This window comes from Hemiscyllium ocellatum, chromosome 3 (genome assembly GCF_020745735.1).
Source record: "Hemiscyllium ocellatum isolate sHemOce1 chromosome 3, sHemOce1.pat.X.cur, whole genome shotgun sequence".
In the NCBI taxonomy this organism is placed as follows: Eukaryota; Metazoa; Chordata; class Chondrichthyes; order Orectolobiformes; family Hemiscylliidae; genus Hemiscyllium; species Hemiscyllium ocellatum.
The window spans coordinates 83,691,699-84,663,520 of NC_083403.1; the positions used below are offsets into that span (position 1 = coordinate 83,691,699).

General features: G+C 41.0%; 2 protein-coding genes, 1 long non-coding RNA gene and 1 other non-coding gene across 15 annotated transcripts; 1 reads left to right on the top strand and 3 right to left on the bottom strand.

Annotated features, from left to right (window-relative positions):
- Positions 1-53,161: 53,161 nt before the first annotated feature.
- LOC132833305 (uncharacterized) lies at positions 53,162-81,272 on the bottom strand. The gene is made up of 3 exons (XR_009647071.1): positions 81,242-81,272; positions 80,804-80,840; positions 53,162-53,292 (listed from the first exon to the last, which is right to left on the bottom strand). It is a non-coding gene; the product is annotated as an uncharacterized LOC132833305 (long non-coding RNA).
- Positions 81,273-88,940: 7,668 nt separating this feature from the next.
- Positions 88,941-240,301, bottom strand: runx2a (RUNX family transcription factor 2a). 5 transcript variants are annotated; one of them, XM_060851381.1, is made up of 7 exons: positions 178,041-178,848; positions 177,050-177,206; positions 169,185-169,289; positions 127,749-127,925; positions 116,149-116,313; positions 91,725-91,868; positions 88,941-89,487 (listed from the first exon to the last, which is right to left on the bottom strand). In XM_060851381.1, exons 1-7 carry the CDS (start codon positions 178,353-178,355, stop codon positions 89,354-89,356), a joined length of 1,197 nt encoding a protein of 398 aa, XP_060707364.1. In that variant the 5' UTR covers positions 178,356-178,848; the 3' UTR covers positions 88,941-89,353. The 5 variants fall into 5 exon arrangements, with proteins under 5 accessions (XP_060707364.1, XP_060707373.1, XP_060707345.1 ...); XM_060851390.1 differs by adding an exon at positions 240,244-240,301 and having other exon boundaries at positions 89,397-91,868; positions 178,041-178,339; XM_060851362.1 differs by adding an exon at positions 179,000-179,082 and having other exon boundaries at positions 89,397-91,868; positions 178,041-178,339.
- supt3h (SPT3 homolog, SAGA and STAGA complex component) lies at positions 180,326-635,709 on the top strand. Of its 8 annotated transcripts, XM_060851413.1 has the most exons (14): positions 180,326-180,448; positions 180,562-180,653; positions 181,530-181,565; positions 199,142-199,251; positions 437,542-437,626; positions 504,356-504,442; positions 509,096-509,189; positions 517,264-517,397; positions 526,120-526,195; positions 539,325-539,437; positions 540,302-540,412; positions 545,720-545,914; positions 573,781-573,891; positions 634,486-635,709. In XM_060851413.1, the coding sequence occupies exons 4-14, from the start codon at positions 199,142-199,144 to the stop codon at positions 634,525-634,527; spliced, it is 1,158 nt and encodes a 385-aa protein (XP_060707396.1). In that variant the 5' UTR covers positions 180,326-180,448; positions 180,562-180,653; positions 181,530-181,565; the 3' UTR covers positions 634,528-635,709. The 8 variants fall into 8 exon arrangements, with proteins under 8 accessions (XP_060707396.1, XP_060707386.1, XP_060707446.1 ...); XM_060851403.1 differs by lacking the exon at positions 180,562-180,653; XM_060851424.1 differs by lacking the exon at positions 180,326-180,448 and having other exon boundaries at positions 180,638-180,715.
- A 174,582-nt stretch (positions 635,710-810,291) lies between these two features.
- LOC132809444 (U4 spliceosomal RNA) lies at positions 810,292-810,424 on the bottom strand. The gene has a single exon (XR_009642320.1). It is a non-coding gene; the product is annotated as a U4 spliceosomal RNA (small nuclear RNA).
- Positions 810,425-971,822: the final 161,398 nt, after the last annotated feature.

Here is a 971,822-nt window from a genome sequence, read left to right on the forward strand (position 1 = left end):
ACCAGAAATGACATTGCCTACCTTAAGAAACCAAGACCTATAAACAGAGAGGCGGGATATACTACCAGTGCTTCACTGGAGACTCACTGATGGTGTTACTAGTCATGGTGATGAAACATCGGAAAACAAACCTTTCAGCTCAGCGAGTTAACTTACATTGCTATTAACCATATTACAACTCATTTTTCTCAAGTTGAAAAAATACATAATCCACTCCCCATGTTTGCAGTGAGGCAATGAATATGTGAAAGCATGAAACAAGAAGAGATTATTCTATTCCGACAGTTTCTTTTTAAAGGATGTATTCAATTCGCACTATTAATAAATTCAAGCAGCATTTGTAGTATTGTTTTTCTTTTTATTCCATTGTATTATAAGATTAGTTGTACAAAATTAACAAAATTGGAATTAGGAGATTGTGTGGCACAGGGGGCAGCATTGTTGTCTCAGAGTTGAAAAGTCGGATACACAATCACACCCTCGGGACTTGATGGCCAAGAACGATGTATTCATAACACAAATCAACTGACTTGTCTATCTACTTGAAAATCATTCCAACAAAGGTTGATGGAAGGTGGCAAAAAGCATCAGATTTCCTAATCCAGCATGTGATTAGAATGAAGTTGGAGTCTCAATCCTCATTAACCATAGGTCTAGAATTCAACAGGGTATGTAAATGTTGTCACAGAAACATCAGACCTCCTGAGTGACTGAAAATACAATAGTTTGAGACTTTAAATCCAGCTCATATAATTTGTTAATTTTTGAAAGAGTTTGTGCTCTTTTTTATTTAAAGGGGTACAGTCAAGTTCCTATGAACCTCAATCCTTAGGATCACTCTATGTTTGATTGTGTTTTGTAAGAACTGTTCCTCATTGATAAAGAATTTACAACAAATGGTTAAAAATTGTACTGAAATCCATTTCCTGATTGATCTTGTCATAAGTTACAGCACTTCAACATGTACACATTATTCACCTTTCTTTTTTTCTTCATTCATGGCATCTGAATGCAATTAGCAAGACCTGCAATTTCACTCCTCTCCCATTGCTGTTAAATTAGAGCTGCCTTCTTTAATCACTACAAATGTTGTGGAGTAGATCCACTCACAGTGCTGTTAGGGAGGGAGTCAAAGATTGTGGCAGAGTGACAGTAACAGTATATTTCCAAGTCTGGATGGTGTGTGACTTGGAAAAGAACTTTGAAAGTGATGGAGTTCCCATGCATCAGCAACCTAGGAGCCAAGTGATCCTAGGCAGGCTGTGGAGCAAGTCCTAAACGTGAGTCCTGGCCTGAGGCCAGCGCCTGTAGGCAGCAAGGCCTCATGTTCTGGGCCCTGGTGGGCACAGACTCAGTGGAAAAAATGGCTATAACTTGAGTACTTTAAAGACACATTTTATTCTCACTCTGGACTATTTAACTCTGTACTTCCATGCTAGTCTATTTATTTACTACTTAAATTCTGTATCAAAAGTATCTGTAACCAGGTACCCTACGCCTAGGATGATGCTCAAGAGGCGACACTACCAACTTTTCACTGCACTCTTTCAAGTGCACTTGACAATAAAGGCTATTCTATTCTAATCTACTTCTGGTTACTAAATCCTGCTGGTCTGGAAGATGTTGTCAAATAAGTATTGGTTTTATTCTGTTATCTTATGTTTCCAAATCAAATTAAAGATGTTTGGTAGCAATTGAAATATGTTAGAATGGAGTAGTGTTTCCTAATTTCACTACTGAAAGATCTAGATATAACTTGTAGATTATGCGTAAATGTTCCTAGACAGGATATTTCTGATATGCCAACAGGATATGCCAACTTGACTGATAGAATCAATATCAACTGCAGATTTAGAATAAACTTTAACTAATACTATTACCATCACAGAACAGACAACTGAAAATGTTAGGACTTGTTCAATCAAGAGTAAGAAATTATAAAAATAATTTTTTAAAAGTGATTACGATGAACAAACTCTCTGGCAGTGAAAAAAGAAATTTCAAGTGTGGCATTCATACCCTCAGAAGAACATTATAAAATAGCAAATTCTAAAAAAATTTATTTCTCTTAATGCTCTCCTGTAATTTCATGTACACATTCAAACCCATATTAATTTCTATTTTTGGAATTTATTATATTATATAGAGTCATAGAAACATATAGAGTCAGAAACATACTGCTCGAAAACAGACCCTTCCGTCCAACTTGTCCATACCGACCAGGTAATCTAAATTAATCTAGTCTCATTTGCCAGCATTTGGCCCATATCCCTTTAAAGCCTTCCTACTGATGGACCCATCCAGACACCTTTTAAATGCTGCAATTGCACTAGCCTTCAACACTTCCTCTGGCAAATCATTCCATACATGCACCATCCTCTGTATGAAAAAGATGCCCCTTAGGTCCCTTTTAAATCTTGCTCATTTCACCCCAAACCTATGCCCTCTAATTTTGGCCTCCCACCACCCAGAGAAAAGATCTTGTCTATTTACTCTATCCATGTCCCTCATGATTTTATAAACCTCTATAATGTCACCCCTCAACCCCCAATGCTCAGGGGAAAATATCCCCAGGTTGTCCAGCCTCTCCTTATACCTGAAACCCTCCAACTCTGGCAACATCCTTGTAACTCTTTTCTGAACCCTTTCAAGTTTCACAGCATCCTAAAGCAGGGAGACCAGAATCAAATACTGTCATCCAAAAGTGGCCTGACCAATGTCCTGTTGGTTATGACTTCCCAACCCCTATACTCAATGTACTGACCATTAAAAGGAAAGCATACCAAACGTCTTCTTCACTATCCTATCTACCTGTGACTCTACTTTTAAGGAACTATGAACTGGCACTCCAAGGTTTCTTTGTTCAGCAACACTCCTCGGGACCTTACCATTAAGTGTAAAAGTCCTGCCTAATTTGCCTTTCTAAAATGCAGCACCTCACATTTAATCTGAATTAAATTCCATCTGCCACTCCTCGGCCCATTGGATCAAGATCCCATTGTACTCAGAGGAAACCTCTTTGCTGTCTATAACTCCAATTTTTGGATCATCTACAAACTTAATAACCATATCTCCTATGTTTATATCCAAATCATTTATTTAAATGATGAAAAGCAGTGGACCCAACACCAATCTTTGTGGCACATCACTGGTCACAGGCCTCCAGTCCGAAAAGCAACTTCTACCCCAATTCTGTATCCAAAAGGCTAGTACTCCAGGTGATCTAACCTTGATAGCCAGTCTACCACAAGGAACGTTGTCAAATGCCTTATTGAAGTCTACATCATCATGTTGATTTTCACTTCCTGCTTTACCATCTATGGGAATACTTCAGTCTGATTGGTTGATCAACCTACATGCTATTTGCCCTATTGTTGGATTGTTTCAAATCCCATGGAAAAGCCTCGAAATCCAACATTAGGTTAGTAAAGAGTATGCCTGCTCTTCAGTTCCACCTCAAACCTTGCAGATAGCTTTCACAAAAGTCAACACCAAGGATCCTTCCTTCATCAATGACCTGAAAATCAGGCCACTAACTTCCATGAAGCAGCAATGATAAACTTAATTCATCCAATTTGCAACCAAAGTGATCAATGTTTATAATTTAGGAAGAATTATACAGTTCCCTGTTGACAGATTTGCCAATGGGAATGAGGGCAGTTGATAAATTTTTGGGTGACTATCTCACTGCACAGTCCAGACATCAGCAATCTCACCATGATTTTACTGGTGAAAAGTGAGACAGAGTTGCCCTCCCACACTCATCTCAATTTAAGCCCTTAGGTGCCAAGTAGTGGTCATTTAAAGCCAGATTCTTACACAGTTGTATATTTCTGTCATTGAGAGGAGGTCAAATATGGGTGGGTATCAGGTAGGAAAGACTGCTCAGACTTTACAGGAAAAGGAAGTGATGTCTCTTTCATAGTCCACCTTTAACAATTGGAACCCCCTCCCCCAGGTGCTCTTCTACTCCAAGGCTTTGCACCCCATCCTCCCACCCTCCTTATCCCTCTTCTGCTGGTGCTTCCTCTCTATGAATCAGTCGTGTGGCATGGGATCAACTAATGGCATAGGATCACCTTTTAAGTGATAAGCAAGAAAACCTACCACACATTAGTTTGTTCAATTAAGGATATTTGGTGTACATATTCTTTAAGTGTTGGTGATTGCTTTCCCAAATATTTATTTCAGTAGAATTGAATTTGTAACATACTCTGCTCTTAGGCAAATATTGTAACACAAATTCTCTAAGAAAACAAAGGAAGGTTCTGAACATCTCTTAACAGCTTTGAAATATCTGTATTTGAGTACACAAAACTTTTACGTAAAGCCATCCTTTGCCTTAAGTTTCCTGCTTTCATATAGAGGGACTGGTTTGAAATGCCGAGGCAAGTTCATGCTTATCATTGAACAGGAATGAGAATTCCTATAGTTCATTTTCACATTGGCACAATCTGATTGCTGTGAAGATTTATCACATTGACGATGTTGCTTCTGTAAACAAACTGACAGAGTAGTTCTCTGAAAGAATAAACATTTTTCCAGCACAAGTTTCCACAGACAGATTACTGTAAGAGCTGATAACTTTTAAAAATATTAGCCCAAATTAAGAAAGTGAAATACTATTTGACAATGTACACTTTTAATGAATAATAAATGCTATAATTTGATTTTATGAACAATCATTAGATTCTATTATTAATGGAAGCCTTGCCTGCCAGGAATATGTCATTGAAATTTAGGCACTTGACATCACACTGTTGTATGATTTTTAAGATTAGTGTTTGGAAGTGTTTGCCTACATGTATCCAAAATTGAGAAGTGCTGCTACAGATGTACCATTTAAACAAATATGTGTTTTGTATGAGACTCAGGTGGTTCCTTCTGGTCTGTGTCTCTATCAGTCCCTCACTCTGGTTGATGATTGTCAGATGCACTCCTTCTCGAAGATGATGTTGCTTTGCAGAGGAAAAGGTGCAGGGATGCTGGTCAGATTGTTCTATACATTTTTCTATGCTCTGTCAAGATTTTTCTTCAGGATTACCACATATGGACCTTCTTATGATAGATTTCAAACATGCTGCTGCACAGTTGAAATTATTAATTGTGCTCAAACCTTGATTTCTGCCATGACCTTTAAAGGAAGACAATGCAAACATATACCTTAAAATTAAATGCAATGTTTGTCTGGGATATTTTAGTTTTGATCAGTACTGCACATTAATTTCATAAATCTTTTTGAATTCAAATAGACCAATAAATTGACATTTTAGATTCTGTGTAACCACTCTGACACAATCAAACTCCTGCTCTTTGAACAATGCAGCAATAAGAACTTTGGACAATTTGTGCTGCTAGTCATTACATGGGAAAGGTAATGAATAAGATGTCCCAGCTGAACAGTATTTTTGAGACTTACTTAACTGATCTTGAGTTATTGTAAATTGATTAATGTTGCAAGTGTCCATTCTGGTGCTGTGAAATTGTTAGAATAAACATTGCATTGGAATATGACCTAGGCTATAAACTATACAACAGCTTTATTAGCTAAAACGGATAACCAAGGTAACTGATCATACTTACTGTTTGGTTTATCCCTTCTTAGAAGATAGAGAATAACAAAGTTGTGTCAGCTCTACTGGACTTTAATGTGAATTGGATAAGACAATAGATGCTTCAATTCTATCAGTTTGGTAATCATCCTCCCTCTTATAGCATTAGATACATTGCTCAAACTATTTTTCAAAATTTGCCTCAGCCATGGAAATACTTTGACTAGAAGAGCAAGTCAGAGTCTGAGAATTCTGTAGTGAGTAACTGAACTCCTGATTCAAAGCCTAAGAAATAGGTCAGGAGTGTAATGTAATGTTCTCCACTTGTCTGAATGAGTGCAGCTCTAACTACAATCAAGAACCTTCACACAGTCTACAAAAAAAAGCAGCCTATTGGGTTGGCATCTTGTTTACCTTCACGCCCTCAACCATTGACACGCAGTAGAAATATTGTATGCTACATGCAAGATGCAGTAATTTACCAAAACTCAAACCATCCAGGCTTGAAACTATGTGGCAATTCCTTCACTGTTGCTCAGTTAAAATCCTGGATATCCCTTCTAAAAAGCATTGTGGGCCGACCTACACCAAGTGAGCTGCAGTGGCTCAAGAAGGCAGCTCACCCTCACCTTTTCAAGGGGATGCAAGGATGGGCAATAAATGCTGAGCCAACCAGTGACACACACATCCAATAAAAGCAAAATAAAGCAATATTTTAGCATGCAATAATTTATCCAGTTTTGAAATCTATTGTTCGATGGTGTGAGATAGAGTGTATGAGGCCCCTTTCACTCATGGCTGACCATGGGTTGTATCCTCATGCTTGCTGCTTCCCTGAAGCAACATCGCTTGTCACTGAAGAGACCAATACTGGGTGAGAGTCCCAGTCACAGAGGTCACATCTGTATGTGGTCGTTGATCTGCTAGAGCTGCTGCACTCCTTCCTTCATGCCCACTTGCCTGCTGCAGTGCTCAATTTCTTTTCCTCTGTTTTGAGGTGTTGGCTCAGGGTGTTTCTCCATCTCGTGCGGTCAGCTGCAAGCCTTTCCCAGGGCTCCATAACGATATCACACACCTTCATGTCCCTCAAGCAGATGTCCTTGTAGTGCACCTGGGGGCTCCCAGTGGGTCTCTTTACAGATGCAAGCTCTCTATAGATGCAAGCTCTCCATTCTTTGGGATACTCTCTATGCAGTGGATGCAGCCCAGCCAGCGCAGTCTCTGCTGCCTGAGTAGAGTGTACATGCTGGGAAGCCAGTGCAAGATAGGATCGCTGCATTGGACACTGTCTTGCCAGGATATGGCAAATACTCCTCAAGTGGAAGATGTTCAGTCTTCTCTCCTGTCTGGCATGTGTAGTCCACATTTCACTGCTGTACAGCAGTGTACTTATGATGCAGGCATTGTAGACTGACATTTTTGACTTCGCAGTCAGCTTGGGATTTGTCCATACTCGAGTCATGAGGCGAGCAAGAGTTGAGTCTGCTTTTCCGATCCTCTTGTCAATATCTGTGTCCAAGGAAAGGTTGTCAATGATGGTAGAAACAAGGTACATAAACTGATGGATGACCTTGAGTTCATAGTTAATGGTGATGACCAGCAGTGCCCCTGTGTCCTGTCCCAGGATGTTCTTCAGATTGGTCATCAGCCTGAAATCCTTGCAAGCATGAAAGAGGCGAGCTATCAGTAACTGGAGTTCCTGCTGGGTGATGCTGCATTTGCAACACATATCAGCAAACAGCATGTCCGTGCGGCACATACTTTTGTCTAGGCTCTGAGGTGGGCCAGGTTGAAGAGCCTGCTGTCTGATCTACTGCGTAGGTAAATCCCTTCCATTGTGGTGCCAAATGCATGTTTTAGGAGCACAGCAAAAACAAAAAATCCCAAAGCGTATGGGAGCGAGGACTCAGCCTTGTTTGACACTATTGCGGATATCGAAGGGCTCAGAAGAGCTGCCGTTGAACTGCACTGTCCCCTTCATGTTACTGTGGAAGGATTCTATCAATTTCAGCTGTTTCAGTGGGCAGCAGATCTTCAGGAGAACCTTGAAAAGGCCGTTTCTGTTGACCAGGTCAAATGCCTTGGTGAGGTCGATGAAAGTAACATACAGGGGCATTTTCTGTTCTTTGCAGTTGGCGAAGGAAGAAAATCATGTCTACTATTGTGGCACAGTGGTTAGCACTGTTGCCTCACAGCACGAGAGACCTGGATTCAATTCCCCCCTCAGGTGACTGACTGTGTAGAGTTTGCACATTCTCCCCGTGTCTGCGTGGGTTTCCTCTGGGTGCTCCGGTTTCCTCCCACAGTCCAAAAATGTGCAGGTTAGGTGAATTGGCCATGCTAAATTGCCCATAGTGTTGGGTGAAATGTGGGGGAGTTGGTTGCGGGTTGGTGTGGACTTGTTGGGCTGTAGGGCCTGTTTCCACGCTGTAAGTAATCTAATCTATTGACTTTTTAACTCGGAAGCTGCACTGATCCTGGGTATACACATTCTGCCATTTTCTGCAGGCAAGTCAAGCTGACCCGAGCAAAGGTTTTGCCAACAGTGTTGAGGGGAGAGAGGCCTCGTAGTTATTGCAGTTGCTTCTCTCACCCTTATCCTTGTAGAGGGCAATGATCTTGGCATCCCTCATGGCCTGCGGTACAGCTCCTTCTTTCCAGCACAGAGAGAGGACTTCATGCAATGGGAGCAGTAAGCTAGTCTTGCAACACTTGATCACATCAGGAAGAATCCCATCACTACCTGGAGCCCTACCTGAAGCAAAGCTGTCAATGGCTTTGCTGAGCTCTTCTACTGATGACTCTGTGTCTAGCTCATCCATGGCAAGCACATGATGGCATCAAATGCTTAAGCAGACATTGTATACTCTCTGTGTAGATATCAGAGTAGTTTTCAACCCACTTCTCCATCTGCTGGCCTTTGTCTATGATTACTTCCCCAGTGGAGGATTTGAGGGTGGTGCTGTCTTGCTCTGAGCTAGTGCTAGTGCCTTCTTGATGCCTTCGTATATTCCCCTAATGTTTCCCGTTACAGCGGCCATCTGAATGTCCACACATTGCTGTGTCCAGTGCTCATTAGCACAATGCCTGGCAGTCTGCCGAACCTTGTTCCTGGCAGCCCTGAGAGTCTGTAGGTTCTTCCCGTGAGCTGACCGCTTGTACTCAGCTCAGGTGACACACTTGGCTTCAACAATGGGGGTCATCACAGTTGCTTTAACCTCAAACCCATCATCTTCTTCCCAAAGATAGCCAGGGATGTGCGGTGCATGGTATCCCATAAGGTTTCCAACTTCTCTGTGGTGGAGTCTCTGTATCGCGAGGCGCTGAGTTCTCTTGAAAGCCTCTGAGAACTTTGCATAAGGCCTGGCTGGAACATTTTGCTGACTTTGATGCGAGGGTTCCCCTGTTGCTTTGTGTGATGGAATCTCTTAGGTTTAGCCTAATCTTGCAATACACTAAGGAGTGGTCTGTGTCACATTCTGCACTGTGGTAAGAACATGTGTGGTGAATGTGTTTGATGGCAGTGCGCCTAACAAGGATCAGATGAAGTTGGTGCCAATGCCTTGAGTGTGACTTCTCCAGAAAACCTTGTACTGAGGCTTGACCTGGAAGTAGGAGTTGGCGATGCACAAATCATGGTAAGTGCACAGCTTGAACAGTCACTGTCCATTCTCATTTATTTCGCCCACACCATAATGCCCAAGGCAGGAGGGTCACGAGGCGTGGTCTGCACCCACTCTGGAGTTGAAGTCACCCAGAAGAATAAATTGCTCCTTCCTAGGGATGCTGCTAATCTATTGTTCAGAGGTTTGAAAAAGAATTATTCTATTCAGAGGTTCATATTGAACACAAAACACTAACTCGGTTTCTCTCTCCACAGATGCTGCCAGATCTGTTGAATTTCTCAATCATTCTGTTTATAGTTCAAAAATTTGAGTAGAGCCAAGCAGCTCATATAATTTTACTGCTGCACTTTGGGACCATAAAAAAAAACATGTTTGAGTACAGACCTTGGCATTTAACTATTGTGCCAGTATTATAGAACCTTCACAAACATTTCCAATTGATTTACAGGATACTTCTACACTTCAACACTGAACCTCAATTATCACCATAGTGCTGCAGTAAGGACACTTAGGACTCAGGGACACAACCCCAGCTCAGGGATTGTTTATTCACTCTGTTTGCACTCATTTACTGGACCTACCTGGATGCTCACAGCAGCCTGCCTTGCCTTGTCTTTGTGCTTTGTCCCTAAGTAAGAGAAGATGGTGGCACTCAGTTTAGTGGAGTGGAGAACACCAATGACAGTCCTCTGACATTGCTCTGCATTCTTCCAGGGTAACTGACCCAGGTGGAAACCACAGACCAGACTGGCAAGGTCTGGTGCTGTTGTCTTCACTGCTGGTCCTAGGAGAAGAGGAAATTCTGCCTCTGCATCACCTGTTGCACCAGGACCTCCAAGTTCCTACCTGCAAAGTAAGACACCAATTATCCCTTTTCAGCTATGTCCAGGCAAATGTCAGGAACTGTGCATGGCTGCTCTGAATTAAGCTCTGCCTGCCTGGGAGAACAACAGCCTTTTAAAGATGGCATTAGTGCCATGAATGCTAGTCCATCCTGGCAGTGGCAAGTGATCTATTTGTAATGAGTGGTAAAATTGAACAGAGAGTATGCCACTGAGGCAGGGTAGGTTGAATTCAATACACGTCGTGATGTTGAATACTTCTTCGGCCGCCTCTGCCTCCGCGCTTATTTTTTCAATCAGTATTCCCACCCACCTTCCAATGACTCCTTCGCCTGCCTCCAACACACTCCATCCACCTGGACACCCTGTGCTTGACCTATTATCTGCCCTTGAACTCTTCCATCTGCTGCCGAGACATTAACTGCCTCAACCTGTCTACCCCCCTCCCCCACTCCAACCTCTCACCCTCTCAATGCGCAGCACTCCACTGCCTCTGCACCAATCCCAGCCTTACCATCAAACCAGCAGGTAAAGCGGGTGCTGTGGTAATTTGGCGCACTGACTTCTACACCACTGAAGCCAGGTGCCAACTTGAAGATACCTCTTCCTACCGCCCCCTCGATGATTACCTCACCATCCCATCACCAAACTATCATCTCTCAGACCATACACAACCTCATCACCTCAGGAGATCTCCTACCCACAGCTTCCAACCTCATAGGTCGGGAACCCTGCACCGCCCAATTCTACCTCCTTCCCAAGAACTACAAGCCTGACCACACCGGCTGACCCATTGTCTTAGCCTGTTCCTGCCCCACCAAACTCATCTCTACTTACCGCGATACTGTCCTATTCCCCCCTCATCCAGGAACTCCCCACATGCATTTGAGACACCACCCACGCCTTCCACCTCCTCCAATACTCTGTTTCCCCGGCCCCCAATGCCTCATCTTCAGCATGGACATCCAATCCCTCTACACCTCCATCTGCCATGACCAGGGCCTCCAAGCCCTCTGTTTCTTCCTCTCCCAACATTCCCAACAGTACCCTTCCACTGACATTCTCATTCATTTCGATGAACTGGTCCTCAGCCTTAGCAATTTCTCCTTCGAATCCTCCCACTTCCTCCAGATGAAAGGGGTAGCCATAGGTACTCATATGGGCCCCAGCTATGCCTGTCTCTTTGTTAGCTACGTAGAACGGTCCATCTTCCATAGTTACACCGGTACCACTCCCCATCTCTTCCTCCGCTACTTTGATGACTGCATAGGCACCACCTCATGCTCCTGCGAGGAAGTTGAGCAGTTCATCAACTTCACCAACACATTCCACTCTGACCTTGAATTCACATGGACTATCTGTGACACCTTTCTCCCTTTGCTGGAGCTCTCCATCTCCATCAACGACAAGCAACTCAACACTGACACTTTTTACAAACCCACTGTCTCCCACAGCTACCTGGATTACAACTCTTCCCACCCTACCTCCTGCAAAAATGCTATCCCGTATTCCCAATTCCTCCACCTCTGCCATATCTGCTCCCAGGAGGACTAGTTCCACCCATAGAACACACCAAAAGGCCTCCTTCTTTAAAGACCATGGTTGAGGATGCCCTCCAACACATCTCATACACATCCGGCACCTCCACCCTCAAATCCCACCCCTCCAACTGCAACAAGGACAAAGCCTCCTGGTCCTCACCTTCCACCCCACCATTTTTCACATAATCCGCATCATCCACTAATATTTCTGCCAACTACAAACAGACCCCACCACCAGGGATATATATCCCCCCTCCCTCATCCGCTTTCCACAAAGACTGTTCCCTCTGTGACAGCCTGGTCAGGTCCACGCCCTCACCTGCACTTCCACACATGCCATTTGTTGTATCCGTTGCTCCCGATGCGGTCTCTTTCACACTGGGGACGCCTTCTCACAGAGCACTTTAGGGAACATTTATGGGACATCTGCATCAATCAACCTGCATAATAGAGGAATTAAGGTTTTTCACCCCTCTGTGCCACAGTTATGTCTGCAACATTAGCTTAAGTTTTCATTCCAGCTAGAAAATAAAATTACAAACTAGAACCTTAAGGGAACTAATTGATGTGTTATTAATTTATAAAAGAATGAAGATAATAAATGCAGATTAGTCATATAGCAGTTTCTGGCAAATAAGAATTCAGAAGTGGCTAATCCCCTATTTGCACGAGATAGTTAGAAACTCTCTGCCAGACTTGCAGTTCCTTGCAGCAGCTAAATTCTTTCCTGAACACAAATCCAGACCTGGCTTCTATCTAAGATGCTTAATGTGAGTTACTATGGAAATTAAAAGCTAAATGCCAAAGCACTTTAGAAGAACTGTAAATCTCAGGACCACCTGCAATAAAGGATAACATTTATTGTGAAAAAACATTTGGGTCTTTAAATGTGGAATTGTTGAATACCTCCTTATTTATTGCTGCATTCAATGACTCCTTTTAACCTCAGTGACCATGGTGATCTTGTGGTAGTATTATTAGCATCAGGGTGAGGGTGAGGGTGATTCAAAAGTCTCAACTCATTATGTTGGCATTACAATATAGAAGGTAAGCTGTCATTTTGTTTTGACTAGCTAAGTACTTGACATACACCATACTCAAGAGGTTTCAAACGAAACTTCTGAGAAATCCACCAAAATAACATTTCTGTTTTCTGATGTGGAATATGCATTCACTGAGGAGAGGGACACACCCCAGTCACCACATCCAGCAGGATCAGCACAGATGCAGAATATGAATGTGGGCTGTCACATTTTCTACAGACAATAAACATTTCAATCCATATGTTAGCGTGTTAGCAGTTCACAAAAATCAGAGGCTCATTCTGTTTCATTATTGAGCAAACGTAATGGAGACAAGAGGGACTATTTTTCTCATCAGTATGCAGGGGTGGGGGATGAGTTTGGTCATTGTGGAGAGGGATGGCTTGTTTCTCATGTGTGTTTTGTTGTTTCTTGCGCAATGGGGAGACAGACTGTGTTTATTTATATCCTACCTCTTGTTTGGGTGGTCAAGGGTGGAGCAAATTTTTCTGGCCACTTTTCCATCTGGTGCACAGTTTTATTATGTGGATTTCTATAGGGATTAAATTATCCTACATATTTAACTATAAAATCTTAATAGGCAATATCAAAAAATAGTGACTAGGGAGATAAACTTTCTCAAAGCCATCTGTGTTTATATTAGTTCAGGAAATCTTTTAAGCTTCTACAAAAATGAAAGACTTAGTACCTTCATAAGTATTCTGCCATGGTGTTAATTGAGGTTTCTCTCACCTACATGCTCTACAACTGGACTATACAGCTCTTCAGTATGGTCAGTTACATTAGACTACAACTATATAAGGCTATATATGTTATGTGTATTTTTTGGAGGATTCATCTAGTAAGCAGTAAACAGAAGCCAAAGTTACAAATCTGATTGGTTAGGACAGTGGCCTGAGAACTCTGGCCTCGGTCAAGGACTCAAATTGTAGTGGTGCAGTCAGAATGGATGCCAGGTTGCAAAATGGATTGGCTCGGAGAGTACTGTTGGGCCAGAATGTTCCGATGATGCACAGTTAAAGTTACTGAGTTTAAAGATGTATGAGTCTAACTATTGTGGTCAATTTCTATTGGTCAAGTGGTGCAAATAATTGGTTAGAATCTGTTAGTTATATTGATCCAGATGCACATATTGGGCAAAATGTTACAACTCTATCTGCAAAAACAGTTTAAAAACAGAGGTGCATCCCTGAAATCTTTACCTTTGTCACAGAATATTCATTGAGAAGCATTTGTCAGGGATAAGATGTACAAAGGTGTGCAGGTCAAGTGAATTGGCCATGTTAAATTGTCCACAGTGTTAGGTGTATTAGTCAGAGGGAAATGGCTTTGGGTGGGTTGCTCTTCGGAGGGTCAGTATGGACTAGTTGGGCCAAAAGGCCTGTTTTCACACTGTAGGGAATCTAATCATATCTAATCTAATCATAAGAGTTACAGTAGACCATTGGCTTAGAAGTTAGTATTTGCATAGGATGTGGCCAGTCAACAGTATTTTAATGGGCTGAGGGATTGCCTCAAGAATCCAATATAAAGCTTAGTCAGTGACTAAAGTAACTGTCACAGGGCTGAGAATTGCCAGAAGAATACAAAATTGGAGATCAGTGAATTCAGTACAGTCAGGAGTGACAGGGCTAAAGTAATTGCTTTACAAAACAGTGAATAGAAAATGTATAACCATTTCACTGCAGAGGAATCATTCGCTCAGTTAAAGTGCAACTTGGGAGAATCAGAACTAAATATATGGTCTTAGTCACTCTGGGAAAACTACAGACATTGTTTTAAAACGTATTTATATACTAGGGATAGGGAGAGAGAGAGAGCACTGAGCAAGCTATGTAACATCAACCAATAAGGTGGGCTGAAAGTTTCACCAGTTAAGCCAGACTTAGAAATACCATGTTGCAAACGGAGTCATGCGAATTGAAGTCTTCATGCAAAACAATGTGTATATATTTTAGAATTAAATTGTCGAAGAGACTGGGTGCAAGGAAGCAAGAAGTGAAGACTCCAGAAGTCTCAGAATTCAGAGAAAAAACTGACCAATACATGTTAAACTTATGTATTGTACCATGCCTTGACTAATGAAATATTAAGTGAAATAACTCCACAGAGGTCAATATAGCCTACCCCTCATTTACATGTGGAGAGTCCTTGATATTGATCCAGCTCCCTCAGAGCCAGCTCTCAGAGTGAACAGAACTCCTGACCCTCCTGTTTATTTGTTTTTTACTGAACCTCTGGCACTCCCTTTTTTTTGTGACAGGTGGTCTGACACTCCTGTATATATATTGATTTCTTTTTTTGAAATTTTACCCTCCTGTTTATGTCTGCTAGACTGGGCTTCCTGATTTGACCAGAATAACAGTCACAATCAGGGAACTCATTCTATGAGGTCCACCTGGTTGACCTTGTTACAATCACTACATCCCTCCCCCTCCCAGGATGTTTTAGCAGTGGGTCAGGTTCCTCCAAATCTACCTTTCAGATACGAGCAGCATGTAACACACAGATAACTCGGTTCTGCTGCCTGGAGCATTTTGGAAGAAATTCGTTCTTCTTATCAGGTCATAGAGTCATAGAGATGTACAGCACGGAAACAGACTTTTGGTCCAACCTATCCATGCCGACCAGATATCCCAATCCAATCTAGTCCCACCTGCCAGCACCCAGCCCATATCCCTCCACACCCTTCCTATTCATATACCCATCCAAATGCCTCTTAAATGCTGCAATTATATCCGTTGTTTCCATTTCAGATTCCAAACTGTCTTCAAAGATTGATGGAGAGGGAGAACTCACCATTTCCAGAATAGTTGGAAAGGCTGTTGAGAAGATGGGCAAGTTTTCTTTGCACACTGTTTGTGAATTTGTAGTATTAATATGGTCCACATGCTTGTTCAGGACCCTTGCACCTATCCAAACTTTATATGTCACTGGACCTGACCTTGCCTCTCATCCATACAGGTCCATTCCTGTGGTTTCCACACCATATTTCATCCCCTGAAGTAAACTGTTTCTTGCTTAGTGGAATCCTTTGTCCGGCTTTGGATGTCATTTCACCCTTACCCTGAGGTCCAGGAAGATCAGATTTAACCTGGTGCAGAGGCTTCTCCCCATGAGCAACTCTGCTGGAGCTATCCCTGTAATTGCATGAGGGTGGTCCTGTAATAAAATAGGAACCAGGACAGTTTGGTATCTCGTGAAGCTGTAGGCTGTTTCTTTAAGCTTGACTTCAAAGTTTGGACTGCTGTTTCTGCCAGACTATTGGATGATGGATGTTATGGAGCTGCCCTGATATGAGGAATATAATTCAACTTTAGGAAATACTCAAATTTCCTGCTGATAAACAATGGCTCATTACCTGTGACCAACACTTCTGGAAGACCATGTCTCACAAAAGATGCACGCAGCTTTTCTATCGTCATCCCCATATTCGACAAATGAACTCTTTGCACAGCCAGCCACTTTGAGTGGGTATCCACAATGACCAAGAACATTGAGCTGATGAAAGGACCTGTATAGTCTATGTGTAACTGGTTTACCTGGCCATTTCCACAAATGTGGGTGAGTTGCTTGCAGTATTTTTGTCCTTGTGGGCACTCTGCCCCACTAATGCTGGCATATCTACATCCAATCCTGGCCACCAGATATAACTATTCACCAACACCTTTATTTTGGAGAGCTCTGGATGAATCTGATGGACTTCAGCCAGTATCTAGCAGTGACATTTGCCCAAGACAATCAGTATTGCTCCCCACAATAATATGTCCTTCTCTACTGTGATCTGGTCTCTCCAGATCCAAAAAGGTTTCACTTCTGGATGTGATGGTTGTTTGGTTTCCCTTATCATCACCAGCTGTTTCAGTTTTGTCAAGATCAGATCTTCCTGCATCTGAAGTCTGAAAGTGTCAGCTGTGATTGGAAGTGTGTCCAGAAAATTTAAAACCATTTTGGACTTTTCCAGTGGCAGTACCACAGGTGGCGTATTTGCCAGCAGGAGGCTGCTCAATGCATCTGCATTTGCTAGTTGGTCTCCAGGACAGTATTCCAACTTGTTATTATGTGCATTTAATTTTAGAGACCACAGCTGAGTTTAGCTGAATCAATGGGCGGCACTGTCTTGACCTCTTTAAGTACACCTAGCAGGAGTTTGTGGTCTGTTATTATTGCAAATTTACGTCTGTAAAGTTGTTGGTGGAACTTCCTAACTCCAAATATGACCACCAAACCTCCCTTCTCTACCTGGCCGTATTTTTGCTCTGCATTAGTCAAAGTCCTGGATACATACTCTATTGGGTGTTCCTCTCCATTGGGCAACCTTTATACTACCCCAATGCCATACAGGGAGACATGTCATGTCAATACCAGATCTCACTTGGGATCATAGTGTACCAACACTTGAGGATTATAGCACTTACTTCCCTGAAGGCTATGGCTTGGCTATGTGACTATTTTCAAGGCTGATCTTTTTTGTGGGGAGAGAGGAAATTGTGGTCTTTGAAGAAGGAGGCCATCTTGGATTTTTTTAATGGTAGAATTCATCTTTCTGGGAACCGATGCGGCAGAGGCAAAAGGAATTGGGAACAAGGGATGGCATTTTTACAGGAGGCAGGGTGGGAGGAGGTGTAGTCCAGGTAGCTGTGGGAGTCAGTGGGTTTGTAGTAGATGTCCAAGCTTATCCCTTATTCCCAATTCCTCCAAAACATCTGGACATAGGATGACCAATTCCACCATAGAAAATCCCACATTGCCTCCTTCTTCTAAGATTGCAATTTCCCATCCCACATGGTCGATGATGCCCTCCAGCACATCTCCTCCATTTCCTACACCTCCGCCCTCGAACCCCAATCCTCCCACAGAACCCCCCTGCTCCCATCCCACCAACCTCCGTATATGTCACACCATCCTCTGCTATTTCTGCCACCACCAAATGGACCCCACCATGAGGGATATATTTCCCTCCCCACCCCTATCAGCATTTCAGAGATACCATTCCCTCTGGGACTCCCTTGTCAGATTCATGTCCCCCAGCAGCCTTCACCCCATTCCTGGCACCTTCCCTGCCACCACAAGAAGTGCAAAACATGCACTCACATCTCCCCCCTCACCTCCATCCAAGGCCCCAAAGAATCCTTCCACATCTAACAGAAATTTACATGTACCTCCACAAATGTCATCTGTTGCACCCAATGTGGTCTCCTTTAGACCTGGGGGACAGGATGCCAACGTGCAATCATTTCAGAGAACATTTCTGGGACACTCAGACTAACCAACCCCATCACCCTGTGGCTGAACACTTCAACTCCCCCTCCCACTCCAGCAAGGACATGCAGGTCCTAGGCATCCTCACTTGCCAAACCCTAATCACCCGACACCTGGAGGAACAACGCCTCATCTTCCATCTTGGGACCCTACAAACACACGGGATTGATGTGGATTTCACCATTTTCCTCGTTTCCCCACCTCCCCACCTTATCCTAGTCCCGAGCCCCCAACTCGGCGCAACCATGTTGACCCGTCCTTCATCTTTCCCATCTATCCGCTCCACCCTCCTCTCCGACCTATCACCTTCTCCCCCACTTTCATCTACCTATTGCATTCTCAGCTACCTGCCCCCCAGCCACACCCCCTCCCATTTATCTCTCAGACCCCCAGCCAACAAGCCTCATTCCTGATGAAGGGCTTATGCCCAAAATGCTTCTTGGATGCTGCTTGACCTGCTGTACTTTTCCAGCCACACACTCTCAACTATGGTCTCCAGCATCTGCAGTACTCACGTTCTACTCCCTGCAACATGCCTTGCCAATTTTTATACTCTATGCTCTGACTAATGATGGCATACACCACCTTGATTATCTTATCTAGTTGTGTTGCCACTTTCAGTGGTGCTTAGATCCCTCTGTATGGTAATGCTTCAAAGGGTTCTGCCATTTATTGTACACTTCCCCCTGCATTAGACCTTCCAAACTACATCACCTCATATTTGTCGGGATTAAGTGCCATCTGCCTTTTGTCCACCCAAGTCTCCATATATCAGTATCTTGCTGTATCTTCCAGCAATCGTCCTCGCTATCTGCAGCTCCCCCAATCTTTGTGCCGTTCACAAACTAACTAATCAAACCTCCTACATTCTCTGCTAAATCATTAGAAATTTGAAAGCTAGATTTCACGACTATGAATGAATCTACATGGGTACTAGGACCTACAGTGGATGTTCTACGAGCAGTGATGGCAGATATCTTAAGAAATAGAGTTAGAAGAAATAGCAGAGTGGACTCAGATGGAGTCCAGGATTTAATAATGAAATGTTTCAGTAAGGGGACTACTGGGTCCTTCAAGGAAGTGATAAAGTTCAATCAGAAATCAGTAGACCAAGGCAAAGCTAGAGCTGGTTACACAGACAGCTCTTTATGGTGCAGGAAGAGAAGAAGAGAATGAAAGTTTAAAAAGCAGATACAGAATTTACAAAGAAATGAACATCAATCAGTAATGATGTCACAGCATTTGCTTAAGATAACTTGATAAGCAGGGAACATTACTTACGGGTTGGAGGAGGTAAAGCAATCATTGAAACAGTGTAAGAGGAAAACATCAATATCAGACAGGAGTTGGTGGGAAAACATGGAAAAGAGACACAGGTTGGTGGATGCAGGTTGCTCTCTAGGAATTTATGAAGCAGTCTACAGGGAGACAGGTCAAATGCCATGTAGAGATTGAGCTGATGAGAAAGACACTAGGAAGTTAGCAGACAACAATTTCAGCAGTGACAACTAGGTTCCTGGGTTCCATTGATGTGGTAAGTAATTTGGAAGATAATGTAGAGAGATCCTCTCAATCAATGGATTCAGCTCCAGTAGTGATAGTACAGACACAGCATGGGATCAGTCGAAGTAGGCAGAGTGAGCTATAAAACAACAAATTCTGGGAAGAAGAAATGCAGGCAGAGCTGGAGCGGAAAATGTTGTCAGGACATATTGCAAAAGGAGAATTGCAATAAATTAGGATAGGTTGCAAGGGATAAATACAACTAATATCAGAGGGAATTGAATGAGAAACCAGGATGGCTCAGGGAGCAATTGCCCATTGCAGGCCAGAAATCTGTTTAATCATCAGGGAACTTGCGCTGAAATCCAGGGTGGGAAAGTTTCCGGAAAGAAACCTCAATGATGGAAGGAAGGATGGATGGGGTGGCCTAAATGCTAGTAAGTCCCATGGTATTCTGCAGCAACAGATATCCCTTTCACTTATTGCAAAAACTAAATAAATTATATGGATGGGAAAAGTTTAAGGAGATGGCTTTTTTACCATGTTTAGAGGAAAAAGAGATGAATAGTTGTTTATTGAGTGTGATTCTTTGTGGGAATTTTTCCATAAAAGTCAACGAGAAATAAGACTTTCTTCCAAATAAAACTCAGAGTTGGTATAAAGTGCATTATTTGTGATTTATTGCAGTGTAAATCAATGTCCATTGGCTACGAAGGTTTTAGCCCAGTGACTGAGTTTTATCTGAGTGGGAAATGTTTCAGTATGTTTACATGTGCACCTATTCAGTAAGTTACAATTTAGAGCCAGAGCTAAATGACCAGCGCTGAGTAATAATAACATTCTTCCTAATACACTTTGTCATCTTTAGTTGTACAAAGTAAAAGGAAATTGCAGATATAGATCTCTTTCTATTGTAGAATGCCTGCACTTTCATCCTCAGTTGCTTCGTCTTCTATCAGTTACTAAATCTAATTTTCTGCTGTAAAGTATTAACTTTAACGTCTCTTTGATTTTTGGACTAAGTCCAAATAATTGCAGGACTAGGACATTTTCCAATGATATTCAAAGCTTTGTAGTTCTATAATATTCTGATAAGATTGACTTTTTCATAGTACAAGAAACAATGATAGCATTGGAGAGGAGGGATATAAGCCTTTTCTTCATAAACTACCAGTGGGTTATTAAACTGAAGCATATTTTTCAAAATGCATCTAAGTATATCTATGATTAAGAATGGAATTGAATGTCAATGAAATTATAATTGCTGTGCTGCAGGCATAATGAATGAATATTAAAGAAAATTTGATTCACTTCGTGCAAGCCCACTCTGCAGCCCTTATATGCTGCAGATGGATTGAATTGCCAAATGGTGGGACTTCCACCTACCAGTCAGTAGTCGGAGCTGCTGGCCAGATTTCCCAGCACTACCAAAGTTCAGTCGTGGACGCTGCCATTAACTACAGCAAGAGGCAAGAGAGACATTATGGTCAGCCTGGGAGGTATGTCCTGGGATTATAGTGTGATGAAGTATCCCAGAGCCCAAGGAAAGGGGAAAGACAGTTGGGGGGGTTGGGTTCTGTTTAACATGCAGCATGTATAGGGTGTTAGTTTTGGGGTGAAGCCTTCAACATGCATCAGACACTGCCTGAATGAGAGGCTCCAATAGAAACATAGAAAACACATCAGAAGTAGGCATTTGGCCCTCAGAGACTGCTCAACCATTCAATGTTATGGCTGATCATCCAGCTCAGTACCCTTTTCTTACAGTGCCTGAGATCTCCCTTAGTCTTCTAAACTCCAGTGAGTATAATCCCAACTGATCCAGTCTCTCTTCATTCCTGTCATCCCAGGAATCAGTCTGGTAAGCTCTTGTTGCACACTTTCCATAGCCAGTCTATCCTTCTTCAGATAAGGTGGTAAAAACTGAGCACAATACTTTAGATATGGTCTCACCAAGGCCTGTATATTTGCAGCAAGTCTTAGGTGAGACCTTACCAAAGTCCAAGTAAACCCTCTACTGTATCCTTTTAACAACTCTGCTAGTTTTAATTTCAAAAAATTCCAATAGATTTGTTGAGCATGACTTCCCTTTGGTAAATCCACGCTGCCCGACTGTCTGTGCTTTTCCAACACTACACTTTTTGACTCACCCGTTATGATGGTGGAAATATATTAAATCTGGTCAATTAGTTTGCTAATGTGCCTAATTGACCTATAATTATTCGGTTACATATGTAAAGTAAGTTGCTGATCATGAGGTTGAGCTTGAAGGGTGATGGAAAAGTGATAGGCTGGTCACCTGAAAACACATTCCAGGGAGAAAAATTTTGTTCCTTTCCAAAGATGCTGCCTGATCTGCTGAGTAATTCCTGCATTTTCTGCTTTGAATATTGTTTCCTATATGGTATGTCTGCCAACCTGTCAGCTGTTGTTGCCTCCTGTTTCCTGCCTCTTTGTAATACAAAAAAGAGGCAAGTCTGACAGTGAATGATGTGCTATGTGTTTGAGGGATGTGCTGGCCTATCATGGCAGTGTGTGCTCGTTGTGAGGTGTAGCTGTGAGGCTTGAAGCAGATCCGAGTCAATGAAACTATGAATGTTAAATAAGAGACCTGTCTGATTTGTGATATGGTATGATTAATTGAGCTGTGTGGTCAACTAATTGTGGGTTTGGTAGGATGTGGTTGTGCTTTATGTCTCCATGAGTGATATATAAATATGGATACACTAGCTTGCATGTGTGTAATAGGAGACCATTCAATGTTTTAAAATACCTTTTTCCTCATGTTTACAGGTATTTGCTGACAGGTTAGACTTTTTTCCCAAGTGGCCGCAGACAGGCTGATTAACAAACAGAGTACAGATGATAGATACATATGATCAAACACCAACAATTGAATACTATATCTTCTACCTATCTTGTAAAACTAAAAGACCTTATAGAGTCATAGAGTCACACAGCACAGAAAGAATCCCAATCTGACCTAATCACATTTGTCAGCATTTGGCCCATATCCATCTAAACCCTTCCTATTCATGTACCCAACCAGATGCCTTTTAAATGTTGTAATTGTACTAGCCTCCATCCATAACCTCTGGCAGCTCATTCCATACATTTTAGAAAAAGTTACCCCTCGAGTCCTTTTTAAATCTCTCCCCTCTCATCTTAAAAATATGCCCTCTAGTTTTCAACTCCCCTACCCAGGGAAAAAGATCTTGACTACTTACCCTAACGATGGCATTCAGGATCTTATAAACCCATATAAGGGCATTCCTCAGCCTCCAAAATTCCAATGAAGAAAAGCTCCAGCTTATTCAGCCTCTCGCGATAAATCAAGCCCTTCAGCCCTGGCAACATCCTATTAAATCTTTTATGCACCCTCTCAAGTTTAACAGCATCTTTCCTATAGAATGTTCTTTGGATTAAACCATCCTAGACAACATATGTTTACACAAAGTCACTTGGAAGTGTTCATCTTGCCCACAAAGTAAAAAATGGTCTTTGATGTATCTGATAATGACACTGAGATCTTTGAACCTAAGGTTGTGGTTCTGTGTAATCATCCCAATGAGGCGAATGATCAACATCACAGTCACTCATTGGAAAAGGAAAACTATATTTTTAATATCAAGAGTACTTAGCTTCTACTGGTTTTTTCTACATAGTGATCCATTACTGTAGACCTCACCCACTTATCTACCTACACACCTGAGACAGCTCACCTAATTACCAACCTAGGCACCCCACCTATTCATGCACCCACCCATTAATGACTCACCCACTCACCCATTCTCTCATCAATTCACTAATATTTATCAAAAGGTAGAGCTTTAGATACCCAGTAGAATACATCAAAATGGGGTGGCACAGTGGCTCAGTTGGTTGTACTGCTGCCTCACAGCACCAGGGATCCAGGTTTGATTCCAGCCTTGGGCGACTGTCTGTGTGGAGTTTGCAGATTCTCCCCGTGACTGCATGGGTTTCCTCCGGGTGCTCCGGTTTCCTCCCACAGTCCAACGATGTGCAGGTCAGGTGAATTGGCCATGCTAAATTGCCCATAGTGTTAATACATTAGTTAGAGGGAAATAGATCTGGGTGGGTTCCTCTTCAGAGGGTCGGTGTGGACTTGTTGGGCCAAGTGGTCTGTTTCCACACTGTAGGGAATCTAATCTTAAAAAAAACATGTGCTCTAAAAAGTGGGGTAGGTGACTCCTCTCTTACTTTAACTCTACAGGGTGGCACGGTGGCACAGTGGTTAGCACTGCTGCCTCACAGCGCCAGAGACCCAGGTTCAATTCCCGCATCAGGCAACTATCTGTGTGGAGTTTGCACATTCTCCCCGTGTCTGTGTGGATTTCCTCCGGGTGCTCCGGTTTCCTCCAAGTCCAAAGATGTGCAGGTTAGGTGAATTGGCCATGTTAAATTGCCCGTAGTGTTAGGTGAAGGGGCAAAAAGTAAAAATGGGTCTGGGTGGGTTCCTGTTTGGAGGGTTGGTATGGACTTTTTGGGCTGAAGGGCCTGTTTCCACATTGTAAGTAATCTAATTTACCCATCCTCTGCATACAGGTCATTCTGCTATAACACACATTCTGTTAATGTGAATTTGCTGTACAGCAATTGATGAATTAGGGACACTGTTTCTAAAGTGTGAACCTTTAAAACATGTGTTGGCATGTAATGCGATGACACCACCAACACTTTAAACACTCTGTCTAAAGCGCAATTTTTCTATAATGCGGGGTTGCACAAGAAGACAACCATCATATCATTGAAGAATGACCTGTATTTCTTTGATCATCAAGATTGAAAGATCCTAGAAGAAATATGCAGTGGTGTCTGGATGGATGCATCATTGTCCACACTAGCAATGTGCCCAGCATTATCACTACTCAGATATTAGATTAGATTAGATTCCCTACAGTGTGGAAACAGCCCCTTCGGCCCAACAAGTCCACACTGACCCTCCGAAGAGTAACCCACCCAGACCCATTTCCCTCTGACTAACGCACCTAACACTATGGACAATTTAGCATGGCCAATTCACCTAACCTGCACATCTTTGGACTGTGGGAGGAAACCGGAGCACCTGGAGGAAACCCACGCAGATACGGGAAGAATGTGCTGATTCAGGTTGCGATTTGAAACTATGACTAAACATGACAACTGAAAATAAAACTATGCAATGAGGAATTGCTCACATAAGTAAGGCCATTATATAGTTTCATGGATATCTTTTGGAAGATGAATCACACATTGCAATGCCACTTTGAGGATAACTGATTTAGTTCCATGCTCATTGCAATTTTCATCAAGCAATGAACTCTGACTGAGGACTGATGCTAACACTTTCACATTAGATGGGTTGGAAGACGGTGAATACCTCTTATGTTGTCATGTAACTTCAGCTTCAGTTGCTGGCAGTCTGTATTGCGGAATCATGGATAGAATCATAGAGTCGTGGAGATATACTGTACGGAAACCGACCCTTCGGTCCAACTTTTCCATGCTGACCAGATATCCTAAATAAATCTAGTCCCATTTGCCAGCTTGTGCTGTGGATTTGCATTTGTTGAGCTCCTCCATATTTGGTCACATATTTGAGCATGTTTGGCTGTGATTAGGCACATGTTGGTGAGATTGCAGAGTTCTCTTTGTCTGCAATTGAGATGATTGGGCAAGTTGTGATTGCAACTTTGAAACTGAAAGTGCCTTTCTGTGTAACATCTTCAAGTCTAACATGCTGACTTGGATTGTTTAAAATCATCATTGACCCATGGGGAGATGTGTCCTTCTTTGTGGAATTCATATCTTAATGAGTAAAAATAACTTTATTTGGTTTACCAAATTTACATACAACAACTAAATGCCATATATTATTTACATATATTGTCCCAATATAATTTTGGAGAACACTTACTTACACATCAAATTTGACATGTATTCTGTGGGTTGCTCAAATACTAACTGGCTGTCTGCTTCAAGACAACATATGAGTAAGGCCTTGATGTGGCTCATTGCAATATCCCACTTCCATTGCTGTAGTGAACATGCAGGTTATGAAATCCAAAATTCACTGATCCTATGGCATGCTCAAGCTGATGAGTCAATTTGTTCACTGATACCATCTGTTTCTCATTGTTTCAATTCCAGTAACTTTCAGCACAGATTGCAAAGAGCAACCATCTCAAACTTTGCAAAGCTTATGGAACTGATCCATCAACTCTTGAAACCCTGACCACTCAACAATACCCTGATACTATCTGAATAGCCAGTCAAATATCTAAAAATCCTCCGCCTTGGGACCCTCCAACCACACGGAAACAATATCTATTTCACTAGTTTCCTCATCTCCCCTCTCCCCACCTTATCCCAGATCCAACCCTCCAACTCGGCACTGCCCTCTTGAGCTGTCCTATCAGTCCATCTTCCTTCCCACCTATTCAATCCACCCTCTACTCCAACCTATCACCATTAACCCCCACCTTTATCTAACTATTGCATTTCAACTACCTTCCCTCCAGCCTCCCTCCCCACATATCTCTCAGCCCCACTGCCTTCCCCACACATTCCTGATGAAGGGCTTATGCTCGAAACGTCAACTCTCCTGCTCTTTGGATGCTGCCTGACCAGCTGTGCTTTTCTAGCACCACACGTTTTGACTCTGATCTCCAGCATCTACAGTCCACATCTTCTCCAAATATCTAACTAGCCACCTTGACATGACCCAAACAATTAACTATCCCCAAACCGACTCTCCACTTATTCACCTACCCAGCTACACACTTTACGTAATCACCAACCTCACCCACCTATCCACCTACATACTGAAGCCAGCTCACCTAATTATCCATTTATACACCTCACCCATTCATACACCCACTCATTCATTGACTCACCCACTCACCCATTCTCTCATCCATTCACTCGCATTTGTTGAAAGATAGACTTTTAAACACCCAGTAGAATACAGCAATTTGCATTGTAAAAAGTGGGCAGGTTAGCAAATCATCTCTTTCCTTAACTTCTTCCAACCTCTGTGTATTTCTTTGATTGCCAAGATTTAAAGATCCAGAAGAAATGGACAGTAGAATCAGGATGAATGCAGCACTTATCCACAATAGCAATGTACCGAGCATTACCACTCCACAGAAGATTCTGGCTGTGATTTAAAAATATGACAACACATGATAACAGAAAATAAAGTTATGCTACAAGGAAGTGCCCACATAGATATGACCTTTACTAACTTCTATAGACATACTTGATCTTTAATTTCTTGTAAAAATTTTAGCTGTGCAACTAAAATAGCAAACAAATTGAATATATGTCACATTATGTGATCATCTGACATAGAAATCATAAAATAATATTTTATAGCATTCAATTTTTCATAAAATACAGTATTATGAGGGAGTTAATATCAGTTTAAACTTTATGGTTCAGAGTTTCTCTTTTTATTGTATTGCAGCGTTCTGCAAAAGACACTTACTAAAGATAATTTTGAAGAAATTAGCTTTGTAGAAATTTATGTGTTTCTTGAAAGGTTAAGCATTCATTTGCAAGGAGGCAACTGCGTAATTTGCTTTTAAAGGATCAATGATCAATGAAATAATTCTCACGAGGTTATGATATTATTGTCAAATGTGTCACAAAATGTTGACTAGGATCTTTGGCAGACCTTCTCCTTTATAACCATGCTCTAATTTACCCTTATGGTCGGTGTCATATACACTCCAATAAGGTTAAACTTAAGATCTGACTGTTCAATTTTCTATTAATGCCAAAGGGAAACATGCCGCTGAGGCGCCAGTGAACTGATGGAATAATGACATGGCCAGCATGTTGTGGCCATGTTTGGAATGCATTCCAGACCTTAAGCATTTGCTCCTGGAACCACCATAGCTAGATTATTGATTTTTGAACATTGCTGAATATTACATTCTTTACAAAAAAGAGAACAGTTACAGCTTTACTTTAAATTGCAGGCAGTTGCCAAGTTCCTCTCTTCATCACTGACAGTTCACTTATTCCACCTCTCGAGTCAATATTATCACAGTCATTTTTTCAAACTTGTCTGCGTAAATCATCACTGTGTTGAATTTCACAGTGAGCAAACTCCTGAGCAATACACTCCCAGTCAGCAATAGGTGTTCTCATCAGCAGAGAAAGAAATAGCCAATAACTCTGGCCAAAATGACAGCCAAAATTTATCATGGCCCACTTGGTGCATTTTACAAACTCAGAGGGAACATAGGCATGTACAAGATGAATAAGTCATCCTCACACAAGGATTACTTTAAAAGGCAATATCACTGTGCGGATATAGTTTTGCATTCAAGCCTTTCTTTCATTTGCTAAAGTACAATTCTAACCCTTTGAACACTGAATTTTTGGAATGCTTATATTTTCAGCATAAAATCAGAGTTTAAATTAGCTGACACTACAAAGGCTCATGTTCCTGATCTTTGTCCAAAGAACATTGCAGTGCCTGGGCATATAATTCAAGAAAACGCTGCCCTGGAGTTTCATGGGAGTGAAATGTGGTCCATTGGTTTATTCCAATGAGGTACTTGGGGGTGGGGGGTAGGATTTCCTAGATTTAAGCCTTATTTTCTGTCTGCAAGATTTGTTTGCCATTCCAGCACAGAGGAAAAAAAGACAGCCTTAAACAGCTCCCAAAGTGTAGCAACTTACAGGGTCTTGGTCGGCACATCAGCGAGGGCTGAAGTGCTTGTACTGTGTTGTAACAGATTTCTTAAATCTGTAGCAATCCTGGCCCATATGAGTTCTGTGTTGCAGGAAATAGAGTCTATTTTGGGCAGGTCAGGAACAACATATCTGAATGATGTTAAAGCAAAAAATGAGCCATATGACTCAAAGTACAAAAATTGTAAGTCCAGCTGTCACTTCCCCTCAACTCAAATTATCTTTTAAAATTGAGTGGTCTTAATTAGCTCTCTATTACTGGAAGGGGTTTGGTAGCTGAATGTTTTGTCAAAAGGAGTGAGCAATTTTGACCTTGCACACAGTTCAGACTGTTGCAATTGCTCACCATCATGGCCCAGATTATTTCCCCCTCCTTGGTGCTACATGTGAATTTGAACTATACTGAATCAGGCAATGCAAGTGTTATACCAACCTCCTCAAACTAAGAAATATATTTCTTCTGTAAGTAACCACATCACTTAGTATGGTGCTATTCAAATCCTTCATAACAAATAAGCAATCTGCACTTCAGTACATTGAGCTTGCTGCTGCTGACCATGCAGCTGGTGTGCTGAACATTACACAAATGTTTCCACTTGCTTCAGTGGAAAATAAGACCTTGCAAAATGACACATGTATATTTTTGTGCTGGACGTCATGTAACTTTCAGTTCCATTTAGTTTACTCTGTGCTTCTATGAAGGTAACAGGAGCCAGGAGGGAAATGATATTCAGCTAAATCTGTTAATAATATTGTATGATTTTGGTTTTATATGATTTTTCCTAATTGACATGAAAATAGAAAGCCATTTCTTCCCTATCTCAACCTCTTGCCATCCTTAAAATGCTGGAGTTCTAGTAGCTGCAAATGTTCATTTTCAAAATTATTTCTGTGACAGACAGTTGGAGAGAAGCAATACATAAAACAGAATCTTCCCAGGCCTAGAACAGCATGGCTACCACAAGAAATTTGGGAAAAGTCTGAGCCGTTTCCTGGTGACTTCAGTCTGCTATTTCCTCCTCCAGATACCTTGGATACCCAGCACCAACATTTCATTGCATACTCCATGAGCTATACCCACATGTTCCCCACTGTTACGATTGTTGTCATCTGACATTTGCCAACCTCTCCACTTCATCATGGCACATCTCCGATCCTTTCACTTCTGCCCTTTAGTGATGTGTTACTGCATTTTTCATTGCAATGCTTCTGTAAAAACATTTTGCACACAGGAACAGGCACCTAGCACATGGACTGGAACAGGCTGCATTTCAGGGCTTCTTAGCTTTTATTCATTTTGATCTACTTAGATGTTCACAATATCTCTGCCTTGCCTTGCCTTGCCTTGTACTTTATTGCATTGCCCCTCAGCTATATTTTAAAGGCTCACAGTACTTCCTTGCCTTTGCAATTGGTGTGGACATAAAATCAGATAACTTATGATGCTTGTCAGCAGTCATCAGGCAAGGGAGGCACATTTTGTTATACAGTACAGTTCTACGGCAATGTTCCTGCTGGGCAGCCTGGTAGCTCAGTGGTTAGCACTGCTATCTCACAGCGCCAGGGACCCAGTTCAATTCCAGACTGTCTCTGTGGAGTTTGCACATTTGCCCCATGTTTGCATGGGTTTCCTCCAGGTGCTCCAGGTTCCTCCCACAATCAATCCAAAGATATGCAGGTTAGATGTATTAGCAATGCTAAATTGCCCATAGTTTTCAGGAATGTGCAGGCTAGGTCGATTACAAGGATAGGGTGAGTCTGTTCAGGAGGTTGAAGCTGACTTGATGGTCCTAATGGCCTGCTTCCAATTATGAGGATTCTATGATTCTTTGCATGTCAGTCTTGTGCAGTATATGTGACAAGTATACTGTATTTACAGCAAGTGAACAGCTGTGTCTCAAAGTCTAAGGGGAGCACTCCTTGCTCAAGTCAAGGGCAGCATCAGATCAGGGGCATATAGTACAAACTGTTGATAGCAGTTCTGAACTGCCAGCACTCGGTTTGGTGTACAAGGGCCTTTTAAAAATGGTGTCATTGCTAGGGATCCTGGGATATCCTGGCAGTGGTGAGTATTTTTGGCTATAGTTAAGTGGGAGAATCAGCTAATCATTGAATGAGAGGGGCTGTTCTGTAATTCTTGAAGTGAGATTGGGATGATCCTGGGAGAAATCTCAGAAGACAATGTGAAGAGAAACCCTTAATTAAATTCAAAGACAATAACAGATAGTCAAAATATGGGATGATTTACCTCATTATGTCTCTCTCACTTTACCTGACAAAGCAAAACTACTCGTGTGACAACAAACCTCTTTAAGTTAATATCAAGTAATATGATGAAGTGAGATAGATATAAAAAGAAGATGAATCTCCAATACTGGTAAACCATATGTAAACTTAAAAGTCAGTTATTACTTATTCTGTCTTGGGACATGGGCATCACTGGCTTGGACAGCTTGCAAACAATTAAATAATTATTTCCCAAAGAGGTTAAATGACAGGGAATATTAAAATAAACATTCTATTTATTTTTATATGCACATTGAACCATTTGGAAATTCTAAAGGGGATGTGCTATCAATGATTAAGAGATAATAATGTGCTAAAAGGTACATGTTAAAGGCACTGTCACATAACAAAAAAACTCTGATTTATTTTTTCAATAGCCAAGATCAATTTCCTGAGCTTGAAAGCTAAATTACCTAAAGGCAAACAGTGAAATATTCAAACAATGGGAATTTCAGAGTAAATGGGCCCTTTCCTTTCACAATGCCAAATACTTCAATCAGATACTGATGCTGCCTGCATGATGAGCACTTGATCAACCCCACGATTTGGTCAATGTGTTTGGTGGAACTTCAGTTAAAGCTACTAACAATACAGGATTTGAAAGGGTTACTGCAGTATTAAATTAGAAATAATAAAAGTGCTGAATAAACATATTAGTATTTTTCTGTAGCTCTTACTGAGGAGGCATATATGTAAAGATCCTTCCCTGTATGGACTCAAATGTAAAAAAAAATTGACTATTGAAAATTTATTGGGTGTGATTATCATTATTAATGGATTAGCCAAGGAATCTAATATGTTCTAAGTCTACATTTGGCCTAATATGAACTGTTTATAAATATGAAATGTTGTTTTCAGAAAATTATGCTTTAAATATTAAAAAAACCCTGAAAATTCAAAACAAAAAAACTGTAATAGTTTCACATTAAAATTAACCTTAAAATGCTCTAGAAACTTTTCTTTACTGCTTGATTTCCAATAGTTTCACTATCTTTTCTAACTAGTTTGGTTAGTATCATTGGATTCTGTAAAACATATTATTAATATACCAAGAATATTTTCATCTGCATTTAGAATTGTGATCTTATATTTATGAGTTGTACCATTCTGTACATACCAAATCATAACTGATTTATGATGGTTTCACTTTGCAATGTACAATAACCTCTCCAATCCAAAACTTCACTGTTCAGAAAAGCTAGCTGTCTGGAAATGCTTCAATCAGGCTCCTGATGTCAACAGCATTATTTTAGCACAGTACTTTGGAAGTGGAAATGTGAAGGATGCATTATTTTGTTAAGCAAAACAATTTTTAATCTTGCTTGATAATATTTTGTTGCTGGTTAATGTTTCAGGAAAATATTTATATGAAATGTTTTCCGATTCACATATTTGTGGTTAGGTATTCTAACATTGCTCTATAGTACAGAAGATTCTGAAAGCCAGAAATGACTTTGCTCCTAATATTCCAGACTAGAAAGATTATAGTGCATTGTCAGTGGTTCATTTTGCTCGCGGAGCTGGAAGGTTCATTTACAGACGTTTCATCACCAGACTAGGTAACATCTTCAGTCAGCGTCCAGAGGCTCACTGAAGATGTTACCTAGTATGGTGACAAAACATCTGAAAATGAACTTGCCAACTCAGCGGGCAAACCTATATCCAGAACCTCAATCTGAGCTGGAAATCTTCTCAAAACTCACTAATTATCCACATGTTTCTACAAAGTAACGTAAAGCCTTTTTCATGGACTGATAAATCCCAAGATGCAAAGTGTGTATTAGAAAGTCAGCAAGTGGTACAAAGTACTTTAGCACTTGAGAACATGGAAAAATAAGACTTCTTTTGCACTGTTCAGCAGATATGGGGAGAATGTGCAAACTCCACACAGACAGTCGCCCAAGGCTGGAATACCCAATGGCTGAGTATTTGGGCTTTCATTCTCTGAAACATGACATGGACAAACTTAAAAAATGAAAGAACATTTACATTGGGAACTTAATCATACATTAATCAGTATATTTATTGCTTATATTTATAGAATGATTGCACATTGATTGGGCTCCATTGATTTCTGAACTGCCACACCTATCATAGAATCTCTTCAGTGTGGAAGCAAGACATTTGGCCCATCAAGTCGACCCCTTACCCTCTCCCTGTATCTCTGGCTAACCCACACATCCATGGAGACTACAGGCAATTTAATATGGCCAATCCACCTAGCCTGCATTTCGTTGGACTGGGGGAGAAAACCAGAGCACAGGGAGAGAAGGTGCAAACTCCATCCAGACAGTCACCCAAAGCCAGAATTAAACCTATGTCCCTAGCACTGTGAGGAGCAGTGCTAACCACTGAGCCATCATGCAACTCACTATCATATATAGAATTTATGTGTTGTGTTTATTGTTCACAATCAGTCCCTGGCATTGTGAGGCAGCAATGAGCTGCTATGCTACCCTTGGATTAGTTTTGGATTAGCCTTTGGATTAGTTTCATGAAAATATATTGATTAATCAATCTGCAAGAATACTTTTGTTTCTTCTTGAGATCCTGTAGTGATATCAAACCATAAAAGAAGTCAGGTGTCCCTTGGATACAGCCATTTTTCAGAGTCTTTTCCATAGACTTTAAAAGTATAGAAATCGACTGAAAGTTCATAACAGACTGGGGTAATGGTACCTGTTTCAGGACATCAATGTTGAATTACTGTCAACATAATGCTTTAGCTTAACAACAATATTATGTTTTAAAAAAGATTGTCTCTCATCACTGAAACTATTACTAATAGGTTTCTTCACATTCTGAGCTGAGGTGTATCTGTCCTGGCATGTTTTTTTCAATAAAATTGCACAGTGTTTCTGTTGCAATGTGGTTTGGAGAACATTTTTATTGAAAAGACAAATAGTTTATAGGGGCAGCTGAGGCTTAGTTAGTAGTATTCGAGCTACTGGGTTCCAAAGTTATGTGTTCAGGTTATACTGCAGTACTTGAGCAAAATATATCAAGGCTGATGTAACAGTGCAGTATTGACAATATGTTGCCTTATTAGATGATGGATTACTTTATTACAGAGTCATAGAGGTGTATGGAAACAGACCCTTTGATCCAACTTGTCCATGCTGACCAGATATCCCAACCCAATCTAGTCCCACCTGCCAGCACCCGGCCCATATCCCTCCAAACCTTTCATATTCATATATCCATCCAAATGCCTCTTAAATGTTGCAATTGTACCAATCTCCACCACCTCCTCTGGCAGCTTATTCCATACATGTACCACCCTCTCCACACAGACAGTCACCTGAGGCTGGAATCGAACTTGGAACCCTGGTGCTGTGAGGCAGCAGTACTAACTGCTGATCCACCGTGCCATCCAGAAAGGTTCGAGTTACAGTGGAATCTTGGTTTTCTCATTTTAAAAACTAGCTTATCTGGAGAGGCCAAAGTTTCTAGATACTTGGAGCAGGTAGGCATGAGAGATACACTCAGTTGGCACCTGAACCTCTCTGCTTCGTACCTATAAAATGTCCACCCAAGATTCAAAAGGAGACAGTAATATAAATCAACAATAAGCACAGTCTTGTCACTTCCATTTGGAACGCAGTCCCAGGATCTTTATATGTAGCATTCAATAATATGGGTGGATGCCTCTTTCAATATGTAATCTGAAACATTTTTTATGCTATTATAATAATATTGATGTCTGAAGCATTTGATACTCAGACTCTTCAAAATTATCTTAATACCCCATACTGCTAATTGAGAAGCTTCATAGAAAACAAAAGTGAACTTTTTGAGCAAAAGAACAATTTCAGAGAAGCCAAGAAGGGGATTTTGAATTCTCGAATGCATGCTGTACAATCTATTAAACAGTACTTCTTATTAATGCATCTTAATGAATGGTCGATAAAATAATATTTTGATGGGATTTAATTTAGATTATTTATTGAGATAACAAATACACCAAAGAAGAAAAGCAACAAAAAGATAATACTTAAAAGAAAATCTCAGGACCATGAAAATAATTTGTTGTGTATGCTCTATTTACTGATAATAGAGCTAGTTATGAAGTTAGTTTGGTATGTCAGCGCCTAACAGTCATTGGTGACAAGTAAAAATCAGCACATATCTGAAGGTTGTCTTGCATTTTCACAGATGAAGTGTTGTTCTATAAGCAATGAACTCTGCTCTGCTATTCAGATCAGTTCATGTCTGCAAAGGTGTGACATGACAGCTAGCCATTCTTAGATGAACAACATATGTGGAGTAGCTATAAACTCACCTGGTATTCATCAAACATCTGTTTTAAATTCCAATTCCCTGAAGGCATCAGTGTTGCTACATTGGCCTTGTTTTAGTAGCTGTTTGTCAAATTCAGTTTGGAGAACACTTCATCACAAATCTGAGTGTAAAAGCCAAAAAAAATTCTGATACTATATTTTTAAAATTAAAGTTAGTGCAAATATTTTCATGTTTCTTCCCTCTTGTTACTGTTTGCAGGGTTTTCAGTTATAACCTGAGTTATCTTATTGGCAGAATTGTAGAAAGTTGGATGATTTAAACATCATCATAAAGTGTTCTTTGGGTATAGCATTTAGCATAACTTATGCAATATCCCTGCATGATTTTCATGTGTGATGAGGGAGAGATCATTTGTCCGTTGGGATGGGAAATCAGAAGTGCAGCAGCTCACTAATTGTAAAGGGAAGTAGCATTTTCTTTTCAAGGCTGACTTAATGGACAGTTTGCCTGAAAGAATTCTCAGAATTGCTCCTTTAGGAGAAGGGAGTCTTTTTTTAATTGGAGGAAGTAACCTTGACAGTTTTTGATGCAGAAAGAAATCTTCCAAATATGACCAGTCTACAAAAAGCATGACAGGAGGTAACAAACATTAAATGAGAAGAAAAGGTTCTTAAGACTAAAAAAAGAGCTTCTACATAGGATGCACTGATGGATTCCTGGAGAAAAATGAGAGAATGTCCATACAAGGCAGGTACTCAACTTAGAGTACATGTTCTGTCATTTGTTAACCCTGTTAGGCGTTAGTATCTTATTAGTCACATTGTTAAGTTTATTACTGTCTTTATTTAAGAGAAACAGATGGTGGTTATTAATTGTCTAAGCACATATTAATAGGGAGCAGCTGTTCCATTGGGTATGGAATAGAGAAGTAAGATTAAGGAAACCAATAACTCTCTATACAAAAAAAAGTGTATTTTTGAATCTCATCATTAGCTTGGTTTCTATGAATATTATAAACCTGAAATTGCATAACTTTCTTTCAGTCACACAATTCTGACATGTTTCTAACAAACTCATTTGAGCATTGGTCTTGTGAATCAGAAATTAGTGTTCCTGCCTCCACACCAAAGTCTGTGCATCAATCCACACTTCACACTTGTTGGCCACAGTAGCAATGTTCGAAAGATGGTTCAACAGGTTGGTAAACAGCCTGCTAATCTTCTTAACTCTTGTTTACTATTTTCCAAAGTATGTATGAATTTATTGTATTTCCTCTACAATTATTTGCATGCTCTCAAATAGATTGATAGCTGACCTGTTCCATGTTACCTCCTAATCCTCTTCAGAATTGCTTCAAAGGGTAGGTGCTTGCAGGAACAAGGAGAAAAATCATACACACTGATGCTTCTGTTAGCTCCTATTCCCATCCCAATCCAATGCCTTTCACACCTCCTGATTCCCAGAATTGGGAACCATAGTCTTCGCTTTTGTTTTAAGAACATAGGATATTGTATATTCTATGCGTCTACAGTAGTTACAAAACCCATCAAAAGCATATGTTTCAGTAGGATACACATTGCATCCACAACTTTGTCAGAAAGGTACACATAACTTGGTTGTTCGTATTATGCAACCAGCTCTGCTCCTTCTGCCCTGGCCTTATAGAATATCTTGATAGCAGAATCCAAAAGACTTGAACCTCACAAACGCAGAGACATTAAACCCCTGTAATAATGAAAACACCTTGAAGTAACAGTGACATAGTCTATTTTTGCATGATACCTTCTTTAATTTAACTTTAGAATGACAGAACCTTCCTCTAGATTAGTACCAATTCAAATAATTCACCTATAAAAGTGCAATATTTCTATCCACACAATAGGTTAAAAATGGAAAAATTGCACTGTCTTAATGATAAATATTTTCTTATTTTAAATTGAATCTAGCCACACTTAAAAAAGTATAGCATGGAGCATGTAATGAATCATGGTGGAACTTACAAAGGAGAAAGTATCTATCAAGATGGCCTTTGTTGGCATAAACAAAGGTTTCACAGTATAGGAAGGAAGGAAGGAAATCTGTGATATATGGAATGGAGGAAATATTTTGCAGCCTATCATAACTGAAGAACTTCCATATAATAGAATAGAAATCAGTGGGGGTTGCAAAATGAAGCAAATTCTGATAGCAAGAATGAACAATACAACCTATTTGCATTCATTGAGGATTTTTTAACAGTCAAATCAACTGCAGAATTTAACGTTATTGCAGATTTTAATTTGATATCAGATGATAAGGTGACAAATTCAAGAGGAATGTTTTCATTTCATGGGGCAGCATAGTGGTTCAGTAGTTAGCACCGCTGCCTCACAGCGCCACGGACTTGGGTTCGATTCCATCCTTGGGTGACTGTCTGTGTGGAGTTTGCATATTCTCCCTGTGTCAGCATGGATTTCCTCCCACAATCCAAAGATATGCAGGTTAGGTGAATTGGCCATGCTAAATTGTCCATAGTATTTGGGGATATGTAAGTTGGGTGTATTAGTCAGGGGTAAAATGTAGGGGAATGGGTCTGGGTGAGTTACTTTTCAGAGGGTCAGTGTGGACTTGTTGGGCACTGTAGGGATTCTATAATTCTATCTTTTTCTGTCAAAGCAAAATTATCAAAACTAGAGACAGATAAAAATATAAGTAAGCAGCAATCCTCCAGTACCATAAATTAGAATCAGAAAATGCCTGGTGCAGCAGTACAACATCAGTAGAGGACAAATGAAGATGCCCAACCTGAAGTAAAGAGTTTGTTTACTTCAACAGATAAATATCAGAAAAAGCTGAGGATAAAGATTTGCTTGCACAGATGAGCTGCATATGACTCTGTGGATGCCAAATCAATGCATACAGATTGAGCACACAGTCAAGAAGAAGAGATTATTCAGCTCAGAAAAAGGAAACCAAAGAAGAAATTGCTTGTTTCCACCAAACAGTCATTTTCTATAATGGAAATTCAAGAAATCAAAGCTCCCCCAGATGTTGTTTTCAGGCAACTATGTGATCTAAGAAGATATCCTCTGCAAAAGAAATTAGAGGTCCACCAGAAAAGGTATTGGACCAAGTGCCTAGCTTAACAGGAACTAAATCCTTCTTTAATGACATCAAGCAATAAAAGGTCCTCGAGTGAAGAGACAGTTTAAAGACCACTCAAGATCAAGATCAATAATCTTCAACCAAAGACCAACGTGTTCTGGAAGAAATATGGAAACCTCCAGACTGACTGAATTTGTGAAATCAGAGATTTGGGGGAGGATGGGTATTAAAAAATGTGAGCTCATGCATGAATGTATAAACATTAATTATACAATAAACATATGGGGCAGATGTATTAGATAGAGCACTGAATCTGATTATGTCATATTGCCTTGAGTAGGGGTAAGGCAGAGCATCTTAAACCCATATGTCTCTTCATGGTCTTATAAATAATGTTTATCTGACAAATGTAATATGTACCGGATTGCTATCATGCAACAAACTACATCTTGTTAGATAAAATCCTTTCCTTGTAAAGATTCACTAGTAGTTGTTCCTCTATCACAGTAAATAAACTAGCATCGTAGGCCCAGCCATAGCAAGGGGGATGGTAACAACATCTTCTGCCAACAAACATCACAGTAAAGTTCATCAAGGACTTACTCAGAGATATCATGTTAGCTCAATAGGATAATTTGCTTCATCTTGCTAGACTCCAACACTCACTCAATAACTTACTTAATCTAATACTCAAATCCACTTTGAGTATTAAATAATATTCCATTAAACTGTTTGGTAAAAATTTGATTAATAAATTGTCATGTCAGAGCTGGGGTTTTTTTTCTACATTTTCAGGTGTTGTTGAAAGATAAGATAGGAGGACTGGTATTTTCAAAAAAATGGATACAAAAGCCAATGTTTACATGACCTTAACTATCTTCATTTCCTGCTTTTATTCTAAACATATTTCATCTCTATTTTGCATTTTGTGTTATGGACCTTAATCGCTGAAGTAGCCATAAAAGTGGATGTTCATTTTCCTATGCCTTGTGGAAAATTACTTCTTTTTGCAGCCAATCATTTTCTGGGCTTTTCTTCGCTGCAACCTGCCCTCTAAACCTGTCTTGTTTAAAACCCACTTTTCTGGGTTGTCTCCTCATCTGCTTGTGTATTTCTTCCTCTTGTATTTCCTGATGTAACAAGACAATTTCCTAAAACTCCCTGTATGCTCTTGCACACAGTCAAAGTTAAGCTCCCACTGGATTTTCATGCTCTCAAATTGACCAGCATTCTATGGCTGAATCCCAAGCTGTCCTCAACACAGTTCACTATTTAACAGCTCAACTGGAATTGACTATAAGAGTTGACACTACTCCTCATATATCTTTCTTTAGTATCAAAGACCTGTATATCACAAGCTCTCCTTTTTGACAGTCTTTTCAAAATAAAGCTTCAGCTTACGGATGTAAATGCATGTGTTTATTTTTAAATAAATGCCAGTGTCACTTCCTCAGATTACAGACCATGGACTGAAACTGTGACTCATAGCTTCAGCAACAAACCCCGACTGTGAAGTGGGCTTGATGGTTATTTGGCAAGCCAGATAGTATCTCCTTTCCTTCAACCCTGGCTCTATTTGTTCAATGTAACAAATACAGTAAATGAATGAATCACTTGTATGTCATGTGTAGCATTACATGTAGATGTAATTGTTTAAAAAGTGACATAAAGCCACTGGAATAGTCTGGAGAGATTCCCTTGGTTTCCAACCATGACACACAGTAAGAAAGTGCATAATGATTAAATCATACATTATAAAACAGATGTTAACTGCTGGTGAGACATGCAAAAAAAGGTTAATTGTGTTCCAAAAGAAATGCATTGCCGTTTACAATGATAATCTAGAATACATGAGTCTGATAAAGTCTGTCCGCTGTAAACTATTTAGACACTGATTTTATGCAATGCATCACTGAAAATTAGTTTTAGCTGTCTCCATATATTTATTTTAAATTGTTGGAATGAGGATTTATAACTTAACGTTTGCTCAAGGGTGCCAACATTGTAGATTTTTGCACAGCTTCACCTTTCTATTCTTTGTTCTTCATGGGTTGCAAGCATCATTAGTAAGACTGGCATTTGTTGCCTCTCCTTAACTGCTCCTGAACTGTGTGCTTCCTAAGTCACTTCAAATGGCAGTTATGAGTTAAATGCATCATTGTGGAATCAAATGTAGGCCAAACCAGCTAAAGATAATGGATTTCCTTCTTTAACTAATATGAGTAAATCAGATGTTTTCTCTGACAATCGAAAATACTTGCATGGCATCAATACCGAGAGTATTTTTCATTTCCAGATCTCCCTTAATTGAATTTAAATTTCACCATCTACTGTGTTTAGATTTGAACCCATGCCCCAAAATCATTAACTTAGGTCTCTGCATTCGAAGTCTAGTGTAATTACCACTATAGTATTAATTTCCAGTTACAAAAACCCTATAGCTAATGTTGCATAAAACATGAGGATGGGAAAGATGGCTAAATTTGATAACAAGCAAGACATTTTTTTTGATTATTCATTCTTAGGATGAAGGCATCACTGGCTAGGCCAGCATTTATTGCCCATCCCTAATTGCCCAGAGGGCAGTTAAGAGTCAACTAAATAGATTGGGTCTGGAGTCACATGTAAGTCAGACCAGGTGAGGATGACAATTTCCTTCCCTGAAGGACATTAGTGAACCAGAAGGGGTTTTCCTGACAGTTCATTCAACCCAGGTCTCCAGAACATTACCAGAGTCTCTGGATTAACAGTCCAACAACAATATCATTTGGCCATCATCTCCTCTGATGCTGATGATGAACATGCTGAATATGATGTGCCTTTTACCCATTCTCATTCATTGTGAGCTGAAAATGTGTTGCTGAAAAAACGCAGCAGGTCAGGCAGCATCCAAGGAACAGGAAACTCGAGGTTTCGGGCATAAGCCCTTCATCAGATTCAGCTCTGATTTTCAGCTCTGATCTCCAGCATCTGCAGACCTCACTTGTGATACAGACAACATGTAAATTTCATGCTACCTACTCATTTCCACAATTTTGGCATCCAGTAAGCATTGGTGGTTATTTATTGGCTGAACACGTTAGCAAAAGGTCAATGTTATAACTACCTAATAAGAATAACCAGCACCACTTAAAGGTGAGAGACATCATGATGGGAATTTTCACAACCTGGGCAACACTGAACTGTACATGGTGGAAGAGACTGTTTCCAATGATTCCAGATGCTGCACTGAATGCTTTAGTAAAGCAGGTGAAAAGAAAGGAAGATATCTTGAAGACACACAAAAAGCTGTGGAAGCAGATAACTATGAAAATCAATTGCAGGAGTTAGTCACCCAGGATCCAGATGCAGAGCCATAGAAGTTGAAAGACCTCACATTAGTTGTCAAGATCAGTGAATTCAACGCCAAGTGTTACTATATCCTACCAAATGCATAATAATCTCTTGTACTAATCAAAATGCTCTATGCCCACCCTCATCTCCCAGTAATTTTCACCAGTTGAGGCACATACCTACATTCAGCTGCTGCCCTACAACCTCACACACTAAACATTGCTGCAATCCTCCCAACCACATCTCATAGGCTGAGCACACTGCCAGCGTATCAAACTTGGCAGCCATCATCCATAGAGATTCCATCACCTACAATAATGCACATCCCTCTCTCTTACAACAAGATCTAACTAGAGAAACACAGGTACACCTGTACACATTAATCCTGAGGAGGAGATGATACTCGTTATTGTTACTAAAACCATTGCTGAAACCATGGCCAGCAATGAAGCTGAAATGATTGAAGATGGCTATACCCTTATATCTAATCCACTTCTTCACAAGCCAGCTCTCCTTCATGCTTACTGTCCACAAAAGCTGCATGTATTTTAAGAATCCACCTCTTACATCCCTTGACCAGCTATACCAGCTTCTTAGGCACAGACTTTTGTGTTTCTCCTTTCAGTTAGCTAAGAAGTGCAACTACTCCAGGAACAGCTAGAAGACAATAATGACGAAGAGATTCAATTTCATAATTCAAAGCTGCCTGCTCAAATACTGATATTGGACATAATTTAAAGGATAGCATGGAGTTGGGGTCTCATGGTGGCCAGCAGCCAGGTTTGGGTCAAAGGATAATACAAGCATCAGCTCACTGAAGGGGAAGGCTGCATATGTGCTCTGTTGCTGGGCACTCACATCAACAAATTGATGTACTCAGGTACAGATCAGTCGACTCATTGTCTCAACCTGCTCCTGTCCCATTGAATTTATCTCTGTATGCCTCAATACCGTCCTATCCCCCTTAGTCCAGGAACTCATCTACATTTGGGACACTACCCATGCCCTTTACCTCCTCCGAGAATTTCACTTCCCCAGTCCCCAATTCCTTATCTTCACTATGGACATCCAGTCCCTGTACACATGAATCCGCCACGATGAAGGCATCCATGCTCTCTGTTTCATCCTCTTACACCATCCCAATAAGTACCCTTCCACCAAAACCCTCATCCGCCTGGCAGAACTAATCCTCACCCTCAATAACTTCTCCTTCCAATCCTCTCACTCCCTCCAAACCAAAGAGGTAGCCATGGGCACCCACATGGGCCCCAGCTGTGACTCCCTTTTTGTCAGGTACGTGGAAAAGTCCATCTTCCACAGCCACACCAGCACCAACCCGATGACTGTATCGGTGCTACCTTGCTCCCACGAGGGGGTTGAACTGTTCATCAGCTTCACTAACATCTTTCATTCCAATTCAAATTCACCTGGACCATTTCAGACACCTCCCTCCCCAAGCTGGACCTGTCCATTCCCATCTCCAGCAACCGACTAACCATGGACATCTACTACGAACTCACGGACTCCAACAGATACATGGACTAAACTTCCTCCCAGCCTGCAAAAATGCTCTCCCTTATTCCCAATTCTTCCACCTCCGCTGTGTCTGTTCCCAGGATGACTATTTCCACCATAGAAAATCCCACATGCCTCCTTCATCAAAGTCCACAATTTCCCCTCCCACTTGGTCAACAATGCCCTTTAGTGCATCTCCTCCACTTCCCATACCTCCACCCTTGATTCCCACCCCTCCCAATGCCATAAAGACAGAAGCCACCAGTCCTCACCTTCCACACCACCAACCTCCGTATATTTCGCATCATCCTCTGCCACTTCTGCCACCTACAAATAGACCCCATCACTCAGGATATATTTCCCTTCCACACGTATCAGCATTCTGGAGCGACCATTCCCTCCATGACTCCCTTGTCAGATCCACGCCCCCCACTAGCCCTCACCCGACTCCCAGCACCTTCCACTGCCATCACAGGAAGTGTAAAGCTTGTGCCCACACCTCCCCCCTCAACTCCGTCCAAGGCCCCAAAAGATCATTCCATGTCCAACAGAAATTTACCTATACCTCCACACATGCCAACTACTGTATCCGTTGCACCCAATGTTGTCTCCTCTACATTGGGGAGACAGGACGCCAAGTTACAGATCGTTGAAGAGAACATCTCTGGGGCACCAGCACCACCAACCCCACCGTCCCATGGTTGAACACTTCAACTCCCCCTCCCACTCCAGGAAGGACATGCAAGTCCTGGGCCTCCTCTACTGCCAAATTCTAACCACCAACACCTGGTGGTTCATCTCCCGCTTTGGGACCCTGCAACCACACGGATAAATGTGGATTTCACCGGTTTCCTCATTTCCCCTCCCCCCACCTTATCCCAGTCCCAAGCCTCCAACTCGGCACTGTCTTTTTGACCTGTTCATCCTCTGTCCCATGTATTCACTCCATCCTCCTCACCGAGCTATCACCTTCTCCACCACCTTCATCTATCTATTGCATTCTCAGCTACTTTCCCTCCAGCCCCACCCCCCTCCCATTTACCTCTCAGCCCTCCAGTCCACAAGCCTTATTCCCCTGACGAAGGGCTTATGCCTGAAACGTCGATTCTCCTGCTCCTCGGATGCTGCCTGACCAGCAGAGCTTTTCCAGCACTGCACTCTCAACTACAGACAAAAGGTGATTGATATGCGTGAAAACATTCTTGGTACATTATCATACTTCCTCAAAAACTGGTGGTGAATCTCAAAAAGCATGGAATACTTCAGCATCAATACTAAAAGTAGCTTAAATCCCACCATCTCACTCCTCACACACTGCAAAAGGGTCAATGGACCCAATGCATGAACTCGGCTTTCTTTCCGCAGATGCTGCCAGAACCACTATGTCTCTCCAGCTATTTTTGTTTTTGTCTCTTCACTCACTTCTGACCCAACCACGATGTAGTGCCTGATGAGTGATGTGCAGTTTCCATTGCAGCAGAAAAAAAACATCATACAACTGCTGCAATGCAAAGGTCAGCGAGCTGGCTAGCGTGTTCAGACTGCTGACATATTGGTGTTTTGATGATAATGTACAATGCAGCTTGCAGATTGTCACAGCAGTTCAACAATCTGTACACCAACAGCTCATTCCTATTGATGCATCATTCTGGCTGAGTGACAGTGGCTCCCTGGAACACTGGTATCCCCTTTTGGGAAGACAGCATTTGATCTGGTGTCTGCCACTCTACCCCTTCACTCTGCCTGTCAGTTAGCCAGTTTAGACTGTTACAATCCATGTCAGGATGATGCAGTCTGCAACCAGGCCTTCTATGCTCAGAGTTGCTTTGGGTTATCTGCAGTTTCCCAGCTGGAGTAACACAACATCAGATCACTGGGGACATGTGAAAACAGGTAGAAAACATGCACTCAGAGAAGATGCAAGGATAATTAGTTAATGTTCATATGTGGTATACCACACGTTGATTCATAAAGTTTGTTTACATTGTGGTCAAATGGATGCAGTGATACTGAGAGAGGGAAGGTGAAGAGATGGACTTTGGTTAATTGGGGTATCATATTTGAATGAACTGTTCAGTGACACCTCAGCTAGAAGCAACTGCCTGTCTTTCCTCTTCCTCCTTCCCCTCCACCTTCTCATGCTCACGCTCCGCTGTTAACCAGTGGCAAGACCCAATCCCTACTCAGTGATGGACCATGAAAAATCTTGAGAGCTGTCCTGGACAAACTGCTGCAGACTAGTCCAGGCCTTTGAAGCAATGCCAATCATCACATTTTATGTTGTACCATGGCTTTTATTGTATGTGTTCTATGTCCATTGTTCAATGTATTTCTGTTACGTTTCATTGGATGCAGGTGACAGCTGTTAACTGGGAATTTACTTGGGCTTCTATAAATATGAACACATTAAAGACAGAGTTTGAGTAAGAGGGTTGCATGTTTGTAATGTGTCTTTCATGTAAGTACTTCTAAGTACACGTCAAGGTTCACGCCTGTTTTATACTTCAGCAAAAAGTCTTCAAGAAAGTGATGCATTTGTGCATGGTACTGCAGGTACTCCTCACTAATCGTACTTTAATATGAGTAGACTACCTACAGTGTGGAAACAGACCCTTCGGCCTAACAAGTCCATACCGACCCTCCGAAGAGAAACCAACCCCCCTATATTTACCCCTGACTAATCCACCTAACACTACAGGCAATTTAGCATGGCCAATTCACCTAAGCTGCACATCTTTGGACTGTGGGAGGAAACCAGAGCACACCCACGCAGACATGGGGAGAACGTGCAAACTCCACACAGACAGTTGGCCGAGGTGGGAATCGAACCCGGGTCCCTGGCGCTGTGAGGCAGCAGTGCTAACCACTGAGCCACCGTGCCGTGTTCTGATAGCTCAAATATCAGTGGCACAAATAAAGTATCATGACTGTTGCTCAGTTGGTGGGCATTGAGCTGCATGATTTGGAGCCAATGGTCACACATCAGCTGGATGTGTACAAAATAGAAGCTCTTTGGGTTTCAGTGCATCTGAGGCTTGACATGTGGTACCTGTAAAGCTATCGGTATGTAGTCAATGGCATCATGTAGCTTGGAGATGTTGTCATACTAGTGAAGTGACATGCTTGTTTAGTTTGCTTGCATCTGGCAAGACCGCAGAGATGACCTAATTGATCCTTTCACAACAGTAGATGGCAAGTAGACACATTTAAGAATCTTTTCACAGGATGTGAGTGTTGACTAAGCCAACATTTATTGATCATCCTTCGTCCTTGATAAGGCGCTGGTGAATCATCATCTTGAACTGTTGCAGGCCACATGGTATATACACAGCCAAAATGCTGTTGGAAATGAACATCCAAAATTTTGACCCAGCAATTGTAAAGAATGGCAATATATCTCTAGAAAGGTGTGTGACTTGGAGGAGAGCTTACAGATGACATTCCAATTAATCTGCTGCCCTTGACCTTTAAATGGAAGGGGTCATAGTTTCAAAGGTGCTGTCAATGGAGCATGTGCAATTGCAGCAATTCTGGTTTTAGATGGTAAACACTGCTGTCAATGTGCATCAGTGGTGAAAGGAACGAAAGTTTTGGTACCAGCCAATCAGGGCTGCTTGTCTTGGATGTTCTTAGTGTTCACAATTGTCATTGGAGCTGTACTCATCCAGACAGGTAGGATAATACTCCTGACTTGTGCCCTGTAGATGTTGGACAAGCTTTGAGTTACTCATCTCAGAATTTCTAAACTCTTATATATTGTTTTAGCCACAGTGTTTTTATGATTGGCACAGTCGGTTCAATGATAATCCGAGTATTTTGAGAGTGTGGGAGCTCAGTGACGGTAATACCATTGAATGTAAGATGGTTGCACTCTCTCTTATATTACATGGTCATTTTCTGGGATTTGTTTTGTGGAAGTAACTTGCATCTTATCAGCCCAAGTTAAATATTTTCCAAGTCTTGCTGTATTTAAACATAGAGTGGTTCAGTATCTCAGGAATCACAAATGGTGCTAAACAATGTCCAATCATCAGCAAACATCCCACTTATGATCTTATGATGGAGGGAAAGTAATTGATGAAATAGCTAAAGATGATTGGGCCTAGGGCGCAACCCTGAGGAACTTTTGCAGAGATATCCTGGAGCTGAGATGATTGATCTCCAACAACCACAACCATCTTCCTTTGAGCCAGGTATGACTCCAATTAGCAAAGAGTTTTCTCAGTGATTCCAGTTTTGATGGTGTCTTGTTGCTACATTTGGTCAAATGCTTCCTTGATGTTAAGGGACTAGATCAGAAGTCACACAACATCAGGTTACAGTCCAACGGGTTTATTTGAAATCCCAAGCTTTCAGAGCACTGCCCCTTCATCAGGTGAAATGATTAAGAGCATACAGACACAGAATTTAGAGGTAGACAGATCATTGGGCAGAGAGATCAAAAGATCATACAAATTGAGTGAATGGAGTGTCAATAGGCTGAAGATGATCAAACGTGTCAAATGGTGTGAGTAAAGTGTCAACAGCTGAATAGTAAGTGAAGGGGGTGAACTATAATCCAATTCATTGAGGCAGAGAGAAAATTACAAAAAAAAATAAAAACAAGGTGGTGCTGGAGACCATTCAAATGGCTGGAATAACATGATAGGAATAAAGTCACATGCTGAGGGTCTAACCAAAAGTAACAAGTAATCCCAAACTGCATAAACTAATTAAGATAGACAGTTTATAACAAGCTAGCAAAGTGATGGTGTTAAAACACCAACACCAGCATCTATACATCAATGTTAAGGGAGATCAAATTTATCTTATCTTTGAATTAAGCTGATCTGTTCATGTTTTCCAAAGGCTGCGATAAGGTAAGGAGCTGAGATGAGGACCTTTTTGAACTATAACTGAGTGTTATTGAGCAGATTAATGCTGAGTAAATGCTGCTTGATAACACTGTTGATAACACCTTCCATCACCATGCTAATGATTGAGGGCAAAATGCTGAGATGGTAATTGATTAGGTTGGATTGGTCCTGCTTTTTGTGCTTAGGACACACTTGGTGATTTTCCATATTGTCAGATAGAGGCCTGTGTTGTAACTGTACTGGAACAGCTTAGCCAGATGTACAGCTAATTCACAAGCACAAGTCTTCAGTATTTTAGCTGGAATATTGTCAGGACCCATAGTCTGCACAGTATGGGTGGTGTTGGTGTAGTAGTAATGTCAGTGGATGAATGTTCCAGGGATATGTGTTCAAATCCCATGATGACAGAAGGTGAAATTTGGATTCAGTTTTAAAAACTGGAATTGAAAGCTAGCCTAATGGCTGATGACCATGTGTTGATTGTGGTGAAACATATCCAGTTCACTTGTATCTTGTGAGAAGTCTTGTGTTTGATTTGACCTTCATATGGCTCTAGACCCACACAATGCGATTGATACTTAAGTGCTCTCTGAAGTTGTTCTGTTGGCTACTCAGTTCAAGAGTAATTTGGGATAAGCAGCAAATGCTGGCCTTAGCCCATGATGTCCGCATCCCATGAAAGAATACAAACAGTGTTTTCAACTTTTGTTTTGATATCACATGGAATGAATTGATTTGGCTAAAGACTAGCATCTAGTGGTCACCCAAACAGTACTTCTAATGGTAAATAGTTGCAAATGTATTACCTTTATCCTTTTTTATTGATATGCTGGTAGAGTTTGGGAAATGGCAGAAAATGTGGTTACAGACTGTGGTTGAATATAATTCTGCTGTTGCCTGTGGGACAGGGTACATAGAATAATAGAACCTCAAATGTGGAACCAGGTCATTCAATCTATAGCAACCCTCTCAAATGCCAAACAGATCCAACCCATTCCTGTAACCCTGCATTTCCCATGGCTAATCCACCTAACCTGTATGTCTTTGGACTGTGTGAGGAGAGTGTACACCCAGAGGATATCCACACAGACACAGGGAGAATGTGCAAACTCCACATGAACAATTGCGCAAGAGTGGAACTTAATCCAGATCCCTGCTGTTGTGAGGCAGCATTGCTGACCACTGAATCACCTTGCAAACCCAGGAGTGATTCTTAAAAGTTTAATCGTGATTTCCAACAGAGCTAACATTTCAAGATGAATATAACAGAACTGAAAGAGGTTAGAAAATAACATCTTTTTCATACTATATCCACAGGGGAAGCAGGAACAAGTGTAGCAGACTGTGAGGGTGCCCAGAGTTTCTCCAGCATTTTCGGTTTTTTTCTCATATTTCTAGCATCTGCAGTATTTTGCTCTAATTTGAAAGTTTAATTCACTACTACTGCTGTTTCAGATATGCCTATCTTGAAGATGCCCTTCTCTCCATTTTAAACTTTCAACTTGTTAACATTACTTCTCTGTCCACAGATCCAGTCAGAACTGCTGAAGTTCTCCAGCACTTCCTGTTTTTATTTCAGATTTCTAGCACCTGATGTATTTTGTTCTGATTTCACTAACTGTAAGAGTTAAATATTGTCAGTGTGACTTCTTCCTGCTGCTGAATGCGTATTCACTTGTGGTGTGAGACTAATAGAGGGCAGTTAATAATGTGGATCTCCAAAATGGCAAGGCTTACAACAAATAGATGTTGTACACTGATTGATGTTATGATCTGCCTTCAATCCTGAGGAGACTATGAAGCATGCATATGATGACACCTTCACCAGTATAGTTTCCATGTATTTCCCCCAATAGTGTGCACATAAGCTCCTTCCATGTGAATTTATGATCTAAAGGCACTAGGAAAGTACTCTAAAGTACCCAAAAATCTAGCTCAAGCAACCCTAATTATTCATCATTATGCCTTCCCTACTTAATGTTTCTTTGAAATTATGAAAATTTCTAGTGGATCTAATTCATTATGGTGATTAAGCTATCAAAACCTGGCCTGTCACTAAAAAAAATTTTGCTTACCAGCCTCTTTCAAAGTGAGATATCTCGTGAGACATTAAGAATCCTTACCATTGGCTAATGTCAAAGTTACAGTATGCTGTCTAGAAACTTATTTTTATTCAGTTATGTTTGTGGAAACTACTTGGCAGAGCGGTTGACATTTGAAATGTCTGAACCTTTAAGTATTATCTTTCTTTTGCACTGCATGTGAAGTGAAATACAGAGGAATTGAAGTATTGAGTTTTTCCTGCTGTCCAGTATATAATTTACATGATGTGAATGGGTACTCAGGAAATCAGTTATGCTGAAGACAACATTTGTCCATAGAATAAATAATAATGATTTTAGAACTGAAAGGGGATAAATGTGCTGGGTTACTCATGAAAAGTTCTAATAGTAAAGCATTGTGTATGGTTAGCTTTATTTTGGATGATTGAAGATGAGGATTATAGTTCAACTCATATTATTTTACATAGTAGACTGCCTGTGGTAAATGAATGGAGTAAGTCCATTTCCTTTATTTTCATTTTGTTGGCCCATGATTTTAGTCCTCTCCCTGCTTTGAATTATAATGCATATGGATTCTGTTTAGCCCTAGAATGGAAATTAAATTGTTACCTTTAAAAAGTGCTAAAAGAATGTTGTGAAATGGAATCTGTGGGGCAATTTCATCACAATTTTGGAACAAATAGCTATGGGCTATGTAAATGAATACAAAAGTACAATGTAACTACGAAAATAATATCAACTCTTTAGTTACTTTTAGTCTCAAGAGAGAATGCTAATGAACATGGACAGTCACAAAATGTGATACTGCATTAGACCATAAGACCATAAGACATAGCAGTGGAAGCAAGGCCATTTGCCCATGGAGTCCACTCCATTATCTAATCATGGCTGATGGGCGTTTCAATTCCATTTACCCGTACTCTTCCCATAGCCCTTAATTCCTTGCGAGATCAAGAATTTATCAGTCTCTGCCTTGAAGATACCCAATGTCCTGGCCTCCACTGCACTCCATGGCAATGAATTCCACAGGCCCATCACTTTCTGGCTGAAGAAATGTCTCCTCATTTCCGTTCTAAATTGATCCCCTCTAATTTTAAGGCTGTGCCCACGGGTCATAGTCTCCCCGCCTAATGGAAACAACTTCCCACCCTTTCGAAGCCATGCATTATCTTGTAAGTTTTTATTAGATTTCTCATCAACTTTCTAAACCCTAATGAATACAATCCCAGGATCCTCAGCTAATCATCATATGTTAGGCCTACCATTCCAGGGATCATCCATGTGAAAAATTGACTGCACTTTATTGAATACCTCCACTAATAGGTGGTAAAAACGATAGCTCCCAATTTGCATTTGTGCCATATCCAATTTCATCTCAATGAAAATCCCAGGTGGATGTTTTGAAACTCATTCAGTCACTTGAGCCTCTAAATAAATGACAGTGACTATAAAAACAGAATCTTTCAGATGAATTCCAATTTTCCAGGCAGTAGTCATAATTGTTTTATCATGTAACCATCTTCAGAAAGTGCTTTTTTTTTTAAGAAACCAAGATTGTTCTTTGCTCCCTTGTTTTTATATTGATGTAACACCGTATAACTAATTCCACTGACAAGTAATGTCAAAATTAAAAAATAGTCAATGAACAATACATCTATACTCAGAATTCAATCATTGTTAGTTATATAAACAAATTTATTTGTTTGTAGTAATTACAACAACCTATTGCATTTCTTTTGAACCGTTAGTATAATAAAATGTCTCCTCCATTCACAAGAAGATTATAAAACAAAGTTTGATGCAAAACCATGAAAACTATTAGATTGGATGACCAAAATCTTGATCAAAGATAGGTTTTAAGAAAGAGGAAATTAGCTACAGAGATGGAGGGTAAACGGAGAAAAGTCCAGAGCTTGGTGCATAGATGCCTGAATACACAGAAACAGTTGTTGGAGCAATTACAATACAACAAATATACCAAATAACTCATATTAAATTTTGTAAATTCTGCCACAAAGAAAGATCTTTTATGAGCAACTGTGTCATGGCTGCCACCTGGAGACTTGCTAAGTGCCCTACTTTGTGAGTAGTTCTGCCAATATTATGTGCCAATTGGGCACTTGATGGCCCACCAGTGTGCCTTTCTCCAGGATCACAAACTTGGTGGTGGTAAATGGGTGGGTTAGGGGAAGGCCGGACTTACCATATAAGGAAATGTTTCTGAATGGGTTAATGCTGAAGACTGTATTGAACTCCAGCCAATCTGACAATGTCACATGGACGTGTGGGACAAGAGCCAATGCACAGGAGCTCTGGATCTTGAAAGCTGTCACCTAGGTCTCCTTGCATTCATTGCTTAGACCATTGACTAAAGGAATTGATAGTGTGGTGCTGGAAAAGCACACCAGGTCAGGCAACATCCAAGGAGCAGAGAAGCAATGTTTCTGGCATAAGCCCTTCATCGGGAATCTTCCATTGACTATAGGAGTTGGCATGCCATGTTACAGTTGTATAGAACATTACTGAGCTGAAAATGTGTTGCTGGAAAAGCGCAGCAGGTCAGGCAGCATCCAAGGAACAGGAAATTCGACGTTTCGGGCATCAGCCCTTCATCAGAGCTTATGCCCGAAACATCGAATTTCCTTTTCCTTGGATGCTGCCTGACCTGCTGCGCTTTTCCAGCAACACATTTTCAGCTCTGATCTCCAGCATCTGCAGACCTCACTTTTTCCTCCTGTATACAACATTAGTAAGGCCACTTTTGGAGTGCTGTGTACAGTTCTAGTTGTACTGCTATGGGATGGATATTATTAAATTGGAGAGGTTACAGAAAAGATTTGCCAGGACATTGCTAGGATTGGAGAGTTTGAGTTACAAGGATAGGCTTGATAGGCTGGGAATTCTTTCACTAGATCATAGGAGCTTGAGGGGTGACCTTACTGAAGTTTATAAAATCATGAAGGGCATAGATAATGTGAATAGCAAAGATCTTTTCCCTAGGGTGGGAGAGTTCAAAGCTAAGGGTTTAAGATGAGAGGAGAAAAATTTAAAAGAGATCTGACGGGCAATGTTTTCACACAGAGGGTGGTTCATACGTGGGATGAACTGCCAAAGGAAAGGGTAGATATAATTACAGTTACAACATTCAAAGATATTCGGATAGGTACATGAATAGGAAAATTTTGAGGGATATGGGTCAAATGCTGGCAAGTGGGACTAGTTTCATTTGGGAAACTTGGTCAGCATGAACTGGTTGGACTGAAGGGTCTGTTTCTGTGCTGAATGACTCTATAACTATAGTGGTATTTGCAATAATGTGTAATATATAATGCAATTTGTGCCTGGTTGCCTCCATGCAATAAACTATATCTTGTTTCTAGCAAGAGCCTCTTTTCATTAGACTACCTAGTGGTTTTATTCTGTTACAACACTAGACCAACCTGGAATTTTAGACCCTAATCTAAGAGGAGAATGGTGACAGCAATTTTCTACCTTATGGTTACCAAGACTCCAGGTTTTTCAAGCAACATAATGTCAGGGATAGTGATTTGAAGGTTTAGCCACACTTTGACAACATTGCTCAATGAGAGCTGTCAGTCAACTAGAGCTCAGTAGCATTTTTGAATGGCAATGCCACCAGGAAGGCAGAGGCCACAGCAAGAAAGGCACCGTTCTGAGGCCTGGACCCCAGGGCAAATCTGTGTGATGGCATAAGGGAACTTATGAAGAGGTCACAAGAAAGTGGTTGCAGCAAAGTGATTCTCAGTGGTCTCACCCACAACTTTCCAATGCCAGTTTCTTTGATCAGGTACTTAGTTCGTTGAAATGAGGCAAGTCTCTGCAAGTAAAAACATCAGGCCTTGTTAGTTATGTGCACTACATGGTGAGGCCCCCACTCACTGCTGGTTTAAGAATAGTAGCAGAGAAGTGCGGTCCTTATCTGGACATTTATTACACACTTTAAAAGCATCAATTTGTGACAAGGTGGGGATGTGTATGTGCTTCCTGGGATGGGCATAATCAGGGTAGTGAATGAATGATGGTAAGAGCCCTTCTAGCCATATTCCCTCCAGATTAAATGTCCTTCCCATTATCAATTTGCCACAGTATAGTACACATAAACTCCACACCAGGTCTCCAAATTAATTAATTCAATGCATTTTTAAATGTAATGTCAACACTATGGTTGGAAGTTCTGTCTATATTGTACAGTATATACATTTTAAAAACCTGTGCAACTCCTGATGTTTTGATCCAATGGCAGAAAAAGCAAACCACAGCCATACAGATTTCACTCCTCACTTACATAACAGTAGTGTGCCCAAACCACAGCTGCAGCATCAGTTGAAGCTAAATGCCTCTAAAAATAAAATCAAATAGGCAGCTTCAATTAATATGATAAAAATTACTGTGTTTGTTTGCCCAGTGACAAGTTTATTTATATGAGTAAACAGTTGTGACTCAAATTGCCAAAATTAAGTTCTATATTTGTCCACTTGTGTGGTCAATGATGATTTTGGCATAAAAATCGGTTAAATCTATATTCCATGTTTTCAGTTGCTAAGTCAGAATGACAGACATTTTAAAATAGGGTTAGGAAGTATAAGGTCATACATTACAAATACTTTCTACTTCCTGCTGCTTCCAGCACTGAGATTAACTGCAAAGTGTCGCAATTTATTCATTTTTACTAATTTAGAGGTAGTCAAGTTAATTTAGAAAATCATTTTAAAGCCATTAACATCTTAATAGTGGAGGCAGAGGAGAAAATACAGTTTGTTTTCACAGAGCCGGTGATCTATGCTATTGAAAATATTGAGTAATGCTAAATCACACAGCCAATACCCAGACAAAAAGAGCAAAGATTAATTGTGTCTATGCTTAAAGTACACATTTTTGTAATTGAGCTTCACTGCAGACAGTAGCATATCTTTCATATCGGATGGAGAAAAGAAGATCTGTTTTCAATAGTCAGTCTTTCTGAGCGGCTAACTGTGGTAAAACAGTGACACAGATTTTCCAGGTGGAGGTGGTAAGTGGAACTCTGAATTAATCTCAACATAATTATTCCACCTCCTTCCCAGTAGAGCAAGCAAGCAGAACCTTTATGTTTTTGCAGGTGAGACAAAGGTGGGAAGAGGCAGGCTGATGTTGAAATGGCCACGTTAAAAGTCCTGTCTCTATTCAGCAGTTTGACAACTCTTCAGATCTTGTTTTACTGTAGCCTTCTGGATTTCACCATTGGCAGTGGGCTGTGTGTCATCTGCAGGCATGTCATCACTCTGTTGATTGTTGTTCTGGTATTCCTTCACACTATCTGGCTTTGGTTTTTTAGTTTGCTGTTTTCATTGACATATTGTACACTACCCTTAACTGGGTTCTATTCATCCTCAAAGTTGCTCTGATTAGTGTCATGGTTTTATAGTGGACTCACTGCACACATTGGAAACTCTGTGGGTAGCCACGTTCCCGTGATGGGGTGTGTGACTCTGACCTTTGCCTGACGTGTAGCTGAGGTAGTTCTGTACCTGCATGCCAGTTATACACTATCTTCATTTCACCTTTTTTTTGAGAAGGCCATCCTGTATCAAGGAGAGTTTGGCTAGGTGATGGTTGGCAATGTCATTCTCACTTGCTTTCCAAACGTAATCTCTATTGGTGATGGTATACAATTCCAGAGATGTAACTCAAAGTTGTAACGTGACAACACAAAAATCATGTTTTGTTGTCCTACACTTCAGGAGGATTGATATAACCATTTCCTTAGTGAAGCTGTTTAAATTTGGATAATGTGGTGAGATGTCACATTTCACCTGTCTGCCTGTGTGCTGCAGCCCATTATCAGAAATGATTTTTACACTGGCACCAAGGAAACTGAATATCATGCTCAGTGCTCAGTTAGAAATTGGGAAACATAATTAGTGACTAAGATAAAGTCATTCCCATTCACAGGAAATAGATCAATGGTAATTGTGTACCAAGAGATTAACAGAGTCTTGTGTGGGCATAAAGATTCTCCGCGATGAGATGGCTGGTGGCTCTGAAATATCACATCCGTCCTTACTATTTGATATTATCATTTATCCACGACCAACAGACAATATCATGTGCCAATTGTCTCATCCACTCTGTGCAGATCCCTGAAAGTGGCAACACAGGTGGATAAAGTGGTCAAGAAGGCATACAGCATGCTTGCCTTCATTAGCTGGGGTGTTGAATATGAAAACTGGCAAGTAATTTTACAGCTGTATAAAACTATAGTTAGGCCACATTTGAAATATTGCATGCAGTTCTGATCACCACACTCCCAGAAGGATGTGGATGCTTTGAAGAGAGTACAATAAGTTCTACCAGGATGTTACTGGTCTGGAGGGTTTTAGGTATGAGGAGAGGTTGGATAAAGTTGGATTCTTTTCACTGGAAAGATGGAGGCTGAGGGGCAACCTGATAGTGATCTTCAAAATTACACGAGGCATAGATAGGGTGGATATTCAGAGGCTTTCTCCCAGGGTGGAAAGGTCAACTACAAGAGGGCACACATTCAAGGGGAGAGGGAGAAAGTTTAAAGGAGAAATGGCAAGAAAATTTTTCACACAGAGGGTGGTGGCTGTCTGAAATGCACTGCCAGTGGAGGTGATGGAAGCAGGCACATTAGCAACGTTTAAGGTGTGTCTTGATCGACACATGATCGGAAGGTGAACAGAGGGATAGAAACCATGCATGGCCAATAAGTAAGGGGTCTAAATAGGAATAAGGAATCGGCTCAAGCTTAGTGGGCTGAAGGGTCTGCTCCTGTGCCATGTTGTATCACTGTATTGTATCTTTATGGACAAGAAATGCAATGAATAAAAGTAATAAATAACATGGTATCTTTCTGCTCACATTTGCTATGTAGTACAGCCTAATTAAATCAAAGTGAAATATGGATGGAATCAGAAAATATAAAACAACTCAGAATTTGATTCAAACACAAGGAAATACCTCCCAACTCTGAATGTTTTATCTTATACCAGATTTCTACCTTTTTGCTGAAGTTGGTCAGGACGTGGACTAGGGGTGCAGAAAGTTGGTCAGGTGCTGGACTAGGGGTACAGGAAGTTGGTCAGGAACTGGACTATGGTGCAGGAAGTTGGTCAGGAACTGGACTAGGAGTGCAGGAAGTTGGTAAGGGACTGGGATAACTGATTTCACAATATATTATCACTATTACTTCACAGTTTCCCCAGTATGAATATTGGGGAGTTGGCGTGGAAGGTGGAAAGGCATGGTGTGGTGGCTGGGAGATACAGTTCTGTCCATTGACACTGAGGCCATGGGGAATAGGTGATGTACCATGGGTTGGCATGGATGGAGCATGGGGAATGTATGTACGGCAGAGAAATGGGTAAGAATATGTGAGGGCTGAGGTTGGGGGGCTTTTTATTTTGTTTTTATTGTGTTTTATTGCATTTTTAAACAGCTGCAACAAATTTTCACTACTATAGAGTGGACTTTTTAAGCAGCCTGACTGCACCCAGCAGCACTTGTGGCTGCCTCTTTCTTGAAGCAGTAAGTTTGGCTCAAATTTTCTCTTGCCACTCCTACATCCACCCCCTTTCTTCATGGAATGTGAACATTGCCCTGCAGAAGGTAGTAATGAGCTGCCTTCTTGAACTGCTCCTGTCAGTCTGGTGTGGGAATATACTTAACTCCACGTTCAGACCAGCTCCTAAAATTTGACTCCCCTTTTAATCAAGAATCTATCGAGCCCTGCCTTAAAAAATATTGATGGTAGCTATGATGTGGAGGAGCCAGTGTTGGACTGGAATGGACAAAGTTAAAAATCACACAACACCAGGTTATAGTCCAACAGGTATATTTGGAAGTACAAGCTTTCCGAGCACTGCTCCTTCATTAGCAAGCTACCTGATGAAGGAGCAGCTCTCTGAAAGTTTGCACTTCCAAATAAACCTTTTCGACTATAACTTGGTGCCATGTCATTTTTAATTTTTAAGAAAATTAAGTAACTCTGTCTCTTTTGCTAGAAGTATTTCCCTTTATTTCCTCCTCAAATGGCCAACCCTTTATTATTAATCTTTGTCTCCTAGTTCTAGTCCCTCCCACGAGTGATAACATCCTTTCAGTGTCCATCCTGTCAAGTCCCATTATAACGAGATCAGGTTAGAAATAGAGGATGGAATCCTTTTGAGACCTGGTGACATGGGTTATGTTGAGGTTTATGGCAGAATTACACAAGAGATCCAATAGGCCTATCTTGACATCAGGAGCACTTCACTGCATCATTTATGCACTGGCTGAGCAGTGCAGTGAATTTTTTGTAGACAGTGGTGAGTTGCCAATAAAGGAGGATTATTGATTGTTCAACCCCTTATTAATGCCACAGTTCATCTCATTAATCTGCAACTGCTTACATTACCAAACACATCAAACAAGCTAGGTCAACATCAAGAACTCTTAACATGGAAGTCAGATACATAGCAACTTCAGCTCACTGCTTGCCTAAAGAATCTCCATTGGGCACCAATGTCTCAGGGAATATTTTATGGGTACCTGTCACATGATCTCCACATCCATGGACATTGGCATCTGACATGTGCCAGCCTCTAAGAAGTTTCATGGCATATCTCCAATCCATTTAAAGGAAACCTCTCCACTTCAATGCTGACCCTTTGGCTGCAACTATTACTGTCATGCTGCAGCAAGGACACTACTAATGTAATCAACCAGACTGCATCTCCAGGCTGTTTCCTTCTTTCATAGTGCCCATTCATGCTGAGCTTACCTGGATGTTCACAGCATCCCTGTTGTGTTGCCTTGCCTTGTCTTTCTTTGTTTTGGCTCCTCAAGGACACCAGATTCACTGTGTGCTGTACTGCTGTGCCATTTTCACAGAATCACAGAAGTGTTACAGCGCAGAGGAGGCCATTTGGCCCATCATGCTTGCAGTAATGCTGTTCAAATGAGCATCATTATCCAGAGCCAATTTTCTGCTTTCCTCCTGCACATTATTTCTATCCAAATAATCATCCAGTTCCCATTGTGTTCTAATCCTCTAAACTAATGTTTCTTATTCCTGGCATAATTTCAATAAATCACCCCTGCACACTTTCTGGTGTGACCGCATCTTTCCCATAATGTGACACCCAGAACTGTACTCAATACTCCAGCTGAGATCAAAAAAGTGTTTTGCACAAGTTCAATGTCACATTCCTGCCCTTGTACTCAATGCCTCTATTAATAAAGTTGAGGATACTGTTTGCTTTACTTACTGCTCTGTCTATCTGTTCTGCCACATTCAATGATCCATGCACATGAACACTTAGCTCCCTCTGCTCCTGCACTCTCTATAGATTTCTCCCTTTTATTTTATATTGTCTTCCAACATGCATCTTACCAAAATGCATCACCTCAAACTTCTCTGTACTTAACCTCATCTGGACCTATTCACCCACACCACCAACTTGTCTATGTCCTTTTGCACAGTCCTCCTCACATTTTACAATTCTTCCAAATTTGGGGTCATCTGCAAAGTTTGAATTTGTCCCCAACAGATCATTATTATATAACAGGAAAAGCAACGGTCCCGATACTGACCTCTGGAGAACTCTGATACAAACCTTCCTCCAGCCAGAAAAATATCCACTGACCATTACTGCCTGTCACTCGTTAAGGAGTCTCCATGACACTGGACTCGTTTGGCTATAAATTCCGTGAGCATGATCTTAACCTCCACAACCACCTGATGAAGGAGCAGCACTCCAAAAGCTAGTGCTTCCAAATGGACTATAACCTAGTGGTGTGATTTTTAACTTTGTCTACCCCAGTCCAACACTGGCACCTCAAACTCTCTATCACTTAGTAATTTTATAATCAATGTTGCTACAATCCTTTTAATTCCAGGAGCTATAACCTTCCTTACAAGTCTGGTGTGTGTACAATTTCAAATATCTTCTAGAAACCCATTTACACTACGTCATCAGCATTGCTTTCATTGAGCCTTTCTGTTACTTCCTCAAAAAACTCAAGCAAGTTCTTTCAGTCAACTGCTGGTACTGGGGGATGAGGACATCCTGTCTATGCACCAGCCCAGTCAGCTGGACCTCTAGGTCCTTGCCTATAAAGAAGGGAATCAAATGTTCCTTGCCTCCCATGTTCTGAACAAAGGTCAGGGACTGCTCAGGCCAGGTCCAAACTGACAGTGCTTATCTGCGTGCGTGATGGCCTTTTAAAGATGATCCTGGTGCCAGGGATGTTGGCTAATTCTGGCGTATCTCAGCAGGAACACATTGTTCCATGAGTGCCACGTGGTAATGTGAAGCTAGATTTGGTTGAGGGAGATGTAATCGGGGTAGGGTAAATAGTTAATGAGGTGAGTTTCTTTTAAAAAAATGCATGAGGCCTCATGTGAAAAGCTCTCCAAAAATTCACGCAACTAGCACTTAACCAAGATTCAGCCCAAATGTTTAAGAAACAATATAACTAATTAGGAAGAACAGACATAGATACCAACAACATAAAAGATAAAGACTCATGAAGAACATAGAGTTAATTATTAAATACCCCATCTCAACTAGCAGTAGAAACCGAAAAGCTTCAATTTGAAATTAAAATAAACCTGAAAGGGAACATGGAGATGTCACATTTATGCCTGAATCAAGTTAATAGACTAACATACAATAGACAATGTGAACAATAGATTAATTACACAACAGAAGGCCTGGAAAGAAATATAAAATCATCACATCAGGTGTGAAAATAAGATTTTAACTACAATGAGATGTTGGAACCATAAAACCTGATATATGTTAATTGTTAAAAATCACACAACACTAGGTTATGGTCCAACAGATTTATTTAGAAGCATTAGCTTTCCAAACTGACAAATGATCAGTGCTCCAAAAGCTAGTGCTTCCAAATAAACCTGTTGGATTACAAACTGGTGTTGTATGATTTTTAACTTTGTCCACCCCAGTCCAACATCGGCATCTCTACATAATGGTATTTTAATTGAAAAGACAAGGAAAAGATTCTTGTTATATCAATAACATTAGACACCAGGATCAAACAACCCTATGAAATATGATTTGAACTAAATGAAACATCTTTTTCCTAACAAAATCTTTAATGGAGGATTATTTTAAGATTTAACGATTAAGGGAGCAATGGCAGAAATCTCTATATAAGAATTATATAAACTTCACAAATAAATTGACAGGATAAAAGCTCACAACTTCATAAAGGCTTATCCACTATATAATTAAGGAAAAGTGTTCAATGATGCAGGATCTAATGACAGTGGGGGGAATCTATATTCGATGTGTGGCTTACCCACACATTTGTGTAGCAGATGGAATCTGAACAATGTAAAAAGCAAGACGCTTTCACTAAAATTTTAGAACAATGAGGAACCCCAGATAATACTTCTTAAAGTGGAATTCAAGATTACTAGATTAGCCATGATCTTGTTGAATGGTGAAGCAGACTTGATGGACCAGATGTCTTTGATATTCTAACTGATCTAACCTTACTCTAATGTACTCCTTAAGTGAGGAAGTACATTCTGAAGAAAAAAAATCCAGAACCTTAAAATATCTTGGACAATTATACCCTTACAACAGCTTGTTAAAATTAAGCAGGCTGCTTAGAGCAAGATAAGATTTCTGGGCAATTTCTTTCTCTGTGAGGTGGCTACGGTAATCCTACAAACCTGAGTGGTTGTGAGATTGACAAATTTGAAGTCAGTAGACAGAAGGTATCAGGAAAATACTCTTGTTCTGAATTAACTATAAGTAAGAGTTAAATGCTGTAAATCATCTTACAATCAGGATCGTATATGTTTCAATGAGATCACCTGTCATTTTTCTAAATACCAACAGATGCAGGTTCAAACTGTTGGTTCTTTCTTCAGAAGGTATCTCTCCCCATCCCAGGAATCAGTTGAGTCAAATTTCTCTGAACTGCTTCTAATACATTTATATCCTGTCATGTGGTTAAGAAACAGAAGGAAGCGTAGATCAGATATGGGCATGATAGATCGATGAATCCTTAGAAGATTATAAAGGCAGTAGGAGTATACTTAAGAGAGAAATCGGGGGGCAAAAAGGGGACATGAGATAGCTTTGACAAAGTTAAGGAGAATCCAAAGGGTTTTTACAAATACATTAAGGATAAAAGGGTAACGAGGGAGAGAATAGGGCCCCTCAAAGATCAGCAAGGTGGCCTTTGTGTAGAGCCACAGGAAATGGGGCAGATAATAAATGAATATTTTGCATGAGTATTTACTGTGGAAAAGGACATGGGAGGTACAGAATGTAGAGAAATAAATGGTGACATCTTGAAATATGTATATTTTACAGAGGAGAAAGTGCTGGATGTCTTGAAATGTGTAAAAGAAGATAAATCCCCAAGATCTGATCAGGTGTACCCTAGAACTTTGTGGGAAGCTAGGGAAGTGATTGCTGGACTCCTTGTTGAGATACTTGTATCATCTATATTCACAGGTGAGGTTTCAGAAGACTGGAGGTTGACTAACATGGTGCCACTGTTTCAGAAATGGGTAAGGAAAAGCCAGGGAACTATAGACCGGTGAACTTGACATCGGTGGTGAGCATGTTGTTGGAGGCAATCCTGAGGGACAGGATGTACATGCATTTGGAAAGGCAAGGACTGAATAGGGATAATTAACATGGCTTTATGCGTGGGAAATCATGTCTCAGAAACTTGATTGAGTTTTTTGAAGAAGTAACAAAGAGGATTGATGAGGGCAGAGTGGTAGATGTGATCTACATGGACTTCAGTAAGGCGTTCGACAAGGTTCCACATGGGAGACTGGTGAGCAAGGTGAGATCTCATGGAATACAGGGAGAATTCACCATTTGGATACAGAACTGGCTCAAAGGTAGAAGACAGAGGGTGGTGGTGGAGGGTTGTTTTTCAGACTGGAAGCCTGTGAACAGTGGAGTACTACAAGGATTGGTGCTGGGTCCACTAATTTTCATTATTTATATAAATTATTTGAATGTGAGCATAAGAGGTACAGTTAGTAAGTTTGTTGATGACACCAAAATTGGAGGTGTAGTGGATAGCTAGGAAGGTTACCTCAGATTACAATATGATCTTGATCAGATGGGCCAATGGGCTGAGAAGTGGCAGATGGAGTTTAATTTAGATAAATGTGAGGTGCTGCATTTTGGGAAAGCAAATCTTAGCAGGACTTATACACTTAATGGTAAGGTCCTAGGGAGTGTTGCTGAACAAAGAGACCTTGGAGTGCAGGTTCATAGCTCCTTGAATGTGGAGTCGCAGGTAGATAGGATAGTGAAGAAAGCGTTTGGTGTGCTTTCCTTTATTGGTCAGAGTATTGAGTACAGGAGTTGGGAGATCATGTTGTGGCTGTACAGGACATTGGTTAGGCCCCTGTTGGAATATTGCGTGCAATTTTGGTCTCCCTCCTATCGGAAAGATGTTGTAAAACTTGAAAGGGTTCAGATGATTTACAAGGGTTGGAGGATTTGAGCTATAGGGAGAGGTTGATTAGGCTAGGGTTGTTTTCCCTGGAGTGTCGGAGGCTAAGGGGTGACCTTATAGAGGTTTATAAAATCATGAGAGGCTGGATTGGATAAATAGACAAGTCTTTTCCCTGGGGTGGGGGAGTCCAGAACTATAAGGCATAGGTTTAGAATGAGAGGGTGAAGATATAAAAGAGACTAAGAGGCAACTTTTTCACTCAGATAGTGGTACGTGTATGGAATGACCTGCCATAGGAAGTGGTGGAGGCTAGTACAATTGCAACATTTACAAGGCATCTGGATGGATATATGAATAGGAAGGTTTGGAGGGATATGGACCGGGTGCTGGCAGGTAGGACTAGGTTGGGTTGGGATATCTGGTCAGCATGGATGAGTTGGACCGAAGGGTCTGCTTTCGTGCTGTACATCTCTATGACTCTATGACTCTATAAATAAGGAAACCAAAAGCTGTACACAGTATTCCAGATGTGGTCTCACCATAGCCTGCAAAACTGCAACAAAGCATCCCTACAATAATATCCAATTTCCCTTGCAATAAACAGCAGCATTCCATTTCCTTTCCTGATCATTTGTTGTACCTCTATATTAATGTTTTATGATGCTTGTATCATGACACCCAGATGCCTCTATATTTTATAGTTCTGCAATTTCTCTCCATTTATATAATAAACAACGTTTCAAATTCTTTATAATAAACTCTAACATTTTCACTACAACTGATGTAATGCCAACACGTCTGTACCTCCCTATTTTCTCTCTCGCATCCTTGTTAAATAGTGGAGCGGCATTTGCTACCTTCCAATCCACAGGAGTAATTCTGGAATCTATAGAATTTTGGAAAATAATCACTAATGTATCTATTATCTCAATGGTCACCTTCTTCAACACTCTGTATGTAGATCATCAGGTCCTGGGGATTTATCAGCTTTCACCTTTGTTAATTTCTCCAGTATAATCTTCTCACTAAGGTTAATTTACTTCAACTCCTCATTCTACATAGCCACTTGTATGTCTAATTTTCAGAAATCTTTAGTATCTTCCTCAATCAAAACAGATACAAAGTAATCATTTAATTTCTCTGCTATTTCTCTATTTCCCATTATATGGCATCCTGACACTGCATGCATTGGACCCACATTTGGTTTAACCGAATAATTCCTTTATATATATGTATAGAAGTCGTATAGTCTATTTGTATGATTTTTGGCAGATTACATTCATTTTTTATCTATCCCTTCCTTACTGGTTTCTTGGTCCTTCTTTATTGCATTCTATATAGTTCCCAATTCTTACTATTCCTGAATTACTAGTATTTTAGCAACTTTATACACCTTTTCTTTTAATCATAAACAATTCTGAGCTTCCTTTTATTAGCCACAGTTGACTGTTTTTGAGTTTTTGCACTTTTGAAGGAATGTATATTTGCTTAAGTCAAGCAATGGTTCTTTCAAAATTACCCATTGCCTGTGTTCAGTCATGCTTTTTAATTTACTCAGTCAAACTCACGAATCCATGCCTTCATAATTTCTTTCATTAAAATGTATCTCCCTTGCATCAGAATGAACTACCTCATTTTAAACATAATGCAAAGCTCTACCATAATGTGGTCACTCATCCCAAAAGATTTTTGTACAACAAGGTTGTTAATTAGCCCTTTCTCATTACATAATACTAGATCTAAAACACCAATTCGTCTAGTATGATCCTTCATATACTGCCCCAGAAAAGCATTCATAAGACACACCAGAAACTCATCCTTCATATCTTTAGTGTTCAATGGTTTACCCTTTCTATACACAGTTTGAAATCATTTTAATCTCTGTTGTCCATGCTACATGCTCTTCTCATCTTGTATAATACACGTATTATGTAGCTGGTCAACATGAATTTAAGTCTCGTGTGTATTCTCCAGAGCTAAATACCAATGGACTTCTTCCTGGCTGTACATGAGGAACCAAGATTAATTATAAGATTGTCATTCTTATTTTGACTATGATCAATCCAGATATCAGTCAGATCTTTCCCACTCAATATGGCTCAATGCCACACCTACCACCAGGAAGATTGTCTTTAATGTTGTACAAATAATTTATATTTTCAATTGCTCATGTTGCCTGGCTCTATACTTGATTAACTCCATGTTTTAAAGATCTTACTTAACACAAGAATTATTGTTTACAATTAGAAATTAATGATGGCAATTTCAAGAATTTCTAATCAGTATATAATGGAATTTTCAACAATAATTTACTTTATATGGCTCATTTAGTATTTAAAAGCTTCCCAAGATTCTTTGCAGGAATGCAATCAGACAAAAAGTTGATAACAAGCCAAAGAAGGAATTTTTAGAAGGACGACCAAACACTTAGTCAAAGTGATTGGCATAAAAATATTGAGGGAGAGGGATAGAGGGATTTGGAAAGGATTATTACAATTCCTTGTTAGCCATGTTTCCATACTGTATGGCTGTATGACCCTGTGACTCAAAGTGCAAAGTGACAACTGCCTTCTTGCTAACATTGGGCTGGGCCATGGTTCAGGGTAATAAGGTATTGAGTGCTGACTGATGATGTGAAGATATATAAGTGGTCCCAAGCTAGTGCACTGGAGAATTCAGAGGGGTGAAGTCAGCTGGAAGTCTTTCTGGAGGAGCAAGGATAGGGAAGGATCAAATTACAAAGAAGCTAAAATAGAAAACGGAGCATATTAAATATGTAGCATTGGAGGACTCTAAATAAATGAAGGTCAATAAGAGAAGGAATCATGGCTTAATGAATTTGTTACAAAATAGGAACTTTTTTTTGTTTTTGAATTAAAGCAATCATCTGCTTTCCACATCACCTGGCTCTCGCACTTCTTCATTCATTCTAAAATTTTGCAAATGCTGAGCTTTGCAAATCAATATCATATATGACCATTGAAGTTCTTCTGAAGCAATTTGCTCCCTTTACTTTCTCCTTTCTGCCCAGGATCTAATTTTGCATGGATTGTGGAAACTACCATTTCTGCAAAAATTAACAGTTATGTTATAATGGACAAGTGCATATTGGAAACCGCTCAGTGCTATTAATGCAATGATGCTGTTATATTTTTCATTACAAAATTCAAATAAAGTACATCAGCACTATGTAAGTCATTTTGTACATTAATGAGCATCCTTAAAAAGGGGACTTTATTTCATAATGATTGTGGAATTCATATGAAAATAAAGATTAACTGTGTCACAGATAGTCTTCAGGATGGCATCATATGCTCCAAATGTCACATTGATAGAAATGTGATGTTTGTTGAGAGCATTATGTTACATCTGAATCATGTAGGATTGACTTCCCCAATAATTTAATTGATTTGGAGGTTTTCTGAATGAGTTGAATCACCCAGTTTCACATAATGCAAAATAAAGGGGGCAGCATGGTGGCTCATTGGTCAGCACTGCTGCCTCACAGTGCCAGGGACCCAGGTTCAATTCCAGCCTTGGGTGACTGGCTGTGTGGAGTTTGCGCATTCTCCCTGTGTCTGAGTGGGTTTCCTCCCACAATCCAAAGATATATAGTTTGGGTGGATTGGCCATGCTAAATTGCCCATAATATTCAGAAATGTGTAGGTTAGGTGCATTAGTCAGGGGTAAATGTAGAGTAATAGGATAGGGGAATGGGTCTGAGTGGGTTACTCTTCAGGGGGCTGTGTGAACTTGTTGGGCCAAATGACCTGTGTCCATGCTGTAGGGGGGTTCTATTATTCTATAATGGGTGATGCTGAACTGCAGAAGTTCTGATCAAGACTTTTCCATGGAAGAACTGTAAGTCATTTGTAAAATTTCCTCCAGAGACTGCTGTAGTTTGAATTATGGCTTGAAGCATACTTGAATCCCAGGAATCAATTTTAATGCCTAGAAATCATACGTGTACACTATCATTATTTTTAATACATGCTGTGGAGATAATAGTTTAACTTTGTGCACTTTTTTTCCAGTACTTTCTGTCTCGGTGAACATTATGTGGTGTTGAGTATTCTCCACCATGGAATGGTAATTGCATCAGAATCATTAAGCTTAGGAAATTTAAATTAATCTGATGCAAGTAAGTTTATCTGTAATGATTGCTGTTGGTTACAAGGAAATAGCACAGTTATTATATATGTTTTCACAACGGAAAATACTTGTCTCTCACTATTTTCTAAAATCCTTCCCGACAGTACAAAACATTTGCTTAGGATAATTTGATGCTGGTTTTTATTTCATTAAAAAGTGACAAGTAATTATATCATAAGGTGTAATATAAAAGCAGATGCTAATGATTAGTATAGGTGTGGGTAAGGGTCTCCATACATAAACTAGGCAAAAGGATGTGTCATCCTCATTCATGACACACGAGAAATATATTTTGGATGAGGACAGGATAGTGGCATTCAGCCAGCAGAGCATGGGCAAACTTCCGCAGCAGCAGGTTCAGATTTACTTAGAGTCCTGGACAGCTTGGAGCATCACAACTACTAATGGTTTAATTTTTGTTGTTCAGTTTTCTCATGTAATAAGTTTAAAATTACTTACTTTCCAATGCACAATTTTGGGGAAGTGGTGGCTTAGTGATAATGTCAATAGTAAACCAGAGGTCCAGGCAAAGGTGCTGAGGGCATGGATACAAATCTTTTCAACCTTACTGCGAATCCTCTTGCAAGGATGCTTACCTTGAAGAAGTTCTCTTCTCCCTACAAGAAACTCAGGGAGTCTCTCTCTCTCTCACACTGCAACCCCCAGGTCATCTCCTCTGCCCTGAAGCTGTTCAATCGTGTCCTGAAACAGACTCGCTCAGCACCATCCTCATGACCTGCCCTACCTGCCAATCTCCCTTCCCACCTATCAGCTCCACCCTCCACTCAAACCTATCACCTTCATCCCCACCCCCATCCACTCATTGTACTCTTTGCTACCTTCCCCCACCCTCCTCTCCGACCTATCACCTCCATCCCCATATAATTCACCTATTGTACTCTTTGCTATCTTCTCCCTAGCCCCACCCCCCCACCCCCATTTATCTCTCCCCCCGGAGGCTCCCTGCCTCCATTCCTGATGAAAGGCTTTTGCCCGAAACGTCAATTTTCCTGCTCCTCGGATGCTGCCTGACCTGCTGTGCTTTTCCAGCACCACTCTAATCTAGACAAATCCCACCACAGTAACTGATGGAATTCAAATTCAAATGATGTAATGGAAGAAGAAACTGGTCTCAGTCATGGTAATCATGAAAGCTTTGATCAATCGTAAAAACCTATCTTACTTCCTTTAGGGAAGGAAATCTGCCATCTCTTACATGATCTGGCCTAGTTTTGACTGCATAATAAAGTAGTCACTCCTCCATTGTCTAAAATAGCCTGGGAAGCTGCTCAATTCAACGCAATTATGGAATGGCAATAAATATCACTTTCAGCGATGCCCTCATCCTGTGAAAGACTTAACAAATGCCACACAAGAACTGCCAGTAGAGGGAGATGTTTAATTGCATGAATGAGTTAGCGTAGTCCCGAGAAATTATAATTCAGAAGCATTTAACAGCATTTGTCACTGCTGTTCATTTATCAAATGGTATTTTCAATGATCAATCAGAGAATTCATTCATTTCTGTTAGAGGACTTGGCATGCCTTACGCCTAACCGGAAGTGCTGATGTGGGACAGCTGAGTGCTACCCTGGCATTGAATTGGAAGAAAAGGAACAGTTGTTGGATTTGTTTACCTTCACATCATGAACTCATGTGCTTGCTATTTTTTGCTCCGCTTGACTGTTGTGCCACAGCTTTCTCAACACCAGAGAGAACAAACACTCTCAAAAAGATAGAACTATAACTGATCCTTAGTTTTAATGCAAATGACATTTTGCATAAGATTCAGCTTAATTTGCTAAGTGATACACCCAAGCAGACACCATAACATTAATTATCTATAGCAAGCTCTGTAATTCCCTATCAACTTCCTCCTCCTACTCATTCAATTAACTCCAAAGAAACTTGGTTGTGCTCTTTCGTTTTAGAATGTTTTTGAATGCCTTACATTAAGCTGATAACTTCCTTATTTATTGTTCATGTTTTTATATTGTTGAGAACAATATAGTATTTTAGTGACACAAATGAACCTACATAATAAAGAATATATACATATTCAGGCTAACAATATTTTTGATCTGCATGTTTTTTTCAACCCCAACTCATTTTTACCTAAGCAACAAGTGACTTTGAATTGCCTTTAAACTTTAGCTTGACAAAGTTTTAATTTGTTAACATAATTTTTTATGATATATTATGGGTTTTTTTGAAAGATAGGAATAAAACATGCAATGAGGAACAAAGAGTGTATCAGATTTGATGGAAATATTTAAACCATGCTGCAATATTCACAGCACTTGAGTTAGGTGATAGGACTTAATCCTCAAAACAATATCAGTGCTTTGAAATAAAATAAAAATACAGATAACACTCAACTAGACTCAGAACATCTGTGGAGAAACAAAGTTTATGAATCATTGGATCTGGGATTAAGTTAGAAATGAAATACAACAATTGGTCAAATGGGAGAACATAGAAAAATAATGAAAAGAAATATCTGTGACAAGATAATGGACAAGCAATGATTATAGGGCAAGCAAAGAAACAGAAGATATTCCCAGGAGTAGTCTGATTGATAAAATACCCAGCCAATTCCTGATTTTGAAATCATCATCAGTAGTCCTCTTAGCCTTCTCTTCAAAATAGACAGTCCCAACTTCTTCAATCCATCTTCATAACTGAAGCCCCACATTTTAAATATTTCACTAAATATAGAATTATTAGTTCCATTTCGAATTGATCACGGTTAAGTTATTGAGTGATTGTAGTTTCAAAATCTGCTCATCAGTGTAAAGTAAAATTTTCAACAATAACTTGCATTATACAGTTAATTTACTTCAGAAAAAAGTCCTCCTATGATTCTTCAAAGAGAAGTAATTAAACACTAACTTGATGACAAGCCAAAGAAAAACATTTTGGAGGTTAACAAAAGCTGGTCAAAACAATAAAGCTTGAGGAAGCTTTGAATGATAAGATGGGATTTCAAGAAGCAGAGGGATTTAGAAAAGAAGTAGCAGTATTAGAATTCATGTTGAGACAAAGTTAGAGATAAAATTGTCTTCCTTCTAACATTGGGTTCTAACATTGTTCAAGGCAAGAAGGTACTGGGCACCAGCTGAAGGTCTGTGGACCAAGGGTGAAGAAGGATGCAAAAGATGCTAAAGTCAGCAGAATTGCTGCACACCTCTATGACTCTATGACTGTAATTGATAGTTCAGGGCATTGAGGTCAAATGGGTATAGGGCTGGAAGGGATTAATGAGACCAGGAAGAACAAAATCACAAAGAGCTAATTGGTTTCTTCCAGAACTGCAAGCAAAATTAAGCAAAGGTCAGCAAAAGAAGGAACGTTATGTAAATAGGATTTGAAGTATGATAACATGTGGGAAGGTATTCCCATTTTATCCTTAGAATTATAGCAATCAGTACTTTGTTTTTTATTCCTTCTTCTGGCTAAACAAGTACATCATTTATTCTAAATGTTTACATGGACTCAAACTTTCCAGAATAATATCTTATGTGACCATTGAAGAACATCTGAAGCAATTTGCTCCCTTTGGTTTCTGTTGTCTTCCATGAGATTTAATCATGCATGCAATCAGGATGCTACCATTTCAGTGGAATGAAGCTATGCCACTGGAGACTGTGACTGTTATTCAGCTAATATAATGTAATTATTTACAATGAGAGAAATTGAACTTCAATTACACAGCAGTACTGATGAAATCACATCTGAAATTATGAGCACAGTATTGATCATCTTGTTTAAGGAAGGATGTAAATGTGTTGGAGGCAAGTCACAGAAGAGTGACTAGACTAACACATGGAATGAGTGAGTTTGTTTTAAGAGGAAAGATTGGACAAGCTTGGCTTCTATCTGCTGAAGCTTGGATGTGTAAGAGTTGAATTGATTGAGATATCGAAAATATGTAAAGGGTCTTGATGATAAGTTGAAGGGCCAGTTCAGAGAACAGTCTTACCAGATTTGAAATGTTAAGTTTGTTTCTTTCTCCATAGATGGTGCCAGACCTATTGAGTTTCTTCAGCATTCTCTGAGTTTGTTCCTGCAGAGTCTTGACTGGTTTGAAATAGAATGGATGGGAGAATTTATTTTATGGAAAAATCTAAAAAGGTCTCCTTTTATATATAAAGGATCACTTCATTTAAGGCAAAGATGAAGGGAGATTTTTCTCACAGTGAGCTATGTGTCTTTGGAACTCTCTTCTTCGAAAGGGTGGTGGGAGGAAAATCGTGATTTTTAAAGCAAACATAGATAGACTCTTGACAAGTATTAGGGTGAAAGGGTCTTGGGAGTAGGCTGGTGTTGATCAACCCTAAGTTTAATGAATGGCAGGCAGACTAAAGGAGCCAAGGGGCTGAGTTCTACTCTCCATTTGTTTGATCATATGTAAAGTGTCAGTAAATAAAATTAAAACATTCAGGATAGGAGGAAATAAACAGATGAACCTCGATTATCCAAAGAACATAGTGGTGAGTATTTCCTTCGGTTAATCGAATTCCAGATAATTGAATGCTAGATAACATTGTCTAGCCAAGCATCGGGACTTTGTGATCTTGCCAGATAATCGGATACCTGTATTTGGATAATCAAATACCAGATAATTGAGATTCCTCTATACATGCATGAACTGAGAAGTGATTAAAAGACAAAAAATAGACCGTAGGAATGAACGTTTATTTTTCAAGTTGTTAGACTGCGGCTAATGAGATACTGTAAGGATGCCAGCTTTTCATAATCTGTATCAATGATTTGAGTAACATTTGTAACATTTCTAAGTTTATGGATGATGCAAAACTAGATGGTGTGAAAATTGGGAGGATGCATAGAAGCTTCAAGTGTTTTGGAAGGTTAAGTAAATGAGCAAAATTTGACAGGTGGAGTATATTATAGGGAAATGTGAAGTAATTCACGTTAGTAGAAGAAAACAGAAATATAGAATATTTCTTAAATAATGAGTGGCTGATGAGTTGAACTTCAACTGACCTTTGCTATCCTTGTTCATGAGTTACTGAAAATGAACAAGGAAGGTACTGCAAGCAATTTGGAAGACAAATAGTCCTTTGACCTTTTAGTACAAAGAATTAGCTCTAAGGAATAAAGATGTCTCACTGCAACTATATAGAGTCTTGGTGTGAACCATTCTTGGAGTATTGTATACAGTTTTGGCTCCCTTATGTAAGGAAAGATATAATTGCCAGAAAGAAAGTGCATTGAAAGATCACTAAACAAAAATCTGTGATGGAGAGGTTGTCCTATGAGGAAAGATTACATAGACTGGCCAATATTTTCTTAGGTTTAGAAGTATGAGAGATGATCACATTCACACTTACAAAATTCTTACAAGGATTGTCACATTGAGGCAGGACAGTTCCCCTAGTGGTGGGTGGAGGTGGATTCTGGAATCAGAGGACCCAGTCTCAGAATCACAGGTAGTCCTTTTAGAATTAAAATAAATAGAAATTTCTTCACTCAGAGGGGAGTGGATTTTTAGAATTTTCAGCTCCACAGAGAAGCAAGGAAGCAAGGCTGCAGTTTAAATGGGAAGGCGAGCCCAACAATGTCCTTAAAATTGGACAGATTTCCAGCTTCAAATCACTGCCTCTGCCACCCACAAAGAAGAAAAGGTTAAAATTGATGATGATAGATTTGCTGTAGGGCATTGGTGGGCAAATCACCAATTTTAAATTCGGGACTATCTGGTTTTTGCAGGATGGAAATTGTTAAATTTGTTAAATCTTTAGATGGAGAAATGTATTTTGCCCTCACAGCTGATGGGCTATAGAGGGAGAGACTTTTTTTGAACAGTTTGTTTAACTACCAGCATTTTCAGACTTAGATATTAAATGACACTGCATTTCTTGTGTCTCAAGGCCATTATCTATTACTTTAGTAATTTTCCAGAAGATAAGGCATATTTTGTTCTAGAGAAAACAGAACTCTCATGAAGAGAGCAGTAAAGTTCATAAGTTCATAAAATATAGGAGCAGAATTAGGCCTTTGGCCCATCAAGTCTGCTCCACCATTCGATCATGGCTGATATGATCCTCAAGTAAAAAATGAGGTCTGCAGATGCTGGAGATCACAGCTGCAAATGTGTTGCTGGTCAAAGCACAGCAGGTTAGGCAGCATCTCAGGAATAGAGAATTCGACGTTTCGAGCATAAGCCCTTCCTGATGAAGGGCTTATGCTCGAAACGTCGAATTCTCTATTCCTGAGATGCTGCCTAACCTGCTGTGCTTTGACCAGCAACACATTTGCAGCTGATATGATCCTCAGCCCTATTTTTCTGCCTTCTCCCCATAATCCTTCAACCCATTACCAATTAAAAATCTGCCTAAGTCCTCTTTAAATTTACTCACTGTCCCAGCAGCCACTACACTTGGGAGTAGCAAGTTCCACAGATTCACAACCCTTTAAGAGAAGTAGTTTCTCCGCAACTCTGTTTTAAATTTGCTATCCCTTAACCTAACAGTATGACCACTCATCCCATAATGCCCCACAAGAGGAAGCATCCACTTCATGTCTATGTTATCCAAACCTTTTATCATGTTTAATATCTCAATTTGATCTCCCCTCACTCTTCTAAATTCCAGAGAAGACAGGCTTGAGCTGTGTCAATCTCTCTGAATATGCAAACGTGGCAGTGAACTCAAATAACCCTTATCCAGTAAAACATACTGGAAAGAGTGGCAGATACCAGGAGGAACAGCAGATGCAATCAGGGCAATATCATATAGTAAGCAGCAGCACAGTTTAAAATTTCATGTGCAGACCACAACCACAAAGAAAAAATACAGAAGAAAGGAAAATTTTGAAGACAAGTGAGCTGATCACCTTAAGAACATCACCACTTTAAAAATTACACAGAGTCAGCCAGCAATTGTAACACCATAGTTGACAGAGAAAGATTGCAGCAGTCATGGAAAGAGCAACAGGGCAAGCTGAGCACACCTAAGGCGAACTTGCATCAAGAAGATGGTAAGATGAGTAGGAAAAGGAATGTAAGCTAAGGGAAAGAGAGAAAAGCCAGCCACAGTTTGCAAAAGACAGAGAAAATGCCTAATTTACCCTGGAAGAAGCAGAAATGATATTTTGAATTCAAATTATACTTTGGAAAGGCAGGAGAACCTGGCAGGCAATACAGATATACAGTATTACAAATAAATAGCAATTTAGGATTTGAGAACAGCAAGTCACTACTACACAGCTGAATTCTATTCCATCAAATAGAAATTAAATATTGATTGAAAATTTAATACAGCATTACAGCAGAACAGACTTTAAAAAGACTGGCAAATAAAAAAAATGGTGCCCAGTGGTTCCAAAGACTAAGTTGAATCTAAATCAGCATTTCTGAATGCAAGAATACAAGCTAAAGGAACATCAGATGTCTAAGGTTTGGTTCGACATGGATAGCATTTAGTCAAAATCATGCAGTGTGGTTACTTTTATGACAAAATATATGTGTATGTTCATCCTGGATTCGGTTGCAACTGATTCTCACAGCAAAAATGAGTTCAGCGTTACGTGTTTGCACTTCATAAAGGTTTCACTGTATTGTAATTTCATTAAAATGAGTATCTTTATGACAATGTGCTATGACTTTCAGTCATTTAAAAATTAATTGTGTGAAGTTCTCTCTGTATCAAGTTTGCAAGTTTAAATTTCTCTCTCTGTATTTGTTAGTTTCTAATAATAAAAAATGAAATGTGCAAAGCATGTAGCTAACTTTTTGAGGATATTTCAAGCTTTCAAACTTATTGTACATTTTTCAACATTGCTTACCAGGTTCTAACAATAAATATTTCAAGCTGCAGAATCACATAACTGCAAACATAAAATGTCTGAATAAACAGATTCAAAATGCCAATCTCATTTTTTTTATTTGATGGAAGAAGTTGTAACTGTTTGACAGTCCTCAAAGGGTCAGAAGAATACTGACTCTGCACAGGCAATTAATCTGGTCTGAACACAATCCAAACATTCTGAAATCTAATCGACTACCATGACAGAATCAGATTTTTCTTTGTTGCAAGAATATAACAGCTGATCTGATTAACTGCTTTTTGCTGCACTCTGGGATTTGAATGAATGAAGTGTGAATTGCTGAAGAGAGCTCAGAAGCAGTTGCCAGTCACTAACACTTTCCGCATGTTGGCAGATACAGAGTTGTGGTCTGAAACCTTAACCCTCCAAGGACTATGGTAGGGTGAGGCGCCAAGCTGTCCAAGTGTCTAGTATTTTTTCACCATGTCAAAATATTTATTTTCGTTCTTCATTTGTCTTTGTATAAAGAGACAGTATCCCTATTGTTGAACAACAGAGGTTCTATTTGATAAGAAGCAGAGCTGGACAACCCTCTTTAAAAATAGAACATTTCCAACAAATACTGAGTGGCAAAGCTAATATAATGTTGAATTACAGAGCCAAAAAAGAAGAATATAAGTCAAAGAAAGTCCTAATCAAGTTGTGTGCTGCTCAGACATTCACTTAATAGACCTGAGTAGCTCTGGTCACCAATTCACAGTGGAAACATTCACAATTCTGGATGGACGAAGAGAATTGCCAATGGAGTGGCCACTCATATTATGAGGAAGTACTGGAGTTACATAGGTGTTTTTCAGTCTGGAAAGATATATAAATAGTAACATAGAGCCGGCCAAAACCGCCAAGGAGCCTAGAAACAACAGAGTTGCTGTACTCTAACAAAACTTATTGATAGGCCTTCATTACTTTTTTTGCTCATTTTTAAACACAGGGGACCACCCGGTTGACTGCTGGCAGGTTGCCAGGTGAGAAAAGTGGCAGCAAGATGCTGCAGCTGACGTGGACATTGTAAGGGATATCGCCTGGCCTTGTGACATGGGAAGAGAGACATTAAGGTTTATTTGGGATAGGATAGGGGACTGTGATGACCTTAAATGTAATACTTTTTAGAATACAGATAAGGAAGGACTTCTTCTGCAGAGGACTGATGGATCTACGGGATTGTCTGCTGCAAAGGCCTATGTAGGGCGGGTTATCGGGTATACTTAGGAGGGGGACTATGGAGGGCGGGTTATCGGGTATACTTAGGAGGGGGACTCCTCTCCTCTCCTCTGGTGTCCTTCAATGATAAAGTTTCTATGCCACCCTACATTGCTAGATTTTGATATAAAAGGCAGTCTTTGAGAATACTGAAGAGCCTGGACACTGACTTCATCCTTGGCTTTCTGATCTGAAGATACATTGTCAATGTTTTGACTGGTGTCCTGATGTTCCATCACACTATTGTTACCTCAGTGCCTTCTTCCATGTTAGGTTTCCCTTAATTGGATTTTATTCCTCCTCAGGTGTTGCTCCATCAGATGGCCAGGTTTCATAAGCCTTCTCTCTCTTGTTTGTCCTAAGCATGTATTGCCTAAGGTTAATTGCCCTGGCAAAGGCAGTGGTCAGTTGCCTTCTCTTGAACTGCTGCAATCTTTCCAGCTAGGGGTGCACACTGGATTGTTACGAAGGAAGTTCCAGGAATTTGAGCCAGTGAAGGAATAGCGATATTGTTCAAAGTCAGGGTGGTGTGTGGCTTCAAGGGGAACTTGCATATGGTGGTAGTGTCCATGTCCTTTTTAGTAGTAGAAGTCGCGGTTTAATAAGATGCTGTCTGAGGAGTCTTGATGAGTTTTTGCAGTTCCATCCTGCAAATAGTATTGCGCAATGGTTGTGAAGGGAGGAAATGTCGAAGGAGATGGATTGAATGCCAGTCAAGTGTGCTCTTTTGTTCTGCAAGGTGTCAATCTGAGTGTTGCTGGAACTGTACCCATCCAGGCAGATGGACTACATTCTGTCACACCATCCAGCTTGTGCCTCATAGATAATGGACAGGAGAGATCCAGTTAACTTTCCGTTCCATCGTGATCTTAGGATGTTGGTTGTGGGAGATTCAGTAATGATGATGTCAGTAAACATCAAGGGCAGTGGCTAAATTCTCTCATGTTGAAGATTGTCATGGCCTGACATTTGTGTTATGACATGAGGTAAAACCCCCCTGCTCAATTTAAAACCAACAACAGAGAAAAGATTTATCCCATTGCAGTAATCTGTAAAAATTCAAGTGGCCAAGAACTATTTAAAGTAAAAATTAACAACTTTATTTCTCAAAGTATAACCGAGAATAATTAACTAACAACTATTTACAACTCTTTCGTCAAACCTATCTTTTACTTTCCCTTCTATAATACTGGTCCGATTAAAAAAAACTCCCAGTTAAGGTTTGCAGAAAAGTCCAAATTTTAAAACTAGACAGCGGTCGAATCTTCTTTTTATCTTCATCAGTAGATTGGCTCCCCAGGTCAGTGTTGAGATTCTTCTCTATGCAAATTCCTTCTCTCAATGAATACCTCTCAGAGTCTGACTAGCAGTCTACAGCTGTTGGTCTGGTGGCAGTTCTCCTCTCAACTGTTAAATTTTCTCCAGTCATATACCCAAAAGCATCAGATTGTGTCATTGACTTTTAAGATTGTCAATATACTTGATCCAAACTTAATTGGAATTTGGTATTTTTTTGGGGTATAATTTAAACTGATTGGCCGAATTTGAATCTGTTTTGTCGTTTCCAGGCAACTAACTACCCCAGTAGCTGGAGCACATATTACATTGTCCTACTGAGAACACTTGGTGCTGTCACTGATAGCTAATACTCTCTTAAATGTACAGTACACCCACATCTTCATAACACCTGTTTGGTGTGAATGTAACTTGCCACTAATCACCCCAAGCTTGGATATTGTCCAGATCTTACTGCACGTGGACTCAAGACTGCTTCAATATCTCATGTGTTCTAGATGGTGCTAAATATTGGACAATTGTCAGGCTACATCCCATTTCAGATTTTATGACTGAGAGAAGGCCACTAATAAATCATCTGAAGATGGGTAGGCTGAGAACATTTTCGTGAGGAACTCCTGCGGTGATATCCGCGTGCTGAGAGAACTTAGCTCCAAAAAACTACAAATATATATCTCTCTATATCTTTGTGGGGCCTTTCTTGCCATTTTTAGATTTGCTTGAAGAATTAAATCTGTGTAACCTTTATCACCGACTATTGGCATCTTAACATTTAATTGAGCTGGTTCAATAACTGCTTAATCTACGAAGTATAGCTGCATCCTTTGATCAAAATTTTAGAACTCCATGATAAATCCATGGCTTTCTAGTTCACAATAGGAGTTTTGGTGCCATATGTCCATTGTCCTTTTGTCTTTTCAATTTATATTTAACTTTGTGTACTCATTCTGTGCTTTCTGCTGCTTTAGTATTCTTTTTTTATTATTGGCCTAAAACTCGTTTTAGTGTTTTTCTTATCGGTTCTGCACTGTTCCTAATGCAGTCCACTTTGTTGAATTTAGGCTGGCCTTTTCTTACTTTATTAAGAGGCAGACTCCTGAGGGGCATTCAAATTCGATATGGCCTTCAGATAGGATAGGTTTGATTCAGATAGCTGCTTGGACAAACCTGGCCGAATTGGAGATTATACACAGTTTATAAAGAAAGCTTATTTTGTTTTGTGGTCTGAACTTTAGAAACTTCCGGTTTGTTGCTGTATTTTGCTTGCTGTTGCCCCTTGGCTTTTGAGGCTTTTTTTTTTGTTTTTGTTGAAGAAAATCCTAGCTGCATCCCATATATTGAAAAACGTGTGTTATTTAAATATAATACAAACTGTGTATGTGAAATCTGTTTGCTTGAGTTTCTATGTTTATTTACAGTAATCCTAATACATACATATTTACAGCACAGTGTAAATTCCAGGCACAATCTATAAGCATAGAGTGGTACAGAGCAGAAAGCTCTAGTCATGTCATAGCACCTGGATACTTGGGTCATTTATATGTTGATTTCCTAAATGGATATCACTTCAAAGGTGGTAACACAACAAGTAAACAAACTATATTTACACACTTGAATGTTTGCTCTCGGCTATTGGTGTTGTTAAAGTAGAAGGTGCACTGGATTTAAAATCCGGCCCACCAGATATAAAATTCTCATTTCTCCATTGGCCTTTTTTTTGAAACCAATTCCTAATTGCTATGCTGTATCTTCTTACTGCAAATGTCTCATCAACTATTCAGTACTTTCTAGGTCTCATACAGTACTATTCATATGCAAACATATTTTCTTGTAAGGATCCTTCCATATCTGTCACAAATTCACCTGCACCTCCACACACATCATTTACTGCATCCGCTGCACCTGATGTGGCCTCCTATACATTGAAGAGACAGGCCGCGTACTTGCGGAATGTTTCAGAGAACACCTCTGGGACACCCGCACCAACCAACCCAACCACCCCGTGACTGAACACTTTAACTCCCCCTCCCACTCCGCCAAGGACATGCAGGTCCTTAGCCTCCTCCATCGCCAGACCATGGCAACATGACGCCTGGAGGAAGAGCACCTGATCTTCCGCCTAGGAACCCTCCAACCACAAGGGATAAATGCAGATTTCTCCAGCTTACTCATTTCCCCTCCCTCCACCTTATCTCAGTCCCAACCCTCGGACTCAGCACCGCCTTCTTGACCTGCATTCTTCTTCCCGACCTCTCCATCCCCACCCTCTCTCTGGCCTATCAGCCTCACCTTAACCTCCTTCCACCTATCGCATTCCCAACACCCCTCCCCCAAGTCCCTCCTCCCTACCTTTTATCTTAGCCTGCTTGGCACACCCTTCTCATTCCTGAAGAAGTGCTTATGCCCGAAACATCGATTCTCCTGCTCCTTTGATGCTGCCTGACCTGCTGCACTTTTTCAGCAAAAATTTTTCAGCATATTTTCTTGTAAGCGAAGTTAAAATAAAGAGAACGCATTGTACCATATGAAGCAGTCTCTGGCATACATTTAGTAGCAGGAATAGAAAATTGGGCAGGGAACCATGATGCTGCCTCCCAAAATGTTATTATCTCATCTGGGACTTTCAACCATAAGTGGCAGAGGCATGTAAAAGTTAGGATATATACTTTTTTTTATGGAGCATGATAGTAAAGCTGTGTTTTGGAAAAACTATGGCTGAGATGATTTTAAAAACGCTCATCTTTCCAGTGCAATCAATTGCAGAAAAACTAATTGCATTGATCATAGTGAGTGTTTTGAAAACTGCAAGCTAAAATACATTCTTCTCGGTAAACCCTGAATGTGCCAACAACATTATATTGTAGCAGATGCATAAGACTTGATTAGATTTTCCAACCTTCTCATTGTTCTGATTACTTTGGGAATTGAAGATTTATCTCCTGGACACCGGACAAAGCAACCCTGGAGATAAATTACAGTGGTATTAAAATATGGGTATTTTAATTTTTTTTGAAAACTTGTTTTTAACGGTTATGAAAATATTGGAAACGGGAAACATATGGCTGTTTGATGAGAAGGGGAGGTTGACAGCAGGAAGTAATGTCTCATACAGTGCGTTAGTAGAGTCAGAGTTATACAGCACAAAAACAGAATCTTTGGTCCAAATAGTCCATGCTGAACATAATCCCAAACTAAACCATACACACTTGCCTACTCCTGGCCCACCTCCTTCCATCTTTCCTATTCATGTATTCATCCAAATGTTTTTAAACACTGTAATTGTACCTACATTCACCATTTCCTCAGGAAGTTCATTCTACATGCCAACTACCCTCTATATAAAAAGTTTGCCCCATGTCTTTTTCGAAACACTCTCGTCTTACCTTAAAAATGTGTCCCCTCGTCTTGGATTCCCCCATCCTAAGGAAAAGACAACTACTGTTAACTCTATGTACACATCTCATTATTTTATAAATTTCTATTACGTCAGCTCTTAACCTCCTATGCTTGTGTAAAAAGTCCCAGCCTTTCTTTATAACTGAAGCATTCTATACCCTCCAACATCCTAATAAATCTCATCTGAAGAATCTTCTGGAAAACATTCAATCAAATTGAGCAACCTTAGCTACCATCTTCCTCCCATGAAATGTGAAGGTCTAATATTTAATTTCACTTCTTGAACAGTAAACTGGTGGAGCTCATTGAGTACCCATTACATAACTGCCAACTCCAATTCCCATTAATTTCAACAATGTTGAAAATAGGTCAACCTCTTTAAAGAGTAGTCAGTTGATCAACCAAGCAAAGAAGGTGAAATTTACCGCTGAGATTTCCAAAGGAGACAGAAATCCTGGCTGGAGTCTGACAGAGAGAGAAAAAAAATCAAATTAGCTTGACCCTAGAAAATAAAGCACGGTCAGGAGCACTGTCATGCCAAATTTGTGCCAGGATTCTATTGGAGCAGAAAATCCCAGCTGAAATGTTTGCTATTCCATTGTGTGCAGGTGATGATTGGCAATTTGGTCACAATCCATGTTCATAGTAAAGTACATAAAATTGTTGTATATAATGGATTTTTCAAAATCTATAAATAAAAAGACAGTAAAACAAAGGAATAAAATGCTGATAGATGAAACACTAAAGTTACAAGAATGTTGGTTTAGTCAGTTTCCATGAAGAAAAATAACAACTGACAAATTGGAGAACTATGTTGCAATTTTTCATGTAATTTTGTACTTTCACTTCAGTTACTGAGAAATTTGCTTTGTGATTTATATCAGTCCACAGCTCTATAAAATCCTCATGCCATCAGAGAAATGTAATGTTTCATTTTCAAGGTATAGAAAAACATTGTTTACTTAGAGATTCTTTTAAAGGTTCACTTCAGAAGAATGGCTCGAAGCATTCCTTTTCATATTAATTTTTACATATTTGCAAATGTTGGTTTTAAGCCTTCCTTTGCACCCTAACGATTTACCAAATAATTTATCTTTGCATCACAACTTTGTTCATACTCAGTAGTCTAATACTCTGGTAAAGCAGTTTTCCAGAGCCAGAATATTATGCCCTCCTAGGTGACCCTCCCCAGGATTTGTCTGAAGTGCATCTCTCTTTCATGCAATTCCAATTAAGATTTCTTTTGGATCCATGGTAGCATTTATCATACAATCATACAGCACAGAAAGAGGCCGTTCAGTCTATTGGTCCAGGCCACCACCTCAGTAGTCACACATCTGTACTAACAAGTTTTCCATTTTTAAGATTACAGAAGCATAGAAAATACAGGAGGCCATTCATCATTTCTGAGTTGACCAAAAAAACCAGTCTAATCCCACCTTTCAGTTATTCATCTGTAACCTTGCAGGTTTTAAAATATATTGAGGGTCTATTCATAGAACATGGCTTCTGTGAATCACACTTTGGATAAAAAAAATCCTCAACTGCCCTTTAATCCAATTACCAATGGCAGCAATTCACATCTATGCACGTGATTATTGACCTCTGTACAAGGGAAATAATCCATTTTATGAACGCCATCTAACCCCATCATATCATAGAATCCCTACAGTTTGGAAGTGGCCATTCGGCCCTGAGAGTCCGCAGCAATCCTCCAAAAAGCAGACTCAGACCCCGAACACCTCCCTCCACTCCGCTATGACCACAAACCTGCATTTTCCATGGCCAATCCACCTAACCTACAGATCTTGGGACTGTGGGAGGAAATCTAGATGTGCAAACTGCACACAGTCACCTGAAGCTGGAATCAAAGCATACATCTACGTAAGTGACAATCTTAAATTAATTCTCCCTTCAGTTTCCTAGTTTCAAAGAAAGCAACTCCAACCTTCGCCTTATCGGTAAAATTCTCCTTTACTGGGAATAATTTTGGAATAGGTTGTTCTGTTCTACCTAATATGGCAATGCATATATTATCTCCATTAAACCTAAGAAACTGAGTGTGGATACTGAGCTACCAAAGAATCCAACATTTTTTATACTTGTTACAAACATGAACTGACTGAAAGACAAGCGTTTACGACACCGGTCACTGTGAACAACTGCACATGCGCACGCCTTCGGGACTGATTGAGTCGTGGAACGGTGCATGCGTCATCACGTCGACATCATGTTACGTCATATCTACGTGCGTTGCCGCACGTGCAGACAGTGAGAAGGATCGAGGGCCTGTATCTCAATGTGGGCGGGGTTAACAAGAAGAGCCCTTCCCCCTCCCGCTTGCATTTTGCATTTCCTCACCGGCTCTCTTAGTCACCACAACTGCCTCTCTCCTGGATCCCAGTTTCTCTCCATGTTCGATTTTCCACCTGCCGCTACGTCCCTTTGAAATCTGCGCATGTGCAAATTAAAGTGGTGACCGGCGTACATGCGTTGGTGCCCGGAAACGCACACTTTCTTAAGGCACATGGCTTACAACAGAGGGGCATATTTTCAGTAGAGATTCGAATCAAGATGGAGAATGAGATATTTAGACCCTCTGCTGACATGGTACAACAGTGAGTATATCGGAAACATGTAAAGGTGTACAGATTATGAGACATAAGGAAACACTTCGAGGAGAAAGTGAGGTCTGCAGATGCTGGAGATCAGAGCTGAAAATGTGTTGCTGGAAAAGCGCAGCAGGTCAGGCAGCATCCAAGGAACAGGAAATTCGACTTTTCGGGTATGAAGGGCTCATGCCCGAAACGTCGATTCTCCTGTTCCTTGGATGCTGCCTGACCTGCTGCGCTTTTCCAGCAACACATTTTCAGATAAGGAAACACTTGCTCTGTATGCATTCTGGTGATCACATTCTTTCTGTGATAAAGTGAACAAACTTTCATGCAACTTGTAATTATGACCTTATAGTGATTTATACAGTTCCAGCATGACCTCCTGTTCTCATGCTCTGTTAGCCAATAAAGGAACCCACATGCTTTTCTACACTAACTTCATATTCCTTCAAGAATCAGTGGGTATACACACAAATATCTCTGTATTCCCTTGCTGTCAAATGACCTCATATTTCTTACCTTGTTTGTCCACCCAATTGCATTACTATACCTCACATTTTTCTGAATTGGAAATGGATCAATCAACTCAGTCCCAGAAATTCCTCAGGGTACTGCCCAACTGTCAAACGTCTTCAACGAGTTTGTTAATTACCTTACCTTCAAAACCACAGAAATGGGGATGTCGGTGATGACTTTACGGTCCATTTATAATTCCTTCAATAATTAAACAGTCTGTGCCCAAATACAGCAACATTTCACTTTTGCTGTTAAGCAAATAGGCTAATTCACACAAATGTAAAACCATAACCATCTCCAGCAAGATATCTCATCACCATTGCCTGACATTCAATGGTATTACTGCAATCAAATTTCCCATTTTCAACATTCTTAAGGTTGCTATTGATCAGAAATCTAACTGGACTGGCTACATAAATATTGTGGATACTGGAGCAGAATAGAAGCTGACTTTTTATGACAAGTAATTCACCTCTCTCACCAAAACCTATCCATCACTTACAAGGTACAAATCAGGAATGTAAAACATATTCTCCAGTTTCTTAGATGAATGCCATTTTCTGTGTGAAGTGTTGTACTAAGTAGAAAACAAGGTGGAGAAACAGTACTATATCTAAATGGGCCTGTTTTGAATGTGGTACAAGAACAAAGGTGCCTGGGGGTGTGCATATTCAAAAATCTCTGGAATTGCAGAGGCAAATTAATAAGGCAATTAAGAAATTGCATGAGATACCCTTCTTTGTAAATAGGGTAGTGAATGCAAAAAAGATGAAGGGCTCTTGTGGTGCATTTGTAGTGTCTCTAGCTCTAGGCCAGGACAACAAGGCTCAAGTCCCACCTGTTCTGAGTTATAGAGTAACATCTCTGAATGGTTTATCCAAAAAGATATCATGCTAAAAAGATTAAATCATATCATACCCTTACAAAATGGTGGTTAGTCTTTAGCTGGAGACTTGTGTGCAATGCTCAGCACTATGATTATTTCTTGAAATCTGAGTGTTGCTGCCAAGATTAGCATTTATTGCTCATCCCTAATTGTCTTGGAGAGGGAGGTGAGTTGCCTTCTCAAACCACTGCGATTTACTTGAAACATGAATGTACCCACAGTGATGTTCCAGGAGCAATTCCATGATTTTGACCCAGCAGCAGTGAAGAAAGGCAAGTATGGTTCCAAGTCAGTTTTGGGTGTGACTTGCAGGGGAATTTACAGGGGTGGCATTTGTATACACCTACTGTCCTTGTCCTTTTAGTTAGCAAGGTCAGCATTTCACAAGTGCTGTTGCATCCTGAAGATGTTACACATTGCAGGAAGGATAGCCAAGTTCTAGAGAAGGTACAGAGTATATTTACCAAGGCAATATAAGAGATGACAGCATCTAGCCGGAACTCTATCAACATACACAGAGGTAGACCCCATCTATCACCCCCTGAGAAAAGGAACAGGAAGTGACTTCACCACAGGAAATAACATCACCACAGGAAATGACATTACAACCCAAAGAAACCCAAACATATAAATAGGAAACAGGAATTTTCAGCATTGCTTCATCTAAGGTCCACTGAAGATGTTACCTAGTAAGGTAACGAAACGTCTGGAAATTAATCTTTCAGCTCAGCAAGAAAACCTACATCCATGACAGTATTCGGTTATGTAGAGATTTTGGAGAATATTCAGCTTCCTCATTTAAGTGTCTGAGTCATCAAGTGAATTATAGTATAAGAGACTGATACTGATACTTATGGAGTTAGTACTTAAGTGTCTTTGTATTCCTTGCTTTGTTCACCCCAAATGCATTATCTCACACTTCTGTGGATTGGAACTCAGTCAACTTAGTCCAAGGATTCCTGAAAAAGGTTAAGTACAAACCTAAGAGTGGCATTCAAACTTGTTCAGTGTTTTATTGAGTAAATAGGACAAATAGTTCACATTAGCATCTTTTCTGAAATTAAAGACTTGAAATAATTAAATATAGAACTAAAAAGGAAATTACAAGAAATTTCTTCACATGGAGTGTTAAGATCACGAATGCACTATTTGAAAGAATGCTGGGATTAGATTCCATAAAAACCTTTCAAAAGCAATTGAACAGTATGTTTGAAAGGAGAAATTTGTGGAGTTAGGGGGAAACCATTGTGTGGAACTAACTGTGGAGAGTTCTTGCTAAGAGACAGACTGAGAGTGATATGCCAAATGGTCACCTTCAGTGCTGCAAGGTTCTATGTGTGAATTTTTCCAACCCTTTGAAGCTAGGATGGAAGGTCAGAGGGCCAGCGATATGATGGAAAAAAATCAGATTAGGAGCCCAAAATCTTTCCACTATAATATATTGTCAGTTCAGGAACAATACAGTATGGCTGCTCAGAAGTGAAGCAGTTAATTGACTAAGTGGGGACCATTTCTTGCCCTGCTCTTCCTTAAGCATTTTGCCCACAGTGAAGAGCCACTGCCTCGTGGGGAAATTACCCGGTAATTTTCTGAGGTCTCCTTCTCAATGGATAATTCTTGTGAATGGAACCTCAACCCTGGCTACTTCTTGTGGTGGTAATGTGAATGCTATGATATGTGTTCTTTGATGGACTGACAGCTTTTGGGGTGAGCACCAGTCCTCTCAATGAGATAGTAGCTCGAGTGGAGGCATTTAAATGGCTATTGTAGGAAAAATCAAATATCATGGTCCTAATATCTACTGGAGCAGGATCAACTCCTGCTTTTTTCTCTGGCATTAGTATGTTACACCCAATGGCAAAATCCAGACCTATTTGATTGTGTCTATTAGAATTCTTTATTGGATAAAACTGCACCAAATATACAATGCCTGACTTACCGAGTGTTTCCACGATTCCTTAGTTTTATATCAAAGGAATAAGATTATAAGAATGGAAGGATAATTCCATAATCATATGCTGAAAGCCAACAGCCAAGCATTCAAAATGCTTATGTTAAAAAATTGGCCCTGTTGCTATACACTCAGTCCTTGTTATCCATTGATTTGCTACCCATGGATCCACAAACGCCTTATTTTTTCCATTTGGGTGGATCATGAGGCTGATTGTAATTCTATCTCTGCCCATTATAACCTATTGCAAGTTCTACCCAGTGGCAATGCAGAATTATACCTTGTGCCTTGGAACTTGTCTCCATTTTAACAAAGGTCACAGAAATTGTGAATACAGGATTGTATCTCCATAAGTATTTGGCTATCATACTATGATTCGCTTGATATCTCAGACATCTAAATCAGGATCATAATAACACTTCAAGGAGATTTTTTCAGTAACAACCGGAAAATATTAGTCCATAAGAACCAGAGCAAACCTGAATTCTATAGCTATAGCTACACATCTTTTACAGTATCTTAAAATGATCAAAAATAGATGAAACATTCATAGAAAATGCCATTTTATTGAGAATGAAATTCAAACTTAAATCAATGTTACAATCATGACAATATGTCAGACAAGGAATTTTGCGTTTTAGTGACAAAAAAATCATTATCTTAGCATTATTCCCTTTTAAGACGTAGCAAAGTGATTCATAATCAATTATGGCAATGGCTTGAAACACAATGCATTTGTACAGTATATTCAGTGCAAAGCAATTATTGAGTAACAGCAATAAAAAGCTTGTATTTATACAAAAAGTAAAAATCAAAAATCACAGAATAAAAAGGTAGATGTGTAAGTATACCTTTGAAATTAAAACTGCAGAATGTTGTCTGTTTTACATACATAAAAAATGAATAGATTAAAATGTATGTTTTTTTCATGGAGCTCAACTATCTGTGATAATTACATTAGAAAGCTAGGATTTCCATTTCTTGCCTACAAATAAAGAGTACAAAATATGAACTGTATTGTAAACTGCTGAAATTATGATAAAAGAAGCCTTTTTGTGTTTGTAAAGAGAATTCAGCTTTGAAAATAATGTGTATCAAATTAGGGATGGATGAAACTTGCCTAGATCCTACTCAATATTTATCAGTGAAAAAATTACTGATCTTGTTCATTGTACTTCATAATTCCTGTCACAGGATAAAGGGTGTTTTCCACTATTGCAATTTTGAGAGTATTACTTTCATAATGCTAAACAGTCATGTGCATGTTTTAACGCTGCAGTGAAGAGAAGAAAATACAAATGTTTTAGCAGTAAATGGAAAAAGCTTATTTGCTACCAGTATTAGCATGTTACATCAGCAGAATGACTGTCAGCTAAAAAAAACTCGAAGTTTTATGTATTCCTTTTGACAAAATTGCATTCATCAATTATTAACATAAGCTATGTTCAGCGAAAATTTTGATTTACAACTAGAATCAGTGCTGCTGCTTCCTTAGCAAAAATCTTATTAACCAAATTCTAAAGCAGAGCAAATTCTCGTGAACTGCACAAAATTAGACCTGGTTTTAAAGTATAAATCTGATTTTCACTGCTTTTTGATTTGCATCAGACAGAGTTCACACCTGCACAGTATTCAATGATTTACTTTGCCACAAAACATTAGGATATTGTGTTGAATGATAAAATTATTATCAATAATCAGAGAAAGGAAAATGGAAAAATAACAGCTCCCATATTTAGCACTATCCCAAGGATCTCTGCAGAATCATGTCTCATCAATGAAGGAATCAGTTTATTATTGACAAACAGTCTGGGCCATATCTAAATTTAACATTTCAGACATAAGCATGCACTTTTGGTTGCGATTACAGACTGCAATTAGAGTGATGGAAAGTTGAATTCCTTTTTGCTGGGATATAATACCTCAGATTATTTACTACCACGAAATTAAGAAATCTCAGAGTACTGTAAAGTCTATTAATGCGCATCCCCATTAACAACAGATTTATTAGTAAAACATCTAAGGCATCATGTAAAAAATGAGGTCTGCAGATGCTGGAGATCACAGCTGCAAATGTGTTGCTGGTCAAAGCACAGCAGGTTAGGCAGCATCTCAGGAATAGAGAATTCTCTATTCCTGAGATGCTGCCTAACCTGCTGTGCTTTGACCAGCAACACATTTGCAGAAGGCATCATGTAATGCAGTATAAATGATAGTTTGAGTTAGTAGTTAGTGCCGTAGAAAACTAACTTTATTGGAAACCCCAAAGGATGTTAGCACCTGCAGTAGAAAACCTGTTCCTAATGGGAAAGCAATGAATACATTTTGTTTGATATTGAAAATGTATTGCGATTATTAAAACCTTTGCCATAGGGAATTAACTTGGTGGATGCTGGATGTGATGCGAAGTGCTTTTGACTGTACAAAATCTTAAATTTGGTTCCAAAATTGCTGCCTGCAGCCCTACAAATATCACATCTTAACAAAATGTACTTTTTAAAAAAATCACTTTATATAAAAAAAACATATTTAAATCTTTGAACGCCCAACTTTAGCAATAAAAATTACATTAAACAAATAAAGTACCTCTTATTAAATAGGTAACAGCTTGCACCGGCAGTAAGACTTGACTAGTTCGACCTTGAGTTGTGTAACCTGACACCTGCTTTCTCAAGTTCTGTTGAAAACTCCTGAACTCATTACCTGTACAGATACATAAATGTAGACTAGTGGTTTGCTTCAAGCTACCACTTGCAATAAATAATATCAATAAAGTTGTCCAGCTTTAATGTAAATTGGCCATATTGAACCTTGGGTCCACAAAAGCATGCTTCACACAAGAGAAATTTTCAGTAAAAAAAACGTACTATATCTAAATATTGAAAAATATTTGACTTTATTTAATACATAAAATAGTAATGTCTAAATTTTAGAATAGAACAAATCATTTGAAATTTAAAGAAACATTAGGATATGTAGATATTGAATTCATGTACCCCTCATGAATTTTGTGCTTTTAAATTATACTCAGAAACACATTTCCAAGTGTAATATTCCCGAGTATTGTATCTATCAGATTTAAAGACTTACATCTCAAGTACCTTCGTTACTATGAATCATGGCAGATTCTTTAGTATTGACACATCTCCACTTGCCTTAATAAAAGCTGAACCAATAGAAGGTCTCAAGACTGAGAGTTAGACATGAGATGAAAAAAAGAACGAATTTCAATTTCTTTAATACTTATTTAGAGTGGATCTCAAGGAAATAATTATGAAGAGTAGACAGTACTTAACTGTGTCATTTTATTTGTACTTGAAGGCAAGCAGATTTTGCATAATGTTATTTCTCTAATTTTTTTAAGAAGATACAACTGTAGGTGTCAGAGCAGATCAATAAATGTCAACTGATTTTCAGTAAAATAGTGAATCAACTAAATCCCCACTAGCTCCTGCTCATGTAAATCTAGTTAATGCTGCTATGACTGAAAACTACATTAACTATTCAGTGAAAGTTACGGAATTTGCTTTTTTTAAAGATAATGAAGTATCAGATCACATGAAGAACTTGTTGAGGCATTGTCTTTGAGAACAAATTTTTGATTAAGCACATCTGCTTGAAACAGAACATTTTCTTCCTTTGTTGATACCACTGAGTCAGCTATGTACTTTATAATTAAGGTAACCCATTTGAGTAGATCACAACAAGATTAATATTAATAACTGCCACCTTTTTCAAGTATTTAGACAGCTAAAGGTACTAAACTGAAATGATGCTGCAGTAGACATTACTATTTTAATGTCGCTATGTCACCAGGAAGAATCTTTCAATTATTGAGTAAACAATAGTTAATAGAAACATTAATGACACTGAAGTAGAGTGAGATTGCTCCAAGCCAGATGGCATTTACCTCGTTTTAAACTGGAAACCATTTGTTTGAAACATACTCAAAAACATAAAGAATGAAAAAAAAAGACAGTCCTTTTGAAATCTGCAGTAAACATTCAATTAACAGGCATTCTTGGGTAAACGGCACTTAGAAAAGAATTAACTTTCAATTACATTTAAAGGGGATTTGTCAAGAAATCAATAAAGAAAAATTCTACCCCTCTGCACAGTTACAACTGAGTGCATACATGTACATTTCTGTTACAACTATTCTAATAGTCAACTATGTTCCCTCATAGACGATTTAATTAAAAAACTTAAAGTGGGTAACCATTTCTTGGAGGACTTTTCATCTTCTTAAGCTTAGAGTCCTCATATTCTTCTTGCTTTTTCGCCACATTTCTTGCCATTTTCAATATTGTTCAAATAATTGTTTATAAATTACTGCAATTTGCACACTGGGAAAGCTATCTTTCTAAAATAAGATGGTTTTGCTGAGTACCTTGAAGTTCTTCATTTATTTGAACAAGATAACAAATTTACTCAAGAACTTATAAAAAAAAAGCAATGTTATGTGCATATCTTGAACAGTACAGAAACATCTTCAAATACTGCATCAGTTCTTTCACTCAACAGTCTTATTATGATAAGATGTTCTTCCAGTTAAAAACTGCATAATAGGCACTATTTAAATGATGACTTGTTAAGTATTCAGAGTCAGTAGGGTCTCCAGACGGATTCATCAATCCTCCCAGTGGAAGTCAACACAGTGGGAGAATTGCTATGGCTAGCATCAGTATCGACAGCATCATTTTGGTTGGGCAAGTTGGGATTAAGAAGTGTACTACCAGTTGATGCACTGGTGCAAGGTGGCAACATTCTGGAAGGTGAGCGTTCTCCCCCTGCCACCATGGAGAATTGGTAAGATCCAGAAGAGGCGCCATAGTAGAGATAAGGTGCACTGCTGGTCTGGAAGGGTCCACTTTGATTTGGGGATGAGCCAGGATATGGTGGTGGTAGGTAGGTATGATAATGTGTAGCTGCAGACATACCCAAAGACATGCCAGTTGTAACTGGAGTTGGTGTATAGGTGAAGGCAGCTGGGTAGTGCATTCGAGGATTTGAGAAACGGCTCTCTGTGAGGGAAGAAAGACCAAATTGCCGTGGGTCAGAGAAGGGACCAAGATCTGTAGCACCTAGAAAAGAAAAGAGAGAAAACATATCTTGCAAATCACTCAAAGAAACATTCACGTTCTATATTAAACATTTTAAGGATATATTCTAATTCGTATCTAAACACTGTGGCCCCCTTGTGCTGGAAACAAATGTGACTAGTCACAACCAAATTTAACACTCACATTCTTCTTTCTTACATTACTATGGTGTTGACTTGTTATGTGCTGTGCCATCTGAGGATAATACACAATATATTTTATCAAATCATGAGGCTTAGTGTAGTTGTGAAATTGCCTAATGACAAGTTAAAAATTTGAAGTATTCATGTTAATGATTGGAAACTTGAGGTGGCATCTTAGCTGCCAAGAATTCCCCGTTACATGGTTTCAGGAAGGGCCTCAACATCTTGTACCAATCAAGCATTAAGAGGCTCGCACCAAACCTTTCCTGGGGATCAAGGACACCCAGGGACATATGTCTCATCTGCCAGCAGCTCAAAAGCTAGTAGCTGTTACGTACTCTGCAGCAGCACTGGTGAGGTAATGGCTGTTACCATTAATACACCTTCCTAAGAACTTAGTTGGGCAGACCTCCATCCCACCCAGTCCTGGGTCTCTGTAAGGGATTGTTTCCGTGCTGTACATCTCTATGACTGCCGCTGCCTCCCTGCCACTAAATCTCCCCCTCTTGTGAAATCACCAGCTCACCCTTACTATAACTCCCTAAGGTCTGCAAAAGCAAATATGGCAAGGTTTAATTGACATAGTGAGCACCCTACTTGCCACTGTGTCATTACAATTCACCACCCTCCCTCCCAATCCAGTAGCCCTGATTTCCCACACCATCAAACTCTTCGTGGGGAAGTGGCATAATTCCAGCAAATGTTACTTTCCACAAATTAACTGTGCATTATCCTCAGGTAACATTGACTGCAGCAAACTTACTCATGCTTCAGTGTGGACATTGCTATGTGGGAATGAAATGCATTGGTTGTCAGCACAACATCTTGCATGACATCTTGGGTGACAAGTGAAAAGGACCCAACATGGAATAAAGTCTCTCATTCAATCTCCATGATACATATTAAAATGACATTAGTAAGATGGAACTGGTTTCAAAGCAGACATTTTAGATTGATATTCAGGTTGAGATTATATGATGATCTAATTTCACCCTCACAATTTATGATATTATTCAAACATGTGATTAGTATATCGATTCATAGAATCATAGTGTAGAAGGAGGCCATGCGGCCTTTAAGTTTGCATTGACCATCCATGAATTATGCTTGTTGTACTGTATGTTTGTAAGTTTAAATTCTTATACATGTATTTATTGCATACGTTACGATTCCATGTTAAAAACAGATTGTAGCTGTAGTAAATGTGTATTAATGTCAACCGGTGGGACAGATGCCATAACATTGTAGTTATCGGTCAGACTAGGCCTAGAGCCAGCCCATGACTGTACTGGGACTATCATATTTCTAGAGTATTGCTTCAGAGTATTGGTTTTCTATTGACTGTCATGGTGTCCTGCCAATTACCTAAAAATAGTTCAAATGACGTGGTTTTCAGTTCGCTTTCCTTTCAAATATAAATTGGACTTGCAGGTTGGGGATGGAGTAGGGGAAATCTGTGTGAAATGTTGTCCTTCATCTTGCAAACATGCATCACATCAGATTGGATAACCAGTGGACCTGTACCCCTCTTCCACCCTATTTGATATCTCTCAGGGATTTATTGCTATATTTTTGGTGCCAATAGCTCCATTGCAGATGACGTCTTTTAAATTATCTAGATAGCCAATTATGGTTGGACATATTCCAGAAGATGCTTTCATATGATGTTCCAGACTCTAGTGATTGGTCCTCCAAGCTGTCAATCATCATTCTAAAACTTCCTAAGACCTTTTTTTTAATATGTTCATGTTTTGATTATTCTAAATCTGATCATTCTATGCATTTCTCACTGATCCCCCTCACACAGAAAGAAAATACTGACTCCTCCACCACTTCTGGAATTAATGTTGATTTTTTTTATACAAAAGAAGGTGCACAACTAAGAACTAGTGGGAAAAGTCAATTATAAGAGGAGGCCATCAACAGCATCAGAAGGCTGAGCGCTACCCAATTGTCACACAAATAGCTGACAAATTTAGAACACTGGCTATTAATGAGACTCAAATTCTTGAGCAGTACTAAGAGACCCAAAGGAAATATGTTTGATTGAATTCCAAGAGCATTCATGATTGTTCTTCATGTAAAACTGAAGCCTTTTGTAAAAACAAAAAAATTTTATTTTTATAATAAAAAAATTTCCTCTCCTTTATATTGCCTCCTGTCAAAAATTAATCCAATGTGCTGATCTAACCTTTCTATTTTCATTCTTACATTTACATTACAGTTACTGTTGAGATCTGTATCATTGTTCTTTAAAATTATATACAAGTCTTCAGAAATCACAAGCTGTTGATTCTGAATCTATGAAATAATACACAAATTTCAAAGAATAACACTGTTGTTCTATTTATGAAGTGTTTTTTGAGGAGCCATAGTGAGAAGTGTATAGAGAAGTGTATGAGCAATATATAGAGAGCCCAATGTGTCCATACTCAGTTTAAGTGGGAGCTATAAATAACATGTGTTACGTATCACTATATCAGACATTTTCTAATGAGAGTCTACTGTACCTTAGCTGTAGGCTAACAAAGTAAGTACAAAGCTCGTTATGTATGTGGTCCCCACAGTTCTAGTTAAACAGAAGTTAGGTAAACATCTTAGAACTATTTTCAACTATATTTTTCCTGGAGGGAGTACAGTTGTTTTTATCCAGTGTAATTAATATATATGATTTGAAACACATTCCTGAACCAACTCTAAAGGAAGTCTGCACATAAAACTGAATGGAATGCATTATTACTTGTTAGTTTGTGCCTAAACAACAGCAGATATCTTAGGTAAGGAATGCAATTCTTTCTACAGTATGTCTGGTATGCCCACTCTCAGCATTCTTTTACTTAGGGGGTATAGGGTGTGGCCAGTCATGCTTAGACACTTCCCTCCCACATCCTGTCTCTGTAACCCAACAAATGCCAGGAGTAGATGCCAGCAACTTAACTTATGCACGATTTTAAAAAGTCATTCAAACCTTGAAATTATGTTTAATGTTATATAAAGATTGGCAGTGATGAATGGGACTTTTGGTGTAGTTTGGAGGAATGGGGCTTTGTGGGAGCAAGATTGGTGAATAATTTTTACAACTGATGATATTCCATTTTTTCCACTCACCCCAACCACAAACTATCCTGATTTTTTCAAGACTCTTTTCTTGAATTTCTTTATCATTTACTACATAGCAAAAGACAGTAGGAGGAAGGCACAAAGGTGAATAGTTCATTTTTTATGAAAACAAATCTGGAAATCTGAAACAAAAACAGAGAAAGCTGAAGAAACTTAGCAGTTCATTTTTGTATTGCTCTTCATTATTACAAATACTATTGAATAAAGATGTCATGGCAAGGTTTTCATTTGTGCCATTTTTTATTAAGATTTTGGGTAAGAGTGTTATGATAAGGTGTTGCAGATGAGTGGGAAAGTATTGCATAGGATAACACCAGTGGTGAAGAGATGTCGTCCTAGGCGAACAGACATCTGTGTACACATTTACAGGAGCGTGCTTTGATCAAAGACATCCTGACTGTCTCCTCCCTCAATTTGTCTTCCTGCCTCCATGCTGAGCATTCCTCCTGTGCAATGCCTGTTCTATTTCCCTGTTGTATCACAAACCCAATGGCACTGCAGCTAGAGAATCTGCACCTGCTGCAGTCTCTATGAGGACAGGTCATTAAATCCCCTGTGCTATCTATGAATTCAGCAACTCACTACACTGCTCAAAGAAACACTGCACAGTACTTGCGTAAACTTCCATTAGTGAAACTTACTGTAAATCACTTTGGCTAAAAATTAGATGGCTGGATTAATGTGATTGGTTGGCAGATTTTGTATTAGGGAAGTGAGTGAGAAGGTATTTGGGTAGCCACCCAACATGTTACATGTACCAACCCCAGCCAAAACACACCCTGTGGCAGCAGGTAATATCCAGTCCCTTGTGTAGGGTCCCTGTTATTCTTTTGTGGGTGGGCACATGCAGTTAGTAAACCTGCACAGTCCAAATCAAATCAGCAGGACATCATGTAATGGATATTTGGTATATGCCCAGTCCAAGTTGGCGTTGTGTTTAGCGCTGGGCACAGCGTGGGGCTTGCCAAGGGTTATGTGTACCATTCTGAAAGTCTCCAGTTTCCACAGCGCTGTCTCTAGAAAGGTTACCGAAACAAATTTACACTATTACCTCAGTCTGTCTTTTGCATCTCATAATTCGAGACACACCAAGACTACCAGTGTTGCAAATCATTTTAGCCTGTTTCCATTATGTCTTTACAGCAAATAGGGCAATTTCCTCTTTACCCAAGGTACAAAGACATAAACTATAGGAATAGTCATTCCCTTTTAAAGTCTAAGACAAAAACTTACAGCTGTAAGTATTTGTCATTGTTTACATGTACCATTCTACAAGAGGATATGACTGTTCTTTATCCAATTATGGTGTTCTACAATTTTATTTTGCAGTTGCTGTTGTGTGTTTGGAATGTGCTTCATTTTGCTATGGCATCCTATTTCATTTTATTTTACAAATTACAATAATTACTTATGTCTTTTGATGTAAGCCTTTCTTTCAGTCTCCTGAACAGACTGATGAATGCAGAGCTGTAGGTTCATGGGGGTGGGGAGAAGGGGCAATAGTTCCAGGGCACCTTCGCCCATATGTTCAGTCTTTACATGTAAACTGACAGTGGCCCGAATTTCACAGCCTCAGCTTCACAGAAATTGAACTGTACCGAGCATAAAACCCATGAACCACAAACAATCTCTTTGTTCTTCCTGCAGCTACTATTTCCAACCATCAATGGCCAAAGGGCCACCTGGTTGAGTTAGGAGCCTGCTTTTATCATGCAAAGCTGGTTACACAACTCCATTGTGATGATGAAATACAAATATACAACCTTGTGAGATTGGCATGAAAAATAGTGCACTCTAAACAGGAGTCCTTAAAGGGACAACTGTATGTTGCTTGTGAAGTAAATAATTACATGTTTTGTGAATGAGGAGGAACATGATGAATTCTCCCTGTGTGTATGAATATTTTTTGCACTACCACTGGTGTTCCATCATATGTTTTTCCTAAATATAAAACTTCTTGTTCAACTAATGCAGGTGCAATTGAATGTTTATCCTGTCCAATCATTCACCTGACTGACCAAGGACCAGTCATCAAAATCAGAACAGCCTTGCTGATGACATTGGGCAAGCACCACAATCACACCACTCACTGCTTAAAGATACTCCCTAAAATGTAATTTTTTGACCAAGCTTTTGGTTACCCATCCTAATATCCTATTTAGCTTGGTATAGCATTGTAATTGATAATATTTCTATGAAGTGCTTTGAGATACTTTACTGTTTTCAAGATGTTAAATAGATGCAAGTCATTGCTAATGAGGTGATGGAATCAGAAAAGCAGCTAAGTTCACACATCAGAAATTGAACTTGAGATATTTCTGGTCTTTTTTGGCTCAATTTCAATCAACAGGGTTGCACTTATCATCATCTGTGTATCCATGATCTTTCTCTTCTATGAAATACAGTCAGTTCTATAAAACGATAGTTGCGTTCTTGAGCAACCCCGCATTATGGGAAAGTCGCACTTTAGAAACAGTGCTTGTGGTGCCAGCGCTGTAATCATGTTACAGCCAACAAATGTTTTAAAAGTTCACACTTTAAAAAGTGTCCCCAATTCATCAGTTGCATTACAATGAATTTGCGTTGACGAAAAGAGCGTTACAACAGAACGACCTATACATAAATCAGGTAAACTGGCGATACCACAGAAACCATTGTAAAAATCCTTTACTGTAATTTGCAAATAGAGTTTTTAAAATCCAAAGGTAAAAATGCTGTGTGTTTAAGAAGCCCACACAAGTTGTGACACGTGACCAGTATATCACTGCCCAGGACCTATTGCGCAGTGAGTGCGTGAGTAGGGACCCCTTCAGAGAGAATAGCATGAATCGGAAAGTCATATGGAAACGCTTTCATTGAACTGTTTCCATGAAATTTTTAATGAGCCAAAGCCTTTAGATGTGGTTCAATGCCTTAAATTAGCAAAATAAAAAAGGACAAATCCTCTTTTCCTTTCAATCCATACTCTGCTTTAGAAAAATTAAAAACCACTAATTGCTTGTGGTTCAACAACAGAAAGACATTAAAACAAGACCTTCCTCCTAAAAATAGCAGCAGTGCTCTTCAGATTCCTATTCAGAATCAATAGTGTTTCTCCCAGTCAGATTGTCTGCTTGAGGCATATAATGTAATTTTTCATGTTGAAACAGGTGGGAGAGTTCAAGACTTAATTACATGACTGGTCCATTAAAATTGCTTCCATCAATTATTCATTTTGCCAAAACCTGAAGTGAAATATCTCTTGGATACAATCAAATTGTGTAATTTAGCTTACAGTAGTAGAATTAAAACTTATCAGAATTCAAAAATCATATGTTCATAGGTCATTACATCTAAGCATTCAAACTTATTTGTGTTTATATTTTGGAGTGATTGGAGATGAAGTTTAATAGATTAAAAACAGGTGATGCTGTCTTTGTAAATAACAAGTAAGCTCTCTGAGCTTGTTATGAATTCTTATCCTTTGTTTTTAGATGTTACTCAGGTTTGATATTCTATCTTGCTCAGCAGTATGAGGAAGCCAAGATAGCCTGTCTGAAGCTCATTGTTGCTCCCTTCTATTGGACAATATGTAGATTAGAACTCACGTAGAAAGCCGTGAAGAAGACCAGAATGGCAGAGGAGAGCAGTTCAGGGTGGAATGAAGTACACCCCCTGTCTGCTTCAACATAACTAATTATATTATAAAAGTCTCAGATTTGTTTCTAGAAAAGGCAATGTAAAATTGCAGCAAAATTTCAAGTTCCTTGAGAAACACTAACTGATTTTACGTTGATGTCCCCAAAGATTAATACAGTTATTTTTAAGTCTCACAGTTAGAATAATGTTACCATATGTGAAAAGAAATATGCTGGTTTAGTTTCCTTATTGCTATGTACTTTTTGTTGGAGGCACTCCCTTTGAATACGAAGTATACCTATTAGCTTTCTTCAAGCAAAAGCAATCAATTCTACAGTACATGAGGGGAAGTTGAGCGATGGCACTACATACACAAAAGTTGGTTATACCAGCTCACATTTTAAAGCTATTATAAATCATTTATCCTTTTGAAGAAAGGGGTAATTTTCAAGAAGCAATTGGTTAAATATTTATTATAATCATTAAATGTGTAAGCTTCTGATTTTTGGAAAAATATGTGTTCAATAATACTTAGATTGTTCTGGCTGAAAAATGTTCAGATTGTTTCTGCCCTTTTGCCTACTTATTGAAGACTTCTGATTTCTCAGCCATGGCTAAAATCTGAAATTCTATAGCTACCAGTCTTTCTCCCTTAAGAAACAATCAGTCCTATAACTGGACTTCTGATCCAAAAAAAACAATGATCAGCAGAGCAGTAGAGATTAAGTTTAAAAGGCCCTAGTTGTGGATATACATTTTGGCTTCCCAACAGCAGCATGCATTCATAAAAGTAACCATTTGCCATTGTGGGCTTTATGATAGTACTAAGCATTGGAGCATGAATGCTGTCTTAGCACTTGCACAATTTGCGCCTACCTACATGCTCACACCATCATGCTTTGCATTGTCTTGCATGCCATGTCAGCCAGAACCAAAAACTTTCACCACTGCCATTTTGAGGTGCTGTTTAGCCCAGATACACAGGCTGCTTGCCAGTAGGGATTTGTCTAGTGGAAGGGTAAACATTTTAGTAAATGGCAAATTAAAGTGTTAATCCAACACTTACAGCATGCCCATCTGTATGTGTGATAAACATGCTGCATATTTACGAAACCAAATGGCTAGTTTGGAAATTGATGGGGTCTAGTCCTCAGTCCAGGGGTTTCAACACAGTTAGTTAACCACTTGGGATCTCCCCCAGTACAGTGCAGTATGTGCGTGCATGTGTATGTATATGTATGTATGTGTGTGGCAGGCAGTCAGTCCTGTAGTGTTAGTACATGCAATGAGGGGAAGCCTATATCATCAGTTGGGGAGCTGCTAACACAGCGATCAGGGCCCTCATTAGTCATGGCATGGGGTTGATTGATGATGGCAGCCAGAAATGTGGAGTGGGGTGGGTACAATTGATGGTTACGGAGAACTACATTGGATGGTCACAAGAGGGGACTTGGAGCATAACTGGCCTCAACAGGGTTAGCTTAAAGAAGCATCAAGGTACAATGTTGGAATTCGGTGGAATGGGAAACCAGCAGTGGGCAAAGCTCAATGTGGTGGGTCTCTACATGGTGGTGGTGGGGGTGTGAGGAAAGGTGCCGAAGGGCTATAAGTACTTCTTCTTAGTGACATTGGTTGGCCACTCAGCTGGGATGGTTCCTTCACCAAGTTCTGCACAGGTTGAACCTGAATGTGGATGGATAAAGCAGGCATGTTCCCAATTATCAAGGTGCAGCCTGTCTCACAATGTGGTGAAGTGTGCTCAGCCTCCATTTGCGGCATATGCCACCAATAACTGACTGATTGATTGCCTTCCTGTATGTGATACTCCCCTACTGGACAGTGATAAATTGGGGATATCCAGTGGACCTTAGGAACAGAGTAATAGTGACTTACATAGGGTGGTTAAACCTCGTATAGCTACAGACAGGTGAAGTATGTTGCATGGCAGTTAAACAGTGAGTAGGATGAGAGAATGTGGTTATACGTGTGAGGAAATGACAGCCATGTTGGCTATGTGCAGAGGACAACATGGCTTTGTGGTTCCTGTGTCATGATGTTGCTAGTGAGGGACACTACCAGATTACCAATGCTTGGCCCTGTACACATAAGCCCTTTGAAGAAGAATATATGGATGCTAGGGATGTGGATATCTATTCAGTGTCAAGTTTTGGGAACAGCAGGTAGTAAGATATGGAAATCGGGTGTAAGAGATATAATAGGAATATGATAGCTAGTTGATGAGATGCGCTTCATTAATATAGTAAGATAATAGGTAAGGAAACAACTCACTTGACCATATGGAGAATAACCTTCTGAAAACTCAATGCAATTTGGGTTTAGCAAACAAAAATATAAGATTCAGCCCAATATCTTCCTGCTCAGTCTGTACTTCAGTCCTTCTAGCAGGCAATCAAAGGAGACATTGACAACTGATTGGGAGCAGAGCAATTATCCACAACATGATAGAAATACAAAAGAATGTTTGGCTAATCTACAAAAAAATCTGTTTGAATAAAAAAACATTTAAATAAGTAAATCAAAGCTTCCAGTTTTTAAACAAATCCATTACAAACATTTTTGTAAATGTGTTTATATGTGCTTTATAATTAACCTTGAGAGAAAAAGAGAAAAATATAATTAATTTCACTGAACAAATTTGCTCCACTGCACAACCAACTTTGCAGATCACCCATTAGACATTGGCAGCCCCAATAGTCAATGTGAATGAACATTCACTGATTAACTTGAGCTAAAGATATACGTTTTCTCTAAGTCACTGCAACAATACATAAACAATTTCAAATAACCTTAATTAAGTTCTTTGACAAGGTGACACACACAGTGAATGACAGTAATGCTGTGAATGCTGCATATTTGGACTTTCAGAAAGCATTTGATACTATGCCACTTTGGTTGGCAAATTAGAAATGTTTGGGATTGATTGGTGGATCCTTGGTAACATGAATTAGAAGTTGGCTTTTCGTCTTCACTGTCATTGGGGGTGGTGCTAGGGGACTGGAGAGTGGCGAATGTTGTGCCCCTGTTCAAAAAAGGGAATAGGGATAACCCCAGGAATTACAGGCCAGTTAGTCTTACTTCGGTGGTAGGCAAAGTAATGGAAAGGGTACTGAGGGATAGGATTTATGAGTATCTGGAAAGACACTGCTTGATTAGGGACAACCAGCACGGATTTGTGAAGGGTAGGTCTTGCCTTACAAGTCTTATTGAATTCTTTGAGGAGGTGACCAAGCATGTGGATGAGGGTAGAGCAGTGGATGTAGTGTACATGGATTTTAGTAAGGCATTTGATAAGGTTCCTCATGGTAGGCTTATGCGGAAAGTCAGGAGGCATGGGATAGTGGGAAGTTTGGCCAGTTAGATAGAGAACTGGCTAACCAGTCGAAGTCAGAGAGTGGTGGTAGATGGTCAATATTCAGCCTGAAGCCCAGTTACAAATGGAGTTCCGCAGGGATCAGTTCTGGTTCCTCTGCTGTTTGTAATTTTTATTAATGACTTGGAAGAAGGAGTCGAAGGGTGGGTCAGTAAATTTGCAGACGATACGAAGGTTGGTGGAGTTGTGGTTAGTGAGGAGGGCTGTTGTCGGCTGCAAAGGGACTTAGATATGATGCAGAGCTGGGCTGAGGAGTGGCAGATGGAGTTCAACCCTGCCAAGTGTGAGGTTGTCTATTTTGAAAGGACAAATAAGAATGAGGAATACAGGGTTAACGGTAGGGTTCTTAGTAAGGTGGAGGAGCAGAGGGATCTTGGGGTTTATGTTCATAGATCTTTGAAAGATGCCACTCAGGTGGATAGAGCTTGTAAGAAGGCCTATGGTATATTAGCGTCCATTAGCAGAGGAATTGAATTCAAGAGTCGTGAGATGATGTTGCAGCTGTGTAGAACCTTGGTAAGGCCACATTTGAAGTACTGTGTGCAGTTCTGATCGCCTCATTTTAGGAAAGATGTGGAAGCTTTGGAGAAGGTGCAGAGGAGATTTACCAGGTTGTTGCCTGGAATGGAGAATAGGTCATACGAGGATAGTTGAGAGTGCTAGGCTTTTTCTCATTGGAACGGTGAAGGATGAGGAGTGACTTGATAGAGGTTTATAAGATGATCAGGGGAATAGATAGAGTAGACAGTCAGAGACTTTTTCCCCAGGTACAACAGAGTGTTATGAGGGGACATAAATTTAAGGTGAAGGGTGGAAGGTATAGGGGAGATATCAGGGGTAGGTCCTTTACCCACAGAGTGGTAGGGGCATGGAATGCGCTGCCTGTGGGAGTGGCAGAGTCAGAATCATTGGTGACCTTTAAGCGGCAATTAGATAGGTACACGGATAGGTGCTTAAGCTAGGACAAATGTTCGGCACAACATCGTGGGCAAAAGGGCCTGTTCTGTGCTGTATTGTTCTATGTTCTATGTTTTGGCTAAAAGATAGGAAACAGCAGGTAGGTAGAGATGAGCATTTCTCAGATTGGAGATGAGTTCAAAATGACATTTCCCAGGAATCAGTGTTGGGATCCTTGCTCTTTCTGATTTATATACATGATTAGGAGATGGGTGTTGACAGCAAAATCTCTAAATTTGCACGTGATACCAAGATAGGGAGAATGAATTGTGAGGATGCTGCTGAGCTATTTCAGAGGGACATTAGCAAATTGGCCAAATGGGCAGACATCTGGGCAGATGAATTTCAATGTAGAGAAATATGAGGCAATGCATTCTGGTGGAAGAAACATTGGGAAACAGGACAGGCTCAATGGTACAATGTTGAGGGGAGTAAAGGAGCAGCGGGACCTTGGGATTCATGTGCATGATTCTCTGAAAGTGGTCAGGTAAGTTGTAACAGTTGTTAAGAAGGCTTATTGGATCTTTAGCTTTATAAATAGAGGCATGGAGTATAAAAGCAAAGAAATGATGCTACATCTTAAGTGATCATTGGTCAGACCAGGTTTGGAGTATTGTCTCTAGTTCTGGGCATTTTATTTAAGGAATGATGGTAAAGCCCTGGAGAGAGTTCAAAGGAGATTTATGAGAATGATGCCAGGAATGACAGATTTTAGTAATGAGGAAAGATTAGAGAAATTGGGCTTATTCTCCTTGGTGCAGAGAAGATTAAGAAATGATCTCATTGAGGTGTTAAAAATAAAAACAATTTTGACAGGTAAAAGAGGATATCCAGTTTCCATCAGTTGGTATATCAGTTACCAAGGGTCACAATTTCAAAACTGTCAAGAGAACTAGGAGGGAGATGGGGTGAAATTTCTTCCGCGGAGAGTTGTTACGATTTGGACAGTGCTACCTGGGAGAATGGTAGCGGTGGATTCCATTGGAGATTTCAAAAGAGACCTGGATGTATATTTGAAAGTAGTGAATTCAGAAGGCTATGGAGATAGGACTAGCTGGGAAGCTGTTTCAGGAGCTGTTATAGAAACACTGGGTCATATGGCCTTCTGTACAGTAAAATTCTTTGATTCTATGAACTTGTTCAGATTTAGCATTTTTACTGTAACTTCCCTTCATTTTCCTATGTCAAAGCTTTTTATATATTCAGGAGCCTTCCAGGTTGAATCATTACCAGCAAATTTTCAACATAAGGTTTGAATTTGGCGAAGCAGTGTTGTGGTTGGTCTGTTGAGAATTCTTGTAAAACTAAAAATCTACCTTTTTAGGTTAGAATTGCAGAATCATTATAGTGCATAAGGAAGCCATTTGTCTTTTTGTGTTTTTACCTGCTCTCTGAAGGAGCATTTCATTTTAAGCATTGTCCTGCTTTCTCCCCATAACACTCGCATTGTTCCTTTTCAATGAACTCCCTTTGGAATGCCTCAATTGAACCTACCTTTACCACATTCTAGTCCAACCACACTCACCACAAGAAAGGCTGTATTCTTATTTTCCTTTTGCTTTTTTGGCAATAACTTAGCAAAGGTGAAATGTAAGTTACAGATGTGAACAAACAATAAGGGCAGGCCCTTCCCCAGTATTTAGTTATGCAGCTGTGTACACTATGACTGCTTTGGCAGTGTTTTTATTTGTACTTGGCAGTACATTTTCACACTTTGTGCCTCAAGATAATGGACCTGAATTTCCCCAGGGGCTCACCTGATTACCTGCAGTTACTTTAGCAAATGTCAGTAGAGCTACAAGCACAACACCATAAATGGGCACTTCTGGCAATGTCCCACCAAAGTTACAGCATGGATTGGGGCAAACCCTTGATGTAATTTGATGGCAACATTAGCACACTTTGTATTTTTCGCTATACACTATCAATGATGCAAACCCAGCCACAGTTTGGTACAAGTTGTGCCAATCCAGGGGAAAAAGTACAACTAAATCACTGCCTTGTACACTGACCCAGAGTGGCACTCAATCATTGCTTAAGTGCCTCCTTTCATAAATAATCAAGACCACTTTGATCATCATGTTGGAGGACATAGCAGTGTGTAACAGCTGCTGCCTATGAGAGGACTCTCAAATAAGTGAATGGCATTGCTGCACTACTGAAAAGAAAACTAGGACTCTCTCTCATATATCCTGGTTATGCTACTGGCTGGGTAAAACAAAATAAAACTTCCCATTTCACTGGCACATCAGATACTTGCTTTTCACAATTCTTCAGGGTGAAGGATGCTTTTCACAAATAATGCCTCATAAAATGATCTGTGGAATTATCCACAATTAATTGTAGATTATTTATTAAAGAAACTGCATTGATGTTGTGATATTTACTTGACTGTGAAAGTATCACACAAAAACAACTCAAGGACTGCAGTTGGTGCTGTAATAAAATCCACCAACAAATACATTGAGTGGGATTTTTGCATGCCAATGGTTTCAGCAATAAAGGCAAGGCTGGAATTGCAGGCTGCTGCCCTGCATGTCAGCACCATCCTAGCTTTCACTTATTTCCAAGAAGGATAGATTGTGACCAGAATAGTTGCCTGCCTGCAAGTGGCAGGGTAGCCTTGAAGGTAATTAAGGGGGCTTTTAAGTTGCTTCTTGTCCATTGATTAGAATTTTTCAGTTGGCAGATGGGTACCACATTGCAGCCAAAATGGAACATGAGAAAGCAGTATCCATGTAAGTGGGGAGTGGGCAGTGTTTCATGCTGTGCAGGACTTTTACCCATATCCATGGCGGTGGAGTAAGGCTTCTGGGCCCAGGCTTGTCTGCTCTGTCCATTTTTCTTTTAATTACTTTTTCTTTTTTCCTCTCTTTTCTCATTGTTTTTCTTTACTTTCTCTTTTATTTTACTTACCTCTTGTTGAAGAGCTTGGTCACAGTGACGGCATTGGCAGCAGTGAGTGGCACCAGCATGAACGTGCAGTGGCAGCAGACAGTTTGTATTCCCAGTGGCTTCTGTACTGACTCATGGCTGCTGTGGCAGAGACGATTTTGGGTTCCTGGCAGTGTATGTGTTGAAATTCAATGGATTCATGGAGGTGTTGATGGAGGCGAGTTTGAGCCCAGTATGAGACCTAGTGGCATCAGCAGCGGCTGCTCTGGTGAGGCATGTCTGAAGTGGATTCATGGTGGCAGCAGATTCGAGATTGGGCCAATATGGTACCTGGTGGCATCAGTGGCCTCTTCATTGGCAAGGCTCATTGAAGTCTCTTAGTGGCGAGGGTGTTGGTGGAGGTGAGATGGCGTCAAAGAGTGGCAATGTTCATTCTGGCAGTGGCAGCACAGCAAGGGGGACTTCTGCCTGGCCATCTCAGGCCAATGGTGGAGCACATAACAAGAAGGACTGTAAAATTGAACACTTTTTTATTTACTTTTTGCCTTTATATTCTTTTGGAGTTTTTTTTTCTGTGATTTAAGATGACTCTGAAGAGTGGCAACAGTATACAACATTTTTTGTTGTACTTTGTAATTCAGTACATGTGACCATAAATAAATCACATCTGATAAATAAAATCAAATCTGTAAATCAAATCAAATATCTAGCATGGCTGTCATGCCACAATTCTGGCCATTTAGTGCTCCCTAATCACAGCATGGCACCTATACCTTTTAAATAGTCAAAAATTTTCTCTTGATGTCTATTAGGAGTTGGGGCTGACAATCTATCAACATTAGAGGGCCTCCTATTGACTCTCTGGTCTCAGGACACTAGCTGCTGAATATATCCTCTGATCATTAATTAACCAGCTCTCCAAAGATTGCACAGACGCAGAGCCAAAAATCACAGGTTCATACGCTCCTCCTGAACTTGGTCTCTGATCCTCTTCCTCAGTACAGCAGGATCATTGGAGCCTCAGGCCCTAGTTATTGGGCCCTGTTGTAACTCCCTATCTCGAGACCTGATCACACCATTCAACGTGGGAACCTAGAATTGATCCAAATGTCGTGGTCCTGATCCAAAATGTAAAATCCACATCTAAGTACTATTGCCATCTATGAGATTCAGAAAATAATTACAAACTTTTGAAACATTGATCTTGGTTTATAATAGCAGCCAAAGCCTTTGATTTGATTATTGCTCACAATCCATTATGTAACAGACAGGGAGATAGCATAGTTTTCTTGTGTCACAAAGTTATTCTATTTGTATTTATTTCATTCTTGTATTATTCTCTCTACATTGCCTTAGGCCATGGTTAGTCTGGACTGAATTATCTGTATATGAGGAATTGCTGTGGTTACATTACCGCAACTCAAGCCCCACTTCCTATTAACATATGGCACAGAACAAGAAAGGGGTTTCTGTAGTATTGGTGAGTGAGCCTCTGTTTACCCAGTCATGAATTTTAAATTAATCTGAAGTGAAATTATATCAAGTTGTTACTTGTGACTTTAGAGAGAACCTGAAGTGCCTATTGCTGCCACCGTTATTCATATGGAACTGTTTTATTCTGTACAGAACCTGGAAGAGATTTGAGCCAGTCAATAGGAGGTTTATTGGAGATTCAAAACAGCAATTGCTTAACAATGTGCTACTTGTAAAGTTTTTCATATACTTTAAAAATATCACTGAACCAAACAACTTAAATGTGTTCTAAATATAACGTACAGATCAAATGCAACAGCTGTTTTAGGGTAGTTCTTTCTCATCTGCTTTTATTTCAATATAAAAGATGCCAAAATGTTTTTCATCTAATACTGTAAACTTAAATTTCTTTCAAAAGGGAATTCTTTTAATGCACTGAAAATTCTGATTCTTTGATGCTGCTGAACATAGTGCAAAGTCCTAATTGCTCACAAGGGACTAGTAATTAAACTGTTCATAAAAGTAAAGATTGTTGTTTTGTCCCAAAGAAAAGTACGCTCTAGTTAAAGGAATGTTTACTTCCTATTTCATAGCAGTGTAAAATAGGTTTGTTTTAAAAAAAAGAAAAATCCATTGGATGTTTTTAATAGTTTGAAACTAATGTTCTGTTTCAGCAAAGGTGATTCCATTGGCTAATTTATTTTAGTAGGAGAAAGTGAGGACTGCAGATGCTGGAGATCAGAATTGAAGATTGTGGAATGCGATAGTTCATGAGGTGGAGGTGAAGGTGATAGGTCAGAGAGGAGGATGGAGTGGATAGGTGGGAAGGGAGGTGGACAGGTCAACAGGGTGGTGCTGAGTTAGAAGGTTGGTTCTTGGATAAAGAAGGAAGGAGGGAAAGGGAATGAAGAAACTGGTGAAACCTACATTGATCCTGTTTGATTGGAGGGTCCCAAGGCGGAACCAAACCCTTATCACCCAACGCCTGGAGGAAGCTCGCCTCATCTTCCACCTTGGGACCTTCCAACTACATAGGATCAATGTGGATTTCACCAGTTTCCTCATTTCCCCTCTCCTCACCTTATCCCAGATGCACTCTTGCAACTCAGCACTGCCCTCTTGAATTGTCCGACCTGTCCATCTTCTTTCCCACCTATCCGCTCCACCCTCCTCTCCAATCTATCACCTTCAGTCCCACCTTCATCTATCTATCACATTCCCAGCTACCTTCCCACCCAACCCAGCCCCCAGACCCAGCCCCCTCCCATTTATCTCTCAGCACTATTGGACCACAAGGCTCATTCCTGATGAAGGGCTAATGCTCAAAATGTCGACTCTCCTGCTCCATGAATGCTGCCTGACTGGCTGTGTTTTTCCAGCACCACACTCTTCGACTAATTTATTTTAGTGAAATACAAACCAATCAATAGATCAAACTGGCATGGGTAATTTATCAACAACTAGCTGCAAAATGTTGGAGTAAAAGTAAGTCAAATTCAATATGTGAAAGATCACATATACTGTATGATTGATTCTGCTTGATTGAAGGAGCTTGTGCATGTCTTGCTGTCTCTGCGAGAATGAGAGTAGCTTGTACTATAAATATTGTACATTCAAATAAATCATGACATCACCTAACTCTATAATGCCAAAGGGAAATGGAAGTGGAGGGAAGTTGATTGAATTCTGTTGCCACCTTTCTTTGACTTTTAAGCAGAATGTTCCTATTATTAAAAAATCAGATTTTTAATTGCCACTGTTACGCCAAAAGGACAGGGCAAGTTTGATGTACATCTTTTTTCTCCTCCGATTCACGTTTTTCCTTCCATTCCAGAATGTTGTAACTCCTGCTGGGATACAGCTCCATCGCTATTGGCATAAACTTAAATGCTTCATTGTACTGGATGTTCTCCATGTATTACTAGGTTTTGGTTACAATTTTCTCTTTTAAAATAAAGTGTGGGGGCAAGCATGTTAGGTGTCAACTACCTCACTAGCCTCACCACCATGAAAACTCGACTAATCACATGACAATCAGCTGTTAGATCACTTGGAGGAGCTGGTGTTGGACTGGGGCGGACAAAGTTAAAAATCACATAACACCAGGTTATAGTCCAACAGGTTTATTTGGAAGCATAGCTTTCGGAGCGCTGCTTCTTCATCAGGTAGTTGTGAAGCAGAACCCTAAGACACAGAATTTATTGCAAAAGAATACAATGATATATGAACAAACCTAGATTGTTAAGTCTCTCACCTTTTATAATGGATTTGCTAGTTTCAGTTCTTTAATATGTAAATCGCGGAACTTCTTTTAAGTAACATTCTCAAGACCATTTAAGCTTTTATAACCAAAGGTGACATCTCTGTTCAGAGAATGCATTAATGGGGTGAGTCAGACCAATCTTGAGTCAGACTGGTTCTATTTCCAAAGCGGAATTTACAAATATTATATGGATTCACTGCCTGCATCAATTGCTTGGAGGTTCTGCAATTTTTGAGCAAAAGCGAATGTATCTGCAAATATAATTCTGCAAATACAAATTCACCCCGTAAACTTATATGTGTGTGTGCATGCAGAATAGAGAGACAGGATGAGTTTGACAACGAGTGTGAGTGCACATTAAAAGAGTGTCTATTTGCGTGTGCGTGAGCTTGGTAAAGTGTGAATGTAAGTCTGATGGAGCATAACCCTGTGAGATGGTATGAGTGTGGGAGGTGTTATGTTGTGCATATGAGAGAGAGAGCTTGTGTATGAGAGAGGGTGTGTATGAGAGAGGGTCTGCATGAGTGAGTGTGTGTGTGTGAGAGAGAGTGTGTATAGTGCAGTGGGGCCACCTGTTGTTTGACATGAACCTAAGGTCCCAGTTGAGGCCATCCTCATGGGTACCAAACTTGCTATCAGCCTCTGCTCGGCCACTTTGCATTGTTGCCTGCCAGAACCCCACCTTAGAGGATGATTACCCGATGGTCTGAGGCTGAATGTCCCTAACTGAAGTGGTCCCTGACTGGGAGGTAACACTCCAGCCTGGTGATTGTTGCGCAGTATCCATTCATCCATTGTTGTAATGTCTGTTTGGTCTCGCCAATGTACCATGCTTCGGGCATCCTTGCCTGCAGTTATATGATGGGCATTCTTCAATATGTATGCTAGCCTATCACAGACCTCGACAGAAGCATTCCTGTTCCTTCGAAATTGTCAGTCGACAAAGCAACTTCCGGATCCGAAAGACTGTTTTTTGAGGCCTACTCCTCAGAAGTGTCAATGATGAGAAGGTACAGCTTTTCTTTCCTGCTTCACATGGTAAAGTAAGGAGAAGATACAGTGATCGGGATCAGAGACAAGTGCAGGGGTGGCTTTCAGAGGCTTCACTCTTGTCCCCTCATCCAATTCTCCCATTTTCCCAAAATAGGACACAAGTTACACAGTTTACCTTGCCAGGAAACCAAATAAATTTCTTGCCTGCAAGGAAGGCAGAAAACCAGAGAGGTAGCAAGTTAAGGCCCTTAAGTGGTCATTAAATAGCCAGTGAACGACCTTAACTAGTGGCAGGTTGAGGAAATTCCCTACTGAACCTTTTGCCGAGCAGTTGATTGGTGAGATAGCGAGAAGGGGGCAGTTATCTCACCAGTGCCTACTCGCCCGATTATTGCAATGTCTTATACCTCTCTCACCACCTTTTGGGAGAGGAACGTTCTACACTATTTGACTACGTAGTGAAAGAGAGCATCGTGATGTAGCTGCTTCTTGAACAAGGTTATGTTGTACTTGGTTTTTTTCCAAAAGTGGTTGCAAAAGACCGAGGTTCTGATTTGTCTGGGATTAGGCCACTTCAATTATGGCTAATAAATATCTCCTAAGGCAACAATCAGGAGAAAGGGCTTTTAGATTTGTTTTAAAATACTTGTACAATGAAAGGGAATGGCCAATTCTCCCAGTGCAGGGATCTTTCTAGTTTGGTTCAGTTTTTAATGGGGACCCAAAGAAACAGCTGCTGGTGTGAAAAGAGGTTCCATTCAGCAAACAATCCCTAGCTAATCCTCTCTGCCATCTCTCTCTCTCTCTCTCTCTCTCTCTCTTTTAAGAACCTGTGTTTGAACTTACCTTTTTGACGACGGGTGTGTTATTGGGATGTTGCAGGAAATTGGAACAGCACCATTAAGTTGCGATAGAGTCAGTTGGTTTTTCAGATAGGTTTAAGTTATTCTGTATTCTGTTCTCTTTTGTTTGTGTTTCATTCAGTAGTCTGTAAATAAATTCTGTTTTTAAAACTGGAGTGGTTTGACCAGCTGCATCATACCTGGAATATCCACTGTACATCTGCTTAAAACAACTAGAAACGTTAGGGTCTGGGCTATCTTCTTGAAATGTTTTGAAGGGGTCTGGCCTGGTCTATAAAACTTATCAATAGGACACAGTGTTACTCACCCTTCCTTGTGTCCTCCCAGTACCCTGCACAGCGACACTGGTTAATTGTACCACTAATTCAATTTTTAATATAAATACTGTTTAATTACTTGGAAGTACTGAATTTAAACATTGTTAATTGGAGACACAAAATTAAAATGTTTCATCTTGCGCTCAAGAAGCACACCTGAACAAATTTTATAACCATTTCACATAGCATGAGAAAAGGTTGCTGATTGGTTGGACCATTATCAGCGTGGAGATTCATCAAGAACCCGTCGCAACTGGATTGTGATTATTCGTGTAAAATGATGGTTCCAAGGTTATAACCAAAGGACCTACTACTACACACAACAGAACAGCTGCACTGCAAAACAACCTGGAGAGTCACTTGTTGGACTTGGACATGTGTGATTGGATTCTTCCTCATTGCTCATGCTTGTATGGGCTGTCCACGCCACACAGAAGTACTGCAATGTCTGGTTCTGCACAACAATGAATTAACAAAACTGTTGTGTGAGCTGGTGTAATCAGTTCTAAATGAGTTTACTGTGCACTGAATTTACATACATTGTGAAGGAATGTTTCACATTCGCTAAGACCATACATGACCTGCATATTTTGAGTAACAGTCCATGTGCACTTTCAAAATTGCTAGCTTTTTTTACCAACAAACTGTTCAAAGAAGCTTTTGACATTTGCATTGTGTCACCATATCATGGCAATCTCGACTTGCCACCTGTGAGTGAATCAGTGTGCATAGAACTCATGAATTTAGCAACCCATGCAGTTGAGCTCAGTTTCAATGACACCATGTATGTCAAAATAGATGACTTTACTATGGGACCTTTTCCACATTCAATTCTTGCTAATGTTTATGCTGGTTACCATGAGAAATGCATCTTCAATGGACAGACCACAAACTCCTACCCATTGTATATTTCTGGTACATAGACGGAATATTTGTGATATTTGAATCCACAGTTACATCAAAATATTTTGTTACATAGCGTAATACATTCCAACTTAGCAATCAAATTTACCATTGAAATGGAACAATCAAATGAGCACCCCTTATTAGTTGCCAGAGTTCTTAACTATTATCTATTGGAAGTCAATATTTCCTAGTTAATATATACTGCAATCACATGTGCTACAAGATCAGTTTTATTAACAAACTTGTGAACAGGGACCAAGCCATCTGTTCACTATGTAAGTTTAGTTCTGAGAAAGGCCACATGAAAACTATCCTGCATTATAACAGATACCCTGTTCAAATCATTACAACTGCAAAATCGAGAAAGTTCCTACATGTATCAGTTTTGACCCTGAGCAGTGCCCCATTTACTTGGAAGGGAAAGATGCCTCAAACATTTGAACAATAGGAGAAACTAGCTGTCTCTTGCTGCTGCTGCTATGCAATAACTCCACAAATAGTTTTCTTCACTAACAGGATGCTGCTGTCAAGCCAAAAAGGCATTTTGCCGACCAAATGAAGGAGCAATATGATACATGGTTTTTGGTGCTGAAGTGATACCATGAATGTAGGCCACATATCCCAATAACTAGTCAAACAACACGTACCTTCGACCATTCGGAGCTGCTTATTGTACTCAACCTGTCCATGCTTTTAAGCCTTAGAAAATCATACCCACTATTTGATGCCATTCTGCTATTGGAAATGATTTATTAAATCAACCAGACTGTACTAACTGTTACATTGGAAACCAGTTTAAAGTAATTTATTATGCTCGCTATGTGATGCATTTATGCATGCTAGAATCCACATATACCATGGGGAGGAGATGATCTGGTGGTACAATTGCTAGACTGTTAATATAAAGATCCTAGTAATGGGGATCCAGGTTTGAATCTTGCCACGGCAGATGGTAGAATTTGAATTCAACAAATATCTGGAATTAAGAGTCTGATGATAGCCATGAAATGATTGTCAGAAAAGACCCATCTGGTTCACTAATGTCCTTTAGGGAAGGAAACTGCCATCCTTATCTGATCATGGACTACACGTGACTCCAAATCTACAGCAATGTGGTTGACTCTGAGATGGGCAATATTTGCTGTTTTAGCCAATGATGCTCTCATTAATTTTTTAAGAAGATGCAGGTCCCTATTTAATATGGACTAATGTGTGTGTACATTGAAATTTTTCATAAAATTGTGTCACGGAGACAGCCAATTGCTGCTTGATCTCCATGGCAACACCTTGACCAATCACTATCAATTTACCTGATCTTAGAATTAAGATTGACAGGTAACTGTTTTTGCAACATCTATCCAACGATAGCCCAACTAATCAGACTACATAAGATGGTACCTTTTTATTCAAGTTTGTTTCTTGCTTTCCAGTTCTGGTGAGTGCAAGATAAAAAAAATCAAATTCTTGTCCCCCTTTAACGAATTTTTAAATACAGATTTAAGAATCAAGTTGGGCATACTAATAGATTTTCAAAGAAAGATACATTTAATAAACAGAATGTTTTATTCAACTAAAGGCAAAAAAGAAAAGTCCTTAAATTGTTGATCTATTCTGAGGGAGAATGGTAAAGTGTAAGTTCAGGAAGAATTTATCTGAACAGTTGCTACCACAGCCAGAACTAAACTTTTGCTACTTCCCACCTGTAAGGCATGGTTTCTGGGATAGCCCTGTGGAAGTGGTAGATTCTGCACAATGTGAAGCGTCTGCACATTGAGTGATATCTGGTTTTGGTTTACTAAGTTGGAATGGGGCTCTTCAACACAGAAATCTTTGTCTCTTCTATAGTGGATGGTCAGTTTCTGGAGATACTTATGGCTTAATTTGTGGGACCTTAGTATAGGATTCACATCCTGTTACCCAATCAAATGTCATATTGTATAGGACTTTTGACATAGAAGCATGTTGCAAGTTGCTTCTTGGAAGATTAATCAACCATAACAACAACAACAAGTAGTTAAGTACAGGATTAAAAAAACTGTCATCTTTGGATTATTTTCATTTTAAAATTTTCATTATTTGGATTATCACCTCTATGGCTGGTGTATCTAACACTTACCAATGTAAATGTTGGCAGAAACAAATATTAATCTATGATGCTTGCAAAAACCAGAAGAAGCAGAAATAAACTTTGTTCACAGAAGTTAACTTTTAAGCAGGTGCTTAAAGGAGGAAAGAAATGGAGATATAAGAGAGTATAAAGAAAAACATTTCAGAACCTATGACTACAATGGACAGTCGTTGGAGGAGAACAGAGTTGATTGGGGTTGTAGGCCTGGAGAAGTTTCAGAAAGGCAAGACCACAAAATGATTTTGACACAAGGATGAGAATTTTAAAACCAATGTTCTGATGCGGTAGGAGTTAATGTAGGTTAGTGAGTAGTGGAGTGATAGGTGAACCAGACTTGCTGTGGATTGGGATATGGGCAGCAGTGCATTGGATGAACTCCTATTTATGGAGTGTAGGAGATGGGAGTTTGCAAAAACACTGGAATAAATGAGACTGGAAATAAAATGTTGGATGAGCAATACAAAATAGACGAAACAAGAAACATGTTTATCATGTAGACGGAAAGGAAAACTGCTTATTAGAACATCATCAAAATGTTCTAACTATATTCAATGATTTGAGATACTGGTTACTTTTAATACATATCTTGGGTACTGACTGTTTATTCCATTTTTCCATTATTTCCACAGGTCTTCAACATGCTGCAGAATGGTCAATGTGAGAATCCCTACAGAAATTCATCACCAACTTCAGAAAAGGCTTTGTTGACATTAAAAAGTAGTTTCAAAATATTTTTATGAAACCTCTTATTAATCATAGACTTGATCTTTCATACGTCAAATTGAAAATGTCTATCCAAATCCAATAAGAAACAGGTAAAGTCCATTGAGAATTTTTGCCTACACTGCACAGAATATAATTAAATGTAAGGAAACTGAAAACATCTTTACATTTATTTACAGGTACAAAGATAAGTTATCAAATGAATACCATGACTATGAAAAATACCTAAAACATTTGACCAAACACTTTGCAACAGTAAGGAAAGAAAACTAGCTGTCTGGATTTTAAGATAAGGAAGTTGTATTTCAAGAGAAAGTACTTATGACTTAACATCTGTACATTTTCAGTAACTAAATTAATGACTTAAATTCCCACCATGCCACCCCACCACATCCCAATTCCCCCCACACCAGACCTCCCAACCATATTCAAAAGTTTAAATACACAGGAGGTTACTCCTGAGATTGTCTACCTGAAAGTCGTCTTGGCACGTCAGCAGTGATTGCAGGAAGCCCTGTGGCACGGGTGGAGGAGAGAGGGGTTGTGGAATGTATGGAAGGTGAAGTCATCTGACTCAGATAGGGTGGGTATGACTGATCATATGACCATGGTGGTGATGACTGGGCCTGCCTGGGGTCTGTAAACAGAGGAATCAGTCAATACTTTTTTCCCATCTTTTACCTTGCCAGAAAAAAAACTCTCTATCACTTATGTTGGCCCGATTCTATCTCGTATCTTCTAAATGTCAGTATTATAAAACACTCTCCTCTTACAAAATTGCATTTACTTAAAACATTTTTAAAACGTGTGTAAAGCAAGAACTTAAATAAATATTTATTATCCTTTATTATCAATATGTTACAGCTCTAATATCCTTTATTTCAATATTGTAACCAACACTGATAAAATCATTATCTGAAAATATTAGACAACTTTTGTTTTCTTTTGCAAAAATGCTCTGATTCTTTTCAGAAGCATGCTATGCATCACTCACAGTCATTACAAAATATAGCCACAAAACACAACAACAACTTGCATTTATGCCTCTCGGTTGTGAAATGCTTCAGAATTTTGTACATGCATTAGCTAAAACAATTTGACACAATATGAGGAAGGCATATCCTGTGTTTCGATTTCAGTAAATTGTTTTATCTGTATAAATGGCAAAGTAGATATTAAAGCTTTACCACAATACAGTTTTTACATGTAGTATTAGAATATAAAGCTTAAGGAAGCAGAGAATTGTTTGCATTCATGATTAAGCATTGCAAGGTCAGCAATTAACATCCAACCTAAATCTGCAGTGGCTTTACCATTTCCTTTATTTTGGCCATGGCAGAGGATTCACAACTTTGCAGAACAAAGGACAACAGGTAGGGAGAAAAACTGAGCTGTGCTGTAGCTGATAATGCAACATCAACAAAGGGACCAAGCCACAGGTGATGAGGCAATATGGGGTCAACATGAGGGGTCACTGACTAGAGGTTTGGAGGGATTGTAAGAAAGAGCAGGATGGGGTTGGGGTATTTCCCAGGGCACTCCAATATGATAACTTACCCATCTGTGGTAGGTTTAATACCATTGTGTTTCAACTGGCCTCTGGAAAAGAAGGTAATCCTCAAGCCTTCTGGACTCAGATTTAAGTGTATGAAGCCAGGAAGGTTCCTACCACGGGAGGAGGAGGGTGGTGAACAGATATTAAATTCTTTTGTATCCCAATGTGGTACGGTTTCGATGTTCTCTTGGCAGATTGTGCTATTTAAAGTCTTACTGCATGGAATGTCTGAAATGTCATGAGTGACCTCACTTTCAATTGACTGAGTAAATGAATTCTACTGAACATTTTTCTCCAAACATTCATTCTAAAGAGTAACTGTTCTCTGCAACAGAGATATTGAAAATAATTTCATTCAAGTGTTAAGTCAGGGACACAGACCGATATAACACAACTATATTGTTTTGTTAAGAAACATCAATTTGAATTTTATGGCAGTATAGTCATTTCTTAAAGGGTCTAATAGAACAAGTAGTTGTTAGATGTTCAGATTTTCTTTTTATAACTATAGTACAATTAGAACTGAATTGTCATAAATTGAAGTATGTTTATTAGAATTCCATTCTACATATAACATAACTTGTAAAGCATAATGAATAAGTTCATTTGAATGGTGGATATTTCTGTACCAAGTGATGCAATGTCACAAAGCAATAATTCAGCAAACAATCAATCAATTTTCTAACTTTATTTTATTTATTCATGGGAGGTGGGTGATTCTCCAGCATTTAATGCCCAATCTTGCTTTCATTGAGAAGATGGTGGTGAGCTGCCTTCTCCATTAAGTGTAGGTCCACTAGGGAGGGAGTTCCATGATTCTGATCCCGCAACTCTGAATGGCAAAAGATTTCCAAGCTAGGATGATGAATGGCTTAGAAGGGAACTTGCAGGTAGTAGTGTTCCCATGTATATGCTGCCCTTGACCTTCTAGAGTGTGGTTGTTGGTTTCGAAGCTGCTGTCTAAGTAACTTTGATGAATTTTATACATGGTACACAATGCTGCTACTGAGCGCCGGTGGTGGAGAGACTGAATATTTGTGGATGTGGTGACAATCAATTTTGTTGCCTTATCCTGGATGGTGTCAAACTTTTTGCATGTTTTTTAGAGCTGCACTCATCCAGACATGTGGGAAATATTTCTTCATTTCTGACATGTGTCTTGTAGATGATAGATAGGTTTGGGCAGTCAGGAGGTGTGGCAGGGTTTCCAGCTGCTGACCTGTTCTTGTGGCCACTGTCTTTATATGGCTAGTCTTGTTGAGTTTCTGATCAATCTCAAAACTTGCTAAGATCAATAGTAACACACAGGATGTTGATAATGGGGAATTCAGTGATACTAATGGTGTTGCATGTCAGGGGCTCTCCTTGACAATTGTCTCATTGTTGGAGATGGTTATTGCCTGGCACAAATGTTTCTTGCCACTTGTCAGCTCAAACCTATATGTTTAGATTAGATTACTTTTTTAGATTACTTACAGTGTGGAAACAAGTCCACACCAACCCGCCGAAGCGCAACCCACCCACACCCCCCTACATATACCCCTTACCTAACACTACGGGCAATTTAGCATGGCCAATTCACCTGACCCGCGCATCTTTGGACTGTGAGAGGAAACCGGAGCACCCGGAGGAAACCCACACAGGGAGAATGTGCAAACTCCACACAGTCAATCGCCTGAGTCGGGAATTGAACCCGGGTCTCAGGCGCTGTGAGGCAGCAGTGCTAACCACTGCGCCACCGTGCCACCCATGTTGTCGCGATCTTGCTGCATTTGGACATAGATTGCTTCAGTGCATGTGTTGTGAATGGTGCTATCATCAGTGAACATCTCAATGTTTTATGTTAATGGAAGGAAGGTCATTGATGAAGCAGCTGAAGTTGAAAGGACCTAGCACATTTCCTTGAAGATCTCCTGCAGAAATGTTATAGAGTCATACAGCATAGAAACAGACCATTCAGTCCAATTTGTCCATGCTGACCAATTTTCCCAAACTAAATTAGTTCCATCTTTACTTGGCCCATATTCCTCTAAACCTTTCCTATTCTTTGTGCAGCTGAGATGACTTACTTTAAAAAAAAACACAACCATCTTTCTTTTTGCCTTCGTGACTCTAACTAGGAGAGAGAATTTTGCCCACGATTTCCACTGACTCCAGTTTTGTTTGGGTTCCTTGATGACATACTCTAATCTGTAAAATTTTGTGTTTATGTACATACACACACACAATAAGGTGACTAGGCAAGCTGGATTGTAGACTATAAAATGAAAAGGTTGTATCAGATTAGTCGAGTAGCATAATTGACATAATATAAATCTAAATCTAATTTAATCATGTCAACCATGGAGTCGTCACATTATCATGAGGGACAATGATGTAATCCAAATCCAATCACGCAGTAAGATAAAGCTCTAGCACCCTCAAAGTATAAAATTAAGTTGTCTCATGGAATCAATTGTTACAGTAAGAAGACTAAAGACCAGTGAACTATTTCAATCACTAGAAGAGAACAAAATGTGTCGTGTTACCCAGAAACCACAGGTTGGTATCCCAAGTGGATCAAATGAAAATCACTGTCTGCATTAAATATCATTATTTTGTACTTATTTTGATAAACTTAATAAATTCTGTGAAACTTGTGAAAACATAGTTGCACCTGAAAGGATCTTACAAGTAATCAGGACTAGTAGACCCTGTAGATTAACTGAGATGTGAAAGACAATGATTGTAATTGATGTAGTTCTTACAATTAAAGTTGGAGCGAAAACCAAAACCTTCCAGTCATGATATCATTGAAAGGGAAATCATGAGATTGAACACAGAGGCTTTCTATATGATGCATAGTTGTCAAAAATGAAAAGATAAACATAGAGCAAAATTGTAAAACAAAAAAGCTGTGTTTACTCTCTGAACCATATTGGGCAATTTCTTCTGCAACGACTGCATCAGGTGTGGGAGGTGAATCGGCTGAGGAGCTCTTTTACTGTGTTTTTTTGTCACTTGATATAACTGTGTTAATTTTCCATGCAAGCGATAATGGATGTATATTGGGCAGGTATTTAGCGATGAAGGACAGCACATTTGTACATGATTTATGGTAGGCTAACAATTGGTAGCAGAAGGGATAGTCCAGAGGCAAAGGAGGAGACTTTAAGAAGAAAAAAATTATAATCATTTCAAACGTACTGGGCAAGTCAGAAATTTAACTCTTCTTATTCCACATTTATTTGGCCTGTACTACCAGCCATGCTAATCTGCAGAAGAAACCAAATCATATTTCTTTCCAAATATGGACAACTGGAATAATATTGCTGAGAATCTAACAAAATCAAGCAAATACTCCTATCCTTAATTATTGGTTATCATCAATATAAACTCTCGGGGCAGACAAAAGTTCTGCAACTGCTAAATTGCATCATTGAACAGACAGAAGAAAATCTGCTCCCATGACTTTAAAAACTAGATAATGTTGGTTTAAAACATTGCATTTAAAGTTGCAGCTCTATAAGAAATAGATAGACAAAATTTTACCTAGAAACTCTGTGGGTGTGAGACCGCTCAATTCAAAGAAACAGTATGCCAAGAATTACCATACACAATGTTACAATATATAAAACAGTCTCTGTTCAAAGTTAAAAATCACACAACACCAGGTTATAGTCCAACAGGTTTATTTGGAAGCACTAGCTTTCGGAGCTGATGAAGGAGCAGTACTCCAAAAGCTAGTTCTTCCAAATAAACCTGTTGGATTATAATCTAGTGTTGTGTGGTTTTTACCTTTGTACAGCCCAGTCCAACACCTGCACCTCCAAATCATAAATTCCTGTTTAGATCAGCTGCTAGTCTTGTATGCAAATAATGTCTTTTATCAGTACTCATAAGCTGCGCCCACTTGTTGTCTTTGAGCACAGGTTCTGGTCTAAGTAACACTTAACACTTTCTTATCCAAAGTATTTTGTTGTGGTGTCGCCTCTCATTTACACTCCACCTTTTCCAGAATTCCTTCTTTGCATCCAACCAAACCCCTGTAAAGCACTGGAACAATTCTCAATTACAAATTACATTCTATGTAACAAATCATGTTAGGACTGTAACAAAGGTAAATCATCCTTCCTTATTCTTCTTGTTTGTAGCCTTTGAAGGTGGTACACTACACCAGCACCTCCTAATGCCTTTCCAACTGGATGGAAATCCCTCCTTGGGAACATGCTTACCTATTTTAATAATGCAGACTAACACTTGAAATGACAACTGTTCCTACTTCCAGACTATTACTTCTGGTGCCCCACAGGAATTTGCATTCGTAATTATTTGCTGCCCTTCAGCAGCACTATCTAAAATAGCAAATTTACCACCTCTACTGAGTCCTGTATAGTTGCTAAATGATCTGACAATTTATCCAATATCCAATACTGGATGAGCAGAAGTTCCCTCCAGTTAAGTATTAAGAAGGCTGAAGCCATAGCAGGAAGATGAGTAGAAATTTTGTTATTGGTGAATTGTGATGATCTGGAATGCTCTGCCTGAGTGGTAACTTTCAAAAGGGAATCAGCTGTTTAGTAAAAATAGAAAAAAAATGCTGGGATTTAAGAAATGACAAAAGGAATAGAACACATTTGTAACTCTTTGAAAAGCCAGTAGAGTGAAAATGGTTTGAATGGCCTCCCTCTTTTCTATATGATCTCAGGATTCCAAATTCCTGGCTGTCTCTGATCCTACTCCTTTCATGACACTGATCTTGTCACAAAAGTGTAAGTAATGTGAAATCTAATTAATGTTATCAGACTGCAGTGATTTAAATCTGAATGAGGCATTTGTCCATCTGGGATGAGGGCCTCTCACATGGACCAAATTGCACCTGATAAAATGATGTTGAAGCATATGTACAATGTGGAATTGATGAGTCTGGCACATATCTGATTCCCATTGGGTTTAAAAACAAAGGACAGGGTAGTTAAAATTGGGCTAATAGTGTAACCAAAACTAATATCAGGATCAGGATAATATCAGGTTGGTTTATTTTGCTTGTAACAGTTTCACTCTATTTCCTTTTAATCTTTTAACTACTGAAATTTCTTTGCAGCTACTCAACCATTTATTTATTTCCATTATATTGAATTACAAACATAGTTATCTGAAAAAAAAAGATGTGATATTAGCAGAAGGTAAAGCTTGAAAGGGAACCTTTATTTGTTTCAGTAAGGCAGGAAAAATGTCATTTTCCTTCTGAAAATAAATGTCATCATAGTTCTGCGAGTGTGCACACATTACAGTCTAATGCTACTCTACAATGTAGAAAGTTTTCCTGATGATTTTTTTTACATCAGGTGAGCTTTGTGATATTATCCCATTGTTCACATTAATGTGAATGCTACCTTTGTTGATTTGGAATAACATCTTGCTGGCTTTTTGCCACAATCATTTGACTAGCACTGAACTCTACGTTTCATGCGTCATCAATCATAAGTATTTCTTTATTTTGTCTTGCTTTGCCTGTTGATGCCAGGGTTAAACAAACTAAACCTTATTGCTGGAGTATCTTTAAACTCTAAATCATGAAGGTGAGCCACCGATAGTAGACAGTGGAGTTATTCTGTACAAGAACAGAAAATTGTCAAGTATGTCTTGAAGAGAAATATGGAAATTATTGCCCAGTGTGTCACCTTACTAATACTTATATAACCACTGCTTCAAAATCTGTGCAAATCTTTGCACAGCATCATTCAGTGTCGAAAGCATTGGTGGAATTACAGAGGAACTTCGATTATCCGAAGAACATGGATGGAGGGAGTATTTTGTTTGGATAATGGAACGCCGGATAACAGTGTTTAGCCAAACATCAGGACCTTGTGATCTTATTCAGATAATCCAAAATTCGAAAAATCGAATGCCAGATAATTGAGGTTCCTCTGTAGTGTGTTTGGCTGTATTCTTATTCAGAAATGTTTCAGACTCTTCTGACATAAACCGTGGATGGCTATTTTACATCAATAACGCAGGCACCAATTAATCCTCTGAGCACAAAGCAATATTTTGAATTACCTTAATTTTCCTCATAGCAGGTTCTCAAAAATATGTCAATTTTTACTTTCTGAAATGAAATGCAAAAGAAAAACCTGCCCCAGCCTTATCATCAGCTTTCTGTTATGCATTGGCCTGAGGAAACATTAACTTGTAGATTCACGGTAGGAGATCATCATTGGACTCCCTGACACCTCCCAAAGGAGAAGGCAGGAGAGAAGCAGAATAACAAAGTGCTCTGTTTTTACAATAAATTACACTTATCCAATATATTATCATTAAAAGAACAAAAATAGGAAAGTATAAGTTGGACCTTCACTTAATTTGACTTGGGTTAATAGGTTGATAACAAAAGTATGCTCACAGCATTTTATCAGGAAAGTACAATGTTTGTTGTATATCATTTTTGTTTAATCAATGTACTTCCTGTTGCATCTTGTTATGAAAGAAACAAAATTTCATGGCATGTCAGATCCTGACAGGTTTGAGACAGACTTGTTGGCGTAGCTGGCGTCTTCTTATTTTGCAAGAAGTGAATGGCTGCCAACTCTAGTTTAACTGTCAATTATCTCAATACACGCACAGAGTTTAATAACTTTGCATTTATGTGTCCTTGAGCAATTGAATTAATGGAGAAATGAAATCACTTCTTTTAGAGGCACAATTCTTTCAAATGAATGTATCTAAATAAAATTTAGCATTTGGGTCATTGCTGTGCACAATGTCTTTCTTTTTGTTCTGTGTTCCATCGGTACTTCACAGCTCAGGGACCCAGGTTCAACCCGCCCACAGGCAGCTGTTGCATATTCTCCCTTTTTCTGTGGGGGTTTCCTCCGGGTGCACTGGTTTCCACCCACAGTTCAAAATGTACAGATCAGGTGGATTGACCATACTAAGTTACCCATAGTACCTAGGGATTTGCAGACTAGGAGGATTAGCCATGATAAATGCAAAGTAACAGGGACTGGGCGGGATGCTTTTCAGAGTGTCGTTGCAGACTCCATGGGTTGAATGGCCTCTTTCTGTACTGTAGGGATCCTATGATTCTTTGGGGCCTCCAGCAGTGGCAGAATGGTGAAAGTGCTGGATTAGAAATCCATTGGGATTTCCTGTGCAGGTTTGAATCCTGCCAATCATAGTTGTGCCAGCACGGTGACTGAATGGTTAACACTCTGACCTCATAGCGTCAGGACCCAGGTTCAATTCCAGCCTCGGGCGATTGACTGTCTGGAGGTTACATGGTCTCCCTGTGTCTGCGTGGATTTCCTTTGGATGCTTCATAATTCAAAGATCTGCAGACGACATGGATTAGCTATGAAAATGCAAGATTAAAGGGATGTGGTAGGGAGCTGAGTTTGATTAGAATGCTCTTCAGAAGGTCAGTGTGGAAACAATGATCTGAGTGGCCTACGTCCATAATGTAGAGATTCTATGAAAGGATTTCTGTGATCTCCATTCTTTTTCATTTACATGTTCTCTCAATCATCTGCTCTCATTTTTTTCTTTGTTAAGTGGCAAAAATCTCTAAAACCTGGATGTTAATATCTCTAAAGTCAGTTGACTTGAAATTTTCCTACTTTGGAATATCCACTAAAGAACATAGAATGAGGAATTGGCCATTCAGCCCATCAAGAGTGCATTTAGATCATGCCTTATCATCTATGTCAATGCTAATTTCTGGCATTATCTCTATATCCTTTGACATGATTAGTCTCCAGAAATCTATCTTAAATATGCTCAATGATTGAGCTTCCACAGCCACTAGATGTAGAGAATTTCAAAGATTCACCACTGAACTTAAATGAGCTACTCCTTCCCTGCCATTAAGTCCTTGCTTTAAGGCTCAACAACCAGGTGAAACAACTTTTCTACACTCACCCCATCATACCCTATAATAATTTTGTAAGTGTCAACCCTCATTCTACAACCCTCATTCTAGGGAATACAGATCCAGTCTCCTCAATCCCTCCATCCGAGAGATTAATCTGGTGAACCTCCCTTAGAATCCTAATATGGCAATATAACCCTCCTTTGAGAAGGACATCAAAACTGTACACAGTACGTTAGGTGAGAAATCACCAAGACTCCACGCAACTTTAGAAAGACAACTTTATTTATGTACTCACGTCCCCTTGCAATAAAGACTAACATATAATTTGACTTCTTTATTGATTGTTTCACCTGCATGCTAACTTTTAGTGTTTTGTTTAGCAAGGACACTCACATCCCTTTGATCACGAGCACTTCCTCTCTTCCACCATTTCAAAAATATACTGCCTTTCTTTCTACAAAAATGAATAACTTCACATTCATTCGTCTCACATTCATTGGTTTTATTCTAGCTCATTCACTCAGCCTATCCAAGTCCTCTGGAAGCTTTCTTGCATTTTCCTTATAACCTATGTTCTTACCGTGTCAAAAGACAATTTACACATATTACACTTGGTTGCTACCGGCAAATCATTGCTATAGATTGTAAACTGCCACAGATTGCGAAGAAAATTGATGCAATACTCTTTACCTGTGACTAGATTCATTGGTCAATAATGGCTAAATGATGACTGTTTCAAGGGAACACTCCAAGTGTTTACAAGAACAGATTATCTACCAATTCACTAGATTGCACTTATATTTCTAGTGTGTGTAAGTCAAACAAAACAAATCCTGGGTTGATGCTTATGTTATAAAAGGGAATCAAATTATGTGATTCATGCTTTTCAAAACAAAATAAGTATCCACATCATGATTCCTGCAACATGCTATCACACCAATCATGAGACTGTTAGAAATATTTAAAACAGTTTAAAAGCTTGCACTTAGCTGCTGTTGTCCCTTTGCTAAAGTATTATGTTTGGCAATGGCCAGTAAGGAAGGTTACACTGGGTTGCCTGGTTCTGCTTGCCTGTATTCCCATTGAATTTTTGGTTTAAAATTCGATGTGTAATAGGTGTCATCAAGAGCATGAATTAGTGTAAACTGAAATCTTGGCCTTTGTGGTGCAGTGGGAGAGAGGTTTGCAAATGATGAAAGTCCTAGTCGAGAGTGTTGTACTGGAAAAGCACTGCCAGTTAGGCAGCATCCGAGAAGCAGGAGAATTGACGTTTCGAGCATAAGCCCTTCATCAGGAATGAGGCTTCTGGGCCAAGGGGGCTGAGAGATGCATGGAAGGGGGTTTGAGCTGGGGGGGAAGGTAGCTGAGAATGTGATAGGTAGATGAAGGTGGGGGTGATGGTGATAGGTCGGAGAGGAGGGAAGATGGACAGATAGGACAGGTCAAGTGGGCAGTGCTGAATTGGAAGGTAGGATCTAGGATAAGGTGGGCGAGGGGAGATGAGGAAACTGGTGAAATCCACATTGATCCCATGTAGTTGGAGGGTCCCAAGGCGGAAAATGAGGCGTTCTTCCTCCAGGTGTCAGGTGGTAAGGTTTGGTGATGGAGGAGGCCCAGGACCTGCATGTCTTTGGGGAAGTGGGAGAAGGAGTTAGTGTTCGGCCACAGGGCAGTGGGTTTGTTTCATGCATGTCTGTATTCGCATTGATTCCATTGTGCAAAACTCTGTAACAGGTGTCATCAAGAACATGTAAACTCTACATTGGGGAGACAAGATGCCTCAGTGTGGAACGCTTCAGAGGACATCTCCGGGACACACACACGAAACAACCCCATCACCCCGTGGCCAAACACTTTAACTGTGTTGTAGATGTAAGAAGCACAATATTATGCTTGTTCAGTGTTAGAAGTTCATTATAAAACTGAGTTGTTATTGAAGCGAGGTAAAGATTAAAGGGAGATGTATAAGTTGATGTGCAAAGATTATGTCAAATTTGAATATGAACATAAGGTTCCAGTAATATTTAACTTAGTGAAACAATCAATTTATGGAGGGAAATGAGTTGCCTGGAAAGAGGAGATATGAATGGCATTATGAGAAGTGACATGAGAATAGAATTAGTTGAGGTTACTCATTTGAGAAGGATACTGGCACAAAGCTCAACGGCTCCTATGCTGGACTGTTCTTTTTTTGTTAAATTTGGACTCAAAACCATGTGCTTTACTAACTTCCTGGGTTCATGCATAAATAATGACCATTTTGGTAAGGTAACACAGGATTATCACACCCCTAATAGAATTGTACAGCACAAGTCAACACATTTGAGGAGGAGAGAGAAGATTGACTTGGAGATTAAGTAAATAGATATATACTTATGGTAAACAGTATATGCAAAAGGATGAAGACTACAATCAATCATGTTATCTTAACATGAACTGCCATCAATACATGTAGGAATTCAAAAAATAAAGACAACTTTTTTAAGTATTCGGTTCATCAGATATTTTGCTATCAACAATTGAATACACATTGTCAATCTCCATTTACAAGCACTTCAATATACGTAAATATTATAAGTACAAACTTATTAGTAATGAAGAGAGAAGTATTGTTTTGAACATCACAACACAAGCAGCAGTCAACTCTACTCAAGTTTGTACATACCTGCAATCTGAGGTGTTGTCTGAGGACTGAAAGGAGCTGATGCAGGATTGAGAGAAGGACGAGGACTCCGTGTTGTGGCACCCACTGACATTGCAGTTTGGCGAAGGCGTTCCAACTCACTGAGACGTTCTGAGAATAATCCAACTTTGGGCTGGTCTTCAGGCTTCTGTCTGTGTCCTGGTTAGAAGAAAACGAAATAGCAATCTACAAAAATTGCCTTGTAGCCACTTATGCTGAAAAATGTAGGCTTTTCTGTAAAAATAGGAATTTATTCTCAAAGGCAATCCGATCGTATTGGAGAGGCTCCAGAGATAAGCCAGTATAATAACAGTTGAGAACCACATAAAAGGAGGACAAGTCCAAGAGCAGAGCGGTTGGAAAGTACAAGGTAGAGAGTAGAGCAGTGGATAAATAGTAGTCCATGAATGGCACAGGACACAAAAACAGAGTAAGGTTACAGCACCAGTGAAACTAAGTTATGGATAAATATTGAGCTTTTCTTTAGTCTTTATATTATATGAGTGTCACTGGCAGGGTTGACATTTGTTGCACACCTCTAATTGCCTTTGAGTGGTTTGTTAGATCACTTCAGAGGTCAGTTAATAATCAACCATATTGCTGTGAATCTGGAGTCACATGTAGCCAAGAGCAGGTAAGGTCAACATATTTCCTTCCCTACAGGACGTAATTGAACCAGATTGATTTTTACAACGATCAATAATTATTTAGTTTGTGGAGAGTATCATGACCCTGGCAGTAAATGTTGGCACCTCAAGAAACTTTACCTCACAGTTAAACTAAACTCTGAGTTGCAGACAATGCAAAGCATCATGGAGACAAAGAGGAGACAGTTGCACTCCTTATATAGTTAATGGTGCAGAACTCATTGGTGATCGGGGACATGAGTTGTGACTGTGATTCAGGCAGGACCCATGTTTAATGCTGGAGGAGCTTTTCACTTTACTATTATCCGAGAAGCAGAAGGTTGTCTGTGTGATTGAGGGCAAAGTTTGCAAAGCAGATGGGCAAACTGACCCAGCGTTATTATACATAAAATGATTCAAGTGGGAGTAATAAAAATGAATGTAGTACTAGTGGGGAATTGGGAAGTTAGGGGTACAGATACTGTTCCCTGTAGTTCCAGATTTAAAGACATTCTCTCAAGCTGTGAGAAAAATGGATGTGAGGGGAAGGATCTAGTTGTTGTGGTCTACATTGGAATCAATGACATAGAAAGAACTAAGTGTCAGGTTCTACTAAGGGAGTTTGAGGAGCTAGGATCCAAATTAAAAAACAAAATCACACTGTTTTGGATTATTATTGAACTTTGTGAAAATTTGCAGATTGATAAATGGATTAGAAGGTTAGATGCCTGTGTAGAAATCATAAGATTTGATCTTTTTTGAGCATGTGCATATTCTGGAGAAAGAGGTGACTTCTGCTGGGAAAAGCTGCACCTAAACCAATATCATGTTGAATCAAATAACAACAGTAGTCAATTGGGATTTAACTAATAAAGTAGGCCAGGAATGTGATGTTCGAAGGACTTTGGAATGGTCTATTCAAAAGCATCAAGAGAAAATTGTGGAGCAGAGTGGTAATTTGGGTAAATATAAAGCCAGTGGATTGGGAATGGAAAGTCACTTTACGAAGGGCATTAGTGACATCAGTTAAAAACGAAAATAGTTAAAGCCAACTGTACCATATCAAAATACTTGAAGCACTCATAACAAATCAGATGTAGTAATTAAACAGCTAGAAATAAATGGGATCAGTTAAACTAATAGCTATTAGATGTAGCTAAAGACCCACAAAGTTTCTGAAAGGTCACTGGACCTGAAACGTTAACACTGATTTTGTTCCACAGATGCTGAATTTTTCCAACAATTCCATTTTTTTCTGATTTCCAGCTTTTGCAGTTCTCTTAGCTTTTTGTGAAGTAAATATTGCTTTTTTTTAGGAGAGAGTGGAAAAATAGATGAACAGGAGAATGAACGAATCTTAGCTCAGAAATGTAAGGTCTCTTTAGGTGGAGATAAGAAACAAGATAGAGAAAAAGTAATTTATATTCCTGCTAATAATATTTGAAACGTTGGACACAATATAAATCAGGAAAGTGAAGTTTCATGGAACAAAGGTAATACAATAATCCTGTAAGATTTAAGGTTAATATACAATGTGTAAATCGGATTTATAGTCTGAATGGAGAGGACAAGTTCATGGAAGTTCTTTTAAGTCAATTAAAGATTAGATTAGATTCCCTACAGTGTGGAAGCAAGCCCTTCGGCTCAACAAGTCCACACAGACCCTCTGAAGAGCAACCCACCCAGACCCATTCTCCTACATTTACCCTTGACTAATCCACCTAACACTACGGGCAATTTAGCATAGCCAATTCACCTAACTGGCACATCTTTGGACTGTGGGAGGAAACTGGACACCTGGAGGAAACCCACGCAGACACAGGGAGAATGTACAAACTCCACACAGACAGTCACCCGAGGTGGGAATTGAATCCGGGTCTCTGGTGCTGTGAGGCAGCAGTGCTAACCACTGAGCCACCGTTGCCGCCCCAAAATCTAAACTAAATTAAATCAAATTGAGCCAAATTAAACTGGTTTCAAGGGATACTGTGACAAAATCAAATGTTCAAAAATTTAAATGAACAAAATTCAAATTAAAATGTCACTTTTGAAGTTAATAATGTACTCTAGCCCATGCAGTGCCCATTGGCAATGGAAGGCATCAGTTGTCAGTGGACACTGCACATGCCTTCTCCAAGGATATCCAGGCACAAACATTACCATACAAATAGTGCAGGCAGTCAGATCAATCATAACCTCAACTACCCACTACCTGGGTCTGATTATAACCAGTGTGGCCAGGTTCAACAGGTCCTCTGATCTGTCCATATCCCTCATAGCAAGTGGACAAAGATCTGAGCTTTAAACAAAAATAGTGTGTGGTAGATTATAGTGCCCTCAGAAAGCAAAATAGGACATGCAATCTCATAGGACATGGAACATGGACTCCTTAAGACCGCAGAAAACACAAGCAGCACAGGAGTCTGATAAACAACTTAACCTTTTATCATGTGGGGCTACTGCATATGCAACACTCTCTGCACAAAATCCATAAGATCATAAGATTGTAAGCCTCAACAGAAAAGGGGAGTATTCACACATAGCGAGCTTCCATCTGTGGTTCCCGAGACCTGAAGCTGGCAAGACAGAATACTACAGTGTGTTCGGAGATTGAAACGGGTGAAGCAACTGGACAGGACCATCCTCTGCACCAAATAAAATGGCCTGAGAGGAGTTTCTGCGAGATGGCTCATATTCTTAGGCACAGGTTCCTGAGGGAGATTTCAGGGTCTGAGGCCAATGTGGAATTCATTCCAAATGGGGGCAGTCTCAGACAGAATTTCACCACAAGCCTGACTGACCTCAATACCACAACATCTGTTGGGACTGAGTGTCATAGTTTTGAGGCCATAGATGGCATCAGCCATAATCTTTTCATTGGAGTGTGTACAGGATAATCTTCTAGATTACTATGTCAAGGAAGCAACTGGGAAAGAGGATATTTTTAATTTATATTGTGCAATGATGCATTGTTAAAGAGCTTTGAGAAGTTAATAATCATAATAAACTGACAATTGAATTTGATAGTGACTTAGCCAAAAAGACTGTAATCAGAAATCTAAACAAGTTATGTACTTATGAAAGACAAGTTCGTTAACCTCAAATGTGAAACAATTTCAAAAATACAACAATAGCTAAGTGATGGCAAGCATTTATAGAAAGAAATCACATTTTGTAATGAATGTTACATGCTCTGAGGAATGAAAGTCCATGGAAAAAGTAGTCTAACCATTGCTAACAAGGGAAAGTAAAGATGACATTTGATTAATGGGAGAAGTTTATAATATTGTCAAAAAGCCTCAAATAATAGCAAAATACTGTGGTTCTGGAAATTTGAAATTAGAACAGAAAGTCCTAGAGAAACTCAGCCTGTCCAGCAGCATTTGTGGAGAGAGAAAAAGACTTAATGTTTCAAGTCTCAAGACTCATACTTGGTTCAGAAGAAGTGTCTTTGGACTTGAAACGTGCACTCAGTTTCTGTCTCCACAAATGCAGCCAGACTGTTTGAGTTCTCCAGAATTTTCTGCTTTTGTCTTAGAACTGGAAGCTTAATGATTGAGAAGATTTTAGGAATCAGCAAAGGTTAACCTTGAAATTAATATTGAGAGAGAAAAATGGAATACCAAATAAATTAGCAAGGGACATAAGTAGCAACATAAAAACAGATTATAAAATGCTCAATAGGTATGTGAGAAAACATTTGCAGAAGAAACTGGGTAAGGTACCACTCGAGATTGTTATTCTCCTTTCTATATCAATGAAGAGCTCTGCATTTCCAACAGGAGATTCTGATCAGGGCTCCTTCACGAATGGGGAGAGCACTTTAAATCTGACAAGCCCCTTGAAATACCAAATGGTCGAGGGAAGGCAAATAATATCCACAATTGTGCAGCCTTCAGTTGCCACGTTTGTGATATAAAGGTCAACATCATAGACAGCCACTTTGACAGTTCCTGTGGAAGGGTAAGTACACAAGGTAAGTGTGAGGTTAGAGTGCCAGAAAGGTCGGGTGCCAGATGGGTAGCATGTCAGTTGGGTATGAGGTCACGTAAATAGGGTGCTAGACAGGTAGGGTGCATGTTGGGTAACAGATAAGGTCCTGGATAGGTAGGTGGCCAGATAAATAACCTGGAGCAGGTAAGTCAGAGATGTACAGCCCTCGGTCTAACTCGTCCATGCCGACCAGATATCCTAAATTAATCTAGTCCCATTTCCCACCATTTGGCCCATATCGGTCTAAACCCTTCCTGTTCATATTGGCATCCAGATGCCTTTTAAATATTATAATTGTATAAGCCTCTACCATTTCCTCTGGCAGCTCATTCCATACATGCACCACCCTCGGTGTGAAAAAGTTGCCCATTAGGACCTTTTTAAATATTTCCCCTCTCACCCTAAACCTATGCCCTCTAGTTTTGGACTCCCCCTTGGCTATTCACCTATCCATGCCCCTCATGATTTTAAAAACCTCTATAATGTCACCCCTCAGCCTCCAATGCTCAAGGGAAATACCTCCAGCCTACTCAGCTTCTCCCTATAGCTCAAACCCTCCAACACTGGCAACATCCTTTTATGTCTTTTCTGAACCCTTCAGCAGGGAGATGAGAATTATACATAGTATTTGAAAACTGGCCTAACCAATGTCCTGTAGAGCCACAACATGACCTCCTAACTCATATACTCAAAGCACTGATCAATAAAGGCCAGCATATCAAATGCCTTCTTCATTATCCTGTCTAGCTGGGACCCCACTTTCAAGGAACTATGAACCTGTACTCAAGATCTCTTTGTTCAGCAACACTCCCCAGGACATTACTGTTAAGAGTATAAATCCTGCCCTGATGGTATTTTTCAGGTAAGTCAGGGTGAGTAGGAGATTTCAGGAGAGGTAGGCCATGTCCTGGGGTTGAGGAGAGGTATCAGGTCTGGTGGAGGGGGGTAATGGTGTTGGTTGCTGGTGGGAGAGGAACAAGGTGAAGTAATAGGTCCCTGGGGGCTATGCAGAGTGTCAGGTCTGGCAGCAGGAGAAGGCAGCTCAGGCTCCAGTAGCAGGGAAGGAGGTTGTTGAATCCTGGGGACCTGGCAAGAAATATGTCATGTCTGACAACAAGGAAGGATGGGGTGGAAGGAGGAGAGCTTCTCCAGTATTTCCCTGATCATCATATAGTATTAATTGTCTGGAGATAGGACCTCTCACTATGCAGAGTGAGAAGATTTCTGATTCTGAATGAAGCCTAAGACTGCAGGATTTTGAAGATATAAGAAAAGCAATATTATGAAGGAATTTAAATACAAGAATGAAAATATTAAACTGGTAGAATTGGTAGGCTACCAAGAAACCAATGCATGTCACCAATCAAAATATGTTGAAAAAGACATTGTATGTCATAAGATATAGCAGCAAAATTTAATGTGTTGATATTTGTAGACAAATAGATGTTGGACAATGGCCAAAATAAAGCATTGTAATAGATGTGTCTGGAAGTGACAAAACCATGCATATGCTTTATGCTGCAGATGGACTGAGGCATGAGTGAAGGTTTTGCAGAGGTGATTTACACAGCATTACTACCCCAAAAGTTTGGGAAAGGCAGATGACGCAAAGTATAACCAAGGCAAGGAACAAGTTGTGGCCAATCATAAGGGAAATTTCAATCATACCCAAGATATCACAGTAAGGTATAGGTGACAAGTCTCCTATTGTGGAGAAAATGGAAATACTGAAAGGAAATACAGTTGTGATTCTTGATCCATTGGTAAAATTCAAGGGACTTGCGGTCACTGGGCTGTGCAAGAAAGGATTCATTACTCCAGGATCTCTGAATAATAATGATAACTACAGCAACCCTTCTATTGGAAATGGCACAGATGAAATTAGCTCCTGTTGTAAGCAGAGATGACCTCTGAAGAGATGCTTGCAACCAAGAAACTTTTTAAAACGATACACAATATTTACAAAGATATGTAGAAGACAGCATCCACAGAACCCTGCTGTTCAGGTCCTAACTTCATGTGCAGTAACATGAGTAGGCATCACTCATGATTTATGCTGTTCCTTAACATGATTGGATTTAACTATTATCATACATCTCCTTAGTTTTCATCCAATCCCTTTTAAATCATTATTGTTTAAATATTAAAATTTCTCTTAACATTTAACTATTAACAGTTTCCTTACTGTTACACCCCTTCAAAGTCACTTTTGAACATTGTTCTCATGCTGTGTTGAGGAAGGATTCTGTAGTTCACTTGCTACACCTGGGGAGGTGGAATATTTTCACTGGGAAAGCCTACAGGGTGGTTTGATTGAAGTCCTGGAATGCAACTGAAGTTGTGGAGGAACTGTACATGTTGAACTGCAACCTTAAGGGGTTTCAGTGATTGTTTCTGTCATTTTTGATTGAGTTACCTGAGAATCTGAGTATGGAAACCATCCAACTATCGGTTTGTCCTTTAACACAATTAAAGCACTTTAATTCCTTTGAATGATACCACTGGTGTCTGAACAAAGGTGATCTTGGCTTTTGGAACCTCATCAGCATTGAGTCTGAGAGCCACATCTCCAGAGCGATCCTGCTTCCAGTGTGGGCAGATTGTGAGCATGGTGTCATTGAGTGTAAAAAGTGAGGTCTGCAGATGCTGGAGATCAGAGCTGAAAATGTGTTGCTGGTTAAAGCACAGCAGGTTAGGCAGCATCCAAGGAACAGGAAATTTGACGTTTCGGGCCAGAGCCCTTCATCAGGAATGAGGAGAATGTGCCAGGCAGGCTAAGATAAAAGGTAGGGAGGAGGGACTTGGGGGAGGGGCGATGGAGATGTGATAGGTGGAAGGAGGTCAAGGTGAGGGTGATAGGTTGGAGTGGGGTGGGGGCGGAGAGGTCAGGAAGAAGATTGCAGATTAGGAGGGCGGTGCTGAGTTGAGGGAACCGACTGAGACAAGGTTGGGGGAGGGGAAATGAGGAAACTGGAGAAATCTAGTTCATTCCTTGTGGTTGGAGGGTTCCCAGGCGGAAGATGAGGCGCTCCTCCTCCAGCCGTCGTGTTGTTATGTTCTGCCGATGGAGGAGTCCAAGGACCTGCATGTCCTCGGTGGAGTGGGAGGGAGAGTTAAAGTGTTGAGCCACGGGGTGGTTGGGTTGGTTAGTTCAGGCGTCCCAGAGGTGTTCTCTGAAGCGTTCCGTAAGTAGGCGGCCCGTCTCCCCAATGTAGAGGAGGCCACATCAGGTGCAGCGGATGCAATAGATGATGTGTGTGGAGGTACAGGTGAACTTGTGGCGGATATGGAAGGATTCCTTGGGGCCTTGGAGGGAAGTGAGGGAGGAGGGGTTTAACTCTCCCTCCCACTCCACCGAGGACATGCAGGTCCTTGGACTCCTCCATCGGCAGAACATAACAACACGACGGCTGGAGGAGGAGCGCCTCATCTTCCGCCTGGGAACCCTCCAACCACCAGGAATGAACTCAGATTTCTCCAGTTTCCTCATTTCCCCTCCCCCCACCTTGTCTCAGTCGGTTCCCTCAACTCAGCACCGCCCTCCTAACCTGCAATCTTCTTCCTGACCTCTCCGCCCCCACCCCACTCCAACCTATCACCCTCACCTTGACCTCCTTCCACCTATCACATCTCCATCACCCCTCCCCCAAGTCCCTCCTCCCTACCTTTTATCTTAGCCTGCCTGGCACATTCTCCTCATTCCTGATGAAGGGCTCTGGCCCGAAACGTCGAATTTCCTGTTCCTTGAATGCTGCCTAACCTGCTGTCATTGAGTGTAAGTCTGGTCTGTCCTGTAACATTTCTTCTTCTGATGTACATGTTCATGGTCTCACCCTGTTATAGTCAGTGTTAGTGCTTGGAATGGGTTCAGAGCCTTCAGACCTTCAACAGTAATTGTAGAGTGGAGCTGAAATGGACCAATGTGGAGAGGTAGTTGAGTAGGACTAAATGAAAAATGCCAATCCAACTCAGAATGTTCTTAATAGTTAATACTCCACTTGCTTCGCTATTGACTTGAGAATGCTTCAGTAAGCTTGAAACGTTGAGGCCACAAAGGATTAGAAACTGGTGATAGTAAATTATGGCTCAATATCGGAAATGACTACATCAGGAATTTTGTTAGCATAGCATGACTTAACTGTTATCCCACAACTCCAGTGGGAATGCTCAGAAGAGATGTTGGCAAAAGAACAAATCAGGACATTCAAGGGGGGGGCATTCATAAGACTGTGGTGATGGGTGCCTCAGTGAGCTATCTGAAAAATGCAGAGAGACCATAGTTGTGAAGTTATCCAACATACAGCAGTTCAAATCTGAATGGCAACAGAAAAAATAGGAAAATGGAAGATGTCAAATTAGATTGAGAGGAACACAGTACACAAGAGTTGAGAGGTGAGGTGGAATGACTGAGTGACAGGAAGGGAAGGTATTGGCAGGTAATGGTTCAAGCGTTCCTATGAAGAAAAGGAAGAGAGTTAGAGGTAGTGAGTGCTGAGCAAAATGACCAGAGACACAAAAGGAATTCAGGTTTCCCAGGAAAGAAAGGTTACACCCAAAACGTTGACTTCTCCACCTCCTGTTGCTGCCTGGCTTGCCATGCTCTTCCAGCCTCTTGCTTGTCTACTTTGGATTCCAGCATCTGTAGTTTTTTTGTGTCTATGCTAAAATATCTTGCACCCAAAGTATCATGGCATGGTAACTTGGTGGTTAGCACTGTTACTTCACAGTGTCAGGGACCCAGGTTTGATTCTAGCCTTGGACAACTGTCTGTGTGGAGTTTGCACATTCTCCCCATGTCTGCGTGGGTTTCCTCCAATTTCCTCCCATAATCCAAAGATGTGCAGGTTAGGTTGATTGGTCGTGCAAAATTGCCCCGTAGTGTCCAGTGATGTGTAGGTGGATCAGCTATGAGAAATGCAGGGTTACAGGGATGGGGTAGGGGTGCTGGGTCTGGCTGGGATGCTCTTCAAAAGGTCGGTGTGGACTCGATGGGCCAAATAGCCTGCTTCTGCAATATAGGGATTCGATGATTCTAACTTTGTTCTCCTGTTGATCATCACTAGTTTTTGAAATGACCGCATTAATATGTCAACTCATTAAATATTCACCATGAGTTTTATTCGTGTTTCTTTGTATGATTATACCAGGGCTAGGTAACATTCACTTTGCAATATCTGAACAAGTGGACAAGTGTGTTGTTTATTAATCTCTTAGATAAGGAGATGTTTTGCCCTTATTTTATATAAACTTGACATTCCATTGTGGGAAACACAAACTAGATTGTCTTCAAAATATATGAGAATGTTATTGGCAGGACTGGATAGATTTGAAAAATATAATATTGATTCAGTGCTCCTGGGCATTTTATAAAAGTAATTCCTGTCCATCCTGTTAGTAAAGTGATATTTTGAGCTGTGATACACAAATGACTGTATGACTGAGCATATTGAAATCATCCGCTGGCATTTCCAATAACAGCTGTGGCTATCATTATTATTCACAGATTCTGAAGAAGTTTTGCATGCAAACAAGTCAGTCACGCAAATCCTTTTTCTCAGCATCCCAATCATAGTCAAGTACACATACACTGCGTCTTATAAAGGAGAAAAGAAACACAAACACTCACAGTAAAAACAATAGCCTACAGGTGCATTCACTGTTTGGTTTTTGTATAAATACAATGGAACATATGAAAGCAAAATAAAGTCACTATGTATAGTTTGGGCCTGTACTGGCTGCTTTTAATGGAAGAAAAATAAATACCTAACTGAAGAAAAATATGTTGCTTGAGCCAGCTAATTGTCTTCTGCTAATTGGCAATGATTAGCTCAATCTACCACACTCAACTCTATGGATACATGAGGAAAAGAGAAAATGCTTTGGATTTCAAAGATATTTTTGAACATTTTAGAAACATCTTTCTTTAGTTTAATAAATGTAGTAAATTATTATCTGGATTTATTTCAGGAATAAACATGTTAAATTAAAAATAATTTACAATGGACAGGCAGCTACTATAATACAGCAATGTGTACTGTAAGTATTTTTCTTTATTTCTGGGAATAGAAACCAATACTCAAACGATGATCACATTACATTTTGAAAGGATTCAAAATAAATTTTTCCTATACTTTTATGTCTGTGTCACTATATATGCAATCATGTCAAATAATCAGCTTATTGAACAAAGCATACTAATTTGAAATATATCTCCATGAAGGTAATACATTTAAACTCATGTTACACATTCAAATTAAGTTTTTATTCTGTATAAATAGTTCTGCAGATGTAAAATATAAGTGATTAGGAACAGTAGCAGCTGCTGTTATGATTATACCTAAGTTAGCAAGTATATGCCTGCATTTATTGAATGATTGTATAGAACGTGGAGTGTTCTTGTCTGATACATAATAGCAATAAAAGCCTCTTTTGGAATTTACATACAAAAAGAGAAAAATGAAGAAAGATCTATGCTCTGATGGAATTACTGTTCTATTCAGTACTAGTCTCCAACCAGAAAAACACCCATTTATCCCAATTCTCTGCTTTCTATTGGTTAAACAGGCCTCTATCCATGCTAGTCATTCCCTGCAACTCTGTGCATTCTTATCCTATGGATGAGTCTTTTATGCGGCACTTTATTGAATGCCTTCTGGAAATCCAAGTGTACAATATCCACTTGTTCCACTCTATCCACCATGTTTGTTACATCCTCAAAGAACTCCAGTAAGTTTGTCAAATGTGACCTTCCCTTCCTGAATCCATGCTGCATCTGCCTGATGGCACTCTTTCCATCCAGATGTCTCACCATTTCTCGTTTAATGATAGCATCCAGATGTTAAGCTAACTGGCCTGTTGTTACCTTCCTTTTTCCTACACCTTTTTTAAACAGCGGCATGACATTCGCTGTCTTCCAGTCTGCTGGAACCTGCCCGAAGTCCAGTGAATTTTGGTAAATTACCACTAAGACATCCACTATAGCTTCCACAATTTCTTTCAGCACCTGGGATGCATTCCATCAGGTCCAGGGGACTTATCTACCTTTAGACCCTCAAGTTTGCTCAAGGAAAGCAAATCTTAGCAGGACTTATACACTTAATGGTAAGGTCCTAAGGAGTGTTGCTGAACAAAGAGCCTTTGGACTGCAGGTTCATAGCTCCTTGAAAGTGGAGTCGCAGGTAGATAGGATAGTGAAGAAAGCGTTTGGTATGCTTTCCTTTATTGTTGAGACTATTGAATACAGGAGTTGGGAAGTCATGTTGTGGCTGTACACGACATTGGTTAGGCCACTATTGGAATATTGCATGCAATTCTGGTCCCCTTCCTATCGGTAAGATGTTGTGAAACTTGAAAGGGTTCAGAAAAGATTTACAAGCATGTTGCCAGGGTTGGAGGATTTGAGCAACAGGGAGAGGCTGAACAGGGTGGGCTGTTTTCCCTGGAACATTGGAGGCTGAGGGGTGACTTTACACAGATTTACAAAATTATGAGGGGCATGGATAGGGTAAATAGACAAAGTCTTTTCCCTGGGGTGGGGGAGTCCAGAACTAGAGGGCATAGGTTTAGGGTGAGAGGGCAAAGATATAAAAGAGACCTAAGGGGCAACTTTTTTACGCAAAGGGTAGTGTGTGTATAGAATGAGCTGCCAGAGGATGTGGTGGAGGCTGGAACAATTGCAACATTTAAGAGGCATTTGGATGGGTATATGAATAGGAAGGGTTTGGCGGGATATGGGCCAGGTGCTGGTAGGTGGGACTAGATTGGGTTGGGATATCTTTAACTTGTGGGAGGCTTGCATTCATTTTTAAATATACTGGCTGGAAGAAATATGAATTAAAAGGTACAAACAAATAATTGTTTTAATGCTAAGGGATTAATTAAGCACAGTAAAAAATAGATGAAGAGAAGAGAAGGCCTGAAACAAGAATGGGTAAAACAGCTGAAATCTTGCTCGAGGGTCAATTGTGAGCTTTTACGCTACTGTAGGAGAAATGGCTTCCAAAGTGTCACTGTCATTGTAAATCATCCCATCATGAACATATTGAAGTTGCCACTGATCAGAGCTGAACTGAACCATTCGTGAAATGCTATAGAATATATAGACCGGATACTCCGTGACAGACAGTTCATCTCCTGATACCTCTATAAATTGTCACCAGAATTGTGATTGAATTGTCATTATTTGTTCAGATGAATGCAGCCACAACAGCTATCAGAAATGTCAACATCATCCAGGACAGAGTACTTTGTTCAACTGCATGCTACTGTAGTCGACATATGCATCTCTATTATCAGCAGACTGTGACTGTAGAATATACAATTTACAAGATGTACCGCAGAAACTCACAAAGATTATTTCAATGGCAATTCCCTTCTCTTTACCTCCCTTACACAATAAAACAAACAGGTATATTGTGGAAGCACAATCACCTCTAGGCTCTTTGCCAAGTCACACAGCACTCTGACCTAGACATATACTCTGACACAGATTGTCACTGGATCAGAATATTGGAACTTGAAATACCATAATGAGACCACAGTGAATATGTCAATGATCTAGTAATTCAGAGATCTGGACAAATCCAGAATGAGTTCAAGCATCATCTCTGTAAGTGGGGGATTTAAATATTAACTAAATTCATCTTATTTATATCTTAAGTACAAAAGGAGTATTAGTAATGCTGATTGTCAAGCTAATAATAATGGTCTTATAATGAATTGCTTTTCAGGGATTGATTAACTTTGTGAGTTAAAATTATTCAACGTAGTAAAACACATGATGTAATTAAGGAGACATTAAAGCAAACCAACTCCTTTCTGAATGTGTGCAGCTTGCAGATCCACAGCAGACTTGCAACATTATGTACACACATATGGAGTTCTTAAAGTTAATTGCTTTAAAGGAAAGATACACAAATAACATCCCCTTCCTTTCCCAAAGAAAGTTTAACTACTTATATTAACATATGAGTCTATGTATCTTGCTTAAATATAGGTAGTTCCTGATGTAATTACGTATTTTCTTAATGCCAATAGCACGTGCTTTTGTTAGCAAAGACATTTTACACAATCTTCACTTGATCACACCAGTTTTCATGCCCTGTGTGTTTACCTCATTGCAGCTGCTTCTGTCTCATTCTGAAAGTGAGAAAGTGTATAATATTTTTCTATCCTGTCCCTGGAATTGAAGATATTCCAATTTTTAAAAAAATAAACATCATATTGACTCCATTGGGTTGAGTACTGTAGCTAATTAAATCCCAGAAAACAGCTGATGCCATTCATTCACTTTTGAGTGCAAAGTCCAGCCCATAATGGATTGCATCATTTCCTTTTCCTGGATCAAACTATCATAATTATGCATTACGTAATCTTTGTGATTCCACCCATTCTAAATCAACAAACTAGTTAAATAATTCTATTAATTGAATGTAACTTTAAAATATTGTAACTGTAACTACTTTATTTATTACTTGGTAATAAATTTAATTTTCTATAAAGAAAAATAGGTACTTTGAAATAATATTTGATAAATTAATACATATTGGCAAAGTACACATCACCATATTTATAAACTAAGGGCTTTTTCTTTATTCTATTCTTTCATTTGTAAGAATAGTTTTCCTAAAATATTAAAAATGACAGATGAATTTGTTCTCAGTATGGTGGTTTGCAATAATATTCCTTACATATGTCAACCAGCTAACAAGATAATGATGTGAAAATTAAGCATTTGCTAAACTTAAATTTTGGGTTTATTTTGTTGGTGCAGACATGGTTTACACAAGGAAATAACATAGAAAACCTGGCAATGTGTGAACCTGGATTCAGTCATTGTAAGAAGTTGGAAACTTCAGAAACAGTTTCATGATAAAAGACAAAGTGCCTCAATACAGCTGGGACATTAATGTGAAGATAAATTACAAATACAAAGGTAAACTTAAGTTGTTCATCTCTTCTGTGATCTGTGGCTACTATTTGGCTAAGTCTAAAGTAACACTTTGGTTAATTATAGTATTTTGCAAAATCCATTTTTGTTGATACTGCAACATACTGTTAAGTTTTCCATGCTATACTAAGCCCATCTGCTGTTTTGCCATGAATTTCAACTCCAACTGTGATTCTTGCAATGGTGAAACAGACTGTTTGAAATCTTGGTTTTCTGTTCAATCCAAAGTTGAGTTTCAAATGTCGCATCCTGTACATTACCAAGATAATCTTATCCTAACTCTGCAGTATCAGTCACATCTATCTGTACTTACCCTACTGCAATTACTGGTTGACTGACAGGAATCAAACAGTAGGAATAAACGGGACTTTATCTGAATGGCAGGCAATAACTTGTGGGGTACCCCAGAGATCAGTGCTCAACTCTAGCTACTCACAGTATGTATTAATAATCTTGATGAGGAAACTAAATGTAATATCTCCAAACTTGCAGATGACACAAAGCTGAGTGAGAGGGTCATCTGTGAGGAAGGTGCAGAGTTGCTTAAATGCAATTTGGATAAGCCAAGGCATAGGGGTAAAAATTAGGCCATCGGCCCATCGAGTCTGCTTTGTCATTCAATTAAGACTGATAAGTTTCTCATCCCTATTCTCCTGCCATCTCCCCATAATCCTTGATCCCTTGACAATCAAGAACCTATCTATCTACCTATGACCTAGCCTGCACAGCCTTTTGTGACAGTGAATTCCAGAGATTCACCACCCTCTAACTGAAGAATTTTCTTTGTATTTCTGTTCTAAAAGGTCTTCCCTTTACTCTAAGGCTGTGCCATCGGGTCCTAGTCTCTCCTATCAATGGAAACATCTTCCCAACATGCACTCTGTCCAAGCCATTCAGTATTCTGTATGTTTCACTTAGATCCCCCTTTATCCTTCTAAAGTCCATCGAGTATAGGCCCAGAGTCCTCATATGTCAAGATTTTCATTCCTGGGACCATTCTTGTGAACTTCCTCTGAAGATGTTCCAGGGCCAGTACATCCTTCCTGAGATATGGGGCCCAAAATTGTGCACACTTCTCCAAATCTGGCCTGACTAGAGCCTTATAGAGCCTCAGAAGTACATCCCTGCTTTTATATTCAAGTCCTCTCAAAATAAATGCCATCATTGCATTTACCTTCCAAATTACTGACACAACCTGCAAGTTTTCCTTGAAAGAATCCTGGACTAGGACTCCCTAGTTTCTCTGCACTTCAGACTTCTGAATTTTCTCCCAATTTAGAAAATAGTCCATGCCTCTATTCTTCCTAACAAAGTGCATGACCTCACACTTTCCCTCGTTGTACTCCACATGTCCAGAAATAGTGGTGACAGTCTCAGGATACAGAGTAAACCATTAAAGACTGAGATGAGGATGTATTCCTTCGACCAGAGAGTATGGAATTCACTACCCAGAAAAAAGCCAATGCCAAACATAGTCTGATTTCAAGAAGGGGTTGTATATTGCACTTGGGGCTCAAGGGAGATCAAAGGATATTGGCAAAAAGCAGGAACAGGCTGTTGAGTTGGATGATCAGCCATGATCATAATGCAGGTACCAAGTTCTGAATAGCTGACTCCTGCTCCTATTGTCAATGTTTCCATATTGGGAGACTCAACATCTTAGCCCATTTTTGTGATTTCTAGACTCAATTTTCTTGCCAACTTCCATTTCTTCTTTCATAACCCACCTGCTTCAGTATTTTCTGATGCTGTATTCCATCACCCCAATTCTTACTTACATTGTCTCTTAATTACCTCCAAGATGTTGAAGTTGAAAGCATCGTCCTTGTCTTCAAATATCCTGAAATATGTACCTTAGCCTAGCTCTCCAAATATTTCCAACCTAAATCCCCTCCTGCATCCTTTGCTTTACATACCATGGAAATTTGTATAGCTACTGATAGCAGAACCCTGAAACACTTTTCTTCCACTATCATACACTCTCTAAAAATCTCAATCTTTTCACTTTAACAATTTTCTCAAAAGTCTTAATTCCAACTAATATTTGTCAATTTATTTTTCTATATAGATTCTTATCCTTCCTTTGACTGATGTTGCCCCTCTCCAGTTTGTACAACACCATGAAATATGTTGTGCCTTAAAAGAGTATACAAGTTACTGTTGTTGCTTTATCTTCCACTGCTGTTGGACACAATAGTCACTTCTAAATTGATGCATTCCAGAATAGATTTTCTGTTATCCTCTTTATGAAGTAATCCTAGCTAACCATCATTCTTCAACTAATATCAGTAAAACAGATGAACTGGCAATGCAGCAGCAATTCTCATAATAGGTCATAGACCTGAAATGTTGGGTTCAATTTTACAGTGTGTAAAGAACAGGCTTGGTGGACCCATAAAATGATGAGGAAAAGCAGAGTAGTGGGGAAGGGCTGTGGAGAGCTAGCTACCTTTGTGCTACCATAACATTCTGCCGGGGATAAGAAAGGTGGAGGACATGCCATCTGCTTAGAGGCCATTGTAATATAAAACTGGTTAATTAAGTATGTTTTCTCATTATCATTGGTATTTTTCGGTGACTTGTATAGTGACTGATTGGTGAATATTGGCAGCCTTCTTTCAGGCGAAGTTTGGCAATGGGTCTCCTAGTTATCCACTTTATAGTTCATGAAACTATCTCTCTATAGTACCATGCTTCCCCCATCAGCTCTTACCAACCATTACCTCATTTGTTGCAGTCAGACTCCACTTATGTTGCTCCAAATGTGGTGTTAATTACTGTATTTCTCAGCTAACTGCAGTCTCAGCAATAGCTACCACTTGAGATAAGTTTGAATCCTTTAAATGGATGGGTTGCCCAATGACTCATTAGTTAGATAATGGACCCAAAACCATTTTGGGTTCTGCCAAATGTCTGAGATGGTATTGCCCCAACTTTCTAATCTGTCGCTGTGGCCACTGCCACCCATTAACATTATTTATCTTTTCACTGAAGCTGATGGACCAGCCATAGCACTGCCAAAATTTTTTGTTATTATTAACTTGTAACTTATTCAGTTTGCCACTTGTAGGATCCTATTGTATGTATTTTATACCATGTTTGCTGACATAACAGCACTTTGCTCCTGGACTGACAGCGAATGCTGCACCTGGCTGTGCCAGGACCCTTGACTGAAGGCTGTCTCCTTGACCTGACTGAGAATGGCTCGCTTTAGGTTTTGAGACATGGCCACTTGGCTACAGCACATTTCATAAGTTTACTACGTATATCTGGTACAGGTGTGAGATTGATGGAACTTGGTGCCTTACAGCAACATATCCACTTCCTTGACTAGTGAATGTTAATAGCCGTGACAAGGCACCACAATGCAGAAATGCTGTGAGCCTTTACGCTCTGTCTGATGAAACAAACACAAAAAGGCAACAAAAGGAAGGGATGCTATGAGCATCCAAGTGGGTACAAAGTAAGTGAGTCATGAGATGCATCCTGGTTGAATCTATCAGTTGCGTGCCTGTCCCCATGGGCAAGGTATCCTGGCAACAGCATTACAGTGAAAGGTGCCAGTGCAATACAAAGAGCAGCACTGAACTGCAGAACCATGGATAGGGCATTGGGTTGCAGGTAGGCACTGCTTGTGGATTATGTTGTGAGAATTCAGTGAGTGCCATTTAAGATGGATGCTTGCAGTAGCAAATGGTGAGGTGGAGACTCCAGGTACCCATTCTGATTTTCATGTCAGGAATTGTAGCTGCCAAATTTCTCTGTGCTAGGTGGAGAATAGGAGACTGCTTATCAATGAGGTGAGATTAGGAAAGGAAGACAAGCTAATTGTATGCAAATTCATGCAAATAAGCTTCTCACCACTCACTAGCAAGATTCCCATTCAATACATGGTTGGAGAATCAAACTTGTTTTCCTTTCAACAGAGAGAATCTCATTTCTGCCGATCTTGCCGTATTTTCACTAATGCTAAGTCTTTCAGGAGCTACAAAGATTTTTCTCACTGTCTTCTGGAATTTAACCCTAACCTGTTCTTTGTCAATATTTTTGATCTGTGATGCTACAGGAGCAAACTAAACCTGAGACATTAATGTAATGTAATCTATAATTTATATATGTTGAATGTAAGTAACTGAATATCTGAAATACTCTACTCAATATTAATATTTGAATATGAATTGTTGTTAAATTCATTCCTTGTTAAATTATACTCTTTGACTGAACATTGCTACACTTAACTGGAATTGAAAACAGTAGCTTGACGCTGGCAGTGCAAAGATTGCAACACTTACAAGAGCCAGTATCTTCTCCTGTTATTGTACCTGCCTCCAGAAAAGGAATCAGCATAACCGTGAATGGTAGCCTCCCATTAAATGAGAATGAAAATGATTAATGACTTTCTGTCATGCAGTAATTTTCTCCCAATAAATTCTCTTAAGCACAAACTGGTACTTGTAGCCTGACAGTAGCTAACTAAGAAAAAGAGAGCTCCTATAACAATCGGCAAAAATAACTCTTTAAATTATGCCTTTTGCAGTTGCCTCAGCAGCCTGCAGCAAACAAATGCTGAAGAATGCTCGTGGGAGTGCAAGAGGATATTTACGTTACTGAAGTGTGGGCAAGGAGCCAAAACAAGCAGCTTGATGTCATCTCCAGTGTAAAGGAGCCTTGCAGACAAAGCTTGCACTTGTGCAAAGGTGAGGCCTAAATAACTAAGCAACTGCTGCACTCAGAATCTGAACAATATCTGACAAAATTTTGATGAAATCAATACCATATTTAACAAGCAAAGGAAAATAGTATTTGAAGAGATAATCTAAACAAAGCTAAAATTGACTTCCTCAGATATCCATTTGCAATATATAACAATGCTATATATTAAAAGGCTCCATTCTACAATGACGTTTTAAAGTTGCTTCTCATTAGCTTTTCTCTTAACCAACATTCAAGACAAAGTAGAGGATTGCAAATAACTTTTGGCTTCTCGAGTGTTGTGACTCCAGCACCCATACCTCTGGTCCCCAGATCAACGTTGTTGAGATCAGAAATTCAGCACCATGGGCTATCTAAGCTTCATCCCACAAATACAATGCACCACATGCTGCTGTTCTTCCATAATAGCCAACACTTAATTTGTCATTGTATTATATTTAAGAATAGACTGTTACCATAAATATCTAGATTCTGCTCGCTATTTGTGAATCATTAACCAAATTGATAAATGGAAAATGACATTTTGTACCCTTTATTGAATTGTCAAACACTACATGCTACTTTGTTACATAATATTTCACACATGAGTTGAGATTAACATGTAGAAAACTTCCTTGAAAATAACCAAAGATTATTTCCCTGAAAACTGCTGTTCAGGATATATGTTCAGCTTTAAGCATTCTTACACATGCTAAAGGTTTCACCTGTTGTATTTATCAAAGAATTCAGAAAATAGTGATATAGAATTCTTCTGAACATAATGGATGAGAAACTGTGATCCACACTGACCATTTTTCAGCAGTAAAACTGCCCTTATAAAGCTCTAAAATAGATTTGTTACGTGTGTAAACATATAGTACAGGTCACATTACATACCATATTGTTGAGACTTTTAATATGCATACATTCTACGTCTCTGAAGTTGTACAGAAGGAATATCATGAAGCCAGTTAGCTTACAACACCTGATAAGATATCAGCAGAGCTTAAAACTCCAGCCAACATGCTGAACACATGTTCAGCAGAGGAAGAAAGCCCTCACCAGTGCTGCTTAAAAGAATTGTCACCTTTTTTAACAGACTACTTGGTAGTTTTCTTTCTGGCTGAGGCTTTGGCATTAGATATGTTTGGCCTTTTGTCCAGTTGTTTAAATTGCAAAGTCTATAAGAACCAATATGGCAGGTGTCAATGTAAGTTTTGCTGACTTCAGAACTTTTCAGCACAAATTTCAGTTGCTTCCAGTCATGGGTGCAGTCATAGCCATTCCACTAGGAATGCAGAATGATTTAGAAATGAACAGAACAGAATAGGAGAAGATACTGGAAAATGTAGGTGGGAGACTGAAGGTTACTTTGAGCTATAATAGTGCTGACTATGGATTGCTCTAACTCAGCATGGATGAGAGCATGGGCTGGCTAGCTGACAAACAGCAGCTGATGATTGGAAGAATTGCAGGGGTTTGAAAATGAATGCTATTTTCCTGATAGAGAACAGCAGGTTCATGCTCCATCAAGCCATTTCCATTGTTTTGTGTCAATGCCTCAGCAATCCTAGTAACCTATTGGAGGATGGATTGTTTCACTACCTTAAGACCCTGCAAGAGACTTGCAATTAGCTGATTGATCAAACGATCATAAGAAACAGGAGAACAAGTAGGCCTTTTGGCCCATGAGCCTGGGCTGCCTTTAACAGGATGATGGTTGACCTGTTTATGGCCTTAACTCCAGTGCTGTGTCTGCTTCCACTAACCCTTGACTTCTTGTAGGTCAAAAATACGTCCAAATATGTTTTAGGTTTTTGCAATGATTCCCTCTCCTCATTAACTTTTAACATGGGTTGTTCTGTAGTCATAAAGCATTTCTATTAATGGCCTCACTGTGATCTGCCAAATTTTCATCTAAGTTTCATCTGTCAATCTCTTTTCCAGAGTGCAAAATGAGGAAATAATTATAACAAGTTAAAGAGCAATATTTTACTAGCATAACACTGGTATTAGACACAGACTCACCTTGGATTCCATGGTGGGGGGGGGGGTGGATGCGAAGGCAGGCAGTACCTATGATGCTACTCAAATAAATTTCTCCCCACACTGCATTACTCAATTGCTTCCATAGAATTTCTATTTAATGTAAACTCCCATGCTGTTGCTATCCCAACCTGTATTAATAAAATGTAAAGACAGCATTCCTGTTGGCTTCTACTGGTGCTTCTGTTAAACTGACCATATGAGATTTTTGCACCAGGCCGGTTTGGTTGACTCACACACATTCTTGTTTTATATCTGTGTGAAGTGACCAGTCTCTCCACATTCAACCTTCCCATAACTAACTTGTTACATAAGAAATGTAAGAAACATCATCTTCCCAACCATTCAATGTACCCAGTGTATGTATATATAAATATGAGGAAATATTTTTGTGAGCAGGCAATGGAATTTGTGGCCACTGGAAAAATGCACATATTTCAAGTTCCAGCAAAATCAATTCATTTAAAATATTTTGTTTGTGGATAGTAAATTATGATGTACTATATTTGTACATTGCTTGCTCAGAATTTAAACATCTGATGAGTTGCAAAGTATAGTACAGATGAAATTGTTTCTGAAAAACTGAAATTGCTTAAATGCTGGGGAAAGATTCAGATATTTGTAACAAAAATAGAAAACACTGGAAACACACAAGTCAGTTAGCATTTGAGGAAACAACACAAATACCAAATAAAGTAATTCAATACTTCAAGTGGAGAAGTATTTGAATACAAAACATTTACATTTTTGATCTCTGTTGACTGTCTTGTTGCATATTTAGAGTACTTTTTCTCAGATGTTTCATGGTTTAAGTAACTGGAGTACTTCCACTGTTTAAAGATATTTCACTAGGCATTCTGATTTATAGTTTCACGTACAATGTGAAGATTTGGATTTATTAGTTTTACCTACATTAGAAATATGCATCAAAGCAAGCAGAGAGCATTCCTAAAGGAAAACTCAGATTGCTAACGGTAAATAAATAATAAGAAATAATTTGGGGATTACTCAGCTGAGTGATATTCAAACTTTGGCCTGGTTATACTAAGGAGTGGCAATCATAGGCAGATTGCCACTGTGCTGCTACTTTTTCTGTTAAGACTGAGCATTGCATTTCTGGTGAGCAATTCCAATTCCAGCTTCTTCAGAAAAGTGGAGCATACCTTAAATCTAATGGTTCCAGGATGGCCAGGATATCAGTTGGAGAGAGTGCCAGTGAGATAGGGTGCCAGGTGAGTGACATTCCAGGCAGGTGGATATTGTGACAGGTAAATTATGGAGTACTTAGTAAAGGGGGATGTGAGCTAGGGTGTTTCATACTTGGCAGGAAAAAAAAGGGGGCTGGGACACTTGGGTGGGCGGAATTATAATCCGGTGAGTTGCTGGTGTATTGTCCAGTAGGTAGGGTGTTTTGGACTAACCAAGGAGGACATAGGATCCAGCAGGAAGAAAAGATAAGTCTAGCTCATGGATTCAGGTCAACTCCAGCAGGGGGAGATGAGTCATGTTTGGTTTGCGGGGGGATCCCTGTTAAGGGGTTGGTTGTCAGCAGTCCAGGTGGCATAAGTGGAAAGCGGAGTTATAGTTGAGAGGGTATTGGGCTGAGTGGTGGGTTTTGACTTTAATTTAACAGTTGCTTAGGAGTTAGCCCAAGCTTTAATGCTCTATCCTTTCCTGGGTAACAATTAACTTAACTGAAGTTGAATTCTTCAACTTTAATAGAGTTTCCCAAAGCATTCCAGATGGAAAGAATTGCCTTTCAGGATCTTCAATTTCCTGGGCAATTCCCAGAGAATCTGTTGGGTGTGGGATTCAGCATGATCCCATTGTGAAACTACATTGCTCCAGTGACTATTTGGCCATCAAAATATCTGGGGAAGTGTTGATATTATTCATGGCTCTCTGGAAGAGGTCTCAGACTAAACATTCAACTAAATACTTAGCAAACTTTCACTAAAGTCCTGAGTACTCCATATACCAAATCATTCGTTTCAAAACAGTTCTTTCAATGTTCTCCACAAACAAAAACAGAAATGACTGGGAAAACCCATCAGGTCTGTCAACGCTAATCAAAGTTAACGTTTCCAGCCCAGTGACCATTCTCCAGAGTTCTGAAGAAGAGTAACTAGACCCAAAAGATTAACTTTGATTTCTCTCCATAGATACTACGAGACCTGCTGAGTTTTTCCAACAATTACTCCTTTTGTTTCTGATTTCCAGCACCCACAGTTCTTTTCGTTTTTTCTTTAAATATTGTAGTTTAATTTGTCCTTTAAAATTATTACAAGTTAATATTGGCAGCTGATAAAATACTGCGGGAATAAGCAGTTGCTGCAGGAAGTCTTTTAGAGTCTTCTTAATGTAATATTTATTACAATGAAATGGGACTCTCAGCACATCTATAAATTCTGAACCCATTCCAAATTCTGGTGGTACAATTATTAGAATGTTTGGGCTTAGAATGCATCTGTAAAAGCAGGTCTGTGGTATCTGTCCCAACTTCAACAGTAAGAAATTAAGAAAATAAGAATTAGGAGCTGGAGTAGGCAATTCAGCCCTTTGAACCTCTCCGCCATAAAATATCAGAAGTCACATGACACCAGATTATAGTCCAAGAGGTTTATTTGAAATCACAAGCTTTAGGGGCACTGCTCCTTCATCAGGTGATGAAGGGCCTTCATCTGACAAAGGAGCAGTGCTCCAAAAACTTGCGATTTCAAATAAACCTTTTGCACTATGACCTGGTGATGTGTGACTTCTGACTTTGTCCACCCCAGTTCAACATCAGTGCTTCCACATCACGGCCATTTAATATGATCAACTCCAGTTTCCTGCCCGTTCTCCATAACCTTTCAACCCATTATTGATCAAGAAGAGGGAGAGACACACAGCCACTCCAATGTGGCCTTTTTCTGTGCTGAAGCAAGAGCAGTACCAAAAAATCTGCAGTCCTAATAATAGATTTAAGAGGATTTGTTCTAGGTTATATTACTTTTATGTCCTGTGATGATTGCTTGCATTATTTGAGCCAGAATTCTGTTGAAATCATTAAAAGCAGTGGTTGGAATTTCTAGAATAATCTAGGAATTCTGAATAAACATCACTAAATTAGGGAAGTGGGAAAGAAGATTTGTCACATTCCTATCCCACTCGCCACAGCAAAAGCTGGAGTTCAGAAAATAAGGGCAAATTCTAGATGGAAGGTGGTACCACCCCACTTTATTATTCCTTGACAGCTCAGTCCTGACCAGAAGTTCAGACCATTTGTTTATTTGTAGTGTCAGAATGCAGTGAATTCTGCTGGGTTTTTTTTCACTGTTAATCACTGCTTACAATTCCTAAGAAAATTTAAAGCTTGCCCTTGGGAAGGTCACTCAACTTTAAGCCCTCTTGAAACTGATATCACAACTTCCTCATATCATCTTGTTAAAAATCACTTGATTTATTTGTTTTATTGGAGGTAGCATACGGTTAATATTTAAATAATACACATTAAGTAGAAGGTAAATGATATCAGATGTTATTATTAATGATTAGATGTTAACTGGTGTGAAATATTGTGCAGGGATTGAGCAATAGAAGGATAAAGCAGCTGTTCCTGATTAATCACTCCAGACATTTCCCATTGTGTCCTGTCATCACCTGAACTTCAGTCACAAACTACTGCACTGTTTTCTCTCCGTCCAAAACACATGCCGATTTGTTCTTATCGTTTATACAGTGCAACAGCAATAACTCTTTTTTCCACAATTATTGTTTAGACATGAGCAACATGTTTTTACTGGGTATTACATTTTTCAGCCAAAATATTCTGTTGATGTGATTAAACAGGTAGATGTCTTATAAGTCAAAATTGTTCATGGTCAATGAAATGTGTGGCATTAAACTCAAGGTTACTGGTCTCTATAGTCATAGCATTTTGAAATAAGACAGCAAAACACATTATCCCTACAATGTGGGAGCAGGCCATTCGGCCCATCGAGTGCACACTGACCCTCCAAAGAGCATCCTACACAGATCCACCCTACTGTAAGCCTGCATTTTCCCATCCGGCCTGGACATGGACACGATGGGTAACTTAGCATGGCCAATCCACCTAATCTGTATTTCTTTGGACAGTGGGAGGAAACCAAAGCACCCAGAGGAAATTTACACAGACACAGGGAGAATATGCAAGGGAGAATATGCAAACTCCCCACAGACCATCGCCCAAGTCTGAAATTGAACTCAGGCCCTGGTGCTGTGAGGTAGCAGGGCTAAATGCTGAGCCATTGGATTTCATATGTAGTTTCTTTTTTGTATTAGCAGTAGAATCGGGGCATTACAGTGACACTTGGGGTGGGCGAGCAATCAGCTTGTATGATAATGCTGGCACAAGGCTTGTGCCATTTTGAGTGACATCCTTTATTACCCACTTCAAGCACTGACCATTTCTTATTCCATTCAGGAATGAAATGGGAGCTGAGGATAGAAGTGGAATTTCAGGCTAAAAAAAGTCTGTTCGTGACCTGAGGAAATGATTTCTTGACATCAACATAAATCCTTACCCAGTGGAGGGGCAATGAGTGGAGGTAGGTGAGAGAGTGCTGTGGTGAATTGCTATGATGAATATTATGATTGAGGGTTAAAGAAGGCATTAGCCTTCCTCATAATACCCAGAAGAACATTCCAGCTCCTATACCTCATGATTGCACAGAAAGGAGTAAAATTGACACAAAAGATTACATTATTATACGTCTACTAGCCCTGGATCTATATCATCTAACAGCTTTCGCAACAATGTCCAAGATCTGTTCAACCCAGGGTTAAGAGCCTGCTGAGATCTCTCAAAACTGACTTGGTTCTAAGCTTGTGTCTTCTTCTTCACAGTAACAATTCTGAATTCATTTTGACTCTTAACATTGTAGATCCCCTTCATGGGGAGGTGATTTTGAGTCATACTTTGGCAGATGGTGGAAATTGAATTCAAAAAAGAATCTGGAAGTAAGAGTCTAATGATGATCATGAAACTGCTATTGGTGGTCCGGGGGTGGTGGGGTGGGGGGTGGGGTTGTGGTTTGCGAGGATGGTGATCTGGTTCACTAATGCCTTTTATGGAAAGAATCTGCCATCCTTACCAGGCTTGGCTTACACGTAACTCCAGCTACACAGCAATGTGATTGACTCTTACCTGCCTTTAGCAATTAGGAATGAGCAGTAATTGCTGGTCTTGCCAATGAATCCCATCTCCATGAATGAATAAACCAAAATTACAGTTACCAAATTTCAATGTGGCAGTGGTCCTGCTGAAAAGATTTTTCTGACTTTTCCTAAACTAAGTTAATTTTACAATATTCCTGCTCATTGCCATCACTTTACACAAAAGTCCTTGAAATGTCCCTAAGTTTTAGATTGCATCATTGTGAAATCAGCAAAATGACAGGATTTCATTCATTATTGATGCTAGCTTCCTACTGCTTTCTTTTGCTGGTATCTCATCTGCAGTATGTCACCTTCCTTATAACTTTGTCTTCATTGAACTATTGATCCAACTATAGTTATTTAAGAAAGAAATGCTTCTAGCATATATACTTAATGTAATACTGCAAACTTTCTGTTTTCATGAAAATGTTGACCAACAAAATGCAACAACCTCCAAAGCTACTTGGTCTGTATTACAAACTATTTTGTTTTGGGTCTGTAGTTAACCAAGTATGTACAACAATCCTGTATATCTGCTATTGGTTCATGAAATATTGTTGCTGCTGTTAGCTAAAGAATGTTAAATCATTTGATTGAGATCACTACAGGTTTGGATTTGAATCAATTGCTTCGCCAGTTTAGATAAGAACAATGATTTTTTCAGCCACATTTACCATTCAGAAACAATGCATAAAAAGTCTCTAATGGATTTACAATCAAATAACAGGAGTAGAACTCTGAATTTGTTGAAATGAAAATGATGGTCAAATTCGAATTCAATTCAGATCCATTGATTGGTATAAGCCTGGCATTTGCAATACAAATGTGAAATGACTTTATGCAACACCAGCACTACTATGGACCTGGCACATTTTGCTGGCCCAAATCCAATGCTGGTGTAAGCAGTTTATAATATTACGTGTATATCATTTCACACCAGCACATTAATTTCTCAAAGGACAACAAAAAGCAACCTCATACCAAGCATTTAATAACACATGGCAATATTGCTGCAATCCAATAAATTATTCAACAATTCTTGTTCTACTATGTAGTCTTCAGAGAATTCAATAGGCAGCCTTTCTGACTCTATGCAAAGCATTAGAGTGTAACAGAGTCTGCAAACAGGATTATCTCGCTTTCTGTTATGCTATTGCACCATTCGCACTACAATGAAATGCACCTTAGTCTGTGTGCCTTGCACAGTTCACTGTTTACTTTCAAACAATAAACAACACAATGGTGACAACAATAACTCCCTGGACTGCATTGCTATTAGGAGATGGTCAGTTCTAAATTGAGCACTGTCCTATACATTTTATAAAGTGCTGCACCATATTGATGGTCAGTTTGTGGGCAATGCTGCATAGATGTAGCCAATATATCAAGTTCCGAAGGTGAGATAAACATTTTCTTTATAGGTTGTAAACTCTGTAAAAAGCTTTGGACATTTAGCCTTTTAAATATGATAATTACATTTTCTATGACATTAGTTATGAACAGAGCATGGGATTAGTTTAATACAGATTTATCTGTATTCTGGACAGGGAGGCGAGGAGAAAAGAAGATCTAACTTTAATTCAGATCGTGCCAAGACAATCTCAGAATGTCCTAAAGCTCTTTACAATCAATGAAGTTCTTTGAAAAGTATTTACTGTTGTAAAGTAGGAAATGTGATATCTAGAATACACAAAGTGATATCTGACAAACAGCAATGTAGGAGTGACTGGCTAGAGAAATCTATTTTATTAATGTTGGTTGAATAATAAATGACCAGGACACCATGGAGAACACCCCTGTTTTTCAAATATACAGTATTTAGAGCACAAAAACTGCATATTTTGGGCTCTGTTAGTGTTTATGCATGGCCATATTTCATCTTACTCCATCTCACCCCATCAGGAAATTCTTCTATTCTTTTCCCAGCGGAGTGACATGGTGGCACAATGGTTAGCATTTCTGCCTCACAGCAGCCAGGACCAAGTTCAATTCCAATCTTGGGCAACTGCCTGCGTGGAGTTTGCACATTCTCCCTTTGTCTGCGTGTGTTTCCTCCCACAGTTTAAAGATGTGCAGTTAGGTGGTTTGGCCATGCTAAATTGCCTGTAGTGCCCAAGGATGTGCAGGCTAGATGGGTTAGGCATGGTAAAATGTGGGGTTGGGGGGGACTGGGTCTGGGTGGGATGCTCTTCAGAGGGTCAATGCTAACTTTCCCATATATGTTTTTGTTTCAGGGTGTTTTTTTTCCAAAATGAGGAGACTCTAAATCTCCTGTTTTTTTTGTGCTCATATTTTCTCCTGCACCCATGATGTGTGTGTGCAGGTGTGAGACACAGTGAAAGACAACAGATGTACTAATCTTTATTCAATTTCCAGGAAGAAAGGAAACATCTGAGTGGCCAGTGACAAGCAGTGCCCTTCTCATCAAAGGGCAATTCTGCTTGATCAAAAAAGTGAAGGGGAGGGCAGAGATTAAATTAAAATAGGGTTGGAGGGGGAAATAAAACACTCCATTTCAGGATGTTTTATCAGAAATATACCAATTGATCCAAATTATAGTGCAACAACAGATGTTAACCAGTCTGTAAATAATGAACCAAAAGCAAATACTTTTGATTTACCTAAACATCTAGGCAAGCAGACATTTTAATCTTTCCACGTTATAACGGTTCTATGATCTGAAATTCTATGATTTTCTCCCACATGTACTTGCCCACCTTCCTGGAAATGCATATATATTATTCACCTCAACTACAACTCAACTGCATTGTCACCTCTCTCTGTTAAGACATTTCTCCTGAATCCCTGATTTCAATTAGTAGAGACTGTCTTATAATTGGGAACAGTCATTAGTTCAATTGGCTGAAGGGCTAGCATGCAGATCAGACTAAAATCAACAGTAGAGGGTTCAATTCGATTCCAGTTGGATGGTCTTGGGGCCCCTCCTTGCTCTACCTGTAATTACATATCACAACACTGTGATACATAAATAAACACCAACAGTTTGCCATTAGGTAAAGAACTGAAGAAGATGTTAGATTATGATCTCTCTGAATGAGGGTGGACTGACTGATGATAGTGCAAGTTAATGAAGGACACTTTTTTGAAAATTCATTCATGGCATGTCGGCCTAGTTCATGTCAAGGGTGATGTCAGTACTTTTTAAAACATTGAGTTAAGTAGCCTTTTTAATTAAATCCATAGCTTCAAAATCAAAACCTGCACAGTGAACCAGAACAACCTTCTAATGTTATTAATAACTTGAACAAATAATGGGCAATGAAGACATGAAACTTTTGCAGCAATGGCCTAATTGGAGACTTTTTTTTAAAAATGACTTGTCCTAAGTGAAAAAATGCCCAAAGTTTAGGAGAGTAGACTAATTTGAACCAAAGCATTTTGGTGAAACTCTACACTACTGAAAAAAAAACTACATTTCAAAATTTTAGACAGAATGCTTCAAGGGTTCTGCAGTGTACTGTAGGAAGGGTTTAGAGGAATAAGGGCCAAATGCTAGCAAATGGGACTAGATTAATTCAGGATATTGGTTGTTGTGGATGAGTTGGACCGAAGGCTCTATTTCCATGCTGTACAGCTCTATGACTCCATAGTGTGGGAAATGGAACTTAATTTTTGCTTGCTTGTAGAATATAGTCATCAAATGAAATATATTCAAAATTAGGTTCACTTCTGAGTGATAGTTTATATTATTTCTGCCTGTTTGCAAGGATATCTGGAAAATCGTTTTATTAGCAAAGCTGGTGGGCACAGTAATGTCAGCTTTCCAAAAATGTACTCTTCTCCATAATAAAGAAGGATGTGGTTTAAAAACCTTGGCAGAGCATATTGTGAATAAACTGCTGATTTTAAAAACACATGCAACAAATTTTATTTTAAAATCAAAATGCTGCTTAACAGGGAGTCAGTGCAGATCAGCAAGCACAGGTGTCAGTGAATAAACATACAGTGGAATTTTCAATAACCTTGAGATTAGAATCATAGAAATAGGAAGGCCAGCTAGGTGTGCACTACAATCATCAAATCAAAAAGTAATAAAGACATAGATGAGCTCAGGGGAGAGAGAACATGATGAGCTTTGATAGTTGCACATCAGGCTGAGTGAAGAAAGTGAAGATAGCTTATTGAGAAAATGTTCATAATTAGTGTAAGACAGAGGACAATTGCTTTGAATTTTAAAGTGAAATATGTTGATCCAGAATCAGAGTTCAAAGGAAGATGAAGTATTCAAGGAGTAGAGAGACAGACCAAGGTGACATTTTGGTGATAAAAGCCACACCATCTGCACAATAGTGTGTTGGGGAAATTGGTGGAAGATATAACCTGATGGGGAGGCTTTATTCAAGGAAAACTATCATCCCTCAGCCAGATTTCTGGCAAGACCATGATGTTGATGCAATTATTCACTATGAGCTCATGGACAACAGGAGCCAAATGATCTCAATTTAGATCAGAGAGGAGTTGAAAGATTGTCTGATGTTGCTTTCAGTTTTTTATTGATTGACCAATGCTTTGAGCCATCCCAAATTTTGCAAACTGAGCTGTCACCATCATTCCTTGATTTTGATGATGTGGCTGAAAGCAGGAAGCTTCTGTGGCAAGCACTTCCTTGTTAACAGAAAGCTGCTGTAGTCATTTTCCACAGCTCTTTTTCTTTTTTGTCCTGCCATAATTTTGAAAGTTCAAGAAAGCTGCAGTTCCGTTAGGCTATTTCTAGTACAGGAAACACTCACAAAATATGTACACTTCTACAAAATTTACTAGACCTGTCACAATTCTACCACCATAAGAATGTAACTCCTTGCTAGTATGTCAGACAAGCCAAGGACTTTTAAAGAGGTGCTTTGGGCTATCTTCACCAACCGTTCCACTTGTTCCTCATTCTCCACCTTAAATTACAAAGCTGTTTCACAAAAGTTTTAATTTTTGGAAGATGAAGAGAAGCACAAAGATCTCTCAACAATTTCTTATATAATGGTCCAGATCTTCTAGTCTCCAGGTAACTAGAGATGAGAGGAACCCTGCAGAATGTCAGGAGCATGTGTAAGTTCTAACATACTAAATATATGAGAATTGTACAGATATTTATGTACAATCTGATAGGAAATTATTGGGCGTCTGTATCCCTCCAAACAAATCCTGACCCTTAATTAGAGTAGGAGAATTCAGAGAATTCTGATTTACTTAGCTGAATAATTAGAGCTGAAAATGTGTTGCTGGTTAAAGCACAGCAGGTCAGGCAGCATCCAAGGAACAGGAAATTCGATGTTTCGGGCCAGAGCTCTTCATCAGCCCTTCCTGATGAAGGGCTCTGGCCCGAAACGTCGAATTTCCTGTTCCTTGGATGCTGCCTGACCTGCTGTGCTTTAACCAACAACACATTTTCAGCTCTGATCTCCAGCATCTGCAGACCTCACTTTTTACTTAGCTGAATAATTAGCCAAGTAATGCTAAAGGATTAAAATCTGCTTTAACTTCTACAAATCTGAGCCCTCACTCACTCGTATTGCACATTATATGAACACCCAGCACCACCCACCAGTATATTCTGCATTAGACTTGCCCTGTCTCTCAACTTCAAACTCCCCTCTGTTCTGGCTTAGCGTCAGATTCAATAGCCCTCTTCCCACCATCACTCCATACTCAACCCAACCACACATTCCCTCTTAGGACCCAGACATGACCTCATCCCACTTCCCTATCACTCCAGACATGACTCAAAGCACATCCCACTCCACTCAAGCTCCAAAGCTGAGCAGGCCATCCACACCTTCTAGACTGAACCTTCCAACTTCCAGACCTGACCCCCTCCATTGCACCTCCCACCCATTCCAACTTGACCCAATGTGGACTGTGTCTTCTGTAACCAACTCTGTCAACTAAAACCCTTGATTCACACTAAAGCAGTCTACTTGAATCAACCTGTTCTGAGTCCACCTCTGTCCTAAATACAAAAGACCACACCTTTGTCCCAGACTTCACACACTTGAAAAGCCTGCAGTTACAACTTGAACACCCATAGATCCTAAGACCTTACCTGCCACAGCTGCCACCCTGACACCCATCTTGAAACTGTACCCCCTCAACCAACTTGTGCCCCAAAACTTCACATTACTGATGCCATAGTTCCTCGCCCACTGGCCACCACACCCATTGATCCAACTACCCTTCATCCACCAGAAACCCTATCCTCACACCTGCACCAACCCACTGTTTTTAACACAAGAAAGCCAGATTAAATGACTCCTTTTAAAACATGAATTCATTTGTTTTGGGAGAAATGTATCCACAAGTGAAGGCAACCTTTTAAAAGATGGTGTATAAAGAAGGGAAGCCAATTTACCTTTCCTCACTTGGGAGCTTAATGGATTTCAGATATCCCATCTGGAACTGTAACAAATTGGGGAACCTGACTTGGTGACTGGCCATAACAGGATACGAGTGTATGTTTTGTTCTGATCAGGTTTGGAAACTGGGCTTCTAATACTGATTAGAAAATTTGGGGCAATGACTTCATAGGGAAGTAAAACATTCTGTATTGCAATAAATGTCCACTCTTACAAAATTCATATATTCTGTCCTCCAATATGATTATGCTCCTCTGTGTTTTGTTTGCATGGGGTTTCCCTCAGAAGAGCTGACCAATTTTTTGCTGTTTCCACCTCTCATTAATACCTAGTTTTTATCTACATTGTTTCACTGCTACCATTCACACTCCCTTTGATTTTTGCTTTGGGCTACCTTCACCAACCGTTTCACTTGCTCCTCATTCTCCCCGTTTCCTCCAGCATAGAACTCATCACTTTGCAGTCCCTTTCAGTTTCAAAGAAATCATATTGAATTTCAAATGCTAACTGTTTCTTTCTTCCACAGATGCTGCCAATCTGCTGTGTTTCTCCAGAACTTTCAGTTTTACCTCACAAGGTGTACCCTTTCTTGTTATTTTTGGGGTAAATTTAGTATTCCCCAAATTCCATTGGGATGCTGCACTCAAGGTGAGCACAGGGAGGAAGGAGTATGGTGCTTTGTCTTAGGCACCCCATTTTAAGCATAGATCCCATTGGGAGTATGAACTTGGTGAATTTAAACTCATGCCACATGTATGTAAATGAACAAAAAAGTGATTGCACACTTGTGCATGAAAACTGTTACCTGTTCTAAGGATTGTACTTATGAATCACTTCACTAGAAATGCATATTTTAGCTTGTATACCATTTAGTAGCACAAGAAAAATAACTCTAACTACCTGACATTAAAGGATGTACTAGCAGAAGAACTATTTAAAGCCCTAATGGATTAATGAATTCAAACAACACCAGAAGTGAATGGTATTGAGATATCTGTACAATGCACTTTGTCCTGTTCCGATGGAGTTCACAATTTTTCATTCTCAATGTCATCAAAAATCATTTATAAATATTCTGAGCCGCAGTTAAAGACTGCAACTTTAAAGTTGCGTATGTTATGGAGCTCCATGAAGTGTGTGCACACCTTGCTTTCTGTTATAAAAGATTTCAAGTCATTAACGTTGAGTAGAAGTCCATAGATCAGTAAGATTCAGGTAATATGATTTAGTAAGAACCTTGTCAAATTGATCCCAAAGTGATTTGTAAGCAGTCACCTGTTTTTTGACACAAATCTCAGAGCTTGGACCCTGCACATTTGCCATTTTGTTGCATGTCCCGCAGTTTTGAACCGTGATAAAAGAAATCTTTGGACACATTTTATATGCCATGTTTGCTATTCACAAGATATTTGACTGGTGGTGTTAATGATGGAAGATGTGGACAATCAAAGTGAGATCCTATGAATAACTTTCAGATTAAAAGGAGAATCCTCCAAGACACCTGGTTATCAAAGTCAAACAAGGGTATTCTTCTTCTCATATCACTCAGTTAATTGTTCTATTTCCCACCCCAAGAAATGGTTGGTGTCATGTTTGGAGGAGGGATTTCTGATTATTTTGCCTCCTCTGCCATTTTTGTAACTATTGAGACAGTCTCTGCCTTATATCATATGTTAATCATTGAAAATATAATGATATGCAAATCAAACAAACCAAAGCAAAATGACTAAACATTAGTACAAAGCATTAATATTTTATTGAGAAGTAAAAAACATTTTTGTTTGTGAACATATTTGATGTTCCTGATGTGTTGTTTTTATTTTTTGGTTGATCATCTTGAAAATTAAAATCTATATTATTCAAGCTCTATCTATTCTTGAATTTAATGAGAAACTGTCAATAATTCTAAAAATTTGCATGTAGCATTTGCCTTTTAAATGCGTAGCAAAGATTTATCTGAAAGATGAAATTTTGATACTTAATTTGGGTTATTTAAAGCAGTAGCTCATTTTGCAATAGGTGACCTGATAATTTATTTCAGGAATTAAATAACTACTTGAGCACATTCTGAATAAAACCCGTTATACACTTGTTCAGGAGCACTAACAACATTTTAAGTACTCTGGGTCAATACATTAGAAAGACAGAGGATTGCACAAGCAACTGGCTCTAGATGTGTCACTTTTGCCGTGACCAACTATTTAACCACTGAAAAGTTAAAGGACTGAAAGAAAAAGAGCAATCTAGAAATTCATCTGCTGATTATTTTTGAACAAAGTAATGAAATCTTTAAACAATGTTGAATCAAAGCTCAATGGGGAAAAAGTTCAAAGTTAAACACAGCAATTATAAGATGGAGGAATATTTAATCTTTTAGTGCATGATGGTCATATACTCTTAAGAAGTGTTTCCAAGAGGGAGTGCCAGATGTTTTCTCTTTAAAAAAAACACCTGTGATGTAATACTGCTTGCTTGGAAACTGACGGTGGAAAAAAATCTGTTACTGACATGTGAGTTAAAGAGATCAACTGTCAACAGCTGGAAAGCTGATCCTTTAAACACACTGGAAATTGTGACATTTTATGAACACAGCACACAGCAACTCTAAATCAAAAAGGAAAGCACCTTGCAAAATCTTGCCAATCTGAAAGCAATGTCCATTTCCCTTTTTCCCCTCAGCTTGCAAGACTGTTTGACACCAAAAAACATTGTTAGACTACATTGATTATCTGCTCAATAACACCAAAAACACTCCATATTAATATCATTTTCCTCAAGTCACAATGATCAGCAAATCCTTTCTGTTGGTGCAGAATTTGAATTACTAATTAAATTGGTGGAACTACCTGGTATTGAAACAAAATGACGAACAAGCCAAATTCTTTCAGCATCTGCAGTTTGACCATCTGCAACTATGGATGTCAATCCCATTCCAATTCCTAGTGACAGGGTCAATTGTTGAGATTTTTTTATTCAGCCTGCTCATTCATACTTGTGGAGCAGGTGGGACTTGAATACCCACCTAATGGCACAGGGACAGGGACACTATCACTGTGCCACAAGAGTCCCACAAGAACTTTTTCCCCATTGAGCTTTGATTCAACATTGTTTAAAGGATTTCATTACTTTGTTCAAAAATAATCAGCAGATGAATTTCTAGATTGCTCTTTTTCTTTCAGTCCTTTAACTTTTCAGTGGTTAAATAGTTGGTCAGGGCAAAAGTGACACATCGAGAGCCAGTTGCTTGTGCAATCCTCTGTCTTTCTGATGTATTGACCCAGAGTACTTAAAATGTTGTCAGTGCTCCATGGACAAGTGTATAATGGGTTTTATTCATTGTCAATTTAATACGAATGCATTAGCAGTGTCCACCTCCAATTACAGTAATGTGCCTCCTGCCAAAGGGGCAGGTGACTCAATAACCCAATGTCTCATGAAAATTGGAATCTTTTCTGGGGCATTAGTGTGATAACCCAGTTCCCACATATCATATAACCACCCCACTGCAAATGGTTGGACTTAAAAAAAGGAACAGACTCCATGTGGAACTGGATTCCATCCTTTTTTTTTGGTCTTTTAACTAGAGGCTTTATCTAGCTGTGCTTAACCAAAATAAGAATTTGAGGTGTGAAAGTGATATTGTTCAAAAATAGCCCCAATTTTAACTACTTCCAGCTCACTCATTCCATTGCACTTCCCACTCCCACTTGCTATCTTCCATTTTGATTTCACCGGGTTCACTGGAAATTAGACCTGCAGTATGGTGATGGAGACCTGAGTTAAAATAGCTAGATTTGATCCTGTTGAGTGCACTCACCAAAAACAAACTCTGTGAAAATGTGAGATGTGACTTCTGAGGAGGGGTTGTCAGTGGAAAGGTTACAAACTTGAACATAAATATTTGCACACAAATCTTGAATAAAGATTTTGCTCTGAATTTGATTTGGTATTGCCTTAATTTTTCATACTCCCAACATACTGAATATTCTGTCTATCCAGTGCAGGCTCCCACATTTACTGCAGACTGTCTGATGAAATATTTGCATGTGATCAACTGCTAAATATAATTTAAATAGATATAGCAAACATTTATACAACTACATTCTTACCTACTGCACAGGGGAAATGCTAAAATCCTGATTAATCATTCACTGCTGACTTTTTGATGTCACATTGGAACTTGTGCTTTAGGAAAGCAATTTGCTTTGGTTCTAAAGGACAAAACATTGGTGCACCAACCAGGCAGAGATAGTTGATGGGGTGAATGCTGTCCGTGAGATTCAAATATAGATTTTTTTTGTACAAGTAACCTTTTTAAGTATGCATACCCCAAAGTGTTTTCATATTTTGCTTCTTCCACCCATCCAAAGAGTTCATGTAATATAACAATTCTTTGAATGCTGACCATCTACGGTTACTCATGCATAAGTACAAACTGAAAATTATAATTAATTATAAAATTCATCTATAATTAATTATGTCTGGAACAATTGTTCTACTTAAATGTCAAAGGGACATCATAACAGGAAATCAGACTGGGCGACAGAATAATCTCATACTTTATCATTGTACACACTCCTTAAATTAGCTGAAGCTCAAGAGAACTTTCCTATTTTCAGAACAACATGGTACATAATAAATCACAATCCCTTTTTTTTATATAGAGAATACTATATAGGACAATATTGAAGCTCTAAGAGATGAAGGAACTAACCATCTATCTCATGTGCAGGCATAGTCCTATTCTCTTCTTGGTAATCTCTTGTTCCCCTATATACTCCCTTCTACACAGAGATACTCAACCTCAGAATCATTACACACAATCCTTAGCATCATATGTTAGCAGTCTTGGAGCCAGAATCATGAAACCTTTGTCTTGTAGGGCAAGAAGAAAAATGCCAATGGCGCAGAGTAAATCATTGACGCCTTCTTGCATCTTGCACCAACTACTACAGTAAAAATACCACAAAAAGGATCTTTGTATAAAATAGATTGATTATCTGAACAGCATAGTCTACAGGAATCACTTTCAAGTTGTTATAAAAGAACTTTGCATAATTTGTATGATGTGGAGATGCTGGTGTTGGAGTGAGGTGGATAAAGCCACAAATCACATGACACCAGCGCTCCAAAAGCTTGTGATTTCAAATAAACCTGTTGGACTATAATCTGGTGTCATGTGACGTCAAGATTTGTATGCTCATGTGGAGTAGTGCAATATTCATACTTGTCTGGTTCTGCTTAAGTTCAGTCTTGACCACAGTCAACAATTTAGCATATATTAATTCCAGAATTACCTACACTAAATTGTCAATCATATATCACTTAAACCCATTCACATTACCTCTTATGAAAGCCCTGACCATTGCTCTCAAGGCCTGACACTTCAGAACTATTGTTCTCAATCACATAAATTCTGTTGGCATAAACACGTTGTTGAAGAAGATAATAATGAGATCAAGTTGTTGATACAAAGTACTGTTAAATTCTTCAGAACTACAGAAAATAATCTTGACATATTTTTTAATCTGTGCAGAAGTTTTAATTCAGTGCCCAATGGCTTAAACATTAAACATCTACTGAAATTATGTTCATCATTTAATTTTACCATGGCAGTCCAAGCAGAAATTCTACTCACATCTAATTCTGATGTTTTACCCATGTGTAATGACAAATAAATAAAATCATATTAATATTCATTATTTGATGTAACGCCTATTCTACCCAACCATCTTTAGTTTATTGCAGGCTGACAAGTGCGATTTAAATAGTATTGCAAGCTGACAAGTGCTATTTAAATCGCTCATTCCTGAAGAAGGGCTCATGCCCAAAACACCGACTCTCCTGCTCCTTGGATGCTGCCTGACCTGTTGCGCTTTTCCAGCAACACATTTTCAGCTATTTAAATAGTATGCTTGTCATATTTGAGGCTTACATATCTTCCTCCTGGATTTCACTGCTGGAATCTTTCCCACATGAAGCTGAAACCCAAGCTCTATTAATGAACAAAGGTTTTTGTACAGAAAATTTGCATTTGTATGGAAATAAGGACAGTTTTAAAATGATCTTTTCTCTGTTGCTACTGGTATTGATGATAAAGCTACTATGGCTGGTTTTATAATCCAGTGATTTTGGTTGGAAGTGGTATTCCCCTTTCTGTATAACAGCTGGAAAAATCATAGGCTTATAAATACATGATGCATTGTCTGCAAGCACCACCCACCTCTTTAGTACTTCACTAAAACTATAGGGGTGATTTTAAATTCCACAATCTGCTGCAATGGGATTCAATCCCTGTTCCCCAGAACATTACATGGGTCTCTGGATGAACAGTCTAGCAGTACTACCACTAGACCATCACTTCCCCTAATTTATACTTACACAGCACAAAATTTGGTAACTGCTTTTTTTAAGAGCAAAACTGGAAATTTGTCTCCCTCAGAAGGAAACCTGGCAACATATCTATCCTGTTGGGTTCTGCTAATGAGTATAAAAAAAACACTTACGTAAAAACTAAAGGAATCATAAGGAAGACATTGAAATGGTTCTCATGCTTTCCCTTTCTTCACATGTTTGTACACAGAATATTTGTTTCTTTGATTATACACGGATATTTGTTATTTATTTTTATAATACCATTCTGCATCGCATTATATTTAATTAATGTTTTTCTTCCCTCACTTCGCTTTTCTTTTTGTGGTTTACTTCTTTTATCTTCCTTTGTTGCTTCTCATGTTCTCTTTTTCTCCTGTTGTTTATATTATTTTGTTTTCCTCACTCTTCCTTTCATCAACCTACAGTAAGCAGTAGGGATGATACTAATAGATTTCAAGAGACAGAGAGAACCATGGACGAAATTAATCGCAGCAAGGTGTGGAGTGAGATAGTGTGGTAGGAAGAATATGGAGAAACAATAAAAAAAGGCACAGGTTTGAAGGAATTTCAAAAAACAGTTATCTTGTGTTTGCTTACAAGTCTTTAAAAATGATAGTTGTTAAAACAGACAGAATCTTTGGCTTTAAAAATAGAAGCATTGACCACAGAAGTCAGAAAGATATGTTAAACACATATAAGGTATTAGTTTGACCACAGTTGGAACATTATGTTGAATTCTGGGCACTACACTTTAGGAAAGACATGAAACCTTGGAGAGAGTACTGGAGAGATTTACTGGAATGATTCTTGGGATGAAGAATTCTCATTATGTTTTTAGACTGAGAAGATGTGGTTGTTCTCCTCGATGTAGAGATAAATTGATAAATTTGATAAAGTATTTAACATCATGAAGGATTCAGATACAATAAGCAAAGAGATACTATTTCTGATGACTGAAAGGTTGATAACAAGATTTCAGACACATTTAATCTGATTGACTAAAGAACCTGAGGAGACATGAGAATGGCATTTTTAAGCACTGAATGGCAAACATTTGGAACACACGGTCTGAACAGGACAGTGGAAACAGATTTAATAATAGCATTGAACAGGAAATTGGATAAATATTTGAAAGAGAAAAGCGTTCATGGGAATACAAGGAAACAATGGGGAAGCTAGATTAACAGGCTTGTTTTTGAAATGGCCAGTGCAGACTCAATGGGCTGAGTGGCTTCCTCTGTGCTTTACTGTTCTTTACTTCTGTAAAAGCATATTTTACTCTGTTTATTTCTAAAATTTAAAATTTGGAATATGAAATAAGCAAGCATGCATGTGTTTTGATGAATTAACAGTCAGCACTGAAGCATAATACCATTTTAAACCATGTTTAAGTTATGTAATAAGTGGAATCATTGCATACATTCCAAATACTTTCTAAATGAGACTATCAGCCCATTTGATCCATAGATTTTGAAAATGAACACAAAAATACTATGTAAATTACTTTGTTCTAAATAATGGTTTGATACCACCGAATTCTATGTGAGAATAATAATATAACAGTAAGATGGCTGTTGTTCATCAAAAATGACAAGTGACTGCACCACCAAAATATTGAGCATTTATGTTCATTTCATGGCCATTTGGTAGCTATCCAAAAATGCCAAAGCTAATTATTTTGTAGCTAATTCAGATGTAATGAGCTAAAAAGGAAAGGTGTCAACATTCACATCAAATTTAAAATCCTTATGATTTGTGTGCCGCAAGATGGTATAATGCTCTGTTGTGCTACATAAATGGCCAGGATCAGATAACTGAGCACAGATTGGGAATTCTCATCAGTAAACTTTACATTTTGGATGTATTACCACCAAAGCACAGGAAGCTTCAATGTCATAATTTAATGGAGATTTTGCTGACTATTGTTCATCAGCATTGGAGAATGCTTAAGCACTTTCACAGGAATATGAGGAAACAATGGGGAAGCTTGATTCATTGGATTGGTCTTGAAATGGCCACTGCAGACTCAAAGACACAACTTTATCAGACAGTTTCTAGTTATGTCATCTTGACACATGAGACATTGATTTTAAAATGGTTAATGATTTGGAAACTCATGTAATCAAACAAAAGTACCATTATTTGTCTGTATGAATCATATCAGTAACGAACATAGGAAAGTGCCACTTACTTCTTGGTTCTCTTGGCCCATCCACTGTAACTTTTATAGCTCTGTGATAAGTGGCCACTTGAGGTGGGTTTGTGAATACTGTAATTGTCAATGTAAAACTTTTACCTGAAAAACACAGTGCAGATTAATTTTACTTATTATATGACCATTATGCCCAAGCTTCCAAACAACAATCATTGTACATACTGTTCTGTAGCATTATGATGGTGTGGTCTTAAATAACTGACAGCACAGGTATTTATCATTGCACCCTAAGACAAGCAAAGTGACTTGTGTTTTCAGCATAACGTTTTGGGTGGATTATTTTTTCTGATATGGTCTCTATTCCCCTTCCCCCAGTTAAAACATTTGGGGGAGTGGTAGTACTCTACCCAAGCACTACTGTCATTTAAGGCTGGGAACTGCATTAATTACTTAAAAATGAGACTTTTAAAAAATTCATTCATGCGATAAGGACATTGCTGTCTAGGCCAGCATCCTTTGTCGATTCCTAGTTAAAGGTCAACTACATTGTTGTGGTTCTGGAGTCACATGTAGGTGAGACCAGACAAGGATGGCAATTTCGTTCCCTAAATGGCATCAGCGAATCAGATGAGTTTTTTTCCTGACAATAAGCAATGGATTCATGATCATCATTGGATTCTTAATTCCAATTTATTTTCATTGAATTCAAATTGCACCATCTGTTATGGTGGGATTTGAACTCAGATCCCCAGAATATTTCTCGGTTTCTGGATTAACAGTCAACCAATAATATCATTAGGCCATTGCCTCCCCTTTCTGCCCCTATCTGGGTATTAATGAGAATGAAGGGTCTTAATAAGCTCAAAGGAGAGTAGAGGGCTTCCCCCTTGCCGCCATAAGACTTCAGACAGGTCAGAGAAAGAATGTATATGGTGGGAAGGCCAGCCACTGGGTCTTACCATACCTCTCAGCCATCATAATAACTGACAGGGGAGTGGAAATATCCAGCCCTTTATCACCAATATCTTTGTATTAATGTTGGTAAGTGCATGCTTAGTTGTTATTTGCAGAAAATGTTATCATACAAAATAGGGGTTGTGACCAACAATTATTTTATAAATGGTAATGTTAGTGAAAATCATTCAGTCTCCTGTGGCATGAACTTTTGCCAAAAAGTCTTTTATATTTATAATCTGTTCGTCTTCATTAATATGAGATCTGATAGTGTAATCACATATCATATCACTGAAAACAAAACTTTGAGCACTTGGAAATGTGTAGGACAATTTTTAAGACATTACCTATGCGAAGAGTTTGCATTTGTGGTCATGGAAAATACATTTCTGATGGAAAGAGATGAAAGCATTAATCCTATATTGATGGAAATATTTCCATTTTCGGTATATCTATCCACTGGGAAACTGATCCCTTAGTCTTATTTAATAATAATAAAATAATTCTACAATATGTCATTTCTGGCAAATTACTATATACCAAAGAAACATTTCTGTTGTTTGAGAATACCATGGCTCACTATTTTGCACATTAAGAAGTCTGTGATTAAGCCCATGTGGCTGAAAAGCGACGTCATATTCTCATGGTCTCCAATATTACTGTTCCTTCTGAATCAAGTGATTGTTTCATCATTGATTGTGTTTGATTCATTAAAGTTGTTATGTAGTTCAAATGTCCAAAAAGGCCCATTTTATGACAGAGATTTTTTTAATACCCCTTCCTAATCCTGTCCAGAAACACTCTATTTTATCCATGTAAAAATTACATGTATTATTTACTCTCCTTATGTAAGTCCCTTTAGATTCATTTGACACTTTCTACGAGATAAAAACTGCTCTATTTCATAATTTAAAATCAACTTATTGGTATCTGAAGTCAGCTTTGTATCTACGTAATGTCAATGACAGTTGTGAAGATATAACAAAACTACATTCAAATCAGAAGTCTCAATGTCAGTGTAACTTTTCAAAAGCCAAACATAATTTTTTGGAGGCTGGAGTAAGCCATGTGTATTGGAACAATTAGTAGCAAGCAAGGAAAAGAATTGGTTCTCTCCATCACACTAATGAGTTTCTTGCCACTTGTTTGCTTTGCAGGGTAGGATTGGAAATAGGCTACATGCTTTCCTGCTAATGAATTAAACCTCACATTTCTATTGGATTTGGTGGCCTTATGCCTTATAGCAAGTAGCTTAAAGTGTGACATTGTAGTGCTGTTGTACAAGGCCGGCCACATAGTTGCAGTGGTTGGGAAATGCCCTGAAAGTAAGTTAACAAACTAACAAGATTGTAAATGTTCTTCAATAGAACATTAAGTATCCTCAAAAAGAAATTATTATATATAAAAAAAGAAATATATGAGATATGTGCAACAACATTTTAGCTATTGTTCATGCATGCATTTAGGATATCACCACAAACAGGAACTGGAAAAATACTTCTCTTGACAAGGTTTATTTTTGTCTGTCGACTGATCTTAGCAAAAAAAAAGTGAAAGGTCATTTCACACTTGTATCTAAAGACGTTACACACATTTAACAACCCTAACATATATTCAGGAGGTCTCAATGTGCTTCAAAATCAGTTAATTACATTTTGGAGTGCAGCTAGTGTTGCTTTGTAAACAGACCATGATAATATAGTCTGATTTTTCATTTCAGAGTGCATCATCTTCATGAAAAAAAATGCTTTATTTTGTTTGTTTAAAAAAAAGGTACAGACCCCATACTTGGGAGAGTGTAGGTGATAACCTGCTAAGATTTGCCACTGGAAGGATAAAGTAACAGAAATATGTAATGAACACAGAAATCAGAGGAGATGTGTATAGGAGCAATTTACAGACATTAGTTGAGATCAGGAAAATAAAGGATTTCAACATAAGGATGAGAATTTTAAAGTTAGGGATTTTGCAGGTTCTGGCCTTAAATTTCTGTGAAGACCCATGTGATGTCTTACCCTATTAAACATGGAGCACAAATGCAAATTTCCATTGGACGGGTGACTGCTTTGAGATAAAAAGTCATGAAATATAATAAAATATGCAGAAAATTGTTACTAAAGATGGAAATTGGAAAGCTGAACTAGAGAGGCTTTGAACTGTTGAGTCTGGTGACAGTGAAGTCATAGGTGAGGTGTTTCCAGAATAAAATGTGCTGAGGCATGGCCAGGGGCCAATGATGTTACAGCAGTGGAAGTAATGGTTTATTTAATGGATAGGATAAATACTTCAAAATTCAGATTAGGGATGACTAGAATGTAGAAGAAGCAAAGACTTGAATTTAAACAGCATCAATCTTCATTCATAGTGTCCCAAGGTATTTACAGCCTACTAAGTAAAGCATAGTAATTTTTTAAGATGTGCACAGCGCACTCCCACCAAGAACTATGTGACAATGGACAGATACATATATATCTTTTACAGCCACCATAAATGTCAGACAAGGCTTTGGTTTGACATTTCATATGAATAGCAGCATCTTTCATAGTGTTGTACTATCTAGGCTTTCGAGCTTAAAGTCCCGCTCACAGACTGAGACCTACAGTCTCCTGCACTGGAAGTAAAAGTATTGTTGGCTGACCCACAGTTGAATATGAGGCTGTAAACATTCAATTTCAGAAAGAGACAGTATTCATAGAAGAGTCTAGATGCATTAGTCAGAGTATAGAAATTGTAGCACCAAGAACAATAGGCAGGATTTTATCAACTTGTCTGAGGTGTCATCCGCGGTTCAGAGAACTGGTATGAGATGGCCATGGTCATCATTGAAGGAGCCTTCCCTGGATTTAGGATCACGGAAGTTGTAGTCCCATATGCTGAAAATTGACAGCAAATCGAAGACTGGTAATTTTCTACTGCAAGCACTGATACCTGAGGAGCAGTGGCAGCTGTGGTAATGCATTCAGGTCACACATTGCCAAAGGTGATTGAGGGCAGGATGGTGTTTGCGGGAGCAGGGATTGCAGAAGGAGGGGAAAGCAGTTTGGAAGTAAAGGCAAAAGTAGAATAAGCAATATATAGGTAATGAGGTTAAAGTTTGTAATTGAGTATAATTATGTTGCTCATAACACATAATGAATACCCAGTTTGAGCTGCTGCATCTCTTCTGAACCTATCTCATTCAGCATGTTCTTAGTGTACCAGGAGTGCGTACTCAGCCCCCTAATGTACTCACTGTATACCCATGACTGCATTGACAAATACCAGACTAATGCCATTTACAAGTTCACTGATGACACTGCCATAGTCGGTCGAATCTCAGATGGGAGTGATCATTCACAACAAGCTTTCTTGGACTCTTTATGTGGACACACTGGTTACAAAGGCCCAACAAATGTCTCTTCTCCCTCAGGCAGCTGAAGAAATTTGGCATGATGGCGAATACCCTTGCCAACTTTTATTGGTGTGCCATCGAGAACATTCTGTCTGGATGTATCACTACCTGGTATGGTAACTGTACCATTCAAGATTGAGATGGTTACAGAAAGTGGTGAACTCAGCCCGGACAATCACAAAGACCAATTTCCCATCTGCAGAATCCATCTATCAGGCCCGCTGTCGAGGAAAGGGCGCCAGCATTCTCAAAGATCCATCCCACCTTGGCAATGTTTTTCTACAACGTCTACCATCAGGGAGAAGGTACAGAAGCCTGAACACATGCATCAGCCGGTTTCGAAACAGTTTCTACCTTACTGTTGTTAGAATACTGAATGGACTCACAAACTCTTAACATTCGCATGTACCTGTGTTTTTGTTTTTGCTGCTCTTTACCTATTATTTACTTATCTGTGCTACTTAATGTTGTGATCTGCCTGTATTGCTTGCAAGACGAAGTTGTTCACTGTGCCTCGGTACACGTGACAATAAATTCAATTCAATTCAATTCAATTCAAAGCACGATGGACAATTTCCTCAGTTTGAAGATGGGATTTTCTCTACACAGGAGCTGTGCAGTGACCGTTCCTACCAATACTGTCACGGACAGACACAGTAGAAATAGGTGGATTAGCAAGAGCAGCACATATTTAGAAATGGAGATGGAAATGTTTGGAATATGGGCTGTGAGACATGCTGCTGTGAGTAAGACTGTGGGGCTACTGCTTGACTGTACTGTAAGGCAACTTGCTCAATTTTAGCACTAGTCCCTGATGTTATTAAGAAGTATGTTGCATAGTGTGCTCTTGCTCTTTCTAGTTCCTAGATTGAGACTGGATGGTCCATCCCGTTTTATTCCTGTAACTTTTCTATGGTGGTTTGTACAATTGACTGTCTTCGCAAGCATTTCACATGGCAGATAAAAGTCAACTGCAATGCATAAATCTGGAATCACATGTTGGTCAGGATGGCAGATTTCCTTCTCTTAAGGGGGTTAGTGAATCAGATGGTTTATATTGTGATAATAAGATAATTTTCTGGTCATTATTATGACAAGAGCTGTATTTTTAAAAACCCCATATTAAGCAATTTAAATTCAACTAGCTACAGTAGTGGGATTTCAGTCCGTGTCATTAACCTGGATTATTAGCCCAAACATACTGCCATGGCTCCAATGTTGGGGGGAGGGCAGTCATAGGTCAGATTATATTTTTCAGTCTAGATAACCAATACAAAATAGGTTGCATGATTAGTCATTCATTTATTGTTTGTGTGACTTTGCTAAGAGCAAAGGTTAAGGTCAAAAGCAATTATATAGTTTAAAAAAAACACTTTGGAACATCCAGTGATGGACCAGTATCCAACTGAAAATTCCTTAATCCAAGAACATAATGCAATGAGGCAAGAATGGATATTACATCCGTAATTCCTACGGATAATAATGAAGTGTCAACAGCTCAAAAGTAGCTGTAAAACATTTTGGGACATGCAGGAACATGAAAGATATATAAATTACAAGACTTTCTTCTTTTTTTATATTGATCATTGGCTCTGCAGTGAACTGAAAAAATGGGAACATTTCTCTGAAGACTGCATTTTTCTGCGTGATTGCCTTACTTTTTTAGAGTTAACTGAATATCTGTTAACCATCTAAATATTTCAAGAAGTCTGTCATTTAATACCTTGGAGTGGCTGCACAATTTGTGAAATGCTGGGGGAATATCAGAAAATGGAATAGATTGTATGAACAAACGTCCTGTACCTTTCGAATGCACACATGTAATAAGTTAGATATGCAATTGTTAGTCATTTCCAATAGCAGTTAATGCAGTAATGCTTCAAGACAGGAAGAGGTGGGCGTTGTAAAATGAGTCAATAAAACAGTCATCGCTTTGCATCAATACAGAACTTTGCATAAACCAATGAATGAATCAGAACAGGCTGTTTCAAGCTCTGTTACTCACAGTCACTTGATGGATGCTAATATCCACATTTGTTTAAAGGCCCATCATTGTATAATTGCAAACTTCAACTTGTTTAGCCTTTCTGTTTAACCTTTTTTATTTATGTTGTTGAAACATCTTTGAGCCATTAACTTGAGTAAGATTTTCAGTTTGCAAATATCTGCAAATGACTGTCCACTGTCTATTGTCCACAGACGCACTTTTGTATTGAATCTTTTTTATTCTATTTGTACCAGTTCAGCTGCCTATGTCAGTCTGCTGTCTAGGATCAGTTAATAGGTAACTCTGGTTTTAAGTGACTAAGTAATTTGAATGTTTGTTTCTCTGTGTTACATTGACTGGGTCTGTTGGTGGTGGCTCAATGAATGTTCAGAAGAAATGGGCATCAATTAACGATCTTATCTCTTCCTCTCTCCCCTCTTGAATTGAATCTCACTAGACAAGTCTCGACTTAAAACCTCTTTTGTAGCTCTTCCTGCCTTTGGCATACTCGGAGCTGGAAACAAGCCGTCTGCTTCAAAGCAAACCAAGGGTTTGTTCCACGAAGATCATAAGAAAAAAGGGTCAAGTCTGTTTGGACATAATTACACTTCATCAAAAGAAGCTTTCTTCATCTCCCATGCGTGAAAAGCCTGCAAGCAGTTAGCCTTTTTTTGAAGGGGAAAAAAAAACTTTTTGGGAAGGGAGCCAAGAGAAAAGCAAAACAGTAAAACTGGGTACACCACTCCTTTGTGATTTCTTTGAACTTTTTAAACAAGTTGTTCAGGTACATTCGGTTTATGTGTTTACATTGTGCATTGACTTAAAGTCCCTTGGTTAGTACGTTTCTTTTTACAGAACACAAGAGACTTGGCACCCAATGTGAGTTTTAGAAACCCCCTTTTTTTCTCCCTTTTGATCAGGATTAATTTTAGAAAAGTGTTGGCGTGTAAGAGAAATCCTTCCGGCTATTAACTATATATCTGTTTCAAGCGAAAAGAGAAAGCTGATCCAGTAAGGATTAATGTGGAATAAACACTGTCAATTCGCTAATTTCTGAATTTCAGAAGAGGGTGATGTATACAAAGACATTGAACCTCAGAACGCAGATACTTTTCAGCAATGGGCATCTGGAAAAAATGTTTTTGCAATTTTCTCCAGATTTTTCAACTCATCTGCCTAAAACAATGTTTCCTTGTTTAAAGACAAGATTACAGTCAAATTCACTGTCGACTACGGGAAAGGGAGAGAAACAGAAAAGCAGGAAAGCGAGTTTCCAAAATTCCGAGAAGTTGACGCGATAAACAGGTGGAAAAGAAATTGACGAAAAAGAAACAGTAGAGATAGATGGAGTGCCAGGCAGATACATAGACCCCACACTCATTCTTTAAACCCGGATGAAATTAACTCTTGTGAACAATAATTTCTATACCAGCATAAATGCAGGATGGCGTCACGTTCCCGTGCCTAGGAAATACTACTTCGACCACACGCAAGCACACACACATCATTATGTGTAATGTATAAAGCGGGTAAAATATTCATGCATTTAAACCAGGTAAATTACTGTACCCCTTCCACTTCGGCCCACGAAACGCAAATCATTGAAACGAGCCACTTGGTTTTTCATTACTGCCGAGGCGTTGCGGAGTTCAGCCGAATAATTCTCATCATTGCCGGCCATAACGGTGACCACAGTGCCGTCAGGAACATCCCCCAAGGCTACCACCTGTCAGAGGGGAACATCAACACAGCATCAATACGTGGGCTAGCCTATTTCCAAAAGCGAACAACCTGTCTCTCTCCAATACCTGGCACTTTACTTAAATCGCACATTTAAACATTTGCTGATGAGCTCCCTTAAAGATGGTTATTGTCCAGTCATTTTACTGATGATAGATTTGTTCCATCTCCCCTCATACGTTTAAAATTAAAAATAATATGATGTTGACTTTAATCTGGGATATATTCTATTGTGGAGACGTAAAAAACAGTCGGTGGGTTTGCAGGAAAATGTGTAAACAACTGTCTCAGCTGTACCATTCCCAATATCCGTGACTGTTCATCATTACAGTAAAGCCCTATTTAGGCTTTTCGGGGATTAGTTTGAAACGTACATTCTGCTCTTTGTAAAGCAGCTGAAATGACCATGTGTTACCATTAAGTTACTATTAGTTAAGTTACTTTGTTTTCTGTTGGATATATTTATGTAACAATTACTAAACGCTAAATATTCGAGAATTGATCCACATAATGTCCTCTGACATGGGTCTGTCTGCACGATTAGTAAGTTCTGTGTGCCACATGTAACATTCACCGTTTTATCAACTCTGTTTAAAAGCGCAGCTTTAGAAAGTTATAACTAAAATGCTATAAATTCTCAAAAAAGTGATTTTATGACCACAAATACGCACTAAAAGTGGCAATAATACATTTACATTCACTTCAATGCGTCGAAAATCCAAACCTTCACTTTTGCAAAGTTTTTACCGCTCGGTTTTGTTTCCAGTACTTTGTTCCTACTTTGGACGAACTCTGAAAAGAAAACGGCTTTTTGTTTTACCTTGAATGCCACGGGCAGTGTTTTATTACACCTCCAGTGGGACGGTAAGACAGAGCAGAGGAAGTTAGGGCTGTCAGTCCGGACCAGCTCTGCCGGATGATCGGCAATGATATCCACCATGGTTCGGTTCTCATGAGGTCGAATCAGAGACCTGCCAAGCGCCGCCGCAGCTGCTGCCCCGGCTGTTCCCACTCCGGGCCCGGGCTCCTGGTGAGGGACCATCCCGCTCACATCGCTCATCTTTCCCGATGCTGGTAATGTGGTGGACGGTGGAGTAAAGCGCCGGCTCGTAGTGGGATCTACGGGAATACGCATCACAACACTTTGATTAGGGGCTTACAGTAGCCACAAACAGTCAATCTGTCCAGTTATTGTCACTCAATCCAGTCCACTTTCTTTATTTTTTTCGTTCTCTCTCTCCTTTTAAATAAAGAAGTTTTCTTTTTTCAGGAAGGCCAGTTATTCTTCCTGCAACTATTAATATATTCCAAATGTAAGTCTTTGGGGACAAAAAATTCTAATCCAAATTGTGGTCAAGGCGATCAAGAGGGGGGGAAAGCCACAGTTTCCAACTGGTGGTTTCACGGAGGTTGGGATTATAAAGCAAGTTTGTGGTCATGAAAAAAAGTGAGCGATGATGAGACATCAAAGAGCACGTGGTGGCTGTAGGAGTCATACACGAATTTAAAATAGTGTTCCCTTGTAAAACAAGAGGCCGAGACGATCACGCTGGTATTTTCCAAATCTGATTCTTGTCCCAAATATATACATAAATGTATATTTTGATCCTCGCTGATGGGGAAATAATTTTCAGCAAACGGCTGTAGATTGCACACTAAAACATATCCTTGAATGAATGAAAGTTATAAAGCATCCCCCCCCGGCAAGTGTAAGCCTTTTCTTAAAAAACTCTATGAAAATAATTTACATATCCAATCGTAAAAAGTGCAAACGCCTACTTGTTATGGTTCGAGCCTATCAAAGCCGTCAGATGGTTTCTTCACAGCTTATTTCCTCAAAAAGTGTTAGGAGGCAGCCGACTTCCAGTTTCTGTTGTGGCTTTGCTTAGGTCTTAAGTCCAGCCACTGGGTTCATTTCGATTATGTGTTCAAATATTTGCGCAACACTGTAAATCGCTCCTAAATGCGACACGCAGCCTGCGCGACAGTATCACCGTGGGTTAATTTTATTAAAATTATTTGGGATACATGAATGAAAGAACGAAGAGCACACTGGGCTTGGAACGAATCGAATCTCAGCCTGTTAACTGATTGCTGTAAATTAGCGGTAAACCCAACGATAACTTTCAAATGTACAAAGGCTACTTGAATTTGAGTGAGGAAGCAATTATTTAGCCAGTCAGTAATCTGGCACTGGCATCGCTCTTGTTAAACCAACTTCAAACGACGTGCTTTTCAGAAGTAGTCATCAAAGGGACATGATATATGACATGTAACGCAACGTCAAAACGCTATATTAGATACACTCATTACACAGATTGACTAATAAAATAGGGCTTGGCTTCTATCCAGATAACTATATACTAAATTCAATAATAATAATATGCAACATTATATTTAGTGATTAGCGAGACCAAAGAGAGCATATGTAAGATGTCTTTCAAATGACGAGTGGACTGCCTAACGCGACTGCTAGACCATCCCGTTTAATGTAGCTTGAAAATAAACTTGAATAAAATTATAAGTTGGATATATTTTTATTTACGTATTTCGTAAACTTTTGCCCAACTCACAAGGAGTCCTGATCAAGGCGTGGGTACATTTTCTTTAAATATATAGTATTAAACTATTTAAGTAACATTAATTGAATAGCCTCGAAATTCAGTATGTGCTGAGGGAATATCTGGATTATAAACACATTGTGGGGTGGATGGTTAGCATTCAGTTTATGTTGCAATGCCGCCAACGCACCACACCAACATGCTACACCAGAGCTCGCAGAGACGAGCTAAAAGCTCTCATACTCCCGTTTGTATCGGATTTCCGCGCAACCGTCTTGAAGAGCTCGCGCATGTTTTGACTGACGTGACAACCATCCACTGAACGATGGCACAGCGCCGAAGCAACCGCGAAACCAATCAGCGCCGGCGAGGGGCGAGCCATGGTCGCGCTTGGCCGGTCCTGGAACTCTGTTTGTCAATCCTCCTCGGCGCCGCTGGGAATTGTAGTTCCCATTCTCCGGAGGTAGGAACCACGGACTACAGCTTCACAGCGTGCGCCCCGAACTGCGACTGCGCGGCTGTCAGTGGGCCGGAAGTGTTGGCTGTGCGCGCGAGAAACTGTCAGTGACCGGAGGAGAGAAACAGATCACTGAGACAGTTACAAGGCCAATGCCTCGTGGTAGTGGCTAAGTGTCTGGTTATAGGGGACTTGCTCACTAAAACAAAAGTGAGTAGAATGTTCGGGGCAGCTTTTGTGCCACAGGTCCACATTTTTCAATTTGATATATTTTAGCACTATCTTCCTGACTCCCTTAATCCAGTTTGTACTTTTCTTGTTAGGTAACACATTGTAAGCTCGAGGTAGAAGGGGAAAGAAAACGTGGCGGGGTGTTCGCTGCACGGCGGCTGAGAACAGTTTTTGAAAGCGCGTGGTGCGTTCCATCTCCACTGTTCAATCCTCTCACGAGCAAGCCTCACCCGCCCCCACCTTGGGGTCAGTATCAACTACAGACCGCCCCCTCCCATCTCCCGCGCACTCAATGCGGCCACTACATTCTCTCTCTCCCCAACTATGGCCAGCAACTTCTCTACTCCTCCTCCCCTCCCTTGCACCACCCACTGCTTCCCAGAACAGCCGGTCCCCTCTCCCCACTATCTTTCAGTGAACAGTTGTTATTCTCGCTTCCCCGCCTGTCCGCCCGCCAGGACAGCCAGTGTCTCCGCACTACTGACTCCCAATGCCACCAGCCCTCAGAGCGAGCAAACATAATCTTCACCGAGCATCCCACCACCATCAACCTTTCCAACTCCCAGTGCAGCTAGCAGACCCCCACCGCATCACCGTTTCTCATTGTGGTTAGTATTCACTTACCCCTGGCCCTCCTTACCCAAAAACTCCAAAGATGTGCAGGTTAGGTGGATTGGCCATGGTAAATTGTCGGAGGTGGGTGGCGGGGTTTTGGAGAGTTGGTGCAAACTGATGTGCTGAATTGCCTCTTTCTGCACTATGATTTTAACTCCACTTCACCATTTCCCATTGCAGCCTGTACCTCCCACATGATCCTCATCTCCATTGCCATTATTCTCCCTCCACCTCCAATGAAGCCAATGTCCTCCTTAGAACCATTTGTAAGTGCAGAGATTAGCCACCTTCACGCGTCTCCAACTTCAGTTGTTGCCAGCACCCTGCCACTGCTTTCCTTGTGGCCGGTGTCCTTGCAATGCATTCAAGGGCAGCCAAGAATGATTGGATTCACATGATCGAAAACATATAGTCTATATTTTGATTATTTCTCCTTTTGCTTTAGAATCTCCCATTCCAAGCACTTCTGTGGAGAGTTGAGGTAAGTACCCACACTAGATTAGTGCTACTATTTAAACAGTGTCTAATAACAGTTGTAGAATTACCCAACACTGTTTTATAATAAAAGGTAGAGGGGTGGGGTAGGGGAAATCATAAAAAGTTATGCCATTACTCGTCACTAGAATATGATTGTACATTTACACACCATGTTTCTACTAACGGACAAAGATTGTGGATATGGACTTGCACATGGCATTTGATAACTTGAGAACTACATTGGATGGTGGGCAGATAAATAATGGGTTAAATTTGAGAGAATTTTGAAATGATTCATTCACCCTGCTAAAATGAGAGGTAGTATAGACTAAAGTGTATAGTTGTATACAAGTCACAGGAACAGAAAGATCTAGGGGTAGATATGCACAAATCTTGCAGGTAAAATGTCAGGTTGAGAAAATAGTTAAAAAAGCATGTGGGTTGTGGGCTTTATATTAAAACAATACAAAAATTAAGAAATAATGAACCTTTATAAAACATACATTCGGCCCTAACTATACTATTATCTCCAACTTTTGGCACTGAATTAGGTGTCATATGGAGGTATTAGAGCAATGTGGAAAAGAACAGTTGCAAGGACTTGGAACTTAGAGTTGATAGATTGGAGAATCTGTCTACTCCCATTGGAGAAGAGATAGAGGATATTTGATAGAGGTTTTCAAATTTGTGATGGATCTGGATAGAGTAAATAAAGAAAAATGTGTTCCCATTGGCAGAAAGATTAAAAGGTTTGGTTTAAAAATAAAGTAAGTGATGTGAAGCAAAACCTTTTTTAAAGAAGTGAATAGATATGATCTGGAATTCACAGCATGTGTGTGTGGTGGAGGTAAATTAAATTGAAGTTTTCAAAAGATAATTATCTAAGACACGGGGAGTTGAATTAGGTGAGCTGCTCTTCCAGAAAACTCTGCACAACAAGAGGGTGATGTGCTATAACCATTTTATGATTGAAATAAATTGTAATGTTGATGAGTTGCTGCAAGCCCCTAGTTTCCATTTTTTGGTCCCTTTGCAGACAGCATTTTGTATCCAGTGTTATTTTTAACATACCATTGAGCATTTAAAAAAATCATTGAGATATGGGTAAGTTGGTATTGATTTCTTATCCATGAGAAGATGCTGGTTAGCCATCACTGCAGTCTGTTGGGGGGTGTGGGTATACCCAAAAGGCTGTTAGAGTTACAAGATTTTTACCCAGCAATAGTGAAGGAACAACAATATAGTTCTAAGTGAGGAGAATTTGTGGCTTGGTGGGAACTTATAATTGATTACAGACATGCAAGATATGTTATTCAGGACATTGTCAGTGGTACTCTTTACCTGTATTTGAATGATATATTAGTTTGTAGATACTGCACTTGATAGGAAGTTTTAAGAATATCGTAACTTATAACATAGGCAGGCATGACATGAAATATAATACAGATGTCACTTAGTTTTGATAGGAGGATTGAAAAGAAAATATAAATTAAACATTGCAATTTTAAAGAGGGTGCATGAACAGAGGGACCTTTGTATATACCTACACAACACTTTGAAGATGTTTGGATAAGTTGAAAAGGCTATTCAAAAATCATATACAATCCTGGACTATATTGATAGTGTATAAAAACACTATCTGCAGCCTCAAGTGGAGAATTATTCTTGATTTTTGCTACTAGATTTAAGGGAGGATGTTAAACCTTTAGGGTATGGAGATGATTGAATAGGATGTTACCAGGGCTGACAAACTTTACTACCATGTAGTGATTCGAGAACTTGAGATGTTCCTTTTAAAACAGGGAAAGCTAAGAAGGCAATAATAGAGACATTCCAAATCATGAACTGTGTTGAGTAAGTAACAAACCAGTTGGAATTTTAAAAGTTTTCCTGACCGTAGTGAGACTGAGTGAGTTGCTGTCGTAGAAAATTGGCATAGACATGACATTCTATGGTCGAGTAAATAAGGCAAATAGTTTCAGATGATACAGATTTTAAATAATCTTGATCTTGATCTTGAATGCACTAGTTGAATGGATGCTGGAAGAATATTTTCCATTCACTTTCAGAAGGGTTTTAAAGAAATAGTTATGGGGAAACATGCAGAAATTGCAGATGAGTGAGATTATTTGGATAACTTTGTCAAAATTACTCCATCTGTGCTGTATCATTTTATGAATGCTAATTGAAGCTAGTTTTACAACTCTGTGCTCCTACTTAAGAAACCAGCACACTTGTGAATTTGGAAGAGGAAGATAATGCCTGACAAAACTTCACAATATTTCAGTAACTAATGTCCTACTTGGACTAAGAGGAAAGAAACCACCTCCCCTGCCAAGCACAATGTGGCTAGATTTTCCAAAGATATTGGACAATATTCCCTTGTGAATATATATCAATTGAACTAGAAAGTGTTGATGATAAACCAGATGAAGTACAGAGAGCAATTAATACTTATTAGACTAGCTATATTTTTAGTGGGGGTTTTTGCATTTACTCCAAGGGCTTCATGTTGGGGCCACCACGTTTTCATTTGCATAAATGCTTCTGATTTATTAACTCAATGCAAAATGGTAGTTTTTCTTTGCAGCTGTACAGGACTTTGGTCAGGCCACTCTTGGAATACTGAGTTCAGTTCTGGTCTCTTGTCATAGGAAAGATATTGTTGGACTTGAAAGGGTGCATACAATATTTATAAGGATGTTGTGGGGTTGGAAGGTTTGAGCTATAGGGAGAGGCTGAATAGATTGGGGCTATTTTCTCTGAAATGTCGGATGTTGAGGGGTGACCTTACAGAGGTTTATAAAATTATGATGGGTGTGGATAGGGTGAATAGCCAAGGTCTTTATCCCAGGGAAAGAGAATCTAAAACTAGATGGCATAGGTTTAAGGTGAGAGGGGAAGATTTTAAAAGGAATCTAAGGGGCATCATTTTCACGCAAAGGGTGGTGTGTCATTTGAATGAGCTGCCAGAGAAAGTGATGGAGCCTGGTATAATTAGAACATTTAAAAGGCATCTGAATAGGTATATGAATAGGAAGGGTTTAGAGGGACATGGGCGCAATGCTGCCAAATGGGACTAGATTAATTTAGGATACTTGGTCAGTATGGATGAATTGGACTGAAGGGTCTGTTTCCATGCTGTACACCTCTGATTCTCTGACTCAAAGAGCAATGGAATTGAAGGAAGCATTCAAAAATAAAAGTTGGCAAAATGCACATGTAGATGAGGGATATTTAGTGCAAATAGGAGTGTAGTGTTGCAAAAAAAATTCTAATAATTTCTTGTTCAGAAATGTTATTACATTTGCAATGGGTCTCAATTTAGAAAGGACATTCATCTTGTCAAGGTATCATGTTTTTGTATAATATGGAAAAATGCTTGTGTAGAGTATTTTAGATTGAACAGTAGAATTATGACAAAGGGGAATAGGAGTTAAACTGGCAAGGTTACTCATTATCAAGAAGATAATTGGACTGGATTTCCAGATATACTTATTGAAAGTAAAAATATTGGATATATTACATTATGTATTTCAGTGGAAGGACTCTTAATTGTTTCTGTATTATATTAAGTTTTTTTTCGTCTGCGATTCTATTTCAAAGAAAAATGGGAAGTAAACATGCTAAAAAGTGTGAAAGAGTGCTTGCAAAGGAAATAGAGATTTTAATAGTAAGAATTATGTTGATATAAAATGGGTCTAAAGAGACTGATATTTTTTAATTGAGAGAAAGGGAAGACTGAGCTGGTTAATCAATAATTTTATGGAACAGCCACAAGATAAATATTTTCAAATAAACTATTTAAAATGTTAGTAAAATGCTAGAAGTAGATGATGTATATCCATGAATGTTAAGATTGAAGCTCCCTCTATACTGTCCCATCACCAATCTCGACCTGGTAGAACATGGTTAGGTATATCTTTTGAATATTCAATTCTAACAATATACTGTTAATACCAAAGGCCAACTATCTAACAAGGATTTACATTACCTGCTGAATCTAACCTCATATAAAAGACTCAGGATATTTTAGGGGAGTAGTGTTAGACTATTTGTTGTAGTTTTGGATCTTCCATTGATGCAAGTGTGATTCATCATTTTCTGTGCTAAAATATAAATTAGTTACTTGACTAATTAAAAAAAAATCCAGATATGGGCATTGCTGGCTGGATTTATTGTCCATCCCAAACTGCACTTGAGAAGCTAAACTCCTCTTGAGAAGTAAAACCTCCTGCATCCAGTCAACTACCTTGATTGAAAAAGTTTGAATTAACAGATAAATATTTTACCCACAAAAATTATTCACATTAATAGTAAACTTTTGGAGACAAGTACATTTTGTAGTGGACTAATATTATCTGTAAAACTGACCTGATTGATCAGTGAGCACCTTCCAGTTAAACATGCAGGAAGCTTTTTGTGTCGGCTTTTTTGAGAAGAAACTCTGGACGTTTGCGTCTGAAAGGGGTGAAAATTATATTAAAAAATGAATTTGTATGTTTGCTTTACCATTTTTAAACTTATTCAGTTGCTGCATTGTTTTGTGTAGTGCAGCAACTGACACAACCTAAGTATGATTTCTGAGTTACGTTCCTTGTTTTGCAGGTTTCAGATTGTTTAAGTTGCAACAACTGAGAATAACCATTCATTCCAATTGTTGTATTTCAGTTTCCCAACTTCAGGTATATACTAGTGCTTTTTAATGACATGAGCTCATTGTCTTCACTGTCTTCCAGCGTTACTATCTAACCAGGTCAACAATTCTATAGAAGTGAAATTCTAAATTACATCAAAGTATATCAATTTGCTTTTCATCACTTAAAATCTTGTGGTATTGAATATTAAGTATTCTAAAGTTTAAATCAGTTTGATCTGTATGGCACTAATTTTTCAGAAATCTGTGTAGCATTAAAAAGACTTTAAAATGTAAAAGTATTTCCTGTTGCATTTTGCATCATCTAACCTTTAAAATCAATTTTCTTATTATATGCTGATCACTCTTCTTACTGGTCTCTTGCCACTTCCTTTCAATTCAATATTCTGTTAACCTTTACTGTCAAATCCAAAGTATGCTGTTCAGGATTTTTCTAAAGGAAGTTTACAACGTTGATTGTCAGTGTACAGCAAATTTTATGTTTTTGTTCTTGGCTTGAAGTGGATACATGCTTTCAAGTGGACTACTGAAGTTATGTATCCTGTGTGTTATCTTAATATTGAACATTTGGCAGAGATATTAAATTCTATTATAATCTGTTAATCTATTATGAGTATCTTTTTGGTAAAATTCATTCCGCATGCAAATATTATGAAATCCAATTTGTGGAACGTGTTTTAATAAATGTTTGCAAAACTTATAGGGTCAGAAATTTAAAGGTGTTGGGAGCTTGTAACATCTAAGTTCTATCAAATGTGCTACTTGCCAACTTAGTCCTAATTTTAAAGATTCATTGGCTTGATGGAACCAGATAATCAGGATGAGTTTTGTAAGAATTTGGTTGCCTCTGACTCATGCAAAATACTGATTTATTGGAAGAGAATTAGAAACAAGTCTCATTTTATTGTTGAATCTGACAGATCTTAATTTTATTATGACTATGGGCTCTGAACCTGAGCAGGTGAAGGCAGGTTTGGGTTACATTGTTCAGAATAAGTTAATAAGGGATTGATTGCTTGAGAGATGTAACTGATACTTGATATAGTTCAGTGCAGATTTTAGAAAGTTGCTTGTTTGTATTTTTTCCTATTTAATGTGTGTTAGAAGAAGCTGTTCAAGGATGTTTGAGATAGTGAAAGTCACCAAGGAAATATTCTCTTACTGCATATGATATGGGAAGTAATCATGGACCAGAAACTAAGAGAAATCATGGAAAGGTTAGATTGAATTCATGCCCAAAAATAATACTGATGTCATGATTTGTCTTGTTTGTTCATGGCTAAATATTGGGAAACCAATAAGAGATGAAGCCTCTGTTCGTCAATCTAAAGCAGGCTTATAACAGGTTGGTAGAAAGGAAGTCATAAGGTGCATCATAATTCATGGAGTCCCTGAGAAGTATGTGTAACTTACAGAACATGTACTAGGAGTACCAGACATGTGTGAGATGCAGTGTGAGATTTGAAATCAAAGTTGGATTTATCCAAAGATTGGCACTGATCTCCTTTCTTTTCCTGATTGTCATTAATGTTCCAACTAAGCAACACAGAAAATGTCATGGACAATAATATTTGAGGATGCTAATGAGTTGTGTAGGGGTTGATGTTAACGTTCCCGAGTATCTGGAGAATAGTGTTAGAAGACTGCGGTGTAGAACAGCAGGCGAGAACTCCATTTGCAGAATCTGGGTTTGAGACTAGAGAAGAGGATTGGGTGATGATGTGTAGAAAGTGAATGGATGAAGTATGAAAAGTCAGTGGTGACAGAAGATTGAAGTTTGGGAGTAAAAATTGAGTAACAGTTTTGCTACGGTTGGAAAAATTGGAAGAAATGCAGTGGAATGTGAAGTGATAGAGAAGTATTGCTGAAATTGAAAGAAAATATCTGCAAGACACTTGTGAGCCCTGCTTTGAAGTTTCATGGCAAAAGTTGCATGACATTGATAGTTGATAAATGATGCAATTGAAATAGATTGTGGACTGATGTGTCACTTATTACAGATGTGTGTAATAACACGTCTGAACAAGTTGATTAGAAAAATCGATTAATTTAAAAAATCATGAACACTGGGCACTTAAGGAAAATTGTCGGAGCATTGAAAGATGTGAAGAGATTGAAATGGTCTGATCGTCTGTAGCTGAGAGAGCACAAATGTGGCGAGATGAGTGATGGAGGTTAACTGCTCGGAATGATTACAGGAATGCCTGTGATGGGCAAGAAAGTTCAGTGGTGAGAGACACAATCGCAGTAGAATTGGAAAAAGAATGGGTGACTGCTGGAAGAAGGTGCATTATGGCACCAAGTAAAATATAGGAAAGTGAAAGGAGCAGATATCTATTCTATAATTAAGACTATTGAGAAGTTGAATTTCATGATTATCAGCTCTTGATGTAAGCAAAATTATGGAAAGCATAACCATAATCATCTGTTTTATATGCACTGAAACTAGAGACATTGCTTAAATTTTGTCTTTAATATCAAATTTAGGTAAAATTTATTTTCATGTGTAATTGATGATGTCACACATTTGAAAGCAATAGCTAAAGTTGAAGAACTTAGGTATCCTGTACAAATTTCATCTGGAGACAGTTCTATTTACTGCCTGAGAAGCTAACAGAGGAAAAGCATTTTCTCTATGATACAATTTCTCATCCCCATTCTCCTGCCTTCTACCTGTACCCCTTGATACTCAAGAACCTATCTATCTCCGTCTTAAGTGTACTCAATGATCTGGTGTTCTGTGGTAGTGAATTCCATAGATTCACCACTCTTTGGCTGAAGAAGTTTCTCCTTATCTCCATTCTAAAAGGTTCTTCTTTTACTCTAAAGCTGTGCTAGTCTCTCCCAAAAATGGAAACATCTTCCCAACATCTTCTCTGTCCAGGCCAGTCAGTATTCGATAAGTTTCAATTAGATCCATCAAGTATAGACCCAGAGTCCTCAAACATTCCTCATATGTTAAGTTTTTCATTCCTGGGATCATTCTCGTGAATCTTGATCATTTAATATTTTTTGATCCTTGGTAGGAATGTCTCAAATTCTCATAGGTTAAATATTCTAAAGAAATGTTCATTAGAAATCTTTGCAAATTTATTGAGAAGTAAGCTACTTATGAGGCACAGTTAATGTTATTTTACCCATAAGCCTTACCATTTATTTGTGGTATTCTGGATATTGTTAATTGTAGTTCAGACTTGTTAAAATGGTCTTCACAGAATTTGTTTTAACTTGGTACAGCAAACAGCTACATTTCATTTCGAAGCAACTGATATGTTACTGTATGTTGAAAGATTTCAGTTTCATGTTCAGTGTATTGCTTAAAGTAAATTTTCTAATGCTTTTTTTGGTTATATTTTAAATTCTGGAAGTGAAAAATTTGGCTGTTTACAAAGCAACATGATTTGTAAAGAAGTCAATTAACTAACTTCCAATGATATTGAGATGAGGAAGTAATTTATTAAGATCATCAAATAGTATCTGCTGAAGCAAAAAGAGGCACCTGCAGAAAATGTCATCTTTTTAAATGGAGGCTTTTACTAGAACATTTGAATGGTTTAAGACCACAGAACTAAAAGTTGTTTCCTGCATAAAGTCTAATATATTGCTCAATCTGCTCAATGTTGTTATTCACGAGTTTGAGAGTTTCTAACCTGCAATTTTACATTTTAATGCTCCTTTTCATCAGCCATCTAGCATTCACTGTATTGTGTAACTAAAACTAATGTTCTGACCAAGCTAGAAGTAGGGAGGAATTAAAATAGAATTATTCATTGAGTCTTTTAGATGTATTTGTGAGAAAACCTATCCACTCAGTGCTTAGCAAGTAGTGATTGAGGCAATTAGTACACATACAATTAGGAAGAAGTAAGATAAATACATGAACTGCAACAAATGAAAGATGATCTTTGATGTGACTACAGGAAAAGGATAGCTTAGTGGCATGCTGTGCAGGCAACAATCTTTCCCTCAGTGTTAGCGAAGCAAAGGAGCTGGTCATCTACTTCAGGAAATGGATTAGATTAGATTACTTACAGTGTGGAAACAGGCCCTACGGCCCAACAAGTCCACACCGACCCGCCGAAGCGCAACCCACCCATACCCCTACATTTACCCCTTACCTAACACTACGGGCAATTTAGCATGGCCAATTCACCTGACCCGCACATCTTTGGACTGTGGGAGGAAACTGGAGCACCCGGAGGAAACCCACGCAGACACGGGGAGAACGTGCAAACTCCCCACAGTCAGTCGCCTGAGGCGGGAATTGAACCCAGGTCCCTGGTGCTGTGAGGCAGCAGTGCTAACCACTGTGCCACCGTGGAGTAGAGGACACGCTCCTATCTGTATTAATGGTGCTGATGTGGAGGTGATCAAGATTGCCAGGAGTAAATATCACCACCGTGGTCCATCCACATTGATGCTACAATCAAGGAAATACCTCAACTTAAGAGGTTAAGAAAATTTGGTATGTCCCCAGCAACTCTTACCAATTTTTACAGATGGATCATAGAAAGCAGAGTATCTAGATGCATCATAGCTTGGTATGGCAACTGCTCTGCCCAAGACTGCAAGGAATTACAGAGCGGTTTTCAACGTAGCCCAGTCTATCATAAAAACCAGCCTCCTTTCATTGACTCTGTGTGCACTTTCTGCTGCCTTGGGAAAGCAGTCAACGTAATCAAAGACTCCTCCCACTTCAGTTGTACTCTTTTCCATCCTCTTCCATTGGGTGAAAAAGATACAAAAGTTTGAAAGTACGTACCAACAGATTTAAGAACAGCTTCTTCCCTGCTGTTATCAGACTTATGAACAGACCTCTCATATATTAGAGTTCATTTTTCTCTGCATTGTCTCGAGCTGTAACACTATATTCTGCATTCTGTTCTGTTTTCCTGATGGACTTATGCAAGGTATGATTTGTCTAGATGGCACGATAAACAATAGTTTTCAGTGTATTTGGTACATAGATGTACAGCATGGAAACAGACCCTTCGGTCTAACCCGTCCATGCCGACCAGATATCCCAACCCAAACTAGTCCCACCTGCCAGCACCCGGCCCATATCCCTCCAAACCCTTCCTATTCATATACCTATCCAAATGCCTCTTAAATGTTGCAATTGTACCAGCCTCCACCACATCCTCTGGCAGCTCATTCCATACACATACCACCCTCTGCGTGAAAAAATTGCCTCTTAGGTCTCTCTCATATCTTTTCCCTCTCACCCCCAAACCTGGCCCTCTAGTTCTGCACTCCCCGACCCCAGGGAAAAGACTTTGTCTATTTATCCTATCCATGCCCCTCATAATTTTGTAAACCTCTATAAAGTGACCCCTCGGCCTCCGACGCTCCAGGGAAAACAGTCCCAGCCTATTCACCCTCTCTCTGTAGCTCAGATCCTCCAACGCTGGCAACATCCTTGTAAATCTTTTCTGAACACTTTCAAGTTTCACAACGTCTTTTCAATAGGAAGGAGACCAGAATTGCATGCAATATTCCAATAGTGGCCTAACCAATGTCCTGTACAGCCGCAACATGACCTCCCAACTCCTGTACTCAATACTTTGACCAACAAAGGAAAGCATACCAAATGCTGCCTTCACTATCCTATCTACCTGCGACTCCATTTTCAAGGAGCTATGAACATGCACTCCAAGGTCTCTTTGTTCATCAACACTCCATAGGACCTAACCATTAAGTGTATAAGTACTGCTAAGATTTGCTTTCCCAAAATGCAGCACCTCTCATTTATCTGAATTAAACTCCATCTGCCACTTCTCAGCCCACTGGCCCATCTGGTCCAGATCCTGTTGTAATCTGAGGTAACCCTCTTCGCTGTCCACTACACCTCCAATTTTGGTGTCATCTGCAAACTTACTAACTATACCTCTTATGCTTGCATCCAAATCATTTATGTAAATGACAAAAAGTACATGTGATGATAATAAATCAAACCTTCAGAACTTGGAACATGGAATGTCAACTTGTTTCATTTTTAAAAAATTCCACCTAATCTGTACTTCTGTATTGACTTATACTTTAGCTTCTATCAAAAATCCAATTGTACACGGATTACAAGGAGAACTAGCCATTTGGATGCAGAATTGGCTCAAATGTAGAAGACAGAGGGTGGTGGTGGAGTGTTGTTTTTCAGACTGAAGGCCTGTGACCAGTGGAGTGCCACAAGGATCGGTGCTGGGTCCTCTACTTTTTGTCAATTACTTAAATGATTTGGATACAAGAATAAGAGGTAAAGTTAGTAAGTTTGCAGATGACACCGGGTCAATGGGCAAAAAAGTGGCAGATGTAGTTTAATTCAGATAAATGCGAGGTGCTGTATTTTGGGAAAGCAAATCTTAGCAGGACATATACACTTGATGGTAAGGTCCTAGGGAGTGTTGCTGACCAGAGACCTTGGCGTGCAGGTTCATAGCTCCTGGAGTCGCAGGTAGATAGGGTAGTGAAGAAGGCATTTGGTACGTTATCATTTATTGGTCAGAGTATTGAGCACAGGAGTTGGGAGGTCATGTTGCGGCTGTACAGGACATTGGTTAGGCCAATGTTGGAATATTGCGATTCTGGTCTCCTTCTTACTGGAAAGATGTTGTGAAACTTGAAAGAGTTCAGAAAAGATTTACAAGGATGTTGCCAGGATTGAAGGATTTGAGCCAAAGAGAGAGAGGCTGAACAGGCTGGAGCTTTTTTCCCTGGAGCATCGGAGGCTGAGGGGTGACCTTATGGAGGTTTACAAAATTGAGGGGCATGGATAGGATAAATAGACAAAGTATTTTCCCTGGGAGTCCAGAACTAAAGGGCATAGGTTTAGGGTGAGGGGAGAAAAGATATAAAAGAGACCTAAGGTGTAACTTTTTCACACAGAGGGTGGTACATGTATGGAATGAGCTGCCAGAGGAAGTGGTGGAGGCTGGTACAATTGCAACATTTAAGAGGCATTTGGATGGGTATATGAATAGGAAGGGGTTGGAGGGATATGGGCCAGGTGCTGGCAGGTGGGACTAGATTGGGCTGGGATGTTTGGTTGACATGGACGGGTTGGACCGAAGGGTCTGTTTACATGCTATACATCTCTATGACTCTAATACTTTATTTAACTATCTGAATTGTGTTCTGAAGAAAAGTCATAGTGGAATCAAAACATTAATTATGTTTTTCTCTTCATAGATGGTACCAAACCACCTGCATTTCTCCAGCATTTTACGTTTGTTTCAGATTTCCAGTATCCACAATGTTTGGCTTATATTTACAGAAGAACCTTGATAACTGAAAAAAGTTTGGAGATGGCTTTTATGGAGCACAAATGCTGGACTGTTGAAATAAATGATGTGATATTTTATGGGCAAGATTTGTGGTTAGTGTTGAAGCTAGTTCCCTGCTGGCCACAAAGATCTACCAACGTCTGGATATAGTTTTCCCTTTCCTGATAGAGTTTAAGTATGGAATCAAGCCAAGGGTCATCAGATGTGCAGCGACAGTGATTTTAGTAAGCAGGACAAGTCACCAAGCATACTGACATCTTCTCACAGCGACAACCAAGAAATTGACAACACTTTATTTTTCAATTCAATGAGTGAAATAAGTGATTATTAGATTTTTGATAGATGTTAAAACACAAATAAATCCAAATATAGGTGGAATGTTCTAATAATGAAACAAATTGTCAGCCACAAATATGACATTAATTTACAGAGTTAGAGGTGTTTGGCACCATGTATGGTGCAAGAAAGCCATTTACAAAACTGTGTTACTCTTCCTTATGCAAGGTTTCACTTTTTCTAAGGGCTTTTTTTTTAAAAGAGTGAGGCAAATAGTTTGAAAATTCATTCTTTTTCATTGCACACCATGGGGGAACAGCAACTGGATACCTTATCAATGCATAGAAACATTGACAGCAACTTATAAATTGAAGCATCATTCTGTGTGTGTGGACTCCTGAGAGTTGCTGTCAGTTTCACTGGAGTAATGCCTGCAAATTCTGATAATTTTGCCATAATTAGCGCCTCATAATCTAGACCTCTGTAACTGGCACTTTTATCACACAAATATCTCCATGTAAGGCTGTGCATGTTAAAAAGGCCTGATGGAATTGGATTTGGTTTTCTAATCAAGAAGATTGAGAACACACACAATTCAGATAAAATAAAAAAAACCTTGTTTGATTTATTGTCACGTCTACTGAAGTAAAGTAAAAATCATTGTTTAAGAACGATGCAGGCAGATCATAGTAAGCAAGGGTATACAGATCATACTGTGTTTAAAAAAACAACTTGGATAGAGGCATACAGGTTATATAGGTGATGTATATGTAAGGCAGGTATTGATATGAGTAGCGAGCACTGAACTAGGGGATCATGGTTTACAGGCAAAAAGCTTCAAGCAGAAATAGAGGTGTGGAATACCTCCACAGCATAAATGATAGGATATAAGGATTGGGCCTGCAGCATAATAGAATGATTTAGTATCGTGAAAGTATCATTTGTGTAATTAATCTAATTACAATTGAGAATTGTAGTTTGAGATGGATTGCAGTTTTGCTTTAAGAATCAAGGAAAAAAATGTTTGTGTGTCTTGTGCACTTATTTGTAGCTGTTTGTATCTTTGAGTTTGGAAAAATCATGTGGTCTATGGAGGAAATATACTTAATGAAATGAATATGCTTTCCTAATTCAGTACTACAATAACTTTAAGTGGCAGACTCCTAATAAATTTTAGTGCTGCCAGTCTGACTCTTCAGTTAAGTTGGATGATACTCAAAACAGGGAATGGAATGGAATGGTATGAGAAACTAGTTTTGTCAGGCTTGCCCAATTTTAAACTACAGTAAGACCATTTCTACTTTTATTTCTTAGAGGATGCTTAACTGATGGATGCTGGAAGATTGCATCAAAATATATTTTCAGTGTAATATAAAATAAGCTTGAAAATTTTAAACCTGTATCTTACTTTTTCATTTTGCCCATGAAGCCTTGAAATATCTCTCTCAAGTTGTGTGATTCTGTTCCTAAGTAGGACAAAAGACAGAATGGCATCTCAAACTGGATTGAGATAGAATCATACAGTGTAGAAGAAGTTCTTCAGCCCAATGAGGATCAAAAATAGACTCAACCTTTACTAGAGTCAGAAAGTGTGGCGCTGGAAAAGTACAGCAGGTTAGTCAGCACCCAAGGAGCATCAACGTTTTGTGCATAAGCTCTTCAGGAATGTGGGGAGGGGGCTGAGAGATAAATGGGAGAGGGCTGAGGGTGGGAAGGTAGCTTGGAAGGCGATAGGTGGATGCAAGTGGTGGGGTGATGGTGATAAGTCAGAGGGGAAAGTTGGGAATGGACAGGTGTGAAAAGTTCAAGAAGGTGGTGCCAAGCTGGAGGGTTGGATCTAGAATAAAGTAGGGTTGGGAGATGAGGAAACTGGTGAAATTGATGTTGATGCAGTATGGTTGGAGAGTTGCTAGGTAGAAGGTGAGGTGTTCTTTCTCCAGATGTCAAGTGACTAGGATTTAGTGGTGAAGGAGACCCAGGACTTGGCGGAGTGGGAGAGGGAGTTGAAGTGGTTGGCCACCAGGGCGGTGGGGTCGTTTGGTGCATGTGTCCAAGGGATGTTCTCTGAAGCGATCTGCAAATTGGTGTCCTGTCTTCCCAAAGTTGAGGAGACCACATCGGGACCAATGGACACAATAGATGAGGTTTTTTAGATTAGATTACTTACAGTAGTGGAAACAGGCCCTTCGGCACACACCGACTCTCTGAAGAGTAACCCACGCAGACCCATTTCCCTCTGACTAATGCACCTAACACTATGGGCAATTTAACATGGCCAATTCACGTGACCTGAACATCTTTGGAGTGTGGGAGGAAACCGGAGCACCCGGAGGAAACAGATGCAGACACTGGGAGAATGTGCAAACTCCACACAGACAGTTGCCCAAGGCTGGAATTGAACCTGGGACCCTGGTGCTGTGAGGCAGCAGTGCTATCCGTTGAGCCACTGTGCTGCCCATTTTTGGATGTGTAGGAAAATCTCTGCTGGATGTGGAAGGATCCTTTGGGGCCTTGGTTGCAGGTTATGGGGGAGGTGTAAGTGAAGGTTTTACACCACTTGGGAAGATGGTGGGTGGGTTGGTGGGGGATGTGAACCTAAAGAGGGTGTCACAGAGGGAATGGTCCGTGCTGAATGCTAATAGGGCTGGGAAAGGGGATATATCTCAGGTGGTAAGGTCTGGCTGTAGATGGTGGAAATGGCAGAGGATGGTGTGTTATATCTGGAAATTGGTTGGATGGAAGGAGAGGACCGGTTTGGCTGGGGGAGGGGGGTTGGATTTTCTATACTTGTTGCGGTTGGATGGCTGGGTTCAAGGGCAGAGGTGCGGGAAGTGGAGGAGATTCCCTGGAGGGCATTGTTGATCACAGGGGAAAGGAAATTGCACTTCTTTAAGTAGGAAGCCACCAAAGGTCTTTTTCCCTCCCCACCCCAAAGGACCACCACCCTCTTGAACTTCTTTCACTTGACAATCTTCCTTCCCACCTATCCTCTCCATCCTCCGCTCCGACCTATTGCCATCACCCCCCACTTGCATCCATCTATCGCCTTCCAAGATACCTTCCCACCCCTACATTCCTGATGAAGGGCTTATGCTCAAAATATAGACACTCCTGCTCCTTGGATGCTGCCTGACCTGCTGTGCTTCTCTAGCGTCGCACCTTTTGATGTTGATCTCCAGCATCTGCAGTCCTCACTTTCTCCTCTACCTTTACCAGTCCACTCTCTCATATTAGGCCCAAACCTTTGGATATTATGACATTTCAAGTGCTCATTCAAATACTTTAAGGTTGTAAGATTTCATGTCTCAACTACCTTCCCAGGCATTCCAGACCACCATTACCCTCTGGGTGATAAAAAGTTTCCTCAAATCCCCACTTTAAACTTATGTCAATTAAATGGAGATGCCACCTTGGGCAATACTTGCATCATATCAAAAGTAGACATATGTGGAATGATACTTTCCTTGAATTGCATTATAGCTGTGAAAAACTACTCCCAGTTTAAAAAAACGTCTCTCATTTGAACATGTGTTCAGAAAGAAACTGGAAAGCATTGTTTGAGAAAGATTGTAGTATGATGAGAAACAGATTTTCTGTTGTAATGTGTACTACGTAAGATACGATTAGTACAATAAATGTTACAACTGGCTGTTTTAAGAGTTAACATGTCACAGATCCTGTTTGTGTAGGTTTCTTGAATACATTTCTAAATTATGAAGATAAATGAATGTTGAGCAATTACCTGCAAGGCTACGTAGTGTGAAAAAGAAATGTCGAAGTGTTTTCTGTTTCTATGCCTTAATTTTACAATGAAATTGGTTGAGTTTTTCCAGAATTCATCAAATAAACAACAGATGAGGGGATTTAATGTTAAAGAAGTTGTCTGTGTACTTGGAGACATATTTCTAGATTCTTTCCTATTGCTGGAATAAATAAAGGAATCTTATGAAGATTTGCCAATGAATCTTTGATGGTTTGAAATTCTTACGTTGTTTAGCTAATGGGTCTAAAATGTGTTTGTCACTATGGCATTCGATACTGATTATAGGCAGACTTAGTTTCTAAAAATCTGATTTACTTTCATGTTGTGAGACAAGTAACTCTTCAGTGTGTGTACATGTGTTAGATTTGGAACCATAAAATAATTTTTTAAATTTAAGAATTGACATAGCATGTCCTAGCTATCCTGTTTGTTCATTTGATGTTAGGATTCATTTCCTGTAATTTATAAATGAAAATATTGAGTTGCTATCAAACAGCTTGTTTGTTTAGAATTTTTTATTTACAGTGATGTTAAAATATAGCATTAATATATCTGAAAGATACATTGAAGTAATTGGAATCAGAATTAATTTGAGTATGGAGAAATGGACTAAACAGTGTATCCTGAAATTGTGAATGCGCGGAATCCTTTGGAGGGAGTTTCTTGTTAAAATACTGACTTGTTAAACTCCAGACATTGGATCTTGATCTAAACGTCTGTAAAGTGCAGATGTTCGCATTCATGATCAGGCGGAATAGCTGAGAATTTTTGCATAATTTGATCCTATCCAGTTTACTGAAGTAAGCCTTCTGAAAACATGCTAATACTTTTTTTTAAACGCTACATTGTTAAGGAGGAGAGAAATAATATAATTTAAAATGCAAAGTAAAAATGAAGGAAACTAAGTATTTGAAAGTATAGCTAAACGTTGTGTGCTGATAATTTGCTTGCAAACTATCCATAATGTGTTAGAGGTTTCTACAAAATTTACAGAAATTTTGGACAGGACAAAAAAAAGTCAAAAAAGAGAGTGAATGGGAATTAATAGATTTGTCTGAAATGATGTTGATCCTAAAAAATATTTTTACTTCCTAACTAAAGAGTTTGAGGCTTTTAAGACTTCCTGGGATTCTGCATCCTGCGGTTCGTCAGAAAGTTCTGTCTCACCAAGTTGTACTAGATGAACTAAGATTGGCATAATTGCTAATCTGTTTGGCGAGTTTTTTAAAAAAGATATTTTGTTACCTGATAAATATTTTTCTGAATATGATGATCTTAACGTGCATATATTATCTGCTTTGCCAATCTTCTTGTATCCAATTAATTTCAAAGGTGGAAGTTGAATTTCTGAAATAAGCCATACAGCACTTAATTTGTTGGAAAGGAATTTGTTGGTAATTCTAAAAACTGCGTATTAAAACACTGAAGCAAATATTATTATGCTGTGTAGATTTCAATTAATTTTTTTAAGCTTGTTATTTGTATGTGCATATTAATGCAGTCTTAAATCCAGGTATCAGATCAGTTTGTTGTTTACTTGAACATGAATTTTGAGGTGCAACAATATTCTGTTAACATAAATAAGATTCCTTCTTTGTTTCTTTTAGATGAGCAGTAATGCGGCCAGCCCCATGTCAGTTGCAGGAAACACAGCATCCAGCAGTGGAAGGGGATCGGCAAAGTCAACTAGCTTTGTTACAGAACTTCAGACCATGATGTATGTAAACAAATCAAATGCTAAACTTATGTGCATCATTCATAACAAATAGAAAGTGTAAACTTGCTATATATATTCAATACATTTCATTTGACAGTATTGCAAATTAACATTACAGATAAAATTTGTGTATTCCATACAAACTGCAAAAAAAATAGTTTTTAACGAGATAGAAAATTGTATTACAATGGACCATTTGGCCACCTCTAGTTATATTCAAGGAGTGATTAATTTGTCATAGCCAACTTCAGTTTTATATATACTTTTTGAGGTTATTGTTATTTTTCCTTTGCATTTGGCTGACTGGATTATGCTCTGAGATAGATGCATCCTAATGTAGGCTTCTGGAATTGTTCAGGAAGGAAACTTACTGTTAGGTGTTATTTCCAGGCACAAACTACCACAACAAGATGGGTTATTTGAGCTCATAGCTCAACACCATGCATGCATTAATTGTTTAATGAGACAAAACTTAACTAAGGGAATCTTAAATTTGTTGGTTAAATTGGAGGTTTAATTTAAAAAACAAAAATAAAACACTTGTCCACCATACATTGTAAAGTTCGCATTGATCTTTAGTGGTTAAAAGAAAGGGGATGATCTTAAAAATAAATTCATAATAATCTAAAATTAATGGGTATTGGTATTATAGCTTATTACTTTTTTTACCCTTGATTTCCATTATTGAGTCCTAGCTGGAATTATCTTGTAGACTAAGGCTGTTACTGCCCTAACTCCTTGCTGCTTATTATAATAATTAGCTAGTACAGATATTACAATTTTTTGAACGTTTTGCTGCAGGTCTACATGTCTGGATGTTAGAAGGAAATCTGACTTACCAGTCTTAGCAAATCATTACCTCAATGAATCATTGCTATTTTAATTCACAATTTTTGCAAACTACATTAAACTTTTGTTGTAGTGTTCTTGTGTGCACACAGTAGCATTCTTTTTTAAAGTGCATCTGTCATTCTGGTTTTATTTAGTTGTGATCATAGGGACTAAACAAAGGGTACCTTAATTTCAGTGCACAATAGTAACACAGTGAAAGCTACTGCCTAAGTCGCTGCCAGTGAATACACATCTGTCATTGATAATGCAGGTGATATTTACAGATTCAAAACAACCACCCTTAAACGAAAGATCAAAGCTAGTTTTGGCATTTCAAAACGGTATTTGGGCTGACAGATTTTTCAATGCATTTATGTAAATAGTGATATCCTGTTCTGTTTGGTTACAATTTTCTGATTTCTTCTGCCTTCATGGAGGTCTCTAATTGAGATCACTTGTATGCATATGTAACAGCGAAGAAAATGGCTCATGGAAACTTGAAATGGGCAGAAGTGCTTATAATGGAGTAAAAGCCTTCACTCTAGTTAATATGGAATAAAAATCTCAATGTTTTAATGAAATGTTTTCCAGCATACTATAACTTTCCTATTTGTGTCAAATTATGGCTTCCTCAGTTAACTGTTGCTTGGAGCAACGGCTTTGAGCTGCCACAACCCATATTTGAAAATCGCTAAAGAGATCTATAAGTGCATATCTCCCATGGCATTAATATTTTTTGACAGTATTTTAGAATGGTTACTTAATGCATGACATTGTGTATTGCTGCAGGCAAAATTAGGTGTTTAACAGCAATGTGATGAATAAAATTTGAACAATAACATTGACCTTGAAAAGGTAACTTTGTAATTGTAGAGAGATGTTAATTACTACATTTTTGACCAAAATATTTTGTTTCAATTTTTTCACAATATTTTACAATATTTGCTTTCTTCATGTGATATTGGCAACTTGTCATAATTCCAACTAATGGTAACACTGGATAAGCCATTCCAGAATGAAAACTGTCTTGATAGATCACATCTATCTAATTTTTGCAATAAAACAAAGAACTATAAATGCTGAAGAAACTCAGCAGTTCAGGCAGCATCTGTGGAAAGAAAGCAGTGTTAATATTTCGAGTCCAGTTCCGGGTCACTGGACTCAAAACATTAATTTATGTTCTCTCCACGGATGCTGCAAGATCTACTGAGTTTTTCCAGCAAATTTTGTTTCAGTTACCAAGGTGGTCATGACTGAATCACATTCTCACCAAGTTGCAGATATTGTTTAACAACAAAATTTAAGTTTTTACATACAGTAAGAATTATGGAGCAATATATGACAGTTATAAATTCTTTACATAACTTTCAGCTTGTTTCCAATGTCAGTTGTTTATAGATACTCTGCGTTGCTTGTGCTCTCTTCCACCTCCACCCCACCATGCGCGTGCACACTTGCTCACTCTCTTTCCCACCCCCTCCTTGCAGGTGCTTGCTTGCTCTCTCCACTTGCACGCGTGCGCCTGCATGTCGTTCCCCCTTGCGTGCGCCTGCATGTCGTTCCCCCTTGCGTGCGCCTGCATGTCGTTCCCCCTTGCGTGCGCCTGCATGTCGTTCCCCCTTGCGCGCGCCTGCATGTCGTTCCCTTTGCGTGCACTCGCTTGTCGTTCCACCTCACGTTCGCGCGCTCACTTGTCGCTCCTCCCCCCGCGTGCTCGCTTGTCGCTCCTCCCCCCGCGTGCTCGCTTGTCGCTCCTCCCCCCGCGCGCTCGCTTGTCGCTCCTCCCCCCGCGCGCTCGCTTGTCGCTCCTCCCCCCGCGCGCTCGCTTGTCGCTCCTCCCTGTGCGCTCGCTTGTCGCTCCTCCCTGTGCGCTCGCTTGTCGCTCCCCCCGCGCGCTCGCATGTCGCTCCCCCCCGCGCGCTCGCATGTCGCTCCCCCCCGCGCGCTCGCATGTCGCTCCCCCGCGCGCTCGCTTGTCGCTCCTCCCGCGCGCTCGCTTGTCGCTCCCCCTGCGCGCTCGCTTGTCGCTCCCCCCGCGCGCTCGCTTGTCGCTCCCCCCCGCGCGCTCGCTTGTCGCTCCCCCCCGCGCGCTCGCTTTGTCGCTCCCCCCCCGCGCGCTCGCTTGTCGCTCCCCCCCGCGCGCTCGCTTGTCGCTCCCCCCCGCGCGCTCGCTTGTCGCTCCCCCCCGCGCGCTCGCTTGTCGCTCCCCCCCGCGCGCTCGCTTGTCGCTCCCCCCCCGCGCGCTCGCTTGTCGCTCCCCCCCCCCGCGCGCTCGCTTGTCGCTCCCCCCTCCCTCTTGTGTGCGTGTGTGCTTTCATTCGCTCCCACCCGCGCCCCCCCCCCCGTCCTCTTTTCCACCCCCTCTTGGCTGTTGATGGGATGAAATAAATAAGCCCCAGCAAATCTTATGCAAGAATTTACATAGAGAGTTTGCCACAAAATGTAATTTTTTTGTTCTATTCTTTCTCCAATGGACCCTGATAGCTACAATAAAATTTAAATAATTTGAAGCATATTTTGAATTTTTTGAGTCATTGTCACAAAGAAGTGAGCACTCAAGCTGTTAAAATGTATATTTGCTTTTTATGTTGTTATTATTTAGGTCTTTGACCAGTAGTCACCTTGGATTATGCAACAGAGCAGAGATTGAAATGTTTCTTGCAAAATACTTTTCAAAACGCCATTCTCAAATGAGTTGACAAGTTCTGTACTAAGAAGTATTTTGTTTCGTCCTCTTGCAATTTTTTTCATGTTTTCAATTATACTGAAGTCTAACTGTTTAGAGTAGCCACATGTCAGCTTTGTGTTTTAAGGCGATTGTGTTCAATCCATGAGTCACCTTATCATTATTTAACCAGTGAAAAGCTACCTTTTTTCTTCCGAGGATGCAGATTGTGAGGAATGACGGATTTAGATAATTAGACAGTGTGATAAGCGGCTTAACTGATAGCACTAAAGGCAGTAGAACCAATGCAGTTGGAACAAAAGATGTATACTCACTAAAGGGAAACTTAAATAATTGTTATTTCTTAAAGTAATGCCAATTTGCTTGCTTAATAGGAAGATTTGCAGGTTTGTGATGTATACGTATTAATTGGTTTTACTTGACATTACTTTTACTGGACTTGTGAAATTCTCTTGAATTTCCTTCCAAAGCTTACTCCATACCCGACTTGAGGCCTATCTATTTGACCGAATATAAAAAACATGAGAGTGATTGAATCTTGGGGCACATTGGAACTGATTTCGCAGCAATGGGAGTAGAATCAGTTGAAGGAGATGTACTGGCTTTGTATGGTCAAAGAACAATGAATCTAACAGAACAGTATATGGAGTGGATTGCAAAAGATACCAAAAAGTGTGAAGTGATCTTTTTAAAAAAAAAGAGGGTCACAAAGAAGCATAATGTGCCACAGATATCAACCTGTGTGATAGATATGCAGTTCTCTGTTGCTTTTAAGTAGAAACATGGAGCGATTTTAAATAAAATCAGGGAAACACTGGAGTTTTCATACTTAACATATCCTGGCTTATGACACTGTTTTGTTTAAAAAGTAAAAGATCAATTCAGTATTATATTCAAGATTTGCAATGAACTTAATATTATTTGAAGATATCCTTGATTAGAAGAACAAAGTGTAATGCATGACTTGCAAAGCATTTTTACTTATAGTTATATTACATTAATATTTTAAAACTGGAGAAATAAATGTTTTGAGCATTATGAAAGAAGGCCAAATTAACCAGCATATACAGTGTGGTTAAGACATACAGGAATGTTTTTGAAGAGTTGTGAAACTTTATCAGATTGTGACACCTTCATCTGGAGCTGTAAAAGAATACTGAATTGAAAAGAACAGATATGTTCCAGTAAAATATGTTGGAACTCTATTGATGATTCATCACTTAAATAAAGTTGTTAAAATGAAATAAAATGCTATAGAAACTTAGGTGTGGAAAAAACTAACATTTCAAGTTTAGAATGACTCTTCTTTGAAATTCCACTTAATCTTTTTAAATCTTGAAGTGGTACAATAATTCTTATTTAAAAGTATAAAAATATTGCTGTACCCCAGTAGCTGTAATAATCTGCAACTTCTCATTTTTGACATATAAACAGAACTAAAAATCACACTTGCTTAATTTCTGAGTCATAGCACCATGGCCAATTAGTCATGGTATGAATAGTGATATTATTTATCCCAGTAATGTGACAGTTTATAATAAAATGATATCCAATAGGAGTATACTTTTTTTACGTTTCAGCACAGCAAGTATTGTACAGTATAAAAAGATTTGTATTTTTGTGCTTAGCTTTCCTAGAGAAGAGTTGCTGATGAAAGTCATCCTAATCCATCCTGTTGTTTGTTCTGCAGTCTGTTTGTGGACTCATTAAATCTCATGGTATCATAGGCAAGGAAAATTCCTGCTGATTACTATGTTTTTGGAACCCTGCCATCCCATTAGGTATTATGGGCATTTAGCAGATCTGCACTTCAATACAGCCTGCATCTTCTTGGACTGGTAGATTTCCTGCTGTACCATTACAATCAAGTCAAAGAATCCACCCTGGTTCAATGAAAAGTGCAGGAACAACACCAGGTACAGCTAAAATCAAGAAAGCAAATGATAAAGCTAAGCAATTCCTCAGCCAGCTGATCAGATCTAAGCTCTGTAGTTCTGCATTCAGTAATGAATGCTTGTGGACAATTTAACAGCTTTGTGAAGGAGGAAGATTGACAAATATACCCATTCTCAATGATGGGGGATCCCAGCATAAGATGAGGCTCAAACATGTGCAACAATCCTCTGCTGGAAGTGTCAAGTGGATCATCCATCTCAGCCACCTACAGAGGTCCCCAGCATTGAAGATGCCATTCCTCAGCAAATTAGATTCACTCAACATCCTATCAACTTATAGTTGGAGGCCTTGATATTGCAAATGCTATTTGCTTGACAATACTCCAGCAAGGTGAAAGTGAGGACTGCAGACGCTGGAGATTAGAGTCAAGATTGTGGTGCTGGAAAGGCACAGCAGGTCAGGCAGCATCTGAGGAGCAGGAGAATCGATGTTTCGGGCAACAGCCCTTCATCAGGAAATCTTCAGGAAGAGCTTTTTCCTGAAGCATCAATACCTTTCAGCAATATTAGTGAAGATGTATGCTTCAGAACTTGTTTTGCACTAGCCAAAATGTTCCAATACAACTTCAGGTCTGTCATTTGCCCTTTCACATGAAACATTCCCCAGGTTATGGCCTGTATACACAGCTGGAAGAACCCAACCCAGCTACTTACCACTCCCTCGGTCCACTCTCAATCATCAGTAAAGTTAGGGATGGTGTCATCAAAAGTGCTATCAAGCTAACACCTGCTCAACCATAATTTGCTCACTGATGTTCAGTTTGAGTACCATCACAACCGCTCTACTTCAGACCTCATTACAACCTTGGTTCAAGCATAAGACAAAAGAGCTGAATTCCAGAGGTGAGATTGGAGTGACTGCTCTTAACATCAAGCTGCATATAACTGTGTATGTATCAAAGCGCCTTGGCAAAAATGATGTCGGTGAGTATCAGGGCATTCTGAATTCTGCTTTGGAGTCCTACTGAGTGCGAAGTTATTGGAGTTCAGTCATGTTGGCTCTGGGACATCTCTGTCGGAATTCCTCAAGATAGCATCCTTGTCCAACCATCTGCTTCATCGATGACTTTCCCTCCATCGTAAAGTCAGAAGTTCTGATAATTGCACAATGTTCAACACCATTACAGACACTATCAGTTCATGTACAATTGCAGCAAGACTTTGACAATATGCAGGTTTGGGCTATGAATTGGCAAGTAAGATTCCCATCACACAAGTGCCAGGCAATGATTTCCTCCAAGTGTTAATCTAAGCATTTCCCCTTGACCTTAATTGATTGCTACCCACAAACTTACTTACTATGCCTTCTATATTCTCATCCAAGTTAGTTATATAAATGACAACCAAAAGAGGACCCAGAACCAATCTCTGTGGAATGCCGCTGGTCACTGGCCTCCAGTCTGAAAAACAACTCTCCACCTTTACTCTCTGTCTCCTGCCGTTAACCCAGTTTTGATTCGATTAGATTTCCTACAGTGTGGAAACAAGCCCTTTGGCTCAACCAGTCCACACCGACTTTCCGAATAGTAACCCCCTAGACCCACCCAAAATTACCTTAAGTTGGACATCCTTGGAAGAGGCTTTGTAGTATGGTTTGCAGCAATTAGGGGAAAGTGAGGATTGCAAATGGAGAGTCAGAATTGACAAAGTGTGGCGCTGAGAAAAAACACAGCAGGTCAGGCAGTCTCTAACAAGCAAGCGAGTCAATGCTTTGGGCAGGACTTTTTCAGGACTCCAGACTGTAGACCTCACTTTCTCCTAATTGCTGCAAACCAAACTGCGAAGTCTGTTCCAAGGATGTCCACTTTGAAGAAATTTTCCTCCTCCCTCCACAAATATCTCAGTGAGTTTCTCTCCAACTTTAACTCCTTGATTATATCCTCCATTCTGAATGTGTTCAACTACATCCTGAAACAATCCCATTCCTGCAGCCACGTTGCCTTCCTCAATACCTGCGTATGAAACTGGCTTATCTCCCATGGGCTCCAGACAACAATCAAACTGTCTCAATTTGGATCAAATCAGGACATTCCTGAAGAAGGGTTATGCCCGAAATGTTGACTCTTGTGCTCATCAGATGCTGTCTGACCTGCTGTGCTTTTTCTAGCGCTGTGCTTTATTAACAATGTTTGTTTGCAGTCTACTTTTAAAATGCTCTTGTGGTCCAAGTAAAATGAGTGGAAAAATGAAATGGTGATTTCCATGCCTTTTTAAAACTGGCATTTTAGAGTCAGAGTTGAAGTCTGTTGTCTTGTTTTAAAATGTGATAACTTTTATATGAAGGGTATTTAAGGTTTGACTTTTAATTCTGTGTCACTGAACGAAAAGAAAATCCACATGGCCATGATGTATTATGCAATGGCATGTTGTTTGGCTGGGTTGTTCTTCACTCCTCCAAGCAACAGGAGTTAGACAATGTTATAAAAAGCTGGAGCTATTGTGGCTTTTGAATCATCTCTTAATTCTTCTCCAAACAGAAACTTTTACTTTTGCAAGGGATCTGACCAGAATTACAAGTGAAATACTCATTTCAGTTATAGATAAAACAGTGAAGCTCTAAATAACCATTGCTTTGTCTGGAGAATGGTTATATGGGTGAAATACATAATCCTGCTCTCTTTTTACTGTGAGACCCAATGTGACAAATGGTTAGTCTGTCTCCTCGCTGCAATGATTCACGGTTACTTGAAAATAACAATTCATAATTGACAGGAAAACTGTCAAGTTTCAGACTGAAGACCATGAACTGAAACAAAGTGGAGAATACTAAAGGTAACTAGTGAGTTTTCACTGAAGATGAGTCGACTTGAGCTTGTGACATCATTCTTTACTAAATTGAAGAGGCATTAATTTTCAGGCTGAAGAGGCTGAAAATCATTCAAACAATTATTTACCATATTGTATCTTAGTCAGCAATGAGAAATCACTGCACATTTGTCTAATTAAGGCTTAGTTGCTAATTAAGCCACAATATATAATAAAATGGTTCTCTTTCAGAAATGTTAATCAGTGGACATGGATTCTGTTCTGATCACTAAATGTTTTGTTTGAATAAATAAATACAAAAATTAGAGACTCTGAATAATCTTAAATAAAACAAAAAGTACTTGGTGTTCAGTTGGCTGGTTGGCAGTTGAAGGAAAAAGATAGATTCATCTGTTGGATGAGGAATATCTCTTCCAAATGCTGGAACAATACGTGCATTTGCAATATTTCTGTATTTATTAAGGACACAGTGGTGGCATAGTGGGTGACGTCACTGGACTAGGACATGAGAACCTCATGCTATCACTCTGGCCACATGAGTTCAACACCCACATGTAGATGATGAAATTTAAATTCAATAAAAATCTGGTATAAAAGTGACCTAATGGTGACCATGTAACTACTTTCAATTGTCATAAAAACCCATCCGGGTCCCTGGTGCCTTTTAGGAAAGAACGTTTGGCATTTTACTTTGTCTGGCCTGAGTGATGATTCAAAATTCTTAACTGCCCTCTGGGCAAGAAAAGCCAGTGATGCCCTTATCCCAGGAGCAAATAATGAAAATTGTGCAGTGAAGTTGCACTGTTCGCTTTGAAATGGTCAACATCTCTGATCAATTTGTGATTGACACAAGTTAATTTGAATACCTTGAAATCACAAATTTTTATCAGCAATTTTTTTTTCTCATAGAATAAAAGCAATAGATATCTCAAATGTTTGGAGAAAAGTCAGTGAAATGAATCTGCTACATGCACTGTTGTTTCAGCAGTCATCAGATAGTGCGACTTGCTTGTGTTCTGGTCCATCTTCTAAAACAACTGAACTAGTTTGATCTTGCTGTGAACAAACTAACTGGATTTATTGTTATTACTGCACAACAATGGCTTTGAGGGGTGCTGACATTTTGGAAGGTGCTATAGAAATGAAATTGTTTTTGATTGAATAAAACATTCCTTATTCTTTCTAAAGCAAATAGAAAAGCAACCCATTGTTTTATTCTTTAGTGTACCAGGAAATATTGATAAAATATAACATAGCCTATTCGGCCTCTTTAACTTCTTTCAGCATTCACTTCGAACATGGCTTGCTGATCTATGTTCTAATGCTATTTTCCCAATTTGATTTCATAACCTTGCCTATTAAATTCCTGGTCTATCAACCTCTATGAAGAAAAGGAGGTCTGCTGATGCTGGAGATCAGAGTCAAGAGTGTGTTGCTGGAAAAGCACTGCAGGTCAGGCAGCATTTGAGGAGCAGGAGAATCGATGTTTCAGGCTGGAGCCCTTCATCAGGAATCGGGGCTGCGGCCCGAAACATTGGTTCTCCTGCTGTTTGGATGTTGACTGACCTGCTGAGCTTTTCCAGCAGCACACTATCGACCTCTGTGTTGTCCTATTTGACAGCAGCATTTTGAGAGAGTCCCAGAATTCTGGACCTTTTGTGAAGCTGTGCTTCCTGACCTCACCTGGCCCAACTCTTAAGGTTATATTCCCTTATATTTGGTTCTCTGAGAGGAATGGTTTCTCTTTATTTACCTTGTCAATTCCTTTAGTCATCTGCTGCACCTCTGTTCGGTGTCCCCTTTGGGAGATCACGACAATTGAAGTCTGAACAATTAGCAACTAGTAATTTAAGAATCAACCTGTTAATTGAATTTGAAGTACTACATGTGATTGAAATGTTTTAGTGTAGTTTAGAAGAGTGATGGCCAGGACCAATTTTTCTTTTATTCACTTGTGGGATGTAGGCGCCCTAGCTGGACCATTGTTTATTGCCTATACCTGGTTGCCCTTGAGAAAGTGACAGTTAGCTGCTTTCTTAAACCACTGCCGTTCATGTGCTATTGGTAGATCAACAATACGATTTGGAGGGAATTCCAGGATTTTGATCCAGCAACAGTGAAGTATTGGTGATATATTTCTAAGTCAGTGCAGAGAGTGATTAAGTTGAATTCCAGTTTTATTGCATGCAATCACAAGTGTTTTAACTTCATGGTTTTTTAAAGGAAAACTGCAAGCTTGGTAGGAGTAATGACAGCCTGTATGAAATTTAATTTCTAGGTTAAGATTATATACTAAACTTCTATTTGAGCACCTGTCTTTAACGAAACGATATTGAAGCATAAATGTTTGTCTCTAGAGAATAATTTTTCCTAATTTTATTTGGGGAATCTCATTTAATTTTATAAACATTATCAAACATTTGTTGGGTCCAATTTTAACTATTACCTTTGAATAGACTCTTGTGTCTGAAATGATCCTTTAGATTCTAGATACTCCACCACTGCAATAGCCCAGATTTTCTGATTAGCAACAGAAGTTATGCATCAGGATCATGTGGAGACAATGCTGTCGCTTTTCTGTGGAAATTCTGTTGAAACTTACGATGGACAATTACTCAGCAACTGAAAATCTCTGAAACAATCTCCAATTCTCAGTTACCTGAATCATTGCAACTCTCAAAAATTTAGAAGGATTAAAATCTGCTCTAACTGTCGGCTAACTTAAGTGAATTCCTGACTCACCACTGACGCGTCCAGATTCCTACCTCCATGGCGGCACGGTGGCACAATGGTTAGCACTGCTGCCTCACAGCACCTGAGACCCGGGTTCAATTCCCGACTCAGGCGACTGTGTGGAGTTTGCACGTTCTCCCCGTGTCTGCGTGGGTTTCCTCCGGGTGCTCCGGTTTCCTCCCACAGTCCAAAGATGTGCGGGTCAGGTGAATTGGCCATGCTAAATTGCCCGTAGTGTTAGGTAAGGGGTAAATGTAGGGGTATGGGTGGGTTGCGCTTCGGTGGGTCGGTGTGGACTTGTTGGGCCGAAGGGCCTGTTTCCACACTGTAAATAATCTAATCTAATCCACTCGCCCTTCAGTTAGGGCAGGTGACCAAATATCATGTCACTAATCAAAAAATATCATAAGCACCCCTACCCCCACAAACCCAATGTTCACCTGACTCCCTCTGACCCGACAGCCGTAGTACCCCCAATCTGTTCAGATCTTTATCTCCTACCATCCCTCCTCACTCAGCTGACTTTGTGCCCCTTGAACACCTTACCTTCACAGAGCTGTCATCCACCTGGCACCCTGTCTCCTCACTTGGTTTACATACAAAACTTTTCTCAGCTTTCATTTAAATCAGTATCATTGAAAACTTCCTGCCAAAAAAGGAGTGTACTTTCAGTGTCATTCCACTTCTGCCTGTGAGGACTCTTGGGTTTATTGCTTTGGTTGGGAAGACTCCTGGCCCGAAAGTTTCCCTGACAATCTACACCACAGGTATATGGGCAGCTTTTAATCTGACCCCGGGAGAAATAGCGATTCCAGTCCAGATTGGAAGATTCAAGCCAAAGTTTTCAAGCATGCTGGGAAACAATTCGGCCAAGTAATGATGTAGCAAGGTTGAGTACCTAACTTTGGAAATAACAAGACAATATCCAAGGGCTCAGCCAGTTGCTTAATGTGCACAATTCTTTATCTCTTCCACTCCTGCTCAACAGTCCCACCTTTCCTGCAGAAAAAATACCGTTGCAGTAATCTTGTGAATATATTGTGTAAAAAGAGGGAAGGCACTGGTGTAGTAGTAATGTCGCTGGACTAATAATCCAAGCTCACGGGCATGGGTTTGAAAGCCTTCATGGCATATGGTGAAATTTGTGTTCAGTCAAGTCTAAAATTTAAGATTTGCCATGAGGCTATGTTGTAAATAAGTAACCTTTAGCGAAGGAAATCTGTCATTATTTGGCCTGCATTTAACTCCAGACTGATGATAATCTGGTTGACTCTTAACTGCCTTCTGAAAAGGCCGAGCAAGCTGCTCAGTTTCAGCACAATTAGGGATAGGCAAGAAATAGCCAGCCACCCTCTCATCCAATGAAAATAAAGAAGATATCTATTCTTGTTTCAAATAGCGTTCAATATTAAGCAAACTTTTTTGATTTTGAATTGATTGCAAGAAAATAACACAATTCAACTTTTTTAGGATTGTATGCATCTTTGCACTTCTAAAAATTTACCGTTTTTAAATAACCTTGTAGTTGCTGTCCTGAAGAATCTGTTTTCACTTTTTGAAATTCATCAAATTAATTGCTACATTTCAAAGTTACCTTAATGAGATGCTTTTCTACAATGTTAAACTTAATTAACAGTAGAAAGTTGATGTGTCATATACAATGAATTTGGAAATGCAACCGATACTAAAATGACAAATGTTCCACGTTATTTAACAACAGATGAAATATGGAAATTCACTTCAAAGCTAGGACACATCATAGAGTTGCTTTGCACTTTTTTCACTTGTGGATGTTGTATTATACCCTGAAAGGTAAAGTTCCAATGTTTGTTCAGGCATTTATAAGTGCTGTCTTCTGACTCAGCAGGAGGAAATAACCAAATAAGTTTGTAATAGGACCTAGATATAAAGCATTGCCCCGTACACGCACATGCAAGCAGATTATGTATTTGCAGTATTTGGTAACTCGAATCAAATATTGTCTTTCTAAAAATGTTGTAAACTAATAATTATGTCAGTGCACCTTAATCTTCTAATGTGAACTTTGTTATTTGAGTAAATCTCAGAGTTTTAGTAGCAAGTCATCACTTTATTTGTATTTTGTACTTGTATAGGAGGAAGAAAAAATGCACGTTTATATTAACAACATGTTTTTCACCTGAATGTTTCACTAATTACATTTGGAATGAGTTAGTTATGTGATCAGCTTTTATGCTGATTCCAAATGCATTTTAGTGATTAATTTTAGAGTACTTTAAACAACTTATATTTCTGTTGTGATTGTAAGCTATATTTTAGATTAGATTAGATTCTGTACAGTGTGGAAACAGGCCCTTTGGCCTAACAAGTCCATATCAACCCTTCAAAGAGCACCCCACCCAGACTCATTTCCCTACGTTTACCTCTGACTAGTTCAGCTAACACTATGGGCAATTTAGAAAGCCGATTAACCTGACCTGCACATCTTTTGGAACATCGGAGGAAACCAGAGCACCCGGGGGAAACCCTCGCAGACACTGGGAGAATGTGCAAACTCCACACAGACTGTCGCCCTAGGCCAGAATCAAACCTGGGTCCCTGGCGCTGTATCCGAATGACTTACCCACGTTATCTGAACAGAGCATAGCATCAACAAACTTTAATATATTGTAAATGGCATGTAGGAACAATGCAAGTAATGGCGTGTACCTGTAGATGTAAAAGTTTATTACTTTCACAGAATCTTTAGCTTTGTGAAAATAGCACAAATTGTTCTGTGTAATGCAAAGTTAATGTAGTTGCTACATTCAGCTTGAATGTAAAATATTTGACCAACATATTTGTATAAGTATTGAGCTTGCTATGGATGACTAGATGTGCTAAAGGTAATAAAAAATTTACAATAGGCACATGATTTGGAGCTGCTGGTGTTGGACTGGGGTGTACAAAGTTAAAAATCACACAACACCAGGTTATAGTCCAACAGATTTAATTGGAAGCACACTAGCTTTCAGAGCGATGCTCCTTCAGGTGATTGTGGAGGGCTCAATTGTAACAAAGAATTTATAGCAAAAATTTGCAGTGTGATGTAACTGAAATTATACATTGAAAAATTGATTGTTTGTTAAGCCTTTCATCTGTTAGGATACAGTGATAGTTTCACTTCTTTCATGTGTAAATCACAAAACCCTTCTTTTTAAAGTTGCATTCTCAGGTTAGCTGTAAACAATGGTGATAGCTAGACAATATGTTGAAGGTGTTAGCCCCCTATGTTCTCTGTCTATGACCTGATGTTTAGATTGATTCTAATCTAATAAGTGAGATAAGTGTTTTACATAAATTCCTGCAGTTTTTGAGCTCAGAGTTCTACGTGAATGTATGCAGTTTTTGAGCAACGTGCAATGTAACTGTGCAATACAAATTCACCACACAAAATATATGTGTGCATGTGGGTCTTTGTGTGTGTGTGTCTATCTGTCTGTCTGGGGTGGGGGTTGTGAGTGTGGGAAAGTGTGTGTGTAGTGGGTGCAGAGTGTTTTAAGTCTGCGAGGGGGTGCATGTGTGAGCATGGGAGTGTGTTTGTCTATAAGCGTGTGTGTGGGTGTCTGTGTGCACGTCTGTGTGTACCTGTGTCCGTGTGTATGTGAGAGTGTGTGTGCGGGTAGGAATATCTGTGTGTGTGTGTGTGTGTGTGTGTGTGTGTGTGTGTGTGTGTGTGTGTGTGTGTGTGTAGTGCAATGGTGATCACCTGTAATGTGACATGAACCCAAGGTCCCGGTTGAGGCCCTTCCTATCGGTACTGAACTTAGCTATCAGCCTCTGCTCGGCCACTTTCCTCTGCTGCCTGTCTCGAAATCCACCTTGGAGGATGGTCTTTGGCTACGACAACGGATGAATGGGCACCGCACAACAATCAACAGACAGGAGGGTTCCCTCTCAGTTGGGGAACACTTCACTGGTCCAGGACATTCAGCCTCGGACCTTTGGGTGACCATCCTCCAAGGTGGACTTCGGGACAGGCAGCAGAGGAAAGTGGCCGAGCTAAGTTCGGTACCCATAGGGAGGGCCTCAACCAGGACCTTGGGTTCATGTCACACTACAGGTGATCACCATTGCACTGCACGTGCACGTGCACGCGCGCGCACACACACACACACACACACACACACACACGCACACACACACACCCTCTCACGTACACACAGATGCGCACACAGACACCCACACACACCCTTATAGACACACACTCCCACGCTCTCACATGCACCCCCTCGCAGACTTAAGACACTCTGTGCGCGCACACACACACACACGCACAAAGACCCACATGCACACATATATTTTGTGTGGTGAATTTGTATTGCACAGTTACATTGCATGTTGCTCAAAAACTGCATACATTCATGTAGAACTCTGAGCTCAAAAACTGCAGGAATTTATGTGAAACACTGATTCTAATCTAATAAGTGAGATAACAATCTAAACATCAGGTCATAGACAGAGAACACAGGGGGCAGAATATTTCTAAAATGAAGATTAAAAAATTTTGAAAGGCAGAGCGATCTACGTATCCTGGTACACGAATCACTAAAGATTGACATGCATATACAGCAAGTTATTGGGAAAGCAAATCAAGTGTTCTTTATTACAAGGGAAATGGAATATGAAAGTTAAAATGTTTTATTGCAATTTTGTGCCACATTGATGAGGTTATATCTGGAGTACTGTGTATAGTTTGGTCTCCTTATTTATGAAAGGAGTTCAGAGAAGGTTCACTCAACTGATACCTGAGGTGGAGGAGTTATCTTATGAGGAACAGTTGGACAGGCTAGATCTGAGTCCATTATTTAGAAGAATGAGAGATGATCTTATTGAAGATCATACAAGATCCTGAAGGGACTTGACAGCTTGGATGTTGAATGGGTGTTTTGTCTTGTGGGAGGAGCTAGACTAGGGATGCAGTTTACAAGTATGGGTCTCCCATTGAGACAGAGGCGAAAAGATTCTTTTTCTCTGAGCTTTTGGAACTTTTTCCCCAGGGAAGTGGGGTAAGCTACATTTATGGCATTGTTAGACTGTTGATTAGCAAGGGAGACTGAAGCTATCAGGGTTAGGTAGCTATGTAGAGTTGAGGCCAAATGCCAAGATAGTGGCTTGTATTAATATCACTGGATAAATAATCAAGAGGCACAATCTGATGTTCTTAGTACGCAGTTTAAATTTAGTCATTGCACTTGTTAGAAATTGAATCTTATTGTTAAGTAAATCCTATTAATAAATCTAGAATTAAAGGCTATGTCTCAGTAATAGTGACTGTGGCAACAATCGCTGATTTGTTATACAATAAAAAAGCATCTGGTTCTCCATCATTATTTCGGAATGAAATCTGCCCTTTTTGCTCAGTCTTACCTTAATAAGTTCTGAAGAAGGGTCATTGGACCTGAAACATTAATTCCGATTTCACTTCACAGATGCTGCCAGGCTGGCTCAGCTTTTCCAGTATTTTCTGTTTTTGTAGGCTACATGTGCCGACAGATCAACAGCATTATAGTTGACTCTGAAATGACCAAGCATCATGCTCATTTCAAGTGCAACTATGGATGGGCAAGAAATATAGGTGTCACCTTGCTGTGACACTTATATCCCATGAAAGAATAAAGAACAATCAGGTTAGCAATGATAATCTTATAGGATCATACAGTACAGAAGAGACCATTTATCCCATTGAATCTGCACTGACAAAAGCTACTCTAAATCTATACTCATCCACTTTTCAACAATTGGCCCATAGCCTTGAATGTAATGACAGTTTAAATACTGATCCAAGTATTTTTAAAATGTTGACATTTCCACCTTAACTGTGACCTAATCAAAGTTTTTTTGGTAAATTCAACATAACCTCCTGCTGTTATTATCTATGCCACAACTAAAAAAGGGAAGTGTCCTATCTGCCACCTTAACTATCCTATTAACCTGATTAATGCCTTCAAGAATTTGTAATGGAGCAGGCTAGAGGGGCTGAATGGCCTACGTTTGGTCCTAATTCTTCGGTTGTGTGTTTGAATTGATGGTTATCAAAAAGTAAGAAGTCTACATGACTTTGAAGTACTTCGTAGGACGGTCTTTGGGACCGATAGCATTCACTGTCATCTTCCTCCTAAATATGTCAACTTGGGTCCACTGTGTAATATGAAGCCATAGATAACTGCTCTATCAAGTTGTGTTTTAAATTGCACATTTGTCTGATTTACACCTACAGAAAGTTGTTAGTGCAAAATGCAGAATTTTCCCAGCAAATTAATATCAGTTATTTTTAATATATGTTTATTTTTGAAGGCTTGATTATATATATTTACCATTATTGTTTCTATTTATATATATATAAGTAAAGACACTGACAATGCACTTAATAATGCTCATGATGCTTGCTATGCACATATGTATTCCAGATGAAGTCTTACCTCAACTCACCTTGCTTTGCGACTGTATCAAATTATAAACCCAAATAGAACAAATTTTTACTACGATTACATTGCACTTCTTTAAAGTTAATTCAGTACAAAATTTGGCTACATTGCCAGGCACAGTGAGTAATATCTTGTTTAAATACTTCTATATTTCAAGGACATTTCACAATTAAGCTGTAAGAATGTTCCAGTGTTCCTTCTGCAATGAACCACAAATTTCTGGAAAATATATTAGCTGTTGAGGGTGTAAACTGGGATTCATATATGCTCAGTCCATGTGCTATATTTATGAGCCTTGCATTCCATTTGCTGAGGCAGTATAATTGACTGAAGATGTTAGTTTTTCAATGTTTAAAGAAATAAATATTTTTGACATTTAATTTATTAGAATTTAATTGGGAAGTGTAAACAACCAGATTTTTTTCACTTCAACATTTTAAGAATGAGTGACGCTGATTTTTTTTTAAAACGCTCAAAGGTGTTTGGTTAAAATGGAAATTAGGACAATGAATCATAACTCGTCTGGAAACTATGGATTTTCATTGGTTCCTGAAATTTGCCCTTTCAAATTACCCTTAGCCCTTGCACACTTCACAGTAATTTGCTTTTCAGAACAGCTTACAGATTGGACAACCATATGGAAAACGCAAAGACTTATTAAGAGGATTTTGGTGTTTTAGCACTGAGTATCCTTTTCAACTTTTAATACATATGTACAAAAGCTTTCTGAGAACAGAAAGGAGCAGCAATTTATTTAAAAACTCAATGAGCCATGTAATTGCACACCTTTATTTATAAATATCTTTGAAAAATTGTCAATATAACTGTAGTTTATTACACTCAATTTAACTATTAGAATTAAATATTGGCATTTAAATAAGAGGTGGTCTAACATATAATATTTACATCATTGTAGAGTGAATATTTATATTTAACAAAACATTATAATTGCTCTTCTAGAAAAGTTCATTTGCTTTTCACCAGCATGCAAACATCCTGAGAGACAGTGTGTGGACTCTCCCGGTTGTAGTCATGGACCTTGGCAACTCTGCACATCAATTTCCAGGAGCTTGGTTGGGATTAAGTACTAATCAGGCGGTCTGTTGTGGTTCCCACAACATTGGAACCATTTCCTGCCAGACTACCTGCTGCATAGTGGGCACTCTGTTTGTTAGAAGTTCTGACTGTGCAAACTCAGAGTGGAGCTTCGTGTGAAAATGAGTGAAGTGGATTGCCAGAGATGGTCAGAGAAGCTCGAGCATTGGAGTGAGAGGGAATCCAGAGGGTCCCTCCAATCAGATCCTTTATTGCACTCAGCTCACAATTGGGCATTTTTCATGTAAGAAGCTTTCTAAAAAGGTTAATAGACTGCGACAGATGTCGCATTCACATTTGTTCCTCACTCGCCATTCATATGTACATATTTGGCAAAGCCCATTGAATAACAGGGTTGAGAATTCTGGCTGTTTATTCTTCTTCATAATCCAGAGACGTTTGGCCAAGGTATGCTAAATTAGGCAACATTGTCAATTCATTTTAGCTCTTAACTAGACCTTATAGCTCTGTCTCATCTAATGTGATATGTATACCATGTAACTGTCAAATTTGTTTTGACTCCTGTAGAATGAAAAAAAGCTGCAGGGTATTTGAAAGTTGAATATTTGGAAGCAGTTGAGTGAAAATGTTTTCAGTTGCAGACTGAAATAAATGAGAAATACTTAAAGTTTTCGTAAATGTTATAGAAACATTAAAAAATAAGAACAGGAGTAGCTATTTAGTTCTTTGAGCCTGCCATGTTATTCGTTATGGTCATGGCTGAGCATCCAACTCAAGAGCCTATTTGTGCTTTTCCTCCGTATCCTTTGATCCCTTTCTCCCCAAGTGCTTGAAATTATAGTGTTTTGGTGTCAGCTGATTTCTGTGTTAGCTAGTTCCACAGGCTCACTATTCTCTGGATGAAGAAGTTTTGCCTCATCTCAGTCCTAAGTGGATTACCCCATAGCCTTGAGCTGTGACTCCTGGTTTTGGATTTCCCCTGTCATTAGGAACATCCTTCCTGCATCTACTCTGTCTTGTGCTGTTAGAATTTTATAGGTTTCTATGAAATCATGCCCTTGCCATTTTTCTGAACACAGTGAGTATAATCTTACCAGACTCAACATCTCATTCGTCACTCTTGCCATCCCAAGAAGTCTGGTAAAACTTCACTGTGCTCCCTCTATATCAAGGACACCGTTCCTCAGACAAAGAGACCAAAATTGCATACATGTTCCAGGTGTGATCTCACCAAGGCTCTGTCTAATTGCAGCAAGAATTCCTGCTCTTGTACTTGAATCCTCTCACTATGAAGGCCAATATACAGTTTGCTGTCTTTACCGCCTGCTGTACATTCATGCTTACTTTCAACTGATGTACCAAGACCTGTGCGCATTCCCATCTCTCAATTTGTAGCCATTTAGATAATACTAAAGTGGATAACCTCACGATAATCCATATTATATATGTATTTGTCCATTTACTCCACCTGTCCAAATCACAGTGCAACATCTCTGTATCCTTCTCACAGCTCAGCCTTCCACCCAGTTTTGTGTCATCTGCAAATTTGGGGATATTGCATTTAGTTCCCTTATCGAATCATTATATTTTTATCTTATCATCTAAATATGAAACTCACTATTATCTTTTCATTAATCAAATGTTACAATGATATTTACAATAATAAATTGTGGCCAGCTGGTCATCTTGGTATGACTGGATCCATACAATTACGCTAAAGTTTTTAATGCCTGTGAATATAGCATTTATCTTAATAGTTTTTGTTAGTTTTGTATGGAGATGGGGTTGTGCCTGCGGTTGACAGTAAAAGATGGGAGTTTGAAATGAAGGTAGATTTTCCTAATTCATATTGTGTTCTATGGATAAGTTAATCTTCATTGGAGACTTGACATTTAAGTTGCATTATTTGTTTCAATGTACAATAGACTCAGTAGTGCAAATTATGAAAAGTTAATAGGCATCCTTTAGTACCCTGCCACTTGCTTGCCACAGTATTTTTAAAAAAAGCTCAATTTTCTATTTCTTTTGGGCTGTGTCACTGAGGAATGCAATCTCATTTGATGCACTGCTTGAATACGTTAAGCAGAAATAAGTATTTACATTCAACAATGTAGTACAACTTAATATTTTAATACTGTGTTCTCACCACAGATTTCAAGCTTAACAATTGAACTATATTCTTATTTCATTTGAATTGATTCCATCATTTAGCCTCATGCATTGGAATCATGACTATTCGTTTAATAGCTGCCTTCAGCATTTTAGTATATTCCATTCTGACAGAGGAGAAAATGTTAATGAACTGTGGGGGGAGAAAGAAATCCTTTTACTGTATGTAATGTAACTTTAGTCATAAATGAAAGTTGCTTTTGTATCAATTCAAAGTTGATTACAATGATGACATAGTGTCTGATAGATGTTACACAGACTCACCATTTTTAGTAAATTTAACTTGATTCAGTATGGTTTTAGATCATGAGAATGGTGTTAATACTATTGGCAAAGTCATTGTGTGGTCGCATTGGGCTGCTTTTAGCATTTTGTAAAGAGTAATTAATGTAAGCCATAGAGATTGCATGCTAATCGAAAAAGTAGTTATGAACCAGTGGTTACTAAATTTAGCATCCTGAGGAATTACTAATCATCTGTAATTATGATGTTTATTGATAGATGTCAGGTCATTAAATAATGTTCTATTTAAAGTTCTTGTTGACGTTATTACAATAATAAGGCCCTATTCATTGTGAGTGGATTCATGTTTGGACTTGTGCCATTCTCAAGACTGTTGCTTTACTAGTGTACTGAATCTCTTGTAGCCAGTGGTTGAAATTCAACAATAATTTTAGATTGATGCAACACTTTCAGACATAAGGTTTGGATTTGCATTTGCTCAGCTGGATAAGTCAGTGAAATTAGTGAAGCATACACATGTGGAGTCCCTTGCCTGCACTAAGTTAATTGATCTCAACCAGATTAATGTCATGGGTACAATTGGTGCTGTACTTTGTGACGATAGAGAGAAAACTTAGTAATGATACTTGATCCTGATCAGTATGTTAACAAATCCTGCTAAAACTGTATGTGTGCCTGTATGTATACATTATGAGGAATGGATTGCCCCAGTCATGCTGCTTTTTGTATGTAAATAGCTTGTCATCAGTGCCTTTCTTGGGTCATGCTAAGATTGTGCTCTGGGGAGAGATACATAAGTCACTTGTTATCTTAGCAAGTGATTGAAGGTTGTTGGATTGTTAATTCATTGGCCTGGATTAATAATAGAGAATATGAATCCTGATATCTTTATGGCAGTTTGAGGAATTGCATTCAATTTTGTAATTGAATCTGAGAATGAAAATTCATTTTAAAATAGTGATGCTATCAAATTGTCATTAAAAAGTTGAATGATTAACTGAAGTCCTTTTTTGGGAAAGCCACCTGCTGTTCTTGTGTGATTTGGCTTGTATGTTGGCATCACATGTTTGACTCTTAATTGGCTTTTGAATTGGGCTCATCAGACTAAAGTGAGTACTGCAGATGCTGGAGATTAGAGTCAAGATGTAATGCTGGAAAAGCACAGTAGGTCAGGCAGCATCCGAGGAGCAGGGCGATTGACGTTTCGGGCAAAAGCCCTTGAGGAACCTGATGATCAGGATCAGGGTTCCTGATGAAGGGCTTTTGCCTGAAATGTTGATCTGCCTGCTCCTTGGATGTTTCTTGACCTACTGTGCTTTTCCAGCACCACACTCTTTTTCACTGATCCTCCTATTGTCTTTAAATTTCACTTGCATTTTGCTTCCATTTTGAAATTAATACCTTTTTAGGACACTATAAGTGTGCATTCAAATTTATTTTGAGAGCAGGACCATTCAATGCCACTCCATTAAATTGTCCTTCAATGATATCAGTATTTCAAATGATGGTTGAGGGAACAATCAATGAAACCAGATTAATGAATAAAAAATTGAACTGACAGAATAAAAGTATAAGACGGATAGTGATTGATAGAAGTAGAAAAGACCTATCAAAACTTCCAAATGCTTTTTGGGAGAAAGAAAACCTGAAGGGTAGGGTGTATATAACCAAATAAGCAAAATAGGAAACAAAAAATTGAGCTGTAAATTTGATGATACGTTCTCTTGCATTTGTGTGAATTGGTTTAAAACTCCCTCTAATGAGGTTTTCAACTTTGCCACAGTACCAGTACAGCACTTAACAAAATCTCAAATGGTCTTCTATATGAGTGTAATGAAAACGAACTATCAATCTTTGTCTTTTTGTTTACATCCTTTGACATGACTGATCACCCCATCTTTCCTCCAACTCTGTCCAACTGGCAGCGACTTAACTTGTTTCCACTCCTATCTGTCCATTTGTAGTTGGTGACCACTTGGTCTCCCACAGTTAACTATCCTTGACTTCCTCCTATGAAGCGCTTCTGTGATCTTTCCTCCGACATTTGTAGTGATTTGAATCTGCCGCTTCCGATTGTCAGTTCCAGCTGAGCGCTGCATGGTCGGTATATTGGGTCCAGGCCAAGCCAAACAGAACAGCCAGGGAATTCCTAGAGGCATGGCACTCATCCACAGATTCAATCAATAAGCACATTGACCTGGACCCAATATACCGACCACTGCAGCGGACAGCTGGAACTGACAACCAGAAGCAGCAGATTCAAACCACTACAAATGCCAGAGGAAAGATGACAGAAGCACTTCACAGGAGGCTCCCAAGCACTGAGGATGTCACCTAGACAGGGGATGAAACGTCTGCAACACAAATTCCAAGCTCGGCGAACAGAATCACAACAACGATAATCGGCTTTTCATATTTTTCCCACTATAAACTTGAAATCATCTATACTTTGCTGCCAGTGTTCTTAACTATCTCAAAGTCGTCTTCACCCATGCTCATTAATCTACACTAGTTTTCAGTTGAGCAATGTCTTGCCCATTCCTGGCTCTGTGATCACCCATAACGCTCTAAAGGTACCTGTGCTCGTCTGACTCTGGCCTGTTGAGCGTTAGATATTAAGAGCTGCATTGTTGATGGCCTTGCTAAGCTCTGACATTCTGTTCCTGAACCTCATCATCATCTTTTCTCCTATAATAAACTCCTTAAAACCAATCTTTTTGACCAGGCTTTTGGTCATCTGCCCTAATCTTGCCTTATGTGGTTTTGTTTTATTCTTCCTTTGAAGAGCCTTGGGATATTTCATAATGTTAAAAGTGTATTATAAATAAAAGTTATTGTTTGTCAGATTTTAATCTGATTTTGGATCGACTAAATACCATCTACCTGCTCAGTTTGGCTTTTGTTCCATGTGGACTACATTTCCGAGCTTGTACTCCTGTATTCCTGTACTCAAATGAATGTGATGATAACATGTAAACGTAAATCTAACTGTCTCTGCAGCTATGGAAATGTTAATTAGGTTCTTTGAAAGTATGCAAGTTTTTTGGCTTTGTGTTTGATTTAACTATTCTTCACCAGTGGTTCTAAGTTTAGGAAATTAATGGTATCATTATTGACACTGTTTGTGGAGCCATAGCAAAGGTGCTGTCTGCTCATGGGGATGAGAATTTCCAGGACCTGAAAATCAGAAACCTCACTCCAGATTTAGGATTATCTATAAGCAAACTAAGAGTTTTACTAGCACTTTTGTAGTATCACAAAGAGGCTTTTTTCACTGCTTAAACAATTAATGATGACTTGCTACAGGAGAACTAATACAAACGCTTTGCTATCATAGCTTACAATTTATGTTTTTATATTAAAATTCATCTTAATATGATCACCAATGGTGTATAAAGTATTCTGCAGTTTTCTAAAATTCTGCATATTTCTAAAATGCTCTACAAAAGAATCCCTGGCAATTCAGTAAATGCTAGCCATCTTTTTTGAATTTCATTTGATATCCTGTTGCATGTAATAAACCTCTAGAGCTTCATAATTCTTGTGGTCTTGCAAAACTTTACATTTCATTTCAAAACTGAGTTGTGGACTAAGTTCTACATTCCTCAGCCGCAATCTTTATTCTTCTATTCCTCGGATTGGTTGCTTCTACTAGATTTCTTCTAAACCGAGGCTTCACTACGTGGTCTTTTACTATGTGAAACAACCTAATATTTTCAATTTATTGTACTTTGTAACTGCAGGTTTTTAATGCAATTAACTCATTGCTGCATTTTCTACAAAATGAATTGTTTAAAGCCATGTTGTATAAGGGGACATTTGTTATGTTAGTTTATCAAAAGTCACATACAACCCAAAATGTTAATGTCACATTAGTTGGAGGAGAAAATATATAAAACTTGGATTTTTTGATTGTTTAGAAAATGAGATTCTGGAGCAGTGAAACTCCAAAATTAACTCGCATTTTGTGAGCATCTCTTCTGAAAGTTATTTTTGAAACAGTAGCAGTAACAGTCAGTCTCTTCAGCTGCTATGTTCTCTAATTGCTCTTTGTAGAAAGTGAATCAAGTAAATATGTAAAAGCTTGATCTGAGTCGATCAAAGAAAATTTGACTGTTTCTTATTCCTAGTCTGCATATGGAATGCTAACAAAGTTAGCAAGGAAGTGCTTTAAACATTGAAGGAGTTTATTTGTCGTAACCCATACAGGTTCAATAAACACCTTTTCAAAGATTATTTCAAGTATTAATGGAATTTAAATGTGTGAATTCCATTTAGAACAATGGAATCATCAAAACTTCTAGTGTAATTATGACATTAGAGAGGTATTACTGTTATTTCAAGCTAATATTATTTAGATAGGTGTTAGATTTTCTGGTAGTGTTCCTACCTCTGGGTCAGAAGCTTAGGTTTAAATCCCACCTCAGGACTTGATGACTAGAGGCTGTATATCTAGATTTCTGGAGTGCATTTGATAAGTTGCCACATCAAAGGTTATTGCAGAAAATGAACACTGTGTAGGAGGTAGCATATTGACATGGATTGAAAATTGTCTGGCGAATAGGAAGCAAAGAAGATATGTAACTGAGTCCCTTTCAGGTTGTTAAGATGTACAAGCAGGTTGCCACAGGGATCGTTGCTGGGACCTCAACTGTTTACAATTGATGTAAATGACTTAAATGAGGGGTCAGAAGATATGGTTACCAAATTCGCTTACGACACAAAGATAGGTAGGAAAACAAATTGTGATGATGACTAGGAGGTTACCAAAGTTGTAGATTAAATAGGTGGGAAAAGTCGTGTAAAATAGAGTATAATGTGCGAAAATGTGAAGTTGACCACTTTGGTAGGGAATATTTTAAAAAAAAATTATGTTATTTAAATGGTGAGAGATTGCAGAGCCTTGAAATGCAGAGGAATCTGGGGTGTCTCGTAAACAAATTGCAACGGTGTATAATGTAATACTGCAAGTATCATTCATCACAAGGGGCATTAAGTGCAGAAGTTGGGAGGTTTCCCTTCAGTTACAAGGCTACTGGTGAGACCTCATCTTGAGTACCTTGCACAGTTTTTTGCCCTCTTATTTAAGGAAGAATATAAATGGGTTGAGGCAATTCAGAGAAAGTTGACTTGACTAATACTGGGAATGGGGTCGAGAATGTTGTGCTGGAACAGTACAGCAGACCAGGCAGCATCGGAGGAGCAGGATAATCAACGTTTCGGGCAGAAACTAGTGTCGAGTTTTTGTTGAAAGTTTGAATTTGTTATATGCATAAAGATAGATTAATTATCAATAAAATAGTGGTTGCTTTAACTGTTTTTGGAATGATAATTGTGGTAGGTTCAATTGTAATATATTCCTTTTAATCTCTCATGAATGTTCACGATAGAACTTAAGGAGCAACATCTGTGAAGAATAATCATATTGTCAGTAATTATTACCATTTCTGTTTCTCTTTAAAAGTGTCATCAGTGGCTGATGAGATTGCTGTGCTCCAAAACACCAGCTTACTGATTACATGTGATTCACAGTAGAAGTTAGAGACATTATTATAGTTGTACTTGTATGAATTTCTGATTTATTTTCAACTTGTGCAGTCTATTTCGTTTTACCAAACCATCTACAATGATGTGTTGCATTTTTAGTCAAAGTTTTTAAAAGAGAAGCCCGGTATTGTTCTGATTGAGTGACCATTACCTAAGTGATTTACTGTAACACCTTAGGAAAGGAAAGTAATCTTAGTAGTGATGCACAAAACACAAAACAATCATTACGCAGTGATTGTCTTTTCTCATGTTCTGATAATCATAGAATCCCTACAGTGTGGAAATAATCCCTTTGGCCCGACTAGCCCACACCGATTCTTCGAAGAGTAACCTACCCAGAACCAATCTCCCATATTTACCCCTGACTAATGCACCTAACCTACACATTACTAAACACTATGGGACAATTTCCCATGGTGAATTCGCCTAACCTGCATATCTTTGGACTGTGGGAGGAAACCGGAACACCCGGAGGAAATTCACACAGACATGGGGAGAATGTGCAAATTCCATACAGACAGTCACCAAGGCTGGAATCGATCTTAGGTTTCTGGTGCTGTGAGGCAGCAGTGCTAACCACTGAGCCACAGTGCCACCGTAATCTTGCTTAACTGACAAGTATGCAAAAATAACAAATAGAGAGCTTAGAATATGAATTCCTAATCTATGATTGGAAGCCCTATGTGGTTTATTCACTTTTTTTTCTGTTCCAGTTCAAAGTTCAACCCACTGGAGTAATCAATAAATACATGATGAGGGCTGAAATTGATGAATTGTGCTGCTGAACGAAAGATATAGTTATCATTTAATATTGGATTGAGAATCATGCCCTGCTTCTACTTGTTTTGAACATAGCTACTTTAACCATGATTGTGGCACCTTTGTTGCTTATGATAAACAATATTGCAAACAAAAGCAAATTACTGTGGATGCTGGAATCTGAAACCAAAAGAGAAAATACTGGAAAATCTCAGCAGGTCTGGCAGCATCTGTAAGGAGAGAAAAGAACTGATGTTTCAAGTCTAACTGACCCTATGTCCAACAAATATTTCACTTGTAGTGTTTCATGAGAAAGTGGGGATCTCTGTACATTATTCAAGCTCAAATGCTTCATTATTTGTTTTAAATTTTAATTTGTGCATTAAATGTGCATGTTTGTGATGTGACAAGATTTTGTGAACTTATCATTTAAAAATAAATTCACTGTTAACTTTAGCAGCAACTGTAATAAGGTGACCTGAAGTGAAGTATATTATTGTAACTTTCAGGAAATCTGCTATTTTGTCTCAAATTTTAAGTCATTCGATTTTTGCTGTAGGTCAATGGATTTTAAAGGCCCTCTGATATGATGTAAGGAAGGACAATGTAGAGCTTGCAGTCACATGAAGTGCAGATTAGGGAGATTGGCCATCTTAAATTGCCCATAGTGCCCAGGGATGTGCAGACCAGGTGGATTAGCCATGATAAGTGCAGGCTTACAGGGGTAGGGTGGGTGGTAGGTTTGGGTGGGATGCTCTTTGGAGGCTCGGTGTGACATGGGCGCAGGATGGAATCAGTAATTGGAGTGAGATGTAGCTCTCGTGGCGAATTACGACTGATGTAGATCCATTGTATATGAATATCCTGCAGCTGTGTGGTAGATTCTGTGTAGCTTTGATCAATACCATTGAGTTCCTATTAATTTGTTGTTCCACATTGGCAGAATCTTGGGCATACAGTGTCTGCTATAAAACAGCAAAAATAACTTGTGTAGAACTCCTTTGGAATGGTGAAAGTACTTAGTCCAGGTGCAATGTAAATTTCAAATATTTTCAATGTCCTTTCAAAATTTTTATGAAAGTTTATCTTTCACAAAAATGTGTAATAAAGTAATAGCCTTCAAATCATGGATTTTGATTTTTCTTGTTGAGCAAACTTCTCATTCGCAGCTTTCACAAAGTGATAACTGCAAATACATGCTCACTAAAAATGTGAACAAGCAGCCATTTACCTTAACTCGTTTCCTATTCTAAAGTTATTTTTACTTTTAATTCCTGTGACATTCCTATTATATGAACCTCCGTTTTGTTAACTGACATTTATGTGGTGCTTTAAGTGCTGTCTTCAAATCCATATAGACAGCATTCATTGTATTCTGCTCATCATTGCTCTCTGCTGCTTCATCAAAAGAAAATTACCTTAGTCAAATATGATCTGCCTTTTACAAACCTGGTTATCTTTCATTAACTTGAGCTTTTCCAAGTGCCTGTTAATTCTTTTCTCTGTGTTTCTTTTCTAAAATGCTATTTACCGCAAGTGTTATTCTGACCAGCCTTTAGTTCCTCAGAATATCATGCACTCTTATGTGAATAAGGTGTCACATTTGCCATTCATCAATTGTCTGTCACCATCTCCATATGTGAGGAAGATTGGAGAATTTATGGGGCAAGAATTTCTGCTATCTCCACTCCCAGTTGCTTTTGCAACTTGACATGCAAGACATCCTGACTGGGTTGGTCATCTAATCTTATCCATGGGCAGTGTTTCTATTATTTTCTTTTATTAATTTTTATTCCATGCATTAACACTACCTTTTCTGCTACTGTGCATGTCAGTATCCTCTTTGTGCTTCTAAACACATATGACCTTCATTGTCCCTGAGGCTCATTCTACCTCTTATTACCTACTTACTAGTTTGTAATTTGTACTGCAACTACATTTGAAAATCGAGTGACATTACTACATTTCTGACAACACTTTTTTGTGGGCTATGACCATCGAAGGTCAATCAGAGATGACATATTGATGGGTTTTTGGAAGCAAAAACACAAATATATTGGGAAAGCTCAGCTGACCTGGCAGCATCTCTGGAGAGAAATCAGAGTTAATGTTTTGGGTCCAGTGATCCTTCCTCAGAATTGATAGATTTTTTTGGTTAACTTTTATGTCAACTGCATTCTCTTCTCATTATCACTGTCAATTTTATTTTCCGCTTTGTTTCCCTTTAAACTTGTCAGTTTTGGACTAATTATTCTTTGATAAGTTAACCTGATTTGCATCATGCATTCTTTTTGTTTTTTTTATTTCGTCATATTCTCAACATCTCTCATTTTTATCTATCAATCGGTAACTTTAAAAATTTCACACACTCCTTGACAATAAATTACTTGCATCTTTAGTTTTTAACACAGTTTCTTTTATTGCCTGATTATTGGTTGAACATGGAAAGATGTGACTTGCATTAGCCACTTTGACATTATTCAACATACGTGCGAAGAAAAATGGAAGGTTTATGGACATGCAATAAATTTATCCACCCTGAATGTTCTTCAATGGTAATAATACTATGAAAAGATGTTGTGGATAATATAGCTGTTTTTTAAATAAAGTAGCAGTGAAAGTTGTACTCAGTAAGACCTTTCTGACTGGTGAACAATTTGTGAAGGAGAAAGTGTTATGAACTTAACATCATCCTGAGAATTGGTGATCTGGCTAACACTACTCATCATTTTCTAATTTTAGATAGAATGGCGAAGAACATTTCAAGCAACACTTTAAAGGCCCAAAACTGCACATCCTCTATTGTATAGATTATGTATTTTTGATTTAAAATTGCTTAATTTTGTATGTTTGTTTAATTGTTTGACCACTGGCATAGATTATTTCATGAGGAAACTGATTAGAAGAGTTTGCAACTTAGAGGTTAGGGCTGTGAAAGAAACTTAAAAATTTTGGTATAGTTGGATATGAAATAAATAATACCTGACAATGACAATGGCATTACTGTTGATTTAAAAGCAAGTATTAATTTTTTTTAAATCGCTTTGTTTTTCTTATGACAGGAAGTAAAACTGTTTCAAATTGCAATTTAATTGTAATGCTGCTATTCAAAGCTGACTTGTATTTGTTAGCAACGATCAGTATTCATTAAACATCTACATATTTGCATTTAAAATCTATATTAGTGGAGGTTTAGAATTCTGCTTAAATACCATTATTTATCTTGTGATAATGCATACCAGTAAACACAATGCTTTGAATGTAAAGTGAAATGGAACTAGCTTCTGCGCAATTGCTGTTGCTACAATTTAGGGGAGAAGAAAGTTTGACTCATTGTATTCTGTTTTGTTATAAAATGTAAATTTTGTTTTAAAATGCTAGCTTGATATTTTCCTCTACAACTTTGTAAATATATTCTTTGCAAAACATTGTTAAAAGTTTTAGTTAATGTTGGTCGTCAATTCTCTTTTTCTTTCATTGGAATGTTAAATTCAGAAGACTTCACAAAGCCTGTGACTTTAATAAGCTTTAATTTTGTAAATGTGTATAAAATAATTATTGCTAAGAATTGAGAAATCTGGTTTTCCTTTTATTCTAAATTTTTATTTTGGTAGAAAACTTGCTGAAAGCACTTTTGTTTAATTTAAATGAATGACCTTTATATCAGGGAAATTTAAACTTCTGATTGAAAACATCAGTTAGGAACATAAGTAATCATGTGGAAGTCACTGAAACCTCACGTTTTTCTGCTGTGAGCCAGGCAGTAAAACAGCTATGACAATGTTGTAATAAATTTGAGATATTTTGAAAGCTTTAGGAAAAAAAATATCTAACTTAGATGGTTATAAATAAAAATTAATTGGGCTATAGTGCCTGAGTAGCGGGCATATAGTATTAAATAACTCAACATGAAAAACCTGACCTCTAACTTAAACTGTGCAAACCTACCTCATAGCCTACAAACACATGGTCCATGTTTCAAGGTCATGGATGCAAAATTTATTGGGTGCTCCAAGTACAGTCAATTGTATTTTTAACCATGAGAAATGGAAGGAGAATGTATATGTTATTTGTGGCTAATGAAGAAAGTCTATCTGTATTGCTTTGTGTCAAAATGCTCTTTACATGCTAAAATAGCCTCTAACCTTTTTGTTGAATTGCTTTAATATGCCCCTTGTATATAAGCTAACAGTTTGTAGGTAGATGAAAAGAAATGGGTGAATAATCAAGTCGTCTTATTTGCCACCATCTGGCTTCTAATTACATCTCCTCCTCCAACCCCCCAACAAAACTCCCAGACCCAGTCATTAAAATAGTTTCTTGTTGGGGTTATGTGGTAAAGGGAGGATGTCTGGCTGGCTTTGTGGATGTCTACTGTCTATGGACAAAAAAACCCCTGGTCACATTGCAGTCGTAGATTTACTTAAATCAAAAAAAGAGAGTTTCATTTAATGTTGCTGAAAAAGTTGAAAATTGGTGTTGGGAAACACATTGTCTACTTAGTTCAGTTGCTTTGCTTCAACAAAGAAGATTGTTTGTTTGAATAATAAGTGGTTTGTTTTACGAGCTATTTGGAGCTACTCTATCCTCTAAGAATATATCTTGTCCTATTAACAACCATGCTTTAACTATAAAATTTCAATATTCTTTGAATTAAGATTCTGTCAAAGGCAGTATTCTGTTTGGCATAACTTCAACATTCAATCAGTTAATACAAGCATTGTGGTGGTACAAAACTACTTTGTTATTTTTAGTTTTAGTAACTGCCATTGTGATTAATCCAGAAGCCTAATTTACTTGAGTATCTGGTCTGGAAGATACATGGTCGGATAGAAAACAAAGTGCCTTTCTAACTAAAATAATTGTAATTGCAATTTCTTAAAATACATCAGTCAAAAAGGGTGGCACTGGAAAAGCACAGTGGATCAGGCAGCATCAGAGGAGCAGGAGAGTCGATGTTTTGGGCATAAGCCCTTCATTCGGAATAACGTTTCTGATGAAGAGCCTATGACAAAAATGTCGACTCTTCTGCTCCTCGAATGCCACCTAACCTGTTGCATTTTTCTAGTCCCACCCTTTTTGTTCTCTGACTGGCCAGCATCTGCAGTCTTCACTTTCTCATATCTTAAAATAAATACTACATTTTTAATGCTGCATGTTCTCCCAGATGGCTACTCCTGGGCTTTTAAAAGTGAAATGCAAAATAAGCAAGGGTGAAATAAGAAACCAAAACCTTTTCACTCAGTGTTAAGTTATGGAATACACTGCCTGGAAGTGTAATGGAGGCAGGTTTAAATCTATCACTCAAAGGCATTGGATGATTATTTGAATAAAGATCATGTGCAGGGGTACGGAGAGGAATCAGGAGATTGGTACAAGTTATTTATGTTCATTTAACAATTGTAGTCACAGTAGGCTGAGTGGCTGCTCCTGTGTCCTAACCTTTCTGTCATCCTATAAAAGTTAATTCTTGCTCCAAACTTTGTCTAGCTATCAATTAGATCCCTCCCATTAACATACAATGGCTAAATCAGTCTATTCACAGTCTTGGCATTATATTTCATGCTGAGATGAGATTCATGTCATTACTGAGATTACCTATTTCAATCTCCATGGAAACATCTTGGCTTGGCTCATCTGCTGCGACCCTAATTTGTGTCTTTGTTACCTTTTTCCAATGTATTCCTTCTGGACTCCCTTTGTAAGCAGAAAGCCTGTTGTCCCTGTTCTATTTTGCCTATTATCCCTGTGGTCACCAAGTTACATCAATTCTTGGACAGGCAGTGTCTTGATCTTAAAGTTAACATACTTGTTTACAGACATTTCATGACCTCATTCCTTTTTGGATCTCTTAGTCTCTCAACCCCTCTGAAATATCTGCACTCGTATAATTCTAGTCTTTTAAGCAACCCTGATTTTAATGTCTGCATTAGTAATTGTGCCTTCCTTTGCCTAGATCCTAAACTTGTGGATATCTACCACCCTGCATCACCTTTCTTCCACTTTCTTCCTTTACCTTTCTTTCCTCCTTGAAAATGCTCCTTGACACTCATTTCTTTTACCAAACATTTGGTCATTAAACCTAATATTATCATATCCGTGTCATAATTTGGAATGCTTCTATAAAGTGCTCTGGGGAAAGCTGAGCACATCAACACACGTTGACTGTGGCAAGGCTGCCATGACAAAACAAACTACAAATCGAAGTCAAGTAGAATTGCTGACAACAATGCTTCCCTTCCTGTTGAGCTCAGTACATCATATGCTTATTTTGAACAGAAGGTCAGTGAAATGATGCACCTGTCCTGGTATTTTTGAATGCGCCTGTATGTGCAGAGTCAGATTGGCCTTCTTGAGGGTGAACCCACAGAAAGCAACTGGACCACATGGAGTCCCTGGCTGTGCACTCAGATCCTGTCCAGACAAGCTGGCAGGAGTATTTGTAGATATCTTTAACCTCTCCTTACTACAATCTGAGGTTCCTATCTGCTTCAAAAGAAGGCCACTATCACCTCAGTGCCAAAAGAAAATTGGGTAACGTGCCTTAAAGACTATTGCCTGGTGGCTCTGACATCAGTCATTATGAAGTACTTTGAGAGGTTAGTAATGGCACACATCAACTCCCGCCTCCCAGATTGCCTTAATCCACTACAGTTTGCTTGCTTTCACTGTAGGTCCACAGTAAATACAATCTTCCTTTCCCTACATTGATCCTTGGAACGTCTGGATAATAAGGACTCCTATTTATTGACTTTAGCTCCATCTTCAACACCTCAATTCCAACAAAACTCCTTTCCAAACTGCAAAACCTAGGACTCTGCACCCCCTCTGCAATTGGATCCTCAGCTTCCTGACCCACAGACCCTAATCAGTAAGGATAGGCAGCAATATCTCCTCCACAAAAATCTTCAACATTGGTGCTCTGCAGGCTGTGTACTCAGCCCCTTACTACACTTCTTATACACTCATGATTGTGTGGCCAAATTCAGATCTAACTTCATTTACAATTTGCTAATAACACTACTGCAGTGGAATGGGTCACAAGCAAAGACAAGACCAAGTACAGGAAAGCTTAGTGGCATGGTGTTAAGATAACAGTCTCTCCCTCAATAGCAGCAAAACAAAGGAACTGGTCATTGACTTCAGGAAGCAGAGTGGAGGACATGTCCCTATCTAAATCAGTGGCGTTGAGGTGGAGGTGGTTGAGTGCTTCAAATTCCCAAGAGCCAACATCACTAATGATATGTCCTGGTCTATCCACATACACACAACAGTCAAGCAAGTACGTCTACGTGTCTACTTCCTCAGAAGGCTAAGGAAATTTGACATGTCCACAGTGACACTGAAGGATTTTTCAGATGCATCATAGAAAGTGTCCAATCCGCATGCATCACAGCTTAGTATGGCAACTGCTCTGCTCAAGACTGCAAGAAATTACAGACAGTTGCGAATGCAGTCCAGTCCATCGTGAAGACCAACCTTCCTTTCATTGACTCAGTTTACACTGTCTTGGGAAAGTAGCCAACACAATCCAAGAACCCTCCCATCCTGGCTTTACTCTCTTCCACTTCCTTCCATTGGGCAAAAGATACAAACGTTTGAAAACGCTTGCCAACAAATTTATGAACAGCTTCTTCTCTGCCATTATAAGACTTCTGATTGGACCTGTCATTTATTTGAATTGATCTTTCTGTGCACCTCCTGTGTAGCTGTAACACTATATTCTGCATTCTGTTCTATTACCATGATGTATTTGAGTAAGGTATGATTTATCTGGTTAGCACACAAAATACTTTTCACTATCTCAGTACACGTTACAATAATTAAGCAAATCAAAAATCAAATCTGTCATATAAAGGTGCTACATAAAAAAATATGGACGAGAATGGAATAGTGTAGGTTAGATGGACTTCAGATTGGTTTCACAAGTCGAAACAACATCAAGGGCTGACGGGCCTGTACTGCGTTGAAATGTTCTTTGTTCTAAATATGTTATTGGCTTTTGATGGTTGTCTAATGTTTCTGATTATTCCTAACTGTAGGTTGTAAAAGAATTAACTCTTTCAGACAATCTGATGAACCCTACTAGCTAAGATTTTCTCTCTAAAGTAAAACCAGGTACCTCTGCAACATTACTTGGAGGTGTTCTTATGCTTTACCTGACGGTGCAAAAGTAAGAATGAAGCAGTGCTCTGCAAAGGCAATATATCTTGTGTGCAGTGACTGAGATAATTTTTTTTTTAAGAAATCTAACGAATGTTTATAGTATTGTTTATTCATAAATGCTGCTATAACCTTTTTATGAGTGATAACTTTTCTTTCTCCCAATAATTGTGAGATAGAAAACCTGCATGGACTTTGATTTAGTCAGATCACAGTGGCACAGTAGTTCAGTGGTTAGCAGTGCTATCTCTCACTGCCAGGGACCCAAGTTCGATTCCACCCTCGGGTGACTGTCTGTGTGGAATTTGCTCATTCTCTCTGTGTCTGCTTGGGTTTCCTCCAGGTGCCATGGTTTCCTTCTACAGTCCAAAGATGTGCAGGTTATGTATAGCCATGCTAAATTGCCCCATAGTGTCCAGGGATGTGCAGGCTAGGTAGGCTTGCCATAAGAAATGTATGGATACAGGATAGGGTAGGAAGTGTGGATCTATGTGGCATGCTCTTTGGAGGGATGGTGTGATCTTGATGTTTCCACATTGTAGGGATTCTTGAATTAAAGCTGTTCGGCTGCAATCATGTATGAAGTGGCAGTTATGAAGGTAAAATCATTGTGAAGTGCATTGATTGTTCTATTACAAAAGATGTCCTAGGTATACAGCAAGAGAGATTGTGATAGAACTTAAATCTTTTTGTTTGTGGTGATTATAGCAATTCACTTGGTTATATTATATTCTATGTGATATTAATGTTTTTGAAGTGCATGTGTCATCCAGTTTTGTCTGTAAAGTGATACATGAAATCATTCCATTTACATTTTTTGAAATAAAATCCCCATAATGTTGAGTTATCGGAATTTTTGTAGTTTGCGAAGTAGAAATGTTTGGCTCCCTTGATCGTAGGTTAACTGCTGAATAAATTCTAAACTTATACTAATTGTAAATTTTCCCCAGAAAGGTTATTTTAAATTTGTTGTGTGATCTGTCCGTAATTGCATTGTTTGTTATACACTGTATTTAGCCTTTCCTTCCATTAAATGGTTATTGGTTGATATGTTGGCTTTTCTGAAAATAGGCTATTTGTGGCTTGGGTCCATCAGATATGAATTGTAAATGTGATGCTGAGTGGAAAGTTAATTTTGAAGTTTGTTAATAAAGTTTGATAACCCACCTGGGTGAGAAATAAATGTATTATTGAACTAGAACAAAATTTTGCATCTGTTTCAATAGGTAACTACTTACAATATTTTTCTGGAAGCAAAATAATGAAACTTCTATCTGAACTTGGCATTATCTTAAGGGTAAATGTTTGCTTAAATGAAATTAAGATTACTTTCAAGTTAACATTTCAGTAACATAAGCACTTGAAGAATAAAAATCTTAGAGAACTGTTAGAGTTGAGGATTGAGACTCTCAGGATAACTAGTCCAGGAGAACTGCTAATTAATTTCTCTCTCAGGCATTATTCTGTGCCTTACACAGTTCAGAATGTCTTTCACAGTGATTGAATCAAATGGGTCCATCTTTTTAGGTTTAAGACATTACAACGCTCGGATTGTGGAAAATATGTTTGAAAGAGGAAATTTATTAAAGCAGACGCCTTTAGAATTTTCATCACAAAATTTCAGCTTTTTTAAAAGTAGGGAAATTTTCAGAACATTTGGTCAATATTTATACCTGAACAAATATGACTAAAACAAGAGTCCTCAACAATTTATCACCTAGCTCTTTAAGAAAGAAGAGTTTATAAGTTTATACAGTTTATAACTATAGTTATATTTGCTGCAACACTTTCCTTTGATGTGGCAATGAATATACTACAATAAGTACTGAATTATCTATAAAGTACTCTGGATTGTTTGAGGTTATGAAAGATGGGATATACGTGTGAATACCTTTTCCTTCCTTTCCAACAGAATTTATTGCAAAATGATTTAAAAAACGTTAGAAGTCACCACACACAGGATACATTTTGTTTCGGACTAACTGATGTGTTCAATTATGAGTTTTGTTTAATTGGCTCCGGAGTTTACACAAACAAGATGTCTAGTTTGATAACAAGATCTTTTCTTCCTCACTTTTATATAAAAGTTGTAACATGCAGCATTGAGTACTGGATATATTTTTCATTTTTATAAATTCAGTTTCAAAATTAAATACATTTCAATGACAGACTTGAAAAATTTGAATTAGTTACACATTAAAGAACTCTGACTTGTAAATGTGCTTTAAATTATATTTAATATGGTCCTTGCTAAACATTGGAGGTGGTGAAAGGGCTAAATAATTATACATATAGTGCCTGGATGGTTCCACTTATGGGATTGACGCTGCCTTTGAATTTTAACAAAAGGTTTTGTATTCTGTCTGTCTCTAATTTCAATTTGAAACTAGTAGACAAACTTTGCTTTTCAGAACATCAGTCTGAAAAATGAATAATTATGCGCTTTAATCATGTAAAGAGCAGTGCAAAACTAATATTGTGATGAGTGTTATCTGTGTCTCCACACGCGCTTAGTTTACTTAATTCTTCACTCTTTCACTATACTCTTAGAAAAAGTGCTTTGACTTTCAGACATGTTTTTGTACTGCTAATTTAGCATACTGAAATGCAATGCACTTTCCATAACTGTACTAGAAACAAAGGCTTGAAAATTATCAGTGTAATCATTTTGTATATTGCCTGTTTTGTTAGTGAATAATACTCTTCTGAGGAGCATTTTTAAAATGTAAGCTATATATGTATCATTGTATACAGAATTTATTCCAAAGTAAAGGGAGTGTTTGAAATATTGGATTTTCATTGCTGTATTGTATTAATAAAGTTAGAACATTCAGGTTCAGTAATTAAAATGTGCAGTCTTAGTGTAACTCATTTGTTGTTTAGGGTACTGGGCCGAGTTAACATGGATTCAGCTATTAAAATTCTAGCCAGCACTTACTCGAGATCAATGTTGATTATCATCAATTTTAACAAAATCTTGTGTTAGTTTGTTTGTGAATTTAATTTATTAATAAACTGTTAGTGTACTACTGTTTTATTAAATAATATAATTTCACGCCCAAGCGTTTCATACGTATTGCCTGATTCGTCAAATAAGTTACTTGTTTCAAATTTTAGTTCTTTATCCTATATGGCCTTAACAGAAGTTACAGCTTATCCCAGGTGAGTACTCTAAGGGGGATGGGAGTGTAAATATTGTAGTACATCTTTTGATGGTTCTGCAAGAAGATAAATAAAAATTTTGCTCTGGAACAAGAAATATTTTTTATTGTAACATTCAAAATCATTTAATATCCTGCTTTTAATTTACAGTCTCTTCATCTCGAAGGAATAGTGGAGAACTAACATTTAAGGCTTGCTGTGTATTTATAATTTAATTTTAAATCATAGAATAAATAATTGATACTCTATGCATTAAGCATATTTAGAATTTGATTTCAAGCATGAAATAATACATTTCTGTGAAGCGACTATGTAAACCTATTTTTCAAAATTACAAGTTATTACTCTATCTGGATCCAAGAAAACAAGCCTTTCCAACTGTTGTTTGGAAGTTCTAGTTAAATAGAATATTCACAGCTGTAAACCAGCATTATCTGTTGTAGACCTTTAAATAATGTGGCCCAGCTACTCAGCGGATGTTATTACCAGTGACTTACAAAAACAGTTTATAATTCTGTGAAGATTTGGCACCTGTTTTTATAACAAATGCTTCCTTTTTCTTTAATTTTCCTTCAGCGCTCAACTGGACTGAATTTATTTTTGGATCCACAACTTTGTTAGTAATACCAAATATAACTCTGAGCTATGTTAATTACAATATATCGAGCAACTGACCAGGACTAACATTTTAATTGTGCACTCTTTGTAGAATATGGCAGGAAGGATAAAAGTTGCTGCAGTGCTTAATTATGCAATAACCTAACATTGTATAGGGATGTATGACTGTGTAGTCAGTAGAGAGGCATAGAAGAAAAGAAGGGACTATCTTGGCATTGTCTGTAATTAGTCATTTAGTTGATTCACAAACTGGATTTCTCCTTGACATGTTATGTTAGTTATAGTAAACAATGTGCTTGTGACATTTTACCACCTGTCTTTGTTAGTTGGAGTTTCTCTGCTTTGGAAAATCAGACTATGAATGCACAAGTATGAAGTAGAAGTAATACTTGAGATTTAAGACAAAAATGTATTGCAATGCATGTAAGTCCTCAGTTGTGAGATGAAAAGTTCAACAGATCACTTGTAAAATATGAACAATAAATCAGTTTTGTCACTTTGTGATTTATTTTCACATGAACACATTGGCTTATTACGAAATTTAAATTATTTCTTGATGTTCCAGAAAATTTTCTTGTTCTCTGAAAATTGTAAAATATGAAATCTCAATGTGATTACTTATGTGAAGCAGAAGAATAACCTAAAACCTGCAGGAAGTTGAAAGCAACACCATAGATTCTTTTGATGTGATTGTATGTTGTCTCTTAGGAAAATTCTATGAAATGTTTCTATTTATAATTTTTTTTAAAGCAAGTGTCTTGACATTCCACTAATTTTATTCATTTACTGTTGGTGCTTTTTAATCACTATTAGTTTAATGTAGTTAGTGCAGATAAATTGCATTCATTTTAATTAAAAGTGATTCTATGTTGCTTCCCACAAAAGTTCCCATTTATTGTTAAGATATGTCAAGGATTTAAATGTCTGGGCATACATTTTGAAGAGTGAAGATAGAGTGGTGCTGGAAAAGCACAGCAGGTCAGGCAGCATCCAAGGAGCAGGAAAATGCGCTTCAGGGCAAATGCGCTTCATCAGGGCCATACATTTTGAAGACATTGGTTATTTACTTTTAATCATGTCAGTTGATGTTGAGATTAAATATAATTGTAGGCATGCAAAACATGCTACTAGTTCTAAAATTAAGATTTACAAATATTCTAAACTCTTTAGTAGTCAGTGAGTACAGTGTCCTCGCTGTTAAGGGAAGGCAGGTATATTCTATTTTGAGCAGTAAAACCAGGTCAGCTACATACTCACAAATCCATAATAAAAATATCAAAAATCTTCTGTATGCTTCCTATACAAAGTAGTAACCAATATAATGTGTTGCTGTGATTGAATGAACTTATTTATAAATAGGCTTATCCTTATCATCCTCATTCTCTTTTGTAGTTAAAAAGTTAAAACTAAAATATTATTATCTACATGTTTTATAGACCATCTTCAATTTGTTTGTAATATGTTCTGTTTCTTTATCCCGAAAGAAATGTACACCACAGAAATGTTGGATGGGAAAAGATAGGTTATAGTCCTCTAGTGACAAATAGGCATTATCTCATTTCCACAAAGCATTTTTCATGCTTTCAATTTTAAATCATCTTGTTTTACATGTAAATGTGAAGAAACCAAAAACCTTACTATTTGGAATAAGTTTGCTTTTATTGAGTTTTTAAAATATCCAGTCAGTTTCATAACTGCTTTATTTTTCAGTTGCCTCACTTTTACTGCATAAGTAAGCTTGTGAAGCAAAGTTTAGTATTAATCAGCAAATTAGTAGGTTATATACGCATGTACAAAATGGAAATATTTATAGTAAAATTCCATTTCTAATGTAAAGGAATATACGATTTGTACTTACCCCAGAAGAAATTTTGCTGACATGATGTGACTGAACTGAACAGGCTGTTAGATGCCATACTACTACTTTCAAATATACTTTTTGCTTGTGGTTTTGGTGTCCCTCGAAGTCTTAAACTGAAAATATAACCATTGCAGAGAAGTTTAAGAGCTTGCCAGCGGTGCTTAGGTGAGCTGTTTGATGTCATTTACTTGTTGGCCACAAAATAGCATACAACATGCAAATAAGACAAATAAACATTTGATGGGCAAGTAGTTACTGTAAAGGCTGTGGTTAGCAGGCACTTACTGACAGAGTTGGTCTTGGTGGCTGGTAGTGACCTGCGGAGATTAACCATTTAGAACCAGAGGTTCTCTTGTCGTTCTGGAGAGAAAGTTGCACCGCACTTGTGGTTCTGTGGTTGTTTGTGAGGCGAATGAAGCATTCACACAATCCAAAAAGCATAAGCTTTAAACTCTTCATGTACTCTTACTGGAGAAGCTGAATCACATGGCTTGTGACATCATGATATACAAAGCAAAGTGGGACAGCCTATCCCTGTGGATTTTCGACAAAAGACTTGTGGTGGACTCTTCCTGGCATAAAGAAGGACCAGCTTTAAGTTATATGACTCATGGGGATTTAGACAGCATTACAAATGCAGTGAAGGGAGAAAAAGAACAAACTCATCTACAGATGAAGCATATGGGCAGCAGGAATGACTTGCAGTGCTCAGTTTAATCTTACCAATGCAATGTCATTTCAAACATAACTTGCTGACAGATGTTATGTGAAGTTTTTTAGATTGGTGATGACTTTACAGTTAATCAGTGCATTTGTCTATTGTTGAGACAGTCTTATTTATTTGTTTCTTTTCGGAGTGATATTTTTCATCACCAACCTTGTTCTACACACCCCCACTCCCTAAATCCTTGTTAACATCATGCTGCTCCTTTTTGAAAGAATGTCACCAATGCTACGTCTGGTTACCAGAAGGTTATTTGTGTATTCTGTACTGTAACTTCATCTTGTCAAACTACAAGCTTTGAGATTCCAGTGCAAGACTTAGTGCGTATTATGTTTTCGGTTGCTGTCTGGGATCTTTGTTTTGAATAAAAAATGTAGTAAATTACTTATTTCAGTTAAATGTTACAGAATTTTTCATTCATCAATTATTTGAATTGATCAGCATATGTTATTGCATATCAATTAAGCAAATAAAATCTTTCTATTTAAAGTATTAGAGAAGTGTTTGTCACCAAATTCCCATGTAAGGTTCTTTTATAAATTTTCCACATACTCATACATATTAATGTGATCTTCAAGATTATTACTGTCCTGTGTTTAAAATTTACTAGTTGAGGAATTATCAAATAATTTGAAGGCTAAATGATGTCAGTAATAGTGTACCATTGTAACTGGTTGTAGGTTTTGGTTTACTTTTTGGATTTATATTTTGATTGGCAGGATCACATAATAAAAGGCACATGAGGTCAAGATGCTCGGTAAAAGTTGTTTAGGATACTTTATATAAAAAAAAATTTTCTTTTCCCATGTACTTCATTAATTTTGCAGAAAGTTCGATGTCTAAGTTCCACATTTTGTTCTCACAAGGGATTTTAAACTTAGTCACACTGAAGTAAATCAGTTTGAACTGCAGATCTCGAAACCAAAAACACATTGAAATCAATCTTTAGAAATTCTCTGCGAAGGTAAATTTAAAAGTAAATTCAAATTCAGTTGTGGTACAGTATTATAGGTGAGAGTTAGAAATAATTTCATATGAAGTATATTTAATTATAAGACAAGAATTTTCTCATCTGTAATGCAAAAGAAGTATTCAAAGTTTCTGCTCATAGTCCTAAGTATTCATAGAGAAAATGGGGAAAATAGTTACTCTTAGGTAGAGTACACAAATCTGTAGCAGTGATTTGGGTCGCGATGTGAGAGTTATGTTGGCTCTGTCACAAGTGGTTTACTAATCTCATCATTTCTTGACATGTTGCATATTTGAGAGATTTTGAATTATTTTAAACCAGCAACATTGATTAGTTTTGATGAATTAATATTGCAGATGTCATTGTAGAAGCTGTTGAGTTATCCCAGATTCCAAGATGATAAAGATTCAGCAATGGTTTATTGGAGAGACTCAAACTGTAAACCTTTCATAATTTTACAACAGATTTTCTGCGACGTTGTAACATCTAGAATGAAAGTTATAATTGTTTACCATTAGAATGTATTCTGTTAGTGTTTTGGAAAGATCAAACGAGAGACAGCTTTAATTGTCTGCCTGTTGTTGCCACTATCCATTTGTATTTGGTGTAGTGGAAGCTGAACTGTAGAGCTAAAAGCAAGCAATTTAATTTGTTTGTAGTTAGTCAACAGTTGGAGATATTTTTACGATTCAATACAGATGTCCTCTTTTGGCATTGTAACGTGGATATCAGTAGCACTGATCTGTTTAAGGATAGAGGACTTTGTTTCAGTTACACATTTGACAGGGTATTGCTACATTGTTAGTTGCCTATCTTCATACTTAACAATTGATTTTTGTATTAATTTGCTTTAGGGTTCTGTATTCTACGAAGAACAGTACAGTTAAATTTATATTTTGACTTCCATCCATCTTCTGTAGCAGGAAAGAATATGGGTTTCTTCACTATTTGATAAATGAGAATTTTGAGACAATGAAATAAAGTTTTAGGTATGATTGTTATTGGATTATATCTATGCATTGTAATCATCATTTAGTTAAAAACTCTAATTGCTTAATATAAAAGTATTCAACTTACTTTACCTTTTTAAATTATAGCCCAGAGTTTATATTCAGCAACTGATCTTGTTGAATGTTTTCTATAAACATTTTAAAGGGACCTAGAACATCAATTTCTCTATTAAGCAGGTTAAGAAGCCAATCAGATTGAACATTTCTGAGAGTGCGAATTGAGAAGTAAAATCACATATTATAACCTACTTCTCACTGTGTGTCTATTCATATAAAAGTCAAACTTATAATCAGTATTTTTCAGGCAAAATGTTTCTATGAATGTAGCTGTCAGCTTTTACATGGATAATGTTCTTGAGTCACTTACTTTAAACTAAAATGCACCCACCCTGCATGCATGACATTGCTGACAAAAGAATCCACAAGGTAATGTGGAAAATGGTGCCCACATCAACCTTTAGTGTATCTCTCAATACATGGGTATTTACGTAAGTATTATATGTCCCTTTTGATTTGATTTATTTTTGTCGCATGATCTGAATTACAGTGAAAAGTATTGTCTTGTGTGCTAACCAGACAGGTTATACTTTTCATAAGTACACCAGGGTAATAGAATAGAATAGGAGAAAGTGAGGACTGCACATGCTGGAGATTAGAGCTGAAAGTGTGTTGCTGGAAAGGTGCAGCAGGTCAGGCAACATCCAAGGAGCAGGAGAATCAACGTTTCGGGCATGAGCCCTTCTTCAGGAATGAGGAAGGTGTGCCAAGCAGGCTAAGATAAAAGATAGGGAGGAGGGACTTGGGGGAGGGATGTTGGAAATGCGATAGGTGAAATGAGGTAAAGGTGAGGATGATAGGCTGGAGTGGGGGTGGGGCGGAGAGGTCAGGAAGAAGATTGCAGGTTAGGAAGGTGGTGCTGAGTTCGAGGGTTGGGACTGAGACAAGGTGCGGGGAGGGGAAATGAGAAAACTGGTGAAATCTGAGTTCATCCCTTGTGGTTGGAGGGTTCCTAGGCCGAAGATGAGGCACTCTTCCTCCAGCCATCGTGTTGCTATGGTCTGGAATAGAATACAAAATCTACAGTTACAGCTACACAGAAAATGCAGAGATGTTTAACTCTAATAAATGAGAGGTCCAATCATAAGTCTGGTATCAACAGGGAGGAAGCTGTTCTTAAATCTATTGGTATGTGTTTCAAACCTTTTTTCTGGTGGAAAAGGTGGAAGAGAGTATAACCAGAATGGGAGGGGTATTTAATTATGTTGGCTGCTTTCCCGAGGCAGTGGGAAGTGTCGACAGAGTCAATGAAAAGAAGGCTGGTTTCTGTGAGAGACTGGGCTGCATTCACAATTATGTGTAATTTCTTGCGGCCTTGGACAGAGCAGTTGTCATACCAAGCAGGGATGCATCCAGATAGGATGCTTTCTACTGTGTATCTCTTAAAAATTAGTTGGAGTCATGTGGACATGTTGAATATCCTTAGCTTTCTGAGGATGTAGAGGTGTTGATGTACTTTCTTGACTGTAGCATTGACATGGATGCACCAGGATAGATCAGTGATAGTTACTCCTAGGATCTTGAAGCTCTTGACCACCTCCACTTTAGCACCATTGATACAGACAGGGCATGTCCTCCAGTCTGCTTCCTGACGTCAATGACCAGCTCCTTTGTTTTGTTGGCATAGAGGGAGAGATTGTTGTCTTCCATGTCTCTTTGTCTTCCTTGATCTGTGTCTGATGCCTCCACCATTCCCTACATCCCAGGAGTGGCAGGTGTTGGCTGGACCTAGGACGTCAGTGTTGTTTACAGAAGGACTGCACGTTGATTTTCTCAGTTTTGGTGTGGAGAGATTGTACACCAGCCTGATTGGCAAAACCCAAGCCACCCCTCCGAAAAGCAAATACTTAAGAGGCAAACCTGTATATTGTGGAATCTGGACCCTACATCCAGTTTCCATCTGAAATATTTGTTACTTTTCTCTGATCAGTTAGTTTCTTGCCTCAAAAACCAAATTTGATCTGAACACTTCTTTTATTAATTGACTCGTGGGAACTGGTGAAAGTATCTTCAAGATAATTATTATTTAATGCATAATGTGTTAGGGTTTTTGAAATGAATGTGGTGACCATACTTGGTTCTGAAATCTTTTGTATTTGATCCCTAAAAGCATTTAGTTGTCTTGTACATCAAATATACAACAAATTATTTTCACCAAAAAATCACGTGGCTTGTTTAGTTATGATGACTTGGACATGGATTAAAAATTCAGTTAAATCTCAATTAACAAATTAACATTTGAAATGCTATTTGTGCTCTAAATAGTGCTGTACATAAAATGTTAACATTTGTGTTGAATTGCATCTGCAGTACTGCAACAGTGCACCCTATGGATGATCAGGGTATTTCTAATATCAGCTTCTGAACTTTTGCTTTTAACTGTGCATGTGTAGATATCAAAGTTAGTGTCAGTTTCACAATAATGATGGTGTCTTGCCATCATCAGTCACAAATTCTGAGCAAAATTGTTTTTATTACGTGTCTTGTGGTGTCCCGTTGTTATAACTAATTACCAACTAATATTAAAATACTTCCTAAAACAAATCTGATCAGGAGGAAGTATATTTATGCTACTAAAGGTGATGTGGGTTATCATAGTCATTGTATGCAGTTAAGCTCCCAACATGTTGTCCCTTAAGCCAGACAGATGAGAAGATTTTCATTTATGTAATACCCAACATAGAAAAATGCCCAAATAGATTCACCGAGGGGAGGTGAAGGCCGAGTGGATTATCATTGGACTGCTAGTTTAGAGACTCTGGTTATGTTCTGGGACCTGGGTTTTAATCCTGCCATGACAGTTGGTGGAATTTGTATTTAATAAATATCTGGAATTAAAATTCTACTGATGCCCATGAATCCTTTGTCGATCATTGGAAAAACCCAACTGGCTCACTAATGTCCATTTGGGAAGGAAACTTCCATCCTTACTTGGTCTGGCTTACATATGACTCCAGACCACATTTATCTGCACTCTGGCTAATTAGGGATGGTCAGTAAATGCTGCTCCAGCCAGCAACGCCTTCATAGAACAAATAAAATTACAATCTAGATGTATACTGAAACAAACATTTGGAGGACTCATCAAAAGATTAACATTTGAAATGCTTTTCAAAAGAACTAGTCTTCATGAAAGAATCTTAAAGGATATGAAGAAGTTGCACATTAGAAGGATTTATGCAGCAAATCCTAATATTTTAGAACTTTGCTGGTCAAAAGCATGGTGGGTTGCATAATGGCCAGTCATTGGCATGCAGAGATGTGGGGAAGGATAGGAACAAATTATTGCAGCTGCTGGAATCTGCACTGAAGAAAACAACTGCTGGAGATCACAGCAGGTCAGACAGTATCCATAGAGAAAGAGCAAGCTAATGTTTCGAATCTAGATGACTCTTTATCAAGGAGATTATATTCACAAATGTCTGATTGGCAAAGCCTGAGCCTCCCCTCTGAAAAGTGAAAACTGAAAACCTGTGCAGTGTGGAATTTGGACCCTACATCCTGTTTCCGTGTGCAACATTTATTACTCTTCAGATCAGTTAGTTCCTTGGCTCAAAAATCAAATCGATTGCCAAGTGGGAACTGGTGAAAGTACCTTCAGGATAATCATCATTTAATGCATATTAAGTCAGGATTTTTCTTATGATCGTGGGGAAGGGTTGTTGGACTTGGGGATTGTTTAATTGAAGGAGGTCTCAGAGATAAGGGAGTGAGGCCATAAAGGAGGTTAAATAAAGGATGAAAACTTTAAGTTGGAGGCATTGGAGATGGTCCAGCAATTTTATAGGCTGGTAAAGGTGGGTGAGCAGGTCTTGATATGGATAGAATGCAACGAACAGTTTGCAGGTAAGATAATGCGTTATACATTGAGGACAGAAGGCTGTCCTAATTAGTCAATTTTGAATGAAAGATTCAGCAGTAGGCAGGCTATTCTGGATAAAGTTAAAAATCACACAACACCAGGTTATAGTCCAACAGGTTTAATTGGAAACACACTAGCTTTCAGAACGTCGCTCTTTCAGGTAGTAGTGGAGGGCTCAATCCTAACACAGAATTTATAGCAAAAATTTACAGTGTGATGTAACTGAAATTATACAGTGGGTGGCACGGTGGCACAGTGGTTAGCACTGCTGCCTCACAGCGCCAGAGACCCGGGTTCAATTCCCGACTCAGGCGACTGACTGTGTGGAGTTTGCACATTCTCCCCGTGTCTGCGTGGGTTTCCTCCGGGTGCTCCGGTTTCCTCCCACAGTCCAAAGATGTGCAGGGCAGGTGAATTGGCCATGCTAAAATGCCCATAGTGTTAGGGAAAGAGGTAAATTAGGGGAATGGGTGGGTTGCGCTTCGGCGGGTCGGTGTGGATTTGGTGGGCCGAAGGGCCAGTTTCCACATATAAGTAATCTAATCTACATTGAAAAATTGATTCTGTTAAGCCTTTCATCTGTTAGAATACCATGATAGTTTCACTTGTTTCATGTGTAAATCACCAAACCATTTTTTAAAAGGTTGCATTCTCAGGTTAGCTGTTAACAATGGTGATAGCTAGAAATATGTTGAAGGTGTTGGCCCCCTGTGTTCTCTGTTTGTGTCATGATGTTTAGATTGATTGTAATCTAAAAAATGAGATAATGGAGTTTTACATGAACACATGCAGTTTTTGAGCAAAGTACAATGTAACCCTGCAAGTACAAATTCACCCCACAAAATATATGTGTGCATGTGGGTCTTTGTCTGTGTGTTTGTGTGTGTGTGTGTGTGTCTGTCTGTCTGTCTGGGTTAGGGGTTGAGAGTGTGAAAAAGTGTATGTGTGTGTGTAATGAGTGCCGGGTGCCTTAAGTCTTTGAGTGTGTGTAAGGGTGTGTAGGGGTGTCGGTACTCTGACGTGCCACAACAAGGAACCATAATGACCACCTCAGGAGACAGACACATGCTGCAACTGACAGGGTGCCCTTCGTGGTTCAGTATTTCCCAGGAGCTACAAATCTACGCCAGGTTCTTCGTGACCTGCAACACATTATCAATGAGGATGAGCACCTCACCAAAACCTTCCCCACACCTCCACTACTTGCCTTTAAACAACCGCCAAACCTCAGACAGATCGTTGTTCATAGCAAGCTGCCCGGCTCTCAGGACAACTCCATACAACTCTGTCACGGTAGGCGCTGCAAGACGTGTCAAAGTGTGGACATAAATACCATCATTACACGTGGGGACACCTCTCACCTTATACATGGCAGGTACTCATGTCACTCATCCAACACTGTCTATCGTATACGTTGCAGGCAAGGATGCCCGGAGGCATGGTACATTGGGGAAACCGACAATGGATGAATGGGCACCGCACAACAATCAACAGATAGGAGTGTTCCCTCCCAGTTGGGGAACACTTCAGTGGTCCAGGACATTCAGTCTCGGACCTTCGGGTGACCATCCCCCAATGTGGACTTCAGGACAGGCAGCAGAGAAACGTGGCCGAGCAGAGGCTGATAGCTAAGTTTGGTACCCATAGGGAGGGCCTCAACCGGGACCTTGGGTTCATGTCACACTACAGATGACCTCCATTGCACTATACACACACGCACAGACATTCCTACACACACACACACCGGCACTCCTATACACACAGGCGCACATATACACGGATGCACACACAGCCACCCACTTCACCCTTACTGACACACACACTCCCACATGCACCCCCTCACAAACTTAAGACACTGACCACACACACACACACACTTTCTTGCACTCTCAACCCCCAGCACAGACAGACAAAGTCCCATATGCACACATATATTTTGTGGGATAAATTTGTACTTGCAGGATTACATTGTACTTTGCTCAAAAACTGCATGTAGAACTCCAAGCTCAACAACTGCATGAATTCATGTAAAACTCCGTTATCTCACATTTTAGATTAGAATCAAACTAAACATCATGGCATAGACACAGAACCCAGGGGGCCAACACCTTCAACATATTGTCTAGCTATCACCATTGTTAACAGCTAACCCGAGAATGCAACTTTTTAAGAAAAGATTTGATGATTTACACATGAAAGAAATGAAACTATCATGGTATTCTAACAGATGAAAGGCTTAACAGACAATCAATTTTTCAATGTGTAATTTCAGTTACGTCACACTGTAAATTTTTGCTATAAATTTTGTGTGTTAGGGTTGAGCCCTCCACTACCACCTGATGAAGGAGCAACGCTCCGAATGCTAGTGTGCTTCCAATTAAACCTGTTGGACTATAACCTGGTGTTGTGTGATTTTTAACTTTGTACACCCCAGTCCAACGCCAGCATCTCCAAATCATATTCTGGATGGAGAAGGAAGTGACAGTTGGCCTTTGAAAGTAAGGTATAGTGGGCCTTGAAGCCCCGGACATAAGGGGATGTCATCAAGGTCACCACTAGTATTGTTAAATCAAAGTCATTGATTGGGAAAGGAATTCCATTTTAAGCAAAATGGGAAGCTCTGGTCTATCTAAGATTGAAAGTTGGGCAAGTACAAAGGCAGTGAAAGGGTTGAACAAAATTGTTGGCAGGTTGAGCTGGATGTCATAACTGTGACCACAATAATATATTGCTTTTATTTGACCAAAGCAATAAAAAATTGTACAACCAAAAATGTTCAGTTGTTCAATTCTGCAGTTCACTGTCAGGAAATCTGTTTAATTTTTATTCCATGGATATCCTGTGACAGCTTCTGTTGAGATCTAGAACCAGTATTTAGTAAGAAGTGGAGGACACCATGAAGATCCCTCCTCCTCACCCTCACCTTTTTCCTGACAAGTCCACACTGACCTGCCGAAGCGCGACCCACCCATACCCCTACATTTGCCCCTTACCTAATACTATGGGCAATTTAGCATGGGCAATTCACCTGACCAGCACATCTTTGGACTGTGGGAGGAAACCGGAGCACCCGGAGGAAACCCACGCAGACACTGGGAGAATGTGCAAACTCCACACAGTCAGTCGCCTGAGGTGGGTATTGCACCCGGGTCTCTGGCGCTGGGAGGCAGCAGTACTAACTACTGTGCCGCCTACATGTGCCACCGTGCTGTCCAAGTGGTAACCCTCATGTTAAAATCACCACCAGTAGCCGTGCTCACTCCCACGGCGTGCACATGAGTCAGCAGCCCTACGGTCCTCAATCGCAAACTTTACCTTTACTTTTGTTCCTGTGCTTTGTAATTGATAAATTGCACTTTGTTTCAAGTTGGAATGACATATCAATGTTCTTAGTCAGACTTGAAAAGCGATGTTATTAACTCTTAGTTGTGCTCCGAAATGGCGTAGCATTCTATTGTGACAAACCGCTAAAATTTTGAAGAAAGAAATGAAACTGGACAGACCATCTAACAGTAGCCAAGACAACAAAAGCAAACTCGACCCCGTCAACTCTGTAAAGCCCTCGTTACTAAAGTCTGGGACTGGTGTCAAAATTGAAAGAATTGTCTGTATTGTAAGGTGTGATTTGTCCCAGACAACAATTTCACTGTCCGCTGGGTATGTCCTGTTCCACTGGTAGGACAAATCCAGTATAGGTGGCAGCACAGTGGTATACAGTCAGGAGGGAGTTATCCTGAGAAATCTCAGTGTTGACTCTGGACCCTGTCTCATAGCATCTGGTTAAAGGTGGGCAAGGAAACCTACGTGCTGAGGAAGCATTGAGTGTGCCAATGGTGTAGAATGATGTGGGATGTCAGTGCCTGGCATCAAAAGTTGCTTAGCAGCACTACAACTGACAAACTGGTCAAATCTTAAAGGATGTCGTTGCTAGATTGGGTCTGTAGCAGGTGATAAAAGAACTGATAAGAGAGACTAACACACAACCTCCTCTTCAAGCTGATTTCTATTGATGCGTCTGTCCATTGGTGTTGGTAAGATTGATCACCTGTAATGCCAGGTATGTGATTTTCTATATATTCTGATATCATTATTTATAGAGCTGTGATGGTCCCCACACTTCTGTATGGTTCTGAGATGTGGACTGTCTACAACAGACACTTCAAGACTGGTGCAGTACCACCAACACTGCCTGCACAAGATCCTGTGAATCTGCTGGGGAGAAAGATGCACCAACACCAGTGTCCTTGACTAGGCAAACATCCCCAGCATCAAGGCACTGATGCCATTGATTGGCTATGATGGGCTGAGCATGTCATTCGCATGACTGACCCATGACTCCCCAGCTTTGAAATGACAGGCGAGCTCCAGGTGGACAGAGGAAATGCTTCAGTGATACTCTCAATACTTCACTGACGAAATGTGGCATTGCCACAAACACTTGGAAATCACTGGCCCAAGTCAGCCAAAGTGGAGGAGGAGCAGCCAGAAAGGCGCTGGGTACTTTGAGACTTGAAATGGAAGCCATGCAAAAACAGCAAAAGGAATGCATTGTCACGCCAATGCCACACTCACCCATTCCCGTAACCACCATCTGCCACAGTGTAGCTGAGGCTGTGGTAGCCGTATTGGTCTGTACAACTATCTGCTGACTCATCCTGAGTGCGGAAGAGAGTCATCCTCGTCTGTGAGGGATGCCCATTGACTATGATATCATTTTAAGCTTGGATGTTTGAATTTTTGAATTAGTTCCAAATGGTGTTTTCTGTATTTATAAACTATTTAGTGATTCGCTTCTAAGCATTTCTGTAGCTATATGATTTACTTCAAAGCAACTTGGAAGAGAAGTAGCCTCATGGACTAAAGGATTTTTATTTATATTAAAGAGAGTTTATGACTGAACAATGTAAACGATTGTGCATCATGGTTTTAGCTGGAATTATCTGGACTTCGATTTTTTTAAAGCTCAAGATAAATACCTGTTGCTGTTGGAAAGTAATAGTTTATAGTTTCAGTTTAGGGTAATTCTGCAGAAGTCTTAAATGACGATGGCCTTCTAAAGTTCTACTTCTGTGAAAGGGAGAAGGTAGTTAAAATAGATTGCATTAGAGTGAGGCTTTTTTCTAATTGTATCAGACCAGGACGGGTTGGAGAAAACCCTGAAGAGCTTATTTGAAGCTGAGAATGTTTCGACTGAATTGTATGAAAGCTCCAGAAAGAGGCTGTCAGATTTTCCAAACTGAGAGTGGAAGTCACAGTTAAGTTAAACCTGTGGAGGTTGGAGAAGGTGAGTTTTGCTGGTATAACTATTTGCAAGGCTTGCTTTTGAATACTGTTCATGGATATTTTGGAGATCTACAAAAGAGTGTTTTTTGGGATTAATGGCATTATAAATTATTGTGTCTTTCAACATCTTTATGTAATTAATAAATAGCCTGCTTTATTGAATTTGTTTTTCTCATTTGCATAATAAACTTTTTTCTTGTTAAAACCAAATCTGCAACAGTGCCTGCTTGTGTCTAATTGAGGTTGAGTGTGGTATCAAGGAACCCTGGCAAAACTGGAGTCAGTGGGGATGAGGTGAAAAACTCTTTAGGTTTACTTGACATAAAGAAGGAAGTTATGGTTTCTTGTGGTCATTCATGTCAGCTCCAGGACATTCCTGCAGGAGTTCTTAAAGGTAATGTCTTAGGCCCAACCATCAGCTGCTTTATCAGTGGCCCTCTCTTCAACATAATGTCAGAAATGAAGATGACTGCTGAATGCATAATGTTGAGACTGAAGAAATCCATATCCAAACGTAGCAAGACCTGTATAATACTCAGACCTGGAGATATAAGTGGCAAGTGACATTTATAAATTACAAATGTCATCCAAAGACCATCTCCAGAAGAGAGAATCTAACCATTGTTCCTTGACATTCAGTGGCCTCCACTATCAATATCCTGAAGGCTACTATTGACTGGAAATTGAACTATAAGTAGTGTGGATATAAAAGTAAGCCAGAGGCTAGCTACTCTGCAAGAATCAACTCACTACCTGATTCCCAAAAGCTTGTTCACAATCTACACGGCATAAGTCAGGAGAGTCTAGTAAGATTCCCACTTAGTTGAATGAGTGCAACTCCAACAATGAGAAACTTGATAGTAGTTTGAAAGTCTGATGGGAAAAAGCAGCCTGCTTGATTAGTACCACAAACACTTGCTGCACTACATATACAAAGTAGCAGCATTGTGTACTATCCCGAAAATGCATCACAGACATTTACCAAGGCTGTTTCAACAGCGTCTCCCAAACTTGTGACCCTGTAATATCTGTAAAGACAATGTCGGTAGATATGTAGGAACATTGCCACCATGTAACACTGTTCTTCCTCTGTCACTGGGTCAAAATCCTGGACCTCCCTCCCTAACAGCATTGTGGATGTACCTATTCCAAATATACTGTGGCAGTTCAAGACGCTGCTTAACACAACTTAAGGTAAAAAAAAGATAGGCAATAACATACAAGAGGTGATGGCCTGGTGGCATTATTTTTCGACTATTAATCCAGAGACCTAGATAATGTTCTGGAGTCCTGGATTCAAAATCTATCACAGCTGATGGTAGAATTTTAACTCAATAAAAATCTGGAATTACGAGTCTAATGATGACCATGAAACCATTGTTGTTCATTAGAAAAACCCATCTGGTTCACTTTTGTCTTTTTAGGGAAGGAAATTGCCATCCTGACCTGGTCTTGTCTACATGTGACTCCAGACCCACAGTAATGTGGCTGGCTGAACTTTAACCACCCTCTGGGCAATTAGGGATGGCCAATAAATGCTGATCTAGTAGTGACTTACTCATCCTGTGAATGAATCTTAAAAAAAATTAGGGGAGATATAGCAGGTAGTTCTTAGACTTTGACTTTCACTCTAACCCAGACTAGTCTGCATGAGTACCTCAGGAGTCCTGAGTGCAGAGGGTTGAAACTTGCTTTTAACCCCATTCTCTGTGTATTCTTCAAAACAGGAGAATTCAAGATGTCTGTTGTCTGGATTGCTTTCCTTTCTCCCATTGTGTTCACACACCGTGATTCTCCCAGGAGATTAGTTTTTAAACTGTAATATAATGACATGAGCTTACAAACTATAATCTCATGTCATTTATCCCTTTTCAAACTTCTTGAACACCTTCAGATGTAATATTTCAGGCTTTGTCTACAGACATCAACTAAAATTACATCCATAGTCCTTATTTGGCTATGTTGCCCCTTCTTAAAGATCACATTGTAATTGAAAATTCAGTCCATCCATAGGTGATCTGTGTTGTTCTGTGCACACGACCATCCTTAACGTTTAGCTCTGCCCTCAATTTTTAATCTCCTCTCTCTTCAATCCTTCTTTCATTATCCTTTATGTCTCTTGTTTTCCTGTCTCAGCTTTCATATTCTGATTTCACCTGTGCCTAGGCCATTGCAGTACACACGTTTAAAATGGGAGTTGTTGATAATCCAGGTCATTGCGGTCTTGTTTGTTCACTGTCTTTGGTAGTGAATATCCTGAAGAATGAAATTATCATGTATAGATAAAAGGAAAATAGGAAGAAGTATGCAGTTTGAATGCTGGAAGAGATAATTGGGCTTGACAAATGCCAATAAATGTTCTACAACATGGAAAACTCCTATTATTTAGATGACCAATGGCAGAAGGCACAAAGGTACATAACCACCTGCAACCATGCATCACTCCTGACTTATTTACCATGCTTGCCTTCTTAATGGCACTGTAGGTTTGCTCACACAAAATTGACTGTAGTGGTTCCAGAATGTACCTCTTTACAACGACCATTTAGGGATGGACAGCAGTGTAGGATGTGTCATTCATGCCCACATCAATGAAAGGATATAGGATATAAATATGTTGTATAAAAATCTAATTATGAATTGCTTTGCAAAACTATTATTTTATCTATTCAAAAATCCATTATTTCATATGAGTTACTCCAGCCTGCTTGTTGGTGGTAACTGGCTGGATGAATGAACTGAACTGATGGGTTGGCTAACTACTGGTTTACATTTGCCTTTTCAGTGAATATAAGTCATATGACTCAACAGGAGCAAATGTTTTATGTCATTTAAATAAGAGTTGTATTTTTAAAATTGTTAAGTGGATTAAAACATATTTCTACAGTTTTTTTTCTGACTGGAGTTATGAGTCATGCAAAAAAAGTGGAGGTAAGGCTCCAATCTGATTAGCCTTGATTTTACTTGAAGATGGAGTAGAATTGAAAAATGTTTTGCTGGAAAAGCGCAGCAGGTCAGGCAGCATCCAAGGAACAGGAGAATCGACGTTTCGGGCATAAGCCCTTCTTCAGGAAGGCCTCTTCCTGACGAAGGGCTTATGCCCGAAACGTCGATTCTTCTACTGCTTGGATGCTGTCTGACCTGCTGCGCTTTTCCAGCAACACATTTTTCAGCTCTGATCTCAAGCATCTGCAGTCCTCACTTTCTCCTGGTTGAGTAGAATTGAAGAGCTAACTAGATCACTTTTGCTATTTCTTATACAAGAACATTAAAACAAGTTTAATCCACAATATACCAAATAAAGTGCTGCAAATTTGATTTTTTTTCAAGAATGGAGCATAGTTGAGATCCTGTGTACAATCGGAGAAAGAATTCTTGCCCATTGACATACAATATATCCTGTTCTAAACAGCATTGTACTGCTGAATCTTTCTTTTGTACTACAATAGAAATATACAGATTTGTAGAATTGGATTGAGAAGGGGTTGTGTTTGGGATTGGAAGCAGTTTCTCAGGTGAGCAAATTGCAAAGCTCCATGCAATGATTAGACTAGAACATTAAAGAAGTTTTAACGTCAAGGAAATTTTCACTTGTCAATGGGAATCCATTGATCAGGTAGTGATATATTTCAATCATTGGATCTGCAATGTAGCTTTATATTTTGAATTGATACTGTCAGTAAAATGCAATAGTACAGTCCACAACAGATACAGCATCAACAGCAACACTACTTTTCTTTAGTAACTGATATATAACAGCTTGAGGAAAGATTTTAATCTTGACTGTTTATAAACATGAGGCAAGTATATAGTATTCTTCAGTGAGGTTAGACTGTCTAAGAATTACATTAGTTAATTTATAGTGCAACTGAACACAAGAACTCTAAGATGGACTCAGGGTTTATAATAATCCTTATGACTTTTGTGTGAATGTACTTATGTGAATGTGGAGCATGGGAGTAAGAAATGATAGCTGTAGTGCATCCACTTCAATGCCTCAGTAGTTGTACTGCTGAGACCTGGAAAGTATAGGGTTATGCTCAAAATGCTCTGTAATTTATGGAAGTCACTATTTCCTTGTTTCTTTTTTACCTAAGTGACCATAATAAAGAAAGGTTATGTATGGGAAAATTTGAGTTATTGTCTTGAATTACTGAAAAGGATATGCCCAAGCGTTGACAGGAAACTGTTGCCACCAGAGTCGCATTTGCCCAGACCCTTATGTCAAATCTTGCATCAAATTTACTGTTGTTTTTCAGGATCCCCTATTGGTTTTTACATTTTAATGGACAAACTTCTAATAAATCTTCAAAAAAAAAAATCTGTGGCTTGTGATATATACTTCAGCCTCATCCATTGAAGGATCAATGGTAGTAACTGTCAGACCAAAATTTAATTCTCTTATCTCCTCTACCCAAATCCCATATGGGTCGTTCTCATAATCCTATTATCAGAAAACCAAATTCTAAATTTAGATGTGAGAACAAAACAGCCTTGCTTTGATCAAAAATTTATTATAAACTTGTATTTGTATAACTTATCTTTCTGATGAAGTATCTTTAAAAACTTCACAGTTTACTCATTACTTTAAAGTGTATTGATAGCTTTTATTAGGTAAATCTGGAAATCACATTAAAAATTGAAAGAACTGTGAATGGTGTAAATCAGAAACAAAAACAGAAGTTGCTGGAAAGGCTCAGCAGGTCTTGCATAATCTATGAAGAGAAATCCGAGTTAACTGAGGAAGGGTCACTCAACCTGAAACATTATTTTTGATAGAAAGCTGCCTGCTGTTTTCCAGATAATTTTAAAATTGGAATGTAAAACTATTTAAGTTTTTAATTTAGTGACAGAAAAAAGTCATGGAGATCATTTACTTAAACCATTTAATAACATAGGCTAGGAATTTCCTTGATGCTTTTTTTTCCCCTCACACAACAATTTTGCTATAAGTGTGGCAGATTCCTTGTTGATATTTGTAAATGGGGTTTCTGTTCAACTTTACGAATTTACAACAGCTGAGTGGGAGCAACTCCAAAGAATTTCTTAGCCATAGAACTGATCCTGCCAAAATTATTCTGTAACTGTAAAGTGCTTGGCAGCATTCTGAGATTGCACTTGAGTACTACAGAAGTCAAAGTTATTTACAAGTTAGTTCTGAAATAATTTGTTGATTATATTTGACATTGTTGCTATCTAACAGTTAAGAACACCTGAGTACAGTGGAAACAAATGTATTTTATTGGTTATTCTTAAAACCTTTGCATCTGCAAAAGGGCTGCATGAGGGTGTATTTCCAATGTTTGGGTGTGAAGCTGCAATATGAGTCTAAATAAGCTCTGAAATACCTGCTAAAAAGAACCATTATTGCTGGACCAAAAATCTTTCAGATTAGCCAATGCAGAGTACATACCTAATGTAGAAGGTGCTAAACAAAGAAACTTGAAGGGTTTTTTTGAAATCGTAACATCTCTTAACTACCAAATCAGCCCTGGTGTCGTTTTACTGACTAATTTTGTAATAATTGTCAATTGTAATGATCATTTCATGTTTTAACATACGTGTTGATTTGCACAGCCATGTGAGTGATGATATGACCATGATTTTTGCTTTATTATTAAATGTATCCCATATAAATTAAACTTCTCAGATTATCGATTTTGAATTCTTTGCTCCTGTTGCATATCCCCTTTCTTCATCGTAACTCTGTTAGACTCCATGAACTCATCCAACAAGTGTGAAAACTATTTATTTGCCATAAAAATGCCTAATTACTTAAATCCCTTTTATATGTTTTATCTTTAAATGTTCTCTTTTGATTTTCTCTTATCTCTTAATTTCTATTTTCCTTTAAGGTTTCATTCTTTATATCTGCTATTTCTTCTTTTAATCACTAATGATCCATCTCTAACCAGTGTTTTCATCCTGTGCAGTTCTTCAACTCGCTGCTGTTCTTTTTCCATGGTTAATGGAGCCAAATATGCAGACATCAGTTGTTGTCCAATACAAACAATTTCTCATTCAGAATTTTCAATCAGTTGTCTGTGATTTTACCATGGCATAGCACTATAATGAGAAAGGAAAGAGAATTTTATTCTTTGTGTCTGGCCTTATAGTTTTTAAATATAATTGGGTTGCTCCAATCATATTGCTCATTTTTCATAGAATACACTGTGACATTGTATGGCATTGGGGAAAATAACTTAGTCTGCTTGAATGCTAAAGTCTTCTCCCAAGATATTCTAAGCTTTCAAAAGCTGGATTCTAACCTGGGGTTTACTTGTGAGGAGTGGGACTCCTTACACGTTAATTTTCCTTTGCTGAATTGTTTTGCTATCTTGAAATTTCCTTTTGAATGAATGCAACAGCAATTAAGTAGTAGTAAAGTATGCATTTTTAGAACATTACATTTGGTATAATTGCTTATTTTAGATTTTTTGCACTTATTGCAACATCTTATTGGGAACACTGAATTAAAGTTCAAACAGCCTGTGCGGTGCTGCATGTTAATGCACATTCGATGAGCCCATACTTTATATTTTATGGACAGAAATATTTAGTTCCTGAGTTCAGCTTTGAATCTCCCAGTCCTGTGCACTGAAATTACATTGCCATTCAGATTTCATATAGCAGTTCTAGTTCATATTTTTATTTTCATAAACATTATTTTTGCGTATCATTATTATTCAGTGATTGTACTGACTTCATTTGCCATACATTTCATTTCAGCCCAATCATATAACTAACAAAATTAAATTCAATGTTTAGGGAGCTTTAATGTCACTGTTAAAATTTTACATTTTCATCATATTCTTATAATTTTATTTCTGACATAATTCGCAATTTAAAATCATTGATCCTTCTTTAAATGTCAAATGGCATTGAGAGCTAAAGGGTGGGAAAGAAGCAACAAACTTGTATTTTTATTGTGCATTATTATTTTTCAAAAAGTTCACACTATCCATTAAAGATAACTGATTTATAGGTGCTGGTGTTGGACTGGGGTGTACAAAGTCAAAAATCACACAATACCAGGTTATAATCCAACAGGTTTATTTGGAAGCACCAGCTTTTGGAACACTGCTCCTTCATCAGGTGGAAGCTCGTGCTTCCAAATAAACCTGTTGTACTACAATCTGATGTTGTGATTTTTAACATTAAATATAATATACATTATATCTATCAACTTTGAATAACTATGTAAAGTTCACAATGAGTCAACTTCTTTCAATAATGTGCATGTATTTGTGGGTTATCACAACTTTGAATTATTTATAAAGTGCGGTCATAACTGTTATGACACTGCAGTGAACCCATATGTTATTTAAACCAAAGCCCCATAAAACCAGAACTGCAAAAAGAGGAAGAAGAACACCTCTACAAGGTATTCGCCAAAAATGGATACCCGCGCAATTTCATCAACAGATGCCTAAGAGAAAGACAACGGAATGGGGACATGCCATAACCCAAAGGACTAGCCATGTTATCATACATCAAGAACATTTCTGAACTGACAGCCAGACTACTACGACCACTAGGACTCATAACAGCACACAAACCAACAGCCACTCTCACAACAATTCACCAGGACAAAAGACCCAATGCCCAGCATGAGCAAAACCAATGTAGTGTACAAAATCCCATACAAGGACTGCACAAAACACTACATAGGACAAACAGGAAGACAGCTAATGATCCGCATCCATGAACACCAACGAGCCATGAAACGACACGACCAGCTATCCTTAGTAGCCACAAATGCAGATGATAGGCAACATGAGTTCGATTGGGACAACACTACTATTATAGGGCAAGCCAAACAGAGAACAGCTAGGGAACTCCTAGAGGCATGGCACTCATCCACAGATTCTGTCAACAACCACATCGACCTGGACCCAATATACCGACCACTGCAGCGGACAGCTGGAACTGACAACCAGAAGCGGCAGAGAATAAACCATTATAAATGCTGGAGGAAACAACACAGAAGCGCTTCACAGGAGGCTCCCAAGCACTGAGGATGTTACCTAGACAGGGGACGAAACGTCTGCAACATAAATTCCCAGCTCGGCGAACAGAACCACAACGTGCACCCGAGCTACAAATCTTTTCACAAATGTTACCCATAAAAGCTCCCTTTGCCTTGTAATCTGTTCAAATACAATTGACGAGAATTTCCAAATTCCACTATTAAAAGAAAATAATATCAATTTATTCCTTAACTCTAAAAGTGAACATTAACCAACAACTATTCACAACTCTAAGGTATCCTTTCTCTTAACTGCTTATTACCTGCCTCTATCTCTATAACAATATGCTGTTCCAATAAGACACACATTAAAATTGCATCAACTTAACTTCAAAACCACACAATGGCTGTTGTCTTTCTTCTTCCGGCTGAAGATCTCCCTGGGTCATGGTCATGCTTTCTAATGCAAATATGTTTCATATGATAGAGAGTGTTTCCTAATTTCTTGGGGGTCTCTCGATAGCAGTTGTTCTGTTTCCAATTTTCAAAATGCCTGCATTTTTATATCCCCAAAATTGGATTGTCTCATTGATTCACTGTTGGCAAAACAATAAATTCAAACTCGATTGGGTTGTAGTATCTGGGGCATAATTTAAACTGGTTAAATTTGAATTGTCAAAATAGCAACCAACTCAAGTATCCATTTCACAGCCAAATGTTACATATTTTCAAATTTCCAGTACACTCTGAGACTGCTGTCTAGTCATATCAAAGGTGCTTATAAGCGCTCAGTTGAGAACAGCATTCAGTCTCTCTTAAAGGGACAGTACATACCTTCAACTTCAGGACACAATTGTGTTGGTAACTGCTTTAGCCATTTTGTCATTTTGAGTGCTGTAAGATAATGTTGTACCAGACTAGTGTCTTTAAGTAATCCACGAATAAGACGTTCTAAGGCACATTGTACCAAATTGATTAGCTCTGAATTTGTCATGTGTGCAAATGTGGAATTCTGATTCCCAGAAAGCAATGATCATGGAATTTATTCAAGGCTAAGATTGATAGCTTTCTGATTGACAAGAGAGTGGAAGGTTACAGGGCGCAGGCAGGAAAATGTGGTAGAGACCAAAACAGATCAGCCAAATGACCTACTCTTGCTCCAAGCCCTATATTCAAATGCAGCACCCATTTTCCATACGCATTGCTGCCCCAAATTCAGTGAAGCTGAATGACCTGTTAGTTTCAGGGTTTTTTTTTGGTAGATTTGTTTGAAGGAGGTATGTTTGTCGAGATACAGGTTTATTTTTAAACAGGAAGTGATATTGGATCTTCAACGTTAATTTGTTTTTGAAGGTTAAACAATGTGAATATGCACAGCTGGCAAATTTTAGCAACTTTTCTATAATGCATAATGTTTTTGAACAGGAAGAAAAAATATTTTTAGTGCTGAAGTATATCTTTGTGATTCTGATGAATGTACATGCTGCCCCAAATGTAAGTTTTTGTAGGCACTTTGTGACATCTAATTTTTTTAAAAAAGGTTTCTCATTGGACATTGGAAAGTAAGAAAACACAAAGATTGTGATTGAGTGCAGCTGGAGATGGAGTGCAAGTTTAGGATTTAAACAAATTATAAAATTTTGAGCATTAACCTCTTCTAAAATGAAGTCACATTTGTGTTTAGGATTCAGCTACATTTTCTTTTAAAGTTGTCTCAGGGATAAAATGTTTCCTGTAAAAGAGGCAGCTGCACTTGGTTAATTAAGTAGCTAGTTCAAACTGGTTTCTGTACTATGCAGTGACAGACTTGGCTCTGTAGAACTTCAATTAGTATAAATACATGTGACTTTGCTAGACTCTTGAGAAAGTAAGGAAGCATGTGAGGTAGGAGCTCATGATTGAGTGCAGCTATAGATGATGCATAATATTGGAAATTTAGTGAGAGAGGAAAGAGGTGGTGTTCTGATTCTTTACAAATAAGGGGTGATCCAAAAGAGGGAAACTGGGATCAGCCTGTGATACAAGAGTTGATACCTGGAAATATTTAATTAAGAAAACAAGTGAGTGAGTTCCCAGTGTGTTTTAGTGTTTTTTTAAATTCTGTAAATGGGGCCTGTTTAAATTGGTACTGGACAATATCTGTTTTGCGTTTAGTTCATAGATTTAATCATTTTGGATATAATTACAGGTAATTATGTTATTTTTCTTAATCTAATTTTTTAAACTACAATAAAGATGACAGGGCAGGTGACGTACAGAAGCTGCAGTACTTCACAACCACATTTGCACTAAGCGTCTGCAGCTTGAGAAGCTTGATTTCAGAATTGATAAGCTGATTTGAGATGGGGCACTTTGATGCAATAGGGAGGAATGAGGTAGCTGGACACCATGTTCAAAGAATCCATAAGCTATGTACTTGACATTTGATCTGAGGTCAGGGACAAGGGGATGACTCTGAGTAAGGCAGCAGGACCTGGAAGCTGGGGATGAAAGGCCTCAGCCTCTGCAGTTGTCCAGCCGATTCAATATTTCTTGTAGTTATGCAAAGGGATAATAAAATTAAGGTGAACAGATATTGTTCTTTGTAGTCAAAAGAGAGAAACCCAAAGGTTGTGTGACCTGCCCCGTGTCAGGGTTAAGGACAATAACTCAAGGCTGGAGAGGAAGGATCGAGATGCCATGGTTCATGAATGTACTAATTACATAGTTAGTGCTAAGAAAAAGGTTCTGTTAAGTGTGTATAAACATTTAAAGGCTAAAATAAAGGAAAAAAAGTAAAATCACAGAAAGAGTCTCTGCTTTACCATCTGATTTACATGAAAATTGGCATAGATCATTGAGTAGGAGAAAGCGAGGACTGCAGATGCTGGAGATCAGAGCTGAAAATGTTTTGCTGGAAAAGCGCAGCAGGTCAGGCAGCATCCAAGGAACAGGAGAATCGACGTTTCGGGCATGAGCCCCCCTTCAGGAAGTGCAAAACTTAAAATTGGAGTGGGTGAAATGGGTTTTAATCAATAGGCTGCAGGTGACAGTATTGAGGAAAGACTTCATAGTAAAGGATTTTCTTGGTAACATGATGGAATTTCACATTCTGTTTGAAAGTGAGACATGTGAATCCATAAATAATGTCTTCAAGTTTAAATACAGTTGCAAGGGTATGAATGCAGAGTGACTAAAGCGGAGAGGGTAATTGGACTAAAAGGAAAGATAAAAAAAGTAGTGATAGACTTTTAGATAAGTTATTACTTGCAGCAAGAAATATATTTCATTGAGGAAGAAAGCGCATCCATCTGACAGTCTATCTGTGAATGACTAGGGAAGTTAATGTTGGTAACATATTGGAAGAAGAGACTCTCGGTGCTGAAGATTAGTGAAAGCTAGAACATTGGTCAAGTTTTAGATGAGTAAAAAAGTGATGAGGGTGAAATTGGAGTATGAGAGAGCGAGCCAGAAAAATAAAAATAGCGAATAAAATCTGCTACAAAAAGTAAAAGAGTTGGGTTCTTAAGGGCTGAAGCTGGAGGATTATTGATGGAAAATAAGGAAATGATAGAGGCTTTGACCATGTAAGTTCATATACTGTGAAAATATCCCAACAATATCAGAAGCAAAAATGTGGGCAGACCTTAAAATATTAATTTCAAATGGAGAAAATGTAATGGCAAAACTAATAGAGCAGCTGTATTCTGAATGGATATTCATCACGTGGGAGAGACTAGCGCTAGAGGACACAGATTACAGGTAAAGGGTATCCAAGTTAGGGGTCATCAATGTTTGGAACTCTCTTCTCGGGATAGTGGAAGTAGGATTTTAAAAAGTGGAGGTGTGGATGTTGGACTGGGGTGGACAACCTCACGCGAGGGAGTTGTCCATATGTTTCTTTGTAGTTGTCCGTTCATAGAGTCATAGAGATGTACAGCATGGAAACAGACCCTTTGGTCCAACCTGTCCACTCCGACCAGATATCCCAACCTAATCTAGTCTCACCTGCCAGCACCCGGCCCATATCCCTCCAAACCCTTCCCATTCATATACCCATCCAAATGCCTCTTAAATGTTGCAATTGTACCAGCCTCCACCACATCCTCTGGCAGCTCATTCCATACACATACCACCCTCTGCATGAAAGAGTTGCCCCTTAGGTCTCTTTTATATCTTTCCCCTCTCACCCGAAACCTATGCCCTCTAGTTCTGGACTGCCTGATCCCAGGGAAGAGACTTTGTCTATATATCCTGTCCATGCCCCTCATAATTTTGTAAACCTCTATAAGGTCACCCCTCAGCCTCCGATGCTCCAGGGAAAACAGCCCCAGCCTGTTCAGCCTCTTCCTATAGCTCAAATCCTCCAACCCTGGCAACATCCTTGTAAACCTTTTCTGAACCCTTTCAAGTTTCTCAACATCTTTCCAATGGGAAGGAGACCAGAATTGCATGCAATATTCCAACAGTGGCCGAACCGATGTCCTGTACAGCCGCAACATGACCTCCCGACTCCTGTACTGAAAATGTGTTGCTGGAAAAGGCACAGCAGGTCATGCAGCATCCAAGCAGCAGGAACCTGAAGAAGGGCTCATGCCTGAAATGTCGATTCTCCTACTCCTTGGATGCAGCCTGACCTGCTGCGCTTTTCCAGCAACACATTTTCAGCTCTGATCTCCAGCATCAGCAGTCCTCCCTTCCTCCCAACTCCTCTAATCAATACTCTGATCAATAAAGGAAAGCAAACCAAACGCCGCCTTCACTATTCTATCTACCTGTGACTCCACTTTCAAGGAGCTATGAGCCTGCAATCCCAGGTCTCTTTGTTCAGCAACACTCCCTAGGACCTTACCATTAAGTGTATAAGTCCTGTTAAGATTTGCTTTCCCAAAATGCAGCACCTCGCATTTATCTGAATTAAACTCCATCTGCCACTTCTCAGCCCATTGACCCGTCTGGTCCAGATCCTGTTGTAATCTGAGGTAACCCTCTTCACTGTCCACTACACCTCCAATTTTGGTGTCATCTGCAAATTTACTAACTGTACCTCTTATGCTCACATCCAAATCATTTATGTAAATGACAAAAAGTAGAGGGCCCAGCACTGATCCTTGTGGCACTCCACTGGTCACAGGCCTCCAGTCTGTCTTCTACCTTTGAGCCAGTTCTGTATCGAAATGGCTAGTTTTCCCTTTATTCCATGAGATCTAACCTTGCCAGCCAGTTTCCCTTGGGGAATCTTGTCAAACGCCTTACTGAAGTCCATGTAGATCATATCTACTGCTCTGCCCTCATCAATCTTCTTTGTTACTTCAAAGAACTCAATCAAGTTTGTGAGACATGATTTCCCACGCACAAAGCCATGTTGACTATCCCTAATCAGTCCTTGCCTTTCCAAATACATGTACATCCTGTCCCCAGGATTCCCTCCAACAACTTGCCCACCACTGAAGTCAGGCTCATTGGTCTATAGTTCGCTGGCTTGTCTTTACTGCCCTTCTTAAACAGTGGCACCACGTTTGCCAGCCTCCAGTCTTCCGGCACCTCACCTGTTACTACCGATGATACAAATATCTCAGCAAGAGGCCCAGTAATCACTTCTCTAGCTTCCCACAGAGTTCTCGGGTACACCTGATTAGGTCCTGGGGATTTTTCCACCTTTAACCGTTTCAAGACATCCAGCACTTCCTCCTCTGTAATCTGGACATTTTGCAAGATGTCACCATCTATTTCCCTACAGTCAATTGCATATCCTTTTCCACAGTAAATACTGATGCAAAATATTTATTTTGTATCTCCCCCTTTTTCTGTGGCTCCACACAAAGGCCACCTTGCTGATCTTTGAGGGGCCCTATTCTCTCCCTAGTTACCCTTTTGTCCTTAATGTATTTGTAAAACCCCTTTCGATTCTCCTTAATTCTATTTGTTAAAGTTATCTCATGTTCCCTTTTTGCCCTCCTGCTTTCCCTCTTGAGTATACTCCTATTTCCTTTATACTCTTCTGAGGAGTCACTTGATCTATCCTATCTATACCTGATGTATGCTTCCTTCTTTTTCTTAACCAAACCTTTGATTTCTTTAGTCATCCAGCATTCCCTATACCTACCAACCTTCTCTTTCACCCTGATAGGAATATACTTTCTCTGGATTCTTCTTATCTCATTTCTGAAGGCTTCCCATTTTCCAGCCGTCCCTTTACTTGTGAACATTCGTCTCCAATCAGCTTTCGAAAGTTCTTGCCTAACACTGTCAAAATTGGCCTTTCTCCAATTTAGAACGTTAACTTTTACATCTGGGCTATCCTTTTCCATTACGATTTTAAATCGAATAGAATTATGGTCGTTGGCCCAAAGTGCTCCCCCACTGACACCTCAGTCACCTGCCCTGCCTTATTTCCCAAGGGTAGGTCAAGTTTTGCACCTTCTCTAGTAGATACATCCACATATGAATCAGAAAGTTGTCTTGTGCGTACTTAAAAAGTTCTTCTCCGTCTAAACCATGAACACTATGGCAGTCCCAGTCAATGTTTGGAAAGTTAAAGTCCCCTACCATAACTACCCTATTATTCTTACAGATCTCCTTACAAGTTTGTTTCTCAATTTCCCTCTGACTATTAGGGGTTGGGGGGGTGTCTATAATACAATCCCAATAAGGTGATCATCCCTTTCTTATTTTTCAGTTCCACCCAAATAACTTCCCTGGATGTATTTCTGGGAATATCTTCCGTCAGCACAGCTGCAATGCTATCCCTTCTCAAAAATGCCACTCCCCTTCCTCTCTTGCCTCCCTTTCTATCCTTCCTGTCACATTTGTATCCTGGAACATTAAGCTGCTAGTCGTGCCCATCCCTGAGCCATGTTTCTGTAATTGCTATGATATCCCAGTGCCATGTTCCTAACCAGGCTTTGAATTCATCTGCCTTCCCTGTTCGGCCCTTTGCATTGAAATAAATGCAATTTAGTTTATTAGTCCTACCTTGTCCTTGCCTGCCCTGACTGTTTGACTTGCTTCTGTTCTCAACTGTACCAGTCTCAGATTGATCTCTTTCCTCACTATCTCCCTGAGTCCACACCCCCACCTTACTAGTTTAAATCCCCCCAAGCAGTTCTAGCAAATTTCCCTGCCAGTATATTAGTGACTGAACAACTAGGAACATTATAGACAACTACCTGCATATCAACCAAAAAACACCCGTCAACTCAACAGACTGTTCGAGACCTTCAATCCAGACCTTCAGAGTACCCTTTGCACTCTCATCCCACATATTTCTCGTATCAGAGACTTCTACTCCCTTCCGTAGATATACAAAACCAACACACCTGGACATGCCATCATATTAGGCAACAGGACTCTTGTGTGAGAACCTCTCTAGTTATGTCAAGAGCATCTTGAAACCCATTGTATGAGGAATCCTCAGCTTTTGATGTGACACTACAGACTACTTATAGAAACTCAGCACCCATAGACCAGTTAAGACCATAAGACATCGGAGCAGAAGTTAGGCCTTTCAGCTCATCATGTCTGCTCTGCTATTCAATCATGATTGATGAGTTGAACCAGGAACATTCCTTGTTACAATGGACGTTTTGGTGGTCTACACCAACATCCTCAGCAATGGCATTCCTGCCACAGCCTCAGTACTCAACACAAACTGCAAATTTCCAGAAGCCATCCTACAACTCATTTGCTTCAGCGTCGACCACAACATCTTCACCTTTGACAACCAGCTCTTTATCCAGACACAATGTACAGCCATGGGGACAAAATTTGCATCCCAATACACCAACATTTTCATGCGCAAGTTTGAGCAAGACTACTTTGCTGCACGGGACCTCCAACCAACACTGTCCACTAGATACATTGAAATTTTCTCTGTTGGACTCATGGCAAAGAATCACTGAAACGATCACACAGTTATCATAAGTTTCATCACATCAGACTTACCAAGGACTACTCTTCAGAATCCATCTCATTCTTGGACACATGCATCTCCATCAAAGACAGACACCTCAGTATCTACTGCAAGCCCCTGGATAACCTCACGATGCTGCACTTTTCTAACTTCTACCCTAAACATATTAAAGCAGCCATCCCATATGGACAAGCCCTGCATATACACAGGATCTGCTCAGTCGCGGGGTAATGCAATGGAATCTTAAGGGTGCTGAAAGATTCCCTCATAAGAACAGGACATGATGCTAAACTCATTGCTTGCCAGTTCCAATGTGCCATCATGAAAATCTGCAGTGACCTCTTCAGCATATGACTGATAGAGTACCTTCTTCGTCCATTACTTCCCCAGAACGGAGAGACTACGCCTTCAAAGCCTTCAAATTGTCTTCGATGACAATAAACATTTCAACAAGATCATCCCTGTACCTCCACCTCTCGCCTTCATACTACCAAATCTTAAACAGACAATTGTTTGCAGCAAATTATCTAACCTTCAGAACATTTACCACAGCACCACATAACCCTACCAAGGCAACTTTTGCAAGATATGTCAGATCATTGACGTGGATACTACCATCACACATGGGAACATCACCTACCACGTACATGGCAGATACTCACGTTACTTGACTAATGTCCATTTCATACGCTGCAGGCAAGATGCCCCAACCATTGACACCATTAACTTGATAACATGTAATAATTTCTCTTCCTTATTTTGTTTGTACTGTTTTGGATTACTTATTACTTTGGTTAGACCCTTGGCATGCGACTCTTATACCAGTCATTTGGTTTGTCTCCAGCACCACCTTATTTGTAATTTTTTGTAATCATCTGGTGGCACAGTGGTTAGCATTGCTGCCTCACAGCGCCTGTAGACCCGGGTTCAATTCCCGACTCAGGCTACTGACTGTGTGGAGTTTGCACGTTCTCCCCGTGTCTGCGTGGGTTTCCTCCGGGTGCTCCGGTTTCCTCCCACAGTCCAAAGATGTGCGGGTCAGGTGAATTGGCCAAGCTAAAATTGCCCGTAGTGTTAGGTAAGGGGTAAATGTAGGGGTATGGGTGGGTTGCGCTTCGGCGGGTCGGTGTGGACTTGTTGGGCCGAAGGGCCTGTTTCCACACTGTAAGTCTAATCTAATCTCTCTGACTCAGTTAATTGGATTATAGGTCATCCCTTCACTTGTTATTCAACTGTTGACATTTCATTCACACCATCTGACACCCTTGATCACTTGTAGAAACCTATTATTTGGTTTGTCGATACTCCACTCACACCATTTGTTTGATCTTTCTGATTATAAAGTCTGTGCCTTTGTGAGCTCTTTACTTCACCTGATGAAGGGTCAGCACCCTGAAAGCTTGTGATTTCAAATACAGTACAACCTCGTCGTCATTAAGTGCTTTATGAGTCTCGTAATGAGGCATATTAAGACCCTGCTGCCCCTCTCATAGGATGCCCTGTAGTTCATCTATTGACCAAACCACTTAACAGATGTGCTATTTCCACCATCCTTCATCTGGCCCTCACCCACTTGGAGAAGGTCACCTAAGTCAGACTACTATTCAGAGACTTCAGTTCTGCATTTAACACTATTGTTCCTCAGCACCTGATTGGAAAGCTGGGTCTGCTGGGCTTAAATACCTCCCTTTGTAACTGGATCCTGGTTATCCTGACTGGGCGACCTCAGTCAGTCTGGATTGGGAAGAGTATCTCCAACCACCACCACACTGAGCACAGGGGCCTCCCAGGGCTGTATGCTCTGTCCACTGCTGTTCACCCTGCTGACACACGACTGTGCAGCAATGCACAGGTCGAATCACATCGTCAAGTTCGCTGATGATACGACTGTCGTGGCTGTCATCAGCATGAACGATGAGTCAGCATACAATGAGGAGGTGCAGTGGCTAACTGACTGGTGCAGAGCCAACAACCTGTCTCTGAACATGGACAAGATTAAAGAGATGGTTGTTGACTTCAGGAGGGCATGGGGTGACCACTCTCTGCTGGATATTGATGGCTCTCCCCTGGAGATTGTGAACTGCATCAAATTTCTTGGCGGTGGAGAATCTCACCTGGATGTTCAATACCAGCTCCATAGCCAAGAAAACTCAGCAGCATCTCTACTTTCTGCCCAGGCTGAGGAAAGCCCACCTCCCAGCCCCCATCCTCACCACATTCTACAGAGGGTTCATTGAGAGTACCCTGAGATGCTATATCACTGCCTGGTTCGGGAATTGCACCGTCTCGCATCGTAAGTCCCTACAACGGATAGTGAGGACAGACGAGAAGATCATTGGCGTCTCTCTTGCCTCCATTACAAATATTTACATCACGCACTGCATCCAAAAGGCGAAGAACATTGTGGAAGATCCCACACACTCCTCACTCAAACTGTCTGGCAGAAGATACTGGAGCACTCGATGTCTCATGGCTAGACAGTGCAACAGTTTCTTTCCACAAGCCGCAGGCTCTTTAACACGGTATGATTGGACTCTTTCCCATCTGAAATTCTTTGCAGAACTTTGAATTGCTGCTAGAAAAATGTTTATTATTTACTATTCTTCTGTTTCATTGTAACTTGTGTGTTTTGCACATATGCATTTAATGCTGTGTACAAGTGTAGTTTGTGCTGTCCATGTAGCACCCTTGGTTCTGGAGGAACGCTGTCTCATTTTTACTGTATCAGTTGTATATGGTAGTAATGACAAATAAAAAGCTACTCGACTATACGCTCTACTTCAGTACAGTTGGCTATAACGCGTGTTTCTTCAAAATGAATTGCATTTAATGGAATTGAAGAACTTTGGCTGTCATTTACTGAACGTGATCTTTCCAAACCTGCATTGGCTTTGATGTGATTTTGGCCCCATTATGTTAAATGGAGCGGCTGTTGTGTGATTTTCTTATAATGCGAGATTGCATGAGAACAGAACTATTGCATTATATCAGAACTAGTGTCATCTATTTCTCTCCCAGTTTGTCATGAATACTCTTTTTGTTTCTTTTGCTCCCTCTCTCTGGTTCCCCCACCCCCGTCACGCTCCCCTTCTCTCATGCTCTCTCTCTCTCGCCTGTGCCCACGCTCCCCCTGCCCCACGCTTGCTGTTTCTATCTACTCAATTCCCTCCTTTCTCCCCCACACCCTTGTCATCAGCATAAAAGCTATTTCCTAGCTGCTTCGGTTCTGACAGAAGGTCCCTCCTCACACTTTTTATTGCTTGAAACACCTCTTTTTTCCCCCATTTACTAAATTCACTCTTTAATTTACAGTCCCAGATAATACTACCTCAGCATCTCTCCTGCCCTGGTGCTATCTCTTTCATGCTGCCAGCATGCCCTTACTGACCCATGCTTATACCAGTCATGCAGTGTAACTGGGTTGGTCAGGTGATTTCTCTCAGACTGCCAGTAATTCAAACATAATTGAATATTCTAATTATAATTCAACTTTATCTCATCTGAAGAGCTGTCTAGAATATAGAGGTGGTTTTGTCCAAACATTTAGGCTTTGAATGGTTTGTATTCACCTGTTGTCAATAGGGCAGGAAGTCTTTCAGAATCCCCAGGAGTAGGGATTGGGAGATAGTAGCTTCAGTTAGTTTAGCAGACTTGACATCCCTTTCAATATTTTGGCGAATAGAATTTATGGAGTAGTATTTAAAAAAAAAAGTAATCTTGATCCATGTTGAGACACTTGCATCTGTTCAAATTTTTTAAAGAAAAAGTACAACTCCTATTTCATAGAAATGCTTATTTGATGTGAACGCTTCTTCATAAAATAATCAAATGTTTGCAATACAATCATAAGTAGAATATAGTACTGAATAAATATACGCATCACTTGCTGCTGGAACTTAAGCATATCAAGTAAATGAACTTCTGTCATTGAAAGGGTTAAAATTTTTCTGAACAATTTTATCAATTTAAAAAAAAATCCGAGTTTAATGCTTGATGTGAAACTTACACTGTGGAATATCAAAACTACAGGTGAAGAAAGTCTTAAAGTTCTTCCATGAATTGTTTTTTGAGTGGATAATGAATTGAGTAGACATAATAGTTGAGAAAAATACTTACTTATTTTGTAGTATTTAATTTTACATAGTCAAATCTCTGTCCAATTCACTCTCATATCTACTTCACATTTTGTGTGTCGTGAGAATCACCTTGCAGTATTAATAAAAGTCATTAATAAATGAGCAGAGGTGAATTGTAGGAAATACCTTTTCAGAGAAGAACAATATTAGGAAAAGGAAAGGCAAGAAGAATCATTACAGTAGTTGAAAAATTGTATTTAAATATGTTTCTACTCTCTGCATTGTTAGGTTTTCAATATTTGCTATATGTCCATCCCCTAACAGCTGCTTTTGGGTTTCTTTGAGCTCTATTTTTGAATTGCTGATGTCTGTATCTCTTAACTGAACAAATCAGGTTTTATTTAAGGTAGCACACTGAATATTTTTGTGGTGAGTTAAACGGTTTCCATGGGTTAGCTTGGAACAATTCAGTTTATGTTGTGTGCTATGCCTGCAAGTTTTCAAATGTTCCTATTGCATTGCAATCTATCGTTGTCATTAGATGATAAGAACAAAAAGCTTAGAATATAGGAAAGTCATTTCAGTAATTGAATCTGGAAAGTTCACAAACCATCTCTACTTTGCCCAGTCACTAACTTTACTAAACGCACTTAATCTATGGAAGGACTAGTCTACCATAGGCAAATCTCTAAGTAGCTAAAATTCTACTAAGATGATTGAGCCAAGTACTGAGATTTCAATCTAATCTTTCAACTCATGCCTTCGCTGATCAATTATAATCTGCAATTAAAAGGAAATATTTCATTTGGTCTGGATTTGGATACATTAGAATGCCTAGATGCACCAAATAGATCAGGTTAGAACAGATTCTGTGAAGAGACCCACTCTTTTTTTTCTTTAGTTGGAAAAAATTTGTTTAAGAACAGAATGGGCCTTAGAGGAATATCGGGAGAGTAGGACCAATGTTAAACAAGGAATCAAGCGGGCTAAAAGGGGCCATGAAATAACTTTAATGAGCAGAATTAAGGAGAATTCCAGGGCCTTTTATTCATATATAAGAAGCAAGAGGGTAACTAGAGAAAGAGTAGGTCCACTAAAGTGTAAGGAAGAAATGTTGTGTGTTGAACCTGAGAAAATGGATGAGATTCTCAATGATTACTTTGCATTAGTGTTCACTGAGGAGAAGAATATGATGAATGTTGAGATTAGAGACAGAAGTTTGTTTACTGTGGATCACTTTGACATAAGGAGGAAAGATATGTTAGGAAGGCTAAAAGATATTAAGGTTGTCAAATCCCCAGGACCATATGGGATCTATCCTGGGTTGCTGAGGGAGGCAAGAGAGGAAATAGCTGGGACTCTGACAGATATCTTTGTTGCATCCTTAAACACAGGTGAAGTGCCGGAGGACTGGAGGGTTGCTCATGTCGTTCACCCTGTACAAGAAAGGTAGTAGGGAAATTCCAGGTAACTACAGACCAGTGAGCCTGACGTCAATGGTTGGAAAGTTGCTGGAGAATGTATTGAGGGATAAAATCTATTTATATTTGGAAAAAAATGGGCTTATCAGACATAGGCAACATGGTTTTGTGCGGGGGAAATCGTGGTGTACCAGCTAAATAGCATTCTTTGAGCAAGTGACCAATTTGATAGATGAAGGGAGGGCTGTAGGTGGAATGTACATGGCCTTTAGTAAGGCATTTGATAAGGTTCCCCATGGTAAACTAATGGAGAAAGTGAAGTCACATGGTGTGCAGGGTATTCTAGCTAGGTGGATAAAGAACTGGTTGAGCAATAGGAGACAGAGTAGTAGCTGAAGGGAGTTTCTCAAAATGGAGAAAGCTGACCGATGGTGTTCCACAGGGATCAGTGCTGGGGCCACTGTTGTTTGAGATATACATAAATGATCTGGAAGAGGACATTGTTGGTTTGATCAGTCAATTTGCAGATGGTATGAAGATTTGTGGAGTAGCAGAAAGCCTAAGGGATTGTCAAAGAATGCAGGAGAATATAGATAGACTGGAGAGTTAGGGGGAGAAGTGGTCGATGGAGCTCAGTCCAGGCAAATGTGAGATGATGCATTTTGGGAAGTCTAATTCTAGAGCGAACTCTACTGTAAATGGAAGACCCTTGGGAAAAGTTGATGAGCAGAGAGATCTGGGAGTTCAGATCCATTGTACCCTGAAGGTGGCTGCACAGGTGGATAGAGTGGTCAAGAGGCAGATGGTATGCTTGCCTTCATCGGATGGGGTCTTGAGTATAAGAGCTGGCAGGTAATGTTACAATTGTGCAAGACTTTGGTTCGGCCATATTTAGAATACTGTGTACAGTTCTGGTCACCACATTACAAAAAGATGTGGACGCTTTGGAGAGGGTGCAGAGAAGGTTTATAAGGATGTTGCCTGGTATGGAGGGAGCCAGCTATAAGAGAAGTTGAGTAGGTTAGGATTGTTTTCATTATATAAAAAAAAGGAGATTGAGGGGGTCCAGATTGAGGTCTACAAAGTCATGAAAGGTGTAAACAGGATAAATAGATTTAAGCTTTTTCCCATGATGAGGGATTCAATAAAGAGAGGTCACGCGTTCAAAATGAGAGGTGAAAAGTTTAAGGAGAATACACGCAGAAAGAACTTTACACGGAGGGCGGTAGGTGCCTGGAATGCGTTGCCAGCAGAGGTAGTAGAGGCAGACATGGTATATTCATTTAAGTTGCGTCTGGACAGCTGCATGAGTAGGTGGGAAGCAAAGGGATGCAGATTCTTGGGAATTGGGCGATAGGTTTAGACAGTGGATTTGGATCGGCTGAGGCTTGGAGGGCCGAAGGGCCTGTTCCTGGGCAGTAAATTTTCTTTGTTCTTTAGTTTGATTGCTTCAGTGATGTTTTGGCTATTATGTTCCTTAAACTATGAACACAGCTGATCAACTGCCTGATTTTTATCTAACTTAATTTCAACTAATTGAATCAACATAGAATTTGTTGGTGGAGGGTAACGTTTAATCAAGGTGTGAAGATCATTTTGCACTTGTTCCTGCACACCTAATTTATTTAATCTACTGACCTCTGTTGTTTTAATCTATTTACCTGCTTCATTAAGATCTTGCAGGGGAACCTTTCTTCTGAGCAAGGCAGCAATGTTTACTACTAGGTAAATCTTTTGTCTGCAACATGGAAGAGAGTATATATTATGGTTATGACACAAAATGTGGCCATTTAACAAATGTATTCCATGCTGTGGTTCTGTTCGCCGAGCTGGGAATTTGTGTTGCAGAAGTTTCGTCCCCTGTCTAGGTGACATCTTTAGTGCTTGGGAGCCTCCTGTGAAGTGCTTCTGTGATCTTTCCTCCAGCATTTGTCGTGGTTTGAATCTGCCGCTTCCGGTTGTCAGTTTTAGCTGTCCGCTGCAGTGATCGGTATATTGGGTCCAGGTCAATGTGCTTATTGATTGAATCTGTGGATGAGTGCCATGCCTCTAGGAATTCGCTGGCTGTTCTCAGTTTGGCTTGTCCTATAACAGTCGTGTTGTCCCAGTCGAATTCATGTTGTTTATTATCTGCGTGTGTGGCTACTAAGGATAGCTGGTCATGTCGTTTCGTGGCTAGATGGTGTTCTTGCATGCGGATCGTTAGCTGTCTTCCTGTTTGTCCTATGTAGTGTTTTGTGCAGTCCTTGCATGGGACTTTGTACACTACGTTGGTTCAACGAGCACCCGAGCTACAAATCTTCTCCTAAACTTTGAATGTATTCCATTGCAGATCTCCATAGAGCAAACCACTCAGTCCATCCTAATGCTGTAACCCAGTTTCTTTAAAGCTTATTTCTCTCATGCCATTACAATTTTCTTTTGAAAGCATTTGTTGTCTCTGCTTCAACAACCCCATAGACATTGAATTACTAATCATTTACATTTCGTATGATTCAAAACAAAAAGTTGCTCACATCCCTCCTGTATCCTTTGGCAAAGCCAACTGTGTCCCTGAGCCGTTTTACTATCAACTGATGAGAACAGCTTTTCTTTTTTTATACCATATCTAAATATTTCATAATTGTATTCCTCTAACAGAATACCTCTCAACCTCCTTTGCTGCAATAAGAATGACCCTATCTTGTCTAACATAGCCTTATATCCAGTATTTTTCATCCCTGGAAGTGTTCTGGTAAATATCCATGATATCCTCTCAAGACCCTAATCTACTACTCAAAGTGAAGTGATCCGAACTGGACAGAATATTCCAGTTGTGACCTAGCCAGGGGAATTTCTTAAATGTTACTAGCTTTGATTCAATCTCATTGCAACGTTGGATGACTAGCTGCCATCCTTTGCACAATGGTGCCAGTACCTACATCCATTCTTAATCAAGACTAAAATATTGGGTCAGTTCAACAGTTCATGCAACTGTTTCCTAGTCAAACTTCTCAACATAAACTTAAAGATTTCCCACCTCACAGAATGTTGATCAAACTATCTGATATTGATCCATTTTCATTGCAGTGCTTCAACGAGGAATTGATTATTGTATCTGCAGTCATCCGTGGTTCCGTCAGCAAAAATATTGTCTTGTTGGGATCAACTGTAGTTTTAAAATGTGAAAATATTTTAATATTGTACTCCTTCCCATTATCATTTGTGTTTAAGCGGCTTAGGAACATTGGACTCATAGTTTTATTGACCTGTCCACTAAAACATACAGGATCTCTTTTTGACACTGATAATCTAAATACATTTAGTACTTCATAGTATCCACTCATTGACCTTCATATCATGAGGAAGGAGGGGCTGAGATTTTGAAAATATAGTTGATGGAAGAGATTTGCAGAAAAAGGGTGGTCTGAAGTCTTGGGGATATTTATGAATGAGGTAAGGGTTTTGCAATCGATATCCTTTTACTGATTGTTATGTAGTGTGGGAGGAAGGAACCTTAGGTTGCAGCCTGTCTTTTAGTCGCTGGTCAGGGTGAAGATCAGAGGGTCTCCTGGTAGTTTAGCTCTTAGTCTAAGCTGGATCTACCACCTGAAGTGTCTAAATCAGTGGAGAAAGTTCACCAGCTTATTTGCCTATGAGTTCTATTCTATAAGTGACTTTTTATTGTATGTTGGCAAGGCTTTCCAGTTCTCTCAACATTTGAAATCTGTAGACACTACATGGTACATTTAGCATTAGCTCAACCAGATGCAGAGCCTTAATTTGAATAATTTTAACAAAAGTTTAAAAATAATTCAGATCTGGCAGCTTCTGTGGGAGACATAGAGTTTTTTTTAAGGTTAGATTCTCTACAGTGTGGAAACAAGTCCTTCGGCCCAACCAGTCCACACCGACCCTCTGAAGAGTAATCCACCCAGACCCATTTCTCTCTGACTAATGCACCTAACACTATGGGCAATTTAGCATGGCCAATTCACCTGACCTGCACATCTTTGGACTGTGGGAGGAAACTGGAGCAAACCCACGCAGACAGGGGGAGAATGTGCAAACTCCACACAGATAGTCACCTGTGGCTGGAATCAAACCTGGGATCCTGGTGCTGTGAGGCTGCAGTGCTAACCACTGAGCCATCGTTAATGTATCGAGACTGGTGTGACTCTGTGACAAAGTCATACCAGATTTGAAATGGTAACTCTCTTTTTGTTCACAGATGCTGCCAGATGTGTTGAGTTTTTCCACCATTCTCCATGTTTCAGATTCCCAGTACCTGCAGCTATCTGCTTTTATTTAAAAATTATTAATTTGTTTGGACCACCTCTCAAGATATTTCTGTTTTTAATGGAAAGGTAATTATTGATGTATTCTTGTGGTATTTGATTGATACCAGGTCTTGCTATTTTTAAAAAAAGTGTAGATATCAAACTACAGCAATGACAAAGGATGAATATAACATGCACAAATCCGAAGGAACTTGACTGGCTTTTCATTGAACAGCGAAATGGCTAAAACAAAAACGCAAGTTGCTGGAGAAATTTCAGCAAGACTGACATCATCCATAAAGAGAAAGCAGAGTTAACATCTCAGGTTCAGTTCTGAGGAAGTGAAAACATTGACTCTACTTTCTCTCCACAGATGCTGCCAGACCTACTGAATTTTGATTAGATTAGATTACTTAGCGTGGAAACAGGTCCTTCGGTCCAACAAGTCCACACCAACCCTCTGAAAAGCAATCCACCCAGACCCATTCCCCTACATTTACCCCTTCACCCAACACTAAGGGCAATTTACCATGGCCAATTCACCTAACCTGCACATCTTTGGACTGTGGGAGGAAACCGGAGCACCCGGAGGAAACCCACGCAGACACTGGGATAACGTGCAAACTCCACACAGTTGCCTGAAGCGGGAATTGAACCCGGGTTTCTGGCGCTGTGAGGCAGCAATGCTAGCCACCGTGCCACTGTGCTGAATTTCTCCAGCAATTTATGGTTTTGTTTTAGATCTCCAGCATCTACAGTTTTTTGTTTCGAGAAATGGCAGATGCAGATTAGTGCAGAGAAATGTGAGAATGGAGATTGCATTGGAGCATACTGGAAGTATTAGACAGGCGAGACGTCTTGTGCGTTTTAATACACAGATAGTTTTAGCAACCAGTCCAATGTTCCAGGCTGTTTACATAAATAGCATGTGAGGATATGAGGTAAGATATATAAGACATTAACTCAGCTAATTTTATGATTGACTTGAGTACAACAAAGTTCTGGTTGGCACCAATTTATAGCAGAACCTAAAGGCATAATGCCTGAGGGGAGAGAGATTCTAATTGACTTTTTCTCACTGGAAAGAGAAAATAGAGAAGCTCTTTTCCCAAAGAATTTGGATGATTTTCAACTGCAAGAAACCCTAAGAAAACTCTTAAGGTTTACTGTTCCTTTTTGTCTTTGTATTGCAAAGGCAGTTCACAGTCCGGACAGCTGACTTGCTATTATTTCCAGCAATCACAATTCACTAAGATGAAATTGTGTAACTTTTATCATATGCTTTCAGAAAAGCCTTGTGAATTGAATCTCCTATTTAGCCCCTTACCCACTTCAAAGAATTAATAAATTTCTGATGCACAACCTGTTTCAAACCATTCCTTATGGGCTTCACCTGCTTTTTAAAAACAAAATGATGGATCACATTAAGTGCTCTTAAGTATTTTCTGCACTATTGATGTTAGGCTATCTAGCCTATAATTACTTAATTCATGGCAGTCCTTTTTATAATAAGTTAGTAATAAGTAACTTTAGCCCTTAAGCAAACATAGTGCATATTGAGGCCCTCATTTCTTTTTTGAAAAAAAAAACTCATGTCTTATTTGTATGGTCGACTGTGAAAATCTGACCTGATCCAGGAGCACGATTTCTGTCATAATAACAATCTTCCTTCAATTTAATAAAGCGTATTTCTCCATGAAATTCTTGATTCTGTTCATTATTTTATAAGAATATAAATCACAAAAGCTTCGCTCAGTTAATTTCTTGGATTTTATAATTATATATTTTGTAAACTGTGTACATTGTGAAGTAATTTCACAAGTTCTGAAATGGCAGGTCCGGCATGCAGGGAACTTTATGCTTCAGGCCAGCTGCATCTTTCACTGTCTTCTTTTCCAATTTTTTTTCCCTCTTTTCTTCCATCTTCTGGCGTCGTGAGGAAGCTGGAGTGGTGTTGGAGGGCTGGGGGCAACAGCACTGGTGGTGCTCACATCATGGACTCTTGGCACCGGTAGGTCTAGAACCTGGACTCAGAACTCGGTGGGCTCTTGGCTGCAGGAGAGCTTGGCGCTTGGATCAGGTCTTCGACAGGCCCACGGCAGGGATAGAAGGGTTGTTGGTTGCGGCCGCGCCTGATGGGTTGTCGACTGTGAAAGAGCTTGGTGCCCGGAGCGGAGCTGCCATCTTTGTATTGTCTAAGGTTGAGTTTGGTGTAGACTGGAGGCAAGATCCCAGTGCGGGCTGCTTGTAGGCCTGTAATGCTGAAATTTTTATTTCTTTACCTTTCTAATTTATTCCTAATATCCTGTACCTAAGGTGGTGTCTAAGTAGCAACTTGGTAAACGTTTCACTGTACTCATATGAATACATGTGACAATAACCCTAATTCAAATTTATTAGCAGTGTGATTGGCAGAGATTGCATTCAGTGAGCAGCACCTCTTTGTTCATGCAAGTCCAAGTACTACTTGGAATAAAATATGATTTAACAAAATGTTAATTGTAACTAATGTTTTGCTGTTTTGTACAAGTTTATACAGGTTGTACAAGATTGAAATAAAGTATTCTCAATCCATTTGCAGTTGTTTAAAGCAGGAAAGCTAGTATTTGCAATGGTATAAGCCTGGCCTGTTACCTATTTGAAGGAGAAAATGCGATCAAATCTGTTTGAACTTTGAATTCAGACTCGTTACTGTGGGAATAGAAATTAATCACCACAAGACTGCAAGCTCCCCTAAAAGCCACGTGGCATTCTGACTTGGATTTTTAATGCTATGCACAGGATCACAGAATTGCTTTGGTGCAAAGTAGGCGGTTGAGCCCGTCAGGTCTTCTCTGGCTCTCCCACTGTATTATAATTTAGTGCAATTTTTCCACCCTTTTCCATTAAGCTTTCACATTACGAGATCATTTAAATAGAAATAAAGGCCTTTTGAATGCCTTGGTGGAATCTGTCTCTGCTACATGTCCAAGTAGTGCATTCTGGATTCAAGCTGCACACTGTATGGAAAGTTTTTTTTTCTTTCATGTTGCACTTACTAATTTTATACAAGAGAAGTAAGTTATGCTAAACTTAACCAGGTCATTTGTTTGACCTCATCTGAAATATTGTGTATCGATTTGGGTGTCACACTGGAGATGGTGAAGAAAAAATATATAAGAATGATTGTAACAATGCAAAACTTCAGTTGGTGAAAGATTGGGGAGGTTGGGACTGATGGAAATTTTCAAAATTGAGGGGGATGGATAAAGTAGATAGGGAGAAACTGTTCCCATTGCTGAAAGGGACAAGAGGGTACAGTTTTGAAGTATGATACGAGAAAATCCTTTCTAATGTACTGGTTTGTGCCTGGATTGTACTGTCTGGAATTGGAGGCTGAGTCAATCAAGGCATTTTAAGAGGACGTTATTTCTATTCAAACAAACATCACGTAAAAGGGGCGGAGAAATGCAAAGGATCGGAACAAAGTTATATTGCTTGTTGGAAAACTAGTGCAGACAGGATGGGATGAATGATCTCCTTCTGCATTATAACAATTCTATAAAATTTGGAAGGAGCTAGAAAACTTAAGTCAAAGGTCGTAATATCTCCATTATTGCCTCTACCAAATTGGCATAGGGCAAATCTGATTAGAGAGATGAATATGTGGCTAAATGACTGGTATAGTATTAATGAGTTCTGATTCATTGGGTGCTTGCACCAATACTGGGGAAAGTGGAATCTGTACTGATGAGAATCTCCTCCTGAAGTCCGCTGGGCCATACTTCTGTGGACGTACAGAGACAATTTTGAACGAAATAGTGGTGGCAAGGGTTCAGATTTGGGAAGATGTGGTAAATCAAAAAATAAAAGTCAGAAGAATAGGGCCAAAGACAAAGGTGCTAATACTGTATAGGAAAGGATAAACATTGTTTCAGAAAGGGATAGAGATTACAATCTTGAGAGGCAACTAACAGATAAGATTAGAATTTTAATAAAAAGTGTAAGGATAAAACTGAAGAGCTCTGTATCTGAATGCACATAGCATTTGAAACAAAACCGATGAATTGAGGTTACAAATAGAAACAAATGGATTATGATTTATAACCATTGTAGAGGAATGGCTGCAGAATGACATAGTATTGAACCTTGAAGGCGATAGCACATTTAGGAATTTAGAAAAAGTAGAGAGAGATGGCTGTGTTAGTATTGACCCAATAGAAAGGGCTAACCTTGTTTAGGAAACCAAGATATGGAAATAGTTCAGATAGAAATGAAAAATGATGAAAGCCAAAAGTCAGGGCGTGGTCTGCGCACTCCCTAATAGCAATTACGTATTAAAGTGAAGCATAAAGAAAGAAATAATGAGAACTTATCAGAAAGGCATGGTGATAATCATAGGAAATTTTGATCTACATATTTGCTGGAAAAGTCAGATGGACAAAGGTAACTTAGATGAGTTCATGGAATGCTTGTTTTGGAGTTGACCAGAGAGTATGTTATAATTGTATTGGGTATTGTGACAAGATTAATTAATAATCTCATAGGGAAAAGCCCCTCCATCTAGGTAGCATTGACTATAACATAATGAAATGTTACTTTTGTTTAAGAGAGACAGGAGTGCATCTAAGACCATTTTTAAACATTTAAATAAGCGAATTTGAGAAGCCATGAAAGGAATGCTGATTGATGTGAATTGGCAAATTAAATTAAAGAATAAGTCAAGGAAGATGCAGTGGCAGATATTTAAGGTGATATTTCAGAATATACTGAATTGATATTCCGGTGATAAACACTCCAAGAAATGGATCTACCATTCATGGTTAACTGGTAACTTTAAAAAAAGCATTTAATTGTTTTTGAATTATGCAAAGACAGGTGCCAGGTCAGAGACAGGGCAGAATATTAAAAAAAACAAAATGGCCAAAACGTTGAATAAAAAAGTAACATTGTAATAGGAGAGAAGGATGGTTAGAAAGCTAAAATGGATATTAAGCTTTTCAATAAATATTTAGAAAAAATAAAGTTAGCATTAATCGTGTAGAAAATGAGAAAAACAACGGAAATTGCTGGAAAATCTTAGCAGGGTCTGGCAGCATTTGTGAAGAGAAAGCAATGTCAACACTTCAAGTGCAGTGACCCTTCTTCAGAATTGAACAGAAATTGAGACTGGATCATTAATAATGGAAAATAAGGCAAAGGTTTTGAATAGATATTTTACGTCTGTCTTAGCTATAATGAATGCAAATGAAATCCTAGAACCAGCAATAAATTACAAAATTGAAGAGAGTATGGAACTCGAGAAAATTACAATCACTGGGCAAGTGATACGAAGTAAATTCTGAGAGCTACAGGCTGACAAGTGGCTGGGTTTTGATGGACTTCATTCTAGGGTCTCAAAAGAAATAGCCTGTGAAGTAGTGGTGCGTTAGTTCTAAATTCCACACCTGCCAGTATTGAGTACATTTTCAGTTGTATTTTCCACCTGACATCTTTCCTAAGCAAATTCTCTCCTCTTCTTTTTAATTTCTATATCCTTTTTCATTTAGGGAGGTCAGAATTTGTTTGCCCTTCCTTTCTCTTTTGAGGATATATGCCTTGACTTACATTTAAGCATGCTCTTCTTCAAAGGATGTCCCATTGTTCAGCTACAGCATTTCCCATTTGGCTCTAATCTCTCTGTACCAACTGTTCCATTGTATTGGTTCACCTCCAGTTAGTATTCTTACTCTGGAATATCTGTTGTCCTTTTTCCAAGATCATGCTAAACCTTTTATAGAGTCATGCAGCATGGAAATATACCCTGCGGTCCCACTGGACCAAGTTTTCCAAGCTAAACTATTCAATTTTCCTGCACTTGGTCCATATCCCTTGGAACCTTTCCAATTCACATACCTATCCAAGCCACTTCTTCTGTCAGTTCATTCCACACATCAATCACCCAATGTCTGAAAAGGTTGCCCCTTAGTCCCTTTTAAAATTTTTCTTCTCACCTTAAAAATATGCCCCTTAGTTTTGAACTAACCCACACTAGGGAAAAAGACCTTTGCTAGTCACCTTATCCATGCCTTATCATGATTTTATAATCCTCGTAGGGTCATCCTATAACCTCCTATACTCCAGTGAAAAAGTCTCCTGCCACTCCTTATGTGATTATCCCTAAATGTTGCCCATTGATGCTTGATCCAGTTGGCTCATTGTGTCTCCAAGAATCAGGTCTATTGCTCTCTCCTTTATTGCGGACTGGATACACTGTGTTGTACAAAATTCTCCTGGACACAATCTAATAATGCTATTCCTGTTTACACTTAACACTATTCCAGTTTATATTATTATAGTGCTATAATGGTGCAATTCTGTCATTTCCTTGCAGATTTGTTCCTCTTCATCCTTAAATGATGCCAAACAAAAAAATATTAACTATCGTATTCCTTAGCTCTAGTCAAATCTAATCTGTTCTTGAATCTTTTGAAGCATTCTTTTTCTTCAGCACTGCAATGCTGTGCTTAACCAAGACTGCCATCTCTCTTCCTGTTCTTTCTTGCTGATATTTTCTGAGTACCCTGGAAGCAAGAATATTTAAATCCCAGTCTGACTTCCTTCATCCAGGTCTCAGTTATTGCCATAATATTATAAAATGCACCTGTATATCATCAGTTTTCACCTATTCTAATACAACCTCTCTTTTCCTGTGACAAAATCTAAAATCTAAGTCTACGACCTGTATTTCCCTGTATTTTGTGAACCGTGGTATTCCAATATTCTGATAAGGTTTGTTGCTGGAAAAATGCAGCAGGTCAGGCAGCATCCAAGGAGCAGGAGAATTGACGTTTCGGGCATAAGCCCTTCTTCAGGATTGAGGAAGGTGAGCCAAGCAGCCTAAGATAAAAGGTAGGGAGGAGGGACTTGGGGGAGGGACGATGGGAATGCGATAGGTGGAAGGAGGTTATGGTGAGGGTGATAGGCCGGAGAGGGGGTGGGGGCGGAGAGGTCGGGAAGATGATCGCAGGTCAAGGAGGCGGTGCTGAGTCCGAGGTTTGGGACTGAGATAAGGTGGGGGGAAGGGAAATGAAGCTGGAGAAATCTGCATTCATCCCTTGTGGTTGGAGGGTTCCTAGGCAGAAAACGAGGCGCTCTTCCTCCAGGCGTTGTGTTGCCATGGTCTAGCGATGGAGGAGGCCAAGGACCTGCATGTACTTGGCGGAGTGGGAAGGGGAGTTAAAGTGTTCCGCCACGGGGCGGTTGGGTTGGTTGGTGCGGATGTCCCAGAGGTGTTCTCTGAAACATTCTGCAAGTAGGCAGCCTGTTTCCCCAATGTAGAGGAGGCCACATTGGGTGCAGCAAATGCAGTAAATGATGTGTGTGGAGGTGCAGGTGAATTTGTGACAGATATGAAGGATCCCTTGGGGCCTTGGAAGGAAGTGAGGGGGGAGGTGTGCGCGCAAGTTTTGCATTTCTTGCAGTTACAGGGGAAGGTGCCTGGAGTGGAGATTGGATTGGTGGGGGTTTTGGACCTGACAAGGGAGTCACATAGGGATTGGTCTTTCCGGAACGTTGATAAGAGAGGGGAGGGAAATATATTCTTGGTGGTGGGGTCTGTTTGGAGGTGGTGGAAATGGCGAAGGATGATACGATGTATCTGGAGGTTGGTGGGGTGGTAGATGAGGACCAGTGGAGTTCTGTCCTGGTGGCGATTGGAGGGGTGGGATTCAAGGGTGGAGGAGTGGGAAGTGGAGGAGATGCGGTGGAGAGCATCGTCAACCATGTCTGAGGGGAAATTGCGTCTTTGAAGAAGGAGGCCATCTGGGTTGTTTGGTATTGGAATTGGTCCTCCTGGGAGCAGATGTGGCGGAGGCAAAGGAATTGGGAATATGGGATGGTGTTTTTACAGGGGGCAGGGTGGAGGAGGTGTAATCTAGGTAGCTGTGGGAGTCGGTCGGTTTATAATAAATGTCCGTGTTGAGTCGGTCGCCCAAGATAGCAATGGAGAGGTCTAGGAAGGGGAGGGAGGAATTTGAGACGGTCCAGGTAAATTTGAGGTCGGGGTGGAAGGTGTTAATAAAGTGGGTGAACTGTTCAAACTCCTCGTGGGAGCACGAGGTAGCGCTGATACAGACATTGATGTAGCGGATGAAAAGGTGGAGGGTGGTGCCAGTGTGGCTGCAGAAGATGGACTGTTCCACACTTCCTAGTTGATTCTAATATTCTATCCTGGTTCCTACACCCCGTGGAGCTAATTTAAAGCCTGCATGTAGCATGGATAGAATTGCCCACAACGAGTTCAGACTGGCTGGGTCCAACTTTTCCAGCTCATATATGTGCTGTCTCCCCGATGAGCCAGTCATAGTGACCCAGGAATTTGAAACATTCACGAACTCATCAAACTCTTGGTAATCCGTTTTTCTCCTACTGTCACTAGAACAAACTTGTGGAACTCTCTTCCTGAATGTGCTGAGTGTACCTGCACCATGTGTACTCCAAGATTCAGTGGTTAGCACTGCTGCCTCACAGCGCCTGTAGACCCGGGTTCAATTCCCGACTCAGGCGACTGACTGTGTGGAGTTTGCATGTTCTCCCCGTGTCTGCGTGGGTTTCCTCCGGGTGCTCCGGTTTCCTCCCACAGTCACAAAGATGTGCGGGTCAGGTGAATTGGCCAAGCTAAAATTGCCCATAGTGTTAGGTAAGGGGTAAATGTAGGGGTATGGGTGGGTTGCGCTTTGGCGGGTCGGTGTGGACTTGTTGGGCCGAAGGGCCTGTTTCCACACTGTAAGTCTAATCTAAAATCTAATCTACCGGCTCACTGCTATCTTATTGGCACAAATGTTTGTGGAGACAGTGAAGCTCACATTCCATCAAATCACTTTTGTTTAGAAAGAGTCAAATTTCAAAACACAACCCATTAACTGAAAAGCAATGGTACAGTCTTTGTAAAATGCACAGAACGTTTGCACAGTAAATGATGTTTGCATAACAAAATCTTGGGTTTTCTGTTTCGCCCCTAGTTGTCAAGTTTGCACAAAATATGTCAACTACGTTGAATTGGTCTTGTTTGCATTAAAAATACTTGTAGAGTATTGAAGAAACAAACGTTAAAAGATTTGAGTCCTGACACAAGATATTTGGGTACAGCATTGTTCTTGGATTTGCCAGCTGAAGATCTGAAACTTTAGTTCTTTGCAAACATTCTATTTACTCCCAGGACTTGGCTTTGGACTTACAAGGACATTGATTCCAGGGCTATGAGGTTGATCTATTGTTAATATGGCATCAATACACAAGGAAATATCTGACTTGTTAATTCTTTCAGAATTCACTAAAAATGTTTAATGTAGTTAGTTTTAAAGTAGTTAGTCACAGACTTGTTATTGTGTTGAGCTAAAAGTAGTCTTTTTCAAAGAATAAAAAGCTGTGCAAAGTGGAGGAAAACAAGTCGGTCAGACTGAAATCAACATTTGTTGTCAACAACAGTATAATAATCATGACTTTATAAGCCTGATGTGGTTTGAAGTTAGATTTGTCATTCTGTTGCATACTGATTCCATTTTGCATTAGATGTAAAAGGTCAGCTTAAACATTCGGCCTTTGTTATGGTGCACCAAAAGAAGTAATGTTTCTGAGAAGTAATTCTTAAGTTAAATGTTGTCACATGAATCCATCTCACAGAGTGGACGTAGCTTTTTGTCTGAGTAGTCTAATTTTAGGTTATTTATATTTAGAAATGCAAGCCAGCTCTTAGACGAGTCCATTCTGTGATTCTGTTTTGGAAGCACTTCACCATGTTGTATGTTCTGAATAATCTGCTTTTATTATCTTTTTGAAGCTGTGCATGCCAGATCACAACACAACATCGTACATGTTTTTCCTCATGTTACCTTAGGTCCATTTGCCAAAAGCCTTATGTCTGTGGACTCTGGTTGCTGACTCTTCTGTACAGAAGGAGAAAGTGAGGACTGCAGATGCTGGAGATCAGAGCTGAAAATGTGTTGCTGGAAAAGCGCAGAAACCTGTCTTTCCTTATTTTTTCCATCAAAATAGTTCATGAATTTTGATTAATACTGTTAAGTCCACCCTTTATCCATCTGTTTCAAGGGGAAATGGGAGGTTTCTTCAGTCACCCATGCGCTGGATGTCATGTATTCTTGGTACCATTTTAGTAAATCTCTTCTGTACCCCCTCCATGATTTTGGCAATCTTCTCCCCATATGCACAGTCAAACACAAAATTCCAGTGAAAACCTTGTTGTGGTTCTGTTCGCCGAGCTGGAAGTTTTTGCTGCAAACGTTTCGTTCCCTGGCGAGGGAACATCATCAGTGCTATTGGAGCCTCCTGAGAAGCGCTGCTTTGATGTTTCTTCCGGTATTTATAGTGGTTTGTTCAAGTGAAAACCTTGATTTATAAATCTTCAAGTAAAAAATGAGGTCTGCAGATGCTGGAGATCACAGCTGCAAATGTGTTGCTGGTTAAAGCACAGCAGGTCAGGCAGCATCTCAGGAATAGAGAATTCGACGTTTCGAGCATAAGCCCTTCATCAGGAATAAGAGAGAGAGCCAAGCAGGCTAAGATAAAAGGTAGGGAGGAGGGACTAGGGGGAGGGGCGATGGAGGTGGGATAGGTGGAAGGAGGTCAAGGTGAGGGTGATAGCCGGAGTGGGGTGGGGGCGGAGAGGTCAGGAAGAGGATTGCAGGTTAGGAGGGCGGTGCTGAGTTGAGGGAACCGACTGAGACAAGGTGGGGGGAGGGGAAATGAGGAAACTGGAGAAATCTGAATTCATACCTTGTGGTTGGAGGGTTCCCAGGCGGAAGATGAGGCGCTCCTCCTCCAGCCGTCGTGTTGTTGTGTTCTGCCGGTGGAGGAGTCCAAGGACCTGCATGTCCTCGGTGGAGTGGGAGGGAGAGTTAAAGTGTTGAGCCACGGGGTGATTGGGTTGGTTGGTTCGGGCGGCCCGGAGGTGTTCTCTGAAGCATTCCGCAAGTAAGCGGCCTGTCTCACCAATATAGAGGAGGCTACATCGGGTGCAGCGGATGCAATAGATGATGTGTGTGGAGGTACAGGTGAACTTGTGGCGGATATGGAAGGATCCCTTGGGGCTGACTCCCACAGCTACCTGGACTACACCTCCTCCCACCCTGCCCCCTGTAAAAACGCCATCCCATATTCCCAATTCCTTCGTCTCTGCTGCATCTGCTCCCAGGAGGACCAATTCCAACACCGCACAGCCCAGATGGCGGCCTCCTTCAAGGACCGCAGATTCCCCCCAGACGTGATCGATGATGCCCTCCACCGCATCTCCTCCACTTCCCGCTCCTCCGCCCTTGAGCCCCGCTCCTCCAACCGCCACCAAGACAGAACCCCCCCTGGTTCTCACCTACCACCCCACCAACCTCCGCATACAACGTATCATCCGCCACCATTTCCGCCACCTCCAAACGGACCCCACCACCAAGGATATATTTCCCTCCCCTCCCCTATCAGCGTTCCGCAAGGACCACTCCCTTTGTGACTCCCTCGTCAGATCCACACCCCCCACCAACCCAACCTCCACCCCCGGCACCTTCCCCTGCAACCGCAGGAAATGTAAAACTTGCGCCCACACCTCCACACTCACTTCCCTCCAAGGCCCCAAGGGATCCTTCCATATCCGCCACAAGTTCACCTGTATCTCCACACACATCATCTATTGCATCCGCTGCACCCGATGTGGCCTCCTCTATATTGGTGAGACAGGCCGCTTACTTGCGGAACGCTTCAGAGAACACCTCCGGGCCACCCGAACCAACCAACCCAATCACCCCGTGGCTCAACACTTTAACTCTCCCTCCCACTCCACCGAGGACATGCAGGTCCTTGGACTCCTCCACCGGCAGAACACAACAACACGACGGTTGGAGGAGGAGCGCCTCATCTTCCGCCTGGGAACCCTCCAACCACAAGGTATGAATTCAGATTTCTCCAGTTTCCTCATTTCCCCTCCCCCCACCTTGTCTCAGTCGGTTCCCTCAACTCAGCACCGCCCTCCTAACCTGCAATCCTCTTCCTGACCTCTCCGCCCCCACCCCACTCCGGCCTATCACCCTCACCTTGACCTCCTTCCACCTATCCCACCTCCATCGCCCCTCCCCCTAGTCCCTCCTCCCTACCTTTTATCTTAGCCTGCTTGGCTCTCTCTCTTATTCCTGATGAAGGGCTTATGCTCGAAACGTCGAATTCTCTATTCCTGAGATGCTGCCTGACATGCTGTGCTTTAACCAGCAACACATTTGCAGCAGTTATAAATCTTCAACACTACCTTCTTGTTAAATATGAGTTATCAATCCAGTGAAGCTACAAACAAAAATACTTAGGTGCCAAATAGCATAAGCAGCAAATGATAGACAGCTAAGCAATCTGACCAGTTGGATCTAAACTCTGCAGTCCTGCCACTTCTAGTCATGATTGGTGGTGGACAATCAAACACCTCACCGGAAGAGATGGTGCCAGAAATATTCCCTCCTTCATTGATGAGAGAGCCCAACACAAAAGATAAGGCTGAATGATTCTCAGCAACTTTCAGCAAAAAAGAGATGGATGATCCATCTTCGCATCCTTCAGAGGTCTCCAGCATTACAAATACTCGTCTTCAGCCAATTTGATTTACTCTACATAATGTCAAGAAGTGCTTGGAGACAATGGATACTGCAGAGGCCGTGAGTCCTGAAAATACTTCGGCAATAGTACTGAAGGTTTGTGCTCCAGAGCTTGCCACACTCCTAGCTGAGCTATTCCAGTACAGTTACTGCAATGGTATTCACTCGACAATGGAAAATTTCTGAGATACATCTTGTACACAACAGCAGGACAAATCCAACACAGCCAATTACTGGCCCATCAGCCTTGATTTAATTTGAATTATTTATTGCCACGTGTACCTTGTTACTACACACAATGAAAAGTCTCCATTGGAAGATGGTCATTGTTGTTGGAGGTCAGTCACCTCAGCTCCAGGATATCTCTGCAGAAGTTCAGGGTAGTGTCCACGGCCTGACCATCTTCAGCTTTGTCATCAAAGACTTCCCTTCTATCCTTAGCTAAGAACTGGGGATGTTCACATGATTGTGCAATTTTCAGTACCAGTAATGACTTCTTCGATACTGAAGCAGGTCTGTATTCAAATGCAGCAAGACTTGGGCAATACATGCTTGGGTTGAAAAGTGGCAAATAATATTTGCATTGTATAAAAGCCAAACAATGACCATCTCCAGTAAGAATCAATCTTAATTCCAGCTCCTTGATATTCAATCACACTACCATCACAAGTCCATCACTACCAATGTCCTGCGAAATACTATTTATCAGAAAGTGAACTCAACTTGTCCTGTAAGTACAGTGGTTACAAGAGGTGGTCAGAGGCTAGGACTACTGCTGTAAGTGACACACCTCTTATCTCCCAAAGCATGTCCACCATCTGCAAGACTCCAATCAGGAGTGTGATGGAATACTCCCCACTTTCCTGAATGTCTGCATCTGCAACAATTCAAAGACTTTGACACCATTCAGGACAAAGCAACCCATATCCACAAATATCATCACTCCATTGCCAATTATCAGTAACAGCAGTGAGTACTATCAACAAATTACACTGCAGAAGTCCTCTAAAGGTCCTTAGACAATACCTTTCAAATCAATGACCGCTACCATATTGAAGGATAAGGGCAACAGATACATAGGAACACCACCATCTGCAGGTTCCCCTCCAGGCTATTCACCATCCTGACCAGGAAATATATTGCTGTTCTTTCAGTGTCTGTAGTTTACAGTACTGGAACTTTCTCCCTAATGGCACCATGAGTCCTGCTATAGGACATGCACTACACTAGTTCAAGAAGGTAGGTCACCCACCTCCTTTGTAGAACAGCTAGGGATACGCAATAAATGAGGCCCATGAGTGAATAAAACAAAACTCATTGTTCGTTGTATTTTTGTATCATCTGCAGATTTTGAAAAAATACTATTCCCTCAAGTTCAGGCCATTCATGTAAAGTATAAAGAGAAACTCTGGTCCTAATATCAATTTTTGGGGAACCTTGTACACATTGAAGGCATAGTTGATAAAATTGGTGGCACAGTGGACAGTGAAGAAGGTTTTTTGTAAAATTATAAAGGGATCTTGATCAAATGGAAAAATGGCAGATGGAATTTGAGCTATAGGGAGAGGCTTAAAAGCCTGTGACTGTTTTTCCTGGCATGTTGGAGGCTGAGGGATGATATTAGAAAGGTTTAGAAAATCATGACTGGTGTGGATAGGGTAAATAGATAAAGTCTTTTCCTTGGGGAGGGGGAGTCCAGAACTAGAGGGCATAGGTTTAGGTGAGAGGGGATAAATTTAAAAGGGATTTAAGGGGCAACTTTTTTGCACAGGGTGGTGCATGTATGGAATGAGTTGCCAGAGGAAGTGGTGGAGGCTAGTACAATTGCAACATTTAAAAGGCATCTGGATGGCTGTATGAATAGGAAATGTTTAGAGGGTATTGGCCAAATGAGGGCAAATGGGACTAAATTAATTTAGGACATGTAGCCAGCATGAATGAGTTGGACCGAAGGGTCTGTTTCTGTGCTGCGTAACTGTGTGGTTCTATGACATCAGAATATTTATTCTTTGTGTGCTAAAACAGCCATTTGCCATCCCTTCTTGCTATCTATCCCTTTGTTAATTTTGAATCCCCACTGCACTTGCCTTAATGCCACATATTGCAATGTCATTAATCCTCTGCCTATTTCTTCAAAAGAATACAAATTAAGGTATCCAAATATAATTTGCTTTTAACAGATCATGCTAACGATCATTTATGATCTCATGTCAGTTTTTTCTGGTTATTCAATTGATAGCAAATTCACCTATGAATCACAAGGTCAGGTTTCAAGTTCTATTTCAAGGCTTGAGTGCAAAAATCCAGACTGGTACTGAGGGTGTATTATACTATTGGAGTCATCTTTTGAATGAGTAGAGGCTTATTTGCTTACTTGTAAAAGATCTCATAGCACTGATATTTCAAAGACGAGTGGAACGTTTTCTTTGTTTCGTAGTCAGCATTCATCCCTCAATCAAAATGAGAAGAAAAACATCTAGTTATCAATATGTTGCTGTTTATTGTAATTTACTTAGTATGAATTCGTCCCTGCATTTCTTATATCATGACAGTAAATGCACTTCAAAAAGTGCTTTGTTGGCAATAAAGAGCTTTGTGCCAGTCTGTGGTTGTGAGGGAAGTGCTATAAAAATGCAAGTCTTTTCTCTTTCTCAATTAACTTTGTTCTGAATTATTGCCTGTAAAGGTTTATCCACCACTGATGTTATGCTGATCGACCTGTCATTTTCAGATTTATCCCTTCTATGGAACAGTTGCATGTGTAACATTTCTAGTCTGCTTCAATTCTGTGACACCAGCTCATATTCAAGGAACACTGGAATTTACTCTGCCCGGAGCCTCTATAATTATCCTATTTCTTTCTGGTTACTACATTTCTCTCCCCAACTGTCTTTGCTTTTCCCTCTCACACATTCACTTTCATATCTGATTTCTTACCTTCATCAGAATATTTGTTCTTTGTGTGCTAAAACATACCAGCATGTAGAATAGTGCAGTTTGACCAAAAAGTGCATCCATTTGTTGAAGAAAAGTTGTATTTTATCAATACTTAGGTTTTTTTCAGAAAGTAAATTTACCAGTAACGTTACATTTTCTAGATGGACAATCAGAATTATTAATGACTGATGATGGTTAGATGAACAGAACACAATGGAAGCATGTTATGGATTTACAGAATGCATTTCATCACAAGTATTAAGTATATAGCATTGTTAAAAATCGAGAATATCGAGTTAGGGTAAAATAGGTGTTGCTGAGACTGCAAAAGAATTGGGAGTAATGCATTCCAGCAATTAATACTAGATAGGCTTTCATTCTTGTTATGCATAAATAACTTGAGTGAATAAATGGAAAACACTCTTCAAATTTGCAGACAGAGTAGATTGTGTGGCAAATAGTGAAGAGTCTAGTGAAGGAGCTTAGAAGGGCATAGATTAGCAGAAAACGCTAGCTGTTACAGTGCATTATTGGACAGTTTTGGAGAGGTAAGAAAGAAATGGATGTTTACATTCATTCTGATCCCAGGCAAAACCCACCAATTGTAGGATTTTGTCTCGGATCAGCAATTTCTTAATTAGTTTTGTTCATGATTTAAATGAAAAAAAACTACTGAAAACTCAGAGAACTTGATAACTATGTTATTTTAAATGGTTAATAATGTTAAAGGTTTACATTATAAATACAATGTACTTATTTTCTGAATCAAACTTCGAAATTCAACTTTCCTTCTACATCACTTTGACTTTCCCAAAATTCAAGTTAGATACTGAGAAAAATGTTGAAGGTTAATCACTTTGTCTAAGTACCATATTCATAACAGGGTCGAGATTTCTTGGGAAACACTCTTAATTTATCAAAACTTTCCCTTCTGAGCTTGAAAGGCTTTGATTTTCAGGCAAGAAATCTAGAAGTACAGGTTGATTAAATGTCCTTCTGAAAGAAAGTCTTTTAAGTATTTTTAACAAATTACCTGCTTATAGCCAGCTGGAATGACAGCCTAACACTGCCAGCCCTTACCACTTTTTGTTTATTTGATAAATTTCTCAAACACTGGGAAACCTGATGTCCATGGGTTTTAAATAATAATCATGTGGATAGGCAACCTCTTTGAATGTTTTCACTGTGGCTCCTATAAATGCATTGAGTTGGAGATGGTCGAGGTCATGATTTTGGAAATGTTTACTTTCAACTCACCTATTCTGATGTGACATTTTCGCAGGATAGTTTCTAAAGATTTATTTACAGGATGTGGGCAATGCTGTTTGGCCAGCATTTATTGCCTGTCCCTAATTGCCCTTGAGAAGGTGGTGGTGAGCTGCCTTCTTGACCTGTGGCAGTTCACCTGCTGTTAGTTGCACCACAATGCCATTAGGAAGAGGATTCCAGGATTTTGACTCCGTGATGGTGAAGGACTGCTGATGTATTTCCATGTCAGGATGGTGAGTGGCTTGGAGGGAAGCATGAAGTTGGTGGTGTGCCCCTATATCTGTTGGCCTTGTACTTCTAGATGGGAGTGGTTGTGGGTTTGGCAGATGCTGTCTGAGGATATTTAGTGAATTTCTGCAGTGCATCCTGTTGCTAAGTTAAAAATCACACAACATCAGTTTATAGTCCAACAGATTTAATTGGAAGCACACTAGCATTTGGAGTGCTGCTCCTTCAAGGAGCAGCGCTCTGAGATCTAGTGTGCTTCCAATTAAACCTGTTGGACTATAACCTTGTGTTGTGTGATTTTTAACTTTGTACACCCCAGGCCAACATTGGCATCTCCACATCATGACTAACTATTGCTAGTGAGCGTCAGTGGTGGAGGGAGTGGATGCTTGTGGATGTAGTGTCAATCGAGCGGGCTGCTTTGTCCTAGATGGTATCAAGCTTCTTGAGTGTTGTTGGAGATGCACTCATCCAGGCAAGTGTGGATTATTCCATCACATTCCTGACTTGTGCCTTGTGGATGGTGGACAGGCTTTGAGGAGTCAGGAGGTGTGTTACTCGCAGCAGTATTCCTAGCTTCTGGACCTGCTCTTGTAGCCAGGAATGTGTGCAGTTTCTTAAAGTCTGTTTGGAAGAAGGGCAGGAATAAATTAAATGACAGACATAACTATGGTGCAAGGTGAAAGGAAATAAAAGTATGACAGATTTGGAAAAAAAAAGACCGGTTCAGAGGGAAGGTACATATTAATAGGAATTTGAAATGAAGACAGTTATGCTAAACTGGTGGCTAAATTACGGTGATGGTGTCTGTGCAGTTGTTGTGAATGACAGAGAAAAATGTCCCATTGACACAGTGAGAGATTTCAGTTATGGCTTTGACTAAGGCTGTTTCACTTGCTGGAAATGAATATGTGATGAAAGAGATTCAACGATGGAGCCAGGAGAAAAATTAGAGTAGATTTAAGAGGCAGCACACCCTCAAGTACTTCATCTCCAACCTAGCTTTCCTTTCTAGACTTGCATAGAAGGGAATCTCAGTAGAGAAGTAGATTTATTTTTCCAAAATAAGAGTCCATTTATTCCTTGTTAGAGATTTCAAAAGTATAACTTATTGCAAAGCTCATAAGAGAATAACTTGTTGAATGTTACATTTCTAAAGCAGAAATTTAAATGTCTGTGACAATCAAAAGTTAAAATTTTTAAAACACTATCATTTCTCCCAGTTTGTATTTTCATGATCTTATATTTTGAATTTCAAACAGGCCAGTTTTGCAAATAAATTAGTATGCTTAGATGCCTATGTAGAAATGCTTGTTTGCACTTAAGCTTAATAAAGGATGTCATTTATTAGCTCGAACATTTATTGTTTAAATTAATTTGCTAAGGTATATACATAGAATATGTTTTCTTGGCTATTGCTCAGATATAAGAGCTTGACTTATCTAAGTGGTGGAGAAGGTTGAGCTCTATGTATCATGGTGCTAACTATTAGATATTTTAGAATGGGAATTTCACAACTTCAGTTGACAAATAGTTTGATGGACAGTCTCAGGAAAATTATTGTTTTCACCATATTCGACCTATCTCAGCCTTACTGCTTTGCTTCAGTGTCTGAGTCTTCCTGTAATTGGATTTATCACAATTAAAGCGCTCTATAGACTATGACGCAAGTTTTTTTGAAAAGGCTTGGGCTGAACAGAGCTAGAAAGGAATGTTAAAAACTTTCAGATTTTCTGATTCACATAATTTTTTCCTATATTTAAACTCTTTATTCCAGAAATTCTCAGTTTTATATATGTGTTCTTTCCATCATGCCAGACTGTTACCTCAGTTAGATATTTGTGGTGACATGTGACCCCAATTTTGGATTCAGACGAATATTTGCTATGTAAGTTAATTACTCTTTAATATTTGTTGCTAGGTTTCCAGAGACTATCCTTTCTCCTGTAAATCAGGAATATTAAAACTTTGCAAAACCACGCTCCTATACTACATTTAAGTTCTACAGAACTGCTAAATTAACAAAAAGAAAATATTGCAGACTCTGGAACCTGAAATAAAAACAAAATCGTTAGAAATTCTCAGCAAGTCAGGCAGAATTTGTGGAGGGAAACAGTTACTTTGTGCCAAATTGATTTATTTCGTCCTGCATTTATTTGCATAAGTGCAAATTGTTCTTAATTTCTGTTCAGTGTTGCCCTTTAATTCTTATAAGTTTTAGGTCTAGACCAATATGACCTAGTACAGATTCACAGGTAAAGATTTTTTTCTTTTTTTTTAGATTTTTTACTATGCATTCACTGAAGTTTCTAATGATCTTGTCTGTAAGCCAAAAGGTCAAAACTTGAATTCCTCATTAAAATTGAAAATGTTGGGTGGAAAAATAACCTGTGGGTGTGGCAACATCTGCAAAGAGAAAGAAAAAACAGAACCCAATATTTCAGGTCTGTAACTTTCATCAGAACAAATGAGAGTTCCTCACATTGTTCTTGTGCAGTGAAAGGGAACAGAATTATCATAGAGACAAAGAATGGCCACAGCAGCATCTGAGCTCTGTGCTAGATAGATAGCTTTTAGCATCCTTTTAAATTCTAATGTTTTTCAAATGATCAAAATTAATTTGATAAAATGTTTTATTTTGATATTTCAAAGCAGGAGTCCTGCCGTCAGGATTCCTGAAAATTAAATCCAGTTTGTGAAAATTATCATGCTGATACTGGCATAATTGTGCATAGCTGACATCTAATTAATTTCGATTTTTGATTTATTTGCTTCAGTTGATTATTTAAATATTGATGTTTGATATTCTTTTGAGAATATGGTCTCTTGTTACTCAGGCAAAAGTGAGGACTACAGATGTTGGAGATCAGCATCTAGATTAGAATGATGCTAGAAAAGCACAGCAGGTCAGGCAGTATCCGAGGAGCAGGAAAATCGTGTTTTGGGCAAAAGCCCTTCATCAGGAATGAGCAGGGCTTTTGCCTGAGCCATCGATTTTCCTGCTCCTCAGATGTTGCCTGAACTGCTGTGCTTTTCCAGCACCATTCTAATCTAGTCTCTTGTACTCATGTCATTGATGGTAGTGAATTAACAAGGTTACTGAATATTTTACTGTCTTAACTCTGTGGGCAAATTCAGCAATAACTATTAAATCAAACATATAAGGCAGAAGTTCCTTTCTCTGTGTGAAACTAATTTCCAAATACACGCAACTCATTTTTTACTTCTTGTGGAGGAGCACAAAGATTCTAAGCATTGAGTTTAAGCATCCTCTGTTAGTACTCAGTTATGAAATCATAATTGTCTTTAACATCAACATTTTAAATAGACAGATTACTAAATAGGATCTAGAACTTAAAATTTGAAAGAACTGCGGATGCTGCAAGTAAGAAACAAAAAATGAAATTGCTGGAAAAGCTGAGCAGGTTTGGTAGTATCTGTGGAGAGAAATCAAAGTTAATGTTTCTGGTCCAGTGACCCTTCTTCAGCACTATGAAACGTTACTTTTGAGTTTCTAAAGTAACAGTTGAAATTGTATCGTTGAAAGCAGACACTTCACTGAAGATTTTCACTGAGAACTTCAGGGCAACTTGCAGGGAATAATGATGTAAAGAGATCACCACATACTGAATGATGAGTGTGCTGATTAGTTGCATTCTCTGTTGAAAACACCAGTTAGATGATGACTGACAGTTAATTAAGATTTATTTAAATTTAAACCAGGCAGGATCATTCCGGTCAATCAAGATATTGCCCTGAGAAATAATCCAGAAAATGGTTGTCATTATGTTGTTGAGTTGAAGCAGGAGCAACATATGCACATGTTCTTTTTGTCTGCAAAAAATAGGACTTTGTATGTCAATATCTAACTTACAGTCTGTGAAAGTTCGCCACATCGCAATCCCAACTGAGCGTCATAAATTGGTTATCAACATAATGCTCTGTATTACTCAGTAATATTTAGTAAATGCTTTTCAATTATGTAGTCATGTCTAATGTTGGACAGTTGGTCTTGAGCAATTGCTGAAGAGATAAAGAAGGTTAGCATGATTCTGTGTGCATTCTTGAAAAAAATGTGTTCAATAATACTACTATGAAATCATTTCTAATGTTAGTCTTTAGAATTTTGCAGGCACAAGCTATTTAGGTGTGTTCATTAATTTTCCTGTTGTGAACAAACAAAGGGATATGCTGTTTTATAAGATTCACCAGTCTTTGGTATATATGACCTGCATTAGTGGCATCATATGACACAAACTCATGATTTGAGGAATATCAAAATGTTGAGCAACGGGTGGGCATTGATTAGTTTCACATTGACACTATACACTCATGTATTCAAGTTGTTCTCAAGTCAAAAACATAACCTGCCTATCACATAAATGAGTAATATGAGTTTCAATACCTTTTAGACACAACCAGCCCACACTTGCAAAACATAATGTTTATGTAATTGCTGAATTATCCTAAGTATCTTGACCACTTAATTGTCAGTCATCTAACTGGTGCATTCCCTTTGGAGTGCCTCTACCAATCAGAAGTCTCTTGCCAACCAGTCAGCACTTTGTTATCATACAATATTAAATGTTTTCCCATGACTTTGCTGTTGTTGTGAATTATCTTGATAAATGTTTTGACAGTTGTCTTTTTTACAACAATAATCAAATTCTTTTCCACCAAACAACAAATTGAAAACATACAAAACAGAAATTGCTGGAGAAACTCAACACTTATGGCAGCATCTGTGGAGAGAAAACAATATTGATGTTTCAAGTCCAGTGATCCTTCACAATATGAAAAATCACTTTTTGTAAAACTTGTTTAATCTTATCTTGGTGCAAGAAATTTATATTGCACTGGAGATGTATTTTATAATCAAGCTGAATTAAAATTTTCCATTTGCACAAATGATCACAATATTTGTTTTAACATAGAACATAGAAAAATACAGCACAGTACAGGCCTTTCGGCCCTCGATGTTGTGCCGACCGAAGCCTACCTAACCTACACTAGCCCAATAACCTCCATATGCTTATCCAATGCCCGCTTAAATGACCATAAAGAGGGAGAGTCCACCACTGCTACTGGCAGGGCATTCCATGAACACTCAACTCACAATTCTTTAGATTTAACTGCTTTTCCTGTACAGAAGTATACAGATATTATTTATACTGACTATTTTGGTTCAATAATTTTTTTTCTAGTAATAGGACTTCAAGACTTCGAACAATAATTAATTGTTTCAACCGCGCACATGAGTGTGCGCTCTTGTCTCCTTTAGCTTGTTCTGAGAAGTGATGGTAATGGCTCCATGTCCATTATTCTGTACACAATTTGACTTCTCAGGTGAATCGTCAGTGTTTGGACAGACTAGATTGGGTTGAGATATCTGGTCAGCATGAACGGGTTGAACCGAAGAGTCTGTTTCCATGCTGTACATCTCGATGACTCTCTGACTCTAAAACACTCTGCTGAAAGCAGGAGCAGGTAAAAGCTAACCAACTTAAAATTTTAAGGAAAATAGAATAAGCATCTGTATTCATGACTTTTTATAGAAAATTTCTACATGCTTCCTAATTAAATAACCACCAACAAAACTCTATAAAAAGTTAATTAAATTGCAATAACAGTTTAAATTCCTGGAGGAGAAAGAACAGTAAGTTACTTAATTGCCTTTGGTCTGGAGTGAAGGAGACTGTGTTATTGCTGCTGCCTTTCTTGCTGGCTACTTGCTTCCGCTGTCTTTCTCTTACCTGATGTTTCCTGTACTCGTTTTTAAAATGATCACTTATTATCCTGTCCGTGGTTTTCCATTTCATTTTTCGCCATTGGCTTCTCAGCTGTGGGTCCATGAAGTAGCTGACTATTTGCAGCATGGACCCATTCCTGCATGTGTCAGCATTTAAGTTTCTGTTAAATTTATTATGACTTTGGAATCTATACATGACTTGTTCTCATAAGGTAATGCTGAACTCTCACTTTAGGACAAAATTATTTGAATTCTATGATTAACATTGGTTGACGACTACATTATCAGGCAAAGCTGTAGAGAGATTACTGGGTTCATCTAGCAATTGTTTGCTGAGGTCAAGTGAAAATACCAGTTATGGTTAAGAGCGTTGCGAATGCTAACTTTTCTGTGGGCTCCAGCGATTTCAATTGAACCAGTCGGCAGTGGCTGAGATTGAGACATCCTTGTAAACTATGCATTCACCATTTGTTAAAGTCAGGTCTAAGTAAATGTTAGCTTTTTTAAAAATTATTTCAGTGTTTTCCAATGCATGCCAGCCCTCAGATGGTAGAAGATAGATGAGAGACATTGAAGGCAAAGTTGCCTTGTTCAATCAGACTATAGGGCTGCTCTCTCATTAGATAAAGGTGACTGGTGCTGGTTTAACTGAAGAGTCACCACATCTCAGACAGGGGGAGAGGTTGTGCTGGAGAGTGCTTCATGACAACCTCAACCTGTGCAGAAATTGAACCTGCATTTTTGGTGTCACTCTGCCTCAGACAAGCCATCCAGCCAACAACATAATTTGGGTTATCTATGCTTTTATCAAGAATGGAAGGAAATTACTTGTGTATTATAAAATTTCAAGAAGTAATTTAAAAATTCAGAATTACTTTTCCTTCACATCCTCATGGCCTGGAGTAAAAGAAATCGTTGTTTTGAAGTCAGTATACATAAACAGGAAAAGCATGAACTTCAAGGTACTTATTTTTTGCATATTGTTTATGCAAAAGTATTGCTGATGAGAGTTTACACTCCTTTCCTGAAGGTGAATTGGTACGTAGAGTTGTTAAACATCGGATAGCAAGGCTTGCTACTGCATACCCACTACCTCCCTGCCACCACTGGGATTTTACCTGTGCTAGTAAGACAATAGACGTTCCCTGCCATTATATGAATGCATAGTTCTGAGGATGTCTCGGTCTCAGCCATTGCTGACTCGTTCAGTTGAAATTGATAGAGCCTATAGAAAAGTTAGCATTCGCAACACACTTAACCATTTTCACTTTACCCCAGCAAGCAACTGCCAGATGCAGTTTGCCTGTGGGCTGCTTGAGGTCCTTAAGTGGTCAACTAATAGCCACTTCAAGGATTTTACCTGTGGTTTGGGGTGCCAGGGCCAAATGTCCAGGAACCTTGTTGCTGGTTGTGAGGGGTGCCTTCTGTTCGGGCAACTATTCTTTCCTGAGAAACCCAGCCCCCACACCCCTCACCAAGGCTTACCAACCAAGCCCTGACAAAATCTCAGGCTTGACTTTATGTCCACATCCATAGGTAATGCTTCTTCTATGACTGCCTGTTGCCCCAACTTTGGCCACAGCTATCAGTGGTGCTGTAGAACTGCAAGTCATTTGATTGGCAAATTACTTTTGGAGGAGGAATTTCTTCCCTTCAAAGAGAAAGGTAACATATACTTGTAGATGTTTTTGATTGCCCTGTTATGATACACTATTGGAACATGAACCTGTGCCTTCTGAGCCATGGCACCACAGCTGCCCCTGTAGCATTTATGTATTCCTACCTGAGCCAATTAACATTTTTAATGTCCATGAACTCTCAGCCAGGTGGTTTGGCCGAGTGACTTTATCTTGTGTGTAATTACTGGAACAGTTAAGTTCAGGACTTCTACCTAAAGTTAAGAATGGCAGTGAAATAAAGGCTGTTCTGAAATTAAGATGTAAACCCTCTTCATGGCACAACCTAACATTTAAATGCAATGGCATTGGTAATGTTCAGAGAATAATTGATTGCTTGATGTCTTGAATGGAGAGTGGAGAATGGAATTGAAAGCTATAATAAATGGAGGAAAATATAAAAATGAGATGAATTTCTGATTTTGAGAAGACTGTTGAAGATGTGCTAGAGAAAATTGGCTCATTTCTTGGGCTGAATCCAGGTTTTTTATAAATAATGGAATTGGTAGTGGCTCACTATTTGGTACCTGCCTATCAGTGTGGTACAAAGGTCTATAAAAGAAGGAAAGAATTAAAACAATTGTTTTTTTTTAAATTTTTTGGGAAATAGCCATTCACAACAAACTCTTCCATGTTAGCCTGATGATTCAAAGGATTGTCATTCATTTGATTCAAAAGTTAATCTTTGGTGCAACCTAGAAAACCAAAGGATTTTATCTTGTGTAGATTTACTCATGTTGTTCCCTGTGCCAGTTACAAATCTTTTTTTCTTGAGTACCATTTCTTTTATCCTAGCACTACCAACTTTTTTGCCGTATAATTTTTTTCTCTCTCCCATCTTATTGCAGACTTCCATGTTTGTTCTTTTCCCCATCCACTCCTTTTTCATTTGCTGAAGACCAATTCAGTTTTTCACTGAAAGAGCTACAGATTGCTGAATTGAAACATAAAGAGAAATTGTAGGAATAGCTCAGCAGGTCTGGCAGCATCTGTGGAGAGAAAACAGTGTTAACTTTTTGAGTTTAGTAACCCTTCTTCAGAACTAATTGCCACAAGGAAATAATGGTATTTATGCTGATAACAGAGATGTTTAAGGCCAGGGAAGAATGAGTGCATTAGTGGAAATGGAGTCCAGAGAATGAAAGAGAAAAACAGATCAGGAAGGGATTTTTGATCAGCCAGGAAAGAAGAAGAGCTTTCCTTGTAATACTGGTGACACATAGGTGATACTGAGGACCATGAGTGGGTGAAAATGGGTTGGTTGTGCTGAAAGCAACCTCTGTCATGACTGGACTTGAGATGTGGCAAACTAAAAGACATTAAAAGAGATGTTCAGGCCCTAAGCTTGTTGAACTTGATATTGAGTCCTGAAGGCTGCAAGTCCCCAAGCAGATGATGAAATGCTTTTCCTGCAGTTTGTGCTGATTCTCACTGGGGCATTGCAGCAGTCTCGAGTCAGAAATGTTGGCAAGGAAACATGGTGTTATGTTGAAGTGGCAGGAAACTGAGAGTTCAGGGTCATTCTTATGGACAAAACATAGGTGTTTTACAAAGCAGCCACCCAGGCTGTGTTTCATCTCCTCATGGTAGATGTATTGCGAGCAGCAAAAGCCGTAGACTAAATTGAGTGAAGTGCAAATAAATCACTGCTTCATCTGGAAGGTTTGTCTGGGCCTTGGATAGTGAGGAGGGAAGAGGCAAACAGGAAAATATTCCTGCGTTTGTGTGGGATGTGGGGAGGAGTTGGGGATGGAGGAGAAGTGAGGACCATAGAACATAGAACAGTACAGTACAGCACAGTACAGGCCCTTTGGCCTTTGATGTTATGCCAACCTTTTATTCTACTCTAAGATCAAACTACGTACCCTTCATTTTACTATAATCCATGTGCCTATCCAAGAGTTGTTTAAATGCCCCTAATGTACCTGATTCCAATACCACTGCTGGCAGTGCATTCCACGCACCCACCACTCTGTGTAAAGAACTGACCTCTGAGATCTCTCCTCAACTTTCCTCTAAACTTCGTAAAACAATGTCTCCTTGTGATAGCTATTTCTGCCCTGGGAAAAACTCTCTGACTGTTCACTTTATCTATTCCTCTAATCACGTTGTATAATTCTATCAGTTCACCTATCATCCTTCCAGTTCGCCTATCATCCTTCTTCGCTCCAATGAGAAAAGCCCTAGCTCTCTCAACCTTTCTTCATAAGACACACCCTCCAGTCCAGACAGTATCCTGGTAAATCGCCTCTGTACCCACTCAAAAGCTTCCTCATCCTTCCTATAATGAGACAACTAGAACATAACAAGTGTGATCAAACCAGGGCTTTATAGAGCTGCAGCATAACCTTGCCACTGCTAATGAAAGCCAACACACCTTATGCCTTCTTAACAGCCCTATCACCTTGGGTGACAACTTTGAGGGATCTATGGACATGAAACCCAACATCCCTCTGCTCCTCCACACTGACAAGCATCCTGCCTTATCCCTGTATTCTGCATTCAAATTTGACCTTCCATAATGAATGATTTCACACTTTTCCAGGTTGAACTCCATCTGGCACTTCTCAGCCCAGTTCTGCATCCTGTCAATGTCCCGTTGCAACCTACAATAGCCCTCCACACTATCCACCAGTCCTCTGACCATCACGTCATCTACAAACTTACCAATCCACCCTTTCATTTCCTCATCCAAGTTGTTTATAAAAATTGCAAGGAGCAAAGGTCCCAGAACAGATCCTTGCAGAATACCACTGGTTACCAAGCTCCAAGCTGAATACTGTCCATCTACTACCAACCTCTGTCTTCTATGGGCCAGCCAATTCTGTATCTAGACAGCCAGATTTATCTGTATTGCACACCACCTTACTTTCTGAATGAACCTACCATGGGGAACGTTATCCAACACCTTGCTAAAATTTATGTACACCATATCCACTGCCCTACCTTCATCATTGTGTTTTGTCACATCCTCAAAGAAATCAGTAAGGCTTGTGAGGCATGACCTAACCCCCACCACCCCCCAAAAGCCATGATACTTTCTCTAATCAAACTATGGTTTTCCAAGTAATCATAAATCCTGCCTCTCAGAATCCTCTCCAATAATTTTCCCACCACGGATGTCAGATTGACTGGTCTTTAATTCCCAGAATTTTCCCTATTCTGTTTCCTGAACAAGGGAATAACATTTGCCACTCTCCAATCATCTGGTACTACTCCAATGGACAGTGAAGACAGAAAGATTATCGCCAAAGGCGCAGCAATCTCTTTCCTCACTTCCTGTAGTAACCTTGGGTATATCCCGTCTGGCCAGGGGATTTATCTATCCTTACATTTTTCAAACCTTTCAGCACATCCTCCTCCTTAACATCAACCTGTTCGAGCATATCAGCCTGTTTCATGCTGTCCTCACAAACATCAAGGTTCCTCTCAGTAGTGAATACAGCAGCAACGTATTCATTAAGGACCTCCCCTACCTCTCCAAGCTTTATCATGCCCCCTTCTAACTCTCCTAAGTCCATGCTTTAGTTCCTTCCTTGTAATCCCCTAGAGCGCTGTCTGATCCTTGCCGCTTCAACCTTAAGTAAGCTTCCTTCTTCCTCTTGACTAGATGATCCATATTCCTTGTTACTCAAGGTTTCTTCACCCTGCCATCCCTTCCATGCCCCTGCTGGATAGGTTTGTCTCACTGTCAACAAGTGCTCCCTAAAAAAACCTCCACATTTCTGTTGTGCGTTTCCCTGAGAACATCTGTTCCCAATTTAGGCACCCCTGTTTCTGTCTCATAGCATTGTAATTCCCCCTCCCCTAATTCAATATTTTCCTGAATGGTCTGTTCTTATTCCTCTCCATAACTATAGTAAAGGTCAGGGAGCTGTGATTGCTATTACCAAAATGTTCTTCCACCGAGAGATCTGACACCTGACCTGGTTTGTTGCCAAGCACCAAACCCAGTATGGCTCCTCTGTAATCGGCCTATCTACATATTGAGTCATGAATCCTTCCTAACAAAGACTGCTCCATCCAAACTATTTGAACTAAGGATTCAATCAGTATTATGGAAGTTAAAATCACCCATGACAACAACCCTGTTACTTCTGTCCCTTTCCAACTTCTGCTCCCCTGTGTCTTTATTGCTACTAGGCAGTCTGTAGAAAACTCCTGATAAAGTGTCTGTTCCTTTCCAGTTTCTGACTTCCACCCATACTGACTCGTTGACAAATCCTCCTTGCTGACTTCCCTTTCAGCAGCCCTGATATTATCACTGAGTCGCAATCCCACTCCCCCACCTCTTTTACCACCTCCTCTATTGCTTTTGAAACATCGAAACCCTGGAATATCCAATAACCATTCCTGTCCCTGTGATATCCAAGTCTCTGAAATTGGCACAACATAATTGTTCCAAGTACCGACCCATGCTCTTCAAGTTCATCACCCTTATTCCTGATACTACTTGCATTAAAATAGATATATTTCAATCCAACACATTGACTGTAACTTTGCCCTGCCAACTGTCAACTCTCTGCATGCCGTATCTGGCTGTTCACTAGCTACTCCATCTTCAGGTCCATAGCTATGGTTCCCCCACCCACCCTCCCCCCTCACCCCCCCTCACCCCTCACCCCCCCTCACCCCTCACCCCTCACCCCTCACCCCTCAGAGCAGGGGGTCTCTATCATCATTGTGGGAGTGAAAAGAAGGGTTGAGGGCTGAAGTGCACACTAATGGCTCTGTCAAACATGTAGCAAGGAATCCTTTGTTGAGGGTGAAGGTCACATTTCGGAATCCTCCTGTGGAAGCAGGCATGATTAGAACAGATGCCATGGAAATGGAGAATATTAAAGAATGAAATGAGTCCATTGTGAAGTATGTGAGAAGATGGAAGTGTCTAACTTGGCTCTGATAAGAGGTCACTAACCTGACCTGTTAACCATTTCTTGCCATAAATGCTGCCTAACCTGGTGAATATTTCCAGTATTTTCTGTTTTATTTCAAATTACAGCTGTTATCCATTGATATATGGTGACTTTAGATTTAATGGCTTCATTGGCAGGATTGCAGTAATTTCTACATCAGTAACCAATATACTGTCTGCATAAGAATATTACGAATAGGAGAAGACAGTGACTCTTTGGGCCTGCTCCACCAATTCATTATGTTCTTGCAATTCAACTCCACTTGGTTTCTCATGAAATTAAGCCTCCAACAATCTCTCACTGACAAGTTTCTATTGTTTCATATAAGAGGAAATTGAAATTTTATAGATGATAATGCTACCAACACTTAACAATTTTAGTATTAAATATTTTTTCTTTTATTTTAAAGCATGTAATTTAGTGGGAAATGGAAAGGGAGACACTGTTCCTTACTTCTCCTTTGTCTCCTTTTTTGGGCCACATTTTTGCCTCTTGCTTCTTATGTCTAACAGTACGTTGTAGGTAACCTGTGTGTGTGAAATCAACTTATTTTAAATAGTATTACTTTTGCCTCTAAGATTAAATGTAACATTGCATTCCATTCCAGTATTACAACCCACAATTTAGGGTTAGCAGATGGAGCAATGTATTGTTAGCAGATGGAGCAATGTATGCCACCTTTACATTATTATATGATTTGGATGACCCTGTAGCAATGTTGAAACTGTTCTCATTTTCCTGAACGACATTCTGTCAAACAAGAAACAAATTGATTAGTTATTCTTCCCAACCTTTCACTGACTGTGGGAGTTTTTTCTAGTGTTTTCCAAAGTATTTCTTCCTGGAACTCTCCATTTTGAAGGTTTAAAGCTATTGCAATCCTCAGTGAGATCTATAAGGTGATGTTTCTATATGGGAGCTGAGAGAGAGAGGAGCCTGTTGGAAGAGGAGACATAGCTGTTATTACTCAATCAGAGCTCCATGACATCTCTCAATGACAGTGACCATTATAAAGTCAGAAGTAGTTTAGGTGCTATCTACATGTAAAAATAGAATCTGACAGGGCCTGAATTACATGGGCTATGGCAAGAAATGTAGCTGACTTGTGTGAAGTCCAGTGAGGTTTATATTGATGTATCTTTTAACTAACTTTCGGGCAGTGAAACAAGATTCTAGCTAGGCACCTAGTTGAGGTGCCTGTTAAAGGAGTATACTACTTGTTAACGATCTGCAGATCTTGCTTCATTAATATGCAGCTTCCTAACGTAATACCTGCTGTGAACAAACTAGAAACCACGCATTCTTAACAAAGAAGTCAGAGCAGGTTGCTGGCGTCTTCAGTTTGCCATTTGCTCCAAAGGGCTTCCATGTAGAAACTAGGCACCAATATCTCAGCACGTGCCCTTAGGATACCAGCCTCATGAATATTGACACCTGACACATGCCAGCCTCCTAAGAACACATCTCTAAGAACATGGCACATCTCTATTCCACTTAGTGTGCTTCTGTGTTTTAATGCTGCACCTCTAATGGCAAGTGTGATTATAATGCTGCAGTGAAAACACTTTGTGCTCAGGATCATGCACCAAGCTCATGCACTGGACCAAGCTGTTCTCTTAGCACTCACTCACTTTGAGATATCCTGGATGCATGCAGCATCCCTGCCTTGCCTTTTTGTGCCTTGGCCAGAAATACTCAACGGACTGCCCTATAGTCATGCTATTTAACACAGACACGACATCAGCAAACTTGATATGTTTGTCAGCAGTCCTTAATAAAGCCAGGAGATATGGCCTTCAGTAAGTCAAGGGCAGCCTCCTATACCATTTTGTTTATAAACAGTCAGTCAGCCCCTTGTGATGGTCAGAGTCAGGATCTTCTCCTAAGAGTCAGGAACTAAGTATCAGTTACCCTGTTTTGACTCTTTCTGTCCTATTGTGGGCTTTTTCTGCTTGGAATAATGAAAGTGGGTGCTACTTACGGTGCAGGTGAGGAGGTATCCTGAGTGAATGAATAGTAGCATTGAGGTCATGCAGGGTTGGTGGGGTTGGGGTGACTGACAGTGAGGAAAGATCCTGCAGGCAATAGACTGGTAGAGCATGAGCCTTGGTAGAAAGTATATGCAGTAGCGGAGAATCTAAATGTGAAGTATTGGAGAGAAAACAGTGGTACTTAATATGGTCAATTGGAGAAGATCATTGACCGTCTTCCTATGGTACTGGGTGTTCTTCCAGATGATGGAGACTGCGCTGCATCTGGCCAGCTGACATTATCTGGTGTTGTGGCCTCCATTGCTGTTCCTGGGAGTAGATGATGTTAAAATCTCTGCATCACCCCTTGCAGCAAGACCTCCAAGTCTATACCCATAAAATGGTGCGAAGTTACCCTGGAATGGCTGTATGGTTGGGCAGCTTAGAGGGACCTCAGTTGTTTGGGTGCACAATGATCTTTTAGAGATGGTGCCGATGCTGGTCCATTCTGGGATATCTTGGCAGTGGCAAGTTGTTTCTTGTAGGGAAAGTGGTAGAATGGGGCTAGAATCAAATGAAAGGGACTACCATGAACTTGGAATAGGTAGTAAAAGAGGTGCATTTTGTGAAATGTGGTGAGAAAACCACAAGGCCTTGATAAACCCTCCTTGTAATGTGACAAAACTGACAGCGCAAAATGTAGGATTTGACTCTAAATTCTTTGATAAAGAATGGATTCAAATGAGTTGTTTCTTTGGTATTAAGCTAGAACTGCGCACGCAATGCTAAAAACGATTTTGGAAATTATTCATTAATCTTATTCCTTGTAAAGATATGCTGTTTATTCTATGATGGACTAATCCAATCCCGTAAGTCTCCTGTATAAAAGATCTGCAGTTTATTTTTCTTGAACTCGCTTAATTTAAGTAAAACAATGGAAAATCTTATGTATATTTGCAACTGTAATTATTTGCCTTGGTCTGATACTTCCACAGGGTTGTAAAGGGTTGTATTAATTTCAGATTTGCTTACATGATCAGCAAACAATTTATCCTAAGTTTCATTCAGGAGAAAAGAAGCTTTAAACCACTAAATATAATCACTTTTAAAATGCTAATAGTACTATGAAAATTACAGAAGTAAATCTGTGGCCATGCATTTGTTTATTGTGTTGTAGAAAATAAATATTTTTAATGTGCAATATTATTTATGATAAGAGGATCTTGCATTATTAACTATATTAAACATCTTAAATATGCAGGCACTTTCTATTGTCACAATGGGGATTACCATTGACAAAGAACTCAATGAGACTTACCACATGAACTAGAAGAGTAGGTCAGAAGCTAGGAATACTTCCTGACATCCTCCCAAAGCCTGTCCACCATCTACAAGGCACAAGTCAGGACTTTGATGAAGTATTCCCCACCTGCTTGGATGGCTGCAGCTCCAATAACACTCAAGACGCTTGGCAGCATCCATGTTGGAGCAGCCCGCTTAATTGGAACCTCATTCACTCCCTCCATCACCAATGCTTAGTAGCAGCACTGTGTACTAGCGACAAGGTGCACTGCAGAAATTCACCAGACAGCACCTTCCAACCCCATGACCACTACCATCCAGAAGGATAAGATGGTGTACATGGGAACGCCACCACCTGCAAGTTCCCCTCCAAGTCACACACCATCCTGACTTGGAAATATATTACTGTACCTTCACTGTCACAAGGTCAAAATCCTAGAATTCCCTCTCAAAGGGCATTATGGGTCAACCCACAGCAGGTGTACTGCAGTGGTTCAAGAAGGCAGCTCATCACCACCTTCTCAAGGGCAAGTAGGGATGGGCAACAAATGCTGCTCATCTCACATGAATAAACAAAAAATGTTTGCTATATATGTCATCTCCAAGTAGGAACCCTCTTTTTTTCGTTATAGCCGGTGGGACGTGAGGATTACAACATAACAGGTTTGCGTATGAATATAGGAACCGATAATGAAAGTGTAAAATGTATAAGAATGGCTTACTTAAAATTTAGGACTGAATGAAGTTTTTTTTAGTTCCTTTATCTCTCGTTCTCTTGATACGACTCACCTTAAAAAAAAAATTACACTTGGTGTTAACTTTATGGGTGTAGCACCCAGCTTTTTTTAAAAAAAAACTAAAAAACTAAAAAGCTGTTAAATTTTTGTTACGATAACATAAAAACAAAAAAAAACTATAAATACCGGAAATCTGAAACAAAGCTGACAGAACTTAGTAAAATTGTGTGTCATGGAGCGAAATAGTTCCAAATTCACTTTAATATGACTTAGAGTTGTGACAGATGGTCTGAATAGCTTTCTTCAATGTTATAAATTTTTGTTTCTAGATTAACATGAATGTTGATATACTATATGATTTATTTGTAAATAGTGCTTGGAATAGAAAAGAATAAAATCTTTTTGAGGATGCATTCCCTATAAAATTCTTTTGTGTACAGCCGATTTCTTTACGTGCAGACCTTTCATTATTTTTGTACAGTATTTAATATGGGACAAATTCTTGGTTACTGTGGCAGATTATTGGGAAAATTAGTGATGGAGCTTGATTTTAATTTGTAGTGTAGGTGTTAACACCATTGGTTCTCCTTATTTAATGGCTTTTCATGCACAGTAAAAATAATGTAAGATTCTCTGAACATTTAACTAAACCTTCTCATCAGCTTCATATGGAAAAGTGAAGACCAAATTAATACTTAGAAGGATGGTGTGCCACATTGCCAGTGTGCCAATAGAGTCAGAGTTGTACTGCACAGAAACAGACTCTTCAGTCCAACTCGACCATACCGACCAGATACCCCAACCCAATCTAGTCCCATTTGCCAACACGTGGTCCATATTACCTCTAAATCCTTCCCATTGTATACCCATCCAGATACCTTTTAAATGCTGTAACTATACCAGCCTCCACCACTTCCTCTGGCAGCTCATTCCACACGTGTGTAAAAACGTTGCCTCATAGGTTCCTTTTATATCTTTTCCCCCTCACCCTAAACCTATGCCCTCAAGTTCTGGACTCCCCCACCCCAGGGAATTGACCTCGTCTGTTTATGCTACCCATGCCCCTCATGATTTTATCAACCTCTGTAAGGTCACCCCTCAGCCTCCAATGCTCCAGGGAAAACAGCCCAAGCCAATTCAGCCTCTCCCTATAGTTGAAATCCTCCAACCCTGGAACATCCTTGTAAATCTTTTCTGAACCCTTTCAAGTTTCACAACCAGAATTGCACACACTGTTCCAAAAGTGGCCTAATCAATGTCCTGTACAGCTGTAATATGACCTCCCAACTCCTATACTCTCCCAACTCCTGTACTCAATGGTCTGACCAATAAAGGAACGCATACCAAATGCCGCCTTCACTATCCTATCTACCTGCGACTCTACTTTCAAGGAGCTATGAACCTACACTCCAAGGTCTCTTTGTTCAGCACCAGTCTCAAGGACCTTAACATTAAGTGTATAAATCCTACTAAGATTTGCTTTTCCAAAATGCAGCATCTCACATTTATTTAAATTAAATTCTATCTGCCACTCCTCAGTCTATTGGTCCAGATGATCAAGATCCCATTACTCTGATTATGTCCTACCGTAATGTCTCTGGCCCAGTAATCCATAGACTGCATGGGGACAAGTTCAAGTTCCACCATGGCAGCTGGTTGAATTTAAATTTAGTTAATAAATTCTGAATTGAAGACTGGTCTCAAGGATAAAAAGTTGTTTCACGAGTAAACTTTGACAAAATGAATGCATGCTTAGAGTTACTATTGTGAGTCTGAAGTCTAAAGATAAATGCTTCTGTAAAATGCTTTGAATTACCTCCAGTAGATACAGTTAATGATCAGTACAGTACATAGCCTCGGTGATTTTGTTTTTTTTACAGAGGTGTGCATGCTGAGTCAGTAAATTCCTCCATTTACTTCCCTTGTTGACATACATCACCACTTGCAATTCAAGTAATAAATGTAGCAAATTGTATGAAATGATTGTCAAGATTATGCTTAAAAACTATTTTAGAGGAGTTAGTGATGGCCTCACTTGGTTGTCCTGACTATCTTGATTGAATACATTTTCATTAGCGTAAGCATAGACATAGTGTACATTTCAAAATACCTTCAGGGTGGTATATCTATACTATTGTGCTTGTATTGTTACTATCTATATACACCTCCTCTCTGTGTGGCATTTAGTTAATGAAATGCAGATTGAAGAAAATGAACATTTACAATTAACTGTAATCATTTCTGATGCTTGGCTGAAAGTAAACACAAGTTATTTTCAATATAACCTCACAGCATCCTCAGCATATATATTACATAAAGAGCTTTTCAGTCAATGTGGTTAGTGGTGAAATGGGATCAACTGACTGAATATTAAATGAGCCAAATGGGATAGTGGGCGGACAAATAGTGAGCTGTTTTCAGTGTTGAGAGGGCCAATTTAGTATTGAAAAAGGAGGACTGTGATGTTGCCCAATCTTACTCTAAGATTTACAAACCGTCTTCAATTTTCTTTTGCTCAATATTGAACAGATTGGCTTGGTTATCACTTCTTCATTGACACGAGGACGATCACTTTGGCGATGGCTGAAAAAGCTGGTAGAAGAATGAGAGCTATCAAAGGAGTTCAGCCTTGCTTTTCATCGCTATCAAAGTTCTATTTTCTCGCTGATGGAATATCAAAGCGATATTTCATAGACAACTGAAGAAACCTGTTCTTATTTTGAATTGAAACATGCTCTATTTAAAGCGGCTTGTTCCACATTGGTCCATCTGTTTGCGTTTTAAAGTGCATCTAGGCTAGCAATTATCCATCAGGTTCTGATGGTTGCACCAATATTGGAATGGCATGTTCTTAAGTCAGGCCTCTGTTTATACCAGGAAGGTGCCCAGAGCGGGATCTGAACGTTTTGCCTCATTTCGAAAACTTTGAACGATATTAGCAGTGAAGCTTCACTCCTTGTTTCTCATTTCTATAGAATCCACTCAAAGCTCACCTTCTCATCTGAAACCTTTCTCCTTCTTCCAGAAGATGAAGTACATATCTACCATCAGTACAATACAGTAATGCTTTGCTGGATCATATACATCAGGACACATGCAGTTGATAACCTCTTGATTGATATTGAGAACCTGTTTTCCAAGTCTTACTGTTCTTGCTGCCTGAAGGCTTAAATTTATCTCATTTATAGCGATGGTTCCCCCTGTCAGTTTTCATCTTTACTTAAATCAAGTAATTTAGATCAGTATCCTTTTACCTTTCACCCTCCAACTCCCAATCCCACACTTACCTCTCAAAATTTCTCATATTTATTTGCTTTTTGCTTTTCCTGGGGCTGTATTGGTCAATTTCTAATCTTCCCTGAATCCACTGATGTAAATTACCCATTCAAAAAAGGTTGAGTGTTTGATAACTTTTGCCAGTGTCAGTCTGAACCCATAAAATTTTGTGACTGACACATGTTGGATTGTGCCATCAGGAGAATTCCTAGAAAAGAGGCAAATGGATTTCAAAATTAGAGATCAGAATTCACCACACTGAGAAACATAGATGGAAGAATAATGGTGAATGAAGATGACTAAGGTAATTTTTTTTTAAAATATGTTGTATACATTGCTGAATCTGATTTTCGCTGTTTTGAGGTGCAATTGAAATATATTGGGTGTAGGCTGCTCTGTCGAAATGAATCATTTTCCTGTTAATCTGTGTGCATGCAGGATTTTGTTTCAATTTGAAAACTACTTTCTAGACTCTTGTCTTACAAGGGAATGGGTTTCATTTGATTAAAAGTATAGTTTTCTTTTAAGTTAAACGCTTTGCAAGCCAGTACAGTCTCCTGCATTGTTTGTTGCAGGAGAGGAAAGTTGAAAACCTTCTGATCTATTGCGATAGCGAATTCTGACCCTTTTAGTAAGTTATGTTACAAGCTTTCATGTTCTGTGTTAAGTACATGTTCTGTGTCAAGTACATTACCAATAATCAGATTGCTTGCTATTTTATGTTGTATAGCAGAACAAGTCTAGATTTCCAGTGTAATTTTTAACAAACTAATTCCAATTTTTACTGTTAATCAGTGTAGCTATATAGCTGGTGTGTGAATTGCATCAATTTAAATGGTTAAATATTTTGATATTATTGCAGAAGTGTGCTATTTCTAGTCTGCATCTTTCAGATGTATATGGAAGACAATGTTGTAATTTTTTCCACCTCAAAAACATTTGAAAAGTTGCTACAGTTTCAGCTATGAATTAAAATCATTGTTCACCTCTGTAAAATCCAGAATAAATGTGACTGACCATTTCTCCACTGCCAGACCCCTCAAAAAAGGAACAAAAATAGAAAATACTGGAAACAGGTCAACATGTGAAGACCTTTTATGCTGAGTTTGCACAGTGAAATCTCCTCCAGCTGATAATTAATGTTCACAACTGCTGACTTATATTTTTCTGGAACTTGTTAAGGTGCTTGAGTTGGGATGAGGCATAACATCCAGTCAACAATTGCAGATGCATTTTAGCTTGCTCTATTATATTGATGTACATTTTGTACTCTAAAATAAAGAAAAATTGTACTTGACTCAGTGAGACTAGCAATAATAACCAAAGTGCCAGGATATCTCAACAGGCTGTTATTCCACTTTAGACAGACAGGATGCTGGAAGAACACAGCAGGCCAAGCAGCATCAGGAGGTGGAGAAGTAGACATTTCAGGTGTAACTGTTCTTCAAAACTGGGGCTGGGTGTGGGGGGAGCCGCAGGTAAGGGGGGTTGTGGGGGCAGGGTTGTTAAGTGGGGATACGTGAAGACAGGTAGAGGGTATGAGCTGGCTCACGACTCCCACTGACCAACCAGATTGTACCCTCTACCTGATGTGTGATGTTTGAATTTCAGTAAAGTATCTCAAAATTGAGTAATAGGTGAAGCCATCTGTTTCACACTGTTACAAATGTAGTAGCAATGCAATTGTATTTACCACTAACTTGATGCCATATTCAAGTCAGAAAGGCTGTTCTAGTTATCTCACAAACGAGTTATGTGATATTTGCATTTCAGTGCCTGTTTGATGCTAGCTATGTAGGCTGGTGAATTGTATCAAATAGTTGTTTGTACAAGTAAGGTACTGAATGTACCCAACTAGCTTACAAAACTTATAATGCCTAACATTACATGTGATTCTGCAATTGGATTACATTTGGTAAATAATACTGAATGTGAGAGGAATTATGTTCACCGGCAGTTTAAATTGTCAATTGTCAATCAGTAAGCCTCAGGTTTTATACTAATGCTGGTTCATGTCCTGCATTGTAGCTTCATCAGGTTGACATCACCATCTTAGTATGTTAGGTAGCATGCTGTCCTGAATTCCTGATTGAAACAGGGTTGGCTATGATTAAGTGAGGGATGATATGCTGTGAGATCATAGACGAATACAATCCTGCCCATGCTGGCCCAAAACATCTCATGGATGCCTGGTTTTGAGCCCCCAGATCAATTCCAAGTCTATCCCACTTAGCACTTAGTAATGTCAAATAGTGTAATGCAGGTGTTCTCAATGTAAAGACAGGTCTTTATCTCTACAAGGACCTTGGAATGGTCAGTCCAACCAACACTGTCATGATCAGATATGTCTGCAACAGATGAGCGACTTGCTAGACCATTTCACAGGACAGTTGAAGGCCAACCACATTGCTTTCTTCTAAAATTATATTGGCCAAACCTGGTAAGGCAAATTCTCTCCTCTAAAAGACATTATGGAATCAATGGGTTTTTATGACGACTTTAGTAATTTTGTTGTTGTGGTTCTGTTCGCTGAGCTGGGAGTTTTTGTTGCAAACGTTTCGTCCTCTTTCTAGGTGACATCCTCAGTGCTTGGGAGCCTCCTGTGAAGCGCTTCTGGGCTGATTCCTCCGGCATTTATAGTGGTGTGTCTCTGCCGCTTCCGGTTGTCAGTTGCTGTCCGCTGCAGTGGCCGGTATATTGGGTCTAGATGGATGTGTTTGTTGATAGAATCTGTGGATGAGTGCCATGCCTCTAGGAATTCCCTGGCTGTTCTCTGTTTGGCTTGCCCTATGATAGTGGTGTTGTCCCAATTGAATTCATGTTGTTTGTCATCTGCATGTGTGGCTACTAAGGATAGCTGGTCGTGTCGTTTCGTGGCTAGTTGGTGTTCATGGATGCGGGTTGTTAGCTGTCTTCCTGTTTGTCCTATGTAGTGTTTTGTGCAGTCCTTGCATGGGATTTTGTACACTACATTGGTTTTGCTCATGCTAGGTATCAGGTCCTTTGTCCTGGTGAGTTGTCTGAGCGTGGCTGTTGGTTTGTGTGTTGTTGAGTCCTAGTGGTCGCAGTAGTCTAGCTGTCAGTTCAGAAATGCTCCTGATGTATGGTAGTGTGGCCAGTCCTTTGGGTTGTGGCATGTCCTCGTTCCATTGTCTTTCCCTTAGGCATCTATTGATAAAATTGCGCGGGTATCCATTTTTGGTGAATACCTTGTATAGGTGTTCTTCTTCCTCTTTTTGTAGTTCAGGTGTGCTGCAGTGTGTTGTGGCCCTTTTGAATAATGTCCTGATGCAACACAAAGGAATCAGCACAGAAGCGCTTCACAAAAGGCTCCCAAGCACTGAGGATGTCACCTAGAAAGGGGACGAAACGTTTGCAACAAAAACTCCCAGCTCGGCGAACAGAACCACAACAACGAGCACCCGAGCTACAAATCTTCTCTCAAACTTTAGTAATTTTTTAGTCACCATTATGGAGGCTGTCCTTTCTTTATTCAAATGTATTACTTAATTGGATTACTTTGCTGAAATGGCAGTCACAGGTGGCAGAAATGGTAGTGACGACAATGTAAACCAGAAGAAGGCAGTGGCTGCTTTGATGTGGTGGACCCAGTGTCAGGTTTGAGCCTATGCAGCTTCAGCAGTGGCTGCATTGCCAAGATGAGCCCAGCATGGACTCATAGTGGCAATAATGTCACTGGAGGCAAGGTAGCATCAAAGAATGACAACACAGTTCTAGCAGTGGAGGCACGATTCCAGAACTTGGCTGTGCCCAAATACCTGATGGCAGAGGCAGTGGCTTTCTGGCTTCAGTGGCATGTGAGCACTCAGCAGCTGAGTGTTTGCAGACTCGTGGATGGACTTTGTGGCTTTGTTTTTCAGATGTGAGGACTCATGCCAGAGGCAGGGAAATGATCTGGATGTTTCCTTCTCTTCTGGCTATTTCTTTAATTTCTGCTTCTATTTATAACCCTGTCTTTTGTCATTCTCCAGTAAGATGGCAACATCTTACACTTTTCGCTATACTTTTGTATTCTTGTACTCAAGTACACATGACAATAAAAATCTACTTCCATTCAATTTTAGTGGTTGGATTTGAACATGGTTCTCTGGAGCATTAGTTCGTTACAAGTCTTTTATTGAACAGATCCCTATAATATGTGAAAATTGGCTGGAAATTTTAATTACATAATAGTGATTATATTCAAGTAATTAATTACCCATTAATTCATGTCCTTGGTCATGAAATATATGTGGATTTACATTTTTTTTTGTTTTCAGTATAGAAAAAATATCCATTAACTCAGCTATTTCTCGACCTATCACACACTAAGATCTTTAAAATGATATATTCTTAATGTTAAATTTCTGGAAGTATAGTTGATCTCAAGCAAGAAATAAGAAACTGCAAGTCAAAATGTTGTTTGTAGAACACATCTGATAGGATATGCCTTTCTAAAGGTGTTTAGTCATTGTACAGATTACTGATTGTGAAACTGATGTTGGTCAACTGTCTTTTCCCAGAGCCTGGGGATATCCTGTTTGTATAATTGCTGGTCTATATTGAAAATATGTAGACGTGATTATTACCAACAGTATGAATAATTGTACCAGTCGGCTGGTCTGTGGTCGGACTGTCTAGAGTAAAGATGTGGAACCGTTGACACAGAAGTTCACAGAAGTTACTGAATTCCAAAGGTCTTGCTTTATTCCAAAAGCAACATGATAATTTTTGGCTTGTATTATACGTGCTATTATTAATAATTATATAACTTTTTTGTTGTGTCAGCTGTGTTACATAGCTGTTCTACAGAGAATGTGTTCCATTGTGGTCAGCAAGGATACTTTATCAAGCAGGAATAGCGTTGACTAGTTTATAGATAGAGGGATTATTGCAAGTAAGAGGTCAGATATGTAACAAGCTGAAGTAATTTATCACTAACTGAGGGTAATACTTGGTTGAATTCAGACAAAAAAATGTGGGAGTTCTCAGTTGTGTGTTAGTGGACAAGAACATACTACATTATCAGCAAAATTCTAAAAGCTTGTTTTTATTCCAAGGATGTCAGTAGCTTAATGTGATTACTTGTTGGCATTGAGTTGAAAGGCTGCATAATGCTTGATTGAATTTTTCTTTAACCAGTCATTTTCATGGTTTTCACCCAAGGGTGCACGAAAAGGGAATGTTAAACAGTCATCCAGTATAATAGAATATAATAGAATAGATAACATTTCTTAAAGCAAAGCAGTTTGAGTTGTTGCTCACAACTCGAGTGGGCATGTTTGCTGATGATTGCATAATGTTCAGAACTAATCATGACTCAGATACTGAAGCAGTTTCATTGATATTTGATATTTTGTTTGGCATTATCCATTTTTAACCTCTGAGTATGGAATTCTATGCTCATCTGCCCTGGATTTCTATGGTTGCCCCCATTACCCCAGTCTATAAAGGTTGCATTTATTCCAATGATGCTTCAATTACTTTCCGTTTACCCTCCGTGAATATGCAGATTCATACACTATGACCTGATGAAGGAGCGATGCTCCGAAAGCGAGAATGCTTCCAATTAAACCTGTTGGACTATAACCTGGTGTTGTGATTTTTAACTTTGTACACCCCAGTCCAATACCGGCATCTCCAAATCATGCAGATTCATGGCATTGAGGGAGATTGCTTGTTTGACCACTATTTCCTGTAATTTGTCTTACAGCATGCTGGAAAATTTGCTCTTGGAATTAAAATCAGTCTCTGACGAACAAGTAAGAATGTGATCAAACTCATCACATTTCCCCAAATTTCAAGCCAGCAATGTTCAAAAAGCTATTCATTACTATTACAAAAATTTCTCCCTTTTCTGTAAAATTGATTTTACTTGCATGCTATTATTTAATGAACTGTGTGTTATCTGCAGCAGATTAAATTTTTCATATGATTGCACTGTTTGGTCTGAGATGTCAATCTAATCAAACAGTCCATTGTTCATTCATACGTGACTAACTGGCAGTTTTAAAATGGCCTTGAATCTCATCAGATATTGGAAAACAAAATTTAAAAACAATCGAATGTGGGCTTTAATTTAAGCTGTACACCATGTTTTATTATTGCAGTACAAAACAGAACAAATAGTCTTGTAGGGGGATTCATGTAAGAGACCTGGGATGTACCTTCTCAAAATCTAGGGGAATGCTTCTTCATTATCGGTTCAATTTTGGCATTTAGATTTTGTAAGAATCATTGAATTCCTACAGAGTGGAAGCAGGCCATTTGGCCCAAAAAGTCCACACTGACCCTCCGAAGAGTGACTCACCCAGACCCATTCCCCTACATTAACCCCTAACTAATGCACCTAACTTACACATCCCTGGACACTACGGGCCATTTAACATGACTAATTCACCTAACCTGCACATCTTTGGACTGTGGGAGGAAACCAGAGCGCCCGGAGGAAACACATGCAGACATGGAGAACTTGCAAACTCCACACAGACAGTTATCCGAGGCTGGAATTGAACCAGAGTCTCCGGGGCTGTGAGGCAGCTCTGCTAACCACTGAGCCACTGTGCCACCCCAAATGTAATATGCATTGCATTTTTGAAATCTTGGAAAGAAAGACAATTTTCTCAGTTTTATTAAAGCTGATTTATTTTTTGTTTTGGATAGGTGGATTTGCCAGCTCGCCTAGTATTCATTGCCCATGCCTAATTTCCCTTGAGGTGGTGATGAGTTGTATTCTCGAACAGTTGTAGTCATTAAAGTGTAGGTATACCCACAATGCTGTTAGAATTTATGCGAGGTGCTTGTAAGAAATCCCAAAATATTCCCTTTTCCCCAGAGCTGTTCTTCTCTTCCTTCAGCAGGAAAATTTCTTGAAGTTTAGGAATATAGGCTGCCAGGTTGGAAGATTCCAGCCTCATCAATATACTTAATTGACCGATCTCCTTACTGTGGTTGTGTAAACTTAGAAGGGGCAGTTTTAATTTATGTTTGAGATTTTTAAAGTTAACACCATACCTATTCAAAACCCTCGAGCTTTGGGAAGTTAGGATCTACCCAGTACTTTAAGGAAAAGTAATCATGGAAGATTCCTAATTTTTAATGTAGCATATTGATGTCATAAAAATTCATTGAAAGAAACCAAGTATTGTGCAAATTGAGATAAATGGAAATGAATCTTTCAACATTTCAACATTTTTTCCTTAACTTTCACTCATTTGCAACACTGTAAAAATTAAGGCAAGATCAGCATTGTTATCTGTTATTAGCGCTGTATCAACATACTCATACATTTACAATCTATGTTTGGGTAGTATTAAAAACCTTTGAATTTAGCACTTAAAATATACCCATTGTAATATGTTAAAACAACTATTACAGCTTTAACATAAGGAAATGTATTTTGTTTTAGTCATTCATGGGATTTAGATATAGTTGGCTAGGCCAATAGTTATAGCTCATCCCCAATTGCCAGTGAGAAGATAGTGGTAAGCCACCGCTTTGATCAGCTGCAGTCCAAGAGATGTAGACGAATCTATGGTGCTGTTTGGAAAGGAATTCCAGGATTTTGTTGAAGTGACAGTGAAAGGTCAGTGCTATATATCCATGTCAGGTTGATATGTGTCATGGAGGGAAGCTTTCAGGTGGTGATATTTCATGTATCCATTCCTTTAAACTTCTGGCTGGTAGAGGTCACAGGTTTGGAAGTTGTCTTGGAGAATTGCTGCAGTTCATGTTGGAAATTATATACACTGTTGCCACTGTGCATTTTCAGTGGAGGGAGTAAATGTTTATTGTGGTATATGAGGTGCCAATCAAACAGGATGCTTTGCTGGCTTTGTCTTGGTTTTGGGGAACAGGAAGTACATGGTCACTTTTCCACATGAAACAAAAGCTTGGATATTTAGAATTTTCTCATATATTTGAATTTATCCTCCTCCAGTCCCTACCTATGTGGACTTCAGTAAGGTGTTTGACTAGGTTCCCCATGGGAGACTGGTTAGCATGGAATATGGGCAGAACTAGCCATGTGGATATAGAACTGGCTTGAAGGTAGAAGACAGAGGGTGCTTTTCAGACTGGAGGCCTGTGGCCAGTGGAGTGCCACAAGGATAGGTGTTGGGTCCACTACTTTTCATCATTTACATAAGTAATTTGGATGTGCACACATAATGGCAACATGGTGCCCCACAAACCCACTAACATAGCAGCTAATGAACCTGAAAGACCCTATACAGACAAGAAGCAAAACTAATGTCATTTACAAAATATCGTGCAAGAACTGTAATAAACACTACAGAAACAAGGGTGAAATGAGAAAAAATAGCCACCAGGATACATGAACACCAACTAACCACAAAATGACATGACCCTCTCTCACGAGCATCCTTACTTACAGATAAGGAAGGACACCATTTCAACTGGGTCAACACATCCATCGTAGGGTAAGCCAAACAGAGACACGCACGAGAATTCCTAGAAGCATGGCATTCCAATTGGAACTCTATCAACAAACACATCGAGTTAGACCTGAACTACCACCCCCTGAGAAAAAGAACAGGAAATGACATCACCACAGGAAATGACACCACCAACCCAAACATATAAATAGAAAGCAGGAATCATGAACAGTGCTTCGCCTGGAGGCCAACTGAAGTAGGGTGACGAAACATCTGGAAATGAACCTTCCAGCTCAGCGAGCAAACCTACATCCAGTATAGTTAGTAAGTTTGCAGATGACACCAAAATTGGAGATGTAGTGGACAGCGAAGAAGGTTACCTCAGATTACAACAGGATCTGGACCAGATGGGCCAATAGGCTGAGAAGTGACAGATGGAGTTTAATTCAGATAAATGTGAGGTGCCGCAGTTTGGAAAGGCAAATCTTAGCAGGACCTGTACACTTAATGGTAAGGTCCTGGGAGTGTTGCTGAACAATGAGACCTTGGAGTGCAGGTTTGTAGTTCCTTGAAAGTAGAGTCGCAGGTAGATAGGATATTGAAGAAGGCGTTTGGTATGCTTTCTTTTATTGGTCAGAGTATTGATTGCAGGAGTTGGGAGGTCATGTTGTGTCTGTACAGGATATTGGTTAGGCCACTGTTGGAATATTGTGTGCAATTCTGATCTCCTTCCTATCGGAAGGATGCTGTGAAACTTGAAAGGGTTCAGAAATTATTTACAAGAATGTTGACAGGGTTGGTAGATTCAAGCGATAGGGAGAGGCTGAACAGGCTGGGGCTGTTTTCCCTGGAGCGTCAGAGGCTGAGGGGTCACCTTATTGAGGTTTATAAAATCATGAGGGGCATGGATAGGATAAATAGAGAAAGTCTTCCCTGGGGTGGGGGAGTCCAGATCTCAAGGTATAAGTTTAAGGTGAAAGGGGAAAGATATAAAAGAGACCTAAGGGGCAACTTTTTCATGCAGAGGATTGTGTGTGTGTGGAAAGAGCTGCCAGAGGAAGTGATGGAGGCTGGTACAATTGCAACATTTAAAAGGCATCTCGATGATTGTATGAATAGGAAGGGTTTGGAGGAATGTGTACCAACTGCTGCCAAATGGGACTAATTAGGTTAGGATATCTGATTGGCATGGACAAGTCAGACCGAAGGGTCTGACTCTGACATTCCTCTCCGCTGCCAGGGAGAAATTGATTCCATTATTTTTAATGTTAGTTGTACATCACTAAATTGTCTGAAATTATTCTCTAAGTTGAAATGCATGGTGTTCAGTATAAGCATTCCTCTGAGCTGACCTAATATGCTAGTTCCTACTAGATGGTCTTAACTGAGGACAGTTAAAACCATCGACACAAAAGTCTCATTAGGAGAGAATTCTTACTTTGCAGAGTCCCAGTTGTCGCAACATTGAATGTTCATCAGTTTCTGAGGCCCGCGTATACAGGCACAAAAGTCGTAAATCTAACTTATCAGCATTCATTTCAAAGAATGGCTGACAAAAATGATAGTTACGTATAAAACTCACTAATTTGTTCCTGTTATTGCTGGAAAAGAACCAGTGTCACCAGTACCAGACATGCCTACAAGGTTATATTATTCAACCCCTAAAAATTTTCTGATGATTTCTTTAACTGTGCCATCAGTACAAGAAGATGTCTACCTAGGTCAAACTTCTAGGCCTGAAAAAATGGATGTCATTTCAGTAAACAAGCAAAACCTATTACAGGTATAGTTAAATTTAATAGAAAATGTTTGAGTTTTTTCTAATCATTAACAAATTATCTGACTTTATGCAGCAACCACATAAATTCATTGCTCAAGGAATTGGACAGTTTTGGATTTACAAACCAAACCAGAATTGTAATTTTTTTCTTAGTAGTTGGCTCACTGGTCTATAGTTAGCACAATTTGTCATCAGTGACATTGTGAGGTTTCCATTTGTGAGACTGTTGATGATATGTGTGTTCAGGGTAATGGTACAAATATTTGAATGTTGGTTTCAACACGTTAAAGCTCATACCAATACTCCAGAAAACAAATGGAGACCATTGGAATAAAATGTATTTTTTATCATATTTTTTTAAAAAAGACAAGTATGAGGGCATGAAAGCAAACTAAAGTGGCTGAATTAAAACAAAGAATTGCTGATTCTGGACATAAGAACACAAAAACAGAAATTGGTGGAGAAACTCAGCAGATTTGGTAGCATCTACGGAGTTTTGTCTACTCAAGCTGGCAGACGTGCTGAGATTCTCCAGCAGTTTCTGTTTTCATGTGTGCTAAAGTGGGTTAGCAAATTAAGTTAAATGATTGGTCAATAGAAATGCAGAAGATGATATTTAAGGGGCTATTTCAGAGTTTAGGAGAAAGAGAGGACTGCAGATGATGGAGGTCAGAGTCGAGAGTGTGGTGCTGGAAAGACACAGCAGGTCAGGCAGCATCCGAAGAGCATGAGAATTGACGTTTTGGACATAAGTCCTTCATCAGGATGAAGGGTTTATGCCCAAAATGTCAAATCTCCTGTTCCTTGTATGCTGCCTGGCCTGCTGTGTTTCTAGCACCACACACTCAACTGTGTCAGAGTTTACAGAGGTAAATTTCAATGTGTAAGAAAATTCCATGGCTGAATACAAGTGACAATTTTAATTCTGCCCCTCACTCTCCCAAGAGCATGCAAGTTCTGGGCCACCTCCACTGCCAAATCATAGCCACCCGCCAACTAGAGGAAGAATGTCTCCTTTTCTGCCTTGGAACCCTACAACCACACGGCATAAACATCAACTTCACTAGTTTCCAAATCTCCCCTCCCCCGATCTCCTCCCAGATTCAATCCTCCAACTCAGCATCACCCTCTTGACCTGTCCCACCTGTCCATTTTCCTTTCCACCAACTGCTCCACCCTCCCCACCGACCTAGCACAACTACCTCCCACATGCATTCACCTATTGCCTTTGCAGCTACTTCCCAACCCCACCTCCCTGTTTGTCTCTCATCCCCCATCCCCCTCCACATTCCTGTTGTGAAAGGCTTATGCCCTGAAACATCGACTCTCCTCCTGTTTGGATGATCCCTGACCTGCTGTGCTTTTTCAGTGGCACCGTTTCAACTCTGATTCTCCAGCATCTGGAGTCCTCACTTTCTCCTATAAATATTTAAAGAAGAGCGAATAGAAGTGAACGTTGGTTCTATGCAATGTCTAACAGGAGAATTAATGATGGACAGTAAGGGAATGGCAAATGAATTGAGTAAGTATTTAATATGACTCCACTTTGGAGGATACGAGTAACACCCAAAAGGAGCAATAAGTTAGGGAATGGAATGGAGTGATGCACTCTGATGTAACAGAATCACCAGGGAAATGTTCCTGAGCACATTGTTCAATCTGCAGACTGACAAGCCTGATGGATATTATCCTAGGGTCTTAAAATAAGCATTTAGTGAGATGGTTGGGGTATTGGTTTTAATTTTCCACAGTGCCATTAGAGAGGGAATGCCAGGATTTTGACCTAGTGACACTGAAGGAATGGTAATATATTACCAAGTCAGGATGGTGGATGGCTTGGAGGGGAACTTGGTGGTGTTCCTGTATATCTGCTGCCCTTGTCTTTCTAGATGGAAGTGGTTTTGGGTTTGGAAGGTGTCCGAGGATTTTCAGTGAATTTCTGCAGTGCATTCCGTAGATGGTACACACTGCTGCTACGGAGCATCAGTAATGGAGGGCGTAGATGTTGTGCCAATCAAGCAGGCTGTTTTGTCCTGGAGGTTTTCAAGTGTTTTGAGTGTTGTTGGAAATGCACGCATCCAGGCAAGTGGGGAGTATTCCGTCAAACTCCAGACTTGTGCTTTGTAGATGGTGGACAGGCTTTGGGGAATCAGGAGGTGAATTGCTTGCTGCAACTTTCCTAATTTCTAACCTGCTGTTGTAGCCGCTGTTTTTATGTGGTGAGTCCAGTTGAGTTTCTAGTCAATGATAACCCCCAGGGTATTGGTAGTGGGGCATTCAGTGATAGTAACACCATTGAATGTCAAAGGGCATTGGTTAGACTTCTTACTAGTGATCACCATAGCCTGACATCTGTATGCCACAAATGTTACTTACCACTCATCAGCCAGCCCAGATATTGTCCAGATATTGTTGGTTTGAACGTGGACTGCTTCAGTAACTGAGTCGCCGCCAAATGGTGCTGCACATGGTGCGATCATCAGCAAACATCCCCACTCCTGACCTAAAGATGAACTTTGCCTTAAATTTTGTAACTTATGATTTTACCAGTAACTTCTGTCATTAGTATAGACACCATGGTAGTGTGACTTATAACACTTTTCATTATATTTTTCTTGTAACAGTACAGATGACAACAAATTCTAAATTCTATGATGGAGGGAAGGTCATTGAAGTGGCTGAAAATGTTTGGGCCTAGGACAATATGCTGAGGAACTTCTGCACAGATGTCCTGGAGATGAGATGACTGACCTCTAATATCATGACTATCTTCCTATGTGAAAGGCGTGACTCCAACCACTAGAGAGTTTGTTCCCGATACTCAATTATTCCAGTTTTATTCGGGCTCCTTGACGCCACACTTAGTCGAATACATTCTTGATGTCAAGAGTGTCACTCTCACCTCACCTCTGTAATTCAGCTCTTTTATCCATGTTTGAACCAAGGCTATAATGAGGTCAGGGGCTGAGTGGCCCTCACGGAACTCATACTGGGTGCCACTAAGCAGATACTGCTTGGAAGCACTTGATGACACCTTCCATTACTGTACTGATGATCAAGAGTAGACTAATGGGGCAGTAGTTGGCTTGGTTACATTTGTCCTGCTTTTTATGTGCCAGTCATCCTTGGGCAATTTTCCACATTATTGGGTAGATGTCAATGTTGAAACTGTATTGGAACAGCTTGGCTAGGGGAGTGGCAAGTTGTGGAGCACAAGTTTTCAGTCCTATTGCTTTTGCAGTATCCACTGTCTCCAACTATTTCTTGATTCCATGTGGAGTGAATCGAATTGTCTGAAGACTGGCATGTAATGCTGGGGACCACTAGAGGAGGCTGGGATGGATCATTCACTCAACACTTCTGGCAGAAGGTTGCTGCAAAACCTTCAGCCTTATCGTTTGCACTGATGTGCTGGGCTGTTCCATCACTGTGGATGATGATATTTGTGAAGCCGCCTCCTCCAGTGAGTTGTTTAATTATCCACTCACGACTGGATGTGGTGGCACTGCAGAGCTTAGATCTGATTGTTGGTTGTGAAATTGTTGAGGGTAAAAAATGAGGTCTGCAGATGCTGGAGATCACAGCTGCAAATGTGTTGCTGGTCAAAGCACAGCAGGCCAGGCAGCATCTCAGGAATAGAGAATTCGACGTTTCGAGCATAAGCCCTTCATCAGGGCTTGTGAAATTGTTTAGCTATGTCATCATTTGTTGTTTATACTGTTTGGCGGCTTCACAGGTTGATACCACATTTTCAGGTATGTTTGATGCTGTTCCAGGCATGTCTTCCTGCACTCTGTTGAACCAGGGTTGATCTCCTGGTTTGGCGGTAATGGTTGAATGGGGAATATGCCAGGCCACGAGGTTACAGATTGTGCTGAAGTATAGTTCTGCTGTTGATGGCCAATAGCACCTCTTGGGTGCCCAGTCTTGAATTGCTAGATCTGTTCAATGTCTTTGCCATTTAGTGTGGGGATAGTGCTGCAGAACACAATAGACATTATTCTCAATGTAAAGGTGGTACTTTGACTCCACAGTGTCAGTGGGACTGTGTAGTGGTTGCTTTCACCTATACTGTCATGGACAGATGCGACAGCAGCTCGCAGATTGGTAAAGATGAAGCATGTTTTTCCTCCTTGGTTTTGTCTCCACCTACTGCAAACCCAATCTAGCAGCTATGTTAAGTCCCAATAAGCATGATCAGTATTGCTGCTGCTGAGCTACTCTTGGTGTTGGACACTGAAATTCTCCACTCAGATTACATTTTGTGCCCTTGTCATCCTTAATGCTTATTCAACATAGAAGACCACTGATTCATCAGTTGAGGGAAGATGGTACATGGTAATCAGCAGGAGATTTCCTTGCCAGTGTTTAACCTGAAGGTGCGAGATTTCATGAGACCTAGAGTCGATGTTGTGAACTTCCAGGACAACACAGTCCTGACTGTATACCATTGTACCGCCACCTCTGCTGGGTCCGTCCTGCTAGTGGGACATAACATATCCAGGAATGGTGATGGCGGTGTCTGGGACATTGTCTATAAGGTGTGATTCTGTGAACGTGACTATGTTTGTCTGTTGCTTGACTAGTCTGTGAGATAGCTATCTCAATTTTGGCACTAGTACCCAGATGTTAGTAAAAAAAGGACTTTGCAGAATTGACAGGGCTGTCTTTTCCAGTGCCTAGGTTGATGCCAAAAAAGCCTCACTCGCAGCATATCATCATGTAAACTCAGGAATACAGCTATGGAAAGGTCCCAGTCTGCCTCAGACTATTTTGAATGTGGAAAATTTCTCAAATGTTTGAGAAATAGCTGTCTCATGAGTGGTATTCTTCATGAATAGAATACTTCCACCAAGCCAAACATGCCACTTTGTTTTCCACATTGATGATCCTGATGGATCATACGATGTCCACCAACTCCCACAGACAACAAAAAGAGAGTGAATGCTGGAATAAAAGAAAAACAGATATCGTAGAAGACAAGTGTTTACATTTTTGCAAATCTGGACTATGTTTAAAATTGTACATTTCAGTAGAAAATGTATCATGCATAATAAGTCCACTACTAGTTGTCTGTAACGTAATTGCTCAAGTAATTGTTTCAGTTTCATAGTCCATAAACAAATTTTAAAGGATTGTGTTCTCTGGATCTTTAGCAATTAAAAGGTTAGTCCAATTGCCTGTACATCAAATCTAAGCATATAATAGTGTATGTCAAGTAAAGTCAATGTCTGCTTTTAGTCCCAGAATGAATTCTCCTGATTTATCCGTCATAACTTCAGGCAAGGCTTGGCAAAAAATCCCCGAAACAACACAGGGCTATTTTTCCAGGGTTACAGCCAATTTTTTACCAAAGTACTTGTTTATGTTCTAAAGAAGTCATCTTGAACTTGAAGCATTTTCTCTGTTTCTTTCTATAAGTTGCTTTCAACCCTAAGTTTGTTCAACACTTTGCTTTTACTTCAGGTTTCCAGCATCAGCAGTGTTTTATATTTCAATGTGTGTAATTATCATACACGCATGTGCACACACTCAGAAACTCTGCTCCTTTGTTGCATTCTACCATGACAAAGGAGGATTCTTGAGGCCACATAAAATCAGTTTTTTATTGGTACCTACTGGACTGGCTGCAGTTTTTCATTCCTGATGAAGAGCTTTTTTGCGGAAACGTCAATTCTCCTGCTCCTTGGATGCTGCCTAACTTGCTGTGCTTTTCTAGCACCACATTCTTGACTCTGATCTTCAGCATCTGCAGTCCTCACTTTCTTCTTGCAGTTTTTCATACATTTCTAACAATGATTAGAATTAAGTCATAAGTGCTCAGTCTATTATGAAAATATATTGCATGGCAGTACTGCTTTTTAGAATCATTTTATTTGAATTGCACAACTGGACCAATAATTTGTTGATCATGAAGACATCTTCATATTAATGAGAGCATAAATTAATTGAGAAGGTTAAGAACGGCAGTTTATATATATGCTTGGATGCAATAGCCTGTAATATCATCTGTGGTGTAAAAAAAAAGGTGGTGCAAAGAAGCTTCCCCCTTGCTGCCAATCTAAGATGAGGTTGAAGTTCTGGCTACAATGTTGTAACCTTGATTTTTTTCGTGCAGTTTCATTTGGGGACATGAGATCACAGAATTACCCTGGTGACTCTTGTGTGTATTATCCTAAAAGCAAATTTTTTGCTATTTCAAAAAGTAAATGTATATTTGAAAATATATATTTGAAAGCGTTCACTGCTTCATCATAAGTTGGTTGGTATCCCTTTTAACTGTAAGAGCTTTTGTAACTTTGTAGTAAGAAATTATAAAATCCTAAATTACATAAATATGTCTGTGTCTATTCATCAAGTTGAGGCATCCTCTTTTCTTTTGGAAAATGTTCAATAGATAGCTTTTGGGACAAATCAAATTTGGGCACTCAAAAGGATTTAAGTTAACTGGAAAGAAGCTAAGGAAAGTTTAAGTTCGGTAAATAATTTGAAAATTAAAAACTTTGTTTTATGCCAATTCTTTAATTCTGTGCCTTCTCATTCTTGAATTTTGGGTATGCCGCTTGTAGTGAAAGAACCAAAAATAGGGGAAAAACATACTTGACTTCATCCTAGCCAAGCTGCCTGCTTCAAAAGCATGCTTTGACTGTTGTAAGAAGTAATGGTGGTCACGTCTTGTGAAAAACAGCGGAATATGCCAAATACTTTTATCTATATTTGCATAACATTTACAAATGTTGTTGGGGATTGTCATATTTAAATTTTGAATTGTACTCCTAGGAATTGTTGCAGTACTGCTAACACCCTGGAATTAATGTTCTGGTCAGGCTGTCCTATTATGGCTATGGTAACAGTTGTCTCAGCTATAGAATATGATGCTGAAGAGAATATTTGATCATATGGGTTGGTTAGCCAATGAAATATCTTTTTGTGGATCAGTTTATTATGATAGTTGGAGTTGTGTTGCACCATGAAAAATGGCATTGGATGAGGGAATTCTGTCTATTTCATTAGAATTTTTATTCCTGAACTCTTGTAATTATTTTCAAGATCTAGGACATTCCAATTATTTTCTGTTGCTCTGGTTTTCAGGAGAGTGCAACAGCTTTCTTTCTATCTCTTATTTCCCAGATTAATGCACCAAAGAAATATGATTGTGACAATATTTGTCACACTGCCTCTACAAGGATACAGAGAACCAAAAAAGTGAAACCTCAGTAGTCACGATAAAAGCAAAATGTGCAATAGGTAGAGAGCCCATGTTAACACTTGAGAAAGTGAGAGTATATATTATAAGGAAGGGAGGTAGCCATTATCTGAAAGATGGGATGTGTGACTGTCATTTAAAGCTTAGGTGAGGAAATCTACAACAGAGAGGGGAGAGAGAGACAAATTCTATTTAGAAAGAAAAGATGGTTAGGTGTAAATCCGACACAATGTTATGGGAATAAACTTTCTTATTTTTTCAAGTTTTAAATGCTGTATTTGCTCCAGGTGATCCTTGATTGTAAGAATGACATTATTGTAGCTACTTTAAGTTAACTTAGTCCTAAACAATTGTATGTCAAATTTATGCCCACCAAAAAAACTTCTCTTTGATCTTCCCTCTGGAAAAGGAGAACATAAGTACAGAATTCAGCAAAAGGGATTGTGAGGAACTTGTATAGTTTGACATAAGAAATGGAGAGGTATTGGAAGCTTTGTCATACTTAAAAATAGACAAATCCCCTGGCCAGATGAATGGTATCCCTGCCTGCTTGGGGTGGGGTGGGGAGGGGGGGTGGTGAATACAGGAGCTCTGACACAAGTTTTTAATTCCACTCTGGCCACACGGGAAGTGCCAGAGGACTGGAGGACAGCTAGTATAATTCTACTCTTTAGTGATGTACCAGGAAATTAAATGTCAGGGAAACTACTTGAGAAAATTCTGAAGGAGCAAATTAATACCTATATGGAAAGGCATGGGCTAATTAGGAATAGCCAGCATGGCTTTGCCAGAGATAGGTCATGCCTAACAAGTTTGTTAGAATTTTTTTGAAAATGTGATCAAATGTGTGGATGAGGGAAGTTCAGTTGATGCAGGCTATATGGATTTTAGCAAAGCTTTTGACAAGGTCACACATGGGAGATTGATTGAGAAGGTTAAAGCACATGGAATTGAGGGAAACTTGGTGAGATGGATCAGAAACTGGCTTAGTAAAAGGACACAAAGAGTAATGGTAGAGGGCTGTTTGAGTGACTGGAGACCAGTGTCCAGTAGTCTACTTCTTGTTTGTCATATGTATATAAATGATGTATATGAAAATATGGAGGCAATGATAAGCAAATTTGCAGGCGATACCAAGATTGGTAGAGTGGTTAATAGCGAAGATGACAATTGTAAGTTACAGGAAGATATAAGTGGGTTGGTCAGATGGGCAGACCAGTGGCAGATGGTATTTAACTGTGATAATTGCACTTTGGAAGAAGAACCAAGATGAGGAAATATCTCCTGAATGGCAAGACACTGGGTAGCTTAGAGGAACAAAGGGATATTTGGGTAATTATTCACCAATCCCTGAAGAACATGCGAATAGGACAGTTAAGAGGGCATATGGGACACTTGCTTTCATCAATTGTGGTATGGAGTATGGTGGTATTGTTGGAGTTGTACAGAGCATTGGCCAGGCTGCACCTGGAGGAATGTGTGCAGTACTGGTCACCTCACAACAGGGAAAATGTGATTGCACTGGAAGGACACAGGAGGTTCTCCAGGATGTTGCCTAGGATGGAGAAATTGAACTACACAGAGAAACTGGTTAGGTTTGGATTGTTTAGAGCAGGGAAGATTGAGAGGGGACGCAATTGAGGAGTATGGGCAGGATGAATAGAGAGCAGTTGATCCCCTTGGTTGAGGAATCAGTCATGGGAGGGCATAATTTTAGGGTAAGGGGCAGGGGATTCAGAGGGGATTTGGGAGAAACCTTTTCTCATGGGAGATTAGAATCTGGAATGCTCTGCCTGGGAAGGTAATTGAGGCCAGACATCTTATGATCTTAAAAAGCATATTTGGATGAGTGGTTCAAACTTCATTGCATTCAAGGATATGGACAAATGCAGGAAATTGAGATTAGTGCAGTTTTTAAAGGTGGGTATGACAGTGCAGACTGAATGGTCTGAAGGGCCTTTTCTGTGCTGTATGAATCAGATAGAGGGAGTGCAGTTTTCTTTCAGCTTCTCCCATTGAATTGGACCAGATGTAGTATTTCTGAAGCACAGTCCACTTCGTGACCCCATCAAGACTCTTTAAACCCACTCTCAGAACAGGATAATAAACTCCTACAGCACTGTGATATAGTTGACCACCTGTATTGTTAGATGTTAGCTAGACCAATCCAAAATGAATTGTTGAACATTTCCCCCAGACTTTTATCTTCTTTTGTTATTAACCAAAAAGTTACTTGGTATGATAGAACTTAAATATTACTGACAAAAGAGACATGCTATCATTGTTTCAGGAGTGACATAAGAATATGCTGGGGTGGTTACTTTCAACACACAAACAAAGTTGCATCAGGACACTATTCAAAAGGGCCACAACACACTGCAGCACACCAGAACTGCAAAAGATGAAGAAGAACACCTATACAAGGTATTCACCAAAAACGGATACCCGCGCAATTTCATCAACAGATGCCTAAGGGAAAGACAGTGGAACGAGGACATGCCGCAACCCAAAGGACTAGCCACACTACCATACATCAGGAGCATTTCCGAACTGACAGCCAGATTGCTGCGACCACCAGGACTCATAACAGCACACAAACCAACAGCCACTCTCAGACAACAACTCACCAGAATGAAGGACTCGATACCCAGCATGAGCAAACCCAATGTAGTGTACAAAATCCCATGCAAGGACTGCACAAAACACTACATAGGACAAACAGGAAGACAGCTAACAACCCGCATCCATGAACACCAACTAGCCACGAAACGACACGACCAGCTATCCTTAGTAGCCACACATGCAGATGACAAGCAACATGAATTCGACTGGGACAACACTGCTATTATAGGGCAAGCCAAACAGAGAACAGCCAGGGAATTCCTAGAGGCATGGCACTCATCCACAGATTCTGTCAACAAACACATCAATCTGGACCCAATATACCAGCCACTGCAGCGGACAGCAAGAACTGACAACCAGAAGCGGCAGAGACAAACCACTATAAATGCCGGAGGAAAGATCACAGAAGCCACGTGATAGAGAGTCGAGGAATAGGGAGAGAGAGCAGTTAAATGCGTGGCTACGGGGATGGTGCAGGAGGGAGGGATTCCGGTTTCTGGACAACTGGGGTCCTTTCTGGGGAAGGTGGGACCTCTATAAAAAGGATGGGCTACACCTGAACCTGAGGGGCACCAGTATCCTTGGGGGGAGGTTTGCTAGTGCTCTTTGGGAGGGTTTAAACTAACTCCGCGGGGGCATGGGAACGAGGACTGTAGCTTTAGGGTACAGGACCTTGAGTGTAGGGGGATTAGGAATAATGCAGCGATCTCTAAGGAGGGTGCCTGTAACCAGAAAGGTGGATTGAAGTGTGTATACTTCAATGCCAGAAGTATAAGGAATAAGGTAGGTGAACTTGCAGCGTGGGTTGGTACCTGGGACTTCGATGTTGTGGCCATTACAGAGACGTGGGTAGAACAGGGACAAGAATGGCTGTTGCACGTTCCAGGGTTCAAATGTTTTAGTAGGATCAGACATGGGGGTAAAAAAGGGGGAGGCGTGGCATTACTTGTCAAAGACAGTATCACAGCAGTGGAATGGACGATGGAAGAGGACTTGCCATCTGAGGTAGTTTGGGCTGAGGTTAGAAATAGGAAAGGTGAGGTCACCCTGTTAGGTGTTTTCTACAGGCCTCCTAATAGTCCTAGAGAAGTAGAGGATAATATTGCGAGGATGATTCAGGAAAAGAGTGAAAGTAGCAGGGTGGTTGTTATGGGGGACTTTAACTTCCCAGATATTGACTGGGAGAGCTATAGCTCGAGTTCATTAGATGGGTCGGTGTTTGTACAATGTGTGCAGGAGGGTTTCCTGACACAATATGTCGACAGGCCAACAAGAGGGGAGGCTATATTGGATTTGGTTCTAGGTAATGAACCAGGCCAGGTGTTAGACTTGGAGGTAGGTGAGCACTTCAGGGACAGTAACCACAACTCGGTGACTTTTACTTTAGTGATGGAGAGGGATAATCGTGCGCCGCAGGGCAAGAGCTATAGCTGGGGGCAGGGAAATTATGATGCAGTGAGGCATGACTTAGGATGTGTGGATTGGAAAAACAGGCTTCAAGAGAAGAACACTAATGAGATGTGGGGATTGTTCAAGGAGCAGCTACTGCGTGTCCTCGATAGGTATGTACCAGTCAGGCATGGTGTAAAGGGCCTTGTGAGGCAGCCGTGGTTTAGTAAGGAATTGGAGTCCCTTGTGAAAGGGAAGAAGGCGGCATATGTAAAGATGAGGCGTGAAGGTTCAGTTGGGGCGATTGAGAGTTATAAGGTAGCCAGGAAGGAGCTAAAGAGGGAGCTAAGAGAAGCGAGAAGGGGACATGAAAAGTCTTTAGCTGGTAGGATTAGGGAAAACCCAAAGGCTTTCTATAGGTATGTCAAGAATAAAAGGATGACTAGGGTAGGTATCGGTCCAGTCAAGGATAGTAGTGGGAAGTTGTGTGTGGAGGCGGAGGAGATTGGAGAGACATTAAATCAGTACTTTTCATCAGTATTCACTCAGGAACAGGACACTGTTGCTGATGTGAATATGGAATCACAAATAATTAGAATGGATGCCCTGGAAATATGCAGGGAAGAGGTTTTGGGAATATTGGAAAGGATGAATATAGATAAGTCTCCTGGGCCTGATGGCATTTACCCCAGGATCCTATGGGAAGCTAGGGAGGAGATAGCAGAGCCATTGGCCTGGATTTTTATGTCGTCATTGTCAACGGGAATAGTACCAGAGGACTGGAGGATAGCGAATGTGGTCCCCTTGTTCAAGAAAGGGAGTAGGGATAGCCCTAGTAACTATAGGCCAGTGAGTCTGACTTCAGTGGTGGGCAAAGTCTTAGAGAGAATGGTAAGGGATAAGATTTATGAACATCTGGGTAGGAATAACGTGATCAGGGATAGCCAGCATGGTTTTGTGAAGGGCAGGTCGTGCCTCACAAACCTTATTGAGTTCTTTGAGAAGGTGACTAAGGAAGTGGATGAGGGTAAAGCAGTAGATGTTGTGTATATGGATTTTAGTAAGGCGTTCGATAAGGTTCCCCATGGTAGGCTAATGCTAAAACTTCGGAGGTATGGCATTGAGGATACATTAGAGGTTTGGATTAGGAATTGGCTGGCTGGAAGGAGACAGAGGGTAGTAGTTGATGGATTATGTTCATCTTGGAGCGCAGTTACTAGCGGTGTACCACAAGGATCTGTTTTGGGACCATTGCTTTTTGTTATCTTTATAAATGATCTAGAGGAAGGACTTGAAAGCTGGGTAAGCAAGTTTGCGGATGACACAAAAGTCGGTGGAGTTGTGGATAGTGAGGAAGGAAGTGGTAGGTTACAGCGGGATATAGATAAGTTGCAGAGCTGGGCGGAAATGTGGCAAATGGAATTCAATGTAGCTAAGTGCGAAGTCGTTCACTTTGGTAGGAATAACAAGATGATGGATTACTGGGCTAATGGTAGGCTACTTGGTAGTGTGGATGAGCAGAGGGATCTTGGTGTCCATGTACACAGATCTCTGAAAGTTGCCACCCTGGTAAATAGTGCTGTGAGGAAGGCATATGGTGTACTGGGCTTTATTGGCAGAGGAATTGAGTTCCGGAGTCCTGAGGTCATGTTGCAGTTGTATAAGACTCTGGTGAGGCCTCATCTGGAGTATTGTGTGCAGTTTTGGTCGCCATACTATAGGAAGGATGTGGAAGCTTTAGAACGAGTGCAGAGGAGGTTTACCAGGATGTTGCCTGGAATGGTAGGAAAATCTTATGAGGAAAGGCTGAGGCACTTGGGGCTGTTCTCATTGGAGAAGAGAAGGTTTAGGGGAGATCTGATAGAAGTGTATAAGATGATTAGGGGTTTAGATAGGGTAGATACTAAGAACCTTTTACCGCTAATGGAGTCAGGTGTTACTAGGGGACATAGCTTTAAATTAAGGGGTGGTAGGTATAGGACAGATGTTAGGGGTAGATTCTTCACACAGCGGGTTGTGAGTTCATGGAATGCCCTGCCCGTATCAGTGGTGAACTCTCCTTCTTTATGGTCATTTAAGCGGGCATTGGATAGGCATTTGGAAGTTATTGGGCTAGTATAGGTTAGGTAGGATTCGGTCGGCGCAACATCGAGGGCCGAAGGGCCTGTACTGCGCTGTATCCTTCTATGTTCTATGTTCTAAGCGCTTCACAGGAGGCCCCCAAGCACTGAGGATGTCACCTAGACAGAGACAAAACATTTGCAACACAAACTCCCAGCTTGGTGAACAGAACCACAACAACGAGCAGCCGAGCTACAAATCTTCCAAACTTTGAATAGAAATCCTGGCATGGTTTATGAGAAAAATATTTTATCTATTTTTTTTGGAGAACAATCAGTGATCATTTTAATCCTCTGTTTCGCTATGGTATCAACGTGTTGGGAATTATTGATTTTTTTTAAACACTTCATTGTTAGAATTATAACTGTGCTGAAAATAAATTTGTTACTCAAAGGGTTGTGAATTTTTGGAATCCTCTCACACAGAGAATGGAACATGCTTTATCATCGAATTAAGGTTGAGAGAGACAGAATTTTGGTATCTGAAGGAATCAAGCAATATTGCAAGTGAGTAGAAAAGTGGAAATGATCATCCATGATGGTATTGAATACCAGAACTGGTCTCTGCCATGTTTCTTAAGATCTTAGTTCACATTGTTGAAGTTAAAAGTTTTGTATGCATTATTTGTATCATAGAACCACTTTAATTTAGTTATTAGATTTTAATTTAATATATAGTTAATATCAATGTTTGGTAGGTTGCCTATGCAATTATTTCAAGTATTTTGACCATAAGTTAAAAGAATCCGCAGATAATGCAGAATACGGGAACGATTCAAAATTTGTTTTTATAAAATAATTGTTGGGGAGGTGGGTGGTTTTTTTAATGGACTTGTACATGTGCTAAATTGTACAGTTTTCTTTCATGTCTAGAAGTGTGAAATGCATTGAACATTTGCTCTTTGTGTCATGTTGCACTTAAACATTTAATTATTTTCCTATTTAGTTTTTTCTTAGATGTGTAATTTTATGTAATGGAATCAGTATGTGCATGCCTTATAATAATCAGAGGATTTTTCTATTTTGTAGTTTGAGCATTTCCTAATAGTAAACCCAGACAGACAGTGGTTTTTAAGGTTAAACAAACAACACCAGCAAAATATCAAAAATAGAAAAAAGGATCTAGCATGAATGTAGTAGGGTGTGAGTGCTTTAATGTGTGGAGATAAGGAAGTGGTTGAAAAGTCTGGAGATGGATGTGAGGTATTATGCATTATGATTCTGCATTTGTGTTTTTGTAATGAACCAGACTTTAAACAACAGCAGTATCTTTGTCAACCCTGATCTGGGCTTTTAGTTTAATGTCCTTTTGATCACATGTAACACATTTATTCACATATGTATCATCGTGCATTTGCCTTCTGTTACTACTCTAGTAGTGAAATCATTGTGTGTATTTTTGCCTCTTCTGGACTTCATTAATCCAAAGCTTTCCATGCAAATATCCCATTCTGCGAATACTCTTTTTTTTATATAGCTTGCTAATATATGTAATCAGTTAGATTGTTTTTTATTGTTCTTTGTTTAACTGGAGCCTTTCAAGAAGAAGTTTATCGAAGATTTTTTTAAACTTCAAACCAATTGTAATTCACAGATAGGTGAATTGATGGTTCTGGTAGAAGTAAAAGGGTATTACTTAATTACAATTGTGAAGACATGGCTGCAGGGTGACTAGGAATTTAATGTTAAAGGATATTCAACATTTTGGAAGGATAGGCAAAAGTGAAAAGGAGATTTGGGTAATGTTGATCATATCTGTGTATTAGTTGGAGAGGATCTTCTGTTGAAAGAATATGATGTAAAATCTGTTTGGGTGGAGCTGAACATCAGCAAAGGGCAAATTGATGAGCATGGTTTATAGGTCACTAAACAGTAATGGAAATATAGGGCATGGTATAAATTAGGAAACTATAGGTGCATATAACAGGAGGAGTAGAATAATCAAGGATAGCTTGAGTCTATTGAACATAAATTTCATACTATGGAGGAAGATTTCTTGAAATGTGTTTGAGATTTTCTGGGGCAATGCATTGAGGAACCAACGGTGGCACAATCTATTTTAAATGGAGAATTATATAAAGAGAAAGGGCTAATTAATAATATTGATCAAAAAGAACCATTAAGGAATAATGACTATAGTGTAATTGAATTTTTTCTTAAGTTTGAAAACGTGCGGTTCATTCTAAAACTAAGGTTTTAAATCTCAACTAGGGCAAGCTATGAGGATAAAGTTGGGTTTTGTAGATTTATGTTGACAGATTTCACAGTAGATAGGCAGTGCCCTGTTTTAATGAACATATAGTGTGTATTATTTTAAGACAAGAATTCCCAACAGGAAAAGCAAGAGAGTCATAGTTAACACAAGATGTTAAAGGTTTAGATTGAAGCAGGAGACTTATAAAGTTGTCAACATATTGCAAGCCTAAGGATTGGGCTGTAGAATTCAGCCAAACAATTGATAAAGAAAAGGAATATTTTATATCAATATTAAATTTCTAGAAACATAAAAATGGATTATAGAAGCTTTTATGGTATGTAAAAAAGAAAAAATTACCAAGGACAAGAGAGTCCACTACAGGCAGAGACAGGAGAATTTATAATAGGTAATAGGGAAATGGTAGTGAAGCTAATTAAGTGCTTTTTGTCTATCTTCACAGAGGAAGGCAGAAGTCTCCCTGAAATAACTACAATTCAAAGTTTACTGAGAATGTGGAACTGAAAGAAATGAGTATTAGTGAAAAAGTCATTTTGGAGAAATTAATGGGACTGAAAGTTCAGAAATCTGTGAGATCCGATGGCTTTCACCATTGCACTTGCACAATTACATTTTCTTTTGCTCAAAAACTGCATGAATCCATGTGAGACTCTGTAAATCCTTTTTTTTTAAGATTAGAATCAGTCTGAACATTGTAGCACAGGTAGTCTCACACAGGGTCCCTCACACCTTCGATGCATTATCTGGGCTGACATGACACCAATTGTTAAAGTTTACTTGAGAATGTAACTTCAAAAAAGTTCTGCGATTTACGTATGAAAAAACTGAAACCAACATGTTCACTGTAAAAGATGAGAGACTTAACACTTTTTCGATATATAATTTCGGTTGTATCACATTGTCAACTTTTGCTATAAATTCTTTGTCTTATGATCTTATACTCCACAGCCACCTGATGAAGGAGCAGCACTCCAAAAGCTAGTGATTTCAAATAAAGCTATTGGACTATAACCTGGTGTTGTGTGATTTTTAACTTTATAAACTCCAGTTCAACACTGGCATCTCCAAATCACTATGTTGAGAGGTATAGATAGAATGGATAGTCAGAGACTTTTTCCCATGGCGGAAATGTCTATCATGAGGGGGCATAATTTTAAAGTAATTGGAAGAAGGTTTCAGGGAGATGTCAGAGGTACGTTTTTTTACTCAGAGTGGTGGATGTGTGGAAATCACTGCCAGTAGTGGTAGTAGAGTCAGATACATTAGGAACATTTAAGTGATTCTTGGACAGGCTCATGTAAGATAGTATGATGAAGTGTATCTAGGTTAGTCTGTTCTTAGAGTAGGATAAAAGGCCGGCACAACATCGAGGGCCGAAGGGCCTATATTGTGCTGTACTGTTCTATGTACTATATAGAGCCATCGAGATGTACAGCACAGAAACAGACCCTTCAGTCCAATTAGAATATTACAGCACTACAGGCTGTTTGGCCCTCGATGTTGTGCCATCCTGTGAAACCAATCTAACATACACTATTCCATTCTCGTCCATATGCCTATCCAGTGACCATTTAAATGCCTATAAAGTTGGCGCATCTAATTTTTGCAGGCAGTGCATTCCATGCCCCTACTACTCTCTGAGTAAATAAACTTCCTCTGACATCGTCCTGTATCTATCACCCCTCAATTTGAAGCTATTCCCCCTCGTGCTATCCATCACCATCCTCGGATAAAAGCTCTCATTGTCCACCCAATCTAAAGCTAACCCTTATGTGTCTCAAATAAGTCATCTCTCAATCTTCTTCTCTCTGATGAAAACAGCCTCAAGTCCCTCAGCCTTTCCTTATAACACCTTCCCTCCATACCAGGCAACACCCGAGTAAATCTCCTCTGAACCCTTTCCAAAGCTTCCACATCATTCCTATAATGCGGTGACCAGAACTGCATGCAATACTCCAAATGCGGCTGCACCAGAGTTTTGTACAGCTGCAGCATGACCTCATGCTTCCAAAACTCAATCCCTCTACTAATAAAAGCCTTCTTAACAGGCCTATCAATTTGGGTGGCAATTTTGAGGGATCTATGTACATGGACACAGAGATCTCTCTGCTGTCTACACTATTGAGAATCTTACCATTCGTCCAGTACACTGCATTCCTGTTACTCCTTCCAAAGTGAATCACCTCACACTTTTCTGCATTAAACTCTGTTTTCCAGCTCTCAGCCCAGCTTTGCAGCTTATTTATGTCCCTCTGTAACCTGCAACCTCCTTTGGCACTGTCCACAACTGTTCTGACCATAGTGTCATACGCAAACCCATCCTTCTATACCCTCATCCAGGTAATCTATAAAAATGACAAACAGCAGTGGACCAAAAACAGATCTTTGTGGTACACTAGTAACTGAACTCCAGGATGAGCATTTCCCACTAACCACCACCCTCTGTCTTCTTTCATCTAGCCAATTTCTGATCCAAACCACTAAATCACCCTCATGCCCATGCTTGAACAAGTGAACAACATTTGTTATCCTCCAGTCTTCTGGTACTATTCCTGCTGACCAGGCATCCTAAATTAACCAAGTCCCGTTTGCCAATATTTGGCCCATATCTCTTCCTATTCATATATGATCCAGATGCCTCTTAAATATTCTAATTGTACTCCCTCACCACCTCATTCCATTGATGTACCACCCTCTGCATAAAAAGGTTGCCCCTTCGGTTCCTTTTTAAATCTTCCCTTCTCTCCTTAAACTATGCTTTCTAGTTTTGGACACACCTACACTGGGGAAAAGATGTTGTCTATTTACCCTAACCATTCCCACCCCCCCCCCCACCACAATGATTTTATGAACTTCTATAATGTCACCCCATAGCTTTTGATGCTCCAGGGAAAATAGCCCCAGCCTCTTAAGCCTCTCCCTATAACTCAAACCTGGCAACATCCTTGTAAATATTTTGACCCCCTTCAAGTTTGAAGAATTGCATGTACTATTTCAAAAGTGGCTTAACAAATGTCCTTGTACAGCTGTAACATGACCTCCCAACTCCTATACTCGGTGCACTGACCAATAAAGACAAGCGTACCATATGCTGCCTTCCCTATCCTGTTTACCTGTGCCTCCACTTTTGAGGAACTATGAACCTGCACTCCAAAGTCTCTTTGTTCAGCAACACTCTCAGGACCTAATCATTAAATGTATATGACCTGCCCTGATTTGCCTTTCAAAAATGTGGCATCTCATATTTACCTAAACTAAATTCCATGTGCCACTCCTCAGCCCATTGGCCCATCTGATCAAGGCCCTCTTTTAATGGACAAAAAGCAGTGGACCCAACACTGATCATTGTGGCGCATTGCTGGTCACAGGCCTCCAGTCCTAAAAGCAGCCATCCACCACCACCTTCTGTCTGTACCTTTGAGCCAATTCTCTATCCAAATGGCTAGTTCTCCCTGTATTCCATGTTAGCCAGTCCACTGTGCAGAACCTTGTCAAATGCCTTACTGAAATCCATATTGACCATGTCCACCGTTCTGCCTTCATCAAACCTCTTCATCACTTCCTCAAAAAAACTTAGTCAAGTTAATGAATCATGATTTCTCACACACAAAGCCATGTTGACTATCCCTAATTAGTCTTTGCCTTTCGAAATACATGTAAAACCTGTCCCTCAGAATCCCCTCCAACAACTTACATTATTTTTAGGCTCAACGGTCTATAGTTCCCTGACTTGTCCTTAACACCTTTCTTAAATAATGGCACCACGTTAGCCAGTCTCCATACTTCACTGGGGATACTTCACTGGACATACTCCCTGCAATATCCTCCCTAAGTACAGCCTTAATGTTATGCGTAAACAAAAACGCAGCCCCCCCAGCGCACGCACGCGCGCACACACACACACACACACACACACACACACCTCCTTCCTATATATGGCATCTATACCCTGGAACATTAATAGCTATGATATCAGAGTTCCATGTTCCCAACTATGCCCTGAGTTCATCTGCCTTATCTGTTAGGTCAGGCAGTATCCAAAGAACAGGTTCCTGAAGAAGGGCTTATGCCCAAAACGTCGAATCTCCTGTTCCTTGGATGCTGCCTGACCTGCTGCGCTTTTCCAGCAACACATTTTCGGCTCTGATCTCCATCATCTGCAGACCTCACTTTCTCCTGCTTTATCTTTACCCCTCTTGCATTGAAATAAATGCATTTTAGTTGATCAGTCCTACCTCATTCTCTGCCTTCTTTACGCAACTGTACCAGTGGAGTTGATTAAATGTGGAGCTGGAAAAAGCACAGCAGGTACGGCAGCATTGGAGGAGCAAGAGAGTCGATGTTTCTGGCATGACACTTCATCAGGGGGGAGGGAAGGGCTGAGAAATTGATAGGAGAAGGAGAAGGGGCAAGGGGAGGGTAGTTGGAACAGCGATACATGGGTACAGGTAGGAGGTGATTGTGATAGATCGTTGGACGTGTCGTATGGATAGTGGGAAGGAAGATGGACAAGTACGTCAGGTCAAGATGGTGGTGCCAAGTCAGAAGGTTGGATCTGGGATGAGTGGGGGTGTGAGGAGATGTAGAAACCGGTGATGTTAATGTTCATGCCACGTGGTTGTAGGCTTACGAGCTAACAGATGAGGTGGTCTTCTTCCAGTGTGTGGGTGGTCTTGTATAGGCAATGAAGGAGGCCCAGGTTGGATATGTCATTAGGGGAATGGGAGGGTGGGGAGTTGAAATGGATGGCCACAGGAAGGTGAGGTTGGTTGGTGCGTATGGACCAGAGATGTTCCCTGAACTGTTCTGCGAGTTTGCGCATCGCCTCTCAGATGTAGAGGAGACCACAGTGAGAGCAACGGATGCAATTAGTGAAGTTTGAGGATATGTACGTGAGTGTCTGCCAGATTTGGAATGACCTTTGGGGCCTTGGAAGGAGATCGTGAGTGGTGGTGTGGGTGCAGCTCTTACAGTGGCAGAGGGAGGTGTCAGGTATGGAGACGGGGTTGGTGAAGTGTTTGGACCTAACAAGGGAGTTGGGGAGGGAATGGTCCCTTCAGAACCCAGATGGAGGTGGGAAGGAAGTATATTTTTGGTGGTGGTGTCTGATTGAAAGTGCCAAAAATGGCAGAGAATGATGCACTGGATTTGGAGATTAGTGGGATAGAATGTGAGGAGCAGGGAGATTCTATTCTTGTTGTGGTTGGGAGAGTGAGGTGCGAGGCAAAGGTGTGGGAAGTGGAGGAGATGAGATTAAACGCATTGTTGATCACGGGGAGGAGAATTTATGATTCTTGAAGTAGGAGGATATTCCTGGAATAGAATCACTCATCCTGAGAGCAGAGAGGCAGAGGAATTAGGAGTAACGGATCCTGTTTTTACTGGAGGGAGGAGGGTAGGAGGAGATGTAGTCAGGGTAGCTGTGGAAGTTGATGGGTTTGAAATAGATGTCAGTGTTGAGTTGGTCACCAGAGACAGAGAGGTCCAAGAAGGGGTGGGGGGCAGGGGAAGGTGGAGGAGTTGTCGGAGATAGTCCAGTTGAATTTGAGGTCAGGGTGGAAGTTGTTGGTGAAATGGATAAACTGTTCAAGCTCCTTCTGGGAGCATGAGGCTGTGCCAATACTGTCATTGATGTAGTGGAGGTAAAGATGGGGGATGGTGCTAGTGTAGCTGTGGAAGAGGGACTGTTCCATGTATCTTACGAAGAGGCAGGCATAGCTGGGACCCATGTGGGTATTCATAGCCATCCCTCTGGTTTGCAGGAAGTGGGAAGATTTAAAGAAGTAGTTGTTTAGGGTGAATACCAGTTCTGCCAATTGAATGAGTGTCAGTGAAAGGGGACTGGTTGGGTCGGCAGGGCAGGAAGAAATGGAGGACTTTTAGGCCTTATGAGGAATATAGGGCTCAATGCCCATAGTGAAGATGAGGTGTTGGGGGCTGCGGAATCTGAAGTCATGGAGGAGGTAGAATGTGCAGGTAGTGTCTTGAGTGAATTCGGGGAGTTCCTAGACCAAGGGGGACAGGACAGAGTCAAGATAAGCGGAGATGAGTTGAGTAGGCAGAGACAATTGGTTGACCAGGGCAGTCAGGTATGTAAATTTTAGGTGAGAGAGAGAACTGGGCAATATGGGGATTGGGTAGTTCTGAGGTTCGAGGCTGTGGGTGGGAGATCACCTGAGGTGAAGAGATTGGGGATGGTCTTTGAGATGGTTTGTCTTCGATCACGCTGCCTACACAGATGCCACCGCTTACCTAACTTCCAAAATCATCACCGATCGCTCCCATGCACACTCCCACTCCAGAGACGGTCTCCACCCGACTCCCAACCCCAGCTCAACACTTGGCTCCAGCCCCAAGCCCTCCTGGGTATTTACCATTCCTCCCAGACCTCTCCCTCACTGAGGACAGTCAATCCTCAACAAAGGACTCTCCTTCATTTCACTATAACTCCATGTCAACAATTTCCATATGCATCATGATGTTGAACTCTTTTTCTGTTACTTCCGCCTCCATGCCTACTTTTTCGATCGTGACTCCCACCCACCCACCAAAGACCCCTTCTCCCACCTACAAGAAACTCCATCTTCTTGAACATACCATCCTGGCCTCTTACCCTCCCTCGACCTCTTCATTTTCAACTGCCATTGCGACATTAACTGCCCAATCTCTCCACCCTTCTCATCCACTCAACCTCCTGCCTTGCGTAGCCCTCCACTCCCCCCGCTCCAACCTCAACCTTACTATCAAACCAGCTGACAAGGGAGGTGCAATATGGCACACTGACCTCAACATCGCTGAGGCCAGAAGTCAACTCGCTGACACCTCCTCCTCCCTCAATTGTACCAGCCTCAGACTGATCTCTTTTTCTCACTGTCTCTCTTTGGTACATCCCTCTTCCTTGTTTAAATCTTCCTGAGTAGATCTAGCAAATCTCCCCACTAATATATTAGATCCCTTCCAATTCAGGTGCAACCCATCCTCCTTATACAGGTCATGTCTACCCCAGAAGATATTCCAATGATCTAAAAATGTGTATCCTTCTCTCGTGCACCAGCTCCTCAGCCATGCATTCATCTGTCCTATTCTCCCATTCCCAGTCTCATGGGAAACACATGGTCCCGGGAATAATCCAGGTTTTACTAACCTCGAGGACCGACTTGTTCTATTTCTGTTTCTTATCATTGGTCCCAATGAGTACAATGACCTTTGTGCTGGTCACTTTGCCCTTTGGGAATACCCTGCACCCTCTCTGAGACATCCTTGATCTACATGCCTTTCTGATGTCACGCTGTCAGCCGCAGAAATGTCTGCCTGTGCCTTGGACTACAGAGTCCCCTATCACAATCGATCTCTTGGAAGCTGACATACCTCTCATTACAGTAGAACCAGTCACAGTACGAGAAATATGGCCATCATTCTCCGGAGTGATATATTCTCCCCATAGTCCATCACACGTTACATTTTCCAAAACAGGATATTTGTTTGAGATGGGGATAATGACAGGAAACTTCTGCACTACTGCCTCTTCTCCTAGCTTCCTGAAACTAATTGGAGTCAGCATAGATTTATGGAGAGGATGTCATGTTTAACAAATCTGGTTCAGTAACAGGGAACCAGTAGATGTTATGTATTTGGATTTTCAGAAAACTTTAGATAAATATCCTCTCAGGTGATTCATAAATAAATCAAAGCGCATGGAATTGGAAGTATTATATTCATTCAGATTGTGTATTGGTTAACAGACAGAAAAGAAAGAGTCAGAATACATTGGTCATTCTCAAATTGGCCTGCTGTAAAGCAATGGAGTACTACCAGAATGTATGCTTGGAACCCCCTACTGTACACAGTGTATATCAATGATTTGTGGGAGCCAGTTTTAATATTTCTGATTTTGTAGATGATTTAAAACCTTGTGGGATGAGAATTATAAAGGGAATGCAAAAAAGCCTGAAGGGGCATTCAACAGGCTAAGGGCAAGGTGATGTAATACAATGTTGTAAAATATAAGATTATTCACTTTAACAGAAGCAATGAAGTTGTAGATATCTCTTAACTGATGAGAAGTTGAGATGTTTAGTGGATTGTTGTTGAGGTGGATGATCAACCACGATTTAAACTGGCAGTGTTTGCTCAAAGGGCTAAGTGGCCTACTCTTGTTCCTGTGTTGCCATGTCACCTGAACTAGTTCATCCGTAACCTTTCGCATAAAGCCAGAATGTTTGTCAGGAATGTGTATATGTTTTATATATTTACCATGGTTTTGTAAGTTATTAATAGTGATGCAATATTTCATTTATGACAAAATGACTTGGTAATTTTTCATGTGTGCTTGGCTGTCTTTCCATTTAAAATGAGCAGACAATGTTCTTAAGTCTAATGTTGATAAGTAGGTTAGATTACCCTAGTTTTATCTCTGGAGGATGGGTTTTAATTTTTATCTCAGAATTGTAGTTCTAAGTTGGGTACATTTGGGTAGTGTCAATCTAGTTCGAAATGGACATGGGTCTATAATTTGAGTGAAAGAAGGGACATTGCTACGCTGGTGAAATGGGTGGTCAGTTTCTGTGGTTGCAATGAAAACACAAAGTTGGGACATGGAATAGGGAGCTTTGCCCACAGTTGTTGATGTAGGAGTAATTGATCCTAATATTGTAAAATGTTAAAAACATGTATTCTTTACTTATTATTTCCATTCCTTATGTAGAGCACCATTGAAGATACAAAACTATCCTTTGCCTATAGAATGGTTTCTGAAAGAGATTACTTACATTTTTGTGTTTTCCTGTAAACTCTACATTTTCAAGTTAGAAGTGTATTTTTATTCCAGGATCAGTTTTGAGTTGTTCTCATCTGTTAATACAGCTGATCTTGTTTTTAATTGTTCATTAACTGTTCCCTTACTTGTGTTGTCATCCTACTGCACACACAAACAATCCATAGTCTTTTTGACAGCAGAAATTCAGGTAGAGCATATTTTGTCTGTTTTAGAATAAAATGAATGATAGTTAGAAATTTAGCTCCTATGTTTGAGCTTACTTGTCAACATATCCACTCAAGAGTTTCACATCTAGTTTGCAATTCACATTAAAAAAGAGCTAATGATGTTTACCTTTGTTCAAGCAGTCTTTGAGGTTCCAAGAAACCTGCTTGTCAAATTTACTTTATGATTCCCTTAACCAACTGTACTTAGCATCAGTGTTTCAATCTGAGGTGGACTTGGCATTCTGCTAGATTTCTTATGTATGCAAGATGCTATAACATTTCTAGATATTTCCTGGACGTTGCGTTAGTTTTGCAATCATGGTGAATTGAGAGGGAGAGAAAATGTAAATGTGTAATAATGGTTCTGGTATCAATTCAAAACTTATAATGATGGATGTGTTCTGCTTTGGCATAATGGGTTGGGAGGGATATGTTGAATGATGGATATTGACATATTGCTTGTTAGCTTTTTGATTAATATTTGTGCTAATTTAGAAACACAATGTCACCATAAAAGAACTTGCACTCTGGGCTTGGAGCGTCCTTGATAAATTGATCTCCATCTGTAATGGAATTGTTTAGTCTGGGACTTTGGTGTTCTGGCTCAGGTGAGCAGTTAAGTGCATCTGTATTGGCACAAGTGTTGCTGGAGCTATGCTAATAAAGAGATCTCCACTGGCTATGAACTTCGGGATGTCCTAGCAGGCCAAACCCAGCATTTACATCATCATAGAGTCATCGAACACGGAAACAGACCAACCAACCGGAACGTAACGCAAACTAAACTAGTCCCAGCTGCCTGCTCCTGGCCTGTATCCCTCCAAGTTAGCACTGCTGCCTCACAACGCCAGAGATCTGGGTTCAATTCCCGCCTCGGGCAACTGTCTGTGTGGAGTTTGCACATTCTCCCTGTGTCTGCGTGGGTTTCCTCCGGGTGCTCCGGTTTCCTCCCACAGTCCAAAGATATGCAGGTTAGTGAATTGGCCATGCTAAATTGCCTGTAGTGTCAGGTGAAGGGGAATGGGTCTGAGTGGCTTGTTATTCGGAGGGTCGGTGTAGACTTGTTGGGCCGAAGTACTGTAAGTAATCTAATCTAATCTCTCCTATTTATGTATCCATCTGAATGTCTTTTAGATGTTCTAATTGTACCCGCAACCACTCAGGAAGTTCATTCCACATGTGAACAACCCTCTGTGTAAAGAAATTGCCTCATGTCTTTTTTTAAATGTCTCTCCTCTCACCTTAAAAATGTGCCCCCCAGTTTTGAAACTCCCCATCTTAGGGTAAAAAGCAACTATCATCAACTCTACATATAACATTATACTATAAACTGCTATCGGGTCACCTCTCAACCTGTTATACGCCAGTGAAAAAGGGCCCAGCCTATCCAGCCTTTCTTTGTAACTCAAACCTTCTATACTCAGCAATATCCTGGTAAATATCTTGTGAACCCTCTCCAGCTTGATAATATCCTTCCTATAACTGGGGTGACCAGAAATTGACGCTGTATTCCGGAAGAGGCCTTACCAACGTGCTGTATAACCTCAACATTGCTTCCCAACTCTTATACTCAAAGGACTGAACAATGGAGGCAAGCATGCCAAATGTCTTTTTAACCATCCTGTCTATATGTTATGCAAACTTTAAAGAATTATACACATGCATTCCCATGTTCCTCTGTTCTACAACACTACCCATTAATTGAATAAGCCCTACCTTTGTTGTACCAAAACGTAATACTTCGCATTTACTCCAGATTGAACTCTCACCTGCCATTTTTCAGCCCATTGACTCACTTGATTTTAACTGGCTATTATGCCATTAATTTTGGTGAAATCTGCAAATGTACTAACCATGCCTTCTATATTTTCATCTAAATCATTTATATAAATGATTGATAAAAGAGGGCCCAGACTGATTGCTGTGGAACACCGCTGGTCCAAGGCCTCCAGTCTGAAATGCAACCCTTCGCCATTACTATTTGTCTCCTGCCGTTAGGCAAATTATGTATCTAAATGGCAAGCTCCTCATGAATCCCATGTGATCTAACTTTACTAAATAGTCTACTGTGCGGAACCTTGTCAAAAGCTTTACTAAAATCAAATAAACAATGTCTACTGCTTTGCCATCATCAACTTTTTTGGTAACTTCCTCAAACATGCAATCAAGTTTGCAAGACACAATGTTCCTCGCACCAAATCGTGCTGACTATCCCTAATCAATTTTTGCTTCTCTAAATGTCTGTAAATCTTAATCTTTTGTAATCACCTCCAATAGTTTACCCGAACTGAAGTCAGATGTAGTTTCCTGGTTTCTCCTTATAACCTTTTTAAAACAAAGGTACAACATTAACCACCCTCCAGTCATCAGATATTTAGACTATACATGTGTATTGATTCCCTTCTGCTCAAAGGTTTACAAATTTTCAAAATTTAAAAAGTTTCAAATATTAGATTCAGAATGGTGGTGCTATATCATGACAGTGGTATTGATAAATGTTTTTACACAAATTTATATGACAGGATATTCATGAAAAATTACATCATAGACTCTGCATTTTTGAAATTGCACAGAGGGTCAGGAAATAACATATTTTAAAAACAATGCTATATTTACGCTTCCAGTTAAATAGTGTATTTTATGTGAGCTGTTTTGCATGTGTGTGGTCAGATAAAGTATTCTTGCCATTGTTGTGGGATCTGTGTTCAGTGGTTGTGAATATACTTGGGTGGTCAATACCAGCAGCTTTAAACCAAACATCTACCTTTCAGGAATGAGTTGGTTGATTCTTTCAAATTGCTTCCTGCATGTACTGCAATTATTTTCAATGTACATTTGTTCTGTTTTAGTTGTAGCGGTTATTGTGCAAGTAATTGGTCATTGTTTGAAATACTTAAAATAATTGTTATATATAGCTATTCATAGACTTACAGTGTAAAGTATTTGTCTTATGTAGGAGTTAGTCTTTAGGTTTTCATAAAAAAGAATTTTAAAACAAAAAGCATCAATTATTTTAGAAATTTTAACCAATCCTTCAAGACTCCCACACAAATGCATTGTGCTTTGGGACAGACTAAGTGTGTGAATAGAATGTATTTTATGAAAGTCTTTCTTGATTTGTCAAATATTGCTAAATAGTGTTGCAATTTGACTCAAAGCATATGATAAATTAACATTGTAAAACCATGATTTTGTTAAAACTAATGCAGCCAGGGCACGTGTCTCAATAGTGAGACAGCACTGTCTAAATAATCAACTTATGCTTTTCTAACAGGTCAGATGGGTACAGGTTTGACAGGCTGAATGGTCGTCTTTGTTCATTCTAGTCTTCTCATAGATTTACGTTGAAATGTTTAGAGAAATATGTTGAATGTTTTAGAAAATAAAATGAAAGAATCAAACTTTACTAAGAAGAGCTCATCATTCTTTCCATTTTAAATGCTTCTTTTTAATTTATTAGAAAGTTGTGATCCCAAAAGATGAAGCTTTGGGTATAAGCCAATGTTTCTAGTTTACATTCTCATCAGCAATGAGAGACAAGTATCTCATTGATGGGATGATGCAATATAGTTTGTGCTAATGGGAGGATAAGAGCTTGTATTTATGTAGCACTTGATGTAAAGTGTCCCAGGGTTTTTCATGAAAGCATTATAGAACAAAATATAATACTGTGCTAAGTAATGCGATGTTGGACAGGCAACCAAAACCTTGGTCAAAGAAGTATGTTTTAAGCAATGGCTAAAAAGAAAGAAGTAGGTTACAGAGGTGGACTGGTTTAGGGAGAGAATTTCAGGTCTTAAAGGCTAACAATTGAAAGCCCAGTTTATTTTTCCAATTGTTTTGTCTGCTCTGATGGATTTCCCAATCACCTAAAAGGTGTATAGTACTGACGCATGAATCACTTCTTTGGTTATTATTGATATTAGGTATTTTGAACATTGCTGAAAGGAGACAATAGTTCAAAGTAAAGTCTTTGAACTCATTTGGACTAGAACACAATAAATAAACTTAGAATAAGGGATACCAATTTAAACAGCACAAGGAGAGAGTGCCATCAACAGCCCAGAATTACAGCCTGAGCAGTTAACTGTCAGTCATAGTTCTCAGGTATACACTGATTTGTCAGGGAGTTGCCATGGGAATGCAGCAGAAATAAGCAACCTTAGTGACTCAGTCCTTTCAGCATAGTAGGTGAAATGAAACGCAAATTCCTTTTGCTTACATGAAATAGGGTCCAGTGGAGTAATATGTAAATGTTCTAGCACCCTTAAATGTATTACACTGCAGCCTTCTGATAACCTTTTAATTGGTTTCTTGTATAATTCTTGGAACAGTCTGATTATTTAATAAATGATATAAGATTGTATTAAGCACATGGGATCCTGTTGTGAGCTTATGTCACTTGAGAGAAGAAAGGCATATGTCAGGGCAATCAGTTGACATGCACCAAAGCACTGATGTCATAAATCAGCAGCTCGAACGTATTCATGGCAGAACAGATCAAATCTTGCAGATTGCCGATAGCTATTCAAGACCCAAGGGCAGGATGAAAATACTGTGGAGGTCATCATACAAAGGAGAAGTTGGTTTACCCAGTAAGGGAAAAGCAGCATTTTCACTGAAAAAAGCTCACTCATTTCACATACAATTTCATGACATGAAGGAAGCAGAGTAAGCGCAATACGATGGCCATTGAAGAGATATCAGGTGAAGATTCCAAAACACCACTCTACATCATAAAACAGGTTGGTTCAATCAAATCAATAGGTAATATGTGTTTTGTACTGACCTGATGGTCCCCTTCTGCAGTCCTTGTTCCAAAAAATCCTAGGCAGCAGGGCATTATGCCCATCATGCCCTTCACAGATTTCAACATGGCAAAAATGAAACTAGTGCCAAAAGAATAGATTATTCATTGAGTCAAGTTAATGCAATGCAGTCCCAGAACATAGGTGACAAAGAGAAACTGCTAAAAATCTAAAGCTTTTTATCTCTCCACCCTTCCGTCACTCTGCCTGTATTCCTGATGAAGGTTTTTTTGCCCAAAACGTTGATTTTCCTGCTCCTCGAATGCTGCCTGAACTGCTGTGTTTTTCCAGCACCACTCTAATCCACAATCTAAAGCTTGGACTGGTGATGCCAAAAGAGATTTAAGTGTGTCGCAGCAGACAATACCATCGATCATGGGGTTTATAAGGTTTGGATGTCTTCCAGGAGAAAATCATCTTGAAGTAGTTGAAACTGTAAGACCAATTAGCACCTCTGAATTAAATTCCAACTCCCCTTAGTATCCGACAAGATAAAAGACCTGGAAAAGCAGGAAGTAGACCAGTAAGCCTAACATCTGTGGTGGGTAAGTTACTTGAGAAGATTCTGAGAGATAAGTTGGAAAGACTGGACTTGATTAGGAGCAGTTAGCATGGCTTTGTGCATAAGAGATCATGCCTCACAAATTTGTTACAGTTCTTTTGAAGTGACTAGAAAGGATGATGAGGGCAGGGTGATTGACATAGTCTGTATGGATTTCATTGAAGCCTTTGATGAGGTTTCACATGGTAGGCTCCTCTGGAAGGTTAGATTGCATGGAATTCGGGGGAGCTGGCCAATTGGATAAGCAGTTGGCTTGATGGTATGAAGCAGAGGGCAAAAGTGGAAGGGTACTTGTCAGACTGGAGGCCTGTGACTCGTGGAGTACCTCAGAGGTTGGTGCTGGGCCCATTGCTGTTTGTTATCTATATCAATGATTTGGATAAGGATATACATGTACAAAGCATGATTAATAAGTTTGCAGCTGACACTAAAATAAGCGGTATTGTGGATAGAGAGAAGATTATCAGAAATTGCAGCAGGACCTTGATCTGCTGGGGAAGTGGGCCGAGAAATCACCAATAGAGTTTAATATAGATAAGTGTGAGGTCTTGCATTTTGGAATGACAGTTCAAAGTAGGAGTTTCATGGTGATTGGTAGGTCCTTAAGGAGTGCAGTGAAGAGGGATACAGATATAGATCCTTAGAAAATAGGCGACAGGTTTAGATAGAGGATCTGGATTGATGCAGGTTTGGAGGGCTGAAGGACCTGTTCCTGTGCTGTAATTTTCTTTGTTCTTTGAGCTGAGGGACCTTGGAGTTCAGGTGCATGATTCTCTGAAAGTGGAGTCATTGGTAGACAGAGCAGTCAAGAAGGCTTTTGGCATGCTAGCCTTCATCAGTCAGGGCATCGAGTATAGAAGTTGGTAAGTTATATTGCAGATGTACAGGATGTTGATGAGGTCATACTCAGGGGTATTTTGTTCAGTTTTAGTCACCTTGCTACAGGAAGGATGTTATTAAATTGGAAAGAGTGCAGAAGAAATTTACAAAAATGTTGCCTGGACTCAATGGTCTGATTTATAGGAAGACGTTGGACAAGCTAGGACTTTTTTTCTTTAGAGTGTAGGAGACTGACAGTGGATCTTATAGATGTGTATAAGATCATTATAGGCATGGATAGTATAAATGCACTCAGTCTTTTTCCCAGGGAATTCAGGACTGGAGGGCATTGTTTTAAGGTTAGCGGGGAAAGAATAAGAGGGACCCTTTTTTACACAAAGGGTGATACCCATATGGAATGAGCTGCTAGCAGAAGTTATTGAGGTGGGTGCGTTAATGATATTTAAAAGACATTTGGACAAATACATGGATAAGAAAGGTTTACAAGGATATGGGCCAAGTGCAGTGAAATAGGGTTAGTATAGATGGACATTTTGGTCAGCATGTGCCAGCTTGGGCCAAAAGGCCTGTCTCCATGTTGTCGGACTCTATGGCACTATAATCAAGAAAGGGGCAAGCTTTCACAGAATGGATTAGCAATGGAAAAAGTCATGAAGCTGAGAGTTTGCATTGACACAAAATATTTAAGTAAAGTTCTGAAGAGTTTAATTATGCAATGCCAACCCTCAAGGGATGTTTGCCGCAACTTCCAAGGTCAAAATCGTCATCCCTTGTAGCTGTGCAGGATTGGGGTTCCTGGCGAATAAACTGGATGAAAACTGCAGTGTTCTAACTACTTTCTGGATATTAAGAAATGCATATATTTGCAATATTTATGGCTCCAGAGGAATATCAGCACATACAAAATGAAATAGTAATTTTTCTGAAGTGGAAGCTATCATGGATGATTGTTAGCTTGTGGAAAAATTATTGCTGACTATTATCAAAACATAATGTGACTGCATGTCGGAGCTCACCAGTTAAGCCTGAAACTGAACAAGAAAAAATTACAATGAAATATGCCTGAAGCCAAATATATAGGCCATTTACTAACAACAATGATGCATGATGAACAGATATAAGAACAGTGTGATCATTTGTTGCATTTGTCAACTATTTAGCAAATTTCTTGCCTAATTGTTTGAAGTGTGAGCCATTACACCAACACTCAGCCAACAATGCGCAGTATAGTTAAGGAACAAGAAGACTGAGTGTTCATGTAAAAAAAAATTATGCAACTAGTGATGGCAATGTCAGTTCTTAAATAATGAAGGTGCCCACCCAACAATATGGCACCTGGAGCAACCCCATCACAGCAAAGGCAGTCTGTTACGTTTGCACCCAGGCTGTTAGCACAGTGAAGTTATGCTCAAATTGAAAAACTGGGCCTGGACGTGGTCTTTTATTCAGAACATATTCTTAATACCTACTTGGAAGTGACAAGATGACAGTCAAGTCTGACCACAATCACTTCGAAGAATTTTCTTTAAACATCTATTTCCAGGAGTCTTCAAACAATGTTACTCCAATAACAGATATTGTCTGGATGTGACATGCAAGCCAGGGAAGCAAATTTATTTCAAAAACACTGAGAGCTGAACTCTCAATGAAGAAAGTAGAGAATGCCGTGACAAAGTGTGAAATCTTCTAGATCCAACATGAATAGCAGCTCAACAAAACCCAAAGAACCATGGATGCTGGTAATCTGAAACAAAAACAGAAATTGCTGGAGAAATTCAGCAGATCTGGTAGCATCTGTGGAGAGAAAGCAAAGTTAATGTTCCAAGTCCAGTGACCCTCCTTCAGAGTCTTTCAGATACTGAATATAACAGATCAGCATCTTGCTCAAATCAAGCAAATGATGAACGAATATTGACTTTGCTCCTTTTTTTTCTGATTAACTCTGCCTATCCATACAGGGCCAGGCATATTTGCTACCTAATCCTATTGCACACACAAAAGATGGAATTGTGGCTCTTGTAGCTGTGCAACAGTGTTTTGTTTTCGTTTTAGAATTGTTGTTGCTTTTGTTGCATTTTCTAGTAAATGTATTATCCAAACTTGTAGCATTATCTGTATGGTGAAGGCAGCTGGGAATGCGCGAAGATTTCTCTCTATTTAAATTAAATCTGTACTTTCTAAAATAAAAGTTATAGAATGGCTTGTTGATAATGTGATAAAATATCTAAATTATGTAAACATGAGCAAAGTCTTTCAAATAAATTGAAAATGACTTAGTCACTTAGTATGGCATGATCCTCAAAGCTTCTGTTGATGTTTTATGATCCTCCACTTTATCTCCCTCTCAATTGTCTTCCATCTAGCTATTGTTAGGATTGATTTGAGCTCTGAGAATGTTGTCATGTGCAAAAAGACCGTCCCAGGCTTTCCTTGTCATCTAGAATACTTGGAGCTATTTTCCCTTTGGCATGAACGCCATGTTAAACCTGTTCACTATATGTTTGACTTTGCCTGCTAGTATGGAGTTGTTACTTCAATTACTTGAACTGACCACAGAATCAGCTTCCCTCTCCAGATAATATAACTGGTGTTTCTGTGCTGCTGAATCCTGGTAATTTTACTGATGTTGCACAACAATTTAGCAGATGTACGGTAAACTGTACTGAGGAAGTAAAACTGACTCTATTCAAAACGTGACCATTCAGTTCTCTTTCATATTATTTTACTGGCATCAACACAGTATTACAGTTTGTATTCATACTCTATGAATGTGAGTTATGAAGTGCAAGCCGAGATTGCCTCTTTTATTCATTTCAAATTTGCCAAACAGAATGCAAATAATTCTAAATTTCCAATTTGTCCCTTATGGCTGCTGACTAAAACATTGAACAGCATTGACATGAAAGAAAGCTGTTGTCTCTATTCTTTTACAAATACATCTATTTGAAAGATTAATTTGTAGTAGTAAGTTTATGGAAAGATCCTGTCCTTCCATAATACAGGGCAGATGTTTTCTGGATAAGATAAACCTAGTTTTTATCTGCTCTCTCAGGATGTAAAGGTCCCTTCACACCATTTTGAGGAGGAACAGAGGAATTAAGCCTGAGGTCTCAGCCAATGTTTATTCCACAGTCAACACCATTATAATTAAAAAAAAACGATCTGGTATTAGCACATTCCTGTTTGAGAGAAATTGCTGTGTGCAGATTAGTTACCATGTTCACAACAATGCCATTGTCATTACATTTCACAAGTACAGAGTTTGGACATCCTGAGCACGTAAAGGTTGCAGTATAAATGCAAATACTTCTGTTTTTTAGATTTTCTTAAATCATCAGAAAAATTATTTAGTGTTTGGTAACTGTTGACATGTTATGAAGGGGCAAGTTACACAGTCATGATACAGGTTACATAGATGGCTTAAAAGCAATCATGCCAAGTATTCTACAATCATTTAAGTGTATAATGCACCTAAAGTTCCCCAACATTTCTTATTTTTCTTTGATTCCTCTGCCCCATTGTATTTCTACTCACATTACTGGCCCAGACTGCTGGTTAATAACCTGAGTGTTCTGCAAGTTGAGTACATTCAGGAACTCTTGTCAGACAGTGACAAGATGCTCAGGTGTACAAGCATGCAAAATCACTGGAAATAGCTGCAAATTACCAGGTCCATTGACAGCATTTATACCTTTTTGCTGCTGAAATAGTAATTTATTATTTTAGAAATAACAGGCAGTATATGGTGCTGATTTTGATAGTGAGGGAGCACTTAACAGGTAAGAAGGTGATAGGTTTGGAACCATCACCTTGCCACCTACACCCTGATTGTCGGTGTCAAAGAGAGTCTTAGAGTCCTACAACATGGAAACAGGCCTTTTGGCCCAAACTGGTCCATGCTGACCAAAATGATGTGGTGGGAAGACTTGTGGTGACCGTACCACCCCAAAGCCTGTTCATTGCCATTGAGTGAGCAATTGATGCCCACAAATGGACACTCCCAGTAGTGTTGACTCAGCAATGGGCAGTGTTGTCCATGCTGGGATTGTAATGATCAAACTTGTGCAAGATTGTATCCGGCTATCTTCGGACTGGAGATTCCATGTTCAAAGGCAGTTAGTCCTGACCAAAAAAACGGACATTCAATAAGAGATTGGGGCCACTGAGTACCATCCCCTTCCCTTAATGTATAAATTGCTCCCTCATGACATCGTTCAGCCTCTGACTTGGAATCTAGCAATAATCTTGGGTCTTCGGTTGGTCGAGTATTAACAGCTTCTGCCTACCCAGCAGTGCTAATTTTTAATAGAGCTGCTAGTTTATGATTCATTTGCAGTTCTGAGAGTATCCACAGGTTGATGATCCCAAGCAATGACCTGCTACTGGCTTATCAGGTGCCTCTGAGAGACCAGATGTGGTACCCTTATCAGAAACAGATGCCATGTGGCTCTGTCCTGCTCTCCAGCGAGATTCTGCCGATTGTCTCTTATATTGGCTTGACTTGTATTTTGGATCATAATGGAGGAGGAGCAGGTGATGTCTTGGAAAGTGAAGGATCATATGAGAAAGAAGCCTCGCAAATGCAAAAGGAAGAATGTATTGAGGCCTCAGCTAACATTCTAAGAGATGAAGGACGGGTGTGTGGTCAATATGAGGTGAAAAGTCCATGATCTGATTGCTATTTGCTTACAATGGCTTAAAACCTTGGTCTACATTTAGCAGAGCCTTTATGGACAGCTAGAAGTCACACGACACCGGGTTATAGTCCAACAAGTTTGTTTGAAATCACAAGTTTTTGGAGCCTTTGTCAGATGAAGTCAGACTTCAAGCTCCAAAAACTTGTGATTTCAAATAAACCTGTTGGACTATAACCTGGTGTTGTGAGACTTATTACTTTGTCTACCCCAGTTCAACATCGGCACCTCCACATCTAAGTAGAGCAATTAAGGTGAGTACAGTCTTCAACTTCTATGATCCTTGATTCTTCTAATTACTTATGTTTGAGGAATGATGACAGAACATTGCAAGATTTGTCAAGGGCAGAGATATCTATACCCGTTGGTCTATAACTAGCCTTTAAGAAGACAAGTCACCTTCACTTTCTCAAGGAAATTAAGCATGGACAATAAATGTTGGTCCAGCCAGTGAAGCCAATATCTGAAAAAGAAGAGCATGAAAGAGGGAGAAGGCAGAGAAATGGCACCAGGTGAATTGCTCATTTGAGCAGACAGCACGGATAAGAGAGGACAAATAGCCTCCTTCTGTAAGGAACAATTATGTGATCCTATCTTGTGCATTTCATTGATCACACCCAGCACTTTGAGTAAATATAGTCCTTTATCCTGTAGAAGCCTAATTTTGGAATGTTGCTGTACTGTGGTATTCCAAATAGTATAATCTCCCTACCTTTCTGTCAACCTGTTCGGTCATTTTTAATGACTCATGTACATATATGGCCAGGTTCCTTTAGAATTGTACTTTTTATTTTAGTTGTGTCTCTTTCTCTGATCTTTCTATCAAAATGAATCACTTCACACTTCTCTGCATCATGGGCATAATCCAGAAGATGTGACAGAAGTGGTGAGGCAGTGTGAATGGGTAAATTTCTTCACTGACCCAATTGCTCAACCACTGTACCGACTCAGACCATTCCATTAGCTTACTCTCCCAGTTTCAATTTTGGACATTTATTTCTCTTTTTGCGTGAAAATTTCTCTCTCCTATAACCAATTTGAAATATTTTAAATGTTTAATTCTTGTTTCAAATGCAAGTTGTGTTCAACTTGCCAAAATTAAGAGTAAACAAAGAAAATCAAATTGTACTGATGAGCCATGTTAAGAGGTGATGACTCTCCTGTCCATTGTTTCTTCAAATGTGTTGAACTGATTCCTGAGATGGCAGGATTGACTTGTGTAGAGAATCCAAATCAGTTAGGACTGGCATTTAGAAGAATGCTTCTCATAGAAATGCACAAAATTCTGACAGGGCTAGACAGGGTAAGTACAGGAAGGATATTTCTGATAACTGGGGAGTTCACAACCAGGAGTCACAGTCTAAAGATACAGAGTAGGCATTTAGGACTAAAAAGAGGACACTTTTCTTTGCCCAGCATGTGGTAAGCCTGTGGAATTCTCTGTTGCAGAAAGTTGTTGAGGCTAAAAGATTGAATGTTTTTAAGAAGCAGTTAGATATAACTTTTGAGGTCAAAGGGATCAAACCATATGGGAGAAAGTGAGAACACAGTGTTGAATTCGAAGAACAGCTGTAATCGTAGTGAATGAGAGAGTCAGCTTAAAAGGTGGAATGGCCTACATCTGTGCTTATTTTCTGTTTCTATGAGATAATGCTCTTGAATCTTAATGAATGATACAGGCACACGAAATGTCCAGGCAGTAAACAGTGCTTAGGGTTGTCATTTCCTGTTGATGTTTCACTGTGGTTCTAGCAACCAACAACTAACAAACCTAAACCTTTTTCAATAAAATAAATATAAGCTTACAAACAAAAAAAATGCCAAATCAGTACCTTTATTTATGACACTGTGTTGATATCAGTGACTCTTTTAGGCCTTTTTTAATCAGTCCGTGGAGACTCAACCATGTGTAAAATATTTTGTCAGTTTACCGCAGGTGAGATCTATTAACTAGACAACGGTAGTTATGTTTATTCAGTTGCCTTTTCTTAATTGCTTGTACGTTTACCTCCTGACTTCTCCTGTGTTCTTAAGGTAGACTTGGGATTCAGCTGTACTGCTGGGGTAAAATAGGCAGTGGCAGGAGTGATGTTTATGAGTGTAGTACACATGTGGCCATGTCTCTTGAAGCTGCTAAACAAGCAGTTATTGCTGTGCATGAATGCATCCTCTAACCTATGTGTGGACTCAAATTACAGAATGGAATCACAGAATTCTCATTTTAAAGTAGCATGTATCACTTTTGATAGCCAATTGCAGTTACAGTCATAGAGATGTTCAGCATGGAAACAGACCCTTTGGTCCAACTCGTCCATGCCAGCCAGATATCCCAACCTCATCTAGTCCCATTTGCCAGCACCCAGCCCTTATCCCTCTAAACCCTTCTGATTCAAATATACCCTTCAGATGCCTTTTAAATGTTGTAATTGTACCAGCCTCTACCACTTCCTCTGGCAGCTTATTCCATACACGCACCATCCTCTCTGTTCCTTAGGTTCTGTTTTTTAGGTTCCTTTTATATCTTTCCCCTCTCACCCTAAACCTATGCCCTCTAGTTCTGGACTCCCCCACCCCAAGGAAAACACTTTGTCTCTTTGCCGTATCCATTTCTCACATGATTTTGTAAACCTATATAAGGTCACCCCTCAGCCTCTAAAGCTTAAGGGAAAGCAGCCCCAGCCTATTCAGCCTCTCCCTGTCGCTCGAATCCTCCAACCTTGGCAACATCCATGTAAATCTTTTCTGAACCCTTTCAAGTTTCACAACATCCTTCATATAGGAAGGAGACCAGAATTGCATGCAATATTCCAAAAGACCTAACCAATGTCCTGAACAGCTGCAAAAAACAACTGTACTCGGTACTCTGACCAATAAAAGAAAGCATACCAAACGCTTTCTTCACTGTCTAATCTACCTGTGACTCTACTTTCAAGGAGCTATGAACCTGCACTCCAAGGTCTGTTTGTTCAACAACACTCTCTTGGGCTTTACCATTAAGTGTATAGGTCCTGCTGATTTGCTTTTCCAAAATGCAGCACCTCACATTTATCTAAATTAAACTCCATCTGCCACTCCTCCGCCCATTGGCCCATCTGATCAAATCCAGTTGTAATCTGAGGTAGCCTTCTTAACTGTCCACTACACTTCCAATTTTGGTGTCATCTGTAAACTTACTTACTATACCTCCGATGTTCACATCAAATCATTTATATAAATGATCAGAAGTCATCGACCCACCACTGATCCTTCTGGTACTCCACTGGTCACAGGCCTCCAGTCTGAAAAGCAACCCTTCATCACCATCCTTTGACTTCTACCTTCGAGTCAATTCTGTATCCAAATGGATAGTTTTCTCTGTATTCAATGAGATCTAACCTTATTAACCAATCTCTCACGGGGAGCCTTGTTGAATGGGATTGTTGATTCCTGAAGAAGGGCTTATGCCCGAAACGTCGATTCTCCTGTTCCTTGGATGCTGCCTGACCTGCTGCGCTTTGCTGGTTTTCTTTAATTATGCCACATTTGCCCAAGTGACCTATTATTTTTGTCCTGAATAATTGCATCTAGAAGCTTCCCCACCACCCAAGATAAACTGACTGAACTGTAACTGCCAGGTGCAACGAAGCTGTGGCTTCAAGAGGTCATTTTGTCCTGGTTTTTTGTTTAAGACTGTTTGAATGCAAGGTATTGAAGCATTTATGTATGAGGTACTTAAGGAGGAACTGGAGCACCTAAACTGGGAACGGATGTTCTCAGGAAGATGCACGGCAGAAATGTGGAAGTTGTGTAGGCAGCACTTAATGATAGTGCTGGATAGAGGGGTTTGTCCCACTGAGGCAAAGAAGTGATGCTAGGGTGAAGGAACTTGGAGTCAAGAGGAAGCAGGAAGCTTACTTAAAACTGAGGAGGCAAGAATCAGACAGGACTCTACAGGATTAGAAAGTGGCCAGGAAGGAACTGAAGAATGGACTTGAGAGCTAGAAGGGGATCATGAAAAAGTTTTAGCAGGTAGGATTAAGGAAACCCCTAAGCATTCTACACTTATGTGAAGACAAGAGGATGGCCAGAGTTAGGGTAGGGCTGATCATGAATCGTGGAGGGAACTTGTGCCTAGAATCAGAGGATATGGGAGAGGTCCTTAATGAATACCTTGCTTCAGTTTTTGAGGACAGCGTTGAACAGGTTGATGCTAAGAAGGAGGGCGTGCTGCAAATTTTGAAAACATAAGAATTGATTAGTCACCTGGGCCAGACAGGATATACCCAAGATTACTACGCAAAGCGAGGGAAGAGATTGCTGTGCCCTATGGCAATGATCTTTGCATCCCTGCTGTCAATTGGAGTAGTGCCAGATGATTGGAGGTGATAAATATTGCTCTTTTGTTCAAGAAAGGGAATAGGGTAATCTTGGGAATTACAGACTAGTCAGTCATACATTTGTGGTGGGCAAATTATTGGAGAGGAATCTGAGAGACAGGATGTATGTTTACTTGGGAAACCATAGTTTGATTAGAGATAGTCAGCATGGCTTTGTGAAGGGCAGGTCATGCCTCACAAGCCTTTTTGAATTCTTTGAGGATGTGACAAAATATATTGATGAAGGTAGAGCAGTGGATATGGTGTACATGGATTTTAGCAAGGCCTTGGGTAAGGTTCCCAATGGTACTCATTCAGAAAGTAAGGAGGCAAAGGATACAGGGAAATTTGGCTGACTGAATACAGAATTGGCTGGCCCATAGAAGACAGAGGGTAGTAGTAGATGGGCAGTATTCAGCCTGGAGCTTGGTGACCAGTGGTGTTCTACGGGGATCGGTTCTGTGACCTCTGCTCTGTGATTTTTGCATGAATGACTTGGATGGAAGCAGAAGTGTGGGTTAGTAAGTTTTCCAATGACATGAAGTTGAGGGAGTGCTGAATAGTGTGGATAGCTGTTGTAGGTTGCAGTAGGACATTGACAGGATGTAGAACTGGGTTGATAAGCGGCAGATGGAGTTCAACTGGAAAAATGGGAAGTGATTCATTTTGGAAGGTCGAATTTGAATGCAGAATACAGGGTTAAAGGAGTGTGGAGAAACAGAGGGATCTTGGGGTCCATGTCCATAGATCCTTCAAAGTTGCCATCCAAGTTGATAAGGTTGTTAAGAAGGCATATGGTGTATTGGCTTTCATTGCAGTGGGATTGAGTTTAAGAGCTGTGAGGTTACGCTACCTCTGTTAGACCGCACTTAGAATATTGTGTTCAGTTCTGGTCACCTCGTTATAGGAAGAATGTGGAAGCATTAGAAAGAGTGCTGGGGAGGTTTACCAGGGTGCTGCCTGGCTTGGACGGCATGTCTCATAAAGAATGCTTGAAGGAGCTAGGGCATTTCTCATTGGAGCGAAGAAGGGTGAGAGGTGACTTGATAGAGGTGTACAAGATGTTGAGAAGCATTGATAGCGTGCTTCATTAAAGACTTTTTCCCAGGGCAGAAATGGCTATCATGAGGGGGCATAATTTTAATGTGACTGGAGGAAGGTTCAGGGGAGATTTCAGAGGTAAGGTTTTTTACACACAGAGTGGTGGTTGCATGGCATGCACTGTCAGCGGTGGTATTGGAGTCAGATACATTAGGAGCATTTAAGCAACTCTTGGATAGGCACAAGGATGATTAGTAAAATGAGGGGTATGTAGGTTAGTTTGATCTTAGAGTGGGATAAGAGCTTGGCACAACATCAAGGGCCGAGAAGTCTGTACTGTGCTATACTGTTCTGTGTTTTATGTTCAGTTGAATTTCCTAAGAAAGTAAACAGCTTGAGAGGCTTTTGGGTGTTTTTTAAAAAATGGTAAAGTAGAGCCAGTCAGGCTGGGTGTGGTCGGCACTCATAGATCAGGCTTTATAGATTTTAGTTTTTGGATTTAGCTTTAAGCAGTTGCTATTGTGAGTGAAAAAGTAGAAGCTATCTTTTCCTTTTCTAGGTTATAGCTGGAAATGGGCTTATTTAAACTGCTGGGTTACCTGTGGGACAAACCTATTTTTCTGAGTTTTCCGTTTTGCAAAGGAGTGTGTTTATGCGGTGTTACTATATTGGAACTGTTAATTAGTAACAGTCACTGCATCTATTAAATTTTCTAAAAGAATTATTCAAAGTTTATTTATTTGCATTTTAACGAGGTTTAAATAAATTGTATTTCTTAACATTGAGTATTTTTACCAGTTGCATTGCATATGCAACACGACATTTCACAGTTGCCTTTAAAATAAGAAAAAGGGAGGCTCACGGCCAACTTTTAAAATAATATTTTGAGGGGATTTGGTCTAATTTATAACAAAGGCTTATCTTTATATCAATTTTTGAGCAAGTATTTGCATACTCAAGTCCTCTGGCACCACCCCTGAGCCCAAAGAAAACTGGGTTTTCACTTTTCACTTCCCTTGGATGCATCTCATCCGCTTCTGACATTCTTATCAAGTAAAGACAGTCTATCCATTACCATCAGGTCATCAATTTAAAAACTTCAAGTGTATGAACCATCTTTCTCCTTCTTAGCCATGACCTAGGCAGAATCTTCTTTGGCCAAAATGGGTATAAAGTATTCATGGGGTATTTCAACCATTCACTCACCTCTGTATAAATAGATGTTTTTGGTTCCTAATTGGTCCCACTCCTTGACTACACATGTGGAATACTTTAGGGTTCCCTTTTACGTTAACTGACAGACACTTTTCATGGTGGAGTGTGTGGTGCTGGAAAAGCACAGCAGGTCAGGCAGCATCCGAGGAGCAAGAAAATGAACATTTCGGGCATAAGGCCTTCATCAGGATGAAGGGCTTAAGCCCGAAATGTCGTTCTCCTTCTTGGTTGCTGCCTGACCTGCTGTGTTTTTCTAGCACCACACTCTCTACTCTGAACTCCAGCATCTGCAGTCCTCACTTTCTCCTATACTCTTTTCATGTTTTTTCTATTTCTCTAATTTGTTTTCCAATTCTCAATTGAACATTCTGTACTCAGCCTGATTCTTGGGTTATATTGTCCATAGAAAGAGCTCTGAATTTTGTGTAATACCTTTTTGACTCTTAATAATTGTTCTGAATCCGCAGTTAAATGAACAGAAAGTTACGACTTCAACTTCCAGGTTATTCTGAAATCTGGATTATACATCCTGTGTGTCAATGTACATCATGTGTTCATTGTGTGCCTATGTGTCATTGTCCACATGGGCATACCTTGGCAGCAATGAAAAATCTATGAGGAGGCTTCCCTCCTGTAGCCATGGCTGTTCAGGCTTTTTGATGCCTTACAAATCAACACAGGAGAGAGAAATTTGAGTGTGTGCATGTTCTAATCTAAAGGAAGTAAAAACCATATTTATTCAATGGTAATAGGAAGTATTGGAGAAATTCAGTAGGAATGGCAACGTCTGTGGAGAGAAAAATAATTAATGTTGTGAGTCATCTTTAGAACCTGTCCGGGATTCAATTTGTATTACCCTTTTGATGAATTGGCACAATACCCCTTCCAAGGCCATTATGTCCTTTTTATGGTTTGCAGTCTAAAACTAAACATGATACTACAACTGATTTTAACCAAGCCTCTGTAGATCTTAAGTGTCACTTTTTCACTTCTGAATTTCATCCCCTTATGCCTCCTTTGGTTCAGTGTGAATCCTTTTCTGTCCATGTGATTTGATATCATGGCCAAAAAAAGAGAATCCTTGCTCCATAGATTAGTTATGGAGAAATATATGAATCCTCCTGTGTTTATAGAGGCCGATGATATAATGTAAAGTAAGATGATAAACAACTAAAATAAACAAAACAAGTTGATGATTTGTAAATCAAGTTCTTCAATAATCAGTGAGAATCCATTTTCAACCGTTGCTCCAGAATGAAAATAGTAAGCATTCAATTATTCGCTATAAAATATGGACCTCATTCTTTAGCTGTCTTCTTGCAAAGCTAGTGTCATTAGATTTTTAAAACTCAAATGTGCTTGGTGTCGTGAAGTCACAAATAACCCGTGTCTGAAAGAGCCACCCCTCCACACCACCCCCACTCATCCTGTCTGAAAGGGGTTACTTCCCTGAGGGTAGCATCTTCCCTTTTGATGTGGGAATGGGAGGCTCCCATCTGTCTCTAATTTTTGCCATGGATTAAATGATTGTAATGACATTGAAAGTGTTATTTGCTGTCATATACTCTGTAAAACTGACAGGAGCTTCTTGGGTCTAGATACTTGCTGCAAAATATTGCTGTTATCCATTTCTGCGCTCCTATACTTTGTGCCCTTGAAGTCCTAACAGATGGAAATCATTTAGAAGTCACTGATTTGGCATAACCTTCAAACTTTAATGTTGCTATTTTCACTCTAAAGCTGTTGATAAGTCTTTGTGGCATAGTTATACATAGTCATTTAATGAAGTACCAAGATCTTATGCTGCTGAGCAATATCTCTCACTGGGAAAAGCTAATTGTGTACTTGAGGAATGTCAAGTTTTGTTGACTATTATTAAAAAAAATACATCTTTTAAATATTTATTTTAAAGTTTATTATTTTTACTTCTGTCTTAATGTCTATTTCTCAATGTTTATTTTGGTCTACTAAGAGTATAAAAAGTGAACAAAGTTAAAAATCATGCAACACTAAGTTATAGTCCAACTGGTTTATTTGGAAGTACAGCCTTTCGGAGTGCTGGTTTTTTGTGCGATATCTAGTGGAGAAGGATCATAGGGCACAGAAATTTTACCAAAAGATCATAGTGTGTGTGTGTGTGTGTGTGTGTGTACGCACATGCTTGACAGAGTTTATGATTGAGTGTGATGGAGTATATGCCTATGGGAGGGTGTGTGCATGGGTGAGAGTGTGGGGCCTGTGTGTGTTTGAGAGGGTCTGCGTAAGTGTGAGAATATGTGTGTGTGTGTGTATGTGTGTTTGTGTGTGAGGGAATGTATCGTGTAGTGAGGTCACCTGTAGTGTGACGTGAACCCAAGGTCTCGGTTGAGGCCATCCCCATGAGTACCAAACTTGGTTATCAGCCTCTGCTTGTCCACTCTGCGTTGTTGTATTTCCCAAAGTCTGCTCTGGAGGATGGTCACCCAAAGATCTGAGGCCGAATATGCCTGACCGTTGAAGTGTTCCCCAACTGAGAGGGAATATTTCTGCGCCACTCAATGCAGAATCTATGGGGTGAATTGCATTTGCAGAAACATTCTATTTTTTCAAAAAGCACACAATCTCTAGGCAGTCAATCCATGTGACATTTTATAAATTCCTACTTTCAAAGTAGAACCATTTGACTCAAGTTTAGAATACATACAGACCCTAACCAAACACCTCTAATACATTGTCTGAACTGAGATGTCACCTTGTTTTATAAAACCTTAAGTTATCTTGAGAATGTGACTAGAAAGAAGTTCTTGGATTTACATATTAATGAATCAAAACCTGCAACCCATTCTAAAAGGTGGAAGACATAACAGCAATCTAGGTTTGTTCAATATATTGCATCAGCTGTACGACACTATGATCTTTTGCTATAAATTCTGTGTCCGATGATCCTGCTCCACTAGCTAGCTGATGAAGGAGCGGTGCTCTGAAGGGTTGTACTTCTAAATAAACCTGTTGGACTATAACCTGTGTTCTGTGATTTTTAAGTTGGTCTACCCCAGATCAACAACAGCACCTCCACATTATAAAAAGTGAACATGAACTGCTTATTACTTCCTAATTTGCTGTATGTGAGAATTTTTTATTCTGACTGGATATTTAACTTCTCCACAGTTGATGCAAAATTTAAATTAGCAGAAAGAAAGGTGAAGTTTGTGTCACAGAGTTTTTGAACCGCACAATGTGAGTCAGTAAGTCTACTGCTGCTGTTCAAATTTCATGGCATCCAGATTCAGAAGGTGATGTTAGGAACTCAAAGAAAGATGATATTGTTATTATTTCCACTATGCATGTACGAGAAACATATTTTCCCCAATGTAATACTTAATTGATAAGAAAATGCATGGTATTGATTTCTTAGGCCACTTGGCCTGAAGTTCCTGGGGATTATACTGCAACCATGGCAGAATGAGAGGCGCCATTCACCCTAGCTAAAACTGAAAACCTTGATCCTTCTGGGGTGGATTTATTTACATGATTGCAATGGATGTGTCAATTGTGATGTTTCACTGACGCCCTTTCCTGGGGCAAAATACAAAAACTGTATCAAGTTCCCTGAATGTAGCACTTCTTAAAGTGGTTGTTGAGCCCTGAAGAAATTTATTCATTTTATCTTGAGAACTGCAGTAGTCCTTTCTGATATCTTAATCATACTTAAGACAGCTCTTAGCGAGTGTAAGTTCAGCTGACGATATAGTTGGTGGAATTTCTCTGGAATTCTGTGGCATCTCTCCAAGCTGCATTTTCTTGACATGTGGGCTAGGAGGATGAGATGATGGAAAATATGTCCATTGATTCCATATATTCTTGTCTTCCAAGTATATGGTTAGGAATTGCCTTTACAGTCCCCTAGAATTTCAGAGGAGTTTGTGCTTTTATGAGAGAGTATTTTTACTTGCCCCAAGACAGCAATCTTATTCTGCTTTGTAAATAATTTGAAATCTCAAAAGTGGTTGAGTTCTTCCAAAGTTTTTAATTTTTGTCTATACAATGAAAGGTTTTCAAATTATAATTCTTATAAGATTGGACTGGATAGACAAATGTAAAGTTAGTGAATTTAGACAAGAAATTATGAGGTATAAAAGAGACGATGAAATGTCCTTAGCAAGTATGATCAAGGAGAAGACCAAGACATTTCATACATTTATGAGGAGCAAGAAGGTACCACGGGAAAGGGTGGGCCTACTCAATGACAAAGGTGGGGATTTATGCTTGAAGCTAGAGGAAGTGCACAAGGTTTTTTAATGAATACTTCATATTGGTATTCCCTAACGAGAAGAACAAGGATTAGGGAAGTGTATGTTGATATTCCAGAGCATGGTGATTAAGGATGTCGTAGTATCTTGAAAATTATTAATGTAGGTAAGTTCCCAGGGCCAGATGGGATCTGACCCAGGATATTGAAGGAAAGAAGGAAGGACGTTGCCTGAATCGTGAAAGAGATCTTTATGTCCTCTTCAGTCACAGGTGAGGTCCCAGAAGACTGGAGAATAGCAATGTTCTTTTATTTAAGAAGGGCAATCCAGAAAATTATAGGCTGGTGAGCCTTGCTTCAGTGTAGGAAAATTATTGGAGAGGATTTACTCACATTTGTTCTATAATTAGTTTATAAGCTGTTCTGTGTTTTACTTTTCCACCATGTTCTGATGCTAGTTATAGAGGATCCTTCGCCTCCAGCAAGCGATGTCATCCAGCAAAAATGTTGATTATTTCTTATACACCATGATGAAAGTCAACAGTGTGGGGGTCACCTGACAGCATTTTTTGGGTATCTGTTCAATTGTGCAAGTTTGGATGCTAGGAGGTGTTGTCAGTTGTCATCTTTAAAACTGAAGATTCCAGGCCTTGAATATTTCTGGCAGCAATTTGACTTTAGTTCTGCTATGTCTAGTGGTTGAAGAGTTTGTTTATGCCTCTCTTTATCCACTTCAAGATTTTACCTTTGTCACAGGCCACTTTTGAGATTTCTAGCTTGTGTTTGCATTAAGTTCATTGCCAAGAGAACTCAAGATTATATGTCCTCCTTTGTGTTAAAGCCAAAGTCTTTGACTCATTTCACTAGCAGGCTTCTCGTCATCTAGCTGGATGATAATTTTTCAAATGGATGCTTTCTTCAGTTTAAAAATAGTAATTGACTTTAGCTTGTTGCTGTTAACTAGAGCCACGGAGATTATGATGATCATGGATCCAGATTGGTGACCTTACTAATTTGCAGCATTTTCATTTTACCATCAGCTAGGTGACATGCTCAGAAGCTTATCAGAACATTTGAATTTTCAAACCCAGTTATTGCTATTGAATTATTATTTTGATTTGTGGAGCAGTTAACTAAATTTAAAATGTAGACTTGGGTTTACAGCTTTGAGACCAGTTATTCAAAGATACTGCTTCAATAAACCATGATATTTTCGAGGGTTATTATGCTGAATTAATAGCATAAAAAGATGGTGATGTCAATTTAGTGATGTACGATTGATTTTTGTTTACTAGGGCTTCAACAGTGCATCCTTTAAAGGAACAAGAAATTACTGACACTAACTTCTCATTTACCACATTAAACTTCATATGCACAGATGTCGGAGGCTGATGTCAGCTTCACAGAATGACAGCCAACATTGACAGTTTCACTGAGATTATGATGGAAAAGTCTGAGTAATACATTTCAGTTGAACATTAACTGTCTCGGGGGTGCAAATTACAGTGGATCAGAATTGCAAACTAGGAATTAATGATCATTGAAAATTTTGTCAATAATCAGTAAGATCTCAAAGTTTGGCCAGCTTGGATTATGCTACCCTTTGGTTTGCAGATTGGTCAAAGAACCAAATCGACCAGTCAAAAATTAACTTTCAACTTGAGCACAGACTTGCTTAATGTGTATTGTCAGAGCATTTCGCTGCAGAGTATTGACTTGAATTCAAGATTCTAAGAGGTGTGGACTTTTGGAACTGCTGCAGTTTGTCTTCCTCCTCTTCATCCCTTCCTCTGCCCCAATAATATTTCTGCTTTGTGTTTCTGATTCTGGTTCCCTTGCTGATTGACATGTCACTGCTGTGGAAAATGATGATCTTATTCTTTTTAAAATTGTACTTTTTCACTCATAAGCAATCAGGATTGTGTAAAGTTTTGGCTTTTGCAAATGATACTGGAAAATAATTTCCTTTTTTGGGTCATACAGTAAACCCCTGAAAGCTACTTAAAATAGTTTTAAAAAACCAAAGTACTTAAAAGATGCTTTGCAGCTTATAAAATGCTCTAATCAATAACAGTATTGAGATTTGTTTTGTTCTGAGTGACATTGAACAATGTTTTGAATTACTTAATGACTACCTATGTTCTTTACATTGAAAATCATGTGGTCAATTCCAGAAATTAAGTTATAGTTACTGCTTTTCTTTGGGAAGTTTAGGAAAGAATTGTCTTTAGACTCATCTCTGTTGCTTTTCCCATTTCCACTTGTAGTGGTATTCAATGTTTGACTCAACAGCTATTTGCAACCCCCCCCTCCCTTTCAGCTGTGACCCTCATATGCCTGTTGGCAGTTGTTGACTGTGCTATAATCCAGTGATGCTTCCTCTTGTTTCCTTGCTCCACTAAAAGAAAAGGCACTGCTAAAAAGAAAATAAATTCTATTTCTCATCTTACAGTTAAGAAACACCAGGTTCTACTTGGTAAGTGCCCACAGTGGCATAACATGAAAATAAGAATCACTGTGTGTGGCCAAGATTCATTCTTCAGAATTCCAGTGTGTGGTTGTGATTATGCACATTGACAAAAAAATATAAACTAGCCTAAGATGATGAACTTGACAGGAATTGAATGAACTTGAGAAAATGTGCTTCCAACATCTTCAGCTTTACCTTCATATTTAAAATGAAGGACATTTTAAAATTAGTTTCATTCAAGATTGAGTTTTTGTGAGTATTATTGAATAAAATAGTGAGAATGTGGAATTTTAAGTTGATTTGCAGAACTGATTTTTTTTTACATTGAGTTTTCAAAGCTGTGCCTTCAGCACAATTAATCTCGTAAATCTGATTCCTGATGTGAAAGATTGGGTGGAAGCACTTTGTGCAAGAGCTTCTAAAGGAGTAGAATTAGAAGTAGCTAGTTGCGGTTTTCAGAGTCACTGTGAGGCTGAGTCCCCCAGATGTTATGAAATCCTGCCCTGTGAATAATGGAAAAACAAAGTACAGTAACTAGTCAGAACCAGCTGCAAATGATGTGCTTTGGTATCACCTGATTTAATCTTAATGTTTTAAATTCACTTACACATTTTGTGCTATGTTTCTGTTGCCAATTTCCATACTCTCTCAAAACTGCTGAAGCGTGCATTTGCTATTTGTGTTTGCAGTATACACTTTTTACAATTTGTGGTTTTAGAAATTGGATAGAGTTAAACATCATTCTTGAAGCCTTAATTTTAAACAGCTGTGTAGTGGTATATTTACTGACGTGAAAATACTTAGAAATAATAAAAGCTGACAATGCTGGAAATATGCAGCAGGTCAGTCAGCATCTGAACAGGGGGCAAAAAACATTCTGGGTGTAACCCTTCCTTAGGCTTGTAAACTGAACTCTCCACAAGTGTATCTCTAGAATATGATGTTTTTATTTTGGATTTCTTCAATTTTCTGTTTTATCACACACTTCTTGCAGGCCATTTGTAACATTTAATACTGCATGAATTAATTTAATTGACCGATGAAGATAGGAATTTAATAAATCTAGTCTAAAATGTTCTGTGAAGCTTTTGTATTTCAGCTAGTATTGTACTTTACACAAGTACTAAATGATGAATCTTTTTGGTAACATATGTTCAAGAAACTGTCGTAGACAAGCTGGTGCAGAGTTGGTAAAACTGCATTCAGAGCTACTAAAATAATATCATTTTCCCCCAAATGTTCTTAAAATTCAGTTTTTAGTTGAACTTTTGGCCCACACTCTTACCTCTTTTACAATGGAGTGTAGCCCTTTTTTTCTCAATTTTCTTTAATCAATTAACACATGGACTGCTGCAGTTCAAGAAGGAAGCTCACCAAACCCTCTCAAGGGCTACTAGAGATGGGCAATAAAATGCCATGGGCTAGTCAGTAATGTCTGCATTCCACAAGTGAATAAAAATGAAAAAGTTTGTGAAAAATTAATGATGTTGTCACTGTACTGGTAGACAACAGAACCTGCTTTGTGCATTATGCTTGAGTACTTTTTTTTTCTCTTAAGCTTTAAAGTTGAAGTTCAAAATGCCTCAACTTCTTCAGCCACTGGCTGATGTTGGGACTTTCATAAGAAGCATTTAAACCATGATTATATAGTTATCCTTTGTTTAAATGGAATTTTGTAAGTTGAGTGGATTTTGAAATGTCCTTTGCTGTGTGAGGGATACGATGACTGAATGCCAGCTAATTAAATGTGGAAATTCATGGTCCAAGCTGAAATGGAAATTCGTGAGCTATTGAACTTGTTGCAAACTTTTAGTAAACAATTTTGTTGTATTATATGCTGTCAGGAATTGGTGTAGTTTTAATGGGTATATGATTCAAGCCTTTTCCTGGTCCTTGTAAGAAAGATTTTGCTGTATTTGCTTAATTTTGTGCAAATAAGTCCAGTCAATGAATTTAAATTCTCTGTCCAGTTTTTTTTTGCAGTGTCCTTGTATCAGTGAATTGCAAAGTGACTTGGAGAAATACCAAGGGTGGTGGGCACTCAAAATCTAGGCATGTGCATGGATACATGATCTCTGCAGGGCTACCAGGATATGAGGTCTGCTTTCATAAAATGTATTGCAGAAGGGAATGGCTCATTTCAAATACAACAAAAAGTCATCACATCAAGAACAGACAGTTGTGGAAGATTCCTGTTTCATCGTACACCATTATTTAAGATTTTGCCCTCAATATCATATTCTCCAGGATTCTGCTGAGGCTTTGAGATATTATTTGCCCAGTTAGACAAGGTATAGTGTGCTTTGAGTGTCAGCTGTGGCTCAATTGGTAAGCATTCTTGCCTCTGTTTCACAAAGTTCCCACTGAAACCCCCTCTCCTGGGCTTGAGCTCAAAGTTCATGGCTCTCACTGAAGAAGTATTGCCATGGCAGAGGCAGTGTCTTTTGGATCATATATTAAGCTAACACTATTTATGCCTACTTGAGTGAATGTCAAAAATCCTTTGACACTATTCAAAAGACTAGAGAAGTTTTTCCTAGTGTCCTGACTAATCTGACAGTCATTGTTACAAGCAGCAGATTATCTGGTCAAAACTGCTTATGCTGCACTCAGCTTGTGTTTTCAGTATTAGAGAAAATGAGGACTACAGATATTAGAAATCAGAGTTCGAGTGTGATATACATTTCTAAAGTATTTTAAGAATGAGAAAAGCATAAAGGGAACTGTTTAAAAATAAAAGACTTGCATTTATATTGCACTTTTCATGACTGTATACCCAAAGATTTTAGAGCCAATTAAGTACTTTTTGAAGTGAACACTATGTTCTATTATCGAAAACTTGAGAGTATGGTGCTGGTAAAGTACAGCAGTCCAGGCAGCATCCAAGGAGCAGGAGAATTAACGGTTTGGACATAAGCTCTTCATCAGGAATCTGACTCCTGATGAAGGGCTTATGGCTGAAACCTTGATTCTCCGGCTCACCAGATGCTGCCTGACCTGTTGTGCTTTACCAGCACCACACTCTCGACTTTTCAATAATAGAACGTAGTGTTCACTTCAAAAAGTACTTAATTGGCTCTAAAATTCTTTGGGTATACAGTCATGAAAAGTGCAATATAAATGCAAGTCTTTTATTTTTAAACAGTTCCCTTTTTGCTTTTCTCATTCTTAAAGTACTTTAGAAATGTACATTACAGATATTATGGCGCCTCTCATAAGCTAGTTTTACTGTATATGTTTGTGTGCATCCATGTTTTTCTAACATAATTGACTAGATTATTTGGGAAGTACTTGATTTGACAGATTGGGTGGCATGGTGGCTCAGTGGTTAGCACTGCTGCCTCACAACAGTAGGGACCCAGGTTCAATTCCACCCTCTGGCAACTGCTTGTGTGGAATTTATATGTTCTCCTGGTGTCTGCACAGGTTTCTGCAGGGTGTTCCAGTTTCCTCTCAGAGTCACAAAGATTGTGGGTTAGGTGGATTGGCCGTGCTAAATTGCCCAATGTTTCCGGATGTGTAGGTTAGATGTGTTAGCCATGAGAAATGTAGGGTTGCAGGGAAAGGGTAGAGGGATGTGTCTCGGTGGGATGCACTTTGGAGTGTCGGTGTGGACTTGTTGGGCTGAATGACCTGTTTCCACACTGTATGGATTCTATAGGTAACTGAGTGGATGATGAAGTTGTTTTTGCTGAGCTGTAATTCAGCTTGCTGTTGCTGTCAACAGTTCATCAATTCATAGAGTTCTAATTTTCAGCCATTGGTCTTTGTGAGAATGAACAAGATGATGTCTCATGAGGTAATGCAATCTGGAATGCAGAATTGGTTTCTTATCTTCCCTTTTGTGATATCAATTTGTCTCATCATTATGATGCTGTGACATAAAGCATTTTGGGACAAGCTGTTGTCATTTTGAATGAATGGTAGTAAGCTCCTCCCAGTCAGTCATGTCAATGCTGTTGCATTTCATGTGCATACCTACAAATATATGAATTTATGAATTAGGAACAGGAGTAAGCCATCCAACCTATTGAATCTGCTTCACCCTCCAATAAGATCATGGCTGATTTGATTGAAACATCAAATCTGCATTCCCATCCGTCCCTGATAACTTTCCACCTAATTGCTTAACAAGGATGTATCTGATTTTAAGAAAAAAAATAAGGCTCCTCCTTCCACCACTGTTTGAATGGTAAAAGCCTCAAGATCCTCTGAAATTTTCTTGCCTCAACTCTGTTTTAAATAGGCAATCCCTGTTTTTTCTTAAAGTGACCCTTTAGATCTAGATTTTTTATTAAGAGGAAATATCTTGTTCAGACCCCTCACATCTTTGTTTCAATTAGGTCCCCTCCTAAACTTCAGTGGATACAGGCCTAGTCTGTTCTCATAAAACAATCCTCTTATTCCAGGTATTATTCTAGTGAACCTTCTCTGAGCTGTTTGCAGCACATTTGCATCCTTCCTTAAGTTGATCATTATTATACACAGTATTCCAGATGCAGTCTCACCAGTGCCGTGTAAAGCTGAACCAAAACTGCCTGAATTTTATATTCAATTTGAGAGCAGGAAAGTCCTACTGCAATTATACAAAGTGTTCATGAGACCATGTCTGTACTGTGAACAGTTTTGGTCCCCTTATTTAATGAAATATATTGTTCTATTAGAGGCAGTTTAGAGAAGATTCACGAGGATGAACCCTGGTATGAAGGGATTATCTTGAGGCCAAAGGTTAAACAAGTTGGGATTTTACTGACTGGAGTTTTGAAGAATGAGAAATGATCCCTTTGAGACATATCAAGTTCTAAGGGACATGGCGGGGTAAATACTGACAGAGTATTTCTCATGGGAAAATTTAGGACCAGAGGGCATAGAATCAGAATTAGGAGCTGCCAATTTATGACTGAGATGAGCAGGAATTTCTTCTCTCTGAGGGTTGAGTGTCTTTGGAACTCCTTGCCATAGAGAGGGGGCCAGAGTCCTTGTGTGGATGTAAGACTGGGATAGATGGATGCTTGATCATTTGGGAAATTGAAGGTTATGGGAAAAATGCATGAAAGTGGTTGTGCAGAGTGGCAATCAGCCATGATTTATTGAATGGCAGAGCAGACTGAAGGGCCAAGCTACCTACTTTTTTTCCTATTTCTGAAATCTTATTATATGCAGTTCCCCTGCAAAATATTATAATATTCTATTAGCTTTTCTAATTAACTGCTGTACCAGGATACTAATCTTCTGTAGTCCATGTTTCAGAAAACTCGAATCCCTTTGCATCTCAGAGGTTTGCTATCTCTCACTTTTTAGATAATATGGCTCTTCTTTATTTTTCTGACCAAAAATAGGCAATTTTACATTTTCCCACATAATACTCTGTCCCATCTTTGTACCCTCACTTTATCCATCTATCTCTTTTTGTTACCTCATCATTGTTACAACTTACTTTTCACCTACATTTGTGTTGTCAGCAATTTTGGCAACCATACCTTCTGTCCCTTCATTTAATTAATTTACATATGCGCAATCTGTTGACCTTCTAAATGTCTTAGGAGTGTTTGTCTTTGTCTTTCCCTGGAGCGTTGATTTAAGTGTTGCATATCAAAACCTGGCAGTAGAAATGTTTTTTGGCCATCTAGGCACGTTGCCCAGTCCGTTGATGATTCTTCAGATGTTTGAGTAGTCGTGAATCTGGTTTCGAGATGGACACCAGTATTTGTTCGCTGGTGCTCCCAGTGCATCTAGAGGATGCAACTGAGATATTGCTGTTTAATTTTCTCAAAAATTATCTTATTTGTCATTAGTATGTAGTCCAGGAGTGTGAGATAGCAACAGTTCTATATACTTGGATCTGTTGAGGTCTTTGTTGTTAAACACTGTGTCTTAGTTTGGGGAAAGCTGTTCTGAAGTTGAGTCATATGCAACTTGAAATGCTAAATTTGTTCCTTGCTTCACTGGTACAGCTAGACCTGCTGAGCTTGTTTAGCATTTTCTTATTTTAAGTTCAGCTGATCCAGTGTTGAATCTCTCTACCATTAGTCGCCTTTTGAGACAATCGCCTCTCTAAATTCACTCTAAATTATTTTTCTCTGTGTGAACCTTAGATCTGTGCAGGGCAGCAGCTGGAGAAATCAGAAGTAAATATGTTGGCATGCCAGTTGACATGTACACACTCTTAGAGTGGCCATGCAGCTCGGAGAGAATGTTAGTGATTACCAAAGTATAGTGAGTCCTCAACATAGTCCAGAGTGTCTCCTTCAGTATATAGGAACTGGAGTGTTTTGCTGACTAAACATGGTTTCCATGATGTCGAAGTGCTGGAGTTGGACTGGGGTGAGTAAAGTTAGAAATCACACAATACCAGATTTTAGTCCAACAGGTTTATTTGGAAGTACAAGCTTTCGGAGCACTGCTGCTTCGTCCTGCGAAAGCTTGAACTTCCAAATAAACCTGTTGGACTATAACCTGGTGTTGTGTGATTTTTTTTAAACTTAGACATGGTTTGGCAGCATTGAAGGGCCAAATTCACTAAGTGCAATTGAGGAGTTCAAATATGGTATGCAGATCTGGTGCCGAGTAGACAGTAATACTGCAGTCATCTGCAAACTGTAAATTGTGTCTACACTGCATATCTTTGTTGGTCAATTTAGCTTAGGCAGTGAGGCAACTGAATATAAGAGTTTTCCATCTAAATGATACGTAATACTGACACCAGAGGGCGGTTGATATATGATGAGGTAAATACCCCCTGCCAGTAGATTGTAAATAATATGAAAACCATAACACAGCCTTGCATGAACTCTGTATGGATTTTGAAGGCATTTGTCTCTGATCTCCTATTCAAGACAATTGTCATTTAATCATGAAACAGCTGCTAGATTGTAATGCCAGTTTTTTGGACTTGCTAATTTCTAAAGCACAATCCCAGCACCTCATGATTTACTCAACTTAATGCTTTAGTCAGATTGATGACTGCATTGGATTGTGCCTGTTGTTTTCTTGGGTTTGTCTGGCAACAAAGACCATGCATAAGATCAGGAAGATCTAAAACCACGTTGTCTTACCGGGGGTTTTCCTCGGCCACAGAGAGTAATTCAGGAAATATCATGTCAATGTTTTCCCCACTATGGACAATAATACCCAAAGCACAATTTAATTCTCACCTTGAAGATGGTTATAATTATTGGCTTCCTGAAGCCAGAGAGCTTTTCTTCCTCACAAATCTATAGGATAGGTGCATAAAGTTTTGATGTGAGAAAATGTCCACCAACTTTGCAGCAGGAATATTATTGTGACTGCAGGCATTGTTGCTTTTCATCCATTTTAATACTTATAGCTCTCCCATTGGTGGTTCAGTTGTGGCGTTTACCACAGAGTTCCCATGGGAAAGCTTGGAAAGTATCAATAGTGATGTCGATTCAGGGTTGAGTTGTTGCAGAAATGTTCTTTCCAGCATGTCACCCTTGAGAAGAGGAACATTGCCTGTGAATGAAGAAGAATTTTTCCATTTCACTTCTTATGACAAGTGGCATGGAGGCTTCAAAAAGTGTGGTCTGTCAGAATGGTTAGTATCTTATTAATCCCTTGGATTTTCATTTCCCAACACTTGCCCTTTATCATCCAGATTTATCTTTGAATGTCAGGCTTCAGTTATTGGAATGCTGCCTTCTTGATTTGCAATCTTCAGCTCGGCAGCAGGGACTGCTCATTTCAGGCAGTCACATATTTAAGCATTGCTTTTGTCAGCCTGGTCCTGATGACAATTATGCTGGATACAAGGGTCAAGTGCAATTGACTTTTTTTAGATGCTATTGGAATTTAGTTGGACATGTGTGCTGTTCTTGGAATTCCTGTCTTTGCTCAGGCTGTTTCAGGGTTGAGAGTTTGTTTATTCTAGAATTTAAGGTTTTGCAATATGGCAGTGTTAGCTAGCTATTCATTGCTGAGCTCAGTGATCTGTTCAGAAGGCACCAGTACCCCTACTTTGAATTGAGTGTTACTTGCAACACTTATCACTTTTCTAATCAAAGGTTATCTAAGTGCTGCTTTGTTTTGTTCTTGGATTTTTTATCTGTACTTCTGGTAGAAGTATGTTTGTTATAATAAGGCCTTGATGAGTACGGTTTGTTAGTTGAAGGATGCCATTTCTATTGGCTTTTTTATTGTTATTTTCCCAGTGCTTCCTCACTAGACATTAGGGTGCCATTCAACCTTGGCATTAAAGTCCCCCAGAAAGATGGCGCTGTGGAGAGGTAAGGCTCTGTGGTGATTTTGAGTTGTTTTGTACAGGTAGGAAAAACACTGTTCCTTTTTATGACTTAACAAAAAACAAGCATTTTAATCTTTTTCTGTGCTATGTTGAGAATGCTCCCATGGCCCTGACAATATACAGCTTGATATAATTATATCAGATCTCGATTTGTATGCAGTAAACAACAACATTTTCATTCTGAATAACTTGGGGATTGCATCCAAATCTGGACATTTGTTCCTTACCTTGTAAAATACTGAATTTAAGCAAAGAGCCATGAACTATAGATTTGGATAAATATTGATGTAATTGCGCCAGAATTTTTGCTGAAATCTAATTTACTGCTTGCAATGTTGAATTTACCTTTTCAATTCATTATTTTTTAAATCTGTTTAATGCATTTTGGAAAACTACTTTTTTGGGGTGTCACACAGTTTTTAGTTAGTACAATACTTTACTGCTATGTAGTCAGCCAGCAGGAATAGATTTCTTTAAGTAACTATTTACTGTCAATTACTTTCAATAATACTGAAGGGGATCTAGCATTTTGTTAAGCTAAAAAGATGACACTAATGTGCAACGTGTCCTAACTGGAAGTTATTTAATTTCATCCTGTGTTAAGACTATACCAGGTGCCCTAAGATTTGTGGCTTAAGATGTGGCTTTCATTGGCTTCAAAAGCCCCAGACACCAGGAAGCAAACTTGGCATGCAAATGAGAGATTGTCTGAGTCCCCAGTAAGATCATGTCTGTCAATCATGTGACCTTTCTAGCTAGCCTTTTCGTGACAAGACAGCGAGTACTCTTTTCCGGCATTGAGGTTACCACTGATGACATACTGGACACTTTTAGAAAATGTGTAAATCCAATTGTGAGAAAATTTTAAAAAAGCAGAAGATTCACTTTTTTTTGTTTCATATTCTGTGTGGCTTCCTACAGATGTCTGATCATTTGTGTGCTGATGGTACACATCACAATCAAACTTCTTTTAAGCAAGGCTTAGTAATTGTGAGTTAATATTTTTATTGATTTAATTTGCTGTCATTACTTGGTGTGATAACAATTCTGAAATAGAAGAAATCTGCAAAATTCTGAAAATGCACAGTACATCCATCAACAATTCTGATTAGAATCTCCAGCTGAAAATTTGCTTGAAGCCAAAAGTCAGTTTACAATTTGCTAACTAGATGCTGATTGAAAGAAAGTCAAAATTTGTGACAAATTTCAGAATAATTTTAATTTATTTTAATTTACTGGCCCTAATTGATCTCTTTGCACTCCCCTCCCATCTCCAAATTTCCCTGAGCAACAATTCTCTAAGGCCAAGATGTTGACTTCATCCCAGTCTTTTAGCTGACAAGTGAACTAAAAGGGATGCAGGAACTGAGATCTTATCGATCTATCTGCAGGCCGCCTTCTTATCCATATATAAAGAGGCCAAACGCGAAGGAGCATTGCTGGACCTAGTAACAGGAAATAAAAGAGATCAGGATTAAGTGCAGTTGTAAGGGAACGTTTCTAATCTCAATTTATTAAAATTTGAAATAAAGATTGAGGCTGATATTATTAAGAATGAAGACTTGACAAACTTGAAAAGCTGTTTCTATAGGGATGACTGTAGAATTAGGTGAAGTTAACTGTAAAATTCACAGTCAAATGTAGAAAAAGTACAAAATTGGAAACCTTAAAAATGGTGAAGGATAGAGTCTAAGAGAAATTTATCCAGTTTAAAAGTGACAGACCATTGATGAATAAAGAAATAAATGGAGATTGAAACTGAAAATAAATGCAATATACAGGCACCAGTTAAAACAATGTCAAAAAGGAATAATAAAAGGTTAATAATGAAGTCAAATAAAGTTAGAAAGTTGAGGAAAAGCTACAGAAGTAAATTGTCAGGGAAGATAAAAAGTAATATACCATTCGTCAAAAACAAATGACTTGAGACACCAAAGGACAGACTTGGTAAACTTGCAGCTAATAAAGAAAAAAGGCAGAAATATTAAGTAACTGCTTGGCCTTAGTATTTGCCAACAAGACCATCATGGTGCAGATGACTTGAGAGATGGCATATAATACAAAGACATGTAAGAGTACAGAAAGACGCGATTTGGATGGATTATACCACGTGCATTTAAGGAAGAAATGACAGAAACACTAATGCATTGTAGGATTGAGCAAAAATCCCCATCATATAAAATATAGGACAAAACTCTGAACTCAGGCTGCAACAAATACACACAATTCCCACCTCCATCCACTGACTGTACTCTTGGCTACCTTCTTCCTAGCCCCACCCCCTCTCCCATTTATCTCTCCACCCCGGAGGCTCCCTGCCTTCATTCCTGATGAAGTGCTTTTGCCCGAAACATCGATTTTTCTGCTTTTGGATGCTTCCTGCTCAGCTGTGCTTTTCCAGCGCCACACTAATCTAGACTCTGATTTCCAGCATCTGCAGTCCTCACTTTTGCCATTCTAATATACACCTCCACTCTAAGAGAACAGTCAAACAAACATAACACTTTAGACCAAAACTAATTTTTACAACTCGGGCTACCCAACGCAGACAGTATGGGGCCTTTACACATGCAGAACATTTTCAATCAAAATACATTCACACGCGCTCTTAATTATCAGGAAGACATTGATCTCAAAGGGAACACCAGAAACACAGTGGCAAGTACACTTTTGGCAGAAGGATAAAGGGCCCACAGAGCCCTACCTCACCTGAAACATCTATTCCCCAGCAGCATTCTCCACATCTATTTCCCCAGGAGGCGTTTCAAGCGGCTATTCTCTGGCAGCAATCCCCGCAGGAGGTGTTCCCGCGAGTTAACCCAGAGAGTGTCCCAAAGGCAGCGATCCCAGAGAGCAATTCTAAAATCTGTTCTGAACCAGGAGAAACAACAGCAACCGATCAAAATCAGCAGACCTACGAACCGACAAACTCTGAAAACCGCTAACCCGACTGACACCACAAAGCCTCAGACACGTCCTGAAGTGAAAACCCAGCCACAACACCATCAGCAAGTAAGGACAGCCAAGTATTCACCTTATAGATCCAGTATGCATCCTTTTGCATCTGCGGACTCAACCCAGACTGAAGGCCTATGCAGTCCGAAGTCTTCACCAAGGCACCAGTGGTAGTGACCCTGGATTGGGGGGACAGGTTCAATGTCTTGAATAATATCTCTGAACAGGTTGATGATGAAAAGTGAGTGATTTTAGAGAATATTAGTTGAATTTAACAGTGACTGCAGCAATGATACCACTACAGGCAACTGTGGCAAAGCAGACAGGCTTCCACCAACCAGCTCAGCTACTAAGATAGAACCCATACATAATTTGAAAAAAGATGAAAGAATATTGAAGTCATTTTGGGTATATAGGGTGCAACCTTTTATGGGGGACTAAAATGTTAGTAACTGCTACATTCCTGATATCCCATTCAATCTGATATTTCTCACATTTTTGTTTGAATACCTTAAGAGGCAGTGGTCATCCTAGATACTCACAAGTGCTTCAGATGCATCATTTAAAAGAACCCTTATACATTTAGCTCACCGGGAAGGAGGAAATTCTTTGGAAAACAAGAGCACTGCCCTTTACAAATATGCCATAGAAGGCATTCTATTTGGGTGCATAATTGCCTGGTACTGCAACTGTCTTCCCAGGACCATAAGAAACTGCAGAAGGTTATGTACACCATCCAGACCACCACGGAAGCCAACCTTCCATCCATGGACTCCATTTACATTTCTTGTTGCTGCGGAAAGGCTGCCAACATCACCAAATACCCCTCCTTCCTCGGTAAAGCTCTTTTCCAAACTCTTCCGTCAGGCAGAAAATAGAGAAGCTGAACACATGCACTAACAGATTCGAGAACAGCTTCCCTGCAGTTATTAGACCGCTAAATGGACCTCTCTAACTTCAAACAATGTTAACCTTGCTTTGCACAACTCCTGTGCAGCCATAATCTTGTATATCTCACTTTTTTAAGCACTTTATGATCTGTAAGTCCTTGTTTGCTGTGATCTGCTGATATTGCTCGCAAAACAAAGCTTTTCACTGTACTTAGGTACGTGCGACTACAATAAATCAAATAATTGTCAAATCACACGACACTGACATTTAGCAGTCAATATGGGGTAGTCCTTCTAGATCTCTGTGATGGATTAATGTCCTCTTGTACATGCCAACAGCAGGAAAGGAGAATATGGATTATGGGTGATGTACCTGGAATCCGTGTCCAGGTGGCAGAAGGGTAGACTTTCACCCAAGACATGAGTGGATTGTTGAGGGTGTGAAAGGTTTAATCAACTCTGTAAAATGTTTAAAGCTAATGATGTTTGTGTTTGATGTTTATGTGTTAACGAGTTTTGAGAAGATTTGTAGCTCAGGTTGAGGTTTTTGATGTAGGTTTGCTCGCTGAGCTGCAAGGTTCGTTTCTAGTTTTGTTACTCTACTAGGTAACATCTTCAGTGGGCCTCAGGTGAAGCAATGCTGAAAATTCTTGCTTTGTATTTATATGTTTGGGTTTCTTTGGTTTGGTGATGTCATTTCCTGTGATAAAGTAACTTCCTGTTCCTTTTCTCAGGAGGGGGTGGTAGATAGGGTCTAACTCGATGTGTTTGTTGATAGAGTTAGATCCCATCTGCCACCCCTTGAGAAAAGGAACAGGAAGTGACTTCACAGGAAATGACACCCAAAGCAAGTTTTTATGGTAATATATTTGGTGACAAGCTGTATAGTTCTGTTGGAAGGTAATTGAACTGGTGGTATATGAGCTGTTGAGGATTGTAGATCTTTTTTTTAAGTAGGATTCCTGCAAAAGGGAGAGACGCAGTAGCACTCTGGTTTAAATAGTATAGCGTGGGAAGGTGTAATAAAATGACAGATATTGCTTGCACTTGAGACATGTGATGGTAATGCCTGGCAGCCAATCCTGTGCAGTGGTAAGCTTGCAATGCTTAGACTAGTGACAGTATAAGACATTGAGTAGAGAGTAGCATTTGCCTGGTGGACTGCACAAGATAATATGTTATTATAGGATTGCAATCCAGTAATGCCTTTCGGCACCACAGACACTGATTGCTGGATCCATCCCTATCAAAGAAATGCTCTCCAGATACCTTTTTAAATATTGTGCCTGGAAGACCCCAGCTTGGGGTGAAAACTTCTGCCTATTTACCACTCCATTTTGGCATTTTACCTGTGCGTACATATTTAATGAGCTTAACAGAATGTAATTGTGGGGGAGAAACCCAATTCACTCCGAAGTGGAAGTACCTCTCACTTTGAATTCACTTCCACACTTATTCTGAGAAAAGAATATTCCCATGTCTTGTGGAACATGAAAGATGACATTGGGCTTTAGCTAAATGATCTGTGTTTTTCCTGACAGGTTTCTTTGTTTTCTCACTCTTCCCCAGAAATATGATACTGCCCCAAACCTTCCATTTTAGTCATGTAATTGAACCTTACAACTCATTAAGGGGAGAAAGATAGACCTCAAGACTTCTGTGACTTATTTTTACGTACCCTCCTGGGAAGCAGAATTCAATGATTCACTTTGAAAGCTTACAGAAAGAACTGCTCCCAAATTAACATGTGGTTGGTTGGCAAATTATATGCAGCAGTTTAGAAAATCAGCTTGTGTTATTTAGAGAACTTCAATAGGGATGATAATAATGGTATTGTGGAATGTTTCACTGTCATGGATGACGGAATGGAAAATTGATCAATGTTCATTCTCCTCATCATCAGCCAGTGACCTTGTTAAAAATGTAAACATCTGGCGAGGGCAGGATCTAGCTGAATTGTAAAACTCCCTGCAATCGATTAATTTGTTCACACTCAATGTCTAGGTTGACACCCATAAAGAGCCTATTTTGAGAGATATGGAATGGTGACTAGTTCAGCAAGTTATTCGACTGAGTTTTTTGGTTAGCATACAGGGTTGATGAGGTGTATATGGATTTCCAGAAGACATGAGCTGCCTTTTTTACCAGCAAACTTAAAAGCCATCAAATAAAAAGGACAACAAAAACAACCTAGCTACCAAGTTTGATAGAGAACAAAGAGAAATTATGAATAGTTATCTTTCAGAGGAAGATGTGGATTAGCACTACAATCATTGCTTTCCTTGATATATTTTAAGGAACCAAACTTGAATGTGCAGAACACAGTTTCAAAATTCGCAGATGACAAAAAAAAATCATGAGTTGGAGATGCCGGTGTTGGACTGGAGTGTACAACGTTAAAAATCACCAAGCTATAGTCCATCAGGTTTAATTGGAAGCAATTGAAAGCTAGTGTGCTTCCAATTAAACCTGGTGGACTATAACTTGGTGTTGTGAGATTTTTAACTACATAAAAGATGGAAGTATTTTGTAAAGGGTAGAGATACATTTCAAGTGAAAATGGACAGATATGTGGCAGGTGCAATTCAGTTTGGAAGAATGTGAAGTAGTAAATTTTATTTAGCAGGACAAGGAGGCAATATAAAATAAAGGATGCAATTCTAATGGAGGTGCAAGAACAAACTGACCTCTGGCAAATTGTTAAATGTGGCAGGATATGTTGCAAAAGCATTTAATAACATATAGGGGATCTTGGACATTATAAATAGAGGCATAGAATATAAAGGCAAGGACTCCCACAGTTCAAAGATATGCGAGTTGGGGGAATTGGCCAAGTTAAATTGCCCATAGTGTTCAGGGATGTGTAGGTTAGATGTATTAGCCAGGGAAATGTCAAATGATAGGGATATAGGTCATGGTGGGGGGTGGGGGTTGCGGGGGCAGGGAGGTTGGTGGTGGTGGAAATACTCTTCAGTATGTCGGTGTCAACTTGTTGGGCCAAATGCCCTGTTTCCACACTGTAGGGATTCTATGATTGTGCTGAGCATTTATAAAAGACTGGTGGTTTGGCCTCTACTTGAATATCAAATCCATTTCTGAGGACCACACTTTATGAAAGGTGTGAAGGCATTAGACAGGGTCTAAGAAAGGTTGAGGAAAATGACGGGCTTCACCTTTATGGATAACTGAGAAGCTAGTAGGAAAGAAAGGTTATGCTGATATTAGATAGAGGTGATAGAAATAGATGGAACTAGACAGAGTGGATAGAGAGAAACTCTTCTCATTGGCAGAAGGGCCAAGAACCTGAGGTGAATGTCAAAAAGAAACCAAAGAGGATATGAGGAAAAAAGGTCCTTACCACAGCCAGTGGTTAAGATCTGGAATGCACTTCTGAAGAGGGGGTGGAGACAGATTCAATTGTGGTTTTACAGAATTGGATAAATATCTGGGGGGTAAAAATTGAAGGACAACAAAGCATAGATACTGATGGGGGCATTTGAATTTATAATGCAAAGAGCTGACATTGACATTTTGGGCTGAATGACCTTCTGTACAAATCAATAACTTCAATAGAGGGAAAATGTTTGTTTTAATGTATATCCGATCTTTGGGATTCTTCAATATGCCATTTCTACTTTGTGATGCTGCAGATGCACAGTGAACCCATGTGATTTAAAGAAAGACAGAAGTTAGTGGAACATGGGACCTGTTAAATAACTTCTCTGAATATAAAAAGTGCAAATAAAATATGGTTTCCACATTAACATTTCAGGGGTGATGTTCATGACCTTGTTTTGTGTGATACATTTGCTTTTTAAACAAAGTGGAGATTGCAAAATTCATCCCTGTAAAAATTACCACCGTGCCATTATTGAAGATTTATTATGTTGTTTTCTTTGAAAGAAAATAATTTGTTTTCAAGTAGAGATTGATACTTTACAGTTATGCAGTATCAAACATTTAATACAGTGAAGAGAAACAAGCAGTTGTTGTGGAATGGACTAAATGCAATATTCAGTGAAATCCCAAAGATTTCAAAACAGAACTTTATATTAAATTTCAACTTGATATTGAGTATGAAAGAAAATAAAACATCCTAACCTAGTTCATTATTTTGACCGATTACTGAGTATGCCAGATCAGCATATTATTTATAGCTGATTGATACAGATTACTACAACACTCTATAGTGAACTTGGCTGGTTTGCTATTCAAGGAGAAAGTGAGGACTACAGATGCTGGAGATCAGAGTTGAGAGTGTATAGCTGGGAAATCACAACAGGTCAGGCAGCATCCAAGGAGCAGGAGAATCGACATTCCGGGCTTGTGGGCCCGGAGCTGAGAGATAAATAGGAAGGAGGTGGGGTTGGGGGAAGATAGCTGAGAAAGCGATAGGTGGATGAAGGTGAGGGAGAAGGTGATAGGTCAGAGGTGGGGAGTGATGGGCAGGTCTGGAGGGCAGTGACAAGTTGGAGGGTTGGCTGGGATAATGTGGGGGCAGGTTGAAATGAGGAAGCTCTTGAAATCCACATTTGTCCCGTGTGGTTTTGGGTTCCAATGCGGAATACGAGGCATTCTTCCTCCAGGTGTCAGGTGGTAACGGTTTGGTGGTGGAGGCGGCCCAGGATTTGCCTGTCCTTAACGGAGCGGAGCGGGAGGGGGAATTTAAGTGTTCAGCCATGGGGCAGTGGGGTTGGTAGGTGCGGGTGTCCCAGAGATGTTCTCTGAAACAATGTGCAAAAAGGCGTCCTGTCTCCCCGATGTAGAGGAGACCACACCAGGGCAACGGATGCAGTGGATGGCATTGGTTTGCTATCTGAATCGCATATTATCAGACCATAATTGAGGTCTACAAAATCATGAAGTGTATAGACAGGATAGATAGAGATAAGCTTTTTCCCAGTGTGAGGGATTCAATAACAAGAAGTCACGTGTTCAAGGTGAGAGGAGAAAAGTTTAAGAGGGTTACATGCAGAAAGTACATTACACAGAGAGTGGTAGTTGCCTGGAACATGTTGCCAGCAGAGGCAGGCACGGTAGATTCATGTAAGGTGCATCTGGACAGAGGCATGAGTAGGTGGGGAGCAGAGGGATACAGATGCTTAGGAATTGGGCGATAGATTTAGACAGTGGATTTGGATCAGCTGAGGCTTGGAGGGCTGAAGGCCCTGTTTCTGAGCTGTAAATTTTCTTTGTTCTTTGTTCTTAATTATTGATATTTGCACAACAGCAATATCTTCTAATACCCATGTAAATGTAGCTATGATACATGAACATTGTGTGCTATAGGAGCACACAAGGACTAGATTGAACATGTAGTACCATTTTTAAAAATTTAACTATCAAGCAATTTCAATTCCAGTCTCAAAGGATCTTAAAATATTGCATTCATTTGTGACTATTTTATGTTTTATTGTCTCCATCCTGGTAACACACTGACTGAAAGTACTTAACTGCTCCTGTTTTTTTTGGATGTGATGGTGTCCACTAAGAACAAATGAAATTGTCTGAAGCATGTCTCTTATTAGATTCCACAGTGTGCCTTTTGTCGGGAATATGGTTAATTATTTTAAAAAATTATTTGTTTTATTTCAACTTTCCAATTTTTTCAGTAAACTTCTAAGCACATTTAGCCTTTTAGATGGAGTTGCAATGTCAGCAAAAAGAGTATTATTTTCTCATTTTAGAATCCATTATTGAGCACCAAAAAACAATTCTCTCTACCATGATCCAAAAGAGTACCTTAATTTGCATAACCAGAGCTGATGTCATGTACCTGTAATTGATGCTACTAATTCAGTGCTGGCTATTGTGGTTCGGATTTGGAAAATAAATTGAAACTGCTCAACATCATAGGACCTAAATGATCAATAGAATTGGACAGGACACAGGAGTCACAGATTTCCACGCTGCAATGGCAAAATTTGATTTAACTGCATCTGCCAATTCCACCAATAATTTTGCTAATTTTACATTATGTTTATATTATTGCTTTCTTCTTTAAATAGTCAAGGTGACAAGATTGCCTTCTGTTCAGACTCTGTAGAGAAATTTCAAGTGAACTGGTGCCAGTGATAATTGTATACCCTAGTACATTGAGAAAATCTTCTCTCTCCCCAACAAAATTCTATGTATAGCATGGCTCTATTGGTAGTGATCATCTTTTCAGAAAAGGAAATATCAGAAGTTTGAATCCAATCTGCATTTTACCATGGAGCTAACCATCCTTTTTTTTTTCCCTCTCGTGTAATATTTTCTGCTATAATGGCAGTGGATTTGCTGCTATTTGGCAGCAAATCACATTATTTAAGTCATGCACTTGCTGCTTGAAAATGATAAATATTGATGGGGATAAATGTAAATGTTTGCCACTGACCATAAACTCTTGCCATCCTCCTGCAGGAAAATCCAATTGGTAAAATTTTCAAATAGACTAACGTTAAATGCCAATGCTTTATGATCCACAAATAAATGCAATGCTATATGTTCTGTGTTAAGTTGCATATTAAATATATTTTGTTAAATTTCTCAAAGCTTAAAGTAAATTTGATACAGTAAAAGCATTTCTTGAAGATTCGCCCGCAACTTTTAGTCAGATTATCAGAATTCTTCATTTATGTGTTTATTTAATAAAGCAGAATAACTGATCCTTTGGATCAATATCGTCAATTTTCTGAAATAGGAAGTAGCTAGATATGCGTGTGAACTACTTGGAGGGAAGATGATAATGATCCATTTTTGTCTAAAGTAACTTGATGAATTGAGAGGAAGAAGCTCCAGACAGTTTTGTAATGACAAATAGCCGTGTTTTTCTAGTCATGTTAGTCTACTCTAATTGTCTAGCCTGTGCTCAGATGTTTTCCCCTTAACTTCCTCAATTTCTTTAAAGATTCTGTTGTTTATGAAGCTATGACAACAGTCAGCTATGGTTTGGAAAAACTAAAAATTGGACAATGACAGCATTTTATTCTCAATAATTGTGCATACAAAGTTGATTAGCACTGTTGTCTAATACTGAGCAGACAGTAGGGTATTTCCATTAGTTTCACAGGATATCTGGATAAAGGGAATTTCAAGCTTTCTTTTGCATCTTAGAATGTTTAGCACTTTTTTTAAACTCTCCTGAACATGTCATTTAAGTTATACAATATGAATTAACAGATTGTTCGGAACGTATTCTATCTACTGTATGTCTTATGATATTTATTGGAAGAAGCATTCTGATTGCCCATCATCCATCTTGTAGAACATGTAATGTAACTTATGAACCTTCCTACTGAGCTCATCTAAAAGTCACATCTGATCCGAATATTTTGCCACTGGTCTGCTGATTACACATCTGAAATTCTACTTGAGTAACCAGAGTAATTGACAGCATATATGCCTCAAGTATACATCCTCACACCCTGATTCCTTTAAGGACTCCATCGTAGTTTTCTCTGTCTCTGTCTCTGTATCTGTTCTGATGATACCATCTTCCGTGGAGAAGCCTTTGATATGACCACCTTTGTCCTCAAGTAAGGATTTTCCATGACTGGTCGACAGAGGTCTTAGTTGTGTTTGACCCATCACCCACACTTCTGCCCTTTTCTTTCCCCTCTCTCCCACAACGATGATAAGGACCTTCTCCCAAACTTTGACGATAAGGACCTCCAGTCCTCACTTACTACCATACCAACCTCTGCATTCAAAGGATTGAAAGCAGCCATTATCATCACCTCCAACAGATGCCATGATTAGATACACATTCCCCTCCATTCCTTTGTCAGTATTCTGAAGAATTGCTCCCTTCAGGACATTCTGGCCCACTTCAACATCCCTCAATCCTGTGGTACCTTCCCATGCACTGCAGAAGATATCATGCCTCCAACCTCCTCACAATTTTCCAGGTCCTCCACCTCCCATCTGCAATTTGTTTCGTTGCCACCTGAGATTCAACCGAGTGTAGTGGTGTCATCAGCGAACATGTAAATGGCATTACTCTTGTATTTGGTGATGTAGCCATGGGTATACAGTGCGTACAGGAGAAAGTGAGAACTGCAGATGCTGGAGACCAGAGTTGAAAAACGTCGTGCTGGAAAAACACAGCAGGCTAAGCAGCATCCGAGGAGCAGGAGAATCGATGTTTTGGGCGTAAGCCCTTCTTCAGGAATGAGGCCGGTGTGCCTGAAGAAGGGCTTATGCCCGAAACATCGATTCTCCTGCTCCTCAGATGCTGCCTGGCCTGCTGTGTTTTTCCAGCACCACATCTTTCAACATATACAGTGCGTACAGTAGAGGGCTGAGTACACACCCCTGGGGGGACTCCAGTGTTGAGTGTTAGTGAGGATGCACTTTCCAGGTGAAGCAGTGATTTACATGCACTTCATTCAATCTAGTCTACTGTATTTGAATTGAATTGAATTGAATTTATTGTCATGTGTACCGAGGCACAGTGAAAAGCTTTATCTTGTGAGCAATACAGGCAGATCACGTAGTTAAGTACCATAGATAGTAAATAATAGATAAACAGCGGCAAACAAAAATGCAGGTACAGGCGAATGTGTTTGAGTCCATGCAGTATTTTAATAACATTAGCGTTAAAACTATTGCGAAACTGGCTGGTACGTGTTCAGGTTCTGTACCTTCTCTCCGATGGTAGAGATTGTAGATAAACATTGCCAGGGTGGAATGGATCTTTGAGAATGTTGGCAGCTTTTCCTTGACAGTGGGCCTAGTAGATAGGTTCTACAGATGGGAGGTTGGCCTTTGAGATTGTCTGTGCCGAGTTCACCGTTCTCTGTAAAACCATCTCCAATCTTGAATGGTACAGATGCCATGTGGAATTCATTGCCGCAGAGTGCAGTGGAGGCCGGGACGCTAAATGTCTTCAAGGCAGAGATTGATAGATTCTTGATGTCACGAGGAATTAAGGGCTACGGGGAGAATGCTGGTAAGTGGAGTTGAAATGCCCATCAGCCATGATTGAATGGCGGAGTGGACTCGGGCCAAATGGCCTTACTTCCACTCTTATGTCTTATGGTCTTATACCAGGTAGTGATACATCCGGACAGAATGATCTCGATGGCACATCTATAAAAGTTGGCAAGGGTATTTACCGTCATGCCAAATTTCCTCAGCTACCTGAGGAAGAAGAGACATTGGGCCCCTGTAACCAGTGCGTCCACATGAAGAGTCCAAGAAAGCTTGTTGTGGATGACCGCTCCCAGGAGCTTGACACTCCCCACTCATTCCACCTCTATGCTGTTAATGAGTAACATCCTGCCGAAAGTCAATAAAGAGTTCCTCAATGCTGGCATTGAGAGCTACGTTGTTCTCAGTGCACCATTTTTCCAGGTCTTCCACCTCCTGTCTGTAATCTGTATCATTGCTATCTGAGATTCAATCGACTATGGTGGTGTCATGAGCGAACATGTAAATGATGTTAGTCTGGTATTTGGCAATGCAGTCATGGGGATACAGTGCGTACAGTAGAGGGCATCCCTGGGGGCCTCCGGTGTTGAGTGTTATTGAGATGAAATATTGTCCCGAATCTTCACTAATTGTGGCTGGTGGTCAGGAAACTGAGGATCCAGTTGCAGAGAGTGGGGTTAGTCCGAGATCAGTAAGTTTAGTAATCAGTCTCGAGGGGATAATAGTGTTGAAGGTTGAACTGTAGTCAATGAGTAGGGATTGAGAGTGTGTTGCTGAAAAAGCAAAGAAGTCACCTAGTCCTCATTCCTGATGAAGGGCTCCAGCCTGAAACATTGATTCTCCTGTTTCTCGGATACTGCCTGACCTGCTGTACTTTTCCAACAACACACTCTCAATTCTGATCCCCAGTATCTGCAGACGTCACTTTCTTCTAGTCAATGATTAGGCTTCTTACATAGCTGTTCTTGGTGTCAAGATGTTCAAGGGAGGAGTGAAGAACAGGTGAAATGGCATCCGATGTGGATCCGATAGGGAAATTGGAGTGGATCAAAAGTAGTGGGGAGGCTGGAGTTGATTAATGCCATGATCGGCCTTTCAAAGCACTTCTTGACCACTGAAGTTAAGACACTGGGTGGTAGTCATTGAGAGGTTGAAGATGTCTGAGAAGACCTCTGCCAGTTGATCTGCTCATGCTGTGAGTGTCTGGCCTGGTCCCATCGCTTTCCTTGGATTCACATGAAGGAAAACTGATCCGACCTCTGATGCAGTGACTGTTGGGATAGGTTCATTAGGACCTGTCAGAATAGGTATTACCTCTCTGCCAAAATTCTGCTCAAAGCGAGCATAAAAGGCTTTGAGATGATTAGGGAGGGATATATCATCGTCTGCTATCTTGCACTGTCGCTTCTTAGATCCTGTGATGCCATTCAGTCCTTGCCATAGTATCTGGGTGTCTGCCTGGGTCTCTAGTTTGGATCAGTATTGGTCCTTAGTTGTCTAAATGGCTCTGTGAAGGTCATACTTGGATTCCTTATAATTGAATGGGTCTCCTGATCTGAAGGTCTCATGCCTGGTTTTTAGCAGGTTCTGTATGTCCGGATTTATCCAGGGTTTCCTGTTGGGGAACACACGGATTGACTTCCTCGGTATGCATTGCTGCTCACAACGTGGTCTCCTTTACATATGGGAGACGAAACATGGGCTAGGTGACTTCTTTGCTGAATAAGTATGTTCTGTCTGTTAAAGAAACCCTGAGCTTCCAGTTTCCTGCCATTTCAACACACCACCATGTTCCCTGGCCAACATCTCTGCCGTAAGTCGACTTCAGTAAGGAAACTGCGTGCAAATCTTAAGGGCATTTAAATGGTCATTGGATAAATATATGGATGAAAATGGAATAGTGGGGGATAGATAGGCTTCAGATTGGTTCTACATGTCAGCGCAAAATTGAGGGCTGAAGGGCCTGTGCTGTGCTGTTATGTTCTATGTACAGTGTTCCATCGAGCCTCGGTATATGCTTGTAGAGGAGCATCTTATTTTTCACTTGCGGAACCCTGCAATCTTTAGGATTTAATATCAAGTTCAATAATTTTAGAGCCTGATTCCATCCTTCCATGTTTTTTCACCCATCCCCACACAGAGTCCTGTTATCACATAGGTTGCTTTTCACACAGTCATCCATTCTCACATACTCCAATAATCACATTATATGGGTTCCATTCAGAACAGCTAACCTATTTTATCCTATCTTTAGCTCTTATTATCATTTCTTCAGCTTTTCTTCTGAATGTCACAAGCCCCCTCCCCCCAACCTTGTCTTCAGCATAAATACCACTTTCTACTGGCTGTAAGCAGTTCTGATGCAGAGTCATTAGACTCGAACCGTTAGCAACTGTTAGCAGAGTTGCCAGACCTGCTGAATTTCTCCAATTTCAGTTTTTATTCCTGTTTAGTCAGTTTGCACACTTGATGGATGTCTGGTTTGTCATACAGAGTATGTCAACAACATGGGCTCAACTCCCACACTGGCTGAGGTTACCATGAAAGGCCCTCCTTCTCAAAATAACCTTTTGCCTGAGGTGTGGTAATCTTCAGGTGAAATCACAAACAGTCATCACACTCTAACAATCACACCCTCTCTCACACACACACGTGCGCGCTCACTCTCTCACACTCACTGTTCCCTTCTCTCTCAGTCTCTCGCTTTCACAGTATCTCTCTCTGTCACACTCCCTCTGTCTCATACCTGTGCTCTCAGTTTCTCACTGTTTCTTTCTCGCTTTCTCTTTCGTGTACTCTGTTCTCGCACATGCTCTCGATCTCGCGCACACACTCTCACTCTGTCTCTCTCCTCTCTCCCTGGTGTGCTCTGTCTCTTTCAGACACACTCTGTCTCCCTTGCTCTCACACGCTGTCTCACGTGCGCTCTCTTGCTCACACTCTCTCACTCTGTGTCTCTCTGTCTCTCTCTCTCTTTCTCTCACGCTCTCCTCTCTTGCATTCTTGCTGTCTCAGTCTTTCTGTCTCTCTCTCTCTCTCACACACACACACAAGCGCACTCTCACACATAAGCTCTCTGTCTCACACATGCACTCTTTTACGTGCTCTCTCTTGCATGTGCGTGCTCTAACTCTCTCGCATGCTGTCTCTCTCACATGCTCGCTCTGTGTCTCTGTCTGTCTCTCCCTCTCTCACGTGCTGTCTCTCCCTCTCCCGCGCGTGCTCTCTCTCACGCGGTCTGTCTCTCCCTGTCTCACGCATTCTGTCTCTCACTTTCTGTCTCTCCCTCTCTCACATGCTCTCCTTTCTCTCTCGCTCCCATTCTGTCTGTCTCCCTCTCTTTGTCTCTCTCCCTCTCTCTCTCACACACAACAATGCTCGCTCTCTCATGCTGTCTCTCACATTCTCACTCTCTCTCACATGCTCCTCTCACGCGCTCACTCTCTCTCACACGCGTTCACACACACGCTTTCCTCTCTCTCTCTCTCACTTTTCTCTCCCGCTCTCACTCTTGTGCTCTTTCTCTCGCTTCAGCACACCCTGTCTCATGTGTTCTCTGTCTCGCACACACTATCTCTCCCTCTCTCTGTCTGTGTCTCTCTCTCTCTCACACACACACACACACGCACTCTCACGTTCTCCTCCCTCTTTCTCTCACTCAGTGTCTCTCTATTGCTCTCTATCTCTTTCTCACTCTCTTCTCTAATGCTCTTTCTCTCTCTGTCTCTTACATACTCTCTGTATTGTGTGGTGCCTGTCTCACGCACTCTCTGGCTTGCGAGCGCTCTCACGTACTCACTCTGTGTTTTTCTCTCTCTCTCTCTCTCTCTCCCGCCGCTCGCGCTCTCTCTCTCTCTCACACACACACTCTCTCTCTCTCTCTCTCACACACACACACACACACACACACACACACACACACACACACTCTCCTCTCTCCCTGTTGCCCCTCTCACGCTCTCTCTATCCCTCACACTGTCTCTCTCATGCATGCGCTCTCTCTCTCCCTCTCCCTTTCTCTGTCTTTCTCTCACTCTTATATGTGCTCTCTTACACGCACTCTCTTTCTTGCTCTCTCTCTTCTGGCTCTCGCTTGTTTGCTCTGATTCGCTCTTGCTCTGTCTCACTCTCACGCTGTCTTGTGTGCGCTCTCTCTCATGCACGCACTTTCTCTGCCCCTCACACTCACTCTCTGTCTGTCTCTCTCACACACTGTCTGTCTGTGTCTGTCTGTCTGTCTCTCTCTCTCTCAGAGCAGCCCTATAGTCAGATTAGTAACTTTACTTTGGTCGTTATTGTTTATAATGTTGTTAACTTTGATTATGATATCTGTGTAAGCAAGAATTTATTTCAGTTTTAACAATGAGGAAAACAGCACAGTTGTTCTAAACTAGTATAATAGCAAAACAAATCTGGAAAAATTGGATGACAATTGATGGCCTTTTCTGATGACCCGTGCCTAACCCACTGATTCAGTGGAAACTGAGCTGGTTTCCGATTGAGAAGATGAAAACTCAATATAAACAACTAACTCAGAACACTTCATTGAGTAAAATATCTGGAGAAAGCATAGACAGCAAATCCGTAACAATAGTAATGTGGTAAAGAAACAAGTTTTGGGAAAGCAAATCACTTTCCTAGTTTACTCATTCTTGGCACTCAGTCTTTCATTTGATTTTCTAAATGATAAAAATAGTTCCCACTTAAAGGCATTACAGTACTTGCTTTTTAAACTTACTTCCTTTCCTATCATCCAAGGCTCCAAACACATACATCAGGTGAAACTGGAAAATGCTGTCACGTCATTCAGTTTAACTACTGTAACTATCACTCTCAATGCTGTGTCCCCTCGACTGGCGTCAGCAAACAAATATTAAATGAAAGTATTGTAGAGAACTGCCATTCAGTTTATATGTATGACTCCAGTTGATTTCCTGTTGACTTTTTAAAATTCTCCACCCCATACTCTGACATCTTTGTTTTTGATTCCTTACGTTGTTTGAACAAAGCTCCAGGAACAGCAGCTCATGCTTTGATTAGGCATTTCTACAGTTTTCCAGACTCGAGACTTTTCTAAAACCAATTACGTCTAACTTTCTAATGAATGTTCATGACTCTAAAACCTTTAAAACACATTTAATTTCTCTACAGCTGCTGCCAGGCTTTCAAGAAGTCTGGCCTAATATGACAGTTGCCACTTAATACTGTACTTGTGCAATTCGTAAAGGTTACAACTAATTTGTTAGATTATTACAATGTTCCCTTCAACAAAAGTTATTTTGATGGAAAAATACAGGATTTTATTTAGCTTTATAAGTTGACATGAGCCTTCTATGGAGCATTTAAGTAATGGCCATCAAAGTTGCATGAACTTTACTGTTAGTTTTAGTCCAATACAAGCCTCAACATTTTATAACAGTGTTAGTTATGATTATTAACAATTTAGGCTGGTTTAATGTCAATAAAAGGTGGGACGATAAGCTGAGATCAATGTTTGGAGCATAAGCCCTTCATAAGCAGAGATATAAAGAACAGTTCAGGTGCAGTCAGTCATGACCTGCAAAGTTGACATTATTCACAAATGAAGGAGCAAAATGTGACCGTTAATTGAGGCTTATTGGACAAATCAATCCTATATGAGAAAAAGCACATAAATTAACAATGAAATTATGGTTGCTTTGTGAGGTTTAATTATTTTCAAGGTAAAAGTATCAGGGCAATTTTGCAAACTTTTGAAAAAACATTCAAACTAGTAATCTGCTGATTGAACCTTGTGATTTTTCTTCAGAGCATATTTGTTTTGTACACTAAGTTCATGTCTGTTCAGATGACACAATATAGTCGGTGATTATAGTGTTAACAGCTCATAATATTCTGACCATTGTGCCAACGATGAAACTGAAGGAGAAATAACAGAAATTTCTGGTTATATCTGTGATCAAATTACCACATATGCCAACTTAGTGGATCAAAAGTATTTAGCAGAAGCTTGTTGTCTGAAATTACAGGACATTGAGGAGGGAGAAAATTGAATGAGAATCCAAGATGGCGGCATCCTGTTAGGACTGTGTTTGCTGGGCTCCACGCTACAACACTGACCCAACAGGGCTAGAACCCATCCCATACACTTTACTGTGAGTAAAAACACTGTAAAGGAGCTAGCAACCCAAAAAAAACTGACTTACCTTTGTCCTTGCAGCTGGAGAATATTGAAAAAAGGAAGAAACTCGCCAGGGGCCGAAACAGCGGGCTTGCTTATTCACCAGACCCTGTTTGCAAAACTGGCCAAATTACGTGAGGTCCTGAGGAAGCAGAGCCAGGAAAAAATTGAAGAGAAGCTGGCTCCTGCATCTGCTATGCTGCAAGACTGGGAAAAAGGACTGATGAGCTCGAGCACCAGGCTGCAGGGATAGATGCAGAGACTGACTCCTCCAAGAGCCAGATAGAAACCCTGGAAACGCAGGTCCGCGGTCTGTTGGATCTGATAGACTATCCTGAAAATGGGCAGAAGAAAGAACCTGTGCGTTGTTGGCAAAGCGGAGGGGATGGAATATGAGTGGCCTTGAGAAGTGGTTCGCGGAATTCCTTGGTTTGAAGATTGCGAAGGGAAGGATATCAATTAAAAGAGCCCACCTAAAGCCAGGTGCGGATTACTGCCCACACCCTGTGCTGGTAAGGTTCCATCATTATAAAGACAAGCAGAGGGTCATGAAAACCTCGAGAGTCGGGGAGGGACCCAAGGATGTTGGTTTGTGGTAGCTCCAGGGTCATGTTTTTTCAAGACTTCTCGGTGGCAGTGGTCCAGAAAAGGAAGTCCCACGATGGCCTCAAAAGGAGATTGAGAGAGCTTGGGATACAGTATTCTCTTAGATATCCAGTGGTGCTTCAGATCAATCATAATGGATTCTTACATTTGTTCGACGTGCCAGAGAATGCGAAGCACTTTGTGGACAAGTTGACTTGAGTCGAATGGCTGAATAGGCGTAGAGGGCAGAGCTGATCAGGTTTGCTCTTCTTTAAAATGGATTTAGTGGAGTTTCCTTTCTGGTAATAAGTTGTGTGAAATGATGTCCAGGATGGATAGAGTGTTTATCTTTAATCTGTAAGTTATGTTAAGGGTTGGGTGACATATTTATTTTTAATTGTTTATAGTAACCTTGCTCTTGATGTTTTTTTTTCTCTCTCCTGTGTGGTCGGTGTTTGTGGGTGCAACCCTAGCTGGTAGGAGTTAAGAGGGAGTCTGGAATGGTTGGTAGGGTTGTAGGATGTGTTAGTGTACCCTTTGAATGGGGGTAAATTCCTCAAATCAGTGCCTTTGGCAACTTTTTGTTTTTCTGTTTTTGTATTGTTTTGTAGATTTATTGGCTGTAGTTATTTTAGTCTGTGTAGTTTTTGGGTTTTGTGGATTCTTTTGCATTAAAACTCAGCGTTCGGGTTCTTCCTCTCTGGAGTCTAAATGGTGTTATAGAAGGTTATGGCTAATAATGTGTTTACGAGGTGCACCTGGAATGATAAGAGGAGTTATTCACCTGTCAAGAGGAAGAAGGTACTTTCCAGCCTTAAAAGGAGAGGGTGGATGTTGCCTTATTTCAAGAAGCATATTTGGGATGATGCAGAGCATTTTAAACTGCAATGGAATGGGTATGACTGGGTTTATTTTTCATCTTTCAATATGAGGAGTAGATAGGTGGCTATTTTAGTTAGAAAGAATTTCCTATTTAAGTTATTAGAGTGTATTAAAGACACACATGGGAGATTTGTAATCCTTAAAGCTTTGATGCATGGGGAAGATACGGAATCTTAAATGTTTACTGTCCCCTGACCCATCCTCCTAAATTCTTGACAGACGCATATTCTAGACTGGTTATTCTAGACAGCATCTCAATATATCATCGTAGGAGGGATTTTCAGTTGTCTTGTATATCCTATGGTAGACAGATTGCCCAAAGGCCTGCCGGTACCTTCTTTGCGATTTAAACAATTAAGAGATCTCTGTGCTGAATTGGAGTTGGTAGATGTTTGGAGACACCTTCATCCTACTGGCAGGGACTTCATGTTTTTTTCAAACTCACATAAATGCCATACCAGGATTGATCTTTTTCTGATCCCTGCAGCACATCTGGGCTTGATGGTGTCATGTACAATTGGCAATATCACTATTTCTGATCTGTCCCAGTGTATTTAATGGTTAAGAGTAAGGATACGGTGGTAGGCTCGAGTCACTGGCAACTGGACTCCTTCATCCTCAAGGATAACAAGTTTATTGAATTCTATTCGACTGAGTTCAGGGCTTTTTTAGATATTAATTCAGGCTCGACCAGTCACCCATCTATTCTTTGGGAAACAGCTAAAGTGTATGCTAGGGGGTTGGTTATTTCCTATTCAGCCAGTGAGAAAAGGCAAAAACGTGAGCAGCAATGCTTGCTGAAAACATGTCTGAAAGTAGCTGAAAAAGCATAATTTGACAGTGTCTTGCTGGTTAAACTGCAGAGGACCACAGTGTTTTGGTCTATACTGAACTCCATGCTCACACGGACAACCACGAAGGGGCTTACTGTTTGAGCATGGAGATTTGATGGGCAAATATCTAGTGTATCTTGCTAGGAAAATGAGTGCCCTCCAAACTATTAACTTGATCAGAGATTCCAAAAGGATTAAAACAGCATTTCAGAAATTTTACTCTGAATTATACCAATCTGAACGCTGTGAGAGTGGGTGCGTTAGGATGGAGTCTTTTTTTAAGAATTTGGACCTTCCGGGAGTGACCCCTTAAAAAGAGTCTCTCCTCAATGCCCCATTGTCAGAGCAAGAGGTGTAGGAGGCTGTGAGGCGGCTCCAGAATGGAAAGGTGCTGGGCCCTGTTGGGCTCCCCAATGAGTTCTATAAGGAATTTGTAAGTATATTGTCAGGGCTGATGCTTAGTATGTTTAATGACTCACAGTTGTGGCCTCCTCCCACCATCTCTGAGAGAGGCTAACATCTCTCTCGTTCTTAAAAAGGGAAGGCCCCGGAGGACTGTGCCTCCTATAGACCCATTTCACGCCTGAATGTAGACTTCAAAATCCTATCTAAGACTCTGGCATTAAAGCTAGAAACTGTACTGCCTTCCATCATTAAGGTGGACCAGATGGGGTTCATAAAAGATCGACAGATAATGTCAGAGATTACTTAACATGATCCAAGCATGCCAACAGTGATCGGTACAGGGATTAGTGATCTCCTTAGATACGGAAAAGGCATTTGACAGGGTCGAGTGGCCATATCCTTTTCTTACTTTGAAGCGGTTTGGCCTGGGAGATACCTTCATCAGGTGGGTGGAGGTTTTGTATTGTGACCCTCTTGCTGTGCTCTTCACCAATGGTGTATGATCAAGCAATTGTAATATTTGTAGGGGCAGTTGACAGGGCTGTCCCTTGTCACCGTTGTTTTTCACATTGGTGATCGAACTGCTGGTGGAGGCAATACGTAGGGGTCTGAATATAATTGCTCCAAGAATGGGGGCGAGGTCACATAAGATCGCATTGCATGCGAATGACGTTCTTGTCTTCTTATCAAGCCCAGCAGTCTCAGTGCCATACCTGATGCAAAGCATCAATCTATTTGGTGGCTTCTTGGGTTACAAGATCAATTTTGCGAAGTCGGAGGCCATGTTCATGGGTGGTCTTCAGAGAGTGCCTGATACTGAGGGCGGATCTCAGTTCCCCATTAGATTGTTGCAGGAGGACTTTCTCTAATTATGTATATTTATTACTCCTGTTTTTGATTTGCTCTTTAAAGCCAATTTTGCCCATTTATTCATCAGAATCAAGCAGGACCTTCAGAGATGGGAAGCGCTTCTGATCTCTTGGTTAGGTTGGATAGTCGTCATTAAAGTGAACATTCTGCCTTGCCTGTTCGATCCTATGTTCTTTTATCTGGTATCGCAAGTGGCCCCTAATTAAATTGACTAAATTGCAGTTACCTTACAGACTGGGAGGAGTGGGCCTCCCAGGTATCAAAAACTATCAGTTAAGCTCGTTGCTGTCTTACATGAATGATTGGGCCTATGAGGGGCCCTCATTTACTTTGGTTGGACAGTGAAGCATCTCAGGCAAGATGTCCCCTTATTAGCTTGTTGTTCTTAGACAAGATGAGAACAGTTAAGGAATATTGTCATAGCCCAATAGTCATCAATACTGTCAAGGCATGGAGGGCAATGCGAGATGGTGAAGGCAGTAGTGCCAAACCATCATTTTTGACACTCGTAGTGGTATGCTGGGCTTTCAGCCAGGGATGGTGGACTCTGTGTTTAAACTATGGGCAGCTGGGGACAAGTCTTGCCTGGGTGATTTATTTGAAGGGGACACATTGATGTCCTTTGATAAGTTGGCTCGGAAATATGAATTGCCCAGTAGGGATCTCTTTCATTTCTTTCAAATTAGAAATTTCATAAAAAAAGAGACCATACTTCTAACTGATTCTTAAAGCTCCAACATATAGAGAAGAGGGTGTTGAGGGCTGAGGGTACATTATCTGTTAGCAATGCTTATCATCCATTGGGAGAGAGTCTCTCAGACCAAACCGAATGGCACTATAGGGTATGGGAGAGGGAGGTGGACTTGAGATCTCTTCTGAAGTATGGGAGGATATCTGGGAAAATGTAAGAAGGATTTTGATTTGCAACAGGACCCAAGCCTTGCAATTGAAGATTCTCCACAGGGTCAATCTGGCCCCAGACCGTCTTGCTAACTTTAAAGCAGGAGAATTTCCAATGTATCCTAAATGTAAAGTGAGAGTGGGCACGCTTACTCATTGTCTTTGGTCCTGCCACAGACTGTGGCCATAATGGAATGGTAGGTGAAATAGAGAAGGCCCTAGGGATGGAGGTGGACATGGACCCGGTACCACCTCCTCTTAGCTTTGTTAATTCACTTTCATTAGATGCACACAAGAAAATACTTTTCAGTATCCCCACTTTTTGTGCCAGTAAGAACATTCTATTAGGGTGGGTGTTGGAAAATCCCCCAGGGCTGGCGGGCTGGCATAAGCTAGTCATGGAGCACATCCCCTTGGACTTTCTTATGAGTGTGGTGCATCATAAAACTGGGAATTTCCGTAAGACGTGACGACCTGGGTGCAGATCTGTCTGCCATGTGAATAAGAGCCTTTATATATCCATGGCAATTCTATGTTATGAGTCTGGTATCCAGAGAGGAGGAACTATGAACGTATGAATATGTATAAACTTGTGCACTCGATGATCGAGGACTATTGCTTTGTTTCACTGTGTTATGGTTGTTATTGTTGTTATTATTAAGATTTTCATTTTTTTTAACTTAATTGTTATTATTTATGTAATTAGTGGGTTTGTTTTTTAACATTGGTTTGGGTTGTTTGGTTTTGTATTTGTTGTAATATTCAAAAGAAAAATATCCTTTTCTTTTAATAAGAATATATTTTTAAAAAGGGAGAAAATTAAATATGAGGGTAAGCTCACCAGTAATGTATAAGAGGATTGTACAAGTTTCTTCAGATATGTAGAGGGCAAAAGAGAGGTAAAAGTGGATATTGGATCGCTGACAAATGACACTGGAGAGAAAGTAGTGGGGAACAAGGAAATGGCTGAGAAACTGAATAATTACTTCATGTCAGTCTTCACGGTGGAAAATGTGTAATATCCCAAACATTCAAGAGAGTTGGGGCAGAGCTGAGCATGGTAGCCATCAACAAGGAGAAGGTGCTAGAACAATTGTATGGCCTGAATGTCAATAAATCATTGGACCAGATGGACAATACCCCAGAGTTCTAAGGAAGACAGCTGAAGAGATAGTGGAGGCTAGAATCTTTCAGGAATTGCTAAGAGTCAGGGAGGGTTCCAGAGGACTTGGAAAGTTGCTAACATGACACCCCTCCTTAAAAAGGGAGTAAGGCAAAAGTCAGAAAACCACAGACCGATTAGCTTAATCTCAGCCGTGAGAAAGAATTTGGAGTGCATTGTGAAGGATGAAATTTCTGAATACTTGGAAGTGTATGGTAAAACAGGTTAGACCAAGGAGAGCCAATGGATGTTATCTACCTAGACTTCAAAAAGGCCTTTGAAAAGGTGCTGCACAGGAGGCTACTGAGTAAGGTAAGGGCCTGTGGTGTCAGAGGTAAGGTGCAAGCATGGATAGAAGATTGGCTGTCTGGCAGAAGGCAGAGAATGGGAATAAAAGGGTCCTTCTCGGGATGGCAGCCAGTGACAGGTGGTGTTCCACAAGGCTCAGTGTTGGACCCACAACTGTTCACTTCATACATTAATGATCTAGATGGAGGACCTGAGGGCATTCTGGCTAAGTTTGCAGTCAATACAAAAATAGGGAGAGTCACAGATGGTATTGAGGTGGTGGGGAGGCTGAAAAAGGTTTTGGACAGGTTAGGATGTTGGGTAAAGAGGTGGTAGATGGATTACAACATGGGAAAATGTGAGGTCATGCACTTGGTAAGAAGAATTAGAAGCATGACTATTTTCTAAATGGGGAGAAAGTTCAGAAGTCTGAAGTACAAAGAGCCTTGGGAGTTCTAGTCCAAGATTCTCTTAAGGTAAACTTGCAGGTTGAGGCAGTAGTTAGGAAGGCAAATGCAATGTTGGCACTTATTTTGAGAGGATTTGCATATAAAAGTAGGGATGTACTTCTGAGGCTCTATAAGGCTCTGGTCAGGCCAGATTTGTAATGTGTGCAGTTTTGGGCCCCGTATCTCAGAAAGGATGTACTGACCCTAGAGCGGGACCAGAGGAGGTTCACAAAAATGATTCCAGGAATGAAAGGCTTGATATATGAGGAACATTTGAGGACTCTGGGTCTATACTTAGTGGAATTTAACAGGATACGGTGGTGGTGGTGGAGGTTGTGGGGGAGGGAGTGGAAATGCGGGGGATCTCATTGAAACTTACAGAATACTGAATGGCATGGACAGAGTGAATGTTGGAAAGATGTTTCCATTGATAGGAGAGACGAGAACCTGAGGGCAGTGTGTTAGAGTAAAGGGAAGACCTTTACAAACGGAGATGAGGAGAAACTTCTTCAGCCAGAGACTGGTGAATCCATGCATTTCAATGCTGCAGAAGGCTGGGGAGGCCAGGTCATTGAATATATTTAAGGTGGAGATAGATATGTTCAAGAGAATGGGGTTGAGAAACTTACCAGCCATAATTGAATGGCGAAGCACTCTATGTGCTGAATGGCCTAATGTTTGCTCTTATGGCCTTTTGGACACATTGAAGGTTGCCATACATCACCCATTTTGCAATGTTGCCATTACACAACTGTGGGTTTGTTTCACTTTCCCTCTACAAAAATCTGAAAACCTGCAGTTTGCCAGGGTGCAGAGGGGGAGGGGGCGACCTGACAATATACAGGTTGAAACACCTTTGCACATTGTTAGTATTGGCAAGCAAGGAAGACAGGGCATCCAGGACCTGGTAAATATTGGGTTCTGTTGTCTTAACCAGTGAAATGTATGGATTGAGGAGCAAGCAAAGTAATGACAGAGAAAAATATAGGATGGATTAGACATCGGCAGATAGAGAAAGAGAAATGAGTAGGCAATGATAAATTCCAAAAGCAAGTGGATTTACATCAAGTAAAAGCATCAGAATCCCAATCTAACCTTTGATTAATTACCACCTATCTAGTTCTAATTACAGAGGTTAGCAACTAACTTGTTCAATGCAGACAGATGGGTAATTTAAATATTAATACAAGAATGATAGTTTCATTCATCCAAATTTAAACTTGGGTTACTTTGCACAGAGGCATTATATAGGTCTGGGAATGATCAAAATAGACCATATGGGAGCATTTAGTTCTTCAGCTTTTAAATTTAAGCTATTGGATATATAATTTCTGAAATCATTTAGCCTTACGTTCTCTTGTTAAAAAAAAGTAAAATTAGGTTATTGAGAAAATAAAGTAATTTCCTGTTCTCATGAGAATTGTACCATCAAATCAGTTGTTAAATATCAGGAAAATAGGATTTCCATTAGGGGTTCCATGTTTGTTTCCTTATTTTGGTAGAGTTTACATGCATTATTCATTTATAGGCACAAAGTCTCAAATAAGGCTTGTGTTTAAATTTTGTGTTGCGGTTATTCCCAAACATGAGTATCTTAGCTGACACTTCACGTTTGAATCTCATCAATCAGTTTTGCAGGTTTGCCATAACTCCAAAACAACTTTAATCAAAGTTATCCTCTGTTTGTGACTGTTATGAATTGTTCTTTCATTCCTTCACTGCCTTTAATGTCTTCAACGGTACTGTTCTATTCCAACGCCTTCCCTTTGTTTTCTTGTTTATTTGAATTGTCTTCACTTAGTGTAAAATATTAGATAAAAGTGGATGTATCTACAGTATCTCCAGCAGTAGCTTTCTTCATTACATGTGCAATCTCTTAAGAACTACAAAAATGAAAGATGCTGTAAATCAATTACAAAAACAAATTGCTGGAAAAGCTCAGCAGGTCTGGTAGTATCCATGGAGAAAAATCAAAGTTAACATTCCAAATTGAATGACACTTCCTCAGTGCTCATGGTAGCTAGGAAAATGTGGGTTTATACGCAGAGGATAGGTTGTGGGGAGGTGGTGAGGAATAAATGATAGATGGGGATAGAGCCCAAAGATAGAGAACAGTTAGACAGACAAAGGAGTGGATAACAATCTGGCTAAGATGGTGAGAAGCTATTAATGGGTACTGTTAATGCCCAAGAATGGGTTGTGTATAATAGACTACGTGGTAACAAGCCTTGGGGTGTGGGGTTGGGGTAAGGACATGGGAGAGTTCAAGCCCAAAAGTTATTGAACTCTGTGTCAAGTCCAGAAGTCTGCAGGGTCTCCAAGCAGAAAATGAGGCCCTGTTCTTCCAGCTTGCGCTGAGCTTTGCTAAAGCACTGCAGCAAGCCTGAGATGGAGATGTTGGCCAGGGAACAGGGTAGTGTAATCAAGTGGCAGGCAACTGGAAGCTCAGGGTCTTTTTATCTTTCCACAAATAAGAGGGTTCTGAGGAAGGTCACTTGACCTGAAACATTAACTGATTTCTCTCCACAGATGCTGTCAGACCTGCTGAGCTTTTCCAGAAATCTCTATTTTTGTTTCTGATTTTCAGCACCTACAGGTTCTTCTGGTTTTTATTCAGCTCTATCCTGTGTATTTCTTTTCTTGGCTCCTCTACTGTGTTTGCATTGTTGGAATGCTTGTTTGGAAACTGTAAACACATTCAAAGAGAATTGGACAATTACTTGAAGCATATTGGTGAATTGGGAAGTAGAGAAGGTGCATTTGGGGAGTGTGATCTCGCTAAATTGTCAAAGACTGCAAAGTGTTACACTCCCAGTAAGCTGCATTCATGGATTTTGGTTAAAATGTTTGATGTGAGAGAGGCAGAAACCTATTAGAAAGATTACATGTATGATCTACACTGCTGTCTTTGAGCTTTCATCAGGCTATATCAGGACCTTTTTAAGCACTCAGCAAAACTTAGTTGTTTTTTAAATTGAGATTTATGTTTTTATTCACTTCCGACCACCTCATGAAATGCATTTTTTGAGATCTCTGCAATGTTACATAGTATGCATGATGCATGATAAAATTGTTGTCTTTAGAAGGCAAAATTTTTTTCCATGTTTTCTAATGTTGCAAATTCACAAACTCAGTCCTGATTAATTATTAGCACATGGGTTTATCTTATGAAAAGATAATATTTGGAACTAAACTAATAGTACAGAAGTAAGTTGAACGTGAGAGAGAGAAATGGTCATTTAGGTCAGGTGATCAGTTATTGCGATATCCTATTGGGTGCAGAGAAGGTTTTTAATGTGACTAATGTTGATTGGTGATGCAGATGAGGAATTGCGGAAGGGGGCATTTAGTGAATGTGATTAGCACTGTTCCACTTTAACCACTGACTGAGTTTTGTAGCAGATTCCATTGAGTTACAGTTGAAATAACTGAATATTTAGGTCTGGTCTTAAAAATATACCATGGGTGGCTAATGCAAGAATGCTAAAATAATTCATCTGAAGTTCCACTCTCTGCTCTTAGTGAATTTTTCATACAGAGAAACAACTAGATTAGATTACTTACAGTGTGGAAACAGGCCCTTCGGCCCAACAAGTCCACACCGACCCCGCCGAAGCGCAACCCACCCATACCCCTACATTTACCCCTTACCTAACACTACGGGCAATTTAGCATGGCCAATTCACCTGACCTGCACATCTTTGGACTGTGGGAGGAAACCGGAGCACCCGGAGGAAACCCACGCAGACACGGGGAGAACATGCAAACTCCACACAGTCAGTCACCTGAGTCGGGAATTGAACCCGGGTCTACAGGCGCTGTGAAGCAGCAGTGCTAACCACTGTGCCACTGTGCCACCCACTACTTGAATATATCAGTATTTCATGGTGTAATTTGAGAACTAGCCTTTCCTGGAGTCCAGTTGCAGCAAAACAGACTGCCCAGGAATTGTCACTGGCTTCAGAAGAACAATTCTCAAGCCTATAAGAAAGATATTGTATAAAGTAGGAATAAGTGAGGACTGCAGATGCTGGAGACCAGAGTTGAAAAGTGTGGTGCTGGAAAAACACAGCAGGCCGGGCAGCATCCAAGGAGCAGGAGAATTGATGTTTCGGGCATAAGCCTTTCTTCAGGAATGAGGCTGGTGTGCCTGAAGAAGGGTTTATGCCCGAAACGTTGATTCTCCTGCTCCTGGGATGCTGCCTGGCCTGCTGTGTTTTTCCAGCACCACACTTTTCAACACATATAAAGTAGGAATGTCATACTGGAGCTGTGAAGAAGGCATATTTTGGAGAACTTATAGGATCTATTTGGATCCAATGCTACACTTTACCTTCATAGAGTAATCGAATCATACAGCATGGAAACAGGCCCTTTGGTCCAATCAATCCATTCTGAATGTAATACAAAATAAGCTAGTCCACCTGCCTAGCTTTTTCTGGCAACCATACACGTACCACCCTCTGCGTGAAAACGTTGCCCCTTAGATCTCTTTTATATCTTTCCCCTCTAACCATAAACTTATGCTCTCTAGTTCTGAACTCCCCCAACCCAGGGAAAAGACCTTGTCTATTTATTCTGTCCATGCTCCTCATGATTTTATAAACCACTATAAGGTCAGCTCTTAGCCTCTGACTCTCCAGGGAAAACAGCCCCAGCCTATTCAGCCTCTCCTTATAGCTCAAATCCTCCAACCCTGGCAACATCCTTGTAAATCTTTTCTGAACTCTTTCAAGTTTCACAACATCTTTCTAATAGGAAGGAGACCAGAATTGCGCGCAATATTCCAAAAGTGACCTAACCAATGTCCTGTATAGCCGCAACATGACCTCTCAGCCCCTGTACTCAATGCTCTGACCAGTAAAGGAAAGCATACCAAACGCCATCTTCACTGTCCCATTTACCTGCGACTCCACTTTCAAGGAGCTATGAACCTGCACTCCAAGGTCTCTTTGTTCAGCAACACTCCCAAAAACCTTATCATTAAGTGTATAAGTCCTGCTAAGATTTACCTCCCAAAATGCAGGGTTTTTAATGCACTTTTGGCTGAAAAATTAAATAGATATTTTGCATCAGTATTTACTGTGGAAAAGGATATGGAAAGTATAGACTGTAGGGAAATAGATGGTGACATCTTGCAAAATGTCCAGATTACAGAGGAGGAAGTGCTGGATGTCTTGAAATGGTTAAAGGTGGATAAATCCCCAGGACCTGATCAGGTGTACCCGAGAACTCTGTGGGAAGCTAGAGAAGTGATTGCTGGGCCTCTTGCTGAGATATTTGTATCATCGATAGTCACAGATGAGTTGCCGGAAGACTGGAGCTTGGCAAACGTGGTGCCACTGTTTAAGAAGGGCGGTAAGGACAAGCCAGGGAACTATAGACTGGTGAGCCTGACCTCAGTGGTGGGCAAGTTGTTGGAGGGAATCCTGAGGTACAGGATGTACATGTATTTGGAAAGGCAAGGACTGATTAGGGATAGTCAACATGGCTTTGTGCATGGGAAATCATGTCTCACAAATTTCATTGAGTTTTTTGAAGAAGTAACAAAGAAGATTGATGAGGGCAGAGCAGTAGATGTGATCTACATGAACTTCAGTCAGGCATTCGACAAGGTTCCCCATGGGAGACTGATTAGCAAGGTTAGATATCATGGAATACAAGGAAAACTAGTCATTTGGATACAGAACTGGCTGAAAGGTAGAAGACAGAGGGTGGTGGTGGAGGATTGTTTTTCAGACTGGAGGCCTGTGACCAGTGGAGTGCCACAAGGATCGGTGCTGGATCCACTACTTTTTGTCATTTACATAAATGATATGGATGCGAGCATAAGGGGTACAGTTAGTAAGTTTGCAGATGACACCATAATTAGAGGTGTAGTGGACATTGAAGTGGGTTACATCAGATTACAACAGGATCTGGACCAGATGGGCCAATGGGCTGAGAAGTGGCAGATGGAGTTTAATTCAGATAAATGCGAGGTGCTGCATTTTGGGAAAGCAAATCTTAGCAGTACTTATACACTTAATGGTAAGGTCTTAGGGAGTGTTGCTGAACAAAGAGACCTTGGAATGCAGATTCATAGCTCCTTGAAAGTGAAGTCGCAGATAGATAGAATAGTGAAAAAGGTGTTTGGTATGTTTTCCTTTATTGGTCAGAGTATTGAGTACAGGAGTTGGGAGCTCATGTTGCAGCTGTACAGGACATTGGTTAGGCCACTGTTGGAATATTGCGTGCAATTCTGGTCTCCTTCCTATTGGAAAGATGTTGTGAACTTGAAAGGATTCAGAAAAGATTTACAAGGATGTTGCCATGGTTGGAGGATTTGAGCTGTAGGGAGAAGCTGAACAGGCTGGGACTGTTTTCCGTGGAGTGTCGGAGGCTGAGGGGTGACCTTATAGAGGTTTACAAAGTTATGAGGGGTATGGATTGGCTAAATAGACAAGATTTGGAGATGCCAGTGTTGGACTGGTGTGTATAAAGTTAAAAATCACACAACACCAAGTTATAGTCCAATAGGTTTAATTGGAAGCATGCTAGCTTTCGGAGCGACGCTCCTTCATCAGGTGATAGTGGAGGGCTCAATCCTAACACAGAATTTATAGCAAAAATTTACAGTGTGATGTAACTGAAATTATACATTGAAAAATTGATTGTCTGTTAAGCCTTTCATCTGTTAGAATACAGTGATGGTTTCACTTCTTTCATGTGTAAATCACAAAACCTTTTTTTCAAAAAGGTGCATTCTCAAGTTAACTGTTAACAATGGTGATAGCTAGACAATATGTTGAAGGTGTTGGCTCCCTGGGTTCTCTGTCTATTCCATGATGTTTAGTTTAATTCTAATCAAAAAAGTGAGATATTGGAGTTTTACATAAATTCATGCAGTTTTTGAGCTCAGAGTTCTACATGAATGCATGCAGTTTTTGAGCGAAGTACAATATAAACCTAAAAGTACAAATTCACCCTACAAAATATATATGTGCATGTGGGTCTTTGTCTGTGTGTGTGTGTGTGTGTGTGTGTGTGTGTGTGTGTGTGTGTCTGTCTGTCTGGGTTGGGGGTTGTGAGTGTGAGAAAGTGTGTGTGTGTGTGTGTGTGTGTGTGAACGCAGAGTGTCTTAAATCTGTGAGCGGGTGCATTTGAGAGTGTAGGAGTGTGTGTGTGTGTCTGTGTCTATGTGTGTCCGTGTGTATGTGTGTATAGGAGTGCCTGTGTGTGTGTGTGTAAGAGTATCTGTGTGTGTGTGTAGTGCAATGGTGGTCACCTGTAATGTGACATGAACCCAAAATCCCGGTTGAGGCCCTCCCTGTGGGTACCGAACTTAGCTATCAGCCTCTGCTCGGCCACGTTTCTCTGCTGCCTGTCCCGAAGTCCACCTTGGAGGATGGTCACCCGAAGATCTGAGGCTGGGCCACTGAAGTGTTCCCCAGCTGGGAGGGAATCCTCCTGTCTGTTGATTGCTGTGCGGTGCCCATTCATCCGTTGTCGTAGCCTTTGCTTGGTTTCCCCAATGTACCATGCCTCCGGGTGACCATCCTCCAAGGTGGACTTCGGGACAGGCAGCAGATCAACGTGGCCGAACAGAGGCTGATAGCTAAGTTCGGTACCCATAGGGAGGGCCTCAACCGGGACTTTGGGTTCATGTCACATTACAGGTGACCACCATTGCACTATACACGCACACAGATACTCCTGCACATGCACACGCGCACGCACACACACACACACACACACACACACTTCTATACACACATATACACGGGCACACATACACATAGACATGCACACAGACACCCACACACGCATTCCCACACTCACAAATGCACCAGCTCACACACACATACACACTTTCTCATACTCAACCCCCAACCCAGACAGATACACACACACAGACCGACACAAAGACCCACATGCACATATATATTTTGTGGGGTGAATTTGTACTTGCAGGGTTACATTATATTTTGCTCAAAAACTACATGAATTTATGTAAAACTCCATTATCTCACTTTTTAGATTAGAATCAATCTAAACCTTATAGCATAAACAGAGAACCCAGGGGGCCAACACCTTCAACATATTGTCTAGCTATCACCATTGTTAATAGCTAACCTGAGAATGCAACTTTTTAAAAAAAAGGTTTTGTGATTTACACATGAAAGAAGTGAAACTATCACTGCATTCTAACAGATGAAAGGCTTAACAGACAATCAATTTTTCAATGTATAATTTCAGTTACATCACACTGTAAATTTTTGCTATAAATTCTGTGTTAGGATTGAGCCCTCCACTATCACCTAATGAAGGAGCGTCGCTCCGAATGCTAGTGTGCTTCCAATTAAACCTGTTGGACTATAACCTGGAGTTGTGCGACCGTCGGGTCGGGGAGTCCAGAACTAGAGGGCATAGGTTTAGGGTGAGAGGGGAAAGATATAAAAGAGACCTAAGGAGCAACTTTTTCACGCAGAGGGTAGTACGAGTATGGAATGAGCTGCCAGAGGATGTGGTGGAGGCTGGTACAATTGCAATGTTTAAGAGGCATTTGGATGGGTATATGGATAGGAAGGGAGGGATATGGGCCGGGTACTAGCGGGTGGGACTAGATTGTGTTGGGATATCTGGTCGGCATAGACAGGTTGGACCGAAGGGTCTGTTTCCATGCTATACATCTCTGTGACTCTATGACTCTATGTAAAGGTTTAACCTTTTCTAATAAAATAATTTCAAAACTTTGGAGGCATGCTGTGATTTAAGGAGCAAAAAGATTCAGCGTCTTGAATTATTTTAGGGGAATTCGATAGGATGAAACTAGTCACTATATGTTTAAGTATTTCATAAAAGAGGTTTTATTTTACTCCAAATATCTTTGCAAAATTACATCAAAACAAAGTTATTCACTGTTCTGTCGTAAAGTTTAGCCAAAACTTGTAAGGGAGGACCACACAACACAAACCACAGTAACACTGTGCAGCTTAAAGTGATTATAATAACATAGATTTTTAACAAAGTTGAAGTAAACAGTAAATAATATGTCCCTCTTGTAACTTCCATATCTGTTTTTTTCCTTTGGTCTATAGAACATACTAGCAGAATAAAACATTTAATGTACCACATTTACACTGTCATGTTTTTGTTAATTATCATGTCAATCAATTGTTACACTGAATGCCACCAGTTTGTAGGACAGCAAACCAGTTGCACATTCTTACTCGTATCTTATTATTCTTTAAAAATAATCAATAAACAATCATTAGTTAGTACATGACAAATGATGCACTGAACAACTGGAATAATAATTAAGTGAAGGAGTTCACTCAAAAATCAAACAAATGTGGCACAAAGCATGCGCAAGAAATGGGATCAGTCATTTGTCTAATTGGAAGTACTTGAGCTATGACATTAACATTGTGTGGTTTATTTTTCTACAAACTATCAATCCTTGTATATTCTATCAAGTCATATTAGCTCTATTTCCTGAACCAGTTTTGACAGAAATATACAATGTAAAAATCAATGGGTTTCTTCAAGTAGCCTTTCGGTGCAAAATACAAAATATCAACATCAGGACTGGAGATGAAAAAATGCTCTTTTATTATTAATGGGTACAGAACAAGCCTTAGTCTTAGTTTATGAGTGCTCATTCAATCACTTGTTACATGGCTGTTTAGAATCAAAAAAAGAAACAAAATCAGTAAGAATTGGGTGTAATAATTTGGGTATAAAGTTAACTCCCTAAAATGGGTGAGGGTTTGGATTTACTGGGAAGTTGAGATGTTGTTCAAAAGAAATGTTGAAGGCGGCACGGTGGCACAGTGGTTAGCACTGCTGCCTCACAGCGCCTGTAGACCCGGGTTCAGTTCCCGACTCAGGCGACTGACTGTGTGGAGTTTGCACGTTCTCCCCGTGTCTGCGTGGGTTTCCTCCGGGTGCTCCGGTTTCCTCCCACAGTCCAAAGATGTGCGGGTCAGGTGAATTGACCAAGCTAAATTGCCCGTAGTGTTAGGTAAGGGGTAAATGTAGGGGTATGGGTGGGTTGCGCTTCGGCGGGTCGGTGTGGACTTGTTGGGCCGAAGGGCCTGTTTCCACACTGTAAGTCTAGTCTAATCTAATCTAATCTAATGCACCTCAAACCTGCTTGCTTCTGATTTTGATAAGTTATGACGAGGGATGGATGATCAGTTGGTGCTTGGCAGTGGGGATGGGGAGCAGAGTTGCTGAAATCTTTTAATCAGCTCTATGCCTTCATTCAATACATTTTTTATGTTTACCTCTGTGGGCTAGGCTTCCCAGGCTTTAGGAAACTGGGCATGTCAAAGGATGCAAGGAGAACTCCTGCTGGCTAGGAGAAACATGATCAACTCTGACTCTTCAGGCTCAGCAATCTAAGATAATAGTTTAATGGGGCTGGTCTTCAGATAAAAGTGCATTGTCTTTGAAAAAACTGTTAGTACAAAACCTTTCCTTAATTGGATCCACTTCACTGCAACAAAAGCAGAAATTGCTGGAAAAGTTCAACAGGTCTGGCAGCATCTGTGAAGAGAAAGCAAAATTAATGTTTAATGGCAAAATTTGGAGTCACAAGCTGCTTTATGTTTAGTTAATGAAGTCAGCGGGACAGATCACAATTGGTGAAATGGATATTGCTCGTTTTTTTTAATCACTTGAAGCAATAGATTCACTAGAACACTTCAAGTTATCTAGAGACTTTGTCTTTGCATGCTATTCCTCACCCCACTAGAAGAAAGTGAGGACTGCAGATGCTGGAGAGTCAGTTGATAAAGCGTGATGCTGTAATAAAGCACAGCAAGTCAGGCAACTTCCAAGGAGCAAGAGAGTCGACATTTGGGGCAGGACCCTTCTTCAGGACCACTCCCCTCTCACTACTTTCAATGACACTCAAGAAAGCCCAAGATTTGCTGTGAAATTCAGTTAAGATAAAATGGAATCAGAATTTTGAGAGAACTGGGGTCACTGATAGCTGGCCTAATGCACAGCGGTTGATGCAGGATCAGAGCACTCTCTGCAATCTCAGATGCTGTGTATACGGATGAGGTTTCCTGCGCTGAGTATGGTTTATGAGATATAGTAACTCCACAATAAGCTAATATGCTAGCGTAGGAACATAGGACTTAGAAGCAGGAGTAAGGATCGGTGCTGGCTCCATTACATTTCATCATTTTATATAAATGATTTGGATGTGAATGTAGGTGGTACAGTTAGTAGGTTTGCAGATGACACCAAAATTGGAGGTGTAGTGGATAGCGGAGAAGGTTACCATGGATTACAATGGGATCTTGATCAGATGGGCCAATCTGCTGTGGAGTGGTAGACGAGGTGCTGCATGTTGGAAAAGCAAATTAGAGCAGGACTCATACACTTAATGGTAATGTGCTAAGGAGTGTTGCTGAACAAAGAGACCTTGGAGTGCAGGTTCATAGTTCCTTGAAAGTGGAGACACCGGTAGATAGGATAGTGAAGATGGTGTTTGGTCTGCTTTCAAATTTGCTGATGATATAAAGCTGGGTGGCAGAGTGAAATGCGATGAGGATGTTAGGAGATTACAGGGTGACCTGGACAAGTTAGGTGAGTGGGCAGATGCATGGCAGATGCAGTTTAATGTGGATAAATGTATGGTTATCCACTTTGGTGGCAAGAACAGGAAGGCAGATTACTACCTCAATGGAATTAATTTAGATAAAGGGGCAGTACAGAGAGATTTGGGTGTTCTTGTACACCAGTCAATGAAGGCAAGCATGCAGGTACAGCAGGTAGTGAAGAAGGCTAATAGCATGCTGGCCTTCATCACAAGAGGAATTGAGTATAGAAGCAAAGAGGTGCTTCTGCAGCTGTACAGGGCCCTGGTGAGACCACACCTGGAGTACTGTGTGCAGTTCTGGTCTCCAAATTTGAGGAAAGACATTCTGGCTATTGAGGGAGTGCAGCGTAGGTTCACGAGATCAATTCCTGGAATGGAGGGATTACCTTACACTGAAAGACTGAAGCGACTGGGCTTGTATACCCTTGAGTTTAGAAGACTGAGAGGGGATCTGATGAAGACATATAAGATTATTAAAGGATTGGACACTCTGGCAGCAGGAAACATGTTTCCACTGATGGGTGAGTGCCAAACCAGAGGACACAGCTTAAAAATACGGGGTTGACCATTTAGGACAGATGAGGAGAAACTTCTTCACCCAGAGAGTGGTGGCTGTGTGGAATGCTCTGCCCCAGAGGGCAGTGGAGGCCCAGTCTCTGGATTCATTTAAGAGAGAGTTGGATAGAGCTCTCAAAGATAGTGGAATCAAGGGTTATGGAGATAAGGCAGGAAGCGGATACTGATTAGGAATGATCATATTGAATGGCGGTGTAGGCTCAAAGGGCTGAATGACCTACTCCTGCACCTATTGTCTATTATTGGTCAGATCATTGAGTATAGGCATTGAGAGCTGAAAATGTGTTGCTGGTTAAACCGCAGCAGGTCAGGCAGCATCCAAGGAACAGGAAATTCGACGTTTCTGGCATAAGCCCTTCATCAGGAAACCTGATGAAGGGCTTATGCCCGAAACGTCGAATTTCCTGTTCCTTGGTTGCTGCCTGACCTGCTGCGCTTTAACCAGCAACACATTTTCAGCTCTGATCTCCAGCATCTGCAGACCTCACTTTTTACTATAGGCATTGAGAGGTCATGTTGTGGCTGCGTGCAGTTCTGGTCTCTTTACCATCGGAAGGATGTTGTGAAACTTCAAAGGGTTCAGAAAAGATTTACAAGGATGTTGCCAGGAGGATTTGAGCTGCAGGGAGAGGTTGAATAAGTTGGGGCAGTTTTCCCTGGAACATCAGAGGCGGAGAGGTGGACTTTACAGAGGTTTATAAAATCATGAGGAGCATGGATAGGATAAATAGACAAAGTCTTTTCCCTGGGTTGGGGTGTCCAGAACTAGAGGGCACAGGTTTAGGATGAGAGGAAAAATATGTGAAAGGGATCCAAGGGACAACCTTTTCACACTGGGTGATACCTGTATGGAAAGAGCTGACAGAGGAAATGGAGGAGGCTAGTACAATTACAGCATTTAAAAGAAACATGGACGGGTATGTGAATAGGAAGGATTTGGAGGGATATGGGCCAAATGCAGGCAAACACTTTTCGTCATTTAGATAAATGATCTGGATGTGAGCATAAGAGGAATAGTTAGTGAGTTTGCAGATGACACCAAAATTGGAGGTGTAATGGACAGCGAAGAAGGTTACCTCAGATTACAACGGGATCTGGACCAGATGGATCAATGGGCTGAGAAGTGGCTGTTGGAGTTTAATTCAGATAAATGCGAGGTGCTGCCTTTTGGGAAAACAATTCTTAGCAGGACTTATACGCTTAATGGCAAGGTCCTAGGGAGTGTTGCTGAACAAAGAGACCTTGGAGTGCAAGTTCGTAGCTCCTTGAAAGTGGAGTTGCAGGTAGATAGTATAGTGAAAAAGGTGTTTGGTATGCTTCCCTTTATTGGTCAGAATATTGAATACAGGAGTTGGGAGGTCATGTTGCAACTGTACAGGACATTAGTTAGGCCACTGTTAGAATATTGCATGTTCCAACAGTGAAGGATGTTGTGAAACTTGAAAGGGTTCAGAAATGATTTACAAGGATGTTGCCCGGATTGGAGGATTTGAGCTGTAGGGAGAGGCTGAATAGACTGGAGCGGTTTTCCCTGGAGCTTCAGAGGCTGAGGGGTGACCTTATAGAGGTTTATAAAATCATGAGGGGAATGGATAGGGTACATAGACAAGGTCTTTTCCCTGGGTTGGGGGGAGTCCAGAACTAGAGGGCATAAGTTTAGGGTGAGAGAGGAAAGATATAAAAGAGACCTAAGGGCCAGCTTTTTTACACAGAGGATGGTGTGTGTGTGGAATGAGCTGCCTGAGGAAGTGGTGGAGACTTGTACAGTTGCAACATTTAAAAGGCATCTGGATGGGTGTATGAATAGGAAGGGTTTGAAGGGATATGGGCCGGGTGCTGACAATTGGGACTAGATTGGAGTGTGATATCTGGTCAGTATGGACGACTTTGACCAAAGGATCTGTTTCCATGCTGTACATATCTATGACTCTAAGCCATTTGCTTCTTTGAACCTGTTTTGCATTTAATAAGACCATGGCTGACCTGGTTGTGGTCTCAATTCGCACTTTTCTGTCTGCCCATAAGATCTAACTAACTCAACCTTGAATAAGTTCATTGACCCAGTCTCCACTGTTTTCCAAGGAAGTAGATTTGACAGAATAACAACCCTCTAAGAAAGAAACATTCTCCTTATCCCCATATGAAGTGTGTTTTGGATCAAACTAAATCCCCTCGGGCAGCATGGTGACTTAGTGGTTAGCACTGCTGCCTCACAGCACCAGGGTCCCAAGTTTGATTCCAGCCTCAGGCACATTCTCTTCATGTCTGCGTGGGTTTCCTCCAGATGCTCCAGTTTCCTCCCACAGTCCAAAGATGTGCGGACCAGGTGAATTGGCCATGCTAAATTGCCCATAGTGTTAGGTGCATTTCTCAGAGGGAAATGGGTCTGGGTTGTTTGCTCTTTGGAGGGTCGGTGTGGACTGGTTGGGCAGAAGGGCCCGTTTCCACACTAGGGATCTAATCTCCCTAATCTAATCTAACCAAAATATATTAAGACGATAGCCTTGACCTGAACTTTTCCTTATTTTAAAGGCAAGTGCCAAGCATTACATTCTGGATGTAATTCGATTTGTTAAACTATCAGTCTTGAAGCATAACACACTTTCTCTTTAAACTATACTTGAAATACAACAAAGAAAAGAAGAAATTGGAATAATGACTATTGAACAGTAACTGTTTTAATATAGTAACATCCCATAAACTGTTGGCAAAGGCAAATTTGGTAAAGTAGAACTGGAACCCATCCATTCAGGCTGCTTCTACTGTTCCAGCTTTAAAAAAAACCCTAGGTCCCAGAAATTGTTCACTTTATTGACAATGGAGCAGACTGCCTGTCACCTCTGCCGCAAGCTTCCTTCATAAAGAAAACCAGGGCAAAATATGCTTCTTAAAGCCATACTATTATCACAAAAGCAAGACATTCTGAAACTCCATCTCCTAGTTTTATTTTCCAATGCAAGAAAAGAATACTCTCATAATCCAGTTTGTCAAGTCTCCTCAGAATATTATATAGTTCAATAAGATCACCCAATGACTTTTACATTTCTCCTAAATCCAAAGAAATGCCCATTTACCTCCCAGTGTCTGCTTTATCCATGTTAAATATTATCTCTTGCAACCTGAGTGCTTATTTTGTGTGATATTTAAACTTCAACTAATGTCTATTGGAATTCTAAATTCCCCTTTGATGTACATCTCCATGTTCCCCTTAACTACCTAGCTTGTTACTTCCTCAAAAAAAGTGAATAAATCAGCCTACCCACCGCCACAATCTCTACTCCCTCAAGCCCCAGTCCATTAAGCCCTTTCCCAATCACCAGCACTAGTGATTTCTAACTCCTCCCTAATCTATGATCTTTGACCACTTATTGTCCCAGTGACCCTTCCCTAATTGTAGTGTATTCACACAACTCGATCTCTGTCCAGACCGTTGCTAAGCCTGTCTAATTCTCAGGTGCAACCTCTATGGAATATTCCCAACTGAAAAACAGCTACAACCTCTCATCAAGCTAGGTTCTTGGTAGGAAATCAAATTTTGAAAACACAAGTTTCCTGAAATTAAAACTGTCCTGGAAACAACTGGTTTGCTGGATTCTCCCACTTCTCAAAATCTCAACAAATTAAATATTCGATTAGGATAATATTTAACTTTAACGTGTAATATTGTAGCATTGCTTTCAGTGGGTGGCCTAGGAATAGTATTTATATTGTGCAATGCTTAATCAATCATATCAAGTTATATTGCTGCATATATCTGATGCTACGCTTCATGTGAAGGGAGTTTTGCTCATATGTGTTGGAATGCTTAGGTAGAGCTTGGCGTTGAGATTATAAAGTCCTAGTAAGGTTCCAATGTGATCATCTTTACTGCAGATTACTGACTGCAGGTGGCTTCACATCTCTTTGTTTTAGCCTTTGGTAAAATCAGATTGTTGGTCCCTGTCCGTCCTTTCAATGTTGGTGAACGCTGGGCACCATTTCTCATTAATGGAAAACTAACAACAGAAACAGTTCCAGTTTAATTGGCACAAGTACTACATCTTCACATTGAAATTCAATAATGAAGTTAGTTAGGGTGATGAACTTGATACAACATGTGATAGTGAAAATTTAGATTGTGAGGAAATAGCGAATTATCTAGAATGTTATTGCAAAAAATTGATATAGTTCAATAAGATCACTCAATGACTTTTACAATGTATATTTCTCCCAGAAACAGGTCTCTGATGATGAACTGTCTCCCAACCAGAGCTGGAGTGATGAACTGGTTGTGTCCCTACCTGTGGAACAGGGGTCCTATCTATCATGGCAATGTATTATAACATTATGAATATGTTGATTAAAAATACAGTAGCAATATCCATACAACTAGAACACGAGATATTACAATGCATTTGTTGCCCTTGAATAGAAATTTATATCGAATTCATTTGTTGCTCTTCTTGCTATTGTTAGCTTCAATTAGCAGCTGAAATATTGGAAGTATAGGAGTTGGGAGGTCATGTTGCGGCTGTATAGGACATTGGTTCAGCCACTTTTGGAATATTGCGTGCAATTCTGGTCTCCTTCCTATCAGAAGGATGTTGTGAAACTTGAAAGGGTTCAGAAAAGATTTACAAGGATGTTGCCAGGGTTGGAGGATTTGAGTTATAGGGAGAGGCTGAATAGGTTAGGGCTGTTTTCCCTGGAGCGTCAAAGGCTGAGGGGTGACCTTTATAGAGGTTTATAAAATCATGAGGGGCGTGGGTAGGATAAATAGACAAAGTCTTTTCTCTGGGGTGGGGGAGTCCAGAACTAGAGGACATCGGTTTAGGGTGAGAGGGGAAATATATAAAAGGGACCTAAGGGGCAATTTTTTAATGAAGAGGGTAGTACATGTATGGAATGACCTGCCAGAGGAAGTGGTGGAGGCTGGTACAATTTCAACACTTAAAAGGCATCTGGATGGGTATATGAATAGGGAGAGTTTGGAGTGATATGAGCCAAATGCTGGCAAATGGGACTAGCTTAGGTTGGGATAGCTGGTCGGCATGGACAAGTTGGACTCTAAGTGTTTTCATACACTTTCATAGAGATATATGGAGTAAGACTCCACAATATTTATCCAATTTGTATCTTGCAGGATTCATGCCTGTTCCAGTTGTCTGTAATGGCATTTTTTAAATATAGTTTGATTAAGAAAGGGTAAGTTCCCCTGAATATTCAAAATATATCTGTACATGTATCTCTGAAAATTGGATCTATATGCCTTCTGTCTGTGTGGAAAGAGAAGTGTCAGTGAGAAAAATCACTTTTTTAATCTTGAAGTTTTAAATGTTGTTTTCCTGTGAAAGATTTATCTGAAACTCAAACTGTAATTAAGTTTGTACTTTTAAAAGTTTTTTTTTAAAAAATGAAATGCCCAGCTGTGACCTAAATTTGCTTCAGAATATTTATCCTGGTAAATAGTTACAGGAACATTTCTTATTCTATTTGGATTTGAACATAAAAATCAACAATTGATGGTTCTGATTAATGTAAAGTCATCAGTCAACTGATATCAAAGGACAGTTTCTACTGACTTAAAGATGCCCCTACTGCTAAGGGTGCATTTCTATTCTTTCCAACAATCATTTTCTCGCTCAACTAACAAATGTGACACATCATGTATTTGTTGGAGCTGTTAAGCTCATATTTGCTACTCAAGTAGTTTTAGCAGAATCCATCACTTTAAGAAATCATAAATATTTTCCAGTTGGATTCTGCAACTTTGATAAATTTAACCCATTACAAGCAGCTTAAAATAGACCTCCACAAAAATGTTGTTTACAGCTTGACTATGTCCATTGTCCTGTGTTTAATTTAAGAACCAATATTAAAAATACTTTACATTTTTGAGGTTTCTGTATTTCAAGTTTGAGTCCTTTTTCTGCACTGAAACATTTGAAAGAAAATGGATATGTTCAAGAACATTGGATTAAAGGAAGAAAATAAAACTTTTAAGGCACATGATAACATCTGGAAAAATGCTTTATCCTCATAATGCGATCAGAATAGTGAGCAAGCCTTATTTTGTGCAGGAAAATAATATTTGATGAATCTATTAAGAAGATATTGACTGGCAGCTTCCAGTGAGCCATGATTTCTTTTTCCTTTATTCATTCACAGAATGAGAGCGTTGGTGAATAAGCAGCATTTATTGCTCATCCCTAATTGCCCAGAGGGCAGTTAAGAGTGAACCACATTGCTGTAAGTCTGGAGTCATATGTAGGCCAGACCATTAAGGATGGCAGTTTCTGTACCTAAAGGACATTAATGAACTAGATGGGTTTACTGACAATTGACTCATTGTCATCATTAGATTCTTAATTCTAGATATTTATTTAATTTAAATTCTACCACTTGCCATGATAGGATTTGAACCTAGGTCCCCAGAACATTATCTGGGTTTTTGGATTAATAATCCTGTGATAATACCACTAAGCCCTTACCTCCCCACCGTTAATTTCATTGTTGACACCTGCAGGTGACTGAGAAATTTGATTTATCAGTCAACTCTTGAGTTCTGTGTGTGGAATCATAAGAGGTGGGTGAGATACTGAATGATATTTTGTGTCACTATTTGCTGTGGCAAAGGACATGGAAGCTAGGAATCTTGGGGAAATAAATTGTGATAACTTGAAAAGTGTTCATATCACAGAAAGGAAGGTGCTGGAGTACTCAAAACCCATACAGTTAGATAAATCCCTGGGATCTGATCTTATATTTCTAGGAACTTTGTGGCAAGCTATAGGAGAGATTCCTGGGCCCCTTGCTGAGATATTTTAATTATCGACAACCATGGGTGAGGTGCTGGAAGACTGGAGGTTGGCCTATGTGGTACCATTATTTACCAAAGGCTGTAATGAAAACTGAGGGAACCGTAGTCCGGTGAGCCTTATGCCAATGGTATGTAAGTTGTTGGAGGAAATTCTGAGGGTTAAGATTTACATTCAAGGAAAGGCAAGGACTAATTAGGGATTGTCAACTTGATCTTGTGCATGGGAAATCATGTCTCACTAACTTGATTGAGTATTTTTGAAGAAGTGACAAAGAGGGTTGATGAAATTAGAACAGTAGCTATCTGTATGGACTTCAAAACATTCGACAAGGTTCTGCATGATAGACTGGTTCATAAGGTTAGATCACATAGGATCCAGGGAGCGCTAGCCAATTGGATTCAAAATAGTCTTGAAGATAGAAGACAGATAGCGGTGGCCAAGGGTTGCTTTTTGTACTGGAGGCCTGTGATCAGTGGTGTGCCATAAGGATTGGTGCTGGGTCACACTTTTGTCATTTATATGAATGATTTGGATGGGAATGTAGGAGGCGTAGTTAGTAAACTTGCAGATTACATCAAAATAGGTCGTGTATTGGACAGTAAAGAAGATTATCTTCGCATCCAACAGAATCTTGATCAATGTGCCAATGAACTGAGGAGTGGCAGATGGAATTTCATTTAAATAAATGTGAGGTGTTGCATTTTGATAAAGTATACCAGGACAGGCCTTATACAGTTAATGGTGGAGCACTGGAGTGTGTGGTTGAACAAAGATGGCATTTGGCATGCTTGCCTTCATTGGTCAGAACATTGAGTACAGGACTTGAGACATCATGTTGCAGCTGTGAAGGACATTGATAAGGACACTTTTAGAGTACTGCATGCCCTTCTAAAGTAAGGATGTTGTTAAGCTTGAGAGGCTGCCAAAAAAATTTACAAGGATGTTGCCGGGACTTGAAGATTTGAGTTATAGGGAGAGACTGAATAGGGTGTGACCTTATTCCCTAGAGTGTTGGGGGCTGAGGGTGACTTTTTAGAGGTTTATAAAATCAGGTGGGGTATGGGTAGGGTGAATAGCCAAGGTCTTTTCCTAGGATAGGAAGTCCAAAACTAGAGGTTTAGATAAGAGGGGAAAGCTTTCAAAATGACCTAAGGGGTTACTTTTTCACACAGAGAGCATTGAGTATGTGGATTGAACTGCCAGAGGAAATGGTGGAAGCTGGTACAATTACATCATTTAAAAGGCAACTGGACGGATGTATGAATAAGAAGGATTTCGAGGGCTATCACAAATGTTGGCAAATGGGTTTAAGCTTATTAGGATGTCTGTCTGGTTGGTTTGGACGAATTGTCTGTTTCCACCCTATATGATTCTGTGACTCTCTAATTGGAGCTGCATCCAGCAGGTTTTCCTCATGGCAAATACAGCACGTCAGCTGCCACAGACCACACCGGACTCCACGCTTGATCATGATTCTCTGAATTGTAGTCTGAGGTTACACTCTAGATTAGGGAATGGCCATTTTGGAATGAAATGAAGAGAAACTGTTTAGCTCTAAAGATTCTTGATTCCACAAGATTGTGGATACTCATTTGGTTTAGACTTGAAATGTGGACATTGTGATTTAAGGGTTATGAAAAGTGGCTGATTAAGTGAAATTGCATGATCTTGCATAGTGGAACACTCTTAAATTGCCATATGATCCATTGCTTCTGTTTCTTTGGATGATATTTTGGGAGGCAGGGGTCAGCGGGGGGAGGACAGAGTGGTTAGCATTGTGGAGCACTTGGTGGGATGGTCTTTGGAGGGCCAGTGCTTACTCAATGGGCTGAATGGCCTCTATTTGTGTAGTGGAGATACTATGATATGTCCAGAAGTAATGCAGTAATTCTAAACCCTCCATTTATTTCTTAAGTTCAGTTGTGAAGAGTGGCATAAACCTCAATGTTCTGAATACTAGTTAATTTGGAGCACATTTGCTCTAATTAAACTGAACAAAGTTAATTCGCCTGAACAATATCATAATTCTGGAAAGATTTAGTGATGATATGCTGTCTGTAAAACCTAAGTTGTACAAACTTTCTTCGGGAAAGAGGCAATTCTGTGTGCAATAACTTTAGTCACCATTGCAACTACTTGAAAATAGTATGATAAAAATATTGAACACTGACACATTTAATAATTATTACATAATCATTGAAATGGACAAAATGCACACAACTTTGTGTATGCATACAGCTGGCATTAAAATAGTACAGATGGAATTTTACAGCTTTTCACGTACAAGAACTGACACCTGCACAGAATTGTGAAAATACAGTTTTCAGGTTTGCAACGATTCAATTAAGTATTTTTTCCCTCAACACCTTCCACTTCCATACCAAAAAAGCCCTGTTTAATGTGTGAAGAAAAAGTCCTGTTTAATGTGTGAAGAAAAAGTCCCGTTTAATGTGTGAAGGAGTCTTGCTTTTACTATCCTCTTTAAAACCCATTGATACAATGAAAACTTCAAGAGGCTGGTGAGCCTAAAGTTCTTTTAACAATTCAGTATGTTGTAGGAATCACTTTAGTGCAACAATGTTTTCTTAATTGAAATGTCATTGCCACAGCTGATTGTTATTACAGGCAAGTTATTTATATTAGATATAGAGTAGAAGTTGTGTATGTTTTGCACTTTAGTGCTCAGCTGCCACTTTTGGACCAAAGTTGACATTTGGGCCCATGTTATTGTATTTTTTGCATTGTGCATATTACAAGTAATTATGAATTTTGGTGTGGTAGAATCTTGAAATAACTGGAATAATATTTTAGTAAATGTTATGTGATGCAGTGAGAATATAACAGAAGGGTGAATTCTAAATTATATTGAGGGTCCAAGCTTTTAAGCTAGTTTGTGCTACATAGAAGAAAGAAGATAAAATAAACAATTAGAAGTGTGAGTAGAGCTAGAAATAGTGGATGTCCTCAATGTATTTTTAATTTATTCTTCATCATAAAGACTGGATAAAGTTTTGGATTAATTTGTTAGGTTTAGAAATGTGTCAGTTGTACAGATCAACAAGTCCAACATTATGAAAAACTTGCAATTAAATGCCAGCACAAGAAACTAGAGAGGAAATAGGTGAACCTCTACTTGATTTTCTGAGAGTCCCTTAAACATACCTACTATATTTGAATGTTATTAGATCGTAAGTGTAATCTCAATATTTGAAAGAAAAATGATGCATGTGGACCAATTAGATTAAATGGATAGTGGATAAAATAATGAGAATTTTGCAAGACAATAACAGTTTTCCTTAGGCATCGGAAGAAATAATGTGAGGATTTTGAAATCCTATATTGTCTCTCAGATCTGGCAGTAATCTTTTGAGGAGGTAATTAACTTAGGAAAATAATGCATTTAGTTTTTCAGAGAGCTTCTAGTTAATTTCTGAGGAGTTTTATAAAGAATAAAGCTTAGAACCAATAGAAAAATAACAAATTGAACTGAAATAAAAAGATGATGAAAAATGTAAATATATTGTGTGTTTTTCCATGCTCCCTCTCAACAATTATCCATCTGTATTTTGGAGTTAAATTACTACAGTGCAAAGCCAAGGAGGCCTGAAACAGTTTGATTATTTTGTGAAAAGGTCATGTAGAACAAATCTTCTTGCTTACAAAGAATGTTTGCATCTTGAAACCCCAACACAATAACTCTTATAACTGGTTGATTAACCTAATTCAGTTCACATATATAAAAATTCAATCTTGCTGATAAAAAGGTGGAGTTATGTGGTTGTTTTGAGATGTGATCTAGAAATGGTTTAAATCTCTCAAAAGTATTTTTTCAGTGAATCCATAGTTTTACAAATAGTCTTCCTAACCAATTTTTTTTCTTTCTGCACGTTATTTCTCCTTCAATTTTACTTCTAAGTTTAAAAGCATTCCTATTTTTTTGTAGAGGGAAAATATGCTGAAACAGCAATCCATGATATAAACTCAAAAAATTTAGGATCTGACTTGAATGGCTTTTTTTATTTCACTAAATGCATTTTCTTTCCAAATTTTTGGCACCCGCCACTTAAAAAGACTGATCAATGTTGTACAAGCTGAATCTGAATTTTAGGCCTTCTTCCAAACTAGCACTAGCACTTATTGAAAGACTCTTGCCTCTTTTAAACAGACAACATGGCACCATGTTTGATAAGTAAAGCTTTGCAGTCAGAAATGTTCCGGAACAATATCTGTTGTTCCGGAACAGTAAATCTCTTGTCTGACTTTAACCCACCCAGATAGAGACTAAAGCCAATTTCCTTTCCAACTAGTAGCAAAGGCAATTCAAGTGGCCCAATTTATAAAGTGACAAAGCACAGTCCATACAACTGGTGAAGCATTCAAAGAATAAGTTCACATTTGTTTGATATGTTTTCTTTTCTGTTATTTCTCCTATCAGTCATGTTACCTGCTATTTCCCGATGGATATTGACCTTTGTTCATGCTTCTCTGTAATAACTGATCTTATGAAGATATATTGCAGTGGGTTAATTAATTCACCATTTTTTTTGGTGTAGGGTTCTATATCCCTTCTTCAGGGATATCCTGTTGACATATCCTTTATACAGCCCAGTTGAGATTAGAAGTTATTTAAAAACAAAGTCAAACTAAAACTTGTGTCCAAAAGTTTCAAATCACAATGTGCTGTCTTGTTATTGCTACTAATTTACTTGTAACAGTGCTGTAGTTTCCAGTAAATGTAAGCTAAGCATGCATAAGCTATCAAGTTTTATTGAATTAGTGAAAGCAATTAATTTTAAATACACTAAAAAGTTTATAAATCATATATTCTGCTATTTATTTTCATATATTTTAGAGTACCCTCTACTGAATGACACTTTGAATTGCATATACAACTTGCACTTTCTTTATTGCTCTACCAGCACTATTTACAAAATGTGGATTCTACCACAGTCACACTTTAAACTGCAATCACTTTCTGCCTTGAAATGATATCACTTTGAATATCAAAATTAGGTTTCTTCCCTTAACACAAATAAGTGTCCTATTAGTGTTAATGCGAGAATTTTTTTTAACAATTTATGATATTGAAATAATATACTTGGAACGTTTTTCTATATGAGAAATGCAATAATGTGTTTAATAGGATGATGTGGTGAATACCAGTCAAAAGTAGAATAGACAAATTAGAAGATGACAGAGGCATGGTCAAAGAGTGAAGTTTAGAGGTGACTGTTGAAGGGTGTTAGAGAGTTAAGAAGTGAAAGCGATTCAGCAATTCCAAGGTAAGGATGACTGAAAACTCTGCCATGAGTGATGGAGGTTGCAATGAGATCTAAAATTGTGCAATTGACTGGTAATGTTGCAGTTATATAAACCACAGAAGATTGGCTGAATGTCATGTAGTTTTAGACTTTAATAAGCATGTTTATCTTTTCAGTCTACAACCTATCTGTTAAAAGAAGTTAAAGGGCGAAAAAATATGTCTCATGCATCCAGTAAGGACTTGAGGATTTCTTTACTTTTTCCAAGCGACTTTGAAAGTTTGAAGATTAAATTGTCAAAACAAGTGTAGCATCTGTTTAAATCTCTGATAGCTAATATCTGTGTTCGGTTATGTATTAACAGAACTACCTGTGATCATAGATTCTTTGGATTGTTAGAAGCACAAATGAAAAGATGTTAACAATCTGTCCAGACAATTTTTGAGGATGAAGCGAAGTTATTTAAAATGTATAATAATTTGGAAACCAAATAAGCCAATTCTTGAGTTTTTTTTTCATAGAAATTTATTTTTGTTTAAAGGTTGTAAGTCAGCAAGCTTACTAATTGTGCATTCAGTGATATACTTCTATCTTGCTGACAAGTCAATATCGCTGTCAATATACTTGGCATAACTCCTTGTTCTTATAAAACTTCCAGCTTATTGTGAGCAATGGCTTGGGAGATGCTACTGTTTTTTTTTAATGATGTGTCACACTTCCCTGTCTTTTTTTCCCCTTTTGTAGCACAATATCACATCATTAAATTATGTGAAAAGTATTTTCAGAACATTGTGTTTTTAAAGTGGATCAATACTGTTATACATTTGATTTTGCAGCTTTATAATACATTCAATTGTAAAATGTAGCTTCCAATGAACCATGTATTGCAAAAATGGACTGAATTTCTAATATTAATGTTGTCATATCTGCACTTGTAAAAAAAGTTCAGAGATAACTGAGGAGTAGAAATGTTCAAATTTGCATGCTGTTTACTTTGTGAAGTCATGCAGGTTTGAATAATGCTCCAGTTTGCTCTCTCTCCATATTGTATTGCGTTAGAAACATTTGGTTTTACTAAGACTGTACGTGTTTCACCATGTGCGCAATAAATACAGACTGGTAAGTCTTTATCCTTGTTCAAGCACAGCATACAGTAGGGCCATGTGCTACAGTTTCTTCAAATGTAAAGAAAGAAATGTATGTCTCAATATGGTGAAGGATCTGGGTGTCCTGCAACATGAATCACAAAAAGTTGGTGTGGAGTTTCAGCAGATGATTGGAAGACAGATGGAATGTTAGAGATTATTGTAAGAGAAATTAAGTATGAGGGCAGGGGAATACTGCTAAAGCATGGCAAGGCCCTTGTTAGTCTGCATTTGGAATACTATGTGCAGCTTTGGTTTCCTCACTCAAAAAAGGATAGAATTGCTTGAGAAGCTGTTGAGAGAACTTATCTAATTCATGTGATGCAAGTGTTGTGCAAAGTGGCTTGTGAGACATAACTGAAGAGGTTCTTATGAGGGAAGTTTGATCAGGTTGAGCCTCTACCCATTAGATTTTAGAAAAGCTAGAAGCTGGATGCTAAGAGGATGTTCCCTCCTTATGGAAGCAAGTAGAATAAGGGGACAGTTATTTAAAAATAAGAGATCTCCCACTTACCACTGAGATGAGGAGAATCTTCTTTGAGAGTCATCACTCTATGGAATTCCCTTCCTCAGAGAGCAGTGGAGGCTAGGTCATTGAATACATTCCAGGCTGAGTTACAGACTTTTGATTGAAGCAATATGGCAGGCTGCAACATGATCTTACTAAATGGAGGAGTAAGCTCAGTGGCCTGAATGGCCTACTTCAGTTAATTCATGTGATATTGAGTTGCTGTACATGGCTGCAGTTACTGTTGATTGAATGGTCAAATCATATTTATCTTCCAAAATTCATTTATGGAAGTGTGGCATTCTGCTTTTGGAAGGATGGCTGGGTAGGTTCTGAGACTACAAGTTAAATGGTCCTATAATGATATGATCTGACCAGATTTTTGCTCAGCTTTTCTGAAGATGCTGAAGGTGGAACCATCTGTGGATTCAAATGTAGACTGTTGCTGATCCTGGATTCCTTTGGTCAGTTCACTGAATTTGTATGCAACTCAGCTAACTAATTTGACTCATTTTGAGGAAGCAAAGATACTCTGGCTGCTGCAGTTAATCATGATATTGAATTCAAGGAGGTTGATTAGAAACCACCAGCGTTCTGCTTACTTGGAAACTGTGTGGCTGCAACAAGTTATGCTGGGTTCAGGTACTTAATGAAAGATAATTAAAGGCACACTATTATTGCTCTGTGATGGTTTTACATTGCAAAGGCATTCAATTTGTGTCATAACAGCATCAGGGCAGATGCCCGCTCAATTAATGCATAACTTTAGAAATATTAAAAGATGAAAGGGATATTGATGTGAGACTTAGAACAAGTGATTAGTGTATGAATGCACTGCCTGGGCGAAAGAAGATGTAAGTGTTTAAGTGCTAACACATCATCATAGGGGATTAGTTAACTAACACGAAGAAGTGAGAAGTGAGTCATTTTTGGGTTCACAAGCTTTAGAGTGCCAAAAGGATCAATACATTTCTGCTGCATATTAATTATTTGGCTGAAGGTGGGAGAGTAAATTAAGAGGACGGCATTATAAATCTACAAAGGGATGTTTGAGTGATTAAGTTGATTGGCAAAGAAATTGGCAGGTGGAACATAATGTAGGAAAATATGATCTTGTCCATGTTATCAGGAAGAATAGAAAATTAGAATTCTTGATCAATGAAGTGTGCAAGGTGATGTGTTGGAGCGGCAGCAGATAAACGTAAAGGTGAGATGTGTCAACCTGATGAGGCTACAACCCAGGTCTACTTATATACCAGGTAGCAGAAGCAGCGTGCATTGGACATAACTGAGAAATCTCATGACAAGCTGATCAGATCAGGTTTGCAGTCTGCCGTGTCCAGTTTTGAATGGTAATGGACAATCAAAGAATTATCAAGAAGAGGAAAGTGCCTATGCTCATTGATGGGGGAGCATAGTACTTTAGAAGAAAAAACATCAAAGCTGGAACATTTGCATTTATCTTCAGCCAAAAGTGACGATTAGATGATTAATCATGGTCTCATCCTGAAGTCCCCATGAACTCTTCAACCAATTTGATTCACCCTATGTGTTATAGAGAAATAACTGAAGGCACTGGATACTGCAAAGGCAATGGGTCCCAACAGTATTTGAAAAATAATAATACTGAGGTTCTGTGCTGTAAAACTAACTGTGCTGTTTGCCCATCTGTTTCTGTGTAGCTGCAATGCTGGCATCCAGGCAAGTGTGGGGAAATTTGACTCGATAAGTCCTGCCTCCCAAAAGCAGGACAATCCAAGCTACCTAAGTGCCACCCTGTCAGTTTCCTCTTGATCATAAGCAAAATGATTTATGCGACCATTGATCATGCTAACACATGCCCCTTTGACAGGAATAACTTGCTCCTGATCCTTAGTTTGGGTTCTGCCTGGGCCGCTCCACCCCTGACCTTGTTATTGCCTTATTTACCAGCTTTGTAATATTGTAGCTTCAACTGCATGTCAAAGGCTAGGAATCCCGTAAAAAGTAATTTTTCTGCCATCTTCCCAAAGCTTGTCCACCATCTACAAGGCAAATGTCAGGAGTGTGATTGATTACTGTCCATTTGCCCAAATGGATGCCGCTCCTACAACACTCAAGAAGGTCAACACCAAGGCAAAAAGACACACTTGATTGGGATCCTATCCACCATGTTCAGCATTTGTTTCTTTTACCACTGATTCAGCAGTAACTGCAGAAACTCTTGAAGACTACTTCATCAGGACCTTCCAAACCCCAACCTCTCTTGCATTGGGCAAGGGCAGCAAATACACAGAAACACCATTACTTCCAAGTTTTCCACCAAATCACACATCACCCTGATTTGAATTGTACTGGCATTCCTTTAATAGTCAGTTTGTTAAAACTTTGGAACTCCCTTCGTGACAGATTGTGGATATCCCTACATCCCAAGGACTGTAGTAGTACATAGAAACTAGGCATGATTTGGAGATGCCGGTGTTGGACTGGGGTGTACAAAGTTAAAAATCACACAACACCAGGTTATAGTCCAACAGGTTTATTGGAAGCACACTAGCTTTCGGAGCGACAAAAGCTAGTGTGCTTCCAATTAACCTGTTGGACTATAACCTGGTGTTGTGTGATTTTTAACATAGAAACTAGGAGCAGAGATAGGCCATTTCCCCCTTCATTGCTCCACCATTCAAAATGATGGCTGATCCTTTATCTCAATGCCATTTTTCTTAATTTTTTAATGCCCCTTGATGCCTTTGTTTTCAAAGTATCAAGAAAGCAGGTCGCCACCATCTTCACCAATGGATCCATAGGGCGTGGCTTGACAGGCTGGGTATTGTGAGGATCTCTTCCCCCACTTTCCTCCATGTTAACTCTGCTTTCTCTCTACAGATGATTCCAGACCTGCTCAGTTCTCTAGAAATTTCATCTTTTGTTTTTAAGCCCATTTAAGATGAGCTTGAGGAAAATTGTGATCTGAGAATCTGTGTTATGTCTCATGGTCAGTATGGTGTGTGGTGTGAAGAAACATGGTCCTGTTTTGAAATATAGTAGCTAAATATTATCTCAAACACTTAAGTGACTGAGGATTTTTTTAATGTTTTTACATAATAGTTGCAATAAATATCCATAGATTCTCCAGTATGATTAAATTCATGCCCAGTTTCTTCTGCTGTGGGAAATAATACAGTATATAAACATTACTGCATCAGATCAGGAATCTGCTAGAGGCAAACTCAGCCACACTGCAAGTATCATTCTTCTGTGAAAATCTCTTCCTCAGAGAACAGTGAATTCAGGTTTCTGCCTTCTTGATTGACAAGTGAACCAAAGGTTATAAAGGGTGGACAAGAAAGTAGAGTTGAGGCCATAATCGGATCACCCATGATTTTATCAAATGGTGGAGCAGGCCCGAGGAGCTGAATGGTCCAGTGTTGCTTTGAATTTTGTATGTTTGAGTGATCCATTATTTTATTTTGAGAGAGGTTGTTATAAAGTTGAAGGGAAGTAGTTGTAAAATGGAACTAAACTGCTGTATCTGTTCTATGATCCTGTTCATCTGATGGTTTTGAAATTGTAGAAACAAAAGATCACCTCAGGGTGCCAGTTGCAAAAGAATCAAAGTGAATGAAAATAATAGAACAAGCTACATCTTAGAAATGGAATAATCAGTATTGAGGTGTTTTTCACAATATAATGCAAAAGTAAACAGGTGGCATAAGAACTTCAAGCTGAATTGTACAATCCTTCTGTTTAAGTCTGTTGTTTCCAGTGGTCTAAAATAATAATTGATGTAAAGGAAGTGACTGTGGCTTATTAACAGGTTGGGTTCCTTCCTCTTTCTCAGAATCTGTGGTGATACAGAGCTTGCTATATGTGTGTGAAACAGTTTAGCAGACAGCTGAAAGGAAAGTTAAGAAAAGTTGCATTGAGATCGAAACCTGACTCATCTAAATGAGGATAAAAACAAAGCGATAGAATTGCGCCATCAGCTGTTCTACCTTAGAGTCGAGTTGGATGGGAATGAGCTATACTTTGATTTTCATATTCATCAAAATAATTTAAAACATTATCTCTTCAGTTAACTGACTCTGCAAAATACACGTTTTCAAGATACTGGTTCCACTGCAGGTGTCCAAACTGCATGAAGGTTTATGCAAGCAATGCTGAATTAATTTGGATATCATCCAGGATTGTTGACTGGATGAATCTTTATATCCTGTGGCGTTTAATCAAATTAGAGCTTATTTCATGATCGCTGAACTAATTTTAATAAGATGATGCGATGATTACTTGGGTAATAAATTATCATCTCTAACCAGCAACTCTTAAATTCATATCAAAATCGTAATTGTCAGTTTGCTCGTATTTTTTTGAGCAGAAAGGCAACGTTCCATTCCATTTTGAGAGAAAGAACTACCAAATGCCTACATCCATCGGCAATGGAGAAGATAATGATTTTGATTAGTTCATGTTTGTATGTAAAAGTCAAATAGACCTTATGGCGGATCTATATAAATTGAACAGCATTTAACTCAAATTTTATTTAAATGTTTTCTAGACAGACAAATTTATTTATTCACCAATCTCCAACGCTTCTGTGGTATCCATTAATTAATATGCAAAGAAGACCATGTTTGGTCTTTGCAATAGGCTGTGTAATGTTTTTGATTTTCATGATTTTTATGCAGGTATTTATGGATATCCTTTCTTGTGAACAATATATTCAGTTATACATGGAATTTTAACCCCCTCTATTTTTTTGCTTTGCAGGTATGGTTTTGGTGATGCTCGCCGACCTCTCACTGAAACTGCTGTTTTAGTTGAAGATATAGTGCACACTCAATTGATTAACATGGTAAGATTTATTAAAACACAAAATTGAGACTTGAATTCTTCGATAATATTTATTTGAAAAATGAAGTGTGCCTTTGAGGCACACTTAATGTTGTGATGAAGAGCATGTTACCCTTATTTTACCTGAACAGTTTGGTAAAAGAAATGGATAAAGTGAGGACAATGTGGTGGAAACCATATGCAGAACTTTCAGAAGGTTTTTGATAACATGTCTCTGATGAGACACATGAAAAATGTCAAGAAGTATGGAATTGAATACTAGATAGAAATATGGATTGAAAGATAGCTCGAATAGAAAATGCAATGTAGGAATTAAGCAAAATTTCTCAGGTCAGTCAAAGTGGTGCCTCACAAACAACTGTTAAGGGACCATCATCGTTTGTCATACGCACAGTCGCTGGATTATGATTGGGTTCCGATCTTGAGTACGTTTGTAAGTCAATTTGTATAACATTCAGATCACAATATAATATAACCATTTGTAAGTATGAAAAAATGTTTGAATGTCATATCTTTAAAGTTAATATAGAATCATATTTGTAATTACAGGTAGTTCTTCCATAATGCGATGGTTATATTCTTTTGCAACCTCGTGTTATAGAAAAATCACGCTTTAGAAACAGCGCTTAGTGTTGGAAATGTAATCGCGTTACACAAACACATGCCTTAAAAGTTCACACTTTAGAAACCGTGTCAATTCTATTATAGCGCATTCACGTCAGCAAAACATGTGTTATAGCAAAATGATCTGTATGGGGCGTTTGCGAGTTGAACCTTTGTAAATTTTGACTATGTACATAACTTAGGAATTGAAGGTATGCTGAAATGTCAAATCAGGCGATAATTGGTAACTGAAACATTTAACAGCTATAAAAAGATTTATTAATGGATTGAATAGAAACTTTGAAGATTTATTTTGACCTTCTTTATGCTTGATTTATAAATAGTCATTTTAAATATGTAGCGATCAATAGTTATGTATTATAATCAAATATGTTACGGTTTTCTGTGGAAATTCATATGTGACACCATTTAATAAACTCAGATGTGCACTCTTGCCTCTTTTAGCCTGGATACATAGAGGTCGGTTTTGGTGTAAGTTTGACTCATTTTAGAGCACTTACAGAAAGCTGTGAATTCATATGCCAAACCAGGACTCTAGTGTAATCAAAGCTTAAAATTTAGTTCATTGGTGGAGTGCTGCAGTGTGAAAGGTACCATCTTTTAGATGAGATTTTAAAGGAGTACCTTGTTGGCCTAGTCAGGCAGATGAAAAAAACATTGACTGGCACAATTCAAAGAAAGCTACTGGTGATCTCATTGTCCAAGCCAACATTTGTACTTCAGCCAATGTGCTGACACCAGCTTAACTGTTTTTACCTCATTGCTGTTTGTGGAACATATTGCAGCCAATGTTCAGACATCATCCATAACATTGGTAATTACATGCCATAAGCTAATTCGAAGTAATTTATCTGCCATGAAATGCTTTGCAATCTTCTGGGGATGTGAATTTATTGCATAACTCTGAGTCATTTCCTTATATTATTAAAATGATTATCAAATGTTTCATTTGAAGCCAAAAATTCTTGATATAGTTTAATAACTGATTGGACTTGAACTGGTAAACGATGACATCTTTCTAAAGTGTCATATTTGCCAGGTATACTGGACAGTGCAACGGTTGGCACCTCAGCACCATATAAATTAAAATACCTGGCACAGGATTGTAGTTCCTTTTAAATACTTACAGCATTATTCTGTTTGATTTGATTACATTTTATATAATTCCCATGTTATCAGCAGAAAATTTGAATATGTTATTCTAGAAATGACATAGGCATTAAACTTTGTACATCCACTTGAAGTGGGAGGTGAGGTTCAGTATTATTCAGTTTTAATGCATGATTCCTAACTCTACAACCCACTACCAGTGCCAGTAAGTATCTCTTTGTAATTATCTTAAACAACATTTTAGATCATATCATGACACATCTCAGTGTCATAGAGTTGTTCAGCGCAGAAACAGACTTTTCGGCGCAACCAGTCCACGCCAAACATAATTGCAAACTAAACTAGTCCCGCCTGCCTGCTGTTGGCCCATTTCCCACCAAACCTTTCCTATTCATGTATCTACCCAAATGTCTTTTAAATGTTGTAATTGATTCCACACTCAAACTACCCTCTCTGCAAAAAATGTGCCTCATGTCTTTTTTCAATTTTTCTCCCCTCACCTTAAAATTATGCCCACTAGTCTCTAAATCCCCCATGCTGCAGAAAAGACAACTGCCATTAACTCTATTTATACCTCTCATCACTTTATAAATTTCTATCAGATTGCCTCTCAACCTCCTACACTCCAACGAAAAAGGTGCCAGCCTTTCTTTATAACTCAAACCTTTCATACACGGCATCAGTCTGGTAAATCTTTTCTGAACCCTCTCCAGCTTGGTAATATCTTTCCTAGGTCTGGGTGACTAGAACCGGACACAGTATTCCAGATGAGGCCTCATCGATGTCCTGTGAGCATGATTTCTCAACTCATATACTCAAAGCATTGTGCAATGAAGGCAAGCATGCCAAACGCCCTTTTAACCACCCTGTCTATATATGTCGCAAATTTTAAAGAATTATGTACCTGAACGCCTAGGTCGCTCTGTTCTACAACACCACTCAAGGACCTACCATTAATTGTATCAGCTCTACCCTTGTTTGTCATTCCAAAATGCAGTACCTCACATCTGTCCAGATTGAACTCCATTTGCCATCTTTCAGCCCATTGATCCATTTGATCAAGATGCTTTGTAATCTTAGAAACCCTTCACTGTCTGCAATGCCACCAATTTTGGTGTCGTACACAAACTTCCTAACTATGCCTTTTATATACTCATCCAAATTATTTATATAAATGACAAATAAAAGGATCCAGATTGATCCCTGTGGAATTCCACTGGTCATAGGTTTCCAGTCCGAAAAGCAACTCTTCACCTCTATTCTCCGTCTCGCGCGGTTAACCCAATTGTGTATCCAATTGAGCATGGTCATCCTGAATCCCATGTGACCTAACTTTATTAATTAGTCTATCATGTGGAACCTTGTCAAAGGCTTAACAATGTCTATAGCTATAACATCATCAATCTTTTTGGTAACTTCCTCAAAAAAACATAATCAAGTTCATGAGACACAATTTTCCTCACATAAAACCATGCTGACTATCCTTATCAATTTTGCCTCTCTAAATGTCTGTAAATCCTATCTTTATTAATCACCTCCAACAATTTGTCCACAACAGAAGTCAGATCACAGGTCTGTATTCTCCTTACAACCTTTCTTAAACAAAGGTGCAACATTAGCCACCTTCCAATCATCAGGCACCTCACCTGTCATTATAGATGATGCAAATATTTCTACAAGAGGTCTTGTAATTTTCTCTCTTAACTTCCCATGACGTTCTGGGATTCATTAGATCAGGTCCTGGAGATTTATCCACCTTTATATTCTCTAAGAACTCCCAAGCTTCCTCCTCTGTAATGTGAACTGTTTTTAAACATCATTGTTTATTTCTCCGCATTCTCTAGACTCTATTCTTTCTCTAATGCAAAAACTGACGCAACATATTCATTTTGTATCTCTCCCATCTCTTGGGGTTCAACGCAAAGGTGACCTCCTTGATCTTAAGGAGACGCTGCCCTCTCTGTAGTTGCCCTCGTGCACTTTATGTATTTGTAGAATCTCTTTGAATTGTCCTTAACCTTATCAGCCAATGCTATCTCATATCCCCTCTTTTTGTTCCTGAGTTCTCTCTAACAATGCCCCATACACTCCATGCATTGATTAAGAGATTCAATTGAACCAAGTTGTCTATATCTAAAATAAGATTCTCTTTTATTCTTGGTTAGAACCTCAATACCTTTATTCATCCATTGTTCCTTAATCTTAGCAGCCTTACCCATCACATGAACATTCACCTCCTGCCCCATTGCATCATAATATTTCCTTTCTGCCTCTTTATATGTACTCAAGTCATTACCCTACAGAATCTCCCCCAACCCTACACCCCATAAATTTAATCAGCCTTTTCAGGAATGCTATTATATGTCTCTAGATCAGTTGGAGTATTTGAGGGGATTTTCCCTGGCATCCATATGTGCTTCTGGTGCAAGTTGCTCCATATATTGGTGAGGGTGTAAGTGTACACCTACACACACAATATGCGAGGACTCAGTGTCTTTTAATCACTCTCAGATGAACACATATTCCTGGCAGATTAAAGTCGGCACTAGTACTGTCTAAAGCAACCATTAAGTACTTGCAATTGCGAATTGATTTCTACTGGCAACTGGTACATTTAAAAAAACTCCTGGATTTTTTTTTGAAGGTGCTGCATCTACAGGGAATGATGTGCCAGGTGTCAAAAGACTTGGTCTTGATTTCGAAGATTTGACACAAATCAATTACCTGCATAGTAGTGAGCATTCCCCTAAATAATGACTGTGGGAAAGAGCAGAGGTTGAAAAGTATGGGGCGAACTACTAGAAAAGAAAGCAAGTGGGAGGGAGAAATGGTCTCCATCTGAACTTATTTGGGAATGACACTGCTATACCAAATTTAGTAAGGAACAATGTTCAAGTTCTCTGCACTTCAAAACGATTTTGGTGAAATGTGTGTCTGGCTACAACCACAACTGACACCACAACAGGATGAGGAATGCATTGCTGGTGCTTGTCAATTTGACTGTACCATGAATGTTTCTGTGCTGGGCTTCCTGCAAACTGGAGCTGAAGAATTTTCAACATTCCACAGTTTATCATTCATTTTTGGTCAAGATACATTTGTATGGCTTTCTACTCCGAGAATTAGCTACATTTTATGTTTAATTGCTTGTGAGTAATAGCGTGAATGATCATTAAGCTTTGCAAAGACTGCAATCTGCCCTATAGAGCAGAGTAGGTTGACTTTACATGTTAGTTTGTGAGCGTTACACGTCACTTCCAAGATGTACTACTCACTCAGTGTTCAGCTGGTGCAGAAGCATAAGAGAATCACATGACCAGTATCTAGTATGCTGACAGCAGTTATGATGCCTTCATTTTGTGGCAATCTGCTGTGAAATGTGTACTTGAGTCACCACAACAAGGAAACGTTTGATTACTTGATGATGAGGACACTGCTACACAACCAATTACACGAGTAGTATGCTAACAATAAAAGCCGTGTTGCCCAGTGAAATTTGATAGAGCAGATCATTGATATCCTTAAATTCCACTATCTCGACAAATTTTGTGATCCTAAATTGCCTGATCTGAAAGATAAATGCATTTAAGTATCAATCAGTGCATTCAGGGGAGTGCACGAGCTTATGCTGTTGGGAAGAGGACTAAAATGCTGTGACTAGTTGACTTTATAATCTTTTGACTTTGTGGCCAAAGATAGTTGTTATTGAAGGAGTAAATGTGCTTGTAAACGCTTATTATTATAACTTCTGACCTAGGTGAAAAGTCATTTGACCCAAGTACTGCCAACTGCAATGTGACCCAGCTAACAGATATATTTCCTTTGTAGTTTTCACGTATCAAATAAAAGGTTGCTGCTCTTTAAGGATTTTGCTTTACCAAGAGAGTTTCTTCTGATTTTTCTTTTCTATTAAGTTATGTTTTATTTCTACTTGCAGCTTCATTCATATAATTGGCAAGTAAAAGTAAAGTACATGAAATAATTATGTTGTTGATTTCTATGTTAATGACTGCTTTGAAGTGTTTGCCATATTATTTAGTTTGCATTTAGAATGCTTGTCAAGTAAAACATGCAGCTGAGTTTATGCCTCATTCCTCATGTTCAAGGAAATTACGCAATGAATTATCATTATGAGAAGGGTGGCATGCTGTAGCATTGAAAAATATCTTTACTGGAAACTAGCTGTAAAATCTATTCATTGTTTGAGATAGAAATGAGTTATCGTGAGCTGTGCTTCTGATAAATCAGAGACATTTCTAAGAGTGCAGGCCAACTTGTGTCTCTTACCAATCAGTGGAAGCACCCAGCGGGAGATGACTGAAGCAAACTAGTGACTAGCAGGAGAGTCATAAGGATTACTTTAGTCAGAACTTGTGTTGAGGGGACAATACTACTTAACTGTCTTTTTAGTTTATACCCTCTGCCCAGCAACCTATATTCCTTTTTTTTGTTTGTCCGTGCATTAGGGGAATTTAAAAAGGAAGTAAGAGCTCACAACATATGTTGCAGAAAACGCAAACTGGTTTTCTTCGAGTTTAATGTGAATTTTGGTGGTAAGGAACAGAGAGATCACTCCCAATCGAGGGAAGAATTGAACATCTCTCTCTTGCGCTCTCTCTCTCATTCTCGCTGTTTCTCTGTCCCTCTCCCTCTATCTCTATCTCTTTCTTTCTATCTCTAATTTTGTCCCTGGTTCCAAGCTGTTCTGTTACTTGAGAACCAATGACGTAGTTGTTGGCAGACAAAAAAGTCAACGATAGCTGGTCACTAATGCATAGACCAATCAATTTTTTTTGTTGCCAGCAAAAGCTGTCTCTGTCGGCTGTTTACACCACAAAGTTACTTACAATACCTGCTATGGATGTCAAATTACTTGCTTATACAGTGAAAAGTGTTAAGGACCAAACCAGACCCCCTCAATACATTTCAAGAATGTAGCCCGGAACTTAACTTTGCTAGTTGTTTTAAGCGAATAGAACTCTGATATTCCAGAGTGATGCAGCTGGTCACACCACTTAATTTTAGACAAAACAGAGTTTATTTACAAGATTACTGAATGAAACACAAACCAACGAGAACAGAAAATAGAAAAGCTTACTCTATCCTCAAACCCAACAGATTATTAATGATGCTGTTCCAAATACTTGCAATAATCCCCATAAACACCCCTTGGTAAAAAAGGTAAAGTTAAATACAGGGTCTTACAAGAGAGAGAAGGCGATGGCAGAGAGACTCAGCCTGGAACACCTTCTTCCATGTAGGTGATTCTTGGACTGGCAGCCTCAAAATCGACTGCTTTTAGTGAACAGCCAGGCTGCTTAAAACCAAACCAGAGAAAAGCTGAGCTTTCATTGTCCAAGATTTTTTAAAACTTGAAAACCTTTTGTCCGAGGCAGCATCTGTTGGCTATAGTCAAACTGGTTCTAAAACCCTTCAAACCTAGATTTTTCGGAATCGCCTCTGGGAAAAAAAAAGCCAAGGACAGCATAACCTTGTTTAAAGGAGCAGCATCGTCACAAAAGCTTCAAGTGTTGCCACAGTCTGGTGCCATTTTGAATAATCTAAGAATAAAGAGGTATAGCTGAAAGAGAGCCCATATTTGTTCCAACTTCTCATGAGTTCTTACAACAGCAAGCTTTTTGTCACCTGGCCTAATCTTTTCTTATTTGACTCCATGACATATTCTGTTTTATAATATTCCTGGGAAGTGGCATGACATTGTTTAATTTGTTAAAGGTGCTACATAAATATGTTTTCATGAAGAAATCCTCCGCTGGAATTCTCTGCCTTTTTTCTTCCTGTCTCATTCGTTTATTTAACTTGCTGTCTGGTTTTCTCTCTCTCTTGCCTCATGTCTGCTTGAGTGCCTCTCTCCAGCAATCCATTCCAGACCATTCCTGTTCCTTATTCCTGAGCTCTTCAACCCTCTATGTATCACTTTCTTGTTCCAATGCTTTCCCTTTCTTTGCCACTGTTTCCTCTCCCTCATGTCTCCCCACTCTTTGCTGCTGTAACCCCCACAAAACTTTCTAGCCTTTCTTGTGTGCTTACAGTTATGAGACCATGTCTTTCCTTGTTTAAAAAAAAAGTAGAATGGTAGGTCCACTCATCTTCACGTCACAAACACTCAACACTATCACTATGGAATAAAATAACAAAAGCCATAATTTAAATTGTACCTTCCTTCTAAGGAAATCAAAATTTTTATTACTTTCAAGAACATGCACCACATCCTGGATCTCACTGCATGGTGGATTTAATATGTGATGCATTTGTTGCCATTGCATTGTGCTAAGTTGCCTTATTGAACCTAACTAGTTGCTGAATGGTTGCTTTCATCCATTTCTTTTGGGATGTCAAACAACATTCATCATTTCTGCCTCTGACCTCTGTGTGGAAAATACTGTCACAAATCGCAGTTTTTTTCCTGTAATATCATAGATTAATGTTCATCTATTGAGTTTCATCTCTCAATATCTACAACCAATTCATTTGTGAAAGTTTTGAATCCTGGTTGGAGATTTTCTTGAATAATTTTTTTCTCTCTATTCCACCTTGAACAGGATTAGTTTCTTTGCCTCTATTCTTCATCTTGCCATTGCTTAATGTTTATTCTTCGTCTTGCTGGTGCATTTATATCCTCATGTATTGTCTATTGGCAGTTTGTCTTGCCCATGCAACACAGAAAATAAAATCATTCATGGTAAGGTCCAGGGGAGTGTTGCTGAACAAAGAAACTTTGGAGTGCAAGTTCATAGTTCATTAAAAGTGAAGTCGCAGGTAGATAAGAAAGTGAAGAAGGTTTGGTATGCTTTCCTTTTTTTGGTCTGAGAATTGAGTATAGGAGTTGGAAGGTCATGTTGCAGCTGTACAGAACATTGGTGAGGCCACTTTTGGAATATTGCGTGTAATTCTGGGATCCCTGCTATCGTAAGGATGTTGTGAAACTTGAAAGGGTTCAGGACAGATTTACAAGGATGCTGCCAGGATTGCAGGATTTAAGCTGTGGGGAGAGGGTGAATAGACTGGAGCTGTTTTCCATGGAGCATTGAAGTCTGAGGGGTGACCTCATAGAGGTTTATAAAATCATGAGGGGCATGGATAGAGTACATAGACAAGGACTTTTCCCTGGGTTGGGGGAGTCCATAGCTAGACGGCGTATGTTTAGGGTGGGATGGGAAAGATACAAAAGAGGGCAACTTATTCATGCAGAGGACGTGCGTGTATGGAATGAGTTGCCGGAGAAAGTGGTGGAAACTGGTACAATTACAGCATTTAAAAGGCATCTGGATGGGTATATGAATAGGAAGGATTTAGAGGGATATGGGCCAAGTGCTGACACATGGGACTAGATTGAGTTGAGGTATCTGGTCGGCATGGTCGAGTTGGACTGAAGAGACTGTTTCCGTGCTGTACATCTCTTTGGCTCTATTTAGGCTGACCTCTAATGCCAAGTTGAGTTTTTTTTCTCATTTTCTTCATCCATCAAAATGGTCATTACAAATCTGTGGCATATTAAGTTGTAAGTTAGTGGGATGGTGGCACAGTGGCTCACTGGTTAGCACTGCTGCCTCACAGTGCCAGGGACCTGGGTTCGATTCCAGCCTCGGGCTGTGTGGACTTTGCACATTCTCCACGTGTCTGTGTGGGTTTCCTCCGGGTGCTCTGGTTTCCTCCCACAATCCAAAGATCTGCAGGTTAGGTGAGTTGGCTATGCTAAATTGTCCATAGTGTTCAGGGTTGTGTAAGTTAGGTGCATTAGTCTGGGGCAAGAGTGTGGTGCTGGAAAAGCACAGCAGGTCAGGCAGCATCTGAGGAGCAGGAGAATCAATGAGGGGAGAGTTAAGGACATGTCCGGAGGGCAGTGCCAAGTTGGAGGCTTGGAACTGGGATAATGTTGTGGAAGGGGAAACGAGGAAGCTATTGAAATCCACATTTATCCCATGTGGTTGCAGGGTCCTAAGACAGAACATTCTTCCTCCAGGTGTTGGTTGGAGGTTTGGCAGTGGAGGAGGCCCAGGACCTGCATACAGTTGACTGAGTGGGAGGGGGGTTGGTGGATATGGGTCCCAGAGATATTCACTGAAATGATCTGCAAGAAGGTGTACCGTCTCCCCGATGTAGAAGAGACCACATCAGGTACAACAGATGCAGTAGATGACATTGGTAGAGGTGCAGGTAAATTTCTGATGGATGTGGAAGGATCCCTTGGGGCCTTGGGCAGATGTGAGGGGAGTGGTGTTGGCGCAGGTTTTGCACCTCCAGCAGTGATGGGGAAAGGTGCCAGGAGTGGGGTGTGGGCTGGTGAGGGTGTGGACCTGATGAGGGAGTCGCAGAGGGAATGGTCTTTTCTGAACGCTGATAGGGGTGGGGAGGGAAATATATCTCTGTGGTGGGATCCGTTTAGAGGTGGCAAAGGGTGATGCGATGTATGTGGAGGTTGGTGGGGTGGAAGGTGAGGACCATAGGTGTTCTGTCCTTGTTGCATTGGGAGGGTTGGGGTTCAAGGGGGGTGGTGCATGAAGAGGAGAAGACGCGCTGGAGGGCATCGTCAATCACGTGGGAAGGGAAGTTGTGATTGTGGAAGAAGGAGGCCATCTCGGACTTCCTGAGGTGGAACTGGTCAGCCTGGGAACAGATGCATGGAGGTGGAGGAATAGGGAGTAAGGTATGGCATTTTTCCAGGAGGTAGGGTGGGAGGAGGTGTAGTCTAGGTAGCTGTGGGAGTCAGTGGGCTTGTAGTATATGTCTGTGTGGTTAGTCGGTTGCCAGACACGGTGATTGAGGTGCCCAGGAAGGGGAGGGAGGTTTCCGAGATGATCTAGGTGAACTTGAGGTCGGGGTGAAAGGTGTTGGTAAAGTTGATGAACTATTCACTCTCCTCGTGGGAGCATGAGGGGGTGCTGATACAGTCATCAATGCAGTGGAGGAACAGGTGGGGGGTGGTGCCGGTGTACCAGTGGAAGATGGGCTGTTCCACATATCCAACAAACAGGCAGGCATAACTGGGTCCCATGCGGGTGCCCATGGCTACCCCTTTGGTTTGGAGGAAGTGGGAGGATTGGAAGGAGAAGTTGTTGAGGGTGAGGACCAGTTCAGCCAGGTGGATGAGGGTGTCGGTGGAAGGGTACTGGTTGGGACGGCGTGAAAGGAAGAAACGGAGGGCTTTGAGACATTCATCGTGGTCCCGGCACCGCCCTCCGCTCTTGTCCATCACTCCTCTCTCTGACCTATCAGCTTCTTCCTCACCTTCATCCACCTATTGCTTTCTTAGCTACCTTTCCCCAAAACCCACCCCCCCCCATTTATCTCTCAGCCCCAGCCCACAAGCTTCATTCCTGATGAAGTGCTTATGCCAGAAACGTTGATTCTCCTGCTCCTCAGATGCTGCCTGATCTGTGCTTTTCCAGCAGACACTCTCGACTCTGGTCTCCAGCATCTGCAGTCCTCACTTTCTCTGCACTAGTCAAGGGTAAGTATAGAGTAATAGGGGAGGGCAATGTGTCTGGATGGGTTACTCTTCAAAAGGTCGGTGTGAATTTGTTGGGCCAAATGACTTGTTTCTACACTGTAGGGATTCTATGAATCTATTCTGTGAATGAAGAGCTAAGAGCTTGTAAAATGCCATCAGTGAATGTCCTAATAATAACTTTACCTTACTGAGTGGATATTTCATGTTATTGAGATAATTTGAGGCCAATAGAATTACAGTTTCCAGTCAGTGAAAATTCATTTATGGTATATGTAGTCATATGCATAGTATTTATAGTGTATAGTAACAGAATATAGAAACAGCAATAGACAATTTGGCCCTCCAAGCCTGCTCGGCTATTCATTATGATCATGGGTGTTCATCCTTCAGTACCTTTTTTTTTAATTTTCTCCCATTTCCTTTGATCCCTTTCGCCTGAAGACCAAGGTCTGAATCCTCCTTGAAAGCATTCTGTGTTTTGGTGTCAATCACTTACTGTGGTAGAGAATTCTACAGGTTCACTACACTCTGAGTGAAGAAGTTTCTCCTCTTCTCAGTCCAAAATAGCATGTCCCTTACCCTTGAAGTGTCATTAGGAACATCCTTCCTGCATTTACACTGTCTAGTCATGTTAAAATTTTATAGGTTTCTGTGAGATCCTTCTATTCTAAACTCCTAACCAATCCACTGACTCTTCATATATCAGTCCTGCTGTGTCAGGTAGCACTCCATCCATATAGCCTTCCTCAGATAAAGAGATCAAAACTGCCCAAAGTACTCCAGATGTAGTCTCACCAAGGCTCTGTACAATTTCAGCAAGACATTCCTACTCCTGTACTTGAATCCTGTTGCTATGGGGACTAACACACCTTCATCACCACCTGCTGCACCCGGATTCATACTTTCACTGACTAGTGAACAAGGACTCCCAGGTTTCAATGCACCTCCCCCTTTCCTGGTCAGTTGCCATTTAGATAATAATCTGCCGCCTTGTATTTGTTGTCGCATATTTATCCACATTATACTTCATCTGCTATGTATTTTCCCACTCAACTTGTCCAAATCTCACAGGAGCATCTTTGCATCCTTTTCACAACTCACCCTCTCACCAGCTTTGTGTCATCTGGAAAATCATAATACCTGGAGAGAACAGCTAAGAGAGTTCCACACCAGTTTTTCTCAGCTCTAATAGAGGAAAATAATCGTTTTACATTTTCTAATAACTTCATGAATTGCGCTAAATGGAATTGCTGAGAAAATTGATAGCATTCAAAATGAGTCTAAGCAAGTTAAGTGAATGAACTATGTAATAATGGTGAAACCTAATGTGGATCAAGTGAATGTGAAATCAACTAGTGTACGAAAAGAGTCATGCAGCATGGGAACAACAACTCGTCCATGCCATCCAGGTTTCCTAAACTGAACTAGTCCCATTTCCCTGCGTTTGGCCTATATCCCGCTAAACCTTTCCTATTCATGCATCTGTCCAAATGTAGTAATTGTACCTGCCTCTACCATTTTTCCTGGCAAGGCAAAAGTGAGGACTGAAGATGCTGGAAACCAGAGTTTAGATCAGAGTGGTGCTGGAAAAGCACAGCAAGTCAGGCAGCATCCGAGGAGCAGGAAAATCAACGTGCAGGAAACGTCGATTTTCCTGCACTTTTCCTGACAGCACATTCCTATTCAGGTCTGTACCACAATATAATTTTCTACAGTATAATTTTTTGGTAGGTCGATTCTTAAAATTTCAAATAATGTAAACACTGGGAAATATTTGTAAAGCAAACTATGACCTCAGTATGTCATTAAAGGGCAAAAATTGAACCTCATTACTATGGAATGGCTTATTGTGATAAGTCTTGATGTGGACGTTCAGTGCAAAAGGGAACAGAGAATTTGCATAAAAGGTGTTTGCTTTTGTAATCTTCATTTAAGCAGAGTATAAGATAACTCTTGAGCTACCATAAGTGAAAAGGAACATTCTGTAGACTTTCAGTTGATAATTAATTCTGCATGAGCATTTTTTCTTTCGAAAACATGTCAAATTAGTAGCTATGATCCCCTATGGATTAATAGGGGTGAATATAGGCATAAACGTGGTCATTTACTCTGTCCAGTCCAATGGTTATAACCCAGTTATGACCTTAAACAAATTATTTTTCAAATGCACTAGGTCTTAGATCAATATTGAAAGTATTCCAAAGAAAGATCAGTGGGCCCGAAATGTTAACTCTGCTTTCTCTTCACTGATGCTGCCAGACCTGCTGAGTTTACCCAGCAATTTCTGTTGATTTCCAGCATTCGCAGTTCTTTTGTATTTTTGTTTAAAAGTGTAGTTGATTAAAATATAGGATACTTTGAATGGCCAGTCATTTATTTGTTTCAGTAGGTAAGTTGAATTATTGGACTATATATTGCACTGCAAAAGTGTAAGGTATAAAGCTCAAACAGGTTTTTGTTTTGGCCCATGGGTACTCTTTTAATGATGTAATAGTTTAAAAATTTAATTTTAGATTTCAAGACTATCAGATGACATCTAATAATTCTCATTTTCCTACTACCTTTGTTAATCCCTTCTAATTTAGTAAAATATATAGAAAAATCAACTTTGTTGATTGACATGCTATTCTAAATTTCACCAGCAGATGTTACTGCTAAAAGATATGCATTGCATTTGTTCCAAAGCACTCAAATACATTTTTACTGAGAAAATACAGTCTTTTTGAAGAAATTTACTTATAATTTATATCATCTGTTGTTTATGTATGTACTTAATTAAGTGGATATGTTTAATTAAGTATAACTATGGTTCTGAGGAATCTCGTTAGAAGATTGGATTTGTAAGTTGTTGAAATTAAACAGTCCACAGAAAATCTAGAGAAACTGAGTATTTAGTTGTTTCATTTTTCAAAGATTGCCAGCACAGGAAACTGTGTCAGACAGATTTGAATGGATCTGGAATTATCTGGAAGAGGATTGGTTAATTTTTAAAAATAAAATGATAAGTATCTGAGAGCATTATCACTGTCTTAAATTGTCAAGTTATTTATTTGTCTTGTCTTTACATTATAGTATCTTTGCTATATGGTGTTCCAGATTAGAATTTACTTTTGCATTAAATAAAAGATGTGCAGTGCTAGAATTTACAACTGTATGTAAAAGGCAGGATTATTTAACATCACAAGATTGATGACATCATAATGAAAACTAGCTATGATAGAAAGGTCGAAGTGCTTTTAAATGATCCTCACTTGTAACGATACCATCCTAAGAGAGGACAATAGGTTCATGCACCACAGAATCACTGACATAACCTCCACAGTAGTATCTCTGCAATCCTAGCTCTCTGTTGTAGCTTTGACTGCTCAACTGTTGTATGATGCACCACTTTTGCACACTAGTATCCACAGCCATGATGGCAGCATTCCAATCCAAGAGTAAGGTGGGTTTGAATGATAACCAGCATAGATCACTCATCCTCAGTTTGAACTGGCATTGTTCTGCTCAGAACATTGAGTAACTTCATCTTATCCTGAAATAGAATTTGAGACATTGGCCTTCATGCTCTGGATAATGTTGGGTTCATAACTTGACCGTATGTAGTCCACTGCCACTTCCACATTAGAAAGGATGAGTTATAAACTCTGCGTTAAGCTTTGCACCACATTGAAGCTGGATTCCTTCATTGTCCTTGACCTTGAAAAAGGCTGTGCAGTCAAAATACCAATGCATCAAATATGTACGTGTGCATGCCCAACAGCCTTTTCAAACAATTTGCCTTACTGGACCTTTCCAACCAAAAGTATCTGTGACCTTTCCCTCTTGGGGGCCGAACATATGTTCACTGGACCTTGCTGTAACTCGTGTGTAGCCAGGAACTTGCCTCTGTCTTGGGAGCAAACAGTTACAGGATCAGAGTTATTGGCTGGCAAGTTGTGGTGCTTTGTCTCTTCCTGTGGCCCTTCACCTTTGTGCATCACTTTTAGGCACTGTTTCTGGCTATCTGAAATTATAAGTTCATAAATTTGGAGTCACAGAAAGCAAGAAGTGATGGTCACAACATCTGCAGTTTATACGTCATACCAGAATGCAGAATGGGGATGGTATGTTTTGAGAAGGTGCAAAAGGTGGAAGCAGAAAGTTGAGGGTTACCTAGACATTTAAAAGGCATCTGGATAGTACATAAACAAAGTGTTTAGAGGGATATTGACCAAATGCTGGCAAATGGGTGCACTTCCGTTTAGGATATGTGGTCGGCCCAGACAAGTTGAACCTGAAGGGTTTGTTTCTGTGCTGTATAACTCTGACTTGCCCACAAAGTATTATAGAATCATACAGTACTGAACATGCCCTTCAGCCCATGATGGTTGCCATGGCAAAAAACTTCTCTCAAATCTACAATAATCCTACTTTTCAGCACATGGCCTACAACCTTGAAGGTAAAAACAATGACTGCAGATGCTGGAAACCAGCTTCTGGATTAATGGCGCTGGAAGAGCACAGCAGTTCAGGCAGCATCCAAAGTGCAGCAAAATCGATGTTTCGGGCAAAAGCCCTTCAGGAATAAAGGCAGTGAGCCTGAAGTGTGGAGAGATAAACTAGAAGAGGGTGGGGGGTGGGGCGAAAGTAGCATAGAGTACAAAGGGTGAGTGGGGGAGGGGATGAAGGTGTTAGGAGAGGGTGGAGTGGATAGGTGGAAAAGGAGATAGGCAGGTAGGACAAGTCATGGGGACAGTGCTGAGCTGGAAGTTTGGAACTAGGGTGAGGTGGGGGAAGGGGAAATTAGGAAACTGTTGAAGTCCACATTGATGCCCTGGAGTTGAAGTGTTCCAAGGCGGAAGATGAGGCGTTCTTCCTCCAGGCGTCTGGTGGTGAGGGAGCGGCAGTGAAGGAGGCTTAGGACCTTCATGTCCTCGGCAGAGTGGGAGGGGGAGTTGAAATGTTGGGCCATGGGATGGTGTGATTGATGAGTGCGGGTGTCCCGGAGATGTTCCCTAAAGCGCTCTGCTAGGAGGCGCCCAGTCTCCCCAATGTAGAGGAGACCGCATCGGGAGCAACGGATACAATAAATGATATTAGTGGATGTGCAGGTAAAACTTTGGATATGGAAGGCTCCTTTAGGGCCTTGGATAGAGGTGAGGGAGGAGGTTTTTTTTTATTAGATTAGATTACTTACAGTGTGGAAACAGGCCCTTCGGCCCAACAAGACCACATCGACCTGCCGAAGCGCAACCCACCCATACCCCTACCTTTACCTTTACCCCTTCATCTAACACTACGGGCAATTTAACATGGCCAATTCATCTAACCTGCACATTTTTGGACTGTGGGAGGAAACCGGAGCACCCGGAGGAAACCCACACAGACACGGGGAGAATGTGCAAACTCCACACAGTCAGTCGCCTGAGTCAGGAATTGAACCCGAGTCTCTGGCGCTGTGAGGCAGCAGTGCTAACCACTGTGCCACCATGCCGCCCACCGTATGGGTGCGGTGGCAGGGGAAAGTGCCAGGATGGGAGGGTGGGTTGTAGGGGGGCGTGGACCTGACCAGGTAGTCACGGAGGGAACGGTCTTTGCGGAAGGCGGAAAGGGAGGGTGAGGGAAATATATCCCTGGTGGTAGGGTCTTTTTGGAGGTGGCGGAAATGTCAGCGGATGATTTGGTTTATGCGAAGGTTGGTGGGGTGGAAGGTGAGTACCGGGGCGTTCTGTCATTGTTACGGTTGGAGGGGTGGGGTCTGAGGGTGGAAGTGCGGGATGTGGACGAGATGCGTTGGAGGGCATCTTTAACCACGTGGGAAGGGAAATTGTGGTCTCGAAAGAAGGAGGCCATCTGGTGTGTTCTGTGGTGGAACTGGTCCTCCTGGGAGCAGATATGCCGGAGGCAGAGGAATTGGGAATACGGGATGGCATTTTTGGGAAGAGGTGTAATCCAGGTAGCTGTGGGAGTCGGTGGGTTTGTAAAAAATGTCAGTGTTAAGTCGGTCGTCATTAATGGAGATGGAGAGGTCCAGGAAGGGGAGGGAGGTGTCAGAGATGGTCCAGGTCAATTTCAGGTCAGGGTGGAATGTGTTGGTGAAGTTGATGAATTGCTCAACCATCCTCGCGGGAGCACGAGGTGGCGCCAATGTAGTCATCAATGTAGTGGAGGAAGAGGTGGGGAGTGGTACTGGTGTAATTACGGAAGATCAACTGTTCTACATAGCCAACAAAGAGACAGGCATAGCTAGGGTCCATACGTGTGCCCATGGCTACCCCTTTGGTCTGGAGGAAGTGGGAGGATTCGAAGGAGAAATTGTTAAGGGTGAGGACCAGTTTGGCCAAACGAATGAGAGTGTCGGTGGAAGGGTACTATTGGGGGCGTCTGGAGAGGAAAAAATGGAGGGCTTGGAGGCCCTGGTCATGGCGGATGGAGGTGTAGAGGGATTGGATATCCATGGTGAAGATGAGGCATTGGGAGCTGGGGAAACGGAAGTCTTGGAGGAGGTGGAGGGCGTGGGTGGTGTCTCGAACGTATGTGGGGAGTTCCTGGACTAGGGGGGGATAGGACAGTGTCGAGGTAGGTAGAGATGAGTTCAGTGGGGCAGGAGCATGCTGAGACAATGGGTCGGCCAGGATGGTCAGGCTTGTGGATGTTGGGAAGGAGGTAGAACCGGGCAGTGCAGAATTCCCGAACTATGATTTTGGAAGCTGTGGGTGGGAGATCTCCTGAGGTGATGAGGTTGAATGTTATAACATTTCAAATGGTCATCCACCTCCTTTTTAAAACTGTGAACTTTACTACATCTCCCTCCCAGCCAGTGCATTTCAGATACCTACCACCCTCTAGGTCAAAATATCCTTCCTCAAATCCCCTGTAAACCATCTGTCTTTCACCTTAAAATTATGCCCCCTTGTACTGACCCTCCAGCTAAAGAGGAATCGGAAGATTTTACGTGTATTTCATCCAAATGAAAAAGGTGAGGAAATACTTCACAATTTCCTGATCATTTCTCCCAAAATAATTTTGTGTGAAGTTAAAAGGACTGAACGTAATCTAGTACACAGTATGTCATGGCTGTTCCAGATTTTGTGCGGAATTTAATATTAGATTGCGGTGTGACTGTGATATCACCATGCAGAACCATTGTATTCGGCTACTTTTTGCTGTAGCCATCCTCCTGTCACTCTCCCATATGATTGAGTTTCTGTCGTTATCAAAACGAGAGGTATACATGTTTTGATAATTAAGTGATTTTCTGCTTTTGTATTCAGTGTGTGCATCAAGTGCACTCCAGAATGGATTGATGTTTATTTAAGGTTTCCTTCATTCTGCTTGTGATGAAGGGCATTTTGTGTTGTGCCAGTAAGATATTTCTTTGTATTTCCTTCAACAACTGCCCTTGTAAGTGGCCTACAATTTTTGTGGCTTTATGAACAGTTTGTGTAATTGACTTATGCTCTCTAGGAACTTTGTTATGACTGCTCTGAACTAGTTCATAAGGAAAAACATAAACACCCTTTTCCAAACAGGAAAACCTAAGCAAAATGGATGACTTAAATACAAATGACGTGGAAGCTCCAGCTAAAAGAGCTCAAATGAATAAGTTTCCAATGGTAACTGGTATTTATTCCTGAGAGATGAGGACAGAGATTTGTGAGGCATTCTTAATATTTAGATCCTAATCAACTGGTAGCACATGAATAATAGGCTTGTATGTTACACGTTTTCAAAAACATGGTTAAAACGTACATGGTTGGATCTAAATTTTTCCCCCATACTGTTTAAATAGTGGAATTGATTATCAGGAGTAATGCTGGAATTGTCTATACAACAACAACGTTACTGAGATCGACAAAATTCAACAAGCACTCTACTCCTAGGGTTTGTTTCACAAATTCCAACTCTTTGGTGGAGGTCTATTAGAGTGATTATGAATGTGCTTTCATACATGTTCCAATCCCCCTGCACTTCCAATTGTATTTGGTAATGATGCAAACAATATCAGAACCAACTGCAGAATTGCAGCCTCTTCAGCCTTTTGTCTGGTGGCCCTGCTTATCTAAGAATTCATTATGATACAAGATTAGTAAAGCTGTCAAAGTTGACAACAGGAAGCAACATGTGGTTAAAGGTTAATCTGTACAGTATTTGTAGTTGGATCCTTCCAGTTTCTTTGTACTGCAGTGGGAAATTAACTGCATGGATTACCTTGAAATTGTAGATTAATTACTTACTGTAACCGCTAAGGGCACATATTAAAAATGCATATACTTTGAGTCATTTTAAATGCTTTCAACTTTTTGCACTGAAGGTATAGTAGTGACACAATTCATACCTCAAGCATGTTTCTTCCAAGATTATATCTATTATTTTGTCAAACTAAAGTCATTTGCTTTTTAAGACATCCACTCTGTGACAGAAAACCTATTTGAAAGTGTGCCTAATAAAGATTGTATTTGTGCCAGTGCTAAAGGGAAAAAAGTTAACTAGTAATTCTAAATAGATGAATTTGTTAAGTTAAATTTGGTGGTCAAACCAGCTCATAAAACGCGGAGTTACCTCAATGAGTTCTAAAGATAGAATCAAGAAATAAATCATCACTAGGTTTGATGACAATTTACCAGTGGATTTACAAGTTTATCAAAATAATGATGTCCATGAGCACATAATCATAATTAAGACCAAATGCATGATTCTGGGTTAACAAACCCAAATAGTTCTTGACTACAAATTCTGGACTTGAGGGAAGTAGCACTGATCATGCCATCAGTATATCGGAGAAAGAATTGTAGGTGGGGTTTGCAATTGGCATTGCATGGAGATATTACTTCAACCAAAGACTACCCAGCACCATAATTGACAGGGCCTTCTGACAGGTCCGCCTATCTCCCTGCTCGTCAGCCCTCACCCCTTGTCTTCCCTCCCACAATAGTGATAGGGACCCCTTTGTCCCCCTCACCTACCATCCCACCAGAATATCCATCATTGGATTATTGGCTACTGTTCCCACCAACTCCAGCAAGATGCCACCAGAAGAGAAAAATTCCCCTTGTCAGCCTTTCATAGCGACTATTTCCTTCAGGACACTCTAATCCATTCCTCTTTCACCCCCAACATTACCCCCACAGCTAATGGCAGCTTTCCCTGCAATCACAGAAGATGTAACACCTATCCGTTTACTTTCTCCACATCGTTCGAGGCCCCAGACACACCTTTTCGGTGAAGCAGCGCTTTACCTGCACTTCACTCAATCTAGTCTACTGCATTTGCTGCTCACAATGTGGTCTCCTCTACATTCGGGAAACAAAACGCAGAATGGGTATCTGCTTCATAGAGCACCTATGTTCTTTGCTCAAGCAAGACTATAAGCTTCCTGTTGTCTGCCATTTCAACACACCATTGTGTTCTCTGGTGAACATCTCTGCTTCAGTACTTCAGCGCAAACTGGAAGAACACCACCTCATTTTCTGCTTAGAAATTCAGCAGCCTTCTAAATTTAATATCAACTTCAACAATTTTAGGGCTTGATGCACCTTCTCTCATCTCCTTATTCCAATCCTCGCTCACCAGGCCTCATCATCACACACCACCCATTGTCAGCTACTAATAGCCCCTATTAGCAGCTATTCTTCCCCAGGACTGACCTTTACTCACTCCTTTGTCCAACTGTTTTTTTCTCTCTGTTTGGGCTCTATCTATACCTATTGTTTACTCTCCCATCTCCTCCTGCTGCATCTTCTGCATAAATACCAACCTTTTCCTAGCTACTGTCAGTTCTGAAGAAGGGTAACTGGGCCCAAAATGTTAACATTGACTTCTCTCTACAGATGTTGACTGACCTTTTGCGTTTTCCCAACACTTCGTGATTGTTTTTGGTTTCCAGCATCTGCAATTCTTTTGATTTTTTTTTCTCGCTCTATATTTATATATTTTAAAATCCTTCAATCCACTAAAACATGTTACAACCAGATGAGGAGGTGAATTGGCTTCATTCTTTCATGTCCTCTCAGTTGGTCGCTATGGATATTTATATTATGTTTTTGCATGTAACTATCATACTTCAGTTAAATCACATTTTGCTAGAAAATGAAGGAGCCAATGACCAAGTTTTTCAAGAATCATGTAATCCCAAGAAAAGAATATAAAAACACGACATCAGACATAGATGACAAGTTTAAAAGGGAGTCTGGTACCAACAGAAAAAATAAGTTAGGTCATTAAAAGTTCCTTCGTCTTCCACATTAGATGTTTAACCTAAGACCACGGTTGTTTCAGGTGGATATGCTTTTTGAGTAGTAGTCCTTTTGAGGTCTTTGTTAGTGCTTTTCAGATTTTCTTTTTGATGAGACACTGATGATGAGAGAAACAGACATGAAGAGGGAGACTTCCAGCTGATATTGTCACACATTTGTTTCTTCTCTTTGCTTTGCTACTCTAAAGCAGCTTGTTGAGACATAATTCAGTTCATGCTTTAGAGTCTAGATGCATTGTCTGTCCATACAGGGTGGCTGGCAGGCGAGCATTTCACCTTCCAATTAGTGAATTATCATACATGTGTATTAAACATGAAATTAGCATTTCTTGAAAATAGTAATTTGTACACAAGCAGCTTTGTTTCTTTCACGTGTATCTTACAAAGCTTGCCTCAATCTGTAGTCAGATGACTACTGCAGACATTTGAGGTCCATGTTTTTGTTTTTGAAAGGTCCAGGAAGGTCCCAGATATAAAAATCAGATGATGGAAGTTAAAGTTTAATAGTCCGTTCTTACCATTATTGTCACAGATTATAGAAACTTGTATGAATTGAATGAACTTGTGGCTCCAATCAGCTTACTGTTGCTGACAAAAAAAAATTGATCTAAACTAACTAGAAGTTGGGCAGAAAGTATTCCTACTGGTGTATTCCAAAGTTCTACTGGCATTTTCCAGTGTAAGTGGAATTTGTAAATTTTATCAATTGCATTTTTTTTGCTTTATTGTCATTCTGGGATGAGGGCAGTGCTGAAAAAAATCACCAATTATTGTGAATCCTTAATTGTTCTTGAGTGGTAAAGGGCAGTTAAGAATTTAATCTTACAGCTGTGGCTGGTGTGTCATCCAAGTGTCCACATTGAAGAGGTGCGACACTTAATTAACACCATTAAATCGGTTTCTCAGTGTAATTGAAAGCTTTATTTAATATTTCCTGATGATACGTGAATAAGTGAGGAATCGAGAAATCAGCAAGAAAAGAGGAGATGTAAGTTTCACATGTTGATTCCCATTTTCAACATTTTAAGAACCTAAAGGAGTGAGAGTACGATTTATACCTTTTATGTAATACTTCAGCCTCGACACTTCATCCAGCATGGCCCCTCCCCTCTCATTCCACACCAGGTCCAATGGTCCATACCTCTTTTCAGTCCTGATAGCTCAATGCTTCCCAGAAGGAAAGTACCAGTAAAATTGTGAATGATACTGGTCCAGCTCATGATGTATACTCCAATATGGATCTCCAGTTGCCCAGTATGTTCATTTTCAAGTATAACAGGTTATTATTCTGGGTTATGCCATAACTGTTAAAAGGTTATTTTCTGGGTATAGAGTGGGGTAGTGTCTGCCAGCAAGTCATAACATTAATTTTCATTGACATGAGCAGTTTGTGTTGTTTGTAATAGTTGTTGTTTGCATTGAAATTGATTGTGCTCTGTTGCCAGATGTTAGACAGGTTCTTAAATGAAGAGCTTCTCAGCTTCAGTATTTCTTTCAAGGCAAATTAAGTTTGGTGTATTCGGAGGAGATGATTGTATGAAGTTTCATGGTGACTCTGCTAAATGAAAACACAGATTTGGTATTATCAGAATGTTCTGTCCGATGCTTTCATTTTAAGAGCTCCTCAACACTTATTGATGGAAGCACCTGGCTGAAACCCAGTGTATACCAAATCAGATGCATTGTACTGCAGTGGCTATTAGCAATTGCTGTAACAAAAATAAATCTATTGCAATAGCAAATAATTACAAATAGTTCCTCAGATGTATCATTAACTTTAACGTATGATTGAGGTAGTAATCAATGTAACATCTTTTAACAACAGCATTCTGGATATCTGTAAAGGATAAATTGTACTTACTTATCTTAGTTATTGTCACAATATCTAAAGATCTATCATTATCTTGTAACTGTCTGTATAGTTAAATGATTTTTTGATTTGCATTTGTTTTAAACTTCTATTAGAAATGAAATCTGAGTTTTATCAGAATATACCCATTCATAAGCTTATCTTCTCAATATTTTAGTTCAAAACCAGATACATATTGCTTGCTTCTTTAACTTGCTTTACTTTGAAAAATTGGTGTTTGGTTCGGTATGTTTTCACCATTTATAATTCAGTGTATAAAAGCCCTGTATAGTTTTAGTAGTAATGGATCTTTCTTTTGCCAAAATAACACCAGACTAGGGAGTGTCTGGCTTATGATTGGAGAAGACAACCACAATTAGAAACATTGCTATAGCTGTGTAACTTTACAACATAGTGAACATGCTAAGGTCAAACTGTCTTTTAGTTTGTCTTTGCTGCAGTTGCATGAACCTCTCTGTGAATCCAGCATTAATGGGACCACAGTCATAAGATATATGAAGAGCTATGTAATGAAGTACAGGTTGGTGAAGTAATCTGGATGTTTGACAAGCTAACTAAAAATATTGTACAATAATAGTGAGGATGATTAATGTATCAGTAACAGATAAAATTACATTATTGGAATTTATCTGATGTGCACCAGTGTTCATTCTGTATTTGGTAATGAAGTGTTAATTTTCAATATCTATTTCATAACTAGTTAGGAGAGTAAAACAGTGTTTTCTAAAAAAAAGTATTTCAAACAAAGCAAAGCGGTAAAGTAAGGATATAGATTACTAGACATTTGTTTTGTCTTTTATAAGATAAAGGTGTGCAGTGAATAATCTTAAACATTCCTGAGTTCCAGAAAAACCTGCCCATAAACATTCAGGTTATAAAACCTTTATGAACAAATTCCTGATTTCTTCATATTTCTTTCTTCATATTTCTTATTATTTCAAACATTCACTCTACCATGGCACTCTGTTTGAAAACATTAATGGAGTTCCAAGATACAAATCTGGTTTATAAATGTGCTGAGGTTATGATCATGTTGAAGAAAACCCATTATAAGACTGTTAGCCGTAACGCTGCCCCTGTTGAATATGATTTACAAATATTTGTCTGGAAATTAGATGCTTAAGTATTGTATGTCTGTTCCATCTTACTTACAATGATGCTAATGTCCTCTCCAATGATGCTATGTGATCTCCATACTTCTCCAAAACTCACTTCTCTGGCCTCCTTGTTGTGACTTCCTACTAATCAAATACCTGCATACTGCCTACATCATATCCACACATTCATAATTTTTATCTTTGCTACACTTCTTTATTTCTTTATTATAACCTTCAAACCATTTCTTCCCTTCACAAGCCATTCACAATCTGGTTGAACAACGCTAAGATATTCTCCAGAATTAAATCCAATTGCATGCCATTTGATCCTCCAATTTTGCTTCACTATGCATTTCTCGTCTACTCCTTCAGAATCTTTATCAATTTTAGGCCTACTGTCTTAACCCTAAACTCCATCATTTGCCACCTCAAAACCTTTTGATTACACTGTGCCACAATTTTGTTTTTACTTACTTGTAGTTGCACAGCAACAGTTTTTCTTAGAATAATAGCTTTGGATTTTATTTTGTTTTAACAGTCCAATATGAAGTTACATTATAGATTTTAAGTACACAGAGATCCTGGACTTAAGTGGAGGAAGCTATTAAAAGATGTTCAAAGCACAAATCAAATTAAAACTTTTGAGTTATTGCACACATTTGCTCGTGTTCAAAAATATTGTTCAGTTTTGGAAGTCAGAATAATCAGGTGTTAAATGTTGTTGTGTTTTAAATATTTTAATTTATTATTTTTGGGATGTGGGTATCGCGGACTGGGCCAGCATTAATCGTCTATCCCTGTTTGTCCTTTTGATGCAAGTATACCCAGAATGCTATTAGGAAGGGAGTTCCAGGATCTTGACTAAGTGACAATGAGGGAACAGTCATATAGTTCCAACACATGGTAGGATGCAGTTTGGAGGCAAGCATGCAGGCGACACTGTTCTTATGCACCTACTGTCCTTGACCTGCCTGGTGATATTGTCAAGAGTTTGAAAGGTGTTTTCATATATACCAAGGAGCAGAAATAGGTCATTCGGCCTATCTGCCATTTTGTGATATCAAGACTGACCTGGTTATAACCGCAAGTCCACATTCTCACCCAACCTTTATAACCTTTTACCAGCCTGTTTATCAATAATATTCAAAGATTCTGCCTTCACAATCTTTTCAGGAAGAGAATTCTAAAGGCCCTCAACGTATGAGAGAAAATGTTTTGCCTTATCTCCATGGTGGATGGAGAGTCAATAAATTATTGTCTCAAATTTGTGTTCTTTATGCAGGGGAATTAGATGTGATGTATCTGTTGCAGCCTCTAATTTTCCATAAAATACTTTTCTCACATTTTCACTTTTCTGAGTTAGTAATGTTAAAATTCCTTAAAATGTACATTTCTTAATAGGCCCAGGATTTTTGTATCAGGAGCATAGGAACAGGAATAAGCCAGTCAAATTCTTGAGCTTGTCTCTTCCTCTAATTAAATCATTACTGATCTGTAACCTAACTCCATCTACCAGCCTTAATTTCATAAAACTTCATACCCTTGCCCAACAAAAGTCCACAAATCTGTTTTGAAATGTTTTGTTGTTCTAACCTCAACATTTTCTGTGGGAGAAAAACCACTCCAGAGTTCAACCAGACTTTGGATGATGTGTTTCTTTACATTTCTAAAAAGCCTGTTTGTAAAGTTTACGCCCCTTTATTCAAGAGTCCCTCACCAGAGGATATTGTTTCTTTTGATCAGTTCTTTTTCTTTTTTAAATTAAAAATCTCGCAACACCAGGTTACAGTCCAACAGGTTTATTTGGAAGTACTAGCTTTCCAAGTGCTGCTGCTTCTTCAGGTAGCTGTGAAGCATAAGACACTGAATTTATGGGCGGCACGGTGGCACAGTGGTTAGCACTGCTGCCTCACAGCGCCTGTAGACCCGTGTTCAATTCCCGACTCAGGCGACTGACTGTGTGGAGTTTGCACGTTCTCCCCGTGTCTGCGTGGGTTTCCTCCGGGTGCTCCGGTTTCCTCCCACAGTCACAAAGATGTGCGGGTCAGGTGAATTGGCCAAGCTAAATTGCCCGTAGTGTTAGGTAAGGGGTAAATGTAGGGGTATGGGTGGGTTGCGCTTCGGCGGGTCGGTGTGGACTTGTTGGGCCGAAGGGCCTGTTTCCACACTGTAAATCTAATCTAATCTAATCTAATCACTGTGTCATACAATTGATATGATATGTTGAACAAATCTAGATTGCTATTAAGTCTTTCATCTTTTAGAATGGATTACAAGTTTCAGTTCATTAATACATAAATTCCAGAACTACTTTCAAGTCATGTTCTCAAGATAACTTAAGGGTTTATTAAAAAAAAGGTGTGATGTTAGATGTCTGTATCCTAATCTTGAGTCAGACTGGTTCTATTTCCAAAGTAAATTTGAAAATATTAAAGGATTGACTGTTTTTAGTGCAGGCTATCATTTTCTCTATTAATCATATCAAATTGTTAAGTCATTTTAAACCTCAATTATATCAACCCTTAACATTTTATATACAAGGAATTCCAAGTCTGGCATATTCAACATGTCCCTGTAATTTAGTTGCCGTAACTGTTTTAGTTGCAAGGTTTGTGGCTCAGGTTGAGGTTTAGGGTGTAGGTTTGCTCGCTGAACTGTAGGTTTGACATCCAGACGTTTCATTACCTGGCTAGGTAACATCATCAGTGGCGACTTCCAAGTGAAGCGAAGCTGTTGTCTCCTGTTTTCTATTTATATGTTTGTCCTGGATGGGGTTCCTGGGGTTTGTGGTAATGTCATTTCCTGTTCGTTTTCTGAGGGGTTGATAGATGGTATCTAGATTTGTGTGTTTGTTTATGGCATTGTGGTTGGAGTGCCAGGTATCTAGGAATTCTCTGGCATGTCTTTGCTTAGCCTGTCCCAGGATAGATGTGTTGTCCCAGTTAAATTGGTGGTTTTTATTCCTCCGTGTGTAGGGCTACGAGGGAGAGAGGGTCATGTCTTTTTGTGGCTAGCTGGTGTTCGTGTATCCTAGTGGCTAACTTTCTTCCTGTTTGTCCTACATCGTGTTTGTGGCAGTCCTTACATAGAATTTTGTAGATGACATTGGTTTTGTCCATGGGTTGTACTGGGTCTTTTAAGTTTGTTAGTTTTTGTTTGAGAGTGTTGGTGGGTTTGTGTGCTACTAGGATTCCGAGGGTCTTAGTAGTCTGGCTGTCATTTCTGAAACTTCTTTGATGTATGATAAAGTGGTTGGGGTTTATGGCTGTGTTTGGTTTGCTTGTTGTGGTTTGCTCTTGAGGAATCTGCGGACTGTATTTTTTGAGTATCCGTTCTTCTTGAATACGTTGTATAGGTGGATCTGCTCTGTTTTCCGACGTTCATCTGTGCTGCAGTGTATGGTGGCTCGTTGGAATAGTGTTCTGATACAGCTTCGTTTGTGTGTGTTGGGATGGTTGCTGGTGTAGTTAAGTATTTGGTCAGTGTTTGTCGGTTTTCTGTATACGCAGATTTGTAGTTCTCCATTGTCCTTTCTTTCGACTGTGACGTCCAGGAATGCAAGTTTGTTGTCGGTTTCTTCTTCCTAGGTGAACTTTATGCCTGTGAGGGTGTTGTTGATGATGTTAAATGTCTCTTCTATCTTGTTTCATTTTGTGATGACAAAGGTGTCATCTACATAGCGGACCCAGATTTTTGGTTTGATGGTTGGTAGCTGAAAATGTGTTGCTGGAAAAGCGCAGCAGGTCAGGCAGCATTCAAGGAGCAGGAGAATCGACATTTCGGGCATGAGCCGAAATGTCGATTCTCCTACTACTTGGAAGCTGCCTGACCTGCTGTGCTTTTCCAGCAACACATTTTCAGCTCTGATCTCCAGCATCTGCAGTCCTCACTTTCTCCTTGATGGTTGGTAGGGCTGTTTTGTTCTTTTGCATTTCTGCTTCTGCTATGAATCCTGATATCGGAGATCTCATGGGTGTGCCATTGGTTTGTTTGTAGATTATGTTGTTGAAGGTGAAGTGGGTGGTGAGGCACAGGTCCACTAGCTTCATGATGTTTTCGTTGATAATGTGATTGATGGTGGTTGGGGTGTGTGTGATGGTCCCTTCTAAAAGTGTGGTAAGTGTTTCCTTTGCCAGGTCGATGTCGATAGAGGTGAACAGTGCTATTACGTCGAATGAGATTGTTGTTTCATCTTCCTCTATTTTGGAACGAACTGCCAGAAGAAGTGGTGGATACAGATATAGTTGCAACATTTATAGACATTTGAATAAGTACATGAATAAGAAAGGTTTGGAGAGATATGGGCCAAATGCAGGCAAGTGGGACTAATTTGGTTTGGGAACATGGTTGGCATGGACTGGTTGGACAGAATAGTCTGTTTCCATACATTATGACTCTGTGACTCTGTAACTTCACATAAATAGCATCTGTAGATACTTCCTTAACGATTGGGTTCACAATTTTCTGAAAAAAATGTACTCTGCTAAATTTATTAGACAAGCTTACCCTTGACAGATCTGTATAAATTCATATTTCTCATTCTGCCAGATCCTCTCTTACCTCATGCATATTCTTATGTCATTATACCAATTAAACTTTTGAGAATATCTTCCCTAATGTGCGAATGGTTTATTTCTCATCAGACTGTCAGTAACTGTACTTGTCCTCATTATTGTTATTGAGATCTGGGTAAATATACCACATTGACTACTTATAATTCGTTTATTTGGGGTTTAAGTTGCTCATTAATTTAACCATGTATCTGTTCTAGGAGCTGTGTCGGTCAAACGTTATTTTATTGTATGATAATTTTATTAACATATGCTCTCGTTCTTAATAATATCAGTTTAAATGGTTGTTGTGGTTCTGCTCGCCGAGCTGGAAGTTTTTGCTGCAAACGTTTCGTTCCCTGGCTAGGGAACATCATCAGTGCTGTTGGAGCCTCGTGTGAAGCGCTGCTTTGATGTTTCTTCCGGTATTTATATTGGTTTGTTCTTGCCGCTTCCGGGTGTCAGTTTCAGCTGCAGTGATTTGTGTGTGGGGTCCAGGTCGATGTGTCTGTTGATGGATGTTCTTGCCGTTTCCGGGTGTCAGTTTCAGCTGTAGTGGTTTGTATATGGTGTCCAGGTCAATGTGTCTGTTGATGGAGTTTGGGGATGAATGCCATGCTTCTAGGAATTCCCTGGCTGTTCTCTGTCTGGCTTGTCCTATGATAGTGGTGTTTTCCCAGTTCACTTCAATTGACAAAACCCTAGCCAGAGAAACAATAGCCAACCTACTGGACATACATAACAGAACACAGGAGGCCGAACCTATCAACAAGGACAGCATACTTAAACTACTGGACCTGTGCCTCACCACACACTTTACATTCAACAATCAGATATACGAACAAATCAACGGAACACCCATTGGGATCACCAATCTCGGGACTCATAGCAGAGGCAGTTATGCAAAGGTTAGAACATACAGCCATACCACAAATCCAACCCAAACTCTGGAACAGATATGTTGATGACACCTTTGTAATCATCAAAAACACAGATATAGAAAAAACACACCGAATCATCAACGCCACACTCACAGGAATCCGATTCACACGAGAAGAGGAAAAGGATAGCCAACTCCCATTCCTAGATGTGTTAGTAGAGAGAACACCCAACGGAGAATTCACCACAAGGGTACACAGGAAACCAACACACACAGACCAAGTCTTAAACTATGAAAGTAACCACCCCAACACACACAAACGAAGCTGCATCAGGACACTATTCAAAAGGGCCACAACACACTGCAGTACACCAGAACTGCGAAAAGAGGAAGAGGAACATCTATACAAGGTATTCGCCAAAAACGGATACCCACGCAACTTTATCACCAGATGCCTAAGAGATAGACCGAGGAACGAGGACATGCCACAACCAAAAGGACTAGCCACTCTACCATACGTCAGGAGCGTCTCAGAACTGACAGCCAGACTACTGAGACCCTTAGGACTCATAACAGCACACAAGCCAACATCCACGCTCAGACAACAACTCACTAGATCAAAGGACCCAATACCCAGCATGAGCCAAACTAACGTAGTTTACAAAATACCATGCAAGGACTGCACAAAACACTATATAGGACAAACAGGAAGACAGCTAACAATCCGCATCCATGAACATCAGCTAGCCACAAAACGACACGACCAGCTATCTTTAGTAGCCATACACTCAGACAACCAGGAACATGAATTTGACTGGGAAAACACCACTATCATAGGACAAGCCAGACAGAGAACAGCCAGAGAATTCCTAGAAGCATGGCATTCATCCCCAAACTCCATCAACAGACACATTGACCTGGACACCATATACAAACCACTACAGCTGAAACTGACACCCGGAAACGGCAAGAACATCCATCAACAGACACATCGACCTGGACCCCACATACAAATCACTGCAGCTGAAACTGACACCCGGAAGCGGCAAGAACAAACCAATATAAATACCGGAAGAAACATCAAAGCAGCGCTTCACACGAGGCTCCAACAGCACTGATGATGTTCCCTAGCCAGGGAACGAAATGTTTGCAGCAAAAACTTCCAGCTCGGCGAGCAGAACCACAACAACGGACACCCGAGCTACAAATCTTCAATCAGATTTTAAGTTTAAATGGTGCCTTTAGCTTCTCTCCTTGCTGTTTCCAGGCAGCCATGCAGATTTATTTTTGGTTACAAGATCAACATTTCTTGGTTTCCTAACTGCTATGTCTCTCTTTCCTGCTCATCTGTTTGCAATCTCTCCATAAATATCTAGGCCATCAAGTGAGATTATTTTGTTTCATTGAAGTCAGAAATCATTGATAGCTTTGTTTGATATTATTTGCATTGTATAAAAATTCTAGATCGAGTTAGACAGCTTTATTGAAATTTTTGTCTTTCTGCCGTGAAATAATAGCAGCTTCTTATTCACGTCAATCCCATGCCACCTTGGCTTAATTTGTACAGAGTTTACCAATACTGAAGAAACATACAGACACAACATGTGACTACTTGATTCATTCAGGCTGCAAGGGGGTTCTGTTGTTGCTTCACAAAAATTGGCATAGAACAACAAAAAGTCAACTCACAAAAATAAGATGTACAAACCACGTAAAGAAATAAGCAACGTCAATCAACCTAACATCCTAACAAAGACCCGACGTGATTTCTGCAACAATCAAGGCTAAATCCAGTGCATTAGGTTAAAAAGTTCCAGTTTATGTTCCACTAGATCTGTTTACCTGAATCCATCATATAATCTGAGAGGTCAGTGCTCACAAAACAAATTAATTGAAAAACTAAAGAGCTAAACTCAAAGAACTGAATTAAAAATTTGCTATCCAGTTCTACAGAACTTGAGTAACACTACTATAGTCATAAACTGCATATTTACAACATGGGCAATCTTAGCATTCATAAATTATTAGCTCATGTAAATTCTACAACTGAGATCTGATGTTCTGTCCAATGTTTAACTTTTTGCTTTCTTGCCAAATTCTGACTGCATTTAGTCATCCATGTTTACACATGCAACTTCATTTTCCAAATCAGCCACTAGCCCTCTTTTTGATCTTTTGTATTTTGGAACAACACAGAGGGAGGGTAGTCAGTCCATCAGGCTTTTTGCCACTCCTTTGAACAAATGTTGCAAAAGTGAGCTTTTCATAGGATGTCCATGATCCGGTTGTCTCTTTAAATTCAAAGTAAAATAGGGAAGTGAAGAGGTTCTCAACATCTGTTATGATTTTGGCTGACAACAGTCTAATGTGATTTGGTGATCGTGTGAGTGGGGACCCAGGTTCATCAACTTTTCCACCATGTTGTTACCATGACACCACCCACGGGCGGCACGGTGGCACAGTGGTTAGCACTGCTGCCTCACAGCGCCTGTAGACCCGGGTTCAATTCCCGACTCAGGCGACTGACTGTGTGGAGTTTGCACGTTCTCCCCGTGTCTGCGTGGGTTTCCTCCGGGTGCTCCGGTTTCCTCCCACAGTCCAAAGATGTGCGGGTCAGGTGAATTGGCCAAGCTAAATTGCCCGTAGTGTTAGGTAAGGGGTAAATGTAGGGGTATGGGTGGGTTGCGCTTCGGCGGGTCGGTGTGGACTTGTTGGGCCGAAGGGCCTGTTTCCACACTGTAAGTCTAATCTAATCTACCTTCCCAGCAGCACCACTTATCCTTCCAATATACAAACAAAAGAATCAAGGAGTCTATGCTGACTGGTTACAAATAGTAGAGAGCCAAGGTGCCTTATTAATGTGAACTGAACAAATGTTGGTTACCTGTAGCAGCACTGAACACTGATTTCCCCATTCTGAAAGAATTCTGAGAGATTTTGGTGATCAGCCTTGATCCGTAGAATCATAGAATCACTACAGTGTGGAAATAGAGTCCACACTGACCTCCAAAGAGTTACCCACCCAGACTCATTCCCCTCCCATATTACTCAACATTTATCCCAAAATAATGCCTCTAGCCTACACATCCCTGAACACCATGGGCAATTTAGCATGGCCAAATCACCTAACCTGCACATCTTTGGATTGTGGGAAGAAACCGGAGCACCTGGAAGAAACCCATGCGGACACGGGGAGAATGTGCAAACTTCATACAGACAGTCAACCAAGGCTGGAATCGAACCCTGGTGCTGTGAGGCAGCACTAAGCTATCATGCAGCCAAGAAGCCAATATAGGTAATGAGGGGAATCTTCATTTCTATGATAATTTGAATAATGATTAAATTAGATTAGATTACTTACGGTGTGGAAACAGGCCCTTCGGCCCAACAAGTCCACACCGACCCGCCGAAGCGCAACCCACCCATACCCCCACCCATACCCCTACATTTACCCCTTACCTAACACTATGGGCAATTTAGCATGGCCAATTCACCTGACCCGCACAGCTTTGTGACTGTGAGAGGAAACCGGAGCACCCGGAGGAAACCCACGCAGACACGGGGAGAACGTGCAAACTCCACACAGAATTGAACCCGGATCTCAGGCGCTGTGAGGCAGCAGTGCTACCCACTGTGCCACCGTGCCACCCACTGTGCCATTGTGCCGCCCACTATGCCACCGTGCCGCTCACAATGCATTGTAAATTTAATGCCCTTTGGATAAGGAGCAAAAGAAAGACGAAATTGCTCCATCATCTGCAGATATCCTGGCATGTTGTCAGTGTGATATGTTAATTTTCACTGGTACATGTATAAGCAATTGCTTTGGTGAGTACAAAAGGGAATGAAACAATTATTTTCCTGTTATTCCTCTGTAACGTCTCTCTCAAGGTGATTTTTAAGCTAAGTTTCAAAGCAATGTTTAGAAATTAAGATCAAGGAATGTAGGAAGATCCTACTTTCCAGAATTTCATTTTAAATTACTATCTTTGCCTGGTCTAATCAACATATTGTAAATAGTCAAAAGAATGAACAATTTTGTTGTTTGTTCTTTATTCTGTGGAGAAAGTGAGGACTGCAAATGCTGGAGATTAGAGCTGAAAAATGTGTTGCCCAAAACGTCAATTCTCCTGCTCCTTGGGTGCTGCCTGACCTGCTGCACTTTTCCAGCAACACATTTTTCAGTTCTTTATTCTGTACTTGTTAAGTAATCCAAATGCTGCTAATTGGGTTTTGATCTCCAGTAGTAATGGTTTTTCAGGACTTGAGTAAGTTCCAAGGTATGCAATAATTCACATTGTATCTAAACAAACAAATTAATATATTTTCATAATGGTGCAAGCTTTGCACCTGTGGAAGAGCACAGGCATTTAGTTCACTTTATAAATATCATGAAAGCTCTTGTAAAGACATAAAAAAGGCTAATAAACTTTTGGCATTTATGTCAAGGAAATTAGAATATACAAATGGGGCAGTAATTTTTCATTTGTATAGCATAGTAATTTTAACGAGGTCAGCCAGGTGGACCTCAGAATATGAGTTCCCTGATTTGGGTTGTTAACCCAGTTCTCAGGGAGCCCTGGCTGATAGATATAAACTGGAATGTCAGAGGTTTTGTTCACGGAAAGCTTGCTCTGACGATGCTGGATCAGTGTCAAGGATATTCCAAGTATAAATAAGGAGTGATTGGATATCAGCCACAATGAAGTTATTTCATATAGAGTCTAGAGCAGACGTCATTCATCCATCTTTCCTCTCTCAAAATGCAGCAGACAGCTTTGGGCAGCAGTACCAGGAAAAATATATTGACCTTAGAAGATAGATTCCTCACTGATTCACCACAATGGTTACCAAGACTGAAATGGTTAAATTCTGAGAATAGTTTCAATTAAGTTGACTTGAAATCCTTCAAGATTTGCAAGCTTGAAGGTTGTTGTGATTGCAATATTTAAAATGATACGGGTCTCCGAAGGGTAGATACAGATAAAGTATTTCTTAATTGGGATAATTCACAATCAGAGGTTATAATTTAAAATTAGAATGAAGCTATTTAATAATGAAACTTTTTGACATATAAAGTAGTAGAAATCTGGAACACTCATAAAATGCTGAGGATACTTGATCAATTGAAAGGTTTAATAATGAAATAATGATGCTAAAGCTCTAGAGGACCAAAGAGCTGCTCTCTCATTAGAAAGAGATAGAGGACATAGAGAAAGATCAATTCTTTATTGGTGGTGGTTTGACCACAGTCATTCCTTAGGTGATGGGTGAGAGTGAGAAGTTAGAATCTTCATGATAACCTCAGCTGGTGTGAAAATTGAATCCATGCTGTTGATTTCATCAGAAATTAACTGTCAGGCAACTAAATAAAGTGACCCCCCCCCCCAGTTGAAAGCTTAAAGACTCATTGTTACTATTCATTAGGTATGGATATCCTAAGGCAGAAAGCAAAGGTGGATAAATGGAATTGTGATGCAGATCAGTAACAATCCAATTGAATGAGAAAATGAGCTCAAGAGACAGAGTGGTCTGCTCCTGCATCTACATTTTGAAAAAAGAACCTGCATTTTCCTCCAATAATAACATTTCCATTTATTTAGTTTTTTTGTTTTGATAAAAAATATGGCCTGAGTCAAGTTTGCACCTTGCAATATAGAAAATGAAAAAGTTGCCAAAGGTTCATGGGTTTGAACTAAAAGACGAGGCTAAATAGGCTGGAGCTGTTTACTCTGGACTGTTACAGGCTGAGGGGTTACCTTTTAATGGTATATAAAATCATGAGGAGCATGGTTAGGGTAAATGAACAAAGAACATTACAGCTCAGGGACAGGCCCTTCGATCCTCCAGGCCTGCGCTGATCCATATCCTCTATCTAAATCTGCCATCTATTTGCGAAGGATCTGTATCCCTTTGCTCTCTGCCCATTCATGTATCTGTCTAAGTACATCTTAAATGACCCTACTACCTCCCCTGGCAACGCATTCCAGGCACCCACCACCCTCTGCGGAAAGAACTTTCCACGTATATCTCCCCTAAACCTTTCCTCCCTCATTTTGAACTTGTGATCGCTAGTAATTGAGTCTTCCACATTTCAAGTTTCCAAGTTTCACTTCCAAGTTTTTGCTATCCATCCTGTCTAGACCTCTCATGATTTTGTAGGCCTCAACTGGGTTCCCCCTCAACCTCCTCCTTTCCAATGAAAATAATCCAAATCTACTCAACCTCTCCTCATAGCTAGCACCCTCCATACCAAGCAATATCCTGGTGAACCACCTCTGTACCCTCTCCAAAGCATCTACATCTTTTTGGTAATGTGGCGACCAGAATTGTATGCAATATTCCAAATCTGGCTGAACCAAAGTCTTATACAACTGTAACATGACCAGCCAGCTCTTGTACTCTCTACCCAGTCCGATGAAGGGAAGCATGCTGTATGCCTTCTTGATCACTCTACTGACCTGCGTTGCCACCTTCAGGGAACAATGGACCTGAACACCCAGATCCCTCTGTACATTAATTTTCTCTGGAACTTTTCCATTTACTGTATAATTCGCTGTAGAATTGCATCCTCCAACATGTTTCACCCTGCATTTGCCTGGATTGACCTCTATCTGCCATTGCTCTGCCTTACTCTCCAATCTATCTATTCTCTGCTGTATTCTCTGACAGTCCCCTTCGCTATTTGCTACACCACCAATCTTAGTGTCATCGCCAAATCATTTTTGTATATCTCGAACAACAGTAGCCCCAGCACGGATCCTTTTGGGGCACCAATAGTGTCAGGTCTCCATTTTGAGAAGCTTCCTTCCATCACTACACTATATCTTCTGTTGTCCAGCCAGTTGTCTATCCACCTAGATAGAACAGCCTGGACTCCATACGACTTCTTCATCTTCATCAGCCTATCATGGGGAATCTTATCAAGTGTCTTATTAAAGTCCAAGTATATGATATCTACATTCCTTCCCTAATCAATCAACTTTGTCTCCTCTTCAAAGAATTCTATTAGATTTGTAAGACATGACTCCTGCACAAAACCATGCTGCTTATCACTGATAAGGCCATTTTCTTCCAAATGGGTATATATCTTATTCCTTAGTATCTTCTCCAGTAATTTCTCTACCATTGACATCAGACTAACAGGTCGGTAATTACCTGGATTATCCCTACTACCCTTCTTAAACAAGGGGAAAAAGTGAGGTCTGCAGATGCTGGAGATCAGAGCTGAAAATATGTTGCTGGTTAAAGCGCAGCAGGTCAGGCAGCATCCAAGGAACAGGAAATTCGACGTTTCGGGCATAAGCCCTTCATCAGGAATGAGGAAAGTGTGTCCAGCAGGCTAAGATAAAAGGTAGGGAGGAGGGACTTGGGGGAGGGGCGATGGAGATGTGATAGATGGAAGGAGGTCAAGGTGAGGGTGATAGACCGGAGTGGGGTGGGGGCGGAGAGGTCAGGAAGAAGATTGCAGGTTAGGAGGGCGGTGCTGAGTTCGAGGGAATCGACTGAGACAAGGTGGGGGGAGGGGAAGTGAGAAAACTGGAGAAATCTGAGTTCATCCCATGTGGTTGGAGGGTTCCCAGGCGGAAGATGAGGCGCTCTTCCTCCAACCGTTATGTTCTGGCGATGGAGGAGTCCAAGGACCTGCATGTCCTTGGTGGACTGGGAGGGGGAGTTAAAGTGTTGAGCCGGGGAGATCCAAGATGGCGGCGACTCAGCAAGTCTGAGTTTACAGTGCTCTTCCCAAAACCTGGGTAAAGTGAGTTACTCACCACCACACTTACCAAACCACCCAAAAAAATTTTCTAACCTTAATTAGCTGTTTACTATTTAAGCAGTTTAATATTAAGTGGATAATGAGTAAACCAAAGGGATCCCGCAGCTCTCAGAAAACAAAGACCCCTCCCCCACCCTCCTCTCCTCCTCCGGCTGCAGCTGATGTAAAAACAGGCCTTGAAGAGATGATTGCCAGGCTGGAAACGACACTCGTCAATTTCATCGCAGAATCCAGACAGAGATGGAACTCATTCGAAGAAAAGTTACAAAAGCACAGCCAGGCTATTGAGGAACTGCAGGGCCGAGTGAAGGGGGCGGAGCTAAAGGCCACGACCTCCGAGGCTGCAGCACAAACAGCTGCAGAACAGGTGCGAGCTCTGGAGCAGAGAGTCCGGGCCTTTGAAATCTCCATGGATGACCTGGATAATAGAAATCGGAGAAAGAATATCCGTCTTCTGGGCCTCCCTGAACAAGAAGAGAAGGGACAGTTAGTAGTATTTCTGGAGCGATGGCTGCCCCAGCTTTTAAACCTGGGGGCTGAAACTGACCGGGTAAGGGTGGAGTGGGCCTACCGGGTCGCAGCACGCGGATCTGGCCCAAACCAGCGCCCACGCCCGGTCCTGTTCCGGCTGCAGAGTTATAGGGAGAGGCAGATACTCCTGGACGCTTCCAGAAAGCTTGGAAAGGATCCTAAAGCTATGATTCATGAAGGATCCAAGATTATGTTATTTCAGGACTTCTCCCCGGCTTTGGCACGAAGGAGGAAGGCGTTTGATGAGGTGAAGAAATGTCTAAGGAACTTAAATATTCAATACACCTTACGCTACCCAGCGACGTTATGCTTTAACCACGAAGGATCCGAGTATAATTTTAGATCACCAGAAGAGGCTAAGGAACTTTTAGACTCGTTTAAATAAATCGTAAGAGACAATTTATGTTGGCTTGCCTCTTCCACACTCCGTGGGGAGAAATGGATACTTTACTCTACTTTACTTTTGCTTCTGGGAGCAGGGTTGTCTTCCCTTGCTATTTTATGTTATTATACTTAACTGTAATTTGTTGGAGTTGTAATTTTATAGTTATGTGTGTTTGTACGTGGCATTGATGCTATCAGATATACTCAGGTATGGGTGGGGAGGGGTGGGGGTGGGGCGCTCACTGTTAACTCTAGCTCGGTATTATATCTAAATCCTATTAAGGAGCGCCCGGGTCAAGGGTGGGACACTGTTTGGGAGAGGATATGGTGGACCTTTAGAAAGGAAGTAAGGCCCCCTGAGAACAAGGGGGAGGATCTCCATTCAAACATGTTTTATTTTTTTTTGTTCTTATTGTTTGGAAATAGTTTCCTTTTTATTATACTGTTATGAGTGTATTAGAGAACATTTTCTCTTGTTTGAAGGATGTAAGTGACTCAACCATACACTCTGGATAATTGTGGATTAGATTAGTAGTTAACTGAGTTTCATTGTTTTTCTTTCTTCTTTAGTATCATTCCTTTGAATTTTGATGATTATATATTTAAGATCTATTTTTATATTAATGTTTGTGCTTGAAAGTTCTGTTTATTTTTGTAAATCTGTCAAAATATTAAATTTCTAATAAAAATATCTTTATAAAAAAAAAGTGTTGAGCCACGGGGTAGTTGGGTTGGTTGGTCCAGGCGTCCCAGAGGTGTTCCCTGAAGCATTCCGCAAGTAGGCGGCCCATCTCCCCAATATAGAGGAGGCCACATCGGGTGCAGTGGATGCAATAGATGATGTGTGTGGAGGTGCAGGTGAATTTGTGGCGGATATGGAAGGATCCCATGGGGCCTTGGAGAGAGGTAAGGGAGGAGGTGTGGGTGCAAGTTTTGCATTTCTTGCGATTACAGGGGAAGATGCCGGGAGTGGAGGTTGGGTTGGTGGGGGTGTGGACCTGATGAGGGAGTCACGGAGGGAGTGGTCTTTTCGGAACGCTGATAGGGGAGGGGAGGGCAATATATCCCTGGTGATGGGGTCAGTTTGGAGGTGGCGGAAATGATGGCGGATGGTACGCTGTATACAGAGGTTGGTGGGGTGGTAGGTGAGAACCTGTGGGGTTCTGTCCTGGTGGCGGTTGGAGGGGCGGGGCTCAAGGGCAGAGGAGCGGGAAGTGGAGGAGATGCGGTGGAGGGCATCGTCGATCACGTCTGGGGGGAATCTGCGGTCTTTGAAGAAGGAGGCCATCTGGGCTGTACGGTATTGGAACTGGTCTCACCTACTCTGTGTAGTAAAGAGATCCACTTCCCACCCTGCTCTTGATATAAAGATAGTTTTCTACATTCTTTATTCGATCAATTACTAATTATCTTGTGTTAAATGTCCTCTTGTTTGGAATACCTGAACAGTTGCCCTGTATATGCAAGTGCCTTTTAAATTTTTCTCTGAATTGGAAACCTCTTGGTTTTCCTTTTTTTTGCACTTTCTTCTCCAGTGTGTCTATAACCCTTTTGTAATAAGGTGAGCAAAACTGTACATGTTGCTGCAAATGTGGTGTGAACTAGATTCTGCAGAGGTTTAATTTGAGTTCTTTGCTTTTCAACTTGTATTGGCTTGGCAACATTTTTATATCCTATGAAAGACTAGTTAAAAATATTTTTCTCCAGAGATAAGACTTCGTATTTGGTTTGTATCTTTTTATTGTCTTGCTGGCTTGTGTTAATTTTCATGTTTTATTTTAATATGTACCTCTAAATCCCTTTGCTTCTCAGCTCCAGTTAGAATTCTGTACACATTTATTAATTATTGAATTTTGTCACAGTCTTCTTTAAGATTAGCCCATATCGCTGGATTCTGTGTCCTACCTATGCTCAACACACAGTCCCTCTTTAAGCTCTGCCCAGGTTACAGTGGGTCACCAACATGCTGGATGATCACCCTTCATATCAACCATTGGTTGGAATTTTGTGTACTTTTGCAGCCAACTAATCTTGCTGCTATCCTCCCCATTTATCCACACTGGGGATAGCTGTTCATTGCCAGCATTCTCAGTTCTGAAACATTTTAGCATTTCCGTCAATGCATCCCAAATTTACTGATTGCTGCTTACAATTACAAGAGTTTTGTTTTTACCCAGTCCTGTCTGCTGAAAAATGAAGTGCTAAAGTCAGCTCTTTGGACTAGATGATGCTGTCTTTTTTAAAATTTAGGAGCAAAAACATATGAAATTGCTGAACAAAAATTATCTTTTTTTCTTAACAAAATGAAAATGATTCCACTTGTAAATAATCCCTGATCCACATTATTTGGTCGCTTCCTGCATTTTCAACAACAGCCTTGTAATTGGTTGTGAAGTTAGTTGTTTATAATATGATATTTGTAATTGAAAAAAATATGAAAGTTGAATTGATGGGTTTTGGCTATGCTAATTTTGGGGCTCAGTATTGGTCAGGCTTTCAAGAGAATCCTTTTTTTTCTGTAAAGTTTATCAGATTATTTCTACCTGAGCAGTCAGATTGAATCTTGATGAAACATCTCATTTGTGCTGAATGGCCAGTATGTATCTGCACTGAAGTGTCAGCTTAGACTGTGCACACAAGTCCAGAAATGGACTAAACATTTTTCAGGCGAAAGTGAGGACTGCAGAGGCTGGAGATTAGAGTCGAGAGTGTGGTGCTGGAAAAGCGCAGCAGATCAGGGGATTCGACGTTTCAGGCAAAATCCCTTCATCACCACACTCTCAACTCGAAAAAATTTTCAACCTTGTGAGCACTATCACTGAGTTAACATGATCAGGCATCAGAGAAGAGCTCCATGTTATTATTTATTAAAGATGCTCTTCAGCGAAGGTTATTAAACATTAACGGAAGTATCTATGCTTCTATTTTGTAAACATGAACAGCCTGCTCATAGAATTCCAACAGTGTGGAAACAGGCTATTTGGCCCAACAAGTCCACACCGACCCTCCAAGAGTATCCTATCTGGACCCATTCCCCTACTCTATTACTCTACATTTCCCATGACTAATGCACCTACACACTCCTGAACACTATAGGCAATTTAACATTGTCAATTCACCTAACCTGCACATCTTTGCATTGTGGGAGGAAATCAAAACAGCCGGAGGAAAACCACGTAGACACTGGGAGAATGTGCAAACTACACACAGACAGTCACCCGTCGCTGGAATTGAACCTGGTCTCTGGCTCTGTGAGGCAGCTGTGTTAACCACTGAGCCACTGTGCCACTCCAAGGTTAGTGTTGGAAGTGTTAAATACACAGCATTACGATAAGATGGTACTGCATTCACAAAGTTGCTTACATTGTCAATGCATTATCATTTTAATATCGTGCTATATAATTGACATTTCGAACACTAACTCTGATATCTTAGGTGAAGAAGAAGACTTGGCAATTTAATTGACGTTTGAATTTTTTTCAAAAAACTGGATAGCTTATGTATAGAAAAATGTTTATTTTCAGTTATCTACTATATTGTTAGCACTCCGCTTAAATTTCAGTGTTAAGATTTTTAACAGTGTATTTTCTTTTCTGCCATGTCTCATTATCATTATGGCTGAATAATCCAATGTGTTAGTCAGGCTCATTTTTTCTGGTGGTGGTCCAGCCAAGTCCTCCATGGTGCGCTGTTGTGTTGGTGACGATACTGTGGCTTTAAGAGATTATTTTGTAATGAACTTTTTGTCTGAATAAAGATTTTAAGGCAGAGGCACCAAGCAATCTACCAGAGCCACTAGAGTAAATAGCTTAAGACCATACCACATAGGAGGCAGAACTTAGGCCATTCAGCCCATCGAGTCTGCTCAACCATTCAATCATGGCTGATAGTTTCTCAACCCCATTCTCCTGCTTTCTCATCGTAATGTTTGATCCCCTTGACAATCAAGTGGCTACCTATCTTTGTTTTACATATATTTAATGACCTGGCCTATCAGCCTTCTATGGCAATGAATTCCATAGTGTTAGGGACCAGGCCTGACCCATCAAAACATTTTTAAGCAGGTAGCTGAGATCGTAAGTTTGTTATTTGTTTAGGAAAGTGTATAGTGGATATTCCCGGAGGGAATTAGCTGATTCAACTGCCAAATTTTAAACAAACAGAATTTATTTTAAAAATTACAGAATGAAACATAAAGAAAATAGAATACTGGATAACTTATTGTGTCCAAAAACCCGACAGACTATCCTGACCTAATGATGCTGATCCGGAAATACTTGAAACAATTCCAATAAAGCGACCCCTTAGCACGAAGAGTAAAAAATGACACAAAAAGCTTACAGGTTACAAAGTCAGAAGGAAACAAGGAGGGAGAGAACCAACAGCCTTTATATAACACCCTGCTGCTGAACTGAATCAAAAACTCTAATCGAAATGAAGGTGAGCTACCTAGCTAGCTGACTACTCCCCATTGATGATACCAGTTTTTTTTCTTTTAAGAGATGAAAGCCTTAGGATGGAGGCATTATCTGTTAGGGGTAAACAAAAAGGACCCCTGTAAACCTTTCAAACCCAGCCTAGTTGGAGCCAATTATCCCTTCTCTAGGGGGGAAAAAAACTCAAGGCCATAATAACCTTGTAACAAGACCAAAATTGTGACAATTGATTCACTACTCTTTGGCTGAAGATGTTTCTCCTTACCTCCATTCTAAACAGTCTTCCCTTTACTCCAAGGCTGTGCCCTCTTGTCCTTGTCCCTCCGGCTAATGGAAGCATCTTCCCAACATCCACTCAGTCCAGGTCATTCAGTATTCTGTAAGTTTCAATTAGATCCCACCCCGCCATTCTTCAAAACTCAATCGAGCATAGACCCTGAGTCCTCAAAAGTTCCTCATATTTTAGCGTTTCATTGCTGGGATAATTCTCCTGAACCGCCTCAGTTCCTGCTCCAGGGCCAATACATCCTTCCTGAGGTATGGGGCTCAAAATTGCTCACAGTATTCCAAATGTGGTCTTACCTGAGCCTTGTAAAACCTCCAAAGTACATCCCTGCTTTTATATTCTCTTCCTCCTCTCAAAATAAAAGCCAACATTATGTTTGTCTTCCTAACTACTGAACCTTCAAACTGACCTTAAGAGAATCTTGGACGAATACTGTCAAGATACTTTGCACTTCAGAGTTCTGAATTTTCTCCCCATTTAGAAAATAGTGTATGCTTCTATTCTTCCTGTCAAAGTGCATGACCTCACACTTTCCCACATTGTATTTGATCTGCCACTTCTTTTCCCACTATCCTAACCTATGTAAATCCTACTGCAGGCTCCTTGCCTCCTCAATCCTACCTGTCTGTCCAACCATCTTTGTATCATCTGCAAACTTATCCAGAATGCCCTCAGTTCCTTTTCATCTGTATCATTAATGTATAAAATGAAAAGTTGTGGTTTCCAACACTGACCCTTGTGGAATACCACTAGTGGCCTTCTGCCATCCTGAGAAGGACCCTTTTATCCCCACTCTTTGCCTTCTGCCAGACAGCCAGTTCTTCTATCTATGCTAGTACCTTGCCTCTAACACCATGGGCTCTTAACTTACTCAACAGCCTTCTGTGTGGCACCTTGTCAAAGGCCTTCTGGAAGTCCAAGTAGATAACATTCATTGTCTCTTATAGGTCTAAGTTACTCATTAACTCCTCAAAGAATTCTAACAGCTTTATCAGGCATGACCTTCACTTGATGCAACCATGCTGACTTTGCCCTATTTTACCATGCACTTCCAAGTATTCAAAAATATCATCCTTCACAATGGACTCCAGAACCGTAACCATGACTGAGGTGAGGCTAATCGGCTTGTAATTTCCTGTCTTTTGCCTTACTCCCTTCTTAAATGGGTTGGGGGTTACTTTAGTGATTTTCCACTCCTCTGAGTCCTCTCTGACTCCAGCGATTCCTGAAAGATCACCACTGACATCTTCACTATCTCTTCAGCCAACTCCTTCAGAATTCTGGGGTGTAGTCCATCTGATCCAGGTGATTTATCCACCTCCAGACCTTTCAGTTTTTCTAGCACCTTCTCCTTAGTGATATCCACCATATTCTGTCCCCCAATTCTCATTTTTGGGATTTTATTTGTGTCTTCTACTGTTTATACAGATGCAAAGTACTTGTTCAGTTCCTCAGCCATTTCTTTGCTCCCCACTACTCCTTCTCCAGCATCATTTTCCAGCAGCCCAATGTACAATTTTGCCTCTCTTTTTCCCTTTGTATATCGAAAGAAACTCTTGCAGTCTTCTTTTATATTACTGGCTAGTTTACCCTCATATTTAATGTTCTCCTTCCTTATTTATCTTTTAGTTGTTCCCTGTTGGTTTTTGTAGGTTCTCAATCCTCTGGCATCTTGTTGCCCTTTGCTGCATTGAATGCATTCTCTTTTGCTTTTATGCTGTCCCTGACTTCCTTTGTTAGTCATTGTTGCCTTGTCCTCCTTTTAGTGTGTTTCTTTTTTGTAGGGATAGATTTATCCTGTGTCTCCTGAATTACTCCCAGAAATGCTTGCCATTCCTGTGTCACTGTCTCTCCTGCTAGGTTCCTCTCATAGTCAATTCTACCCATCTCCTCCCTGATGCCTCTGCCATTGCCTTTATTCAGCTGTAACACTGTTACCTCTGATTTTAGCTTCTCCCTCTCGAATTGCAGGGTAAGGCCTATCATATTATGGTCACTGCCTCCTAAGGGTTCCTTATCAAGTCTGCCTCATTGCACATCACTCTATCCAGAATTGCCTGCTCTCTCGTGGGTTCCACCACAAACTGCTCCAAAAAGCCATCTTATCGAGATTCCACAATTTGAGTGGCACGGTGGTACAGTGGTTAGCACTGTTGCCTCACAACACCAGAGATTCGGGTTCAATTCCCACCTCAGGCAACTGACTGTGTGGAGTTTGCACATTCTCCCAGTGTCTGTGTGGGTTTCCTCCGAGTGCTCTGGTTTTCTCCCACAATCCAAAAATGTGCAGGTTAGGTGAATTGACCATGCTAAATTGCCCGTAGTGTTCGATGAAGGGGTAAATGTAGGGGAATGCGTCTGGGTGGGTTGCTGTTCGGAGAGTCGGTGTGGACTTGATGGGCCAAAGGGCCTGTTTCCACACTTTAAGTAATCTAATTTAATTCCTCTTCTTGTGATCCACTACCAACCTGATTTTCCTAGTCCATCTGCATATTGAAATCCCCCAGGATCACTGAAACCTTACCTTTTCTATCTCCTAGTGTGTCTTGTACTCCACATCCTGACTACTGTTTAGAAGTATCTACCTAACTCCCATTATGGCTTTCTTTTACCTTTGCGCTTCCTCAATACTTCCCACACATTCTACATCATCTGACCTTACATTGTTTCTTGCTATTGCTTTAATTTCTTTTGTTAGTAATAAGGCAACCCCACTCCCTCTGCCCACCTGCCTGCCTTTTCAATAGGATGTGTAACCTTGAATATTCAGTTCTGAATCCTGATCTCCTTGCAGCCACATCTTCATGATGTCCACCACATCATACCTGCTAATTTTGACCTCAGCCACAATCTGTTTTCTGAATTTGTCTTTTGCCAAATGTGTGTTTATGAGACATTACTATATTTGAACAATTAATTAGTAATAATTAATGTACCTGTTGTTCTGTTAAGTTTTCCAATAGAGTTAAGTTATTCCAATTCCTTCATCCTTTTGTTTTATTTTAACTATGGTGGATGAATAAAGTGTATTTGACCAATTGAATTGCATCTGAAATGAAGCACTTTACAGTTACCTTTAAAATAAGGAAGTGTTAGCGTCCAGGCTACCTTATGTTTTGAGGAGGTTTGGTGTGATCCTTAACATGATTATGATGCATCATTTGAAATGTCAAAGTGATAACTGTAAATATAAATAGGACCTGTATGTCATATGTGTAATATTTTTGCAATACAGTAAAACTGCTGTCTTGTAAAATCTGTATGGTTATATAAAATCAGATTGGTTCTTACTAAAATATTGATGTAAGGGGTCAGTTAGCTCAGTTGGCTGGTTGGTTGGTTTGTGATGCAGAGTGACGCTCAACTCAATTTCCTTTGCGTGTGGATTAATTCCTGCTCTGGCTGAGGTTGCTATGAGAAACTCTCCTTGTCAACCTTTCCCCTTACTGGAGGCTCTGAGGTTAAGTGACTACCTCACTTTAACTATGTCTGTGTCTGTTTACGTCTGTCTGTGTGTGTGTCCCTCGCCTCGCCTTGCTTCACCCCACCCCTCCTCTCCCCTCCTCTCCTCTCTTCTCCTCTCCTCCCCCTCTCAAGAGGGAGTGGTCATATGGTTTGGTAAGACAATGGTAGCTTTATCTTTCACTGCAATGTGCATATGTTGCTTGATCATGTGTTCACAATCATTTTTATTATTTTATTGAACGTCTATTGAAAGATTTTCCATCTAAGCAGTTCTAGTACGATTGCATCATACCAGACACTGCAATCAGATTTTTCAAAGGCAAAAGTTTCAATCCTTTCTTAGAATGGCACTAAACTTATGTGGTTCCACATTAAAATGTTAATAAGTGTCTCGAGTGTTTCTTCTTTTTACAGTATGTACACAACACCTTGGAATTAAATTGTATTGAATCAATAGTTTTGAAGGTATAACATAACTTTCTGAACATATGAAATTTTCTAATAAACCTTAGGCATAATATTTGTCATTTAAAGAGTGATGTCATTCCTGAACAAATTTAATTCCAGACTATAATTTGATTTGATAGATCATTTCCTTTTCGGTTTTAATGAAGCTCTGAAACATAAACATGTGATGCTGCCGATTTTGCTTTAATGGTAAAAGAGTTTATTTCCAACAGAAATGAAGAAAAATAAAATAAACCAAACTATTCACAGTTTAAAGATTTTGAAACATGCACAATAATATAATTCCATTAATTCCAAAAGCACTCATATACAGTGTTCATACCAGAAAGAATTCTCTTGTCTGTCATATCAAAGCTCGATTTAACTGTGTCTTTAATTCTCCTTCTTCAGAAAACAATAGTCTCTTGAGTCTTCATGCATCTGTGCTTAAACTTTCTCAGATTCAAATGATGGGTCATGTTTTAATGAACAACTTCTAACCTGAAACTACCAAGCTAAATTCCTTCCACAAACTCCTTCCTTTCTTAATTGTTTAAACTGTCCCATATCTTACACATCTAGTTTCAGCCTAGACCTTTTACAAATATAACCTAAAACTTGTTTCCCAAGCTGAGTGTTTATTCAAAGCTAACAAATAACTTCTGGATTTTTCAACTTGAAGCCTAATGTACAATTATTTATCCTGTTCATTCATAAAACTCACCAAATGAAAACATTGTTAGTCTCCAGAAGGTGTCTGTCATACTCGTTTTTTAGAAGAAATCACCTCGTCTACAAAAATGCTTGCAAGCTAATCATTAAATCATCCATAGTCACACATCGAATCCTCATGTTACTTGTTTAAAACTACGCACTAAAACAAATGCTATTAAAATATCCATAAATCAGATACTTTACATCACAACAGCAACAACGTACTTATGTTAAAGCAGTTCAATGCATACAAGTTATTAGAGGCCAGAAGAGATGTCGGACAGTTTATCTTGGCTACAAATTGCAGTACATTGTGTGAAGATTACTGAGTTATTCTGTACTATGATGATAATGTAATTTTTAGTTTTATTATTCCAAATATGTAGATGTGGTGGCACTGGAGGAAATCATAATTTGATTTGAATTTTTTACACATTTTACAGTTTTATTATTTCAGACCTTGTACATTAGCACTGATTAATATAAATTAGCAATATGCTGTCAAAGATTAGCAATGCATCATCAAGACTTGTTGGAATTGGTATTGACCTCCTTGACTGTCAATGGGGATGTATACATTCTAGCAAGTGGAGAGAATTCCGTTGATTTCCTGACTTATGCCTTTGCGGAGGACCAACTTTGGGGAATCAGAAAGTGAGTAACCAACAGAGTTCCTGGGATCTGAACTCTAGTAGCCACAGTATTGGTATGGCTGCTCTATTCAGTTTCTGATTATTGTTAACCCCCAAGGATTTGAAGATGAGTGATTAATTATGACAATGGTGTTGAATGGTCAAGGAAAGATAGTTTGATTCTCAGTTGTTGGATATCATCATTATCTTGTGCAATTGTATCTTGCAGTTGTTACTTATCACTTATGAGTTCAAGCCTGGATGTTCAGGTCTTACTGCATATTGATGTAGACTACTTCATTATCTGAGAAATTGCAAATAGTATTGAACATTTTACAATGATCAGAGAATATGCCTGTTTGATTTTTATGAATATGGTGGAATGCAGAGAATTCCCTGAGGAACACCCTCGAATGATGTCCTGGGATTAAGCTGATTGACCTCCAAAGACAACATTGGATATCTTTCCAATGAGTGAAGTCCTGTTTATTTCAGTTTTGCCAGGGTTCTTGATATCACACTCATGCAATACTGCTTTCGTATCAAGGGCAGCCACTCTTTGCCTTACCAGATGAATCAAATAATTATTGGGAGTAGGTGGCAAAGTGATTTTCTGATAATTATAATGCCTTTGTGGTGGACCAACTTTGGGGATTCAGGAAGTGAGTAACCAACAGAGTTCCTGGGATCTGAACTCTTAGTAGCCACAGTATTGATATGGCTGCTCTATTCAGTTTCTGATCATTGCTAACCTCCAATGATTTGAAGATGAGTGATTAGTTATGATAATGCTGTTGAATGGTCAAGGAAAGATAGTTTGATCCTCAGTTGTTGGATATCATCATTGTCTTGTGCAATTGTATCTTGCAGTTGGTATAGGAGTAATGAACAATATTGTTTATTTATCATCACCCTCCATATGTTAAGAACTAAGTTTTTAAAAATTTTCTTAATGACAATAGGAAATCGTTCTCATCCAGGAGTAAATTGTTTTCATCTGCAGGGAATGCAAGGGAGGCTGCCATGCCATAATCGGGCTCCTGAGTCGCACCAGGCAGTGTCTAATACAGAGTTAGCCATCAAGGTTAGTCCTCTCTCTCATAAGCCAGAGATTAGCATTTCCCTCAAAGTACTTTGCAGACGTCTTAATCAAAAGGAGAAATTCATTCTCTTGTTTGACACTGTGGTATAGATTGGGATTGGGATTGATTGGGGTGGATTTTAATTTACAGTATTATTAAAGCAGGCCGTTGATTAAATAACAGTAAACCCAGAAGTGTAATACATCTGTCTGTGCCTTTTACCGCCAGCCACTGCTTTGCCAATTTTTTTTCTAGATGCAACCAATTTGGTGAAATGGGTTAAGGTGACCCACAGAAGTTGATTACAACTCTAGAATTTCAAGGGAAACCGAATGTGAAATTTGATGCATTCTGAGGTTGAAGTGACAGAATAGAGTGAATAATGCTCAAAGACTTAAGTAGTTTCCCTGAATTCGATGCTGGAAGCTATTAGGGACCTTTGAGGGATAATGTTTCTTGCAAAAGAAAACAGCTAGTAAAACCAACTAGGCATGATAGATGAAGTTGGTAGCAGGAATTTGGTGCTGTACTGATAGTCAAAATGCTGAAAGAAATTGACTGAAGCTGGGTAGGTGAGTACAATGGCACATTCAGTTATGTGCATCAACCTGACTCTGCCTTCTTCATCCTTCCATGCTTCATTAGACTGCGATATGTTCATCAACTACTGACATTCACCCTTTCCCATGGTCACCTTCAACACATGCTCTCCTTCTGCTTCACATATGCCATGTCATAGGATCCTCCTCTTCTTGTAGAAGAAACCACTGGACATGAGGGCTAGTCAAAGATTTACTGGCCAATTTGCAGCTGACAGCTGCAGAGTTGATTGTGCTGGGTGCATATCAACATACTTGGCTGTCAGAAATATGCGAGTCACAGCTACGTTGTGACAGAATTATATATCAGACTCCCAAGTTTAACAATGTGGGACTCTGATATTTAACAGACCCCATTTGTTTGTGTTCAACATTAATTTGTGTTCACTTGATATCAGCAGTCAGCACAAAATGGTAATGATCTAATCAGAACACAGTTTGGAACACCGCAGTTTTGGGCCCCATTTCTCAGGAAGGATGTACTGGTCCTGGAGCGTGTTCACAGGAGGTTCATGGCAATGCTTCCAGGAATGATAAGCTTAACATATAAAGAACGTTTGAGGACTCTATACTCAATGGAGTTTAGAGGATGAGGAGGGAATCTAATTGAAACTTGCAGAATACTGAACGGCCCTGACAGAGTGAATAGTGGAAAGATGTTTCCATTGGTAGGAGAGACTTTGGCACAACCTTAGAGTAAAGGGAAAACCTTTTAGTGCAGAGCTAAGGAGAAACTTCTTCAGCCAGAGAGTGGTGAATCCATGGAATTCGCTGCCACAAAAGGCTGTGGAGGCCAGCACTTTGAGTGTATTTAAGACTGAGATAGATTCTTGATTGTCAAGGCAATCAAGGGTTTTGGGGAGAAAGCGGGAGAATGGGGTTGAGAAACTTAACAGCCATGATTGAATAGTGGAGCAGATTCGATGGGCTGACTGGCCTAACTTCTGTTCCTATGTTTTATGGTCTTATCTAATGATCACATCAGCATTCTTACTTTGGTTGTTCACATTTATGGATTTAATCTCCGACAATACATTTAGCATCCAGTAGAAGGTGTTATAAAGAATATAAACACTACAACTTCTCAGATTCCATGAAAGGATATACCAAGCAGTGCACCAGATCAGGTATTTTCATTTTAGCAGGACTAGTCAGAAAAATGGCTGCTTTTTAACTTGATAATTTGTACATCACATGTGAGCATGAATGGATTGTGGAGCCAAGAACAGCAAAGCAGGGCTGGTATCAGATGCTGTTGATCACCATACATTCTGTTCAGATTGATGCAACATTTGGGGCCATTGAAGAAAAGAATATTTCTGAAGCAGTAGTAAACAGTGTGTGAGATATTGCGAGGCTTTTCAGCTACACTGCATGTTTACACAGCTTGGAGGACCCCATCATGAGTATGAGTGGAATAATGCTGCAGACCTTTGCAAGTCTATTCAATATACAGATAATACAATTAAATAGTGCTTCAGCATATTCATGTAACTTATCTGAGGAATCTGCCATAGTTACTACTGCTAGTGAGAATACACATTTGTGAATCTCTATCAAGTCCAATTGCTTGAACACCATCAGTATTAATGTAACAATGCCCAAAAAAATCAAAAAAATTGTTGTACTTATTTCAATGGAATTAATAGACTTTTTTTTCTGTTAAACAATAAATGAACATAACTGTACCTCATCTATTTCCTTACCCAGTTGTTATGTTTTATTTTAAACAGAAGTTTCTGGTCAAGTAGGGCTTCTCTTTCCTCACCCATAATTTGAAACAATTATTATAATGTATCTGATTTACTTTTGTTTTCTGTGTCTGACCAATATTATGCAAACTGAGCTGGCCATCATTTCCTGCATCTGTTTTGAAGCAATTGGTTCAGCTGTCCAATTTGTTTTTCTGTAAGCAGGTGCATAATTTTAGCCAATAAAGTAAGCACACTGATGTTTCTGTTTTAAGTTAACTGAGATGTTTAGTGCCTGCTAACTCTACCCATGCTGATCTAGCACAAATAGCAAACATGATATGTGGTTTTTGCAAATTTATGAATTGTGGTGGCATTTTTCTTCTAAATCAGTATGTGCTCACTGTATGGCTAGCACCACGAGTTTACTTGGTTGATTTCAATCTTGACTTATGGCTTGCATGATCTGCGCTTCTGAATAATTTGTTATGTATAGTAGGTATTTATTCAGTGGGTAAATAGATCTTTGTAGTTAAGGCTTTGTTGGAAATACATATCCATATTTATGGACCATGTGGAGAACTAGAAGACATTGAACTGTTTGGACACGTCTTGCCTTAAAAAAAAACCCTTTTTAAACAAGGGGTTTGAAGGAAACTGGTGTTGTTTGGAAATTTGGTCAACAGGTTAATATGGGCTGTGATTCACGTGATTGTAGAAAGTCAATTGGCTTTGGAAAGATAACAAAGCAACACATTTTGTGAGTTGAGAAAAGGGAACAAAGAAAATTTAAAGCCCAGGAATAGGCCCTTCGGTCCTCCAAGCCTCTACTGTCTAAATCTGCCACCCAATTCCTAAGCATCTGTATCCCTCTGCTTCCCACTTCCTCCTGCATCTGTCCAGATGCATCTTAAATGAATCTACTGTGCCTGCCTCTACTGTGTCTGCTGGCAACATGTTCCAGGTACCCACCACCCTCTGTGTAAAGTATTTGATGCATGTATCTCCCTTAAACTTTTCACCTCTCACCTTGAAAGCGTGACCTCTCATTATTGAATCCTTCATCCCGGGAAAAAGCTCATCTCTAATTGTCTTGTCTATACTCTTCATGATTTTGTAGACCTCAATCAGGTCCCCACTCAATCTCCTTCTTTCAAATGAAAACAAACCTAACCTACTCAACCTCTCTTCATAGCACCTTCCATACCAGGCAACATCCTCATAAACCTTCTCTGCACCCTCTCCGAAGCTTCCACATCCTTTTGGTAATGTGGTGACCAGAACTCTACACAGTATTCTAAATGCAGCTGAAACTATGTTGTGTGCAATTTTAACATGACCTACCAGCTCTTATACTCAATATCCTGCCCGATGAAGGCAACATACCATATGCTTTCTTGACCACTCTATCCACCTTCAGGATACAATGGACCTGCACTTCCACATCTCTCTGCTCATCAACTTTTCCCAAGGGTCTTCCATTCACAATATAATTCGCTCTGGAATTAGACTTGCCAAAATGCATCACCTCACATTTGCCTGGATTGAACTCCATCTGCCCAACTCTCCAGTCTATCTATATTCTCCTGTATTCTTTGACAGTCCCTTATGCTTCCTGCTACTCCACCAATCTTCGTGTCATCTGCAAACTTACTGATCATACCAACAATGTCCTCTTCCAGATGATTTATGTATACCACAAACAACAGTGGCCCCAGCATTGATCCCTGTGGAACACCACTGGTCACCTTTCTCCATTTCGGGAAACTCCCTTCAACTACTACTCTTTGTCTCCTGTTACTCAACCAGTTCTTTATCCACCTAGCTAGAACACCCTGCAGACCATGTGACTTCACTTTCTCAATGAATTTACCATGGGGAACCTTATCAAACACCTTACTAAAGGCCATGTATATGGCATTGAAACCTTGCACCCTTTGAAGGAATAAGAGTGATTACAATTTTAAGACTTCTGTGGTCATTGCTGATTGTTTTGCCTTCAATACTACCTCAAAATTTGCGTCATTGTTTGTATTTTGCTGATTAAGCCCATCAGACAGTTTGTTCTGTTGTCCCATGGATGTTTTTCGATCCAAGGTTTTTAAATGGATTTCATTAGAGTTATGGTTCTTTTGTTGTACAGAAAGACCAGCCTCTTCAACGATAGTTGTTTTCTGCTCATTAGATTTTTGATACCATGCTGTGTTGTATATTAAACCCAGCTCTCAACAGTCTGGCAGTTGTCCCATAAGTCAGTTTTACATCATCTTATTTTCCGCAATTCTATAAAAACTTCAACAGCATTCTCTTAAATGTACTGAGGTTTTATTAGAACCAATGCCAAAATGTAAGCAGTGCATTATTTACAGTGGAAGATCTCAGTGGACTAAATTTGAAAGGCTGAAGCAAAATGTATCATGATAGGAGATCAAATGTGTTTCAGAAATGCCAGTCTAGGTGTACCTCTGTTTAGTCTGATATTTTCTTCAGCTGGTACTCCTATCAAGTTAATTGTTTCATGTAGTCCAGCCAGCCAAAAACATATGCAGTTTTAACTCTGTTGATATGTGTCAAGTGAACAGCACCTCATTAACCACAGTACTGTATTAAATCAAACATTTGAAATGTTTCAAAGTGCCTGGGTTTTTATCAAATCTAAGGTAAGAAAAAATGATCTTGTCATGCAGAAACTTGAATCCAATGATCAGACTTTGCTTAAGATTCTTCAATTGTTAAAGTTCTGATAAGAGCATCAACATGACTAAGAATGGTAAAAACAGAACAGATCTTCCATTGCATACTTTTGCTAAGGTGTAGATGGTAGCGCTATGCTAATGTTTTTAGGCAAGTAATCCAGAGGTTGAAGCTAATGTGCTGGAAACCTGTGTTCTACTCCCAAAATGATAACTGATGGATTTAGAATTTGACTAAACCTAGAATCGAAAGCTCGTCTCTGTAATAGCAAAAACGACAACTCTCATCAATTGCTGTAGAGACTCATCTGGTTCATTAATGCACTTCAGAGATGGCAATCAGCCATCCTTACCTCGCCTAGGTACAATTCCCTCCAGATTCACAATAAAGTTGTTGACTCTAACTGCCCTCTGAAATGACCTAGCAAGCACTCCATTCAAGCGAAGTTAGGGATAGGCAACAAATGTTCACCTTGCCACTAACGCCCACAACCTATGAAAGAATATTTTTAAAAATTCAAAGATAGCAAAGTTATTAAAATAGAAATTAATTGACTGACTTGTAAGATCATAAAGGAATTTTTATTTTAAATTTATTTGAAAAAAGACTTTCCATTTTGTACTTTTTGCTGAGCCTTTTCCCAAACTCACCTAATCCACAGATCAGCTGAGCATTTTACACCTGCCCTGAGCGTCAGCTCAGTTAAAGTTCTTTTTGTTCTCCATTCCCTTTGTGTTCGAATAACTGCATTAACGTTGTTGTTCAGTGACAAAATAAAAGCTAGAAATCAGTAATCTTAATTTAAAGAAGTCCAACAGCAGCAAAATAGATTTGAGTTGGTAGGAAATTAAAGTAGATCTATCCCAATGAAATAAATTACAAGTTGAAAGCTAGCTAGCAATGCCACACATGATAATTACATATGAGAGGGCTACAACAACAAAATACTGATTCAAAGATCAGGGTTGTAATATGAGAAACTCCAAATGGACAGAGTTCTTTCTTATTCCTATAGTCCCCTGGTTCCTGAGAATAATCAAATTTCGGGAACAACACTGAGAATATATTGAATTGTTGTGATATTTCTAAATGGTAAGCAAACACTGCAGCCCTTTCAAGTAGAAAGCATTTAATGCACCTGCAGGGCTACTCCACAGCGTAAACTCAAATGAAATTGCAAACAGTGAGAGCTGTACATGGTATTATTTTGCAAACTGAGGTTTACTTTCCAAGTCCATGGAAAATACAAAATTCAACAGAATGTACAACTTACTGCAAATACACAAATGTAGTTTATTCCATGTAAACCACTTTATCGTAAAAGGTAAGTAACCTTTTACCTTAGTCACCTTCTGGTTACTAATTTTGTTCTGATATCACTTTTTTTAATCTGCTCTGTCATTCCGACAAATCTAAAGATTCCACCTGTGGTTAATTAAATGCTCTGTTCTTGTAATGCACCATGGATCTTGTAATTAGTTATCAGAATGAGAAATCAATATCTCTTGTTGCTTCACTGCACATTTTCTGTTTTCCACCAAATGATTTGTCATGTAGTGTACATTTTCTGGAGCAGCAAACATTGTCTGTCACACAAATTAGCTTTACTAGCTAAGTTGATGGTGCGAACTGGGTACCATCATATCTAGTGATCTATCTTCTGAACATGTTACACATGTAGCAATTACTTAAATGTATGCATCTGCTTCAGGTAATGTCTATGGCTGGTTATGCATTTGACATGTTGACATGGAAAAGCACTGAGAATCATTTAATACTTTCACTTATACATGAATCAAGTTGTTTCGACCATCAAATAAAATACATACATCAGTACTTGAAGATTCAGTGCACTAGCTCTGCTATTTGAAAATACAACAAAATTATGATAAATCTGTTATTTGATTTTGCTGACCTACATCCAGTTTTGTATTTCTCATTTTATGTCAAGTAACTAGTAAAACGTAGGCATACAATATGTTTGAAAATATTTAAATATTCTCCTTTTGAGTGTTCCAGAAATGAATTTCCACTCATACTGTCTACTCACATTTAGGCAGTTGGCCTCAGTGACGCTTGCGATATTGTATTCCTTTCAATCCTATTCCTTAAGTAAAAAGTGAGGTCTGCAGATGCTGGAGATCAAAGCTGAAAATGTGTTGCTGGTTAAAGCGCAGCAGGTCAGGCAGCATCCAAGAAACAGGAAATTCGACGTTTCGGGCAAAAGCCCTTCATCGTTCCTGATGAAGGGCTTTTGCCCGAAACGTCGAATTTCCTGTTCCTTGGATGCTGCCTGACCTGCTGCGCTTTAACCAGCAACACATTTTCAATCCTATTCCTTAGCCTGATTACATGGTCCTGCGTTCATAGCCATTTGAAGTCACTTTTCTTATTTATTACATGCCTTCTTGCTTCTCTGCTAATGGGTGAATAAGGTTCCTGTTCTGACTTCCAGAACTAGTTGTGGAGTAATGTGAGGCAGTGTTTTTCAGATGGCAAGTTTTTTTTTGTCTGCTGAAAATGTTAGTTAGAACCTATTCCTAATACTGACAACTGCCTTCTTGCCATGTAACCCTATTATTGTGTAACTTTCTGGCTCTCTACTCCTAGCAGCATCAGAGAATGTGGCAGTACTGGGAGTACATTTAGTACTCTGAATAGTTGATAGGAGCCACAAGATGGTCCAGGCTGTCTCAGCAGGATTATCAGAGGAGTTCAGTATCAGTGGGTTTTTGGGTTATGGGTATTCCTGTCTATCACTTTCTTACTTATACTCAATGACTTGGCCTCCACAGCCTTCTGGGGCCATCACATTCCAGAGATTAACCACTCTCTAGCTGAAAATATTCCTCCTCATCTCAGTTGTAAAGAGTTATCTCTTCACTCTAAGGCTGTACCCTTGACTCCTACTCTTTCCAACTCATGGAGACATCTTCTCCATGTTTACTCTATCCAACCCTTTCAGTATTCGATAAGATTCCCCATATTCTTCTAAAATCCATCAAGTACATCCCCAACACCCTCAATCACTCTTCATATGACAAGACCTTCATCCCCAAGTCATCTCTGGACCCCATCACATGCTCCTTGAGCGAAGTGGCTCAGTGATGAGCAGTGCTGTCTCACAGGACCAAGAATTTGAGTTTGATTCCACCCTCAGCTGACTGTCTGTGTGGAGTTTTCACATTCTCCCCGTGTCTGCTTGGGTTTCCTCTGTGTGTTCCAGTTTCCTCCCGCAGTACAGAGATGGGCAGGTTTGATGGATTGGCCACGCTAACTTGCCTGTAGTGTTCAGGGGATATGCAGTCTGGGGAAATGCAGGGTTACAGGGATATGTCAGGGGGTGGGTCTGGGTGGGATGATATTAGGAAGGTTGGTGTGGACTTGATGTCCACCTACTTCCTCAGTGTAGGGATTCGATGATATGGGGCCTAAAACTCTCAATATTTCAAATGCAGTCTGACCAGAGCAGTATACAATCTGAGCAATACATCTGTTTTTGTATTCTACCTTCTTGAAATGAATGTTAACATTGCATTTCCCTTCCTAACTGCCAACCGAACCTACATGTTAACCTTAAGAGAATCCTTAAGATAAACAACTGTGGACCCAGCACCAATCCTTCCGTAAAACCGCTGGTCATAGGCCCCAGTTTGAAAAACAATCCTCTACCACCATCCTCTATCTCTTACTGTCAAACCAATTTTGTACCCAATTGGTTAGCTCTCCTTGGATCTCATATGATCTAACTTTACCACCACTCCACAATGCAGAACCTTGTCAAAGGCCTTGTTAAAAGCCATGAAGACAATGTCTACTTAACTGTCCTCATCTATCCTTTGTTATATCCTCAAAAAACTCAATCAAGTTTGTGAGACACGATTTCCCATGCACAATGCCATGCTGACTATCCCTAATCACAAGATCCCTCTTTTACATTTCCCACATTTTTCTGTGTCCACTCCTCCTGGTCCCACTTTCTGGTTCTGACCTATTCTATTTCGACACTGGCATTTGCTTCCCGTATTCATTGTCTGGGGCACCCAATTCTCAGAACTCCTCAAATCCAAATCTTGCTTCAGTTGTGTAAAGTCTTGGTGAGATGTCATGTGGAGTATTGTATACAATCTGGTCATATTATCTTAAGGACATGCATGCCATACGCTGAATGCAATGGAGGTTCACCAGATTAATCCCTGAGTTGTCAGTTGAGAAATTTTTGAGGAAACTGGATCTGTATCCTCTAGAGTTTGAAAGAATATGAGGTGATCTCATTAAAACTTATAAAAACTCTTACAAGACGATAAGATGGTTATGGATAGGATATTTTCCCTTCGCTAGCAACTTGAGAGCCATTGGACATAACATCAGAGTAAACTATTTAAGACTGAGATGAGGAGGTTCTTCAGAGGATGGTATATCTTAGGAATTCTGTACCACAGAAGGCTGTAGAAGCTCAATCATTGAGCATGTTCACAACAGAAGTTGATAGGTCTCTGGAGACAAATTACATTTACGGATATGAAGAGGGCATAGGAAAGTGACATTGAGGAGATAATCAGTCATGATCTAGGATGGTAGGGTAGGCTTGATCAGATTGAATGGCCTACTCCAACATCTATACATCTCCCATTTAATCCCCAGAAATGAGTGTTCTGATATTTGGCAGTTCCTCACTGTGATGTGACACTTGCCACAAAGTTCTAGAGTAGAAAGTAGAAAGTTAGAGAAGATGGAAGACAAATGGGTAACATCAGTACAAGATTAAAGAGGCAGAAAGAGAAGGTAAATGACAGACGGAAAAAAGATTAAGCATTCTTCAGTGAGTTGGTCAGTTATTGCTTAGTGATGGATTGCATACCTCCTTGAGCTTTCTTCTTGCTTCAACATCTTTGGCCATCATCATCCACCTTTCTTCAAATCCACCTACACTATAGTGATGTCACGACGTGGAGGTTGAACTCCTCTGCTAACTAAACTAAACAACCAGAGAAGATCGCCTTGCCTCGTAGTCAGTTAAAGATGTGTGAATGAAAGAAGATCCTTGATTTCCTCTGTCTAAATAAAAGGTAGCAATTTATTTACTTACCCCAACAGTGAACACTAACCAAAGATATTAACAAGTCAAACTCTTTCCCCTAACTAACAACTACCCCTTAGCTGTCCACAATTCTATTAATATACTGTTCTAATAACACAATTAATACTAACAGTAAATTAGCACATAATTTCTTAAAGTCCACACAGAATAGATCCTTCTGAACTTTGTGTATTTTCTTCCATCATCTTCCTTTTTCCAGAATTCCTTTTCAACCAATTTCTGATGTCAATGCTAACCACACTGTAGTAGAGTGTGGTGCTGGAAAAGCACATCAGGTCAGGCAGCATCCGAGGAGCAGGAGAATCGACGTTTTTGGGCATAAGTACTTTGGGCATTCCCAAAACATCGATTCTCCTGCTCCTCGGATGCTGACTAACCTGCTGTGCCTTTCCACCATACACTTGACTGATCTCCAGCATCTGCAGTCCTCACTTTCACCTGAACGCACTGTAATCCAGTTTATGAAGAGATGGATAGATGATGTTTTTCTCTTAGAGATTTCTTGTGAGAGCAAGATGTTTATTTCTTCAGATGGCAGTTAGGTTTCTTAATTTTCAAAATGCCTGCATCTTTTATACCCATAATTACATATTAAATTCTTATAACTTGTTTGGCTTCTATGTGTCAAAGCAATCCATTTTAAATTCAATTGGTCCTTAGTCTCCAAGTGTCTTTTTAAGTTAATTGACTGAATTTAAACTGTTATCTGGGTAAAAATGCTGCTTGGCTATTTGAAACAAAATGTCAATTCATTTCGGTCGCTCTCTGCACATTTGCACTTCAAACTGCTGTTCAGATATCTGTTTTTAAATTCTTGGCAGAGAAAATAATACCATTTCTTAAAGGGATATCACAATGCTTTCCCCCCATTTTTATCATTTTTACACACCAACTTTGTGACAATAGGCAAGGACAAAGCCAACACTTTCCAATGAACTTGTTAGGACCTTTGACCAGTCAGGAGTTGTAAGTATGCAATGCACTTTGGAAGGTGAGTATTTGACATTTTATTGCAATGGCCTGTCAGCTCAGTTGCTCTGAAAATAGTCACCTCAATGTTTAGAGTGCCTGCTTCCTAGAACATGCTTGCATTCACGTGGTCCATGCAGCTGACATATATGATCTTCTATTATCTGCTCTGATATATTGTAGTGAGTTTTGGATAAAACAGTGTGTTACAATATTGCAAAATGTTAATAATTATTTCTGATAATGCTGACATATCTCATATTGCTCACTGTAAACAATACTATCGGAGATCTGTAAGTGAATTTAAAATTATTCTTCTACATCTGGTGATATTATGACTGTTTCTGGGAACTGCATTGCTGTATGTTATTACAGAGACATCACAGAGCAAATAATTCCAATCATTGGTCCACCAAACAATTAACATCAAATATCGATCAGATTGCACATGGGAAGAAAAGTGTCAAATCATTTTCCACCATCATGTCAGGTCCTCATTCACCCTGTCTATTTTTACCCACTGCATGATCACTCCTCTGTCTCAGACAGCTTACACTTTATTTGTCCTAATATCAGTTAAGTGCTCTGACTGTACATCCATCTTTCCACCTCCCAAAAATTCCTGAATGCTTTAATCCCTTTTTGCTTTTTGTGTTGTCTTTATGTCTGCCTGCTATTAGCATCTTCACGTGTATGGATTTGTTGATATAGGAAAGGCAGGTAAACCTATTTAAGATGCTAAGGTACATAGAGATGAAAAAAAGTTAAAGGATCAGTTCATTATTAATAGAATTGCTCTGCATCATATTGTCCTGCAGTGACAATAATATCTATAAAGACTGTTCTGTACAGATATATCTCAAAATTGAAGAGTATATCTTGTTGAAAGCATTTCGTTAAAATCTAAGAAACCAGGATAAAGACCAAGACCTTCTGTGCAAATTATCATCAAAAGTGAAGGGAAGGAGCAGTGGTTATGATCAGTTTGTCCAATGTTGTGTTAAAACTTTCCTTTAGTGCTACATCACAGTGAACTTAATTAATGTTTGTTTTCTTTTCAATGTATAAACCTTTCCATATTTCTCAATTCTTGTTGAATTAAAAACAGTTTTAATTGACTTCATTGTAAGCAAAGTGTTCATGACATGTTATATGTTTTGCTGAACATTCCATACTTAAAGCATTGTTATTGTCTTCTCCCATGCTGCATTAGTTGCTGAGCATTTCTGATGTTTTCTAAATGAAATTCACATTTTCAGCATATGGAGTATTTTGTTTTTAGGATCTATAGTATTTGTTTGGATTGAAGTTTATAAATATCATAGAGATTTTTCAAAGGAAGCATATATTCAAATTCAAATCCACTATGTTTCAATTTTAGCTTGTAGCAATCATGTATTTGCAAATTCAAATCATGTCCTGTATTTCTCTGTAATTTATTTTTGATTTTGAGCCCTGTCATAAAACACAGGAAAGGAAACTGGTAAAATATAAACACCACATTGATTTGCATGTCCTTTCAAATAATGTGGTGAGAAAAGGCATGTTAAAATTGATGAAAAATATTAAATTATGTTAAGTACTTAACGATATTACAATCCTAATGTTAACACCTAACAACTTATTTTTAAACAAACTAACAACTAAATATTAAGCCTGATCTATTTTAAGATTTATATACACTGGGCATTAACTTGGGCATATGAATTCAAAATCCACAGGTCTTCAGGCACATTCTTAATGTAACTGGAACAAGAGTGTGCTACTAATTTAACAGTTCACTGATGCACTGGGTCCCAGTCATACATTGGAAGTTACTGGGGTACAGTCTTTATCTGTCTGAAATAAAGTAATTCTCTGAAGTGATGTATGGCTAGTGACAGGCGGTTTACTCCATGGGAATTCCTACATCTGGTAAATAATATGATCCATTATGCATTCAACAGAGGTGTAACTGATAAAACCAAGCTTCTGACTATGGACAGCAATGGGATCCACCTGGGAAAACAGAATTTAATAAATATAGGTGCAGCTGCAGGGCACCCCAGAAATGTTTTTGGGGAGTGGAGGAGAAGGAACACTCTGGTGTCACCATATCCAATCTGAAGTTTCTGTGATTTGTCTGTCAATTGAACCTTATCTACCAAAGTCAGCATAATCCCCTGTGGGTTTGAACTTTGAGGGTTTTTTTTTGTATTTTCTTACAATTTTTGTTTTTGTCAGGGTAAATGAAACACACTGTATTTGGACCAAACAAAAACTCAGTGAGAAAGATCCATTTCTATTTTACCACAAGGGTTATGGAAGAAACTTGTGTATGGTTACAAAATATTGTAATGTCTGAGGATTGGACATGTTGTAGAAACAGTCAAAGGTCACCAAATCATTCACAAGAAGTGAAAAGTAGAGCATGTGGAACTAATGGGGAATATAAAACAGAATGTAAGATCTTTTGCAGTACTCTGAAAAGAGAGGATTTTGTGGCACAGTGATAGCATCCTTACCTTTGTTCCTGGTGCAAGTCTATTCTGCTCTGGAAATGTGTTATAACATTCCTGAACAGGTTGAGTCAAATACCTATGAAAAGAATGAAAGTAATTTTTAAAATTAATTTATGGGATGTGGATGTCACTGGCCAGGATAGCATTTATTGCCCATACCTAATTGTCCAGAGTGCAGGTGAGAGTCAACTACATTGCTGTGGGTCTGGAGTCACATATAAGTCAAACCAAGTAAGGATGGCAGTTTCCTTCCCTAAAGGGCATTAGTGAACCAGATGCATTTTTCCAACAGTCAATTCATGGTCATGATTAGACAGATTTTTTTTTGTTGAATTCAAATTCCACCATTTGCCATGATGCGATTCAAACCCAGGTCCCCAGAAAATTACCTGGGCCTCTAGATTAACTGTCCAGCGATAATACCCCTAGGCCATCATTCAGATCTCAGGAAATTGGTAGATGTTAAACATAAATGTAAATGTTTAAGGGGAAAAAAAATCTTCACAAAACTCTAATCAAAATCTACCTCTGTCTTAAAAGCCCAAATTCTAAAAATATTATTTTGTACATCTTTATCATAATGTTCAAATAAACTTAGGTGAGGCTCGTACATGGAATGCCACAAATTAGCATGAAGCAGTTATAAAAGCAAATTACATTTCTGCAAGGGAATTGAAGTACAAAAATGAGTAGGTCTTGGTACAATTGTTGAGATCACATCCTGGAATGCTGTGAACAATTTTGGTCTCTGGAGTTTAGAAATAATGAGAGGAAATCTCACTGAAACATTAGAGACTATGAAGGAATCGACAGGATAGATACTGAGACATTATTTTCCTGGCTGCAGAATCTAGAACTAGGTTAAGTGGCTGATGAGGCAAGATTTCTTCAGTCAATATGTTGTAAAACTTCGGAAATCTGTACCCCAGAGATTATGGACGCTCTATAATTGAATGAATTCATGGCCAATACAAAACATTTTTGGTATCTCATGGAAATGTGACTGTTCAGGATCAAATGTGATCATAATGAATGGCTCAGCAGACTTTAGAATATCTGCTTATTTTGTTCCAGAAAATGAAGGTGGGCGCAGTTGGCTCTAAACACAGTCCACCTCCCACTTAAGAGATACACCCTAGGAATTTCAGTGGTCCTAGGAATTAAATGTTGGAACCAGCTCAAACCTCTGCTGACTCTTCTATTTCAAGGCAAATTAACGTAAAGCATTTGGGAAATGCCCTGATACCAGGAGGATATCTCCAAGTTGTGCATCTACCTAATAAATATTAAGTTTCCTAGAAATGTTATCATTTAACAAACTCGCAATTTCTTTAATGTTCATTGTTATTGCCTTTGCTTTTCTGAAGGATTGATTTGAGTCTGTTATTTCCAGCCTACCTTTATTCTATTATATCACTTTGTCGTATATCCAGCATCAGTCTCTGTTTTATGTTCACTGCTCAAACTTTATCTTGTGCTGTACTTTTCATCTTATAATGTCCAGGATTTCTGCTTTGCACAATCCTTCATTCCTCTATCATCTTATATGTCCATGACTTTGTTAATGAATTAGGAAAGTGTAAATTTTTTGAAAAAATAATAATTGTACATCCCTTGAATATACTTGTAATGCGATTCAGTTCCATGTCTCTGAACTAGATCTGATATCACAATTTTTTACCACTTGGGTTTCTTTCATCATTCTTGTTGACATATGCAATATTGATACTATTTTAATTTAAACGCAAAATTTGGAGAATACCTATGCATGTGCCATGATGCAATAACCTATTCATGTACCCTGTTGCAATGTTGTGGAGAACATAGAACATTGCAGTGGATAAAAGGGGATTTTTAGTGAACTAGGAGGTTCTATATGGACATTGCCTTTGATGCAATTAAGCAAACTATAAGGAACAGCTTGAGTACGGACAAAGGAAAGTTTAAGAAATCTAATCTGGATTAATTCCCAAGTTAGCAAATGAGGAGAGGGGTGAGCGACACCATAAAAATAATGATTATCATTTCACCATACCAGGCAATTAAGCTTTTTGGTTAAAAAAAATGTCAACATACCATGGCAGCTGACCGGTTGCACAGTTTATGGTGGAGTCTATGGCAAATGTAACTTTTGAGAATCCAAGATATACTACCAAACTTCAATTCTGGTCTAGCTATAATGAGTTCTTCTAAGTTTGAGTTTGTGAAGTCAGCCAACAAACTTGCAAAATGACATGAAATACTAACCCATACAAATTCGAGGGAAACGTTCAAGTGTGCCATGAAATAACATCTTAAAACAAAACTTAAAATGTAAGTATTTTTGCTGTCACTCCTATGGAAATCATTTTACATTAGAAAATGAAATCTGGGCTATGGAATGAATAATGAATAGATTACTCTGTTGAAGAGACACCTGTTTCTACTCAGAGGAATGAAATATTTCAATAAAGCTTATAATTAGTGCACTAAAAATGGTGCATAATGGTCTATCATATTAGGGTGAATTCTTCTTTGGTATTTCTTGAAAGCGAAGAAAACAACTTTATTTCATTTAATTCAGTTTTTGTTTCACTAATATATTTCTCTCTGTGTTGATAAATTTGTGCACATAGTTTCTTTATTTAAATAAATGATATCTTCCATACTTTGACCATGTAATGACTAAGGATAAATCTAATGTCAAAGATATAGGAACCTTAGTTCACTATTTCTACTATAAACTACAATGAACGTGCTACACGATAATCATAATATTAATCAGAAGCACTTTAAATTTTTTTTTCATTACAATGTAGTTATACAGCAATTTCCATATTATAATTTATTGACTGAACCATGTGTCTTAATACATCAACCAAAAAGGAAATATATCCCTTTTCTGTGACTTAGAAACAGCTACTGTTGTTCATTTTTTTTCCCAGTGCTGAATAGACAGAATTCAAATTTTAGACAGCACAGGAGTTGAATGAATAATGTTCCTATTCAACTGCAGCAGAATGAAAGTTGTAGCTCTTCCATACATATTGAGTTAAATATCAGATGGGTAACCTGCTTTTTGGAAAAAGAAGTGATAAAATATAGCATTATATAGAATCATAAAATGGTTACAGCAGCGGAGGCCATTCAGCCCATTGTGTACAGGAGCAATATAGCTTTGTCCTTTCCCTGTTGTCCTGCAATCTGTTTCTCTTCAGGTGCTTCCAAATTCCTTTTTAAAGGCCACAATTGAATTTATCTCTTTCAGGCAGTACATTCCAGATACTAACCACTCACTGCAGAAAAATGTTTTCTTTCCATTCTTTCTTTGTTATTGACTTGTTCTTTCACAAATGGAAAGTGTTCCTCTTGCCCTTCCCCCTCTGTCTGTCTCTCCCTTCCTTTTCTACCATACACACACACACACACACACACACACCTTGTGTAAATCCTTCATGGAATGCAATATACATTGTGTTAAGCCTTTAATTCCGTTAAATTGTAGTTATACATTCTTGCTCAGATAGTTGGATTACTTCATCGCAAAACACTTGGAGTTTATTTACATGCAGTTTACAAGTAAAAGTTTTGTATCATTCCCTTAGTTACACCAAGCTGCGGAAATCTCACAAGTCAGAGGAGCTCGGGTCATAGCAGCAGAAGATATTCTGTTCTTAATGCGGAAAGACAAGGTAAATATGCTTTAAATTAGGTTCCAATACTGTATACTTAGATTAGTATAACACTGTGAAATGTTTACTTAAAACACAATTTGATCATTTGTTTGAGGATTGTTTTGGATCTGACGGTGTGTTTTCCACAATATTAAGTAAAGGTTAGGAAGACTTATTTAGTTTACCCTTCCTTAGGAATATGTGGTCCCTTATCAGTATTTAACAGTCTCCCAAGTGAATGTTGCTCCAGTGTTCTAACTGGAACATTATTTCTTTTATTAACCATGCTATTGATTTGAAAAGTGCCCCTATTGAGCACCTTCCCATCTTCCATTATAGCTTATTTGTCTATAGCTTATAGTCAAAAACTGTCCAAAACAGCACTCATCCTCACAGAAAAGATTCATCTTGTCTACTTATTTATCTGATATCAAATGAGACAACGAGAGAAGCTGCTCAGCAACTCTCAATTAATGAGGGATCAAACTGTCCAAGGCTCCAGCTCTTCTGCTCCAGTTACTGAGGTAACGAGAATCCAGAGATAGTGTGATCCTGTTAGGGTGAAAGGCAAGGCTAGTAGATGGAGGAAATGCTGGAAGACTAGAGAAATTAAGGTTTTTGTCAAGAGAAAGAAGAAAACATATGTCTGGTATAGACAGCAGGGATCGAGTGAATCACTAGGAGAGTATAAGGCAGTAGGAGTGTAGGTAAGAGGGAAATCAGGAGGACAAAAGTGTAACACGAGATAGCTTTGGCAAATTCGGTAAAGGAGAATCTCAAGGAATTCTACAAATGCATTAAAGACAAAAGGGTAACTAGGAAGAGAATAAGGCCCCTTAAAGATCAAAAGGGTCATCTATTTGCGGAATCACAGGAGTTGGGGGAGGTACTAAACTAGTATTTTGCATCCGTGTTTTCTGTGGAGAACGATATGGAAGATATAGAACATGGGGAAATAAATAGTGACATCTTTAAAAATGTCTATATTACAGAGGAGGAGGTGCTGAATGTCTTAATGCCTAAAGGTGGATAAATCCCTGGGACCTGATCAGGTATATCCTAGATCTCTGTGGAAAGCTAGGGAAATCATTGCTGGGCACCTTGCTGAGATCTTTATATCATCGATAGACACAGATGAGGTGTCAGAAGACTTGATGTTGACTGACATGGTGCCCCTATGGAAGGACGGTGATGAGGGAAAGCCAGGGAACTATAGACTGGTGAGCTTGACATTGCTGGTGGGAAAGTGTTGGAGGAAATCTTGAAGGACTGGGTTTACATGTATTTGGAAAGGCAAGGGCTGATTAGGGATAGTCAACATGGCTTTGTGCATGGGAAATCGTGTCTCACAAACTTGATTTTGTTGCTACTTCAAAAAACTCAGAATTAATGAGGACAGAGATGGATGTGAACTAATGGACTTTAGCAAGGCATTTTTCAAGATTCCTCATGATATGCTGGTTAACAGGGTTAGATCACATGGAATACAGGCAGAACTAAGCATATGGATACAGAACTGGCTTGAAGTTAAAAGACAGAGGGTGGTGGTGGAGGGTTGTTTTTCAGACTGGAAGCCTGTGACCAGCAGTGTGACACAGGATAGGTGCTGGATCCACTGCTTTTTGCCACTTATATAAATGGTCTAGATGTGAATATAGGAGATATGGTTAGTAAGTTTGCAGATGACACCAAAATTGGAGGTGCATGGACAGAGAAGAAGCTTTCCTCAGAGTACAATAGGATCTCGTTCAGATGGGTCGATGAGTGACAGATGGAGTTTAATGTAGATAAATGTGAGGTGCTGCATTTTGGAAAGGCAAATCAGGGCAGTACTTCTACACTTAATGGTAAGTTCCTGGGGAGTGTTGCTGAACAAAGAGGCCTTGGAGTGCAGGTTCATAGTTCCTTGAAAGTGGAGTCGCAGGTAGATAAGATAGTGAAGAAGGCATTTGGCGTGCTTTCCTTTATTGATTGGTGTATTGAGTACAAGAATTGGGAGATCATGTTATGGCTGTCCAGACATTGGTTAGGCCACTTTTGAAATACTGCATGCATTTCTGATCGCCCTGCTATCGGAAGGATGCTGTGAAACTTGAAAGAGTTCAGAAAGGATGTACAAGGATGTTGCCAGGGTTCAAGGATTTGAGCTATAGAGAGAGGCTGAGTAGTCTGGGGCTACATGCCCTGGAGTGTCAGAGGCTGAGGGGTGGCCTGATAGAGGCTTATAAAATCATGAGGGGCATGGATAGGATAAATAGACAAGGTATTTTCTCTGGGGTGGGGAAGTCCAGAACTAGAGAATATAGGTATAAGGCGGAAGGGGAAGTATATAAAAGAGACCTAAGGGGCAACTTTTTCATGCAGAGGGTGGTGCCTATGTGAAATGAGTTGCCGAAGAAGTGGTGAAGGCTGGTACGATTACAACATTTATAAGGCATTAGGATAGGTTTATGAATAGGAAGGGTTTAGAAGGATATGGGCCAAATGCTGACAAATGAAACTAGATTTATTTGGGATATCGGCATGGATGAGTTGGACCAAAGGGTCTGTTTCCATGCTGTATATCCCTATGGCTCTATTACATCCTTTCCTATGGAGTTGACCCCTTTTGTAAAGTTCATGTGTGATGACTTCCTTTCTGAATAATTAAGGCTAGATTTCCAATATCAGGACAGACAGCTTGAGTCAGAACATTTCTGACAACTCACATCCATCTCAATGCTTGCATAAAGGGTTACGCGTGCAGTATTGAGTCAGGCCCACTGACTTTGGAAGCCTATCCTAGGTAGATATGAGAGGGCAGAAACAGGCTGCATCAGGTCATTTAGATGACTTGCTTCATCCCAGCTATGTTACAAACTGTTAGGCTGTCTAGCCTTTGTCTCTTTCAATTACTTAAGAACCCATATAGCCCCCTCATACTTTCTGTACCAAATCCATGCAGCTCATGGATGCCTTGCATGTCATTGATGCCAATACATTGCCAATTCAAACCCCAAGCACACTACCACCCGTCCCCACCCTCCTTTGCTGCTCACACTCTGCATTTGACTTTCATAGTCACTATCCAGGACCTACCAAGGGCAAACATCAGCAGCCTTATGGAAATAGAGATAGATAGCCAAGCATTCATAATGAAAATGATAACCCATGGAGAAATGTCAACAAATATCTGTCCTGATACTGGTTGACAGGACCAGATAGTTTTTTTTTTCTTAAGCTACAGTAGATGATCAAACCTGTCCGACAGAGTGCTCTTTTTTAAACTCTGTGACTGATGTAGCTTTTATTTTTGTAAATTTGAAGAGCCGAAGGTTTAAAAATCTTCAGATCATGAAACTTGTATACTGTCCTTCAAGAGTGCTTTGGGCCGAAGTGCCTGTTTCCACATTGTAGGGAATCTAATCTAATCTAATCTGCTCCCTCAATTTGTACCTGCCACACTGTAGGTTAGACCAGCAAAGATAGGATCTGTTTGAATTCAAAGCTCTGTTCAAATGACCATGCTAAATTCAGATTTCCCTCCTGTGTGAGTCATGCCCTGGGCCTTTTTCCCTCCTGGCAAAAGTGATCGTTGGGAAGGAGGATGGATTGTCTGTATCCAGGTTCCACAAATCCTGTTTAAAAGTCCATGGAGTTGTTCCAACTCTGTGAAAATCCAGTTTGTTGAATCCTATCCCTCAGAATTTGGACTTGCACCTAATGAGTTGTAATTTGTTGGCAAGAGATATAAGAAGTGCAACAGTAACCAGGGAATCATATATTAGCAACTTCAGGAGTGAAGGAAAAATATTTTTAAAAATTTAAAACATTTAAATATATTTCTTTGACTTGTATATTACGGCATTCAACCTTTATAAGTATTAAAATGTCTTGTAACAGTTTAAATTTTAAAATGCATGTTTTCTTGAATTTAGTTCTCTTGATTTGAAACTCCAAGCTAATCATTTTACTGAACCTTAGTAACATTAAAGAAATAAAAGACTTTACATGGTTTGAACTAAATAGGTTTGAAGGCAGCAGTTGTTTTTGAATTTAAAGTTTTCTGTTGTTACTCAATGTGTTTTTAATTCAGCTCCAAAAAAATCAGATCCAGTTAGAATGGAGAGAGTGTGTGGAGTATTTTATCTTCAAAAGAGTTCCCAATATCTACTAAGATCAGAGTGTAGTCAAGAATATATTTGCGAACTTGAGAAAAACATCTTCAGATTTATTGCCCAACTGAGATATGCCAGTTAGGATCTTCTTTCTTCCAGGTGTCTTTTGGTGCACTGATATTACTATGTGGTAGCAATTGCCTGCCTCTGAGAGCAGCTGTGTTCTTTTTACTGAGGCTTGTAACTTCAAAAGAGTCTGGAAGCCCATCCAGAACTGCTTGATTCAGGGAAAACAAGAGACCAGATGGGATGAAAGAGCAAGAGAGTTATCAAGATGAGATGATAGAATTCTAATGTTTGCAACATGCTTGTAACAATCTCTGAGACATTTATCTGTGGAGATCTTAATATTGGAAACTAGCAATTTTCTGTTATTAAAAAGCATTGTGTTCTGTAAATGTTATTCAGTTTGGTTTCCTATGCGTGTGTATTTTCATCATATGAGAAAATAAAATTCAAGTAGTACTTTAATGCAAAAGAGCTTTATTGTTTATTTATTTCTCTTTGTTTCCAGAGAAAATTACGCAGATTGCTAAGGCATATGAGTCTCCGGGATTTTAAGTCCAAAATTATTAAGGGAGTTGAAGACGAGGATGTTATTGAAGCAGGTACTTGAAGGAGTAATTATCTCTCATGACGCAATTAGCAACAAGAGAACTTGTAATGGAGTTCAAATTTTTGAAAGCACTAAAATTCAGATTTTATTTATTAAACTGAAAGTGAATCCTAATGAAACAGCAATGGACAAGTGTAGCAAATTACAGACTTTAGCAAAAACACATGACAATAATTATAAAAGTAAAGTTTAGAATTTACAGATGGATGTTGCCATTGTTTGATGCTATCTGAACTGTTCTTTAAATAGTTATGGTGATGGGATATTTGTTTTTGCATTCACAGAAATGTACATGAGAAAATATACATTTCAGAAAGAAACTATTAAAATTTACAAAGGAATCATTCTCAGTTGCACCACACACAGTGGTTTACAACTCTCATCTCCCGCTGCTGGAATTATTTCCCAGTGATATTGTTTGTGCCTTAACATCCCTCCCACAATTCGATTCTTTTATTCACCTGTTTACAATAGTTGGTTCTTCAAACCCCATTTTTCCTGATGGCTTATTATTTTGTCGCAAGTATTTAGTTTTTATTAGTTGTCTCTGTTTCATTATCCCGGGTGCATTTCCCTTTTCTGGTTTTCCTTCCCCATACTTGTCCTTTTCACTTTCTCTTTTCTCTGAAGTGATGAAAGGACCTACACAGACACTGTCAAATGTTGCTGCTTCTGCTGGAATAAATTAGTATAAATATCAGACTGATAATCAACACCATCAAATACCTTTAAAATAACATTACAATTAAATACCTTTATCATTTAAAGTCAAAGCCAACAATTTAAGTCGTGTTGAAACATATTTGCTGCAAATAACATCGATAAAGAAGCCCAGAAATTCTGATTAACAGTGGAGTAGATATGCAGCGACGACTTGGGAAATTTGGGCAGAGCACAGTTTTTGCCACTTTCCTCTTACATCAGAGCCTTCAAATAGCTAGGTTGAGAATTTGATCATCCTCACTCCCTGCCCCATATTCCCAATTTGGTGCTTGGGTATCTCACCATTTAATAAAGTTTTAAGTTGTAGAAATAGGCACATATGCTGAAAAGAACCATTCACAAATCCCACAATGTTATATTCAATCATCTGTCAGTCACAGAGAGCACTTTAACCAAGCATAATGGCAACCTGAAACATTCTCACACAATAAAACCTTTTTAGTCAATTGAAGATTGTAATTGGTTAATTCTTGTCAGGCAGTGAATGAAGGATTATGGATCCAGAGTGAATAGATGGAATTTAGAAACTCGTCAATTATATTCTAATTGAATGGTGGAATGGTAGAGGTTCAACGGGTTCAATGGCCTGCTCCCGTTATGTGTTCTTTTGTCAGTTATAGTGGCTTGACTTGTGCTGGCTTGTATAGAGCGTCACTTAGCTCAGTTGACCGGACGGCTTGTTTCCAATACTACGTGATGCTAAAAGCATTGAATTAATGCATGGACTGAGATTACCAAGAGGACTGTCCTTCTCAACCTCTCCTGAGGCATGGTGACCCTCAGGTTAAACCACCACCATTTGTCTCTTTATAATGAGAAAGCAGCATAATCGTCTGGCAAGACTATGGCAACTTCACCTTGGTTTTTTATTGTCTTGACTCTCCAAGGAAAAGAGCAAAGAACCACTCCAACAGTCCTCAGGTCTGTAACATGATCCCTGTATTGGATTAAATACTGGTAATACCCAAATATGAAATGGACTGATCTTGACAATTTGAGAGGTTAATTACAGAGACAGAAGAGCATGAAAATACTCTGCCCATCAGACCTCAGTGACATCAATATGCTTCTAAATTTCAATGCCAAATTGTTCAGTTTATCTCTCACTTTCTCATTAAGAATAATTATAGATCTAATTATTGCTTTTTTATTGCAATAATATGCTAGGTGCCTTGAATTTAACATTGCTGATTGTTACTGTAGTATTTGATATAATTTGGCCAAAACAGTATTAGGTTTGAACAGATTGCTTTTGTTGATTTGCCAACTAATCTGCACCCCATTTCTTCCACAGTACACATTGTTGTGATTGAAATTTGGTATTCTTATGTTTGTCCTGACAAGTGCAAAGCAGAATCTTAGGCAAAATACCTCAGTCCATGCATCTTTTCCGTACCCATAAGCAATCTCTTGGTTGCCTACTTTTTAGACTGAAAGGCCCAAACTTCATTAAACATATTTTGTTTTCAGAAACATTGTTCCTGTGAGTGGAAAATTTCCAGTCAGCTTCCAGGTTGCCTGATGACAGAGTCAGGGTTCAGTCTTCCTAGCAGACTTCAATCCTTCCCCTAGTGGCAACTGCAAGCTCCTAGTAGGAGTGTTCCGGTCTAAGTGTTGCTCCGACTAACTATTTTAATTTTGAGATTTGAAATATTGGAGAATGGATGCCACAGTTTTCAAGTTTTTACTCTCAGTGCCCATAGTGCTACTTCTTTTAAGCTGGAAGACTTTTGATTTGCCTTCCAAATTTGAGACCCAAACTAGCATTCTTAATCAGAAAGCAAGGCTGTTCTCTGGCCATTAATTTATCTATACAAGGAAAATCGCATTGTGTGACTGTCGACAAATAGAACATGCTTCTGATCTCCATTTGATGTGGGAGGTGAGGCTCAAAACCGCTTCAAAAAAATTATGCTCGTGGTTTCTCCAGAGCACTATATATTGCCTGATTTGACTGATATTTTAATACATATTTCAACATCTTATAAGCTTTCATGAATGGAACTATACATTGGTTGCACATGTTTAACATTGGATTTGCCAAAATGCTAATTCTCTTTTAGTCTCATCCTTAGTTGTTTCAACACTATTCCTGACATACATATGTTGTCTCTATTTTATTCCAATCTGTAGCAAATTATAATCATCTGCATTAAATTCCATCTCCCATCTCCCTGCACACTTACATATCTTGTCCAGTCCATTCTTTGATTTCTGAAAACCCTTCTGATTCTGTGTAATTTGGTATCATCTACAATTTCTCCACTTTCCATTAAATTTCTGAATCCAGGTTATTTATGATTGTTTAAATGAGTGGTGGTACCATTTTTCAGGAATGGAAGAAAATTTGACTGAAATTGCATATTTTGGGGATTCTTTAGAACTTGGACTCCATGCTAATTTATTTCCAATCTTAAGTGACCAGTGTTCAGTGTTTCCCTCATTATTGTTGATGGTGCTTTCATTTTTTTTTCACGTAGTCCTTTTCAGCAGTGTATGATAAATATCATATATTCCTATGTGTATATTTGTTTTGAGCCAAATCAGGACTTCGGCCTCATTTGTTGTGGTCACTGGTTATACTTTGAAAATCTTTGTGTCTTATAGTGGCCCATGTGAAGCCAAAAGCTTGAAACAAGGGATTTGAATTCCCAATGACCAACTTAAAGAAATTACATAAGATTTCACATTTTAAGACTTTTGCTGTAACAAACAACCAAATTTAAATCAACATCTGCTAAACATTATGCAGTCAGGAACTAACTTAAACTTAAGAAATGATAACTCTTACTAATGAATGTGACCAGTATCCCTGTGCTACATATGTACTGTATGGTATGCTTTCCACGGAATTGCATTCTTTTTAAAAATCTGTCAAAACTTATTCCTAGATTTCAACTGGTTCAAGTCTCCACAGTTCATAATTTGGAACATCCAGTCATCATCAAAAGTCCACTCCCTCAGTTTTCTGAAGTCCTAAATTGAATTTCAGCAGTGAGACCCACTCCAGTGATTTATTTTCCAAATCTCACCAAGTAATTCTTCCAGTAAACTTAAATCACTGCAGATTCCTTCATTTTAACCTGTGGACAGGTTAACCTCCTCATTCTGCTGAGTAGCGAACAGACAAGATAACCTTTTTTCCCTCTGCAGACTGCAAATTTGAGGGCGGCACGGTGGCACAGTGGTTTACACTGTTGCCTCACAGCGCCTGAGACCCGGGTTCAAATCCCGACTCAGGCGACTGACTGTGTGGAGTTTGCACGTTCTCCCAGTGTCTGCGTGGGTTTCCTCCGGGTGCTCCAGTTTCCTCCCACAATCCAAAGATGTGCGGGTCAGGTGAATTGGCCATGCTAAATTGCCCGTAGTGTTAGGTAAGGGGTAAATGAAGGTGTATGGGTGGGTTGCGCTTCAGCGGGTCGGTGTGGACTTGTTGGGCCGAAGGGCCTGTTTCCACACTGTAAATCTAATCTAATCTAATCTAATCTAATCTAAAAAAAACTGCTATCTTCTCTCTATTTCTTTCACCCTCTCTCTTCTCCCCCAAGCCTCCCACTTCTCTCACACTCTCTGTCTCCCTCAGTCTTGTTGTTCAAGTCCCTAAAACAGAAAGTTTGCAACAAAAAGAACATCTGCTCTGCCTTTGTTCTTAAATATTAAACCTGGCATGTGCATTACAAATAACACAAAACCTGAACCTTCATTTCCATATCAATCTAGCAGTGTAGCTTGTTTTTTTTTAAACAGAACTCAGCAGATCACATGACTCTTGTTTTAAAGATATAGCATAAAACATTATCATCATATAAAACACCTGAATTGTAAGAGTGAATGTAAAATGTTCAAATATTCTCCTATTAATACATAGAAGTGATGTGGAGGTGCTAGTGTTGGACTGGGGTGGACAAGATCAAGAGTCAAACGACACCAGGTTATAGTCCAACAGGTTTACTTGAAATCACAACCTTTTTAGGCATTGCCGTTTTATCAGGTGATATAGAACATAGAACATAGAAGGATACAGCGCAGTACAGGCCCTTCGGCCCTCGATGTTGCGCCGACCGAATCCTACCTAACCTATACTAGCCCAATAACTTCCAAATGCCTATCCAATGCCCGCTTAAATGACCATAAAGAAGGAGAGTTCACCACTGATACGGGCAGGGCATTCCATGAACTCACAACCCGCTGTGTGAAGAATCTACCCCTAACATCTGTCCTATACCTACCACCCCTTAATTTAAAGCTATGTCCCCTAGTAACACCTGACTCCATTAGCGGTAAAAGGTTCTTAGTATCTACCCTATCTAAACCCCTAATCATCTTATACACTTCTATCAGATCTCCCCTAAACCTTCTCTTCTCCAATGAGAACAGCCCCAAGTGCCTCAGCCTTTCCTCATAAGATTTTCCTACCATTCCAGGCAACATCCTGGTAAACCTCCTCTGCACTCGTTCTAAAGCTTCCACATCCTTCCTATAGTATGGCGACCAAAACTGCACACAATACTCCAGATGAGGCCTCACCAGAGTCTTATACAACTGCAACATGACCTCAGGACTCCGGAACTCAATTCCTCTGCCAATAAAGCCCAGTACACCATATGCCTTCCTCACAGCACTATTTACCTGGGTGGCAACTTTCAGAGATCTGTGTACATAGACACCAAGATCCCTCTGCTCATCCACACTACCAAGTAGCCTACCATTAGCCCAGTAATCCATCATCTTGTTATTCCTAATCCATCATCTTGTTATTCCTTGTTATATGTTCTTGTTATATGAGAGAGAAGCACACAGGTACAGAATTTATGGCACACAGATCAAAAGACCATACGTGAGTGAAGTGTCGACAGGCTAAATAATAGGTCTCTGTGGGTGTTTGAGTGTGTCAGATGGTGTGAGTAAAGTGTCAACAGCTGAATAACAAGTGAAGCGATGACCTTCCAATTAAATGATGCAGAGAGACAAGTACAAAAAGTAAAATTAAGGGGTTGGTGGAGACAAGCCAAATGACAGGAATAGCATAATAAGTATAAGAGTCGCATGCCGAAGGTCTAACCAAAGTAATAATTAATCCAAAACTGTACACACTAATTAAGGTGGAGAGATCATAAGAATTTATCAGGGTGATGGTGTCAAAACAGGACAGAAAGGAAGATTTTACTGATACAGCAGTATGGTGCAGTCACATGTAGTGTAACGTGAACCCAAGATCACGGTTGAGGTTGTCTTCATGGGGATGGAACAGAGCTATCAGTTTATGCTTGACAATTCTGCATTGTTGTGTATCTCAAAGGCCGTCTTGGAGGACACTTACCCGAAGATGGGAGGCTGAATGTCCTTGATAGCTGAAGTGTTCCCCAACTGGCTAGCTGTTATTGCACAGTGTCCATTCATCCATTGTTGTAGGGCTGCATAGTCTTGTCAATATACTATGCCTTGGGGCATCCTTGCCTGCAGCGTATGAGATAGACAATATTGGCTCAGTCACACGAGTATCTGCCCTGTGTGTGGTGGGTGGTGTTCCCACTTGTGATGGTAGTATCCAGGATGATCTGACGTCTTGCAGAAGTTCTCTCTGCCGTATTTAATCACACTATAGGTCATCATTCGCTTGCTATTCAGCTGTTGACACTTTACTCACACCATCTGGCACTCTCGATCACCTGCAGAAACCTATTATTTGGTCTGTCAACACCTCCCACACACCCTATTTATGATATTTGATCTGTCTGTCCATTGATCTTTCTGCCTAAAAAATCTGTGTCTGTGTGCTTTCTCACTTGACCTGACGAAATGGCAACGCTTTGAAAGCTTGTTATTTCAAATAAACCCGTTAGACTATGACCTGGTGTCATCTGACTTGCATAGAAGTGGTAAATTAGAATATTCACTGCAATATTTTCTACTTATCTCAGTCCACTTGTATCTTTCTTGGTTTTTATATCTTTCCTGCCATTTGTTATTGTGGAAATGAAATCATTTTTAAAAAATGCTTAGCTTCCACTGCTAAGCTTTTTATCCCACAAGTCTCTATCTGTCCATCTGATCTTTTTAGCATGCTTTTGACAATTTCTTAGAATCATCCTAGTAGACCCTTTCACTATGTTCCCTTCAAGATTTGTACTAGCAAACGTTATTTCACTTTGACTGATCATATTCATTTTTAAAGGTTTTCTGCTGAAGGTTTGTTGAGCAATCTATATTTTGTCTGAAGTGTTCTGTAATTTCTGAGCTAATTGCCATACCTATTGTACTCTGCTCATTTAATTGATCAACTTCTTTAAGAATAACAGCCAACATTGTTCCTGTCCAATGTATTTGCATTTCCTCAGCCCAATCAAAATCATTTCATTCTCCTTATACCAGAAGCCCCAATTGTTTTCAATCCAACTCTCATTGCAATCAGAAAATGGAGGGTTACAATTGAGGGGAGAGCAGCAAACTATTTGGAAAGAGGGAAGAATTGATTGTCTGGGAGGGACAGTCAGCTCTGAATTTTCATGCAGTAGTGCTCAGCCTGACTCATATTAAGGTGGATAATGTTGAGTCGTGGCTTCAATGTTCTGTTTCAGGACTTCTGGTTAAATAACATTTTATTGAATATAACTGGCCAAGTGCCTGCTGCACTCAGTGTAGGCCAATTTTGGAACAGGGGCTTCATATTGAGTGAACAACTGGCCAATCGTGTGCCCAGGATCCCTTTATTTGTGGCTTCTACCAAAATACACTTTTCAGCCCAAACCTTGCAGTTTCGTGCTATTCACTATAATGGATACTTTGCACATCCTTCGCAACTGAAATCATGCATGGCTGTATTGAATTTCTATGCCAATATTTCCATTCAACAACTAAATAAAGCACTGTTTTTAATTTCATTTAATTATTTTTCTAAATTATTATGTTTGCAAATGAATGTTAGTCTTGCTTCGTATGTAACCCACGCTATAAGCGTGCCTGATACCAGTATTGTGTAGAAAATTGTAAAAAGTTATTCCATTCCACAGACCTTCAATTTATCGTTTTGAGCATAAAATATAATCAAATTGGAAGATTTTAATGTTCAAAGTTTAACATTTTGTTTTCAGCTGCTGTTGTGAGATAGTATCATTTTTGTTGCATTGCTATCACTTTTAATTATTTATCTCTGTGGCATTGACAGTCTGTCATTACTGATGTTTCTGTTTTTAACAAGTGGGTGGGATCTGATCCAAAATATATTTCTGCTGTACTGAAGTCTGCCTCGCAGGTGAAAGTAAGTCCCAGGCTCATCTGTGCTACAGATGTACAGGAATTTACATTAGTAAATTACCTTCCTTCCTTTTCTCGCCCACACATAGACAAATCCAGCAGCAGTATAAACAAGCGCCAGAAACTCTACCAAGAATTCCTCAGCTCCATTGATCAAACAGGAGAGCTGCTAGGTTTGCTTGAGGAAGATGATGCTGATGAAGTCAAACAGGAGCGGTTGGAGGTGGGTGGAGCATTCTTTGCTGACCACAGTGATTCATTGTATCAGAATTAGTTTGTTCACATTAATAAATTCTAATGTTAGGAAAATTTGAGGTTTTACCAACATCTGCTTTCTTGACATTTTATCAGGGTAAAACAATTATACTGTGAATTGGACTTGGTATGTATTTTCCCTGGTATCTTGCCTTCACGCTGCATTTTTCAAACTACGTAATATTTTGCACTGACTTTCCAGTAGGTCTGCACCTTAATAAAAATTTTCTGAAGTTGAAACCATGTTCACAGATGAAATTATTTCGCTAACATCTTGCAGGTCAATCTGTTACTTGACCTTGAGGACTTTGGGAAAATAAATATCCAAATGTGTTTTTTGTATATGAATGTCCTTGCAATCAGGAGTTGGGGTTTCCAGACTCAGCTTTTGATGATTATTTCAAAATTGCTGTCTGTGGTATGGAAATTGCAGATAATCAAGGATTTTTTTTTAATATCAGAGGCTATAAACTTCATTTGGTTTAGAAAATGTGCCCTGAGAATATGATGAACTAGCTTGTAAATTTTGAGTGCTTTTGAGTTTGAAAATCATTTTGTGGTGTATTCCATGCTAATAATGTGAATCATATCAAACAATACAACTTTGATTGTCCATGTGCACGATTATCCTACCACACTCCAGGGGTTTCTGTCAGAATATGAAAACATGGCCAAACATGAGCTCTTGGGAGAGGCTGAATTGACTGGGGCTGTTTTCCCTAGAGCCTCGGAGGCTGAGGGGTGAACTTATAGAAGTTTATAAAATCATGAGAGGCGTGGATTGGGTAAATAGGCAAGGTCATTTCCCTGGGGTGGGGAGTCCAAAACTAGACTAATTTTTAGAATACTCATGGACAAAAACAAGACTGGTCCTAAAGGAAAAGTGCTAAATTGGGGGAAGACCAGCAAAATTCAGCAGGAGCTGGTGATAGTGGATTGGGAGCAGCTGGTTGAAGATAAATCCACATTTGATATGTGGGAGGCTTTTAAAGAGAGGTCGGTTAGAGTGTTGGGCAGACATGTCCCTGTGAAAATGAGGGAAAGAAATGGCAAGATTAGGGAACCATGGCTGACAGGTGAAATAGTGAGATTAGTTAAGAAGGAAAAGAAAGCATACATAGGTCTAGGTGACGGAAAACAGACAAATCTTTGGAAGAATATCAGGAAAGTAGGATCAATCTGAATTGAGGAATTAAGAGGACTAAAAGGTGCCATGAAAATCTTTAGCAAACAGGGTTAAGCAAAATGCCAACGCTTTTTATTCGCATAAACGGAGCAAGAGGGTAACAAGAAAGAGTTGGCCCACTCAAGGATAAAGGAAGAAAATTGTGGGTGAGTTTCTTAATTGAGTATTTTGCATCGGTATTTACCTAGGAGAGGAACATGACAGATGTTGAGGTTAGGGATAGATGTTTGATTGCTCTAGGTCAAGTCAGCATAAGGAAGGAGGAAGTGTTGGGTTTTCTAAAAGGCATTAATATGGACAAGTCCCCAGTTCCGGATGGGATCTATCCCAGATTATTTAGGGAAACAGGAGAAGAGATAGATCGGATCTTTACAGGTATCTTTCCAGCATCCTTGAACATGGGTGAGGTCCCAGAGAACTGGAGAATTGCTAATGTTGTCTGCTGGAGAAGAATCTGATGGATCAGATCTGTTTACATTTGGAAGAAAATGGGTTTATCAGTGATAGGCAACATGGTTTTATGCAGGGAAGGTCATGTCTTACCAACTTAATAGAATTCTTTGAGGAAGTGACAAAGCTGATTGATGAGAGAAAGACTGTTGATGTCATATACGTGGACTTCAGTGAGGTGTTGGCTAAGGTAGGCTAATGGAGAAAGTGAAATAGTGTGGGATCCAGGGTGTACTGGCTAGATGGATAGAGAACTGGGCAGCAGGACACAGACAGTAGTAGTAGAAGAGAGTTTCTCAAATGCAGAAGTATGACCAGTGGTGTTCCACAGAGATCTGTGTTAGGCCACTGTTGCTTGTGATACATATAAATTATCTGAAGGAAGGTATAGATGGTTTGATGAGCAAGTTTGCAGATGACAGTAAGATTGGTGGTGTAGCAGATAGTGAAGGGGACTGTCTGAGAATGCAGCAGAATATAGTTGAATTGGAGAGTTAGGCAGAGAAATGGCAGATGGAGTTCAGTCCGGGCAAATGTGAGGTGATGCATTTTGGAAAATGAAAATCAAGAGTGAAGAATATGTAAATGGAAAAGCCTTGGAGAAAATTGATGTACAGAGAAATCTGGGTGTTCAGGTCCATTGTACCCTGAAGATGGCAACGTAGGTCAACAGTGGTCAAGATGGCATATGGCATTCTTTCCTTCATCGGGCAGGGTATTGAGTACAAGAGTTGGCAGGTCATGTCACAGTTGAAAAGACTTTGGTTCGGCCACTTTGGAATACTATGTACAGTTCTGGTCACCACATTACCTAATGGATGTGGATGCTTTGGAAAAGGTGCAGAGGAGGTTCACCAGGATGTTATCTGGTATGGAGGATGCTCACTATGAAGAGAGGTTGAGTAGATTCGGATTATTTTCATTAGAAAGACGGAGTTCGAGGGGGGACCTGATTGAGGGCTACAAAATCATGAGAGGTATAGATAGTATGGATACCATGATGTTTTGTCCCAGAGTGGGGGACTCAATTACAAGGGATCATGAGTTCAAGATAAGAGGGGAGAAGTTTAAGGAGATATGCTTGGAAGGTTCTTTACGCAGAGGTTGATGCCTGGAACGTGAGGTGATGCCAGCAGAGTTGATAAGAGACAGGCACGATAGTGTCATTTAAGATGTACCTAGACAGATACATGAATAGTCAAGGAGCAGAAGGGGTACAGATCCTTAGAAAATAGGTGACAGGTTTAGATAGAGGATATGGATCATTGCAGGTTTGGGGGGCCAAAGGGCCTGTTCCTGAGCTGTAATTTTCTTTGTTCATTGTTTTTATTGTAGAGGGCATAGGCTTAGGATGAGAAGGAAAAGATTTAAAATGGACCTAAGGAGCAACATTTTCATGCAGAGGATGGTGCGTGTATGGAATGAGCTGCCAGAGGAAGTGGTGGAGACTGGTACACTTACAACATTTAAAAGGCATCTGGATTTGTATATGAATAGGAAGGGTTTTGAGGGATATGGGCCAAATGCCGGTACATGGGACTTGCTTAGTTTAGGATATCTGGTCGGCATGGACAAGTTGGACCGAAGTATCTGTTCCGTGCTGAAGAACTCTATGGCTATGATTCTGTGAAAGGAGATCTGCAGCCAGGGGAACAACATTTGGCTGGTTATATGTGCCTCATTGTGATGTGCACCAATTGCTTAGTCTCTTTAGCCTTGTGTAATTTTCCTTTGCTTCTTCCACCCTACATACAAAAGCACAATTTATGCGCTTTTAATACTCTATTGTACCTTCTCTTCCACTCCTCCAGCTTAGAATGGTAAGGAAATCTTGAACACTCTAACCTTTACGTTCATAAGCTATATTTAAACTTCTGTATTTTGCTTTTTTGCCTGTACCTCTCCTTTACTTCCTCAAACATATATCTGATCTTTTTTAGTGTGTATTTTGGGATGTAATCATCGCTGGCAAGACCTGTATTTATTGCCCATGCTTAATTGCCTTTTGAAAAGGTAATGAACACTTTCTTGAGCCATTTTCGTTCTTATAGTATAGACACACCCCAGGTGCTGTTATGGAAGGAGTTCTAGGATTTACTACTTTATATTTCTCCTCTGCTTTTGTGCTATTAATTCCACAATCCTTCAGTCTAATTCATTAAGGAGCTACACAGCTTTTAGATTAGATTACTTACAGTGTGGAAACAGGCCCATCGGCCCAACAAGTCCACACCGACCCTCCGAAGAGCAAACCACCCAGACCCATTCCCCTACATTTACCTCTTCGCCTAACACTAAGGGCAATTTAGCATGGCCAATTCACCTAACCTGCACATCTTTGGATTGTGGGAGGAAACCGGAGCACCCGGAGGAAACCCACGCCGACACGGGGAGAATGTGCAAACTCCACATAGATAGTTGCCTGAGGCAGGAGTTGAACCCGGGTCTCTGGCACTGTGAGGCAGCAGTGCTAACCACTGTACCACTGTCCCGCCTGCTGCTTGGTTTGTTTGTTCCGATCCCATATGTTACTTCTAAATTCCTGAATATTATTCAGCAGTGGTGGTATTTAGAGTCATAGAGCAGTACAACACAGAAAAAGACTCTTTGGTCCAAGTAGTCCATGTCAACTAAATATACTAAATTAATCTAGTCCCATTTGGCAGCATTTGGCCTATATTCCTCTAACCCCTTCCTATCTACATACCCATCCAGATCCCTTGTAAATGTTGTAATTGTACCAGCCTCCACCACATCCTCTGGCAGTTCATTCCATAGACTCACCAATCTCTGCATGAAAAGATTGCTCCGTAGGTCCCTTTTAAATCTTTCTCCTCTCACCTTAAACCTATGCCATCTATTTAGGAAAAGACCTTGGGCACCCTATCCATGCCCCTCATGATTTTGTAAACTTCTATAAGACCATCCAAGCCTCCAACTCTCCAGGGAAAATAGCCCCAGCCTATTTAGCATCTCCCAATAACCCAAGTCCTCCATTCTTGGCAATATCCTTGTAAATCTTTTCTGAAGCCTTTCAGTTTTTACAACATCTTTCCTATAGCGGGAGACCAAAATTGAATGCAGTATTCCAGAAATGTCCTAACCAAAATCCTGTTGCAACATGTCCTCCCAACTCCTATACTAAATGCACTGACCAATAAAGGCAAGTGTATCAAATGAAGCCTTCACTATCAGGTCTACCCGCATTTCCACTTTCAAGGAACTATAAACGTGTACCCCAAGGAATCTTTGTCAGTACTCCCCAGGAGTAATTTGAGAAAACCCTATTGGGGATCAGTGTTGTAACTGGAATATTGAATTCTGAGAGACTCCTGCATGAATAGCATCAGTAAACAATCCAGTAGGACTATTCTCTATACTATGTGGTAATGAGGCCAGAAATAGCAAGATTGTACAAATGAATGCACGGTTAAAGAACTGGTGTAGCCTGGGAGGGGTTTCAGATATCTCGAGCATTGGGATCTCCACTTTAGGTGGTACCTGTAAAAGAAGGACAAATTGCACCAATATCTTTACTGGGAGGTTTGTTAGTGCCACTCAGGAGAATTTAATTTAACATGCCAGTGGGGTGGGAATTAAAGCAGTGGGACAGCATGTGCAGTGACGTAAGAGAGGAGAAGAGCTAAATCAACTAAGTCTGGTCGGAAGAACAGGCAGGACAGGTTAACGAACCCAACAGGGTTGGCGTCTGAGGTATATTTATTTTAAGTATAACAGGTAGACTGGATGAGCTTAGAGCATGGATTAGTACATGGAGTTACAATGTCGTAGCCATTACAGAAACATGGTTGAGAGAAGGGCAAGTCTGGCAGCTCAGCCTTCAGGGTTTGGATGTTTCATGTGAGATAGAGTGATAGGAAAGTTGCATTATGGATTAAGGACAATATCGGAGCTGTACTGAGAGAGAACACCTTGGAAGGCTCATCCAGTGAGGCCATATGAGTATGACTTAAGAATAGGAAAATTGCAGTCACTTTGCTGGGATTGTACTATAGGTCTCATGCTAACCAGTGGGAGACAGAGGAATAGATATATAAGCAGATCAGGGAAAGATGTAAAAATAACAGGGTTGTTGTAGTGGTTGATTTTAACTGCCCCAATATTGACTGGGATTCCCTAATGCCAAGGGCTTAGCTGGTGCAGAAGTTGTTAGGTGAATCCTGGAGAGTTTCTTAAAAAAAATGGATAGTCCAAGTGGGGCTGGGGCCATAGTGGACCTTGTATTGGAGAATGAGCCCGGCCAGGTGATCAAAGTTATAGTGGAGGAGTATTTTGGGATCAGTGATCATGATTCAGTAAGTTTTAAAATAGTTATGGAGAGAGATAAGACTGATCCTCAAGTGAAAGTGCTGAATTGGGGAAGGCTAATTGCAAAATTATTAAGTAGGGAGTGGAGAAGTTAAATTAAGGGTCGCTGTTTGAGGGTAAATCCATATCTGACGTGCGAACCTTTTAAAGGCCAGTTGATCAGAGTTTGGACCAGCAAGTTCCTGTGAGGATGTAAGATAAGGATGGCAAGATTCGGGAACCTTGGATGACAAGGTAATGAAAGTTTAGTCAAAAAGGAAAAAGAAACATATTTAAGGTTTAGGTAATTGAAATGAAATAAGCCCAATGAGGGGTATAAAAGAAACAGAAAAGAATTTAAACAAGAAATTAGGACGGCTACAAAAGGCCACAAAATGTCCTTGGCAAATAGGATTAAGGTGAATCCCAAGGCATTTTGCACATGTACAGGGGAATCTCTATTATCCGAATGTGATGGGCGGGCACTATTTCATTCAGATAATCGATTATTCGATTAATCGATTTAATGCCTTTTCTCTGGGGCTCAGAAATTTTAAAGTCTGCTCACTCTTCAGCAGGTAAGGCAGCATGACAGCATGGGAGACCCCACCCCCAACCCCATCTGACACTGCCCCCCCCGTGCAACACCCCACCCTCACCCTGTCTGACACCGCCCCCAAACCCATCTGATACTGCCCCTGTGCAACACCCCGACCCCCCCAGCCTGTCTGACTCCGCACCCCGTGCACCACCCCCTGCCCCAGTCCCGTCTGACACAGCCCCCCCACCCCCAATCCCATCTGACACTGCCCCCCCCACCACCAACCCTGTCTGATGCCGCCCCCGCCCCCAACCCCGCCTGAGTGGAAACCAGCAACAAGGTTTTGGCAGTTGCTTTTGTGGGGTAAGTCTCCAAATAGCGTGCACACACGCTCTCACATGACCTTTTACTGCAACTTTTTGGCAGATTCCACGTTTGCCCTGTACAGGACAATGTTGAAGACATTATTTGGGGAACAGGAATTTGGACAGAGGAACCACACGAGGTTTTCTCCAGTCTCCTGGGACCTTACCTATGCTAAAGAGGATAAGAAGGTCTCAGGAGACTTGAGAAAACCTAGTGTGGTTCCTCTGTCCAAATTCCTGTCCTGCCCAAGCTCTTGCTGTCTCCATCCTGAACCTGTTCTCTCTAGGCTGTTCCTGCTCTCTCTCCAGGTTGTTACTGCTCAGTTCAGATCATTCTTGCTTTCCTGTTTTGTTCAAGTTGTTTGTTTTCTCCATATCATTCCTGCTCTTTCTCCAGTTTGTTCCACTCTGTTCATTTTGGTCCTCCTCTTCTCAGATTCTCTCTGTCTCCAGATTATTCCTTCTCTCTCTGTTTCCAAGTTCTCTCTCTTTTCTTTTCTCCAGGTTCATTTTCTCTCTCTCATTCGCTGGCTTGCTCTCTCTCCTCTCTTCCTCCTTCTGTTTCTTGTTCTTGATCTGTCTGTCTGTCTCCAGGTATACTCTCTCCGTCTTTCCTCTCTCCATCTTGGTGATCAATAAACATATATAAATTATGTTAAAACTTGTCATTGTTGCCCCTCTTCCTTTCATTCAGCATGTCTTTGTCTTTGATACCTTGTAGTCTAAACTTAATCAAATATATTGATGAATGGAGTATCTCAGGCCATATCTGAAAAACATAGAACTTCATTCTTAATATACATTCTGATTCATTTTAGAAGACTTTGGGCTGTAAGATTCCAGGTGAAATATAAGAAATTAGATTAGATTCCCTACAGTGTGGAAATAGGCCCTTCGGCCCAACAAGTTCACACCGACCCTCCGAAGAATAATCCACCCAGCCCCATTCCCCTATCCTATATTTACCCCTGACTAATGCACCTCACACTATGGGCAATTTAGCATGGCTAATTCAGCTGACCTGCACATCTTTGGATTGTGGGAGGAAACCGAAGCATCTGGAGGAAACCCACGCAGCCAGTTGACTGAGGTGGGAATTGAACCCAGGTCCCTGCCGCTGTGAGGCAACAGTGCTAACATTGTTCCTCCAATTTCCATTTGACCTCACTCTGACAGTGGAGGAGGCCAAAGATGAACATGTTTCTGGGGGAGATGGAGGGAGAATTAGTGTATGGCAACTGGAAGGTTGGGTTAGTTATAGCCCAATCTTCAACATTGACTTCACCAGCTTCAAAGTCCCTCCTTCCCCAGCCTTATCCCATGTCTAGCCCCATCCCATCACCTTGCCTCCCTGACCTGTCTATCTTCCTACTCACCTATCCTCTCCATCTTTCCCACTGAACAGTCACAATAATCCCCTACCTGCATCCACCTATCAACATCCCACCTACCTTTCCTCCAGTCCCACCCTACCTCTCTCTATATACTTCTGGGCTCCTTCCCCCTCCACAGTCCTGACAAAGGATTTCAGGCTGAAGCATTGACTTTCCTGTCCCTCGGATGCTGTCTGACCTGCTGTGATCTTCAAGCTTCACATCTATCGACTCTGACTTCCAGCATCTACTGTTCTTGCTGTCTACCAATATTACAATGTATTTCTGCCACAAATTTAAAATATCTCAAAACCTTTTGCATATGTTTTTTTCAGAAGTAAGCATGTTTTTATTTTTGTTCGAATAATTATTTTGAAAATAATTTATGATTCTTTAACATTTTTACCCTCAGTAACAATTTTTCATCCAGCTTCAAAATAATGCAGCCATTTTGTTTTGTGTCCCAGAGAGCTGAGCGCCAAACTCGAATGATGGATTCATCCCAATATGCAGAGTACTGTGAAAGCCGCCAGCTGAGCTTTGGTGAGTACAGTCAGACCTTGGTAAATATAAACTGAATTGAGTATAATTCAGTGCTACTGCTGCTATCATTTTGTACATTGTAACTAATAAGATGTTGGTGTTGTTGTATTTCTTAAAATGACACAGGTATGCTCACCTATTAGATGCAAAATAGATGTAAATGAGCTTTAACGGAGGAAAGGTTTGCACCAAATTTCCACCATTACCTCCACTTCTTTATCCTACTTTGAGTTCCTCTTTAAAATATTTTCTATATTTAAGCTTTTGTCACCCCCTTAATTTTCTGTCCTTTGAGTTGACGTTGATTTATTTCTGATTATATCTTTGTGAAGCGTTGTTTATTTTTCTACATTAAAGATTCTATAGAAAGGAAATTGTTGGTGTATAGCAATATTGATCATAATTCCAGGCTTATTAAAGTGGAATGGGAGAGATTACAGTTGGTTACAATTGAGTGGGAGACTAGTTAATTATATGCAATTAGAATGGGCAGAGGGGTGAGGGGCTGCTCACTGTAATGTAAGCACACTGGATGAGTTACAGATCACTGTCTTGCTTGAAGGTTGTGCCATTACTAATATGATGTGGAGGGGCCAGTGTTGGACTGGGGTAGACAAAATTTAAACTCATGCAACGCCAGACTGTAGTACACCAGGTTTATCCGGAAGGACTAGCTTTCGAAGTGCTGCTCCCTCAGTGGTTGTGAAGCAGCTCCATAAGACAAATAAAGCAGCGGCACTCCGGAAGCTAGTGCTTCTGGATAAATCATTTGATTATAGTCTGGTGTTGTGTGATTTGTAACATTGCTAATATGTTTAGAGGACTGTTGTGCAACAGATTGTGAAAATTGATCTATTTGAAGCATTAAGAACCTACTTTTTTAAAGGCACTTGGTTCATCCTTTTTTAAACCACTTACTGGGCATATATGTCTTGTTACGTAACAAGTCAGTGTTCATTGATTGTGAAGTTGCTTGGTCTTTTTGTAAATCTCATGTCTGCCTTTATGTCTGTCAGGAGTTGTAGATATTTGAAGTTATTTTGAAGTTAGTTAGGTGTAGCCTGTGAAGACACAAGATCCCCCAACTCAAACTGTGACATCTTTCTAAGAAATCATCTTGAAGATCTGTGTGAGAACTGAAGAAACAAAATAGATATGCTCACTGAGAGTCTTCTGGAAGAACACATCTCTGAAATGTGCTACTTCTGAGGAGATTCATACAGTGACACCCATCCATACGAATGAGGGTGCCAAGCTGAAATTTTGCAAATCCTATTCTTTTATTCTCCAAAACCTGGCAAATGTTTTTTTCCTAAGTTCCTTTACTTTTCCTTTTACTGCGGCATATGTGTGTTTGTGCGTGCACTTGCGTATTGGCTTATTGAAAAAGGTAAATACTTTTATTTACAAATGTCAAACTATTACTTCGGCTTTGCATTTTTTTTCTCAAAAGACTTGTTTTATAATCTGTTGTTTATTATAGAAACCTGTTTGATGGAGCTTTTTATTCTGAATCTAATGGAGGTAAACTAATAATTAGCCATAATCTGTAATTCGGTAATCTGTACTGTTGAGAGTATTGGGACTAGATCAGTATAGTACAATTACTAACATTATTACAAGTAGACTGGGCAATTGCAGTACACAACTTTATGTGGCTTTAACCTTTTGTTTTATTTTATTCTATCACAGTTTATTGCCTTACTTTGTCCAATGTGTTTTTTGGATTGGAGCATAGAAGTATTACCTTATACCTGGTCTTCAAAATCAAGTATGCATGTTGAACATTCAACCATATGTAAATCATGTAGTCAGTAAGGTACATTGGCATGAAGTGAATCATCATGATATCGAAGATAGAGTTTGCAGCATATTTTATGTTTGACAAAGTTGTTCAGTTCCAAAAAAATAGGCTATCAAATCCAAATATTTCATGTATATGATTAGAAATATGCTGTGTACGATTGAAGGCATATGGCAATAGCACATGATGTTACTGAAAGAGCAGAATTTTGCAATTCTACATTGGAAAACTTTATTCTGACATTAGAGAATTTTACAAATTTAAGACATAATACAACGAAATTATGCCAGGAGTGATTGTTGAAAATCTTAGTGCACTCTCCCTATCATTATCTTAGCATTAACAGTAATGGTAGGACCTTGTGCCTGACTTCCCTTTGTGTGTTCCAAGTGGAAGAGGTTCCCTACCAGCATTTAATTTAGTAAAATTATTTTTAACATTAATTTGAAATGAATAGTATAATTTCATGAAAGATAATTGTAAGTTCTGTACATTAAATCAAGAGTAAAGGAATTAACATCTTGCAATTAATGAAACTCCATGAGCTGTGGATCATCAGCAACTAATGCAAATTGACTGATCACAAATAACTTCAGCATTAAAAGGATCTTTTGTTAATGAAGTGCATCTAAGCTTTAAAACTTCCTGCCGTGATGTCCATTCATTTCAAGCCAACTTGGCCAAGCTCCACATTCCAGAGCTAAATACTGTGTTCACATAATTAATGCTTATTGACATTTATAACTTAGTTACTGGAAGTGTTTGTGAACTAGTACAATAACAGGTTGTAAATTTGAAAGCTTGCTCACTACCTCGAGATGTTGTTAATAGATGAGTAAGAGCTAGGTTAAAGGTCATAAATGCTGAAGAAATAAATGAAGTCATGATAAAGTTGCACATGACTTTAACACGGACAAAAACAGAGCATTATTATTTAAACAATCTGCAGCCTGAAAGGTTTTGAAAAATCTCAATCTCATTTTCAACATGATTTAAGTGAATAATTGTTTTTGAATATCTGAAATCTGGTTTATTAGATGCAACATTTCAAATAAGACATCACGCTGAGTACAGCATGGGCGTTTTGGGACAAAATAATCTGCTTTTCCTTTTCTCCAGCAAATGCCGAGAAGTAATTTACAGTACGGAGTTTGTTACTGAGCTGTAAAAATGAGTTTCTTTTTCTGGGATTCTAAATGGTTGGTGACTATATTTTGAAGTAATACACCGCCAAATGTCTTTATCACTTCCTGCCTTTGAAGTGCAGCTGCTCTGACACAGTCATAGTCTGGGATTCATTGTGAGCTGAAAATATCATTGTGTGATGCTGATCGTGATCAGCAAAATGTATATAAAGGATACTTGAGGGATGAGTGATTTGTGGAATGGGTGCAAATGAGTTGCATCAAACAGAGAAGCTAAATGTTCATTCTCAACTCTATCACCAGTACCTGACAGTTGCTGTTTCTAATAGGTGATCAGTTTAAGTGAAATAAACAGTGTTGGATTTGGTTAGAGGCTGCTGACAGCAAACATGTTGATATCACATGAGATTATCCAAGTTTTGTTGATAATAGCTGGTAGGTATTTTAAAATAAACTCAAATCAGGTGTGGATGGTTTACAAAGTAATAATTAAACCTCTCAGTGTGGCACGCCCTTTTTATTTGAAAGTGAAGTATGCTTTGTGTCCTGATGAAGGTGAAATTACTCGTCTGTACCAAACATGATTTTAAATTAGGTCTTTTCCTGAGCTAATTATTCCTATAAACAATTCCTTCAGATTGGCAAGGACTTCAGTCTTGGCTATTTTTACATATGAATATTGACAGATATCATGAGGCATATTTGCATTAAGCATTAATATTTGTAGTTCTGTAACATAAGATTTCACAATTATACATTTCATTACTCTTCGGAAGACCCTTAACAACTCATGAAATAATTTTGTGGCAATTTCTAAGGCATTGAGACTCATCTTAGAATTGAAGTGCCACAGTCAAAATGAAGTTTATTTTGTTCATTCATGGGCTGTGGGCATCACTGGATGGCAAAGCAATATTGGGCAAAAGTGAGGACTGCAGATGCTGGAGATCAGAGTCTAGATTAGAGTGGTGCTGCTCCTCGGATGCTGCCTGACCTGATGTGCAAATCCAGCACCACTCTAATCGAGGCCAAGCAATATTGCTAATTCCTAATGGCTCTTGTAAAGGTCATGTTGAGTTGTCTTCTTGAACTGCAATTAATTTAGTGAAGGTAGATGTGCTGTCTACAATGCTGTTAGGGAGGGATGTTCTCAAATATTGACCCAGCAATGTAGAGAGAATAGTGGCAAATTTCCAGTCAAGACGGTTCATGCGTTCGAGGAAAAATTGCATGTCATGATGTTCTTGTGGCTCTGTTGTATTTGTGATTTGGGAAGGCATTCTTGAAGGAGCCTTGGGGAATTTTGGTAGTGCATCTGGTAGATAGAGTCATAGAGGTGTACAACATGGCAACAGACCCTTCGGTCTGACCCGTCCATGCCGACCAGATATCCCAACCCAATCTAGTCCCACCTGCCAGCACCTGGCCCATATCCCTCCAAACCCTTCCTATTCATATATCCATCCAAATGCTTCTTAAATGTTGCAATTGTACCAGCCTCCACCACATCCTCTGCAGCTCATTCCATACATGCACCACCCTCTGCGTGAAAAAGTTGCCCCTTAGGTCTCTTTTATATCTTTCCCCTCTCACCCTAAACCTATGCCCTCTAGTTCTGGACTCCCCAACCCCAGGGAAAAGACTTTGCCTATTTATCCAATCCATGTCCCTCATAATTTTGTAAACCTCTATAAGGTCACCCCTCAGCCTCCGACGTTCCAGGGAAAACAGCCCCAACCACTTCAGCCTCTACCCGGAGCTCAGATCCTCCAACCCTGACAACATCCTTGTAAATCTTTTCTGAACCCTTTCAAGTTTCACAACATCTTTCCAATAGGAAGGAGACCAGAATTGCCCGCAGTATTCGAACAGTGGCCTAACCAATGTCCTGTACAGTCGCAACATGGCCTCCCAACTCCTGTACTCCATACTCTGACCAATAAAGGAAAGCATACCAAACTCCTCCTTCAATATCCTATCTACCTGCGACTCCACTTTCAAGGAGCTATGAGCCTGCACTCCAAGGTCTCTTTGTTCAGCAACACTCCCTAAGACCTTACCATTAAGTGTATAAGTCCTGCTAAGACTTGCTTTCCCAAAATGCAGCACCTCGCATTTATCTGAATTAAACTCTATCTGCCACTTCTCAACCCATTGGCCCATCTGGTCCAGATCCTGTTGTAATCTGAGGTAACCCTCTTCGCAGTTCCCTACACCTCCAATTTTGGTGTCATCTGCAAACTTACTAACTGTACCTCTTATGCTTGCATCCAAATCATTTATGTAAATGACAAAAAGTAGAGGACCCAGCACCGATCCTTGTGGCACTCCACTGGTCACAGGCCTCCAGTCTGAAAAACAACCCTCCACCACCACCCTCTGTCCAGGGAGTGAATGTTTGTGGATGTGGTGCCAAACCAGGAGGCTGCTTTCTCTTCAGTGGTGTCAGCTTCTTGAGTGTTGTTGGAGCTACATTCATTTAGGCATGTGGGGAGAATTTCATCATGCTCCTGTCTTGTGCCTTGTAAATGGTAAGGAGTCAACAGTTCATTTACTTTCTCCAGGCTTCCTAGCTTCTACCTTTTCTTGTAGTCACTGAACTTATGCTACTAAGTAGTGCGATTCCTGGCCAATGATAAGCCCAAGAATGTTGATGGTTGGGCAGTTCATTGATGGGAAATATCATTGAATGTCAAGGGCGGATGATTTGATTATGTCTTATTGAGTTTGGTCATTTCCTGACACTTGTTAGTTTATGTGGATAAACTGTGTGTCCTAGGTTTCAAGTGTGATTTCCTTGAGCATGAAGTGTTAATGCAGGCAGATAAAGACATAAAACACCAATGGCATTTCAAATTTTATGAATAGAGGCATAGAGTGCAAGAAAAGTGATAGATTTGTTCAACAAGCAGATAAACCACAGTTGGTACACTGTATCTGGTTTAGGCTGTCATTATAGAAAAACACAATAAAACAATAGAATGTGCAATATAGATTCATCTGGGGTGGAAAGTAACAACTATGAGGAAAGATGTGCAATATTAGGACTATTTCCAATGAAGCAATGGCTAGGTGGCAATTTAATTCAATGTTTAAAATTATGGATAGTTTAGATGGTGTACCAGTGATGAGCGGTGATCAATCAAATTGTCATTGAATGAAAAGACATTTCTTTTGCTATGGGTGGATGGCTTTCAGGAATTCAATAAATGCTTAATTTGCACTTACCCATTTAAGGCTAAAGTCACCCAGCTGTTTGCAACCTTTTGAAGTACATTTGTCTTAATGATGGGATTCTGGTTGCAATTGGTAACAGTTAGGAGAAGCAGTGGCTCAGTGAAGATTCCTATTTTTAAAAATAGTTTATCCATCATGTAGTTAGGAAAAGTCACATTAGCACATCTGCTTTACATGCTATACATACACAACCCTAATGTGCATGAAGTTTGCTGCTCTTCAAGAGAGAATGTTTTATTTTTGTGATACTTAAAGTAGGATTGTAGATTGTAATAATGTGATGTCCACGCTGTTCTGTGAACGTAACAATGTTTAATGAACATAATTGCACAGAGGATGTTAAGAGACGACATTTTACTTGGAGGCTTACAGATTCAGCCTTTAAATCCATCTGATCGAATGTGACTATGACATGGATCACGTTTCACATGCTCAGTAGCCATACTGAGAGTAAAGGTACAATTCTCTTTACATTACATTATTCCTCAAGATATTTCATAGCATCCCTTTTTTTTCCATTAACAATTAACCATGAACATTTAACATTTTTACTCTTCTTTGCCTGCTGTTAACCCCAACCCCTCATAATGAGCCTACCTAGTCTTGTGTACATGAGAGACCAATTTCTAGTGGTGTTTTTGGTTCCCTTGGAGGATGTGCAGGATATATGTGCTTTCGTGTTCTTTCCTTGGTTGGCCAACACATTGCTGGAATAGAATGACACCTTTTAATGATGGCTGCTCACCAAATTATTGGCTATAGCAGTGGTGAATACCAATCAAGGGAAAGCTGATTCATAGGAGAAGATTCTAGGACTTGAATGGTTATGTTATTATGTGAAGAAATATCATTTATAAGGGACCAATGATTCTTGTTCTCTCTCTCTAGTGTTTAATTTGAAGTCTTCCATTAATTGAAGCAGAGTATTTCCTTCAGTCAGATATTCATTGTAATCTTGAATTCTGATAATTTCGAAACAAAGAGGCTTTTCTTCCATCAAAACATATTTTTTGTGTCACAATGGTGAGAACATTAGTTGACTCCATGAAAGGTTTTTGCAAATTTTCTGCAAGCTTCTCATTTTCAGCCTGCAATGCTTGATTTTACTGTTTGGTTGGACTGTTATTTCAGAATTCTCATTGAGGTCATTGGACTGTGATAATTCTTATTGGGTCCTGAGAGACAGGATGTACATATATTTGGAAAGGCACGGACTGAATAGGGATAATCAACATGGCTTTGTGCGTGGGAAATCATGTCTCACAAACTTGATTGAGATTTTTGAAGAAGTAACAAAGAGGATTGATGAGGGCAGAGTGATAGATGTGTTCTATGTGTTCAGTAAAGCATTCGACATGGTTTCGCATGGGAGATTGGTTCGCAAGGTTAGATCTCACGGAATGAAGGGAGAACTAGCCATTTGGATGCAGAACTGGCTCAAAGGTAGAAGACAGGGTGGTGGTGGAGGGTTGTTTTTCAGACTGGAGGCCTGTGACCAGTGGAGTGCCACAAGGATCGGCGCTGGGCCCTCTACTTTTTGTCATTTACATAAATGATTTGGATGTGAGCATAAGAGGTACAGTTAGTAAGTTTGCAGATGACACCAAAATTGGAGGTGGAGTGGACAGCGAAGAGGGTTACCTCAGATTACAACAGGATCTGGACCAGATGGGCCAATGGGCTGAGAAGTGGCAGATAGAGTTTAATTCAGATAAATGCGAGGTGCTGCATTTTGGGAAAGCAAATCTTAGCAGGACTTTTACACTTAATAGTAAGGTTCTAGGGAGTGTTGCTGAACAAAGAGACCTTGGAGTGCATGTTCATACCTCCTTGAAAGTGGAGTTGCAGGTAGATAGGATATTGAAGGAGGAGTTTGGTATGCTTTCCTTTATTGGTTAGAGTACTGAGTACAGGTGTTGGGAGGTCATGTTGCAGTTGTACAGGACATTGGTTAGGCCACTGTTGGAATATTGCGTGCAGTTCTGGTCTCCTTCCTATTGGAAAAATGTTGTGAAACTTGAAAGGGTTCAGAAAGGTTTACAAGGATGTTGCTAGGGTTGGAGGATTTGAGCTCCAGGGAGAGGCTGAACAGGCTGGAGCTGTTTTCCCTGGAGTGTAGGAGGCTGAGCGGTGACCTTATAGAGGTTTACAAAATTATAAGGGACATGGATTGGATAAAAAGACAAAGCCTTTTCCCTGGGGTTGGGGAGTCCAGAACTAGAGGGCATAGGTTTAGGGTGAGAGGGCAAGGATATAAAAGGGACCTAAGGGGCAACTTTTTCACGCAGAGGGTGGTACGTGTATGGAACGAACTGCCAGAGGCAGTGGTGGAGGCTGGTACTATTGCAACATTTAAGAGGCATTTGGATGGGTATATGAATAGGAAGGGTTTGAAGGGATATGGGCCGGGTGCTGGCAGGTGGGACTAGATTGGGTTGGGATATCTGGTCGGCATGAACGGGTCAGACCGAAGGGTCTGTTGCCATGCTGTACATCCCTATAACTCTGAGTTCTAAATTGTTCAAGTTCATTCCTTTCTACAGCTTTAAGCCTGGTGAAGGTCATCTATCTCTCCATGAGTTCAATAACCTGATCTGGTCGGCTGAAAAATCTCTGTTGTGATTCCATGGCTCGCTGGAGTCATAGAGATATACAGCACAGAAACAGACCCTTCAGTCCAACTCGCCCATGCCGTCCAGGTATCGTTTATACATCTAATCCCATTTTCGAGCATTTGGCCCATATCCCTCTAAACCCTTCCTATTCATATACTCATTCAGATGTCTTTTAAATGTTGTAATTGTACCAGCCTCCTCCACTTCCTCTGGCAGCTCATTCCATACATACACTACCCTCTGAGTGAAAACGTTGCCTCTTAGGTCATTTTTGTATATTTCCCCTTTCACCTTAAACCTATGCCCTGTAGTTCTGGACTCCCCCACCCCAGGGAAAAGACATTGCCTATTTACCCTCATGATTTTATAAACCTCTATAAGGTCACCCCTCAGCCTCCGGCCCTCCAGGGCAAATAGCCCCACTCCATTCAGTATCTCCCTATAGCTCAAAACCTCTAACCCTTGCAACATCCTTGTTCATCTTTTCTGAACCCTTTCAAGTTTCACAACTTCCTTTCAATAGCAAGGAGACCAGAAATGCATGCAGTATTCCAAAAGTGGCCTAACTACTGTCTTGTACAGCCACAATACGACCTCCCAATTCTTGTACTCCATATACTGACCCATAAAGGAAAGCATACCAAACGGCAGCTTTATTATCCTATCTATCTGCTTGCAGTCTTCTGCTGATATCAATAGTTTCTCTACTTTGGATATTAATACATTCTGTTTTTGAATAAAATACTCTTTATCACTGAATAGCTTCTTTTTAATTAGTTAGTTGAATTTGTTAGACTTGTTGGACCTTTACAGAGGATTTAAGTTTTTCTCTGAACATGCCAAATATACATTGAAGTTCTGAATTCACAATTAAAAAGATTTGTTGCATACAGTTGGCTTCTGTTTGTGTGGGTGTGACACTATCCAGCCTGTCTGAAGCTTCAATGATCTTGAACTAGTTTTGAAGGTCTGAGTATGCCATGCATCTCGGCTACTATTCTGATATTAGTAATTTTTGAGCCATAAAATTTTAAAGGTTTGAGAATTTCTGTTCTCAACCTCTGTAACATCTGAAAGGATCAACATCTACACTGGTATCCAATTTGAACCAGTTTTTCTCCCATTTACTTTAATCTCTGAATACCAGAACTCATCCCAAGGGTCTGTCCCCTCCAGGAAATCAAAATCTTACTGTTGATAATCACATCACTCAGGAAGAATTCTCCCTGCCATTGTGTTAAATCTCCATCTACAGTTACTCCCACAGACTCCTATGGGTGTTTTTCTGCCACTGCAGCCTTATCCCACTGTTACTATTTACACATATGACTCTGGTTCCTGCAGGTGGAGTTCCATTGTGGCTTGGACAGCACCCTTTTTGTTGTGTGCTTGCTGTCACTGTATTTTCTAATTGTGCCTTTCTTCCCACCTCATAAGGGTGTCTATTTCTGTAATACTTGCTTAAAAAAAACCAGTTTACCTTGTTTTCTGGTCGAGGCTGAGAGCACCAAGTTATCTCATGTTTAGGAAGTCCATATGTCTGCACAGTGGAAGAGACCATGCGCATTTGTCCTGAGCAGCCTTTTTAAACATTTAAAGGGCCTGGTCATTTGGAGTGTGCCAGTCCAGCACATAAATTAGGAGCTGGCGTTTAGCTGGAGAGTTAGTGTCAGGGAACCATCCAGAAGATGAGATTGAATCACTAGGAGGTGAGCAAATGTTCAGGCACTCTGTTACAGCAACATTGTTGATTGTTATTTAATAGAGTCTTTGTAAGTGAAGATTGAAATTCCCCAAAGGAATTTTTGAATATTAACAAGACCTTCAATGACTTTTGTCAGCTGGGTGATTTTTTTTAACTTGTTTATTAATGTATATGTTCCAGGCTAGGCCAGAATTTATTCCTTATCTCTAATGTCCAGAGGGCAGCTAAAAGTCAACTTGTGGATCTGAAATCACGTAGTCACATAAGGTCAGGCGATTTACTTCCATATCAATGAATCAGATGGGGTTTTATGACAACAGTTACATGGAAACTATTAAGCATCCACATTTTACTGAATTCAAATTTCACTGTCTACCATGTTGGGATTCAAATCTATGTCCCCAGAACATTAGCAAGGAGTTCTGAATTACCAGTCCAGTGACATCACCACGGCTTCTCTGTTTCGATCAGATCCATTGGATTTGTGTTTGTCATACGAGTTTGACCACGGTTTTCTGTGTGTTCCTCATGTTGATTTTGAATATTAGAGAAAAGATAGCTATTATTTGCTCATTCGTATTGTCTCTCATGCTAACTTTGTGTATTAGAGTGTAAACGAAATATTGAGAGCCATTTTATTTTTCTCACCTTGGATTGTAGAACTTATTTGGGTGTTTGAGCCAATGCAATTTTGAGGCTTTATTCTATTAGTAAAGATTTAGGATTCTTAATCTTCATCTACTTGAAACAAAGGGCTTATGGTCCCTAATCAAATCATAAATGTACAGTACCTGGGGGTCTGGCGTTGAATTGTAACATACTTTACTTAATGCTGCTAACCATTAACTCTGCCATTGTCCTCCTTGTGTGCTCTCTTCAACATTGCATGGCATTTCCCATTCAGTTGTAGGTGTGTTGAAACATGTGGCTACCCAGTCTCTACTGAAGCTGAGTATCACTTCAGGTATTTTCCCCACCTCTGCATTTGAATTGATAGGCTGGCCGTTACTGGGCTTAACTCCAGGTTCTTGTCACTCACCTCTGGCTCTATGGGTCTGGTCACTATTGCCCATGTTGTAATGTGAGATCTAATGTGAGTGAACAGCAACAAGACTATTGAACACATCTGTACAGAAAGGGTGGTAAAAAGGATATTTTACTTGAAGCTCTACAGGTCCAGTCTCCACTTCCATATGATCTGATATTACTGTGAGATAGATCCATTCATGCGTGCTAAGTAGCTTTACTAAAAGTAAAAGTATAGTTCCTTTTACAGAGATCATAGAGGACTTTCTTTCAGAAGCATAGAAAATAGGTGCAGGAGTAGGCCATTTGGCCCTTCAAGCCTACTCTGCCATTCTAAATGATTATCGCTGATCATCTATCTCAGTACCCTGATCCCAGTTTTTCCTCTTACATTTTTGAATCCCTTTATCTCTTAAAAAAAATCTAATTCTTTCTGGAAAACAGTAAACATTTTGGCTTCAATTTTTTGCTGTGGCAGAGAATTCCACAGGCTCACCATGCTCTGGGTGAAGAAATTTCTCCTCACTTCAATCATAAATGGCATATCCCTATCTTTCAATTATGACTCCTGATTCTGGACAGCTTTGCCATCAGGAACATTCTTCCTGCATTTATCTCCTATGTTTAGTTTTGCAAAGTTACAATCAACAGAAATATAGTAGTCAATATGCAGAGCCATGGTAGTGTCATTACCTCTGGTAGAAGACCTCAGTTCAAGTCCCACCTGCTCCAGAGGTATGTAATAACGTCTCTGAACAGGTTGATTAGACAATATCTAAAATAAATTAAGCAGACACTGAAATTGAAAGAGAAGGGAATATTGTGGGTGACTGAGGAGATGTGGATAATTGTGTTGCAGAGGGAATGGTTCTTTTGGCGAAAACAAGGAAAGCCCTATATTGTTAGGGAATGGATAGGAAGAGGAAAAGAGAAGAAGTGTATGTAATGAAAAGAATGAAAATGTGGAAATTGAATCAGAAAGACAAGGAAGCATTTGTGAGGTGGAAAGCACACAAGGTCATGATGATTGAATTTCTGAGTGACATTGAGAGAGATATGTGATAGAAGAAAAATGACAATTTGAGACCAGGAATAAAAATACAATGTAGACTCTAATTAATATATTGGAAATAAAGCATGTCACAAGGTATATTAATTGCTCGTTTTCAGATTTTCTGCATGGCACATTCATTTTGATTTTGGGAATGCCACTTACAATACTTGTATGTGTTGAATTTGAGATTTGTGGCTGTTTTGATAGACAATTAATCTCTCCATGAAGCATGACAATCCCTGCAGTATTCAGACATTATTGTACATTGTAGGAAATTACAAAGCTATCATTTCACGTAATTAATGACTGGAACAAATGATTTGCTAAAATATTGGTTGGTGAACACAGGGATACTTTGTAAACAAAGGAAAAAGTGACATGTTTAACAATGTAAATTTGTAGCAGTTTTGTAAATTAATTACTTGGTTTCCAGGTCACAATAACACACTGAAAAATCTTTGCCATCCTTACGGTATGTTTGTTGATTTAAAATGTACAGCTGCATTGTGTTTTTCTAATTTTTTTTATATCTGTAATTGACAGCCAAAAAACCAACAAAGTTTAAGGATTGGTTGGACTGCAGCAGTATGGAAGTGAAGCCTAATCCAGTTGCTTTGGAGATCATGGCATATCTGGCACAAGAGACAGTGGCCCAGGTAATGTGCAAATTTTATAAAATGGAGTGTCCTATGATAGAGTCATACATCACAGAAACAGACCCTTCGGTCCAACTTGTCCATGCCAACCAAGTTTCCCAAACTAAAGTGATCCCATTTGCCTGCTTTTGGCCTATATCCTTGTAAATCTTTCCTGTTCATGTACCTGTCTAAATGTCTTTTAAATGTTCTAACTGTATCCGCATATGATACTTGGGCAAAAATTAATATCAAATTTTTAAAAAGGACAGAAGTGCAGATGCTGGTCTTGCTGCACCTGTAGAGAGAAGGCAGAGTTGACCTTTCAGGTCCAATAACCCTGCTTCAGTTCTGAATACGAATTACTGGGCCTGAAAGATCAACTCTACCTTCTCTCCACAGATGCTGGCAGACTGCTAAGATTTTCCAGCAATTTCTACTTTATTGCACAACTTTGGGATTGGTGAATTTCTTAGTTGAGTTATGAACACGGTGGCTCAGCAGTTAGCACTGTTGCCTCACAGCACCAGGGACCCGGGTTCGATTCCAGTATTGGGCGACTGTCTATGTGGAGTTTGCACATTCTCCCCATATCTGTGTGGGTTTCCTCCAGGTGCTCCGGTTTCCTTCCACAGTCCAAAGATGTGCAAGTTAGGCGAATTGGCGATGCTAAATTGCCCATAGTGTTAGGTGCATTAATCAGACTGAAATGGGTTTGGGTGGGTTACCCTTCGGAGAGTCGGTGTGGACTTGTTGGCTTGAAGGGTCAGTTTCCACACTGTAGAGACTCTAATATCTAATGTCTAATATAATGCCCCAAAGACATTTTTATTAAAATGCTATGAGCAACTCAATTTTAAAAGAAACAATATTTTTATTTTTAAGCTGGTGGATCTAGCCCTTTTGGTGAAACAGGACATGGCTGCTAAAACAGGGGATCCATTTAATAATGCCAAATCTGTAACACTTGCACATCACAATGCTGCATTACCTGAGGTGAGTACTTGAAGCATGTGCAATTTTACCAAAAAGGAATTTACCTTCTGCATTTCTATCAAAGCACCAATTTTCACACACTCACACATCATTCCTTGACACCGAGACAAAATACAATCTGTTTACAACTGTTCTTTGTCTTTTTAACTGAAGTTTGAAAATGTTGTACATTTCAATAATACTCCATATGCATGTTGCAAAGTTAGCTTCTACAAGTAAGATTATTGTTTATGTGAATAGTAATTGCACTTTGTCACTTAAGTGAACGATGAGTCCTTCTACTGTTATCGACCAGAAATTGCGCAAAATGCATCAATGTATAGAACCCCTTCCGTGCAGAAAGAGGTTATTTGGCCCATCGTGCCTGTGCTAACCCTCGAAAGAGTATCACCCCAGACACGCACTCCTGCCTCATCCTCATAACCCAACATGGTTTTATTTTTAAAACCATGGCTAATCAACCTAACCCAAATGTCTGTGGACACTAGAGGGCAAATTGTTTTAGCGTGATCAATTCACCGAACCCTGCACATCTCTGGATGGTGGATGGAAACCCGAGCATCCAGAGGAGACCCACAGAGAGAGAAGATGCAAGCTTCATACAAACAGTCGCCCAAGACTGGAATCAAACCCGTGTCCCTGGCACTGTGAGGCAGCAGTACTCACCACTGAGCCACCATCCCATCTGCACATATATCTAATGTGTCAGAAGTTTCAGAAAATGTCAAACAACTAGATAATTCAATTTTAACTGAACCACCAATCGATATATTTATAAGAAGTGAAATGGTAATCAGTCAGTTCTGAAATTACACATAATACTTAAATTTTAAATGTGCATTAAACTGTTTGCTGAGTCCAATATAAATAAGCAAAGAGAAGGTGGTTCAGGAATAGTCAAGATATCTTCCCTCAACAGGGAAAGACTCACAATTGCAGAAGAGGTAGCAGCAGAATTAAGCCATTCAGTCTGTTGAGACTGCTGTGATGCTCAGTGAGATTTTGAATGAACTAATAATCTCCTCAACCCCATTTCTTGTCTTTACCCCATACTCTTTGATTTTCTTGCTGATTTAAAAACTGTCTCTCAGCTTCGAGTATTCTTAGCGACTGTGCCCCAACTGATCTTTTTAGTAAAGAATTCCACTGATGCACTACCATCTGAGAAGAAATTCCTCCCCCCATCTTTGTCTTCAGTGAGTAACCCCTTACCCTGAGACAATGATCATTATATCATGTGATAGTGATAATGCCCTCTGGTCTTTGGCTCTGCACAAAGGGAAGCAACCTAAGCATATCTACCCGGGAAGAATCTTGGTAACTCTCCTTTGCACCCTATACAGAACAAGTGCATTCTTTTACTCAGTGGGAAGCAGTAGTCCAGTTGTGAACTAGCCCGCATTTTATTCAGTTACAGATTAATTGTTCTTGTATTCTATGCTTTGGCTAATTAGGGCATACCCCATATGCCTTGCCTTCTTATCTACCAGCTCTAGTACATTCAGGGTTCTAAGGATATGCACGGCAAAGTCCCTCTGATCCTGAGGACTTTCCAGGATCCTGCCATTCATATTGTGTAACCCTTTTCTTTGTTATCCCTCTCCAAGTGCATTGCCTCATTTTTCTAGATTTAATTTCATTTGCCATTGCTTTGCCCACCTGACCAGTCCATTGTGGGCGGCACGGTGGCACAGTGGTTAGCACTGCTGTCTCACAGCGCCTGAGACCCGAGTTCAATTCCTGACTCAGGCGACTGACTGTGTGGAGTTTGCACGTTCTCCCCGTGTCTGCGTGGGTTTCCTCCGGGTGCTCCGGTTTCCTCCCACAGTCCAAAGATGTGCGGGTCAGGTGAATTCAGGTGAATTGGCCATGCTAAATTGCCCGTAGTGTTAGGTAAGGGGTAAATGTAGGGGTATGGGTGGGTTGCGCTTCGGCGGGTCGGTGTGGACTTGTTGGGCCGAAGGGCCTGTTTCCACACTGTAAGTAATCTAATCTAATCTAATATTGATAGTTTCTTTAAATTGAAATTGTTTTCAATTTTTTGGGTGCCTTTTTAATCTTTTGTTAGCTTGTATTTCATCTGAAAAATGCAGTGTCTGCTATTGATAATCAAAGGAAAAGGGTAGTTGTCTTACTGAACAAGGTCCATATAATTTGATTTTAAGGTGAGCCTGTGAATTGACAGTAATAAGAATGCTTAAGTGTAGAAATCGGAGTACTGCACTTGTTTAGGGCCCCGATTGTAATTGTTGTTATCACCCCTGATGGTAATACTGGACAAGTCAGATACCAGAATAAGACTCCGCTTGATAGATCATAAGTTTTATTTTTGTTTACCATAAACGTCAGTTACTAAAAATATTCACAAGAGGCTGCCAACATATCTTTAACAAGTGAATATATAAGTTTTCTTAAACAAAAGAAAAAAATGCAACCTATGTTCTACTATTCCAGAACTATTTTCTAACTGTCTCACTACAATCACAAAAATAGATTCAATCTGTTTATCCAAACAACTTTAGGGACATTAAACCACAATGAAGGGTCACCTCCATCTCCAAGCTAAAGCTCCTTGTTCAGCTGGCATAGTCATCAGTTCCTTTTGGGAAGGTTTCTACGTTCACCTAATGCTATTTTCTTTAGTTCTTGTCTCTTCCTGAGACCTTTGAACAAGATGCCAACACAGCTTACCTACTACTTAACATAGATTCCTTAATTTAATGTCTTCACCATAATGTCAAATATGAACTTCCTTGATGATACCTCCAAAGCTTTCTGTGGATGCTTTCTCCTTTGTCCAGCGTTAAGGACCATGACTCTCTGAAACAACCTATTTCTGTCTGAATGAACTTAGTACTGGCTGAATGAATCTACTTCTCGGCCCATTTGTCTCTGAGTTGTAAAATCCAAATCATCAAAACCCCAGCACTCAACTTCCCAGTGTTAACTGTTCATGTATCTAATATCATTTTATTCTTGGAAATGCTGTCTTTAGCTCACTGTTCCAGCTAACTTTCTAGCCATTCACAGAATGGAAAACAAAATTCAATCTTTCCTCTTCTTTAGAAATTAAGTTCCCAAAAATAAAAGAATATATTATGAACATTCATCACATAATGTGATGAAGTCTGCTCAATATTTCTATTTGTAGAGATAGCAGTTGGCTTATATAACTCTTAAAGGAATAACTCGATATTACTCATAAAATGTGTAATTTTTATTTTTGTTGGAACTGCAACAACTCCAACTGGATGCAATGATAAGGTCGATCCATGGCTGGCCCACTCAAGACCCTTCAACATCCTAAGGCAGTTGTAACATCTGTCACAGAAAAGTGAAATTCTTTTAATTTGAATGCTCCAATTTCCTGTCTGTTGTGAAGTGTTTGAATTCCTCAAGTGCATTCATTATTATAGAGTAGAGCTAGTCTAATCAGAAATGAAATAGATTTGCCACATGTAACACACTTTAACAGCATTTGCAGATATTAAAACTTTTAGCAATCCATTTTCTTCCATTTCCCTGATCTTTTGAAATTTTTGTTCTGGAGGCAAATCATTCAAACATGATGTCCAGTGCATTGATGCATAAAGAAAGCATAAATTGCACAATTCTGCCTGGTGGACCAGGCATGACTTCTGGTCTCTAAATTACTTATACAATTTATTTTAATCCCTAATTTTAAATGTTTTAATGACATCATCTACATATATCTGTGATCATCTTCAGCGCAATAGACACCATCTCCTAAAGTCTCTGATCTTCTGTTCTGGCCTCACTTGTGGATCTCTATTGTCCTACATCTCACCCAAGCTTTAGTAGGCATTCTTTCATCAGTTTAGGGTTTATTCTTTCAAACTTTCTTTCTCTTCTCAATCTCTGAGACTTACTTCTTAACAGTATTTGCAACAATATGAAAAGCATATTTGAACATTTCCCCATATAAATTGAGTTACTTGTTGATGACAAGACAAAGCAGTTATTGATGTTAGTGAAATATCTGTGGAAAGGTTAAATCTGCTTGATATAATTTTGTGGATATAGCTCCCACTAGCTCATCCTTTTTCATCCATAATGCAAGTTATTTTGTTTGATATTCCAAATGAAATTTAAACATGGTTTCCATATAGTTAAGGAGATATGCAATAATTCAGCTATGAAGCTTGTAGTTTACCTCTTTAATTCTAAGATGTAATAGCTGGTTTCAATCACCTTGTAGGATGTTGGATCAGCCATGACTCTATTGATTGGTAGGGGAGGCTTAAGGAGCAGAACATCCTGTTGCTCACTCTTGTGGTCTTATCTAGATTCCTGCTTAAATTAATCTAAACTCTGGATTGTTCAACCAATAGTTTACTGCCAATAAGTTTTCATTCCATTGGTTCAATTTGACATATTTAATCTTATTAATCAGATTTAACCTTTCCACAGATATTTCACTAACATATTTAATCTCTTGAATAATTTTTAAAAATATTTTTATCTTCTTTTCCTTTTTCTTATGTTATATCAAAAATAGGTTAATGAATTCACAATATGGGCAAAGGGGCTGGACAATAAATGTTGGCCTAGCAAGTGATGCCCACATCCCTTAAATGAATAAACAAAGCTAACTTCCTTAAACTGTATATTATAGATATTACTTGGCTATTTAAATTTTCTACAAAATAAATATTTTATTTTGTTATAGTGGCTGTCTTAGTGGCTGACAGTGGGTGGAATGTTTTTCTCAACTGTTCAAACATCCCAAAAGCATAGGTCTGTCTGAAGCCAGGAAGATGATGCTGCATTATTTAAGAGAAAAATATCTGAAGGATTACATAAGTCAGTCAGAGGGTCAAATAATTTACACAAACTAGAATTCAAGCCTTGAATATCACTTTTGACTGACATTTGCACACTAGCTTCTCCCACAGGGTGGATTCTACTGGTTGATTCAAACAAAAATAGCGAAGACAGCTCCCTCATCTAGCAAATAGCCGTATAGATAAAATTGGTTATGTTCATAGAAGTACCATGGTGGACCCCAGTGTTGATCAAACTTAAAAGGGGTAATATGAAGAAGATGTTAGCTATAGTGTGAGTGTACATGCACTTGATTAATAATTGGATTGATTACTAAAATACTTGGAGTATTGTCATAGGAATCAAAGTGTGTTACCTTTAAGGTTGTTAATCATCTAATTTATTTTTGCAAAATCAGACTCCCAATAAAATGTGTGATTCTTATTAGACTGGGAATTGTCTAGTTTTATAGACAAACTAATATGTTTCAGCATCTCAAAATGTTACTTTTTATTATTTTAGATACAATTTCAAGTTCAGTCTGTCAGTTTGAAGAGCAATCCTGACTCACCAGAAAATACACCCCCGTCAACACCAACAACCCCTGCATCAGCAGCACAGCACATTGTCTCTAAAACACATTCAGGAAATTTGGGGAATGGAGGCATAGGGCAAGATTCCAGCAATACTAAAGCTAAAACCCGCAAGAGAAAAAAGGTTGGTAGACGTTGTTTACTCAGTTAAGCAGCTTATATGTATTTGACCATTTTGCTGTGTTAAATAGAAATCATCATAATAAAAATGTATGAACTAGATTTTAGTTTTGATAAAGTATTCGACTATAATACCATAATAAATGGAAATAGGCCATTTGGCTCCTCAAGCCTACTCAGCCATTTAATATGATCATGGCTAATATCATCAACTTATTAGAACAAGACTAGTTTATTAAGTACACAAGAATGAATATAGGATTTGGGGATACCTTTGGCTTATTCAATTCAAACAAAAAATTGGTAATCTTTGCAGTTTTTCAGAAGGGGAAATCTGTTAACTGACCTTAAACCTGAATGTGAAATTATCAATAGCTGCTGAAGTGGGAAATTGCTAATTTCCCATTTTCAATAATTCAGGAGATTTTGAGTTTATTGATTTAGTGTTATTTTATTCCAAAGGTTAGCTGCTCCTGGAACTAAAGAAATTGTGGTTAAACTGATGTTGGACAGCAGGGTAACCAGGTGTAAAAGGAGCTGCCAGTTGATTGACAATTATCTGCTTTGTGTCAGAGATTAATTGCAAACTTATTGCATTTTAATTTATTTTGTAAAAATTGTTTTTTTATCCAGCATTATGTCGGTAAAATTTAATGGTTAATGAAATTGTTATAGATAGCGAGGAATTCATTGCTTGGAGGATGTTATTTAAACCCAAAATGAATCTGCAACATCTCAACATCAATACTAATTTAATAAGATTTGGTTCTCCTAAGCTGTGCCATGAATTGTCAATTCTGCAGGTTACTGAAATGGAATGAATTAATGAAACAAATTTAATGCTCTATTGAAATTCAATCATTTCAGCCAGTCTCAAAGCAGAATGCCCAATAATTCAGGGTGATAATACTTTGCTGCTCTCCCAGCTAAATAGGGACATATTGAAGTAGTGAAGAAATGTTGTCGAGTAATTTGGAGGAAAATGGTTTTGTCTTAAAACAGAAACAAAATAAACCAAATGATTGCAATTCCACTTGGATAAATCAATTTAATTTTGATCTTTGTAAATGTAAACTAATTATTTAATGTAAACTTTATGCCCCTGTTTACTGCTCCTACAAACTTTGAAAAGGGACCATTTATATAGGATGTTGTATAGCATTTGCTTATACCGATAGTCTGTCAAATCCTGCTGGCATGAAAATAATGTTGTCCTAAATCTAGATTTCTTTTTTGATTAATTATTTTTCTCATTTTAAACATTGTACTCATATGACCTTAACATATGAGGAATGTTTGAGGACAGTGGTTCTATATTTGATAGAGTTGAGAAGGATGATGCGGGAGGGGGAAGGGGCAGTGGGATCTCTTTGAAATGTACAGAATATTGAATGGCCTGAACAGAGTGGATGTTGGGAGGTTGTTTCCATTGGTAGGAGAGACTAGGGCGAGAGGGCACATCCTGAGAGTAAAGAGAAGACCTTTTAGAACAGAGGTAAAGAGAAGCTTCTTTCAGCCAGGGATTGGTGAATCTAAAGAATTCACTGCCATAGAAGGCTGTGGAAGCTAGATCATTGAGTATACTTAAGACGGAGATGCATAGGTTCTTGATTGTAAAGGGGATCAAGGGTTATGGGGAGAAAGCAGGAGAATAGCATTGAGAAACCTATCAGTCATAATTGAATGATAGGGCAAACTCGATGGGCTGAATGGCTGAAATGTTGCTCCTATGACTTATGGTTTTCTGAGGATGTGTTGAGTGGGGAGGTGCAAAAAGTCTTAATTCCAGTGATTGAGAGTTAGAAGTCGGTTAACATCAGCTGTGATATGGCATAAAGTAACAAAGTGTTTTGCCATCGTAACGATTGGCTTTATGGCATTCCCTTATTTTATGGACTAAGGTGTTTTGATCTGCATAAATGCATTCCAATTTTTTTAGTGAAAACTAGCAGGTTAATAAATCCAGTCTGGTTCAGACACTGCTGGATTTCTGAGAATGCATCATTTTTTCAAGGACAATGATTTTAACCTCAGTGCAATGTTGGACAGATTTGCGCATGCTAGTATTCTGTAGACTGATGTGAACTTTCTGGACCCATTGAGAGTCCCTTTCTACTTTGGCATTAAATAAAACAACAAAATTCTGATGTTGTTCTGTTGGTGATAATATTTGGAGGACCACTATTCAAAGATACAGATATTGCCTGACGTTTAGGTCATTTATTTTTGGAACTAACAGTTTATTTCCACCACGACAAGTGAATACAGTATTATACAGCATGAGGTTTAAGCTGTCGCTGCTCTTGATCATGACAATTTTCCATGTACATGATCAGGAGTTAACACTTTCCAGAAATCATTACTGTGCACCTTTTTTTTTAAAACATCTTTTTTATTGCTCATTTCTTATGAGTGAACTGAGTGACTGTCATCAAACTTTTGCTGCATGGAGTGACATTACAGCAGTTAAGGAAAGAATAAATAAATTTGACAGCTGCTTCCATATCTGCTTGTGTGATTGTGTGATACTGCTTCATTAAGATGAAGGAATTGGGTTCACCTGCATAAATGTTGTGATTTGACCTGTTGTCATTCAATATAGGAGCAGAATTAGGCTAGTGAACCCAATAAGTTCTGCCATTTGATCATCACTGACATGTTTCTCAATCCATTCTCTTGCCTTCTCCCTGTAACCTTTAACCCTTACCAATCATAGAACATAGAACATTACAGCGCAATACAGGCCCTTCAGCCCTCAAGAACCTAATTATCTCAGCCTTAAATAGCTCAATGACTTGGCCACCACAACCTTCTACAGCAATGATTAATCACTCTGTAGCTGAAGGAATTCCTCCTCATCTCAGTTCTAAATGGTCGTCCCTTCATCCTGAGGCTGTTCCTTTGAGTCCTAGTCTCTCCTATTAGTGGAAACATCTCCTCCATGTCAATTCTATCTTGGCCTCTCAATTCTGTAAATTTCAATGAGAATTCCCAGTTTCATTTTTCTAAACTCCATCAAGTTCAGACCCAGAGTCCTCAATAGCTCCTCATCCCCAGTCCTTATACCCTGGGATCATTCTTGCAAACCTCCTCCCGATCCCTTCCAACATTATATTCTTCTTTGGATACAGGGCCCAAAACTGCTGTGACTATTCTAAATGCAGTCTGAACAGAGCTTTGTACTGCTTCAATAATGCACCTCTGCTCCTGTATTCTTGCCGTCTTATAATGAGTGGTAACATTGCATTTGTGTTCCTAACTGCCAACTGAACCAGCATGTTAACCTTAAGAGAATCCTGAGTTAGTACTCCCAAGTCCTTTGTGCTTCAGATTTCCGAAGCCTTTTCCCATTTAGAAAATGGTCTACGCCTCTATTTTTCCTACCAAAGTGCATCACTTCACACTTTCCCACATTGCACTCAATCTGCCACTTCTTTGCCCACCCTCTTCCTGCAGCCTTCTGCTTCCTCAACACTACCTGCCCTTCCCTTCATCTTTGTGTCAACTGTGAACTTAGCAGAAATGCCCTCAAGTTTCTTTGTCCAGGTCGTTAATGTATAACATGATAAAGGTGGTCCCAACACTGACCCTGCAAAGCTCAACTAGTCACTGGCTCTCATCCTAAAAAAGACCTCTTTATCCGCGGTCTCTACCTTCTGCTAGTCAGCCAATCCTGTCTCCATGCCAGTACTTTGCCCCTAAAACCATGGATTCCTATATTATTTAGTAGTCTCCTGTGCAGCAACTTGTCAAAAGCCTTCTGGGAATCCAAATAAATCATATCCACTGACTCCCCTCTGTCTAACTTGCTCATTATATCCTCAAAACATTCTAACAGATTTGTCAGGCATGATCTCCACTTGATGAAGCCATGCTGACTCAGCCCTATTTTACCATGCACTTCCATTACTTAAAAATCTTATCCTTAATAATGGCCTCTAAAATCTTGCCAATGCCTGAGGTCAGGCTAAGTGGCCTACAATCTCCTGTCTTCTGCCTCCCTTCCTCCTGAAACCGGGTTGTTTCATTGGCCATTTTCCAGTCCTGTCAGACCCTTCACGGCTGCAGTGATTCGATTAGATCAGATTACTTACAGTGTGGAAACAGGCCCTTTGGCCCAACAAGTCCACACCGACCCACCGAAGCGTAACCCACCCAGACCCATTCTCCTACATTTACCCCTTCGCCTAACACTATGGGCAATTTAGCATGGCCAATTCACCATTTAGCATGCACAATTTTGGATTGTGGGAGGAAACCAATGCAGACGTAGGGAGAATGTGCAAACTCCACACACAGAGTCGCCTGAGGTGGGAATTGAATCCGGGTCTCTGGCGCTGCGAGGCAGCAGTGCTGACCACTGTGCCACCGTGCTGCCCACAAAGATTACTGTGTCATATGCTATTTTAAACATATAATCTGACAAATCGGGAAGATATAATTCTTCCTTCTGAAGGAAATCATGTTTTTTGAATTTATTGGAGTAATGCTGTGGGTGAAAGGGAACCAGTGGATGTGGTGCATTTGTGAGGAGCGGGTCCCAGGGCACAGGCTGGTGTTGGGGCAGGTCACAGGGCAGAAGCTGGTGTGGGCGCGGTTCAGGTTCCAGAGCAGAGACTGGTGTGGGGAACGGCTCCCAGGGCAGGGGTGGGTGCGGGGAGCGGGTCCCAGGGCAGAGGCTGGTGCTGAGAGCAGGTCGCAGGGCAGAGGCTGGTGCTGGGAGCATGTCCCAGGTGGAGGCTGGTGCTGGGAGCAGGTCCCAGGGTGGAGGCTGGTGCTGGGAGCGAGTCCCAGGGTGGAGGCTGGTGCTAGGAGCAGGTCCCAGGGTGGAGGCTGGTGTTGGGAGCGGGTCCCAGGGCGGAGGCTGGTGCTGGGAGCGGGTCCCAGGGCGGAGGCTGGTGCTGGGAGCAGGTCCCAGGGTGGAGGCTGGTGCTGGGAGCAGTTCCCAGGGTGGAGGCTGGTGCTGGGAGCAGTTCCCAGGGTGGAGGCTGGTGCTGGGAGCAGTTCCCAGGGCAGAGGCTGATGCTGGGAGCGGTTCCCAGGGTGGAGGCTGGTGCTTGGAGTGGTTCCAAGGGCTGGTGTGGGGGTGAGTCACAGGGTGGAGACCGGCGTGGGGAGTGAGTCCTGGAGCAGCTGAGAACAGGGGCGGAGCAAACTGGAGGTTTAGAGTGGTACAGGGACAGTTGTCAGGACTGCGGACTGGTGTGGGCATTCAGCCCACATATGGAAACCCTTGCACTGAGCTACAGCAATGTATTGTTTACTGTAATTTGTTTATCTGACAGTAATGTCTATCCTTTTAACTATGTCTTATTCCTGACTTATACCATGAACCACTGTAAAGTAATGCAACTACTTTTCTTTTTTTAATTCCTGTTTTGTGTCTAAGATTTTTACCTAGGTAATTGTACCTAAGATGGCGACATCGCAAAACTTTTCACTGTACTCCTGTATTGTGTACGTGTGTACATGTGGCAGTAAAGGATATGCTATTATATTCTTTGAATTTTCAGAAGGCATTTGATTAGGGTGGCGTCAAAAGTTATTGTGGAAGATAAACGCTCAAGGTTTAGGACAGAAAATTGTAACAAAATGGGGAACAATTTTGTCATGATGGTCGTTGACTGTTTGGCAAGATATAATGAGTCTTGTGCTACTGGACCTCCGACTTCTTACAGTTTATATAAATGAGTTGGGTCAGGTAACCAAAAATATGGCTACTAAATTTGTTGATGGTATAAAGACAAGCAGGAAAGTTAACTTGTGAAGAAGACATAAATCTAGAAAGGAATACAGACAACTAAGTGAGTGGCAAATGGAGTATATTTTTTTGGAAGATGTGAAATTATCAATTTTGGCAAGATAGAACAACATATTTTTTAAATGGCAAGAGATTGCAGAGGTTTGTGGGTGTCCTTTTGCATAATTTGCTAAAAGTTGTGTGCAGTTACAGCAAGCTTTTTGTAAAGCAATAAAATGTTGTAATTGTTTTGAGGAGAGTTATTCAATAGTAAGGAGGTTATGTTTCAGTTATACAGGCCATTGCTGAGATAATATCTGGAGTACTGTGTATTGTACTGGCTACCATATTAGGGAAGGATATAAATAATTGGAAGCCATTCAGAAAAGGTTTTCTAGGTTAATGCTTGGAATTATTGGGTTGTCTTATGAGGAAAGATTGGACAAACTAGGCTAGACCTGTAGCTGCTAGAGCTGAGAAGAGAAAGAGATAACTTGTTTGAAACATATTGGATTCTTAAGAGTATTAAGAAAATGAAGTTAGCTCTTGTAGGGCAATTTAGATCAAGAGATCACTGTTTAAAAATAATGGGCCTCCCATTAAAATAGATAATGAGAAATTTCTTCTCTTAGAGCAGTGAGTCTTTGGCACTATCTTGAAGGGCAGTAAAAGCAGTGTCTTTGAATATTTTTACAACAAAGGTTAATAAACTATTGATAAGTAAAGGTTAAGTGCAGTAGGAAGGAATATAGAGTGCTCAGGTCAGTCTACATCTTATTGAAGGCAGAAAAATGAAAGCGGTCAAGTGACCTACTAGTGCTCCTACTTAATATGTTCATAACAAATGAAGTCAGTACAATTCTAGGACATTGGGCTTTAAGAGAATGATGGCAACTTAGAATCTCAGGGACTATGGTCATGCAGGTACCAATTGCTAAACAACTCTCCCTAAGCAGCATAATTTTTACATCTTTTCAGATCCTATTGCATTGTAAACTTATTTCAGCTTTATATAGGACTCCTTTGTGCTAGAGCTGATTAGATTTTCTTATTATCACACATCCAGCAATTTTGCTTGGGGTTATTGCCTTTAAGCTGTACACAACTTTACTCATTAAACTTGTGCCCTTTGAAATGAATCTGGCTTTCATTTGCATCCTGTTCAGTAACATTTGTGCTCCTGATGGGCTGAGCTCCCAGATTTTAGCGGATTATTCAAATATTTCCATGTTTATAGATCATAGAATCCCTACAGTGTGGAAACAGGCCATGTTGCCCAACAAGTCCACATTGACCCTCTGAAGAGTATTCTACCCAGACCCATTCCCTTACTCTATTACTTGACATTTCCCCTGCTTAATGCACCTAACCTACACATCCCTAAACACCATGGGCAATTTAGCAGGGCCAGTTCACCTAACCTACACATCTTTGGACTGTGAGAGGAAATCAGAGCATCCAGAGGAAACCCACACAGATACCAGGAGAATGTGCAAACTCCACACATGATTACCTGAGGCTGGAATCGAAGCCAGGTCCCTGGCATTGTGAGGTAGCAGTGCTAAGTCAGAGGATCCAGCACTGAAATGTGCAGTCTTCCAAATAGACATTTGAGAAATGTATCCATTTCTGGAGATAGAGACACAAGTGAAAGAGTTGAAGATGGTGCAGTGCAGAAGATGATCACTCATGTCCAAAGACTGAATTGTGACAAAAAAAATTTGCAAGACTTTAGTTTCTTAGCTTTAAAATGAGATAACTGAAAGAGAATCCGTCAGGTGTATAAACAGTGCAGAAAAGCTGTGCTCAGAACATTGACATCTACCTAAGCTCTGACTGTGGGACAGAAGAAAATATGTTTAATTGCTCAAAGCCAAACTTGGGTCCCGTGAGAAATTCATTCTTCACTCAATGTGGTGAACACATGAAAGAAATTTTTGAATCTCACAGGGCAAGGATTCTAATATTCTCATTTAAATTGGATGCTGTTTAGGATTTGATTTGATCAGTATGAATGAGCTGAATGCCATCCCTCATCTCTATATATCTCAATATGTGTGATTCAGACTTCCACAAGAAAAAATACATTTCCATGAAGTAATCTTCAAGAAGTTTATGGGTACAATTCCAATGTTTATAAGACATTTGGTTAAGTACATGATTAGGAAAGGCTTGAAGGATATGGGCCAGGAGCAGGCAGGTGGGACCAGTTTGGTTTGAGATTATGTTCGATCCAAACTGGTTGGACTCCAGGGTCTGTTTTCATGTTGTATGACTCTAAGTTCAGCATCATTCAGGATAAAACAAACAATTTGATTGGCATGCCATCAGCCAGGTATGATACATTCATTCGTTTCACCACCAAATCACAGTGACAGCAATGTGTATCATCTACAGAACATGCTCCAGTGAATACCCAGGCTTTATCAATACCAACTGCTCATTGATCAAACTGCAGGAGTTTATAGTGTCAGTGTTGGACTTTGTACCATGTTGTCAGTATAGCTTCTGTTTTCGGAATTAGTTTGTGATGGTACAAGAATGTTTAAAAAGAAATAAAGTAGCAGGGTAGATTTGGAGAAGAGCATGTTTTCAGTAATTATGATTAATCTTATAACTAGAAAAATAAACATCAACATTTGTCCATCAAATTTTACTGCCCATCCAAATAATATTTATATATAGGATGTAATTTAATGTAGGATTTCTCTAAACTAAATATTCAAAATGACTATTCCTTCAACTCCTGAAAATGTCCAAAACGCAAACCTGTTAGAAGAATTGCGCAACTGGTTGCAAATCCATTAGAAAATGGAAAAATATAGAAGATGCCAACTGAGGCACATCTGAAAGGGAATAAATGCACACAAATCAATCATACTTTCTATCAAGCCTGAGAAAGCTAGTTCCCGATGCTATTTCTGTCTGAATGCAGGCACAAACAAAACTTAATTTTCCAGAACACCTCTTTAGAAGACTTACTGCATGATTAGAATTTTGTGGTTTTGTGCATTCCACTGCTTAATTCAAATAATCAACAGTCCATCGATGCTATCATTCTGGAATAGTGTGAAGCAACTGTAAAAATCTTTATATTCTGAATACTGCCTCTTTCCAGGAAGTGGATTTGAAAATTTGGCAGAGACTTGTGTTAAGACTAAACCACCAGAATATCCTAATATTGTTTAAGTACAGTCCTGGTTTTGAATCGATTAGATCTCACAGAAAATGCGAAGGAAATTTGATTTTACATCTACAAAATTTAAGACCATTTTAGTTTTGTTATTAATGTGCTCATATAATAAATAAAACATGCACTTGTATAAAAAAATTGACTTCTGTCAAATCAGTCTGTGGTACCTTGCAACCCACATGAACAGATACATGAGACTTTGTTCTATCCTTTATGTCTTGCATTGATGTGAATCTCCTTTGGATTATTCCAAAATCTGAATGTCGACATAGTCTGATTAAGGTAAAGTTTGACAGAAGGATGAATATCACTATAGCCACTGTGGGCTCTGCCAACTTACCATTATGACCATTAATTAAGCTATGTAAGAATAGACAATAAATGTTTAAACACTCAGAAGAAACTGCATGCTGTTAATTAATTTTCCCAATAATTGGAGTAGTATTCTCAAAAGTTCCAGTAAAGAAATGTTTGAGCTAGGAAGTTTGGAGCTGTGCAATTCTCGTAAATATCCACACGTATGATATTTTTGTATTCTACTCCTGTAAGCTTAAGATGCCACTTGTATGCCTCATTTATCCTCATCTTCCCCTCACCAACCCCCATAAACAAGGGTTATATTTTAACATAGTCAAGACAATGCTTTGCCATTATCAACTGATCTCTTCCACAGAAGAAAGTGTTAAGAAATTAACATTTTGTCTCTTCATAATTGGCTAGATTATTAACAATGTAGCTATATTTTTTATTTACAGAAATTAAATTATTTTTTCCTTAAACTCACTTCTTGTATCAGAACCTCTGAAGTGTTAATTAAATGAGATGTTTATACTTTTGGGTTTATAACAAGCAATGTAACAATGAAGCCATTTGTTTCCTTTTCAAGTCAGCCTCATGTGATTATATTTTGGTGACTAACCACCATGTTAACTGACTGAACAAAAAAAAATCCATTAAGTCAGGTTTTATTCTCATCTGAATTGTTTAGTTGAATCATTAGGTAGGATCATAACACACTATATTTGACAAATAATATTATATTTATAGATAAATCCATCAACAATGATTTCCATGTTTTCCTTAACACTCAAATTCCCTTCATCCTTCCTCAAGTCCTTCTGTGTATGTCTTGGAGAGAGACTCCCCAAATTTGTACAACTTCCACCTGCCTAGCCTTTAGTCTTCTGTTCACCACCACACTACTTCACCTGTCTGAACTATTCCTTCACTTCCACTTTTAATGGCCTTATCCCGAACAAAATCTTTACTCTAACTTCCAGGGTCACAGTGCTCAGGTCCAAGGGGCACAAAATTTCATATGCCTGGATTAGTCATCCATCATCACGTTTTGCTGTAGCATGATTGATTATCTTTGGGCCTTGTTGTCCTTTACCAAAAGAACCCATTACATCAGAATCAATATGGAAAGCAAAAATTATTCCTGGCTTTTCTCTGCATTACCTTTTTAAACTCCTCTGATGGCTTCTTGGTCACTAGGATTCATACTATGTTCTGCTGATTTTCTTCCTCATCCTTTTCTCAAACAATTCAAGGTTCTCCTGTCCTTGATTTGAACCCACATCCCTCTCTCGTTTAGTTCCCCCTATGCCCTCTCAAAATCATCTTTCCCAGAATTTTGTTCTGTTCCTTTGACATCAGTTCCATTAAAACCTTTCCTTTTGCTGTTTATACTAATTGACGTTGTGAATGGTTATTACTTTTCAGGTACTATTGCCATTGATTGCATCTGTGCTTACCTAAAAAAAAAACATTCTTAATTTCTCTGCACTTGGAAACTGTCAGATACATCATATTTTCCACTCATTTTCATGTACCTGATGTTACCACTCATGACCAAATCCATGTTTCCCATTCTTTCTGATTTGAATCTTACCTATCAAATTATATTCCAGCTACAACACCAACCACGCCTAAGTAAAGTCAGAAATTAAATCCTCTTTGGCTTATTTCTTCTCATCCTCTTTGACCTCTTTGTGGCCTTTTTTTAATGATCACCAATGTAATCTTCCTCCAACTTCTGTCCATTGTCCGAATCAGTGGACTGTTCTCAATTGGTTGCAATCTTATTTATCCCTTTCCTCGACCATGATCTCAGGTAATGTCGGACCTGCTTCTGAATTAACTCTGTGACTTTTCTAATCCAGCATCATTCCCATCACAATATTGCCTCTTTCCACCTGTATGGTGTCATCTGCTTCCATCCATTTGTTGTTGAAAGCTTCATTCATCTCTGTCACCTTAAAATCTAACTATTCCAGTTCTTTCATGCCGAACACAAAAAAAACTTGCCCCTTTTAACATGGCTTAGCTATTGTCCATATTCTTCTTTGTCACAAGTTCTGTTCATGTCACTCCTGGTCTTGTTGACCAACATTAAATCCCATTCCCCCAATGCCTCTAATTTCAATTTGCATTTGTGTTTCTAAAAACGCACCATGACTTCATATCTCCCTCTTTTGATAGACTTGCAACTTCGATTTTTCTGTTCCTCTTGTGGCTCCCATCTCCCATTATCCAATCATCATCAACTGTTTGGAACCCATGCTTCAAAATTATCCTCCTTAACCTTTGGAGTATTTTGTGCAGTTTTGGGCCCCATAGATTTGGAAGGATGTGCTGGCCCTGGACCATTTTCAGAGGATGGTCTCAGGAATAAAAAGCTAAACATATAAGGAATGTTTGAGGACTCTGGTTTTATACTCGATAGCATTGAGAAGGATGAGGGAGGATCTAATTGAAACGTACAGAATACTGAATTGCCTGGCCAGGGCAGATGTTGAGTAGATATTTCCATTGGTAGGAGAGACTAGGACAGGCTTAGAGTAAAAGGGAAGACCTTATACAATAGAGTTAAGGAGAAACTTCTTCAGCCAGAGAATGGTGAATCCTGAAATTCATTGCCACAGAAGGCTGTGGAGTCCAGGTCACTGAGTTTATTTAAGACTGAGATAGATAGGTTTTTGAGTATCAAGGGGATCAAAGGTTACAGGGAGAAAGCGGGACAATGGGGATCAGAAACCTATCCGCCATAACTGAATCACAGAGCAGACTCAATGGACTGAATGGCCTAATTTCTGCTCCTATGTCTTGTGGTCTTATAACATTTCTACCTCCTCTTCTCCTACTTTGATTTTTAAATCCCACCTTTTTGCAAGCCTTATGGTCACTGATTCTAATGTTGCTTCCTTTAGTTGAATATCAATTACTTTTTTTTCCCTCTCCTGCCTGTGTGAAGCATCTCAGAAAAGAATTAACATGTTAGAGATGATATATGAATACAAGGAAGTGGTGGATGCTGATGGATACACATCCTTCTACCATTACAAAGTGTTGCAACTGAAGTTATTTTAAGTTTAAGAAAATAGTATTCATTTTTGTTAGTGTGGCAATGTTCTGTTCTGTTTTGAAACCATGTGATTGTGCCATCACAGCATTAATTTTGATATCAAAATTGTGATAATGTTCAAGGTTACATACAGCGGTTGCACAATGGGATGTCTTCATTTTAATTAAATAAGTTATTTAAATTATAACCTATACTTGCAAGGAAACAAGAATAAAGTCTTGTTTTAGAAGAATTATTACAATTTATAGCAAGCATTCTACATGAGTCATTTCTTTGATAAGAGAATGTTGCAAATCATACAAGGGCATTTTTAAACACATTCTCTGAAAAAAGGGATGTAATCTTGTGTTTCTTGATGTATTATCTTGTTTACTTTCTCTGTTGATTTTTGTTGCCTTGAATGGACCAAATGTTAAGCAGTTACTTTATCAATAGTTAGCATCCAGTTAGTTATCACACATTTACAAAATAGACAGAGTCCATGAATAGCTGGATGATTCAGCACAAGTTTGAGGTTTCTTTTTACTTTAATAGCTTGGGAGACTTTAATTGCTTGAAAAGCTGCAAAGCTGATAGAAACGCAACAAAATTCTTCCAGACTATTTAGAAACAGATTGTCAAATAATAATAAAACAAGAAGTATGGAATAGCTAATTTAAAGACAGTTTTGAAAGTAAGTTTGACAATCTATGCTTGTAGTCAGATACTTGTGTGGTAGCTATTAGGATGTGCTGTTCTCAGTTGTGAATTATATGCAACACATCAGATTTTTCAGATGGTACTGAAGGGTCTATAAATAAAACTCTTCAGATAGGTGTTATTAAAATCTGGGGAATGGGTGTGCTTATGAGCTAATTCAAGGAAAACTTTATAAACTAAGACTTAGTGAAGTTGTGCGAAAAAGATAATCAGTCAATCTAGTTTTAAACAGAGTTAAAAATTTCACAACGCCAGGTTATAGTCCAACAGGTTTAATGGGAAGCACTAGCTTTCGGAGCGTCGCTCCTTCATCAGGTGGTTGTGGAGGACGCAATTGTAAGGCACAGAATTTATAGCAAAAGTTTACAGTGTGATGTAACTGAAACTTTACATTGAAAAATACCTTGATTGTCTGTTGAGTCTTTCATCTTTTCGAATACCATGATAATTTCACTACTTTCATGTGTAAATCACAAAACCTTTTTTTTAAAAAGTTGCATTCTCAGGTTAATTGTAACAATTGGTGTTAGCTAGACAATATGTTGAAGGTGTTAGCCCCCTATATTGTCTGTGTATGCCATGACATTTAGATTGATTCGAATCTAAAAAGTGAGATCAGAGTTTTTCATGAATTCATGCAGTTTTTAAGGAAAGTACAATGTAACTCTGCAAGTATAAATTCACCCCACAAAATTTGTGTGCGCATGTGGGTCTTTGTGTCTGTCTGGGTTGGGGGTTGTGAGTGTGAGAGAGAGTGTATATGTGTGTGTAGTGAGTGTAGAGTGTCTTAAGTCTGAGGGGGTGAGTGTGGGAGCGTGTATGTGTGTCTGGGGTCGGGGATTGTGAGTGGCTGTGAGAGAGAGTGTATATGTGTGTGCATGAATGTAGAGTGGTCTAAGTTTCTGAGAGGATACGTGGGAGTGTGTGTGTGTGTCTAAAAGGGTGTGTGTGAGGGTCTATGCATGTCTGTCCGTGTGTATGTATGTGTATAGGAGTGCCTGTGTGTGTGTGTGTGTGTGTGTATAGGAGTGTCTGTGTGTGTGTGTGTGTATAGTGCAATGGTGGTCACCTGTAGTGTGACATGAACCCAAGGTCCTGGTTGAAGCCCTCCCTATGGGTATAGAAATTAGCTATCAGCCTCTGCTCAGCCACTTTTCGCTGCTGCCTGTTGTCCTCATTTTCTTCCTCTGGACCCATGGTGAAGAGTCGCTGATAAAACTACACAGTGATATCAACAAGCTTCATCCCACCATCAAACTCACTGTGGACTACTCTCGACTGTCTGTCTCATTCTTGGACACATGCATCTCCATCAAGGATGGGCATGTCAGCACCACACTACCGCAAACCCACAGACAACCTCACAATGCTACACTTCCACCCAAAGCATATTAAAACAACCATCCCCTATGGACAAGCGCTACGCATACACTGGATCTGCTCAGATGAGGAGGAATGTGACGGGCACCTGGAAGTACTCAGGGATGCCCTCATAAGAACAGGGTATGATTCCCAACTCATTGACCGCCAGTTCCGACATGCCACAGCAAGGAACCATAATGACCTCCTCAGGAGACAGACACGAGCTGCAACCGACAGGATACCCTTCATTGTTCAGTATTTCCCAGGAGCTGAAAAACTACGCCAAGTTCTTCGTGACCTGCAACACATTATCAATGAGGATGAGCACTTCGCCAAGACATTCCCCACACCTCCATTACTTGCCTTTAAACAACCGCCAAATTAAAACAGATCATTGTTCGTAGCAAACTGCCGGCTTTCAGGACAACTCCATACAACCTTGTCATGGTCAGCGCTGCAAGACGTGTCAGAGTGTGGACATGGATACAACCATTACACGTGGGGACACCTCCCACCATGTACGTGGCAAGTACTCACATGACTCAGCCAACTTTGTCTATCTTACACGTTGCAGGCAAGGATACCCTGAGGCATGGTAGATTGGGGAAACTGAGCAAAGGCTACGGCTACGGCACCGCACAATAGTCAACAGACAGGAGTGTTCCCTCCCAGTTGGGGAACACTTCAGCGATCCAGGACATTCAACTTTGGACCTTCGGGTGACCATCCTCCAAGGCGGACTTTGGGACAAGCAGCAGTGAAAAGTGGCCGAGCAGAGGCTGAAACTAAGTTCTGTACTCATAGGGAGGGCCTCAACCAGGGCCTTGGGTTCATGTCACACTACAGGTGACCATCATTGCACTGTATACACACGGACACACACACCTTTACAGACACACACACTCCCACACTCTCACATGCATCCTCTCAGAGACTTAGACCATTCTACACTCATGCACACACATATACACTCTCTCTCACAGACACTCACAACCCCCCACCCGAGACACACACACACACACTCCCACACTCTCACATGCACCCCCTCACAGACTTAAGACACTCTACACTCACTACACACACATATACACACACTCTCAAACTCACAACCCCCTACCCAGACAGACAGACACAAGACCCACATGCGCACACGTATTTTGTGGGATGAATTTGTAATTGCAGAGTTACATTGTATTTTGCTCAAAAACTACATGAATTCATGTAAAACTCTGTTATCTCACTTTTTAGATTAGAATCAATCTAAACATCACGGCATAGACAGAGAACACAGGGGGCTAACACCTTCAACATATTGTCTAGCTAACACCAATTGTTACAATTAACCTGAGAATGCAACTTTTTAAAAAAAGATTTTGTGATTTACACATGAAAGAAGTGAAACTATCATGGTATTCGAAAAGATGAAAGACTCAACAGACAATCAAGGTATTTTTCAATGTATAATTTCAGTTACACCACACTGTAAACTTTTGCTATAAATTCTGTGCCTTGCAATTGTGTCCTCCATAATCACCTGATGATGGAGCAGCGCTCTGAAAGCTAGTGTGCTTCCAATTAAACCTGTTGAACTATAACTGGCGTTGTGTGATTTTTAACTTTGCACACTCCAGTCCAACACCGATATCTCCAAATCATAGTTTTAAACAGATTGTGTTTAAGGAGAAATGGTGATCACTGTTTCCAAAAGGTGGGAGACATGTTTTAACAATTAAAAAACTTTATTCCTCTTCCTGTGGAGTCAGCCCCAAAGGTAGCCTCAGTTAGTTGGAGTACGACAGCTGTGGAATTTTTCTGGCACAAACAAATGACTCCCAAACCAGATATACGGCCAGCTTGAAAGTGGCATTTGTGGCTTAGAAGAGATATTGCTCCATCAGAAATGGCTTGCCACTCACCCCACAAAGCTGCAGCCAGTGTCTTCAAATCAGGAACCTAGCTGGGAGCAGTTGAAAGTTTTAAAATGAATACCTGAGGTTGTCTCTTATTTTGCTGTAACTGCATGTTTTTGTCTGCCGTCTTGTGGATCGCTTGGTGTTTGCGAATTTATTGTTCTGTTTTTTTAATAGATATATATGAGATTCCTTTTGCCAGGACATAAATACAGTCAAACTATGGTACATCTGGCTCTTTGTGAAGATTAGCCTTTGAATCAGGAACATGTTGTAAATTCAGATAATGTGCAATTGAAGGTTTCACTTGAAAGTGTAGTAAAAATACTTTGTCCATTACTAGTCACATAGCAGAATGTAACTCATGAATGCTTAACTGTTTTCTGTGAAGTTTTTTTGCCAACATTTAAATAAAGACTTTAACCAGTTAATTTTAAATGTGTTTAGGCTGTCATCAAAATATTCGACATGTAGTTTCCAAGATAGTTGAAATGAAGTTGTCAAAAAATTATTGCAAAATTTTGGTTAAGCAAAACCTTCAGTTTTACATTTGATATCTTGCCATGAATATGGTGTCTGGTGAAAATGTCAATTCTCAATCTCCCCAAACAACATAGCAATTTCAACTGAGCCATTCATCAAGTGTGCTTTATCAAGTTGATTCATGTATTATTTTATATCAGCATTTTCTGCATCCCGTCAAGAAATATACAGCCTTGCTTGTTGTGAGACATAATGCTGACTCAGATGTACCTTAGATTGACTCGTTAAACAGGGAATTTCAATTCTGATTTAAGTTCCAAGAAAAAAGATCCAGAGGCTAATTTGCTTACTGCCTTGGTTTCTTGGTATTTGTCCTTTGATTTATTGATTGGTTGACTTTATATTCTTTCAGTTGCTCAGTGTACCTGCTTGCTATTGTGTATATTAACTTCGACAGTTATTTTGTTCAAGTAGGCAGTGTGTTCGTTTTGTTTGGCACATATGCTATTATACATTTATTTAAGCTTCATGGTCCTTTAAAGGTTACTAGACTGCATCAGACCAGCCCAGCTAATTATACTCCATGAAAAATGCAATCTTCTACATGGTTCAGTGCATACAGTACAAAGAATTTGATCCTTAGTTGAATAGTGTTCAGAGAAAGCTCATGTTACTCACTGCAGTGGGTTTGAAGATTCATTGAACAAATGACAATGTAACATTCAGCATTCTGGAAATATTCAGTGCAATTCAAAAAAGAGTTTGCTTGTTCAGTGGCACAGCTAATCCTTATATATATTGATGCCTGAATTATAAAATACTGCATTTTGGTAATTAGATTCTAATAGCAACAGTGTGGACTTAGGTCTACAATCAAATCAACCATGATATAATTGAGTGCCAGAACAGACTTGAGGGGCCAAGTGGCCTATACCTGTCCTTACTTCTTTCTGATCCTATAATTTGTTTTCCTCAAATGATATAAATATTCATGGTCACGTCATATTTAGATTGAAAATAACATTACTTTTGTGGAAAAGATGGAGGAAAGTGAAGCATTGAGTCATTTCACAATGACATCACAAGCAGCTGACCTGTTTTAATATGATTTCAGAATCTCAAACAGATTCATAAATAAAGATTTTGCTAAACATGTTTACAAAGATTGTAGCTCTTTCAAATCAGTTTGGAAAATTTAATCATGAATGCATATGCTAAGAATGGTTTGGACCATTCTAACAAACCAATCCATTTCAAGTTGCATTGACAGTCATGGAGATGTAAAGCACGAAAACAGACCCTTCAGTTCAACTTGTCCATACCGACTGGATATCTTAAATTAATCTAGTCCCATTTGCCAGCATGTGGCCCATATCCCTCTAAACTATATTCCTATTCATATACTTATCCAGATGCCTTTTAAGTATTGTAATTGTACCAGCCTCTACCACCTCCTTTGGCAGTTCATTCCATACATGCAAAACCCTCTGAGAGAAAACATTCCCTTTTAGGACCCTTTTAAATCTTTCCCCTCACACCTTAAATCTATACCCTATAGATTTGGACCCTGGGAAAAAGACCTTGACTATTCACTTTATCCATGCCCCTCATGATTTTACAAACTTCCCAAAGTCACCCCTCAGCATCCAACACTTCAGGGAAAATAGTCCAACCTATTCAATGTCTCCCCATAGCTCATGCCCTCCAACCCTGGCAACATCCTTATAAATCTTTTCTGAATCCTTTCAAATTTCACAACATCCTTCTTAGAGCAAGGAAACCAGAATTGAACACAGTATTCCAAAAGTGTCCTAACCGATGTCCTGTACAGCTGCAACGTGACCTCCCAATTCCTGTTCTTAATGCAGTGAAAAATAAAGGCAAGCAAACCAAAAGCTGCCTTCACTCCCCTGTCTATCTGTGACTCCACTTTCAAGAAATTATGAACCTGCACTCCAAAGTCTTTGTTCAGGAACCCTCCCCAGGACCTTACCAACAAATGTATAAGTCCTCCTTTTATTTGCCATCCCAAAATGTAGCACTTCACATTTATCTACATTACACTCCATCTGCCACTCCTCGGCCCATCTTACCAACGTCCCATTGTACTCTGAGGTAACCTGTTCACTACTCCCTCCATTTTGGTGTCATCTGCAAACTTGCCTTCTATATTCACGTTCAAATCATATATTTATAAATGGCAAAAAAAACTGTGGACCCAGCACTGATCCTTCTGGTGACAGGCTTCCAGTCCAAAAAGGAACCATCCACCACCACCCTCTGCCTCTTACTTTTAAGCCAATTTTGATGAACTCAAACAAAATTTTAATTCAATTTTATCCATTCTGTTCAGAAGAAAAACCTACAGAGTAATTGAACAGTAGTTTCTTTGGATGGAAATGACAGTAAATTACACCCATTTCTTAGCTCAAAGTAAAATGTTTTCCAAGGTTATGTATTTTGACTAAGGAAGTCCAGTATTTTGTTTATTACCTTGATTCACAAGGCTGAAATAGTCTCTAAATATATCTTTGGATGATGTTTGATCTGAAGTGTTTGTGCATTCCCTGCCTCTCCCCTTGACTCCTCACCTAATTTTTTCCAGACTCCCTCAATACATCCTTACAAATTATGATTTGGAGATGCCAGTGTTGGACTGCGGTGTACAAAGTTAAAAATCACACAATACCAGGTTATAGTCCAACAGGTTTAATTGGAAGCACAATAGCTTTCGGAGCACTGCTCCTTCATCAGGTGATTGTGGAGAGCTCGATCGTAACACAGAATTTATAGCAAAAAATTTGCAGTGTGATGTAACTGAAATTATACATTGAAAAATTGATTGTCTGTTAAGCCTTTCATCTGTTAGAATACAGTGATAGTTTCACTTCTTTCATGTGTAAATCACAAAACCCTTCTTTTTAAAGTTGCATTCTCGGGTTAGCTGTAAACAATGGTGATAGCTAGACAATATGTTGAAGGGTTAGCTCCCTGTGTTCTCTGTCTATGACCTGATGTTTAGATTGATTCTAATCTAAAAAGTTGATGTCATCATCCTAGGAAAAAGACTTTCACTGTCTACCCTATCCAATCCTCCAATCATCTTGTATGACTTTATCAAATCCCCTCTTAGCCTTCTTCTTTGCAATGAGAATAGACCCAAGTCTCTCAGTCTTTTCTCATAAGACCTTCCCTCCAGACCAGGCAACATCCTGATAAATCCCCTCTGCACTTTTTCCAGTGCTTCCACATCCTTCCCAAAATATGGCGACCAGAACTGTACACAATATTCCAAGTGTGACCGCACCAGCGTTTTGTGTAGTTGCAGCTCTGGAACTCAATCCCTCTACAAATGAAACCTAACACACTGTATGCCTTTTTCACAGCACTATCAACGTGGGTGACAACTTTCAGAGATCTATATACATGGACTCCAAGATCCCTCTGCACATCCATACTACCAAGAATCTTTCCATTGACCTAGTACTCTGCCTTCCTCTTATTCTTCCCAAAGTGCATCACCTCACATTTAGTTGCATTGAACTCCATTTGCCACCTCTCAGCCCAATCCTGCAGCTTATCTAAGTCCCCCTTCAATCTGTAACATTCTTCTAAACTGACCACTACTCCACTGACTTTAGTGTCATCTGCAAATTTAATAATCCATCCACCTATGCCTGCGTCTAAGTCATTTATAAAAGTGACAAACATAGTGGTCCCAAAACAGATCCCTGTGCTACACCACTCCAGTAACCAGACTCCAGGCTGAATATTTTCCATCAACAACCACTCGCTGCTTTCTTTTAGAAAGCTAGTTTCTAATCCAAACTGCTAAATTACCCTCAATCCCATGACTCTGCATTTTCTCCAACAGCCTACCATGTGGAACCTTATCAAAGGCTTTACTGAAGTCCATGTTTACCACGTCACCTACTCTACCTTCATCGACATGCTTGGTCACCTTCTCAAAAAACTTAGTGAGGTTTGTGAGACACGACCTGCCCTTGATGAAACCATGTTGACTATCTGAAATCAAATTGTTGCTTGCTAGATGATTATAAATTTCATTTCTTATCATCCTTTCCAAAACTTTTCTTACAACAGAAGTAAGGCTCACTGGTCGATAATTACCTGGGTCATCTCTACTGCCCTTCTTGAGGAAGCGCACAACAGCAATCCTCGAGTCCTCTGGTATTAAACCTGTAGACAATGATGACTGAAATATCAAAGCCAAAGGCTCTGCTATCTCCTCCCTAGCTTCCCAGAGAATCCTCCGATAGATCTCATCCGGCCCAGGGACTTGTCTGCTTTCACTCCTTCTAGAATTGATAGCACCTGTTCGGAACTAACCTCGATACTTTCTAGTCTAATATCTCATACCTCATTCCTCTCCTCTACAATATTCTCCTTTTTCTGGATCAGTAGTGCTGGAAGAGCACAGCAGTTCAGGCAGCATCCAATGAGCAGCAAAATCGACGTTTCGGGCAAAAGCCCTTCATCAGGAATAAAGATAAGCTAGAGGAGGGTGGGGTGGGGAGAGAGTAGCATAGAGTACAATGGGTGAGTGGGGGAGGAGATGAAGGTGATAGGTCAGGGAGGAGAGGGTGGGGTGGATAGGTGGCAAAGAAGATAGGCAGGTTGGACAAGTCCGGACAAGTCACGGTGACAGTGCTGAGCTGGAAGTTTGAAACTAGGATGAGGTGGGGGAAGGGGAAATGAGGAAGCTGTTGAAGTCCACATTGATGCCCTGGGGTTGAAGTGTTCCGAGGCGGAAGATGAGGCGTTCTTCCTCCAGGCGTCTGGTGGTGAGGGAGCGGCGGTGAAGGAGGCCCAGGACCTCCATGTCCTCGGCAGAGTGGGAGGAGGAGTTGAAATGTTGGGCCATGGGGCGGTGTGGTTGATTGGTGCGGGTATCTTGGAGATGTTCCCTAAAGCACTCTGCTAGGAGGCGCCCAGTCTCCCCAATGTAGAGGAGACTGCATCGGGAGCAACGGATACAATAAATGATATTAGTGGATGTGCAGGTAAAACTTTGATGGACGTGGAAGGCTCCTTTAGGGCCTTGGATAGAGGTGAGGGAGGAGGTATGGGCACAAGTTTTACAGTTCCTGCGGTGGCAGGGGAAAGTGCCAGGATGGGAGGTGGGTCGTAGGGGGGCGTGCACCTGACCAGGTAGTCACGGAGGGAACGGTCTTTGCGGAAAGCGGAATGGGGTGGGGAGGGAAATATACCCCTGATGGTGGGGTCTTTTTGGAGGTGGCGGAAATGTCGGCAGATGATTTGGTTTATGCGAAGGTTGGTAGGGTGGAAGGTGAGCACCAGGGGCGTTCTGTCCTTGTTACGGTTGGAGGGGTGTGGTCTGAGGGCGGAGGTGCGGGATGTCTCCTCTTCCTGAGTGAAAACCGATGAGAAATGTTCGTTTAGCACCTCTCCGCTCTCCACACTTCAACTTCCCACTTCTGTCTTTGACTGGCCCTATTCCTACCCTAGTCATCCTCTTATTCCTCACATACGTATAGGGTTCTCCTTTATTCTACTTGCTAAAGACTGCTGGTATCGTCTCTTTGCTCTTCTTAACTTCTCTTTAAATCCTTCCTAGCTGCTCTGTAACTCTCCATTGCCTTATCTGTATCATCTTGCCTGTTCAGCACATAAGCCTTTTCTTCTTCTTAACAAGAGATGCAATTTCTGTAGTAAACCATGGTCCCTTCCTTCCTGCCTGACAGGGACATACCTATCAAGGACACGCGATATCTGTTCCTTAAACTAGCTCCACATTTCCATTGTCTGCATCCTCCGCATTTTGCTACCCCATTCTATGCATCCTAATTCTTGCCTAATCGCATTATAATTGCCCTTCTCCCATCGATAACGCTTGACCTGTGGCATGTACCTATCCCTTTCCATCACTAAACTAAACGTGACTGAATTATGGTCACTCTCTCCAAAGTGCTCACCTACAACTAAATCAAACACCTGGCCTGGTTCATTACCAAGCACCAGATCCAGTGTGGCCTCTCCTCTTGTCGGCCCTTCAACATTCTGTGTCAGGAAACCCTTCTGTACACATTGGACAAAAACTGATCCATTCGACATTATAGCATTTCCAGTCAATGTTGGGGAAGTTAAAGTCCCCCATAATGACAACCCTGTTCCTTTCACTCCTGTTCAGAATAATTTTGCCAATCCTCTCTTCCACCTCCCTGGAACTCTGCAGAGGCCAATAAAAAAAACTCTAAGCAGTGTGACCTCTCCTCTCCTGTCTCTTTCCCCTCCCGTCTTTTACCACCTTGCCTGTTCTTGATGAAAGATCTATACCCTGGAACCTGCAACATCCATTCCTCACCCTGCTCTATTCATGTCTCCGAAATGACCACAAAGTCGAAGTCCCAGGTACCTATCCATGCTGCAAGCTCACCTACCTTATTTCGGATACTTCTGGCATTGAAATAGATAATTCAATCCAACTTGCTGTCTGCCAACACATTCCTGTGAACCCTGTCCTCCCTACTCTCATTCCCCTCTGCACTGCAACCTCTGGCTCCCATCCCCCTGCTGAGCTAGTTTAAACCCATCCGAATAGCACCAGAAAATTTCCCACCCAGGATATTAGTACCCCTCTGATTCGTGAAGACCGTCCTGATTGTAGAGGTCCCACCTTCCTAAGAATGAGCCCCAATTATCCAAGTACCTGATGGTCCCTCCTGCACCATCCTTGCAGCCAGGTGTTCAGCTGATATCTCTCCCTATCCCTAGCCTCGCTATCACGTGACATGGGTAACAAACCAGAGATAACAACTCTCTTTGTTCTAGCTCTCAGCTTCAACCCTAGCTCCCTGAAATCCTGCCTTACATCCCTATCCCTCTTTCTACCTATGTCGTTGGTACCTACATGGACCACAACGTGAGGCTGATCACCCTCTCCCTTCAGGACCCCAAAGATACGATCCGAGGCGTCACAGACTCTGGCACCTGGGAGGCAACATACCGACCGTGAGTCTCATTCTCTAACTATTGAGTGTCCAATGACTAACATTCTCCTCCTTTCCTCTCCTTCCCTTCTGTGCAACAGAGACAGTCTCTGTGCCAGAGACCTGGGCCCCACTGCATATCCCTGGTAAGTCATCCCCCTCAACAGTATCCTAGATGGTATACATATTTTTCAGAGGAACAACCACAGGCTGTTTTCTCCCCCTTCGAACAGTCACCCAGCTTTCTTCTTGCTTTGGAGTGACTCTTTCTATCTCAGCCTCTGCCTCCCGAATGATCCTAAGTTCATCCAGCTCCCGCTCCAGTTCCCTAACAGGGTCTTGGAGGAGCGAGAGTTGGATGTACTTCCTGCAGATGTATTTGGATGGGACACCAATGGTGTCCCTCACCTCAAACATCATGCAGGAGGAACATTGCTCTCCCTGCACTGCCATCCCTGCTAGTCCCCTTATCACAAAATAAAAAAGAAGAGACGCTTACCTAATGTGTCCCTGGTCTTTAAGGTTAGAGGAGATGGTTGGGTGGGAGGCCCTACAAAGGTAGGGTCTTGGGTTTAGAAGACACTGACTTATATAGCTGGATGGAAATAAAAATAAGAAGTCCCTCCTTTCCCAGAAACCTCTGCTCTCTGATATAAAAGCTCAAATCAGTGACTCACTGCTCACAGCAGGCCCCTGATCCAAGCTCCCGTCCTTCGAGTTGCTGCTGCCGCTGAAAAATAGAAATGGAGGAGTCCCGTGCTCGAGCTAAGTGTTTAAAGGTTCAAATCAGTGACTTACCGCTCCCGGCATTACTGAATGCTCATCTGGCAGTTGCAGTCCCAGTAATGGCCACCATTAACAGAGGCACTGTCAAGCTGTAGACCCCTTGGACAATCAGCTTTTGAAGACAAGCTGCCATTCATACGGGGGATGTCAGCTCTGGTAGCATTTTTGTAATTGGCCAATGCAAGGACTGTCTCCCCCACCCCCAGGTTTCATACCAGTTGAAACCAAAAGAGAAAATGCTGGAAAATATCAGCCGGTCTGGCAGCATCTGTAAGGAGAGAAAAGAGCTGACATTTCGAGTCTAACTGACTCTTTGTCAAAGCTTCAGCTCTTTTCTCTCCTTACAGATGTTGCCAGACCTGCTGAGCTTTTCCAGCATCCGCAGTAATTTGCTTTCATCCCAGTTGAAGTGGGCTCATCTCTGGCTTTCAGCCAAGCTGACAATGCTTTGGCCTCAGTCATAAATATCAGCCTTTAGGCTCTCTAGAGCCTTCTTTTGCAATTGATAGGAAATATTGAAACAAGTCATGCATTTATGTAATCACTTTTCTATATCTCAGGTCTTCCTCAAGCCCTTTGCAGTTCAAAAGTACTTCATTGGTTGTGGGTGCTGTTGTAATGCAGGAGGTATGGCAGGCAATCGCATATTGAAATAAATACATAAATTGATTTGGAAAAAGATCAGAAGTCAGTGCAGCATCTTTGCCTCTGGAGATTTTGCCTCATTATTTGTAACAATTGTAACAATAATTGCACGATGTTGTTTGGTGCTATATAATTTATTATTTTGAATTAATTTTAGCTATTGTTCTTCTCTTGAAGAATTCAGGTGAAGGTACTTAGCTTCTATTTTTAAATATAAAGTGTGCTTTCATATTATCTGTGAGAGCTCATAGATTCATTTTAGAAATCACAGATCTTTATCAGCTATAGAATGACCACAGTTTTCTTGGATTGTACAAGATTTACTGGAAAGAACCAAGCCCACATTCCCTGGTTCTGCAGATTAGAAATCTCATTCAGCCAATGTAATTTGAGCAATCGTGAAGCTGTAATTACATGTGCCTTTCTAGCCTCAAGCTAGTTGGAGAAGCATCAATGTGACTTCTTGGATGTCTCAAATGGCACTAGAATCCAATAGTGATGATAAAAAGGAACTGCACAAGAAAACAATATGGAAATAGCAATCAAATAGCACAAATATTCCAAACTTTTGTGGGTCAGACCTAGAACAAGTAGGAGAGTAGAAGAAGTAGAGTAGAACAGCATGATTCTGTTCTTTTGTTGCATCTACAGAATAATAAAAGAATGTGTACCGTTTGTGATTCTTGTTGTAAAAAAAAAGTAGTGGTTTGAGGAAAGATTTGGAATGTTGTTATTTAAAAGCAGGTTTTTTAATACATTTTCTCATCAGTTTACAATCCACTAAAAGTTTGTATTGAGAGAAAAAAACAGTGCTAATATATAATTACATATTTCTGTAATTAAATAAGTAAAAACTCATTTCTACATTTTATTATAATTTGCATAGTCCAGATATTTCCTTCTCATAAATACATAACAATATTCCACCTAAAGACATGAGGATTTTCTGAATTGTACACTTTGTGACATTCAAAATGTAGACGTGAAGATCCCATCTGATTTGAAAGTTATTTATCAACTTGAAAGAAAAATTGAAGAAAGAAAATCTTGATGATTGCTTGTATTGTAAAGCATTAAGAGAAATTATTGCCTTCATCAGTTCACTCAAGCATCATATAATGCACAAATATAGCCTATTTTTGTAAGTTTAATAGTCGTGTGAATGATAATGTGGTTTAAGCAAACAGATACATTTTTGAAAAATCTTGTGCGTTTTTAATTAAAAATTGATTACTTTTAGAAGGAAACTATTTGGTTAATTGTCGTAATAGCAACATCATCTTAAAGGGATAGACTTTCTTCTGGTTAAAAACTTAATTTGTATTATCAACATTAATTAGAATATGCACTGTCTCCAAACATGTTGACTCATTTTAGATTATTCTAGTACCTTAGACATGTAGCCACAGTGAATATCGATTAACTACCCTGCAGTTGACTCATTATATCCAAACTAAATTAATCCTCTCCTATATCTAATTTAGTGTGTTTTCCAATGTCTAAATGACTAATCAATCAGTGACAAGTCGTTGGTCTGAAATAATGAACAGGATTTTCACCCCAGTATGGAGTCAAGAACAGACATGGAGGACATGTAATTTTGACATTGGCCCACTTGCTAGTTTATTGGCATCATCCTTCCTGAGAAATTTGGCAAAGACCATATCAGAGCACTGAATTGCAGCCACCTAAAATGACGGTCAGATTATTAAAGATTTCTTAGAGATTTAACGGCCATTCTTGATTTCAAGTTTGTTAATATTGCTATGAGAACATCTCTCTGCTCATCTCCAATGGCAGGCTGTAATTCTTTAAGTACTAAAAAGAGAGCTCAGCCACCATCTCTTACTGGACAAGAAGCGTACCCTGCAGCTCCGATTTGAATGCTTTAGGCAAAATCACTGTGGGAGAGCTGCTTCTGATAATGTCCTGACCTAAAGTGCAAATTCCTGCTTCTTGACTCTGTTTTGCTGCCTGCTGAGTATTTCCAATACTTTTTTTTATATATCAGTACCAGGAATCCTGGCTACATTCTCTTCTACCCAGTGACAAGGTCCAGTCCTAGTGGCACAGGTATCCTTTATAAGCATGCCTATAAGTGATCTGGCTGAGATCTGCATAAACTGATGATCCAACCTATGATACCCATAGTCAATATACTTCCGTGTATCTTCACATGAATTGAGGGTCACTGATAATGCTGAAGACATGTTTTACTTTGTACATGCAAATAACAGTTCACGTATACATTCACTCACCTGATCGGTAAATTATCAATTGCTTCCACAAAATATTTCATTAGAGGGTCAGTGTGGACTGGCTGGACCAAAAGGCCTGTTTTCATACTGTAAGGAATCTAATCTCTTCTAATATCCAAGAAGACAGATATTAGTTAAACTGCAATTTTCTTTTGCAGTGTAAGTAAAGTTTTGTTGTTAGCTTTAATTTATAACTTACGTAGCTTAAATTTTTATTATTAATTATGATTGCACAATTATATTAAAATATTGTTACATCCAACAATAAATTAATTTAGTTTTTATTTTTCTCTGCTGGCTCATTCCTATGCTGAGTCTGAGCAAAACTTTATTCAATGTGAATACATTCAATTTAAAATGCTAATCTTGTTGAAGCTACTACACTGTAGGTCTTTTATCTGGAATTGTCTTAAAGTGTTTTTGATTTAGTTAAGAATTTATGATTTTACGTTACAGAGTGCTGCAGCTTGTGGTCTAGAGACTCACAGTGATGCCATACAGCCCAGCCACATCAGAGAGGTGATCCGACGGTATAGCCACAAAATTGGCCCTCTTTCCCCATTCACAGTATGTAATAACAGAGCTATAAAAAGTTATATTTATATGTAAACGCGTTTTTAGTTTCAAGTGGTCAAAGTTCGAAGTATTGAAATTGTTGTGAGCAATTTGTGGCAGCAGTAATTTTCTTGAGAAGAGAAGTTTATGAAATTCTCTAAGGAGAGTAAATACTTCATTTTTTTGGCAACTGAAGTATTACTCAGTATTCTTTTCCATTACAGTTCACTTGTTTTATGTTACTTCAGCACCTTATGGTTGACATATCTAGTTAATTCAATTACATAGTCATTCATGTAGTTAATTAGCTGAATGGTGGACTAATATCCAACAAGTTGGGCAGCACGGTGGCTCAGTGGTTAGCAATACTGCCTCACAGCGCCAGGGACATGGGTTCAATTCCTGCCTTGGGCAGCTGTCTGTGTGGAGTTTGCACGTTCTCCCCATGTCTGCGTGGGTTTCCTCCGGGTGCTCCGGTTTCCTCCCACAGTCCAAAGATGTGCAGGTTAGGTGAATTTGCCATTCTAAATTGCTTGTAGCGTTCGATGGATTAGTTAGGGGTAAATGTAGGGGAATGTGTCTGGTTGGGTTGCTCTTCGGAGGGCCGGTGTGGACTTGTTGGGCTGAAGGGTTTGTTTCCACACTGTAGGGAATCTAATCTAATCTAAAAAACGTTTACTGCATACTGCTATTACTGGAAACTTTGCTTTAAATACTTTCAGTTAAAACATTTGACTTAATAATGACTTTGTCTCAGAATTGAAGACTTTCAAGAGCAAGAAGCATTAAAATATCAACTCCAAGCAACTTGATTCTTAGTTTTCTGAACTGTCTGGTGCTTTTTGACATTTGGTTATAGGATTATAGCCAACATGTAGTCTGCCAAACTACAACCAGCTGGCTCGGTCATAAAAGTTGGAATGTTTGCTTACTTTTGTTATCACACTTAATAAAGTTCAAATTAACCATGTAGATAGATATGTGGATGGGATCTATTAAGAACTGTAATTGCTAATATTTCTTTCCATAAAACTCTGAAGTTATTTTAATGGAAAATAACTTCTCTTTCCTAAGCAACAGCATTTAAAAAGTATTGATGAGCATCTTCTACCTCCTTTTATGTTAGCATTACAACAAATAATTATTTATTGCAGCTCTTTCACAAATGTCATACAATATGAAAACATTTTTAAAATAAGTTATATTGCCACATTCCTAGTAAATGAGTATTTTTTTCTTGATCTGCATAGGTCAGTATAAATCAAAACAGCTATATAACAAAAATTACAATTGTTGTTTGTAACATTACATCATTTACAATTCACTTTAAAACTGCAGGGTTTGATGTTATTTCCTGATTGTTCCTGTTAATTAAATAACAGAGAGTAATAAAATTAGAACAGATAACTTGGCCTTGAAATTCCTATAATAGCTGGAGAATTAGAAAAAAACAGCAGTATTTCTGCTTGGTGTAAATTCTAGTTAATTTGATTATAATGAGGTGCTCGTGCTATTTTGGCAGACTGGAGTGTTAGTTCCAGCAGGGAGTTAACTTTGCCATAGTATCATAGCCATGCTGAACAAAATGACAAGATAAGCTGGAAGCCCAGAATTGATTTACCTCTTTCTCAGGGCCAACAATTTCTTTGATTCTTTGCCAGAGGGAAATTGACATCTTAAGAATAATTGCTGCCAGGAGTTACTTATGTCGCACAGTACACTGCTGCTTTGTCAGGTATACAATACACCCGTACTGATTTAGGAATGCTCATGAGTTGAGAGTGTTGTCCTGGAAAAGCATAGCAGGTCAGGCAGCATCCGAGGAGCAGGAGAGTCAATGTTTAGGGCAAAAGCCCTACTTAGGAATGCCCATGTCATTCTACTAGTTTAATGTCTTCTATTGGTATCACCAAAATAAGGTAGACTCAAGCAGCACCACCAAACTTCTAATGGAACTCACATGCCTGTAATCCTTCATTCACAGTGATGAGATCTGCAGTCATCAATCTGCTTAGTACTCTGCTATGTCTACTTTTGATTCCCTTGGTAACAAACTCATTACTTTTATCCACTTGGATGATCCAACGGATGAGACCCCCAGTATAGATCCCTTGAGCTATTCATCAACAGATCCAGCTGGAATATAATCAAGCACTGTCAGGGAACAACTTCAAATCCAATTTATTCTAACTGTTTCCTTCTCCTTATGAGATGTCTGTCTTGCTTTCAAAGCTCCTGTCATTCTTTGCCTGCCCATCCATTTTGGGTGGAAAAATAAAGTATGCGATATGCATGCTGTGGAGAGAAACTGAAATGTCTGGATGAACAGAGAGAACCTAAGAATAAAATATGTAATCCCTTGAAGATATCAAGTCAAATAGATAAAGCCATGAAGAAGACAGCAGTAATTTGGATATTATAAATTAGTGCAAGCATAGTAGGCTGAAAGGCTAATAATAAACTTATCAAAACATTAGTTCAACTACAGTTAGTGTACAGGATTCAGCATTAGCACTTCATTGTAAAGCTATAGGGCATGAACATCTTAGATTCAATAAGACAATCCTGGGAATGTGAATTGTACTATATTTAGAAAAGACATAAGAAACTAAGACAGACCACACTATACTGCAGACACGAACAGAAAATTTGAGATTTTTGTAAAATGAGGTTTTCATTTAGTAATGCAATGAATGAATAAAGACTATTCACTGTGATTTATCTAATTTTAATGAGCTGAGGTGTGGGAGGGGTTAGGCAACCAGTCCTCTCCCAATAGGCAAGATTTATATTAATTTTTTCATAAAATTGCATAAATCAAATGTAATCTATATTCCTATTTCAGTACTGACTGGTTAGGTTTACCTGACATCAAGAAACCTAGCAATTTATAGGGGGTAAGAATGACTGAATTAACTTTTCAAGCACTTGTATGGGGCAGGAGGAGCAGCTGTAATTTCTGCCCTCATTCTCTCCAAAGCTAACCCTCAGCCTCTGGAATAAAAGCACAGAGGCTGGTATCCCACCACCAAGTCACCCTTTATTTACTTGTGCTGGGTTTCCTCTGGGTGCTCCAGTTTCCTCCCACAGTCCAAAGATGTGCAGGTCAGGTGAATTGGCCGTGCTAAATTGCCATGCTAATCATGTTAGGTGCATAAGTCAGAGTGAAATGGGTCTGGGCGCGTTACTCTTCGCAGGGTAGGTGTGGACTGGTTGGCTCTGAAGGGCCTGTTTCCACACTGTAGGAATCTAATCTCATAACTCAGTACACTGGCTGTGGCCAGTCAGCTCGGAGTCAGTGCCCTGAACAGAGGAGATTCTAAATCCCCTGTTTATTTTTTTTTCTTTTTTTTTCTTTGGGGGGTGGGGGGGGGGGGGGGGGGGAGGGAGGGGGATGGCGGGGGGGAGAAATCCCCTGTTTATATTGATTAGTCAGGGCTTACTGATTGGCCCAGGTTAACAAGGATCTCATAATCAATGAGATCCACTTGGTTCCAATCACTACAACCACCAAAGTACCCCACAAACACTGACTACTCACCATCTCTTTCGCTAATCTCTCAACCATAGCCTCCTGACTAAGCCTCCCAACACAAAGTACCCACCTCACTTCCAGCACTGCCAACCCTTCCCTATTCCCAAAGGGAACCTCCAGGGACCTGCAACCAGAGGTACAGACAACCCACGTACATGCTCCTGAGTTTTGGCACCTTTTGGTTCCAGTAGGATGGCGGGGTGATCTTACTTTAGATCTTAAGGTGACAGACAAGCTGACATCTGTGGCAGGGGGAGTCCTATGGCAACAAGAATGTAAATTGAGGGAAACCCAGACTTAATTCATACCCTCTCCTTGGAAATTCCACCATAGCCACTATCAAGGACAATGGACAAATACCATCCTTCTATGCTATATCCTTTGACAGTTCTATGATCCTTCTCCAACCACCTCATCTCTGAATTTGCAAATGAACAAAGAACAAGAGTAGGCTACTTGGCCATTTGAACCTATTCTGCCGTTCAATAAAATCATGCCTGATCTGATTTTAATCTCAAATCTATATTCCTGCATATCCCTGGTAATCTTTAATTTTCCAACATCAAAGTTCTTTAATGTGCTTTTGCTGCCTAGCTCTATGTCAATCTTTAAAGCATTATCATGTTTGAATATCTTCAAAAATATTTTCACAAGAGCAGACCGACAGTTTAAAAGATTAGGTTAACTTCCAAGTGCCCTGACAATTATTCCATAATGCTGGATAATCAGCACCTTTTTTCTGAAACGAACTCCATGACATTTGGGGGACCAATTAAAGGCACCAAATAAATGTAAATTCTTGGTGTTTGAAATGGACATAGAAAAGGACAGAGACGCATTGAAGCAAAGTCTCACACTTAAGTTCCTTCTCCACCATTCTTTCCAATCCCATGTTCCACACCAATCCTGCTACTATTCCTGAGTTATGAGGAACTTTCAAAGGAAAAAATAAATAAATTCCAATTGCATGTGTGATTGAATTCAGTAAATACAGCTTATTTAAGACACTTTAGGAAAGAGACTCACAAATGATAATTGTAAAATAAAGTAGATTTGCGTTTGCATTTTATTAATGCCAACAGTGTCAGTAAGTAATGATTAAACTTATGATGAATCTTTATGTATTTTTAGCCTTTAAGTATACTGTTTAGTCAGCAACTTCTCATACCACATGAGATAAACAAAGAAGACAGATTTTAAAAGCACAAATGTTGTGGTTATTAATTTGATAATGTTGGCTAGAATGCTGATGTGCAAGTAACTTGAGTCATTAGTATGTAAAGGAAGCAATATCAGAATATTCAGGATAACCCGTTACTCATCATCTAAATTGCAACCTATTGTGTATTTACTGTGCATTTATCTTTGCTGATGCAGTTTAAGTACCTGCCAGAGTCTTGTCTCTTTTCAATCAAGTAATTTTAATCGCAGTCATGGTGCAGAAAGCATGTCACCCACAATCTTTGGTCCTAGTGATTGCATTATGACAGCTGGAAGCTGGCATTGGTTGGGGGTGAGGTGGCCTTAAAGGGATGATAGGGAAGATAAACTGAAATGGAAGGGAATAGTATGATACTGTTTCTCAAAAATGTTGAGTAACCTAAAACAAAAGCAGAATTTTATCTTTTAAAATGGTACCAGAATGTCAGGATAAAATCAAGTTAATGTGTCTTGTTATAATAGCTCTTTGACCTGGATGTATAAGTTGTGTTGTTTAAAAACTGAAAATAATTTGGGAATACTATCTAAGAATGGTAAGGGTGAATGTTTAAACTGCCAATTATGTATTGAATATTTCACATTGCTTTTAGTTTATATAGATAGGCATTAACACTAACAATTTAGTGTAAATTGGTTGGAATTTTGCCTTTTTTTCCTCTAAAATATCCACCTGTCTTTTGTTTTCATTTCTGAATTCACTAGGTGTTTGACAATGGATGCACTGCTGTCTCTATAAAATCTGTCCCCATTTTTTGTGGAGCCCAAGATTGAATATTTGCAATTCTTTTATTTCTGCGACAGCACTGAAACAATTCTCATCGAAGTTACAAATGACACCTCATATGATACTGCCAACAATACACAATCTCTCCCATGTTGTTTAATCGGCAGCCTTTAACACAGTCAAACTTACCATACGTTCCAAAGCTAATAAAACTTATTATTATTATTGAACAAGCTCTCTGGTCCTGAATAACAAACTTATGATGAAGAGCTTATGCTCAAAACATCGACTCTCTTGCTTTTCGGATGCTGCCTGACTGGCTGTCCTTTTGCAGCATTTTGAACCTCAATACAAGCTAAAAATCACACAACACCAGGTTATAGTCCAACAGGTTTATTTGTACGCACTAGCTTTCGGAGCGTTACTCCTTCGTCAGGTGGTTGTGGAATATAAGATTGTAGGACAAAGAATTTATAGCAAAAGTTTACAGTGTGATGTAACTGAATTATATATTGAAAAAGACCAGGATTGTTTGTTAAGTCTCTCATCTTTTAGAATGGGCATGATGGTTTCAGTTCTTTCATATGTAAGTTCCAGAACTTTCTTAAAGTTACATTCTCAAGTGAACTTGAACAAATAGATGCCATGTTAGCCTAGATAATGTATTGAAGGTGTGAGGTGCCTTGTGTGAGGCTGTCTGTGCCCCCATGTTCAGACTGATTCTAATCAGTTTGGGGAGTGGGGGGTGGTGGTGGTGATGATGGAGGTGGGATATGAGTGTCTGTGAGAGTGTGTGTGTGTGTCTGTGTGTGTGTGTGTGTGTGTGTGTGTGTGTGTGTGTGTGTGTGTGTGAGTTTAAAGGTGTATAAGCCTGTGAGAGGGTATGAGAGAGGGTCTGTGAGAGTGTGTTAGTGGGGTCACCTGTAGGGTGACATGAACCCAAAGTCCTTGTTGAGGCCATCTCCATAGGTACCAAACTTGGCTATCAGCCTCTCCTCAACCACTTTGCATTATTGCCTGTCCCGAAGTCACCTTGGAGAATGGTCACCTGAAGGTCCGAGGTCAAATGTCCCAGGCCACTGAATTGCTCTCTGACTGGGAGGGAACACTCCTGTCGTTTAATTGTTGTGCAGTGTCCATTCATCCATTGCCATAGCCTCTGCTCGGTCTTGCCAATGTACTAAGTTTCAAGGCATCCTTGCCTGCAGCGTATGAGATAGACAACGTTGGCTGAGTGATGTGAGTACAGGTCACCATGTATGTGACAGGTACTCATGTGACTCGGCCAACGTTGTCTATCTCATACGCCTGAGGCATGGCATATTGGTGAGACCGAGCAGAGGCTACAGCAACGGATGAATGGCCAACGCACAACAATCACTAGCCAGGAGTGTTCAGTCCCAGTCGGAGAACACTTCAGTGGATCCAGGACATTCAACCTTGGACCTTCAGGTGACCAGAGTTTGGGACAGGCAATAATGCAAAGTGCCTGAGCAGAGGCTGATAACCATTGGGATGGCCTCATCTAGGACCTTGGGTTCGTATCGCTCTAAAGGTGACCCCACTAACACACACAGGCGGACAGACACACGTACACTCATAGACAGACAAACACTCCCACAGACACACACACATGCTAACTCCTGCAGATGCTCTCAGACACAAGCTCTCTCTCTTACGCTCACACATACGCACCCACACTCTCACATGCCCCTCTCATAGGCTTATACCCCTTTACACTCACATACTTACACACACACATCTCACAAACACTCATTACCCCCCCCCCCCACTGCATGCACACGCACACACATATAGGTTTGTGAGGTGAATTTGTACTTGCACAATTACATTTAATTTTGCTCAAAAACTGCATGAATCTCTAAGATTCTGTAAATCCTTTTCTTAGATTAGAATCCGTCTGAACATTGGGGCACAGACAGCCACACACAGGGCCCCTCACACCTTCAATGCATAATCTGGTTAAACGTGGCACCTATTTGTTCAAGTTCACTTGAGAATGTAACTATAAGAAAGTTCTGGAAATTACATATGAAAGAATTGAAACCAACATGCCCATTCTAAAAGATGCGAGACTTAACAAACAATCCAGGTCTTTTTCAATATGTAATTTCATACAGCACACAGTAAACGTTTGCGATAAATCCCTTGTCTTACCACCTTATACTCCACAACCACCTGATGAAGGAGCAACACTCCGAAAGCTAGTGCTTACAAATATATCTGTTGAGCTATAACCTGGTGTTGTGAGATTTTTAACTTTGTTCACCCCAGTCCAACACCAGCACCTTTGGCTTTGATCTTTATGTCATCATTGTCTACAGGAATAGTGCCAGAAAACTGGAGGATAGCAAATATTGTTCCCTTGTTCAAGAAGGGGAATAGAGGCAACTCTGGAAATTATAGACCTGTGAACCTTACTTTGGTTGTGGTTAAAGTGTTTGAAAGGGTTATAATTATCTGGAGAGGAATATGTTGATTAGGGATAGTCAACACGGTTTTGTGAAGGGTAGTCGTCCTCACAAACCTTATTGAGTTCTTTGAGAAGGTGACCAAATAGGTGGATGAGAGTAAAGCAGTTGATGTGGTGTATATGGATTTCAGTAAAGCATTTGATATGCTTCAAACGGTAGGATATTGCACAAAATATAGCGGCATGGGATTGAGGGTGAGTTAGCAGTTTGGATCAGAAATTGGCTAGCTGTAAGAAGACAAGAGGCTGATGGCTAATCAGAAATATTCATTCTCGAGTTCAGTTAGTAGTGGGGTACTGCAAGGATCTGTTTTGGATCCACTGTTGTTTACCATTTATATAAATGACTTGGATGAGAGTGTAGAAGTAAAAAATGAGGTCTGCAGATGCTGGAGATCACAGCTGCAAATGTGTTGCTGGTCAAAGCACAGCAGGCCAGGCAGCATCTCAGGAATAGAGAATTTGACGTTTCGAGCATAAGCCCTTCATCAGGAATAAGAGAGAGAGAGCCAAGCAGGCTAAGATAAAAGGTAGGGAGGAGGGACTAGGGGGAGGGGCGATGGAGGTGGGATAGGTGGAAGGAGGTCAAGGTGAGGGTGCCTATCACCCTCACCTTGACCTCCTTCCACCTATCCCACCTCCATCGCCCCTCCCCCTAGTCCCTCCTCCCTACCTTTTATCTTAGCCTGCTTGGCTCTCTCTCTCTTATTCCTGATGAAGGGCTTATGCTCGAAACGTCGAATTCTCTATTCCTGAGATGCTGCCTGGCCTGCTGTGTTTTGACCAGCAACACATTTGCAGCTGAGAGTGTAGAAGGATGAGTTGGTAAACTTGTGGATGACACTGAGGTTGGTAGAGTTGTGGATAGTGACAAAGAATGTTGTAGATTACAGAGAGATATAGATAAACTGTAGAGCTAGGCTGAGAGGTGGCAAATAGAATTAAATGCAAAAAAGCGTGAGGTGATTCACTTTGGAATGAGTAACAGGAATTCAGAGTACTGGCTAATGGTAAGATTGTTGGTAGTGTAGGTGAGTAGAGAGATCTGAGTGTCCAGGTACATAGATCCTTGAAAGTTGCTACCCAGGTTGTTAAGAAGGCATACAGGGTGTTAGCTTTTATTGCTAGAGGCATTGAGTTTTGGAACCATGAGATCATACTGCAGCTGTACGACCACATTTGGAGTATTATGTACAGTTCTAGTCACCACATTATGGGAAGAATGTGGAAGCTTTGGAAAGGGTTCAGAGGAGCTTTACTAGGATGTTGCCTGGTATGGAGGGAAGGTGTTATGAGGAAAGGCTGAGGTACTTGAGACTGTTTTTGTGAGAGAGAAGGTCGATAGGCAATTTAAGTGACACATACAAGATAATCAGAGGGTTAGACTGGTTGGACAGTAATGGTGATGGCTAACACGAGGGGGCATAGCTTTAAATTGAGGGGTGATAGATATAAGTCAGAGGTAGTTTCTTCACTCAGAGAGTAGTATGGGCATGGAACGCACTGCCTTCAACAGTAGTAGACTTGCCAACTTCAAGGGCATTTAAATGGTCATTGGATAGGCATATGGATAAGACTGGAATTGTGTAGGATTGTTAGGCTTCAGATTGGTTCCACAGGTCGGCGCAACATCGAGGGCCAAAGGGCCTGTACTGCGCTGTAATATTCTATGTTCTAAAAGCAGTTCAGCCAGTCCTATTACCACATTCTTTGCCTGTAGCCATGATTTGTTTACATTTGCTTTTTAAATTATTTAATTGTTTCTGCTTCCATCACTCAGAGGCCATGCATTTCAAATGCTAACCTGTTACTACATCAAAATGTTCATCCTTATTTTGCTGATTGCTTTTTGGCAATGACGTCAAGCCTACATCCTTTGAGCATTAACCTTTCTGCCACCAGCAACAGTTTTTCTCTGTTTAGTCAGTGTGCACATTCAGAATTTTGAATACCTCTATCAAATGTCCGCTCAGCCTTCTCAAAGAAGAATGACTACAGGGTCACATAACTGAACTCTATGTTCCCTGGAACCATTCTTATAAACTCTCTCTGAATCCTCTCTAATGCTTTCATTTCCTTCCTATGTTTTGCAGTGTTGAGCAAATCCTTTTGTCCAAATGAACAATATCAACCACATTTACAAACTCTATCACTCGTCCAAAAGCTGTATCAATCTGGTTAAGTACACTTTGTCCTTATATTCATGCTGGTGTTCTCAAATTCAACAATTACTTGAATAATTACATTTTTTTTTGCTGAAGTCTTTCCCATCACTAAAGTTAAACAGATTGGCCTGTAGTTGCTGAATTTACCCTCACATCCTTGTTTGAACATTCCTCCATGCATCTGACATCACATCTTTATTTTAAGATCAATGGGTGATTAGACAGGTTTGATGCCAGAATCTCAGCAATTTCTTCTCCTCTTTTCTTCAGCATCCTATGATGTATCTTGTCTTTCCTTGGTGACCGGTCAATTTTTATTGCAGCCAGCCTCTGATGCCTGCTGTTTTTGAAATTTTGAAGCTATCTAAATCTCACTTATTTTTTCACTAAGATTTAGTCAGCATCATCTTCCTTGGTGAAGACAGCTGCAAATTGCACATTTAGTGCATCAGCCATGCTCTCTTTGTCATGTTTAAATCCTCTTTTAATCCCTGGCAGTCCCAGCTTTCCTTACTATTTCTATGCGTGTGGAAGTCTTCTACATTTTGGTTTTTGTTAGCTTCCAATCTTTTCTCATTCTTTCTGTCTTGGTCTCTTTGATTTTTTTTCTTTGTTCCCCTTTGAACTTCTTAATTTGGCCTTCACTTGTATTACCAATCTTGCATTTTTGATGTGCCACCATTGGCTTCTTATTTTGTTCTGCTTTTCTCAGTGCAGACATATATTCTGGCTTTGTTAATTTTGTATAGGACCAAGCTGGGCCACTTCCTGAAGTGAAGTGTTTTTGAATCCCATATGGATGAGAAAAATGCCAAAACTATGGCGCATATATATATATTAATTTTAATTTGGTCTTGTTACATTTTTATGCCCAGTAGTTCAATGGGAAACAAAACATCCTATATATATATACATATATATATATATATATATATATATATAGGATGTTTTGTTTGCCATTGAACTACTGGACATAAAAATGTAACAAGACCAAATGAAAATTTATTGTCATTCTTAACTGTAAAATGTGAAGTTTTAGATGTAAATTGTGCCCAAATAAACAGGGAGGAAGATTTTCAAAATATATGTTGTGTTTATAGTTGCCACATGTACTAATTGTCTGTTATTTGAATCCAATAATGTTTTCATAAAAATCAATAAATGCCTTTCCACTGAACAGTTCTGATTTGAGTCAAATATTGCTAAGTATAAAAGCTACCAAAGAGCAAACAAAGTTTAAGTGGGGAAAAAGCTGCCAACTTAAGTCCAATGGCAGATAAAAACTAACTTGCAAAAATATTTTGAAACTGGAATCATTTAAACTGCCCTGATGATTTATATGATTTTGTAAATGCTTTCAGCCTACAACTTGTCTTCTCAAGTAAGTGGCCTTATATGGTGCGATAAGTGGTCTCCAACAAAATTGAGGCACATGTTAATTAATTCACAACAACGTAATTGAAGTTATTCACCAAGTTGCAATTTTTATACATGAAATCATGCAACAATGCTTCCATCATAGGCTGTCCCATTTCTGAGGCCTAGAACTTGATTCGTGTTAAATTCCAAAAAGAATTTGTCTACCTTTCCTAATATGAAGACTCAATTAGATAGTTGTCCACAACTCTCAAGAGTGATTTATGTAGTTCTGAGAAGAATAGGATTCAAGTAAGTTTTGTTCCAGATGTCTGTTATGGACTACAATCTCCAGATTGCAGCCTAAAGCAGCCATTTTCACTAATGTGAGAGTTTCAAAGGGAGGCTGAGCCATTCTTTCCATACTTAAATTCTGAGCTTTAAGGATATTTTGATTATCAGCATGCATCAACGTTATAGAAAAAAAAGCTACTTGCTTATTTGAAATTAGAAAGTCCTAAAAATAATTGGTACCATTATTCTATGTTCCTAAATTGTAATAAAATAGAAAAGTAGATCTTCATCTATCCACTCAGTAGTTGACACCTCATGGGGTCCTGCTGTCAGGAACAGGGGAGCCTCAGCTCTTGAGCTGGTCCAACAGGTATGAGGTACTTGTTCCCTAAGTGGATGAGCCTACTGACCACTACACCATGGTAAAGGAGGCCGTTCAAAGTTGGGGAACTAAAAGATAAGTGGTAGTTGTAGAGGATTCTATAATTAGGAGAATAGATAGTGCCATTTGTTAACAGGATCAAGAGTCCCACGTGGTGTGTTGCCTGCCCGATGTCAGGGTAAGGGATATCTCTAATCAACTTGAAAGGATATTGGAGAGGGAGGGGATGGATCCAGTTGTTGTGGTCCATGCCGGATCAAACAACATAGACAGACTAGGAAAGAGAACCTGTTCAGGAATTATCGGGAGCTAGGAACCAAATTAAAGAACAGGTTCTCGAGTTAAAATCTCCAGATTACCGCCTGATCCACGTACACATTGGAATAGGGACAAGAATTAGGGAAGTAAACATGTGGTTAAAAGAGTGGTGTGCGAAAGAAGGGTTCCTTTTCATGAGGCACTGGCATCAGTATTGGAACAAGAGGGATTTTTACCACTGGGACGGTCTCCTCTGGAACCGAGCTGGGACCAATGTTCTCGCGAAAAGGGTAAATAGGCTGGTCAACTGGACTTTAAATTAGAAAGTGGGGGGAAGGGAAGAGAAGGGTAGAACGTCCCCCAGTGGAAAACAAAGCATCAGGTTAACATCTGTAGGGCTGAATTCAAATGTGTGGAAAAATAAGAAAGAAATGACAGAAACAGAAATCAGGAGAAGTTATTAAAGTCTCCAGCACAGGCACAAATAGGATAGAGTTTTTGGAAAGGGTTAGCAATCAAACTTCAAGCACACTGGACAAACAAATGACAGAAGAGAGAGAGTTAATACAGGACTGAAGGTGCTATATCTGAATATGTTATATCTAAATGAATCTTAAGGAATAAGATATATGAGCTTGTGTCGCATATCGAAATTGGCAGGTATGAAATGGCAGGCACCACAGAGATATAGCTGCAAGAGAATCAGGATTGGGAGCTGAATATCCAAGGATATACATCTTATCGAAATGATAAGCAAATGGGCAGAGGGGTTGGGTGGCCTTATTAATAAGGAATGAAGTTAAATAAGTATTAAGAAATGAAGTAGGGTCAGATGGTGTAACATCTGTGTGAGTAGAATTGAGGAACCGCAAAGATTGAAAAAAAACCATAGTTGGAGTTATGTACTTCCAAACAGTCGTGAGGAGCTGGCGTGCAATATACATCAGGATGTAGAAAGGGTGTGTTAGAACGGCAAAGTTATAGGTTGGTAGTGGATCGCAAGTAAAGGAGTTTGTGGAATGTCTATGAAATGGCTTTTTGGAGCTACTTGTGGTGGAACCTACTAGGAACAGACGATATTGGGTTTAGTGTTGTGCAATGATGCAGACTCAATAAGGGAGCTTAAGATGAAGGAACCCCGAGGAGCCAATGATCATAATCTGATTGAATTTACTCTGCAATTTGAGAGGGAGAAGATAGAATCAGATGTAACAGTATTACAGCTGAATAAAGGCAACTACAGAGGCATGAGGGAGGAGCTGGGTGGAATTGACTGCAAGAGGAGCCTAACAGGAAAGACAGTGGAACAGCAATGGCAGGTGTTTCTGGGAATAATTCAGAAGACACTGCAAAAATTCATCCATAGGAAAAAGAAGCATGGTACAGGAAGGATGAGGCTCAATGGCTGACTAGAGAAGTCAGCGATAGCATAAAAGCAAAAGAGAAAGCATATAATGTGGAGGAGGACAGTGAGAAACCAGAGAATTGAGAAGCTTACAACGACCAACGGAGGGCAAGAAAAAAGGAGGGTAAGAAGAAAAAAGAGGAAGAAGATTAAATATGAGGGTAAGCTAGCCAGTAATATAAAGGAAGACTGTAAGAATTTATATATATAAAGGGCAAAAGAGAAGCTAAAGTAGATATTGTACTGCTGGAAAATGGTGCTGGAGAGATCACCGTGGGGGACAGTGAAATGACTGAGAAACCAAATAATTACTTCACATCAGTCTTCATGGTGGATGACACAAGTAAAATTCCAAAAATTCAAGAGAGTGAGGGGACAGAGCTGAATATAATAGCCATCACCAAGGAAAACGTGCTAGAAAATCTGAATGGCCTGAATGTGGATAAATAACCTGGACTACACCCCCAGAGTTCTAAGAGAGATAGCTGAAGAGATATTGAAGGTGTTAATGGTGATCTTTCATGATTCACTAGAATCAGGGAGGGTCCCAGAGGACTGGAAAATTGCTAACCTGACACCCCTGTTTAAAAAGGGTGTAAGGCAAAATTACAGATCGATTATCCTGACCTCCGTTGTGGATAAGATTTTGGAGTCCATTGTGAAGGTTGAGGTTTCTGAATATTTGGAAGTGTATGGTAACGTAGGGCAAAATCAGCATGGTTTCATTGAGAGGCGGTCATGACTGACAAGTTTGCTAGCATTCTTTGAGGAGTTGACAAGCAGATTAAACCAAGGAGACCCAATGGATGTTATCTCCCTGGACTTCAAGAAGGCCTTTGACAAGGTGCCGCAGAGAGACTGCAGAGTAAGATTGGAGCCCATGGTGTTAGAGGCAAGGTATCAGCGCAGATAGAAAATTGGCTGTCTGACAAAAAAATGAGAGTGGGGATAAAAAGAGTCTTTCTCAGGATGGCAGCTGGTGACAAGTGATATTCTGCAAGCCTCAGTGTTGGGACCACAACTTATTACTTTGTACATTAATGATCTAGATGAAGGAACTGAGGGCATTCTGGCTAAGATTGCAGGCGATACAAATATAGGGAGAGGCACCGGTAGTATTGAGGAGGCAGGAAGGCTGCAGAAAGATTGGACAGGTTAGGACCGTGGGCAAAGAATAGGCAGTGGATGGTGGGAATATGTTTTCTTTAGCAGGAAAGACTAGGACCCCAGGGCACAGTCTTAGAGTAAAGGGAAAACTTTTTAGAATGGAGATAAGGACAAGCTTCTTGAGAATGTAGGTTTGCTCACTGAGCTGGAAGTTCGTTTTCTGACATTTCGTCACCATACTAGGTAACATTTTCAGTGAGCCTCTGAATGTAGCACTGGTAGTGTGGCTCACCTTCTATTTATGTTTGGGTTTCCTTGGATTGGTGATGTCATTTCCTGTGGTGACATTATTTCCTATGGTGATGTAATTTTGTGTTCTTTTTCTCAAGGGGTGGTAAATGGGATCCAAGTCCATGTGTTTGTTGATAGAGTTCCAGTTGGAATGCTCACGGGCACCTCCTCTTATCGCCCCCTCGACCACGACCCCACCTCCCACCACCAAACCATCATCTCCCAGACCATCCATAACCTCATCACCTCAGGGGATCTCCCATCCACCGCCTCCAACCTCATAGTCCCACAACCCCGCACCGCCCGTTTCTACCTCCTGCTCAAAATCCACAAACCTGAATGCCCCGGCCGACCCATTGTCTCAGCCTGCTCCTGCCCCACCGAACTCATCTCCGCATACCTTGACACGGTTCTGTCCCCTTTAGTCCAAGAACTCCCCACCTACGTTCGGGACACCACCCACGCCCTCCACCTCCTCTAGGATTTTCGCTTCCCCGGTCCCCAACGCCTTATTTTCACGATGGACATCCAGTCCCTGTACACCTCCATCCCCCATCACGAAGGACTCAAAGCCCTCCGCTTCTTCCTTTCCCGCCGCACCAACCAGTACCCTTCCACTGACACCCTCCTTCGACTGACTGAACTGGTCCTCACCCTGAATAACTTCTCTTTTCAATCCTCCCACTTCCTCCAAACTAAAGGAGTTGCCATGGGCACCCGCATGGGCCCCAGCTACCCAGCTATGCCTGTCTCTTCGTAGGATATGTGGAACAGTCCATCTTCCGCAACTACACTGGCACCACCCCCCACCTTTTCCTCCGCTACATCGATGACTGTATCGGCACTGCCTCGTGCTCCCACGAGGAGGTTGAACAGTTCATCAACTTTACTAACACTTTCCATCCCGACCTCAAATTCACCTGGACTGTCTCAGACTCCTCCCTCCCCTTCCTAGACCTTTCCATTTCTATCTCAGGCGACCGACTCAACACAGACATCTACTATAAACCGACTGACTCCCACAGCTATCTGGACTACACCTCCTCCCACCCTGCCCCCTGTAAAAACTCCATCCCATATTCCCAATTCCTTCGTCTCCGCCGCATCTGGTCCCAGGAGGACCAGTTCCAACACCGCCCAGCCCAGATGGCCTCCTTCTTCAAGGACCGCAGATTCCCCCCAAACGTGATCAACGATGCCCTCCACCGCATCTCCTCCACTTCCCGCTCCTCCGCCCTTAAGCCCCGCTCCTCCAACCGCCACCAAGACAGAACCCCACTGGTTCTCACCTACCACCCCACCAACCTCCGTATACAACGTATCATCCGCCGTCATTTCCACCACCTCCAAACGGACCCCACCACCAGGGATATATTTCCCTCCCCTCCCCTATCAGCGTTCCGCAAAGTCCACTCCCTTCGTGACTCCCTCGTCAGGTCCACACCCCCCACCAACCCAATCTCCACTTCTGGCACCTTCCCCTGCAACCGCAGGAAATGTAAAACTTGTGCCCACACCTCCTCCCTCACTTCCCTCCAAGGCCCCAAGGGATCCTTCCATATCCGCCACAAGTTCACCTGTACCTCCACACACATCATCTATTCCATCCGCTGCACCCGATGTGGCCTCCTCTATATTGGGGAGACGGGCCGCTTACTTGCGGAACGTTTCAGAGAACACCTGAGGGACGCCTGGACCAACCAACCCAACCATCCCGTGGCTCAACACTTTAACTCTCCCTCCCACTCCACCGAGGACATGCAGGTCCTTGGACTCCTCCACTGGCAGAACATAACAACACGACGGCTGGAGAAGGAGCGCCTCATCTTCCGCCTGGGAACCCTCCAACCACAAGGGATGAACTCAGATTTCTCCAGTTTCCTCATTTCCCCTCCCCCCACCTTGTCTCAGTCGGTTCCCTCAACTCAGCACCGCCCTCCTAACCTGCAATCTTCTTCCTGACCTCTCCGCCCCCACCCCACTCCGGCCTATCACCCTCACCTTGACCTCCTTCCACCTATCACATCTCCATCGCCCCTCCCCCAAGTCCCTTCTCACTACCTTTTTATCTGAGCCTGCTTGGCACACTCTCCTTATTCCTGATGAAGGGCTTATGCCCGAAACGTCGAATTTCCTATTCCTTGGATGCTGCCTAACTGCTGTGCTTTAACCAGCAACACATTTTCAACTAATCCTAACTGGCACTGAGTGCTTTTCACCATCCATGTATTCACAGTTCATGACTCAAAGGAAAATAAAGCCCGGTGAAGAAGGATTGTAGGAAGGAGATAAGCCAACCATGGTTAACTAAGGAAGTGAAGGATAGTATCAAATTGAAGAGAAACACAGACAACGTGGCAAAGATTAGTGGTAAACCAGAGGATTGGAAAAGTTTTGAAAGCCAACAAAAAATGATGAAAAATAATAAAAAGGGAAAAAACAAAAAAAACTAAATTTGACAATAAATGAGCAATTAAATAAATACAAACAACAGGGTGATCTTTAAACATATAATTAGGAAAAGAAAAGCAAAAGTGAATACAAGTCTCTTAGAGAATGAGGCTGGGGAATTAATAATGGGGAACAAGAAAATAAATAAATGCTTCGCATCAACCCTCATTGTTGGCAACACTAATAGGATTCCAAAAATACTAAACAATCATGGGGCAAAGGAGGGAAGAGGAAATAAATACAACAACTATCCTGAGAGAGAAAGTGCACGGGAAACTAATGTAGCTGAAGACCTGTAAGTCTACTGGACCTGAGCGTATGCATCTTAGGATATTAAAAGAAGTAGCTTCAGAGATAGTGAATTTTTAGATTGTAGAGTATCCTCGGGAATTGGGAAACCACCATGTACTGCCCTATTCAAGAAGAGGAGACAAAAAAAATGTAACTTGACATCTATCATTAGGAAAATAGTAGAGTCCATTATAATAAGATGTAATAGCAGAGCGTTTGGAAATACATAATCTAATCAAACAGAGTTAACATGACTTCATGAAGGGTGAAGCAGATTTTTAATCAGTAAGGGACTCAAGATGTTATGGGGGAAAAGCAGGAAAATTAAGGATTACCAGCTTAAACATGATCTCCTTAAATAGAGAAACAGACTCAGTGAGTCGAATGCCCTACATCTGCGCTTGTTTCTTAGGTTCTTACACTGACAAAGGCGGCAGAGTGGCTCAATGGTTGGCATTGCCTCTTCATAGCGCCAAGGACCCAGGTTCAATTCAAGCCTTGAGCGACTGTCTGTGTGGAGTTTGCACACTGTCTCTGTGTCTGTATGGGTTTCCTCCAGGTGCTCTGTTTTCCTCCCATAGTCCAAAGATGTGTAGGTTATGTGGACTGGCTATCTGAAATTGCCCATTATGTCCAGGGATGTGTGGGCTGGTGGATTAGCCATACGAAATGCAAGGTTATAGGATTAGAAAAGGGAGGTGATTTTGGGTGGGTTCTCTTTGGACGGTCAGTAGGGACTCGATGGGGTAAATGGCCTGCTTCCACACTTTAGCGATGCTATGAATCTATGACTGCAATTTAAGCAATGTGTCAGTTTAAAAATTTTCATGCTTTAAGTCTTTCCATGCTTGTGCTACTCCATGTCTCTGTGACCTTAACCAGCTCTAGAACCTCTGAAATGACAACAGTCCTTTAATTTTGACCTCTTACACATCTTTGGTTTTAATTTCTCCACCATTAGTAAGCTTTACTTAAACTACTGGGGGTTTATCTCTGCAGTTCTGTACCAAAACCTCTTCATCTCTATATCTGTTGTCATTTAAGGCACTTCTTGAAACCTGTCTCTTTGAATGAGCTTTTATCATCTGCCTTAATATACCTGAATCTAAGTCAAAATATATTCCGAAATGCTCCTGTGATGTAAGTTGGAATGTTTTACAATATTGATGATTCTGTACAAATGCAAGTTGTTGTTCAAAGTTGACTCAATACTCAAGCTCACAGCTAACTAGTGATACACAGATCTGGTACAAATTCCTTACTTTGTTTCCCTGTGTAACCAATTCTCGAGTTGCAGTATAGTAAGAATTTACTACCTAAAGTTGGTCTAGACCTCCTTACCCCATTGCAGGTCTCATAGATTTTATGAATTATCCCTAGAAGTGACAACATAGGGAGAAAGGGTAATGAGAAGTGTCAGTTCTATATAAAGAGGTAATAATCAGGAGGAGTCTCATTGTAATTTCTGGTACACTTAAGGTTTCTTCCCAAACCTGATGTCCGCAAGTGAAGTTTTGAGAATCATCCATTTTCTGATGTTCCACCATTTGAGAGCAAAGATAAAATTAAAAGATTTGATCGGCCCTTTTAACATAAGCATAAATAGGATTATGTTCTTTCTGCCATATAGACTTCATCTGAAGAACACACATGTCTGTCATTTTCAAATTATGATTGTTCTTGTTATTCTATGAAAGAAATGTATATGTGCCGTTCCCAGCCAACATGAATCTTGATGATCTAGATTTCTACATTTTTATCCGTATTATCACTTAAAGAATTTTTTATGTTATGGAAGAGAAATTGAATAATTAAGAAGAAAAAAATGGCCTTACTTCTGCCACAGATTTATGGAAACTAACATTTTCTTATATGAATGCCTATTTTTGTCAGGATCCATCTGGAAACATTTATTTCAGTGCCATGCAATCTATCTGTGGATTTTGTTCACAGCATACGCTTTTGTATATTCCTTCCCTTAAAATTTATAAATGAAATCTAGTTGAAATGTTGCCAATAAAGCATGGTTAGACTGATTGCTGCTTGTGCTGTTTACCTGCTATTCATCTGTGATTCAATTTCACTTCCCCCTTCATACTGCAGTCAGTGCAACTGACTGTCCTTTAAAGCATGAAGATTTTTAAAATTAATCCACGATGAGCTTTGAACTCTAGCATCTAGCTATGTTGTACTGAAGAACTAAATTTAGTCTTTTGTTTAACAGTCCCTGCCCCTTTCATTATACGTAGGGATACTGTAGATGCATTAAAGAAAGTAACAGTTGTTGCTGTTCTTTTCTCCCATGACACATTGGCATGGAAGTAAATTAACCATAATTTCAAATATGATTTGCCAAATTATGTTTGTCAATCAGCCAGTGTTTGAATTGCTTCATCCCATGTGAGATGATCAGAAAATGTTGAAAGAAAATGTAATTTTCTTTGAGTCAGCAAAGATTTAAATAAACATCTTCATAAGTCTATTTATATTCCCATACTTTCATTATCCAAAGTTGTTATGTTTCATTTATATGTGTTGCCAGGGGTTTGCAAATGGTTTTAAATTTGCGAATTTAAGGACAGCCACTGGGCTTTTTTATTAACAGAAGGTTCAACAAGATAGATCTGACTCACCAAAGTCTAAAGTTGCATTTACAATTTGATATCTGAAGCATGATTATTGCCATTCTTTAATGTGAAGTTTTGAATCCAGGTTCCAATAGCAACGTGTGGTTTCAAGTGATTATTGTATGATCTTAGCTTATGTATGATCTTAGGAGAAATGAGTATAATCCAAGAATAATTCTAGTGTGATTTGAGCAAAGAGCAACTAAATTTTGTATTTAAACTGATTGCGTAAACTGTGTCATATGTTTTCATTGTGCAAGGGGGAGAGTGTGAAACACACATTGTTGTTTTGGGACATTTCATTTGTTTGTTTTATGTGATGCCCATGGGCAACATACGTGAAAGTTTGAGAGTACAATTTCCTTTCTCGGTGCAATAACACAAACTCTGCATGTGTCCATACTGAAATATTTGCTAGCTTGGCTCTGGAGTATGCAACAGATCCATGTGGTCCTCGTCTTTTGAATAAAGAAAATCCCTGGATATGGTAGCACAGTGAGAAGAAAGGAAAATGAGTGGCAATTCTATGCAAAGAGATAATAATCAGGCAAAGTCTTGGTCTTCTTTCTGGAATGCTTTATATTTCATCCTTCAACTTCTGTTAAGAGACACCTTCCTTCACATCTTGGAGCAAATTAAATGAGTCTTTAAACTCTTAGCTGTTCAGCTCCTCCACTTCTCCAAACTGAAGAATTTGTGGAACTGATTATTTATTTCCGATATTAAAATCTGAAGAAATTGGCATTTCAGAGCTTAAACAAGTTTCTGTACTTGAATAGGTTCAAGCCAAGCAGATCATATTATTTTGTTTATCTCCTTTCAATCCAATTAAAATATAATCAGCCTCTGCATCTCTCTGTATTGATAATGTCTTTTTTCTCCTCCTCCTGGATCTAACATAAATATGCATGGTGGCTCAGTGGTTAGCACTGCTGCCTCACAGCACCAGGGATTCGGATTTGATTCCAACATCAGGCGACTGTCTGTGTGGAGTTTGCACATTCTCTCCATGTCTGTGGACCTCCTTCCACCACTTACTGGCTAATTGCCCACATCCATTCATGACTAGATATGGCAGAAGTTTAGAGCTTAGATCTTTAGGTTTTGAATAGCTAAGCCTTAGCTATTACTTACAACCTACATTGATAGGCACATGAGCAGTCCTGTTTTGTAGCTTCACTAGATTGACATTTCATTTTTAGGTATACAAGCTGCTGCACCTGGAGTGATGATGCTGCTCCTTCAACAAGGTCATGATGTCCTTGGCTTTTTTTCCAGAGGGATCATAAATGAAGAGTTACCGAGGGGTCTGGTTTGGATGGATTTTAGGTCCAATTTGATTATAACTAACATATACTGCCTCGGGCAAAAGGCTTTTAAGTTTTAAAAAAACACTTGCAGAATGAAAGGGGGTGGGTGGCCAATTCTCCCAGCTCAGCTTTTCGTGGTTTGGTTTAGTTTTAACAAGCAGTCAGCTGTGAAGCTTCTGGACGTAAAGAAGCTGATTCTCTCTCTGACATCTCACTTGTAAGAACCTGTGTTGGATTTTTCCATTCTTTTGCAAAGGGGTGCTTATGGGGATTGTTGCAAGTATTTGGAACAGCGTCATTAAGTTGGGATACTCTGTTGGCTTTTCAGATAGGTTAAGTTATTCTACATTCTGTTCTGTTTTGTTTGTGTTTCATTTGGTGATCTTGCAAATGAATTCTGTTTTGCTTAAAACTAATTGGTTGAACCAGCTGTATCACTCCTGGAATATCCAGTTTACACCTGCTTAAAACAATGAGCAAAGTTAGGGTTGGGGCTACACTCTGGAAATATTTTCAGGGGGTCTGTCCTGGTCCATAATACTGGCATGGTCTTTTGATGGTGTCGTGAACCTGAACTCATCCCTGGATTGATGATGATGGTTAAATAATGTGTGCTATAAAGAGTGTGGTGCTGGTAAAGCACAGCTGGTCAGGCAGCATCTGAGCAGCAGGAGAGTTGACATTTCGAGTATAACCTTTTCATCAGGAATGTCAGGGAGGCCAACGGGGCTGAGCGCTAAATGGGAGGGGGTTGGGACTTGGGGAAAGGTAACTGGGAATGCACAAGATAGATGGAGGTGGGGCGTGATTGTGATATGTTGGAGCAGAGGGAGGAATGGATAGGTGGGAAAGAAGATGAACAGGTAGGACAGATCAAGAGGGCTATGCTAGGTTGGAGGGTTGGATCTGGGATAGGGTGGGGTTGAGGAAACTAGTAAAATGAACATTGATCCCATGTGGTTGGAGGATCCCAGGGTGGAAGATGAAGTGTTCTTCAGCCAGACGTCAGGTGGCTAGAATCTGGCGGTGGAGGTGGCCCAGGACTTGCATGTTCTTGGCTTAATGGGAGGGGGAGTTGAAGTGTTCAGCCACAGGACAGTGGGGTTGTTTAGTGCATGTTTATAGATTACATCAAAGTACAATTCTGCTGCTGAGCTTAATGGATGCAGAGTTTGAGTTGATACATCTGCATGAAATCTATAGCACGATGATAGTGCCACAAAACATGAGAGAGGATATGTTCAATATGAAGACAGTAGTTCATCTCCACAAGGACTGTGCAGTGATTACTCTTAATCATTTTGTTATGGATGAATACATCTGCCAGTAGATTGGTAAGAATGAGGTCAATTATGTTTTTCCCCCTATTGGTTTATAAACCACCTCTGCATAGCTGCAAAGCTAGTCGAGCAGCTATATTCTTTAAAATCCAATCGGCTTGATCATTAGTGTTGCTGCTGAGCCATTTGTGTTGTTGGATGTTGACTCCCACAACAACTCCGTCCTGATTGTATGCCACTATAGTACCACTTTTGAAGCCAGTGGGGCAGGACATATCCAGGATTGGTGATGGTGTTGTCTGTGACATTGTGTTAAAGGTACAATTACGTCAGGCTGTTCTTGACTAGCCTGAGAGACAGTTCTCCCAATTTTGGCACGAGCCCTCAGATATTTGAAGGGAGTACTTTGCAGGGCTGACAGGGCTGAATTTGCCATTTTCATTTTCTCAATCACTGCCAGGTGATTTGTCTAGTTTCATTCCTTGATGCCTTTCTAGCATTTGATGGAACAATGACTTGCTAGGCCAGTTAAGAGGGTCTAGTGTCATGTGTAGGCCAGACCAGGTAAAGGGTGCAGTTTCCTTGCTGAAGATCATTGGAAATAGGAATAGAAGTAGGCCCCTCAAGTCTGCTTTGTCTCATGGCTGATCCAACGTTTCTACGTCTACTTTCCTATCCTTTCCCAGTAACCCTTGATTCCCCGACTTATCAAGAATCTATCTGCTAAACATGCACAAGCACTCTGACCCTATAGCTCTCTGTGGCAATGAGTGCCATAGACTAGGATCTTGATCAGTTGGGACAATGGGCCGAGAAGTGGCAGATGGAGTTTAATTCAGATAAGTGCGAGGTGCTGCATTTTGGGAAAGCAAATCTTAGCAGGACTTATACACTTAATGGTAAGGTCCTCGGGCGTGTTCCTGAAGAAAGAGGCCTTGGAGTGCAGGTTCATAGCTCTTTGAAAGTGGAGTCGCAGGTAAATAGGATAGTGAAGAAGGCGTTTGGTGTACTTTCTTTTATTGGTCAGAGTATTGAGTACAGGAGCTGGGAGTTCATGTTGCAGGTGTACAGGACATTGGTTAGGCCACTGTTGGAATATTGCATGCAGTTCGGGTCTCCTTCCTATTGGAAAGATGTTGTGAAACTTGAAAGGGTTCAGAAAAGATTTACAAGGATGTTGCCAGGGTTGGAGGATTTGAGCTATTGGGAGAGGCTGAACAGACTAGGGTGTTTTCCCTGGAGCGTCGGAGGTGGAGGGGTGACCTTATAGAGGTTTACAAAATTATGAGGTGCATGGATAGGATAAATAGATAGTCTTTTCCCTGGGGTCAGGGAGTCCAGAACTAGAGGGCATAGGTTTAGGGTGAGAGTGGAAAGATATAAAAGAGACCTAAGGGGCCGGAGGGTGGTACATGTATGGAATGAGCTGCCAGAGGAAACGGTGGAGGATGGTACAATTGCAACCTTTAAAAGGCAGTTGGATAGGTATATGAATAGGAAGGGTATGGAGGGATATGGATCAGGTGCTGGCAGGTGGGACTAGATTGGGTTGGGATATCTGATTGGCATGGACGGGTTGGACCAAAGGGTCTGTTTCCATGCTGTACATCTCGATGATTCTATGACTCTCAACCCTTTGAGAGTCTCATCTCAGTCTTACATCTGCACCTCTTTATTCTGAGACTATTCCTCCTGGTCCTTGACATTCCCATGAGGAGAAATATTGTTTCAACATTTACCCTGTCAAGCCCCTTAAGATTACTATGTCTCAATGAGATCACTTTTCAGTCTTCTAAACTCCATTGAATAGAGTCCCAACCTGTTTAGCCTTTGTCTATATGACAATCCCTCCACAGTTAGGATCATCCTAGTGAACTTTCTCTGAACTGCCTCTGATGAAATGATATTGTTCCTTCAATAATAGGGCCAAAACTGTTCTCAGTACTCCAGATGTGGCCTCACTAGCACGTTATACAATTGCAGTAAGATTTCCCTGCTCTTCTACTCCAACACCCTTGAAATAAGGCCTAACATTCTATAAGCCTTCTTGATTACCTGCTGAACCTGTGTCCTAGCTTTGTGTTTTGTGCACTAGTACCTTCAAGTCCCTTTATGTTAAAGCTCTCTGCAGTTTGTCTTCACTTAAATGATATCCTGTTATTTTGTTCTCCCAAAGAGTTTGTAGAAGTTACAAATTTGATGACTCCTGTACAATAGCCTTGGTACAAATGCAGAAAGTAGATGTTAAATTGGTGGATTGGGTGCTGATCAAGTGTTTGGTATTAAGTTTCTTGATTATTCTTGCAGGTCTACCCATTTTTGTGAATAGAGGCTGTTTCTTCACACTCTAGCTTTATGTCTTATTGGAAATGGATAGAGAGGAGATGAACTCCTTGTGCACAATGTCCAGCCTTTGATGTGCTGTGTAGCTATGGCATTGATGTGGCTGACCATTGAGTTTCCAGTCATTGGTAGCCTCAAGACTGTTATGGAGGCGATTTGGTAACACTAATGCCATTGAAAATCATGGAGCAATGAATAAGTTATCTCCTCTTATAAATAGACATTTCTGGGCACTCGTGGCAATGTTATCACTTCACATTTGTTCGCCCAAAACACAGAGTCACAGAGATCTGGAGACAGAAAAAAGCCCTTTGGCCAATCATATCCACATTAGTCAAAAACAACCCACCTAATTATTCCAATATTATTTCCCAGCACTTGGGCAATAGTCTTTTATGTTATGATATCGCAAGTGTGTATTGAAATACTTTTTAAATGTTATCAGGATTTCTGCTGCCTTAACTCATCCAGATAGTGAGTTTCAGATTCCTGCCATCCTCTGGGTGACAGTGTTTCCTCACATCTCTTTCTAAACTTTCTGCTCCTTACCTGAAATCTATGCCCCTCGATCTATGCCTTCCCCATCATGGGGAGCAGTTTCTCCCTGTCCCACCTTGTCTCCAAGGCCTGGAGATGATGTTCAGGCCTTGTGCTATTTGAAGGCATGGAGTTGTTCATTATCTGAGATATTTCAAGTGAAGCAGAACACTGACTCTGGCATTGCTGAAACAATTGAATTTTTTGGGCCAAGGGCATCAGCATGGCAAATCTTTATAGTGATAGTCTGACCATTGGCTTGCAGAAACCATGGCCATTTTCTGAAGCAGACTATTGAGATTTTTTTCTCCAAGTTCCAATGACGTTAATTGACAAGGGTGCCTCAGTGCTAACCCCAACCTAATACTGCCTCAATTTTACCATGCATTTATAATTTAGCTCTTGTGTCCATATTTGGATCAAAGGTGCAACAAAATCTGGTGTATGATGGACCTGATGAAACAGGTCAGCTGGAGATCCAGCTTCTAGAACCCACAGCACCGTAGCCGGGACGTTGTCAGGGTGCATAGCTTTAGTGTATCCAGTGATTTCAGCTGTTTCTTAATTTTAAATACAATGAATGCTGGCAACACAGGAAGAGTCCGTGATGAATCATCCACCCTGTACTTCTGATTTAAGTTAGTTGTCAACATTTTAATCCTGCCTTTTCTATTGCATGCTGAGCTATGTTATTTTAGAGGATAGGGAAGTTTATGAGGTCCTGTTTTACTGTGAGTTGCTGCACTGTTCATTACCATTTATGACTGGATGTAGCAGGACTGAAGAGCATTGATCTGATCCATTATTTATTGAATCACTTAACTCTGTCAATGACAAGCAGTTTTTGCTGTTGAACATGCATATATTTCTGTGTTGTAGCTTCAGCAGCTTGGTGTCTAATTTTCTGCTATGTCTGTTGCTTTTTCAATTATACTGTTATATACTGTCTTTGAATCATTGTTGTTTGCCTGCTATAAGGCCATAAAGTTACCGATTATCGTGAAATACAAATCTGCTGATGGCCGTCGGCATCATGGATTCCCAGTTATAAACTGCTAGATCCATTCTGGAGTTGTCCCACAGATAGTACCACATTAGAAAGTGGAGGGTGTCCCCAGCATAGCATAGCTCTGACAGTTAATTGCTGGGTTTTCAGATTTCTTCTTTAAATGTTAATAGGATCATAGCATATATGATACACACTCCTGCCAATGTACATCAATTGTGAATAGTAATATTGACTATATTTGAAAAATAATTAATAGACAATAAAAAACTTTGAACCCAGCTAAGGATGTGAAACCAAGTTTAAACCATTTGTGTGTTGTTTAAAGTATTTACAGCCACTAAGCTTTGTAAAACAGAATTTTAAATCATCTGTTTCCTTTCCTGCTACACATGCTACATAAAATTGTTGTCAAGGGAGTTTCATGAAGCAGTTTGAGTAATTTTATGGTGCTCTCCTCATTAATTACGAACACTGAGCACAAGTACAACATGGAGACAATCTCACACTCTCCGCACAATATTTAAACTCCAGCTGCGCACCATTTCGAAAGCTTCCATCCAGGTCTAAAGTAGGCACCTGGGTCAGTACAGTGTCCACGGCCCAGAGAAATGTGCAGCAATGCCTCAAGACAATTCATGATCTTTGGCAGTCTGAAAGGGAAAATGCTGCCATCTGCTACCTCGCACTCAAACGTTGCCAATGCACCCAACTCCCACATGGTCTACTGCTCTAATACAATATTGCATGCAGCATCTTCCCTCAATGACTTTCACCCACCCATTCTCCACGCAGCTGACCCCTCACCCATTTGGTCCACACCAACCCTCCGAAGAGCACCTCACCCAGACCCACCCAACCCCCGGCCTACTCTATCCTTATAACTTTGCATTTCCCATGGCTAATCCACCTAGCCTGCACATTTTTGGATTGTGGAAAGAAACCGAAGCAACTGGAAGAAACACACGCAGAATTTGCAAGCTCCACGCAGATGTTCGTCCAAAAGTGGAATCCAACCCATGTATCTGGTGTTATGAGGTAGCAGTACTAACCACTGTAACACTGTGCCACCCCAGATACATCACCACCTTTCCTAACTGAGGCTGGAACAACTCCTTCAATGACTGTAGAAATCCTCAAATAGCCTAAACACTGTTCCCCTTCAACTTTCAGGCATGTTAATTTGGTTGAAGCACATGCTGTGCGTTTGCCATGAAAGCAGATGCCACCTACTGTGTGACATTGCTGTTACCCCCAGACTGTAGGCGAGTTTGCTACAACTTGTTACTGTTACAGATGGGATACCCCAAATCATTAAGCTTCTGGGTAAGGAAGGATGGACTGGCTATTCACCTGCCAGTTGATCACAGGAGGATTAATTTTAAAAGGATCTCTTCCCTTGTGAATAAATTTCTCCCTAATCCAAATGAACTTGTATTTCAAAAGAATCCAATTTGACAACTTTCTTGCTTCCATTAACAACAAAAAATAAGTTTATTAATTATTAAATGTGTAAAGAACTGCAATGCACATACACACAGGTTAGAAATAATAGGTGTGCCCATGAAGGTAAAAAATTAACACAAACAAGTATTTGGATCAGTCTCCGAATTGTTCATGAAGATCTGCTATTTAGAAGTTGTGCCCATTGCTTTGGTGGTTACAGGTAGCTATGATCTTGGTGGTTGAACTGTTGATTTTGTAGAATGTAGAACATTTCAGTGCAGTGCAGGCCTTCAAACTGTGGAATCAGTCTGAAACCTACCTATCCTATACCACTCCATTTTCATCCATATGTTTATCCAATGACCATTTAAATGCCCTTAAAGTTGACAAGTCTACTACGGTTGCAGGCAGTGTATTCCACGCCCTTACTATGTGAGTAAAAAAAGACTGCCTCTGACATACGTTCTATATCTATCACCCCTCACTTTAAAGTCATTTCCTCTCATACTAGCCATCACCATCCAAGGAAAAAGGCTCTCACTGTCCAGCCTATCTAACCCTCTGATTATCTTATATGTCCCAACTAAGTCATCTCTCAATCTTCTCTCTAACAAAAACAGCCTCAACTCCCTCAACCTTTCCTCATAAGACTGTCCCTCCATACCAGTCAACATCCTAGTAGATCTCCTCTGAACCCTTTCCAAAACTTTTACATCCTTCCTATAATGTGATGACCAGAACTTTATGCAGTACTCGAAATGTGGCCGCACCAGAGCTTTGTACTCTGAAACTCAGTCCCTCTACCAATAAACGTTAACACACTGTATGCCTTCTTAATAACCCTATCAAACTAGGTGGTAACTTTCAGAGATATATGTACATGGACACCGAGTTCTCTCTGCTCATCTACAGTACCAAAAATCTTGCCATTAGCCCAGTACTTTTTACTCCTGTTGCTCCTCCAAAGCGAATCACCTCACCCTTTTCTGCATTAAACTCCATTTGCCACCTCTCAGCCCAGCTCTGCAGCTTATCTATGTCCCTCTATAACTTGCAACATCCTTCAGCACTATCCACAACTCACTGAACTTAATGTCATCCACAAATGTACTAACCCATCCTTCGATGCCCTCATCTAGGTCATTTATGAAAACGACAAACAACAGTGGCCCCAGAACAGATCCTTGCAGTACACCACTGGTAACTGAACTCCAGGATGACCCTTTCCCATCAACCAGCACCCTCTGTCTTCTTTCAGCTAGCCAATTTCTGATCCAAATCGCTAAATCACCCTCAATCTCATGCCTCCATATCCTACCGTGGGAACCATATCAAACACCTTACTGAAATCCATATACACCGCATCAACTTCTTTACCCTCATCCACAAGTTTAATCACCATCTCAGAGAACTCAATAAGGTTTGTGAGGCATGACCTACCTTTCACAAAACCATGTTGACTATCTCTAATCAACTTCTTCCCCTCCAGATGATTATAAATCATATCTCTTATAACCTTTTCCAACACTTTACCCAATACTGAAGTAAGGCTCACTGGTCTGTACTCCCCTTCTTGAACAACATTTGCTATCATCCAGTCTTCTGGCACTATTCCTGTGGACAATGATGACATAAAGATGAAAGCTAAAAGCTCTGCAATCTCCTCCCTGGCTTCCCAGAGAATCCTAGGATAAATCCCATCCGGCCGAGGGGACTTACCTATTTTCACATTTTCCAGTATTGCTTCCCCTTGTGAACTTCAATCCTGTCTAGTCTAGTAGCCTGTATCTCAGTGCTCTTCTTGACAACATTGTCTTTTTCCTGTGTGAATGCTGACAAAATATGAATTTAACACTTTCCCTAGCTCCTCGAACTCCACGCACAACTTTCCACTACTATCCTTGATTGGCCGTAATCTTTCTCTAGTCATTCTTTTATTCCTGATATACCTATAAAAAGCTTAAGGGTTTTCCTTGATCCTATCTGCCAACGACTTCTCATGTCCCCTACTGGCATTTCTTAGCTCTCTCTTTAGGTCTTTCCTGGCTAACATGCACCCTGAGTCTTCAAGCCTCATCTTTAACATCAGCCTTCTTCCTCTTGACAAGAGATTCAACATCTTTCGTAAAGCATGACTCCCTTGCTTGACCGTGTCCTCCCTGCCTGACAGGTCCATACTTATCATGATCCTTAGTTTTGTAGATTGGTTGTTCTGGTTGTAGTTATGATTCTTTCAACAATGGTTGCATTCAGGCATTCAAGATGAGATCGAATTTTGGTGTCTGGTTTTCTTTTGCAGCACCAGTAGTGAGAGAAGATTTTCCTTGAGGTTCGACACACAGATGACTAGAGGGGTGGTAGACCTTCAGCCATGACTTTCAACTATGACCTTCATAGCATGCTAACATGGAAATGTTAAAGGCTAAGCCAACTAAAACTTCATTTTCCCCCTTTATGAGTAATACAAAAAAACCAGAAGGGATGAGAAGTGTTCATTTTCTTTATACAGCAAGTTGTTAAATCTGAAATGCACTGTAAATAAACAAAGCAAAATAATTTATAGAGATTCAGGACAGAAACAAGGAAATGGAATTGATTAATTACTCCAGAGCCAGTCGGTGTGATGAACAGAGTGGCCTCTTGTGCTATGTCATTGGATGATTCTATAATGACTTTGTCAATAACTATCAAAAATTTATATTAATATTTGATAGGTGAAGAGCCGACAGCTTATACATGTAATATAGTACCTGCAGAAGCACTAAGCATACAGTGGTCAGTTTTTAGATGTGACTATTAAAGCTGAAAATAACAAAATATAAAAATACAGATGGTTGCAACACCAGTCATTGGAAGTAAAGGAAACACCAGCATCATGACTGTGCACATTAAGAACGGAATTGCAGTTACATCAGCAAAATTTTAACAGCAGTTGTATACCTTTCTGCTCTTCAAGAAGAATCAAACATTCCCATATCACACAATGAGTCACCTGTCTTAAGCAAAGGAAACATCTTAATCATACTGTTGGAGAATTGTCCACTTACAAATTTAGGCCACAAAACTTGTGAAATTGACGAACACTGGTTTATTTCTGATATGGTGAGGAAGAGAAATTGACCAGACTAATACAATACAGACACTTTGCACAAGTTAGGTGAATTGGTCATGTTAAATTGCCCATAATGTTAGGGGCAGGGATAAATGTAGGGGAATGGGTCTGGGTGGGTTGCGCTTCGGCGGGTCAGTGTGGACTCTTTAGGCCGAAGGGCCTGTTTCCACACTGTAAGTAATCTAAGTAATCTATTTCTGCATCATTGCTTATGCTGTACATTTAAATTATTCCAAGCCTTTTCACAAAGACTCCCAGCTATTAAAGGAAACACAAAAATTAGCATGGCTTTACAAACTATTAGCTTTGGTACATACTTCAAAGGACAGGGAAGTGGCAAACATAAATCTCTTGGCTTGGATTATTCCCCAGCAGCAAAGGAATATCTTGCAATGTTCCCTTTGGTATAGCTGCCCACAGTTTTCTCTCTGACTTGGCACCAGAGCCCTCCAGTAACCTTTGTCTCTTTTAATGTGGCATTGTCTGCATGGGATCTATCTCATCTGTGAGCAAAGCAAGCTCTTTAACCAATCAGATTGAAGTAGCCTTTCTTACCCACATAGGGTCTAAGCTAAGTGATTAACACTTGGAAATATAAATTACATTTTAATCAATTGCATGAAGTGTAAGGGAGATGGATGGGAGTTAAGAGTGATAAAACTTTCTTTTTTATTTTTAAACTTTTATTTTCTTGAAGGAGTGACCCTTCTCATTTGTAAAATTAATTTTTCAGGGCAAAAAACGTTATTCAATACTTAATTTATTACACTGCTTAAACTCTCTCTCACTCCCAAATGCAAGAATCCTAATCTTATCGGTCATCTTTAGTGCAAACCTGGTGTATAATTGCTTTATGTTCATGACATTATGGTATTTTATGTGCCACATCTGTCCATAGGGACTGTAAGAGATCATCTTTTGTAGGAATAAGTCACCATTAACTAGATTTCATAGAACATAGAACAATACAGCGCAGAACAGATCCTTCGGCCCTCAATGTTGCGCTGATAGGTTTAGGGTGATAGGAGAATGATATAAAAGAGACTTAAGGAGCAACTTTTTCATGCAGAGGGTGGTACATGTATGGAATGAGCTGCCAGAGGATGTGGTGGAGGTTGATACAATTGCAACATTTAAGAGGCATTTAGATGGGTATATGAATAGGAAGGGTTTGGTGGGATATGGGCTGGGTGCTGGCAGATGGGACTAGGTTGGGTTGGGGTATCTGGTCAGCATGGACAGGTTGGACCGAAGGGTCTGTTTCCATGCTGTACATCTCTATGACCTGTGAACTATTCTCAGCCCGTCCCCCTACACTATCCCATCATCAGCCATGTGCTTATCTAAGGATTGTTTAAATCTCCCTAATGTGGCTGAGTTGACTACATTAGCAGGTAGGGCATTCCACACCCTTACCACTCTCTGCATAAAGAACCTGCCTCTGACATCTGTCTTAAATCTATCACCCCTCAATTTGTAGTTATGCCCTCTCGTACATCATCATCCTGGGAAAAAGTCTTTCACTGTCTACCCTATCTGATCCTCCAATCATCTTGTGTGTCTCTATCAAATCCCCCCTTAGCCTTCTTCTTTGCAATGAGAATAAACCCAAGTCTCTCAGCCTTTACTCAGAAGAACTTCCCTCCAGACCAGGCAACATCCTGGTAAATCTCCTCTGCACTTTTCTAATGCTTCCACATCCTGCCTGTGGACCAGAACTGGACACAATATTCCAAGTGTGGCCGCACCAACATTTTGTATAGTTGCAGCATGATATTGCGGTTCCAGAACTCAATCCCTCTACCAATGAAACCTAACACACCGCACGCCTTCTTAACAGCACTATCTACCTGGGTGGCAACTTTCAGAGATCAATTTCCCTGCTAACTTCACCACCTATGTGAACACCAGAAGTTGCTGTCAGATTTACCCTACAATAATGATATCTGTTGGATTCACCATTATTATTACAATAAAGTGCATATTTTGTTTATACTTAAAGCTTCTAGTGTTATGGGTCAGCGCGGTGCCTCCCACCCCCTCCCAAAATGAAGTATATTATGGCGATAGCCCAGACTCTAACTTTTATGTTTTTTGTTAAAGGCAAGTGTAAGGCACTATGTTCCAGTTCTGATTCAATTGGTCCACCACTGTTTTTATCAAAGCACACTTTACTCTTCCATACGATAAAAATACCAAAAAAAGGCATAATTTTACTCTATTGAAATACTTAACAAGATAATGTACTATTTAGTCACTATTCATGAACTGTTCCAATATAGGCAGTATCCCATAAAAACACCCTTGGCAAAGGCCATTCAGCAACACAGTTGTTAATCTCACGTGCTTCTCTCCAGTCGAGTTGAACAAAACCGAAAGAAATGACCTTTCCTTTTTTTTATGAGGAAGCCTCTCTGTCTAAGACTTCACTCGTGCAACCATAAGCTCCAGCAGCCAGCAAAAACCATCATCTAACTAAAAGCAAAACTTAAAGACCTTTTGGGTCTGTGTGAGCATGATCCCACCCAATCATGATCCTTCTGTCTTCAAAAAAAAGGAAAATTCAAAGCCGTTTACCAACCGCGTGTTGGAGATATTTTAGTACCACATTTCTTAAAGGCATAGTATCATCACATTAAACATTGGTGAACAAGTGATATGTGATTGATATAAAAGCAGAAATTGCTGGAGAAACTCACAGATCTGGCAGCATCCGCAGAAGAAAGTAGAGTCGACGTTTTGGGTTCAGTGACTCTTCTTCAGAACAGTTCTAAAGAAGATCCAAAACATTGGATCCAAAACATTGAATCTGCTTTCAGTCCATAGATGTTGTCAGATCTGCTGAGCTTCTCTGGCAATTTCTGTTTTTGTTTCAGATTTCCAGCATCTGCAGATGTTTGTTTTTTGATATATGATTAATCTTGTATACATACATTGTTAAAACAGCTTTTGAAGTGATTCCACTTTGATCATTTTAATGGTTAAATCAAAATACTGTGGATTCTGGCAATTTGTTGTATAAATAAAGTTTTGTATAAGGTCTGACAGTATCTCTGCAGAGAGAATCAGTTCTTCAGAACTATAGGTGATGGTTTTATGCTGTTAACAGGGGGACAGGGAGAAGAAGCAAATGTAAAGATCTTGGTCAAGGTAAGAACGTGGGAGCAAAATGAGTGATATAGGTTGTATTTTAAAATAAAGTATCCAGAGTGAATGTGAACCATCCAAAGCTATCCACCATTCAATTAGTCTGAAGCCCACTTATGAAGTGATGACTTGTGAATTTGTTTACATAGGTACAAAGAAATAGTGACTTTACATAGAACATAGAAAAATATTTGATGTTTGTGTGAGGTCTTAAAATGTTTTTCTTTGATCTCTTTTGTCTGTGTTTCATTGCTTATTTGCAGAAGATTAAGAGGTATTAAGTGCTTAAAACATCTTTTTCTTCATACTTTAATGATCTGTTTGACACTTGGAGGGTTGGAGGAATGCCAGTTTTTTTTCACAAAAATCATGAATTAATATTTTTTTTGCCTAAACTGTTCGCATATGCTATTATTACAGGTTGATTAGTTTGTACATAGTATATATTGAATGATTTGGAATGGAAGGACAATGGGCTAACATTGAGACTATGAGGGCATTTGGGGGTAGTTAGAAGGCATGCATTGGTCTGGGACTGAATAGAATGTATGATGGGGTGAGAGAAATAAAGGATGTAGGTCATAAACTATAACTGAGTATCTGAGACAAACACCCAGTAAATAGAGGTGGGCCTCTTAATCAGCCCAGCTCAGTTCTGGCAATCTCACTTTGACCATTCTGGAGCAACAATAGAATGTAAAGGGACACTTTATACCAAGGTGAAACTTGATTTGAGCTATCTGCCCTTGTGAGGAAAACACAGCCCTAGACAGTTAAGAAAGAAAATCTTCCTTTCTCTCAGTGATGCACTATTACTTGTCACGTCACAAAATGGGATGGAGTTTTCTGTTTTTTTTTAAGCTTGCTTAATTGAATTATCTCAAATAAAGTGAGAATTGCAAATAGATTTCATTCAACAACTTGATCTGTTCGCAGTTCATTCGTAGGGATGTTTATCTTCTCTAGAAAAGTACAACCATTCAGCAGGATCTGTTTTACCTCACTTAAACTTTATAGCATAGAAAAAAAAGAAATAAATTTATATTGGCATAACAAAATCTCAAGACAAATCTTTTGCACAAGTGCAGTCAAGCAGGTTATTTGGGACTGATGAGGCAAATCGTTTGCTCCAAGAAAGGCCATACAAACAATAAGTACTAGTTAGCTTCAAAAGAAAACTGCAGATGCTGGAAATCCAAAACAAAAGCAGAGATTACTAAAGAAACTGAGCAAGTCTAGCAGCACCTATGGAAAGAAAGCAGAGTTAACATTTCAAGTCCAGTGAGCTGACCTCAGAACTGAAAGTAGCTAGAAAAAGGTGGTCCATACACTGAAGACAGAGAAAGAGCGAGTGAATAGATGGAGATGGATCCCAGAGAGAGAGAGAATTTTACTTATTTCCCAGTACGAGGCAGTGAATCTGTTCTATAACATTTTTAGTATATCAACTTCCTCTTGATAAGATGAAGCATAAAATGGGACCCAGTACTCTGGGTATTGTCTTAAAGATCTTACCCATAATGATTGTCCTCCATATACAACCCCTTAACAGGAATAGACTAAGTCAAAAAGTGTAGTGCTGTAAAAGCACAGCAGGTCAGGCAGCAGCCGAGGAGCAAGAGAGTCACCATTTCAGGAGGGGGAGGGGGCTGAGAGATAAATGTGGGGCTGGGGCTAGGGGAAGGTAGATGGGATGGTGATAGTTGGATGCGGGTGGGAGATGGGAGATAATTGTGATAGGTTGATGGGAAGGTTGGAGCAGATAGGTAGGAAGGAAAATGGACAGGTAGGACAGGTGAAGAGGGCAGTGCCAAATTGGAGAATTGGATCTGGGAAGAGGTGGGGGGAGGGGAGGTTTGGAAATTGGTGAAGTCAATGTTGACGCAGTGTGGCTGTAGGGTCCTGAAGCAGAAGATGAGGCATTCTTTCTCCAGTTGGCGGGTGGCTTTGATTTGGTGGTGAAGGAGGGCTAGGATTTGCATGTCACTCGGGGAGTGGGAGGGGGAGTTGAAGTAATTGGCCACAGGGCAGTGGGGTTGATTAGTGTATGCAGACCGGAGATGTTCTCTGAACCACTCCGCAAGTTGGCATTCCATTCTGGATGAGACCACATCAAGAACAACGGATGCAGTAAATGAGGTGGGTGGATGAGTAAGAAAATCTCTGCCAGATTGAAATAATTCTTTAAGACCTTGGATGGAGGAGAGAGGGGAGGTGTGGGCACAGGTTTTACACTATGTGCGGTGGCAGGGAAGGTGTCAAGTGTAGAGGGTGTTTTGGTTTTGTGTGTGTGTGTGTATGTATGTGTGTGTGTGGGGGAGGTGGGGTGGCGTGTACCTGACAGGAGTGTTGCAGAAGGAATGGTCTCTGCAGAATGCAGAGAGGGGTGGGGGGGTGGGAAATGTACTTTTGGTGGTGATTGTATCTGACTGTAGGTGGCAAAAATGGCGGAGGATAATGAACTGTATCTGGAACTTCATGTGGGGGGAGGGAAATGAGGACCGGGGGTTTCTATCCGTGTGGCGATTTGAGGGTTGGGGTTCGAGGGTGGAGGTGTTGGAAGTGGAGGCGATGCAATGGAGGGCATTATTGATCATGTGGGAGGGTAATTGCAATCCTTGAAATAGGAGGATGTCTGGGATGTCTTGGAGTAGAATTGCTCCTCCTGGGAGCAGGTATGTTGGAGACGGAGGAATTGGAAGCAAGGGATCCTGTTTTTATTGTGGATTTGAAATAGATGTCCTTGTTGAGACTGTTTCCAGAGACAGATGGAGAGCTCCAGAAAGGGGAGGAATGTGTCAGAAATGGTCCATGTGAACTTGAGGTCAGGGTGGAAGGTGTTGGTGAAGTTGATGAACTGTTTAACCTCCTCATGAGAACATGAGGTGGTGCCAATACAGTCATCAATGTTGTGGAGGAAAAGATGGGGGAATGGTGCTGGCGTAACTCCAGAAGAGGGACTGTTTCATGTCTCCCATGACAAGGCAGGCAGAGCTGGGACCCATGTGGGTGCCCATGACTATCTCTCTGGTCTGTAGGAAGTGGGAGAATTTGAAGGAGAAGTTATTGAAGATGAGGACTAGCCAGCAATGAAGGATATCACAACTAACTGTGATTGTAGCATCACCCATATATATGCATTTACCTCCTGGGACACCATCAGTATCCACAATTGTAGAACACTGTCATGGCTGTAAATAAATAGGAAAGCACAGCTGCAGAGCGAATTTGAATAATTATTTAAAAATATCTGTCACAATCTTAAGCCTAAAATATTTTCTACCTTTGCTGGATTCCTCTTGAACCAAAATAATATTGACGTTCTTTCCTGAACTGGATTGACAACTTGATGCTGTGCTCTCCTCAGAGCTTAGCAGTACAGTTTATGGAGTCCACTTTTCAAGTCTCCTAGACCGATAACTACGAGTTTTGTGACAAATTGAACCTTCCTGTGAGCAACATAGGGACAGCATGCCTTTGGAGGGTGTGTGTTATTTAAATTAAATCATTGTTTTCTGGGGAATTTGCTGTGGTGATAAGCTGAATGTGGTTTTATAACATGGCAGCAACGCTTTCATCTGCAAATAATCTTTCTAAAATCAACCAAGCACTGTTCTCAAGACTGGGAATATTTTATTCTTTCTTAGAATGTGGTGTTAATAGTTTAAAAGCAGGCTGCACTCAACAGGTACTTAATTTGTCGATAAAACATACAGTAATTTACATTTTATTTCATGATACTTATGAGTTCCGCTGGCAGAATAGTCTATCATTTGGACTGTCATCCATAATTGAACAGATTGTTTATCTTTCAGATATTGTGAAAATCATTCTTGCAGTGCACATCATAAATTTGTTTAAAGATAATCATTGTTCCTTTTCATTTATTTGTTCCCCACCCCCTTTCCTGCTTTGTTGGCTCTAAATGGAACTCAAGATACAGAGGACAGCTGAGGCAAACAATTTCCCTCCTTCCGTGCTGCCAAATCTGGAAAAAGCTCCTGGCTTCCTATCATGAATAACTTTTTTTGACATGCCTGGGCCTTTTGGACAATATTATGAAGGCAGTCAAAGGTTTTCTTTTCAACTTCCTGTCTTGCTAATAAAGCAGCTAACATAGTATATTCCAAAGGAAAATAAATCCAACTGTGTTCTGCCCAGTAGTCACGTAAATTGAACACTGTTTCATTTAACATTCTTACATTCGTGTTTTTTTTAATAAGTATTTTTATTGAAAAGCTTTTTAAATCTTTTACATAACATTTATATATAAAGAAAAAGAATAACACTATTAAAACAGAAATAAAAGTAGTACAAAAAAAAGGCATAGCATAGTACTACTGTTAATAAACAACCCACTATTCTACCAAAATAAACATACCTACTTAACTTAAAACTAATCTACAAACATATTAAATAAATACAAGTTTAATTTGCATTCAAATAACTTATATTAAATAATATCTCACTACTTTATTCTACCTTACTCATCACATCTCCGCTGAGGCTCCCATCCCTGGGAATACCACCTACAGTACCCACATTCTTTTCCTGCCAGTCTCCTCCTCCCAGGGCGCCATGGGCACCCATAATGATTCCCATAGCTACACCACGGCCCTTACTGATATTACCAATAACTCTGCGTCAATATAATTTAAAAAGAGCCGCCACATCCTATAAAATTGTTCTGTTTTGTGAGGTATTCTTGGGGGAGCTGCTCCACCACCAGCCTGCCACCCCACAAGACCTGGTGGTTCTTTTGATGTCCAGTTCGGTAGAATGTTCTTCCTTGCACAAGGGGTAAGGATGTTACAACTGTCTCTTCCCGTGTTCCCCCAGAGAGGGCAAAGTTGGCGACCCGAAAAGAAGAATTACTTGATCCATGTTAATTTCAATCCCCAGGTTGTCCTTTAACTCCCTTACTATAACACTTCCATATCTTTGTTATTGGTAATGTTGCAAGATCCAATGTGTGAAAGTGCCTATATTAATTTTATATTTGGGACATCCTGATGAGGCTCCCTTCTTGAACTTAGCTAGCCTCTCTGGTGCCATATAAGCCCTGTGTAAGATCTTCAATTGCATAGCCTACGCTCTGTTACATACTGAAGTTTTCCTTACGTTCCCCCAGATGTCTTCCTATATTTCTGGTAAAATGGCATTCATGTTTTAATAAAATCTTCGTTCTGTAATGTTTGCAGAACAACCTACATAAAATGGATTTGGTTGACTGTTTATTTCATTTACTTAAAAGACAGTATGAAATTGTAACATTCTTTCTATTGATGTTCATAGTGTCCTTTAAATAAATACAATATCACAGATCGCTTAAAGACTGCAGTTGAACTAACTAATTACTAATGGATGCCTTATCACGTTCAGCGGAGGTTGTTCTGGGCGCCATTTTAATGAAGGAATTGAGTAATCTGAAGTAAATATGCTCATCGTCTTTAAAATAGTTCTCTGCAGGGTTTCGTGTGGATTCATCAATGCGTTCATTACTAATATAGCTTGAGTCAATCAACTTTTTAATTAATTTCATTGTACTATATGCTTTCTTTAATACATAATGATATTAAGGGGACACTTTGATTCAAATTCAATTTCATTCAAGTGGCTAGTTTTACAATATGTGTGCTAACCCATTTAAATATCAGTGTAGTATGGGTATTTGCCTTTCAGTGTTTGTTAAATAATGTTATTTTCAGATATTTTGTACAATAGAGTGAAATATTTGATAATAACTGTTAGCTGCAAAAGTTTGGCAGGTATTTCTTTCTCCTAATAAAAAGGAAAACAAACTGCAAATACATTTTAGTGGGCCTTTTTGCAACTACAAAGGTTAAAATCTTAATTGTTATAAATTTAGTATGTGCTATCAGAAAAGAAATTATTTGAAATTGTCATAGAATAATTCTGGTATAAATGACAACTTCTAAAATATGACTCTTAATTTATTGCTTTTTTTAAAAGCAGTTGCCACATCTGCTTATAATTTATTTTCTTTTCCATTCTGCAAAAGTAAACAGTTAATTCTGGAAAATTTGATGTATTAATGCACACGATCCACTCAGTCTCTGAGTTGTTGGAACTTCTATATCCTGAACCAAAGTACTTTCTTTCTTCTGTCCAGGAAGGAAATTTTTGTTGCGATATGCTTCTATTACTTCCCCTGCAACATCCGCATATTATAAACTTACCGAGACAGATTTTGGACTCTCAACCCTTTTCTAATTATGTAGAGTATCATTTCAGTTGTGTATATATTGCTCCCAAACTGCCATAGGAAATATTAGTCATCTCTTAATGCTTTAAAAAACAATTTCATTTGCATTGCAGTGTTCAATATAACTTCCTCTCAGTGCTAGACTTACAAGATCAAAGATAAAAACTCAGTGCTGAGCAAACCAAAACAAGACGCTAATTTTCTTCCTCTAAACTGATGTGGCAGTTAATTCAGTGCACTTTGGTGGATAAGGAAAAAAAACTTCTCTGCAAGCGATACCCTTCTAGTGCAGATGGAAATTGATTTTTTTAAACATAAATAGATACACATAAATGTATACACATTTACATATAATATCTGGTTTATGGGTTCCAGGTTATTTGGAATGGAATGAAAGCTAATGGTACATCCTGCTTTTCCTTTTGTAGTCTGCCAGCGAGCAGCCAAGCCAGGAATTTCCCTTCTTAGGGGCAGAGCTCTCTCCATGTCTCTTAACTCAAAGCTTTGACTGTCTTGGCCTAATATCATGGTTTGAGTTATGGCATAAACATTTGGAAAAAAATGCATGTATGAAAGGAAGTGTCAAAAAAAGCTAGTACAGCCAAACTGATGCATCAAAAGACCAAGAGAAATAAGAAGCAATGAAATAATTAACACTGAAGCTAATGCATTGTACATCACATAAATTGTTTTCAAGATTTTATATTTGAGAAGCCATACCAATACTGTGATAGTAAACACTCAATAAGCATCCCATAACATTTGAATCACATTAAATATAGCTGTTGCACATTCTATATTTTTCACATTTCAATATATTTCATAATTCTCACAATTTTATACTAGATCATAGAACTGTACACCACAAGGTGACCATTTGTCCCATCATGCTTTTGCCTGTGGAAGTACTTTGCTGGAGCAGTTTCTTATTTACTCTTATCAAAATTCTCCATAATTTTGAATGTATCAATCAAATTTCCTCTGTTATGATAAATCAGGTAGCACCTCTGGAGGGAAGCAGAGTTAAACTTCCAGGTGCTTTCAGAACCTTCGCCAGTACAGGCGTTTTCTGTTAGTAAACCCACCTACCTTTTGACTACTCTTTTATTATATTTCTACCATAACTTTTTGGTTTTATAATGGATGAGTGAGTAGGCCGGTGCATGGCAGATGAAGTATTATGTGGATAAATGTGAGGTTGCATTGTAGCAAAAGGACAAGAAAGATTATTATCTAAATGATAGTTTGGGAAAGGGGGAGGTGCAACAAGGCCTCTATGTCCTCGTACACCAGTCACCAAAAGTCAGCAGGTGGTGAAGAAGGTAAATGTTATGTTGGATTTTACAGCAAAAGGATTCCAGTACAGAGGCTGAGATATCTTGCTGCAATTGTACAGGGCCTTGGTGAGAACACAGCTAGCGTTTTGTTTACAGTTTGGTTGCCTTATCTGAGGAAGGATATTCCGGCTATGGAGTGAGTACACAAAGGTTTACCAGACTGATTCCTGGGATGGCAGGATTGACTTAAGAAAAGAGACTGAGTTGGTTGTATTCACTGGAGTTTAGAAGAATGAGAGAGATCTCATATAAATCTATGAAATCCAAATAGGATTAGCCAGTGTAAACAACAGAAAGGGCCTTTCCAATGACGGGAGTCCAGGACCAGGGGTAAGGAAATGGGGTAGGCCATTTAAGTCTCAGATGAGACATTTCTTCACCTTGGAAGTGGTGAGCACATGGCATTCTTTGCCATGGAAAGCAAGGAAAAACAATGTTTTCAATAAGGAATTAGATATAGATCTTGAGGCTAAAGGGGATCAGAAATCTTTGCAAGGCAATCATCTATAAAGAAGCCCACCCCACAGTCATAACATGCTGTGGAGATGTTAAAGTGCTAGAAGGTTCCATCCTCTGGAGCTGCCAGTGCATTCTTATTCACCAGCAGTCCATGCACGACGAGCTCAGTAGTGGGCAGTAACACACTGTAGGCAGGCCAACGAAGAAGGCCAAGTTGCTTCCACTGTGAGGTAAGTCAGGTATATTAGCTGGCAGCATTTACTCATCTTCAGGCAGTTATTATGATTTATATCCATAACAGTGATATTGCATCATGCTACGGTTGGCTCACATTAAGACAAAAAAACCTCTACAAAAGACAGTAATCTCATATTGTGTACAGTTCTGGTCGCCATATTTCGGGAAGGATGTGAAAGTATTAGAAAAGGTGCAGAGCAGATTTACCAGGATGTTGTCTGATCTGGAGGGAATGTCTTATGAGGAAAGGCTGAGAGACTTGGGGCTGCTCTCATTGGAAAGAAGAAGGCTAAGAGGGGATTTGATAAAGACATACAAGATGATCAGGGGATTAGTTAGGGTAGACAGTGAAAGTCTTTTTCCTAGGGTGATGGCGTCCGCTTATACAAGGGGGCATAACTACAAATTGAGGGGTGATAGATTTAAGACAGATGTTAGAGGCAGGTTCTTTACGCAGAGTGGAATGCCCTATCTGCTAATGTTGTCAACTCAACCACATTAGGGAGATTTAAACAATCCTTGGATAAGCACATGGATGATGATGGGATAGTGTAGGGGGACGAGCTGAGAATAGTTCACAGGTCAGCGCAACATCAAGGACCGAAGGGCCTGTTTTGCATTGTATTGATCTATGTTCTATCAAGTATTGTATATAAAATGAACTGTCAGCTATATTTAAGTTTTATTTTACTTAACAGCAGAATGCCAGTAATATTAAATGAATAGTTTACTAACTGACAACGCAAAACATGTCCCGAGATTCATTGCCTCACAAAGTTTTCAGGCAAAGGAACATGAAAATAAACCAGTTTAATGAGTTGAATAAAAGTATCCTGCATATAGTATAGATAATAACAGATAGAACTGATTACAAGTCTGTAACCTAAGATATTAAAGATCACATAGTAACCTTTGATAGAACTTTAATTGGTAAATTTATCACTTTAAGCCACAAGCAGAACACTACCTTGTAGACACTTCATTATGCATTAAGATGAAGGAAGGGTACGACTGTTCTCTGTGTCAATCTTGATTAACAACATATATCTTCAAAAACAAACTCCTCTGCCACTGGTTTAAAGCCATATAGGCATGAAAGGTTTCATGCTCATTCATTGGTCTTTGTTGCTTTTTTTTCTCACTTTAGCAGGGATAGTTATGAGGATACTTAAAGAGGGCACCACCAGTTCTTGGGTGATTCTATCAGTGTACCTGCTAGTTTTCTTTTATTAATTAATTGGATATCAGTATCACTGGTAAGGTCAGCATTTATTACCCACTGCTATCTCCCCTTGAGAAAGTGGTAATGAGCCATACTTTATAAACTGCTACAGTCTAAGTGTTACAAGTACACTCAGTGCTGTTAGGTGTGTATGTATGCATGTGAGGTGGAAGATTCCAGGATCTTGATTCAACAGCAGTGAAGGAATGGTGTTGTTTGACATGGTCAGGAATGGTGTATGATTTAGAGGAGTACTTGCAGGTTATGATGCTTGCAAGCACCTGATTCTCTTTTTTAATGGTGGTAGAGATCATGAACTTTGGAGAGTCGATGGCAGAAACATTAGCATGTTGCTGTAGTGCATCCTGTTGTGGGCACAGTCTACTTCCAACTCACCACTTCCACCCCTAAATCTAGTTCCCTATCCACCTAACATCTAGCCATTGTATTTAAATTGAAGTGGTCAAAACCTCTTTATAAGATATCTGTAAATTTTCCTTAGTTAACCTGATCAGATTTGTGCTGTGAAACCCAAATGTAAACGTAATTTTACCTCAATTCTTTCTTTTTCAACTTTTGCCAGTGATTAAATGGCTCTGATTGTAAGAATCCCAACACAGAAAAATAGCAGTGCTTTGGTTTATTGACACAGTCATAAACTGACATCTTGGACAGAACACTTACAGGCATGTGAAAATGAATAACATTGCCATTAAGGAACTGGTCAATTCTGACAGAAGTCAGTTGATATATTGTTAGTGAGTTTTGAGAAGATTTTCAGGTTGAAATTCTGGATGTAGGTTTGCTCGCTGAGTTGGAAGGTTCATTTTCAGACGTTTCATCACTATACTAGGTAACATCTTCAGTAAGCCTCTGGACAAAGCACTGCTGATGGTTCCTGCTTTCAATTTTATATGTTTGGGTTTCCTTGCGTTGGTAATGTCATTTCCTGTTCTTTTTCTCAGGGGGTAGTAAATGGAGTCCAAGTCGATGTGTTTTTTGGTCGAGTTCCGGTTGGAATGCCATGCTTCTAGGAATTCTCATGCATGTCTCTGTTTGGCTTGTCCTAGGATGGATGTATTGTCCCAGTCGAAGTGATGTACTTCCATATCTGTGAGGGTCATGTCATTTTGTGGCTAGTTGTAGTTCATGCGCTGTGGTGGCTAGTTTTCTGCCTGTTCGTCCAATGTAGTGTTTGTTACAGTTCTTGCACGGTATTTTGCAAATGACATTAGTTTTGCTTGTTGTCTGTATAGGGTCTTTCAAGTTCATTAGCTGCTGTTTTAGTATGTTGGTGGGTTTGTGGACTACCATGATGCCAAGGGATCTGAATAGTTATATCGTTACTATATTGTTACAGTGTACTACATTGGTGAAAGTGAGGACTGCAGATGCTGAAGATCAAAGTTGAATGTGGTGCTGGAAAAGCACAGCAGGTCAGGCAGCATCTGAGGATCTGGAGAGTCAATGTTTCGGGCAAAAGCCCTTCATCAGGAATTTGGGGGTGGAGAGATAAATGGGAGGGGTATGGGGCTGGGGACGAGGTAGCTGAGGGTGCAATAGGTGGAAGGATGTGGGGGTAAAGGTGATAGGTTGGAGGGGAGGGTGGAATGGAGAGGCGGGAACGAAGATGGACAGGTGGGACAGGTCATGAGGGTGGTACTGAGCTGCAAGGTTGGAACTGGGATAAGGTGGGCGGAGGGGAAATGAGGAAACTGGTAAAATTCACATTGATGCCATGGGGTTCCTGAGGCAGTAGATGATGCGTTCTTCCTTCAGGTGTCAGGTGGTGAGGGAGTGGAAGTGGAGGAGACTCATGACTTACATGTCCTTGGCAGTGTGGGAGGGGGAGTTGACATGTTCGGCCACAGGGTGATGGCATTGGTTGGTACGGTGTCCTGGAGATACTGTCTGAAGCATGCTACAAGTATGCGCCTTGTCTCCCCAACGTAGAGGAGACTGCATTGGGAGCAATGGGTACAGTAAATGACATGTATGGAAGTGCAGGTGAAACTTTGATGGATGTGCAAAGCTCCTTTGGGGCCTAGGACAGAAATGAAGGGGGAGGTGTGGGCGCAGGTTTTGCAATTCCTGCGGTGGCAGGGGAAGGTGCCTGGAGGGGTGTCGGGTTGGGGGGGGGGGGGGGTGGTGGGACGTGGATTTGATGAGGTAGTCACGGAGGGAATGGTCTTTATGAAAAACAGACGTGGGTGGGGAAGGAATGTATCTCTCTATCATTGTACTACAAGGCTTATACTGATTAGCCAGTTAGGAGAATAATTTGAGCCACTAGCCAAACTAATGATTAGAAGCTGGCATTTTCATTACCTGTAAACTGACAATAAATACTTTTCTCCAAAGCCTATCCTTTCAAGTAGAGAAACCCATAAAACATTCAAATAGTAGATAGCTAGTGCTTAAAATTTCATGGATTGATGTAAGAATCATATCATCACAATCAGCAAATTAAAACCACAGAAAAATGTATAAAATTTACTTGGCATTTACGTATCAAGCTGAGTCCTCTGCCATCAGTTCAAGGGATTACCTTGGCTATGCTCCTTTTGTCCAATTTAGATGAAACCATTGCAACTGTAGTATGCACCTCGATACTGACTAAAGCATGATGTCTCCCAGGACCATCACTTCATCCAACAGGGCAGTGGCAACAAAACAACATCAGCTTCTCGGGGGACACTTAGCAGGCATGGTCAGGCCATAGTTTCTCTCTAGCCATTGGCATATGAACACAGAAGGAAAGGCAGACAGCCTGTGATTGTAGGAAACAATGATGAGAAATATGACTGGATAAGGTTGTGCCTTTTCATTCTGGCATTAGGCCATGGTCAGTTATGGTAATCCAGCAAAATTAATCTGGGACAAAAATAAAGCAAAGTACCATAGATACTGGAAATCTGAAATAAAGTGGGAAAATTCTGGAGAAACCTTTCAGTCCTGGCTAAGAGACCGAGAAACAGAATTAATGTTTCAAGTCCAAAGGCTGTTCTTTAAAACTGGGCCTGGCTGGTTGGTTTTATTGCAAAATGCACCCGACCTTGTGTCAGACATAATCTGAGGGTTTTTATGATCTGGTCATGGTGTTATCAAAGCTGCGCATATGTCATGTTAAGGGATTGGCCGGGTTATATTCACTTGCTGAAGAAACGGTCACAGCTACATGGGGGCAATTGGAGATAGTAGCACATGGCTGGGAGGTATGCAATCCCAAAGCAGAGAAGGGTTGTGAGGTTGTCATTGCAAGTCATGGTCATTCTGCATTAATGGGTACAGGTCCAGCAAGGGTATCAGAACCTTGGTAGTCATGGGCTATAGAGGTGTAGCAGGGAAATTAATGGTCACGTAAAGAGGTTCTGCTGTAGGGGCAGGATGAAGGGCCATCAGTGCTGCACAATAGGGGATGTAAAGAATGGAGAGTAATTCATGGGTCACAGTTCAAAATTGCAAGTCACAGCAACAAACACAAAGTCAAACCCTTGCCATATTGATCCAACAATAAACTATGCACGAAGGGTTCAATAGTAATGTGAAAGTCCCAAAGTGGGAAGTGTAGGTAAATGTTACTTGAAAAGGAGCAGAGTGCAGGTCTGGAATGTGAGACCACATAAAGGGCACCTTCACTAATCATGGTACCAGTTGTTTCATGATTCCATACATCTACTTTCAGTTCTCACTTCAGTAGAATACCAACATCTGTCATTCCATCTAGAAGGTCTTGTAGTACAATTTTTGTATCTCTACCTCTTGGCCAAAAGATCTAGGTTCAAGCCCCACCTGTCTCTGAAGTATGTTAGGACAGGATAATTAAAAATATTTTTTTTCCTCATTCCATTTAATTTTGACTTGCCATCATGAAGGACTGATTGAGACAATGTTATGCCCTGATTGCCATGTTTTGATCTCTGAGGTCAATTTGTAGTTTGAGGTCATAGCATGTTTATACACTGAGTGATATGTGGTGATGCTGAGGGATGCAGGCTTTGAAGCCCTGTGAGAAGTGTGGCACTGGAATGTTTGATCTCATAAGGTCCTGCCAGTATTGAAAACTCCCAGCATGCTCACCTCTTGATTTGTCAGGGATCTTATGAACATCTTAAAAGCACACAGCTGTGAGAGGTAAGTCATGTGATGCCATTCAGCACACTTGTTGCCATACTTTAATTTCAAAGTACAAAATTCTATTTGTTGACATTGTAGCTGTTTTGTTTTAGTAAAGGAACACTAACTAGCAATGAAGATGGTCTTAATAACCTTCCTTTTGAATTTGTTATGTGTTTAAATAACATTAGAGCTGCAGCATTGATCAAAACTAATCCTGGGATATTGTGACTGATCCCTAACTTAGGCTGTGGCACATTATGGAAAATCTCTTAAAATACACCCATTCTCAGTCTTGTGGCAATTTTGAAGCCAATAATTAGCAAATCCAGCACTAATCAGAAATATTTGTATGGAACTGAAAAATAAAATAAATTTATCTTGATTGAAATAATTGGAGCATAATCAGATAAACACCATTTCTCACTTGTCTAGAAGTTTCAGAGACTCAGATACGATTAGACCCTTTTGAGGATTGATGTTGATAATTATAAATGACAAAAGAACATAAACACACATAAATATCCACAATGTTTAAGTCAAAAACTAGAGTACAAATGTCATGAAGTTAAACATAACTTAGTGACCACTTAACACACACAAACAATAAACAATATAGAATAAATAAATTGACCACAAGAAGTATTCAGCACTGACGCAATCAATTGCAAAAGTGAATAGACATATTCCTGGTTTAATGTGGAATAAGTCAATGATGGACTAAGCCCGAGACAGAAGTGATGAACAAATCTGTACCAGCCTTATCTCAAGGTAAGTCAATCTGGATCAATTCAATTTTCAAATTTAAAAAAAAGACTTAATATTTCTGACAATTTCAAGACAAAGTTAATTTTTCTTCTGCTTCTTCAAATGTTGATTTGTTAGATGAGTACAATCCATAAGCTTTAAAAATCAAGCAGGGCATCATTAAACCAGAACTTCCCAATTTGCCTCGTTTTTCTTTTTTAAGATGTATTGCATAGCACTTAATTTTTTTTCTTACAAAGATAGTGACATGCTTCTCTGAAATTCACTCTTTTGGGAGAAAATTAATCATTTGTTTTTTGGAATAGTTTCTCCTTTTCCCTTTGGAACTTTCTATTAGGATAGGTAATGATTTGATATTCAATTTGATAAATGATCACTGGACCTGAAATGTTGACTTTACCTCCTCTCCACAGATGCTGCCAGATCTGCTGAGTTTTTCCAGCAATTTCTGCTTTTGTTTCAGATTGCCAGCATCCACAGTTCTTGGTTTTATATTAATGATATGACTGTCAACCTTGTAACATAGGAACACAAGTTGGCCATTCAGTCCCTCAAGACAGTTCTGCATTCACTGAGATTACAGCTGATCTATGGCCTCACATTGTATACCTGCCTTTGGCCCTTATCCTTTATTAGTTTTTGTTAAACAGAGGTATTCTGTATCCAATTTAAGATAACTTGTAGATGAGGAAAGCCAAGTTATTCAATCTATTCAGAAAATCAAACATGTATTTACATACAGCATACCATTCAATTGTTTAGTTTTAGTCATTTTAAATAATTGCAGGATTTTAACTTCACTCTTCTATTTGAAAGTTTATTCAACATGATGGACACTCTATTTGCAAGGAAGCATGTTTCAATATTGGATTGTAAAATTACCTTTTAATGGTTGAAAACTGTGTTCTGTTCTACTCCCATGTACTTTAAATAAAACATTGTAAAATCATTCTGCCATGATACAAGCACACTCATTTCTCATTACTGCCTAGAAATTCCATGGCATTAACTCAGACATGAACCTTCTGTTGATTATCACCTACAGTGCATCGAAAGCAAATGCAGTTAAGCTAGATCCCATAGATTCTGCTGCATGGTCCCCAGATATTCGTGATACTGCAGGTCATCAAATCACATTCAACTTCACAAGGGATCTTCTCTTTCAAAGATTCAGTTCGAAACTGGACCATCATGGACTTCCTAATGACAGAATCATTGAATCCCGACAATGTGGGAGCAGGCCATTCAGCCCATCCCGTCCACACTGACTCTCCAAAGAGCATCCCACCCAGATTCACCCCTCCCCCCGTACTGTATACATTTCCCACTGCTAATCCACCTAGTCTGTACATTCCTGGACATCATGGGAAATTTAGAATAGCCAGTCCACAATCTGCACATCTTTGGACTGTGGGAGCAAACACTGTACCTGGAGGTAACCCACACAGACACAAGAAGAATGAGCAAACTCCACGCAGACAGTTGCCTGAGGGTGAAATTGAAGTTGAAATTGAGGGTGAAGTTCCTGATACTGTGATGCAGCAGTGCTAACCAGTGAGCCACCTTGCTGCAATAGTTCACATTCTTTCAGTTCTCCTCCTCCTTCTCCTTCCCACCCCCCAGATTATGGAACTAACTTAATCTTGTCCACAGACAGCTAGCTTCACCATGCTGGCACTAACCTGTATTTTTCTGAGCTTTAATCGTGCTCAGCAGTGTACAGCAAATAATGTTTGTGGATATCCATCACTCTTGTCCATGACTGCACTGCCACAGGCTTCTCCTGAATCCCACAGTTCCCAAGCCTTTTGTCTGATTCCTAAACCCAACACCAAGTGCCCCTCCAATGTTCTTTAGACTCTTCCTGAGTCTGCACCATTCAGGCCTGCCAAAATTGTGCCCCTGTGCAATGCACTTTTTTTCTATTGAGTACTTGACTGACTAGCAACATGAACATTGTAACCTTCTCCTCAGACTGTTGCTGTCTAATTGACTAAACTGATAGTTCAATGATAAGCCCTTTTTCCAAAGCAGTATTGGATGTAATTGACATTTTAGAATAGTCAAATGTGGCAACCCTTTGGAATTCCCTATTCCCTGAATGTTACATTATCAACATATGGCTGCCTTGCACAATACAATTTGGATTCCCTCACACCCTCCCTGGGGATGGCCACCCTTTCAAAAGAGGATCTCCTGCCTGAGTCATTGATGAGAAATACATTCTTCCTTCAAAAAAGCATCAGTGAATCCTACTTTGACAATCTATCATGCCTCTTCTCTGAAACTGTTTGGAACTGATTCTCTGTGTTTGTTTTTAATTTACTCATTTATGAGCTGTATCCCAGGCTGCTGTAAGAGATTAGGGAGGAAATAACAAGGGCCCTGGTACTTGTATGATTGATTCCAAACAGTTTGTCGTTGATATTATGCCCCGGATGTTGATATTTGGGTATTCAATTATAGTCTTCCATTGAATGACAAGAGGAGATGATGGTTAGATTATCTCTGACTGGGGATGGTTATTGCTTGACATGTGTTTGGCAAAAGTGTTTGTTGCCACTTACCTGCCCAAATCTGGAAGTTACTACACCCTTTGGACATGGAATGCCTCAATATTTGAGATACTTCAAATGATGCTGGACTTTATGAAGACATCAGCAAACATCCCCCCGCCCCTTCCTACCTTATGATGGAGTGAAGATCATTGACGAAGAAGGTGAAGATGGTTAGGCCTAGGACACTACCAGGAAGAACTCCTCCAGAGGTGTCCTAGAGCTGAGATGACTGACCTTCAACAATGACAGTCATCTTTCAATGTATCAGATATGATTCCAACCAGTAGAGAATTTGCCCACATGGATTCAAATTTTGCTCAGATTCATTGATGTTTCACCCTGTTAAATGCAGCCTTGATGTCAAGGGCAATCTTTCTCACCTCACCTCTGGAATTCACTTCTTTTGTCCGTGTTTAAACCCAGGTTGTAATGAGGTCAGGAGCTGAATGACCTGGCAGAACCCAAACTGAGTGTCAATGACCAAGTGCTACTTGATAGGGTTCCGAAGAAGGGTCCTTATTTTTTGGCAGATTTGAAGCAACGTTAGTATCACTTGAAGAATAAATATACCGCTACAATTGCATATATACCAAATTTCATAGGATCCTTCCTGCAGTCTGACTGTCTATGTCTAGGAACCTCTGTGAATCTCTCACAACTACAATGATCTTCACAAAGGTAGACCTTGGCCTTTTACCTTAGGCACTGTTGTCCAGAAACTTGTTAGAAGGATATTCCACCAATATAACTTGGTTAAAAATCACACAACACCAGGTTATAGTCCAACAGGTTTAATTGGAAGAACCAGCTTTAGGAGCGCTGCTAATTACCATCTGATGAAGGAGCAGCGCTCCGACAGCAAGTGCTTCCGATTAAACCTGTTGGACTATAACCTGGTGTTGTGTGATTTTTAACTTTGTACACCCCAGTCCAACACCGGCATCTTCACATCAGTGTAACTTGATTCACCTGTGTGTAATCTGTGGCAAACAACACCAAGTCTCTTCAATCAAATAGAGATACACTCATTGAGACATGGAGACAATAAATCAGGATACAAAAATCAGAAATTTTAATTCACATTTACATCAATGAACAGATTTTTAAATTGACAGTAATTTTATTTGGAAAGGAGGAGACTTCACACTTGTAGGATTCAATTTTCAGGGCCACAGGTTATCCATCAATAGTTATTGTGTATTATGTCATCAAAATGTACTAATTTTTAACTATGGAGCAGGAGAATTGACGTTTTGCACATAAGCCCTCTTCAGGAATCCTGACGAAGGGCTTATGCCCGAAATGTCGATTCTCCTGTTCCTTGGATGCTGCCTGACCTGCTGCGCTTTTCCAGCAACACATTTTCAGCTCTGATCTCCAGCATCTGCACTCCTCACTTTCTCCTAATTTTTAACTACACCAACCTTAAGGTAGTTTCATTTGTATTTAGAGCATGTATTAGAAGTTAACATTGTGAAGTGTCAAGTTTTATTAGCAAAGATTGTGGCACTGCTCTGAGTCAACAGCATCTGAATTTAACTAATCTTGTGCACCAGAGCCTGTAATAATAGTGAGTGCAATTAGCTTTACCATTGTCAATTGTCAGAAAAATCCAGTAGGTTCACTCATGTCCTTTAGGAAAAGAAACAGCCAACTTTACCTCATGTGATCTACTTTTGACTCCAGATCCATAGCAATGTGGTTAACTCTTAACTGTCTTCTGGGCATTTAGGCATGGACAATAATGGCCAGTGACACCCACAGCCTTTAAATTAATAATTTATATTAAAAAAGATTATTACCACTGCATTGTCATCATAATCTGGACCAATAACAAAACTCAATTGATCATTTTGTTTCTTTAGAAAAGAAAATAGTGTGGAAAAGTCTCTTCAATATAAAATACTTCATTTCCCTAAATTAAGTATATTGTTTTAATAAAATCTCCTATCTAATAGGGCATTTGTGCAACTGCTGTAACATTCCTTTCTGACCAAATTAGGTATTCCCAATAAATGTGAGAATTGCTAGCCTGACTTCAGGTAAGGAACATTCAGTAAGCAACACCAGTGGAAATAAAATTAATTAACATCCTTACTGGCTCTGGATGCCAGTCAAAAGTCCCGAGTAGGAAAATCCAGTATTCGCCAAGTACTCTTCTGTTCTTGGCTGATCGTGTATTTTCCCATCTCAAATGGCTCCCAATCAGCACCTAGGGCTGGAAAGTACGCCAATGTGTGGGCGCTTTAGTGAACTTCTCACTGCAGTCGACTCAGTTGTTTCCCACTGCCAGGGAGCAGCAAAATATAGGTCTCTATGGGAAGTGGAAACTAAATCTACAAATATATCTGATTGAATGAACATATTTTAACCACTTAGTGACATTCCATATGTGGAATGTTAGCTTATCCCCTTTATGACTAGTTTGATTTTAGTTTTAAAATAAATAAACAAAAGTTGAAATTTCTGTCAAGTCCTTTATGCAATTTATATATTTAGGTTTTAAAAAGTGAATATAGGTCCAATGATTATGAAGCAGCATCAGTATGTGTCAGAAATTTTGTAATAAGATAATCCGTTTCATTTTTGTCCCTTTTAAGTTAGATAATTTATCTGTCCTGAATTGAGGTTAGTATGATGAGGGGAAGTGACAACCAGAACAAATGAATCATAGTTTTGTGTGTCTTACCAAAGTTTGTCCTTTGTAAATGCCCATCAGACATTGTACATCTGTATCTACTGTGATTTACCTTTGCTTTTCTTTTACCGTTCACAGAATGTAAACGTCGATGTCTAGGCCAGCATTTGTTGTGCATCCTTAATGATCATGGAGAAAGTGATAGCTGCTTTCTTTAGCTAGTGTAGATGGACCAATTGTGCTCTTAGGAATGGAGCTCCAGGGTTTTCACCTAAATGGTGAAAGAATGGTGACATAGTTGCAAGTCAGGATGGTTTGAGGCTTCCAGGGGATCCTGTAGGTGATGGTGTTCTGATCCATTGGCTGCCCTTTCCATCTCAAGGTGCTGTCAAAGGGGCATTGGTGAGTCATTACAGTGCACATTGTAGGTTGCACACAAACTGTTAGTGATGAAGAGGGTGAAATTGGAAGCTGATGTGGGAGTGCAAATCAGGGATGCTGCTATGTCCTGAAGTGTATTGAGTGTCATAGGAGCTGCACACATTCAGTCAAGGGAAAGTTTTATATGACATTCCTGATTTGTGCCTTGTAAGTGATAGGCAGGCTTCAAAGTGACTCACTCACTGAAAGTTTCTCAAGCTCTGACCTACTGCTGAAGCTAAAGTATTTATATAGCTGGTCTAGTTAAATTTCTATTCAATTGTAACACAGAATTTTGTCAGTGGAGAATTCCACATTGGCAACACAATTGAATGTCAAGGGTTGGATGGTTGAATTCTCTCTTGTTGGAGATGACCTGGCATTTGTTTCATACAAATGTAACTTGCTGGTTATCAACCCAACCTTGAATGTTGTCCAAGACTTGTTGCATATGTACATGGACTACTTCTGTATTAGAGGAGCTACAGATGGTGTTGATCATTGTTCAACAATCAGTGAACATCTCTATTTCTGACCTTATGATGCAGGTTTGGCATTGGTAAAGAAGCAGAAGATGGTTTGGCCCAGGACTGTATTATAAGGAACTCCTGCAAAGATCCCTGTGATTGTAATAATTCATCTCCAAAACAACCACAATCATCTTTGTTGATCACTTCAACCAGTGGATAGTTTTCCTCTGATTAATCTTTTAACCTGAAAATGAATGCATATGTTTTTGAAAGCTAAGCATTTTTTAATTCTTTAAATGCTAACCATTGCCTATATAAAGTCAAACCTTACAATTTATTCTTCCAATCCAACACAGCGACTTCCACTGTATAACCTTCATAATTTACTTTGTTTAGATTTAAGATTCTCACTTCAGATTTAACTACAGCTTTTTCCAACTTAGTGTAAAATTCTATCATGCTATGGTCAGTATTCACTAAAGGTTTCTTTTATTACAAAATTATTAATTATCTCTATCTCATTGTGTGATACTACATCCAAAAAAGCATGTGCTTTAGTTGTTTCCTCAACATCTATCTTACATCTGTTCCAGAAATGTCTCCTGCCCAGTTTATGCATACATTGAAATTACTACATTTCTTCATGCACCACTAATTTCCTGATTTATTCAACTTTACATAACGACTACTGTTTGGTCATTGAGAAACCACTCTTTCCATTTTTTGCTGTCTCTTTCTGTTTATTAGATTCACCCGAATAATTCTACACCCTGTTTTTCTGATCAGAGATCCTCTCTCTGTAATATATTGTTCCTGTCTCTTGTTATCAGCACTGTCCCAGATACTTTTTCTTTTTATGCTATCACTCCTAACTGACAAATATCATTTAATATTCAGTTTCTTATCTTGGTCACCATGCAGCCATGTCTTTGTAATGGCCATTAAGCCACACCCTTTTAGTTCTTCCAGCACCATCAATTGGCATATCTTACTATGAATGCTTTTAATTCTGTGTTTTAACGCTATTCTGTATTTGGACCTGTTTTCCACTTTCATTTACTGCTTACAAGTTAATGGTGTGGTTGTTTTGTTTTCTTTCAGTTAGTCAGTGTTACACTGTATATTGTTAAAAGCAGTGGCCCTTAAATATTATGTTGTAAATAGAGTTTATAAAAAGTAAGCTGTCTGTGGAATTTTTAATGCATGTATTTTGTTTGTTTAAACTGCACCTGAGTAAAGGCCAAGCTGACAGGGAGAGTGACTTAATCATTCACCTTACCAATCTTAAATCCTGCTGGTTTGATGATATAACATAGGCAGGAATGGACAAACAATTGCACTGCCCTCACCAGAAATTTTATTCTTTATTACTTTGACCTACAGAACTGAACTGTTCACCACTTCATCATGAATCTAATTTGTTGTATTTGAAATTGCAGTTATTTTAAATTAATTACAGATTGGTTATCTACTTTTTAATAGGCGTTCAGCATATATTATGCAGCTTTTTAAAAATTCACTAACTAGTTAATGAATGAGGTAATCAACCAGGCTATTCACAATTGAAATTACTATCAGATTGCAAATTTATTTTTATAATGGTAGTCCAAATTAAATGCATCGTTATTCTTGTATAAGACATTATGCCATTCGTAATTGTTTTCACACGCATATTTCCTTTGATTTAGTATGCTGCTTTTCTGTACTTTATCAACTTTCATGCGTTAATTCCAAATGTCAACATTCCCTACCTGATTGCAGTAGTTAAACTTTGTGAGCAGCTTTGACCTTTGACATTTGCACTTTAAATCATTTAACAAATCTCCAAATCATTTTAAATAGTTAGAAAGACCAGAGAAACAAAGCACCAATCAATTGTTGGATCTTTCTCCATGTGCTATCTTGTAAATTTCAGCACTAGTTGCTCATTCACTTCAATTAGATACCTCCTTCACAGATCAAGCTGAGGTTGAGAAGTTACTGTTCAAAGTGTAAGAAGTCTGCACACGTATCTCCAACATGTGTGCTCTGTGGTTTCTCATACTAATACAGACAATAGTGACACTATTTTTAATAATTGTATATTTTAGCTTTTAATTGTGTCATATAACATGAGTAGAGGAATCACTAATGCAAAACAGTGAAGATTTTTTAAGACAAAGCAAAACTATATTTATAGTCTATCTTCTACATTCCAGTAGTAGCAAAAAAAATGTCATTGTTTGGCTGACTTGTAACTCACTTGTAGCTATGTTTCAGGTTTCTGTAATACCGATTGCATTGAATTTAGGGAATAATGATCAATTGCAGAAAAAGCACACTTGGAAGGTAGAGTAATAATCAAATCGGTAAAGGAGGGACAAAAGGAGTTAGATGTAAAACAGAGATCAAAAACTGAAGAATAGAAGAAGTGTGGAGGGAGAATGGATTGCACAGGGAGAGGAGAAAAGGGTGAGGGTAGAAGATTGGGCAGGTGGATAAAAGTGAGGAAAGAGAAATAAGGGAGGAGAAAAAGTGTAGAAGAAAAGAAGGAAATTAACTAAAGGAGATCCAGAGAGTGGAAGAATGGTTAGTAGCGTGGTTCAGGAAAGGGAAGGAGAAGCAAACGGAGAAGAGAAAGTGTGCTGTTGCATGAATTTGTCTCATACGGTGCCAGTGATTGGTTTGAGTGTCAGCAGAATTGACGGTGAGGTTTTGGGGAAGGATAGCTTGTTTTACTCTCTTTGGTAGAATGAGTTGAACATTGCAGTCTTGGTTGAGAGCCAAAAGCCCAGTCAGTATCTTGGTTGAGCGCCTGTACACTGGAGGTGAGCAGGGATTAGATCACAATACTGCCCTCTGAGTCAGGGGGAGATTCAATTATATCCAGTAAGATAGCATTGCCTGTCAGTTGAAAGTTGGGGTGGGCTTGAGACTTTTGCTCAGTTTTATTTTGAAGTTGTCTGTTTGCGTTAATTTCAGCTTACCAACACCAGATCATACAGTTGTGCCTTCGAGCTGTACACCAGAACACATGGTTGTGTTTTTGCGCCACATACCACACAGACATGCTGTTGATCTGTGTCTCATAACATTTCTCATCCACCTCTGGTTTGGCTTCTGTTCCAAAGTCTGCCTAAAAACATACAAATTCAGTTTAAAATATATAGATTCCCTTCCACCAGTCAAAATGATCCTCACTCTACTTTGGCCTGCAGTCTGAAAAATGGCACTTGAGATCAGTTTAGAAAATTGCATATCTTCATTTTATTAAGAGAATGCCTTTGATAGATGTATTTCAGAAAACAATCTATGTGCAATTAAAATAAAAGTTTAGTAAGCTGAGCATCACGCCAATTGACATATTTGGGCAATTTTCCCAACAGATATCTTACCTCGGATGTTCAAATTAACTTCCTTTGAACTGGAATGAAATGCTTTATTTGTTGTTGCATGTCAGATTTCAATGTACATGAGACAAAAAACAATATTTCAACTCATAATTTAAGATTTTCATGCATGCATTTGTGATTAATAGTTGTCCAGGAGATGATAGTTAAGCAATTCTGGCCACAGATTCCATTCAGTGTTTACTCCTTTCCTTTAACCAAGTAGTGCTGCTGCAGGTGATCCATATGAATCTGCCACTGTTAATACAATGTGGAGCTGAAAAAAGTACAGCATGTTCAAGCAGAACTAGAAGAGCAAGAGAGTCAACATTTCAGGCAGGACCCTTCATCTAAACTTTCATACTTCTGATGAAGGGTCCTGCCCAAAACATCAACTCTCCTGCTCATCTGTGCTTTTCACAGCTCCACATTGTATCATCTCTGACTTTCCAGCGCCTGCAGTCCTCCCTATCTCCAATCTGCCACTGAGCAGGTTTGATGATCTGTTAAATTAGCATTGATCAACCATCAATTTAAAGGATATCTCCAACGTATGTTATTATTGCCAAACTTTTTAAAATTCTGACAAATAAATGATCTCTCATTACAATTAGTGTAAAAAATGAGGTCTGCAGATGCTGGAGATCACAGCTGCAAATGTGTTGCTGGTCAAAGCACAGCAGGCCAGGCAGCATCTCAGGAATAGAGATTCCTGATGAAGGGCTTATGCTCGAAACGTCGAATTCTCTATTCCTGAGATGCTGCCTGGCCTGCTGTGCTTTGACCAGCAACACATTTGCAGCTCTCAGTACAATTATACCATCAAAGCTTTGAAATTTGTATAGTTTTTAAAACTTCTGGCATTTCTCCTATACCAGATAGACTTATTCAAATAATGTTACATTTAGCATCTTACTGTAGAGTGTTCAACTCGGAACAACTTTCTCTGGCCCAACTTGTTCAAAAAGAAGGAACCAAACTATTTTGGCAAAACTTAAATTGCATAAACAGGACTAGGAAACTCCTGAAGATTCAGCAAGTGATCTGTTCGACACTGGAATTTAAAAACTTAGTAAAAGTGACATCATTGAATTTGAACTGATGCTTCCCAATGAGCTTTTCCTGTAAGATTTCAATGTGTTTTTAATTATTTGTTTCATAAGCCTTTCACGTAAACATATGACGCAAATGTAAAATTGTTGATGATTGCACAGTAGTATCAGATAACAGTTGGAAACAGAATTCTAAGTTTGTTCCATTAAGAAATAACAGGTACTATGCACTTCACTGAGGTGGTTAATTTGGATTAGATTACTTACAGTGTGGAAACAAGCCGTTCGGCCCAACAAGTCCACACCAACTCGCCGAAGCGACAACCCACCCATACCCCTACACCTAACACTATGGGCAATTCACCTGACCTGCCACCGTGCCGCCCGTAAATTGTGATGGATATATAGGAATACTAGGCCTGTCGTTCTGGATTGCATTGCAAACTTCAGCAAATAGTATGTGACTTAAAAAAATGCTGATACCCAATTGCAGTCTTTACTTAGTATTGTATGTGGTTTGTTTTATTTTTTACAGAGAAGAGGCATACTTAAGAGGCTTCTGTTAGATGTGACTTGCCTTGGATTTAAGATTTTGTGAATTGCTGGAAATGTAAACGTAAACTGGAGTCAGAAATGAAATTACATATTACATTTTCTTTAATATTTTGTTATATTGCATGTAATTAGAGAGTGTATTCTCATGTAAATCAAATTTTAAACTCACCGTCACTCATTTATTGATGTTTGAAAACAAAACCTGGTACTTGTTTCATGATGTTGTGATTGTTGCAGAACAATAAATTAATGAGCCAACTTCTTTCGTGAAATTTACAGTATAAGCAAAGTAGGAATTTCTTGCCCGTGTTCCTAAGAGACTTGAAAGTATTCACAGCCTCTCTAAAGCGAATGTAACTATATTGAATTCAGTCTTTTTCTCTCTCTCTCTTTAATAGAGTGCTTACCGCAGAACTGGAATGACGTTTCTAGCCTGCTGAGGGCGGAAGGAACAAGAAGGCTGTTGTTACTGAAAGGTGAAGTTGCTCCAAGAAAACAAGAGTGTGTCAGTACACTGTGTACGTGTGTTTGTGTGTGTTGGGTGAGCATTTGTGTTAAGTCACTGACCTGCACCCTGCCATTATTCCTGTTTACTTGGTGGAATGTTTTAGTTAATTAAAGGCAGGATGTTTGGCCTACATGTAGGTGGATAGGAATGCAGATCACCAGCTGCCAGCTCACATCCATGACTATTTGTGTCATAATGCTTAAACAGAACAAAATCCTTTTCTAACAAAGTACATGTAAGGGGTAATTTTCAGAGTTTATATTTGTGGTGTGAAGCCTCACCCACCAGGAGGGAATTTGGATATGTGCTATATGTGATTTTCAAATCATTTAAACTAATTTGAGCTTCTGAGTTATCACTGTATGTTACCAGAAGGTGAAGCTCCACAACAGGGGTGTGAAAGACAGAAAATAACTCTTAGAATCTGTTATTGTATAATTTAAGTGAACTGGAAAGTAGTTTAAAAGTTTTACAACTGTACTTCATTAATCTCGTGTTGTATTTTTTTATGGGGGGCACACACTTTTCTACTCTGAAATAGTCAAGACTTGAGTTATAATAGGACAGGAGTTGTAACACTATATATGTATATCTGTATATATCTGTTACAATATCATAAACATCTATAAATGGGTTGAACATCATTAAAGCAATTGCATTTATAAGATAAGATGATGAAACAACATTTCCATGATTTGTTGTTACTAACAAATCTAAATGTCGTAATTTATTGATTTCATAGAACTACCATATAACAATATATTCACTTTCATGAATAGCTAGACGATAAATGCAGAAAGCAGCATATGCAGTATTTAATGGTAATGTCATATTTGCATTAATCTGTAAATCATTTTAGACTGAACATGTCTTTTCTCATAACTTAATTCAAAAGAATTGCTATAAATACTGATTGGACAGATGTAAACATTGTTGTGCCACTCCCAAGGTCAAGAATGCTCACTTAAGATTGAAGCACCAAGGTGGTGTTAAAGAGACCTGAAATCAAATGTCTCATTCTTACCTTTTATTTAGATAAAGGTTGCTGTAACATAATTTTTGTAAGAGCTGGTGTGCAAAAGTTGTGAATAAAATTGTGCCTTAAAAAAATGAATTTGCTTACTTTATTACTGAAAAGGACTACAAAATCATGTAACAATAAATAATGATTGATGAAAATGACAATGTTTCTATGAATAATCCCAAGTAGAATATTTGGATTATCTAAAGTGATTTAGAAAAACTGTTGAGGGTCGAATTTTGTTTGGGATGTAACAGCCAAACTGGCAAATGGTTTCTTCTTTATGAAAGAAAAAAACTTTTAGTCCGGGTTCATTTTTTAAAAATCGCTGCCAGAAGGAAAAATAGGTCTATTCATTTTTTATCTAGAGTTAGAGTGAGTACCCCAGTCTATCAACAAGAGCTAGAATCCCTCAGCAAACCCTACAATTATATTAACCACAGAGTGGGACCAGGTTATGCTGGCAATTTCAAAATGCTGCTTGATGAAGAGGGTCATAAAATGCACAATGTGCGTGCTGCCTTCTCACATTCAGTCAGGACCATGTTTATGTTATAAAAAAATGCCACTAATGTATGGAGACCTCATAACCTTTTCCTGGTTTCCTGTTAGATTTGTACCAAGTGGTTTGTATATAAATACTCCTGAAAAATTCATTCCAGATCAAACTATTTCAAATGTGACTATAGAAGAATATGTTTTAAAAATATATATAGAATCAGGAAAAGGATATTGAGCTTGCAAGATTTGCTTTTTCTGGCAAATGTCAAAACTTCTTTCATGTCATCTCTAGAAACCTATTTAGATTGTGTTCTTAACCCACTGATGTTATTTACTTCATTAAGCTTCCCTGGTAAATTAGGCATTGGTCTGTTACAATAATATAAAAAGGTGTGCCTTGAATTACTTTGATTACGATCTTCCTACTTGTAAATTCTGGAATTTTCACCTGAAACTTTCAAAAGGGAAATGAACTATTATCACTAAAGGATAAATATTCAGTGTTATTTTATTTCATCCATTCAGAAACCAGACTTTTCTTACTGGGTCTGCATTTACTGTCAATTGCCCTCGAAAAGGTGGTGCGTAGCTGTGTTGTTCAATCACTGCAGTCCATTTGTCAGGACAGAGTTCCAGGATTTTAACTGAATGACACGAAAGGGACACCAACGTATTTCCAAGTCAGGATGGTGGATAGCTTGGAAGGGAACCTGAAGGTAATGGTGTTCCCATCCATCTGATTCTCTTGTTATTCTAGATGGAGGTAGATCTAGGTTGAGAAGGTGTTATCGAAGGAGCATTGGTGAATTACTGCAGTGTGTCTTATAGATAGAAAGTAGACATGACAGATTTCCTTTCTTGGTTGTTTGCTCATTATAGTGGTGATGTACAGGGTTAAAAGAACCACCCAGCTGAAAGAAGGTTATTAACTTTCTGCTTGTTGCCAGGGAAAGTGCCACCATTTTCTCTCTGCCACCTTGTGCTCACAGGAACCAACATCACTCACTCTAAATCTGTCACAGCACACTTTTCACCAGGGACTATGGACTGTCAATCTCAGTATCACATGTATCCTGTCTACACTGTCAGCCGCCTCATCTCTCAAGCTATTCATCCTGCCCTCTGTACTTTCCACTCACGCAGTGGGACACCTCACTATCTGTTCTATGCCAAAACCTCTCCAATCCATTTCCATTAAATGTAATCTACTCCATTGTGTCATTTCAGGAGAAAAAATTTCAAAACTGGGTTGAGAGAGTGAAGACCAATAGATCAAGACTATTCATGTGAGGATGTGGAAACCTACATGGCTCTCCAATTGAGTGAGCTGTTTTGTGGTCCCACTAATACCAGTAGTAACTCATTCTCATCTTGAACAAGCTTTTCCCCCTTTTCATAATTAATTTCTTTCTCTTCTTGGGCAGATACTGATGGGATCTGGTGAAAGATACAAGAACGAGGTCAGCACCACCTACTTTTAGCTCCCCCTCTACCTCTGAGAACCCTCAGAGGTTGAACCACCACCAGCTCAGAGATTTTCAGTGGATTTTCTATTCAGCTTGACAGGACCTTGATCAAATGGGCCAATGGCTGAGGAGTAGTAGATGAAGTCTAATTTGGATAAATATGAGGTGCTGCATTTTGGAAAGGCAGGACTTATACACTTAAGGTCAAGATTAGAGTGGTGCTGGAAAAGCACAGCAGGTCAGGCAGCATCTGAGGAGCAGGAAAAATCAACATTTCGGGCAAAAGCCCTTCATCAGGAATGAGTCTGGGAGCCTCAGGGATGGAGAGATAAATGGGAGGGGTGTGGGGCTGGGGAGAAGGTAGCTGAGAGTGCAATAGGTGGATGTAGATAGGGGTGAAGGTGATAGGTCGGAGAGAAGGGTGGAGCGGATATGTGGGAATGGAGATTGACAGGCAGGGCAGGTCATGAGGATGGTGCTGAGCTGGAAGGTTGGAACTGGAGTGGGGTGCGGGGAGGGGAAATGAGGAACCTGGTGACGTCCACATTGATGCCATGGGGTTGAAGGGTCCCAAGGCAGAAGATGTGGCATTCTTCTCCAGGCATCACTCCACCACCCTCTCCGACCTATCACCTTCACCCCCATCCACCTATTGCACTCTCAGCTACCTTCACCCCAGCCCCACCCCCCCCCCACCCCCTCCTCCCATTTATCTGTCCACCCTTGAGGTTCCCAGCCTCATTCCTGAAGAAGGGCTTTTGTCCGATATGTCGATTTTCCTGTTCCCCCATGCTGCCTCACCTTTTCCAGCACCACTCTAATCGTGACTCTAAACTCCAGTATCTGCAGTACCCATTTCTGCCTTATACACTTAATGGTAAGGTCTTGGGGAGTGTTGCTAAACAGAGAGACCTTAGTGTGCAGGATCATAGTTCTTTGAAAGTGGAGTCCCAGATAGATATGATAGCGAAGAAGGTGTTTGGTATGCTTGCCTTTATTGGTCAGTGCATTGAGTATAGGAGTTGGGAGATATTGTTGTAGCTGCACAGGACATGGGTTAGGCCACTTTTGGAATACTGTGTGCAAATCTACTCTTCCTGCTACAGGAAGAATGTTGTGAAACTTAAAAGGGTTCAGAAAGAATTTACAAGGATGTTGTCAGGGTTGGAGAGTTTGAGTTAGAGGAGAGGCTGAAATAGCTGGATCTATTTTTCCTGAAGCGTCAGAGGCTGACGGGTGACCTTATAGAGGTTTATAACATCATGTAATAGTAATGGGGGACAAAGAGACGCGTGTAACATCCCAAAAATTCGAGAGTTTGGAGGCAGACATATGGTGACCATCATTAATGAGAATTAAAACGGAAAAGTCCAAAGGTGAACAAGATAGACTATACCTGAGACATCCGAAAGAGATAGCAGAGGTGTCAGTGGTGATTTTTCAGGGATCACTGGAGTCAGGGAGGGTCCCAGAGGTCTGGAATATTACTAACCTGACACCCCATTTAAAAAGGGAGTAAAGCAAAAGACAGAAAATTAAAGGCTGATTAGCCTGATCTTGGTTATGGGTAAGATTTTAGAGTCTGTTGTGAAAGACAAAATTTCTGAATACTTGGAATGTATGGTAAAGTAAGGCAAAGTCAGCATGATTTCATCAAGGAGCGATCATGACTGACAAATCTGCTAGAATTCTTTGCGGAGTTAATGAGCAGATTAGACCAAGGAGAGCCAATGGAATGCCTTTGACAGGAGGCTACTGAGTAAGATAAGAGCCTATGGTGTCAGAGGCAAGGTACAAGCCTGGATAGAACTGGCTGTCTGGCAGAAAGCAGAGTGGGGACAACAAGATCCTTCTCAGGATGGCAGGCAGTGACAAGTTGTGTTCTTCAAGGGTCAGTGTTGGGACCACAACTTTTCACTTTCTACAGTAATGATCTAGATGATGGAACTGAGGGCTAAGTTTGCAGATGATACAAAGATAGATGGTGGAACAAGCAGTATTGAGGAGGCAGGAAGGCTGCAGAAGACATTAGACAAGTTCAGACAGTGGGCAAAGAAGTGGCAGATGAAAAACAACGTGGGCAAGTGTAAGGTCATGTACCTCAACAGGAAGAGTAGTGCATAGACTATTTTCTAAATGGGGAGAAAGTTCAGAACTCTGAAGTGCAAAGCGACTTGGGAGTCATAGTCAAGGATTCTCTTAAGGTAAACCTACAGATGGAGTTGGTAGTTAGGAAGGAAAGTACAATATTGGCATTTATTCTGACAGGACTAGAGAAGAAAAGTAGAGATGAATTTCTGAGGCTTTATAGGCTCTGGTCAGACCACGTTTAGAATATTGTGAGCAATATTCTATCTCAAGAAGAATGTACTGGCCATGGAGCAGGTCCAGGAGAAGTTCACAAGAATGATCCCAGGAATGAAAGGCTTAACATATGAGGAACATTCAAGGACTCTGGGACTATACTTGATGGAGTTTGGGGGGGGGGGGGGGGGGGGGGGGGGATCTGATTGAAACTTACAGAGAACAGAAAGGCCAGGATAGAATGAATATTGGGAAGATATTTTCATTAGCAGGAGTGACTAGGACCCAAGCCTTAGAGTAAAGGGAAGACCCTTTAGAACAAAGGTGAGAATCTTCTTCAGCTAGAGACTGGTGAAGCTATGGAATTCATTGCCACAGAAGGCTATGGAGGCCAGGGGGGTCATTGAGTATATTGAAGACGGAGACAGATAGGTTCTTGTTTGTTAAGGGAGTCAAAGATTGCAGGAAGAAGGCAGGAGAATGGGGTTGAGAAAGTTAGCAGCCCTGATTGAATGGCAGAACAGATTCAGTGGGCCGAATGGTCTAATTTCCATTCCTCTGTCTTATGAGGAGCTTGGATAGGGTGAATAGACAAAGTCTTTTCCCCAGGGTGGGGGAGTCAAAAACTAGGTGGCATAGGTTTAAGGTGAGATGGGAAAGATTTTTTGCACAAAGGGTGGTGCGTGTATGGAATTAGCTGCCAGTGGAAGTGGTGGAGGCTGGTACAATTACAATATTTAAAATGCAACTGGGTGGATATGGGTCAAACGCTGGCAAATGGGGCCAGATTAGTTTTAATACCTGATTAGCATGGACAGGTTGGAGGAAAGGTTCTGTTTCCATGCTGTACATCTCTGTGGCTCGATCTCAATCTGGTGATCACATCACTGACATGAACACAGTTGGGTAAAGAAGAAAGCTGCAGGTCTCTGACACCGAGGATTACTGGAACCAAGCATCCACTCAGTCTCAGGCAAAAGTCCAGCCCTGCCCTCAGCCATTAATGGCTTCATCAAAGTGCACAGACTCCGGAATATCAGACAGGTTTATCAGAGAAGGATGGAGGACTCCACCAATGTTATCAGTACCATGCTGATTCTGATATGTGTGCATCGTGCACCTTCATGGATAGGCTGCCTTCTATTTTGGAGTGCCACATCTAACATTGTCAATGACTGTCCAATATAGGCACAACCTTTCATTCCATTGCTTTAGCCATTGGTGCTCATCATCAATGACAAGGCAAAAGGAGACGAGGGCCTCAAACTCACTTCAGGTGCTCCTTCTCCTCAGGAAGAAAGGGTGGTGCCAATAAGCATCCAGTAAGAAAGGAACCACAGACATGATTCCCAGAGGAATTCCTTTCAGGAAACTCCAGAGATGTGAAGCCTTTGACACCACAGCCTGCAGATGTCCATGTCGAGGAGGGTAAGTTTGTAGCTGGGCAGGCCGCTCTCAGCAGGCCTGGGCCCTCTAGGATCTAGTGCCAAACTGGGTAGGTGATGCCCTCATGGTAATATCACTAGACTAGTAACTCTGAACCGCAGAATAACACTGTAGGCATGTAGGTTCAAATCCCGCTGTGGCAGGTGGTGAAATTTGAATTCAGTAAAAATCTGGATTTAAAGGCTAGCCTATGATAACCAGATAAGGACTGACAATCATCATTAAAAACCCATCTGGCTCAATAATATCTTTACCTCATCTCGTCTACATGTGATTCCATAGCATGTGGTTCACTCTTAACTCCCCTCTGAAATGGCCCAGAAAGCTATTCAATTTGAGCTAATTAGGGATGAGCAAAAATGGGGTCACTTTACCAGTGACCCAGATGCCATGAGTAAACATGGAAAGGATAACCTGTCAAGTTTTCCCAGGCCAACATGGCTTACTACAGAGAGGAGAAAGTGAGGACTGCAGATGCTGGAGATCAGAGCTGAAAATGTGTTGCTGGAAAAGCGCAGCAGGTTGGTGGGGGTGTGGACCTGACGAGGGAGTCACAGAGGGAGTGGTCTTTTCGGAATGCTGATAGGGGAGGGAAGGGAAATATATTTCTGGTGGTGGGGTCCGTTTGGAGGTGGTGGAAATGACGACGGTTGATACGATGTATATGGAGGTTGGTGGGGTGGTAGATGAGGACCAGTGGGGTTCTGACCTGGTGGCGTTTGGAGGGGTGGGGCTCAACGGCAGAGGAGCAGGAAGTGGAGGAGATGCGGTGGAGGTCATCGTCGATCACGTCTGGGGGGAAATTGCGGTCTTTGAAGGAGGCCATCTGGGTTGTACGGTATTGGAACTGGTCCTCCTGGGAGCAGATGCGGCGGTGACGAAGGAATTGGGAGTATGGGATGGCGTTTTTACAGGCGGCAGGATGGGAGGAGGTGTAGTCTAGGTAGCTGTGGGAATCGGTCAGTTTATAGTAAATATCCGTGCTGATTCGGTCGCCTGAGATAGTAATGGAAAGGTCTCGGAAGAGGAGGGAGGAGTATGAGATGGTCCAGGTAAATTTGAGGTCGGGGTGGAAGGTGTTGGTAAAGTGGATGAACTGTTCAAGCTCCTCGTGAGAGCACGAGGCAGCGTCGATACAGTCATCAATGTAGCAGTGGAAAAGGTGACCTCCTTTCACCTGTCGCATTTCCAAGTCCTTCCTCCCTACCTTTTATCTTAGCCTGCTGGACACAATTTCCTCATTCCTGAAGAAGGGCTCATGCCCGAAACGTTGATTCTCCTGCTTCTTGGATGCTGCCTGACCTGCTGCGCTTTTCCAGCAACACATTTTCAGCTCTTACAACAGAGATACTCCCTTCACCCTGGGAGTCATTGCCTACAGGAAAATGCCAAAAGGCTGGATGATAGCAAATGTTCTCTTGTTCAAGAAGGAGAGTCGAGATAACCCTGAAAATTATAGACCTGTGAGTCTTTCTTTGTGGGTAAAGCATTTGAAAGGGTTATAAGAGATAGGATTTATAATCTTCTAGAAAGGAATAAGTTGATTAGGGATAGTCAACATGGTTTTGTGAAGGGTAGGTCGTGCCTAACAAACCTTATTGAGTTATTTGAGAAGGCAACCAAACAGTTGGATGAGGGTAAAGTGGTTGATGTGGTGTACATGGATTTCAGTAAAGCATTTGATAAGGTTCCCCACGGTAGGTTATTGCAGAAAATATGGAGACATGGGATTGAGGGTCATTTAGCGGTTTGGATCAGAAATTGGTTATTTGAAAGAAGACAGAGGGTGATGGTTGATGGGAAATATTAATCCTGGAGTTCAGTTACTAGTGGAGTACCACAAGGATTTTTTTTGGGTCTACTATTGTTTGTCATTTTAATGACTTTGATGAGGGCATAGAAGGATGAATTAGTAAATTTGTGGATGACACTAAGATCGATAGAGTTGTGGATAATGTCAAAGCATGTAGTAGGTTACAAAGAGACGTAGGTAAGCTGCAGAGCTGGGCTGAGAGGTGGCAAATTGAGTTTAATGCAGAAAAATGTGAGGTGATTCACCTTGGAAGAAGTAACAGGAATGCAAAGTACTGGGCTAGTGGTAAAATTGTTGGTAGTGTAGATGAGCAGAGAGATCTCAGTGTCCAGGTACATAGTTGCAAGTTGCCAAAGGTTGTTAAGAAGGCAAAAACAAGGTAAAAACAATGACTGCAGATGCTGGAAACCAGATTCTGGATTAGTGGTGCTGGAAGAGCACTGCAGTTCAGGCAGCATCCAAAGTGCAGCAAAATCGACGTTTTGGACAAACGCCCTTCAACATGAATAAAGGCAGTGAACCTGAAGCGTGGAGAGATAAGCTAGAGGAGGTGGAGGTGGAGAGAAAGTAGCATAGAGTACAATGGGTCAGTGGGGGAGGGGATGAAAGTGATGGGTCAGGGAGGAGAGGGTGGAGTGGATAGGTGGAAAAGGAACTAGGCAGGTCGGACAAGTCCGGACAAATCATGGGGACAGTGCTGAGCTGGATGTTTGGAACTAGGGTGAGGTGGGGGAAGGGAAATGAGGAAACTGTTGAAGTCCACCTTGATGCCCTTGGGTTGAAGTGTTCTGAGGTGGAAGATGAGACGTTCTTCCTCCAGGCGTCTGGTGGTGAGGAAGCAGCGGCGAAGGAGGCCCAGGACCTCCATGTCCTCGGCAGAGTGGGAGGGGGAGTTGAAATGTTGGGCCACGGGGCGGTGTGGTTGATTGGTGCAGGTGTCCCGGATATGTTCCCTAAAGCGCTCTGCTAGGAGGCGCCCAGTCTCCCCAATGTAGAGGAGACTGCATCGGGAGCAACGGATACAATAAATGATATTAGTGGATGTGCAGATAAAAGGCATACGATGTGTTAGATTTTATTAGTAGAGGGGTCGGGTTTCGGAACCATGAGATCATGCTGCAGCCGTGCACTTCTCTGGATGCGGCCACTTTTGGCGTATTGTGTATAGTTCTGGTCACCGCATTATAGGAAGGATGTGGAAGCTTTTGAAAGGGTTTGAAGGAGATTTACTAAGATGTTGCCTAGTATAGAGGGAAGATCTTACAAGGAAAAGCTGAGGGATTTGAGGCTGTTTTTGTTAGAGAGACGAAGGTTGAGAAGTGATTTAGTTGAGACATATAAGATAATCACAGGGTTAGATAGGGTGGACAGTGAGAGCCTTTTTTCTCCGATGGCGATGGCTAGCACGAGGGGATGTGGCTTTAATTTGAGGGGGTGATAGACATAGGACAGATGTCAGAGGTAGTTTCTTTACTCAGAGAGTAGTAGGGGCATGGAACACACTGCCTGCAACAGTACTAGACTCGTCAACCTTAAGGGCATTTCAATGGTCATTGGATAGGCATATTGACATAAATGGAATATTGTAGGTAGGATGGGCTTCAGATTGGTCCTCAATGTTGCACCAACATTGGAACCAAAGGGCCTGTACTGTGCTGTATTGTTCTATGTTCTACCCCAGCTGCAGACATTGAGACTGCACAGATGTACTGGAAGACAAATGAATCAAAGCACCGACTGAGGGCATACAGTCACCATGGGTGACACTTCATTATAAATAATTCTGTACCGTTGTAAGTAGATGTTCACTTATACTCTTGCAATGTCTTAATCAGATCTGAAAGCTACAAAAGATTGGAACAGTCACATCCATGTGAAATATGAATAGCCTTTTTAGCCATCCCAAGGATAAAAAGAAGTCATACTGACCAAACATTACTCATCACTTACAAGCAACTATGACTGCAGATGACATCAGGCATCCGGAATTCTTGAACTATGAGGTTAATGACTGTCACCAAGTCATTGCAACTTAAGTGAGAGAGCATTGAGGCTACATTTAATGTGCATGGATAGTGGTAGGACCTCCCCTGCTCAAAATCATCCCCATTTACAGAAATCTTATGAGTGAGAACCTTAAATCAATCGTTCCACACATCCCTGCAGACTCATTTTCATTCTAAGGAGAAGACTATACTGGAGGATTGCTCCCAATCTGGCTCCCTGTCATAAAGGACTGTAATGTTCAACATTCAGACACAATACTCTGACTGAAAGACACCTAACCCCAGAGTAATACCATGTTAATGCCTTTTATCAGTAACTGCTATATTCTCCTGAACAGTAAGGAGGACCTATAATTTGCAGGTACTTTAAAGTGGGATCAACTGATAATACCAAGCAAATAATCATATGGCTAGGAAAATATTTATTCAGTCACAAAAGTTCTCAGGCTGCAGTCCATACGTACTGTTCACGAATGAGGAGGTTGCTTGCCATATAACCAACAGAAATAACAATGAAAGTCTAAACCTAGCTCATTCCTCTAGAATCTCTCTATCATGCTTTCTTCGATGCCCTCCCAGTCAGTGTCCTTATCCTCATCCTGAGAAGTTTGCTTTTGATCTTCCTGGATGTTTCCTCTACATCCAGGACAGGTCTCCCCTACCCACCTCCAACTACTTTGACGGCTTCAGTTGTAAAAGGCACAGTATACTCCAATCATGTGGCACTCCCCTTCTAGGATATACTATGAGGCTCTGCTGGAGGTGTCCGGACAACAAAAACTTATCTTGAGGAGATCTGTCGTCTGCCCTGGAGGGAGCATGGGCAACATTGTGTCCCTATTCTAATAAACAAAGAAAATGTACTGCTCAGGAACAGGCCCTTTGGCCTTCCAAGCCTGAACTGATCCAAATCCACTGTTGAAACCTATCGACCAATTCCTAAGCATCTGTGTCCCTCTGCTCCCCACATACTTAGGCATCTGTCCAGCCGCACCTTAAATGAATCTACCATGCCTGCCTCAACTACTTCTGCTAGCAACACATTCCAGGCACCTACCACCCTCTGTATGAAGTACTTGCTGCGTGTATCACCTCTCACCTTGAAAGCATAACCTCTCACTATTGAATCCTTCACCCTGGGAAAAAGCTAATCTCTATCTACTCTGTCTATACACTTTATGATTTTGTAGACCACAATCAGGACCCCCCCGAATCTCCTTTATTCTAATGAAAGCAATCCCAACCTACTCAACCTCTCTTCATAGCTAGCATCTTCCATACCAGATAATGTCCTCGTAAAACCTTCTCTGCACCCTCTCCAAAGCATTCACATCCTTTTGGTAATGTAGCAACCAGAATTGTACAGAGTATTCTAAATGCGGCCGAACCAAAATCTTGTACAATTTTAACATGACCTACAGCTCTTATACGCAATATCCCGTCCAATGAAGGCAAGCATGCCATATGCCTTCTTGACCACTCTATCCACCTGTGCATTCACCTTCAGGGTACAATGGACCTGAACGCCCAGATCTCTCTCCTTCAACTTTTCCCAAGGCTCTTCCGTTTACTGTATAATTCTCTCTAGAATTAGACTTTCCAAAATGCATCACCTAACATTTGCTTGGATTGAACTCCATCTGCCACTCCTCTGTCCAACTCTCCAGTCTATCTATATTCTCTTGTATTCTTTGACAGTCCCCTATGCTTTCTGCTACTCCACCAATCTTTGTGTTATCTGGAAACTTAGTAATCAGACCAACAGTGCCCTCTTCCAGTTCACTTATGTGTATCACAAACAACAGTGGTCCCAGCACTGATCTCTGTGGAACACCACTGGTCACCTTTCTCCATTTTGAGAAACTCTCTTCTACTACTCTCTGTTACTCAACCAGTTCTTTATCCACCTAGCTAGAACACCCTGCACACCATGTGACTTCACTTTCTCTATTAATTTACCATGGGGAACCTTATCAAACGCCTTACTAAAGTCAATGTATATGACATCTACAATCCTTCCTTCATCGATCGACTTGGTCACTTCCTCAAAGAACTCTATTAAGTTGGTAAGGCACGATCTACCCCGCACAAAACCATGTTGCCTATACCTGATAAGCCCTTTCTTTTCCAAACATAAATAGATTTTATCCCTCAGTAGTTTCTCCAGCAACTTTCCAACCACTGACGTCAGGCTCACTGGTCTGTAGTTACCTGCAATATCCCTACTACTCTATTTGTACAGGGGGACAACATGAACAACCCTCCAGTCCTCTGTGTATTACAAAGATATCTGCCAGGGCCCTAGCTATTTCCTCTCTCGTCTCCCTCAGTAACCTGGGACAGATCTCATTTGGTCCGGGGGATTTGTCCACCTTAATATCCTTTAGTCTACCCAACACATCTTCCCTCCTTATGTCAATGTGATCCGGAGTAAACAAACTTCTATCTCTAATCTCACCATTCTTTACCTCCTGTTCCTCAGTGAACACTGATGCAAAGTAATCTTTGAGAATCTCACCCATTTTCTCAGGTTTGACACACAATCTTCCTTCATTATACTTTCGTAGACCAACCCTTTCTCTGGTTACCCTCTTGCTGCTTATATAAGAATAAAAGGCCTCAGGATTCTCCTTAATTTTGCTTACTAAAGTTAATTCTTGACCCCTTTCAGCCCGCTTGAGTTCTCATTTAAAATTGGTCCTACTCTTCCGATATTCCTCCAAGGCTCATTCTGTTCTTAGTTGCCAGGATCTTATGTACATTTCCCTTTTCCTCTTGGCTAGTCGCACGATTTCTCCTGTCATCCACGGTTCATGAATCTTGCCTTTCCTATCCCTTGTTTTCAAAACGACATGCCTATCCTGCACTATCTTTAACCTATCTTTGAAAGCCTCCTACATATCAAATGTGGACTTTCCTTCAAATAACTGTGTCCAATTCACATTTCCCAGCTCCTGCCTAACTTGATATAATTGGCCTTGGCCCAGTTTAGTACTCTTCCCTTAGGACCATTCTCATCTTTGTCTACGAGTATTCTAAAACTTACAGAATTGTAGTCACTGTTCACGAAGAAATCCCTCACTGCAACTTCTATCACCTGACCTGGCTCATTCCCCAACACCAGCTCCAATATGGCCCTTTCCCTTGTCGGACTATTGACATACTGCTCTAGAAAACTTTCCTGGACACTCTTACAAATTCTGCCCCATCCACACCTCTGACACCAAGTGTATCCCAGTCAATGTTGGGAAAATTAAAATCTCCCATCACCACCACCCTGTTGTCTCTACATCTTTCCATAATCTGTTTACCTACTCGGTTTTCGACCTCACGCTCACTGTTGGGAGGCCTGTAATACAGCCCCACCAATTAAACTGCACCTTTTTTTTTCAACTCCACCCATAACACCTCACTGTTCAAACCCTCCATAGTGTCCTCCTTTAGCACAGCCGTGACATCATTCCTGACCAGCAATGCAACTCCTCCCCCTCTTTAACTCCCCTCCCTGTCCTGTCTGAAGTGTCTATATTATGAAATATTTTGTTGCCTAATTAATCTGAAAGTTTTGTAAAGGGGTCATCAGCCATATTTGGTAGTAGTAGTGTTTGTCACGCAGCAGCCAATGCTGTATAGCCCAAGGTCCTTAAAAGGTGCAGACTTCCAAAGTATGGCATAGTTGGTCACAAATATGTTAACCATTCATAAACTGGAAATGTTTTTGGTTGACAAACTCGACAGGTTGGTGATAGGGAACTTTAAAACCAATTTGGTTTTAAAGCCTCATGCCTGAGGGAATCCCACAATATTGAAAAACCCCAGTGTGCAAGCTGCTTGACCCTCCTCCTCATGGTGGAAGGATGTAAAATGCTGTACTCTGGAGAAGACCACGTCAGGATAATTCAGGATACATTCATGGACTGAAGAATAGAAATTAACATATGGGTCCCCAGTTGTTCTATGAAATGAGTCACTGGCTTAGAAAAATTGCTGACTTAGTCAGTGATGCCCACATCACATGAACAAACAGAAAAAGAATCTTCTCATTTGTCCCTCAATCTTTTCTAATTTACAACCTACTGATGGGGTAAACATTCACTTCCCTATCGATTATTTCCCTGTTTACAGGCCTGCCATTGTCCCATACTCCTCTCAGATATCCAAGAACTGAAAACTGATCAGGAAAAGGAAAAGCATTGGAAAAGTTGGAAAACAGAAAGATAATGATGAAGAAGTACCTTTACATGTTTTCTCACTTGCAGACAGCAGCTTTGGAATGAATACTGGGCAGATCTTGGAAGTAGGATCAATACACGTGGTGAAATACCAAGCCAGTGTGTAATGCACAGTTGCTAGCTTGTTAGAGGAAAAAGGCAGGCAAATTCAGATGTAGAGGGTTCAAATAAGCTTTTCAGTGAAACAATATAGAGAAGCAGGCTGATGGAAAGGGAATGATATGCTCTGTGCATTGGCAAGTCTGAGATCAAGAAACCTAGAGGAATTCAGCACCAAGTTGGGACAGGGCATTGTGCAGAGTTTGGAGTCCTCCTGTCAGCAGGTGGCCATTTCCATGAGAACAATCTCACCCAGTTAGCTGATAGGTTAAGATGTCAGAGGAGAATGGAATTGTCTACCATGACAAAGGCTGAGGAGAGATACTTAATCTTCACCAGAGTTGTATAGGATGATCTTGTAATTTGGTTGAAAGCCTTTTTGGTGCTGTGATGTTTATACTTAGTGTACTCCCTTTGGATTAACATCAGTATTCGCAACCACAGGTAAATCTCATGAATCGTGCAACTTTAAATACTGCACAATGTTTAGTTGTGATAGCATAACTCTGGAATTTTATTAAATAACATTTGTTGTCTGAGTTGATTCCAATAATCTCTCAATTGTCACTATTTAGATTCTCCTGTCTTTAAGGAAGGTGAACTGAAAAGCACTCCTGAACAAGATAAACCAACAAATGTTTATATTACAAATAATTGGAACTAAAGAGGAGTTATAATGGGCTCAAAATGTTAACTTTGTTATTGGCCTTATGGATGTTGCTTTTCGGGCGGCTCGCTGGCTCAGTGGTTAGCACTGCTGCCTCACAGCGCCAGGGACCTGGGTTTGATCCCAGCCTTGGGTGACTGTATGCACATTCTCCCCTTGTCTGTGTAGGTTTCCTCCAGGTGCTCCGGTTTTCTCCTACAATCCAAAGGTGTCCAGGTTAAGTGATTGGTCATGCTAAATTGCCCATAGAGTTAGGTGCATTAGTCAGGGGTAAATATAGGGTAGGGAAATGTTTCTGGGTGGGTTATTCTTTGAAGGGTCCATGTGGACTTGTTGAGTTGAATGGCCTGTTTCCAAACTGTAGGGAATCTAATCTCTTCCATACATTCTCCTTTTATTCCTTCTGAGAAAAGTCCTGTTTATGGTCTAGGTAATTCCAAGCTAATAGATATTGTATTTAGGTGAACACAGTATAAATCCAAGCTCCCATTGTTATGCCTTTGTGTATGTGAAGGATCCAGGAAAAGTAAATACCTCTATCTGCCCACCTTCCATTCCCATGTATCTAATAATGTGTAACCATTTCATGCAGCTCGTGCTTCATTATTTCTGTCCAACCATTTTCTCAATGGCTCCTTGGGCATGACTTGGAAGTTCTCAATGCACTTCCATTGTTTGGAGTTACCACTGAGACCTGTTAAAAAGATTGGAACTAGGCAAATTCAGGAACTGCCCTGACAGTAAAAAGCAGCAAATGCAACAATATGCAGAAAAAAAAGAGTATGTGGGTGACCAATAAAGTAATTTAGTTATCAGTCTGTGCTTTTCACAGAGTCACTTTATAAGTGGATGATATTAAAAATATGTGCGAACATGAGCAAGTTTAATCAGGCATACTTGGTTGTGTGCAACGGTTTTTTTTCATGAAACATACACAGATAAGACAATGCCCATAAAACAATGCCATATCCTGTACATTATACTGTTAGAATGAAGCGCACATGATTTAAGAGGAGCATACTCATTGCAAGGTTCTTTGTGTTTCCTGTGGTACATTTTATCAGACAAGTCTTGTCAGAATGATTCAGTCGAAACTACCAGAGAAACACACTTCAACACTTAAAAGAACCTGTGTACCAACAGCAGCAGTGATCAATAGTTAATGTTTGAGTAGATTGATAGGTTAAGAATGAAATTTTTGTTGTGTTCAATTTGAATCTCTCATCAGAAGAGTTGGGAGATGCAAAAGGACTCATGCAAAATACACAATATCTACTTCAGATCATAAAAGGACCTTACTGCACTCCATGATTACATTGTCATTAAGCAGCAGGTAGATTCCTGTACATAAGAAACTGCATTCCTTCTGATAATACCTGCAAAAATACAAGGCAGACTGAAAATGTTATACATAAACTGTCCTATAGCGTCATTTGCCAAAAATTGACTTCTGAAGCTAAAAAAGGCAAATTTTCACTCGTCATTTTCCTGCTTGTCCTAAAACCTTACTTAGGAGGCAACATGGAGACACCTGTCAATCAGCTCCATAAATGATTCTACCTTTGTTACTATGCACAACCATTTATCACATGGTTGTCGAACTTATGTTCTTTTCTGTATATGCAGCTGGCACTAGAGAAGTGTTAAGCACTGCTTGATCATGAACATCAGTCAAGCATTCCTCCGCCCACGCTGCACAGAAACTCCCACTTGGCACTCAAATAGCAAGAATCATTGGGGAGCATCTTTGAGGCATCCAAAGCTATCAGAAGAGCAAGGGGATATAAATGTTGCAAGAGGAAGGGAGCTCCAGGGTGATTTGTCTCGTCTGTTTGCACAAGGACTTTTTAGAGGCATCCTACTACCGCTGGAAGATCGCATATTTGCCAGCTGGGAAAAATACTATGTCCCTTTATACATTCCATGGGCAACTGACAAAACATTTCAGATTGACAAATCAGTCTTCCGTTTGGACCTTTGGAAAGCCAGCAGTCTAACTAGTTTCAAAGGTCGCCTGAAATTATCCTGGAGCAATATTTCAATGCTGCGACTTTAACAGCAATAGCAGAGTTATGCCTGTACAAAATATTGTCCTGTTTGTCAAAATCTCATGGTGGATGTAACTATGCCACTTGTACCTCAGAAATAGAGTTAGAGAAAACAGATTTCCTCAGATATGGTCAAGTTGGTTTGCCAAGATCTAAAAATGGCCCGATCTAATTGGGGACCAAACACCCGTCTTTCCTCCCCAACCCTGAGTTTCTCATTTTCCAAATTCCAAACAGACACTGTCAGATCCGAGAGGAATTTCCATGTGAAGCAGTGTGATATCTGAGTGACCAACTGATTGGAATACCAATGTTGTCAATGCAACCCTGGGGGAAATAAACATTCTGTTTGTAAAAGAAACAATTGTCAACAAGAGGAATGGTGTGTAATGCAGGAACAGAATGCCAAGTCAAAAGGAAATAACAAAAGGAGTCAGTTCTAGCTTGAGGGATGGAGTTTCTGCAATTGATAACATAGAAACAAAGAGCAGATCTGCAAAGAATCAGGAATTGGAATGTGAAGTTAAGGAAAGTTAATGCCAGGGTGGTAAGCCTATTAGCATCTGCAGTAAATTTTTTTTTAATTAAAAACCCATATAACCCTTCTCTAGGGTATCTGGCCAATTCCATGTTTCTTGCACTCCATAAGAGAGGCCAACATTGAACTTTGCTCCTTACAAACTATCACCAACTTGATATTGCTCAAGATGATTGACTGACTAATTTGCATCATCAGTGTCTCAGAATGATCAGATATTATTAATACTCAAAAGAAAAGAGATTCTTTTAATAGAAGTTACCTACCATCTGGCCTTCAAAAGGTGGTATTGCTATGTGGCAGTATCCTCCTTACACAGATGGTCCAATGTCAGGACTGTTTAGATATGCTGATGAAATAAATGTAGATGTTGACTTTCTTGTCCTGTCAAGAATTGCTCTTCCTTCTCCTAATGATTTATAAATGTTGTGGATCCCCGATTGCCACAAGAATTGTCATTGTATCCAAACACAACAATTAACATGTTACCTGCAAGATTCTGCAAATGGCAAATTAGATGAATCTGAGTTGGTTTCTTGTTGATCTTCCCTCTGTACACATCTTCTTAAATTCTTTAAGGTATCTCACTATCAAAATAAGATTCAAATTTAGAGAGAGGAGTCTATTCATTCAATGGATATGAATTATTTTTACATCTGGGAATACACGTTTGTTACGGTTCTAAATTATGTTAGCATGAACCGGTCAGTAAATAAACCTTGGTATCTACTTAAATTGTGCTTGAAATGTTTTTAGTATTTCATTATATAACTGTGGTATATTTGACTGCTTTAGTTCCATTAATATCCCAAAGGTATGATTTCTGTGGATTCTGCCTGACTTAAAGCATAATTCAGGAATTCTGTAAATTGCCCGAAACATTTTGCTGATTTTTTTATGCTTCAGAGTAAGTGACTTACATTGTTACTGTCTGCCTCAGGAAGTCTTTTTCCTGATTTAACAAACGTAAAGAAACATTTCTTTTAACATTCAAACTTACACCATTCCTTTTGCCCAACATAAACAACTCAGTAGCGACAAATTAGATTGATTCTCAGTAATAACAACATTGTAACAATTGGAGATTTTATTAATCCTGGAAGAAGAAACCTTTTTTTTGTCAAAATGAGGAGAGATCATTAAAATTTATAGTCAGCGCGTTGTGTGTCCAAGAAGGCAAGATGACATGCTACAGCTGGTTTTGGGTAAGGAATCAAAATATTAAATTGAGCTGAATACATAACAAAATGTCATCATTTTTAAATTAGAATTAAATTTTCAAGAAAAAAAAAGAGAAACCTGTGGGCACAAGACAAATTACATTGAAATTTTCTGGTGATAAATGAATGGATATGTCTAATTTAGATTACTATGCAGATTAGTGGGTAGATTTGATTGAAGAATTAACATTAGACACACTGAGGTAATTTTATCTAACTAGTTTATTATTACCTATTGGGATGGAATTGGATGGATCACTGGTTATAAAGAGGGACCAATCTAATCTTTAATGAAGGCAATGGCAAATGGGTAATGGGGAATAAATTTGAAGTTCTACCCAATCCAAAGAGTTTTCCATTAAGTGGGTGAGATTAGAATAATTTCCAATCCATCAAAATGCCACTCTCTGCGAATGAGTTGAACTTGTGACTCCTTATTGATCTTTTACTTGTTGCATTATTTTATCAATTCCTATTTTTGTCATCCTACCCAAATCAAAAGGGCTGGCTGCCTGCTCCTATTCTTGCAGAAGTCTCTTGCCTGGTTTCTGCTAGTATGACCCAAAGATCTAAGAATTAACTGGCCTTATCAATTGGACTGGTTTTTGTGTCTTAAGCTCAAGTACACTTCTGAAATTTCTCTGAAGTCTGAGTTCATTTGGTTAATTCTGTTAGCTAATTTATTTTGCAGTAGATGAAACATATCAAGCACAGTATGATGAAAGCCACTTGGCCAAATTAGTTCATCAGCGTTTGCAAACCATTTTAAAAATAAGGATCAGGTATGGTAGATCACTTTGATGGCAGTAGAAGTAAAATCTCAGTCTCACCGAGGTTCTCAGACTGCAGGTGCGTGCTGCCTGACAGATTTGCTGGTTCATGTGCCTTGTTCTTATTTTAAAAACATTTCCTGTCTCCCACGGAAATGTTTGTCAATAAACCTGGACTAAATATTTTCTTGAATGCCTAGACTTCGATAGTGAATTGACTTTATTTAGGTTCTGTCAAATAGTCTGTCCATGTAGCATTTAAATCTTGTGTCTGCCTGATATGTGCAAATGTAAATGACATTCTTTTTCTTCTTTTATCATGACAGTTGTGTATCATAAATGTCAATTACATCAATTCAGAGCCTACTATTAACACAGCCAATCTGCCTTCAGGAAAGCAAGTGATTACCATTCCCTATCCTACCCTGTTCCACTAATTGGATAATATAAAACAACACAAATGACAACCTACCATAAAAATAAGGCCATCCAAAACTCTACTGCTGGTGTCCTAACTCGCACTAAGTTCCACTTACCTATCACTTCTGTGATGGTGTACCTACATTGGATACTGGTCAAGCAATGTCTTAATTTGAACATTTGGAGCCCTATTTTCAAAGATTACCACCCAGTACCTACCCTGGGAGGAAGGCTTTTGCAAGCAAGTGTGGTGGGACTGTTGTGATTTCTCTTTTAACATGGTAGTAATGAATGTTTCAATGATTTTTTTGGAGGACACAGTATAGTCTGTAATGGCAGCAGGAGAGTAAGAAAATCTGAAGTTATTGATTTTTTGGTGAGGAGAAAAGGAAAAGCCTGAAATGAAATACAGTGATGTAAGACACAATCCAGGATAGCAATTTTCTAAGAATATTAATGTCTCAAATGAAAAGGTTTTTACTGACACATTTGTTCATACCAAAAGATGTATAAATGTATTCAACTTAGCTATAAAAGACCAACTAGTGAGGTTTTCTATGATTAATGTGTTGAGCTCATAAATTCATAGGATATAGGATAGAATTAGTCAATTTGGCCCTTCAAGTCTGCTCTACCAAATGATGATGGCTGATATGATCCTCAGCCCCATTTTCCTGCCTACTCTCCATCATCCTTCATTACATTACTAATTAAAAATCTGTCTAACTCCTCCTTAAATTTACTCACTGTTCCAGCATCCACCACACTTTTGGATAGCGAATTTCACTGATTCACAACTCTTTAGAAGTAGTTTCTCCTCAACTCTTTATTTAAACTTGCTGCCCCTTATCCTAAGATTATGACCTCTTATCCTGGAATGTCTCACAAGAGGAAACATCCCCTCCATGTCTATTTTATCCACACCTTTTACCATCTTGATTACCTCAATTTGATCTCCCCTCATTCTTCTAAATTCCAAAAAGTACAGGCCTAAACCGTTCAATCTCTCTGTATACGACAAACCCGTCATTCTTTAGGATCAATCGAGTGAACCCCGTCTGAACTGCCTCCAATGCCACTGCATCTTTCCTCAAATAAAGGGGACCAAAACTGTGACAATAGGCCAGGTGCAGTCTCACCAATGCCTTGTATAGTTGTAACAATACTTCCTTACCTTTATATTCTATTCCTTTAGCTATAAAGCCAATATTCCATTCGCTTTCTTTATTATCTGCTGTACTTACATGTAACAAGTGCACCTGAGTTGTATGTTCAAAATCATTACCAGCTCCCATTAACAATGTTACTTTTTTGCTAACGTGTCAATCTTACCTCTAGCCAATTCTGACTTTCTGGGATTCCCCAATTGTCAGTGTTCCATGTCTGGTGACTGTGTTTTCTACAAATTAGCCACCAAGCCTTGAAAGAGCCCATTAAATCTTCCTCTGCCTCCATTTCTGATCCCTTGTATTAAGTCTCTCCCTAAAACGGAGCTGTTTTAATCTGGATTTTGAACAACTAGCATCCCAATGTAGCTCAGTGTCACAGTTTGACTGCTAAAACACCTGTGTGGTACTTTGGAGCATTTTACTATGTTGAAAGTTTATGGAACTGCAGGTTATTCTGATTTTGTCAGATAGTTGTAAGTTCAAGCCCCCACCAAAGACTTAAGTACACAATCTTGGTTGGATTTTATGTGCAAGACTAAGGAAGTGCTATGCTGTAAGACTTTTCTATTGGATAGGTATTAAACCTCTCAGAGTGACTTGAAATAATCCATGGTATACTAATGCAAGAACATAGAGTTCTCTTGGTGTCATGCCAACATTTATCTTTCAACCAATATCTAAAATAGATGATTTGGTCATTTATCTCATGGCTGTTTGTGGTAGCTTGCTGTACACAAATTTATTGTGCATCACAACAAAGGGTGCATTTCAAACATTATTCTTAGCTGCGAAATACTTTACAATGTTTTGAGATCATAAAAGGTGCTTTATAAATGTAGTTTTTGAAAACATTTCTGACATATCTTTTCTGATTTGCTCAAAACATGAGTTTATATAATCACACCTTAATTTAGTTTACCATTCCAGTCCAATTACTCACAGTCTTAATGTCACAGTGACATGAAGTGCCTATTTTTGTGACTGATGTAGGATGGTCTGTGGTTTTCAGCACAATTAGTTTTTGTTTGCAGTTTGAGTGTAATATCCCCGTTTCTTAAAAAAAAAGTTTCCTTTGTTGTCTGCCCTTCTTCCTGCACAATGACTATAATGATATATTTGGATCATTCTTGATGATATCAACACCGCATTTGCTTATATTGGTTTGTGGAGTATTTAATATAATTTGACAGTTATGAGCACAACAGAAGCTGTGTAGTGTGACTGAATCCTATAACATTAAACTTATTGGAAGTGAAACTAAGTTCATAAACATTCTGAAGAGAATTGGCACCATTTCCATACCTCAGGTTACCTAAGAGGATATAAAGTGCCAGGGATATTTTTCTTTTATGCTTATTAAAAGCTGCTGTATCGCTTATTTTTGGCCTTGATACAAAACTCTTGTCTTCTCACTGTTAAAAATAGATTTACAGAAAATAAACCATATACCGGAGAAGAATGTAACATTTTGATATCTGTCACAGATTTGAAAGAATTAACTCAGCAGGGAAGAAATAGGATTTTTAAAAATGTTTCCTACCAGATGCCCATTGAATGTTGTGTATATTGTGTTGTGAGTACATTAGATTCATTAAAGCCAGCAAAATTTTTTTTTGAGATTAAAAAGAACATCACAAACTCTATAAGCCTGAAATAAATTTAAAAGATCCTATGAATTGACAGCTTACCATCTGACAGGAAAATTAGTTTTGCATTTGGTGGTGAACCTTCATCAGATTTGTCACAGCTGGACTGGAGGAGCAACTTTTACAAATTGACATGGAAACATCAGGACGTGCCACGAAAGCAAAGAGAACAGGAGGAATGGAAACAGAACTATCAAATGGTTCAATCCTGCAACAGATAATTTAATACTCCATCCCATATACATAAGACACCTCTTTAAAATTGATTATCACAGCATTATTCATTGTCAAAATATCAGGAAAATTCAGCCGTCTGTTTAATTCAGTAAGATTACGCATGTGCAAACAGGCAATACTTTTGAATTCAATGAATAGATACAGATTTGGAAAACAGAGAATAAACTATTTTATAAAAATGTGAAGAAATCTTGCTATTGCTTAAGTCAGAATCAGCCCAGTGCAAGGTTGAGACGGGGTTAAAGTGGTTTATTTTATTAATTATTGGGTCACTGGCTAGGCCCATCCCTAATTGCCTTTGATGTGGTAGTGATAAGCTGCCTGTTTAAATTGCTCTAGTCCATGTGGTGTAGGTAGATTTGAAATATTATTGGGGAGAATGTTCAATGATTTTGACCTAGAAATAGTGAAGGATTGTGATATATTTCCAAGTCAGGACAATGTATGAAGGAGCCAAGTGATGGTGTTCCCATGTTTGTACAGCCTTTATCCTTTTAGGTGTCATGAATTTGGAAGGTGCTGACTAAGGAAAGCATTGGAGATAATACATACCACTGCTACGAAGTGTCAGTAATGCAGGCAGTAAATGTTGAAGGTGTTAGATTAGGTATCCATCAAGTGTGCTGAATGTGTTAGGTTTTGTGAGAGAATATTCCATCATTGTAGCTGTAGAAGAAAAGCTTGGGGTGTAGCAATTTCTGAAGCATAAGTCTTCAGTGCTCTTAGAGGAGTACTGTCAGGGCCCACAGCCTTAGCAGTACCCAGTCCCTTCAGCCATTCCCTGCCTCCACCACCGCTGCCTGGGACTCACCTGAGGCCCCTTCCCACAACCTCCACCACTGCTACGACCTGAGGCCCACCTCCACCGCTGCTGCCCGAGACTCAATTTTGGGGCTGCCTTGGACTTGCCTTGGGGACCTTCCCCAACAGGTCTGCCCCCCACCGCCGCGACCAAGGGCCTACCTGGGACTCGCCCGAGGCCTGCCTCCACCGCTGCTGTTGCCTGAGGCCGGTCTCCACCGTCGCTGCCTGGGACTCGCCTCGGGTGACTGGCCTTGGGCACATCTCCAGGATTTCCGCCACTGCTGCTGCCAGAGGCCCACCTTCACCAGCAGAGTATGGCGAGCCCGAAGGTCGCGGGGCCCAGCTGCACCTACGCCGGGGTAGCCGCTGCCTTAGGCTCGGCTGTCCCAACCCCGGCCGCAACCGCAACCGTAACCCCCTTCAGGCACCTGACTAAACGCCTGGGGGTAAAGGCCTATCCCCATCCCAACATGGCCATCGAGGCCTGCAGTAAGGCCATGGCTGGTGTGGTCGGCCCACTGGCCATCGTCGCTGCAGTCCGGATGTACGGGAAGGCCGTGTTTTTCCTGAAGACCGAGCAGGCGGTCCATCTGGCCATGGAGAGGGGGCTCACTGTGGGCAGGACACATTTGCCCATCGACCCTTTGAAGGTCACGGCTCAGAGGGTCATGATCTCCAACGTCCCGCCCTTCATTTCCAGCGAGCTCCTTCTTCTCCACCTCAACACCTTGGGGGAGATCCGGTCGGGTGTCCAACCGCTCCTGCTCGGTCTTAAGGACCCCAGTCTCCGAGGCTAGGTGTTCATTTGCCTGCCCCGGGGGGAGGTCACCGAGGGCTCTTTCACCCTCCTCCCCGAGGCCGCGGCCTACCAAGCCTGCTGGACAGTGGACAGCGTGCATTGCCACCTGTGCCGTGAGGTGGGGCACATTAGAAAAAACTGCCCCACCCAGAAGGCTGCCCAGTCCACGCCAACGGCTGATGGTAGTGCCGCCGCACCCACTCCCCCTCCCCTGAAGTCAACACCACAGGCCCTGGCATCGGAGGCTAAGCCGGAGATTTCCAATGCTCCAGCCTCTGGCAGGGAGGGGGGTGAGCATCCAGCCAGCCAGAAGGCGCTCAAGAAAACGCAACGCATCAGGCCCGCCCACGGGGAGACCACCCTATCCCCTTCCCCAACACCTAAACCACAAACTGCTCTGCCCTGGCATGACAATGCCCCTGCAGCTGTGCCAGCGTCACCCTAGCGCGGGAACCCTGACCCCCAAACCCGTACCTGATCCACCCCCCACCCTGATAGAGAAACCTCTGGGGCTACAACACCTGGCCCGGGGGCCCCTGAGCCCAGCCACACCCTGGCACTATCCTGGGGGAACCACCGCTACCCTACCTCCTGCAGTGGCCATGTTTCTGGACCCTGCCATCACGTGATAAACAAGGGGCGGGGTAGGAAGTGACATGGCTGACCCTCTCCACCCTGGCCACGCCCCCTGTCTTTCCCCAGCCAATCGTATTCTGGGAAAGGCTGGCGGGGGTGCGGGGAGGGATCTTGGGCCCCATGACCACCAAGGCAGGCTGGGAGGGGAAGACCCATAAATTACCCCTCCTCTCTGGGGAAGAGGTGGTGGCCCTTGGAGTGGAGAGACACTCTAGCAATGTGCTGGTGGTACTGCCCCTCTCCAGGGATGAGCCAATGGTGCCTCTTGACTGTCCTGCACTGTGGCCTGACCCACCCAAACCCCCCACCAGGGGCTACAGCAGGGCCTCCTGCTGCCTTAACTCATCTGGCCCCTGGGGAGGACTTTAATAACCACATGGGCCATGGTACGGGTGACAATGGAGGACCCTCTGCTGGGTCGCCGAGCGGTGGAGGGGAGAAAGGTGTTATCCTCGCTCCTCCCTCCCAGACTGTTTGTCCAGGGGACTTGGCTCTGGGGGAGGACCGTTTTCCCCGAGGAGCTGGGTGTCCTGGTGTTGGGAGAGGAGCAGGGCCCCAAGCCTTTGCCGCCCGATGACCTGAATTCGTGGCATCCTGGGAAGGGGTGCGCCGAGGAAGCTACTGCCGGTGACCAAGGGTGGGGTCACTGGAGGTTTGAGGCCAGTTGGCGGTGCCGGACCAGCCCCCATCCTTTCGGTGGGGAAGGGGTCGGTGACTGAGGGTGACCTCCCAGAGGAGGATTCGGGATCGGTGGCGGACACTGGGGACAACGTGGAGTCCATCTCCAGTGACGTTTGAGTCCCAGGTGCCCCCCCACCAATCTCCCCCTCATCTCCCTCGAGGAACTCCGGGAGTTTGTTGAAGAAACTCGGAGTCGCCGGGATAGAGCCCAACTGGCGCTTGACCGTTGGAGCTCCTTTGAGAGAGTTTACTGGTCAGTCCACGCTGTGCGCCAGGTGCCTGGGCTTGATGTGAATGAGCGAAAGCGAGTCAGGAATTTCCTGGGAGCACTCCTGGTGAGGGCGAGGGACCTCTGTGCCCCTCTCTCGTCCTCCCAGTAAATATAGTTTTTTTTTAACTGTACTGGTGATGGTTGCACTATGCTTCCGACATGGAGACAACTATAGCCAGCCTCAACACCAACGGCAGCAAGGAGTCACAGCGCAGATTCCAGACCCCCTCGGTCCTTCGGGACGGGAGGTGTGCGGTGTGCTTCCTGCAAGAAACCCACACTACCCCGGGAGACGAAGCCACCTGGCTCCTGGAGTGGCGCGGAGTAGGGGGGGTCTACATGAGTCACCTCACCTGCAGATCTGGCGGGGTGGCTATCTTGGGGGTCAGGGAGCCAGTGCCAGGCCGTTTGCTTCACCTGACGGTTTGGCTGGGGGGCGCGGTGCTTCACTTGGTGAACGTCTACGCTCCCCTGGCCGGGCCGAGGCAAACGAGCTTCTTCGAAGAAGTGTCCGCTCACCTCGCTTCCATCGAGAACCAGTGCGTCGTCCTCGGGGGAGATTTTAACTGCGTCCTCGAGGACAGGGACCACGGCGGTGCCCGCACGAGTTCGACGTCGGGGAGGAGGTTGGGGGACTTGGTCAAGTCCTTGGACCTGGTGGACATCTGGTGGAATCTCCATCCTGACTCCATCGCCTTCACCTTCGTGAGGCCTGGGGTCGGAGCGTCCAGAATCGACCGCCTGTACATTTCGCGGGCGTACGCCTCCTGTTTTCTGAAGGCCTCCACGCGGCAGGTGTCGTGCACGGACCATCACCTGGTGTGGGCAGAAAACCTTCCGTTCGGCGCCAGGTTGGGCTCCGCGTACTGGCACTTTAACAACCTGCTGCTGGAGTACGAGCGGTTCCGGGACTCGTTTCGTCGTTTCTGAGCCGGCTGGAGAAGGAAGCGGGGAAGCTTCCCCTCCCTGAGGCTATGGTGGGACGTGGGCAAGGCTCACGTCCGCGTCTTCTGTCAGGAGTATGCGAGGGGGTCGACAAAGAGGCGGAAATCCAGGATCGGGGAGTTGGAGAGGGAGATGCTCGACCTGGAGTCACGCCTCGGTCAGCCCGACGCGGACCCGGCCCTGCGCGGGGTGTACGAAGAGAAGGCCGTGCTCTGGGAGCTGCAGCTCATCAGGGCTCGGGGCGCATACGTGAGGTCGCGGCTCCAGCTCCTCCAGGACCTGGACCTCGGCTCCCCCTTCTTCTACTCGCTGGAAAAAAGGCATGGCACCCGTCAGCAGCTCCTTGTGCTGCTGGCTGATGACAGGTCCCTCGTCTCAGGGCCCACGTCCGATCCTATTACACGGCCCTGTTCTCTCCGGATCCATCCAGCGAGGATGCTCGCAGAGTTCTGTGTGAGGACCTGCCGCAGCTCGGCCTGGAGGATGCTGGAAGGCTCGACGTTCCCGTCACTTGAGGAGGAGCTGACCGGCTCTCGAGGGGCAAATCCCCGGGACTGGGTGGGCTGACTGGAGTTCTTCAGAGCGTTCTGGGACGTCCTGGGGAGCGACTACGCACAGGTCCTTGGCGCAGGGCGGTCATCGTCCTGCTGCCATAGAAAGGGGACCTTCGTTCTTTGAAGAACTGGCGTCCAGTCTCCCTCCTCAGCACAGATTACAAAATCTTCGCCAGGGTGTTGTCTTCTCGCCTGGCTTCCGTGCTGGCCCACATGATTCACCCGGACCAATCCTACACGGTCCCGGGCCGGAGGATACACGACAACGTCCACCTGGTCCGGGACCTGATCCATTTCTGTCGACGGGCTGGTCTGCCGAGCGCCTTCCTATCGGTCAGGAGAAGGCGTTCGACAGGGTCGATCACGAGTACCTGCTCGGGACTCTGCGGGCGTTCGGGTTCGGGAGGCAGATAGTCGCCCGGATCCGACTTTTGTACGCCGCCGCAGAGTGTCTGGTTAAAGTTAACGGGTCCCTGACGGCGCCCCTTCGCTTTGGGAGAGGAGTGCGTCAAGGCTGCCTCCTGTCCGGCCAGCTCTATTCCCTGTGCGTGGAGCCTTTCCTGCGCCTCTTGCGGAGGAGGTTGTCGGGGCTGGTTCTGCGCGGTGCGGGCGCGGGGATGGTCCTCTCGGCGTACGCCGACGACGTGCTCCTCACTTTCACCGACCCGGCTGACCTGGGGAGGATGTGCGAGTGACAGGCCGTGTACTCGGCGGCGTCTTCCGCCAGGATCAACTGGGCCAAATGTTCCACTCTACTGGTCGATCCCTGGCGGGTGGACTCCCTGCCGGAGGAGTTTCGGGTGTTCAGCTGGAGTACCACCCATCTCCTCTACCTGGGGGTCTACCTTAGCCCGGCCGAGGAATCCTGGCCGGCCAACTGGCAGGAGCTGGAGGCCAAAGTTTCGGCTCGCCTAGGCCGCTGGACAAGACTGCTCCGAGTGCTGGTCATAAACCAGCTGGTAGCAGCCATGCTGTGGTACCAGCTGGTCACTTTGGTTCCTCCTCCTGGCTTTGTCGCTAACATCCAGGTCAACGCCTTCTGGGACAAAAAGATGCACTGGGTCGCTGCGCAGGTTCTGAGTCTCCCGATTGAGGAGGGCAATCAGTCGCTGGTGTGCGTCCACACCTAGGTCGTGACGTTTCGCCTTCAGACCTTGCAGCGATACCTTTACATTGAGCCTCCTCCTAGGTGGTGTGCCCTGGCGACGTATTTTTTTTCTCCAGGTGTGTAACCTCAACTACGACACGCAGCTCCTGTTCGTCGACCATGATGGTTTGGAGGTCACCCTCAAGGTGCTGCCTGTCTTTTACCAGGACCTGATCACTGTCTGGAACATGGTCAAATCACGCTGCGCCTATCCTCCGGCAGGAGTAGCGGCTGTCGTCAGGGAGCCGTTGCTCAGGAATCCGCACCTCTGTGCTCGCGGGTTCGAGTGGCTGTCGGAGGGGAGGGCCGTGGCGGCGAGGGTGACCAGGGTCGGGGACGTGCTGAGGGCCTGGGCTGGACGTTGCCGCAAGACATAGCGAGCAGGGCAGCAGTAGACGCCCAGTACGTGGCCACCACCATCCGACATAGTGCACCAGTTGGAGGACGCTCAGGTGTGCGGTGGGATCCCGTCCGCGCACACCCCAGCCCGGATGGAATTTCACATTGGCCCCAAGGTCCCATTCTTCCTGTGGGAACCTGTGCCCACAACCTGAGCCATCTCCGAAATTTTAATTTTGTTTCCTTTCAGGGGGTGAAAAGGCGGGCCCTGTACAGACTGCTGCTGCACACCGTCCACCTCTTCTCCCTCATCCACCGTCCGGACACTCCTTGGCGTGCCCATTTGCGACCGAGCGGTGGGGATCCCCAGTGGAGGGCTCTCTACGCGGGAGTCCTCCCCCTCTCTCTCGGGGATCTGGGGTGGAGGGTGCTGCACGCAGCAGTCCCCTGCAACCGCAGATTGCGGTGGTTCACGAACTCCCAGCCCAACTGCTTGTTCTGTGGAGTCCGTGGACCATGTGAATATTGGGTGTGGGCGTTTGCACTCACTTTTTGATTTTTCTCAACAACCTTCTCCTCTGTTTTTGGTTGCACTTCAGTCCCACGCTCCTGATCTTCGGGCACCCGGTACGGAGGAGGGAGGGCAGGTCTGAAGACCTCCTCGTGGGTCTGCTCCTGGGCCTGGCCAAACTGGCCATAAACAGGTCCAGGCAGCGGGCCGTGGAGGGGGTCATTAGGGCCCACTGCCTGCCCCTCTTCCGCAGTTACGTTAGATTAGATTAGATTACTTACAGTGTGGAAACAGGCCCTTCGGCCCAACAAGTCCACACCGACCCGCCGAAGCGCAACCCTCCCATACCCCTACATATACCCCTTACCTAACACTACGGGCAATTTAGCATGGCCAATTTACCTGACCCACACATCTTTGGACTATGGGAGGAAACCGGAGCACCCGGAGGAAACCCACACAGACACGGGGAGAACGTGCAAACTCCACACAGTCAGTCGCCTGAGGCAGGAATTGAACCCAGGTCCCTGGCGCTGTGAGGCAGCAGTGCTAACCACTGTGCCACCGTGCCGCCCTGATTAGGGCCTGAGTGTCCTTGGAGAAGGAGCACGCGGTGTCCACCAACACCCTGGAGCTGTTCAGGGAGAGGTGGGCGCTGCAGGGAGTGGAGTGCATCATTTCCCCCTTCAACGCTATTTTGATTTAATCCCTGCCCTCCCCTTCACTGTTTGATCACACAGCATGCCCTTTGATGTGAAGGGCACTGCTTGTCACTGGCCACTCGGGTGTTTTCCTATCTTCCTGGTGGTAGAAATCAAATAAAGATTCGTGCACTTTGTGCAGGTGTGAGACACAGTGAGAGACACAAAGTGCACAAATCTTTTTATTCGATTTCCAGCACCAGGCAGATAGGAAAACACCCGAGTGGTCAGTGACCAGCAGTACCCTACACATCAAATGGCAATGCTGTGTGATCAGACACTCCTTTTATTTTTTTTCTCTTTGTGCAGGTGTGAGACACAGTGAGAGACACAAAGAAAAAAAATAAAAGGAGTGTCTGATCACACAGCATTGCCATTTGATGTGTAGGGTACTGCTGGTCACTGACCACTCGGGTGGTTTCCTACCTTCTTGGTGCTGGAAATTGAATTAAAAAAAATATAACCAGGGGACTCAGGGAGAGGTGGACACCGCAGGGAGTGGAGTGCATCATTTCCCCCTCCAACTCTATTTTGATTTAGTCCCTGCCCTCCCCTTCACTGTCTGATCACACAGCATTGCCATTTGATGTGGAGGGCACTGCCTGTCACTGGCTACCCGGGTGTTTTCCCCTGACTTGAGCTGGATCAGTATCCGTGTTTGCACCTGTGCAAGGACTCTCCTCGAAGGTGTCAGAGGGGAAGGGGACTATCCCTGAACCAGCTGTCCCACATCTCGAGAGAGAGGAAGGAAGGAAGAAAAAGGAGGAGGAGGTGAGAGCTTTGAGTCCCGGGCCTACTTTTGGAGCTGCAGCCTGGGCCTCGCCTAGGTCAAGGGAGTGTTACAGCTGACCGGGGGCCAACTCCCACTGCTGGTCTCCCGCCCGGGCCTGCCTCCACCACCGCTGCCTGGGACTCACCTGAGGCCCCTTCCCACAACCTCCACCACTGCTGCGACCTGAGGCCCACCTCCACCGCTGCTACCTGGGACTTGCCTTGGGGACCTTCCCCAACAGGTCTGCCCCCCCACCGCCTCGACCAAGTGCCTACCTCGAACTTGACGGAGGCCTGCCTCCATCGCTGCTGTTGCCTGAGGCTGGTCTCCACCGTTGCTGCCTGGGACTCGCCTCGGGTGACTGGCCTTGGGCACGTCTCCAGGACTTCCACCACTGCTGCTGCCTGAGGCCTACTAACATCCAGCAGCAGAGTATGGCCAGCCCGAAGGTCGCGGGGCCCAGCCGCACCTACGCCGGGGTAGCCGCTGCCTTAGGCTCGGCTGTCCCAACCCCGGCTGCAACCGCAACGCCCTTCAGGCACCTGACTAAATACCTGGGGGTAAAGGCCTATCTCCACCCCAACATGTCCATTGAGGCCTGCAGTAAGGCTATGGCTAGTGTGGTTGGCCCACTGGCCATCGTCGCTGCGGCCCAGATGTACAGGAAAGCCACGTTTTTCCTGAAGACCGAGCAGGCGGTCCACCTGGCCGTGGAGAGGGGGCTCACTGTGGGCGGGACACATCTGCCCATCGACCCTTTGGAGGTCACGGCTCAGAGGGTCGTGATCTCCAACCTCCCACCCTTCATTTCCAGCGAGCTACTTCTTCCCCACCTCAACACTTTGGGGGAGATCCGGTCGGGTGTCCAACCGCTCCTGCTCGGTCTTAAGGACCCCGCCCTCCGATACATATACTCCTTCCGACTCCGGGTGTTCATTTGCCTGGCCCGGGAGAACGTTACCGAGGGCTCTTTCACCGTCCTCCACGAGGGCGCGGCCTACAGCACCTTCTGGACGGCAGACGGCGTGCGGTGCCATCTGTGCCGTGAGGTGGGGCACACTAGAAAAAACTGCCCAACCCAGAAGGCTGCCCAGCCCACGCCAACGGTTGATGGTAGCGCCGCCGCACCCACTCCCCTTCCCCCAAAGTCAACACCACAGGCCCCAGTACCAGAGGCTCCCAATGCCTCAGCCTCTGGCAGGGAGGGGATGAGCGTCCGACCGGCCAGAAGGCGCTCAAGAAAACGTGACGCGTCAGGCCTGCCCACGGGGAGACCACCCTATCCCCTTCCCCGACACCTAGCCCACAACCCACCCCACCCCAGCACGACAATGCCCCTGCGGCCGTGCCAGCGTCGCCCCAGCGCAGGAACCCTGACCCCCAAACCCGTACCTGATCCTGGCCCCACTGACCCCACATTTACCCCCCACCCCGATAGAGAAACCTCTGGGGCTTCAATGCCTGCCCCTGGCACTGCAACACCTGGCCTGGGGGCCCCTGAGCCCGAGCTGAGCCACAACCTGGCACTATCCTGGGGGGAACCACTGCTGTCCTACCTCCTGCAGCGACCGTGTCTCTGGGCCCCTGCCCCGTCTGCCGTCAATTGATAAACCAGGGACGGGGCAAGAAGTGACATGGCTGACCCTCCCCACCCTGGCCACGCCCCCTGTTCCCACAGCCAGTCGTATTCTGGGAAAGGCTGGGGGGAGGGACTTTGGGGCCCCATTACCACAAAGGCGGGCGGGGAGAGGAAGACCCATAAATTCCCCCCTGTCTCTCTGAGGAAGAGGCGCCGGCCCTTGAAGGGGAGAAACACTCCAGCAGTGTGCTGGCAGTGCCTCTTAACTGTCCTGCACCACGGCCTGACCTGCCCAAACCCCCAGGGACTACAGCCAGGCCTCCTGCTGCCTCAACTCCTCCGACCCCTGGGGGGAACTTTAATACCTACATGGGCTGTGGTGCAGGTGGCAACGGTGAATTCTCTGCTGGGTCGTGGAAGGGAGGAAGGTGTTATCCTTGCTCCTCCCTCCCAGACTGTTTTTCCGGGGGCCTTGGTCCTGGAGGAGGACCGTTTCCCCGAGGAGCCGGGCGTCCCGGTGTCGGGAGAGGAGCGGGGGCCCCGAGCCTCTGCTGCCTGACGACCCGAACTCGGGGCGTTCCGGGAAGGGGTGCGCCGAGGAAGGTACTGCCGGTGACCCTGGGGGTGGGGTCACTGGAGGTTTGAGGCCAGTTGGCGGTGCCGCTCTAGCCCCCGTCCTCTCGGTGAGGGAGGGGCCAGTGACTGAGGGCGACCTCCCGGAGGAGGGTTCTGGATCGGTGGCGGACACTGGGGACGACGCGGAGTCCGTCTCCAGCGAAATTTTCGAGTCCCAGGTGCCCCCCACCGATCTCCCCCTCATCCCCCTCGAGGAACTCTGGGAGTTAGTCGAGGAAACTCGGTGTCGCCGGGATAGAGCCCAACTGGCGCTCGACCGCTGGAGCTCCTTTGGGAGAGTTTACTGGTCGGCCCACGCTGCGCGCCAGGCGCCCGGGCTCAACGCGAATGAGTGAAAGCAAGTCAAGAACTTCCTGGGAGCACTCCTGGTGAGGGCAAGGGACTCCTGTGCCCCTCTCTCGTCCTATCAGTAAATATGTATGTAGTTTTTGTTAACTGTGAGTGCAACCACCACCAGTACAATGCTTCCGACATGGAGACAACTATAGCCAGCCTCAACATCAACGGCAGCAGGGAGTCACAGCGCAGATTCCAGACCCTGTCGGTCCTTCGGGACGGAAGGTATGCGGTGTGCTTCCTGCAAGAAACCCACACTATCCCGGGAGACGCAGCCACCTGGCTCCTGGAGTGGCGGGCGGGGGTCTACATGAGTCACCTCACCCGCAGATTTGGTGGGGTGGCTATCCTGTTGGCCCCGCATTTTCAGCCGGAGATCTTGGGGGTCAGGGAGCCAGTGCCAGGCCGTTTGCTTCACCTGACGGTTCGGCTGGGGGGCGCGGTGCTTCACTTGGTGAACGTCTACGCTCCCCTGGCCGGGCCGAGGCAAGCAAGCTTCTTCGAAGAAGTGTCCGCTCACCTCGCTTCCATCGAGAACCAGTGCGTCGTCCTCGGGGGAGATTTTAACTGCGTCCTCGAGGACAGGGACCACGGCGGTGCCTGCACAAGATCAGCGTCGGGGAGGAGGTTGGGGGACTTGGTCAAGTCCTTTGACCTGGTGGACATCTGGCGGAATCTCCATCCTGACTCCATCGCCTTCACCTTCGTGAGGCCTGGGATCGGAGTGTCCAGAATCGACCGCCTGTACGTTTCGCGGGCGTACGCCTCCACGCGGCAGGTGTCATGCACGGACCATCACCTGGTGTGGGCGGAAAACCTTCCATTCGGTGCCAGGCTCGGCTCCGCGTACTGGCACTTTAACAACCTGCTGCTGGAGGACGAGCTGTTCCAGGACTCGTTTCATCGTTTCTGGGCCGGCTGGAGAAGGAAGGCTATGGTGGGACGTGGGCAAGGCTCACGTCCATGTCTTCTTTCAGGAGTATGTGAGGGGGTCGACAGAGAGGCGGAAATCCAGGATCAAGGAGTTGGAGAGGGAGATGCTTGACCTGGAGTCACGCCTCGGTCAGTTCGACGTGGACCCGGCCCTGTGCGGTGTGTACGAAGAGAAGGCCGCGCTCTGGGACCTGCAGCTCATTGGGGCTCGGGGTGCATACGTGAGATCGCGGATCCAGCTCCTCCAGGACCTGGACCGCGGCTCCCCCTTCTTCTACTCGCTGGAAAAAAGGCATGGAACCCGTCAGCCGCTCCTTGTGCTGCTGTCCGGATCCGGAGGGTATCAGGGCCCACGTCCGATCCTATTACATGACTCTGTTCTCTCCGGATCCGTCCAGCGAGGATGCTCGCAGAGTTCTGTGGGAGGATCTGCCGCAGCTCAGCCCGGAGGACGCCGGAAGGCTCGACGCTCCTGTCACCTTAGAGGAGCTGACCGGCGCCCTCGACCGGCTCTCGAGGGGCAAATCCCGGGGCTGGACGGGCTGACTGTGGAGTTCTTCAGGGCGTTCTGGGACATCCTGGGGAGCGACAATGCACAGGTCCTGGGGGAGTGTCTAAATGCCGGAGAACTGCCCCTTTCTTGGCGCAGGGCGGTCATCGTCCTGCTGCCATAGAAAGGGGACCTTCGTTCTTTGAAGAACTGGCGTCCGGTCTCCCTTCTCAGCACGGACTACAAAATCTTCGCCAGGGTGTTGTCTTCTCGCCTGGCTTCCGTGCTGGCCCACATGATTCACCCGGACCAGTCCTACACAGTCCCGGGCCGGAGGATACACGACAACGTCCACCTTGTCTGGGACCTGATCCATTTCTGTCAATGAGCTGGTCTGCCGAGCGCCTTCCTATCGGTCAGGAGAGGGCGTTCGATAGGGTCGATCACGGATATCTGTTCGGGACACAGTTCATCGCCTCAATCTGACTTTTGTATACTGCTGCAGCGTGTCTGGTTAAAGTTAACGGGTCCCTGACAGCGCCCCTTCACTTCGGGAGAGGAGTATGTCAAGGCTGCCCCCTGTCCGGCCAGCTGTATTCCCAGGTGTAGAGCCTTTCCTGCGCCTCTTGCGGAGGAGGTTGTCGGGGCTGGTTCTGCGAGTCGCGGGCACGAGGGTGGTCCTCTCTGCCTACGCCGACGACGTGCTCCTCACTATCACCGACCCGGCTGACCTGGGGAGGATGCGCGAGTGCCAGGCCGTGTACTCGGCAGAGTCTTCCGCCAGGATCAACTGGGCCAAATGTTCCAGGCTACTGGTCGGTCCGTGGCGGGTGGACTCCCTGCTGGAGGAGTTTCGGGTGTTCAGCTGGAGTACCACCCATCTCCTCTACCTGGGGGTGTACCTCAGCCCGGCCGAGGAATCCCTGCCGGCAAACTGGAGGCCAAAGTCTTGGCTCGCCCAGGTCGCTGGACAGGACTGCTCTGAGTGCTTTCTTACAGGAGTCGAGTGCTGGCCATAAACAGCTGGTGGCCGCCATGCTGTGGTACCGGCTGGTCACTTTGGTTCTGGATGAGTGGTGCTGGAAGAGCGCAGCAGTCATTGTTTTTACCTCGTTGATTTTGGTCCCTTTGGTCCCTCCTCCTGGTTTTGTCACTGGCAACTAGAGAACGTTGGTTGATTTCTTCTAGGACAAAGATGCTCTGGGTCACTGCATAGGTTCTGAGTCTCCCTATTGAGGAGGGCGGGCAGTCACTGGTGTGCATCCGCACCCAGGTCGCGACTCTCAGCCTTCAGGCCTTGCAGCGATACCTTTATGTTGAGCCGCCTCCTAGGTGGTGTGCCCGAGCAGAGTATTTTTTTTTTTTAGCCAGTTGTGTAACCTCAACTATGACACGCAGCTCCTGTTCCTCGACCAAGACGGTTTGAGGCTGCCCTCAGGACGCTGTCTGTCTTTTACCAGGACCTGATCACTGTCTGGAACATGATCGAATTGCGTCGCGCCTACCCTCCGGCAGGAGTAGCGGCTGTTATCAGGGAGCCTTTGCTCAAGAATCTGCACCTCTGTACTCATGGGTTCGAGTGGCTGTTGGAGGGAAGGGGCATGGCTGTGAGGGTAACCAGGGGCAGGGATGGTGCCGGGGGCCTGGGCTGGGCACTGCCGCAGGACATAGCGAGCAGGGCAGCAGTAGACGTCCGGTACATGGCCACAGTCATTTGACGCCTTAAAATGATGGTGCTCGGACCTGACATTGTGCACCAGTTGGAGGATGCTCAGGTGTGCGGTGAGATCCTGTCTGCGCTCACCCCAGCCCGGATGGAATTTCACATTGGCCCCAAAGTCCCATACTTTCCCTGGGAACCTGAGCCAACTCCAGAATTTTAGTTTTGTTCCCTTCGGGGACGTATCATGGCGGGCCCTGTACAGACTGCTGCTGCACACCTCTTCTCCCTCATCCACTGTCCGGACATGCCTTGGCGTGTCCATTTGCCACCGGGCGGTGGGGATCCCCAGTAGAGGGCCCTCTATGCGGGAGTCCTCCCCTTTTCTCTCGGGGATCTGGGGTGGAGGGTGCTGCACGCAGCGGTCCCCTGCAACTACAGATTGCGGTGGTTCACGGACTTCTGTAGAGTCCATGGACCACGTGTATATTTGGATGTGGGTGTTTGCACTCCCTTTTTGATTTTCTTAAAAACCTCCTCCTCTCTTTTGGTTGCACTTCAGTCCCTGATCTTCAGGCACCCGGTACGGAGGAGGGAGGGCAGATCTGAAGACCTCCTCGTGGGCCTGGCCAAACTGGCCATAAACAGGTCCAGGCAGCGGGCCGTGGAGGGAGTCGTTAGGGCCGACTGCCTGCCCCTCTTCCGTGGTTACGTTAGAGCCTGGGTGTCCCTGGAGAAGGAGTACGCGGTATCTACTAACACCTTGAGCTGTTCAGGGAGAGGTGGGCATCGCAGAGAGTGAAGTGTTTTATTTTCCCCTCCTACTCTATTTTGGTTTAATCCATGCCCCCCTCCCTTCACGTTTTTGACCACGCCGCATTGCCCTTTGAGAAGGTTACTGCTTGTCACTGGTCACTCGGGTGTTTCCTTTCTTGTGCACCTGTTATCTTTCACTGTATCTTCCACCAGTAAAAGAGACAAATATATCCAGGAGATTTAGAATCTCCTCAGTTTAGGAGACTGATTCTGTGCTGGCTGGGCCATAGTCAGTGTGTTACTGCTGCTGTTGGTTTCTGCTTTCTTTTGGGGGGAAACCTGATTCCTGAACTGGCTGAAATATTTATCCAGTTTAAGTGTTGTTTGTTTTTTCAGTAAGGACTGATTTCTAAACTGCCTGATCCACACAGTCAATGTGTTCCAGGGGTAACTCAGTTCTTGTTAGGGAATTGTTGTTTCACTGGCTGGTCACAGCCTGTGTGTTACTCTTTTTTGTTTTCTCTTTTATTTTGAGAAAAAGACTGTTGATTTTATGGCAGGGCTTAGCCCCTGCACTCTGGTTTTCTTTGTTTTTTGAATGCATTTTTGCTTTTTTGATGTTTAGACTGAGCCAGTGTGAGAAAATGCATCTTTCCAGATGAGCTGTTCCTGTGCGTAGGCCTTACCTTTTCTCAGTGGGCAGGCCTCTGTAAAGACTGAACACTGTGTGTGTGCTGGAATTTGGGAGTGGACCAAACCCCTGTGAATTAACTGCACCTTCAAAATGTACCGTGGGCCTGGTTCTCTGTGGATGGATCAGGCCTCTATGGAGACTGAACACCTGGTGTGTGAGCTGTCTTCAGGAGTGGACTCTGCCTTTGGTTGTAGACTCTATCTCTGACAATGCATTCTACATCCTGGAGTGGACTCTGTTCCCGGCATGTTGAATTAAACTGTTAAAAATAAGCACCACAGAAGTTCAGTGGTTGTGCAGAGGTAAAGGAAAAAGAAACAGAAAAAAGAAAGGGGGGAAGAAAATGAAGAGAATTGTCAATGGTAATGAACCCTGTGCACCAGAAAGGACTCTGTTTATTATTAATTGACTCTGTCTTGTTGCTTGTTGGGTTTATCACCTGCACTGTCTTGTGCAGGGAGACTCGTAGGTCAGCCTGAGAGCTGGAGGCTGGGTAGGCCATTCTGAGCGCTATCATCCTGAGAAGGTGTAATCAAGATGGGCTGTCCTAAAGCTGGTGTGTCAGGGCAGTCCATGGACCAGATGGCGCGACAGAGTGGGCAAGAGGCAGATGGTACATAGGGGCAGACCATGAGCGGAAGGCAGGTAGCACTGTCACCCCGGGCAGGTACCGGGGAGGGCTGTCCTAAAGGTAGCCGGAAGATGTGAAGGGCGGTTAGAGAAGAGAGAAGGTGTGTAGGTTGTCCTGACCGCTGTCATCCTGGGGGGGGGCGGTGGGGGAAACAGGATGGGCTGTCCTAGAGGTGGCCAGAAGGCGAACTGAGAATCAGAAGGGACATGGGTTGGACCGAGAGCCCAAAGGAGTGGGCTGCCTTACAGTTGCTGGATGGTGGGAGTGATGGGTGGGTTGCTGGATGACCAGGGGTGTTTGTGCTATATGCACAGTTTTATTGGTTGGTTTATTGGACTGTTTGTAAGTGATAGTGTTTTACTGTTTTTTGAGAATGTAAGGTGGGATTTGAGATTTGTCCTCATTTCTCTGTGAACTGGTTGTATAGATAGGGGTTTGTGGTCTGGCTTGATGCCCCTTTTTCCCTGTAAATTGCTGTTTCTTGTATACGGCTGTTGATGTTAACTGTTTGTTTGTTTGTAACTTATATTGTTTAATTTAAAAAAAGAAAAAAATAACCAGGAGATTGGATCTCTGGTTCAGGTGTCTGGTTCTGAGCTGACTAGCCACAGCCAGTGTACTGTAGAGGAGGTAGAAGCTTGACCTGTTGGACTGTGCTGGGAACTCTGTTCTTTCCTCGTTGTTAGGGGCGGCACGGTGGCACAGTGGTTAGCACTGCTGCCTCACAGCGCCAGAGACCTGGGTTCAATTCCCGCCTCAGGCGACTGTCTGTGTGGAGTTTGCACGTTCTCCCCGTGTCTGCGTGGGTTTCCTCCGGGTGCTCCGGTTTCCTCCCACAGTCCAAAGATGTGCGGGTCAGGTGAATTGGCCATGCTAAATTGCCCGTAGTGTTAGGTAACGGGTAAATGTAGGGGTATGGGTGGGTTGCGCTTCGGCGGGTCGGTGTGGACTTGTTGGGCCGAAGGGCCTGTTTCCACACTGTAAATCTAAAAAAAAAAAATAAGTCTGTCTTTTCTACCTATTTTTGCTGCTGCCTGGCCTACCGAGTTCTGCTGCTGCTGCCACCACTGCCTGGGCTCCTAAGAACTGTTGCTGTGATCTTGGGCTCCTTGCATTGGACTGTTGCTACTGCCTGAAGGCCTTCCTCCTGTAGACAGCTGCTGCTTGGGCTCCACCAAAATCTGGTGACACTGTACATCATCTGGCAGCACTGGGCTGCCTTCTTAAAATAGTTTAAGGGAGTCTTGCCTGATCCTCTCAACTCTTACCCCAACTAATATAGCTAGCCCTAAGGTCGCAGGACCTAGTTGCACCTCTTCTGGATAGTTGCTGCCTTAGGCTTGGCCACTACAGCCCTGGCTGTGACCCCATGCCCCTCACCAGAGGTCTGGAAGTTTAAGGCCTATCCCACCTGGATATGATCATTGAGGGTGCAGTAAGGCCATGGCTACTATGGTCAGCCTGCTGGCATTAAAAATGTATGGGAAGACCATACCTTCTTCACTCTGAGCTAGTGGTGCACCTGGCCATTGAGAAGGGGCTCACTGTGGGTAGGGTATATTTGCTCGTTTTGATCCTCTGGAGGTCACAGCCCAGAGAGTTGTGATTTCCAAAATCCTACCCTTCATTAACAGTGAACTTCCCCATCTATGATCTCTTGGGGAAATCCTGTCAGGTGTAACACTGCTCCTATTCGGTCTGAAGGACCCTGCCCTCACACACATCTACTCCTTTTGGTGCCAGGTTTTTATTTGCTTGGCCCGGGAGGAGTGACCGATAGCTCCTGCACAATGATCCATGAGGGTGTAATCTGCTGTATCTTCTGGGTGGCGGATGTAGAGACGTGGGGCATATGTAAGGAAGAGCTACCCCACACCGGCTGCAGGTCGCACTGCTGCCCCTGCTCACCCCCCCCCCCCCCCGCCCAAAGCAACAGCGAAAGTCCCGCGGATGAGCCCCGTGCTGGAAGTCACCATTGCACAGCCTCTGGCAAAGAGAGGGATGGGTGTCTGACTGGAAAGAACACCGAGAGGCCACCCATGGATACACCCCCTAACCCCAGCACCCCGCCCCATCGCAGTTACTCCATCAGCTGCCCCAGAGTGCTGAAACCATCGCGAGGGGTGGACGCTTTACTTGCCTCTCTAACTCTAACTCTATTTGGATTTGATCTTTACCCTTCTCTTCACTTTTTCTTTCACATGGGCATTGCCCCTATGGGACCTGCCTGAGACTGGTTCCATGGCCATGTGGATGCTTTTCCTGGTGGTGGAATATTGAATAAAATTATTCACACCATTATTCACTAAGTCCCTCACTTGCACATACATAACACAGGTGTTAAGTAAAAAGAAGCACTCCTCTGACTTTTTTGCCTCTTGTGTTACCAGTAACTTTTGGAAGAGGAGAGTTGGAGAGGTGGCTAGGAAAATAGTTAAGGCAGCGATCAGAATAAGGAGAAGGTGAGGACTGTAGATGCTGGAGATCAGAGTCAAAAGATGTGGTACTGGAAAAGCACAGCAGGTCAAGCAGCATCCTGATGAACAGCTTATGCTCAAAATGTTGACTCTCCTGCTCCTTCAATACTATCTGACCGGCTGTGCTTTTTTGACAGTGATCAGAATAAGGGTAGGGTGATAGGATTGGTAAAACATCAAGAGGAAGGAAAGCAATTATTGGAAAAAAGGGTAATGTATTGATGAGGAGGGTGAGTAGTGAGCACTGGTGAAAACTGTCTCCTTTTAATGTGGAGCCAGAACATCCCTGTGTATCCGAATTTCATACTCAAGTAAATATTTTGTGGAAATATTACCTTTTTGTGTTGGTTTCCAGGACCCCTTTAAGGATCACTGGTTAGCTTGCAAGTAGGGTCGGCGCTGGAAGTTAGTACTGCAGCCTCCCAGTGCCAGGGACCCAGGTTCAATTCCAGCCTCGGGTAACTGTCTGGGTGGAGTTTGCATATTCTCTCCGTGTCTGTGTGGGTTTCATCTGGGTGCTCCAGTTTCCTCACATAATCCAAAAAAGATGTGCAGATCAGGTGGATTGGCCATGCTAAATAGCCCATAGTGTTCGGTGCATTAGTCAGAGGGAAATGGATCTGTGGATTTGTTGGCCGAAGGGCTTGTTTCCACACTGTAGGGAGTTGAATCTAGTGTTGGTTTTTCTGGAAGCAGCCAACCACTGTTTTCAGGACTTCAGGACAAATTGATTTTAATAGAAGGAACCTGAAAAAAGGTATTAGCTTTTACATTTGCAGCTTAACAACTAATTCGGGATAAGAACTCTGAATTTTGACCACGCTAATATGAAAGGAGGTACATCTCCAGCTCGTGAACATGGCCATACTTACTGGCACACCATCCACTATGTTATATTTGTGAAACTGATGCAGTCTACTGAGTTTGAAGGCAAAGTGTATTCCTAGCATTTATTATTTTTGTTTCAGGTTTTATACATTTTCAGTTTTTTAAAATTTTGGTTTATCCTGTTTGGCAGTGTAGTTTTATTTTCTAAATTTTATGTACTATGAGCATAGTTTGGTGCTACTCATATGTACATTGGTTTTGCCCTTCAATTCCCATGTAAAGGAAATCAGGATTTCCAAATTTCCTGCATAATATAAAAAAAGACAACATGTCAAATCTACTTGATTGTGTCTTTCATGATATCCTAAAACCTTTACAGACAATATTCTGCAGCAATGGTGCAGCGTCCATCATTGACCAAGGGTGAGTTTCCTATCTCTCATCTTTCCAGATGGGATGGGCTGTCCTGACCTGGATCCTGGAGAGAGGCAATGCTTTTGATGGAAAGCAGATATAGTGGGGCCATTCTCCCTTCTGATGTCACGAGTTCAGATCATCTCCTTGCAGTCAGCATTCTTCCAGCATAATGCGAAGTTTTTTTTTCTTTAAAGTTCTTTGAAGTTTCCCTTTTTGTAATTGTTTCTAATGTTTTAAGTTGGATGTTCTTTAGCACAAGGGTAGCATCCTAACTTTGGTGCAAGTTGCTTGCCAGAACTTGTTGACCATGGAATGAATGTTTGTAATGTCCTCAAACAAGTTGATTGGCAGCCTGTAAATCCTTCCAATATAATTTTGGCAGATAGCAAGTGTAGGTAGTAAAGTTTATGGAAGATAATAACAAACCATCACGGCAGGTTGTTTTTGTGTATAAATAGGGACTCGTAAGTGGGGTTCATTGAAATGAGTAGGGGAAAACAACCAGTGGTTAATGCTTTGGTTGGGTGGCCATTGTTGAGGTGTGGAAGGGATGGTCAATATTGTTTAGGGGTGGGAGAGGGCATAAATCTTAGGGGTTAGGGAAGTGAAGCTAAACATTTTCAGGAAAAAAAGGGTGAGCATTTTTGAGGGATGCCGATGAGATATGTTGGGGACAATCTATTATTCGAAGGGGTGCAGAAGCAGATGATCATTGTTGGGAGAGTAGGTGAGGAGGCAAGTGTTTTATAGGCTTTTCCTACACAGTTCCTACTGTTGACTACTTCTGTCCACCTGAGAGTAACTGTGTTGGTGGGGAAGGGGTGGGAGGTGAGAAGTGTGGAGTGGAGATTTAGGTAAATCTCTACATTAGTATGAGCATCAAACTAAGTTTCTAACTTTTTAAGTTATTGTTAGAGAAATTCTCATAGTGACCAGAACAGTGCACCTCCAGAAGTTAAAATATCCCAAATAAATGCAATGCATGTACACAGGTTGGAACTTCATCTGGGACTAGAAGCATAATAGGGATGAATGACTCAACAGTTTTTAATGACTTGGAGATGCCTGTGTTGGACTGGGGTGGACAAACTTAATGTCCCACAACATCAGGTTATAGTCCAGCAGGTTTATTTGGAAGCATTAGCTTTCAGAGTGCTGCTCCTTCATCAGGTGGTTTTGGAGGTTAAGATCATGCTCACAGAATTAGATTAAAACTTTCATCTTTTATAAGATTGTTTACTGTATCATACCTCCATGACACTAGACTCCTTTGGCTATAAATTCCGTGAGCATGATCTTAACCTTTACAACTACCTGATGAAGGAGCGGTGCTCTAAAAGCTAGTGCTTCCAAATAAACCTATTGGACTATTACCTGGTGTTGTGTGATTTTTAACATTTTTAAATGTTATCATTGGAAAATCCAGATCAAAATGTTTAACGTAACTTTGGTTATTCAAGGTGTTTCTCAAAATCTTAAGGAGTGCATTCTACTAAATTGACCCATAACCTGATGCTCTGATATGTGAAACTGTGCTCACTGACTTGAGATGTGGGCCAATCACTCAATTTATGGATGGTGTCACCATGTAGAACCTCATACTGATACATGCAAGAGCTCAATACAACTTGCGTGCTCTCATTCTGCCTCTAATCAGTGGTTTCAAAACATAAAATAGCATCAGAAAATTACATTAACAAGGAGAAATCAAGCTTTGTTGCATTTAGGATTATGGGGCAATCCAGTCAGATATACTTCCCCTTCAACTGACAAGTGGGAATTGATAAATTTAAATTTTCTATGCATGGTCTGCATTGATTTTTGTTCCTGTCCTTCGATTGAGATCTGTAACATTTGAAAAATCAAGAATCACAGGATGTGCTATCACATACAGGATACAAATTACTGATGTGCTCTTTGAGCTGTAAAGTTTCCATTACTGCTATACATGAAATTGCTGCATCATGAGCATCTTCTAATGTAGTTTAGCTTTTAAGTGTTTTCAATTGAAGTGCAAGATTAAACTGATATCACTTGAATCCATTCTTGCTTTTAAATTATTTAGCTGGGAAATCCTACCTTAATCTTTGATAAAATTCCATTTTGTAGTTCTGGGAATCATGATGTGCTTACACTATCAATATCAGCACCGATTCCTGTGCACACGGTGTAAGGAAAATGTAATATTGCTGATATCAACAAGTTCCTGGTCCCTGCAGTATGCTCATTCAAATCCTTTGGGATTTTCCATTTGTCTGACAGGTCAGATTATGATTTTGTAAATGATCTCCTCCATTGGCCTCTAGAGCATCAACTGGAAGTGTTGTCTCAGCATTCTTCTCAAATCTCCTTTAAACACACAGTTGTATCATTGCTGATGTGGCAGCACGTTTCTGTTTTACTGGCAATAGAAATAATAGATCATTAAAACAGAATTGTATTTCAGCTAATTATTGATACAAAGCAAAGGCAGATTTAAATTTGAGATTTTAGGACTATTGCAATTAAAATTTTTCTTGCATTTTCTCGCATCTTCAGTTTTCTACATTTAAATCTGGCTAACCATTCTACAACTATAATTTAAACGGATTTTATTTTCATATCATGGTCAGGTTCCTAGTCATACCTACATATAGCAAAACATGGTTTAATACTTTGTTCTGAAAATGGGCTGATTGGTTCAAATTACTGCATGGAGCACATTTATGTGGGATGGTATCTTTAATGTATGCAAACATATAAAACAATAAACTGCCTAAATTTGACATTTTTTCTAAGGAAAGGAACCACCAGTAGTTTGTTAGTTTGCTTGTGTCAACTGAATTATGTATTCAGTTGAGAATGTGATTTTTAAACTCATAAAACCACAACAGCGAGGTTCAGTATCACAAAAGACACATGAATCAGACGCATTGCGTCCCTGGACTGAGCCTAAAGATTGGTGCAGCATCCATGAAATAGGATAACCTCATTTTGAATTTTTTGGCTTGAAAGTTTGGGAGTTTGGTCAAGTCTTCATGCATTGCACAATTCTCACCTTTTAAATAAATCACACTGGAAACTTGGTGGAGGAGGGCTGTTTAAAGGAAGGTAGTAAATATGTTACTAATGTACTTTTTTTATAGTGTTAGTCGACTTGGCTATATAGGCTTCTGTTCTTATAATTCTGATGTACAAAACTATTGCCCTGTTACTAATCTAATTTTTTCTGACTATTGCCGTATGCCCAAAGTTTCAGAAGGTGGTTCCAGCATGGAAGAGGATTTTGGCAGTAGGAGTGTAGAAGCAAGCATGAGGATATGCAATGTTATGAAACTATAAGTTATATTGGCAGATTATGTGCACGGAAGGATGTGAGATCAGAAGTCAGTTGATACTCAATAAAATGCAAAGGTTATGATTAATCTGGGTGAGCTGGGGACAGGTGGGGTGGGGTGGGGTGGGAGGAGGTTAGGGAATGGGCAGGGGTGATGGAATGAAAAAAAGAGGGTACAGAATTTGAGGCAAGAATTTGATAGCTTCAGTCTTTTCCATATTGAAGAAGACACAAACATAAGCAAACAGGAGTAGATCTCATGGGGCCTGCTCACCATTCAATTCTGCTTGAACTGTACTTTTCTATGCAATCCTCATGTCATTTCACTCCCCTCCAATTAAAGTCTAATTTTCAAATGCCAATGTGATTGTGCTCTGGTGCAGATACACTTTGAAACCAGAATGACACGTTGATGTAGTGCTACTTGCGGAGAAAGGTTTGGTATAATGGGAGGATATGGCACCGGCAACCCTCTCATCTCCAATTAATGGCTCATTAAACTTTGTCAAAGGTTTGCAAACTAACTGGAAAGGGCCAGAAGATGTTATTCCAAGCTGAGACTGAGGAAATTGAACATTCTCATAAATATAGTTGTTCAGGTGTCTGAGTAATTTAGCAACTATTACATGAAGTGGCCAAAGAATGCAAGTAATGAAAAAGTAAGGTGACTCAAACAGGAAATGTTCCTTTCCCAATGACCTTTTGGTCACTTGTATGCACGGCAATACCTCTGGCTCTCTGATCTCCTGTCTGCTCCATTCTGTTAAGTAATAGTTACTCCTATTATGGCTGCACCTGCCTTTGAACATTGCAAATTTAGGGCAGGTTTTCACTCCCACTCACTGTGCAAAGTCATTGGCTACATGACAACCTGGTTGAATTAATGATTTTCTATTTCAAAGTTGTATTGTGTAGGTAATAAAGAATGGGAGTAGGATCAGTATGTGAAATTGTCTGGCCATTAGTTTCCTGACCTTGGGTGGAGAATCAAGCCTTTGTTGTCTACCTTTGACTCTTGTTTACTCAATGACAGAGTATCCATAAACGAAAAAAAGAATAGCAACCAGTTACATGAAATGATTTGAGAAAGAATGGTGAGAAATCAATAAAATATCAATATATTAAAAGTAATATAAAAATAGATATCCAAGGATATAAGAAATCTAGGGAAATATGAGAAAGGAAATTAAACTACATCTAATGAAGTGCAAATTCAAATGTAAAATATACCAGAAGTTTGACATTATGGAGATATGAGAATCGCACATGCAAAGTAAGAACAACCTATCATTTTTGAAGCACACATTGAATTTTGTTGGAATACTATATGAAACTAAGAACATTTTCCAATGGGAGTGGAATAAGCGGATAGTAAAGTGGTGATCAACAAGAAACTCAGACTTGTTTGTAGGCCGAGTGGATGCATGCAGCATACAGCTTCCTAGTCACTGTTTTGTGTCTCCAGTTTTGAAGAGACGATGACTGTCAACAGTAAATATACTGAACTAGATTGGATAAAGCACATGTAAACTATAGTTTCAAAAGGAAGAAATGCTTGAGATCCAAAACAACTTTATAGAAGAAGGTAAATGGGTGATTTGCTGAATCCTCAGCTTGGACAGGAAGACAACTGATGATTTGTGGTAGAAGGATACCTTTTTATTTACGTGTTTATATGAGGAACTAAACAACTAAAACCATCAGAGAGGATGTACTGTAACCATCCATCTATATCCTTGGTTAGAGTCTATTTTTGCTTTCAGTTGATCTAGGTTCAATGCTGCCATAAACTTCAAGAGAAGTCATTGATGAATTATGATTATTAGATTAGATTCCCTACAGTGCGGAAACAGGCCCTTCAGCCCAACCAGTCCGAAGAGTGACCCACTTCCCTCTGACTAATGCACCTAGCACTACGGGCAATTTACCATGGCCAATTCACCTAACCAACACATCTTTGGACTGTGGGAGGAAACCGGAGCACCCAGAGGAAACCCACTCACATATGGGGAGAATGTGCAAACTCCACACAAACAGTCACCCGAGGCTGGAATCGAACCTGGGGCCTGTGAGGCAACAGTGCTAACCACTGAGCCACCATGCCACCATGAATTATGCTGCAACATGACATGCTGTTTACCTTGTCACCTATTCACACTCTATGTGCTGCACTTTTCTGTAGTTGTGAATGCCACAAGCTTCTTGTTTTTTCTCATTTTTTTTATTCATGTGGTATTTATTCCTAATTGTCCAAATTAGAGCCAACCACATTGCTGTGGCTGTGGAGTCACATGTAGGTAAAGAAAGCAATTTCCTTCCCTAAAGGATATTAGTGACCAAACAAGTGTTTACAACAACCACCAGTGGTTACATGGTAACCAATAGGTGACCTTTTATTCAAAACATTTTTGTTTATTTGAAGTTTCACTTTCTATCATTGTGGGATTTGAACCTGAGGTCTGGATTGCAAGTCTTGTCACATTATTACTATGTTTGTATCCCCACCCCCAAATTCATACCTCTTAGACTATTACTGGGATTAATCAATTAGCTATGACGAGATGCATCAATTAATCTATTTGGCATTTATAAGCACTTTTTGTCTTTTGCTTTGGGCACCTTCACAATCTGTTCCACTCGTTCCTCATTCCCCTTTGATAATAGCATAAAAACCATTATTTTCTAATCTCTTCAGTTCTAAGTGTCTTATGTATCTTGAAACATTAACACTTTTTCTGTCTCAACAGATGCTACCAAACTTACTGAATTTCTCTATCACTTTGTTTTTATTTACTTATCTGGCATTGTTTGCTACTACAAGTCAGTTTTTCACCTTCCCCACATGCAATGAGCACGGGAAGACAATGACTAGATTCTGTTATCATACAAAACAGCAAAATTTTGCAAAACCAGGTTTTGGCAGCAGTATTATATTATTAGGAAATGACCACTCTCAGGACAATGATCATGTTTTCTTTAGCAGTTCTGTGATTTTAGTGAGGAGCAGAAGTATCTTGCTAGGTTGTGGGAAATTGAAGAGGTTTTGAGAGTAAGTAAGCATTTATTTTTCACCCAGAGGGTGGTGGGAATTTGGAATTCACTGCCTGTAGGGTAATAGAGTCAGAAACTCTCATAACATTTCAGAAGTATTTCGTTTTACACATGTGATATAAAGGCATTGAAGGGTGTGAGCCAAGTGTTGAGAAATGGGTAGAATAGTTAGTTGGTTGTTTTTTTTTCAAGAGTAGGCTCAAGTGGCTAAAGGAAACTTTTCTGTGCTGTACACCCCTATAACTTATGACCAAGATGCCAACTTTTGAAGTCATGACTAATCTAAGGCTTGTTTTCCTCCAAACCACGCACAAATCTTGATATGTGACTATATTGTATTTTCTTCACTGTCACTAGGTTAAAAATCTAACTTTCCACTCCTAACATCTTGTGTGTTCCTACAAAAGACTGCAAGAGTACAAGAAATGGCTGACCACAACCTTCAACGTGATTAGGGAAAGGCAACAAATATTGGCCTTACAGTGACACTCAATCCTATGAAAAAAGAAACAGTTTGCCACCAGTCATCTCACAGAGCAGACTGCTGCAAGTTTAACAGTATGTTTCTTATTCCTGAAACAGTTGATGTTTTTACAATTTTTTCTGGATCTGGTTTTGACTGTGTCATTTTTAAGAAGTTGCAACACTGACCTTGGATGAGGAAGGCACCCATAACCGTGTGGGGACCAGCTGGTCAGCCAGCAACAGCATGATCAGGTGCAAAGAACCATTCTTTTCTGCCTGTGAGAAAAACATTCTTGACCGGCAGATCAGCCTTTGCATGAATATTTTTGGCGACATCCTTCCTCTTCCCACTAAAAATATCTGATCACTTGCAGACAACAACACACACACCCACTCATGCTGCCTCATAAAAGCCAATCCAAACTATTGCAAAAACAATGTCTGCACGCACGTTATACAAATGTCATTCTAGTCAAAATTTATACAGTTTGCGTGTCTATTAACTCTTTTGTCCCTTGTACTTTCAGATACTACAATCATTTAATTCCAATAGAAGCACAGAACTTTCTGTTCCCACATCAGTGAGCTCCTAATTCACTGGCATTGACGATGTTTGGGATGTTACCCTGAATTGAAACTTCAACTTTCTGCAGTGATATTAAGAGCTGGAGGTGCGACTGAATACAGCGTTCAGTTCCTGTGCCCTTGCTATCATGTGGTGGACCTATTTACTTTGGCTTGGAGTTTTCAAGTACTTTAAAGTCAATTTTGAAAGAATATTAATCAATTCGTCATCTGAAAAGATGTGGATTTTTGATAGAAATTGGCAACAATGTTTTTCTGTTTAGAGATCAGATTCTGAGTTTATGAAGTTTCACAACGTGTCAGCCTGTGAAACGGCAGCCTGTAAAAAGTAATAAATTGAATACTTTTGGAAACCATATGCTTGGCAAGTTACCAAATGTCTATGATACTAAATATAATATACATATATAATATCATTGCCACCAGAACATGGCACTGGATTCACTCATGAACATTTAAAAACTTTTAATTCTGACATTTCTAAAAAATGAAATTTGCCAAAGCAAAACATAAGCCTGCAGATGTAAATGTAAACTCTATGGCTGGAGAAAGGCATCCAGAAAATGGCACAATTCTCAGGGAGTCAAGGAAGATTCAAAGGGAAGCAATGCGTTACAAGCTGCATTGTAATCTCCTGTTAGTATCTTTAACTATGAACAGGATGGTTAATAAATGTAATCCAGGCAAGAAACATCTTTAGAGTCATTGAGTCATAGAGATGTACAGCACAGAAACAGACCCTTCGGTCCAACTCCATGCCAACCAGATATCCCAACCCAATCAAGTCCCACTTGCTAACACTTATCCCTCCAAACCCTTCCTATTCATATACCCATCCAGATGCCTTTTTAATGTTGCAATTGTACCAGCCTTCACCACTTCCTCTGGCAGCCCATTCCACACACGTACCACCTTCTGCGTGAAAAAGTTGTCCCTTAGGTCTCTTTTATATCTTTCCCCTCTTGCCTGAAACCAATGCCCTCTAGTTCTGGACTCCCCCACGCCAGAGAAAAGACTTTGTCTATTTACCCTATCCATGACCCCTCATGATTTTATAAAACTCTATAAGGTCACCCCTCAGCCTCTGATGCTCCAGGGAAAACAACTCTAATCTATTCAACCTCTCCCTATAGCTCAATTCCTCCAACCCTGACAACATCCTTGTAAATGTTTTCTGAATTCTTTCATGTTTCACAACATCCTTCCGATAGGAAGGAGATCAGAAATTGCACACAATATTTCAACAGTGGTCTAACCAATATTTGTATTTTCCCCTTTTAAAAATATGCAATGACAGTAGCTAAAAGTGTGCATTAGTGTCCTGAAGCTAAAAGTGTGCATTAGTGGATTAATGTGTTTTGAAGGTCATGGCTTTGAGAGTGACCATCAAAACACCTTGTACTGCAGGTAAAGAAGAAACGACTCCACCACCTCACTCTGAGTGCTATGAGTACTGTTGAAAGGAACCAGGACATTGGAATTTCAATTGACCTGTAAAGGAAAGAATCCCTGACCAACTGTTCAACTATGAACGTCAACGCTACCATTAGCAATAGCTGTAAAAGCTGTAATGTTCTTTTATCTACTCTTCACAAACAGAGACTGACTAATTCTGACAAACTCAGAGACTGTCTAACTTTTTTAAAGACTTTATCTTTGCTCTTTGGACTCACTTCTTTATTCATAATCTGTGATTATTATTTCTTGTCAAATTTATGAACTAATAAATTTGCTTCCTTAATTCAAGAAAGCCTGGTTAAACTGATTCCTCAAAAAAAGTACTTTGTTTTGAGAAAAAGATATCCACAAGGGAAGGGATCCTTTGTAAATTAACCTTGGTACAGCCAAGTGACCAAGATAGTTGATGGAGAGGAGGAATCAATTCATCCCTCCTCACTCAAGAGCTTAACAATCCTGGGTAACGTGTATAGAACTATAATAATGTGTGGATCTCGGCAAGAAAGAGAAAACTAAAATTAGAATAGATCTAATTCACAATTATTTGTGGTTTTGAACACTTTCAATGTCATTTTATAAAAAGAAACCTTTAACTTAAGATGTATACTGTTAAGACCTTTTTAGCTGTTGCTTCTAATGATTTTAAAAATTCTTTTATCAGCACATTCAAAATAATAACTCTTCTCAACTATATTTGAAACAATAATGATCACAATCATAAAATGCTTTCTGCAATTCAAAGCATTATCAATAACCGATTTATAATGATACCACTTAAGCACATATTTATAGAACCATTTCTTTTTGTTAAAATTATAATTTGAAAACATAAAGTGTGATTAATCATCACAATAAAAACTTAGCTCCTTCTTTTCTCAACATAATTTATTTTAGGCTTTTTTCAACTTAATGCAACCCATCTGGAAACATTTGGTAATTTCAAATGAGTTGGTAAAAGTTGCACGCGATTCTGAAGCTATAAGTTACAGACAGAGTCATAGAGATGTACAGCATGGAAACAGACCCTTTGGTCCAACCTGTCCATGCCGACCAGATATCCCAACCCAATCTAGTCCCACCTGCCAGCATCTGGCCCATATCCCTCCAAACCCTTCCTATTCATATACCCATGTAAATGCTTTTTAAATGTTGCAATTGTACCAGCCTCCACCACTTCCTCTGGCAGCTCATTCCATACACGTACCACCCTCTGTGTGAAAACGTTGCCCTTAGGTCCTTTTTATATCTTTCTCCTCTCACCCTAATCCTATGTCCTCTAGTTCTGGACTCCCCCACCCCAGGGAAAAGACAGTCTATTTATCCTATCCATGCCCCTCATAATTTTGTAAACCTCTATAAGTTCACCGCTCAGCCTCCGAAACTCCAGGGAAAACAGCCCCAGCCTGTTCAGCCTTTCCCTGTAGCTCAAATCCTCCAACCTTGGCAACATCCTTGTAAATCTTTTCTGAACTCTTTCAAGTTTCACAACATCTTTCCGATAGGAAGGAGACCAGAATTGCACACAATATTCCAACAGTGGCCTAACCAATGTCCTGCACAGCCGCAACATGACCTCCCAACTCCTGTACTCAATACTCTGACCAGTAAAAGAAAGCATACCAAGCGCCTTCTTCACCACCCTACCTACCTGCGATTCCACTTTCAAGAAGCTGTGAACCTGCACTCCAAGGTCTCTTTGTTCAGCAACAATCCCTAGGATCTTACCATTAAGTGTATAAGTCCTGCTAAGATTTGCTTTTCCAAAATGCAGCACCTTGCATTGAACTGAATTAAACTCCATCTGCCACTTCTCAGCCCGTTGGCCCATCTGGTCAAGATCCTGTTGTAATCTGAGGTGACCTTCTTCGCTATCCAATACACCTCCAATTTTGGTGTCATCTGCAAACACACTAACTATACCTCTTATGCTCGCATCCAAATCATTTATGTAAATGACAAATGTAGAGGACCCAGCACCGATCCTTGTGGCACTGCACTGGTCACAGGCCTCCAGTCTAAAAAACAATCCTCCACCACCACCTTCTGTCTTCTACCTTTCAGCCAGTTCTGTATCCAGTGAGATCTAACCTTGCTAACCAGTCTCCCATGGGAAACCTTGTCGAACGCCTTACTGAAGTCCCTATAGATCACATCTACCGTTCTGCCTTCATCAATCCTCTTTTGTTACTTAAAGTCTGGTTGAAGATTTGTAGCTCGGGTGTCCGTTGTTGTGGTTCTGTTCGCCGAGCTGGAAGTTTTTGCTGCAAACGTTTCGTTCCCTGGCTAGGGAACATCATCAGTGCTATTGGAGCCTCCTGTGAAGCGCTGCTTTGATGTTTCTTCCGGTATTTATAGTGGTTTGTTCTTGCCGCTTCCGGGTGTCAGTTTCAGCTGTAGTAGTTTGTATGTGGGGTCCAGGTCGATGTGTCTGTTGATGGATGTTCTTGCCGCTTCCGGATGTCAGTTTCAGCTGTAGTGGTTTGTATATAGGGTCCAGGTCCATGTGTCTGTTAATGGAGTTTGTGGATGAATGCCATGCCTCTAGGAATTCCCTGGCTGTTCTCTGTCTGGCTTGTCCTATGATGGTAGTGTTTTCCCAGTCAAATTCATGTTCCTGGTTGTCTGAGTGTATGGCTACTAGGGATAGCTGGTCGTGTCGTTTTGTGGCTAGCTGATGTTCATGTATGCGGATTGTTAGCTGTCTTCCTGTTTGTCCTATATAGTGTTTTGTGCAGTCCTTGCATGGTATTTTGTAAACTACGTTAGTTTGGCTCGTGCTGGCTATTGGGTCCTTTGTTCTAGTGAGTTGTTGTCTGAGTGTGGAAGTTGGCTTGTGTGCTGTTATGAGTCCTACTGCGACCCTTAGGACTCATAACAGCACACAAGCCAACTTCCACACTCAGACAACAACTCACTAGAACAAAGGACCCAATAGCCAGCACGAGCCAAACTAACGTAGTTTACAAAATACCATGCAAGGACTGCACAAAACACTATATAGGACAAACAGGAAGACAGCTAACAATCCGCATCCATGAACATCAGCTAGCCACAAAACGACACGACCAGCTATCCCTAGTAGCCATACACTCAGACAACCAGGAACATGAATTTGACTGGGAAAACACTACCATCATAGGACAAGCCAGACAGAGAACAGCCAGGGAATTCCTAGAGGCATGGCATTCATCCACAAACTCCATTAACAGACACATGGACCTGGACCCCATATACAAACCACTACAGCTGAAACTGACACCCGGAAGCGGCAAGAACATCCATCAACAGACACATCGACCTGGACCCCACATACAAACTACTACAGCTGAAACTGACACCCGGAAGCGGCAAGAACAAACCACTATAAATGCCGGAAGAAACATCAAAGCAGCGCTTCACAGGAGGCTCCAATAGCACTGATGATGTTCCCTAGCCAGGGAACGAAACGTTTGCAGCAAAAATCTTTTGTTGCTTCCTCAAAAACTCAATCAAGTTTCTGAGACATGATTTCCCACACACAATCACTATCCCTAATCAGTCCTTGCTTTTCCAAATGCACGTACATCCTGTCCCTCAGGATTCCCTTCAACAACTTACCCACCATCGAAGTCAAACTCACTGGTCTACAGTTCCCTGGCTTGTCCTTACCGCCCTTCTTAAACAGTGGTACCACGTTAGCCAACCTCCAGTCTTTCAGTACCTCACCTGTGACTATCAATGATACAAATATCTTAGCAAGAGGCCCAGCAGTCACTTCTCTAGCTTCCCACAGAGTTCTAGGGTACACCTGATCAGGTCCTGGGGATTTATCCACCTTTATATGTTTCAAGACATCCAGCACTTCCTCCTCTGTAATATGGACATTTTGCAAGGTGTCCCCATCTATTTCCCTACAGTCTATATCTTCCGTATCCTTTTCCACTGTAAATACTGATGCAAAATACTCAATTAGTATCCCCTCCATTTTCTGTGGCTCCACACAAAGGCCGCCTTGCTGATCTTTGAGGGGCCCTATTCTCTCCCTAGTTATCCTTTTGTCCTTAATGTATTTGTAAAAACCCCTTGGATTCTCCTTAACTCTATTTGCCAAAGCTATTTCATGTCCCTTTTTTGCCTTCCTGATTTCCCTCTTAAGTATACTCCTACTTCCTTTATACTCTTCTAAAGATTCACTCGATCTACCCTGTCTATACCTGACATATGCTTTCTTCTTTTTCTTAACGAAACTCTCAATTTCTTGAGTCATCCAGCATTCCCTATACCTACCAGCCTTTCCTTTCACCCTAACAGGAATATACTTTCTCTGGATTCTTGTTATCCAATTTCTGAAGGCTTCCCATTTTCCAACCGTCCCATCACCTGCAATCCCCAATCAGCCTTTGAAAGTTCTTTCCTGTTATTGTCAAAATTGGCTTTTCTTCAATTTAGAACTTCAACTTTTAGATTTGGTCTATCCTTTTCCATTACTATTTTAAATCGAATAGAATTATGGTCGCTGGCCCCAAAGTGTTCCCCCACTGACACCTCAGTCACCTGCCCTGCCTTATTTCCCAAGAGTAGGTCAAGTTTTGCATCTTCTCTAGTCGGTACATCCACATACTGAATCAGAAAATTTTCGTGTACACACTTAACAAATTCCTCTCTATCTAAACCTTTAACACTATGGCAGTCCCAGTCTATGTTTGGAAAGTTAAAATCCCCTACATAACCACCCTATTATTCTTACAGATAGCTGAAATCTCCTTACAAGTTTGTTTCTCAATTTCCCTCTGACTATTAGGGGGTCTATAATACAATCCCAACAAGGTCATCATCTCTTTCTTATTTCTCAGTTCCACCTAAATAACTTCCCTGGATATATTTCCAGGAATATTCTCCCTCAGCACAGCTGTAATGCTATCCATTATCAAAAATGCCAGTCCCCTTCCTCTCTTGCCTCCCTTTCTATCCTTCCTGTAGCATTTGTATCCTGGAACATTAAGCTGCCAGTTCTACCCATCTTTGAGCTATATTTCTGTAATTGCAGTGATATCCCAGTCCCATGTTCCTAACCATGCCCTGAGTTCATCTGCTTTCCCTGTTAGGCCTCTTGCATTGAAATAAATACAGTTTAATTTATTAGTCCTACCTTGTCCCTGCCGGCCTTGACTGTTTGACTCATTTCTGTCCGCAACTGTACCAGTCTCAGATTGATCTCTTTCCTCATTATCTCCCTGGGTGCCACACCCCCCACCTTACTAAATCCTCCTGAGCAACTCTAGTAAATCTCCCTTCCAGTATCTTAGTCCCCTTCCAATTTAGGTGCAAATCGTCCTTCTTGTACAGGTCACTTCCACTCCAAAAGAGATTCCAATGTTCCAAAAATGTGAATCCTTCTCCGATACACCAGCTCCTCAGGCATTCATCTGCTCTATCCTCCTATTCCTGCCCTCACTAGCTCGTAGCACTGAGTAATCCAGATATTACTACACTTGAGGATCTCCTTTTTAAATTCCTGCCTAACTCTCTGTAATCTCCCTTCAGAATCTCAACCTTTTCCCTTCCTATGTCATTGGTTCCAATCTGGGCAATGACCTCTTGCTAGCCCCTCTCCCCCTTGAGAACATTCTGCACCCTCTCTGAGACACCCTTGCTCCTGGCACCAGGGAAGGAACACACTATTCTGATTTTTCATTGCTCGCCACAGAACGTCTGTCTGTACCTCAGACTAGAGAGTCCCCTAACACAATCGGTCTCTTGGAACCCGACGTACCCCTCATTGCATTAGAGCCAGTTTCAACACCAGAAACTTGGCTGTTCGTGCTATGCTCCCCTGAGAGTCCATCACACCCTACATTTTCCAAAACAGTATACCTGTTTGAAATGGGTATAGCCACAGGAGACTACTGCACTAGCTGCCTACCTCTCTTACCTTTCCTGGAGTTAACCCATCTATGTGACTGTATCTGAGACTTTCCCCCCTTCCTATAACTGCCATCCATCTCATACTGTTGCTGTTGCAAATTCCTCATTGCTTCTAACTGTCTCTCCAACTGATCCATTCAATCAGATAAGATTCGCGACCAACAGCATTTATTGCAGATATAATCAGCGGTAACCCTTTAACTCTCTTTAAACTCTCACATCTGACAAGAAGCCTGAACTGCTGTGCTCTTCCAGCACCACTAATCCAGAATCTGGTTTCCAGCATCTGCAGTCATTGTTTTTACCTAGTTGATTTTAACCCTACTGCGAATCCTCTTGCAAGGATGCCTACCTTGAAGATGTTTTCCTCCTCTCTCTATCTCTCCACCCTTCAGACTCTCTGCCTGTATTCCTGATGAAGGGCTTTTGCCAGAAACGTTGATTTTACTGCTCCTCGGATGCTGCCTGAACTGCTGTGTCTTCCAGCACCACTAATCCAGAAATAAGCATATATCATTCTACTAAAGGCCATTTTTGCTCCTTCACAATCTACAGAGCCAGAAAATAGCACTGTCTTAATCCTCTACAAAATGATACCCCAGGTTAAAATAATAGCTATGGCTTATATTTTAAGTTTAATCAAGAGACATATCTCCAAAAATCATATAATCAGGAGAGAACCCACTCTACTCATTACTGCAGACATTCTGGAGGTCCCACTTAGAAACAATACATTTCTCTGCTTCTGTTCTATGAACTTCGCCCAAGCAGTTCTTCCAAGATCAGTTGTGAATTTCACTGTTTGTTAATTTTCCCAGCCGCACTCCCATGTCCAGCGATACATGAATTCAAACAGCAAAGGTAGTAACTGTGCAGGTTCACTGCTGAGTCAGTTTCTTTCTCTCTTTCTCCTGCACAGACCTCACCATGTACTTCCTTTGTCTGTTCTTCTCCCTTTTAAAATTGTTGTTTTGACTTTTTTTCCCAAAGTTCCAAAACAATGCAACCGCATATAAAACAGTAACTGCTGCTCCTGGAATTCGAGGAAATCACCTCCAGCACCTAAAATACCTCAAAAAAGGAGCAGCTGTTACAGCCAGAAATTTTTCCCATCCTCCATCTTGGATTACCCGAATCCATATGCCAGTACAGAGAATTCCAAGGGAACTCTTTGTATTGCTGCCAGAGTTGAAATACCTCACCCTTCCTTGTCTTTCATATGATCTGATCCTTGATCATTTTCCATCCATACCCTGTTCTTGAGTGCTCAATTTCCTGAATCCACCAATAAAACCATTTACAATATCTCTGAAACCCAGTAACCCCAACTAGTGGTGCAGAAATCCAGTTCCTAGATCCAATATAGTAGAATTTATGCATGCACTTGTTGTATACCTTTGCTTCAACATTAGTAAGATAAAATAATTTAAATATAAAGCAAAATCAATATAAAAGTTAGTGCCTCTCAATTGCAGTATTCACAAGATAGCGCACATGCAGGAATTCGATCTGCTAAATACTATTCAATTAAAAGAAGAATTTGTTTCAACCATTGTAAATCTACCAATTTTCTCCTTGGCAGGTGTCCTGGTTAAAGTGTGCCAGGACTATATTTCAGCCCAGCAAGATGACCGTAGCTCGAACTTCCTCAGTGCACCTTGCATATTATCGGACCATTATTATTCCCTCCCACTGTGAGAAGATGATAGGGGGGGGGAAATCAAGCATTACAGCGATATTAAACAGGCTGGAATCGTTTTTAAAATCTGCTTATAGAGTGTGGGTGATGTTGGCTAAGCTAGTATTTATTTCCTAATCTCTAATTGCCTGGAAGACAGTCAAGAGTCAAAATCATTGTTTTGGATCTGCAGTCACATATAGATCAGATGAGGTGTGGATGGCAGATTTCTTTCTCTTAAGGACATGAGTGAACCAAATGAGCTTTCCTGATAATCAACAGTGGTTACATGGTGATTGTTAGGCTATTTTTTTTGTTCTGAAATCAAGTATTGAGATTCCAACCCATGTCCCCAGAATAATAACCTGGAGTCTAGATTAGTCCAGTGACATTAAAGCGGTCGCCCTGTACTACATTTTTAAAAAACTGTTAGTTTTCCAGACATTTTAGAAGCACAACTCAGGCATAATGGTGCACTGAGCAGGGGGGCATCTAACACCTGAAGAAAGGCTTATGCCCAAAATGTCGAATCTCCTGCTCCTTGGATGCTGCCTGACCTGCTGCGCTTTTCCAGCAACACATTTTCAGCGGCATCTAACACCTTCCTACCAACATGCCATTTGCTACCTGATGTAAGCTTTAAGGGCAGGAGTTCCCTGCTCTGTGACAAGACTGTTGTGAATCCTGGTGATCAACTAGCAAATTGTGGTGAGTGTGAGCTCCTTCTTTTGGTCATTTCTTAGCCAAAGGAGGGACCCCCTCTGGCACCAGCTGCCCATGGCAATGATACCGGCTAAGCACTGCAAACACTCACCCATTCCGGCCACCTGATCGCCAGTGCCTACCTGGCCTTAGTGACTATCTAACCTAATTTACTCCTCTTCGAGGACACCCTCATTTGCACCGCCAAGTTCTAGGCAGACATGGGGGTAGAGGGCACTCTCCTTAATTGGACAACAGCCCTATCAGCAGTGACTTAATTTGCCAGTGCCAGAATTATACCTGTTTGGGATCAGACACCAGTCAAAGTGCAGTCTCTTCCCACTTTGAACTATAAGGACCAGATTCAGCCAATAGTTTTAGGCTGATGACCTTTCATGAGATGGTTCTCTTGAAAGACCACCAACCTGAAAGGTTGAATGGAATCTTATTGTGGTATTGGGAGGAGTGATCTGACTGTCAAATAGAAAGTCATCTTAAGACTCATGCTGTTGCTTCACTGAAAGTACTGATAACTCACAAGCCAATCAACTGAGGCCAGCAGCAGACTCTTCCCCTAGTATCAGGATCTCGGGACTATAGTCTCACCTCGAAGAACTTCAGGCTAAATCAGAGGCAGCTATCCCTGTGGTCATTTGTGCCACTCAGGATGTTGTGTCTGTTGTAGAAATGACAGGTGCCAGAGTCCCAATATCATGGAGGATACCTGGGTGACAAATGAATAAAATGGGTGGGGGTCATGGAAAGTTGGTAGCAAACAGGTAACATTCAAGAGAGTAGGATGGCTCCCAGCATCACCTTCTCTCTTCTTGATGATTAGTCCCTTGATCAGACGTTAAATGCCTTTATGTGAGGAAAACCCCTCTCCCACCCCAAAACCCAAAGGTGACCACAGGATTCTAGCTGCCGTACTGCCATATGGAGACAGGGTTCATAAGACCAGTACTGAGATGAGGTCTTTAAATGGGATGACTGCTTCATGGCTTCAATTGACAGCAGGTCAGGAAGGTCGACCATGGTCTTTCTGACCAGAACTTACTTAAGGCAGGGGTGAGAAAGTGGTGAAGTTTAGTTACTTCCATTACCTCATCTAATCTATACCCTCCCTGTCTCCAAGCTCAATGTCAATTACAGCATTTCCACATTGTTATGGTGCAGGAGGAGGCCATTTGCTGTATTATTAGAGACAAAAAAACTACAGATACAGGAATCCAAGGTAAACAAGCAGGAGACTGGAAGAACGCAGCAAGCCAGGCAGCATCAGAAGGAGTCTGCACTGGCCCACTGAATACTTTGACTTGTGCCAGTCTCCTGTATTTTCCCTGTGATTTTGCACATTGGTTAAAGAGAAACAATCATCCAGTGCTGTCTTGAATGCCATAACTGAAAGTACCTCCACTACACTTATGAGCACTGCATTCCAGACCCCAACCACTCCCTGTATGAACAGGCTTTTTGCTCATCTCGCATTTGTTTCTTTTGCAAAATACTTTAAATCTGTGCCCTCTAGTTTTTCAATTTACTTAACAAGAATAGCTTTTCCCTACCTACTCTGTCCAGGCCCCTCATGATTTTGAAACATTTAATTAAATCTCCTCTTAGCCTTCTCCTCTCCAAGGATAACAGTCCCAATCTCTCAGATCTATTCTCAGAACTGATGGTTCTTATCCTTGGAATCATTCTTGAAATCTTCTGCATTTTCTCCAATGTGCTTATGTGTTCCTTCCTCAGTGTGGTGTCCAGAACGCTACTGATGTCTAAATAATATCCTACGTAATTTCAGCTTTGTTTCCCCTCTGATATGCTCTATGACCTCATTAATGAAACTTCAGATATTGTATGCTTTGTTAACTGCTCTATTTGTCTGTACTGCCACCTTTTGTGACTTATGCATGTATACACCCAGGTCTCCCTCCTTCTGCACACCCTTAAGCACAGTACCTTTTACTTCATGCTGTCTCTCCAAATTCTTTGTACCAAAATATACCACCTCACACTTCTTGTCAATATCATTTCCAGTTTTTTTTTCTTTTTATTTTAGGTAGATCATCATGTTTTATATGAATGGGAGATCAATATAATGCCTTAGCAAAGAACAAAAAGCAGGTGACAGAGTAGTTGACACTAATGTAAATGTTTTGTTTGAAAATGTAAAATGGTCTCAACACAAACTTTGAAGACACCTAATCTTTTAAACTCTGAATTCCATTTCATATGTTATAATAGATGAAACACTAATAAAACATGGAAGTTTTGGTGTCTGATGTCATCATGTTATTACTGATTAAGGCCACAAAAGCATATGGACAATACTACAAAAAAATCCAGGCCAGTGCCTCAATACTTGAGAGTCTTTTGGAAGGTCACAGAAGAAAAATATGAGACAGTACCACTTTAAAAAGATGATTATGTATTTTCTCACATACAGAGTCCAAATCCTAATACACAATACTGTTATTTAAACACATTTATTTAAAAGCCTTATTGTTATCTCTATGCCCCCAGGGCATATGTGGAACTAATACCTCTTCTCTGGCTCCTCAGTGGTAATATATAACCAACCTAAACAGAGTATCCTGAAAGGGAAGTCAATAATATGTATTTCTGAAATTCATACATTGGCAGTGATAATTCTGTACCTTCCTAAATTCATATTTCACTGGTTAAGCACCATTAGCTTCCAGTTATGAGTATAAACGTTTGCATGACACCGAGAAAGCAGTAAAAGCCCAGAATTTGCATTGCCCTGAATTCTGGTCCAGAATTTTTCTCAATCTTCACCTACTTGTCTCCAATTTTCTTTAAATGGAAGTGAAAATAATTCAGCAGTAACCACTGTACTGTACTGATCTTGCTAATCTTATACCCTTTGTTTGCATAAATAGGTCAGATAAACTCCATTAAATTAAATTACGGGTTGATTTGATAATCTTCAAATCCATTTTCCAGCCTTTTCCCTTTAACGAGAAGGAATAGCCCTCTGGGGTTAAAAAAAGTCCACAAATTCACAATCTGCAGAAATGAAATCCATCTCAGTCTTAAATGTGCAATCTCCTATGCTGAGAGTATGACCTCTAATCCTAATCATTAAGGGAATCAACTTTGCTATATCCACTTTATTAAGTCCTCTAAGAATTTTGATTAACTAACTCCACGGAGGCTGGTCTCCCATCCCCAAGTCACCAATCACACCGCCCTGTGGCCCAACATTTCAACTCCCCCTCCCACTCAGCCGAGGACATGGAGGTCCTGGGCCTCCTTCACCACCACTCCCTCACCACCAGACGCCTGGAGGAAAAACACCTCATCTTCCACCTCGGAACACTTCAACCTCAGGGCATCAATGTGGACTTCAACAGTTTCCTCATTTCCCCTTCCCCCATCTCACCCCAGTTCCAAACTTCCAGCTCATCACTGTCCCCTTGACTTGTTCTACTTGCCTATCTTCTTTTCTACCTATCCACTCCACCCTTCCCCCCCCCCGACCTATCATCTTCATCCCCTCCCCCACTCACCTATTGTACTCTATGCTACTTTCTCCCCACCCCACTCTCCTCTCATTTATCTCTCCACCTGTCAGGCTCTCTGCCTGTATTCCTGATGAAAGGCTTTTGCCCGAAACATCAATTTTACTGCTCCTTGGATGCTGCCTGAACTGCTGTGCTCTTCCAGCACCACTAATCCAGAATCTGGTTTTCAGCATCTGCAGTCATTGTTTTTACCTTTATTTAAACATGGACAGTCCTTGACACTGATCCATCTCCCCCAGAACCAGCTCTCAGAGTGAACAAAACCTCTGATACTCCCTGTTATATCTGTCAGACAGGGCTTTCTGACTGAAATGGATTAACAGTCCCAATCAGGGAAATCAAATTCTATGAAGTCGACCTGGCTGACCTCATTACAATCCCTACATTTGTATGTTTCAATAAGGCAGCCTCTTTGAAGCAGTTTACTGAGTACAAGCCTAATCTGCTCAACCTCTCCTCGTTAGTTAGTCTGTCCAAACCTGTCATCAGCCTGGTGAAACCTCTTTGGACTTCCACCAATGCTGGTATTAGGTAAGGGGCCCAAAACTGTTCACAGTGTTCCAACTGTGGTCTACCTGGTGCCTTGGATAGTTCTTGCAAAACTTTCTGACTTTTATATTACATTCCCTTTGAAATAAAGGCTAACATTCAATTTGCTTTCCTTATTACTTGCTGAGCTTGGACGCTAGATTTTTGTCATTTATAGATGAGGTCTCCTAAATCCATCTTTTCTGATGCTTTCTGCAGTCTTTCTCCACTTAAACAATATTCAGCTCCTCGATTCTTCCTGCCAAAGTACAAAATCCATATTATATTCCATCTGCCAAGTTGTTACCATTCATTTAACCTGTCTATATCCCTGTGCAGAATCTTTGTGTCATCCTCACTGCTTACCTTCCCACCCACTTTGGTGTAATCCACAAACTTGACTATAGCGTACTCATTTTCCTTATCTAAATCATTATAGAGTCATAAAGTCATACAACACGGAAACAGACCCTTGGACCAACTTGTCAATGCTGACCAGGTTTCCCAAACTAAATTAGTCCCACTTGCCTGCATTTGGCCCTTATCCCTCTAAACCTTTCCTATTCACATACCTGTCCCAATGTCTTTAAATGTTGTAATTGTACCTGCATATACACTTCTTCTAGCAGTTCTTTCCACACACTCTCTATGTGAAAGGTTACCCTCAATCTCCTATGCTCCAGGAAAAAAAACCTCTAAGCTATCCAGCTTCTCCTTATAACTCAAACCTCCAGTCCCAACACCATCTTTGTAAATATTTTCTGCACCCTTTCCAATTTAGCAATATCCTTCCCACGGTAGACCAATCAGAACTGTACTTAGTAGTCCAAAAGTGGTCTCACTAATGCCCTTTACAGCCGCATGAGGCCCCAATTCCCATCTTCAATGCTCTGACCATTGAAGGTAAGCATGACAAATACCTTCTTTATGATCCTGTCTACCTGTGGTGCCATTTTCAAGGAACAATGTACCTAAACCCCGAGGGCTCTCTGTTCAAAATCACTCCCCAAGGCTCTTACATGAACTGCGTAAGTCCTGCCCTAGTTTGTCTTACCAAAATACAACACCTCATAAGTATCTAAATTAAACTCCATCTGCCACTCCTTGGCCCAATGATCCTGTTGGTCAAGATCCCATTATACTCTTAGATAACCTTCTTCACTGTACACTATTTGACCAATTTTGGTGTCATCCGCAAACTTACTAACCACGTTTCCTATATTCTCATCTGAATCGTTTATATAAATGACAACAACAGTGGACCCAACACTAAATCCTGCAGAACAGGCCTCCAGCTCAAAAAACAAACCTTAACCAGCATCTCCTGCCATCTAGCCAATTGTATAATCAATTGGCTAGCTGTCCCATCTAATCTAATTTTACCACCTAGTCTATCACGCAGTACTTTATCAAAGGTCTTACTAAAGTCTATGTAGACAATGTCTACCACTTTGCCTCCATCTATCCTCTTAGTCACATCCTCAAAATACTCAAGTAAATTTGTGACACACGATTTTCCACATACAAAGCTATGCTGACTTTCTCTAATCAGTCCTTGCCTCGCCAAATACATGCCTATTCTGTCTCTCAGAATCTCCTCCAACATCTTACTCCCACTGATGTCTGATTCACCAGTTGATAGTTCCCTTTTTCTTTGCATTAATACATGGTGAAAAAACTGGACCCCAGCACTTATCCCTGTGATATACTATTAATCATAGGTTGCCATCCTGAAAATGCCCCATATCCCATCTGTCTGTGTTTTATTGGTTAGCCAATCCTCTGGCCATGGCAACATGCTATCTCCAATACCACAAGCTCTTATTTTGTTATGTAGCCTAATGTGTGGTACTTTATCACTGAAAATTCAAATATATTACATCCACTGCTTCCCCTTTATCTGGCATGATTCCCCCCTCATGAAGCGATGTTGATTCTTCTTGATTGTATCAAGCATTTCTAAATGCTCTGCTATTACATCCTTTCCAACAGTCTCCAACATTTTCCCAATAACAGAAGTTAAGCTAACTGCCCTATAATTACCTGCTTTTTTATCCTCCCCATTTTATATAAAAAAAGCTTGTTAGATTGGGAGTTTTCCAATCATCTACTCTTCCAGAATTCCTTAAAATTTATTACCAGTACATTCATTCTCCCTGTAGCTACTTCCTTTAATATGCATCCCATAAGGACTATGGAATGTATTGATCTTTAGCCCCATTAGCTTTCCCCCCAGCACTTACTCTCTCTTGTGATACCTGTTGGATTTGCCTTTTGAATCTTTAGTAATTTTGGAACATTATTTGTGTTTTCTACAGTGAAAACTGATACAAAGTATTTATTCAACTCCTGTCATTTCTCAGTTACTCTATTTTTTTTCCTCAGCATCATTCTCTCAGGGACCTATGTTCATTTTGGCTTTTCTCTTCCTTTTCAGATATTACTTTTGCTATTCATCTTGATGTTACTTTCAAGTTTACCCTCAAAGTTTATAAGCGGAAACTCTAATATTTAGTCAGCAAATTTTGAATAATAACATGGATTTTTAAAATATGACTGTTTTGTCTGTCATAATGATCAACTGTTTTTGCTGCAATGGTTCCTATACACAGATTGTCTGTGACTATCACCTTCATTCCCATTGGGGCTGCCAAGACTCCAATACTTGTGGCCAATTAGCAGGCTGCCCCCTGGATTATTGCTCAGTTGCTGTGGTTTCTAGCAAGTACAGGGTAGGGATTGCCAGATGGTCACGATGCGAGGGTCCTGAAATTCAGAGTAAAATCCTGTTCCTGAGGATCATGTTGAGATTGATTCTTTACACGTGGGCAGTTCCATTAAATGTGCTGGCAATAAAAGTACTTCACATTAGAAAAAATCAAAAAGGCTGGTTACCACATTTAGTGCATGTGGGAGAAAAGGAAGTGTGTGGGAGAGAAACGACCCGTGTGTTAAATATTCTACAAAAATGTTTGCCATCAAAGCAACCAAAACGTTTATTACCCATGTCCTGAATTTGTAAATGATCATGGAAACTTGCATGTTGCATTTTCAGCATGCCAATAAAATGAGTTTTATTTCGAGAGATTATTTTTTTGCTTCAACAGTGAACACAAGATATATCAACTTATACCCTGTATTATCTCCCATAGATGACAGAGAGAATCAAGCAGAAAGAGAACCCACCTTCTGCCCATGTTCAATCACTCAATAGAAAACCTTCCTTGCATGCCATGGTTAATAGGCCACAGCTTCAGCCACTTGCTGTCCAATAAAGGAATTGCCCCTCCACAATGATTGCCTGGAAGCTGTGGCCTATATTCATTGAAAATTGTTCATTTTTTCTTCAGAGGATACTGCTCTCTCTCTCTCTCTCTCTCTTACATAGTTAAAAATCATACAACACCAGGGTTAAAGTCCAACAAATTTATTTGGAAGCACTAGCTTTAGGAGCGCTGCTCCTTCATCAGGTAGCTGTGGAGCAGGATTATAAGACACAGACTTTATAGTAAACAATTACAGTGTCATGCAACAAATGATATATTGAACAAATCTAGCTTGCTGTTAAGTCTTTCATCCTTTAAAATGGGTTGCAGGTTTCAGTTCATTAATGTGTAAATCCTAGAACTTCTTTTAAGTCACATTCTCGAGATAACTTAAGGTCTTATAAAAATGGTGATATCTCAGCTCAGACAATGCAACAAGCCACTAGGACACATGAACATCAAATAGTCACAAAAAGACATGACCCACTCTTTAGATTAGACTTACAGTGTGGAAACAGGCCCTTCGGCCCAACAAGTCCACACCGACCCGCCGAAGCGAAACCCACCCATACCCCTACATTACCCCTTACCTAACACTACGGGCAATTTAGCATGGCCAATTCACCTCACCCGCACATCTTTGGACTGTGGGAGGAAACGGAGCACCCGGAGGAAACCCACGCAGACACGGGGAGAACGTGCAAACTCCACACAGTCAGTCGCCTGAGTCGGGAATTGAACCGGGTCTTCAGGCGCTGTGAGGCAGCAGTGCTAACCAATGTGCCACCGTGCCGCCCACTCTTACTAGTATCCTTATGTACAGATGAAGAAGAACACCACTTTGACTGGGACAACACATCCATCCTAGGACAAGCCAACCAGATACACGCAGGAGAATTCCTTGAAGCATGGCATTCCAACTCTACCATTGATTTGGACCCCATCTACCATCCTCTGAGAAAAAGAACTGGAAATGACATTACTCACCCAAAGAAACCTGAACACAGACAGAAAGCGGGACATATCACCAGCGCTTCACCGAAGGCTCATTCTGATGTTATCTAGTACGGTGACAAAACGTCTGAAAATAAACCTTCCTGCTCAGCGAGCAAACTTACATCCAGAGCATGTAGTTATCACATGATGAATCTGGAAAGAATTGACAGCCAGAAAATTAGCATTGTTCCCAGGAGAATTGGTTCCCTGAGGTAAGTAGTCTTTGGTTCTAATTTTCAGGTTACAAAGTGTAAATTATCTGCAGCATGAAATCTGCAGAGGTAAGGGATATCTTTAACATTTGCAAAAGTGGATAACTGCCGCTGCTGTTTGCCTCAAATCAAACCTATAAGATTTTGAATAAGAAATGTAATGACTTGCCTATGAAATTTGTATAGAAGGAGGTCAATTTAGCTAAATAATCATTGCTCATGAAGAGATACAACTCTTGTAATGTAGTACGCACAAAGGGCCGAGGTCATTCAGAGATTTGTCTGCAATTGATCTGTAAATAAATCTTTAATCAACATCAACTTAAATGATAACTGATACCACCCAACTTCTCTTGTTAAATGTTTTATTGTTATGGATCGTTGGCCAGCATGATTCTTGAGTACATGAGTTATACAATTGCTCGTGACCTTCTCGGCTCTCAGAAACATATTCCCAGAACTGATACATTCCAAATTGTCTTCTAAAGTCAAATTTATTGACACAAATCTGATCAAACATAAACTGGTTTATAAATAGAGAACATATGCACCACAAGGGCTCTTAATATCATTTAGCAATAAAGGCTAAATGCATGGATAATTGACTTCAGAATATAATAATTAAAGTGTCAGCTCTGAATGACTGTGTCATGATTATGATGGATCACCAGGTACCATTGTATCATGGATCATTATTATCAAATACATATCACAAATCATGTTTATATCATCAGTAGCAATTATACATAGGAATATGGCATGACTGAGGTAATGTGCCTTAGTTAGGCTTAGTTTTTGCCTTCTTGTAAACTGCTATGCCTGGTTAAACTAATAATTTCTGTATAAGTGAAATAATGTAGATTAACATCTGGAAAAATATCATCATAAAAATAAATTCATTAATGCATCATGTGTTTTGATGTTGTAATTTCCTTACAATTTTTGTTAATTAATTCCTAAGAGAATGAGGTCTTAGAGATTTTGGAAAAATTTTCATCCATTTACTGCTAGGCTGGAGTTTGGAAATTTAGCAGAAAATTGGGTTTTGGCCAGATTTCTTTGAATCTAAAATATCCATCGTATGTTCATTTGGATGTAAAAAAAGTTCATGCTTTTTAAAAAAATTCAGTTCCTTGTAAGGGAATTGTCTCTAATACAGCAATTATCTGATCTCCAGGATTCTAACACACACTAAATTCACATTAAATTGAGCTATTTCAATGCAATAAAGTCAGAAAAATTGAGAGGATACAAATTTAAAGTATCATGTTTCGTGCAATGAATTTTCATTCATACTATCAGTGAAATAATTTTTGCAGCAGCTCTGACGGCCACGCACCAGTTCTGAAGAAAAGACATTTCTGAGTCGAAACATTTTTTCTCTCTCCACAGATGCTGCCAGACCTGCTGAGCTTGTCCAGGATTCTCTTTTTTTTTCAGATTTCCAGCATCCACAGAACTTTGCCTTTATAACAATCTTTTTGTTGGCTTCCAAATGCTTTGTGAAACCTATTGTGTTTAGAAAGGTAATTAGAAACAATTCAAATGTCACACATTAGATAACATTTTTGAAACAGAATTCAACTTTAACAAAGTGAAGCACGATTGAGTAAATACACAATTAATAGAAACCTGCAATTTCAAAAGATGTACCCAAATGTACTGAAAAGCTAAGATCTGTATTATCAGAAAATTCATTTAAGTGATTTTTAGTTGATAATTTATCTTGAAACCGGTTCAAGAAAATGCAAGCTGGCATGACATAACCCTTTTTTAACAGTTAACTTAATATCATTATAAGCAATTCAAATTACAATTTATTGTGAATTACAAGTATTCACTGACTAGGAGTAATTTTAATTTACAGTAATGATGTAAGTGTGTAATATCAGATCAATCAGCTATTATCCACCCTATTGGACTTACCTTTCCAGGAATAGCACTCAGAACGAAAAGTGGGGGTGTATTCAATGGTTTAATGATCCAATATTATTTGTTTTGCAAATCTTCAATACAAGACCACTTGCTCATCAAACAGCGGAACCAGCATGCATTTGACAGAGCTCACCAGTGGATCACATCAAACCCCTACACTCATGACACATCTTGTCATAGAAAAGTGGTGGAAAATTTAACAATTAACATGGATGCTCCTGTGCATCTGCGTTTGTCCTTCTGCACGGTAATGGTCATGGATTTGGAATCAATGGAAGCCTGGTGCTTTCCTGCGATAGATCTTGTTGACGGTGTACATTATACTGCCACTATACAACAGTGGTGGAAAGAGAAAATGTTGAAGGTGGTGGACAGGGTGCCAATCAAGCAGGATGCCTTGTACAAAATGGTGTAAAACATATGGAGTATTTTTTGACCTACATTCATTCAGGTAAATGGTGTCAGAATTGTTGATGATATTCGTCAGCTGAATGACCTTGACTAAGTCCTGTGATGGGTCACTCACAATCCTCTAAATGCTAAAGATGGCACAACCAACTTGTTTTTCTGTGCTTACGGATAGAGAGTTTTGTTCTGAATTGTCAGACTTCCTCTGAGACCAGGATCATGAACGGTGCCAGAAACAAACTAGAGAAGCTGTCAATCGAGGAGTCCCCAACAGGCAGAAAGGTGTGAGTCTTCTTGTCTTTCCCTTCCTTTTCATCTGTTTATTTACTTATTAAATGTTAATATTTATGTTGTCAAGCCTTCTCTTTACTACATTTTATAGAATCCGAAGAACTTTTTGGATAAACTTTGTGATCCAAGACAAGTGGAAAAGATTCCACCATGTTCCCTGGAGCTTTCGTAGCTCGAATATTTATATGGGTTATCCAATTCTATTTCTATTCAATGGTAACTCCTGGAATACTGTTAGTGGGAGATTCAACAATGATAAGTTCATAGGGTGTAAAGGGAAGATGGCCATTGACTGTGTAATTTGGGGGCTTTTGAGCATTGATCAGCACACATCTGAGTTCAGTTAATAATCAGGAAGACAAGTGAACTGTTGGCCTTCATTTCAAAGGGAATAGGTATAAAAATAGGGATGTTTGCTAAAAATATACAAGACACTAGTCAGACCACCAGTGGACGTTTGATCCAGGAACACTTCTCTGTGGAACTTCTGCAACAATGTTCTTAGGCTGAAGTGAATGGTGTCCAGCAACCACAACCAATTTCACTAGGTCTTGGTATGACCCCAACCAGTGGAGAGATTTCAACACATTTCCATTCACTCCAATTTTGCTAGCTGCCATATTTGATGTCAAAGGTGGTCACTCCCCTCACTTTGAGTTCAGCTTTTGTGTGCATGCTTGGCCATCATGACATCAGGGGCTAAACAGCCCTAGAAGAAACCAGACTAAGCCTCAGTGAACAGGTTATTGCTCAAGATTATCATACTCACTAAATCATAGCTGACAGTTGTCAGACTCTTCTATTATCACTTCTGGGTATGTCTTGCCAACTGGCACATCAGATCTACCAGGGTGTGGTACAGTGATAAACAGTTGGCAGGGTGTTCCATTGAGACTATTTAAGTTAGCTTGCTGAGCTAGAAGATTTGTTTTCAGATGTTTCGTCAACATACTAGATAACATCATTAGTGAGAATCTTCCAGTTCAGTGAGCTTATATACTTATCATCAACCTGAGCCATAAATCTTCTCAAAAATCACTTCCATTGTGAATGCCCAGCATTGGCTCTGAACCTCTTTACATCCAGATTATGCTGACTGTATTCACTTTCAGACCTTTAAGAAAACTCTAAGAGTGGGTGGCATGATGGCTCAGTGGCTAGCACTGCAGCGTCACAGCGCCAGGCACCCAGGTTCGACTCCAGCCTTGGGTGACTGTCTGTGTGGAGTTTGCACATTCTACCCTTGTCTGCATGCGTTTGCTCCGGTTTCCTCCCACAGTCCAAAGATGTGCAGGTCAGGTGAATTACCCATGCTAAATTACCCATAGTGTTGATGCATTAGTCAGAGGGAAGTGGATTACTCTTCCGAGGGTCGGTGTGGACTTGTTGGGCCGAAGGGCCTGTTTCCACACTGAAGGGAATCTAATTTAATCAAGTGACCTGATTCTTTCAAATGCGAAAACACTAATATGTACACTTTAGAAACATGTGAATGCTTTTCTAATTTAGCCAAGAAAGTCACTACTGTAACTCCAATGCAACTTAAAAAAAACTTAACCATTAGTCTAAGTGAACTTCAGCAAATTAAACAAAAAGTCTTTTCAAGTCTCACCACATAAATTAAAGCACATTAATGTCAATAGAGTACTTTTTGAAGTACTGAATGCCACTTTTGTATTGCCGGAAACCCAGTAGCCAATTTATACATATCAAACTCCAACAAACCACAATACAATGACAACTAGATTATATCCAAAATTTTGCTCATGGATCCAGGTCTGCATTGACAATAGCAGTGAGATTAACAAGACTTGATGGAATAAATTGGACAGCAAAACATTTTGGATGGAATTTGTGCCCACTTATTTGTATCTAAAACAGAAAGCTTACCTAAATATGTTTAATTATATAAATCAATGACATGATGTTATGTTCAGTGAAAGATTGCATTACAGAAATCTGATCTTATTAATACTATTTTGACCTTGTTTCTAGCAGATGTCAAATTCACTATCTGTGAACTTGAGGTGGAAATTTCTCTGGTGAGCTGCTATAGTATCACTAAATGATGCTCCATCAATTCCCTGAATACCCTGTTCAAACTTTGAGTGCTGAATAGTGATGAGAAGTGTTAAACTATGTTATTAATTTCTACAGACTCCAGAAAGAAAAATTCCCATATGGGTTAGAAAACTTCCAGCCTTCATGTCTCAATTAGGATCCTTTAATCTAATCGATTGAAGAGGCTCCTTCTTTCTTATCCTGTTTACCAATACCCCAAGAAGGGGACCACAAAAGATGAGATGCCAGATTAGAGCAGGCTTCTACTCCAAAACCCTAAGAAACCTTGTAGATAGATGCCAGAGTGTGAACAGTGAGATCCATTCCATTACCGCTGACCACACAGCCTAAACCATTAGACGATGACAACAAGGTTGCAACAGCCAGTTTGAAGTGTGTTTATATAATTGCACAGGAAGTTAAACATTTGCTGTGTTGTATCAACACAATCTAATATCTGACATATTAGGCTTTTTGTTTCTTGCTACATAGGACTGTAATGGGGAAGTTAAAGCAAAACCATCAATGAATTCTGTGAGAACTACATAGACAGGTTTAGACATCTACAAACTTCCTGGCTGCGGGTCATTCCATATTGTAAATTTGATCTTTGCATGAATCAGGTCAAAGCACTGTTCACACCAACTTAATCAATTTACCTTTTAATCTATAAGGAGCCAAAGCAATTTAACTCAGGAAAGGTATAAAAGAAAGTCATCTGCAACATTTGAATGGACCTTTTCATCTATTTCTGAAGGTGTATTTACATCTTTTGTATGTAAAGATTTTCTCTCATATACCTGGAAGGAAGATTTTCAGTAGTTTTTTTAATACTGAATGTGATGAAAGTGCATTGATTCACAAATTATTTATTAGCTCTTACTGCTTTCTGAATGATTTAAAAATGTAATCCTGCCCTTTTCTAATTTAAAAAATAATTTGGAATAGTTGTAGAATTAAATCCAAACTATGTTTACATCAAGAATGTTTGAAAGTTTGAAGATTTGCTCAAACTGTTTTGTGGAATTTTAATAGTGCAACTGAGCAAACATGTAGGTTTCAATATATAAGCAAATATTCCTTACTTGATCCATTGTTACAACTGTAAGAAAGGCTTACGTGCAGCCATGTATATTACAAAAGGAAGACAGGAAAAAATAAACATCTAATCCATAAGGTCCAGATACAGTGCACCCAAACATATTACTGATCCAAGTCTTGAATAGACAATCTCCTGGCACCATAAAAGGAAAAATAAAATTGTCCACACATACCCAAGGATATTTTCCCTTTGACTCTATAATAAAGTAAAGACCTAGGGGTCAGTAGTGACCATAAATCCATTGAATTCCAATTAATCTGCAACTTATTCTGGATGGTTAAACTAGATTTTGTCCATTATGTGTTTGTGCAGCAGTCTTTTTTTTGAAGAGCAACAGGGGATCTAGACTCACTATCTGTTTTGATTGCTTGTTCAAAGTTGCATTTTAGGGGGTTTTGTTTAAACCTTTCCCCACTCACCATAACCAATGCCCTCTGGTTTTGGACTCCCTTATCCCATACCTTCTGTACTAGGATTAGGGGACACATTTTTAAGGTGAGAGGAGAGAGATTTTAAAAAGACATAAGAGGCAAATGTTTTACATAGAGGATAGTTCATGTGTGGAACAAACTTCCTGAGAAAGTGGTGCACGTGGGCACAATTACAATGTTTAAACAACATTTTGATAGATACATGAATAGGACAGTTTGGAGGGATACAGGCCACAAGCAGTCAGGTGAGACTACTTTAGCTTGGGATTATGTTCAACATCGACTGGTTGAACCGAAGGGTCTGTATCCATGCTGTATGACTCTATGACTCAATGACATTCACAATGGCCTTGTCACAATACTCGTAGACCTTGTCTGATTTAACAACTCTATCTTGGTCCATAATCTTGATAGGCTATGTTTCTAAAATACGACAAAATGTCATATTGTAGTACATCTATCATAAACTTTGCTAAACAGTTTACACACAACATATTGCCTCGTACAGCAAAAAATGCTGTCATGCAGGCAAATTTTCAGAAACTTGTAAGTGCTTAGTTTGACAATACCTTTTCTTCCAATTAGGTGTGATTTAGTCCAAATTCTTTACTTACTCAAGTATTATATTGAAGTACAAATTACTTCCTGTAATAAATTTAAATTTGTTTATCGTAAGGACAGACTGACTAGCAGAGGAGGTGGGGTGGCCCTGTTGGTAAGGAATGATATTCAGTCCCTTGCGCAGGGGTTTCTAGAATAAGGGGATGTAGAGTCAGTATGGATAGAGCTGAGAAATTCTAAGGGTAGAAAGAACTTAATGGGAGTCATCTACAGGCCCCCAAACAGTAGCCTGGATGTAATGTGTAAGTTGAATAAGGAGCTGAAATTGGCCTGTTGCAAAGATATTACTACAGTTGTTATGGGGGATTTCAACATGCAAGTAGACTGGGAGAATCAGGATGGTACTGGACCCCAAGAAAGGGAGTCTGTGGAGTGCCTCCGAGATAAATTCTTAGAACAGCTTGTGCTGGAGCATACCAGGGAGAAAGCAATTTTGGATCTGGTATTGTGCAATGAACCAGATTTGATCAGGGACCTCGAAGTAAAGGAGCCATTTGGAGGTAGTGACCACAATACAATAAACGTTAATCTGCAGTTTGAAAGGGAGAGCATAGAATCGGAAGTGACAATATTTCAGTTGAATAAGGGAGTTATGAGGGAGGAGCTGGCCAAAGTTCAATGGTGCAATACCCTAGCAGGGATGGCAGTGGAGCAACAATGGCAGGTATTTCTGGGTATAATGCAGAAGATGCAGGATCAGTTCATTCCAAAAAGGAAGAAACAACCTGAGGGGAGGCAGGGGTGGCCGTGGCTGACAAGGGAAGTTAAGGACCATATAAAGACAAAAGGGAAAAAGTATAACATAGCAAAGATGAGTAGGAAATCGGAGGACTGGGAAGCTTTTAAAGAACAACAGAGGATAAGTAAAAAGGAAATACGCAAAGAAAAAAAAAGGTACTAAGGTAAACTGGCCAAAAATATAAAAGAAGATAGTAAAGACTTTTTTAGGTATGTGAAAAGAAAAAAAGTGGTTAAGACTAAAATTGGGGCCTTGAAGACAGAGATGAGTGAATTTATTACGGGGAACAAAGAAATGGCAGAAGAGTTAAATTGGTACTTTAGATCTGTGTTCACTGGGGAAGACACGAGCAATCTCCCAGATATAATAGTGGCTGAAGGACCTGAACTGAAGGGAATTTATATTAGGCAGGAGATGGTGTTGGAGAGACTGTTAGGTCTGAAGGCTGACAAGTCCCTGAGGCCTGATGGTCTGCATCTCAGGGTACTGAAGGAGGTGGCTGTAGAAATCATAGATGCATTGGTGATCATTTTCCAATGTTCTATAGAGTCAGGATCAGTTTCTGTGGATTGGAGGGTGGCTAATGTTGTCCCACTTTTTAAGAAAGGAGGGAGAGAGAAAACAGAATTATAGACCAGTTAGTCTGACCTCAGTGGTGGGAAAAATGCTGGAGTCAATTATAAAGGACAAAATTATAACACATCTAGATAGCAGGATAGGTCACTCAACATGGAATTATGAAGGGGAAATCATGCTTGACTAATCTTCTGGAATGTTATGAGGATATAACTCTGAAGATGGACAAGGGAGATCCAGTGGATGTAGTATACCTGGACTTTCTGAAAGCCTTTGATAAAGTTCCCACATAGGAGGTTAGTGAGCAAAATTAAGGCACATGGTATTAGGGGCAAAATACTGACATGGATTGAAAATTGGTTGGTTGACAGGAAACAAAGATTAGTGATAAATGGCTCCCTTTTGGAATGGCAGGCGGTGACCAGTGGTGTGCCGCAGGGATCAGTGCTGGGACTGCAGCTTTTTACCATGTACATTAATGATATAGATGAAGGTATGAAAAGTAATATTAGCAAATTTGCTGATGACACAAAGCTAGGTGGCAGGGTGAAATGTGAGGAGGATGTTAGGAGACTACAGGGTGACCTGGACAGGTTAGGTGAGTGGACGGATGCATGGCAGAAGCAGTTTAATGTGGATAAATGTGTCGTTATCCACTTTGGTGGCAAGAAAAGGAAGGCAGATTACTACCTAAATAGAGTCAAGTTCGGTAAAGGGGCAGTACAATGAGATCTAGGTGTTCTTGTACATTAGTCAATGAAAGCAAGCATGCAGGTACAGCAGGTAGTGAAGAAAGCTAATAGCATGTGGCCTTCATAACAAGAGGAATTGAGTATAGAAGCAAAGAGGTCCTTCTGCAGCTGTACAGGGCCCTGGTGAGACCGCAGCTGGAATATTGTGCGCAATTTTGGTCTCCAAATTTGAGGAAAGACATTCTGGCTATTGAGGGAGTGCAGCGTAGGTTCACGAGGTCAATTCCTGGAATGGCGGGACTATCTTACGCTGAAAGATTGAAGCGACTAGGCTTGCATATGCTTGAGTTTAGAAGGCTGAACGGGGATCTGATTGAAACATATATGATTATTAAAGGATTGGACACTCTGGAGGCAGGAAGCATGTTCCCACTGATGGGTGAGTCCTGAACCAGAGGACACATTAGGCCACATAGAACAGAGTTGAGGAGAAACTCTTTCACCCAGAGAATGGTGGGTGTATGGAATGCTCTGCCCCGAAGGCTGTGGAGGCCAAGTCTCTGGATACTTTTAAGAAAGAGTTGGATAGAGCTCTTAAGGATAGTGGAATCAAGGGTTATGGGGATAAGGCAGGAACAGGATACTGATTGAGGATGATCAGCCATGATCATAATGAATGGTGGTGCTGGCTCGAAGGGCAGAATGGCCTACTCTTGCACCTCTTGTCTATTTATTGATGATAAAATACCTAAACCTCTAATTTCAGTGCAGTTTCATCGCTACTAGCAATCCTTCAGTCCAATGTTCCAGGAGACAGAGTAGAAAGAGGCAAGATGAGTAAGAGCCTTCCTTCAGGTAACCCTATTGGCATTACCCACATGCTAAAATCAGCAGTTTTAATAGAACCATCTGTGACATACATGGACAATTGAGACTGATCAAAAGATGCAAAGGACAAGAAACAAAGTAGAAAACTGATTAGATTACCTTTCTTGATGGACTACATTCTCAAACCAAACCTTAAAAGAAAGCTTATTAGTGAACTCTCTTTGCAAATAGCTGAAACCACATATTGTTTCTGCTGAAAGTGATTCAATGTGAGGCTGGTCAACTCATGTTTTCCACTCATCAACAAATTACCGATTTCTGCTGATCAAATATTAATTACTCTCAAAGCAACAATGTCAGAACAGTTTACCCATTATGACAGGCTGTGCCTCTGACTAAAAGTTAGAAATCTGTTGTCTTCAACTGAAAACTTATTTTGAATGGTTTCTTGGCAAATACCACACTTCACTGTTACTAATTCTATTTTAATTTGTATTGGAAGATATTCGCCAGCAAACACTCAATAGATAACATCCCACTGACCCTAAAATTTATTGATCAAACAATCCAATTGCCTGGCAATCCTCACAATGCTGTGCTCTGAATTCATACTCCAAATGTTTGATCTGTTGTCTGGAGGTTTGCCTTAATTTCAAATTCCTAAATATCTTTTATTTGTGATCAGTTAGAAGGATAAAATATCAAATAGTTCCAGTAATCAATTTGAGGAAAGTAATCTCCAGTCAATGTTATTATTCAGTTAAATTAAGAAGGAGTTATGTATCTATGCTACAGCATAACATTGTGGTAACAGATTATATTAACAAGGCTGTATCTTTAAAAAGCCGAGAGTTGTGGTGCTGGAAAAACACAGCATCTGAGGAGCAGGAGAATCAATGGTTTGAGCATAGTCCCTTCATCAGAAAGGGCTTATGCCCAAAACGTCGGTTCTCCTACTCCTCAGATGCAGCCTAACCTCCTGTGCATTTCCAGCACCACACTCTCGACTCTGATCGCCAACATCTGTAGTCCTTACTTTCTCCTATATCTTATATAAATTGAATCATCTAGATATAATGCAAAGTACATTGTTTTATCCGTGAGGTGCACTGAAATGACCTAAAAGGACCAGGGCTGGTGATTCATTTGAATTTTCCATTTTGTTAGACAATAGAGTTGAATATTTTTGTATATCATATTAATACAAATTTATAGACAGTTTAAGTAGATTCTATTGTGAGCTTATAAAATCTTTCTACTCTGCAATACTTCCCCCTTTTCTTTCAACAGGCAATTGGTCATTTTTTTTAAATAACTACTACTCTTTATGAACACATTTGCATTATCAATAATCTTGTGGCTGCTTCCTGTTATAGATCCACTTTGTTGCAGTTCAATTCACATTTTAATGGTTTACTCCTTAAAGAGGTTATTGATTATTTCTACCAAGTAAAATTAGAATTTGGTGAACTTATTTTCGAACACATGCATTGCTTTCCAAAATTTTAGAAGTAGATGAGAAAGTGTCTGCACAATTAAACATTCTAATTATGAGATGAGCTTGAGTTCCAGATCCTCAAGTAATAAGCATTGACATGGATTTCTATTTCCTGGCTATCTTTGTCAGTCTCACTGGTATTTTCAGTTCATGTTGATATAAATCTGTCGAGTTTGTATAACAGACGTTCTATGTTTCCCATCTCTCTGAATTGGGAATAACATTGCCCCTAGGCTAGTTAGAGTTATACAGTACAGAAACAGACCCTTCAGTCCAATCATCCGCGCCGACCAGTTATCCTTAACCTATCTCGTCCCATTGGCCTGTATTTGAGCCAAACTATGTAAACCCTTCCTATTTATATTTACACCCAGATGGCTTTTGAATGTTGTAATTGTACCTGTCTCCACCACCTCCTTTGGCAGCTTGATTCAAACGCACACCACCTTCTTCATGAAAAGTTTCCCCGCAGATCCCTTTTAAATCTTTCCCCCTCATCTTAAATCTATGTTCTCTAGGACTCCCCTATCCTGGCAAAAGGATCTTGGCTATTAACCCATATATAGCTCTCATGATTTTATAAACCTGTAAAGTCACCTCTCAGCCTCCAATGGTCCAGGCAAGAAAGCCCCAGCCTACTCAGCATCTCCCTATAGCTCAAACCCACCAATCCTGGCAACATCCTTGTCAATCGTTTTGAACCTTTTCAAATTTAGCAACATCTTTCCTATAGCAGGGAGATCATAATTGAACAGTCTTTTTTCACCACCTGCTCCCACAGGTCTCTTTGTTCAGCAACACTGGTTGGACCAAAGGGTCTGTTACTGTGCTGTATGACTCTATCACTCCCCAGGGCCTTACAATTAACTGTATAAATCCTGCCCTGGCTTGTCTTACCAAAATGCAACATTTCAGTTCTCTAAATTAAATTAATTCTACCACTCTTTGGCCTATTGGCCCATCTGATCAAGATCCCATTGTATTCTGACATAACCTTCTTCACTGCCCACTACACCACTTGATGATACAAGCTGCCACTCAGCTGCCACTGTTGTTTGTTCTTCAGGGTCATACCAAATGAGAGTTTCTGATGAGTTAAGCATCTCCTTTATTTTCTCAATGGCCTTCTGTTGAGTTTTGTTCCAACACCATGCTTGATTCTATTGAGGAATTGTCACAATGGTTCGGTTTTTTGTGCTAGATTTGTTGAACATTTGCCCACATGATTGGTCATTTCCATGAATCTCTGCCATTCCATGACATGTCTTGGTGGTGGGAGCTCTTTGATAGTTCTGCAATTCCATAGATCTACAGTTATACCTGTTGCCTGAACAATATGTCTCAAGAACCTGATAGTATGCCATGAGGACTCAACTGTGAAAGTTGCTAAGTTCATTAGTACAATGAGAGGGATTCAGAAAATGACAGTATGTCTAGATTCCCAACATTTGGTGATATGAGGGAAATGTCTCTGCCTTCCTTTAGTGACACATTATGGCTATTGGGATTTTGCCAATGGGGTAGCAGCCCTTTTACTGCAAAGGTTAGCTTCCAGCTTAATTAAGACAATTTCCTTGTGGAATCGAATGAGGAGAACCGTCAGGGTCAAATGCTCCAAGTCACAAGGAAGGAGTCACAGTAGTCCTGGTAGAGTTTCCTCTTCAACAAATTGAATGCTTTATTTCCTAGAATACTTTTCTTACGTTACCACTGGGTCTTCGACTTGGCTTCACGTGGCCACTTCTCCTGATGGTACTGCTGAGACTTCAGAGCTAACTACCATGCAATGGGGTCAGCAACATCATGGGACCATCTAACAGCCCATTAGGGCCATGCAAAAATCAGTGCCCCTTCTGTTCCTGTCTTTGATCTGCCACATACACAATGAGAAGCGATCCATAATAATACATCATAACATAAAACATCAGATCTTTTATACTGGTGGCCTGAATTAACAGCTGAGTTGAATCATTTCAGTCTGGGAGTTTTCAAAATAAAGTCAAAATATCTACAGCAGTGTCTCCAAAAATGCAAAGACAACTGGTAATGCTGAAAGTTTGAAACAAAACCAAAAAAATCCTGGAAACACTCAGCAGATCGCACCACATCTATAAAAAGAAGAGACAAGTTAATGTTTTTACAGTGGAATGTTTGGAAGAAGAGTTCAAACCTAAACCGTTAATTTGCCCTTTTCCTCAATGGAAGACATTTCACCTGCTGAGAGTTTCCAGAATTTTTTTATATCAGTTTCCCTGTTCCCTTCAGTTCTCCACTGACCCAGTCCTATAGGCAATTGCCAACAACTCCTACTTGGCTAACTACTATTTTCCTTTTGGCTCTTGTTCTCCATTTTCTGTAGACTGCCTCCTCATTTCCTGACTTGCGTTTTGCTTCCTGCTGCGTTCTTCAACTTTTTGGATCTTGATTCTACTTTTTCCAGCCTGCTCGTTGTTCCTTTACTTAACCTCAGGTGCTCCCATTCCTTTCACACCCTTTGCTAATTTTGGCACTGAGCTGGAAAAACCAACATTTCACTTCTTAAAATGTGCAAACAATTTATCCTGACTTACATTTCAATAAATATGTGATATGCCCTATAGCTGCACTATAAAGTAAAATACATTTCCTAAACTGTTTGCAATGTAAGTATATGTCTCCTTCAGTAAGGAGGCCTGAACAATATGTAGCACTCCATGTGCAGACTAGCTAATGTCCTGTAAAGCTGTAGTAAGGCTTCCCTATGTTTTATACTCCATCTCTCTTGCAATAAAGTCCAACAGTCCATTTGTCTACCTAGTTACTTGCTGAATCTGTATGTTACCTTTTTGTGATGTATATACAAAAATCTGGACCCATCTGTACTGTGACATTCTGCAGTCTCTTTCTATTTTAATAATTTTAGATTATTCCAATGGGTAAATTGGCCTAGATCAATTTTGTTTTCCAAATCCTTATCATCTCACTTAACCTAAATTTATATCTAAATGTCTTTCCAGATTTGGTGGCTGTTGTGAAAGGCACCCTAAATATCTGATCTCCTCTGCTTTCTTTCCTTTTTTTTTCCCTTTTCACTTCGGTCTTTCTTTCATTCATTTTTTTGTTCAGTTTGCTTTTCTTTAAAGCCTTTTGCGATGGTTAATCAACAGCATTGGCACAACAGTGAGAGTGAGCCATGTGTGGAATGGCAACAGGCTCCCGGCGGTCAGAGTTGGCAGCAGCAAATGCAGCTGCTCCAAGCGATTGGAGGCAGCTGCAGTGATGGCAGCAGCAGAGGCAGCACTGGAGGTCAGCCGCGATGGCAGCAGAATTTTCAAGATGGCAGTGCTGTCAAGGCAACATCTCAGAGGAGGGCAAGGTAGTAGTGGCCTGGTCTGGCAGTGGAGTTAGGTTGCAGTAGGCCCAGAGAGAGAAATCCTGGCATCAAGGTGGCAGCAGGGAATCCTGGTTGTGGTCACAACAGGCCTGGAGTAGGGGCTTCTAGTTATTGATGAGGCACTGGCAGCTCCTGTTGTGATAGGCCCTGAGCTGGAGACTCCTGGTTGTGGGGCAAGCACAGGGCCTGAGGTGGGCCCAGCGGTGAAGTGATGGCTCCTAAACAGTGGCGACTCCTACATGGGTGGATCTGAAGCAGGCGGCAGTGAGGTTTGGAAGAGGGTTGGCGGTACTGGTGTCATTGGTAAGTCAGATCAGGACTCATGGTAGAACAAGGACAGGCTCTTTCAGTTATGTCCTTTTTTTTCTCTTTATTGTTAAACTATTCAAAAAGATTGTGGCAACATTGAAACTTTTCACTGTATTTTACTGTATTATTCCCTGTAAGTGAGAATAAATCATTCAATTAAAAACAATTTGGGATCCAGATACAGAAGTCAGACTCACACTTCCAACAGATTCCATTTCTGCCAGTAGTGGGAAGGGATTAGGGCATGAATCACACAGGAGAGAATTCCAAACTCAGCAAAACAATTTAGTACTGAACTCAAACATTTGGCTGTTGCAAGGCCTTAACACATACAGTCAGAGTTATAACTTGATGGAGTAGATACAAATACTCTTGAAGATAAGATCCATATAGCTGATGTGATCTGACCTTTTAAGTTCACTGATCTTAAACTGTAAAATAAAAGCTGCAGCTCTATGTTGATTGTTATTAAAAAAAAACTTCTGCTGAAAAGCTTCAAATGATTCCTGAAGAAGGGCTTATGCCTGAAACGTCGATTCTCCTGCTCCTCGGATGCTGCCTGGCCTGATGTGTTTTTCCAACACCACATTTTTCAACTCTGGTGCTCCAGCATATACAGTCCTCACTTTCTCCAAGCTTCAAATACAGGCCAGTTAGTGTAATATCTAATCAAGCAGCTTCAATAGCATTAACAGATGGCAGTTCCCTTAGGATTAATCATCATCAATGCTTATCTGTCTTCTGAAACATTATCTATCTAATCCACAATCATCTATCTAATCTGCAATCTCAGCAGGAGGTTCTGAGTTCACAGTTCAAATGAGACAATGAAAGATTTCAGGATATGTACAAAAATCCTATCTTTATTTATACGTGGGATGTGGGTGTCACTGTGTGGGTCTGCATTTGCTGTCATCCCTAATTGCCCTTGAGAATGAACTACTTTCTTCATCCACTGCAGTCCACCATGCTGTTAAAAAGGGAGTTTGAGGATTTTGATTCTACAGCAGTGAAGAAACGGAGATGTAGTTCCACGTTAGGATGGTGTTATGGACCAGGGCAGACCCCTCAAACCACTTCAAAAGGTAGCCCAGACCCTAACTTTGCTAATTGTTTTAAGCAGGTGTAGATTGTGTATTCCAGGAGAGATGCTGCTGGTCAAACCACTTCGTTTTAAACAAAACAGCATTTATTTACAAGATTACCGAATGAAACACAAACAAAACAGAACAGAATACAAATAACTTAATCTATCCGAAAACCCAACAGACTATACCAACTTAATGATGCTGTTCCAAATACTTACAACAATCCTCGTGAATACCCTTTGGCACAAAAGGTAAAATCAAACACAGGGTCTTACAGGAGAGAAGTCAGAGAGAGAGAGAGAGTACCACCCTGGACCTGCTTCTTTGGGTCCAGCAGCTTCTGTCACATTACTGCTAAAAACCAAACCAAATCAGAGGTAAGCTGAGCTGGGAGAACTGGCCGCTCCACTTTCATTGTACTACTTTTTTTAAGACTTGAAAGCCTTCTGCCTGAGGCAGTATCTGTTAGTATAATCAAATTGGTCCTGAAACCCTTCAACGCCAGACTTTTCAGAGTCTGTGTCTTTTACAACCCCTCTGAAAAATCCAAGGATAACATAACCTTTTTAAAGGAGCAGCATCATTACAATGATAAATGGCTGAGAAATGAAATTGCAGGTGGTGTTGCTCCAAAACAGATGCTGCTACACGTCCTTCTCCAAAGCTCAGATTGTGGGTTAGGAAGTACTATTGGAGGAGTTTGGGTGACTTGCTGAAGTTCAGAGAAAATTCACTAGATTAATTCCAGTGATTAAAGATTTGTCTTGAGGGTTTAGGTTTCCACTTGCTTGGGTTTAGAAGAATGAGAGATTTAATTGAAGTGTATAAGATGCTAAAAGGGAATTGACAAAATAGATATTGAGTAGATATTTTCCCTTCTGGGATGATATTGATTGAAAGGTCATAGATTTAGGGCAAGTGGTGGCATACTTAAAACAGAGATGTTGAGGAATTTCTTTTCTCAAAAGTGTTTTGAATCTGAGGAATTCACTATCCCAGAATGTGGAAGACACCAGGGCACTGAATAAATTCAAGGAGATAATAGACAGATTTTTAAATTAATAACAGTTTAGGGGTTATAGGGAGCAGGCAAGAAAGTGGATTGAGACTGAGGTGTACCAAACAGGATCATGTTAACTTAGTTCTTACATTCTAAGTGCAAGATAGTGCACACTGATGCTATTGTGTGGCGGTAGATGTCAATCAAGATTTTCTTCATTCATTCATTCAAAGATGAGGACATCATTGATGAGACCAGAATTTATTACTTAATATACGGCAGTTAAGAGTCAACAACGTGTTGTTGATCTGGAGTAGACCGACAATGTAAACATGGCAGATTTCCTTCCTTAATTGACATTATTGAATTAGATGCGATTTTATGTAGTTACAAAGTCATCATTACATTAGGTTTTAATTCCAGGTTTTTGTTGAATTCAAATTTTATCCTGGATGTTGTCAAACGTCTTGAGTGTTGTTGGAGCTGCAATCTTCCAGGCAAGTGGGGAGTATTTCATCACATTCCTGACTTGTGCTTTATAGATGGTGGACAAGTTTTGGGGAATAGTTTATCCATTACTTGCCACATAATTCCTAAACTCTGAGCTGCACTTGTAACCAGAGTATTTATATGGTTAGTCCAGCTCAGTTTCTGACAAGAATTGTAATGTTGAACTTGCAATTTATTTCTTTATTTTTCCACTTTTTACATAAGATTTTATATCTTGTATCTAAGATGGCACTGTGAATGGCAACATTATAAGCTTGTCACTGTACTTGGGTATCGCTGTACTTGAATACATATGACAATGAAACCAAATTCTAAATCAGTCACTGGGGACACCTCACCACATCATATGCACCAGCATTAACAGCCTTGCCACCCTTTTACATCTCACTAATTCCTCCTTTTCTCTCGTTCCAGGAAAGCACAACCTATAACAAGGTGGGAAAAGCTTGGATGGAGGAATGAATGACATAAGGCTCCTCATCCTACACAATGAGAGAATCCTGGCCCTCACAGGAGAAAACATGGATTGCTCCTGTGGAAATGTTGACCGTGGTTTACTAACCAAGTAAATATCATCGTTCATTCCACTGCAATTTCCAAAATAACGCTTAACACCAGGTTACAGTTCAACAGGTTTATTGGGAAGCAATAGCTTTAGAGTGCTCCTCCTTCATCAGGTGGTTGTGGAGTATAAGACCGTAGGACACAGAATTTATAGCAAAGGTTTACAGTGTGATGTAATTGTGTGACTTTTAACTTTGTATACTCCAGTCCAACGCTGGCACCTCCAAATCAAAGTAATGCTGTTAGTCTCTTTCATTGCACCCACTTCTATTAGCTGCAATTCCTTCTTCCTTTATATTGCAGGTGCAACCTGTCTGTCCACCACCTCCACGAGAAACATCCAGCTCCTCTAGAAACCATCTCCTCAACTTTTGATGGCAAGGGTTCAGAGGTGTCAGAGGAATCATTAACAAGGCCATCTCCTGCACTCATTCAACTCAACCTGGATATTGAAACCTTGGAGGAAATGTTAGACTTGGAAAGTTTGGGAGCATATAAGAAAGTGAGGAGTGCAGATGCTGGAATCAGAGCTGAAATGTGTTGCTGGAAAAGTGCAGCAGGTCAGGCAGCATCCAAGGAACAGGAGAATCGACTTTTTGGGTATGAGCCCTTCTTCAGGAATGAGGAAGGTGTGCCAAGCAGGCTCAGATAAAAGGTAGGGAGGAGGGACTAGGGGGAGGGGCATTGGAAATGCGATAGGTGGAAGGAGGTTAAGGTGAGGGTGATAGGCCGCAGTGGGGGTGGGGGCAAAGAGGTCAGGAAGAGGATTATAGGTTAGGAAGGTGGTGCTGAGTTCGAGGGTTGGGACTGAGACAAGGTGGGGGGAGGGGAAATGAGGAAATGTTCAGCTCTAGTTTGGGAGCAAACTCTGGTTAGCTCCTCATTGTGACAGCTCTACAGCCAGCAATGCCATGGACAGCCGGTACTCGGAAGACAGCTGGAGATGATGAACCTGTGCAGCCTGAGGTGTTGTAGACAGGGGAGGAAGGAAGGAAGGAAGGAAGTGGCACTTGCCACTACCTAGCAAAAAACACCTCACTGTTTGTTAAAAACATAAAAGATAGAGAGAGATTCTCCTGACATTAAGATCTACTGCATCAGACATCTTGTCTGATTCTGCCACATATCTCACGACAGCCCACATCCCTCAGACCCCTATAAGATTCCAGCCAAAATACTTAAGGATTATTTGATTTGTGTGTACTGCCAACAATTTTTACACCTTTCCTTTCTAAGTGTTTTCCCTTTATGTGGTTAAGAATATCAGTAGGGTCAGAGTCATAGACTCATACCCTTCAGTCCAATTCATTTAGGCTGACCAGACATCCCAATCCGACCTAGTCCCATTTGTCAGCATTTGGCCTATATTGTCTATATATTTCATGTTCATGTACTTATCCAGATGTCTTTTAAATGTTGTAATTGTACCAGCCTCCACCACTCCCTCTGGCAGCTCATTCCATACATGCACCACCCTCTGCGTGAAAATGTTGCCCCTGAAGCCCCTTTCAAATCCTTCCCCTCTCGCCTTAAGCATATGCCGTCTGGTTTTGGATTCCCCTACCCTGAGAAAAAGACCTTGGTAATTCACCCTATCCAGGCCCCTCATGATTTTATAAGCCTCAATAAGGTCACCCCACAACTCCAATGCTCTGGGGAAAATAGCGCCAGCCTATTCAATAGCCTCTCCCAATAGCTCAGACCTTCCAGTCCCATCAACATCTTTGTAAATCTTTACTGCATCCTCTCAAGTTTGACAACATCCTTCTGATAGAAGGCGAACAGACTTAGACACAATATTCCAAAAGTGGCCTCACCTTTGTCCTGTACTACTCCAACATGACATCCCAATTCCTAGACTCAGTGTTATGACCAATGAAGGCAAGCTTGCCAAGCTCCTTCTTACTTCTGTAAAAACTGATATGCTCCAATTTGTTGTGATCCAAACCCATTAAAAAATTGTTAATATGCAGGAAATCTTATGCTTTTTTTATGTTGTACACAGAAGGAAGTGATGTCCCTCACTTATAAGGTGTTCTGAACAGTAATTGTTCCATTGAATATGTTAACAGTAATATATATATAAGCAAATATTCTGAGATGCTCACATATTTGTCAGAATGTTTGGTTTAAAAATGATCTCATTATTATTACTAAACCCACTTTTTCCATCTGTGTTTATACTCAGAACCTGAATGTTCAAGGAAAGATTGTCTCCCTTAGTCATCAATTACTTACATTAAGATCATTCGTTTACAGCATAGTAGGATGGTCTGATCTTGCATCACAGGCGTTGAAATTAATTTTTCAAAAAAATTGAAGGAGTTTAGTCTTCATCCTTTAGATATGATTCATTTAAATTTGTATCTGAATTCTAGGAAATCTACTAAATCATGAAATGTGCATGTGGATTGTTAAATATGCTGATACAGCAATTTCGAAGATGATTAATACAAGATTCACTGATTTTGACATTTAAATTCCACATTTTAGAGCTGTTGTTCTTTGTTTTTAGTGATGTTTAGATTTTGTTTAACATTTGCGGGCCTTAGTGCTGACTCATCATCACAGAACAAAATGTACATTGTACAGCACACAGGAAGAAAGTATTGTCAGAATTTACTTTTCTTAAGCCACAGTTAAACCAAACACATTTACTGTTCTCTCCATAGGAGTTTCAACCTGTGAGACCTTTCATTATTATAATGGTGATATTTAGGCATTATCTAATATCCAATAAATTTTATTGACTTTGCCAATGATTATTTCCTTTGTGGTTCAAGGGCTTCAATTTAATCTTATCCCCCTTTGCTTGTTTAGCAGTATTTGTAATGTTACAGTAATTAACTAATTTGGAAGTAAAGTCTGAATGTAACGTATGGTATTTGGTTTTCTTTGCCTATCGTCAAAGGCATTTACAGCTTGGAAAAAGACCCTTTGGCCCATCACTCCCACACCAGTCGAAAGCAACCACCTAATTATTCTAATCCCATTTTTTAGCACTTGGCCCAAAACCTTATATGCCTTGGCATCATAAGTACACATCTAAATATTTCTTAAATGTTATGAAGATTTCTACCTCTACCTGCTTTACAGGCAGTGAGCAGAATATGACGCTATTTATATTGACACCTAGCCCATCAGATTGAAAATGGTATCCCTGAAGGAAAATTGGTTGAAAGCAATGTAACCAGTTATTTTATCTTTTAAGGTTAAAGTTAGATCTGTCAGTACGGGGATTTCTTTGTCAAGACATTGGGATAAGCCAAATTAAACAGATCATTTTATACTAAAAATCTTTAAAAGGAAGAAATATAATTGGCTATTTTCCTCTTAGATTTGTTAAATATGAATCAGGTCTTTGCAGTTACCAAAACACACTCCCAGCTCATCACTCACTTTGCTTGGGATATTCATCTGTTCAAGCCAGGCTGTGTTCATGTACAGAATACATGTTCTGAGGGGGTGCAGTTTCATGATTGGGCATGGAAAGGTCAGGGACAGATTGAGATGGGTGCTTCCCATCCCTTTGACCAATAAATAACAGCAACAAAAGTGAATATCTGCCAGAAGACAACTGTACCATGACATTGGAGTTAACTTGTTGCCCTTGCACTGTCAGTATTGTGTAGTTTGATTGGCTGAAATATTAATTGTTCCCCTGTGTGAACTGGACCATTGAGTATATTTTCTTCATTAAGCATTGATGTGTTCACAGTTGTAAGTCTACCCTGCCCTTTGAGAAATTGCTGCACAGTCTTTTATGGCAGACCCCTGAAGGTCTCTGACATTTAAAGAGATGTCATGCAGCAGCTCAGAGCTCCGCACGTCACCACAGCAGTACAGTCCTCCTGCTACACCCCTAACCGCAACTCATACTCTCTCATAACTGATATCAACTCATTGTCCTTCAGAGGACACAGCTCACTGGGAAATCATAGGGGAGATATAGGCCTCGTGGTAATTTCACTTGACTTTTGGTCTAGAGACCCAGGTAATGTGCTGGGGACCGAAGTTGGAATCTTGCCATGCTAGATGGTGGAATTTGAATTCAATATCTAAAACGCATCTGTAATTAAGAGTTCTAATGATGACCATGAATTCATTGACCATTGCTGGTAAAAACCAATCCGATTCATTAATGTCCCTTTGGGAAGGAAACTGCTGTCCTTACCTGGTCTGGCATAGATTTAATTTTAGATGCATAGCAATGTGGTTACCTGGGATGGGCAATAAGTGCTCACCAGCCAGTGATGCCCTCATTGCTGAATGAATATTTTTTAAATTCCAGGCTCATTCTGATAGCCAGATATACTCCTCAATCTCCTTGAGCCCTCACTTAATTTATGACCTGTGTCTTGGCACCTTGTCACTTATATCACAGTGCTTAGACCACCAAACTTGTGCCAGTCATTCTCTTCCCTCTCATGTCAGATACCAATCAGCAACTTACTCCCCCAGTCATTGAAGCCCATGAAGTCACAAACCACACAGACTAATTCATCACTCCTCCTTCCTTATTCCAGGATGACCCAGTGTAGCCAGGAATTCTGGGAAGTAATTGGTACTAGGTTCTGAAAACATGACCTGGAGATCCTGCTTCAGCAGGTGGAATCCCAAAGGAATGTTCTCCTACACACTTAAGGCTCAGAATTCTTCCTAGAACCACCAAGGCAGCCTGTTTCATAACAAACAAGGTATTTAGAGCTATAAGTCAGCATCAAGGAATATGGAACTAGTGTCATAGGTACTTCAGTGACATTCTGCACTAAGATAAAATAAGAGAGGTGTTTCTATAACATGTGTATCCTAACCGTGTTGTATGCAGCATGGCTGGTCATGAGTAGTCACAGGGCCCATGTTGCTCAACATTACAACAGCAGCAGAGAAGGCAAGGAAAGGAAGTAAACTCTGCACTCCGGATGTCACTGTCTTATGGCACATCCTGGGCTGTGCAACTGAAAATCTGTAAGTCAAAAATCTAGTTAAGTCACACAAAGACTCAAAATCCAGAGTAGAATATTGTCCTTCAATCAAGGGATAGTTGATGGTGGACATTGCAGAAAAGACGTTTGTAAAACTTGAATGTATTTCCAAGTACCATGCCTTGATAAGTTTATACATCACCTTTTTTGCAGTTTTCCTTTCAGAACGGAATCCACAACAACGAGGAGCTGACAAGGGTGGAAAGTAGGATCCAAATCTGAGAAAGGTCAGAGCTTGGAGCACAGTAATGACCATAACATAGGCTCTGTTATCTGAACATGTCATAGAGTCATAGAGATGTACAGCATGGAAACAGACCCTTTGATCCAACTCGTCCATGCCGACCAGATATCCCAACCCAATCTAGTGTCACCTGCCAGCACCCGGCCCATATCCCTCCAAACCCTTCCCATTCATATACCCATCCAGATGCCTTTCAAATGTTGTAATTGTACTAGCCTCCACCACTTCCTCTGGCAGCTCATTCTATATACGTACCACCCTCTGCATGAAAAAGTTGCTCCTTAGGTCTCTTTTATATCTTTCCCCTCTTACCCTAAACCTATGCCCTCTAGTTCTGGCCTCCCCCAACCCAGGGAAAAGACTTTGTCTATTTATGCTATCCATTCCCCTCATAATTTTGTAAACCTCTATAAGGTCACCCCTCAGCCTCCAACACTCCAGGGAAAGCAGCCCTAGCTTATTCGATCTCTCCCTATAGATCAAATCCTCCAAACCTGGTAACATCCTTTTAAATCTTTTCTGAGCCCTTTCAAGTTTCACAACATCTTTCTAATAGGAAGGAGACCAGAATTGCACGCAGTATTCCAACAGTGGTCTAATCAATGTCCTGTACAGCCACAACATGACCTCCCAATTCCTGTACTCAATATTCTGACCAATAAAGGAAAGCATACCAAACGCCTTCTTCATTATCCTATCTACCTGTGACTCCACTTTCAAGGAGCTATGAACCTGCACTCCAAGGTCTCTTTATTCAGCGAGTCCCTCTTTCAGTAGTATATGCCCTAGGGTTATTGTAGTCATAAGGGCTAACAGTGGGAGGGGGAGGAATGGGTTCTGGGGGTGTAATTTCACATACTAATGGTGATAGGTGGCTCCAAATCTGAAAATGCTCAGCCTGAGAGAAATTGGCTGCAGAGAAGTCAATTTAAGTATGGTTTTAGAAGAATGTCAATGGGAACAGGGATGCTGAGCATAATTCCATCTCAATGCTTGCCTTGTGTTTCTTGTTGACCCCAAAACTCTTGTCGTCCAGCTCAGAATAGAGTCAGACCTCTGGCATGCAGAAAAGCAATCATGTCTGAGGGTGCACCAGTACCATCACCTGAGATTGGTGACACGAGCCCAGAGAACACACTCCTGCTTAAGAATGGAGATAGAGTTGGAAGCTCTAGATGCACAGCAACAGTGTGCGCAAAATTGGGGTCAGAGGAGGTATACCTCTTATCATCGAATTATACAATCCCTACATTGTAGAAACAGGCCATTTGGCCCCAAAGGTCGACACTGACCCTCCGAAGAGTATCTGCAATTATTCTTTAGTTATATCCCTGTAGCAGTCTCATTCATGTTTTTAACATGATTTTCTAACTATTCACAGAAATATAGAAACTAGGAGCAGAAATAGGCAATTTTGCCCTTCTAGCCTGTGTCACAATTCAATATGATCATGGCTAATCCTCAATCTCAATGCCATTTCCTTCTTTCTCCCCTATGCCCAATTCCTTTGAAAGTTAAATATCTCCCTGTCTCTTTCATGACTTGACCTTCATGCTTTTTCCTCATCTCAGTCATAGAGATGTACAGCACGGAAAAAGACCCTTCAGTCCAGCTCATTCATTCCAACCAGATATCCTCATCTAATCTAGTCCCACATCCCCCTAAACCTTTCCTATTCATATACACATCAGGTGCCTCTTAAATGCTCTAATTGTAACTACCTCCACCACTTCCTCTGGCAGCTCATTCCATTCACACATCACCCTCTGCGTTAAGAAGCTGTTCCTTAGGTCCTAAATGGTCTAGCCCTTATCCTGAAATGGTGTCCCATGTCTCTAGACTCCGTAACTAGCAAACAAAATTCTCCCTGCATCCAGTCTGTCCAGTCCTGTTGGAATTTTATATGTTTCAAGTAGAGCTCTTGAGACTACAATAAACTGTAGTGAATACAGGCTCCATTGAAACTAATCTCTTCTTGTGGAACAGTCCTGCTATTCTCAGTAACAGCCTAATGAACCTCCATTGCACTCCTTCTAGGGTACGTACATCCTTTCTCAGGTAGGGAGACCAAAACTGCACATAGTACTCCAGGTGTGGTCTCACCAAGTTTCTACTTCTGAACTCAAATCCTTTGACAGCAAAGACCAATATAGCATTTGCAATCTTGATTGCTTGCTGCTGGGACAAGACTTTGCACAACACTTCTAGACAATCCATCGTTCAGTAGTTCTGCTAGTTCATGTGATTTAGATCACCCGTGAGGTGATCTCATTTGAGGAAATGGCAAGTGTTAGGAAAGACAATTTTCTTCTGCTTTTTAATACCAACATCAATGGCAATGTATGCACATTTTATAAACAAGGCTTTAAACTTGCAAAAAGAATCACACAAAAAGGTGTTAGGTGGAGAAGGCACAGAAAAGGTAGATTCCATGTTTTGGAAGCTGATTTCCACTTCTACAAGGAGACATAAATCTAGCGTCTTGATATGCATTCGTTTATGTCTGGGTGCAGTTTGTTAGTTGAAGTAACCCATTGTCCCGGTCAGCTCATTTTATATATGCTCTCTTTTGTTGCCACTAATTTTTCTCCTCTCCTGGTGATAGTTACAGTTTCATGGGCTATCTTCCACAATCACTTTCATGGGATATTTATGGGAGGATGCGCTTGATGCAATGACTTGTTTATGCCATGACTCTATGATTTTATGTGATTCATAATGGAAGATTTGCACACTAACTGAGCAATCTCCAATTACAACTGTATGTTCTTCATATTGATCACATACATCCATGAATCAAAGTGCACTTGCCATCAATTACTATCTGAACGCTAATTTTCTAGTTAAGTATAATATGAGAGTAGTGTAATGCCCTTAGGGTAGAGTGAAGGGAAGGTGATCCATAGGAAGGTCAGATTTGTCACTCTGAGGTGAATTTGTTTTTCACCTCAAGTTGTGGTTGAATATGCTGCTAATACATCCACACATGAGAATACTGGCCATTTTGGAAGAGATATGGGAGGGTGGTTAGTTATCATGGATCTGTAGCTGGCAAAAATACCACCTTCCAGAGAAGAGAAGAGAAAAAAAGTGGGAAAAATAGGATCAATGTTGCCAGTACAAAATGAACTGACCTGACGATGGGATAATTTGAAGGTTCACTGCCCAATTTCAATTTGATACTAACATTACTTTGCAAACTTTTGTTATAAAAGGAACCAAAATTTGATCCCAGAAGTATGTGATATGATAAAATAATCATTACAAACTACAGCCTAAATTATTGTAATGGAGTTATTTCTCAAATCAAGCAACTTCAGTGCAGCAGCTACATTTCATTGTGCTGAGAGGATTATTGCTGATGTCAAGGAGTTTTAGCCAGCTTATCTGATTTATATGATATGTTAGAATACTTTTTAACTGAAACTAAAAAGGGCAGCCATTAGTGGAAAGGAGATTCTCCTATTGATAAGCCAAGTGGAAGGATATATTATTGATTATGTACTCAAAGAGATAGGATCACTTTTTATTAGGCAGCCAAGGCTGTATTTCAAAGCTATCATAAATGCAATGTGCATTACATATTGGTTAGTCCTCCAGCTAATAGTGGAGATCATTTTTGGGGCAATGCAGGCATTACGTAGTCTATTAGTTTTGAAAGTGCATGTATTCTTGTGACAGTCTAACAAGGTAAGGCTTGGGTATACCAGTTAATACAGTAAAAGCGGGTGTTTTTGGTTTTTCAGATAACAATAAATGTTAAACAAACATCTAATCCCTTGTAATGCATCATGTGTAGTAATTATTACATGGGGGATAAGTCTACCAGTTGCAATGAAGTTGGCAGAACGTCAACATGGAGATAACTATTGGCAAATGTTGGCAATGTTCTGCTACTCTTACACCACTTTGGTGGTCTTTGTAACACATTCTGTTGTCTGCATTGGGTTTAATGTATAATTGGAATTTGTTTTCATTTCATCCTGATACATTCCACATGAATTCCGCACTGTAGTTAATGTTGAGATGCTAGAAAATGCTTTTAAAATGTGGTCAGTGCTTTTCAGTAGCATTTGTAAATACTCTCATTGTCTTAGCAGTATTAGAAAGAAAACAGATTTGTGCTTACAGCAACTTATAATAAAGTTCTTTTGGCCTGGGGCCCTGATTCAGGCCTCAAACACAAGGCATAATTGTGTGACTTTCTGATAGATGTTAGAGAAATTACCTTGTGTCAAATATCTAAATCCCAGTGGGCATACATATTAAGCATAAGGTAATCTTTCTAATTGTGTCATGATGATGGAGCAGAACCCTTAAATATTTACGGACATTTTGAACTTTTATGCCAACATGCACTTTTCTCAAAAGAGAAATACTACAGCTAAATGAAGACTATGGATGTAAACTTAAAGAGTACCTGGCAGAAACATCAAACAAAAAGACTAAGGGTCCTCTTGGGCACATTGGTAGTGTCCCTAACCCTGGACCAAGAGGCCTGGACTCAAGGCCCACAAGCTCTAGAAGTGTGTAATAACATCTTTGAACAGGTTGACTAGAAAATAATAGGTTAAACAAAAAAAAGATGAACAAGGAATTGATAATGAGAGGACAATTATCCACCCCACAGTCAGCAGGAAGCCATCTTCTGTAGGCAAGTTTATGTATTATCCTTCCATGGATATAAAAGATAATGGAAAACAAACTACAACCTCTTGTCTGACTGGGTTAGTGCCTGATGTCCTAGTGTGTCAACTAATATGCTGTGAATATCACAGCATATAAATAGGCATTAAACACCCCTGCACTGCAATTATTGTTTTATATGCTGTTCTATTGTTCTGGAACTTTGGAGGAAAACAAGTCAAAACAAAGACACTTTTAAAAGCGAGAGGAACAGACAAAGGTAGCATACGGTCTGTGCAGGAGAGAGAGAGAGAGAGAGAGAGAGAGATAAAGAAATCCACACTGCTAATTGACACAGCAGTGAACCTGCGCAGCTACTGCCTTTGCTGTTTGAATTCATGTATCACCGTACATCAAAGTGTGACTGGGAAAATTAATAAACAGTGAAATTCACAACTAATCTTGGAGGAACCTGTTTGGGAGAGGTCACAGCTACAAAAACAGATTAGTAAATATTTTTAAGTGTGGCTTTACTCTATATCTGCAGTAGTGAGTAGGGTGGATGCTTTCTTGATTATATGTTTTATTGAGATATGTCTCTTGATTAAAATTGAAAAATATAAGCCATAAGCATTAAGTTAGCCTGGAGTAGTGCTTTGTAGAGGAATAAGAAGGTGCTATTTTCTGGGATTGGAGGATTGAGGGAAGCAAACATGGCTCTTAATACAGTGATATGCCCTTCTTGTCAGATGTGGGAGTTTAGGGAGAATTTATGTGTTACTGAGGATTATATCTGCAATAAATGCCATTGGTTGTGAATCCTATCAGATGGTATGGATTGGTTGGAGCAACAGTTAGATGCAATGAAAAATTTACAAGAGGAAGGAGAAGTGATGGAAGGCAGGGAAAAAAGTGACAGATACAGTCACATAGATGGGTTAACTCCAGGAAAAGTAAGAGAGGGAGGCAAGTAGTGCAGGAACCTCCTGTGGCTATCCCCATTTCAAACGCGCATGCTATTTTGGAAATTGTAGGGGACGATGGATTCTCAGGGGAATGTAGCATGAACAGCCAAGATTCTGGTATTGAGACTAGCTCTAATGTAATGAAAAGAACATTGGGTTCCAAGAGATCGATCGTGTTAGGGCACTCTCTAGTCCAAGGCACAGATAGACATTTTTGTGGCCAGCAGTGAAAAATCAGAATGGTATGTTGTTTCCCTGTTGCCAGGATCAAGGATGTCTCAGCAAGGGTGCAGAATGTTCTCAAGAGGGAGAGGGTAAACAACATAGGAAGGGAAAAGGTTGAGATTCTGAAGGGAGATTACAGAGTTAAGCAGGAATTTAAAAAGGAGGTCCTCAAGAGTAGTAATATTAGATTAGATTACTTACAGTGTGGAAACAGGCCCTTCGGCCCAACAAGTCCACACCGACCCGGCGAAGTGCAACCCACCCAGACCCATTCCCCTACATTTTCCCCTTCACCTAACACTACAGGCAATTTAGCTTGGCCAATTCACATAACCTGCACATTTTTGGACTGTGGGAGGAAACCGGCACACGAGAGGAAACCCACGCAGACACGGGGAGAATGTGCAAACTCCACATAGCGTCGCCTGAAGCGGAAATTGAACCCAGTTCTCTGGTGCTGTGAAGCAGCAGTGCAGTGCTATGAGCTAGTGAGGGTAGGAATAGGAGGATAGAGCAGATGAATGCATGGCTGAGGAGCTGATGTATGGGAGAAGGATTCACATTTTTGAATCATTGGAATCTCTTCTGGGGTGAAAGTGATCTCTACAAGAAGGACAGATTGCACCTGAATTAGAAGAGGGCTAATATACTGGCAGAGGGATTTGCTGGAGCTCCTCAGGAGGATTTAAACTAGTAAGGTGGGGGGTGGGACCCAAGGAGATAGTGAGGAAAGAGATCAATCTGAGACTGGTGCAGTTGAGAACAGAAGTGAGTCAAACAGTCAGGGCAGGCAGGGACAAGGTAGGACTAATAAATTAAACTGCATTAATTTCAATGCAAGAGGCCTAACAGGGAAGGCAGATGAACTCAGGGCATGGTTAGGAACATGGGACTGGGATATCATAGCAATTACAGAAACATGGCTCAAGGATGGGTAGGACTGGCAGCTTAATGTTCCAGGATACAAATGCTACAGGAAGGATAGAAAAGAGGCCAAGAGAAGAAGGGGCATGGCGTTTTTGATAAGGGATAGCATTACAGCTGTGCTGAGGGAGGATATTCCCGGATATACATCCAGGGAAGTTATTTGGATGGAACTGATAAATAAGAAAGGGATGATCACTTTATTGGGATTGTATTATAGACCCCCTAATAGTCAGCAGGAAATTGAGAAACAAATTTGTAAGGTGATCTCAGTTATCTGTAAGAATAATAGGGTGGTTATGGTAGGGGATTTTAACTTTCCAAACATTGACTGGGACTGCCATAGTGTTAAGGGTTTAGATAGAGAGGAATTTGTTAAGTGTGTACAAGACAATTTTCTGATTCAGTATGTGGTGTACCAATTAGAGAAGGTGCAAAACTTGACCTACTCTTGGGAAATAAGGCAGGGCAGGTGAATGTGGAGTTAGTGGGGGACTACTTTGGGGCCAGCGACCATAATTCTATTCAATTTAAAATAGTGATGGAAAAGGATAGACCAGATCTAACAGTTGAAGTTCAAACTTGGAGGAAGGCCTATTTTGATGGTATTAGGCAAGAACTTTCAAATGCTGATTGGGGGCAGATGTTTGTAAGTAAAGGGATGGCTGGAAAATGGGAAGCATTCAGAAATAAGATAACGAGTCCAGAGAAAGTATATTCCTGTCAGGGTGAAAGGATAGGCTGGTAGGTATAGGGAATGCTGGATGACTAAAGAAATTGAGGGTTTGATTAAGATAAAGGAAGCATATGTCAGGTATAGACAGAACAGATTGAGTGAATCTTGAGAAGAGTATAAAGGCAGGAGGAGAATACTTAAAAGGGAAATCAGGACGGCAAAAAGGGACATGAGATAGCTTTGGCAAATAGAGTTAAGGAGAATCCAAAGGATTTTTACAAAATATTGAGGACAAAAGGGTAATTAGGCAGAGAATAGGGCACATCAAAGATCAGCAAGATGGCCTTTGTGCAGAGCTGCTGGAGATGGGGTATATACTAAACAAGTATTTTGCATCAGTGTTCCTGTGACAAAGGATATAGAAGATATAGAATGTAGAGAAATAGATGGTGACATCTTGAAAAATGTCCATATACAGAGGGAGAAGTGCTGGATGTCTTGAAAGTATAAAAGTGGATAAATCCCCAGGACCCAATCAGGTGTATCCTAGAACTCTGTGCGAAGCTAGAGAAGTGATTGCTGGGCACCTTGCTGAGATATTTGTATCATCGATAGTCACAGGTGAAGTGCCAAAAGACTGGCTAACATGGTGCCACTGTTTAAGAAAGGTGGTAAGGACAGGCCAGGGAACTATAGACCGGTGAGCCTGACATCAGTGGTGGGTAAGTTGTTGGAGGGAATCCTGAGGAACTGGACGTACGCGTATTTGGAAGTGCAAGGATGGATTATGGATAGTTAGCACAGCTTTGTGCATGGGAAATCATGTCTCACAAACTTGATGGAGTTTTTGTCAGAAGTAACATAGAGGATTGATGAGGGCAGAACAGTAGACGTGATCTATATGGACTTCAATAAGGTGTTCGACAAGGTTCCCTATGGGAAACTAGTTAGTAAGGTTAGATTTCATGGAATACAGGGAGAACTAGCCATTTGGATACAGAATTGGCTCAAAGGTAGAAGACAGAGTATGATGGTGGAAGGTCGTTTTTCAGACTGGAGGCCTGTGAGAAAGTTGGAGAAAATGAAGTCTGCAGATGCTGGAGATCAGAGTCGAGAGTGTGGTGCTGGAAATGCACAGCAGGTCAGGTAGCAACCAAGGAACAGGAGGATCAATGTTTTGGGCATAAGCCCTTCATCAGTATTTCTGATGAAGGGCTTATCCCTGAAATGTCGATTCTCCTACTCCTCGGATGCTGCCTGACCTGCTGTGATTTTCCAGCACTACACTAGCGACTCCTTTGTAAACATGCATTGATTTGTTCTGCGAGAAAGATATTGACAAGCAAAGGGATTCTTTCAAGGGGCTTACTTTGATTAAATGAAAGGAAGAAACTTGCATCAAAGTGGACACAGATACTTCATATTATTACTAATAGTGTGGTATGCGGTCTGTACTGAAGCAATTAAATATGCTAACTGCACTATGAAATCTGATTGAAGATTTGTAGCTCGGGTATCCGTTGTTGTGGTTCTGCTCGCCGAGCTGGAAGTTTTTGCTGCAAACGTTTTGTTCCCTGGCTAGGGAACATCATCAGTGCTGTTGGAGCCTCGTGTGAAGCGCTGCTTTGATGTTTCTTCCGGTATTTATATTGAAACTGACACCCAGAAGTGGCAAGAACAAACCAATATAAATACCGGAAGAAACATCAAAGCAGCGCTTCACACGAGGCTCCAACAGCACTGATGATGTTCCCTAGCCAGGGAACGAAACGCTTGCAGCAAAAACTTCCAGCTCGGCGAGCAGAACCACAGCACTATGAAATCTTAGAAAGAAAGATTTGCACTTACACAGCCGTATTCTGGAATTTAGGAAATCCCAAAACAATTCACAGCAAAATAAGTTATTTTGAAGTGTAGTCACTCTCACAAGTAAAGTTAATATGGCAGCTAGTTTTCACACTGTAAGCTCCCACGAAAGGAATGTTGCAATGATCAGATAATGTGTGCCTGAGATGTTAACTGAGGAATGCATCTTCATTAGGGTCTCAGGGATATCTTCTTATTCTTTTTTAAAATAGTGTAGTCGGATCTTTTAATATCATTTGGGAGGGCAGATGGAGCCCTACTTGGACAACTGGTCCCAACGCTGATGCATGCAGAACTGAAGTATCAATCTTGTGTTCATAAGTGTTGAATGGGACCTGATTCTAATGAGACTTGATACTTGAGACTTGAGACTTGATGCTTAGAGGCAAGAATGCTATGAACTGAAACACAACAAACACTATTCTGTATGTCCAATCATCATATTATATAATTAGTCCACCTCTTTGCTCCTTACAATGCACCCAGTTTTCTAGCAATAAAATAAGTGAATATCAGACAGAGGTGTTTTCAAAATTTCCAGAATTTTCAAAATTACAGCTCTGTGAAAATGCTTACGTGCTGTCAAGTACGGGAATCATCTACCTTCAATCTGTAATAAAAGTAGAAATTGCTGGGGAAACTCAACAGGTTTTGCAGCATCTCCGGCACGAAAAACAGTTAAAGTTTCAAATCCAGTGACCACTAACTCTGTTTTTCACTCCACGGATGTTCAGATGCTGCCGGAACTGCTGAATTTCCCCAGCAATTTCTATTTTGGTTTCAGATATCCAATATAAACAGTTCTTTGTTTTACCAGCTTGAGGGCATGGTGCATTCTACTTTCTGAACCACTCATGGATTGTACATTTGCATATTCAGCTTCCCACTTGCAATTTATGATTCGTTTTAATTCCTGTCTTCTCTTTTGCTTGCTTTCCTCAATTCATGACTTATGGCAACTAATACCACACAGTCAACTAAGGCTGATTTCTCCCATTTGAAGTCAAAGTGTGTTGACGAGTAAGTTTCAAGTTGTCCAATCTGTTATGACTTGAGATGAATTTTATTTCATAGTCTTTTCTTTTTCAGCTCATTAATTAGGAAATCAAGCTGCTGGGGAATCATGTGCTTAGAGAAGCTTACCACTGATGAGACTTTTGGCCTACATTTCTCTATCACCATATTTTAAGCCCAACTACATATTTCTGATGCTGCAAACCAGGAACTACCTCTCAAACTGTGGCTTGACTCTAAAAATGTCACAAAGGAAAGGTAAATAGCTTCATGTTTCCTGGACAGGAACTTGGAGGTGCTGGTGGATGGGATGGTACAGGAGAGGATAGTCCTTTCTCCTGCAGACTGCCAAAGGAGGCCACAGGAATAACAGCATGGATCAGTGCTGTGTGCCTAGTGAAAAAGGAAATTCTACAATACCACAACATCTTCTGTGCACTGCAAGGGTAAGTGCCACCAACTTCCCTCAACTGCCTCACACCCATGTGGTCACTGCTCACTCTAACTCTGCCACTGCACACAAACTTTGCCAAGACTGAGGGACTGTAACCTTCACTATTTTATGCACCATACTTGAGGGCTCTCAGCCATCTTATTCCCCTAAACTACTATTCATGCCTGCCTTTATGCTTCCTCCTCACTGGGCACATCCCAACACTTCACTTTGCCTATGCATCATCCTCAATTGGATTGCATTTGCTTTCATCCTATTCAATCCTTTGTTTGTCTCATTACTGTAAATCTGGCCCACCCTTGGAATGATGTCTCAACAGAACCCCAACTGTAACCCCCAGCTACTTAACACTAGACCAATAGTATAGACTATGGTCACCCCTCTTGTAGTGTAATCGAATACATCCCTTGAATGACTGGGGTGGTACACCATGACTGACTGTTGCTCCTCCTCCACTCCAGTAAGAAGCCTATCCTTCTGATAGTCATACATCATCATGTAATTGAAACATATACAGTGTGTTGGGTGCTTAAATTGCTGACGCACTCTGCAGCCCTAACGCTAATGTAGCACAGTACCGTACAGTGACATGTCCATTCCCGTCTGACTGAAACCTTTACTCCAATAATCCCCAACATCACAAGCTGCCTGCCTCTCCCTCTGTTAGAGACCAAGTTAAGCCACTGAGACTGGCAATCAGTAACGCAGTGCTAATGCCCAATGTTCACTAAGAAAACAATTTGGAGTCGGCAACGGGTGACATCCTCCAGGTAAACGCTAAGAAAATAATCTAAGAGCCATAAACTGTCAGCACAGAAGCATTCTGTGTCAATATCGCATGCAAATTGACCTGTCAGAAAATGCGAATCGTATGTATCATTGAGCTCCAAAATACAGTGTTGAGCGGTTAAAGAGATTGCCGATTGGTGAGAGATCAAACCCAATGTTGTGTCGAGGCTGATTGTTTGCCATGGTTGAGTTGCAGAGATGACATGTCTAAGAAAATAATGGCCAGGGATGATGCATCGAAATTGTGCAGAAGTTGTAACGTGATGGCCGGGAATAGGCAGCCGGCAACCAGCCATTCTATTCTGTTCTATCTGAAACTTGCATTGTCAAGCTTCTCAGTGGAGGAGAAGAGAATTGGAAAGTGCGATGTATATAGAGTAAATTAGGGATGTAACAAATTACAAAAGCATCGAAATAAGGTAGTCACTACTCGAGGGCAAGTCAACATTTAAGGGTTGAAGGGAATATCGGGATTTTTTTCTCAAACGTCGGGAATTTGTTGAAAATCTGATATTTTTGTTTGCAACCTATACTGTCACAATACTCACCATTCCTTTCACCACACCTGGAAGAAGGAAACTTCACCCATAGCCATTCTTCATGTGTGATACTGCTCCATTAGTAGCCAAACACATCAGCACAATGACCAAACCATGTTCTTGCCAAACACTCACTCATACACTTGCTCTTTCCACCAGGAGAAAGAAACTGTGAGCAACAATAGCAAAACCAGACTATGTTTTTCCTCACTGGACCAATTGCATTAAATCATAAAGTAAATGGGAGCAAACTGAATCACAATGGTCCACAGACAATGTGAAAGCTTTCAAATTTTTGTGATTTGAAAGGTCATAAGAAAACTAAGCTTGGACATGCAGCAATTCCTGTTCAGGTTCAATCTGTTGTCTCTTCACAATGTAGATCACCCCAGCATTGAATACTAAGCAGGCAGTTTAACTGAGACCATTTTCAGGATCATTAGTATACTAGAGAGAAGAGTTCCCCGTTATGTGAGTGCTATTCTGCATTTCTGATGGTGGCGCACTGGGTACAGGAAAACTCTGTACTGCCTGACTTGGTGCTGTACCTGAATTAGTGAATGAATATTTCATTTACAAGTAAAAAGAAAGCATTTGATATTATTACAAAGGCATTCATTATTTATCCTAAAAAAAGGAAAAAAAGAAATTTGAGAGAAGCAGTGACTTATTTATCCTTACTATTTTTTGGTGGCGTACTGATAATGTTGCTAGACTGGCAATCTAGAGGCCCAAGCTATTGCTTTGGGTATGTCCTACGCGGATCACTTGTGTAAACTAAATTCAGTTGATAAAAGCTGAAAAAAAAGCTACTTCAGTGATGTTGATAGAATTCTTACAGTGAGGAAGCAGGCTATTTGGCCCATTGAATCTACATTGATCCTCTGAAGTGCATCCCACCCTATCCCAGTAAACCTGCATTCCCCAAGGCTAATCCACCAGCGTGCACATCTCCGGACACTATAGGCAATTTAGCATGGCCTGTCAACATAACCCGCACAAGTTACTCTATGGGACGAAACCAAAACATCTGGAAGAAACTCATGCAGACATGGGAAGAATGTGTAAACTGCACACAGACAGTTGCCAAGGATGGAAACAAAACCGGGTACCTGTGCTGTGAGGTAGCAGTGCTAACCACTGAGCCACCGTGTCATCCCTGACCATGGTGGCCATGAGACTATCACTGATTGTTACAAACCAATTGATTCAATAATGTCACCTATAGAAGGAAATCTGCCATCCTTAACTCGTCTAACCTATATGTGGCTCCTAATCTACAGCAATGCGACTGACTCTTACTTGTTCTCTGAAATGGTCAAGGAAACCACTTAGTTCATGGGCAATTAGGGATGGGCAACAAATGTTGACCTTGTCAGTGATACTCACGTTCCATAAAATAATAAAACAAATGTTGGTTATTAGAGTTGAAGCACTATGGTGCTCTTCCATGATTTCCCACATGCTAAATATATCTGAAGATTTGTTTATTTTCAGAATGTGACTTACAGAACAGAAACATTAGGACAGGGTGCTATATTAAGAGACTGAATCTTGCCTATTATACTGCAGGATTTATGTAGAAACTCAATAGAAGCAATCAATGGAAACCTTTGTTTTGTACTCACAAATATTTATTGAACTTGAGCTCAGTAAAGGACAAATGTAAAATAATTTGTATTTCTATTATGTTGCATTATGTTGTGGTTCTGTTCGCCGAGCTGGAAGTTCTTGTTGCAAACGTTTCGTCCCCTAGCTAGGCGACATCATCAGTGCTCTGGAGCCTCCTGCGAAGCGCTTCTTTGATGTTTCTTCCGGTATTTATAGTGGTCTGTCCTTGCCGCTTCCGGGTGTCAGTTTCAGCTGTCCGATGTAGTGGTTGGTATATTGGGCCCAGGTCGATGTGTTTGTTGATGGAGTTTGTGGATGAATGCCATGCCACAACCAAAAGGACTAGCCACACTACCATACATCAGGAGCGTTTCAGAACTGACAGCCAGACTACTGCGACCCTTAGGACTCATAACGGCACACAAACCAACAGCCACGCTCAGACAACAACTCACTAGAACAAAGGACCCGATACCCAACATGAGCAAAACTAATGTAGTTTACAAAATACCATGCAAGGACTGCACAAAACACTATATAGGACAAACAGGAAGACAGCTAACAATCCGCATACATGAACATCAACTGGCCACGAAATGACACGACCAGCTATCCCTAGTAGCCACACACGCAGACAACAAGCAACATGAATTCGACTGGGAAAACACTACTATCATAGAGCAAGCCAGACAGAGAACAGCCAGGGAATTCCTAGAGGCATGGCATTCATCCACAAACTCCATCAACAAACACATCGACCTGGACCCAATATACCAACCACTACAGCGGACAGCTGAAACTGACACCCGGAAGCGGCAAGGACAGACCACTATAAATACCGGAAGAAACATCAAAGAAGCGCTTCGCAGGAGGCTCCAGAGCACTGATGATGTCGCCTAGCCAGGGGACGAAACGTTTGCAACAAGAACTTCCAGCTGGGCGAACAGAACCACAACAATGAGCACCCGAGCTACAAATCTTCGCACAAACCTTGAATGTTGCATTATTACCACTGAGCACACAGAGCTCGCCATATACAATGCCATTCTGACATGTAATCTTTGTGACCCAAATTCCATAGATCCAGCCTTAAATAGAATTTCTAGGATAGGTTTTTGGGTAAGGCTTGCAACTACACCTTACAAGGTGGTCAGAGGAGGTTCTGTTGCTTGGAATCTAGCATTGTGTTGCTGCCAGGTCTGATGGCATGAGACAAACATCATGGAAGCCAGTAGAAGTGTGGTCTATCTGGAGATCCAGTCTGAAGGTGATCGCAGTAAATTTGTTTGAAACATGGTGGGGCATATTTGTGGGGATGGAGATGTTCTAAATTCTCATAGTCTATGACTGGGGCCAATTTTAGGACCTCGTCTGACCCAGTGTAACAGCAAAAATGAGGCCCTGGTGGAATTTTGGGGCCATTGTTGGTGAATCAGCCAATCTATTTTTGGTGCAGTTAAATGTTTGCAAGAAAATGTGCTAGGAAACTCTTTTCTCCCCATAATACCAAAGTGCCATGGGATTTTTATTTCCAGTTGAGCAGCTGGGCAGGACCTTGGTTTAATGTAAAACAGAAGTAAAATATTGTAGATGCTGGATATGTAAGCTGAAGATGCTGGACTGCTCAGCAAGTCAGGCGATACTTGTGAAGAGAGAAATGGAGTTAATATTTCAGATTGATCTGATGAAAGATCACAGACTTGAATCGCTCTTCACAGATGCTGCTAGACCTGCAAATGTTTTCAGCATTCTATGTTTCTGTTCTTGGTTTAACATCTCTTCTGAAAGACAACACTCCTTCAGTACTGAGGTGTTAGCCTAGATTTGTGATGATTAATGAGGCCTGACTGTGAATCCAGACGCTGTCAACTGAAACAAGCTGACAAGCTTGCACAGGCCTTTTCCTCAGGTATGAAATCTCTTTTCCTGTTCAAATTTTTCTCTCAAAGTGTTGTATTGTTTTACTCTGTCTCATTTGGTAAGTGTGTGTGGCATGTGATGGCTGTTTACAAGGGGTTAAAGCAAAAGTGAAAAAAAAATGTTCTTGGCCTGTGCAATTGATTCTGTAGATTGTGTGGTTAGCATTTTACCACCGCATTAGCGACCTATGTTGTGGGTAAGACAGAGCTGCACACCAGTTCACTTCTCTGTAATCACCCTGAATTTCTGCCAGCTTTCCAGCGTTTGCCAACATTCCCCTCTGTTCAGTGAGTACTAAGTTACCTGCTTTTTATATACTGCTTTGCTAATTATTAAAAAGGCCAAGATGGAACAAAAAAACATTTATTCTGGCAGTCATATTTTTTGCTTAGCTTGGCATTTGGAACAGATTCTCGATATTTGACACCTCAGGAAAGTGAGAATGAAGCAAACAGGAATTGAGATGGAGTTCCAAAATCACTGCACAAGGGCTGCTGTGAAAACACCTGGGTGTTGCTGGAGCTGAGGAGAAACAGGCACCAACTGATCGAAAATGCATTCTATGTTCTGCTAACAGGTGGTCCGGCAGTGAACAATGATCCATTTTATAGTGTGAAATCTTCAAGGATTTTAAGTCCTCATGCAAAATATGCAGCATTCTCCATATGATCTGCTCAGTTGATTATTGTGCTGCAATTAGAGAAAATTGTGGTCAAGTAATTGCAAGCTACAATCAATTATGTTTATAGAATTTGATTCTGTGGTCTTTAACTCTTTAAATACCTCTGTCTTTGTATCATTTCTATACTTTTATACTTGTTAAGTTTGATCATAGAATGGCCTCAGGAGACAACTCTTGTCACAATCACACATTTAATGATATTGTTAATATGGTTGACCACTAGGACAACTGTACAATAATGATAAAACAACGTCCACCCTGAAGGAAAAGTCAGTAAAACTTGGGAATGACATATACTGGTAAAACTCATTTTGTATATTGCAGAATGGAAGTCCAGTATGATCGATACATTTATTTCTAAGTATTTTGTTTTCTTTGTTTTTACCCCCTGAGCAATTACCTATGTTTATTCACAATATACAAGCTGTGGTTCAACAATAGCAGTCTTTTGTAAAATCTTGTGCTTTTTGAGACCAAGTGTGGTGGCATCATGCCCAAAAGCAGGAAGTACTACTGCTCAGAGGTGGGTTAGGTTGTCTCACACAAGCACGTTTTTCTCAGCTCATTGTTCACGTCCTTACATGTGGAATGCAAATCTTACAAGCAGGGTATTCTGAAGAATTAGATTAGATTACTTACAGTGTGGAAACAGGCCCTTCGGCCCTACAAGTCCACACTGACCCGCCGAAGCGCAGCCCACCCACACCCCTACATTTACCCCTTACCTAACACTACGGGCAATTTAGCATGGCCAATTCACCTGATCCACACATCTTTGGACTGTGGGAGGAAACCCACGCAGACACGGGGAGAACGTGTAAACTCTACACAGTTAGTCGCCTGAGGTGGTAATTGAACCCGGGTCTCTGGCGCTGTGAGGCAGCAGTGCTAACCACCGTGCCGCCCACTAAGGCACCAAGTTCCAAGTGCCATGTTTAAAAAAGCAAGTGGACAGTACTTTATTCTCTACAAAGGAGCATTGCTGAACCTTTGTTAGATTAGCCCACCCACGCCCAATTCTTTTGAATTTTGATGTGTGGGCAGCATCACTGGCAGGGAATACTTGTATTGCCAATCCCTAGTTGCCCAGAGGATGTTAAGAATCAACAATATTGTGGGTCTACAGTTACATGTAGGCCAGACCTGGTCGGGATGGCAGATTTCCTTTGTGAAAGGACATTAGTGAGCCAACTGAGTTTTTACAACAATTAACAGTGGTTCAGCGGACATCATCATAGTAGCTTTATATTTCAGTTTTTTTATTGAACTTTGATTTCACCATCTGCTGTGATGAAATTCAAACCTAAATCCTCAGAATGTGAACCCAGTGTTCTGGATTACAAGTCCAGTGACATTACCAGTATAGCCTCTCCCAGACATCTAGCACCAGACACAAAGTGGCTCCACACTTTAGTGACACTTCCGTAGGCATACGACTGGTGAGACTGTGTGAGAAGGGAAGTATTATTGTCCTGGGTTGGCAACTAGAGGCTGACAAAGTTACAGCCAATGTCTTTAACACAAAGAGGATGGCTGGAGAACAGGCCCCTGCCATTACCTGGGCTTTATCTGGGCTGTTGGAGATGCATAGGCAAGGAGGGAAATTAAGGCAAAAGGAAGAGAGGGCAATGTCTGGGTTTGGTGTCAGAGATTACGTGTAGATGGAAGTGAAGTACAGAGGTGTGCCCAGATCCTGTGTGATGTCTGCCTCTATTTAATGGGTGAAGGGTTGCCCTGGAGATCCAGATATAGCAGAATAATGTATGTGCAAGAACCTTTACTTCATTGCTCAAGCTTCATTGACTGGCTCTGCAAGAGAGGTTGAGGCTTCCCTCCCTTCCTCAAGGGATGAAAGATGATGTCAATGTGCACTGAGAGAGAGGAGGAACAATAGCCAGCCCACTAGAGATGATCACTTTTAGGATTTTTCATGAGTGCCCTGCCTTTCACCTCCCTTCTACCAGGGATTCATTTGACTCCATCACATTAGACCAAGGAGGTTTTGTCTACCTCTGAGCAAGAGAGCCCCAACATGTTGGAGCCCTGTAGATCCGAGCTGACCAGGGGGCAGCCAGCAAAGCCCTGTTAAGGTGATGAAGCAGGTCGCACACTTGCTGAAGCTTAGCTTTGGCTATTGGGGTACCTAGTGTAGGAAAAGAAAAATTAAAGGACTTTGAAATCACTTAGGGCATGTGGTATAAATATTATATAAGACCAAACACGGTTCACAAATATAGTACTTTTAATACATTAATGAAATCTCTTTCCTTCTGTTAAGCCTTCTCTTAAGTTCTGTTTCCTTTATAGACAACAGTGAGGGTATTGATCACCGTGGACCCTCATTATACAATGTGTGGAGCCATGCCTGGAGCACTGAGACTTCCAGTCTCTGCTGTTCTATGGCAGGAACATGACACTGGGAAGTGCAACTTTAGCCAAACATGTGGATCTAGAGAGTCACTCAACATTGTGTAAGCTGTCTGCATCTCTGCAATAAATTATTTCCCTTTGCTCGGTGATTTTTGAGAAACATATGCACGGATCCCATGTATTCCACCATAGCTCTATCCATGTTCTGGTCATGAAACTGAGCAGAATGTCTTTGCAACAAAGTTAAAAGCAATCTTTAATTCAATGCCAAATAAAGGAGCATAAACTCTAAATATTAGAAATCAAATATTCCCACTAGGTCAGGAATGCTTCTCAGTCACACTTGGCTCCGAGCTCTGAGCGTTCACATAAATTAATCCAAAGTTTCAAATCTGGCTGCCATCGGGTTCCCTCAGGTCTGCCTGCCACATCTCACTGTTGCACTGTCTTTATTCAGCAGTTTAGTATCCCTCTGCATTTCCACTGGACTCCCCTTCTTCCTTGTCTGAGGAGGTGTGTGGCTGGTCCAGCTCTCCCTCTGGTAAGTTGTCACCCCATCATTAAACTGGATTGTGCAGGACACAACAAGCAATCACTATCCTGGCAACAGCTGGGTGTGTGGCATAACAGTAGCGTGTCTGATTGCAGATCAGAAGGTTGCATGTTCAAGTCGTGTCAGGTTTAGGAAGCTTTACCTCAAATTCCCTCATTGAGGGCTGCACAGCGGCTCAGTGGTTAGCATTGCTACCTCACAGTGCCAGGGACATGGGTTTGATTAGATTACTTACAGTGTGGAAACAGGCCCTTCGGCCTAACAAGTCCACACCGACCCGCCGAAGCGCAACCCACCCATTCCCCTACATTTACCCCTTACCTAACACTACAGGCAATTTAGCATGGCCAATTCACCTGACCCGCACATCTTTGGACTGTGGGAGGAAACCGGAGCACCCGGAGGAAACCCACGCAGACATGGGGAGAACGTGCAAACTCCACACAGTCGGTCGCCTGAGTCGGGTTTGATTCCACGCTTGGGCAACAGTCCGTGTAGAGTTTGGACATGCTCCCTGTGTCTGCGGTGGATTTCCTCTGGGTGCTCCAAATTCCTACCACAGTCAAAAATTGGATCAATTTGCTTTGCTAAATTGGCCATAGATGTGCAGGCTAGGTGGATCAGCCGTGGGAAATGCAGGGTTATTGGGATGGCTGGGGGTTGAGTCTAGATGAGATACTCTTTGGAGGGTCAGTGTGGACTTGATGAGCTGACTGTCCTAACCCCAAACTGTGGGGATTCTGTGATCCTGGAAATATGGTTCAACAAATACTGGACAGCTCCCCCTGGGTGGTCCAGACAATGGACGCACACCTTCAATAGACCAATTGTTTGTTCAATAATGGCATAACTAATGCAAAGGCACCACTGTAGCTCTGTTTGCGATCAGTCTGAGGGTTTCACACATTTGTTTATCTCCCGCTAGCAAAGCCCAGGAAATGATGTGTAGCAGTGAACATTTAAGGAACCTGAGAGTTGTGTAAAATGTAAACATTGTGACAGCTCCCTGGATGACGGGCACACACCTGCTGGAATTGTTGCCTGTGGTCACCAATGAGCTGGAAATTGAGGGAATGAAATCCCTTCCTATTCAGGAATATGGCTGGATGATGACGTGGAGCTACAAGCAGCACATTATTGTAGTCTTCAACCTGAGAGAGGCAAATCTGGCAGCATGACTGCCTGGATCCACAGTGAACTGGACACACAGATTTGCTTTCCTGGAAGGGTATCCATGAATTTCCCATGTGTGTGGCCAACTGTGAGATATCATATATTGTCACTGTTGCAGCTTGAAAGGAATTGGAGGTGAGGATGTTCAATTCTTCTGTGATCATCAGTAGCACAGGCACAATGCTTTCTCTCAAGTTGAGTGACTGCAGATCTTTCTGCAGGAGATGGCAGATATAACTGATGATGTTCTGTAGCACTGGTGTTTACTTAGTAAAAGGTAGCTGTAGGATTGTCAGTAGGTCTTCTCACAGTTCACTGCTCAATGACACTGAAGACCTGGAGACCTTTTTCAGATACTGATTGATGCTCTACAGCTGGTGCCCTGCAAGCCTCAGGTCTCTGCTGCTGTTAGTGCAGTGGCAATCCTTCACCTTCTTCCCCTCCTCCTTCGGCACAGCAAAGGAAATATCACTGCTGGGCTTAGCTGGCCCCACATTTTGCACTAAAGTCATGATCTGTGAAAGATGTTAGCAGGAAAGAGATGCTTGGTTTCCTTTTGAGTAATGATCATATACAACCTAATCTTTGAGCCCTTATCAAGATGCTCCTATCTTAAGTAAAATCCTACCCTACATCCATCTCAACATAGTGAAGTCCATCCTGCCTAACCCATGACTTCTAGTCCTTTTCCCCATTCAGCCATGTGTAAGGAGTTTCTACCCTTCAGTATTTCAATATGTTCCATGCATGTGACCTGTAGCTCACTTTGACTCTTGGTGGCCTTCAATATACTCTACATTATAGCCCTACAACTTTGAAATTATCTGTATGTATAATAACTTAATTCCAATGTCCTTAAGGTTCATAAAACCTGAGTCAATGAAGGTTCCTGCATGACTTCACATTGACCAGCCTTCTTCTACCACCCTCACCAATGTTATTGACTATGAGTTGTCCCTCAATTCAATGCATTATCTGACCTGGTTGGGATGTTAATGTTATAAGTGGTTACAGCTGTTAACTTTTATGTTGCTGTTAGTGTTGAGTCTTTGTGCTTTTTTTATTTGGCTTTTGTTTAGCTTCAGACATCTTTGGGAGTTTGAGCTGTGGAGGAACTCAGGCAAACAGGCCTCAGGGCCTTTGCATTTCCACCAGACATTCTGAGCAAGGAATTCTATATTGACTCAACTGAAGCCATGAAAGGTGCAAAAACAGTTTTTTTCTTTTAATCCATTCCTTTTGAATTCTCTCCTCTCAACAGCACTCTTTCCCTTGCATTGTGGATGTTTTTCAATATTACTCTGTATCTGTGGCTCTATTCATGGTTTTCCTTGATGTTCCTGAGCTTTCCCTGAAACCACACTCAATTCGTGAATGCAAACAATGTTCCTTGGTCCAAAATGAAAAGTTCTATGAATTTAAAACCAAAACTTTGTCCTGATTTTGGGAATCTGAATTTTGGCCTTCCACCCAATGACGTTCCTCAGTCCACCTTTCCTAAGTGATCTGGGTGGCCTGCAAGACTTTGCTTCTTATCTGTCAGTCAGCAGTTTTTGGGTTCAAATCTGACTTCAGAAATTTGAGTTGATCATAGTGAGAGAATAAAAGTACCATCTTTTAGTTGTGATATTAGTAAAAGTTCTCAGTTGCCCTTTCAGGTGATGTGATAGATTTGATGGTTTGCTGCAAACAAGACTAAGGAAGCTGCCAGTGTCCTGGTCAGCATTCATACCTCAATCCGAGTCATTAAATCAATTATCCAGTTGTTATCCCATTACAGTTTGTAGGACCTCAGTTTGTTCAAATTAGTTACCATGGTCCCTACATTAAAATAATGACTAAAGTCAGAATGTTCTGCTTTCAGAGTTTTTGAACTTGGAGGAAGGAAGGATGCTTGATTAGTTGGGATGGAGGCATACTCAATCCCTTATACGAGGAACTAAGTTGTTATGGGACAGAAGAAAGAAGATGGATGATGCTTAAGGGGTATTTTGGCTTCAGTTTATCTGGGTGGTTGCTAAGGAAGTTAGTTACAGTCTGGCCCTCATGTGACTTGCAGTTCACTGAGAGAAGTTCGTCTAAATAAATTTCAGTTAATTGTCAGATTAAAAAAAACTAACTTCATCATTGATGGTGTGGAATGCAGGTGAGACTTAATCTCAGTTTGAATCTTGTGAGGGAACAGAAGAAGATTGTCCAAATTAAAGAAGTCCTAGGGAGTGTTGCTGAACAGAGACCTTGGAATGCGGGTTCATAGCTCCTTGAAAGTAGAGTCGCAGGTAGATATGATTGTGAAGACACCATTTGGTATGCTTTCCTTTATTGGTCAGAGAATTGAGTACAGGAGTTTGGAGGTCATGTTGCAACTGTACAGGTTAGGCCACTATTGGAATATTGCGTGCAATTCTGGTCTTCTTCCTATCGGAAGGATGTTGTGAAACATGAAAGGGTTCAGAAAAGATTTACAAGGATGTTGCCAGTGTTGAATGATTTGAGCTATAGGGAGAGGCTGAATAGGCTGAGGTTGCTTTCCCTGGAGCTTCGGAGGCTGAGGGGTGATCTTATAGAGGTTTATAAAATCATGAGGGACAAGGATAGGATAAATAGGCAAGGTCTTTTCCCTGGGGTGGGTGAGTCCAGAACTAGAGGGCATAGATTTAGGGTGAGAGGGGAAAAATATACATGAGACCTAAGAGGCAACTTTTTCACACAGAGGGAGGTGCGTATGCAGAATAGGCTGCCAGAGGAAGTGGTGGAGGCTAGTACAATTGCAACATTCAAAAGGCGTCTGGATGTGTATATGAACAGAAAGGGTTTGAAGAGATATGGGCCGGGTGCTGACTGGTGGGACTAGATTAAGTTGGGATATCTGGTTGGCATGGACAAGTTGGACTGAAGTGTCTGTTTCCATGCTGTACCTCTCTATGACTCTATGACTCTATGACTCTAAGTGGAAGGAACTGCAGTAGTCTTTGACAGAGTCTTATGCCAAAGAAAGTAACAAGCATATTGACTTTGAAGTCTTGAAAAATGAACAGAATAGGGATTGAAGCATTCACAGTCAAGAGATGGTAAATGGAAGTTTATCCCTAATAGTAGATGGGGCTGAGGATAACTCCAGAAAACTGTGGCATACTTATGGGTGCTCCCTAAAAAGAATTTTCAGACTGATGCGTCTTAGCAGGGAATTCTTATGGGATGTAAGAAGCAAACCTGAGTGCTTAAAAACTGGTTGTCATAAGCCATTTTCTTAAAGTAATAGTGCTTGTTTTGTTTAATTCTTTCATGTAGTTGTTTCATTTCAGCTACCAGTGAGAGGTAATCTGGGTCACATTCGAAAGCATGTAGCCCAGATACTTGTTTCATGAAAAATTGATAGTCTACATTTTGATATTGATCATGTGCAGTAATGAATGCAGCTCCTACAACACTCAAGAAGCTTGCCATCATCCAGAAAAAGCAGTCCACTCGATTGACACCATAACCAAAATCATCCACTCCCTTCACCACCAATGCTTGGTAGCAGCAGTGCATGCCATTACAAGATGCACTGCAACAACTCATCAAATTTCCTTAGATAGCATCTTCCAAACACAAGACCACTATTATCTAGAAGGATAAGAGCAGCAGGTACATGTGAATACCACCATCTTAAAGTTCCCCTCCAAGTCACTCACCATCTTGATGTAGAATTTTGTCACTGTTCTTTCAGTGTCACTGCATCCAAGTGCTGGATCTCTCCCCCTAACAGCACTGTGAACGTACCTATGCCAAGTGGACTAGAGCAGTTCAAGAATTCAGCTCACCACCACATTCTGAAAAGTAACTATGATGAACACTAAATCCTGACCAGCCAGTGATATCCACATCCCCTGAATTAATTTTAAAAAAACCATGGTCACTCTTAAACATATTGGAATGCTCATTCCTGTTTTGCTAAAGCTAACAATGGGATTAGCAATGAGGATCTGAGGAAGTATTTTTTTCTTTTATTTTCTATTGGGCTTTTAGTTATTCTCTTATGTTCAGAATTAATATCATTTTTAATTTTTAAAACTATCAATCAGAATCCATTGGCCAGCTCCCTAAGCTCAGTCATATTTAAAATTTCTATTTTACTAAAAGCAGTCAAATTTCAGACTTTGGGAAACCAAAGAAATTGTAAACTTCTATAACATTCTTAATAATTGTCAGCTTTTGCATAATGCTTGCTTAAGAGCTGCAACTATTATATAGCATCATCTAATAATAGAAAAGGGTGTTTTATGAATTAATAGTTGAGGATACTATTGATGTTTCTAAGGAGAGTTATGACTGACTGGAATTATGTCAAAATTTATAATAAATCAAGAATAAGTTCAAACAAATTAGCAAAAGCTACAGCAAATTTCAATTTACCCTATATGATATATATAGAGTTGAATTTTAAAAATGCCATGTATTCAGTAACCCTGGATAATCAGCTAGGACTTGTCAAGAACTTAAATATTTTCATAGTTAGCATAAATATTTAACCTGCTGACTCTTCAAATATTCTACCTCACTTGAGCAGATTAATATTTTAAGACTTCATAATGTAATTCAGAGCTACTTACCTCTGAATATTTTGTTAATTGTCTCTCAACAGTTTGATTAATACATTATTTTATAAAGAGTAAGGGTAAACTTGACTGTGCACAAGATCCAGATGTAAGTACTTCTAGGTAATGACAAAAAATTAATGTTAATGGGAATGCAGCATTCTGATATTATACAAAAAGTATAACCTTACCTCTGTTCTTGACAAACTATTTTAGTTTGGTATTAAGCTTTTTTTTTCAATGTTACTCTCTTTTCTTCTGTACTTTACCAGGATGCCATTCTTCATGTGTGACCAGACACTTTGTTCATAAGGACTATCATCAAATGATCCCACCCACATTGAAAACCAAACACAGAGTCTACTTCTATAGAAATAAAATCAAAACACAATGAAATTTCACTCCAATTTCCAGTTAATGCCAGCCAGGTCTGCTGCCAATCATGCAGTTAGCAATCAGGTCTTCAAGGCACAAAAATGCTCAAGATTGTTCTATAAGCCATTTGCAGACTCTCCTGCGGACAGTCAGCACCCTTACACCACCATGCAGAATACTAGAGTAACACTACAAAAAGCACTAAATCATGGCCACACACAGGGCAGACAGGAAGTGGATACTCAAGGTGATTAATAGAGTTTCATCTGGGTTATTAGAAAGGTTGTTGTGGCCAAGAGGAATCTGTGATGCTCCGTAACAGAGGGATGGTAAGTAGGGAAGTATTGTGTGTCAAATCAATGTTAGACAATGACTAATGTCACAATCCCTCCTATTCTGTAGAATACGCATTACATCTGCATTATCACCCTCCTGGTAAGATGGTGGTGGAGTAGGAGTCCTGTGCACTTTCCTTTTCTCTCTTTTCTCTCTTCTCTCATTTCTTTTACTCTTTTAGTTTGCTTTACTTATCTCTTGAAGTGCTCAGACATGGCGATGGCATTAGCGGCAGTGAGTGGGCCCAGCTGTGCAGTGTCAGGTAGGCTTGCAGTGTGGCAGCAGTGTTGGGGGTGAGTTTGGGCTCCTGGCAGCTTCTGCATCATTTAGGCGGTCCCAGTGCTGACTCACGGCTGCTGCTACGGAAGGGAGTTTGAGTTCCCGGTAGCATCTGCATCCATTGCAGATTCATGGAGATGGAGGCGGCGATGGAGGTATATATATCGGGCCCAGAACAAGACCTGGTGGTAACGGCAGCAGCTGCATTGGCAAGGTGGGCCAGAAGTGGAATCATGGCAGTGGCAAAACCAAGCTTAGCCTGGTGTGGTACCCTGCACCATCAGTGATGTCTGTATTGGTGAGTCCACTGAGGACTCATAATGGCAAGGGCATTGATAGAGGCATGATGGTACTGAAGAGTGGCGTCTTTCATTCCAGTGGTGGTGATGCAGCAGCATAGGGGACTCGTGCCTGGCCACTAGGCCCACAGCCAATGTCAGAGCACTTCACAAGAAGAGCTGGAGGGGATCCAAGATGGCAGCAATTTGAAAGGTCTGCTTTGCTGAGCTCTGCATCTCAACTCAGGCAAAGTAGTACTTTGACCCTCCTCATCTAAGTTATTTTTGTGAAATTCAGTGCTTAAAGAGCTGTAGAGCCTATACAGTATTTTTACAAAGTCTGTTCTATTAAAGATATATGATGAAAGGTAAAGGTTTGAGTAAGTCCCAACAGATGGGACACTCACTGGAGATGTCGGATACGCCCGCAGCCATAGCTGCAGCACCCCCAACTCCCCCAGCTAATTTGTCGGAGTCACATACCCATAAGGCACTGGCTGAGGAATTTGCAAATCTACAAGAAATGATTGCGTCGTCGATAGGGGCGAAGTTCCATGGTAGGCTAGACCCGACCTTGGTCTTTGTCTACATGCATGAGGAGCTGCTTGAAGGCCTTGGAAGCAGAACACAGGAGGTTGAATGAAGGACCACAGCTTTGGAGACAGCGATCGACTCTTCAAAGGAACGGATTGAACTCTCGAGAAGCAGGTCCTTACCTTACTTAAACAAGTTGACGACCTCAAGAACAGAGGTAGGCGAAAGAATCTTTGCATCGTGTGTCTGCCAGAGAGAGTAGAAGGTGACCAGCCATCTTTGAGAGCTGTCTGCTGTGATGCCTTGGTTTGGAGGTTGAGTCAGGCTAGGTGAAAGTTGAGAGGCCATTCGGGTCATGGTGCGCAGGCCCGGTTCGAACCAGTGCCCTCGCGTGGTCCTAGTGTGATTCCACAGTTATAGGGACAAATTTATAGTTATGGAGGCCTCCAGAATGAAGGGGAAGGATTCACAGACCTTAGCTCACGAAAGTTCCAGGCAGGACGTTTCTGTGGCTGTGATTCATGAATGGAAGTCCTTTGATGAAGCCAAGAGGAGGTTGAGAGACCTTGGTATGCAGTATTCCTTGAGATATCCGGTGGTGCGCCATTTCACTTATGATGAGTCTGTGCACTCATTTGACTCTTCAGAAAAAGTGAAAAACGTTTTGGACATTTTCAAATAGACTGGATGACTTAAAGGATGTGGACAACGGTGTCGCTTTTTTTCTTTGTCTCTTTTTCCTCAAGGAAGTGTTTCTGAAGTTTTTCTGATATCAGTGGGTGCTAATGTATCTTTGGAGCGGGGTAGAGTGCCTACTTTTAATTTCTTGTTTATTGTTTTTTTCTTTCCTTTTTTGGATTGGGTCTGGGATGCAGCTCAAGCTAGATGGAGTAATGAAGGCGTTTTTGGCATATGTAAATGCCCCCGGTGGGTAAAGGATACAGCCCCTCACTAAGAGCCTTATTTATATTTGGTTTAGTTTGTTGGTTTTTTGCATACCAGTTTGTTCGTTGTAGTAGGTTTAGTTTATGTATTTTTTAGGCTCCGTGAGTCTTTTTTTGTTTATGCTCAGCAATTGGTAAGTCAAATTTTTCCTTTTTGGAGTTCAAATGTTGTTGTAAAGTGCCATGGCTAATTGTGTTCTCAAATGGTATACTTGGAACATTGGAGGGAACCATTCGCCAGTTAAGAGAAAAAAGACACTTTCTACTCTTAGAAACGGTGGGGGGGTGGACATTGTCCTTTTGCAAGAGACTCATCTTGATGATAAGGAACATCTGAAATTGCAGCAGGGTGGGTTTGAACCCCACCTGCTCTGGCTCGGTTTGATGATATCCTCCTTGAGCATGGCCTCCACTTCCTTCTGGACCTGTCTGGCTTTGAAAGGATTAAGCGGATTGGTATATTGTTTTATCAGAACAGCCTTCCCTATGTCTATTTCATGTACAATAGCATTAGTCTTCCCCATCTGATTTCTACATTGGTCCTCATACTGCAGTAACAAATCTTCCAACTGTGCTGTTTGCTTCTGAGACAGATAGTTTACTAACCTATCCCTCTCCAAGGACTTCTTCATTTTTTAACATGTTTTGAGGCACATCAAAATCCACATCATCTAGATTTGATTCCTCACTCTGTGGGGAACTGACTAACACCTGTTTCTCCAGTTCATTTTCTCTAGTGTAATACGATATGAACATGTTCACATGACATAATCGATACAGATTTTTTTTTCCTGTCTCACATTTTTGCCAGATAGTTCACCTGACTCAATTTTTTTCTCAATTTGATAGGAACCACTAAACCTGGCTTTGAGAGGATCTCATATCACTGGTAACATTACTAACATGTCATCCCTTGGGAAAATATCCATTTCTCAGAGTTTTTGTCTTTAGGTGCTATTTCACTAACCCTCTTTAGGTGCTGTTTCACTAACCCATCTACTCAATTTAATCACCTCTGATACATTATCTAAGTGTGAGATCTCTGATTTTGGTCCTGTTAATTTTTACTTAAATCATTTGAAAAGGCCTTTCACTTCATGCCCGAATATTAACTCAAAGTGTGTAAACTGAGAAGATTCATTTGGGGCATCTCTAATGGCAAACAATATGAATGGGATACCTTTATCCCAATCATTCAGATAATCCTGACAGGATGCTCTCAACATGGTCTTCAAGGTCTGATGCCACCTTTCTAAAGCTGTCTGGGATTCAGAATGATATGCACTTAGAGTCATTGAGTCATAGAGATGTACAGCATGGAAACAGACCCTTTGATCTAACGTGTCCATGCTGAACAGATATCCCAACCCAATCTACTCCCACTTGCCAGCACCTGGCCCATATCCCTCCAAACCCTTTCTATTTATATACCATCCAAATGCCTTTTAAAAGTTACAATTGTACTAGCCTCCACCACTTCCTCTGGCAGCTCATTCCATTCACGCATCACCGTCTGCATGAAAAGGTTGCCCCTTAGATCTCTTTTATATCTTTCCCCTCTCAAACCTATGCCCTCTAGTTCTGGACCCCCCACCCCCACCCCAGGGAAAAGACTTTGTCTATTTATCCTATCGATGCCCCTCATGATTTTATAAACCTAAGCTATCCATAACCTCCTTAAACAGCCTAGCAGTAAAATTAGACTCTTGTTCCAACTGAATCTCTCTAGGTAGCTTATACCGTGTGAAGAAAGTTATTAACTCTTCTACCATCCTTTTTGCCTTGATACTCAGTCATGGAATTGTCTCCGGAAAGCTGGTAGACACATCCATTATGGTTAACAAATTACTGGTTCCCACTTGTAGTTCTCAGAAACGGACCTACACAATCAATTATAATCCGAATGGAACGTTCTTTGAATGCCGGAATTAGCAACAAAGGTGTTGGTTTTATTATCGCCTGTGGCTTATGTACCATTTGGCATGTATGACATATATGGCAAAAGTTAAGTACATCTTTGTGCATTCCAGGCCAGTAAAAATGTTTTTGTACCTTAGCCTGTGTCTTTCGTACACCTGTGAGACCTCCTACAGGTAGTTCAAGTGCTACCCATAACACTTTCTATCTGTATGCTACCAACAACACAATCTGGTACACTCCGGCCTATTCCTCCTCTGCACTAACCTGCCATGGTCTCTATTTCTGTCTTATTGTCTTTCAGATAATAACTCTTAGGGATATTCTCTGCCTCCTTTTCGGAGTACACATCCATATATAAATCTTATATCATCTTGTCTTTCTGTTGCAAGTCCCTTAGCTTTTCAGGACTAAACATTTCTGTTTGACCCTCTGCCTGATCAGGTGTTTCCTCCACCATTACGTCAAAGAGGGTGTCCGCTAACTGAACCTCAACTCCTTCATCATTCTCTTTAGTTTTTGCTTTGTGTTGTGACATATGATAGTGAGAACTTGCTAATACATAGTCTGGGAGAATACCAGGATATTTTTCTTTTAACTCTTCAGTTTCTTGCTCTTTCTTGGTTTCTCCTGAACAAGGGGAGTCACTCCTACCTTAGACCCTGCTAAATCATTCCTAAAAACAAACTGGATTCCTGGAACCGACACTCTGTCAATCTCTCCCACTGTAATTCCTCATCTTGAGTTAGCACTCCAACTTGACCTTACATAGGGGAACGCTAAATTTCTGTCCATCTATCCCACAAATTACCATACTCTTAGGTAACAGATCAGAAAGAGTGCAGATTCACTCATCTCTTACTATTAGAGACTGGCTAGATCCTGTATCTCTCAAAATTATAACTCTTGCCCTTCTCCTCCTGTTCTTTCTGAGTAAACTTTACCCACAGAGGCAAATTCTTTATAGAGATCAGGCACGAACTCCATACTCAGAACCTGCCTAGGTTGTGCACTATCCTGCAGCTCTTTGGCTTTTCTTGGGGTTTACTCTACTACTTTCACTAATGCAACTGGCTTAGCTTCTTTTACCACATCTTTTCTCACAGTGGCTTTTTTTAACGACCAGCACTGTGACTTTACGTGTCCCACTTTACCACAGTGGAAACACCTGAGGCCTTTCACCTCCTTTCCATCCGCTTGGGCTTTTTTTGCCTGTGGTAAATTCTTACCAGTGCTCTCTACTCTTTGTTTGGTGGTATGGGATCTCCCCTTCTCCCAATTTCTAGCCCCCACAGGACAAAATTCTGCCTGACAGCTTGTCTTATGCACTAACATGTATTTGTCTGCTAATTCTGCTGCCCTTCTCACTTCCTGAATGTTATGTTTATCCACATGGATTCTGGAAGTGAATTTTTCAACTCCTGCAGCAAAATGATCTCTTTTAGAGCCTCATGAATCTAATCTATCTTTAAGGCACCCATCAAAAAAGCTATGTTTAATTGTTTAAAACTCAACCTAAGTCTGACCTGGTTGTATTTCTGAACTGCTGTCTGGTACCAATTCATAAGCATTTAAAATAGCCTGTTTGACCTCTTCATAATCTCTTGACTCCTCATCTGAAATCAGCAAATACCTCACTAGCTTTGCCGACCAGTTTAGTCTGAACTAGCATTACCCACAAATCGTCGAATCACCCCATCAACCTAGCCAATTTTTTAAATGAAATAAAGAAGACTTCAACATCTTTCTCATCGGAGTGTGGCAGAGTTTTGACATATTTGTCTATGTTACTACCTTCTCTTTTAATCTCCATCCTGTTAACTTGACTTTGCTGACTAAGTTGCAACTTCTCAAGTTCAAATTCTCTCTCTTTTTACTCAACTAAGAACCTTCTGTCTTCCTCTCTTCCTTTCATCGCTCTCTCTCTTTCTCTCCCTTTCTTCCCTCGCTCTTTGCTCAGTGAAGAACCTTCTCTCTCCTCTTTTGCCTCTCTATCTCTGTTTATTTTCTCACTCTATTTTTGTCAATAGTAATTTAAGTTTTTCTAACTCTACTGCAAGTCTGTTTGTCTGACATACCGAAGTGTTTGAGTAACTCCCTTACAATTTCAGCCTTTTGTCCTTGGTTATATCCAATTCTAACCCCTTTGCTCATTCTAAGAGTGTGGTCTTTTCTTTTCTTTTTAAATTTATTTTGACAAATTTGGGTATCATCTTCAAACCCCAGAACCTCTTTCACCATTTTAAGGACCATTTCTCTCAGTTTTAATTTAACCAACCACAAGTAGCAGAAATTAAACAAATTTGTTTTACTTAACAATCTAGAACACTAACTGGCAAGTGTTTTAATCTACTGGGCCTTTATTGTACCCTAAATCTATTCAAATCTCAATCTGCCTAAACCTGTTCAAATCATGGATAAGAGCCCGCAAACTGTTAGGATATGAGGTAAACTCCTCTGCTAATTTAAACACAACACACAGAGAAGCTCACCTTGCACTGTAATCCGTTAAATTTCAAGAGGCAAAGAACTATCCCAGAGGCCACTATTTGAAGTAAAAGTTAACAATTTCATTCTTTAAGTCCAACAGAGAACATTAAAAAAAAGCTACTTACAACCCCTTTCTCTTAAACCTATCTTTTACCTCCCACTCTACAATACTGGTCCAATAAAAAAAAACCCTGATTAAGATTTACAAAGAAAAATCACATTTCAAAACCAGTCAGCTTTATCAATTCTCCTTTGTAGATTTTCCTCTGTAGATTTTCCTGTGTATTTTCCTGGGTCATCTCTTCTTCGGTTTTCTACTGCACAACGTTTCTGATGGGAAGGTCCCTTTCAGAGAGCTGTTTGGCTAGCAGTCTGTACTTGTCTGGTTTTATACTTCAAAACATCTGATCATTTCATTGGTTTGATGTCATCTCAAACAGTAAAATTCAAATTCAATTGTATTTCGATATTTGAGGCATAATTTAAACTGATTGGCCGAATTTGAATTTGTTTTTGTTCCATGGCAACACAACTCCAGCTATTTGTTTCAACCAAATGCTACATTTTAAAATTGTTCAGCGTACTCTGTGCTTTCAGTCAGTCCTTGCTAGCTTCCTCTCTCTCTTAAAGGTAGAGTACACCTTTATAACAGGTGAGATCTAATAATTTTAATACCTGTAGCGGCAGTACGCAAGGTTGTTCCCTCTCACCATTACTTTTTACATTGGTGATTGACCTGCTGGCAGAGGCTATTTGCAGGAATCCTAATATAGCTGCCCTGGAAGTTGGATCAAAATTGTAAAAGATCATGTTATACATGGATGATGTTCTTATCTTTCTGTCCAATCCAGTGATCTCAGGACCTCATTTGTTCTAATGTATCAATGCATTTAACTTCTTTTTGGATTATAGGATTAATTTCTCAAAATTGGAAGCTATGCCTATGGGGGGGGGGGGGAGGGTCTTAGGAGAATATCTGAACAGGGAGCGAGTACAGCTAAATGTGTGGCTACAGTGCTGGTGCAAGAGGGAGGGCTTCCGATATGTAGATCATTGGGGTACCTTCTGGGGAAGGTGGGACCTGCACACAGGAAGGTTTTCTTTATTAAGGCATCTTTGTTACCCTTGTTTTTGATCAGTTGTTTAAGGCCAATTTTGTCCATTTGCTTGACAAGATTAAGCAAGATCTTCATTGATGGGAGGCACTTCCAATATCCTGGTAAGGCCAAGTAGCTCTTATTAAAATGAATATCTTTCCCTGCTTGCTATACCTTACATGAATGCTCTTCTTAATTTTTCCTAGGCAAACACTCCGGAGACGTAATGGCTGATTTAGTTTCTTTACCTGGCTCCATAGGTTGCTTCTTATTAAGTTGGCTAAATTGCAGTTGCCCCATGGGTTGGGGGGAGTGGAACTCCCGGATATTAAAAGATATCAACTAAGTTTCCTTTTATCTTTTGTTAGTGACTGCACCATCTTAACTAGGGCTTTTGTGTAGCCATGACGATCGGATTGAGTGAACATGATGCCCTCGAAGGAAGAATTTCGAATAAATTCATGTGTTATACTCAATGCTCTCAGAGGTCAGGAGCCAATACTTTGTTGCACTGAGTTGTCTTATTTATTTATTAATTGTCTTTCCTGATTTGTTCATCTTCCACATGAGTATAGTTATGTTTTGTTTGTATTATTGTTTCTTTTTTTTGTTATATAGATAGTGTGTTTGTTGGTTTGGTGTTGTTGAAATATTGTAACTTCATAAAAATGTTTTTCTTTCTATAAAAATATCCATTAAAAACAAGAAGAGCTGTAAAGTTGGACACTTCCTTTATTTCTTCATTTTTCTGACTTTATATGCTAATTTTGGTTTATTTTTCTGTGTTTTAAGATCGCACCGGAGAATGGTGACACTATATAACACTTTTCACTATATTTTGTAATTAGATACATGTGACAATAAATAAATCCAATCAAATCAATAGCAACCAGTATGGAACCTGCTTGAAGTGGTGGAAAGATCAGAGATACAATTAATGTCAGCAGCACAGAGCCAGAAGTCGAGGATATTCTACTCTGACAGATTTGTTATAAATGTTAAAAATGGGGATGAATCAGACCTTTTATTGACAATGTCATTTTGGAGTATTTCAAAGAAGACAGATGCACATAAAGTTTTCAAAATTAAAACAAAGTATCTCAGAAAAAAGCACTGTTTCCATCAGTGTGACACACCTTCACAACCTTGTACATTTTACTAACTGAATCCAAGTAGAATCATTCATTTGATCTTTATTCATATCTTAGTTTCAGCATCTATCTTTCAAATAAAAATTCCAGGATGATTGTTTATTCACATCTACTTTATTCAAGGAAGTATTAACCAAGTTTTGATTCAGTGTATCAAATATCGCCAGTAATCCTCACTCATTTTTTTTCCCAACTTCATTAGGTTACATGTACTTTGAATTTGGTCTTTAGTATACATTGAGTCGGCAGGTTATAGTTTAACAGGTTTATTTGAAAGCACTAGCTTTCAGAGCGCTGCTCCTTCATCAGATGGTTGTGGAGTATAAGATCATAAGACAGATAATTTATAGCAAAAGTTCACAGTGTTACGTAACTGAAATTATATATTGAAAAAGACCTGGATTGTTTGGAGTTCAACATGGGAGGAGTGCAAATATCTACTTTTCACTCAATTAAACAAGTTAAACTATTTTCTAATTGATGAGGAGCTTGGGTAAAGGATTGTTCTCAGTAACACTGTTTTTGAGATGATCACTGTGCCAGTTGTATTTCAATACCATCATAAAACCAAAGATGGACACTGGGCGACAACCACATTGTCCAAGCAGCCTAGCCCATGACTTTGCCTCACAACCCATTCATATGTGTGCAACATGAATCCAGTGGCATCCCTACTACACACAAGGTATTGATGTGCTGGATCATCATTCTGTTTCCTTTTTCTCTCTGGATGATCTCAATAGTACTATGTGTCAAGGCTCATGGTGATTTGTTATATGCTGCACAAACTTGAAGGAAGAGAACTTCTTGTAGGCAAGAACCTGAGGAGTAGGAACACAAGGAGGATGAAGAAGATGTAAAATAGAAGGCAGAAAAACAGGTACAAATTCTCCAATTAGTCTGGCCTTTTAACCAGGGTGTATGTGAAGAACTAATTCATGTTCAGTGTCAATACCTCACACTCAATCCCAATTTAGGAACTGTCACATACACCACACTTCGGGTCATTGATAACCATTTCATCAGTTTGGCCACAATGTTAAAATACATCAACACACAAAACAAACATTCCAAACCAGTTAGAAATGAGATACTATATTTCATTCAAACAGAAAGAAACTCTGTGCACTCCCTTTGTGCTTTTACTGTTGCCCATTCTGGGTGCTTCTATTCAGTGCTGCCCAATGGTTGGAATGTAAACAAAAAAAAACCTGGCTGCTAGAAATCAGGAACAAAAATTGCTGGAAAAGCTCAGCAGGTCTGACAACATCTGTAGAGAGAAAGCAAAATTAATATTTCAGGTCCAGTAATCCTTCTTCAGAACTGTGTGGTTAATGGTTGGAAAGTGGCTGATGGAAAGCTGCTGACATTCATAAAACAAACAGATAAGGGCGGCATGGTGGCTCAGTGGTTAGCACTGATACCTCACAGCGCCAGGGACCCAGGCTCAATTCCATCCTCGGGTGACTGTCTGTGTGGAGTTTGCACACAGTGTCTGCATGGGTTTCCTCTGGGTGCTCTGGTTTTCTCCCACAAATCCAAAGATGTGCAGGTTAGGTGAATTGGTCATGCTAAATTGCTCGTAGTGTTCAGGGCTGTGTAGGTGCATTAGTGAAGGGTAAATGTGGCTACTGTTTGGAGGGTTGGTATGGACTTGTTGGGCCAAATGGCCTGTTTGCACACTGTAGGAATTCTATGAATAACTTTGTGGAATGATCTGCAGCAGCTCTGGACCATGAAGACCCAACTTCTGACTTGTACCTTCTCTGGAGCATTGGCAATAGAGTTAGCAGGCTGCCTAATTGACAATACATGGGGAAAGAGTGCTGGCAAACTGGCAAAGGTGCAAGCACAATGACTATTATCCTGAGAGACCACAGCAGATCTGTATTTTGTGAAGCCACTGTTGTTCTCTCTGGCATATCAGCATTCCTAATAATCGGACAACCTGCAAACCCCTTTGAACATTTGTATCGACGTCCATGATGGCAGCAAGCTGAACTAACATACCCTCAGACTGCTCTGCTTCTACTTTAGTTGTATTGGCATCACAAACTAACATTTATATTTCACAACATTTAGAGTCAAGTCAAAACAGACAATAATCCCGCTGAAGAAAAATTTAGAAATGTAAATAATCTGATGATAAGTCTTGAAAATTTCAAATGATGGAACTATGACTATTTCATTTGACATCATTTTGGATTGTCCTTGGGAACAAAGTTCTTGATAAACTATCTTGGAAACCAATGGTCATTGTAGCCCATGTGGATGGCTGCCTTATATTTGTCATTGTTGGAGGCCACCAGGTGCTTGTTTTTGGCTATTTCCACCCTTCTTATATCTTACAGATCACAATCAGTCTATTTTCCATATATTCATATATATGTGGAGCATAACCTGACAGAGTGCAGCAGATTATTTTTTTTCAGCACTGGGGTTGTCATGAGCCATCCACAGATACTGCCTACCACAGCCACCTCTCATCCAAGGAAGTTCGTTTGTTAGTGTAACTCTTCCTAGATTGTGCTGTTCAACCTTAGTCTATAGCTGTGCGTTCTGATTCCGATAGTTACTTTTTATTATTCTCAATTTGGAAAAGTTCCGTTTAACTTCAAAATAAAAATGAAATAATGCATGTGTTCCTGTTAAATTATCATTACTTGCTATTTTATTTTCTTATATTGAATTGTGTCTGGTGAGTTTAAGATGAAGCTTTGAAACAATAACAATACCTCATGGAGCAACAATAATTCAGTGTTAATTATTTTTCAATATTCATAAGACATTGTTCTGTAAAAAAAATCATGAAGCTAAATGCTTGTGATAATGTCATGAAGTAAATGTGATTGCATTTAAGCAATACTGCCACCAGCTGGTTCTAGGAGAAAGTGAGGACTGCAGATGCTGGTGATCAGAGCTGAAAATGTGTTGCTGGAAAAGCGCAGCAGGTCAGGCAGCATCAAAGGAGCAGGAGAATTGACGTTTCGGGCATGAGCCCTTCTTCAGGAATGAGGAGAGTGTGCCAAGCAGGCTAAGATAAAAGGTAGGGAGGAGGGACTTAGGGGAGGGGCGTTCGAAGTGCGATAGGTGGAAGGAGGTTAAGGTGAGGGTGATCGGCCGGAGTGGGGTGGGGGCGGAGAGGTCAGGAAGAGGATTGCAGGTTAGAAAGGTGGTGCTGAGTTCGAGGGTTTGGACTGAGACAAGGTGGGGGGAGGGGAAATGAGGAAACTGGAGAAATCTGAGTTCATCCCTTGTGGTTGGAGGGTTCCTAGGCGGAAGATGAGGCGCTCTTCTTCCAGCCATCGTATTGCTATGGTCTGGCGATGGAGGAGTCCAAGGATCAGCATGTTCTTGGTGGAGTGGGAGGGGGAGTTGAAGCGTTGAGCCACGGGGTGGTTGGCTTGGTTGGTCCGGGTGTCCCAGAGGTGTTCTCTGAAACGTTCCACAAGTAGGTGGCCTGTCTCCCCAATATAGAGGAGGCCACATCGGGTGCAGCGGATGCAGTAAATGATGTGTGTGGAGGTGCAGGTGAATTTGTGGCAGATATGGAAGGATCCCTTGGGCCTTGGAGGGAGGTAAGGGGGGAGGTGTGGGCGCAAGTTTTGCATTTCTTGCGGTTGCAGGGGAAGGTACTGGGAGTGGAGGTTGGGTTGGTGGGGGGTGTGGACCTGACGAGGGAGTCACGGAGGGAGTGGTCTTTTCGGAATGCTCTTAGGGGAGGGGAGGGAAATATATCCCTGGTGGTGGGGTCCATTTGGACGTGGCAGAAATGACTATGGATGATATGATGTATATGGAGGTTGGTGGGTGGTAGGTGGGGTTCTGTCCTGATATACATCATATCATCTGTCGTCATTTCTGCCACCTCCAAATGGACCCCACCACCAGGGATATATTAAGAAATAACAATATTTCATTACTGTTCCCAAACTCACAACTGACAGGTAACACAACTGACACAAGACAGCTAAGTACTGAATTTGTATGTAAGTTATGTTCAGGTTATGACTGATACAGAAAAAAGAGAATAGGAACAAGAGTAGACTATTCTATTATCCAGGTTGAACATGTGTGCCCTGTACCTCAACTCCATTTGCCTTCTTTTGGACTATGCCTTTTAATAGCCTCACCCAATCAATCAATCTCAAATTTTGACAGATTTAATTGCCATGGCCTCAACAGTATTTGAGGCAGACTATTCCAGATTTTTGGAACCTTTTGTGTGAAGACTGGCATTCTGACAGCACTGTTCTTCATTTTAAAGTAATACTCCTTCATTCTAAATTTCCTCACCAGAATAAATAATTTCTCTCTCACAACCTGGTAAAATCCTTTAATGGTTTTCAAGTCTCAATTATATCACATTTAATTTTCTATGTTCAGGGGAACATGAGTTTAATTTATCCAATCCGTTCTTGTATTTCAACCCTTTTAGCCCTAGATATCGTTCTATTCTATCAGCAGTCAATCCCTTCAGGGTCAATATAATTCTTGAAAATTGAATGCAATTCTTTAGATGAGGTCTTATATAATTTATATAAACCTTTTTAACTGTAGCAAAACTTTCTTTCATCTTTCAAACCTAAATTATCTTTTTACACAGTTTAATGGTGAGGTTTGTTTCATTGTCTATTATTTTATATTTCTAATAGTTAAAGCTTTTAGTAGCAGGCAGATCAGTGTTTGGCATTGCCTAGCTGTGCACTCCAAATTCAGAACCTATTCCTGAAATATGCTGTTATTGAAATAATACAATAGGTCATAGGCTGCAAAATTAATGTGAGGCCACTAATGAGTCAATGAAGATGTTTAATAGAGTATGGAGGCCAAGAAGAGGTGTGATTTTTAGAAATATGAACTGGTATTAGAAACAACATGGACAGTCTTGTCAATGTCGAAGTAATCACACTGCCAGAAGGATTAATCAAACTCGCATTTTCAGATTCGCATCAAAGACTCAAATTAACATGCGTGTGTGTTGTGTATTGTGGAGCTGCTGGTTGTTAAAAATGGCAATGGAGTGGTCCCCTGTGGAGATCTGAAGCGGCAGATCAAATAGACTCAGGGAAATTATGTAACCCGGAAATAATTCCTGAGATATATTTCTCGAAACTATATTAAGTAATGGACCGATGAATCATCAACTATTTCCCTTCTCCACCAAGATTCAATATCAGTGCTAAATATTTATAGGTTTACCCTTATGATTTGTACCTGTGACTCTTCTGATGATTTTACAGGCACAGTCGGGTAATCTGTCCTCACCAGGAAGTTAATCTGTTCATTGTTACACTTATATGATGCTTGGAGGAGGAAAACTGCACCCACTTGATATTATCTATTCATGAAGAAAAATTGTGAATGTGCAGTTGTACTGAATGATAGATGGTTAGTGGTCCCAGCAGGCCTATTGCTTCCTTTATCGTGGTACCCCATTATGGAGTCCACCTGGCTTTCAATTAAATATTGTTCTTCTCACTATACTAGGAGTACTCATTGTTATAATGTCACTCCAAAGTTTGAAAGAAATTTCACCTGATTTTCTTTTTAACCAAAGAGACTCTTTAGTTAAAGGTTAAATGGTTTTGTTTGTAAACAGTTTATGTATTTTTTTAATGTCTTCTGGAAAATGGTTTCAATGCAGACCGCCATATAGACCACTAAGTTGCAAAAGATTTTTCACATATGTGAAGAGAATTATAAATGGAAGATATGGCCTCCTGTGGTGATGAACTCCCCCATAGAAATTAAATGTTGTCTCTCAAGTTAATTAACTGAAGACCACTAGCAAGCACTCCATAATTATCATAAGCTTTTTTGCCTTTGAACAGCATAACAGGCTGTGCTTGGCAGCAGTTAAGAGGTGGTAATTTTAACTCTGCTGTTATTGCCAGTACTGAAGCCTAGCTGTGTTTCAGCTGTGGTCCATTTGGAGCTGGAATTTAAGCAGAAAGGGTCTGTAAATCTGCTTCCCGCTCCACTGTAAATTACTACCCTGCATTTTTAATTTCCTCTCCGCATACAATGTTATTCATTTAGTTCCAAAATAAACATGTGGCCCAGAAACTGCACAACTTATGAGAACAAACTGTCCTCTTCTCACTGCCTTTTACCTGTCAAGATCCTGATTAAACATTGACATTCCTAATGTCATATATCAGGCAATGAGGGCCAGGCTGTAAAATGTTTATAAGGCCACAGTTAGCAGTTCTGAACTTTGTTCAAGTCACTGTTACAACACTGATTGTTTTCATTCTGAAACACATGCAAAAAGTGCACAGTTGTAAGGATTCATGAAAGTGCTGAAAAAGTAATCTTAATACAGCCTTTGAGGCTAAGGTATTATGGTCTGTTTTGAATCAAGTTTCTGAAGAGAAGATCCAGGAACAGTTGCATTAGATTGGTATGAAATTATTTGGCAAAAGTCAGAGGAATAGTCTTGATAAATTATAGTGGTTTCAAATGAAAATAATCTAATTGCATTCAGTTAAAAACTCTCACATGAACTTGGTTAACAGTACTAAATACATTGGTTATGTGCATTTCACACCTGTGGCAAAACCAAATAAATAAATTGCTCGGAACTATTTCCCTCAGGTGAACACTGGGGTGGAGGTGAATTGTTTGCTGGAAGCTCAGAGCCCTTTAATATTTAATGCTGCATTGTATTGTTGAATTGGACATATTGAAAACATGTATGCATACACAAAGTCACACATAGACTCACAATGCACACCACACACACACACACACACACACACAAATGCATAACACACACATGCACATACATACATGCAGACACACATAACATGCACAATGCAAACACACAAGTAACATACACAACACACATACATTCAGACACACATTGCTCACTGTTTGGAGGGGAGGGTTAGGAAATTCTGTAGCTGCTCAGAGGAGTTGAGCCATCAGTTTGAAAGAATTTTTTGAAATGGGTAAGGGGTGCGATGGTGAAAATCTTTTCAGAATGAGGGAAGTGCAGATGGGTTGGCAGCAAGCCACAGGTTAGTTATATCCATTCTTCCCCTGACAACACCAAAATCTGAAAAAACAAAGTTTGCTTCTGATGAGAGTGGCCTGCAGTGCCTTCCCTACCTCAACCCCAAAGACTACTGAGTAGAATGTTCAATGAAAAGTACCATTGGGTACACCTGCATGAAACAAGAAAGTGCCTTCTCTATCTATGTGAAGATCTGAAGTATTCAGAGTGAAATAGGATAGTAAATTCAATGCTGTGATTTGCCGATTAATGCTCAATCTTCCAGTTAGCATTGGAACCCCTTTTTCAAACCTTCATCAGATAAAAATGTACTACTTACCTTAATCCAACTTTTCTGGGCTATCTTCTGCTGGAGCATCATTCTAGATTCCATCAGTACAGCTATCCTCAGAGACATCAGTGCAGGGATTTCACACTATGTTTAAAGTGCCACAGTTTTCCTTTTAGTGGATTAAAAATCAAAGTATTATTCAATGACTGGAATGCTCTGATATCACTGCAGAGTAGCTACTTACAAAAGTCGAATGTAGTGGATTAAGAGTAGGTTGATTAAAGATCTGTTACTTTCTTAAATATTACAACATAGAAGTGAAAGATTATGCCTTTGGAGCATGTTACCAAGTTTATAATAATAGAGGGTGAGGTAAATCAGGAAGTAGTGATTAGATGATGTCAAGCCTAAGTATCAGGCATCTTGGCTGAATTTTCCAATTCTGTGCTCTCTAGCCCACAAATTTCCACCCGTTAACAGCCAGGAATCATCGACTGGCATAGGCACAAGCAGAAAACCAGCCAGTCTGGTAAATGGAAGAAGAGAGTGAAGGAAGAGGAAGTTAAAAAAAAGCCTTCTTTGACTTAACAAAATAACTATGAAAGATGTTTTGGATTCACTGAGGGAATTACTTATAGGTTGTTATATTCAGCTGTGTACAGGCTAATGATTGTACACAAATAGATAGGTTTTGGTTGTTACTTTTGACCAATCTAGATATTGAAATGAAGGTCACACTACATGTCATTTAACCAATAAAATATTTTGACTGGATGCCTCTCGTGGATTTGGAATGAGCCACTTTGATGTTCTCTTGTTTTGCTGATTTGTGGTTCCCAAAATTCTCATGATACCTTTCTTTGTTAAAAATTTTCAATTTCTAGTAGATTTATAACATTAGTTAAAAGTAGATCCTATGGAATTAGCAATCTTTTCCAAACATTAAAACTGTAGAAAGTCAATATGTTACAGGAATTCAATATACTTTCAATATTGAAGGAAAGGTGTGATCCCACAGTTCAGAGAACACTCTATGTAAGCAAAGATTGTAAAATATTTTGAAATGTCATAATGCCATGAAAAATGTTACAGAAATGTAAATTGGTCATTCCTTCCATAAGTTTTAAGTGAATTAAGTTCCTGCAGTAAGCATAGTGTTTAATCAACTTTGAATTTGGGGGGGAAATGGCCACTGTACCTCTGTAAGAGAAGGTGCTTCTAATCATATATTGATATTTTAATCAACCTATTCAAATGTGTTATGACACTCTGCAGTATGCTGAACTTGAACCTAGGTCTCTGACTCAGAGGCAAGGACAATACCATTGTATCACAATGGTCCTTTTAAATATATTATATATATATATATATATATATATATAAAAAACTGTCCTTGAGTCAAAATCATAAAATCATAGAATCCCTACAGTGTGGAAACAGGCCATTTGGCCCAACAAGTCCACAATTGCAGCATAAAGATAACAAATCATGTAGTCAGTATTTGTATTGTTGCAACCCAGTTTGTGTTTAAAATTGGATCAGGAGCAGAATAAAAATTCCTCTAAGCTACTAGCAAGTTCAATATGTCTCTAGTGGCAACAGTTTCTGTCAGAAGCAAGTTGAAGGTAGATTCATATTTGCAAATTAGCTTCAGATGACACAGCACTTATATCTCAAGCTATCTGAATATTTACAATTTCTGCTACCACCAACCAAACTGCCAGTGCAAATCAAAATTAAGAATGAAGGTTGCTGGATGGGGCCATGGGAGCCATGTTTGAGTCAATGTTTCTGAAGTTGCACACTGATGGCATTCAGATTTATTATATCTGTTGCTGTAGTTTCTGCAATCATGTGACTTGCTACTTGTAAGCACTGCGTTGCCCATCTTCAGGTCATAATAATCAGAGCCTAGAACCAAAATCAATTGGATTTTGGGTTCCTTCCATTGTACAGTTATCGCATGATAACCAACCTATCTGATTACCGCTCAACACCAAATTTGTTCCACTGTCATCTGTTACACAATTCTATTGTTGTGCTTTTTTTTATGTCTTTCAACTTGGGAGCCAACTATTCTTTTTAAGCTAACATCAGTATGATGATCAGCATGAAGATGAATCATTTTTGAAAACACCCAACAGTTTATTGACAGACTGCTGCAACTGTTCTGCAAAAGCTACTTCAAAACCCACCTCCGTGGAAATTCATCATAAGGTAATTTTGTGAAGGAAAATCATGCAGCATAGCCTGGCAGTTTGACTCTAAATAATGGAACACTTTGCTTGAATATGAATACAGATGGGGGGAATTGCATAGCCAAAATTACAGTTACACTCTTCAGCACATCAGGGGCTGCCTCTCTGCAGAACATTGGTTCAGATTTCACAGACAAAGTTTGCACACGATGAATAAGGTCTTAGACAGTCAGTGGACTTGGGAGCAAATGAGAAAAATGTTTGCCAGCCTGATGGATTCAGCCTTAGTAAGGCTACTCTTAACTTTCTTTCATGAACTAGATATAAAAATCACATCTCTCCACAAGAATTAGAATTTTCCTTTGAATTAGTACTTCCTTTGATGCTGATATTCAGAGCTATCATCCCAAATCCAATGCATAAATCAAACCTGAACTATTTCATCAAACTTCAATCCTCTTTAAAACCACCTGGGAATGACTTATGTAAATGAGGTGAGGGATGAATAGCCAAACCTCTCTTTTCCATTTATCTCTACTTTCACCACATGTGTCCCATTTAGTTAGCACTGACACAGGAACCATTCAGTGATAGCCCATCGAAGAGATGATTTTGTGTGTTACTACTGAAGTTTGATCTTACTTTACTTGCTTTTTAGTGTTGTAGATGTTCAGTTGTGACTTTTGCTAGTGGTTTCCTTCCAACTTACCTAAACTACAAGTTGCATTGGGAACCTTTTTTTGTCTTTTTTTTTGCTATGTAAAGGATGGATTGGTGTTTTATAGAATTAGGCATCATAGAAATCATCTGTTGCCTGCGCTCCCATCCATGTGTATAGGTTCACAGCCAAAAAAGGTCTTATTTCTTTGAGAGTCGGTATCTCAGAAAGCTATATTTACTGTAGAGGCTACTGGGGAAATATGGCAACAGTTGACTGAAAACTTGGCACCCAGTTTGACCCGAAGAAAGGCATTGTCTGAATCCTTCCAAGCAACATCTGATTACTTTGGTACATCAGCCAGGCTACTGTTTGCCATTGCATAATCAAGATCATTGTTACTCTATTTAGAAAGCTATGCAATTCCTGCCTTTCCCATTGGAAGTAATTAAATGTCGACAGAAAGAGATATGCATCCAATTGCATAGATATTGCAGTATTAGACTGGTACAAAGAGCAATTAACGAACAACATTCAAATCCAATAATTGCCAACATCTTGACTTTGTGAACTTATGTCAATGCTCAGTAAGATTGCACTGGCAATGACGTACCATGTCAATGCAGGATACTGAGGAAACAGCCAAATTACTTCCATCACCTCATAAACTAACATACCAGCCTTCACGTTTAACAACAATAGAAGTAGGATTGATCGGTGATCAGTGATATTACCAGTAGTCAAGGGAATATTGGAAAAGAAAATAAAGCCTTAGAAGAGTCGTAGAAAATGTATGAACTTACAGGTCTTATTTCACGCACCTGGAAAAATCTGGTGCAGCCTGTAAAAGAATCCAGTGAGCCTCTCTTAGCATATTTTGGAGCATTTCACAAAAACTGCAAAGGATTTAATGCTTCTAGAAAATGAAAAGGGTAAGAGAAGATTTCCCTTCCCATGGCATGGATCAACAAAGCTAGAAGCCAGAAATGAAGAAAGGAACTGATAGCCCAAAGCTTTTAATAAATAGTAGTACATTCATCAAATAAGGCACTTCATGCTTGGCTGCTCTCTCCACTAGCTCATATCCCGACAAAATCCCTCATTATATAACACTCTACAATTTTACTCATATGTCTATATTTCTCCAGTCATCATCCAAACCGCCAAAAAGTGGAAAGAAATAAACCGAGAATTTAGTGGACATAGCAGTCAACTGGCTGCTTTCTATTCCAATCCTGTCTGATTAGATTAGATTACTTACAGTGTGGAAACAGGCCCTTCGGCCCAACAAGTCCACACCGACCCGCCGAAGCGCAACCCACCCATACCCCAACTTTTATCCCTTACCTAACACTACGGGCAATTTAGCATGGCCAATTTAACTGACCTGCACATCTTTGGACTGTGGGAGGAAACCGGAGCACCCGGAGGAAACCCACGCAGACACGGGGAGAACGTGCAAACTCCACACAGTCGGTCGCCTGAGTCGGGAATTGAACCCGGGTCTCAGGCGCTGTGAGACAGCAGTGCTAGCCACTGTGCCACCATGCCGCCCGATCTCTTGAACGTTTCCAAAACGTCCTGGTAATGTTTTCATATTCCCAGCATCTGCTTTTTCACTTTTTGTATTGAACTCAGGAAATGAACAAACTTTTCTTAAGTGCCACAATTCCAATAATCATATCTACAATTATGTAACACACTATCTCATCATCAGTTAAGTCATGGGTTCATACTATTAACTAATACTGTACTTTCTGAGTTGTTGAAGTTAAACAGTGAGGGTATAGAATAGACTACTGAAAGAAGAGCTCGGAGGCCATCCTCAGCTCAGTGAAACTGCCTCCTCAGAGGTCAATGTATCTGCAAGGGCCTGAGGGTAGCAGATACAGTTACATTTTTCAGAGATACCATGCCATTCATTTCAAGTCTCAGTTCACCGGCATTGCACATTGATACAGCAAATTGCCTGCTCAGTGTCATTACATATCAAATTGTTCCAACGAGATATTTCAGGCCTTGTGATGTTGTCACATTCAAAGTTTAAGGTAATACTGTTTTGTAATAACATGAGAAATTGGAGCAGGAGTAGGTCATTTGGCAGCTTAAGACAGTTCCATTTTTCATAAGATCTGATTGCGGCTTTAACACTATTTTCCTGTCTGTACCTGTAACATTTATCTCCCTTGTACAAAAATATTGTATGTTTCATGCATATATTGCATGACCAACAATCCAGTCCTCTCAGTGGTAGTGATTTCAAGAAATGAACGATAACGTGTGCAAAGAATAACCCTCTTCATTTCTGCCATAAATGGGTGATACTTTATTTTAAAACCGTACCTCTCATTTCTGAACTAATCCAAGTGGGTAAACACTTCCTCAACATGTACCCTGTCAAACCCCTTCAGTGTCCTATATTACAATAAGATCACCCCTCAGTTTCCTAAATTCCACTGAGTGTGGGTCAAAACTGCTCAATATTTCCTCATCAGACAATCCCTTTATTCCATGGATCAGCCTAGTGAATCTCTAATGAACTGTCTTCTTTTTGTAAGTGCTTCCATTTGCAGGGAGACCAAAACAACACACAGTACTCCATTTGTCATCTCAGCAATGTCCTTTACAATTGTAATAAGACTTCCCCTTTTATATACCAACCCATTGTAGTAAAGGACAACATGTTACCTACATGTTAATGTTTTGTGATTTATTTACAGTATTTTCATGTTTCCCTGTAACATTGCGTTCTGCAGTCTCTTTCCATTTATATCATATTCTGTTCTCTGTCATTCTGCAAGCCCAAGTCATTAAGCTCCTGTACGAGGTGGGATGAACTAGCTCCCCTCCTTTATTCACTTGCCCACTTGCTTCGTCACAACAAGATAAGATTTTAAAAAAAGGATTCCTTCCTTTGTGGGTTGCTTTCTTCCAGGAAAGAAAATGAGTCAATTTAGCCAGGATCTATTGAGTTAACAAAAAGGTGCATTCATTAGTTACTGAGTGCAAGAAATAATAGCACAACATATAGTTTAAAAAATAAGGAATCAAAAAAAAGTTGTAAAAAGTATGTACATTTGCTTTTGAGTCATTCATGAAGAGTCAACAGTAGACGTTATAGCTGTGACATGGAATGGTGCCGGTAGTGTTGATGTTGGTAGCTGAATAGTTGATTTCTAGGCTTTGCAGGTAGATTTAATTATTTTTGGGTCCTGATTCCGTTTGACAGTGATTGGTTTTCAGCACTCAGTGTGAGATAATGTATTTTCTCTTTCTTTACCTGCAAAGTGCAGGGGCATTTATTAGCTGCTGTCAAAATTGTGACTTTCATAGCACATTAGTCCATACATCAGGATGTCAGGCCATTGAGACACATAGATCAGCATTAAAGCTCACTTTTAACTCAATGTTTTGTGAATGCCTCTTGCCGAGAGTGGTTTGCATTGTTGGCTTTCTATTAACTCTCCCTTTTTAATTTTGCCATTTAAAATTTTTTTGACTCTGCACAGGTGTGACGTTCCAAAATTTATTTTCAGGCATCACTGAATTTACACCCATAAGCTAGTCTTCTTTTAAAAAAAATGTGTTAGCATTAAAAGATCAATTGTCTAAGTACTTCCAGGTTTTGATCTGTCATTGTGACAGTGCAACTCAATTATCCTTTGGCATCTGCTTATGGTGTATTCTGCAAGTTAAAGGAATTCACCTGTTGTAGATGTGTTATGGGCATATGTCCATCATCTTAACCAAATGCCTGAAAACTGTTGCAACTAGTTTGATCTGAGATTGGTATTTCTATTTTGACGATTGCATCCCTGGACTCCTCATCTGAGGGAGACTGTTTCTTCCCTCTCTCCTCCCACCACCTCCATTTCCTTTCCTTTCCTTTAAAAACCTTCATGTTTAGTGCTGCATTTGTTATAAACATTTCTGTTTCACTGGTTATGTTCTGTCTACTGTGTGGTGTTTGTGAAAGTAAGATGGTATGATTCAATTTCTGAGGAAGCGGCAACAGCTAAGTTGGCCAATAATTCTACAATGCAACTTGTGTAATTTGGTTAACCTCTTATTACGTTTCCTTTGGAAAAAATGCAAAAGAGGTTGGTTAACTATTCAGACTGCTATCCTTCCTTGAACAAATAACAAGGAAATATTCAATCTTTTCACGTGCATTAATGGTTCGCATTAATGGTGGAAATTGTACCGGCACTGTCATGTGAGTAAACCAAAAGGACAACAAATTAACAGCCAGATAGCATGAGAAGATCTGATGTGAACTACAACTGCATAATTAAACTCCTCGAAAATAGCACTCAGCTGAACAATAGGAAAATCCAACTCAAATCCTCCAAAGGGACTCAATTTGCAATATTTAAGCACATTTGTCAGTACATTGATTTATAGTCTTCTGACAAGTCATTATACCAATTGACCACAAACTCAGTACAAGAGATTATTATTAGACTAGATGAAAACTAATGTAAATGTTAAGTTTTGATGGGAATCTAATGAAACAGATCCTCACCCAACTTCTTGGCCTTTGCAAGGTCATTTTGAAATCTAGCCAATTGGAAAAACCTCCTGGCAGGAACAAACACCATTACAAGCCAATTTACTGTGAAATCAAATTGGCAACCGAAGAGCAGGTTACTGAGTTTGGATGTTGCAATATGTTCCCAGATTTTCTCTAAGCTTTGACACAATTGCCAGGGGCATCCTGTTCTATTAATTTGTTTTATTTGTTCATGTTTTACAGAAATTGCTGACAATGACAGCATTACTTGTCCATCCTTAATTGCCCTTGGCAAGCTGGTGGTGATCTGTCTTCTAGAACTGCTGTGTTAAACTGGTACAAGTACACCTATTGTGTTATTGTGGAGGATGTTTCAAAGTGTTGACTCAATGAATGAACAATGAAACAGTTCTAAGTCAGGAAGGAGATCATTTGGAGAGTAACTTGCACACGATAGTGTTTCCATAATCTTTGTCATTTTAAGTGGTAAAAGTTGTTTGTTGGAAGGGACTGCAGAAAGTTTCTTGATAAGTGGTTGCACCTCATGTTGATATTTGCATACATGTGCTACCATTCTGCATCAGTGCTGGGGGGAAAAAAATACTTAACGTAGTGGATCTGGTGCCAGTCAAATGGTTTTCTTTGTTGTTGGACTTCTTCAGTATTGTTAATGTTACTTCCAGATAAGTGGATTGCTGACTTGATTCTTTGACAATCTCTGGAGAATCAGGACAAGAGTTACTTGCTACAGAATTCCCAGCCCCTGATCTGCTTATGTTGGATATGAGCAGTTGACTAGCCCTGAGGTTTATATTGATGTTACTAGTTACTTAACACCCCAGAGTTGAATCTTATTCAGGCCTTGTTACTGCTTCAATAACTGAGGAGTTGAAAATAGTACTGAATGTTGTGTAATTGAGAGTGAACATCTGCACTATTGATCTTATCATGGAGGGATGATTGAAGCAACTGAAAATAGTAACCAATGAGAAACTCACGCAGAGAGCCTGGGTCTGAGATAATTGATCTACAGTAACCACAACTACCTCCCTCTGTGATGTAGATATAACTCCAACAAGCAGAGTTTCCTCCAATTCCCACTGATTCCAGTTTTACTAGGGCTCCTGATGCCACTGTCAGTCATATGCACATTCATGTCATGGACTGTCTTTCTTGCCTTATCTCTGGAATTCACGTTTGAAACAGAATGGTTTTCGTCAAACCCAAGCTGAGCATTCTTAAACAGATCTATTTATGATCCCCTTCCATTACATTGCTAATAATTGAAAGTCAACCGATGAAATAGTAATTCATGGGAGCAGTTTTGACCTGCCTTTTGTGACCTGCCTTAGTATAGTTTTCCACATGGTCAAGTGGATGTTAGTGTCATATATCTAGATTATGAATTTGCCAGTTCTGGAGGACCAGTCTTTAGTACCATTAGATGCTGTTAGAGCCTATAATCTTTACTATACCCAGTTCACTCATCCTATTCTTGATATCATCTCCCTGGGGAGGTGATGGCCTAGTAGTATTATCTCTGGATTATTACTCCAGAGACCCAGGTAATATTCTGGGGAACTGGATTTGAATTCCGCTATGGCAGACGGTGGAGTTTGAATTTCGTAAAAAAATCTGGAACTAAGACTTTAATGATAACCATGAGAAGATTGATGAAGGGTAACCATAGCCACTGCCTATATGGACTTCAGCAAAGCGTTTGACAAGGTTCTACATGGTAGACTGGTTAGCAAGCTTCGATCATGTGGGATCCAGAGAGAATTAGCCAATTGGATACTAAATTGGCTTGAAGGTAGGAGACAGACAGTGATTGTAGAGGGTTTCTTTTCAGACTGGAGGCCTATGACCAATGGTGTGACACAAGGATTGGTGCTAGGTCCACTTTCATTCAGCATTTATATAAATGATTTGGATATGAATTATAAGAGGCATGGTTAGTAAGTTTGCAGATGACACCAAAACAGGTAGTGTAGTGAGAGTTGAAGAAGATTGGGCGGCACGGTGGCACAGTGGTTAGCACTGCTGCCTCACAGCCCTAGAGACCCGGGCTCAATTCCTGACTCAGGCGACTGACTGTGTGGAGTTTGCACGTTCTCCCCGTGTCTGCGTGGGTTTCCTCCGGGTGTTCCGGTTTCCTCCCACAGTCCAAAGATGTGCGGGTCAGGTGAATTGGTCATGCTAAATTGCCCTTAGTGTTAGGTAAGGGGTAAATGTAGCGGAATGGGTGGGTTGCGCTTCGGTGGGTCGGTGTGGACTTGTTGGGCCGAAGGGCCTGTTTCCACACTGTAAGTAATCTAATCTAATCTAAAAAAAAATTATCTCAGAGTACAATGGGACCTTGATCAAGTAGAGTCATAGAATCTTAGAGATATACAACACAGAAACAGATCATTCAGTCCAATGCATTCATGCTGACCAGATATCCTAAGTTAATGTAGTCCAATTTGCCAGCATTTAGCCCATATCCTTAAAACTCTTCTTATTCATATACTGATCTAGACATTTTTTAAATGTTATAATTGTACCTGCCTCCACTACTTCTTGTGGCAGTTTATTCCACCCACTGCATGAAAAATGTGCCCGTTAAGTTCCTTTTAAATTTTCCCCTCTCATCCTAAACGTATGCCATCTAGTTTTGGACTCCTCTACCCTGGGGAAAAGACCTTGGCTATTCACCCTATCCACACCCTTCATTATTTTATAAACTTCTATAAGGGCATCCCTCAGCTCTGAGACACCTGAGAAAATAGCTACAGCCTATTCAGCCTCTCCATGTAGCTCAAACCCTTCAACTCTGGCAACATCCTTGCAAATATTTTCTGAACCCTTTCAAGTTTATCAACATCCTTCCTATAGCAGGGTGACCAGAATTGAATGCAGTATTCCAAAAGTGGCCTCACCAATGTCCTTTACTGTTGCAACATGAAGTTTCAACTGCTGTACTCAATGCATTGACCAATAAAGACAAGCCTACTAAATGCCTTATTTACTATCTTGTCTACCTGTGATTCCACTTTCAAGGAACCTGCCCTCCAAGATCTCTTTTTTTGGCAAAACTCTCCAGAATCTTACCATAACGTGTGCAAGTTTTGCCCTGATTTGCCCTGCCAAAAAATAGCACCTCATATTTATCAAGATTAAACCCTATTGCCACTCCTCGGCCTATCTGATCAAGCTGCTGTTGTTCCCTGACAGACAGCTAATAGGCTGAGGAGTGGCAAATGGAATTTAATTTAGATAAATGCGAAGTATTTTGGGAAGGCAAACCAGAACAGAATTTATACAGGATAAAAACAATGACTGCAGATGCTGGAAACCAGATTCTGGATTAGTGGTGCTGGAAGAGCACAGCATCTAAGGAGCAGTGAAATCAACGTATCGGGCAAATGCCCTTCATCAGGAATAAAGGCAGAGAACCTGAAGTGTGGAGAGATAAGCTAGAGGAGGGTGAGGGTGGGGAGAAAGTATCATAGAGTACAATAAGTGAGTGGGGGAGGGGATGAAGGTGATAGGTCAGGGAGGAGAGGGTGGAGTGGATAGGTGGAAAAAGGAGATAGGCAGGTAGGACAAGTCCGGATAAGTCATGGGGACAGTGCTGAGCTGGAAGTTTGGAACTAGGGTGAGGTGGGGGAAAGGGAAAAGAAGAAACTGTTGAAGTCCACATTGATGCCCTGGGGTTGAAGTGTTCCAAGGCGGAAGATGAGACATTCTTCCTCCAGGCATCTGATAGTGAGGGAGCGGCGGTGAAGGAGGCCCAGGACCTCCATGTCCTCGGCAGAGTGGGAGGGGGAGTTGAAATGTTGGGTCATGGGGCAGTGTGGTTGATTGGTGTGGGTGTCCCGGAGATGTTCCCTAAGGCACTCTGCTAGGAGGCGCCCAGTCTCTCCAATGTAGAGGAGACTGCAACGGATACAATAGTGGATGTGCAGGTAAAACTTTGATGGATGTGGAAGGCTCCATTAGTGCCTTGGATAGAGGTGAGGGAGGAGGTGTGGGTGCAGGTTTTACAGTTCCTGCGGTGGCAGGGGAAGGTGCCAGGATGGGAAGGTGAGTTGTAGGGGGGCATGGACCCAATCAGGTAGTCACAGAGGGAACGGTCTTTGCGGAAGGTGGAAGGGGGTGGAGGGAGAAATGTATCCCTGGTGGTGGGGTCTTTTTGGAGGTGGCGGAAATGTCGGTGGATGATTTGGTTTATGCGAAGGTTGGTAGGGTGGAAGGTGAGCACCCAGGGCGTTCTGTCCTTGTTACGGTTGGAGGGGTGGGTTCTGAGGGTGGAGGTGCGGGATGTGGACGAGATGTGTTGCAGGGCATCTTTAACCACGTGGGAAGGGAAATTGCAGTCACTAAAGAAGGAGGCCATCTGGTGTGTTCTATGGTGGAACTGGTCCTCCTGGGAACAGAAACAGCGGAGTGGAGGAATTGGGAATATGGGATGGCATTTTTGCAAGAGATAGGGTGGGAAGAGGTGTAATCCAGGTAGCTGTGCGAGTCGGTGGGTTTGTAAAAATTGTCAGTGTCAAGTCGGTCGTCATTAATAGAGATGCAGAGGTCCAGGAAGGGGAGGGAGGTGTCAGAGATAGTCCAGATAAATTTAAGGTCAGGATGGAATGTGTTGGTGAAGTTGATGAATTGCTCAACCTCCTCGTGGGAGCACAAGGTGGTGCCAATGCAGTCATCAATGTAGCGGAGGAAGAGGTGGGGAGTGGTGCTGGTGCAATTACGGAAGATTGACTGTCCTACGTAGCCAACAAAGAGACAGGCATAGATAGGGCCCATACATGTGCCCCTGGCTACCCCTTTGGTCTGGAGGAAGTGGGAGAATTCAAAGGAGAAATTGTTAAGGGTGAGGACCAGTTCGGCCAAACGGATGAGAGTGTTGGTGGAAGGGTACTGTTGGGGACGTCTGGAGAGGAAAAAACAGAAGGCTTGGAAGACCTGGTCATGGCGGATGGAGGTGGAGAGGGATTGGATATCCATGGTGAAGATGAGGCATTGGGGGGACGTGGAAACAGAAATCTTGGAGGAGATGGAAGGCATGGGTGGTGTCTCGAATGTATGTGGGGAGTTCCTGGACTAGGGGGGATAGGACAGTGTCGAGGTAGGTAGAGATGAGTTCAGTGGGGCAGCAGCATGCTGAGACAATGGGTCGGCCGGGGTGGTCAGGCTTGTGGATCTTGGGAAGGAGGTAGAACCGGGGTGTGCGGGGTTCCCGGACTATAGGTTGGAAGCTGTGGGTGGGAGATCTCCTGAGGTGATGAGGTTCTGTATGGTCTGGGAGATGATGGTTTGATGATGGGGGTTGGGGTCATGGTTGAGGGGGTGGTAGGAAGAGGTGTCCTCGAGTTGGCGTTTGGTTTCAGCGGTGTAGAGGTCAGTGCGCCAGGCTACCAGTGCGCCCCCTTTATCCGCTGGCTTGATGGTGAGGTTGGAATTGGAGCAGAGAGATTGGAGGGCTGCACATTGTGAGGGTGAGAGGTTGGAGTGGGGGACGGGGGTAGACAGGTTGAGGTGGTTAATGTCCCGGCGGCAGTTGGAAATGAAGAGGTCGAGGGCAAGTAATAGGCCAGTGCGGGGTGCCTTGGTGGATGCAGTGTGTTGGAGGTGGACGAAGGGGTCCTCGGAAGGTGGGCGGGAATCCTGATTGCGAAAGTAAGCTCAGAGGCGGAGGCGACGGAAGAATTGTTCGACATCACGGCTTGTATTAAATTCATTGATGCGTGGATGGAGGGTGAAGAAGGTGAGTCCTTTGCTGAGGACTGATCGTTCGTCCTTAGTGAGGGGGAAGTCTGGGGGGGATGGTGAAAACTCAGCAGGGCTGGGAGCTGGGATCTGATGTGGGTGTAGAGCTGGGAGTGGGCGAGGAACCTGTAACTGGAGTGGGTGTGGTAGTGTGGGCAATGGGGGTGGAGTCGTGAGCAGGGCTAGTGTCCCCCTCAGGGGTCTGGGGGGTGGGGATAGTGACAGTGGGATCTGTGGGGGGGCGGGCGGGGGATGGTGGGGGTGTGGGCGTGTCAGCAGAATGCAGGTGAGTAGCGCTGGTGGGAACAGAAGTGGTGGTGACCACGCCAGCAGGGGTGGTGTAAGTCACTGTGCGTGTGGCATCAGTGATGATGTGAGGGGCGGAAGTGATGTCACATGTGATGCATGAGGAATTGTGAGGGATGGAAGTGGTTGTGGGAGTGGCCATGATAGGGGCGGAACTGGCATCATCAATCAGCGTGGGGGTGGCAGCTGCATCAGCCGCATAGCTAATGATGTCTGAGTAGTTTCCGAGGCCAGGGGAATCTTCTGGAATGTTTGAGGAGTGCTGGTTATGGAGGTGGGTGGATAAAAGTTTGTTGTCCTTACAGTTTTTGATGTTTGAGATGGAGTTGAAATACTGTTTGTTGAGAGCATGAATTCTCCTGAGGATGTAGTACAGAGTGGCTCCTTAGCAATTCTGAGAGAGTGTGACCCTCAGCTGAGGCAGGGCTGACTGTAGAGAGGTTAGGTGCCGGCGCATTGCTGCAAGTGTGGAGCGGAGGATCTTGAAGGAGAACTGTTGCTGGTGTTTTTGAATCTGTAGTCTACTGTTTGTCCTGTTTGGGTCCGAACTCTGCTGGTTTAAAGGTGGTCCGGAGTCTGTGTGGGATGAGTTGGTTATGGAGGCAGGCACTGAGGAAGCAAATGTGACTGTGGTAGCGAGTTTGTTTCACGACATGGTTGAAGAGCTTCAGGGCAGAGGAAATGACCTGGGAGTTACAGTGGGAGAGGGACTCCCTGAGATTCTTTCAGGGAGAGGAGGAAAACTTCTTCAGGGCAGGCATCCTTGCAAGAAGATTCGCAGTAGGGTTAAAATCAACGAGGTAAAAACAATGACTGCAGATGCTGGAAACCAGATTCTGGATCAGTGGTGCTGGAAGAGCACAGCAGTTCAGGCAGCATACAAGGAGCAGCAAAATCGACATTTTGGGCAAAAGCCGTTCATCACGAATAAAGGCAGAGAGCCTGAAGCATGGAGGGATAATATCAGGAATTTATATAGTTAATCATAGAAGCCCTATAGTGTGGAACAGGTCCTTTGGCCCAATAAGTCTGTGCTGATCCCATGAAGACTAACCCACCCAGACCCATTCCCCTACCTTATGATCCTATATTTACCCCTGACTAATGTATCTGTGAACGCTTAACTTGCACATCTTTGAACTGTGGGAGGAAACCAGGTCCCTGGTATTGTGAGGTAGCAGTGCTAACTGCTGAGCCACCAGGCCATGCCAATGGTAGGACCCTGGGGAGTGTTGCCAAACAAAGAGAACAAGGTGTGCAGGTGCATAGTTCCTTGAAAGTAGAGTCAGAGATAGACAGGATGCTGAAGGCGGCATTTGGCATAATTGCCTTCATTAGTCAGAACATTGAATATAGGCTTTAGGATGCCATTTTGCACTGTACAGGACATTGGTGAGGCCACTTTTAGAATACTGTGTACAGTTCTGGTCCTTTTACAGAAAAGATGTTGTTAAACTTGAGAGGATGCAAAAAGGATTTACAAGGACGTTGCCTGGACTGGAGGGTTTGAGTTATAGGGAGAGACTGAATAGGATGGAGAGACTGAATAGGATGTGGCATTTTTCCCTGGAGAGTTGAAGACTGAGTGGTAACCTCATAAAGATTTACAAAATCATGAGGGGCATGGATAAGGTGAGTAGCCAAGGTCATTTTCCAATAGTAGTGAGTCCAAAACTAGAGAGCATAAGTTTAAGATGAGAGGGGAAAGATTTGAAAAGGACGCAAGGGGTAACTTTTCATGCAGAGGGTGGTGCATGTATGGAATGAGCTGACAGAGGAAGTAGTGGAGGCGGGCACAACATTTAAAAGGCATTTGGATGGGTATATGAATAGGAAGGGCTTAGAGGGATATGGGCCAACTGCTGGCAAATGGGACTAGGTCAGATTGGGATGTGTGGGCTGCATGGATGAGTTGGACTAAAGGGTCTGTTTCCATGGTCTATGACTCCATGAATCCATTGTTGATTGTCAAGAAAAATCCATCTGGTTCACTAGTGTCCTTTTGGGAGGGACACTGCCATCGTTTCCCGGTCTGGCCTACACATTACTCTAAAGCCACAGCAATGGCTTTAATTCCTCTGTGAGCAATTTGGGATGGGTAATAAATGCTGGTCTAGCTAGTGACACCCACATCCCATGAATGAATAAAACAGTGAATTGAAAATTGAAAAATGGGCTGCTGGAAACCTGGGGAAAAGATGAATCAGCTATCTGGAATTTCTGGCTGAATATACAGCATATATTTCAACTTCTCAGCAATGAACACCAGTTTAAAACAGTCATACTTGCAAATGAATGTACTGGTCATACTGGACCTCCATTTTGAAATGTACAAAATGAGTCAGATCAATTTATTTCATTTACAGGTTTATTGGTGTGTCTGCAATGCCTTTTCACAGATATCCTGGGCATAAATGGAAGTTGGAGATGTTTATGAATCCTCCATCTCTGGAATGAGATTTAACTATTCATCACCATTCATGACTGGATGTGGCAAGATTATAGAACTTTGATCTCATCCATTGGTTTTGGAATTTCTTCCCATCCGAATGTTATTCCATGAATGATTAATACAGTGTTATAGGATCAAAATTACACGATCTGAAATTTTTAAAAAATCACAGAAAATGTTGAAAACATTCAGCTAGCATCTGCAGAGAGAGAAACAAAATTATTTTTTCAGGTCGGTGGTCTTTCACTAGCAATTGCAATATTTGATTAGATAAGTCTGTCTTTTCTTGAACAACTGTAAGCAGGTTAAATATATATGTTAATTCAAACTTAGAATTTGTACCTTGTTTTTTTCTTGACTTCCAGTTATGAATTTCAGAGTCAATTTGTATTTCTGGAAGCAGACCCACTGAAAGATCCACTTGCCTGAAAGAGAAAATATAAAAGCCCAATAAATATAAGTGGATCCAAAGCAGATCACACTGTGCCGTCTTGAACTGACACTTATAAATTTCAAAACAAAGCTGTTATTCTCTCAAAAGCAATTTTTATATAGTTCCAGCAAAGAGGCAATCTCACAGGATCAGCAACATGGCATTTATGCAACGAGTCAATAAAACCTTTGAGGATTCTATGGAGAATATCACCCACAATAATTTATTCTGCTTCTGGTTTATTAAAGACAGTGAATATATAATATATATGGTTCTTTGAAACAAATAATTTCAGAATAAAAAATAAGATGGTGTTTTAAAATAATACTTTTTAAGGGCAACAAAGCTGCTCTGCTGATTATGGGATTAGAAAAGTTAGGTGGTTATTTTTGACTGACACAGACTTGATGGGCCAAAGGGCCTTTTTCTGTACTGTAGACTTCTGTGATTCTATAATCCTATGATTGTTAGAATTCTCATCATGCCAAACTTCTAAGCATTGCTCTCATTGATAATTATCTGATCACTTACTATGACTCATGATCATGCACTGAACCCAGAACCATTATTTAAGCAAAAGTAAATAACAGGAACTTCATAGACATTTGAAAGACAGTCTCTGAGCCATTGTCCTGGGAACATAACTGCCATTTTCAGTCTCCTGTTTGCAGTCTCCACATTGCCCTAATAGACCTTATAACTTCAGCCTGCTGTTAGTGCTGATGGCTGTTTATTATCTGTGCTGGTGTTATGGGACTGAAGGAAGTCCAAGAGAGATTGCTTCACAGATAAGTTTGCAAATGCTGCCTGCCAATGAATTGCTTCCTTCCTGAAAAGAATAATTGATGGTGATGTGATCTGAAAGTTATTACCAGTTTTGATGTCCTGAGTCCAAGGGGCACTTACATGACAATCATGATAAAATAAGAAAATGACAGGCTGATAGAGAATAGACAGATTTTTCTTTCTGGAATTATTATGTGTGAATATTTTCCTTTCTGCTAAAGCCTCCTATAAAACATGTATTGGCATTAAGAATATAGCACCATCCACTTATCCCGAGACATCTCAGGGATCACAACCCATTCTTAACAAAAAGCTAATTACCTCTTTTTTAAACTTCAGGAGAAGATATTTCAGTTATGAACAATTATGAATTATTATTGTGCAAAACTAAACTGGGCACATGATGCACAATGTAAAGCAATAAAACTTTGAGAAGTAACTCCTGTTAAATGTAAAAATCTAGGAGACATATAATAGTTTTATATGACTCACATTCTGTACAATTAAAGATGCTATATAAATGTGAGGTGTTGGTATGTGGCATGCTTATGCAAACATAGAAACAATGATAGACAACAAAAGATCCTTTGGACCGTCTATCCAGACTCCCATAACTCTAAGTGGATGGTGCTATATTCTTGATGCCAATACATGTTTTATAGGAGGCTTTAGCAGAAAGGAAAATATTCACACATAATAATTCCAGAAAGAAAAATCTGTCTATTCTCTATCAGCCTGTCATTTTCTTATTTTATCATGATTGTCATGTAAGTGCCCCTTGGACTCAGGACATCAAGACCCTCTGCATCACTATGTATTCACATTCTGACCTACCCAAAATAATGTCATCTCTTGGTGGTGAGGAACAACCAGATAAAATAACAGAAGAAATATTTCTGAAATACATCTCTGACCTCATGAGATAATTAAAATTAGTCCAGGGGATCATTCTGGCCTTCATGGGATTAGACTCTGTCAACCTTGTGCAGTCCAGTTCTCAATTAAAGGAATCCAACATCCATCTTCTGCATGTTTCAGTTGCATGTTGCAGAGGTCCATTGTTTTTTGGGAAAAGGTCTAGCTCCTAATATCTAACCTTGATTTGATGTTATACAACTTAAAATTGTGACTACTGGTCCTTCCTAATTTAATGCAACAAACTATCAACTTAAACAAAACACGTTCCTTTCAATTCATTATAACTATCAATCATATAATTCGCAAATCAATATTTCACTTAAAATATAGAATTCTAACTGTTTCAACTTATTTTGATAACTAAAATGCTTCATAGTATAAAGCAATTTCATGCTCTTCTGTCTCTATATTATGCATCATGTGAGATACCAAGGCTGACTGAAGTCTCACAAGGAGAAAATAGCACTTTTCTAAAATAAATAATCTGATAAATTTCATGAATAAGCTATACATTCTTGTTGTCAGTTCCATTTTATGAACCTTTCATGATCAATATAAAAGGTCTAGATTTCTTTATTAGATTACTTACAGTGTGGATATAGGCCCTTCAGCCCAACAAGTCCACACCAACCCGCCAAAGCATAACCCACCCAGACGCATTCTCCTACATTTACCCCTTCACCTAACACTATGGCCATTTCACCTAGCCTGCACATTTTTGGATTGTGGGAGGAAACCCACGCAGACGTGGGAGAATGTGCAAACTCCACACAGAGAGTCACCTGAGGCAGGAATTGAACCCTGGTCTCTGGCGCTGTGAAGCAGCAGTGCTAACCACTGTGCCACCATGCCATCCACTTTTTTTCTCTCTACCTATATTAATGCTTCTTCCTCAAGGGTGCTTATATTTTCAGTGTGCATTCTGCCCAGGTGCAGAACACAGAACTTTCCCAAGATTTATCACATTGGTCTGAAGCAATTAAACATTGTCTGTAGTCCTGAGAAGTTCAGTGACAAGTTAAGTGATAACACTTGGAATAATTATAACTTAAATTGCAGACAGAACATGGCCATTATTGTGGAACTCCTCAACAGGTTTGTCTCTGCCCTGAAATCATTATTTTTGAGAATTGTTTTATTGTCCAAAAATGTCCTTAAGATGACAGATGTCAATTTGATCAGAAGCTTATTTTCCCAATAGATGCTTCCCTAATTGTAACATATTTAATGCTATTCTATGTGTAGAAATTTAAACCCAGGGTACTTAAATTATGACATCATACTGCTCTATCAGAAATGGATTTTACCCATCACTTTTATCTTGGCATTGTATCAGTGGAAGATGTTTGTTGAGGAACAAAAACATTCTGAAGAAAGAACAATGCAGGATAAGTTGGCCATTCTTCATACGGAGATTGGCTGTAGATTTCAGATCATAAAAATGATGATGGTGATAAAGTTATAGGACAAGAATGCTCTCCAAAGACAAAAAAATCAGGAGTTAAATATCAAGTTCTAAGTAAAGAATAAAAGAAAACTAAGAAACAAAAAGAAGTAAGAATCATAGAGAAAAGGCTCAATTAGTAGGCTTTTTCAAAATACTCAATGTTTTCTAGTCAAAATATAAATGGGTAATGGGACTTCATAGTTATAAAATGCAGATAATCAGTACTCAAAGAATTAAAGTCATTTACCTCATACATCCTGTAAACTTTCACTTAAATGAAATCAGCAACAGCATTCCTTGCTTGGTATTGAAAAGCACATTTTCAATTCAGCATACAGGCACAGTTACTCTTCACATCATATGTTTATGCCCTTGAAGATGCCAGTTCCGGGAAGTGGGGAGAGCAAGGCAACTCATGCATGGTGGCCCTAATGGGAATTTCAAAAACTCATAACATGTGTGGTTAACTAGCAGACTGATCACACAATCCTGAGAATCAAATCTGTAACAACACTCCTGCAACTGGCCAATCTTTCATTTTACTGACAAGCTTTTGAAGTTCTTAAATTTGCTTCTGATGAATGTTTACTCACAAAATAGGAATTGATCTTTCTGTTTCAGATGTTGCAATGCATTTCTAACTTGCTTAGTTTCAATTGCCAGTATTCCTTGGTAAACAGGTGCATGTTTTCTTTAAAGTGTCAGTTTGCTATGCCAGTAAAGTCAGGGCAGAGCTATCCAGAACTACACCACAAAGGCTGCCCATAAATTTCTGGGTTTAACTCATTAGAATAACTATCCCAGATTCCCAGTAATTCTTTCATCTTCTACTAGCAGTCAGCCTAATTGGTAGTTCAATAATTCTGGTTAGGAACTCAATCTTAAAAGAATGTACCCACTTTAAGTTAAGTGACCCCATATGAGGATAAATGTTTGTGCCATTTCTCATCTTCAGTACTAAATCACATCCAACTGCTTTAGAAATCATGCATATTCTACCCAACTGTTGCCAGCTGATGGCTTGTCATGAAGCTCGTGTGGTCAAGTGACCACAAGGGTAAAATTGGACTTTCTAAATTGACTCACAGGGAGAAATCAGGCCTGATTGAAAATTAGCTAAACTAAATTAAACAGCAGTGGAACCAAATCAAAGGGATTACAAAGGTCGGGGGATCTGGTTACAATAAGCCAAAGTCTGTGTATTGCAGACTTTCTAGCACCTTGACTTCCAGCCAGTACCTGAGGAAATGCACTTTATACCTTCCCACCATGGTCACAGAAAAGGATGTTGGAGCAACCCCATTGGATGATCTGAACCCTGCTCATGATCTCATTGGCCAAAAGTCATAGACCATTCAGGAAAATCTGGGGTGAGGGGGGCTAAAAACATACACCTGGAAGCCAATCTCTCAGTGAAGACTCATAACAAATCTTGTGGTAGAAAACTTTGTGCCAACCCAAGAAAATCCAGATGAGATCTGCCCTGACCTGCAAACCCCATCTTCATGGAAGACAGCTAACATTACATCAGAGAGAAGGAGAATTCCAACAGCTCAGCTGAAACACATGGATCATTGTGGGTAATATCCCTTCTCAGAAAGATAGAGCTTGACAGAGAGTAAATATTGTGGGAATTTGGGAAATGTTGATGTGTTTTTATGAGATTTATGGGAATGAAATCAAAATGAACTGCAAATCAAATTCTATAACCTTTTATCCTAGTCACAAACAAGACCACTTGGATAAATTGTTTTTAACATATAAACTAGTCAAAGTGTCCAAGCACAGAAACCATTGGTTAGGCCACTCACCACAATGCCTGCCCAGTTGTAACTGAACTTTGAAATCAAGATCCTGCATCTGGCAAAGAGCCTCAATTTGCAACATAAGTATCTTATTCCTGTTTCATGTTCAGTATTTATTTGCATGCCAATCTGCATATGTCATCATGTGGATCGTTTTGGACATCAAAGGTACAGTCAATGTGCATCTCTGATAATCATTTGCTGGTTAACTATTTCTCATGCAGGGAGCAGACGATCATGAGTTACATTTTTCTGTCATTATTAATTAGTATAAAGTCAGCTTCCTATTGGATGCTAATGATACATAGTTTTAAAAGTGACTGATAATTTGAAGTAACAGAGTCTTTTATGTTTTTTACATGAACAGGAACTTGCAACCCATTTTACATTTAATCCCCTACCCAACTGCGATGGTAACCCTCATCCTAATGATATATTTTTTCAGTGATCTCCTACTTACCCATCATTCACTGTGCAACTGCTCTGTCACACAACATTTAAAAGATGATCTGTGCTTAATTTCTGCAGGATATCAGTGAAACAATACTATTGGGTTTCGCATCCAAAAGCCCTCTTCCCCACAATCTCAAGGCAAATATTGGAGTCATAGCCCTTTTTATGTGGGTAACGCAGAATAAGGATAATTCTGCATGATAGGCTGATGTCTTTGTTATTCCAACTGGAACAAGCGGAATTGGGATTGAGTGTTTGCATCATGGCCATGACTACAAAAGCAGAGCAAAGCAGACCTTTGGAGTTCAGTCCAAGTTAATCCATTTGATTCTATCCTCAAGTAATATTTATACACAGGCAGTTTCTAGAAGGGCTCATTGGATAGTAATCAGGAATGAAAACCCTTGGCTGATTCCTCCCTTCCTAGCAATTGCTGCAGTCAGAAATTGTAGATGAATCCTTATTGGTACGATTTAATTTTTCATTATGTATATAGTTAGCGAGCTCTCTTGAGCACTTTTAAATGGCCTGATGAAAAGTGTTTCTTTAAAGCATAACATTGCATCTACCAACTGCACTTTTCATTATCTGTGAATAGAAAAGGTTTATATTTCAGAGCTCTATAAATTGCTGATTCTAGCCCATGGCCTTTAATGTGCTACATAAAACTAACACCACAGCATTTCTGAGTTCTACAGCTTTTCAGTGTTTTTCATATGCTCAGATATTTTGGTGAAGAAATGCCTAAATAAATCGTTGCAAACTTTCTTGTGATATGGGGGTTGCAGGGATGCTGACCACCACTCTGCAGCAACTTCCATCATGTTGTCAAGATCTTTGTTTTTAAAAAAAAAATCAGCTCTGCCTGTGTACAGCATAAATCAACAAATTACATTCAATAAAGCTCGGTCAAACCTTTTTAAGACAGGAAACCAACAGCTCCAACTGCAAGTCAAATCACAGGCATTGATGCAATGCAATTAATGTTCATTATTTGCAGTTCTACAGAGGTTAACAGGTTTACTCAACTGTGTTGCATATAATTTATATTGTGATGGTTATCAATGTTGTATCAATTGCACCATAATTAATATACCATTGAGTGGATATTAATTTTCACATAGCCCCACATATCAAATCTGATCTTCAATGTTATGTGGTAAACTTGTCACAATCGTTGATGGTTTTCAATTAACTCTGTAAGCTTTGGGTTCAAATGTGCTGTATTTCACAAGTTTGCAAAGGGCTATAAATAAAACCATCATTATTACTCAATAAAAAACATGCTGAAATACTTATTAGCCCACCAATTTCAGTAGTAGCCTGCAGCAAACTAACTAATCAAACGTCCAAAGCAGACAATACTCAAGGCAAGGATTGTGGTGATTGGACCAGAAGTCCTAGTAATCAGCAGCATTCTACCTGGGGTAAACTGTACCAGATAACTTAGATGTAGAGTGAAATTGGAGAGTACATGTCATCTCAAAGCCACACACCATTCTGATGAGGAACTTTAATGTTATTTTTTCACTGTTGCTTACTAAAAATTCAGTAACTTTCTGCTTAATAGAATTCTGAACATAACTATACTGTAATGACTGTAACGAGGTCAGCTAGGTGGACTTCTTAGAATATGAGTTCTCTGACTGAACCTGTTAATCTGGTCCAATCAGAGAGCCCTGGCTGACAGATAAGAACAGGAGTGTCAGACATCCTGTTCACTTTGAGAGCTGGAACAGTGTCAAGGACTCTCTATGTGTAAAACTCTTGGTGACAGACACTGGCTTCTGAGGAGTTAATTCAGTGGTGATGAGAGTGGAATTAATGATGTAACCATGCAAAACCGTCTACTAGCTGAAGCCTAATGCAACTTTGAACAGGGACTACAACAGGCTTCATCATTGGAAAATGTGGCAAGTGGAGCATATGAATTGCAGTGTATTCCACTAGAAGTGGATACCCTTGCCAGCCCAACTGAACTTAGAGAACACCACTTGAGTGAAGGCAATTGCATTGCCTCAGTCAGGTCACATCAGAGGTACTCTCGGTCAGCCCACATCAAAATCCCATAACAAAGACAAGCCTTAGTTAAGTGGTTAATTTTTTTTCAGTTGGCAAGCTATTGTATTTGCTGCTTGTATGTGGACTCATGACAGCAAGAGAGTCCCATTAGACTTAAATTGAGTAAGAGAACTGGAGTGCACACCTTGGAAAGTTTACTTAGATCTACTTCAAACAGTTAAATTGGAGCAACATCCAAATCAGAACCAATCAAGATAAATGTCTGGTTAAATGGTCACCCAGATTTAATAGAGGTCAAAACTGGTGGGGCTGTTACAGTGATTGCAGAACCAAACTTTAACCAAATTCACTCCAGACTTCAACTCTTAAGTCTGGACAAGTCCTTATCTAGATTGAAAATCTATACCAGGGGACCTTTACTGATTACTCATAAGTTACTAATATCGACAGTGTGGGCTGCATGGAACCAGAAGCAAAGATGTTCTAGACTTTAGGTTAAATTTCCCTCAAAATTTGAGATTAAGTGAATATCCTGAGCCTACATTTGTCAGTTACTAGACAAACTAGGTTTCTTAGAGGGGACAATAGAAAACTCTGAGGGACAGAGAGGAAATCCTCAAGCAAGATCATTAAGTCTGTGGATATGGATTTTTCTTCCTACAGAAGCCTTTAGTTTTGTCAATTCTCATGGTGATCCCCTGATACAATGATGAGATGGAGTAGGGGATGCTGCAGCATGCTGGTGAACTGAATTGGATTGCTGCTTAATTATTCAAATTTGCTTTGCATTCCATGTCGGCAGCCAATTTGCATCCTGAACTGCAAAAGGAAGAATCCAAGGTGGTAATAGCAGGACCTACTATTTGAAGCCAGGAAATTTCTAATCCTTGTTGACAACAGGTAACACCTGTAGCAGCTATTTGCCAGACTTGTTGCAGGGGAATACAACCCTGTTGTGTTTCACTCCAGCTAAATGGAAATGAGGAAAATCCTTTCCAAAGTTATTATGCTAACATATTGACCATTTACTATGTCTGTTCATTTTAGGAGTGGCTCAGTGGTTAGCACTGCTGTTTCACAGTGCCAGGGACTTGGGTTGGGTTCTAGCCTTGGGTGGTTGGCTGTGTGGAGTTCTTCGGAGGGTTGCTAGGCTGAGTGGCCTCTTTCTGCACTGTAAGGATTCCAAGATCAACAAATATGGTTCACAGAACACAGAAAGAAGCTATTTGGCTGATTGTATCTGCACTGGCTTTCTGAGGTGTAAATTCACTAGGACCGCTCCTCTGCTCTTCACCTGTAATATGCATTTTTTCTGCTTTCTAGATGATATTTCAGTTTCATTTTAAAGGCACCAATTGCTGTCACCATACTTCTAAGGCATTCCAGAGTATAACCACTCACTGTTTGAAAAGAATTTTTTTTCTCTCTGAATGCCTCCATTACTTCTTTTGTCAATTACCTCAAATCTGTGACTTCTAGTTCTGGATCCTACAACAAATGGGAATCATTTTGTCCTATTTATTCTATCCTTACCTTTATGAATTTCAATACTTTGATTATTCAATCTTCTCTATTCCATGGAGAACAGGACAATATGCTAGGAATGAATATCAAACCAAACAATTATGAATTGAATAATTTCTAGATAATTTGCCGAGATTCACATTTGGCCTAAACTCATACTGATGATCCAAGTTAATAGTATCATTTCAAAACTGCCTTCAGCTATACCCTGTACTATGTGGTATAGAAACACTGTCGTGTCTGTATGTTCAATCACAAACTTCATCTGTGAAGTGTTATCAAACTGAATAAATATAGGCAATTATAAATAAAAAAAAATAGCTATTTTATGTTGCTGTGATAATTGCAGTAAAAATGATTAGAGGGTTATTAACATTACAGTAAAATAATGACAGATTTTATTGACAATGAAATTTTTAGCTATTTGAATATATTTAGACTTCAAGATGGATTTTGATTACCATGCCATCGAGCAGTTAAAACAAGGTGAAGCGAAGCAGGGAATAGGAAGTAAGCCATTTAAATTGGTTAAACCATAGAGACAAATAGTGATTGTGAAGTAAGATGCACTGCAATGGTTTACATAAGGACTAGACAGGTCATTGCTTTTTGTAACATACCGAAATAATTTGAAATTGAGCACAAAAATCTAATTTAAAAGTGTGGTCTCAAACAACATGGTGTGGTAATCCAAATACAAGTCAAATACAGATATAGAGATAGTAAGGTCACAAAGGGACTTAATCACAAAGATGAGAATTTAATATTTGAGGTATTTGCTCAGTTGGGAGTCATGCAGCTCAGCAAACACAGGTGTGAATGGAATACAAGTCACTGTATGGGCAGCAGAGTTTTGGATGAGATCAAGATTATGGAAGATGGGAGGCTGGTCAAAACAGTATTGCAGTAGTTTGCATCATGTGCTATATCTATAACCCCTCAATTTAAAGCTATGTTCCCTTGTGCTAGCCATAACCAACCAAGGAAAAAGGCTCTCACTGTCCATCTTATCTAACCCTCTGATCATCTTATAACTCTTAATTAAGTCACCTCTCAACCTTCTTCTAACAAAAACAGCCCCAAGTCCCTCACCCTGAAAGTAATAAAGGCTGAAATGGAGGTTTTAGCCATAAAAGGACCAGAGGAGGAGTAGATCCATGTGACATTACCAAAGTAGAAGTAGATGGATCAGAAGCTCAGCTTGGTGTCAGCAAGGATGCTGAAAATGTGAACAGGTTTGATTCAGTCTTAGATAGTGTCTACCAAGTTTGACAATAATTTCAATTTTCTTAATACTTATTTGGAGGTGGTTGTTGCCAATCCAATAATGGATATAGCATAAACACCAATCATAGATTGTGGAGGGGCCAGAGAAGGTGTTTATGAGGTACAGCTGAGTGTCACCAATATACATGTGGATTCTGATGTCATATTTTTGATAAAACCACGAGATATTGTGTGTAGATGAGAATTAGGACAGAATGACCTTTGGATCATTTGAGGAATCCAGAGATAAGGCACAAGAATGGAAGCCATTGAAGGAGATTGCATAGTTATGACGTGCCAGATAAGTATGAAAGCAGCTAAGAGATTGAGGGTGATTTAGCGGTTTGGATCAGAAATTGGCTAGCCAAAAGAAGACAGAGGGTGATGTTTAGTGGGAAATGTTCATCCTGAGGTTCAGTTACTAGTGGTGTGCCACAAGAATCTGTTTTGGGGCCACTGCTATTTGTAATTTTTATAAATGACCTAGATGAAGGTGGAGAAGGATGAGTTAGTAAATTTGTGGGTGACACTAAGGCCGATAGGGTTGTGGATAGTGCTGAAGAATGTTGCAGGTTACAGAGGAACATAGATAAGCTGCAGAACTGGACTACGAGGTGGCAAATGGATTTTAATGTGGAAAAGTGTGTGATTCAGTTGGAAGGAACAACAAGAATAAAGAGTACTGGGCTAATGGTAAGATTCTTAGTAGTGTAGATGAGCAGAGGGACCTCAGCGTCCATGTACTTAGATCCCTAAAAGTTGCCACTCAGGTTGATAGAGTTGTTAAGAAGGCATATGCTATGTTAGCTTTTATTGGTAGAGGGATTAAGCTTCAGGCCATGAGGTCATGCTGCAAAAATCTGGTGTTGCCGCACTTGGAATATTGTGTACAGTTCTGGTCACGCATTATAGGAAGGATGTGGACTCTTTGGAAAGGGTTCAGATGAGATTTACGAGGATGTTGCTTGGTATAGACTTGAGGCTGTTTTTGTTAGAGAGAAGAAGATTGAGAGGTGGTTTAATCGAGACATATAAGATGATCAGAGGGTTAGATAAGGTGGACAGTGAGAGCCTTTTTCCTTGGTTGGTGATGGCTAGCACAAAGGAACGTAGCTTTAAATTGAGGGGTGATAGATATAGCACAAATGTCAGAGGTAGTTTCTTTACTCAGAGAGTAGTAGGGGCATGGAACACACTGCCTGCATCAGTAAAAGACTCACTAACGTTTAGGGCATTGAAATGGTCATTGGATAAACATATGGATGAAAATGGAATAGTGTAGGATAGATAGGCTTTAGATTGGTTCCACCAGTTGGCATAACATCGAGGGCCGAAGAGCCTGTACTGCGCTGTAATGTTCTACGTTCTAAGTCCCTCTCACCTGAACAAGAAAGGACATGGAGAAGAATGGTGTTGGTAACCATGTCAGAAGTTGCAGGTTGGCCAAGAATAATATTTGGTGCTAGTCCCTGTCAGATAAGGTGTTATTTATGAAATTTGTAAGACTAATTTCAATGTGATGGAAAGTTTCAAACATTGGGTTGTAGGAAAGATTGGCAGAGATCTGTGTTATAAGAATTTTGGTGGGGGAAGATAGGGTTCCGAGGTAGTGTTAGTTTTGCAAGATCAAGGGGATCAAAAGTGGTGGGCCACACTGATGACGGCAGATTTGAAAAGGTTTGCATAGTGCTAGATGAGAGGGAATTGTTTACAATATCAGTTAACATGCAGTGGTAAAGGGGGAGGTTGTTTAGTTGGTAGAAAGGTGACATTAAGGGCAATAGGTTAGGAAGTGAATTGCACTGGATGGGACAAGTTTGAAGAGTATATGAGAGGAGATTGAACAGAAAGAAGAGAACAATTCAAGCTTAGGTTGATAGTGAAGGGACAAACCCAAATGCACTTTCAGTGGTTTGGCCTGATTTTATAATGAATGGTTGAACCAGTCAAAAATATTTAAGTCTGTATTTTTGGGACAAAGAAAGAGAAATGAAGATCATACCCGTTAGAGTAACAGTGATCTCAGTAACAGAGAATCAGGGCTAGAAATTAGATAGCTCTGGGTTTTTTTGGATTAGGAATCATGATTTGTGACTTACTTGTGCAAATTCAAGTCAATTTTGGAGTTCCCACATTAGCTGATGATTGTAGTGTTAGGTTGAAAAACTCCCTCACTGTTGTTCTCTCTTCAATGTTGCCTGTCTCCTCTGTGTTCAGCTTAGGAGCTAGGGAGTATTGTTAGCAAACCACACCATCCAGGCATTCTTGCCTTTTTAAAGTCAGACTTCCAGGAAGAATGTTGCTGCTGAACTGAAGGGTGTTTATCAATCAATTGAAAGACTCTAGGAACCAGAATGGTCCAGTATAAAAAGACAAATAATCCCAGGTTCAGCAATACCACTGTAAAGACTCTGGTGATGGAGGTGAAGATTTGTTGAGAGGCTATACTTGCTAGGTGGGAAAGAAACCCTTATGCACTAGCCTGTGAAGGGAATGTGTATAGGAACACAAGAGTTAGCCTGTAGGTACATCAAGCAATCAAGAAGACAAATTGTGTGCTCACCTCAGAGGAGGAATAAGGAAGTCTTGCTACAATGTAAAGGTTTTTTTGAGACCACATATGGAATACTGATTTGGGTTTGAATTCCATATTTAAGAAGGGATCGGAGGTCTTTGGAATGAGAAGATTGTGTTATGATAAGAGGCTAAGTGAATTGAGATGATAGGAACTTAGGAGCAGGAATAGATTGAGCCCCTGCTCTACCATTCTTGATCATATGTGATCATCTACCTTAATGCTATTTTCTTGCTCTACTCACTCATATTCCTTGATGCCATTAAAACATAGAGAACTATTGATCTCTATCTTGAACATATTTAATGACTGAGCTTCCACAGCCTTCTTGGTAGAGAATTCCAAAGATTTGATATTTTCTGAGTGAAGAAATGCATCCACATCTCAATCCTAAATGACATTTGAGATTGTGTTCTTGGTCTAGCCACTCCAGCCAGGGGGACCACCCTTCCCGCATCTACCCTGCCTCGTCCTTTAAGAATTTACAAAGTTTCAACGAAATCACCACTCATCTTTCTAAATATGAGTGAATGCAGCCCATATCACCTTAATCCCTTCTCATAAGATGGTTCTGCCATCCAAACAGTTAGTCTGATGATATCTGAAGGTGAATTCCCATCATATCGTTCTACGCTCACCTAATTAACAACCTATCCTGCCCCTAAAGCATCTCCTCAGCCAATCCTAGCCTTATCTCTAAACTCACTATTCCCATTCTAAGCATAGATCAACCATAAAATTTATCATTCAATTCATTAGCGTCCATTGTAATATTTTGTTGAGAGGTGATAAAGTGATTGTCTCCACCTGCCACAACATGCCTGGAAATTTCACAAGTTATGGGCCATTTTGAGCCAAAATGTGATCCTTTTTTAATCTTTGGCATCTAAATGAAGAAGGACTTAGCAGCAGTGATCAATGTTCAAGCACTAATGTCAAGGTACAAATCACCTTTGACAAGCATTTGTACCCTATGAACATTCACTCGGCGTGCATTGCAATAGGATGATGAAATAACTACGAACTAAATTTAGCTGCGATATCCAAACACATGCCTCATATATCTGCCTGTTCAAGATCAAAGTGCCAGCAGTCATGGATTCTGCACTTTTGCTCATCAAAATGATAATGCTTACAGTCATCCTGGGTGTTGACCCAAGCATTTTCCAATTGCAGTTAGCAACTGCTAACTTGCCGAATGTTAGAGAATGGTAAGTGACAACAGGGAAAGCAGTTCATGATAGACACTGTAAGCACCAAGCACTACCTGGTCCTCAGTTACCTTTCTTGACAGCCTTTACCTCCACATTTATCTCACACTCACCTTCATCAACAACTGACACCAGGACTGTATTTGCCCTCAACCTCTGACTGCCTTTAATGAGCAGGGATGCTGAGAGCACGCAGATAGGCAAAGTGAATGGGAGCTACATGAAAAGTGACAAACACTGTGATGCAGCCTGGTCCAGCCTGTGATCTAAGGGCGTGCAGGCAAAATGTTCTTCCGGCTGACTGTCAATGCTAGTTGCTGGCATGTCTGCAGTATATGTCTGTGCTTTCAGAATGTCTCATGAGTTGATTGGAAAGGTGCCATGAAGATCCTCTGAGGTTGGCAAATATTAGATGACAATGTCTGAATGTGTGATGCATGCGGCTGCTGCCCATGGATCGTGTCCTGAGAAAGTGTTGAGCGGTGAGCTACATGAAGGCTCTTCACATTGAGTGGAGAGCTGACATTGCCAGGTACCTTCTCTAAATCCCAGGTCAATACTTCTCAGTGGTGAGTTTGATCACTGTGGATGGTAGGCAAGAGTGTGGTGCTGGTCTCTTTCCTATCGGAAAGATATTGTGAAACTTGAAAGGGTTCAGAAAAGATTTACAAGGATGTTGCCAGGGTTGGAGGATCTGAGCTATACAGAGAGGCTGAACAGACTGGGACTGTTTTCCCTGGAGCATCGGAGGCTTAGGGGTGACCTTATAGAGGTTTACAAAATTGAGGGGCATGGATAGGGTAAACAGGCGATGTCTTTTCTCTGGGGTCAAGGAGTCCAGAACTAGAGGGCATAGGTTTAGGGTGAAGGGAGAAAACCTTAAAAGAGACCTAATGGGCATCTTTTTCACACAGAGGGTGGTACATGTATGGAATGAGTTGCCAGAGGAAGTGGTGGAGGCTGGTACAGTTGCAACATTTAAGAGGCATTTGGATGGGTATATGAATAGGAAGGGTTTGGAGGGATATGGGCTGGGTGCTGGCAGGTGGGACTAGATTAGGTTGGGATATGTGGTCAGCATGGATGGGTTGGACCAAAGGGTCTGTTTCCAGGCTGTACATCTCTATGATACTATGCGTGACATGAGCAAGTACTCCCCGCATACACTCTCAATGCTGACAAAATGTCACTGGAATTGGGACATATAAAATAATCAGAGAGTTAGACAGGGTGATTTGGAGGGCTCGGTGTTGGACTGAGGTGTACAAAGTTAAAAAAATCACATAAAACCAGGTTATAGTCCAACAGGTTTATTTGGAAGCACTAGCTTTTGGAGTGCTGCTCCTTCATCAGATAGTTGTGCAACTACCTGATGAAGGAGCAGCGCTCCAAAGCTAGTGCTTCCAAATAAACCTGTTGGACTATAACCTGGTTTTATATGATTTTTAACACAGGTAGGGTGGACAGTGAAAGCCTTCTTCCTTGGATGGTGATGGCTAGCATGAGGGGGCATAGCTTTAAATTGAGGGGTGATAGATATAGGACAGATGTCAGAGGTAGTTTCTTTATTCAGAGTAGTAGGGGCAATAAATGCACTGGCTGCAACAGAGTAGACTTGTCAACTTTAAGGGCATTTAAATAGTCATTGGATAAACATATGGACGAAAATGGAATAGTGTAGGTTAGATGGGCTTTAGATTGGTTTCACAGGTTGGTGCAACATCGAAGGATGAAGGGTCTGTACTGTGCTGTAATATTCTATGTTCTGTTTTCTTAATTGGGCCATTAATGAATGGTTTAATGGCTTGTGCTTGAACTGCCAACCTTTCCTCCTTTGGAAAAATGGCATTGTGGCAATAAAAGTATGTTGCTCTGGGTAAAATAAAAATAGGTCCATCTTCAGGCAGCAGTCTCCACTAATCCAGAATCTGGTTTCCAGCATCTGCAGTCATTGTTTTTACCTCGTTGATTTTAACCCTACTGCGAACCCTCTTGCAAGGATGCCTGCCTTGAAGAAGTTTTCCTCCTCTCTCTACAAGAATCTCAGGGAGTCCCTCTCTCACTGCAACTCCCAGGTGATTTCCTCTGCCCTGAAGCTCTTCAACCATGTCGTGAAACAAACTCGCTACCACAGCCACGTTTGCTTCCTCAGTGCCTGCCTCTGTAACCAACTCATCCCACACAGACTCCGGACCACCTTTAAACCAGCAGAGTTCGGACTTGAACAGGACAAACAGTACAGACTACAGATTCAAAAACACCCGCAACAGTTTTCCTTCAAGATCCTCCTCTCCACGCTCGCAGCAATGCGCCAGCACCTAACCTCTCTGCAGTCATCCCTGCCTCAGCTAAGGGCCACACTGTCTCAGAATTGCAAAGGACCCACTCTGTACTACATCCTCAGGAGAATTCATACTCTCAACAAACAGTATTTCAATTCCATCTCAAACATCAAAAACTGTAAGTACAACAAACTTTTATCTACCCACCTCCATAACCAGCGCTCCTCAAACATTCCAGAAGATTCCCCTGGTCTCGGAAACTACTCAGACGCCCTTAGCCATGCGACTGATGCAACTGCCACCCCCCCCGCTGATTGATGATATCACTTCTGCCCCCATCATGGCCATTCTCACAACCACTTCTGCCCCTCACAATTCCTCATGCATCACATGTGACATCACTACCGCCCCTCACATCATCGCTGATGCCACATGCTCAGTGACTTCCACCACCCCTGCTGCTGTGGTCACCACCACTTCTGCCCCCACCAGCGCTACTCACCTGCATTCTGCTGACACGCCCCCCCCCAACAGATCTCACTGTCACTATCCCCACACCCCAGAACCCCGAGGGGAACACTACTCCTGCTCATGACTCCATACCCATTCCCCCCACCATCACATCCACTCCAGTTACAGGTTCCTCGCCCCCACTCCCAGCTCCACACCCACACCAGATCCCAGCTCCCAGCCCTGCCGAGTTTTCACCATCCCTCCAGCACTCCCCCTCACTGAGGATGAATGATCAGTCCTCAGCAAAGGACTCACCTTTATCCCCCTCCATCCACGCATCAATGAATTTAATACACACCGTGACGTCGAACAATTCTTCCGTCGCCTCCGCCTCCGAGCTTACTTTCACAATCAGGACTCCCGCCCACCTTCCGAGGACCCCTTCGCCCACCTCCAATACTTTGTATTCACCAGGACACCCCGTGCTGGCCTATTACCTGCCCTCGACCTCTTCATTTCCAACTGCTGCCAGGACATTAGCCGCCTCAATCTGTCTACCCCCCTCCCCCACTCCAACCTCTCACCCTCACAACGCGCAGCCCTCCAATCCCTCTGCTCCAAACCAACCTCACCCTCAAGCCAGCGGATAAAGGGAGTGCAGTGGTAGTCTGGCGGACTGACCTCTACACCGCTGAAGCTAAATGCCAACCGAGGACACATCTTCCTACTGACCCTCGACCATGACCCCACCCCCCATCACCAAACCATCATCTCCCAGACCATACAGAACCTCATCACCTCAGGAGATCTCCCACCCACAGCTTCCAACCTCATAGTCCGGGAACCCCGCACTGCCTGGTTCTACCTCCTTCCCAAGATCCACAAGCCTGACCACCCTGGCCGACCCATTTCTCAGCATGCTCCCGCCCCACTGAACTCATCTCTACCTACCTCGAAACTGTCCTATCCCCCCTAGTCCAGGAACTCCCTACACACGTTCGAGACACCACCCATGCCCCCCACCTCCTCCAAGACCTCCTTTCCCCGGCCACCAACGCTTCATCTTCACCATGGATATCCAATCCCTCTCCACCTCCATCCGCCATGACCATGGCCTGCAAGCCCTCTGTTTTCGCCTCTCCAGACAATCCCAACAGTACCCTTCCACCGACACTCTCATTCGTTTGGCTGAACTGGTCCTCACCCTTAACAATTCCTCCTTTGAATCCTCCCATTTCCTCCAGACCAAAGGGGTAGCCATGGGCACACGTATGGGCCCCAGCTATGCCTGTCTCTTTGTTGGCTACGTAGAACAGTTGATCTTCCGTATTTACACCGGCACCACTCCACACCTCTTCCTCCGCTACATTGTTGACTGCATTGGCGCCATCTTGTGCTCCTGCGAGGAGGTTGAGCAATTCATCAACTTCACCAACACATTCCACCCTGACCTTAAATTTACCTGGACCATCTCTGACACCTCCCTCCCCTTCCTGGACCTCTCCATCTCCATTAATGACGACCGACTTGACACTGACATTTTTTACAAACCCACCAACTCCCACAGCTACCTGGATTACACCTCTTTCCACCCTACCTCTTGCAAAAATGCTATCCCCTATTCCCAATTCCTCCGCCTCCGCCGTATCTCCTCGAAAGAGGACCAGTTCCACCACAGGACACACCAGATGGCCTCCTTCTTTAGAGATCGCAATTTCCCTTTCCACGTGGTTAAAGATGCCCTCCAACGCATCTCATCCACATCCCGCACCTCCACTCTCAGACCCTCCCCCCAACCGTGACAAGGACAGAACACCCCTGGTGCTCACCTTCCACCCTACCAACCTTCGCATAAACCAAATCATCCGCCGACATTTCCGCCACCACCAGGGATATATTTCCCTCCCCTCCCCTTTCCGCCTTCCACAAAGACCGTTCCTTCCGTGACTACCTGGTCAGGTCCACGTTCCCCTACAACCCACCCTCCCATCCTGACACCTTCCCCTGCCACTGCAGGAACTGTAAAACATGCGCCCACATCTCCTCCCTCACCTCTATCCGAGGCCCTAAAGGAGCCTTCCACATCCATCAAAGTTTTACCTGCACATCCACTAATATCATTTATTGTAACCATTGCTCCCGATGCGGTCTCCTCTACATTGGGGAGACTGGGTGCTTCCTAGCAGAGCACTTTAGGGAAGATCTCCAGGACACCTGCACCAATCAACCATACCGCCCCATGGCCCAACATTTCAACTCCCCCCCCACTCTGCTGAGGACATGGAGGTCCTGGGCCTCCTTCATCGCCACTCCCTCACCACCAGACGCCTGGAAGAAGAACGCCTCATCTTCTGCCTCGGAACACTTCAACCCCAGGGCATCAATGTTGCATTCAACAGATTCCTCATTTCCCCTTCCCCCACCTCACCCTAGTTCCAACTTCCAGCTCAGCACCGTCCCCATGACTTGTCCGGACATGTCCTACCTGCCTATCTCCTTTTCCACCTATCCACTCCACCCTCTCCTCCCTAACCCATCACCTTCATCCCCTCCCCCACTCACCCATTGTACTCTATGCTACTTTCTCCCCACCCCCACCCTCTCTAGCTTATCTCTCCATGCTTCAGGCTCCCTGCCTTTATTCCTGATGAAGGGCTTTTGCCCGAAATGTCGATTTCGCTGCTCCTTGGATGCTGCCTAAACCGCTGTGCTCTTCTAGCACCACTAATCCAGAATCTGGTTTCCAACATCTGCAGTCATTGTTTTTACCTCATTAGTGAATTAACCTTAATCAAACCTCCCCAATAGAGAAGGCATCAGGGAGAGTGATATAACAAAATAAAAACAGATCTTACAATTCGTTACAAGCCTTCCTGCAATCATTTTAATCCTTCTCATTTCTAATCCATCCCCATAATGGATGTAAATGCCATCTCCCTCTTTTCTCTTTTACATAATCTCCTCCAATCCCTCCAGTGACCCCACAATTTTTCTCACGAAATACTGATTTTCCCTAAACACAGTTTTCAAGTATTTACAAGGCCTCTACCCACACTGTGCTCACCTTTAACTTGCTAACAAATATCTAACAATCCCCAACCTTTCAATATATTCTCTCAATGATCACAAAACTTTCCAGATTCTTGGTTGTGCCTGGGGCCCTTTTCTGGATAATATCTCTAATAGTCCAACCTGCCAATCACACTAGCACTGGGCAGGAAATCAGTTTAAATAAATGAACATGCCATTGAGATCATCCATCTATTCTAGGTTTTTCAACCATATTCCTTCATCCAGCTCCGCAGACCTACCCCGTATCACTGAAGATTGGACTGGGGTGTACAAAGTTAAAAATCACCTGGTGTTGTGTGATTTTTAACTCAGTGAAAATAAGTCATTATTAAATTAAAAAGTGTTTTCCTCTGAAATGTTGACCTTATCAGAAATCCGTTAATATCCTGAGAGGATGCTTATAAATAATTCATCTGGTTAAGCTTTCCTCCTTACCTTCATTAAATAATCAACAATTATTCAAATTAGTGTCTTGGTTAAGAGTCTGCATATCTACTCTTGTCTCTCTAAAAATATTTTAAACTTAACATCACAAATTTATATTTATTCCACTGAATCCAAGTTTATTTGTTAGTGTCTTGGAACGTATTTCAGAAATTCCTGAGGTGTTACCTTTTCTTTCAATAAAGCAAAATTGACTATTCATTAAACTAGACAACTGCAAGTAATCAGTACGCAGGTTGAACTCCAGTGTGAATCCACTGCTCTTTGCATTTAGCTATTTTGGTTGATGGCAAGGCATGCATTTTTTTGTAGATTCCCTACAGTGTGGAAACAGGCCCTTCGGCCCAACCAGTCCACACTCACTCTCTCGAAGAGTAACCCACCAGACCATTCCCCTCTGACTAATGCACCTAACCCTATGGGCAATTTAACATGGCCAATTCACCTGAACTGCACATCTTTGTGACTGTGGGAGGAAACCGGATTACCCGGAGGAAACCCATGCAGACATAAGGAGAATGTGCATACTCCACACAGACAGTCGCCTGAGGGTGGAATTGAACCTGGGATCCTGGTACTGTGAGGCAGCAGTGCTAACCACTGAGGCACTGTGCCACACCATTACTTATAGTCAGGAAGAAGAAAGAATCAGAAAGTTGTTTAATGGAGAAAGACTGCAAATGTCTGTACTACAGAAACCTGAGTGCATTGGTGTATGACTCACACAATGTCAGTTTGCAGATCCAACATGTAATTAGGAAAACATTTGGAATGTTGGCATTTCATGCAAGGAGGCTACAGTGTAATATGTGGGAATCTCCAGCTACAACTGCACAGGGTTCCATGAGATTGCACCTATGTGTAGAATTTTAGTCTCCTAATGTAAGAAGAGGTATTTAATCATAGGAAACAGCTCAGAAAATGTACACTCGACTGACTTCTGTGTTGAAAGGGTCGTCTCATGAGAAAAGATTATACCTGCTTTCTTTGGAGTTGAGAATGCTAAGAGGTGATATTACTAAAATATATATTTTGAGGGGCCGTTCCAGAGTACTTGCTGAGAAAATGTTTCCTCTTGTGAGTGGAAGCTGGAAACAGGGAGTAACATTTAAAAAGAAGGGGATCTTTTACTTAAGATTGAGGTGAGAAGGAATTTATTCGCTAAGAATGTTCTTCCAGAGAGCAGTGGAAGGTGGATCTTTGAATATATTTAAGGCTTGGGTTTGCAGCTAGTTGATTTACAAGAGACTCACAGGTGACAGGGTAGAGGCTGCAGAATGAAGCTGAGGTCGTAATCATATTCCTTAACAATATGAATAGTACAGCAGATTGAGAAACTGAATTGCCTGGTCTTTCTTATGATCTTATGAAACTGTGTTCCACAGCAGCAAGTCATTATTTGCATAACCATGGGCTCAGTAGTAACACTCCTGCATTTATGAGGGTATTGTTTAATTCCTGCTCCAAAACCTTGCGCACACATTTAGATAATACCTCGGTTTACCAGTGAAGGAATGCTGCATTATTAGTTGTTTAATTTGGATGATGTGGTAAGGCAAGGCCATGTTGACCCTTTCAAGCTGATATAAAAGATGACATGGCACTCTTGAAGGAAATGTAGATGTCCTATCCAGTATTGGATGCTCTGTACAAATATAATTAACAAAATATATCTGGCTATTCATTTAATTTTCCAGTTGTGAGACTTTACAGTGTGTACTTTGGCTGCAGTGTGCAATTACTGTACTGCAGTTATTCAATTTCTAAAGGAAATTTTTGGCTGCAGAATGTCTGGGACATCCTGAATTAAATAATTCAAGTCCTTTAGAGTCATAAAGTCATAGAGTCAGAGAGCTCTACAGCACAGAAACAGACTCTTCAGCCCAACTCGCCCATGCCGTCCAGATATCCTAAATTAATCTAGTCCTCTCCCTATAGTTCAAACCCTCCAACCCTGGCAACATTTTTGTAAATCTTTTCTGAACCCTGTCAGGTTTAACAACATCTTTCCTATAGCAGGGAGACCAGAAGTGAACACAGTTTTCCAAAAGTGGCCTTACCAGTGTCCATACAGCCTCAACTTGACCTCCCAACACCTATACTCAATACACTGATCAATAAAGGCAGGCATACCAAGTACCTTCTCCACTATCCTGTCTACCTGTGACACCACTTTCAAGAAACTATGAACCTACACACCAAGGCACCCCAATACCTTACCATGAAGTTTATAAGTCCTGTCCTGATTTGCTTTTCCAAAATACAGCACCTCACGTTTATCTAAATTAAACTCCATGGGCCAGTCCTTGGCCCATTGGGCATGTGATCAAGGTCCCGTTGTACTCTGAGGAAATCTTTGTCATTGTCCACTATACCACCAATTTTGTTGTCATCTGTGAACTTACCAACTATACTTCCTATGTTCACATCCATTATACGACGAAAAGCAGTGGACCCAGCATCAATCCTTGTGGCATATTGCTGGTCATAGGCCACCAGTATGTAAAGCATCTTTCCACCACTATCCTCTGTCTTCTACCTTCGAGCCAGTTCTGGATCCAAATGGCTAGTTCACCCTGAATTCCATGTGATCTAATCTTGCTAACCAACCGACCATGATTTTTCTGATTTACTGGAGAATCTTTTGTACTTTGAGGTATCCTAAATTTATTTCCCATGAAACATTATATTGTGTTATATTTTCATGGGTCATGGGCGTCATTGGCTGGCCAGTATTATTTGATTGCCAGTCACCAGTTGATTTTGAGAAGGTGGTGATGAGCTGTCGTCTTGAATCATTGTAGTCTAGAAAAATTGATGGAGGCAACCCCATGAAGATTGGTTGGGGAGTTCTGCCAAAGTCCTGGTCAACATTTTTCAATCCTATTACTTAAAATACCTTATCTTGCCATCACCTCTTATCTGTTTGTGAGCATTTACAGTGCCGTGCACAAATTGACAGTGTTTCTTACGTCACGAGTGAAAAATTCTTCATTTGTTGCAAAGTTCATTGTGATCTGTTGTGATTATAAATGAAAGTCTTTTGTTTATATTTTTAAATGTCAGTTTCCATGTAAATGTAAAGGTAAAGTCACTGCAGTCCTGCTGAACCACAGGGCTGCTCATTTATTAGAGAAAACTGGGGGTCACCATGCCTTAGGTAAGAAAGCATAGTGACCTAAGGCAGTGCTAGAATTGAATCCACACTGTTGGCATCACTCTACATTACAAAAGAGCCACCCAGCCAACTGAGCCAAACAACATTATGCAAGCCCCCATCTGAGCTATTCTTCAGTACCTCCTGGAAAAGTATCGCAGCTAATAACATTTAACAATATTTAATTGCGGACATTTTTCTGGAGAGTTTGTCCATTGGTTAACACTGCTTTGAAGGCGTTGGACCCCAATTTATCATAAATACCCCAATGAATTTGAAATCAATCTTCAACAGGAAGCATGAAAGGTCACTGGATCTGAAATGTTAGCACCTGATTTCTCTCCACAGATGCGACCAGATCTGCTGAATTTTTCCAGCAATTTCTGTTTTTGTGACTGTTAAAGAGGTTTGTCATTTTAGGATTGTCAGATTTCAAATTAACCCGCAGCTCATTTGACTTTGTCTGATATCTTTATTTCTTCACCCCACATTCCACTGTAGCCATTCACGCCTCATTTGGACATTTTATTGTCCCTGTGGACAATCCATTGTAACAATTGTTACTCCTTTTGGCTTTTGTACAATGAAAATGCTTGCCACTTAATTTCCTTGCACTCCACTGCATTACAGACCTTCCTTTTAATTATTCCATGCCCTTGCTCCCAAATAACTCAAAACCTATTGCATTTCTAATTTTTATTAGTTCTGATGAAGATCATCACAAACTCAGATGCAACTGCATTCTCTCTAGAGTATTTCAACCATTTTCTGTTTTTACTTCAGATTTCCTATGTCTGCAGTATTTTGTTTTTGTTTCAATCTCTCTTGTAAGTGTCATGACAGCAGAATTCCTAATTTTGTTTTGTAGATTAGCAATATTGTGAACACCAAAAAAGGCAATCGTCCCATTTGTTACAAGTGAAACATATTTCTTGTCCCAGCTAAGTAGCTGTATTAAGCTAGTAAAGTGCATCTTTTAAAAACAAACTGTTGCTCGCATTAATTCACAGTCATAAATCAACCTCTTGAAACAAATTAAGCACTAGTTACTAATAGATCTTATATTTGCTGGAGGTGATTTCATAAGTAAACACTTAGTCTTTAATGTTAGACGCTACATTGCTTACACTTTCATTGTATCACCAACAGAGTAAACAGAAATATTTCCATTAAAAAAATAAACTGTAAGAAATGTTTGTTGAACTAGTGAAAGGAAGAGGTAGGCATTCAAGTGTATACAGATAAAATTCCCTTCATTATCCCATATCCTGTTCCCAGACAATTTTTACAGAAAGTTATTAGTAACAGCACAGTAATGAGTGAAAAATGTGGAAAAACAAAAGTATTTTCCCATGTACAACTATACCAAATTAACCTCCATTTTGGAGATAGGTGAACACCATCTTTATTTTCATTCATCTCCCTACCCCCAAGACATCCCACAAAATGTGACCAAGGGATAGGATTTATGCAATAATTAGAGAAGACCCTGATTCAGGAGATCAGTGCGTTGAATCAGCTTGAGTAGAGATGAGGGATAAAACGGAAACTAAGTCAATAGTAGGAGTGGCCAGCACTCCCCTGACACTATGTACACAATGTAGGAAAAAAGTATGCAAGAAGAAATATTCAATCAAAACAGAAATATTCAAACTCAGCAGGTCTGGCAGCAATTGTGGAGAGAAAGCAGATGTAATGTTTGGGACTAGTGGCCCTTCTTTAGAAATAAGGAATGCTTGCGTCAAAGAGACAGCAATAATCATGGTGAAATAACTGCGCAGAGGCTAGTATCCCATCCTCCAAGTCACGCTTTATTCACTTGCCCACAGTACACTGGCTGTAGTCAGCCAGTTCAGAGTCAGTCCTCTGAACTGAAGAGATTCTGCATCTCCTGGTTATATATACATACATATTTATATATACCACCTAACAGCCGTAGTGCTAATTTTTCCCCAGTACGCATGTTGTATGTGTGCAGGTGTAGGACACATACACATTATGCATAAATCTTTATTTATATTCCATCATCAGAAGAAAGGAAACACCCGACAGGCCAATGACAAGCAGTGCCCTTCAGAAAAAAGGGCAATGTCTAAGTGTCTCCTGGTTATATTTTTATTTTTCAAAATAAGTTCAGTCTCTGCAGAGACTGTCAAAAATTACCGTTGATGACTATATTTCAAAGTGGGGTATTGGGAAAAGTTTTCAATAAGCAATAATCGCGCCTTGGCTAAACTTCATTAGCTACGATACTGCCACTGTGCAAAGCTCTGTCTCCTGGTTATATATTGTTTTGACTGACACTCTTGTTGTTCTTTTTTTCTCTGTTTATTTTAAACCCCCACACTACCGCCGAACTGTGGTTGTGCTTATTTTTTCCCCAGCACCCATAGTGTGTGTGTGCAGGTGTGAGACACAGTGAGAGACACAAGGTGCATGAATCTTTATTCAATTTCCACCACCAGGAAGATAGGAAAACACCTGAGTGGCCAGTGACAAGCAGTGCCCTTCACATCAAAGGGCTTTGCTGTGTGAACAAACAGTGAAGGGGAGGGCAGGGACTAAATCAAAATAGAGTTGGAGGGGGAAATGATGCACTCCACTCCCTGCGGCACCCACCTCTCCCTGAACAACTCCAGGGTGTTGGTGGACACCGCGTGCTCCTTCTCCAAGGACGCCCGGGCTCTAACATAACCGCGGAAGAGGGGCAGGCAGTTGGCCCGCTGCCTGGACCTGTTTATGGCCAGGAGGAGGTCCACGAGGAGGTCTTCAGACCTGCCCTCCCTCCTCCATACCGGGTGCCCAAAGATCAGGAGCATGGGACTGAAGTGCAACCAAAAGCAGAGGAGAAGGTTGTTGAGAAAATCAAAAAGGGAGTGCAATCACCCACACCCAACATATACGTGGTCCACGGACTCCACAGCGCCACAGAACAAGCAGTTGGGCTGGGAGTCCGTGGTCTCCTGGTTATATTTTTTTTTCTTTTTTTTCTTTTTTTTATCCCCAGCACCCATGGTGTGTGTGTGCAGCTGTGAGATACAGTGAGAGACAAGGTGTACAAATCTTTATTCAATTTCCACCACCAGGAAAAGTAGGAAAACACCCGAGTGGCCTGTGACAAGCAGTGCCCTTCACATCAAAGGGCAATGCTGTGTGATCAAAACAGTGAAGGGGAGGGCAGGGACTAAATCAAAATAGAGTTGGAGGGGGAAATGATGCACTCCACTCCCTGCGGCACCCACCTCTCCCTGAACAACTCCAGGGTGTTGGTGGACACCGCGTGCTCCTTCTCCAAGGACACCCGGGCCCTAACGTAGCTGCGGAAGAGGGGCAGGCAGTCGGCCCTAACGACCCCCTCCACGGCCCACTGCCTGGACATGTTTATGGCCAGTTTGGCCAGGCCCAGGAGCAGACCCACGAGGAGGTCTTCAGACCTGCCCTCCCTCCTCCGCACCGGGTGCCCGAAGATCAGGAGCGTGGGACTGAAGTGCAACCAAAAGCAGAGGCGAAGGTTTTTAAGAAAATCAAAAAGGGAGTGCAAATGCCCACACCCAATATACACATGGTCCATGGACTCCACAGCACCACAGAACAAGCAGTTGGGCTGGGAGTCCGTGGTCTCCTGGTTATATTTTTTTCTTTTTTTTATTTTCTTTTTTTTTATTTTCCCTATCACACCAATGTATTTTTTATCCCCAGCACCCATGGTGTGTGCGTGTGCAGCTGTGAGACACAGTGAGAGACAAGGTGTACAAATCTTTATTCAATTTCCACCACCAGAAAAAGTAGGAAAACACCCGAGTGGCCTGTGACAAGCAGTGCCCTTCACATCAAAGGGCAATGCTGTGTGAACAAACAGTGAAGGGGAGGGCAGGGACTAAATCAAAATAGAGTTGGAGGGGGAAATGATGCACTCCACTCCCTGCGGCGCCCACCTCTCCCTGAACAACTCCAGGGTGTTGGTGGACACCGCGTGCTCCTTCTCCAAGGACACCCGGGCCCTAACGTAACCGCGGAAGAGGGGCAGGCAGCCGGCCCTAACAACCCCCTCCACGGCCCGCTGCCTGGACCTGTTTATGGCCAGTTTGGCCAGGCCCAGCAGCAGACCCACGAGGAGGTCTTCAGACCTGCCCTCCCTCCTCCGCACCGGGTGCCCGAAGATCAGGAGCGTGGGACTGAAGTGCAACCAAAAGCAGAGGAGAAGGTTTTTCAGAAAATCAAAAAGGGAGTGCAAAGGCCCACACCCAACATACACATGGTCCACGGACTCCACAGCACCACAGAACAAGCAGTTGGGCTGGGAGTCCGTGGTCTCCTGGTTATATTTTTTTTTCTCTCTTCTCTCTTCTCTCTTCTCCTACAGGCACAACACTGCCACTGGTCCAACTCTTAACAGGCAAAACACCCGAGTGGCCTGTGACAAGCAGTGCCCTTCACATCAAAGGGCATCTCCTGGTTATATTTTTTTTTTCCTGAGTTTGTTTGTTTATTTTTTTTAGTCCTATTTTTTTTTCTCCTGTTTTTTTTTCTTTTTTGTGTTTTTTTTTTCTTTTTTATCCCCCCACACTACCGCCTAACTGCGGTAGTGCTTATTTTCCCCAGCACCCATGGTGTGTGTGTGCAGGTGTGAGACACAGTGAGAGACGCAAAGTGCACAAATCTTTATTCAATATCCACCACCAGGAAAAGTAGGAAAACACCCGAGTGGCCTGTGACAAGCAGTGCCCTTCACATCAAAGGACAATGCTGTGTGAACAAACAGTGAAGGGGAGGGCAGGGACTAAATCAAAATAGAGTTGGAGGGGGAAATGATGCACTCCACTCCCTGCGGCGCCCACCTCTCCCTGAACAACTCCAGGGTGTTGGTGGACACCGCGTGCTCCTTCTCCAAGGACACCCGGGCCCTAACGTAACCGCGGAAGAGAGGCAGGCAGTCGGCCCTAACGACCCCCTCCACGGCCCGCTGCCTGGACCTGTTTATGGCCAGTTTGGCCAGGCCCAGGAGCAGACCCACGAGGAGGTCTTCAGACCTGCCCTCCCTCCTCCGCACCGGGTGCCCGAAGATCAGGAGCGTGGGACTGAAGTGCAACCAAAAGCACAGGAGGAGGTTTTTAAGAAAATCAAAAAGGGAGTGCAAGCGCCCACACCCAACATACACATGGTCCACGGACTCCACAGCACCACAGAACAAGCAGTTGGGCTGGGAGTCCGTGGTCTCCTGGTTATATTTTTTTTTTGATCTCCTGTTTTTTTTTCTTTTAAATATTAACCCCCACACTACCGCCTAACTGCGGTAGTGCTTATTATTTTTATCCCCAGCACCCATGGTGTGTGTGTGCAGGTGTGAGGCACAGTGAGAGACACAGGTGTACAAATCTTTATTCAATTTCCACCACCAGGAAAAGTAGGAAAACACCCGGGTGGCCAGTGACAAGCAGTGCCCTTCACATGAAAGGGCAATGCTGTGTGATCAAAACAGTGAAGGGGAGGGCAGGGACTAAATCAAAATAGAGTTGGAGGGGGAAATGATGCACTCCACTCCCTGCGGCACCCACCTCTCCCTGAACAACTCCAGGGTGTTGGTGGACACCGCGTGCTCCTTCTCCAAGGACACCCGGGCCCTAACGTAACCGCGGAAGAGAGGCAGGCAGTCGGCCCTAACGACCCCCTCCACGGCCCGCTGCCTGGACCTGTTTATGGCCAGTTTGGCCAGGCCCAGGAGCAGACCCACGAGGAGGTCTTCAGACCTGCCCTCCCTCCTCCGCACCGGGTGCCCGAAGATCAGGAGCGTGGGACTGAAGTGCAACCAAAAGCACAGGAGGAGGTTTTTAAGAAAATCAAAAAGGGAGTGCAAGCGCCCACACCCAACATACACATGGTCCACGGACTCCACAGCACCACAGAACAAGCAGTTGGGCTGGGAGTCCGTGGTCTCCTGGTTATATATTTTTTTGATCTCCTGTTTATTTTTTTTTCTTTTAAATATTAACCCCCACACTACCGCCTAACTGCGGTAGTGCTTATTATTTTTATCCCCAGCACCCATGGTGTGTGTGTGCAGGTGTGAGGCACAGTGAGAGACACAGGTGTACAAATCTTTATTCAATTTCCACCACCAGGAAAAGTAGGAAAACACCCGGGTGGCCAGTGACAAGCAGTGCCCTTCACATGAAAGGGCAATGCTGTGTGATCAAAACAGTGAAGGGGAGGGCAGGGACTAAATCAAAATAGAGTTGGAGGGGGAAATGATGCACTCCACTCCCTGCGGCGCCCACCTCTCCCTGAACAACTCCAGGGTGTTGGTGGACACCGCGTGCTCCTTCTCCAAGGACACCCGGGCCCTAACGTAACCGCGGAAGAGGGGCAGGCAGTCGGCCCTAACGACCTCCTCCACGTCCCGCTGCCTGGACCTGTTTATGGCCAGTTTGGCCAGGCCCAGGAGCAGACCCACGAGGAGGTCTTCAGACCTGCCCTCCCTCCTCCGCACCGGGTGCCCGAAGATCAGGAGCGTGGGACTGAAGTGCAACCAAAAGCAGAGGAGAAGGTTTTTAAGAAAATCAAAAAGGTAGTGCAAGCGCCCACACCCAATATACACATGGTCCACGGACTCCACAGCACCACAGAACAAGCAGTTGGGCTGGGAGTCCGTGGTCTCCTGGTTATATATTTTTTTTTTTATCTTTTTTTTTCACACCAAAGGGCACATTCCTGTTTATTTTTTTTTTTAATTAACCCCCACACCACCGCCTAACTGTGGTAGTGCTTATTATTTTTAACCCCAGCACCCATGGTGTGTGTGCGCAGGTGTGAGACACAGTGAGAGACAAGGTGTACAAATCTTTATTCAATTTCCACCACCAGGAAAAGTAGGAAGACACCCGAGTGGCCTGTGACGAGCAGTGCCCTTCACATCAGGGTTTGAGTTATATATTTTTTTATTTTTTTTTTCAATTTCCACCACCAGGAAAAGTAGGAAAACACCCGAGTGGCCTGTGACGAGCAGTGCCCTTCACATCAAAGGGCAATGCTGTGTGATCAAAACAGTGAAGGGGAGGGCAGGGACTAAATCAAAATAGAGTTGGAGGGGGAAATGATGCACTCCACTCCCTGCGGCGCCCACCTCTCCCTGAACAACTCCAGGGTGTTGGTGGACACCGCGTGCTCCTTCTCCAAGGACACCCGGGCCCTAACGTAACCGCGGAAGAGGGGCAGGCAGTCGGCCCTAACGACCCCCTCCACGGCCCGCTGCCTGGACCTGTTTATGGCCAGTTTGGCCAGGCCCAGGAGCAGACCCACGAGGAGGTCTTCAGACCTGCCCTCCCTCCTCCGCACCGGGTGCCCGAAGATCAGGAGCGTGGGACTGAAGTGCAACCAAAAGCAGAGGAGAAGGTTTTTCAGAAAATCAAAAAGGGAGTGCAAACGCCCACACCCAACATACACATGGTCCACGGACTCCACAGCGCCACAGAACAAGCAGTTGGGCTGGGAGTCCGTGGTCTCCTGGTTATATTTTTTTTTTTTTTTTTTTTTTTTTTTTTTAATTTTTTTTTTCTTTTTTTTAAATTAACCCCCACACTACCGCCTAACTGCGGTAGTGCTTATTTTTTTCCCAGCACCCATGGTGTGTGTGTGTGTGTGCAGCTGTGAGACACAGTGAGAGACATAAAGTGCACAAATCTTTATTTAATTTCCACCACCAGGAAAAGTAGGAAAACACCCGAGTGGCCTGTGACGAGCAGTGCCCTTCACATCAAAGGGCAATGCTGTGTGATCAAAACAGTGAAGGGGAGGGCAGGGACTAAATCAAAATAGAGTTGGAGGGGGAAATGATGCACTCCACTCCCTGCGGCGCCCACCTCTCCCTGAACAACTCCAGGGTGTTGGTGGACACCGCGTGCTCCTTCTCCAAGGACACCCGGGCCCTAACGTAACCGCGGAAGAGGGGCAGGCAGTCGGCCCTAACGACCCCCTCCACGGCCCGCTGCCTGGACCTGTTTATGGCCAGTTTGGCCAGGCCCAGGAGCAGACCCACGAGGAGGTCTTCAGACCTGCCCTCCCTCCTCCGCACCGGGTGCCCGAAGATCAGGAGCGTGGGACTGAAGTGCAACCAAAAGCAGAGGAGAAGGTTTTTCAGAAAATCAAAAAGGGAGTGCAAACGCCCACACCCAACATACACATGGTCCACGGACTCCACAGCGCCACAGAACAAGCAGTTGGGCTGGGAGTCCGTGGTCTCCTGGTTATATATTTTTTTTTTTTTATCTTTTTTTTTCCTTCTTTTTTTTTTTTCTTTTTTTTTTAAACCCCCACAATACCGCCTAACTGCGGTAGTGTTTATTATTTTTAACCCCAGCACCCATGGTGTGTGTGTGTGCAGCTGTGAGACACAGTGAGAGACATAAAGTGCACAAATCTTTATTTAATTTCCACCACCAGGAAAAGTAGGAAAACACCCGAGTGGCCTGTGACGAGCAGTGCCCTTCACATCAAAGGGCAATGCTGTGTGATCAAAACAGTGAAGGGGAGGGCAGGGACTAAATCAAAATAGAGTTGGAGGGGGAAATGATGCACTCCACTCCCTGCGGCGCCCACCTCTCCCTGAACAACTCCAGGGTGTTGGTGGACACCGCGTGCTCCTTCTCCAAGGACACCCGGGCCCTAACGTAACCGCGGAAGAGGGGCAGGCAGTCGGCCCTAACGACCCCCTCCACGGCCCGCTGCCTGGACCTGTTTATGGCCAGTTTGGCCAGGCCCAGGAGCAGACCCACGAGGAGGTCTTCAGACCTGCCCTCCCTCCTCCGCACCGGGTGCCCGAAGATCAGGAGCGTGGGACTGAAGTGCAACCAAAAGCAGAGGAGAAGGTTTTTCAGAAAATCAAAAAGGGAGTGCAAACGCCCACACCCAACATACACATGGTCCACGGACTCCACAGCGCCACAGAACAAGCAGTTGGGCTGGGAGTCCGTGGTCTCCTGGTTATATTGGTCAGCTAGGGCTTTTCCAATTGGGCCAGGCTAACAAACCCAATCAAGGACGTCTTAGTCAACGACATCACTACACATGGTTAATTTAATCTACATTAGTAGCCTGAATGACAACTTAGTCATAGAGTTATACAGCACAGAAACAGATCCTTTGGCTCATCTCATCCAGTCTGACCAGGTTTCCTAAACTGAACTAACAACATTTGCAGGTGCTTGGCCCATATCACTCTAAAATATTTCCTATCCATGTTCCTGTCCAAATGTCTTTTAAATATTGCAATTGTACCCAACTCTACCACTTCCTCTGACAGCTCCTTCCATATATGCACCATCCTCTGAGTGAAGAAGCTTTGCCCTCTCATCTTGAACCTATGCCCTCTAGTTTTGGACTCCCTTGCCCTGTGGAAATAACCTTGGCTATTCACCTTATCTATGACCCTTATGATTTTCTAAACTTTTATAACGTCACCCCTCAGCCTCTTGTGGTCCAGGAAAAGGTCCTAGCCTATGTATTCTTGTGAATCTTTTTGCACCATTTCCAGTTAATAACACCCTTCTGATCTCGGTGAAGTGTACCAGCACACGAGGCTAAGGGACAGATTAATACAGTTATTTAGGGGGATATTTCACGATACACAGAATAAGTACATTACTACTATAAAGAAAATTTGTAAAGGGAGGACCCATCATTTGTGGCTAACTAAAAAATGTTAGTTAGGAAAATATCCATCTTAAGAAAAAGCATAAAATTGCACAAAGATGAGTGGCAGTTAGGTGAATGGTCAGAATACAAAGAATGGCAGAGAATGGCCACAAGGTTAATCAGGTGGAAGAAATTCGAACATGGGAGGAAGTTACCTTGTGATGTAAAATAAAACATAGAGAGGTTTAAGAGATAACAAAATGGAAAGAAGTAAGTGAAATAAGTGTAGGTCATCAAGAGACCAACAATAGGGAGTTAATAGTTGATAATAAGTAAATGGCACATCAAATAACCAAATATTTTGTTTCTAGCTTCACAAAGAGGATACAAGAGAAAATCCAGTAATAGCTGTTAATCAGGCGGTGGAAGGGAGAGAGGAACTTAGTAAAATTACATTCACGTAGGAAATGGTATAAAGCAAACTAATGAGGCTGAGGGTTGACAAGTCTCTGGATCCAATTGAATTTAATCCGAGTGTCTTAAAAGAGGCTGCAAATGTGGTAGTAAATTATGTATTTATTTTCCAAAGTTCTCTCAATTTTGAAAAGTTTCCTTTAGATTGAGAAGGAGTAAATATAATTCCTTTATTCAAGAAAGGCAAAAATCAGGAAACAACAGGTCAGTTAGCTTGGCATCTGGTGTGGGAAACGTATCAGAATTCACAATTAAGGAAATCATAGCTGTGCATTCAGAAAACCTCAGGGAAATCAGGAAAAAACAGCATGGTGTTGTCAAAGAGAAATCATGTTTAATCAACATATAGGAGTGCTTTGAATGAATAACATCCAATATAGGTAAAGGAGAGTCTGTAGACATACTGTACTTGGATTTCCAGAAGGCATTTAATAAAGTGTCATAAAGTCTGTTGCTGAAAATGAAAGCTCATGGTGTAGGAATTAACATTAGCAGAGATAGAAAATTGGCTGGCTGTTAGAAAACAGAGCATGCATAAATGGGCCTTTGTCTGATTGGCAAGATGTGCCCTGTAGAGTCTCACAGAGATCTCTACTGAAGCCTCAATGTTTTATGATTTACATCAATGGCTTTAGATGAGGAAGAGAAGGCATGGTTTCTAAATTCACATGACATCAAGTTAGGTAGGGAAGTATGTTGTGAAGAAGACGTGAAGAAATTTCAAAAGGATATAGATAGATTAACCGACTGACCAAAAAGAAAATCTATGAGTTAAGTGTAATGTAGGAAAATGTGAAGTTGATTACTTTGGTAGGACAAATAAAGAAACAGAGAGTTACACAAACAGAACAGTTGCAGAATTCTGAGATGCAGTGTGGTCTAGACGTTCTGTTGCATAAGTTACAAAATTTTAACATGCAGGTTCTGTAAATAATTAAGAAGGTGATCATCAAGGATGCTATTCTTTAGAATGAGAGGAACTGAACATGAAAATAAGGATAAAGAGGAAATACTATGGATGCTGAAGATCTAAACTAAATAGAAAAAGTGCTGGAGTAAATCTGGTAGCATTTGTGGAGAGAAAAACAGAGTTAGGATTTCAAGATGAGTCCTATAGGACTTGAAGTATCATTGTTATGTCACCCTCCCAGCAGAGATCTTATTGATATTTTTAGACAACCTGTTCACATATGTTTTTGCACACCTTTGGTAGGGGAAGTGAATCCAGACATTCTACCTTAAAAGTAGGAATATGACTGCTTTGTCAAAAGACCTTCCCCACTCCCCCATGAGCTTATTGATACTTTTGAATTGACCTGTTCAGAGATGTTATAACACACCTCCACAGTAGATGGTACTTGAACCCAGGCTTCCTCATCCTGAGGTAGGAGCTCTACCACAAGAGCCCCCTACAGTGAGCTTATAGACTAACTTTGCTGAGGTGGGCAATTAAATTGGTAAGGATGACAAGTGCAAAACTACTTACCTGTAATGTTTAATAAGCTAGCTTTTTCTGAGTTTTATCATGCTGCACCATCCAGCACAGGCTAGATATTACAGTTTTAATAAGGTCATGCACCCAGCACCCACTGACTATTGCTACTAATTATGCCTATTTGTATTTTCATAACCAAGTTGTTTTCTCCACATTAGGAAGATAGGTTTAGCTGCAAAACCTATCTTAATCGTAAGAACGAGAACCAAAGGGACATTTTCATTAAGAATTTATTCTACCCAATGAGCATGCAACATTAAATTACATTCATATAGTGTCTTTAATGTAGTAAAACATCTCAAGATGCTTTACACCAGCATTATCAAACAAAATTTAATGCTCAGACATATGAGGAAATCAGGGCAGATGATCAGAAGCTTGGTGGAGGTTTTAAGGAGCATAATAGAAGTGAGAGGTTTAGGAAGGGGATTCCAGAGATTAGAAAAATACAGTTTAAAACAGCAGCCAGTGGTAACATGATTAAAATTGGAAATGTGCAAGAGGTCAGATTGGAGGATCACAGATACCTCATCATCATAGAAAACTTGTGTATTGTCTCGGCACAATCTTTGTTGGTGTCTATATTCTTCCAATCACTTCTTTAATATCGTAAGATTATCCTACAGATATTAACAGTGTAGCACCAAATATTTTGTCACTCTGTCAATTGAAAAACTAATTAAGGTGTGTCATTGTTTAATTTAGTAGGTGCATCCCTTAGAGTGAGTTGTAACTTGTGTCTTATGATCTGTTATCCTATTATCTGCCACAAATTTGAATGGACCAGTTGCTTCACCTCAATAAGCAACACATTCCTCCTCTCCTCTTCCAAACAATCATACTTCTCACTGAAAATTTGTGATCTATCTGAAGAAAGAGATTATCAGCTTGTGTTTTTGGAATCATATCCCTTGATATGGAGGGAAAATCATCTTTCAGCAATGTAATTATCTTAAACAGAATATTTCTTAGCTTAGGATTTCCATCATTAACCTTTCCTTTAACTAAAAGTGCTAACACAAGCCAGAAGGGGATCATCAAACAGAACACTCATTAAGTTTTTGGCTCAAATTATTTTTGAATTAATCGAGAATTCCTTTCAAGTTATTTTTAATTGTTATTTAAAACAGTGCGCAGTGAAACTGATTTGGTTCAGTTCAGACAAGCTGACGCCAGTTTAAACATAAAATCCTGCATGGTGAAGGGAAAATAGCCAAGCTGGCAGAAAAAACAAATTCAATATGGCTTCACGTATATGACCTTTCAGTCTCAGGCCATTACTAACTCACAAACAGGAAAACAAAAAGATGTTTTCCTCGGTGCAGTTGAAATGAATATTGCCTTTTGGGCTGCCACGTTTGCATTTGTACTGAGAAGTTTTGAATGCATATGAAAGGCAGAATTGCAAGATGATTTTGGTGTTGCTCCCACGCTGACATGCAGGCACATGAGAAATCAGCTATGTGAGATAAGACCAAGCGAACATCTCACCCTATTTTGAGTTTGCACAGCCTGCAATGTAACTTCATCCTGGTGTAAATCCATCCAGGCAGACCACTGCTGCTCCTCAGAATTTTTTGCACTTTGCATAGAATCTTTTTAAAACTTTGTGAAAGCAGATGTTATCTGCACAAAAATCTGCTGTTACTTACTTCAGTATCAATTAGATTGAGTTTTGATCTGTAATAAATATTACAATTACTGACTATGTATTTCAACAGCATGATGGCTTCAGACTGTCATAGGAGATGATGAATTGTACACTGGAGGTATGCCATTTCCTGATTGAACATTGTGGGCAGAAAAATACACTCCTTGGATGCTGCCTGAACTGCTGTGTTCTTCCAGCACTGCTAATGCAGAATCTGGTTTCCAGCATCTGCAGTCATTGTTTTTACCCAGAAAAGTACACTCTTCCACTGGCAGGTTTGTGGCAGCAAATGAAGGAGCTATAAACCTGTTTGGGTGGCCTTCCCAGCAACCTCCTGCTTGTTCCAACCACTCTCTGATTTTATCGTGCAATGTGTGAGACCTAGGTGGCCTGCTTCCCCTTTCCCCAACTGAGATTGTTAAGGGGCTAATTAATGAACAGCTAAAGTCCATTTCCTGTCCAGTCTCAACTTTCAGGCTGATGGGAAGGGTTCAAGGGCTAAGGGAGAAGTGCAGAAAGTCAGCCTGCTCAGCCCTTAGGACAGAAGTGGGCATGGTGGGGTTGTCACCCCAATCAATAGCCTGCCTTCTACCTTTTCCCTTTTCAACTAGCTTTCTTTTTCTCCTTCTGTTTATTTCCTTTGTTCTGTGTTTTCTTCAATCCCTTTATCACTACTTGTCTACAGGCACTTTGAGGACATCCTGTGTATTGGCTCCAATCCCAGTCAATTTAAGGTTTCGTTTGCAAGTGTCTATGGATTGAAGATGTGGCCGACCTGGTTGTCTTGTGCTAATACTCATACACAGTGTATTTGAGAAATTGGGTGTTATCAGCTCTGCTCACAAGAACTAGTTATGCTGCCTACTCAAAAGAGCAAACATGCTGGGGATCCCTGGTCTATTTTGATCTCTAGGAGATGCCCAATACTGGTCTGAGACAACAGAGATGGAAAAGATCACTCGATTTCCTTGCTTCATGAGCACACGTGTATTAGAGCTAGAGAAGGCCACTGAGCTGCTCAATCCTTCTCTGTTATTTAAAAAGATCAAGGCTGATCTGATTGTGGCTTCAGGTCCTTGTTCTTGCCGACCACCCAAAACCCCTGACTCCTTTGTTACTCATTAATCTATCTACCTCTGCCTTATAAGTATTCAATAACTCCATTTCAACTACTCTCTAAGGCAGAAAGTTCCAAAATCTCATGAAAGAGAGTCATCACCTTGTTAAACTTGTACAAGCCAAGTTTACCTACTGTAAAGGAGAATGCTGAGAACACAAGGCTGGCCAAGACACAGCTTTATGTTTTCAGTTTTGTTTCTAATGGGGAGCAAACAACATCCCAACTGTAGCAAACTGGCTGCTATTTTGGCAATGCTGGTGCTCAAGATAGCAATTTCACATTCATAGCTGTTGTATAATTCAAGCCTTAAGTACCAGTAATACATGTACTATCCAACATCATCAGTAGTAACAGTACAAGATTTCTGTAAGTTGCCCTGTAAGTTCAGCAGCTACTTGCTTGATAGCAATGAATGGTTACAATATTGAGTTTCCAACCTATATTCTGCAATATCACACTTTTAAGTTGGGAAACATGCCTCACAAAATTGCCTGCATATCCAACTACCCGTCTAATTTTCAACAATGTACTGTGTTAGTTGGCAGATCAAATTTCATTTGATTTGGTATTGTCACATGTATCAAGATACAATGGAAATTATCGTTTTGCATGCTATCCAGGCAAATCATACCTTATCTTAAGATCAGAATGCACAATATAGTGTTATAGTTACAGACAAGGTGCAGAGAAAGATCAACTCTAATATATGAGAATTCCATTCATAAATCGGATAACAGCCAGCAAGAAGCTGTTTTTGAATCTGTTGGGACATGTTTTCAAACTTTTGTATCTTCTGCCTGGTGGAAGAGGGTGGAAAAAAGTATAAATGGGATGGAAGGGATTTTTAATTGCGTTGGCTGCTTGCCTGAGGCAGCAGGAAGTATAGACAGAGCTAATGGAAGGAAACAAGCAGCCAATTCCATTTCTTAACTGACACAACACTGTTTTGCAATGAATGAGCTTTTACAGTAACGCTTCAATGCCATGAAGAGGTATCAGCTGTATGTTTAATATAAAACTGATTATGTAGAGGGCCATGGTGGGTGTTCTGTCATAGACCACACCTCTTCCATTAATTTATGTCCTCTTTTCCTCCCACATGCTCTTTCTAGTTCTTCCAGACTGGACAAACAGCCTTTGGTTCTACATTGCACTAACAGAAGGACACCTTGGGTGGTATCAAGCACATTTGTGCCTGAAGGTACCAAGATAGTTCTGCTGATAATAAATCATGTCAGCTGCAATACTGCTAAGAACAGATCATACCCTGAGATAATGATATATTTAAAGAGTATCTAACTGTCACTTCTGAGGTATGCTGAAGAAGTTTTCCAGTCACATGAATAACATTTGCTTCAGTCCACTCATCCATCAAATCTTAGAGCTGACAAGCAAAACAAATGAGTGCCAAAATTAAACCTGTAACTTCAATTTTAAGGATTGTCTTAATTTCACCAATTGCAGTTATTTAAACCCATTTAAATGTAGATTCCGTTTCAAGTGAAGCAGAATTCCCCAGTAGTCGAGAGTGTAGTGCTGGAAAAGCACAGCAGGTCAGGCAGCATCCAAGGAGCAGGAGAATTGACGTTTTGAGCATAAGCCCTTCATCAGAAAAGGGCTTATGCCCGAAGCTTAGATTCTCCTGCTCTTCAGATGCTGCCTGACCTGCTGTGCTTTTCCAGCACTATACTCTCAACTCTGATTGCCATCTGCAGTCCTCACTTTCTCCCAGAATTCCCCATTATCCTTAATCTCCATTTAATCCACCAGATTTTGGATTAATGGTGCTGGAAGAGCACAGCAGTTCAGGCAGCAACCGGATACCCATTGTTCTACTCCACGTATCAAAATCTCATCTCTGTCTCCCAGTCAACTATCTTGTCTCCCCTCAAGTGCCAAGGACATCTGACAGCCAAGACCAGCTTTCATATTTGCCAGTGAAGCAATGCAGTCTATCATCATTGACCTCACAAAGAGCAAATCAGGAAGTTAAAAAATACTTCACATAGTATTTGTGCAAACTGCACACAGACAGTCATACAGGGCTGAAACAGAACTCAGACTCCTGGAATTTTGAAGAAGCAGTGCTAACCACTGAGCCACTATGCCACCCAGTTTCAGGATGCCAGTGCTCATCCAATTCCACAGCAGCTTTGCAAGAAATTGTGCTCGAGATGCTGAGCTTTCAGCACATATCCAGTGAATAGTGGGTTGGCAGGAGCAGTGCATGGTAAAGTGAAAATGGAATTAGATATGTGGGTACCCTGGATAGTGAATTAATGAAACATGTTTGATATGATACAGTGAGAAACTTCACTTGGCATTATTGCAAAATCTCTCAATATTACTTTCCACCTTAACAGTGAAATGCCTGACAAAGCCTGTTGGGTAGCTGCAGCACATTGGCTTCTCAATATTGAGAACACCTTTGCTGATTCTTTGTAATCCCACTCTCACCCCCAGAGATAAGCATGCTCAGTTTGGGGGAGTTAAAACAGTTGATATATTCATTGAAATATCTAAGTAACTCAGAAGTGATACAATAATGTCTTTTGCGTCATTGTCTAATCATTGTTATTTGGCCAGCTCCAGATTATCCTCAGTACCATGGGCATTGAAAATTACAGGCAGATCTATTACAGTAGAAATCAGATTCAGAATTATAGTAAAATAATATAATGAACAGTATGTGATCATAGTGGTAGCTATGGACTATCAAATTTTAACTTCAAACATCTGATTGCAATACCTGAGATCCTTTATGAACCAAAGGTTTTTTTAAATGTACAATTGCTGACTTAAAATGACTGCTGTGAACACATGACTACTGACCAAGCAAATCCAGGAGACAAGAGTGAAATAAGTGAAATAATCCAAATTAATTACCATTTTAAATATTGAACCCAGACAACTAAGTCAGCATCAAGAAGTTCCCATTTGTTGTTTTAATTCACACTTGTATAATAATTTCACATATTGGAAGAAGAAAGTCCTGCCTGCTGGTTAGCCAGCTTGGAAAAACCCTGAAGCCAGATGTGGAAAATATACAGACCATTCATGATTAAGTAGCGGTTTTTGAGTAACAGAACAGAGAGAAGAAAAAATAAATTTGTAAAACAAGAGCAGGAACCCTATGTCTTTCCCTGTTTCCCTCATCACCTTGCAACACAAGTGAAAAAGCAAATTGGGGAGAATTCACAGGTATCTACAAATTTCATCACTAATGAGGATATGAGCCATCAGTTAAATAATTTGTGTCTCAGGTTAAAACATCGAACACCTTAATGTCTCTAAGGGCTTTTGAACTGGAAAGCTTTTGTTCTTCCTATCTGTGCCAGAAACCCTCTCTCTTTTTAAGCTTTTAGACTGTGTTTGTTGTTTGTATTTGATTTCATAGCCTCACTATATTTTCTCAGGGTCAATAAATAGTAAAACTACGTTTTCTTTTCCTCAAGAAGCCTTGAAATTAGCTGCTTAGTTTTGACTAGTACTATATTTTAATTGAATTGTAATAGCTGATTGTTATAAAGAAATATATTTTAGTTCTGACCAACCAAGACAGAGTTAACTAGGGGGAAGCAGACTTAGTTATCATCACTTGAATGAAAAAAATTATTCATGGTGATTTTTGACATAACTTTCTTAAATTTTTATTTTCAGTTTCTAGGTGAGTTTTGATTGTGATGATTGGCCTGAGCATCTCAATTCTTTCTTTAGTCCAGTTAAGACACTCAGACCAATCATCACAATCAAAACTCATCTAGAAGCTGAAAATAAATTTTAGAAAGTCAGTTCAGAAAGTCCGGTCAGATTCACTTTGTTCCTACTGGATGCTTACATTTTTCTTAACCATGTCTTGACTTAGCTTATTGTCCTTAGTGCATCATTCATAACTTAGAAACTCATGATTAGTCTACCATCTCTTGCCTTTAAGTGCACACACAAAACTAGGCAACTTGTCATAGCTATCAGCAGTGATCAGTCAAGGGAAGGATATATGACACAGAAAGTAGCATGTTAGGTCAATCTCACACCAATACCTTATGTGTCAAATAAGCTGCATATGCATTGGCCAAGTTACCTTGTCTCAAAGTCTGAGGAGAACAGTCCTCATTCAAGTCAAGGGGAATTATCACAAGTCAGGGGATCCTGATCTGAGTTTGGAGTGTGGATATGGTCAGGCAGCCATTTAGGGAGATTAGAATGAGGGGTTCTGTGTCATTGCAGTCCAGACAGTGACCCACAGTCAGACTGCAATCAGTAAAATTGCTGCATCCCTCGCAAATCATTCTTTAATAGCTTCCTCATTAAAGATAGACAACCTGAGTTTAACCGAAGGGTCGTCACACCTCAGATGAGGGGTAAGTTGAGAAGGTACCATCTTAATGGTGACCTCAACTGGTGTGGGAATTGAACCTATGCTGTTGACATCCCTTTACATCACAAACCAGCCAACCAACTGAACTAACTGACCCCCAGGGATTAGCAATAGGTCAGTCAGGCAGTTACACAGAGATCGGGAAAGATCCTGATCATTTATTAGCTCAGCTGTCCTTTAAACTTGATTAGGGCTTGGGCAATGGTCATCCCTGGGAGTCTGTTCACTTGAAGTCAAGATAAATTAATAGGGTCTACCACTGTGGTAGGGAAGTTGGGGAAGTCAATTGTGGGGTCATGTACAGCATGATCCTCCTTGTCAGAGTCTTCCATATGCCAGTGCATTGAGGACTATGCCAAGCTATTATTTGTTTGAAATGCAAATGGTGTCTGCTCACATTAAGGAGGAATTGTTCTGCTTTTGATATTCCCCACGTAAGGTCATTGGAACCATTAACAAGGTGGCCGTCATTGTGGTTATAGTGCAATGAAGATGCAAAGAAATTGAGGGAGGACAGATTCACCAGGATCAGCAGCAACCACCAACAATCACCTAATAGTTCAAAGTTTGTGAAAAGATTTGTAGCTCGGGTGCTCGTTGTTGTGGTTCTGTTCGCCGAGCTGGGAATTTGTGTTGCCGACATTTCGTCCCCTGTCTAGGTGACATCCTCAGTGCTTGGGAGCCTCCTGTGAAGCGCTTCTATGATCTTTCCTCTGGCATTTGTAGTGGTTTGAATCTGCCACTTCCGGTTGTCAGTTCCAGCTGTCCGTTGCAGTGGCCAGTATATTGGGTCCAGGTCGATATGCTTATTGATTGAATCTGTAGATGAGTGCCATGCCTCTAGGAATTCCCTGGCTGTTCTCTGTTTGGCTCGTCCTATAATAGAAGTGTTGTCCCAGTCAAATTCATGTTGCTTGTCATCTGCGTGTGTGGCTACTAAGGATAGCTGGTTGTGTCGTTTCGTGGCTAGTTGATGTTCATGGATGTGGATCGTTAGCTGTCTTCCTGTTTGTCCTATGTAGTGTTTTGTGCAGTCCTTGCATGGGATTTTGTATACTATATTAATTTTGCTCATGCTGGGTATCAGATCCTTCATTCTGGTGAGTTGTTATCTGAGAGTGGCTGTTGGTTTGTGTGCCATTATGAGTCTGGCTGTCAGTTCGGAAATGCTCTTAATGTATGGTAATGTAGCTAGTCCTTTGGGTTGTGGCATGTCCTCGCTCCGTTGTCTTTCCCTTAGGCATCTGTTAATGAAATTGCGCGGATATCCATTTTTGGCGAATACATTTTATAGGTGTTCTTCTTCCTCTCTTTTTGCAGTTCTGGTGTACTGCAGTGTGTTGTGGCCCTTTTGAATAGTGTCTTGATGCAACTTCTTTTGTGCGTGTTTGGGATATAGACTGAGTTTTAAAGGAGAGTATCCAAAGATTACAAAACTGAATTAGTTACTAGACTCATTCCAAATATAAATATGTTTCCACAAGTCTCACTGAATTTCTTAAGTTTATCATGGCAAGTACAAAAAAAAGTTACTTAATTGAAGTATTTTACAGCCTATCCATAATAGGATGCAATGTGTGATGCTGGTTTGACTAGACTTATATAAAAATAAAACAAAGAACCTGTGGATCAAAAACAGAAATTGCTGAAGAAACTTGATGGGTCTGGCAGCATCTGTGGGGAAAAAACAGATTTAGCATTTCAAGTCCAGTGACTCTTCATCAGAGCTGTTGTGAGGAGTTCTGATGAAGGGTGACCAGACCATTAACACCCCACAGATATTGCCAGACCTGCTGCGTTTCTCCAACAACTTCTGTTTTTGTGACTTGACTTACATTTCTTGTTCTGTTGATTGAAGTTTATCTTCCATCCTTAATCTTCCTTCGTGTACAAGGCACTAAAACCCATGCCTTACTAGCTCTTTGCTAATCATTACCCCAGTGTATGATCAGAAGCATCTTGAACTCTAATTGACTTATTAGCACACAAACAGATCAGAGTCATGTTGCATTGGATAGATGGCTTATGACTGATTTTTTATTGATTTCTTTAAAATGGTCATTTTACTATCTCACTTCCTACAGTCTTGTTATTCATTAATTTCAGATGTAAATCATTTTACAGGATTCTCTCTTTTATGACAGCGTGTCCCTTTTTGCTTACCCATTCCTCAGATCTTTGTCAAGAAATCCAGTGAACAATTAGTGCATCTGTTTAAAAGTATGTCATGTCACCTCCTAGAAATTATTTATCACAAATGCCTCAATTGATACATCTGAGAACAAAACAATTACAAGATTACAAAACTCAATACACACTCTAATTACATTGCCTTTATATACATGAATATATGCTTTGTTACAAAACAAAGCCAGTTTAAAAGCATATTTGTGTCTTTGAGTAAAAGTCTTTTACATCAAAGCATTCTCACACATATTAGGCTAAGTTTGCTTGAATCTGAGCTATAAAACAGCAATAAAACCACAAAGCAATGCCCTCCTTTTGACCATAAGCGTTTCTTCCCTGCAGAAAGTGAACTGCAACTAACTATATTCAAACTAATTATAATTTAATTTCTCTCTAGCTTAATCGTGTCAAAATTATTTACTACTGAAAAATAATTCAAGCCTTCAGGGGTGCAGCAGCAGGGGACCTAGGGGTATATTTGCATAAATCAGTGAAGTTGGCAGGTTGTGGTTGAGAAAGCAAGCAGAAATACATATGGCATTCCAAACTTTGAAAGTTGCAAGCTTAAAATGTGGGCCTTCCTGCAATTAAAAGGGTCTCTCCTCCACATTTCCTGCAGTAATCATTGAATTAAATCCTGCCCAGGATTTAACAAGTCTACAGAGTTAAAACAGGAGGTGGAAACATGAAGTAGGAACATGGAATAAAAAGGACTGAAATTATGATAAACCTACATAAAACAATTGTTTGGCCTCAACTGGAGTGTTGTGTCCATTCTGAGCACCGCACTTCAGGGATCCTATGAAGGCATTAGAGAGAGTAGAGAATAGATTCATGAGAATGGATCCAGGATGAGAAATTTCAGTCATATGGATAGATTGGAGAAGATGGGATGGTTTTCCTTGAAGAGCAGGTTGAAGGGAGATTTAGTAAAGATGTTGAAAATCATGAGGATCCTAAAACAGTAGTTAGAGAGAAACTGATCTCACTGATGGAACCATCAAGTACTGTAAGGCATAGATTCAATATTTAAGATGATGACAGTGTAGGACCTCTGAGTCCACCAATTTCTTTTCTTTTTCTATCTCTTTTTTTCTTGTTTTTCACTTTTTCTTTTTACCTCATCCTCGGGCAACATCTTCAATGTCATGGAATGAATGAACGCCAGCATGGACTCCCTGCATCGTCATGGATTTGAATTCCCAGCCTCAGTGTGGTTTCGAAGTCCCGGCCTCAGAGTGACCTAGAACTCCTAGCCTCAGTTGCATCCTCAGCATGGACTTGAGCTCCTGGCCTCAGCATGGACTTAACCCCTGGCCTCAGATTGGACTCAACTCTTGTACTCAGAATGGACTCGACTCCCTGCCTCAGTGTGGGCTTGAACTCCCAGCCTCAGCATAGACTCGACTCCTGGCCTTAGCATGAACTTGAACTCACTATCTCAGTGTGAACTCAACGGCAGGCACTTTGAAATTCGACATGTTCTGGATTGGATAGACTATTTTTCTGAATTCATTTTTCAAATTTATTGTTGGACTTTATTTCTTTATTGTTCTAATTTTTCCCTAAGAATTTGTACTTAAGAATCTGTACCTAGATACCTTGGTAACTAATATGACGCCATAAGTGGCAACTTGTAAATGTTTCACAGCACCCATGGGAGTACATATGACAATAAAGCTAATTCTAATTCTTAGTTAATTGACAAGAGATAATGATGATGAAAAGTACTTCACAGACAGAAAGTGGTTAAGATTTGAAATGATACAGCACAGTAGTGAGCCCATCTTGTCTATGCTGATCCAAAGATATCGCTTTCTAATCCCACTTTCTTGCACATGGCCTGTAGCCTTGCAGTTTATATCACTTAAGATTCAGATACAGGTGCTTTTAAAAGGATTTAGGGCCACTGTCTCCACCACTAACTCAGGCAGTGAATTCCAGGTATAAAGAACAAACAACCAAGAACAATGAAAATTTACAGCCCAGGAACAGGCCCTTCTGCCCTCCAAGCCTGAGGCAATCCAAATCTACTGTTTAATCCTGTCGCCCAATTCCTAAGCATCAGTATCCCTCTGCTCCCCACCTACTCATACATCTGTCCAGACGCATCTTAAATGAATCTACCATGCCTGCCCCTACCATCTCTACTGGCAACGCTACAGACACCCAGCACCCTCTGTGTGAAGTACTTGCCTTGTGTATCCCCTTTAAACATTCCATCTCTCACCTTGAAAGCGTGACCTCTCGTTATTGAATCCTTCACCCTGGGGAAAAAGCTTGACCTTCTCTACCCTGTCTATACCCTTCATGATTTTGTAAACCACAATCAGGTCCCCCTTCAACCTCCTTTTTCTAATGAAAACCATCCTAACCTACTCAACCTCTCTTCATAGCTAGCACCTTCCATACCAGGCAACATCCTCGTAAACCTTCTCTGCATCCTCTCCAAAGTGTCCACATCCTTTTGGTAATGTGGCGCCCAGAACTGTACATAGTATTCTAAATGTGGCCGAACCAATGTTTGTACAATTTTGACATGACCTGCCAGCTCTTATACTCAATACCCCGTCCGATGAAGGCAAGCATACCATATGCCTTCTTGACCACTCTATCCACCTGCGCAGTAACCTTCAGAGTACAATGGACCTGCACTCCCAGATCTCTCTGCGAATCAACTTTTCCCAAGGCTCTTCCATTATTGTGTAATTCGCTCTAGAATTAGACGTGCCTAAATGCATCACCTCATATTTGTCTGGATTGAACTCATCTGCCATGTTTCTACCTAACTCTCTAGTCTACCTATATTCTCCTGTATTCTTTGACAGGCCCTTATGCTTTCTGCTACTCCACCAATCTCGTGTCATCTGCAAACTTGTTGATCATACCAATAGTGCCCTTTTCCAGATCATTTATGTATATGATAAACAACAGTGGTCCCAGCACTAATCCCTGTGGAACACCACTGGTCACCTTTCTCCATTTCGAGAGACTCCCTTCAATTACTATTCTCTGTCTCCTGTTACTCAACCAGTTCTTTATCCACCTAGCTAAAACACCCTGCACACCATTTGACTTCACTTTCTCTATTAATTTACCATGGGGACCTTATCAAACACCTTACTAAAGTCCATGTATATGACATCAACAACCCTTCCTTCATCTATCAACTTGATCACTTCCTCAAAGAACTCCATTAAGTTGGTAAGGCACAATCTCCCCAGCACAAAACCATGTTGCCTATCACTGATAAGCCCATTCTTTTCTAAATGTAAGTAGATCCTATCACTCAGTACCTTCTCCAGCAACTGTCCCACCACTGATGTCAGGCTCACTGGTCTGTAGTTACCTGGAATATCCCTACTACCCTTCTTGTACAGGAGGACAACATAAGCAACCTTCCAGTCCTCTGGCACCTCACCTGTGTTTAAGGATGCCACAAAGATCTCTATCAGGGTCCCAGCTATTTCCTCTCTCGCCACCCTCAGCAACCTGGGATAGATCCCATCTGGTCCTGAGGATTTGTCCACCTTAACAACCTCTGGCCTACGCAACAAATCTTCCCTATTTATGTCAATGTGATCCAGACTAATCAAACTTCTATCTCTAATCTCAACATTCATCATGTTCCTCTCCTCAGTGAACATTGTTGCAACGTAATCATTCAGAATCTTACCTATTCTCTCAGGTTCGACACACAGCCTTCCTTCATTATCTTTTAGTGGACCAATTCTTTGTCTAGTTACCCATTTGTTTCTTATATACGAATAAAATGCTTTGGGATTCTCCTTAATTCTGCTCGCTAAAGCTATTTCATGACCCCTTTTAGACCACTTGATTCCTCGTTTAAGACTGATCCTACTCTTCCAATACTCCTCCAGGGCCCATTCTGTTCTTAGCTGCCTGGACCTTATGTACACTTCCCTTTTCCTCATGGCTAGTTGTATGATTTCTCCTGTCATTCACGGTTCATGAATATTGCCTTTCCTATCCTTTGCTTTCAACAGGACATGAGCTGAAAATGTGTTGCTGGAAAAGCACAGCAGGTCAGGCAGCATCCAAAGAGCAGGAGAATCAATGTTTCGGGCATGAGCCCTTCTTCAGGAATGAGGAGAGTGTGCCAAGCAGGCTAAGATAAAAGGTAGGGAGGAGGGACTTGGGAGAGAGGCATTGGAAATGCGATAGGTGGAAGGAAGTCAAGGTGAGGATGATAGGCCGGAGTGGGAGTGGGGGCGGAGAGGTCAGGAAGAAGATTGCAGGTTAGGAAGGCGGTGCTGAGTTCGAGGGATTTGACTGAGAAAAGGTGGGGGGAGGGGAAATGAGGAATTTGGAGAAATCTGAGTTCATCCCTTGTGGTTGGAGGGTTCCTAGGAGGAAGAGAGCTTCTTCACGGAAGGCATCCTTGCAAGAGGATTCGCAGTAGATTAAAATCTTCAAGGAGAAAGTGAGGACTGCAGATGCTGGAGATCAGAGCTGAAAATGTGTTGCTGGAAAAGCGCATCAGATCAGGCAGCATCCAAAGAGCAGGAGAATTAACGTTTCGGGCGTGAGCCCTTCTTCAGGAATGAGGAGAGTGTGCCAAGCAGGCTAAGCTAAAAGGTAGAGAGGAGGGACTTGGGGGAGGGGTGTTAACACCCCTCCCCCAAGTCCCTCCTCTCTACCTTTTAGCTTAGCCTGCTTGGCACACTCTCCTCATTCCTGAAGAAGGGCTCATGCCCGAAACGTTGATTCTCCTGCTCTTTGGATGCTGCCTGATCTGCTGCACTTTTCCAGCAACACATTTTCAGTCCTTTCAACAGGACATGCCTATTCTGTACTATTTTTAACCTATCTTTGAAAGCCTCCCACATATCAAATGTGGACTTCCCTTCAAATAGCTGTGACCAATCCACATTTCCTAGCTCCTGTCTAATTTTGATATATTTGGCCTTGGGCAAGTTTAGTACTCTTCCCTTAGGACCACTCTCATCTTTGTCTACGAGTATTCTAAAAAATACAGAATTGTGGTCACTGTTCCCAAAGAAATCCCCCAACTCAACTTCTACCATCTGTCCTGGCTCATTCCCCAGTACCAGCTCCAATATGGCCCCTTCCCTTGTTGGACTATTGACATACTGCTCTAGAAAACACACCTGGATGCTTCTTACAAAATCTATCCTATCCAGACCTCTGACGCTAAGTGTATTCAGTCAATGTTGGGAAAATTAAAATCTCCCATCACCACTACCCTCTTGCTTCTACATCTTTCCATAATCTGTTTACCTATTTGTTCTTCTACCTCACGCTCACTGTTGGGAGGCTTGTAGTACCGCCCCAACATTGTAACTGCACCCTTCTTATTTCTCACCTCCACCCATAATACCTCATTACCCAGCCCTCCATAGTGTCCCCCTTTAGCACAGCTGTGATATCATCCCTGACCAACAATGCAACTCCACCCCCCCCTTTTACTTCCCTCCCTGACTTGTCTGAAGCGTCTATATCCTGGAACCTTTAGTTGCCAATCATGCCCTTCCTTCAACCAAGTCTCTGTGATTGTAATAACATCATACTCCTAGGCACCAATCCAAGCCCTAAGTTCATCTGCCTTACACAATATATTCATGACATTAAAGTAGATGCATTTTAGGCCACCAGTTCTTTTGCATTCATCTGCTCTCTGCTTACTCTTCCCCTTATTAATGCTATCTTCATGATTCTTACAGTCCCCAGTTTCCACCTCGCTGTCTACTTGTTTTCTCTTCTGGTTCCCAGCCCCCTGCCACATTAGTTTAAAACTCCCCCAACAGCAGTAGCAAAACTCCCCCAATGACATTGGTTCCCATCTGGTTCAGATGTAGACCATCCATTTTGTAATAGTCCCACCTTCTCCAGAAACAGTCCCAATGTCAACAAATCTGAACCCCTCCCTCCTACACCATCCCTCAAGCTACATGTTCATCCTGCCTTTTTTTCATTTATACCCTGGCTAGTACATGGCACTGGTAATAATTCCGAGATCATTACATTCGAGGTCCTCCTTTTTAACTTCTCTCCTAGCTCCCTAAATTCTTCTTTCAGAACCTCATCTTGTTTTTTACTCATATCATTGGTGCCTATAAGCATCAATACAACTGGCTATTCACCCTCCCCTTTTAGAATGCTCTGCATCTGATCGATGACATCCCTGACCTGAGCATCTGGGAGGCAACATACCATATGTGAATCCCCGTTTTTGGCCACAACTGCCTATCTACTCCCCTTACAATAGAATCCCCTATGAGTCTTTTTTCCTGCCCTACTAAACAGCAGTGCCCGCCACGGTGCCATGAACTTGGCAACTACTGCCCTCCTCTGGTGAGCCATCTTCCCCCAACAGTATCCAAAACGGTATACCTGTTTGGAGGGAGATGACGGCACGGGACACCGGCACTGCCTTTCTACTCTTCTTCATTATTTTGGTCACCCATTCGCTGTCTCCCTCTGCAATTCTAACCTGCAGTGTGACCAGTTCACTAAATGTGCTATCCACAACCTCCTCAGCATCGCGGATGCTCCACAGTGACCATAAAAAAAGGTTTTCCTCATGTTCCCTCTAATCTTTCTGCCAGTTAGTTTGAATCTGTGACCCTTGGTTTTTGAACTCTCTGCCAAGGGAAACAGATTCCTCCTTACTACTGTATCTGTAGCCCTCACAATTTTGTATACCTCCACCATATCACTCCTTCAGCCTTCTCTGTTCCAAGGAAAACCACCCACATCTCTCCAATTTCTCCTCATAGCTGCAATTCTCCAGCCCTGGCAATATTCTAGTAAATGTCCTCTGCACTCTCTCCACAGCAATTATGTCCTTTCTGTAAAGAGATAACCACAACTGCACACAATTCTCCAGTTATGGCCTCACCACAGTGTCTTATCCCGACTTTTGTATTTTATACCTTGGCCAATGAAGGAGAACATTCCATATACTTTCTTTAAAGCATTATCTACTTTTAGAGACTTGTGCACTCACAACCCAAGATCTCTCACTTCATCTGCCCTATCAGTATATTCCTGTTTATTCTGTATTCCCTTTTATTATTTGACCTCCCTGAATGCATTGCCTTACACTGATCAGAGTTGAACTCTATCTGTCACTTTCTTGTGCACTCCACCAATCCAGCTATATCATTTTGGAGCTTACATCTATCTACTATACTAAAACTACATGGTCAATCTTTGTGTTGTCTGCAAATTTCCTAATTATGCCCTGACACTCAAGTCCAAATTGTGACTGTATAAAACAACCAGTAGGAATGCCATGGAGTACCACTTGAAACAGCTTTCCATTCACAAAAGCAGCGTTTGACCATTACCCTTGTTTCCTGTTACTAAGGCAACTTTGGATCCAACCCGACACATTATCCTGTATACCATGGGCTTTAACTTTTTTTGACCAGTCTGCCACATGGGATCTTATTAAATACTTCATTAAAAATCATGCAGACAACATTCATTGCGCTACCCTCATCAATTATCCTTGTCACTTCCACAAAGAATTCAGTCAAATTTATAAGGCATGACCTTCATTTAATAAAGCCATGCTGACTATCCCTGACTAGACTATGTTGTTCTTAGTGACATCAGTTCATCCGATCTCTCAAGATTGATTCCAACAATTTACCTACCACCAAAGTAAGATTAACTGATGTATAATTGTTTGGCATTTCCTTTGTACCTTTTTTAAGCAATGGAACCATATTTGCGTAACTCCAGTCATTTGGCACCTCACCTGTGTTTAGTGAAGATTAGAAAATAATCCTCAAACCATATATTACTTCCTTCATGATCTCCTCCAATATGCTAGGGAACAACCCATCCAGTACTGGAGATTTATCCATTTTCAAGGATTCCAACGCATCTAACACTTCCTCTCTCGTAATGACTATTTTGTCCGATATTTCACACCGCTGCTCTTGGATTACTATATCTATATTATCCCGTTGCCAATTAGTTGTTTCTGCTACTTGGGCAAACAGTGAATGGAGACTCTATCATGTCTCTTAAAATAAAATTATTCTTGGTGTATGAAGAAAAGACTGAGGAATGCATGTGGGGGAATTACTCAAGCAGAGAGCCATCATGCACGTGACAGCTCAAATGGCTCCTTCTGTATTGTGGCCATGAAATGTTCATGTTGCGTTTGATAAAGTAAACAGTTTAGAGAAGTCAGTTTATTGAATCATGATAATTTCATTGATTATTTATCATAGTTATAATTATATTAACCTTTCCTGTATTACAACAAGTGTGGTTGATCACTCTAAATGAATTGGGTAATCAAGTGTTGAGCTGGGCTGAGAGGTGGCAAATGGAATTTAATGCAGACAAGTGTGAGGTGATTCACTTTGGTCGGAGTAACCGGAATGCAAAGTACTGGGCTAATGGTAAGATTCTTGGTCGTGTAGATGAGCAGAGAGATCTTGGTGTCCAGGTACACAGATCCTTGAAAGTTGCCACCCAGGTTGACAGGGCTGTTAAAAAGGCATACAGTGTTTTAGATTTTATTAATAGAGGGATCGGGTTCTGGAACCATGAAGTTATGCTACAGCTGTACAAAACTCTGGTGCGGCCGCACTTGAGTATTGTGTACAGTTCTGGTCACTGCATTATAAGCAGGATGTGGAAGCTTTGGAAAGGGTGCAGAGGAGATTTACTAGGATGTTGTCTGGTATGGAGGGAAGGTCATACAAGGAAAGGCTGAGGGACTTGAGGCTGTTTTCGTTAGAAAGAAGAAGGTTGAGAGGTGACTTAATAGAGACATATAAGATAATCAGAGGGTTAGATAGGGTGGACAGGGAGAGCCTTTTTCCAAGAATGGTGATGGCGAGCACAAGGGGGCATAGCTTTAAATTGAGGGGTGATAGATATAGCACAGATGTCAGAGGTAGTTTCTTTATTCAGAGAGTAGTGAGGGTATGGAATGCTTTGCCTGCAACGGTAGTAGATTTGCCAACTTTAAGTACATTTAAATGGTCATTGGACAAGCATATGGATATACATGGAATAGTGTAGGTTAGATGGGCTTCAGATTAGTATGACAGGTCAGCACAACATTGAGAGCCGAAGAACCTGTACTGCGCTGTAATGTTCCATGTTCTATGTTGGAGCTTTTTATCAGACATGCACGACAATCATGCATTTTTCATGATTTGAAATTCATCTTCATGCTTTTTATTATTTATATATGTGATTTTGATATAAATATAGAAGGTATGGTTCGTGAGTTTGCAGATGACACCAAAATAGGTGGCATAGCGAACAGTGAAGAAGGCTATCTCAGAGTACAAATGAACCTTAATCAGATGGGCTGATAAATTGAGGAGTGGTAGATAGATGTTAATTCAGATATATGTAAGGTGTTACATTTTGGCAAGGCAAATCAGGGCAGGACTTATACCCTTAATGGTAAGGTTCTGGGAAGCATTACCAAACAAAGAGACCTTGGACTGCAGATTCATTGTTCCTTGAAAGTGGAGTTGCAAGTAGACAAGGTAGTGAAGAAAGTGTTTGGTAGGCTTGCCTTTATTGGTGAGTTGGGAGTTAATGTTGTGGCTGTACAGGACATTGGTTAGGCCACTTTTGGAATGTTGCATTCAATTCTCACCTCGCTGCTATAGGAAAGATGTTGTTAAACTTGAAAGGATGCAAAAGTGATTTACAAGAATGTTGTCAGGATTGGAGGGTTTGAGCTATAGGGAGAGGCTGAACAGTCTGGAGTTATTTTCCTTGGAGTGTCAGAAGCTGAGGGGTGACTTCATTGTGGTTTACTAAATCATGAAAGGCATGGATAAGGTGAATAGCCGAAGTCTTTTTCCCAGAGTTAGGGGAGTCTAAAACTAGAGGGCATAGGTTTAAGGTGAGGGGGGAAAGATGTAATGGGGGCTTGAAGGGACATTTTTTCAAAAGGGTGGTACATAATGAAACAGGCTGCCAGAGGATGTGGTAGAGGTGGGTACAATGACAACATCGAAAAGAAATTTGAATAAGTACATTGTTAGGAGAGCTTTAAAGAGATTTGAGCCAAATACTGGCAAATCAGTTTAGATTAATTTATGATATCTGGTCAGCATGGATCGATGGGTCTGTTTTTAAGATCTACAACTCTATAACTCTATGACATGTTTTGTACTGTTGGTTACCTAAGGGCAATGTTCAAATTATGAACTTCTCAACATTTCAACTGAAAATTGTGTTTAGTTTTTACAATCATTATATTTATATAGCATATTTAATGTGGTAAAACATTCCAAGGATCAATACAGAGCATAGTCATACAAATATTGGCAGCAAGACAAAAGAAGAAGTTGCTAAAACAGATGACTACATGTTTGGTGAAAGATAATACCATTAAAGAAAGAGAGAGAGAGGTTTGGGGGAGCAATCCAGGACTTACTGGATGACTTCATGATTGGCAATAAAGGAGCAAAAGAAGTGGAGATTGCACAAGAAAGTAGAGTTGGAGGACTGAAGACTTCATAGAAGGTTGTGGACCTGGAGGTGGTTACAGCTGTCATAGAAATAGGACTATGAAGGGATTTGAAAATGAAGATAAAAATGTATTTCTAATTGAGTCATTTGTAGTCAGGGAGATAATGTAAATTAGTAAGAGCAGTAGAAGTAATGTATGAATTTTTTTTCAAGAACAAATGTCCCAACAATTTGCTTCATAATCAAGGATACTGGGAAGTAGTGTAGACGTGGAAATTTTAATAAGACATGCAATTGCATCAAACTCAGATTCCTAGAGAGCTTTCATCTGTTGAAAATTGTTCCTTTGGAAGTTTCCATTACATCCAAAGTCATTTCTAAAATGTAATGAAGACAAAATGATGAAATTAAAATTCAGACACAGTTGCATAATTCTTTGTATGTGAACATAATCGCTTATTTTAGAGTCTACTCAGTCGATGAATGCAGAAGGAAGTACTGTGTCAAACATCATTAAAGTTGACAAATGCAATATCGTGTCACCCTCGACATTAGAAAGGAAACCACCAGTAACAAGGCAAACAATGTTATTGCTGTCTATAACCTACAAGTAAATATGATGAACACCATTCCAGGAAATAGCTTATTCTTTAGAGTTTACATATTGCTGACATGTGTACTTAGTAGTACCAATGTTTTTCATTTTAACTAGGTCCATGAGCCATCATTGCTTAGGTGGGCTTTCACTCAGCTTATAGTAATGAGAAATAATTTAAACAGCAGATAAACATTGGAATTAAAATTTTACATCAGGATAAAGAGTGCAAGAAAAAAAGCAGGATCCATTTTTAAACATTTGCTTCTTTAAACATTTCCAAAACAAAGCATTTTTTAATAAAATTTGCCTGAAGCTGAACAAAACATCAAATGCAAGAAGCTGCATTTTACAATATTATTCATTCCTCATTCTGAGATAAACATAAAACCACGTGCGATGCTGCGTCTGTGAAGCTTATTGTTGTTTATAATCATCCAAGGATCAAACTTCTATGGCTAAGTTTCTACTGCTATTATTTTCAACTAGTTCCAACTGTGCTCTACCATTTTAAAGTGTAACAAATCTATAATCCTTTCAAACTTTCCTTCTGTTTTCTCCCTGCGTATGTTCTTTCAAAGGCTAAACAGTAAACATAAACAGGAAATACAATACAGCAATTTGCATTATTTTTATTCATGTACCTGCAGCTCTGTCTACCTGATGTTGTCTTTCAGTACTTTCAACTGTGAAATGGAGAAATGAAGGTCTCAGATTAGTGTGACTCCCAATAAAGGTAATGATGAGGGTATGAAGGAGGGCCAGCTAGAGTGTACTGGGAAACTAGGTTAAAAGAACAACTTTAAATGCAGTGGCAGACCTTTAAGGAGATACTTAATAACTCTTATGAAGGCTTATCCCAGTAAGAAAGAGAAGTAATTGAGAAGGATGCATCATTCATGGATAAATAAACAAGTGTAGGATTAAATCAGATTCTAAGAAACATTGCTAAAAATCTGCAAAGATTATTGTTAGGTCAGAAGAGTGATTAGATTTTAAGGACCAGAAAAAAAAAGATTTTAAAAATTATTGATGGAGAAAGTAGAAGTGTGAAAGAAAGCTAGCTAGTAATATAAGATATAAAAGCTTACATTTTTGACAATGTCAGTTTTGTCAAGTTTCATAAAGTGTTTCTCTCCACAAGGTCTAACAAATTCTCTCATTGCATCTTATCAAACTCACCTCATTAAACTATTTACCCCAACCGTATGATGCCTCCTTGTTCAACGCTAACCTGATTCTTCCACTCGCTGTGACTAGAACAATTCACAAACTCTGGGACATCCTGGAACAGAATGGCATCCCTTGCACTGATGTTATCATTAAAAGACCATTTTGCATCCAGGCACATGCTATTAGCTCAGAACTGCCCTGCACGTTTCATGACATTTACCCTAGACATGGCAGAAAAGGGAAAATTAGCACCTTGTTTTGGGGTCAAGGACTTGGAGATCCTGATGGAAGAAAGTTAGCAGAGATGGAAAATCCCCTCCCCAAGAACCAGCAGTGTAGGCTATGAAACCTTGTCCAAGGTTGTCACCAGGGTCAGTGTGTTCTCACCCATCTGGAGGAATGCACTGTGTCACCATCCTCTCTCTAACTTGTTCACACTCATTCCAATTCTACGGGGGTTCGACCTCCCATCAAGGTTCATGTTCTACCATTCTCCCCATTGCCTACATTGTTTTTCCCTCACTCGTCAACCACCACAACCGCCACAAACCATGACACCATTGATCCTAAATGCTCTCAATGCTGCTAACTCACTCTCTTAGACACCTTCCTACCTTCATCAAAAGTAGCAGTTGTGAAACCCACTTCCATCTCCCTTAATACCCGTCTCTCTTTCTTTCTCATTCCAGGTGGAAAGCAGGCCTCAATAGCTTCCTTAGTGGGAGAATCTAGGACCAGGGCATAACCTCCAAATGTGGGGTCATATATTTAAGACAGATATAAGGAGAAATTTATTCTTTCAAAGGTTAGTGAACCATAGAGAGCTGTCATAGTTGTAGGGGTTAATATAAGAATAGGCAAGCAAACAGGAAGTAGAGTAGGGATAAATGAGTTCTTTCCAGATTGGCAGGCTATAACTAATGCACTACCACTGGAATCAGTGCTGGAGTTCTAGTTATTTACGTTAGATAGTGATACGAGTGGAGGGGCCAAATGAATGATCAATAAATTTGCTGGTGAGACTAAGATATGTTGGATACATTGAGTAATGAAGCAAAACACTTAGCAGTTGAAATATGATGTGGGAAAATGTGAACTTGTCCAATTTGGCATGAAGAATGGAAAGTTAAATGAAAAGATTGCAGATGAGACAGATAGGGATCTTGGTGATTTGGTACTTCAGTAAAAACGTGAGTTCATAAGTAAAAAATAGATTGTTTTTGTTTATTGCAAGGTATTTGGAATATAAAAGTAGAGATGTTTTACTAAGCTAAGCAGGCCTTGGGGAGACTGTATCTGGAAAACTGTGGACAGTTTTTGTCTTCTTTATTGGAAAAATTTCTTCAGAAGCAATTCAGAGAAGGTTCACTCAACTCAGTCCTGGATTGAGAGGATTTTCTAGTGAGGAAAAGTGGACAGGCTGAGCTTATGCACATTGGAATTCAGAAACATGAGAGGATATCTTAGTGAAACATATAAGATCCCAAGGGTGGATACCAGGAGGATGTTTCCTTATGGAGGACAAATCCTGGAAATCCCTTCCTACCTACACTAAATGAATTGCAGTGGTTCAAGAGGATAGCACACCACCATCCTCTCAAGGACAATTAACAATGGGCAATATATGTAGACATTATTTGTGATGTTCACATTCTATGAATGAATAAAAAAATCTTCAGACATCCTCAAATACTGTAAAATACTATTGTGTATGATCTGTTTACATTTTTGACTGGGCTTTTGTTTCCATTCTGAAAAAAGCATATTAATTGCTTGCAGCAATATTTTTCAGTGTCACTAAAGTAGTGCCTATGCCTTATATCAAGCAGAAAGGATGTGGCCACTGTAACAATACTCTATTTCCCTTTTACAGGAGCATCATAAATCAGGGAAGGGAAAGTTGCCTTACCAGCTCTGGTTGAACATATTCATGGAAGTATTAAATAGCAATCTTGACTCCAACTATCTTGCCACCACATCACCACTGGTCATCTGATATATCCAGATTGTGTTTTTCTGAGCCAAATGAAAAATAAGAGATTTCCTGGGAGGCAGTGGTTAGGCCTTGCTCTACTAGTCTTATAGATATTTATATAGGCCATAAATGTAAACTTTGTATAGTCAGCTCTCATAAGTCTCAATCTTCTAGAGATTCGAAATAATATTCCTGCAGATGTGATGTGTGACAGCTGATGGTTGCACCAGATCCACTTCAAACTCACCAGGTAAATGTTACCTGAGGTTGGAGTGGTCCCCACCTCCATTCCCTTATAACTAATTAATAAGAGCTCAAAGTAAGTTGAATATAAAAGCTTTTTAAACACACTTTTTTTCACAGTTGCTGTGGAAAAGCAGGAAATCAACCTTCATTGTTGGAGATTTTAAGTCAATTATGGAGGATCACAAGTCAGTACAGTCATTTTCACTTCAGCACTTGCTTTACGAGTGAGAACAGATGACTGTCTGATCACATATTGCATATTATGCTTCGCGCTACAGATGCTAACTGGCTTTGAGGTATTTCCAGCCTTGTTTGTTTCTGTCTCAGCAATCTGGTTTTCACAGTACTTTACCCTTTTTTTTTGGTTTCCCTACCTTCTCACACATCTGTCGGCAACTTACTTTGCTCATCAGCACTCTAATATGCACTGGAATGATATATTTTACATTTGGCAGTTATTAATTTAGCCACCATTTAAAAAGAAGCTAATGGCACAAACACTGCTGCATAATTTTCATCAGATTGTGTGATTTAGGTGGAATTGTCAATATCTATGTATTAATGGTCAACAGAAGGTGAAATCTATGTTTCATCCTGATAGTTAGTTAGGGATGAAGGGAAACAAATAGAAAACTTCAGTAAAAATATGTAAATACTTGATTAAAATGACACTTCTATATTGACCTCTATTTTCACATTCCTTTTTAAAATCATGAGGGACATCCCTGAGGTGAGGGAGTCCAGAACTAAGAGGTATAGGTTAAGGATGAAGGGAAAAGATTTAAAAGGGACCTAAGGGGCAACATTTTCATGCAAAAGGTGGTGTGTGTATGGAATGAGCTGCCAGAGGAATGGTGGTACAATTCCAACATTGAAGGCATCTGGATGGATATATGAATAGGAAGGGTTGAGAGGGGTATGGGCCAAGTGCTGGCAAATAGGACTAGATTAGTTTAGGATATCTGGTCGGAATGGATAAATTGGACCAAAGGGTCTGTTTCCGTGCTGTACATCTCCATGATTCAATGACCATTTTGCCAGAGGTACTTATCTGACCACTAAATTTCTCAATTCTTCACCTCCATTTTAAACTAGGTTTTATTTCCCTTCTGTTGAAATATCTTTATAGTTCACAATTTATATTGGACTCACTCCCTTTCATAAATCTGTCTCTTGTCTCCATCACCGTGTTTCTTTATTTCAATGTCAGCAACAGTAAATGCTTTCAGATACAACAGGACCAATATCCCTCTGGATTTGGGCCTTATGCCAGTCAGAAAGATTTAATGTTTCAGGTCATTTTCATAGTTGTGGTGCTTCTCTGATAGAGGCCCACTTCCAGCAAGGTCAAGAACCTAAAGAAAAGGGAGAAAGATCCAACACTGTTGCAGATCATTCAGAGGGGGTTAGGACCTGACTGGATGCTGTTCAGAAACAATAGCAAAGAATTATGATTGCTGATTCCAAGTCCATTGTCTGTGATAAACAAAAAAAACCTTGCTTTTTGTTCAAGTGCAATTCCTGTCATAATCCAAAGGAGAGGAGGGCTTGATACAGGATACCTTCTTTTATGCTGTTCTCAATATGGTTGCCCTTTCAGAGAACACCCTATTCTTCCCCACTTAGTGAGCAGCTTTTTAATACACACGTAAAGTTAGAGCAGTCACCACCCTATCTTCACCTGGATGATAAAGGTGATCTACCAATTAACTTCAGATCAGCATTGATACCTTTAAGGGGAATAAGCCTCAAATGTTAGAGGTTTCCTACTCGATTTTAAAAAAAGCTTGTCATATCAAGTAGAATTGCAACTTAATTACTTCTGCACACCATTACTTAGGGTAGAATTTCCACATTTTCAGTTAGTCTTTTGTTGAGTGAAATGCAATGAAAGACAATTTGCTATGGCTCAGAGAGACTTTTTCTCAGCCAATCTTCTGCTCTTCACCTTGTCATTTATGAAACTGGGCTCTTGGTGGTATCTTTCTTGTGGACCCGTGTGGACTTGGACTACTGGCATCTTCAGGTGTTCATGCCGTTGGCATCATATTTAAGATTCAACAGCACACTACCTCAGATGCTACAGCCAGGAACATCAACTCATATTGTAATACTTGAGCCTCTCCTTTTTGGACATGGCCCAGATGAAAAGAAAGTTCACTTCTCACTTTGTGGACTGGGATGTGGAGGTCCTGATGGATGTGGTCATGGAGAGTAGGATCATTCTTTTCTGGCTGACTGCCAGTGGAAGTTATACCATCAGACTAAGCCAGATTGGACAACTGCAGCCTCCATCATTGTTGTTTCCAGAGGGAAATGGGACACCCATTCACACCTAAATCTCACAATCTGATGAAAATTATGCAGTGGAGAAAATGTATCAATGGGGTTTTGCATTCTGCAGGAGTGATTGCCATCCTCTTCCCTCTGCTACATCACAGTGCCATTACTCACTCAAAATCTACCACTGAACACTCATCTCACAGAGAATCATGACCTATCACCTTCAGTATTGTTTGCATAATGTCCACTCAGCAGCTGTCACCCACCTCATCCTTTCAAACCTTGAAACCTTCTTGCCTCTATGCTTCCTTTTCAGTCAATGGGGCACTTCAGCACTTCAGAAATCATTCCAAATTAGCTTTTTCATCCATTATGTTTCCTTTTTCTCATTTCCAGAAAATCAGGCCAACCCCCTATCTAATGTCTCAACTGTACCCCAACTGACCTACCTACAAACCCTGGACCTAATAGCACCAATTCTGCAGAAGTTTTCATGTTTGTACAATCTGCAGGGCTGCCTGGGGCCAAAACCCTGGACTGGAATCAAATAAATCTCGACTGACTGTCGTGGAACTCTCTGGCTGACTGAAGTCCTCCTTCACCCCAGTAAGTACTGCTCTCCTTTGATTTTCACACCGAGCTGTTTGTTTGAAGCATATGCAGTGTGTTTAATGTGTAACATGCACCTGCTGCATGTCTGAAGTTTACACAGTATAGAGTCACAGTGCTCCCCACCATCACAAGCTGCTTACCTCTCCCTCTGCATCTAAAAAGGATTGCAAACTGCAGAATTGGACAGTCTATAATGAAGCAAGAAAAACCTAAACACTAAGAAAACAATGTGAGCCACACAGAGGCTGGAAGCTCATATTCAAGTCAGTGAGAATGCACTAAAAAAGCGATATGAAGTAGACAGAGGCAGGCAGCCTCCAGGCAAGCAGTGACAGGAGGAAGTGCTATGAACAGATACTGTGAGTTGTAAGATACATCCTGATAGATATACAAGCTGCAATCTGACGAAAGCATACACGTCATATGAGCTCCAAAGTAACAGGTTGAGGAGTTGGAGTGATGGCTGAGATGGTCCAACAGCAGATGTCATGATGTGGTGAGGCTGGTGCTTTGCCAATGTTGACTTGTATGATAAAGGGTCAAGAAAGATAATGGCTTTTTTTTTTGGATTGAAATGCAGTCAAGTGCAAATGTCCTTCCTGATCTGCCATAATCATATGATCCCCACCATAAGGCATACTGTGCAGGCAGCCATCTTGGGGGTGGGGTCACATTAAACACTCCATTCAAAGCAGATCACTGCCTTCTCAACAGGAAAATGGTATCAGAAGAAAGCTGTGTTTGATTTTAAAAGAATTATAGAGTCATGGAGTCCTACAGCATGGAGACAGGCCCTTTGGCCCAAACTGGTCCATGCTGGCCAAAATGTCCATCTAAGCTAACCTCATTTCCCTGCACTTGGCCCATCTCCTTGAAGACTGAGTGCATTCACCCTATCCATGCCTCCCATGTTCTTATACACATATCTATAAGATTCCCCCTCAGTCTCCTATGCTCTAAAGAAAAACGTCCTAGCTTGTCCAATCTTTCCCTATAGTTCAGACTATTGAATCCTGCCAACATCTTATAAATTTCTTCTGCACTCTTTCCAGTTTAATAACATCCTTCCTATCGCAAGGTGACCAAAACTGAACACAATACTCCAGGTGCAGCCACATCAACATCCCATACAACTGCAACATAACTTCCCAATTTCTATACACAGTGCCCTGACTGATGAAGGCCCAAGTGCCAAAAGACTTCTTCACTGCCCTGTCTACCTGTGAGCCCACTTTCAGAGAACTGTGCACCCTGTACTCCAAGGTCCCTTTATTCCGCTAGACTCCTTAAGATCCTACCATTTGCCTTGAAACTCTTACTTTGATTTGACTTTCCAAATTTTTTTCAAGATCTTTTCACACTTATCTATATTAAACTCCATTTGCCATTTCTTGGCCCCCTTCCCCAGCTGATCAAGGTCCTGCTGGAATTTCTGATAACTTTCCCCATTATCCATGATACCACCTATTTTAGTGTCATCAACTAACTTATTAATCATGCCTTGTATATTTTCATCCAAATCATTGATATAGATACCCCATTATATGAAGCTTTGGAAAGAGTTCAGAGGAGATTTACTAGGATGTTGCCTGGTATAGAAGGAAGGTCTTATAAGGAAAGGCTGAGTGAACTGAAGCTGTTTTCATTGGAGAGAAGAAGATTGAGAGGTGACTTAATCGAGACGTATAAGATAATCAGAGAGTTAAATAGGGTGGTCAGTGAGACCCTTTTTCCTCAGATGGTGAAGGCTAACATGCAGGGACATAGCTTTAAATTGAGGGGTGATAGATTTAGGACAGATATCATGGTAGTTTCATTACTCAGAAAGTAGTAAGGGTATGGAACGGCCTGCCTGAAACAGTAGTCGACTCACTGATGTTAAGGGCATTTAAATGAGTATTAGGCATTCATATGGATAATAATGGAATGTTGTAGGTTAGATGGACATCTGATTAATTTCACAGGTCGGCGCAACATTGAGAGCTGAAGGGCCTGTACTGCACTGTAATGTTCTATGTTCTATAACAAACAACAATGGGCCCAGCACCAACACCTGAGGCACATAACTAGTCATAGGCCTCCAGTTCAACAAACATACTTCCACTATTACTTCTGCTTCCTGCCATCAAGCCAATTACATATCCAATTTGCTAGCTCCCTCTGGATTCCATGCAATCTAGCCTTCCAGAACAGCCTACCATGTGGAACTTTATCAAAGGTCTCACGGAAATCCATGTAGATTACATCTAATGCTCTGCCTTCATCAACGTTCCTGGTCACTTCATCAAAGAACTTTAACAAATTTGTAAGGTATGATCTCCCATGTACAAAGTCATGCTGAATGCTCCTAATCAAACCCTGTCTTTCCAAATGCATGAATATCTCTCAAAAGTATAGCTCTTGACAGCCGTGGCAGGAATGTTTAGAGCTGTGAAAGCTTCTATAAGCAACTGAAATAAACTAAGCAAAACAAAGGAACAGTTCACAGCTGAGGCACTAGGCAAGAGAAAATGGCTGCTGCTTTTATTCTCTTGGCTATGATCGAAATAATAGGTAATATGAAGCACAACTGGTAGTTTTTCCATGTTCAAAACAAAATTACAAAGAGCAATAGATCTGTTTGACATGCCAGAGCAGCTGCATGTTGTCAAAAGACTATCAACATGAAGATGAGTCTGTTTCAAAGTGTATTCCACTCTAATAAGGTGGGTGAACTTAAGGCGTGGATCGGTACCTGGGACTACGATGTTGTGGCCATCACGGAAACGTGGATAGATGAGGGACAGGAATGGTTGTTGGAGGTTCCTGGTTACAGATGTTTCAGTAAAATTAGGGAGGGTGGTAAAAAAGGAGGGGGGTTGGCATTGCTAATTAGAAATGGTATAACGGCTGCAGAAAGGAAGTTTGAGGGGGATCTGCCTTTGGAGGTAGTATGGGCTGAAGTCAGAAATAGGAAAGGTGCAGTCACCTTGTTGGGTGTTTTCTATAGGCGCCCCAATAGCAGCAGAGATGTGGAGAAACAGATTTTGGAAAGGTTCAGAAGCCACAGGGTCGTAGTCATGGGCGACTTCAACTTCCCAAATATTGATTGGAAGCTCTTTAGATCAAGTAGATTGGATGGGGCGGTGTTTGTGCAGTGTGTCCAGGAAGCTTTTCTAACTCCGTATGTAGATTGTCCAACCAGAGGGGAGGCCATATTGGATTTGGTACTCGGTAATGAACCGGGACAAGTGATGGGCTTGTTAGTGGGTGAACATTTTGGTGATGGTGACCACAATTCTGTGACTTTCACCTTGGTTATGGAGAGAGATAGGTGCGCACGACAGGGTAGATTTTACAATTGGGGGAAGGGAAATTACGATGCTGTAAGACAGGATTTGAGGAGCATAAGTTGGGAGCGTAGGCTGTCAGGGAAGGATGTGGTGGAAATGTGGAACTTTTTCAAGGAACAGATACGACATGTCCTTGATATGTATGTACCTATCAGGCAGGAAAGAAATGGTCGGGTGAGGGAGCCTTGGTTGACGAGAGAGGTTGAATGTCTAGTAAAGAGGAAGAAGGAGGCTTACATAAGGTTGAGGAAACAGGGTTCAGACAGAGCAGTGGAGGGATCCAGGATAGCCAGAAGGGACCTGAAGAAAGGGATTAGGAGAGCTAAGAGAGGGCATGAAAAATCCTTGGTGGATAGGATCAAGGATAACCCGAAGGCATTTTGTGCGTATGTGAGAAACATGAGAATGACGAGAATGAGGGTAGGTCCGATCAAGGACAGTAGTGGGAGATTGTGTATTGAGTCGGAAGAGATAGGAGAGGTCTTGAATGAGTACTTTTCTTCAGTTTTTACGAACGAGAGGGACTGTATTGTTGAAGAGGAGAGTGTGAAACGGACTGGTAAGCTAGAAGAGATACTTGTTAGGAAGGAAGATGTGTTGGACATTTTGAATAACTTGAGGATAGACAAGTCCTCCGGGCCTGATAGGATATATCCTAGGATTATGTGGGAAGCAAGAGAGGAAATTGCAGTACCGTTGGCAATGATCTTTTCGTCTTCACTGTCAACGGGGGTGGTACCAGGGGACTGGAGAGTAGCGAATGTTGTGCCCCTGTTCAAAAAAGGGAATAGGGATAACCCCAGGAATTACAGGCCAGTTAGTCTTACTTCTGTGGTAGGCAAAGTAATGGAAAGGGGACTGAGGGATAGGATTTATGAGTATCTGGAAAGACGCAGCTTGATTAGGGACAGCCAGCACGGATTTGTGAAGGGTAGGTCTTGCCTTACAAGTCTTATTGAATTCTTTGAGGAGGTGACCAAGCATGTGAATGAGGGTAGAGCAGTGGATGTAGTGTACATGGATTTTAGTGAGGCATTTGATAAGGTTCCCATGGTAGGCTTATGCGGAAAGTCAGGAGGCATGGGATAGAGGGAAATTTGGCCAACTGGATAGAAAACTGGCTAACCGGTCGAAGTCAGAGAGTGGTGGTAGATGGTAAATATTCAGCCTGGAGCCCAGTTACAAGTGGAGTTCCGCAGGGATCCGTTCTGGGTCCTCTGCTGTTTATAATTTTTATTAATGACTTGGATGAGGGAGTCGAAGGGTGGGTCAGTAAATTTGCAGATGATACGAAGATTGGTGGAGTTGTGGACAGTGAGGAGGGCTGTTGTCGGCTGCAAAGGGACTTAGATATGATGCAGAACTGGGCTGAGGAGTGGCAGATAGAGTTCAACCCTGCCAAGTGTGAGGTTGTCCATTTTGGAAGAACAAATAAGAATGCGGAATACAGGGTTAATGGTAGGGTTCTTAGTCAGGTGGAGGAACAGAGGGATCTTGGGGTCTATGTACATAGATCTTTGAAAGTTGCCACTCAGGTGGATAGAGCTTGTAAGAAGGCCTATGGTGTATTAGCGTTCATTAGCAGAGGGATTGAATTCAAGAGTCGTGAAGTGATGTTGCAGCTGTACAGGACTTTGGTTAGGCCACATTTGGAGTACTGTGTGCAGTTCTGGTCGCCTCACTTTAGGAAAGATGTGGAAGCTTTGGAGAGGGTGCAGAGAAGATTTACCAGGATGTTGCCTGGAATGGAGAATAGGTCGTACGAGGATAGGTTGAGAGTTCTCGGCCTTTTCTCATTGGAACAGCGAAGAATGAGGGTGACTTGATAGAGGTTTATAAGATGATCAGAGGAATATATAGAGTAGACAGTCAGAAACTTTTTCCCCGGGTACAACAGAGTGTTACAAGGGGACATAAATTTAAGATGAAGGGTGGAAGGTATAGGGGAGATGTCAGGGGTGGGTTCTTTACCCAGAGAGTGGTGGGGGCATGGAATGCGCTGCCCGTGGGAGTGGTAGAGTCAGAATCATTGGCGACCTTTAAGCGGCAATTGGATAGGTACATGGATGGGTGCTTAATCTAGGATAGATGTTCGGCACAACATCGTGGGCCGAAGGGCCTGTTCTGTGCTGTATTGTTCTATGTTCTATGTTCTAAGTCTCTTTAAAGAACAAAGTTAACTGTCTGTGGAAATTTTGAAAATCTTGAAGGTGTGTTTTGAATCCCAAGTGAATATAACTTATGGTTTAAAGTCTGGTTGAAGATTTGTTGCTCGGGTGTCCGTTGTTGTGGTTCTGTTCGCCGAGCTGGAAGTTTTTGCTGCAAACATTTCGTTACTGGCTAGGGAACATCATCAGTGCTATTGGAGCCTCCTGTGAAGCACTGCTTTGATGTTTCTTCCGGTATTTATAGTGGTTTGTTCTTGCCGCTTCCGGGTGTCAGTTTCAGCTGTAGTAGTTTGTATGTGGGGTCCAGGTCGATGTGTCTGTTGATGGATGTTCTTGCCACTTCCGGGTGTCAGTTTCAGTTGTAGTGGTTTGTATATGGGGTCCAGGTCGATGTGTCTGTTAATGAAGTTTGTGGATGAATGCCATGCCTCTAGGAATTCCCTGGCTGTTCTCTGTCTGGCTTGTCCTATGATGGTAGTGTTTTCCCAGTCAATGGGAAAACACTACCATCATAGGACAAGCCAGACAGAGAACAGCCAGGGAATTCCTAGAGGCATGGCATTCATCCACAAACTCCATTAACAGACACATCGACCTGGACCCCACATACAAACTACTACAGCTGAAACTGACACCCGGAAGCGGCAAGAACAAACCACTATAAATACCGGAAGAAACATCAAAGCAGCGCTTCACAGGAGGCTCCAATAGCACTGATGATGTTCCCTAGCCAGGGAACGAAACGTTTGCAGCAAAAACTTCCAGCTCGGTGAACAGAACCACAATAACTTATGGTATGTATTCAATATTAAGACTCAATGTGAGTGAGAATGATATATGTGACTTAGTTTAGAGAATCCCATGAAGTTATGTGACCAAGTGATGGTTTAATTAAAGATAAGACTGTATTACTTGTGAGGGATCATGCAGTGAGAGCATGTCTCCTATGAGAAATGTAGCTTATTCCCAGGAAAGCATTTAAAATGTGCAGGGGTGCTGAGGTTATAAATCAGAAGCTAGAATATATTCAGGGCAGAATTTTTGCATTGTGCTGAAAAATGTTCCCAATGCAAGGGGCATGACAATTATGCACAAAGAACAGGACAGAGATTTCCAAGAAGACATCATGCAAATGAGGCGGAGATGAGTCCAATTCGAGCAAAGCCATGTTTTCTTTGCAAAACATTGAATCATTTTGCACATAAATGTATGGCTAATAGGAAGCACAATAACAAATATAAATGGTGACTGAAGAGATAAAGATATCAGCCAAAGGTTCTGACAAGTCACTCCACACCATATAACAGATTGGTTCAGTCAGATCAACAGGTCAAAGTAGGTTTAGGACTATTGTAATGATGACCGAGAAAGGAAAAAATCAAGTCAATATAAAATGTCAGATAAGCACACATGTATTGCACATCATCATAAACTTTACGGACTCGGGAGAAGTGATTCAACGTGGCAATCCAAATACGAAACCCTCGAAAATAAGGTTGAAGCAATATGTTGGTACCATATTTGTGTCAAGAGAATTGATTATTCTGCAAGCCCAATTCAATAACATAAATGAAGATCTGGAGGTCCAGATCAGAAATAGCGTGGAGAAGTTCCTCACCTCAGCCAGAGCAAGGATAAATCTTGGACAAGGAGAAAATAAGGACTGCAAATGCTGGCGATCAGAGTTGAAAGGTGTGACACTGGAAAAACACAGCAGGTCAGACAACACACAAGGAGCAGGAGAGTCAACGTTTCAGGCATATTCCTTATGAAAGGCTTATGCTTGGAATGTCGGCTCTCCTGCTCCTCGGATGCTGCCTCACCTGCTGTACTCTTCCGGTGCCACTCTTTTCGACATAAATCTTGAACTGATTATCCCAACTTGAGGTTTGCAATGTGTTATGGTAAGTAAAACCATTGACTGAAAAACAGATCCAAGTGAAGTACAACAATGTGCTCACAGGATTAAGAAGACTTTCTGGACAATATCATTTCAAATAATTTAGAATATGATAACAATTCCAGTTTCCCTCCTGTCCAACCTAAAAAACCAGATAGAAGTGCTACAAAAAGAGGAAATGCTGAGAAAATGACTGTAGTTGTTGAATAGATCAGCAGTAGAAAAGTATCCTAGAAAGCTGACCGTATGCATCAACCCAATGGATCAAATAAAGCTCTGAAGAAATTTCAGTATCCCACACCAAACATCGAAAAATTTTGCCACAGCTTGTAAATTCAAAACTCTTCATTTGCCTTGAAAGAATGGTTGTTGTCAGGTGAACCTGAATGATAATAGGTGCTTTTTAATTACATTCTAGGTGCCCTTCAGGAGATTCAGATAGTTGCACATGTTATTTGGCATTTTCATGTTTCCAGACGAACAGGAAAACATGAAATTGTGACCCTCCTGGATTAGAAGGTCCAGTGGATGATCTGCTAATTTACGAACACAGTGACACAATAGATGAAGCTATTGCTGATCAAAATATGGTGTGATCACTCAACAGGGTTCACCAAGTGAACTTGCAGTTGAACAAGAAAAAAATGCCAGGATGTAAAATATATATAGACAGATCTTTTGTTGTTTGTGCAGTTTGAACTTTGCCCAGATCCTGAAGAAGGTGAGAGCCAAAGTAACAATGTCAGATGTAAAAGCAATGTAAAACATTGTTGGATATATCAACAATTTGGCAAAATTCTTGTCTAATTTAAAGTCAACATGTGAATCGTTACACCAACCCACGGCCAAGGACATCAAGTGGTAATGGGGCACAGAACAAAAAGAAGCATTCACTAAAATCAAGCAAAAGCTGAAATACTATGATGTAAATTATGAATTCACTTATAGTATGATGCATAGCACTTTGTCTTTGTTAAACTATTAAAGTCTCCCTCTGATCACTTTATGATTATGTTTTCACCCTTATTTGATGATGTCTCAATGTTCTGAATGCTTACAACAATGTGCTACATCTCTATTAATCCACCTCTCTCTCCAGCCCTGCACTGCCTACACACTAATGTGTAATTGTACTTCTCTACATGTAAGTACAATTAATTTCTTCTTTCCTACACATTTTCTCACAATTGCTCACTCCACAGCATGGAAAGGAAAATTCCATCTGTAGTTCTGACAGCCCCTTAAATTTCTAGTATGGTTCACATACTTCTCAATATTTAATGGAGGAACATTGTGACAGTAGGAATTGGGGGCAATGCATAATGGTGTGCTCATTGGAGTGGACGACTATACCTCAGGATAAATCCAGCAGGCATCTCCTGAAAACGTTGGGTAACTGGGTTTTCCAGTCTGGGAAAGGAAATCTAACTTACATTAAATTAAAGTAAATTAAAATGTCCTTGAGGTGTACTCACCTGCTGCTGGAATGTGTGCCTGGACATGGTAAATGAACCAGGAGAAAGTGAGGACTGCAGATGCTGGAGACCAGAATTGAAAAATGTGATGCTGGAAAAACACAGCAGGCCAGGCAGCATCCGAGGAGCAGGAGAATCAACGTTTCGGGCATAAGCTCTTCAGGTAAATGAACCAGCATGGAATAGAATCCATGGAACACAATCTGAGACCTATAACTCAGGATTATTTGGTAACTTCTTAAATAAAAAGAGGAGATGATTCAAATACAGGTCAGCTTCCGGGGGCAACGAGAAAAAAGCAGCTTAGTATTTCAGACATTGACCATTCTTTAGTGGCAGTGATTGGCTTCTTTCTTTTTGCTGTACTACGCATATTGTATCATGAAAGAACACTTCAACGGTTGTGAGAAGATCTATTGCCCGTCTCACTGTGTGTTATTTTAATTGACTAAATGTAAATTCTACATCCATTAACCTTAGAATAATTGGTATATTCATAATTAAAGTAATAACTTGGAAGCTGGATATACTAACTTAATTTTATTGTTTTAGTGTTTTAGTTCATTACTCATCCTTGTAATTGCCCTTTGCCTCATACTTTGCTTTTAGAAAAGCCAATATTATATTTACAACCTTGATTTGGAAGAAAATCATAGATGGTTTATTTGGCAGCTCTGTCCTGATGGAGTCAATAACTGTCACAGAAAGAAAGAATTGTTGAGATTTTATTTGTCTCAGTCTGACTTTCTCATAATCTTGAACACATCAATCTCAGGCTGAGATTTTCAGGTCTGATCTTAGTTTCTTACTTACCCTCCTGAAGGAAAAAAAATGTATGAATCAGCTGATGAAAAATGTTTTTGTTTTGTTTTAATGATGCACAAATTCAATTATGTGAAATATTTTGTGATACATCATCTCATTTACCTGCCACTTTATTGTAGCAAAATTAAGGTATGTCTTCTTCCTGCCCAAATAACAAAATGCAAAGTATCATTTTATGGAAATTCAAATTTTTCTACTGTATATGTTTTTGAAATGTGGGAAATATCAGCAAGTTTGTCTTTATTGCCCATCTCTAATTGATCTGAGAGCATTAACAATCAAGCAAACAATATGGTTGGAAGACTTATATAAACCAGACCAGTAAGTTTCCTTGTCTTGAAGGACTTCAGTGAACTAAATGGGTTTATAAACCACAATCCAGCAGCTTTAATGGTCAATTTTCTGATTGCCAGCCTGTAATTTACAAGACTTAGTCAATTCAACTTTACAACTTGTCACAGTGAATTTTGAACTCATGGCCTCTTTGTTGCTTGTCCAGTGCCAAAACCATACAATGCAATCGGAAATAAGTACTCTTATTTTCGTGGATACAATGGCTCTATTCTGCTACCAAATATTTCCTGCTTCTTTCTTTTTGTATAATATATTATAGGTTTTATTGTTATTAATCATAATGCGAGGTACCTCAGTGCTTATGGCTTGACTACTGTAAATGGAATAAGTGAGATTGCTGACTTCATATTCAAATAGTAAGATGTCTCACATATAGCAACTTATTCAATGTTTTTGCTTTGGGTCTGGGATGTCAGACAGGTTGTCTGAGCTTATGTATTGAGACAACCATCAAAGGCCATATTTGGAACTGGAGAGGAAGGTGTTTACGTGCATCTTACCACAATGAAGTGACAGGAGGATAAGATAATGTATTGCAAAACATTTCACGTAATCACATTATGGATTTTAAAAAAAACATTGCCATCGCATGATTCCTTCCTGAGGAAGAACATTTAAAAGGATCACTACACAACATTCCTTTTTTACAGAATCCTTAAATTTGATGTCCTCCATGACTTTTTCAAAACTTTATTCTGGATGGTAGGTCCTCTGTTTAGAATTTTTGTTTATTGTAGGAATATATATTTATTCTAGTATTCTGAAATTTCCTCTTAATTGTCTTCCACCAAATGTCTACTGACCTATCTCCTAACGTGATATATGAGTTTACTACATGCAGCATGGCTTTCATGATTGCATTGTTGTCCTCATTGAGGTTTAAAATACTCTCATCTTCACCCTTTCAAACTAGATATAAAATTCAATCAGTGCTGCTCTCTAAGAGTGCCTTACCTCTGAGGTCATTCCACCTGCTGCCATGATAAAAGACTTCCGTCAATTATCTACCACTATTAGATTTCAGGTATTCTCCACATTCCTGAGGAAACTGCATGAGAAGTGGTGGCCAAAAATGTGGAGCTCAGACCTATCAGGTCAAGATAAGATTGAATTGGCAATCTGGCTGTAATTACTGTGACTCTTCAGAATGTCCTGTCCAGTTATTATAAGGCTGGCCCAATTCAGTTTCTGGTCAGTATTAAATCCTAGAATGTGGAAAGAGGGTAATTCAGCAATGGTAATGCTATTGATTGTCAGGGAATAATGGTTAGATTCATTCTTGTTTGAAGTGGACATTGCCTGGCACTTATGACCTTCCTGCTTGACAGTGTCATGCTTGTGAGTTCAACATGTGGCAAGTAAAAAAACTGGGGCATTCAAAAATCAAGCATGTTTTGGTGAGATAGACAGGGCATCAACTTAATTATCTGAACCTGGTTTACTGAAGAGTGACAAACTTAAGCAGATTGCTACTGTAGCTCCTCTTTGTCATGAAACAAAGTAGATTCTGATCAAGGCTACTTCAGAAATGCAGAGCAGGCTTCCATTCTGACAATTCTTTTATAATGCAGACTGTTGGAGATGGCATTTTCTGTTGTATATTGAAATTAAAAGTCTGACAGCCACTTTGAGAGCTGTTGTCAAATGTTAAGTACCTCAGGTGTAAATGGTGAGAAGGTGGTGTGCTGGACATCAGGGTGCAAAGAACGAGGTTGCCAGCTGGATAGGGTGAAAGCTGTGTTTTCTGAAAATAATGGGGTTAGAAGGTAAGGTGTCAGGTAAACTGGATTCCAGCTAAGTAAGGATTAGGTTGCCAAGGATTAGGATGCCAAATGATGCAGAAACAAGATGCCAGGTAAGGATGATGCCAGTTGGCAATACTGTAGGTGCCAGATGGGTAAGATGTAAGTAAGAAGTGGGTATAGTGCCAAGGTGCAAGGTGGCAAAAAGCCAGTTAAGTAATGCAATGTTTAGTTTAGGTCAGGGCTAGTGAGAGAAATCAGGTTCGGCAGGAGGTATGGGGTCTAGAGGTTTGAGTCAAGTTGTGAGGGGTTGGGTTGGGTCTGATGATAGGAGGGTAGGTGGTGGGTGTAGGTGGGGGTTGTGTCTGGTGATGACAGTTTGTGGGGAAGCTAGGATGTGGAGGTGGGCGAAGAGGGATCTGGAACCGTGCTCAGGCATAAGTGACAATGTGAGTGTAAAGGGTTGCTCAGTGGATAGCACTGCTGCCTTAAGGCATGCACCTGCACACCTTGTTCTCTTTGTTTGGCAACACTCCCCAGGGTCCTACAATTGGGGTGGCATGGTGGCTCAGTGATTAGCACTGCTGCCTCACAGTGCTAGAGACCTTGGTTCAATTGCAGCTTGGGTGACTGTCTCTATGGAGTTTGCACATTCGCTCTGTATCTGCATGGATTTCCTCTGGGCGCCCTGTTTCCTTCCACAATCCACAGATGGGCAGGTTAGTTGAATTGGCCATGCTAAATTGCCCATAGTGTTTAGGGATGTGTAGGTTAGGTGCATTAATAAATAAAGGGTAGGGAAATGGGTCTGGGTGGATTATTCTTCAGAGGGTCAGTGTACACTTGTTGGGCTGAAAGGTCTGTAGGGATTCCATGATTCTAAAATTTCCTGGGGGGTTGTAAGTGGTCTGGGGTGGTGTTATTCAGAAAGAATGAGATAGGTATGAGATCACCTAAATAGTTACTCAGGAATTAGATTATGTACTTAATAGACTAACTTTTCCTGAGTAACTATTCATTTAATTTTATTAGAACCCTCTGAAGACTCCAATTTAATTGGATCCTTTCAGAGGGTATGGGTAAATTGGAGCCTATAGGCAATTTCTTTATGTCTGGAACCCCTCCGAAAGTGTCCATTTAAATTGGATACTTCAGAGGTTTTCAGACAGAAGAATTGCCCAGTCAAATTTTTAATTTCCTGGATAGTTCCTTCAGATTTTGCTGTGTTAGGAATTTCTCAGAGTCCTGTGCACAACTGTCATCTATGTTGAAATAATAATTTTAGGCCGTCAAAAATTCTAGGCCATTATTGTGTAGTTTAACTTAAATGTCATCTTACTGCTCACACATCTACTATATCCAACATGGTGGGTTTACAATTTCAGACAAAAATGTACATATTTCCTGCTCGCAGTATTGGGAGCTTACCAAGCCATTAGGTACTTATAAAATAGGCACTGCGGTAGTAGAATTTCTAAGCCATGGTCTTTAATCAAAATGTCATAAATCATAAAGCATTGTGGTTACAAAACATGTGTGTCATGAAATTTGAGATTTTTTTCTGTAAATAATCAAATCAGTTTAAACTGCTGTCTGCACCTCTTACATCTGATGGAAAGCATTTTACCACACAACTTTCTAAACTGAGTTAAAACAGACCATAAAACTAAGATGCATCCAATGTCTGTGTGCCTTTGCAAAGAGAATTCAGACCTATCCCAAACTATAACACACAAAAAGTTAAAATTCTAAAGTGAAAACAAATGATATACACACATATCAAATCTTATCCAAAATAAATATTTTACAACAAACTTAGAATCAGGTAGATAGTCGAATGCTAGGAATGGCAGGAGAGGTAGCTGGGTAGTGCAGGAGTCTGCTGTGGGTATCCCCATCTCAAATACGTATGCCGATTTGGATACTGCAGAGGTGTGTGGCCTCTCAGGGGAGTATAGCATTAACAACTAGGTTTCTGGCACCATGATTGGCTCTACCCTAATGGGAGGTATGTCAGATTCCAAGTGATCAATTGTAATAGGGGACTCTTTAGTTTGGGGCACAGACAGAAATTTCTGCGGCCATCAGTGAAACATCAGGATGGTGCGTTGCCTCCCTGGTACCAGAGTCAAGGATGTCTCAGAGAGGGTGCACAATTTTCTGAAAAGGGAGAGTGAACAGCAGGAGATTGTTTGGTGCACATTGGTACCAATGACATAGGAAGAGAAAGGGATGAGGTTCTGAAGAGAAAATTTAGGAAGCTAGGCAGGAGGTTGAAAAGTAAGTCATCAAGCATAGTAATTTCTGGAATATTACTGATGCTATGTCCTAATGAGAGTAAGATTATGAGGAAAGGGCAAATGAATGTGTGACTGAGAAACTGGGGCAGGGGCAAGGATTCGTTTTGGACCATTTGGATTTATTCAGGGATAGAAATGAGCTGTATAAGAGGGATGGGTTCTACTTGAATTGGAAGGGTACTAATATCCTTGTGGGAAAATTTGCTAGTGCTACTCAGGAGGCTTTAAACTATAAGGGGCGGGGTGAAGTGGAAACCAAAGCGATAGTGAGATAACAGAAAAGGCTGAGGTTGGGATAGTAGATAAAAGGATCAAGTCTAATATTTAAGGCAGCCAACAATTTTCAGAGAAAGACGTAGGCCTGATAAATTAAACTACATTTATTTCAATGCAAGAGGCCTGACTGATAACTGAAAACAACCAATACTGGAGATCACAGCAGATCAGACAGCATGGATGCTACAAAAACAGAAATTGCTGGGAAAAAAATTCAGTAGTTCTGGCAGTACCTGTGAAGAGAAATCAGAGTTAATGATTCAGTTTTGGTGACCTTTCCTCAGGAGAGAGCCAGGGGAAAGCAGAATCTCTTCAAGGTGGGCATGCCTAGAATAAATTTGGCAGTGAATTGAATAAATTCTGAAAGAACCTAGAAGAAGTTCTGCTTTCCCCTGGTCCAGTCCTGAGGAAGGATCACCAGACCCAAAACATTAACTCTGATTTCTCTTCACAGTTGTTGCCAGACATGCTAAGCTTTTCCAGAAACTTCTGTTTTTGTCTCTGATTTACAGCACACGCAGTTCTTTTGGATTCCATGGATGCCATCTGACCCACTGTGATCTCCAGCATTGGTTGTTTTCAGTACAAATTCCAGTATCGGCATTAACTTGCTCCCTAGGCTTGTCAGGGTAAGGCAGATGAACGTCAGGCATGTTTGGAAAAATGGGTCTTCGATATCATAGCTATTACAAACACGTGGTTCAGGGATGGACAGGACTGGCAGCTTCATGTCCTCTGGTATGGATGCTATAGGAAGGAGGAAAGGGAAGCAATAGAGAAGGGGGAATACTTTATGCTTAGGGAGAACATTATGGCTGTACTTAAGTAGGATATTCTTGGGAGATCATGCAGTGAAGTGATGCAGATGGAACTTAAAATAAGAAAGGAATGACCATCTTATTGGGATTGTATTATAGGTCCCAGTAGTCAGCAGGAAATTGAGAGACAAATAAAAAAGATCTCAGATATCTGTAAAAATGATTGGATTGTAATGGCAGGGGATTTTAACTTTCCCAACATAGACTGGAACTGTCATAGTGTTAAGGACTTAGATGGGGAGGAATTTGTTAAGTGTGTACAAGAAAGCTTTCTATTCAATATGTGGATGCACCTATTAGAGAAGATGCAAAACTTGACCTGTTGGGAAAAAAGACAGGGCAAGCAACTGAGGTGTCAGTGGGGACGACTTTGGGGGAAGTGATCATAATTCTATTAGTTTCAAAATATATATGGAAACGGATAGAATTGATCAAAAAGTTAAAGTTCTAAATTAGAGTGAAGCTAGGACAAGAGCTTTCAAAAGTTGAATGGGGGAGTTTATTCACAGATAAAGGGACAGTTGGGAAGTGGGAGGCCTTTAAGAATGAGATAATGAGAGTTCAAACAGTAGTTAAGGCTGGTAGGTGTAAGGAATGCTGAATAACGAGAGAAATTGAAGTTCAGGTCAAGAAAAAGAAGGAGTCATATATCAAGAATAGACAGCTACGATTGAGTGATTCCCTAGAAGAGTATAAGGGCAGTAGGAGTATACTCGAGGGAAAGCAGGAAGGCAAAAAGGTGACATGAGATAGCTTTGGCAAATGGATTTACGGAGAATCCAAAGAGATTCTATATAACATTAAAGATAAAAGAGTACCTAGGGAGGAATAGCGTCCCTTAAAAATCAATGTAGTCTTCTATGTGTGGAACCACAGGAAATGGGTGTGATACTAAACAAATATTTTCTGTCATTATTTACTGTGGAGAAGGACATGGAAGCTGGAGAAGCTGGGAAAATAAATAATGATGTCTTGAAAAGAGTTCATATTACAGAAAAGGAGGTGTTGGAGGTTTTAAAATGCATAAAGGTAGATAAATCCTCAGGACCTGATCAGGTGTTCCCCAGAACTTTGTGGGGAGATAGAGAAGAGATTGTTCGGCCTCTTGATGAGGCATTTGTGTCATTGGTAGCCATGGGTGAGGTGCCAGAGGACTAGAGGTTGGCTAATGTGGTGCCATCATTTAAGAAAGGCTGTAAGGAAAAGACAGGAAACTGTAGACCGGTGAACCTTACATCAGTGGTGGTAAGTTGTTAGAGGGGATTATGAGGGATAGGATTTACATGCGTTTGGAAAGACAAAGTCTGATTAGAAATAGTCAGCATGGATTTGTGCATGTGAAATCATATCTCACTTACTTGACTGAGTTTTTGAAGCGGTCACAAAGAAGATTGATGAAGGCAGAGTGTCTATATGGACTTGAGCAAAGTGATTGACAAGGTTCCGCATGGTAGACTGGTTAGCAAGGTTAGATCATATAAGATTCAGGGGGAACTAGGCAATTGGTTACAAAATTAGCTTGAATGTAGGAGACAGAGGGTGATGATGGAGAGTTGCTTTTTGGACTGGAGGCCTGTAAAAGTGGTGTCCCACAATGATCAGTGCTGATCCACTGCTTTTCATCATTTATATAAATGATTTGTATGTAAATATAGGAGGTATGTTTAGCAAGTTTGTAGATGACAGCAAAATAGGTGGTGGAGTGAAATGTGAAGAAAATTATTTCAGAGTACAATGGGACTTAAATCAAATGGGCCTGTGGGCCAAAAAGTGACAGATGGAGTCTCATTTAGATAAATGTGATGTGTTGCGTTTTGATAAGGCAAAACAGGGCTGGACTTATACAGTTAATGGTAAGGCCCTGGGCAGTGTTGCTGAACAAAAGGATGTAAGGGAGCAGGCTCATAATTCCTTGAAAGTTGAGTTGCCGTTGACAGGGTGGTCCTGCCTTCATTGGCCATAACAATGAGGATCGGAGTTGAGATGTCATCTTGCAGCTGTCCAGGACATTGGTGAGGCCACTTTTGAAATACTGCATGCAATTCTTGTCACACTTTTATGGGAAGGATGTTGTTAAACGTGAGAAGGTTCAAAAAAGGTTTACGAAGATGAGATTAGGTTTGGGGGATTTGAGCTATGCGGAGAAGCTGAAAAGGCTGGGGTTTTTTTTCCTGAAGCATGGAAAGTTTATAAAGTTATGATGGGCATAGATAGGATGACTGGCTAAGGTCTTCTTTCTAGGCTAGAGGAGTCCAAAACTAAAAACGCTGTAAGTGAAAAGGGAAATATTTAAAAAGGACCCGAGAGTTAACTTTTTCATGGAAAGGGTGGGGCATATATAGAATGAACTGCCAGAAGAAGTGGATACAGTTGCAACATTTAAAAGTCATGAATGGGAAGAGTTTAGAGGGATATAGGCCAAATGCTGGCAATGGGACTAGTTCAGATTGGGATATCTGGTTGGCGCGGATGAGTTGGACTCAAGTCTTTTTCTGCGCTGTATCACTCTTTGACTCTGTGATGCTATAATAGGATATTACACAAGTGGAGGTATGTGAAACTGCTGCACTTAATATTTGTGATTACTTCCCCATGATTTGAGCTATAGTACATGTCCAAATGATCCTTGAATTTAGTTTAAAGAGACAATTAGTTTATTTAGTGAATGGTGGACATTTCAGAATACAGTTTTACAATTATTCCTAATTTTACAGTTTGACCAAATGTATAATTTTTGTTCATCATGCAACATGAGTAAATCATTCTCCTTGAAGCAGTGTCATCCCTATAGAATTGGCGTCATTCATTTTAAACAAAATTATTCTCGGAATTCTGTTTTTAAATCGCAAATGATACTGGCTGTGACTGAAAAATAAATTTCTCATCTAACTTTTATTTGGTCACATTCAAAGTTTGTCATCGGTTTCCTTTTCTTTATCAATATCTCAATGTCTTCAATCCCAATCAAGATATGCGTCATTACGATTGATTTCACTCATACCCACATCTTATCCATTTGCTTTTTTAGGCAATCTCAGTGTTCGACTGACCCAAGCAGAGGTTCAAACTCCAAATTTCATCAATTGCAAGTTTTAAATAATTCCACCTCTGTAGAATTACTCATCATGTTGCAACTTCACCTCAACTGCTGCTAGAAATTTTATTCCCAACTTCAACTCTCATCGCGACCTAATTTCTGTCATGCACATTGTGATTCTTTGGTTTTGTTATGCTCAGTTGCAAGTAAGCCCAGTTCTTTTAGCACATAACATTTGCACAACTTAGGCAGAGGATACATGAAATGCATTCTGCCTGTTTGGCCCAACCCACCTATATTTGCATCTTCATTGTCAATAAAGATGACAATCTCCCGGTACAGCAATTTCCAAGGGTCAAGCTGGCCCCAAACTGAGTATGGAAAATGTACTAGTGCTGCAGATTTGCAAGGCCTAGAAGTAATTTTATAGTTATCTTTGGAACATTGGATCATTGTTAAAAAACATGGACAAAAATATTTCAGGTCCCAGCAATTGTCCTGCTGATTCTGCAAACATCATTTATCCCCATTAGAAAGTTCAAGAGATCCACCTTAGATCATCTATGTTAAGGAGACAGTGGAGGCCCATTCTCTGGATTCATTTAAGAAAGAGTTGGATAGAGCTCTCAAGGATTGTGGAATCAAGGGTTATGGGGGTAAGGCAGGAACAGGATACTGATTAAGGATGATCAGCCATGTCATATTGAATGGTGGTGCAGGCTCGAAGAGCAGAATGGCCTACTCCTGCACCTATTGTCTATTGAGGCCCTCTGACAATGTCTAAGAATCAGCATACAACATCTTGGCTAAAATAATGTACTCAAGATATTATTGGACCTTAACGTTGGAAGGATACTCTGAGATTTGAAAAGAATGAAATGGAGAAACCAGAAACTGGGAAAGAATCAGGATAAGAACATAGACTTGGGGGTAACAAAAAAACCAAGCGACTGAGCTGGGGCGATAGGCAAGATGGTGTCTGTGGTGACATAAATCTAGAAACAGTTAGGTTGCATGTAACTGCCTGGTGGTTACCACAGATCAGTAAGAACTCTATTGAGCAAGATCACAGTCCTTTCTTATAATATAGACAGATGAATAGTTACTATGTACAGCTTTACTTTCCAACATATGCATGAGTCTGTAAAATATCTCAATTTGTCTATCCAGGGAAGCACTGGATTTGATTTTGCTGTAATTTAGTTAACTTTGAATTTTTGTTTTTACTTAAAATCAGTTCCATAGATGGGATCTGTTTTTTTTTGTGGGTACTCTGTAGGGTCTCAAGGGATATTTTGGAATTGCTTGACATTTTGGGTTGGGTGCAAGCAAATGGAGAAGTTTATATTGAAACAAAGCAGTAAAAAAATGATGGTTGTGTAATCATAAAAACCTGTGAGTGCTGCTTTTGTTTTTTGTTCGGGTAGTTAAAGAGGATAAATTGCCAAAGTTCTTTCAGATGTGACTCTGACCAGCCTCACACAGGAGCTGCAACATGTGAACAGCTCTGATTCTCATTACTAAATATCATAATGGTTGCTGAATTGCCTGAAATCTGGCAAATGTTAGAAAGGCAATGATGCAATACAGCTTACAAAAACCTGCCAACTTCTGGAGGTCTCCTTCAGGGTGGTCCAGGATGTCAACTACAGTACTACAATGGTAAATTATCAAAATAAAAGTGAGAGAAATGAACATGTGGGTCTCAAAATCATCCAATACACTCACACAAATTATAATCTTATATTAGTTCAATGTTGGATTTCTTCCATTAAATATTTATGGAATTACTAAAATTTCCAATTGTTGCTAGTAGAATTGCTGCACTCCAAATGATCAAGTAAGGTTCTCCAACTGGCATAACCTGTTTTGCCACCTTTAATACAAGATACTATTTTGGTATATTTGTTCATAATCACAGAATTGTTATATTACAGAAGGAATTGATTTGATCCATTGTGTCTGCGCTGGCTTTCTGAGTAATATTAGTGCTGATCTCCTGCCTGTCACCCTGTAAACCTGCACGCTGGTTTGTTTGTCTTCTTGAATGCCTCAATTGAACTTGCCCCACCACAGTTCCAGCCTATGCATTTCACACCCGAACCACTCACAGTGTGGATACATTGTTTCTCATCTTGCATTTGCTTAACTTGTACAACAATTTAAAACTTTGGCTTTCAACCCATTTACATGTGGAAATAGTTTCTCCCTATTTACTCTGCCCAAACCACTCATGACTTTGAAAATGTTTCTTAAATCTCCTCTTAATCTTCTCTTTTCCGATAAAAATAGTTCTGAGTTCTCCAATCTTTCCTCATAACAAAAGTGAACCATTCCTGTAAACATCTCCTGTACTCTCTCCAATGCAATCACATGTCTGCTATAGTTTGGCACTCAGAACTGCACACACTACTCAGCTGAAGTCTAACCAGTGTCGTATATAAGTTCATCATAATCTCCTTCCTCTATTGCTGAAACCGAGAATCCTGTATATTTTATTCGCTTCTCTCTCTAACTGTCCTATCACCTTTAATGAATTGTGTAGTTATATATCTAGGTTTCGCTGCCCCTGCACAGCCTTTAATATGGTAATCTTTATATTGTCTCTCCAACTTCTTCGTATCAAAATATGTTGCCTTGCACTGCTCTGCATTGAATTTCATCTGTCATCCATGCTTCAATAATGTCAATTTGAAGTTCTAAACAGTTTTCCTTACTGTTTAAAATTTTCCCAGGTTTTATCTTATTCTCTAACTCTGAAATTGTCACCTGCAGATTAAAGCCTAGACCATTCATAAAAATCAGCAAATCAGAAGTTCTAACTTTGGGTAATTCCACTATGAACCTTTTTGCAGCCCAGAAAAAAATAACTCTCTGCTTCCTATCCATCAGCCAATTATATATCATCATTGCTGCTTCCATTTATTCCATGATCTCGAACCTTCCTCTCTGTGGTGTGGTATTGCTTTCAATGCCTTTTGGAAGTCCACGTGTACCTTATCAATCCGCTCTATTACCTCTTGAAAAAGTCCAGCAAGTTAGTTAAACGTGTTTCCCTTAACAAATCCATATTGGTTCTTCCAAATCAATTAATATTTTTACACGTGACTATTAACTCAATCCCTAATTAGGAAGAAGTTTCAGCACATTTCACAATTCCTCATATTCTGAAGCAGTACAATGCAACCCTGAAGAATAACCAAATTTCATCTAGAGATGGCAAGTAAGAGTAAATAGAATTGCCACAGTCCTACCAAACCATAGGACTAATCTCTCATTAGAGAGAGATGACTTGTGGTGGTTTAACCTGAGGGTCACCACACCTGAGGCAAGGGGAGAGGTTGAGAAGCAGAGTTAGTGTGAGAATTGAACTCACAATTGTGGCATTACTCTGCATGACAAATCAGGCATTCAGTCAACTGTGGTGGCAAGTAACGTTTTCATCACAAACATGCCAGGCAATAACCATCTCCAAACAAAGAGAATCAAACCATCCCCATTTGATAGCTAATGGCATTATCATCACTGAATCTCATAATATCAACATCTTAAGTTTACCATTGGTCTTAAGTATTCAGGCAACAAGAGAAGGTCAGATGCTATGAATCTTGCAGCAAGTAACTCACCTCCTGACTTCCATAAGTCTCTCATTTTATCTATTAAGCACAAGTCAGGAGTATGATGGAATATTTCCCACTCGCCTGGATGAGTTCCACTGTAACAACTTTCAAGAGATTTGACACCATCCAGAAAAATGTAATCTACTAATTGGCACCAAAATCACAAACATTGACTCCCTCCACCACTGACACTCAATAGCAGCAATGTATAATATCGGCAAAATGCACTGCAGAAATTTATCAAGAGTCCTTATATAGCACCTAACTCATAACCTCTATCAGCTAGAAGGACAATGACAGTACATACATCAGAATACCACCTGCAAGTTCCCCTCCAAGCCACTCACCATCCTGATTTTGAAGTATATCGCTGTTCCTTCAATGTTGCTGGGTCAAAAAGCTGGAATCTTGCCTTGCCTTGTTCCGACACCAAATAGACTGTAGCAATTCAAGAAGGTGGCTCACTATCACTTTTCAATAAATATTGCCCATATCCCATAAGTAAAAAAAAAGTTTTCCTCCAATCACTGTTAAATTGAAGTATGCACTAAGAAAGGTTGCTCAAAGGCTTCTTAATTGATAGTTTACTATTCCCTATTAAAGAGTTTCATGCCATTTTGCTGTTTAATGCTTCAAGTATCGCTCTTGCCCAACAGCAACTAGTTGAACATGAGGAAGAAGTTTTGGGAATTTTGAGTATTAAAGCCATGCTTAACTTTTACTCTCGACTTGTTATTGGAGCTAGATTGCATTTGAAAGTGAATTTTGAATAAAAAATTGGGGACATTTTGAAGACACCTAGTTCACCAACAATTTTCCTGGAAATTTTTGGGAAATTAAGCTAAAGAGAATCAATGCTACTCCATAATACTGGAGATATCAAATAAGTTTGCAATTTTGGAGAAGATTTATAGCTCAGGCTGTGGATCAGGTTGTAAGTTTGCTCGTTGAGCTGGTAGATTTTCTCTCAGACATTTCACTACCATGTCAGGTAACATCATCAGTGAGCTTCTGATGAAGCGCTGGTGTTCTGTCCCGCTTGCTATTTATATGTCTAGGTCTGTTAAGGTGGGTAATATCACTTCCGGTTCCTTTTCTGAGAAGTTGGTAAATAGGGTCCAAATTGATATGTTTGTTAATGGATGCATACAGGACATACACAGATGAAGAGGACACCAGTTCGACTGGGACAATACATCTATCCTGGGATAGGCTAAACAAAGACACACACAGGAATTCCTAGAGGCCTGACATTCAAACTGGAACTCCATTAACAAATAAATTGAATTGGACCTCATTTACCAACCTCTCAGGAAAAAAACAGGAAGTGATATCTTCCCCATAACAGACCAAGACACACAAATAGAAAACAGGACAGAACACTGGTGCTTCATTGTAAGGTCACTGATGATGTTACCTAGCATGGTGACAAATCATCTGAGAACAAATCTACTGGCTCAGCAAGCAAACTTATAACTTGATTAAATAAGTCATTGAGAAAGGATGTCCTTAGTCATGGGAGCTAGCTCAGTCTTGATGAGAAATGAGGCATCAGGATCTCCAGTGCAGTGCCGTATCTAACAAACTGTGATATCGTTCCTTGGTCCATGAAACATTCCATTGTTTTCAGTCACTTCAATGCTCACCTTCAGTGGAAGCTTCATACAGAGGCTTATAGATATAGAAATGTACAAGAATTGCTTCTAAACAGTGCTTCTGCATTAAACTTGTAACTACAGTGACTGTAGTAATTTTAAAGTTATGATAATTCCCACAAGCTCCAAAATTGCTTGCCAAAACTTCCAAACCAGTGTACTTTATTAGTCAGTTTCTAACCACACTCATTTAGCACCTGATTTCACTGTTTCCTCAAAATAACCCCACTAAAACATTAATATATTTGATAGTCCTCAGGAGAATTCTGCAAGTCTGTACTTTCTCCTACACTCAGATCTCCCATAGTAAAGATCTGTGCAGCATAAATTCATTACATGTGGTATTAAATTTCTAACACAGAGATCAACATTATGTATTTCATGCAAGCCCAGATCAGAGAGTGCAGGAGTCTCTTTACCTTCAACTTTGTTTAAAATCTCAAGCTGCATGCTTTGTATTATGCATTTCTTATTCATGTTGATACTTATTGCAACATTTAAGAGGCATTTGAGTGGGTATATGAATTGAAGGATTTGGAGGGATATGGGCCGGGCGCTGGCAGGTGGGACTAGATTGGGTTGGGATATCTGGTCGGCATGGACGGGTTGGACTGAAGAGTCTGTTTCCATGCTGTACATCTCTATGACTCTATAAAGACATCATAAAAATGTCATATCAAAGGTTTAAATATGTTATTATTTTGGTTGTATAACTTCTTTATTCAGAGAACATAGAATAATAAATTATAGGGCACATTTACTTCTTTCAAGGGATACTACATATTGTTCGATATGGAACCATACACTTGATGCATTATCTTTGGGAAGAAGAATCTCGGATAGAAACATCAGAAAAATCAAGTACTCTGACCTTTTATGATATCATGAATAAGGGAGCAGGAGTAGACCAGTCAGCCCATCAAGCCCGTTCCACTGTTCAATTAGGTCATCGCTGGTCATTTATATCGATTTCCAGCATTGACTTCACATCTGTTAATGTCATCAGAAATCTATCAATTTTTGTCTTTGACAAGCTCAATGATTGAATTTCCATCATCCTCTAGAGTAGAGAATTAAAAATAGTCACCAGTCTCTGACTAAATAAATTCTTCCTCATCTCAGCCTTAACCGACTGGCCCTTGTTCTAAGATTAATTACTTTAGCTTCAGACTCACCAGTCAAGGGAAATATCTTCCCTATGACAGCCACAGTATACCCTCAAGGAACTTTGAAAGTGTCAATGAGGTCAGTCCTCATTCTACAAAATTCTAGGGAATACATACTCAGTTTCCTCAATTTCTTCTCATAAAATACTTTCGACATCCTCAGGATGAATCTGGTCAAATCTCCTTGGGAAGAAGGCCAAGGAGAATGCCTTCCTATTTGTTTTTTGCATGCTAACCTTTAGTGGCTCATAAACAAGAACACCCAGGCCTCTTTGGACACCCGCACTTCCTAACCTCACATCATTTAACACATTCTAAAGTGAATAACTTTATATTTATTCACATATTTTCCATTTGTCATGTTCCATTCACTGAGCTTGTCCAAATCCACTTGAAATGTCCTTGCACCCTCCCCACAACTTACATTCCCTCTCAGTTTGTTGTCATCAGCAAATTTGGAAATATTACAGTTGGTACCCACATCCAAATCATTTATACAAATTGTGAACAGCTGTAGATCTGGCACTGAACTTTACAATGCATTATTTGGGGCGGCCCAGTGGCTCAGTGGTTAGCACTGCTGCCTCTTGGTACCAGGGTCCCAGGTTTGATTCTGGCCTTGGGTAACTTGTCTGTGTAGAGTTTGCACATTCTCCCCGTGTCTGCGTGGGTTTCCTCTGGGTGCTCCGGTTTCCTTCCACAGTCCAAAGATGTGCAGGTCAGATGAATTGATCATGCTTAAATTGCCCATAGTGTTAGGTGCATTAGTCAGAGGGAAATGGGTCTGGGTGGGTTACTGTTCAGAGGGTCAGTGTGAACTGGTTAGGCCAAAGGGCCTGTTTCCACACTGTAGGAAATCTAATCTAGTAACAGCCTGCCTTCCTGAGAGTGATCTGTTTATGTAAAAAGCGAGGTCTGCAGATGCTGGAGATCAGAGCTGAAAATGTGTTGCTGGTTAAAGCACAGCAGGTCAGGCAGCATCCTTTGATTCCTGATGAAGGGCTCTGGCCCGAAACGTCGAATTTCCTGTTCCTTGGATGCTGCCTGACCTGCTGTGCTTTAACCAGCAACACATTTTCAGCAGTGATCTGTTTATTCCTACTATGCATTTTCTGTTGGTTTACCAGTTCTTAATCCATGCTAGCATATTTTTCCCAGTCCCATACATTATAATTTTACTCATTAACCTCCTGATTTCTCTTTCATAAAATCCATTTTGACTTTGTTCAGTTTCACCATTAGTTTCTGAATGTGCAGTTGCTACATTCTTTGTCATAGAATGAACCATTTCCTGATGTCAAACTAACAGGTGCATTTCTCCAATCACCTTCTTCCTCCCTTCATAAATAATGGAGCTAAATTTATTACTTTAGAGTTCACAGAAATCTTCCCAGAATCCATAGAATTTTGAAAGATAACCACCATTGCATCCATTATCCTTCTCGCACCATTCTTCTGCACTCTGGGTTAAAGCTTATCTGGTCCAGAGGCTTTATCAACTTTCAGTCCAGTTAACATTTTTCTGACCAATCCTCAGGTGAGAGTCCCAGTTTGACATGGTTTTAATGCAGGATACCCCAAATCATTCAGCTCCTGAGTGAGGGAGGATAAATTGGCTCCCTTATTCATTCAATGTGGATGAGCATGAGGTGATTTTCTTGGACAGGACAAACAAGGAAGGGAATACATGATGCACTACAGGACCCTGGAAAGAAACAAGGATCAGAGAGACCTTGGTGTGCATGTACACTGGTCCTTTAAGGTATCAGAACAGGTAGATAAAATGATTACCTTTATTAGCCAAGGCATAGAGTTTAAATGCAGCAAGGTTATGCTGGAACTATATAAAATATCAGTTAGGCTACAGAGACAATATTATTTGCAGTTCTGGAATCCTCATTATAAGAGGCAGGTGATTGCATTGGACAAAGTACAAAGGAGATTTATTAGGATGGTTCCTGAGCTAGAGAGTTTTGATCGGGCAGATTTGGATTGTTTTCCTTGGAGAAGAAGAGAAGAGGCCATGATTGAGAAATATAACATTTTGAGGCACATAGATAAGGTAGACAGGAAGAACCTTTCTGCTTGGGTGGAGGGCTCAATGACCAGGGGCTTAGAGTCAAGGTAAGGGACAGGAAGTTTAGAAGAAACATATGGAAAAGTATTTCCAACAAGAGGGTGGTCGGAATTTGCCTGGAAGGATAGTAGAGTCAGAAATCCTCATAATATTTAAGAAGCATTCTAATGTGCACTTACGATACCATAAATATCATAAGTTGATTCCTGAAGAAGGATTATACCCAAAATATTGATTTTTTTTTCCACCTCCTGATGCTGTCTGGCTTGCTGTGGTTCCTCCAGCCTTCTGCTTGTCTACTTATGATACCAAGACATATAAGATTATGGGCGAAATGCTAGAACATGGGGTTAGGATAGTTATGGATTTGATTTTGATCAGTGCTGATTTAATAGGCTGAAATCCATTTTTTCTGTGCTGTAGATCTCTTTTAGTCTGTTTATGAGCAGGGAACAATCACTATACATGACAGAATTCAGCTGCATCAGGCGCTACAAGGTAGACAGAACCTCATTGACATCTTGACTTCCAGTAGGTGAAATTTGGATACAGTCAACTATAAAAAAAAATCGGAGATCATGATGCTGGAATCTGTTTTGCATTGTGGGAATGAACTTCGGTCTAGGGTGGTTTTGTTTCTGTTCGCTTTTGCTGGTTGTAAATAAAAGCTTATGCTTGGAGTTGTCCACTATCTTTCTCATGTGTACTGTTTCCCTACTGGAGAATGACACATTGCAAATTTACAGAGGGCATTGGGGATAGAGCAGCACTCACTTCGATGGTGTTCAGATGGGATGTAGCTATGGGCAGTTACACTGTGTCACCTAATGGTTAAACTGTAACTAGGGTGAAAGAATGGGGTATATGTGTTGAGAAGTATCAGCAATGCTGACCATGTGCTATGAGTGGCATGGTTTCATGAATGCCCTGCCATGATGATCCTGGTTAGGGACAATACCACATTGCCAAGGTTAATCCAGAGGCACAGTAGATTTTTGAAGGTGGCTCAGGCACAGTGGATGCTGGTCATTTAGCCAATATCCATTGAATACAACTTGTTCTAGGAACAAGGTGCGGTAAAATGGGGCCAGAAGCAGGCATGATAGATGGCATCAGGCAGGGTAGATAGTTAACGAGGCAAGTGTGGTAAGGCACGACAAGAAGACTCACGAGGCTGCGTGGCAGAAATCACTCCAAAAAACTTGATGCAGCATGGATTTAGAAAACAAAATGTAAAATTCAGCAAAAAAGTCTATATTTTGATCTGGAAAAACATTTACCAGAAATTGTCACATGAATGTAATTTGCTCATAACCCAGAGTACATCTTGCTAAGGCAAAATCTCTTGGCAGTTCTCATGGTTTACCCACCTTTACTGTTAAAGACATTTTTACATGGTGTGAAGCTTTTAGAAAACAAAATTCAGCTGGATAAAAAAAATTCTTTTCTTTTCGTAACCTTATAGTAATTGCTCATTGATGCAATAGATTGAAGAGAAAATATATAGCAGATCATTCTACTCCAATAATATTGTGACCATAGCCTCTTGGCAGGGAAAGAAATGCCACAAAGTTCAGGGGGATTGACAAGACTGGAGACCAAGGGGAACCTTGCTGTAATAGCAATGCATGATAAAAGGTGAAAGCAAAGACCTACAGCTCATTCACCCATCCTTGGAGAACTTTATTGCAGAGAATGTATAGCACATAAGAAGGAGGTGAAAATGTGTTGCTGGAAAAGCGCAGCAGGTCAGGCAGCATCCAAGGAACAGGAGATTCAACGTTTCGGGCATAAGAAGGGCTTATGCCCTAAACGTCGAATCTCCTGTTCCTTGGATGCTGCCTGACCTGCTGCGCTTTTCCAGCAACACATTTTCAGCTTTTATCTCCAGCACCTGCAGACCTCACTTTCTTGACATAAAAAGGAGGGTCAGGCACCAGACACCATTAGATTAGATTACTTACAGTGTGGAAACAGGCCCTTCGGCCCAACAAGTCCACACCGACCCGCCGAAGCGCAACCCACCCATACCCCTAACCTAACACTACGGGCAATTTAGCATGGCCAATTCACCTGACCCGCACATCTTTGGACTGTGGGAGGAAACCGGAGCACCCAGAGGAAACCCACGCAGAACACGGGGAGAACGTGCAAACTCCACACAGTCAGTCGCCTGAGGCGGGAATCGAACCCAGGTCCCTGGCGCTGTGAGGCAGCAGTGCTAACCACTGTGCCACCAGTGCAGCAACAGCTACAAAAGGAAGCTAAAGTTCAATGACAGAAGGAGTCCAAGATGAGTTGAACCATAGGCCAGTTTTCTGGACTTGCTTGAAATAGTTCTCCGTGTCAAAGTGCTAGAATCGTGGAGAACATTGTTGTCAAGAAAGGCTAAAACTGAAATGTGTATGATGCTGCAAAACAACCTGCAACATTTGAGTTAGGAATAAAAGAGCACGAGTGGGCCATTCAAGCAATCAAGCCTGCTCTGTCATTCAATGCAGTCATGGCTGACTGAAAATTTCAATGTTTTTTACCCACCCCTAATCCTCTACACCCCTGGTAATTAGAAATATGTTAATCTCTACCTTAAATGTACTGATCTTCCACAACTGTCTGTAGTAGAGAATTCTAAAGGTTTGCCACACTGAGTAAAAAAAATTCTCCTTATCTCAGTCCTAAGTGGCATTCCTTTATTTTTAAATTGTACCCCCGATTCCAGTCTTCCCAAACAGGGGATCCATCATACTGGCATACACAACATGGTAGAAAGCCAGTGCCTAATACACTGAAGTAATTGTTGTTTTGAACACATGAATGTGACTCCACAGGAGACATGTACAGTGCTTTTCAGCTAGCAGCTTATTGCTATAATAAGGAAGTCACCTATGCATTGTTCCAGCCTACTCATTCTCTGATGCTCTTGTACAAAGAAGTAAGAGCAATTAAGATTCTCCTGAACCTTCCTTATACTTAATTCACACCTGCTTCCTGCAATTATGATGCCTTTGAAGTACTTGCCTCATAATATAAAGCAGCCCTATATTGGCATGAGATCTCATTCCATTTATTAACGACCATCACTTAGTGCCCAATCTTTCTACATGCAATTCCACATCCGAGGAGATCAGGAAACTGCACTTCACTCTACACAAGCAAGCGACTGGGGAGCAAGTGTATGCTTTTCATTTGATGGATAACATTCATTGCATCAACAAGCTACATTTCAAAGCATAATAGATTCTTTTGAAATAATTCCATCAATCACTAACAAACAAAGACAGAAATTGCTGGAAAAACTCAGCAGGTCTTGCAGCATCTGTGGAGAAAAATCAGAGTTAATGTTTCTGATCCAGTGACCCTTCTTCAGAACTGAGTCATTGGATCTGAAGCATTAACTCTGATTTCTCTCCACAGATGCTGCCAAACCTGTGGAATTTTTCCAGTAATTTCACCTTTGTTCTGTTTTTGATAACCAGCATCTGCTGTTCTTTCAGTTTTTTCTATAGTTTTTCCATCAACACAGACTTTGAAATCCATGATGTAACTAGATGTTCATCTTAATGCACTTTTATGCATGTCCTAGGGCTGACAGCTGGCCTGGAGGCTGGCTGCCTATGAGGCTGCACTGTAGACTGTAGTGATTTGGTGGTCACCTCATACCTGCAGGATCTTTGAGCTGGAGTGCTCTCGCATGTAGAGTAACTCTCACACAGGCACAAGGTTGTTAGAGGCATGGAGAGGCTGAGGAGCAGCAAGCTTCACTTACGATGGCTGAGATGAGTCCCCAGAAGCAGAAAGCAGATGCTCCAGAATCCTTACCATGCATTTTTGCACCTTCCTGCATTTTGAAGATACAAGACACCTGGAGGAGACATGAGGCTTCATATTTCTTTCTCAGCTTGCTGCTGTAACGTAGAACTCTAGGTAAAAGTAATAGGCCTGGACTCTTCTCCAACATCTATTCGCACACAGATAGACACACAGACAAACACACATACACGCACACGGTCTGGATGCATTTCTGCATTGTCTGCAGATTCATCATATGTCCAGTAGTTCCATGTGACTGGCTCTTGAGGTTTACTCTCAGCCTGAAACTCAGCAAAGGTCTGGCTTCCACTGACAATCTGTGAACTCAGTTGTCACTACCTCTGATAGCTGTTTGACGGAATCTGGAATGTGGTCACCCTGAATTGAATGGCAAACACAATCTTACCAATGTGAGAGAGTACAGGCATTATTGTGACACTGTAGTCCCTGAGGAATTTTCACCCTCACTGTTGGAAGTGAAGAGAAAAAGACCAGTCTCTTCTACAGCCTGTCCTTCTAGAGTGTGAAACCTGCATGAGTGAACTCTTAACAGTTTGACAACAAGGCTTCTGATTTCCACCTCCTATCCGCCTCTGTTGTGAACAATCATATGCCTAAATAGTGGATGCGTCACTTCACTTTCTTCACTTACACCTCCAGTTTTGCCATTGACAATCATGCCCTGACCTCCTGCCTGTTTGAAGACCTCCTCTTCTGCAGAAATCAGTATGTAAATGTTTGTCACTTTACCCTTGGTTTCATCCCTCTCCTTGTAGCTGTCACCCCATTTTTCCCACATGTAGAATGAGGAACACTGTGAGGCTCCACATGCAAACTAGCTGACTACACATTATATATATATACTTCCATTACCCAGGCCAGGATGAGGACTTCTGGATGCCTCCTCCTTATCACTATTCAAGTGATGTGGAGACTACTGCAAACAAAGGACAGATTCCTGTTGTCCAGAAAGTCAATGCAGCATAAGGAGCTGGTACAAGTCAGAGCCAACTGGGCAACTCCTACCCATGTGATAAACCATCCTGCAGCCCTAATTGCAAGCGAGCTGAGCATTACCTGGACTCAAAATAGAGAAGACCACTGAGTGATTTGGAGGACTGTTACCTCTATACAGGCTTTATTGAAACATGTGCGAGGGTCCCTTCTTACCATTTTTAAAGGAGGCTACTTCCCGCTTTTCTTCTGTGGGCTGAGGAGAAATGAAGGTAAAGCATCGTTAAATCTTGGGCCACATGGTATATTTCACTTGGGCAGTCATTTTTACCACTGCTTGATTTTCACTTGGGTTCTAGGCATTCAAAGGTTTTCAGTGCAACTAAAGAAACTGAAGGGTTTCCTGTGGAGTCAGAGGGATTTCCAGTGCTGCAGGAAGGAATGAGGGATCTTTCATACAACCAGTATTATTCACCGCTGTTACTCAGGCAATCCTACAGACCATTTGACTGCCACATGCAGGTCTGACAGCCCTTGCCATTTAGGCTTTTTGGCAGGTGGGGCTGAGATTGGCACCTTACTGCCTGATTCTGTGCCATGATTGGATAGGTAATGTCCCTCTAAAATTTAAAATGGACAGCCGCTATGCCTTAGAGTTATAAAGGTACACAGCTCAGAAATGACTAAACATTGTGCAATCGTTCAGAAAAAAAACCATTTCTGTCCTCATGATGGAAGGATACTGCCTGACCTGCTGTGCTTTTCCAGCACCACACTCTTGACTCTAATTTCCAACATCTGCAGTCCTCACTTTCACTTAGAAACTGAACCAGACTAAACATACAAGCATTTTAGTTATAAGAACATGTCAGAGAACAGGTCAACAGTTAACATACACAGTTATTGAAATGATTGAAATTTTGCAGTGATTGAAATGAGGTTAGCCAGGTAGAAATCATAGAATATGTGTTCCATGATCGGGGCTGTTAATCTGGTCCAATCAGGGAGCTCTGGCCAACAGATAAGAACAGGAATATAAGGGAGCCGTTGCTCAGGAATCCGCACCTCCGTGCTCGCGGGTTCGAGTGGCTGTCGGAGGGGAGGGCCGTGGCGGCGAGGGTGACCAGGGTCGGGGACGTGCTGGGTGCCGGGGGCCTGGGCTGGACGTTGCCGCAAGACATAGCGAGCAGGGCAGCGGTAGACGTCCGGTACGTGGCCACCGGCATCCAACGCCTTAAAACGGCGGTGCTCGGACCCGACGTAGTGCACCAGTTGGAGGACGCTCAGGTGTGCGGTGGGATCCCGTCCGCGCTCACCCCAGCCCGGACGGAATTTCACATCGGCCCCAGGGTCCCGTACTTCCCGCGGGAGCCTGTGCCCCACAACCTGAGCCGCCTCCGTAATTTTAGGTTTGTCCCGTTCAAGGACGTTAAAAGGCGGGTCCTGTACAGACTGCTGCTGCACACCGTCCACCTCTTCTCCCTCATCCACCGCCCGGACACGCCCTGGCGTGCCCATTTGCCACTGGGCGGTGGGGGTCCCCAGTGGAGGGCCCTCTACGCAGGAGTCCTCCCCCTTTCTCTCGGGGATCTGGGGTGGAGGGTGTTGCACGCAGCAGTCCCCTGCAACCGCAGATTGCGGTGGTTCACGGACTCCCAGCCCAACTGCTTGTTCTGTGGCGCTGTGGAGTCCGTGGACCATGTGTATATTGGGTGTGGGCGTTTGCACTCCCTTTTTGATTTTCTTAAAAACCTCCTCCTCTGCTTTTGTTTGCACTTCAGTCCCACGCTCCTGATCTTCGGGCACCCGGTGCGGAGGAGGGAGGGCAGGTCTGAAGACCTCCTCGTGGGTCTGCTCCTGGGCCTGGCCAAACTGGCCATAAACAGGTCCAGGCAGCGGGCCGTGGAGGGGGTCGTTAGGGCCGACTGCCTGCCCCTCTTCCGCGGTTACGTTAGGGCCCGGGTGTCCTTGGAGAAGGAGCACGCGGTGTCCACCAACACCCTGGAGTTGTTCAGGGAGAGGTGGGCGCCGCAGGGAGTGGAGTGCATCATTTCCCCCTCCAACTCTATTTTGATTTAGTCCCTGCCCTCCCCTTCACTGTTTTGATCACACAGCATTGCCCTTTGATGTGAAGGGCACTGCTCGTCACAGGCCACTCGGGTGTTTTCCTACTTTTCCTGGTGGTGGAAATTAAATAAAGATTTGTGCACTTTATGTCTCTCACTGTCTCACAGCTGCAAAAAAAAAAAAAAAAATACAACCAGGGGATTGCCCTTTGACGTGAAGGGCACTGCTTGTCACAGACCACTCGGGTGTTTCACCTGTTAAGAGTTGGACCAGTGGCAGTGTTGTGCCTGTAGGAGAAGAGAGAAGAGAGAAGACCAAGGAGGAGGTGGAGGAAGGAGGTGAGAGCTTTGTGTTCTGGGCCCTGTGTTTGAGCTGACCTGGGGCCCACTCCCACTGCTGGTCTCTGGGACCCTGCCTGGGCCTGCCTCCACCACTGCAGCCTGGGACTCGCCTGAGGCCCCTTCCCACAACCTCCTCCACTGGTGTGACCTGAGGCCTACCTCCACTGCTGGGACCAAAGGCCAGCCTGGGACTTGCCAGAGGCTTGCCTCCACCAGCGCTGCCTGGGACTCGCCTGAGGCACCTTCCCACAACCTCCACCACTGCTGACTGGAACTCGCCTGGGGGTCCCTCCCCAACAGGTCCGCCTCCACTGCTGGGACAAAGGGCCAGCCTGGGATTTGCCAGAGGCCTGCCTCAACTGCTGCTGCTGCTGCCAGAGGCCTGACTCCACCACCACTGCCTGGGACTTGCCTGGGAGTCCCTCCCCAACTGAGGGCCTGCCTGGGACTCGCCAGAGGCCTGCCTCCACCACTGCAGCCTGGGACTTGCCTGAGGCCACTCTCCACAGCCTCCACCACTGCTGCGACCCGAGGCCCACCTCCACCGCTGCTGCCCAGGACATAATTTTGGGGCTGCCTGGGACTTGTCTTGGGGACCCCCCCAACAGGCCTGCCCCCAACACTGCAACCGAGGGCCTGCCGAGGACTTGCCTGAGGCCTGCCTACACCACCGCTGCCTAGGACTCGCCTCGGGTGACTGGCCTCGGGCCCCTCCCCAAGGACTCCACCGCGACTACTGCCAGAGGCCCACCTCCACCGCTGCTGCCGGGGGCCGACGGAGTATGGCGAGCCCGAAGGTCGCAGGGCCCAGCCGGACCTACGCCGGGGTAGCCGCTGCCTTGGGCTCGGCTGGCCCAACCCCGGCCGCAACCGCATCCCCCTTCAGGCACCTGACCAAACGCCTGGGGGTCAAGGCCTATCCCCATCCCAACATGACCATCGAGGCCTGCAGTAAGGCCATGGCTAGTGTGGTCGGCCCACTGGCCATCGTCGCTGCGGCCCGCATGTACGGGAAGGCCGTCTTCTTTCTTAAGACCGAGCAGGCGGTCCACCTGGCCGTGGAGAGGGGGCTCACTGTGGGCGGGACATATTTGCCAGTCGACCCTTTGGAGGTCACGGCCCAGAGAGTCGTGATCTCCAACGTCCCGCCCTTCATTGCCAGCGAGCTCCTTCTTCCCCACCTCAACACCTTGGGGGAGATCCGGTCAGGTGTTCAACCGCTCCTGCTCGGTCTTAAGGACCCCACCCTCCGTCACGTGTACTCCTTCCGACGCCAGGTGTTTATTTGCCTGGCCCGGGAGGAGGTCACGGAGGGCTCCTTCACTGTCCTCCACGAGGGCGCGGCATACCGCGCCTTCTGGACGGCGGACGGCGTGCGGTGCCACCTGTGCCGCGAGGTGGGGCATGTTAGAAAAAACTGCCCCACCCAGAAAGCTGCCCAGCCCACACCAACGGCTGCGGGTGGTGCCGCCGCACCCATTCCCCCTCCCCCAAAGCCAACACCACAAGCCCCGGCTCCGGGGGCTAAGCCGGAGGGTCCTAATACCTCAGCCTCTGGCAGGGAGGGGGGTGAGCGTCCGACCGGACAGAAGGTGCCCAGAAAGACGCTACGCGTCAAGCCCGCCCACGGGGAGACCACCCTATCCCCATCCCCTTCCCCTTCCCCTCCACATAACCCACGACCTGCCCCGCCCCGGCACGACAATGCCCCTGCGGCCGTGCCAGCGTCACCCCGGCGCGGGAACCCTGACCCCCGAACCCCCAAACCCGTACCTGATCCCGGCCCCACTGACCCCGACCCCAACACCGACCCCCACCTCGTTAAGGAAACTCCTGGGGCTTCAACCCCCCCTCCAGAAACTGAGCCCCGCCCCACCCAGCCACCCCCTGGCACTAACCTGGGGGGAACCATCGCTGCTCCACTTCCTGCAGCGACCGTGTCTCTGGGCCCCGGAGAGGGAACTGGGCCCCTGCCCCGCCCGCCATCACCTGATATACCAGGGGCGGGGCAGGAAGTGACACGGCTGACCCTCTCCACCCTGGCCACGCCCCCTGCATTCCCCCAGCCAATCATATTCCGGGAAAGGCGGGGGGGAGGGACCTCGGGCCCCACGACCACCAAGGCGGGCGGGGAGGGGAAGACCCATAAATCCCCCCCTGTCTCTCTGGGGAAGAGGCGCCGGCCCTTGGAGGGGGGAGAAATCCCGTCAGCGTGCCGGCGGCGCTGCCCCTCTCCAGGGGATGAGCCGACGGTGTCTCCCCACTGTCCTGCACCATGGCCTGACCTGCCCAAACCCCCAGGGGCGACAGCCGGGCCTTCCACCGCCATAACTCCTCCAGCCCCTGGGGAGGATTTTAATACCGTCACGGGCCATGGTGCAGGCGGCCGTGTTCTTTTTAACATTGGGTCGTCGAGCGGTGGAGGGGAGGAAGGTGTTATCCTCGCTCCTCCCTCCCAGACTGTTTTTCCGGGGGCCTTGGCCCTGGGGGAGGACCTTTTCCCCGAGGAGCCGGGCGTCCCGGTGTCGGGAGAGGAGCGGGGCCCCGAGCCTCTGCCGCCCGGCGACCCGAACTCGGGGCGTTCCGGGAAGGGGTGCGCCGAGGAAGATACGGAAGGTGACCCTGGGGGTGGGGTCACTGGAGGTTTGAGGCCAGTTGGCGGTGCCGGACCAGCCCCCATCCTCTCGGTGGGGGAGGGGTCGGTGACCGAAGGCGACCTCCCGGAGGAGGGTTCTGGGTCGGTGGCGGACACCGGGGACGACGCGGAGTCCGTCTCCAGCGACATTTTCGAGTCCCAGGTGCCCCCACCGATCTCCCCCTCATCCCCCTCGAGGAACTCCGGGAATTTGTCGAGGAAACTCGGAGTCGCCGGGATAGAGCCCAACTGGCGCTCGACCGCTGGAGCTCCTTCGAAAGAATCTACTGGTCGGCCCACGCTGCGCGCCAGGCGCCCGGGCTTGACGTCAATGAGCGAAAGCGAGTCAGGAACTTCCTGGGAGCACTCCTGGTGAGGGCGAGGGACTTCTGTGCCCCTCTCTCGTCCTCCCAGTAAATATGTACATAGTTTAACTGTGTGTACTGGTGGTGGTTGCACTATACTTCCGACATGGAGACAACTATAGCCAGCCTCAACATCAACGGCAGCAGGGAGTCACAGCGCAGATTCCAGACCCTCTCGGTCCTTCGGGACGGGAGGTATGCGGTGTGCTTCCTGCAAGAAACCCACACTACCCCGGGAGACGAAGCCACCTGGCTCCTGGAGTGGCGAGGGGGGGTCTACATGAGTCACCTCACCCGCAGATCTGGCGGGGTGGCTATCTTGTTGGCCCCGCATTTTCAGCCGGAGATCTTGGGGGTCAGGGAGCCAGTGCCAGGCCGTTTGCTTCACCTGACGGTTCGGCTGGGGGGCGCGGTGCTTCACTTGGTGAACGTCTACGCTCCCCTGGCCGGGCCGAGGCAAGCGAGCTTCTTCGAAGAAGTGTCCGCTCATCTCGCTTCCATCGACGAGAACCAGTGCGTCGTCCTCGGGGGAGATTTTAACTGCGTCCTCGAGGACAGGGACCACGGCGGTGCCCGCACGAGTTCGACGTCGGGGAGGAGGTTGGGGGACTTGGTCAAGTCCTTGGACCTGGTGGACGTCTGGCGGAATCTCCATCCTGACTCCATCGCCTTCACCTTCGTGAGGCCTGGGGTCGGAGCGTCCAGAATCGACCGCCTGTACGTTTCGCGGGCGTACGCCTCCTGCTTTCCGAAGGCCTCCACGCGGCAGGTGTCGTGCACGGACCATCACCTGGTGTGGGCGGAACTCCTTCCGTTCGGCGCCAGGTTGGGCTCCGCGTACTGGCACTTTAACAACCTGCTGCTGGAGGACGAGCGGTTCCGGGACTCGTTTCGTCGTTTCTGGGCCGGCTGGAGAAGGAAGCGGGGAAGCTTCCCCTCCCTGAGGCTATGGTGGGACGTGGGCAAGGCTCACGTCCGCGTCTTCTGTCAGGAGTACGCGAGGGGGTCGACGAAGAGGCGGAAATCCAGGATCGGGGAGTTGGAGAGGGAGATGCTCGACCTGGAGTCACGCCTCGGTCAGCCCGACGCGGACCCGGCCCTGCGCGGGGTGTACGAAGAGAAGAAGGCCGCGCTCCGGGACCTGCAGCTCGTCGGGGCTCGGGGCGCGTACGTGAGGTCGCGGCTCCAGCTCCTCCAGGACCTGGACCGCGGCTCCCCCTTCTTCTACTCGCTGGAAAAAAGGCGTGGCACCCGTCAGCAGCTCCTTGTGCTGCTGGCCGACGACGGGTCCCTCGTCTCGGATCCGGAGGGTATCAGGGCCCACGTCCGATCCTATTACACGGCCCTGTTCTCTCCGGATCCGTCCAGCGAGGACGCTCGCAGAGTTCTGTGGGAGGACCTGCCGCAGCTCAGCCCGGAGGACGCCGGAAGGCTCGACGCTCCCGTCACCTTAGAGGAGCTGACCGGCGCCCTCGACCGGCTCTCGCGGGGCAAATCCCCGGGGCTGGACGGGCTGACTGTGGAGTTCTTCAGGGCGTTCTGGGACGTCCTGGGGAGCGACTACGCACAGGTCCTGGGGGAGTGTCTAAATGCCGGAGAGCTGCCCCTTTCTTGGCGCAGGGCGGTCATCGTCCTGCTGCCAAAGAAGGGGGACCTTCGTTCTTTGAAGAACTGGCGTCCGGTCTCCCTCCTCAGCACGGACTACAAAATCTTTGCCAGGGTGTTGTCTTCTCGCCTGGCTTCCGTGCTGGCCCACATGATTCACCCGGACCAGTCCTACACGGTCCCGGGCCGGAGGATACAAGACAACGTCCATCTGGTCCGGGACCTGATCCATTTCTGTCGACGGGCTGGTCTGCCGAGCGCCTTCCTGTCTCTCGACCAGGAGAAGGCGTTCGACAGGGTCGATCACGAGTACCTGCTCGGGACTCTGCGGGCGTTCGGGTTCGGGACGCAGTTCGTCGCCCGGATCCGACTTTTGTACGCCGCCGCAGAGTGTCTGGTTAAAGTTAACGGGTCCCTGACGGCGCCCCTTCGCTTCGGGAGAGGAGTGCGTCAAGGCTGCCCCCTGTCCGGCCAGCTGTATTCCCTGTGCGTGGAGCCTTTCCTGCGCCTCTTGCGGAGGAGGTTGTCGGGGCTGGTTCTGCGCGGCGCGGGCGCGGGGGTGGTCCTCTCGGCCTACGCCGACGACGTGCTCCTCACTTTCACCGACCCGGCTGACCTGGGGAGGATGCGCGAGTGCCAGGCCGTGTACTCGGCGGCGTCTTCCGCCAGGATCAACTGGGCCAAATGTTCCGGGCTACTGGTGGGTCCGTGGCGGGTGGACTCCCTGCCGGAGGAGTTTCGGGGGTTCAGCTGGAGTACCACCCATCTCCTCTACCTGGGGGTCTACCTCAGCCCGACCGAGGAATCCTGGCCGGCCAACTGGCAGGAGCTGGAGGCCAAAGTCTCGGCTCGCCTAGGCCGCTGGACAGGACTGCTCCGAGTGCTATCTTACAGGAGCCGAGTGCTGGTCATAAACCAGCTGGTGGCCGCCATGCTGTGGTACCGGCTGGTCACTTTGGTCCCTCCTCCTGGCTTTGTCGCTGACATCCAGAGAACGTTGGTCGACTTCTTCTGGGACAAAAAGATGCACTGGGTCGCTGCGCAGGTTCTGAGTCTCCCCATTGAGGAGGGCGGTCAGTCGCTGGTGTGCGTCCGCACCCAGGTCGCGACCTTCCGCCTTCAGACCTTGCAGCGATACCTTTACGTCGAGCCTCCTCCTAGGTGGTGCGCCCTGGCGACGTATTTTTTCCGCCAGGTGCGTAACCTCAACTACGACACGCAGCTCCTGTTCGTCGACCGTGACGGTTTGGAGGTCGCCCTCAAGGTGCTGCCTGTCTTCTACCAGGACCTGATCACTGTCTGGAGCATGGTCGAATCGCGTCGCGCCTACCCTCCGGCAGGAGTAGCGGCTGTCGTCAGGGAGCCGTTGCTCAGGAATCCGCACCTCCGTGCTCGCGGGTTCGAGTGGCTGTCGGAGGGGAGGGCCGTGGCGGCGAGGGTGACCAGGGTCGGGGACGTGCTGGGTGCCGGGGGCCTGGGCTGGACGTTGCCGCAAGACATAGCGAGCAGGGCAGCGGTAGACGTCCGGTACGTGGCCACCGGCATCCGACGCCTTAAAACGGCGGTGCTCGGACCCGACGTAGTGCACCAGTTGGAGGACGCTCAGGTGTGCGGTGGGATCCCGTCCGCGCTCACCCCTGCCCGGACGGAATTTCACATTGGCCCCAAGGTCCCGTACTTCCCGCGGGAGCCTGTGCCCCACAACCTGAGCCGCCTCCGTAATTTTAGTTTTGTCCCGTTCAAGGACGTTAAAAGGCGGGTCCTGTACAGACTGCTGCTGCACACCGTCCACCTCTTCTCCCTCATCCACCGCCCGGACACGCCCTGGCGTGCCCATTTGCCACCGGGCGGTGGGGATCCCCAGTGGAGGGCTCTCTATGCAGGAGTCCTCCCCCTTTCTCTCGGGGATCTGGGGTGGAGGGTGCTGCACGCAGCAGTCCCCTGCAACCGCAGATTGCGGTGGTTCACGGACTCCCAGCCCAACTGCTTGTTCTGTGGCGCTGTGGAGTCCGTGGACCATGTGTATATTGGGTGTGGGCGTTTGCACTCCCTTTTTGATTTTCTGAAAAACCTTCTCCTCTGCTTTTGGTTGCACTTCAGTCCCACGCTCCTGATCTTCGGGCACCCGGTGCGGAGGAGGGAGGGTAGGTCTGAAGACCTCCTCGTGGGTCTGCTCCTGGGCCTGGCCAAACTGGCCATAAACAGGTCCAGGCAGCGGGCCGTGGAGGGGGTCGTTAGGGCCGACTGCCTGCCCCTCTTCCGCGGTTACGTTAGGGCCCGGGTGTCCTTGGAGAAGGAGCACGCGGTGTCCACCAACACCCTGGAGTTGTTCAGGGAGAGGTGGGCGCCGCAGGGAGTGGAGTGCATCATTTCCCCCTCCAACTCTATTTTGATTTAGTCCCTGCCCTCCCCTTCACTGTTTTGATCACACAGCATTGCCCTTTGATGTGAAGGGCACTGCTCATCACTGGCCACTCGGGTGTTTTCCTACTTTTCCTGGTGGTGGAAATTGAATAAAGATTTGTACACCTTGTCTCTCACTGTGTCTCACACCTGCACACACACACCATGGGTGCTGGGGATAAAAATAATAAGCACTACCGCAGTTAGGCGGTAGTGTGGGGGGTAAAAAAAAACAAAAGAAAGAAAAAAAGAAAAAAAAAAAAAAAAAAAAAAAAGAACAGGAATATAAGGGAGCCGTTGCTCAGGAATCCGCACCTCCGTGCTCGCGGGTTCGAGTGGCTGTCGGAGGGGAGGGCCGTGGCGGCGAGGGTGACCAGGGTCGGGGACGTGCTGGGTGCCGGGGGCCTGGGCTGGACGTTGCCGCAAGACATAGCGAGCAGGGCAGCGGTAGACGTCCGGTACGTGGCCACCGGCATCCAACGCCTTAAAACGGCGGTGCTCGGACCCGACGTAGTGCACCAGTTGGAGGACGCTCAGGTGTGCGGTGGGATCCCGTCCGCGCTCACCCCAGCCCGGACGGAATTTCACATCGGCCCCAGGGTCCCGTACTTCCCGCGGGAGCCTGTGCCCCACAACCTGAGCCGCCTCCGTAATTTTAGGTTTGTCCCGTTCAAGGACGTTAAAAGGCGGGTCCTGTACAGACTGCTGCTGCACACCGTCCACCTCTTCTCCCTCATCCACCGCCCGGACACGCCCTGGCGTGCCCATTTGCCACTGGGCGGTGGGGGTCCCCAGTGGAGGGCCCTCTACGCAGGAGTCCTCCCCCTTTCTCTCGGGGATCTGGGGTGGAGGGTGTTGCACGCAGCAGTCCCCTGCAACCGCAGATTGCGGTGGTTCACGGACTCCCAGCCCAACTGCTTGTTCTGTGGCGCTGTGGAGTCCGTGGACCATGTGTATATTGGGTGTGGGCGTTTGCACTCCCTTTTTGATTTTCTTAAAAACCTCCTCCTCTGCTTTTGTTTGCACTTCAGTCCCACGCTCCTGATCTTCGGGCACCCGGTGCGGAGGAGGGAGGGCAGGTCTGAAGACCTCCTCGTGGGTCTGCTCCTGGGCCTGGCCAAACTGGCCATAAACAGGTCCAGGCAGCGGGCCGTGGAGGGGGTCGTTAGGGCCGACTGCCTGCCCCTCTTCCGCGGTTACGTTAGGGCCCGGGTGTCCTTGGAGAAGGAGCACGCGGTGTCCACCAACACCCTGGAGTTGTTCAGGGAGAGGTGGGCGCCGCAGGGAGTGGAGTGCATCATTTCCCCCTCCAACTCTATTTTGATTTAGTCCCTGCCCTCCCCTTCACTGTTTTGATCACACAGCATTGCCCTTTGATGTGAAGGGCACTGCTCGTCACAGGCCACTCGGGTGTTTTCCTACTTTTCCTGGTGGTGGAAATTAAATAAAGATTTGTGCACTTTATGTCTCTCACTGTCTCACAGCTGCAAAAAAAAAAAAAAAAATACAACCAGGGGATTGCCCTTTGACGTGAAGGGCACTGCTTGTCACAGACCACTCGGGTGTTTCACCTGTTAAGAGTTGGACCAGTGGCAGTGTTGTGCCTGTAGGAGAAGAGAGAAGAGAGAAGACCAAGGAGGAGGTGGAGGAAGGAGGTGAGAGCTTTGTGTTCTGGGCCCTGTGTTTGAGCTGACCTGGGGCCCACTCCCACTGCTGGTCTCTGGGACCCTGCCTGGGCCTGCCTCCACCACTGCAGCCTGGGACTCGCCTGAGGCCCCTTCCCACAACCTCCTCCACTGGTGTGACCTGAGGCCTACCTCCACTGCTGGGACCAAAGGCCAGCCTGGGACTTGCCAGAGGCTTGCCTCCACCAGCGCTGCCTGGGACTCGCCTGAGGCACCTTCCCACAACCTCCACCACTGCTGACTGGAACTCGCCTGGGGGTCCCTCCCCAACAGGTCCGCCTCCACTGCTGGGACAAAGGGCCAGCCTGGGATTTGCCAGAGGCCTGCCTCAACTGCTGCTGCTGCTGCCAGAGGCCTGACTCCACCACCACTGCCTGGGACTTGCCTGGGAGTCCCTCCCCAACTGAGGGCCTGCCTGGGACTCGCCAGAGGCCTGCCTCCACCACTGCAGCCTGGGACTTGCCTGAGGCCACTCTCCACAGCCTCCACCACTGCTGCGACCCGAGGCCCACCTCCACCGCTGCTGCCCAGGACATAATTTTGGGGCTGCCTGGGACTTGTCTTGGGGACCCCCCCAACAGGCCTGCCCCCAACACTGCAACCGAGGGCCTGCCGAGGACTTGCCTGAGGCCTGCCTACACCACCGCTGCCTAGGACTCGCCTCGGGTGACTGGCCTCGGGCCCCTCCCCAAGGACTCCACCGCGACTACTGCCAGAGGCCCACCTCCACCGCTGCTGCCGGGGGCCGACGGAGTATGGCGAGCCCGAAGGTCGCAGGGCCCAGCCGGACCTACGCCGGGGTAGCCGCTGCCTTGGGCTCGGCTGGCCCAACCCCGGCCGCAACCGCATCCCCCTTCAGGCACCTGACCAAACGCCTGGGGGTCAAGGCCTATCCCCATCCCAACATGACCATCGAGGCCTGCAGTAAGGCCATGGCTAGTGTGGTCGGCCCACTGGCCATCGTCGCTGCGGCCCGCATGTACGGGAAGGCCGTCTTCTTTCTTAAGACCGAGCAGGCGGTCCACCTGGCCGTGGAGAGGGGGCTCACTGTGGGCGGGACATATTTGCCAGTCGACCCTTTGGAGGTCACGGCCCAGAGAGTCGTGATCTCCAACGTCCCGCCCTTCATTGCCAGCGAGCTCCTTCTTCCCCACCTCAACACCTTGGGGGAGATCCGGTCAGGTGTTCAACCGCTCCTGCTCGGTCTTAAGGACCCCACCCTCCGTCACGTGTACTCCTTCCGACGCCAGGTGTTTATTTGCCTGGCCCGGGAGGAGGTCACGGAGGGCTCCTTCACTGTCCTCCACGAGGGCGCGGCATACCGCGCCTTCTGGACGGCGGACGGCGTGCGGTGCCACCTGTGCCGCGAGGTGGGGCATGTTAGAAAAAACTGCCCCACCCAGAAAGCTGCCCAGCCCACACCAACGGCTGCGGGTGGTGCCGCCGCACCCATTCCCCCTCCCCCAAAGCCAACACCACAAGCCCCGGCTCCGGGGGCTAAGCCGGAGGGTCCTAATACCTCAGCCTCTGGCAGGGAGGGGGGTGAGCGTCCGACCGGACAGAAGGTGCCCAGAAAGACGCTACGCGTCAAGCCCGCCCACGGGGAGACCACCCTATCCCCATCCCCTTCCCCTTCCCCTCCACATAACCCACGACCTGCCCCGCCCCGGCACGACAATGCCCCTGCGGCCGTGCCAGCGTCACCCCGGCGCGGGAACCCTGACCCCCGAACCCCCAAACCCGTACCTGATCCCGGTCCCACTGACCCCGACCCCAACACCGACCCCCACCTCGTTAAGGAAACTCCTGGGGCTTCAACCCCCCCTCCAGAAACTGAGCCCCGCCCCACCCAGCCACCCCCTGGCACTAACCTGGGGGGAACCATCGCTGCTCCACTTCCTGCAGCGACCGTGTCTCTGGGCCCCGGAGAGGGAACTGGGCCCCTGCCCCGCCCGCCATCACCTGATATACCAGGGGCGGGGCAGGAAGTGACACGGCTGACCCTCTCCACCCTGGCCACGCCCCCTGCATTCCCCCAGCCAATCATATTCCGGGAAAGGCGGGGGGGAGGGACCTCGGGCCCCACGACCACCAAGGCGGGCGGGGAGGGGAAGACCCATAAATCCCCCCCTGTCTCTCTGGGGAAGAGGCGCCGGCCCTTGGAGGGGGGAGAAATCCCGTCAGCGTGCCGGCGGCGCTGCCCCTCTCCAGGGGATGAGCCGACGGTGTCTCCCCACTGTCCTGCACCATGGCCTGACCTGCCCAAACCCCCAGGGGCGACAGCCGGGCCTTCCACCGCCATAACTCCTCCAGCCCCTGGGGAGGATTTTAATACCGTCACGGGCCATGGTGCAGGCGGCCGTGTTCTTTTTAACATTGGGTCGTCGAGCGGTGGAGGGGAGGAAGGTGTTATCCTCGCTCCTCCCTCCCAGACTGTTTTTCCGGGGGCCTTGGCCCTGGGGGAGGACCTTTTCCCCGAGGAGCCGGGCGTCCCGGTGTCGGGAGAGGAGCGGGGCCCCGAGCCTCTGCCGCCCGGCGACCCGAACTCGGGGCGTTCCGGGAAGGGGTGCGCCGAGGAAGATACGGAAGGTGACCCTGGGGGTGGGGTCACTGGAGGTTTGAGGCCAGTTGGCGGTGCCGGACCAGCCCCCATCCTCTCGGTGGGGGAGGGGTCGGTGACCGAAGGCGACCTCCCGGAGGAGGGTTCTGGGTCGGTGGCGGACACCGGGGACGACGCGGAGTCCGTCTCCAGCGACATTTTCGAGTCCCAGGTGCCCCCCACCGATCTCCCCCTCATCCCCCTCGAGGAACTCCGGGAATTTGTCGAGGAAACTCGGAGTCGCCGGGATAGAGCCCAACTGGCGCTCGACCGCTGGAGCTCCTTCGAAAGAATCTACTGGTCGGCCCACGCTGCGCGCCAGGCGCCCGGGCTTGACGTCAATGAGCGAAAGCGAGTCAGGAACTTCCTGGGAGCACTCCTGGTGAGGGCGAGGGACTTCTGTGCCCCTCTCTCGTCCTCCCAGTAAATATGTACATAGTTTAACTGTGTGTACTGGTGGTGGTTGCACTATACTTCCGACATGGAGACAACTATAGCCAGCCTCAACATCAACGGCAGCAGGGAGTCACAGCGCAGATTCCAGACCCTCTCGGTCCTTCGGGACGGGAGGTATGCGGTGTGCTTCCTGCAAGAAACCCACACTACCCCGGGAGACGAAGCCACCTGGCTCCTGGAGTGGCGAGGGGGGGTCTACATGAGTCACCTCACCCGCAGATCTGGCGGGGTGGCTATCTTGTTGGCCCCGCATTTTCAGCCGGAGATCTTGGGGGTCAGGGAGCCAGTGCCAGGCCGTTTGCTTCACCTGACGGTTCGGCTGGGGGGCGCGGTGCTTCACTTGGTGAACGTCTACGCTCCCCTGGCCGGGCCGAGGCAAGCGAGCTTCTTCGAAGAAGTGTCCGCTCATCTCGCTTCCATCGACGAGAACCAGTGCGTCGTCCTCGGGGGAGATTTTAACTGCGTCCTCGAGGACAGGGACCACGGCGGTGCCCGCACGAGTTCGACGTCGGGGAGGAGGTTGGGGGACTTGGTCAAGTCCTTGGACCTGGTGGACGTCTGGCGGAATCTCCATCCTGACTCCATCGCCTTCACCTTCGTGAGGCCTGGGGTCGGAGCGTCCAGAATCGACCGCCTGTACGTTTCGCGGGCGTACGCCTCCTGCTTTCCGAAGGCCTCCACGCGGCAGGTGTCGTGCACGGACCATCACCTGGTGTGGGCGGAACTCCTTCCGTTCGGCGCCAGGTTGGGCTCCGCGTACTGGCACTTTAACAACCTGCTGCTGGAGGACGAGCGGTTCCGGGACTCGTTTCGTCGTTTCTGGGCCGGCTGGAGAAGGAAGCGGGGAAGCTTCCCCTCCCTGAGGCTATGGTGGGACGTGGGCAAGGCTCACGTCCGCGTCTTCTGTCAGGAGTACGCGAGGGGGTCGACGAAGAGGCGGAAATCCAGGATCGGGGAGTTGGAGAGGGAGATGCTCGACCTGGAGTCACGCCTCGGTCAGCCCGACGCGGACCCGGCCCTGCGCGGGGTGTACGAAGAGAAGAAGGCCGCGCTCCGGGACCTGCAGCTCGTCGGGGCTCGGGGCGCGTACGTGAGGTCGCGGCTCCAGCTCCTCCAGGACCTGGACCGCGGCTCCCCCTTCTTCTACTCGCTGGAAAAAAGGCGTGGCACCCGTCAGCAGCTCCTTGTGCTGCTGGCCGACGACGGGTCCCTCGTCTCGGATCCGGAGGGTATCAGGGCCCACGTCCGATCCTATTACACGGCCCTGTTCTCTCCGGATCCGTCCAGCGAGGACGCTCGCAGAGTTCTGTGGGAGGACCTGCCGCAGCTCAGCCCGGAGGACGCCGGAAGGCTCGACGCTCCCGTCACCTTAGAGGAGCTGACCGGCGCCCTCGACCGGCTCTCGCGGGGCAAATCCCCGGGGCTGGACGGGCTGACTGTGGAGTTCTTCAGGGCGTTCTGGGACGTCCTGGGGAGCGACTACGCACAGGTCCTGGGGGAGTGTCTAAATGCCGGAGAGCTGCCCCTTTCTTGGCGCAGGGCGGTCATCGTCCTGCTGCCAAAGAAGGGGGACCTTCGTTCTTTGAAGAACTGGCGTCCGGTCTCCCTCCTCAGCACGGACTACAAAATCTTTGCCAGGGTGTTGTCTTCTCGCCTGGCTTCCGTGCTGGCCCACATGATTCACCCGGACCAGTCCTACACGGTCCCGGGCCGGAGGATACAAGACAACGTCCATCTGGTCCGGGACCTGATCCATTTCTGTCGACGGGCTGGTCTGCCGAGCGCCTTCCTGTCTCTCGACCAGGAGAAGGCGTTCGACAGGGTCGATCACGAGTACCTGCTCGGGACTCTGCGGGCGTTCGGGTTCGGGACGCAGTTCGTCGCCCGGATCCGACTTTTGTACGCCGCCGCAGAGTGTCTGGTTAAAGTTAACGGGTCCCTGACGGCGCCCCTTCGCTTCGGGAGAGGAGTGCGTCAAGGCTGCCCCCTGTCCGGCCAGCTGTATTCCCTGTGCGTGGAGCCTTTCCTGCGCCTCTTGCGGAGGAGGTTGTCGGGGCTGGTTCTGCGCGGCGCGGGCGCGGGGGTGGTCCTCTCGGCCTACGCCGACGACGTGCTCCTCACTTTCACCGACCCGGCTGACCTGGGGAGGATGCGCGAGTGCCAGGCCGTGTACTCGGCGGCGTCTTCCGCCAGGATCAACTGGGCCAAATGTTCCGGGCTACTGGTGGGTCCGTGGCGGGTGGACTCCCTGCCGGAGGAGTTTCGGGGGTTCAGCTGGAGTACCACCCATCTCCTCTACCTGGGGGTCTACCTCAGCCCGACCGAGGAATCCTGGCCGGCCAACTGGCAGGAGCTGGAGGCCAAAGTCTCGGCTCGCCTAGGCCGCTGGACAGGACTGCTCCGAGTGCTATCTTACAGGAGCCGAGTGCTGGTCATAAACCAGCTGGTGGCCGCCATGCTGTGGTACCGGCTGGTCACTTTGGTCCCTCCTCCTGGCTTTGTCGCTGACATCCAGAGAACGTTGGTCGACTTCTTCTGGGACAAAAAGATGCACTGGGTCGCTGCGCAGGTTCTGAGTCTCCCCATTGAGGAGGGCGGTCAGTCGCTGGTGTGCGTCCGCACCCAGGTCGCGACCTTCCGCCTTCAGACCTTGCAGCGATACCTTTACGTCGAGCCTCCTCCTAGGTGGTGCGCCCTGGCGACGTATTTTTTCCGCCAGGTGCGTAACCTCAACTACGACACGCAGCTCCTGTTCGTCGACCGTGACGGTTTGGAGGTCGCCCTCAAGGTGCTGCCTGTCTTCTACCAGGACCTGATCACTGTCTGGAGCATGGTCGAATCGCGTCGCGCCTACCCTCCGGCAGGAGTAGCGGCTGTCGTCAGGGAGCCGTTGCTCAGGAATCCGCACCTCCGTGCTCGCGGGTTCGAGTGGCTGTCGGAGGGGAGGGCCGTGGCGGCGAGGGTGACCAGGGTCGGGGACGTGCTGGGTGCCGGGGGCCTGGGCTGGACGTTGCCGCAAGACATAGCGAGCAGGGCAGCGGTAGACGTCCGGTACGTGGCCACCGGCATCCGACGCCTTAAAACGGCGGTGCTCGGACCCGACGTAGTGCACCAGTTGGAGGACGCTCAGGTGTGCGGTGGGATCCCGTCCGCGCTCACCCCTGCCCGGACGGAATTTCACATTGGCCCCAAGGTCCCGTACTTCCCGCGGGAGCCTGTGCCCCACAACCTGAGCCGCCTCCGTAATTTTAGTTTTGTCCCGTTCAAGGACGTTAAAAGGCGGGTCCTGTACAGACTGCTGCTGCACACCGTCCACCTCTTCTCCCTCATCCACCGCCCGGACACGCCCTGGCGTGCCCATTTGCCACCGGGCGGTGGGGATCCCCAGTGGAGGGCTCTCTATGCAGGAGTCCTCCCCCTTTCTCTCGGGGATCTGGGGTGGAGGGTGCTGCACGCAGCAGTCCCCTGCAACCGCAGATTGCGGTGGTTCACGGACTCCCAGCCCAACTGCTTGTTCTGTGGCGCTGTGGAGTCCGTGGACCATGTGTATATTGGGTGTGGGCGTTTGCACTCCCTTTTTGATTTTCTGAAAAACCTTCTCCTCTGCTTTTGGTTGCACTTCAGTCCCACGCTCCTGATCTTCGGGCACCCGGTGCGGAGGAGGGAGGGTAGGTCTGAAGACCTCCTCGTGGGTCTGCTCCTGGGCCTGGCCAAACTGGCCATAAACAGGTCCAGGCAGCGGGCCGTGGAGGGGGTCGTTAGGGCCGACTGCCTGCCCCTCTTCCGCGGTTACGTTAGGGCCCGGGTGTCCTTGGAGAAGGAGCACGCGGTGTCCACCAACACCCTGGAGTTGTTCAGGGAGAGGTGGGCGCCGCAGGGAGTGGAGTGCATCATTTCCCCTCCAACTCTATTTTGATTTAGTCCCTGCCCTCCCCTTCACTGTTTTGATCACACAGCATTGCCCTTTGATGTGAAGGGCACTGCTCATCACTGGCCACTCGGGTGTTTTCCTACTTTTCCTGGTGGTGGAAATTGAATAAAGATTTGTACACCTTGTCTCTCACTGTGTCTCACACCTGCACACACACACCATGGGTGCTGGGGATAAAAATAATAAGCACTACCGCAGTTAGGCGGTAGTGTGGGGGGTAAAAAAAAACAAAAGAAAGAAAAAAAGAAAAAAAAAAAAAAAAAAAAAAAGAACAGGAATATAAGGGAGCCGTTGCTCAGGAATCCGCACCTCCGTGCTCGCGGGTTCGAGTGGCTGTCGGAGGGGAGGGCCGTGGCGGCGAGGGTGACCAGGGTCGGGGACGTGCTGGGTGCCGGGGGCCTGGGCTGGACGTTGCCGCAAGACATAGCGAGCAGGGCAGCGGTAGACGTCCGGTACGTGGCCACCGGCATCCAACGCCTTAAAACGGCGGTGCTCGGACCCGACGTAGTGCACCAGTTGGAGGACGCTCAGGTGTGCGGTGGGATCCCGTCCGCGCTCACCCCAGCCCGGACGGAATTTCACATCGGCCCCAGGGTCCCGTACTTCCCGCGGGAGCCTGTGCCCCACAACCTGAGCCGCCTCCGTAATTTTAGGTTTGTCCCGTTCAAGGACGTTAAAAGGCGGGTCCTGTACAGACTGCTGCTGCACACCGTCCACCTCTTCTCCCTCATCCACCGCCCGGACACGCCCTGGCGTGCCCATTTGCCACTGGGCGGTGGGGGTCCCCAGTGGAGGGCCCTCTACGCAGGAGTCCTCCCCCTTTCTCTCGGGGATCTGGGGTGGAGGGTGTTGCACGCAGCAGTCCCCTGCAACCGCAGATTGCGGTGGTTCACGGACTCCCAGCCCAACTGCTTGTTCTGTGGCGCTGTGGAGTCCGTGGACCATGTGTATATTGGGTGTGGGCGTTTGCACTCCCTTTTTGATTTTCTTAAAAACCTCCTCCTCTGCTTTTGTTTGCACTTCAGTCCCACGCTCCTGATCTTCGGGCACCCGGTGCGGAGGAGGGAGGGCAGGTCTGAAGACCTCCTCGTGGGTCTGCTCCTGGGCCTGGCCAAACTGGCCATAAACAGGTCCAGGCAGCGGGCCGTGGAGGGGGTCGTTAGGGCCGACTGCCTGCCCCTCTTCCGCGGTTACGTTAGGGCCCGGGTGTCCTTGGAGAAGGAGCACGCGGTGTCCACCAACACCCTGGAGTTGTTCAGGGAGAGGTGGGCGCCGCAGGGAGTGGAGTGCATCATTTCCCCCTCCAACTCTATTTTGATTTAGTCCCTGCCCTCCCCTTCACTGTTTTGATCACACAGCATTGCCCTTTGATGTGAAGGGCACTGCTCGTCACAGGCCACTCGGGTGTTTTCCTACTTTTCCTGGTGGTGGAAATTAAATAAAGATTTGTGCACTTTATGTCTCTCACTGTCTCACAGCTGCAAAAAAAAAAAAAAAAATACAACCAGGGGATTGCCCTTTGACGTGAAGGGCACTGCTTGTCACAGACCACTTGGGTGTTTTCCTACTTTTCCTGGTGGTGGAAATTAAATAAAGATTTGTGCACTTTATGTCTCTCACTGTCTCACAGCTGCAAAAAAAGAAAGAAAAAAAAAAAAAAAAAAAAAAAAAAGAACAGGAATATAAGGGAGCCGTTGCTCAGGAATCCGCACCTCCGTGCTCGCGGGTTCGAGTGGCTGTCGGAGGGGAGGGCCGTGGCGGCGAGGGTGACCAGGGTCGGGGACGTGCTGGGTGCCGGGGGCCTGGGCTGGACGTTGCCGCAAGACATAGCGAGCAGGGCAGCGGTAGACGTCCGGTACGTGGCCACCGGCATCCGACGCCTTAAAACGGCGGTGCTCGGACCCGACGTAGTGCACCAGTTGGAGGACGCTCAGGTGTGCGGTGGGATCCCGTCCGCGCTCACCCCTGCCCGGACGGAATTTCACATCGGCCCCAAGGTCCCGTACTTCCCGCGGGAGCCTGTGCCCCACAACCTGAGCCGCCTCCGAAATTTTAACTTTGTCCCGTTCAAGGACGTTAAAAGGTGTGTCCTATATCGACTGCTGCTGCACACCGTCCACCTCTTCTCCCTCATCCACCGCCCGGACACGCCCTGGCGTGCCCATTTGCCACCGGGCGGTGGGGATCCCCAGTGGAGGGCCCTCTACGCAGGAGTCCTCCCCCTTTCTCTCGGGGATCTGGGGTGGAGGGTGTTGCACGCAGCAGTCCCCTGCAACCGCAGATTGCGGTGGTTCACGGACTCCCAGCCCAACTGCTTGTTCTGTGGCGCTGTGGAGTCCGTGGACCATGTGTATGTTGGGTGTGGGCGTTTGCACTCCCTTTTTGATTTTCTGAAAAACCTTCTCCTCTGCTTTTGGTTGCACTTCAGTCCCACGCTCCTGATCTTCGGGCACCCGGTGCGGAGGAGGGAGGGCAGGTCTGAAGACCTCCTCGTGGGTCTGCTCCTGGGCCTGGCCAAACTGGCCATAAACAGGTCCAGGCAGCGGGCCGTGGAGGGGGTCGTTAGGGCCGACTGCCTGCCCCTCTTCCGCGGTTACGTTAGGGCCCGGGTGTCCTTGGAGAAGGAGCACGCGGTGTCCACCAACACCCTGGAGTTGTTCAGGGAGAGGTGGGCGCCGCAGGGAGTGGAGTGCATCATTTCCCCTCCAACTCTATTTTGATTTAGTCCCTGCCCTCCCCTTCACTGTTTTGATCACACAGCATTGCCCTTTCATGTGAAGGGCACTGCTCGTCACAGGCCACTCGGGTGTTTTCCTACTTTTCCTGGTGGTGGAAATTAAATAAAGATTTGTGCACTTTATGTCTCTCACTGTGTCTCTCACTGTGTCTCACAGCTGCACACACACACACACACACCATGGGTGCTGGGAAAAAAAATAAGCACTACCGCAAAAAAGAAAAAAAAAGAAAAAAAAAAATAAACAGAAGTGTCTCACACAGCATTGCCCTTTGATGTGAAGGGCACTGCTTGTCACAGGCCACTCGGGTGTTTTCCTACTTTTCCTGGTGGTGGAAATTGAATAAAGATTTGTACACCTGTGTCTCTCACTGTGCCTCACACCTGCACACACAAAAGAAGAGAAAGAACAGGAATATAGTCTGTCACTGTGTCTCACACCTGCACACACACACAAGATGGGTGCTGGGGAAAAATAAGCACTACCGCAGTTAGGCGGTAGTGTGGGGTTTAATGAAAAAAAAATAAACAGTATTGTGATCACCCAAAAAAAGAAAAAGAAAAGAAAATAAACAGGGAGTTGCCACTGGCCACTCAGGTGTTTACCTAGCTTCCTGGTGGTGGAAATTGCATTTTAAAAAAAACAGGAGTATAAGACATCTTCTTCAGTCTGCCAACTGGCCCATGAGGAAGCTGGATCAGTGTCAACGACCATTCACATGTAAATAAAGGTTGACTTGATAAAGGGATGCCAGATTCTGTGAAGTTATTTCAGTGATGACGAGAGAAAAGCACACTCCTGAAGAAATTTACTGGCAAAAGCCGTTTTTGAGTTTGAATAAGCATTTTTAGCATCATGGTGTTATTTAGGAAGCTTGACTTGTTCAATCCTATTATCGAAGACTGGTCCCAGTATGCGGAAAGAATATGTTTTTTTGGGGACAAATGACATTGGTGCAAATGAAAAACAACAAGTAATTGTCCTGTCAGCTTGTGGACCTGCAGTTTTTTTGATTGTTAGGAACCTAATTATCCCTGAGATACCAGATACTAAAATCTTTTAAATGTTGATGGATTTAGTTAAGGAATATTACAAATCCCAGCTTTCTCTAGTTCTGAGATTTTATTAATTTTACTCTGTAACCCAAGAACCAGGGGAATCTGACCCAGGATTTTTGATGAGGTTAAGACGGCTGGCAGAGGCACATGACTTTGGTTTAACCCATAAGAAATGCTGAGAGACCATTTGGTTTGTTGGAGTAATGACATAACCATGTAAAAGAGCCTACTTGCTGAAGTTCAACTGGACCTCAAACAGGCACAATAACTGGCTTTCTCATTGAAAAATGTGGCAAGTGGAGCACGAATTGTAGGATATACTGTAGGAAATGGACACCCTTGCCAGTCTGACTGAGCTTGGGGAACACCACGTGAGTGAAGACAATTGCATAGACTCACTCAGGACAAACTTGAACAGAGAGACTCTAGGTCAGCTCAAACCAAAGCCAAGCCTTGACCAAGCGGTTAAAATTTTCTCAAGGATCTGAGCTGGCACGCCATTGTATTTGCTGCTGGTTTGGGAACTCAAATTAGCAAAAGGGTCCTTCTAGTCTGAAACCGAGCCTCCCTTGAGCCCCGCCCCTCCAATTGCCACCAGGACAGAACCGCACTGGTCCTCACCTACCACCCCACCAACCTCCAGATACATCATATCATCCTTTGTCATTTCCGCCACCTCCAAACAGGCCCCACCACCAAGGATATATTTCCCTCTCCTCCCTTTTCAGCGTTCCGAAAAGACCACTCCCTCCATAACTCCCTCATCATATCCACACACCCCCACCAACCCAACCTCCACTCCCCACACACATCATTTACTGCATCCGCTGCACCCGATGTGGTCTCCTCTACATTGGGGAGACAGGCCGCCTACTTGCGGAACGTTTCAGAGAACACCTTTGGGATACCGGGACCAACCAACCCAACCACCCCATGGTTGAACACTTTAACTTCCCCTCCCACTCCACCAAGGACATACAGGTCCTTGGCCTCCTCCATCGCCAGACCATGGCAATACGACGCCTGGAGGAAGAGCGCCTCATCTTCTGCCTAGGAACCCTCCAACCGCAAGGGATGAATGCAAATTTCTCCAGCTTCCTCATTTCCCCTCCCCCACCTTATCTCAGTCCCAACCCTCGGACTCAGCACTGCCTTCTTGACCTGCAATTTTCTTCCAGACCTCTCCGCCCTCACTCCCTCTCTGGCCTATCACCCTCACCTTAACCTCCTTCCACCTATTGCATTCCCAATGCCCCTCCCCCAAGTCCCTCCTCCATACCTTTTATCTTAGCCTGCTTGGCACACTTTCCTCATTCCTGAAGAAGGGCTTATGCCTGAAATATCAATTCTCCTGTTCCTTGGATGCTGCCTGACCTGCTGCGCTTTTCCAGCAACACATTTTTCAGCAAGAGAGACCACAGGCTGGTACCCAGGAGAGTGCACACCCTGTAAAATCCATCTACATTTGATTTGGAACAGTCAAATTGTTGAGCAACATCTAAATCAGAACAAATCAAAATAAACGTCTGGTTAAATGATCACTCAGTTCTAATGGAGTTTGATAACTGTGCAGTCATTTCAATGATTGCACATCCTGTCTTTAACAAAATCCGTGGACTCCACCCTTAAGTTTGCACAAGACCTTGGCTAGACTGAAAACTTATAACAAGAAATCTTTACAGATCAAGTGTAAAACTTCAGTTCCAGTCTCTTATGAGAAGCAGGGGTTCTATTATGGTTATGTTACCACTGATTATAGTAAAAGGCTCAGGCCCAACATGATGGGGTGGAATAGGTTGAGAAGGATTCCCCTAGATTGGTTCAACATTTTTTGTTTATAAAATGGCTGCCTGAGTGAAGTCCTAGTTAAATATCTGAAAGTTTTTCAGGAAGTTCTAGGGTCTATCAAAGAAGCAAAAGCCACATTGCGTGTTGACCAGGAAGCAATTCCATGATTCTGCAAGACCACCTCCATGCCATTTACCTTATGAAGTAAAGTAGAGTCAGCAATCAGAAGGCTGGAAAGCAAAGAAATCATCAAAGCAGTCCAGATTGCGGATTGGGCAACACTGGTTTTACAGTCTGTAAAGCTCAATGGGTCGCTTTGCCTTTGTGGGAATTTTAAACAAATGGCAATCCGCCATTTGCAGCTTGATAAATCCCCAATCGCTCACATAGAGGATTTGTATGCAAAGCTGGCATAAGGGGTTGTACCGACGTACAACTCTGCCATTTGGGATATTATCAGCCTGTGCAATTTTTTAACGGATAATGGACAACATTTTACAATGTCTTCCCCAGATTGCCATTCATCAAGATGACATGCTAATAACAGGGAAGACCAATAAGGAGCAGTCAGAGAATTTGGGCATAGTCCTTAGATGTTTCTTCCAGGCAGGCGTATGCCTTAGAAGGGAAAAATGTATGTTCCGGAAACTCGGAGTGACCTACATGGGCAACAGAGTCAACAAGACCAGGTTATTCCTGTTGGAAGATAAAGCAAGAGAGATCAAAGGTGCCCCTGCTCCCATATCTGAAGCAGAGCTTAGGACTTTCCTTGAGCTGGTGATTTATGTTGGAAAGTTCATACATAACCTGACCTTCATCCAGATACCTCTGTATCAACTCCTAAAAAAAAGGGTCAGCATTTGAAATGCTAGTGTAACAAGCCAAAGCTTTCAGGGAGGTGAAAAAACAACTTTTATCCTCTAAGGTGCTGGCACACTATGATCCCAAACAAGGTCTCATATTGACATGCAATGCCTCCCCGTATGGCAGCGGTGTAGTATTGGCTCATGGGTTGCCCAATGGAGAGGAACGCTGAGCAGCATATGCATCCAGGATGCTAGCTAATTCAGAGGATAAATATGCTCAGATAGAGAAGGAAGGTTTGGCAGTCATATTAGGAGTCAGGAAGTTCCACCAATATCTTTACAGATATAAATTGGTAACAATGATAGTCCACAGACTACAGATAGATCTATTTGAAGAGGATAATGCAGTGCTGTCCATAGTGTCAGACCAAAATCAGCTGTCGGTTCTAATACTAAGTGCATTTTATTACAATTTGAAACACTGTCTAGGATGCCAAGTGGATACATTGAGCTGCCTTTCACTGGAAGATACACCGCCAGTGGTACTGCCACTGGAAGAGTTCATAATAGTTTTAAATTTTCTGGACATACTTCCAGTCACAGCTGACAGTATCAGACTCTGGTCCTAGCAAAACTAAAACAACTGGTGATGACATTGGAAACCAAAGCACCATCACAACTAGAATTGAAATCTTTTGGACCAGAGAGACCAGATCGCAGGAGAGGATGGCATATTATTAAGTGGAGCAAGTGTGATTGTTCTGAGCAAAGGACGCTACCAGGTACTGGCTGAACTCTGCCTGGGTCATTCAGAATTTCCAAAATGAAGATGTTGGTGAGACATTATGTCTTGTGGCTAGAATTAGATGTACACCTAGCCACATTGATAGGACAGTGTCCAGTGTGCTAATGAACAAAAAGTACTGCCAGCAGCTCCCCATATTCATGGGAATAGCCAGGTTACCCTTGGACTCAGTTGCACGTTGTCGATGCAGATTCTTTCATGGGCTCAATATTCTTAGTCATTGTGGCTGAATGTACAGAGAATTAAGTCATCAAAGCACAGGGATGATGATAGAAAAGCTGCCCGCATCTTTTGCAGTTCAAGGACTCTTGAAAATGTTGGTCACAGATAATGGGCCATGGTTTACCAGCAGGGAATTTGAGTATTTCCTAAGTCAAATGATATTCAACATATAAAAACAGCTCCATTCCATCCATCATCCAATGGCCTGGTAGAAAGAACGGTCCAAACTTTGAAGTGAGCTTAAAGAGACAGACTACAGCTTCACAAGATAACAAACTGTCCCAGTTCCTATTTGATTGTAGGGCCACCTCTTATGTAAATGCAGGGATAGCTTCAGCAGAGTTGCTAATGGAGAGAAGACTCTACCAGGTTAAATCTCATCTTCAGGTTCCGGGGGGGTTGAAGGGTAACACAGCATTAGGGACACGAATGTCAGACACAAGACTCCACGCAGTAAGACAGAAGGTTTACTTCAATAGGAACCATGGGAATGGTCCTGCATGGGTAAGAGGCATGGCTGATGTGAGATCAGGTGCATATAAATTTTGGGGAAGTGAGATTGTGCTGAACAATTTGGTAGACCATATGAAAGCTGTAAACTCGCAAATGGTGCAGCAACAAAACATGCTCGGCTCCTTGACAGCCTTTCTGACTGTTCCAGAACCCATGGGTACTCCCTTTCCATTAAGCATGGAAGATACCTCAGAATCTGAGATGGATGCTGTGAATGTCACCACCTCGACACCTTTGCCACTTGAAGAAGAGAATATGAGTTCCCTGATTGAGGCTGTTGTTGTGGCCCAGTCAAGGAAAACTGGCTGATAGATAAGAATAGGTGTGTAGGCGGTGCTCAAAACTGACATAGTGCACCAGTTGGAGGATGCTCAGGTGTGCAATGATATTCTGTCTGCGCATACCCCTACCTGGACAGAATTTCACATCGGCCCCAAGGTCCCCTACATCCTGCGGGAGCCTGTGCCCCACAACCTGAGCCACCTCTGGAATTTTAATTTTGTCCCTTTTAAGGACATAAAAAGGCGGGCCCTGTATCGACTGCTGCTGCACACCGTCCATCTCTTCTCTCTCATCCACCATCCGGACACACCTTGGCATGCCCATTTGCCACCGGGCGGTGGGGATCCCCAGTGGAGGGCTCTCTACGCAGGAGTCCTCCCCCTTTCTCTCGGGGATCTGGGGTGGAGGGTGCTGCATGCAGCAGTCCCCTGCAACTGCAGATTGCAGTGGTTCATGGACTCCCAGCCCAACTGCTTGTTCTGTGGTGCTGTGGAGTCCGTGGACCATGTGTATATTGGGTGTGGGTGTTTGCACTCCCTTTTTGATTTTCTTAAAAAACCTCCTTCTCTGCTTTTGGTTGCACTTTAGTCCCACGCTCCTGATCTTCGGGCACCCGGTACAGAGGAGGGAGGACAGGTCTGAAGACTTCCTCGTGGGTCTGCTCCTGGGCCTGGTCAAACTGGCCATAAACAGGTCCAGGCAGCAGGCCATGGAGGGGGTTGTTAGGGTCGACTGCCTGCCCCTCCTCCGCGGTTACGTTAGAGCCCGGGTGTCCTTGGAGAAGGAGCACGTGGTCTCTACCAACACCCTGGAGTTGTTCAGGGAGAGGTGGGCGTCGCAGGGAGTGGAGTGCATCATTTCCCCCTCCAACTCTATTTTGATTTAATCCCTGCCCTCCCTTTCACTGTTTGATCACACAGCATTGCCTTTGTGAAATGCACTGCTTGTCACTGACCACTCGGGTGTTTCCTTTCTTCCTGGTGGTGGAAATTGAATAAAGATTCGTACACCTTGTGTCTCTCATTGTGTCTCACATCTGCACAGCAAAAAACAAAGAACAGGTGTGTAGGCAATGCTCAGAACTAACATAGTGCACCAGTTGGAGGATGCTCAGGTGTGCAATGAAATCGTGTCTGCACATACCCCTACCTGGACAGAATTTCACATTGGCCTCAAGGGTCCCCTACGTCCTGTGGTAACGCCCTGTGCCCAACGCCCACAGCTGTCTGTGGAACTTTAGTTTCTCCCACTTTAGGTACATAAAACGGTGGGCCCTGTATAGACTGCTGCTGCACACCGTCCACCTCTTCTCTTTCATCCACCACCTGGATACTTGTCATGTCCATTTACCACCAGGCGATGGGGATCCCCAATGGAGGGGTCTCTATGCAGGTGTCCTCTCCCTTTCTCTCGGGGAACTGGGGTGGAGGGTGCTGCATGCGATAGTCCCCTGCAACTGTAGATTGCTGTGGTTTACGGACTCCCAGCCCAATTGCTTGTTCTGTGCTGCTGTGGAGTCCGTGGACCATGTGTATATTGGGTGCTTGTGCTCCCTTTTTGATTTTCTTAAAAACCTTATCTGTTTTTGGTTGCACTCCAGTTCTACGCTCCTGATCTTTGGGTAGCCAATGAGGAGGGGGGAGGGCAGGTCTGAGGACCTCCTCATGGGTCTGCTTCTGGGCCTGGCCAAACTGGCCCTAAAAATGTCTAGGCAGCGGGCCGGGGAGTGGCTTGTTAGGGCCGACTGCCTGCCCCTCTTCCGCGGTTATGTTAGAGCCGGGTGTCTCTGGACCGTCCACCAACGCGCTTGAGCTGTTCAGGGAGAGATAGGCACTGGAGGAAGTGGACTGTTTTATTTGCCCCTCCAACTCTATTTTGATTTAATCCCTGCCTCCCCTTCACTTTTTGATCATGCAGCATTGCCATTGATGAGAAGAGCACTGCTTGTCACTGTCCACTCAGGTGGACACTGTCCTTTCTTCCTGGTGGTGGAAACTGAATAAAGATTTGTACACCTGTTGTCTCTCACTGTGTCTCACACCTGCACACACAACATGGGCGCTGGGGAAAATATAAGCACTGCTGTAGTTAGGCGGGAGTGTCAGGGAAAATAAGAACAGGACTGTCAGAGGCTCTGTTCACTCTAAAAGCTGGCTCTGACGGAGCTGTGCATTGGCTGCATTGCGTGCTATCTACTCTAAATACAATATACTGTCAACACTGTGGCTACAACAGCAGTACAGAAGCTGGGAAATCTGCAGCAAATAATTCACCTCCTGACTCCCCAAAGCCATCGAAAAGGCACAAGTCAGGGGTGTGCTGGGATTCTATGCACTCACCTGGATGAATACAGCTCCAACAACAATAAAGAACCTTGCTACCATCCAGGACTTGGAGTCATAGAATCCTTACATTGTGGGAGCAAGCCATTCAGCCCATAGAGTTCACACTGACCCTCCAAACTCACTCTACCCCTGCGTTTCCCATCGCTAATCTACCTAGCCTCCACATCCTTGCACCATGGGAGGAAACTAAAGCACCCAGAGGAAACCCATGCAGGCATGGGGAGAATGTGCAAATTTCACAAAGACAATCACCTGATAGTGGAATCAGACCCTGGTTCCAAGCACTGTGAGGCCGCAGTACTAACCACTGAGCCACTGTGCCAGAAAGGATTGTAGGTCATCAAGCTTACAGGAGGTAATTGGATCCTGGGTGAAGAGAGGCAGAGGTGTTTGGTCAATGGAAAAGGTAACATGTTTTCTTGGGAAGCACCCCTGCTCCTTTTGGCCCACATGTGGTGCTGTAAAGAAACTTAACTCTTCCTTGCAACAGTTCTCTTTTTAACTGCTGTGTTTCCAGAACTTAGTGTTCAAGCTGGACCAGAAAAAACTAATCTGAAATATACAGGTTGTTTAATTTTTAAATGAGGAATCTGTCTCCTTCATGATTGCCCAACCTCTGTTCTAACTCAGTTTTGAGATTTGGAAAATTTTAAATTCCTGACTGATCCATTATTGAGAGGTAAAATATTGAGAGACTGAATAGCATTGACTGGTCATTCATTATTGTGCTTGTAAAGAGGTTGGACACTATACACCTCAAAGCCTCCTGCTCTATGGGCTTACCACCAAATGTGATGTAGCATTAAAATAAACTAACAGTTACTAAAGTGTCCTGTCTGAGCTTATATCAATACCTGAAGAATTCACACAAGAACACAATCAAAAAGTTAGTACAGAACATATGTATTCAGAAACATGCTGTTGAAGCTTTTCATCTTGTCCTCATCAGAACAGAATCAAATGGATAATAAATTCTGGGACTTTGATGTATTTGTGATTCCGTCACATCCAATCCAATGAAATGGGAGAGCAGAACATGCTCATTATGCTTACATAATGACCTAAAGAAAAGTTTAGCAACTGAGCTAAATGCATCTGATTAGAATTATTGCTCTACATGTGCACATTAATATGTATAAAATAGATGAATAATTTGAAGCAAGATTTATCTCATCATATATTAACTTAAGCCACTGTTTGAGACAATGAAGAAATGCATTCAAGGAAAGACACAAGGACCTGGTCCAGATTACTTGATTATATTATACTTACCTATATCTGTATGTATTATCAGTCAAAGTGATAAAATTAAAATGCTTTAATGTTTTAGAGGAATAAGCAAAGCCACTGAATCCAAAACGATACCTATGACATATCTAACTTTTTCATAGATATTGGTATTGGAAGATGCAAAAGTCCATTATCAAGTATTTTATAACACTGTTAGAAAGCAGTGGTAGAATTAGACACAGTCAGCATGGGTTTACAAAAGAGAAATCATGTTTGACAAATCTACGGCATGGCACAGCACAGGGCGGCAAGGTGGCTCAGTATTTAAAACTGCTGCCTCACAGCACAAGGGTCCCAGGTTCGATTCCAGCCTTGGGCAACTGTCTGTGTGGAGTTTGCATATTCTCCCCATGTCTGCGTGGGTTTCCTCTGGGTGCTCTGCTTTCCTCCCACTGTCCAAAGATGTGCAGGTCAGGTGAATTGGCTATGCTAAATTGCCCATAATGTTAGGTGCATTAGTCAGAAGGAAATGGGCCTAAGTAGGTTACTCTTCGAAGGGTCGGTGTGGGCTTGTTGGGCTGAAGGGCCTGTTTTCACACAGGGAATCTAATCTGATCTACTTGAATTTTTTGAGGAGGTAACCAATAGATTTGGTTTATTTTGACTTTCAGAAGGGTTTTATCTACGTAAGAGATTAATATGTTAAAGTGAATGGGATTTCATATAGATGGATAGAAAATTGGTTATCAGACAGCAAAATAAAAATGAATAAGAATAAATGGGCCTTTTGCCTGAATAGCAGGCAGTGACTAATGGGGGGTTCCCAGCTATTCACAATATGACTTAATGATTTAAACAAGGGAACTAAACATAATGGTTCCAAATCTTCAAATGATACAAAGCCGCATAGAAGGATGAACTGTGAGGAGGATGCAGAGATGTTGCAGTGAGATTTGGATAGATTAAGTAAATTGACAGATACAATATAATGTGGATAAATGTGAGGTTATCTACCTTGATAATAAAAATAAGACAGCAGATTATTATTTGAATGACTGTAAATTGAAAGAGAGGAATGTTCATGAGGCCTGAATGTTACCAAATTGATTCCTAGGATGGCAGGACTGATCTACATGAAGAGATTGAGTCGGTTAGAATTATAATCATTGGAGTTTAGAAGAATGACAGGAGATCTCATAAAAATCTATAAATTTCAAACAGGATTAAACAGATTAGATGCATAAAGGAAGCAGAAATTGATGTAGAACTTCAGCAGGTCTGGCATCTGCTGATGTAGAACCTCAGCAGGTCTGGGGAGAAATAAAATTTAGCATTGTGAATCTGGCAACTCTTCAACAAAACTAATGTTAGCAAGGAAAACATGGTATTTATGCTGAAAATGGTCTAGGGTGAGTGGGGAGAAATGTGAGTGGATGGGTGGAGACAGCACCCAGAGAGAGAGATATGAAAAGGGCAGCCAGACATAGAGATATTGATAGTAAGCCAGGATAGAAGAGAATCTGAATAAATGATAATGAGAGTTAACAATAGGAGAGAATGGCTAGGCTAGGCTCCACACCCCCACACTTCCCCATACCCATCTTCAGCACAAATACCACCTTTTCCTACCTGCTATCAGTTCTGATGAAGAGTCACTGGACTTGGAACATTAACTCTGCTGTTTCCCCACAGATACTGCCAGAACTATTGAGTTTCTCCAAAGATTTCTGTTGTTGTTTCAGATCCCCAGCAAATTCAGTTCTTTGTTTCATTGGATAGTCAGAGAGGATGTTCCTGATGGTGGGGAAATCCAGAACCAGGGGTTTAAGGATAAGGGGTAAATCCTTTTGGACTGAAATCAGGATGAATAACTTCACTCTGAGAGTGGTGATCCTGTGGAATTCACTGCCACAGAAAGTGAATGAGGCCAGAACACTCTGGGTTTTCAAGAAGGAGGTAGATATCGCTGTTATGGCTAAACAGATTAAGGTATATGGTGGGAAGGTGAGATCAGGGTATTGAGGTCAATGATCAGCCATGATCATATTGATTGGTGAAATAGTCTTGGAGGCTTAAATGGCCTAATTCTGCTCCTATCTTCTATATCTCCGTAGAGTAAGCCTTTTCTCACCTATGCTTTCTGGTCTTCTTGTAACATTAAGGTAATTCAATATAATTCCTCCGAGTGAGCAGGAACCACAACATTAAAGTTTACTCTTCAACTGTGAATGAGTTAATAATTGTGAAGCTAAGCAGAACAAATCAACCACAAGAGGATACCACAGCTTTAAGGGATTATAAGAACAATATTACAAGCTGGTTTGTTCTGCCACAAATGCACTAATTTTCAAACCTCAGCAGTGATCTGGTATTCAGTTATGTGAGAGCTGAAATGTGACTGCTTGTTTAAAATGAAGTGACAGTTTAAGTTATATGAAAAGCCTTGCACCTCAACACCCTGCCAAACCAATATGGCCAGATTCCAAAGCTTTCCAATGTAAGGGAACTGAAGGATAATAATTTCACTTAATCACAACCACCCTAGTGCTTATTTTACAGCAATTACCTTATTAGGGAGCATTATGTGCGACCAGCGTTGAAAGAAATGTCAGGAATAGCTGGTCATGTTCACTTGAAGGATTTGTGTAATAGGAAAATGTCTTTTGATGTGAGTTCTAGTATGTCATCTCATTTGTTTACCTCAGGTGTGATTTGACTAGGCTGTTCACAGGTGTTCAACAGACTTCAAACAATTGCAAGTAAGTTTACATCTTCATTGTAATGTGACTTGCACTTAATGCCTATGTTTGCATTGCAGTTGGGAAAATGCAAATAGAAACAAGGTCAGTACATTTGCTTTCATTGTCAAAGAACCATCTATATTTTTAACAGTATAAGCATCTCAGAATACCTGCCATTCATATGGTGTTAGGATGGCAGTGATAGGTAGAGACCAGCTAACAGCAGATAGTCAGCACTATACATATCCTCATTCTGGTAGTAATTTATAAGGAATTAGAAAGAACTTTGAAACCCAACTTGTCAGTATCGCTCTCACCCACCACCTACCCACCAAAAGAAAACCCCAGCAGGAACAAAATTAACAAATTTATCAGAAAGTGACATTGAATAAATATTTATCAAAGTCATAGAACACCACGACTTTACTACTTTAGTGTCAGGGATCAAAAATGTCATCCAAATTTTCCAATGTAATTGGTGGGATCTTCATGTTCATTGCCTCCTGCATTGATTTTTCTGGGGTTTGTGAAGAATCACACTATTTAAATATTATAGACTTGTTTTAGGATCCTCCAAACTGGGAGAATACGCCAATTCAAAGGATGTAGAGTTGCCAAAGCTTTGCCACAGAAATGTCTTGAAATGGTTCAACATGGCCTTTGTAAGTGTGTCAAGAGATTGTGGCTACTTCTAAAAGTTTTTCTGTGTGTTCAGGTCAAAATCTGTCAGAAACTCTGTGCTTGGGAAGAATCTATCCAGAAATGAGGCAACATAGTGGCTCAGTAGTTAGCACTGCAGCCTCACAGCACCAAGGACCCAGGTTCGATTCCACCCTCAGGTGACTGTTTGTGTGGAGTTGCACATTCTCCCTGTGTCTGCGTGTGTTTCCTTCCTGTGCTCTCACAGCTACGTTTAAACTAAGTAGCGGGGGGGAAGGGGACAAACTGGAAGTTTAAGAAGGAAATTGAAGGGAAAGTTAGAACAAGGGAAGTCAAGAAAGACAACTGTATCAATGAGGCAGAAAACTCAAAAAGGGATCATGCTGTAAGGTTGAGTGAAATAGGAGTTGATGGGAAGGGTGAGGGCAGTAACAAATTAAAAATACTATACATGAATGCACGAAGCATTAGAAATAAGATGGATGAACTTGAGGCCTTTTTTGGAAATTGGCAGATACGATATTGTGGGGTTAACGGCGACGTGACTTCCAGTGGACAGGGTCTGGGAAATGAATATTCAAGGCCACACGTGCTTTCGTAACGACAGACTGATGGGCAGAGGGGGTGGGGTGGCCATGCTGTTAAGGGATGATATTCAGTCCCTTGCGCGGGGCGACCTGGAATCAGGGGATGTAGAGTCAGTGTGGATAGAGCTGAGAAATTCTAAGGGTAAAAAGACCCTTTTGGGAGTTATCTACAGGCCCCCAAACAGTAGTCTGGATGTCGGATGTAAGTTGAATCAGGAGCTGAAATTGGCCTGTCACAAAGATGTAACTACAGTTGTTATGGGAGATTTCAACATGCAGGTAGACTGGGAGAATCAGGATGGTATTGGACCTCAAGAAAGAGACTTTGTGGAGTGCCTCCGAGATGGATTCTTAGAACAGCTGGTGCCGGAGCCAACCAGGGAGAAGGCAATTCTGGATCTGGTATTGTGCAACGAACCAGAATTGATCAGGGAACTCGAAGTGAAGGAGCCATTGGGAAGTAGTGACTATAATACAATAAGCTTCAATCTGCAATTTGAGAAGGAGAGGGTACAATCAGAACTGACAATATTTTTGTTGAATAAAGGGAACTATGGAGTTATGAGGGAAGAGCTGGCCAAAGTTCAATTGTGCAATACCTTAGCAGGGATGACAGTGGAAGAACAATGGAGGATATTTCTGTGTATAATGCAGAAAATGCAGGATCAGTTCATTCCAAAAAGGAAGAAAGATCCTAGGAGGAGGCATGGGATGCCGTGGCTGACGAGGGAAGTTAAGAAAAATATAAAGTTAAAAGAGAAAAAGTATAACATAGCAAAGATAAGTGGGAAAACGGAGGACTGGGAAGCATTTCAAGAACAACAAAGGATTACTAAGAAGGAAATACGCAGAGAAAAAATTAGGTACGAAGGTAAACTGGCCAAAAATATAAAGGAGGATAAGCTTTTTTAGATATGTGAAAGGCAAAAAAATGGTTAAGACTAAAATTAGGCCCTTGAAGACAGAAATAGGGGAATATATTATGGGGAACAAAGAAATGGCAGAAGAATTGAATTGGTACTTCAGACCTGTGTTTACTGGGGAACAGTGGCTGAAGGACCTGCACTTAAGGGAAGTTATATTTGCCAGGAATTAGTTTTGGAGAGACTGTTAGGTCTGAAGGTTGATAATTCCCCGGGGCCTGATGGTCTACATCCCATGGTACTGAAGGAGGTGGCTCGAGAAATCGTGGATGTTGGTGATTATTTTCCAGAGTTCGATAGATTTGGGATCAGTTCCTGCAGATTGGAGGTGGCTAATGTTGTGCCACTTTTTAAGAAAGGTGGGAGAGAGAAAGCAGGAAACTATAAACCAGTTAGTCTGACCTCAGTGGTGGGAAAGATGCTGGAGTCTATTATAAACAATGAAATTATGACACATCTGGATAGTAGTAACAGGATAGGTCAGAGTCAGCATGGATTTATGAAGGGGAAATCATGCTTGACTAATCTTCTGAAATTTTTGAGGATGTAACTCTGAAGATGGACGAGGGAGATCCAGTAGATGTAGTGTACCTGGACTTTCAGCAAGCTTTTGATAAAGTCCTACATAGGAGGTTAGTGAGCAAAATAGGGTGCATGGTATTGGGGGCAAAGTAGTAACTTGGATTGAAAGTTGCTTGGCTGACAGGAAGCAAACAGTAGTGATAAATGGCTCCATTTCCGAATGGCAGACAGTGACCAGTGGGGTACTGCAGGGATCAGTGCTGGGACTGCAGCTTTTTACAATAGGTTACCTGGGTAGGGTTTTTTCCTTATTTAAACGCGCAGGCGAGTAACCCGAGGCACTACACGAGCAGTGCCTCCCACCCGTCCTCCTCCTCTAACCTAATAATAAGATCAGTTGTGACTAGCAGGTAAGTGCTGCATTTTGCTTGTTTGTTTCTTTAGATTTAGTTGTTTTTTTTAAAAAAAAGAAAGCTTACTTTTTAGAGGGATGGCAGTGCAGACAGTGCAATGTTCCTCTTGCAACATGTATGAGGTGAGGGAAGCCATTAGCGTCCCTGCTGATTACACTTGCAAGAAGTGCACCCATCTCCAGCTCCTCCAAGCCCGTGTTAGGGAACTGGAGCTGGAGTTGGATGAACTGCGGATCATTCGGGAGGCAGAGGAGGTCATAGATCGGAGCTTTAGGGAAGTAGTTACTCCGAAAGTTATAGACAGATGGGTGACAGTGAGGGGGAGTGGGAGGAAGCAGCCAGTGCAGGGACCCCCTGCGGTCATTCCCCTCAAGAACAAGTATACCGTTTTGGATACTTGTGGGGGGGATGACTTACCAGGGGCAAGCAACGAGGTTCAGGCCTCTGGCACGGAGTCTGGCCCCGTTGCTCAGAAGGGAAGGGTGGAGAAAGGTAGAACGATAGTTCTTGGGGACTCAATAGTGAGGGGTACAGATAGGCGGTTTTGTGGGGGCGACAGAGACTCACGATTGGTATGTTGCCTCCCAGGTGCAAGGGTACGTGATGTCTCTGATCGTGTTTTCCGGGTCCTTAAGGGGGAGGGGGAGCAGCCCCAGATCGTGGTCCACGTTGGCACCAACGATATAGGTAGGAAGAGGGGTGAGGATGTCAGGCAGGCTTTCAGGGAGCTAGGTTGGAAGCTCAGAGTTAGAACAAACAGAGTTGTTGTCTCTGGTTTGTTACCCGTGCCACGTGATAGAGAGTCGAGGAACAGGGAGAGAGAGCAGTTAAACGCATGGCTACAGGGATGGTGCAGGAGGGAGGGATTCCGGTTTCTGGACAACTGGGGTTCTTTCTGGGGAAGGTGGGACCTCTATAAAAAGGATGGTCTACACCTGAACCTGAGGGGCACCAGTATCCTTGGGGGGAGGTTTGCTAGTGCTCTTTGGGAGGGTTTAAACTAACTCCGCCGGGGCATGGGAACCTGGACTGTAGCTTTAGGGTACAGGACCTTGAGTGTAGGGAGGTTATGAACAAGGCAGCAATCTCGAAGGAGGGTGCCTGTAAACAGAAGGGTGGCTTGAAGTGTGTATACTTCAATGCCAGAAGTATAAGAAATGAGGTAGGTGAACTTGCAGCGTGGGTTGGTACCTGGGACTTCGATGTTGTGGCCATTACAGAGACGTGGGTAGAACAGGGGCAAGAATGGCTGTTGCAGGTTCCGGGGTTTAAATGTTTTTGTAGGGTCAGACATGCGGGTAAAAGAGGGGGAGGTGTGGCATTACTTGTCAAGGATAGTATTACAGCGGTGGAAAGGACGATGGAGGAAGACTTGCCATCTGAGGTAGTTTGGGCTGAGGTTAGAAATAGGAAAGGTGAGGTCACCCTGTTAGGTGTTTTCTACAGGCCTCCTAATAGTCCGAGAGAAGTAGAGGATAGTATTGCGAGGATGATTCAGGAGAAGAGTGAAAGTAGCAGGGTGGTTGTTATGGGAGACTTTAACTTCCCAGATATTGACTGGGAAAGCTATAGCTCGAGGTCGTTAGATGGGTTGGTGTTTGTCCAATGTGTGCAGGAGGGTTTCCTGACACAATATGTAGACAGGCCAACAAGAGGTGAGGCTATACTGGATTTGGTTCTAGGTAATGAACCAGGCCAGGTGTTAGACTTGGAGGTAGGTGAGCACTTCGGGGACAGTGACCACAACTCGGTGACTTTTACTTTAGTGATGGAGAGGGATAAGTGTGCACTGCAGGGCAAGAGTTATAGCTGGGGGCAGGGAAATTATGATGCGGTGAGGCATGACTTAGGATGTGTGGATTGGAAAAACAGGCTTCAGGAGAAGAACACTAATGATATGTGGAGATTGTTCAAGGAACAGCTACTGAATGTCCTTGATAAGTATGTACCAGTCAGGCATGGAGTTAAGGGTCTTGTGAGGGAGCCGTGGTTTAATAAGGAATTGGAATCCCTTGTGAAAGGGAAGAAGGCGGCATATGTAAAGATGAGGCGTGAAGGTTCAGTTGGGGCGATTGAGAGTTATAAGGTAGCCAGGAAGGATCTAAAGAGAGAGCTAAGAGCAGCGAGAAGGGGACATGAAAAGTCCTTAGCTGGTAGGATTAGGGAAAATCCAGAGGCTTTCTATAGGTATGTCAGGAATAAAAGGATGACTAGGGTAGGTATCGGTCCAGTCAAGGATAGTAGTGGGAAGTTGTGCGTGGAGGCGGGGGAGATTGGAGAGACACTAAATCAATACTTTTCATCAGTATTCTCTCAGGAACAGGACACTGTTGCTGGTGTGAATATTGAGTCACAAGTGATTAGAATGGATGGCATTGAGGTATGTAGGGAAGAGGTTTTGGGAATACTGGAAAGGATGAAAATAGATAAGTCTCCTGGGCCTGATGGCATTTATCCTAGGATCCTCTGGGAAGTTAGGGAGGAGATAGCAGAGCCATTGGCCTGGATTTTTATGTTGTCATTGTCAACGGGAATAGTACCAGAAGACTGGAGGATGGCGAATGTGATCCCCTTGTTCAAGAAGGGGAGTAGGGATAGCCCGAGTAACTATAGGCCAGTGAGTCTGACTTCTGTGGTGGGCAAAGTCTTAGAGAGAATTGTAAGGGATAAGATTTATGAACATCTGGATAGGAATAACGTGATCAAGGATAGTCAGCATGGTTTTGTGAAGGGCAGGTCGTGCCTCACAAACCTTATTGAGTTCTTTGAGCAGGTGACTAAGGAGGTGGACGAGGGTAAAGCAGTAGATGTTGTGTATATGGATTTTAGTAAGGCGTTCGATAAGGTACCCCATGGTAGGCTAATGCAAAAACTACGGAGGTATGGCATTGAGGGTGCATTAAAGGTTTGGATTAGAAATTGGCTGGCTGGAAGGAGACAGAGGGTAGTAGTTGATGGACTATGTTCATCTTGGAGTGCAGTTACTAGCGGTGTACCACAAGGATCTGTTTTGGGACCATTGCTTTTTGTTATCTTTATAAATGATCTAGAGGAGGGGCTTGAAAGCTGGGTGAGTAAGTTTGCGGATGACACAAAAGTCGGTGGAGTTGTGGATAGTGAGGAAGGATGTGGCAGGTTACAACGGGATATAGACAAGTTGCAAAGCTGGGCAGAAATGTGGCAAATGGAATTCAATGTAGCTAAGTGTGAAGTCATTCACTTTGGTAGGAGTAACAAGAAGATGGATTACTGGGCTAATGGTAGGCTACTTGGTAGTGTGGATGAGCAGAGGGATCTTGGTGTCCATGTACACAGATCTCTGAAAGTTGCCACCCAGGTAAATAGTGCTATGAGGAAGGCATTTGGTGTACTGGGCTTTATTGGCAGAGGAATTGAGTTCCGGAGTCCTGAGGTCATGTTGCAACTGTATAAGACTCTGGTGCGGCCTCATCTGGAGTATTGTGTGCAGTTTTGGTCGCCATACTATAGGAAGGATGTGGAGGCATTGGAACGAGTGCAGAGGAGGTTTACCAGGATGTTGCCTGGTATGGTAGGAAAATCGTATGAGGAAAGACTGAGGCACTTGGGGCTGTTCTCATTGGAGAAAAGAAGGTTTAGGGGAGATTTGATAGAGGTGTACAAGATGATTAGGGGTTTAGATAGGGTAGACACTGAGAACCTATTACCGCTAATGGAGTCAGCTGTTACAAGGGGACACAGCTTTAAATTAAGGGGTGGAAGGTATAGGACAGATGTTAGGGGTAGATTCTTTACACAGCGGGTTGTGAGTTCATGGAATGCCCTGCCAGTAGCAGTGGTGAACTCTCCCTCTTTATGGTCATTTAAGCGGGCATTGGATAGGCATTTGGAAGTTATTGGGCTAGTGTAGGTTAGGTAGGATTCGGTCGGCGCAACATTGAGGGCCGAAGGGCCTGTACTGCTCTGTATTTTTCTATGTTCTATGTTCTATGTTCTAATATATGTTAATGATATAGAAGATGGTATTAGTAATAACATTAGCAAATATGCTGATGATACTAAGATGGGTGGCAGGGTGAAATGTGAGGAGGATGTTAGGAGATTACAGGGTGACCTGGACAGGTTAGGTGAGTGGTCAGATGCATGGCAGATGCAGTTTAATGTGGATAAATGTATGGTTATCCACTTTGGTGGCAAGAACAGAAAGGCAGATTACTACCTAATTGGAATCAATTTAGGTAAAGGGGCAGTACAAAGGATGTTCTTGTGCACCAGTCAATGAAGGTAAGCATGCAGGTACAGCAGGTAGTGAAGAAGGCTAAAAGCATGCTGGCCTTCATAACAGGAGGGATTGAGTATAGAAGCAAAGAGGTTCTTCTGCAGCTGTACAGGGCCCTGGTGAGACCACACCTGGAGTACTGTGTGCAGTTCTGGTCTCCAAATTTGAGAAAAGACATTCTGGCTATTGAGGGAGTGCAGTATAGGTTCACAAGGTCAATTCCTGGAATGGCGGGACTACCTTATGCTGAAAGACTGGAGGGACCGGGCTTGTATACCCTTGAGTTTAGAAGACTGAGAGGGGATCTGATTGAGACATATAAGATTGGACACTCTGGAGACAGGAAACATATTTCTGCTGAGGGGTGAGTGCCGAACCAGAGGAGACAGCTTAAAAATATGGGGTAGGCCATTTAGGACAGAGATGAGGAGAAACTTCTTCACCCAGAGAGTGGTGGCTATCTGGAATGCTCTGCCCCAGAGGGCAGTGGAGGCCCAGTCTCTGGATTCATTTAAGAAAGAGTTGGATAGAGCTCTCAAGGATAGAAGATATTGATTAAGGATGATCAGCCATGATCATATTGAATAGTGGTGCAGGCTCGAAGGGCAGAATGGCCTCCTCCTGCACCTATTGTCTATTGTCTATTGGATAGTTGGATTGGCCATGATAAACTGCCCGTAGTGTACAGGGATGTGTGGGCTAAGTGGTTAGACATGGGAGGTGTGGAGTTACAGGGATAGGTTGTGGGGGCTGGATCTGGTGGGATGCTCTTCAGAGGGTTGGTGTGGGCTCAATAAGCCAAAAATGGCCTGCTTTAAAACTGTACAAAATTAAAAATCATACAACACCAGGTTATAGTCCAACAGGTTTAATTGGAAGCACACTAGATTTCAGAGCGACGCTCCTTCATCAGGTGGTAGTAGAGGGCTCAATCCTAACACACAGAATTTATAGCAAAAATTTACAGTGTGATGTAACTGAAATTATATATTGAAAAATTGACTGTCTGTTAAGCCTTTCACCTGTTAGAATACAGTGATAGTTTCACTTCTTTCATGTGTAAATCACAAAACCTTTTTTTTAAAAAGCTGCATTCTCATGTTAGCTGTTAACAATGGTGATAGCTAGACAATATGTTGAAGTTGTTGGGCCCCTGTGTTCTTTGTCTATGCTATGATGTTTAGATCGATTCTAATCTAAAAAGGGAGATAACGAAGTTTTACATAAATTCATGCAATTTTTGAGCTCAGAGTTCGACATGAATGTATGCAGTTTTTGAGCAAAGTACAATGTAATCCTGCAAGTACAAATTCACCCCACAAAATATATGTGTGTATGTGGGTCTTTGTCTGTGTGTGTCTGTCTGTCTGGGTTGGGGGTTGTGAGTGTGAGAAAGTGTATGTGTATGTGTGTAGTGAGTGCAGAGTGTCTGTAAGGAGGTGCATGTGTGAGTGTGGGAGTGTGTGTGTCTGTAAGGGTGTGTGTGGGTGTCTGTGTGTATGTGTTTATGTGTGTATGTGTGTATAGGAGTGCCTGTGTGTGTGTGAGAGTGTGTGTGTATAGGAGTATCTGTGTGTGTGTGTATAGTGCAATGCTGGTCACCTGTAATGTGACATGAACCCAAGGTCAGTTGAGGCCCTCCTTATGGGTACCAATTCAACACTGTAGGGATTCTATGAAATGTGGTCCTTAGTACCTGAGCAAGGAAGCAGTTTGTATGAAACTTTTAAGAAATAGCTATACGTTCTTCACTTGTGGGAGCATCATAGGTTATTCTGGAGGCTATGCACCTTTGTTTATTTAATGTAACAGTTGACATCAAATTTCCCAGAACTATCAGCATGTAGAGTCCTTTCTCCTGGTTCCTCTCCAGTTTTAATTGGCTATGGAAATGGCAAAAAACTGCACTTATTATATGGCAACGGAAAATTGTCCAAAATGGTGCAACATTGATATAAACCTGGACTCTGTCAGTCCCCTAGAGTTTTGCTGATCTCTCCTTTTGTGAGATATAATGGCTGACTGTTACATTTTATCTACTAATATTGTGAATTTGAGGTACAACATGGTAAGAGACGTTACTGCAAAATGGACATGCTGTCAAAACCTTTTGTCTGTGTCACAACAATTTAAAGTATGTTTTACAGTCTTTGATTTCCATCAGCTGACGTAACACCTGAGCCTTACATGTACTGGAACGGTTTTAAAAAGGACCAAAAGCACAAGCTTAACATAGTCACAGATGTCACCTGATCCTCATATGTTGACCAAGATTCACAAACCAATGTGAATTAAAATTTGAACAGGAATTAACATTTTATCTAAAGGCAATAAAACCAGTCACCACCTCCTTGGAGGAATGAAAAGGTCTTCTTTGCAAAAGCAAATTGAAAATCTTCACACTTTGGAGATGAAGTATTACTTACATTTATCATATCTGAACACAATGAACTCAGCAGCTAGAATGTGCAAAGGAGCTACTATTTCTTTGGTATAAGCAGAGGGGATGGATTTTTAACCAAGGGACTGAAAGGCTGAAGAAGGCTTTCTCTGTCGGTCTCTCTATGTCTTTGCCTTACAAGGAGAAAAACCAAGTGATAATGCTGACTATACATAAATATCAGGAAGCCAAGAACTTAGAAGTTAACTACAATATTCATTGTTCCAATGATCTAAGAACCAAATAATGAATTGTGGCTTCCAGTGTAAAACTTTACACCTCATGATCACAAAAATGATGCTAAACTATCTTAAATTTGTACCTCCATAATTAAGATGTACTTCGAGAAGTAAGTCATAACTCATTTCAACTCCAAGGAGAAAGTGAGGTCTGCAGATGCTGGAGATCAGAGCTGAAAATGTGTTGCTGGAAAAGCACAGCAGGTCAGGCAGCATCCAAGGAACAGGAAATTCGACGTTTCGGGCATAAGCTTGAAAGATTCCTGATGAAGGGCTTATGCCCGAAACGTCGAATTTCCTGTTCCTTGGATGCTGCCTGACCTGCTGCGCTTTTCCAGCAACACATTTTCAGCTCATTTCAACTCCAGTCTACCAGACTGACTCGATCTTTTGCACTTTTCCCTCTGGGACATCTGGATAACAAGAATACCTACATCAGGCTCCTACTTATTGATTATAGCTCCACCTTCAACACCATAATTGCAATTAATTCATCTCCAAACTTGGAGATCCAGATCTCAGCTGCCCTCACTGTAAGTGGACCCTCGACCTCTTGACCTACAGACTGTAAACAGTAAGAATAGGCAACAACATTTCCTCTACTATAATTCTCAATACCGGTGCACCGTAAGCCTGGGTACACAACCCCCACTCAAGACTGTGTGGCAAAAGTCTGCCCCAATTCCATTTACAGGTTTGCTGACAACATCAACATTGTAGGTTGGATCTCAAACAACAACAAGACAGAGTACAGGAAAGAGATCTGAGTGCTTGGCAGCATGGTGTAAAGACAATAATCTCTCCATCAACATCAGCAAAACAAAGGAGCTAGTCATTGGCTTCAGGAAGTGGAGTGGAGAGCACGCCCCTGTCTGCAGCAATGGTGCTGAAGTGGAGCTGGTTGAGAGCATCAAGTTCCTGGGAATGATCTGGCCTGGTCCACCCATGTCCATGTGACCGTTCAGAAAGTACAAAATGCCTCTACTTCCTCAGGAGGTTAAGGAAATTTGACACGTCCACAAAGACTCTTACCAATTTTTTTCAGACACACCATAGAAAGCATTCTATCTGGATGTATCATAGCACAGCATAGTGACTGCTGCTCCCAAGACCACAAGAACACAACTCAGTCCATCATGCAAACTGGCCTTCTATTGTTAACTCCATCTACATTACCTGTTGCCTCAGGAAAGCAACCAGCATAATAAATGACCTCTCCCACACTGGTTATAGTCTCCTCAGCCTCTTCCATCAGGGAGAAGATATAAAAGTTTGAATACGTGCACTGATAGATTCAAAAACAGTTTCTTCCCCACAGATATCAGCCTTTTGAACTGATCTCTCAAACATTAATTTTGATCTCTCTGCACTTTCTCTGCAGCCTTAACGCTGTAATCTGCACTCTACACTGCTGATGCACTTTTGCAGGGCGCAATTTGCCTGTACAGCACACAAAACAACACTTTTCACTGTATCTTGGTTCAGGTGACAATAAGTCAAATCAAATCAAACTGTACATTGTTTTATCTTCCTGTTGTTATATAGTCATTGTCATAGAGATGTACAGCATGGAAACAGACCCTTCCGTCCAACCCGTCCATGCCGACCAGATATCCTAACCCAATCTAGTCCCACCTGCCAGCACCCGGCCCATATCCCTCCAAACCCTTCGATTCATATACCCATCCAAATGCCTCTTAAATGTTGCAATTGTACCAGCCTCCACCACATCCTCTGCAGCTCATTCCATACACGTACCACCCTCTGCATGAAAAAGTTGTCCCTTAGGTCTCTTTTATATCTTTCCCCTCTCACGCTAATCCTATGCCCTCTAGTTCTGGACTCCCCACCCCCAGGGAAAAGACTTTGTCTATTTATGCTATCCATGCCCCTCATAATTTTGTAAACCTCTATAAAGTCACCCCTCAGCCTCTGACATTCCAGGGAAAACAGCCTCAGACTGTTCAGCCTCTCCCTATAGCTCAAATCCTCCAACCCTGGCAACATCCTTGTAAATCTTTTCTGCACCTTTTCAAGTTTCACAACATCTTTCCGATAGGAAGGAGACCTGAATTGCACGCAATATTCCAACAGTGGCCTAACCAATGTCCTCTACAGCTGCAAAATGACCTCACAACTCTTGTACTCAATACTCTGACCAATAAAGGAAAGCATGCCAAATGCCTTCTTCACTATCCTATCTACCTTCGACTCCACTTTCACGGAGCTATGAACCTGCACTCCAAGGTCTCTTTGTTCAGCAACACTCCCTAGGACCTTAATATTAAGTGTATAAGTCCTGCTAAGATTTGCTTTCCCAAAATGCAGCATTGTATCGAAAACCAATGTGTACATGTGTGTCAGAGTGACTGTATAAAGAATATATATTTGGCATCATGTCTTTCTTATCTTAGACAGGGCTAGCAGTTGATAAATTGGTCTTTCTTTCATTCAAGAAATCCTTTACTTGACTCCTTATTGTTTGTGGTGAAGACAATGAACCAGAATTTAATTAGAGAAGGGTTAACTCTTGCTAAAAAGAATTTAAATCTTTGTTGCAACCAGCTAGGGAAGCTGGAAAGAGGGGAGCTAATTCACCCTTCCTCACCGAAGTATGCCAAGACCCAGACTCACGGTCCAACAAAGTTCCCACTAGTTTACCTTCAAATGCTATTTAGAACAAATATCCTGCAGAAAGATTGCCTTGGAACTGTAGTACCGAAATGCTAAATGTCCACATTTGGTGCTAATGCATTCATAGATCAGGCTGAGATAACTTATAAAAAAAGTTGAGTGCTGTCTTAGGAAGGATTAAGAGGAGAATTCCACTCAAAAACCAAGAAAATAGAAATTGCAAAACAGGTGGTGTAACATCCGGAAGTGGAAATTGAGGAAACTGAAAAAAATACATGACAATTTGAGCAGCAGAGATTAGAAACAGAATTCCAGCAGAAATTAGCGGAAAAAGAATTTCAAGAAAGTGAATGGGAATGAGAGAGGTAGGAAAAAGGAAAAGAATTCCAGGAAAGGGGAAGAAAAAGGAGAGTGTCACTAAAGCACCTCAGAAGAGGGAGCTACACCTAACTCACTCTTAAGAATTGAGATATTCAAAGTAACATTGTGTCCAAAAGCAGAAAAGCCAGATAACCCTCCCTCAACTCTTCCCCATGCCCATCCCAAGTTGCTCCTTATGGCTTCCCATGAAAACGGTTAACTATAGTTAAATTGGAAAAAGATATGAACACATGTTTAAAGGAACATAAAACTTTGTTGTAACCAACTAGGAAGGCTAAAGAGGGGAATGGATCACCCCACCTCCCCTTGGTGTCACATCTTGTACTTGACAGGACAGACATAAAATTGTCAAAGCTCGAAGGGAACAGCAACTTATATGACCACTGTTCCCTGGTATATTCTCCATTATAATCCATCGACCAATCAGAACCTACTTGCCAAGAAATCAGTACTGTTTTCACATAAAATATTTCCTTTGAGATTTTGTATTCTTGTACAGTCAGTTCTGATATAACATGATAGTCCCCTTCTTGTGTGATCTCATGTTATAAGAAAACTGTGCATTTAAATTAATGGGACTAGAATCACATTATAGCCAATATAAGTAAGGAAATTTCATGTTCTACCTAAATTCTTCAATCACGTTAAAGTCAATTCGTAGGACCCTAACTGTACCTGTCCTGCTGCTGGTAACAGGGGATTCAGCATTAGTAAGCCATTGAATATCAAGTGGTGATGGTTAGATTCCCTTTAATTGGAGATGGTCATTGTTTGGCACTTGTGTGGCACAAATGTTACTTGCTACTTTTCAGCCCAAGCCTGGATATTGCCCAGATCTTGCTGCACTTGGACAATACGTAAATTGTTACAATAATACTGACATTGAATGCATGCTATTCTGATTAGAGTCACAGTTGGATAAGATTTTTGATATTTGGTGAGTTGCTGCTTTGAAGATAAATATTTAACCTCATATCATTGTAAGATTCTTCCAGTAAAAATAGAATAATTTTGGCATCTTGTTTAGCCAGATCTGCAAAGTTAAGTTCTGTCTAAAACGTTGATGCGATCTGTAGTTTGAAAACTGCTCCTTTGCTATTTAACAAAATAATGGAGAACATGTGCTGGTTTCCACAAATCAATGATCCAACAGGTAATACAATTGCCTTTTTCATAGAAGAATGAAGTCTATTTTGTATTGTAATATGTACTTAAGAGTACAGGGCCCTTACTGCCAAAACATAGTTAATAAATATTTTACCTAGGCTGTTGCTGAAGATAGGTTATTTAATAGTACAGAGAATTAACCATCAGAAAATGTGAGTTCCAACGGGGACTTTAAGTTTCAGTAATATATTTGTCTTTTTTAACACAACCATTGTATTTGCAAAGTGATTTCATTGGTTTTTGACCAGTTACAACATGTGGGCAGTGATAATCTTCAGCAGTTTGACGCAGCCCCAATTCTTAAAGGGACCTTGGGAAGGTCAGAATGAAAGCATTAATACAAGAACTGAGCCAGAAACTCAGGTTGAGGAGAATGGACTCTTTTTTTCAGAGAATCCCTACTGTTTGGAAAAAGGCCCATCAGCCCAACAAGTCCACACTGATCCTCCACAGAGTAGCCTAACAGACCCATTTCCCTAAATTTAGCCCTGACTAATGCACCTAACCTACATATCCGTGAACACTACAGACAATTTAGCATGGCCAATTCACCTGACCTGCACATCTTTGGACTGCAGAAGGAAACCAGAGCACCTGGAGGAAATCCATGCAGACATGGGGAGAATGTGCAAACTCCACACAGACTGTTGCACAAGGCTGGATTCAAACCCGGGTCACTGGTGCTGTGAAGCAGCAGTGCGAACCACTGAGCCATCACACTGCCCCTTTATTTTGCACTTGTTGGATCATATGGATTTCCATAAATAAGGAAGCACCTGGTGAGAGGAAACATGCCTGTAATGAAAGCTCACCTTCAATTAGGAGTTTACCAATTTATGTTTGGTAGAATCCTCTCCTATTGCAAATTATCACATACACTTTACGTAAAAAAGTGAATGCAATGTTACATAACAAAATGCTCACAGATTCTTATGGATTATATTACACACAGTTCATAAAAGACTAAAAAACAGTAACTGAATCTTGATTGAGGCTTAGCCATTATGAAGTAGATGCTACGATTTAAGAAGCTTGACAATTGCAAGTGATGGTGCAGATTTATCCCATAATTTTATAATTGCATTTTCAATAATACTTCCAGGACCAAGATTGCCTGTCTACAGTACAGGAAAAAAACACTTTTGTTGCTATTTAAAAATTAATTTTAATCAAAAAACATCAGGCAACCGTAGCTAGTGTTTGTAGGTTTGATCAATTACCATGCAAGAAAACTGCTTTTGAGTGGCTTTCCAATTTTTCCAAAATGAAAACTATGAATTGCTCTGAAAGAACATGAACATAATAGGACAGCATAATGAGCTGTTTCTAATCCTTCATTGACTTATATTGTTTCTTTGTCTGCTTTATGTTGTGGGCAGTTGCATCGTTTGGTTAATTCTTGCTTTACCACTTCCTCCTTGAATCTGTATTGTGTTTCAACTTTCCATTAGCAGACAATAATTTCAAGTTGTTCTCTCCCTTTAAATGCTTCCTATTCTTGCATACCAAGTTCTGAGTTTTCACGATAATCACTTTCAGATGCTATCCAACAGCTTTTGCTCCCATTAATGAATAAACTAAGTTTGCTCAAAAAGAAAAAGTAAGACTGGAGACCACAAACAAATGATTAATCCTAATTTGATCTAAAACATATCAAGATAAATCAAACATTAAAAACACAGTCAAATTAAAAAATAAATTACCAAGACTGCCAGGTCTAATTATAGCCAGCAACCACAGCACAGTGCGTGGTGCCTTTCTGACTCGAATAGTAGGAGCCAATAAGGTTTGTTTGCGTTGTTCCGATGTCAGGGAATATTCTTGGCTGCCGTTTATCTCAGGGAGAAATACTCAGTCTTTTTTGTATATCATTTAATAATCACAACACAATGCACAGTACTTCTTTGATTCCTGTATGAGGCGTCACTGAGTTCCAGTTCTTTCGTTTCTCATACTTAAGAGTCTGAGTCTCTTGTGTGTCTCTCATTGGTTTTGTGTTCCCAGACTCAGGTTTTTAAAATTTGTTGTGGGACATGTCAGCAGAAACTTAGTTTACAATTATGGGAAACTACCAAGGGAAGTAATTCTTGCTTAGGCACCACCCCTCTAATATGAGGGGTGTTATAAGAGTTCAGTCCTCAGTTTTCTGTTTCTATGTTTATGCAATGACTCTAGGATGCTAAAATGCACAGAAAAGAAGTTTATCTTGTGACACACATAAGACATCAGGGAAGAATTACCTAATCAAGAGGTTCTCCTTACCAAGAGCAAAAAAACTAACAATGTACATATTGTTCTGAAATTGTCTTTTAGTCCAATTGTCTAACTGACTATCCAAGCTCTCGTAGAATCACTTAACATGTGCAAAAGATAACATTTTTATTATCAATATCAATGACAAGAAGTAAAAGAATTAGGATTACATACTGATTCTGTTACAAATTTTTAATGAAATCTTTTTTACTGACAGGGTTGTGAATGTTTAGAACTCTTGCCCACAAAGGACTATGGAGGCTTAGTCTTTGAATATTTTCAAGGTGGAGAGTGACAGATTTCTGATTATCAATGATATATGGAGTTAAGGTAATGACGTGAGTAATGGTGTTCAATTTAGCCCATGATCGTATTGAATGATGGGATAAGCTCGGCTGGCTGAATGGCCTGCTCCTGTTGCTATGTTCCTACTTTCATGCTAATGTTTTGTTGTATGAATCAATCAAGAATTTTAAAGGCCTTCCACTCAATTGAACAGTCTCTATTACAGGATGACCGCTGTATCTGTGTGTCCATTTGCAGCTGTTTCAGTTACCCACAATTTACTACATGGAAGATTCCAGAACCAGGGACCAGGGGGCTGCGGGGAGGTAAATTTCCCATTAAAATGAATGGATTTGCTACTATCCGCAGTTTTCGGCATCCGTGGTAGATCTTGGAACATATCCCCCTTGTCTTTGGGGGGACTACTGTATTCACCACTTCTATAGTTTCATTTGCTTTAATGAGTTTAAGCATGAATAAATGTACCCTTTTTTAAAGGTTTGTACTTTAGTTTTATGGTTTGCCTGGTGTCCCTCATGGAACATCACCTACGCCCTCCACCGCCTCCAAGACTTTCGTTTCCCTGGCCCCCAACACCACATCTTCACCATGGACATAAAGTCCCTGTAGTCCTCTATCACCATGATGAAGGCCTCCAAGCCCCCTGTTTCTTCATCTCCTGACGTCCCCAGCAGTACCCTTCCACTGAACTGATCTTCACCCTCAATAATTTCTCCTTTGAATCTTCCCACTTCCTCCAGACCAAAGGGGCAGCCATGGGCACTGGCATGGGCCTCAACTATGCCTCTCTCTTTGTCGGGTATGTGGAGCAGTCCATTTCCACAGCTACACCAGCACCATTCCCCACCTTTTCCTCTGCTACATTGATGACTGTATCGGTGCCACCTCGTGCTCCCACGAGGAGGTTGAATATTTCATCAATTTCACCAATACATTCCACCCCGACCTTGAGTTCACCTGGACCGTCTCGGACACCTCTCTCCCCTTCCTGGACCACTTCATTCCCATCAACAGTGACTGACACAACACAGACATTTTCTAGAAACCCATTGACTCCCACAGCTACCTGGACTACACCCCCTCCCACCCTGCCTCCTGTAAAAATGCTATCCCTTATTATCAATTCCTCCCCCTCCACCGCATCTGCTCCCAGGAGGATCAGTTCCACCACAGAACACACAAGATGTCTTCAAAAACTGCCATTTCCCTCACACATGGTTGATGATGCCCTCCAGCACATCTCATCCACTTCCTGCACTTAGGCCCTCGAACCCCATCCAGCCGTAAGAAGGAGAGAATTCCCGGTCCTCACCTTCCACTCCACTAACCTCCGGAAACGTTGCATCATCCTCCACCATTTCCGCCACCTAGAAACGGACCCTGTCACCAGAGATATATTTCCTTCCTCATCCCATCTGCATTCCCTCCGCGGCTCTCTTGTTAGGTCCACAGCCCTCACCAACCCACCCTCCTCTCCCAGTACCTTCCCTTGCCACTGCAAGAATCGTAAAACCTGCACCTAGATCTTCCCCCTCACCTCTATCCATGGCCCCAAATGAGCCTTCCACATCCATCAGAGATTTACCTCCACTTCCACACATCATTTAGTGTATCCGTTGCTCCCGATGAGGTCTCCTCCACATTGGGGAGACAGGACACCTACTTGCAGAACTCTTAAAAGAACATTTTGGGGACACACACATGAAGTAACCCTACTGCCCCATGGCTGAACACTTCAACTCCCCCTTCCACTCCACCAAGGACATGCAGGTCCTGGGCCTCCTCCATAGCCTAACCCTAACCACCCGACACCTGGAGGAAAAACGCCTCACCTTCCCCAAGGGACCCTCCAATCACAGGGGATTAATGTGAATTTCACCAGTTTCCTCATTTCCCCTCCCCCCACTTTATCCCAGATCCAACCTTCCAACTTGGCACCACCCTCATGACCTGTCCTACCTGTCCATCTTCCTGGAGAAAGTGAGGACTGCAGATGCTGGAGATCAGAGCTGAAAATGTGTTGCTGGAAAACCGCAGCAGGTCAGGCAGCATCCAAGGAGCAGGAGAATTGATGTTATGGGCTCGTGTCCATCTTCCTTCCCACCTACCTGCTCCACACATCCCTCTGGCTTAGCACCTTTATCACCACCTCCATCTACCTATTGCATTCTCAGATACCTTCCCACAACCTCACCACCCCCCCCCCTCCCATTTATCTCTCTACCCCCATGGGTCACAAGTCTCATTCCTGATGAAGAGCTAATGCCCGAAATGTTGACTCTCCCCCTCCTTGGATGCTACCTGACCTGCTGTGTTTTTCCAGCACCATTCTCTCATCCCAAATGGAATGCCTAATGAATTCTAAAATGTTTTGCATTTCATGTGGAAAAGTGGGGTTGCTTTTGTTCCTTATTTAGTAGATAGTCAATGGGAGACTGGGCCTAGAACCTCCTCTTACCTTTGTCCTTTTTCATTCATCTACCTCTGCTTTAAGAATGTTAAAAATACATGATATGATACTTTAAAACAAGTTATTTTGGAGGCAAAGAATTAACTCTGTTTCTCTCACCACTAATGTTTCCAGACAAGCTGAATTTCTTCAGTATTTTCTTTTTTGTTGTTGTTGTTTTAACTGTTGTTAATGTTTGCAACCACAAGACAACATATAGTTGTAATTGGTCAGCAAATGTTAACAAAGGAGAAAACAAAAAAATCTGAAAATTAATTGAATGGTAAGTGAAGTGCTATTAACACTGCATTTTCTAATATACATCAAAAATTTCTCCTAATCCCTGTCTCTGCCCTCTTCACACCCATCATGATCCTTCACATAGTTTACAATGCTTTCAAGTTTTGTGACAGCTACAAATTTTAAAATTGTGCCTTATATATTTGAGTCATGGTCATTAATTTAGATCAAGAAATGTTTTGGTGCCAGGAATTCACTGATTATGAAAATATAATAATGTGGATGCTGTAAATATGAAACAACCACAAAAAGTGCTGGAGAAACTCAATAGGTCTGGCAGTACATGTGGAAAAGGAGCAGAGTTAATGTTTTGAGTCTGGTATGACTCTTCTTCAGAATTAGAGAACTTCAGAAATAAAGCTAAACCTTCCAGTTCAAAAAATAACTCTTGGCCACTACTTCATTTCCTGTTACTCAACCACACATATCCATGCTGCCACTCTTCCTTTTATTGCATGGGCTTTAACTTCGCTGAGAGCCAATTCTATGGCATTTTATCATATGTCTTTTGGAAATACATGTGCACTACATTAAATGTATAATGGCAGACCTCCTCTCAGTTCATTGAAAACGTTTGTTTGGATTAAGTGAGGTGGTCACATCAGACTGTAATGTCACCAGACAACAGCTAGCGCAATTTTCTTTTGAAATCCAAAGCTCCACCAACAACATATGGCATGACATTTATTCTAACACACCATGCTGGTGTCTAGTTCATTTTAATAAATCGGTGCACTTGCTAATTGATTACATCAGGTTGTTTCGTGAATAAATTGTTATGGTTCTATGAATATGTGTTTCATTCAGAAATTGTTACTATGGTTCTGAAGGACTTACAGATGAAAATATTGTGTCTGAGACCTGTTCACTAGGTCTTAAATTTGACTCCCATATTATGCTATCTTATTTGATCCCAGCTGAACAGGATATTCAACTTATATCTAAGTCTAATATAGGAAAAACCAATGCACACATTGAGAATATAAATCAATTTCTATGTCTAATAGAAAACAATAAAGGAATAAATATATTAATATAAATTATTTGTGAGGCATTATTTGGCTCCAACCATTTTTGCTGTAATCCAAGCAACAAAATAAGTATTTTTCAAACTTTGTATGTAACGTAAGTATTCTACCATTCTCAATAGAACATAAAACATATACAAGTGACATTAAGAACACAAATATTGAGGTTGGATGTCAGACCAATCATTACATGAAAGAATAAAAAGTATTTAGGAAACAAATCAGGTACACTTCTATTTTAATTAAGGTTATATATTGATTAAATTTAATTTTAAGCCTGAGATAGTTCATGAACATGCTACAATATATAATGAATTAGGCAGGCAGGAGGCTGGAAAAATACAGCAAGCCAGGCAGCATCAGGAGTTGTAGAAGTCGACATTTTGGGTGTAACCCTTCTTCAGGACTACAACAATATATTAGGACGCAGATTATTTTTGTATCTGCCAGGAAGAACAAAACCATCTTTGGTTAGTAATCTTTTCATGAGCTGTCCAATACAATTATTTAGACAGATAAACAATTAATGATTTCTAACATTTTTTGTATTTTGTGTGAAAACGTGGTGTTGTTTTGTTTTAACTGCCCAAGTATCTTTAAAGACTCTCAGGAATACTTTATTTATTTTTATATGTAAAATCGCCATATCTTTCAGTAAGCTGGAAAAAGTGTATGGAAAATGATCTAAGGTTAAGGTTGTGCTATAGTCAGACAATGACCTTTAATGAATAGTGCTGGGTTCCTTTGACACACCCAAACATATCATTTCATAATTCACTGCTTTAAATTTAATCAGTCACAAGTCTGCCAATTTCACCAACCTTTTTCTGCACTTTTCGTATCTATCACAATCCTCCTTATAGTCCACAATACTTTCAAGTTTTGTGACAGCTACAAATTGTGAAATTGGACTCTGCATACTTGAGCCGAAGAGTGTGGTGCTGGAAAAGCACAGCCTGTCAAGCAGCACCTGAGGAGCAGGAGAATCAATGTTTCAAAAATAACCTCTTCATCAGAAATTAGCTTTTGGCCCAAGGGGGCTAAAAACAGTGCTTGAAACATTGATTCTCCTGCTCCTCAGATGCTGCCTGACCAACTGTGCTTTTCCAGCACCACACTCTTTCGAGTCTGATCTCCAGCATCTGCAGTCCTCACTTTTTTTCAGAGTACTTGAGTCAAGGTCATTAATATAGGTCTAGCCAAGTTTTGGTCTGAGGGAATTCACTGAACATGAAAATATAATACTACAGATGCTATATATCTGAAAGACACTCAAGACATGATAGAGAAACTCTGTAGGTCTAGCAGCATTTGTGGACAGAAACAGAGTTAATGTTTTGAATCTCGTACAAATCCTTTTCAGAACTGAAGAACTTTAGAATTCACTGTAAACATTCGCCCAGTCCACAAACAACCATTAACCACTACACAATTTTCTATTACTCAGCCAACTCATATCCATGCTGCCACTCTTCCTTTTTATTGCATGGGCTTTAACTTTGTAGAGAGCCTATTGTATGGTATTTTATCATATGTCTTTTGGAAGTATATGTTTACTACATCAAATGCATAATTTCAGACCGTCTCTTAGCTCATTGAAAACCTGTGTTTGGAGTTAATGAGGTGGTCACACCAGAGACCAACAAGTGTAATTTCCTTTGGGTAGCCAAAGCACCACTAACAACTTATGCCAAGTTTATGTATGTTTCTTTTACTGCTGCTGTGAAGATGTGATTACTGGTGAAAGGGCATAAACCATCATGCAGGCAGTATATCTTTTATGATGTTGAATAAAGCTCATCTCTCAAACGTACCAGCTTGGAGATCCTCAAGATAAGCTGGAACTAAATAAAAGGGAGAACAGGAAAAGATGAAAAAAAAGCACCAAGGCTCATGAAAATGTTAACTTGGAATAAAACTGGGAAGGGGGTAGGGGGTGAAAGATCCTTTAAAACTCCATTTCATTTTTCTGTAAAATCTGAAGAGCTGTCAAGGCTTCCTGCTGGCTAATTTTCACCGGATTTACTCAAATCTTGCCATTCTTTATAGCTATGAGCTGGAATATGGAACAGCTCCACTCCTTGCCACTTTCTCTTTTGACCTTTTCCCATCTGAGTACACTGAAAATTCTAAGGACCAGCAGCGTGCATGCAAAATACATGTGGTGAAACTCCCAACAGCTGACAATTATATATTTGCTAACAGTCGATTAAAGGGTCTCTTGGTCAAACAGTGAGGCTCTGCATCATGATCACAACTTTCTTATCAAACTTTATTGCAATTAACATTAGAGCTGAAAGCTCAAAGCTGAGACAGATGTTTTTCAAAATTAAACTTGTAAATATTTCAGATTACATTGTGTTTACAGTAATCACATGTGAATCATTGTTATTTGTATTCATTCTTCATTGTATGTTCATGCTGGTGTTTAATGTTGTACTCACTGCTTGATGGGCATCGACTGACCTTGCAGGTTTAGCTGGTTTCTGGTCTATGCATTGTAACAGGTATTGCCAAGAGCCATCTCAGTGACTAACTGAAATATTATACATGAGCCCAATACCCGACAAGACACAACCAGGTAACACCCTGAGATGGACCAACACTTGGATTGTACTGACAGCAAACTTTGGGATCCACATTCTCGATATTGATCAAATGTTTCCTTCACTCAGAGGATACCAACCCCTTCTCACTTCACCCCTGCAACCCCAAACTCACCTTCTATCCTTCTCTGATCACTCTCCCATTCCTCCCAGTCCCCAACCTGACTCCACAACTGCCTCACCACTGACCCACCCTGCCAACCCTGAGCCTCAATGCAAAAGTTCATTCCCCTTTCTTATGCCATAGAGTTAAACAAGGAAAATCACTGACCTCACATAAAGCTGCAAAAGCCAAATGATGTACACCACTTTGAACAATTGTGAACCAGGTTTTGTGAAATTTTTGCATGTCAATGCCTTTACTTTGAGGATAAGATATAGCTTAACAAGTTTTATATTAATAAGCAGTCATGAATGTAAAATGTATAATAAATAGCAGCCATGCTAATAAATTCCAACATGCCATTGACATTATCTCTATATTTCAACCCTTTAAGAAATTAAAATTGCCCATTCCCCCACCTAATTAAATCACCCCAAATACTACCCTTGTGAACACCACAAATCACTGTTCTCCATCCCTCATCCCACATTTCCTTTTGAAAATTTCTGTCAAATCCACATCCTCCATCCTTTCAGGCACTACTTTCCACATTATCAAAAAGGTTCTCTTCACAGAACTTTCACATTGCAATTCAAATGTTTTTGGCACCTAAACATAAAGCTGTCAGTGTCAAGTGGATATGAACTTAGAATAAAATATACCGGAGGGATCTTCTGCAGCTTAAAATCTGCAAGTCTGTGACAAGTATAAATAACACCAGCAGTTGTGCAGAAAATCCCTAAATGGAAACTCTCCTGTTTCAACATGAACAGAAACTCTTTTGAAACATTAACACACAGGTGTAGACGACCACCTGTGAGACAAAATATAGCAACTTTACTGCAATTTATAACATTCAGACATGCTGATTGTTGACATTCTGCCACAGTTTGTACAACAAATGCCTGTTGTGATAGTTGTTCAGATTAACATTTGAAAATATTTTTAACCTGAGAGACAGTTGTATGTTTTAGCTTGAATTTCTGTGGAGATAATACTGGTCTTCTGATATTACTCTGGCAAGAAACAGACGGAATTTCAGGGAGATTCAGAGTTATCTAGCATACCTGCTTGTTCACCATTCTTAGAGTTTTCTTGATGTTTTGTTATTTAGATTACTTACAGTGTGGAAACAAGCCCTTCGGCCCCACAAGTCCACACCGATCCGCCGAAGCACAACCCACCCAGACCTATTCCCCTACATTTACCTCTGCCCCTAACACTTCGGGCAATTTAGCATGGCCAATTCACCTAACTTGCACGTTTTTGGACTGTGGGAGGAAACCGGAGCACCCGGAGGAAACCCACGCAGACACGGGGAGAATGTGCAAACTCCACACAGGTGTTATCTCTCCCTGGGCGGCACGGTGGCACAGTGGTTAGCACTGCTGCCTCACAGCGCCTGTAGACCCGGGTTCAATTCCCGACTCAGGCGACTGACTGTGTGGAGTTTGCACGTTCTCTCCGTGTCTGCGTGGGTTTCCTCCGGGTGCTCCGGTTTCCTCCCACAGTCCAAAGATGTGCGGGTCAGGTGAATTGGCCAAGCTAAATTGCCCGTAGTGTTAGGTAAGGGGTAAATGTAGGGGTATGGGTGGGTTGCGCTTCGGCGGGTCGGTGTGGACTTGTTGGGCCGAAGGGCCTGTTTCCACACTGTAAGTCTAATCTAAATGATAATTTGGGGGCATTGACCCTTTAAGTTAAAACTTCTTTGACCACGAGAGTGTGTCAGTCATGCAGTTCTGACCACTATATGCAGTAGTTGAGCTTTAGCTGTACCTGCCCTCTCAAAGGGGCATTGTGGAAGATCCATCAATAGACACAAACTAAGTAAATTACCTGGATTCTAGATCATGACCAGTTAAAAAGCAAAGACAGAATTCAGGCCATTTCTGTATTACCAATTAAAACTTTTCCTGAATGATAGGGACAATGACTAGAAAGTTAGGAAAATCAGTGGAGATGCCAGCAAGGAACTTTACACCAAGAGCAATTAATGCCATTTTCCAACCAAGTGTGGAACATCGAGATAAGAATCTATGTGAATAGTGAGGAGGCCTATTTACATGTATTAACATCCTTAACATAATATCATCTTCCCTCATAGATATGCAGTTTCCCATTCTCTCATCTTCAGGATAGAATTTGAACAATGTAATTCTCCACAGAGAGGTACCCTGGTGACTCCAGCTCTCTGTTTGCTCTTCTGGACTTCTGTCAGTCACCAACATCTCAGAGCATGGTCCATGGACAGTGACTGTATGCATTCTTCATCTTCCAGTACCCCCAGATCCCCATCCACAAAGTGAGGTGCTACTTTCCCTTTGCCCAACATGTCTGGGACTGCAGACTGCCAGTGCTTGACTGGATGCACAGCAGGACTTCAAAGCTGGCATTGGAGCCAGGAATCATGTAAGGCTCTGGCAGTGGCCATATTTCCACCTGTTGGAAGGAAGACAGTATGATGAAGTGGGCACCACAGATACATGGGTAAGAGCCAAATTGGGAAGATAGTGTAAGCAAACACATTTAGGCTTACGGAGAAGAACCCTACACAAAATATGCCAAAGTAGGCAATGAGCTGATTTCTGGTCAAACTCCCCCTATGTCTCTTGCTAGTTCAAAAGAACAAAAGAGAAGTACAGCACAGGAACAGACCCTTCGACCCTTCAAGCCTGTGCCAATCATCATGCCTTAACTAAACTAAAAAACAAATATTCTGCTCTTATTTGGTCCATGTTCCTCCATCCCCTCCCTCTCCATGTAAACATTCAGATACCTCTTGAATGTCGCCAACGTTTCCACTTCCACCATTTCTTCTGGCAGTGCAGTTCAGGCTCCTTCCACTCACTACATGAAAACCTTCCCTCGCACATCTCTCTTAAACTTTCCCCCTCTCACCTTGAGTCTGTGCCCCCTTGTGATTGCAGCTTCAGTCCTGGGGAAAAGCCTCTGCCTATCCACCCTATCTATGCCTCTCTTAATTTTGTCGACCTTTATCAGGTCTCCTCTCAGCCTTGGAGTTTCCAGTGAAAACAATCCTAGTCTTTCCAAATTTTCCTCATAGCCAATGCCCCCAAGACTAGGCTACATCTTGGTGAACCTTCTCTGTGCTCTATCTAAAGCTTCCAAGTTCTTCTGGTAGTGTGGTGACCAAAACTGTACGGAATACTCCAAATGCAGCTTAACAAGGGTTTTATATAGCTGCAACATGGTTTGCCATCGCTTGTACTCCATGTCCCGGCTGATGAGGGTAAGTACTTTCTTAATCACCTTGGCCATCTGCGGTGCAATATTTATGGAATGTGGCCCTGCACCCCCAGATCCATATGTTTGTTAATGTCCCTAAGTGTACTGCCATTTACAGTATAATTCCCACAGCAAATTTGATTTTCCAAAATCCATCTGCCATTTCTGAGCCCTAGTCCCCAATCTACCTAAGTCCTGTTGTATACTTTCATTATCATCGGCACTATTAACGACTCCACCAATCTTTCTGCCATCTGTAAACTTACCAATTGGACCACCCACATTTTCCTCCAGATTTTCCTTTCCTCCTAAGGAAGTGGACGAGGGTAAAGCAGTAGATGTTGTGTATATGGATTTTAGTAAGGAGTTCGATAAGGTTCCCCATGGTAGGCTAATGCTAAAACTACGGAGGTATGGCATTGAGGATACATTAGAGGTTTGGATTAGGAATTGGCTGGCTGGAAGGAGACAGAGGGTAGTAGTTGATGGACTATGTTCATCTTGGAGTGCAGTTACTAGCGGTGTACCACAAGGATCTGTTTTGGGACCATTGCTTTTTGTTATCTTTATAAATGATCTAGAGGAAGGGCTTAAAAGCTGGGTAAGCAAGTTTGCGGATGACACAAAAGTCGGTGGAGTTGTGGATAGTGAGGAAGGAAGTGGTAGGTTACAGCGGGATATAGATAAGTTGCAGAGCTGGGCAGAAATGTGGCAAATGGAATTCAATGTAGCTAAGTGTGAAGTCATTCACTTTGGTAGGAGTAACAAGAAGATGGATTACTGGGCTAATGGTAGGCTACTTGGTAGTGTGGATGAGCAGAGGGATTTTGGTGTCCATGTACACAGATCTCTGAAAGTTGCCACCCAGGTAAATAGTGCTGTGAGGAAGGCATATGGTGTACTGGGCTTTATTGGTAGAGGAATTGAGTTCCGGAGTCCTGAGGTCATGTTGCAACTGTATAAGACTCTGGTGCGGCCTCATCTGGAGTATTGTGTGCAGTTTTGGTCACCATACTATAGGAAGGATGTGGAGGCATTGGAACGAGTGCAGAGGAGGTTTACCAGGATGTTGCCTGGAATGGTAGGAAAATCTTATGAGGAAAGGCTGAGGCACTTGGGGCTGTTCTCATTGGAGAAGAGAAGGTTTAGGGGAGATTTGATAGAGGTGTATAAGATGATTAGGGGTTTAGATAGGGTCGACACTGAGAACCTTTTACCGCTAATGGAGTCAGGTGTTACTAGGGGACACAGCTTTAAATTAAGGGGTGGTAGGTATAGGACAGATGTTAGGGGTAGATTCTTTACACAGCGGGTTGTGAGTTCATGGAATGCCCTGCCAGTAGCAGTGGTGAACTCTCCTTCTTTATGGTCATTTAAGCGGGCATTGGATAGGCATTTGGAAGTTATTGGGCTAGTGTAGGTTAGGTAGGATTCGGTCGGCGCAACATCGAGGGCCGAAGGGCCTGTACTGCGCTGTATCTTTCTATGTTCTATCACACATATATATATATATATATATATATATACACACACACACTACAAACAACACAGGGCCTAAGACCGATCCCTGTGGAACACCACTAGTTATCAGTCTCCATACTGAAAAGCACGCTTCCACAGCTACCCTTTGTTTTCGATGACCAAACCAATTTTGTATCCATCTAGCCAACCTACCCTGAATCTCATGTGGTTTTAGGTTTTGTACAAATCTGCCCTTTGGGACTTAATGCCTTTCTAAAGTCCATAAAAACTGCATCCACAAATGCCTTACTAACGTCCATATAAACTACATCGACAGCCCTTCCCTCATTGATTATCTTTGTCACCTCTTCAAAAACATTCAATCAGGTTGGTGAGTCATGACCTTCCCTGTACAAAACCATGTCGTCTCACTAACTAGTCCATTTTCTTCCAAACGTGCATACATTTTGTCTCTAAAGAGCTTCCTCATCATAGATATCAGGGTCACTGGCCTATAATTTCCTGGATTATCCCTGCTTCTTTTCTTAACCAAGAGAAAAATATTGGCCAATCTTCAGTCCTCTGAACCTTTCTTGTGGTCAAAGAAGATATGAAGATATCTGCTAATGCCCCAGCTATTTCTTCCCTTGCCTCTCACAATCAACCTGGGACAGATCCCATCTGGCCCTGGCGACTTGTCTACCTTAATGCAATTTAGGATACCCAAAACTACCTTCTTCAATATATTAACATTCACCAGAGTATTCACACATTCATCACTGACCTCACCATCAGTCATGTCCTTCTCCTTGGTGAAAATCGACACAAAGTACTCATTAAGAATCTCCCTCACTTCCTGTGGCTCTGTGCATAACTTCCCTCCTTTGTCCTTGAGTAGGCCTACTCTTGTCTTTCCACGTTTATGTTCCTTCCTAATTTCTCTCCTTCTTAAAGGCTTCGTCAGTTTGTAGTTGCCTAGACCTATCGTATGCTTCCTTTCTCTTTATTTTTGTAATTTTTTCTTTCTTTATTAATATCTTGGTCGTCCTATGCTGATTTCTGCAATCTTCCCTATCTTCAGCCTTGCTATTCATTTTTGACAAGATAATACTCACCTTTCATTAAATTAATACAATATTTAAATTCTCTTGTTAACCACATTTGACCACTTTCCATAAAGGGATTTTATCCCTTAAAACAATGTATATTTGTTGCAAATTATAAATTAATTCTTCAAATTTATACAATTGATTATTTATCAAGATACCTATTAATCTAGTTCCTTAATTTACCATTGTCAACCTGGCCCTCAGATCTACAAGGTGTATCTTGTTCAAATTTAAAAATGTAGAATGGGTTTTCTCAGATGTAGTCATTGCTGGAACAATGGCACCATTTTCTGGATGTGAATCTGATTGTTCATTTGGGATGACTTGCTGCAGCTCTACCTTAGAGCAATGGTTTTATCATTTCACCCTGGACTCTCTGATCAACTGCAGATGGAGAACACAGCCAAGCAAACAATGAAGTATCACAGCAGGATTCACAATAATAGTAGTGATTACGGATTGTAGCGTTCAGGATAGCTGTGACAAGGAGCAAAAAGCAATGGAATGGATCGAGATGGGGTAACCTAGAGAGAGACATGGAACAATCATAGATGCCACACTACTAATTAACATTTACACAACATGTTGAATTGGTAATGTCAATATACTATTGTTCTATCAAAACCTTCATGATGCCAACTTGGAACTCAAGGATAAAAAGCCTACATGAAGAGTGGAGCAGGTCAGGCAGCATCCAAGGAACAGGAGAATCAACGTTTCGGGCATAAGCCCTTCTTCAGGAAGGATTCCTGAAAAAGGGCTTATGCCCGAAACGTCGATTCTCCTGTTCCTTGGGTGCTGCCTGACCTGTTGCGCTTTTCCAGCAACATATTTTCAGCTTTGATCTCCAGCATCTGCAGTCCTCACTTTCTCCTCCTACATGAAGAGTGGACTAATGTGGCTAACAAGATAATTTAAATATAATAATAGTTTAAAGAATTCTTGCCAAAAGATAGGGAAGATTGCAGGAATCAGCAGCATTTAATTAACCTGTGTAATTATCTGGAGTTCTGTTTTATCTCCCATAGATACATTTGATGGTGCAGAAAGATGAAATGTAGGATGACTCCAAAGAGTCCTTAGAGGTGAACCAGCACACTGAGGATGCACCATCACCTTTCATCTATTTTTCAAGCTTGAAAGATTTCCACATCTTGCTGCATATGAGCATAGACTGCTGTGGGAGATTTATTGGGTAGAAACCTATCAGGCTCTGAACAGTTTGGCTGATAGTAAGATGTGTGGTAGAATCCAGCAAGATGCTTGTCTCGATGTTCGGATCATTTCACTGGTATTTCCCACTTGTTCAAAGTCTCACCAAAGAGAGGCAAGTTCCCAATTGATTATTACTCTTTATTAACTGTGCAATGCTTTTAACAGTCTAATTTCCCACAGGTTGCATCTTACCAACCTTAACATAGGAACTAGTTGTTGGGAAAACTCAACATAGAAACCCGGAGCTGGTTTTTAGCGAAGTGAATTTGCCTCTTGGCCATCTTGACCATGGACAAACTGGAGAGTAGGGCACAACGCAAAAGCACCAGTCAAACGTATCCTTCCACCATGGGCATAGACCCTCCACTTTCAGGGAGAATGTGCCAACCTGGCATTCTCCAAAACGCTGGCATTGGCCTGCAAAGGCAGACTGTTTTAGGAGGGTACACTGACAACCATCATATGCAGGTACCATACAGTGAAAGAAATCAATTACACAGCCTTTACCAGATTGTGTATCAGGGCTGCTCCCTAGCTCTCTCAGTGTACATTCACTTAGTACCTTCCAGCACGTTGGCAGCATGCTTGTCTGGCGTGCCCTGTCCTGCCCTTCCTTGCTTTGCATTAACAATTAGCACAGGAGCCTGTGCTGTGCAGCTGTCCTGAGGAAAGGGTATCTTCTCCAATGGAGAAAGTTAGGACGGCAGATGCTGGAGATCAGAGTCGAGAGTGTGGTGCTGGAAAAGCACAGCAGGTCAGGCAGCATCTGAGGAGCAGGTCAGGCAGCATAAGCCCTTCATAAGGAATGAGGCTTGTGGGCTGGGGGCCTAGAGATAAATTGGAGGGGGTGGGGTTGGGGGCAAGGTAGCTGAGAAAGTGATAGGTGGATGAAGGTGAGGGAGAAGGTGATAGGTCAGGGGGGGAGTGATGGACAGGTCCGGAGGGCGGTGTTGGATGGAGGCAGATAGGGTGTAGGAGGAGGCCCAGCTCCTCCATAGTTTCCTGAATGGAGACTGTTGAGGGGCCTGCGTGCAGTCCTCCTCTGGCTGTGTGTGTCATCTACTTGTGAGGAGGGAGATACTAGGGCTAAGGTCAAGGCTCCTCATCCCTATTCTCACTTTGGTTCAGTCCTGAGGACCAAATTGTGGAAAATGGAGAGCAGTTATTGTCAATTCTTCCTACAGTTCCTGAAGGTTTTGAGCCTGTGTCTCCATGGCAACCACCGACCTGGTCATTGAGGCAAACGGAGTTGCAGGACTAGCTGCACTGTTGTAGGGTATGGGCGATAACAGGCAGTGCTGTAGGTTCTAAGCAATGGGATAGGCAGTGAATCAATGCAGTACTGCATTGCCCTAGCTTCTCGGCAATGCAGCTGCACAAAATCCCTTATGGCCAACATCCATTTCTTGCTGGGTGGTCATTAGGTTTGAAGGGGTATAGTCAAGAGTGTATTGCTCAGAAAGCACAGCAGGTCAGGCAGCATCTGAGGAGCAGGAGAACCGATGTTTCGGGCATAAACCCTTCATCATACCCGAAACATCAATTCTTCTGCACCACAGATGCTGCCTGACCTGCTGTACTTGCCCAACAACACACTCTTGACTCTGATCTCCAGCATCTGCAGTCCTCACTTTCTCTTTGGAGGGATATAGGGCAAATGCAGCCAGTGGGACTTTTTTGGTTGGGAACATGGTCAACTTGGACTAGTTGGAGCAAAGGGTCTGTTTTTGTGCTGTATGACTCTAAGACTCTATAAAGGCATAGTATATACCCAACAGAGGTGATATGCATATTGGACAGTTAAAAGGATGCTGCTATAAAGGAACAAGGAAACTTAGATGGAAACTTCTCCAATGCCAATATCTTAGCAGAATCTGGAATTTCCAGATGAAAGATAATTAACTGTTAGTTGCCACATTAGTTTACAAATAGGAGTCTTTCAATTTTTCCAGAATAGGATTACTATTTAGTACTCTACAAAAAATGTCTTCTTCTGTTTGACATATTCCCAAGAGAACATCCATTTGAAACACCTCTTTCTTTGAGAAAAACTTGAATACAGGCCAAAGTATGAACGATTTAGTTTCCAGTAATAAGAATCTGATAGCTTGGATTTTTCTCCTACATTTTATTTCTTCAACACCTTCTTCTTCTGACAGCAATGACTCTTTGTTGGGGTACATTTCAATAGACACAAAACACTGTTCATACCTTGGCCAAGTATCCATTCATTGCATGTAAGCCTAGACATTGAGAGTAGGCTGTCTGACATTAGGGGACTTTTTATTTAATCATGTCCTCATCTGATGTCTGTACATAGACACATCCAACAAGAGCATTTGGTTAGCAATCATGAGAAGTAATCTTTTTGATTTTAGTTCTTTTGGCCAAGTTCACTATAATCAATATTATCATCATACATTGCTTCTGCCTGAAATTAGCTGACAGATTAGGATTTGGGATCTTTCTGGTTTGTTTATTCATGATCCACTTTTATAATTGTCAGAAAGTCAAGTGAGCATGTTGTTATCTTACTTGAGAATTTTTTTTGTGCTTATGCTTGTGCTTATTACTTTAACATTAAGGTAGAGTTTAGGATACAGGCTATTTCAAACTTCTAGCTAAAATTTGTGGGTAGTCTAGGCAGTAGCCATGGTATTTGACTGAAGTCATTCTCTAGTTGTCCCAACTACCTTCATGTTTTGGCCATTGGACTTCATTTGAAGGCAGCCAGTGGGCAATTGGATCCTGCTAGAACTCAGTAGTTGGATCTAGTTGGAGAAAGGGATCGTTGGTGGGAAATTGGCAAACCTGTGGTATATGAAGAAGAGTAACTATTGGACTTGACTCATTCTCTCCATGCGTTCACTCCAGTTTAACCACAATTCAAGTTATTTCTGAATTCATGTGCAATGTACAGTACAGCATAAAAACAGGCCATGTGGCTCAAACAGATGTTTATGCTGCAGAAGAGTCATTTCCCACTGTTCTTGATCTAACCCTATTAACATAATCCTCTATTCATTTCTTATTTGGGTATTTTTCTAGCCTACTGTGAGTACATTGATGCCACCTATCTCAACTATTCTGTTATGTTCCACTTGTAACATTCTCTGAACTCCCTGTTGAGTTCATATGAACAGCTTGTATCTATGGACCTCAGCACCCTAGCAAAAGCAAACTCTTTCATAATCTTAATAACCTCCAGCAGATCATCATTAAAATCTTCACCATTATAGAAATAACTTCTCTAATATTTCTAAATAGGTATAAAATTAAATAAAGGGGCAGAAGGTTCCTCCACTTGTCCCTCTAACGTTATGACGTGTAGTTTAATGATAATGATGGAGTAATATTATGTTTCAAAAGTAGTTGGGAACACATTTGTCAGAGTATGAAATTTTATCTTATGAGCTAAACCATGATATAAATATTCGACTTCCAGTTTTGCCAACCAATCAGAGTGTAGCTGTATTGGGAATCGATGTGCCTAAGGAAAGAATTCCAGTTAAACTGGCATGGATCAGAGTAGCTACAACATCTTTTCTTCCTCAGGCTTCCACAGCCACAAAACTGGAAACACTGACAGGATTCCCACTCCACCCCACCACCACTCTCTCCTGGGGCTCTGACCTTTCCTTAGAGTTCCTGCTGAAAAAATGTGAGAGGCTGAAGAAGTGCTATTTCCTGTGGATGGGAGGAAAAGGCCAGTCTCTCAAGCCAAGCAGGCCTGACTAGAAGAAGCAAAGAAAGTGAGCAGAAAAGTATGCTCCCGTGACACTGGATGCAGTGTCCCAATCATTGAGTGGCCTCATGATGCCCGGCAAAGTGATCATGAGCATTGGTGCCTACTGATTCTTTCTCCAGGTACCACCTCTCATTCCCATTAAAGCAGCCACTCTTGCTCAATGTCGTGCCATCTCTCAATCTTGCCTCACAGTCGTTCTACACTGCTGTGGGGCTTGCTCTTTACTGCAGTTCCCTAGCTGTGTTTTTGCTACCCCTGAATCATTTTTACTGTGTCCAACACGTTTTCTGACACCAGAACATTGCCTCTGCTATAATTGCTGGAGTTCATGTTTTCCCCTTAGCCTACTAAACCCGCTACATCTGCATCATCAGGTCATAGGCCATGTCTCTTATACACAAAGTCTAGGATGTCCCCCTAGTGCAATACTGAGGAGGTGGTGCACTCTTGGAGGTGTTGTATCTTGGTTGAAATGTTTAACCCAATCAGGTGGACATAAAAGATCCCATTCCACAATTTTTAAGATCAGGGAAGTTCTCTCCAATATTCCTGAGGGTAATTAAGAATCAATCACATTGTAATGGGTCTGGAATCATGTGTAGACCAGACCAGGTTAGGATACCAGTTTCCCTCCTTAAAGATCAGAAAGAGAGTGAACTAGATTTGTTTTTCCACAAATTGACATTGGCTTCACGTCATTGTTAGAATCTTAATCCAGATTTTTATTGAATTCAAGTTCCAGTAACTACCAACTTGAATCCAGGTCCCCAGATGGCCAAATTCAGCTCCTATACCTTACGTATAATGGTCCCGAAACATTACCTACACCTCTGGATTAATAGTTGAGCAATAATACTGCTAGGCCATTGCTTTCCCCAGGGATTATGTCTTGTATATGCCTTAATCAATACCTTAAAGCAGATAATCTTCTCACTATCACATTATTTTTGTGGGACTTTACTATGCTTAAATTGGGTGGTGTAGTTCCTACAATACATTAGTGACTCACTTCAAAATTACTTCTTCAGATATAAAGCATACTGGAACATCCAAAGGTCATGAATGGCAAAAAAAAATCTTCTCTTTCCTTTTAGGCATTATTCATTGTCTTGGTTAAAACTAAATAGTGTCATAAATAAGGTTCCTATCCATTTCAAATTAATGATTTTCTTGCTGCTATTGTTGGCTCATATTAGATTTTAACACCAGATATATCCAGTGGACGCTGATGTTTGGGAAATGCTGAGGCAGCTCAATTAAAAATTACTTTCAGCTACTAAAAATTATGCTCTAACAATGTTTGAGAACCTCATAAAGCATGTGGTGAAAAATTTCCTTCATAAATATTTAGTGTACTTAGATGACATCATTGTGTATACAAACAATTTTGATAATGTAATTACAAGTACTCCCGAAAAATATTTAGTATCTATGTCAAGCTGAACTTACTCAATTTTTTTTTATTGCAAAACTCTTTCCATTATGCCTTCCCAGCCTTATTGTAATTATAACCAACTATTTATGAATCCTAACATTCACTGTGGGAACACATAACTTTATGGGTGAAGTCAAATGTTGAAAGCAGGTTCAAATATTGAACCATCAGTGTGAATGATTTTACAAGATGTGATAGGATTCATCCTGACAAATTCCACTTCAAACATTATGTTGTAAAGATAAATTGAAAGGTCAGCAAACACACGCAGGTTCGGTTCAGAAGAAAAGATTTGTACCAGCAAAAATGCTGCCTAGCAACCTAGAGTAGACAAAACAAATGGTAAATTCCCTGTGTTTTTTATTAAGAATTTTGTGGTAAACATCAATGAGTTAGCCAGTGTCCTTGCCTCTCAGGGAGACATAGTATTGGTAAAGATCACATCTGGTAAATGTGCATAGATTCACTAAAAGAAAATGCTTATGACTTTGTTAGTTGAGTGAGAAATTAAAGAACAAAGATAAGAATGAGATTTCACTGGGGTTGAGCATCTGTAAAGAACACTGCTGGGAAAAGAGTTGAATTTTTATGCTGCTTATGATTAGATAGCTTTGATTTATTTTTATTTTAAATAATAAACAATGTTCTGTTTTGCTAATTGAATTGGCAACCTGGTGTGAATATTTTCAATAGCTGACTGCCTTGGTAACCAGATTTCAAATTAAAGTACGTGCTTATTTAAAACAATGCAGACTAACTGATCTTGGTGCTCTGGTTTAGAATAAGTTTACTAATGAGGCAAGAGCACCAACCACAGTGTTTTCTAATCCTTCAAGCCCACAATATTCAAATAAAGAACAAAATGTGAGAAAGAAATATAAATAATAGCAGAACAGTGTTGATTAAGCTTCACATCCATCCTTTGCCAAAGCTGAGTTCAACTTTTCAGAATTTAATTGTTGGTACAAATATAAACTTTTTTGATTTAGAATGTTTCCAGAGGTTCTCTGATCTGCTGTTGTGACTTTGGTTATCGATCTGTGGAAACTCTAATGTAATTCACTATCAACTCTGTATGTATGCAGTTTCTACAAAGTTATGGCTTTTGGTCAAAAGACCATCATGGAAGCTCCAATTACTTATTTTTAGGCTTGAGGCTCAACTACTGGGAAAGACATATTGCAAATTCAATACCTGGAATGTGTTCATTGCAGGCTTTGCTCTGCAGTGTTTGGTATTATGCAGGACATTATCATCAACTAAACTACTGATCTTCAACACAAATCATGTAATCCTTTCCTTGGGTAAGAATGAGTTAATTATATCCTTGCCTGGAGAAGGTTATTTGTCTTTTATCACCTCACAATTTCATCACAATACAAGTGCTTTGACCTTAAACAGATTTGAAGGAATAAAGGCAACATTCTGAAATCCTTTCAGCATAGCAATCATGATTATACCTACAATACATATATAAAAATATACACAGTAAGGAAAAGTTAAAAAAGTCTACCAGTTTAATTCTCCAAAGAAGCTTCAGACTAGGAATATTCTCTCTGTTGCTCATCTGAAATCTGTTCTTTGTTAGCATTTTTGAAATGGTCAAAGCTGACTATTTTTATTAGAAGTCCAAGCTGGTTATATTAAATATTTACATCAGTTGCAAAATTACATTTGGATTATTTCCGGGATCCGGATCTTTCAACAAGCTATACATATTCAATGGATATGCGAATGATTATCACTCAAAGGTAATTTTTAAAGACTAGATCTGGAGAGATCAAGTTAAAGTAAAATTTCTCAAAAATCTGTGACTCTCTTCAACTGCTGCAGTATATGTAAATAGTAAGATCTGCAACTTAAACCAAAGCACAGGGAAGGTCAGCCTGTTCTAACTTTTAGAAGTTAAATTTCAATTTCAAAGAAAACTCTAGTAATGGGAATTAACATGCACAGTGGTTAGCACTGCTGCCTCACAGCGCCAGAGACCAGGTTCAATTCCCGCCTCAGGCGACTGACTGTGTGGAGTTTGCACGTTCTCCCCGTGTCTGCTTGGGTTTCCTCCGGGTGCTCCGGTTTCCTCCCACAGTCCAAAGATGTGTAGGTCAGGTGAATTGGCCATGCTAAATTGCTGTAGTGTTATGTAAAGGGTAAATGTAGGGGTATGGGTGGGTCGCGCTTCGGCGGGTCGGTGTGGACTTGTTGGGCCGAAGGGCCTGTTTCCACACTGTAAGTAATCTAATCTAATCTAAAACATGGAATAGACTGTAAACAGTCATTGTAACACCTTGTTACTTTTCTCGAGATAGTGAATTTTGAAGAATTTTGAAGATACATTTCAGATCAAATAATTGTTGTAGCAGACAGCAAACAAATTTTGAAGCTCTGGTATTTAATCCACTGTGGAAATGCATTAAAAAAAACTGAATAGTTTTATCTGTCCTTATACATTAAATATCTTGGAACGGAGATTTTTAAGAAATTATTTTTACATGTGTCTTGGTTAATGTCAATTATTTTGATCTTAATGATACAATTCACAGCAACATACTTTCTTTAATTTGTGCTAATAGCTCTTTTGCAAACAGAATATCATACTTTACTGTGTAACTCTCAGAATCAGAATTTATATTTAAAAAACTGTCTGAATCCTGAACACAGGTGGAAGCTCAATTTTCATGACATTGCAGAGAAAATGTCTTCATATTTATTTGTACAACCTTGCAATATTTGATCTATATTTGAATATGAATATCTAAGCGATATTTTTTGTTCAAGCTCAGTATAACAACAAGAAAATATATAGTAAGGAAAAATAATTAAGAATGAAACAGATGGGAGGGTGATAGTTACAATGAATCAATATCATGTATGGTTTTGGTCTGAAACTTCTTAAAGGAATAGCTGACCTCTATTTTATTTCTTACAGTTTCCTGGCTTGCCTTGCCTTCACTGTGAATCATAATCAAATACAGAAATAAAAATTACTTACTTGCTTAGAATAGTGGCACAGTGAATACCCAGTGTAACCTGCATTTAAATCATATTGCTCAGCCAAATTTATGAAGATACTGTAATAGTTTGAGTCAAGTGAATATAAAACTATTACCATGCAACATGAAGACTTCCCAAACTTAGAAATCAAAGCATGGCTCAAATATACGTAGAAATATATGTAGGTTAAATAAAAACTAAAGTTTTTTTGAAATAGAAATCTACAGTTTATGCCTGCAGAGCCAGAAGCAGTGGGAGTGCTTCTGCATCCTTACAAGCAGTCCTCCACATTACTAACCAAAGCCCACTGCACCCACTAAGACTCTTCCTGATCTCCATTCTTTTCAAATGAGACCAACAGTTTTACACAGAATTTTAAAAGGCTTAAGGACAAGCTTCATGATTCTGCTTTCTTGTCTCTACATTGCAAGTTGGGACCTGGAAGTAGACCAAAAACAATTTCAACCGAGAATCTTAAAAATCAGAAAGCAGATAAAGTTAAATACGTTAAAATTATTCAAATTGTGGTAACCTGATATGAAAGAAACTCAGTAGCTGAGACCTAAAGGTCTATAAATTCCCCAGTATGATTCTCACATTTTCCTTAGTTGGCTGCTTTCAGCACAGTTGTTGTAGGATTGTCAGAAAAGTCTTCTGTACCCCTGAGCTTGAGGGGATAAGATCAGTCAGGATCCTCATTCATTCTGCTGAATAACCTATCAACACTGTCTAGGATTACACTTAAGAGTGATCTAGAAGTGACCTGTGTGATTTGAATTACAAATCAGCAGAAGTTCCTGGGGAGAAAAAGTATTAGGAGAAAGTGAGGACTGCGGATACTGGAGATCAGAGATGAGAGTGTGGTGCTGGAAAAGCAGAGCAGGCCAGGCAGCATTGAAAGAGTGAGAGAATCAACGTTTTGGGAATTAGCCCTTCATCAGGAATGAGGCTGTGAGCCAAGGGTGTGGAGTGATAAATGGCAGGAGGTTGGGGCTGGGAGGAAGGTAGCTGAGTGTGCAATAAGTGGATGAAGGCATGGGTAATGCTGATAGGTCGGAGAGGAGAGTGGAGCGAATAGGTGGGAAGGAAGATGGACAGGTAGGACAGTTCATAAGGGCTGTGCCGAGTTGGAAAGTTGCTTCTGGGATAAGGTGGGGACTGGTGAAATGAGGAAACTGGTAAAAATCACATTAGTCCCGTGTGGTTGGAGGTTCCCAAGGTGGAAGATAAGGCATTCTTCATCCAGGTGTCGGTGGTTAGGGTTTGGTGATGGAGGAGGCCCAGCACCTGCATGTCCTTGGTTGGTTGGTGGGGTGTCCTGAAGATGTTCTCTGAAGCATTCTTCAAGTGGCCGTCCTGTCTCCCCAATGTGGAGGAGACCACATTGGGAACATTGGATACAGTACATGAAATGTCTGAAACTCTGATGGACGTGGAAGGCTCCTTTGTGGCCTTGGACGGAGGTGGGAGGGGTAGGTGTGGGCGCAGGTTTTGCAATTCTTGCAAAGGCAGGGGAAGGTACCAGGAGGGGAGGGTGGGTTGGTGGGGAGCATGGATCTGACAAGACAGTCGCAGAGGGAATGGTCTTTATAGAATGCAGATGGGGTAGGGAGGGAAATATATTTCTGGTGGTGGGGTCCGTTTCTACATGATGAAATGGCAGAGGATGATGCGATATATCTGGACATTGATGGGGTGGAAGTTGAGAACCAGTGTTGAGGTGGAGGGGTGGAGTTCAAAGGTGGAGGTGCAGGAAGTGGATGAGATGCACTGGAGAGCATCATTGACCACGTGGGAGGCTTTGAAGAAGGAGGCCATCTGGTGTGTTCAGTGGTGAAACTGGTCCTCCTAGGAGCAGATGCAGTGGAAGTGGAGGTATCAGTCAAAGGATAAAACATTAAAGTTAGATTTTACATTTTCTCTCTACAAGTTTCTGCTAATTGAAATGATGAAGGGACACAAAAAAAGAATAACCAGAATGATTTGGGTGATTGAAGGATTAGACAAATGATCAATGATACAAAATGAGAATGTTCTCACTGGCAAAAGGTTTGGCAAGTGCTGTGATTCCTGTTTTTACAATTCTAAACAGACCAGGATGAAAGAAATGAGAAGTAGACAAGTTTTGTTAAATGTTTATGGTCCTTCACTTGATTGAGTTTGTTTTGTTGGGGTGGGGTGGGGGTTGGGGGGGTGGAATCTCACTGAAACTTACAAATATTGAGAAGCCTCGTAGAAGAGAGTAAGACCTGAGGGTACAGCCTCAGAGTGAAGGGATGACCCTTTAGAATTGAGATGAGGAATTTCTTCAGCCGGGAGTGGTTAATCTATGCCACAGAAAGCTGTGGAGGCCAAATCATTGAGTGTATCTACGATAGAGTCAGGTAGGGTCTTGATTAGTAAGGGAAACAAAGGTTACAGGGAGAAGCCGGAAAATTGGGTTAAGAAACATATCAGTCAGTCGTGATTGAATATTGGAGCAAACTCGATGGGCTAAATGGCCCAATTTTGTTCCTGTGTCTAATGGTCTTATGGTCTTATTGTTCTAGTCTGTCCAAACTATAGCTAATTTCATTATTTTTTATTTTTATTAATATTTCAACCTCTCATGACTGAAATGTTCAATATGGGTCAACATAGATGTCCACAGATTTGACAGTTCATATTTTTATTGATGGTGCTTGTGGGTTGGCAACATCTGTAGCTGTGCCACCCCATGTCTTTGCCTGGAAATTGGATACTACAAATGTGGAGAATGGCTGTTATCAATATTGAATCAAATTTTGTGCTGACCTTTATGTATTAGTCAAATTACAGAAAATTTGTTACAATGACATTTGGAGTACTTGTAGGATCAAAGAGTAGAACATAGAACAGTACAGCACAGTATAGGCCCTTCAGTCCTCAATGTTGTGCTGACCTTTTATCCTACTCTAAGCTCAAACTAACTTGCACGCCTATTCTTATACTATCATCCACGTACTTATCCAAGAGTCTCTTCAACGGCCCTCATGTATCTGACTCTACTACCACCACTGGCAGTGCATTCCACACACCCACCACTCTCTGCATAAAAAAGTGACCTCAGATATCTCTCCAAACCTTCCTCCAATCACCTTGAAGTTATGCACCCTCGTGATAGCCATTTCTGCCCTGGGAAAAAGTCCCTGAGTATTCACTCTGTCTATGCTTCCCATCATCTAGTACATCTCTATCAAGTCACCTCTCACCCCTCTTCGCTCCAATGAGAAAAGCCCTAGCTCCCTGAGCCTTTCTTCATAAGACCTGCCCTCCAGTCCAGGCAGCAAACTGGTAAATCTCCTTTGTACCCTCTCTAAAGCTTTCACATCCTTCGTATAATGAGACTCCCACAATATTGCAAAGGTGGTCTAATGAGGGCTTTTTAGAGTTGGAGCATAACCTCACGGCTCTTAAACTCAATCCCCTTGCTAATGAAAGCCAACACACCATATGCCTTCTTAACAACCCTATCAACTTGGGTGGCAACTTTGAGTGATCAAGGGACATGGACCCCAAGATCCCTCTGTTCCTCCATACTGCTAAGAATCCTGTCTTTAACTCTGTAACCTGCATTCAAATTCGATCTTCCAAACTGAATCACTTCACACTTTTCCAGGTTGAACACCATCTGCTACTTCTCAGCCCAGCTCTGCATCCTGTCAATGTCCCGTTGCAACTTACAACAGCCCTTCATACTATCCACATCTCCACCAACCTTCATGTCATTGGCAACTTACTAACCCGAGTAAAAAATTCCTTCGTCTCCGCCGCATCTGCTCCCAGGAGGACCAATTCCAACACCGCACAACCCAGATGGCCTCCTTCTTCAAGGACCGCAGATTCCCCCCAGACGTGATCGACGATGCCCTCCACCGCATCTCCTCCACTTCCCGCTCCTCCGCCCTTGAGCCCCGCTCCTCCAACCGCCACCAAGACAGAACCCCACTGGTTCTCACCTACCACCCCACCAACCTGCGCATACAACGTATTATCCGCCGCCATTTCCGCCACCTCCAAACGGACCCCACCACCAAGGATATATTTCCCTCCCCTCCCCTATCAGCGTTCCGCAAGGACCACTCCCTTCGTGACTCCCTTGTCAGATCCACACCCCCCACCAACCCAACCTCCACCCCCGGCACCTTCCCCTGCAACCGCAGGAAATGTAAAACTTGCGCCCACACCTCCACACTCACTTCCCTCCAAGGCCCCAAGGGATCCTTCCATATCCGCCACAAGTTCACCTGTACCTCCACACACATCATCTATTGCATCCGCTGCACCCGATGTGGCCTCCTCTATATTGGTGAGACAGGCCGCTTACTTGTGGAACGCTTCAGAGAACACCTCTGGGCCGCCCGAACCAACCAACCCAATCACCCCGTGGCTCAACACTTTAACTCCCCCTCCCACTCCACCGAGGACATGCAGGTCCTTGGACTCCTCCACCGGCAGAACACAACTACACGACGGCTGGAGGAGGAGCGCCTCATCTTCCGCCTGGGAACCCTCCAACCACAAGGTATGAATTCAGATTTCTCCAGCTTCCTCATTTCCCCTCCCCCCACCTTGTCTCAGTCGGTTCCCTCAACTCAGCACCGCCCTCCTAACCTGCAATCCTCTTCCTGACCTCTCCGCCCCCACCCCACTCCGGCCTATCACCCTCACCTTGACCTCCTTCCACCTATCCCACCTCCATCGCCCCTCCCCCTAGTCCCTCCTCCCTACCTTTTATCTCAGCCTGCTTGGCTCTCTCTCTCTTATTCCTGATGAAGGGCTTATGCTCGAAACGTCGAATTCTCTATTCCTGAGATGCTGCCTAACCTGCTGTGCTTTGACCAGCAACACATTTGCAACTTACTAACCCACCCTTCCACTTCCTCATCCAAGTCATTATAAACATTACAAAGAGCAGAGATCCCAGAACAGATCCCTGTGAAGCAGCACTGGTCACTCAGCTCTAGGCTGAATTCTTTCCATCTACTACCACCGTCTATCTTCCATAGGCCAGCCATTTCTGTATCCAGACAGCCAAGTTTCCCTGTTTCCATGCCTCCTTACTATTTGAATGAACCTACTATGGGGAAGCTTATCAAACACCTTGCTAAAATCCATATACATCACATCCTCTGCTCTACCTTCATCAATGTGTTTTGTCACATCCTCAAAGAATTCGTTAAGGCTTGTGAGGCATGATCTGCCCCTCACAAGCCACTCTGATTATCTCTAGTCAAGCAATGCTTTTCCAAATAATCATTAATCCTGTCTCTCAGAATTTTCTCCAATAATTTGTCCACTACTGACGTAAGACGGACTGGTCTATAATTCCCAGGGTTATCCCTATTTCCTTTCTTGAACAGGGAATGACATTCACCAACCTCTAATCATCTGGTACTATTCCAGTGGACAGTGAGGACGCAAACATCATCGTCAAAGGCAAAACAATCTCTTCCCTCGCTTTCCATAGTAACCTTGGGTATATCCTATCTGCTCCAGGAGACTTATCTATCCTAATGTTTTTCAAAATTTCCAGCACATTCTCCTCCTAACATCCACCTGTTTGAGTTATTCAGCCTGTTTCACGCTGCCCTCACAAATGAAAAGATCCTTCTCACTTGTGATTACTGAAGCTACTTTGAGGGATCTGTGGACGTGAATCCCAAGATCCCTCTGTTCCTTCCCTACCTCCTCTAACTCCAGGCACAACGTTCCTCTACAAATCAGCCTTACCCTCACTCTGGCCATCGTCTTCTTCCTCACATAAGTGTAGAATATCCTGGGATTTTCTTAAATCCTACCTCCCAAGGCTATTTCATGCCACCTTCTAGCTCTTCTAAGTCTATTCTTCAGTTCCTTCCTGGCTACTTTGTAACTCTCTAAAGCTCTGTCTGATTCTTGCTTCCTCAACCTTAAGTAAACTTCCTTCTTCCTTTGACTAGATGTTCCACATCCCTTGTCACTCAAGTTTCCTTCACCCTACTGTCTCTTCCTTATCTCAGTGGGACAAACCTATCCAGCATTTACAGCAAGTGCTCCCCCAACAGCCTCCAAATTTCTGTTGTGCATTTCCCCGAAAATGTCTTGTCCTCAATTTTTGCTCCACAGTTCCTGCCTAATAGTACTGTAATTCCCCCTCCCCCAATTAATTACTTTCCTGTATCGTCTGCTCCTGTCCATCTTCATGAGTATAGTAAAGGTCAGGAAATTGTGATCACTATCAGAATAGTTCAACATAGAAGAATGCCAATTAGTACATTATTGTACCAGTCTGTAGTATGTGTTTATGGATTGAGGAGCTTCCTTTCAGAGTAGATGAGCTGGAACCTGAGTTGCAAACAATGCAACACACCAGGAAGAGAGAAAGTTAACTGGATCCTTCGTATCCAGAGCAGTCACACCCCTTATGACAGGGATGTTCTGACTTGGTCGCATGTAACTGCAAGTGAAGTAGGTTAGGAGAACCTGGGGTTAGAAGTGAAGGAACCTTAGCCTTTGTAATTGTCCAACACCAAGTTTGAAGTACTTTCAGTTTGCTTGGATGAGAGTTGGGGCGTCCGAGTGCTAACTGACCATGGCACCATGGTGCAGGAAACCATTCAATTGGGTGGGATAGCAAAAAGGAATGTAGCAGTATTAGTGGATAATATAGTGAGAGTGATTGACATCATTCTCTGCAGCAAAGAACATGAGCTGAAAATATGTTGCTGGAAAAGTGCAGCAGGTCAGGCAGCATCCAAGGAGCAGGAGAATCGATGTTTTGGGCATGAGCCCTTCTTCAGGATTGGGGGTGGGGAAACGGTGTTGCATGGGGTTTGGGGTGGGAGTCCAGGGTTGCATGGGGTTGGGGGTGGGGGACGCGGTGTTGCAAGGGGTTGGGGGCGGTGAGGGGGCGTCGGGGGTGGTGTTGTACGAGGTTGGGGTGGGGCGCAGTGTTGCATGGTATTGGTTCGGGAGCGGGGTTGGTTGGGTGAGGCCTCGCGCGCTGTGTGCTGCTGCAGTCTCCTGAACGGGGTCTAGACTTTTAAAACTCCAAGCCCCAGAGGAAAGGCATTAATCGATTAACCGAATAATCGATTATCCGAACAAAATAGTGCGTGCCCATCTCGCTCAAATAATCGAGATTCCCTGGGTAAAGTGAAGTTTGTATCCTCTGGACAGTGTGCACCTGAATTATGCTGGGACAGTATTCTAGCAAGCCACATAACTAGGGATGTAGAGAAGGCAGTGATCAAAGTAGTGTTGGCAAGATACCAAATTTATGAAGATGTAGTAAATCAAAGAATACAAAAAAAAGAGAAAAGTATTAATGATATACAAGCCAAAACGGGAAACAATAACAATATCCAAGATTATATTTAATATAAAAATTACAGACCATATGCTATCAGAACACAAATAGACCATCCAATTCATTGAGTGTGTTCCACTATTCAATGAGATCATAGCTGGTCACATAATCCTCAACTCCACTTTCTTGCTTTATCATCATAACCTTTGATTCCCTTACTGATTAATAATCTGTTTATCTCAGCCTTGAATATACTTAACAAACCCAATCCTGACAGCCCTCCAAGCCAAAACATTGCAAAAAAAAACTATCCTCTGAAAAAAAATTCCCCCTTATTTCTGTCCTAAATGGATGACTCTTTAGTCTAGATTACGCTACTGATCTTAGACTGTGCCACAAGGTTGATAAAAGCATCAATGCATCTACCCTTTCAAATCCCCTATGTGTTTTAGGAGCAAATTACTGCAGATGCTGGAATCTGCATTGAAATCAACAAATGCTGGAAATCACAACAGGTCAGAAAGCATCCATGATGAGGGGTAAACTAATGTTTTGAGTCTGGATGACTCTTCATCAGAACTGAAAGTCAAATGTGGAGGGGACAGCATTTGTGCTATTGTTGGTGGTGTGTGTGTGTGTTGGTGGTGGGGGGGCAGCGCTGAAGAGTGCTGGGGGAGAAAAGATGTTGATAGATTAAGTGATCGGAATATGAGAATGGTAGAACAATTATGTGTCTAACTGCCAGATGGGAGAAAATAGACACTCCCACTGGGGTGGGGGGAGGGGAGACAGGACATGGTGACAGATAATTTAACAAATAAAGCTAAAAGAAAGGGAAGGGATGGGAGTTTGTTCACAATTTGAAGATGTTGAACTCAATATTAAGTCCAGAAGGTTGGGAAGTGCCTAATCTGAGGCTGAGACGTTGTTCCTCCAGTTTGCGCTATGATTCGCTGGAACACTGCAGTATGCCAAGGACAGACAAGTGGGCATGCAAGCAGGATGCTGTGTTAAAATGACCAGCTACAGGAAGGTCGGGGTCATGCTTGTGCACAGACTGAAGATATTCTGCAAAGCGGTCATCCAGTCTGTGTTTGATTTCTCCAATGTAGAGTAGGCCACATTGGGTTCGGCAAATACAATACACAAGATTGGAGGAAATGTGGGTGCAGGTGCTGTATCACTTGGAAAGACTGTTTCGGCCCTTGGCTGGGAGCAGGGAGGAAGTGAAAGAGCAGGTGTTGCACCTTCTGTGGTTACCTGGGAAAATGCCATGGGAAGGGAGGTGGTGGTGGTGTTAGTGGTCAATGAATAGACTAGAATGTCCCGGTGGGGAGCGATCCCTGTGAAATGCAGATGAGGGAGTGTGGGGAAGATTGTTTGGTGATGGCATTCTGCTGCAGTTCTCTGAAATGGCAGAGAATGATCCTTTGAATGCAAAGGCTGGTCGGATGAAAAGTGAGGACAAGTGGGTCCTGGTCACATTGTTGTGATAGGAGGGGGCAAGGGCTGAAGCACGGGTGATACGTCAGATGCAGTTGAGGGCCCCGTCAGCCACAGTGGGGTGAAACCACAGTATTGGAAGAATCTTATGTGTTTCAGTAACATATCTCACTCTTCTAAATTACAATAACTACAAGTCAAACTTGTACAACCTTTCCTTATAAGAAAATCCTTCCATACCTGGGATTAACCTAGTGAACGTTCTTTCAACTGCCTCCAGTACCGATATATCGTTTCTTAGATAGATGACCAAATATGATCCAGTTGTAGTGTGACTAATGCCTTTTATATTTTTACCAAGATATCTCTATTTTTACACTCCATGCCATTTAAGGGACTGGAACTGTTCATTGTTCCAGCTGTGCCTTGAGTAGTTTTAGAAAGAAACCTGTTTTATACTCCATTCCCTCTGAAATAAATGCCAACGTTGCCTTTGCCTTCCTTATACCTGCTGAACTTGGATGCTAGCTTCTTGTGATTCCAAATCCCGATCTGTAGTTTTCTGCAATTGTTTTCAATTTAAATTGTATTCAGCTTGTCTACCTCCTGCCAAAGTGCAACACCTCACATTTTCCCATGTTATTTTCCATCTGCCAAGTTTTTGCCCATTCACTAAACCTGTCTTTATATCCCAACTCTGTTTTCTATTAGTTAAAGCTAGAAATCACCCAACACCAGGTTATAGTCAAGAGTGTGATGCTGAAAAAGTACAACAGGTCAGGCAGCATCCAAGGAGTAGGAGAATCGATGTTTTGGGCATAAGCCCTGATCTCATTGGGAAGTGGGGCCAGCTTGGCTGATACAGACTTGTGCATGTCAAGTTCTGTGCCTGTTTAAAAACACTCCATAGTGTTGTCCTGGGTTAGGAGGAGCACAGTTCAACATTCAGGGAAGTTGCTTATTTTGAGAATTAGATCCACTTCATTTTAAAATTGCATTGTGTGCGGTGAAAACCATAGGGTAACTTTCATGTCTGAAACTATGAATAATACTTTGTCAATTAAAATCCTCAATTGAAGACTAGATCAAAGTAATTTATCAACAAAATTATTGATGTTAAAATGGCCTTTAGAACAGCTTCATGTAATTTTAATATAGATTAGTAATGCTGAGTGAAAATCCGAATGTCAATGTTTCCTGGTCAAGTTCCTGAACTTGAATGTTTTAGATGAAGCAATGGACAGGTGAGTGCCAAAATAGTGTTTTTTTGTGAAGTATTTCAAAAACATGTTTTCCACATCTATATAATATATTAAGTGATTGGTAATAAACAAGCTTTAATAGGTGGGATAATGACTTAGTGATTACCACTGTTGCCTCTTAGTGCCAAGGACCTGGGTTCAATCCCATTCTTGGGTGACTGGAGTTTGCACATTCTCCTCATGCCTACTTAGGTTTGATATTTTAGATTAGATTACTTACAGTGTGGAAACAGGCCCTTCGGCCCAACAAGTCCACATCGACCCGCCGAAGCGCAACCCACCATACCCATGCCCCTTACCTAACACTACGGGCAATTTAACATGGCCAATTCACCTGACCTGCACATCTTTGTGACTGTGGGAGGAAACCGGAGCACCCGGAGGAAACCCACGCAGACACAGGGAGAATGGGCAACCTCCGCACAGTCAGTCACCTGAGGCGGGAATTGAACCCAGGTCTCTGGTGCTGTGAGGCAGCAGTGCTAACCACTGTGCCACCGTGCTGCCCACCAGTTTCTTCCTACAGTCCAAAGATGTACAGGTTAGGTGGATTGCCCATGCTAAATTGTCTGTAGTGTGCAGGCTAGGGGGACTAGCCATGGTAAATACAGGGTCATGGGGATGTGGTGGGTCTGGGTGGGATGCTGTTTAGAGTGTCAGTGTAGACTTGATCAGTCAAATGACATCTTTTAGCACTGTATGGATTCAATGATTAATTATAATATGAATGTTACTGTGCTACTTAATTACTGTTTTGTTTTTGTTTGCATCTTGAGTCTCAATTTTCAGGTGATAAAATGGGGTCATATTTGAAAATAGTTTATAGAGGGCACTTTAAATAAAGGGTCTCCCATCAAAGATGGGGATAAAGGATTTCTCTTAGGGTCACTATTAGTCAGTGGAATATTCTCACTGAGACAGCAAGGGAAAATACAGCATTGCATATATTCAAGACTGGGTCAAACAGATTTTTCATCTAAAATGGAATAATGCGTTATGGGTAACAGGCAGGAAAGCAGCATTACGGCAGCAATATTGAATAGTGGAGGAGGCTCAGCTGAAGACTATATTTGCACAGGCCTCTGCAAAAAAAAATACTTTGGTGGTCCTATCTTTTGCCTTTATGAGCTTTGCGATTTAATCTCCAATTTTTACCACTGTGAGGAAATGCATATACATTTTAATTCTCAACATATCTCCTGGACTGTTCAGCTGATCGGGAACTTTCTGAATGGAGAATCTTCTATTATTCTATGACATGGTGAAATTAATATTGCATAGAGGGTTTTTTTCCTCATTTTGTATGATCACATTTGATTTGTAAGATAATAAGAAATATCTAATAGAAACATAAATGACTAATGAATAGTGGAAACATAGCAGATGTCGTAGATTATGAAGTGGAAAAAGAAGCTATTGGTTAGAAAGTCAATTCTTAGTCAAGTCAATAATTAGTCAGTAAGTAACTTGCAGAAAATGCTGCTTATATGTTTATAATCTCAATTCCCAGCATATCAGGGTTAAAGCTACTGTGTAAAATTCTGGACAACAAATAAACCTAAAGCAGTATTTAAAATCTTTTTGAACAGTATTAGCTCCTAGATCAATGATTGCCAACCTTTTTTAAGTAAAGATCTTTTTGAATCTTAAATGCAACCCAGGATCCAATCAAAGAAAATATAGAATAAACTTTTAAATTTTTTTTAACAAGTCTAAAATCAAAATGTATAACTAATCATTCTGTCTTCTACTGACAAAGTAACAGTGTGACACCAACTCATTATCTGCCAGAGCCTTGAAGTCTGGGTTATAGTTTAAGTCTGCTTGTCATATGGTCCGTCAACTGAGAGATGGGTACAATATTTCAACTTGATTGTCTTCATTTGGGAGAACACTGCCTCATGGAAGTACATGGTACCAAAATAAGCTTTCATTTTAAAAGCTCAGGATGATGGGTGTGTGAATTATTCTCTGTTTACAAGTCCCCAAAAATCAAGCCCTCAATCTGACTTTCACTCAATATCATTTTGCATGCTAATTATTTCTATATCAACTCCACTGCTTTGTAAATCAAACACCAGATGGAATTTGGTTCTAATCCAACAATGTCTACCCAGCCAGTTGAACATTGATTGCACTTTGGTGTTATAAAACAATGATAACTGTTGTCATGAAGAATAAAACTGAATACACCAAGAAACATTTTTGTTCTAATCTCTGAAGATTTTTCTACATTGTGCCTTATTTTGGCAAAATAGTTGAAAGGCTACCATGAAAATCTTTAGCTCAAAACAGAGAGACATAAATTCTTTAAAGGAAGGAATGTTAGAAGAGAGTACGTAAATATATTATCCCAAAAATCCCATTGCTCAGATAATTATTTCTTCAAGGTATTTCCAAGTTGCACATCAGGACCTTGTGGAGATTTTTATTCAGCTAACTCAGTCGATATTTCCTTGGGACAGTTACCCACTGTCTGGAATCCACTGAAAAGGTCCCCAACTCTGAGTTAGTCAGAGATTTCAGAGGATTCAGATTTACTTAGGATTCATAATTACTGAGGTTAAATAAAGATTAAAAACCAATTCTACGTCCTGGTTGCCATTAAGCTAAACCCCTGACTCACCACTGACTCTATCCCTGAATGATCTGGCAATGCCACTCCATTATCGTGACACCCTCATCACCCTATATGACTCCACTATATCCAAAAGCACCTGACTCCCCTATATGACCCCATCTGATCAGATACCCATCCCTGTTGTTCCGCACTCAAAGCTGACCTTCCTTCCCACTCTGATCCAATTCTCCAGATGTGACCATGGCCACACCACCCCTTTTGACTGTCACCATCTCCCCTTTACTGATGCATCCCCTTCACCTTACCAAACAACCTGCTGGAGCCAACATCCCCCGTCAGACTCAACCTATGCCAAGTAACCATCCACTTATCTCACACCGTACCCCCCACCAACCTGACAAACACAGATTGCTCCCCAACATATCTTTTACTTCTCAAAGTGGCTGCAGCATATTTAAGTTATAGAGTATGATGACAACTGTTGTAAAAGGGATGTGATTTTCATTGACTATGCTGCTCCCTGTCCTGCTGTCATCTCCACCAAATGCTCAAAATGTGTGTATGTACTTCCTGTCCAATGATGTTAGAGACAGCACTTCCAACTCCAACTTGAAAACCTGTACCAATAGCTAATTCAGCATTTTGAGACCTCTGTTTATGGACCATTCTACTAATAGCAATTAGGTGATTACAGTTAGATCAGGCAGTAATGTTATGTTTACTGTTTTTTCTCCATTAAAAAAAGTCACAAACACTTTTACTGGGTCATGCATACTCGTTTTTGCTTTTCCTTAATTCTGTTCAGCACACTTTCAATTACTAAGCCAATAGAAATGACACTTGAAAATCCCAAGTCAAGGCACCAGACTCCCATGAAAAACCTGGAAAAAGTCATTGCCTTCCACCACAAGTGAGCACCAGGTGGGGAATAAGTTGCTGGTTGGGACAAACCACTAAAAGATATTTTATTTGTAAAAGAGTAAGATGTTACTGCTTGATCTGACTGTAATGAATTATTCTTTAATAAAACAACGAACAACAGATGCTGAAAATCTGAATCAAGCAAAACCAAATTGCCAGAATAACACAGCAAGTGCAGCAGTTGCTGTAAAGACAAAACAGAATTAATGGTTCAGGTTAGTGACCCTTTAAGTTCTGAGGAAGAATGCTAGGAGTCAAAACATTAAGTCTGTTTTCTCTTCACAGATGCTGCCAGTTTCTCCAGCCACTTCTGTGTTTACGTGAATCCATAATTCTTTATTAATTCTCTGTCTGTAATTACAGGTTTCGCAATGTCTAGCCAACTGTAATGGCCTTACAATTTGCGATAACTATTTTTGATTTTTAAAAAATGTTTTTTAGTTATATTTTTTCCTGGTTTGTATCTACTTTTCTTGATTCATTAACAAAAACATTTTATTTGTGCATCCTCAGCAGATCATCATCAAGACAAGGGAGAAACATCTCTGTTCATTTTTTGCATATGACTTATGCCATATATTTCCCAGTTCGGCACATTCCTTTAATTATTTTCCCACTGTGGACAACAGTATCCAATGCTTCACATTTTATTTTTCTGTAGCTTTTCTTAACCTTAGATTCCTGACATGCACAATCACTTTGCCTTTTTGCCTCTTACCCTCTTATGGGTATAATGTTCTTTCTATGATTAGATGACTGGAACAATGCATGGTATTGAAGCTCGTGTCTAACATTTGATAAAGAAATGGTGTCATTTCCTTTAACTTTTATGTAATTTGAAATTGTTTGTCTGTATATGCAGAGACAAAAAAGAAAAACTGCAGATGCTGGAATCCAAAGTAGACAGGCAGGAGACTGGAAGAACACAGCAAGCCAGGCAGCATCAGGAGGTGGAGAAGTTGACATTTCGGGTGTAACCCTTCTTTAGGACTCAAGAATGTTCATCACTTATGGCAGCAGGAAAGAAAAATCTTTCAATAACAATGTATTGCAAAATAGAGAGAAAAATGTATTTGTTTGTATTGCACAATTTCAAAGCTCATCACCTTTGAGTTTATTAACATGCAAAGGATTTATAAAATAAAAACAGAAAATCAGCAAGCCAGACAGCATTTAGAGAGAGAGAGAAATATAGTTGACATTTCAGCAGAAATGAAAGGAGTTACCAACATAATGGTTTTTAAAAAGTGGTGAGGTGGAGACAATGATAAAAAGGAGCAAGTCTGTAAAGAAAAAAGGGAGAGTTTAAGTAAGAAAGAGCTTGTGGTGAAAGACAAAAGGAAGTAACAATGTATTAAGTTGAGGAGTGAATGGCAGAATGATGAACTGCTGTTTAGAAAAAGTCAAAGAAAATTAAAATTGAAATCTACAAAGGAAAGGGAACAAAATGGGGGGAAAATTATGGTCTGAAATTGCTGAAGACCATAGCATGACTGATCAAAAGGTTAGTTGCTGTTTCTCAAGTATGCCTCTTCTGGAGTACTGTGTGCAGTTCTGGTTGCCCTGCTGTAGGAAGGATATTATCAAATTGGTTTAGAAAAAAATTACCAGGATATTGCCAGGAATGGAAGGGTGAGATATAAAAATAAGTTAGATACTTTGGATCCTTTTTCACTGGTGTGGAAATGGTTGAGAGGTGACCTTATAGAGGTTTATAAAATCATGAGAGTTATAGATAAATGAATAGCAAAGGTCTTTTCAAAATTAGGAGGCACATTTTTAAGTGGAGAAAGCTTTAGAAAGGACATGAGGAACAACATTTTTGAACAGAGTGTGTTTTTTGTGTGGAATGAACTGTCAGAGGAAGTGCTGGATGCAGGTACAGTTACAACATTTAAAAGACATTTGGATAAGTACACGAGTAGAAAAGGGAGGGAAATGGGCCAATAGTAGGCAAATGGGACTAGTTTGATTTGGGAACATGATCGATGTGGATGAGTTGGACAGAATGGTCTGTTTCCAAGCTGTATGACTCTATTACTTTGAGCTTCAATGATGACCATGTCAGTGAACTAGTAATCTAGAGCTCTGGGCTAATGCTTTGGGAAGATCTTTGAATCCTAACATGACAGATGATAAAATTTGAATGTAATCAAATCTAGAATTTAAAACTAGTCTAATTATGACCATGTAAACACTGCCATTAAAACCCACCTGGTTCACTTATAGAGATGTACAGCATGGAAACAGACCCTTCCGTCCAACCTGTACATGCCGACTAGATATCCCAACCCAATCTAGTCCCACCTGCCAGCACCCAGCCCATATCCCTCCAAACCCTTCTTATTCATATACCCATCCAAATGCCTCTAAAATGTTGCAATTGTACCAGCCTCCACCACATCCTCTGGCAGCTCATTCCACATACCACCCTCTCCGTGAAAAAATTGCCCCTTAGGTCTCTTTTATATCCTTCCCCTCTCACCCTAGTTCTGGATTCCCCGACCTGAGAGAAAAGATTTGTCTATTTATTCTATCCATGCCCCTCATAATTTTATAAACCTCTATAAGGTCACCCCTCAGCCTCCGACACTCCTGGGAAAACAGCCCCAGACTGTTCAACCTCTCCCTGTAGCTCAAATCCTCCAACCCTGGCAACATCCTTTAAATTTTTTCTGAACCCTTTCAAGTTTCACAACATCTTTGGAAGGAGATCAGAAATGCACGCAATATTCTAACAGTGGCCTAACAATGTCCTGTACAGCTACAACATGATCTCACAATTCTTGTACTCAATACTCTGACCAATAAAGGAAAGCATACCAAACACCTTCTTCACTACCCTATCTAACTGTGACTCCACTTTCAAGGAGCTATGAATCTGCACTCCAAGTTCTCTTTGCTCAGCAACACTCCCTAGGACCTTACCATTAAGTGTATAAGTCCTGCTAAGATTTGCTTTCCCAAAATGCAGCACCTCACATTTATCTGAATTAAACTCCAATTTGTCCCTATGTCCTTTAGGGAAGCAAATCTGCCATCCTTTGCCAAGCCTACATACCTGGTTATTCCAGACCCACAGCAATGTGGTTAACTCATAACTGCCATCTGTGAAATTAGGGATGGACAATGACAGTGGCTTAGACAGGAATGCCATAACCCATGAATGAAAATGTAGGAAGCCAGGTGATCTTCAAGATTTCTCTGGGTTTTCAGTTGAGAGCTTTTACTTGAAACAAAGCAAATGCATTCATGAAATGAAGTGTTATTGTTAAAGTTGAGGTACAAAGAAGAGGTACTAAACATAAATAAGAACACCTCTCTCTGTATGTTCCCCCTCCAAGCTACTCACCATCCAGACTTGGAAATATGTCACCATTCCGTCAGTGTTGTCGGTCAAAATCTTGGAGCTTCCAGACTACAATAGACGGACTGCAGCGGTTCAGGAAGACAACTCATCTCTACCTTCTCAAGGGCAACCAGGGAGAGGCAATGAATGTTGACCCAGCCAGTAACAATTCATCCCTCCAATAAATAAGACAAAATATTCAAGTCCCATGAATTAATTAAAAAAAGTGTTTTCCTTGCCTGATGTAAGAACACTGTCTCTAGCGCAGTCTGCCTTGCCCTGCATTCTCACCTTTTACTGTCACACTTATAGTGTTAGGTGCATTAGTCAGAGGGAAATGGGTCTGGGTGGGTTACTTTTCGGAAGGTTGGTGTGGTCTTGTTGGGCTGAAGGGCCTGTTTCCACACTGTAAGGGAATCTAAACATATGGTATGCAGTTTGACATTAACATAGTTGCATATGGCTGAACCTGGCTGTTTATTAGTACCTCAGTCTTCATTCCCTTGCTCTCTACCTTTCACAGAAATAACCTTATTGCAATATATTCAATTTCAGCTTCATCCATTACCAACTTCAATCAAGCAATGCACAGACCATTTTCTATTTCATCAGTTATTTCTGTATTTCTTAGTTCAATGCCCACCACAAATTGTTGACACTAATTCAGCAGAGAGGAAGTGTCCTCATAGATATGCAAAAGTCTAAAGTTTCTATGTCAATTAAAATATTCCTAGGTTTTTCAGGACAGTCAATAATAAATGTATGTGGTGCAGTACCTGATTTTGTACAATATTACAAACATTATGCTGAATGAGACCTTTTAAGGAAAAGTGCTGTTATGAAAAATTGACTACGTTTCTATATTGATAATTTTGATGAAAGTACATTTAACAGTCAAAACAAAATGGCTCTAACTGCAATATAACCATCATGTTCAGGAAATGTTCTGTAATTACCACTTACCCAGTTTGCCTAGTATATAACAATGAATTGTTTCCTGTTCTCTTAAACATAGCTTTATTTTGTTATAAAACTTGATACTCCAAACTTCAGGGTGGTCTAAGTGTCGACTAGTGAAATACATGGTAAAACTTGCTGAATAAACATAAGAAACTGTAGGTTCCCAGGATGCCATCATAACAACTAGTTAATTCTCAAAACAGAAACTTAAGTGCATCATGCAACATTGTATTTGATAAATGCTGTGAAACTAATGTGTTGGTAATATGCTTGTTATTCAACCATCTTTTCTAAATTAAAATTTGAGTCAGTTTTAAATCTTACTTCTAGGATGATTTGGCCAGAAGTTCCTCTTTCATTCTTCTAATTACTCGTAATTTAAAAGAAGACAGGCTTGAACTATATGCATCTGGATTCAATATCCAAACATTTCAAATGTTCTCTCTTTATAGAACAGGATTCCTTACTAAGAAGAAACATAATTTATATATTTATGATTCTCTTGGCTTTAGAAATATTTACCACAGGAAATTCATAGAATAAAGTTGACATTGCACATTGTCACAAAGTAATGACTTTATAATATTTGGAAGAATGGAAGATAGCTTTTGCTTTATTTACTTCATGTTGTGTGAATCAAATGTTAAGACAGAGACCAAGTGCGTCTTCAACAATTTTAACATTCTGAAATTTCTCTGATATTAAAATCTAACAGTACCCTGAAGAAGCAATGTGCTGAAGCAGGTAGCAGCGAGTGTCAATACACAAAACGCAGTATCATGAGGCTTTGATGCCAGCAAGGAACCTTACAGCTAGTATGATAGTCCCATTACCACATTTCTCATAAGTAGGGAACTGGTAGTGGAGTCTTGTCAAAATACTCCAAGTGAGTTTTAGAGCAGTATTAAATACTGCACAAAGTAAGTAGTTATTCATAAATTTAGGAGTAAATTGCACACGCAAGAGACAACCAAAGTGCTGCTGCAGCCAGCAACCTTGTGGTGTAGTTATAATATCCTTACTTTGAGCCAGGAGGCCTAGTTTCAGGTCCCACCTGCTCCAGAGGCGTGTCATAACATATTTGAACAGATTGATTAGGGGAAAAAAATCCAGCCACTGATGTCCATGTGTGAACATAAATGAAATAGATAGGATTTTACAATTGACATACATGTATGTCATTGGGACAGCTATCTTCTAGAGCTTGCTGAATTTCAATTTCAATCTGTCATGGTGGGAATTGTATCCATAACCCCAAAGCAAGAGCATCAAGTTCTGGATCATTAGCTGAGTGACATTACCACAACACCACTGCCTTACTGTAATTGATGACATATATGCTGAGGAGACTGCTGAGCCAATTTTTTAAGTTCTCTCTTAATTTGTTTCTGTCATTTAATGTGTAATTTATGGTTTATAATCAACCACAATTTGTCTGTTCATTCATGTTATATTGGTTCTGAGATCTCAAGTATAGATGCTTACTCATGATAATATTTATTGTTTACCTTGTTTGACCCCTGTATAGCAAAGTTAGTTTATTTTAAACTGTGGAGTTGTGTGCTTCCTTCTTTCAATAACTAGCTGGAACTTCAACTGTTTTCTTTCAACATAAAGTGACCGGTTTAGTCCAAGACCATAACAATGTTAGAAATATTGAAGCTTGAGGGCTTAAAGTGACATGGTAACATGGATATAAAATTGTTTAAGGTGCCAAAAGTGGAGACAAGTAGTGAATGTAAGTTTCTCAGACTGGAGGGAAATATAGAGAGGCATCTACCAGTGATTAGTTGAGGACTGATGCTTTATGTTGATAAATGTTAATTACCTGAATTTGACTACAGAGGCAATTATTTCAAAGTTTGCAGATGACACCAAACATCTAAATGTAATAAACATTGAGGAGGACATGGACACATCATTGAACTGGACAGGTAGATGACAAATGAAATTTAAGACAGTAAATTAAAAATAAATACATTTTGGCAGAAAGAATGAGGTGAGACGGTATGAACTAAATTATTTCATTTTTAAAAGGAAGTAGTAGAAAGTAAAAGAAATAAAAATGTGAGGTGCTGCATTTTGGGAAAGCAAATCTTAGCAGGACTTATACACTTAATGGTAAGGTCTTAGGGAGTGTTGCTGAACAAAGAGACCTTGAAGTGCAGATTCATAGCTCCTTGAAAGTGGAGTCGCAGGTAAATAGGACAGTGAAGAAGGCGTTTGATGTGCTTTCCTTTATTGGTCAGAGTATTGAGTACAGGGGTTGGGAGGTCATGTTGCGGCTGTACAGGACATTGGTCAGGCCACTATTGGAATATTGTGTGCAATTCTGGTCTCCTTTCTATCAGAAAGATGTTGTGAAACCTGAAACAGTAGAGAAAAGGTTGACAAGGATTTTGCCAGAGTTGGGCGATTTGAGCAATAGAAAGAGGTTGAATAGGCTGGGGCTGTTTTCTTGGAGTGTTGGAGGCTGAGGGGGGACCGTATAGAGGTTTATAAAATTATGAGGGGCATGGATAGGATAAATAGACAAAGTCTTTTCCCTGGGGTCAGAGAGTTCAGAACCAGAGGGCATAAGTTTAGGGTGAGTGGGGAAAAATATAAAAGAGACCTAAGGGGCAACTCTTTCACTGAGACGGTGGTACATGTATGGAGTGAGTTGCCAAAGGAAGTAGTAGAGACTAGTACAATTGCAACATTTAAAAGACAGCTGGACGGATATATGAATAGAAAGAGTTTGGAGGGATATGGGCCAGATGCTGGCAGGTGGGACTAGATTGGGTTGGAATATCTGGTCAGCATGGACAAGTTCGACCGAAGGCCCTGTTTCCATGCTGTATATCTCTATGACTCTAGTAACAGAAATAAATGGAGATCTGTGTACACAAAACTTGACAAATCAAAACATGTTGAAGTAACTGTTAAAGAGAATATGGTATCTATGTCTTTATAAACAGTGACAGAGTAAAATAAAATTAGGATATGCTAAGCCATTAGGCATTGCTGGGTAGACCTCACCTAGAATATGGTGTCCAATTCCAGATACCATACTGTAGGAAAATTGACAAGACATCAGAGATGACAGAGAATGTGAGGCTTCAGTTACGTAAAGAGATTTTTCTCTTTTTTTTCTCCTTAGAATAGGGAAAATCAATGAGAAATATGTAAGATTTGTTTAAACCAATCAATGGTTTTGATTGAGTGAGTAAGAGAAACTGTTTTCAGCAGAAGGTTCAGTAACAAGAAGTTAACTAAGATAATTGGCAGAAGAATCAAAAGTGAGATGTAAAAAAATCTTTCTACTCAGTAATTCATAATCTGGAATGCACTGACTGAAAGAGTGGTTGACACGAATTCAATAATTTCTTTCAAAAGAAAGTTGAGTGAATACTTGAAGTGAAAACTTTAAAATGGCTATGGAAAAAATAAACAAACATAAAAGTTAGGGACAGGAATCATCCCTTTGGGGGTCTCAAACCAACTCCAACTACCAATTATTTCACACCTGATCTGATTTTAGCTAGTTATGACCAGAAGCCAGGGAAGGATTCCTAATTATGATTCCAGATGATTACCCAAAATGTTAAGATCCCTGGTGAGGAGGGTTAAACAAATCCACATCTTTATTCATCTGCCCCCTTGTTCCATTTCAGAAATTTAAAAAGGATCCATGTGCATTCATTTCTGCCAGCCCAAATGCATTTATGTTTAAATTCAAGAACGCCAATTTTACTTGGTATTCTTGAATTTAGCAAAAAAAGGAAGTTAACTCATGCCTAAACGTGAGAAGAAATACAAATATAACACATGTACACAAAATAAGAGGTGAGTTCATAAACGTACAAGGTTATATATGGATCAATCTCTAAATTGTTCATAGCAAGCAAATATCAAAAAGGACAAAAGCAAAGGCTTTCTGTCTGAACACGTGTAGCATTTGGAAGAATAGAGATGAACTGATTATGCTTATACATTCCTATTTGCATTATCTGGCAGCCATTACTGAGGGATGGTTGCAGGATGACACCAATTGGGATTTGAAAATTAAAGGGTACAGGACACTTAGAAAGGATGAGATGCTATGAAATGATGTTAGTTAATTGTAGCATTAGCACAAGAGAGAGCTGCCATATATTTAGGAGACCAAGAAGTAGAAATAGCTTGTACAAAAATGAGAAATGTTAAAGACAAGTCACATATGGGAGGCCTCCGAACAGTTATCACATAGCAGGCGTACAAAAGAAGAAATAATGGACCCTATCAGAAAGGGGTGATGATAAACACAGGGGATTTTAATTTATACATAGACTGGAAAAATCAGACAGGCAAAAATAGTCTAAATGAGGAGGTCACAGATTATTGCTCAGATTGGCATGTTCTGAATTCAACCAGAGAGCAGATTATATGACATCTGGCAATGCATAATGAAATAGGATTAATTAATGACCACATATTATATCTGTACTATGATTAAATTTTACAGTTAATTTGAGGGAGACTGGAGTGAAACCAACGCTAGTATTTTATTCCCAAGTAAAGTTGATCATGAGGTCCTGAAAGCAGAACTAGGTAAAGTGAACTGACAACTGGGATTAGTGGATACGTCAATAGAGATGCAATGACAGACATTTAAAGTGACATTTCAGAATAAACAGAGCAAGCGCTGTGCAGAAACAACCCAGAGGATTAAACGATTGCTGATGTAAGACTCTTATTCAAAAACAGAGGGAGGTAAAAATACAGATGATTATCGACCAGTTAGCTTAACATCAATTAACATTTTGAGTACTGGGCACCTGACAATTACTGGTAAATCCTTTCTGCTTCTACAGATTTAGAACAGTGAGAATTTAGCTAACCCTTTCATAACCTTAATGATAGAGTGGGAAGTCCAACAAAATATGTCCAATAATGCTAGTCTAAATCTAAGATGCTAATTGTAAATTTAAGACATGACAGGACAGGCCAGCCTAG

Coding starts and splice junctions, on each gene's coding strand:
- supt3h (XM_060851413.1), top strand. CDS start 199,142: ATGAGCAGTAATGCGGCCAGCCCCATGTCAGTTGCAGGAAACACAGCA. Junction 504,443..509,095: donor TCTTAATGCGGAAAGACAAG/GTAAATATGCTT, acceptor CTTTGTTTCCAG/AGAAAATTACGCAGATTGCT. Junction 509,190..517,263: donor CGAGGATGTTATTGAAGCAG/GTACTTGAAGGA, acceptor GCCCACACATAG/ACAAATCCAGCAGCAGTATA.
- runx2a (XM_060851390.1), bottom strand. CDS start 240,301: ATGGCATCTAACAGCCTGTTCAGTTCAGTCACATCATGTCAGCAAAAT. Junction 169,290..177,049: donor CGTGGGCCGAAGTGGAAGGG/GTACAGTAATTT, acceptor TGTGTTTTTCAG/GTAAAAGTTTTACATTGACA. Junction 116,314..127,748: donor GACAACACCTCAGATTGCAG/GTATGTACAAAC, acceptor CTCTGTTTACAG/ACCCCAGGCAGGCCCAGTCA.